We start from the raw sequence: 928,014 nt of genomic DNA on the forward strand, positions 1-928,014 counted from the left end.
CCATTCCTATTGATACTGGCGCCTCAAATGCTGACTCTGGCTCAGAGTCAATGCTACTTAACCCCCCGGCCGACTGCTTAGTTGCCAAGCAGGATTGCTTGTCTATCTGGTACTTAAATACACGTTCGCTGGTCAAACACCAAGCAGAGATTTTTTTACTTCTTAGATACTGTAAAACCAGATATACTACTGCTGTCCGAAACCTGGCTCACATTAGAGTCCACCCCTGATATCTTGTCCGCAGTTCCTGGCGGCTGATATATTCTCCAAGCTAATCGCGCTCAGGGGCAAACGGGGGCGGGGGGGGTGTTGCCGCGATCATTTCCCACTCTCATAATTCTAAATCTCTTACCATGCTTCCCATTTTGTCCGCAGAGTATGTAATTTTTAAACTTGAGTCAGATATTTGCCCTCTCACTTTTGCCCTCTTCTATCGCCCTCCCGGTCAGTCGCCGGGCTTCCCCCACTAGTTTGAAAGTATGGTGGCTGAGCTGGCTATAAATCACGCTAGTATCCTCATAATAGGCGACTTTCATTACTGGCCTAACGCCCAGCATGAAAGTGCCTCCTCTAGGGAGTTTACTGACCTTTTAACTGGACTTAACTTTCTTCCGTATATCCACGCTCCTACTCATGTTAAGGGCCATTCTTTGGACCAATTGTGGTCCTTAAATCAGAACGTTGTAAGCGTACAGATATCTCCATGCGCTTGGTCGGATCATTTTTTTATCTCTTTTATGCTGCCCATAATTCCAACTGTGAAAGCCTGCCCCAATAATCCCCCATTGGTTCGATATTGGGGTCGGGTAGATCTTCCCTCGCTCTGCCTTTTGTTAATCACGACGACCCCCTCAGCTTTTGGGGTGGATGACCTCCCCTTGTCTGTCCATGCTCAGGCAGACAATATTCATACCTGGCTGGCGGAAGCTCGTGATTCCTTTGCCCCACTAAAGAAAATCAGGATTAAGCGCCCCATGATGCCCAGCGCTGGTTTTCAAAGGACTTATCTGATATGAAGCTGGCCCTTCAGCAAGCTGAGCGCAAGTGGAGGGCTGACTATTGCTCTCTCAAAAAGACAATCTTTTTGACTGCTCTGTGAGAATATAAATCAGCAATCCTTGCAGCTAAAACTATGTACTTTTCGCAAAGAATTCTCAACTCTTCCAACAACTCGAGGGAGATTTTCACTATAGTGGATGAACTTGTCAAACCTGATAGAATTACAATGACGCCCCCCTCCTCTCAGCTTCTTTGTGACTCCCTCAACAATTATTTTGTTGAGAAGATAGCTCTTATCAAAGCTACCTTTCCCAGACCTGATTTGGGAGTCGACATCAGTTGTCCTGCCCACATTGCTCGCGAGATCTTCCTTAGTCTTCCCAACGTGCCTCTTTCCTTGCTTAACAACTCCCTTAGGCTGGGTGAGGTCCCTAGCCCATTTAAATCGGCCATTGTGGCACCTATTCTCAAGAAACTTGGGGCAGACCCGGCGAACCTGAGCAATTTTCGCCCAATCTCCCTGCTCCCCTTCCTAGGTAAATTATTAGAGGCCCATGTATCCAGTTGCCTTGGCTCCTTTATTGAAAGCTCTCGGTTCCTGGACCAGCACCAGGCAGAATGTAGACCCCAGCACTCCACCGAGTCCGTCATGGTGGCGGTCCATGATGAACTCAGAAAGGGGGCGGACCAAAATGTCTCCCAGGCCCTAGTGCTCCTTGACTTGGCGGCATTCGACACCGTTGATCATTCCATCCTTATTCAGCGGAGGTCGAGAACGCCGGCATCCGGGGCACCCCGCTCCGGTGGCTTGCATCATTCCTGCAAGACCGAAAGCAAGCGGTTCGGCTCAGCCCCTTCATCTCTGAAGAGAAGGAACTCACTTGTGGGGTCCCACAAGGTTCCGCCCTTTCCCCTTTATTATTTAATCTTTACATCCTTCCCTTGATTTTTATGCTAAGGGAGAAACCAGTGGTCATCTTCAATTATGCGGATGACCTCCAGCTTATTTTTAATACCAACTCCTCCCCCGCCTCCATTGAAAACTTCCAGTCGGCAATGTTGACCATCAGCTGCTGGATGAATGCCAACCAGCTTAAGCTGAATCCAGATAAGACCGAGCTGGTGCTCACTGGACCCACAGCCAACCCATGGAATTCTAGTTTTTGGCCGCACACCCTTGGCTGTGCCCCCTCTCCAGTGAGCTCGGTTAAGAGCTTGAGAGTTACCATTAGCAAGGACCTCTCCATGAAATATCGAATTAAATCTGTGATGTCGGTATGCTTTTACTATCTACGCCGCATCAGAAAGATCAGCAGATTTCTCACTCATGATGCTTTGGTCCATGCTACACTGGGACTGGTGGTATCCCGCATTGATTATGCCTATTCATTATACGTAGGCATCCCTCTCTATCAGTCCCATCAACTGCAACTTATTCAAAATCAAGCAGCCAGACTGGTCTTTCGGCAGCCAAAGACCAGTTCTGTCAAACCCCTCATGAAGAGCTTGCACTGGCTTCCTGTAGTCCAGCGCAGTCTTTTTAAGATGGGCTGCACCACTTATGTGGCTCTTGCCAATTAAGGCCCATCCTTCATTGCTTCCCTTCTCCCCCGCTACATTCCCTCCCGAGTTCTCCGAACAGCCAGCATTAACTTGCTATCTTCATGTCTTTTCAGGCAGAAAAGGCTTGGGAGATTGAGATTTGCTTTCCAGGCCCCGCATTTCTGGAACTCCCTTCCACCTGATCTTCGTCTCATGCCCACATAACATTCATTCAGGAGAGCCCTGAAGACATGGCTGTTTTCGCAAGTCTTTGAATAACTTGTCCCCTCCGCAGTCTGTTTTCTGTCTGTCCCAAAGCGCCAAGAAGCCGCTGGTGAACGTGCGCTGTACAAATGTCTTCTTCATTCATTCTTCATTCAGTTCCTCTATCTGTTTCTAAAAATACTGGAAATCCAAGCCTTGGAATTATCTGTCTTAAGAGCAATTTAGCAACAGTTAGAATATCATTCCTTCTTGTTGGATAAGCTTCTACCTAACGAGAAAACAAACACCTATTTCAGTCAATTACAAGGAAAAAGTTCCATAAAGTCTAACTGCAACCTGGTAAATGGTCCTGCTGCTTTTCCAATTCAATCCCAACTAACAACTGTCTTTCTACTTGGATTTTGCTGCTGGCAGACTATACACCTTTGGCATAGACTCTCTGCAATAACCCGAATTTTGGATTGTACCATGACTCCTTGAAGCGTCAGATTATAGCATCTCTTCCAACATGTGCAATTCCATGGTACATCCTTGCCATCTGAGAGAGTAAGCAATCCAGCAGTACTGGTCTCCCATCAACATACACCCACACTTCATCTTCTGCTCTCTTTTTACGACCTGATTTTATCCAAATTTCTTTTTCTTCCTCATTCACTTCCTCCTGTAACCCTCTAATGTCTTCCCATGTTTCCAAAGAAGAAAACATCAAGTGGCAATTTGTATCTTTTTTTTCTCCATCCCTCTGTTGATTGAAATTGACTTTTGTGCACAGAAACAAGCCACTTGGTCTGCGTATCTGTTTCCATTTGTCACATAGTCATTTCCTGACTTATGTGCTGAACATTTATAACCACAGAAATCTTTTTGGGCATTTGTAATGCATTCAATAAATCCTTCAAATTTTTACTGTTCCGGATTGGGGATCCTGAAGAAGTCAAAAATCCTTGTTGCATCCACTACTGGCCAAAATCATGCACCACCCCAAAACCATATGGACTATCAGTGAATATGGTTACTCTCAGATTTTTGCCAATTATAAATGCTCTAGTCAGAACAGTTAGCTCAGATATTTGAGCAGATTTTACCCCCTTCGGACAGGATGCTTCAAGAACCATAGACACTGTACACACTACATAAGCAGCACTCCATGCACCTTTTTCATCTCTGAGAAGATCCATCCATAAACATTCTATCTGACTCTTCTAGTGGTGTATCTTTTATGTGAGGTCTTGATTTTGTGCACAGTTCTGTCACGTCCAAACAGTCATGATCTGCTTCGTTCTTCACAACTTGAACTCAGCAATAAAGTTGCTGGATTCATTGTTGTGCATCTCGTCACTTTCACATTTTCAGCACCCAAAATCACTCTTGCAATATCTAGTCAGCCGACTATTCATCAAATGCGGAGTTTGAGTTCTTGTTAACAAAATCTCAACAGAGTGTGGAACATATACTTTCACTGGATGCCCCATAACAATTGCTTAGTTCTGCTCTAGACTCACACAAGTAACAGCCACTGCTTTCAAACAGCCTGGTAATGCTACCGCCACTGAATCCAAAGTAGCAGAAAAATATGCCACTGGATGACGTTCCATTCCATGTTTTTGTGTTAGACTGAAAGTGCACATCCATCTCTCTCGCAACAGAACAATGCAAAATCTTTTGTATAATCTGTCATTTCCAATGCAGGTTCTCGACAAAGACTATCTCGCAATTCAATAAAAGCTTTCATACACTCTTCATCCAACTCAGTCAGGTCAACCACATCTTTAGGAGTCAACCTCCTTAAAGGTTTTGCAATCAGGGAAGAACCACTGTCTACAGTATCCAACCATTCCCAAAAACATTCGGACTTCCTTTTGAGTCTTAGAAGGACCCATTTGCAAAATCACATTGATTCGGTCTTGCGTTACTTTTCTAACTCCTTTCTCATTTTTATGTCCCAAATATTGAACCTTTTTTTTACAAAATTGAAATTTTGCTGGTGACACTTTATGCCCACCTTCTGCCAAATGATTCAGTAAGGCAGTTGTAGCTGTCACACAAGCTTCTCGTGTTTTTGATGCCACCAATCGGTCATCAATGTATTGCACTAACACAGAATTTTCTGACATAATCAATGGCTCCAAACACTTTTTTAAAATCTGATAAAAAATCGAAGGGCTCTCTGTGTACCCTTGAGGAACTCTGCACCATGCCAAAACACGATCCCCGAACCGGAAAGCAAAAAGATATTGGCTATCCGGATGTAAGGGAATGGAGAAAAATGCTTGACACAGATCAATTGCTGTGTATCATTCTGCATCACGAGGAATTTGATAAAGTATCACTGCTGGGTTTAGCACTATTGGACAGCAAGGTACCACAATCTTCTTAATGTTTCTCAAATCTTGCACTTTTCTGTATTTTCCACTAGGTTTCTTAATCCTCATAATAGGTGAATTACCAGGACTACTTAGTATTTCTTTTAGAATACCTTGCTTAGTTTTTTGATCAATTACAGGAATCACTCCTGCTGTGATCTCAGAACTCATCCTGTACTGAGGTGTGTTTGAATATATTGCACCTGGTTTAACTGTAACTTTAATAGGATCCACACCCTTCCTCAAACCAATGTTCTTTCCTGTAAAATCCCATACATCAGGTCTTACAACTCTGCAGGTAAATCCTCTTCTGTAAGCAATGAATACAAATCATTCACCTCTGTCCCTTGCTTCACTAACATCATTTTAAAAGCAACATCATCATCTGGTGTTTGAAAAGCAAAACCATCTGGTGTAAAATAGATGGTGCAATTCATTTTACATAGCAAGTCCCTTCCTAAAAAGTTCATTGAACTTGTATCATATCCCACAAACTGATACATGTCTCTGACTTATAAATATTAACTTCTATTGGTCTAGTTATTGGAGTCTTAATATATTTATTTGAGACTCCTACAACTTGGCTAGTTTCTCTCGAGAAGGGGGGGGGATTTCTGCTGCTTTCACAGTAGCATGAGTAGCACCAGTGTCACAAGGAATTTAATATCATTAACTTCCACTTTTCCATCAACGAAAGGACCTGACTGATCTACCTTGAATGCACTCTTCCTCCCCCCTCAGGCACCGTCATTGAGATGAGTCTGAGTCACTCTCTGAACACTGCAACAAATATTGTGAAACCACTTTTAAATTTTGATTCTTACCAACTTGTTCACCTGCGTGAAATCCAGTATTCACACTGCATCTCTGTACTTGAGCATTCACATTATTTGGCATAGGAGCTTGTTGTGTCTGTGGTGTAACTATCTGCTGCTGTTGTTGATTCACAACCACCTCATTCTGCATCTACGAATTAAAATTTTGATTCTTGTATTCATTCCATTACTTTTCAGTAAGTATTTACACTCATTCCTCCAATGTCCAAACTTTCCGCACGCATGACAAGGATATTTCTTTTTCAACTCTATTCATCTTACCTCTACCTCTATTTAATACCTGACCATTCTGATTTTGTCCTTTCATTTGAAAATGTTTGAGAACCATTGTTTCTATCTTTCTGTTCTGCCACTTTCACCTGTGCCCACATCATTTTCTCTTTCAATTTTTTATGCCTTGATTCAATATCATCACTACAATATTTAGCATATCTCAGAATCTCATTGACTGTTTTACTCTGCCAACAAATCAAATGTTTCTGAATCATGTTACTAATTTCAGACTTTAATCCAAAAACAAACCTATATACAAAATGGCCCATATCGTTTTCACCTATACTTTCAAAACCATTATACTGCTTAAACACCTGTAACAACCTTTCATAATAAGCATGTACCGATTCTTGGGTTCCTGTGTTGTCCTGTCAAATTTTAACCCAATCTGTTTCTTTTGGAGAAATCTTACTTTTCAGAAAAGTGATTACTTGATTATACTTTTTCATCACTTCTTCGGAAGGTTCTCCATTTTCACATCTCTAGGAAATTTTTCTTTAGGCCAATCAACAGTAATTTTACACTCAGTCCATAAATCAGCTGGAACTACGATCTCAAACAAACAACCTAAATCTTTTAACAAAACTTTTGAAACTTTTACAAACCTCTCCACCTGTTTGTACCACTCAACGGGTTTCTCCCTCAACCTATAAAAAATCATTTGTAAAGGATAATATATCCTGTCGTGACCAAGGAAGGTGAATATATCCACCACCTGGAACTTCTCTCATCGGACATACTGTTTCAGCCTGTCCAGTTTCTCTTAATGGAAATAAATACGTATTTTTACTTTAAACCATTTCTTCCTTCTTTTTTGCCCATCTACCTTACAACTGTTCTAAATCACCCCATTTCTTCAAGATATTCATTAATTCTTTAATTTGCAATTGTTTGCCTAAAGTATTCAAACTCTCCAAATCCTTATCAGTAAAATTCAGTCTATATGTTTTCTGCAAAAACTTTAGACTTCTCTAGGTCTATTCCATATTCTTGTGCAGCTTCTGCCAACCTCTTAAGTTGATTCTTTGCTTTCCATGTAATATACTTACACAAAAATAACAGCTCTTCATCTCGGTATCTACTCAATCTCTCTGGACTTATTGCACCAATAATCATTTCTTCTAAATCCACTCTGTCTACCTAAATCTGTACTCGATTGAGACTTATTATTTTCCATTCCTCTTATCCAGTCATCTAATTCCTCTGACGAAGGACACACTGAACTCCCTGTGTAGGAAGGTGGATACCTGACTATGGTTACCCCAGATTTTTTGCCTTGTGTTTAGCTGGTTTTCGACTTAGTTGGCCTGGGATCCTGCTAATCAGGGCCCCAGGATATCTGCTCTGTCTTTAAAATGGACTCCATGTACCCTAGGTACATAACTAAATTGGATTGGGTCACCTTATCAGCCCCTGTACAGTGCACTATAGGTGCCCAGGGCATAGGTGCATCCAAGGCCTACCAGGGGTTGCAGCATATCTTTTGCCACCCCTGACTGGCCATCCACATTGACACAACTGGCTGATCACTCAGCTGGGGCAAGGTCGTGTAATCACCCCTTGCTTAGATATAGTATACCTATGTCTAAACCTATATCTGAATGAAGCAAGCCTTACAGCGAGTAAGGACAATTCCTGGGCACTCTGATGGGCACAAGGTGCGTAATTCAAATCATAAGTACTCCAAAAGTAGATGTAATCATAGTAGTCTTTTAATTTACTTCAAATAACTGTTATCAATAGTAGTGATAAAGTTCAAGTTCACATTTCAATCATATTACGTCATATGATACTGTTGCATATGAATTTCAAACATAGATCATAGGATCATGATGGTAATTAACTCCAATGGTTAAGTAATCCCCGATGCATTTCGTGCAAAGGTTGCACTTCTTCAGGGGGAATCTGTGTGATAAAGAAAAAGAGTATGTAGGGCGCTAAAAATTCAGGAGTCTGCAGTACAGTGAGTACGAGATAAGGTCTGTGGGATTAGTATCAGGGGATATGTCCAGGAATTGTCCTTACTCACTGTAAGGCTTGCTTCATTCTGTTATTCGTTGCACCTTTTGGACCCAGAAGGTGACTTCCTGCGCACCTACTAACTTTGTACAGTACCTACCCTTTATTGACTTTATCTACCCAGGAGTGCAGCGGTTTAAAAGCATTCACTTAAACCTATATCTGGACACATAGACACCTATAAGTCACTCCTATGGCAGGCCTTTACAATCCTGGAGGCAGAGTGCTTGGTTTTATGTGAGATGATTCTCTAGCATGAGCTGAGCCTGTCTGCAGAGTTCGGAACCATTTCCTTATTGCTGTTCCAGTGATACTGCCATACCATATACTCTTAAGTGCATTATAATGCTCGCGGTTAATGCTAACTTTGGTTTGGCTTTATCAAAACATGTCGTGTTTGGTGTCATACACTTTGGAATACTACCCCCTCACCAGTTCTGGCGACGGGGGGTAGCATTCCACCCTTCTAGAGGGAGAAGACATGTTACTTTAAACGCGGTTAATCCTAACCAGAGCCTCAGCATCACAAAATGGTTGCTGCTGCCCCGACACAAGTCTGACCTCCTGCTGCTGACCGAAACTTGGCGGGGGAGGCCTGGACAAAGGGTTTCCTGTCACAGGTAGGTGCTACACCACCCCAGACAGGAGATAGTGGATTGGAGCAGGGAGGGTTGAAAGAAACTAGACACTGCCTGGGGCGCACAAGGTGTCCCAGGCAAAATCCAGTCAAACCGGTTCTGGGGCACTCCAGCCCTGGCGTGAAACTGGACAAAGGGAAAGGGGTGTAACCACCCCCTTCCTGGGTCCCACCCATAGGAGTGACCTAGCAGGTAATCCAGCCCCTTGATTTGGAATAAAGGTAGGAGCTGTGCAGATGCACATCAGATTATCCTGACTGAAACTTATGAAACACAACTCTGGACCCTTCGACATCCCACTCGACGTGGAAGACTGAAGAATCTCCCTTGTGGTCAAGGAGTGACCACCCTGTGCAGACAGGCACCATCCAGCACCTCGACGTTTGCTTTGTTGCAGGTCCCGCCGGAACACGAGCGAGAGATCGACAAGACCCAGCGTGCCTGCCTTATAACAGCCCGATCCACAGTCCCTGCAGAGCTGAGACCCGTGGAGGCGACCTGAAGCGTGGGGCCGGCCATCTTGGAAAAACTACGAAGCGCTGACCGTGCAGCATCCGAGGCTCCCTCGAAGCTGTGCATTGGAGTTTGAGAAGCTCCAGCCCCGAGCAGCTTTTGCACTGAAGCTCACCCCTCCACACTCATCGAGTGCTGCGTGGGGCCCTTTTGCATTTTCCTGATCGACACGTTGGTCCGGTCGCTTGCCCGTTGGCTAGTGGCCCCAGTACCGACGAACCTTTGAATTTGCTCTGCTAGTCTGGTTGCTCCAGACTGGCCCTCGCTCCCCTGAAAAGGAGCACCCGCTCTAACCTTTCTGGTCTGAGTAAGAAGCGATCTTCGAATCCTGCGTGGGTTGCATTTGCCAGGGCCTGTTTACTCCGATCCGTAAGCCGACACCGCCGACAGCGAGAGCCTTCGTGGGACAGCTCGTGATTCACTCCAGGACATCCTCGGTGCCCCAGAGACCACGTGGCAACGGAGACAAGCTTCACGACAACCACCTGATTGCGCCCGACTTCGCCTGGTTCCTTCCTGGTCACTGGCTAGTGACCCAGACTCTGTCACTCTGCTTTCAGGTACTCTACATCTTCGATCCACCCTTGGATCACACCGGACACTTCTCTTCTGGACTTCTGCAGCATCTTCATCTCCAGGCACCATAGACCTTCGTGACGAAACCGGACACATCTTTGCACCTGTGCACCCGCTTCCTGTGGGTGAGGTAACTCTTGAACGCCGGTGCACCTGTAGTGGTTTACACCTCTAGTGTCTAAGTCTAAAGTTTTGTCCTTCTAGTCCAGTCGGAAGACTCTTAAAACTGTAACTCGATAACTTCTACGCACCATTGACTTTGCATTGGTGCATGCGTGTGCTTTTAGCGCTGCACCCGAATCCCGCGGGCTACTCCCGTCCTAACTGCTGTTAGTCCAGTGTAGTCTCAGCGATGCCCTAGGCCTTACCACTGATCGATTAGTGATACTTATACCACTTTTTTGATATATGGTTTGAGTGGCCACCGGCCTCATCCATAACTGTGCAACTTTCATATGTTATAGTGTGCTTTTGTTTAAACGCTTGTGCTTCTTTACTCATAAAGAGTATTGTGGACTATTCTGAGAATAAATACATATATTTTTATAATATATAACTTGTGGTGTCCTTTCATTTGATATTACAGGATTGCATATGGTAAAACAGCTGGCTTCACATGTCCTCTTGAGTTAAGCCTTTAGGCTGCTTAGTCCATGCTACCTCTAGGATAGCTTGTCTTTAAGGTTGACTTACAACCCCCACCATAAGGGATTGTTTGGACTGATATAAGGTGCCCCCAGAATTGGAGACATCATACATCAGGCAACTTCTCACATTGGTGAGCAGCGGTACGGATTTGAGCTTGCTGTTGTTTTACCTTCGCAATCTTTTATCAAATTGAAAGATCACATTAAGTACCATAGGTACATATAAACAAAGCTTAGCATATTTAAGTTCTACTGAACTTAGTAGTTGTAGGTAGAAGGGCTTAGCACACCCTGACTACAACTCACTAGCAAGGTACAGTAGGAAAACACTTAGTGTAGGTAAGTGCATCACTTACACCTCACTAGAGTCATGTCTGGCTCAGGTATAGCTCCAAGCTCTCTACCTGTGGTGGTTGACCCTCCACAGGCAACCTCCAGCTATGACAAATTCAGCCATAGAGACTCGAGTGCCTTGTGCACTGCAAGGAAGCCGAAAAAGGGTCACAACCCTACCATTCCTATCATGATAGCCATCTTGGAGAAGGATGATCTTGAGAAAGGCAGAATAGTCCCCTCAGGGTCAGGAGAAGGAGTGAATCCCCAGGCACCAGTTGTAAGGCTTAGCCAAGCCAACTTGGTCCTACATGGGAATGGAGAAGGGAATCACTTCCCCAGACCCAATAGCAGAATTCTCCCAGGCAATAGGAGAGAGAGAACTCCTTCCAGGGATTCTCACATTTCTAGTGCCTCAAGAGAATCTCAGAGAGGAATGACTTCCCCTCAGAGGAAAGAGCATAAGGCCAGGATGAGAGCTGTTAGACTCCAAATAGAGAGGGAGGAAGTAGCCCTGGCCCAAGCTAGACTTGCTTTGGCAAGAGAACAGAGATTGAGTGGGGAGACTCCCACTGGTGGCAGCATTATCCCTAAGGATAAAGACAGGCCCTATGACCATAGAAACCTGAGTAAGATTGTGCCCCCTACAGATATGGGGATGATATCCACAAATGGATAACTGCTCTAGAGAGGGCCTGCATGGTACAGCAGGTCCCCCAAGAACAGTGGGCAGCAATCTTGTGGCTCTCCTTTTCTGAGAAAGGGAGAGATAAGCTCCTCACAGTTAGATCTGAGGATGCTAAAAACTATACAGTCCTGAAGAGTGCTCTCATTGATGGGTTTGGCCTAACCACTGAGCAATACAGGTTGTTGTTCAGGGATACCCAAAAAGCTCAGACTCAGGACTGGACTGATTGTGTAGACTGTGCTACTAAGGCTCTGGAAGGTTGGCTACATGGCAGCAAAGTACATGACTATACATGATTGTATACGTTTATTATGAGGGAGCAGATCCTAAGTAATTGTCAGAACCAGCTTTTACACTAGCACCTGGTGGACTCAGATCTGACCTCTCCACAAGAATTGGGTAAGAGGGCAGACAAATGGGTCAGAACCAGGTTTGGGTCTAAGAATCAGGGTAATAACCAAAAGAAGGATACTTCCAAGGCTCAAGAGAAGGGTGGGGATAAATCTAAAGAAAAATCTCCCACAGAGCCCCAAAACTCCAAGAATGGGGGTGGGTCCCAAAACAACTCCTCTACCCAGAAGAAACCTTACTGCCATGACTAAACAGCCTGGCCACTGGAAAACAGACAGCTGTTGTCCAAAGAATAGCAATAAAGAAAATATACCTCCCAGTAAAGCTCCAACACCTCCTGTTACTGTCACCAGTAATCCCCCAGGTGGTGGGAGCACCCCCAAGAATTTGGGTGGGTTTACGTTTGGAACTCAGGTGGATTCTGGCCTAACCAGGTCCCCTAATACAGATACTCTTGTCTATGAAAATGGCATGGGGTTTGCCAACTTCACTGATTGGCCAAACACTTTGAGCAAGTATAGACAGGAGCCCATCATCAATGGTCAAAAAGTTGAGGCCTACAGAGACACAGGGGCTAGTATCACTATGGTGACTGAGAATCTAGTCCCCTCAAGGCAACTTTTACCTGGTGCCACATATCAGGTGACTAACATTGATGGAGTGCAGAAAAATCATCCCATGGCAGTAGTAAATCTCAGCTGAGGAGGTGTCACTGGCCCAAAGAGAGTGGCAGTGTCAGAAAACTTGCCTGTAGATTGTCTACTTGGGAATGATTTGGAAATCTCAGCCTGGGCTGAGGTTGAACAAGAAACCCATTCTAAAATGGTAAATGTCCATGGAAAGGTTAGTGGGGCTGTGATGGCTACAGCCCCAATCCAAGATGTCCTTCCTGAAAAGGTTGGTAGGGCTGTGCAAGACTCGGCCCCATCTTCAGCAGAATCCCTTCCTGAACAAGTTAGCAGAGCTGTTATGGTAACAGCCCATACCCAAACTGAGTCCCTTCCTGCAAAGGTTGGTGGGGCTGTGATGGCCACAGCCCAAACTCAAACTGATTCATGTGTTGTGAAGCCTGAAACTATGAATCACTCCACACAAACAGAGAGCATTGAGGAGGAAGAGAAATCTCCCTCTCACAAGACATTAGGAAAGGATCAGCCTCCTCAGGGAACTGATCTTACCCCTTGTGAAGAAACTGCCCCAGAGGTAGTCAGGCCTAGCCTGGCAGAGCCCCTGATGTCAGTGGACCCTTCCAAGGTGGGACCCAGTCTGGAGCAGGTAACCTGCCCCTCTCTACCCTGCCTCAGCCAGCCCAGGGCTGCAGAGGTCAAGGAGGTCAGTGAGCCCCAAAGGCCCCCCTGCAAATAAAACACCCCCATCAGCAGATTAGGGGCACCAAAGCTAGCAGCCCTAGCCAGGTGAAAACTTTAAAAGTTCCTGAGGGATCCCCCTTACAACTAGTTAGGGACCTCCCCCAGATGGACACTGTTGGGCACAGCCAAACCTGGGCCCCCAATCTGACCTGTCCCTCCAGTAAGCCAACCAAAGGGACCCAGCCTCCAGCTGTAGGCAGCCAGAGGTTGACCCTGAGAGCACAGTGCAACTCAGTCAAGGAAAGAAAGGCACACATGGTGGAAGATGATTGGAGGAAGCTGAGCCCTACATTAGTGGAGCCTCACTTCAGTACTCCATCTCAACACCAGCCTTTTACTTTGCCAAACCACACCACAGGTAGTGATTCCCTATGGTGGAGACCCTCTGATACCCCTAGGGTGAGGGATTGCTTAGTGGACCATGAAACAGGGGGTAACCATGCTAGTGCAGGTACTACCTTATATGGCCACTTAGGCAATATAGGCTTACCTGGTCAAGGATAGCCTTATCTCCTTTCATTTGGGGGGGGGGGCTATGTAGGAAGGTGGATACCTGACTATGGTTACCCCAGATTTTTTGCCTTGTGTTTAGCTGGTTTTCGACTTAGTTGGCCTGGGATCCTGCTAATCAGGGCCCCAGGCTATCTGCTCTCTCTTTAAAATGGACTCCATGTACCCTAGGTGCATAACTAAATTGGATTGGGTCACCTTATCAGCCACTGTACAGTGCACTATAGGTGCCCAGGGCATAGGTGCATCCAAGGCCTACCAGGGGCTGCAGCATATCTTTTGCCACCCCTGACTGGCCATCCACATTGACACAACTGGCTGATCACTCAGCTGGGGCAAGGTCGTGTAATCACTCCTTGCTTAGATATAGTATACCTATGTCTAAACCTATATCTGGACACATAGACACCTATAAGTCACTCCTAAGGCAGGCCTTTACAATCCTGGAGGCAGAGTGCTTGGTTTTATGTGAGATGGTGCTCTAGCATGAGCTGAGCCTGTCTGCAGAGTTCGGAACCATTTCCTTACTGCTGTTCCAGTGATACTGCCATACCATATACTCTTAGGTGCATTATAATCCTCGCGGTTAATGCTAACTTTGGTTTGGCTTTATCAAAACATGTTGTGTTTGGTGTCATACACTTTGGAATACTACCCCCTCACCAGTTCTGGCGACGGGGGTAGCATTCCACCCTTCTAGAGGGAGAAGACATGTTACTTTACTTTAAACGCGGTTAATCCTAACCAGAGCCTCAGCACCACAAAATGGATGCTGCTGCCCCAACACAAGTCTGACCTCCTGCTGCTGACCGAAACTTGGCAGGGGAGGCCTGGACAAAGGGTTTCCTGTCACAGGGAGGTGCTACACCACCCCGGACAGGAGATAGTGGATTGGAGCAGGGCGGGTTGAAAGAAACTAGACACTGCCTGGGGCGCACAAGGTGTCCCAGGCAAAATCCAGTCAAACCGGTTCTGGGGCACTCCAGCCCCAGTTCTGGCGCGAAACTGGACAAAGGGAAAGGGGTGTAACCACCCCCTTCCTGGGTCCCACCCATAGGAGGGACCTAGCAGGTAATCCAGCCCCTTGATTTGGAATAAAGGTAGGAGCTGTGCAGATGCACATCAGATTATCCTGACTGAAACTTATGAAACGAAACTCTGGACCCTTCGACATCCCACTCGACGTGGAAGACTGAAGAATATCCCTTGTGGTCAAGGAGTGACCACCCTGTGCAAACAGGCACCATCCAGCACCTCGACGTTTGCTTTGTTGCAGTTCCCGCCGGAACTCGAGCGACAGAGATCGACAAGACCCAGCATGCCCGCCTTCTAACAGCCCGATCCACAGTCCCTGCAGAGCTGAGACCCGTGGAGGCGACCTGAGCGTGGGGCCGGCCATCTTGGAAAAACTACGAAGCGCTGACCGTGCAGCATCCGAGGCTCCCTCGAAGCTGTGCATTGGAGTTTGAGAAGCTCCAGCCCCGAGCAGCTTTTGCACTGAAGCTCACCCCTCCACACTCATCGAGTGCTGCGCGTGGCCCTTTTGCTTTTTCCTGCTCGATGCGTTGGTCTGGTCGCTTGCCCGTTGGCTAGTGGCCTCAGTACCGACGAACCTTTGAATTTGCTCTGCTAGTCTGGTTGCTCCAGACTGGCCCTCGCTCCCCTGAAAAGGAGCACCCGCTCAGACCTTGCTGGTCCGAGTAAGAAGCGATCTTCGAATACAGCGTGGGTTGCATTTGCCATTCCTGTTGACTCCGATCCGGAAGCCGACACCTCCGACAGCGAGAGCCTTCGTGGGACAGCTCGTGATTCACTCCAGGACATCCTCGGTGCCCCAGAGACCACGTGGCAACGGAGACAAGCTTCACGACAACCAGCTGATTGCGCCCGACATCGCCTGGTTCCTTCCTGGTCACTGGCTAGTGACCCAGACTCTGTCCCCTCTGCTTTCAGGTACTCTACATCATCGATCCACCCTTGGATCACACCGGACACTTCTCTCCTGGACGCCTGCAGCATCTTCATCTCCAGGCACCATAGACCTTCGTGACGAAACCCGACACATCTTTGCACCTGTGCACCCACTTCCTGTGGGTGAGGTAACTCTTGAACGCCGGTGCTCCTGTAGTGGTTTGCACCTCTAGTGTCTAAGTCTAAAGTTTTGTCCTTCTAGTCCAGTCGGAAGACCCTTAAAACTGCAACTCGATAACTTTTACGCACCATTGACTTTGCATTGGTGTATGCTTGTGCTTTTAGCGCTGCACCCGAATCCCGCGGGCTACTCCCGTCCTAACTGCTGTTAGTCCAGTGTAGTCCCAGTGATTCCCAAGGCCCTAGGCCTTACCACTGATCGATTAGTGATACTTATACCACTTTTTTGATATATGGTTTGAGTGGCCACCAGCCTCATCAATAACTGTGCAACTTTCATATGTTATAGTGTGCTTTTGTTTAAACGCTTGTGCTTCTTTACTCATAAAGAGTATTGGGGATTATTCTGAGACTAAATACATATATTTTTATAATATATAACTTGTGTGGTGTCCTTTCATTTGATATTACAGGATTGCATATGGTAAAACAGCTGGCTTCACATGTCCACTTGAGTTAAGCCTTTAGGCTGCTTAGTCCATGCTACCTCTAGGATAGCTTGTCTTTAAGGTTGACTTACAACCACCACCATAAGGGATTGTTTGGACTGATATAATGTGCTCCCAGAATTGGAGACATCATACATCAGGCCAACTTCTCACACCCTGACACTGGAGTTATTCCTCGGACATCCTGCCCTATATTTCAAGGATCAATCTGTATACTTCTCTTTGGTGTTTCAGCCACATTTTCACTAAATGGAAGATCCAATAATGAAGCATTCATATCAACTGATTCCGATCCACTAACCTTCCAGGCATTATTCATGGGAATTGTCAATGCATGTACTCTATATATTCTGACTCTCACCATACAATGGAACTATAGGACCAATTGTTACTGGTACAGATACCTTCATTAAGGAGTCCAACAGAGATATTGGATGGTAGCAAGGAGGATTCTCCCGCTCACCCTTTTTAAAAATGGGGACTATGATTGATTCAGACCATGTACTAATGAATCCTTTTTCGCAGCATGCTTGTAAAACCCTAGTTAAAATGGGGCCCTATACCTCCAGGTTTGACTTATAGAGATCAATTGGTACCCTATCGGGACCGGCGGCCTTGCCACTCTGGCTTGCCTTAACTGCAGCATTTACATCAGGAAGCGAGATATGTGGAAATGAATGAGCTTAAAATACTGGACTGCTCTACCTGTATTTTGGCTCTGGGGTACTCCCTCGCTAGTCCTCTGTTTCGAGTAAACATTAGTGAAAAACTCTATCCAGGTTCGTTCCTCTATAGCCTCCTCAATTGATGGAGCATCTATTTTATTGTTGAGGAATTGGGCGATTACTGCCAACCAGAATTTCAAACTATCTTTGCTCTCAGCGGCATCACTAAGGTTCTTCCAAGCCGTATCTTTCAACTCAATCATCCTGTTCTTCCTGGCTGCGTTATACAACTTTCTAGAGGCCCTAATCTCGCTATTGTCTCTCACCACTCTGTGTATGGCGTTCTTTAAGTTTGAGAAGCTTTTAGTGCAGTTTTTATCGAACCAGCCCTTCCCAACGTTACGCGTGCCTTTATGTTCCGTAAACAGTATGTTTCTAACCGTCTCGGTAATTTTATTGAAAGCTTTTAGAACAACTTCATGTATTGGACTATCGCTTAAACATATTAGAATTGGATCTAGTGCCTTTATAACTATTTCTTCGCTTAACTCCACAGAGTCCCGACTTGCCCAACGGATTGCATAACCATTTTTTCTTCCCAATTCTATATTCTGAACCCATGCTCTTTTGTTACAAGTTTTCCTTGGCACACGATTTAGGATGGCTATATTCACGCTGATAGCCAGATGATCGCTCATAACATTTTGGTGGATGTCATAGGCTTTCACATGGCTAGTGTAACAGTTTGGCATAGTAATGAAGTCAATGGTTGATTTAGCACCTCTACCTATAAATGTATACCCAAACTCCGGTATAGGCGTACATAAACGGTTCGAAAATCCCAGGTCATGTTTAAACATAATTACATTAAACAGCTCTCTTTTTACAGTATGTTGGAAGGGGATCGGCGGATCAGCCTTATCTAAGGTTAAACCACACTTCCTTATTTCAGCAAGTGGGCACAAACTGATATTAAAATCCCCACCCCAGATAGGAATGATCTTGGGTCGCCTTTTAGTTCCAAACTACTGATGTCCCCACTAAGCTTCTCTAGTATAGCTCCCAACTGGCCTTTTTCTACGTTATTATGACAGTTCATCAAAAACAATGCACTGCTATAATCCGTATGTATTAGGACCGTTTGGTAGTAAATTTCCGGGTTCTGTAAACGCCTCTATTTCTCTAACCATATACACGTATGATATCCACGTTCCAACATCATCAAAGAAGGGGATGTTCTCGGAGGAGGTATAGGAAGTCCCTCTAGTAACTATTGGCTTATCTTTCTTGAAATCTTTTATTCTTTTTACCATCTTCATTTTTCAACTCTTTTATGCAAAAAAAATTCTCAACAAACAAAAATAAAATCCTTCCGTAATTCTTCGTATTCTATTTGCTAGCGCTTGTCCAATACCAGCGCGATCACACCAACCAACCAATCATGGCTCACTAAGTATCCACTATTCTGACCAATACCAACACAGCTCACAGCAACTAACCAATCACAGCTCACTATGCACTCGCTACCTGACCAATTAGCTCTCAAAACTCCGATACAGGTAATATGGAGGAGCGCCTAGCTTGTTTCAACTCTAATATTAAAACTACCTTCAACCGTCTGGTCCCGCTGAAAAAATGCACCAACGTAGCCAGACGTCCTCAGTCAGCTTGGTTTTCTCCTAATCTTCAAACAGAAAAGAGTAGTTGCAAAATATTAGAACGGCTATGGCGTATATCACATCTCTCACAGGATAGAGAAAGATACAAACTAGCATTGGCGCAATACCATAAAAGCATCAAACATGGTTGCAGAACCCATATAGCGCAAGAACTCGAACAGGCAGGGAATGCACCTACAACCCGTTACCAGATTTTAAAAACTTTCACTAACCCCAAGGCATGTGACAAAGAGGAAACACTCCCAAGCCATATGTGACAAATTAGCTATACATTTTACTCAAAAAATTGAATTGATTTATAATTAAATCACAGCAGCTGGAAGCCCTCAGATCAAACCCTTGATTGACCAACATGCAAGTGTAGACAACACACAGCGGCTAGATGCATGCACAGCACTTAAGCCCGAAGAAGGGGAGACTTTACTTCAAACGATAAAATCAGGATCTCCGTTGGACATCATCCTCATTGCAGGCCAAACAACTTTTGCAGCTCCTATTTGCTTTATTCTGAACTGCTCTTTAGAAAAGGATATTCTCCCTGCCGCAGGGAAGGCGGCGCAAATAATTCCCATCCGGAAAAATCTTATTCAATTTCATTATTACCTCTCCTGAGACTACCTCTAGAAAAGCTTGTGAATAAGCAGTTGTCTGATTTTGTCGAAGTCTCAAACTGCCTTGATGCATCTCAGTCGGGCTTTCGACCCAGACACAGTACGGAGAATGCCTTGATTGAAGTTATTGACAACATCAGAATGTCCCTAGACAACGGACAAACGGTGCTGCTGGTGTTGCTTGACTTATCGACAGCCTTCGATACTATCTCCCATCAGACGTTGCTCAGGAGGCTTGGGGAAATCGGCATCCATGGGAGTGCTCTAAAATGGATGACAAGTTTTCGGTCTGACCGAACTCAAACCTTAAATCTGGGCCCATTCCGTTCTAAAACCACAAAATTGACTAAAGGAGTGCCGCAGGGCTCTTGTTTGAGTCCTTTTCTATTCAACAGTTATGTTGCCACACCCCTTAGCAAGATTGCTAACTAACTTAGGCTTTGTTCCAATGCCCTATGCTGATGATACTCCGCTTCTATTCTCTTTGACAGGAACAATCCCAATGCCAAGGTAATCTTCGCAGAGGTATGCGCTCCATTGTTAGTTGGATGCGAAATACCTTTCTCCAGCTTAATGCAAGGAAAACGGAGATAATACAGTTTGGCAAGGCAATGTTGAGGTGGTCCCCTGGGTAGTGCCCCGAAGAAATGGGCACCGCACCCACGCCTAAACTAGTGGCAAAAAACGTGGGTGTCCGTTTGGACCAGAAGTTGACTATGTGAGAGCACAAACAACATTAACTGTCGGGTCATGCTATCATGTGCTTGGACTTCTAAGGAAGCTATTCCCCTTTCTGCCACTACACATGCGAAAAACACTCATCCAGGCATTAGTGTTAAGCCAGCTAGATTATTGCAATTCTTTAATGATTTCAGCAAATTAAGCATCTTTGAATAGGCTGCAAGTAGTTCAGAACACCGCTGCCCGTTTGGTAGCCAACCGCCCCCGCTAATAACTTCTCTGCCCCTTCTGCGACATGTAACACTGGCTGTCAATTCAAATGTGAATCAAGTTTAAGATTTGTTGCATAGTGCACAAATCCCTGAAATGAAAATGCCCCAGCTACTAAGCGAAGAAATTGACCAACTACCTGACGGCCTGATCCCTCCTATCAAGTTCAAGTTCCAAAATTTGTATGGCGCACTACTCACCCAGAGGGTCTCAAGGCGCTTGAGTGAGGGAAGTGCTTTACTTATCAAATATCCAAGTCTTTAGTTGCTTTCTGAAGGAGAGGTGGTTCTGTGTAAGGCGGAGGTGGGTGGGGAGAGAGTTCCAGGTCTTGGCCGCCAAGTAAGAGAAGGATCTTCCTCCCATGGTGGATTTGTGGATTCTCGGAATTGCGGCGAGGGCTTGATTGGACGATCGTAGCTGGCGGGAGGGGGTGTAGAAAGAAAGTCTCGTGTTGAGGCATTCGGGGCCAAGGTCGTAGAGGGCTTTGTGTGCGTGGGTGAGGAGACGGAACGTTATTCTCTTGTTGACAGGGAGCCAATGGAGATTCTTCAGGTGGCCGGAAATATGAGCTTGTCGAGGGATGTCCAGTATGAGTCTGGCTGAGGCGTTTTGGATGCGTTGGAGTTTTTTCTGTAGTTTGGCTGTGGTTCCTGCGTAAAGGGTGTTTCCGTAGTCCAATCGGCTTGTGACCAGTGCGTGGGTGACCGTCTTTCTTGTTTCGGTGGGGATCCATCGGAAGATTTTTTTAAGCATGCGTAGGGTGTTGAAGCAAGATGATGAGACGGCGTTGACTTGTTTGGTCATCGAGAGGGAGGAGTCTAGGATGAAGCCCAGGTTACGTGCGTGGTCCGTAGGTATGGGTGCGGTTCCCAGGGCCGGTGGCCACCATGAGTTGTCCCAGGCAGAGGGGGATGACCCTAATAAGAGGACTTCCGTGTTGTCCGAGTTGAGTTTTAAACGACTATTCTTCATCCACTCGGCTACTTCTTTCATACCTTCGTGTAAGTTGGTTTTGGCGATGTTTGGGTCTTTGGTGAGGGAGAGTATCAGCTGGGTGTCGTCTGCATAGGAGATGATGTTGAGGTTGTGTTGGCGTGCGATGGATGCGAGGGGACTCATGTATACGTTGAAAAGGGTGGGACTGAGTGATGATCCTTGTGGTACGCCGCAGATGACTTCGGTGGCTTTTGATTTGAAGGGGGGAAGGCGGACTCTCTGGGTTCTTCCGGTCAGGAACGTTATGATCCATTCCAATGCTTTTCCTTGTATTCCGATGTTGCTGAGTCGTTGTATGAGGGTGCTATGAGAGACTGTGTCGAAGGCTGCGGAGAGGTCAAGTAAGATGAGGGCAGCTGTTTCTCCGTTGTCCAGTAGTGTTCGGATGTCGTCTGTTGCTGCGATGAGGGCGGTTTCAGTGTTGTGTTTGGCTCGGAAGCCGGATTGTGAGGGGTCGAGGGATTTGTTGGATTCGAGGAAGGCGGCGAGCTGACTGTTGACGGCTTTCTCAATGACTTTGGCGGGGAATGGGAGGAGTGAGATGGGGTGGTAGTTCTTGAGTTCGGCGGGGTCTGCTGTGGGTTTCTTTAGAAGGGCGCTGAGTTCGGCATGTTTCCAGATTTCTGGGAAGGTTGCGGAGTTGAAGGAGCAATTGATGACATCGCGGAGATGGGGTGCGATGATGGAGCTTGCTTTGTTGAAGGTGTGGTGTGGACATGGGTCGGTTGGCGATCCTGAGTGGCCCGGAGTTCATCAGATGGATGGTCTCTTCGGAGGTGATGGGGTTCCAGGCGTAAAGTTTGTTAGAGGGCGGTGTTGGTTCGGAAATGGGTGGAGAGGACATATCTTCGGACTGGTTATCGAAGTTGTTGTGTATTTCGGCGATTTTGTTGTGGAAGAATGAGGATAGAGAATCGCAGAGGACTTGGGAGGGAGAAATGTTGTTGGCGCCGGCGGTGGGGTTAGTAAATTCTTTGACGATGTTGAAAAGTTCTTTGCTGTTTTGGGCATTGTTGTCAAGTCGATCCTTGAATGCTGATTTCTTGGTGGATCGGATTAGTTGGTGGTTGTTTGCAGGTGGCGTTCTTGAAGGTGGCTAGGTTCTTAGTGGTTGGTTTTTTTCTCCAGGTTTTCTCGCAGGTACGACAGAGCTTCTTGGATTTTTTTACGGTCGTAGTTGAACCAGGGGGCTATTTTGCTACCTTGCTTGATTCGATGGTTTTTCAAAGGTGCAAGTTTGTCGGCGCTATGGGTGATCAATTGGGTGAGGTTAGTGGCTGCTTGGTTTGGATCCGATGATTTGGTGGGGGGGTTTTGGTGAAGTGATGTGAAGAGTTGTTCGGTGGTGATGTTGTTCCAACTTCTTCGAGGAATGGGTTGTGGGGGGTTGTGGGTCGTGGATTTTTTGTAGTTGAAGTGAACGTAGCTGTGGTCCGTCCAATGGAGAGCTGTGGTGTGATCGAAGGAGATGTGCTTGCTGGAGGTGAAGATAGGGTCGAGCGTGTGTCCGGCGTAGTGGGTGGGGGTGTCAACAAGTTGATTGAGTCCTAGATTGGCCAGGTTATCCAGGAGGGTGGTGGTGTTGCTGTCGTTTTTCTTTTCCAGGTGGAAGTTGAAGTCTCCCAGTAGAATAGTTCTCGGAGGGGAGGGCATGTGGGCTGATGAAATCGGCGATGTCTTCGCTGAATTGTGTGCGGGGTCCTGGTGGTCTGTAGATGAGGGTGCCTCTGAGTGTGCTTTTGGGGTCGGTGTGAATCTGGAAGTGAAGGTGTTCGGTGGAAGCGAGGTTATCATCAGAACTGGTCGTGATGTGGATGGTGTTCTTATGGACGATGGCGATGCCTCCTCCTGTTTGGTTGGTGCGATCTTTTCGGATGATCTTGTAGGTGTCCGGGATGGCTATGGCGATGTCGGGAGCTGTTGATGCGTTCATCCATGTTTCTGTGAGGAAGGCAACGTCCGGTGATGTAGTGTCGAGAAGGTTCCAGAGTTCGATTGAGTGTCTGTGGACTGAGCGGGTGTTGAGCAGGAAGCACTTTAGGTGGTTAGTGTCGGAGCTATGTTTGGAGTTTGTGGATTTGGTGTGGGTCCTGATGCAGTCGAACTTGCAGGAGTGGCAGGTGAACGGTCCATGGGTGTGTCCTGGGGCGGATTGGTGGCAGTTTGGGAGTCGGCCGGGGTTAAGTGCTGAGAGGGTTGCGGAGTCGTACGTTATGCGGGTGGAGTGGGAATTGCAGGGGGACAGGCGCTGGGCGCGGTCCAGGCGCGGACGGCCGTAGACGGGCTTACCTTTGGCGCACCTTCGGCGCGCATGGGTCGCGACCGCTGCGCGTAAAGGCATCTGTCATATGTAGATAGTGGAGGGGCGAGGGAGGAGCAGCTGGGAGGCGGGAGCGGGGTGGAGAGCCGGGCAGGGAGGTACAAAAACAAAATGGCAGCAAGCCAAAAGCGAAAGAGGATTGGGGCACAATATATCAGGATCTAAGTCTCTCCTTGTCACTCCTCGCTATAAGAAAGAGCGCTTGGGAAGAAAAGCTTTCTCCCACGTGCCCCAACCCTCTGGAATGCACTACTGGTGCACCTCCGATGCTGTCCGGATTACTTACAGTTTAGAAAACATCTTAAAATCCTACTGTTCTAACCCTCCTCTATATGTGACTGGTAACAGTGCAGAGATACCCCTTGGGGGGTGATTCAGGTACTCTATAAGAAATTAAATCAAATCAAATGACAGCGCAGCTTTTTGCGACGTCAGTTTTACTCCTGCTACTGGCACTCCCTTTACAAAATAATACGGTAATGTATTTCTAGGTTTTCTCAACTCTATTTTTGTTAAACAAAACAATGCTACTTTGCTCCACTTGTAAAAGAGAGATAGTTTCACTACTCAAAAGATTTTCTTCTGCTTCTAGTAAAATAACGACCAGCGCTACTCTACTCTCAATCAAGTTAATGGAGGTCTTGGTACTCCTCTGGGGAAACTAGCCAAAGTTTCGGAAGAGGACTTTCCTTTCGGAAAGAGGTCTTGGTACTCCTTTGAGGATGTAAGGCCAGAGTTTTGGAAACTGACCTTTCACTATTCTATGCAATCTTCTTTCAATCGAATAGTCTCTAAAATAACATTGACAGCCTTTCACTGTTCGATATTACAAAAACAAAGTACTTCTTCAGTGTGATACTTTTCCACACTATTCATACCCTAAAACCTAAATGTCCAACCCACATAGGTTTCAATATCAGAACAAACTCCGTCTCTCATTAACTAAGGCTGGGGGTGTTCTGTTACACTACTCTCATCATGACCATTTTATTCAATGTCTCTTTGTCTTGAACATTCAGCATTATGACAGATTTTTCTCAGGACGCAACTTTGAACACAATCATATTAAACATTTCCTGCAGTTCACTACATGTTGCAACTCTCTGCGCTTCCATTGTTTGCCTCTGCCGTCTCATGAAGGAAGTTGTTTGTTTCCACTGATCTTAATTTCTTTTCCGAAGTTGGCAGTCACACAGTGCACCACGAAGGTCAAATTTAGATTTTGCGTTCTCTCTTCTCATTCGAATCCTTCTTTTCTACATTTTAATTTTTCAACTAATTATTAACCCCAAACTGGCTTGAAAAGTAGGCCAATGCTTGCTTTTCAACAGAAAACAAACATTTATTATTTTCATGAAATGTAATTTCATTGCACACCATCCCAGCATTGCACTAACCCATGCTCAACCTGTTATATTTCCTAGCAACCATTATTAACGTGCATAAAATCAGCATTAGTCTTTTTATTTTCTTTAGCAATAAGCACTTGCGACCTAGTTCCATGCATTAGGACACACATGCGCAAAAGCATTTCTCCTTATTTTAGCGTTCTTTAATATTTCTCTAAGCACACTGTAATGAATGTTACTGAGGGTTCAATCCAAGCACGTTTTATTTTCGCAAAACCCTGCTCCATCAATGAGTATTACATATTCATAATATTAACAATGGAATCATGAGCCAAGGGAAAGATGTCGACGTTTTGACCCAGACTGATTGAAAGGGTCTCCTCAGGACTAAGTCGTTTGGCTTAGAACCATTGAGCATGTAAAATGGTTAGTATAATACATGGGGTAGCACTGCGGAGGCAAACAAAGATACACCTCTGCATCAGCTCTTATTGGAGGCATTCAAAAGTTGGATGTTTTTTGTACAGGTGCTGGAGTCTTGCCCACACACCACTAAGAGAATGTGAAGTCCACATCCTCAGTAAAGGGTGACTATGCCAATATTGCTAGTCATTACAAAGTTTCTAGTAGTCTCGACTTTCTTATGAAAGTCTAGGAACCTGTGGCGAGTGACTGAAATTTGATGCACCTCAACCAGCTGTATTTAAGGTAATTATTGCTCTTTCACTGGCTATAGTCATCGATTCTCTTTGTCTGGCTTCTTTCAATGGTCCCACCACAATTCTTTCTCAAAACATCCACATCATAAAGTTTTTTGATACCAGCACATCATAGGCCCACAATTAAAAATTATTATAAAAAAATGGTTTCTATCATTTGCATCATTCGACCAGCCCTACATCTGTTGTACCCGCCTGCTTTTTGTTTTCGCAGAGCAAATATCTGAAAAAGACTGTTGGAAGGGGCCCTATGTAAGACTTCCTACCAAAGCTGTGGCAACTTAGTAGAGTCTAGAAATATGCCACTCAGTTTATACTGTGACAGTAGCACTTCAACTACAAGACGCCTGCTCTCCAGATGCATCATTGTTTCCCAGTCAGAGTATTGAGTACCATGCACTTGCTTGGTCCACAAAGCTGAGCACGGCCAAGCTACACATTCCTCACCAGTCAGGTGCTGTCTGACCACACAACATCCATGCAATTCTGCCTCTTCTTTCACAAACACAATTATTCCATGCGTTATGCCCTTTCTATTGAACTTGCTTTTTTTTCCTTCCGTTCTTAAACAACTTCCTCAAGTTCAGAAAGTCCCTGAAGACTCTCCCCTTCCTTTGATCCATTACTTATATGCTGAACATGTTTTTGTCTAATGAGGCAATGCTTTGCAGCTGATTTCCTTTTACTTTTGTTTTTTTTTACTTTCCTTCATTTTCAATGCTTTAAAACAAACTTTGGTCTCCCCTAGTGATATAGAATTTCAGTTAATGAATTAAGTACGATGTGAATTCAGGACTAAGGTAGTCCTGGTGGTTGATGCTCTCCAGCCTATCTTTGGGAAAATATAAATATAGATTTCCCATCCTCCCACCATACCTCTTTATTTAACTTTTTAAGTACTAACCTTTCTCTTATGGTACCCAACACCTTACACCTAACCCCTTCTCACATTCCGCCACCAAAACCCCCTTAAAGCACTAGTTAGGTCTGACTCTAGCCAAAGACTTCTGGTCTGCAAAAACAGCCAGTATGGCCTACCAAAAGGATTTGACCTTAAAGGACTTGACCAATGCAGCCAGGAACTCCAGCTTCATCTTTTCCAAAATCCATTCTGGTGAAGAAGGGGCGGCATCGAGAGAACGGTCTTGAGTCTGTGAAGGAGCTGAACAATTTCCTTGGTGACTTCTACTTACTATGATGCATTTTATTTTATTTTATCTTGGGGGAGTATACTGCTTGTCTGCCTTGTTGATTTGTTAGACTATTCATGTGGTTCTGAGGAACTCCATTTATGCAGTTAAACCTTGCATTGCTTTTGGGACCACTTTCTCTGAAATCGTCCCTTCATGCTGAATTGAGTAGTTTGTATACAATATCTTCATTTTAATGAGGTTTTCTTGGAGCGCCTATGAATTTAGTGGTTGGAGCATGTGAATAGTTGCTTTCGATATACCTGAAGCCCCACACATTGACAGTTTCATCGTTTAGATGAAAAATGAAAACAATTTTGTCCTAAAGAGGTTTGTAGTTAAGGAGAAGCCCGTCAAAATGTTGATTTCTTTTGAATTTTAGCTAGCCAAAGAAGGAAGTGCTTGAGTTGACTTCTTTTGTGTATCTTTGAATTTCTTTGCTAAACAAGGACTTTTTTTTAAGTTTCCATGATTTATACTATGAATCATGTGGGTGCCATACAAGTAAAGATGTATCAATGTGGTTATCATCAACGATGCTTTTATGTTTGTTCACAAAATGATTGATTAAAGTTTAATCCCCAATATATGAGGACAATAAGGTGTTGATTACATTTTGAGCAGGGGATTCCAGGTAATGCATCTCAATTGTTTGGCTATAGAGACTTTGTTCTGTTTGTTATGCGGGTTTCTCGGTTCCCCTTTATGTGTATACACATGGTTTCCCCACACCTGCTTGTTACAATCGCGGAGAAAGCAGGATAGTGGCAGCTCCTGCTATCCGTTTGGTGCTCCGGTCAGCCTGCTGCTATTTTTAAAAAGGAAAACCTGTTTTAACACTGTGATATCTTTTAACTTGTCTCTGTCTCTGTCTGAAGACTGCTGAATTACTTGTGTGCTTACCTGCACGCCCCGTTCTGCCGCGGCTTTCTGGTGCCGGTTGTGCAGAGGGTAGTGCATTTTCCTCACAATTCCGGTTCCCGGTCCTGGGCTCGAGTTGGCGCTCTAGCTGGGGGAGGGTACTGTTTATTTAAGGCGCATGCCTACTAGGACGCGCAGCTGGCGCGCCTAAGGCAAGCCCGTCTGCGCCTGTCCGCGCCCACGATTCGACCAGCGCCAGCCACTATGCCCGTATTTCTAAAAAAAAATGCTGGGGGCTCGCGAGTGCTATAATGGGGATGTTTTATGGGGTTTAAAAAGCTAAAGGATAAGTGCGTCTGCCTTTGGGACGTCCTCGATAATCTGACCAGGAAGTGTGGCAAGTGTACATTTAGTTTCAACACTACCTTAGATGCCTCGGCTCCCCGGATTACCCCCTTTGTAACAGCTGGGAAGGGGGTCTGTATTCAGGCGGCGCTTATTAATTCCCGCTCTCTTGTAAAGCATGCCCCAGACCTTTTTGAGCTTCTTTCCGAGGACCAGTATGATCTCCTGTTTGTGACGGAGACTTGGTTTAATGAATCTTCCGCCCCTATGGTAGAGTTGGCCATCCCGAGAGGGTTTAAAATTACGAGGGTGGATAGGAAAGTTGGCAGGGGTGGAGGCCTAGCAGTGGTGTTTAGAGACTCCTGGACTTTGGTCCATGAAGTTTCCCCAGGAATTGAGGGGGGTGAATTATTGGATTTTTCTATCTCTATGACCCCGCACTTTACTCTGGGTGGTATGCTTGTAAATAGACCCCCTGGCTCCTCTGGAGCTTTTCTGAAAGCTCTCGATGAGATTATTGTCCCTAGGGCTGTACGCTTCTCTAGCTTTCTATTACTGGGGGATTTTAACATACATTTTGACTGCCCGTTAGGGGCAGATACGATAGAATTGATGGATTCTTTGAAAATGGCACAACTTACCCAATGGATTAATTCCCCCACGCACATTGGGGGCATATCCTAGACCTGGTGTGCTCTAACTTTCCTTTATCTGTCATCCATCCTCTTCAAGTACCCTGGTGAGATCATTTTTTGATTCAGTTCTCCTGGTCCATTGTCAAACCTTTGTTCTCTAAAAAGCCTTCTAAAAGCAGACCCTCTCAGAGGATAGATGCTTCCGTTTTTGGCAGGGTCCTGTCTAATTCTCGGCCTACTGCCAATGGAACCCTGGATGGAGCCTTAGTGAATTTCACCAACTGGATCTCCCAGGCGGTAGAGTCTGTTACCCCTCCCCTCCCTAGTAGGCGCGCTCGAAATGCGCCTTCCAAACCTTGGTATTACAACAATCTTAGAGAACTAAAACACTCTTGTAAAAAACTTGAACGCTGTTGGAGGTCAAATTACTGCCCATTGGCGAAAGTAGCACTAAGAAAGGCCCAGAGGGGGTACTACGAAGCTATTAAGGAGGCAAAAAGCCTTTTCTTTGCAGAGCGCATTGCTGGCTCTAGAAATAATTCAAAGGAAATATCTGCCATTGTACAGAGTTTCCTCAATCCCAGTGCAGAGCGGACGGACTTGCCTGTCTCGGCAGAGTGGTGTGACAAATTGTCAGACTTTTTTAATGATAAAATCCAGGCAATACAGGATTCTTTAGGATCTGATTGCACAGGGCAGGCCGAATTCCACGCCTCAAGCCTGCCAGTTTCCTCTCTGCTCGCTCCCCCACTGATGGTTTTTCTGCCGAATACCTTGCAGGATTCTTTATCCATCCTTTTATCCCTCAAATCTGGGTCTCCTTCTGATCCGTGTCCTGCTAGGCTGCTTGCTGAGGTCGCAGAGGTAGTTAATCCGGAGGTGAATGATATTATAAACCTATCACTTCAGACTGTCATTGTACCCCAGGTATGGAAGGAGGCTAAACTTATATCTTTTCTGAAGAAGCCTTCCCTAGATCCAGACATGCTTACCAGCTATCACCCTATTTCTCTTCTTCCGGCAGTGGCCAAGATATGTGAGAAAGCAGTCTTTAGGCAGCTATCCACTTTGTTGAGTATTCGGGTGCTCTCCATCCGGATTTAGGGATCATATAGCACTGAGACCGCTCTTATGGAAATATCAGAAGCTATAAGGGAGTGTTTGGACGGGGGCGGCAGAGCGGCCCTGATTCTATTGGACCACTCTGCCGCCTTCGACACGGTCCCCCGTCAACAACTTCTCTGTAGGCTCTCTCACATTTGCGTGTCCGGCAGGGTTTGGAAGTGGCTTGAATCATTCCTGTGAGAAGTTGGCCTGATATATGATGCTCACTGGTTCTAGTGATCACCTTGTATTAGTCCAAACAACCCTTATGGTGATTGGTTGTAAGTCTACCTTATAGACCAGCTATCCTAATGGTAGCATGGACAAAGCAGTCTTAGGCTAAACTCTTTTGGCATGTAAGTAAGTAAGTAAGTTTATTGCGTGATTAATTAAAATCTTAGCAGTACACACATCAGTATAAAATGTATAAAAGGATACATATATGTGACATCATTTCATATTGTCTTAAAAAAACAACGTGATGGATATGCATTAAAATCTACCAATTTTCGAACAGGGGCGTGGCTAGCAGCCTAAGATGGTGGCAGCCTAGAGGGCGAGCTCCGCGGTTGAAGTGGCCTCCAGACATATCCGATCACAAATCCGCTACTGGATTTCGCCCTGCGGGCTGGGACTGAAGCCCGGGCCGGGCGGCACGCCCGACAGCAATCAGATTGTCAATCCGACGGCGGGAAGGAAAGTTATCCGTGTCACCCGCTCTGGCCTTGGAGGGGGACTGGAGCCGGGGACCTGCCTGGCGTGACGGAGCCGACCGGAAGTGTTCCGGACTGAGCGTGAGGGAGCCGGAAGTGGGCGCTAGCACCGGAACATCGGGGACGAGAGGAGCTCGAGACCCAGCGCGACCGCCGGCGCCTTTGTGGCTTGCGGGTGAGTGACCGGCCGCCACCGACTGCTGCCCGGTGGGTGCTGGGATCGCTCCGGACCTCCGCACTGAGGCGACAGGACCCGCTCCGGGCCCGCGACCGCCATCTTGGCTCCTGGTTGCCGGAGGGACCGGGGCCCGACCTTGTGAAGTTGTAGAGCCTGCCACGCCGAGATCAGCAGAAGCCGACACCCGAACTGCGGCAGGCCTGGTGCGGGAGGCGCCAGCTTCTGGGGGTGAGAAGCGGGGGCAGCCATTGACGCGCTGGAGCGCGACCATATCCTGAGGTGAGCCGCGCAACCTGCATCCCGGCTCAGATCAGCCTAAACACCCACGCCCCATTCACAGTGCTCAAGGTCCTCAGTTCGACTGCTGGGGTGGGACACAGCTGGGCCCCCGGCGCTCCGGGGGAGGTTCCTGTCCCGCTGTGGGCTCCATGGTGTCCCCTGTGCCCCTTAAATCGGTGGGCGCCCCCCGGGGTGCGGCTGCAACGTACCAGGCTAGGGCCTGGTGACATCAGGGTACACACCTAACCTACGAAGGCAGCGAGTGGATCGGCTCGGACGCCCCCTGGGGACTTGGGACTCACGCGCCGCCCTGACCACTGGAGGGTTCCTCTCCTTCGGTGAAGAGGGTCTACTGGCCCGACGGACCACGCAGCGACTCGACCTCACCCGCTGGTCTCATCGGCGGACCGAGTGAAGAGGACGACGACAAGTGCTCCCCCAGGCCGACCGCCTCCAGAGATTGCGGCTACCGGGGCTCCTTCTGAAGGGTCTTGGCTCCCTCACACCCCTGCTCATAGCGATCACTGCAGCGCAACCACAACTGTCATGGCGGGCAAGGGACCGAAGGGTGGCACGGCGCAGGCACGACTTGAGAGGTACGCATACGACAAAGCGTCCACCTCCCCACCAGACGCTAAAACGCAGGCAAGCAAGACGGCCGACCCAGCGGGGGGGGGGAAAAGCAACCCTTGATGACGTTATGCGGGCCCTGACGCAAGTACAGGCCACAGTGGGTTCGATCTCAACAGAAATAACGCTGATAAGAGCCGACTTCCACAAGATGTCGGAGAAAGTTTCCTCGATGGAGGTGGTGACCAAATCTTTGGTGGAGGATGTCTCGGAGCTCCAGATTAGTGTGGAACGAATCTCCAACGAGAACAGAGACCTACGTGCAAAGCTGGACGAGCAGGAGGGACGCTCGAGGCGGAACAACATCCGCATTATTGGGGTTCCGGAGTCGGAGGACACGAGGGCGATGGACCTCTATGTGGAACAACTGATCGAACAAGAACTCAAACCCAAGGGACTGTCCGCCTTCTTCTCAGTGGAGAGGGCGCATCGGGTCCCGGGGGGCCGTCCGAAACAAGGAGTAGCGCCGCGGCCAATCGTTGCACGACTCTTCAATTTTAGGGACCGCGATGCGATCTTGCAGGCGGCAAGGAATTCACCCCCGTCAGGATTCAAAATTCCACCATTGCGTTTTTCCCAGACTACACGGCAGAGGTCGCACGTAGGAGGAGAACATTCTTTGAAGTCAAAAAGGAACTAAGGGCGAGAGAACTTCCCTATGCCATGCTCTTCCCGGCCAAGTTGAGAGTAGTGGCTGACAACAAAACGTGGTTCTTCGATACTTCGGAGGCTGCACACGACTGGCTGGAAGGGTGGAGACAAACAGGTTTACCCCGCCGCTCCACGCGACCAAATAAACACCGTACTAATGGATCCCGATCAGGCTCCCACGTGCCCGGAGGGGACGTGGATCCGCATTCCCCGCTGAGCGAGGCCCAAGAAACTGAGAACAACGACGAGCAGTGAATTCCCAGACTCATTAGACTAGACCAAATGTAACGCTGGCCGGGCGGGCCGTCCAGGACGCCGGGCGGAGGTCCTCCGTGGACTTGAAGGGAGGCCGCCGACTCCGGAGAGTCCCTCACCCCGACGTGCAAGTACTATGTTTGGGGTTTGGATCAGGCACTCTGCTAAGTTGGGGGGGCGGGCAGTTCAGGGTCCGTCTAGCAGGGGGGCAGGGAGGGGGGGAGTTGGGAAGGGGGGGTGTTTGGTTGTTTTGAGTGGTTTTATGGGTGTGGATTGGCACCACGAGGCACACACGCTTAGTATGGCGGGCTCATGTCAAGATATTAGCACGATCTTTCTATGTTACACAGATTTTCTCCACCACAGAAGCGATGGCCTACAATACACGGAATGATATGGAGAGGGGGGACCTTGGGACGGGGCGCATGACACCTCTGCAACTGATGTCCTGGAATGTGAGAGGGCTGGGGGACAAGGTCAAACAAGGTCTGGTGTTACACAGTATTAAGAGGTTCAACCCGGCCCTGGTCCCGTTGCTGGAGACACACCTTACAGGCACAGCCACACGCGCCTTAGACAGGAAAGGCTACCGTATGATCGTCCATTCAGAATTCACAAGGGGGTCCCGTGGGACAGGAATACTGATGCACCGATCCTCCAGATTTATACTACAATCCACGAAGCTAGACACACAGGGGCGCTTCGCAGCAGCACTCGGGCAGTGGGAGGGGAGACAGCTGAATATAGTTTCGGTGTACATTCCACCGGCGCTACACACGATAGCTCTCCCAGACTTGGGAAAATTCCTATTGGAACTCCCGGAAGGAGACCTTCTTGTAGGGGGGGACTTCAATGCAGTGGTACACAATACACTAGATAGGTTCCCGATTCGAACACAGGCTGCAGGGCCCTCCCGGCTAAATGACTTCCTAGAGGCGCAAGGCCTGATAGACCTTTGGAGGCGCATACACCCGACTGACCATCACTACACTTACCACTCGGCGTTCCACGACAGTCTGTCGCGGATCGATTATTTCCTTGCACCGGGACACGGGAGGTTCACTGTCGATGACGTTCAAATTAAACCCAGGGGTGTCTCGGACCATTCCCCGTTGACGTTGACCCTCTCCAACCCAGAACGGTCCCGAGGGCGCATATACCCGATATTCCCGGGATACCTTAGGGTCCCACAAGTGGCCAAAACTCTTAAAACAGCGACAAGGTGTTACCTCACAGAGAATGATGGCTCGGTCTCTTCCCCATCAGTCCTCTGGGAAGCTTATAAAACGGTCCTCCGAGGCCAAGCCATCTCCGCCATTACGAGTTATAAGCGCTCCCAGAAAGAAGAACTACTAGACCTAGAGGACAGGCTCGCCAGGGCGAATGAGGCTCACATGGCTGACCCGACCGGAGATACACTTCACGCACTACGGCTGTGTCAGCAATGTCATACTGATCTTCTACGCCATAGAGTGGTCGAAAGCATAACTGTCTCAGCGAATAGGGTATACGATATAGGGGATAAGGCAAGTAAGCTCCTAGCCTGGCTGGAGAAAAAACGTGAGGGACAGAGGACCATCTTACAACTGAGGGACTCTGCTGGGGCACTGCACACCCGCCCCACCCAGATAGTCGAACTCCTAGCTGATCACTTCCAGGCGGTGTATACCTCTGCCATAGAGGTTACCCGGGAAATGGCGGAAGGGGCGCTCGCGGGAGTGCCCACCCGCACCCTGTCACAGGACGGGGTTGAAGACCTAGAATCAGGCTTAACAACTGAGGAGGTACAATCAGCTATCGCAGCACTGCATCCGGGAAAAGCCATGGGACCCAACGGAATCCCAATTGAATGGTACAAAACCATGTCGGAAACGCTCGCAACGCCACTACTCAATATGTACCTAGACAGCTTAGAGCAAGGGCACCTGCCTCCTGATCAATGCATGGCCACCATTGTGGCAATCCCGAAACCTGGCAAGCCCCCTGAGGACTGCGGCTCATATCGGCCGATTTCCCTCCTCAATGCCGAAAGCAAAATTCTAGCGAAATTATTAGCCAACAGACTGTTGCCTCACCTTGGTCACCTCATTCATCCAGACCAATCGGGATTCATGCCGCACAGGAGCACGGCGCTGAATCTCAGGCGCCTGCATGGTGTTATGGCGAGAGCTCCGTTGTTGACAACCGATGCAGCGATCCTCTCACTGGACGCCACAATGGCGTTCGACTTGGTAGAGTGGCGGTACCTCTTTGCAGTCCTGCACCATATGGGCTTCGGCCCGAAATTTATAGGGTGGATCAAGCTACTGTACAAGTCTCCTAAGGCGCGAGTTACTGCGAACGGACACATCTCGAGAGTCATCTCATTAGCAAGGGGCACGAGACAAGGCTGCCCACTCTCGCCGCTACTGTTTGCCCTGGTACTGGAGCCATTGGCAACTATCATTAGGACCACGCCACTGCTACGGGGCATTGACTGGGGGGATGGCTGGGAGGACAGGGTGTCCTTATACGCTGATGATATGCTAATATACCTAACGAACCCGGCAGAGGGGATTCCAGTATTACTGGCACTGTGTGAGCGGCAGGGAGTTGCCTCAGGTTACAAGATTAACTGGATGAAATCGGTGCTCTTCATGCTGCATGGGCCCCCGCCGCGTATGGAGGCGGATTGCCCCTTGGTGTTACAGGCCGTTTCCTTTCGATACTTAGGGATTCAGATCGCGCGAGATCCTGTGGCCTTTCAAGATTTGAATCTGAGACCACTGCTCGACAGATTGAAAGCGGACGTGCGCCACTGGAAGACGCTCCCGCTGACGCTGTTGGGCAGAGCGGCGCTTTTCAAGATGATGGCGCTGCCCCGGTTCCTCTATGTTTTGGAAAGCACGCCGGCGATTGTACCGCCTTCCTTTTTCAAACAGGTGGCTGGGCAATTGTCGGGACTGTTGTGGGGAGATAGTCCGGCGAGGGTAGCGCAGGTGAAACTGATTAGAGATTGGTACAGTGGGGGAATTGCACTCCCAAATCTGGAATTGTACTACTGGGCGGCGCACCTCAAGGTGATTAACCAGTGGCTGCATGCACCACAGGACGACCCGGCATACTTAGCGGACAGAAGGCAGCTTGGCACTAATACACTCTTGGCCCCGCTTTACAACAAAGGACTAACGACAAAACTGATCGGCCCGACTAAACACACTGTCACGTTGTGGCACAGAGCTCAATCCCGTCTGAAGTGGGGGGGGGTGATCACACAGCTCACACCCTTGTGGGACACTAGATCGCTGGGTAACCTGAGACGTAGTAAAGGATTTGACCACTGGGACACTATAGGGATTTCCACGGTGGGTGATCTGTGGACGAGGGAGGGGGTGATTCCGTTTGATACTCTGAGAGAACAATATGAGCTGAACACCACTGAGACATATCGTTACATACAGATTAGACATGCTTTACTGAGTGCGCTGACACCGGGTACACAGGTCCCGGCATCGGCCCCTTTGGAGGACAGACTACTCACTGATTACATGGAAGCCAGCGCTACATCCTTAACGTATCGCAAATTGGTGAATAACTTGCCTGACCCACTACAGAAATTGAAAGGGAAATGGGAGGAGGATGTTGGTGACCTGGATGAGGCAGACTGGAATGCCGCAATGGCATCGCCTAAAGAAGCGGAAATCTCAGCAAGATTCCGATTGGTGCAATTCAAGATATTGCACCGAGTGTACTACACATGCACCACCTTGCAGAAATTCCAAAGGGCAGATCACCCGTACTGTTTGCGAAATTGTGGGGAGGAGGGAACGCTGTTCCATACCCTTTGGTCCTGTCCGAACATAATTGAATACTGGAAGCGAGTGGCGCGCACGGTCGCCCAGAGGCTACGGCTCCCGTACACTCCTGACCCTAGAATTTGTTTGTTAAATGTATGGGGCGCGACCGACCTTACACCACAAGGGCGGAAATGGGTGGTTATAGGGATGATGCTAGCGAAGCGGGATATAGCGCAAAAGTGGGGGGCATCAGAGACGCCGACTTTGGCACAATGGTGCAGAAATATGGATTTGCTTATGATGGTGGAGCGGGCGGTATATCAACAGAGGGCCAATCCACGCAAATGGAACAAAATATGGCTGCCATGGAACACATACAGGGGGGAGCCATGTGAACCACTACCGGAAGAGGAAGATGTGGACAGTTCAGAGGGAGAGGATGATGTAGAATAAGAATGGGACTGTGGATGGGATGGGGTGGCGCGGGTGCGGGCTGCTTGGGTCCTCCATAGCCCTTCGGGCATAGCCGATGGTAGGACTACCTGTGGATGGTGAAATCTGGCCCGCTGGCCTGACATAACTGGAATAGATGTTGTATGCTTGACGTGCTTCTGATAGACCAATCTGTACACCTAAATGTTGTTTATGGTTCAATATTACAAAAAACAAAAAGAAAATGTTGCGATTCACCTAGATTTTGGCGGAATGTTGACGCCACGTATCTTGATGCATGCACTGCTACACTTGTTCACTTGCTGCAACAATAAAATAATTTTAAAAAAAAAAAATCTACCAATTTTCTGGTTAAAATTACATACAGTTTGTTTGTGATGGAGGTATAAAATTTAAGGAAGAAGTAAGGGTGAGTCCCCATCTGGGGGTGACGCCAGTGTCCGTAGTTCTAATAGTCTATTGTGTGGTCGTGGACGACTGCCTCAGGGTCGGAACGTAGTGGGAGTCAAAGAGAGTTGCCGGATAAAAGAGCTTGGGTGCGCGCAACTGTGCTCAGGCTGCGGCGAGAAGCTTTATTTGGGCAGTTTTCATGTAGCGGACGAAGCTGCAGGTTAGTTTAACGTTGGCCCCGCTGAAGCACGCCTTCACTGCCTGTCTGCACGTCCGGATATGCATTTCATTTATATGCGGTTTTAGCAGTTCTCTCCTCTCCCAGTCTAGGAACTTACATATGCATAGGAGATGCAGCATATCTTCTTTAGTTTCGCCGCATAGTCTGCATTGTGTAGATATGAATATACGTTTCCAGGGGGGCAAATGTGGTTTGACAGGAAGGATGCCCATCCTCAGGGCCAACAAGCCTTCTTTTAAAGGCCCTGAGAAGCTGGTACCGAGATACGGTTGTGGTGAGCATTTTGGATAGCTTTGTATCACGAACCAGCTATGGGCCCTCTTGTTTAGACATTCTTTATCATTTGCGGTGGAGACGAGCTTTGTTGACTTATTCACCAGGACTTTTACGTTCTTGAATGGGAGTCCTGACTCCCATATATTCTCCAGGGCTAACAAGCTGATCCCTGATTGGAGGTAGTCTTTGGCCGGTGAGGCATGTTTCCTTGATATTTCCTTCCATAGGAATGAGTTCATCTTTTACTAAGCCCAGAAGTGGGAGGGCGACGAAGGTATAGTCGACTGCGGTGTTGACCGCGTTTCTGTGGAAAGTTGGGGCTTGAGGTCTGTCCCCTGGCATGCGGCTGTTTAGTGCTACCATTGAGAGACTTTCCAGTTCTCTGTGCAGATCTTTCGAGATTTTTGTTGGTTTGCCCGACTTGTAGTTGTCCTGGGAGATGATCCCCCATGCTCGATGTTTATCGTCGTCTAGGTTGCAGTCTCCTGTTACCTCCCCTAGGAACATGTTGAAGTCTCCTGTTAGGATATAGTTTGAGCTTTCGTCCTCCGTTATTAACCGGGTAAGTTCAAGTATCAACTGCTTTGCACCAGTCCTCTTGCCCTGGGGGTGGATATAAGTGTTTACCAGAGTTATGTGTTGTTGGTTACTTTGGCCCCGCATTTCGAATTGGATTGCCATTATTTCAAGGGATGTAATGTTTTTGGTCGTGTATTCTTTCCCTGCGGTTATGGCTGCAATCGAGGCGTAGACGGTTAGTCCTCCTTTGCGGTGGCCATAGTTCGATTGTCGAGCTGCAGGGAGGTGGTAGGTCTTGTAGCCTTGGAGATGTGAGGGGTCCTCCAGCCTCTGCACTCTTTATTTTATACCAGCTCTTTACATACGCGGCCTTCCTGCTTATTCTCTGGTTTACTATTCCAAATTCGAGGCGTAGTTGGGCTGGGGAGGTGTATTTAGGAAGCTTGAAGATTATTCTTAAAGCTTTAGCGACCGTTTTATTGAGGGTTTCTTCGTCCAACCCTCGCAAGGCCTCACTGCCGTATGTGAGCGTGGGCAGCAGCTTTGCGCGAAGCACTTCAAGCAGCGGGAGCAGGTTTGGTCCTGCTATTTTGCTTTTAAGATTTTTCAGGGTGATTGCTAAGATGGTTCCTCGTCTCTGAATCACCTCTTTTTGTTGGTCATATGTCCCATTCTTATCAAAGATAATTCCTAGATATTTATAGTCGTGGACGACTTCAAGTTCTCTCTCGCCCAGCTGCCATTTCAGTCGCTTTTTTGGGTTGCGCTGGTTTAGCACCATTATTTTTGACTTTTCTAAGTTGATTTCTAACCCGTTTTTTGAGGCGTGGTTGTTCGTAGTATGGAGCAGGTGTTGTAAGCCGACTGGGGTTTGGCTGATTAAAATCAGGTCGTCGGCGTACAGTAAATTTGAGAGAGGGAGGCCTCCCAGGTTTGGTGCATGATGGTTACAATTATCTAGGTCAGTTGAGAGATCAGCCACGAAGAGGTTAAATAAAGTAGGAGCCAAAACGCAGCCCTGCTTTAAGCCTCTAGAGGTTGGGATCCGCCTGGATACGATTGTACCACTCCCCAGTTTTATTTGGACCCATGTATCGGAATGTAGTAGGATGAGTTGATTCAGAAGGGCAGGAGGAATTTCCCATCGTACTAGCTTTGACCATAGCTTTCCTCGATCTATGCTGTCAAAGGCAGCTTTGTAATCGATGAAACAGACAAATAATGGTTTTCTTGCTGCTTTTGTCGAATCGGCTAAAAGGGAAAAAGCCAGGATGTTTGTGGTGGTTCCCAGGTTTTCCTGGAAGCCTGTTTGGTTAATTGGAATTAAGGCCTTTTCCCTTGCCCAGTCCCGGAGGTCGGCTAGAATAAGTCCCGCGTAGTACTTGGCCTCGATGTCAATGAGGGCGATGAGCCTGTAATTTTTTGGATCACTTTTACAGCCTTTTTTATAGATAGGCGAGAGGATTGAGCCTTTCCAGGATTCTGGGATTGTTCCTGTTGTAGTAATGTTGCCAAAGAGCTTTAGTAATGAGCCAGACCAGTACTTTTGATCTTGTTTGTATAACAATGGAGGCAAGCCGTTTGGCCTGGGGGCACCCTCTTGGTGGCTGTGCTGTATTCTGTCCTCAATCGTTTTTAGGGAGGTACTAGGTGGTAGATTATTCCTATAAAGGGTGGGCCGAGATAGATCAGCATAGAACTCAGCTGGTTTTTGCAAGTTGCTTTTGGGGCCTACGTTAAAGTAGTGTTGCAGATAGGTTGTCCAAACGTCCTCCGTTATGTAGGAGTTGATCATGGGTGCCGATGGATTTTCGATGCTCTTGACCGTTTGCCAGAATCTGGCACTGTTATTCATTTTGACATCATGGAGTAGTTTAGCCCAGAGTGATTCTTTGTATTCCTTTTTTGCGCGCCAGATGATTTTCTTTTTCCTTGTTCGAAGTTTTCTTAGTGCATCTATGGTGCCGACAGTTGCGCTGTTTTGGTGAATAGAGCGGATTGCTCTGTTTATGTCGCCCCTTAGGTGTCTTAATTCGGCATGCTCACTTGATGACAAGTGGGTGCACTGGCTTGTTCCTGCCCTGATGCTTTGTTCTGGCTGAGGCACTTTTTGTACTGGTTGGGTGACAGCAGGTGGGGCGGGTTGGCCCATAGCTTTGGTAAAAATTTCCCATGCGTGGACGGTGCTTCCTTCGATGAGTTTGATTTCTTCCCACGTTGTTTTTGCAGCAGCTGCTAGCTTTTCTGGGTCGCGTATTTTACAACGGATTCTCCTATGTTGGTATCTCGTGGTCTGACAGGGTTCTGAAGTTGCGTATGTTGTGGCAGTGCCCTGGATACCTAGAATGAGTTCTTGGGACTGATGGTCACTGTAATCGGACACCCCAATCCTGAAATCTTTTACTAAGCCCAGAAGTGGGAGGGCGACGAAGGTATAGTCGATTGCGGTGTTGACCGCGTTTCTGTGGAAAGTTGGGGCTTGAGGTCTGTCCCCTGGCATGCGGCCGTTTAGTGCTACCATTGAGAGACTTTCCAGTTCTCTGTGCAGATCTTTCGAGATTTTTGTTGGTTTGCCCCACTTGTAGTTGTCCTGGGAGATGATCCCCCATGCTCGATGTTTATCGTCGTCTAGGTTGCAGTCTCCTGTTACCTCCCCTAGGAACATGTTGAAGTCTCCTGTTAGGATATAGTTTTAGCTTTCGTCCTCCGTTATTAACCGGGTAAGTTCAAGTATCAACTGCTTTGCACCAGTCCTCTTGCCCTGGGGGTGGATATAAGTGTTTACCAGAGTTATGTGTTGTTGGTTACTTTGGCCCCGCATTTCGAATTGGATTGCCATTATTTCAAGGGATGTAATGTTTTTGGTTGTGTATTCTTTCCCTGCGGTTATGGCTGCAATCGAGGCGTAGACGGTTAGTCCTCCTTTGCGGTGGCCATAGTTCGATTGTCGAGCTGCAGGGAGGTGGTAGGTCTTGTAGCCTTGGAGATGTGAGGGGTCCTCCAGCCAAGTTTCCTGTAGGAGAACTAGATCAAAATTTTGAAAGTATAACAGTAGTGAGGGGTCGTTGATTTTTGTCCCGAGTCCATTGATGTTCCAAGAGCAGAGTTTTAGGTTTCTTTCCTTGTTTCCCTGTTCAAGGTTCGGTCATGGATTATCAGTTCTGAAATTTATTGTTTTGGATATCCAAGACCAGTCGGTTGAGGGATGGGTTTCCTCTGGCCTCCTACCCCTCCTAGCTGTGAGGCTTGGACCATTGGGGCCTGTGACCGAGGTGCTGCGGGCCCCCTTGAGAAATGTGTTGCTTTGATTTCGTTCGGTCGAACTACTTAATGGTCTCTTATTGGAGTCAAGTTGGTATTGGAGCAGCGGGGTGGGGTACCCGACTGGTCGATGCTGATACACTCGAATCCCCCATGCTTCTAGTTGTGCGTCTTCACTGAGAATTCTTTCTACTAGCTCCGAACTTGCCCATTCGGTCTTGGTAACCTCTTGGTCCGAGAGATGCTTGAAGGTTTCAAATTCTACGGACAGCAGGTCGTGGGTTTTAATCCCGGCCAAGCTTCTGATTGCTTTTAGAATTTGGAGGATGTTACCACGATTTAAGATGTCCCTTCTGCCTTTGGACTTGTATTCTGGGACGTGAAGCCAGCTGTTTAACCACACATAATCCCTTGAATACCAGATGAAAGGACACCACACAGGTTGTTATAAAAATAAACAGTATATTTATTAATAACAAACACCTCTGACCTCTTTATGAGGTCAGAGGGCTAAGCACATGACAATCTCTTAGGAAAAATACGATAAGTTGCACAAAATTACAATGGTGCCCCAGGGGCACGGCAACCATATACTAAGTAAATGGTATAAGGAAATCGATAGAAGGAATGGAGCTGTCCAGAGGCTGTAGGATCGCTGGGGCTACACTAACCTAACCTTAGGTAAGTAATAGGAGGCCCACGGGACGCGTGTGCAGAGTGTGAACTCCGAGATGCGGAACAAAGTCTATGGACAGTACAGTTCAAGAAAAAGGTGAGTACGGACAATCCTGACTAGTTAGGACTAAAACGACTGTGAATCTGGACACTAGGAGAGTCAATCTACCTCTGAGCACCGAAATGCTCTTGTTACCTCACCCACGGGCTGCGGGTGCATAGGTGCGAAGTTGTGTCGGGTTTCTGCGTTGAAGTCTATGGAGCCTGAAAGAAAAGATGCTGCAGGCGACCAGGAGGAAGATGTCCGGGGTGATCCACGGGTGGATCGAGGAAAAAGAGGACCTGAAAGCAGAGGGGACAGTGTTCAAAGTCACTAGCCAGTGACCGGTGTGGAACCAAGAGGGAACCAGATGCTGTTGTCGCGATCAGGTGAAGAGTGGACGCTTGTCTCTGCAGCCACGTGGACCAGGAGGTGTCTTCGACGACCAGGATGGAGGCACAAGCTGTCCCACACAGGCTCTCGCTGTCGGCGGTGTCGGATCCGGATTTAGAGTCAACAGGCCTTGGCAAAGGTAACCCACGCGGTGAGTGGATCGGCGTCTGGAGTAGACCAGGAGGGTCCAGGGTGCTCCTCTTTTGGAAGGGAGCAAGGGCCAGTCTGGAGCAACCAGACCAGCAGTGTAGATTTCTGGGGTCGTCGTCTAGGAGGTCACTAGCCAGCTGGCAAGTGACCAGACCACGCGTCGAGCAGCAATCAAGCAAAAGGGCCCCACGCAGATCTCGTGGATGCTGGAGGGCTGATCTTTGATGCAGGAGCTGCTCGGGGCTGGGGCTTCTCAATCCCCAAAGCTCTTTCTCGAGGATGCCTCAGAAGTCGTGCTGGAAGCGAAGTGCAGTCTCTTCAAGATGGCCGGTCCCACGTGTCTCGTCGCACCCACGGGTCTCAGCTGTGCTGCAGATGTAGGTAGAGGTCGGAGAGGTCTGGGAGTCCGGGTCTCGTCGGGCTCTGAAGTCTGGATCCGGCAAGAAGGACGACAAAGTGGACCGCTAGGACGCTTGATGGTGCCTGCAGTTGCAGGGTGGACACTCATTGCCCACAAGGGAGATTCTTCAGTCTTCTGTGGAGCAGAACGTCGAAGTCCAGAGTTTCTTCTTGTAAAGTTGTCAGGATAAATCTAATTTGAAATGCGACCAGCTCCTACCTTTATTCTCCTAAAGGGGGCTGTACTGGTGACTAGGTCCCTCCCATGGGTGAGACCAGGAGAGGGGGTGGTTACACCCCCTATCCTTTGTCCGGTTTCGCGCCAGAACTGGGGCTGGAGTGCCCCAGCAACTGGTTTGAACCGGTGTATGCACAGGGCACCTTGTGTGCCCCAGGCATGTCTCATTCCTTTCAGGCCTCCCTACCTCAATACACAAAATCCTGTCTGGGGTGGTGCTAGCACCTCCCAAGGCAGGAAACCCTTTGTCCAGGCCTCCCTCGCTGGAAGGACTCCCAGCAGCAGGAGGTCAGACTTGTGTCTGTGGTGGCAGCATCCATTTTGTGATGCTGGGGCTCGAGTTAACTTTGACCGGGGTTCACAGTTACATACATGTCGTGTCCCTCTAGAAGGGTGGAATGCTACCCCCGTCGCCAGAATTGGCGAGGGGGTAGTATTCCAATTCGTATGACACCTTACTCGACATGTTTTGATAATGTTATACCAGAGTTAGCATTCAACCGCGAGGATTATAATGCACTTAAGAGTATATGGTATAGCGTTATCATGGAACAGCTATAAGGACTTGGTTCCGCAAGCTGCAGACAGGCTCAGCTCATGCTAGAGCACCATCTCACATAATTCCAAGCACTCTGCTTTCAGGATTGAGAAGGCCTGCCATAGGAGTGACTAATAGGAATATATGTGTCCATTTTGGGGTTAGATATAGGTAACTATATCTACAGCAAAGGGTGATTATACCACCTTGCCCCAGCTGTCTTACCAGCCAGTTGTGACTGTTTAGATGGCCAGCCAGGGGTGGCATAATACATGCTTCAGCCCCTAGTAGGCCCTGGGTACACCTATGCCCTAGGTACCTAAGGTACACTGACTGATAAGGTGACCCAGTATCCAATTAGATCTGTACCTAAGGTACATGGAGTCCATTTTAACAGAGGAAGCAGGAAGCCTGGGGTCCTGAATAGCAGGATCCCAGGCCAACTAAGTCAAAAACCAGCAAAACTCTAGACAAAAAAGTTGGGGGTAACCATAGTCAGATATCCACCTTCCGGGGAGGAGCCTAGCTCGCGGCCGTAATGGTCGGCCTTTAGCTCGGCTCCCGCAGCCCTCCGTCCTGATTGCCTATCCTGTCTTCTATCCTGTCCGGGGACGACACATTTTTGGGGCATTGGAAACATAACGGCTTGTTTGTACTTACCATCCGACCCCGGGGTCTCGGTGCGCAGTGGCTCCGGAGTTGTGGCCTCTGAGAGATCGGGGCCTCTGCGAGACTTGGACCGGGACCTGGCCGGTGGGATCCGACGGCTCTCGGCCCCGGCCGAGAGCGAGAACCAGTGTTGGGAGCCGATGTGCGAAGATCCCGGCGATCCTGACCCGGGCCTGCCCTGGTGGCCGCGTGGCCGACGTGGGTGAGAGGCCTGGGGACCTGAGTCTGTGAAGGGGTCTCTCCCCGCTGCTGCTCTGTCCGGCGGCCCTGGTCCTCGGGGCCCGGACTCCACTTGATTGGGGCACCGGTGCTGGTGCTGGCGGAGACCCGTCTTGGGCGGACATCCTTTTGACATCGAGGCCGCCCTTGCTGGGACCCCCGGAGCTTGTAAAGTCCTACATTTGAGAACTGTTCTTTCCGGGGGTCGTGGTGAGCGGCGATTAGGCTGATTCACGAAATGGCGGCCGACCCTCTGAAACGAGAATCACCCTGTGGCGGCGGGCCCGTGTTGCCTATTGGTGTGGGGAGCGGATCTGGTGGACGTGAGCCGACGGTCAGAGATATCCTGGAAGCCCTGAGATCCCTACACGCTTCCCTGGCCCTGGGCGTCTCGGTGGGTACGCCACGATCTGCCGCCATTTTGGGCGGCCATTTCTTCTTGTCGCCCTCTTGTTCCGAAGACTTCATTGCCTCGCCCCCCTCGATTGACTTGAGTGTCGCCGCCACTGATCGGAGATCGTGTAGTGTGTCGGTGACTTTGGGGCGCCCTGCTTTTCAAGGTTCTGACCCCTAGGACTTGGATGCTGTACTGCGACCCTGTTCGACATTGTTGCCTGAAACTATTGGTGGACTGCCTCCTGTGCCTGCTTCGATGACTTTGCCTGTGTCTATAATTGGGGCCACCTCGCCCGCTCCAGTGGCGCAACTGGACTCCTGTTTTTCATTGCTCGTGCTGCGATATTTGATGCATCGATATTTTCTGTTTGGACTATTGCTCCCTTTTGGATCTATCTACCCCCCACGTAACTATGCTAGTCACCATTCCACTCGATTATATGCTGATTTCGTATTTAGTATGTGGTTTTACATTGCCATGTGGTGGGTGGGGTTTGTCGCTCGAAAGGGTTGGGGGTGAAATGTACGACTTCCGTTTGATTCCCGGTATACGATTTAGTAGCATAATTGTTTTTAATCGTAGAAAGGTGGGAGGTCCCCTTCTCCTAATGTTTTGTGGCGCGTGATGGGGTGTTGTCCTGGTCTGTTTTTGACTGTGCTTGTCTGGTTGGGCGGAGGGCTGCGGCCGCCCGTTCGGATTATGGTTATTCTGCTCCTCCCTCCTGTCTTCTTTTCTCCGCTTTTGTTGCCCTTTTTGTCTCTTTCTTCTTTCTTACTTCTCGCTATATTTCGGGTTCTGGTTTAGGGCGACAGGCACGCTGTTTGAAGGGTGGGCCATAGCCTTCTACAGGGGTGCAGGGTGGGACGGGTGGGTTGGGTTCTACTTTTTGTTTGTCTTCTGGTTCTATGGCCCTTTTGTATCTCTTTTTCGTGAGGCCGCGTCTGTCCCGACCTCCTATGGTGTGTTTCGGGTGGGGGGTGTGGCGTCGTTAATCCTCCTGCTATGTTTCGGCTGTCTTTCTCCCCGATCGCCATACCCCCACTTGGGCCGCTACTCCTTTTGTCTCCTGTCTTCCCGCCACGGGGGGCCTGTGTCGGCGTGTCTTCTTCCTTTCGTTTTTCATATTTTCTTATTTTCTTTTTATTGTTTTATTTTGTCTTCCCTCCATTTTCCTTTCCCTTCCTCTTCCCCTTCCCCACTTCGTCCCCCCCCCCCTTTTTTTTTTTCTCCTTCCTGTGTCCCAGAGGTTACTATGACGGGCTGGTTTTGATGCATTGTTTTTCCGATCCCTCTGTTCTGGCTTGGTAGTGTCTTGGGTGGCGGGCATGTTACGAGGATAATGCTCAGGGGCTGATTGTGTCTCACGTATCCTGATTTTCTTGAATGCATTGTATTATCCCCCCGATATTTTGCCCCCATGCCCCCTTATTAATGTTGAGGTTGGTTTGGGATATCGGATGCCTCCGTATTGAAAGTGAGCCTGTCATATGTCTTCTCCCCATATTATAAAATTAAGCCTTATTTACTCCTGTGTTTTAGCCCTTTGGTTTCTGTATCTCTTCTCCCCTTCTGCGATTCTACGGCCTCTGCTTTGTATTGATTGATTATGTAATATTTGCCTGGTGACTCCTGATTATTTTGCACATTGCGGCCGGCCGGCTTGGTTGTAGGCCTCGACTTGTCTCTCCTTTTGATGTCAATAAAGGTTTTCAAAAAAAAAAAAAAGATATCCACCTTCCTACATAACCCCCCCCCCACCCAAACGAAAGGAGATAAGGCTTTCCTTGACCAGGTAAACCTATATTGCCTAAGTGGCCATATAAGGAAGTACCAGCACTGGCATGGTTACCCCCTATCTCATGGTCCACTAAGCAATCCCTCACCCTAAGGGTATCTGCGGGTCTCCACCATAGGGAATCTCTACCTGGGGTGTGTTTTGACAAAGTAAAAGGCTGGTGCTGAGATGGAGCACTGAAGTGAGGTTCCACTAATGTTGGGCTCAGCTTCCTCCAATCATCATCCACCATATAGGCCTTTCTTTCCACGAATGAGTTGTGTTGAGCTCTCAGGGTCAACCTCTGGCTACCTAAAGCTGGAGGCTGGGTCCCTCTGTTTGGCTTACTGGAGGGTCAGGTCAGGTCTGGGGCCCTTAGATCCCAAGTTTGGCTGTGCCCAACAGAGTCCATCTGGGGGAGGTCCCCTATGGGGGATCCCTCAGGAGTTTCTAACTTTTTCACCTTGCTAGGGCTGCTAGCTTTGGTGTCCCTAATCTGCTGATGGGGTTGTTTTATTGGACAGGGGGCCCTTTGGGGGTCACTGGCCTCCTTGACCTCTGTAGCCCTGGGCTGACTGAGGCAGGGTAGAGAGGGGCAGGTTGCCTGCTCCAGACTGGGTCCCACCTTGGAAGGGTCCACTGACATCAGGGGCTCTGCCAGGCTAGGCCTGACTGCCTCTGGGGCAGTTTCTTCACAAGGGGTAAGATCAGTTCCCTGAGGAGGCTGATCCTTTCCTAATGTCTGGTGGGAGGGAGATTCCTCTTCCTCCTCAATGCTCTCTGTTTGTGTGGAGTGATCCATGGTTTCAGGCTTCACAACACAGGAATCTGTTTGAGTTTGGGCTGTGGCCATCACAGCCCCACCAACCTTTTCAGGAAGGGACTCAGTTTGGGTATGGGCTGTTACCATTACAGCCCCGCTAATCTTTTCAGGGAAGGAATCTATTTGAGATTGGGCTGACTGGCACAGCCCTCCTAACCTGTTCAGGAAGATTCACCATTTTAGAATGGGTTTCTTGTTCCACCTCAGCCCAGGCTGAGATTTCCAAATCATTCCCCAGTAGACAATCTACATGCAAGTTTGCTGACACTGCCACTCTCTTTGGGCCAGTGACACCTCCCCAGCTGAGATTTACCACTGCCATGGGATGATTTCTCTGCACTCCATCAATGTTTGTCACCTGGTATGTGGTACCAGGTAAAAGTTGCCTTGAGGGGACTAGATTCTCAGTCACCATGGTGATGCTAGCCCCTGTGTCTCTATAGGCCTCAACCTTCAGACCATTGATGAGGGACTCCTGTCTGTATTTGTCCAAAGTGTTGGGACAATCAGTGAAGTTGGCAAACCCCATGCCATTTGCACAGACAAGAGTATCTAAGTTAGGGGACCTGGTTAGGCCAGAGTCCCCAGGAACTCCCAAAGTAAAACCATCCAAATTCTTGGGGGCACTCCCACCACCTGGGGGATTACTACTAGTAGTAACAGGAGGCTTGGGAGTATTACTTGGGGTATGTTCTCCTTATTGTTGGCCTTTTGGCAACTGCTGTCAGTTTTCCAATGGCCTACCTGTTTGCAGGCATGGCAATAAGGTTTCTTCTGGGTAGAGGAAGTGGCTTGGGACCCACCCCCATTCTTGGAGTTTTGGGGCCCTGGGGAAGTCTTCTCTGTGGATTTATCCCCACCTTTCTCTTGAGGCTTGGTAGTCTCTTTCTTTTGGTCACCACCCTGATTCTTAGGCCTAATCCTGGTTATGACCCATTTGTCTGCCCTCTTACCCAATTCTTGTGGAGAGGTCAGATCAGAGTCCACCAGGTGCTGGTGCAGAAGCTGGTTTTGACAGTTATTTAAGATTTGCTCTCTCATTATGAGATTATACAATCCTGTGTAGTCTGTAACTTTACTACCCAATAACCAGCCCTCCAGAGCCTTAGTAGCACAATCTACAAAATCAGTCCAATCCTGAGCCTGAGTTTTATGGGTGTCTCTGAACATCAACCTGCACTGTTCAGTTGTTAAGCCAAGCCCATCAATCAGAGCAGTTTTCAGGACTTGGTAATCATTAGCATCCTCATCTCTAACAGTGAGGAGCTTATCTCTACCTTTACCTTCAACGGAGAGCCACAATATTGCTGCCCACTGACTCTGGGGTACCTGCTGTACTTTGCAGGCCCTCTCCAGAGCAGTTATCCACTTGTGGATATCATCTCCGGTCTTGTAGGAGGGCACCATTTTACTCAGGTGTCTGTTATCAAAACTCCTGTCTTTATCCCTAGGGATATTGCTGCCACCAGTGGGTGCTAACCCACTTAACTGTTGCTCTCTAGCAAAGGCAAGTTTCCCCTTGGCAAGGGCAAGTTCTTCCCTTTGAATCCTCAGATTAACCTCCTTCATCTTTGCCTCATGCTCTCTCCTCTGAGGGGAAGTCATCCTCCTCTGAGCAGATGCATGAGAGGCATGGGAGTGAACAGATCTGTTGGAGTCCCTAGAAGGAGATCTATCTCTCCTGACCCCAAAGTTAGGCCTGCTAGTGGATGGCACTGGGGCTCTCCCAGCTCCTTCCCCGTGTAGGTCTAAGTTGGCCCTGGTAAGTCTACTGACTAAAGGTTGGCCATTTTCTGCCTCATCCTCAGATACATCACCTTCTTCCCTACTATCTACATTCTCTGTTTCAGGTAGGTTAGAGTCTAGATCACCTGGATCACCTTCTAAGGGGGGCATGCTCCCATCTGGATTAGAGGGGCCTGCATTAGCAGCCCTTCTAGCATCATATGTCTCTAAGAGACCTAACAGAAAAGGAGTGGTAGGGTTAGAACCCTGTTTCAGTTTCCTGGAGGTACACAATTGTCTCATCTCCTGGAAGCTGAGGGCTGCATATCTGGAAAGGACCTGTGGAGGGTCACTAACCACAAGGGGAGCTACTGAGATCTCTCCTGTGGTAGACATGCTTTCTAGTGAGGTGTAAGTGGTGCACTTACCTACACTATGGGTTTTCTTACTGATCCCTTGCTAAGAGTTGTAGTCAGGGTGTGCTAGGCCCTTTCTACTACAACAGCTGGTTCAGTAGAACTCAGAGTATTTCTAAGCTTGTTATATGTACCTAGGTACCTTATGTGATCTTTCAAATGATATTTCAAGATTATATTTGGTAAAAACAACAGCAAGCTCAAATCCCAACCGCTGCACACCAATGTGAGAATGTGGCCTGATATATGATGCTCACTAGTTCTAGTGATCACCTTGTATCAGTCCAAACAACCCTTATGGTGATTGGTTGTAAGTCAACCTTATAGACCAGCTATCCTAATGGTAGCATGGACAAAGACGTCTTAGGCTAAACTCTTTTGGCATGTGAAGCCAGCTGTTTTACCACACATAATCCCTTGAATACCAGATGAAAGGACACCACACAGGTTGTTATAAAAATAAACAGTATATTTATTAATAACAAACACTTCTGAACTCTTTGAGGTCAGAGGGCTAAGCACATGACAATCTCTTAGGAAAAATACAATAAGTTGCACAAAATGACAATGGTGCCCTAGGGGCACGGCAAACCATATACTAAGTAAATGGTATTAGGAAATCGATAGACGGAATGGAGCTGTCCAGAGGCTGTAGGATCGCTGGGGCTACACTATCCTAACCTTAGGTAAGTAATAGGAGGCCCACGGGACGCGTGTGCAGAGTGTGAACTCACACGCGAGATGCGGAACTAAGTCTATGGACAGTACAGTTCAAGAAAAAGGTGAGTACGGACAATCCTGACTAGTTAGGACTAAAACGACTGTGAATCTGGACACTAGGAGAGTCAATCTACCTTTAAGCACCGAAATGCTCTTGTTAACTCACCCACGGGCTGCGGGTGCATAGGTGTGAAGTCGTGTTGGGTTTCTGCGTTGAAGTCTATGGAGCCTGGCAAGAACAATTACATAACTATGCTGACCTCTTACCACCTAAATCACGACCCAAGGATCTATGGGGTCCTCTCACTTCGTACCTACTTCACTTACACACTGATGAGCATTCTGTGGAGGGGGATAATTGAGGGATAGACTGCAGCGATAGCCGCTCCGCCCCCACACGTGGGCTACGCCCATTCTCACACTTTCAATGACATTACCCCAGCGCGCGCCTCCAACATATGCTACCCCCTGCTGGAAATGGCTTGCTTTGGGACCTGCGTATGCGAACACACGCTGCACCGACTGTTACGCCCCCCCTGATACATAACATACAGAACGTGGAGTGACGGGATTGCGGGGTGACGAGCGTCCCCCCCCCCCCCCCCACCTCTTGTTTTATTCGGACTTGGTTCGGAACGGATATTCTCATTCAGGCAATCATCCACTGCAACACACCCATAGCACGACACAATATCGTACTCTCTGCATGGCAAGCGAGCAAACTACCTTCCCCGTGGTTGAGTCAACATTATTGCAGTAGTAATGACACGGCCGGCATGGCCTGGCATCCAATGCTGGACAGTGACTTCGACTTTGCGCCCCCCGCGCAACTAAGCTCCACCATTCCACTGCTCCAGTATGGGGGAGTCGCTGGGGGAAGGAAATGAACATGCTACGTTGTTAAGTTGTTTTAAATGTAAAAATTAACCTCATTGCTTTGCTGCTCAAGAATCACAGTGTACTCAAGTAGATTTCCTGCAATTTCCTCTATGACCCATGTTTAATTCCAACGCGGCCGGCCCGGATGGGTTGTAGGCGGCTTGCTGTGTGCATCCCATACCCTTATTATGACTACTTGACCATCTTCTTTCGAAACACTGTGAAAGCCGGCCCAAGATTGTGGGTTGTAGGCACTGAGCTGTATTCCGTGTGTTTATGACCAATAAAGGTTTTCAAAAAAAAAAAAAAAAGTCTATGGAGCCTGAAAGAAAAGATGCTGCAGGCGACCAGGAGGAAGATGTCCGGGACGATCCACGGGTGGATCGAGGAAGAAGAGGACCTGAAAGCAGAGGGGACAGTGTTCAAAGTCACTAGCCAGTGACCGGTGTGGAACCAGAAGGGAACCAGAAGCTGTCGTCGCGATCAGGTGAAGAGTGGACGCTTGTCTCTGCAGCCACGTGGACCAGGAGGTGTCTTCGAAGGACCAGGATGGAGGCACGAGCTGTCCCACGCAGGCTCTTGCTGTCGGCGGTGTCGGATCCGGATTTGGAGTCAACAGGCCTTGGCAAAGGCAACCCACGCGGTGAGTGGAAATGGCGTCTGGAGAAGACCAGGAAGGTCCAGGGTGCTCCTCTTTTGGAAGGGAGCAAGGGCCAGTCTGGAGCAACCAGACCAGCAGGGGTAGTATTCCAATTAGTATGACACCTTACTCAACATGTTTTGATAATGTTCTACCAGAGTTAGCATTTAACCGCGAGGTTGATAATGCACTTAAGAGTATATGGTATAGCGTTATCATGGAACAGCTATAAGGACTTGGTTCCGCAAGCTGCAGACAGGCTCAGCTCATGCTAGAGCACCATCTCACATAATTCCAAGCACTCTGCCTTCAGGATTGATAAGGCCTGCCATAGGAGTGACTGATAGGAATATATGTGTCCATTTTGGGGTTAGATATAGGTAACTATATCTACAGCAAAGGGTGATTACACCACCTTGCCCCAGCTGTCTTACCAGCTAGTTGTGTGTTTAGATGGCCAGCCAGGGGTGGCATAATACATGCTTCAGCCCCTGGTAGGCCCTAGGTACACCTAGGCCCTAGATACCTAAGGTACACTGTACAGGGACTGATAAGGTGACCCAGTATCCAATTAGATCTGTACCTAAGGTACATGGAGTCCATTTTAACAGAGAGAGCAGGAAGCCTGGGGTCCTGAATAGCAGGATCCCAGGCCAACTAAGTCAAAAACCAGCAAAACTCTAGGCAAAAAAGTTGGGGGTAACCATAGTCAGATATCCACCTTCCTACACTTCCTAAAAGATCGTACACACCAGGTCTGGATGCCACCTTTTTCCTCTACCCCCCGGAAAGTGGCTACTGGTGTTCCGCAGGGCTCGACTTTGAGCCCCCTGCTCTTTAACATTTATATTACACCTCTGATCTTTCTTGCAGAGGAGCTGGGTGCAAAAGTCATAGCCTATGCGGATGACACCCAGCTCCTCTTCATTTGGAAGGAAAGTGAGGTGTCCCCTACAGCGGCCCAGCGTTGCCTTGCGGCTGTCTTCGGATGGCTGGCCCGGGCACAGCTGAAGTGTAATGAGGGTAAGTCGGAGGTTCTTCTTTTTGGTTCCTTCCCTCCATTCTTTAGGGAGACTTTGTGGCCTCCAGAGTACCCCCAGCCTCTGTCATCTGGCAACTCTGCAAAAATTTGGGGATCTGGTTTGAGGAAGATCTCAGATTTACTGCTCAAATAAAGCGACTGGCGGGGACGTGCTTCGGTATCCTAAAATCTCTTAGGAAGTTCTTCCCTCTGCTACCTAGATCTGCTAGGGAAATGGTGACTCGGGCACTCATCCTGTCCCGTATCGACTATGCCAATGGTCTATATATTGGACTACCAGGGTGTCAGTCAAAGAAACTACAAGTAATACAGAATGCGGCTGCCAGGGTTCTGCTGCAAATCCTTGGGTGCACAAGTATGAAACAGCACTTACGAGACTTGCATTGGCTGCCGTGGTCCACCGAATCCAGTTTAAGGCCCTTACACTGGCTCATAGACCGGGCCTAGACCATGCAGGGCTCTATCTCCAGAAGCGATTTTCCTTCAACGGTCCTCGCAGAAATCTCCGCTCTGCCACCCTGCGCCTGACTGCCGTTCCCCGTTTTCGCAGGATTCGGCTAGGTGGTAGTTCCTTTTCTGTTAAGGCTGCAGAGGCCTGGAATTCTCTTCCTCTGGAGCTGCGTAACATTCAGGACACCATGCTATTTAAGAAACAGTTGAAGACCTTCCTTTTTAACCAACTCATCTAATTTCGCTGCTCTGCTGTTATGGTTCACCAACCGCGCCGGGACACTCTTGAGTATCCGTGCGCGATATAAATGTTTAATAACATAACATAACACTCACCTATTCAGGGCGGAAAGGGCCTACTTTGTGGCATCCCTGTGGCGCTTAGCCAAAAATAGTTTAACTTTCCCAGCTCCTGATGGTCTCCAGTTGCATTTAACAACAAGAATCACAGGCCAAAGGAGCATGGTCATATCCTAGGCACCAGAAACAGACGTCATGGGGATACTTTAGAGGCCTTTATTTATAGCATGCGGTAGGGTTTAAAATACAAAACATTTATCCTAGATGTCAGTTTGCTTAGGAATGTTTACGGTAAAGCGCCAGAAAAAGCTCTGCACCTGTGTTGATGAGGCATATAGGAAATGGTGCCAGTAGGTGCCTTTTAAGTCCTACTATCACACCTAGGGCAGGAAAATTCATGGCTGAAGCCACATGGTGCCACTTCTTAGCACTGGAGAGATGTTTCTGTGGAAAAAATGTCCAGATCTGGTCGGGTGCCATGAGGATATTCATAAGATGAGGAATCTACAGGAAGTTATAGTATACACCAGAAATATTATCAAAGTTGAATAACTATTTCATATTGGCTACTGATTGAAATTGGGTCAATGTCAGATCGGCCTGGGCCACATCAATCAACCAAGTTAGTTAATCAAAGTACATTTCTATGGAAAAAATGTATCTATAACATTAAAGTACAGAATACACAGGAAAACAGCAATTCTCATCCAGGGGATCCTAATCAATAGTCATAAGCACATGAATATTCCGGCCCGTGCGCGGGGACCCTGGACACATAAAAAACATACATTTGGAAAACATATATGTAGCTCTAAATATATATATAAATATATATATATATATATATATATATACACACACACACACACAATGCAGCCTTCCGTACACTAAGGGCTGAGTAATGTTGTAAGAATTTCCTTTGCACATATATACAATTCCAATAAAGCAGGGAGAAAGAAAACACATTTGAAAACTGCTTTAATACACAATAGAAATCATAATCCTACAGGGATGAAAAACATTGGCAGCCCGCTCCATCGACTTCACATCGTTCCTCAAGACGCCGCTCAGCCTCCAAACACCGCTTAGAGTCCTCTGGTTCAGTTATGAGCTCTCCCCAGGTGCTCTCAACATCAAGAATCTTTTCTTCTCCGTCTCCAGAGCAACAGACAAGAAAGTCACCAAGAACCTCTCCACGACGGGAAAAATCTCCTTCTGTTCATCTTTTGTCAAGATGGCTTCTTCCCCTCCATCAATGGCCGAAAGAGCCGCACAGCGACCTACGGACTATTCCAGTCCACTGCATAGATCTCCACTAGCACGACTGATGCAGGAGGTGGACAGATCACCTACTACTCGGACCAGGGATCGCAGAGACAAATCTCCGGAGCATAGACCAGTTCATGCTCATTGTAAAAGGAGAAAAACGCCATCTTGGTTGTATTCCTCGACTCACTCTTCAAAAAGGGACTACTCTCCCTCAAGAGTGTCGCCTATCGATGAAGTCAATACCTTCCACGATGTCCTCTCTAGAGGGGCGCAAAAGCTGAATATAGATATGTCAGCACCTCAAATTTCTACGTCCGTCATATTTTAGACTCTCCATCAGCAGTCTGCGGCTAGACCATTGCTCCCACTGGTCCCTTGTCTCCTTCAACCAGTAATGGACATTTTTCTCGCCCCATCCTCGATTAAAGCAAGCCGGGCCGAAGACGGCTGTACTGAATCGTTTTGGCCACCACAAGCGTGGGAGGGTATGCTCAGATGTGAGTCCCTTGCTCACTGCACCATCAGGATTCAAGCAAGCCGTGCCGAAGACGGCTGTAATGCCAGAAACCGGTCCCCGGAAGCTTGTTTCCTTTCCAGTAAAGAATTGGCTTGGTAGTTTGGTCTGCCCTGTTCCCATGATGCACTAGGCCAGGGACAGACTAATTTGCATGTAGCCAGGTTCTGAACTGGGATGGTGCAGTGAGCTAAAAAACGGTGCTGGATCAAGCCCTGATCTTTTGACTGGGTAGGAGTGTTCTGCTTAATTCAGATACTCTGTCCATTACCACCCCCCTTTTTGAATCGTTTTGGCCACCACAAGCGTGGGAGGGTATGCTCAGATGTGAGTCCCTTGCTCACTGCACCATCAGGATTCAAGCAAGCCGGGCCGAAGACGGCTGTCATGCCAGAAACCGGTCCCCGGAAGCTTGTTTCCTTTCCAGTAAAGAATTGGCTTGGTAGTTTGGTCTGCCCTGTTCCCATGATGCACTGGGCCAGGGACAGACTAATTTGCATGTAGCCAGGTTCTGAACTGGGATGGTGCAGTGAGCTAAAAAACGGTGATGGATCAAGCCCTGATCTTTTGACTGGGTAGGAGTGTTCTGCTTAATTCAGATACTCTGGCCATTACCACCCCCCTTTTTGAATCGTTTTGGCCACCACAAGCGTGGGAGGGTATGCTCAGATGTGAGTCCCTTGCTCACTGCACCATCAGGATTCAAGCAAGCCGGGCTGAAGACGGCTGTCATGCCAGAAACCGGTCCCCGGAAGCTTGTTTCCTTTCCAGTAAAGAATTGGCTTGGTAGTTTGGTCTGCCCTGTTCCCATGATGCACTGGGCCAGGGACAGACTAATTTGCATGTAGCCAGGTTCTGAACTGGGATGGTGCAGTGAGCTAAAAACCGGTGATGGATCAAGCCCTGATCTTTTGACTGGGTAGGAGTGTTCTGCTTAATTCAGATACTCTGTCCATTACCACCCCCCTTTTTGAATCGTTTTGGCCACCACAAGCGTGGGAGGGTATGCTCAGATGTGAGTCCCTTGCTCACTGCACCATCAGGATTCAAGCAAGCTGGGCCGAAGACGGCTGTAATGCCAGAAACCGGTCCCCGGAAGCTTGTTTCCTTTCCAGTAAAGAATTGGCTTGGTAGTTTGGTCTGCCCTGTTCCCATGATGCACTGGGCCAGGGACAGACTAATTTGCATGTAGCCAGGTTCTGAACTGGGATGGTGCAGTGAGCTAAAAAACGGTGATGGATCAAGCCCTGATCTTTTGACTGGGTAGGAGTGTTCTGCTTAATTCAGATACTCTGTCCATTACCACCCCCCTTTTTGAATCGTTTTGGCCACCACAAGCGTGGGAGGGTATGCTCAGATGTGAGTCCCTTGCTCACTGCACCATCAGGATTCAAGCAAGCCGGGCCGAAGACGGCTGTAATGCCAGAAACCGGTCCCCGGAAGCTTGTTTCCTTTCCAGTAAAGAATTGGCTTGGTAGTTTGGTCTGCCCTGTTCCCATGATGCACTGGGCCAGGGACAGACTAATTTGCATGTAGCCAGTTTCTGAACTGGGATGGTGCAGTGAGCTAAAAAACGGTGATGGATCAAGCCCTGATCTTTTGACTGGGTAGGAGTGTTCTGCTTAATTCAGATACTCTGTCCATTACCACCCCCCTTTTTGAATCGTTTTGGCCACCACAAGCGTGGGAGGGTATGCTCAGATGTGAGTCCCTTGCTCACTGCACCATCAGGATTCAAGCAAGCCGGGCCGAAGACGGCTGTAATGCCAGAAACCGGTCCCTGGAAGCTTGTTTCCTTTCCAGTAAAGAATTGGCTTGGTAGTTTGGTCTGCCCTGTTCCCATGATGCACTGGGCCAGGGACAGACTAATTTGCATGTAGCCAGGTTCTGAACTGGGATGGTGCAGTGAGCTAAAAAACGGTGATGGATCAAGCCCTGATCTTTTGACTGGGTAGGAGTGTTCTGCTTAATTCAGATACTCTGTCCATTACCACCCCCCTTCTTGAATCGTTTTGGCCACCACAAGAGTGGGAGGGTATGCTCAGATGTGAGTCCCTTGCTCACTGCACCATCAGGATTCAAGCAAGCCGGGCCGAAGACGGCTGTAATGCCAGAAACCGCTCCCCGGAAGCTTGTTTCCTTTCCAGTAAAGAATTGGCTTGGTAGTTTGGTCTGCCCTGTTCCCATGATGCACTGGGCCAGGGACAGACTAATTTGCATGTAGCCAGGTTCTGAACTGGGATGGTGCAGTGAGCTAAAAAACGGTGATGGATCAAGCCCTGATCTTTTGACTGGGTAGGAGTGTTCTGCTTAATTCAGATACTCTGTCCATTACCACCCCCCTTTTTGAATCGTTTTGGCCACCACAAGCGTGGGAGGGTATGCTCAGATGTGAGTCCCTTGCTCACTGCACCATCAGGATTCAAGCAAGCCGGGCCGAAGACGGCTGTAATGCCAGAAACCGGTCCCCGGAAGCTTGTTTCCTTTCCAGTAAAGAATTGGCTTGGTAGTTTGGTCTGCCCTGTTCCCATGATGCACTGGGCCAGGGACAGACTAATTTGCATGTAGCCAGGTTCTGAACTGGGATGGTGCAGTGAGCTAAAAAACGGTGATGGATCAAGCCCTGATCTTTTGACTGGGTAGGAGTGTTCTGCTTAATTCAGATACTCTGTCCATTACCACCCCCCTTTTTGAATCGTTTTGGCCACCACAAGCGTGGGAGGGTATGCTCAGATGTGAGTCCCTTGCTCACTGCACCATCAGGATTCAAGCAAGCCGGGCCGAAGACGGCTGTAATGCCAGAAACCGGTCCCTGGAAGCTTGTTTCCTTTCCAGTAAAGAATTGGCTTGGTAGTTTGGTCTGCCCTGTTCCCATGATGCACTGGGCCAGGGACAGACTAATTTGCATGTAGCCAGTTTCTGAACTGGGATGGTGCAGTGAGCTAAAAAACGGTGATGGATCAAGCCCTGATCTTTTGACTGGGTAGGAGTGTTCTGCTTAATTCAGATACTCTGTCCATTACCACCCCCCTTTTTGAATCGTTTTGGCCACCACAAGCGTGGGAGGGTATGCTCAGATATGAGTCCCTTGCTCACTGCACCATCAGGATTCAAGCAAGCCGGGCCGAAGACGGCTGTAATGCCAGAAACCGGTCCCCGGAAGCTTGTTTCCTTTCCAGTAAAGAATTGGCTTGGTAGTTTGGTCTGCCCTGTTCCCATGATGCACTGGGCCAGGGACAGACTAATTTGCATGTAGCCAGGTTCTGAACTGGGATGGTGCAGTGAGCTAAAAAACGGTGATGGATCAAGCCCTGATCTTTTGACTGGGTAGGAATGTTCTGCTTAATTCAGATACTCTGTCCATTACCACCCCCCTTTTTGAATCGTTTTGGCCACCACAAGAGTGGGAGGGTATGCTCAGATGTGAGTCCGTTGCTCACTGCACCATCAGGATTCAAGCAAGCCGGGCCGAAGACGGCTGTAATGCCAGAAACCGGTCCCCGGAAGCTTGTTTCCTTTCCAGTAAAGAATTGGCTTGGTAGTTTGGTCTGCCCTGTTCCCATGATGCACTGGGCCAGGGACAGACTAATTTGCATGTAGCCAGGTTCTGAACTGGGATGGTGCAGTGAGCTAAAAAACGGTGATGGATCAAGCCCTGATCGTTTGACTGGGTAGGAGTGTTCTGCTTAATTCAGATACTCTGTCCATTACCACCCCCCTTTTTGAATCGTTTTGGCCACCACAAGCGTGGGAGGGTATGCTCAGATATGAGTCCCTTGCTCACTGCACCATCAGGATTCAAGCAAGCCGGGCCGAAGACGGCTGTAATGCCAGAAACCGGTCCCCGGAAGCTTGTTTCCTTTCCAGTAAAGAATTGGCTTGGTAGTTTGGTCTGCCCTGTTCCCATGATGCACTGGGCCAGGGACAGACTAATTTGCATTTAGCCAGGTTCTGAACTGGGATGGTGCAGTGAGCTAAAAAACGATGATGGATCAAGCCCTGATCTTTTGACAGGGTAGGAGTGTTCTACTTAATTCAGATACTCTGTCCATTACCACCCCCCTTTTTGAATCGTTTTGGCCACCACAAGCGTGGGAGGGTATGCTCAGATGTGAGTCCCTTGCTCACTGCACCATCACGATTCAAGCAAGCCGGGCCGAAGACGGCTGTAATGCCAGAAACCGGTCCCCGGAAGCTTGTTTCCTTTCCAGTAAAGAATTGGCTTGGTAGTTTGGTCTGCCCTGTTCCCATGATGCACTGGGCCAGGGACAGACTAATTTGCATGTAGCCAGGTTCTGAACTGGGATGGTGCAGTGAGCTAAAAAACGGTGATGGATCAAGCCCTGATCTTTTGACTGGGTAGAAGTGTTCTGCTTAATTCGGATACTCTGTCCATTACCACCCCCCTTTTTGAATCGTTTTGGCCACCACAAGCGTGGGAGGGTATGCTCAGATGTGAGTCCCTTGCTCACTGCACCATCAGGATTCAAGCAAGCCGGGCCGAAGACGGCTGTAATGCCAGAAACCGGTCCCCGGAAGCTTGTTTCCTTTCCAGTAAAGAATTGGCTTGGTAGTTTGGTCTGCCCTGTTCCCATGATGCACTGGGCCAGGGACAGACTAATTTGCATGTAGCCAGGTTCTGAACTGGGATGGTGCAGTGAGCTAAAAAACGGTGATGAATCAGCCCTGATCTTTTGACTGGGTAGGAGTGTTCTGCTTAATTCAGATACTCTGTCCATTACCACCCCCCTTTTTTTATCGTTTTGGCCACCACAAGCGTGAGAGGGTATGCTCAGATGTGAGTCCCTTGCTCACTGCACCATCAGGATTCAAGCAAGCCGGGCCGAAGACGGCTGTAATGCCAGAAACCGGTCCCCGGAAGCTTGTTTCCTTTCCAGTAAAGAATTGGCTTGGTAGTTTGGTCTGCCCTGTTCCCATGATGCACTGGGCCAGGGACAGACTAATTTGCATGTAGCCAGGTTCTGAACTGGGATGGTGCAGTGAGCTAAAAAACGGTGATGGATCAAGCCCTGATCTTTTGACTGGGTAGGAGTGTTCTGCTTAATTCAGATACTCTGTCCATTACCACCCCCCTTTTTGAATCGTTTTGGCCACCACAAGCGTGGGAGGGTATGCTCAGATGTGAGTCCCTTGCTCACTGCACCATCAGGATTCAAGCAAGCCGGGCCGAAGACGGCTGTAATGCCAGAAACCGGTCCCCGGAAGCTTGTTTCCTTTCCAGTAAAGAATTGGCTTGGTAGTTTGGTCTGCCCTGTTCCCATGATGCACTGGGCCAGGGACAGACTAATTTGCATGTAGCCAGGTTCTGAACTGGGATGGTGCAGTGAGCTAAAAAACGGTGATGGATCAAGCCCTGATCTTTTGACTGGGTAAGAGTGTTCTGCTTAATTCAGATACTCTGTCCATTACCACCCCCCTTTTTGAATCGTTTTGGCCACCACAAGCGTGGGAGGGTATGCTCAGATGTGAGTCCCTTGCTCACTGCACCATCAGGATTCAAGCAAGCCGGGCCGAAGACGGCTGTCATGCCAGAAACCGGTCCCCGGAAGCTTGTTTCCTTTCCAGTAAAGAATTGGCTTGGTAGTTTGGTCTGCCCTGTTCCCATGATGCACTGGGCCAGGGACAGACTAATTTGCATGTAGCCAGGTTCTGAACTGGGATGGTGCAGTGAGCTAAAAAACGGTGATGGATCAAGCCCTGATCTTTTGACTGGGTAGGAGTGTTCTGCTTAATTCAGATACTCTGTCCATTACCACCCCCCTTTTTGAATCGTTTTGGCCACCACAAGCGTGGGAGGGTATGCTCAGATGTGAGTCCCTTGCTCACTGCACCATCAGGATTCAAGCAAGCCGGGCCGAAGACGGCTGTAATGCCAGAAACCGGTCCCCGGAAGCTTGTTTCCTTTCCAGTAAAGAATTGGCTTGGTAGTTTGGTCTGCCCTGTTCCCATGATGCACTGGGCCAGGGACAGACTAATTTGCATGTAGCCAGGTTCTGAACTGGGATGGTGCAGTGAGCTAAAAAACGGTGATGGATCAAGCCCTGATCTTTTGACTGGGTAGGAGTGTTCTGCTTAATTCAGATACTCTGTCCATTACCACCCCCCTTTTTGAATCGTTTTGGCCACCACAAGCGTGGGAGGGTATGCTCAGATGTGAGTCCCTTGCTCACTGCACCATCAGGATTCAAGCAAGCCGGGCCGAAGACGGCTGTAATGCCAGAAACCGGTCCCTGGAAGCTTGTTTCCTTTCCAGTAAAGAATTGGCTTGGTAGTTTGGTCTGCCCTGTTCCCATGATGCACTGGGCCAGGGACAGACTAATTTGCATGTAGCCAGTTTCTGAACTGGGATGGTGCAGTGAGCTAAAAAACGGTGATGGATCAAGCCCTGATCTTTTGACTGGGTAGGAGTGTTCTGCTTAATTCAGATACTCTGTCCATTACCACCCCCCTTTTTGAATCGTTTTGGCCACCACAAGCGTGGGAGGGTATGCTCAGATGTGAGTCCCTTGCTCACTGCACCATCAGGATTCAAGCAAGCCGGGCCGAAGACGGCTGTAATGCCAGAAACCGGTCCCCGGAAGCTTGTTTCCTTTCCAGTAAAGAATTGGCTTGGTAGTTTGGTCTGCCCTGTTCCCATGATGCACTGGGCCAGGGACAGACTAATTTGCATGTAGCCAGGTTCTGAACTGGGATGGTGCAGTGAGCTAAAAAACGGTGATGGATCAAGCCCTGATCTTTTGACTGGGTAGGAATGTTCTGCTTAATTCAGATACTCTGTCCATTACCACCCCCCTTTTTGAATCGTTTTGGCCACCACAAGAGTGGGAGGGTATGCTCAGATGTGAGTCCGTTGCTCACTGCACCATCAGGATTCAAGCAAGCCGGGCCGAAGACGGCTGTAATGCCAGAAACCGGTCCCCGGAAGCTTGTTTCCTTTCCAGTAAAGAATTGGCTTGGTAGTTTGGTCTGCCCTGTTCCCATGATGCACTGGGCCAGGGACAGACTAATTTGCATGTAGCCAGGTTCTGAACTGGGATGGTGCAGTGAGCTAAAAAAAGGTGATGGATCAAGCCCTGATCGTTTGACTGGGTAGGAGTGTTCTGCTTAATTCAGATACTCTGTCCATTACCACCCCCCTTTTTGAATCGTTTTGGCCACCACAAGCGTGGGAGGGTATGCTCAGATATGAGTCCCTTGCTCACTGCACCATCAGGATTCAAGCAAGCCGGGCCGAAGACGGCTGTAATGCCAGAAACCGGTCCCCGGAAGCTTGTTTCCTTTCCAGTAAAGAATTGGCTTGGTAGTTTGGTCTGCCCTGTTCCCATGATGCACTGGGCCAGGGACAGACTAATTTGCATGTAGCCAGGTTCTGAACTGGGATGGTGCAGTGAGCTAAAAAACGATGATGGATCAAGCCCTGATCTTTTGACTGGGTAGGAGTGTTCTACTTAATTCAGATACTCTGTCCATTACCACCCCCCTTTTTGAATCGTTTTGGCCACCACAAGCGTGGGAGGGTATGCTCAGATGTGAGTCCCTTGCTCACTGCACCATCAGGATTCAAGCAAGCCGGGCCGAAGACGGCTGTAATGCCAGAAACCGGTCCCCGGAAGCTTGTTTCCTTTCCAGTAAAGAATTGGCTTGGTAGTTTGGTCTGCCCTGTTCCCATGATGCACTGGGCCAGGGACAGACTAATTTGCATGTAGCCAGTTTCTGAACTGGGATGGTGCAGTGAGCTAAAAAACGGTGATGGATCAAGCCCTGATCTTTTGACTGGGTAGGAGTGTTCTGCTTAATTCAGATACTCTGTCCATTACCACCCCCCTTTTTGAATCGTTTTGGCCACCACAAGCGTGGGAGGGTATGCTCAGATGTGAGTCCCTTGCTCACTGCACCATCAGGATTCAAGCAAGCCGGGCCGAAGACGGCTGTAATGCCAGAAACCGGTCCCCGGAAGCTTGTTTCCTTTCCAGTAAAGAATTGGCTTGGTAGTTTGGTCTGCCCTGTTCCCATGATGCACTGGGCCAGGGACAGACTAATTTGCATTTAGCCAGGTTCTGAACTGGGATGGTGCAGTGAGCTAAAAAACGGTGATGGATCAAGCCCTGATCTTTTGACTGGGTAGGAGTGTTCTGCTTAATTCAGATACTCTGTCCATTACCACCCCCCTTTTTGAATCGTTTTGGCCACCACAAGCGTGGGAGGGTATGCTCAGATGTGAGTCCCTTGCTCACTGCACCATCAGGATTCAAGCAAGCCGGGCCGAAGACAGCTGTAATGCCAGAAACCGGTCCCCGGAAGCTTGTTTCCTTTCCAGTAAAGAATTGGCTTGGTAGTTTGGTCTGCCCTGTTCCCATGATGCACTGGGCCAGGGACAGACTAATTTGCATGTAGCCAGGTTCTGAACTGGGATGGTGCAGTGAGCTAAAAAACGATGATGGATCAAGCCCTGATCTTTTGACTGGGTAGGAGTGTTCTACTTAATTCAGATACTCTGTCCATTACCACCCCCCTTTTTGAATCGTTTTGGCCACCACAAGCGTGGGAGGGTATGCTCAGATGTGAGTCCCTTGCTCACTGCACCATCAGGATTCAAGCAAGCCGGGCCGAAGACGGCTGTAATGCCAGAAACCGGTCCCCGGAAGCTTGTTTCCTTTCCAGTAAAGAATTGGCTTGGTAGTTTGGTCTGCCCTGTTCCCATGATGCACTGGGCCAGGGACAGACTAATTTGCATGTAGCCAGGTTCTGAACTGGGATGGTGCAGTGAGCTAAAAAACGGTGATGGATCAGCCCTGATCTTTTGACTGGGTAGGAGTGTTCTGCTTAATTCAGATACTCTGTCCATTACCACCCCCCTTTTTTAATCGTTTTGGCCACCACAAGCGTGAGAGGGTATGCTCAGATGTGAGTCCCTTGCTCACTGCACCATCAGGATTCAAGCAAGCCGGGCCGAAGACGGCTGTAATGCCAGAAACCGGTCCCCGGAAGCTTTTTTCCTTTCCAGTAAAGAATTGGCTTGGTAGTTTGGTCTGCCCTGTTCCCATGATGCACTGGGCCAGGGACAGACTAATTTGCATGTAGCCAGGTTCTGAACTGGGATGGTGCAGTGAGCTAAAAAACGGTGATGGATCAAGCCCTGATCTTTTGACTGGGTAGGAGTGTTCTGCTTAATTCAGATACTCTGTCCATTACCACCCTCCTTTTTGAATCGTTTTGGCCACCACAAGCGTGGGAGGGTATGCTCAGATGTGAGTCCCTTGCTCACTGCACCATCAGGATTCAAGCAAGCCGGGCCGAAGACGGCTGTAATGCCAGAAACCGGTCCCTGGAAGCTTGTTTCCTTTCCAGTAAAGAATTGGCTTGGTAGTTTGGTCTGCCCTGTTCCCATGATGCACTGGGCCAGGGACAGACTAATTTGCATGTAGCCAGTTTCTGAACTGAGATGGTGCAGTGAGCTAAAAAACGGTGATGGATCAAGCCCTGATCTTTTGACTGGGTAGGAGTGTTCTGCTTAATTCAGATACTCTGTCCATTACCACCCCCCTTTTTGAATCGTTTTGGCCACCACAAGCGTGGGAGGGTATGCTCAGATGTGAGTCCCTTGCTCACTGCACCATCAGGATTCAAGCAAGCCGGGCCGAAGACGGCTGTAATGCCAGAAACCGGTCCCCGGAAGCTTGTTTCCTTTCCAGTAAAGAATTGGATTGGTAGTTTGGTCTGCCCTGTTCCCATGATGCACTGGGCCAGGGACAGACTAATTTGCATGTAGCCAGGTTCTGAACTGGGATGGTGCAGTGAGCTAAAAAACGGTGATGGATCAAGCCCTGATCTTTTGACTGGGTAGGAGTGTTCTGCTTAATTCAGATACTCTGTCCATTACCACCCCCCTTTTTGAATCATTTTGGCCACCACAAGCGTGGGAGGGTATGCTCAGATGTGAGTCCCTTGCTCACTGCACCATCAGGATTCAAGCAAGCCGGGCCGAAGACGGCTGTAATGCCAGAAACCGGTCCCCGGAAGCTTGTTTCCTTTCCAGTAAAGAATTGGCTTGGTAGTTTGGTCTGCCCTGTTCCCATGATGCACTGGGCCAGGGACAGACTAATTTGCATGTAGCCAGGTTCTGAACTGGGATGGTGCAGTGAGCTAAAAAACGGTGATGGATCAAGCCCTGATCTTTTGACTGGGTAGGAGTGTTCTGCTTAATTCAGATACTCTGTCCATTACCACCCCCCTTTTTGAATCGTTTTGGCCACCACAAGCGTGGGAGGGTATGCTCAGATGTGAGTCCCTTGCTCACTGCACCATCAGGATTCAAGCAAGCCGGGCCGAAGACGGCTGTAATGCCAGAAACCGGTCCCCGGAAGCTTGTTTCCTTTCCAGTAAAGAATTGGCTTGGTAGTTTGGTCTGCCCTGTTCCCATGATGCACTGGGCCAGGGACAGACTAATTTGCATGTAGCCAGGTTCTGAACTGGGATGGTGCAGTGAGCTAAAAAACGGTGATGGATCAGCCCTGATCTTTTGACTGGGTAGGAGTGTTCTGCTTAATTCAGATACTCTGTCCATTACCACCCCCCTTTTTTAATCGTTTTGGCCACCACAAGCGTGAGAGGGTATGCTCAGATGTGAGTCCCTTGCTCACTGCACCATCAGGATTCAAGCAAGCCGGGCCGAAGACGGCTGTAATGCCAGAAACCGGTCCCCGGAAGCTTGTTTCCTTTCCAGTAAAGAATTGGCTTGGTAGTTTGGTCTGCCCTGTTCCCATGATGCACTGGGCCAGGGACAGACTAATTTGCATGTAGCCAGGTTCTGAACTGGGATGGTGCAGTGAGCTAAAAAACGATGATGGATCAAGCCCTGATCTTTTGACTGGGTAGGAGTGTTCTGCTTAATTCAGATACTCTGTCCATTACCATCCCCCTTTTTGAATCGTCTTGTGTATCAAGGCATGTTACTCCTTGGCATGGAAGAAGCCTCTTGTTGGGCTGAGGGGCCATTCCACTCGGGCCACGGCGGCTAGCACTGCCCTGGGCCGGGGAGTCCCCTTGCAGGACATCTGTCAGGCAGCTACGTGGGCAACGCTGCACACGTTTGCAAGACACTACTGCCTGGACAGTCAAGTCCGGAGGGATTGCTTCTTTGGCCATTCCGTCCTCCAGGACTTTCTGGTGTGATTATTGGTTCGCAGACCCACCACCGGGGTTGGTATTGCTGGGATATCTATTCTAAGTTAAGGAATCTAATACTAACCTGTTTCTTTCAGATGAACAAGTTACTTACCTTCGGTAATGATATATCAGTAAGAAACAGTAGTTAGTATTAGATTCCTTACCGCCCCACCCATCCTCCCCGTTCTGCGAACCGATATCTAGGGTTAAGGTCTTCCCCTTTCAGGGCCCTAGTTTCAATGGCACCAGTGTTGGTTTTTAACATGGCTCTGCGTTTCTGGCGCGGAAAAGCTGTGTCTAAGAACTGACGTCAGCGTGCGGAGGAGGCTGCTAATTACTCCGACGACGTCATCACGGCGCCCACGATGCCGACGACGGACGCGGAGCCGCAGACGACGCCTACCGACGCGCAAGGGTACTGCTACGCAAAAAATTCCGGATCCAGTCTGACGCCTGGGGATATTCTAAGGTAAGGAATCTAATACTAACTACTGTTTCTTACAGATATATCGTTACCGAAGGTAAGTAACTTGTTCAACAAGGCTGTTGTTGCTCTAAAGGCAGAGGAGGACATCAGCAGCAATCCTCCTCCACAGCCAGAACTCCAGGCAAGCAATGAGTTTCTGCTTCCTCTAGCACCATTGCTCACTCCAGTGGGAGGAAGTATCTCAAATTGCATAAAAGTGGTACAACATAACCAAAGATCGGTGGGTGCTAAATATACTGCGCAATGGGTATGCGCTACATTTCCACGCACCTCCAAGAGACATTCCTCCAGTAAGATCACGTCCTCACCACCACCTGGATTTGCTGCGTCGGGAAGTGTTGATCCTTCTAAGAAAACTAGCCATAGTGAGGTCCCTCCTGCTCAATGGGGAAAAGGAGTCTACTCCGGATATTTCCTTGTACCGAAAAAAGACTAAGCGCACAAATTCAGACCTATCCTGGATCTCCGAAAGGAGAAGTTTCGTATGTTGGTGCTCCATCAAATATATCCACATCTACAGAAAGGGGATTGGATGTGTTTGATAGATCTCCAAGATGCGTATTTCCACATTCCAATTGCTCCACATCATCGCAAGTTCCTGTGATTCATGGTAGGCGCAAAGCATTACCAGTTCAGAGTCTTACCGTTTGGCCTCAAATCTGCTCCACGGGGTTTTCACAAAATGCATGGCGGTAGTGGCTGCAGCATTACATCGCCAAGGCCTGTTTGTGTATCTCTACCTGGACGACTGGCTGTTGAAGGATTCATCTCCTCACATGGTGAAGAACCATTATCGCACCTGCCTAAATCTACTACACCGCTTGGGCCTTCATGTGAACATGGAGAAATCAGTTCATCAGCCACCCAAATGCTCCACTATCTGGGTGCCACTCTGGGTTCCGGCCTAGCAAAAGTGTTTCCTTCGGAGGAGAGACTGTTATAGATGAGAAACAAATGCAATACCCTTCTTCAAGTACATCAACCATCAGTGCGGCAAATGGCGTCACTACTCTGGTCGATGGGATCTTGCATTTTCTCATCCCCAACTCTAGATTGAGAATGAGACTGTTACAGAAGTATCTGGCGGACAAATGGGACCATTCCTCAGGGCATTGGGAAGACCGAATTCGCCTCTCTCAATCAGCAATGAGGTCCATTGTCTGGTGGACTCAGCCGAAGAATCTCCTAGTGGGAGTCCCTTTCCATCAACCTCTCCCAAAACAATCCCTGATCACGGATGCATCTCTTCAGGGATGGGGGGCGCACCTGGGTCACCTGCAGACTCAGGGCAGATGGTCAGGAAAAGAGCAAACCTATCATATAAACATGTTAGAACTGCGGGCGGTTCATCTAGCCCTCAAGGCATTCCATCCATTAATTCAGTCCAGGTTCATACTGATACAAACGGACAATACAACCACCATGTATTACTTAAATAAACAAGGTGGAACACGCTCTCGCCCGCTGTCACTGGAATCTCAAGCGATCTGGCACTGGCTCCTGGTGAGGAAGCTCTTGATCACATCGGTGCATCTGCCAGGAGAACAGAACGTGCGAGCAGCCGCTCTCAGCCAGCACTTCGAAGAACAAGGAGACTGGGTCCACAACGAAAAGGTGGTGGCAGACATCTTTCATCAATGGGGTCGTCCATCCATCAACCTCTTTGCAGACGATCTAAACAGAAAGTGCCATGCCTTCACATCCAGATTTTACCGTTCAGGAACGAGAGGGAATGCTCTTTTGATAGACTGGTCCGGGTTGTTTGCATACGCCTTTCCGCCACTTCCTTTCATCCCGAACGTGGTGACCAAGCTCGTCTGATCCAGGATGAAGATGATCCCGATAGCAGCGGTCTGGCCGCGCCGATGGTGGTATCCGGACCTATTACAGCTCTCGATCTGTCCGCACAGGAAGCCTCCGTGGAGGCGGGACCTTCTGACCAAAATGGGCGTGAAGATTCTGCACCCCAGCCTTCCCTCAATGAGCTTGGCAGCGTGGCTCCTGAGGTCCTGCAGTACGGACACTTGAATCTCCCTCAGGACTGTATGGACATTTTGAGGGAGTCAAAGAGACCGTCCACAAGGAGTTCTTACTCTTTTAAATGGAATAGACTTTTACTTGTGGTGTATGCGTAATGGTAGTCCTAGCGGGCAAGAGGAGGTAATCTTGCCGTATTTTCTAAAGTACACATCTATAAAAGTTCATTTGGTGGCCATTACAGCCTATAGAAAGTCACCTAACCAACCTCCTTTGTTTCAGCTTCAGGTGGTCAAGGATTTCCTTCAGGCGTTGAAGAAGGTTTTTCCGCCTGTCCGACCTCCTTCTCCTCCTTGGGAGTTGAATCTAATCTTGTCCAAACTGATGGGTCTTATTTCGAACCCATTCATAATGCCATGTTACCGCACCTAACATGGAAAGTGGCTTATCTGAAAGAAACAGGTTAGTGTTAGATTCCTTACCTTAGAATATCCCCAGGCCTCAGACTGGATCTAGAAAGTTTTGCGTAGCAGTACCCCTGCACGTCAGTAGGCGTCATCTGCGGCTCCGCGTCCGGCGTCGTTGGCGCCAGGTTGATGTCGTCGGAGTACTTAGACGCCACCCTCGCGCGCTGACGTCAGTTCTTCTTTTTTCCGCGCCAGCAAGCGCAGATCCGGGAAGAGCCGTACTCCTTAGTCAATTTTTGACTAACTTTTTCGATCTCTTTTGGATCCTTCTTGACTCGGTGCCGATAGGGATGCCCGGGTTCAAACCTTGCGACGACTATAACCGCCTGGTGTCGGTTACCGACCCCCACCGTCGGTGCCTTTATTGCCTCGGGCCGACCACGATGACAAGTCTTGCCCCGACTATCTGAAAGAAACAGTTTAGTATTAGATTCCTTACCTTAGAATATCCCCAGGCATCAGACTGGATCCGGAAATTTTTGCGTAGCAGTACCCTTGCGCGTCGTTAAGCGTCGTCTGCGGCTCCGCGTTCGTCGTGGGCGCCGGAATGACGTCACCGGAGTACTTAGACGCCGCCATCGCGCGCTGACGTAAGTTCTTCTTTTTTCCGCGCCAGCAAGCTCTGATCCGGGAAGAGCCGTACTCCTTAGTCAATTTTTGACTAACCTTTTCGATCTCTTTTGGATCCTTCTTGACTCGGTGCCGATAGGGATGCCCGGGTTCAAACCTTGCGACGACTATAACCGCCTGGTGTCGGTTACCGACCCCCACCGTCGGTGCCTTTATTGCCTCGGGCCGACCATGATGACAAGTCTTGCCCCGACTATCTGAAAGAAACAGTTTAGTATTAGATTCCTTACCTTAGAATATCCCCAGGCATCAGACTGGATCCGGAAATTTTTGCGTAGCAGTACCCTTGCGCGTCGTTAAGCGTCGTCTGCGGCTCCGCGTTCGTCGTGGGCGCCGGAATGACGTCACCGGAGTACTTAGACGCCGCCATCGCGCGCTGACGTAAGTTCTTCTTTTTTCCGCGCCAGCAAGCGCTGATCCGGAAAAACTGGTATCCTTAGTCAATTTTTGACTAAACTTTTTCGATCATTTTTGATCTACTTCAAAGTCTATACGACTCCGACGGTGCCGGTAGGGATGCCCGGGTTCAAACCCTGCACCGACTGCGACCGACTGATGTCGGTTTCCGACCCCCATCACCGGTGTCTTCATTGCCTAGGCCTCGACCATGACGACAAGGCCTGTTCCGACTGTCGAGCCCTGACGTCTAAGGCTAGGCGGGAGCGGTCCCGCAAGCAGCTCGAGCTCCGGCAGTCGGCCCCGCGCTGCTCAAGGTCTGGTCCGCGAGGAGGTCGAGGGACCAGTCGCGGGGTCGGAGCCACCATGGCTCCGGGAGTCATCCACGGTCTTCAGGCTCCTCAGGTAAGCACAAGAAGTCGAAGAGACGTCATCGCGCTTCCGACTCCCCCGACGCGGCCGGGGGTTTGGGCGACAACACCCACGGGGCTCCGCCGGAGCCGCGGGCGTCGCGGCCTGCTCCATACCTGACGGTCCCTGAGCAGCACACGACGCCGGAGGAGATCGAGGCCTTCCTCTCGGCCATGAGGTCGCTCACTCCTCTGTCGGGCTCCATGGCGCCTTCGGGCTCTGCGGCCCTGACTGGGAGTCCCAGCGGGTCGGGTGCTTCGGTCCCGACGCCGCCGGTGACTTCGGTCCCGGCGCCGCAGGATCCGGTTCCGGATCCGGGTCGCCTCCGGTCGATCTCACGACCTCACCGGCGCCGGCCCCTAGGGTGTCGCCCCCGGCGCCGCCTTCGGGCGGCACCGTCCCCAATCCCACCCTCGATTCGGGTCCGGCGCCGTATCCGACGCCAATGGGAGATTTCTACTTCTATGACCCGGCCCCATCCTTTGGTCCTGAGTATCAGGAGATGGGTGGTGGTGAGGGGATTGGGAGGGGTCTCTGGCACGGGAGTGTCAGTCTTACAAGGACTGGGCAGGAGAGATAGGGGACGCCAGTGGTCTGGATATCTCGCCAGACACTGGTTTTGTCTCCCCTCCCACCGTGGCTAAGGAGGAGGGGGCTGCTTATAGTGTGGTGTTGACGCGGGCGGCCAAGGCCTTACATCTTGAGCTCCACGTCGCGGCTGTGAGGACTAACCTCTTCACTGAGGTCCTTAAACCGCAGGCAAGCTCGGCCGAGCCTCTGCTGCCGTTTAATGAGGCCTTGTCTGACGTTATTTTGGGCACCTGGTCCAGGCCCGCTACAGGTCAGCCTGTAGATAGGAACATGGCCAGACGCGACCGCCCGGCTCCGGGCGACCCTGCTTTCTTGTCCACCCACCCTACCCCTGAGAGCTTGGTCATCCAGGCCTCTAACTCCCAGACCGCGTTCCCGACAGCTCCCCCCGATTGGGAATCCAAGAGGTATGAGCAGTACGGAAAGAAGGTATTCTCATCCTTAAGTTTGGGATTGCCGTCAGTCAACACCACATGCCTCTTGGGCCGCTACACCCACTCTCTGTGGAACACGGCTGCGGACAATGTCCGGAGGAGGTCCGGACTAAACTCACCCAAGCCCTTGCGGAGGGTTGAGATGCGGCACGGTACTCCATCCGGTGTGGGCTGGATACCACAGACTCACTGGGCAGAGCGATGGCAACGACGGTGGCGATTCGTCGCCATGCCTGGTTGAGGTCCGCCAACTTCTCGGCTGATGTCCAGAACACTCTTATGGACATGCCGTTTGATAGCCGTCGCCTCTTTGGCGACAAGGCAGACCATGCGCTTGAGCGCTTTAAGGACTCCAGGGCTATGGCCAAGTCCTTGAGCCTCTCGGCCCCGCGCCAGCAAACGGGTGTCTGTCGCTCCTTTCGTGGACAAGTAAGGGGCGTCTCCACACGTGCTCCAGCCACGCACCGCAGTCTAACATCCAGCGCGGTGGTGGCCGTGGAATCTGCCGTGGCGGCGGTCGGGGACAACGGCGCAGCCAGTCCACACCTGCCCCTGCAGCATTCGCCTCAAAACCTTCCTAGTCTGTGTTTTCAGGCCCATGTGACGCCAGTGGGAGGCAGGGTTTGCCATCACCACCTCCACTGGCGCACTGTTACATCGGACAGGTGGGTGGTGCAAATCGTCCGAAGGGGCTACTCCCTCCCCTTCGAGGCCACACCTCTAGCCATGCCACCGCAGTACCACCGCGTGTCGAGGGGATCACTTGACACTTCTCAGAGAGGAAGTTACAGCCCTCTTGGCCAAGGGGGCCATCGAGCGCGTTCCTGGGCCAGAAAAATGGTGTGGTTGTTACTCCCACTACTTTCTGGTACCCAAGAAGGGCAAAGGGGACCTACGCCCTATCTTGGACCTGTGGACCGTCAACGGCTTCCTCCGGCAGGAGAAGTTCAAGATGCTGACACTAGCTCAGGTCCTAGCTGCCCTGGACCCGGGAGACTTGATGGTAGCGATGGACTTGCAGGACGCTTATTTTCATATCCCCGTCCTGCCGGCGTTACCTACGGTTCACGGTAGGCCACGAGCACTTTCAGTTTACCGTGCTCCCCTTCGGCCTTACCAGCGCCCCACGGGTGTTCACGAAAGTGATGGCGGTGGTCGCAGCTCATCTACGCAGGTTAGGGGTTTCAGTCTTCCCCTACCTCGGCGACTGGTTGTTGAAGGCGGGCTCGCCCCAGACAGTCATCAGCCACCTCCAGACTACGGCCCACCTCCTGCACCTGCTGGGGTTCTCCATCAATGTGCCAAAGTCACACCTGTGTCCCTCTCAGAAGCTCCTCTTAATCGGGGCGGTACTAGACTCGGCGTAGTTTCGGGTTTATCCTCCCAAACAGCGGGTTCGGGATATTCAGGCTCTGATTCCGATCTTTTAGCCGTTATCCCGAGTCTCGGTCAAGTTGACGCTGCAGCTTCTGGGGCTGATGGCCTCCTGCATCCTTCTGGTGCATCACGCCAGGTGGCGGATGCGGGCTCTGCAGTGGGATCTGAAGTTTCAGTGGGCCCAGCATCAGGGCAACTTGTCCGACCATGTCTTGATCTCGGAGGTCACTGCAAAACAGTTGCAGCTGTGGCTCACGGACCGCGATTGGGTTAGTGGCAGATCCCTCTCCCTACCCCAACTGGAGCACGTAGTTGTGACGGACATGTCCCTCCAGGGCTGGGGGGGCCACATGGGAGAGGCGGAGATCAGAGGCCTCTGGTCTCCGGCGGAGTCCCGGCTCCACATCAACCTTCTGGAGCTACGGGCGATCCGGCTTGCACTGAAGGCATTCCTCTCCTCTGTCCGGGGGAGTGTAGTGCAGGTGTTCACGGACAACACCACCGCCATGTGGTACTGCAACAAACAGGGCGGGGTGGGGTTGTGGACCCTATGCAAGGAGGCTCTGCGCTTCTGGCAGTGGCTGGAAAATCAGGGCGTGACCCTGGTGGTTCAACACCTGGCAGGTTCTCTGAACGCCAGGGCGGACAAACTCAGCCGTCTGTGCATGATGGATCACGAATGGCGTCTGAACTCTGACGTGGCGCAAGGCCTCTTTCAGCAGTGGGGAGAGCCTTGGTTAGATCTATTCTCCACCGAAGAGAACGCGCAATGTCATCAGTTCTGCGCGTTGAAATTTCCAAGGCGGCACTCGCTCGGAGACGCTTTTCGTCTCGAGTGGAGCTGCGGTCTGTTGTACGCCTTTCAGCCTATACCACTTCTGCCCAGAGTACTGAAGATCAGGCGCGACCGGGCCCAAGTTATCCTTGTGGCTCCGGACTGGGCACGAAGATACTGGTATCCCGAGCTAATCAGTATGTCTGTCGATTCGTCTGCCTCTTCGGGAGGACCTTCTGTCGCAGCAGCAGGGGACGGTCCTCCACCCGAATCTGTCCAGTCTCCACCTCCATGCTTGGAGATTGAGCGGGGACAGTTGAGGCTATTTGACTTGCCTCCTGAAGTTTGTACGGTGATTCTGGCAGCCAGGCGTCCCTCCACAAAGTGGGTATACGCCTGCAGGAGGAACAAATTTGTGGCATGGTGCACAGCAAAGGCTGTGCATCCTCTCTCTGCACCCCTTTCTGAGGTTCTCCTCTTACTTCTTTCTCTTGCCCAGCAGGGCTCTGCTCTGGGCACTATCAAGGGCTACCTTTCTGCCCTCTCAGCCTTCTTGAGGCTACCTGATCAGCCATCTTTGTTCAAGTCCCCCATTGTAAATAGGTTTTTGAAGGGCATCACACACATGTTCCCTCCTGTTCCATTCGTGATGCCTCAGTGGGACTTGAACCTTGTACTTACTTTTTTGATGTGCGCTCCTTTTGAGCCACTTCATAACTGTCCTCTCCGTCTTCTTACTCTGAAGACTGCTTTCCTGGTTGCCATCACCTCTGCCAGGAGGGTGAGTGAGCTCCATGCTCTTTCCTCTAAACCTCCTTTCCTTTCTGTCCATCCGGACAAAGTTGTGTTGCGGACTAGACCCTCTTTCCTGACCACGGTAGTCACAGCCTTTCACATCGGGCAGTCCATCAATTTGCCCACCTTCTTTCCGCCTCCGCATCCCTCGAAAGAGGAAGAGAGGCTCCACCGTCTGGACCCAAAACGTGCGCTCTCCTTCTATCAGGATCGCACTTGCCAGTTCCGGGTGGATGACCAACTCTTTGTTGGTTACGTGGGCGCTAAGAAAGGTCGGGCGGTGCACATGCGGACCATCTTTCGGTGGGTCGTCTTGAGCATCAAAGTATGCTACTCCTTTGTTAAAAAGGAGCCTCCTGTTGGGCTGAGGGCCCATTCCACTCGGGCCACGGCGGCTACTACTGCCCTGGGCCGGGGAGTCCCCTTGCAGGACATATGTCAGGCAGCTATGTGGGCCTCGCTGCACACTTTTGCAAGACACTACTGCCTGGACAGCCAAGTCCGGAGGGATGGCTTCTTTGGCCGTTCCGTCCTCCAGGACTTTCTGGTGTGATTATTGGTTCGCAGACCCACCACCGTGGTTGGTATTGCTGGGGTATCTATTCTAAGGTAAGGAATCTAATACTAACCTATTTCTTTCAGATGCACAAGTTACTTACCTTCGGTAACGATATATCTGTAAGAAACAGTAGTTAGTATTAGATTCCTTACCGACCCACCCATCCTCCCCGTTCTGCGAACCGATATCTAGGGTTAAGGTCATCCCCTTCAGGGCCCTAGTTTCATGGCACCAGTGTTGGTTTTTATCATGGCTCTGCGTTTCTGGCGCGGAAAAGCTGTGCATAAGAACTGACGTCGGCGCGCGAGGGCGACGTCTAAGTACTCCGGCAACGTCATTCCGGCACCCACTACGCCGACGACGGACGCGGAGCCGCAGATGACGCCTAACGACGCGCAAGGGTACTGCTACGCAAAAATTTCCAGATCCAGTCTGACGCCTAGGGATATTCTAAGGTAAGGAATCTAATACTAACTACTGTTTCTTACAGATATATCGTTACCGAAGGTAAGTAACTTGTGCGCCGGGCCTTGACGTTGAAGGCTAGGCGGGAGCGGTCCTGTAAGCGTCTCGAGATCCGGCAGTCGGCCCCGCGCCGCTCACTGTCCCGGTCCAGGCGGAGGTCGAGGGACCGGTCGCGGGGCCACAGTCATCACAGCTCGGCGAGTCAACACCACTCGTCGGGCTCCAAGTCCTCAGGTAAGTCGAGGCACAAGAAGTCGAAGAAGCAACATCGGTCTTCCGACTCCCCCTGACGCTCACACGCGGCGGCCGGGGGTTCGGGCGACACTGCCCCCGCGGCTCCATCGGAGCCACGAGCGAGCGCCGCGTCCAGCTCCATACTCGCCGGTCCCTGGGCTGCTTGCCTCGCCGGAGGAGATCGACGCCTTCCTTGTGGCCATGAGGTCGCTCTCTCCTCCGTCGGACTCCGCCGAGGTGCCTCCGGGCCCCGCGGGTCCGTCTGGCAGGCCGGCGGCTCCGGTGCCGTCGGGTGTCTCGGCCCCGGCGTTGTCGAAGACTCCGGTCCCAACGCTGTAGGGCCCCTCTGGATCCGTGCCGACGCTGGTCGACCTTCCGACCTCTCCGCTGGCGCCGTCACCAAGGGTGTCGCCCCTGGCGCCGTCTCGATCCGGATCCGGTGCCGTATTCGACACCGATGGGTGGGAGCCATAAAACGATGATCCGGCTCCATCTTTTGACCCTGACGACCAGGGGTTGGAAGACGAGGAGGACTGGGAGGGGTCTGAGGACCCTCTGGCACTGCAGTGCCAGTTGTCACAGGACTGGGCAGATGAGTTGGGGGAGGCCAGTGGTCTGGACACTTCAACCAACACTGGATTTGTCTCCCCTCCTACCGTGGCTACGGAGGAGAGGGCTGCTTACAGCGTGGTGTTGACAAGCGCGGCCAAGGCCTTACACCTTGAGCTCCCTGTCGCGGCCATGAGGACTAATCTCCTCACTGAGGTGCTCAAACTGCAGGCAAGCTCCTCGGAGCCTCTACTGCCGTTCAACGAAGCCCTCACTGACGTTCTGTTGGGCACCTGGTCCAAGCCCTTTACAGGCCTCCCTGTGGATAGGAATGTGGCCCGACGCCACTGCCCGGCTCCGGGCGACCCCAGCTTCCTGTCTGTTCTCCCCACCCCCGAGAGCCTGGTGAACCAGGCCTCTACCTCCCAGACCGCATTCCCGACCGTTCCCCTGGATCGGAAATCCAAAAGGTATGACCAGTTTGGGAAGAAACTGTTCTCGTCCCTGAGCTTGGGGCTGCGGTCTGTCAACACAGCTTGCCTTTTGGGCTGTTACACCCACTCTCTGTGGGATATGGTTGCGGAGGTGCTGCCCCAGTGTCCGGAGGAGGCCTGGACACAGCTCGCCCTAGCGGAGGGGCGAGACGCAGCACGATAATGTTCCATGGGAGTTCACATTGGAATGTTGGTTTTGTTATCATCTGCGGAGAGTGGATGTCAGAATAAAGACGCTGAACTTACCTTGCTCCTGAACTTTTCATTCTACAACAGTTTCCCTGACATTAGTCATCACCACTCAGGACGAAATCCATAGTTCCTTCTGTGAGTTCTATTGTGCACTGTATAAACCATGGGTAGTCGCAAACTTTTCCCAAGGGCCAAAAAATGTGGTCTGCATGTACATCTAGTGGCTGAATTGCCGAATGTGAAACCAGAACATCTGGATCAATCATGGCTTCCCTACCCAATAAAATTGTGTGATCCTCTGTAATTTTTTTATTTCATTTTCCCTCCTTTTGCTTTATTATCCCATATAATAGGACCTCCAAGCGCAAGACTTCGGGGTTTGCAGTGTACAAAACCTTATGTGTTTGATTTAATAAGCTATAAGGTTGTTTCTGTATGATAGCAACCCAGACTGGCCAAAGGGTGTACATAACAACTGACTTGTCCCTTAGTTCACTACTGGTATTGTTGGCAGAGTGGGTGGGAGCACAATTGTTTCAAAATTCATGTTTGAAAACTCACTTTTAAAAAGACTTCTCAATGCACGGATATAACCTGATGAACTAAGGTGAAACGATTCTGCAGATTAATGAAATACTTTTTTGAATTGATCATATTTCACCCTTTTGCTGCAAGATTCAATTAACATTTAAATAACTGCTTGCCCGATTATTTAAAACCTTTTTGGAGTTTAGGGGAGTTGAGTAAACAGCAGCCCAGTGCTTCTGCGAATGAGGGGGCCGCATGTTTAGGTCAGGAGGAGCGCATGCGGCCCCCGGGCCGTACTTTGAGTATCACTGGACTGTAATCCAAGACTAGAGGCTCGACTTCCCCAGCCCGTGAATTTCTCCACATGCTCACACTACCAGTGGTGATGCCAGAAAAGCAAGAGGCCCTAAACGACCCCAGGAAATCCTGGGTACCAGCTGCAACTCCTTCATGTGCAAAGTTCCGATGCTTTGACAGCCTACCCATTGAATTCTACAAGACCAACGAGGCAGCCCTAGTTCCCATATTACTAGACTTATACAATACTACCCTTGAGACTGGGCACCTTCCCTGACTCTCCAAGAGGCGTTCCTGGTCTCTCCCTTGAAGCCAGGACACAGACCCCTTGAGATCGCCTTCTACAGACCGCGTCAACTCGTGCATGAACGCCGACAGGACACAGAAGGATGGCGAGGAACACCAAAGCAGGTCAAAGGAAGACGACCCTCTGAAGAAGAAGCGCAGTAGAACAGCTAGGCACGCCAAGAGGTTTGTGGTGGTGTCAGGGCTCCAGACGTCGCCAAATTATAAAGATGGCCAGGAGGCAGCAGGTAAGTTCAATGAGGTTTATTTCAGTAACCCTAACACCAAAGGGTACGTCTTAACTGTGCAAGCTCCTCGCCGCAACTGCCGGCCAACTGTCACCCATTGCCCAAGGTTCTATCGTAGAACCAAGAGACGTCATAGAAGCCTGGGCAATGCGCTTGGCAGCGGCAGCAGCGCGAGGCAGAGACATATACAGGGCAATTAGAAAATATGTAAACACAAAACTCGTCTACCCCAATCCCCCTGGCGCTATTATCTTACAAACTTTGTGTGTCTATTACAACAGTGCCCCGTAGGGCTGTACAAATTGTTACGTGGTGTGCCTCCAGACAGGGTATGCCGAGTGAGAGCGGGTCAGGGAGTGTGCTCTGTGCGTAGTTTAAGTACAATGCGCACAATAGGCAGCGACCCCCTCCCTGCAGAACTTACTTGATAGTTGGTCCGGACTGTACCGTCAAACTTACCCTCCTCCATCCGACCTGGATTGCAGGGGAGGTGTAGCAGTGTCCCCCTCTAAGTATTGTAGATCACGTGGGACAAGTCACTTCCGAACCATGTCTAATGTGTATAGATTGGATGGTCGACACGACAACCATCTTGCAGATGTTAAAAACATTGATAACGGAAAGGGAAGTTAAGTTAAATTTATCAGGGTTATGAGACCTCTAGTTAGAAATACCCAGTTAGAAAACATATATATGGATATGGAGGCATGAGTCCACTCGTGTGTCTGGCAATTGTCCATGGTACCGTGAACTTATGTTATAAGCCATCGCACAATGGCTATATGATTTGTGGCTGACGTGGTGGCCATCTTTGGGTGTTCAGGGAATTACCTTTCTGCTGGTAGTTTTTTGTTGTCCACAGTAGTGTGAGACTAGTATCTTTGAGGTTTATTAGGAATTATCTATCTGTTAGCAGATTTGTACCCACAGTGGTGTGGGACATCTACCCATGGGGAGAGTAGAGGTATTGGCTAGTCAGATCGTGTGGGATGAGTCCTGTTGCAGCTCCCCTCTCATATATCTCTTTGGTCGTTATTGCGCAAGTCTACAGGGGATGTGTGTACAAAAACAATGATAAGGATAAACTAGTGTCTGCATGGTGGGTTCCTCATCTACCCTCCAGTCTGCCCTTGGTCTAGAGAGAGAATGTATTAGAACAGACATGGTTCATTACACCGTATCTGTAGGATATGTATACAGGTCATTCCATGGACTCTGATAAAGAAGCCCCAGGCCCGTCCGGCATTGCAGCGCCGGCAAGACGAGGAGCGCCTCAATGATGAAGCATGACACCCTAACAGGTGTGTGAGGGCACTAAAATTCTGGTTTTCAGATCTTCAAGAGACACACACTATAGCCACTTTGGCTCTACTGTTTATATCCATGTGGCAGGGGAGGAACTACCCTGTTACCCGGGTAGAACCAGGGTGTAGGACCATCATTAAATATTTCGCTCTTGCTTATCCCATTGATTTAGCCAAAAATCTGTAACCAGAAGCGTTGTATGTTAGGACCGCTCCATGCTGGATGTATGAAATCTGCTGTGGTCACAGAGCATCGTAAGCAGTGCAAGCCCTCAATGAGTCTCATTCTATAGATAGGTGCTGGGATGTGGTATATGTGATGTATTAAATTGAAATGTAGCAAGATGGTTGACTTAGGCTGAAACTTTTCAACCACTCACCCCCAGTCACAGATCTGAGTTTAATGCATCATTCTTATGCTCACTATGTCACTCCAGTTTGGACCCAGCCATATGCAAATTTCATTAATTCATAAAATCTTTATTTCGGCTGTTTTGCCATAAAAGAGTACAATACAAAAAGAAACAATATTCATGGATGATAATTCAATTCATTAATGAATGCACATTTAAATAATTAAAAACCTACATACTCTAAAAGTGCATGAACAGTAAAACAGCCCTAATCTACAAATGGTTTATTATCATTGTTTAGCAATTATAAGCCTACGCTTGTGCCACATGGCTAGCAGGAACTGAGAAACAGCAAATATGATATGTCTGGCTGTATCAGTTTTTAGGACTCTAAAAGCATACATACACTGTACAAAGCCAAGGTTCTTACATAGAGGTACCAGCCAGTACTTTCTTGGCTTACTATAAGCTGGGGAAAAGAAGAGAACGTGAAGTTCATTTTCTGTGTCACAGGTACACCCCGGACAGTTTCTTGCTCCAGAAGCGGACCACTTACTAGTAAATGCTCTTATGGGCAGAGTACCATGTCTCCATTGTATATAAAGTTTTCTAGCTACAATAGGATAGATATCATCCATGAAATGCTCCATACAATAAGATGCTTTGATCATTAAAAAAGAATTAGTTAAAGTGCCAGGAAGTGGATCGGACAAAGCAGCAGTTAGTTTGTTATCAACAAAAATCCTGGTAAGGGACTTACGCGAAACCTTTTTGCAACTCCTCTCGGGGTCATACCAAAGAGCAGACAATCCCAACCTTGCCAGTTCGTTTTTTATGTGCATGAACCAGGAGATTCTACCTGTGCTGTGGTGGGTTAATATTTCCTTGAGTTCCTGCCTATAATTTTGCAGCTCGGGCGTTATCCATATGCAAATTAGTCTTGACCCTGTTCCTCATGGAAACAGTTCAGCCTGAACTGCCAGACCAGGTCAGGTCCTCCCTGGATCGGAAACAAGCATTGTGAGACCAGTTTCAGGGTTTCACCCCTCACAGCGGCCCTTGGAGTTACATAGGACCCGGCAGGTGCTCTAAGGAAGTCCTCTACAGAGCAGTATTGCCACACCCCTGGCATCATTGAAATATTAAGCTTCGTGTTGTTCCCCAATCAATCCCGCTCGCAAGTGCGCCAGAGTGTGTTCAGTAAGGTGCAGCACCAAGCCAATATCTGTCTGATGGCATTGGAGGTAAGCTAGTACCTGTTGTGCTTTGCGTCTATCATTAAGGCAGCGGACATTCCAAGTTAAGCATTTATAGACCAAGAGTCATACACGAAATTGGAGGGGAAAGGGAGACCGTCACTGTACTTTATGCACTACACGCACTTTAGGGTCCACGGAAAATACAGCACATATCCTATTCTTTTGCCCGGCATATGGCACGGCAAGGAGGAAATGGATTTGACCGTTGTGCAACTCATTGAGATTTAGGAAGCACCAAGAGGCACTGAGGGTATTAACAACTAGCACCGCACGTAATATTAGCCCTATCCCAATATCTGTTTGCAGTGGGATTATTACGAAGCAAAGGAGCGTGGCTAAGCCAGCCAAGATGGCGGACGCGCCTCTCTAGTGCTCCGACCGGCTGCCCATGCAGGGTGAACATAGCCTTGCAAAACATGCCTGAACCTCGGCAAAAATCAGCGCAGTAAATGCTGCTACCCGAAGAGATCCCAGCGGAGCTCGAAGTCTCACCCTGACCAGCGCGGACACCGAGATATAGGACCAGCTCCCCGATCCCAGCACTTACTTAAAATGGCGGCGCCCGTTGGCCAGCGGTGGATGGCTAGGGGAGAGAAGTCCAAGGAGCCTGGGACCCACTGGGCGGAGCAGTGACTACGGCACCACTACAGCGGAGACACCCGGACGGCAATCCATGGTGATCTAGAGCCACAGTGAGTACTCCCAAAAGGACACCAAGACGCGCAAATGCGCTTATGTGACAATGGCGCAGTCTGATGCCAGGCCCAAGAACTCCCCGCTGAAATAAGAGCCCCTGGTTCGACTTAGCGTGGCAAACGAGACCCCTCTTTGTGGTTCGGAAAATTCTGAACTCGTGAATAAAACTTTGTCATAGCATGACGAATCTTATATCAAAAGACCGAAAATGGCTAGTACACTATGTACAAGCATTTTCGTCATATTCCAGTGACGATTTCACCTCGAAATCGTCATTTTCGTCTTGAACCCTTGGCTTCCATTTTATATACGGCAGCCATTTTGTGAGTTGCCCTTTACATAGGCTTATGATACAGCTAAATTCGATTCCAAAGGACACGTACACCTTAATTGACTTTCCTGTGACCTGTGCAAGTTGGAACCATTGCCCCAGGCTGAGCCTGTTTGGTCAGTTCCTCTCCCAGTGGCCGAATGAGATAGCATCAAGGCTCACAGGCCATAAACCCCTTTTCATCGCGCACACACCCTGCCGAATCTTGTTCACACCTGTCCCTGCTCTTTTCTCCCTCACATGCTTTATGATGGGGAGGTGCCCGTTTTTATTGGGGGTCCACCGGTATCTGATGGAAATGTTGGGCCCTGCTGGGTAATTTGTTGTGGGCTGGACGAACTGAAATATGGACATGTCATCATGACTCTGCTTTTCCTTTGTAACGAAAAAATGTGAATAGTATACTGTAAACCCAAGAATGTTTGCCTGAAGCTTAATATTGTGTATAAAAAGAGAAGCCTGGCTTTGTAAGTTTGAGCAGTCTCCTGAGAATATACATCCCGTGCTGTTGTACTTCTAGGACGCCTGTTACCTTGGTTGCAGCCAATAAAATCGATCCTTGACTTCACCTAGAAGACTCTGAGTTTCTGTGGTCTGAATCAGGAAAGGACTCGAGGTCTTTGGGTGTGTTCCCTGACACCACTGGGTTACCGGTTCGGTATCGGTTCTGAAAAACCCAGTACCTCAGTTGGCGCCCAATTTCGGGCGATACCAGCGGTACCGGTCCAGCCAGAGGTTCGTGAGGAGCTTCGTGTGAAAATTCTGGAGGAAGGCCATCCACTTCATCGACCCCTGCATGTCGACGTGGTCCGAAAGTCTTTGCTGCGAGGTTCCCCGCTTCCCGACGGCTACAAAGGACTGCTGCCCTGGATATCGCCCTGATTTGGACCCTTGAAGTTTGGTAGAGCGAAACGCTAAGACGAGTCTTCTGGTGACGTCATCAATATTTCAGTTAAGTATAAGTGGAGCGTCTCCCAGTCCTTAGTTGCTCTTAGTTTGAGTATCCCTTTGGGATCTTTAATTTGGAACTTGCAAGTGCCAAAGCCGAAGGACTCGTATATTCACGAGCAATATCGTAATCGATAATCCTTTGAAGTTTGAAGCTAGACTAGTGAGCGAAGATGCCTGGTCTTAGCAGACTTGGAAATTTGTTTTGTCTTGGTTGTAGTAAAAGGGACTACCGATTGGAGGACTCGTGTCCGGTTCCTCCGGTTGGAACTCCAACTTATGAATTATATGTAAAACATGGAGTAGGCCCAATCACATAAAATGAAGTATGGATCAAATACACCAGAAAAGATGGTGTTTTAAAATGGCCCCAATATGGTAGCTTTGATACAGAAATCTTAGACAATCTCGAAGTTAAACTTTTCAAAAAGAAAGCCCGGCCGGCAATGTTTGACTCTTTCCGCCTATGGCGTAAGGAAGCCAAACAGAAGGAAATTAAATTAGCAAAGAAAAATAAGAGAGAAAGGGGTATTTCGATAATGCAAGCTGCCATGCAGTATAAAGACAATGAAGAAGAACAGATGAGTGAGCAGTTGCACAGGCAACGTAAAATGGTAATAGATAAATGCTATCCAGTTTTGCCGCAGCCTCTTCAGGAAGATGCAGCAAAAGAGCTTGGAAAAGATCCATTAATGACGCATTTGTTAAGTTCGCCACCCCCCTATGCGCAAAATGCTACGGCACCTCCGCAACCCTTAGTTGCGCAACCTGTGATTGCATTGCCTCCTGCTCCTCCACCGCACCCACCAGCTGTTCTTCAGCTGGCTCCTGCTCCTTCGGTGCAGCCTCCTCAAGGCCCACCGATCACATCTGCTTCACTTGTGCTCTCTACGACTTTGCCTAGTGCACCTTCTATTTCTCCTAATGCTCCCTCTGCTATTGCCTCTGCTCCTGCCTTATCTCACCCTGTTTTTCTGCCCGTTCTTCCGTCAGTTTCTCCTTCCGTTCGACAGAGAATGGCCAACACTGTTACTAATCTTTTCTCACCCCTCTTCGGGTCGCCTACTACGACCCCTAACACGGAACGAAGACAGTTGCGGAGTCAACTGCCTGACTATCGAGAGAGAGAGTTACTGAATCGTTTAGCGCATAAATGGGTTATCGACGCTGTAAGGTATGATGTAGAGTCTGTCATGGAAGTCTTCTGTCAATGGGAAGCACCGAAGCAGAGATATGTTTTTGAACAAATGTGTGTTTTTCTCTGTGAAGATTTAGAAGACAATGATCTGGAATACAACCCGCCCAAGTTGTGTCGTGTGCGGTTCGAGTTCGCAGAGGGCATGATCGTAGGTCCCGATGTCGAGAGAGCGGTTGAGACATTGTTGTCGTATCGGAGTAAGGGGGGGCACTTCTCAATCACTATTTGAGCGTCACGCATCCGGTAGGAAAAAGGCGCGACAATACCCCATGAGAGAGGTTCCCCCACAATGGAGAGAGGGTGACGCAAATGCTATCCCACCTATTCTGCCACACTTTCAGCGTGTGTGGGTACATGTGCCATGGAAGCGAGCTGAAGTTTTGGCCCTTAAACAGACATTGCCTGATCCCCGTAAAAATCCCGCGGGGTATTACAAAGAGTTGTCACAGACTGCTGGGTCATGTATCATGAATTTAGCAGACATAGATATGTTGTTTGGGAACGTTGTTCCACAGCCTTTGTGGGGAAAGATTCGTCATGTAGATCATGATCAGGAGTTAGGTGACACATGGGCTAATATTGCTGCTGCAGATGCCCTACAAATAGGTGGTTCTAAACCTGAGCCTTTAGTAGCAGAACTCCCTGGTAGGATCATTGATTATATGAAAACTATAATGCCTGCCATACGAGTAAATTGGGATAAATTGTCAGCGTGTAAGCAGAAGAAAGATGAAACGGTGTCAGATTTCTTCACCAGGTTTGAAGAAACTTTTGTCGACCACAGTGGTCAAGATATGAGCACAGAGTGTGGTCAGCGTTTGTTCGTCGATAAATTCGTGCACAATCTGCTTCCAGAGTTGTGTAAAAAGTTAAAAGACTCCGAGAGTTCTTGGGCAGTTTCCTCTTCAGCACAGATATTGGCTACTGCACAATATTACGAAAATCGAGACAAAGACGAGAAAGATAGAGCAGAAAAGAAAACTAAGGAGCTGAAAACGAAGGTTTTGTTACAGCAAGCATATCCGCCACGTGGTGGTGGTAGCCAGAGAAATGGTGGTCAGAATAACTATCAGAGTAATTATCAGCAGCCTCAACAGTATCAGAGGAACTCGCAAAGAGTCGAGTATACTCAGCCACGTGTTCCTGTAGGCCCCAACCAGTGTTCGTATTGCAAGGAAGAGGGTCATTTTAAGTATAGCTGCCCTATTCTGTTACAGCGCGCAAATGGTGTTTCAAACACAAGAGGTAGAGGTGTTCAGCAAGCGCCTAGAGGTAGAGGACGTGGACACGTCCCCCAGAACGCACGTCCCCTTCCACCTCAAAATTCTATGAATAGGTTCGATCAGCAGAATAATGCATCTGGTAGGACAGCTCAGTACTACGCTGATGATTACTATACAGAAGATGAGTATTTGGAAGGTAGTGATTGCTAGGACAGCCATAGACAAAGAGAGGGAGTTGTTTCAGTTCCAGTAGATCAGAGTGGGCCTTACGTTGAGGTGATTACATCAGGTGTGTCAGAGCCTTTTCTGTTGGATACTGGTGCTACAAAGAGTTCTATTATGCACTTCAAACTCCCTGGCGCACCTTTGTCTGGCGAAACGAATGTATCAGTAGGTTTTTCTGGCGCCCCGGTTAGAAATCCGATTTCTGACCCTTTCTCTCTTTCTGTTGGTCCTTGTGAATTAGAAGCACCCCTTATTCTGACAACAGGTTGTGGTGAAAACTTGTTAGGATTAGATCTGTTAAAAAGATTGTATGCGACTTTGTACTGTTCTCCTTCAGGAGTACAACTTACTTTAGGTAAGAAAGTGGTTTCTCCAATGTATTTGTCAAGGGATAAACTTCCAACAGAATTGTCGCTTCTGCCCGATATTCTTTGGGCTATTGGTCCTAATGATGTGGGCCTTTTGGAAATACCACCATATGTTGTAACATTGAAAGCCAATGTTAAAATGCCACGCATTCCCCAATACAAAATCTCTAGTGAAGGTGAAAAAGCTTTGCTAGCGATCGTTTACGAACTGATTGAAAAAGATGTGATTGAAGAAACAAGAGACAACGTTTGCAATAGCCCTGTTCTGCCTGTTTTAAAATGAACTGATCCCTCTCAGCCACCTGTGTACAGATTTGTGATTGATCTCAGAGAGGTGAATAAAATAGTTGTGCCACAATTTCCAGTTGTCCCCGACATTACTGCATTATTGACTATGATTCTAGCTTCTGCAACCTGGTTTTCGGTGATTGACTTGAAGAATGCTTTCTTCAGCATCCCGATTGCTGAGGAGAGCAGGGACATTTTTGCCTTCAGTTTAGGAGGACGCAGCTTCCGCTTTAAACGCGCTCCCCAGGGCTACTGTGAAAATCCATCAATATATAGTCAAGCTCTAAAAACACAGCTTGATACGATTGTTTTACCTGAAGGTGCTACTCTTGTACAGTACGTTGATGATTTGCTTGTTGCTGCAGATACTGAGGAAATATGTAAGAAAGCCACGTTGTCATTGTTGCGTCATCTGTGTGATTTGCATCACAAAGTGTCACTTTCCAAATTGCAATATTGTCGACAAGAAGTGACCTACTTAGGTCACCTCTTATCGAAGGAGGGAAGGAAACTGACCCCAGAAAGAATACAGGCAATAGCGAAATTGAGTGTGCCAAAAACACAGAGAGAAGTGCGTGCTTTCTTGGGCATTACATCATATTGCAGGCAATGGATACCAAATGTTTCGTTATTAGCCAAACCTTTGGTGGCATTAACGTGTAAAGATACACCCAATCCCGTTCCTTGGTCTGAAGAGTGTCAGAAAAGTTTTTCTGAATTGCGCACAGCATTATGTTCGGCTCCTGTGTTAGGTACCCCCAACTACAGTAAGCCCTTTACATTGTATGTCCATGAGAAACAAGGCTGTGCATTGTCAGTGTTGACTCAGTTGCTTGGAGGCAGGCAACGTCCATGTGCATATTTTTCGTCGACTTTGGATCCGGTAGCTAAAGCACTGCCAAGTTGTTTAAGAGCTACAGCAGCAGCAGCTGTTTCTATTCAACAGTCTGCTGGTCTAGTGATGAATAACCTGCTAGTCATAATGGTCCCACATGCAGTAGACATGTTGTTAAACAGAACCAGGACACAGCACTTAACTAGTGCTCGATTGTCAGGTTACGAATTGACATTGTTAGCGAGTCATGTGCACATAAAAGATGTAGCACGTTAAACCCAGCTATGTTGTTACCAATTGTAGAGGAATTGGATGCTTCAGAACAGCATGATTGTTTTCTTAGAACAGAAGAGGAAACGAAAGGGAGAGTAGATCTCTACAATACTCCTCTTGCTGAATGTGATGGTACATTGTGGGTGGATGGTTCATGCTTCAAGCTCCCGAATGGTGACACGACTGCAGCATATGCTGTCACGACTTTGCATACAATTGTTGAAGCTGCACGTATTCCATACAGTTCAGCTCAAGCAGCAGAATTGATTGCACTTACAAGAGCATGTGTGTTGTCAAAATGAATGAAAGTGACTGTCTATACCGACAGTCAGTATGCATTTGGTGTGGCTCATAGTTTTGGACGACTGTGGAAAGAACGTGGGTTCCTGACTTCGCATGGAGCTAAGATTCAGCATGGTCAGTTGGTGAATGAGCTTCTTGAATCACTGACCTTGCCTCTGCAAGTGGCGATTGTGAAATGTAGTGCTCACAATAAGGTGACTGATGATGTTGGTCGTGGAAATGCATTTGCTGACGAAATCGCGAAAGAAACTGCAAGGAATGTGATGAGCCGAATGTATGTTTCAGGCCCTTCAAGATGGGTTGGTGATGTTGGAATGTGTGAAGACACGATAGGGAGTGTGAAGTCTATTCAAGCTGAAGCTACAGAGAAAGAGTTGAACATGTGGAGAGAAAGTACGGGTAGAATGGATGCAAATGGTTGTTGGGTTGAATTGTCAGAGCATCAGAGATGGTTGTTACCCGATGCATATGTGCTTGCAGTGGTTACAATGGCTCATGGAATGGCTCATATCAGCGTGAAAGGGATTTGCAAGTTGTTGGCTCCAGTATGGCAAAATTCAGGAATTCCCAAGTGTGCAGAGAATGTCGTCAAGAATTGCATGGTGTGTCTGAAACACAATCCTGGTAGGGGAACCCCAACTCCAGCTGGTCATTTTGCACCTCCTACGTATCCGTTTGAGGTTTTGCAGCTAGATTTCATCCACATGGAGAGGTGCAACAATTTAAAATACGTACTTGTTGTTTGTGCCTTTTCAAGATGGGTGGAAGCCTATCCCCTAAAAGACAACACTGCCTTATCCACAGCTAAAGCCCTTGTGAAAGAGTACTTCCCCAGATTCGGAATGCCTAGAATGGTCTGGAGTGACAATGGAAGTGAATTTGTGGGTCGTGTGATGAAGAAAGTATGTGAAGGGCTAGGCATTCAGCAAAAGCTCCACGCTGCAAATCACCCCCAATCAGCTGGATTAGTAGAATGTTATAATGGCACGCTTAAGTTGAAACTAGCCAAAATTCAAGCGAGCACAGGTCTTAAATGGCCTGATGCTCTACCCTTAGCACTCCTATCAACCAGAATGACTGTGCATTCACGAGTGAAACTTAGTCCCTATGAGATTGTTTTCGGCCGCCCGGCCAACATATGGGGAGTGCCAAGGCCCACTAAGTTCAGCGAACTCGAACACCCTGTTTTGCTTGATTATCTGAATGAATTGACGGCTAAATTGCGTGTTTTGCATCAACAGGTTCACGACACCCTGCCTCCGGTCTCTGAAACTCCAGGTCACGCAATCGACCCTGGATCCTGGGTCCTTGTCAAGAATTTCCAGCGAACCAAGAACGACCAGCCCAGGTGGACCGGACCGCACCTCGTCCTTCTTTCCACGAGATCAGCTGTTCGAGTGGAAGGGAAAAAGCACTGGATCCACGGGGTCCATTGTAAAAGGGTACCCCTACCTCTGCCATATGACCAGTGGGTCCAGAAGGGTGTCGCCGACTCAGAAACTGAAACTGTGCCACGTTTTCTGCCTTTCAGTGATGCACGAGTAAAAATAACACTTGCTGAACAAGAGAGCGATAACATTTTGCAACCAGTTGTATCACCGTCAATTCCATTGGACACTACAGAACCTGAACTCCTTTTCAAAGACCAAACAATACCTGGGAAAAAGCGCTATAATTTGAGACCGAGACCTATGGACAAATAATTTTTTTTTTTATCCTGCTATTTTTTAAAGTGCAGCTCTCCCATCTAAGAAACTTGCTTATTTTTGTTTTTCGAACCGCCATCCGGGTTCCGCTGCTAGGGCCGCGATTGCCCAAAGTCTTTGGGGTGCAGCTGACGACGTTAGGTCGGCAGTTCTGGTTGGTCTAAGGGAGTTGCCCTGGACTGACAGAAGCATTCCTTAGCAGAATCAACCTCCCATTGCGGGCAGCACTTTAGAGAGGATGGAGTTTTCCAAGATGGAGAGACCTGCCAAAAGAGTGAACTTTAAAACCAGGATCTGTAAAATAATGACAAGGAAAAGCTTTTTGATATTGTGCATTTTTATGTTATTCAGTGTGATGATATTTTTAATAAGTTATGTTTTGTTCTCGTTTCGAGTAACATTTGCACCCACTACATCGCCCATACCTCCTCCTTCTACTGTTTCCCCACACTCTTTTCAACCCCTTCCTGAACACGAATCAGCTAGGAGATTAGAGTTTATTAATAACTCCTTTGTTCAGCTCTTGCACCAACACCAACTTCTAATGAACACGACTAACTGTTGGGTGTGCGGTCTTATGCCTCACACAACGGATAAAGGTATCCCTTATCTGGTCCTGCCATTCAGCCACAATGGTTCTGTGTGGGCATACAGAACAATGTTCATATATGCACGTGAAGTCCACCCCCTACGTTCTGTAAAAGACAGCCCTAAGAATAGTGCTCTAGTTAAGGGTATAGTTGACATGATTAAGGATGATATTTCTTATGAAACTACCCCCGAAGATGAGACACTTGCCTATATAGGATGGAACGTGACCGGATATGGAGCTACTCTGAGTGAGAAACAGCAAGCTAAGAGATCTTCCCCGATTTGGATTGTACCCCATCAGGGTCACCTGTGTCTGCAAGGTACTGGCAAGAATCCCAGAGCTCAGTTAGGGAAGAGTGTCTGTACTGAAACATATGTTTTTGGGTCTCAGACTTCCCCTGCGTTTTTAGCAGCTAAGGGTACCTATTTCATCTGCCATGATAGAGCCTATACATGGTTGCCCTCTGACTTTTCGGGCTCATGTTTTGTTTCGTTCCTGTTGCCCCCCACCTACACAGCAGCGGCAGATTACCACAAGACAAGGATAGTTAGAGGTGTCTTGAGTAAAGAAGACACTGCAGGTCAAGAATTTGGGGACTTCGCAAAGGGTTTTCTGCCGTTCTGGGGACCCATGGTTAACAGCAGGAACATAAGGCAATTGGATCTGGAGGGGGAAAGATGGCGGCTGCTCACTAGCGGCCGTGGCAGGAGTGCAGTGAGGACATAGCTTACCGGAGCCCTAATGATTTAATATTGCCTGGGACCCTTTACACTCGCTAATGTCGATGCGCTTCCAAATCCTGGCGAAATAAATGATGCAGTTCTCCCTATCTTGCTGCGGAACGACCAAACGGATCTGTCAAGCTTTGGCGTCCATTCTTACCGTACTGGTGCAGAAGGGAGGACGATTCAGCGCGGCTGGGAGCTGGAGGCGGAGCGAACGTCGGAAGCTGCAGCAGCTGAGGAACGCCGTAGCGGCTGCTACACAGAGGCCGATGTGCAGGAGCAGGAGCGGAGTCAGGGAAACGACCAAGCCGATTCCGTCTGAGAGTTTTGGGTGCAGTGTATCGGAAAGAAAACTTGACAGCTGCGGAATTATGGCTCTCAAAATTAATCCTGTTGGCAAACCGCCGAGTAAGAAGAAGCACCACATATCTAAGGAGGAGGAATCTGTGGTACTCGAAACGGCGCATACACCTCCGCCTGACGAACGCAAGAAGAAGCAGCAACAACAGCAGCAAGCTGGAGCAAGAACCAGGTTGGCTACCGCTTCAATAGCAGAGCTATTGGCCAAAGCTGGCAAGGAGAAGGGGGTAGAAGAGGCAGAAAGGGCTGAAGAGTCCATGAAGGTTCCCGGGTCCACAGTTGATATGACAGACGCTGTGAGTGGAGCTGATGGTGGGCCTCTTAAAAACTGTTTAACGACCAAAGAGCTTAATACCCCCAATTTGCCTCCCAATGCTGCCAAAAGTGATGATAATGGAGTTTTTTCAAATAAGTTAAAGGAGGGTCGGACACAGCAAGATGACCTGGAACTTTTGCAGGACCCCGCTCCCCTAGTCTCTAATATATTGTTAAGCACTACTTCCGCTGCAACAATTCAAGCAAATCTTATACAAGATGCAATGCAGAGTGCAGATGTGAACAACAGCAAAGCCCTGGGTAGCGAAGGAAAAGAGAATGCCCCTAGGGAAGCTTTCTTCTCAGCATCAGATGGCCAGGAATGGTCCGAAGACGAAGAAGCAGGCTCATCTGACTTAGACTCTGATAGTGACCGTGAACTAGATCAGCCAGTTACAGCTTTAAAAGCTTCAGGGGCTATGAGTAAGGGGCCCCCTTCTACGGCCCAACACGAGTTAAGCTGGGAACACTCTACAAATAAGACTATGCAGGACAGCCCTGACTTGGAGCTGGCTCAGATGTCACTTTTAGAGAGGATACATCAAGAGATCATCGCTCACAGGGAAGAAACCCGTAAGGATAATCAGAAAGTTCATTCCTCCATGAAAAAAATGCAGGGATTAGTCAGGAAACTCTCAAAAGTCTGTACTACTACTAATGACAGAGTAGCAAATTTAGAGGACAGGATTGTCTCCACTGAAACTGAGGCTGCGGAGGCAATCTCTAAAGTCAACACTATAGACGCTCAAATGATAGACGTCCATTGGAAGCTTGAGGAAATGGAAAATAGACTACGCAGAAACAACTTGCGAGTATTGGGGATTCCGGAGGGAATTGAAGGACCGGACATTAAAAGATATATAATTAAGCTATTTACCCAGGCATTTCCCGAGTTGAGTGAGTGGGATTGGGTCTCCGAAATTCAAAGAATACATCGTACCCCTTTCAAATTGAAAAAGAATGCTAAAGAGGGGGATTATCCAAGGGCAGTTTTAATATTTTTGGGGAATTTTATTTTGAGACAAGCCATTGCAGATCTAGCAAAGCCAAAAACGAAGCGGAACGTGGAAGGGGTTTCATTCTTTGTTAGACCAGATTTTTGCCACACTACAGTGGAAAGGCGCTGGCGGTTGAGGGAAATGATCAAACCTTGTCAGGACAAGAACTTGCAGGCCTTCCTGGTAAATCCGGCGACCTTAAAGATCATTAACAATGGAAAAACTCTATTTTTCTCTTCTGCGATCAAGGTGAAAGGATACCTTGATTCTCTATCTTTGTGAAAAGTTGGTAATTAAGCTGAATAATAAGGTTTCATTGAAGCAAGTGGCTGATGTATAGGCCCGTGGGAAATGCATTTAGGATTGAGTGAAAAACGTATACGGATAAATCTGTTTCTTTTTGAGTTAATGTTATTATTATCGTGAGGAAATTTTGGGTGTGGGCTCCACTGTGGTTGTAGGCTAATGAATTAATGTATTTTTGTCCTCACTGCCCTCATTGCGCTCCATCAATGCACAGACATTGTCTGCGCGCCCCGCAGCTAGGGGAGAGAAGGGGGGGTTGGAGGGGTGGGGTGGTGGCGGTAGGAGGGGGGAGAATGGGAGGGGGCGGGGTAGGGGCTGGGTGGGGGGAGCGGTGGGGTGGAAAAGGGGAAAAAAGAGAGGTGGTATAGCGAAGAGCAAGATAATGAACCGTTGATTAATATTTTGTGGGAGGACTTGAGAGTTGAATTTACAATAAAATACAATGATAAACATTAGAATATGCACTATAAATGCGGGAGGGTTGAATGATTGGAAAAAAAGACAGAGATTGGCATATATGGTTAAACATGAAAAAATAGATATACTCTGCATTCAGGAGACCCATCTACCTTGGGCTAAACGTAAGCAACTCCTTCAGAATGGTTTTGAACTAGCGGTCTGTTCGGCGCAGACATCGACAATCAGGGGCGTCGCTATCTTAATTCGGAAATCTCTGGGTGGGATAAAGAAAATTAAAGCAGATAGTAACGGAAGATGGGCAGTAGTTGAATTAGAACTAGGCCTTACGATATGTTCAATATATGGTTCAAACTTTGATGAGCCTGATATTTTCGATTTCCTGGAAACTGAACTAGTAGGGTGGCACACCCCGTTGATAGTAACTGGCGATTTCAATATTTCTGCCAACTGGAATTGCCATACACCATATGCAGGCCGTAAGCCTAAAGTTTTTCAATCTATACAATCCCTGATGGGCTCTCATGGGCTACAGGATGTATGGTGGGCTAAATCTCCTCAGGATCATGGGTTTACGTATTTTTCTCACCCTGCTCAGAGGTATACAAAATTGGATTATTTTCTTATTACCTCATCTGAACTACCAAAAGTGGATATTAGCAAACTTCCTAGACTGGTATCAGACCATAATCCTTTAATTCTATCATATGACTTAGGACATATAGAAAGAAAAAGAAACCCCTGGTCCTTTAAAAAAAAAATTGCTTGCTGATGAGAGATTTGTGGACCATTTGAAAAAATGGGTAACACAGTTTTTTGATGCAAACAGGTACAGTTCTTCTAGGAATATGGTCTGGGAAACGTTCAAGGCGGCCCTGAGGGGTGAAACTATCAGCTGTTCCGCTAGGTTGAAAAGGGAAGATAGGGAAAAGGTTGAGGTTTTAATGTTGAAATTACTGAAAGCTGAAGAGCAACATATTAAGGACATAATAGCCGGTTCAGATAGTTCTGAAAGCCAGAATGCACTTTTAGTAGTTAAAGCTGCTCTCCAGAATGAAATAAATGTGAAGGCTACCGGCGAATATCAAACTAATAGGACTAAAAGATATGAAACGGGTGAACAAGCAGGGAGAGTGCTTGCTCTTCAGTTAAGACAGGAAAAGGTAAGGAATAATATTGATCGTATTGAAGAGGATGGTGCAGAGTATACAGAAACCAAAGACATCCTTAAAGTATTTGAGAACTACTATCAGCGGCTTTATGAGTACGAAATGCCTAGTAAGAAACCTGGCGAGGGAATTCAAGATTCTGGCCCACAACTTGAGGAGTCAATTAAAAAAAAACTTGATGAGGATATTACTTCAGGGGAAATTAGTACTGCTCTTCATGAATTAGCCTCAGGAAAAGCCTCAGGACCTGATGGGATTCCCCTTGAAGTATATAAAGCCATTGAAGTAGAAATTGCACCACTTTTATTAGATTTATTTAATGGGGTTATATATTCTGGCTTGATACCTGAGTCCTGGAAAGAGACAAATATTGTAATTTTCCATAAAAAGGGTAAGCCAGCGGAAAAGGCAGGATCATACCGCCCTATATCTTTGATTAATTCAGACACCAAACTATACTCAAAGATACTGGCAAAAAGGCTGAGCAGGGTCATAGGCGGTCTCGTTTCCCCGTGGCAACATGGGTTTGTCCCCGGCCGGGATACAACTGATCATATAGGCAGGGCAATTACACTATTTGACGCCCAGGCTGCCACGGGGGAGGAGATGGCCATGATCCTGCTCGATGCAGAGAAGGCGTTTGACCGGGTCGACTGGAGCTTTCTTTGGGGTGTTTTGGAGGTGAGAGGATTCGGGCCTAACATTATCGGAGCCCTTAAGGCAATGTACTCAAAACCTACAGCAAGGGTGACGGCTATGGGCCAAAGATCCGGGGTGATTAACATCAAGAGAGGGACCCGTCAGGGGTGCCCCTGTTCCCCCATCCTGTTCGCTTTATATATCGATCCTCTTATTCAGAACATCCTCGCCTGTCCCGGAATACCTCCAGTGTACTGTAATGGCTTTCCTAATAAAATTTTGGCATATGCCGATGATCTAGCTGTGCTAACAACTGATCCGCAACAATCTCTCCCAATCTTGGGGGAAATGGCTAAAGTGTTCGGCAGTGAGTCGGGGTATTTGCTAAATGAAGCAAAGACACAGATTATTTGCTCTAAGAATATAAGCAAAACTGATCATAGATATGTTGATTCTGCAACTTATCTGGGTGTTAAAATTAATGCCAGTGTGGAAAAAATTGTTGCTGAAAACTATTTACCATTAATTAAAAATCTAGAATCCGAATTAAAGAGAATAGACGTGCTCCATCTGTCTCTGATAGGAAGGGTGAACGCTTTGAAGATGTCTGTTTCCTAGAGTCCTCTACCTGTTCCGTGCTATTCCATTACTAGTAGAGGATAAAATTATGAAACATCTGGAAGCCACCTTTATTAGATTTGTATGGCAATATGGAAGGGTGAGGCGCTCTACCAATCTATTGTCTCTACCTAGAGAGAGGGGCGGGTTGGCCCTTCCTAATTTAAGATTTTATCACTGGGCATGTCTCCTGCTTCAAATGACAATATTAGTCCAGCCAGAACCTGGTGCTATTGATCCAGAACAGGTTGTAGAACACGAACCACCTCCGATTTTTGAAATGCTTCTGAAGGATAAGGCAGCTGGGCTACTGCATCGTGAGTTGGAACGTGGTTATTATAAAAAGACTCGGCTAAAGACATTATATAGTGCTTGGCAGGCGTGGAAAGCAATTATGAAATTTTGTAAAGTCCCTAAATTTAATATATATGTACAATTGTCTAACTCGTCTTTCATCCCTCAATTGAAAAATGATAGAAATTTACAGGAATGGAAGAGATTGGGGGTTAGATATCTGGGAGACATATTGGATGGGGATAAAATCTTTGGATTTGAAGCATTGCAGGAAAAATTTGGCATCCCTAGCAGCCACTGGCTACTGTATGGTCAAGTTGCGCGTATGGTCGCTGCGGCAAGGCCTAAGATCTCACCGAATGCCGACTTTCCTGTGTTGGAGATAATATGCAGAGGATGTAAAAAGATTAAGATTATTTATGACTCACTAATTGAACAAATTCAAGATGACTTAGAAAAGGTAGAGTCAAATTGGGCTTTAAAACTCGATGACCCAGATGTAGATGTGGATCTTTCCCTTCTACTAAATAGAAAGATATTTCGGGCATCTAATCTTCGAGCACAACATTATAAAATTATTTTTAATTTGTATCACACACCGGCTAAATTATATGCTTGGAGAATAAGGGAAAATGACAACTGTCCTAGATGTAATGAAAGCCCCGCTGACTTAACACATATGTTCTTTTTTTTGTAATCGGCTGGATGATGTTAAAAGTGAGATTATGAAATTTTGGCAGGGGCTGCTAGGTCATACTATTGATCTATCCCCTACTTTAATGATTCTTGGTAATGACTCTAAGTTGGGCCTGGGAGATGATGAGAGGGCCCTAATATTTATATCTGTCGCAGTACTCCGAATTTTAATTTCTGCAGACTGGAAGGATGAGATAGCCCCGTCCTTCCAGATGTGGCTGTCCAGATTGTTGGGTATTCATAACATCGAGTCTAATTTGTACAAACTTAAAGGTATTAAAAAACATGAGAAGGGGGAGCGGTTCTGGGCACCCATAACAAATTGGAGGGCTACAAGAATTTGATGATTGGAATTTGATCTGCATAGTATTGAGCTGTCTTTTACTTGCTATTTATTATCCCTCTCGCGAAAGTATATAATGTAAATCTGTGTAAATATATCAATTGAAATGTTAGAACTGAATGTTTTTTGTAACTATTTGACGAATGTCTCTATGTCCTTCCATGTACCACTTTCTAAATTAAAAAAAAAAAAAAAAAAAAAGGAACATAAGGCAATTGACAAGGGTGGTTGAGTCCACCGTGATTGAAACTGCTGGTACCCTTAGTAACTTGACTGCTGAGCTCCAGTCGGATCGTCTTATGACCCTTCAGAACAGGGTCGCTTTAGATGTCATACTTGCAGACCGAGGTGGGGTATGTAGATTGATCCAATCGAGTTGCTGCGTTTTCATTCCAGATAACGCTCCAATAGTGTACCAGGCCATCTCCAAACTGCATAAGATTTCCGAATCTATTCATGTGGATAAAGGAGATTGGTCGTTAATGGGATGGTTCTGGGAACTGATATTCGCCTGGGGATGGAAAATTCTGATGGTCATTGGGATGGTCTTAGCCATTCTTTTCCTGTTCTGTCTGTGCGTGCAGTGTGCTCCTGCAATATGTGGCCTCTGTGTTACATCATGTGTAAGGAAGCCTGTATCAAGAGACAAACTAAGTACTAGAATGATGTTACAGCAACATCTCAATGACTTTAGGAATATAGACGTGGACTCAGATTAGCATGAGATTAGGTTAAATTGCCTATGTAAGGGCAAAAGGAGGGTTTGTGGTTCGGAAAATTCTGAACTCGTGAATAAAACTTTGTCATAGCATGACGAATCTTATATCAAAAGACCGAAAATGGCTAGTACACTATGTACAAGCATTTTCGTCATATTCCAGTGACGATTTCACCTCGAAATCGTCATTTTCGTCTTGAACCCTTGGCTTCCATTTTATATACGGCAGCCATTTTGTGAGTTGCCCTTTACATAGGCTTATGATACAGCTAAATTCGACTCCAAAGGACACGTACACCTTAATTGACTTTTCTGTGACCTGTGCAAGTTGGAACCATTACCCCAGGCTGAGCCTGTTTGGTCAGTTCCTCTCCCAGTGGCCGAATGAGGTAGCATCAAGGCTCACAGGCCATAAACCCCTTTTCATCGCGCACACACCCTGCCGAATCTTGCTCACACTGTCCCTGCTCTTTTCTTCCTCACTTGCTTTATGATGGGGAGGTGCCCGTTTTTATTGGGGGTCCACCGGTATCTGATGGAAATGTTGGGCCCTGCTGGGTAATTTGTTGTGGGCTGGACGAACTGAAATATGGACATGTCATCATGACTCTGCTTTTCCTTTGTAACGAAAAAATGTGAATAGTATACTGTAAACCCAAGAATGTTTGCCTGAAGCTTAATATTTTGTATAAAAAGAGAAGCCTGGCTTTGTAAGTTTGAGCAGTCTCCTGAGAATATACATCCCGTGCTGTTGTACTTCTAGGACGCCTGTTACCTTGGTTGCAGCCAATAAAATCGATCCTTGACTTCACCTAGAAGACTCTGAGTTTCTGTGGTCTGAATCAGGAAAGGACTCGAGGTCTTTGGGTGTGTTCCCTGACACCACTGGGTTACCGGTTCGGTATTGGTTCTGAAAAACCCAGTACCTCATCTTCCCCCTCCTGTGACCGGCGCCGGGACCCGCAGCACGGGGGGTGATGAGACGGGAGGGGTGCTCAGCGGGAAAGTGCCATAGCGTTGTCCGAGCAAGAGGGAGATCCCCCCCTGCTTATAAGAAACGCTAAAGCTCCCTCCGGTCACGGACTGACCAGAATCTCCACAGTGTCCCGAGCATGGAGTAGCGGTCCCAAGCCCGAACAAAATGGTGGGACTCGCAGACTGATGGCGACTGCGGAGGAAGGAACACATAGATAGCCCCTGAGGTGTGGGGGACGCGCACCCCGAAGGCACTGAGGAGAAGGGCTCCCCCTGTGTGTCACCACCGGGACAGGAAGAAACAGGTGCTCCGGTCCCCCGGCCCTCGACTACCGCAGACACGGGCTGCGCGTAGAGGGAGCCGGACCCAGGGGGCATCGTTGAGAAGATACAGAGGAGCGTTGGGCCCAAGTCCCCCAATACACTGTTGGGACTTTGGGGAGCAGCATAACAGCGACATCCGAGGAGGGGAGCGGGAGCCGCGACGGAGAGACACTTGCGGGGGGCCATCAGCTCTGCTGGCCACCCCCAGACATGAGTTACAGGACACAGAAAAGGGTTGAGGAGCCACGCGCCCATTGTGGCAGGGGCCCCACAGAGCGCTCTGAGCATTTGTTGAGTCAGAAGACGGCGAGCGTGACTGCGATAAAAGTGTTGCCAACACCATTGGTACAATAACCCCCCTCCACCCCCGAGCGCAGTAACTCTGCAGGGAGATGGCTGAGCGAGCCAGTACGGCACATCTCCTGATACCGGCGACAGTGGTCATCGCCAATAATCGAACATCCGCTGAGGTGTCCTCATGATACACAAAAGAGAAGGATTCACTGTGAGAGACAGAAGAAGCGGACCACGCTACCATCTACAAGGCAATCACAAGATCGCTACCCAAAGAGCGCAGCAAAGAGAACAACATGCGATAGACGTGAACATGGGGAGGCAACGGATCACATGTACAACGCCAGGCCCAGCGGTGGCAAAACAGTCCTCCCCGGGCCCCTCAGAGATGAAGCGGAACGGGGAGCCCCTACAATCGGACACTATGTCCGCCAAGCTCGACAAAGTTCTGGCAGCAATAGAACAATCCCGAGTGACCATGGAGTGCAAATTCAGCGAACTCGCCTCGGACCTCAGCCTGCTACGGGATGACCACAGAAAACTGGCTGATAGGTGTCCAGCAGGGAGAAAGGACTTTACAGACAGTGGAACCACAAATCAAATCACATCAGGAGGCCATCAAAGATCTACAGACCAAAGTGAACGCTCTGGAACGCAAGACGGATGACCTGGAAGGGCGCTCCCGCCAGAGCAACATCCGAGTTCTCAAACTGCCGGGCAGACCCCATACGATACATTGAAACATGGATCAAAACGTTCACCCAAGCGCAGGACCTATCGCCGTTCTTCTCGGTAGAGAGATCACACAGGATTCCGGCCTGGAAACCACCACCAGGTTCTTCACCCAGACCGTTTCATGCTCAAACAACTTCACTACCAGGGTAGAAACACAGTACTACGAGCAGCTAGGCAAGCGTGACAGCTCGGTCACGCCGCCACTGGTAACCCCGCAAACAGCCGACACACTGATATGATGATTGCGATGAAACCGGAAGCTTCAGGAAGAGCGGAGGAGAGGGAGAGGGCCCCCCTTCCAGCCCACACCATCAGGTCCACTAACACATGCCGGACACGAGTGGTCACACCACAGCAGTAACCAGAGCACCCCTTGACGTCACCAGTTGCCGAAAATTACGCATGGCAGAAAAGAGAAACGGACATCAACAGGCAGATTCACTTCTACACCCCAGAGTGGACAGCTACGGCACTGACCCCCAGTGACGGAGTCTGGCCGCCCCCTCACGTAACAAACTAGTGACAGTGCGAGATGTATGGTTTGGACTTGTTGTGTCGAGCAATCAGTCCCTTAAGTTGGGAATGTTTCCCGCATTTTAAATTTAGGTTCCCCCTTTACACCATTTCCCTAGAACCCCTGTGGGAGCAAATGACCTGGTCGATACAACATGTGTGGAGGGTGGATGTGCTGCCGGGTGGGACCCCAAGGGCAGGACAGAACAATGCAGAAGTGACTGTTATGTAAGTAACTGCAGACATGTCCACGAGACTCCCTAACACTGGCATCAAATTTATCACATTAAGCGTACGGGGTATGCATACGGCGAGCAAACGATACACAGTATACGCCTACATAAAGAGACAGCAGGCACACATCGCCCTCCTACAGGAGACACATCTGACAGCGACAGAGGTAGAGCGCCTATGTAGAAAATGGAGGGGTACCATCTGTGCCACAACGTACTCAGCATTTACCAGGGGGACTCTGGTCTGTATTAGGCCGGGAACTCCCTTTAAAGAGCAGGCACGAGTGCTAGATAAGGAAGGGTGGTACGCGATGATAGAGGGTTTATTAGATGGTCAACCCATGCTAATAGGGAGTATATATGCCCTTAACGTAGAGCAGGCCACATTTTGGGGTCGCCTCACGGGAACTTTATCTCAACACACACTCACCTCGTGAATACTTGGTGGCGATTACAACTGCGTCTTAGACACTAACCTGGACAGATCACAACCCCCACCAGCGCATTCACCAGCGCACAGGCAAACAGAACTCTTTAACACATGGGTGAAACACTGGGCGTTGACCGATACGTGGATAGCACCAATACCTCACCACCAAGCTATACTCTTTTCACTATATCCCCCATAATCTGCGAGTGCGCCTCAATAGATTTTTATGCTCCACAGTCCTACTTGCCAAAGTACAACACTCGGATTATCTAGGAAGGGTCCTATCGGATCATGATGCACACACGATAACCCTCAGATGGAGACCACTTCACCCCCCATACCCTGGAAATTACCACAAGAGTGCCTCACAGACCAAGTGTTCAAACGGGAACATGGGGAACACATCCAGGAACACTTCACATTAAACGCGGGATCAGCAACATTGCGGTTGATCGAATGGGATGCAAGCAAGGTTTTAGCGAGAGGACACTTCATACAGCAAATAGTAGGGGTACGCAGAATACTAGAAAAGGCACTACAAGGGGTGGAGCACACCTTAGCAGACCTTTTGAAAAAAGAGGACAGAAGCGAGGCCACTGCAGAACAAGTAGCCAGGGCCAAAACGACTCACGCGGAAACGCTAAGAGACCTCCGCAAATATCATTTTAGGGTGTATGGTGCCAGGGTACATCGGGAGGACAACAGAGGAGGAACACTCTTGGCCTGGCTCTCCAGACAAAACCCAGAGGTGAAACCAATCACAGAGATACGGGATCAAACAGTTACACTCCAGCACTCGCAACCCGATATTCTACACGTCTTCCATACGTACTATTCTAACATCTATCGGGCCACGAGACTGAGTGACCCTCAAGTAACCCCAAGGTTTTTGCAATCATTATCGCTGCCCCAGGTCCCACAAGCGTAAAAGAAAGAGTTGGAGAAGAGTATCAAAACCGCGGATGTAACTCAAGCAATCAGGGTACTAGCGCAAAACAAAGCCCAGGGAATGGATGGCTTTCCGCTCGAATATTATAGCACATTCTCAGCCCACTTGATCCCACACATGGTCACCATGTATAACAACGCACTAGATAGAAGTGAACTACCGGGATCCCTTAGGGAATCGATCATAGTAACGTTTCTAAAACCGCATAGAGACCCAGCGCTCCCCTCTTCATATAGACCATTCACCCTACTCACTGCGGACTGTAAGATACTAGGCAATATATTTGCAGAAAGATTCACCCAAATCCTGGTACCATTGGTCCATCCGGACCAATGCAGCTTCGTCCTGCGACGCAACACACCGCAAAACATATGTAGACTATTCTACATACAAGACAGGTCGGGGTGGCAGTTCCCCCATGCGGCGTGCCTAATATTAGATCTCAAAAAGGCATTTGATACACTATTGTGGCCCTATTTATTCGAGGTCCTCAGAAAACTCAATATTGGACCGGTCCTGATGGCATCCACTAAGCTCCTTTACACATGTCTCACCTCTCGAGTCAGACTAGGCACATACATCTCCTCAGGGTTCACAGTAGAAAGAGGAACCAGGCAGGTTTGCCCGCTGTCCCCTCTCCTGTTCGCCCTGGTGGTAGAACCCCTGGCGATGTGCCTGAGATGGGAGGGTGAGGAGTGGGGAATCCCACTGGCGGACACAATGCACTGTGTGTCACTATACGCAGACGACCTATTAATATATGTCAGTGACACCACCCAGGACCTGGCATCTATCTAGAGAACACTTGAAGACTTCACGGACACCTCGGGCCTCAAAGTGAACTGGGAGAAATCCACGATAGACCCGCTGAGTCCTCACTTGGCCCCATTTGAAGTGCAGATGGGATCTCAGTCGCTTGGGTGGGATTCTGAGGCGCCCAGATATCTGGGAGTGAGGCTATACCACACCCCGAAGATTTATATGAGGGGAACCATCGTAAGGCGTTGGCAGGGATTTGATCGCCGGTGGGATTCTGGAAAACATTGCCCCTAGCCCCAATAGGACGGGTGGCACTAGCGAAAATGATAATGGTCCCCCGGCTACTATATAACTTCACAAACCTCCTAGTTATACCACTGCGTTCCTTCTTTAAGGAGTTGGATAGTCTTCTTACCGAACTGATCAGAGGGGGAAGTCGACATAGGGTTGCATTATCGATATTACACTTACCCACGACGGAAGGAGGATAGGGAGAACCATAATTTGAGGCATACTTCCTGGTGGCCCAGCTACAGTGGCTGTTATACTGGATAGCAGAGCGATACACAGGAGAGACCACCACCACGGAGGGCCACATACCACTGCCGGCAATCCATAGATTGTTGTTACCGGGCACTAAGCCCGTACGCACCCGACCATTACCGGTGTCCATTGCCCGCACATGTATGATGAGAATACACCGTATGTCTAAAGGTAGACCTCCGTACTCACCCCTGCTGCCGTTGGTGGGCTTCCCCAAAGAAGAGAAATACTACACAGCAGGTGCCCTTCAGGTATGGACTGACCTAGCAGTCACAGAGGTCGAGTCCCTGTTTGAGGAAGGCCAGCTCAAAACATACGCCCAAATGATCGAACAATATGATCTCCCGCCCGGCCAATTTTTAATGCATAGACAACTTATAGACAGTAGCTGCCGGTACTGGAACCCCAACGTAGGGGAACCCCCGACGCACCCAGTGATACATACCATTTTACACATGGGAGTGGAACGACATCTGGTCACTTGGCTCTACAAGGTTGTGCGGTAACTGATCCTCCCCTACCTTCAGCCCTTACGTCAAAAATGGGAAACGGACATAGAAAGGGTGGTCAATGACAAAGAATGGAATACGGCCTTAGAGTATCCCAAAAAAGTCTCCAGAAACGCACGGTTTCGGAACATACAGTTCAATATACTCCACAGGGCTTATCTCACGCCACACCGTCTCCGTCAGTTCTACCCAGACACACACTTTGCATGCCCCCCTGTGTCAGACCCCTGAAGCGTACTTCAAACACATGTTCTGGGACTGCCCTACCATTCACGATTACTGGGATAGAGTCCATCGGACACTCAGGACAACAACCAACATCACGACCATGTCCACATGGGAAGCGTGTGCTCTCGGGATCATCCGCAGGCGGAAGACCGAAAAAGTGCAGTACCGCTTTATGTCCCTAGCCATCCTACTAGCGAACAGGGGAATAGCTATGCACTGGAGGTCCCCCACCGGACCCCCAAAAGCAGCTTGGATAGGAGCTATGAAAAAATGGCGGAAAGCAGAGGAAGAGACACTTAAGGAGGAAGAACTAAAGGGAACCCATAAACATCCTATCTCCCTAGAATGGGCACAACTATTACAAACGTTTGCACATGAAACAAACCCTCCGGAGACTCCTGTAGAATCACAACCTGTATGCCACCGGCCCCTCCTGCTAGTCCTAATGCAGAAGCACCACAAGTGAACCCGCCACCCCAGAGTCAATCCTAGGTACTAGACACGCAGGGGATACCCCTCTGGACCCCGCTGGAAAGACCGATGAGGCTTGCATCCCTGACCCTCCCTCCGCACATGCACTATCACCCCCCGCACTTTACTAAAAGAAGGATTCCATCGACACGACCGATTCTATTGACACTTGGTTGAATAGCTCCCCCCTCTCCCATCTTCCCATAGTTTAACCCAACAGTTGGAAGTTTGCAGGTTCATGTTGCTTCGCCAACAGTTGTTTGTGAAGGCATTTAGGCAAGAATGGACTTGACAACATCAGGAAGTCCACAGAACAGCGACAAATCCGTATTCGCCCACGGGCGACAAGCTTCATCCGCATGGGACACAGAATCGCTGACGAGTTAAGAACAACAAGCAGACTCCCCACTGACAGTCTTTTGCCACGGACTAACCAGTGCTAACATGGTGAAACAACAAAATGTATGCAGGAACGGACTAAGCAGTTATATCAGAGTGAAATAACATGATGTATGTTGATGACCACGAATACTGTGCACTTCCTTGTAACTATGTTTTAAAGCATTGCGCTGAGTCAAAATGCCATAATGTAAAAACCCAACAAATTTAAACAAAAAAAAAGAGGCAAAATGGGGCTAAAGCTGTGATGTCGTAACGATCAATGTACAGATAATTGGGAGAGTACATTGTATTGATTGAAAAAAAACAGGTTTTTTTCTTCCTTCTTTATTGTATTATACAAAGTTTTTAGCTAATTTTAAAAAGAGAAGTCGTCAGGGTGGATGTAATGGAATGTCTAGTGACCGGTTTAAATTGTTTTACTCAAAGATTGAGGATTATATTTTTGAAAATATTTATATATACTGCTTGATACATTTTATATTGTTTTGTGAATGTTTGTACCATTATAAAACTTTTATGGCGCTCGCCCGAAATAAAGTATTTACAACAAGTGGGTGCATAGAGGAAGGGGAGGGATGACATGTGTACCTGGCATTCAGAGTGTGGGCAGTCAGCTTGGGAATACACTAATCAGTGCTGAGTGGTATCGGAAAGAAGAAAAGAAAGAACATCACAAAGTCAAACAACTGTAATCAACAGCTTTGCCACAACAATCCATCCCTCCCACTTTGACCCCCCCAAATAGGCCAAATATATCCAACCCTCCCATCTAGCAATCCCAAATGTTAAAAGTTCTTATTAAGCGCATATATCACCGGGGAAGGTCTCATGGCGCTAGTAGAGCTTCAGCAAAATGGGTAGTATGACAAACAGATTACTGAATGAAAAGCCAAGTTTTTAATTCTCTTTGAAAGCATTTTTGATCAACTATGGATGAAAGATGAGATTTCAGCTTATTCCAAAGCTTGGGGGCCAGATAATAAAATGATCTACCCCCATTTTGGGCTGTTCAGATGCGTGGTAGGGCAAGATTGAATTTAGTGCTGGATCTTAAGGGTCTACCGGGCTTGTACCATTGGAATTTCTTGGCTAAGTATCTAGGGCCGGTGTCATACAGAATTTTAATGCGTGAGGCACAGGATTTTGAAATGGCCTCTCAGTTGCACCGGAAGCCAATGGAGAGTTTTAAGGCTGGGGACTGAAGGCGATCTAGGTGGAAGATTTAAAATAAGTCTGGCAGCTGTGTTCTGGAGAATCTGGAGCTTGGAGAGCAGATCTTCATTTAATGCAACCAGCAGTGCATTTCCATAATCCAGACGGCTGATAATAAGACCTTGCACCAAAGGTTTCCTGGCTTCTATGGGTAACATCTGAAGATTCTATGGAGATTCTGCGCGATTCCATAGCAAGTACCGAGTACCGTATTAACATGGGTTTTCATGGACAGAGTGTTATCAATAGTTACACCAAGGTTGCACACTGCTTGTTTGGGAGATGGACAAATACCCAATTCCGAGGGCCACCAATCGTTTGGCCAGTGTTCCTCGGCTCTACCAAACAAAATAATCTCGGTCTTTCTGCCTTTAAGTTGTAGTTTGTGCCTGCCCATCCAATCATTAACATGGATCAAACAGTTCTGAAATGAGATTTTGTGTCCGCATAGTCTGGACAATTTGGTGAATATAAGAGCGAAACCGGAACTTATCCCATGGGGGCGCATCAGGGTACTGACATCCTTCCAGCCACGGAGTAGCCAGGTGGCCAGAACAAGGATGTGTGTGCTGCCAGGGCCTGCCAAGTTATGTCATCCAAATGGTCCGCAGCCATCACCACCATTGTGACATGTCAGCGAGGGTAACAGTGCTCTGCAGTGGCTCCCACGAGTGGAGGTTGGGTCATATCTCAGGATATGTCATTGCCACTAAGCCGTCAAGGCTCAAAGTTCTCTGCAGCCGTGGATGGCTGTGGTGCAGCCTTTCGGGATAGGTTTGACAAATTTCGCAGCTGCCTTCCGGTCAATGAAAAGAAGGGTCGTCTCTAAATAGAAAATTCTAAGTTTGGTGGGGTATAGGAGCGAATATTTGGCATATGTCTCCCTCAGGGAACACTTTACCGGTAAGAAGTCTCTCCAGGCAGCCTGTACCGCAATAGTGACGTCTGGAAAAATCGAAACCGCATTGCCCTGGGATTGTAGGGATTGTTGTTTTCTGGCCAGATTCAAAATCGTGTCGCAGTCCCAATATGTTAGAAGGCGAGCTATAAAGAGCCTCGAAATGTCCCAGAGGGAGGTCGTTGGCAGAGCAATCTGTGTGTTTGCTCAACTATGAGCGCTGTGGAGAGGGGCTTCCCAAATAGCTCCTTCACGAAGGACTCAACATAGTTTTCCATCCTGCCCATTGCTGTCGACTCTGAATTCCCTGCAATCCTTATGTTTTTCCTTCTAGATCTCACCTCTAAGTCATTTTTATTCTGTATCATTTCAAGTACTTTTTCCATTTGTAAAAGCTTCTCACCAGCCACTTGGTGGTTGTCTCTACATGGGGAGAGCATGTGGCCTAACAGCTAGGGCATTCAACCTCAAATCTGGGGAGCCGGGTTAGTCTTGTGCCCAACAAAAATGAATGTTTCCTGGTGTAATGCAACTTGTGCTCATGTAAAGCGCTCTGATTCCTTCGGGCCAAGTCTGTGCTATATAAAACGCTGAAAATAATAATAATAAGTACGGCGTTCTAATTGGACTATTCAATCATCATGTTTGTCAATTTTGTCCTTTAGGCGGTCAAATCTGTCTGTTAGTAAATCTATCTTGGTGTCGATGGCCATTAGACTGTGCTTTTAAGTCTAGGAACATGGAGCGGATATCTGGTTCTTGCGTGGGGCCATCCGTCTGTGATTAGCTTTACTGAGCACCGTTGAAGTCCAGATTAGCGGCACTCGTCTGGCGGCGTTGGTCGAAGGAGATCTTTGTTTGGGGTCAGCTTTCCCCATCCTGACCGAATTTCTCAGCGGGGTAGGTCAGCGGAATGTTGTGCAGCAGCATTGGAGTTCACTTATTATGTTTAATAAGCTGTACTTTCCAAATGAGAGCAGGTAACCAGCCTGATTTTAAATTACAATTTTGAAAATGCCACTTTTAAAAAGTCAAAAAGAACAATTGATGGACAGAATGGTGCACAATATCAAACATTCATAGCAGTACATAGATCTGGGCCTAAATCGATAGTTCTTTTTTCTCCCCATGCCATTCTAGCTCAGACCCAGCAATATGCAAATCAGTCTTTACCCTGTTCCCCATGGGAACAGTACAGCCCGAACTGCCAGGCCAAGTCCTCCATGGAATGAAAACAAGAATCCTGGGACCGGTTTCGGGGTATCATCCATGGTGAGCAAAAGAACGATGGATTTAACCCAGATCTCTTGACTGGGTGTGAATGTTGGATTTGCTCTGCATTCCGTCAATCATCTGTGTGTCTTTTACTTTTAGAAAGTTGGCACTTTCCTACATTAGCCATTTAGTGCCTATACCCTGGTCACATGACCAGATGCAGCTGACATTTAGGCTTTGTATATTCTCCCTAGACAGCACAATAGAGAGTGTAGGTGTACCTGGATGGGCCATCACTGGCAGGGTGGGAGGGCATAGCTGGACCCAGCCCTACTTGCACTTGAATAGGCTGTGTCCTGCCTCCATACAAAGGGCTGCATACTCCTTGTAGTTAGTCTGAAGCTAGAGCAAGGAAGTCAAGATGCCTGGGGACTTTGTAGGGAAACCTCTAGAAGCGTCAGCCCCACTTCAAAGGCAGAACTGGATAAATATTGACTTCAGGCACCAACTCTCCAGTACACATCAGGACCTGTGGAAACTCTTCCAGGAAGGACTGCTGTGCTGCTGAAGAACTGCCACTCTGCTGGATGGCAGCCTTGCTGTGCCGCCCTGCTGCCCTTTTTCCTGGGTGAGAAGCACCGGACTTGCATCTCTAGAACCCACAAATCCAGACTGACTCCAAGGGCTAGTTGTCTGGCCTCATGACTTGAAATCAGGGACAGAAGCTCCCAACAACCTTGACCTGAACTCTACCATCTGTGAGTCTAACCTACCAAGTGGTGCCACCCCAGTCCTGAATCCTCGGGAGGTGGGCCTAAGGTGCTCTCCCAGCCTCTGTGGATCCTGCGGAGCCAAAGCATCTCCTCTGATTTACGGCACCTCCCACCAGCAGAACCAACCCATCACTGCTACTACGTGGAAACTGTCAGGTAAACCCACGTTGCAGTCTTTCAGCATATCAGAACTTCTACTGCGCGACGCATCATGGGGCAGGCTGTGCATCGCAGCCTCGCAGCTCCTCTGAACCAACACGTTGCTTCAACTGTGCAGCACATCCTCGACTCCATACTTTTTATCTCAAGTCCTAGTAAACGGGATCCTCAACAATGATGTGTAACCTCAAAATGAAGCCTCGCCACATCTTGGAACTGATGCATCACTTCAGTTGTGCGACACATCTACATCGCAGATCCTTGCAATGCTCCACAAATCAGAATTTGAGGTACTCTGTTCAGCGGGCCTAACTGGGATGCTGTAGCTAGTCCCTGATCCATCACGGTCGGCCTGAACTTTTGACTTTGTCCAGGTCATACGTGACCTGCTATCCACAGTTGGCGCTTTATGCCTTTTGGTTCTATGTAATTAAAAAAAGGATTTACCTTTAATGGCCCCTGCTGCCTCTCCTCTGTCCTCGTCTTTTTCATCTTCCTGTCCTGCCCCTTGGCAGCAGGAAGCACCCGGGCAGACAGGCTCCCCTGAGCCAATCACAACGCTGCAATGCAGCATTGTGATTGGTGTGAGCTCCGCAGATCAGTGCTCAGACTTGAACAGGGAGCCTAGGTACATTCTTGATCGGGCTGTGTAATGCAGTGTTGAAGGAACATGCAGAATGCACATGAACTGCTGGGCCGGCCCAGGAGGGCCATCCAAACAGTTCATGCTCATTTAGTGAGTGAACACCACTCCTTCCCTGCTCTGGCCTGCCCCATCCACTACTGACTGCAATAGGGAAAATAAAATCATAATAACGATACAATATCATTTTATTTTTCCTTTTGAGCAGTGAGGTGACGTTCCTCCATCTTAGCAGAGGAGCTGCCACTGCTAATATTGTCCGGATAATATGGTCAAACAGGATTACTTTAAAAGTCATCCAAGAGTCATTGGATGATCATCCAACCAGTGGCGGTCCGTCCATTGGGGGCGTTGGGGCGTTGCCCCACTAGCCATGGACGACCCCGCACTGTCTGCCACACATGGGCTTTTTAAAAAATGCATCTCAGTCACTCACTCTCATCTGAGCGCACTGCGCGGCGTTACCTGCCGAGAAAAGCCCGACAGAATCGGGCATTGTATATGAAAGTGGGCCGTGGGGGGCGGGGCTGTGGGAGAGAGTGACAGGCAGAGCAGTCAGAGACTCCGGAATAGACAGCGCAACAATGGTGCGCATGGGGAATCCAGGAGTAGCACAAATTTAGACGTGCCAGCGCAGGCGCATACTGGGTTAGACCTTCCCCCCCCCCTCTCTATAGCACTCGAGATACAGTCTGCCAGGCAGGGACCATGGGGGCCCCGGTCGCCTAATGGGCAGATAGTATCCTGCTCGTGGGCCAATCCTGGCGCAGTGTTGCTGGTAACGCTGCGCCAGGATTGGCTGCTGCAGCAGGATGGTGCCGCGCGTGGGTGTAGGCTGCTCTTCAGAGGGGCTGCACTGTATGGCCAATCACCATATGGCTATTCCAGTCATGTCGAGGTGATTGGCCATTTCCACAGTGTGCCTGCGGCCTGCCTGCCTACTACGGACGGTCGGGTCCGGACCGCTTGGTGCAGAGTTTCGCGCCGTCCACCACCACCACGTAAGTTTTTCCTGTGCCGCCAGCGCACTGATAACGAAGCCATGGGGACGACACGCAGTTTAATCTGTATCATGTGCCTTGATCTGCTGTCCGGGGTCTGCTCTGAGTCGTGCGGTGCTTGTGGTCCAACGTCCAAAATTAAACACATAATTGATTGAAATGAGAGACAGACTTATGTGCCTTGATCTGCTGTCCGGGGTTTGCTCGTGCGGCGCTAGTCAGGCTGGCATTCCTCAGACAATCTGAAGCCTATGTGAAAGCTTGTTATAAAGCAGTTCACAGGATGGAGAGAGAGTGCTTCAGGTTCTCCTTTGCTGACACTGGCTGCGGAGCGGGTCCTTGCGAGGCATTGTGGAGACAGCAGCGGATTAAATAATTTACATTTAATAAATACAGATAGAAATTCTGTGCTTTGGTTATACTGTGATTTTAGAGTGGATTTGTGTGTTCGAGTGTGTGTGCGTTTTGATTGTGTGCACTCTAGGAGTCAAGGAGTTACTAATTTGACGTGGTAAAGTCACTTCAGATGATGTTACAGGGTTCAAAGGTTGCACCTTACATCTCAGCCCCCTCCGGGAAATTTGGAAGTTGGCTGCTCTGGCAACCGTTGATTCGGACATTTAAGGAGGTGCCAACTTGGTGCTGGCATCCCCCTTTGATAGTTTGGTGACGGGCTTCTGTCTGCAACAGCAAACAGCCTGAAGCCCGTAGATTTCATTCCAAAAAGTGGAAATACTGTTCTCTGTTTTGTTTCACTTATCACTTATCAAGAGATAAATGCATGTTTTCTTTCTGAACGCAAAGTGTAATGCGAGAGGGCACTCAGACTGTAGAATAATTTCTCCAATGTTTCATCATTTTGTAAAGTCCCATTTTTTAAATCAAATAGTATTTGTTTGTGAAACCCGTACATAATAAATATGACACGTAGTATAGCGTGGGTGTTTCTAATGGAAAGCGACCCTGGGGTGTGAACGCATGGTAAACCTAGAACTGAAAACAAGCTTTAGGACATAGTTGGGATGCACAGTGTAAATGTAATACACCATACATTTTTAGTAGTATGCGCATGCTGCTGGTCTGTTTTCGGCTGACTTCAACACTGTATATGTTTTACATTTTTACTTAGAAGATTTTACTTTGGAATGTAGAACGTAAAGGACAGTGCTAATATAATGGGCTTTTGTGTTTCAGTGCACGATAAAATCATTAAAATTTCCCTACAAAGGGGCATATTATCAACAGCCAGAGATAATTATCGCTGCCCGCGCTTAGCGATAGATTTTTTATCGCAGGGTATCGCAGGAAATTATCGCCATGCTAGCACTGTATCAACAACGCATAGCGCAATGGGATAATTATTCCTGCGGTAGCGGTGTTTTCCATTGAACAGTCAGGATTTTAGCAGACTATACTTTTTGGCAAAAAACGAGGTTTTCGCCAAAAACTAACGTCTGCTAAAATCCTGCGGCCACCTTGTAAATATCGTGCTGTGCATTTCGCGATAATTTACAAGGTAGTCCATCAGGGGTACGCCAAGTCACGCTCACTTTGCATCTCATTAGAGTTGTAAAGCGAGGCATCGGCAAAACGGCTGCTAACATGCGCTAATGCATGTTAACACCGGCTTGCAAATAGTGCAACAAGATTATCTCAGCTTTTTTGGCTTTTGAATCCAAAAAAGCTGAGATAAAGCCCTTGTCAATATGCCCCCAAAAAAATTTGAATAGGGTCTATTGCATCCTAAATGTAAGTAGTGAGATGATAATGTCTTCGAAATTGTTCGATAATATCTCTGTAATCTCAAAGCATATCTCCTAATTTTCTTTCCCTTGCTGCATAATTCGACTTGGACTACTCGACTGCAGTAGTCTGAGGGTCAAGTGCTTAAGGGGGCTCTGGGTGTTCAGTTTTGGGGCCAATATCAAGCTAAGATCCGAAGACGGCAGAGGTGAAAGGCTCTGATTGTTACAATCTGAGCCCTATATCCACTGAATGCCCTTGGACGCATGGAAAAGTTCCACTCTCAGCTTTTCATTTCTGTAAAGTTGGCCTGAGCCCATTTGATCATAAGGCTGTTAATAGATCTATTCCACTAGAGTGGTAAACCCATGCCATTACCAGGCTTGCAAACTGCAATCAGGAGCACTTTTGAAAAGCCTATGATAATTGTGCGGGGACGCTCTATTGACTACTTAACCAATTTGTCGGACTGATGAAACAGGATCTGAATGTAGGGCGAAAGCCGAAACCTTCTGCATGGAGAGCTGAACAGCTCCCAGACATACGGCAATTGAACTTGGGGATTTCAGGGTTCTCTTTTTGAAAGCACAGGATTGATTTCACAGCTCAGATTGGGCTGAGCAAAAACATCCAAGAAATAAAAAGAATGCTATCTGGGTATTAATTAAACTGGTGTCAATTACTGTTACAATGCCCACATTTCAAGTGTTTGGACTGTTGTTTATAAAAGGACCCCTTTCTCACGGTAACTGCTTTAGCCAAGGACAGATTGGGACAGAAAATAGGGCCTGGCACCTTAGTAAAATCAGTGAATCAGATCGCTAATATGTGGCCCTTATTTGTAACGCAGAGTCGTTTTGAACTTATACAGAAAAGCTTTTCAAGGTGTCGAAGGGTTCATTTATTTACTCTTGCTACATGCGATTATCGTGGTAGTATCAAGGAAAGGATTCCATAATGGGTCACCAAGCTATAAACAGGCCCACGTCAGAGGTGGGTGAGCAGTGAAAGCTTGAACCAGATGCCTGGCTCTGGCTCAGGTCGAAGTCCTCTTGGCCCTTAGAGCCCAAACGAGCCTGGCAGTTTCCCACTCAAGAAGTCCACAACGTTTGCGCCCTGCCATTTGCTTGCAAACCGTTATACTGTCCCTCTTCGGGTTTCTGGATAGGCATACAATACACCTGCCACTAACCATCAGCTGAGGCAATGCACTGCATAGAGATTGAACTGTGTGTTGATCAGTGACTTCTGATGTGAGCAGCTGAGCTCCAATTAAAAATGCTAATCCTCCTGCACTGATGATGAATGGGGACCGTCCACCTGGTATAATGGCAGCTGCTGTTTCGCCTCACAGTGCCACTATGTTTTTTAAATGAGTTTAATGCTATTGCAATGGTTTCTATAGCCCCAGTTTGACTGAAAACCAAGGTCGGGGTTTGTTGAACATGAATATAGGGAAGACAAGAGGCATAGCATATTCAGTTTCATTATGTGTCTCACAGTGCCTTTCTACCTGAGAACATTGCTGAATTTGGATAGATGAGAAACCATTCATCAATGACATGATTCGCCCTTGTTTCTTTCTCGCGACTTTGCACACACCTCTTTCACGTATGATCCCGGGCGTTCACACCAATTTCACACATAAACTTAACTCACCTAAAACGCACATCTTTTAGCCGCTCACGCCTCTTTCGCACATCTTCACACTGCACGCATACTTTTTACATACACCACTTTCAAGTGCACACGACCGCCGCCCATTATTACACGTAGCTAATACCTTTTTAAAAAATCCACATACTTTAAAGGCAAACATGTTTCATGCGCTACGAACAGTTTTTTTCATAATCTCACATTCATACCGAGTCGAGTCTTGCTATGTGGTAACAATTACAAATGGCCAGGATGGGACAGGCTCACAGCGCACGTCACTACCTAAAGGTACCAGATGGTGTTTATTGCACACTGCTCCGTGACAATGGCGGAAAACTGGTGGCTTCTGGTCTGACTCTCCATCGTGGTGAAATACCTTTCTAATTTTCAGACATCAGACTTCTAAATTTACCAGCTCTCACCATCATTTTTATTATTTGTAATAAGCCTCATTTGAGCACGCGTAGCCATGTGGTGCTGTTGAGTTCCACAGGCAAAACCACTGCTCTATTGGCTCAGGTGCGTGCTAGTTAGGGCATGGTTTGAAGGGCTGCCCAGATTTGAGTCACGGATGAGGCTGCGGCTGCCTTTCATCCTTTCAAGGTCGATGGCGTGAGTACCTGTGGCGTGTGTTACCGACGTCCCTGTCGACAGTTCATTTGTTAGGGTGTGCATGCCATACAAACGGTGCAGTGTATACATGTTATTTTGCTTATCCCAAGGAACGCATAAGCCATGGTGAAAATGAATACAGGGCGTAACATTAACTGAATCTGGTGAAAATAATTCTCACTCTATGGCCTAACATACTAACAATAATGGCCTTCTGTAGCAGTCACCCCAGTGCAAAGGGCCGCTGGATGAATTTTGGGTCTTAAACTAGTACAAGCAAGGTCCTAAATTTGCTCTGACATTTCTAATTTGCTTTACAATAGCAAACTATTGCTGCCATGATTTGTGCCACAGTTTTCCGCATTATTTGACTTTTCTTGCCGGACAATTTTGTCACCCTTCCATTGTGGCATAATTCCAGTGGCTCGGTACGCCTTCCATTTGGGATTGAGCGGACAGTGCACTCCAAGAAATCCTCAGCAGCCAGCTGATAAGTAGACTGACGGCAACTGGTATAAGTAATTGCATAATGCGTAGCACTTAAAATCCACATAAACATGACGCATCCATTCCTGACACCCAATTACCCCTTAAAATAGTAGCATCTATGTATCATAATGTCCTATTAAAAAGATTCAGATGTTCCGTCCATCACCACCCCCTTTTGTACCCCTTTTGGCCGCCATAAGTGTGGCAGGGTAGGCTCAGACGTGAGTCCCTTGCTCACTTTGCCACTGGATTCAAGCAAGCCTGGCTGAAGAAGGCTGGAATGCCAGAAACCGGTCCTCTGAAGCTTGTTTCCGGTCCAGGGAAGACACGGCTAGGCAGTTCGGGCTGGACTGTTCCCATGAGGCACAGGGTCAGACTGATTTGCATATAGCCATGTCTGAACTGGGGTGGCAGAGTGGGCTAAAGAACGGTGATGAATTAAACCCAGATCTTTTGACTGGGTGTGAGTGTTTGATTGATTCAGATGTTCCATCCATCACCACCCACTTTTGTACCGCTATTAAAAAGAGCAGCCTTGTGCCTTATTCTTCCGGATGTACTGTTAAATAGCGCATATTCTGCACTATGTGACCGGAAACTCAGCTAAATATTAGTGTATTCTTCCAATACCCTCTAAAATTGTGTAGGTTCAAAATTAGCTGTCTGCGTCATGTTAAATACCACAGATGCAATGAGTTGTTTTTTATCTGGCCTGTCTGTGAAATACATTCCATAAAGCATTATTTAGCCGAATGGATGGCTGAACAGCAGGTTATGCCCTAGTGATCAGGGTGTTCTGTTAATCAGCTCAAATTCATCCCTGATATTTGTGGCGCTATGTTAAATAACTGATTCTGCCTGATTTATCCGCGTAATAGTGTGCTTTAATTTATCACACTTCTGTCTTTTTACACTGTAAATACCTTGTTTTACTACCCAATGTAACAGTATTCAATTCAAGGCGTCCTGTTGGCCTGACCGTGTCCATGAAGCTAAAACAGCAGTGTCAGGGGGACGGACGTATTTTTATAAAGAAATGCTGCAGCCACTCAGGGAGAAATAGCATGTAATGTACTCAATGCCTGTGTACCAGAAGGCCAAAGATGCCAGGTCTTTGCTGTCTTTAATTCATGAACTTAATATGGAAAAGACATTTACAGAGACAGTAGCTTTACTAAAAATAGTAATTACCACTCCAATGATAACCTCAGAGGCAGAACAATCTTTTTCCGCCTTAAAGAGGATTAAGATATTCCTGAGGAACACCATGCTTCAGGAAAGACTCAATGCGTTGGCAATGCTCTCTATAGAGAGCAAGCTTGTTCATAATATTGCTGACTTTAACGTTCAAGTAATTGAAAAATTTGCTGCGCTTAAAGACAGACGTGCTGAATTTAGATACAAAAAGTAAATATGTTGAATGGTGATCGTTTGTGACCTCTTTAGTTGGTTCTTTTGGTGTTTGCAGTTTAAATCAAAAAAGTTGTTTGTTTTGTTGTTTGCAGTTTACATAAAAACAATCTGTGAGGTTCTCAGCATTGTATCTTGAAGTCTGTTATAAAGCTCTGTGGTTATACTGAATAAGCAGCTACCTATGTTATATGACAGCTCTTTAATAATGTAATACCTGCACTTTCACAATTGCTTTATTAACCTTCCTGCTTTCTCAAATTTGCTTGAAAATGCACCATTTATCCACTATTTTTTCAAAATTTTCGCGGGGGGAATTCCCCCCGAACCCTCCTTAGGGGGTTCGGGCTCGATCGCTACGCTCGCTCGCTACGGTGCAGTATGATTATCAGTTTCCGCCTCACCACTTTCAAATGTCACCAGCCGCCACTGGGGCTGTTCATATGGCTCTTGCCGCAGCGGGGAGTCTCTTCGCGGCTGGTGTGGCTATCGCTGTTCTCGCTGTTCTCTCTCGGCCGCAGCAGAAAGGGCCCTCGCGGCCACAGTGGCTTCTGGCAGCCCCACGTTCCACGCAGCAAGCGGCAAAGCAGCAGCCGGGAAGCGGGAAGCTCAGCAGCTCAGGAGCGCTCAGGAACCATACCGGCACACTGACTCCAGCGCAGTCTACTTTTAGTCAAACAGAGCATGTTGCAGGATTCTCTAACCATGAAGGTTTCAAATGCCCGATTTCCCTCGCATAAACTCTGTAATATATTAGGAATATAGAGTTCGCCAAAAAAGGGAAATGAATCTGAGGAACACAAGAGTAATCCACTGATAATGAAGTCAGCAGTCAAAAGTTATCAGGCAGCTGCTTTCTCGCTATGTAAAAATTCTTCTTGTAGACGTAGGTCACTCTCCCCCTACTTTCCCATCAGTTGCAATGTAGTGTGAACTGGTCTATAAAATACCCTTCTAGCTGCACGCAAACATGCAGCTTGTGGCAAATCCTTTTCACACCATGAAATGTCCTTTCACGCTCTCACCAGCTTACTGTGTATGCATCCCACACCAGACTAAGTTTACGAAAATAACTTACATTTGGACCGTTTAAAGCTGGGGTGTTCAATGGTGGTCCAGAATGGCCAGATCAATGCCAACTTTTCACTGTAATAACTGATGTAAATGAGGTCAGTTTAGATCCACAGTCTGCGGTAGTATGTTGACATCCTGAAACTCTAGCATGGCTCCAGCCCTCCTGGACCCACCTTGGACACATATGTTTCTGAGTCTGCCTGAGCGCTCTCCTCGTCCCAGCCACTTCATCGTTTTCATATTCACAGTCCTACTGAATCAGCAGAGGAGAAGTAGCATCCTTCTCTCCAGTTTAAATTTAGGGCATGGCACAAGACACAGAAAGCCTAATTACGTGTGTCCTGAATTTACCAGCCATGAATTTCACCGTAAGGAAATACCGGCAAAGTAGAGTGCGGTATTACCTCAGAGCAAAATCTTTGGAGGATTCCAAGTCAATGAGGCCCAGTGGTCGAAGTGGGGAAAAAAAAGTAGGGGAACTGTGGGTGGAGAATCAGGGGGCGGGAATAACTGAAGATTGAATCAGTGGGCGGGTCAGGGGCGTGGCTAGAAATAGCAAAACATACCAATTTTTAGTACGTTTACAGCTTATAACGTTATTTAATTAAAACAATGGATAAACATGTTTGAGGTTTAATTCAGGAAAAAGCAAACACTCATAGGGAATACAGGTTTATGTAAAGCGTGTGAAATATAACCAGGAACAACATGTTACCTTAATGCTTTTACTCAATGTTCAGAAATCCATGATTATTTTTTGTCTCAAACATTGAGGTCATGAATACAGGGCTCCTCCTGTACACATGTGTTAAGTAGGGCTCAGAAGAGAAAGGAACTCTTCAGGAGAATCTAGACTCACAGAAACCCACAAAGGCTCCTTCATATTCATGTCGCCAGCCAGCTGCTCAATCATAATATAGCAAAAAGAACAACTGAATGCAGAACATTATCATACATTCACCCCAGTACAGAGATCTGGGCCTAAATCCATTGTTTCTTTGCTCACCATGCCATTCCAGTTTGGACCCAGCCATATGCAAATCAGTCTAGATTCTGCACCCAATGGGAACAGTCCAGCCCCCTCCCTTCTCCTGCCCCCTCCCTTCTCCTGCCCCCGTCACCGCTCCTGCCCCCGTCACCGCTCCTGCCCCGTCACTTCTCCTCCCCCGTCACTTCTCCTGCCCCGTCACTTCTCCTGCCCCCGTCACTTCTCCTGCCCCGTCACTTCTCCTGTCCCTTCACTTCTCCTGTCCCGTCACTTCTCCTGTCCCCGTCAATTCTCCTGTCCCCTTCACTTCTCCTGTCCCCTTCACTTCTCCTTCTCCTGTCTCTTCACTTCTCCTGTCCCTTCACTTCTCCTGTCCCTTCACTTCTCCTGCCCCGTCACTTCTCCTGCCCCATCACTTCTCCTTCTCCTGTCCCATCACTTTTCCTTCTCCTGTCCCGTCACTTCTCCTTCTCCTGTCCCGTCACTTCTCCTTCTCCTGTCCCTTCACTTTTCCTGTCCCTTCACTTTTCCTGTCCCTTCACTTATCCTGTCCCTTACTTTTCCTGTCCCTTCACTTCTCCTGTCCCTTCACTTCTCCTGTCCCTTCACTTCTCCTGCCCTGTCACTTCTTCTGCCCCGTCACTTCTCCTTCTCCTGTCCCGTCACTTCTCCTGTCCCGTCACTTCTCCTGTCCCATCACTTCTCCTGTCCCATCACTTCTCCTGTCCTGTCACTTCTCCTGTCCCATCACTTATCCTTCTCCTGTCCCGTCACATCTCCTGTCCCGTCACTTCTCCTGTCCTGTCACTTCTCCTGTCCCGTCACTTCTCCTTCTCCTGGTCCTTTCACTTCTCTTTCTCCTGTCCCGTCACTTTTTCTTCTCCTGTCCCTTCACTTCTCCTTCTCCTGTCCCATCACTTCTCCTTCTCCTGTCCCTTCACTTCTCCTGTCCCTTCACTTCTCCTGCCCCGTCACTTCTCCGTCTCCTGTCCCATCACTTCTCCTTCTCCTGTCCCTTCACTTTTCCTGTTGCCGTCACTTCTCCTGTCCCCGTCACTTCTCCTGCCCCCGTCACTTCTCCTGCCCCCGTCACTTCTTCGAGTGGAGGATGGGCACATTTACTTATTTTGCTTGGTGTGCATCAGAGGTTTACTGCAAAATGGGGGGCATTCTAATTTTCTGACTACTCCCTTGGTTGGATGGAGCAGTGAAGGCCGCTCTTTTAGGGAGTGCAAAGCACACTCTCATCACGTGCTGCCTGCCATTATAAGTGTAGTTCATAGTTCGGGGCATTTTGATTTTCTGGCTTCTCCCCTGAGCAGAGCCTCACACCTTAAAGGCCACAGGATCGCAGAGGAGGGCTTAAGATCACGTTGTTCTCCAATTAATGGGGTCTGGCAGTTTAAAGGAAACCCCCGTTCTCTTTATCACACCTCATGCAGATCTCACTGGCATATGCTAAAGACAGGCAGCGGGCAGGCGCATTGTCATTCCAAAGGGGATAATCAGCCTCAATCGGAATGACAATGGGCCTGCCCTCGGTCTGTGCGAGTTCAGGGAGGGGCTGCTGCAGCCTCTGGAGTTGAACAGAGAAGTGCGAGCAGCCCCTGGAAGCTGAAAAAAAAGTTATCGTTTTTAGTAGGACTATTCTCTCCGTCCCGGGATGCTTTTTTCAAAGAAAGAAGTAGGGGAACGGGCTGAAATTATTTTTAGAAGTAGGGGCACGCCGTGCCCTTCCGTCCCTGCCCACTTCTACCGCTGATGAGGCCCGGATGGAGGCTAATGTGTAGCCTGCCCACCGTTTTATCGAATGTTTTGCTTCTTCCCAACTTTTTCCCCCCCAAGCAAATATCACCATGTGTTGCTTTGTGAAATGTGCGTTGTGAAAACAGCGCAGGAGTGCAGTTATTCTGCATGACCTGTACTCTTGCTTCGGGCGCAAACTCCCATTTGCACCGGTAAGGTAATGGGAACTCCAGGTAACTCGAAGTTAGACTGTTAATGGTGGATGGCATCCATCCACTGGCTCCCTCCAAAGAATCTGTGGTCGCTTTTCAATGCCAGAAAATATGGCGCGGCTTGCACGTTCACCATGCAGCCCTTCAAGCAAACACCCACAATATCCAAAGATATAAACACACATATAATACAGCACAACTCTTGCACACTATGTGGAGCTCAGAATCACCACTGGTAATAGCAACATCAGTAATTTAACTCCCTGGTATATCTCCTGAAATCCAGTCCCCTAACGGTACAAAGAGTATTGCGCTCTGATTCACCTCTAGCCTCCTCTTGATATATAAACCTGTTATATTATGTAATGCCAGGGTAAAGATCATCACCACCATTAATAGTGTGCCATGCCATATCATGACCATTTTTTTTTTTTTCTTTTCATTGTAAGTGGCTTCCTCGTGATGAAAACAACAAGAAAGGCATGCTGTTCCCTCAAAAAAGAACGAGATACAGGAGTTAGGAGGGGAATCCTCCTTGTCGGAACTATAGTCCTTACACACCCAGCAAGCTAGGTATCATTCTACATCATATGGACTTGCCCCTCGTTGGGTCGGCGCTGCAATACCCAACGGGCTCCCTTAAAGAGGCTCTTTAGCGGTGATCTTTTGTTCCTGCCGTATGGTGTATGGGCCCTAAAGAACAGTGTAGATGTGGTGCAAGTGAGTGGCGTTACAAAAGGTTGGATAGTCGACATAAACTCTTTATTAGACTGGTAATCCACCTTCTTAAAAATAGTGGCTGAGAGGAGGAGCTACGCAGCAACCAAGATGGCCGTATAGGCTCCCGGCTCCGCCGACCTCCGTCTGCTGCTTGATGATCCTGCCAGATATCCTGATTTTACGCCCGACCCCCTTGTGGATGAACTGTTGCTGAATCTGCCGGTGCGATCCCGAGAATTTTATCGCCCAGATTGACTGAGTTGTGTCGTGTTTAAGATCTCGGCCTAACCGAGCTTCTGAGCCGGGGCCTTGAGTACTTGCCCAGCCGGGTTGCAGTTGAATAACATCGGCCGTGGGACTCAGACAGGGTCCGGTCTCTTGCAGTGGAGGTTATCCTGGCCTGTTTTTGGTGGCAAGCGTCTGGTCTGTTTTTTACTGGAGGAGTGGTGATAGGCTTCGTCTGTGGCTGTGGGGGGGAGTCCCCGTCCCCGTCGACCCGGTTTCCACCTCCCGGGTCTGCTGGGCCGGGGCCCTCGCTCGCGGTGGCGTACTGCTGACCGATAATGCACCCTCCGTTGCCGTCCGCTCCGCTCTTGCCTCTTCTCCCGGAGAGACCCGGCTCTCTGAGGAACCCGCCCATGCTTGGAACCGAGCGAGTGGAGGCGGATCGGACGAACTGTGAGCCGTCCTTGAAGACCGTAATGGCCGCCATCGGGGCACTTCAATTGCATCTGGAGACCATTGTCCATAAAATGTTCGCTGGTGACATCGAAACTGGGCGACCGATTCTGGGCTCTGTTCTATTGCATAACTTTCAACAAACTGCTTCTCCCACGATGCCCGTAGTAAAGGAGGATGGAGACCCCGTGCGCGATAAAGTTTTGACGCCATTGACCTGTTTGCAGAATACTTGCGGAATTGTTTCTCTGGGGGTATCGCTGCATTCACCATCGCAGCCGATCATTGTGGAGCTACCTGGTTCTTCCCTCCTTGAGACTACGACTTGCAAAAACCGAAAGTCACTACCGTCCCTTCCCGCCCTTGTGGTTCTTTTACATCTACGGAGGAAAGGATATCTGGACTGCATGTCGGTGAGGGAGATCTTACCAGTGGCGGATGCTTGCAGAGACTCAATGTGTTCGACTGGTCTCATATTAATCTTAATTGAACTTCCTACGAACTTTGACTCTCCTGGGGCGGTGGTGGTGTTACCGGACAGAGTCCGCATGAAAGATCGGAGGGGTCAAGGATGAGACTGTTGGTCTGGGTCTGATTTTGGGGCTTTAGAAGACAAGGGATTCGCTAACGTAATGCTTGCGGGAAGTTGGGCGGTGTTCAACGTCTCCCCTGTCTGGCTCTGTCTATAATATTTTTGAGTACTCTGTGGTCTTAGGACAGGGGTTGTTAGTTTCAGGCGGGGGGAAAGGTGACCGGGAGTTTGTATGACATTCTCCTCCTCCATTCTTCTTCTTTTACTTCTTGTAGTTTAGTTAGTCGGGGCGACAGGCACGCTGCTAGTTGGGGTTAGGCGAAAGCCACATGCAGGGGTGCAGGGTGGGGGATGGGTCTATAGTTTTGTTAGTTAGATTAGTTTTTATGGTTTCTTTATCTCACGCTTCCTTTCGCTCTCCTTTCATAACGTTGGGGTATTATCCTGATTTCGTATGTATTCCAGTATCTGGTAACCGTACTTCTTTTTCTATCCTGGCGTCAATGGGTGGGCGGGGTCTGTATGCGGGCGACTGCGTTGGGTTATAGATTGCTTTGTCATACATCCTGTTTGGTGCTTGCTAGCGCAGGCGTCTCGGTAGTTCCCTTAAATTGATCTGTGATTATTCTATTTTTGTACCCGCTCACTTTATCATAGTGTTTGAACGTATGGCACCAGATATGTCTGTTTCTTTTTTTTCCCCTGCTTTTTAGGTCGGGGGGTGGGGGGGTTAAACATAAAACGAAACCTTCGTCTTATCCTGTAACGTGTTGTGAGTTCAATACAATGTTTATCCTCATTCGCTGCCGGACCTCAGGGCTGTCGGCTGAAGAGCTGTGTCATTTGATATTATAGTGGGTCTTATTCTTGTGTTGCGGCCGGCCCCTGCGGTTGTTGGCCCGTGCTTGTAATTTTATTGAACTGTACAATAAAGGTTTTTATAAAAAAAATTAAAAATAGTGGCTGCTCTCTGGCTCTATGCTCCAACAGAGCTCAGCTCATCTCATCTCATGTGGTGTGGTCGACATGATCCATGTGTGTTGGTCAATACTGATCCATAGCATTTCATCAGGACCTTGTGTTATAATACTATCTACACGTGGTGGTGGTGAGCAATAAGACTCCTACCTACCACAAATCTTGGATGTGAGCACGGAGTCTGTTGAAGATGTGGTGGGGGCAGGGGTCCGTGGGGGCCCCTGAGTGGATTGACTTCATTGTCTTCAGTGTGTCTTCGGTGGTGAGGGCTGTCCAGTCATCAATCGCTGGTTTCCGGGTGTCGGCAGTGGTTGGTGAAGGTTCAGTGTGTTGGTTGTCTTCGTCGAAGTTGTCGTAGATGCTCTTGATTTTGTGGTGGAAAAAGGTGCTGAGTTTGTCGCAGAGGTCTTGTGAGGGAGGGATGTCGGTAGACTCGCTGGTGGGTTGGGCGAACTCCTTGATGATGCTGAAGAGTTCCTTGCTGTTGTGTGCGTGGGTGAAGATTCTGTCTTCAATCGCTTTTTTCCTCGTTTCTCTGATGAGTTGATGGTGGGCGTTGGTGGCGGCTCTGAAGTTGTTGTGGGCTTCTGGGGATTTGGTGTTTCTCCAGGCCTTTTCGAGGCGGCGGCATGTGTGCCTGGACTCTCGAAGTTCGGTGGAAAACCATCTGGCTTTCTTGGCACGGGTATTGTTGTTTTTCTTGAGGGGGGCTATGGTGTTGGTGCTGTCCGAGATCCATCTATGCAGGGTTTGGGCTGCGGTGTTGGGGTTGTCGTTTTCCGCGATGGTTGGGGTGGAGTTGCTGAGTGAGGAGGTGAGCTGGTTGTCGGTGATTTTGGTCCAGTTTCTTTGTGGAAGCAGGTGCTGGTGTCTGTGGATGGTGGGTGTTCTGAAGGTGAAGTGGACGCAACGATGGTCGGTCCATGGGAGTTCGGTGGTGTGGCTGAAGGTGATGGAGTTTCCTGTAGCGAAGAGGGGGTCGAGGGTGTGTCCTGCTGAGTGCATGGGCTCGGTCACGATCTGGCAGAGTCCAATGTTGTGGAGATTGTCCAGGAGGCATGTGGTGTTGGGGTCCAGTTGATTGTCGAGGTGGAAGTTGAGGTCTTCCAGCAGGGTGTAGTTGGTGGATGCGATGGCCTGCGGGGAGATAATGTCCGTGATGGAGTTGGCAAAGGGTCCGCTGGGTCCAGGGGGTCGGTAGATGAGGGTTCCTCGGAGGGCGGCGGTGGGGCTGGCCAGTATCTTGAAGTGAAAGTGTTCCATCAGTTCTGTGAACTCGTCAGGGAGTGTGCTCAGGCGGAGGCTGGATTTGTGGACGATGGCGATTCCTCCTCCTGGGTGGGTGGGGCGGTCCTTCCTGGAGATCTTGTATCCTTGGGGGATGGCGATGGCGATGGCGATGTCCGGTCCCGAGGTGGTGTTGGTCCAGGTTTCGGTGAAGAATGCTACGTCCAGGGTGGTGCTGTCGAGGAGGTCCCAGATTTCTGTGGCGTGTTTTTGGAGGGATCGGACGTTGAGGAGGATGCATTGCAGGGTCTTCGGTTCGGTTGTGTTCTTGTGGGCGGGTTGTGCTGGATCCGTGTTCTTGGCGGTGCTGCAGGTGTGCCGGCAGCGGTGACAGCTGAAGGGTCCATGGGTGTCGGCTGGTGATGCTAGCTTGCACTTGTTGTTGCAGCCTGGGTTGAGTGCGTGGAGTGCTGCTGGGTCGTAGCGTTGGCGGGGCGGAGGTCCAGGGTTCCTGGTGCTGGTCCCAGACGGGTGCAGACGTGCTTGCCTTTGACGCGCCTTCGGTCAATAAGGCACAAAAGAGCAGAGATGCAGAAAGGTGCAGAAAGGTGAAAGATAGAAAGGGTAGAAAAACGAGTGAAGGAGCAGAGTGAGAGAAAGGAGACAGAGGTCCACTGGACCACCAGGGATGAGGCGCAGGGAAACCTGCGGGTGGAGGAGGCCCTCGATCACCAACACTCAAGAGTGCAGGGGCAGGGGCACCTCACTTAATGGTGGACCTGCGAGGGTGGGAGAGCAATTTCACTGACAATGAGTCAGTGGTCTTGCTCACCTGTCCCCGCCATTAAGTAGGGGTCGGGGAGGGCTGGACAGCTGGGAGGCGGGAGCGGGGAGGGGAGCTGGATTGGGCTGGTCGCGCTGGGGGGGGGGCCGCGGGGGCAGCAGCTGCGGGGAAAGGTAAAGGGAGGAAAGAATGGATAAAGAAAAAAGGGAAAATAAGCAGAAATAAGGCACAAAAGAGCAGAGATGCAGAAAAGAGCAGAAAGGTGAAAGATAGAAAGGGTAGAAAAACGAGTGAAAACGAGTGTAGGAGCAGAGGGAGAGAAAGGGAAAATGGGCAGAAATAAGGCACAAAAGAGCAGAGATGCAGAAAGGTGAAAGATAGAAAGGGTAGAAAAACGAGTGAAGGAGCAGAGTGAGAGAAAGGAGACAGAGGTCCACTGGACCACCAGGGATGAGGCGCAGGGAAACCTGCGGGTGGAGGAGGGCCTCGATCACCAACACTCAAGAGTGCAGGGGCACCTCACTTAATGGTGGAGCTGCGAGGGTGGGAGAGCAATTTCACTGACAATGAGTCAGTGGTCTTGCTCGCCTGTCCCCGCAGTGGCCGCCATTAAGTAGGGGTCGGGGAGAGCTGGACAGCAGGGAGGCGGGAGCGGGGAGGGGAGCTGGATTGGGCCGGTCACGCTGGGGGGGGGGGAGGGGCCGCGGGGGCAGCAGCGGCGGGGAAAGGTAAAGGGAGGAAAGATGGGATAAAGAAAAAAGGGAAAATAAGCAGAAATAAGGCACAAAAGAGCAGAGATGCAGAAAAGAGCAGAAAGGTGACAGATAGAAAGGGTAGAAAAACGAGTGAACACGAGTGAAGGAGCAGAGGGAGAGAAAGGGAAAATGGGCAGAAATAAGGCACAAAAGAGCAGAGGTGCAGAAAGGTGAAAGATAGAAAGGGTAGAAAAACGAGTGAAAACGAGTTAAGGAGCAGAGGGAGAGAAAGGGAAAATGGGCAGAAATAAGGCACAAAAGAGCAGAGGTGCAGAAAGGTGAAAGATAGAAAGGGTAGAAAAACGAGTGAAAACGAGTGAAGGAGCAGAGGGAGAGAAAGGGAAAATGGGCAGAAATAAGGCACAAAAGAGCAGAGATGCAGAAAGGTTCAGAAAGGAGAAAGATAGAAAGGGTAGAAAAACGAGTGAAGGAGCAGAGTGAGAGAAAGGAGACAGAGGTCCACTGGACCACCAGGGATGAGGCGCAGGGAAACCTGCGGGTGGAGGAGGGCCTCGATCACCAACACTCAAGAGTGCAGGGGCACCTCACTTAATGGTGGGGCTGCGAGGGTGGGAGAGCAATTTCACTGACAATGAGTCAGTGGTCTTGCTCGCCTGTCCCCGCAGTGGCCGCCATTAAGTAGGGGTCGGGGAGGGCTGGACAGCAGGGAGGCGGGAGCGGGGAGGGGAGCTGGATTGGGCAGGTCATGCTGAGGGGGGAGGGGCCGCGGGGGCAGCAGCGGCAGGGAAAGGTAAAGGGAGGAAAGAAGGGATAAAGAAAAAAGGGAAAATAAGCAGAAATAAGGCACAAAAGAGCAGAGATGCAGAAAAGAGTAGAAAGGTGAAAGATAGAAAGAGTAGAAAAACGAGTGAAAACGAGTGAAGGAGCAGAGGGAGAGAAAGGGAAAATGGGCAGAAATAAGGCACAAAAGAGCAGAGGTGCAGAAAGGTGAAAGATAGAAAGGGTAGAAAATCGAGTGAAAACGAGTGAAGGAGCAGAGGGAGAGAAAGGGAAAATGGGCAGAAATAAGGCACAAAAGAGCAGAGATGCAGAAAGGTGCAGAAAGGTGAAAGATAGAAAGGGTAGAAAAACGAGTGAAGGAGCAGAGTGAGAGAAAGGAGACAGAGGTCCACTGGACCACCAGGGATGAGGCGCAGGGAAACCTGCGGGTGGAGGAGGGCCTTGATCACCAACACTCAAGAGTGCAGGGGCAGGGGCACCTCACTTAATGGTGGAGCTGCGAGGGTGGGAGAGCAATTTCACTGACAATGAGTCAGTGGTCTTGCTCGCCTGTCCCCGCAGTGGCCGCCATTAAGTAGGGGTCGGGGAGGGCTGGACAGCTGGGAGGCGGGAGCGGGGAGGGGAGCTGGATTGGGCTGGTCGCGCTGGGGGGGGAAGCGCCGCGGGGGCAGCAGCGGCGGGGAAAGGTAAAGGGAGGAAAGAAGGGATAAAGAAAAAAGGGAAAATAAGCAGAAATAAGGCACAAAAGAGCAGAGATGCAGAAAAGAGCAGAAAGGTGAAAGATAGAAAGGGTAGAAAAACTAGTGAAAACGAGTGTAGGAGCAGAGGGAGAGAAAGGGAAAATCTGCAGAAATAAGGCACAAAAGAGCAGAGGTGCAGAAAGGTGAAAGATAGAAAGGGTAGAAAAACGAGTGAAAACGAGTGAAGGAGCAGAGGTAGAGAAAGGGAAAATGGGCAGAATTAAGGCACAAAAGAGCAGAGATGCAGAAAGGTGCTGAAAGGTGAAAGATAGAAAGGGTAGAAAAACGAGTGAAGGAGCAGAGTGAGAGAAAGGAGACAGAGGTCCACTGGACCACGAGGGATGAGGCGCAGGGAAACCTGCGGGTGGAGGAGGGCCTCGATCACCAACACTCAAGAGTGCAGGGGCACCTCATTTAATGGTGGAGCTGCGAGGGTGGGAGAGCAATTTCACTGACAATGAGTCAGTGGTCTTGCTCGCCTGTCCCCGCAGTGGCCGCCATTAAGTAGGGGTCGGGGAGGGCTGGACAGCAGGGAGGCAGGAGCGGGGAGGGGAGTTGGATTGGGCCGGTCGCGCTGGGGGGGGGGGGACGCTGGGGCAGCAGCGGCGGGGAAAGGTAAAGGGAGGAAAGAAGGGATAAAGAAAAAAGGGAAAATGGGCAGAAATAAGGCACAAAAGAGCAGAGGTGCAGAAAGGTGAAAGATAGAAAGGGTAGAAAAACGAGTGAAAACGAGTGAAAACGAGTGAAGGAGCAGAGGGAGAGAAAGGGAAAATGGGCAGAAATAAGGCACAAAAGAGCAGAGATGCAGAAAGGTGCAGAAAGGTGAAAGATAGAAAGGGTAGAAAAACGAGTGAAGGAGCAGAGTGAGAGAAAGGAGACAGAGGTCCACTGGACTACTAAGGATGAGGCGCAGGGAAACCTGCGGGTGGAGGAGGGCCTCGAACACCAACACTCAAGAGTGAAGGGGCAGGGGCACCTCACTTAATGGTGGAGCTGCGAGGGTGGGAGAGCAATTTTACTGACAATGAGTCAGTGGTCTTGCTCGCCTGTCCCCGCAGTGGCCGCCATTAAGTAGGGGTCGGGGAGGGCTGGACAGCTGGGAGGCGGGAGCGGGAGGGGAGCTGGATTGGGCAGGTCGTGCTGAGGGGGGAGGGGCCGCGGGGGCAGCAGCGGCAGGGAAAGGTAAAGGGAGGAAAGAAGGGATAAAGAAAAAAGGGAAAATAAGCAGAAATAAGGCACAAAAGAGCAGAGATGCAGAAAAGAGTAGAAAGGTGAAAGATAGAAAGAGTAGAAAAACGAGTGAAGGAGCAGAGGGAGAGAAAGGGAAAATGGGCAGAAATAAGGCACAAAAGAGCAGAGGTGCAGAAAGGTGAAAGATAGAAAGGGTAAGCTGCGCGCCCGAGAGACATCTGGGAACCCTTCCTGCAATGGTCACGTAGCAGACTATCTCCACCTGAGACAGCTCCTGGGAGCCCGGCTGCGCACATCTAGCCTGTTGTTCTGTTTTTATAACTGTTCTAATGGGTCTGTCAGACATAATCATGAGCTGTGGAACGGCGGAGCCGTTGGGTGTCCTGATGTACAACGCCTAGACTCCAGAAGTTGATACGCGCATTCAGTTACAGTCTCCACCCCGATTGTTATCATTGTTATACGGCGCTGTCTGCTTGCCATTCCAGACCCGAAATAGCGCAATACTGTATTTATGTTTTCCTATATAACTGCTACTAGAATTGTTTTAATTAATGGTCACACTGACAAACACCTTTGTTATTGTTAGAACTGTTACAAAAAGAAAATTGCATCCTTTTTATAACATCGGAAAGCATTGTCGAATCTTAATGTGCTTATTGTACATTTCACTTGACTTTGTGATGTAATTGTAGCTTTCATGATTTGCAAATGCTCAATAAAAAAATATTAAAATAAAAAAAAGATAAAAAGGGTAGAAAAACGAGTGAAAACGAGTGAAGGAGCAGAGGGAGAGAAAGGGAAAATAGGCAGAAATAAGGCACAAAAGAGCAGAGATGCAGAAAGGTGCAAAAAGGTGCAAGATAGAAAGGGTAGAAAAACGAGTGAAGGAGCAGAGTGAGAGAAAGGAGACAGAGGTCCACTGGACCACCAGGGATGAGGCGCAGGGAAACCTGCGGGTGGAGGAGGGCCTCGATCACCAACACTCAAGAGTGCAGGGGCAGGGGCACCTCACTTAATGGTGGAGCTGCGATGGTGGGAGAGCAATTTCACGGACAATGAGTCAGTGGTCTTGGTCGCCTGTCCCCGCAGTGGCCGCCATTAAGTAGGGGAGGCGGGAGCGGGGAGGGGAGCTGGATTGGGCCGCTACTGCTACTACTACTCCAAAACCTCCTAGTGCCCCTAGCAATAGCACTGATAGCAGTAGTGCCCCAAGAGTCCTCTTGTGACTCCTGTGCCTTCAGTCTGTGGGTCCTCTCAAGGGTCTTCCTTTGCATTAGTGGCCCCCCCTGCTTGCTTGGGCCGGCTCTGACCCTCCTGCACTTGGTGAGTCCCTTGGACCGTGTTGGTCCCAATGATGGCATCTTTTCGCTTTCCATACCAGTTGCAGCTACCAAGGCTTGTTTGTGCTCCCGCCAGACACCAACTACATGGATACCAACACCTGGTATGGGACAGCTCATGCACGGCTCATGGTCTTTCTCAGCATTGCCTGGTCCTCACAGCTGCAGCGACAAGGTCACCGTATTCACTCTTGAACCTCCCGGCATCAGTGGGCATTGTGCTTCTGTGCCTCCTGGCCACTTCTGAGTGGCATTGCCTCTGTACCCTCTGCTTGCAGGTTCTCTTCTACAAGAACCCACTCTTGGATTCCACTAGACTCCTTCACAGGCTTCTGCAGAGGCATCTTCTTCGAAGTTCTCTATTGATGTCTACAGCAGGTTCTGACGTTACTTCACCCCTATGCACCCGACTTCTTTGGTGCAGGTAACCTGATACCTGGAGCATTTACAGGTGGGGTGGCTCTCCAACCTCCTGTCTTCCAAAGATTTTCTTCGGGGTCGGATGGGTAGGGACCTTCTTTAAAACTGCAACCGCAACTTCTACATTGACTTCCACTGGGCACGGAGGTTGTTTTTCCACTCTGCACACAGTCTCCGAGGGCTTCATGGGTACTGACCTTGGATGGTTCCTTGTGTTCCCAGCTCCTCTGAGTCTTCTGGTCCAAGTCCACTTTCTTAGTATATGGTTTGGTGTCCCCCAGGAGACCGGTGTATATTTGTGCTACTTACCTGAATATTTTGAAGTATTCTTGTGTGTATATTTGATATCTCCGGGTAAGAGATATACCAATATGTTAGTGATTGTGTTGCATAATAAATAGCCTTCTTTTTACAAACACTGTATGGCTTTTTCGTCTAATCTTCACTAATTAAATGTGGTAAAATAAGCTGCTTTACTCTACTTCAAGATAAGCCTGAAAGCTGCTCTCCACGGCTACCACTTTGAGAGCTTCTATGGTCATCAAAGACCACTAAAATCACCGTAAGGGTTGCCTGGATTAGGGAAAGGTGCATCACTCCTTAGAGTGTGCACCATATACTACGCCAGCCTCCTACAACCACTAACACTAGTTTTCCACAATACTTCTCCCACCAGGGCACAAGTACCAAAAAAAGCAGTGGGGCACTCACCAAGTTAGTCGGTATGTAAGTGACATCACAGCACGTAACATCGCACGTGACCTCACAGGAAGTTATATCACAAAAAATGACTTCAGATTCTAAGACCTCACAGAGGTTAAGCAAGTCTATCATGAATACATTTGACAGTATCACAATATTTAACAAATTAGATTTTGCATCGGAGTTGTGCCAAAAAAGCAATCCCGGCGCATAAGTTGTCCATGCTCAATGGGAAGGAGCACATTACAGAACTGTTAGATACAAATGACACTGCTCGGTACTCCACGCCTCAAATTAGCAGAGTATTCATTGATTTTTATACTACACTATATGGGCCTGGTCAAGTGGTGCCTGATGCTGAGGTTAATACCTATCTAAATGATATTGCATTGGGATGGCTATCAAATGGGCAATGTGAATATTTAACTCAACCATTTGATGTTGAAGATGTGAAGGAGGCTATTAGGTCATTGCCTACCTGCAAGGTGGCAGGTCTTGACGACCTGCCCAGTGAGTTTTATAAGGTGTATGTAGACGACATTGCTCCTCACTTACTAAACGTCTTTGCAGAAGCTTACGAAACTGGAGTACTTCCCTCCCTTAAGGGAAGCATTAATAGTGACACTCTGAAACCTGAGAAAGCTGCAAATAGATGTGAATCATATAGACCGCTATCTTTTATCAATATAGATGCTAAAATATTAGTTAAAATGATTGTAACTAGGCTTTCCACCCTTGATTCCTATGTTGGTGCTCCCGGATCAATGTATAATGTGTATGTGCAATGCATGTGTGATGTAAAGCGCTACGACACCCTGGATTGGGTTGAGTAACGTTATAAAAGAAATAAGACATAATAGTGGTATTTAAATTGTTATTTGTGTAAAATTTAAGACAGACCAAGATGTGTGCTTAGACTATGTCTAAGCTAATTGTTCTCATGTTCAAGCGTGAAGTCACCTGCTCACAATAAACATTTTAACAAAACATTAGGCTTCGAGTGGCTGAATTGCGCAGTGTGAAACAGTCAAATAAGGTTGGGTTAGGGATTTTAAATAAAGTAAGAGAAATATATAAAAACTGATCAGAGTTGTCTGTGAGAACAAAAGCGCAAGAGAAAATTCAGCACCAATATTTTAAAAAATATGTATATTTCCCGGCACATTTTTGCATCTAAATTGGATATAGAAATATAGGAAGGTTGAGTGCTGTGTGGAGTGTTGTAAAAATAGTTTTCTACTTAAATATATATTTTGAAAATTATTGAGATTGATTAATCACTGTGAATTTATTTTATTGTGAAATACTACGGTAATTAAAGTCAGGGGTAATAGTCACTTGCCAATCAAACATGTATTAATTGAGGGTATTGCCACTAAAGCACAGATAAAATCAGCCAACTAAGTGCAAAGCCTGGTCTGTGTGTACAATGTACAAAAACAGGTCTTAACCTTTCTTTCTGAATATATCCGCTAACAGTGCAATATGGTCTAACACTATCACCTGTCAACATGAGCAAGGAAAATACATCAGAATATCGTAAGACAGAGATACTATTGTACTTACATAATATTATCCACCGATAAATAGGAACCGCAATGTTCAGGAAGTGGTATGAAGAACCACTAGATCTCACACTTGCTGTTGATAACTTTGCAATGTAAGTAACACATGCACACACTTTTCCAATGTGCAGGAGGGTACATCATGTATTCTCATTATGAAGTATTGTGTGTGTGTGTGTGTGAATGGGTGTGTGCGCGGCTCTTCTAAGGAATAATAGTGATAAACAATAGGGTGCAATTTTCCCTCAGCAAATTGATATTAAAGCACAACTCACAGATAAAGCACCCATGACTTATATCTATGTTTCTATTCATTACAATCTGGATACTTGCTTTATGTCTGAGTCATTTGTTTATATAAACAAAGAAAATCCAACTTCAGGAGGGGAAGAGGTAGAGTGATCAAAAGGATATTGAAGCACTCAGTGTTTGATAAAATACCCCTCACACACCAAAAGGCCCCTTGGTGTCATGCTTCATCATTGGGGTCTTCGCACCCCTCTATCGGGATGCGGCGTGCTGCGACCTACGGATACGCGGGAGCACTTTCAAGTTGGCTATGTGTGGTGTACAGTGTGTGGGGTATGTGATTAAAGTGAGTAGGGAACGTGGTGAAGGTTTAAAAAGTACCTGGCACTTGAGTGAAAAAAAGTTTTATTCCGAACTCTGGCTGGTACTATTAAAAATAAGTGCAGGGCGAGATCAGCCTGTTATATTAATGAACAGGATCTCTGGTGTGCTATGTTGTCGACATGTTTCGGAGACTGGCTCCTTCTTCAGGACAGGGGCACAAACTCCCTTCCCTACTCACGTCTTCTTCTACAAAAAAAGTGTAAGTTTTACAAAAAAAGTGAAATTTTTGTAGGAATAGGCTAAGTGTGCCTACAGCGGTCTGCTACAAGTACAATGACCTGCAGAAAGACAAAAACCAAAAGACTAATGGTTACCCATGTAGCGGGTAGTTGCAAGACGCAATCGCCTTGAACCACACCATTTGCTTTGTAATAAGCTGGTAAAAACGGACTCACACCACATACAACATAAAACACATAAAACTAGGATTTTACTGCCAGTTGTACTCATACTTGTGAAGCCTGGTTGGTGGGCTTCATGAACAGCGCGTAGGGGTGTTGCTCCAATGGCTATCTGTAGTAGAGAATGATGTAGTTGTAATTTTACAATTCAATCTCACTTACTTTTGAGGAAAAAGAGGATATCTTGTAGGATGTTCTTTTCTAGGTGATATACTCACAAGGTCTGGACACTCTGATCGCCGCCTACCCCTCGCGCTACTCCGCTGGTGTGGAGTCATGCGAAGGACATGGGTATTTATACTCTGTTTCGTTAATTGGGCGGAAACGGGAGTGTCACCATGTATGGGTGTTCCGCATGTCAGCCATACAGGGCGATCGTATGTTACTGCTGCGTGAGCACAGGATCAGCGTCGGTCTGGTATGGTTAGTGTCCCTGTGTGCCGCTACGTCTGCGCGCATGCGCTGTACGAGTGCAGGTTGTTTACTCACTCGCGCATGCGCGGTAAGCCACAAGCGCACTGGGTTTTGTATCGAAGGAGCGCGATTGCGGTCCAAGTGTCTGCTAGATGCCCCAGTTGTTTGTTGAATGGTGCTGAGTGAAGATAGCGACCTTTTTCAGCTGTCGTTGCAAAACAGGAGCAATTTATTTCCCCTTGCCACGGTTTAGAATAAATGACAGTAGATCATGACAGGGGAACCTTTTGATTGACGGGAATTACTCTATCAACTGCAGCACTGGTGTTTTTGTGGTAATTATGCTGATAGTTGGCTCCAGGGCACATCATCATTAAGCCCAATAATATGGGTGCCCAGACGGAACACCCATCTTTGTTCCTTTTGGAAAAGGCCAGCATCAGTGGGCAACTGTTCGATTATTGTCCATTTCAAATCGTTGACGCAATGTTGCATAGTGAGAAAATGTGTGGCCATTTTCGTCGTGCTTTTCTTACATCTCACATTGCTTTTGTGTTCATTCAATCGTGTTTTGACGGCTCGTGTTGTCATTCCCACATATTCAAGATTGCATGGGCACTTTATGAGGTAGATAACGTTTTTAGAGTTACAGTTCGTAAATCTCCGTTGCTCCCATGTCGAACCATTGCGGAATGTGAGTTTTTTGCTTTTTTCGGTTAAATGGCAGCTGCTACAATTACCGCATGGGAAATGACCTTGAATCCCTATGGATGGTTGAGAGGGTGCTGTTGTAGGTTTCGGTCTAGTGTGTACCAACATATCTCTGAGGTTACGTCCTCTGCGGTGGGCAAACATTGGTTTGTCTAGATCCAGATCGCCGCTCGTCAATATTCTCCAATGTTTGTTCACAATCTTGGATACTTCATTAGACATTGTGTTGAAAGTGGTCACACAGATTGGTCTTTTGTTTAGAGTAGGTTCCTTGATTCGTTCCTCCAGTAATGACTCCCTGTTATTGTTTCTAGCTCTTTTTAGTGCTTTGTTGATGATCCTGTTTGGGTATTCTCTTTGTCTGAGTTTGTCTTTGAGGTCAGTCGCCTGTTCCTTGAAATCAGACACGTCAGTGCAATTTCGCCTGAGGCGTAAGAACTGCCCGTAGGGCAGGTTTTCTCGTAGGTGGCGAGGGTGAAAGCTATCGTACCTCAGTAGGCAATTCCTAGAAGTAGGTTTAAAATGGGTGGTTGTTTTTAGTATGCCAGTATCTGCATAGATGTTGAGATCCAGGAACACCAACGTTTGGTTTGAGATTGTGCTCGTGAACTTCAGGAATGTGTTTTGGGTGTTCAGCCATTCCAAAAAGAGCTCCGCTGATTGGTGGTCGCCTTGCCATATGACCAGGATGTCATCAATATATCTTTTCCAACATTTTATATTTGGCCTGTACGGGTTCTGTTCATGGAGTATCTTACTGGTCTCGAGGTGGTGCACATAGAGACCAGCTAGGCTCGGAGCAAAGGTGCTTCCCATGCTGGTCCCATGGCATTGTTGGTAAATAGTGGTTTTGTACTGGAAAAAGTTTTTCTGCAAGGCCAGTGAAATGCATTCCAGAACTAAGTTACGTGGTGTCTGGTATTTCCATTGGGTCGAAAAGAGAACTTCTTCAATGATCATCAAAGTTTCATCGTGGGGCAGGCTGGTGTATAAACTTTCCACGTCAAGAGACATTAGTAGTTGGGTTTGAGGGTCAAAGGTCATTTCCTGAAGGAGTTGTAATACTGCCTTGGTATCCTTTAGGTATGTATTTGTGGACTGCACCAGGGGTCTCAGGAATGCGTCCGCAAACTTCGACAATGGTTCTAGAATAGAACCAATGCCCGAGACTATTGGTCTACCTGGAGGTTTTCTAATGTCCTTATGTATTTTGGGGATACTGTAAAAATATGGGATGCGAGGTTTCTTTTGCATAAGGAATTCGCCTTCCTTTTTGCTCAGCCAATTGTGTGTCAAACCTTCCTCAATCATGCATCCGATTTTTACCCTGAGATGTTCAGTTGGATCCTGTTGTAGAACCATGTAGTTCCGCCTGTCTGACAGGAGGCGCATGCATTCATTGTCGTAGTCCTCACTGGACTGTAATACTATTGCTCCCCCCATGTCCGCTGGTTTTATGACCATGCTGGTATCGCCAGATAAATTCTTTAAGGCAAGTTGCTCTTCCTTGGTCGTATTGTGGAAGATTTGTGTGGGTGACATATCCAATTTATTGACATCCGTCATAACTGCCTTTTCAAAAGCGAGTAGCTCAATGGGGAGTGTAGGGTCGGGAGGTGTGAAGGTCGATTTAGGTCTCAGACCAGTGTCTGTCATCACAGCTTGTGTTGGTTTGTCACTGAAAAAGACCTGTAGTTTTAATTTTCGTACAAATTCCTTCATTTCCACGTTTACTTTCTTCCCGATAGAGGGGTGCGAAGACCCCAATGATGAAGCATGACACCAAGGGGCCTTTTGGTGTGTGAGGGGTATTTTATCAAACACTGAGTGCTTCAATATCCTTTTGATCACTCTACCTCTTCCCCTCCTGAAGTTGGATTTTCTTTGTTTATATAAGTATCAGAGTGGAGCACAAATCCGACGAATAGCTCTACCTCCCTTTTTTGGTTTAATCCTGAGTCATTTGTTTGTCATAATCAATTTTCTATTGATGTAGTATTCCTTCTCGTCCCTTTGTATGAACTGGAGTGAAGGATATATATGGTGACCATTTGGAGCTGGTGGGCATTGCAAGCAGTATATACGTTAGTAAGCACCCAGTTCAGACAGAGGTGGTGCATAGAACATCTAAATAATCCAGATAAGGCCATGTACTAGAATGGGAAGTGGTGCTCTACAACTTAATTAGACTATACATAAAGCACCCAGCCCCACCACTTGCCTATGACCAGCACATGTTATTTTGCAATGTCTGATAACCAACCACTTCAGTTGTCCCTGTAATTCTGCCACTGAAAGGAAATATCCTTGTAAATCATCATGATGTGTCATTATGTGACTAGTGCATTTTCAAGTTTAAAAATCACAGTGCCAGAAGTCATGGGGTGCTCTGTAAACCAGAACACTAACTACAAAGTTCCAAATATAGTAGGAAACCATAAAGAGAGGAACAGCTGTTAAAGCTAAGAAGCACTCCTGCTTCACAATAATGCTGGTTTATTAGAGTGAGCCAAAATGTTTTTATCAAGACCGTAGGCCCCTTTTGTGCATTTCTCTTTTTGCTTTCATATGAAAGCAGCCATTATAACATAAAGGCTACATAGCCCATGAAAACAAGGGACGCAGAAACTACATATGAAGGTACGGTCACGGCTGAGGAGGGTCTGGATGCAGTCAGCAATAAGCAAACTACCTCTCTCCCTTTGTCCTGGAAGTGCAGACTGCAGGCAGTGGTGGAGTGGCGGTGAGGAGGAGGTGTGAAGAAATTCCTGGAGCTTGATTGCAGCACAACAAAAGAGAAAGTCACAGGCCAAGTACAGGGCCATTGGAATGTCAAAACACTAGTGCTTTGACGTCCCAACTGGGAGGGGAAATTCTTTTGACTCCTTGTCCCTCCCACCCTCATCCCCCCATGTCCTCCCACTACAAAATCTGGGGGGGATATATCCCCCACCTCCCCCACACTTCCTACGCCCATGGTCTTACCTACCTTCATTGCCCAATGAAGTAGCAACACTACATATCGTGGCTTGGATTAGATATGGTTAGAATCAAGGAGGGAGTCAGGTATTAGTGGAAAATGGTTTATATGCAATTTTATGTAGATACTAACAAGGAGGAGGCAGGTAGGCCTGACTGGGGCCGAGACGGGTTTTGAGATGGTTAAAAATAAATTTCAAGGCAATAACTCTCGTTTATTGTCCTATGTTGAAAGTTTCTACTAGAAATGTAAAAAACAATGCGGTCCCTACCGTAAGCATAATTCATTACATTTATGTTTACGATATAGGGTTAGTTGTGTCAAGCTGGTGTACAAGTGTGATGGCTTTCTAGGAGTCAAAATGTAATCTAATTTCATATTTCTCAGACTCCATGGGCACTAAACATTTTTAGGTCTCACCGAGGCTGTAGTCATGCTGAATCTACTCTGTGGGCTAAGAACACGCCCATAGATTTCCACTCATTCTTTTGTATGTTGTTCTGAAATGCTGGCTTTTCATTGGTGCATTGGTTGTATTTGCCCCTCCTCTGGGTGCTTGGTTCCCTACCATGGCGACTGGCCCTATTACATGGACTGGTTCCTTCCTGTCGATTTATAGCTGTTTCAGCGCTCTATATTTGCTTTTCTTCTCTGCTTGTGAGCGAAATTCGTGCAGCTGGCTGCTTTAGGAATAGGTGAGCGGGGACAAACACACTTTTTAAAATTATATGCTTTTGTAGCCCACACAGCTTTTGTTGGTTCTACACGCATGGCATCTGCTTGAGCTGCACAGCCCTGCTGATGGAAAATAGCCCTGTGCTCCCAGTTCACTTCCATTCTTAGAGGATTCACTGTTTCTGTGCTTTGAGAATGAAACATGCTTAGATGACAACATTAAGAATGTAGGTGAGAGGGGACAAACAAACTTTTAAAAATGAAATGCTTTTGCATCCCAAGTGTCTTTTGTTGGATTAGCATGCACCGCTTCTGTTTGAGCAGCACACCCCCCCGCAGATAGAATTTGCCCAGTGCTCCCAGCTCACTTCCACTCTTATAGGATTCACTGAAACGTGAGTATTTCGAAATGTCTTTTTTCGGTATAGGCATCTTTCCAGCATTCCCAGTTAGTTCCACTTAAGTTTTTCTTCCAAGATTGTGTTTTTTCTTGCACGCAGGGGAAATCCGGGAAGCAGTTCTGGGAGTCAGTGCGGCCTAGCAGCACACTGACATGCAAGACCAGGGCCGGTCCTAGGATATGTGGGGCCCCGGGCAGAATAGGAACATGTGAGGCCCCTAAGTAAAGACAAAGTGGGATCGGATCGGTCCGGCTAAAGAAAGTTTTTTAATTTTTTTAAAAATTAAAATTAAAACAACACCCCACCCCAGCGGCTCATGCTGGCCGCGACTAGGTTTTGTCAATGGTTGTTAGCTGTTTAAGCTAAATGTGTAAAAACAATAAATTATTTTCCTTTCACCTTGTTGTTTTGACCAATAAGTAGCTCCTTCCCACACATTTGCATAGAATCACAACTGGAATGCAGGACCATTGCTCTTTGTGCTCTGCAGAGAGGCCATATTTTGAATGATCATGTAATCTGAACACCTTTTTGACCCACCGATAGGCACAGTGTGAAAGTTGTGCTGCCTGCATCTTCAACTCCAAAGTGCTCAACTGTAGCCTGTTATAAACACCTGAAGGCAACTCAGTACAAAGGGTATATCATTCAAGAGTAATATGCTGTGAAATTAAATACAGAAACACACATGCTGGAAATAGCTAGCACACTTGGGGAATGCAAGATTAAGTACAGCATGTGAAATATAAACAGGAACAATATCACTGCCATGGATTACCCTAACAGTAAATTATGTGGCAAAAAAAGGCAAATTATGCAGCATAATCCAGCACATTTTGAAATAGTATTACTTCATTTGTTTGCCATTTTTAAACTTGGTAACACTGTTTGGGCACTGGTTGCACCCCATTAGTACCAATTTAACACCCAAATTTAGCAGTGGGAAACAGAAAGTTGACTATTCCAGCTTTTCAAATGGCCTTCGCACATGCAAGACGGGTCGCTGCATTTTTAGTAACTTTTGAACCATTTGAGATAGAAAGTAATTTTGTTGTTAAAATCTGTAGATTATGCAGCAGGTTATGTGGAATATGCGTCAAATGCATAATTGTGCAGAAGTCCCCGCTGCCGCACAATCGCATAATTCCAGTGGCCCTGCCAAACATGCAGCATCAGACTGGTAAAGAAAATAGGCCTAGTACCAAAATAAAAGAGGCCCCCATTATTGAGTTAGTTAGCTAGAAAATTGTCCCTTGATTGCAAACTAGGGCAGTTTTAAACTTGTAAAGATATGCTGTGTAAGTGTTTTGTAAGGTATGGAAGACAGCACTGATTTGAGTTTGGTGCAGGCAATGTTTGCTTTAATATCATAAAAATCAATAGTAAAAACCGGCTCACATTACCATAAAGCATGTCAACAACTAGCCAAAACAACGGCCTACATACTGATGAGATAGAAGGGCTTTAAGTGGGATGAAAAAAAAACTGAGGGTGTCTTTCAAAGGGGCATTGCTGATGTAATTAAGCTTAAATTATAACTTAAAAACATGTAAGCTATATAAATCTGTGCTTAGCATAGTGCGCCGCCTGACTGGTATTTTACTGCCTCTGTCATTGCCTCCAGATAAATAATGCAACAATTAAAATTACACCTACAACAAGCCAGGACTATTGGCTTTGTCGGTGGTTATTAATTGCATAGGATGAATAAGCAACGTCTATGGCTTACTTGTATATAATCTTGAAAATGCCGCAGTTCTGAGATGATGAGACTGTGAAAGAATTATAAGGAGTCTCTTTGAAGTTCATTGAAGGTAGCGGAGGGGGGCACTGCTGCAGAGTCAAGATTTGTTTTTTCACTCTGAGGGTGAGGGTAAAAATGGAGAGCGGGCCCGTCTCCTCACCTGCTTTTCAGAACTTTCCTTCATTGTGCAGACACTGGATCAATGTTTATGTAGGCTAACTTAAGGACATGAATATAGGGCCCCTTTTGAATGTCCATTTTAATTCACTACCGGGTCTGAGACTTGAACATTGTGATTGAGCTGGACTTAATCATCATCATCTGATTCCTACTAGTTGGTCCATCGACCAAATAGCGGAGTACCTTGATGTTGTTCTTTATGACTGTTAGGCATTTAAAATTCTAATGTATAAAGATACTGTATAGGTTAATAAGGTACCCCGCATGTCTTGCAGCTCGTCTACTTGTCACTGATTCAGGGGCCGTGTGGTTTTGAGTGTGTGTGTGTGTGTGTGTGTGTGACGTGCGGTGCTTTGGGCCCCACCGATGAGAAAAATAAAAGAGATTGCTCCTAAATTGGTGATATAGATAGAGGATTATGTGGTAGACCCGCTGCATCAGCAGCTATGTTGGATCCCACTATCCCACTATTTGTGGGCTTTTAGGGCGCTTCAGGGAATTGAATGTGGGACTTCTAATTGAGGGAGTGTATCGTAGATCTTCTCACAACATCAGCGCTTCAGACTCAGATGAATTACATGATGTATTAGTAAAAACTATGTGTAGTAGCGATTGAATGTGGGAATTTGAGTCGCCAAAATAATTGTAGAACACAACATGAATCTAGCCAAAGATTACCTTTTTTAAATTTAGCCAATAGATTTGCACCATTGTCAGGCTTAGACTGCTGTGATTGACTACATTATTTAAGCTCAATACCGCGGAAGAATTCTGTCATTCAGTTATCCCTGTCCCCAGAGAATATCCGGTCCACGCAGTTAGATATTCCAGAGGTTGTGGGAAGGGGCTCAAGTGAAGTCAGCATAGCGATATGCAAGAGCAGGCCTAGAACAGAGGTTGAGCTAAAAAGTGTGAGTTATCCACAGTCTGAATGCTTACACATAATGACATGGAATGTGGCAGGGGTGAGGAATAAATTACAGGACGCAAACTGGTACAACACTTTTGAGAATTGTGATGTGGTTCTAATACAGGACATATGGCTTACGGATGCCCTCTTTGTAAATGGTTTTAAGACTATTGCAACCAATGCTATCCCATCAAAGGCAGGTAGGGCTAGTGGTGGTTTAGCTGCACTTATTTCATTGTCTTCTAGGTTGACTCTAAAAAAATACCACACCAAGTCGCCAAATTTCCAGTTTTTTTTCTCAATAGAAGGTCTATAGGATATATTAGTCTTCCATTTTTATAATAAAATTTTTAATGCTTCACGACACGAGGTCATCATATCTTTGGATAAGGAGTTAAGGGATTTTATGAAGAATCTAGGTCGGGACTGTTCCCTAATTTGGGCGGGGGATTTTAATTTAGAACCATGTGCCCGTATAGCGGGAATTCAATGTGGTCACGAAGACGAACTAGGGAGTGCTTTTGCACATTTCCCACATAACAATTATGGAGAAAATATTAATTTTGTTATGTCCAAGTATAACCTGGAAATTACAGAGAAGATCTTACAAGGAAGTAGTTGGGAAGATAGAGATAACATCCTTACCTTTGAAGGAGTAAGGTAATCTTCATGCATCGATCATTTTATCACATCAATAAATTTACGGACCTTAATATTAGAATGCTTCGTTTCCCCAAGCTTACTGAGTGACCATCACCCGGTATTAATAATCTTAAGAACTCCCCTTAGAAAACATCTATAAGCAGGTACCCACGAAGCGGATATAAAAACATATGGGGAAAATGGGATCTCAATTAAATGGGCAGGTGTGGACCCAGAAGTATTTACAAACAAAATCCTATTAAAAATAAAACATTATATTGGTACTTGTTTGGATGATTCCACAAGTAGCCTCGACATTGTTAAGGCCTTTCAATCTATTTCCACTGTAATTTCAGATAAATTACGACGGAAAAGTAAGAAAGCTATATCAATTTCACCAAGATGGTTTGACAATCTTTGTTCTAGATTAAATAGAGAATTAAAGTTGGCCCTTAAAATGATCCCACGTAATAGGGAGGTGATTAGTACATTACGAAAATCATATAAAGCCCTTAAGCAGAGAAAAATAGAGATAAGGGAAAATGTGTGGGAGTCTTTAATTAAAGCCGCCGAGCTCAAGGACTCGGTTCTCTTTTGGAAAACTCTGGATCAACCTTTCTGTAAAGAGGTACAATCAGTAAAGATTGATACAGTAGTGACCCCCGAGGACTGGTTAACCCACTTCGAATCAATTTTTAATGAATCCAAACAGGGTATTTTAAACATTCACGTTAATACTGTAATAACCACAAATAAAACTAACGTAGGGTGCATAACCGAAGATGAAATCAGAACAGCCCTTAAGCATAGCTCCAGTGGTAAGGCTGCAGGCCCCGACGGCATCCCAATTGACGTATTTAAACAAAACATGGACCTTTGGGTTCCTGTTCTGTTTAGGTTCTTCAATGCAACAACTGACGTGGTGATACCAGTTACATGGGCAGAGAGCTTGATAGTCCCCATTTTTATAAAGGGCGATAGAAGTAGCGCTAGTTGCTATCGCCTAATATCTTTGCTAGAGTCAACGTCTAAAGTCATGGGACGAATATTGCTGGCCAGGTTAGAGCAATGGTCATATGACAATAAAATTTTATCAAAGGCTCAGTATGGATTTAGACGAGGTGTTGGTACTATAGAGCAGTGTCTGAACTTGGGCCTAATAATAGGAAAATATACCCTTGCGAGGGAGGGCTCCCTTCATCTCTGCTTTGTAGATTTATCAAGCGCCTTCGACTTGGTGAAACACTCAAAGCTATGGGAGACACTAAGAGGAATGGGCGCTCTGGATGATATTGTTAGTTTCCTATCACAGATTTACACTCGGTTATCTGCAAGGATACGATATGGAATACATGGGGAATGCACGAAGCACTTTAAAATCACCCGTGGTGTAAGACAGGGCTGTACTCTTACCCCCCCTACTGTTTTCACTTTATATAAATGGTGTTGACATTTTATTACAGAACAGTGGGGTAGATGTCCCAATGATCGGTAAACGGGCCACAGCCCTATTACTGTACGCCGATGATGCTGTCCTGATATCCAGAACAGCAAACGGCTTACAGACCCTGATGGATAATTTTACCGGTTTTATGACGGAGAAACATTTGAAAATTAACCTGAGTAAGACATTGGTAATGTCCTGTGGTAAAAAGAATATTAAAACTAAATCCCATTTTATCAACAGGCCACTGATAGAGAGCACGTAAAGATGAGGCCTCAAATTCTAAGAAAACAGTTATTTCTTACCCTGAGGGTCCCATGGTTACGGGTTTACAACCATATCTCGTTTTTGTTACCAATGTACAACACAGATTCTACCTAACCGGATTACGATTGTGCACTTCACATTTCTTATTTGCATTTCCTAAAAGGGTTAAGTGGTGCGCCTCCATGCCGAATTGCCCATGTGATGGCAGGTCCAAACAAAGTACCCTTCACTTTTTATTGTTTTGTAAGTTTTATATAGAATTTAGAAAAACGTATCTCCGTCCTATTTTTAAAACTAATAGCCTGTTTTCCTATGAAATTGCTTTTAATAATTTACGGTACTTGGAAAATATTTCAGTATGTAACACAGTTATCTGTTATATAATGATGGCAATGAAACAAAGGAATGAACTAATTCACTTAGAAAGATTGAATTATGAAGTAACGTAAGCATATTTGTTTAGCGTGGTGCTCATTTAACCCATGTAATGAATTGATGTTCTCTGATGTTTTTTAACTTCGATGTGTTTCTTTTTTAACTATAAAAGGATTTTAAAATTTATGTATAGAATGCTTTTGTGGACATTTTGTATGATCCGAATAAAGCTTGTTTGACTTGAGTCGCCATACCTAGTCATTGGTATGGCCTTGCGGTCACACCTGCAGACTCTGGAACTGGGGGCCCGGTTTCGAGTCCTAGTGTCAGATCCCCATCCTGTGATTCTGGGCGCATCACTTAATAGCTGGATAATAAGTTATTCTTAAGGTACTTGTAGGAGATTAGGATCTGCTTCTTATAGTTACCCCCACTTTTTGCTGATGTTTCATTGTTTTTGACTTAATCTGGCTGGGATCTTGCTACTCAGGACCCCCGCCAAGCTGCTTTCTCCCTAAACTGATTGCATGAACTTTAGGTACACTCCAGATTTTATTCTGGGGTACCCTTATAAGTCCCTAGTATATGGTATACTATGTACCTAGGGAATAGGTACCCCAGAGGCCTCCCAGGGGCTGCAACATGTATTATGCCACCCCAGAGAGGCCACTCAAATTGACACCACAGGCTGCTACTGCAACCTGTATACGGTGCTGCATGAACCCCTTACTTAGACATAGGTTCACTATATCTACCTTCTCACTGCACGTATAAACCTATCAGTCACCCCTTTGGCAGGCCTTATCAATCCTGAAGGCAGGGTGCTGGGTTTTATGTGAGAGGGTGCCCATGCATGAGCAGGGCCCCTCTGCAGCCTTCGGAATCTATTATCCAGGGTTGTTCTGTGATGCAGCCATACCATAAACTCTTAAGTGCATTATAACCCAGCGGTAAATGCTAACTTTAAAACGGCTGCACAGAAAACTGTTGTGTTTGGTATCAATCACCTTGGAATCATACCTCCACACCAGTAACTGGTGTGGGAGGTATGATTCCACCCTCCTAGAGGGAGAAATATGACAGCACCAGTACACCCGGTACCAGCTTTCTCTACCCTGGCATCACAAGATGGATGTTGCCAGCCACAGACACGAGTCTGGCCTCCTGCTGCTGGATGAAACTCCGGCAGGGGAGACTGGACAAAAGGTTTCCTGTCACAGGGAGGTGTAACCACTTCCCAGACAGGCTTTAATGTATTGGGGCTGGGTGGGTGCACTCCAAGAGTGCTTTGATGTCTGCACTGGGGGCACATTTGGTGTCCCTGTGCATAGTCCAGCTCAAACCTGTTGCAGGGGCTATCAGCCCCTGCTCTGGCAGGAAACTGGACAAACGACATGGGTGTAGCCACCCCTCTGTCCTGACCCTCCCAAAGGTGGGTCCCCAAAGTTTGTCCCACCCCTTCCTTGGGTATAAAGTAGGAACTCTTGGATACAGGACTTTAGATTTACCTGGACGAAACTGTGAGAGGGTGCCCATGCATGAACAGAGCCCCTCTGCAGCCTTCGGAATCTATTCTCCGGGGTTTTTCTGTGATGCAGCCATACCATAAACTCTTAAGTGCATTATAACCCCGCATAAATGCTAACTTTAAAACGGCTGCACAGAAAACTCTGGTTTGGTGTCAGTCACCTTAGAATCATACCTCCACACCAGTAACTGGTGTGGGAGGTATGATTCCACCCTCCTAGAGGGAGAAATATGACAGCACCAGTACACCCGGTACCAGCTTTCTCTACCCTGGCATCACAAGATGGATGTTGCCAGCCACAGACACAAGTCTGCCCTCCTGCTGCTGGACGAAACTCCGGCAGGGGAGGCTGGACAAAAAGTTTCCTGTCACAGGGATGTATAATCACTTCCCAGACAGGCTTTAGTGTATTAGGGCTGGGTGGGTGCACTCCAAGAGTGCTTTGATGTCTGTCTATCAGCCCCTGCTCTAGCGGGAAACTGGACAAAGGATATGGGTGTAGCCACCCCTATGTCCTGACCCTCCCATAGGTGGGTCCCCAGAGTTTGTCCCACCCCTTCCTTGGGTATAAAGTAGGAACCCCTGGCTACAGGACTTTAGATTTACCTGGACGAAACTTCTACAGAAACCAAGTACTTCGACGATCTACACTGAGCTAGATGACTAAAGAATCTCCCTTGGAGTAAAGGAGTTACTCCCTTGCTAAGCAGGCACCAAAGACGCATATGACCGGTTTGCAATTCCGAAGCTCCTGAGGACTCTGAAGACTTTTGCAACACAGGAGGTGGGTTTCCAAGCATCCCTGAGGTTAACTAGTGTGCTCAGAAAACCTGAGACCCGTATCCCTTGTGGGGACCGTGCAACCCGAACCCCTGGGCACCATGTTCATTTGCAGAAGCATCTGCTTTCCCCCGACCCCTGAAGCTGTGCTTTGGGCTTTTTGTAGTCCAGACCCCGAGCAGTGATTCCACCGAAGATTACCGGCCTACACTCCAAGAGTGTTCCGTGGGCTGGTGTTTTGTGATTCCTCGCGAGGTCCCTTCGCGATCCCTGGTCCGTCGACCTGTGGGTCCCTGAGAAGGGAACTTTAACTCTCAACATGCTTTTCTCGTTGCTCCAGATGTGCTTTGACTCTCCATCGCTTGGCGAGTCCCCAGGACCTTGCTGGTCCTCACCGAAGCATCTTTTCTTTGACTGCGTGGTTTGCAGTTGCCAAGGCTTGTCGGTGTTCAATGAGGACACTGACTCCCCCCCAGCACTCCACATCCTTCGTGGGGCAGCTTGCCTGCGTACTTTGGTCATCGTCGACGTCTCCTGGTCGCCGTGGCAGCAGAGTCAAGCTTCACCTCTTCTCACCTGAAACACCCGACATCGGTGGGCATTCGTCTCCCAAGCCCCACTGGCAAGTGACCCAGACTCTGTCCCCTCTACTTTCAGGTTCTTCTCAACTACGATCCAGGCTTGGATCACACTGGACACTTTTCCTCTTCACTGCAGCAGCACTTTGCAGCATCTCACCATTGAAAACAATGAAGATTCCCGACACCATTTGACACCTATTGTGAGAAGTTGGCCTGATGTATGATGTTCACTATTCTAGTGAGCACCTTGTATCAGTCCAAACAATCCCTTATGGTGGTGGTTGTAAAGTCAACCTTATAGACAAGCTATCCTAGGGGTAGCATGGACTAAGCTGTCTTAGGCTTAACTCAAGAGGGCATGTGAAGCCAGCTGTTTTACCATATGCAATCCTGTAATATCAAATCAAAGGACACCACACAAGTTATATATTATAAAAATATATGTATTTATTACTAGAATAATCCTCTGTACTCTTTATGAGTCCAGAGGCACACGTGTTTAAACAAAAGCACAGTTAAAGATACAAAAGTTGCACAATTATGGATAGGGCCGGTGGCCACTCAAACCATATACTAAATAAGTGGTATAAGTATCACTTTACGAACAATGGTAAGGCCTAGGGCATTGGGAATCGCTGGGACTGCACTGGACTAACTGTAGTTAGGACGGGAATAGGCCGCGGGATTCGAGTGCAGTGCTGAAAGCACACGCATGCACCAATGCAAAGTCAATGGCGCGTAAAAGTTACAAAGTTACTGTTTAGGAAGTCTTCCGACTGGAATAGAATTAAGCCACTTTAAACTAGGACACTAGAGGTGTAACCTCTACAGGAGCACCGGTGTTAGATCATTACCTCACCCACAGGAAGCGGGTGCATAGGTGCCAAAGTGTGTCGGGTTTCGTCGTGGAGATCTATGGAGCCTGGAGATGAAGATGCTGGAGGCGGCCAGGAGAGAAGAGTCCGGTTGGATCCAAGGGTGGATCGAAGATGTAGAGTACCTGAAAGCAGAGGGGACAGAGTCTGGGTCACTTGGCAGTGACCAGGATGGAACCAGGAAGGAACCAGGCAATGTCGGGCGCAATCAGGTGGTTGTCGAGAAGCTTGTCTCCGCTGCCACGTGGACTCTGGGGCACCGAGGATGTCCAGAAGTAGATCACGAGCTGTCCCACGAAGGCTCTCGCTGTCGGCGGTGTTGGCTTCCGGATCGGAGTTAACAGGCCTTGGCAAATGCAACCCACACAGGATTTGAAGATCGCTTCTTACTCGGACCAGCAAGGTCAGAGAGGTTGCTCCTTTTCAGGGGAGCGAGGGCCAGTCTGGAGCAACCAGACGAGCAGAGCAAATTCAAAGGTTCGTCGGTACTGGGGCCACTAGCCAACGGGCAAGTGACCGGACCAACTCGTTGAGCAGGAAAATGCAAAAGGGCCCCCCACAGCACTCGGTGAGTGTGGAGGGGTGATCTTCGGTGCACGAGCTGCTCAGGGCTGGGGCTTCTCAAACCCCAACGCACAGCTTCGAGGATGCCTCAGGAGCTGCACGGTCAGCACTTCGCAGTCTTTTCAAGATGGCCGGCCCCACGCTTCACGTCGCCTCCACGGGTCTCAGATTTGCTGGGACTGTGGATCGGGCTGTTAGAAGTCAGGGAAGCTGGGTCTTGTCGATCTCTGACGCTCGAGTTCCGGCAGGAACTACAACAAAGCAAACCGTTGGGCGCTGGATGGTGCCTGTTTGCACAGGGTGGTCACTCCTTGACCACAAGGTAGATTCTTTAGTCTTCCACGTTGAGTGGGATGTCGAAGGGACCAGAGTTTCGTTTCAAAGTTTCAGTCAGGATGATCTGAGGTGCATTGGCACAGCTCCTACCTCTTTTCCTAATCGAGGGGCTGGATATCCTGCTAGGTCCCTCCTATGGGTGGGACCCAGGAAGGGGGTGGTTAAACCCCTTTCCTTTTGTCCAGTTTCGTGCCAGGACTGGGGCTGGAGTGCCCCAGCACCGGTTTGAACCGGGCTATGCATGGGGAGCCTTGTGCGCCCCAGGCAGTGTCTAGTTTCACTCGCCCTGTCTGCCTCAATCCACTATCTCCTGTCTGGGGTGGTGTAACACCTCCCTGTGACAGGATACCTTTGTCCAGGCCTCCCCTGCCAAGTTTCGGTCAGCAGCAGGAGGCCACACTTGTGTCTGTGGCAGCAGCATCCATTTTGTGATGCTGGGGCTCTGGTTAGTTTTAACCGCGTTTTAAGTACAGCAACATGTCTTCTCCCTCTAGAAGGGTGGAATGCTACCCCCGTCGCCAGAATTGGCGAGGGGGTAGTTTTCCAAAGTGTATGACACCTGACACGACATGTTTTGGTAAAGCCAAACCAAAGTTAGCAATAACCGTGAGGATTATAATGCACTTAAGAGTATATGGTATGGCAATACCCTGGAACAGCTATAAGGAAATGGTTCCAAAAGCTGCAGACAGGCTCAGCTCATGCTTGAGCACCATCTCACATAAAAATAAGCACTCTGCCTCCAGGATTGTTAAGGCCTGCCATAGGAGTGACTTATAGGTATATATGTGTCCAGATATAGGTTTAGATATAGGTATACTATATCCAAGCAAGGGGTGATTACACGACCTTGCTCCAGCTGAGTGATCAGCCAGTTGTGTAAGTTTGGATGGCCAGCCAGGGGCGGCAAAATATATGCTGCAGCCCCTGGTAGGCCTTGGATACACCTATGCCCTGGGTACCTATTATACACTGTACAGGGACTCATAAGGTGATCCAATCCAATTAGTTATGCATCTAGGGAACATGGAGTCCATTTTAAAGAGAGAGCAGATAGCCTGGGACCCTGATTAGCAGGATCCCAGGCCAACTAAGTCGAAAACCAGCTAAACACTAGGCATAAAATCTGGGGTAACCATAGTCAGGCATCCACCCTCCTACATAACCCCCCCCCCCCCAAACGAAAGGAGATAAGGCTATCCTTGGCCAGGTAAGCCTATATTACCTGAGTGGCCATATAAGGAGGAACCTGCACTGGCATGGTTACCCCCTGTCTCATGGTCCACCAAGTAATCCCTCACCCTAGGGGTGTTAGAGGGTCTCCACCATAGGGAATCACTACCTGTGGTGTGTTTTGGCAAAGTAAAAGGCTGGTGTTGAGATGGAGTACTAAAGTGAGGTTCCACTAATGTAGGGCTCAGCTTCCTCCAATCATCTTCCACCATGTGTGCCTTTCTTTCCTTGACTGAGTTGCACTGTGCTCTCAGGGTCAACCTCTGGCTACCTAAAGCTGGAGGCTGGGTCCCTTTTGTTGGCTTACTGGAGGGACAGGTCAGGTTTGGGGCCTTTGGGTCCCAGGTTTGGCTGTGCCCAACAGTGTCCATCTGGGGGAGGTCCCTAACTAGGTATAAGGGGGATCCCTCAGGAGTTTTCAAAATGTTCACCTTGCTAGGGCTGCTAGCTTTAGTGCCCCTAATCTGCTGATGGGGTGTTTTTATTGGACCGGGGGCCCTTTGGGGTCCACTGGCCTCCTTGACCTCTGCAGCCCTGGGCTGACTGAGGCAGGGTAGAGAGGGGCAGGTTACCTGCTCCAGACTGGGTCCCACCTTGGAAGGGTCCACTGCCATCAGGGGCTCTGCCAGGCTAGGCCTGACTACCTCTGGGGCAGTTTCTTCACAAGGGGTAAGATCAGTTCCCTGAGGAGGCTGATCATTTCCTAAAGTCTGGTGGGAGGGAGATTTCTCTTCCTCCTCAATGCTCTCCGTTTGTGTGGAGTGATCCATAGTTTCAGGCTTCACAACACATGAATCTGTTTGAGTTTGGGCTGTGGCCATCACAGCCCACCAACCTTTTCAGGAAGGGACTCAGTTTGGGTATGGGCTGTTACCATCACAGCCCTGCTAATCTGTTTAGGAAGGGAGTCTGCTGAAGATGGGGCTGTGACTTGCACAGCCCCACCAACCTTTTCAGGGAGGACATATTGGATTGGGGCTGTGGCCATCACAGCCCCACTACCCTTTCCATGGAGATTTACCATTTTAGAATGGGTTTCTTGTTCAACCTCAGCCCAGGCTGAGATTTCCAAATCATTCCCCAGTAGACAATCTACAGGCAAGTTTGTAGACCCTACCACTCTCTTGGGGCCAGTGACACTTCCCCAGCTGAGATTTACCACTGCCATGGGATGATTTGTCTGTACTCCATCAATGTTGGTCACCTGGTATGTGGCACTAGGTAAAAGGACTAGATTCTCAGTCACCATAGTGATAATAGCCCCTGTGTCTCTATAGGCGTCAACTTTCTGACCATTGATGAGGGGCTTCTGTCTGTACTTGCTCAAAGTGTTTGGGCAAGCAGTGAAGTTGGCAAACCCCATGCCATTCTCACAGACAAGAGTAGCTGTAGTAGGCGACCTGGTTAGGCCAGAGTCCACATGAGTTCCAAAAGTAAACCCAGCCAAATTCTTGGGGGTGCTCCCACCACCTGGGGGATTACTACTAGTAGTAACAGGAGGTGTTGGAGTATTACATGGAGGAACATTTTCTTTATTGTTGTTCTTTGGGCAACTGCTATCAGTCTTCCAGTGGCCAGGCTTTTTACAGACATGGCAATAAGGTTTCTTTTGGGTAGAGGAAGTGTCTTGGGACCCACCCCCATCCTTGGAGTGTTGGGGCCCTGTGGGAGACTTGTCTTTAGATTTATCTCCCCCCCCCCTTTCTCTTGAGCCTTGGAATTATCCTTCTTTTGGTCATTACCCTGATTCTTAGGCCTAATCCTGGTTCTGACCCATTTGTCTGCCCTCTTACCCAATTCTTGGGGAGAGGTCAGATCTGAGTCCACCAGGTGCTGGTGCAAAAGCTGGTTTTGACAATTACTAAGGATCTGCTCCCTCATAATCAAATTATACAATCCTGTATAGTCATGTACTTTGCTGCCAAGTAACCAACCTTCCAGAGCCTTAGTGGCACAATCTACAAAATCAGTCCAGTCCTGAGTCTGAGCTTTTTGGGTATCTTTGAACAACAACCTGTATTGCTCAGTGGTTAAGCCAAACCCATCAATAAGAGCACTTTTCAGGACAGTGTAATTTTTAGCATCCTCAGGTCTAACTGTGAGGAGCTTATCTCTTCCTTTCTCAGAAAAAGAGCACCATAAGATTGCTGCCCACTGATCTTGGGGGACCTGCTGTACCATGCAGGCCCTCTCCAGAGCGGTTATCCATTTGTGGATGTCATCCCCTTCCCTAAAGGAGGGCACACTCTTTGTCAGGTTTCTATGTTCATAGGGCCTGTCTTTATCTTTAGGGATATTGCTGCCACCAGTGGAATCTGATCCACTTAATATTTTCTCCCTTGCTAAAGCAAGTTTAGCTTGGGCCAGGGCCACCTCCTCTCTCTCTATCTGGAGTTCGACAGCCTTCATTCTAGCCCTATGCTCGCTCCTCTGAGGTGAAGTCATTCCCCTCTGAGAAGCTCTTGAGGTATTAGAATTGTTAGAGTCCCTGGAAAGGGATCTATCTCTTCTATTACCTGGGAGAATTCTGCTATTAGGTCTGGGAAGGTGGTTCACCTCTCCATTCCCATGTAAGCTGACATTAGCCTGGCTAAGTTTTCTGACCTGGACCTGACTAGCTTCTTGATCTGAGTCTTGATCATTGTCAATCTCCACATCCATCACCACTGGGATGAGGGTCTCATATGGGAGATTGGCTCCTTCTCCTGTAGTACCCGAGGAGCCTGCATTAGCCTTCTCAAGATCATCTGTCTCTAAGATTCCTATCAGGATTGAGATAGTAGGGTTGTGACCCTTTTCAGCCCCCTGTTATGGCACAGGGCACTCAAGTCCCTGAAGCTGAGTTTGTCATAGCTGGAAGGTGCCTTGGTGAGGTCACCTGTCACAGGCAGAGCACTGCTGGGCTCACCTGTGCCAGACATGACTCTAGTGAGGTGTAAGTGATGCACTTACCTACACTAAGTATTTTCCTACTGGAACCTTGCTAGTGAGTTGTAGTCAGGGTGTGCTAAGCCCTTTGGTCTACAACTACTAAGTTCAGTAGAACTTAAATATCTTAGCTTTGTTTATATGTACCTATGGTACTTAATGTGATCTTTCAAATGATATAAGATTACAATTGGTAAAACAACAGCAAGCTCAAATCCCAACCGCTGCACACCAATGTGAGAAGTTGGCCTGATGTATGAAGTTCACTATTCTAGTGAGCACCTTGTATCAGTCCAAACAATCCCTTATGGTGGTGGTTGTAAAGTCAACCTTATAGACAAGCTATCCTAGGGATAGCATGGACTAAGAAGTCTTAGGCTTAACTCAAGAGGGCATGTGAAGCCAGCTGTTTTACCATATGCAATCCTGTAATATCAAATGAAAGGACACCACACAAGTTATATATTATAAAAATATATGTATTTATTACTAGAATAATCCTCTGTACTCGTACTCTTTATGAGTCCAGAGGCACAAGCGTTTAAACAAAAGCACAGTGAAGTGAAAACTTTATTGTATAGTTAATTAAAACCATTACAAAGGTACAGATATGATAATATGCTAAAAACACACTGATGTGAGAATAATAAAATTTAAAATTGGAGGTAAAAACAAGTGTCTTTCTGGGGTAAAGAATAACAATTTCCAAGTTCAAGATTTTGCCAATGTTCTTTGCTTTTTCTCAAAATATTCAATAAATTTGATTGATCTACAAATGAATTGGGGGTCTGTGGTACATAATGTTTGTATAATCGCAGACCTACAGGTACGTGTACCAAACTGCTTGAACTTGGCTTTCAACCAAATCCGACGTTCCTGTATGAGAGCCGGGCAGATGCAAATCAGGTGGATAAAGTCTTGTCTTGCGGCACCGCATCGCCCGCACCCTTCACTTTCTTGGGACTTCCACTTAGGATGCTCGGCGTTGGTTGGCAAACTACCCAACCTTATATTAAGATATTTACGTTTGATATAAGGCGAAAAGGTCAGGTCCAGGAAATGCGCCGGCACTAGTTTTTTGTATGATTGGATAGTCATCCAGGCATGTGACCGGAGACTGAAAGCTATTTTGTCATCCAACAATGAGTGTTTGATGGCTGCCTTCCTGACCACCTGTTTGAATAAAGGTACTTGGAGCTTGCTTTCCCAGAGTCCAGCCAGATTTGTTGATTCCAATGACATTTTGAGGTACTTGGCATAGTTTGAGTTTGGACATTTGATGATGGTTTCCCACATAGCACGATAGATCATGATCTCTTGGTGCATTCAGACATTATACCAGAATTTTATGGTCTCATACTTCCTCAGTAGCACTTGAGATTTCAGGCCAAATTCCAGTCTTACTGGGCCGGGGATGCTTTACTTGGTAGCGCGAAGATGCGCTTGTAAATTTTCATTTGCACCTTATCCAAAAGTTGTGCACTCTTGCCATGGTGCAATATGCTCCCGTAAGCTATCGTTGGAATAAGTTTAGCTTTCATTATTGTTAACAGTGGCGAGACCAAAGGACCTTTGAGTTCGGTAGCTAAGCTCGTAAAGGCGTGCATTAGGGCCATGCCCTTCTTAAAAAGCACAGTTAAAGATACAAAAGTTGCACAATTATGGATAGGGCCGGTGGCCACTCAAACCATATACTAAATAAGTGGTATAAGTATCACTTTACGAACAATGGTAAGGCCTAGGGCATTGAGAATCGCTGGGACTACACTGGACTAACTGTAGTTAGGACGGGAGTAGCCCGCGGGATTCGGGTGCAGTGCTGAAAGCACACGCATGCACCAATGCAAAGTCAATGGCGCGTAAAAGTTACAAAGTTACTGTTTTGGAAGTCTTCCGACTGGAATAGAATTAAGCCACTTTAAACTAGGACACTAGGAGCACCGGTGTTAGATCGTTACCTCACCCACAGGAAGCGGGTGCATAGGTGCCAAAGTGTGTCGGGTTTCGTCGTGGAGATCTATGGAGCCTGGAGATGAAGATGGTGCAGGCGGCCAGGAGAGAAGAGTCCAGTTTTATCGAAGGGTGGATCGAAGATGTAGTGTACCTGAAAGCAGAGGGGACAGAGTCTGGGTCACTTGGCAGTGACCAGGATGGAACCAGGAAGGAACCAGGCAATGTCGGGCGCAATCAGGTAGTTGTCGAGAAGCTTGTCTCCGCTGCCACGTTCACTCTGGGGCACCGAGGATGTCCAGGAGTGGATCACGAGCTGTCCCACGAAGGCTCTCGCTGTCGGTGGTGTCGGCTTCCGGATCGGAGTCAACAGGCCTTGGCAAATGCAACCCACGCAGGATTTGAAGATCGCTTCTTACTCGGACCAGCAAGGTCAGAAAGGTTGCTGCTTTTCAGGGGAGCGAGGGCCAGTCTGGAGCAACCAGACTAGCAGAGCAAATTCACACGTTCGTCGGTACTGGGGCCACTAGCCGACGGGCAAGTGACCGGACCAACGCGTTGAGCAGGAAAATGCAAAAGGGCCCCACGCAGCACTCGGTGAGTGTGGAGGGGTGATCTCCGGTGCACAAGCTGCTCAGGGCTGGGGCTTCTCAAACCCCAATGCACAGCTTCGAGGATGCCTCAGGAGCTGCACGGTCAGCACTTCGCAGTCTTTTCAAGATGGCCGGCCCCACGCTTCACGTCGCATCCACGGGTCTCAGATTTGCTGGGACTGTGGATCGGGCTGTTAGAAGTCAGGGAAGCTGGGTCTTGTCGATCTCTGTCGCTCGAGTTCCGGCGAGAACTGCAACAAAGCAAACCGTTGGGCGCTGGATGGTGCCTGTTTGCACAGGGTGGTCACTCCTTGACCACAAGGGAGATTCTTCGGTCTTCCACGTTGAGTGGGATGTTGAAGGGTCCAGAGTTTCGTTTCAAAGTTTCAGTCAGGAGGATCTGAGGTGCATTGGCACAGCTCCTACCTTTATTCCAAATCAAGGGGATGGATATCCTGCTAGGTCCCTCCTATGGGTGGGACCCAGGAAGGGGGTGGTTACACCCCTTTCCTTTTGTCCAGTTTCGCGCCAGGACTGGGGCTGGAGTGCCCCAGCACCGTTTTGAACAGGGCTATGCATGGGGAGCCTTGTGCGCCCCAGGCAGTGTCTAGTTTCACTCGCCCTGCCTGCCTCAATCCACTATCTCCTGTCTGGGGTGGTGTAACACCTCCCTGAGACAGGATACCTTTTGTCCAGGCCTCCCCTGCCAAGTTTCGGTCAGCAGCAGGAGGCCAGACTTGTGTCTGTGGCAGCAGCATCCATTTTGTGATGCTGGGGCTCTGGTTAGTTTTAACGCGTTTTAAGTACAGCAACATGTCTTCTCCCTCTAGAAGGGTGGAATGCTACCCCCGTCGCCAGAATTGGCGAGGGGGTAGTATTCCAAAGTGTATGACACCTTACACGACATGTTTTGGTAAAGCCAAACCAAAGTTAGCAATAACCGCGAGGATTATAATGCACTTAAGAGTATATGGTATGGCAATACCCTGGAACAGCTATAAGGAAATGGTTCCAAAATCTGCAGAGAGGCTCAGCTCATGCTAGAGCACCATCTCACATAAAACCAAGCACTCTGCCTCCAGGATTGTTAAGGCCTGCCATAGGAGTGACTTATAGGTATATAGGTGTCCAGATATAGGTGTAGATATAGGTATACTATATCCAAGCAAGGGGTGATTACACGACCTTGCCCCAGCTGAGTGATCAGCCAGTTGTGTCAGTTTGGATGGCCATCCAGGGGTGGCGAAAGATATTTTGCAGCCCCTGGTAGGCCTTGGATACACCTATGCCCTGGGTACCTATAGTACACTGTACAGGGACTGATAAGGTGATCCAATCCAATTAGTTATGCACCTAGGGTACATGGAGTCCATTTTAAAGAGAGAGCAGATAGCCTGGGGCCCTGATTAGCAGGATCCCAGGCCAACTAAGTCAAAAACCAGCTAAACACTAGGCAACAAATCTGGGGTAACCATAGGCAGGCATCCACCCTCCTACACCTATGCACCGGCTTCCCTGGGTTAGGAAACACAAGTACTCCGGTGCTCACATGGGTGCTGGCCTTAGAACCTTCTAAGTAGTCTGAAAGGGTTTGCTCATAGTCCTCTCCTAAGTGTCCTTAATCTTTAAAATTCCAACCGCGACTTTTCCATAGGATTGTACAGAGCTCTTGGCTGTGTTCTCACACTGCACGCGTCCCCTGTGTGTCCCTGTGTCACTACCTTGGGTGGTTTCTTGGGGTCCCAGCGATTCTACGTGCTCTAGGCACTGTGTCTAGTCAAGTCATGGTTGTTATACCACTTTATTAATATATGGTTTGGTCTCCCCTTGGGCCCACTGTGTATTGTGCTATTTACTGTCAGTTTAGTACTGTAATATTGTGTGCCTGTAGTAATACATTCATATATTTTATATATGCCTTGTGTGGTTCTCCTTTCATTTGGTCATTCAGGAGGTTATAGACTGGTAAACCAAGCTGCTTTACATTCCTTTGAGACTTAGCCTGAAGGCTGCTCTCCATAGCTACCACTAGGATAGCTTTCAATAAAGGTTGTCTTTAACCTAATCATCAATAAGGGTTGTTTGGACTGGTACAAGGTACCCACTATAATTAGTGGTTAGCATATATCAGGCCAACTTCTCACATTGGTGTGCAGCGGTTGGGATTCAAGCTTGCTATTGTTTTACCAGATAATCTCATTCAGTGACTAACTGAAAACCACTAAAGGTACTTAGGTACATATAAATCAAGTCTAGATTAAAGTAAGTTTTACTTAACTTAGAGTTGGGTAAGTCAAGGGTCTAGCACACCCTTTCACCAACTTAAGAGAGGTTGGTAGTTCCCACTAGGTTAGGTAGGTGCCCACACCACATAACACTAGTATGTCTTCTAGGGCAGAAGCCAGTGGGTCCTTGCTTGCTAGGTATGACCATCTCTCATTTCAAGAATTGAGAAATATGTGTGCATCCAGAAGGATGAAGACAGGGAATGTCAGAACTGTCGGAGTTCACGAGTACAAACAAAGACGGAGGACTATAAAAACCTCTGACTCCGCACTAGACCGCTTCGTGTTCCAGCGGTCTGCCGTCGGGCTCTCTGTTCCTGAAACCGCTGCGGGCCGCATAGCTCTTGGCTCCCGTGTCTCCTTGTTCCGGTTCCTGTTAGATGTCGCGGCTTTAGACGTTCGCCTCCCTCTGAGCCTGTTCCTGTTCGAGGCCCCGCTGTTTTGTTGGCGTCCTCGTTTCACTCCTGCATTCTTCGGGGTTCCGTTTGGCAGTGCGTCGGTTCCCCGCAGTCCTGGGCAAAGTGAATCCTCAGTAGGTGCATTCCCTTGTGTCTTGGACATTCAAGGTCTCCGCTCTCCCTTTTTGCATGGAGACAGTTCCTATGGCATATTCTCTCGTCGCCATTGTTCCTCATTTGCATTTTGTCTGTTGGAGTAACGACTTGTCCATGGAGATTCGATCTTCTTAATTTTCGTTTTTTGATTACCCCATGGTGTTTCTGATGACAAGAAACACCACCTGGCAATCAAAAGGTTGTTCCTGTAGCTGCATAGGTGTTTGGGGCATTATCTTCATTTTGTACTGTTCACTAGAGACTAGTAGTCTTAGGTAGGTATTGAGAGATCTGTCTAGACTTAGTATCCAGTCCTATAGAGAGGATTACACTCTTATCAGGTTTTCTGTTATTATTTCAGATTTATTCTTGAGCGTTATCTACGCAAGTTGTTTTCAGAAGGGAATACAGAGTACTTATGATTCACTTATAGCATGATATAGTAACACCACAGTACATCTGTGTAATATTAATACTGACGATAGTCTTTCTTTCTTGTTTTATGTAGGGTTTTCATGAGTGTGTGGCCCTATCCTTGAAGAGGTTACGACGAGGGACGTCATTTGGTGTCTTCTCCCTATTTCCCTTGGATTTGGATTTGGATTTAGATTTTTAGAGCGCGTAGCTACCCAAGGGCGTCCCAGCGCTATAATATCAGCTTAAAGTGCTCCTGAGGTAAAATGATTGGGGGAAGAGCCAGGTCTTCAGTAGCCTGCGGAATGACAGCAGGTTGGTTTCTTTACGGATGTTAAGGGGGAGGCTATTCCAGAGCTTGGGGGCGTGGAAAGCGAAGCGGCGGCCACCCGTGCGCGCTTTTTTTATTCTCGGGATGCTGGCAAGGAAAAGGTAGTTCGACCTGAGCTGTCTAGTGGATTTATGAGGTTTGATGAGTGGTTTTAGTATTGGTGGGCCTTTGCCTTGTAAAAGTTTATGGGAAATGCATAAGGTCTTAAAAGCGATACGCTCCTGGATGGGGAGCCAGTGAGGAGCTGTGAGAGAGGGTTTGGCCGAGCATCTTGATTTCGTTCCTGTGAGGAGTCTTGCTGCGGCATTCTGAGCATGCTGAAGTTTTTTGATGACAGCTACTGGGGCGCCCAGGTATAGGGTGTTTCCATAATCCAGTCTAGAGATGATAAGGCCCTGGATGAGAATTTTTCTAGACTGGGGGGGATAAGGGGGAGGATCTTCCGGGCGGCTCGCAAGAGGCCGAAGCAAGTGCCGGCTGTCTTTCTCGCTTGGGATCTAAAGCTGAGGTCCTGGTCGAGCCAGACTCCCAGGCTCTTGATTTCATTTTTTGGAATGGGGGAGGTGCCCAGGAAAGGGATTTAGGGAGTCTGTGAGGGTCACCTAGGAGCATGATCTCCGATTTCTCACCGTTGAGTTTTAATCGGGAGTCGCCCATCCATTTGGAAATGTTATGCAGGCAGGTGGCTAGATTCTCCATGGATTGGTCGGCCTGGTTGATGGAGACGATTAATTGGGTGTCGTCGGCGTACATGACCACCTTTACGCCAAATGGTGAAACTATATCGTCTAAGGGGGCCATTTAAACGTTAAAAAGTGTGGGGCTCAGGGACGATCCCTGGGTAACCCCACATCGAAGAGGAAGAGCTTTGGAGTGGCCGTGATTATCGGCCACTTGGAAGGACCTGTCCTCCAGAAACGATTTCAGCCAGGCCAGGGCGGTCCCGGTGACTCCAGTGTTGTAGAGACGGTGGAGGAGGATGGTGTGGTCCACCGTATCGAAGGCGGCGCTTAGGTCCAGGAGGATCACTGCCACTGATCCCCCTGTGTCCAAGATGGCTCTAGTCTCCTCTATCACGGCAGGGAGGGCGGTGTCAGTCCCTTGTCCTGGTCTGAACCCTGTCTGGGAGTGGCGGAGGAGGTTGTTAGTCTCTAAAAATAATGAGAGCTGTTCGTTCACGATTTTTTCTGCCACTTTACTGATGCCTGGGAGGAGGGAAATAGGTTGAAAGTTTGAGGGATCTGTGGGGTCTAGGTGGGGTTTTTTAAGGAGAGCGCGTACTGTCGCACTTTTCCAGTTGGAGGGGACTGACCCTTGAGAGAGGGAGGAATTTATGAGCCTGGTTAGGAGGGGGGATATAGAAATCGGCGAGTTGGGAGCATCTGGCGCCGGTGGGATCCGCGGCGAGCTGCGGTTCGGGAACTTTCATAAGTGACCGTACTATACGGTAGGTCTCCTTGGAGGAGTTGGCTGCAGCTAGAATTTTCCTTTCAAAATAGGCAGATTGCGTATTTTTTATGAGGATTTTATATTGTTTCATAGCTGATTCATAAGTTTCTTTGCTGTTTGAGGCCCAATCTTTCCTCCAGAGACGTTCAAGTTTTTTACATTTTTTTCGTAGCTCGCGCAGTTCCGGAGTGTACCAGGGTGACTTGAATGATCCCCTCTTGCTGGGGAGGTGTTTGCAGGGGAGGACCGAATCCAAGGATGTTTCTATCCAGGAACGGATTTGGGTGTCTGCTAGAGAGGGGTCCGGATCTAAGGTGGGGATGGAGGCTATCAGCTGGCTGGTCCAAGCGTCCGTGTCTAGTTTGTGCCATGGGCGAAAGGGTGCTTGGGGTGGAGAGCTGTGGGTGGGTTCGGTGGTAATTGGAAGTTTGAGGAGGATCATGTGGTGATCTGTCCAGGGGATAGGGAGGGGTAGAGATGAGGTGAGTTTCGGGATGTTTGAGAAAATAGGGTCCAGGAGATGGCCCTTGTTGTGGGTGGGGTGAAGATTTTTCAAAAGGAGGCTGAGTGCGGCTAGGTCTTCTTTGAGGTCTCTCGCTAATTTGTTCCCTGGGTCATCAAAGTGAATGTTGAGGTCTCCTAGCACTGTGAAGTTGGAGGAGAGACAGGCTAGGGAAGTGGCAGTGTCCACCAGTGAGTTGGGGAACTGTACGAGTGGGCCCGGGGGTCGGTAAATCAGAAGTCCCGTCAAAGTTTTCTCCGGGGAAAGGTGGATGGAGTAGTGAATATTTTCGCAGTCGAGGATTGGGCTGTCCTTGAATTGGCAGGAGAGGTGGGCTTTGGTGATGATCGCTATGCCACCTCCTGACCCTGAGGGTCTGTCTAGGTGTTTAATTAGGTAGCCCGGGGGTAAGGCACGGACTATGTCTGGATCTGATGCCGAGTTGATCCAGGTTTCTGTTAGAAACAGCACATCGATATCGTTATTCAGTATTAAGAGGTTGATTTCGGTGCTGTGTTTGGGGAGGGATCTGCAGTTGAGTAGGACCATTTTGATTGTGCTGATTTTGGGGGGGAAGAGGGGGGGTGAGTCTGTACGTGCAGCGATTGCATATGTTCTGATGCTCTTCGGGAGAGATTGAATGGAGGCAGGGGTGAGGGCTACTAGTCATGAGGAGCCGGAGGGTGTCTGCAGAATAAGTGAGAGGAGACGAGCTGGAAGGTGTAGAGGGACTGGGCCCCTGGCCCGTCCTGGCGCGGATGGGCGCAGACGGGCTTACCTTTGGCGCGCTGGCGGCACGCCCGCAGCGCGCGTCCGCTGCGCGTCCGGCCAAGGCACATCCTTTTGGGGGGAAGGGAAGGGGCGTGGCCTCAGGGCGGTGGGCGTGGCCCGGCTTCCCTGCTAATGGCGGCAAATGATGGATCTGACCCGCGGCAGCATTTAGATCGGCTGCACGGCTTCCTCAGATATCATTGTTTTGCTTTTGCTTTGTTGGGCAATCAGTGGTCTTGGGAGGTTTGGACCTATCATCCTTGCCTGATGCTCCTGCAGAATCTTGAGCATGTGTCAGGGAAAACCCCAAATACTCAACGCCTCATAGAGGCTTTGCTTTTAGATGACCTCAGAAAGACCCCAGGGTCTGATGAGGCAGGCAGGTTGGGTGGCCAGTAGAAGAGGAAAGGCCAGGAAGTGAAAACATCCAGGACCTAGACTGAAGCTGACCAGAAGGATGATGATGATTCTAACCTGGGCAATCCAATTATTCCTGGGGATGGAGGAGAAGGCCCAAGGTGTCCTCTCTTCACTCCACCATGAAGAGTTAGCAGTGTACCAAGAAGATCAAGATCTCCTTCTCAGGAGTCTAATCATTCTGGTGTATCTGTAGGGACCTCTGATTCTCATAGGACCTCTGCTTCTCACAGGAGGGAGTCCTCTTATGATAGAAAGTTCCAACTGCTTGACTTTGAGAGAGCTAAGCTCAGAATCAAGAGAGGGCAATTGGCCTTAGACAGGGAATCTCTGGAGCTTCAGAAAGCTTCTAAAACGTTGGGGCTAGAGCCCCATGGTGGCAGCAACAGTCTCCCTAGAGGTAGAGAACATACTCATGACCATAGGACGCTGAACAACATTGTCCCTCCCTATCAGAGTGGGAATGACATCCACAAATGGATAACTGCACTTGAGAGGGCATGTAAAGTACAGAGGGTCCCTCGGGAGCAGTGTGCAGCAATCTTGTGGCTCTCCTTTGCAGACAAAGGTAGGGACAAGTGCCTCACTGTTAAAGAAGAGGTTGCTGAACAGAGTCTTGAAGAGTGCTTTGATTGATGGGTTTGGCTTAACCACTGAGCAATACATAATTAAGTTCAGAGATACTCAAAAGGCACAGACTCAAGACTGGGTTGACTTTGTAGACTGTGCTACTAAAGCTCTGGAAGGCTGGTTACTTGGCAGTAAAGTGTGTGATTGTAAAGGATTATACAATTTAATTATGAGGGAGCAGATCCTTAATAATTGTCAACATCATTTGTTGCATCAGTACCTGGTTGACTCTGATCTGAACTCTCCTCAAGAATTGGGTCAGAAGGCAGACAAATGGGTCAGAACCAGGGTGAGGCAGAAGGTTCAGAACCAAGGTGGTGACTCCAAGAAGCAAGATTCAAAACCCTCAGACAAGGGTGGTGAAAAGGGTAAAGACCAGAAAGTCTTCTCAAAAGTCCCACAAATCTACTGGAGGGGAGTCACAATCCAACAAGGGAAAAAGCAAGAAGAAACCATGGTGTCAAATCTGTAAACAGAAGACTGATTGGACAAGTGACTGTAACAAGTCCAAGGACTCAACTCCAACCACCACTGCCCCTAAGGCAACTGTTACCCCTAGTTCAGCTCCAAGTGGTGGTACTCAGAATAAGGGTGTAGCAGGCTTAACCCTGGGATCTGAGATGGACTCTGGCCTAGTCAGAGTTCCAACTCAGGCTGTGCTAGTCTGTGATGGAGGCATGGATATGGCCTCCTTATTTGTCAGCCCCAGTAATCTGGGCAAATATAGATAGCAGCCTTTGATTAAAGGCAAAGAGGCCTTGGCATTCAGGGACACAGGAGCAAGTGTCACAATGGTGACAAAAGATCTTGTGGCTCCTGAGCAAATCATACTTGATAAGATGTACCAAGTGACCAATGCTAGCAATGTCAGGACATACCATTCCTTGGCAGTTGTTAATTTCACCTGGGGAGGGGTAACTGGCCCTAAGAAGGTTATGATAACTGCAGACCTCCCTGTTGAATGCTTGATGGGCAATGATTTGGAAACTTCAGTTTGGGCTAAAGTGGAGCTCAGGACTCCTGCAGAAATGTTGGGCATCCCTGCAGATGTGTTTGCTATGACCAGGTCACAGACAAAAATGTCTGCCACTGAAAAGGTCCTAGATCCTGGAAAAATGGACCAGGCACCTTCCAATAAAAGGAGCAGTAGGGGTAAGACAGTGTATTCGCCCCGGACTCAGAGTCCAGATCAGTCGCTTGAGGGAGAGGATCTTAGCCCTGAAGAAGGAACTGTCCCAGAGGAGCTTGAGCCTGATCAGGTTGAGTTCTTGGGGACAGGGGGCCCTTCCAGGGCAGATCTGAGCCAGGCGCAGCTGAGCTGCCCTTCTCTTGAACCCCTCAGACAACAAGCTGTTGCTGAAGCTGCTGGGACTGCCAGTGGGTCCCATAGGATATACTGGGATGATGGACTCCTTTACTCAGAGAGTAGAGACCCCAAACCTAGTGCAGCCAGGAGGTTGGTTATACCTCTGATGTTTAGGTGCTTCCTTTTGACACTAGCACATGACATCCCATTAGCAGGTCACCTAGGCCAAAACAAGACTTGGGACTGAATTGTCCCTCACTTTCATTGGCCACCCATGTCTGAAGACACCAAGGTGTTGTAAGGCAGGTGGTACAAAAAGACCCCTGATATCACTACCTGTGTTGGGGGATCCCTTTGAGAGGGTTGGGATTGATATAGTTGGTCCCATGGATCCTCAAACGGCATCTAGGCACAGATTTATACTGCAGGTGGTGGACCATGCTACTAGGTAGCCAGAAGCAATTCCCCTTAGAACCACCACAGCTCCTGTGGTGGCAAGGACCCTCCTGTGAAACTTTACCAGAGTGGGTTTCCCTAAGGAGGTAGTATCAGACAGAGATGCAAATTTCATGTCTTGTTACCTGTACCTGCTATGTGGGAGGAGTGTGGAGTAAATTACAAATGTACCACCCCTTATCACCCACAATGCAACGGGTTGGTTGAAAGGTTCAACAAAAACCTTCAAGGGCATGATTAAAGGTCTCCCAGAAAAGCTTAGGCGCAGATGGGACATACTTTTGCCCTGCCTTCTCTTTGTCTACAGAGAGGTTCCACAGAAGGGGGTTGGTTACAGCCCATTTGAATTTCAGTTTGGACATCCCGTTAGGGGTCCATTGTGTCTAGTGAAGGAGGGATGGGAGTTACCTCTGAAACCCCCTAAACAGGATATTGTGGACTATGTACTTGGTCTCTGCTCCAGGATGGCTGAGTACATGAAGGCAACTAAAAACCTTGAGGCTAGCTAGGAATGGCAAAAGGCCTGGTATGACCAAAAGGCTGTGTTCACTGTGTTATCAGCCAGGGCAGAAAGTATGGGTGTTGGAGCCTGTGGCCCCAGCAGCCCTCTAAGACAAGTGGAGTGGCCCTCATACTATAATTGAGCAGAAGGGAGAGGTTACCTATCTGGTGGACCTAGGAACTCCCAGGAGCCCCATAGGGTGCTCCATATCAACAGGCTCAAACCATATGTTGACAGGGCAGACATGGGCTTGCTCATGGCTACTGATAAGGGATCAGGAGGAAGAGAGTGATCCACTCCCTGACCTGCTCTCACAGAAGCCTGAGGATGGTTCAGTAGATGGTGTAGCCTTGGCAGGCAGCCTCACTGACCAGCAACAAACTGATTGCAGAAAAGTTCTACAACAGTTTAGACATATGTTTTCACTGACTCCAAGTCAGACTACCTGGTGCACTCATGAAATGGACACTGGGGACAGTCTGTATGTTAAGAATACGATTTATAGGCATGCTGACAATGTCAGGGACTGCATCAGGTCTGAAGTCTAGAAGATGTTGCAAATCTATCAAAGTACAAGATGATGTTTCACTCTGTCAAGATAAGTTATTATGATCTACCTTCCCACAATGTTTTTCTCAGTAGCCCGATCATCTTCATACTGCTGCATGTGTGTGACGCTCTACGTGGGTGCCATGTTGATTAGGGTTTAAATACCCAGTCTCAAAAATGGGTTGGGGGGTTGTTTTGAGCCCTGCTCCTGGGCTTTTCAGGCAACTGGTGCAGTCTGGGCACTGCAAGAGATGGACATTGGTGGTCGCTGGGGGAAGGCAAGGCTTGGAGTTCATAGTAGCGACATTTGAGCTTTCCTCTCTCCTTTAGCACTTTTCTCAGGTGATAGGCCGATCAGCAGGAACAGTTTTAAAAGTCCAGTGTGGCAAAATTCCAATGAGGTAACACAAATACGGCAGGCCAGAATGAAAAAGTGATTGGCGCTCTTCTTGCTCTATAGAAAGCAGGGAGAGACAATCTGATAAAGCCTGTTGTCCTTGACCAGGCATGGTTTCCCAGGTGAGGGAGATTAATGAGGAGGTCGGCTGGAAGCATAAGCCAGCTGTTATGGCCTGTTCGCCACCGAAACCTAAACTGTCCAAATTGGTGACGGTGCCAGGTGGTGTGAAAGGAGAGGAGACCCTCAGAGGCTGAAAAGCCCCGTCAGGCAGCTTTGCTGAAAAAGAAAAAAAGGAGTGGCAGAGAGGAAGCTGTCCCAGGTAGCCGGTGAAGGGTCTCGGCTGCAGGAGGCAGCTGTGCTTGCCCTACCGTGTGATGCAGGGAGGACTGCTGGGTCTCCCGCAGTATCGTCGTGGAATCCTCCGGGCTCTGCGTCCAGTCCTGAAGTTCTTCGACCCCCGCACCCGGCAGCTGGTAATACAGGCGACTGTTATATCGCGCCTGGATTATGCCAGCTCTCTCCTGGTGGGCGCTAACCTGGCCGAAGTCACCCGCCTCCAGCGGGTGCAGAATGCCGCCGCTAGAGCAATTGTTGGTCTTCCTAGATCCTGCCCTGTTTCCAGTACTTTGAAAGCGTTGCACTGGTTGCCAGTCAGGGCTAGAATCCAATTCAAGGTACTGTGTTTAGCCTTCAAGATTCTAAATGGTACGGCTCCTCAAATTCTTATGGACCTCCTGTCTTGGTATGTCCCCACTCGGCATCTGAGATCTCTGGGCCAAGCTCTCACTATCACTCCCAGATACAAGCTGTGCCGTGTTTGTGGTCGTTCCTTCCGGGTTAAAGCAGCCGAACTGTGGAATTCCCTTCCGGTGGGGATTCGGTTGTTGGAGGATCTTTTTTCTTTTCGTAAGGCTATTAAAACTCTCTTATTTTAACCTGGTTCCTTCTTTTTAGCTGTTGTGTTTCTTGTAGCTGTTGCGTGTTACCTTGCCATGCGCCAGGACGCCCCTTAGCTGGGGCAGCTGTGCGCAGTACAAATCCACGTAACATAACATAACATAACATACAGGAGGTGGTGTCAGCAGTGGAGGAGGTGGGAGAGGCTGCGGCTGAGCAGTGTATGCTGCTCGACTTCTCCAACCTGCATAGGCCAGCAGCAAGATACGAAGGAGGAAGTACCATGGAAACAGAAAGATAACTCTTCAGAGCAGCTCCTCTGAGAGAAAGGAGACTAGAATTACCAGATTATTTGAGGATTTCGGCTAATATTTGAAATGGAGAAAAGATGAGGGTTCATAAGCCAGGTGCCCTTAAGGTAGACAGGAGTTTGTTAAGGGTACAAAGGAAGGTAAAAGGCTTGGGGAAGGTGGAGGAGAGGAGAGGGGAATGGAAAGTGAAGGTGATCTTGGTCGGAGGGATAGGAAAGGTGGGAAGCCACGAGCTTCAGATACTATTAACCCTGATTACATTAAGCATCTGAAGCCAAATAGTGCGCAGAGTGGTGAACGGGGAACTGGAAAGTGGTTTGAGTGGCAGATGTGGTGGCAGTGGCAGGGGACAGATGACTTTGGGACAATTTAAGGGTGAGCAGGCAAGAGTGGCACTTAGCTGCAGAGATTTGGGAATTGTCAGCACTGCTTAAGCTGGGAGACCTTAGTGCGGCTCAAACTTCCCACTCCAAAGTTAGAAATCGTGCCGATTCTGGGACATCAAGGGACAGTGGAGGATTGCTAGGTAGAAGGCTTTATACAGCCTCCTCAGTCAGCTGGATTTATACCAGGATCTGTATGACGCTCAATTTGGAGATGGAGGAGAGGGAGCTAGTGAGGTGCCTGGTATGAGCATAGCATGAGTTTGTGTGCAGGTGTGCCTGATAAATGTAACAGTATTGGATTATGAAGATGAAGAGATTGAGGAAGGAGAAAAACAGGATAATGAGGGTCAAGAGTAAGAGTGGTGGAGCACGCCAAATGATTTGTTCGCGGGTGTACGGAGACTATAAGGTGAGAAGATGTTGGTGTTTTTCAGAAGACACAGCTGAGGAAAGGATGTCTGAGAGAAGTTTCGGTCCAGACAATTAGAAGTTGGCATAAAGATGTTGGGCTTTGGAGTTGGCCCAACTTGGAGGCTAGATAAGGAATCACAAATGGCAGACAAATGCAAGAGGGATGTGGTGGCAGTACAATCAATCAAAGTGGGTGATGCAGACTTTAAGAATGGGAGCAAGGTGCGATTATTCAAAGGTTGGTATGTTAAGGATCAGGAGACAGACACGGGTGGGGACGATAAGGAAGGGAAGGTGCAGTAGTAGGACACAGTAAAAGGTCAGAGGAAAAGGATGTGCAAACAAAGGACGAGGGTGGTGAGGCCAAAGAAAGCGAGGAGATTTAAATTATCCTATATGGACATTACCAAGCCCTAGGGGCCCATTTAATGCCATTGAGAAAAGATAGCATCTGGAAAGGGGAGTATACAGAAGTATTTAAGCTTTTGCACAGTAAGATGAGAGCTACAAATAGTTCAAAAGAAGAGGAGTACTGACTGTCCAAGAGGCCAAGAGTGCGGGTTCAAATAATGAACTGGACAGCAGTGTTCCTGATAAACGCCAGTGTATATTGCAAACAGTTTCAGGAAAATTGTGTAGCCCTCTTTAAATACACAGATATGGTACAGAGGGCACAGTTGACCTACGGGGGTTAGGGATGGGTGTGGCACAACAGGGAATTTCAGAGGTTGGCCTGTAATTTATAAGTCCTCTCAAGGATGTCCCACCCACAAGGAGGGTTGGGTGCAGTTGGCAGGGGATAGACAGGAGGCTCAGGTGCATACTGAACTTTCAACAAGGAGTCCTGCATCAGGGAGTTTTTCAGTTTCTGGCATTAACGCTCAAAATGTGGGGGAAGCACCCAGTCGGGAGGTTTCGGATCTCAAGGTGGTATGGGGACGTAGTGACAGCCTTCTAGTGACAGAGGTAGTGGGAGGGGTGGACAGAATACCTTGGTAAAAGGCTCGTACACCAATTAAACTGTACAGATTACGATACTGGACATCACTGGGCAGTGCATTTGGGGACACACAGTTGTAGTTGAATGGCTTTGAATTTGGTTTCAAGTTAACTTATACAGGGTTGCAAGAACAGCGATGTGCAGAAAATCTGTGTTCTGTGCATGGCCATATTCCTCCATTTAGGAATTAGGTTTTAGAAGCAACTTCCTAAAGAGCTTCATTATTAACCAATGATATCAACTTTCTATAAGTTAATGAAGCGCAACAGTTTCATTAAACTTTTAAGGCAAAAACTTGAATGCTGAACTCAAACAGTTTTTGGACGATACCTCTATCGATTCAGCAATCCATTCCGAATCCTTAACACATAAGAAGCAAAAGTATAAACTGAACATTACTTTATACTAATGGACTCTGGCTGGAGAGATTATTTAGCAATTGAGTAAATCAACTAAATAGTATATATGTACAAGGCATACAAAGATTAAATATGGCCATCAGAAAATGTAGATGAGCTAAGCAATAATCAAGCAGACAAGTATACTAGCAGTGACACGAGTGATATTCAGATTACCAAAAAATCTATTGCACATGTTCATAGGCATTACAATACACCTAAAGACGCTGTGGAATGTTGCTGCTGACAAATGCAGGCTAAGATTTACCAACTCTTGAGATCACCAGTCTTAGGCAGCTTGACAGTTTCAATGTCTGAGACAAAAAGGTTACAATCATGTTCAATAAAAGGGAAGAGAGGATAGAGGATAGGTGTACTTAGAGACTGACCGCAAACTGCAGAAATTATCATCACACACATCAGGTTAGGTTCTTCTAGGTAGGTCCAGACAAGACAAAGATGCCCAAAACCATGCCTCGGGTTCTTACAGGTCAGTGGATCATGTGTGATATATGCAGGTTTAACAGGAAAAGCTTCAGTGTGAAAGTGATCCCTTTCTATACTACAGTGCATTTAAACTCCATTCTCATCTGATAGAAAAAGGTTCTCTTTCCTTTCAAGATTAAAAATAGGGAGGAGTGCGTCTCACAATGAGGTTTTTACACATGGGTGAAATCAGAAGAGGGAGAGTAGAGATTGTGAAACATTAAAATCTCTTTATTCTTCAGCAATACTAGGAATGGCCTAAACCTAACAGGGTCGCACCACCCTAGATAAAAAAAAGAAAGAAGACTTGAGCTTAAGTCTATACAAGACACAGATCTGCCCCTCCCCATATTGAAAAGAATGGAAAGACTTGTTCTGAAAAGCAGACACCAGTGAAAGTGTAGAGATGCTCCATTGTGTCAGCATTGAGCATGGACAACTGTCCCCCTTCATAGTCCAAATATACTCCCAGCTTCCTAGGGCTCTCGCATATGGACAAAGGAGACCGAGGGGATGTTAGAGCCTGGTACTGACCATCACATCTCCCTTCCACAGCCCAGATTCCCTCTTGGGGTGATGGTGTGACCCATCCTTTCCTGTGCACTGACTCTCTGGCTGCCCCAACACGCCATCCTCCACCCTTCTGCAGCAGCTGCACCTCCCAGTAATGTCTACCTAAGGAGAATCCCTCCCTCCCCAAAACACAGGCAGAGGCTGTAAATCTCTTGGGATTGTCCGGTAGGGTCTGTGCTTTCTCTGTGTATCTCATACGTCTGCCATCCTCTGACAGTATCAGCCATTTGCTTGCCGTATCTGGATCCAGAGTAACCACCACTGCAGGGAGGAGAGAAGACTGAGTGAATGTAATGTGGCCAGATAAAATAAATATAGAATAACCATGAAAATACAGATATCAACAAAGAATTCATGAGTACATTCAGGCCAGTGAGTTGTATTGCACATAGGAAGTCTAGGAATACAGGATAAAAACAACTAATGATATCAATAAAAACTGCATAGATTTAGATTTAAGTTTACGCTTGTAACATGCGATAACATGGAACTAATTTAGAAGAACAATATAATACAACAGGGTGATCCTGTATTGAATTAATCAAAATTGAAAAATCCTTAATTTGACAAAAACAGTCTGTTGTGAGTGAATCTCCGCATGAAATTACTTAAGTGTCAACCAGTGTATTATTCAATTCGTTCGAATTGAATTTATTTTCAAAAGTCAATTATAAATATATTCAACACATAAGTCACACAGGGTCAAGGGAATAGCAAGAGAGAGTTTTTCAAAAGAACCTCAAGTGAGAGGGACCATAAACGAACAAGTAAAACAACTGAAAATGTGTACATCAAACAGCATATTGATATTAGTCAAAAGACAGTCAATAATATTGTATACAAATAGGAACACCAGGGAGATATCTGGTGTGTTTCTAAAATCTTAATTCTGCCTCTAGATGGTGTTGAAGGCGTTTCGACCCTGTGTATGATGTGCCACATTTTGAAGGAAAACAGGGGTGGTTCCCAGTCACGGCATGCAGATTTCAAAATACAACATTGTTTCATAATCAATTTCTGTGCTTGGTTCAAGATGTGGGAAAAAGTAGGGACACAAGTGATCCTGTCACTGACTAGTTTTTGGTGTGATTCAAGCAAAGATTCCCTGCAGGTATTGTATGCCCTCTTTAGTTTGGATAGTGTTTAGCCAGTAACTTCTCTGACAGTTTGAAAGCTTGTTCTCTTAATTTGTGAATATCTGAACAATTAAGTTGAATGTGGAGAACCTTGCCAAATGGTAAGTTATATCTCAAAGTCTGGGGATGGCGAATGTCAAACCTCAGCAGTCAGACAACATGAAATCCTTGAGATTCTACACGGCTGGAATTAAACATCGATAACCACCTTAAAGTTACTCAGAATTTAAAAAATGCTACAGGCAGACCCAGAGAACTGCTCACACAAGAAACAGAATACATTCAGCCCACTTCAAAGTTAACAGTCTAACAATCTAGTCCGTGAACTGTCAGGCTCTAAATGGATCCACATAAGTAAGGTCTAGCAAATTCTGAGGGCGTACTTTGTTCTACCTAGGTGGTTATAAGTGCTTCTCTGGTGATTTGTGTGCTATATAAATACACTTAACATAACAAATAGGGAAATTAAGGGGGAAAGGAGGTTGAAGAGTGAAGCAGGTAGAAAGAAAAGGGAGACATCTACTTCCCTCTCCTTAGCTTGTTAAGGACAAATGCCCTACACTGTCACTAAATACCCAACCCATTAACAACAACATTTCACTGACAGCAAACATGAGGCTCATGGAAAAGCACACTGAATTTTTCACAGGTGTTATAATATGAAACCAACGCCTTCACAGGAACTAATGGTGGGCCGCCTGCAATAATTTCATTTTATAGCACCAGTTATATGAAAGGCAAACCCAATTGGGTCTTGTAACTGTACCCCTTATTGTGGAATGTGGTGGCTCAACTTATTTTTATTCACTACACACTGTAAATACAGAATAAGGTTACTCATGAGCTCTGCAACAATCCTAACCATACTTCACTATTCACAACCCCTTCAGTTTTCCCCTATTTCAGATTGCTAGAGCATACTGAATAGACTTTAGTGCTATGTTTACTCATTAAAACTCTCACTCTGCTAACTTCACAAGATAAAGTGACTCGTAATATTTAAGGTAGCTTTTGACCTGTCATACAACTATGTTCAATCACTTGAGGCAATAACTTATGAAATTTCCTCACTAGAAACAATGTAATAACTGAAATGAAACATTTGCTTGTAAAGTGCCAAATAACTGAAATGAAACATTTGCTTGTAAAGTGCCTCAACATCTACTATCGTCTCCCTTCATATAAATGATCTTTAAACAAAATGAGTTGTGCCATAAATAAGCTCCACTACAGAATGCAGAATGAGAGCAAATGACACAAAGGATGTATGTTTCTGTGGGCTGATGCTTAGTTAAGAATTTTTGGTTACAAGTTGATCGAGAGATAGTGCCTAAGCAGATAGCGCCTTCCAGAAGAAGCCCCAGTTCCAGGAGAGAAAAAAAGGGAACTATGCAGCAGAAAAACCCCAAATGGGTTTAAACTGCAGCAAGATCCAGGGAGCAAATGAAGAGAGGGCAACTGCCGAACTAGAACAAGGAAATACTAGAAACATAGCAGGAGTGAAAAAGCTATTGACAAGATTAGCAATGAGTTGCTTCAAAATCAAAAAAAAAATCTATCCCCAACCAAAAAACAGGAAATTACATTTGGAATAAAGTTACTACCATGATGGATTGGGAAGGTCTGATGATAGCCAATGGACAAGCCGCCATCTGAATTGAGATTAATTAATCACAAAAATCCTCATTAGAGGATTTTGGAAAGAAGAAAGCCTTAGGGAATTGAGATCTTGGATGTGCCTCCTCGTGGTTATTCCCAGAGAAGAGGAACAGAGGAGCAGGGGATGGCACTGGTGGGCCACCTACCCACTGTGAGATAATTGTGTGTGAGGAGCCCATCGGCCCACTGGTGCTTCCTACACTGTCCATATAGTCTGCATGTCACTAATTCAAAGACGTCGGGCTTGAAACATCAGAAGACCAGGGAGCTACGAGGGAGAGCTTAGCAGAAATAAGGATGTATGACGTTACAACGCATACTTTTACCACGCATACCTTTCAACGCGGTTTTTACCACGCATACCATTACAACGCATAGCGCTTAGAGGTGCTGGATAGTGGTAAGTATAATTTTCTATTCCAACTCCAGTCCCCGTGGACACTAGGGAAGGTGTTGGATAGAAAATTAAACTTATTCCCTATCCTAGAGGGCCCTCCAGCGCAATGCGTTGTAATGGTATGCGTGGTAATTCCTGCGTTGTAATGGTAGTGCGTTGTAAAAATTTCGTTGTAAACGTTACATACCCAGAAATAAGTGCCATTTTTAAATTTGTCCTATTTTACCTGGAATTGTAATGAATGAGTTTAGGACATTTGGAATCCCTTTCCTCAACTGCATTGCATATCCTACGGAACCACCCTCATTATCCTTGTGCAGACTATGGTCTCTGAAGCTCTCCCTAGGTGAGCACTAGGGCTGCGAGCCACTTAAAAATCAGTTGTACTGTATTGCTGCATTGAAAACGGACGAATTTGGACCTATAAGGATTTTATACGCTGTGTAATAATTATTTTAGCTGGGGGTACTTTTAATCTTGTTAGTATAAAGGGAATTGCAACTAAGGCACACTGACATCTACCCACACTACAAAGCTTCCTTTTCGCTTTTCTTGCCGCTTTTGCTGACTGAAGTCGGCGGCGGGCGCCATCTTGGGTGTGGGCCGGGGCTGCGCTCTAGTCGCGCTGCCCTCCCGCCCTCCCAGTCTATTTAGCTTGATGAATTGCGACGCTCGCTGCCTCTGAAGCTCTCCCTAGGTGAGCACTAGGGCTGCGAGCCACTTAAAAATCAGTTGTACTGTATTGCTGCATTGAAAACGGACGAATTTGGACCTATAAGGATTTTATACGCTGTGTAATAATTATTTTAGCTGGGGGTACTTTTAATCTTGTTAGTATAAAGGGAATTGCAACTAAGGCACACTGACATCTACCCACACTACAAAGCTTCCTTTTCGCTTTTCTTGCCGCTTTTGCTGACTGAAGTCGGCGGCGGGCGCCATCTTGGGTGTGGGCCGGGGCTGCGCTCTAGTCGCGCTGCCCTCCCACCCTCCTCACGGCCCATAAATGAATACCAAGACCAGACGGCGCAGCGGGCTGGCGCAGCGGGCGCGCGCCGAAGCCGCGCCCAAGCCAAGCCCGTCTGCGCCCGTCTGCGCCCGTCCGCGGCCGGACACGGCCTAGGGCCACACCCCCTGTCCCCCGATTGCAGTACTCGGCCCATTATCTAAAATCACTAAATCCCGGTAAGATACATCTGGATTGCTCTACTGTTTCTCTTGCTGCTGTGATGAGTACTCCTCCCCCCCCTTGCCCAGGCTGCAGCTATTTGTTCCCCCCATTTCACTTGCTAGCCCATTTAGATCCTAATCATGGCCCACAACATGTCCCCGATACTATTGTATTGCACGGCTGTCGAGCTGCACTCATTAATACGCGCTCACTTCCCTGTCATAGTCTCCAGGTTCTTGAGTTTATTCTTGCTCATGATCTGGATTTATTGTTTGCCACGGAGACCTGGGCAGATGCCGGATCAGGGCCGGATTTTTGCGATGCTATCCCGGAAGGATATAGCGTCGTTAGACACGACAGGCCTATGGGAAGAGGTGGAGGCCTTGCAATTATTCACAAGGATTTATATCGTACCACTCTTGACCCTATAAATTCTGCCAATTGCGAATCTGCTGCTTTCGCTATTAGCATCAGCCCTAAGCAAGCTTTAAAGGGTATCATTTTATACCGCCCCCCTGGCCCTCGTAATCTTTTTCTCTCCACTTTTCCTGACCTATACGATAACGTTATAGGTTCAGACAAATACACGATACTGGGAGATTTTAACTTTTATTTGGAGGAGCAGGACAACTCTGACACTACTCAACTCATTTCTGACCTTTTTAATTTAGGATTGCATCAATTAGTTAAGGGCAGTACTCATCAAGCTGGACATACCCTTGATGGTCTGTTCACTAATGACCCGGACATTTCTGTGTTGGACATTATTCCTATCACGTGGTCAGACCACAAGGCTATTATATTCCAGCTGGATATAAGGTCTGTACACCCTTTACTCTCCAGGCCCCGAAACAGGCTGAGGACTCGCGCCTGGAAAAATGCAGACATTTCTCAGATGCTAGATTCGTTAGCCTTCTCCTGTTCTCAGGAAGGAAGCACTTCTGTACGATCAGCTGTGGATTTCCAGGATTGGATCCGTACTGCCGCTGATTTAGTGGCCCCAGAAAAACTTATGAGACCAAACAGAGTTTCTCCATCGGCTGCCTGGTATAATGAAGATCTTAGACTTCATCGCCAACATTGTAGGAATTTAGAAAGGCGATGGAGGAAAGCTTACTGCCCTATAGCTAGGCAAACTTATAAAGATGCCCTTGCAATTTATAAAAAGGCGGTTTTGGCTCGAAAAACGGCTTTCTTTTCGGCGCAAATTGAGACCGCCGCCAACTCTGCTAGAGAGCTGTTTTCTGTTGTCACTACTTTGTCCACACCCCCTTCTGGCCCTGGAGTGGAACCTTCACAGACTTTCTGCAACGAATTATCCACGTTCTTCACTTCAAAGGTGGCAGATATATACGCATCATTTGAAGGGGATATCGAAACGGAACACAGAGGTGGTACCGTGGAAGAAGGATTTTACCATCATAATCATGATTTCTTTTCATGTTTCTTACCTGCCTCACATGATGATGTCACTAAACTCATTTATTACATTAAATCGGGCTCCCCGTTGGATCCGTGCCCTCCTTCTGTGATGTCAAAACTCACAGAAGTAATTTCACGTCCCCTCATGAAGATCTGCAACTCCGCATTTCAGACAGGCCAATTTCCCAGTATATGGAAGAAGGCTGTTATAAAACCTCTTTTAAAAAAGCCGTCCCTAGATCCCACAGCTGTTGCTAGTTATAGGCCCATCGCGTGTCTGCCCTTTCCTGCCAAAGTATGCGAATTCCTGATGAATCGACAGCTCTCAGAGTTCGTCGAGACTCACCAACTTCTCGACGAAACGCAATTTGGCTTTAGGAAAGGGCATGGAACAGAGACCGCTTTGATAAAGGCCTCTGACGAGATCAGGGTGATCATGGATCAGGGAGGAGCGGCCGTCTTGATCCTTTTGGACCTGTCAGCGGCCTTTGACACGGTCGACCATGTCACTCTAGTCGACCGTGTCACAGCCCTGGGGATAAACGGTTTGGCCAGGGATCTTATCTCATCTTTCCTCGCAAACCGTACCCAGACGGTGAAGCTGGGAGAATTCTACTCACCCATCTCTGCTCTCCCTTGTGGAGTCCCACAGGGCTCCTCGCTAAGCCCGCTGCTATTTAATATCTATGTAGCGGACTTGGCGAGGGTAATAAAAGCCCATGGGGTACGGCTTACATCTTACGCAGATGATACCCAGCTGGTTCTGGGTATCCATAGGGATGGCCTTGCTGTGGCAGCCAACTTCCAGAGAGTTATGCTGGAGGTCAGTACTTGGATGACCTCGAATTGTCTTAGACTCAACTCGGACAAGACCGAGATCATGACCTTCGGAAAACTCTCCCCTGACTGGTCTCCCACTTGGTGGCCGGAAAAACTCGGCCTTCCGCCTGTCCCAGTGGAAAAAGCCAGAAATCTGGGAGTCATATTTGACAGCAAGCTGGCTTTTGACCTTCATACCAACAAGGTTGTTTCGTCATCATTCTTTATTTTGAAAAAAATAAAGAAATTATTGCCCTATCTCCCTCCTTCAGCTGGGAAGACTCTGGTTTCTACCTTAGTCTTCTCAAAAATAGATTATGGGAACGCTCTCTTTCTCCACACCCAGAAGCGTGTCATAACTAAGCTGCAATCCATCCAGAATGCGGCTGCTAGGATCCTCCTAAATATTCCCCGCCGTAAATCCACCACCCTTGGCATTCGTCAGCTTCACTGGCTGAGAGTTGAGAGCCGTATAAAATTTAAGGCCCTCTGTATTGCCTATAAGGCAGTACATGGCACAGGACCCAGGTTCCTGACTGAAGCTTTTCAGCTTTATGTCCCTAGAAGGCAATTACGATCGGCCTACACCAGTCTCCTCTCTGTGCCTCGCACAAGAACGGCCACTTGGGGAGACAGGCGTTTTCTTGTGGCTACGCCAAAGTTGTGGAACCTTTTGCCACCCGCTATCAAATCTGCTCCGAACCTGATGAGTTTCCGCAGGCTTTTAAAAACATGGTTGTTCAACCAGTAATAGGATGACTGATTCAGTAGCTCCACAGCGCCGAGACACCTCAGGGTATTTGTTGCGCTATAAAAGTCGTATAAATAAATAAATAAATAAATGGTGTCGGCTCTTCCTAAAAACAACCCTAAACCCTACTAGTTCCTCTTACTACTAACCATCAATAGCAGGTAAATGTTACTTAACCGTGACATTCTTTTTGACTCGGTTTAATTTTCATACGCCAACAACTGTTTTCTTACCTCTATGGTTCTGAATTGTGAGCTGAAGCAGAATGACGCAAAGCCACAGCCCCTGAACAATGTAACGGGTACTGACACTTCACCTTATACTGAGCACAACTGGACTGTGAGAGCTTTGTAAATGTGTGAATATGATGTATAACAAAGCAGGACTAATACTTTCCATTCGTTAGGTAGGTGGGGGGATGCATGTGATGTGCCACTCTACATGCTGCAAACTGAGTGTTACAGGTAAGTAAAGTTGCCCTGGTACAACATCTATTGATGTATAGCATATGTGATTTGAATGTAATACAGTACCTTCTGCCTTTAATGCTTCAGTTGACTGCAGAAGTGTGAATACAGTTTTCTCTGACGTTTGCCTCCTTTGTGCTTCTTTCTTTGTCTGAATGTTGACACCATCAAGAATGTCAAGCGAAAGTATGAACTGATTGCAACCCTACAAATGCCAGGTAATGGATTGTTTCTGAGGAATAACCTACTAGCTTATTTTTTATGTTAAAAATAAATAGACAGCATACTCCCTAGAGCACATTTCATGTGTTGGTCTCAGAGTTGTATACAGGTAGGTAGGTAAAAAACTTTTCCTCTAAAATCACAAAAGTATACACATAAAATACATAATTTAGGAAACCATTAACATGACTCCACTACAATTTATAAATAAATAGATCAAAAGTGGAATAGAGCTTATTTGGCGAACTGATGAAATCACAACATGAAAAACTAAAAGGGACAAAAGCCCAAACATTATTTTTTTTAAAAGAGAACAAATACTGAGATTCACTGCCCATTAATGACCCTGGATAAAAAACAAGTCTAATAAAAACAGATGGTAGGTAATTTTAGGAATTGCAGAAGAAGAAAGGTCGGCCCAACTTGTTTGAAGTTCATTGACAAAAGAAGTGGGTGTATGAATTTATGACGTAAGTGATTAAATCTATGGCATACCATAACAATGTGGAGGGAGTCAGGGAGAGAAACATCATCACAAGAACATGGCGGCAAGTCTGAAACTTTGCACCAAGACCCCTTGGGTAAAAAAGTTGATAAAACATGTTAAACCTAAAATATGTAACAGCCTGCGGTGATGGTTAGACATCTACAGGAGTAAATATGGCTCCATCCCAGGGACAGTTTTTACCAAGAGAAAAATGACGCAAAGAACATTTGTGAAGGGCACACCTTTTCATAAAATCCTTGTTTTAACCATGTTATATTCTGCCTAACTATTTCTTCTGGATCAATAAACAACTCGGGATGGCCCAGAGAATTAAAAGTGCGCCTAATATAAGCAAACCAGTGAATGCTCAACATGCCGTCCATGGCCATACTATCACGGATAATGAGCCTATTAAGAGACAAATCTTCTTTCAACAAGACGGACAACCAATATAACAAGGGACGTAAGACAATCAAATCTGCTATGTACCCTAGTCCTTCTTCCTCTTGAAGCATCTCAGAGGGCGTACTCACCGGTACTTTAAGAAGGCTTCTCAGGAAAGCATTTTCTGCAACCTGGAGCTGAGGGCAGGGCACATAGCCCCAAATTTCACAGCTGTAAAAGGCCAGCAAAATGCACTTGGCCTAAAAACTTTAAGCATCGCCAGTATGACCCATATACCTTGCTAGAAGAACAACCTCATTAATGGTGGATGTAAACCTTGTGGCATTTTTGTTCAAAAGAGGAGTAATATCTTCATATTATTATATTGTTCTCTGTTATCATGTGCCTAGCTGCTCAGCCAGAGTGAGTGTTCTGTGCGGAATGTTGGTGTGTGGGCCATGAGTGGAATGCCTGGGTGACTGGTGTGAGTGGTGGCAGTTGGTGGATGGCCTGAGCAGCTAGCAGGCCGCTCCTGGTGGGGCTGCTGTATTGGATCTACTCTACATGATCATCTACTTCAATAAACCTACTTAAACTACATCTACCAGCGTGGACTACCTAACTACATATTTTTGGAGACGAATTAGAGACTTGCTCACATTATACAGTTGGTCTGAAGAAAGCTGAAGATGACATTTCCAAATAGTTAACTTGTTGGGAAAAAGCTTCACAGTCTACACGCGCAGACAACACACAGGAAAAAATGCAACAAGACTGGGTCACAATAGGCCATACATACAGTGCAAGTTGTCATTCAAGAGGATGTTTTGAATTCTAAGGAGCCAGAAAGGAAACAAAAGAAACTGGAACAGCACGCCCTGCAGTCCCACCAGTGTCCATTACATCGGACAACCCAAGCGTGCTGTACTCTGTTTCATCTGGACTCATCTATAAGTACTGTGCTGTCAAGGAAAGTAAACCACTTTGTTTTTGACATTTTGCACGTTACTACTCCCTATCCGTGACATTCTCCTTGCGTCTGCCCTGTATCCGGATTTTTCTACAAACTACATGTAGTGGCTGCACAGGTGGACAATTGCTGGTGCTTAACTGTGCTTTGTGGCATGTTGGAAGCTGGACCAACGTGAGTACGTACTTGGGACAATACAGGAAAGGTGCGGCTCTACTGGATTTTCACACAGTCTCAGTGAATTGTTTTCACAGGCACCACATACAAGCGATTATTTTTGCATCTTTATTACGTGAAAAGAAGCAAGTCTAATTCTGTCACAAAGCGAGAACGTCAAAGGGGCCTCACAGGATCAACTCGGTTCAATATGTCAACATGAGGCATTCCTATTTATTCAGCATTCAGCTTGTGTGTAGAGTTACGCACAGTTTTAAAGCTTTTCGGCTTTTGGTATACCAGTCCGAGTTTTTTGGCATCGTTACAATACCACGTAAGTAGTTTGTAAAGTGTCCATTAATGCCAATTTAGTCTAAGAGCGCCGCTGCTGTGTAGCCGTTTTTAACCGATAAGTTAACTTTTAAAATCAAAACTGTGAGCGCGCCCCTTATCTGGCTTGATGTTCTTTTGGTGCCACAGTTCTTCTCAGTGACGTCTTTGAATCTCTTCAGCTGCCTATGGACGCTCTCCAGCGTGGACGTGCAGTGAGCCACCCAGCTTACCGTCAAGTATGTACCGCCAGCTTTCGTTTGGAGGCACCACTGTAGGACTGGAGCCAAGTAGTGTTAAGGAGTTCCCAACAATGTTGCTCATTTTCTGCCAACCACACTGTCAAGAACGTTTACTGTTATGTGGACATAACCAGGGACGTCGCAGAGTCCATGTGGTCTTCGGTTCTGTACCTCCAATTCGGGATTGTATGCTGCAGTATACTCGATCTGGAGCATGGTTCCTGTTTGTTTTCTAAACACTAGTTCAACCAGTGTATGAAGGCGTCTGGTAACATCGCTGTGCCTTGTTCGGGTGTGACCTTATTCTTCTTCTTGGGTGTTTTACAGCATGATGGAGCAGCGTGGAACCACAGGTACTCTTTTTTGTGTGTTTTCTTGTGCATATGCATGTCCTAACACAGTACACAGTCGTGGAGCTGCCAATGCCATCTTTAATTCTCCTTCATCTTGGAGGGGCGGCTGAATTCCTTATGGGGTACACATTTAACTGGAACTTGATAGCGGCAGCATTTAGCTGAGGAACATTTTAGATAAGCTGCAGTGTTTTGTTGTCTCTGTTTTTTTTAAAATGACAACAGTGGACTTGCTTTCGTAGGCATACAGCTTTATTACCTCGAATGAACTCCTATGGGCTGGCCTCCCCTCCTTCTTATCTGTCCTGCACTTATTACCTGCACTTAAAACTTAGCTTTATGGCTCTCAGACTGGGTGACTGGCAATTTTTAAAAGATTTACCATCCTGGCGTCGAACGTCAGAGGATCTATATGTGCAGAGGATGTGGTAAGACGGTTGAAACCTTGGAGCATGTAGTATGTCTTTGCCTTGCTCTACTACTACAGCGCAGACTAAAGCTGAAAAGTGAGTGGAATAGGCTGGGAATTCGGACACGTAGACAGGCAATTATTGCAGCTTTGACTCCAGAAAATACAGCTTTAAACATAGGCTTCACAATTTGTATTCGCCATGCATATCGTAATTTCACTCAGCAGCCGGAAGGGCCTCCCAATGCTTTTTAATGAAACTAACTTGTATCCAAGCAAGATTTTAGTCCCAATATTGACATATTATTGCATCATACTGAGTTATTTTAACTGTTTATTTATGTATATGCTTGTATGTACTCCACTTTTATGATTATAACTTTTTAATCAAATAAAGCATTTTTCCTTGTTGGACCTCTATGGGTGGCAGTTTTTCTAGGTCTGCTTCGTGTTAAACATGTGAGGGTGTCAACATGTGTGTGGTTACATTGGACAACTTGGGTGAGAGGTCGCTCACTGGTGTGGGATATAGTCTAAAGATGTACTAAATTTAAAGTTGTTTTTGCTTACTTATGGAAGAAATGTTAATGTTTAGTGTTGCCACAGTTTACGCTTTCCTTCATATGGGTGGCCCATATGTGTTGGTGGGTGGCAGTCACAGTTTTATCCCTTACATGAGGGATGGAAGGAGTTTCAGTCCCACTTCCACGTTTTTGTTGCCTTACTTAAAGGGTTTGTTTCACTTTCAAGCGAGGAATGGGTTTGAGTCCCATGTCTACACTGTAAGCCACTGTACCCTACATGAGTGTTGGCTTAAGGGTTTGTTCCCTCCCATGGTAGGAATGGGTTTTAGGCCCATATCCACACTGGAAGCCACTTTACCCTTACATGAGGGTTGGCTTAAGGGTTTTAGTTTCCCTTTCATGCAAAGATTGGGTTTTAGTCCCACTTGGTGCTAGGTTTTCATGTTCCTAGTGTGCGTGAGCCTCCATGTGCTGCACGTTTGTCACGTTGTGTGTCTAAGTCACTATGTGCTTCACCTTTGTTTTTCAGTTTCAATTGGGTTTGGTCCCTTTGGTCCCTTATTTAGGGGCAGGAATTTGGGTCTCAGTCCTGTTTTCCACATTTTTACATGGTCTTTCTCCTTACATGGGGAGTATACATATTGTGTTTGTTTTTTTCTATTCTTTATAAAAGGAGGAGGATGGGTATTTCTTATGTATCTTTCTTCCTTGGGTTGTCCTTTTCCCTCATGTGACGTGTTTTTTACTGTTCATCCATGGGTTATGGAGTATTGACCTCTGTTGTACTTTGTTGTCTATAGTTTTCAAAAGTTTGGTTTCATTATTCTTCTATTTTACAGGAAGGAGATAATGTAGTATCTTCATGTTGTTATAATGTTCTCTATTATCTTGTTCCTAGCTGCTCAGCCAGTGTGAATGTTCTGTGTGGAATGTTGGTGTGTGGGCCATGAGTGGAATGCTGGGGTGACCTGTGTGAGTGGTGACAGTTGGTGGATGGGCTGAGCAGCTAGCAGGCTGCTCCTGGTGGGGCTGCTGTATTGGATCTACACTACATTATTATCTACTTCAATAAACCTACTTAAACTACATCTACCAGCGTGGACTACCTTACTTCAAGAGGTTGCCAGGCGACTCTGGAATTCAAAAGAAACTCTAAAAACGAAAAGTGCTCAACCCTGGAAATTGAATGGCACTTGACAGAGTAACTTCAATCTAGTATCACTGGGGCCCACCACACAACATGGAATTTAAGATAATTAGTGGTAAGGTCTAGACCATACATATACATAACAAAAAGATCTAGCAGACTCTGCAGACCCTTAGCTGTTCGAGACATGAGGACTGCGTAGTCCACGTATGAAAGATTAGGCAGACGATGGCTGCCTTCCATCGGGACATCCACTCAAAGATCCACCAGGGCACTGCCCAGCCCATTAATGTAAAGAGTGAAGAGAAAGGGGGACATGATACACCCCTGGCGCACCCCTCTCTTCAACTCCTGGGGCATTGTGCATTCTTCTTTCGGCCCATATTTGACTGAAGGGGAAGGCCCTTCCTGCAAAGAATGTAAGGAGGACAGCAGGGCCTGTTCGACCCCCATGGACCCAAGCGCAGCTCAGAGCTTAGCTCTGTTGACACACCAAAGGCTGAGCTTAGGTTCATGAAGGCCAAGTGGACTAACCCCTCCCTAGCCCTTGTATATTTAGAGGTCAGCATAAAAAGATTCAGGGTCTGATCCACAGTGCCCCGTCCATCCCTAAACCCATACTGGAATTCTAAAAGGATGTTTTTGTCAGTCGCCCACGTGGACAAGCGGTACAACAGGACACTTCTCAACACCTTGACCTCACTGTCCAACATTGAAATGGGGCAATAACAAGCAGGGTCAGCCGTGCTGGCATTCTTCAAAATCGGGACAATGATGCAATGTTTCCAACCAGAGGGGAGCCTCTCTCTAATGGCCGCATTGATGTGCTGCGTGAGCAAGGGGACCCACAAATCCACCTCCTAAATAAAAACATCGCCGGGAATGCCCTCAGGGCCCGAAACCTAGCCGTCAGGGCCCAGAGTCTTGCTGTGTGTCAAGGATGTAATGGCTTTTCTTACCATCTCCCATTGCAAGCAAAGACCTTGTGGAGCCCCCACCCCTGACGAAGGGTCATAGGTGAATCAAGGACATAAATTGCCCCAAAGTGATCCTGCCATGCCTGAAGAGAAATGGTCTGGGCCTGGGCACTCACTTGATCAGAGGCAAAAATGGGATTGTTCACAACCCTCAAAAACTCGGAAGAGTTGCGCAGGGCAGAAAGCCCCCAACAGCTTGTCCCAGATCTCCCTTTTAAGAGATTTCTTACTCTCACAACGTGCCGCACTATAGCAAGCTTGGGCCCTCCTGACTTCCTACCGATCACGAGGCTGTCTGTGCAGAGGGACCAGAAGTACTCTGTGGGCCTTAATATAAGCCTTATCAAACCATCTACTAGGCAATGCTCTTTGGATTGCTCGAGGGGCGATAAGGGCAGACCTAATAAAGCCAGCAATATTAGCAAAGGTAATCAGAATATTTGCATCAAGGGCCCCATCATCTAAAGAGATGCCAAATCCTGATAGCAGGAGGAAAGTAAGGAAAGATAGAAATCTGCTGGAACCACCTTGGCTCATTTGAGCCGTCGTCCCTGCGCAACAGGAAGGACCGGTTCCAAAAAAAGGGCTTCGGGCTCGGCCTCAGTCACAAACCATCTGAACAAGGCCAACAAAGGGTGATGATCGCTCAAGGGGTGCAAATCTACCTTGAAATCAATTAAAGAAGCAAAAAGACAAGAAGAAACAAAAATATAATCAATAAAAGAAGAGCATGTCTTACCTCCCTTAAAAGTGTGAGTCTGCGATGCATTGCTGGTAGCCCGCTGATTTAAAAGATTCACTAAAGAATGGTCCACCAATAGTAAATTAAACCTATCACCTAGGAGAGTGTGTTTCAGTATGCCTGGTCCACAGCCACCGGGTCATCATCTAGCGACGATTCCCTGTACAAAAAGCAATTTGCACAGGGGGGTAGATTAAAATCACCCAACAAAAGTAGTACTATAAAACCCGATGAGCTGGTGACAATATTATTAAGGAGCTAAGCTATCATACAACATCCTGCTTCTCCCGAGCTGAATGATAGACATTGACAACAAGAACCCTCAGTTGACTGGAAAAAATCAGAAGCATGCCTAAAATGGAGTGAATCAGTGAGTCAACTGTCTCCATTTTGCATTTGAGGCTAACTCTGATAAAGGTGATAAGGCCTCCTTTGGCTCTAACATGCAGAGAGGGAATGGCCTGGGAAATAAACATAGCAAAATCATATAAAAATAGCCCAGGGTGAGCAAATGTTATTTACCGTTGCATGGTCCCTTAACGGAATTGATCTAAGATGACATGTGCCCGCTATTTATTAGAAAAAATCATTACCACACAGTCCCCTGCTAAAGATTTAGGGGAGTGTCCCAGCCACCAACCCACTCTCCGCACCATGATGATATCTCTAGCGCAAAAAAGGTCAACCTTGGTCTTCAAAGAGAGCCAGTGTACGACTTCATTTTTCAATTGCAGAAGACTCACAGTTGTAATTTGTTTTTTAACGGGACAATTGCCATAATGACAACGTAAGGAGCTGCAGCTGGGGGGAATTGTATAGAGCCTTACTTGGGGAATAACCCTTGATTGGAACAAAAAAGATTGACTTGCCCTTCCCCTGTTGCAAGTCACAGATCATGATGTCAGGAATGAGAAGTAGGTGGGGGAAAGAGGGAAGCGGGTGTAGGAGGGAGGGACTGTTAGCAGTCACAGTACAGGGCTGTCCAGTACTGATCAGGGGGGGTTCCTAACTTAATCAGGCTGGCACAGTGAGCGAGGCCAGTCATGCCAGTCGTGCCCACCCTCTCCCTAGAGGGCTCAACTGAGCTATCCATATTAGTCAAGGATGAACAACTCACTGACACAGAGTCCCCCAACTGACAAGTGAGACTTTCCACCTTTCCCATACAGGTCATCAATCCATAAAAAGCCCTAGTAAACAACGCTTTCAGTCAAGATGGCTACGAAGGGGGCATAATTTGGGTACGTCCGGCAAGATCTGTCTATACTCCCGCATTTTCTACCGAGATGTTCTTCTCAACTGCTTCCGCTTGCCTCTTACGCTTGTTCCTTGGGCTAACTGCAGGTCTGGGCTGTAATATTTCCCCCTCCAGGCCCCTAATAATATCAGCCCTCCACGTAATACCGGTAATAGTAATACCCCTGGACACATTCTGGTTGGAAAATAAAGGACCCCTTAGGGGTAGTAGGGTCTAAATGAACACTAGTAATAACAGAAGGGGGGGAGAGACTGGGCCATCCGTGGATAGGGATAGTCTTCTTTCAATTTGCTTGATTTCTTTAGACACCACGCTCATGGCACGAGTCAGGAACCCCTGAATAGTTGACCAGCGGGGTATCCTGAGGAGTCCTTGGAGTGGGCTGAGTTGTCTTCTTTTTCCCTATGTCTGCAAAGAACAGATGGTTTTTGTCAAAGCTAGCTCCCCAGCTGTACCAAAAATAACCACCCCCCTACAAAATAAGACAAACCTAAACAAAAAAAGAACCTATAAGGCATGATATAAACAAAATATGCATACCCCCCTTGGGTCCAGTAAGTCAATGTAAGCAACTGAGAGCACAAATAGAATTTAAACAGCCTTAAAACTGTGAGGTGGGTAAATAGCAGCCAATATATTTTACACAACCGGTTTCCAAAATCTGACACGTCCCTGCAGAAACCGACGGGCAAAAACAAGTCCAAAGATGTCCAAACAAACCTCTAGCCGGGCTCGCTTCATTGGAGAGTTCTGGTCATGTCATGAGGGAATCCAGGTCATGTGGTAGGACTCACAACTGTCCCAGGGACAGGCATCCACCAAAGCAACAATGAGAGCAAGCAATCAGAGGCAGGACCAAGAGTGGTGGTCCCGCCCTACCTCTTCCTGGCACCGACTGGCACAGGACGAGCTCGCCCTTGGCTCAGGCTTCGCCAGGGCAGATCCCGCGCCATGGGCTTGTCACCACGTTATGTGTGTGCCGCACTGGCCACAGGTTTGGTAGATGGGAGCCCATCTCCTGGCCTTGTTGCTGTTGGGACTCCTAGTGCTCCTGCAAATGCTACCAAATGAGTTGTATACAGCAAAAGCAGAGCATTTCTCCTTCACTTACATGCCTCATGTATGGGTTTTCAACCATAAAGAGCCTGTATTATATATCGTCCAAAAAGAAGTTAAAAAACAAACAGACATTTGTATATTCTGTAATTAAGCAGCAAGATGTCTTCTGGTGGGGGTGCATGCTATGTGGGAATTAGAAATAAACGCCTTACATTATCAGGCAGTGAAATATTCAATGGATTATTAGACGAACATGGTACCGTTGAATTTCTCAGGCGTCAGACTAAATCCAGAAACTTTTGTGTGAGAAACACTCATGCGTGCCATCAGGTAGCTTTGTTCAATTCCATGCGTCATTGGTGCTGGATGTCATGTCGCGGTCATCTATATAGGTGCACTCCAGGCACAGTGATGTCCATTATTTTCACGACCACGCCAGGAGTGCAGAGCCATGAAGCATACTGACTAGTGTGTGTCAAAACTAGGACCCTGAAAAGGAGAACTACTCTAGCTCAAGAATTATGTATGCAGAGTGGGGAGACATGGGTGGGTCTGTAAGAAATATGTAACTAGATATTGTCTCTACCAGATAATGAGTTACCAAAGGTAGGTAACTTTTTCATTTGATAGAGAGTTCTAGCTGCACAATCCTTTATGTTTGAATGGATACCCTAGCCTTACGATCCTGAAGAATTGGCTATACTAAAATGTCCTGCAGGACCGGGCAGGCAAAATGCCCATCCCTGTAGACCTGACTGTCTAGTCAGTACTGTTTAGTAAAAAAGTCTGCAGGGTCGCCCATATTGCTGCCTGGCAGATGCCCAGGACTGGAACTCCACAAGCTAACACCGTGGTTTCAGCTTTTCATCTGGTAGAATGGGATTGTAAGCCTTTAGGAAGCTGCTTTTTAGCCAGGGCATAGCGGACATTGATACAGAGAACGAGTCCGCGCAAAATGGGTCTTTTTGGAACTGCCTGACCTTTTTTAGCTCCTAAATAGCCCACAAACCGTTAGCTATCCACCTGGAACACTTTTGTGTGGTCATGGTAGAACAACAATGCAGTTTGGTTCAAGACAGTGCAGTCGCTCCTACTCTTTAGAGGGATGTGGGGGAGAATAAAAAGTGGGCAAGGTGACAGATTGTCCCAAATGGACTGGGGTCACAAACGTAGATAGGAAAGAGGCACATGGTGGTGCAAAGCCAGCCATACCATAGATAGGGAGGCTTCGATGATAAAGCCTGCAGCTCACTCACCCTCCAGGCTGATGTTATCACTACTAGAAAGGTTGACTTGATGGTAAGCAACAGGAGGGGATAATTGTACAGTGGCTCAAAGGCACATGAGGTAAGTGAGAACCAGGTTCAGATTCCACTGAGGAATGATGAATTGATTGATTGATTGATTGATTTATCTATTTTATATAGCGCAGCGAATGCCCAAGGGCGTCTTGGCTCTGGATTTGGCCGGACATATGTATAGACGGGTATGCAATACTAACAGAGTACCTTTGGTCAGTTGGAGAATAACCATGTTTTTAATAATCTTCTAAAGGAGATAAGTGACGTGCTGTTTTTTATCGCTAATGGCAGGAGATTCCAGGTTTTCACAGTTCCTATCAGAAAACGTCTACCTCCCCAACGTGCCTGTCTGTACCTGGGTATTTGTAGCAGTTTTAACTGAGAAGATCTTAGGTTTCTGGAAGGCAGTACCATTTCAAATGCTATCTCAGATATAGAGGTCCTGTGCCCTGGAGTGCTTTGAATGCAATACATTGTGATTTGAATACTATTCTTTTTCCTACTGGAAGACAGTGGAGGGCTCTTAATTGATGTGAGACTGATTTGTATTTAGGAATATCCAGTATCAGTCTAGCTGCAGCATTCTGTAGTCATTGTAGTTTTTGTAAATATTGGGTCTGAATCCCCACATAGAGGGCGTTGCAGTAATCCATTCTGGACAGCGCTAAGGTGGTTACTAATGTCTTTAAAGCATCTGGGGGGATAAAAGAACGAATCTTCCTAATCATCTTTAAAATGCCCCAGAAAGTGTCCGAGAGATTGTTGATTTGGCTGTCGAATGTCAGTCTATTATCAACCATCACGCCCAGATTTTTAGCCTTGGTAACTGGTGTCGGACTTTCGCCCAGGTTAGCCGGACACCATATCAACGACCAGACTGAAGGGTTGGATCCTAGTAGCAGGATTTCCGTTTTCTCACCATTCAGCTTTAAACAATTGGTCCGCACCCAGATGTTTACCTGAGACATACAGTTGTTAAAGCGATCAGAAGTCTCGTCCTCGTTGTTAATTATTGACACGACCACCTGGGTGTTGTCTGCGTAGGAGACCACAGAAAAGCCATACTGCCTGATCATCGTGGCCAAGGGAGCCACGTAACTATTAAATAGCGTAGGGCTCAGGGACGAGCCCTGAGGCACCCCGCACGGTAATTTAAAAACTTTGGAGCTAGAGCCACCCAGTTCTACTGAGAAAGAACTGTCAGTAAGGTATGAAGTCAATAGGGCAGTGGCGGATTTCTGCATACCCAGCCCAGTCAAGCTCTCAATTAGTATTGTAAGATTGACAGTGTCGAAGGCCGCCGATAAGTCTAACAAAATCAAGGCGGCCTTCCCTCCTTCATCCAGTGATCTTCTAAGTTCCTCTGTTGCTGTGATCAGAGCGGTCTCCGTTCCGTGACCCTCTCGGAAGCCATATTGTGAGTGATCTAGAAGATCTCTCGAGGAGATATAGGAGGTGAGCTGAGTATTGAGCAGTTTCTCCAGTACCTTCGATGGAAATGATATTCTAGAGATTGGCAGGTAGTTACTAGGGTCCTCCGGATCCAGGTGGGGTTTCTTCAGCAAAGGTAGTACTGAGGATACCTTCCATACTTCGGGAAACTGACTTGACAGTATTATCTCAGAGAACAATAAGCCAAGTTGTTCGCTGAGTATTTCAGGAAATAAGTTGAAGATTTTGGGAGGACAGGGGTCTGTTGGGGCCTCTGATTTAGTTGCCTTTACTATTTGGACAATCTGTGCCTGCGCAGGGAAAGAAAAGGAGAAACTGGTTTGTGGGGTGTGGGGATCTGTCCCTGACTTTAGTGACTATGTAGAGGGAGGATTACTGTCTAACAAAGTTTTATAAACTGTCTCTACCTTGTTGATCAAAGACTGACCCAATGTATTACAGAAAACCGGGCTGCTGTCTGTCTTGGATTTGGCCGGAAGCTTGGCTAGTTTTTTAACAGTAGCAAATAATTCCCTACTGGAATTCTTGGCCTCTGAGATTTTTGCTGTATAATATGTGCTTTTTTCGTCAATGATTAATCTCTTACATACTGCCAGTGATTGTGCGCATTTAATTTTTATTGCCTGATCATAATTTACCTCCACAGTCTTTCGGTTCTTCTGCATAGTTGTTTTTGATCTCTTAATTTTTCCGAAAACCAAGGTTCGGAAGGCTTTTTTCTTCTTGAGATGAGAGTTTTTAAGGGTGCTGCGGCGTCTACCGCTTTTTTGACCCATGATGTTAAATTATAAACCGCTTCATTCATACCTGCTACCATCTTTGGCTTGTTTTCATGTAGTGACGTCTGGAAGGTATTCGTGTTCATTTTGGCCCAGACTTGATACGTGAGTGCAACAGGTGTAGTAGTTGTTGATGTTTGTTGAGAGTATGCCTTAATTGTGAAAATTAAGGCTCTATGGTCCGACCAAGGGACTGGTACCACCTCAAGTATTTTAAGCATGGTATTAGAGGTAAAGATTCCATCCAGAGTGTGTCCTGCAACACGAGTCTCTTCTTCTGGGGGATTTTGGAAACAACGCTGCTCGGGAGCAGGGGACCTCATCACATCGCTTACCCGCCTGAGAGACTACCGCCGCACTTGGGACCCCACGCTGTTGGTCTCCCCTGCCGCCGCTGCCTGTTCCATCGCGCGGCCGCCGAGGGGGGAGACTACAGCTCCCAGGTAGCAGTGCGGTTGCACCGCCCACTTCCGCCCACGTTCGCGCCCGGAGGCGCTCATAGGGCAGAGGCTCCCTCCGCGTCGCGGGACGCGCGCGGGCGGCGCCGGGCTGAGCCCGGGCAGAGGGCGGGCCGCCTGTGGCCGTCCGGGGACGACACGGGACGGGACGTGCCCCCTCCTTTCGATCTGCTCCTCAAAATGGGTAAGCGTAAACTACAAACATCTAACCCTGGGGGCCCAGTGAAATCTAAAGTGGCACGCACTGCTAGAGCCTCTTCTAGTATCATGTCATACCTTACTACTGCTGTGGGGAAACTGAATCAAGAAATCGCTGATAAAGAACGTGAACTGGGCATTAACCCTAACATTTTGGATAGTCAGCTATCACCCACAGTAAATAGACTTCCTATCCCTTTGGAGCCAACCATACATATAGAGACCCTGATTGATACTGGGCCACAAGAGGAAGTAAAAATCATGGAACAAGAGGGCCAAGAGGTCAGTATATTAGACTCTCCAAACCATGTGTCAAATCATTTACAGGAACCTGTACCTCAAGCAACTAGGCGTTTTAAACGGCTAACACAAAGAACAAGAGCTCAAAGACTACATACACGTAAAAAACATCGTAATCCATTAAATAACCTTGAATTTTCAATAAAAGCTATGGTAGAGAGAGTGCATGTGGATAAGCTTGAAACGACACTAGTACAGATTTCGACTGATATAATAGACACTTTAAGGAATGTGTTGCGGAAATCATGGGGAAATGCGAAAGGATTAATGCCTTTTTTACTACAAAACAATTAGAACCCCAAGTAATCCCGACAAACACTTCAACACGACTTTCTACTGATCGACACCTGGAGTCCCATTCCTCTATGGATTTGGGGGACAATGTACAACAAAACCCTTTAACACTTACTGTTCCAGCATTAGGCCCTGAGGGATCTGTAAATATGCAAAAGGTAAACAGTAAATTATCCAGGACCCAAGTTATTAGTAAAACCCACCTACCTCAGGCTAAGCCTACGGCACCAATACTGGCAGAACATAAATCATCAGAACCTAGGAGACAGCGCCCAAGACCACCAGTACACCTACCACCGGAAGCTACACCATTTGTTGCTGTCTTGGTGAACATACCTGTGTTGAAACCGGGCGAATTTGAATCAAATGGTGTACAGTTGAACAATATCAAGACCTGGTGTGATGCAAACTGTACGGGCCCAAATAATATATCACAGTGTATCCAGACGGGTAGAAGGGTTGATTGGGTGGGGTACACGGAAAAGAAATTCGCGGGAGACTGTATGATTGTTAACTTTAACAGACCCCACGAGGCCCTACGGTTATTTTGGGATGCCACTGAGGTAAAAGAGGACAGGATTAGAGCAGTACCATTAGGGTTCTTTTACCCCCGACCAGCTATACATAGTCTGGGGTCGGCGAAAGTTGTTCATAATGTCCCCCCTAGCAATACTCCTTGTTCTAGCTCATGGGCCAAGCAAAATACAGGCATGCTACCAAAATCTGATGATAGCCGTAGAATAGAAGCAAGCTCTGGTTTGATGTTAACAAATAGGTTTTCTGTCTTCTCAAGTTTGGAGGAAAATGATTGACTGACTTCTCCGGGTAGAACCCCTAACCAGTCACTACCGACCCCGGTTATTGGAAATAAAAAGGGCAACACTGTGAAAATGATGAGTTGGAATATTGCAGGCTTACGCTCAAAGAGAGATGATATAAAATGGTTGGGTCTGCTAAAGGAATGTGATGTGGTTGCCCTTCAGGAGACGTGGGATAGGGATTGTGATTTTTGGTTAGATGGATACACTTCCCATTTTTTAGCTGCTCAGCAATCGAACATAGGTCGAAATAAGGGGAGTTTGTTGTTCTTGATATCTGTGAACGTGAGGGGTACTGCAAAGGTTTTACACACATCATCCACTAACTATCTAGTGGTGGAGATTACTATGCCTAACAATTATAAATGTGTTTATATTAACCTTTATTAAGCAACAAAGGAGGGACAGGGGCGGGACAATATTTAAAGGGGTCCAATGTGCGTGTCCCATCAGACAGTGTTCAAAAAGAATGCACAAAGTTCCCCTAGGGAGTGATATTAGAATAGAAAAATTAGTGATCCTTCCTCTCTCCGAGTGTGGTTGGATGTGAAAATCAGGGGCAGGTGTCCCTTGTCGGAACTAGGGATGCCTCACACAACCGGTAGGTTTAACGACTGCTGTCATATCACCAGCCAATTGTCACGTATCATCATCGGCTTCCTGCTCCTACGTCAAGCCGGCGCTGCAATGCCTGACGGGTAGCACTTAGTGCTACACTTTAACGGAGATCTTTTGTTCCTGGCCGTTTGATTGAATGAGTGTGAGGGACCCTAGTGGTAAAGTAGTGAGCGTGAGGTGAGGTGTATTAAAAAAGGTTAGTGTAGTCTACTCTGGACACTTTATTCATGTAGCTAACTACCTTGTTTAAAATAAGATGAGAGGGGTATGGGGGCTCAACCAAACTATGGGTGGGAGACCCGTTCAACCCTCATTGGTGATCAGGTCAACATGTTTCATGCCATCATGGCAATTCGTCAGGACCTAAAAAGTGCTCATAAACTAGAAAGGAGCCCTAGTTGGGCTGAGGGGTCAAGCAGATACAACCTGATACAACCTGAAGGGTCAAAGACCGGAACAGGGAGAGTTCATGTGTTGCAATCCGCCCTAGAAAAGATTGGAAAAATGGACACATAATAATTACTGCACTCCAAGGGATTTAACAACCCATCCTAGAATCCAAGTGAATACCGCAAATTTAACGTCCACCCGGAATGTGTGTGTAACCCGTGAAATGGAGAGAGGTGGAAAAATATCAACAACTCTAGTGATTTTTGGTTGGTTATAATATACCATGTTGGGATACCAACAAACATATACTCAGACGACATTGTGGTCGGATACATTTGGTTGGTAAAGGGAGGAGATACCATAATAATAATCATAAGGCCGAAGGAAGAACAAGAACTGTAGGATTAAAAAGTCATTTAATTTGGACTTACCCTCGGTAGCTGTAGGGGGTCCCCATAGACTGCTTGGGTGGGAACAACGCCCTCAACCAATAATCTAGGGAAATAAGGAAGGAAGCGGAGGTCTTAGTCTCCTAGAGGAGAACTATAGTCTATCCTCATGGTAAGAGTGTTTATTGCAGTGGAGAAAACCACCAGCTGGTCTCACTGAAGTTGTTCAGACCGACCGGTGGTGTCGACGAGAGCAAACCACTCTGGTTGAACTGCAGCCACAGCCGGGAACCTAGTCGGTTAATCCCGGGTCACTACAGCGACACCAGCGCCACGCCACGTGGGGGCCGCGATGCCCCCAAGATGACATGCCCAGCCAGGACACATATCCCTGATAATGTTACCTCACATCCTGTCGATGTAAGTGGCGGGTCGCCGGTACAGCGCGGCCCACAGGCATAGCCACCGCTGCCGCCACAGGACCCGGGCACCCCAATGGCCCCTTAACCATGCCTACAGCCCTGTAGAGGGCCGCTCCCCCGTCACCTCCCGGCGGCAGGAAACCCACGGTCAGCCGACCACTCCCTTAGGTTTTTCTGCGTCCTGCTGAGGTCTGGAAACAGTGTCCCGCCCAATGATCACCTTACCTTGGAGGCGCGAGGAAGTTACCTCTGAACCTAAACCCACATCACCGGCACGGCTCGGTCGCGAAGCAGCTGGTAATGCGGTCATAGTTCACAGCGCCCATTTATCCCAGTCGGTGTTCGTGGTTAAGGGCGTGTCAATTAGACGGTTGCTAGGATACGCCTCAAGCGGGCGCGGAGATGACGACTTGTATGTGTCATCGTATCTGTTCAGGCGCCATATTGGAATGGGATATAAAGTTATAGGAACAGGATATTTATAGCATGGATATATTAGAGCATTCTGATTGCCAGATCAATTATCAAATAAAGAAACTGGCCTCAAGCTTTGAGGGTTGGCGTGGAATGGGCATTGGAAAGCCGCCCTGGCTTCTGATGCGAGTATAGCTCTGCCTGACATATGGAGCGCCATTTTGGATTGGACTGGCGAGCCAAAATCGGGCGCCCTTGTTGATTCCTCGTCACTGTTTTGCAAGGTATAGGGGTCACAAGGATGTGTTCCAATGCTCCTAGTGAGATACCAGAGGCGATGAGGTAAATGTAACAATTGATGTTTGCGGAGTTAGTACACCACAATCGCTGTAGTTGTTGGGGATTTTCACATCCAACCACACTCGGAGAGAGGAAGGATCACTAATTTTTCTATTCTAATATCACTCCCTAGGGGAACTTTGTGCATTCTTTTTGAACACTATATTAACCTTTATAACAGTATACATAGCACAGCACCAATTGACAACATTAACTCCTTGACTGAGTTTTTAAGTAAATATAAGGAGAGTCAAACAACTTTTGTATATTTTTTCCTGATGGGGGATTTTAATACACATTTATGCCAGCAGAATTGCCAGTTTAGAGATACTGTTAATATTGATTTGCTTCCCCACCTACACTTTGAACACTCTGTAAAGGGGTCTGCCCTGGAAGAATTTCTCTTAGAGAATGAGTTATATGAACCAGAGTTCTATGACCTTAACGAAAGGGTGGCAACGTACAGTGCTAGGGACAGCAATACAATTATTGATTACATATTTATCTCGCCGGGCATGCTGGGGAATGTTATTACTTATAATGCTGTACACACAACATTTAGTGATCATAATCCTGTAATTTTAGAGGTAGATGACATTATGTTGTTTTTTAATAAAGGAATAAACAAGGAACCATTTACAGATCTAAGTGTTAAGGACCAGGGAAGACGGGTCAAATGGAACAAAGTTATCCCAGAGGATTTTTTATATTCCTTAAAAGAAAAGGTGGGCAAAGAAATTAACATCTGTAGGGACCCACTACAGTTTGAGGGGAATATAATTTTATCATTTGAAACAATCTGTAAACAAGTAGCGGATGATCTAAAATGTAAATTGAAAAGTAAGAAGAAAAAGGAAAAGGGGTGGTTTGACAAGGGTTGCTCCAAGTCCCATAGAGAGTTACATAACGCACTAAAAAAGATACCTAGAGATAAACAAGAGGTAGCCACTCTTAGGAAAAAGTACAATTTAAATATCCTAAGACGAAAAAACGAAATTAAAAAACAAGCTTGGGATGAGCTGTATGATAAGGCCACGTTGAGGGATAGTGCTAAATTTTGGAAAATTGTTAATACCCCCTTATTCAGTGGGAAAGATAATGGGCCACTGCAAGCAAATATCCCCGAACAGGAGTGGCTGGATCACTTTAAAAAAATCTACGGCAGTAACCTTGAGCTGGATCCACTAGACCAAACTCTGTTAGAATCACAGGAGAAACTACCCAGCTTTACCATTAAAGAGGTACAGAAAGCAATTGAAGATACAGCAGGCAAAAAAGCCCCAGGCCCAGACGGCGTCCCGGCTGACATGTTTAAAGCCAATTCTGACATGTGGGCAGTGGTCCTCACTAATGTCTTTAACGTGATCGGTCTGGATAAGTTAAGTGCCCCAGAATCATGGTCAAAGTCCACATAATCCCCATTTTTAAGAAGGGTCAAAGGGGGGACCCCAGATGCTACAGGCCCATATCCTTGTTAGATTCTTCGTTCAAAATCCTGGGCAAGGTTATCCTTGAAAGAATCTCATCCTGGGCGACAAATAAAAATATTCTGTGTGAAGCCCAGTACGGCTTTCGCTCAGGAAGAGGCACAGAGGATCAGTGCCTCAATTTACATCTTACACTGAGCAAATACACAGGAGCATCAAAGGGGATGATGTACTTGGCTTTTATGGACTTGTCCACAGCCTTTGACCTAGTCAATAGGTCAATGCTGTGGACAATACTGTTGGAAATGGGCCTGGAAAGGGAACTTGTTAATTTCCTGGCACAGTTACACAGTGATTTGAGGGCAACTATTCGTATGTCCCAAGAGGGAAATTGCACTGCTTTCTTTAAGTCTGGTAGGGGGGTGAGCCAAGGGTGCATCTTGGCCCCTATGCTTTTTTCCCTTTATATCAATTCACTGGGAAAATCACTGGAAGTAGCCTCTATTGATGTACCACGTATGGGCGGCATTGCTTTGCCGGTTTTATTATATGCCGACGACACGGTTTTATTGTCAAGAACCCCAAATGGTTTACAACTCTTACTAAACTCCTTTGGGGCATTTATGCAAAATTTGGACCTGTTAGTTAACATAGAGAAATCGCACGTAATGGCAGTAGGTAAAGGTAAGAAGAGTATCAAAACTCTCTCCTGTAACGGCTCCGTGCTTACCAGGGTCAAAGTCTTTACCTATTTAGGTGTAGTGTTCGATGAGAGGGAGACATGGGCACCACAAATTAAAAGTAAAACTGCGGCAGTCAAGAGATCGGCTGCCGCTATCATGGGCTTTGCAAAACGACTGGGCGGTAAGCCAGCTGAGGCTATATTGTCCATCTATAGAGCCAAAACCTTGGCTATCGCCAGGTATGGGGCGTCAATCTGGGGCTACAAAAATTTGTCCGAAATACAGAGAGAGTAAAATATTTTCTTACGATCTATATTGGGTCTCTCGCAATCCACACCAGCATTTTCTGTACATATGGAATTGGGGATGGGATATATCGAAGACTCACTGTCTCTGGCCCCGCTACTATCCTGGATTAAGATATGGCTTAACCCAGCTCTAACACTAAACCACAAGATTATTAGGGATTGTATGGGAAGGGACAATGCGGCTAAGATCGGGTGGTTATCACATATTAAAAAATCTGCAGTATATTTGGGCCGTCCCGATCTATGTTTTAAACCAGAGAGCCTGGTGAGAGAGGATATAGATTGGGTTAAGACCCATTATACAAAGAGAAAGGAGGTTGAAAGGGAGGCTAGAGAAATCATGAAGCCAACGGTAAGGTCCCACTATATGAGGATTACATCGTTATCTATTCAACCATACTTGATGACAGTAAATAAACCTTTTCATCGGTGGGTCCTTACAAGATTTCGCTTCAATTTAGCTCATTATCTCTTAGGAGATTATGAGAAGTGGTGTAAGCCTCATGAGAATGCTCCCTGCAAATGTGATCACTTATCCGAGCAGGACATATCACACTTTGTGTTCTTTTGCCCCCTTTTTAAGAGTGGAAGGGAAAAGTTCATCAAACCCATATTGAAAAACCAAATGTTCAAGCAGGTCAAACCAGCCTTATTGTTCCTGCAACTTATGGAATCCCCATTGGTTATGTATGGAGTAGCAAATTTTCTGATTATGTCCATTCGATCTAAGCAAAAAAGTTTGCAGACAATCATGACCCTGAACCATTAGCAAAATTATTTACGAACTATGTAAACTTTGTATATTATTTCCTCTGGTATCTAGCATATTGTATATAACTATAAAACTGTAAATAACCCTAGAAATTTACAAAATTGTTAGGGATTTGCACATTTAGCTATAGTTGTAAAAACGGTTGCTCTTAAAAGCTTGATCTGGATGACAAATATGTGTACATCGAATTCATGTTTTTCTCCTTTTTTACAAAATTTATAAATTATGTAAATATTGTTTTTAAAATTGTTTCTTCAACTACGTGTATTTGTATGATCAAAAATGAATGTATTGTATAGCATACTTTTATGATTTTAAAATAATCGAATAAAGTGTATTTGACTCTGACTCTCTCTGACTCTCTTCTTTGACTAATTGTTCCATTGAGAAACCTGTCATAACATCAGTAAGTGCAATGTTTTTGTGATCAGCTGTGTTTTCTAGATGGTAGTTAAAATCTCCTAAGATTGTGTAATCTGCACAGTTTATACTGGCTTCCCGAAAAGGACTTATACTGTCCAGAAGGGGGGTCTGAGCCTTAGGTGGACGATAAATTAATAGTCCTTTTAATGAGTAATTATTATTAAGCAGTATCTGGAGAGATAGCAGTTCGCAGTCCTGGGAAGTACCAAAGGGGATCCTGTTACTGATAGCTCTTCTTGAAGCAATAATGGCTAGCCCCCCTACCCGCTTAAATGTTCTATTAGCTCTGGTGATGGTAAATCCAGTGGGGAGTGCGAGTGCCAGATCAGGATCGGATGTTGCGTCAGCCCAAGTTTCTATTACAAAAACTAAGTAAAGCTTGTGGCTATCTATCATCTCTGCGATTTTAGTATTATGTTTTATTAGCGAGCGCGCGTTGATTAGCATGGCTTTAGTATCTTTGGTGGTATGCGAATGTGCTGGTTTTAGTGATAATGGTCTCTTCATAATTTTCGTAAAGCTCAATTGTAGCATGCAATGCTCACATTTTTTGGGCTCCTTCAGAGGGTCCAATCTGGAGCAGCATGAAGTTCCATGCCCTGAGTTCCATTTTACTAACTACTCTCGGGAATATGTGATCTTTTTAAGTTCAGTGTGTCGAGATGCAGAGGTTCTGGCCCTAGGCCCGGGCCAGGCGCGGACGAGCGCAGACGGGCTTGCCTTTGGCGTGCCGGCGGAGCGTCCGCTGTGCGTACATTCTGACATCTAGTCTTGTAGCGTTTCTTTCGCGTCAAGACCAGCCCACTGACCGCTACCGGCCCCGCAAGTCCCAATCCTTAAAGTGACAGTGACAGGCCAACGGCACTTGTCGGGTCGGACCGGGGTGAAAGTGAGCTAAATGTGCAAATATGCAATTTTAAAAAACAGTAGCAGTGCTTAAACCAGCAATTTAAAAATCTAGCAGCACGAATCAGAGGAACACAGTAAAACGATAAAATAAGCAGCTAGCAGGGCCGTTGTCTACAGCAGTCTTGCTGCGTCTGCTGCGCGTGCGCTCTGACATCTAGTCTTGTAGCGTTCCTTTCACAACAAGACCAGCCCACTGACCGCTACCCGCCCCGCAGGTCCCAATCCTTAAAGTAACAGTCACAGGCCTAGTACCGCCCTCCGCACAACGGTACTTGCAGGGCCGGGGCAAAAGTGAGCTAAATGTGGAAATATGCAATTTTAAAAAACAGTGGCAGTGCTTAAACCAGCAATTTAAAACTCTAGCAGCGCGATTCAGAGGAACACAGTAAAACGTTAAAATAGGCAGCCAGCAGCGCCGGCGTCTACAGCAGTCTTGCCGCGTGAATGGTGAAGCCCTTCAGAAACCTGTGTACAATAGGGGACTTATATAAAGAGAGTTGGCCAGGCAGCTGCAGGATAGCGGAAAGAGCAGAAAGATAACCCTCGAGAGTGCCCAGAGTAGAGCCCTGGTCACCAGGGGCATAAATGAAGAGAAGAATATCAGAAAGAGAGGCAGATAAAGGGTCAACAGACTTTTCTGAAAATATTTTACAAAGTTTTGCTTAAGGCAGGCATATACGATTTTGGTGGAGGGAAGCCTAGTCGCCGAGGCAACTTTACAGACTTCAGGAGAAAAGTCAAAAGCTATCAACTGTCACCCCTCAATCTCCACGCAAGGAGGCGGAGTTTTGACAGTTTTGGGTGTGGGATCCTCCCCTGCTGCTGCGACAGAAGATCATCTTGAAGAGGCAGCCTGAGCGAAGGATAGATGCTCATTTGAAGAAGTTCAGGATACCACAATCTTCGTTCCCAGTGTGAAGCTTCAAGAATGAGTTGGGCCAGGTCATTCTTGATCTTCTTGAGAACTCGGGCAGAAGTGGTATGGACGGATAATAGCATACAGGTCGCCTGACTCCACTTGCAATGAAAAGCTTTCTCCGAGCGACAGCCACCTTGGAAACTACAATGCACAATACTGCTGACATTGCACGTTCTTTTCAGAGGTGAACCAAGGCTGTCTCCACTGTTGAAAGAATCCTTGTGCCACCTCTGAATGGAGAAACCACTTGTGATCCGCCAGGCGCCAACAGCTATGTTTGTCTGCCCCAGGCGACCATAGAACCTGCCACGTGTTGAAACATCAGCGTTATGCCCTGCTGTTCCAGCTATGTCCAGAGACGCCGGGCATCTTGACAAAGGGTTCTCAAACCCACCCGCCATGCTTGTTGCAGTACCACATGGCGGTGGTGTTGTCCCTGAGCACTTGCACTAACTAACCCTTGATAGAGGGAAGAAATATTTTCAATGCTAGTGGGATCACTTAGAGCAAGTCGCAGAATAAGACAAAATGCATAGTGTCTTGCCTCGAAAAAAAATCGCATGAGCAAGGACCCAGGTCTTCTATCTTGGCCCAGCCTAAAGGATCAGCCATAAAACAATGTAAATAGTTAAACTTAAATCTCGTCAAAATAAAACGATGTTGGAACTTGGTAACAATAAACAAGTATGGCTTTATAAAATAGGACTTTTTTAGGAGCTGGTGGGCACGGACAGTGGGTTTCAATAATTCCAAGACCTCTCTTTCTGATGTCGCTATGCGCTGAAATGAGGCCTTGGCCCACACAAGATCTTTTTTACATATATTTTCTGGGCTGTCAAACTAGTTTGGTCGGCCTAACCACTCTGCCGTGCTTTTCAAATGTCTCAACCATGGTATACTACTTGCCCTATCTAGAGCCATGCAATCTCGTATGATCTCTTTATTTAATACCAAATCAGGATTAGTCCAGATCGAGATCCATTTGAGAATGGGAGACATTCTAATCAAATCAGAAACATAGCCGAGACCCACCTCTTGATGAATTATATACAAGGAAGTGGATTGAGGGACGGAGAGCAGGCTTCTTAGAAACGTATTTTCAACAATTTGAAGCTCTGTACAGTTCTTATAGCCCCAAATTTCAGAGCCATACTTCACTATAGCAATGCTCTTGGCCTTATAAATATTCAACACAGCCTGCACGGGTTTGGCACCCAACTGCTGGGTGAAGTCAATAACCGCCCCTGTTGATCTAGCCATAGCAATTCTCTTCGCCCTCCTTTGCGCACCCCATGAACACCTATCATCAAATAGGACACCCAGGTACGGGAATATGTGGACTCTAGTTAGTTCGGTCCCGCCACAGCAAAACATTTTGGCTACCTTTGACTTTCCTCCCAGGCTCATGATATGTGACTTTGACAGGTTAACATTTAAGTCTAAAGGGCCCATGAAATTTGTGAAGGCGGTCAACAAGTGCTGCAGCCCCACGGCTGTGCGTGCTAATAATGCTGTATCATCTGCGTAGAGCATGCTGGAATCACGGGAATATCTTTCACAGCTCCGACTAGCGCTGGTTCAAGATGGTTAATATAAAGGGTAAATAACAAGGGCGGCAGGATGCAGCTTTGTCTAACTCCTCTAGTGATAGCTAAGTGCTGCGTAAGATTACCCTTTTGGTCAAACCTTACTGCCGCTGTAAGGTACCTGTGTAGGTCCGCTAAAAAATATACAATATTCTTATCCATCCCCATTTCAAATAATAAATCCCAGAGCTTGGACCTGTTCACCCGGTCAAATGCTGAGGAAAGGTCATAAAGGCGAGATGTATATATGGCGAGTTGGCCATTGTATATTTTCCTATCAAAAGGTAGAGGTTAAGAAACTGATCCATGCTGCCTCTGCCTTTTCTAAAACCATATTGGAGGTCTGACAGGACACCCCACTCGTCAAACCAACCTGTCAGTCTGCTGAGGACCACTCTCCCCAACACTTTGACGGTGGAATCGATCAGCGATATTGGCCTGTAGCACCATGGATCCCCCCTATCGCCTTTTTTAAATACAGGGATAATAATAGATGTTGACCATGATTTTGGCAACCCAATAACACATGCTATATTAAAAACATTTGCCAGATATTTTGACCATAAATTAATATCTAACCTAAAAAGATCAGCTGGGACCCCATCTGGGCCCGGTGCTTTATTACAAGACATTTGGGCCATAGCCACAGCCACCTCTTGTGCAGAGAAAGTTATGCTATAAGCAGCAATAGGGTAGGTAGGGCCTGTATTCGCCTGATCAAGTTGGTCCCCATAGATATGTTTAGAATGGGAGAACCAAAGCTCTTCAGGAATGTTACACTCCACTATGTTAGTCCCATATGGCCAGATGTAGGTAGCCAAATACTGGTCGGTAACGGCCGAAAATACCGAATTTCGTCCGTTACCGACCGTAATTGGCTATTTGAGATGTATTTTACCGACTCAGCATTTACTGAATTCTTATTTACCGAATTATAATTTTCCGAATCGGTAAATAAGAAATGGTAAAAAATTACCATTGAGATGTAGGAAACCTCAAAAATACAGAATTTCATGAAATTCGGTATTTAAGAGACGGTATTTACCATGGAGTGAAAGGAGGTGGTAACCAGGTGCAGGCTATAAAAAAGGCCCCAAAATGCAACAGTGTGACCAGAATGGCGTCATTCTACGTCATTGCAAGGCGGCTACGGCTACAGGCAGCAGGAGAGAGGGTCTGGGGAAGGGAAGAGCAAGTCTACAGGCAGAGGATTACGCTTTTACCTCACCTCCTTGGGTGCTATCTAAACAGAGAGCTATCTCTTTGCCTACAACATTTAACATGTCAGTCAAAAAGAGTTTGGGTACCACCTTGGTCCATTTCAATCTCTGCCCTTGATCCCTGGTTCTCAATATGGGATCAATGGCCCTAATATCCCCCCTGTGGTGTTTACACAACCCCTTAGACTAATATAAATAGGGTTGTGATCACTAAAATGTGACCATTGTACCACATATTACTTTACGTAGGGAGCTAAAATTGTGCTAACAAATATATAATCAATAGTGGAGAACAGACCCCAACTCTTGAAAGTAGGAATACCCACCCCATCTTCTCTCCTGTTTGGGAGTACCAACTCAAAATCTGTGTCCTCTAAGCACCCCCCTTGTGTAGAGTGTTCAAAGTGGGTCTCTGCATTATCACCTGGACCAAGTTCATCAAACACCTGGCACTTTTTTTGACACAGATGAATGTTAAAATCGCCCAGTAAAATAATCAAGAACTGGGCTGTTTGTTTATCTCTATAGGCCTCTAAGACGTGACTAAGCGTACATAAATGTTCATTGATCAGAAACTTATCAAAAGAATCATAGAAATTAATAATAAGAAGCCTCGGCCCATGTGCTGGATTAATCTCAACCGCTAGACAGTTCACTGACCCTGTATCTAATTTACAATAACTTCCTTTTATTTTTAGGGAGATCAGTGTGAGCAAGCCACCCTTCGCCCGACCTGCAGCCGATGGTTGCGCAACCTCTGTAAAAGAGGTGTAACCATCCAGCCAAAATGTGTTTTCTAAATCCCATGTTTCCTGGAGCTCCAATATATCATATTCCTTCACTAAACCAGGCCACGAGGGATCATCACACTTATTTTTTAGGCCAGCTATATTCCAACTTAAATTTTTTAGGGTATCTAGCCCTCTTTCTGCCTCTCGTGTTGATACACTCATGCTGGAGTCGGACTGACTCCAATAGGTCTGAACTTGTGTAGGAGTATGATTTGCTAGTCAATCATTGGAGTCTAACTGGCTCAAAGGAGCAAATCTATTGGTCATTTCGCATGTGTTTCCAGTAAATCTAGAGCCTGTGGCCACCCCAGATGTAGACAACCTAACTGTTTGTGTTTTCGTGTTCTCACTATTAAAATTGGGTTCCCTGTGCGACCCCTGGGGAACCCACCCTGTCTGTGGTCTTTCTACAGTGTGATTGAACCGGGATGTAGAATTTACATCTACGTTTCTCCTAGGTGGGCGATAAAAAAAGGCTCAATGGTGTGCTCTAATTTCTCCTGGGCTACCATTACCATGTTCTTTGAAAAGTAAAGGGGCTACATTAGGCTGATTAAAATTCACCACAATACAATCTCCATTGACTGTCTTCAAACCCTGGCCAACCCACCCCACACGTCTCGCCATAATAATATGTGAAGCTGCTTTGGTCCCACCCTCTGATAGTCTTGTACACCAATGGAAAACTGCGAATCAGTTGTTCTGAAGATTTGTAATGTCATCTTTAAGATATGGGGCCCCAACTAGGACTGCTGTAAGGGGTGGCCTCAGGGGGCAGGTGAAGCCTACATTTATTCCCCTGCACTCTTGAGGACTGCCTATGCCTCGCTCTTTCCGCAGAAACTGCTAACTGTTCAGACTGTGTTTGGGACCCTTCAGGAATCAAAGAAACACCAGGTTCAAGAATATTAGCGACTCGATTATCTACATCCCCCATAGGTTCACCTGGCAAGAAACCACAGGTCGCGCTCCCTCAGGTGCTTCAGCCTGGTTATGATTTATACCCAAATGGGCTCCTAGTACCTTGACTTGAGTCAGCTCTCTCATGCTCTTTAGGTGTACATCTATGGAAGTCATTTTAGTTAAAAAAGGCCCAAACCAATTTTAATACAACTAATCAGGTCCTCTTTAAAAGTCCCCCAAAAGGTCTCGATATGCGATTGAATGGTAGTCTCAGCTGCTGGGGCAAGAAGTACTTTAGACCCATCTTCTATTCCCTCCTCGCCACTGCACCTGGCTCCCGGGTGGGGATCGGTCGTATTAGTCCCCATCTTTATGCCCTTTCTCCGTTTTCTTTTATTTTTGGCCCCCACCAGGGCAGGAGGTACAGCTCCCTCCATCCTTTCGTTAAGCAGGGCCAAAGAGGTCTGAACAGATGACGAACTGGCTTGTAGGGCCCCCGCTGAAGCTGCACCGATTGCCTCACGGTCTGAACCCATGGTAGTGCCTGGGTGAACCGCATGTGCTGTCTCGCTGAGGGTGTTACGGGGGACTGTGGGTTCCCATCAGATCTAGCACTGCCCCCTAAGCCCAATTGCTCCTCTACATCCTGGATTTCCTCATTTAATCCCCCACTGCAGTCGTCAGATAGGAAATGATAGAAGTACAATATCTTGGAATCTTAGATTTACCCTTTCCCTCCTTGACATTGGCAATAAATTTGCGCTTACCCATAATCGGCTGTGGAAACGACATATCTGGCCTTGCCCTGCCTTGGTCTGTCGTGTCCAGCTGCAGGTGTCTGCTGGCACTTTTCAAGTGCCTCCAAGCGCGTCGTGGCACTAGTAACGGCCCTCCTGTTGCTGGGGTCGCTGGCTGGTGTAGTTCCTGTCCCCCGATATTGCCTGCTGGATGGGTGAGGTGCCTCCCTAACTGTACCAGACTGCTCCCGGACTACTCCCTGGTCTCAGATGTTCTGTACACCACTTGGGCTGTTTTTCATCTATTAGTCACAACTTAGCCCTGGCTCCAGCCTCGGGCTCACCTTTTTCACCTCTCCGGTCTGCAGCCTGCCTCCGTAGAAGCTCCAGGCGTTTTCCCAGGCGTTTGCCCTGTTGCTTGGCTCTCTATACACCAATACCCTCTGCTGCGAGGGGGTGTAGATTCCAGATCCCAGGTCTATGTGGGTTTAGGGGCTGCAAGCGCTCTCCCCTGTCCCCCCTGGCCTCCACAACAGTTCAAACAGCCAAGGGCGCCTCTCAGCCTAACCGTGCCGGCCCCCCGCACTGTCACCGATTCTCACTTCACTTTCAAACACGGGTATGGCCAGCGCGCAGGGCACCTTCCACTCACCGCCACACAAGGTGCCCCCTCCTACTTCATGGGGAGCCTTGCTGTCCGATCCCCTGCTGTCCGATCTCCAGCTGTCCGATCCCCTGCCGGTGTAGCAAGGAAAGCAGCACCTGTAGGATGATTGCGGAGGCTTCTGGCAGGTGCGGTGTGCCCCACGGTGGTCTACGACCGGCAGTCGCGATCTTCCTGTGGCCCACTTCAAAGACTGAAGCCGGCGCCTTGGATAGCTCAGGACGCCGTGTGCACCACAACACCAGTACTCAGTCGGAACTCGCCAACATCCAACGGATCTCCCGTCCAGACGGCAACGGGTACTTACTTCTCTGCGCCTGCCCCAACAGCCTACTTCTGATCTCAGAACCCTTTTCATAGCCCCCTTGGCCAGGAAGGCAGTAACTTCCGCTCAGATGATCCTCCACCAGCTGTTCTTGAGATGGTGGTAAAGGAGAAGGGAAAGGTTGAAAAGGAAGGGAGTAACCATTCTGAATGATCTGCAAGACCCATTTGTCTGATGGTATGGTCTGCCAGCGGAGGAGTTGATGTTGGATTGTCCCTCTAACTAGGCACCCATGGACTTGCAGAAACAAACTAGGAGGACATAGAGGCTGCAGTTCCTGGGGGGATGTTGGTGGATAACTCCTGGCGATCATTTTCACGGGGTTGCAATGCACCACGCCCACGTCTTTGTACAACTTGGGAAGCCTGCCTAGGATGGTGGGCAGGATATGGTTGCCACGGTGGCATGCTCATTCTGTAGCCACGATGTAGACTGAAGGCGAGATGACACCGTGAGGCCCAAGGACATGGCCGTAGCCCGCAAGTCCTTTAAACGCCCCAGCACAGAATCTACCTTCTCTCCAAAGAGACAAGTTCCACCGAAGGGCATGTCCATGAGGTTGGCCTTCACATCCCCTGAAAAGCCAGACCTTCTCAGTCAGGCATGGTGCCGCAAGGCCACCGTCAACAAAACTGCTCTACAAAGCAAGTCAGTTGTGTCTAGATCGCACCTAATGGTGAGTATTGCTGCATCTCACCAGTCTTTCCATGCTTGGAAAAGGATGCTCTGGGCCTCCTCCAGTACCTGTGGCAGCACATGTGCAACATTTACACATAGGGTATGAGAATATTGTCCCAAAAGACATGCAGTGTTCACCAACGACAATGCCAGGCCGGCGGAAAATAACATCATCTTCCCAAGCGTCTTGGATTCCCTGTCCGAGGGAGCCGCAGGGAACGTACCATGGGAAGTCGAGGCTTGGACTGCAAAGCTCTCAGGGGTGGGGTGTTGGGGTACAGGACGATGGTGGTGTCAACTGTCTTGTGCTAGGCTTGGACAAGGTTCCTAGAAGGATATCAATCAGTGCTTCATTAAAGGGCAAGAGGTTAGCCTTGACCACCACCGAGGCACGTTTTTGGTCAAGTACATCCGCTGCCCTCTTCACTATCATTGAATATGACGCTCCCTCATCCATAGCCATGGCAGGTGGAGAGAGCACACCAGTGTCTGGAGAAGTGTCCAGTCCACTGGCCTCTCCTAATTCCTCATACCAGTTCAAATTCTCATTACGGTGTATAACTGTGTCCTAAAGGGTCCAGTGGCCCCTTTCACTCTTTCCCCATGCCTGTCTGCTCCACAAAACACTCAGGCAACGACTTAGAACCAATGGGCTCCATCGGTGCCAGAATCAGCATTGACCAACGCTGTTCCAACTTTGAGCTGTCGGGAATGAGAATGGCGCTGATGCCGCCGGTGGGTGCTGGTGGTGCCTGGAGCATCAGCGTCAGGACCGGAGCTGGAGAAGGTTTTGGTGGCACGACCAATGCTGATCTAGGACAGATCAATGAGACCGCAGAACCTGATGGGGCTTCCCCCGACCCCGGGAGCCCGAAGGTGCGCCAGAAGGGTCCGCCCGATCAAATACTCGGCGCATGACCTTGTAAAACTCTTATTTGATCAGGGTTCACTCTGGCTCCTGGAAACATGGGGAGGCACAGAGTCAGATCTGGCAACGACTGTGCAGAACCATGCCTGGAACGTCAATCCTCGACAGATGAGTTGAAGTCAAAGTCTGTTTAGACTTCTTCATCTTCTTGAGTCTTTTCCCCGAGTGTCCCGAGGACCTTGAGTGCGATGAAGAGGACTCGGGGCTTCTAGAGCAGTCCCGTTACCACCTTCTCAATCGGGACCTTCTAAGGGCAAGAGTTAGAACTGGTAGTGTTGCCCACTTATCACAGAGCATAGGTATCACTAGTGGGCTGGATGGATGGGGGTATGAAAGTAGGTGTCTTCTAGATTGAACGCAGTCATGAAATCCCCTTGTCATAGAAGCTAGATGACATCCTGCATAACACGTGGAAGTACTCTAACAGAGTGCAGTGGTTTAGCGGTTTGAGATCTAGGATTGGTTGTAGACTTCCATCCTTACTGGGGATTGGAAAGAGGGGATACTTGTTTAGTTCTGAATGCTGTGGGGGTACCACCTCAATGGCACCTTTGAAGAGGAGGTTAATGTGCTTCTCCATATCCTCCTAGTATTGTCTAAAGTAGTGGGAGAGAAGGCCCATAGAATTAGCAAGTGCCAGTGAGTGGGGTCCTCCCCACTGCACCATCTTGACAGTGGTGTTGAGCACTTACTTTCCTTATCAGGCAGTGGAGCGTCACCCCTGGCTTGTCCAAAGGCTTGTTTACATGCTGTATGCACCACAAGCAATGTTGAGTGAAACCAGACTCCGGATATAAAGTGGCACAGTAGGAAGGGTTTAAACTTCTTCTCCACCCTGTGGGTGATGACTGCAGCCTTCCCCCAATCTTTGAAGTTATCCAGGGTAGTCTTGAACATGCCCTTCAATATGCAAGAAAGTGGACTGAACTCTTTTTGATAGGGTGTGAACAAGAAAATCATCCTCATCTAGCATTCATGTTCACATTATATTGGGTGGCTCTCTGGATCACCGTATGATAAGCTGTTGTGGCATCAGGGGAAAGGGTTTGGAGCGATAAAGATCAAAATCTGAAATGTTAGTAGGGTAGACTCTATAATACTCCCACGTGTCCTGTCAGCCCTAGGCACTAAGGGATCTTCATAAGGACTGCCTAGGTCAGAATATGTTAAGACATTTTCTTAAGGGGACTTTGGTGACTGTGGGGGTGAAGGTGATCTCGGGCATGCAGATAGCAGTGCGGTGGGGCGGTTGTCTTGTAGTAGCATGTGGTCGACTTGTGCCCCCATATTTAACCCTCTAAGGTTGAGGAGGTATGAGTGTTCCAAACGCTAACACTTCCTTGAAAGTTAACTTGTTCTTCTTCGGAAAGCAGAAATGTGTGTCTGAAGGCTCGACTGAGAGCAGCTTTGCAACAATCTTCCTGGTGGAAGGGTGGACGTATAAAGTCTTTTGCCAGGAGTCAAGGCCCTCTGGCAAGAGCCCTGGAAGGTGTCGGATTTCAGCATCTACATCAAACTCGATTTTTATTGAACTCAGCTTCTCTGCCACGTCGGCAGGAAGTCATCGTACAGCATAACTTAATACCATTGGGTGGAATCTTGCTGGGCATTAACAAAAACTCTTGGGAGAGGAGGGTCGAGCGGAACCTCCTGATAGAACCTGACCTAGAGGTTGGTGCCTCTATAGGCTAGGCTTGAAGCCCACCTCCTTCGGGACTGTTGCCCAGACTCAGCCTGGGAGCCCTTCTGAGATTAAGGAGTCAGCACCTACCCCTCAAGCCCTAGAGTCAGACCTGTTGATCTAGGTGTAGACTTGGTGTTCAGCCCCAATGTTTTGAGGTAGAATCTCTACCTTCTCTGGTTTCTCCACGTATGCCTCTGAGGATGTTATATCTGGGCTGGCCATGCCCTGTGGAAGCAGAAGACTGAAGGAGCCTGCTTGTTCTCTCTCGTCATTGGACGGGGGTTTCTTCCCAAAAATGCCAATGGTTTTGGCAACTCCTGGTAATGCATTTGTATGATGCACCCAGCATCTCTCCTTTCAATACTGGAGGGTTTTCTTTTAGCGAACTGAGAAGTGAGAAGCAGAATTTGCAGGAGGTCTGGTAGTGGTTGGGGGACAAGGAAAGGTTCTTACTCTACCTTGGTCTGAACCATGGGTTAATTGCATTGCACCTAGGGCAGAACTAGAATGGTGTCTACTTCATAACACATCCTCACCACAGCCATTCTCCAAAACACAACCTGAATTTTTAATTTGTCAGTGCAGGAAGCCTCTGCTCACGATGTGTGGCAGAATGCTCAGGTGATGTTCAAATGTCGTCCAAGAGGCGTCAGTTATTTCCCAAGTCGCTGGTTTGGGAGTTGAAGAGCTGGTCCTCAAAATTCAATGAAACAAAGTCTGTCTTGGAGCTGGCACTCGAACATTCAATAGTAGCAGGGTAGCGGAGGACAGATATAGGTAATCGGCCTTTCCACCACGAGAAAACTAATATGTTTCAATAGTGGGGATACCACCTCCAGCCCTCCGATGAAAAAAGACACTTGAACAGTAGTCTTTTTAACTTTTCCCTGACTCACCCAACGAGGACAGAGTCCTTTTACCATTTAGCGATTTTTGCTAACTTTGGTTACAGGGATCGAGGATTGGGTGTGCCTTTTAGGGGGCACATACCGTCCAGCTCCCTGTCTTAACGGTCCTGATGAAAACCTGGTATATCCCATCTTTGGTTGAAACATGTAGACCAGTACACACATAAGAGATACTTTTGGCCTTAATATACCCTCATAGTATCTCGTCCCACCTTTTTTTAATATTGTCCAGTTACTTGTAAATAAAATTTATCTTCCCACTAAGTTAAACCAGGACAATTTTTAACACATCTTTTTTCTGCACTTACACTCACAACCTGCTCCACTGTACTTCAGGTGTTGTAGCACACCCTGGTGACGCTAGACCGCCAGGGTGGACCCCGATGATGAAGCATGTCACCACTAGGCTGGTGAGTGAGGGGTTTTTAACAAAAGGATAAATTCTTTCCTTTTGCTAGTTTTCCACCACATTAGGAATCTCATTTGACTTTCCAATGATGGTACTCCTTTCTTTGTTTATTTACTCGAACATTCAAACCAGACAGCTGAAGATCTTGTGACGCACTGCTTAGAAGAACAAGTTTCATATATCCGGGCCCAACACTAGATGGCAGGAGTATGCAGAACATGTGTATCTATAGTCACACATGCTACAAACACATATCCGCGAGGCCAAGTAGAAAACAAGAAATCTACTCCACTTGCTTGTGCAGTGGTGGGTTCTCTCCCAGCAGCTTTAATTTGTAGTGCATATGTTATTGGGTTTGGTGCAGGCATGGATAGTAGGTGGCTTCACAGGGTGAAAGCCAGTGAGAAAGCCACTGGACAGTGAGAAAGGCAACGAGTTTGTTAATTTATAGTTAGAGAGGGAGACATGTTATGCCATGAGAGGTGGATAGGACCTTCAGGGGATTAGTAACAGCCCAACATCATTATGCTGGTGGTAGTGTTATTGATAAACTAGTAAAGGTCTAACATGGAAAGTGGGTAGCCTCAATAACTAATTTTAACTAAACATAGGCGCTCCAGGGGGGCGTGTTCCACGTCCGAGCGCAATTGCAGCTTCATCCGACTAACCACACCCGATCCTTGTAAGCATGGCCTGGGGCACCCTTGCCAAACAATAGGCACATTAAGGTCTGGGGAAGGTAAGCGCTTCATGATCATGCTGTAGTGTAGTTCCTATATCCCTGATAGGCTCTGCGCATTGGAATAATATACACTATAGTTTTGAGATAGGACTGAGGTCAGTATGTCTCTATCAAGTACATTAAACTTAATTACTTGTGTGTGCCAGCTAACTCAGAGGTCACTAGAAACTTTCTCGAATGAACAAGAAGGGATTTGTTTCTGACAACCGCATAAACATGACAACTTTGTTTCCCTTAGAGTCGGAACAATATCTTCAGAGTTGTGGAAACAATAGAATATAGTTTCACTCAGTCAAACGTGCATGCTTCGTTTCTACAGAGTGTTGGACTTGGCCCTTCTGTCAGGTTCACCCCTGACCTTTTTGCTTTTTAATGGTGACATGGGGATAGTGATTTTTAGTTTCTCCGCACTTTGCCACTGTGTTCCAGGGTAAAATGCGTGCGTGTGGTGAGTGACTTGCCCTCCCATAGGAATGCATAGGGAATATGTGTGACCATGGTAGTTCCTGATGTGTGGGGAGTGCAGGGTCGAGTTTGGTATGTGCGAACTCGTGAGATTGAATGCTGCGCAATGATGTATGCGGCATGATTGTGTCTAGTGTGGAAGTGCCACTTCTAGAAGTTAGCATGTTTGTATAATTTGTGTCTGGCTTGTGATTGGCTGGAGCTGGCTGGTGAGCCTGGCTCCATGAGTCATGATGGGTCTGCCCCGGTGGTGAGTGTTGAGATTAGCATGTGTGATGTGAGGGAGGAGTACACCTGGGACCTGAATAGGGCTGGGCTTTCCCCACACAATGCTGGCTCCGCCCCCTGTGGTGCGACTGATGACCCTAGCCTAACTAGTGAATAGGAAGGGTGGCTGAGCACATCAAGAGAGCTCCAAAACCAGTTGTGACTGGTTTTCCCCCACCCTGCACCCCGAGACAAAGGATTTTCTAGTATAAGAAGGGGCTGTGTCCCCTTACAAAAGGTTCTCTTCCTGGATCCTTTTGCTGAGGGGGGCTGCTGCTGGGCGCCAGGAGGACCGCCACTGGGGATTGCCTCCCTGCCTAGGAGGACCCTGTGAGCTGGCTCTGGGCCCAGCCTTGCCCCCCCCCACCTCCTGAAAGACTCTTGCTGGACTTTGGGGGCCTGAACTTTGCCCTATAGCGCCTGAAAGCGCATGATTTTTCCCCTAGCGCTTGGGAGCGCTTTATTCTCTCTTCAGCTCCTGGGGGCGCTTGATTTGCCGATATTTTACGTCCTCGAGGGATGCCCCTGCGTGGGGATCTCCCTTTGTGGCCCCAGGCGAGTGCCCACCTCGCATTTGTGCCGCTCGTGGCATAATTTAGCTAGCGGGTGGCCAGCCCGCTTTATATTTAAATTAAGTAGGGTGCCTACCCCTCGGGTTGCCCCGCCGTAGCCTGCCCGGACTCCACTGAGGGCCGCCGCGCTGCCCACGGCGACCCGGAAGCAGAAGGAAGAAACCGGAAGCTGACGGGAGCCCACCCCGCGCTCCGGTGACAGAGAAGTGAGCCGGTGCCGTTTCTGCTTCCCCCAGGCGGGAGGAAGCTGTCTCCCGTCTCGCCGTCAGCCCTACACGGCTACGGTCCCAGGAGAGGACCGGGCAAGAGGCCAGCACCAAGCAAGGGCCAATTGGATTGGGTGGTAAAATACCGAATCTGTAAGGCCTTTGGGACTCAGAAGAGTCCCACCTACATCTGGCAGTTACAGAATCGGTAAAAATACCGATTCTGTATTTTACCGAATCGGTAAAATTGGCCCCCTACATCACAAATACCCATTTACCGGTCGGTAACGGCCGAAATCGGCTGTTACCGGTCGGTAAATGGCCTCCTACATCTGGCCCTAGATCTCTAACACCCCGCAAGGGGAGTCAGAAACACTGGAGATGGATTCTCTGCAAGGAGGATGACAGCGTCTGGTCAGTGCATCAGTTGGGGACTGGACTTCCTTCGGGACTTGCCGTGGCGAGCTGCGTCGTGCCGAACCGCATCGTGCAGAACCGCATCGTGCCTTGCCATAGCAAGTGAAGGTATATTTATACCTTGAAGGTGTTTAGGAATGCCAGTATTGACGTACAAGTCGGGCATAAGAACGTCTTGAATGAACCCCTAAGGAATAGATGTTCATGCATAATAAATGAGTTCTTGGAAAAATCATTATCCAGACAAGGGGAAGTCCTAAAGTCTTAAGAGTCTGGTTTTCCAAGAACTCGTTGTGACGAAGAGGATCGGATGTAGTTGACCATGCCTGTATTTGGTTAGCATGAGCAATGCCTAAATAAGGGCTGGATTTCTATGCCTAAATAAAGGCAATGTGGATTGTACCTATACAAGGGCATATATCGGGAAATCTATATACGGTATCTAAATCGACACACAACACCCACTCCACTTTCGTATGAATGACATTACTCAATCCTAAACATGTTAAACATTTCTAAAATATACCTACACATGAAGTGCTACACACATGTCTAAAATACATTTCTAAAAAATGCATTAAACTGTTGCGATGCATAAAAGCAATGGTGCTGTACATATTAAAGTAATTATTCATTCTAAGCATATATTTGACATTTGAATGCTAACTGAATGAATCATGAAAAGATACATTTATGAAATGGCTCGTAAATACAGAATAAAAAAGGGCCGAAACCCTTTCATGTCAGATTAAATAAAACTGTTTGTTTGTGGACAAGGTAATATATTGTCTCTGGAAGTATTCAAAGAATTCTGTTCTCTATGAATAGTTCTACTATAAGCAGATTACTTGTGCCAAAAATGAAAAATACAAATTTGGGAGAAAAAAAATTAATCATAGGAAAAAAGTTCCAAAGTTTGTTCCTTGTTTTGAAAAAATGAAGGTCAAATTCAGAGTCTCTCAGTACACTGTGTGTCAAAATCAAAAGTCAGTGTTAGGGCATGGAGAAAACATGAAATCTATTTCTGTAGACAAAAAGTTGTCTACCTTTGTAGGTGAAAGTTGGAATACCTCGTTTAGAAGATTAACCGAACATAGATGTAAATGTAAATTGATACTTGTATAGCGCACTACTCACCCGCAAGGGTCTCAAGGCGCTTGTACGAATACCGCTGTGGAACCCATCCTGGCTTTCCCTGTGAGGTGTCCACTCCTGGGCACCCCCAAGGTGGAGGCCAGGCATCCTTAGCGTTGTGGGGGCCGTTGTGGAGATTAAGCAAGCTATTGCCCAGAGTTGCAGAGTGGGACTCCATGATTGGAATAGGCACCGAGGCGAGAATTATCAGGTCCGTGGAATTTTTTAGCCCAAGACCCGCCGAGGCGGGGGAATTGAACCCTGGTCCCGGGCTAGACCTCTGCATCAGGGTCTGCCGCTCTAACCATTGAGCCACACTTCTCCTATCGCCTTCAGCATTGGTCGCATCAGCAATGTTCGTATCGGATGTCACCTGCATGCCTGTTGTTTCCTCTCGTACCTCAGCAGTAGCAATTTGCGTCTGTGAGATCTCAATGAATGCCGTCATCAGGATTGGTAGCCGCTGGGAACAACAGATATCCGTAGGCATGACTGATGGGAGTGTTAGACAGATGTCTAGCACGCATTCTTCACCGCAAAGCAGGCAGCGTAGAACACGTAAGATGAAATTTTGCCAGATTGGTCTCAATGACCGAAACCATGTGGTATTTGATTCTCGTAGACGAGGTAGACCCAAAATTTGGACAATGCGCTCACGACACTTCATCTCCTGCAGAGCTCTCTCCATGGTGAATTGGGTGTCGCTGGTGATTTGGCTTGCCATATCGTAGCAGCAGGAGCAAATATAGTATCCCTGCAACGAGTCCCAAAAGTAGTGGCAGTCCGCCAAACACAGAGTGCATGAAGTTTGGAATGATTCCGAGGACTGAGTGAAAAGGTCCTAACAGTCCGGAAAACACAGTCTTAAATACATGTACAAAACTGCTCGTATCAGCCATGTTTAAGATACGACCTAACATTTCTGAGAAGTGTATAGGACAGTTTGTATTCAAAAGGGCATGTATCTCGGCAGAAGTCATTGCAACTTGTAAATCATAGGTCTCTTTGGCCGAGGTCAGTGGCACAGTTTTTTGCAAAAGAATGACTTTCATTCTGATTTGAGTATCAATTCGTATAGAAGAGATGTTCAATGAAGGCCATGAAGGCGGCTCCCTGGCTGTCTTGGTTTGTGGAAACAATACTTGCATACAGCAAGTGACCCTGGACATAATAGTCACTAGATATGGGATACCTGGCAACATGCCACAGCAGCTGTGATTGTTCAACATGAGGTAACTTCCATTTGAAAGTTGTCCAAAAATTGGATCAATCACTGCAGCTGGTGAGCCTTGCAGGTGACAGGATAAGTTGTTAGAAGAACCATCGCAGGCCCCGTGTAAATTAATACCCAGACAAACAGTAAATCCCAGGATGTCTTGATGTTTTCTTTACCCAACCTTTCATATTTGCCTGCTGATATGTGTTTTAAGCAATACTGAAAATGGAAAATTGTAACAGGCAGAGTGATTTTTCCATGTATTATCCACTCAGTAGCAGGTTTCTCTGCTACCGTGAATGGTAATATTTCCAGTTTTTCAATGCTCAGCACCGTATAATCTGCTCCCCTTTGTGCCAGTTTGATCTGTTTATCAGTGAGATTGAATTCTGAAAACAGTGACATAGTATTGATTAAACGCAAAGGCACATAGCCTGCACGCAAGTTTTGTAGCGTCCAGCCTAACAGCATGACAGAAAGTAATTGAGACTGACCATGTTGCAACAAGGCCAAGTCTTGTTCCATGATGTCTATGGCAGAAGACACAATGCTGTCCAATGAATATATCCTGGACGTACTACAGAGAGAGATTTCTCTAAATTAATATGATCAATTTCTCGTATTCGTTCTGCAGTCTCTGCTCGGGTAAACTTCCATAATTCGTTATATGCAGCATATATACCGGCATATATGAAACTTTTTTGACGTGGTTTTCTAGGTCCTAGCAATAATTCCCTAAGGTCTGCACCATCTTTAAGTAAAGATAAGGGTTGTTTTACATCCTGTAGTGTAGCTTTTTATGGCCCATCAAGGCATAGTTTCCCTACACTGAATGTTGTCATTACCCCAGGATGCTCTTTGAACATATCTTGGGTCTGGCCTATTAATTGTGAAACCCTGTGTTTTGTTCAGGAATCAATCTTGATAGTTGTTTGTGTCTATGGGCCAGAGACAACATTTGTTCCAATCTGGATCTGATCTGTTGTGATGCAAAATAATATGTACGTCGACCTCCCCCCGTGTAGTGCTATTATTTGCAGGTATATGTATGGTCGGTGTGTTCATGTCTTTGAACTTGTCTAACCCTAGGCAAGACGTTTGTTGGACAGTGTCATTCAAAAACATAATTTGCTCAGGGATGATACAGGCTCTAAACAAAGCTTCTACCCCCTGCACTTGCCAATCTTTTGTACCCCAGACAGTTTTGTCTCAATGTTGTTGTTCCAAAAGTCTAAACCGTGTCTAGACAGTTGGGCAATAAAGGCTGCAGAATAAATCTGTTTTGTATTTGTTTATTTGTTGCTTTTTAAAAATATTTTTTATTGTTTTTTTCTTACAACATAAAACATATAATCGTCACGCTTTGTCGGTAAAGGGTAGCAGCCCAGTCTGGCTATGTTACTGGTAGTACTGGTTCACAAAATCTCTGCTTGGCTGCCCCCCTATCAACTATCCCAGTGAGAGGAGAAGGAGGGTGTGAAAGGGGGCAGGAATAGGAAATTATGGTGGAGAGAGAAAGGGGGTAGCATACCTGAAGATTACTAACTTCTCAGTGTAGTTTTGATCTAGTGGGGGTGTAGCTTTGACCCACTTGTCTGCATTTTGATATTTATCTATTTATTTTATTTGAAAGGTTTTATATAGCGTTACGTGTTAGGGCGAGACAAGCAATAAGGACAATCTGGCACATGCATCAAGCTAGGATTTTGCGAGTCCTTAATTGCGAATATTAAGGATTCGCAATTAAGCACTGTTCATGGCGGTTCGTATGTGTCTAGGAGCTTGTCAAAGCACGCCCACATGCCCCTGCGGGGATGTCTCCATGGTGTGTTTCGTAAAGCAGGGTTGTCAGCTCCTCTGAGGTACGTCACCCAGTTGAGCCAACACTTGAAGGTTGCTTTGGAAGTGTCTTTCCAATTGATGAGTAGTATTTTAACTGCTGCTGTTAGCAGGAGATCTAGTAGGTCTCTGTCCTGTTGAGAGTCTAGCTCTGTTGTAATAAATGTGGAGGTAAGTGTAGCAAAGTCCTCTTTTAATGTGCATCCTAGCATTTTATTTATGAAGGTGAATATTCTGACCCAAAATTCTTTAACCTTGGGGCAGTGGTAGATATGGTGTGCCAGGTCCATCTTTTCCTTGTCGCAGTTCCAGCACTGGTCGTTTTCCATCAGACCCAGGGTCGCCAGGCGCGCCGGGGTCCAGTAAGTTTTGTGAAGAAGCCAGAATTTTGTCTGAGCTAGCACCGGGGAGATCATGTTTTGCGCGGGGGAAGTCCAGAGTAGGTTGCGTTCTTTCTCGCTGAGTGTGGAACCAAGTTGTTCTCCCAGTATGTGGTTGTTTTGTCGTTAAGCTTGGAGGAACAGGGCTATAATAGTCTGTAGAGGTGAGATACCGTGTGACCTATTCTGTTGAGATTCTCCATGTATTGGATGATTGAGGGCTTGTGTTTTGTAAGTTTTGTTTTGGACAGACCTGTTCTGATTTTAAGGAAGTTTTACAGTTCTATGTCTGGCAGGTTGTGCTTTGCCTTTAGCATGCTGAAGGTGTATGGGCTTCCCACCTCCTCCAGCTGAGCTGGGTAGGAGATCCCTAGTCTTTTCCATGTGTCCATGGAAAGAGTTTCCCCCTTATATTTTATCTTTGTGTTTGCCCACAGTGATTCCCACCTTGAATTTTTTATGCTATTCTCCATTTTTTGGTCTATTTTAAGCAGGGCGTTTCTTGTGTTTTTAAATATCGGGTTTGTGTTTTGTGTCTGCTTTTTGGCTGTGAGGAGGGCTATTGGTTCAAGGTTGTTTAGTATGGCTTTCTCAATAGTGAGGCAGACCGGCGTGTAGCCCTGGCTAGGCAGGACCTAGTAAGGCTCCCTGTTTCGCTAAAAAGGCTGTTTGGAATGTTCTGAAGTCTGCCACATTTAGTACTCCCAGTTTCTTATCTAGCCTTAATTTTTTCAGGCTTATCCATGGTTTTTTGTCCCGCCACAGGAATTTATTCATCATCTTGTCTATTTTCCGGTGGAACTCGTCCGTGAGTATAAGTGGGAGCATCCCCAACAAGTAATTGACCATCGGAGTGATCATCATCTTTACTGTCTCTATCCTCCCCCACCACGTTATAAATTTGGGCGACCAGGTCTCCAGGAGCGTTTTTGTCTTTTCTAGCATTAGTTTCTCATTTTGTTCGAATGTGCTTTTGAGTTCTTTGCCGAATTTTATCCCTAGGTATGTAATGAATCCTGTTTGCCAGGCTAGGCCTGAATTCCCCAATACCTCTCTAGGGGTGTGGATGTTAAGTGGTTTGCATTTCGACTTATCCCTGTTTAGTTTGTAGCCGGAGTGGGTTGAGTACTTTCCTATGGTCTCCATGAGGGCCGTGATGGAGGAATTGGGGCTCTCTGTGACTATGAGAATGTTGTCTGCATAAGCGGCTAGTTTGACTGTGACCTCCTTGATGGTGACACCCCTCATCTCCTTATTGGCCCCAATATCCCTGATCAGAGGTTCCAAGGCCAGCAAAAACAACGAGGGGGATAAGAGGCAGCCCTGTCTTGTCGCTCGTTGTAGGGTGAATGGTTCTGAGACAGCTCCATTGATTACTATGCGAGCCCTGGGGTTTTCGTACAGTGCCATTACTTTCAGTGTATACAGATCTCCCAAGTTGTACGCCCGCATGCACTGTTCTAGGAAGTACCAGGATACTCTGTCAAACGCTTTCTCTGCGTCTAGTGTGATAGTCACCACTGGTTTGTTGGTCTTAGTGGCCTGTTCCAGTATGTGGCACAGGAGTCTGGAGTTATAATGTGATATGCGTGTCTTTAGGAACCCTACCTGTGAGTTGCTTATCAACTGTGGCAGTAATGTGTTAAGCCTTGAGGCCAGGATTTTGGCGTAGATCTTGCAGTCTACATTGATTAGTGAGATGGGTCTGTAGTTTTGGGGCAGCTGTGTGTCCTTGCCTTTCTTCGGGATAACTATTATGTTTGCCTCCGACATGGTTTGTGACACCGCTTGTTCATTTGCTATCTTTGGGAGGTTTAGTCTGTCCAGGTATTCCGTACAGCCCCCTGGTCTAGTGATTGATCCCTTTTGTAGAGTTCTTGATAGAACTCACTGAATGTACGTAGGATCTCCTTGTGTCTTGTGTCTGTATTGGTTTGTGAGTCGGTGATTGATGAGATGGAGTGCTGTCTTTGTTTGTGTTTCAGGTAAGAGGCTAAGATCTTCCCTGCTTTGTTAGCCTCACATAGGTTAATTTCTTTATATTTGTTAATCCACAGTCCGGCCCTTTCACTCAAGATTTTATTGTACTCGTATTTTTTTTTGTAAGCTCTTTAAGGGCACTACTGTTCCTTGTGTCTTTGATGTGGGTTGCTTCTAGACTTTTGATGTCCTTTTCTAGTTGGTTCAGATGTAAATTAGCATTTTTATTCAATTTGGCCTTGATATCTATTAATGTTCCCCTGACTGTTGCTTTGAGTGCGTCCCATAGGGTCTTGGGGTCAGTGCCTTGTGTGTCGTTATGTCTAACGTAGTCCTTAATGGCTTCCTCTATCTTGTTTTTGTTATCCTGATCTGCCAGGACTTCATTGTTAAACCTCCACCTGCGTTATGGCGCCTTGACAGCTGTAAGCTGATGCATGAGTGGTCAGAGAGGGTTCTGGACGCGATTTCTGAGTGCTCTATAAAGTGTGTGTGTGTGTGCCTGTGATTAAAATGTAATCTATTCTACTGTAAGAGTTGTGCGGGTTGGAGTAAAAGGTATAGTCTCTAGTGTCAGGATGTTGGGATGTTGTAAACACCATGGGTCTTTGAGGTTGAATCTGTTGCATATGTTCTTTAGAATGTTATGTGAGCTTGGTGGGAGGGAGTGGGACTGTGATTGTCTGTCAAGTGTGTAGTCAAGTGCTATGTTAAAGTCACCTGCCAACACCGTTAGGCCATTTAGGGGGATTGATTCCAGTCTCCTTGAGACTCCCTCCCAGTATGCGGTGTCATCTGTGTTAGGGGCATACATTTTCACTACCTGGATGGTTTCGTCTCCTTTTTTCAGTTGTGTTACTATTAGGCTCCATGCTTTGTCCTGTTGTTGGTCTTCTACAGTTATCTTGGAGATCTTGTTCATCAACGTGATCACCCCTCGCTTTTTCCCTGTTGCCGGAGAGCAGGCTACCTGTCCTATCCATCTCGCTTTAATTCGCGCTTCGTCTTCAAGGGAGAGCTTAGTTTCTTGCAGCAAAATCACGTCCCCTTTTGTCTTTGCTAGGTAGTCTAGAATTTTCTTCCTCTTGACTGAGTGGTTGAGGCCTTTCATATTGAGGGAGACTATCTTTAGGTTCGCAAGTAAGGAGGTCATATTATTTTTTGACATCGGTTAAAGTATGTGTCCGCCGCCATTCCTTACTCTCTCTCATGTGGTATGTGTGCACTTATCCTTGTTTCCTGCTAGTGATTCCTGTCTAATTGGTGGGAGCCCTCTAGGGTTCCCCCTATGGGCTCCGTTGTGCCTCTCAGCAGATCCTGTTTCAGTGTTTCTACTTGTATGCAGGTGTGTAGCTAGAAGGGTGAAGATAGGGATGAAGACAGGGGATAGCATCATAGTATATAAGCGAGACAGACAAGACAGACTAGATAGACAAAAAAAAACTCCTCCCTCTCTCCCCCCACCCCCTGACCTAAAACCTCGCACACTGGACGTGCGACGGCAAGCTCCCCAATCCGCTCCCCCTGGGAACTTTACTCTAGTGTGCTAGCCTTGATAATCTTAGAATTCCCCCACTTTCTATTTCTGGTTCTCATTCAACTGGTCGTTCCTGGCAAATGCGCGCTTTTCTCTGTTTTGAATTTGAATAGTGCGATCCCCTGGTTCCTTGACTACCAAAGTAAACCCCCAGTGTCTACATCTATATCAGCAAAAGGATATACAGATATTCTAGTCTCTCAATTGCCCAGTCGTGTGGCGTTCTGCACATCCTTGTGTCTGTTCTTCCTTCAGCATCTTGCTGCCGAAAAAGTTTCATTGGAGTTGGTAGAGGGCATTGTCCTGAGGTAAATTCGTTGGGATATTCGGTTAGCTCTGAGGTAGGCTTGTCCGATCTGAGGTGGATACGCTTGCTGTCCCTGGGTATGTCTTTAGCTCTTTTGCTCCTTCTGCTCACTCCACTCTAGGCTCCGGAGATGCTCTTCGCTTGCTTCTACCTGCTTGTATGGTCTCCATCTCCTGTTAAGTCAGTCCTTGAAGGTATCCGCGCAGCTCTCTAGGATCTTCGAAGACATGCACTCTACCTTTATCGCGAATTCTGAATTTTGTGGGGCCCACAAATGAAAAAATTATGTTTTCCTTTCTTCTGGGACAGAAACCCCTCTCTTATGTCCACTGTGGGCTTGGAGTAGTCCTGAGTAAGGATTATCATATGTCCGTTCCACTGCATATTTTGGTTTTTCCTTGCTACCCCAAATATGGCCTCTGTGTGTTGTGATCGTAGTGGTTTGCAAATAATCGGGCGCGGGCCCGCTCTATTAGCCACTTTGAAGGCTGGTGCCCTGTATGCTTTGTCTAGCTGGAAAGGGTGGTCGAATTTGACGTTCGTGAGTTTGGGTATCAACTCCTCGATAAGGGCCATGCAGGAACCCGCTTTGTCTTCTTCGCCCTCCGGGACTCCTAGGATTCTTATGTTCCCCCTTCTGTTTCGATCATCCAACTCCGCTGTCTGCCTTAGGAGTGTTGCTGTGGTCTTAGTCAGGGCCACAATGGCTTTTATTTGTATGTCACCGTCCTCTATGTCGCTAACTCTCTGTTCAACCACAGTCAGCCTGTTGTTCGCCGGGTAAATGTCCGCTCTGACTGCAGCTAGCTCCAGTTGGATTGCAGCCGTGGTTTGCTTTGTTGTTTTGGCTCTAGATCATGGACCTCAGCTAGCTTTCTCAGGATCATGTCAAGTGTGGCGTTGATATCTGATTTTTGTATGATAAGTGAGTCCATGAGGTTGTCTCCCCTGTTCTTTTTCTTTTTTAAATGATCTTTATTAGGACGTCAGACATAGGAACAATTTAACAGAAAAGGAAAAAAAAATGAACAGTAAACAACCATGCCTTAGGTCCTATTTTTCATTATATACCACCCCCTGGTGGATCCCCTCTGGGTACAAAGGAAAACATAAAATCAAAAAGCAAATGAATGGATACATAAGCCCGATCAGATTCAACATTCTTCCTGGTTCAGCCAATTAGTTAAAGATCTCCATATTTTTTCTCCCTCCCTCCGAGCCCTATTTCCTCTTCTCCTATACACAGAAATCTCCCAATGGTACACAAATAAAAATGTACTAAACCATACATGAATTGATGGAAGGGGCCGGTCGAGCCACACCGTGGCTAAGCAAAGCCGCAGTACAGCCATTGCTACAAATACCATCTTACGGTCACGTTCAGCCATGCTTTGGTTGGAAACTCCTAACATAATAACCTGAGGGGTCAGCAATACAGAGTATCCCAAAACTTGTTCTAAGCGCCATTGAATTTTACTCAGCAATTGGGACAAACGAGGGCATGTGGCAAACATATGCAGACTGTCCGCGGCGAGCAGCCCGCATCATGAGCAATTTATCCCAGAGGTTCCACCCCATTTAGAAATTCGAGCAGGAATTATATAGAGATTTAGCCAAGTCTTAAAACTTTGTACCTGTAAGTTAGCAGGTATATACGCTGTTTGGCTATACAAGAGAGAATCTTCGCACTCGGCTTGTCCAGCTTGTAAAGCCGATTGACACCTGTAAAAATGCTTAGCCAAGTCATCCTTCCTTTCCTCATTTACAAGTTTATATAAAGATGATATTGATGATTGACCCCCATTAATCAAATCGATTAGCGGGATGTGTGTCCAAATGACAGTTCCTTTACAGGGAAAGTCCCTAATCTGTAAATATTTAAAAAATTGTTTATTCTCAATTCCCTATTTCTGTTTAATGGCCTCAAAGGTCATCATATTAGTATCAGGTATAATATCCCTTATACACTGAACCCCCTTGTCTACCCACTCCTTAAAATAGACATCCTGAAATATTTCTGGGAATAAAGTGTTCCTTGTAAAGGGAGAGTATACATGAAACCGCCCAATTCTGAACATTTTGCGGACCGCCGTCCAAACCCTATAGGCACTTAGTAAAACCTTAAATTTCACCGTTTTGAAATAAGCAAAATCTATACGACGCAAAAAAAAGTCCCCTAGCCTCTGCCCCATAAATTAAATGATATATTGATTTGTCCAAGGTATCAGAGTTCCCTCCATCCAATAATTCACCTATTTGTTTCAAAGTAATAGACCAATAGTAAATTTGAAAATTAGGTACTGCCAACCCTCCCCTATCTCTATGCAGAGTCATAAATTTAAGGGCCCTTCTTGGACGTTTCCCGGCCCATAAAAACCCTGATACTATCTGATCCAATTTTTTAAACCACGATTTATCTATCCACAAAGGAATTGCCCTAAAAAAATATAAAATTTTGGGGAGGAATATCATTTTGACAACATTACATCTGCCAATCAATGTCAAATGTAACTTATTCATTCGACGCGCCTCCGCGCCTAATTTTTGTATTAAAGGCTTAAGATTGATCTCTACAATTTCTTCAGGTTTGGAGTTAATATCTATACCTAAGTATTTGGCGTTTTCTACTATCCGGTGGTCCATTACATTAATTTTGTCATTGCAGATTATTTGAGTTTTACCCTCATTTAGATGATAGCCAGAGATCTTGCCAAACTGTGAGGTTAGGATATTAATTTCAAGTAAGGCCGGCTGAAGAGAACAAGTCAAAATAGCTAAATCATCAGCATAACCTAAAATTCCATCTCCACCCTTAGCCTGCACAGGTAGAATTATCGGGTCATCCAGTATCTTCCTGATTAAGGGATCAATATAGATGGCAAATAGCAAGGGGGAGCACAGGCACCCCTGTCTTGTTCCTCGCGCTATTTTTATTATCCCCGATTGAGCACCCATTGCTGACACCTTGGCAATAGGCTGTTGATACATGCTCTGAATAGCTTGATTACATTTTTCCCAGAGACCATAATGCTTCAGAGTGTCCCATAAAAAAAGGCCAGGAGACCCTATCAAAAGCTTTTTCCGCCTCTAGCAGAATTAAAGCCATAGGGTCTCCTGTAACCTTGGTGTAATCGAACAAAGTGATTGTTCGACGTATGTGATCGATAGTTTCTTGCCCTGGAACAAAGCCATGTTGTTGAGGAGAGACAATTTTTTAAATAACTGAAGCCGGCCTGTTAGCGAATATCTTGTAATACATTTTTATATCACCATTGATCAGCGTGATAGGTCTACATGAACCAGTATCTGTCGCTATCTAACCTTTCGTTAAAAACATAACAATCCTAGCCATCCGCCAGGATTCCGGGGGTTTACCCCCACTCTGAACAGCTCGAACATCTCAAACATAATGGGTATAAGCTGGAGTTGAAACAGTTTATAAAATTCTCCGGGTAGAAAATCTGGACCCACAGCTTTCCCAGATGGGAGGGAATCTATAGCGAGAGAAAGTTCTCCCGGAATAATCAGAGCATCGAGCATATCCTGAACTTCAAGTGACAATAAATCAGCTTCAATTTCGCTAAGATACCTTTGTATCGCTGCCTGTGTCTCATTATTTTCTCTAATATCTTCTGAATAGAGCTTTTGATAACATTTCTGAAAGGCCAGTAAAATAGCCTCTTCCTCAGTGACCATACCAACATCCGGGTCAATTATATTCGTAATCCGCGAAGCAGCTAGTTTTTCCTTAATCCTTATTGCTACCATATGGCCGGCCCTTTCATTACTCTCATATAATTTGGATTGCCAGGCTAGATATTTGCCTGCAGATTTTGCTAAGGAAATTTCGGCTATGGCGGATCTTGCAATTGTAATCCTGGTTTGAGCTATTTCAGCCTCTCCACCCACCGATAAAACCTTGACCAAATTACTCTCAGCATCATCAAGTACTTTATATAGCCCTGCATCTTTTCTTTCTCTTTTTTCTGAATCTCCCACCCATACCGCATAGTCTCCCCCTAATCCCGGCTTTAAGAGTATCCCAAACATTTGGAATATCTGTACTACCAATATTTTCTTTTAAAAATCTAGTTATCCACATCGTCATATATTCTGTATACACTTTATCTCTTAGCAAACCCCGATTGAAAGTCCAACTATCTTGTTTTTTCCTAACTTGAATATTAACCTCTAGTACAAGCGGGTTATGATCGGACATTACTCTGGGGTATTTAGATATTTTGGCACTTTGTAACAAGCATTGAGAGATAAAAAAATAATCTAATCTAGAATGAGTTCTATGTGGTGCAGAAAAATGGTGAACAAGCTTTACAACGCAACTTTTACCACGCAGTGCCTTTACAACGCGGTATTTACAACGCAAACCATTACAACGCATTGCGCTGGGGGGCGCTCTAGGATAGGGAATAAGTTTAATTTACTATCCAACACCTACCCTAGTGTCCACAGGGACTGGAGTTGGAATAGTAAATTAAACTTTTCACTATCCAGCGCCCCAAAGCGCTATGCGTTGTAAAGGTTTGCGATGTAAAAAACGCGTTGTAAAGGCATGCGTGGTAAAAGCATGCGTTGTAATGTCATACATCCCAGAAAAATAGGTGAATCTAGGGTCGTTGCCCATAGCTTGAGCCCACATATCAACCAGGCCATGTAATTCTTTCATTTTAAACCAGAGATTCAAAAACTTTGGGTTTCCGCCATGAATACCCGATTTCTGGGTGATTAGCCACTCCTCTAGCTATATTGATATTGAAATCACCACATAGTATAATCGGGGAGGGCCAACCAACCAGCTCTAGACTTAGTCAGTTGTAAAATTCGGGATCTTCTAATATAGGGCCATAGATAGAACAGAGTTTAAATATACTATTCTGAATATTACATTGTATAATAACCCACCTACCATACCCATCAGCAGAAGAACGAACAATATTAACCAACCCCGACGTGCCAGTACTGCAACCCCTTTCGTCCTGGCTTCCCGCTTGGTCCAGGAAATTAATTGAAACCCCTCAATTTCCAAAAGTTTATTACGACTGGCTTCGATGTGCGTCTCTTGGAGGCAGATATTTAATATCTGCCTTCAAGAACCGGACATCTTCTCCTACCCTGCGCCTTTCCACTGGATCGTTTAACCCGCAAATATTAATAGAAGTGATCCTAATGCATCCTCTTTTGTATAAACATCAATTCCAGAAAAAAAGGTCCCTGAAAAGAACCCCCCCCTCATCCAAACTACCCTCGTACCCCCAAAGTGCACAGCAATTATGACAGCCCTCCCCTTTCCTGAGAGGGATCCACCAACCCCACCCCCCACCCTGCCCCCCACACCCTCCACTAAGGTAAAAAAAAAAGGCCCTCAGACCCTTGTGATGCCTCCCGTGTTGCTGAGTGAAGCCCCTGTCACTCCCTGACCCTCAGAAAAAAAGGATAAGAAAAGGGAGAACAAAGGGAAAGCATACCCTTGAAAAAACAAAAAAGAAAAGCCCATCTCTATTAAGATTGACAAAGGGCTCAAGAGAGGGACCCCCACCCAAAAGACAAAAAAGCCACATCAATCATATCCATCCTTCTCTTGTAGAGTTCCGGATACCCAAGCATGATTACATAATAAAATGTAGTCCACAGGCAGGATCCCGGTGTATCAAATCGCCTATAAACAGCTAAAGTCCATTAACGGCAGTTAGTTCTTTCAAATAATTTTCGGCTTGGTTCTCTGAAGTGAACACACAAATCCTCCCCTGGCATATGACCTTCAACCGCGCAGGATTCATCAGATACACCTCGCATCTATTTTTTTTAAAGGGGCTAATCATTTGGCGTAGCCGCCATCTCCTCTCCACTGTTGAATGGCAGAAATCAGGCCGCATGAAAAAAGTCTGCCCCTCAGCTGATTTCTTGGCATCTGGCCTTGCCTTCTCAAATACGGCCTGTCTCAGCAGAAAGTTCCCCCAAAAAATGAGTATTGTTCGGGGTTTAGAATCGGATCCTGCATTATGTTTCAAGGTTAGGGGAAATCTGTGGGCTCGCTGTATTTCCGTTTCCCAGTTCCAATGCGATAGCTCAAGAAATGCTGATTTAAACAATTTCAATACAAACGCCCTTACATCATCTCCCTCTGCCTTTTCTTCGATCCCTAATAGGCGTAAGTTATTTCTACGCTGTCTATTTTCGGAATCTTCAAGCTTCCACATAATGTCCGCCAATCTTGCGTCATTTGCGGTTGTTTTTAATTCGGTAGTTTCTAGCCCAACGTCCAAACCAACTATGCGTTCCTCAAGGGCAGTAGTTCTAGCTGCAACTTCGGACAGATTTTGGTGTTTTTACGAATTGCCCCTTGGATCTTTTTAGTTGCCAGTTGCGCTCTTTTGTGCTCTTGACGAGCTTCTATTTGCATAGCTTTCAGTGTAGCATAGATGAAGCTGATTGAGGGAGGTGGATCTGATTTACTTTCGGAGGCACGTTGATCGTCTTCTTGAAATCCCGGCTCACCCATCACTGCTAGATTAGTGGTAGCATAATCCCATTGAAGGTTGTCACTGACTTCAGAGCAACTCTCTCTTCGTAAGCTAGCCAAGACTTTCTTCTTGGTTCTACTATACCGTTGAGTGGCCCTTTTTAAGGCATCCACAATTGTGGGGGGTTATCACTATCTTCTCCAGTAGTCCCATTGGAGTTATCTAGATCAGTGCTATTGACTGAATCAGACTCCTCTGCGAGTGAAAAGTTCTCCCCATCTGGTGTATCCAGTGCGCCCCCCCCAATGTCCAGTGGACCCCCAACAGACTCTTGAAGAGAAGAGACAGCGGCAGAGTTTATCTCCTCCTCTTGTATTTGCTTACCGATATCCCCCTCAGCTCCCCTTGCTACAGTATTTGGGGGGTTCGCAATCTCAGAACTCCCTAGGATAGCATCCTTGCTAATAAGATCTTTCTCTGTAACAGCTGCTGGAGTATTGCCAACCGTTTTGTCACCTTTGCTATCACCATTATAGCCAGCATTAATGCCAATTGACTCAATATATTTCAGCTGCCCCCCGGACACATTGCTTGTATTAGCCAGGAGTTTGGGTCCCCAATTTGGTATTGGTGGGCTTACCGGAGAACATTCCAGGAATGATTGGTGCTTTCCCTCACCCACCACCGTCGGTTTGTTGTAATGCACCCCTTGCTAATCCTCTCCTGTTACCTGCAGTCTCATCTCTCTCATGAGAGGGAGAGAGAGCCACCTCTGTACCCTTTGTCTTGCTCGCGCTGACTTTCCTGGAGTTCACCGCCACCACTTTAGAGCCGTGTTTATCGCCAGCCCGCTCGTACCTCTCATCACCGGGAGACGGCACAGAATCCAAGTCCTTGCCCAGCGGCATTTTCCTCTCTACTCCAGCCGCTGCAGCCGCCTTGGTGCCGAGCACCACTTGATTTGGGTTTCTCCGAGGCGGCATCTGGCTCCGGTTCCCGTCAAGCCGAGCTTTCCCCGCAGACTACGCCTGCAAGGTCCACAGGTGAGCGCGGCTTCTGAGGATAGCTAAGCTAAATCGCACTGCTCAGAGCCACGGCTTTTCCTTTGCAAGAAGGCCGATCATCCAGCTCACTTTCTTTTTCACAGCCCGCTGCTTCACTAGAATCCCCCGTAGTTCACCGTGGTTCAAGCTTGGGATAACGCTTGTACTTCATCTCCCATATTCACTTTAGAGATAGCCGCGGTTGAGGAGTGACACCCGCTCAGTTCACACAGCCGCCATCTTGACTCCCCTGCTCTTTTTCTGCTGCTGCAGGATTTTCCCTTCATTTCCAGCCATGTTTGCCAAACCTCTCTTCGTTTGTAGGAGCTCAAATCTTCGGCCCTCCTTCTGAGTTAAGGGCTGGCTCTTTTCCCTTTGAGTGAGCGTGCTTGTGCTCTTTTGACCTTCACTCTCAGTTCCACCTGTTGTTTTGTTTTGGAAGACAGCTCTGTGGGGGGCCCCTGCACTCCTCTTTCTTGGATTGATCCGGTATAGTGTGCCCCTTTTGTAGTTCGATTTGCATACGTGAAGCTCTACTATTTTCTGCACCTGAGGCCCGTATCTTGTGGCGGTGTGACTTGGGCTTCGCTTGGAGTGCAACCACCCATTTTTTTTTTGTTTTTTTGTTTTTGAAGACGTTTATTAATGCTCAAGGGTGCATTACACATAGCAAAGCCTACAACCCTGCGGGCCGGCTGCAATGGAACTGTAAATCGTGAGGGTGCAATTCTGCATATGAGGACGTATCATTGCGCCCCATTTGTCCCCGGTACAGTAGATCATAAATAGTATAGTCACATTGCCAGAAATCAAGAAAAGAATAGGTCCATAAATGACGTCTTATTTTACAGTTTTTCTAGAACTAAGCCATGAATACAGCAAACTAAACAAAACAGTTCGTATCGGCATGTTCCAACTTTCCTATCGCGACTTCCCCACATCAGGTCCGTCCCAGTCGCACGGTGTAGATAGGAGACACCTCTGAACAGTGTGGTATGTGCCGATGATGTTACAGTACGGCAGGGGGTCAGTGGTGTACATGTGCAAGTGTCCTCGGACCTAAAGTGGGACAGCTCCTTTGGGGCCATGGTATTTCGCCGGTCGCCGGCCTGATTAACGGAGCATGTAGCAGTCAGGTGTAGTGGCCTCGCTGTCGGTGTATCAAGCGGCGTCTACGCCTGTAGTCGCCACCTGGGGCGCCGTTGACGGTTTCCACCCACCATAACATGGGGGGTTGGAAAGGCCACCACCGGTGAGCAGGGGTCCGATACTACAAACATGTGAACAAATATGAGGAAGGGGGTGGGGGGGCGGGGGGGGGGTGGAGTGCGCTTGCGGGGGCAATGTCGGCAGCTCTGTGCTGTGGGCGTATTGCTGGGCGAGGACCGCCAGTGGGCGCCTGCGTGGGCGTCGAACCGTGTCTGAGGCCTGCGCGCTGGGTGAGCCATGTCTGTGTCGGGGGGTGGGGGGGGCGCTGCCGCGGGTGGTGGTCCCTGCAATAGAGTCGGAGCCTCCGTGGCTCACCTCCGGTGTCGCCCATCCTACGTGAGCCCCCTGACGGCGCCCTCCCCCCGCAGGGACCCCAGGAAGCCATCCCAGAGCTGTGCGATCGGGAACTGCCGCAGACCCGCTATTTCTTCCCTGCGGAGCGCCGTGCCCTCCGCCCCGGCCCAGTTAGTAAAGGATGTGAACCAGTGTTTCGGGGTAGGCGGTTCTCGCCGTTTCCAATGCCTTGTAAGCAGGCGCTTGGCCGTGATGAGGCCCAGATCCCAGAACCGGGCCTGTGGTTTGTTCAGTTTGGTTCTTTTATAGAGTCCGAGAACGCACGCCTCCCACGTGTCCGGCAGTCACCTTCCCCCAGTACGCGGTCAGGGTTGGGCAGTGCCAAAGCATGTGTAGGATATCCGCACCCAGCAGGTCACATCTGGGACAAACGGCAGTGTCAATCGCGAAGTATCTGTTTATTCTATCCGGCGTTAGGTATGCCTGGTGCAATATGTACAGTTGAATGACACGAAAGCGGGAATTGCGGGGGACGTTCACGGGACTGGCTAGGACCAGGTTCCACTACTTATCTGTCCATTCCCTCCCTCGGTGCGCCGCCCATTTAGCCCTAATCTGTATTGTGGGTTGTTGCGTGTGGATGAGAAGCGCCTGTGCTAACCAATGCGTGATGTGCGCGCCCCTGCCCATTACATGTAGATATTGGAGCAGGTGGTGTACCGGCGGCTCATCCCGGATGTCTCCCCAGGAGTCAGTGTATGCCCGCAGTACCGACGCATGGAGTAGGAATTGCCCAGCCGGCAGTCCCGTGGTTTCCGATAGTTCCGCAAATGGGAGAAGGGCCCCGTCAGCATACAGGTCGCCCATGGTCTCTACTCCGGCCGTGACCCAGCGGTCTAGATTGCGCTGCGTGACCATCCCACTCCTCCTGGGGGTGCCCAGCAGGGGGAGGGCAGGAGCATATGGTTTGGCAGTTCGTGTCAGTTTCAGGCTCCGGAGAAAGCATTTGCGGGCCACGGCCAAATGCAATGGTAGAGGACGAGGTCCTTTGGTTAACGGGTGAAACAAGGCGCAAACCCGAGGGTGGGTCCATTGGTGGTCTGCAGTGGCCGTGTCGTCTAGATGCGTATCGCTGAGCCAGTACGTCACCCATTGGAGCTGTGCAGCCAGGTAGTACAGCTCCATGTTGGGGACAGCCAATCCTCCCTCCGCAGTCGGGGAGTACAGTTTAGCCAGCGCCACTCGTGGTCGTCCCGCGTTCCAGATCAAGCCGCGAAGCATCGCTTCCAGGTCGCGGAATATCCGTGCGGGGACATACGTAGGGATATTCGCGAAGTGATAGAGTAACCTGGGGAGCGCTATCATTTTGGAAAGAGCTATTCGGCTGGGCACGTTCAGCGGCAGAGTTTTCCAGAAGGACATCTGGGCTCGCAGGGAGGAAATGGCGCGCACCAGGTTGCCCTCCAGTATGTCCTGTGGGTCTCTGTAGATGTGCAGCCCCAGGTATTTAAACGTGGTCGGGTATCAAGCGAGCCGGGCCCCTCCAAGGTGCACATCACATTCCTCCTGGTCTCGGCTGAACGAGTATACTCCGGACTTGGCCCAGTTGACCCTGAGGCCCGAGACCTCCGCGAAGGTTCGGAAGATATCCGATAGCTCGGTCGGTACCGCGGTGAGGTCCCGCACATAAAGCAGCAGGTCATCTGCATAGAGCGAGACTGTGTGCGTTCCGTCAGCCAATGGGATCCCCCATTCCGCTCCCCTGTCCCGCAGCAGAGCCGCCAGTGGTTCAATGGCCAATGAGAAAAGGAGGGGCGACAGGGGGCAACCTTGCCTGGTGCCTCTGCGCACTCTGATCTGCTCCGACAACAGCCCGCCCGTCCTCACTCGGACACTGGGCCTCTGGTAGAGCAGTCCGACCATGTCAGCAAAGGCATCTCCCACCTCGAATCTGTCCAAGACTGCTCCCAGGTATGGCCATTCAACTGAATCGAAGGCCTTCTCCAGGTCCAGGACCAGACACCCCGATCTAGGCCAATGTGTCAAGGCTGCTTCCTGAATCCGGAAGAGGCAGCGTAGGTTACGAGACATGCTCCGCGCCGGCATGAAGCCGTTTTGATCCTCATGTACCAGGGTTGGTACCTCCAGGGCCAAGCGGCGGGCCAGGAGGGAGGTGAATATTTTATAATCGGTATTCAGCATGGCCAACGGCCTATAGGATCCCATGAGCGCGCCATCCCTGCCCGGTTTCAACAGCGAGACGAGGTTTGCCTCGTTGAGCGAGTCCGGGAGTGCTGATTCCTCCATCGCAGTATGGTACAATTTGAGCAGCTCCGGAACCAGCACGTCCGAACACGCCTTAAAGAATTCGGCAGGTAGTCCATCCGGGCCAGGCGATTTGCCGTTGGACAGTGCGAAGATGGCCTCGCGCATTTCTTCCGGGGAGAAGGGCGCCCCCAGGGCGTCCTGCTGCGAGCCGATAAGGGAGGGCAGCGGGATATCCGCCAGGTATTCTGCTATGTAGGCCGCGGAGACTCTCAGGTGCGACTGGTATAGGGCCTGATAGTGCCCCACAAACGCTCGATGGATCCTGCTTTGGGTGTACACTAGCTCTCCCTCAGCCGTGCGGATGACGGATACTGGCTCCTTGCGTTCCTCCTGCCTGACCAACCAGGCCAATAGCCTACCGGGCTTGTCACCGTGTTGATGTACCCGCGCCGAATGGGCCGCAAAGTTGACGTGCCGCAGCCGTTCCAGTAGTGTTTCGTGCTCCGCCCGGGCCGCCCGCAGCCGGTCTCCCGCGCCCCCCACCGCCTCCCGTTCCCCACCGAGTAGGTCCGCTTCCACCCTGCGCAAGTCCTCCTCCAACTTCCACCGTATGCTCCCCTGGGTGCTCAAGCAGTGTCCCCTTACCACCACCTTGAATGCGTCCCACTCTACTCTCGGGGAGGATGCTGTATCTGAGTTGTCAGTGAAGTATTGTGCTACGCAGGCCTTTGGAGTGCAACCACCCATGACAGTGTTGCTGGGGCTGCCCTTCGTGTTTTGCCCTCTTTACACGGGGGTCACGTTTATCTTGTTAACTGTTTGCCCACCCCTGGTCGCTCACACTTCTGTGGGTGTGCTCGATGCCCTCTCCGTGGAGCTGCACACCACAACGCGATTTTTATGGCCACATGCCATGACCGGGTGTAGCTGCTTGGCATCCCGTGGGCCCGCTGTGAGCGCAAACTCCCCCTAAAAGCTGGTGTCCACCGGCCCTGTAGTTCTCCACAGTTGGTGCCTTCTTGTGGCTCAGCTCCTTATTTGTTTCTTCTGCCAAACCTTTCCTGCTCCTGCTCCCCTTTCTTTTCAGTGCAGCCACTGTTTTGTTTCCATTGTTGGGCGCTCTGGGCTTAGATGATCGCTTCCTCTGTGTGGTCTTCTGCCTGATGCCCTTTTCTGTATGTCCTCTGCCTCGCCCCACACTCTGTTATTGTTCGCCTTTGTTCCCACTGCTTAAAGATGGCGGCCCCGGTGTGTGTTTGCAGTTTCGGTTTCTCCCAGTTCCGGTTTTGTTGTTTGTCCTGGGGTCACGGCAGTTTTCCTCTTTCCTGCACGCTCGAGAGTTTTCCTGGGGAGGGTCGCGTTCAGGGGGGGCCACAGCACTGCCTTTGTGTGCCTATGCGAGCCGGGCATTGTGGGACTACCGACGTTCTTGTTGCGGTCCCCTCTGTTATCCCCGTTTCGTCCTCAGAGCCTGGGCGCCATCTTTTATTTTCCAAACGAGTCTCCCTCCCCCATAGTGCTATCAGGGGGATTCTCGCCTTAAAAACTCACTGTCCATCTACGGGCACTCGCTTCTTCTGTGCGCTCTCCCGTCCGTGGCTCTCTACTGTCTGCCCGCCCTGCGCCGCTCGCTTCCCGCCTTTGTTCGCGGCGTCCTTTCCTTGTTAAAATTGCGGCCGCCTGTGTGCGGTTGTAGTTTCGGTTTCTACTTCAACCGAAGAATGTTTTGTATTTGTTAACATATTTTTCGTTCCTGTTTTGTTCACATTTTTAAAGTAAAATGTTTCTGAATTGGATACATTGAACCCTGAAAAATATGGAAAGGTATTCGCAAAAGTTTTTGAGCTACCCTTTGGAGGTATAGGACAATGTTCCCATTGGTTATACATATATAAATTTCTAGGCATTGCAGATTTGTGCAAGAAATGATGACCATAATGGTTATAACAATACATTTGTTCATAGTCTGATGAACCTTCTAAATATTCATGATTTGTGAATACTGCAGACTTTTCTAGATCAGACATCATATTATTAACAGTCTTCGAAGTCCCAATCATCAGAAAGGTACTAGAGGTAATAAAGTAACTTAATGTAATCTTGAATAAGTGTGGAATCTTCAATAGCTCCGACGGGCCAAAAATGTCATATTCAGTTCTGTCCAACACTATACCATCTGGTACAGGAACGGCTGTGATGTTCACTGCTGAAAAAAAAACACCCAAAAAAAAACTGCTGACAAGTCTCTTTGTTCACGATGGGATGATTTGTGTGGCTGGAAAAGTAAGTTCACTCTTTTACTTGCTGTGTCCATTTTAACATATCTTCCATTTATCAGCATACCCAGAGTCATTACCAGAGCTAACCAAAGTAGTAGAAAAAATATTCCCAACACAATCCATAGTTCAGTCCATGGTGAAACCAGATAAGTCTTTTTCAGGTGATGAAAACAGTTGGTTGCTTGTTCTTTGAAGGTTATTTTTGCTGGCGTCGTTTCAGGTTCACTGGGATCCTCAGAAAACATATCAAAGTAAATGAAATTGTCAGAGGCAGCTCTGTCAATGGTTGGGATTTCATCTGGATTTGTTGAAATCGCTGGAACCACTTGATAACTTGTTACTTCATTGTAGACAGGTGTTTCAGGACAAACTATTATTTCGGTCTCAAGAGGTACAAGTTCCATAGCTTTGTTGCTTAGTCCTTCTTTTCTCACTGTAGAATCTTCAAAGGTGATGAGTCTCTCAGTTTGAACCTCTTGGATTGTAGCTAGAGGAGTGGGTCTGCTACATTGTCGGAGTCCACTTGGCCTACTGCTTAGAATCCTCCAGATAGGGTGGTTTGATCAGGTTGATGGACACAAATCTTCTCTCCTTTTTACCAGCAAGGGCCGGCAGTAGAACTGTTCTTGATCCGTGGATTGCTAGGACAGGTACTGGTTGTCTGTAAGAAGGCCCGAATTCCTTCTTTTCCGCGATCTTTTCTCTGAATAGATCCACAAGCTTTGGGATCCAGCCAGGCCTTGCTGGGACGGTTGTTTTTTCCCCAGTGGTGGTTGGCTTCAGGAACACGTTGCTTTGTTTCGATCTTAGTTCATTTAAGTCCTGTAAAACAGCTAAACGATCATTGAAATCAAATTTCTTATTTTCCATCACTGTTCCATGACAATAAAAGTCCGGAACCTACATTCTTGTCCCAAATAGGACCTCATATGGAGTGACATCCCCTAGAGAACTTCTTGGCAAGGTGTTTAGACTACGTTGGACCCCATAAAGATGTTTGATCCACCCATCACCCGAACCTAATACCATAGCTGTTATATACTGCTTTATGTCCCGTTTTTTTCTTTCCACAACAGAATTTCCCTCAGGATGGAATGGAGAAGAATACCGTAATTCAACGCCCAAACTGGGCATGGCTTCTTTGTAAGCTCAAGAGCTAAACGCAGGGCCCTGGTCAGAGTGTAGTGTGCCTATTGCGTATGTGCCGCAAAAGACTCGCAAATCTTTTATAACAGTTCGAGCGTCAGCCGAACGCTGAGGCCACATCCATAGAAACCTTGAACATGAATTCACTGTGACCATGATATATTTATAGTTTCCATCCCTTTGTAAGGGACCGCAGTGGTCCAGGTAACTGCAAGCTAATAGTTTATCTGAAATTAACAGGGGCGTCTGCGCAGGACGTTTCACAGTAGAGACTTCCATCTGTTGACATATTTCACAGTCCAAAACATAGTTCCGGGTCTGTTTCCTAATGCCTGGCCACCAGTACCTCTGCTTTAGTAACGATACTGTGGCAGAAACACCTGCATGAGCCCTTCATGTGCTGCAAGGATAAGTCCTAATCAATGTTCCATGTTTGGAATTACCCTATCCCCCACTCCAGGGATTCGAGCAAACGGAACATTGTTTGTATCAGTTAAATATGAGTATCTGAGTGGAAACCCTTTAGGTAACGCTGCACCGCTGCTTTTGCTTGTAGAATTGACTGCCAGTATTATTTCAATGTCTATTTTCATTTAATGAGTGACTGCAGCTATGGAAGCCGTTTGCACAGCCCCCTTCGTGGCTACATCATCCAATGAATTCCCTTCAACGTGAACGCCATCACATTGATGAATCAACGTGTGTATCACGTGAGTGTTTTGTACTCTGTTTCGCAACTGAACTACTTGTTCCCAAAGCGTTTTGTGCTCAATTGTGCCACCTTTTGCATCTTTGAAACCATTTTGAAGCCAATTCTGCAAGTATTCATTATAAGACTGTATACAATAGAAGGAATCGCACACTATGAGTATGTACGATCCGTGTTTTCAAGTGCCATTATGAATGCTTGTAGTTCAGCTCGCTGAGCTGTACAATCTCCTAGAGACTGCGTTTTTGTGACAATAGGTCTGAATTTGCCATTGCGCATACGACCTTTAACGATCGTGAATGCCGCACTATAAGCTAGTTTACCCCCATATTCATACTGGTCAAGAGGGAGAATTTCAGTAGGCAGAGGACATTCTTGTTCGTATTGCAGGAATGCTTGTGTTTTCAAATAAGGATCAAAAACGTATTCAACATCAGCTGTAGCAAGAGAATTAACCCATTGTGACCATGTTGGATGTAAATCTTTTGGATTCGGAATGCTCGCTTTTGTCACTGCCTCTAAGGCCGGGACAGGAGTTATGCCCATTATCCGTTTTCCCTGTGCTAGGGCTCTTTCTTTTGCTACAGCGGTTTGAACTGCTGTCAGATTTTTTTTCTGTAGAAGTGAATTTCATTTCTGCTTGTGTGATATAATAGATAGAGAGATAGGTGTTTCAATAAAAGGGTTTATTGAACAGTCTTATTTCTCATGCAAGAGATATGAGCTGTTACAATCGTAAGACAGACTGTGAAGTGTAATACGTACAGCGTTAGCAGTAATATAAAATTGGTGAGAGAAGGCTGCCTTGCCTTGTGCCTCTCCTGATAGGGAATTCCTTGGAAAGGTAGTTATTGACTAGCCCGGGATCTCTGATACAACTTTAACCAGCTAATGTTCGAACCCCTTTGTTTCCAAGAGCAAGAACAAGAAGAGTCACTGCCCCAAATCAAACGCCTTACTAGCATCCAAGAATACTACAGCCAGGGCCTCCCCCCCTGCATCTGATTGTGTTATCTTTTTATGGATGCTCCGTAAGTTCAGTTTAGTTGAGCGACATGGCATAAAGCCTGTCTGATCCGCATGGATCAGATTCACCACCGCCGTATGGAGCTTATTGGCCAGTACTTATGCAAGGATTTAGGAATCAACGCTTAGTAATGAGATTGGTGTATACGAGTGTAGGAAAGTAGGGTCTGCTTTCATGGTTTCCCCACTTTTTGCCTGGTGTTAAACTGTTTCTGACTAGTCGGACTGGGTTCCTGCTAATCAGGACGCCAGTCTCTGTGCTTTCTCTCCTAAATTGGTTATGGTGAGTTCTTAGCTACATACCAAATTGACTACTGGTGTATCCGTATAAGTCCCTAGTATATGGTACTGAGGTACCCAGGGCATAGGTACACCAGGGGTCCCTCATGGGCTGAAGCATGTATTATGCCACCCATGGGAGACCACACAAACTGTGACAACCGGCCTGCAATTGCAGCCTGTGTAAGCTGGTGCTAGCAGCACTTTTGACCGATATAGGTTTTCCTATAACTGAGGTCACTGCACTTAAAACCTTTAAGTCACCTCTAAAGCACGCCTTTCAATCCTGAAGGCAGGGTGCTTGGGTCTAAGTATGAGGATGCCCCTGCATGTGTAGGACACCCCTACAACCATCAAGTCCATTCTCCAGGGTTGTAAGTGCATCAGCCATTATGATTTATAGAGTGGCAATGCGTCATTATTTTATTTATTTGAAAGGTTTTATACAGCGCTGGCTAGACCCGGAGGTATCAGAGCGCTTTACATGAGTATCAGACCATAGTTACAGGTTACATCGTTACAAAGGTTACACAGTTATTAGAGCATAGCTACATAGTTACATGTTAGGCCGAGACAAGCAATAAGGACAATCTGGCACATGCATCAAGCTAGGATTTTGCGAGTTCTCAATTGCGAGTATTAAGGATTTGCAATTAAGAACTCGCAAAATCCTATGCATGTAGGAATCGCTATAATAATAGCGATTCCTACACATTCCTTATTTGCGACTCGCAAATAAGGAATAGCTTCCCATTCATTCCTATGGGCCTATAGGCCCATAGGAATGAATGGGAAATTGCAAGTGCAATTTGCGAGCACCAATAGGTACTCGCAAATTGCGCATGCAATTTCAGAGTGCAAGGGTGTCAAAAGGACACCCTGTTACACCCCTGGATTGGCCTCTACACATATGTTGCGCACACACATGCACTAAGGGCATGTGTGCGCGCAACATAAAACTTTGAAAAATGCACAAAAGTGGCTTTTTCAAAGGTTTTGCAAATTACCATGATTATGTGATGGTTAACTCTAAACTGACTGTAACAAACCCTGTCATGTTTAGTATCAAACATGTTGGAATCATCCTCCCACACTGTAAACGGTGTGGGAGGTATGATTCCATGCACTGTAAAGCTCCTCGGGGAGGACCTCAGTGCTCCCAGTACCAGTTTTCAAGAACCAGACAGCAAGCTAGGGCTGCGGCCGACCAGAGACATGTTTCTGCCCTCCTGCTGCTGCGCCAAGCTCGAGCAGGGGAAGGCACCTCAATAGATATCCTTTCACTGGGAGGTGTGACCACCTCCCAGACAGGGTTTTGGGTATTGGGGCAGGGTGGGGGTGCTTGCTAGCGCTACTGAGACTGCTTGCAGAGCACATTTGCTGCCCTCCTTGCATAGTCCAGTTCAAACCAGCTCAGGGAGCATTGGCTTCCGCTCTGGCATGAAACTGGACAAAGGAAATGGGAGTACCTCACCACTGTCCGACCCCTTCCCTGGGAGGGAACATTGCATTGTCCCAACCCTTTCCTTAAGGTACTTGAGGACTTACCTGTGGGTGGGTCCCTAGAATCTTCAAACAAGGTTAGAGGTCCAAAGGGAACACCTTGGAGGGTAGAGAGCTCCTATACAGCGAGGATGAGGGATACGCCCTCCCTTTAATATACTCTAAAACAAACAAGTATCCCATCCAAAGCCAACCTAGCTACTTGGAAACAATAGAGGTTGGGCACCACTGGTACGCTTATTAACAGCCCACCCACTATTGTGGGGGACCACAATAGTGGGTGTGCACTCTTTTCGATTTCCACTGTGGATGTAGTTGCTAAGGCTTGTTAATGCTACCAACAGACAACGACCTCTCAACTCTCGAAATCCGATGTAGTGTAGTGTAGTTCCTATATTCCCAATAGGCTCTGCGCACTGGAATAATAAATCCTGTAGTTTAGACGTAGGACTGAGGTCGACTAGGTCTCTACCGAATCTATTAGACTTAATTGTGAGTGCCAGCTGCCTCAGAGGTCACTAGAAACTTTCTCGAATTCACAAGAAGGGATTAGTTTTTGACAACCGCATAAACATCACAACTTTGTTTCCCAAGAATAAGAAATCAATCTCTAGAGTCGCGGAAACAATAGATAGCTATTTTACTCAGTCATTCATGCATGCTTCGTTTCACCAGAGGTGGTGAGAAAATAGAGAGTCGGGCGTTTTCAATAAAAAAGTATTTATTGAACAGTCTTCTTTCTCAAGCATAAGAAATGTACTGCTACAATCGTAATACTGGTAATAAAGTACAGAGTCTATAATACGAACAGTATTATAGAGTAGTACTGTAAAAGCATGATATGGTTTCTAAGCCATAAATTGCCTTAAAACTGATAAAATACATACAGTGTTAAAATGATGGCTAAAAGTTCTCAACTGGTGCTTCTAAAATACGCCTACCCCAGTGTACCTGACCTAAGCCTAGCACAAGGGAAGAAGTAAGTGAGGAGTAGTTTAAGTTTAGTATTTTCTGCCAAGAATCTAATCAAGAATTCTCTAAGGGTATAATCAGCTCCGTACCTTGGTTTAGAATGAAGGAGGTCTTGTATCTATCTCTCAGGACTCGATTTCCCACTAACCCACAAGGGTAGCCTGGAAACACTGGAGCTGGATTTCTCGGCAGGAGAAAAGACAGAGTCTCTCAGTGCGTCAGCTGGAGGGTCGGCTTCCTTCGGCACTTGCTGCTGCAGGGCATCGGGCAAGTAGTAAGTTGATCTGCTCCAAACCACTGTCTGTCTGCTTGGGCAAATCTAGGCATATTTATACTATGAAGGTGCCGAGTTTGACGTGTGATTGGACTTAATAATGTCATAGAAGACTCAGTTCTTCGCAAACTCCATGATTTCCTAGATAAATTAGTATTCAGGCAAGGGGATGTCCCTAGCTACTGAAGGCTGTTTTTTCTAAGAAATCGTTGCTGATTCTTGAAACATAGTGGAAGTAGCCATGCCGTATTTGGGCTGCATAGGCTCAGTCTAAATATGGTAATGATTTCTATGCCTATATAAGGATAGGATAATCTGTACCTATATAAGGGCATGAATCGAGAAAATTTACACTAGGCTCCTAGATTCATTTACAACAGTGGGACAGCTCGTGAACGGCTCCTGGTCTGCCACAGCGTCGCCTGGTCCGCACAACTGCTGCTCCAAGGTCACCGTTAGCTCTCCTGCAACACCCGGCATCAGTGGGCATTCGTCTTCTGTGCCTCCTAGTCACTCCTGAGTAGCATAGACTCTGTCTCCTCTGCTTATAGGTATTTCTTATTCCGAAACCACCTTCGTGTTCCATCGGACACTCTCACCTTCTGCAGCAGAGGCATCTACCTGAAGTCCTTCATTGAGTTTGACAGTGGCCTCTTGGAATTGGGAGAAGGAGGTGCAGTGAGCACACCGATTCCCTTTGACCCAAAGGAAAGGGCATGCAGTGACTCAAGCTGATAGGCCTAGTGCGATCCATGTGTATGTCGGCAACTATCTTCTCAGGCAGACAATTATGGACAAAGCAAGGCCGGATGCCAGACGAACATTTGAAGGTACTTCTTGGGGGGGCTCTGAGGGGCGGGTGGGTTACTGGGAAAGCTCGAGGGGGGTAGGGTTCAGCACAGCACGGCATCTGAGATTTGTGGGTGGACACAAGAGGTGTAGCAAAGTAACAAAAAATAAAGGAAGAGGGAGCTCAGAAATGAAGACAGGGAATTTAAGTACTGAATTAGAGGGTAAATGGTTGGGAAAAATGATTGATGTGTTTTAATGAGCATACAAATTGCTTCAGTTAATGTATGTGGCCTGAAGGACCAGGTTAAAAGACAACGGGTTTCAGCAATTCTATGAACGATGCGGCTGGATTTCTTATGCTTGCGAGACGCACATAGAGGGTACAAAGGGGAGTCTAATGGAGCAGTTGGGGTTTCACTTGATTGCAAATACTAAGCAGGGGGCTAAAACCAGAGGGGTTGCTATTCTCTCTAGGCAAAGCGATATTACAGTCAAGAGAAAGATGGAACATCAGTGGGGCAGATGGGTTTTGGCAGAATGTATGATAAATGGCGAAACGTTTACCTTGTGTTCAGTGTATGGATATACCGAAGACGACCGTGATATATTCGAATTTTTAGATCTAGAGCTAGCCTCTTGGCCTATACCAGTTATCTTGTGCGGAGACTTTAATATAAATGGGATGGGGTGGTTGTGGACGGAGACCGGGGACCAAAATGTGGGTCGAAAGAAAAGGACTTTCCAAGCAATCTCTAACCTGGCTCGGAATAATTCTTTAATAGATGTGCGGGCACGTTTGAAGCCCAATGATCTGGTAGCACTTACTATTCGGCTCCTCATAAGGTTTGTGTTAGGCTTGATTATTTTTTTACATCGAACTCACTGATTTCCGACCATAACCCTACAGTTTTAACAGTAGAAATTGCAAGGGTGACTAGTCCTGAGCAGGTATGGACCTTTGAGAGAGGGCTGCTGAAAAATGAAAGATATGTGCAGCATATGAAACATTGGATAGTAGGTTTCTGGGACATTAATAGAGGTACTATCTCTTCAGGGGTGGCCTGGGATGCTTTTAAAGCGGGTCTACGAGGAGAGACGCTGAGCTTTAGCTTATATAGACAGAAACAGGAGGAATTAAGATCTAAAAAATTGTCCCAGGCGGTCGCTGATGCAGAGGAGGAATTGAATACAGTAATTGTATCAGGGGCACCTCTGGTCAGGCTGTGCTTAAAGTGACATGGGCAAAGTCTGAAGCTCAGGAGATTATAGCTAACAAAGCAGCTGCTACTTTCCTGGCAAGAAAGGAGCAATGCTATGAGTTAAACGAGCGGGTTGGGCATACGCTAGCGGTACGTACGAGACAGAAAGCGGCTATTGGGGAGGTCAAGGGGATTTCAGATGGAAAGGGTGGTACAGTTAATGACCCGGATGGGATTCGAGAGATTTTTAGGCAATTCTATGCTAGCCTATATCATGAAGAGCAGCCGAAAGACCTCCTGGAAATCCAATTGTATCTTAGGGACATCTTTACATCATCAATCACCGATGGAGATAGGGAGGCGTTGGAAGCACCTTTGGCTGCCAAAGAGATATTTACGGCTCTGAGTAGCCTCCCATCAGGTAAAGCTGCGGGGCCCGATCAGATTCCCCTCGAATTTTATAAAGTTTTCCAGGAGGTAATCTGTCCCTACTTAATTGAAACAATACAGCAGGCCCAGTTGGGTATCTCTGTCCCAGGCTCCTGGGCAGGGGTTGATATAGTAGTTATTTTTAAAAAAAGGGAAACCGCCTACAGACCAGGGTCTTACAGACCAATAACTTTAATGAATTCTGACGCATAAATCTTTTCTGAAGCCATGGCTTTCAGGCTCAGTAAGGTCATAGGTAAGATGGTTAGTCCCATTCAGGATGGTTTTATCCCTGGGTGAGGTACTACGCAGCATGTCCACAGGGTTATCACTCTCTTCGATGCCGCCGAAGTCTCAGGAGAACCCATGGCGGTCATGTTATTGGACGTAGAAAAGGCATTTGATCGGGTCTCCTGTGACTACCTTTGGACGGCTTTGAAGTGGAGTGGTATGGGGCGGGATTTATTAAAGCAATTCAGCCTCTGTATAAAGACCCCACAACTCGACTCAAGAGTTAATGGAGGATGTATGGTGCCCCTGCAAATTAAGCACGGCACATGCCAGGGATGTCCATGCTCACCACTACTATTCGCGATATATATTGACCCATTAATTCGTAGGTTGGAGGTAAATGGTGGGATTCCCCTTATAAAGGTTCATGGCTTAGTATATAAAACCTTGGCGTACGCAGACGACATTGCTCTAGTGACTCCATCACCTGCAAATGCCCTAGCTGTAGTATAGTCAGAAGCTCTTGCCTTTGGCCGGGTGGCAGGATATGCGCTAAATGGGCCTAAGACTCAGATAATCAAGAATGAGGGGGCCGTGTGCAACGACATACATGTTGTTGACTCCGCTGTCTTTATTTAGGGGTCAACATCTCGGCAGATCTGGGTAAGACTGTGGACAGGAACATCGAACCAATAATATCTAAAGCTAAAAAAGATCTGGATAGAACGCATAATTTACATTTGTCGCGCAGTACATGTGTGGATTGTTAGGGGGGGATGCGTCTGATCCGCAGGTCAAGTCAGGATCAGTAGATATGTATTCTATATTGATTGTCGGGGAGGCAGAGAGCTGTTTTTTTTAAATATACCAACCCCAGTTATTTTAAGAGAACCAGGTTTAAAACCCTGATGGCTGCTTATAAGGTGTGGTCAGCATTCCGGAAAAAAAGTGGACTTGGGAGGCTGAATGCTTATTCTCAGTTATGTAGCAATCCAACCCTCCCGGGGGAAATCTTTGCAGACACAGTAATGGCAGCATGGGGAAGGTGTGGAATCCGGAAACTGAGCGATCTATTGGGGCTGAATGGAATTCGCCAGTTTTCAGATATACAGATTAGTTATGCCATTGGCAAAAGGAATTTTTTCAAATATCTCCAAATTCGGAGTTTCCTAGGAAAGAAAAAGGGGGGGCCCTATGGTTTTGATAAAAACAGAATAATGGATGTTATTATGGGTGGTGAAGACTGCACTATACGAAGGTTCTATGCTGAGCTATCTGCGTTGAAGAATGATGATCTTGAAAAATATGGAAACAAATGGGCAGATAAACTTGGGATAGATCAAGATTGTTTCCAAGATTCATTAGAATTAGGTCAGACCATTTTATGCTCCGCAGGACTCCAAGCTCGGCAGTACAAAACAATCTACTCCGTGTATTACACGCCTGCAAGGATAGCACAATGGGGGTGGGGTGGAATGGGTACTAGATGCTTACGCTGTGATAGTACCGATGCTGAAATAGAACACTTTTTTGCATCCTGCCCTCAGCTACAGGCCTTGCGGAGAGCGATAGAATCATTTTTTGATAGAACTCTAGAAATTAAAATATCTCTCACGCCATCTATAATAATATTGGGAATCAATAGTGAAGACAAGCAACGTCCGTCACAATACTTTCTTTTTATGGCCATGGCGGTATTGTGTATTTGTATTACCTCGGCGTTGTTGGACAAAGCACCTCCAACCTTCCAACAATGGCTCGCTAGGTTGCTGTCCGCATATAACCTTGAGAAGCGGATCTATGCGAGGAAGGGTAAAAGGTGGAGAGTGCTTGGGAAACGTATATGGGGACCCAGTCATAGATGGAAGGAAAAGCAGTAAAGATTAGTATTTTTCAATTCCCTCATACTTGGGCATTATTGCCACACTTGTAATGTTAATATGGACGCTAGCTTTATAGGTGGATTTTCTGTTTAATCTTTGTGTTTCTTCCTTTTATCATGTATATATCTCAGATGATTTTTGTACATTTATTTCGTTATGCTGTTGTGCTTGAAAAGATAAAAACCTAATAAAAAAATAAAAAAGAGTTTAACAGTGGTTTATGACGCCCCTTCACACCTATGCACCCAGATTCCCTGGTGTAGGTATCCTGATTCCTAGGGTACCCACGTGTGGGGTGGCTCTCCAACCTTCTGTCTTCCACTGGGTTTCTTCAGGGTCCACTGACAAGGGTCCTTCTTCTTCAATATTGTAACTGCAACTCACTCATTAGCTTGAATTGAGCATGCAGTCGTATTCCCACTCTGCACAAGGCCTCTGTGGGGTTCCTAGGTACTTACCTCTGGTGGTTCCTTGGGTCCCCAGCACTCCTATGTCTTCTGGGTATAGTCTTGACTTGAGTCGTGGTTCGCATACCACTATTGTAGTATATGGTTTGGTCTCTCCCTGGCGACAACTGTGTATGCGTGCCACTTTCAACTTGCAACAACTGTGTATGCGTGCCACTTTCAACTTGCAACATTCCGTCTCCTCACCCACGCACACAAGGCCCTCTACAAACTAGGACCCGAATGCCTCAACACTCGACTATCCTTCTACACACCCACCCGCCAACTAAGATCTTCCAATCAAGGCCTCGCCGCAGTCCCGCGTATCCAAAGATCCACCATGGGAGGCAGATCCTTCTCCTACCTGGCGGCCAAGACCTGGAACTCACTCCCCACCCACCTCCGCCTTACACAGAACCACATCTTCTTCAGAAAAGAACTTAAAACCTGGCTATTCGATAAATAAATAACCTCCTCCCCAAGCGCCTTGAGACCCTCTGGGTGAGTAGTGCGCTATACAAATTCCTGAACTTGAACTTGAACTTACCTGTTTTATTTGCAAACTATTGTGTGCATAGTGTATATCTCTGGGCAGGAGATATATTTTTATAATACACTGTGTGGTTCTCTTTCACTTAATCTACATCACTAAGATTACACTCTGGTAAAACAAGCTGCTTTACACTCCTTCTGAACTAAGCCTGTCGGCTGCACTCCACAGCTGCCACTTAGAGAGCTTTCTAAGGTTGTCCAAGACCACTAAAATCACCATAAAGGTTATCTGGATTAGTGCAGGGTGTCCACTTACATAAGTGTGCAACATATACTGAGCCAGCTTCTCACATTGGTGTGCAGTGGTTGGGATTCAAGCCTGCATTGTTTTTACCAGCTAATCGTGATGTGGGTTTACTGAAAAACCATCACTAATACTAGTTACAAGAAAAGGGTATAACTCAGATATGCCACCGGGAGCTGGGTGATTGACAGTACAGGAGATAAATGGTCCCAGTGGGACAATTTTAATATTTATGCAACAGCATCCATTAAATTACTTATACTATAAACTTATGTTCAATATTGTTTATTCATATCGAACATCAATCTGAATGTTCAATATCCAGCAAACATCTGGAACATATGCACACAAAAGTGCCCTGAATGTGCAAAAGGGAGAAAGGGAAGACTTGTGTGTAAACTGAGGGTTAAATAGGAGAGGAAATGGAGTGACAATATATTAATAAATAACAATATTTATAAAGAAAAGGTTTGTCCAACATGACAGTTATATACAAACAAAATGGCAGCCATTATGTCGCTAAATAAGCACAGTGAAAAAGCACTGTTGCCCACACTGGCATAGAAACAACAAAATGTCAACGTTTCGACTCGAGCCATACGTAGGCGACCTTGATCCTTATAAGGGAGACTTCCTCAGGACTGTAAAGGGGCACCTGAGAATTTAACAATAGGAAATTACTTAGAATGTATTACAATTTATAATGTAAGCATTAGGTATAAAAGGGGAAAACTAAATTACCGTGAACCACCATTGGCTGGGTGGTTGAAGTAATAATAGTTGGCCCGTAGGCTCCTGGGTCAGAGAACGGACAGATGGCAACCTAAAAAGAGTGTTGAACGCCATCAGTTATTTTAAAAAAGGGGATAATACGGAGTATTGTTGGTGTACGCAAAGCATATCACAGAATTGGTATGGACTTACTTCTTAATGGGTTAATTTCAATTTCAATTACGTTCCTGTCAAACACAAGGGCCAAGGTAAATGTGCAGGTTCCAAATTACTGTGAAGCATAAAAAGCAAACAGGGGACCAAAGGTATACCACCATTCTTAATACCAGTATGAAAATGTAAACTGTTCAAATAGCCTAACTATGAAAGTTTGACTCGTTACCTCACGAAATAGAGCGGACATCATCCCGTAGTAATGAAAATCCAAAAGACCTCCAAAGTGTCAACCTTCTAAAGTAACAGATGGACAAACATTGATTACCCCTATGTCCAAAGTTTCCCTCGTTCTGAATTAAAAAAGGATAAAAATAGGTCTCAAATACCTCAAGATGATGTGCATCCGTTCACTGCATCGTAAACGGAGCACTGAAAGGGAAATGCCTTAAGTACTGAGTCATTATGACACACAAGCGCAGCCTGCGCCGTGACAGACGCTCAATTCTGCCGGATAGAGGCCACAGTGATGACGAAGCTATACAACGTGGAGGAAAGACTACTCAAAAAAGATGGTTTTGGAAATGGAAAACATTTGGATTTTGAAAAAATTTGAATTCTGCATTGTGCGAGGAGATAGCACTGATTCTTGCATGCCGAATAAAGATGCTTATTTACATTGTTGCATTATAATTGCCATGACAAAATTAGATTTATAATAATAAAGCGATATTGTCACATGTGCAACACAGTATAGATTGCTAATAGTAGCCCGTCGTATGCCACAATTGAATGGGCATATACTGTAAAACAGGCACCATAAGCATAAACATTTGCACTTAATAAATGCATTGTATGGTCATAGAATATCACAGACCCACCGCATAAATGGATACCAATCTCGCGCTCTGTTCATGGTCACACAATACATAGATATGATATAGAGCGTTACACAGTGTTTGCTGATGACATAAATCCCAAATACATAAAATAAAATATTTAGAAATGAATAACAGTCTCGCGCTCTGTTCATAGTCATAAATCCTTGATACATAATAAAAGCCATTTAGAAATAGGATATCTGCCCCTCACTCTGTGCCTATTCATATGATACATTGGTATGGTATAAATACATTTGTATTGTACAATAACCATCAAATCGTGTCTGACACCGACACAAATCCATGTACGTGATAACACTCCCTTGGAAAAGGAGAGAATTAGAGTCAATATGCACAATAAAGGGACTGAGTGTTCAACAGAGGCAAACTTGGTTGCTCAGAAGTTAGGCAAAGACAGTTGCACACTGCTTGCATCTAATTAATTCAGACCATTCTGGATTGTATCCAACAGATGCATCCACTTACACTCTTTGAACTTTCAAGATAGGTCCTCTGACCCCAAGCATGACCCTCTCTAGGACCAACCATTTCAAACTCTCAGCTTTGTGTTGAGCAGTCTGGAAATTATCAACCAGAGGTGCTCATGGTACACTGCAACAGACCCTGCTACAATGTTGAAGTATACATGTTTTTACCTTTTGTTGAGTTTGGCCCACGTATACTTTCTCACAAGGGCAGATAATGGCATAAATCACATCTGAAGAGTTACAATTAGTAAAAGACTTTAAGTCTATTGCATGTTGTTTATAGATGAATTGTCTCGTTTGGATAGTCATTTTGCAAGCCTTACAATGGCCACACTTATGGTGGGAAAGAGGTGTAGGGAGACCGCCCATCGATTGAATGGATGGTTCATTTGGAGGATCCAAAAGAGAACGTACCACATGGTCTTGCACACTCTTGCCTTTTTTGAATGAGTGCATAGATGGGTCCTGTAATTCCAAATCATCTGAAATTAGGCCCCAATATTGATTAATGACCGTCAGGTTTACTGTCTCCATGGTGTCCTTAAGGTATGTTGTTGTGGTCTCCGCTCTTGGCTGCAAGAAAAAAAAGGCCACGTATTTACACAGGGGTTCGAGTAGAGAGCCACAACCGGAGACAATAGGTCGTCCCAGGTGGATTCTGCATGTTCTTGTGTATCTTCGGTAGTGAATACATCGTTGGTAACCTTTTGGTTGCTAATAATTGCTCCCGACACTGGATGGTGTTGGGAGTCGCAATGCCTTTGGAACAAGTAAAGATACTCATCAAAGAGATTGCCGCACTAAAACTGGAAATTTCAGGCGATTCCAGACTGACCAATGCCAAAGAAGCTCTTGAACGCATGGACAAGACCCTGAAAGATTTTGAGATCAATAACCAAGCCAAGAAGTTGGACAAGTTAGCAAAGGATACCTGCTATTACAACAAGAAGGGAACTTATACCTATCTCCAGGAAGACTACTTCAGCAAGACAACCAAGGTCATTTTTCCAATAGGGGAAGAGGAGGATTTAGGGGCCATAGGAAGTGTACAACTTTCTCTAAATCCGCTAGCTCGAACAGCAACGGCAGTGATAACAAACAACCAGGCACTAGCTCTGAGTATCGGTACCAGGACAGTTGGTACCAACCCCAAGGACCATCTTCTTTAGGGGAGGGACAATGGAGACCACCCAGGGGCAGGAGCTGCAACTGGCATCAAGGACCTCAGCGAGGCAAGGAACAGAACGGTCCGAGTTGGAAGGGAGGACAGATGAGGGGATCGGAACAAGTCTGTTCCCAGCAAGAGAACCATGTGGCACTTTTGTGTACATATATTCCAGATGTTTTCTGGATTTTAAAGATTCAGATTGATGTTCGATATGAATAAACAATATTGAGCAGAAGTTCATAGTATAAGTAATTTAATGGATGCTGTTGCAAAAATATTTGTGTTGTTTAAAATGGTCCCACTGGGACCATTTATCTTCTGTACCATCACTAATATTAGGCACATATAATAAAGCTTAGAATAAGTAAGTTCTACTGAACTTAGGGTTGGGTAGTTAAGGGTCTAGCACAACCCTTTCTCCAACCTCACGAGTTTAGTTTCCACTAGCGTAGGTAGTTGCAACACTTCACTACACCCAGAACCATGTCTTTAGTTGAGGATGCTGGTGTACCCTGGTCTGCTAAGTACAGTGGTCTAACGTGCCAGGAACTAAGGACCCTGTTTAGCCTTGAAAGATAAAGACAGGTGGCAACCCCACCATTAAGCTGCTCTTAGAGCTGCTGCATGAGGATGATGGGAAACAACACTGGGTGTGGGCTTCCCACAGTAAGGCCAAGCCACTAGATAACTAAACAATTGAACAAGTGCAAATACTGTTATCTCAAATTCAACATACTAGGGTTCTCAACAAAAAGAATACAACTTAGTGTGAGTACAAGACTTAGCAATCAGTCTGAATGAATCACTTTTTATTTTTCATATATTTTTACGATATTCTTTGGTTAAATTTCACCAAATTTCACAATTCACATAGAAGGAACAATACAAAAAACTATTTCATAGTAAAACACTTCAACCTCTGCTTTCATACATCGTTGATCAACATTACACATTCCATTCTTACACTCTCACACATACCCAGCAAACATACTTTATTTACAATTTATTATACAGTGGTCCCCGTTTTTCTACACCATAAGATTCTTCAATAATAACTACATATGTGATAGAATTTTCAAAATCAAACAAATTACAGTCTATGGTGACAATTATATGTACCACTGTATAATAAATTGTAAATAAAGTATGTTTGCTGCCATATAGGTCACAAATGTGTCAGCAATATGTCTACTGCCCCTTACAACCTCTACCGTTTCCTGTTGCAGCTCACAAACATGCATGGACTCCCTTTCTCTGCTACCTATCCAAGCCAGCAATTTAACAGCTTTGTCACCAGCCTCGTAAATGTGGTTTTGTTTGGCTAGAAAATCCGTCTTCAACTCATGACATGCCACCTCTCTGTACTTTGTAAGCTTGCACGCCAGCTTCTGTTGGCGGGACGCCACCGGGAGAGAAGCATGCTGCCTCTATAATTCCTCTATGTCATGTTCTAGCATCTCTAAGAATTGAAGTCTTTCCTTCTTGTCTTTCACTTCTCCTGCTATTAGTATGCCCCTGAGTGTTGCATTCTATGCCTCCCATATTACTCTAGCACTGTCTACTGTACCCTCATTTTCTCTGAAGTATAAGTCAGGAGCCTTGCCAAGTGCCTTCACCACTGGTTTGTCAGCCAAACTACAAATAGCCATTTTCCAACCCATGGGTTACTTTTATTTTCTGGTGGTCAGGATGAACTGCAAAGAAGAGTGATCAGAGATCCCTTGCGCCACATATTTGGCTTCCAAGAACCTCTAGGTGTCATAATATAGTCTAGCCTGGAGGACATGTTGTGTGAATGTGAGTAAAAGGGAAAACTCTGTTCTTGTCAAGGAAGGGCTCTCCATACATTCATCAGTCATGGGGCCTGCATGAAGCCCTCCAAATTCCCAACCATGGCCTCTCCTGGTTTTGTACTTATTCTATCTAAATGTGTGCCATGCACTAGGTTGAAGTCACCACCTACAATAGTAAAGGCCTGTGGAAGTCCAGCCAGGAGCTACCCCACCTTTTGCAGCGTCTGCGATTGTAGGACTGGTGGAGTGTACACATTAAGAAGAATCACTGCCTCACCCTCCCATTCTAGCAGTATAGCAGCCCGCCGTATCCGACCAGGTAGAAAGGACAAGGAACATCAGAGACTTTCTAAGTAGGATTGCTACCCCCCTCAAGAGAAATGTAGTTGCTCATATGATGCTACCTTATATTTGCCTTTTCCAAGACTGTTGTGTTGTGCATCCTTCAGTGAGTCTTCTAAAGGAGTCTCATATCAGCCCTATATCTGGTGAAGGCTCTAATCACCAGGCTTCTCCAGTGCTGCAGCAGCGGATGCGTGGTGTCTGTGTGAGGGCGAGGTACGCAGAGTGGAGGTTTCTGGGTGGATGGTAGAAATTCAGCCTGTCGTTCATGTATGCAGGTCCTTGGTAGTGGAGTGCTTTGTAGGAGTGGGTCAGTAGTTTGAAATGGTATCTTTTCTGGGTGGAACTCTCAGGTGCTGGGTGATGATGAATATTGCTCCTGCCTTTGCATTACAGTGTACCTAAGGCCCGTCTTCGATCACCCTGGAGTATGGGAGTATGGAAAGACCTCTACAATTAGGTACCGCTAGTTGGCACATCGATGATCATATTGATGAAAACGATATGCAGCGCCTTGAACTGTCCCGTCAGTCGGGAATGGCCGATGACAAGCTCTTCAGTGTGGGTTTGGGTGAGTATAGTTGGCAGACAGTGCATTCGTTTAGATTCCTGGTTACGGTCTTAGTAAGATTAGGGACAAACCAGTTGCTCTGGAGCTCCGCTATAATGTTCATGACAATGAGTGTTAGTAAGTGCTGTTGAGGTATGGCTATGTTAACTAGGCTTTGTGGCATGACGGACTTCGCTGTGGGTATGTGTCGGTATATAAGGTTATACGCAGTTTGTGTGCAACCCCTGGCTAGCCATTTCTCTTTCTCATCCTGTAATGCTGTCTCCCGCAACTCTCTCAAGTTCAACCCTGCTGTGGTTTGTCGTGTGAACGCTGTGTCTCAGTAGCTTGATGTAAGGGGAGTATGTGTACTTCCTTGGCTATTCTGTGAGCTGCCTTTTCCGTAATATGGCCGACTAAGGAGTTCCCTAAGGATTCGAAGCATTTGCTCCGATAAGGGCGGCACATTTCACCATGGCCACGCCCTTGGGTGGTGCTAGAACATCTATCATTAATTCTAGGAGGTCCCTGTGGGCGACAAAGTGCCATCTGATTTTGGAAACCCTCGTCTTCTTCACCTTCCTATGCTAGAATGCACTGTGGTGGTGACATAAGCTGAATCAGAGTAGATGGTTACCATCTTTCTCAAACTTTGGGTGAGGGCTTCAATCAATGCTGTCAGCTCCACTACTTGTGCCTAGAGGTGGAGAAGGAGTGTGGGCTGTGCGGGGAGCTGCATCATCTCCGAGGGTGCGTGGCTACCAGACATTACCACCGCTGCCCTGTGTCTTACACCCATCTCCTGGTTGATTGTGGAGTTTCCACCGATGAACAATACCTCACTATCTAAAACAGGATCCTCCTCTGCCTGGCTCATCGCTTCGGGGTGTATGTTGCACAGTGGTGGGTCTTCTCTCCCTCCTTGTCACGCGTGTTCAAAAAGTTGCTAGGTTCACTAGATGGCACCATACTACTTTTGAGATGGCCTGGAGAGTATTAGTTTGTATCCCGACACCCGTTGTCTAGCCAGTGTACTCTTGCTCTTCTGTATGACCGTGAACAATAAATGCTCTACATATACTTGTTAGTGGTGCCCCCATCACAATGGAGTTACTTTTGTCGACTGTGAAGGCTGCTGCCGTTGCAAACGCCTGTTTGCATGGGAAATGGCCATACATGACTGAATCCAAGAGCCCACTGTAATACGCAAAGAGCTTGTATCCCGGGGGCACTTTTTTGTGTTAAGTCTACTGTCACAACTCTCCAGTCACTGTGGCTGAATAGGAATAATTCCTTCTTATAGTCTGGCGTTCCTAACATGGGGAAGTGCAATATCTTTGGTTTCAGCTTGCCTAAAGTTTTGTGCATCTCAGTTGTCCACACTAGTTCCTCAACACCTGCTTTTACCTTTCTCATGGCCCCGACTAAGGGGGCAATGAGCGTGCTGTAGTTAAAGACCCACTGTCAGACATAGCTGCATAGGCCTAAAAACCTTTGCATACCCTTTTTTGTTCTTGGGGGAAGCATAGCCCTGATAAGAGTATGTGCCGCCCGGCATGATCCGCAGACGGGTGGCTTAGATTAGGTGGCCGAGATAACTAAACTCATTTTGTATGCACTTCAATTTCCCCACCTCCACTTTGTATCCTCTTGTGATAAGAGCAGTCAGGAGGGCTATTGTCTCTTGGCAACATAGTTCTTCAGAGGAACTTATTATTTGCTTTAAAATGCTGGGGGACTCACAGTAACCTTGAGGCAATCTCCGGTAGAACAGCTGAAACCTGCGGAAGGTGAACCCAGTCAGGTATTGATTGTCAGGGTGCATCAAAATGCTTTAGTACTCATTTTCTATGTCTCTCACAGAAAAAAATAGTGGCCGTATGTGGGTATGTTAGTTAATATGATAGAGGCGCCCGGTACTACAGGGAGCTCTGGGATCACAAAATCATTTAGGGGCACAGGTCCTCCTCAATCGCCAACTCCCCCCTTACTCTTTTTCACCAGGAAGATCAGTATATGGCAAGGGGAGACCCCTATGGGGAGGAACTCCTGATCGACTAGTGCTTGGATGGTGGGTGCTATACCCACATCAGCTTCCTTGGAGAGCAGGAATTGGCACAATTGGGGCAGGATGGCCCCTTGCCACAGTGGTGTAGATAAGCCCAACATTGATCGGTCCCTTTGTCCTTAGCTGTGGCAGCACTGTGGCCAAATCTTGTTCCTGCCACTCTGTTAGCAATGACGGTGAGGACAGTGTTAGTGAAGGCTAGTAGATAACCGGGTGCTGCTCTTGCAGACCTGGCTGTGCAATGTGGACGAGTCAAGGAGATGAGTCTTGCCAGGGCAGTCCCAGGGGTTGAGAACTTCATTCCTATAGCATCTACAGAAGGGAAACTGTTCAAACGAATACCCAGTGTTAATGTTGATTTCAGTCTACTGAACATTCCATGTATATTCAAAAACAAGATCAAGTCACTGTTGTCGAAATCCTCCTTCTCCCCTTGTTGGGGAAAGATCCAATTACTTATACTCTGGAGTCTCAGCGATCCCTCTGAGAGAGTCCACAGCGACAAGGCAGCCACTCACAGTTGAGGTATGGTATGGTGCCCTTTGCCAAAGCACTCCCTCTCCAGTAGGTTGGCCTTGGAGTCTCAGAGACCCCTCTGAGAGAGTCCACTGCCTAAAGGGAGCCTCTCTGGGAGAATGATACCACTTCACCTGGGATCACAGCTTACTGGACTTTGGACGCAGCTATTACACGTCTACTGGTTTGTGCCCCCGTCACCCTACCCCTCTTCCTTCATTATGTGTCTCTCACCCTCCTCTTTCCCTCCTTCTTTCGCTGTCTACTTCCCCTGCTCCTATCCCTTCTCCAATGAATCTCTCACCTTGCCTGCTTTTTCCCTTATACATTTACAGGCACATGCATCAAAGGAAAAACCGGTCGCAAACACAGAGGCAACTAAATCCTGCCTGAAAAGAGGGGATTGAGTCCCTAGCCAAGGACTCCATGGACATGCAAGGGTTTTTCGGCACAATCATGAAGGTTCCAATCACAAAACCCTTAGAGTTCGACATGGGGGCAGGCATATGGGGGGGCAACTTTTATATATCGCCGTTCATCCCTGACTAATCTCCTAGGATGGGTATGATGGCCAAACTAAATATGACCATTCATTCCTCAGAGGAGGGGATAAGAACATGTTACCCTCCTCTCCATAAATAGAAAGGATCCAAGACTATGCAGCTTTTATCCCTGTTTAAAAAAAGGTACACACAATTTGGTCACAGTGCTTGCATACCGCCCATTTAGTTTGTTGCTTAGACATATCAACCCTGACTAGCCATGTTTTCTTCAAAGTGCTACAATAAGTCTAACATCCAGAGGATTTTTGGGGTGAGGAGGGGGTATGCAGTGGTTGACAATCTGATTAAAAAAAGACAATTCACTGTTTCCTTTGCCTATCTACTTTGCTTCCATCCTGGGATCCTGAAATGGATTTGGCTCTTTTATACAAATCCTATCTCTAGTGTGCAGGTCCATGAGTTCGTTGTGCAGTCTAGGGGTATGTAGAGCTGTCCCATGTCCTCCTCTGGTCTTCATCGCAGCCACTGATCTCCCCTCCCCGCCATTAAACATAGGCAACAATGGAGAGTTGTAGTATTATGGCATAGGGAGCCACATCATCAATTATACTACATGCTGACAATATTTAATTATATTCAACTAACCCAAATTGAATATTGCATACAGCCCATTGTATAGTACCCCTTGCTGGTGAAGTACCGGAGCTGAGAATCAACTGGCAGAAGTCAAAGCTATTTCAGCCTTCAATTTGCATGCAAGTCCAGAATGGACTTACAATAGTATTAAATCCCTAAACCTTCTTACAGATAAAGTTAATGATGAGGCAATCATATAAAAATGTCACCTCAACTATCTCTCCCAATTTAAGCAAAAGTTGAGCGTTGGGTTAAACTTCCTGTATATCTGAGGGTCCTGCTTGGCCAAAATGCTGAATGGACTGAAATGTTTGAATAAGTAAATATATATACACTCACGTGTGTGTGTATGCATATATATATATATACACACACACATATGCGCTAAACTTGAGCTGAATAAATATTTGCACAAGATGGTCCGTGTCTGCGTGTTCAGGGGGAGAGCCTGAAAATAGGAAGCAAGACGTGGTATTCTGGATATATATATATATATATATATATATATATATATATATATATATATTCGTGTTGTCCCAATCACTCTCCTGCACTCCAGTCGGATATGCCGAAAAAAACGGGAAACGGACACCAAAGCCTTGTGGTTGTGCAGGTCTTTAGTTTATTTTAGCCACCGTCAGGCGCGTTTCGAATACCGGAGTATCCTTGTTCACTATATATATATATATATGTTACAGGGACATTATATTTTGGCTCAGATTTCTCTCGCACAAAACCATAGAAATTTAGCAGCTATAGTTAACTGAGCTAACTATAATTTACACCCTGCAATGCACTGCTTATGACCTCACATATTACATCACCCATGACGTCATGTGACATCACTGATGACATTTTAAATGAGATCACTGATGACATTACTGGCGACATCATCACAAGTGTGTTTTAAGACTTTAGGATTGTTAAACATACCTAGTAACCTACTACAAAAGCTGAAGTAGTATACTAGGTATATTACTGAGGGATACTATCTCTAAAGTGTTATCTGAGCGGGGGTGTGACCATCTGTACCAGTGTGAGAGTGGGTGTGGATTTCTGATTAGGTCTCTAGGTATGTGAGTGGTTATGTCAGTGGTTGTTTGGGTATGTGAGTGGGTATCTAAGGGGCGTTATAGGTGTTTGAGTGGTTTGACAGGTATGTGAGTGGCTGTATGGGTGAGTGAGTGGGTGTGTGAGTAACTACATTGGTGAATGAGTAGGTGTGTCAGTTTCTATAAGGGTGAGTGAGCAAGTGGCTGTGTGAGTGACTATATGGGTGAGTGAGTGGGTGTCTGAATGTGTCTGTATGAGTGAGTGACTGGGTGTATAAGTGGCTAATGGGTGAGTGAGTGGCTGTTTGAGTAGGGGGCTGTTTGAGTGAGTATTTGGTTAAGTGAGTAGTTGCATTGGAGAGTGAGTGTGTGAATGACTGCAAGGGTGAGTGAGCAGATATCGGAGTGCTTGTTTGGATGTGTGACTTGGTATGAAAGTAGTTTTGTAGGGTGTGTGAGTAAGTGTGTGAATGCTTGTAAAGGCGAGTGAGTTGCTGTGTTGAGAGGCTGTATAGGGGTGTGAGTAGGTATATAGGTGAATAAGTCAGTATGAGTAGCTATATGGGTGAGTGTTTGGTTGACAGTGGCTGTATGGGTCAATGACTGGTTCAATGATTGCCTGTATGGGTGAGTGAATGGATGTGTAAGTGGCTCTATGGAGGAGTGAGTAGGTGTGTGAGTACTTGTATGTGTTTGTGAATGGATTTGTGAATGGTTGTGTGAGGGTGTACAACATTGTATGGGGTGTGAGCGGGTGTGTGAGTAGTTCTGTGCATGATGTCATGAGTGAAGTCATTTGAGATGTCACTGACCATTTCATGAGCGATGCAATATGTAAGGTCATAAGCAGTGCATTGTGGGTGAGTGAGTTATATTTATTTCAGGTAACTATAATTGATGAATTTCTATGGTTTTGTATGAGTGAAATCTGAACCTAACTAAAACGTACCTGTAACATTTGTTTTTTTTGTGAATTATTAAGGTTTTCTAAACAATTCTATTTCCTAAATATAACGTCCCTGTAACCTTTGTTTTTTTAAGTCAGTTTCTAATTTTAAAAAAAATTCTATTCCCTAACTCTTATGGCCCTAAGACCTTTGTGCTTTCAAATTAATGTTGATGTTTTTTTCCTTCACCAGGCGCACTTGCAGAGTGGTGGGGAAAGGAGTTGGGGCCTCTGACCAGCTATCTCAGCAATGCCGCTGTGTAGGACGTACTACTGGCATGAGGAAAGCTTCTTGGTCCCCAAGGATCCTCAGCATCCAAAGGGACTTCATCCCCCAACCAGTTGTGCGCCAGGAGGCATGTTTGCAGAGTGGTGGAGAAAGGGGACAGGGGCTACCACAGGCTCACAGCAATCCCACTGTGTGGGACTTACTGAACATAACCTACCCTGCCCCCTTCTCTTTTGTTTTTACCTTTTTTTGTGGGATTCAGTTCAAGCCGGATTTCAGTTAGTATCATTAAAACTACTAAACAGATTTTCACCAAATCACAAAAAGGCACTATCCCTGGACCAACATCTACCTTCCTGCCATATTTGGTGTCAGTCTGTTCAGCATTTTGGACTGTAGCCGTGTCTAAAGTTCCTAGGAGAACTGATATAGAAAAAACTTGTTTTGGGACCCCTTCTTTTTCTCAAAACCTGCTTTACGGATCACTAAAAAACTTTTCAAGACAGCAGCTGAAGTGAGCATCAAACTAGTTTTGAAAAGTTTGTGAAGATTCAACATAATCTAACTAGTGCCCCTGGCAAGCACTGAGTGCTCCCAGTGTAGTCCGTTTCTGAAAAGAAGCAAGCACCATCTGTGTCGCCTCTACTGAGAAAGAGGTGAGAGTGGGATACAAACTTGTATGTCACCCTATTCTGAATCATGTTATAAAGTGTTTGGCTCACAGTCCCTGCAGATTTGAGAAGGGCAGCCACAGAGAAAATGCTTGTGTCCAGGCACAGACGACTGAACAAAGCAGCATTAGAAATTACCAAGGGTTTTAAAAAATGTTTAATTTGCATGTGCAAAAAAATAAAGCAATGAAAACTCAGATTTGGAGTACCACAACTGAAGCTTTTGTAACATAAAATACAGCACTATCAAGTTGCGCAGGTCTGCACATGATGTGCTGCTTTAGTCTTGGTTTTTTCTTTGAATTGTATGACTTGTGGTATTAAAACACTCTACAAGTCCCAGAAGTCAAAGAAAAAACCTGGACTGGGGTGGCACATAATGCATGGACCTGGGAAACTTGGCAGCTACAAACTCCCAGCAATATATACATTTGCAGTTTGTCAAGGACACTAAGAAAGGCCCATGGCAAGGAGACAGTGAACGAGACCAAAAGAGAAACAGCCAAAGAAAACAGGGAGACAAAGAAAATCAGAGAACAATGGAAAGAGATGGGGAGGGAGAGAGAGAGAGCTGTTGTGAAATAAAGGTAAAGACCAAGAGAAGCTAACAGTGGAGAGAGACATGGAAGTGAGAAAGACGGAAAGATGGACTGATGAAGAGAGGGAGAGAGAAAGAGGAAGAGAACCGGGACAGACACAAGTCAAGTCAGAGAGAGAAGAAAAGGCACATACAACATAGAGAGGGAGTGATAAAGACTGACTTAATGAGAGAAAGAAGTAGAGGAAGAAAGAGACTGGGCAAGAAACAGAAAGAGTGACTGAAAACTGAAGAGACACAGAGAGACAGACTGGGAGACACAGATACAGCGATAATGGGAGAGACAAAGCCAGAGAGAGCTATGAAAAGGAAGGGAGTGAAAGACAAAGTGAGACATAGAAAAATGGTGAAAGGGAAAGACAAAGAGAGACAGATACAGAATTATAAAGACACAAAAAAGACAGGTAGAAAGAGAGAGACAGCATCCTTCTCTATCGCCATTGGTCCCAGTCTACATCTATGTATCTCCATCTCTATCTGTCTGTGTTTAAATATGTATATATATCTATCTACCCGCATTTATCTCTGGCAGCCCAATTAATTCCTACTGTAGCGTACAGCTTAGAGATTATACATGGTAAGAAAACGGTCACTTTGAATCTGTTACAAACAAAGGCCTACAAACCAGTCTTTTGCTTACCTAAATCGACTTCTCCAGCCCAGGTCTGGCTCAAATTTGGCTGGAAAACCAAAAGCTGCAAAGAATGAATGCTTTTGTCAAACTGTGTTGGAGACTGTCTCAGCGAGCGGCTCCTTGAACAAAACCCCTAGCCTGTCAGTGAACAAAATTCTTAAATCTGGTGAAGAATCAGCTCAGAGGTACCAGTGACTGATGGTCAATGATTAGGCTATTTCAACCTTGAACATTCTCGCACTGTATGGTCTACTAATAATTCAAATGGACACTGTAGTCACTAGGTGTGTATCATTCTGATCACAAAAGATAGGGTCCAAAAAGCATCTTAAAATAAAATTATGATTATCTGCACAATGTTCAGGCACTTTAAGAGTACGTTGATGGAGAACAATAAGAAAAAGGAATCACAGTCCCAGAAACTGACAGACTATGCCATAGCCATAGAACCAGATGATTTAGACCTTATGTATTTACCGTCCCCAAACATTTGGAAAACTGATCTATATTTTAGTTATAAGTAGCAATTAGCATGTCTTTTATTAGAGATATTTTCACTTTTAATAAGAATGTTTGTATACTACGTTGCACAAATCTTTAGCATTTTTTAGCCTTATATACAATGGTCTTTATTACCTATGCTATAAACGTGTTTAGTAACTCACCATCACTCTGTCAGTCTATCTCCATATCTTACATATCTTTATAAGTCTCTCTACTTATTTATTTATAGTTTTATATAGCCAAAACATGACCCAAGAAGGTATCAGAGCACTTTACAAATAGTCAGGAACAAATGAGAGGGAAAAATGAATGGCAAAACAACAAGATTGTGAAAGATACAGGAGGTCAGACCTCTGAGCTGGTGGAGGAGTACCGATATATTGCAAAGCTGATATGTTTATATAAAAGAGCATAGATAGGCAATAACAACCATGGGTGTGGAATACAACATGTTCAGGAACAAAACAGGATGTTGCAACATCAAGCTGAGGGAGGAAGATAGTACAGAGCCAGGCTGACAAGGAGTTGGTGAATTTCTAATTCAGAAAAGTATTCATCAGTAGAGCTTTCACTACTTTTTGGAAGGACACTGTTGTGGGATTCAGTCTGGTTTCAGGAGGCAGGGAGTTCCAGATTCTCAGGGCAATACACAAGAAGGCACAGTTATAAATGTTCTTTCTTTGAAATTTTTGTGGTTTCAGTAGCAAGGTGCTGAAACTCCTAGAGGATCTGTAACAGCTAGATAGTTTCAGTTTTGTGAGCGAGGTACAGAGGGGTGTTGAAGTGAAGGGATTTGTGGGTCATGCAGGCAACTTTTAGTTGAATCTTGGCCTCATATGGAAGCCAGTTTAGGGATTTCAAATCCGGAGAGATGTGGTTGTTTCTTTTGGATCCTGTGATGAGCCTTGCAGCTAAGTTCAGAGAGGCCCTAAGTGGAGCCAACTTGTAGCTGGGAAGACCGCAAAGGGCTGCACTACCATACTCCAACATGGAAATGACTAGGGGCCAGATGTAGGTCACCAAATACCGGTCGGTAACGTCCGATTTCGGCCGTTACCGACCGGTATTTGGTGATTGAGATGTAGGGGGCCTATACTTTACAGAATCGGTAAATTTACTGATTCGGTAAAATATTGATTCGGTAAATTTACCGAATCGGTAAATCTATATGTAGGTGGCACTGGAAACAGTGCCACAGGCCCCTAAGAATTCGTTATTTACCATGTAATACTATTGCATGGTAAATAACAAATTCCTGTGTACATGCACATCTGTGCATGTACACCTGTGCCATGTGGCACACATACATGCCCTGAGGGCATGTATGTGTGTCACATGGCACACAAGCCTGAATCAGGGGTGCAACAGGGTGTCAAAGTGACACCCTGTCCCCCTTGTTAATTCGGTATTTTTACCGAATTGGTAATTAGCGATTCGGTACTTGCCATAGGTTCCTATGGCCTCAAGGCCCATAGGAATCAATGGCAATTACCGAATCGGTAAATACCGATTCGGTAATTACGAGTATTCCCGATTCGGTAATTGATTCGGTAAAAATACCTACATCCCGATTGCCAGTTCTTAAATACCGAATCGGTATGATTCGGTATTTAAGAATCGGTAATCTGGGATTACCTACATCTGGCCCTAAGGCTTTAACAGCGTACTTGAAGTCATCAGGGGGAGGAAGGGTTTCTTTTTTCTTAGGCTGCTCATTTGGAAGTTCGCTCCTCTGGTGGCTGAGCTGATATGCAAGTTCTTATCTAGTATTAGCCTCAGAGATCTCGTAGAGTCTGAAGTGTGGTATGTACTTAAGAGCTGTTAGTTGTTCTAAATATTCTTCAATAATGGGAGACTGCTTGGGTGGAGAGATTAGGGGGAATCTGTTTTGAGGGAGTTTAGCTTGAGATGGTTGGAGGTCAGCACGTTTTGGGTAGGGTAGTGTTGAGTGACCTGATATTGACAGGGGGGATATTTTCAGGTACACTTGGGTGTCACCCCCATACAAGGGATTGTGGCTGTTAGATGCTTTGAGAATTTCAGTTAGAGGCTCCATGAACAGGATGAAGAGCATGGGTGAGAGCGAGGACAGCAGTGGGACACCCTAGTGTGATCAGAGTGGAAAACAACTGATTTACTTTAATTCTTTGCGTTCTGTTGTGGAGAAACGACGCAAACCAGTTTACCACTGACCCTGATAGTTCTATTCTGCATTCCAGTAAGTCAAGGAGGTTGTCATGTTTGACAGCATTAAAAGCTGATGAGAGGTCAAGAAGGATTAGAAGGAAGGATTCATTCTGATCAAGCATCTTTAGCGCATCATCAACTATGTGAGTACGGGCAGTTTCAAGGCTGAGACCCGGATGGAAACCAGATTGGAACTGATTTAGGAGCAGGAAAGGATCTATGCTGTTACATAGTTGGACATGGATGCATTTCTCAAGGAGCTTTGACAGAGTTAGAATGTTAGTGATTGGACAGACGTTATTTAGGTCCTCATGATCCGCAGTGGGTTAGTCAAGAATGGGCGTAACCTGCCGTTACTTTAGGAAATCCGGAATCGCACCCTACAGTAAGAAGGCATTTACTATATTGGTCCAGAGTGGGACTAAGGACCTCTTCATCTTGTGGAAGAAATTTGAAGTAGGATCATTGAAGTGGTTTTATTGTTTCAATGTTGTAAGAATATTGGGTATAGAGATTACAACAAAGGTTGTGAATTGGCTCCAGTAAGCGCTGTGTTTTGGGGGGAGTGTCCTATTAAAAAAGGAGGCTGAGGGGGAAGGCGACCAAACTGGTGGCCACAGGAAATGGGCGAAACCCCCACTGCTGTCATTAAGGTGAAAAACCTCTGGAGTCCTTTTTGAGTCTAAACTTTCCTTCAAGGGGCAAATTAATGCAATCACCTCCTCCTGTTTCATTATGATTAAAACCATCAGAAAGATCCTTCCTTTTATTCTACTAGAGATCTAGAAAGCGATGGTGACAGCGCTCATACTGTCCAGACTGGACTACTGCAACAAGCTGTTCCTCAACATACATAGACGCTTCCTCAATAAAACTGCAGGTCCTTCAAAATGCAGCAGCCCGTCTGCTACTCGATATTCCGAAACAGCAAACGGTAGCACATGCCTTACCCTCATTGCACTGGCTACCGGTAAAAAGAAGGATCGAATTTAAGGCCCTCTGTATTGCCTTTAAGGCACCCCATGGACTTGGCCCGTATTTCCTGGCGAACAAATTTCAGTGGTATCCCCCTGGTAGGAAGCTTTGCTCTGCAACTTCCGCAAATCTTGTAATTCCGCAAGTCAAAATGCCGATGTGGGGCTTAGTGTCAGGGACAGTGAGGTGGTGGAACTCTATCCAAATAGGACTGAAGACAAAAAAATCCTCCTGGCATTCCGCAAATCCCTAAAAACTCTGCTGTTTTATAAGTAGTTGTTTTTCTTCTCGTCTGCTCCGCGCAGGCTGAGCTGCCGCGCCTAGACACCTCCAGGTATTAGCGTGCGTTACCAATCCTAATTTCATTTCAAGGAGAGAGGAGTTGAAAAGGGATAATACTGTAAATTGGTTCATTGCTGTCTGGAGATCAATTTCAATCTTATTAGTAATTTCAAGGAGGAGGCAAAATACTCACTTTAGCTGCTGACTGGAAACTGCTGGAGAAAGAACAAGAAGATTATTGGATTGGGGTTTAATTAATTTAGATTTTTGGGGCGATTTCTGGCTTTATCTAGTTGGCTTCTGAAGAAGTTTGCTTTCGCACTTCTGATACGTTTATTGTACATGCTCCTTCTCGAACTCAGGGGCTAATAGTATTCAAGGGACGGAGAGCATCTCCGAGATCGTTCAGCTAATCGCAGATTGTGTCTATCTGCATTTGAACTACCATTGAACCATGGTTTGGAGTCTTTGGTGGACTTTCTTTTTAGTTGTAAGGGGGCAATTGCATTGTGAATGTTCAACATGGAATTGTAATGCTCAATGAGGTCATGGACCTCGGACATGTCAATAGGAGGCAGGGTCTTATTTCTAAGGGATATACTTTTAGTCAGGTTTGCATTTCGCATGGATCTTTTCCAATATCTGGGTATCTTTAGCTGAGTTCTTTTTTTAGTCCAAGGTTCTATGATGCGGAAAGTGATGTAGTGGTGATCAGTCTAGTCACATGAGACAATCGACTCCAGTTGAATGGAATTGGGATTAGAGATGATTAGGTCCAGGATTGAACCGAAGATGTGCGTAGGGCTGTCACGGATTTGAATAAGGTTGAGGGCAACTAGGAAGGTTTTGAGGATATTAGCTGCAGGGTAGTTTGTGTCTATCCAGTGTAGATTGAAGTCTCAGAGGAAGATCTGGGGACAATGTTGTCCCACACTGAAAGAGATGGTTTCCATAATTTGTTCAATGAAAGAGTTTGTCTCCTGGTGGATGGTAAAACGTGTCCAGTTTGCATAAAGGCCTATGGTTGCTTATGATGTCTATGCACAGATATTCTCAGTAGGGGAGAACTGAAGTGTGTGACTGTATCGCTATGAGACTATTGTGGTATATACAGGTGATGCCCCATCCAAGTCCATTAGCTCTATCTAATCTAATGCTGTTATGCGCTAGGAGGGACTAGGATGTCCAGGACAGGACCCAAAGAATCATTTAGCCAAGGTCAGGGTCATTGTTAGGCTTCTTGATGATGGAGAACATTTCATCAAAAGTCCCTATGTTGCAGTCTGAGGCTTAGATGAGGATAATCCTGTTGTTATATATGGCGATTGTAGCAACAGGTCTTTATGTGGGTGAAGGGGCTGCTGAGCGTCATAGACCATGTGGGAATTTCTTGGAGGAAGTGATCAGGTGAAGTGAGTGGAGTGCTTTCCTCAATTTAGCTCATCTTTTCATGTAGAAGATGAGATCACTTATAGTAGTTCCTTTTTACGAACGAAAGTATGGGTCAGAGACTAGGGCTTCTGCATAAGATTTAAGGAGTCTGTGTTTGAGGCATTTGGATGCATTTGTGACAGGTTAGGGGGTATTTCATTGTTAAAGCATTGTGGCCCACGGGCTCAAGCTTGTGTCAAGTACTGTCTTTGAGGTAGGATCCATGTCTGGGCATAACAATAGAACCTAGATAATCGACAATGGAGGGGATTAGATTGAGAAGGCTTGAGTGGAAGGCAGAGGAGGAGGAGAGGACATGGGGCTAGATATCCAGACCAAGACTATCCTAATGGGTGTTGTGTCTATCTATATGTTCCAATCTGTATCCCTTTATTCACCTCTGTCCATATGTCTCCCTTTCTTGCTGTCTGGGGCTCTTCTACCTTGACTTGCCTCTCTCAACATAAATTGTTATCAATCATATTCTCTCCCAACACCGGCGGGGACACTAGTGCATCCTGGGCACAATCTTGCCATGCATTTCCTTGGACAGTAGTGTATTCTGAGCATAGTCTGATTCCACAGAGACGTCGACTTGTTTTTACTATACTTTGAAAGTAGGACTCAATATTCTCATTATAAATTAGAAAACCTGTCAGTTGAAGTCCATTGAATGAACGTAAGTTGCAGAAACTTGTCACCACTGTTTTTACGTTAATATGGCACTCTTGGTTTTCAGTATTTATTCCGAGAACAATATTCAACAGAGCTGCACCCGGGCATAGAAAAGAGCAATTTTAACTGAGAGATAAGAAATGCAATGTAAAAGACAGCATTCTATAAAAACATGGCATCCTGCTCTTCTACCTGACAAACCCCATAACAATAGAAATGCTTCAATATACTACTGATAGCTCTGCCACTTATTGATAACATTGTGTTTGAAAATGCACCATTTAATTAACTACATTAAAAAACAAAATCTCCGCAGAGAACCCCACTAATTCTTGTTGGGGGAGTTGTGTTTGCTCACTACGCTCATACACGCATAATGAGTATTTTCTCCCCACGAATTTTAAAGTTCACCATTCACCACTGGACTATATACTACACAAATGCTTATGGAACTACAATAATCGGTGGGGGTGGAATTCGATCTCAAATTGTTCTCCTAAATTTGATCACAGCTCCAATCATATTCCCACAACAATGCACCTTATGTCTATGGCACTTTAGGGTGGTGGTACCCTAAAATACTGCTTTGCCCACACAAGGTCTAAAATGAAAAGCAACACCCTGTGATGCAGCTAAGCAGGCGATTCTCAATGCTAGGTTCTCTAAGGAATCAGTATCATTGGGGGTCTGTCCAAGAAGCACTACAGTACAGAGGTTGAGCCAGCCGGGTCTGGTGTCTCAGTGGACTAATGTGTCCATTGCAGGGGCTTGTGTTCGACCTCATGGTCACACGTTCAAATCCGGGTGGTCCATTCAGCCTTTCATCCATCTGAGGTTGATAAAATGAGTACCATTGAGCTGGGTAACAATAAACGTCTGTTATTCAGCAGGAAGATACCTCAGGGTAAAGGTGCTTTTGATTTGATTTGACTGTTCTAAAAACAAGAGAGGAATATGAAACTGTGCTTGGTCGCTCACCTAATGTCGGCCAGGTTTATCAATGTAATGTGGTGCTGTAAGAAGCTGGCTGTCTATAGTGTACTATAATGAAGTACACTGAGCAAAGAATCAATGACACCCAGATTGGTACAAAGAGGAAAAAGTAGATAATATTAACGCTCTATATGTGATAGTTTGGGTGACCACTTAGGCTTATCAGAAGATAGTGCTAAGCATTTGTTGTACTCACAATGGCAATACATGAGACACACATTTAATTTTTAAGACCAAGAACTCCGTTCACAGGTAAGTACTTTAATATTTATGAATTTTCAAAGTTTGGAAAATAACTCACTGTTGAGACCAATTACGCACAATGAAAGTCTATGGAAAAAAATACATAAATTAATATAAAATTGTTTACCTTCGAGGTTTAGGGCAGCAGCAGGTCAAGGTCCAATGTACCACCAGCGGATTGTGGGAAACATCCCAGATTCGGCCTGGAGCAAGGGGTCCACCTCAAAACAGGCTCTACAAGGGGACTTACAAGTAAGTCTGGAGGACCGTCAACAAGGGATTACGTCTTGGTACCCGGGTTGAGCATTCTGGGTGCAGGGCAGGTAGGCTCTGTGCGTCAACATGGTCTACGCGGTCACTGGCAGGTAGGTTGTAGGGAGGATTCTGGGACAGCTGGGCCCCTCACAGAGTAGGTCTTAAGTGGCTCGACGTCCATAGACGGGTGATTGATTCCTGGGAAGCTGGAGTCTGGATTGGACTCTTTGTCTCAGAGTCCCTTGCAGGTAGTCGGTACCTTGGGTATTGCTACGGCATGGCTCCGGTAGGTCCTGGTGTCCTTTCACTTGGTGGGGGGACAGATCTGACACCCAGGAGCCAGTGTACAACTTCTGAATTGGTTGTTGCATCAGTTATGCCAGGGAGCAAAAGTTGGTAGGTCAGACACTTAGGATTCGGTGCATGCGGCTGCAGGGGAGTAGTTCCTCTACTCCACATGAGTTCACTGGTGATTGTGGAAGGGCTGGAGGTGTTCCTGGGTTCTTGGAGGTCTCACAGAAAAGGATGAGTCAGCCCACAAGTCCTTTGAGGCAGCAGACAGGGTTTTAGTGGGGTGACATATCTGACCCTCAGGAGCTGGTGTATCGCTTCTGGTTCGGTTGCCGCATCGGCGTCACCAGGAAGGGGTAAGTCAGACCCTGAAGGTTAAGTGCCTGTGGCTGCAGGGGAGTTGTTCTACTCCAAGGGAGTTCTCTGGAGATTGTTGAAGGGCTGGCGGTGTTCTGAGATTCTGGAGACCTCACAGCAGCGGGACGTGTCTGCACACCACTGTGGTCGAGCTCTTTGAGGCAGCATGCAGGGTTTTGCACCAAACTTCTGCAGCCGGTACTCCGTTCTTGGGTCAGCAGCTCTTCTTTGCCCGTTTTCTTCTAAGGTGCATCGAATGTGAAGTTCAGGGCCTAAGGGTGCCACCTAAATACTACATTTAGGGATGTTATAGGGGGTTGGTAGTAGTAGCCAATGGGTTACCTACCTTTAGGGTGTCTACACCCACAATGACCACTTCCTGCTTGTGGGAAGAGGCACAACCCTGACCCTCATAGACTAATTCCCTCTATTCCAAGATGGCAGAATTGGAAAAATGGGGTTCACATCACCTGCTCCACCTTAAGGGTGGTGCTGACTGAATGGCACACCTCCTAATCGAACTAACTTTCCCGCCTGTCCTCCAGCCAAAAGTGGATCAGGACAGGGAGGTTGGCATTCTCCACTAAATGAAGATGCCGGAGTTGCATTTCAAAGGCAGCATCACCTTTGAAGCGTCCCCCTTGGAATGCCATTCCAACCTGGGGGAGGTGTGAAGCATCTCCGCCAAGAGCAGGCATTGTTCCCGGCCTCCGAGAGCACAGGCTCTCACTACCCATTAGGTCAGAAACATGTCTGGTGGTGGCAGGATGACTAAGACTAGTGGTTGGCAGGTTTTCAGGGGACACCTCTAAGGTGCCATCTGTGTACATTTATTAATATATCCAACGCTACCTCCAGTGTGGATTGATTGAGTTGAGATATTTGGTACCAAACATCCCTGGGTACAGTGAAACCATCATGGTGCTGCGGAACTCATAATTATGGGTCACCCGCCCATATACTCTCTATGGCTTCCCAGCACACTTACAATAACCAAGAATGGACTTAGATATTATAGGTTCATGTCTGCTCAGCAAGGACTTCATCAACCTTTGGAAAGTGGAAAGGGGCGTTCTTTATTTCAAAATGCATTAACAGCAAACTGGTAATGCCCATCTAGGGTTGAGAAGGCTGACTTTTCTTTTGCTAAAGGGGTCAAACCTATCTACCAGTACCCTGATGAGAGGTCAAAAGTACTAAGATATTTGGCTGCCCCTAACTTGTCAACCAGCTCACGAGCCCTAGGAACTGGGTATGCATCAATTTTGGTAAGTGCATTAAGGCCCCTTTAGTCTACACAAAACCTCATATCTTTCCATACACCCTATGTGTGAGGTTTGGGGTCTAAAACAACTAGGCTGGGCAATGGGCTCACGGATGGATCAAAGACACCGAATTCTAGCATCTTGCTTACTTCTGCTTTGATGCTCTCTTGACATGATCAGACTGCCTGTAGATTTTGTTTTTGACAGGGAGGCTGTCCCCAGTGTCCACATCACGTGTACATCAGTTGGTCTGATTAGGCGTCAGGTAGAAAAGCTCAGCAAACTTATTTAGGACTTGCCTGCAATTAGTCTGCTGTTAGGCAGTGAGGGTGGATGACAAGATCACTCCATCAACTGACTCATCTTCATGGTTGTTTGAGAGGAGGTCAGGGAGAGGTTCACTCTCTGCTTCCTGATCCTCATCTGTGACCATCAGCATCATCACTTCAACCCTGCCATGATAGGGTTCAAGGCGCTTTACATGGATGACCCTCTTGGGGTTCCTACAAGTGCCAAAGTCGACCAGGAAGGTCACCTCCTGTTTTCTCTCAAGGATAGTGTAAGGCCAAGTCTATTTGTCCTGGTGAGCCCTATGAGTCGCAGGCTCCAAAACCCACACTTCTGCCCTGGTTGGAACTCCACCACAGCAGCCTTTTGATCATACCAGAGCTTCTGGAGCGCTTGGATGGCCTCAGGTTTTTGTTTGCTTTTTCCATGTACTCAGCAATTCTGGAACGAAAGCCAAGCATATAATCCACAATATCCTGTTTAGGTTCTTTGAGAGCCTTCTCTCATCCTTTCTTCACAAGATACAATTGTTCCTTTAAAGGATGACCAAACAGAAGTTCAAAGGAGAAAACCCTACTCTGTGGCACTTTCCTGTAGGCAAAAAGCAGGCTTGGCAACATGGCATCCCATCTTCTTCTGAGTTTTTTAGGGAGGGCACCAATCATACCTTTTAATGTCTTGTTGAACCTTTCAACAAGCCCATTGATCTGCAGATGGTATGGGGTAGTTATTCTGTAGGTCACTCATTCAGCCCACATGTCCTTAAGGTAAGCAGACAAAGTTTGCACCTCTACCTAATACCACCTCCTTAGGAAACCCAGCCTGGTAAATGTACCAAGGAGTGCCCTAACCACTGCAGGGACAGCTGTAGTTTTAAAGGGAATCGCTTCAGGATACCTGGTAGCATGATCCACTACTACCAGTATGAATCAGTTTCCTGATGCTGTTGAGGGTCAGGGGACCAACAACGTCAATCCCAACCCTTTTAAAGGCAACACCAACCACAGGAAGCGGAGATTATGGCAGCCTTCAGGTGGCTACCTGTCTTGTGACTGGCTTGACGTGAGGCACAGGAGTTATAAAACTCCTTCACCTTTTGGGACATACCGGGCCAGTAGAAGTGGTTGCTCAACCTACTCATGTTTTGGTCTGGCCAAGATGCCCAGCATGGGGGATGTCATGAGCTAATATGAGAAACTCTCCAAAGTGCTGAGTCACTACCACTCTCCTAGTGGCACCAGGTTACAGGTCTCTGGCCGCAGTGCAAAAGAGCCACTCCTCCCAAAGGATCCTATGGGCACCACTGACATGTCCATTTTCCTGACCAGCAGCTTGCTGTCTGAGGCTTTCAAGAGTGGGACAGGTACTCTGCCCCTGGCCCAGACCATCTCTACAGGGTCTTCCTAGGCCAAGGATATCTGCTGTGTAAGGCCCAAGCTCTGAAAGCTCAATTCCCTCTGGAGCCGACAAGTCTTCTCCCAGACGAAAAGGAACTTGAACTGGTGTATGTATTGATATTGGTTTCTGAGACATCTTGCCCTTTCTCTTGGAAGGCTGGTCCATAATTTCAGGCTCCAACACTTCTTTGACACCCTGGGTCGTACTATGTGCCCTTCGTTTTACACACACTCACTCAGGAATACCCAGCATGATTATCAGCACTGAGGACTGTATAGGTCTTTCCAGGCAAGTACTGGTTTGAGGACAGCAGTTGCTCAGTTACCATGGTGAAACTGGCACACGTAGCTCTCAGAGCTTCACCTCTAACCCCATTGATATATGGCTGTTGTCTGTCTTTCTCAATAGTACAGGGTCACACAGCCCATCTGGACTTATTATAGCATTTGCTGAAGGTGAACTAGCAGCATTATTTTAGTTTTTACAGCTAAGGTCTCCAGTTTGGTGTCCTAGAGCTTGACAGTCATGACAACAAGCATTTTTGAGACAGTAGTTCTTACCCTGGTACCCACCCTTAGACTGTGAAGAGTTTCAGGACCGACCCTCCTGAACAGGTTTTTGGGGGTCTTTAGAAAAATCTTTTTTGTTTTTATCTTTTTGGTCACCATATTTCCCTTAGGGGCTCTTTGTCGCCTCTTCTTTTGGACATCCCCACCAGTGGTAGTTTTGGTTACCCTTATTTTGACCTAGTGGTCTGCCTACTTGCCCAATTCTTGAGGAGAAAGTCGACCTAGGTCTACCAGGAACCAATGTAACTTCTCTTGATAACAATTACTCAACAGATGCTCTTTCATGATTAAATTATAAAGCCCATCAAACACATAAACATTGTTACCTTTCAACCAGTCACCTAGGGCCAGATGTATCAACGCATTTTGTGATCACAAACGGGCCGATTCGCAGAATCGGCATGTTTGCGATCTCCAAAAAGCGTTTTGCAATGTATCAAGCTTTAAGAATTCGCAATACGGGTAATCACAATTATTTGCGATTACTTAAATTGCAAATGCAGTGAGGGAATCGCAATTTGCGATTCCCTAAATGCTATTCTTGTAGCCATCGCAAATTGTGATACTGCTTTAAGGAATCGCAAATTGCCACCAACTTCAAGTTGGTGGTAATTTGCGATTTCCTAGAAAAATGCACTTTTTTGCATTTTCAAAGTGCCATGTGGCGCACATACATTCCCTTAGGGCATGTATATGCGCCACATGTGCACACATGTACATTTCAGGGGTGCATCAGGGTATCATTTTGGAACCTTTGCACCCTTGAAATAGCATGCGCAATTTGCGATTACCTATTGGGTACTTGCAAATTGCGCATGCAATACCCATTCATTCCTATTGGCCTCTTGGCCCATAGAAATGAATGGGAAGCCATTCCTTATTTGCGACTTGCAATTTGCGAGTCACAAATAAGGAATGCATAGAAATGGCTATTTTAAATGCGAAACCTACATGCATTGCATTTTGTGAGTCCTTAATAGCGAATCGGTAAAATTCGCTATTAAGGAATCTCAAAATGCAATTTTGATACATCTGGCCCCTAGTGTCTTAACTGAAAAGTCTACAGAACCAACCCACAACTGACTCTATATTTTTCGAGTCTCCTTGAATTTGATTCCATATTCCTCAGTGGTGAGTCCAAAGCCCTCAATTAGAGCACCCTTCATTAGGTTATAAGACTCAGCAACGGTATAGTTCAATGTCAGGAGTCTGTCCCTGCATTTACCTGATAACAGTTCCCACAAGAGAGAGCCCTAATGCTTCTTGGCTACCTTTTTACTGATGTAAGCTCTCTCGAAAGAAGATAAACCACTTACTGATATCATCACCATCTGTATATTTGGGGACAATCCTTTTGGGGATTTTTGGGTCAAAAAGTTCCTCTCTCCCCCTAATTATGAAATTGCTGCCACCAGAGATGGGGCCTGGTCCGTTTCTTTTCTCTGTTTCTCCATGTCCAGGAGTTGAAGTTCAAAAGCTAACCTCCTGACCAATCTTTCTAGAGCAAGCTCCTCCTCTCATGGAGCTTCTTCTTCTGAGATAGGGGTCTCCACCACCTCTTCAGCATTATCTACTCCTCTCTGATTGTCATGGGAATCATTTTCATATACTGGATAATCTCTCTCATATTCTGCCAGAAGCCTTCTAAGCTTCTCAATGGTAGCATGAGAGAGAGTTTAAATACCAGAACCTTTAAAGACAGCCCTTAACTGGGAGTAGGATAACCGCATGTAAGGGGTCAGGTCGAGCTAATGAGCCTGGTTCTGTGTCATTCATTAATTCTCCTTAAATTGGGACTTTTTTGGCGAGGTAAAAACATTAACAAAATACTCTTTGTCCTAACTAAAGTAAAGCTTCTTAAATTCTAACCACTAATATAAGGGACCTAACCAAGGCCCTAGCAGTTACGTTTAGAAATGTTAAAAATAGACCAATTAAAAAATACAACTAGAGAAAGACAATTTTTGGATTTACTCATGTGGGCACTTATTGACAAAGTGCTATCAGCAAACTCAAAGTCGTAGACCCCACCACTGATTCACCAATCCATTCTCTATATAGTGCACCAAAAATTGAGTACACTGTGCAGAGAGTCCAGTGGGACCCAGATTTGTATAGAGAGGCAAAAGTAGATAACACTATTTGTGGTAGCGTGAATGAGTAGTTAGGCTTATCAGAGGGTAGTGCTAAGCATTGGTTGTAGTCACAGAGGCAATACATGAAACACACACAAGAATAAATTGGAAACCAATCTGCAAAAAAGACAAATTGATTTTTATATAATTTTTAAGACTAGGAGCTTCCTTCAACAGGAAAGTGCTTTTTTAGTTATGAATTTTCAAAGTTTGAAAAATAACTCACTACTGTGCAGCAATTACATACAATGAAAGTCCATAGAGAAAAATACATAAATGTGTATAAAATCATACACTCGGTTCTAGGGCTTCACTTTCATGGTTTAGAGTAGCAGCAGGACAAGGTCCAATGTTCCACCAGCGGATCGTCAAGAGAGTCCCGGATTTAGTTGGGAGCATGGTGCTGACGTCATTGGTACCTGGTGCACTACGAAGAAGGGGACAAACTCAAAATAGGCTGCACAAGAGGACCTACAAGTAAGTCCGGGGGAAGACCAACAAGGGATCGGCTCCACGGGAGCGCAGCCGTTTTGTCAATACTCATGCCGGGCGGGCTAAGTGCAGAGCAGATAGGTCAGCCCGTCTCTGTGTCTCAAGATGGTCTTTGTGTCAGGGGCTCACAGGTGTAGGGACGATTCAAGGACAGCTGGGCTACTCATGGAGTAGGTCTCAGGGGTCTTGGCGTCCCTCGATGGATGGCTGCTTGCTGGAAAGTTGGAGTCCGGTTTGGACTCCTCGTCATAGTGTCGGTTGCAGGTGGCCCGGCACTACAGGTATTGCTAGGGCATGGCTCCTGTAGGCCCTCGTGTCCTCTCACTAAGTGGGGGGACAGATCTGACACCCCGCACTGGTGTACTGCTTCTGGTTTGGTTGCTGCGTCAGTGTGGTCAGGGTGCAGCAAGTCGGTAAGTCAGACTATGGGGGTTCAGAGACTGCAGTTGCAGGAGACTAGTTCCTCTACTCCACAGGAGTTCTCTGGTGATTGTGGAAGGGCTGGAGGTGTCCAGGGGTTCTTGGAGGTCTCACAGAGCAGGACGAGTCAACACACAACGATGGTCGAGTCCTTCGAGGCAGCAGTCAAGATTTAGTGCCAAAAGTCTGCAGGAGGTACAACGTTCTCTGGTCAGAAGCTCTTCTTTGTCTGTTTTCTACTTAGGTCCATCGAACCTGAAATTCAAGGTCTAGGGGGGCCATCTAAAAACTAAATTTAGGGGCGTTACAGGGGGTGGGATGTAGTAGCCAATGGGCTACTTTAATGACCTTTAGTATCTATACCCTCTGTGTGACTGCCTCCTTAGGAAGGGGTGCAATCCTGACCACAATAGGCTAATTCACTCCATCCCAAGATGAAGGAATTGGAAAAGTGGTGTCCACATCAAATGCCCCAACTTAAAGTTGGTGCTGGCTAAACTTGAACACACCTCCTTAATCTAGCAAATTTTCCTGTCTGTCCGCCCACCAAAAGTGGAGCCTGGGTTGCATTTCAAAGGCGTTACGCCTTTGAAACTTTTGGCCTGGGAATCCTATTCCAGCCTGGGGGAGGTGTGAAGCACCTATGTGGAGAGCAGGCATTGTTCCTGGCCTCTGAGTGTGCAGGCTCTCAACCCATGAGTCAGAAACATGTCTGGTGGTGGCAGGCTGGCTAAGACTAGTCAGAGACCACACCAGTGTTCAAAAGGTTTTCAAGGGGAACATCTATCCAACAATAGCATCAGTGTGGATTATTATTAATATATAAGATGTTTGGTACCAAGCATCCCTGGGTACAGTAAAACCATCATGGTGCTGGGGAACGCGTAATGATAGGTGTCGGCCAATGTACACTCTCTATGGCTTCCCTGCACACTTACAATATCCAAGAATGGACTAAGATATTGTACGGTCACATCTTCTCATGCAGATATGTTCACATATGAGATGCAGTGCACCCTGCCTTAGGGTTGAAAGGCCTGCAGTAGGGGTGAGTTACCTATACCTCATGCAGTGTATGTTTTCACGGCACACATGGTTGTGCGTTGTTGACTCTTACATTTTCTCTATGCCAAGATACGCAGCCTGCAATAGCAGTTTGCATGGTCTTTATGAGGGGTTTCTGTGGTGGTGTAATTATTGCTGTAGGCCCAGCGGAGCCTCTTCAGTCCCAATGGCCCTGGTACCAGGGGAACAATTCACAGGAGCCGTACAGGGGTTTCTGAATGTGTGCCAATCGTGGTACAGTTTTAGGAAAGAACTCAGGCACTGGGAATCTGGTTAGCAGGGACACAGTTCATTTAAAGTAGAAATCACATAATGTTCTAGGCAATCAGTGGAGGCTTACCATGTCAAAAGAGGCCTTTTCCTACAGTTCCCCAACAACCGAGACAGATCCTTTCTTCCAAATTATGTTGACCTACAGAAGAAGCAGATTGCACACTAACCCATAAGATATTTCCCAGCATTTTGGGCCCTATGCACCCAATAACACTAAAATATCTTGAGAAATTGATATTAATTCTGAAAGTACGAAAACCCCAATGGCTTGCCATTTGTGAACAGAGCAAAACAGGATCCATGAATATTCTCTCTAAGATGAGTCAGGACTGGTTCCTGACAAAAACATACTTTGCCCCTGGTATTGTTCACAAAATTCAGCCATAAATCCCCGTTGCCAAAGGTGTAAAGCGTTTGATGCCATTGTTTTCATGATTACCACATTTGGAATACGATTTTGCCAGACAAAACAACGAATATGAAAGCTCATATTATAAAATACCCCAAAATGGCCTTGCTATGATTACATAACCTAAAAAATGTGTACATAAATGTGTCTTATTGAGCTGGCTCTTCACTTGGCTAAGCGTTGTACTATCCATTGGAGGATAAGCGATTCTCCTTAATGTTAATTCGCCTTGATTAAGGATTTGGTTGATTAAAATGAAAATGACAAAACATTTGTCACAGCAGTCCAAGAGATATTTGGGACGATAACCAAACTTATGTGGGTCATTTTTTGTCAGAAGCAGGGTTAATCAACCTGGATGACTTGGATGAATAAGTCCCCCATTGATACAATGGGATGTAAAAATCTGCGGCACATGGTTCATGAGTTTAAAAAAAAAAGCCAGATCCTGCTTTATCTAGGAGGAAATTGAACAAATGGAACAGAGCATTATATCTTTCATTTTACGGCACAGGCACCCTCTGTAAGATGAACTGTAATACAGACCCTTGGCCCTGCAGAAGCTAGCTCCGCACAACACTTCATCTCAGGTAGAGGGGAACACTATGACCGGACAACCAATATGGAGATGGGACCAAAACGGATTTAATCCCATCATCATGTAAGCTTCTTTCTCATGTAATTCTCTGAACTATGATCTGAGAATCCCGAAATCATTCCTTTTTGTATCTCTCTCCAAAAAGCTATTGCCCATTAGTAGACTGGACTTAACCATATCACACTTTATAAAAGGAATTATTTTCACCAGCATCAGGACTTTACCATAGTGAAATTCTGCTTGATGTCCGACAAAATTATTGAGTTTTCAGACTTACGGTAAACTACACACCCACTTGGTGCACAAAGTGAGATGTTCCTGCTCAACAAAGGCCCAACATATCTAAATAATAATAATAATAAACTTTATTGCGTGAATAATAAAAATCTTTGCAATTACTCTTTAGAAAAACTGGAGGAGATACATGATCAAGAGTTTTACAAAAACGGATAAAAGCAATAAAAAGAGTTAAAAATGAGGAAGAAAGATCCGTGCAAACTGGTACAGTACATTGGATTTGTATAAAAAAGCCTTTCAACATTTACTGAGTCTTTGGTGATCAAAAGAGAATTTTCTTAAAGTGCAAAAGAGGGTCTTTTTTAATCAAGTTCAATCACTAGCCGATGGATTTTAGATCGTGTTAACTGTTTTCATGAAGGGCACTAGTCTGCAGGCTAATTGGATATCTTCTCCCTTAAAGCTGATCAGCAGTGCTTGTCTGCGAGTTCGCACACCACTTTGGTTCCAGAGCTGTGTTAGTTGGCCCCTTCGGGCTCTATCTAAAGATTTGCAGCTACATAACAAGTGCAGAACGTCCTCCTTTGGGTTGTCGCAGAGCCTACAATTGGGGTTGGACTCCAGGCGTTTCCATGGGGGGAGATGTACTTTTGCCGGAATTACCCCCATCCTCAACCGCAGAAAATCTTCCTTCACCTTCCTTGAGAAGCAGGTGCTGAGGTATGTCTGAGGTAAGGCACTGGTGTAGCCTTGAATCACGAACCACCCGTGGGATCTCCTGGTTAGTGCTGCTTTGTCTTCTTCCATGGAAAGTATTTTCACAGATTTGTTGACCAGGCGCTTAAAGCACTTATGTGAACAACTCGAGTCCAAGAGGTATTTTAGTGCAAGGGATTTTATAGCTGCTTGGAGGTACACCATTGCAGGGGAACCCTTGTTTGTCTCCAGCTCTTTCCAAAGGTGGGCGTTCAGGGAGTCTGTTTCAGCGTTCTTTACTTTATGCCAGCATTTTACATATGCGCCCTTGCGTGCAATTTGCTGCTTCTGTAAGCGGAACTCCAGCCTTAACTGTGCTGGGGAAGTGTACGGAGGGAGTGTAAAGAGTATTCGGAGTGTTTTACTGACCACGTTGTCTAAAGTGTCTCTCCCTCTCATGCATTCACTGCCATATGTTATTGATGGTAGCAGTTTTGCACGAAATATGTCCAGCAAGGGGATTAAGTTTGGGCCCGCTATTTTGTTCTTGATACTTCTTAAAGCGATGGCCAGTGAAATCCCTCTGTTTTTTATTGTTGTTACTTGTCGCTGGAATGAGCCGTTGGAGTCAAAAGTTATCCCCAGATATTAGTATTCTTTTACTGTTTCCATTTTAAGGTCATGCAGAGACCATTGAAATGTTTGCTTTTTTGATTTTTGATTAAATACCATCACCTTCGATTTTTCCGTTTTTATGTTCAGGCCGTTTTTTTCGAAAAATGTACTTGTTGTATTAATAAGGTGTTGCAGGCCTACTGGTGTGGCTGATTAGTATCAGATCGTCTGCATACAATAAATTCAACAATATAAGACCCCCTAACTTTGGGGCATGATGGTTGCAATTGTCCAGATCTTTGGAAAGGTCAGACATGAAAAGGGTGAACAGGGTCGGTGCGAGGACGCACCCCTGTTTCAACCCTTTTGTAGTCGGAATTTCTTTTGAAAGACAATTGCCGGCTCCCAGTTTTATTTGGATCCAGGTGTCTGAATGCAGTAAGATCAATAGATTCATCAATTTGGGATCCACCTCCCACTTTTAGAGTTTTGCCCACAATTTCCCTCTGTCAATGCTATCAAATGCGGCTGAGAAATCGATGTAGCACGCATATAATGGTTTTTTATGTTTGATTGTAGCATCTATCAGCAGGGAAAGGGCTAGAATGATTGTCGAGGTCCCTAGATTTTTTTGGAATCCAGTCTGGTTGATAGGGATTAATTTTTTATTTGATGCCCAGGAGATTAGTTCTTCCAAGAGTAGCTAAATAAGATATATATAGTCGGATGACTTATTATACAGCACCTATATCTACACAATGATTGCTATGCAATTCTGCATTTTAACTTTATTCAAAAGGGCATACCAAACTATGCTGATTATTTTTTGGTTCCAGGTCACTGCTAACACGGCCTTCTCCACCCAGTAAGCCGTCGAGTCTTTGTTCCTGTCAGCGATGAAAATCCCATCCTAGATTGGATTAGCAATTTATTTTAGCTGATTGACTTTCAAATATCAGACTAGGTATACAGGAACTGAGCATAGCAAGGTGATCTTTATTTGATCCAGTACACTCTCTGTACACAAACAATAACAATTTAATACATACTTGCATTTCTCCCCTCTGATTCAGATTCTTCTTGGAAATGCGGTTCCTCCTCCGGTTTTAGATTGTGTGCAAACACAGATGTGACACCTGGCTCTCCTTATACAAAGAAAAATTTTAGAAATATTGGAGAAAATTCTACCCAGTTTATGTCCAAAATGAATAACTGTTTTAAACTCAAAAATTCAAATACATAGAGCCATCACATGAGAATTTTAAAAATACCATCATCATCACAAAATGGGTCAAAGTGGTTTAGTTAATAGACTATTGGAATTATCATTACAATAATTAACATGCATGATGGTAAGTTTTCCAAAGGTCAAACATTTTGAGTGAGACACACAACAGATTAAAACATTGTAGACACAACCAAGTATAACGCCAGAGTTCAAATGCTGGAGCTTTCCAGTTTTAACTAAGGCAGGAATATCGACCCTGGGAAGTGGAAACGCCTGTCAGAATCTATTGATGATCTCACTTGTTGACATGCCTTAGCACCCGCAATACTTTAAAGACTAATGAAATACAACATCAGACAGTAATAGTTGACCAGTGTGTATGACAGGTGCCCACACACAGGTCAACCTGAAGCAGATAATCTGCATGAAAAACCTATGTATCACCAACCTGTGTCATATTTCTCAGACTAACCACTGTTTAAATAGACAGCTATTCTGGGCATGCAAGCTCGGGAGGGAGTCGACGCGCAGACTGCCCAGGACAGACCTTAGCACCTGGGATCCGGTTTGTTGCAGTTGGAAGGGGGCTGACTACAAGTCCCAGAGCCTGTTGCTGCAGGAAGCCACCAGTGTGGTATCTACTTAAGCACTCAAGGGCTCCCGCAGTGTCAGAGCCGATTGTAGCAGTCGTAAGGGGGCGGACTACAAGCCCCAGAACCTGTTGCGGCAGGACGCAGCAGTCAGTGTGAGGTCTGGGCCCCGATGCGCTCTACTTAAGCCCTGAAGGGCTCCCGCAGCATGGGATGCTCGTGGGTCGTGCCCGGGCCCATCTGGGCCGTCAGCGACAGGAAGAAGCATGGCGGGGTCCTTTAGGCTTGATCTGTACTAAATAGGCTGGAGGGTATCTGCCCTGCTGTAATATATCATCAAGGACCAGTTTAAGGCCAAGGTACGTTTTCCTCTGATATCCAGTATTTTGTGATTGTTCCGTTTGACTGCTTCGCTAGGCTGCTCATTGGCATCCCGGCTTGCTATCACTCTATTGGTATCTAGGCTGAGAAGAGGAATAATGGTGCTGAAGGGTGCCACACCATGGGTAAAAAGAAAGGGACTCTCATTAAACCCCCGCCTCACTCTGCCACCCCTGTGTATCGACCGTAGAAGGTTTTCTCTATCGGGCTGTGGGTGCTGTATCTAAAGAAATAGAACTTGTTGAAAGGAGGCTCTTGCTGGACAGGGACATTTATTGAGCCCCTCTCATGGTTCACTCGCTTGCATCAGTGTGGAGGGGCATTCCCATGAAAGGGGGCCAATGGGGGTTCCTGATGAAGATCGAGGGTGGCTATCCCTGGAATGGACAGACTCATAATTCCAACTACACCAGTTATCAGTCCGAAGTGGAAAAGAAAGGCTTGGGTATCCGCCCAGCCTCTGCACAGTCTTTGCCAATGGACCGACTTATTTTCAACTCATCAGGAGAGGAAGTGGGCTCTTCCCTTAGAAATGTTTTAATTGGGGATCTCAAAACATAGTTAAATAATAAATTGGACACAATTCTGTTGAGAATTTCCCACATTGAAGACAGGGTTTCTGAGTTATTTTCCCTGATGGCCAAGGGGAGGGCTGGGTAGGAGGTTGCTCAGGTGCAGGGCACAGCAGAGGAGCCGCGGGGTCAGTTGATCCTGTTGGCCCAGGGAGGGGCCCTACATTAATCCAAGATCTTGGTGGCGCAGGTTCAGACCCGCCCCAAGTTGTACTAAAGCCAGGACCCATGGGGGTATTTCATAGCTCTTGTAGTATTGATGCCCTCTGTCCAATGGACGAACTAGGGGGTATTGGCCTTCAGCATCTCCTATCAACCCCAGAGGTCTGTTAGATTTGCCCCAGAAGCAACTCTTTATGTAATAGTCCTGAGGAATGTCTCCCCCTGTTCTTACCAGGAACTCAAGAACAAGGTCATGCACTGGTTTAGCTCACATCTTTCTCTTAGGATGGAGCTTGCAGATTCTACTATCACAGCACGCAGCGTTAGGTAGATAGGCAGGGACAGGAAACCATGGGCGGGAGACTGTGTTAATTATTCTTGGTTAGCTGGTGATCTACTTGCTGCTGCCCCCCAATTGACATCAGGCCTACCAGGGATAGTTGCCCTGCCTTTGGGTTTTTTCTATAGACCAGATTTATTTAGCTCATCCATCATACTATCATTTGGCTGGAAGGAGGTCCTGTCCAGCTAACGTCCACCTTGCTTCTAGGCCACACCCCCGGTGCCCACACCCAATCAATTTCTACCCTTGAGTGGTATGGAGTGCTGCGATTGACTGGACTTATGTGATTCTTTCCAGTCTTGCAGGGCCCACAGAGCCTCCCCGGGAGTTCACTCACAGCAGCCAAAGGGTCTTATGTTGTTGTCTTGGAATACTGCAGGTCTGTCCTCAAAGTTTAGTGACCCCAGGTGGGTGCATTTTGTAGAATCCTTCCACATAATTTGTCTCCAAGAAACTTGGGCAATTGATAACAGCTTTTTTCTTAATGGTTTTAAGCATGGAGAAATTGGTGAACTCCCCGAACCCGGTAATTTGCCCATCTTACAAAAGGAGGGGAAGTGGATTGCTTATAGTTTTTATATTTGTTTCGGCACCATTATACCTGCTCACTTCTCATTTTAATATCATTTTTAGTCCTTTCAGTGACTACAACCCATTATCTTTAACCTTGGATATCATCATGGGCCCAAAACCACAGTTAAGGTAGGTCACTTATAAAACCTATCCACTGTCAACCAGGGTAGAGGACTGAAATGATCTCAGGTGGACCCTTCAAACTTCTCTCTTTACATCCTGCCTACATGAAATTAACATTTTTCTGGATAGTGACACATGTAGGGGTGAGGGACTGGAAGCTTTTAAAGGCATAGCTCTGGGGGTTTGTAAACTTATAACTGTCACAGCCATCAGCACCCGGGTGTCACAAAACCCTAAATGTTTTGATAGGGACTGCTCGAGAACCCTGCGTCACCAGAAGGCAGACATGAAGCAGTTCCAGAGGGACGGGCATTTGATCAGGAATCAGCCTGGAAGGAGCTTTGTCTAGCCTGCGAACGGCAGACAGTTCACTATTCTGGAGTGTTGTAAATAGGCCTTACTTTGTTGAGGGCTCTGGCACGCTCTTATGCCACCACATCTCAGAGCAACAGTGGGTGGATAATTTTGAGGGCATTTATAATCAGGGGGGTGGCGGGCAATAAATCCCCTGTTACAGCTGTGAAATTTGGTAACAGAGTGGTCTTCATGTTAGACGAAGTCACACAAGGTATTCTTGCCCTATCAAGCAATAAGGCCCCAGGTCCGGACAGTATACCGCCAGACCTGTTTAAAGCAAATACAGGGGGGCGTGGCCAAGATGGCGAGCGGGTAAGACGTACTTTACATCGTCTCCCTGCTCCTGAGTGCCTAATTTCACCCATTCCGGTGCGGCGGCTGAGGGCCTGAGAGTGAGTGAGGGACATACGTCGACGACAGAATCGCCTCCTGGGTGTCCGCGGCACGGAGGGAAGAAAATGGCAGATGGTCCAGACTGGTCGGAAAGAGACCACTAGAAGTGCTTCACTGCGGAGAGAGGATGATGCCGCTAACCCTACGGAGGTGACCGAGAACCTATTGAGTGGGTGACCCGAGACGAGGAGCGCGGCGGGGAGACCCAGGCAGTGCCCAGCAGCGAGTTGAGAAGAGCGGACGCCTAGGGAGGAGAGGTGGAACGCGGCCTAGCAGAACGCCCGGGGTCCCGGTACATTGTGGCAGAGTCGGACCCGGGCAGTGAAGCAGCGTGACAGGCCTCAGAGCTGGGCCAGCGGCCAGGCAGTCGGCTGGTGTCCAACTCACCCGCAAAGCGGTGCACCGCTCCTCACGGAGACTGGCCACAGGAGTAGCGGGTGGGCCTAGCAAAGCCCCGCTGGTGCGAGGCCTAGCGAGCCGGGAGTGACCCACACATACACGGCGGCGGCAAAGCTGAGAGGGCCATAGGGGTGTTGCCTGGCCAGGTGGAGCATCGGCCAGATGCACCGGCTGGCGCTCACCGGAGCGAGGGGCAGAAAACTGGATAGGCACGATTTCTTGAGACGTGAAGCAGCGGGCAGAAAACGGCATCTACACCCGTCCGTCACAGCGGAAGCTACTGAATGGCAGGAGAGCTGGCATAGCCAGTAGTGCCGCGGTAGGAGTCCCCTGGAGACTGTTGGGCGACGCGAGGGGCCGGACAGGGGGCCTGGTTAGCGATCCAGCGACGGTGTGGCAAGGGCAGCTGCGGAGGAGCGGCAGCTACAGCAAGGCACAGTAGGCCGCCGTCACCAGAGAAAGCGAACCACGGAGGCGCTGCAGGGAGGAGTGGAGGTGCGGTAGCCCATAGGAGGAAAGCATCAGCCAAAATCATCGATTGGCACCGGGAGGGGGTGTGAGCATTGGCAGATTTCTGCTACATTAACTCGATACCAGAGCAGCTGCGGAGGGGACCTGGGGCCGAGACTGAAGTACGGTCCAGGGAGGGAGCCACAAGTGGGAATAACATGGCTGGGGCAGAGCGAGGACAGAAGGTGAGATAGCTACCCGGCATAGCGGGACATTTGTCAGACCCTTCGACTGGCACCCGGGCCCACTGAGAAAATACAGAGGCGAAGTGGCACAGGAGTAGGATCAAAAACAGACCCACAGAGGTGAGCAGGCCGAGCACTACAGGCCATATCCAGGCGCAGGAGTAAGCACTCTAACTTACACCGGAGGGGGGCCTAGGCGATGGCGGGACGCAAGTGGCTGAGATGGGGTGGAGGCCAAGGGAGGCCTACCGTACTGCAGCCGAGCTGGGCTGAGAGCAATTGCGGGGTCACAGAGTGGAGCGGAGGCACGACAGCATACTTGTCGGGAGCATCGGCTAGAAGTACCGACTAGCGCTCCGGCGCTGGACGAGCGGTAGAGCTGCAGTTTCTGTACAGCAAGTCACAGAACCATAAGGGCGGGCCCCTGGGGGCAGGGACTTGGCATAGAGCAGCATCCACAGGCGGAAAGCACCAAGACTGGGGCAGAGCCGGTTCCGACGGGAGACACCCGCCCGGTGAAGAGGGGCATCGACCGGCTCCCACAAGCCATAGAGCAGCCGCAGGGGCGTACTAGGCAGGACGTGTTTGGCGCCAGCTCAAGGCGGCACGGGCCCAACTGGCATGACTCGATTTAGATAGAGCTGAATATGCAGCACTTCGGCTTAAACATTCCATCTATAAAGGGGGAGATAAAACGGCTGACTGTTGGCGAGCTAACTGCGAGCCCGCACCCAGCAAACAAAGGTTCAGTCTCACGGTGAGCTCAGGGCAAACGGTGGATAGCGATGAAGAGCTTGCGAGGTCTTTCGGGCCTTTTATGCCGACCTTTACTGCGGGGACACCCCACCATCCTCCCACATCAGCGCCTACCTACAGGGCGTGAACACAGCGGCCCTAAACCCAGAGCTCATGGACACGCTTGAGCCACGATAAGCGTGGAAGAAGTGAGAGGGGCAATCTTGCGCCTCAAGCTTATGAAACCACCGGGGCCAGACAGCTTCTCAGCCGGATTCTATAAAACCTACTGCCAGGTCTTAGCCCCACTCTTAATGTAGCTCTTTAAATCCTTTACCGGGACAATCCCCCCCGGAAATGCTGGAGTTGTCCATTGGGGTCCTGCTGAAACCAAGGAAGGACAGATCACTCTGCGGCTCCTATCGCCCGGTGTCCCTTCTTAATGTGGACTTGAAATTGTTCACCAGGATACTAGCAGCACAGCTGGGCCCCCTCATGCCGGGCATCATTGAACCTGATCAGTCTGGCTTCATCCACTGCAGTCAGAGCGGTGATAACACCAAACGCATATTACATCTTATTTATAGATAAGACCCATCGTACAAATATGGCTGCTCTTCTGCTGTCAGTGGATGCCGAAAAGGCATTTGACCGGGTGGACTGGGACTTCCTGGATAAAACCCTGGTTCACTTTGGCGTGGCTGGCAGGTTCAGGGCCTGGGTGTAGAGTTGCTACAGTGCGCCCACGGCGTCCATTAGAGTCAACAGAGTGTCATCTAGCCCCTTCGAGATCCAAAGGGGGACGAGGCAGGGGTGTCCACTGTTGCCTCTCCTTTTTGCACTGTACATTGAACCGTTGGTGCAGAAATTAAGAGACAACCCTGACATCCTGGGCGTCCCTTTTGGTGGGGAACGGCACGCGATCAGCCTCTATGCAGATGACATAATCGCCTCCCTTGAATCTCCTGAAAGATCGGTTCCGGCCTTCTTACAAGAACTAGAATCCTTCGGCCGCGTGTCAGGCTTCCGAGTCAACATCGGGAAGTCAATGATCTTGTTGCTCAAGCAGCCCGAGACACCAGAGGCGCCGGGAAGGGACACCTATGCTGGTATACAGGTCTGGCCATCCATCCCATACCTGGGGATTGAGTTGGCGCCATCTGTGGCGCAAACGGTTACGCTTAACTATTCCAAATGAAATACTCAGCTTAACAAAGAGCTGCAACACTGGAACCATCACCCGCTGTCACTTTTGGGGTGGGTTACAGCGATTAAAATGTCCATCTTGCCCAAAGCACTCTACCTCTTTCAGACTATACCAGTGTGGCCCCCAGCGGGAACTCTTCTGTGAATACAACAAGCAATCCAACAGTTCTTATGGGCGGGGGCACGTCCCCGGATGAGAAGGGAGCTGAGCTACCTACGGCCTGAGGCGGGAGTCTTGGGTATACCAAAAATGTTGGAATACTTCAGAGCAGCACAACTTCGATACCTACTAGAATGGAACAGGCTGGAGTCGGAAAGGAGATGGCTGTTTCAGGACCGGACGATTAAAACGTCCATCTTGCCCAAAGCACTCTACCTCTTTCAGACTATACCAGTTTGGCCCTCAGCGGGCACTCTTCTGCAAATACAACAAGCAATCCAACAGTTCTAATGGGCGGGGGCACGTCCCTGGATGAGAAGGGAGCTGAGCTACCTACGGCCTGAGGCAGGAGGCTTGGGTATACCAAATATTTTGGAATACTTCAGGGCAGCACAACTTCGATACCTAGTAGAATGGAACAGGCTGGAGTCGGAAAAGAGTTGGCTGTTTCAGGACCGGGCACTGGCAAAACTCTCCTTGTGGAAGGTCCCTTTCTTGAAAAGTGCGGACCGGCCCGAAAACCTCCGGGGCTCACCTATAACACATACACTACTCAGGGTTTGGGACGGGGTCGCAGCGAAAAAGAGGATTGTCATATTTCCCCTCACCCATGACTCATTTATTTGACAATAAAGAATTTACACCTGGATGGGACAAGAGGGCATTTGCGGGATGGCGGGGAACCGAGTGCAAGGCAGCGGGCCACTTCTTCGACCTAGAGGGGATTATTTCATTCTCCGATCTACGAATAGATTATGGTCTCCCCGAAACAGAGAGGTTTCATTATCTGCAAATTCGCCACTGGCTTTCCAGTGTGGAGGTGCAGCCCAAGGTGAGCAGGTAGTTGACCAAGTTTGAACACTGGCTAGTGACAAAGAAGACAGATAAGAAGATGATCTCTGAACTGTATGACATGCTACGCCCACAAGCTCCCGGGACACACACGGCTAGCCTGAAAACATGGTCGAGGGAGCTTGGGAGGGACCTTTCAACAAAAGAATGGGAGGACATCTATTACCGCGCCAATTACACTGCGCGCAATACCACTAGCAGAGAGACCGCCATCAAGATTGCCACATACTGGTGTTTGACGCCTCAACAAAGGGAACCCAGACCGTAGTTCGACCTGTTGGAGAGGGTGCGGGGAAGAGGGCACGCTGACCCAAATCCTCTGGGAATGCAAGGAAATAACAGGCTACTGGAATGCAATTCTATACGATGTGGACAGACAATTTGAGACACAGATCCAGAGGTTTCCAGTCTACGTAGTACTTGGACTGCCTAACCCTTTGACATACCCTTTACGGTCCAGGAGGGGGAAACAGATGGGACTAGTATTGGGAGCAGCACTTCAAAACATCTTATCGCATTGGGGGACACAAACACGACTGGCGTATACCGGATGTCTACACAGGTTGTGGCACATTTTAGGGATAGAACGGATACAGGCCTCCCTTACAAATTCCACCACAAGCTTTAAGGAGGTTTGGCAACCGATACTCTCACTGCTGGCTACGGAAATGAATGAAATAACATGCCTGAGGTACCTCCGTCTCCACCGACTCACAGCTCCAGATAACCCTGTTATGACTTCATGAGTCATACATTGCCCAGACATTAGATAGTCTCTAGCCTTGGACAGGGACACAAGCACACCAGTTCATGGGTGGGAAAGGGGGGGGGTGTCTTCTCTGGTTTCTCTTCCTTCTTCTTTTGTATTTCCTTTCTTTCTCTTACTCCTGTTTTGACATTACTGTAAAACCAAGACGTTATAGAAGACCAAAACTTGCAGAGACTCAATGAACTACCAAATTGCTGCTGGAGGCGCCAGTTTGGCTACCGACTGTACACTGTTTATAGCGGCTCAAATTGCAAGCTGGGCCGGGGGCATAGACGAGGGGGTATGAAGGGCATTCCAAAAGCTGTCTGTTGTTTCTTTGCTGCAGAATGTCAATAAAAACCAAAATTAAACCTAAAGCAAATACAGAAGGTTAGGGCCCCCCCCATACTAACGCAGGTCCTGAATGCGGCTGCACAAAAGATGTTGTTACCATCTTGGACCACCGCCATGATTGTCCCCATATTTAAGAAGAAGGACAAGGAGAACCCACAATGTTATCAGCCAATTTTCTTACTGGATGCCATGGTCAAGGTCTTGGAGAGGGTGATTTTAAATAGGCTGTGTGATTGGGAAGAAGAAAACAATATTTTGAGTGATGCTAGTATGGTTTTAGGGCAAGAGGTCGACCTCAGACCAATGCCTGAACCTACATTTAATTATTAATAAATACACAGTGGCTCGGCCTGAATCTTTACATATCGCATTCACAGACTTGATGTTCACTTTTGATAGGATGAACCGAGGTAAACTCCGGGCACTGCTCGGTGAGGGCTCCTTTGCCTGTTTCGTGGTGTTCCTTTGCTGCCCGCTATACCATAACTGCCTGCTAAGAACCCCTAGTGGGACAAGGGTCCCAGGGGCAACGTCACCTCTGTTGAGCAATCCACGCTGATCCTCACACTCTGGGGTAGACTGCAACCCCCAGAGTACACCGCTGTACCCTGCACCGGGCACGAGTGAGGGGGAGGTGTGGCCAACGCGCTCATAGCGCAGCCTCTCCCACCGCGACGCGGGCGCGCGCCGGGCCAAGTGCCGGCCTGTCTGTGCCCGTCGGTGTCCGGAGGAGGCCTGGCTGGGCCACCCCCCCTTGGTCCTGTCATACCACCCTGCGGCTGTGAACGGTCTGGTTTGGTGATTACCTGAAACCAAGTCAGCAAAATTAGTTGGAAGTCTTCACCCGTGGAAGCCTGTTGAAGATTTGAGTTGTTGATTCCTAGGAAGCTTCTTTGGCAATTTGGTGTTCCTAAAGCTTGGTGACCCTTCGAAATTACTACGGTATTACCCACCGCTCTATCAATATGGGGAAACGAAAGACAGAATCCGAAAAAACCCTAGGGAAAACGCTGGTTTTTAAAAAGGACCCGAAAAATTGTACCTCACTACTGAACTATTTGACGGGCGCTGTGGGGGCAATAGAAAAGCAAATAAGTACAGTGGAAGAGACACTTAATGCAGGAGCGAGGGGAGAGATACAAACATCAATTATTCAGGGTGAAATGGGACAAGTAGAGAAAACCTTAACGAAATCACCGCCCAGAAATGGCTGTATTCAATTAACAACAGATCAAGTGTGGGTTAGTGAGGACGATGAGGAAGGGTGTCAACCTCTCTCAAAACGTATGAGAAATCCTGTGGGTGGGAATGGGTCTGAAAAAGGGGACTTTCTAGATTCTAATACAAGGTCCTCAAGGCAACAGAAAAAAGCACCAAAAAGGAAAAAGTTAACAAATCAGCCCCAACTAAGACAGACAGGGATACAACCCAAACAGAAGGAGCCATGTCATAACAAGAGCAAGGCAAATGAAATTCCATACCTGATAGAAGAATTAGAAACAGTAATTAAGGAAGCACTGAGTAAGATGGATGATAGATTAAAAAATATTGAAATAATCCTAGAGAAGATTCAGGAGAAAAATATGGTATGTAATGATCAGGAGAACAGTAAAAACAAGGCTATAAGGAGACCAAGATTGCATAAAATAGCAACAACGAGTTCGATAGTAACATCAAGCACCCTAGTAAATAAGAATATGCAGACACGAGAGAAAGAGGTGACTCGGGATTGGAAAGGCAGTACGACCCCCGAGGGTTTAAGGTCCTAAGAATTCCAACAGGCCATAGTTTCCCACCACAGTACATTACGAGACAAATAAATGATGGGAATAATCTGCCGAGTACCGAAATGAGAGAAATTACCACACATTACCCCCGAGCTAGTCAACCTTTACCATGCCCTATACAGACCAATAACGGGCAAAATACAAACTACTTAGAACTCCCTCCAGAAACAACCCAATTTTCTATAATTCTAACAAATGTCCCGCAGTTAACTAGTCAAGAAAGAGAATCCTGGGAGACCCTGAGAAATAAATCCTTACATTGGCTAAATACACGGACAGGTTTGGATAGAGCGCTGTTCTCGGAGTTCAAAATGGCGAGAAGAATAGCAAAGGTGGGGCAAACCCCTAAAAACTTAGTATGGGATTGTGTAGTCTTAACATTCGCTTCAACACACTTAGTACAAACAATACTGGAACGTCTTGGGAGCTTTTTAATAAACCCCGAGGCATAAATGTGGTCCCACTGGGGTATTTCTATAAACCGCCAGAAGAGCGGGAACTTATGAACTGGGCTTACCCGATAAATACAAATTCTCGCTATAACATTCCCACAACAAACAGATTTGAAAGTCTGTATAGTCTAGAAGATCAAGATTGACTTGAAGAAAATATAGCACTACAAATGCAAAACCCAAAGATTCCCTCCTCTGGAAAAACCGGTAGATGGTTGCCCTGCATTAGAACTTAAGGTTACCAACTCTATGGTAGAGGCAGATACTTCAGATGGAATATGCATTGATGACAATAAGTTGCTAAAAGTGACTTTCTGGAACGTGGCAGGCCTACAAACTAAGGGGCCGATTAGGATGGCGGACGGAAAGCGTCCGGACCGCCAGTCTCGCGGGAAATGACCGTCCGACCGCACTGTGGGGAAACTGGCGGTGCTATTAGGATTCCCCTCCAGCAAAACCCGACCGCGGCGGACGGATGTCTCCAAAGACCGCCGACGGAACCATAGAAAAACCGACCGCCGCGGACGGTGCAGCGGAGTCCGTCCGTGGGCTGGCTGTGGTGTTTCATGGGCGGCGTGTGCCTGATGCGGGGGGTGATTGTGCTGAGGTGGGACTGGTGTGGGTGCACTTGTGTGTGTTTCTGTCCCCACCAGGGTGTCTGGTGTGGACAGGTACCAGTGTTCATGCATGCTATGGCGTGGTATGTGTGTATTGCATGCTTGCGTACCTGCGGCGGCGTCTGCATGACTTGCTGGTAGTGAAGTAGGAACACGGCCGGGAAGGCGTGTAGGGCTGGGTCCATGGCGGTCGGGTCCGTGCAGTGGGTCTCGTGGCAATGCTTTCCCCCTCCGTTGTGGTGCTTCCGCCGTCTATGAGATGAAGGTGTTTCCGCTGCAGTGTTCTGGTTTGTTTCGAACATCGTAATATTGCTGACGGTCGGGACGTCATTCCGCACAGCGGTGAGCCTGGATTGGCTCCGTCTTCCGTGGTGTCTGGTGTGTTCCCGCGGCGGTTCATGTTTTTACGCGGCGGACAGTAAATGTGCCCAGTTCCCCTTCCTAATATGGCGGACGGAAGGCCCGCTGCTGGCAGACGATGAGGTGCATTTTCCGCCGCCTCCAGCCCAGCGGTCATGCATCCGTCCTCTATCCTAATCGGCCCCTAAGTTAGAAATCTTAGAGTGGCGTGAATTTGTAGATGGGTTTCAAATTATATGTTTGCAGGAAACGTGGTTAAAGGAGCGCGTACATCTGAGTGGTTATCGCTCCTATCTTATGCCCGCAGTTGGAGGTAAACATGCGAGGGCAAGGGTTGGCAATTTACGTGTCTAACATGTTAATTATAGGGAAAACCACATTGAAACTCGAAGATGTTAATTATCAACTGATGGAGATATGTATGGGGAGTAAGCAAAGAGTGATGCTGATACATTTTTATAATAATGGACCGCCAGATAAAATAGTCGGAATTATTAAGAAACTACTAAATGTTCTAGTAACGTTTGCAAAAGAAGCCAGAGGGGATATGTATATCATTGGGGGGGGGGGGGGGATTTTAATATTGCACTATGTCCAAAAAATGGCACCAATGTCTGTGGGGTTGTGAACAAAGACGGTGACTGTGAAACACATTTCACTCATACACAATATGGGAATGTTTTAAATGAATTGGTATGTGAGCTTGATTTAGGCTATGCGAACGAACTAAGTAACAACTCGGCGCCTTTTAAGAGTACATTTCACGGGAGAGGGTGTTCTACTGTGATAGATTATATTCTACTCTCTTCAAATCTGGCGTAAAAAACAAACCAATTTCTTACTCATGATGTCACATTGAGTGATCTCTTCCCTTTGAGTAAATCGCTGAACCTGCTGACTAGTAAAGTTAACCAAGATCTTAATAACGTCTACCACCCTGAACAACTGATAATGAACAGGAAAAATGGATATGTATTAAAATGGCAGCTGGTAGATCCACTAGAAATAACACAAAAAGTAGTGGTAAAAAGCATTTCATGAATAGATGCCATACTAGAGGAAAATGCAATGTACGAGACAGTCCTGGCATCCCTTTTTATTTTTTTTTATTTTGTGTCCGTCATAAAGCAATAGTTGGGAATTGGAGGTATCAGGTGCCCGTTTTACTTATAAGTTCCTGCCCTTCTGGGATATCTCCTGGGTAAACGCAACAGGTGTGTGGAGAATACTATTTCCCTGTTTCTTAAGTATTGTCAGGCCCTTTTTGTGTCCATTCTGCTTTAGTAGTGGTTCTGGGGTGAGCTAGTCACTTTGACTACTCCTTCAAGTTCCACTTGAAGTATTCTATTGCATTGCTTTGAATCATTGGACAAATGAGCTCTTTGTCAGGGTAATTGACTATTTTTTATATAGTCCTCCCAAATTATCCAAACATTTTGTGTGTTCCCCCTATTCCCACTTCTGTCCAGTTTATTAATTCTTTGGACAGAGGCCATCCACTCTTTGATTGTTGGGGATGAGTTCTTTACCCAGTTAATACATATCTCCCTTCTCGCCAGTAGTATTAACACAAACATAATTTTCTGTTTATTTGTACTTATTTTGCCGTTAGTGGCCAATTTCCAACTTTTCCCAAAAATAATTAGATCCATACTCACGTCCACCTGTACTCCCAGTACCTTGGATACGATTTTACCTATCTCTCTCCAGAATTCTTCCAGGTGGGGGCATTGGTAGAACATGTGGAGATCATCTGCACCTCGTTCCCCGCATTTAGGGCAACTTTTTTCGCCTTGATCTTTGAGCTTAGACAGCTTTTTTGGGGTCCAGTAAGCTGTGTGTGCTGTGAAAATGTGTTTTTTTCGCAGAGGTGCTGAATTCACTGTTTCCCAGCAAGTATTCAGTGAGGTTTGCCATTCATCCACTATATCATAGTCGGGGAATACTTCTCCCCATATCTTTTTGGGATATCATAGTACTCTTCTCCTTCCTCGATCAGCGCCCAGTACCAACATGCCACTTCTTTTTTGATGTTTTTTTGTTTCTGGATTATGTCTTCTGCTGTCCTGTAGCACTCTTTTAAAAGGTTTTTAATCCAGCTGGTTAACTGATAGTACTTAAACCTTGGGATTTTTTCATTGGTTCTTTCATTCAGCATTCCCCAGTCTATTACGGAGTTTAGGATTATTAGCTCACCCCATTGTGTAATATTGCTTTGTCTCAAGGCACTTGCTAACTTGTCCTGTAGGCATTCAGGTGTTCCCGGCGAGTACCATATAGGTGCATGTCTAGTATAGTACGGAAATTTGAGTGTTCTTCTCATCTGGTACCAGAGTGCAGCCGCCGCCTTTAGGCTTTTTAGCCAAATTTTTTTGAAGTATTTGGGGTGTCCGTATTTGTAAAAGAAATGATTACCTTCCTGCTGCAGTACCGCTTTTGAGTGGTTGGGGTACTGATCATAGAGGCCTAGTAGTATTCTACATTTTTTTTTTTTAAATGCTCTGCAATAGTTGAGGATATCAGGGGCGGCTGTTCCTCCGTGTGCCTTTTTCCTTATTTTTTTCCAGGCTACTCTAGCCCCTTTTGCTGCCCAGATGAAGCTGATTAGTTCCCCTTGTAATTTTTTTATTTGGTTAATGTTAAAATCCAATGGGATTGTACTGAATAGATATGTACATTTTGGTAGTATGGCCATCTTAATTATATTGGACCTTCCAATGAATGATAATGGGAGACCTTCCCATACTTTCAGCAACTTTTTTTACTTGCTTGTGTACTCTCTCAAAGTTATGATCCGTGATTTCCTCAAGGTTTGCTAGAATGTCTATGCCCAGGTATTTTATTTTCCCTTTTAATCTAGGGTCTTGATATTGAGTATTCCACTGCAATATTTCGGTTTTACTTTGGTGTGCTAAGTAACCTGACACTACTCCATATTGTTCAATTATCCCTTCTATTTTGGGTAGAGAGCTTTCCAGGTTGCTTGTAAATATCATCAGGTCGTCAGCGAAAAGCGCAACCCTTTTCTCCCATCCTTGATGTACAAAAGGGGTGATTCCTACTTCCTTCCTTATTTTTTCTGCCAATGGTTCGATGTACAGATCGAATAATAAGGGTGATAAGGGACATCCTTGCCTTGTCCCTCTTTTTATTGTTATGGTGTCGGTTAATACTCCATTTACTAGTACCTTTGCTGTTGGATTTTTGTATATTTGTTTTATTGCTTCCTGGAATGTCCTACCTAAGTCAAACTTCGCTAGAGTGCTGTTAAAAAGGGCCGGCTTGGGGGCAGAGCTAGTTCGAGACCAAGATGGCCGCTTGAGCCAAGAGCTCCCTGTCTTCACCTAATTATCCTGCATTTATCCTGCGTGTCGCGCACCCATATCCTGCCCTAAGCCTGGGGATTGTGTCGCTGGTCAGCAGTGGAGCCAGACCACAGAAAGAACGGAGCTCCTACCTGCTCTCCCCTTGATGTGAGGGCCGAGAGACGTGACTGCGGCTGTCCTGTAGGACTCTGGGGACTCCTCTAAGGCGAGCCGGGCTCGGGATTGAAGATGCGCGGCGGGGTTCGTCTTCCCTCGGCGCCCTGATGCGCTGGGCCGCCCTGCCGTGGTGGGGGTCTCGGCAGCGACCATCGGGCCCGGAGTGTGTCAGGAGGCAGGGAGCGCGGCCGGAGCGGAGCCCGGGAGGCGGACTCGAGTGAGCACTGAGGCCGCCGTAGGAGAGCTGCTTCTATCACCGCGGGAGCGGCTGGACAGGCCAGGTAGAGGTGGGGTGCAGCGGCCCTCTATTTACTGTCCTCTGGAGGTGGCCTGAGCCTAGCCTGCCCGACGGGGGGTGGTCTTGTCCCCCCCTGTCTCTGCGCTGGCAGGCGGGTCCCATCGGTAGCGGCCTGGACATCAGGAGTGTTGGCGCTGGAGTTTTTCCCCGTGGCTTGCCCGGTGAGGCGGGGAGCACCCTTTCCTTGACGCGGTCTGCTCTGACCCCGGAGGACTTGGGAGCCGAGCACAGGCCTCGCTGACGTCAGGTGGGGGCTAGGGTCCTCGCCCCGCGGAGCAGACTGCTGCTGTGCCCGAGCCTGGTGGATTGCGAGGGATTGGCACGGGGGGCCCTCCCCTCTACGTTTGAGGCTACTTGTGGGACTTGTTGCCTGCCGGAGGGTGGACTGCACCGCGAGGATGGCGTGGAGAGTGGAGGAGTTGAGCCTGTACTGCCTCGCACATGTGGGTAGACATCTGTCACAGGGAGCGGTGTGCTTCTTAGGTGGTGCCCCAGACAGGTATTAATACTGCCTCTTGTGTGGAATTCCTACGTTGTGTGCTTGGTGGAGTGCCCAGAGCTGCCTCCCACTGGCGAATGCTGTAGGTATTTTTCTCCTTCAAGGCGTAGAACTAGGTATAGTGATTGAGGCGTGGACTTACCTGTGTCGGAATGCAATTGCTGGTGGTCTTCCTCTCCCACCCCCTTTGGATTGGATGGCTCATACCCGTAGCCAGGGAGTTACTTGCATCACGCAATGGGGCGAGTGGACAGGAACCAATCAAAGCTGTTGTTTGACCCGAAGAGGTTCAAGGCTACTGAGTCTCCCTTGGAGGAGGGGGCTAGCGGGTCGGACGTGGCTGGAGGGCACCAACAACAAGATATTCGTGGTCTACTGATGGCCATGGAAAAGAGTCTGCAGGGAGGTATTGCTTTCTTGGGAACCAAGATTGACGCCCGCATGGACCGCATGGCGGAGAGATTAGATAAACATGCGGAACGCATAGATATGTCGGAACGAAGGTTAACAGAGGTCGAGGAGGCTCACACCACCCTGGACTCGGAGCATAAGCAGCTGAGCAGGGTCCTGCAAGTTATACAAGACAAGACAGAGGATTTGGAGGCCAGCTCTCGGAGATGCAACCTCCGCATCACCGGCCTTCCGGAAACTACCCAGACTGGGAATATGGATCTTTTTATAGAACGGCTTTTGAAAACTCTGCTGGGCGACACAGCCTTCCCTGAGATGTTTGTGGTAGAGAGGGCTCATAGATCCCTGGGCCCGAGACCAAAGCCAGGAGCGCCACCCTGACCTATAATCGCAAAATTGTTGAACTACAGGGATAGGGACACAGCGCTCAGACTGGACAGAGAGAAACAGCCGCTACAATATGAGGGGTCGACGATTTCTTTATTCCCGGACTTCACGGCCGGGGTTCAGGAGGCGAGACGACAGTTCATCCCGATGAAACGGCAACTCCGCGATATGGGGGCTGACTACGTGATGTATCCTTCGAAGATGCGCGTCAACCTACAGGGGCGCTCCTTGATTTTTACTGACCCTAGAGCACTACCGAAGGCCCTTAAGGAATGGCGGAGGGAACTTGTCCTCTCCTGAAAGGGAGCTCCTGGATGAGGCGACGGGAGGCAACTTGGACGAACAGGACTAGGCCTGATACCAGACCACTAACGTCTAAGTACTGGGTGTGACAGTTATGAGTGCACTTGAGTCGCGCCTGGGTGTTGGGTCCCTCCCCCCCCCCGGGGCCTATTTTCACCATTTGTCAGACTTGATTGGTGCAGACACGGGTGGGGCTTGGTGGGAGGGGAGTGAGGGACTGGAAATGGAAGTTCGTAAAGTTGGTATATTTGTGGCAACTCTGTATTGAGGTGGGACATGCTAAGAGCATGGCTGTGGATGGGGCTGATATGAGGGGATGAAGGAGTGGAATACCACAGCTAACCCTATGGATAAATTGCTGCTTATATGTTTGGATACGAAGTCCCCTGCATCAGATAGTTGCGGAACACAATGATAGCTCTTGGGGTATGTGTGCTGAGGGGATGGTACTGGGAGTGGGGTGAGGGATTCTACAAAGTTGGCTGCTGGGATTTGTTTGGGCAAGCCTAGAGCTGCGACACTACAGTAAGGCGGCGCGGAACACTTTCTTTACTTGATCGGTGGGGCAGGGAGGTGGCTCCCTATATGCATCCGAGCAGAGACTTTAATAACTGCGAGCTACCTCCTCCCTCGAGTGCATCACACTGGTGAAATGGTAGTAGAGTTTGTGGATTGTGGGTGGAGGGGGGGTTGTTGTTGTCCAGGAGGGGTGTCCACGGCCAAGTTGGGGTTGGGCTGGCGTGGGAGGGTTTGGTATGGGAAGTTCGTGTTGGGCAGACATGGGGAGGCGGGGGGGGAGGGGGGTGGGGGGAAGTGACTTTATGTCACGGAGGAGGGATTGTTTATTTGATGGTTCTTGAAGTTTACTTAGGCATCAGACAACTAACTGTGCATGGCGCACACCAGACACCTAAATTTGTGACACCACAACATGACGCAGACGATTACAGCTGACCCTCTGACGGTCCCTCCCGAGCGGTCCCCAGACTCGTTGGTTCTGTTAACATGGAATGTACGGGGCCTTAACGACCACCGAAAGACCAGGAAGGTCCTCCACTACCTCACCAGGCACCAAGTGGACGTTGCTCTCCTACAAGAGACGCATCTAAGCCCGGACAGCCCAATCTTACGCACTAGGGGTCTCTTGGGTAACGTCCACGCGGCAGGATTTACCTCACATGCTAGGGGAGTACTGACGTGGGTGAACCCGAGGGCTTCACGGACACAGACACCTCTGGATGGGGAGGGGCGCTACACTATTTCCAAATGTTGTGGTAAAGGTTTGGAGATATGCATAGTGAATATTTATGGCCCTAACTTTGATCACCCTGCCTTCGACACGTCATTGGCGGACAAAGCCCAGTTGCATGCCCAGGGATTTCTGCTTTGGGGGGGAGATTTCAATTTGACCAGGTGCCCCGAGATTGATAGGTCGGATGGTCCGGAAAGACGCCCTTCGTCCTCGGCCAGAGTATTGGAGTCGTCTATGATGAGACTAGACCTATGCGATGTGTGGAGACAGAGACACCCTACACAGGGAGGTTATACACATTATTCCGCTCCGCATGATATATATATATATTTTTTTTTTGGGAGACTTTTATATAGCGTTGACTAGACCCTGAGGTATCAGAGCGCTTTACATAAGGTTCCACAGAAATTACAAAATTACATCAGTTATACGTTACATCAGTTACTAGAAAAACATTTCAAGAGAGTAGAAACTAAATAAATGGAGCTTAGAAGGGTAAGGAGGTATAAAAATCACACAGCATGGACACAGCATGGAGACTGGGAGAACAGTGCCCAATGTCCGGCTGGGTAGGTGATGGCCTAGGGGATAAACCAGGGCTGATCTCCTCTATAGCTGTCTAGGCAGCTCCACCGGGCATCGACTACTGGCTGGCCTCTACTTGTTTGGTACCTTAAGTTTGTGCGTGTGTGATATTACCCCGCACATACTCTGACCACTCGCCGCTTTCACTGACTATAGACTTGCCTAAGCAGCTAGTTCCCCCGTTTATGTGGCGCTACCCGCCCTACTCATTGCTAGATGACGCATTTAAGGAGGAACTAGCCACATCTATAGAGTTATTCTTTGACACAAACGTGGGCTCCGTCGATTCATATCAGACGGTATGGGAAGCCTTTAAGATATATATTAGAGGGATCACAATCTCTAAACATGCAGGGGTGCTAAAATCGATATGTGGTCGATTAAAGAGGCTGGAGACAAGGATAGCGGAGCTGGAGGCCCGGAGGTTGACAGACTGGAATGAACGGCTAGCGCAGGGGCTGACCCAGACGTTACGTGAATTCTATGAGGAGGCGGATGCCGAAATTAAACATCTTGGTAAATATGCCACGGCCAGAACTTATGGGGAGGGGAACGACTGGGATCGGTACTGGCGCACTTGACTCGCCAACGCCGGAACAGAACGGTGGTTCCAGACATGAGAGCAGCACCGACAGATCCCCCCCTCTCCGAGGCTCAGGTAGCTGAGAGATTCCGGGAGTATTACGCTGCTCTGTTTGTCTCTAGAGGTCCTGCCCCGGAGGAACGCATTCTGGACTATTTGACTCACATAGAGCTACCGTGGCTCACAGATTTACACCGGGAATTTTCGGCTAGACCGATTGAAGGAGAAGAAGTTGTTTTAGCACTGTCGGGCATGAGGGCCAACAGCGCCCCGGGTAGTGACGGTCTGACCGTTGCCTTCTATAAGGCCTTCTCTGACCTGTGGATCCCACAGTTACTTGCGCTTTTTGAAGATATCTGTTCCTCGGGAGAGATGCCACCGACCATGCGGGAGGCTATATTGGTGGCTATTCTTAAACCTGGGAAGCCACCAGGGGATAGGGCCTCATACAGGCCGTTATCATTGCTGAATGTGGACGCTAAGATACTTGCGAAACTTATAGCCAATCGTCTTAGCCCTTTGGTAACCACTCTTGTTGCTCCGGAACAGGCAGGTTTTGTGCCCAGCCGCAATCTCACCTATAATCTCAGGACGGTGTTCGCGGTCATGCAGCACACGTGCCCTGAAGTTCCGACGATAGCTGTATTCCTCGACATGGAGAAGGCCTTCGACTCCGTCGAATGGCCTTTTCTGCGGCATGTCCTAGACCGGATGGTTTTTGGGACACTCTTTCTCCAACTCCTGGCGACGTTATATTCTGCCCCCAGGGCTCGTATCCGCATTGGATCGCTGGTCACTGAACCGATTTCCATATGTAGGGGCACGAGACAGGGTTGCCCCCTGTCTCCGATGTGCTGTATGCCCTGGCGGCGGAACCGTTAGCCTGTGCCTTGCGAGAATACCATGGACACAAGGGAGTGCGATTCCCGAACTATCGTCTCATCGTATCCACATATGCTGACGACACACTCCTGTATGTCAGGGACCTGGGGGTTCACCTCTCTCTAGTTTTGTGTGAGGTGGTATTATTCAGCTCCCTATCAGGTATTAATGTCAATTGGAATAAATCAATTATGTTCCTCTCACACCGGCCACACCACTTGTTGACCCGGAGTACCCATTAAAATGGACCAAAGATGCGATGCGTTACCTGGGGATCCAGTTACATACGGACTCTGAAGTAATATTGAGAGAGAACTATGGTGTCGCGATCTCCAAATTAGAAGAAGACATTGAAAAGTGGATTGCCCTACCATTGTCCTTGCTGGGGAGAGTCTCCCTGATGAAAATGATCGTACTGCCACGGTTCCTCTTTTTATTTATTAATATTCCCATGGTACTGTCTAAAACTTTCTTTAAGCAACTGACCTCACTGTTGATTCGGCTAGCGTGGGCGGGCAAACAGCCCAGGGTGGCCTGGAAAGTACTGACTCGCCCGTACGCAGCAGGAGGACTGGGCGCCCCTGACATGGAACTCTATTATAGGGCGGCGCAGTGTGCCCACGCATATCGATGGATACATGGTCCAGCCGAGATCCCGCACATCCGTATTGAAACTATAGTTGCTGACCCGACTCCCTTACCTGCTCTTCTGTTTTCTACCCGTGATCGCAGCACAGGAATAATGGATTCTTTGAATTCTGTCACTCACGCGTGGCAGCACATGCTGGACATACAGGCTGGCAGCTTACTATACGTGCCGTCAGTACCTATTCACTGGTGTTCCTGGCTTACCCCTTGCAGGGACAAGGGGGTGATAGCGGCGCTGAGATCGCTGGGAATACATACTATGGGGGACCTCTTTGAGGGTGGTACAACCAGAACCTGGGATTGGGTGGCGACAACAGGGGAGCCCTTTTTGTTGATGATGCGATTTCAGTTTCACAGGGTGCGGCATGCACTTAGGGACCTCCTGGGGGAGGAACTGATGGAACCACCAGAGGTTGAGGCATTAAACTACATAATACAGGCTAAGTCCCCCGCCAAGTTAGTGTCCAGGCTATATTGCCTGGCGTTTTCTGAAAGTCAAGCTGATTACTCTAAGCCGCGTCTGGAATGGCAGAGGGATCTGAACGTGGAAATTACAGACGAAAAGTGGCTGTATTGCTGCTCGAGCAGCAAACGTGTATCACTAAATGGGCGCCATAGGCTGATCCACTTTAAATTTCTTAGTAGGGTTTACTATACCCCTGAAAGACTTCATCGATATGAATTACGTGCGAACCCACACTGCGAAGGGTGCAGAGTGCTAGTTGCAGATTTCCTACATGTAGCGTGGGGCTGCCCGGGGATTGCTCACTTTTGGAACCAGGTCTATGCCGAGGTGAATCGGGTCACAGACCTCGGGTTGGCCCCAGATCCGCTCCTAGCTCTACTAGGATATTCTAAACCTATCCATAAGAATCTCAGACGACTGGTGGATATGTCCTTCCTCTTAGCCACGAGATGTGTAGCTCTCTACTGGATGCGGGGCCCCACGCCCACCCTAGTGCAATGGGATAGGGAAATGCTCTACTGCAGCACGCAGACAGAATTGTATAGTGAATTGATGCTCCCCCGCAACAGGCCTAAAAACATTGGGGCCCTATACCTGAGTCCGAGACAAGCAAGGGATATAACTGATAAGGTAGACGCAGTCACACCTGTAAGGGTAGACTACACAGGGACTGACACACAATGAGTCTGAGGTTGGGGATTAGGGCCCCTATTACATACCTTCTGGGGAAGACCGTACACTGGGGACGCAGAGACGGCCCTTAGGGCTGGGTCACTGCTCTTGCTGAGAAATGGGTAACATCAGGGCGTTGGAGGATCACACATAATCATAACTGGTTATATAACTGCTGTGTATTGATAAACCTATATGTCCCGGAGGGGTTGCAGTGCAGATGTCATATCGCATTGTCTGACTGATTTATATTCTGGTTGTATGTGCCTATGCCTGGTCTTGTGGACCACTTTACTGTTCTTGAGATTTGTTCAATTTATGAAATGCCAATAAACAAATAAAACATTTTTTTAAAAAAGGGCCAGCTTACCCTATCAAGGGCCAGATGTAGGTACTCTCAATTTTCCTATTCTTAAATACCGAATTTTACCAATTCGGTATTTAAGAATAGGTAAATGGGATGTAGATAATTTTTCGGTAAAAATTACCGAATCGGTAAGATTCGCTAATTAAGAATCTGTATTTACCGATTCGGTATTTACCGAATCTGTAAATAACGATTCAGTGATTCCCATTCATTTTTATGGGCCTGGAGGCCCATAGGAATGAATGGGTATTACCGATTCGGTAAATACCGATTCGGTAATAGGGGGAACCCTTTCAAGGGTGACAGGGTGTCACATTGACACCCTGTGGCACCCCTGAATAGTGCATGGGTGCACATGTGGCACACATACATGCCCTAAGGGCATGTATGTCTGCCACATGGCACTGAATAAAAAGCAAAAAATTGCTTTTTAAAAGGAATTCGTCATTTACCACCAACTAATAGTTGGTGGTAAATAACGAATCCTTAAATGTAAGAAGCACTCACTTGAGTGCTCCCTACATTTCAGGATTCGGTAATTTACCGAATCGGTATTTTAAGAATTCAGTAATTTACTGATTTCTTAAATTACCGATTCGGTAAATTACCGAATCCTGAAATGTGGCCTCCTACATCTGAAAAGCCTAAAACCGGGTGGTAACGGGGCCGTTACCGACCGGTATTAGGCTTCCTACATCTGGCCCCAAATGCCTTGGCGGCATCTATGGTCAAGACAGACAGAGGTTTATCATATTGTGTTGCGATGTCAACTGCTAGGACCAGCTCATGTGTTAATTCCTGTATGTGCCGTCCTTTAATGAAGCCTTTTTGGTCTGCGTGGACCACTGAGCCTGCGATCTCCCCCAGCCTTTTGGATAGAATTTGGGTGTACACCTTGTAATATGTATTTAAGAGAGATATTGGCCTATAGGATTCGGTTCTTGTTGGATCTTTTCCGGGTTTAAGTATTAAGTTGATTGTTGCCTCATTCCAAGAACCTGGTAGGGCTGATTCTGTTAAAAATATGTCATTAAACAGATCCATCAATGGAGTTACTAATTCCTTGCACAGATGGTTGTACAGCTCAGTTGGGAGTGAATCTGGGCCTGCCGCTTTACTTTTCTTTAAGTTTTTTAATACTCCTAAGACTTCTTCCTTGGTTATTTCTTTGTTAATCCTATCTCTCTGTTCTTGTGAGAGTGTTGGGAGGGCTATGTTCTCCAACATATGTTTTATTCTTTCTTCCGTGGGCAGATCTTCCTCTGTGTACAAATTGCCAAAAAATGCCGCAAATTCATTTCCTTCTCTTCCGTGGTGTAGCTTTGGTCTCCCACCTGAATCTTTTCTATTCTATTCCTTGTTTCATCAGTTTTTTGTTTCCACACCAGTAGCTTCCCACATCCTTCTCCATATTCGTAGTGAGCTATTTTGCTCGCATCCCATTTCTCTTTTAGAAGTACTTCTAGGAAGTCTACCAGCTCCATCTTCTTCCTATCTCTCTCCTCTTTGAGCCTGGATCTCCCTTCGAGGCTAGCAGAGCAACTAATCTCCATCTCTAAAGCTGCTATTCCTTTTTCGAATTCTTGGATCTTGATTCTTTTGGTTCTGTTTTTGTGAGCCGCGAGGCTGATTAATCTACCCCGGATATAAGCTTTGTAAGCCTCCCAGGCAATTTGCCTCGAGGTTCCTTCTTTGTTGATTTGAAAGAACTCTCTAGTTTCTTTTGACAGATTTTCTAGGCAGCTAGTGTCTAGGAAGATTCCCCTGTCTACTGTGAATCTGCGTGTATGCACTTCTTTGGTACACTTGAGGTGTAGCATCACAGCTGAGTGATCCGATAAGTGAGCTGGCAGATGAACCACTTTTTGTGTTGCTTCTAATAATCTCTTATCCACTAAAAAGTAATCTATCCTAGATGCATGCCCCAACCTCTTGTTTTGCAGTGTATATTTTTTAATGTTTCCTCCTTTCTCCCTCCATATATCGATCAAACCCAGATCTTTGATGCAATGATTCACCCACTCCCTCATTTTTGGTAGATTCGGACCATGTTTCGGAGGGAATCGATCTTATTTTTTAGATCCAAGATTATATTAAAATCTCCTCCCATTATTTTTGGAAATTGTGCAGTTAAGAGTTGTGAGTATAATTTTTGCAGGGGCTCTGGGTCGTCTAGGTTGGGTTCGTAGTATCCAACCACTGTATATTTATCGCTGTATATTTTCAGCTTTACCACTACCAATCTGCCCTTTTTATCTACTACTGACTTCTCAATCTGAGCTCCAGCTGATCTCTTAATCAGGACTGCGACTCCTTTTACGGTGCAATTTGGTTTGTACATACCCAATTGGCTATCCACTTTTGATTTTTAAGTATCTTTTCCCATTCTTCCCTGAGCAGATGGGTTTCTTGCAATATTATTATATCGCAGTCCGCTAGTTTCAGGTACTCCAGAATTTTAACCCGCCTTTTTTTTTAGCCTGAGGCCATTCACGTTCCAAGATATTATTTTACCTTTCATCTCTTCTCCTTTTTTCATTCTAATTTCTCTTGTCCCATTTAAGCTTTCTCTATACTCTTACCGCTGGTATTATTGCGGTTCTTTTGGGCGGTTGTTTTGGGATTTCTTTACCTCATATTGCTTCCTTCGGACGTGTATTTTGTTTTTTTACCCCATCTTGCTCCCCACCTTGTGCACTTTTTTGTTTTTGAGTTTAATTTTTCTAGTGATCCCCCCTCCCTCTGTCCCTCCCTGGAAAAGCCTCCCTTAACTCGTTATGGGGCATTTCCTTTCTATTGCCCCTCTCTGAGTTCCTCACCCCTTTTTTATTTACATGTTATCACGTTGTGCGACATGATCCTACTTTGATTTGTTCTATAAAGTTTTCTACCTCCTTGGGGTCTCTGATGTTATGCATTTTATTTTGCCACATTATTCTTAATGCTGCTGGAAACCGCATTTGGACTGTTGCTCCTAGTGACTTTAGCTGCTGTATGTACTGGCCTAGTTGCCATTGCCTGTCTTGCGTTGTCTTGGATATGTCTGATCTTATACTGTAGGCCCAATCTTTGGTCTGGAACGAGCCTACTTTCAGGCCCTCGCTCAAAATTCTTTCCTTCAGGGTGAAGCTCTTAAAATTTATGAAGATTTTCCTTGGGTTTGTTCTGATTTTATGCCTGCCAAACGGGTCCCGATGGATTCTCTGGATATCCTCTGCCAGGTCTGCGGATTTTTTTCCATGGTAGCGCGTCTTCAAGTAGCTTGATTACAAGGGTTTTGATGTCTTCACCTTCTAGGCCTTCCGGAACGTTTAGGTTTCTTAGATTAATTTCTCGTTGCTTGGTTTTCCATTGCTTCCAGCCTGTCGTATACCACTTTGTCTATTTGTTCAGAGGTCTTGAGTTGGTCTATTTCTTTCTTATTTTCTTCCACTTTTTTGTTCAAGGCCTCCACTTCCAGCTCGACTGAAGCTACTCTCTCCATTAGGCTATTTATCTTTTGATCCATCTCTTCGCATACTTCCTGGTTTTTTATCTGGTTCCTCTCTGACTTCTCAAAGTTCGATCTCATTACCCCCATCATGGTGGTCATCATGCTTTCCAGAGAATCCTTGTCCCTTGGTGGTTGTGTTAGCCCCCCTGATATTTCTATATTTACAGGGTCGTGGGCATCCTTCTCTGCTGATTTGATGTTTCTAGAACCGCATACCTGTTACTGGTGCTTACGTGTGACATTTTTGCCAGTGTCTCGTCGTTATTTTCCTCTTTCTGAATATCAGGCCGGATCTTACTTTGGTTTTTTCCCCTTTTCCTTTACCTGGTCTTCTCTCCGGCTTTCTTGCACTTTGAAGAAGGATTTTAAGGAGGGGGTTATCTTTTGTTTTATCAGACCGGGGGCTATTAAATTAGTCTGACTAGGTCTAGATGCGGGATATTGCAGCTTTCCAGTTGCCTTTGGTTTCCTCTTTTTTTTTGTGCTTTTTGGGACAATCGGAGGGGATGTGCCTGACAATTTTCCTGCTTCCGAGTGGTGTGTTTCGCCTAGGTCCTGTTCTTGGTGCTGATCGCCTGGTAAAGTGGTTCTGCTCCTTATCAGTAGTTAATACTTTCCCCTTACTCTCTTAGTTGCGTTTTTGTGCCCAAAGACCCTTTAGGAGGGTTTAATGCTTCTTGGATCGCACTCCCTTTATCATTACACGCTCTCACCTCGTCTACCCCCTCTGTCTCCGGCTTATCCAGCTCTGCGTTCTGCTTCCCCTCCTGCACCTCTTGCTCTCCCTCCTGCAACTCCTGTACCTCACCCTGAGCCCAGGGCTTCACTTTACTTTCCACAAGAACTAGTATAAGAGTGTGATTATTGTGCCCTTGTTTAGGAAAACTTTCTAAAAAATAGCTTACAGCATTATCTTCACTTACCCCAATGAAGTGGGTATCTCGTGGTCCAATTCTCCCAGGGGTCGCAGGCTGCTGAAAGACTCTCACCTTCTCTACCAGTCGTGTGGTGATACTCCTGCTCTCCTGGAGTGCTTTAGCTGCTTCAGACCACACCTGGAAAGCGTTGTCACGCTGGAATTGCTGCACCTCCACCTTTCCTCTGTTCGAATTGCTGCCACTCAGCTTGGAAATGCTCCTCTGAGAAAGCGAATGCCGGACTCTCAGTGCCTGAAGCCCCACATAAATATGGGAAAATAGGGATGCTCTAGCTCTAGCTTCTGCCTGTTTTACTGTCTGCACAGACCATGTTCTGCTCTCTCCTTGCTCTCCTCGCTGCTTTCAATGCTGCCTTACAGCTCTCTGATACTGTAGGAGAAGTGCAGGAAGTGTGGAAGTGCTGCCTGCAGTCTCCGGAGCTTCACACGCTCTCACTGCAGGTCCTTTGCTGTTGGTAATGCCTCTGCTCCGCTCCAGTAATGTGCAGACAAAGGAAAAAACATGCGAGTAGTGCTGAGGGTGCTGGCCGTAGTATCAGCACTTCATCAGCCTCCCGCTCACTTCCATCTGCTTAATGAATGAAATTAAATGAAAAGATAATTTATATAGCGCGATGGCTACCCTGGGGCGTCCCAGCGCTGCAGAGGTTGGGCTAAGGGAGAGTACGCTACATCTTATATCGGTTTATTAAAAAGCCAGGTTTTAAGGAGCTTTCGGATGGTCAGTAGTTTAGGCTCTGATCTGATTGTGAGGGGGAGCGTGTTCCAGATCTTGGCTAGGTTGTAGGAGAGTGAACGGCCTCCACACCTCGCTTTCTTGATTCGAGGCACTGTGGTGAGATAGGATGTCCCGGATCTGAGGTGTCGGTTGGGATGATAAGCTTTTACAAGGGGATGATTGATATCGGGGCCTGTTCCCCAATAGGAACGATGGGCAATACACATGGCCTTGAATTTAATCCTCGATTTTACAGGGAGCCAGTGAAGGTCTTTCAGTCGCGCTTTGACTGAGACTCGTCGGGGAATATTGAGAAGAGTCCTGGCGGCACAGTTTTGGACAATTTGGAGTCTGTTAAGCGTGGACTGTGGGGCCCCGAGGTATAGGGCATTTCCGCAGTCAAGGCGAGATAGAATCAGCCCTTGGACCATGATCCGTCTTGAGTGGAGAGGAAGAAGGGGGAGGATCTTACGTAGTAGCCTCAGGAGCCCGAAGCAAGTGGCGGATAGCTTGGTTGCCTGGTAGTTAAAATTGAGTGTTCTGTCCAGCCAAATGCCGAGGCTTTTGAATTGTTCTTTAGGTACGGGGGGACAGCCTAGGCAGGGAGGCCAGATGGAATCGATGGATATGGTGATGGTATTTCCCAGAAGCATCATCTCTGTTTTCTCCCCGTTTAGTTTTAAGCAGGAGGTCGTCATCCAGGCGGCGACTGCTTCCAAACATTTGTGTGGGCTGTGGTGGGAATTGAGAGGGGGATCCAGTGCTACCACTAGCTGTGTGTCGTCCGCATAGGTGATAATTTTCACTCCAAGGGGGTGGACGACATCAGCCAGTGGGCTATGGTAAACGTTAAAAAGGGTGGGGCTCAGGGAGGAGCCCTGGGGCACCCCACAATTCAGGGGTTTGCTAGGAGAAGTGAAATCTTTCTTGAATATCTGAAAAGAACGATCTGTGAGAAAGGATCTCAACCAAGTGATCGCCGTTCCCGAGATGCCTATCCTACTGAGACGGTGAAGAAGGATGTTATGATTTACAGTGTCGAAGGCGGCACTAAGGTCGAGGAGAACGATGGCCGATGACCCACCGCTATCCAGGATCCTTCTTGCCTCTTCCGTCACTGCAACCAAGGCTGTCTCTGTTCCGTGGAGGGGCCGAAAGCCCGTCTGGGAGGAATCAAGTATGGCATTCGATTCCAGAAAATGTGTCACGACTGAATTGACATACTTTTCTATTAGTTTGCTAAGCCAGGGTAGCAGAGAAATAGGTCTATAGTTGGAGGGGTTGTTTTGATCAAGGCTTGGTTTCTTTAATAGGGCCTTGACCATTGCTCGCTTCCATTGGGGCGGGATGATGCCAACATGGAGAGAGGAGTTAAGCAGGTCCAGAATAGTGGGTGAAATCTGACTAGTGATCGGAATGAGAGCTCGCGGGGGGCCGGGTCAGTGGGTGATCCTGATTTGACCTGCTGCATGATACTCTCTAAATGACTGAGGTCCAGGGGCGGGATATATGTGAGGGTGGCGGGTGATACTGACACAAGATCTGTGTCTGGGGGCAGCTAGTCGGAGGGGCGTTTTGCGTAAAAGAGGAGTTAAAGATTTCTATTTTATGATAGAAGAAGTCCGCTAGCTCATCGCAGTGAGCTTGAGTATTGCGGTGCTCCTTAGGTGTCTCTGGTAGTTGAAGGAGAGATTTTGCTATCCGATAGATCTCCTTGGGTTTAGAGGCTGCCTTGTCAATTTTTTCCTCAAAATACTTTCCTTGCACTAGTTTAATACTAGTTTTGTAACTTTTGATTGCTGCCCTGTAGGCTGTTTTGCCCGTTGGTAAGTAGTCGAGGCGCCAATTCCTCTCAATTCTCTTACAATTTCGTTTGGCGTCTCATAGATCAGTGGCATACCAAGGGGCGGTCGCGTTCCCCCGCTTGGGGTTGGTACATTTGAGTGGGAGTACCAGATCTAGAGATTTGGTGATCCAGATGTTATAATTCTCGTTGCCCTCTATAGAGTTGGAGGTTTTGGTAGGTTTGGTCGAATCGCGGCTGGGGATGTTTGGGCCAATTACGTGACTTTTGGATAGTCGTGGGTCTTGGTAAGAGGTGATTGGGGAGGGTCCATGTGAGAGGAATAAGGGAGTGATCTGTCCAGGGGAGGGGAGAGGGTTTTCCAACTTGTAGGTTCGGGCAATTACTGAATATAGGATCCAGAAGGTGGGCCCAAGGACTAGTTGCTGTAGTTCGAGGGCACCTAGACTAGAGGATAATTCTCTGGCGTTTAAGTCATTAGGGTCATCAAGGTGGGTGTTCAGGTCTCCCAGGAGCGTGAAGTTAGCAGAGCTGAGAGCAAAGTTTGCAACCGTTGGGGCAAGGTTAGAGAGGAATTGTCCTTGCGTCCCGGGTGGGCGATATATAAGCATGCCTGAGAACGTGTTAGTGGGACTAAATTTTATAGTGAAGGGAAGGCATTCACTGTCTGGGACATGGGTGGGAGTGCTAGTGATTTCATAGCCTATCTTGTGGATCACTGCTAGTCCACCACAGATTCCTGTTTTGCGGTCACGGCGGAATATTTGGTATCCTTGTGGGAGAGTTTGCACCAGATCAGGTACGGATTGTTCATGCAGCCATGTCTCTGTGAGGAAGAGGATGTCTGGGTTTGCATCCTTTATCAGTAAAGAGATTTCTAAGGTGTGCTTGGGAAGGGATCTACAATTGAGCAAGAACATGGAGTAATGTGTAGGTTCCATATTTGCATGAGGTGATAGATAGAATCCACACTGACTGCAAGTGGGGTGTTGTATGGAAAAATCCCAGGAGTGGTGACATGGTGGGGCAGCATCCTTTCTTAATTGGAGGAGGGAGCGTGGGCTAAATTTTCTGTCCCGGTGGTGCGACCGGACAGGGGGGGTGGCCCCTTGCCCTGGCCGGCCGCGGACGGGCGCAGACGGGCTTGCATTTGGCGCGCCCTCGGCGCGCAGGCGGCACGCCCGTTGCGCACGTCCGCTGCGCGTCCGGCGGAGGCACATTGTTTTATTTGAGAGAAGTGGTGCGTGGCCTCGGGGCCGTGGGCGTGGCCTGTGGGCTCAGGAAGAAGAATGGCGGCGAAAATCACAGTGCCGTGGCAGCGTTAATATCGGCTGCACGGCGGTTTTGCAGTGATTAGGGCGGGAGAGTGCGCAGGGTAGAAGTGAAGAACAGGTAAAACAATTTAAAGTTACAACAAATAAATTTTTAAAAATTCGAGCGTGCTCCCAGCTTCCGCCTCAGGAGTGTTGTGACCTCTGACTGCGGGCTTTGTCAATCAGCGCGGCTTATGTAGTAGGTTTCAAGAGGGGGCGTGGCCTCGGGGCCGTGGCCTGTGGGCTCAGGAAGAAGAATGGCGGCGAAAATCACAGTGCCGTCGCCCTTGCTCCGCTCTGTCCCGCGCTGGCAATGCTAGAGGAAAGGTACGCGGTATGCGGAGAGTTCAGTCTGCGACAGCGGTATTAGCGACTCCCACGCCTCACACGCCGCTGTTGTGCGCTACTTGCCGCCACTGCTGACTCTTCCCTCTCCGACCCGGAGGGGTCCGAAAATCAGCTTGCCTCGCTCACCTCCTTCTCGCTTCTCGGGACCGCCTCGACCCCTCACAGACTGGACTCTCGCGCTGGACTCTCGCGCTGGACTCCGTGCCAGACCCGACAGTGAAACGTTATCGGCAAGTTTCCTGGTGAGTCTCTGCTTGAAACCTCACCATTGTTTTGCTTGCGATGCCGCTCTTCATTCCGGGCTCGTATTTCTGTTGTATTCTGTCGTAGGATCTTCGATTCTGGTATGCGCTAACTCCCTTTATCATGCCTCATTCATATTTGGGTGAGGAGCTCGCAACTGAGCTTCCTAGCCAGCCACCATCTTTTCCATCCACACCAAAATCGAAACTCTCTGTCACAAACACCGGCATCCTTTCAAGAGGTTACCAGAGTAATAAATTAAGTATTATGGAGAACTAGTAATAACTCTGTGAAAAAAGCCAAAGGCTGGTTTGACTCAAAGTGTACTAAAGAATATTCTATACTGAAAAAAAGAGACCCACAATATCCCTAGGAACCTAATTACAATAAGGGAGGCAAGGAAGGACTATACAAACGCAATAAAAGAATGCAAAAGGGAAGTTAAGGAGGAGCACTGGCAAACTCTACAGGAAGCGGTTAAGTCTAAGGATGGGGCGGCTTTCTGGAGGGCCGTCCGGGCACCCTTTTTGGATCAAGTGGATATTCCAAATATAGAAATTGCCATAACGGAAGATCATTGGGTAGAACATTTTGCCACAATCTTTAGTAATCATGATTCTGGAAATCAGATGGAAACTACGGATAAGGAAGGGGATAAGTCTAAACCCTCACAGCGAACACATATAAATAATCTTTAAATTACATTAGAAGAGGTTAACACGGCAATATTGGCAAGCAAGGGGGGCAAGGCACCCGGCCCTGATGGAATCCCTCTAGATCTGTACAGGGCAAATGTAGATTTATGGGGCCCTATACTGACAAAAAAACTATGGGCTAGTTGCTCCTAAAGGTACATTTTGATCAATCCTAGTCCAAATATTTAAAAAGGGTATCAGACATGACCCAGCATGTTATCGTCCATTATCTTTATTGGGTTCCTCAGCGTAAATTGTAGTGCGTATTATATTAGGAAGACTACAAGAATGGGGAGAGAAAAAACAAATCCTGTCAGATTTGCAATATGGTTTCCGTAAAGGTTTGGGAACCGTTGAACAAAGCCTTAATTTGAGCATTCTAATTGGGAAGTACGTTAACCTAAAAAAAGGAAGGCTACTTTTAGCCTTCGTAGACCTAACCGCAGCCTTTGACTGCGTGGTACATGAGAGGCTGTGGGGGGTCCTCCATGAACTAGGGGTGAATGATACCATCATAGACTTTCTGAAAGAAAATTATCAGAATGCCAAGGCTAAAGTACGTTATGACAATGACGGAGAATGAACAAGATTTTTCCCAATATGGAAGGGGGTCAGGCAAGGTTGTGTCCTGGCCCACTATCTTTTTAATCTTTACACAAACGGCTTAGAAAAAGCTTAGCTCTAATTAGGTCAAGACTTCCCAGTAATTAATGGCCGGGCCATTCCATCTTTAATGTACGCGGACGACGCAGTATTAATGTGCCGAACTCAAGTGGGTTTGCAAAGATTATTAGATGGTTATGTGGTATTCATGCGTGAGCTGGGATTAAGGGTAAATACGTCTAAAACTTTTATTATGAGATGCGGTAGAGGGAGCAAAAAATGCAGAGACATTTTTATAGATAACCACAAAAAAACGTTGCTAATACTTTTAGCTACCTAGGTAGTTTATTTGACCATAATTCTACATGGGTCCAAGCGGTACAAATGAGAAGACTTGCTTTTATAAAAACAAACGCTGCTCTATTAAACTTCTCAAAGAAATTAGGCACAAGTCCCCGCAAATATTGTTACAAATTTACAGAGCTATATGTATATCTACAGCCACGTATGGCTCTGGATTATGGGGGCACTGTAACGTACAACCGCTCCAGTTGATAGAAATTACATTTTTAAGATATATATTAGCACTTCCTAGAAGCACATCATCGTATGTCTGCCATGCAGAATTGGGTGTCCCATTTTTAACAGCTATAATTAAAACAGAGCCAGTGATACTGTGGCAGAGGCTGTGGACAAATGAGGAAACCCATGTAAATCAAGATGTTTTTAAGGAAGTAATGGGAATGACCGACGTAATGAATCTGAGGTGGTTAAGATATGTTTGGGATTTTCTGAATGATTTAGGCTATCCGAACTTTTATAATGACCGGTGTACCATGAGAGTGATATCTAGGAAAGAGCTGAAAAGAAATTGTATGGCACTACTAGAATCACGATGGTTATCGAAAGAACTAGTAAAGCCCATTGTAGTGCACCCCCAATTGATAATGATTACATACAGCATGCAACCCTACCTCCTATTAGTTCCCAGCCAATAGGAAAGATTACTGTTAGCGAGATTTATATTAGATGTCTTCCATCGTAAGATAAGTTTCCCGAAAGTGAAGGAATGGACGCTAGAGATGCAATTATGCCCCTGCGATGACATTTCAGAACAGTCCACAATCCACAATGTATTTTTTTTTATAAATTTTATATTTTGCTAAGAAAAAAATGGTTATTACCAATTGTAAAGAAATTAGATTTTAAAAAATGCACACCAGCATTTTAGTATTACATTTTTTAAATAATGAATTTGTCATATGGTGTCTGGTAAATTTTCTGGAAAATGTGGTAAAATGTAGGAAATCTATAATAGTGTGACTGAGAAAGATCTCTAAAAAAGCAGTATTTTTTTATCGTACAATGTGATTTATTTTTAATGGTGTATATCAACATATTGTTACGTGCTTTTATGATTCTCGTTTGTAGTATTCAAATGAAGCTTTTCAATCAATCAATCAATCAATCAATCAGATGGGGTCAATCCCAGTATTGTGGCCTTATTAGCTGATCTCCATTCAACCTCAGCGCGTTTCTCTCAAGGTGCAGCGTGCACCTGATCATTTCTGACAAGCTGTGGGGTTCAGCAGGGATGCATACTTGGCCCTTTTTTGTTCACTCAGTATCTGAACAGGCTAGAGTCTGTGCTTTTATTAGTTTCGGCCAATTGTCCTAAGATTGGGGACAGACTTCTCCCTGTTTTACTATACGCGGACGGCGCGGTCCTGATGGCTTGGACTGCAAAGGGGTTGGACCTGCTGCTGGCTAAGTATGTGTCTTTCATGGGGCTCCTGGACCCGCCTGTTAACTTCTCGAAGTCCTACGTAATGGCAGTGGGCCCGAATCCACAAGTAGTAAGACCTTCATGGTATCTAAAGTTACCCTGAGCATAGTCAAGGCCTTCCTTTATTTGGGAGTTTTACAACTGCTGAAAACTCCTGGTTGAGGCTAAAAGATCAGAGTCCCTAAAAATGATGAGGGCGTTTTTAGGTCGAGGACCGAAGGCTGCGCTTGCGCAGTCTCCGGGAGGAGATTTAATGATTTGGAGTATGGGGGCTTGAACCCGCCTCTCTCCTCCTCTCTCCTCCATTGGCTGGCTTCCTAAACGGAGGCCAGCCATTGGAGGAGAGAGGAGTCACTCCAATAAAGCCCCGTCTCTTTCGGATTCGGGGGCGTGTTTTTTTGCGTTCTTTGGACTGTGACGTCATCCGTCACTCTAAACGCCAAAACACGCCCCGAACCTGAAATTTTCTGATGTTTGCGGCTCCCATTGTTGCCCGGCCGCCGCCGCGTCTTCCAGTGGTGAGTGCTTGTGAGTGCTTGTTATTGGTGGAGTTGTGAACCAGTCACTTCCGTGTGCTCCTCTCGCTGGCCAATCGGCGTCGCGTTAGCAGGAGGAGCAGGAACTCAATTCGCCCCAGCGACCCGTGTTTAGTTTCATTGCTCAGGATCGCAGGGCCTTGCGCAGATCCCTTTTCGTGCCGCCGGATGACTCGGTTGTGAAAGCTTCGGCCGGGATCGTCAGTCAGAGCGGAATGCGCGAGGCAGAGCCGGCCAGAAACCCGCAGCGAGCACCGGCACCAGCACCGCAGCCATGGCCTCGGGATCAGAGTGAGTGTCCATGGGAAGCTCGGGTGCGCCTGGGTCCGTGGAGCGTTGCGCCGGGGGTCTCCGTCCATTCTTGGGGGTCTACTGCCTGGGCATGGGGGCTCTGGGCCTCCAGTTGCTTATTTCTGTCCGGTGGCGCCCCCAGGCCCGTGTGATAGCGCGGGGGCGGGCATGTGTCAAGGAGAGGAGGAGGCCGGCGTTCGGGCCTGCTTCCTGCTGTGTCATGTAGGCCCCAGTGCTGCCCACGAGCAGAGGGAGCTGCCTGCGCTCTTTGTGTCACCGGGCTGGCAGCTGTACCTGGGGAGAGGGCCAGGCATCGGAGTTTACATGCAGTGGAACCGTCTACTTTGTCAGAAGGCCCGCGAGTCCACGATGCTATGGGAGCAATCGGCTAGCAGCGTACTTGACCCTATATCCCTTTTAACTCCAACAACTGCCTCTGTAGGCACATTTAGTGGGCATGCACATCCAACGGAAGTCCAAGAAATAGCTCCTTGTTTAGCAGACCTGTTATAAGCGCAAACCCGTGCCTGTTGAAATGTATCCAAACATAAAATATGATGTATCTAAAAAGAATATTAGAACAGCGGTCAACATTACTTATACTCTAAGTTTCATCTAAATGTTATAAGGTACTTTGTGCTACCCTCTGTTGATTTGTAACATCGGTTATAAAATCTATCGGCCTCTTGGCACTGGTTGTTCTTCGCTTTTTAACATGTATCTCAATGCCTATGCGCCCTAGTAGGTGAGGTCGATTTACAGCTCTCTGGCACTAATGTATAGTAAAGGTACATTCCCACACAGAGTCGTTTGAAGGCATGGGCAAAGTGAGCGCTTGCGCAGGCCGATCTTAGATCCGACTCTGTTCTGCAGTCTTGCCCTAACGACCTTGTAATTCTTAAACAGTTTTTCTTTGATGTACTTTTAATGTGGGTAATGTGTGAGAATCTATTACAGACAAATGTTTGTTTCATCCAACATACATAAAAAGTATTTTGGATCCCCAAACACCTCACATATGAGAAGTAGGAGGGTGTCACTGAGAATATTTTCAGTAATGTGTGAGCTCCTGCTGTCTTAAAATATTAAAAACATACCTCACTATCCCTAAATATTAAATATAAACGCTGTTAGAATGTGGACGATTGTGCTTTTGCACTGTCTGTGATGAGGCCACGAAAAGGCTGGAATTGGATCATATATTATTAGTAGTTCCGAATACCCCCACCTCCCAAAAAATAATTTGAGCCCCCAACACCCATAACATGTCCCAGTTCCCATGTAGGCCCTCACTGTGAACAGTGCATCTCTCTTCACGTCTGTCTGAAAACTAGTTTATACAGTTTACACCGGATTATCCAGAAGCAGAGTTATAATTTGTTCTGTTTTAAGATTAAATCTGTTCCCTCAAAACTGCCTTTTGAATAGGGAAAACACAGGAAGAGACTGCTTATGAATGTGTTGCTGACTTCCCAAACACAAAGACTGATGTTTGGTTTATGTACATGATCGATCTCTTGACCTGGGCTTACTGCAATTTTTTTTAACTTATTTTTTATTCGATTGTCGCATAGCACGTCCTGTGCATTAGTGTGGCTGTAAAATCATGAATAACTGTTTCCTTCTACACCAGTTTACTTTTCCGAGATATATCGGAGGGCCCACAGGAGAACCTATCGCCGAAGTTTGGCCCCTAAGAACTACATGGTGCCCTTCACATAAATACGCAATAGACTTTTAGTCTTATACAAAGAAAGCTGTAGAAATAGTCTCACCCACATTTGTGAGTAGCACATTTTTATATTTAATTTCCAGTGGCTTAAGATAGGTAGTGGGAATGAATACAAATTGGGATGCTAGCTTTTCGGGTCTTGGCAAAAGCAGAGTGACAGTGCGTCTTTTAAAGGTCTACCATAGTTCGCTATCTACATTTCGAATGAAGGATGTTCAGTTTTAAAACACGTGGCATTTTATGGTGATTTGAAGCAGAGTCCTCGGACTCACCACAGCCTGCCGGTTTGCTTTTGTGATGTATTCCTATAGGTTCTGTATCGATCCCCCTATTCCTGACCCTATTCTGGTTAACAAGTTAACTAGCAGCCATCCCATGAGGCAGAAAACCCCCATGATGCAGGAACCGTTATCTGATAAAGCCACACTACGGCACAGGAACGTGTTATCTGATTAGGTCATAACGCTTGCCATCTAATTAGACAAGCGATATTCCTCCAGCCCCTGATAAGGCATACGGAGTTCTCAAAACAAATCAAACCTATGACAGACCTGGGAAAAACCCTGCGGCCATTGTTTTGATTTCACCGAGAACTTCAGCAAAAGAATGTGCTAACGACCAGGTCGTATGACATCCTTATTGACGTATCTATGTCCATCCTTACGTCAATCTCGGCACCTTAAAGGTATAAATATTACCGATATTGCCCTATGCAAACACACGCGGTGGTGACGAGATCGGAGCAGCCAGACTTGCCGAAGCCCAGAGCAGAGCAGACCCTGCTGGCGCAGCCCCGCCTTCCTGACGCGCTGAAAACGAGACGCTGCTTTCTCCTGCCGAGAAATCCAGCTCCGGCGCTTCCGGGTAGCCCTCGCAGGCAGCCTGGAATATCGAGACCAGAGACGAGAGATACCATCCCTCATTCATCCTAGATTCCAGGTACAGAACTGAATAACCCCTTGCAGAGAATTCTTTAGTCAGTCACTTGGCAAAACAAACTTAACTTAAACTGTAACTTTCTATTCCCGCCCACGTATTAGGCTTAGGTCAGGTACACGGGGTAGGCGTAGTTAGAAACACCAGTTGAGTACGATTAGTCAAATGTAAATGTGTATGTATTCATTTTATTCATTTTAAACCTTCATATGGCTTAGAAACCATATCAATGTTTTTACAGTATTATTTTATACTTCTGCTTTTATTGTATGCACTTTACTTAACCATAAGTATTGCAATAATATCGATCCATTTCTCTTGTATGAGAAAAGAGACTGATCAATAAATAACATCTTTTATTGAACACGCCCGTCTCTTCCTTTTCTCTACAAATCTGGTGAGACTAAGAATGCACGTACTGACTGAGTAAAATAAGTCGTCTTTTGTTTTCACACGACTCTAGAGATACACTCTTGATTAGGGGAGAGCAAAGTTGTCATGTTCTATGGTGGTCAGAAACTAAATCCCTTCTTGTCTATCCAGGGAGGTTCAACTCCTCCTTGCCTATTCGAGAAAGTTTCTAGTGAACTCTGAGCTAGCTGGCAAAACCCAAAACTTTAAGTCTAATATCGACAGTAGTAGACCTAGTTAACGTCTGGTCTAGGCCTATACTATTGAAGGTATTATTCCAATGCGCAGAGCCTATTGGGATAATAGGAACTACACTACATGGCGCCCAACGCGTTTGGAAGGGCGATAAAACTAACGTAAGACATTTAGAGTAACTCAGTCGTGCTTTTTCACTCAGACCCCTTTTTTCCCATAATACTCCAAAGACGTCTGGAGTGGGTAAAAGGTAATATCCGCCAGACCTCGCAGGAGGAAACTCCTATGTATGGTCCTTGGTTTAGTCAACGTTGAAGGATACACTGTTCCAAAATATTGTGCATCTAATCTTTGTTTCCATAAGAAACCTGATCTGCAAACAAACTAAATAACCTTCCTGTCGGTAAAATGGTAGACAGTGATGAAGAAAGAGAGACAGTTAGGATAGCAACTGAACTCGCAGCAGCTGATAATGCACTCCAAGACACAGACCCGGATATAATACTCATCCCGGTCATCAAGAGGAAATCTATAACTTTAAAACTTATAGAAAATGGACTGACACCTAGAGGTGGCACAGTCATATTCGTGATTGAGGCACACGAATATCGGCAGACAGAGGTATATTATTCATGGATACATTTTCCAGCAGCAAATGCTGTAACAAAGTACTTCCACTATTACAAAACAGAGGACCCTCCTAATGAGTACACTCCTTTCGAGGAGGTGGAAGTACCACTTAAATTTCAAGAGCATCTGCTCTTATTTGATGGCGCCCTAAAACATAATAATCACATCACCAGGCTCGGTCCATTAGGTAGACCAGGAGCAACGTGGCCGGTTCTAGCCGGATACACACCACATCCAGACATCGATGGGATGTCTGCAGCAAACCTTTTAACACAGCTAAAACAATTAATAAAATTACATAGACAATTAGTCCAATATGTGATGCGGACTTCAACAATTCAACCAGCAATTAAAATTCCACAGCTGGCCTCTCATCAGGGGAAGACAAATAAAATTACACCACAGAACATACAATCCTGCCTAGGTAAAGTGCCAGCTAAACGGGAACAAATACCATTCTGGTTAGCACAAAAAATCACCCAAATAGAGGCGGTGTTTCCAGACACCACCCCGTTAGAAAAACACAGGATTCTGACTATCTGTCTTCCAATGGGAATCGCACCACACGTGGAGGACTGTGACACTTGGGGTACAGTCTTTGCTTCCATCTACACAAAAACGCACGGTGTTCCATCCATTTCGGTAATACCAGATGTGCTAAAACAAATTCAAGACGAATACGGTCCAGAACCCGCTTTAACTCTTGGTATGAAATTACTAAAAGACTTCAAGCAGGTCTCGGCTATATTATTAGCCAACATAAAGGGAGAAGCAGCAAATGTGGCGATCCGCCAGAGGTTAAAGGAGACAGATATAGCAGACCAACCAGCTGAAATTGCCAGAATTATAGAAAAATCCCATGAGGAACTAGGTAGAGATAGTTTAGGTGGAATACCAGTAAAACCACAACTGATTGAAAGTCCCGAAAAAATATTTTTTAATAATAATTCAACATCACAAAAAAAGAGCTGGGATGGAAACAAACAATCCAATCCTGAAGAAAAGAAATTCCAGTCCAGAGGAAGGTCTCCTAGGCGGAGAGAAAAATCTCCGAACCAAAGACACAGGTCACCCCAAAGTGACCCCTCTGGGAAAAGATATAACCTTAGAAATAGGGATAATATAAAGAAGCCTGATAGATATCAAGACATTGATACACGTCCCTCTCAATCTTTTCAGACTTCCTCGCAGAAATCGGAAAGAAGAGGACGATCAGAACAAAGAGAAGAGCACGCCAAGTCCAAAGACAAAAGGAACCTGCTCATCTAAAAAAGAAATTACAATTTCCAAAAAAGAAGGTAGCCAGTATCAAGGTAGTTAACAATGCCGAGAATACTGAGGACACAACTGAAAAACGGAGAATGGGCTCAGACAATGCTAGACAGCGCAGCAGAAGTGAGCATAGCTCGCAAAGTCCTTATGAATCTTCTGGAGACAGTGGACACGAATGAATATCTTCAAGTGGAAACTGCGGACACCAGAGCTAGCAAACCTCACAAAATATATGAAATAACTTTACGTATAGAAGGGGATAAGACTAGAAAAATAAGGGGACTATTTTGGGATAATCTCTCCAAGGGCTATGACATCCTTCTAGCTGAAAAAGACTGGCCACCAGAAGTTTGTCAGGGAGTGCCCTCATGGCGAAGAAATAATTATGCCTGCCTTCTCAAATCATATCCCAATTCATAAAAAATACACACTTGCCAGAAAGTGGGCAGTAGCTCAAGCTCCTGCTTTATATAAAAATCATGTAGGATGGGATGAGGACTCTCCTCCTCACAAAATCCAGTTAAAATCACAACCTACTGCACAAAGACAGTACCCAATTAAGCAAGAAGCTAAAAAACAGGTAAAAGAAATCCTAGATCAACTAGAATACCAGGGGGTGATTGAAACTTGCACCTCACAAATGAACAACCCTTTGTTTCCGGTCTCCAAACCAGACAATTCATATCGTCTAGTTTTGGATTACCGACACCTTAACTCATGTTGCAAAACTTTTGCAGTGCAAAACTCGCATAGTGCTGCACTAACGAATAACATAGTGCGCAAAAAATACAAAACAACATTAGACATCTCGAATGGATTCTTTTGTCAAAACATAGCACCAGAGAGCAGATATTTGTCTGCATTCTCAATAAATGGCACTCAAAAACAATTCTGTCGGTTAGCCCAGGGGTACAAGAATAGCCCAGGGGTATTCTCAGCGAGAGTAACAGAATTACTACAAACATATGATGACGAAGCATTATCTTATGTCGACGACATATACTTAACAGATGATGACTTGGATACTCACTTGAAGAGAGTGAACACCATAATACTTGGGTTCGCAGCAGAGGGTTACAAATTCAACTTTAAAAAATCCAGAATTGCCCATCTAACATTCCTGTTCTTAGGTTAAAGAAAAACAGCTATATTTCACCAATCTCACTACCTCTCTTACTTCCTCTAGTGAGATATTTAAGATCGTGGACTCACTTTGTACTCTTCAGGTTCCGGATCCAGTAGTTGGCTCACAGGAGCTTTGTAATAATATATCAGAGTTCTTCTATAAGAAGATTGATGATATCTATACGGCTCTGGAAATGCAAAGAATTAGGATGGATGCTTCCTCTTATCAAAATTTGAAGAGTCTGGAAGCCTGGTCGACTGACCATGTTAACACCTTAACGGATTTTCCGCCCCTTACTTTGGAAAAACTTGATAATATTCTTGATAGGATTAAATCCTCATCCCCTCTGGATCCATGTCCTCTGAAAATCCTGAAGGATTGCAGAGCCACTTTGTTGCCACCTCTGCTAGAGGTGATGAATGGATCCATCACCCAAGGTATCTTCCCCTTAGTGTGGAAAAGGGCGATAGTTAAGCCATTACTCAAGAAACCCACGCTGGACCCGGAACAGCTGAAAAATTTTAGACCTATTTCGCTGTTACCCGCTCCCGCAAAAATACTAGAGTCTTATCTTAATTGTCATCTTTCCACTTTTCTAGACTCATCTGGGTATCTTGATAGGTCCCAACATGGCTTTCGTAAAGTCCATAGTACGGAGTCTGCGCTGACCATGGTGGTAAATAATATCCGTATGAAGGTAGATGCTGGACATACTACGGTACTTGTCCTTTTGGACCTTACCGCAGCATTTGATACCCTGTCTCCTTCTATCTTAACATCTCGGTTGAGGGAGGCAGGGATCTCAGGTGTGGCTCTTAACCTCCTGCACTCTTTTCTACAACATAGAGAGCAGAGAGTCAAACTCGGCGAATTTCTATCCCCTGTCAAATCCTTGCAATGTGGGGTGCCCCAAGGGTCGGCCTTGAGTCCGACCCTATTTAACATTTATGTTGCACCCCTTGCGAGGTTAGTAAAATCTCAGGGGATGGAAGTGGTGTCATACGCCGATGACACTCAAATTATGGTGTCATTAGCCCACTCAGTATCTACATCTGCCGCCAACTTCAGAACCTGTATGCAGACGGTGTCTGACTGGATGCTTCAGAATTTTCTGAAGTTGAACGGCGATAAAACAGAGATCCTGGTCTTTGGCAAGGACCAGGATATTTGGTCTACTGAGTGGTGGCCGTCTACGCTGGGAACTTGTCCATCTCCTTCCCAGTCAGCCAGGAATCTCGGCGTTATCTTCGACACCTCGCTGTCTATGACCCTACAGGTTAATCGCACGGTTGCTACCTGCTGGGGAGTTATAAAAATACTCAGGAGAATTCTTCATTATCTCTCTCTCCCAGCACGGAAGCAGATAGTAGTAGCACTGGTGGGCTCGAGGTTGGATTACTGCAATGTATTATATGCAGATGCCAACAAAGGGCTCACCCAGCGACTACAAATTGTCCAAAATGCTGCGGCCCGTTTCGTCCTAGCACTCCCAAAGACTTCATCTGCCACTATGGCCAGAAGGACCCTTCACTGGCTCCCTATTCAATTGAGGATTTCCTTTAAAATTCTCTGTTTAGCCTATAGAGCTCTATCAGAAAGATCTACGCATCCGTTAAGCGCCTTGCTTACTCCCTACCAGCCGGGGAGAGCGCTTAGATCTGCTGAGCTAAATCTGCTGGTTGTCCCTAGAGCCAAAAGAGCACGATGGGGAGATAGGGCATTTTCAATTGTTGCACCTAAGCTGTGGAATTCTCTCCCCCAAGATATCAAGACACAGTCCTCTCTCTCCTCTTTTAAAAAGGCCCTTAAAACCTGGTATTTCGTCAAGGCCTACCCGCAATAGCTGTACAATAGCTGTATAACTGCAATAGTTGTATAACTGTAATAGTTGTACAGCTGCATAGTGGTATTTTCAACAGCTGTTACTGTTTGGTTATGCGCCTTGACGCCCATTGGGCTTAGTTGCGCCATACAAATTGCCTTTAATAATAATAATAATAATAATAGGATACGAATTATCAAGTGAAGGCAAAAGCCTGGCTGACAATTTCCTAGAGAAATGTGCCGTACTCCAAGCACCTAGAACACTAAAAAACCTACAGTCAATTCTAGGCTTCCTAAATTTCGGAAGAACATACATTGCAAATTACGCAGAAAGGGTCAAACCCCTTTATGATCTAATAAAACCAGATTGTAAAAGAACCAATTGGACTCAAATACACACAGAAATTTTGAGATCCTTACAAACAGACATGTTAATTAAAACAAAATTAGAAACACGTGATAACACACGCAATCTTGTGATTCGAGTCATCCCAGGAAGATGCGGATTCACATACCTGACCTCTAATGAGGGAGAAAAGGTACCAATTGCATTCAAATCACACTTGTACACTAAGGCTGAAATGAAATTTAGCCCAACGGAAAAAAATCTTACTGCAACACAGACAGCTATAGCAAAAGAACGAGCCCTGGCACAAGGTAAACGAATAATAATCGTGACACCAATACCAGCCCTAGAGGCTGTAACAAAAGCAAGCATTCCAAATGCTAAAGCGCTCCATCCGAGATGGATACAATGGGCTAATTCTCTTGCTGCAACAGACGTGGCATACGAATTTGATCCTAACTTAAAAACACAAGAATTTCTCCAATATGAATTTGAATGTCCTCCGCCGACCGAAATTCTGCCTCTAGAACATTACGGCTGTATAATATATACAGACGGATCAGCACAACCCGCAGTAGGGGCTAAACAAGCTTACAGTGCTGTGTGCGCGATTGTTAAAGGTCGCTGGCACGAAGGAAAATTCAAACCGGCTATCACTAAGACACAATCTCTAGGAGATTGTACAGCTCAGCGAGCTGAACTACTAGCGTTTAAGATGGCGCTTGAAAATACCGATCGAGAATTCCCCACACTCATAGTGTGCGATTCGTATTACTGCGTTCAGTCTTACAATGAATACTTGCAGATCTGGCTTCAGAATGGCTTTAAGGATGCAAAAGGAGGCACAATCAAGCATAAGATGCTCTGGGAACAAGTAGTTCTATTACAAAAAGAACTACCAAAGACTCACGTGATACATACGCTGAGTCATCAACGTGATGGCGTTCACGTTGCAGGGAATTCATTGGCTGATGAGGCCGCGAAGGCAGCTGTGCAAACGGCTTCCGTAGCTGCCATCACACGGTCAAAAACAAAAATAGACAGCGAAATATTACAGGCTGTCAGCGCTACAGAAAAGGATTCGATAGAAACACTCCCGAAAGGCTTTCCAGTAAAATACTCATACATAACTGATGCAAACAATGTTCCTTTTGCTCGAATCCCTGGAGTGGGGGATAGGGCAATTCCAAACATGGAACATAGGTTAGGACTGATAATAGCGGCACACGAAGGGCTTGCTTCTATACATGCTGGCGTCTCAGCCACAGTATCATTATTAAAACAGAGATACTGGTGGCCACAAATGAGAAGACAAACAAGGAACTATGTTTTAGAATGTGAAATATGTCAAAGAATGAAAGTATCAACGGTGAGACGTCCAGCGCAGACGCCCCTTCTAATCTCGGATAAACCATTAGCCTGTGTTTACCTAGACCACTGTGGTCCCTTACAAAGGGATGGTAACTATAAATACATCTTGGTTGCAGTGGACTCATGCACGAGATTCATATGGATGTGGCCCCAGCGAACGGCTGACGCCAGAACTGTTATAAAAGATTTGCGAGTCTTTATCGGCACATACGCAATTGGCATGCTGCATTCAGACCATGGTCCTGCTTTTAGCTCTAGGGCTTATAAGGAGGCCATGGTCAGCATGGGCGTTACATTGCGGTACTCTTGTCCATTTCACCCTGAGGGGAACGGAATTGTTGAAAGAAAAAACCGTGACATAAAGCAATCTATAACGGCAAAGGTATTAGGTTCGGGAGCTGGGTGGGTCAAACATCTAATAAGTGTCCAACGTAGTCTAAATAACTTGCCAAGAAATTCTCTGAAGGGATTCAGTCCGTACGAATTATTATTTGGAACTAGGATGTTAGTCTTAGACCTCGACAGTCAGACTTCAGTGGTGAAGGAAAAAAGCTTTGATATCAAAGATCGTTTGGCTGTTTTGCAGGACTTAAACGAAACAAGAAAAGACCTGAGCAACATAAAGTTGAAACAGCAGCCAACAACCACTGAAGAACCACCACCTGTCCCAGCAAGACCTGTCTGGATTCCAAAAGTCGGGGATCTAGTCAGAGAAAAGATCGCGGTAAAGAAGGAATTTGGGCCTTCTTACAGAAAAGCAGTTCCTGTCTTGTCTATCAACGGGACAAGATCAGTTGTACTACCGCCGCTTGCTGGTAAAAAGGAGAACCGAGTTGTATCCATCGACCTGGTAAAACCACAACATGTGGCCGATAACAAATAGTAGGCCAAGTGGACTCCCGAGAAGTAGTAGAACACCAAGATTTGCTACTAACACAGAGGTTCAATCTAAGAGGCTAATCACATTCGAAACGCCTACAGAACTACAACAAGGACTATGCAACAATGCAATGGAACTTAGACCTCTGAAAACCCAAATAAAAACATTTAGCAGAGACACACCAATCTATAATGAAGTAACAAACGACTATGCAAGAAACAGTAATCCTGAAGCAATTGGAACAATTGACAGAACTGCATCCGGCTACTTCATAAACTTCGATGATTCCTCTGAAGGCTTCACTGAATCAAAAACACAGCCATCAACAAAAACCTTTAAAGATAAAGTTAAAGTACTTTTGAAACAACTGAAAGAAACATATCTAATTTCTCCATGGATTGAATTTTGGGTGGGTTTTGGTGCATTTATCCTCATACTTTGGCTCATCATGGTACTAACTTTGGGACGCTTCATTGAGGGAAAATATGCTAAAATGGACACAGCAAGTCAGAAAATCAACTTGATCCTCAAACCACACACATCTTCACACGTCGAGAAAAGAGAACTTTCTTCAGTCAACTTCACAGCCAATCCTATACCGGGTGGGGTAGCATGGGACAAAACTGACTACGAAATTTATGGGCCGGTTGAAATCCTGAAATATCCACACCAAATTAAGATCTCGTTGAGTGACTTTGTAAAACCAAGCTCATTTGCTGATGATTGGGACTTTGAAAGTATAAATATTATGATGTCTGACTTAGTGATGTCTGCTAAATTTACCAAACATGATTATTTGCAGGGTTCGACAAATTATGATAGTATGTACTGTTATAACCACTATGGTAACCATTTTCTACATAGATCTGCACAACCTAGAAATGTTTTAAATTATAATCAATGGGAACATTGTGCAACCCCTCCAAAAGGAAGCTCAAGAACCGTTTATGACAAATATTCATACTTTTCAGGTTTTAACACAAGTAATGCCGAAACATTTTATTTCAAATTGTCAAATAAGACAGGGACAAAGACCATGATAACAAACACGAAATTGATATATTCAGACTCATTCTTTGAACAAATGAATACTTTTGGTTTTGATTATTGGGACAAAAATGTTGAAGTAAAAAGTGTTTGGGGTACAAAAGAATGGCAAGTACAGGGTATAGAATCTTTGTTTAGAGCCTGCATGATCCCAGAACAAATTATATTTTTAAATGACACTGTTCAACAAACTACCTGTCTTGGCTTAGCCAAAATCAAAGACTTAAATAAACCGTCTATTCCAAAACCAACAATGAACAGCAATAGCTCCACAGATGAAGAGATAGACGTAAATTATGTATTAAACCAAAACAGAACACATCCTGATTGGAAACAGTGGTTGATCTGGCCCACAGATACTAATAACTGTCAAAACAGATTCCTGAACAAAACACAGGGGTTCCAAATGACCAGGCCAGACCCTAGATATTCCCAAAGACAACACCCAGGAATAATAACCACCTACAGTGTGGGCAAATTATGCCTTCAGTGGCTACAGACTTCCACACTGGCAGAAATTAAGCAACACCTAACTTTACTTACTGATGGTGCTGACTTGCGTGATTTCATTATGGGACCGCGCAAACAGCGTCAGAAACGTTTCATAGCAGCCTCTGTATATGCAGCATACAACGAGGCCTGGAAGGTGACTCAAATTGAGACAGCAGAAAGAATACGGGAAATTGACCGTATTAATTTGGAAAAATCACTTTCTGTAGTGGACAATGGGTTAATGACTCTGTCCTCCAGAATTTTTTCTCTGGACAGCATTGTGTCTTCAGCAATCGACATAATATCGCAAGACTTGCTGTTGTTACAACACGGTCAGTCTCAATTGCGTTCTATTGTACAGCTTGGCTGGACGTTACAAAATCTGCGTTCAGGCTATGTGCCTTGGCGTTTAATCAACACAACGTCACTATTCAATATCTTTAACCTTACTGATAAACAAATCAGTATGGCACAAAAGGGTGCTGATTATACAATTCTGAGCATTGAGAAACTCGAGAGATTACCAGTGACAATGTCAGAACGACCTGTCAGTGAATGGATAATACATGGGATAATTAATATTCCAATATCAACCTTCAGGTTTCAATACTGCCAAAAATATATACAGGCTGGCATGTACGAAAAATTGGGAAAGGGGTACATTAAAACAACATGGAACTTGTCCTATTCACATGCATGTGTCAGTAATAAAGGACAGAAAGTGTTTCTTAGTGGCAATAATTGTGCAATGTCACTGAGCGGTACACTTCTGTGTAATGGAATTAGTTTGCATGGAGCCTGTGAAGGGAACTCAAATAACCTTTCATGTCACCAGCTAGGCGCACCTGCATCAGAGATAGAACCATTCTTTCAAAGACTCTATAATGGGAGTTACATTCTAATTGTAGATCGCAGATGCTGTAGTCTTATGCCCGGGACTCCTTATCTCGTAACTACGACTGCGAAGGTCAAGTGCTGTGGACGCTTATTGTTCCCCAGCTCCCTTCCAGACAGGGAGGCAAGGGCATGGCCCAACTTGAAAATTACTTCTATTCGAATAGATACTTTAAGCAGAATGAAAACAGTGCTTCTTCAGACGCCGACCAGACTCACGTCATCAAAAGAAACGTATGATCTCCTAGTCGCAAGGACGACTGCAGAGATTCACTCCTTATTATCAACTAATTCCCCCATACATTTCGCAGAAATCCTGAATGAAATCTTAAATATTTCTGATACCAGTGGAGTCTCAAAAGTATTTAAGACAGTATTTTCGAACACCATTCAAAGCCATACTGGGTATTTTTCCAGATTTCGTCCATTCGATTTTTGGCGGACTTCCCCTCATTTTAGGACTAATTGCAGGAATCCTATTCCTAGTCCTTATATTTCGTTATGGCAAACCATGTCACAGACAAAACACCTGCGACAAGGGAAGAAACAATCCTAGCCATTGGATACCGGGACCGGATATCAAAAATCCTGGGACTATCCCGGCTTAGAGACCTGAACATGACTTGGTTTCTTTCATTTCGACCAATGTGGCATCGATGTGTTTTACCTGTGTTAAGGTGCTTGCTATGCGGAGAAGAATGCGTGTTAGACACCTGTCTGACTCTACAATCAGATGCGCCAATGGATGCAGAAACATTGTTGAGTCCAATAAAGGCTCATGCTTTGTGCTGCCCTCAACGGCTACCAATCCTGATGACGGTATTCGTGGAAGCTTCACCACTACGATTAAGGGGTAGTGAAGTTCAAGATGAAAGCAGCATTGATCAGGTACGACCTTCTGTCAGCAATACTAATCAAAACGTCAATGGAAACAATCCTGCGCACGAATGCATGGTTACATCTTTTTCCGAGTTGGTGGAACTCTCCCAGGAAGCTGTTGACAGCTTTTTCGACAGTCTAAATGATATGATGTTCTCACCAGAGCAGAAATAGAGACTTTTGAGCAAGCTCGCACACGGCGTTCCCTGAATTTGGCCTTCAACTAGAATAGCAAAATACCATGAACAATTTTCCCTCCAGTTCACGGACAGCAATTTTTTTTCAGCAGCCCCAAAATATTGTTACGAATTTTTCGGGACACTTATTTTCTGCTTAAAGTATGAACTATTCTTAGAGAACTAAACTTTCTATTTTTAGATACTTTGTAGACATTAGCTGCCCGCTGGTATGTTCATAATTATTTTATTCTGTGATGGAATGGTCTCGAACCTTTTTTCTGTATTAAGAGCCATTTCATGTGTAAATTCTCGTATACAAATTAGTGATAATGTATAGATATGCGTGATTACTTTAGCGTTATTCTACAGCTTGAGTGCATATATTACATGTGACTGTTTTTTCCGTATATTTGATAATTTCAAAATACATTTATGTATTTTGGGGTGGTAAGGTATACACGATACTCTACAGTATGTTTTACTATGCATAGATTCGTAAATATGTCCATAGTTAGCGTGGAGTGGGTGTGATGTATTCCTATAGGTTCTGTATAGATCCCCCTATTCCTGACCCTATTCTGGTTAACAAGTTAACTAGCAGCCATCCCATGAGGCAGAAAACCCCCATGATGCAGGAACCGTTATCTGATAAAGCCACACTACGGCACAGGAACGTGTTATCTGATTAGGTCATAACGCTTGCCATCTAATTAGACAAGCGATATTCCTCCAGCCCCTGATAAGGCATACGGAGTTCTCAAAACAAATCAAACCTATGACAGACCTGGGAAAAACCCTGCGGCCATTGTTTTGATTTCACCGAGAACTTCAGCAAAAGAATGTGCTAACGACCAGGTCGTATGACATCCTTATTGACGTATCTATGTCCATCCTTACGTCAATCTCGGCACCTTAAAGGTATAAATATTACCGATATTGCCCTATGCAAACACACGCGGTGGTGACGAGATCGGAGCAGCCAGACTTGCCGAAGCCCAGAGCAGAGCAGACCCCGCTGGCGCAGCCCCGCCTTCCTGACGCGCTGAAAACGAGACGCTGCTTTCTCCTGCCGAGAAATCCAGCTCCGGCGCTTCCGGGTAGCCCTCGCAGGCAGCCTGGAATATCGAGACCAGAGACGAGAGATACCATCCCTCATTCATCCTAGATTCCAGGTACAGAACTGAATAACCCCTTGCAGAGAATTCTTTAGTCAGTCACTTGGCAAAACAAACTTAACTTAAACTGTAACTTTCTATTCCCGCCCACGTATTAGGCTTAGGTCAGGTACACGGGGTAGGCGTAGTTAGAAACACCAGTTGAGTACGATTAGTCAAATGTAAATGTGTATGTATTCATTTTATTCATTTTAAACCTTCATATGGCTTAGAAACCATATCAATGTTTTTACAGTATTATTTTATACTTCTGCTTTTATTGTATGCACTTTACTTAACCATAAGTATTGCAATAATATCGATCCATTTCTCTTGTATGAGAAAAGAGACTGATCAATAAATAACATCTTTTATTGAACACGCCAGTCTCTTCCTTTTCTCTACAAATCTGGTGAGACTAAGAATGCACGTACTGACTGAGTAAAATAAGTCGTCTTTTGGTTTCACACGACTCTAGAGATACACTCTTGATTAGGGGAGAGCAAAGTTGTCATGTTCTATGGTTGTCAGAAACTAAATCCCTTCTTGTCTATCCAGGGAGGTTCAACTCCTCCTTGCCTATTCGAGAAAGTTTCTAGTGAACTCTGAGCTAGCTGGCAAAACCCAAAACTTTAAGTCTAATATCGACAGTAGTAGACCTAGTTAACGTCTGGTCTAGGCCTATACTATTGAAGGTATTATTCCAATGCGCAGAGCCTATTGGGATAATAGGAACTACACTACACTTTGTTTGTTCCCTGCACAGAGGAGGCGCCCTCGGTTTCAGTTTCCTGGCTGTGGTTGCATCAAAGCAGGTGTGTCGGCCCTTAACGCTGGTAAAGCAATAAGTCATGCATTTGCGAGCGATTAAGCTATTGGCATTGTAAATGACAATGCCATTTATTTAACGATTAAGCTATTGGCAATGTAAATGACAATGCCATTTATTTATGATTAAAAAAAAAAAGTCATGAGCAATGCCAATAGCTCTACCTTTAATAATGCCGAGACCATTGCATTGTAAATGCTTGTTCAGTTTTGCACATAGGCTTGGGTCCAGGGCACCAGGAGATCTTCTAAAAATCTATGAGGCCAAGTGCATTGCACAATTGTGTTATGGTAGCGAGGTTTGGGGGGTATTCTAATGACGGAGAATAATTTTTTGCGCAAGCTGGTCCAGGTCCCACAATACACCCCACCATTTTCAGTGCATGCGAAGCTTGGGCTTGATTATGTTTCGGCTCTGATATCTTTAAGCCCCCTCCTGTGCTGGATTAAGATCTGGAGCAGGGCTGTGCTGAAGCTAAGCTGGCTGATTCTCGAGGACTTTTTGGCTCTGGATCTGGTAACTAATATACCTTGGATTTCTCATGTTTAGGCAGATTTTTGTTATCTAGATAGGCCTGATATTTTCACAAATCCTATCTCTATCTCCGCCAATGAGTTGGGGAGTGTTAAACGTTTGTCTTTGGCACGCTCCCGTTTGGAGAGAAAAGGTTTAGAACTCCAGAAGCTTTCAGTAAGGGGCTGCATGCTTTTAAAAACTGTGCAGGGGGCGGAGCCATACCTGGGCTTTGTTCGCTTCCCAGCATGTAAGGTTTTACTGGTTAGATTCAGGTTTAATCAATTGCATCATTTCTTGGCGACCCCTTTTGGGTGGGCTCGGTCTTAGGCAAGGGCATCCTGCCGCTGAAACAATGAGTCTCCTCTGGATATGCTCCATTTTATAATGTTTTGTTCTTACTTCAGCTGGCCGAGAAAGCATACTTTAATCCCATTGCTAAAATCATTGCATTTTAAACAAGTTAGGCCTTTCCTGTTGTACCTTCAGATGCTTCCAGCTGAGCATGTGACTATTGCTGCTTTATCCTTCTTGCAAGCTTCCTGGGTCCCCGGGGAAACGAGGCCTGATTCATTGTTGTAATGCCTTCTGTTTTTATGAGTAATCTAATGTTTTCATTATTTATGAAATTGATACAATTGTGCTTTATCTGTATTGTTTTATGGTGATTTTACTCACCAAATAAAGATTCATATTGATTGACATTTCTTTTGAGTCAGTCACATCGTTGGCATTCACTGAGCTTAGGCTGTCTTTTATCTGGTTAGCTATGTTAAGTCACACTCTGAGATGAGCCATTGTTTACCACTACAGAAGCTTCCCCTTATGTATTTCTGCAGTTTTAGGATTCATTCTAGCACTATGGTCCGCCACCACAGCAACACTACCACCAGTTCACCGGTACCAAGGCAGTATTGAAAATACATTTTGGGCCGATCATGGCAGATGTGATTTCTTCAAAGAGGCATTCTGTATAAACACAGTGTTCAAAACAGATCACAAAACGAGCTACCTCATATTAACATTTGGGATTTATATTTTGGTTTACGGGTAGTTATTATGTACAGGCGTCTCCAAAGGCCAAAACTCCCCAGTAATGGTACTTCCAGTTCTTTGCAGTTTCTCACAATCAAATTATTAGCCCACTGTAGTATCATACCTAGTGCCATATGTTCATAACACATCACCTCCCTGTCCATACACGACATTGTTTGCCTTCTTAGATTTTGTCAATGATGGGAAGCCCAAACACAATGCTCAGGTTAACGGACCTTAACAAACCTGGTTAACTAATCCTCTTGGCAAGGGCACTAGCATTTGCAAGAGGCTACACAATGGTACAATTAAAACATAAGAAATAGATGATATACTGGCAGTAGACCTAACAGATAAAAGAGATATGCTGTAGCACTGATATTAATTTAACAGTGCATACGATTTTAGCCTGCTCTACAGGTCTTGACAGGGCTCCACACAAGAACATTCTGCTCATTATTAACATTCACTATTAGTAAAAATAGAGAGGTAGTCCCCACCCCCCATTCTTTGTGTTACAATCTTGGATCTCACAGATAAATGCATCTTTGTGTTGAAAATGCACCAAAAGCAAAGTGAGAAAATCAAAGGAAAATAGCAATGCAGCTATTACTGAGATTTACATTGCTGCTCACAGGATACAGAACCTTTTCCTTTTAGAGCTGCATCCTGAGCAGTTGTTCAGTTGCATGCAGGCTAGGAACAATGACAAAGCATGGACATTGGAATACTTTAATATAATCGAACGAGAGTCAACCAAAAAGCTCCAAAGAACTAGAATCATGTTCGAACGAGAGTCAACCAAAAAGCTCCAAAGAACTAGAATCATGTTGGCCAGCTCATTTTCAGATTCCAGCTTCAGAATAACACCTTTGCTGAAAGCTCCACGGCTTTCAATTAAAGAAGAAATATGGTTCAAGACATCACAAGTGAAACAACTCACGTTTAATGTACACACCCCTGCACACCTGTCCAAATGTTTCATGCCATTGGATCTAGCCAAGAACTGGCGATTGACCTCCTTGAATTAACAGGTCATCCACCCACTTAGGTAAAGAAGACAGTTGGGCCACTCCATGCACAACTAAGGCTTGACCCTCCCTCCAGAATGCCTTCCAGCACATCCCAGTTCTCGAAGGCACTTTGATGAAAATCAAGAGGTCTAAAGACAAATTTCTTCTGCTTTCTAGCTGATGGCTTGCTATTCTCTGGGCCCCCTTTCTCATGCCAGGCCATCTGACTCCTTGCTTGTTCATTGTGCTGTTGATATGCCCAAGTTCAGACAGCCCACACAGTCTTCCGATGAATATGGTTCCTTGTGTTCTTCCCACTACCAAGGCTTTACAGTCTTCTATAACTACAATGAGCCGGAATACGATACAGAATAATAGCGATTTTTTTCAATTTCACTTGAATAAGCTCGTGGCCCATCCCATAAACCCATCTAAGTGTTTAGAGGCAACTTTATAGCAGCTACCAAACAAAACCACTAAATGAATGATTACAGCGCTCCTGAAGCCAAAAAACTAGTTACTTACCTGTACACTATGATTCTGCAGTATTGATATCCTTCATAGATTCACATGCTTGCATCTTCCCCGTCGTCATGGTGGGAGTCTCAAGGTTAAAGAATAACCATAGCAGTAAAAGAAAAAACTGCATAGAAAACCCCTAAAGAAGTATATAGTTTGGTAGCGTATCCCCATTATTATGTGGTCCAAACACCAACCAATCAGCTGCCAGCCCTGGGAGCATGATTCCCAGCAGAGCCACCATACCTCAGATTTCCAACCAGCCCATAGAGTGAGCTAAGGATGTATCTAGAGATAAGAAGTGGTCTATCCGCTAAAAAACAGGGAGGCGAGCGGGCCGCATGTGAATCTATGAAAGATATCAATACTGGAGAACCATAGTGTACAGGTAAGTAACTCGTTTTTTTCTCCAGTATTGAATCTTTCATAGATTCTCGTGCTTGTATCAGAATAGTCAGCAGTGCATAACCCAAGAAGCGTTGTAGGATAGACCCCTTTTTGTAGTGCTCTGCTTCCTAATATTAGAAATCATAATGAGTTATGCTGCTCCAAAAACAAAGTTATGCATATTTTTGCTTGTCACCATGTTAATATCAATTATATATAAAAACAAGAATCGACAATGTATTTAGCAGACAATCTAGTCAAAATATAGCAATACATAGAATGAGAGGTACCTTAGTGAAACAGGTGCCGTAGAACTGCTTGTCCATCTGCGGTGTCCGCTTTCAACGCTGTGTCCAGACAATAATGTCTGGTAAACGTTTGTGCATTTGTCCATGTTGCCGCTCTGCAAATGTCCGGGAGCAATACTCCCATGAACAATGCGGTCGACTTTGCCATCTTTCTTGTGGAATGAGCGCAAACTCTAGCGCGCAAAGGCTTTCCTGCCTTCTCATGACATAAAAGTGATGGCCTAGGCTATCCATCTTGGAATGGAAGATCTTGATAGAGCTAAGCCTTTCCTGGGCCCAGCAAAGGCGATAAGCAATTGGTCTGTTTTCCGAAATGATTTTGTCTTGTCAATATAAAATTTGAGGCATCTTCTGATGTCCAAAGTGTGCAGCGATTTCCCTGCTACTGAAGATGGATTCTTGAAATATGTAGGTAATACAATTGGTTCATTACGATGAAAAGCCGTAGGGTCTTTGGGGATACATTTTGGATTTGTTATGAGAATGACTCTGTCCGATTCGAATTGAATAAATGCTTCCGAGACAGAGAACACCTGGATCTCACTGACTCTCCTGGCGGAAGTGAGGGTGATTAATAATGCCACTTTCCTAGAGACAAATTGTAACTCAGCCTTGTGAATCAGTTTGAATGGAAGTTTCATGAGATATCACAAAACTACATTGAGCTGCCATGGAATGGACGGCTGCTTAACACCTTCAGCGCGGCGCGAATTTTCGTGCCGTTCTGAAGGTTCTAACGAGCCAACGGGCTCATGACGGAACGGTTCCGTCATGAGCACAGGCCAACCGACGCTCATGACGGAACTGTTCCGTCATGAGCATCGAAGGGGTTAATAGGTGGGAACACGCTGAACAGTCCTTTTAGAAATTCCTTTATGATCCTGTGCGACCAAAGCAATGGATGATTTAGCGTTCTACGATATCTTGATATAGCCGCAAGATGTATTTTTATTGAAGCATGGGATAGCCCAGCTTTGGCTAGGTGAATTAGGTACGGTAGAATCTGCTCCAACGAAGAGTGAAAAGGAGGCAGATTTTGATCAGAACACCAATAGCAAACTCTTTTCCATTTTGCTGTGTAAGTTTTATTGGTAGGTATTGCTCGAAAGTTCGATAATATATCCCTGCTGTCCTGAGGAATATCTAAGGAATAAAAAAAAAGCTCATGAGGTTCCAGGCTGACAAGTTCAGAGAGGTTAACTGCGGATGAAGAACTTGCCCTCCTCTCATGGAGATCAGATCATGTATCAATGGAAACTGTACTCTGGGATTTACAGACAGCTGGAGGAGTTCCGAAAACCAGAACTGTCTCGGCCAAGCTGGGGCTATTAGGATCAGATGGCATGGTTCTGCTCTAATTTTCCGTAGTATCCGTGCTACGAGAGGAAACGGGGGAAATGCGTATGCAAACATCCCAGTCGAACAAATGCGTAGCGCATTTCCCCACGACCCCGCCTGAGGGAATCGACTTGCAAAATGTTTGCATTTCTTGTTGTGCTGATTTGCAAATAGGTCCAGAGTTGGTGTACCACATAACCTGAATATCTTTAAGAGCTGAGTTTTATTTAGTTCTCATTCGTGACAGATTGAGGCCGATCTGCTTAGGCAGTCTGCTCTCGTGTTGTGTCATCCAGGGACATTTTGGACCTGCAGAGAAATGTTGTGTTGTAGCATCCAGTTCCAAATCTCCTCGGCTTGGGCTGAGAGTTTTTTTTACTTTGTGCCTTTTTGCTTCAGTAAGTAAAACATTGTTGTCATACTGTCCGTCTTAACTCGAGCATGATGTGCAATTGGGCTTCTTGCCCCGTCCAATGGCCCTGTATTTCCAGTTCCTGAAGGTGTGCACCCCATCCGTGTAACAAGGCGTCTGTCGTCATGACATAGCTTGGAGATTGGGGTTCGAAAGTAGACCTTTTGATAGGTTGTCCCTGATGCCCCACCATGACAGTGCTTTTCTGATCTGAGGTTTTTTTTTTTGTTTTTTTGTTTTTTCCAGAGTTTTATATAGCGCGAACTAGACCCGAACTGAATCAGGTATCAGAGCGCTTTACATAGCACCAGTTACGTTACATGAGGACACGCATTCATTTTAGGCACGGGGAGATTAAGTGATTTGCCCAGAATCACAGGAGTTTTTTGGCGTAGTTGATAGTAATTCGATCCTCAGGCTTGTACCCATTGCTTGTCGAGTAGTTCTTGCAGCGGCCGCATGCGAAGTCGACAATTGGGGACTAATGGAATGCAGGATGATATCATTCCAAGCAATGATTTGAAGATTCTTACTGAAGTGAACCTTTTTGCTTTTATTCGTGCTGTCAGCTTCATTATTTTTTGCGTGCGCTCTTCCGAGGGGTAGGCTTTTGCTTTTTGAGTTTGTAATTTGGTTCCTAGAAACTGGAGCGACTGCGCTGGAACGAGGGAAGACTTTTCCATGTTGATCTCCAGTCCCAAATTTTGGAATAAAACCATGCAGCATTCTTGTCATGCTTCCTTGAACGATGCACCTTTTATGAGACAGTCGTCCAGATACGGATATATCTGGTGGCCTTGCTGTCTCAAGTGCCTACGATCGGCGCCATACATTTTGGGAATACACTTGGCGTGGATCTGAGGCCGAAGGGTAACACCTTCAATTGGTAGTTGCGCCGCGCACCGTGAATAGTAGATACTGCCTGTGTTTGATGTGAATTGAAATGTGAAAATAGGAATCTAACAGATCTACGGAAAATGGTCTGGGGTTGGATGTGTTTACTACAATGGTGGGAAGCACTTTGTGTTCTTTAAATACCCCTCACACACCAAAAGGGCCCTTGGTGTCATGCTTCATCATAGGGCTCTTCACATCCCGCTACTAACCGGCGGGTACGCGGGAGCACTGATGTAATCACTGTGTAGTGTGAGAGGGTTGTGAGTGGTAGGGTCAGGAGTGGATGGTGAGTGAGTTATTAAAAAATACCTGGCAAGTGAGGAGTAAAAATAATTTTAATATACCTCCATGCTGGTGTTGTTAAAAATGGTGAGGTGGAAGTTTGGTTTATTTAATGTACAGAACCTCCTGTGTGTGTCGCCATGTTTCGAAGCCTCAAGCTTCTTCTTCAGGACGGGTGCACAGATCCCTACCCTACTCACCTGCGACAGTCTAATACCGTCTATACATGAGGTCAAGATCTTCACGTCCAGAGTGTTTCCAAAGATCTAATGCTCCATTTGTACTTTTGTGTTCTTTTACAGATTGACATTTAAGGTATTACCTTGTTCCAGTCCATTTGACCATAGTAGGCACATTTGGCTACTTTATACATCAATTCTACAAATAATATTCCTTATGTATAGACAGTATTAGACGGTCGCATGTCACCTAACCAAAAATGTAGATGGGTCAAATTCAGGAATGGGAGTGAGTGGGAGCAGAAGAAGTTCACCAACTGTAACAGCCGGAACTTCGTGTACATGATCACGTGCCCCTGTGGGCTCGAGTACATTGGCATGACATCATGACCAGCCAAAATCAGAATCGGCAAACATAAAAGCAATGTCCGATGTTAAAAAAAGCACCAAGAAAATTGTGTCACATTACTTGTCTGAAATCTACAGAGTAAATGACCTACAGTGGACATTCATAGAGCAATTACCATCAGAAATTGGCCTCTTAGAAATGGAACAGTGCTGGCTGTTCCGCCTGGGCACTAATGTCACTGGACTTAACGATAATATCCCTTGGAACCAGTTCACCTAAGCAAAGTAACCATTGGATAACCCCCACCCTTTCTGTGCATTGAAGTGAGATGTGGGTACCAGGTATTACTTAGCTCCTTGGTATACATTATCTACCTCATACATCCTACAGCCACGTAAACCCATTGAGGCTTAGGGGTTTAGCTGATAGACTTTATCCCCTTGTGCAGTTTTCTGTATTTACTTTGAATTGGCAAACCTTTTTTTTCCCAAAACCAGACTTCAAGCGACTAATTATGCTTGCTTAGCCCCTAAAGCAGTGTAAAGGACACCAGCGGTGTTCTTCCCCCTCTTTCACTTTGCTTACATAGGGGGATCAACAATAGGGCCTGCATTACGCACACCGAGCCGGGCGCTTCACTTCAAACAGTTTGGGCCGCGCACAGTGCAACCGCAGGCAGTTGATGATTAAGCGGTCTAGTTCCACAACTGCGTTGCCCGCATGACGCGCACTTTACTGGGCGTGTCAACACAAGCGGGCGTGGTTCTGCACAGCGCAGCAGCAGTCTGTTGAGGAAGCAGTCTAGCCTTACCGCCGCTTTCAGTTCCGGGTTTGTGGCTCACCGGAACCGATGCTGATTAGGGGCACATCCCGCTACACACGTACACCTTGAGAGAGGTGGGAACACACAGGCAATTAAGGAGAGGAGTATAAATTCTGAGATCTCCCTAATTCTCACATACCACGGAGCCGCGGAAGGGACGTTTGTAGGAGGTAGTATAGCTATAACCCTGAGACACAGTAAAGCAAATGTTGTGATCCATTATGAAACTGCATGAAAAGATCAACATGACAATAACAATCATCTTGTCTGTATAATATAGAAATGTACTGATGTAATGTCCATTAAATTCCTACTGTGTAGCCGCTCCCAACTAACCTATAACTTTAATAAAGCTTCCTCTTCTTTCCGATCTCTGTTGGTCCATAGAGTAAGTATTTACATCTTCTTTTATGTTGAAAGAAGCTGGCGGTGTAATAAGAGAATATCCTGGAGTATAAAAACACAAAAACATAAAGTGCATGTGCATATACTTAAACAAACAAGTTGTACATTACCTCATTGACAGTTGTTAATTTTTTAGGCCAGTAACAATTACCATAATACAACACCGGTTTATGAAACTCAACTATAGTCAAGTCTGATCAAGGGGTTAAGCTCCAGTACCGAAGAGAGAGGCATGTGAACCACTCCACAGGCAGTTTAATGTGATGAGTAAAGGAATTAGGTGATCCAGCTGGAAGCACTACTGATTTCTAATAGCATAAAGACCAGCACTTAGGCTAAAAAATTGCTCTTACCCTAATTGCGTGCTCCTGCAGAAATTAAGTTAAATGTCCAACAGTTATGACATATATCATAATTTCTTGGCACAAGGTTATGAGGAGATACACAAGTTGTAAAGAATGAGCCACATTTACAAAACTGGCAATGAAGGTAAAAGAAGTACATGAATAACATGACCAATATAGGGATGCAGAAATAACAAGCATTTGTAATGCAATAGGTCTCGCCTTTGCGAGAGTTAGAGCTATTGGCGTTGTAAATGGTAATGTTTTTTACCTATGTGTTTTTGTTTGGAGTGTTGTGGATGTATGTGGTGTGGAGTGGAATTAAGTGGGTTGGATTGAAATTGTTAGTTGTGGAATTGTGTAGGGTGATATTGTGTGGTGTATGTGTGTAGTGGAATTATGTGGCATGGTGAATAGATAGAGGTGAGAGCTGTTGCCAAAGAAAGAAACGTTTATAGTCAGATGGGTAGAAATTTGGAAAAGGAAAACTTCAAAGAACTTCGGAAGATGTAGGGGTACCACTTAGAAGTTAGGGGTCAGAGCCTGTAGGCGACAATCTGAAGTTACCACGTGTTTAATGAGATCTGTGGGCGGTGAATAATGTGGTGGTCGGTACACTGAAAGTTCTGGCATGGACATGAGAGGAAGCAGATTGTTCACAGAGCCTAATGAATTCCAATGGGAGCTGAAGCAGCTCAAAGTAAGAGTGATCCGTGAAATTAAAGGAGAAAAACTGAGTTCATATCAATACTGGCCCAAAGGTGCACTGGAATGGAAGATGGAAGCAGGCCCCTTGTACTTGAAGAATGTCAATGGGGCTAGGGGAAATAATCCTAATTTTCCAGGCTTGGGACCGTTATCTTGTCAATTTTGGGAAAAACGCATCAAACCAGATGCATGATGTTCACAACAGCTCTCTGCAATCCTTAATGTAAAAAGTAAACTTTATACTTAAGACAATTGAGTAAGTTTTGCAGTGCACCAAAATGGTGATGCTCGGGGATCCAAAGATTTGAATTTTCACCTCACAATTACTTCTGGCAGTTGTACGCCCTTTCCTTCAGAAAGAGGCACACTTCAAGCCAGCTGCAGTAACGCTTCAGTATGAGTCTCTGAAAGGAGAAGGGAAGTTACGAAAGGTACTAATCTTCTAAGTGTGACCCGCTGCTGTAACGGAGGTGGGATGAGCCATGAGAATTGAAATCAAGGAAGCTGGTCTAGAATGTATTTACCTAGCACTGTGCGAGAACTGATGTGGCTTCAAAGAGAGGGACCAGCGAAATGAAGTGAAAATTAAAGTGCACACCATCAACTAAATTTAGTCTGGGAAAAATAATTTCTAGAAAATGGATCATGAGGCAAAAAAACCTAAGATAGAAAATTATGCATAATTTAGTCATGCAATATAAAAATAAAGACAGCTGAACATAGTTGGAAAATAACGTATTACTTTTTTTCACATCGCTTAAACGCACAAGTATTTAGACGTTGGGGTGTGGCCAGCAGCCGGCTAAGATGGCCACAAGTCTATAGAGCTGTGTTAGCCACGGAGTGCTCGCACCATTGAATTCGCCATTATCCACAATTTGGTAAACTCTCGGTGAAGCCAAGAGGGCCGGGAGCTTGGGGGGGAGCTCTCCGGCGAGTTCCAGGCAGCGGGAGCGGGCGCAGGCAAAATGGCACCGCCCCGTCGGGCCTGACTGCTGCAGAGCCGGCATTGCTGTGATCCGCCGGCGTTGATTACCGAGGGCTGTCAGTTGGGTGGGTGGCCACGTGTGGAGTGGCACATGCGTGGCCCCCTCCCCTACAGGCAGCCACATGAGCAGCAGGACGCGACGATCGTGACGCATAGGGACGCAGCTTAGTGTGCAACAGACCCGGCTGGCATGCAGAATTTGGTGAGCGGCCCGGTGGAGTCAGCAGAGAGTGGCCCGCGACCTGGGTACAACAGTGAGTGCTGCTGCTTGGGCGAGCGAGGGGTCCCCCTCCCCTCCCTGTGCATGGCGCCCGCCTGGACAATTGATGGTGCATTAGCAGCCGCGGGTGCAATTGAAAGAGTGAAGCGCCTGCGGAATGTGACTAAGCCTGCCCTGGGAGCTCGGGAGGAAACACTGAAGCGGGAGTACCATGACCCCACAGAGACAGTAAGTTTGGTCAGCGGGGGTGCCTATCGGATTGTGTCTAATTACAACGCGGCAGAGGAAACTGCATTGGGCCCCAGAAGCCCGCCGTGTATCTTGGGCAACATATATAGGGAGGGTGCCTTGGGATTTTCTTGAATGAGGAACTTCTTTGCTCTCTCGGTTATGGTACCTCTCTCAGTTGCACTTTGGATTATCTTCATGAGTATGGATGCAAATTCTTGGGTGGGATCTTCCTCCAGTTGTACATAGGTGCTGAAATCAGAAACATGTAATGTCACCTGGTTATGATAATAACTGGTGTCCATAATCACAAGGGCACCGCCTTTATCCGCGTTTTGACAGGTGATGGAAGGATTATTAGCCAATTTCCTCAGTATGCTTCGGTCTTTCATTGTCAGATTCGTAGCCCTAAAAGGATATCATCTTCTATAACCATAACCGAATTGTAATACTATGATTCATGTAGCAGACCAAGATTTGTACCTGTTTAAGACCTGGGTTCATTGTTTTTGTTTATAGATATATCCCCTGATGAAGGGCAATGCTGATGCCCGAAATGCATTGGGATCATCTTACACCATGTGATTGTCAGTATTGATGGAAATGGAATCTTGAGACTCTTTGAAAAAACTGTTGAATATATATATCAAGAATATCTAGGTCATGGAATCAAAATGACCATTAAAGGATTTATGTTATAAATTCACATGAACGACTTGTGATTAATTGTGAACACTCATTCAGTGTTTCCACGCTGTGCAACGGGGGACAGCCCCTCATTAGGGGTTGCTTTCAGACTGAATTTCGTTCAACTCTGTTTGGTTCAGACAGAGAAGCCCTGTATGCACGCGACAACCACTAACATCAGCTATACCCAGTAAACACAGGCTGTGCGTGTCCAACCACCGATTGACCACCTAAGGAGGTGTCAGAGGCGAGCAGTCTGACCGGACCCCGGTGCTGGGGGTGTCGCCGTTGGGTGCCCTGAAGTGTTCTACGAAGAAGCCCTCTCCCCGCCTGTACAACAGTGGTGTAGGTGATCGTTGGACCATCCCAGCGCAACTGAGGCAGGGGCGAGCCTAGAGATACCATTGAAAGTCCACTGGATGGGGCGCACGAAAGGTGTGGGCCCGGGCCAAGCCAACCACATAGACAAATACACTGTCGCCATGGGCCGTGAGGAAGGCGCCACAGGGGGAGCTCCGGGACAAGACAGAGAATATCCAGCCCAGGACCCTTCGCTGAAGGATATACTACATGCGATAAAGGAGCTCCGAGGGACCTTGGAGCCAAAACTGGACTCTGTCACTGAAGTGTTCAACCTGCTCATAGCAGATTTCTGTAAGGCGGCCAACATTGATGGACTACAATCAAGTTGAAACGACTAGAGGAACAGGTCCTGAAATGAACCAGAAACTAGACTGATATTCTGACCCGGCTGGATGACCATGAGGGTGGAGCCCGACACAACAACATACGCGTGGTGGGTGTGCCTGAGGGCATGGAGGGGCCATCGGTGGACCTCTTTTTGGAGGACCTGACTTTAAAGGTGCTGAAGCCGAAACGCCTCTTCTCGATTGAGGGGTCCCACCAGGCCTGGGGCCGAGGCCTAAACCGGGAGCTCCCCCCTGCACGATAATTACGTGCCTGCTCAACTACAGAGACGTCATTTTACAGACGGCGCGCCAACACAGATCTACAGTACTAAATGCAACGATTCGATTGTTCCCGGATTTCACACTCCAGGAACGACAAAGGAGAACCTTCAATGCAGTGAAACGAGCCCTACACGAACAGAATATCAAATATATGATGCTATTTCCTGCCAAGCTGAAAATCATTTCAGAGGGTAAGACCTTCTTCTTCACCGCGCCAGAAGAGGCGAACGACTGGCTGGAATGCTGGAGAACGGTCAGGCGAAAAGGGGGCAGAGCCCAACAACATGTCCCCAAAGAGCGAGATGGCGAGAAGAGAGGTGAAGACCTGGAAGCTGACGCCCGACCCAGCAACAGTGACCAGATAAGTGATCACCAATGGGATACTATGTTGGTAATCGAGGGAGTGAGTTTGCTGAGGTTGTGGTGGGCAACCGAACCATTGAACTGAGGCTCTGGAGAACAGTTGCAGAGACTATACTGCGGGGACAGCCGTGAGACATTGGACTAGAGACACTGGTGCAGAGGGACTCCCATGATATCTATTGGGGCATTGATCATCCGAATGTTGTTTTAAGCAACAGGTAGCTGGAGGCTGACGCGTACCCCACAGTACTCGTTACAATTACTCGGTTAGGGAGACAGGCACTCTGCATGTTGGGGAGGTGGGAGGTTCTCTACTCATCAAGCAGGGTTGCAGGGAGGGGGGGTTGGGATATTGTTGGGTTTGTCTTCTTTTTTGTTTCTTTGTTCCTAGCTCAAGACTAAAAGACAGATTATGTGCATGCATGGACAGGAGGGATGGGGTGGAGGGAGTGAGATGTGGACCACACTTAGGGTTCCATGGCTAGGACAAAGAAGAGTCCGACGCAGCTCACGGCCTGGTCCTGGAATGTAAATGGTTTGGGGAACAAAATCAAACGCACTCTCGTCCTCCAATATATTAAATGACATACCCCGGATGTTGTACTGATGCAGGAGACGCACATTAAAGGATCACTTCGGCTATCGGCTGTTGGACCATTCTGGGTACACATCTGACGCACGAGGGGTGGGGATCCTGCTGCGGTCAGCTGACCTGCTTATTGTGGAGAGAGTCTGGTCCGACAACGCTGGCTGTTGCGAGGCTGTGGGAGGGACGGAAGATAAACTTCTGCTCTTTCTATGCTCCTCCGCGTTTACAGAAGATTACTTTCCCAACGATTAGCAAAATAAATCCTCATAGGGCTCCCAAAGGATACGCTTCTGGCTAGGGGCGATGCCAATGCAGTTTTAGATCCAGATCTGGATCGCTCGCGTGCTTCATTAGGACAAGGGGGTGAGTGGCATCTCCTGGGATTCCTTTCTGCTCTGGGTTTAGTGGGCATATGGAGGGCGCAGCACCCCCCACAGCAACAGTACACATACTATTCGGGGCGCCACGGTTTGTTTTCTAGACTTGATTATTTACTCACACAGGGCGACAGGGTGGGAGAATTCTTAGCTGCCTAACATATGGCCCGGGGCATCTCTGATCATTCCCCAGTATGTGCCAAGGTTCAGGGGTCATATGTCAATAAAGAGGCGTTCCAGAAGATAGACCCGTGGAGATTGAAAGAACATAAGCTGAGGGAAAACTTGCGAGAGGGTACGGATTGGTACTTCCAGGAAAATGTAGGCACAGTAGACTCGCACCGGACACTGTGGGAGGGGTATAAGACCGTGCTTAGGGGACAGGCACTTGTAGGGGCCCAAAAAAAGAGAGAAGTGCGACACATAAAATCCTTAGAACACGAAGCGCTTCCGGCAGAACAGAGAGCGGCAACGCTGGGGGACGCAGACTCACGGCATACTTTGGCCCCACGTCAGCATGAATTTAGAGTAGCGGTGGAGAAGGCAGCAAGGGCACATGCGCTGGCAGTGCAACATTGCCTTTCCGATGTTGGAGACAAGGCATCCAGCTTATTGGCATGGCTTGAGAAGCACGACAGAGAGAAATCATGGGTGGCGTCCATCCAAGATGGAGATGGCATTTGCCGTGTAGACAGCGTAGAGGTAGCAGAGGTGTTTGCGTCATACTATGAAGGTGTTTATGCGCCTGTCAGCACGAGATCTGAAAGGGACTGTGTTGAGTTCCTGAGTGATTTTTCATTGCCGGGGGTCCCTGAGGACGACAGGACGGCTTTGGAAGCAGAGATAACGGAAGACGAGTTGTCGAAGGCATTGGGATCCTAGAATGTGGGAAAGGCGGTTGGCCCCAATGGGCTTCCTGTCGAGTTATGCAAAGGCCTGGCCTCCAAAATAGTGGTGCCACTACGCAATATGCTGCAGGAGAGGCAAGCTGAAGGACAGTTACCAGCAGATCAACAGGTGGCTACCATTGTGGTAATACACAAACACGGGAGACCCCCTGACAGTTGTAGCTCTTACAGGCCGATTACCCTCCTCAACGTCGAAGTCAAGATCTTAGCCAAGACCCTAGCTAATCGACTGTTACCGATTATCGCCAACGTAGTCCATAGAGATCAGTTTGGATTTATGCCATACAGAAGCACCCGACATAATTTCCATAGGCTATATGGAGTGCTACATACGACACGGGACCCCTCTGGTCCGCAAACCGCGCTGATGGCGCTTGACGCATCCATAGCCTTTGACAGTATTAAATGGCTGTATCTGTTTTCCGTACTATCAAAGTTGAGTTTTGGCCCTAATTATTGCAGGTAGATGAGACTCCTTTACCAGGAGCCGTGTCCCTGGGGCGTGTGAATGGCATGCTGTCACGACAATTTCCCCTGCGGACGGGCACAAGACAGGGGTGCCCTTTGTACCCTCTTCTGTTCGTGTTGGCCTTGGAGCCCTTGGCGCACTGGATCGGGAGGGACCCTATGATCTGGGGTATTGTAGCACCGGGAGGCTGGGAGGATCGCATGTCATTGTATGTTGATGATTTTTTGTTGTATCTCGCAAGACCCTACTTCTCAATTGCCAGAGTGCTCCATCTCTTTGATTTATTTTGGAGCTACTCGAAATATACTATAAACTGGGCTAAATCGGTGGTGTTCCCACTGGCACCAACCCAGACTCCCGGTGCCGTGTCCGGCTCCAATAGCTACAGAGGGTTTTAAATACTTGAGAATCCAGGTAGTGCGAAATCAGCAGCTGTTTCTAGACAAAAACCTCAGCCCCCAGTTAGAGAGACTCCAGAGTGACATGCAGCATTGGCAAACCCTAACACTGTCCTTAGCGGGCAGGGCGGCTCTTTTCAAGATGATGGCCCTGCTGCGCTTGCTATATATTCTGAAGAATATCCCATACCCTGTCCCGCCGACAGTTTTCAAAATGATTCCCCAAGATATCTGGGCATTGCTGTGGCAGGCAGGGGCTCCCAGGATAGCGTTACATAAACTGCAGTGAGGAGCGTACGATGGGGGCCTGGCTATACCAGATGTATGACTATTACTGGGCATCGCAACTGCTGGTAGTGAATGACTGGGTATACTCACACGGGAAGGAGCCTATGTACAGGGCAGACCAAGATGTTATGCCGGAGGGGAATTGTGAATCACTACTTTATTCGCGACAGAATGATCCTAAGTTGCCCCCACAAACAGCGGTAGTTGTCTCATGCTGGAGAGAGGCCAATTGGGCCCTAGGTTGGCATAACAAACTGACCAGCAGAACACCATTGTGGTCTAGTGCAGGACTGATGGAGGTGGCCTCGCTACAAGGGTTTACAAAATGGAAGACCATGGGAATAGAGAGACTTGGAGCCGTATGGAGGGATGGAGCCCCACTTCTGTTTGAGGACCTACAGACGGAGTTTGAGCTGGTTGAGACTCAGAGGTTTCATTATTTGAGGCTCGGACATGCCCTGCTGAGTTAAAAGGAGATACTCTCCTCCTTGACTATTCACCCCTGGAGGACAGATTATTAATTGACCCTATCCCAGAGAAAACAATTTCAACAATATACCGGAAGCTCATGAATAACCTGCCCGATCCACTAGCAGCATTGAGAGCCGCCTGGATTGACGACCTGGGCAACATAGAGGACGAGGGTGCCTCGGTGAGGGCACTTTTTCCACATCCTGTGGGAATGTCACAAAATTGTGCAATACTGGCGCAGAGTTACAACAATTATAGCCAGGGTGGTGGGTACCGATGTGCCGCTAGATGCAAAGTGGCATCTACTGATAATTAAGAGAGAGACAGATTGGCCCAAGTATATTACTATATGGCTCGTCTTAGCAACGGTGATCACAAAGGGTAATATTGATAAGGAATGGGGGGCGTCCCTTTCCCCTTCAGTGCCAGACTAGGAAAAGCTGGACTTTTTATATTATATACTGTACGCTTACTTTTGTATTGTTTATATCATTATTGTTACTGTATATTTCTTGACCCTCTCTTTGCCATCATATATTTTAAAATAATTTGTGTTTTCTTGCACTTATTGTTTTTTGTACTTATTGTTGTTTCAAATGTCTGAACAAGAAACCCTTACATATACTGACGATTATATCAGCACAATTGCGGGCGGTCCCTCATTGTTAGGTCCTCAAGACCCCATTGTCAATTCACCACAAAATACATTACGTAACAACTTAGAAAGACTACAAAAAAAACTTATTAGAACAGAGTTACATGCCAAATTCTTAAGAGACTGTCTAGGTAACAACATCATTCCTATTGGTCTTCAGGTGAGAAACATCCCGTGCATCTTTGTGGAAGACGAACAATATAAAACAGGGTTTAGCTTTGTCTCCAACAAATGCTAAAGAAGTTGGATGGTGCTCAGTATCGAAACTGCGCTACGTCTTATTGAGAAACTAAAAGCAGAAATTGCCGATTTGGAAAAACAGATTCGTAAGGATTCTTCAGTCACTGATGCTAATGACTTTCTCACTAAATTAGACGAGACATTAGCCGATTTCCAACGTATTAACATCTTGAAAAAAACTGAAAAGCTACAGAAAGATTTAAAAAACTATAATCGCGAACGCACATATCCATATTTAAAGAAATATTTTTTCCAAAATACAGGCAATCAAGGTAGCTGGGCACCAAAACACACCACATTCTCAGATTCTGGTTCCTCCAGCTCCGATGATAATAGCAGCAGAGGACCTTCCTTTAGACCTAACAGGGGTACAAACTCTGGGCCTTTTTTAGCACGAGGCCAATCACCACAAAGAGGACGATCACGAAGCCCCAGAAGGGGCTGGTTTTGCAATCAGTACACCCCCGGGTTTTGCCAGACATGGAACAATTACTACGAGTGGTAATTCCACCTGCTCAACTAGTACAGACTGAAATTGGAGAAAATTCAAATATGGAAAACTTTCCCATCTTTAATTTGTCCTCTCATGAACTAAACTTAAAAGAGTTCGAGGTCCTTAGCCATGGCTTATCATTTGTCCCGACTAACAGGAACGATGTGTTCTCCACGTTGGTCGAAACTCACAAGTTCTTTCGAACTATTCGTCTAAAAGAATTCTTTCATAATACACCCCTAAGTGGATCTGCCAATACTAGTGGGCTAAAATGTCCTTCTACATTTTTTCCAGCAAACAACCTAATGCCCAAAGACTATTCCAGGACAAAAAAATTGTTAAATTTAATTTGTCTAAGAATGAGATGGACACTTTAAAATCCTTGTCAGCGGGGGCGTGGCCAAGATGGCGGCGGAGTAAGACGTGTTTTCAGTCCCTCCAGCGCCAGGCCCTTTATAGCTTTGTTCAGCATCTTCCCCGGGCTCCTGTTCGGCTTCCTGGACGCTCCTGCGTCCCCTGGGGGTCGTGTCCGGTGACTTGGAAGCGTGAGTGCCCCTGAGGACTCCCCGGGCCACGTGCAGGGCGATGAGGGTGCGATAAGCCGCCGGGGGTTCGCCTTGTCCCCTCCAGCTACAGGAAGTGAGCTGCATGAGCGCTGAGAGGCTGCGCTTTGGGGAGACGGTCACTGCGTGGCTGTGGAGTACTGTAAGGGGTGAAGGTGCAACTGAAAGACCGGGACCTGGTCCCGACGGAGGGTTGAGCCTGAGCTAGTGGCCCCGTCTGGGACGGAGGATCTTTGACCGTTGCCTGCCACCCTGCATCGGCGACTGGTAGCCGCCTGGTTGGATGTGCGGCTGAGGATTAGCTCCGTGTGCGGCGCTCTGTCTCTTCCGGGTCCCGGCCCGTCTACATACTGGAATCGCGGAGGGGAGACGACATATACCGCCTGGATCCTCCGCATCTGTTGAAGGGGCATTGGCATAATCTGTGATCACTGGGGCGGCGTCCTCGCTTGCGACCGGCTGCGATCGTCTCGACGGAGTTCCGCACTGTTGCACAGTGCTTCCCGCCTTCCTTCCCTGACGGAGTAGAGCGGCGGCGATGTCAACCTCGCAGCGCAAAGGGAAGCCTGGTAAGGAGGGTCCGACCAAGGGTTCCCAGCCACCAGCATCTCCTGGCCCTAGTGCCTAGCCCGGGCAGAAGGATGATGAGGCCCCTGCAACCAAGGCTTTCATGACGGAACTCTTCGCATCTATAAAGGAAGATATCTCGGAACTTCGCACTCAACTAGCGTCTGATCTCCGCGAAGTGCGAAGGGATGTCGATGGAATCGGAGAACGTGTGGCTACATTGGAGGATCACGACCTGAGCATGGCAAACGATGTCCACCAACTGCAGCAGGACGTGCTGCGGCTTATGGAGCAGAACTTAGACCATGCAGGCCCACGCGGAAGACCTGGAGAACCGTTCCCGCAGGAACAACATCCGGATACGGGCGGTGCCGTGGGACGGCGAAGAGTGCGATCTTAGAGGCTATGTGCAGGCACTTTTCCTGCAAATACTGGACGAAGAGGATCTGCAAGAAATCAGGATGGACAGGGTCCACAGGGTGGGGCTGCCCAGGCGGGGGAGTGGACCGCCCCCAGACATATTAGTCTGCGTGCATGACTTCCAGCTAAAGGAACGAATCCTGAGAAAGGCACGGGACATTCCTTCCCTGCAATTCCGAGAGCATCGCCCTCAGCTTTATCAGGACCTGGCAGCCACGACACTCCAAAAGAGACGCGAGTTTCGACCGGTGACCGCCTACCTGCAAGAACATAACATTTCCTACTCATGGGGTCATCCCTTCCGCATTGTCTTTCGGTGGCAAAACAGGTTGGCGCAGATCCGTTCTCTCCAGGAGGCGAAGGAGCTTCTGGGCATAGATGACACGTCCCCCGCACCTGAATCTGGCAGCCTACCCTCGCGGAGACGGCGCCGATCCTCATCATGGCACAGAGTGGGCTCGGAGGCGGGTCGCAGACGGCCTGACCGCACGACTAGTCTGCAGGAGAGAGGGGACGCGGTGGCGTCCGTGGCTTCAGCGACGGTGATGTCTTCCCAGCAGAGCTCCGGGGCAGCCTGAACTCGGGCTGCTGGCCATCCGGTGCCGGAGGGGCACGTGAACTCAGGTACCGAGGGTATGTTTGTACTTTTTGAGAAGACACCCCGGTCCCTGGCCCTGGGGGACCCTACGATTGGTTCCCGACCCCAGCCCTTGGGAAGTCCTTCGGACTATTCTACTCAGGGTCTGCCTCCTTTGGGATTGTTTTGTTTCGTTCTATGGGTTTTTGGTGTGTTGGGGTGGGGGGGGGAGTTCTGTGGGGGGGAATGGGGGGAGGGGTGGTTGGGGTGGGGGAAGGGGGGGCTGTGTGGTGGTGGTGACTTCTGGATGTCTGATAAATGTAGTACTTTGCCTAGGAGAACGATTCATTGGCGCTTGAATGCTGTGCCCCTTGCTCGTAGCACTCTGGGCTGTGGTACCCCGATTGAGACCTCCCTCTTTCTGCTCTGGGTCCGGGACTGTTGGACTCGTGGGATTGGGAGCGGGAGGGGACGACGGGGAAGGGAGGGACTGGTCGGGTATGTGTGAAGAGGACCTGATGGGGGAAGAGGGGCTGGGATGTTTGTGGTGTGGAAGGGGTGGAGGTGCGTTGCTTTAGCGATTGTGAAGAGGTGGGGTCTGATGTCTCCTCATGCCTCTTAGCATAGGCACGTGGAACGTGAAGGGTCTCAACTCCCCGCAGAAACGCCAACGGATCTGGAAATACTTGATAGACCATCACCTGGATGTGGTGGGCCTCCAGGACACCCACCTGGCGCGCAAGGATGAGCTTCGGCTCCGGCATAGGCAATTCCCCCTCATCTATAGATCTTCTGCCTCTACCAAGCACAGGGGGGTGGCTCTTCTTTTCCGGGCATCCCTCCAATTCCAACCTGTGGGAGTGAGTTGTGATAAGGACGGCCGATGGTTGATGGTCAAGGGGTTGCTTTATGGTCGTCTGTGTACGTTTGTGGTGGTGTATGTCCCTAACGCTCAGCAGAACAACTTCCTGCAAGGTTTGTTAGATAAAGTAGGGGACTTTGTGGAGGGACACTTGTTTGCCTTGGGTGATTTCAATTTGGTGTGGGACAAATCCTTAGACAGCTCCCGTGCCCAGAGGACGGATTCCGGTGCCTTCTCCACAGCAACGAAAGATAGGATGGGCGACCTGGGGCAGATAGATGGCTGGCGCACCGTGCACACCCAGACCCGAGATTATACATTCTTCTCCCACGTGCACCATTCCTACTCCCGCATAGACCATATTTTTTTAAGCCGGGCACTTAAGGGGGATGTCCGTGACTCCAGGGTTTTTCCGCTCTCTGTCTCAGATCATAGCCTATTGGTACTCGTGCTGCAGTGGTCAGTGAAGGGGGATGGCTTTCGGAAATGGTACTTCCCAGCGGCGCTTGTCAGGGATGATACCTCGTGTTGGGAGCTTAGAAAGGCCATCAGGGAGCTCCTGACTCTCAACCCAACTTCGGACGCATCCATGTTTAATACTTGGGACGCGTGCAAGGCCTCCTTGAGGGGCACCTGCATAGCCCTCAACGCGAACCTTAACCGATTGCGGAGGGAGGAAAGGGAGAAATTGGAGGCGGAACTCGACAACTTGGAACGGGCGCACAAGTTGAATCCCTCTCGAGCGACGCTCCGGCCGCTGACGTCTGTCAGGGGGAAATTGAAGGCCCAGTACGCCAATCGTGCGGAGTTTACCCTCCTGAGATTACGGCGCGTATCATACTCGCAAGGGAACAAGGTGGGACGGCATCTAGCCCGTCAACTCCGTGAAAAACGAGAGAAAGAATATATAGGGGGGATCCAGGACCCGGGGGGGTTCCGTGCGACATCGGGACGAGGATAAGGCGGACATTTTTGGCCGGTTCTATGCTGCGCTATATGAGGGTGACTCTCTGGATCAGGGCGCTCAGGACGCGTTCCTAACTGATCTCCCCATTCCGCAGGTCTCGAAAGAGTGGAATGAGCGGCTGACGGCCCCCTTTTCCAGAGAGGAAGTGCTAGAGGCTATTAAGGCCCTGAAGCCTAACAAGACTCCTGGTCCGGACGGCTATACTGCTCTCTTCTACCAATCGTTTGCGACTGAACTGGTTGATTGCCTGGTCTCGCTTTTTAACGAAATGGCGACCACTGGGGGAACCTCTGGTACTATGGCCGAGGCCATGATAACCGTGATTCCCAAGCCAGGGAAGGACCTCTCCCAATGCGCGTCGTACCGTCCGATAGCACTCCTGAATGTGGATGCTAAAATGTACTCCTCTATCATTGCCCGCCGGCTCCAAGATCTGATGCCAGCCATTATCCATCCGGACCAGTCCAGTTTCATTAAGGGGCGGCAAACGCATGACAACTTGCGGCGCGTGCTGCACTTGATAGAGAAGGCCTCCAGATTTCGCATTCCGGCGATACTGGTGGGGTTGGATGCGGAGAAGGCGTTCGACCGTGTCGATTGGGGATTCCTGTTTCGCACTTTGACTGCCTTTGGCTTTTCGCACCAATTCCTCACAATGATTCGGGCTAATTACAGCAGCCCTAGCTCGAGGCTGCTGATCAACGGTCATCGGTCTGCTTGCTTCCCCCACTCCCGGGGTACGAGGCAGGGTTGTCCCCTCTCCCCTCTCCTCTTTGCCTTGAGTATCGAGCCCCTGGCGCTTGCGATACAGGAGAGGGAACAAATCAAGGGCCTTCCCTTTACGGGGGAGCAGCACAAGATCTCCCTGTTTGCGGACGATGTGCTATTGTCCCTAGGAGATCCGGCCCATTCCCTGCCCCATGTTCAGGAGGTGCTTTCCAGATTTGAGGCAGCGGCAGGGTTCAAGGTCAACTTTGACAAGTCGTACATACTGAACCTGACTCTCCCCTCAGCGGAAGTGGAGCGGGTACGCTTGCTCATGGATTTGCAGTGGGCATCTGCCTCCTTATTATACTTGGGAGTCCGCCTGACTTCCACCGTGGGCTCCTTGTTCACGGCTAACTTCCCCCCGCTGCTGGCTGCGGTGAGAGCAGACCTTGACCGGTGGAAGCCGAAATTCCTGTCATGGCTTGGCAGGATCCATGCCCTCAAGATGGTCCATCTGCCTAAGTTCCTCTATCTCTTCCAGGCCCTTCCCGTTCCTATAGAGATGGACTTCTTTCGGCGCTTAAAGACCTTAATGTTGAGATTTGTCTGGCAAGGTGGACGGGCCCCTATCCCCTTCGCGACGCTGCGGCGCCCAAGAAGGGAAGGAGGAGTGGGGTTCCCTGACATGCTCTTATATTATAAGGCCGCGCAGCTGCGTGTGATAGTGGAATGGTCACAGCAGCTGTCGGAGAAACACTGGCTGCATATGGATAGGAGTGTGGCTGGGAGGTCGATATGGGACTTGATCTGGAAACCCAAAGTTGACCGGCCGAAGAACGCCTACATTAGCACTCCCACTAGCACGGTCTTGAAGGTGTGGGACACGGTTACCGGCGACGACCGCTGGACCTCGTTTCCATCCCCCTTCACCCCCATTCACTTCAACCCGGCCTTCCCGCCGGCATTGCTGGAGGGACCCTTCAGGCTGTGGAGAGAGGGAGGATGTAGGGCACTTACACACCTGTTCCATGGGGTGGCTCCTCTGACGTTTCACAATTGCATGCGTGACTATGGGGTTCCGGTCACTGAGCGCTTTCGACACAACCAACTTCTCCACTGGGCCACGTCGGCGGGGGTGTGCGAGGCCGCTACCCGGCCGCCTTCTCCATTCGAGTCCTTTCTACTCCGCACCTCCGCTATGAAGGGGACGATCTCTTTCATATACGGGCTACTGCTGGCCACTGCGGTTTCTCCGCGCCCCCGCTACATGGAACACTGGGAGCTCCTTCTGGGACGTGACGTCTCTGACGACGAGTGGAAACATCTTTGGAGTGACATCATGACGCACAATCACTCGGTGAGCCTTAGGGAGGCCCACTTGAAGACCATGCACGATTGGTATCTTTACCCGTCCAAGCTCCGCCGAATATTTCCTGCTTCTTCGGATAGGTGCTGGAGGGGTTGCGGCCTGCTGGGGGATTTCTGCTACATCTGGTGGGACTGCCCGATCCTTCACCCTTTCTGGGCTGAAATTCTTTCCCACATCAAGGATATCTTGGGGTATCCGATATCGGACTCAATGGCCCATGTCCTGTTGGGCCTCCGTGATCCGATGTTGGAACATCAAACTAAGGCGGATAAACGCATCTTGTGGCTTTGCTTAGGGGCAGCTAAACTTACGCTGGCGGCAGCATGGAAGAAACCACATGCCCCGGCCGCATCACTGTGGCACGCGAGACTATGGGGTCTACTGAGCATGGAGAGAATGGCGGACATCTTCCTGGGCAATTTTAAAAACTTTCTGTTCCGATGGGCCCTCTGGTCCGATTCTTGTCACGAGGCCTACCATCTGCGGTCTGCCCACCTACGTTCCGCGCACTTCACCTGTTTCAGGTTTAATCGGACTGCATGCCTGTGAAGCTTTGTATTGAGTGTGAGTGTTATGGTTGCCACCACCAGGGGGGGATGGGGAGGGGGGAATTTGTTGGGTACGGGGTTTGTTACTTGTTGCGATGCTACCCAGCCTCTGGGGATGATAGTCTCCTGAATCAGTTGCAACGCTACTTCATCTGCCGGCCGTTAGGCCACGCACGGCTTTCCGCCTAGAACTCATTGGCAGACATTGGACTTACGAACTGAACTCTGTTATCGTGTCCTGCCACCCCGCCTTGAAACATTCAGTTTATACCTTGGAGTGCTTCTTACAGCTTCCCCTGTGTGGGACTTCTGGCAGAATTGTCGCCTGTACGATTCTCTTTTTTTTTTTTTTTTCTTTTCCTCTCCTTCTTTCTCTACCTCTCTTTCCTTTTCTTGCAAAAGTTGAATAAAAATAAATTTTACAAAAAAAATCCTTGTCAGCACGTGAAGACCTAATAGTGAAGCCAGCAGACAAAGGGGGTGGGATCATCGTACAGAATAAAACGGATTATGATCAAGAAATACTTTAACAACTGGGTAACCCTGTTCACTATAAAAAACTATGCGGGGACCCTACACCCAGAATTCGCAAATCCATTTTTCAACTGACATCGAAGGGGCAAGATGGGTTATGGCTGAGTAAGAAGGAATTTCAATTTTTGAATAAAAATGACTACAGTATCCCAGCGTTTTATACGCTGCCGAAAATACATAAAAACAGCCAACACCCCCCAGGACGACCTATTGTGGCGGGGTGTCAATCGGTACTCCAACCATTAGCTGAGTATGTTGACTACTTCATAAAACCATATGTGAGCGAAATAAAATAATTCGCTCAGGATAGTAGAGATGTCATCATAAAATTGGAGGGTGTATTTTTTAACCCTTCTAATAATATTCTGGCCACAATGGACATTGAAAGTCTATATACGAGCATCCCGATTCAAGAGGCTCTTATAGTCATTTATGATGTGTTGGAACAAAGACCAAGTCCTCATCCAGTTCCTACTTGGTTCATCATTGAGTGCGCAAAAATTGCATTGGAGGAGAATTACTTTCTCTTCAACAGCGATTTTTATGTCCAGCTCCAGGGTGTGGCCATGGGTGCGATTTTCGCACCACGTATAGCTAATTTTTTTGTGGCTGCCTTTGAAGAAAGGGTAATTTACAACAATAATCCTTTCGGCACCAATCTATTGCACTACCTACGATATATCGATGATATATGCATAGTATGGGAGGGTTCTCAACCCAAACTAGAAGAATTTCACACATGGCTGAACAACTGTGATCCATTTCTACAGTTCACATTGGAACACAATGTGAACTCCATAAGTTTTCTGGACTTACAAATCTCACATGACGAGGGGGTACTTGCTATGAGTCTATACACAAAGCCAACAGCAAAAAATACCTTGTTAAAGTTTAGCCGTCACCACCCTCGCAACCTACGTGACATTCTCCCTTTTGGTCAGTTCCTTCGGATCAGACGGAACTGTACCAAAAGGGCGGATTACTTTAGAGAAGCTAAGATCCTCCAATCCAAATTGGTAATGAGATCATATCCCTATAGACTTGTAAAACACGCCATGAAAAGGGCATGGTACTACGACCGACAAGCCCTTTTAAACAAAGACAAACGGGATTCAGGTGACACAAGTATTGCACAGCCGATTACCTGTGTCATGACCTTCGGTACCGAATCCCATTAGATCAGGAAAATCATAAAGCGTAATTGGCATCTGATCAGAAAGGTGGAACCACAATTGGAAATGCCACGTTTTGCCTTCAAGTGGGGTAGGAACTTGCGGGACCACCTTGTTAGAGCATACAGGGAACCTGCACCGAGCTCAATTACCAACTTGTGGGGTCTAGCACCGATTGTGGGTCATTATCCTTGTGGTAATTGTGCGGCTTTTCCCACTACTGAGATGATGAAAAGTTGTTGTCTGAATGGGAAAAGGATAATATTTAAACACCATTCAAATTGTCTAACAAAAAATGTCATCTATTGCATAAAATGCCCTTGTGCTCTAATGTATATAGGTAAAACAACCCAAGAAATCAGGAAACGGATCCTACAACACCAATCACGTATCCGTTGCAATGTGACGTCTGCCCCTTTGGTGGAACATTATAACAATTTCGCACATTTGCCATCAGAAATGACATGGTTTGTCTTGGAAGTTGTAAAGGGCACAAAGAGAAGACATTGTGTTGACAGGCTGCTCACACAGAAGGAGAATAGATGGATTTGATCTGGCAATACTGTGGAGAATGGACTCAATTCTATGATTGAGTGGCACTCATTAGCCTTACTGGGGTAATTCTACCACCCCCTTCTCTGATTTTCATTAAGATATCGGTACAGTAATCCCACACCCCGCTGAGTGTTGCGGGGTGACCTTGTGACTATATATAGGCTCTTGTCCCGATTTTTTCAGTTGGGGTTGAGGAGCACCTACATATATGGAATATGGTCGGTTTTCATTTGAATATATACTAATTAATTGGATGTATATTGGTATAGTACTCAGCTGAGTACTAGGATTATATCCAGCGCTTGGCTCTTGGTTCATTGGTTTTTGGCAGATCATTGTTATCCATCTGTTGGGTGGAGTCACGCAGAATTATGTCTACGGCGTGTTCCCCCATATTTCTCGATCACTATTGTTTGGTTTGATTTGTTTCGAAGATATGGTAGGTCTCATGTTCGTTATTATTAGTCTTGTTATTAGAATTTAGCACCTCAACACTATTGGTGGGCGACCCATAGATAGTACTGGTTTGGCCCCCTACTCTGACGATATTTTGCGAATTGATTTAATACACCATGTGCACTCGCACAGTGTGGAAGTGGGTTTATCAATCGACCCACTACAAGATGGCGGCCATTATAACATAGCATTCGTATTATTTCTCTAGCGTAAAGCTGTTCGATCATGCATGCGGGCATTCTGGCATTGTTGTTGTATGGCATTCCACAAGCGGTGTTTTCCAATTTGACCATTTCCATTCATCCTCTATTATTGACTCGGATCGCGCTATCTGGGAGACTTATTCTCCACTACAAGATGGCGGCGCTCCTTCCCAGTCTGACGTCACTACCCTTCAACCTTTTTAACATAGCGTACGCGGGTTGTCGGTGAAGCCAGAACTGTGGTGTCGGGCGTCCCGGGTTGAGCTCTGTTGTTCCCCGTTATTGAGGTAAGCCGATGCGTTCTGTATGCTCTAGTGATGTTTGGCAAGTCTTGCCTTTGGTATGCTATTTGGGCTTGTATAAGGACCTTGTTAACGCCTCCACCGGCTCATGTATTAAGTTGGTCAAAGAAAGTTTGCTAGCTCAGCTTCGCAAGCCATTCTAAGCTGTTGCAAGTCTTAGGTTTTAGGATGTAATATGGTGCAGGTCATACCCGAGTGGTGTGCCGTTATAATTGCAATATGAGACTTAGCACACACTCACAATGCCTTATAATGCTGCCAGGAAAGTCGTGATATTGGCTTTGAACACTTATGGCGTGCTACATTTTACTTCACAGGTCGCATTGTGAAGTAATATTACGTGAGTGGCAGTTACTTTTTTTTCCTTTTTTTCACGTATCCATTCACCCTCTCACATGTGGTGTTGGTGATGGTAGAGGTCAGACGGATTGTAATTGGCACGGGCACTCATTGTGGCTTTTTGGCCCCTTTTTTCATAGATGACCGTTTGGCTTGTTTTTACGTGAGTATCACGCAGTAAGAAGGGACAGTTTGGGGGCTAATGTATTTACTGGTGCCTAGGATTAACCGGCATTATTGACCATCTCTCTGTTACAGATTGCGAATCATTTGAGAATTGAGACATGTAAGTATACTGGCACATGTGTGCAGTAGATGGCTTTTTGGAAGTAACTTGGGTTAGTTTAATTGTATTAGTGTTTTGTTAAGTTTTTGTGTAGTGTGGTGAAGTCCCTTATTGTCCTAGTGTGAGCGCATTGTACAGTCTCTCTTTGTGTCACAGGGTATTGACATTCAGTATTGTTGTTGTTTTTATGCATTAGATGTTATTGTGGAACTATTTTGTCCTGAAGATGGTCCCAAGGATCCATACGACCACCGGGGACCGAAACGTCGACGAATGAACGCCGTTTTTGCCTGAATACCTAAATGTGTTTTGTTGTTGACTTAATCAGCCTGTGTAATAACCACATGAACATGGTCAATTATACAATCCATGTGTAATGCGAATGGTGTTCTATGGACTACCACTTAATACCATCTGGAAACGATTGGTAGTTTGTGTTGCCGGAGAACAATTGACAAAAAAACAAAAATATATGTATTAAAATTGACTTTTTGATAAACTGTGGTTGTTATTAAGTTCCTGTGATTTTCTCAAATTAAGTGTTCATGGATATGACACTGGTAAATATTTAAGTTGTTACATGAATGATTCCTTTAGGGACATTTTGCTATTGTTACAGACTAGGAAAAGGACATCGATTGGTGCCAGAGGGTTGAGGGAACAGTCTACAAGGGCAGAGGGTGCATAAAAAAATGGGAGGTGTGTGCTCTGTGGCGAACTTACAGGGGAGAGATGATAGGCCCTGTAGAAGTTGAAGAGGCCTCAGCTGATTAAAAAGTGGTGCTCTGGTGATGCGGCTTCCCCTTGTCTCTATGTTGTATTCTGTCCCACCCCATATCTGTCTTCTTAACCACTGTAATGTATCCCTGAAGTGCTTGCATTCACATATGCAATTGTACTGTCTTTTGAGCTTTTCAATAAAAAGAGTTTAAAGATAAAAAGTATTTTGACATTGACTATTAGTTATCTGTTATACGGGATATGTCTGGATTATCTACTGCTCCGAGTTTATTATAGACACTAAGAAATATGTTATATGATAAGAAATCAATGCATCAACACAACAGTTACAAATCAGGCAAAGGCAGCTTCAAATTAATTTTCGCACATGAATACGGGTGGGGAGTTGTAGTGCATTCATCGAGGAGTTCTGCTCTTCAAATACTTGACTTTCTGTCAGCAGCAGCTAGCTCCTAAACCCCACTAACATAGAAAGCGAAAGGTCAGTGTCAAACTTCTGTCATGAGTCCCCATACAGTCCTGCGAGGGGCAGGCCATCATTAGGGATCTACACAGCCAAGCAGATTTATTGGTTTTGTTATTTTCTATTTTTACCCTAACTCAGTAGGTATTGGAAACAGATGATTGTTGTTTTAATTAGTAATTAGATCACGTTTCATATTTTCTGTTTAATCCATGAATTCCTAAGGGAATCTAAAGCTGGCTCTGTCACAGTGTCTGCGGGGCACATTGCAGCAGGGTAAAGAGCCACGGTTCAGACACACCGGCTTCCAGTTTAGCAGACTTTAGGGGCTGACAATACTAGGGGTTCAGCACCTTTCCCCTCCATACCCGGGGTCTTGGACTGCTCCTCATCGGCGTATCTGGTTTCAATCACTCCCTTTATGTATACGCCGGTCAGCAAGCCTGGACCAGCCTTTGAGCGGATGATGCCAGCAAGCACTGCAGAAGATCCCAGCCTTCTGGCAGCTTTCCCTATATGCAATGGGAGAGGTTGTGGCCTTACGGCCAGAGCTGCCAACTTTGGAGCTGGGGAAACAGGTTCGGGCCTCGGCGTCGGCTCAGCTTCCTGTTATTCACTTAATCTCCCCGTGCCTAGCAAAAAACGAATGTGTCCTTGTTAGCGTAACTGGTGCTCGAGTAAAGCGCCCCAATACCTTCGGGTCGAATTTGCCCTATATGATGTCAATGTTATCAGAAGACAACGAGCACTCCGCTACACTCAAAAATCTCATTTTCAGAGGGTCCTGGATAGTGGTGTGCTCCTTCGCAGCAAACTGCTCCATGAAGTGGCGTCACAACTGTTCTAACATCATCCATTGTGGGATCAAGACACCGTTCCACATTTGGTTGCACCTGGTCAGAGGGGGTACACATAAAATTATCACAGACTTTAACTTCTGACACCCAAATCATAGAATCAAGACCCCGTTTCACTGTTTGGACCTGTTGTACCGCGGTGTAATCCAGCGACTGCCGTCAGCCAAGCCCAATAATCATGTGCAGGAGTTAACTACCGAAGCACAGAGTGTGATGTACCTCAATGGAGGGAGTTCTGTGAAAAGCAAGCAGGAGGTAAAATTCGACATCGTCCATTGTGGGATCAAGGCACAGTTCCACTTTTGGGACCTAGAGTTGGTTGCACCTGATCGAAGGGAGTACCTTCATCTCCACTCTCAGATGCAGTTCTAACACTGTCCATTGTGGGATCAAGACACCGTTCCACTGTTGGGACCTAGAGTAGGTTGCACCTGGTCGAAGGAAGTACCTTCATCTCCACTCTCAGATGCAGTTCTAACACTGTCCATTGTGGGATCAAGACACCGTTCCACTGTTGGGACCTAGAGTTGGTTGCACCTGGTCGAAGGGAGTACCTTCATCTCCACTCTCAGATGCAGTACTAACATCGTCCATTGTGGGATCAAGACACCATTCCACTGTTGGGACCTAGAGTTGGTTGCACCTGGTCGAAGGGAGTACCTTCATCTCTACTCTCAGATACAGTTCCAACATCGTCCACTATGGTATCAAAACACCGTTCCACTGTTGGTATGACTGTGTTAGTAGTATACAAAGCACTCCACAGTGCTGGGCCTAAGGCTGGGCGCTGTGTGCCTGTGTCGCGGTAGCCAGCGTTGATCTCAGGAACATTCCGACCTCGCAGGCCTCGGCCCAGGAGCTTCCGCCGGCACGTGGTGGGCCCTCTTTCACATAATGCGGTAGCGAAAGGTGAACTGTGGGGCATATGTGTGTCGCAGCGACCATGACGGTTTCTGTATACAAGCAGGCTGAGAGCATCATTCATGCACCCACCTTCGCTCACAGGTTCAACCTCATGGTGATGTAAGCTGCGCAGACCTGGCAGACACGTTCGCCATTCCTGAGCAAAACCACACCCACCCACAAAAATGTGCCTTTTATTCATACCCCTACGCTAGCCTTGCGTACGCCGAGCAAGCCCACTACGCTAAAGATTTTAGGGGGAGGTGACACGTACGCGCTATGTTTTCGTAATCTTCCCTACTGACTATACTATAATGGTTGCGTTCACTGTCTACTTCACTCAATAGACCATAAGTGTATTTTCACATGTACATGTCTGTGCTATGCATACTCAAGTCTATTCGGCACATCCCCTCAACACTTTGCATTGTATACTTTTATAACAGAGAATCACTTCCCACCTTTGCACATACTTTGCTCCCATCTCTCCCCGCATTCTGCATTGTGTGTCAGAGGTGCCATGTCATGTTTGGTTTGTATATATGGCTAGCCACGATTCCCACAGTACGTAGTGTTGTTGTGTCTGCTAAGTGTACATGTTGTTTGTCATGTTGCATGTGATTATATAAGGAAGCACGTTTATTCACGAGCAGTGGTTTCTCTATTTACATATCGCTGTCTTAAAGAGGATACAGAACTTTTTCTCACAGGTGAAAAGTGCGACCACAATGGCACTCATTCATTACTATCCAAGAATGTCCAACTGCACGACGCTTCTAAGCTTACAGCCCCCAATCTTGCGTGCTTTCTTAAAACCACGCCAACTCCCACAATCAGCCCAACATTCACACAGATTTCTAACAGCACTTATCTGCTTCTCAATAACATGGAATCCTACAGAATATGAGTTGGCATACCGTCTGTCCTTACAGTTTCAAACTGAGTAACTTCCTGTGGCAACGTCTATTCCCACCCACACAAAACAACTCACATACTTCAACTTGACCTTCAAAACCTACTTTGAAAACAGATTTCATTAACCTAAGCAAAGTGAAACAACTTTTGTTCAGAACAGAAGTGTCCCTCACTTCTGTAAAATAAATTTATTGACTGCAGATAACACGAACTTCAAGTAAAATACAGTCCCTTTTAAATACGAATCGCCTATTACACTTTGTGAATTGTTACACAATTTTCAATACATCTCACACTCAAGGTCCGGCACACTTTTTTAACACAGTCTCCTCCAGCCTTCTCACACTCTTTCAAACTGTTTTTGGTATAATACCAGACTTCATTTATTCGATCTTCTATTGAATAACAGGAACAGTGCCCATAATTCTCGCTCTCTTTGCGGCCATCCTACTACTATAATTCTTTGTTCATATCAGCTCGTGGATGTATGACATTACAACGCATACTTTTACATTGCATGCCTTTACAACGCGGTTTTTACATCGCATACCTTTACAACGCATAGCGCTTTGGGTGCTGGATAGTGAATAGTTTAATTTACTATTCCAACTCCAGTCCCCGTGGACACTAGGGAAGGTGTTGGACAGTAACTTAAACGTATTCCCTATCCTAGAGCGCCCCCCAGCGCAATGCGTTGTAATGGTTTGCTTTGTAAAAGTTGCGTCGTAAAGGCACTGCGAGGTAAAAGTTGCGTTGTAAAGGATGCTTCCCCAGCTCGTATGTTGAAAGTTTGGGGGTGATTCGATAGGGGGGGGCCGAGGAAAAAGGGGGGTCCCAAAACGTGTTTTCTCCATGTTAATTTCCATAGGAACTTTAGACAAGGCTACAGGCCGAAAGGGTGAACGGAATTTCCCCAAATTTGGCAAGGGGAAGGGTCTTCGTCTAGAAAGCACGCTTTTGTTTATTTGGTGTAAATTCGTTCAGTAGTTTTGGAGAAATATCAAAATTAACAGATATCGATATTTGGGAATTCTGACAACTGATTGGCTGAGCCGTTACGAGCACGAGCTTGCTGCTTATTGGCTGCGAGCGGTTGCAACTAGGAAGTGTTGCCCACCATTTTGTGATTCTGTTGAAGCGAGTAAGAGAAAAAAAGGGCGAAAAAAGTAGGAAAGAGGTGGGTAGGAGCGCTGTGAGCTCTGTAGGGTGGTTAGGGTGTGCTATAGAGGGAGTGTGAAGCGAAGTATTTACCCTTACCAGTGTGAAAGTGGTGTTTTGCCCAGAGTGAGATAGTGGTGAGGTGAGGTGCCGGTAAACTCAGGGATGAAAGCGTGCACCTAAACCGTGAGATGAGTGCTGTAAACTGATGGGCTCTGGGCGCTGTAGCATACTGGCCACTGTAGCATCGCTGTGCAGGTGGTGTTAGTATGCGTTTAGACTATAGCGGGAGTGGGAAGCAAACTACTCACTGTTACCGCTCTGAAGACTTGGGGATGAAACTGTGAGTGTAAGTTGTGAGCTGACTGCTGTAAAGTGATGTGCTGTGGGCACTGTAGGATTCCCAGAGTGAGATGGTGGTGAGGTGAAGTACCGGTAAACTCAGGGATGACAGCGTGAGCCTAAACCGTGAGCTGAGTGCTGTAAACTGATGTGCTCTGGGTGCTGTAGCATACTGGCCACTGTAGCATCACTGTGAAGGTGGTGTTAGTATGCATTAAGACTATAGCAGGAGTGGGAAGCAAACTACTCACTGTTACCGCTCTGAAGACTCGGGGAGGAAACTGTGAGTGTAAGTCGTGAGCTGATTGCTGTAAAGTGATGTGCTGTGTGCGCTGTAGGATACTGGCTGCAGTGCCATACCTGTGTAAGTAGTGTTAGTATGCGTTTATACTATACAGGGAGTGGGAAGTGAACTACTCACCGCTACCGGTCTGAAGACTCGAATGCAGTGTTTTAGCAAGCAGGAATAAAGAAATAATCGTGAAGGTTATAATGCAGAATGTTGCAATGCCACAAAAGACAAATTGTGAAATCAGATGTGTGTAAGAAAGTGGCTGTGTATAATAAAGCGATGGAGTTCGAAAGTTATATAAAAAGTGTTGTTTTTAAGTGCCATAAATGGACCCACTGGTGCAATAGCTAAGGCATCCAGCTGAGGCAAACTATAAGCTGTTTTGCTGGATTAAAACGTAAGCTCCTGTATCAGTGAATTCCACATTACATGTTACAGTTCCATGTGACATCAACAATACCTATTAGAGTTGATTGACTCTAAATTCTATAAGGAAAACAAAGGTAGGATACGATTACCACATGTATCCTTTAAGAAAACTAAGAAGAAATATTTTTTTGCAAAATGTAATCATCACACTTTTTAGGTACCCTGGTACTGCTTTTTTGTAACACAAAATTATCAACAGTAGAACAGTCAGGAATCTGGTGTACAGTAGATTCTATCTTGTGCGTGTCAGAATTGGTAATAGTTCTACCCACATTGGAACTTTGAAGAGGCATACAAACATTGTGCTTCTGAGAAGCACATTCGGTACCCTTCTGGTCAAACCATACATTATTGTCTTCAGCTCTTTAAAAAAAAACAATTATTGTGCAGAGAGCTAAGGCATCGAGATGAGGCAAACACCAACCGCTTCTGCTTTATTGAAACTGAAGCTCCTGCATCAGTGAATTCCACATTACATGTTACAGTTCCATGTGACATAAACAATAGCTATTAGACATGAATGACTAAATTGTATAATGAAAATAAAGGTAGGATAATATTACCACACTGTGCCAACCAGTTCCTAAACAATGTCGTTTTTTTTATCTTGATCACCAGCTTGTGAGCACAGGCTGAGGAAGAGTAAATTTGTGTGAAATGGCTTCATGGATAACAGGCAGGCAGAGAGAGACGTATGCACAAAGAATAGACACGGTTTCAAAATGGATGTCGGGTTTAGGCTAATTTACTTAATAAATAGCGTATTTGCATAGGCCATACATCAACGATCCTTGGTTAGAGTGGAGACGTAAGGGGCAATAGTGAAAACAGAGTTCAAATGTGTGAGCATACTTAGAAAGTTATTATATGAAAATAATTCAATTCAAGTGTATTAAAAAAACTCAAAGGAAAAAGTAAAAAAAGTTGGAAAAAATCAATCCAGGAATAACGTGAATTTCTTACAAGTCTTGGAGCTTGCAGTGCAGAAGTTCTTCAGCGGCTTCAGACGAAGCGATACAATTCATATCCTCGAAGAGACAGTAATGTTCCTCGAATGTTGGAGCGGCAACTTGAATTGGCAGGCAATCTGTGATGTTGTCAAAGGTCGTATGTTGCAGGAGATCTTTTGCGGCTGCTCCACTACCTGAACAATCAAGTTCATGGTTTTCAAGCTACTCCATTACTTGCTGGATATCAGGAGCGATTGTTGGGATGTTGGCAAGGCATAGATCCATTCGCCAGTCGAATGGGCAAGTTTTGCAATAAAAAGATGGTTGTACGCAAATTGCATATGTGTAAATATATGTCATGTTGTAGCTGGCTCCGATAATAGATAGAGGCAGGCAGCCGAAAAGTTGTTCCATTTTTTTGACAGTATTGATGTAGCTTCGCGTAGAGGCGTATTCTGTCCGACATTGTTGTTAGCAGAGGGAGTGCAGCCATTCTTTAGAAGCAAAAATAGTAGTGGGATGGCCGCAAAGAGAGCGAGAATTATAGGCACTGTTCCTGTTATTCCATAGATGAGAGAATGTTCTGGACATCCCCTGAAAAGCCAGTGGACCTCATCCAGGCGTAGCGATGATGTGCTACCAACGTTGAAATACTCCTGACCAGAGAGTCGGCGGTGTCCAGCCCACCACGGATCGTAAACTTTGCTGCATCTCTCCCGGCGGCGATAGCCTGGGAGAGCACTGTCCGGGCCTCCTCCGGACAATGAGGGAGCACTTGCGCCACCGTATCCCACGCTGAGTGCGAATAAGGGCCCAAGAGGGATGCAGTGTTTAAGGACCGCCACCCTAAGCTGGCAGAAGAGAAAACTTTCTCTTCAAGAAGGTCCAGCTTCTTGGATTCCCTTTCCGGTGGAGCGGTAGGGAAGGCGCTCTTGGAGGTGGAGGCTTGGACCACCAAGCTCTCCGGGGTGGGGTGTTGGGAGAGGAAAGTGTGATCGCCCGGAGCCGGGTGGTGGCGTTGGGCGATCATTCTGTCCATGGGAGCCCCCGTGTTGGACCTGGACCAGGTGCCCAAAAAGATGTCAGTGAGGGCCTCAATAAACGGAAGCAGGGGCTCCGAAGAGCTCGCCGCCGGTTGAAGCACCTCAGTCAGGAGATTAGTCCTGACTGCCACAGTAGGAAGCTCGAGGTTGAAAGCCTCGGCTGCCCTACGCAACACCACAGCATATGACGCTCCCTCCTACCGGGCCACGGTAGGAGGAGACAACATGCCGAGGTCGGGTGAAGTGTCAAGACCACTGGCATCCCCCAATTCCTCTCTCCAGTCCTGTACAGAATTAAGCTGGTCAGTTAAAGGGTCAACTGACCCCTCCAAGTCCTTCTCATCTTCCTCAGGTTGCCACTGTGGTTGGAAAGGGGACCCAGAAGTGAACAGGGGCACGAAAACCCCACCTGGCGCCGGATCCGGCGTCAATCGATGCTGGTCCAGCGCCGTGTCCATGTCAGGAAGGAGGCTGGGGTCGACACCGGAAGACAGTAGTCCAAGCCCTGATCACATCCAGGTTGGATTATGTTAATATCTTATACCTGGGCCTCCCTGAGTATTTACTGAATCATCTTCAGGTGGCTCAAAATGCAGCGGCTAGAGCCATTCTTATGGTAGTGCCCAGAGCACATATGACTATCCACCTGAGGGCCCTACACTGGCTTCTGGTACGTAAGAGGATCCAATTCAAAGCGATGTTCCTAGCTTTTCGCACCTTTCATGGCACAGGGCAGTATATCTTAGGAGAAGGGTAAAACCCTACGTGCCACAACGGGCCCTGAGGTCCTCTGGCCAGTCACTAATGCACATACCCAAGTTACCCGCTCTCGTTTAGGCGGTCATTTGTTTCAAGTGCTGGCCACCTGCTCATTGAATCGACTGCCTCATTATCTTAGGCAGGTGCAGGACCTGTTGACTTTTAGAAGACAGCTTAATACCTGGCTTTTCCAGCTGTAATTCTTCGTGTGGCCGTGTCCTGTTTGCAAGCTTTGTTTCTGTATTTCGGTGGCCCATTGTCAGCACCAGGACACTCTGTGGAGTAGCCGTGCGCTTTACAAGTACCTATTTTCATTTCATTTCATTTTTTCAAGTAGCTGCCGCGACATCATCCTGGCAACCACAACGCCGACGACGAACGTGGAGCCGACCAAGGCCACATTCCGACGTGCAGAGGTACTGCTGACGAAAAAACTTTCGGTATCCAGTCTGAAGCCTGGGGGTAATTCTAAGGTAAGGAATCTTTAACTAACGTATTTCTTTCAGATAAGCCCATTAACGAATCAGAAGCCAGCATTTACAAAGGGCACTGTCACAAGCCAATGAAAAATATGGGTGTATAGTGGGCAGAGCTTCAAGCCTGTACTCTAATACAGCTTGCCCACAGAACAGCGTATGCGCTGCCCAGGCTCAACCTAAACATCAGCTGAGTAAAGAAATAGCAAGGTTGGAACAGGCTCACCTTAGATCGGGAGATACCAAATGGTTAGAGGACATTAAGCAAACTCTGGAAGAATACCATGACGCAGGAGACAGGGAGGTTAAACATTTGGGTAAATACGCTACTGCTCGCACATATGAAGAGGGTTAACGCCTGAGCGTCGTACTTGCTCGCTTACAACGCACAAAACGGGAGGCTAGTACTGTCATAGAAATTGAAGACAGGGATGGCAATCTGGTACACGATGTGGCTGGGATTGCTCGTAGATATGCTGAGTATTATGCTGATCTATATAAATCTCGGATAATACAAAATGACACAGCTATAGAGGAATACCTTGCTCACATTCAGATGACTTGACTAACTGATTAGCATAGGGAACACCTCATGGCCCCGTTGGACCCTAGAGAAATCTGTGTTGCATTAAAAGCAATGAGGGCGGAGTCTGCACCTGGCATGGTTGGCTTAACGGTTGCTTTCTGCAAAGCCTATCAAGATTTTCTTATTCCTCACTTAGTTACTCTATTTGAGAAGATGGCGACAAATAAAATAATGCCTCCATCGATGCGGAAGGCCATGATAGTCACTCTTCTGGAGCAGGGGATACTTGCTAATGAGTGCTCTTCCTACTGGCCGCTGTCCTTTTTGAATGTTGATACAAAAATATTTGCTAGAATTCTTGCCAACCGATTAGCACCATTGGTCCCGCTAGTGGTTGGTGCAGAACAGGAGGTTTTGTTTCCGGCAGCCATCTCGCATACAACCTTAGAACTGTCTTCGGTGCAATTCAAACTATAAACCCAAAAATCAAAGCCGCTGCTGTTTTTTTAGCAGCTGAGAAAGTGTTTGATTCAGTATAATAGTCATTTATGGAGGCACTACTGCAACGCATAGGGGTAGGGGAGATTTTTATCCAATCAGGCAGGTGCTATATAAGGATCCGGTAGCTAGAATTAGATCGGGGGAATTTAGTCATGTCAACAATATCCATTTCTCGTGGGACCAATCAAGGCTGCCCTTTGTCTCTTTTGCTGTACGCCTTAATAGCAGAGCCCCTCTTATGCACCTTGAGGGAGTATCATGGGCATAGGGAAGTGCGATTTCCAGGCTATCAACTGATAGCATCGGCTTACACTGATCACATGTTATGTATATTCGGGATCCTGAGAGACACCATGCTTCTGTTCTAGAATAGGGGGTCTACTTTGGACAGCTATCTGGCCTTTATTGTATTGTATATGGTTTATAGCGCAGGCTGTCACCCTGCGGGTATCCTGGCGCTTTTAGATTTTAGCCCGTCAGCCTGAGATGAAAAAGAGGTGAGCACGAAGATATACTAACATGTCGGGAAGAGCCAGGTTTTCAGGCTGCCTCTGAATCTCATCAGGGACTCACTCAGTCTGATGCTCAAAGGAAGTTCATTCCACAAGCGCGCCGCGACCACCTGGAAGGCCCTGCCCCCCCCCCCCCCATCCTGGACCTTTTGAATCTTGGGACTTCTAACAGACCGGCTCCCGCCGAGCGGAGCTGTCTCTGTGGCCGGTACCAGGAGAAACACTCTTGCAATGGGAATGGGCCTAGGTCGTGTGTCGCTTTGAATACCAAGCACAAGGACTTAACCAATACCCTCTCTTTGACCGGCAGCCAGTGCAGGTCCCGTAAAGCTTGGGTTGATGAAGCACTGCGATTCCTCTTTAGAGCCAGCTTGGCCGCTGCAGACTGGACTCTCTGCAACCTCTCAATAACAAACTGAGGAGCCCCCAGATATAGAGAGTTGCAATAGTCCAGTATGCTCAGCACAATGCTCCTCACCACCAGTGAGCGCTTGTCGTCTGGTAAGATCGGAAGGAGTCGACGCAGCATCCGTAGGAGACCGAAGCACACACTGGCTGTCCTGTTGACCAGTGACTCCATTTGTAGGTTTTTGTCGAGCAAAACCCCCAGGTTTCTTAATGTGTCAGACGGGGGCACTGACTCCTCCACCGGAGTGAGCCTGAACTCCCTCGGTAGGTGCTTGGTTAACCCTGCTGGGGCGCAGTACAGCACCTCAGTTTAATCCCTGTTGAACTGCAGAGAGTTCTTCCGGAGCCAGCTGGCTGTGTGGCGCATACATTCTTGGAATGTGCCCATTGATACTGCATTTTTCCCTTCTAAGGAGAAAGCCAGCTGTGTATCATCTGCGTAAGTGACCACCTCTACCCCAAATCATTTAATGAGGGGGAGGAGAGGCTGCAGATATACGTTGAATAGAATTGGGCTAATGGCCGACCCCTGTGGGACCCCGTGGACTATTGGCGTCTTGTGGGCGGAGAAGGGTGCCAGTGTGACCACCTGCTGTCGCCCTGTAAGGTAGGACCGCAGCCACTGTAGTGCGTATCCCCGCACCCCCATTCTCTCCATTCTTCCTAGCAGGATAGTGTGGTTTACCGTGTCGAATGCGGCCGATATATCGAGAAGCACTAGCAACGTGACATTCCCGTTGTCGGCCCGCATTCTCAGTTTGTCCAGCATCAAAGTCAGTGCAGACTCCGTCCCATGTGCCGGGCGGAATCCGAATTGGTCTCTATCTAACAGCTGGTTTTCCTCCAGGAAGCCGGATAATGATCCACCTACCGCCCTTTCCAAGATTTTAATCGGGAAGGGAAGCAAAGAAATGGGTCTAAAGCTTTCCGACTTGGTGGGGTCCAAAGAGGTTTTTTTTATCAGGGGCGTCACCACCGCCTGTTTCCAACCATCCGGAACCGATCCCTCCTCGAGGGACTGGTTACAAATGCGTTGCACCCAGGGGAGGGTTGGAAGGCCAAATGTCTTCCAGATTTTTACCGGCATGGGGTCTTCTGGTGAGCCCGAAGATACACTGTGTGCCAGCCTGTTAAAAGTGCAATCATTAAGGCCTGGAAACCTTTCCAGAGTGGCTGATTGGTTTGGATTCACTTCCGCCCTTTGTGATAATATGTCCTGGTTGCTAGGATCGTGGCCTTGGAACCTGTCAACAATCTTTGCCACTTTGTCTGTGAAGTGGCAAGCTATATTGTTGCAGAGATCCTGTGACGCTATTATCTTATTGCCAAGACAGGCTGGGGCGGAAAGCTCCCTGACTATTTTGAAAAGCGCTTTCGTGCTGTTGGGGGCTTGTAGGATGGAATTGGCATAGAAATCAGCTTTACACTCCAGGATCAGCTTCTTGTATTTACTCTGTATCAGTTTTAGTTCTTGTTTGTCCACCTCTAGATAATTCGTACACCACTTCCTTTCTGCCTTTTTGCATACCAGTCTCAGCATTTTCAGCTCGTCAGTATACCAAAGAGTGGAGGGTTTCTTTCTGCTCTTTATTCTTTTAATCGGGATCAGCCTGTCTAGAGCTCCTATGACGAAATTGTGGTAGGATTTATAGTTCTCCTCTACCGTAGCCTGGGTGTCGAATAGGTCAGCCCTGGGGGGGGGTCGCCCTGGGGGGGGGGGGGGGTCAGGCGGGCATCTATTCTGCCGAGCTTTGCCCACTCCCTACCTTTTCGAAATGCCGCTGGGTGTCTGGTAGAACCCACTATCCCGACTAACATTATCTTGAACAGGATAAGGTAATGGTCCGTCCAGCATTGCGGAATAATATCTAGCACTTCAATGTCCCTAGGGTTAGCAAAAAGAAGGTCAAGGATATGGCCACCCTGGTGGGTCATAGAATTTACCAGTTGTACCACATGTAGGTTATTACAGGTGTCTTTCAGGTCTCTCAGAGGGTGTCCCAGCGAGCCATTATCCCAGAGATTAAAATCTCCCAAGATCACCATTCTGGAGTGTGTTAGTCAAAGGCTCACCACTACATCCAGAAAGGCCTTGTAGGATGTGGCACTCCCTGGCGGTCTCTAACAGACCAGACCTGTAAGCAAATTTCCCCCTTGTCCCTGTATCGTGAAGCCCATGATTTCAATCCCCGCAACATCCTCAACCTGCAGGGCAGTGCAGTTCAGTTCATCCTTAAAGATCACACCGACCCCCCCCCCCCCTCATCTGCCCTTCCCTCTTGAAATCTGGAGAATGTTATACCCCGATTGACATGCAAACCCTAATACTACCCCGGTATCAGCGCTGATCCATGTTTCGGTTAGGAACAGGGCGTCCAACCGCTGATCTTCTATCAGGGAGGCTACTTCCGTGTGGTGTTAACTAGATTAACTAGACCAAATCCTTAATATTTCCACTAACGCCGGTTACTGGTCTGGCGACTGTGACATTCCCCCTACAGTGGACCAAGAAGTTGATCCGATATTTAGGAATTCAGGTACATACTGACCCAACTATTATATTAATGGATAATCATGGTAAAGCTTTAAGTAGACTGGAGGATGACATATCTAGGTGGGTTAAGCTTCCTCTTTCATTGAGGGGAAGAATTTAATTAATGAAAATGATAGTCCTTCCAAGATTCTTCTTTTTTTTGTTCCAAAATATACCCATGCTTCTCCCGACGCACATGTTTGACACCTTGAGGTCGCTATTAATTGCGTTAGCTTGTGCTGGGAAAAACCCATGGTTAAGTGGGAGACTCACATTGCCATGGGGGGTGTCAATGCCCCGGATCAAGATTCTTACTACAAGACAGCTCAATGCTCACATGCCTATGCATGGGTACATGGCTCGACGTCTATTCCACACTTATATATAGAAAAAGTGGTGACAGGCCCGGCCACTATTCCTCAGGTATTATTTAATGTTCCGCTTAGAAAACACAGCACTCTGAACTCCCTCAATGCTACTGTTCATTGCTAGATAGGCAAATGGGTGCCATACTGTACTCACTGTTGACCCCATTGGAATGGTGCACCTGGTTACTGTCAGGTAGAGAAAGGGACGTCTTTTCATCCTTACAGAAGATAAGGCTTACAGCAGCTAGGGACTTGTTCAAGGATGGGGTGTTATGCAGCTGGGAGGATAATCAAGCGGATGGGCATACACACTCGTCATTAGACCAATACCAGTATTATAGAGTGAGACACACTTTACTAGACCTACTGGGTGACGATCTTCAAGAACCGGCAGAGGTTTCAGTGCTTTCGCACATTATTCGATCCCCCACCCCTTCTAAGCTGGTCGCTAGCATCTACAGTCTCATGCAAGATCACAGACGTTTGTATCCATTGAAGGCGTGGCTGGGTTGGCAAAAAGATCTGAGTTGCACACTAGATGATGATGGGTGGAGCTATGGCTGAAAGATGATTAGGCAGGTATCATTGAAAGGCAGGCAATGCCTTATCCACTTTAAATATCTGAATAGGGTGTACTATACAACAGACGGATTATATCGATATGGCATAAGAGACTCTGCATCCTGTTCTCCTTGTGCAGAGCCGGAGGCTGGTTTCTGCATGTGGCCTGGTTCTGCCCCAAACTTTTTGAGTTTTGGAATAAAGTATTCCGGACCCTACATGACATAACTGGTCTACCATTGGACCCAGACCCGTTCCTAGCAGTGTTGGGGTACAATTAAAGTATTTTTGAAAGTGTACAGGTGACTGGTGGCGATTGGTCTGTTGCTAGCCAAAAGGTGGGTAGCCATGCGGTGGCCTAGAGGCCCTCCTCCAAGAATAGAGGATTGGACAAAAGATATGATGTATTTTAACACTCAGACAGAGGTATACAGCGAATTTGTACCTTCTCAGAACTTACTCAAAAGCTTTTGGAGCCTGTTCCTGAAATATTTGATTGGCAAGGAAACAGGGGAGCCTGAGGGAGTGGGTAGTGCTGAGGCAGACATCAGGCATGCTGAACCAGGTATTGGGAGAGACATACAGGTGTAATTAATTGTGTGATATGGGTCGAATCAGTGTCTTTCTAATATTGTACAAAATAGTATGTCAACTGGAAGTACTCCGGTATAACTAATGTATATGGCCCTGTTTTTGATTTCCCAGTGTACTATGTAACTGTGTCAACGTGCCCCGCATGGTGTTCATGACTGGACTGTGAGTGTATTGTATTTGTGTTATGTTAACCAAAATGCAATAAATAAAAATAAAAAATAAATCAGCTGAGTCCTAATTTTCCAGTTTTCATCAGAGTTCAATCAGGTATCTGTGACTTGCAGGAGTATTTGGTTGCTTTTGTAAGATCCAATATAGATCTTCGGCTGTCACAAGTATGGTCTGTTGGATATAGGCTGCTTCCTTCTTCAGAGATCTCTTCCTCCTCTGCCAAGTCTTGTGTGTTTGTGTTGGAGTCCGATGAATCCCCTTCTCCTGCCTGTAGTCTGTCTCACCAAGCTGTAATCTGTGTAATGGTTTCTTTATGCTCTGTGGGTTCCTCATGTGCCTCTGTGGAATTGGCATCTCGTTTGTTCTGCACTTCACAAGCTGCGTTATCTCCATGTGGTGTCTGGCCACCCAGTTGTCTTTTCATTCTTTGCCCGCTGAGAGGTCCATGTAGAAGAGAGACAACTTTACTGCCCAGTATCTTTAACGTGGCCGGGAACACCACTTTATATTTAACATGTTCAGTTTAGAGGACGTTTGACTTCTAAGAATGTAATTTGCTGTTGCTGCTTGGCAGCTGTATAGATCGGGAAGCCAAAAACCGTGCTATCTTGCATTTCGTACAAATCATTGTGTCATTCCATCTGTAGGAGGCAGCATCCAATTACATAGCTGAGTAGGGGGGCTTTCACTGCCCTTAGGAATGCGCCAGGTTATCTGTGTCGCCAATGGGACCCTTGGTGCTCTTTCCACTGAGTAGAACCTGGATAGGCACCAAGGATCACAGATTATTAAACAATTGCGCAAGATATAGCTCCATACTTGGGTCTTCAACGTTTTGCGGAAGTCTTATTATTAGAGCAGTTCTCTACATATTCCACCCTATATTCTAAGAAGAGTATTCAGCAGTGTGGTCTATCACTTCTTCCTGCAAATCCTACTCAGTGGGCTGCCCCGCCATTAATGTTACTTCATTTTCTGCAACCCTCTGAATTATCTTTGCCTGGTCGGTTTGCAGAAAGGTGAGGTATATTGCCAGTGTACCCATCTGACTTTTAAATGCCTCTCTGGAGTCTTTATTGGCCTTCAGTATTGCTTTCAACTTAACTGCACTGGTATGCAACAAGATGATTCCATCGTCACATCGGTATCAGATGCTTTCATATCTGTTATTAGGTTAGGGTTTTGAGGGCTTGTATGTGTGGTCGATGGGATTTGGCTTTACCACAATTATTTCGGATTTTCTGTATTCAAAAAGTGCAGGCTTGGATTACCATGTTGTCACATCTTTACTCCTTGAGTATCCTACTTGAAATGTGGCATTTTGTTGGTAATAGAGTGCTTTTTTTTGTAAGTTATTTTCTTTTTTTCCACCTAGTGTTATCAGATTGCTTTCATAGGCTGGGTACACTGCTAACATAGCATTTCATGTTGTGCAGACTTTTCCAATGTGCCACCTGTACGAGGTCTCTTCATTTAAGTCCTCCACAGACCGCTCTATCTCTTGAGTCTGGCTTTTCCTGAAGGAAGATTGCTCCACTTCTCTTGGGTTGCACTTGGGGTATCTCTGGGCTCCTGAGTGGTGCAGCATGCCCCTCTCAGCAGGGGGTAGGAAAGGTTCATGTGCAGAGAAGGAAGCAGGTCATTTTGCTTTCAGCATCACCACCTCTGCATCTCCCCTACAAGATGCTTTGTGTTGCAGTCTGGTGAACAGCAGACTGACTCTTCAATCTCTTGCCAGGTTCACTCCCTCATTAGCCCCTTCCCTGGGTTGCTCTTCTCCACAAAGTGCCGTGCCCTTTCTGATTGCTTGCTATGACAGGCAGCTCTGAAGGTATCTGCTCAGCCGTCCAGGTTTGCAGCTTTGCGGTTGACCATCCTTGACCTTGGCCCCCAGGCCATTCCTATTTTAGATTCATTTCCTGTGTGACGCTGCAACAGTGAGTTTTCTAGTCTTCTAGGTCTCTGTTTCAGGCACAATCTCAAAAGTATGGTTTTGATCGATCTTTTTGCTCCCAAGCTGTTTCCAACTATTCAGCAATCAAGTGGGAGTGTTTTTTGTTTAGAAAAAACGTAATTATTTAGTGTTATATTGCCATCATGCCACAATTAGAATTGTGCGATACAAAAGGGGGTGGTGATCGACGGAGCGTTTGAACAAATCAAACACTCACCCCCAGTCAACTGATCTGGGTTTAATCCATCACCATTCTTTAGTTCACTCAGCCACCCCAGTTCAGACATGGCTATATGCAAATCAGTCTGACCCTGTGCCTTGTAGAATTGTGGCATCTGGTGCCTAGCAGTACTTAAAGCAATAACATCGTCTTTATTGTAACATCAATCGAAAACCCCTCCAACTTTCACAAACTCAAACTTCCACCCCACTCCTTCCCTCCACGAGTCATGCCCAAGACAAGTGCATTAATCAGGATAAGAGGTGCAGGTGGTTATCATCAATAAATCCAGTTGGGATGCAGTCATCTGTCAATGAATTATGTAGGATTTGTACAGGTACACATGTGAGCCTTAGGGTTTGCGTCTATTATGCCTTCTTACTAGGCCACACGTCCTCCTCAGTGTATAATTCTGTTACTGTGTCACTACACAAGCAGCCAAACTATGTTTTGATTTGTCTGCCAAGAACATGAACCCAAAATATTTTACAGGAGAAGGAGGGGTATTCCCTAATTAAAAACGCTGAGAGAATAATACTATCACATACACTATGAGCACCTCTGTTTTTTTCGATTAATCCACTAAGCCAACATCCTGCCAAAGTCTTGCACATAAACCAAGACTCTCTCCGAGCTAGAGGCAAGGTACAAGCTAGAGAATAATATCACTGGTGGGCAGCCATGTCCGGAATGCCACCAAGGCCTAGAATGTCTTCCAGTCACCCTCATCAGAGAAGGAGGCGCTATGAATAAAGTGAACAGAAGCATCCCTGCCCGGTGCATGATGACTTTTGAATTTGTCTAACACAGAAGCCACCGCTGAGAAGCCGTACGAGGCCTCTTCATATATTCCTGCGAGTGATCTGCAGAATGTGAAGGTAAAACCGAACCAAACTTATACAGATCATAAAAAGTGTCAGTTTAAAATGCCTTCTTCTGCATCAAGGGACATGGCTGACAAGAGAATCACCCTATTCCATCATGTAATACGTTTCAGCAGACAAGGGTCTTCTGGGTATAAACAAAGACAGGTTACGACCTATCAATTCATCGGACCAGCAAGAATATTTGTCAACATTTGAATGAATAGTTTATCGTTTTTATTTAAGAGATTATTAAAATGGTATTAGTCACAAGATCGAAGAAAATCCTCTCTTAAATGCTTTTGGTTCCCGGCGTGCAGGGAAAGGGCCGTCCTCCGGGCGATGAAGCACCTAGGTGTATGCACAATGGGTGACTTTTTCCAGGGCAGGGCATTAAGCAGCTGGGACGACTACACTGAGGGCACACAAGGATCCTCGCCACTGGATAAATTCCAAAATCTCAGGGTCCGGCATACATGGTGGCAGCAACTGGGAGAGGATATGTTGGAACCCGCAGAGTATTATAAAAGCAAATTTGCCAGAGAAACTCATCACTCTACTATATTCTATGGCTCAGGAGCCGTGGAAACGGCAGCCACATAAAGCTAGGATGGAGTGGCAAAGAGATCTTGATATGTTAATTGATGACAGGTGCTGGACATACTGCTGCAAGGCCACGAAGCGGGTATCCCTAAACGGCAGGCATCGCCTGATCCATTTCAAATATCTTAGCAGGGTGTATTACACCCCCCGTAGGTTGGTGCAATATGGGTTGAGGGATACGTCTAGGTGCGACAGATGCCCGGAGACGGATGCCGGGTTTTTTCAGGTGGCATGGTCCTGCCCCAAGATTTTGTTATTTTGGGTAGAGGTGTTCTCGACACTGAGTCAGGTTATTGGACAACGCCTAACGCCTAGCCCATTGGTCGCGCTATTGGTATACGACAGGGACATTCAGGCCAACTGCAGGAGACTGGTCGCTATGGGACTGCTGTTGGCCAAAAGCACCATCGCAATGCGCTTGGCAAAAGGCCCACTTATTTGTCCTGCAGCAATTCCTTAGTTCCTAGTCATTGTAAAATCATGTCTTCATCGAATGTCTAATAAAGAACAGTTTTAACATGGCCGTCTGTAAATTAAACGAGTATCTAAAATTAATATGTGGAATAGAGTGAAGGAAGACAGTCAATCTGTACAATCTGAAGGACATTCATGATTTACTTGAACTGTAAACAAGTCAAAACGATGATGGGTAACAGTGTAACAATATTTAAAAGTACCTGAGCTAAGACCTGGACTGGAATCTTTGTCATTTGCACTAATGGGTTCCATGAAAGCTGCTACCAATTCAGAACTGAGAGGAGGAAGTCCTACTGGACAAGAAAAGCATTTTAAAACATTGTTAGTCTTTCATAAGCCCTTACTCTTTGACATAACTGAGCTGTTTGTGAATTAATTACTCTGACCACACAATGTATTCACAAGAAGTGGCTAGAAACATCATGTAAGCAGAACGTACTAATGTATAAATCGACATTCCTAACTTCTATGGAGTAACAGTTGACTATAAACTGAAGTGTTTAAATTAGATAACAAACCCAGAATCTTGCACAAGACTCTCCAAAATGAAAGGAAGTTTAGGAGGGAATGTGCTACCAAGACTTAAACACTAACAATAGATTTTCCAAACCGTAGAACAAGGGCTAGGCCATTCAAAAGGGGAGAAACACGTATGTACAATTGCACCCCATGAAACAGCACAGAAGGTGTACGTGTTTTGCCTAACTATATATTCAAGTATCCCATGAGCATTCATTACAACACGGCTAAGTGGCTTTTACTAAATGGAAATGCATACTCGGAGGTGCAAGCACAGCGCCCCTTCAAATTAACAACAAGCAAATAAAGGAGAAAATGAATATATTTTAACCTACCTGGTGAAGAGCTCATTGGGGACAGACAGTAGTTCTTTTAAGAGTTGCAATGCAGAATTGGCAAGGGGTGGTTACCTTGTCAAAACGGAAAGCCAGCATCTAAACAGGACCAATTGCTTTGCAAACTACTGGTGGTTCTTTGTCATCTGAAGACACAGCTCCATTTTAATAACACCCGGATACACACATCCTTTGCTAATGCAGTCATGCCTGTGATGTCTACTCTGAGATTTCACTGAAATGTATCCAACAAATGAAGTTAGTGAGATGGTGATAAGAGATGTTCTGGTAAAACTTTCAGTTTGGAATTTGCTACAGCGTCCAACTCTGAAACTGGACCCTATTCAAGAAAACTCACAATTTCCCAAATGCTTTAATTCATTCTCCTTCAGGCTAGACATCTGCCCTAGCATTTAAAGAATCTCCTTTTCCATGTCTGCATCATTTGTCCTATGGATTCTCTCGTGTTGCTTTGATCATGGGGTTGCATTGTCTTTGAGCACAGCCTAGATCTCTCTGTTTTCCCCTGTATATGCTTACAGCCATTACTTTGAGCTTCAAGCCCTTGAGCTGGTTGGCTGTTCTTGCTAGGCGGTGCACTACCAGTTGCCTTTCGGGAGAGGGACTGTGTGTCTGATTGTAGTGCTTATGAAGGGTACCACTATAGCGCTACCTTATATGTTAGTAATTTGAAACATAATGAGTGCTGGGGCTCAAAGTGCTGCCCAAAAGCCCATATGTGGTGCCATTCAATGGCAGTGCACAAAATACTAAAGCTACATAGTCCTGAATCCACCTCAAGTCTCCTAAATCCACTGTCAGCCCAGTTATCTTACACTTGCAGGTTCCTGCTTTTTCCTGTGGTGACAGTTTTTCTGTCTTTGTATTCTTTCTACTTTTCTGTTCGTGTGTTTTTACCTCTCCTTCTCCCAGTACATGTCTAATGAAGAAAAATAAGTGATGGACCCCAAAGATGTGTGCCAGTGGCCCCCACTGGCAACCACAAGCTGAAATTAAGAATTGGTGAGGTTTCTTTTCTTTCTACAGTTTTGCATTCTCACATTGGTGGTCTCTAAAGGACGTCCTCTATAATCTGATGAAAATTGACTTTGACTAAATAGCTCGAATTGCTGCCCCTCCTTTTTTCACAATAAGTCTCGCCTTCTTTCAATCCTCTGCTTGCCTCCTCTCTTTGAGCACAAACTATTCTAAATCACATGCATGTTCGTCTTAACCCATATTATTGCATTTCTGCAACTTGCACACACATCTTTTAAAGATCACAACCTCTCCTTTAAAAGTCATACCCCTTCAACTTAACAATAGCTAATCTACTCAGCTCATTTACTGAAACAGCCAACCATCTGCATTAATGCACACATTCTTTCCCACTATATTACACATAACTCCTATTAATTGTATCTACCACATACAAACACTAGTAAATGCAGTGTATGGTTTCCTCAACAGCACAAGATAATTTCCAACAACTAACAGTAACCACCGAAGTAAAAAAAATAACCTTTGGTTTGGGAGCAGTGTGCTCCTTGCCATAAAAATGCCTCTTCATGGGGGGCAAGTGTTAGATATATACATGCAGTTACAATACAAAAAATAATCCTCCAGTCCTACACTAATTGTAATACTATAACACTCAGCTGCCTAGCAGTAAATTGCAGCCTATACAAGCTGCAAAACTCCCTTATACTTCTCGACACTCTCGCGCTCACCTAAGATAAACTGCTACGGGTCAGGTTCATCACACAGTACTGTATCAGTTCACAGCATTTAAACTGCCCACCACTAAATGAACCTGCATGGATGAATTGAAGAGATCTGCCACAAGCTGCAGGCCAATCTACGTGCTCGGACCTCTTCTTGACATCTCACTATGACTAACTGATAAGAGATGACATTTAAGTCCTCGCCTCAATTTCCCTCTGCAACCTACTCCTGGACCACCCAGTACAGCCAAGTGGACAGTGATCATAAGACATGCCATATAGGAACCTGCAGAGCTTCTCAAAGCGGTCAGTATACGTAAAACTATAATCTTCACACCTTTCTCTCCCACTTTTTCATCCATCACACTGCTAAGCGCTACACCCCAAAACACAATAACTGTCCCTCGGTAGTCAATGCAATATCAGTAGCTTTATTATTGCTAGAGTTTTGAATAAGAGGCAAACAGGGCTCACATGAAAGCAACCTTGCCAGTCACACAAACATTCTCCCCACCACACCAGCAGAGACAGAGTAAACAAGTTAAAATTTCAATTCTGATATTTACTATGTAATTACCTGTGGAACTACAGATGTTTCCTCTTCTCACAGAGTACTGTCGGTTTATGGAATAAGTATCTCCTGCTGCTTTAGTTCTTGTTGATGTCTTTGACTTTTTGGTGAAATTTCCTACATTAAAAGAATCACTATAGTAGTAAGTCTGCACTGCCAGGAAATTTGGTGATATTCTAATTCCACATGAAGGCCTGCATGCACAAACTACAACCAATAATACTGACATTTGGTGCAGAATGGACAAGCAAGACCCAAGATATGAAAAGGGTAAACTATTCAGTAAAGATGACAAGGGCAGAAGAAAGTAAGCTGCCATTCACAAAGTTGAAAATCAAGAGAATATCTGGTTTTAAAATTCACTGCTACCTGAAAAAAGCTACATAATCTTCCACTATAATAGCTTTGCCATTCACCAGTGAATGGAGTGGGGGATTATTCATAAACTTTGCTGGTACATTTAGCCACAGCTTACTGCATATGCTTATCAATGTTGCATAGTTCAGTGGCGTCCTCTGGTATTACCTTTCCTTAATAGTAGATGTACAATTGATTTGACGTCAGTCACATCCAGCTATCAGCGCTCTCATACAGTTACCTCCTAACTCTCTCACTGTTCCCTAGCATTGTGTTTACTACGCTCACCATTGGTAAGATGGATCTGAAGAGGTACTACCTACTCTCTACCCCTGTTCCCAAAACTTTAATTAGAGTTTTGCGCCCTTATTGGAAAGGCAAAGTAATGAAACATCTGAGGACTATGAGTAATATAACCTGCATAGGGGAGTCTCACAGACTCCTAAAAATGAAAAGGTTCACATGCATTAGTAACTTACGTGTATGGGCATCAGTACTGCAATCTCCTCCTTTTCCATAAGAGTTCTCCATGTAATTTGCTTCTAGGTCTTGCTCCATCTTCAAAGCATCTGATTTAAAAGATGAAAATGCTGTTTGAACAAAACAATTAACTGTAAAATGACAAACATTAACGACTGTTCAATCTCATTATTAACATTAACAAACACTCTATCGAAACCTGGGACCGCCTCCAAACTGTTTTCCCGGACATCGCTTTCCTCACGGGAACCTGGACAAACCGGGCCCGGACATCCCCGATGGTTGCAAGATCACCCTCAAGGACTGTGCCAACCTACCAGGAGTAGGCATCGCCATCGTCTACAAGAACTCCCTCCGTCTGACCACCTCCACTTCCAGGTCCAGACCAACCCCAAAACCAACCTCTGCGGCACTCTTGTCTGCAGACATCCTGGCCCTCGCCCGCCCTTCAATGACACCATAATCGACTTCATCGTATCCCAGGCACTCACATCTACTGATTACATCCTACTCAGCAACCTTAACTTCCACCTGAATAATGTTAATTGCCAGAACACTGCATCCCTTCTGGAGAACTTCGCCAACATCAGACTCAAGCAGCTAGTCACCTATCTGACCTACACAGTCGGACAACCGTTCGACCCAGTCTTCTCCGCTAGTGAAAACGTCTCCTACAGCCACATCTCTGAACAACTCTGAACCAACCACTACTGTGTTCATTACACCTTCATCAAACCCACTGTACACCACCGCACTCCTGCCCCGTAACTGGAACAAGATCACCGAAGAACATCTCACTGCATCCCTCAACACAACCAGACTGCCGACAACCATAGACGCCAACTACAGCACTCAACCTCCACGATGGATCTCCCACTGTTCCGATGCGCTGGGGCCCTTCAAGAAAGCACCTGGCAAGCAACACTCCAAGAAAGCCAGTTGGTTCACTGCTGCCCTCCACGAGTCAAGATGCACCAGTAGAGACTCAAGAACAGAAGGAGGAACAACAAAACCCCGGTAGGCCACACAGCCTTCAAAGCCGCTGTCACAGCACACCACCTACTCCTCAAAACTACAAAGAAAATGGCCCTCCAAGACAAGATCAAAACCAATGCACACCATAGCAAAGAACTCTTCGCCATCATCTATCCAACAGCGCGACCACAGAAGTCCCACCCTTCAAAGAACTCTGCAACAAACTCAGCACTTACTTCCACCACAAGATCAAGCAGATGTACAACAGCTTAGACACCTAAGCTCCGCCCATCACTCCCGCCACCACCTCAAGCAACGGCGATGCACCCCAACAAATTATACTCAATTGGACCCCGCTCACCACAGAAGACAATCTCAAGACCATGAAGAACATTCACTGAGGAGCAGCCTCAGGCCACTGCCCGCACCACATCTTCCACAGAGCCACCATCTCCATCGCCCCAGAATTACGCTGCACCATCAACTGCTCCATCGAAATAAGCCGAGATCAACCCCCTGTTGAAGAAACCGTCCGCCGACCCAAGAGACCTCAAGAATTTAAGATCCATCACCCAGCTCCCCTTCCCAGCCAAGGAAGCCGATATCAACCCCCTGTAGAAGAAACCATCTGCCGACTCAGCAGACCTCAAGAATTTCAGATTCATCACCCAGCTCCCCTTCCCAGCCAAGGTCATTGAGGAGGTCATCAATGACCAACTCTCCAAGTTCATCAAGGCCAACCACATCCTGGACTCTTCTCAATCCAGCTTCCAAAGCAACCACAAGTACCGACCAGTTTTATCATCCTTCTGCTAAAAGTAGCAATGATGAGGAATTTTTTCACCTTCCAGAACGTATTCTACCTGCAGATAAAAGGCGTGGCAATGGGGGCAGCCTTTGCCCCGGACTTGGCAATTTTATTCATGTCCTTTTACGAAAACACCTTTGTCACGAACGTCAGCAATCCATTTCAACAGCAGATACGCATGTGGATGCGATATATCGACGACGTTGTGTTTATTTGGAATGGAAACAAGGAAGATTTGAACCGTTTCCATTTATGGCTTAACCAACAATCCCCCGATATCCAATTTACAATACATGCCAGCAACATCAGGATCGACTTCTTGGATATTAGTATAATAGCGGAAGGGGGTAAACTGTATACTACACTTTTTAGGAAGCCGGCGGAACGCAATTCCTTGTTACTATACTCAAGCCACCATCCACGTAGTTTACGTGATAAATTAACCCCATGGGCAGTTCCTTCGTGTCAGGAGGAATTGTAGCAGGAAGGAAGATTACATGGCTCAATCGGATATATTGATGACCCGCCTAATCGAAAGAGGTTATCCCAAGCGGTTGATCAAACAATCACGGAAAAGGGCATGGTTTAGCCATCGCGATACACTTCTTGAACCCTCCACACGTGCAGACCAAAAAGGGAAACGTATGATATGTGTCACCACCTTTTCCACTAAAAGTCAAGAAATAAAAAAAGCCATCAACAAACACTGGGGCATAGTTAGTAAGGAGTTGGAAATTCCCGAGGTACCCATGCATGCCTTCAAGAAAGCTAGATGCCTCAAGGATTATGTGGTTTCATCCTTTTTGGAGTGTCCTAAAGCTCCTACCCTGGCTTCCTGTTGGAAACAACCCCCTGTAGTGGGGCACTTTAGATGTGGTAGCTGTAAAGCTTGTCCCTCAACCATCCAATCGAAGGACTTTACATTCAAGAACCACCATCACATGTACAAGACCCACACTAATTGCAACACCACTAACGTCATTTATGGGATCATATGCCCGTGCAATTTAATATATGTTGGCCAAACCCAGCAACGGGTGAAAGTGAGATTCCTTACACATTGCAGCCGCATAAGGTGCAAAACACAGGGAGCACCACTAGTGGAACACTGTCAGAAAGCTAACCATCTCCCAGAAACTCTCAAATGGGCGGTCCTTGAGCATGTGACACTAGGCCCCAGGGGCGGTGATGTATCAGCTGTACTGAACGTTAGGGAACTGAAGTGGATTCATATTTTCAATTCGGTATCCGAGGGGTTAAATGAATCTGAAAGCAGTTTTGTACAGTTGGCAAACCTATGAATTGATAAGTTCTTTTTCAGTTCCAGTTTGAATATATTCTGCCGCAACCATGTCGAGTAGTGCCTTTCACTAACCTGCGAGCCATGTGCGCATTACTCGATGGTTGCTTCTGTATAAGCACTGTAATGACAAGGATTTTATAACTTTTCTGTGGATGCATACATATGATCCTGCATATATGAATGTTTTCAACCTTGTCTAAATGACCAGTATCTTTTTCCCGGGCCAACCATATACACGAATTGCCATATATATATATGTTTTTTTATGCATTATACTACGTTGTGATGTAGTCCATGTATACCGAGAACCGACGGGTTCATCCACTGCTGGTTAAATAACGCAATCATTCTAGTGGGAGGACCCATCAATTCTTCCGCAACCATGTCGAGTGGTGCCTTTCACTAACCTGCGAGCATTGTGCGCATTACTCTATGGCTGCTTCTGCACAAGCATTGTAATGAACAAGGATTCCATGACAGTTTTGTGCTATGCGTACATGGATCCTGCATATAGGAATTTCCTACCTCTTCCTAAATGGCCAGATCGCCTCAATGGCTAACCATGTGTACCAATTGCTATGAATGTATTTTTGCATGACACTACGCTGTGATGTAGTCCGTGTATACTGAGAACCAACTTGTGCATCCACTGCTGGTCAAACAACGCAATCATTCAAGTGGTGGGACCCATTAATTTGCATTTCAAGATTCTAAGGTTTCTACATTGACCACATATGTATTTCCGTATATGTGTATATGAATTGTTACCATTCTATGGGGCTACCTTGGTGCTTCCAGTGCTGTGGAACTAATTGATACATTATACAGTGTCAGGATGCTGTGCACGTCCAATGTGAACTGGACTTTGTATATATTGATTAAGTGATGCATCATACCGTTTTGGATCACATGTAAATTGTATATCCAGCAATGAATTTGCGTTTTGAATTGCCACTGTTTCTGGCATGAACAATGACCCTTAGGTGGCGTTTTGTTTAAGGCTCTAATTGCTAAATATATATACGAATGGCAGAGTAATTGGGTCAAACACTCGACCAATATATAAAAAATGTTATGCTGCATTATTCATCCATCAATGGTGTATATTGACCAATGGATTTGTTTTTTTTGGGCTCAAGTTTCGGTTAACGCTGGGGCAGTTGCGCTCTGAGTCAGGGACAACCTGTTTTCCATTTCCTTTAAGAACGCGAGAGAAGGCCCCGCCCTCTGCGTTCCAACCAGGAAGTCAGTCGGCACTGTGAGCTGAGACGATCGATAGCGCGGTGGAGTTAGGGATTCGGACCGGTCAGAGAAACACGCCGGCGGTGGCAGGTGAGAGGCGGCACAAAGGGTGTGGCGAATACTCGAACGCGACGCAATTGACCGCGTTAATGTAACTTTGGCTGCATCCTAATTTTTTCACAGATGGTCACCGTCGTCAGCCCACAATTGTTTGAGACTTAAGGGAAGGTGAGCAGCCTATCTTAGTTTGTTTTTTCCCCTTGAGCCCGCTAGGGCCAATGTACTAAGCCACTGGACGAACAGCCTAACTGTGTTTCCCTCGAACTTCTAGATTTGTCCCTCGTGAGTTTCTTGTGATCCCTCTTTTCTATCGGTACACGCAAAAGATAAAAATAATTGGCATCCAGGTGAGAATTTCGGTATCTCCGGTTGCACTATAATTTTTCCCTTTATAGTTAGGTTGTGTTTAACTCTGTCCCCATCTTTGCAGTATGGCTATATGAAAAACGGTGAAGCAGTATCCTTCCATCATCACGACTTTCCTCTGATTTTGAGGTGTGGTATATTTGTTGAATGCAGTTCTTGCCTAAATAGTGTCTTTTTTTAAAATAATCATGGCAATAATGGTAATGTGGTTTTTCTTTGGATCATCAGGCAATTTAGTAAATCGTCCATTTACATTTCCACTGCACCGAGAGCGTCATGGCCTGCAGTATTAATGTAGTAAAGTCATCCAAACAATGAAGTAGTGATTGGAGGTATGTGTAGCCTGGACAACACTAGCATTTTTGTAACGCACAGTATATATGCCCCTTTGGGGACAGTATGATTTATTTACAATCTTTTTGAACCAGACTTTACAACTGATGGTTTGACGACACACGGATGCCCCTACAGTTGAAATCATACCCCGCTTTGAGTTAGCTCCAGGCAGGAGCACTCCCTGGGTACCATCATCGCTTTTGGGTAGGTTGTTTTAATCCAGTCGACCCGTGTCAGCTGACACTTTAGAGTAAACCCCAACGGGGTTTTGTGAGAAACGTTTGGGTGGCCTGTGCAGGACCCACTAACTGTTCATGGTTTTTCTATATGACTTTCACTTAGGAACCCACTCCTAAGGTCTGGGAACCATCAGGATCAAGACTCAAATGTGGTTTACCTTCCTGTGTATGTTAGGTGAGTTACACCTTAAATGATTATGGATATCCACTTCGATCGAAGTGTTCCACACTCGATTTATACAGTGGATAGCAGACAACATGTCCTATTCCCCCTTCCCCCCTTCGTTTAAATATATCCCCTGCCTTGTATGTTAGAACGAGGTAGCGGCGTACTAAATGACTTTTTAACTGTTTTTTTAGGAGGTTGCCCACCCACAACCGTCCCGTCCTGAAGAAGACCCCGTTGTAAGGACCAATATCCTACGTGTCTTGTGGGTCGAAACGTAGACACCAGTATCTTCACCAGCTCCTACCCCCAAGCTAGACTAAAGCAGCTGAAGGCGAGCTAGGTGGTCTACACCGATTCTATTATGGACTCTATATGAGCACAGTAGTGTGGACCTTGGTTCAAGGAACCACATGGACATTCGTTGTTTGAGCTTGGATATAATCATATCACGAACGAATCTGATCATTTCTATAATCCTTTTTACAAATTTTGGCACTTTCCCTCACTTCACCCCCCTCCCTGTTGTGTATGTGGGCACATATATAAGAATTTTTGTACTGTGATGATAATGATGAAATGCAACCAATGAGTGGTGAAAATGCAAATTTGAAATAAATCTTTTTGCATTGATTTATCGTTTTCTGTACAGATTTATTTGAAATTGTAAAATTGTAAAATTTGTTGTTTTGTCTGGGACCCCTTCCTTATATACCACTTAATCACCCAGGTCCCTTGACTTTACTGGGTTTAACCCCTTGTGTGTAGCATCCAAAGCAACCACAGCACTCAGACCGCCCTACTCGCCGCCACCGATGACATCCACTCTGTCCTCAACCGGGGAGAAACAGCAGCCCTCATCCTCCTAGACCTCTTGGCCGCCTTCAACGCCGTCTCCCACCACACCCTAAGCACAAGACTCCACGACGCCGGCATCCGTGACCACCCCCTGGACTGGACCCGCTCCTTCCTCACTGGTAGAAAACAGTGAGTTAGAATACCACTGTTCCTCTCAGAACCCAAAAAGATAGGTTGTAGAGTCCCCCAGGGCTTCTCCCTGAACCCCACCCTCTTCAACGTCTACATGGTCCCACTAGCAGCCATAGGCAGGAACCAAGGACTCAACATCGTCTCCTACGCTGACAACACCCAGCTGATCCTCTTCCTAAGCAAAGAATCTACAATCGCGAGAAACAACTTCCACAACGAGAAGAAGGCCATCGCTACTTGGATGAGAGACAGTGCCTCCAGCTCAACTCTGACAAGATTGAAGTCTTCATCTTGGGACAGAAACACCTCCGCTTTGGAAGACTCTTGGTGGTCCTCCGTGTTAGGAACCCCGCCCACACCCATGGACCACATATGAAACCTCTGCATCATAATGAACTACCCGCTCACAATGATCTGCCAGATCAAAGCTGTCTCCTCATCATGCTTCCACACTCTTCGCCTGCTTCAAAAAACCTTCAGATGGATCCCCACTGAGGCCAGGAGAGGCGAGAAGAAGGTAACCCATGCATCCACCAGGAGCACACTCAACTACAGCAATGCCTTCGATGAAGGGGCCACCCAGAAACTCATCAGGAAACTACAGAATTTTCAGAACGCTGCAGCCAGATTGGGCCTCTACATCCCCCACCGTAGCCAAATCTCCGAACACCTGTGAGAACTCCACTGGCTCCCAGTCATCAAAGAGTCACGTCACGTTCAAGTTCCTCACACAAACCTACAAAGCACTCACTGAAGCTGGACCAGCACTGGTTGTATGTTGGAACAACGAGTTCCTCAACAATGACTCCCTAAACCACGCGGTCTGAACTATGACCGCGCCTCAACAATGATTTTTTTATGACGCATTCTTTTACCATGAATTTTCGTTATAAAGGAATGCATGGTAAATCACTCCCTAATATCCATTCCAAACTCCTCGCACTCCATAAAATCGACACCGTACTCCCCCCACCTCCTAAAAACGTACATGAACCCCCCACCTACTAATAACTAACACTAACCCCTCCCACCCCTTAAAATCTAACTCAAACCCATCCCACCCATCCGGAACACTAGATAGTCTTAGCATGAACCAAGCAGATGTGTGGTTCAGGGTAAGTCGTCGTTTGTGCAAGTAGGAATTCGTTGTTCCGGAGTTGGTGTTCAGGATCTGAATTTTTTAGCGTAGTACAATGCTGCATCCTATTCAATTTATTAACAGGGTTTATGTCGGTGAGTTCTCTTTGTACTCTGGAGGTAATAACCTTTCTGGATAAAAGGAACTGTGGCCTTCCTTAATATTAATTTCCCATTTGTTTAAATATTTTTTTGATAGGAAAACTTGGTGTGACCAGGGGGCGGAGGGGGGTTCTCCCACGTATGCACCCCCTCGACCTCCTGTCCCCTCTGTTTCTCCACTGCAGCGCCCAGAAGACTGGAAAGGGGAGTCTCCATGCGCGTCAACGGCCAGAGACGAAAGCAAAGGGGACTGTTACTTTAATTGGGCCGAGCTAGAGTATGGACACACCCCCTGGTCAGCTGGTTCGGAGGCGGAAGTAAATACCGGCTGCCCCGGATCTCCTGTGTGTTCGGCACCCGGAAAGGAAGAAGAAGCGTGGAGCAGAGGTGGAGACGAAGAGAGGAGAGAAGGCACTGAAGGCGCGCAGCAAGAGACCGCCAGAGAAGCGACCGAGGAGGCGAAACCACCGACTGGAGAGCCGGGAGGCCAACGTCAAGGCGCTTCGCCCAGCCACGCTTCAAGGGAAGTGTGGCTCCGCCAGGTACGGAACGTGTCCTGGGTTGGGCGGGGAAGAGAGGTCTTAAACCTCCTTAGAGCACCCGACGGCGAATTCCCTGCACTGTTCCCCGATCCTCACAAACGCACCTCCGGCACGACGCAGGGCTCAGATGCACGTGTGTTTTCCTCACTCCCTTTCCCTGTGCACGTTAGAAGACCGTGAACGCTATAGTAAAGCGGGTCTCTTTTGTTTGTTTCCCGAGACCCAGCGGCCACGACGGACTCAAGAGTGACCACAACTCCCAGAAGTCCACGGGAGGGAGGCAGAACCGGCATGGACCACCGTAAAGAAAGAAGTTCCCCGGCGCGTAGAGACTCAGAGCCTCCTTTACCCTACTATCGCAATGTCACGCCGCAAAGGCGATTACTGAAATCAATAAAGCCTCTGTTACCCAGACCTAAAGCACTTGTGTCCTCATCCATCCCGCTACAAGTGGTGGAGAATGCGAGCACCCCAGTAACCATCTGTCGTCCCAAGATGGAAGAACTACTACAGACTCTCGTAAAAGGGCAGGAGCAGCTAGGCTGGGTAGTGGAACGACAACTGACAGCCGCCCAGGCGGATCGGGACACTTTCAGGAACACAGTGGCCACCCAGATTGAGGGACTCCAGAAGATTATCGGGGACCCCAGCAACCCCGCATACAGAGAACCCAGACCAGCCAACCCAACCCCCTCAGGGATTTCTCTCCAGAAGTATGTACCGGGGAAGATCCCGATGCCTTTCTGACCAACTTCGAGAGGGTGGCTTTGGCATGTGGATGGCCGGCGGAGAAGTGGCCGTTCTTTCTTGCTCCCCTCCTGACCCACGAGGCACAAGCAGCATACCAGGTGGCTAATCCCACAGGACAAACTCTGTATGGCCAAATCAAAACAATCATACTAGATCACCTGGGCCTAGACAGCGAAGCCTACAGAGTACGCATCACGAAGGAAAGGGGAACGCCGGGAGACAATCCAAAAACCCTGTACTTCCGATTGAAGATGGCCGCTGATAAATGGTTGACTCCCCTGACCAGCACTTAGGAAGAAATAATGGATAAAATATACCTCGAACAGTATCTAGAGGCTCTTCCATATGGAACGCAGAAATGGTTGAGGCAACACGATTACTGAAATCAATAAAGCCTCTGTTACCCAGACCTAAAGCACTTGTGTCCTCATCCATCCCGCTACACTTGGTTTGTAATATCACTTGAATGCCAGATAACTTATGTTGCTTTGCTTGCTTTTGTGTTATTTACCTGCTCAAACTCTATTCCATTTATGTGTATCGATCTTATATGAGATAGCTTCTTTACTCCTTGACCGATTTTAAAATATTTCCTCTATTTAATATGTTAAAGTTTGCTTTGGATTCATGTACTGGTTGAAATAGTGATTTTTCTCTGTTTAAGTTCAACTTAGTCTACTGGGAAATATGTATGCATTTTCTGAAGGCAATGAATGGTTCTTTGCTTTCTATGGGGAACAATGTCACTACTTGGTTTGGTTCTCCCTTTGTTGTTAAATTTAAGTTTGATGTAGGAGGATAATTTGGGCTTGTAAGAGATAGTTTGGAAGCCTCTGGTGTTTGTTCCATTTTGTAAGGTCTTTGCCTATCATTACTATTGATCACCTTGTACCTGCTTCGGCTATTTCCGCGCTTTATGGTTGTATTTTGGATTGTGTAAAGTATTTTCTGCAGTACCAGCTGCGGTCCGTGCAGGTAACTGCGGTGGGGCAGTGGGGCCGTGTGGAGGGGGATTTCGAGGGACGATGCAGAGGGGGAAAAAAAATAATAATAATTTTCCTTCTGCATCGTCCCTCGAAATCCCCCCCCAACACAGCCCCACCGCCCCACTGCTGTTACCTGCACCGACCGCGGCTGTTCAGTACTAAATTACAATTAGCAGTGACAGGTGTTACATTTGTAGGAACTTGGCCACATATTGCAGTCTGACTTGGCTATCCCGATATCCTGTTAATTTCATTTAGTTCTTCCTGAGCAAATGATGTGCTGGGGCCTTGCAGAGATTAAATCTTCCTCTGCTTTCTTTGCAGCTTTGACACATCAAAAGACTGTTTTCAGAATAAGGCGTGGGGTTTTATTTGTGCAACACTCCCTAACAGATTGGCTTTCCCAGATGTCAAATGAAATATATATATATATATATATATATATATATATATATATATATATATATATAAAACTCCAACTTGCTGCGATGGTGCTTCTCCGCACCAGCAGGTACTCAGACTGCAAGAATAAGCCAGAGTCAGTCTTCCGTTGTGGTTTTAAGTATTTATTTCGGTGCAAGCCATCAGACGCGTTTCGGACTTCACGTCCTTGCTCACTGATGGGGAGTGTGAGAACTGACCGCCATTTAACCAGAGACCACATACAGATTACGCGCCCATTCTGTGAATGGTGAACATAAACAAAGGACTACATTTACTTCGATGGTCCCTGTTTGTTACATTTCTGTGGGCGCCATTTTAGCACAGTGTTGTTGTCATTGCAAATAAAGCGTATATGTTCATTGACACATTATACATAAGCAATTATAATATCCTAGTTATGTGGTACATTGATTAACCTCCATATAGCAAAATTCATTTACTGTAAAATACATGTCAATCATTTATGACTTTTTATCTGTACAAATACTCAACGGATACTTGGTCTAATATATCGATAAGTTATCAATGTGACTAACTGTGCATCTAGATCAAGATGTTTTGGTGACTCCTTTGCGGTGCTCTAACGAGAGTGTGTATGGCTAAAACAGGTGTACACTGTAAAAATAATAAGTGTGCCTGAGATTAAGTGCTAAATCTATGAAGAACATAGATGTGAATAGTGCATAAGTGATTATGAACAATATAGTGGTGATAACATATTTCTAAATCTGCTGTGCAATGAATGTTGCATAAATAATGTCAATCAAATCAACAGATATATTACTACCAATACTTCACAATAATTCGTGAATATCATTGACCATCATGATATAATAACCGAGCTTCCTCCAAATCATAATAACTGTTATGGCACAAATTGAAAATCTTGCCCTGAGACAGCTCTATACCCCTCATATATTCTTGATACTGGATGTTACTTTTGTCAATGCAAACCTTATAGAAAGTTGTGGAGATCTTCCCCCATATTCAAGCCTCCCGGGCTTTTACTATTAAGGAGCACAATATATTTTGATTCGAGTTGTCTAAGGCGTTTCTCATTATCGCCTCCCCTTTTGTTTGGGATGACAGCATCAATGACAAAGTATCTAATATGATTGGGGTTTTGGCTATGAACACTCTTGAAATGCCGAGCTACGGGGTAACTGAGGTCGGCATTCACAATTGCTCTCAAATGTTGCAGTATACGTTGGTGGACGGGTAACTTAGTGCTACCTACATAGGTTAGTTCACAACTGCATATGAGCACATAGACGGCCAGTTCTGTGCGACATGTATAGTGACCTTTCAGGGTGATAGGATTAGTGTCGAATGGCGTAGGGTGAGTTTTAACATTCACCCCAAACTTGCAGGCTTGACAACTGCTACAACGGTAAAACCCCCTACGGGGGGATAACCAATTGTCTCCTTTGGTCAATTCTGGGCTATTGCATACCAGATCATTGCGCATACTGTATGCTCGTCTGTAAGTAACTGTGGGTGTTCTAGGCATGATGTCTCTCAGTACATGATCGGTAAGAATAATGGGCCATTCCTTTTTGATCAAATGTGTTATTTGACGTGCTTGTCGGCTGTAGCCTGTTATAAGCCTTATGGTGGTTTCTTTTGTCTCATCCTGGGTTTTGGAGTTTTGTGGCCTATCGGGTTTGAGTAAGTCTGACCTATCTAAGCGATTGGCTTTTGTCATACTCACTTCCAATTTTTTGGCATTGTAACCCCTAGCTAGCAATCTATCTTTGCAGTCTTGTTGGTGTTTGTCTCTCATTTCTAAGGAACTGCAGGACCGGTGAATGCGTAAGAATTCCCCGTACGGAATTGCTGTAATCGTATGATGGGGATGGAAACTCTTAGCGTGCAGGATAGTGTTACCTGCTGTGCTTTTTCTAAACAGGCTTGTATTGATTTTATTATCTGAGATGTTCACCTGTACATCCAAAAAAGTTGCTTCACTCAAGCTGATATTAGCTGTAAACTTTAAATTCAGCTGGTTATTATTAATGTCCTCTACAAATTGCTTAGCTGCTTGTATGGAACCCCGCCAAATGATAAAAACGTCATCTATATATCTCCAATATTTTATGACATTATGTTCCCAGTATATTGCGTGATGGACCTTGAGCACATGTTCCTCCCACCACCCCACGTGGAGCCCCGCGTAGGTAGGGGAAAAACATGCGCCCATAGCCACCCCCCTTAATTGCTTATAGATGACATTATTAAATTAAAAGATATTGTTGTTAAGGCATTTGTCAATCATATTAATAAGCATTTTGTTATGTTGGTAAGTTTCTATGGGACGTTGATCTAGATAATATTTGACGGCTCTTAATCCATCAACGTGTGCAATACTGGTATAGAGCGTGGCTATGTCCATTGTCATAAGTAGGAGATCATTTGTCCACACCACTTGATTTAAAAGATGGAGAAATTCTGTTGTATCCTTGATGTATGCTGGTAATGAAACTGCAAATTCTTGTAAATAAAAATCAATATACTTAGATGTGTTTTCAAAAACACTATTGATAGCTGATACTATGGGTCTGCCAGGTACCGGTGTTTGTTGTTTATGTACTTTGGGTACAAAATAGATGTTTGGTAACACCGGGTGGACTTTATGTAGAAATGTAAGTTCGTCTTTAGATATAAGTCCTTCCCGTTTCCATAGGTAGAGATCTTTTGCATACGAGTCTTGTATTGTCTTTGCAGCTTTAAAATCTGTTTTGGCATAGCATGTTTCGTCGTTAAGGTGCCGATAAGCTTCCTCGATATATTCTTCTTTTGCCCAGAGCACTATGTTCCCGCCTTTATCTGATTGATTTATTACGATCTTGTTGTCGTTCTTTAGTTTTTGCATCAATTGGTGGTAAGCTTTCATTGTAGTATTGGGCGGTTTGTGTTGCTTCATAGTTTTAAGTTGGAGTTTTTTGAGTTCTTCTGTCAATCTATCTGCATAAATGTCTATAGCGTCTCGGGGCATGTTGGGATTGAATATCGATGCCGGTCTAAATGGGCTGCTACCGCTGCGATTTATTTCAATGTCCTCCGTATCAGCGATCATTTGGGTGTTTTGTTCATGTTGCTCATCAGTGCGTAGTTGGTGCAATTCTCGCATGAGTCCGACATCTTTGGCTTGTAGTCCGCTTGTTTGTTTGCCTGTTATAGAGCCTTTCTTCTCTGTTGTTCCTTTTTTTATGGCATAATATTTGATCAGTTTTATTTTGCGGATGTACTTAAAGATATCAATTCTGGTATTGCAATAGTTAAAATTGCTCTCAGGGCAAAAAGATAGGCCCAACGAGAGCATTGCTTCTCAGCGAGATTGAGTTCAGTACTGGTGAGATTGATAATGCTGTTTTCGTTTATTGATTTTTGTTTTTCCAGAACGGTTTCCTGGTTTGCCTCCCTCTTGGCTAGGGTGCACTTGCGGCGCTGCCGTCGTCTTGTGTTTCTGTTCTGTTTTGCGTGGAGTTTTGATTGCGTGAGCGCAGTGTTTGTTTTCTCTGTAGTCTCACGTATTCGATTTCCTCCGCTAGGGTTAATTGGCCCAAGTCTTCTCGTCTTGCTCCTTGGTTACTGCCTTCTGATTCTTCTCCACTTGGGACCAGGCTAGTGTCTGAGCCTGATCGATTTGAGTCGCTCACTTCTGCAGCTGCTTGTTGAATCGCCATTTTGGGCTTGGTAGCTGCTTTGTTGCCTTGTTTACGCATCTGATTATATTTCCTTGCGAATGTATATATTTGACCTAAAGCGTAGTCCTGTTCGTCACGGGCAAATGTATATGCTTTTCTGTTTTTGATTGTATTTTCCTGTTTTTAATATATAAATACATATGTGTGTGTGTATATATACGTGTGTATATATATATATATGTGTGTGTGTGTATATATATGTGTGTGTATATATATATGTGTGTGTGTATGTGTATATATATATATGTACATACATGTATATATACATATCTATATATATACATACATATATCTATATATATATCTATATACATATATATACATATCTATCTATCTATCTATATATATATATCTATATATATATATATATATATATATATATATATATATATATATATATATATATATATATATATTTATCTATATATATCTATATATGTACAATCATTGGAATGCATTATTGAATTTTGCCCTCTGCCTATTTGATTTAACCAATTCATGGTTTATATCTGTATGGTATGGTTTTTGATTCTTAGAAAACCATTCTAAGATGGCGCTCATGGTACTCCTGAGGGTTGAGTCCCTTGTTGATGTTCATGAATCATCACATGATTTTATTTAAGGTGTGTTTTGGATTATGGGTTGTGACACCGACGAAGGCTTTTTGCCGAAACGTTTGTCTGTTTGTGCTAAATAAACTGCACGCTGTTTAGTAACTCCCCGGAGTGCTGCTCTCTTCTTTCCATACACGAGGAAGTTTTTTGAGCGTAATATATATATATATATACGACCTGCTGAGCAGCACCCGCTCCAGAGTGCCTGGGGGTTTCGTAGGAAACTTGAGCGTTGAGGAAAGGTATCCCTCGAGCACCGCCGAAGCAATTACGGACACCGGTGAGGCTCCGGCTTCTGAGAACAGCGCCGTGAGAAAATTCATCTGCCCGCCTCCGTCTGAGGTGAGAAAGACTACGCGTCTGACCGGTAAGCCCCGCTCCCTTCTATTGAGCTTGGAGTGTTTGCATGTAACGGTAGAGCGCCCAGGGGAGCGAAATACAGCGTGCCTCTAACCAGGATGGTTATGAGCAACAGCACCTAATCGAGTGAATGCAACCCGACTTTGTGCAAATATGGAAATGTTTGGCGAGCAGGAGCGCCGTGCCATGGCGCAGGATATGTTTAAGAAACGTGATAGACCGCTCACAGCAACAGCGGCAGCCTCGTCCTCCGGGGCGGGAGACGGGAGCAACAAGCTTAATGAATTATTTTTCAAACTTGAGAAACTGCATGAGCGGGAGATCCGCAAGTGGTGGGAGGCTACCAGCCTCAGCAGCTACATCGATGAAAAAATGGTGCCCAGAGGGTTAAGAGTATATACGGTGCCCGCCTATGAGCACCCCGACCCCCAACTACTAACGGACTGGCAAGAACATACCCAGGTATACTGTGATGGTATCCTGAAACTCCTGGTAAAGTACGCATGGAGCGACAGGGACAAAGCTCTAGCAGAAATACAAGCACTAGAAACCCTCATAGATGGGGAAGGCGATTCTTCAAAGGTGAACGAACTCAAGGAAGCCCTGAAAAAACGTCTGGTCAGATACCAGCAGAAAATAATGACACGTAAACAAGAAAAATTCGAACGTGACGAAAATGACTATCGACAGGGGCGCATCCTGACGTTCGCAAAAAAGTACGATGCACCTAGGAAGGCCATGATCCAAGGCACCACGCTAACACCAGGCTCCCGTGCGCCAACCTCAGAGTCAGAGGTAACGGCAGACGAATCAGGAGATGACCAACGGGAACAGAGAAGTGAACGAAGGAGAATCCCTGCTCCTTTTCACGCGGAGTTCCAACTGATTCGACAGAATTGGCTCAGAGGAGGCAAAAACAAGCCTCCGGAACGACAAGAAGAAGGAGGACTAGAAGAGCCGGAGGAGGCGGCAAAAGGAAGAGGAAAGGGCAAAACAAAACCCCAAACACGGTCATATCGCAAAACGAAGAAGTAAGAATTGTAGAAGAACAGCGCGATAATGGGAGTAGCCTTACAGTGGTAAATCTTACAAACAAACTCCTGACCGATGAACAAGAAGAGCTCCTTAGCCTAGGGCTTACCTTTTGCCCCAATGCGGAACTCGAATTTACACAAACCAAGATCGATCTTTTCAAGTTTACCAGGAAACTGAAGTTGCACAAACATTTTAAAATAAGACCACACATCAAGGGAATGTCCAAACCTGGGCTCAGGATAACAGCTACTGACACCTTGATCGGTCAGGACATGTCCTGTATTGAAGCCATGGAAGCTCTAAGGAATGAAAATGTTGACATGGACATTTCGGCAATGAATATGGCGGAGAGGGCAGTGGCCCAAGGCATTGAACAAGAAAGAGATGGGAGTCAGTTCAAACCTCTCTCAACGTTCATTCCTCAATCTCCCTGGGATGCAATTGATGCCTTCTCTGAAGCCATGATGATGGAGTTGGTCAAAGAAAGAAAGGTTTCTCACTCTATTCCCAGTAACATCACTCAATCCCAAAAGAGAGCCTTGCAGGAACTGTTAAGTGACAAACAAACAATTATAAAACCCTCGGACAAAGGAGGTAATGTCGTCTTAATGACAAGAGAGTATTATTACCAGGAAGCAATGAGGCAACTTTCGGACACAAAATACTATGTCATCACGACCAAAGATCTATATGATGCAAGTATTAGGGAGTATGATAATTTGATCCTCAAGTGGTATAACCTTTCTATGCTTGATAAGGACGAACACATCTTTTTAAGAAGTAGTAATCCAATGACACCTACTTTTTATCATTTGCCGAAATTGCATAAAAATAATGTCACTCCTCCTGGCCGACCGATTGTGGCATCTATCGGTGGGCTAACAGAGAATATGTCCAAATTTGTGGACAATTACATCTTCCCTCTGGTTTTGGGTCTAGACTCTTATGTCCAAGATACAAAGGACTTTTTAAAGAGAGTGGACAATATGGATTGGCAAGATGATTATCTTTTCTTAGTGATGGATATTACCAGCCTATACACCATCATTGAGCATGGACATGGACTATCTGCTGTTGAACATTATCTCAACAAACGTCCCATTCGGTTTGCGCAACATAATGTGATGTTAATAGAATTTGTGCAATTTTGTTTAGACAACAACATCTTTTTGTTCGAAGATAGTCTATACCGACAAACCTCTGGGACAGCGATGGGCACGTGCTTCGCTCCCAGCTACGCGAACCTGTTCGTTGGCTGGTGGGAGGAGCATGTGCCCAGGAGCTATGACGAAGAGGGTGAAAGTGGGAAAGTGGTACATTGGTACCGCTACATAGACGACTTGTTCATCGTGTGGCAGGGTACAGAGGAATCGGCCAGAAGATACATTGATATCCTCAATGATAACATCTATAATGTGCACCTGTCTGGTACTATTAGTGGGGTGGCAGCTCACTATCTGGACCTACGGGTTCACATTAAGGATGGCCGAGTCCAAAAGTCTCTTTATCGCAAAGAGACAGCAGGAAATTCCATTCTGTTTGCTAGTAGTGCCCACCCACCTAAGCTCGTCAAGAGTATCCCGTACGGCGAACTCTTGAGGATAAAAAGAAACAGCACCCAAGACAAGGATTTCGAGGCGGCCGCCTCGGAATGCCTTTCTCGCTTCCGACTCAGGGGCTATGATGAGCCACTTTTGTCCCATACACTGAAAAAAGTGAGAACGATTCCGAGAGCTGATCTATTAGCTGAGAAAGTGAGGACGCCAGATAAGAACACTGGGAATGTCTTTAGAATGATCACTCCTTACTCTGCAGGTGCTGATAGACTGAGGAGCCTGATGCGCAAAAATTGGCACATCTTGCTCACAGATGAAGTACTTAGAGAAGATCTGCCCCTGCATCCTCTAGTGACCTTTAGCAAGGCGAGGTCTCTGGGAGATGTGTTAGTACACAGTCATCTAGAACCCTTACCCACTCAAAGTAATACCAACACCCTGAAAACAATGAGTGGTTTTTTCCCATGCGGGAAATGTAAAGCTTGTAGTAACAGTCGTAGGGTTCTGCAATATGACATTCCTGATGCTGGTAGGACTAAGAAAATCAATAAATTCATTACCTGCAGCACCACTTATGCTGTGTACTGTCTGATATGCCCATGCGGCCTCAGATATATTGGTAGTACCATCAACCAACTTAAACTGAGAGTGCTCGAACATCAGAGGGCTATCGAAAAGGTGGACCCCGCGTACCCAGTAGCGAGGCATTACGCCGAACATCATCAAAAGGATAGAACTAAATTACGCTACTTTGGCTTGGACCATGTCCCATTCAATCCACGGGGTGGAGACAGACTAAGAAGGCTTAGACGCCTCGAGTCTAGATACATAATCGATCTGACCACCAAGTTCCCCAAGGGTATGAATAGTGGTGAGGATATGGTGGTCCACCTGGGGAAATGAAGGGCTGAACAGGAGCACATAGTCATTAGCACCTGATATTCCATCTTGTTTCTATACCATCTGTACACTATAATACTATGCATGATTATTTGAAAGTATGGTCAACTTATGAAAATGTATATATGTATATAGTGTATATAGTGTGTTTAGACTACATGGTCAAATTATACACTAACGGTGATCACCAGCTTCTACAAGTCAATGTATATATATATATATATATTTCTTTAACATCATCAGTAAATTGTGTATATATACTTTTTGTCTCGCATCGGAATCTCACTCCTCTTACATTGTGCTAGTATCTGTATGTTTGTGTATATATTCTGACCTTGATCACTCTCTACATTAATCAGGTTCTTGATTGGATGGATCTCATGAATATGACTATTCTCTTTTGTACAGTTGTGATCATTTGTATATAGTTTGTGGTGAACGTACCCCGCTGGACGGACGTCCGGCTGTTTGTTCTGCTGTGTTGCAGGATCTATTACCTTTTCCTTTTACTATTTATTCACGGTGGAATTATAGCACCTAATAATATTCGTCTTGATTGCTGATATGAAGTAGGCCATTTCCTCTTTGCACATATCTGTGTATAATTTCCAGCACTTTATTGTATGTGGTCATGAATTTTGTTTATTTTCTTCACTCAAGGGACCCCTGCCGATCCACGGCTGTATCTTTTGTACAATCATTGGAATGCATTATTGAATTTTGCCCTCTGCCTATTTGATTTAACCAATTCATGGTTTATATCTGTATGGTTTTTGATTCTTAGAAAACCATTCTAAGATGGCGCTCATGGTACTCCTGAGGGTTGAGTCCCTTGTTGATGTTCATGAATCATCACATGATTTTATTTAAGGTGTGTTTTGGATTATGGGTTGTGACACCGACGAAGGCTTTTTGCCGAAACGTTTGTCTGTTTGTGCTAAATAAACTGCACGCTGTTTAGTAACTCCCCGGAGTGCTGCTCTCTTCTTTCCATACACGAAGAAGTTTTTTGAGCGTAATCTATATATATATATATATATATATAACCGAGAGCACCATGTCGCCAAAGGCAGACAAACCAACAACATGCAAGAGGGATTTCAAAATCAAAGAAAAGGAAACAAAGGTGGAAAAAAGAAAAATACCTCATCATTAGGAGAACTGGGAAGCCCTGTGGGAAGACGTACAAGGGGCCAGGTGAAAGCGAAATGATGGAGAGAAAGACAGTCATCAATCTCTCCCCGAGAGAACTCACCGGATTGGAGGTAGAACTATTATCTATGGGCCTTTCAATTACACTCAGAGTTGTGTAGATTTATTTTTCTTCACAAGAAAACTGCGTATAAATAAGTGGTATGCAACCAAAGTATCAGAAAAAAGTGATGTTCCATCTGCCAAGCAAAGTGATATTAGAATTGCGGATGTTGAATTATTGCACACTTTGAATGTTATGCAATGAGCGACCCATATGAGAGTGTATTGAATGAGAATGTTGCTCTTAATCTGAGTGCTAGAAGTCATTTCAAACCTAAGTCAGTCTTTTTGCCACAAATTAAAAACGATGCAATTGCCGTATTTGAAAGAGGTGTAAGCAGAGAATTTCTTGAAATCGCTTAAGACAAAAGGCATGTGGGGTGGAGTAATGTAACTCAGGAACAGAGAATGGCAATTGAAGATTTAAGAAATGACAATGCTATAGTGATCAAAAAATCTGATAAAGGCGGAAACGTGGTTGTGTTATCTAGAAAGAACTATGTAGAGGAGGAATTGAGACAGCTCGCAGACACCACTAAATACAGTAGGAGCAATAGAATGGAGTATGAACACTCAATAAGAACCTTTAGTGGACAGTTGGCAGTTTGGAGAGAAAAGGGTCTTCTTGAAAATGAAGAATATACATTTCTAGAATGTAAATTCCCTAGGCCGTTCAACCTTTGTATTAGATCAGCTATTCTTTACTATCTTTGGATGTCACTAGCCTTTAGACGTGCTTTCAGCACGATTTAGGCCTTAGAGCTTGTAGACATTTCTTATCAGAAAGATCCATTTCACATTTGTTCCATACTGTAATGTTAGTGGAAATGATGAATATCTGCTTGACACAAAACTACTTTCTCTTTGACAATAAAATTTACAGGCAAACCCTTGGTACATCAATGGGGACCTGCTTTGCTCCATCGTTTGCAGGTCTCTTTATGGGTTATTGGGAAGAGAAAGTAGTATACGGGTCGTCTATGTTCAAAGAGAAAGCGGCTATGTGGGTCCGATACATAGACGACATTTTTTGTGTTTGGGACGGTACAGAAGGAGAAGCTATAGAACTTGTCAAATCCCTTAATAAAAATGAATATAACCTTCAGTTCACCAGTCATTGGTCGAAACATGAACTTGAATTCCTTGATCTTAAACTGTGTGTGGTTGATAATAAATTGGAGAGTTCACTGTTTAGGAAGGCAAATGCAGGGAGCAGTCTCCTGCACGCACGTAGCTGTCATCCAAGCTCCCTCATTAACAGTATTCCAGTGGGGGAACTATTAAGAGCAAAACGGAATTGCAGCACGGAAAGAAGTTTTAAAAAAGAGGAGATAATAATGACTGAAAGATTTCTAGCTAGAGGTTATTCCTCTACAGTGGTTGACAAAGCAAAAGCAACAGTGGCTAAAAGATCAAGAGAATCACTGTTTACGAAGAGAGAAACTGAAGAATCCGGTGAGATTGAAAAAGTAAGAACTCGATTCATAACCACTTACAACAGACAAGCTTTTAAAATAAGGAAGAGTCTTAATACATTTTGGCCAGTCCTATTGTTGGACCCAGATGTAGCAAAAAGTGTGACTGACTCCCCACAAATTACCTTTAAAAGAGCTAGGTCACTGAAAGACTCCTTATGTAGGGCAGTAGAACCATTACCCAATAAAATAACTGGCATACAGGGCTTCTACACATGTCGTACATGTAAGGCACATAAGAACAGTAGAAACATGAAAGAGACAAGATTATCATCAGAATGTGAACCCTTTCGGATTTCCAAACACACGCCATGTAATACACAGTTTGCTGTGTATGCTCTCTTTTGTCCCTGTAAAAAAGCTTACATAGGGAGCACCATTAATAAAGCTAAGATAAGGACCATTAGTATGCAGAACATAAAATCAGCTTGTTCACATGAAACTCATACCACCACAGTACCATCTGATGCTATAATCCCAGTTGCTGCTATCCCGGTGGCCCCCCCGAAGGCTATGCCTGCGGTATCTACTAATGACACCCCAATCCCTCCTGCTGTTCCACCCGTAGCTGTTACCATCACTGCTATCCCAGAAACCAAACCGATTCCAAAACCACGGCACAAGGTCAACATACATGTCTCCACTAATAGGGCACCGATGACCACCAACCAATTGGCGGCTGATAATCTACCACCAACTCCAGTTACGGCAGGACAACTAGCACCACCCATGATAGATCAGTCTAACCCGAGGTATAATGGTTGCAATTCCAACCATCCCACAACCCAGAGAGTTAACACCAAAAATACTCGCCCTAGGGGTTATGTTGATCTTCCCCTGAGGTAAGATCCTATGTAGTGGTTCTGACAGGGGTCACAGAACTGACCTTTAATCAGCAGGAGGACTTTGCTTCATTAAAGAACAAATTGACCCACTGGCTCAGTGTAAATAGGCCAATACCTAACCACCTAAGGAGTAAAATCCTTATGGTGCGCAGGGTGCCATGGGTAGGTACCACGCACAAGTCCGTCAATGGTGACTGCGTGATTGTCTCCTTTGAGGACCCTAATACTGCTCAGGCCATATATTCCTGGAATTACAACAGCACAGATTCACCAATAGCATCCAGACCCCTCACTTATTTCTACCCACCCCATCCTTATTCGAACCTGGGAGGGAATTGGAGAAGGATCCCGGAGAGGAAGGGTGGCTGGGGAAGGTTACCCAACCACTGGCTGGATACACACGGTGGTTGGAACGGGGTACCGACTTCCAATAGGTATGGGTGCCTGGAGGAAGTGGATTGACGCCCACATTTGACCACTATCACAGCCCCAGCACCCGCCTCAACAAGTTGCCCGATCCATCCTATGGGTCCATCAGCTCGAACCATATTAAACCCACATCTGGGCCAACCGGTGCCCCCCCCCCATCACAAAATCAGTCGGAGGATCTTATCCTCATCCGAGGGTTAGGCAGGCATGATGTCACAACATTAAAGTCTACTAAAATAAAAACCAACAAACTGGTTATGAGTGACCCGATAGTGGATAGCCCTTCTATTCAGGCCTGTCCAAAATCAAAGTTTGTGCCATCAGATGCATTTCTCCCCATCCACCCAGGCGTACCTACCCTACGTGAATGCTCTTTGCCATTAGCTCTTACTGATAGATCGAAGGCTCTAGGAGTAATTTCCATACTCTCCTGGAATGTAGCCGGGTTAGACAACAAAGTAGATTCACTTGAATGGGGGGAATTCATCGAGGGGTATGACATATGCCTATTTCAAGAGACGTGGGCCAGGGAAAAACATCCCCGTCCGGGCTTTGCCACCTTTGAGACTCAGGCAAAATGGGGAGGAAAGGGTCGTCCATCAGGGGGTCTTTTGATCTGGGTTGGCTCCCACTTGGGCTGCAGGGCCACACACTTGGAGACCAACTCACTGGATTTCCAGTGTGTATCTCTGGAATGGCCATGTGGAGGAAAACTAACACTGATCAATATATATTCAAGACAGGTGGGGGTAGCAGCCACCTCGGGAACAGTCGAGAACCTAGCCCTGTTTCTTGACTCGCTTACTCTCTGTTCCCCAATAATTGTAGGTGGCGATTTTAACCACCAGTATGAACCTCTCCCCGACCACCTGGTGGGCATAACTAGCGAAGAGGATGAATTATGGAACATCCCCACTTTGATCGACACACCGGTTAAGGCCTGGACCCCACTTGCCACCCAAATAACATCTTTTACGCTCAGTCACTCGTTGAGGGCTTGCAACGGCCGAATAAAAGGGGACATTCCGCCAAAATATACCTTTAATAGATTTGGTCACGAGTCACGCATTGACTATATCTTGGTCTCGGTCAGGGACTGGGAGAAAGTGAAAGACTTCGGAGTAACTCCCAGATCTGATAGCGACCATAATCCGCTTTCACTAAGATTTGAGCTACAGGGGTTAAATACAACCAAGGTAGATGAAAATCCCGCACTTCAGGTTGACCTCGAACTAGCCAGCAATAGACGCAGAATTAAATGGGCCAAATTGCTGGAAAATCCGAGTAACATCAGTAGACTGTATGCGCTAGTCGTCCCCGCCCTAGAAAAGGCTGAGCGCTGTTTGCACCAATTAGCTAATGATCTAGAATCCCCTTCCCCAGGTAACTCTGAGGTAACTAACCCTCCCCTCTGTAAGGCTGCACAACAGAGCGAGCTCGGGACCATTCACTCCGAGCTATGCACCGACCTGGCGGAGGTGCTGAACCCGGTGGCCAGGCTTAAGAAGCCCAAGCAGAAAAGAGCCACCTGGTTCAGCGCTCCCTGCAGGATAGCGAAAGCTGCACTACTGGAATCACTCAAAGCACGACACACTCCAAGCGAAATCAAGGAAAAACGATTAGCTTACAAATCAGCCCTTCGTGCAGCCAAAGTAGACTGGGACGAGGGAAACTGGACCAAAATGACAGCTGCCCTTGCATCTCTAGACGCCCGGACTTTCTGGCAAATCGTTAAGCATGGCTCAGCTGAACCACTTGCAGCAGTAGAGTCCAACATAGCACCCTTTGTTTGGGAGGAACATTTCAAAAATCTCTACAAAACACACAGTAGTGACCTCCCGATGATTCCATCTGAAGTTGCACTGCACTCACCGACTGAAAGTGTAGCCATCATGGATGGATTCAGTGTGGAGGAGGTCGCCATGGTAATCACGGACCTGGCTGCTGGAAAGGCGCCGGGCCTTGACAGGTTGCCAGGTGACCTCTATAAACATGAACCCAAGATCTGGGCTCCTTACCTCAGGGTTTTATTCAACTCAATCCTGAATGGCATGCCAATCCCCCCGACATGGCCGGGGGCAGAGATAGTCCCCATCTTTAAGAAGGGATCGCCTCTGCTACCGGCCAACTACAGGCCAATAAGCCTGATTGACGTGTCACAAAAACTTTTTGCCAAACTGCTGCTAAATCGCCTGCTTGAGTGGATTAGGGATTGTAACATCTTGAGTCCCTTCCAAGCAGGATTCAGGGAAAAGGTCTCAACTACAGACCAGGTCTTTCGGCTTGTCCTCATTTATTGGAAAACGGTGCAGTTGGAGGGTGGCAGCCTCTATACTGTATTCGTGGACCTGAGGGCGGCGTTCAACCTGGTCCCCCGGTCCAAGCTGTGGGAGGTGCTGGCTAATCTGGGGGTTCCTGAGGGTTTGTTGAAAATGATAGTTCGTCTTCACAGCGCCAACTTCGCACAGGTGAGATGTGGCAGGATGGGTGTACTGTCCGAGAGGTTCCCCGTTGGCAGGGGGGTAAGACAGGGTTGTGTGCTTGCACCGACCCTGTTTTGCCTCTATGTCAACGGGGTTATCTCCCATTTGGAGGGGATCCCCAACTCTGACGCTCCAAAGTTGGCAGCTGTAAGGGTGCCGGCAATCATGTTTGCCGACGACGCCCTGCTGCTATCAAAGTCCGCAATGGGTATCCAGCGTATCCTGGATGGTTTTGCGGACTTTTGTGAGGGCCACGGTTTAGAAATTAACACTCTCAAAACTAAATTCATGGTCCTCAATCCCCCACCGAAATTCCATTTTAGCCCCAGAATCGCACAAAGCAGGCTCGAGAGGGTGAAAACCTTTGAATACTTGGGTATTATGATAAACGACAAATTATCCTGGAACACGCACCTCGAGAAAGCTCTTCTCAAACTGACCCAACACTCGGGGGGCATCATGAGCCTCTTGGCGAATAATAAATCTTCGATTAGGCCTATTGGTCCCCCAATGCAGATTTACAAATCACAGGCTAAGGGGGCTACTATGTATGGGTCCGAACTTTGGGGGCACGTAGGAACATCAGACCTCTTGAAAGTGGAGAATAAATTCATTCGAAGGCTTGTAGGACTCCCTTCTAGCACGCCCCTAGTCCCTCTTAGGTTGGACCTGGGTCTGCGTCCGTTAGACGATGAATTGGCTTTTCGCCCGTTGGCTTATTGGCGCAGACTGTGGGCAACCCCAGAATTGGCTAGCTATAGACAGGGACTACAGGAGGTGCTTGCTATGCCGAATGCTGGAAGAATCCACTGGCTCAGATTTATTAAACTGGAACTGGAGGGTTTGGGACTTTCCAAAATGTGGTCCGACCCCTTGGCAACTTGCCAATTTATTTCCAAAAAGGTACTAGCCAAGGCATATCACGATAGTAAATCATTGTCGCTTCTTAACGAACTAAAACCTGGGTCATTGACAGATTCCTTCATGTCCTTCAAGGCCACCTATAACTTCGAACTAACTCTAGACATAGTCTACCCTCCCCTGCTCAGGAAATTATACTTGCAGTGGAGACATGGGTCCCTCCCCATTCGATCACTTACAAGCAAATGGAGCAAGGATGCAACTAGTATTTGCCCAGCATGCAGATCCTCTGATGAATCCGAACTCCACATTCTCTTTTTTTGTCCCGCTTATCGAGAGACTCGCATACAATGGATAGTCCCACTATGCAGAAATCTGGGATTTGTGAAGTGTTTGGCTGCTTTTAGAGTTTTGAAAACCAATCTGACTGATTATATTGTGTTTGCAGTGGCCAAATACTTGGGTGCTATCTGGAGTATCAGAAGGAAATGCCTTAGGGATGGCAATTGATTCTATTGCTTTTAAGACACTGCAGTGTAAACTGGGTTTGTGCTACTGTTCGATTCTTATATTTTATACTGTACAACCTTTTTTCAAAACTACAGTTTTAAAATGTATGTCTTATATGTCTTTTATGGTAAATTTTTACCGAAATAAAGATTTTTTAAATTGAATTGAATAAGGATCTTGGAACACCTACGTGCTATCAAAAATGGGGACAAGCAGTACCCGATAGCACGGCATTTTCAAAGCCACCATAAACAAAATAGTAACTTGTTGAGCTTTTGTGTTCTTGATATGGTTAAACTAAATGAAAGGGGAGGAAACAGAGTGCAGTGCATACGCCGTCTGGAATCAAGATTAATTGTACAGTATAGGACATTGGTGCCAATGGGGCACAATTGTGATGAAGAGCTGGCAGTACATCTTGGCTGAATACTGTAAAAGATAGACTCATAGTGTCCTTGGATCATAAAGGTCTTTTATCCTTTATCCGTGCCTGTATGTTACCATAATCTAGCCCTGAACATCTCAGTCACATATGTCTGAGATGTATTTTATGAATTCTACAAAGAAGGGAAGATTGAGTAAAAAGTTCATGCCTTAAGTAGCTTTCTCTTTTTGTTCGTTAAGAAAAGAATTTAAGTAAATAGTTCTAGATGAGGCTAGAATTAGTAGTTGTTTTTAAGTCACAGTTAGTGTTCTGTTGAATTGGTTTTTGGTTTTTCACTTTTATTAATAGTATATTTTGTCTTTTCAGATTGTGCAGAATTAAATCATCAGAAGAAATGTTAAGAGCGAAAGTATAAGTTGGCTTCAGTGTGAAGCTTATTAGTTGGCTTTTTCCCCCCGGTCTTTCTGTCCAATCCATTCTGTGACAGCTTGTAATATCAACTCAGAGTGAGCCCACTTGGGCAATGATTAAGATTGACTATGCATTCGCAGTACAAGTGTCTATCCAGATAAAACAGAAGACCGATAAAGTTTCATGTGTTCAAAAAAGCCCACTCTGGCAATGACTTTTGTTGGACTATTATGGAACTCATCTTCGTTAGATGGCGCTTATATTGTTCCTATGGAATTTATTTCATTTCCATGAATTTAAGAGCAAAAACTCTGTGATCACTCTGCTATGTACAGCAATCATTTATGACCGTGAGTCTGTTTTCTGTATGGCGCCGACACTTTATTTTGAAGACAGGGGTGTTTACAATGTAAATATTACTCATACAATGCCAAATTGGAGTTCTATACTTGTTTGTATTTTCGCTATGGATTTATGATGTAAAATGCACAATTATATATTGGTTTCAAGGCATAGTCTGTCATTTGTGTTTGTGTATTGTGAAATCACGTGGTATGTTATTTAAATGAATGAAACAACACTGGCGGCACTCGTGATCAAGGGACTAGGTCCTGAAACGCATCGAGTTGCAGAAATTTCTGCTTAAATAAATACTGCTTTTTGAAGCATATTAGTGTCCGTAGTGGCTGTTTCTCTATTTGGATTCATGTGGATTGTATCAGCGGTGTTTGGAATATATATATACATATATATACATATATACATATATATATATATATATATGTAGTCGAACCAATATCAAGACAAGACACACTAGTGAACAGCCACTTCAAAAAGGAAATCAAAACTTTGAGTTGGCTAGAAAAACGACAACTGGGTTTCAGTAAATGTACAACATGCAAAGCATGCACAATCGGCCAGAATATTAAAACCTTGAAAGATCCAAAAGGAAGAATATTTGACATAAAGGACAAGATAACTTGTGAGTCATCATTCGTGGTTTATCAAATTGTCTGCTTCTGTGGAAAAAAATATATTGGTTCGACTATCTGCCCACTCAAAAAAAGAATACTTGAACATACTAGAGCCATTCAGAACAATGATATGAGCTACGCCACGGCAAAACATCTAAAGACACACCCTGGCAAAACATGGAAAAATATGAAATACTCAGGAATTGCCATGGTGGGTCAAAATGAAAGAGGAGGCGATCGAGTAACAAGATTGAGACGCCTGGAATCAAAACTGATCATCAGGTTTAAAACCAGACAGCCGTGGGGTCTTAACACGGACGAAGAACTGAGCGTACACTTATAACAATCTGTTCTGAAATCTTTCTGAAACTCCTTTTTAAATAATTCTTGTTGAACTGAACATTGATTTTGTAGATAACCAATTGTTTGATTCCAAATTCTGTTTGGCAACTAGTTGGATAGTGCAAATTGGAATGACCTAATGAAACTGATAGCTTTTAACTCTGCGCAAACCCGACTGTTGATCAAAGTTTATAATGACATTATTGAACGGAGGCACTTAGCCTCACAACGCCATGAGTAAACTGAGGACTTGGGCACTTAGCCACAAACTCCCACATGGACACTCAGTCCATGACAACTCCCCCTTGGTCTTATACTGTTAAGTATCTTGTGACAACACAAATCACAAATAAGGCCATAATCATTAACAACAACTTAATGTTCAAGAAATGCCATTATAATGCCGCGATCCGGCTGGGTAAAGCGCACTGCAAGATATGAAAATGCAAAAAAATGCAACTACTGAACCCACAATGCACCTTAACTGCCAGGTGGAGTTAGTCAGTATAAATGCTAGACATCAATGATGGACACGTGTTTGTAACCGTGATCAAGGACAGTGCATCTGTCTGAAACGCGTAGGTGGGGAACCTACAAGAAATAAACAAACTAGTCATATAACTGAGGTGGTGTGCGGCGTCTTCTTTCGAAGAAAACTTTGCTGTAATCATAGATTTGCGAGGGTGTCCCGAACCTCGCCACCTGCACCAGCTTGTGGCCGCTCCTCTCATATTGGGACGTTTGCTGGAAAACTATTGACTCATGAGAGAGAGCCCAGCATCATTTGTCGTGCTTTGAAGTAGAAGACTTGCACAGGCATATCGTTGAAGGAGAGCACCTGTGGAATGAGAACGGCGCTGCACGGATTTCCGCCTGTTGCCGTCTCTGAACCCTCCTGCTAACGGAACCTGGTCTCAGCACGTAAATCCATCAACCCACACGCTTGCAAAACGCCACTGGCTTTTCCGCCGGTCGAGCGCCGACTGGAAGTGTCGGAGGGCACCACCAGCGACGGGAGACTCCCGGATAAGTGAAACGATAAAACAAACCTTGTGGCGTGTCACAGCGTATGGGTAATGCTGTAGCGAGCAATTGGCATAGTGCGCTTTCCAAACACTGAAACGCGCTGTTGAACTGTCACTGCTTCCAGACGGGAACCAGACATTGCTCACCTCATAGAGACAGTTTATTTTCTTTTGTGGGGTACTGGCAACAACCACAATATCGCATACTTAAACTGCGTGAATCCCCATAAAAACAACCACGTGCAACAAAGGTCACGAATGTTTAATTTGCACAATCAGAAAATTAAAACTTACACCTAATCCCAAACCTCCTCCTTCTAAAATGGAACAACGTACAGCTCAACGGCTAGAAAAAGCTGAAAGCATTTTTGTTAAGAATGCTGCGTCATCAAGCACTACAACTGTCAAAAACGCAACCAGCCTAATTGTCAAAGTAACCACCAAGCAACTCTTCCACCAACTTGAGAAATTACAAAGAAAAGAAATCTCCAAAAGTTGGGAAATAATAACCTTGAACAAATATACGGAGCTAGGATTAGTTCCTAGGGGACTTCGCATTTTTACTCTACCCAATCACCCAGACACCAGTGCAGAAATGCTTGAAGAGTGGGGAGAAAACAACATGGAGTGCTCACGCAAAATGATACTTATCATTGTGAAACATGCCAGAAAAGATTTAGAAGCCCTACACACTAAAATTCAAGAAATGGAAGATCAGATTCAAGCACAAGGAGAAAGTGAAGAGACTATTAAGAATCTACGACAAAATATGGATAAAAATCTTGACAAACATGACAGTGAAATCCAAGATAGAAAGGAACGCAAGTTCAGGCGTGATGAAGCAGACTTCGAAAATGGGACCATTTTCACCTTCGCCAAACGCTTCGAAACATTAAAAATGCAACACCAGACTGGACCAACAAATGTACATCAGGACAATACAATCAGCGAAACAGAGTCCGAAGTAAGCGACGGGGAACAAACTAGAGTTCCATCCAAAAAGCTGACTTTTTTAGAGGAGCTAGAAATGCTCCACAAAGATCAACAAACCCCAAAAACACGGGGAAGAGGACGTGGCAATACCAGAACAAGAGGAGGTGGAAGGGGACAGGTGTCAAATTCCATACAAGGAGGAAAACCCGGAGAGGCCACAAATCAAAGATACCCTCTTCGCAACAGGACATTCAAAAAGTAAAAAGGGTCAACAAATTGGATAAAAAATTAATAATCAACCTATCCGACTATAAACTGACAACCATTGAAGAATCCATTCTGAGCAAAGGCTTGACCTTCTGCCCTGACAAGCACCATGATGAAGTGGAGACTAGAATTGACATCTACAAGTACGTGCGGAAGCTTAAATTAAAAAAACTCTTCTCGCGGAAAAAACAAGGAGAAGACCTGTCTATAACCAACACCAGTGCACAAATCGCACCGCCGATAACCCTTGCAGTCGCGGATGCGACAAACTTACAAACAGCGCTTGAACTAGCCCACCAAGTGGAACAAACAGACTTGACTAACACCCAATTCTTGTCGCAAATGGGCCATGTGATAGGAACACATCCTAAGACCAACTTGAAAAACAAGTCAAAATTCTGTCCTGTTCTTCACCCTGGCAATCGTATTGATGTATTTCATGATTTGGTAGTGGCGGAATTGGAGACAATGAAAAACACAAATAGCAACAAAGAAAATGTAACCAAGAACGAACGCATTGCCCTAAAAAATCTCCAGTCAAATCCAATAATTGAAATAAAACCCGCAGACAAGGGGGGAAACATCGTTGTTCTCAATAAAACTGACTACTTAGAGGAAGCACATCGCCAACTGAATAACAGGACCAATTACCAACTATTGGAGCACAATCCGTCAATGGATATGATAAGGATTTTGCATAAGAAAATTGAGACATGGCAAGCAAGCGGCTTAATAAGCAAAGAAGAAAAGAACTTCCTAACGGTTAACCATCCTATCATGCCAACATTATATTTCCTTCCCAAGGTTCATAAGACCTTGATTAAACCACCTGGACGCCCGATAATATCGAGCTGTGGCTCCCTATGCGAAAATGTATCCTCTTATGTTGATTATTTTTTAGCTCCTTTAGTTCCAACTTTGAGTTCATTCATTAAAGACACTGGTGACTTCCTACGAATCATCATGGGAGTAGAATGGCAACCAGAGTATTGGTTAGCAACCATAGATGTCGTGTCATTGTACACATCGATTCAGCATGACATAGGCATGAATGCAGTAAAATACTTCCTCAATCAGAGACCGATATCCGAGTTAAGACACACCAACATGTTAACTGACATGATGTCGTTCTGCTTGGAGAACAATGTTTTCACCTTCGACAAAAAAACTTTCAAACAAGTCTGCGGCTGTGCCATGGGAGTCTCCTTCTCTCCGAGCTATGCCAACCTCACCATGGGTTGGTGGGAAAAAAACATAGCTTGGAGAGAGGAGAATGAGCCATACACCACGGATGTGGTTGTCTGGCTCAGATTCATAGACGATCTGTTCCTCCTGTGGAAAGGGTCCAAACAAAAATTAGTGGAATACATCGATATTCTGAATGTGAACAATGTAGGATTACAGTTCACATCTAACATCCAAAAGAAAGAAATCGAATTTCTCGACACAAAGATCTACATTAACAACAATAAACTGGAGACTACAGTATTCAGAAAAAAAACATCTACGAACAGTGTGCTCTATGGAACGAGCTTCCATCCCACCTCACTAAAACAAAGTATTCCCTACGGGGAATTTCTTCGAATGAAACGGAACTGCTCGGAAAAGACCGAATTGGAAAACAAATTTACAGAAACTAGAAACCGTTTCATCCAACGTGGATACAAACAGGCGGATATAACTAAGGGCGAGCAAAAAGCGAGAGCCAAAACAAGAGCTGAAACCTTGATACCAAAAGGCAAACCCACAGAGAACGATGAGGAAGAAAAACCACGACTAATTTTGACATATTCAAGAGAAAGTTACCAAATCCGCCAAATTCTGATAAAATTCTGGAATGTACTGAAAAAGGACAATGAGATAGGATCGCTAATAGGTGACAGACCTCTAATCACTTATCGAAAAGCGCCCTCTCTACAAGACACACTAGTGAACAGCCACTTCAAAAAGGAAATCAAAACTTGAGTTGGCTAGAAAAACGACAACTGGGTTTCAGTAAATGTACAACATGCAAGCATGCACAATCGGCCAGAATATTAAAACCTTGAAAGATCCAAAAGGAAGAATATTTGACATAAAGGACAAGATAACTTGTGAGTCATCATTCGTGGTGTATCAAATTGTCTGCTTCTGTGGAAAAAAATATATTGGTTCGACTATCTGCCCACTCAAAAAAAGAATACTTGAACATACTAGAGCCATTCAGAACAATGATATGAGCTACGCCACGGCAAAACATCTAAAGACACACCCTGGCAAAACATGGAAAAATATGAAATACTCAGGAATTGCCATGGTGGGTCAAAATGAAAGAGGAGGCGATCGAGTAACAAGATTGAGACGCCTGGAATCAAAACTGATCATCAGGTTTAAAACCAGACAGCCGTGGGGTCTTAACACGGACGAAGAACTGAGCGTACACTTATAACAATCTGTTCTGAAATCTTTCTGAAACTCCTTTTTAAATAATTCTTGTTGAACTGAACATTGATTTTGTAGATAACCAATTGTTTGATTCCAAATTCTGTTTGGCAACTAGTTGGATAGTGCAAATTGGAATGACCTAATGAAACTGATAGCTTTTAACTCTGCGCAAACCCGACTGTTGATCAAAGTTTATAATGACATTATTGAACGGAGGCACTTAGCCTCACAACGCCATGAGTAAACTGAGGACTTGGGCACTTAGCCACAAACTCCCACATGGACACTCAGTCCATGACAACTCCCCCTTGGTCTTATACTGTTAAGTATCTTGTGACAACACAAATCACAAATAAGGCCATAATCATTAACAACAACTTAATGTTCAAGAAATGCCATTATAATGCCGCGATCCGGCTGGGTAAAGCGCACTGCAAGATATGAAAATGCAAAAAAATGCAACTACTGAACCCACAATGCACCTTAACTGCCAGGTGGAGTTAGTCAGTATAAATGCTAGACATCAATGATGGACACGTGTTTGTAACCGTGATCAAGGACAGTGCATCTGTCTGAAACGCGTAGGTGGGGAACCTACAAAAAATAAACAAACTAGTCATATAACTGAGGTGGTGTGCGGCGTCTTCTTTCGAAGAAAACTTTGCTGTAATCATATATATATATATATATATATATATATCAGTAGGTAGTTATAGTTAGGACCTAGTTTCCATAGGAAAATCATTTTTTGACATCCCTATAACTTTTGTCTCGTTTGACCAATCTTCAAGAGATTTCCCCCCAAAAAGTGTCAAAGTACATTCTGTGTGTCATGGGAAGTTTTGGGGTGATCCGTGCAGTGTGGACTGGAGATAGGGGTGCAGAAAAAAGGTGTTTTGTAATGCTAATTCCGATAGGAATGAGGTATCAAACGTACTGCCTGAACCACTGGAAGGAATTACACCAAATTTGGCAGAAAGGTAGGTGTTGTTGTGCAGACTGTGCTTTTTGTTATTTGGTGCAAATCCATCCAGTAGTTTTTAAGAATTTTGTCTCGAAAATTATAGATATATCTCTGGCCACGGTTATTTTGCGGTGGTTTCGTGATTAATCGCGGATGCGTGTTCCATCGAGATTGCTGTGATTGACTGGATGACTGGGTTTGTCCGGTTGTTGCCGCGGGCTGTTCCCTGCATCTGTGGATTCTCTCCTTCAGCTGTAGCTCCTCGCCGGACCCACTCCGCGGGTCCCGCTTCGTGGTGTGGTGAGAGGCGCAGCGCGGTTGGAGGGGCTTTGTTCCTGGACTTTGGCGTGGACACAGGCAAGCTCAGGGCTGCGAGCGGACCCGCAGGGACTCAAACTTCCAGGAGTCCCTGCGTGAGGTCAACCCACAACACCTGGGTCGCTCTCCCTGACTGCCCCGCCCCCCGCCCTAGCACTGAAAGCAGCTCCTGTCCTGAACGTCGTGGGATTCCTTGTTTGTCCGGTTGTTGCCGCGGGCTGTTCCCTGCATCTGTGGATTCTCTCCTTCAGCTGTAGCTCCTCGCCGGACCCGCTCCGCGGGTCCCGCTTCGTGGTGTGGTGAGAGGCGCAGCGCGGTTGGAGGGGCTTTGTTCCTGGACTTTGGCGTGGACACAGGCAAGCTCAGGGCTGCGAGCGGACCCGCCGGGACTCAAACTTCCAGGAGTCCCTGCGTGAGGTCAACCCACAACACCTGGGTCGCTCTCCCTGACTGCCCCGCCCTAGCACTGAAAGCAGCTCCTGTCCTGAACGTCGTGGGATTCCTTGTTTGTCCGGTTGTTGCCGCGGGCTGTTCCCTGCATCTGTGGATTCTCTCCTTCAGCTGTAGCTCCTCGCCGGACCCGCTCCGCGGGTCCCGCTTCGTGGTGTGGTGAGAGGCGCAGCGCGGTTGGAGGGGCTTTGTTCCTGGACTTTGGCGTGGACACAGGCAAGCTCAGGGCTGCGAGCGGACCCGCAGGGACTCAAACTTCCAGGAGTCCCTGCGTGAGGTCAACCCACAACACCTGGGTCGCTCTCCCAGACTGCCCCGCCCCCCGCCCTAGCACTGAAAGCAGCTCCTGTCCTGAACGTCGTGGGATTCCTTGTTTGTCCGGTTGTTGCCGCGGGCTGTTCCCTGCATCTGTGGATTCTCTCCTTCAGCTGTAGCTCCTCGCCGGACCCGCTCCGCGGGTCCCGCTTCGTGGTGTGGAGAGAGGCGCAGCGCGGTTGGAGGGGCTTTGTTCCTGGACTTTGGCGTGGACACAGGCAAGCTCAGGGCTGCGAGCGGACCCGCAGGGACTCAAACTTCCAGGAGTCCCTGCGTGAGGTCAACCCACAACACCTGGGTCGCTCTCCCTGACTGCCCCGCCCCCCGCCCTAGCACTGAAAGCAGCTCCTGTCCTGAACGTCGTGGGATTCCTTGTTTGTCCGGTTGTAGCCGCGGGCTGTTCCCTGCATCTGTGGATTCTCTCCTTCAGCTGTAGCTCCTCGCCGGACCCGCTCCGCGGGTCCCGCTTCGTGGTGTGGTGAGAGGCGCAGCGCGGTTGGAGGGGCTTTGTTCCTGGACTTTGGCGTGGACACAGGCAAGCTCAGGGCTGCGAGCGGACCCGCAGGGACTCAAACTTCCAGGAGTCCCTGCGTGAGGTCAACCCACAACACCTGGGTCGCTCTCCCTGACTGCCCCGCCCCCCGCCCTAGCACTGAAAGCAGCTCCTGTCCTGAACGTCGTGGGATTCCTTGTTTGTCCGGTTGTTGCCGCGGGCTGTTCCCTGCATCTGTGGATTCTCTCCTTCAGCTGTAGCTCCTCGCCGGACCCGCTCTGCGGGTCCCGCTTCGTGGTGTGGTGAGAGGCGCAGCGCGGTTGGAGGGGCTTTGTTCCTGGACTTTGGCGTGGACACAGGCAAGCTCAGGGCTGCGAGCGGACCCGCTGGGACTCAAACTTCCAGGAGTCCCTGCGTGAGGTCAACCCACAACACCTGGGTCGCTCTCCCTGACTGCCCCGCCCCTCGCCCCACCTTTTCCCCTTTATTACTGCACTGTGACACCGCTGCGCGGGAGCGCGCGGGAGGGCGCCGGGAGAAGCCCGGGACAAGGGCGGGACCGTCTTGGGCCGTCCTAGGCCGGAGTAGGCTGGGCTGGGCCTACTCTCTTGGCTGTGTTTTCTGGTATTTGGCCCAAGTAAGGGAGTAAGGGATACAGTGCCCCATAGTCTCGTTGAACCCTAGATGCCATGCCGTCCCCGGCTAGGGATAGCACCCCCATGAAACAGTGTGGAGTTAAAAATAAGACCTTAGAGAATTACTTTCCTCGGGCTGTGGGGGAAGGGGACAAGGAGAGTACTTTAAACCGGCTTAGGACTGAGCGGAGACGCTCTATAGACAACCTGAAAAATAAACCTCTTGGAGAATATATCACCACTCCTACTGTAGAGTTGACCCCAATAGATGATGTTCCAATTCTGTTGAGGGATTGTATAGAAACTCCCTTAGCGTCACCCATGAGTCTATCCCAGCGAGCAGCTTAAGCCCAAGCAAGGTGACTATTGATTTAATTTCTCAACCTCCCCCAGCCCCGAAATCTAGGAAAGCTAAACCTAAGCCAGCTGCAGCACATGGAGTGTTTGGGCCTCCCCCAAACAAACGTAGGAGAAAAGCGAAGGGCCCACAGGGAGTAAACAAAGTCAAAATACCTCACTCCGAGTTTGGGAAGCCATCTAAACCCCCCACACCGACTATGATAACAGTGGAGGAGCCACATCCTAATCTTGCTGCACAGGACGGTTTGGCCCCTGGTCGGACGAAAGATATAGTAAATAACATTGCCATTGCCCCCATCACTGTTGCCCCGCTAGGCAACTTGGAATTTTTGCTGAGGTCCCTACTTTTACCAATTAGTGAAAGCATTAAAAAGGTGGAAATTAGATTAACCATCCTTGAGGCTACACTAAGTAGTATGAAAATTCGGTCAACTCTCAAGGAAGGCCCCCTGAGCTCATCACCACCCCAACAGCCCCTAAACATCCTCCAAAAAGCGCAACGAGTTCAGCCCCGACACAGGTTGCGAGTGTGGCTGCCCCAGCACAATATCAGAGGAATAACCCCGCTCGAATGAAGACTTCTAACCCCATTGGACCTACCCCCCCTGTAAACTCTGTCCCTCCACCACAGCCCACAGATAGTGTCGCACCGACACCACTATTGAAGCTTCCCCCCAGGCCACGGAGACCTAATTTACCACCAGAGGCAAACGACTTCACTGTAGTCATGGCGGGCGTTCCCCCGCTAGAGGTGGGTGAAGCAGAGGATTTTTGTGCCCTAAAAAGTAGGGTAATTAAGTGGTTAAACTTGAACAGACCCTTACCAGTACATTTAAATAACGAAATCATAATGGTTAGAAGGGTTCCATGGGTGGGGAGAACTCGTAAATCCATCATAGGGGATTGCATATTGGTGAGCCTCAGGGACGTTGGAACTGTTACTCACATATGCGAGGGAAAGAATAGATCGCAGGTGTCAACCATCCAAACCCTTCATGTGTCTTTCTTCTTCCCCCCTATTCCTGTCCCTGCCCCTGCACATACACTTCGTACCTATGATAACTGGGAAAGGGTCGGTCGGAGAGGCGATCGTCACGAATTTAATCCTAGGCCAGTATCCAGCCGCCCAGAGCCACCCCTTCATACATTCAACCGATTTTACTGTCTGGATGGCTTAGAGGGGGTAGATTGACAAATGGTTAATGGTCCTCGGGAAGAAGGGGGTAAAGGGGTTCTGAAAGAAGAGTTGGAGGCGCACAGTTCGGTGGCAATGCAAATGCCATCAAGTTGCGGCATGACGCCTGTGCTGGATGAACCCAGGGCAGCAGATATCGGTTGTATAGGAGAAGGACATGGGCCGGATATAGAAAAGACAAGGTGTGAGTTACAAAGGGGGCGCCAGGGGGGAGTGGAGCAGGGGGGCGAGGCATTGAGAATTATTTCATGGAATATAGCTGGTCTGGCTGGAAAATTTGATAACAAAGAGTGGCTCGACTATATCAGGAAATTCCATGTAATCTGTCTGCAGGAGACTTGGGCATTGGAGAATAACTTCCACTTGCAAGGGTATAAGTGTTTTTTTGTACCCGCCCAAAAATCAAGACCAGGGAGAGCCATGGGAGGATTATCTATTTATATAGACTTGGGTCTTCCGGGCAGTTGCTCCTGCCCAGACTGGAACTCCCACAGGATCCAGGCAGTTAGGTTCTCAGGGAAGGGGCTTAGATTTGTAGTTTTTAATATCTACAACAACGAGTCAGCGGGAACCCACACCCCTCTTGTCGCTGAATTGGATCACAGGTTGGGTCAGGAAACAACGGGCCAAAAAAAGGGGCAGACACATGCAATGATGGTTATGGGAGACTACAATTGCCATCTGTGCCCGGCACTGGTTCAAAAAAACCCAGACTGGTCCCAGTGCCCCATGGAGAAGGGGCCTCACTTTTCCCATACGCCGACAGGGCTAGCTTTTAGTACGCTCCGGCTCAAGTATGACCTTGAGCATACTATTAACATGATGGGGACGCAGGAGGATGGCACACTTCCACCTACATTTAAGGGTAGAGGGTGCTCATCCTTTATAGACTATATCCTGGTCTCAAGATCTCTGATAAACAAGATAACTAGTGCAGGGATTGAATGGAGTGGCTTCAGTGACCATAACCCTCTCGTCTTGGAGCTGTTGTACAGGGTGGGCCCAATAAATAGAGCACAACACACATGTATTGAGAGGGCACCAGAACAAGGCAGGAGACTAAAGTGGTCCAAAATTGACGGGGAAAAGTTTTACAAGGACCTGGCTGACGCCGGCAACTTGGCCATCAATGATTGTTTAGACACAGAGGTTCATGGTCTGAGGCTGCTGGAGGCATTCGATCAGATCGCCAAGTTGATCGACGGTCTATTAAAGACTTGTGTGCCCTTAAAGAACCACGGGAATCCTCGATGGTTCGATACAGACTGCTCCAAAGCTCTGAGGGAGCTGAAAAGCTGCCTTAAATCTAAACCAAGGGTCCACCATAAAGTGAAGGCGTGCAGAGAAAATTATAAAAAAGAGATTAAGAGGAGGAAACTAGTCTTACAGGCAGAAGCGTGGGCAGATTTAAGAGAAGTTGGGGAAAGAAAGGACCTAGTGGGTTTCTGGAGGATTATTAATAACCCAACTTTCCAGGAAAAAGACACTCCGGAGATAGGGGTTAATATCCTCCCAGAACAGTGGGTTACCCACTATAGGAGCTTGTATAACCACGAGCCTGGTACCACTGTAGAGTTATCGGCTATCCCAACTCAGGCTCCACTGGTTGAATTCACCATTAAGGAGATCACCGCAGGGATTGAGGGTTTGACTAAAAATAAAGCCCCGGGGCCTGACGGAATCCCCCCAGATCTGTTTCTGAGTAACACTGAATTTTAGGCCCCTTTAATGACAAGGGTCATTAATACTGCTATTACCTGCGGCCTGCCTCCGTCCTGGTCAAAAGCGGTAATTGTGCCGATTTTTAAGAAGGGCAATAGGGATGACCCCAAGTGTTATCGCCCGATTTCCCTGATTGATGTGTCAGCAAAACTTTTGGGAAGGGCAATTCTTAACAGACTGTCCGAGTGGACCGAAGAAAATAACACCTTCTCGGACACTCAATATGGATTTAGGACAGGGAGGTCCACTAGTGACCAATGCCTGAACCTTTACATGCTGACTGCCAAATATACCATGGCTGGTGATGAACCCATTTACATGGGTTTCATGGATTTGGCAGCAGCATTCGATCACGTCAATAGGGAGAAATTGTGGGGCATGATGTTTAGCATGGGGATCGAGAGTGGCCTAATTGCCATTTTGAGGGAATTGCACAGTGACACTACGGCTAAGGTCCGTTACAACAGGGAGGGGGGATTGACTAATTCATTCCCCTGTATGAGCGGTGTTCGGCAAGGCTGCATCCTTGCCCCTTTTCTGTTTTCCCTGTATATTAATAATTTGGAGCAGTTTTTGTTGGGTTTAAAGGTTGATTGTCCAAGGGTCGGGTCGCGTCATATTCCTGTTCTGCTTTACGCAGATGACGCGGTGCTGATTGCACGTACACCCAGGAGCCTACAAATCCTGATCGATGGATTTGTTAAGTTCATGGGCGCCCTGGACCTTTTTGTTAATTTGGGTAAATCCTATGTGCTCCGGGCGGGGAAAAAAGCTACTTCCAAATTTACTTACACAATAGGGAGTCACATTGTAGAAGAGGTTAAAACGTTTCCCTATCTTGGTGTAATATTTGATGGTGCTTTACAGTTTGATTCCTTGGTGGAGGAGCGTTGTGGTAAAATGATTGCATCTAACGGGGCAATAGCTAGCTATGGCAGGAGGCTAGGAAGATGGTCCCCGGAACAGGTGATGAACTTGTACAGCTCTGTATCATGCTCCAAAGTTATTTATGGGGCTGAAGTATGGGGCTTCGTTAATACCACAAGAATCCAACGGGAAGAAAACAAATATCTGAAATCAATCCTGAGGGTACCCCAAAGTACCGCTGGATTGATTGCCCACAGGGAGTTAGGGAGGCCTTATATAGAAGACCTGGTAAAATTGAGGCCCATAGTAGCCTGGTTAAAAATCTGGGTCAATCCTGATGCGTCACTCAGTAGAGAAATTTTATCGGATTGTTTGGAGAGGGAGAAATGTATGCGCATCCCCTGGCTCCGCTATGTGAAGAACACTTTAGAGGAACTAGGTTTTGGGAACCTCTTTACTAACCCTGCATCAATTGTAGCCCGGAATAAGTTGCAAGTTGGGAAAAATTTTCTAGAGCGGAAAAACCTATGCAGAGCTGAGGCGGAAGGGTGTAAAAAGACAGTGAGGGACCATAACCTAGTGAAGAGCGCGGAGGGTATGGAACCATACTTGTACCTCATGTATAACGCACAGGACAGGTTTTTGTTGTGTCGTTTCAGGCTGAACCTACTCCCATTTATGTTGGCATCACCAGTAGGATTTGCTACATCAATCGAACAGAAGGGGTCCTGCGGCTGCGACAACAGGTCTCCGCAGGACTCCCTTCACTTTGTTTTACTTTGTCCCTTTTACACAATGCCCAGACGCAGATTCCTTGTAACCCTCTTAAAAAAAACTAAATTGGCCCACGCCAGGGAGGCACTAGTATTTTTACAGAAAGCTTCGGACCCCTTAACATTATGTAGTATTATGAATTTCATTAAGGTAGCGGTCCGTTTAAGACATACCAGGGGAGAAGAATGAAATGTCTTACATTTTATGTCTTTTAAATGTTATACACTGCTTTTACTGTTTGCATTTTAGGCTTTGTTTACACTCTGTACAAAGGATCTTGGATATGTTTAATGACTTTTTACTATGTATGTATGTGTGTGCTTTTATGGCGATTTTTAATCACCGAATAAAGATTCTTTGAATTGAATTGAATTGACTGGATGCAACTTAAATGGAAAGTTGCGACCGTCATTTTATCATTCGGTAACGGTTCCCGGGGCTGAAGATTTGTGTGAAAGCTAACATAAGGGGTCACGTTGGAGATACTCTGACCCCATGTTTGAGAAATGGGTGTATTAGTGACACAATTTATGTGTCCCAAATTCTTTTTCCATTGCGCGCAATATTTGTGATGACGATGCGACCGCCAGTGCGGCCCCCTGGGTATCATCATTGGGATGTCGAGAGTATTGCAGCGACTCCGCAAATATTGGTGGAAATATAAAAAAATATATTGGTGCATCATTAATACACATTGTATTATATTGAGATTCTGATAAATGCTTTTTAAAAGTTATTTAGATAGTGACTTATCCAGAATAATTGATAAAATTAGTCAGTCAGTCAAAAACACTTTATTCGATTAATTAAAATCATAAAAGTACACAAAAACACACAATGCAAAACACTACGTTGCATAAAAAGAATCAATTTGTTTTTTAAACGATGCAGTTTGTAAGTGGGTGAGAGAATTTCATATAGTGATAAAAACAGCGAGAATACAGGCAACAATTAATCATTAGGATATGTAAAATCAGGCAACATTAATCAGTAACGAAAAGTTCCTGCGTTTAAGGCGTACAGCAGCGACTAAACAACTAGCAATATAGAAAATATCCCTAGCGGAGCTAAGCATTTGCAAATACAAAAGGGCTGGTTTAACTTGTAAAAAACCCTTGTCCCTCAACAATGGAATAAAAAATTTCTGTTGAATATCAGAGTAGAAATCACAAAACATAATAAAATGCATAGTATCTTGTGATGAAAAGTTATCGCACTGGCAGGGACCTATATTCACCGGATTGCCCCACCGGGGAGGTTCCCAATGTATGATGGATTAAATTAAAACGAAATCTAGTCAAAAGCCAACGATGGAAGGGCTTAGTCACCAATCGCAAGTAGGGCTCCATAGAGGGTGATGTTAATGTTAAAAAATTAGCCCTAACTAATGGTTTCTTTAGCTCCTGTCCTTCCCGTTCCATCAACAAAAAATTTTAAAAATGGGATTTTATACATTTTACATCTTCCCGCTTAATACATTCTGGGGAGTTGAAGAGATCAATGCGCCCGATATTTCCAAACATAGATTTGACATAAGCCAGCCACGGCACGCAGCTAGCTTTATCAAGAGAAACACAGTCCCGTAAAATCAAATGATTCAAGGTAATTTCCGGGTTAAGCCAGGTCTTTAACCAGCAAACCAACGGGGCAACTTTCAATACATCGGTAAGATAGCCCAACCCCACTTCTGTATGAATAACAAAGGTGAGTGTAGATTCGGGCACGGACAGGAGGGTTCTTAAAAATCTGTTTTCTACCATCTGGATTCCATCCTGTTGGGTATAACCCCAAATGGAGGAACCATAGGTAGCAATGGCCAAGCATTTAGATCTATATATACTCAGCAAAGCCTCAAATGGTCTCACGCCCAGTCTTCGAGTAAACCCCATTAGAGCAGTTATTGACCTCACCACAGCGTTTCTTTTCATTTTCTGTTGGGGAGCCCAAGAGCCTCTTTCATCGAAAAGTACCCCCAGATATGTAAAAGAGGGGACTCTGGTTACCTCTACCTTGTTACAGTAAAAGGTTTTAAGGTTCCTTCTATGTTTACCTGCTATCATAACATGGGACTTCTGAGTATTCACCACTAGGTCCAAGGACAGCATAAAATCGCCGAAGGCGTTCAAAATTCTCTGAAGGCCTATACCAGTACGAGCCAACAATACTGCATCATCCGCGTATAGGAGAACCGGAATAGCGATTTCTCAACACACGGGATATCTAAGCATGCCTCAGCTAGAGATTTCTCTAATGCATTAATATAAAGTGTAAAAAGAAGGGCAGCCAGAATACATCTTTGTCTGACTCCCCTCTCAGATTTAAAATGTCTAGAACATCTACCATCCTGCGTGACCCTGACTGTTGCGGAAAGACCCTGGTGAAGACCTGCTAGAAAATAAACTGAACATGGATCAATGCCCATATCCAATAATATGGTCCACAGCTTTGACCTGTTAACCAGGTCAAAAGCTGAGGAGAGGTCCATAAAACCCATGTAGAGAGAACCTTCCTTCGCCACCGTATATTTACTTATTAGAAGATGTAAATTCAGGCACTGATCCAGGGTGCTTCTTCCCTGTCTAAAACCATATTGGAGGTTAGAGAGGACCTCGCTAGCATTTACCCAATCCATAAGCTTAACCAGAATGACTCTGCCCAAGATTTTCACGGCTGAATCAATCAAGGAAATGGGTCTGTAGCAGCGAGGATCCCCTCTTTGCCCTTTTTTAAAGACAGGAATGATTATTGACAGAGCCCACGATCTGGAGAACCCCTGGGTTCCCGAGGCATTAAAAACATTTGTTAAAATCCTGGCCCAAAATTTGGGGTCCCCCTTATACAAATCCGCCGGTACGCCGTCTGGCCCTGGCGCTTTATTTTTGGAGGTTTCGATGATAGCCCTTTCCACCTCTGACTCCTCAAAAGTTAGTAAAGGCATGGCACCCTGGGGCACTTCACTTAGTAAAGAATTATCGATTCCCTTAGAACCATAAATTGCCTCAAAATGGGCAAGTCACTGGTACTCTGGGATATTACACTCCAAGGGAGTGTTATCTGTGCTGGAGAAAAAGGGGGTGTTAATTATCGCCCAAAATTTCTATCTATCTTTCAAAACCTCTACTGACAGGAGGTTATCCCATGCTTCTTCCTTAATCTCTTGTTTTCGCCTGGTAATCGCCTGTTCATAATTTTTCCTCAAACATGCTATACGTACCCTGTCTATTTGCTTTTCAGAGCCAGAAGCAGATTTCCATGTGCCTGGGTACAATCGCCGTTAAACCATCTTTCACCCTTATGACCTTTAAACTTACTTTTAATAGTTAGGTCAGTTGCAATCTGATCACAGATTCCTTCAAAAGCTTTAAAAATATCCCGCGGAGAGTTGGAGCTATCCAGACATATGACTATTCTATCCTGAACCTTAACTAAGAGTTCAGCAAAGAATGTCTCAGGGACTACTTTAGTCCATTTAAGCCTCCTCCCCTGATCTCTAGTTGCAATAGAGCTACCTCCCACACTCTTAACCTCTGTTGTTATAGAACCACAATCCAACTCTATCACTAGAATAACTGGGTTCTGGTCACTAAAAATAGAGAAACTGGCGTTGTAAGCCACAACCTTTGAGGATATTGCCATTGACAAAAAGATATAATCAATGATAGTATCCCTATCCTTAGCTTTAAAAGTGGGTACCCTTTTGTTCCTGTCAATAAAGCTAGGTTTAAAGAGGTTAGCACTAGCTAAGAGGTCCTCTAGGGCCTCTCCCTGTTTTGAATGCTCAAAGTGTGGGGTTGTAAGGAAAGATGGCCCCAAGAAATCGTCAACATTTATTTTATTTTATTTATTTTAAGAGTTTTATATAGCGCTGGCTAGACCCGGAGGTATCAGAGCGCTTTACATGAGGTTCCACAAAAATTACATTACAAGATTACATCAGTTCCAATTTACATCAGTTGCTAGACAAACAATTGCAAGAGAATAGAAGACGAGATAATTGAAATGTAGAGGGGAAGGGGGTACGGGAAAAGGGATAGGAGGGATATAAGGCAGGGAGACGAGAGGAAAGTCTGTCCAAAGTCCGGCTGGGTAGGTGACGGTCAAGGGGAAGTCCCAAAACCCATCTCCTCTATAGCTATCAGGTAGCTCCACCGGGCATTGGCCAAAAAGCTCGGTCTCAATGGGCAAAACAATAAAAGAAAGCATTGAGGGCAAAATAAATGGAGCGTAGAGGGGAGGGGGCATGGAAGGAGAGAAAGGGGGATGTTAAAATCACTCATAAGGATGATATCGAACAACGTGCATTGTTTTGACCTATAATCCGCTAAAAATCCATCCCAAAAAATTAGATGTTGATTCATAAAATCACAATCACCAGAATTATAAAAATTAACAAACAATAGTTTGGGAAGTTTCAAGGTGGTTAATTCCACAATAAGGCAGTTACAAGATCCCACCTCCATCAACCTGAGAGACCCTTCAAGTTTTAAAGAAAAAAGGAGAACAAGGCCTCCCTTAGCTCGACCAGCCCGGCCTGGACAAGCTGGTATGCCAAAATATTTAAAACCATCCAAGCAGAAGTTGTTTGCACTATCCCACGTTTCCTGTAAAGCAATGACATCATGTAGCTTAAGAAACGACAACCACAATGGGTCATCTTTTTTAGATCTAATACCTGCAACATTCCAACTAATACGTTTACAGGTGGTAACAGAGTTCATGTTCAAATCCTGAACAACAGTTGGACGTAGATCTAAAAGGGGATCAGATGGAACCTCAGTCACTCTCATCTAACTGGGAGAGAGGGGAGAATCTGTTTGCTAGGGCTAAACCTTCATTTAGGTTATTCAATACCATGGGATGTGCTTGTAGAGCTTTCTTCATACTCAGTTGTTCCCATTCTGGGCTATGCATCAGCGGTTGATTGTCGGTTCGGCTAGAAGACCCCAGTCCTGTGCCAACCTTACATGGGAATTAAAATGTCTTTTTAGAGTGGTGTTGTGGGGGGGGGGGGTAAAAATAACCCAATGGTAAAGGCCTTATTCCTCCTTTCACTATATCTGAGGCATCCCAAAACAGCCTGTCCACCACGCCAATCCTGTTGAAATTAACAATAACACAATCACCCTCTATATACTTCGGGCGCTTTCCAATCCACCCCACCCTCCTAGCCATTTTTATATTAGCTGAAATATCAGCATCCCCACAGCTTTATTGGCTACACCAACTTCTGATTTTCCGTAGAAGGCCCTGGGTACTTTCTGAATCCGGAGCTTCAAGATGAGGGACACCCACAAGGACTGCTACCAGGGGGGTTGCTTCAGGGGGGAGATCGATCCTGCAACAATTGGAATTAACAGGCTCCCTCTGTTTAATAGTGCGACCACCGGGGTTGTTAATTACTCCAACCGGGCGTGCATTTAAATCATTTCTAAAATGATTTGAGGTTGTCCCTCCCTTATCTTGAGAGCCCTTAGCTGCATCAGGTGTAGCATTAATAATGACTTTTGTTTCGCCCAGGTCTTGTACTAGGGGTAAACTAACGCGTTGAGGTACTTCCTCACAGGGCCTAATTGCATTACCGGGGACTACATTCACCATGCTATTAGCTACACCCTGCGAGGATCTAAAATCCCTAATAAAGGAATCAATGCGGTCACATCTCTTTAATATACCTGCAACACAAGTATTTAGCGTATCAATAATGTCTTTGGCAATACCAGTCATGATAGGTTCCAGCCGGACACAAAAAATGTTCTCCACTACATCCCCCAGTGTGTGTTGAAGGGTCACATTCACTGCATCCCCCTTTAATGGGGTGGGTTTACTTAACCTTTTGTCCCACTTATCAGTTCTCTTGGGTGCTCTTTTCTTCCCTGAGCGTCCAGATGACATAGCTTTAAGGGGGCCTACAGCGGATTCCACCCGATCCGAGGTTGCAGCAGTTGCAGCTCCCAGTGGCACAGGCTCTATATGCGGAGCTTCCACCGCTTCATTCCCTACTTTTAAGACAGCCATAGGTTCCAATAGCACAGGAATAGAGGACAATGTGGTGTTCATCACAGATCCTTCAGTAAGTGATGAGATAGTACCAATACCAAGTTCTTTTTCTGCATTGGCTATTTCTTTACTTAACTCCCCCCCACGGCAGATGTCAAGTAGGATATTATGGACTCTGACTTTCAGGGCATTTTTGCTTTAAGACCCCCATGCTCACCACCACTGACAAGTTTACGCTTACCCATGAATGATGTTAGAGGGGTGGCCCAGCCCGGAATCCTCCGGCCCCTGATGCCCAAAGACTGACCCGTCCTTGGCCTGGGCTTTGCCCGGGCGCCACCCGTGCGCGTCCCGCGCTGCAGGGGCCCGAAAAGCTCCTTATTGCACCTCCCGGCGCTGCCAGGGATGTCCCCAGCAGGCGACCACCCAGGCTTGCTGGGAGATGTAGTATCCAATGGCCGTTCCCCTCACGGCGGGTCTAAGGAGAGCAAGAGCCGTTCCCGTCACAGCAGATGGTGAAACAGACAAGCCGTTTCCCTCTCGGCAGGGCAGCAGGTAGGCCGTTCCCCTCAAGGCAGAGTCCAATGACCAGGCGCATTAGAATTAATTATATAGTTATAATATTTTAATGTGGTGGTAGCTGTTAAATTCTTGCTTTTGCTTTCCGCTTTCACGCTATATTCGCAGGGAAAATTGGTTTTAGCGAAGGTTGTTATAGAAATACACCAGAAAAATATGAGTTTGAAGTGTACAGAAATAAACCCCTAGTGTGTAAAACACTGTACTATGTGTGCATATATGTGCTTTTCGGCATTGTCGTGACTCCCTGAATAACCACGAAAAGAGAAAATAGGTCTTAACGATGTTTTTAAAGAAACATAGTACAAAAACATGATATTAAACATATTTTAAAGCAGTATGTATATAGTAATATGTGTAGCGTAATGCTTAGAATGGGTTTTTTAGTTAATATTTTTGGATGTGCTGATGTCCCTTTAATGTCTGCTTTTGTCTTGTGATTTCGCAACTTATTCAAGACCATTGTGACGTCGCGGTGAAGATTCCTAAAAACTAAAAAAATAGGACATCTATAAAAACAAATAACAACATTTTAGATACTAGGGTGACTCTGACAAGAGCCTTTGTGCTGATTGTGTGTTTATGACAGCTACATAAAAGACCGGAGGCAGAGTTTCAAGTTACTTAGAAACACATAGACACACCTTGTTGCCTTTGTCTGTAAAGTACATTCCATCATTTATATAAATTCTATGCATGTCAAAACGCAGATGGTTGTTATAGGTACAGCCAATGCGATGGTCTCTGAGGAATGCAGAAACCGTTTTATTAACATGTTTCCTGGCTTTGTCAATCTGTGGACAGAATTGATTTGACCAAATCCATTCCTGTCTTTGGCATTTATTAGAGAATACCAAGACAGTGTGAAGGAAAAGCAATATCAGTTATGCAAAGGATTCTTTCATTAGGATTTTCAGCCCTACCCCAGTCAATGTGCCTAGGTCATTGTCACCACAGTGCACAACGATGAGGTGAGGAGCTCGGCAATCCACAATGGATTTAACCAAAGCCAGCAACTGATGAAACTTTAACCCTCTCTTGCCAAGCCAAGTATTCTTCACATTTGGCAAACCCAAGTCCCTGTCAATACCTCTGATTTGTGCAGCCTCTTTAGCCCTATAGACACAGCTGTGGCCCACAATTCACACTCTTATGGCCCGATTCTGATGTTGTTCGGAAGGCCTCTAAATCAGATTTGGCTTTCCTGGATCAATTCGTAGCCCTTGTTTACGACCGAAGAGTACACAGGTCCGGGTGACCAAGTACGATGCAAAGATTGCGTACGCTCCGACCGGATAGATTACGGGACTCGAACCTGTCTGTACTACTCGTTTGTAGCCGAATCGTGCCGTGCAATGTAGCCGAATTCCGACCGAGCGAGTACCATGCATGATTTGGATAGCCGCTTTGCTTCAGTCTCAGTGAGACAAAACAGCTGTCGGAAGTGTACTTTGCGGGACCATAGCAGGCCCCTCTTCACCCGGGCCCTTCGAATCTGTCACAGGGGTGAACCCATGGGGCCCCCTGATCCAGGCTTGTACAGTGTGGTGCCCCGCCACATGGTGTACGCTTTTCCCAACCTAACCCTTTTCTGCTATGGGAGCCTGTGTACGCGTCTCTACATGGGCTCCTATAGAGTTCAATGGAAGTCCGAGCGAAGGTGTCCATAAGCATACGGCAGCATTGTACTCCCTTGTTCAGACTCCTGGAGCACGTCTCACTCTGAAATCCCTCCGGATCCGAGTCGTAAGGAGGGCTTTCCTAGTGGGATCGGAATCGGGCCATAAACATTTTGAAGTGAAGGAGCAATAGCAGTCAGGAGAAGGCTGGAGTTGAATAAGGTAGTTTTAAATTGAAAAGCAGTAAAATGGAGTTAAAAAATAAGATATATTTCAATGGCTGCTGTCACCATGAAACTCAATAAAATTATGTAGCGTGTTGAATGCACATCAAACTAAGTAACGCAAACATAGAAGAGGTTAACAACTATAACTATTTAGGCTTCTATTTTGAGAAGAGCTTCAACTTCAAAAGGCACATCAGCAGTATATGGTTAGAAAAAATAAAGCCTTAATTCATGAGTTCAGCGAACTTGTGAAAAAACTGGAAGGACACTCTTTTCACCCATTGATAGCAGTTATCAATGCAAAATTGTTCCCCACACTAACTTACGCGAGCATGGTGATGCATGTCAAGGATGCTAAAATCTTGGACAAATTGCAAACAAAAATTTATAAACGTGTTTTTGGTCTTCCTTGTAACACTTCACCTGTGCAAATCAGCTTTGAATTTGGGTTAACACAAGAGACAGCAAGAAGATACTACACAATTAAATCCTGGCACAAAATACGAAAACAAACAGTCAAGCTCTCTATCCAGCGCTCTATGGTAGTCACTGACGAACAATGCAAATTCGAGTTATAACAAGTATTTATTGTCGTCATTGGAAAAAACGAAGACAGCTGACTTATGGGATCTAAATCTGTCACATTCCACTTTCTGCCATGTGATCAACAAAGCAGCAAAAGGGTGTTAAAGAGACAGAACATTTATTTTTTAAATTGAGAAGTTATGATACAATTTAAATAATGGCAAACTTTAATTTCCAACTAAGGACTATGTAATAAACTGTTGTGCAGTATCTGATATTTATCTTCAGTTTTTTAAAATATAGTTTGTACGCATTTTTTGTTGTTGCAATAATTCCTCGATGATCACAAAAACATTATCAGCACACGGAGACAGGAGCCTCGTTTTGAAACAGAGGGACAGGGTTAACAGATGCTAACCATTTACAAGTGGATATGCAGTAGTCTAACATGAAAGACATGATTTCATTTGCTGCCTTTCTCATGATCATAGAGTAGAAAGTTGAAGACATTTCCATTTTATAGTTGCTTTCTTTGAGAGTGGTGTACCATTCTTGTGCTAAGTATTTACAAATCTTAACAGCGTCAAAACTATCCAGAAAGAGCTAAAACAACAATACAATCTACAAACTCAATTCACTGGTATGTATATAACTTTTAGATTATTTGCAAACTGTACATTAGAAACGAAGATGTACATGGGAGTTTGAATAAAAAGAGTATCACAGTGATGTGAAAAAATATATATCAGATGAACTATATCAGGTAGCAGGTATGTGTTTAAGATGTTAATAGTGTTGGAAATTACCATGAGTAATGCCTTTAAAAATGACAATGTTTTAAATGTCTAAGCTTTATGTCCAGAATATATACATCTATCTTATTTGCATTCTAGGAGTTGTGGTAGTTTTAGTGACTTTATTAAACAGGAGTAGTGTAGTCAGATATAAATGATAAGAAAGTGTGCTGCGTCTGCATATGAATTATAAAGTAATAATACTTGCTAAATATGTATTAGGAAGTGTTTGTCAATGTGTTTTTTAACTTATATGACCTGTTCGCGTATACTTAGATGGTGAGACATGTTTTTTGTGGTTGCAGGTAATTATATGTAAGTTGAAAATCTTGAGTTTACTTAAAGATACAGAGAACTATATATTTTTGGAAAGATGGCCTGAAGGTGTATATCTATGGAATCACATAAATGCATATGGTGAGGGTGGTGTATTTCTTTAAACATGCTATGTTTAAAATTGAGGAGGGTTAATAGCCAAACCAAGACGGCCGCATAACACCACAGCACGGCTGGGGACACACTGAAAGCCCCGAAAATCCTTCATAAATCCTGCTGCTCACCGTAGCTCATGTGCTCCTGATCTCTCCCCGACGGCGGATGGCTCCGTGATCGCGCCCGGAAGTTGGAAGTCCCCCGGGGCCTACACTCGGCAAGAAGCACCGGGCTCGAGTTCAAGCGCGGGCCGGCTGCGGGAGGGGCGCGCCGGTGCCGGTACACCGGAAAGCGTGGAGGCCCGGCGGATGGTGCGGGGCGGCCCGCTCATATCCTGACTGCTCCCGGAGTGATTGCCTTCAGCCGATTGGCTCTAGGATCGCTGAATGCCCGCATTGCCCGGACGGAGGGCCCGACTGTCAGAGGCCGCAGACCCACGTGGCGGCTGTGGGAGGAGGCCCGCATCGGCCCGGAGCTGGCCTGAATTCGGCAGTGGCTGTCCACAAGTATCGGACGAGCCCAGTGGAGGTTGGAGTATCCCGGCGGATCCCGGATCTGAGGTCCCGGGGGATGAGCCACGCGAATTGTGGAGGGAGGTGGCCCTGCAGTTGGCGGACTTTGGCACTGGTCAGCTAGGGGCGAAAAGCGCTAGATGCTGGCACCCTGCGCAACCGACCCCCAACAGGAGCCCCAGGGGGTGAGAGACACCGTTATATCAGGGGGGGACGCCCCCATACCGTGGCCGTAGGCAGCAGACTGGTCCTGGTGGACGGGCGTGGCGAGTTACAGTGCGCTAGGTGAGACATGGGGCAGCGGGGGTCTCTGCTCTCTGGAGGGTGATCCGCTGGGCACTAAACTTTGGCCCACAGAGAGGATGGAATGCAGGTCATGAGCCCCCGCTGAGAGGCGCTGAGGACAGTTGTGGAGTGGTGCTTGGGACCCGGTGAACCAGGAGCCTCTGTGGTGGTGCTGGACCTTCTGGGTGGGATCGCACATATCACAGGATTATCACCTCCAGCAGCTGCAACTGGTCACCCGGGCGGAGCAATGGTAGAGACGCAGTGAGTGCCTTGTGGGGTGGGATTCTCCCTCCCTCCCACCTTCTGTGTCGGAGACCATCATTGGGACTACAATGAAACCTAAGAAGTCCATCACCACGCAGACCAACACCATGGACAATTATACGGCGTTGGCTGGGGGGGCGGAGGCTGCCCCCTCTGGAGGCTCGGGAAACACCGTGGAGCCATCCCTGGCCTCTATCATGCAGGCGATTCAATCTCTAGGGGCGACGTTGGAAGCTAAAATAGACACCGTTACTATAGAAATGGCCCTCCAGCGGGCTGATCTGAATAAAACCTCGAAGAAGGCTACTCAGAATGCTGTGGCGATTGCTGACCTCCAACAAGCCACTAAAGAACTGAAGGACCAGGTCCAGTGGTTAACCCGGCAGCAGAAGCAAGCGGAGGCTGCCGGGAGTGGTGGGTGTGCCGGAGAAAATGGAAGGGCCGAGTGTCGATTTATTCTTGGAGGACATTATCCTGAATCATCTAAAGCCCAAGAGGCTCTCCAAGTTCTTTGTCATTGAAAGAGCACAGAGAGCTCCGATCCCTCCGCCTCGCACCGGTGCTCCTCCCAGAACGGTTATTGCCCGGATCCTGAATTATAGGGACCGATACGCCGTCTTGCAAGCCGCCCGACCTGCGGATCGATAATGCTACCATCCGATTCTTTCAGGATATTACCATCAAGGTCCAACAGGAGCGCCGATTGTTTGATGGAGTCAAAAGGGAGCTGCGAAATCGTGGCATTCAGTATATGATGTTCTTCCCTGCGCGTCTTAAGCTTCTTCTGCATGGAAAATCCTTCTTCTTCACGTCCACGGAGGACGTCCACGCGTGGCTGGAGGAACATGCGCAACAACCTGACAGTCAATGGCCAAGAGACAGTTGGAGAGACACGGCGGTGCGTTCTCCAACCTCCTCCACAGGATCAGCGGAGAGAGAGAGACGGCGACGTGGGGGGACTCGGAGGCCTGGTGGGGCTAGGGCATGGAGCCTATCTGCCTCGCCTGACCTTGGATGAGACTGCGGAGGGAGCCATAGCCTGGAGAGTCGCGTGGAAGCACACGTAATGTATGAACATTCCACTGTTGGCACTTACCCCGATTGACTGATAGATGGGACACTTGATCCTAATTTGACTCTTGAAGCGGGCATGTGCCGCAGGGGGGGGGGGGGCGGACTAGATTCATACTCCCAGTTGATCTATTCATATTGTTTGTCCTGTCTCCCCTAGGATGGGATGCTATCGCAGCAAGCTATGTGGATGGCGGGCTGGATGTAACTCTCAGGAGGCCTGATTGGTTGTAGCACACATCCCCAAAGTTCTCGTTTTTATGGGTGACATGTGCTCTGCTGGTTGGGGTGAATCGGGTCACGTTGGCCTGAGAAGCAGGGTAGCAGGGGGTTGGGAGTGAGCAGTTGACTGTTTGATCTTTGGACTTTGCTTTTGTTTTTTGTTGAAATATTTTTATTAGGGTTTTACATTTCAAATCCCCATGTGGGGCAACATATTCATCATAGGTCAGTTTGTGCATACAAAGTGAGTACATAATGTCTACAAATATAATTCACCTTCAGCATGTGAGTTCCATTCCAGAAGGGGTTACATATCATTTCTTACGAATTGCTGATACGTTAGTGTGGTGTGGGATGTCATGGCATACTGTGACGTGTCCCATGGGCTAAGTAATGGTGGGGACTGGTGTAGGCATCTCCCCCGTGTTTGCATAGATGACCCCTTACGATGCAGTCGGGTATTAGCATACGATGGGTGAGTCGGTATCCAAACCGCCGACTGAAACTAAACTACTAACTATGGGAAGAAACTTCTTCCAGAAACAGGAAGAGGGGGGGAGCGCAAAGGGCGTGCGGGGGCGAGTGGCTATGGTGGGCCGGGGGGTAGCGACTATGGTCTCGAGGGGGTGAGGGTCGCGGGGGTTGCGGGGGGGGAAAGGGAGCAATCTGCCGCAGGAGTAAATACTATTTCCAGTGGGGCTGGTCGCCCGTCTCGGCATGTCCCCCTGCCGGGGATCTCACTCTCCTAGTATCTGGTCTAGCGGGCCGGGGCATTGGGAGGGACTGCGAGGTTGCGGCGGGGAGAGCTCTGGCGCCTCATCGACTGCTGTCTCTTGTTTAAATTGTATCAGCAGCTGCGCCCATTTGAGGGAAATTGGATGTTTGCGTGTGCCCTTCACTTCTTCCTCCCGCAGAATGTCTTCTTCTGCCGCCCCCCATTTGTTAACCGCTCCTACCCATGCTGCTTCTGGGGGGCTCGAGGGGGCTCTCCAGTGCATGGCTATGGCTCTCTTTGCTAAGAGGAGAGCAAGGGATGAGAATCGCCATTGCAGTTTTTCAGTTTTCTTTTTGTAGATTCCCAAGGCGCAGACCTCCCACGTATCGATATAGCAAGCGACATCTAGGAGTTGCCTATGCGTTAAAAATTGGCCCGGTGGGGGGTCATACCAGTCGACTAGCTGCTCATAAGTTTTCAGTTGCCCTTCGTGGAACAGCGCTTCCACTTCCGTCACCTCGTGATCGGTCCAGATCCGCACTGCTCCGGCGGTATAATATTTCCCCCCACCCCCGAGGGAGACCCACTAAGGGTAGCAGTGGGGAGTAGAGTGGTCGCTCTTTCGACATTCTATGGATTCGCATCATACACTTGCGAGCTATGGAGACCTGCATCGGGTGTGTGCGTATTGGTTTGGTGCCGGGTAGGATCATTCTCCTAATGGCGGGGAGCGGTAGCCTGCCGCCCTCCGTGGTCATCTCCCCTACGCACCTCTCCGCCGTCCAGTGGAACAGCCACTGAAGCTGTGCCGCAAGGAAATATGACTCGGGCTCCCAGGCCTTCGCAGGTGGTGGGTAAGTATAAGGTACGCAGTGCTACTCTTCGCCGTCCAGTCCCCCAGATCAGCATTGTGAGCAGAGTATCGAGTTCGCGGAAGAAGGACCGGGGTGGGATTACGGGAAGGTTGGCAAAGTGATACAGCAGTCTGGGCACCATTATAATTTTTGCTATGGCCACCCGGCCGATGGGGGCCAAGGGTAGAGTGTTCCAGAAGCCCACCGCCGATCGTAGGCTCGCTAGTACTTTGCGGTGGTTGCCCTCATAGAGATCTGTCGGGGAATGGTAGAGCCGCACTCCCAGATATTCCATTTGAGGGTCTGTGTGCCCATCCTGACATCTTGTGGTGACAGGTGGGGGCTGAGGGAGTAGATCGTCGACTTGTCCCAGTTGACTCTGAGACCAGAGGTGTCCCTGAAGTCATGTAGGGTTGTCCATATCGAGGTGAGGTCTGCTGTAACATCCCGGACGTAAATTATCAGTGCATCGTTTCCATGAGCGGGACACCCCATGCCTTCCCCTCATGTCGCAACCACATAGCCAGGGGCTCCATCGCCAACGCGAAGAGGTGGGGGAAGAGTGGACACCCCTGCCTGGTCCCCCTGCCCACCGGGAACGGATCAGAGATGAGCTTGCCAACGCTTACCCGAGAGGTGACCCCCTCGTATAAGGGTTTCGTGTACGCCATCAAAGTGGGGCCAATATTTATCCTCTGGAGGACCGCGAACAGATGGGGCCATGTCAGAGTATCAAACGCTTTCTCGAGATCAAAAATCAGGCAGGCTGCATGGGGGAATCTATTCTGCACTCTATCTTGGATGTGGAAGAGCCGTTGCAGATTATGCGAGGTGTTACGTCTGGGTACAAAGCTGCATTGATCGGGGTGCACCAGGGTGGGGAGAAGTGGGCCATAGCGGTCGGCCAGGATCTTCCCCAGGATTTTACAATCGGAGTTCAGTAGTGTTATGGGTCTATATGAGGACGGAAGTGTGGAGTCCCTGTGGGGTTTCAGAGAGGTCACCACCACGGATTCTCGAAATGACTCAGGTAGTATGCCCCTGGACAAGGCCTCCTCATATGTGGACGCTAGGTGGGGTACTATCTGAGCCGCGAATGTACTGTAGTATTCCAGCGGGAACCCGTCCATTCCTGGCGTGTTCTTCCTTGCCAAAGATCCAATGGCACGCTTTATGTCGGAGGGTGTGATCTTAATGTCTAGGTCTTTCCTGTCTGCTGGGGAGATTGTGGGGAGCACCAGAGTGCCTAGAAATTGTTATAGCTCACAGGGTGCCGTTGGTGTTGGGTTGCGGTACACGGCTGCGTAGTGGGTGCGAAATATGCGCAGAATGTCTAGTTGGGAATGTTGGAGACGCCCTGTGTCATCTACCAGTTCAGTAATAGGCGGCATTGTCATGTCCTGTTTGACCACCCATGCCAGTAATGCGCCTGCCCTATTGCCTTCCCTGTGTGCTCGCGTTGCATACGCGTGGAAATTGTATTTGCGTAGGTCTCGTAATGCTTCTGCGGGCGCAAGCTTTGCCGCTGAGAGCTGTGCCGCGGTGGTCCTCCCTTGGTCCGTACCCTGGGACAAGTCAGCCAACGCGCTCTCTGCTTTGTGTAGTGTCTGTTTCAGTGTTCTGCGAGCCCCTACTACCTGTTGGGTGCAGTGTCCCGGGAGCTAACCTTATATGCGTCCCACTCTGTTGCCCTGGAAGAGGTTGAGCCTGCATTGTATGAAAAGTGTTCCCGGATAAATTCCCCATGTATATGTCGAAAGGCTTGATACGTGAGACATTCCTGGGGACGTTTCCATGTGGGGACTGGGGCGTGGGGTGGCCTCCATCTAAGGGTCACCACGTGTGCGTCGTGGTCCGATATTATCCGCCCCAGATAGTCAGCACATTGTATTTTGGGCAGGAGATCTTCGGAACACAGGAACCTGTCGAGCCTCACCCGTAGGTCATGGGGGATGGAGTGGAAGGAGTATAATCTGGTGTTTGGGTTGTGTGCCCTCCGGGCATCTGTTAACGCCCAGTGGTCTACCCAACAAACAAACAAACAAACAAAATGAGCTTTATTCGATTTTAAAATTTAAAATCATAAAAGCATACTCATAGTCCAATAATACATATGTGGTCTACCCATGTCCGGAAGCGTTCTGTTTGTTTGTGTGCTGGGGAGTGCATTGGAGGAGGGTGTGACCTATCTAGATGCAGATCTAAGACACAATTGTAGTCGCCGCCCAAGAGCCAGGGTATCCCAGTGTGACGAGCTAGCACTGCGGTCAGTTTGTCCCAGTAGTGGTCTTGTTCTATATTAGGGGCATACACACAGCCCAAGAGTATCGGCTGACCGTCTAGGAGGCCGGTTATGATTACATATCGCCCATCTTTGTCAATCAGACGGGTTTGTTCCTTAAATGGTACACCAGGTCTGATCCATATTAGTGTGCCTCTGGCAAAGCCTGAGTATGTTGTGGCGCACACTATGCCCCGCCATTTTTTATGAAAGCTGCCTACCTCTGGGGCTGTCAGGTGTGTCTCTTGTAGGAGGGCCACCTGTGCCAGATGCCGTTTAATGTGGCGTACACCGAGTATCTCTTAGTGGCCGTGTGCATACCCCTGACATTCAAGGTTACAAATTTTACGTCTGTGTTCGGCGTTTTAGGAGCCATGCTTCACATAGGCAGTTCGTGATTCTCCCTGAGTGTCTGTTTCCACATGGTTGACCCACCCTCTCGACCCTTCCACGTCCCAACAAGATAGGGGTATCTGCTGTGATCATGTCCTCTTCCTCCCTCCTGCCTCCGGATAGCTAAGGGATGAAAAACATAAAGGGGGACAAACCATAACTCTGGGGAACAGCCCCAACTTGGGGGACCTATTGCTCGGGGCAATGCGTCCAAACTGTGTATCATTTGTGTTCTTTAGTTCGTTGTCGCGGGGTAGTGGCTGGGCATCTCCCTGGCGGCTGGCGGCTGGCGGCTCCGCCATCGAAACAGATGGGCTCCGGAAATGCACCCTCTGGCATCACAGACGTTCCGGTTCTTTGGCACTAATTGGGAATGATGCAGTTCGGTGTGGACCCCATGGTGAGTCCCGTTAGCTGTCACCACTCTGCAGGCAGGATGTCCGAGTGGTGGCGCGTGTCCTTGGCAGTTCGTCTCGAGTTCAGCCATGTGCACTGGGCGGTCCGGGTCTGTATGTAGCTGCTATATGAGCGTGTCTGCTTTTGGGGCGTTACTATCGGGGGCGACACGGAGCCCTCCCGGGAGGCAGGTGCATCGCTGCCCTCGTCCTCAGAGCTGAATAGGTGGGGGCCTCCTTCCACATCCGAGCCTCCCCCCGTGGGGTCAATGACGGCCACCGCCTGTATCGCCTTCCTGCGCTCCGCTATAATCTGCGTGAGGTCCGGAGAGCCAGTTCCAGTTGGACTTGACCTGACACTGAGCTGCATTAGGGTGACTTTACGGCCATGCTGTCTTGAGCGTCGTGGTGGTCGATCGTTTTGCGCGTCCGCTGTGTTCGGACGTTGGGGTGCATGCTGTTCCACCCAGGTGGCTGTATCCTTCGGGTCTGCAAAGAAGTGTGTAGTGCCCTCGTGGATGACTTTGAGTTTGGCCGGGAACAAGAGGGCGTATTGAATGTTCTTCTGGCGGAGTGTGCGTTTTACCGCCTGGAAGGTGGCCCTCTGTTGTTGCACCGCTCGGGAATAGTCGGGGAAGAGCATTACCTGTTTGTCCTCCACCTGCAGTCGTTCGTCTTCCCTGGCCGCTCGAAGGATAGTGTCTCTTTCCTGGAAGTGCAGGAGCTTCATCAGGGAAGGTCGCAGGGGCAGGCCTGGCTTAGGTCTTCTTGCGGGAACCCGGTGTGCTCGTTCAATGGAGAAGTAAGGAGTCAGGTCTTTGGCAGATGTGAAAGTTGTGATCCAGGCCGTGATATATTTGATTGGGTCGGCCCCTTCCGCCCCTTCTAGTAGATTCATGACGTGGATGTTTCTCCTCCGGGAGCGTCCCTCCAAATCATCTGTTTTGTATTCCAGAGCCTTGATACGGGAGTACAGTTCTTTGATAGCGTGATGATGTTGCTGTACTTGCGGTTCTATGGCCCGTACTGTTTTCTCACTCTGAGTGACTTTGTCCGTAAGCTTCCTGTGATCGTCCCGGAGAATGTTGAGATCAGTGGCTAAAGTATCAAATTTGTTTTCCATCGCCACTCTGGAGTGCTCTAAGGCAGCGAGGACTTGATCCAATTTTCTGGACATGGAATCCTCTCTGGTGGGTTCCTCCCTTGATCCGGTCGGTACTGGTGACTGAGGCGTCATCTTCTGTGAGTCTGCCGTATGGGTGGTCCCTGTCGCCCGTTGGCAAACTATGACGGGGGGGGCCTTAGATCCTTCGCGTAAGTCCTCGCGACCGACGGCCTTTAGGTGGGGTCCAGCGTCCGCGACCGTTTACCGAGGCGCCGCACCTGGCACTTGCGTCTGGGGCCAGGCTGGTCCTCGTTGGCTGATCAGGGCGTCGCCTCTCTGGAGGGTGGTAGTCTCTGATCTTGGGAGGGGGCTCGGAGGTACGGCAGAGTGGCGGTGTCGCAGCTGCAACCCCGTGTCTTAAGGGTGATCAGTCCTAGTGGGCCTTACCGGTGCCGCGGACGATGGTCTTACTGGCCAGACCGACTCTTGTTCTGCGGTCGCTCTGTAAGGGGGGTTTCTGTGTCGTCCTCCCAATCTTCTGTACACTTGCCACCGGGGCCGCACGGCCTAGAGAGGCCTTCTGTCGGTCGCCGCGCCTGTCTCCACCCCTCTGTGCTCTATGAATCGGCGGGGGAGAATGAGAAAGGGCAAGTAGCTTAGTTCGTGCGCCTTGCGTGTAAAGGGCCAGTAGATTCTGCTGCCTCTGATGAGAGATCGGGGTGGTACCCCCGCAGATCGCGTTGTGCACTGGTATGGTGGCTGGGACTGATCTCGCCGGCGCTCCCGGTGCTGCCAGGCCTAGTCAGCGCACCCGGTCACAGGAGTGGTCTAGATTGCCGCTGGCCGTCTCAGGACCCACACGGTGAGGCCTCCTCTTCACTCAGCCAGCCCGCAGCACAGCGCAGGCAATGCAGGCCACCCCAGTGATCCGCGGCGACAGCCGCTTTCGCAGATCAGGCAGTGCGGGCTTTTCCCCCCGTGCCGCGCCCCTGTAGGCTCTCCCCCAGCGGTGCTTGCGCCACATAGGGCCGCAGCAAAAGCGAGGGGACCCGGCGGGGGTGAGCTCCCCGACGCGGTCGCGGCCCGCCGGAGCCTCGCAGAGCCCCTCCCTCTCGGCCTGTCAGGTCTCGGCCGGTGCCTGGCCGCCGGGCCGGGGACAGCGCCTCCTCACCTGGGGCTCCGCTGGCGTGCCGTCCTTGTTCCCCGTCCACAGTCTGCCGGTGTCCCACCGCCCACGGTCCGTAGCGGGCTCCGCCGTCTAATCAGGGGGCCGCCATCTTAGAGGGCCGCGCTCAGGAGTTTGTCACGGGGCGCTCCGGGCGCGTTATAGGCTGTGTCTCGGAATTTGAAGCACATCGGGATGATCTGGCCGTGCTCCGGTCTAGAGTTATGCCCCTGCTGCTGCTGTGGGATACGAGGGGGTCCCATGGGCAACGGATGAAGCGGGCCGGCAGCCGGAGCCTCAGGAGAAACAATCCACCATCTTCGGTGGTTCGGCCACGCCCCTTTGGGCTTTGGTTTCTACAGAGTTTTGTTTGGTGGGCTCAATTAGCAATGTTGATGGATACGCGGGTGGCGGGTGGTGGACAAGCACTTTTTAGATGCCTTTTACTGGCGAAGTATGGCACTTACATCGACGACACCGAGGATTAATATTTTGTCTTGGAACGTTAATGGTCTGCAGAACAAAATCAAGCGCACCATGGTCCTTCAATACCTCCACAGACACGCCCCAGATATAGGGCCATATGTATCAAGCTAATTAGCATTCGCAAAGGCCGAAATTCTGCGAATTTCGGCCTTTGCGAATGCTAATTAGCTAAATGGTATGTATGTAACATGTTTGATGCAAAATAAGGAATCGCAAAATTTGCTATTCCTTATTTTGCGATTGCACTTAAGGAATCTCAATTTTTGCGATTCCTTAAATGCAATGTATCAAAGAAAAAATATTCAAAAAATGCCCATAAGGATTCGCAAATTACCACCAACTTCTAGTTGGTGGTAAGTTGCGAATTCTTTTAAAAAAGCTTTTTACAAAAAAACCAAAGGTGCCATATGACGCTCATACATGCCCTTAGGGCATGTATGTGCGCCATATGCCCCCACATTTCATTTTCAGGGGTGCAGCAGGGTGTTCTTGAGACACCCCTGCACCCTTGAAAATATTCCTAATTTGCGATTAGCAAATTGCTAATCGCAAATTACCACTTCAATCCTATGGGCCTCCTGGCCCATAGAAATGAATGGGTAATTTGCGATTAGCAATTTGCTAATCGCAAATTAGGAATGGTAAGGAATCGCTATTAAAAAGCGATTTTGTACATACATACCGTTTTGCGAATTCTAAATAGCGATTCCTTAAAATTCGCTATTTAGAATTCGCAAAACGGAACTATGATACATATGGCCCATAGTCTTCCTTCAGGAGACACACCTGATATGTAATCATTTTAAGGCCCTTAACAGGTTTGGATACACACTGCAGGCCCATGCGGGCATCACCACGGGCTCCAGGGGGCTGGGATCCTTGTGAGAAACTCGCTCCCATTGGTGGTTCACTGGAAGTGGCTTGACCCGTTGGGGCGCTGTGTAGCGATATCTGGGCGGTGGGAGGGGTGCACGGTTAATCTTTGCTCTGTTTACATTCCTCCAAAGCTGCACAGCACCACACTCCCGGACATAGGGAAACTGCTCCTGGACATGCCTGATGGAGTCCTGGTCATGGGCGGGGATATGAATGATGTGATGGTTAGGGGAGCAGATAGATCTGTGACACCGCCTGATCGGGGGGAAGGACACCAGCTTGGGGATTTTGTAAATGCGATGGGATTAGTGGACCTATGGAGAGCGCATAATCCCCATCTTCGACAGTACACGCACATATCCGAAGCACAAGGTTTGGGGTCCAAGATTGATTACCTCTTTACGCAGGTGGGGCACATGGGGCTCTTCCACAGTTGTTGTCATAAAGCCAGAGGTATATCCGACCATTCTCCGGTGGGAGTACAGCTAAGAGGTCCCACGCGGGATTGGTCCACTCCTCCTAGGTTGGATGTTTTCCTGTTCAAAGATCAGGAGTTCCAGGAACGGTTTGGGGAGCGTGTGGATCTATATTTTGAAGAGAATGTGGGCTCGGTTAGATCTCACTGTACCCTCTGGGAGGCATATAAGACCGTGGCCAGGGATTTTGTGCAGGCAGAGACCGGGAAGCGAAGGAAGGGAAAGCAAGCTCAAGTTGATGGCCTGGAAGCCGAGATTCCTGACTTAGTGTGTACCAGGGGGGAATGCAGGAACAGGAGCTAGAAATTAGGCACAAACTAAGACTTAAAGAAAAAGAACTGAGGGATGTGGTGACTGACCAGGCGAGGTCGCGTGCTCTTGCTGCGCAGCGGCGTGTCTATGATTTTGGGGATAAAGCGAATAGGATGATAGCCTGGCTGGAGAAGCGCGATAGGGACCGTAATTGGGTGCCGGGAATCCGGCTGGCAGACGGAGTTATGCGGGACAGCAGTGCAGGAATAGCTGAGGCGTTTGCGCAATATTATGAAACAGAGGTGGGCATGGGAGTGTGCTGATTTCCTAAGTGACATACCCCTACCGACATTGGACCCTGATGATAGGGACCTCTTGGAATCCGACATCACAGTAGAGGAGGTTGAAACGGCCATTGGTGATTTGCAGGCGGGGAAGGCACCGGGCCCCAACGGGTTTCCTGCGGAGGCGTTTAAGTGTGTATCGGGACGGGTCGCCCCGCATATGCTTAAAATGTTTAACGAAGCCAAGGCTGAAGGGTTGCTTCCGAGGGATCTTCGAACAGCCACAATAGTAGTAATACATAAGTCGGGCAAACCGCAAGATTTATGTAGCTCCTACAGGCCCAATTTCCTTCTTAATTTTGAAACCAAAGTCCTGGGCAAGATCCTGGCCACTAGACTGGGGGAGGTAATTCAGTCCTTGATCCATCCGGATCAGTCGGGCTTTATGCCCCATAGACATACCAGACTCAATTTGCGGCGATTGTTCGGGGTGCTCCAAGCGGTGTCCACACGCCCTACTGTGCCGGCGGCTCTTCTGTCATTAGATGCCCATACGGCCTTTGACAGTATAGAATGGCAATATATATATGCGGTCGTGGCCAGATTGGGCTTTGGAGATACCTTCAAGGCGTGAGTGAAGCTATTATACACTGCAGCGCTTGCGAGGGTCCGCGTAAAAGGTGCCCTCTCCAGGGAGTTCAAATTGGGGTGGGGTACGAGGCAGGGCTGTCCGCTTTCCCCAACGTTATTTGCTCTGGCTCTTGAGCCACTGGCAGCGTGGGTACGGACTGATCCTATGGTCCGAGGCATTGACTTAGGAGGCGGCTGGGAGGAGCGTATCTCGTTATACGCTGATGACGTGTTACTATATGTACAAGAACCGACGGTCTCCATTCGATGACTTATGCTGATTCTGCGTTTACTCTGGGTACCGCATCAACTGGGACAAATCATTGGGCCATTTATTGTCAGGGCCTCCTCTAGATTTAGATGTGGACTGTAGAGGGCTGGTGTGGAAAGAGACCTTCCGATACCTGGTTATCTGGATTACAGCATCGGAGGAGGAGTTCATTCGTTTGAATGTACAGGCCCAACTGGAGCGGCTACGTGGAGATGTAGCCCATTGGAGGACTCTCCCGCTCTCCCTGATGGGACGTGCCGTACTATTCAAAATGATGGCCCTTCCCTGCCTACTCTATGTTTTGCAAAGTACCCCCTTCCTGGTCCCGGAGAGGGTCTTCCGGATAATTGATTCGGAGCCCCGCACACTGCTTTGGGGAGGGTGAAGCCTGAGAATCGCTTTGAGGACGCTTCAGCGGGGGGTATACGAGGGAGGGTTAGCTGTCCCTGATATTAGGCTCTAGTACTGGGCGGCACAGTTAGTGAACATTAACGGGTGGGTGTTCGCCCCGATGGATGAACCAGCATATAGGGTAGACCGTATGGTCTTGGGCAGTGGCAACTACTTGGATGCGCTATATCGCAGGGGCTGATGTAGATTGCTTCTGCTGCCTCAGACGGCAACTGTTGTGGAGGCCTGGAGGAAGGCGACAAAATTGTTGGGGTGGGAGGCAAAACTCACAGCTCAAACCCCGTTGTGGGCGGGGAACTACCTTTCCGAGGTGATGAAACTGAAGGGCCTCGCAAGTGGAGCCTAATTGGTATTGATGTATTGGGGGACATATGGAAAAGAGGGGATGTGTTAGAGTTCTCTACTTTACAGGGGGAATTTCAGATGGGGGGGGGAGTTTCTCCCCTATCAGCAGCTCAGACATGCCGTCCTCCGCCATATCCAGCAGGGGGATCAGTTACTGGACTATGCCCCGTTAGAGGATAGGTTGTTGTTAGATCCGATGATAGACAAGGCCATTTCCCTCATGTATAAAAAACTTATCAACAATCTGCCCGATCCCCTGGAGCCTCTCCGACAAAAATGTGAGTCCGATGTTGGGTTATTGGAGGAGGATGATTGGAGAGAGGCCCTGCAGAGCCCCCGGGAAGTGGCAATTTGTGCTAGGTTTAGGTTGGTTCAGTTGCGCATCCTGCACCGCTCCTGCACCCCCCGTACAATACAATACCGTATCGGGTATGTTGATTCACAGTTCTGTCTGCGAGGCTGTGGTGAAGAAGGCACCTTCTTCCACATTTTGTGGGACTGTGCCAGGATCCGAGCATATTGGGCCAGCCTGGCAGATATTATGTCCGAAGTGATGGGGGCGGAGGTTCCTGTGGAGCCTCGCTGGCATATCCTGGGAGGGAGAAGCGACATTACTTGGCCTAAATGGGATAAGATCTGGTTGGCGTTGGCGAGCATGGTCGCCAAGAGAAATATAGCCAGGCTATGGGGTAGTGATATACTGCCGACTGTGGAAGAATGGGGACACAACCTAGATTGGTGCCAAAGGGCTGAAAGAGTGATATATAAGAGCAGGGGGTGTCCCAGGAAGTGGGAAAAGATATGGGGGGCGTGGAGAAGGTACAGAGGGGAGGTGATGGATACCCAAACTGTTTCTATGTCTAACTGATATTGTGTATGGATTTGAGTCTGATTGTGCAGATCGTGATGTTCGCACTGAATTGTGTACATTTCTCTGTCGCGTGTATGTTCAACTACCATCAATTGCTACGCGTTATGTCATTATCACCAGGGGCTGTTATCTTAATAAAAAGATTTTTTTTAAAATAGTGCAGAATGTCTCTTGAGAGTTTTTGTTCTAGTTTCACTTGGTGTGTAATGTTTCTTTGAGAAATGCTGAATATATATTTAAATAAACAGTGCCCCGGGGAGGTAGTGGTCCCCGGGGCAGTGAAGATGGGTTGAGCCCCTCCACAAGCATTATTTATTTCAGTCCCGGGGAAGTGGTGGTCCCTGGAGCGCCCTTGAGGCCCCCCCACTGTATTTAAATAAAGCCCTGGGGAGGTGGCGGTTCCCCAGGCTTGGGGGGCTGCGAGGCCCCCCACCCTATTATAATAAAGCCCAGGGGAGGTGGCGGTCCCCAGAACTGCGGGGGGTCTGCTTGCCACCCATGCATAAATTATAAAGCCCCGGGGAGGTGGTGGTCTCAAGGGCTGCAAGGGCCCCAGCGGGCCCCCGTTTCATAAATTAAATTGCCCCCGGAACCTGGCCCACCTGGGAGTCCGCGCTTCGTTTTTTAAAACTTTTCGGATGGATTCGCACACCCGGCATGAGCCCTCCCAATTAAAAAAAAAATGTAAATGCTTTTTTTGGGCCTGGGGGTTCCTGTGGCCACCTCAGAGCAGGCCTGGGGGGTCAGGGTGTTTTTACCCTGCCACCTTTTCTTGTTGTAATGTATCTCTCACCTTTTTCCTTTTCACTCGGTCCGAGGCACAAGGTGGCTGCCAACACTTCCTGGTTGGAAGTGTTGGCAGACAATCAGAGGCAAGCTCATGCTCTGGAGGGATTAGCCAACCAGATCTCACAATTCTCAAATATCAATATCTGTAAATCTTTAAATATCTCAAAATCTACTGAACGGATTTACACCATTTGAAAAAAAAAGCGTGCTTTCTGAACCAAGAGCTGTATCTTTGCCAAATTTTGTGTAATTCCATTCAGCAGTTCAGGCTAAGGTGCATAGATGATATTTTTATGGTATGGCAGGGAGAGGAAAATGAGGCCTTACTTTTCATCAAAAACCTGAATGACAATGATAGACACATCACCCTGACCAGTTCTCTTAGCCAAAAAGAGGTTGAATACCTGGACACACGTGTGGTAATTAAGAACAATGAAATACACACTATCCTATACCGCAAGAGCATGGCAGGCAACACACTACTTCATGCCCTGAGCAGCCACCCAGACAATCTCAAATGGAACATACCATATGGGGAGCTGCTCAGGGCAAAACGAAATTGCAGTACAACATACGACTATAACAAAGAAGTCCTAGTCATGACAGAACGTTTCGAAGAAAGAGATTATCCTAAGTGGCTGCTGAAAAAAGCAATAGAAAGGGCAAAAGAGGTAGAGAGGTCAGAAACACTTAAAAACAAAGAGACAGTGATTGCTGAGGATGAGATTGAAAACACTACACGAATGATCATGACCTACAATGGAAATTCAGATCAGATCAGGAAAATGGTTGATCGGCATTGGGGTGCTCCAAAAACTGATCCAATCATAGGGAAGAACCTTCCAGATAGGCCCAGTATTACGTACAGAAGAGGTCGTAACCTTAAAGATCTTCTGGTACACAGTGAACTGACCAAGCCCATCAGGAAGGGAATCAATCTTCATGGTTTCTTCCCATGTGGACATTGTAAAGCGTGTGGTAACAGTAAAATGGTCACTGGTTTCTGGAACACCAGCACAAACACCATGACCAACATTACCCAATTTCTCACATGCATGAGCACATTTGTTATCTATGTACTTGAATGTCCGTGCAAACTTAGGTATGTCGGAAGCACCACACACATGGCCAAAAAACGTGTTCTAGAACACATGAGGGCGATCACAAACAAAGACAGAAAATATCCAATCGCCCGCCATTTCAAAAGTCACCATTTCTCTGATTGCAGCAAGCTAACATACTTTGCCATAGAACAAGTGATACCCAAAACGAGGGGAGGCAACCGAGTACTTAGACTCAGGCAACAAGAATCGAGGTACATTATAGGTATGTGCACACGTTTCCCAAATAGACACAATTTGGATGAGGAGATGAGTGTACACCTACAGGAAGAGTGATTCTCTGTACAGTGACATGTGTTACGTATCTTTGCCTTTCAGGTTACTTGTGTTCTCACACTCTTGATTATCGTTTTTTAACTGATATGTTTGCATCTCTTCCCCACAGGAGGAAAGGAAGGGAATGCGTCTCAAGCCGGTGGCAACGGGATCCCTACCCTTTTCTTCAGCTCATCCTTGATTTTTTACTCCGACCAACAGATAAGACTTTCACTTGCACTTTTATTTAGAATATATCCTTTTTTCATCGATTTACTTTTGGTATATACACGGGAAGTAACATACTTGGGGGTAGAAAGGCAACCATTATTCACAACAGCCTCATATAGGTTCTTTTTGCGCAATACTCCCTTACCCACCAACAAGGGTTTATATTTTGATTCAATCTCGCCTCTAACTTGACGAGAATGACTGAGCACAGACTGCCTTACCCACTAATCAGGGTCAAATAGTAGAATCGCCATGATAATTAACATCTATTCCATGAAACTGCAACCAAGGACCACATCACCCACAATTCTTTGCAAACGCTCGGGGAAATCACTGGTCCCGATCTAACCGCACGCATACTGATTATCCATACTACCACGCACATGGACACAAAACTATGTAACTAACACCAGTTTTTTAGTTCAGATGCAGCCACCATGACCCCATGGATGCTCCATGATCACTACGTAATCTACATTTAGATATACGTTGTTTTGATATTTTGTGTTGACAATTCTGTTGAGATTTGAATGCTAACCAGCTAAACGCAAAATACGTGATTTGTGAATATTGAATATTCAATGTAAATTTTTGCAAAGAAAAGTATACTTATGAGCAATACTTTATAAATCTGATGGTTGATTTGATTGCAACATTACTTAAATGTTTTTCACCATTCAAACATGGCGCCTGAATGCAAGAGAAAGCTCAGCACTAGTCCTTTTTCTATGATACTGTCAATGTGTATGTAAATGGTTTGCCAAGTACACCAACGCTGTGTGAACAAGCCACTTCGGTGGCGAAACGCGTCACGGCAGACTTTATGAATTGAATAAACCCCCAATTTGCTTGTACTTTCCTGTGTGGACTGCGTTTGGGTTTTCCTCTGACAGCGAGAGTGGAACTTGGTTTTTCTTGGATATATATATATATATATATATATATATCCAACGAAACAGGAAGCACCAACGGAGAGAGGACACCAGAGGATCTTGTAATTCGCTTTCTTTATTTATTTCCATCAACTTGCAAGCAGGCAGCCCCTCGGGTAAAAGACATCATTCAATCACTGTGCCAGACGCGATTCAGGATTACTCCTCCCTTCTTCAGTGGCAGTGCAGGTAAGAAAAGTTCACGCTGTCAGTAGACAATTTATGTTCCAACTTCCTGCCTCAGTGGGCGTGGCTGTCAGCACAGCCTCATGGTAGTTGTAGTCCGCTGATATTTCACCCCAGTGGGTGTGCTCATCTTTCTCCGCTCAAATTAAATTTGGAATGTTCTAACCCTTGTGGGTTGATGCTCTGCTCCGACGGGATGCCAGCCCCGCTTTCCAGAGGTGGACGCGAATATCATGTAAGCGCCAGCCCTGTACTGGCGCCAAACACACCTCCTCCCGATATTTGCCCGCTTCAGGTGAAAGCGAGAACGAGCCTGCAGTCACGCAGTGGACCTCTCCCCACGGCTGTGCAAAGCCTCAATATATCCAACGAAACAGGAAGCACCAACGGAGAGAGGACACCGGAGGATCTTGTAATTCGCTTTCTTTATTTATTTCCATCAACTTGCAAGCAGGCAGCCCCTCGGGTAAAAGACATCATTCAATCACTGTGCCAGACGCGTTTCAGGATTACTCCTCCCTTCTTCAGTGGCAGTGCAGGTAAGAAAAGTTCACGCTGTCAGTAGACAATTTATGTTCCAACTTCCTGCCTCAGTGGGCGTGGCTGTCAGCACAGCCTCATGGTAGTTGTAGTCCGCTGATATTGCACCCCAGTGGGTGCGCTCATCTTTCTCCGCTCAAATTAAATTTGGAATGTTCTAACCCTTGTGGGTTGATGCTCTGCTCCGACGGGATGCCAGCCCTGCTTTCCAGAGGTGGACGCGAATATCATGTAAGCGCCAGCCCTGTACTGGCGCCAAACACACCTCCTCCCGATATTTTCCCGCTTCAGGTGAAAGCGAGAACGAGCCTGCAGTCACGCAGTGGACCTCTCCCCACGGCTGTGCAAAGCCTCAATATATCCAACGAAACAGGAAGCACCAACGGAGAGAGGACACCGGAGGATCTTGTAAGAAAGATGAGCGCACCCACTGGGGTGAAATATCAGCGGACTACAACTACCATGAGGCTGTGCTGACAGCCACGCCCACTGAGGCAGGAAGTTGGAACATAAATTGTCTACTGACAGCGTGAACTTTTCTTACCTGCACTGCCACTGAAAAAGGGAGGAGTAATCCTGAAACGCGTCTGGCACAGTGATTGAATGATGTCTTTTACCCGAGGGGCTGCCTGCTTGCAAGTTGATGGAAATAAATAAAGAAAGCGAATTACAAGATCCTCCGGTGTCCTCTCTCCGTTGGTGCTTCCTGTTTCGTTGGATATATTGAGGCTTTGCACAGCCGTGGGGAGAGGTCCACTGTGTGACTGCAGGCTCGTTCTCCCTTTCACCTGAAGCAGGAAAATATCGGGAGGAGGTGTGTTTGGCGCCAGTACAGGGCTGGCGCTTACATGATATTCGCGTCCACCTCTGGAAAGCGGGGCTGGCATCCCGTCGGAGCAGAGCATCAACCCACAAGGGTTAGAACATTCCAAATTTAATTTGAGCGGAGAAAGATGAGCGCACCCACTGGGGTGAAATATCAGCGGACTACAACTACCATGAGGCTGTGCTGACAGCCACGCCCACTGAGGCAGGAAGTTGGAACATAAATTGTCTACTGACAGCGTGAACTTTTCTTACCTGCACTGCCACTGTAGAAGGGAGGAGTAATCCTGAAACGCGTCTGGCACAGTGATTGAATTATTTCTTTTACCCGAGGGGCTGCCTGCTTGCAAGTTGATGGAAATAAATAAAGAAAGCGAATTACAAGATCCTCCGGTGTCCTCTCTCCGTTGGTGCTTCCTGTTTCGTTGGATATATTGAGGCTTTGCACAGCCGTGGGGAGAGGTCCACTGCGTGACTGCAGGCTCGTTCTCGCTTTCACCTGAAGCGGGAAAATATCGGGAGGAGGTGTGTTTGGCGCCAGTACAGGGCTGGCGCTTACATGATATTCGCGTCCACCTCTGGAAAGCGGGGCTGGCATCCCGTCGGAGCAGAGCATCAACCCACAAGGGTTAGAACATTCCAAATTTAATTTGAGCGGAGAAAGATGAGCGCACCCACTGGGGTGAAATATCAGCGGACTACAACTACCATGAGGCTGTGCTGACAGCCACGCCCACTGAGGCAGGAAGTTGGAACATAAATTGTCTACTGACAGCGTGAACTTTTCTTACCTGCACTGCCACTGAAGAAGGGAGGAGTAATCCTGAAACGCGTCTGGCACAGTGATTGAATGATGTCTTTTACCCGAGGGGCTGCCTGCTTGCAAGTTGATGGAAATAAATAAAGAAAGCGAATTACAAGATCCTCCGGTGTCCTCTCTCCGTTGGTGCTTCCTGTTTCGTTGGATATATTGAGGCTTTGCACAGCCGTGGGGAGAGGTCCACTGCGTGACTGCAGGCTCGTTCTCGCTTTCACCTGAAGCGGGAAAATATCGGGAGGAGGTGTGTTTGGCGCCAGTACAGGGCTGGCGCTTACATGATATTCGCGTCCACCTCTAGAAAGCGGGGCTGGCATCCCGTCGGAGCAGAGCATCAACCCACAAGGGTTAGAACATTCCAAATTTAATTTGAGCGGAGAAAGATGAGCGCACCCACTGGGGTGAAATATCAGCGGACTACAACTACCATGAGGCTGTGCTGACAGCCACGCCCACTGAGGCAGGAAGTTGGAACATCAATTGTCTACTGACAGCGTGAACTTTTCTTACCTGCACTGCCACTGAAGAAGGGAGGAGTAATCCTGAAACGCGTCTGGCACAGTGATTGAATTATGTCTTTTACCCGAGGGGCTGCCTGCTTGCAAGTTGATGGAAATAAATAAAGAAAGCGAATTACAAGATCCTCCGGTGTCCTCTCTCCGTTGGTGCTTCCTGTTTCGTTGGATATATTGAGGCTTTGCACAGCCGTGGGGAGAGGTCCACTGCGTGACTGCAGGCTCGTTCTCGCTTTCACCTGAAGCGGGAAAATATCGGGAGGAGGTGTGTTTGGCGCCAGTACAGGGCTGGCGCTTACATGATATTCGCGTCCACCTCTGGAAAGCGGGGCTGGCATCCCGTCGGAGCTGAGCATCAACCCACAAGGGTTAGAACATTCCAAATTTAATTTGAGCGGAGAAAGATGAGCGCACCCACTGGGGTGAAATATCAGCGGACTACAACTACCATGAGGCTGTGCTGACAGCCACGCCCACTGAGGCAGGAAGTTGGAACATAAATTGTCTGACAGCGTGAACTTTTCTTACCTGCACTGCCACTGAAGAAGGGAGGAGTAATCCTGAAACGCGTCTGGCACAGTGATTGAATGATGTCTTTTACCCGAGGGGCTGCCTGCTTGCAAGTTGATGGAAATAAATAAAGAAAGCGAATTACAAGATCCTCCGGTGTCCTCTCTCCGTTGGTGCTTCCTGTTTCGTTGGATATATTGAGGCTTTGCACAGCCGTGGGGAGAGGTCCACTGCGTGACTGCAGGCTCGTTCTCGCTTTCACCTGAAGCGGGAAAATATCGGGAGGAGGTGTGTTTGGCGCCAGTACAGGGCTGGCGCTTACATGATATTCGCGTCCACCTCTGGAAAGCGGGGCTGGCATCCCGTCGGAGCAGAGCATCAACCGGGTTAGAACATTCCAAATTTAATTTGAGCGGAGAAAGATGAGCGCACCCACTGGGGTGAAATATCAGCGGACTACAACTACCATGAGGCTGTGCTGACAGCCACGCCCACTGAGGCAGGAAGTTGGAACATAAATTGTCTACTGACAGCGTGAACTTTCCTTACCTGCACTGCCACTGAAGAAGGGAGGAGTAATCCTGAAACGCGTCTGGCACAGTGATTGAATGATGTCTTTTACCCGAGGGGCTGCCTGCTTGCAAGTTGATGGAAATAAATAAAGAAAGCGAATTACAAGATCCTCCGGTGTCCTCTCTCCGTTGGTGCTTCCTGTTTCGTTGGAGATATATATATATATATATATATATATATATATCACTGAAAAAAACATAGGTTTCAGGGGTGTTATAGTTAGCTGGACATTTCACTCTTTCACTCATACAAAACCATTGAAATTCCTCCGTTATAGTTAGTTGTACTAACTGTAACTCTCGTACTGACCATGTCATGAATGATGTAGTATGTGACATGATCACCAGTGGATTGCCGGCGCGAGAGTTACAGTTAGTACAACTAACTATAACAGAGGAATTTCAATGGTTTTATATGAGTGAAATGTCCAGCCAACTATAACACCCCAGAAGCCTATGGTTTTTTTCAGTGAATTTCTAAGGTTTTTTAAATGATAATTCCTAACTAACCTAACCTGCCTGAAACCTATGGTTTTTTCAGTGAATTTCAAAGGTTTTTTAAATGACAATTCCTACTTATAATGTTGACCACTTCCCCATATTTTCAACAAGCAACTAAATCTGCAGTAGTACCTAAAAAATCAGGCAATAGTTCCACTTACCACTAACAAATTAACATCAACATTTAACTACTGTAAGAACGTCGAATATGTAGTGCGTAAATTACATCCAACTCACACCCATATTTAAAGAGCAATATGTGATAGAGGTTCTAATTATACACTTCCGACACCCAACAGAATCACAATACCCAGCGCCACCACCACCACAGCCACCCTCCCGGACCCCTCCCCCCTACTACCTCAGGGGCAGCACAAAACAGGACAACTGACCTTTCCAAAATAATATTCCCCTCAACAGCACACTAGCTCAATGTACAGAGATGTGGCAACCAATATGTATAAGGGAAAGAACTCGAACATCAACAATAATGTACACAACGCTAAGACTACCGGTGAAATACTATACACAATTCACTATACAAACCAAAAACGTTTCCATGTGTAGATATACCATTGATACGTGTAGTGTACTGAATAGTGGACGCAACCATATTATCTCTGACACAGGGGAATATTTCGGTCATGTAGCTGTGTTCACCTCCCCTTTGAAACAGAAGCGGAGTGGGCTAGACCAACGTAAACAACGTCAACGTAAGACTATAAATAATTAGGCTACGCCTTGGGCGTGGTTCACTTCTGCAAAGACAAGAGACTGCGCCGCAGCGAAGGTCCGCACCCTGCCACGTGGCTGCTGCCATGACAACGTGCCTCCTCGATACAGGCCCATTGTGAACTTAGCGCCACAGCACCGTAGACTTATGTCTGTGTCGACTACTGTCTTCAAACTACACTGCGGACAGCAGAGTTTACAACTTGAATTCAACTTTGGATCTACATTTTTCATCGGTATCTGTGCAGAGTACTGCCTTCAATCTACACTGCGGTCAGTAGAGTTGATAACTTGATACCAGTTGCGCATCAGCACTACAGAAAACATTGAATTCAGTCTCGATTTATTTTAAGCACAGACAATTGTACTATGTCCTCAAATTTTCTGAAAGTTTGACCAGTAGGAAATTCAGCCTTCATTTATTTAATGCAGAGACAATTGTACTATATGTCTTCAGATGTTGTTTACATAAGTGACAAAAAGCATTCGTCCATGTCTGTGTCAACAACTGCCTTCAATCTACACTGCGAACAGCAGGGTTCACAACTTGCATTTGCGCCTCAACCTCCCCCTCCAGAGAAGTATACATCAATTGTCTGGAAGTTTTTTACTTTTCCTCCGATGCAGAAGAAAGTTAATGCTACCAAAGTCACTTCCAAAATCTGCAAGGCGGTACTGTGCAGGGGTGATCCTACAAAAAAATAGTCTTGTGGAACAGCAAATATGAGGAGACATCTTCAGACAAAACATCTGGAAACTTCGCAAGAGAGAAATGAGGATACTAAAAGACTTCTGCCTTTGATCTACAGTACGGTCAGTAGTGTTTACAACTTGATATCAGTGGTGCAGGAGCACTACAGACAACATTGAATTCAATCTCACCCTCATATTTTGTTAAACTATGAACAGTAGGAAATTCAGCCTTCATTTATTTAATGCACCGACAACTGTACTATATGTCTTCAGAATTTGTTTAAATAAGTGACAAAAAGCATTTCTCGATGTCTGTGTCAACTACTGCCTTCAATCCATACTGAGTACAACAGGGTTCACAACTTGAATTCAGCTTTTCATGTACACTACTGACAGCATTCAAGTTATCCTTGATTTATGTAAGGCAGAGACACTTTTGTTAAAGGATGTACACTGCGATCAACAGACTTCACCACTTGGTACCAGTGGCGCAGCAGCACTAAAGACAACATTGAATTCATTCTCGATTTATTTAAGGCAGAGACAATTGTACTGTGTACTCAGATTTTGTTGAAGTATGTGACAAATAAAGCATTCCTTGATATCTGTATCAACTACTGCCTTCGATCTACACTGCGACCAGCAGGGTTCACAACTTGGTACCAGTGGCGCTTTAGCTCTACAGACAATATTAAATTCATTCTCAATTTATTTAAGGCAGAGACAATTGTACTGTGTCCTCAGATTTTGTTAACTGTGACAAAAAAGCATTCCTCGATGTTTGTGTCCAATACTGCCTTCAATTTACACTCGGCAGGGTTCACAACTTGCAGTCAACTTTGCATATATACTACGGACAGTAGGGAATTCAACCTTCATTTATTTAATGCAGAAACAATTGTATTGTATGTGTTCTAATTTTGTTAAAATTCACATGAATTATCACAAAGAAGAGTGAAGAGTTTTATGTCACGGTGAGACATACTATCCCTTTTAAATGTCCCGGAAATATACATATTTTAATAATGTATTCTATATATGTTCTATCTTCCACTTCCACCATGATTGCAGATGATGCAGTCCACCCTAACATCTACATTGTGAACAGCAAGGTTTACAACTTGACTATAATCGGTTAAGAAAACCAAATGCTCCCAATCTGCAACATCGCCACCAGACATACGTCCCCATTTTCAGAAAGTTAGAATGCACTACGTGAACTGCAATCATTTAATTTGTTATGGTGAGCAATCAGTAGACCTAGTTTGCAGAACAATTGATAACCATCGATGGTAGTTTTTTTTCCCCCTCAAAGTACATGCAATCCAGTATGCAACAATCAATGCTTTGAGTGCAGCCGTTCAGACCACGCATCATCGCAGGGTGAGCACACGCTAAACACCAGACGTACCACTAACTCAGTACACCATAAATAATCGCCCGAGGCTTTATTAAGGCAAAATTCAATAGTAAAAAAACATTACCCCCACTGCGGCCTATCAGGACCACGCATCATCGCAGGTTACGTACACGCTCTGTCTCAAAAGTACTACTAACTCAGTGCACCATAATTCATCATCACATGGGCGTATTCAGGCAGAATTTAACTGATTCTTCATTCATTATTTATAAACTACAGTACCAAAGAAAGTAACGTCCCTCAAACCTACACAAAATCGCCACATGGCCTTACTAAGCCAGAATTCACAAGACAAAAAACATTACTATCAGTGCCGCCTGCCCAGACCACACATCATTGCAGGGTCCACAGAACCTTGTTATTTCAGGTACCACTAACTCAGTGGAAACCGAACTAAGTATAACGCCTATAAAACCCTACACAATATCCCTTTATTATGAGGGAGAACATGGCGGCTAGCAGCAGCAGCTAGTTGAGAGGCTCCGCGATATCGGACGGCGTTCTTCGGCGTTTCCCTGGCTAAGCGCTCATGTTTGCTTAATGAAATCGGTTTGAGAAAGTCGGGTTGATGTGGTGATTGAAGTGTAAGTTCACTGGATCTGTAAAATTCAGCGCGCGTAATTCGGTCTCTTTATCAGCGTGACCTCATCGAATACCTCCGACCCCTGTGGAATTCGGAGCAGTGCAGTTCTTTGTACGGCGCCCGCCAGGAATTGTAAAATCTACAAGTTCTCGGGGGGAGAAGACCTGGCTGGAATAGTGAGAAGCACCGGGGCGGATGCCGCCATTATTCACGAGGACTCACCGACAACAACAAACACGGAGAAGGAGGTGAGGGGGCTGCAAGATAGTAGGACTGAAGGAGGGGTAGTTCAGTGGGCTAGAGCTGCGTGGGAGGTGAGAAGGGGGCGCAGCGCAGCCTCAAGAATTTCTCATGCAGGCAGAGGCAGGGGGCTGACGTACACTTACGGACTTCCTTCCCCAGAATCCCTCAGGGTAGGGACTCAAAAACAGGTTGATTGCACTCCGCCTTCTGGATTAGTAGTTGAGGAAGCTCTACCTCAACCAAGGAGTGATTTATAAAGACCACAAGTCTCAAGGTATACTCTCAGAAGTATAAGCAAGAGGCGGTGACATCTAATGTATCAATACCTGCGAAAAAAGATATAACGCTCCCAAAAAATAAAGTACCGCTTTCTATAACTAAACCCCCCTCTCCTCTAAAGCTAAGTCAAGATCGAAGAAGAGGAAGGCTGGTTTAAAAAACTCACCCCCTCAAGCTGCTATATATAAAACTAAACCCGCTCCTTCACTCAAACAATATTTTAAGGTGATTCCTCCCACTCTTGAGCTAAAACCCGTATCTGGCGCTCTCGCTTTCACGGATTCTAATTTCCTAGAGGGCTTGTTGAGTCCGAACATATACCAGCCTCTGGTGGATCAAGTTGATTTAGCAGATATGCAGAGTTCAGAATTAGGTGATAACTTATCTAGCCCACAAAGTGGATTAGCATCATCTAGTAATGAAGACTTATTTTTAAAGGAAGATAAAGACTCCCAGTTGAACAACATGGAGGTTAAGACCCAGGGGAGCTCGGATGTATTGCCGGGGAGTTTGGGGACGGAGATACTAGATGAGGACGATGAGACCCCTAATGATCAATCTGTTTTGCTAATGTTACAGTCTTTAAGCCATGAGATGAGGAATGGGTTTAAGATCTCACAAAAGAACCAACAAGAAATTAAACCTTATTGTGAAAAATTTGAGGAAAAATTTGACCCATTAGCTGTTAGAACTACGGTTCTAGAATCCACAGTCACAGACCTGAAAAATTTAGCTACTCAACACACAAAGAAAATCGATGATCTAAGACACCGAGAGCAGGGATATCAGGAAAAACTGGAATCCATTGAAAATGCTCAGGGAAGAAACAATCTTCGTTTATTGAAAGTGCCAGAAGGGGCAGAAGGAGATAATATTACTGAGTTTGTAGCTAAACTTATCAAACAAGCCACAGCAGTTGAAGAGCAAGACCTTATTAGAGACATACAGAGAGTCCACAGAGACCCGTACAGATTGAATCCAAACAAGACCAGGCCAAGAAAGATTCTAATACATTTTTTAACATATCCTTTGAAGGATGAGATTCTCAATAGGGTTTTAAAGAGCAGCTCCCTTTCAGCAGAGGGGATTACCTTTCAAATCAGGTCAGATGTTTCCTCAATTACGGCATCTAGACAGGGGGAGCTAGGGAAACTATTAGACCCTTTGAGGCAGCTGGGTGCAACTGCACAACTGCAGTTTCCTGCGTCTTTAAAGGTTATGTCTAAAAACAAAATGAGCGTATTCAAAAGAGTAGAGGAAGCAGAAGCATATTTGCAATAGATATCAGAATCTGCTCAAGAGGCAGAGGTCGCTTAATTCGCTCTCTGTTTTTGTCCATATTTTCATTTATGCTTCTGTATGTATTTTTGTGTTTTTCCACAACTATTTTATCTCCTTCTTATCTTTTGGGTTTGAGACGTATAGGCCACATAGGAAAAGTGCAGAAGAAAAAAAAATACAAAAAGGGTTATAAAGGGAAACAAAACTTAATGTTGTAAATGTGTAAATAGGCCGTCCGATGTCAGGAGGGGAGCCTCAAGGCCGGAGTAGGGCCAAGAAGAAGAAGGGGGGTTTCCAGGGGAGCATGGGGGAGGGGCAGTGGGAGGGGTGTGATAGGGGGAGGATGGAAGCTGAGCACAGGGTGGGGAGCATGTGGGGAAAAAAATGTCCGATTCGCCAAATTGGTTTATTCAATCATATTCTCCATCCACTAAGGAAGCAATGTCACAGTTTAAGCTAGCCCAGTATATATACCCGAAGGTCCTAACTTGGAATCAAAATGGTCTGAGGGTAACTCATAGACGGGAAAGGATATTTCAATACCTGAAAGACGCACCAGAGCAGATTTTTATACTCCAAGAGACCCATCTTACAGAGAAAGAACTGAGGGAGTTTTGTAATATGAAAAAATGGATCCAGGATGTGGTATGTACCTCTCAGCAACTAACTATAAGAGGTGTTGCTATTTTGGTCAAATTGAACCCAGCTTTAGCAGTAGAAGAGTCTAGAGTCGACAAGAAGGGTAGATGGGCCATAGCAAGGATTAAATATCATACTCACAAATTCACAGTTGCGGGGTATTACGGTCCGAATTTGGATGATCCCCTCCCGCTTAGAGAAATGATGGAAGAACTTTTAGATTTTAAAGATTCTCTAATCTTAGCGGGAGATTTTAATTTGGTCCTCGATCCCCAAATGGATAAAACATACAGGGACAGATCCATATATAATTCTAAAACAAGAACTCTCTTGGTGAACGCCATGTATCAGCTGGGTTGGATGGATATTTGGAGAAAAAAATGGGGGGCGAAAAAGGAGTATACATTTCATAATAAGAAGCTAGGGCATAAATCAAGATTAGATTTTTTTTGATTGCAGAGGAGTTATGGGGAAAGGTCAAGGAGGTTAAGCAGTTAGGTGGTCACCTCTCAGATCATTCGGCAGTCTCCCTAGCCTTAAAGCTCTCGGGACAGCAAAGTATGAAGCGTTGGACTTTGGATCAAAGTATTCTGCTCGAGGATGATGTGATAAAAATATTGTTAGAGGACTCAGAGGGGTTCTTTGAGTTAAATCTAGGAACCGCCCCAATGGAAATCGTTTGGGATGCTTATAAGTCCTTTCTCAGGGGGGTGATTCTGGCCATTCAATCCACAAGGCAAAAAAGATTTAGGGCTAAAGTATTTGAAATAGAAGCAAAAACTGCCAGGCTAGAAGAAGATCTGTTAGCTCAAAACCACCATTCTGAACCGAATATTCTGCGAGAGCTAGCAATATGCAAATCTCAACTAGAAGAGGTGCTTGATGCTAGACTTAGGAAACAGTGGCAGGCTAGCTCTCTTGCCCATTTTGAATATGGGGAAGCTAGCGTGAAGCTTTTGGCTTGGAAAACAAAAAAGAGCAATCTAGGAATAGGATCAAAGGAGTATTTTCTGACACAACGGGTGAGATCTCAGATAATGCTCCTGACTTAGAGGAAGCCTTTTTTAATCATTTTGAGCAGGTGTATAATGAAGACTTATCTCCGCAGGATACCTCAATCCAAGCATGGTTAGAGCAATATGCAGTCCGGAGAATTGAGGATGAGGCATCTAACAACTTAAATGGAAGGATAAATCTGAAGGAAGTGGTTACTGTAGTTAACTTGGGCAAGAGAGGCAAGGCACCAGGCCCCGACGGGCTGCCAGCAGAGCTATATAAAATTCTGGCGCCAGTTGTTGCCCCAATCCTCTGTAGGTTTTTTCTTCTATTTTTGAGGAGGGAGGGAATATCCCCTTATTATGGAATGAAGCAACTGTAGTCCTAATTCTCAAACCATCCAAGCCGGCGGCGCAATGTGATTCCTACAGGCCAATCTCTCTGCTGAATCTTGACTATAAGATCTTTGCCAAGATTTTAGCAGAGAGATTGAATGGTGTTGCTGGCAAACTATTGCACGGTGATCAGAAGGGATTTGTGAGAGGTCAGTCTATTCAGAATCTGATCCAAACACTAGTGGGAGCGATTGATTTAGCATCTCTTTATAAGCTGCCTATGGCCATTATTACACTCGACACCACCAAGGCGTTTGATCGCGTAAACTGGGCTTATCTAACTAGAGTATTGGAGAGATGCAATTTGGGTAAAAATTTCTGTAGAGTCATCTCCTCTATTTACTAACATCCCATAGCCAGAGTATTGGTCAATGGCAATCTTTCTGCACCCATAACTATTAAAAGAGGGACAAGACAGTGATGCCCCCTTTCGCCCCTGCTTTTCAACTTATATATCGAGCCCTTGGCGGAGAAAATCAGGCAAGAGATGAATATTGTGCCCTTCAAATTTAGAAATTGGGAAAAAAAAGTTTCACTCTATGTAGACGACATGCTGATATATACTTCGGATCCAATACAGGCAATCCCGTTAATCTATAGTGCAGCAACCCAGTTCGGTCAGTTCTCTGGATACCAGATTAACCAGTCCAAATTAGAATGCATGGTGTGGAATTTAGAAGCTCATCTTCCTATTTTAAAACAAGAGATAAGATATCTAGGAGTCCAAATCACCCAGGATATTGAGCAATTAATGGATAGAAATCTCGACAAAGCAAACAAAGAAATTGTTGATTCTTTAAAGGGTTGGTCTCTTCTTCCTCTCACATTAATTGGAAGAGTAAATATCATAAAAATGATGCTTCTGCCCAAATTGATTTTTTTTATTTCAGAATATCCTTCTAGTTTTCAAGGAAGTTAAGCTTAGAAAAATCCAAGCCAAATTTAATTCCTTTGTATGGGTATCAGGATCTCATGTAAGAAATTGCGTAGGGAAAAAAGCAAAGGCGGTTTGTGCGCCCCAAACCTGAAGCTTTATGCGTGGACTTTACTACTCAAAGCAGGGATTATGCTTTTTAATTGCCCAGATGGATCGGAAGCAGGTATACTGTTCAAGGAAATGTTGATAGGAATACACATGGGATTACATGGTTTCTTATATAAATATGGTGACCCGCGCTTTTTTAAAAAGGTCCGATTGAAGATGCTGAGTGATATGGCTCTTACTTGGGCTAGAGTAAGGAAATCTCTGAAACTCGCATACTACACAGCTATGGCTCCTATCTGGGATTCGCCTGGCTCTCCAGAGTGGACCAAGGATAGTCTCGCAAAACCCTTGTTGGTTGCTGACATTAAGTACTGGTTCCAGCTAATGCCTGATGGGATGCTCGTATCCCGGGATGAGATTTCTATTGTGACTGATAATAATTTATCTAAGTTTAAATACTTTCAAATGAAGAGCTGGAGTCAGGCTGTGGGATCGCAAGTGGGAATAAGAAACGTTTTGGAGGATCTGCTTCAAGGGAAGAGCAGGAAGATAAAGACAGCAACCTTGTATTGGGCCATTTTAGAAGCAGAGGACGGCGATTTCACCTTGCCAGCTCACTTGTGGGGAGAACACATTCTGGACGCAGATATGGAGAAGTTATGGCAAGTATCTTTTGACTTACTACATACCACAGTATCTTCCGCCAATTTATAACGCAACCATTTCTTCTTTCTCCACAGATTTTATTGGTCCCCTGCTACGCTTTCTAAATTTTCGAAAGGCACTACCCCCTGTTGTCCAAAGTGTAAGATGGAAAAAGCAGACGATCTTCATATGTTTTTAACATGTCCGGTCTTGTATAATTTTTGATTTGCAGTATCTGAAGGTATGGAAAATATGTTTAATTTTAATATACAGGTTAGTACTACACTTATATTGTTTGGTATTTCTTTGAATTATGAATCACTCTCTTGAGATGTTAACACGCTGTCGCTGTATTTAATTATACTCGCTCGCAGAGAAATCTATAAATCCTGGTTAAAAGATACCGCATCCACTTATCTAGACTGGATTAATGCAATCAAATATACTCTGAATCTAGACAGCGCAAATTGGAGGAGGAAAAAGCATTTTTGGATTCCGTGCATTGCTTGGTTGGATAAGCTTTAAAACACGGTCCAATGATTATGCCTTTTTGTAGAACAAAATACCCTAGGATCAGTTCCATGGTTGGTTAGTTAGATGAACTGAATTGACCTTCACCTTATTAGGGTATCTGCAAAAAGCGCTTCCAATGAGATCTTCGGAGCTATTAAACACACCGGGGTACATCTGCTGTGTAGTGGATGGTAGTAGTTGAATGTACTTCTAGAATATCTTTTGGCGTATGAGGACCAAAAAAATAAATATATATCCCTTTATTATGCTTCCTTTAAAAACGTATTTTATATCACTAGCACGCTGCATACATGTTCTATCTTCCACTTCAATTATGATTGCAGATGATGCACTCCACCCTAAAATCTACACTGCGGACAGCAGGGTTTACAACTTGAATTCACCTTTGCATCCACACTATAGACAGTAGGGAATTCAACCTTGATTTATTTAATGCAGAGACAATTATACTGTATCTATTCAGATTTTGTTAAAATAGGTGAAAACAAGCATTGTTCTATAACTGTACTGACTACTTACTTCGATGTACACTATGCAAAGTAGAGTTCACAACTTGAATTTACCTTTTCATCTACACTACAGACAGCTTTAAATTCAGCCTCGATTTATTTAAAGCAGAGAAAAAAATAGTCGTGTTGCGCTGCTAATATGCGCAAGCACCTTCAATCGTTGCATCCTTTGAACTATGGTCACAAAGAATGTAGAAGAATCAATACATGCAATCCAGTATGCAACAACCAATGCTTTGAGTGCAGCCCGTTCAGACCACGCACCATCACAGGGTGAGCATACGCTAAACACCAGATGTACCACTAACTCAGTACACCATAAATAATCGCCCGAGGCTTTATTAAGGCAAAATTCAATAGCAAAAAACATTACCCGCACTGCGGCCTATCCGGACCACGCATCATCGCAGGTTACGTACACGCTCTGTCTCAAAGGTACTACTAACTCAGTGCACCATAATTCATCGTCACATGGGCGTATTCAGGCAGAATTTAACTGATTCTCCATTCATTATTTATAAACTACAGTACCAAAGAAAGTAACGTCCCTCAAACCTACACAAAATCGCCACATGGCCTTACTAAGCCAGAATTCACAAGACAAAAAACATTACTATCAGTACCGCCTGCTCAGACCACACATCATTGCAGGGTCCACAGAACCTTGTTATTTCAGGTACCACTAACTCAGTGGAAACCGAACTAAGTATAACGCCTATCAAACCCTACACAATATTCCTTTCTTATGCTCCCTTTAAAAATGTATTTTATATCACTAGCACGCTGCATACATGTTCTATCTTCCACTTCAATTATGATTGCAGATGATGCACTCCACCCTAAAATCTACACTGCGGACAGCAGGGTTTACAACTTGAATTCAGCTTTGCATCTCCAATATAGACAGTAGGGAATTCAACCTTGATTTATTTAATGCAGAGACAATTATACTGTATCTATTCAGATTTTGTTAAAATAGGTGAAAACAAGCATTGTTCTATAACTGTACTGACTACTTACTTCGATGTACACTATGCACAGTAGGGTTCACAACTTGAATTTACCTTTTCATCTACACTACAGACAGCTTTAAATTCAGCCTCGATGTATTTAAAGCAGAGAAAAAAATAGTGCTGTTGCACAGCTAGTATGCGCAAGCACCTTCAATCGTTGCATCCTGTGAACTATGGTCACAAAGAATGTAGAAGACTGTGCCAAAATGTACCTCCACCACCGGCAATAGCAAGTACCTCTGGGACATCACCTTCGACATCGCCACCAGACATACGTCCCCATTTTGAGAAAGTTAGAATGCACTGCGTGAAGTGGAATCTCTTAATTTGTTATGAGGGGCAATCAGTAGACCTAGTTTACAGAGCAATTGATAACCATTGATGCTAGTTCCCCCCTCCAAGTTTATATAGTCCAGTATACAACAGTGAATGGTTTAAGTGCAGCCCGCTCAGACCACGCATCATCGCAGGGTGAGCACACGATAAACACCAGACATACCAATAATTCAGTACATCATAAATAATCGCCACGTGCCCTTGTTAAGGCAAAATTCAATAACATTTTTACCAGTGCGCTCTGCCTGAACCACGCATCATCGCAGGCTCCATACAAACCGCACCTACTTCAGTACGCCACAACTCATGAACCCTTTACGATAGAATGTTCTGTACATTATTTCACATACAATGTTCCTACCTTTGTACAACAGAAGTCATAAACCGTTATGATTAAATATCTGTATATATCATGATTACTATTCTACTTGTTACCAACAGCAACGTAATAAAATGGAGTCGAGCACACGTGCCCGTACCCACTTCAACTATCTATCTGTTTCTGTGTATTTATTATGTTTGTAAAATGCTGCTCCTGCGCCCTACCACATTATATTGTGCTATAAACAGCATATGCAACCAACTTACCTGTGACACTCAGTGTGGGCTATTCCTCTTTTTTTTAAAAAAAAGTATATTTATATAGCGCAAAATCAACCCAAAACTATACCAGCTATTTACATGAGCACCATATGTACAATACATGTTCAGGAACGCGTACATTACATCATTACTCTACAATAAAAGGATGTGCATGCAACTCCAAGACTCGAACACTGATTTTCAGCATCAAGTTGTACAGTGTACCTGAATGACCACATACGTATATAAATTAGCTGCCCTTCATGTGCCAAAAACTACAACTTACACCTTTCAAACCCCTATATTACTACAGCTACAACACTCCACTGAATGTACAATAAACATTCATAATCGCAGAAATACGTCATGTCTACCATATTTTATGTGTGCAACTATGAACGAATATACAGTCAGTGATACCCCGTACCTTCCATGTTGGCCAAGTTGTGGAACTTTACAGATATAATGACACATTTACTTTTAAGACCCGGGTGACGTCAGCAGTACAAAACGGACACCCAAATCACATAAGTTTTCATATAGCTCACGACGGAATCATGCCCATAGCTCTGGAATCATGCTTCAGAGCCTCGTGCAGCACTGGCATACGTCAGGCCAGGCTACTCCACTTACGCTACCAGGAAAACACAACAACGCTACATGGCCCAGATTTCCATTGTAGTGATTTCTTAGTTCCAGGTCTAGTTGTCAGAACGGTAAGCACACTCCCTTCATGGCTGGTATACTCCCACCCCACACCCATCCAGCGCATCCATCACTACACATGTGACCCTACCTATAAAAAAGACGGGGTGCACGTGCTCTAGGCCATTTTAGAGTTGCTCCCACCCCAATCGCTGTGATGGCCCGTCCTACTGGTTCAAACGCCTCATGTAGGCCCAAACTACCGAACAAGGGGGCCCACTTCCACGTGCATGGCCTCTTTGGTCACGGAGTTAGTGGTACCGCAAGGACTAAGTGGGTGAAGAACCTGCGATGATGATGATGGGAGCACGAGTATGTCGTTAGCGATAGAGATATCAAGACTCAGCACTATATGTGAGACTTCTTAGTGGCAGATCAGGACTACATGATGTAGAGGGTGTCCTGTCCACGAAAAGGTGAGCAGTGAGGCCTGGGTGCGCATCGGAGGGAGTCGATGGGCTGCAGCAGACTGGATACAAAAAGGCGACGCAGCGATTTAGACATATGCAGTCCTATATAGTGTATCAAATTACATATATATATATTTTTTCCAATAGCAGGAACGTTTTTATAATCGCTCAAACGTCAAGAATATAAACTATACAAATAGTTCTTTTAAATGTGAGAGGGAACGTTTACCAATCATCACATCTTTCTTTTACTATCTTTTAGATGTAGAACTTCAGGGTGCATTACGTCTCGGCACGTAGTGAAAAACACACTAGTGACAGAAAGTTGAGCTGCGAATATTCTTTGCAGTCACCCTCTTTATTTTATTTTTATTTATTTTATTTAGCGCAAACTTTACCCGAAGGTGTCAGAGCGCTTTACATAAGAGCCAGTTGCTCTTATGTAAAGCTTACTTCCTCTCTCCTTTGATAAAAAAATTACACACAATGTTAACTTCCTTTTTATCTTACAGGTTGTGTTTAACAAATTGGCGTCGCCCACCCCCCAAAAAATAAACCTACAAAGCCCTACGTTCGTGTATTCTGCGATGACGCGTTGCCACTGTAACAACGCCTGAGAAGCCTGCTTCGACACGTAGTGCACCCTCTTTGAATCACACAAGGTGAGCAAATAAGCTTGTTTCCGAAACAACCACAAGTCATCTGTGAAAGGAGAGAGTGGGCAGTGTGCAGCAGCTTCACTGCGTAGAAATGTACAATTACCTCCGACAAGTGAGGATAGGTTACAACAGTCTAAGGGGCAGATCAACAAGCCCCTTGCGCCACTTTTGTGTCACTTTTAACATGGGAAAACTGGTGCAAGGAGTTTCTAAATCTCCCTCTGACTTCCCAAGAAAAACACTCACCTCCGGACTCTGCGAATCCATGGGGTGCAACAGTCTAGATACCCAATATTGACAACTCACCGCTATGCAGTGGGAATGCATGGGATATAGTACTTTGGAAAAAAACAGCACAAAGACACCTTCTTACAGTGGAACTTGTTGTAATATAGTATCCTCAGTGTACAAAAAAATAAAGCAAAAATATACGTGTGCAGTTGTATGGACTGTGCTATTACTAACTCTTTATACTATCTTTCAGATCACTAAACTAGAGGGTCCACTATAAACCAGTACCTGCTTGGACACACAGCGGAAGCAAAAGGTGAGGTACGAGTATTTTCTCCAGTATTAACTGCTCCGTCTATAACTTTCTCTCTCCTATGTTTTAATGTTGTTTTTTTAGTTCGAGGACTCCGTTGCACTGTGTAAGCAGTGTGGGCGGAGCCCGAAGATTTAATGTTCCTTAGAGGGGGCTTGGAACCCGCCCCTCTTCTCCATTGGCTTGCATAGTAAATGCTGGCCAGCCATTGGAGAAGAGGGGCGTCACTCGGTCCAAGCCCCGTCTTTTTTGGATTCGGGGGCGTTTTTTTAAGCTTCTTTCTATTTACTTTCTGTCCTCTTCCCATTGGCTGGAATTTTACCTTCCAGCCAATGGGAAGAGGACCTCAGAGAAAGATGGTTGGTGTTATGGCGTGGTCCGCTTTTTAGCTACCGAGGGTAAGTGCTTGAATGCTACGTTGTTCAGTATTCTAAACACAACACGGCCGGATCAACCCCTGGGCTGAGTGGAAATAAACCACCAGGTGCACGAAACGCAACCACGCAGACAACGCACCCATAAGGGCCCTATAGCAGAGCATGGAGCGAACCCATAGGAGGGCAGTGCAGGAAACGCGCATCTGAAGAATCCACTTATTTTCATTTCTACACCCAGCCCTCCACAGCGGCCAGAGTTTGAAGCGTGCCCTTCGATGCGCCTTCTTGTGGCGTGAACCCGCCCTTTAATAAAGCAGCGCGTTGACTGCAAGGCGCGCAGCTACAGTCTCCGTACCTGATGTCCCCTCAAGTTTCCTTTAGGAGCACCAAGTACGTGTGAGGTGTCTGTAGAGAGGGCTGCACTGCTCTTACAGCCGTCTCGGACGGGGAGAGGAAGCATTAACTGATAAGATGGGGTAAGTGCCCCCATAGCCACGAGCTGTAACCCCCTGCCTGCTACTGAGACCCGCCTTCTTTTTTGTTGACTGGGGCTCACCCCGGGAGCACCAGGGGATGAGCACGAACTCGTATTGTCCGCTTCATGCGCAGCTGCTGCCTGGGAGGGGAGGTGTCCGCCCCCAGGAATAAGGAGCGTCCAACCCTCTGGAGAGGAGAGGTCATCACCCCAGGGACCGGCAGAGATCACCGATCGCTGATCTCGGAGGCAGTCGGACTCCCGAGGACATTGCACGCTCAGTGTGACCCTCGGCCAAATTTGCAACAGTTGACCCCTTGTGCTTTTTAATTTAATGGTGCATTATTTATTATTCCATAGTGGATGTATTGCTGCTCTCGTTATTATTAGTGTGTGTTTCTGTTGCCAGCTTCTATGGAGAGGCCTCTCCTTTGCCATGGGGGTGCTCATGTCAATATGTCATCGATGGTAAAGCTGAGGGGCCAGATCGCCGACCGCCCCCACACACACACACATCCCATGCACACTGCAGGTGGTACCCCTATGGGACGTGGAGCTCAAGGCGCGGCAGGGGGTGTGGGGCATGCAGAAAATACCCAGGCTCCCCTACTTCCGGTTTCAGGGTACATAGCGTTCTTCCAGCTTCAGGATCAGTGAAAGATCGAGGCACGAGGGCGGGAGTGGAAGAGAGGAGAAAGGAGGAAAGGAAAAGGGTGGAGAAAAGGAGGAGCGATGTAGAGAGATGAGAAAGTGAGAGGTCGTAGGGAGGGGAATTAAGGGGTCGGCGCAGAGGAGCCCAGGGGACTGTGGCTCGCACAGCCATACAGAAATGGAGCAGGGGTAGAAAGGGCCACTTCAGGAATACATACTTTCCCCTTCAAGTGCCAACATCTGCTCCGCCCCCAACTGATTGGACTGTCGCAGGTGAATGTGGCAGCTTGTAGGTGAACGGAAGCATTGGCACACCTTGGGTTAATGGGAAGTGGCCGGTGCCCTCTTGACGGGCAGAGGCTCTATGCAAAGAGGGCGGGACCGGCGGCTGTGAGTGGGCGGGGCAGAAGCGGCAGATTGTGCCTGAAAAATGAGGGGGGGGGGGCAAGCAACAACATTCACATGGCAGAGGAGCAGCGGGACACAGATCACTGTCGCATCACCATTCCCAATGAACTCCAACTCTTCCTCGGCCAGGTACGGCCTAGCGTGCTGCTCTGCCCCCACCATCCCTGTTACCCCACTCAGATTCACCACTGCTTTATGCAGCCTCGTCTCCCCCCCCACCCTCCCCCCCGGGCTCCGTGGAAGTCTCTCGCAGGATGTCTGATCTGTGTCGCCCTCTCTGTTTTCCTAACTTGCAATTACCGGAGCAGCGGTTAGACGGGCAGGGTGTCTTCCTCCGAGGTGCTACACTGGTGACAGCAGCATAGCCACGGAGTCATGGCGCCCAGTGCAAGAATGAAAATGCCTCCACCCCCTCCGGCTGCCATAAGGGCCCTATAGCAGAGCATGGAGCGAACCCTTAGGAGGGCAGTGCAGGAAACGCGCATCTGAAGAATCCGATTATTTTCATTTCTACACCCAACCCTCCACAGCGCCCAGAGTTTGAAGCGTGCCCTTCGATGCGCCTTCTTGTGGCGTGAACCCGCCCTTAAATAAAGAAGCGCACTGACTGCAAGGCGCGCAGCTACAGTCTCCGTACCTGATGTCCCCTCAAGTTTCAAACCCTAGCATGCACTAGGCTGTCAGATAAAAGCTCAGCACTTGGGACACGGCTGCTGGAAGGGGGTGGGGGGGTAAGAACCTTAGCAACGTGATCTAGGACAGCACGTTAACAGCCCCAAACTTTAATTTTACAACTTATTGTTCAGCAATGCCTCGTATCACTTGTAGGGAACCATACAACCCAAGAATGCAGGTATTTATGCAATCCAAGCTCACAAGCCCAGGGCACGAGGCACGGTGTTCTTTAGTATGGAGAGGAGACCGACTATCTGAAGTTGTCCTTTGGTAGAGGGTAATAGTGCATTCACTAGTGTATTTTCTCATATTATTTGCAATCTGTAGTCTGCAGTTATAATTTCTAAAGGGACCACTGGCGAAAAGAGACCCCATAAGTACCTCAACGCAACAAGCAATACCAGCCCGGGACAAGCTACTTCAGTTTGGTATAAAACAACCTGAGCTCTGAGACTTCCGAGCAAGATGATCAAACAACCCCTGTCCATGCAGCATCGCGTCCCAGTCCAGCGCCTGAATGCTGTAAATCTGCTGTTGTCTTTCACTTAAATCCAATTTTTCAGCCTAAATAACCCATCGTTTTCATCCCCACAGGGCATTTGGGGGCTTATTTACAAGCCCCTTGCGCCACTTTTACATCACTTTTCCCATGCTAAAAGTGACGCAAAAATGGCGCAAAGGGCTTGTAAATCTACCCCTTGGTTTGTATATGAAACCCAGGGCTTGGGATGGTGGACTGGTATCTGCGTGAAACGGAGCGCACAGAACGCCTTGTGTAACAAAACGAAAGCCAAGTCTGCAAGCGTTGCCCTGTTGGCCTTCACATGTATTGGACGTGGCAAGTGCTCCCAGAATGGTTTGGCGTGGGGTTTAAAAAAGAATTGCGAGCCTGGAGGCATCTGTAAAGGCAACAACTCTTAGAATGCATGTGCTTGAGCATGTTCGTGCGCAGTCAAGGCAGCTACAACGCACGTTGTTTGTCTGAAAGCAACTCACGTTCACAGGCATTGTGCCTAAGCGTCCAGTACAGCCCAGGAGTGGACTCAGAACCAAATTGGTAGTATGAGAATAACACGCTCGCCCTCCCCACTTGCATCTCTCGAGTTTCAGATGTGTTCGCCTTGCAGTACTTTCATTGTGCTTGCTTTCCTGACCCCTGTTCCCTCGTTGTGCTTGCTTTTCTGTTCCCTCATTGTGTCTGTGTGTGTGGCTCTGTCTGTCTGTGTGTGTGGCTCTGTCTGTCTGTGTGTGTGTGTAGGGCTCTGTCTGTCTGTGTGTGTGGCTCTGTCTGTCTGTGTGTGTGGCTCTGTCTGTCGGTGTGTGTGGCTCTGTCTGTCGGTGTGTGTGGCTCGGTCTGTTTGTGGCTCTGTCTGTGTGTGGCTCTGTCTGTGTGTGTGTGGCTCTGTCTGTCTGTGTGTGTGTGTGGCTCTGTCTGTCTGTGTGTGTGTGTGGCTCTGTTTGTGTGTGTGTGGCTCTGTCTGTGTGTATGTGGCTCTGTGTGTGTGTGGCTCTGTGTGTGTAGCTTTTTTTGTAGGTGGCTCGATGTGTGTAGCTTTTTTTGTAGGTGGCTCTTTGTGTGAGTGGCTCTGTCTGTGTGAGGGTGGCTCTGTGTAGGTGGCTCTGTGTGTGTGGGTGGCTCTATGTAAATGACTCTGTGTGGGTGGCTCTCTATGTGTGTGTGTGTGGCTCTGTGTGGGTGTAAATGCAATAGGTCATGCATATGTGAGCGATTAAGCTATTGGCATTGTAAATGACAATGCCATTTATTTAACGATTAAGCTATTGGCAATGTAAATGACAATGCTATTTATTTATGATTTAAAAAAAAAAATGTCATGAGCAATGCCAATAGCTCTACCTTTAATAATGCTGAGACCATTGCATTGTAAATGCTTGTCTCTCTTTCTCTTTCTCACTCTCTCTCAGATCGTTTCTCTTTCTCTTTTAAAGTTATGGACGCTGCTGTCCACTCTGCCGTGTAGAACCAAAGTTGAATTCAAGTTGTTAATTCTGCTGGTCACAGTGTTTACACAAGTTAAGCAGAGCGGTCTAGATATACAATGCCTCCAATTAAATGCATTAGAAATAAAAGAGCGTATTTACAAACCCTTGCGCCACTTTTGCGTCACTTTCAACATGAGAAAAGTAACACAAAAGTGTCACAATAGTCTTGTAAATAAGCCCTAAAGAATATTGTCCTGCATAATGACTTAATCTCTCACCTAATTCTGTATTATCTCTAAATCATTTTAAAGACCTGTTGATCTGTAATGTAAACCTGACGCAGTAGGCACTTCCAGACAGACACCGCTTAAACACGGGCCTATAAGACAAGTGAAATATACTAGGCACACTGCACACGTAAAAATAAGGAAATATCGTCAAGTGTTACCTTGACTTGTAATGTTTTACCTCATTTAGTCACATCAATCTAATTTTAAACACTAATTTTCTTTTTTGTTTTGCAGATTACCTAACGTACTTCTATTGGAGTCCATATCACATTTTGTTTATTATATTGTTTTTTTAAAGTTATGTTTCTAGGGGCAGATTTATGAGGCCCTTGCGCCTCTTTGCGCCGCAATTGCGTCACTGTATTTGACACAACGACGGCGCAAACAATGCGCCCTATTTACAACGTGACGCATCTAGGAGATGCGTCACGTTGTAAAGCCCTGCGCCATAAGGAGGCGTTCCTGCGCAGGGGGGGCGTTCCTGCGCAGGAACGCCTCCTAAAAGTGGCTGAGTGAATTCTATAAGATTTCACTCAGTCACTTTCAGGCCAATGCTGCGTCAAAACCCTGCGCCTGCTTGAAGCAGGCGTAGGTCTTGACGCAGCATTGTGAAGATGGAGCACCCCCGAGCCTTGCTGGAGCTGCGTCGCGCTTACGACGCAACTCCAGCAATGCGCCACCTTTATGGCACAGATGCGTCACGCATCTGTGCCGTTTTTGCCCCATGGTGCACCGCATTGTAAATGCGGCGCACCATGGGTGGCGTAGCTGTGGCGCACATTAACTGGCGCATCCCTGGGGATGCGCCAGTTAACATAAATCTGCCCCTTAGTTCTTTATTGCATTGTTATCTTTAAGTTACGTTTCCAGTTATTTATTGTTGTTTTAATAAAAGTTAATTAAAAAAAGAGTATATACGTCTTTTTTTGGGGGGGTAGCGGTCCACAATAGAAATGATATTTATAATTTGAAGTATAATTCTGAGACTAACTCTTTACCAGACCTTTACCAGAGTCTATAGCTACGACTAACGGTTCCTAAGGAAAAGTTTTAAAACTCCAGCACAGTAACTTTTTCCATTAGCAACATAGTGTGGTGAACTTCTAACCTCTGTGCTCATGTAAGTGTTCCATGAACTGTTACTATGGTAACAGGCAGAAAGCCGTTTGGGGTGGGGTTTGAAAGGTACTGGCTGTACAAAAAACGTTATATTTACCCTGGATCCTCTACAAGACAGAAAGGAAAGCAAAGTAAAACAAAACACTGTGTATCAAATTTACAACCCCCTTGCGCCACTTTCGCGTCCAAGGGCCCCCCCTACAAAATTAAAAGTGTGTGGGCCTCAACGACGCCCCTCAACCCTGGGAACCACCACCCCACGGAGATTTGTGTATTGTGGGAGGCAGGCTGCATGGCCCTCCGCCTGGTGCCCTCGAGCGCCCTGGACACCACCACGCCCAGAGCCGGTTCCTGTAGTTTCCCGGGGTGCCTACCCCCGAGACACTGCTGTTTGCTATGAGAAGGCAGGAGTCTCGCGGCTCCTGCCCTCCCGTAGCAAACTTAGTTCGCATTTTGAAAGACAGAGCAGTGAAATCTGTTTTCACTTTCAAAATCCCAAAAAGATTGCATTTCCACATGTAAGTTAGCATCTCCCCATGTGGAAAAGCAATGCCGGCTCCCGAAGAACGCGGGAAGCCGGCGGGACCGTGAGGGCATAGTGGCTCCCCTCACGGTCCCCAACATTTTTTATAAGACCCGGGGGATTCGATCCCTGGGAATATTAGAAAGTACTGATAGGGGCTATTTATTAACGGAAAAAGTAAAAGTTGCGCACCCAGCTCAGTGCGGCCCCCTGTTGTGCACGCCCTGGATGCACGACTCATAATCTGTAGGGTGCGCGAGTCCAGCGCCTTTGGTGCACAACTTCTACGCGTTTGGGAGCCGGCATTACTTTCCCACAGCAGGAGCTACTAACATGCAGCTCCCCATGTGGAAAAGCAATCTGATTTAGATTTTGAAAGAGAAAACATATTTCCTTGCTATGAGAGGGCGGGATGGGCACCCCTTGACACTGCAAAAGCCGGCCCTCCCACAATACATAAAGGTGGTCCCATGGGCTTTAGAGACCTTACAGCCCCCCTCCCCAGCCATGATTTTTTTTGTAGCCCAGGGAGGTAACAGGGCTCTTGGGTGCTCCAGGAGGGAAGCTACGTAGTCCCCCCTCCCACAATACATAAACCCCGAGGGGTGATGATCCCCGCGGCTTTGAGGACCTTCGTCCCCACCCCCCACCATTTTTTTCTTTTTAGCCCCGGGGGGTGAGGATCCCTGAGGCTGGGGGGCCCCTCTGGGCTCCATATAAAATTTAATAATTTTGCCCCCGATATTTTACCCCCCCCCCGGAGACGAATTATTAAAAAAAAACATTTTTATTTATTTTACGACAGTCCATGCACCCTACACGCACCTGCCATTTTTTTTTTTTTTTAAAGGGTGAGCCCTGGGGATCCTTCTGGGACCCCCTAAGCAGGTCTAGAGGGTAAAATTATTTCTACCCATCCCCCTTTGTCCGTTTTGAACACATATTCCACTGACTTCCTCAGCCTCGCTTTTACCGAGGCACAAAATGGCTGCCAACAGTTCCTGACTTCGAATGTTTACAACCGCTTGACAACTAATTAGTATTGAGCGCCTGATCGGGATGGTGCGCTTATGGTACGATGCCAATCTTCGCACAACCCGCGGATCCCCCGCGCCCATAGATATATGTAAATGTAAATGTAAATGTTTTTGAGCTTGTAGAGCGCACCTGCTACCCGTCCATAGGTTTCCTGGCGCTGTATAACTCTGGGGAACCCGTCCTGGCTTTCCCTGTGGGATGGTCCCTTGCTGGGAATCCCCAAGGTGGAGCCAGGCATCCCCGGAATTGGTGGGGCCGTTGTGGAGATAGGGCAAGCTAATGCCCAGAGTTGCCGAGTGGAACCCCTGATTAGAGTAAGCACCGAAGCGAGAATTATCGAGTCCGCTGACCAAGGTCCACGACCCTGCCGCGTCGGGAATTGAACCCTGGTTCCGGGCCGACTTTTGCTCTCGGGCCTGCCGCCTCTAACCAGTGAGCCACACTACTCCACTATATAAATGACTTTAACCGTAATTTTCTAAAGGTCCTATGGGAAATTGCATGGGGAAAACACGATTTGGGACCCCCCTTTTTCCTTGGCCCCCACTTGACCAATCACCCCCAAACTTTCAGGGAAGGAGCGTAACTGAGCTGGCCAAAAGTTTGGAAAATTTCGAGAAGATTCATCAATGGGCGCCAAAGTTATTGGCAATAGAATGTTGCAGATTTCCTATGGATAATAGGTCCTAACTATAACTACTTACTGGCGACCGCCAGTAGGTAATATATATATATATATATATATATATATATATATATATATATATATATATATATATATATATATATATATATATATATATATATATATATTCACTGAAAAAAACCACAGGTTTCAGGGACGATATATTTAGTTGGACATTTCACTCGTAAAAAATAACAAATTCGTCCGTTATAGTTAGTAGAGCTAACTATAACTCATGCCCCCATGCACTGCTGATGACGTCACATATTATATTACTCATGACATGGTCAGTGACATCACTGATGACATCATCCAGTGAATGTGTGTTTCTGTAAAGTTTTATTATTATTATTTTTTAAATTTGTAATGTGCAACAGCTACCCAACAAGGGTTTTCCGGCGCAAGTTTAAATATGATATATATATATATATATATATATATATATATATATATATATATATATATATATATGTGCAGAACATCCAGCTCCCACAAAGTAAAACTCCACAGGAAGAAGGCACAGGCACAGGTGGCTTCAGGAAACGGCATCACTTTATTCGATCATGTCGCCCCCAATCCCAGGTACAAGATATATTTTATTTTATTTATCTTTTGGGAGGAAAAAGGGAGCAACCTCATGGGAGGATGAGGACAATCACTAGAGGGTATTAACAACACGAAAAGTGCCTTGTTGTGTATTAAAGTATGAGATCACAAAATCTATAATGTAGATCTCCACAAAGCGCCTTTTTTAACAAAGAATACGTTTTTGATCAATTTTATACATTGAAATTAAATGAAAAATGCAGATGTTGTTACAGAACTATGAAATACCTATAGTGATGAGTAATGCTCCCTTATCAAATTTTGCACTGCTTCTGTTTGGTGTGTTAACACATGAGTTTTTTATTCTTGCACTAAAGCACTTTATCTAAACAGCCAAGTTCTAGCGAGTTAACTATGTTAAATATACATTCAAAGATGGCCGTTACATTCGTAGCACTTGTATCGATCTCTTTTCTATGTCTATGAAAACTTGAAGGTAGAAATGGCTGTAATTTACATGTGACAAACGGACACTGACGAAGCCGCAAGGCGAAACGCGTCTGTGGGGGGGGGGGGGGGTGAGGGGTTTGCAATAAAACATCATTGAAAGGATACTGATGTGCTCTCCTTTTTCGGCTGAAAACGAGCTGTTTGTGTTTGGAGTAGAGAAGCGGTTCACCACCGCTGGATAGAAGCACCCGGGAAACTTTGGAGGAGCGGCGGCAGTGGAGTTCTGTGCGTGAAATTAATATGGCCGCTAGCCCCGAGGCATCTTGAACAAGAAGATCACTGGAGGGGAAAATAACGTTCCCGGATCGCTCCAACAACGAGAGAAGAAGTCCAGACCCGGAACTGCTCGCCCGCCATCTGGGAAAACAAACGTGGAGGCGGCGTCGGAGGACGCAACTACACCGGCGTAACCGGTTTTGGTGAGTGAAGCGGTTTTTGGTGTTCCGTTATAAATATTAGGTTTAGCCTCTGTCCTGTACAGTACCGAACATATTGCAAACCCCGTCAAAACAACACCGCCCATTTAAGCTGTGCGAAACGAGTAATTCGTAAAGTGAACATTACGTGAACATGTCGAGTCTCGAGGAAAGGGAGACTGCGGCCGCTGATATGTTTAAATCCGTCAGTACCAACCCAGTGAGGACGGAGAATACGACTGTGACAAAAGTACCTGTGAGCAATTTAATAGTGCTGTTCCAACAAATGGAGAAATGGCAAGAACGAAAAATCCGTAAGTGGTGGGAAGCCACATCTCTCCAACGGTATGCAGACTGTGACAGGATCCCAAGAGGGCTACAAATTTTTACCGTGCCCTTCTATGAAAATCCTGACCCTGCACTATTAAAAGAATGGGCCGAATACACCGCACATTCAGCTAAAGGCATGGTGTTGATGTTAATAAAATATGCCTGGAGCGACCGAGAAAAATGTCTGAAAGAAATAGACAATCTCGAAGAGGCGATCAAGAAAGAGAAAGACATAAAAACCAGTGAGGACCTCAGGAGCGCAATGACAAAAAGATTGAAAGAATATGAAAGTGGCATTAAAAAGAAGAAATTAACTAAATTCCAACGAGATGAACAGGACTATGCAACAGGCAGAATCCTGACTTTTGCCCGCAAGTTCGATGCCACAAGAAAACGGTTGGCTCAGGGCACCCCAAGTTTCACCAATAGAGACACCTCGGAATCTGAAGCAGAACTATCAGAAGGGGAACAATCAAATGGGAGAACGAATGAGAGAACAACTGAGATCCCCCCTTTTTTCGACGAGTATCATGTAATCAAGGAAAGTCGGCAGAAACCCCAACAGCGAACACACCCCCCACCACCAAACGCAAAAGGAAAACAAGGAGGGGCAAGAGGGGGAAACCAATCCGCTGCTTCACCGAGGGTAACACGCAGCAGGGGCAGATGAAACAAACGTTAATAAGAACAGAGGAAAATAATATCATTAACCTATCCCATCTAGTACTTTCAGATGATGAAAGAAAAGTACTCAAAAAAGGTTTGAGTTTTGTCCATCAATGGAATTTTACTTTGTAAATACACGAATAGACCTGTTCAAGTACATAAGGAAATTGAAGTTCCAAAAAATATTTCTCTTGCATCCCAACAGTAACAATCCTGGGGAGGTGCTTGCGAATGTGAGTGAAGAAGTGGGAGAATCACAAGAAATAAATTCGGAAACCCTACTCACGTTACTATCAATGGAACAAAGACATATGGCAGGGGAGGAAAATTCTAATCCTCATGAAGAGGAGGTATCAACTACCCAAGTGAGGGATCCTAGCAATCTAAGGAAGAAATCTAAGAAACTCTCAAACGCAACACATGACGCAATAGACGTCTTTAATGATGCGATTCTTCTGGACCTGGAAAACTTGGCGAAAAGCACAAAAACAATGGACAATAGACTTTCTAACATAACAAGGAAGGAATGGGAGGCAATCAAATCATTGAAAACGGATACCAGCATTGAGATAAACCCCTCAGATAAAGGGGGAAATATTGTGATTTTTGAGAAAGAGAACTACGTGCAAGAAGCACTGCGTCAGTTGAAGGATACTGAATTTTATATCACAGTAAAGAGATCGGAATATGTCCAATGCACAATTGATTACCAAACCCTGTTAGAAAGCTGGAAAAATGAGGGAATGTTAAACATGGATGAATTTCAGTTCCTTCAATGTGAAGCACCAACAATACCGACTTTCTATCACCTACCTAAGGTCCATAAAAATGCCAAAAGACCACCAGGGAGGCCTATCGTCTCTTCCATTGGGAGTTTATTGGAAAATACTTCAAGGTTTATTGACTCTTTTTTGGCACCCATTGTAAAAGATCTAGCCTCGCATGTGAGAGACACCCAGGACTTTCTTCGCCAAATGGACAGTATAGCATGGGAACCAGACATGCTACTTATCACGCTAGATGTAACGAATTTATACACATGTATAGCCCATGAGGATGGGATTGCAGCAGTTAAATGGTTTTTAGATAGGAAAGCCTCTAGATACCAAAAACATAATCAGATGCTGCTTAGCATGATAAGATACTGTCTTTATAACAACATCTTTCTTTTTGCAGGAAAAATCTACAAGCAAACGAGGGGGACGGCCATGGGCACGTGCTTCGCCCCCAGCTACGCAAATTTATTCGTGGGCTGGTGGGAGGAGCACGTGGCCTGGGGCGATGCCCACGATCACTGGACAAACAAAGTCCTGCTATGGACTCGGTATATAGACTATCTTTTTTTTTTCATTTGGCGCGGCGATCGCCTCTCGGCTGAGGGGTATGTGGCCGCCCTAAATGATAATATTTGGAATTTGAGATTCACTGGCACCATGAGCTCGACATCTGTTTGCTATTTAGATCTAGAGGTTTTCGTTGAAAATAACACCCTTAAAACTAGATTATACAGGAAACCCACGGCGGGTAACGCCGTGTTACATGCAACAAGTCACCATCCTAGGAGCCAGGTACGAAATATCCCCTTTGGCGAACTCCTGCGCCTGAAACGTAACTGTTCGGCAGAGGACGACTATCAGAAAGCCATGTTAGAAGCCAACAAAAGATTTAAGGACAGGGGTTATTCCAACAACATTTTATAAAGGGCAATTCAAAAAGCAGCAAAAGTAGATAGAAGGGATCTTCGAGTAGTAAAACCTAAAAATGATAAGGGAGAACCTACTAGAATGATCACCGACTTTAACATCAGGTCAAGTGAGGTGGTGCACATTTTTAAGAAAAATTGGCACATCTTGAAAACAGACAACATACTCAAGAAACACCTCCCAGAGCAGCCCCCAAAAACATACCGACGCTGCCAGTCACTCAAAGACCACTTAGTCCATAGCCATTTCTCTTCCCCATCACGACCCTATAGAATAGGGAATAGCAGGGGATTTTTCCCATGCTTACACTGTAAAGCGTGCAGGAACAGCAAAAAGGTACTCAACTACCCTGGTAGACCAGATGATGTTAGACCCACCAGAGAAATCAGAAAACTCTTAAACTGTAACTCTGAATATACCGTGTACTGCCTGGAATGTCCTTGCGCCTTGCGCTATATAGGCAGCACGATCCACCCCACAAAGAAACGTATTCTAGAACATCTTTGTGCGATAGCCAATAAGGATAAAGCTTTACCCTGTGGCACGCCACTTTGCCAAATATCATCAGAGCAACAGGGACTTATTGAGCTTCTACTGTATAGATCAGGTGGATCGCAATGAAAGGGGAGGGGACAGAGTTAAGACCCTACGGATTCTAGAATCTAAATACATAATCAATCTCCAGACCAGATCCCCTTGGGGTCTGAACAACGATGAAGAGATGTGGGTACATCTATAATATATGGGATCATATATTATAAAAAGGTAGAACATAAAAACAACAAAGAAATGAACATAGTTGTCTTTGACAAATTCTCCTTGGGTCGATCTGACGGATAGGAGAACATCTAAATCAATGAACAGGAAAAAAGAAATAAGAATAATGATTAAATCAAGGCCAATTACCACTGAGCTATATTGTCTAGTCTCCCATATGTAAATATACACTGAGACGAATGCCCATACAGGGCGAGATATTGAGGGAAAAAAGGAGCAACCTCATGGGAGGATGAGGACAATCACTAGAGGATATTAACAACACGAAAAGTGCCTTGTTTTGTATTAAAGTATGAGATCATAAACCTATAATGTAGATCTCCACAAAGCGCCTTTTTTAACAAAGAATACGTTTTTGATAAATGTTATACATTGAAATTAAATGAAAAATGCAGATGTTGTTACAGAACTATGAAATTCCTATAGTGATGAGTAATGCTCCCTACTCAAATTTTGCACTGCTTCTGTTTGGTGTGTTAACTAACACATGAGTTTTTTATTCTTGCACTAAAGCACTTTCTCTAAACAGCCAAGTTCTAGCGAGTTAACTATGTTAAATATACATTCAAAGGTAGAAATGGCTGTAATTTACATGTGACAAACGGACACTGAAGAAGCCGCAAGGCGAAACGCGTCTGTGTGTGTGGGGGGGGGGGGAATTGAAGAATGAGTGGGTGTATAAGTGTCTGAATGGATGTTTAGTAGGTGCGCGACTGATTGTGTAAGTGACTGATTAAGCATATCCTACTGAATGCATGGTTTAGTGAGTAACCTGTATAAATATCTGTATCAGTCTGTCAGTTGGTGTATAAGTGGTTCCATGGCTTGGTGAGTAGCTACATGACTGTCTATATCGGTTATTGATTGGTTGTCTGAGTATCTGTATGGGTGCCTGAGTGTCTGTGTGAGTGGGTGGGTGACTCTGGTCATAGATGTGCGAGTGGGTGATTCACTAGGTGTATGGGTTCAAGAGTGCATCTGTGAAGGGCTGTATGGGCTGGTGAGTGTGTGTATTAGTGTGTTGGTAAGTGAATGGATGTCTCAGTGATATATTTGTGAGTAACTACATATGTGAAAGGTCGTATATGTGAGTGTTGGAGTTTATAAATGACTATATATGAGAGTGAGTGATAGTGAGAGTGGCTGTATGGATGAGTGTGTGCTTGTATCAGTGATTGCATAAAAGAGTAAGTATTTGCATAAATAAGTACGGTGGTCTCTGTATAACTGTATAGGTGAGGAAATTGGTGTGATTGATTCTTTGCATGACTGAGGAAGTGTGTGAGTTAAGTCTATGGATGAGTGTAGGAGTGCATATGATAGTGCTTTATTGATGAGTGACTGCATGTATGAGTTACTGTATGGGTGAATGAGTGGATGTGTCTGTGTAGACCTAGGAATCACTGAGCAGGTAAGTACTTACTGCTATTGGTTTGTCTATGGTTTCGATATTGGTAGTCTGTTTTTTAAGAGTGGGTGTTTAAAAGGTTTTATTAGGGTGTGAGGAGGTGCATCAGATTATCACATGGATGATATCATCAGTGATGTCATCAGTGATGTCATTTGTGATGTCATCAGTGATGTCCATGTCATGAGTGATGTAATATGTGATGACATCAGCAGTGCATTGCGGGGGCGCGAGTTATAGTTGGCTCTACTAACTAGAACGGCCGAATTTCTCTGGTTTTGTATGAGTTAAATGTCCAACTAACTATAATGTCCCTAAAACCGGTGTTTTTTTCAGTGAATTTTCAAGGGTTTTTTAAATGCTCATTTCTAACTATAACGTCCCTGAAACCTATGTTTTCTTAGTGAATTTCAAAGGTTTTTTAAATGCTAATTTCTGACTATAACATAGCAGTCGCGTGTGCAAAGTGGTGGAGAAAGGGAGCGTGGCCTCCAAACACCTTTTAGCAATCCCACTGTGTGGGATTTAGCGGACGTAACAGGAGGAATAGTTAGCCCAAAAATCAACCTTGGGGACCAACTACCCCTTTTATTACCTCCAGTAAGTCCACACAGCAGGATTGCCCCGCCCGCTCCTTTCCCCACTGTGCAAAGGCATCCCCTGGCGTGTTGTAAGTTGGAGGATTAAGTCCCCTTGAATCTTGAGGGAACCTGGGGGCCAAGTAGCCCACCAGGTACCTCCAGTAAGCGCCACAAAGCTGCGTTGCAGAGAGGTGTCCTGAGGCCACGTCCCTTTTTACACCAATTGTAAACGCGGCTTCTGGCGTACTGCTGCTCGGAGGATGAAGTCCACTTGTGTCCTGAAGTCCTCAGGACACAAGAGGACATTATTGCCCCACCAGCAGTGCACCAGAAGCCATGTTTGCAGAGTGGTGGAAAAAAGAGGCATAGCCTTGGACCACCTCTCTGCAATGCAGCACGGTGGCACTTACTGGTGGTACGTGGTGGGCTAGTTGGCCCCAGGGACCCTCAGGATTGAAGGGGACTTAATCCCCCAATTTACAACGTGTGTTTGCACACCTGTTATATCACGCCCCTCCCCCTCCCTGCACCACTGTGCAAACGTACCCCCCTGACACGTAAGTTGGGGGATTAAGTCCCCTTGAATCCTGAGGGTCCCTGGGGGCCAACTAGCCTACCAGTTACCTCCAGTAAGCACCACAGAGCTGTGTTGCAGAGGTGTAAAAAGGGGCGTGATCTCAAACCACCTCTCTGTAACGCAGCTCTGAAGGTACCTGGTGGGCTAGTTGGCCCCCTGGGACCCTCAGTATTTAAGGGGAATTAATTCTCCAACTTACAATGCACCAGGGGGCGCGTTTGCAGAGTTCTGCAGGGAGGGGGCGGGGCCTCCGTCACAATGCCATCTTTTTTTTAAAAAACAATTTTTTTTTAGAAGGGGGACTGTGTGGCCCCCGTCTTTAATAATATTTGGAGCCCTGTGGACCCCAGGGTCTGACCTGTTTATTTCTTGAAAAAAACAAAAACAGGAAGGGGGCTGCACGGCCCCCTACCAAGGCCAATTACGGCCCCAGGGACCGCAACCCCCAGGGCATGGCCACATATTTATTCATTTAAAAAAAACATTTTTTGTGAGGGGGGCTACGTGGTCCACCTCCTGAGGCCTCTATTGGCCCCGGGGACCCCATCCCCCAGGGCTGTGACTCTATTTTTTTTAAAGAATATTTTAATGACGGAGGGGGCCGCGTGGCCCCCCTCCCGGACCACTTCTGGCCCCAGCGACCCCATCCCCAGAGGCCGGCCCTTTCCGTTGGGGACCGTTGGGGGAGCCCCAATGCTCCCACGGTCCCGCCGTTTCCCCGCCTCCTGCGGGAGCCGGCATTGCTTTGGACCAAGGGGAGCTGCTGACATGCGCCCCCCTTGCTCAAAGGTAATTCTGCTTTGCTTCATTGAAGCGAGAGCAGGTTTCCCTGCTCTCGCTTCAATGAAGCTAAGCAGAGTTCGCTATGACAGGGCAAGAGCCGCACGGCTCCCGCCCTGCCATAGCAAACAGCCCTGGAGGGTGGCAATCCCCAGGGCCATCGAGGGCTCCAGAAGGGGGGCCGCTACGGACCCCCGCATTTTTAATAAGTTTATGCCCCGGGGAAGTGGTGGGCCCCGGGCATGTGGGGGGGCTCTTCCCCCCCACACAACATTTTTAAAACAAAAAAAGAACACCAGGGAGGTAGTGGTCCCCGGGGCTGCGTGGGACTGCGTGCCCCTCGCAGTTTATTATCAACGGCCCAGGAGGTGGCGGTCCCCAGGGCAGTGTGAGGGGATTGGGACCCCTCCCATGCATTTTTTTACAGCCCCAGGGAGGTGGTGGCTATGGGGTCCGTAGGGCCCCCCACATACAATGAAATAAGCCCTGGGGCTGTGGGGGCCACCACGGCCCCTGCAAATTAATTGGTGAGTACCCCCAGGACCTGGCCCACCCAGGGGCTTTTTGAAACCCGCGCTTCGTTTTTATTTTTTATTTTCACGCCAGGATTCGCGAACCCAACGCGAATTCGGCAGTTTTTTAAAAATTAAAAAATGCATCTTTTGGCCCTGGGGTCCTTGTGGAACCCCCTGAGCAGGCCTAGGGGGTCAGGGTATTTCTACCCTGCCACCTTTTTTTGTTTTTCAACCTTTTTTCCACTCTTTTCTAGTGACTCGGTTACCGAGTCACAAGATGGCTGTCAACACTTCCTGGTTTGGAGTGTTGGCAGCAAATCAGAATAAAGCTCGTGCCCGTGAGGGTTCGCAAACCCTCCTCGGTGATCAGATATCAATATTTTTTCTAATTTCTCAGGAACTACTGAACGGATTTACACCATTTAAAAAAAGGTCTCTTTCTGAACCAAGGGCTACCTTTTTGCCAAATTTGGTGTCATTCTGTTCAGCATTGCGGGCTGTAACATGCTTCAAATTTCCTATGGAAATGAACATGGGGAAAACGTGTTTTGGGACCCCCCTTTTTTCTCGGCCCCGCTTGACAAATCACCCCGAAATTTTCAAGACAGGAACTGACCGGGGCGCCCCACTAGTTTTGAAAAGTTTGCAAAGATTCGACAAACGGCACCAAAGATATTGGCAAATGAAAACACACTATGTGAATAGAAACGAGGTCCTAACTATAACTACCTACTGGCGAATGCCAGTAGGTAATAAATATATATATATATATATATATATATATATATATATATATATATATATATATATATATATATATATATATATATGTATATTCACTGAAAAAAAACATAGGTTTCAGACATGTTATAGTTAGTTGGACATTTCACTTCTACGAAACCATAGAAATTCCCCTGTTATAGTTAGTTCAGCTAACTATAACTCACACCCCCACAATGCACTGTTGATGATGTCACATATTACATCATTCATGAAATGGTCAGTGACATCACTGATGACATCACTGATGACATCATCCAGTGAATGTGTGTTTCTATAAGGTTCAAATATGTATTATATATATGCCAGATGTGTTGAAGAATGAGCGGGTGTATACATGTATGGATGGAGGACTTATTAGGTGTGTGACTGACTGTTTAAGTGAGTGATTACATGCCTTACTGAATGCACAGGTTAGTGACTCATACAGACATTCACACAGTTTAGTTTGTCAGTTGCTGTGTAAGCGGTTGCATGGGTTGGTGAGTAGCTAAATGAAGATCTATATGGTTTATTGATTGGTTGTCTGAATATCTGTATGGTTGCCTGGGTGTGTGTGTGAGTGCGTGGGATGTGTGTGAGTGCGTGGGAAGTTTGTGAGTCTGTGAATAGATGTTTGAGTGGTTGATTCACTGTGTGTACAGGTTCAAGAGTGCATGTGGAAACAACTGAATGAGTGGGTCAGTGTGTGTATGGGTGTGTAGGTGAGTGAATGAATATCTCAGTGGTACATGTCCAAGTAACTACATATGTAAAAGGCAGTGTATGTGAGAGTTGGAGTAAGTAAATGACTATATGTGAGTCACTGATGGTGAGAGTGGCTGTATAGATGAGTGTTTACTTGTATCAGTGATTGTATAAGAGAGTAATTATGTGTTTGTTTCTGTTTGAATAAGTGATCTGTTGTGTGTATAACTCTCGAGGTCAGTAAGTGGAAGTTTGATTGATTTTTTGCATGACTGACTAGGTGTGTGACTAACTCCATGAATGATTGGCACTGTGTGAGTGTGAGTATAGGTGTATGAGTGCATATGATAGTGTTGCATTCATGAGTGACTGCATGTGTGATGGACTGTATGGGTGAATGAGTGGATGTGTGTCTAGACCTAGGCCTCAGTGAGTGCGTATCTAGTAACTGGTATTGATGTGTCGATGGTTTTCAAAATGATACTCTATATTTTAGAGTGGATGTATCAAAGGTTATATTAGAGTGTGAGGAGGTGCATCAGATTTTCGCGTGGATGATGTCATCAGAGATGTCATCAGTGATGTCATTTGAGATGTCATCAGTGATGTCACTGACCATGTCATGAATGATGTAATATGTGACGTCATCAGCAGTGCATTGCCGGGGCGCGAGTTATAGTTAGCTGAACTAACTATAACAGGGGAATTTCTATGGTTTTGTACGAGTGAAATGTCCAACTAACTATAACATGTCTGAAACCTATGGTTTTTTCAGTGAAGTTCAAAGTTTTTTTTAATGCTAATTTCGAACTATAACGTGCCTGAAACCTATGTTTTTTATGTGAATTTCAAAAGTTTTTTAAATGCTAATTTCTATCTATAACGTGCCTGAAACCTATGTTTTTTTCAGTGAATTTCAATGTTTTTTTATACTAACTTCTAATTATAATGTTAATTTAACATATAGTTTTTTCCGACACACAAGAAGGACACAACACCCACTGCCACAACCATCAGGACCTCCCCCACGTACCACCCCTCTCCCTACTACCACAGAGGCAGTGCAGAACAGCACAGCTAACCCTCCCAAAAAGGCATGGACCCTCAGCCATATCATTGCTCAATGTTGGGAAATGTGGCAATCGTTTTTTCAGTAAATTTGAAATTTTTTTTAAATACTAATTTCGAACTTTAATGTTCCTGAGACCTATTTATTTTGTGACTTTCAAAGGTTATTTAAATACTAATTTCTAATTATAAAGTTAAAAAACCTGTTTTTCTCAATAATTTTGAAACTTTTTTTATATTTTGTAACTTTAATATCCTAAAAATAGTTGTTGTAATTTTGTTAATTTATTATTTAAACTATATAATGTCTTATTGTTGTTAAAATATTAAACAACTACACACAGTATGAAAGAGAGGCAAGCCAAGAGCCACATCTGAAGACCAACACATGTCATAGACCTACTGATCAAGCAGCTACGACACCCAAGAACGCCACAACACTCACCACCACCCCCAGGACCCCCCCTCTACCACCGAGGCAGCCCAGAACAGGACAGCAAACTTTCCGAAATCAGCATGGCCCCTCAGCCACACAATAGCTAAAACTTGGGACAGGTGAGAACAAACTATATGTGAAGGAAGCAATTCACCCATAAATAACAATGCACACATGTAAAGTGTAGCGGTGATGTGCTGGACACATCTCAGTATGCAGAATACACACCTCTCCATGTGCACAAATACTACTGGTGCTTGTAGTGTTGTAGACAGTGGATCCAACCATGTTACGTCAAACACTAGGGAAGATCTCAGTCATGTAGCTGTGTAATCCCCCCCTGTAAGCATAAGCGTAACCGGAGTGAACTGGTCCGACGTACGCCACTTCTGCGTAGGAGTGTGAATAAATAGGCCGGAGCTCTGGGCCTGGTTCACTTGTGGGAAGGCCAAAGCGTCTGCCAGGGGGGCGCCCTTCACCCTGCCACAAGGCCGCCGTCGTGACCGCCAGCCTCCTCAGCCGCACAACACCGCAGACTTATGTCTATACAAACTACTGCCTTCGATATACACTGCGGACAGCAAGGCTCACAATTCACATTGAGTCGCGATTGCAGATGGCGCAGTCCAGTAGGCAACAGACATTGCTCAACTCAACAACACGTGCCTGTGGGTACTTCCACATCGCTGCCTCCAGCCTATACTGCAGTGAGTAGGGCTCACAATTTAGATCGAGTCGTGATTCAAGATGACACAGTCCACACAGACATTGCTCAAGTCAACACGACATGCCTGTGTGCTCTTCGTGACCGCTGCCTCTGGCCTACACTGCGGTGAATAGGGCTCACAATACAGATCGAGTCGCGATTGCAAATGACACAGTCGAGTAACCAACAGACAATGCTCAAGTCAACGCCCCGTGACTGTGGGCCCCTCCTCACCGCTGCCTCCTGCCTCCACTGCGGTAAGTAGGGCTCACAATTCAGAGCGACTCGCGATTGCAGATGACGCAGTCCAGTAGGCAACAGACATTTTTAACAGTACGGCCTGCCCAGACAACGCATCATCAGCACAGTAGATCCCACATGTGGCACTGTGTCCTGAGTCCTGAATGGCAGTGACCCCAAGTCCGTGGCAGGGACCACAGCACCAGACTACCTTCGATCAGTGAGGAATATTTCCATATGCAAGGCAGGCGACACATGGTGCCACTAACCCTGCACAACGCAAGGCGCAACACGTGGTGCCACTAACCCTGTTCAACACAAGCCGATCCCACATGTGGAACTGTGTCTTGAATGGCAGTGACCCCAACTTTGTGGCAGCGACCACAGCACCATACTCCCTTCGATTAGTGAGGCGTATTTGCATATGGAAAGCCAGCGACATGTGGTGCCACTTAACCTGAACTACGCAGGCCGGTGGGGCCACCAACCTGTGCACGTGGCTTTGGGCCCTTGCTCGCCGCTACCTCTGGCCTACACTGCGGTCAGCAGAGCTCAAAATTCAGATACAGTCGCGATTGCAGATGACCCAGTCCAGTAGACGAGAAACATTGCTCCAGTGCGCCCCGTCCGCACCAAGCATAATCACAGGCTCATACAGTCTCAATGCCTCTGCTGCCACTAACTGTGCACCTCAACTCAACGCCAAGTGGCTATGGGCCCTTGCTGACCACTACCTCTGGCCTACACTGCAGTCATCAGGGCGCACAACTAAAATGAAGTCTTGATTCATTAATTACAGAGTCCAGTAGGCAAGTAACTATCACAGTCCTAAACCCTACATAATATCCTTATAGTATCCTTTATTAGAACATTGGAATGTTGGTGGCTCCATAGCTCCATTGAAAACAATGGAGTACTCCAGGCTTATTATGGCTGGTATAAGCCAAGAGCTCCAACATTATAATGTTTCTTTGTTCACAGCTCTGGCTGTGAACAAAGGCTTCAGGGAGCCTGAAGGGATTTCAATCTCCTTGCGCTCCCTGAAGGCTTTCTTTTATTTGTTAGAACATTCTGTGCTCCAGTGGCAGAATGTTCTAATATCCTTATAGCCCTTCGCAGCAGGGCTATACCAGCTTTTAAAGTCCCTCTGCTTTGTTAAAGTCCCTCGCCTTCGGCTCAGGCCTTTAACGCTGCATCGGGCCTTTAATAGCTGGTATAGCCCGCTACGGTGGGCTATAAGGCTATATTCAAGAACTTTTTTATATCAATTATAGCTTTAGTACAATGACCAAATTCATCTTCAAGTGCAAACAAACATTTATTAGAACATTGGAATGTTGGGAGGTCTATTGAAAACAATGGAGTAGCTCCGGGCTTATAATGGCTGGTATAAGCCTGGAGTTCCAAAATTCTAATGTTTCTTTGTTCACTGCTCTGGCTGTGACCAAAGGCTTCAGGGAGCCTGAGGGGATTCCAATCCCCTCGTGCTCCATTAAGGCTTTGTTTTATTTGTTAGAACATTCTACCCTCTAGTGGCAGAATGTTCTAATAGCCTTATAGCCATTCGTAGCTGGGCTATACAGGCTATTAAAGTCCCTCTCCCTTGTTAAAGGCCCTCGCCTTAACCTCGGGCCTTTAACCCTAGAGAGGGCTTTTAATAACTGGTATAGCCTGCTACGGCGGGGTATAAGGCTATATTAGAACATTGAAACATTGGAAGCTCCATTGAAAACAAAGGAGTGCTCCGGGCGTATAATGGCTGGTATAAGCCCGGAGCTCCAACATTTCAATGTTTCTCTGTTCACAGCTCTGGCTTTGAACAAATGCTTCAGGGAGCCTGAGGGAAATGCAATCCCCTCACGCTCACTGAAAGCTTTGTTTTATTTGTTAGAACATTCTGCCCTCTAGTGGCAGAATGTTCTAATAGCCTTATAGCCCTTCGTAGCAGGGCGATACCAGCTTTTAAAGTCCTGCTGCCTTGTTAAAGTCCCTCGCCTTCGGCTCGGGCCTTTAACGCTGCAGCAGGCCTTTGATAGCCGGTATAGTCCGCTAAAGCGGGCTATAAGGCTATACTAGCAGTCTACACTGCGGGCAGCAGAGCTCGCAATTCGAATTTTAAATGCTAATTTCTAACAACAAGATTGTACTCAGAAAATACAACACTTCGACAGTGTAGTCTATACATATTTCATCTGTTCATGATATGCCTACACTGCGGTCAGTAGGGCTCACAACAAAAATTAAGTATTGATTCATTAATTACAGAGTCCACTAGGCAAGTAACTATCACAGGCCTAAAACCTACATAATATCCTTTTAGTATCCTTGCTTCAAGAACTTTTTTTTATATCAGTTATAGCTTTAGTACAATCACCAAATTCTTCTTCAAGTGCAAACGAACACTCAATACAAGTCTATACTGTGGACAGCAGAGCTCGCAAATCGAATTGTGGAAACGTAATGCCAATAACCCTGTTCAACACAAGCCGCGACACGTGGTGCCACTAACCCTGTTCAACACAAACCGGCGACACGTGGGCCACTAACCCTGTTCAACACAAGCCTATCCCACATGTGGAACTGTGTCCTGAGTCCTGAATGGGAGTGACTCCAAGTCTGTGGCAGCGACCACAGCACCAGACTCCCTTTGATCAGTGAGGCATATTTCCATATGCAAGGCCGGCGACACATGGTGCCACTAACCCTGTACAACACAAGACGCGACACATGGTGCCACTAACCCTGTTCAACACAAGCCGATCCCATATGTGGAACTGTGTCCTGAATGGTAGTGACCCCAAATTCGTGGCAGCGACCACAGCACCAGACTCCCTTCGATTAGTGAGGCGTATTTGCATATGTAAGTCATCGATGTGGAAAGTATTGCCGAAGGAAATATAAGTCAAAGGATAAAGGTTAAAGTTTATACAAAAAGTCGATTTCGCTATCCAGTTTTATGTCAGCAGTGAGGCATACCATCAATCGGAAATCAACAAAAAATACTTAGAATTTAAAAAGAACAGAAAAATATAAATACATTAATGATTACAATCCGGTGATTTTGAAGATGTGGAATGCAAATATGGACATACAATATGTTGCAGATAACTCAATTGCTGTTGCTCGCTATGTCACGTCCTATATTACCAACTCTGAGAAGACAGAATTGAAAGAAATGTGGAAGGAAATTTCGCAGGAGAGGACACTTAGCAAAAAATTGTACAGCTTCAGCTTGAAGATGCTTTCACATCGAAAAATTGGATCCTATGAATGTTCGGATCGATTGACCTCTGCAAGTTTATATTCAAAGTCAAGAGGGATCATCTTGATAAGTCTTAGCCTTTCTGCAGCACAAAATCGAGTTTTGAAATCTGTACAACAAAATTGAATACTTGGCAATGAATGAAACGGAAAGTACAGAAAGTCTGAAAACAAATATGTTGGATATGTACTATCCAAATAGAAGTCCATACCTGGAAAACATATATCTATATGAAATACTGCAACATTATAGTTTTTAAAAAAATGTCACAGAAAATATAAATGAAGGAAAATCCGCTGTAATTGGATCTGAAGGATGTTTGCTAAAGCATGACAAAGGGAATCTGATTAATCACATGAAATTAAGTTGCGATACTCCAGATAAAAGAGAGTTTTTCTATTTAGCTCTTCTGCAACTCTTCAAACCTTGGCGGGCTGAAATGGAATTACTTGGACATTGTGACTGCTATGAGGATTCTTTCAATGCATCTGAATATAGCATTGAATGTACAATTTTTCCAAATTATCTCCAAATGTTGAACGAAGAGATTAATCAAGAAAGAACTATTGCAGCTGAAATAGCTAGAGATAGTTCTCACAATCTTATCCTGCTTTTTATCTAACAGGCTGTGAATCACGAATCAACGTTCACCCCCCAACACCACCCAAGCCGAACGTGTGAAAAATCTGCGATGATACGTGGCCATCCTGACAATTAATACCCAATCTGAATTGTGAGTTCTGCTGGACTGCGCGCACACAACGGCTGAGGAGGTTGCCTCGGCACGTGATGGACCCACTTACACACACGCCGGTGGCGGAAGATGAGCAGAGAGACTTCTTTCCACAGCAGCGGGCAGTCACCTCTGGGCGGTGGGAGGGGATAGTGTGCAGCATTCGCTTAAAATTGGCACCTCGGAAAATGGATTTATTAAATTTGTTAATTTTATCCCATGTTAGTTTGCTAACATGTCTTCTCTCTTTCTCCATCTGTCTGTAACCTTATTATATAATACGACTGAGTTATCTTCATTACGTTTTTTTATCCAAGTGCCAATCTTCCTCTGTGTCGCACTATTTAGCGCTTCAGTTATATGTAATTTATCAAATAAATTACCTATATCCAGCTTTTTCAAAGCCATTATCCTTCCAGAGTCTCAGAATGTTTTTATCCAGGGTACCCATCTCTCCTATGATTAAATTCATTAAACTAGTTGAGCTATTTATTCTACAAATGTCATAATATTTTAGGAGCTGGGGTTTTTGCTTAAATAGCCACTGTATAGACTTGTAGCGTACCTTCTTTGGGTCTTTCGTGATTCTTACTGGGTCATTGATTTTGAGCTCAATCAACATCTTCCTCATAAAAAAATTATCCGCTTCATGATTTTCTGTGTACAAAAACCTAAAACTATGATGTGCAAAAGTAGCATGATAATAATCTCTAATATTTGGAATGGACAACCCTCCCTGTGCGGTCGGGAGGTTCAAAGTGCTTAGTGCTAATCTCAAAGTCTTATTTGCCCATATAAAGGAAGAGAACATAGCATCCACTTTCTTAAAAAATGAAACCTGAATTGCACAAGGAGGTGCACTAAAAAGGAAATTAAAGAGCGGTAGGATAGACATGCGAATTAAGGCGGCACGACCCATTATAGATAAAGGCAATTGGTTCCATCGATCTAATTGTGAGCTAACCCTTTTCAGTAGAGGTATATAATTTAGCGGGTAAAGATCTTCCGGGTTTTCTGAAATATAAATTCCCAAATATCTTTTAGGAAGAGCATTATATATCTGCCTAAATTGCGTTAATAAAGTGTCTACCGTGCAATTGCATAAAATGATTTCCGTTTTATCCGTATTTATCTTATAGCCTCCCAGTTTTTGGAAATCCGAGAAGATTTTTAAAATTTCCACTTGACTGGTAGGCTTTGGGTTTAAAAAAAGGACAATATCATTGGCATAAAGTTTTATATGTGTCACTCCGGCCACTGGTACCGTTCCGGCCATTTTCCCCCTAATCGCAATCGCCGAGGGCTCAATACATAAGGCGAATAAAATTGGAGATAGGGGGCAGCCTTGGCGCGTGCCTCTGTTAATATGACATGTCCCAACATTTATATTATTAATAATAATCTGTGCCCTAGAATTCTCATATAGTTGTTTCAAGTGAGAGATAAAATCAATCGGGAAATCAAAGCTGTGCAAAATCGCAAAAAGACAGTCCCATGACACGAAGTCGAAAGCCTTTTCGGCATCTAAAAGCCAAATCTGTGCTTCCACTTTATTAACCTTAAAAAAATCAAGTGCCTCTAATAAAAAAGTTGTATTGGTGTGAAGGTATCTCCCTGCTATAAAACCGCACTGGTCTGGTACGACAAGTCCTCCTACTATTTTGTTAAGTCGGTTCGCCAGGAGTTTCATAAAAATTTTGTAGTCTGTATTTAAAATACTTATTGGTTTATAGGAGTTTATATTTTCCTTATCTTTTCCTTTTTTCAAAATACTGACTATAACTGCAGTGCGGAAGGATTCCGGCGGCAGACCTCCTTGTAATAAATAATTAGCTAATAACAGGAACTCTTTACAAAGGGTGCCATCGAATTTTTTTTTTAAATTCCGCAGGAACACCATCCTCACCAGTGGCTTTGCCGCTAGGGAGGGAGCTGATTACAAGATCTAATTCTGCCTTTGTGAACTCCTCCACTAAAATTCTTTTATACTTATTTCCTAATTTGGGAATTTGAAGTGCACCTAAAAACTCAAAAATTGTTTCACTCGCAGCCCCTTCACTAGTCTGATAGACTCCCTCATAGTGCTTTAAGAACATCTCTCCTATAGATGAAGTAGTCTGCACATGCACTTTGGTGACAGGGTCAAAAAGGCGATCTATCCTATTGCGAACTTGGTTTTCTTTAGCTTGCCATGCTAGGAGTCTACCTGTGTATTCACTCTCTTCATGGAATGGAGCTTTTGTGTGTAAAGACTACTAGCTGTATCACCCAAGTCGTAGTAGAATTCCCTCATTTTTTTGTTTGCCTCTGCTACATTCTGCCGAGTTATTAAAGATCTGACATTATAATGTTCTTGATTTGCCTGCACAAGATTTATCTGTAAATTAATTTTCTCCTCCCTTTTTTCCCTCTGTTTAGGTATTTCTTTGGAGGTAATTATTCCCCTCAATGTGGCCTTGAACGCGTCCCAAATCACATTGATTGTAGCAGACCCTCTATTCAAATTGAAAAATTCCTCTATCTCCTCCTCAATTTCTGTACACCATTGTGGTTCTGCGAGGTTCATTTTATTAAAATACCATCTTCTAGGTCCCTCTTTTTCCTGGTTTCCTATAATTATTTCCATTTTAAGTAGTATATGGTCTGAAAATGCATTAGGTAGATGTTCATAATTGCGAACTTCTAGACCATAAGATGTTACAAAGAAGTCCAACCTAGATGCTGAATTTATTTTGCAGAATGGCAAGAATATTCGCGTTTGGATGGATTTTGGGAACGCCAACAATCAAAAATATCCAGATCTGTTTAGCAACTCTGTAAAGCAATGGCTACTTGGGGCTTATTCTGGCGTCGGTCTTTTTTGGATGAATGAATTGTAGGATTTTGTAAACAATTAAAATCGCCCCCCCCCCCCCCCATATTATTTGCCCTGGTATCCTCGTTAGTGCTTGTTTAAGTTACAGAATAGGGAGAGGGTCATCTATAACCGGTGCATATATTGTAATTAATATTGTGTTTACCCGATTTAATTTGCCATACACAAATGCCCATCTGCCGCAGTGGTCTGTATGTGACCCTTCCACTAGGAACCCTACATGTTTCCCTACTAGAATGCTTACCACCCTCCGCGCCAGTCCAGCCACTGACGAAACTCTATAGCCTGTCCAGCCCTTTAGGATTTTATCGGAATCGGACAGGGTTCTATGATGAGTTTCTTGCATAAAAATAACATCTGGACAGAGATTTTTTAACCAACATTCTATTGCGTTTTTTTGACGAACATTATTCAACCCATTTGCATTAAAAGACAAAAAGTTCAGCCTATTTCTCATAAATGTACAAATCTTTCATGCAAACTGAATACTCCTACAGAGCAGATATTGTGAAGAAATTTGTGTAAACCAATCTTGTGTCGGCATATAGAGTAGGCAGCTATCGATGTGCAAAATACGCAAATGAGTATGAACAATGTATGCAAAGTTAAAATGCTAAAGGTATAAGAATCATAGGGTTTAAGACAACCTCCTTTGTGCAAAATACGCAAACCTACACTCCAAAAAAGAGAAAGGAGCAGAAATTGTGCAAAGTCAGCATTTAAAGTGCAATTAGTATGGGTCTTGGACAATTCTCAAAGTGCATCGTGTATAAGCCTAAACTCATAATTTATTTTGAGGAATATATCTTCCTTTACCCAGGGATTTATAAATGTGCAAACTCAGCAACCATGTGCAAACTTCATCGGCTTCGAATATCTGGCAGAGGCAGAGTGCCTTAAAGTGTAAAAAGTGCAAAAGTGCTCCGATTAGGGCAATTAATAAGACTGCCAGCATAAATTACAAGTGCCTTCGAGAGCAGAAAAAGTGCCATAACGTGCAAAGAACAAATACTGAAAACTTCTCCCATACCGTAGCTGTACAGCCAACTGACCATGTAACTTCCTACAATATGAACTCTTTTTCCCCCCTACTGCACCCCCTTCACCAACCCGCCTCCCTTTACCCCCTAGAGGGGATGGAAACCCCCAGTGACTTACTTCCGTCCCCAACTGTTTTCTTTTCTTCTTTGTGGATGCCATTTTGCTGCATCCCTGTGCGCTTCCTGAGTCATCTTGCGCCCGCCCCTTGACGGAGAGGATAAAAGGGCTGACGGAGAGGATGAACGGCTGACGTGTCACCACGCACGTTGCTGGAGCGCTTCCTGGTTACTAAGCCCCGCCCCTCGGTTATGGCCGCTCGCGTGCTGGTCACTCTCCTGCTGGGAGAACCGCGGAGAGACTGTTGAAGACCGATGAGTGCTGAATCAGCGTAACCGGTTTTCCGACCCCTCTCCAGCCTCTGAATGCCGGGAAGCAGAAGGCTGTGAGATCCGGAGGAAGCACCGAAAGAGTGCCGAAAATGCTGAAAACGCTCGAGGTGAGCTGGGAAAAAACTTCTGCAGCCGATGCTAGCGGTCACTAGCGGTCACTCCCTCGTATCTGCTGTTTGTTGTCCGCGCGCTGCCGCCTGAAGGTACACGGTGTGCGCAATGCGCTGGAGCTGAAGGGGAAAATTGCACAAAACACAGTTGATGGACAGAATGTAGAACAATGTCATACATTCACCCCAGTACAAGGATCTGGGCCTAAATCCATTGTTTTTTTGTACTCCACACCACCCTGGGTTAGACACTGACTATATGCAAATCAGCTCTGACCCTGTGCCTCATGGGAACAGTCCAGTCCGAACTACCAAGCCATGTCTTTCCCAGACCGGAATCAAGCATCCAAGGACCGGTTTCTGGCTATCAGCCTTCATTCAGCCTGGATAGCTTGACTCCAGTGGTGTGGAGAGCCTGGGACTCACGTCTGAGCATACCCAGCCCACTCGGGGTGAAAATTGCAAAAAACACAGTTGATGGACAGAATGTAGAACAATGTCATACATTCACCCCAGTACAAGGATCTGGGCTAGACACTGGCTATATGCTGAAGGGGAGGCAGTCCGTTTGCACAACGCTGACGCTGCTGCTGTGATCTGCGTCTGTTCTTGTTTGGCTTGATCCCCTAGTCGGGAAGGATTAATGGACTTAAAGACTTGGAGACTCTAAAGACATTTAAGGTTTTAAATTCTATTGAGTGTCTATTAGCCTTGCTGCTGTGGGGGCGATTTTGTCTTTAATTCACCCGGGACACCTGAGAGGCACCCAGTGATGTTTAGGAGCTTATACTAGTAAAGACTATAAGGGACTACTGGTTCCAGCATGCCTTGCAGTCCCAGCATGTACTGCGGTCCCTGAGTGGTGGAGAAGAGCTAAAAAACAGCTGTGGCGACTCCCTGTTCAGAGTCTAAAAGCTGTCTTTCAATACATCTCTTGAGCTGCCCACCTGTGACCTTTGGTGGGTCCGGTCTCAGTCAGCCAGCCACGGTCTCTTACGCACGCAGAGAGCCTGAAGCTAACAAGTCAACAAATCAACAACACGGCGGATCTAGTCGCAGTGAGAGCGGCCGATTCCCTCTGCCACGCTGGGAGTGTACGATTTGTTTCTGGATCAACGCCTTACTGTCTACTGTTTTTCTTCGCTTTTGTCTACATCACAGCCAAGCGGGGGTCATTACAGCTGTCTTCCCCCCCCTGCCTACTGCCTTGTTGCCTCTTCTGTCATACGGTCTACTACTTATTGATTCACAAAGATGGTGGCAAGAGCTAGGGGCAAGCAAGCTAACACGGCAAGAGAGCTTTTAAAGTCTGCCACATCACCGACGCCGGCCGTATCCGCACTTGTGGCTAAAGGGGAATAAAAAGGCAGAAGAAAAGCACAGCAAAGAAATGCCTTAAAAATTAAAGCTATGGAAGCGGCATAGAAAACTAGACAAAACAAACACAATACCTCAACTAATTCTGTGGAGGAGGATGAAGAACTGGGAGAAGAAGATGAAGATGCGGAGACATTATCTGATCTATTGGCGGAGTTGAGTCTGCTGGCTGTTGAAGACAAGAATGAGGGGAATGGGGAGGATAAGGCGGACACAAAACGGATAAAATTGGTAGGAGCGTGAATAAAGGGACAGAGAGTCAACTAAGCTCTAAGCAATACCCCCTCTTTTCCAAACCGTTAGTCCAGCAGGGGCGACTCACAAGCACCCCAAATCGGGAGGAGACGAATAGAGCCAGGGAGCGAGAATAGAACAGAGAAGAAGGGGTTGTGTCAAAAGCGGCACCACCAGCGGCAGTGGGGGTGGTAGAGGCAGTGGTAGAGGCAGTAGCAGTGCCAAACGCCACTCTGGCCACCCCGACCATCCTAACACAGTCACCGCAGCTCCAGGCTCCCTTGACTCAGCCTACACCTCAACTCCGCCCCCAACCCCATCCCCATCCTCATCCTCAGCTCAGTCCTGCTAAGAATGCAAAGGCAGCCCAACATGTAGAAGAAGCACCAGCAGAGGCACCAGCCGTGAAAACTATTTCTTTACTAACCATTCCATCTCCAATAGACCCGGCAGGTTCAGGTTCATCAAAAGAGAATTCGGTAGAGGAGATATTGCTAACTATTCTTCAGGAAATAAGGGACCTCAAAATCTCCCAAGCACATGAAATATCACAACTCCATATCAGGCTTACAAAGATGGAGGAACACTTTGGAAATCTCCCCAAAAGAGTCTCGGAGGCAGAAATTTGGGTTTCAACCCTGGAAGACACTTTGACTGCTATGCAAAGAGACCTTCATGCAGCAAATAAAGATAAATCTCAAGTGGAGGCAAAACTGCAGGACTTGCACGTTGTTGTGTTTAATGCTGACAATCACTTGGCACTTTTAGACTGCACGTTTCTGCACGTCGATGATTATTTATTTTCACACCTGTACATATAATGGAGTGACTAATGTGGTCCTGTCTGTCCTTGTTTCAGACCCCTGACGAAGGGTCAAATTCATATGACCCGAAATGCATTGGGTGTAACGAAATTAACATGTTCCTCAACATCTCGGCTACATAAGAATGTCATTATGTATGCAATTAAAGTTCTTCGCATGATGTTGTGTTAAATCCAACACTGGAAGTATTATAATGAAGACAAATAAATACGCATGAACTTGGATAAGAAACTTGATGTTTCACTGTTTATTTTGCGCTCAGTCCGGAGGATAGATCACGCTACCCTCAATACTTGGGATTAGACTGAAAGGCCTTTCTCTCTCTTCCTCATATCTCACTCTCTCTTTTTCCCTGTCTTCCTCTCTCTCACAATGTTTCTCTCTTCCTTGTAGCTCACTCTCCCTCTTCCTCTTTCACTTTCTCTCTCTCTTCCTCTCTCTCACTCTTTCTCTCTCCATCTTCTTCTCCCTCAGACTGTTTCTCTTTCTCTCGTCCTTGTATCTTACTCCTTCTCTCTCTCACTCTTTCTCTATCTTCCTCTCTCTCACTCGTTCTCTCTTCTTCTCACTCTCTCTCTCTCACTCTATCTCTCTCTCTCTATCTCCTTTCCTGGACTCATGACGCACCATCTTATCTTTCTTTTTCTCTTGCAGGCTGTGATTCACAAATGGACCAGCGATGACACGCCACGGCTGTACATAGTTTTATTTGTTGTTGTTTTGTTTAAATAAAATGTTTATATGTAAATCTATACATGACTAAGATTCTTATTTGTCCAACCGCACAGGGACACTACCGGGTCCAAGAAGGTTGTTGGGGATATGCTGGTGATGTGGGAAGAGGGTATGTTACCAGCTAATGTGGGGAGATGCAGCGTGAATGGGGCATCTCTCAGAGAAAGAATTCCGGTATGTTTTCAGAAATGCCTCGGACAGATGCCAGCTGACGGACTGAATCACAGAATGGCTTTTCAATACTCATGTAGTGTGACTTATGAACAGTACACACCCAGGCTCGCAGAGGGACAGCTGCGGCCCGTGGACTCGACTCGCACAGGGAGAACTACGGGCCGTCAGCTCCCAAAGGAACAGCCGCGTAGTAGCTCGCAAAAGTAGAGAGGTGTAAGCCAATGCACTGGCTTCTAAAGGCATATCTGCGAAGTGGTGATGTTGGGCAGAGGGAGCATGAAGAGGGTATCTATCAGAGAGAGACCTACAGTATATTTCCAGTCCTGACTTCATAGATACAACTGCACCCCGAGAAGTCCCACCGGAACAGCTGCGAGCCCACCACTGGTTCACAGAGGCAGACTTGAGGGCCACATAAGGTGGTTGGAGGTATGCTGGTGATATGGGAACAGAGTGCGTTACCTACTGATGTGGGGAGAAGGAGCGTGAAAGGGGTATCTCTCACAGACAGAGCTACGGTATGTTTTCAGAGTTGCCTCGGACAGATGCGAGCTGACGGAGTCAATCACAAAATGGCTTTTCAATGCTCATATAGTGTGACTTATCAACAGTTCGCACCCAGTCTCGCAAAGGAACACCTGCGCCCCACAGCAACATAGTAGCTTGCAAACGTAAAGAGGTGGGAGCCGACGAACAGGCTTCTAAAGCCATAGCCGCGACCTAGTGATATTAGGAGAGGCAGCGTGAAAGGCATAACTCACACAGATGCCAGTGTTGCCTCGCAGAGGTAAAACTGCGGACCCAATGGCTTCTACACGGAGACATGCGAGCTAATGGAGTAAATCACAAACCTTTCTCTATGCCAAATATGCCGTAATTCCGTTCAGCACTTTCACCTGTAGTCGTCTGTAAAGTTTCGTATGGAAACTGCATAGAGAAAACCGGTTTTGAGACTCCCTTGTTTCTCAGTCCCTCCTACATCATTCCCCTCCAAACTTTCAATATAGGATCTAATCAAAAAAAAGAGAAACCTTTTGGATAATTTCATAAAGATTCGTCAAATGACGCCAAAGTTATAAGCACATACAGGCCTCCAGGAGGGGGCCGTACAACCCCCCTCCCAACATGACTGAAGCCCTGGGACTGCGCAAACCCCAGCGGGCTACTGCAACCCCTGCGAGCCCCCGCTATTATAAGAAATGCCCCTGGAACCTAGCCAACACAAGCGCCTCATTAAATTAAAATGCGCAACACCAGCGCGAATTCCGCCGATTAAAAAAGAAAATATACTTTTTGGGGCCCTGACCCCCTGAGCAGGCCTAGGGGGTCAGGGTGTTTTTCCCCTGCCCGCTTTCCTTGTTTTCTACATTTGTTTCTCTATTTGCGGGTGACTCGCTTCGAGCGAGCCCCAAGATGGCAGCCAACACTTACTTGTTTGGACTACTAGCAGTCAATCACAGTGAAGCTTGCGCAGGCGACTTAGGCTCCGCCCAGATATCAAAACTTTTATTTTTCTAATTTCTCAGCAACTACTGAACAGATTTACACCATTAAAAAAAATGTCGCTTTCTGACCCACGCACTACCTTTGTGCCAAATTTGGGGTAATTCCGTTCAGTAGTTTCGGCTGTAGCCATGCACAAAGTTTCCTATGGGAAAATTATTTTTTGACTCTTATGTTTTGAATTTCTCAAAAACTACTGAACGGATTTACACCATTTATAAAAAAGGTCGCTTTCTGAACCAAGCTCTACCTTTCTGCCACATTTGGAGTAATTCCGTTCAGCAGTTCGGGCTGTAGCTCGTCGCAAAATCTCCTATGGAAATAAACATGGGGAAAACGCATTTTGGGACCCCCCTTTTTCTCAACCCCCACTTGACGAATCACTCCCAAACTTTCAGGATAGGAGCTGACCTGGTTAAACTTTCTTTTGGGAGAATTTTGCTAAGATTCGTCAAATGACGCCAAAGTTATTAGCAAATGAAAAAATGCTTTTCCTATGGAAACTAGGTTGTAACTATAAATACCCACTGTTGTCCGCCAGTAGGTAATATATAAATATATATATAAATATAAATATATATATATATATACATATATATATTTATATTGCAACGCTCCAGGTTCTTGCCGCCACACCAGTGCACTCGGTAGCATATATATAACTGTATACTTGTAATACTGATTTTATAACACACTAAGTATGAGTAAGTATCTATGTGAATAAATAAAGTGGTGTTTGTAAGAGTGTGTAGCTGAGTAAATGTAAGTATAATGAATTAATTGCATAAGTGAGTAGGATGACTATATAAATCAATAAAATGTGTGCTGGTGGGTAATGTCAATATAAGTCTATAAGTATATTTAGTTATATTGATCTTTGTCAGCATGTATGAGTAAATGTATACGTAAGTGTTTAGATGTGTGTGTAGATCTACAAAGCAGTGAGTGGGTTTTTAGAAAGTTACGTTGGTGTGTCATTCTTTTAAAAATGGTACTCTATATTTTTTAGTGAGGAATGAAAAGTTATACTAGTGTATGATCAGGTGTAGCAGATTGTCACGTGGATGATGTCATCAGTGATGTCATTTGAGATGTCATCAGTGATGTCACTGACCATGTCATGAATGATGTAATATATGACATCATTAGCAGTAGATTGCGGGTGCGCGAGTTACAGTTAGTACAACTAACTATAATGGAGGAATTTCAATGGTTTTGTATGAGTGAAAAGTCCAGCTAACTATAACACCCCTGAAACCTATGGTTTTTTCAGTGAATTTCTAAGGTTTTTTAAATGCTAATTCCTAACTATAACATACTTGAAACCTATAGTTTTTTCAGTGAATTTCAAAGGTTTTTTAAATGCTAATTTCTTATTATAATGTTCATTAAGCATATCTGTTCTTTTCTGTCTTTTTTAATTATCATCCCATTCTCAACCTAGTAAAAACTGCAAATATCACCACTCTTCAGTTGATTCCTTCCGCCAACGAAATCGCCACAAACAGAACCACATCCAACGTTAATGATGGGGATTTTAACATACATACTGATCAGCCTGAATTATCAAATACTAAGAGCCTGTCTACTGATCTGGCGACCATAGGCCTCACACAAAAAAACGAGGGTCCCACACATGAAGGTGGACACTGCATTGACCTGATATATACAAATTTCGACAATATATCTTGCAATAAACCGATACAACTAGATTGGACTGACCACTTTCTATTAGAGTTTAACATACTCAAAATCAATAAAGGTTCCAGCAAGATATCCCTACCCCCTATAACGCGCAGACAGTGGCATAAACCTACAATGGAGGCACTACAAAAGGTCTGGGAAAAACCCGACATCAATGACACAGATGAAGTGGAACACAGTCTAAAAACATTTCAGGATTCACTCACTGTAGCCATTGACAAAATTGCCCCCCTGAAAGCATTTAGGCAATTCCCCGTGGGTAAACAGGAAAAATGGTACACAGAGGCTCTTAGAATGGAGAAGCAAGAATGTAGGAGGATAGAGAAGATGTGGAGAAGATTCCACTCGGAGGAAAACAGGAAGGCCCCCCGTGTAGCACAAACAAACTATTATAAACATGTTAAAGCCGCTCGTAAAAATAGCATAGCCCAACAGCTTACGGAAGCTGGCAATTCGCCTAAAGAGCTATATAGGATTCTTGAGACATTTGTCAAGCCTATGGCCTGTGTAAGCCCGGATGACTTCTCACAAAGTCTGTGTGAGGAAGTCTCCTTATATTTTGAAAACAAAATTGAATCCATCTACGGTAAGATCCTAGCGTCCCAAACAGAAAAAGGCACCCTGAATGCTCCTCTCCCCACTGAGAATACAAATTTTTCACTGACCACCTTTCCCCCTATTGATAGCAGAGAGCTTCAAATATTAATGACCAACGTAAAATCTGGGTCTCCGGAGGACCTTATTCCTGCCAAAACCCTAGTCCCCCTGAGTACTTTGTTGGGCCCTCACATTCAAGACGTAATCAACCAGTCCTTAAAGAAGGGACACGTGCCAACTGAGTGAAAGAGAGCGGTGGTGAACCCCATCCGTAAGAATGCTGCTCTCCCCTGGACGGAGCTTTCCAACCTCCGGCCCATCTCCCTCCTACCCTATCTTAGTAAGCTTACCGAGAAACACGTCAACGCGCACCTGTCCAATTACATCGAGGCAGCGGGCGGCCTAGACCACTCTCAATCTGGTTTTAGGCCAAACCATAGCACAGAATCAGCTCTCCTGTCAGTGACTGATAACATCAGGATGTCACTTGACGGGGGGAGCTCAGTGATTCTGGTGCTATTGGATTTGTCCGCTGCCTTCGACACGGTGTCGCATAAAATTCTTCTCGGCCGCTTGAGGGAGATGGGAATAAGAGGGACCGCCATGGCTTGGCTAGAAAGCTTTCTTGCGGACCGTCAACAAGGTGTCAAATTAGGCTCCCACAAATCCATCTGTAGGGAGCTCACAAAGGGAGTGCCTCAGGGCTCATGTTTAAGCCCCACGCTATTTAACGTGTACGTGGCCCCCTTGGCGGACATTATAAGATCTTACGGGTTCTCCCCAATCTCCTACGCTGATGACACCCAGTTGCTGTATCCCTTCCAAATCCTCACACCGACAGTTATACAATCTTTTCAAAATGGTATGAGAGCCGTGGCAGATTGGATGGCCCAGAACTTCCTCCAATGCAACGTGACCAAAACTGAAGTCATGTGGTTTGGAGGGGCCACCCTGCTATGGTCCCCCGACTGGTGGCCACTTGAGCTGGGACCCGTCCCCGTACCAAAACAGAGTGTCAAAAACCTGGGAGTGCGCCTAGACCAAGCATTGATTTTAAAAGATCATGTCAATCAAGTTACTGGAACTTGTTTCCGAGTAATTGGGCTATTACGACGCATTTTCCCCTTCCTGCCTGACACCCACAGGAAGACGTTGGTACAAGCATTGGTCATCGGTCGGATAGATTACTGCAATGGACTCCTCATCTCTGCCAATCAAGAACAACTGGCCAGACTGCAGGTAGTACAAAACACCGCAGCCAGACTCATCTTGAATGTTTTTCCCCGAACTTCTTCACGCCCACTCCTCTCCCACCTCCACTGGCTCCCGGTGAGACAACGTGTCAACTTTAAAGTATGCTGTATAATGCATAAGTGTATTTATGGGCTTGGCCCTAAATACCTAAGAGACATATTCGTCCCCTACTCACCGGGACGTGTCCTGCGTTCCAGCAGCACTATGTTGCTGCAGGTGCCCAGAGTGACGAGAGCAAGACAGGGAGGACGGGCCCACTCACTTAAAGGCCCCATGTTATGGAACTCTCTGCCTCCACAGCTGAGACACACCCCTAATCTCCTCTCCTTTAGAAAGAAATTAAAAACACCTTTTTACACAAGATCAATAACTTCTCCTGTTATCTGTGCAGTCTCATATCTCAGGCTGTTTCCTGATGCCTTACCAGAAGCTACGCGCGGAGATACCCCTTCGGGGCTGATTCAGGCGCGATACCAATTCATAAATAAATAAAAATAAATAAATGATACACAAACTAGGAGATCCCGTAGAAAAAAAACACAAAAACACCACTTCCCCATATTTTCAACAACCAGCCAAATCTGCAATCCTACCTAAAAAACAGGCAATAGCTCCACTTACCACTAACAAATTAACATCAACATTTAACTGGTGTAAGAAGAATGACTATGTACTACGTGAATTACATCCAACTCACACCAATATTTAAAGACGAATATGTGATAGAGGTACTAATTATGCACCTCCGACACCCAACAAAATCACAACACCCAGCGCCACCACCACTACAACCACCCCTCCTGACCCTCTCCTCCTACTACCTCAGAGGCAGCGCAAAACAAGACAACAAACCTTCCCAAAATAATATATCCCCTCAACAGCACACTAGCTGAATGTTCAGAGATGTGGCAACCAACTATGTATAAGGGAGGGAACTCGCACATCAACAATATTTTATACAATCCCAAGACTACCGGTGATATGCTATACACAACTTACTATATAAACCAAAAACTTTTCAGTGTGTAGTATTTATATGTATAGTGTACTACACAGTGGACACAACCATATTATCTCAGACACTGGGAAATATTTCGGTCATGTAGCTGTGTTGTCCCCCCCTTAAAGCAGAAGCGGAGTGGGCTGGTCTACTGAACGCAACTCCAGCGTAAGAGTATAAATACATAGGCTACGCCTTGGGCGTGGTTCACTTGTGCGAAGACAATAGACTCTGCCACAGTGAAGGTCCTCACCCTGCCACGTGAATGCCACCATGAGCACATGCCTCCTCGATACAGGCCCATTGCGAACTCAGCGCCACAGCACCGCAGACTTATGTCTGTATCGACTACTGCCTTCGATCTACACTGCGGACAGCAGGGTACACAACTTGAATTCAGATTTGGATCTACACTACCGACAGCATGAAATTCAGCCTTGCTTTATTTAATGCAGAGACAATTGTACTATATGTCTTCAGATTCTGTTAAAGGATGTGACAAAAAGTATTCTTCGATGTCTCTTCTGACTACTGCCTTCGATCTACACTGCGGACAGCAGGGTTCACAACTTGAATTCAGCTTTGGATCTACACTACGGACAACATTGAATTAAACCTTGCTTTATTTAATGCAGAGACAATTGTACTATATGTCCTCAAATTTTGTTAAAGGATGTAACAAAAAGCATTCCTCGATGTCTGTGCTAACTACTGCCTTCAATCTACACTGCGGACAGCACGGTTCACAACTTGAATTCAGCTTTGGATCCACACTACGGACAGCACTGAATTTAGCCTTGCTTTATTTAATGCAGAGGCAATTGTACTATGTCTTCAGATTTTGCTAAAGGATGTGACAAAAAGCATTCCTCAATGTCTGTGCTGACTACTGACTTCGATCTACATTGTGAGGGCTCACGATTCAGGTGGAATGGCGATTGCACATGACGCATTCCCGTAGGCAAGAGACATTGTACCAGTGTGACCCGCCCGAATCACGAATAATCGCAGGGTGCGCACACGCTGAGTTTTTCAGGTACCACTAACTCACTGCACCACAAGTCATCCCCACGTGGCCTTATTAAGACAGAATTCAGTAGGCAAAAAACATTGCTCCCAGTGCGGCCTGCTCAGACCTCGCATCATCGCAGGTTACGTACATGCTCAGTGCCAAAGGTACTACTAACTCAGTGCACCGTAAGTCAACGCCACGTGGCCGTATTCAGGCAGAATTCAATAGACAAAAGACATTGATCCGAATGCAGCCTCCCCTGGACCACGCATTATCGCAGCGTACGTACAAGCTCAGCGCCAAAGATACTACTAGCTAAGTGCACCATTAATCATCGCAAAGAAGAGTGAACAGTTTTATGTTAGCATTGAGGCATACTATCACTCTAAAATCAAATTGATGCAGAATTCAATAGACAAAAGACATTAGTCCAAGTACTTTCCTCCCCCGACCACGCATCATCGCAGGGTACGTACATGCTAAGCGCCAAAGTAGGCAAAAGACATTGCTACCCGTGCGGCCTGGCCGGAACACGCATCATCACAGGCTCCACAGAACCTTTTTGCTTCAGGTACTACTAATTCAGTGCACCACTTATCATCGCTGGTTGCAGACACGCTAAATTACCAATACTGTGCAGCTCTACTCAACGCCATGTGGCTGTGGGCTCTTGCTAACCGCTGCCTCCTGCCTACACTGTGGTCATCAGAGCTCACAATTAAATAGACTCTTGATTCATTATTTGCAGAGTGCAGCACCAAACTAAGTATAACGTCCCTCAAACCTACACAATATCCCTTTAGTATCCTCCCTTCAAGAACTTCTTTTATATCAGTTATAGGTTTAGTTCAATAACAAAATTCACCCTGCCAGTCCAAAGGAACACTGAATGGCAGTCTACACTGCGGACAGCACAGGTCACAATTTGAACTGTAATGTCCCTGAAACCTACATATTTCGGCAATGTATTCCATATATGTTTCGTCTTTAATTTGAGTCATGGTTACAGATGATGCAGTCCAGTAGGCAACAGACAATGCTTCCAGTGCAGCCTGTTCGGACCACGCATCATCGCAGGGTGAGCACACGCTGAGCACCAGACTTACCACTAACTTAGTACACCATAAATAATCGCCATGTGGCCTTATTAAGGCAAAATTCAGTAGGCAAAAGACATTGTTACCAGTGCGGCCTGCCTGGACCACGCATCATCGCAGGCTCCACACAAACCGTCCCTACCTCAGTGTACCACAACTCATGAACCCTTTACGATAGAATCTTCTGTGTATTATTTCACATGTAGTGCTCCTACCTTTGTACAGCAGAAGTCATAAACCGTTTATGATGGACTATGTGTATGACATGATGATTTCTATTGTACTTGTTACCAACAGCAACGTAATAAAATGTCGAGCACATGTGCCCGTACCCACTTCAACTATCTATCTGTGTCTGTGTATTCATTATGTTTGTAAAATGCTGCCCCTGGGCCCTTCCATATTATATTGTGCTGTAAACAGTGTATGCAACCATCTTACCTCTGGCAGTAACACAAACTTTGGTTATATAACTTTCTCTCGCTTATTCTACAAATACGAATGTAGAAACTGGATCATTACAGTACTGCAAGCAAAGTGTATAGTACATTTATAAGTGTGTGCGATTGCTTGAGTTTTTTTTTGTAGCATATTTATATAGCGCGAAGTCGACCCAAAACTATTGCGGTTTACATTAGCACCGTATTTACAGTATATTTTCAGGCACGCGTAGATTACGTGATTTGTCTACAATAACAGGATGTGGACGTGACTCCGAGGCTCGAACACTGATTTCCACCACCAAGTTCGACAGTATACCCGAATGACCACATAAGTATATATATTAGCTGCCCTTCATGTGCCAAAAACTGCAACCTAAAGCTTTCATAGCCCTGTATTGCTACAGCTACAACACTCCACTGAATGTACAACAAACATTCATTTTCGCAGAAATGTGTCATGTCCACCATCTGTTATGTGTGAAACTATGGATGAATATAGGGTCAGTGACACCCCGTACCTTCCATGTTGTGGGACTTCACAGACATAGTGACACATTTGCGTTTAAGATCCGGATGACAGCATAACTACAACACGAACACCTGAATCACCTGATTTCTCAAATAGCTCATAACGGAGCTACGCCCATAGCTCCGGAGTCATTGTTCACAACCTCGCGCAGCACTGGCATACGTCAGGCCAGCCCACTCTGGTTACGCTTACAGGAAATCACAACAACGCTACATGGCCCAGATTTTCATTTAAGTGATCTGCTAGTTACAGGTCTAGTTCTCAGAACGGCACACACACCTCCTAATGGCTGTTATACGCTCACACCACACGCATCCAGCACAGGCGTCACAAGACATGTGACCCTACCAATAAAAAAAAGACCGGGCGCACATGCTCTACGACATTTTAGAGTAGCTCCCATCGCAAGCGCTGTGATGGCCCGTCCTGGTGGTTCGTACACCTCATGTAGGCCCAAACCACCGAGCCCGGGGGCCCACCACTATGTGAGTGGCCTTTTTGGTCACTGAGTTAGTGGTACTGGAAGGACTGAGCAGGTGAGCAACCTGCGATGATGATGGGTGCACAAGTATGTCCTTATCCGTAGTGATATCAAGACTCAGCACCAAATGTGAGACTTCTTGGTGGCAGAGCGGGATTGCATGATGTAGAAGGTGCCCTGTCCGCAAAAAGGTGAGCAGTGAGGCCTGGGTACGCACCGGAGGGAGTAGATGCGATACAGCAGACTGGATACAAAAAGGCGACGCAGCGATTTAGGCGTACGCAGTCCTACATACCCTATCTTATTGCATTTGTATTTTTTTTCCAATAGAAGGAAAGTTTTTATAGTCGGTCAAATGTCCGTCGCTCCCACATGCGTAACAAGGTAGATGAGTATTTTTTTTTATACTACGTACCCTTAAATTTACCATCTTATTTTGACAACCTTTCCTTTCTCAATTCATTTAGGACTCGTGCCTCCATTGCCGTGCGCAGTACAGCTCGTGCCTTTGTTGTAGTGCACAGCACTGCTCACGCAGCACAAGACATTTTCTATGTGAAAAAAGGGGATATGAACCTAACCTACGAATCGCACACGCTTATGCATGTCTATTTCCTTCCGTGTTAAACCATTGGCCTTTGCGTGCGACTTATTCTAAAAGACTGCACGCAATTGGCCCGAGGCGGGCACATTGCTCCGTCCATGGCCTGCTGGTATCTATTACACGCTTGCTGCGCGTAATAGACTCCAATAGCATATGCAGTTTCAATTATCGTGCCCAGACACTGGCGTGATGATTGAAACCACGTGTATGGCTGCGCACCACTTGATTTCTATAACCGGATGGAAAACATTACTACTCTACCAATTGTTCATAAATCGAAGCCCATTAAACAAGTTGGAACCGTACAAATGGTTGTATTTTTAATGGGGGAGGGAAGGTGTGTGAAAGGTCGATGTTATTCTACTCCACATTAAGATAGTGGCACTTACCAATCATAACATCTTTTTTTTTTTTTGTTTTTTTTTTTATAAATTTTTATTGCAGAAACACAGAAAATACCCGCCTGTAAGGAGTACAGTAGCTGAACCATATTAGGAAGAGTATTAACGATTGGTATAGTGTCACACGGCCATTCAGCCCACATCCCGGAGGTCGGGCGGCAAGTGTAGATCGCACGTGGAGGGCATACTTTCAAGAGCCAATTTAGGCATTCAAAGTCTTATAAAACATTCTGCTTTTTTTCTCTTTTTTAACCCCAACCCCCCCCCCCCCATTGTTCATTTTAACTGAAACCCTTGCTACAGTCATGTGATGAGCCACGTCTTACACTTCCAGCTGCCTTCATGATAGTGTCTCCGGATACACATGCATATTAGTGTGCAGCGTATCTTCTCCCGCCCCAAACACCCGAAACCTTAGTCCTCAGAATTTTGTGTTCTCGTATCTCACTCCGGCCCTCCAATGATCTCACACAGGGCTTTATATTCCTTTCCGTTCCGGTCCGGATTACACTTGCGATCTCGCTCCCCCACTCTCCTCTGGTGTACTCCCTCACCGCCCTCCCTCCAGGCCATGGTAGTGTCTCCACTTGGCCCATATACTGCGGAACTTTTTGGGGCAGCCTCTCGCCTTATAGGTCGCCCTTTCTGCTGCCATTTAGAGGTCTAGCCCCCGTCTCCATTCCTCAATGTCTGGTGTCTCTGTGGCCCCCCAGTATTTTGCTATGTCTCTTTTGGCTACTACCAGTGCTAGTACCAAGAAAATGAGCAGTGGGCGTGGCAGATCCACTTCGTTCGTCATGCCCAGTAGGGCCAGCTTAGGCTCTGGCGACAATTCCACCCCTAGGACTTCCCCCAGTTCAGCGAAAATGTGTGACCGGTAGGTTTGTATGTTCGCGCATGCCCATATGGTGTGGTAGAAGTTCCCTCGTTGTTGACGGCACCGAAGGCAAGCCGGGTCATTTATTTTCCCCATTTTAAGGAGTCGTATTCTATCGAAGTACGTTCTGTGGAGTACATTTAACTGGATGAGGCGTAGCCTTGATTTAATCGCTACTTCCCGGGGATGCATGAGGACGGTCTCCCAGTCCAGATCTTCCATGACCCCCACGTCCGCCTCCCATATGCCCCTAAGTTTTGTCAAGTCACCTAGCATGTTATTAGTCAGAGTTTTGTATGTGAGAGAGACCGCCTGGCTCGCTATCTGTTCCTGGAGGAGTCTGCCCTCCAGCGGCGCGTATTCCGGCATTTCCGTGAGCGTGATATTTTAGGCCCTCCAAGCATGTCTCAGCTGTGTGTATTTGAACATTTGTGAGTGGTGCAACCCAAACTCAGTCCGAAGTGCCTGGAAGGACTTCAGTTCTCCCCTGGAGATCAGATCCCCTATGCTCGATATGCTGATGTCGTCCCACCTTTGGAAGCCCCGCAGCTTACAGAGTTCTCTTAGCCATTGGCAGTGCCACAACGGCGTTTGTCTGGTGGGTTTCGCCTCCCAACCCATACGTTTCGTAGCATTGAGCCAAGCTCTCAGTGTGATTACCGTCGCCGGTAGGAGCGACGTCCTCGCCTTACCACCATATAGATAGTATAGTATGTTTTTGGGTGACATTTTGTATTGTTCGAGTGCATATGTCGGGTGATCCACCGGAGCATGGATCCAATAGTTTATTGGAGTCAAGTGTTCCGCCCAATAGTAGGCCTCTAGGTTGGGTAGCGAGATCTCCCCACTGTATTGGTGGCGTTGGAGCGTCTGTAGGGCTATCCGCGGTTGTTTTCCTAGCCATAGAAAGGTACGAAGATCTGCATGCATCTTCGGTATCGTCGCGGTCGGGAGTGGGTAATATTCATTTTGAAGCGCGTAGAGGAACTTAGGTAGGGTGATCATTTTGTACATTGCCGCCCGGCCCAGAAGGGTGAGCGGCAACTGTTTCCACCTATTCATGTCCACCACTGCATCTCCCATAATCTGTTCTACGTTTTTGGTAAAGGAGAGGTTCCTGTCTAGGGTAATATATATGCCCAGGTATTGGAAGCCTGCAGCGGTGGTGACCAGTCGCTCGGGCAAGTTCCCCCACTCCTCCTTCCCCTGTGGATCATATATAACTGACTTATGCCAATTAATGGTATGGCCTGCTCTCGCTCCAAAACTGTCTAATTCCCTAAACAACTCCAGCACCGTAATGTCAGGTTTAGTGATGTACAGTAGTACATCGTCGGCATAGAGTGATGTTTTTTCTTGCACCGCAGCTGAGGCCTCTCGCGAAAAGCCATGAATATCTGGGTTCCGTCTTATCTTCAGTGCCAGGATTTCGATGGTTAGTGTGAACAGAAGGGGGGATAACGGGCACCCCTGGCGTGTACCCCTCTCAACTTGGAATTCGCGGGATAATTTCCCATTCACTCTCACTCGCGCTCTCGGGGAAGTGTATAGGAGCTGTATCCACCCACGAAATTTTGGGCCGAGACCAAACCGTTGAAGCGCCGCCATGAGAAATGGCCAGTGCACCGTATCGAACGCTTTTTCGGCGTCGAGTGAAAGAAACCAGTGAGGTTCACTCCTTCCTTTGACTTCTTGCAGCCAGTTGTGCGTGCGTCTGAGGTTTAATTTGGTTGCTCTATCCGGCAGAAACCCCGACTGGTCCAAATGGACGAGGTCTGGGACTACCGATCTCAGGCGATTGGCTAAGATGGTAGCTATAATCTTCACCTCCATATTAAGGAGAGAGATGGGGCGATAGGAGGCACAGTCATCCTTAGGTTTGCCCTCCCTATATATCGGCACAATGGTGGCCAGTGCGAGGTCTGGTGGCAGAACCCCCTCCTGGTATGATTCGGTGAAGAGGGTTTTAAGGTGTCGCGTTAGGAGATCGGTTGCCTTTTTAAAGAATTCCGCTGGGAATCCGTTTGGTCCCGGTGTCTTATCTGTTTTCAATTTGGTTATAAGCTTCCGATATCTCGTTTAACGTGATATCCGCTTCCAGATCAGTACAGGTTTCGGAGGACAGTGTTGGCACCTCAGCCTGTTCCATATATTGCAATGCCACGTCGGTGTCCCCCAGGGCTTTGGCTTCATAGAAGCGTTCGTAGTGGGTCGCAAATGCCTCTGCTATCTCCTCATCCTTGCATACCATACCCCCTTCCGCCGATTTAATTTGTTCCACCCATCTTGCCGCCCCCTCCTTCCTACTCAGCCATGCCAGGAGCCTACCAGATTTTTCCCCCACATCGTAGAGACGATGGAGAGTTGCCAGGGATTGTGTCCTCGCCTCGTTCGAGACCACCTCTCTATATTTCTGTTGAGCATCGAGCAGTTGTCGCAGAGTCCCCGCACCCTTGTGTGCTTGATATTCCTCTTCCAGATTCAAAATCGTGGCTTCCATGGCTGCCACCTCCGCTTGTTGTTTCCGTCTCTCCTCCCTCAACCTCCTCTGTATTCTATCTCGTAGCACCGGTTTCATCGCCTCCCAGAAGGTTGTCCCAGAAGTAACTGAACCTTCATTCTCCGCTACATACACCTTAATGTCTGTCCTAATGCCACGTGTGATCACCGGTGTCTGGAGGTCCCACGCCGCCAGACGCCATTCAGCACCTCTCTTCCCCCTCCCTCCTCCCACCTTTGCATATAGGGGTGAGTGGTCCGATATTCCCCTCGCTTTGTAGTCTACCACATCCTCTGCTGTGAGGTATTGCCTCGCTACGAAGATATAGTCGAGTCTGGAAAAGACCCTATGTGCCCCGGAGTACAATGAGTAAGCGGTCTGTGTAGGATGGCGCCATCGCCATACGTCAGTGAGTCCTATGTTAGTCATCAGTTGTGACAGGGCTGTCTGCGCTCCCCCTCTGCGTGTTTGCCCGGTACGATCTTGTTCTTCAGACATTACATCGTTGAAATCGCCCCCCACTATCTGCATGGTGTCTGCTGTATCTAGGAGAATGGACGCTAGTGCCTTGAGCGTGCGTGTTTGGAGCTTTGGAGGCGCATAGACCGAGAGTATAGTGTACCTTTGTCTCCTCCACGTCCCTTGCACTCCCACATATGTTCCCTGAGGGTCACTCCATGTACGTGTGGTGCAGAACAGGGATGACTTTTTGATTAGGATCGCCACTCCTCTGGAGTCTGAGGTGTACCCTGCATGTGCCAATACCTTGTATCGACCTCTTGCTATGAATGCACACTTATCCCCTCTAAGGTGTGTTTCTTGCAGTAGAATGATGTCCGGTGCTGTTCTCTTAAGGTATGTATTTACCAATCCCCTTTTAATTTTCGATCCCAAGCCGTTCACATTCCACGTTAGGATAGAGACTCCCCTGTCCTCCCTTTGCGGTGCAGCTAATGTACCTGCCATTGTATATAGCGGTTCTCAACTACCGTAGGTACCGGTGATGGATGTATGGATCGGTGTGTCGAAGTGTATGTCTGTAGCTCATCTCCCACTGTTCCCCCCCCAACTTTGCTCCCCCCCTCCCCAACTTGATAGAACATTGCATCCCCTTGTTCCCCCCTCCTCCCCACCACCCTCCCCTTCCAGACTCATCCCAGTATAGGACAGAGCTTTCAGCGGGAGCCGGTCTGTCGCCCACCCTTGCCCCCCCCATTGTTCAACTACCCCTCACCCTTCCCCCCAAAGTGGAATGCAGTGAGGTTACTAGTCCAAACAATGTGCCCAATCAGGCAACCAAACCAACTCAGGAAACACAAACTTTTCAGATGATAAAAAAGAAAAACAAGAGGTAGCGTCAACTTGCGTGACTCCGGTCTCCCCGGCCGTTGTCTCTGTAAACCCACTCAATCATCATTCATGAATGTGAATCTTGTGTAGCTGAATCAGTCCCGCTATTCTTGTCGGAGGAGTCCTGTTCTAGGTGGCGTATCTCCTTTACCAGTGGATGCATCGAGTTCTGTCCCTCTCCTTGCTCATCTTCCTCGGCTTCCGAAGCCCCAACATCTGCGCCGTCTTCTTCCTCTCCTTCCGAACGCATCTGCTGACGGATACCCTGCCGTCTGGAGCCCGCTGTGGAAGATTCCCCCGGCGACTCCGAACGCCCTCTCCTCACCCCCATGGAGGTGCGTGCCTGGTACGGTGTCCCCGGCGTGCGGGAATGCAGCCTTCTAGATCCCCGTCTTTGGGGTTTAGGAAGTCCCCACTGTGTTTTCTCCCTTAGTGACCTGTCCACTTCCTCGCGCCCCGCCGCTTCTCTACTATTGAGGATCGGTCTCTCCTCGAGCCACTGCCATGCGTCTTCAGGGTGGTTAAAGAATATTGATTTTTCTTTGTATATGACTTTAAGTTTAGCTGGGAAAAGCAGCATGTAGGTGATATTCATTGACCTGAGTTTCGCCTTCACCGTGCCGAAGGAGCATCTCTGTTTCTGCACCTCCTGGCTGTAATCCGGGAAGATCATGATGTTTGTATTCTCAAATCGAATCTCTCCCAGTTTTCGTGCTTCCCGCAGTATCAAATCCCTGTCTGCAAAATTGAAAATTGAGAAAGCGTGCAATAACCGGTCTAGGTCTCGCACCCTCCGGTGGTTTTGCTAGTAGTGCTCTATGCGCTCTTTTAATGACAAAGCACGTAGAGAATTTTGCCGCTGGGAAGGTAGCAGACAGCCATGTGTGAAGGAACGCCGCCATGTTATTTCCCTCGATTCCTTCTCTAAATCCCACAAAGCGCAGGTTGTTGCGGCGAGCCCTGTTTTCGGCATCGTCCACCTTCCATAATAGTTGTCTATGCGAGGCTTGGAGTTCCACCATGTCCTTCCGGAGCGTGGTGAGCGAGTCTTCCGCCTCCCCAATTTGCGTTTCCGTCACTGTGACTCTAGCCGACAGGTTCCTGAAGTCTTGTCGCAGGAGAGTGACCTCCGACCCACAGTGCAGATTAATAAATCAAGGGTGAATTTAACACGGGAAACATCCTTTACAACGAAACTTTTACCACGCAGTGCTGTTACAACGCAAGTATTACAACGAAAACCTTTACAACGCATTACACTGGGGGGCGCTCTAGGATAGGGAATAGTTTTAATTTACTATCCAACACCTTTCCTAGTGTCCACGGGGACTGGAGTTGGAATAGTAAATTAAACTATTCACTATCCAGCACCCCCAAGTGTAATGCGTTGTAAAGGTTTGCGTTGTAATACTTACGTTGTAACAGCATGCATGGTAAAAGCATGCGTTGTAACGTCATACATCCATTTAACACTGTCTGCAGTATAGATCCAAAAGCAGAATTCAAGTTGTGACCTCTGCTAAATGCAGAGGTCACAACTTGTGACCTTGTGCACATCTTGAGGCCTTGTGCACCTAGGCTGCATTTAGAGCAGCCTAGGTGCATAAGGCCTCCAATTAAACGCAGTGCGAACAAACAATATTGTCCTGCATAATGTTGTGCTCTCTCACCTCATTCTGTCTCATCTCTGAATCATTTTAAAGACCTGCTGGACTATACAGTAGATCTGAACCAGCGGGCACTTCCCTACAGACACCTCTTCAGCACGGACCTACGAGAGGGGTGGGATGCATCAGGCACACTGCACACGTGCGAATAAGCAATATTGCCAAGAGTTATGTTAATTTGTGATCTTTAACCACATTCAGTCACATCTCTGTCTCCTTTTAAATACCATCTATACCATAAGGTAGGCGTAAGCCTACGAGCAGCGCTGCCCTACAGACTCCTGTTGAGGGCGATTCTGCAGGAGGGGTAGGGTGCACTACCCTGAGTGTGCATGTGAGAAAAAATGATATTGCCTTCCGTAATGATGTAATCTCTCACCTCATTCAAATATATCGATCTAATTTTAAGGACCTTCTGGACCGTACTATAGATCTCAGCCAGCAACAAGTGCTGCTCTACAGACACGTGACGTTAGCTTTTAGGACACTTTAGTTACTTCCTTACTGAGTGTATATGCACACAGGCTCCCGCCACTGCATTACACGCGAACATTAAGCTTCTAGCATACGCTCTATTCCTATGTATATAAGCATTAGCATGATATATTATTATTTAACCTTTTGTTTTCTCGTGCATTCCAACTCCTCTTTGAACCACGATTATCACTAAAGATTGATCGTACTTCAAAAACGAAGGATGCACTCAACTCCTATTTTCTATCAAGCTTAAAATAAACATTAATTTACCTGCAAACGTTTCCACCATTAAATATTTCTCTCTTTACCGAAATTAATTGATTAGCTGAAAGAGGCTGAGCGGGAACTCTCTCCTGCAATGATGCCCTGAGCATTCCAACACCTTCCATGGCAGTATCAAGACACCGTTCCATTGTGGAGACCTGCTCTTCCATACAAATGTATCCCGGACTCAGAGCTTGCACCATCACGTCGTGGGACACACCAGTGGTGGCAGGTGAGCTGTGAAGCCTCAGTGTGCAAGACCTACAATTGAGCACATTGCGGGGTAGGGACTTGGGTGCAGCACTCTGGGTGCACAGGTGCATACAAGAGATTTTCCAGTAAGTAATAATGTAGGGCTATATTATCAAACAACGGCGATCTCTGGCTTCATGTATTTAATTTTAAGGACTTCTTAAACCACACTCTATCTCGCAGATCCCTGCGTCCTAGACAAACGAGTGACGAACAGTAAACACTAAAGACTGAGTGCATTAAGCCGACACTCTTATCTCCTCCTGCCTCTCCACTTTTAACTCTCCCTCCCCTTCTCACTACCACCCACTACCCTCCCTTCCATTTTCACTATGATCCTTTAATTCAAGCTTTTTTTTACCTCTTCGACATAGCACACATACTTATGTTTCATTTTTGTTTTGCAGGTTACCTACGCTGCTACCACTGGAGTCCATCCCACGTTTTGTTTATTATACTGTTCTGTTAAAGTTACATTTCTATTTATTTATTTCTATTTTAATAAAGGATCATTTAAAATAAATAAATAACTTAGTGTATAGGTCTTCTTTTTATGACAACATTTGACTATTATTTAGCGTGATAATCATCTGCTATAGAAGATTTTAAAGTCAATACTATTGAACATGACAGCACACCTACAAAAAATAATGTAAGTAACTCTTAGACACATAAATCCTGAGTAATTATACAAGTACAAGAGTTCTATGAGTGTATCACTTTATAACACCATAAGTACTGCCCATGTGATTACAAAACAAATAAGGCACTGCCTAGCATCACCAAGGCTTCAGAGACTGCTGAGGCCACCCTGCATATTAAAATAAAGATCCTAAATATGACAATCCCCGGACTTAAGTTGCCTCAAACTCCTCGAACAATTAGTAAATAATTCTCGGGAAGGTGGCCGTCTCCTAGACTAAAAAAGTCTCTGTACCCTTCTGCCCCCAATTCACATGTGACATTAACACAGTACTAGGGGCATATTTACAAGGAAGACGTTAAAATGATACCCCTTAATTTGTAAAAGAGTAACTGACGGGGCTCAAAGTTTTACTAAGAAAACAATGATGTTTATAACTAGAAGTGTAATACCGGGGCTAACTCTTTACCAGCTCTTCTACCTTTTCAATAAGAGGCTTTAGCTGCGATTAACGGTTCCTATGGAAAATTTTGAAAAGTCAAGCACACTTACTGTTTGGATTAGCAACATTGTGTGCTGAACTTGTGACCTGTGTGCTCAATTGAGTGTTCCATGAACTGTTACTATGGTAACAGGCAGTAAGCAGTTTGGGGGTAGGGTTCAAAGGTGCTGGCTGTACAGAAACCGTCATATTTACTTAAAGTCCTCTACATGACAGAGGAGAAAGCAAATAGAGACGACAGAACACTGTGTACATTAGGATCAAAAGAAGTACACAACTCTTCGAATTAACCTCAAGAGAGGGCGCAAGCAATAGCCACTGGCGTTACAAAACCCCATGTACAATTTGCCTACTCTGTACTCAACAATGGGCAATACTTTATCGTTCCCAATCAGACACTGCTGCTTCACGTTTCACAGTGTGCAGTTCACTAAATACTTTGTGGCTATTTAAATGGGAGACGGGAATGTCCACATTCCAAAACTATGGGGCATATTTACAAGGACGGCATTAAAATTATCATCGCTTTAGCGGCAGCAAACTGCAGCTAAAACGGCGATAATGGGCTTGATAATCCTTTGTTGTCTTACCGGGAGATTTTGTCTACACTGCTGTTTGCTATGGCAGGGTGTGAGCCGAAGCTCCCGCCCTGCCATAGCAAACTTGGTTTGGATTTTGAAAGAGAGAACAGGGAAACCTGCTCTCTCTTTCAAAATGCAAAGCAGATTGCTTTTCCCCAAGGGGAGCTGCATATTAGCAGGCCCCTGTGTGGAAAAGTAATGGCGGCTTCAGAAGGATGCGGGGAGCTGGCTGGGACCATAGAGACATTGGGTCTCCACCCACGGTCCCCAACGTTGTATATACGCCCATGGGATGGGATCCCGGGGAAGAATAAAAATTAGTAGTAGGTGACAAAAAAAATTTAAGGTAAAATTAGGAGTCTATAATGGGCATATTTACAAGGACTGCGTTAAAATGTTCTTCTGTAAACCTGGGCTTCTATTGGAATTCTCAGGAATTCTCAAGAGCCTATTATGAAACTCATTATCGCTGCTTTAGCGGCACTTTCCTGACGCTAAAGCGACGATAATTTTAACTCTGTTCTTGTAAATATGCCCCCAATATCTCGAGAAATACAGCGATAATTCATGTTCGCAAGTGAAAAGCTTGTTAATATAAGGCTGTGGACTTAACATATAAATTCACCTTGCATATTAAACATGCTTAAGTCTACTTCAGAGCAGATGTTAGGATCCGGCATAAACCGCAATTAGCAAGAGTTTTTCTATCGCTCCTTAAGTCCAGGGCCACCTTGTAAATACAACGCTATTGTCGTACCTCCCTCTTCCATGTTCTATTGTCATTGGAACACCTACCTTGCCTCTGGGAACGCCTACATTGCAACTCATTGGAGATGCAAGACGAGCCGTTAGCAAACCGACTGCTAACATGCGCTAATTCATCTTAGCGTCGCCTAGTAAACAGGGCAATATCATTTTCACCACATTTGTGGTGAAATGGCCCTTGTTAATATACCCTCAAGTTTGCTATGACAGAGCGGGAACCTCGACTCCCATCCTGCCATACCAAACAGCAGTGTCCCGGGGGTAGGAACCCCGAGACACAGCACAGGCCGGCCCAGGGAAGAGTGTTCCCCAGGGCCCTCGACTGCTCCAGAATGGGGGCAACGCGGCCCCCATCCCACAATATAAAAAGCCCCGGAGGGTGGTGATCCCCGGGGCTTAGAGGGACCTTTGAGCCCCCCACCCAGTTTTTTGAAAGACCCGAAGAGTAGCGGGCCCTGGGGCCCCCCTACCCAAGTATTTTACTGGGGGAGTACCTTTGAGCCCCCCACCCATTTATTTTGTAGCACCGAGGGATGGCGTTCCCCGGGCTACGGGACCCCCATCAAATGTAATATTTTAGACCCTGGGATTTGGCCCCCCGGTAGCTCATTTTTAAACAAGCACAGGAGCCCGCGCTTCGTTTTTATTTTTTTTACAGCAGATCCATGCACCCTGCGCACATTTGTCCATTTTTTGTGGGACCCCCTAAGCAGGTCTAGAGGGTCAAGATATTTCTCACCTGCCCCCTTTATACGTTTTGAACACTTGTTCCACTGATTTCTAGACCCTCGCTTCTACCAAGGCACAAAATGGCTGCCAACACTTCCTGGTTTCGAATGTTGACAACCACTTGATAGCCAATTAGCATTCAGCGCGTGATTGGGACGTTGCGCTCATGATGCGCTCAGGATGCGCGGATCCACCGCAGCCATAGATATATATGTACTTTTAATTGTGATTTTCTCAGGAACTACTGAATGGATTCAAACCATTTAAGCAAAAGGCACTAGTCTGAACCAAGGACAACCTCTTTGCCAAATTTGGTGTAATTCCGTTCAGCAGTTCGGGCTGTAGCCGCGATGAACGGTTCCTATGGAAAATTGCATGGGGAAAACACATTTTGGGACCCCCTTTTTTCTGAGCCCCCGCTTCACGAATCACCCCAAGACTTTCAGGCGCCAAAGTTATCCCAAATAGAATGTTGCGGATTTCCTATGGAAAATTGGTCCTAACTATAACTACCTACTGGCAATCGCCAGTAGGTAATGAATATATATATGTGTGTGTATATATATATATATATATAAATACATACATATATATATATATATATATACATATATATATATACATATACATATATACATATACATATATACATATATATATATACACATATATATATACATATATATATATACATATATATACATATATATATATACATATATATACACATATATATATATACATATATATATATATACATATATATATATATATACATATATATATACATATACATATATACATATATATATATACATATATACATATATACATATATATATACATGAACGCTCCACTCGCACCAGCCTGTTGCACTCCAAGGCGGGTGCCTGCCAGTCGGGGGTGCACCCGACAACAATATCCGCTCCGACAGTCCCTCCCCGCAATCCTCGGGAAATAGGAAGCAGCACTCCAAAGATAGGTTTTCACAAAGTTTTAATCTCACAAAAAGCGCTTTCGGCACTCGGCCTTCCTCAGTTACGAGACAGTGAAATGTTTCAAGCATCCTTCATTTAAACCTTACGTTACGTGCATTACCATAAACATAAAAAGAGGACTCTGACTTAAAACGGCGTCCGCCATCTTTGAATGGGTTATTTTTGTTGTATATACATGAAACAAATATAACTATTTGTAATATGCATAAATAAATATTAAATGCTCAAAGCTCAATATGGCTAAGACCTCTATGCCATGCAGTCAACTGAATGCGTGTCATCACAATATTAAGCCCTAAATGGGCATAAACCATTCCATGTGTCCTCGCTTCATCGCGCCCAGGATGGGCATACATCATTCATATGTCTGCAACGTAACACAACCCTCAATTCAAATCATAATTCTTGCTGAAAATCAGTTCATCTTCAAACTGGATAAAACCAACAGAAAAAGCAATGATGCAGTCAATCCATTATTATCCAATAATGTAATATAAGTCGGCAGTAATCATACTAAATGCACAGCTAAGTCCTCATGCATATTTAATCCAGTGGGTGTTTTGCTTAACAGATCTATGATGTACCGTGATTCCAGTCGCCTTAACTTCAAGAGTCTATCTCCGCCCCTAACACTCACTGGGACAGAATCTAAGCAGAAAAACGTTAGTAATTCCCTGTTGCGTGCGTGCTCTTTATCAAAATGTCTGGCAACTGGGTAACTTGCATCTGCATTCTGGATGGCTCTCTGGTGCTCTAAGATTCTTAGTTTCGCCGGATTCGTTGTGCTGCCCACATACCTTCTGCCACAAGGACATGTGAGACAGTACACAACATAAGGAGTGGTACATGTGAGGAACTTTTGTATTCTCTTAGGTTCTTTAACACCCGGTATACTGTATTGGATGGTACGTTTACTGCCCTTACACGCTTTACAGCGTCCACAGGGAAAGAAACCCTTCAAGGGTTCTGTTTTGGGTTTGGACTTCAGTTCCTCATGGTGACTGTGGACCAGATAGTCTTTTAATGCTCTGGCCTTCCTGAAAGTCACTAGAGGATAGGAGGGCAGATCTTGTTTAATAACACTATCTGTCATCAAGATATTCCAATGTTTACGCAGGATGCGTTTAATATCATTGGAATTCCTAGAGTAGGTGGTTATAAGCCGAAATTGTCCAGTATCAGCTTTTTTGTCAGGCATTTTGTTTTCTAGCAACTTACTCCTTGCTAGAGTCTCCACCTTACTTAAGGCTTGTCTGAGTACCCCTGTCTTGTACCCCCTTGCTCTAAATCTTTGTATGCAGTTGCTAGCAGCTGTTCTGAACTCATTGTCTTTCGTGTTATTCCTCCTTATCCTCAATAGTTCACCATATGGTATACTGTTCACCAGGCTCTTGGGATGTCCACTGGTAGCATATAGCGTGGAATTGCCAGCGGTAGCCTTACGAAAGAGCTTGGTGTGAAGATTGCCATCTTCAACAAAAACAGTCAAATCCAAAAAATTAACTTCTGTTTGGCTAATTTCTCCTGTAAATCTCAAATTGTTATTATTGTTATTCAGTACCTCTAGATACTCCTCAGCTAGTTCCACTGACCCTTCAATGATAATGAACAGGTCATCTATGTAACGATGCCAACATTTTACCATATCGTTCCATTTCTTGTTGGCTTGAGACCAGGCCACCCGTTCTTCCCAATATATATATATCAAAGTCCTGTCCGCCCGAGATGCAAGGACGGTAGAAACCAGGCAACCAGGCAAGGACCTCGTGCTTACTCCACTTCAATAAACGACCTTCACTTGAAAATTCTTTATTTATAAATAAGTCGGCATAACATTAACAGGGACTAGTGCCCTCCGTGACGCGTTTCGCTCCACATGGGAGCTTGATCACATGATGCATCCATTCCTAGTGACGTTATTTAAAGTGCAATGCAGTGAAGAAAGTGCACATCAACCATAGAAACAAGATTGAATGTTGATAAAAACTCGACAACAGATTGTGGCATTTTTAGAAAAAAGGAGAAGGAGACGCGAAGATCAGCAGTACAAATACATGATTAAAATGTGACACTTATCAAACCAAACAGAGGTCAATAATTTTGTAAAATATTTAGTTACAAACATATTAAGTGAACAAATTTAGCCTAGTACGAAATAATAAATGTGACATCTATGAAATCTAGGCAACTGTAATACCCATTGGTCTAATATCTGCATAATGCATCATAATAGTGCCCAATTTTCCAAACATACATCATTTTCGACTGGACAACGTTCGGACAGTGTCGTAACATACAGATTATAAACTTTGATCTCCTTATGTAATGGATTGATTGAATCAAGTACTGATAATAAAGCGAAAGATCAGTTAAGTCCTGCCCTTATTATTTATCATTATACCATAATGAAAGGACAAATATAATCAACACTATTAGCGGAGATTAGTATCAAAACGTTCCACATTGTATATATCACGCTGAATGAAAAACAGGATAGTTCATATTTTGACAAAGTAAAACTTCCAGTTATGATATATATATATATATATATATATATATATATTCACAGAATAGCTCCGCGGCACCTCCGGCAAGCAATGCAGCAACACCAGCGAGAGAGGAGACGGACCACAGGATCAGGTGCAAAAGATTTATTAAGCACAAAGAAACAGCTACGCGTTTCAGGCTACACGAGCCCTTGATCACGCTGTCCATATATAATGTTTATCAAATACACGTCGCCTACATGTGTTTATTCATACTTAAACAGTTAATGCCTGATGCAAAGATCGTACGACATACACTGAGAAAATTGAAACCACACATTATTTGAACCCTCCCATCCCACAACTAGTATTCATTACTCCTAAAAATCTACAGTAAACAAAATGAATTTAAAAGGTTGCCTCAGATCATGAATGATGGATTAATGTATTTATCAAGTCTTCATTTTAAGAAAAAGATTGAAGTTTTGTCTAGTCTGTCTTCACTTGTAATATGGGTAATTGCACTAGCACTTTAAAAGAGACACTCTGGGCTCCAGGACTCTATGGTCCAGTAGAAGGCTGGGAGCCCAAACGCGTAGACAGTCCTCAACCGTTCTTGTTAGCACCTTGATTTAAATAAAGCACTTTGGAAATACTTGCAGAAAAAAGCCTACCTTGCTGCCAGCGCCTACCAGGACTCCAGACCCCAGGACTCAGCGCGCGTTGCAGCGTGAGCCGCATGCGTCACGCCCACCGCGACCGCCACCTTCAAAGCGGGGGTCAACACTTCCGAGTGCGGGATGCAGAAAAAAGCATACCTTGCTGCCAGCGCCTACCAGGACTCCAGACCCCAGGACTCAGCACGCGTTGCGGCGGGAGCCACACGCGTCACGCCCACCGCGACCTTCAAAGCGGGGGTCAGCGCTTCTGAGTGCGGGAAGCAGAAAAAAGCCTCCCCAGAGAGACTCATAAGTGGAACCACTGAAATTCCAGTACGGGGGCTAGCTACCGATCAGCCCCTGTACGCCACAACAACTTCACCCGGGACAATCCCCACTCAGGAACCACCAGCTAATCCTAAACCTGTGGCCCCAGCACTACCAGTCCCCGACTCTATTTCACCGTCACGAGTATCAACTAGGTCGCTATGCAGCGCTAAACTCCATCCTACGGCCCGTGTGTCTGAAATTGCTGCAAAGAGAAAACGGGGTGGGGCCCAAGAGGAAAAAAACGCAAAAACTCATAAACTAAACCCGACTGGTGCTCCCCAAACCCTCACTTTGCCGGCCTCTCTAGAAAGGAGGTCACCTTCTACACCCTTGGGCTCACCACTGATTGACCTAGTTGGGGCCCCATCACCCCAAGTCGATGAGGCCTTTTGGAATAAACTGGGGGTGCTACTTACCTCCTCATTGACTCCCATCATCGAGAGACTACTGGTTATTGAGGACAAATTGTTGCACCTTGACTCACTTTTTTTATTGAATCACTCCAAAAGGGATAAATCCCTGGGTTCCCAAAAGGGGCCCCCCAGACTCAATTGAGAGTACCTCCTCTAACCCCCGGAGTACCGCTTGTCTACCAAGCATTGATTTACCCCCTGCCTCGACCCCGTACGTGGTTGTTTTGGTAAAAGTACCGGCGTTGGAACAGGGTGCTGTAGAGACATATATCGAGCTAAAAAAAGAAATGTACTCACTGGTTAAACACGAACAAACCATTACCACCACAGGTGTACAGTGAAATACTATTCGCTCGAAGAGTCAGCTGGGTGGGCCAAAGCAGGAAATGTTTCGATGGAGATTGTATTGTGATTAATTTTAGGGATAGGAGGGTGGTTGATTATATAGGTAATTGGCACTCGGGGAGGGGGGCTACTGGAATCCAGTCATTACCCTTAACCTTTTTTTACCCTCAACAACTAACACACCCCCGACTAGAGAGAAGAGCTAGAGCATGGGATAGACGGGCCACCCCTGCCCAGGAGGCTAGTGTATGTAAATTCTGGGATCCATATATTTAACAATTTACCATCAGTCCCTCTCCCTGTTAGTAATAGGTTTAGTGTTTTGGACCAGTTGGACTTACTGACCTTCGGTTATCACCTCGACGTCAGGTCCCGCCTACCAGGACAATGGATCTGCCACGAGGGTCCCCACTCTTGTGGTGGTATAGTGGACTCCTGTGAGGAAGAGGGGCGTGGGGAATCCCCCAGGGTGGCCGCTGGGGATGCACAGGATGCTAGTACTCCCATGTTAGGTTGGGCGGGGGCCAGAATCTTTATCTCCACCCAGTGTTCTATAGCTAGTCCTCGACAGGTTAATGAGTTGCTGAGCCTACAGCGTGGTGAAGTTTGTGATCAGCAATCGACGATGTGTGCCGCCCCTCAAGATATAGCAAATGTTGTAGGGAATGCAGTTTGCAATTTCATTGATATTGAAGAAGTTACTGGTGTGGGCGAAGCAGCGAATCTCCCCTAATAATAATTCCCCAAAGATTATTATCATCAATGTGTATTCCCGCCCCATTAGGCACGGACAGACTTCACAGACGCTAGACAGTCTGGCAGCCTTTCTCACTACGTTGCCTGTGCAAGTATTCCTTATCATTGGGGGGGGGGTTAATTGCCATTCTGAACCTCTTATTGGCTTACCCGACCCCATTACGAGTGAAGAGGACACATCCTGGGGAATTCCAATTTGTAATCATTACCCCATCAAGGCGTGGACTCCTCTAGTTTTGCAGATGATTACTCTCACCCTTAACTATTCCTTAAGGGCTTGTAATGGCCGCTTATCTGGCGATAATCCCGGCAAGTTTACATTTGGGAGGATGGGCCAGAATTCAACTATAGATTATGCCCTAGTAAATGTGGAGTTTTGGCACAGGGTTTTAGATTTTCAGGTCCTCCCTCGCATAGAAAGTGACCATAATCCTTTGGTCATAACCTTGGACTGGCCTAATCACGAACCAGTTCATGGCGACAACGGTTCACCTCTCCCTGATTTGCTGTTAACAGACGGGGGTAGAAGGATACGTTGGGCAACCTTTACACAAACCCCGGAGGATATGGCATCTCTGTATGAATCTCTTATTCTCTTCCTTGAAAGGGCATGCTTTAATTTTGAAAGTGCTGACGTCAGTGACTATCTTGAGGAGTTGGGGAATAATCGTCTGGATTCGGTAGGTAATCTGGCAGGGTTCTTTTCTAACGAGTCAATCCCTAAAAGGAAATCGGCCAGATCTAATAACCCCTGGTACAATAGGGCTTGCAAAGACGCAAAAAGCTCCCTTTTGGCAAACCTTCGCAGGGGGTGTAATACGAGCATCAAGGCAGCAAGGGCACATTTTAAAAATACTATTTTAGCCGCAAAGCGCGATTGGGAAATTGACAGGTGGCAGTCGATAAAGACTGCCCTAATTGATAAAGACCCAAGAGGGTTCTGGAACCTGGTGAAAACAGGCAAATCCGAGTGCAGGTCTGCCATTGAACCGAACCTCGGGGAAGAGGTCTGGCGTTCCCATTTTAAACTTTTATATTTGAAAAATCGATCTGGAAACTCAGAGACAGACAATCCAGTCACAGACACAATGGAGCTCACCCCATATGATATACCACCATGCACGTTGGCAGAGGTATCGGCAGCTTTGGTTAAAGTCATGCCAAACAAGGCCCCAGGTTTGGACCGGGTCCCAGGAGACTTGTTTAGATCTGAACCGACCATCTGGACCCTGTATCTGCAGTCCCTTTTTTTTTTTGAAAATAAGTTTTATTGAAGATTGTTTACAAGGTGCAGGCCTCTGTACTCCAGAGGTAACCGCAGGACATTATAACCACATCAAATAATGCGCAATCTTGCTTTCAGCTGAGAGAATAAGTCAACCCTTATGAAATACAAAATAACTTGTGGCCCCTCCTAGCCCCTTCCCGTACCCCACCTTCCCATACTCCAGAGGTAACCGCAGGACATTATAACCACATCAAATAATGCGCAATCTTGTTTTCAGCTGAGAGAATATGTATGAAATACAAAATAACTTGTGGCCCCTCCCGTCCCCTTCCCCCCCCTGCGCCCCCCCCTCGTCACATGGTCATCTTCCCCGTCTTTGGTTCTGTAACAGATCCCTGAACACTTTGTATGTACCTGTCGGCATCCACTCATCCCACCTCTACCAGCGAGTCTTGATCTACAGGAGGCTCTAGTCAGTGGCCTCTAAATTCGGCCCACCTCTTCCATATTTTATAGTGTTTTCGTGGACAGCCTCTGGCCATGAAAATTGGTTCTTCTAGTCCCATGCAAAAATCAAGCCCCCTCTTCCATGCCGCAATCGCCGGGGCTTGGGTATCTTTCCAGGTTCTCGCTACATCCCTATTGGCCAGCGTAAGGCCCAACAGAAGCAAGTGCCTTTTGTACACATTTCCTCCTACCCCTTCCATGACGTGCAGAAGCCCCGATCGTGGTGTACGAGGGAGTTCCCACCCCAGCACTTCAGACAGACAGTCCCACACTCCCTTCCAATATCGAGCCAGTGCCGGGCAGCTCCACACCGTGTGAATGAATGTCCCCACCTCCTGTCCACAACGCAAAGAGTCCGGGGACGCTATGAGACCCGCCCTCCATAAGCGATGTCTGGTAAAATACGCCCTATGAACGTACTTGGAATTGTATCAATAATAATATTAATAATAATAATAATAATAATAAAAGCATATTATATAGCGCCTGGTTACACTTGGAACAGTGTGTCCCCGCGCTGTATGAACAAAGGACTGGGACGTTACCAGGAGAGGAAGAGAATAGAGAATAGGGAGGCAAAGAACGGAAACTCAGAGCTTCGGGAACAGATAGGTTTTTAGTTTTTGACGGAAGCTCCTCTCCTATGGCTCCATCCAGAGTTCAATGGGTAGGGAGTTCCATTGTTTACTGGCCAGGTATTTGAAGGACCGACTGCCCATACGCGCCCACTAAATTATGGGCACTTGAAAAAGCATACAGCCCAGAGATCTCAAATGCGTTTGGGTTGATACTTGGTCAGTAATTTTTGGAGATATATTGGTCCTTTCCCTTGGGCAATGCGGTGAGTCATGCACATTGTTTTGAATATAATGCGCTCCAGTATGGGCAGCCAATGGAGAGTGGCTAAGGCACGTTTCCCTGAGGACTTTCTAGACAGGTTAAGTGCCATTCTGGCAGCTGCGTTCTGCACGCATTGCAGACGATGAAGACCTTTTTTGCTCAGGCCCATGTACAGTGAGTTGCTGTAGTCAAGATGGGGAGTTACAAGGGTATGGATTAAAGTGTTCCTACTAGTTGCAGGGAGAGAGTCCAGGGTCTTACGCAGAGTCTTAAGGATGCCGTAGCATTTGCCTGCAATCCCTCTAGTGTGGTTTTCGAAGGACAGAGTCGTGTCTAATCTGACCCCTACATTTTTCACCTGCTCTGCGGGCTTTGGAATGGCGCCGAGTTCTAATGGCCACCATGCCGACGACCAGATGGATGGAGTCCTCCCCAACACGAGAAGCTCCGTTTTATTCGCATTGAGGCGTAGACAGTTGGTATTCATCCATCCAGCTAGATCACTAAGACATGCCGAAAAGCTAGCCGAGGCTTCCTCGGGCGGCCGAGAGAGTGTCACTACCAGCTGAGTGTCATCCGCGTATGACACTATCTCGACCCCATAAGCCTTGACTATCTTGGCCAGGGGTGCCATATAAAGATTGAATAGCGTAGGGCTCAAGATTGAGCCCTGCGGTACCCCGTGCCTGCGTGATCGTACTTCCGATTTGAAAGGTGGAATAGCCTATTTGCCAGGAACGCGCGCATCCATTCGTGAGCCAAGCCCTCAATTCCAACCTCGCTGAGATGCGAGAGCAGTAGGGGGTGTGAGACAGTATCAAATGCCGCGCTCAGATCTAATAGGAGGAGCGCAGCTGTCTTCCCCTCATCTACTCTACCTCTTAATAGCTCGGTGGAAAAAAGAAGAGCTGATTCAGTGGAGTGATACGCTCTGAACCCTGACTGCGAGGGGTGTAGATAATGACCCTCTTCTAAGTGCTTTATCAGCTGAGCATTAACTATCTTTTCCACCACCTTGGCACAAAAGGGCATAAGCGATATAGGACGATAGTTATCCAGCTGGGTTACACTGAGATTGGCCTTTTTCTTGATAGGGATAACCTGCGCTGTTTTCCAGTCTTGTGGTACGTGGCTTGTCTGGAAAGATAATTTAGCCATATGGCTTATATGATTAACAAGAAGTTCAGCCTGATTTCTGAAGATCTTGGGACGAGCTACGTCTTTAGGGGATCCCGGTTGAATACTGTGAATGGTTCTCAGCAACTCAGTGTTATCTGGCACTGTAAAGTGGTTGAGGCGACAAGTGTTTGTCAGCTCTACAATAGTGGCGTGGTTTGTGAGTGAACCATCCTTTACCTTCGGAAAGGTTTTGTATATATTCTCCACTTTTTGTACAAAAAAGTCCGCAATTGCTTCGCAAGTTGCTATAGAGTGCATATCTGGGCCTATAGTCCTCTCAGATGAGGTGAGTTCCTTGTAGATAACAAAGAGTTCCTAGGCAGAATTATCGGCTGATTCAATTCTTTTATTTAGAAAGTTTCTTTTGGCTATTCTGATCCTCCTATGATAATTTTTTATGCTATTTTTATATTCAAGTTTGGCTGTTTCTTCATATTTACTGCGCCAGATACGCTCTAGCTTTTTGCACTTTGATTTGATAGCTTTTAAATCAGCGTCAAACCATTGTGCCAACTTAGAGCACCTTGCTGGCGCCTTGGTTGTCCATGGTGCAGCTGCGTCCAGCGCTCTTGTTAGCCAATTCTCATAATCCACCCAAGCTTCCTCTACACTTTCTTTCAATGGGGGGCTACCTGCCTTAAGGGCGAGCTCTAGATCAGCTTGCTTAAGTTTCCCCCATTGTCTGCGCTTAGATGCCATCGTCTTGGTTCGTAGGGGTTGTTTAGGCCCTCCTGGGATAGTAAACTTGATCAAAAAGTGGTCCGACCATAGTACCTGGATAGGAGGTTGGACCACCACTCAATCCCTCCTAGTTAGCAAAGATCGGATCAAGGAGGTGTCCCGCCTTATGGGTAGATTTCTGGGATTGTAATTTAAGATTGAACATTTCTAAGGATGCAAGTAATCCCCGGCATCCCTATTATTTTCATCTTCAAGATGGAGGTTTAGGTCCCCTAGGATAAGAAGCTTATTATAACGCAGTGCTGGTTGGGCAATTACCTCTGTCAGACTGTCTATAAAATTTGTAGACCCTCCAGGCGGGCGATAAATTAGATAGCCATTGAAGGTTATATTAGGCCTATATTTAATCGCGAAAAAAGCCGCTTCACTATCCTTAATCGTAACAGCTTCCAGAGTGCATGTCAGTTCAAGTTTATGGATGATAGCAATACCCCCGCCCCTCTGTTTGTCTCGGTCCAATTTTAGTATGCCATAATCTTGGGGTAGAGCCTCCAGAATATCTGGGGTGGACTCCTCATCTAGCCACTTCTCAGTCAGAAAGAGAATTTCTGGTTGTTGTTCAATTAAAAGGTCAAATATTTCAGAATTTATGTTTCCTAAGCGATCGACAATTGATCTGAAACATCGTCAGAGACTCTATCTTATATTCCAGTTCATTTCTGTTCTTGGGGTTGTAGGAGCAAGTCTTACAGCTCTGGGGCATCATTTCAGCTTTTAATGTATGCCTGCATGCTCTCACAGTAGCTGGACAGAGGCGTTCTAGCTGTTCTTTAGAATATTTGATCAATCTGAGGGAATCTGATGGAATTTGAGCAAGGGTTTGCGCCCCTAGCCCCGTCCGGCCACGGACGGGCACAGACGGGCTTGCCTCTGGGCGCCTCCGGCGCGCCATCGGCACGCCTGCTGCGCGGACGGGAGGAGGTGTTCATTATATAGTGTCTAGGCCCAAATCGCCCAAACACTAGAGCGCTGTCCTCGTCCTCCCCCAAGATGGCGCCCGAAGTCTGCGCCTGGAGGGATTGAGGCAGGTGATCAACAGGAGCCCGAAATCTGCTCCCTGAGGTCACAAGAGTCTCTGGAGGTAAGGTGCGGCAAGGGGGGACAATAAAAACAGCAATAATGCAAATGCGTGAGTTTAAGAAATCAGCAGCGCTAGCTAAATAGACAGTAATACATTTTAAAAATGAGAGCCCTAAACTCCCGGCTTCCGCCTCAGGAGTCCTATTACAAAGTGATGGACAGATTTTCGCGTGCTCAATTTATAGTGTCTAGGCCCAAATCGCCCAAACACTAGAGCGCTGTCCTCGTCCTCCCCCAAGATGGCGCCCGAAGTCTGCGCCTGGAGGGATTGAGGCCGGTGATCAACAGGAGCCCGCAATCTGCTCCCTGAGGTCACAAGAGTCTCTGGAGGTAAGGTGCGGCAAGGGGGGGCAATAAAAACAGCAATAATGCAAATGCGTGAGTTTAAGAAATCAGCAGCGCTAGCTAAATAGACAGTAATAAATTTTAAAAATGAGAGCCCTAAACTCCCGGCTTCCGCCTCAGGAGTCCTAGTTCAAAGTGATGGACAGATTTTCGCGTGCTCAATTTATAGTGTCTAGGCCCAAATCGCCCAAACACTAGAGCGCTGTCCTCGTCCTCCCCCAAGATGGCGCCCGAAGTCTGCGCCTGGAGGGATTGAGGCCGGTGATCAACAGGAGCCCTAAATCTGCTCCCTGAGGTCACAAGAGTCTCTGGAGGTAAGGTGTGGCAAGGGGGGACAATAAAGGAGGCATACTGAAATAGCCTCGCCTCTAGGCCCTGCCAGCGCCTCCCTCCAATCCTCCTCATCTAGGGCCCCTACGTCCGACTCCCAGGACTCCTGTAGCTTCTATAGTGACGTGGAACAATGCGTAACTAGGGTTTGGTATATACTGGATATCTTTTTGGGACCTAGCTCACCCATAAAAACCTTGGCCTCTATAGGGCTAAACTCCGGGAGAGATTCCAGTCCCTCTAAGCTCAGGGAAAGGGTGTGGCGGAATTGGAGGTAGCGAAAGAATTGAGTACGGGGCATACAAAACTCCTGGCTTAATTCCTGAAACGACTTAAGTGTCACCCCTGATACTACATCTCCCAGTGTGGAAATCCCAATGTTATCCCACCCCCCCAAATCCCTGTAATGCTACTAGTCCCGGGAATCTACCATTACGCCACAGGGGGGTTTCAGCCGTCAACTTGTTCCACCATCCCATGCGCCGCAGAGCTTGCCTCCAAATTTGAAAGACTAACTGCGTGCCTGGTGGCAGCAGCTTTCGTAGCTGTGCTGCATACAGTAATGTATGAAGCGAAGTGGTCCCCATGAGATGGCGTTCCAACACATATGCAGGGTCCCTCCTGTCCCCGCACCACCAATCGTTCAACACAAGTAGGTGGGATGCCTGGTAATAGGACTGGAGATCAGATGTCGCCAATCCGCCACAATAGGAGGAGAGGAAACATGTTCGCACCACCACACGTATGGCGCCCCCGACCCTAGAAACTGTCCTAGGACCGCGTTGACCTGCCTGAACCACTGGGAAGGGAGCGGGTATGGATCATTCTGTAGTTGGTAGAGCAACCTGGGGAGAGCCACCATTTTAAATATCGCCGACCTTCCATAAATAGTCAATGGTATACGGGACCAGAGTTTGATATCCGCCTTAGCCCGTTCTCACACAGGCATTACATTCTGCTCCCAAGCAATCGCTGGGACCTCATATAGGAACACACCCAGGTATTTTACGTCCCCCGTTGCCCTTTGGAGCACTGATGCCCACTCCCCTGTCTGAGTGTGCCCCACCAAAACCCACAGAGTAGATTTGCGATGGTTCATGTATAGTCCGGATGTCTCGCCAAAATTCTGCATGATTTCCATGACACGGGATCCCGACCTATCAATGTCCGTCAGAAAGAAGAGGACATCGTCCGCGTAGAGCGCAATTCTATCGACAGGCCCCGTTCCCATTCGAAACCATGCAGATGGGCATCCATGCGCACCCACATGGCCAGCGGCTCCATGGCCAGAGCGAATAAGTAGGGTGAGAGGGGACAACCCTGTCGGGTGCCCCTTTGAATGCGAAACCTAGATGAAGCAACGCCCGCCACCCTGACCGAGGCTGTTAGATCCGAATATAACAGCTGGATGTATGACAGAAATCTGGGCCCCAGATTCAGCCGCGTTAGGAGGGCGAATAAATAGACCCAACTTAGGGAATCAAATGCTCTGTCCATGTCCGCCAGTAGAAGTGCCGCAGGCACCCCGGCGTTCTGGACTGCCGCTACCGCCACCTGCGCTCTGCGGATGTTGTGTCTAGTTGCCCTCTGGGGCATGAAGCCAGCCTGATCTGGGTGGACTAAATCAGTCACATAGGGCAAAAGACGATTGGCCAGCGCCTTAGCTAGAATTTTTGCTTCTATATTTAAAAAAGGAAATCGGGCGGTATGAGGCATACTGCTCGGGGGGGCCGACCGGGTTTATGGAACACCACAACTTCTGCGTGTCTCCAGTCTGGGGGAAGGCTACCTCGCTCCCTGGCCTCCTCAACAACAGCTCTATAATGTGCCCCTAGCTGTAGGTGATATTTCTTAAAGAATTTGCTGGGGAACCCATTCGGCCCGGGTGCTTTGCCCGAATTAAGTTCGCCCAAGGCTGTGCCTAGCTCCTCTTCTGTGAGGGGGAGCTCCAGACGGCCCCTCACCTTATCTGGAACTGCGTGCAGCGGCATGTCCGCCAGAAACTTGTCAATCACAGCCTCTGGGAGACATTCGTGCAGGGCATAGAGATCAGCATAGTAGGTGGCAAACCCCTCCGCCAATGCCATCGGACCCCTGCTGCGTCCAAGATCCCGGGCAGGGTTTGGAGCTGAAATGTACCTTGACAGAGCCGGTGAAGTATCGTCCCGGATTTGTCCCCCCACTGATAGACCCGGCTGCGTGTAGCAAGCCATATCTGCTTCGCTTCGTCCATCAGCATGGACGCATACGACTGCTGCGCCAGGAGAAGCTGCCCCGCCGCTTGTGTCCCCCCTTCCATACTCCCTCGGAGCTCCAGTGTCGCAATATTGGCCTCCGCTCGGACCAGGCCCTCCCTGCGCTTCCTTCGTGCCGCCGTGCACCATGCTATGTCTATCCCCCGGAGTGTTGGCTTCATTGACTCCCAGACTGTGCTCGCCTCGTCCACTAACCCTACATTGTCTGCCAAAAAGTTGGCGATGGCCTCCCCCATATGCTTCTGAGATTCCGGTTGCTGCATGTGCCAGGCGGAGAGGCGCCATCGAAACGGCCTCCTCTCTCTACTCAAGCCTATGTCCACTGTAACTAGGGAGTAATCTGAAAGTCCCCGCGGCAGGATAGCCGCTGCCTACACCCTGTGTTGCAGCGCACCCGGCACAAAAAGGTAATCCAATCTAGAGAAGGATTTATGGACCGCGGATATATACGTATATCCCCTCGTATTGCCATATAAATGCCGCCATGTATCCACCCAGTTTAGACCTCGCACCATACCATGAAGTTTCGTGGGGGGACCAGCCGCTCCGCCACCCCCAGTACGGTATCTATCCCTCTGGCTATCCATGACATCATTCCAGTCTTCTCCTACTACTTGCAATGCATCCGATAAATCAGCCCAAATACTAAGCAGCTTTTCAATTAGGGATCATTGTAGGGGAGGCGGGGCATAGACACTCCCTAACACTATCGGTTCCTCACCTATGGTACCCTTGATGATGGCATATCTACCCTGCACATCTATCCACTGAGAGGAATGGACATAGTGGACCCTGCGGTGAACAAGTATAGCCACCCCCCTCAAGCCCCTCGTAAATCCAGCATGAAATACTTGGTGAAAGCCAAATCGCTGCAAGCATGGTGTTTTTGTGCCCATAAGGTGAGTTTCTTGGAGTAAGAGCACATCTGCCCCTGCCCTCTTCGCCTGCCGTAACACAGCCCCCATCTTGATCTTATCTAGGATGCTCCGGACGTTCCAGCTGAGGACTCTAAGGGAACCGGCAGCCCTCGGGGCTCTATGTTCAGACCCTGCCATCACAGGACATCAAAGGTGAACTTCCAGCCAGTGGGCCCGACTCGTACCTTCCATACAACTCTCCTGACTCTCTTGAGACCATGCGACCCCACCCCCCAGACCCTGCCCCCCACCTCAAACTCCAACTGTCCCCCCTTCCCCCTCCCGCCACCCCCCATACCTCAGCAACATTGAAGTACCTGTCACGGCGTAGTATGTCGCCGACCCCCAACAGGAGGCCGGAAACCATCTACCCCAATGGATCCCCATTAACTATCCCCCCACCGCAAACTCTACTATCCCCTTACTCCTCAGGGTGCTGCCCACCCAGCGTTCCCCCACCCCGCTCCCTCGTGCCCCCCAGAACCTCCCGTGACGTGAGGATCAGTACCAGCAGAGCCACCTATCCCCATTACTATACCAGTCTGTACAAGTAGACAGGATACAAGTCCATTAACATATATCAGGATATGAAGAGTCGCAGCCAGGTATATCCCCCAAGTCAGTAAGGTGCTGCCTCAGGTTCCATCAACTTGGTTGTCCGGGGCTCCTTTTCCCCTTTCCGACACACTCTCGGAGGTTGTGCGTTGTCGGGACCGGGACCTCCCATTATTCATCCGCCTAGTCCCCCGAGAAGCCTGCGACTGCTGCCCATCTGCGAAGAATCAGTCTCCAACCCGGGGGGTGTGCGCACTCTAATCCGCACCGTTTCGTCTGTCCACTGAAACACCGCCTCCGGAGTATCGAAGAAGTGCGTGCGCGACTGGAATACCACCCGCAATCAGGCCGGATACAGCAAGGCATATGGGAGTTTCAATTCACGCAGGTGGGCCTTGGCCGCTGTGAAGGACTGCCGCTGTTGCTGCACCATGCGGGTATAGTCAGGGAAAATCATGATTCGATGGTTCTCATAGAGTAACGACTCCTTTTCTCTGGTAATTTTCAGGATAGTGTCCCGGTCATGGTAATTTAGGAGTTTAGCGATCACTGGTCGTGGCCGTGCACCCTCCGGTGGTTTCTGGATTAGGGCCCTGTGTGCCCGCTCGATCACAAAGCAGAGGGAAAACGACCCCTCGGGGAGCCAGCCCTCCAGCCACTCTGTCAAGAAGCCCTCCATGTTGCCCTTCTCACAGCCCTCAGGCAGTCCCACAAGGCGTAGGTTGTTCCGTCTCGCGCGTCCCTCTGCATCTTCCACGCGGAGAGCCAGGCCCTTCTGGACCGACTCCATGGTAGCCACCTTGCGCTTTAGGGCATCCACATCATCTTCTACACTCCGGAGAGGCGCGTCTCAGCCTCTGTGATGCGGGACACCGCGTTCCTCAGGTCCTGGCGCAGTAGTGTCACATCTGACCCCACTGCACCTATTTTAGCGTCCAGCATATCGCGGATTGCGTTATGGCTGCCATTAGAGCGGCGTTGTCTGGCCCGGCCTCCTGTCGATCACCAGTCGCTCCCGCGCCGCCACCTGGGCCTGTGAATTTGTCAATGGGACCCTGTTTCGGGAGAGCCCGCCCGCCGCCTGCCCGTGTAATTAGTGCGGGCTACAAGCACCGGCCTCCCTAGGAATCGGTTTTTGCCACCTTCGTATATGTATTGCTGTCGCCGCCAGTTATTCGTGCGCGTCTCACCCCACTGTCTGGGTAGCCCAGGACCACCCGGGTTGATTTACAATTGCACCTTCAAGTTCGTGACTCGGGGACCACAAGCCTGGCCCCGGCCCCGCTTTATGTGCCTCCTCGCTGTGGCCAGACCCGACCGCCAAATGGAAGAGGGTTGTCTCAGAGGTCCCGGGCTCCGCAGATGCCACCCAATGCGCCACCCACGTTGGCTACAACGGGGCTCTCTTTGCGGGTCCTCAGGCGGTAGTCCTCCCGGGGCTGGGGACCCCTCTCAGCACCGTCCCAGTGTGTGCACGCCAAGTGATGAGGGTCAGGGGTTGCCAGCGACGTGTGTCTCTCAGTGCCAACCAGGCCACAGATTGAGTATCGCCCAATGCTCCCCAATGCAGCTCTGGTACTGTCTCAATTGTCGGCGCGGCCCTATTTCCACCAGATGCGCCATGGAATTCAGCCCCCCACACGCCTCACCATCTGTGTGCCCCCTTACTTTAGTTCCGCTGCTGACCGTCACGGCGCGGGGGAGGGGGGAGCTTCGGGCTGGTGACCAGTCCTATCCCCGGGTGTGCGCCAAAATTGAGGTCCCGCGCCACCTGCAATTGTAGGCCGCTCCTCGGTTCTGCCGCCCAACGCCTTGATCCCTACCGTGGCAACACCGTAGTCGAGCTGCGCTGGGGTCCGAGCCTCTCCGCCAGGCTTCTGCACTGGTCCCGATCGTCTGGGGACCAATGCCCGCACTACTGCTGCTGCACTCCGCCGGTGCCGCCGGGACCGCGAAACTCCAGGTCCTGGCTTGACTCCCCGATGTAGGCCTCCCTGCTCGGGGACGCGTTCCGCGGTCTCCGGTGCTCTATCTCGGCCCGGGATGCTTGTGGGGCTCGACGCTCGTTTCCGACCCCGGAATCACTGAGTCGGGCCACTTAGGAGCGAGGGGAAGGCAGGATAAATTGTCGGATTATGGCATGGCGGGACGGAGCGTCACTAAGCTGCGTCCGCCATGATGTCGCGCTAAGCCACGCCCCCCCTGCAGTCCCTTTTTGACGCTGTCCTGTGTGGTATGAACCTTCCCCCAACTTGGGTGGGAGCGGAGATAATACCCATCCTTAAAAAGGGATCTCCACTGGAACCGGGTAATTATAGGCCTATTAGCCTAATTGACGTTATCCAAAAGATTTTTGCCCGTGTTCTATTGGAAAGACTGCAGACTTGGATGGATGATCACAATATCTTAACTCTGTTACAGGCAGGTTTCAGGTAAAAAATCTCAACAATCGATCAGCTGTTTGGACTTCAGCTGATCCATTGGAAAACTATAATATTGGAAGGCGGTTCCCTCTACCTTACGTTCGTGGACCTCAAATCCGCGTTCGATATGGTAAATCGTGATCAGCTACGGACCCTACTGCTTGAGATATTTTTATTTATTTATTTATTTATTTTTTTTGCATTTGTATGGCGCGCAGCTACCCAACAAGGGTTTCCCGGCGCAGATGACAGAATTTAAGCAAGTTTATGAAGGAAGGTAAGTGATGGTGGATTATTTCTGGAAGAGCCAGGTCTTTAGCTGTTTTCTGAAGATGTTATACCTGTCTTCTTTCCGGATATGGGGGGTGAGTTTGTTCCAAAGTGTGGGCCCTATGACAGCAAAGGATCTACCTCCCATTCTTGCAAATTTGAACTTTGGGATGGAAAAGTTTGCAGCATTTTGCGAGCGTAGTGCTCTCGCCGGAGTGTAGGGAGTGGCGAGGGTTTGGAGATATTTAGGGGCGGTACCAGATTTGATCCTAAACATATAGCTCAGGGCTTTGAACCTAATACGGCTTTCCACCCTGAGCCAATGTAGGTCTTTTAGGTGGCTGGACACACTGGAGGTTTTTGGGATATTACAGAGTAGCCTAGCCGCTGAATTCTGGACTACTTGTAATCGGTTAATGACAGCTTTGTTTGAGCCCAAGTAGAGAATGTTGCCGTAGTCAATCCTTGATGTAATAAGTGCATTGACTACGGACTTTTGGGTGTCGAGGGGCAACATCCAAAGGATCTTCCCTAGCCATTTTAGGATGGTGAAGCAGAGGCCTACCACTCTGTTTGCCTGCTGCTTCATGGACAAGGTGTTATCGATGATGACTCCAATGGGAGTCCAATTTATCTCTCCCAACAGCTTAAACGACTCCACGATGGCACCTTTGCTAGGGTAAGATACGGAAAAGGCAGTAAACTCACAGCGCCTTTCCCGGTTGAGAAGGGGGTGAGACAAGGTTGTGTACTTGCACCTACACTCTACTCCCTCTTTCTCAACGGGTTAATCGAGGACTTGCTAGCTGTAGGGGACATAGACGCCCCAAAACTTGCTAACCGCAAAATCCCCCCATTGATGTTTGCGGATGACACGCTGCTCCTCTCTAAAACACCTATGGGGATGCAGCGTGTCCTTACAGCATTTAGCTTGTTCTGTAAGAAAAGAAATCTGGAGGTCAACATAAATAAAACAAAATACATGGTCTTCCATGCAGACTCCACCAACTGTCCCCACCCTAACTTGGACTCGAAGCCCCTAGAGAGGGTCCCAGTATTTGACTACTTGGGGCTCACTATAAATGACAAAATGGAATGGGGGCCACAGTCCACCAAGGTAAATCTAAAACTCACCCAAGCTAGTGGGGGCATCCTAAAAGTCCATAGAAGCTGCGCTGTAAAAGTCATTGGCCCTCCTGTAGAAATTTACAAGGTCCAAGCATTGGGGACCGCAGTGTATGGAGCTGAACTCTGGTGTCACTGCTCCAGTAGATCCTTGAAAGTGATGGAAAACAATTTCCTAAGGCGATTTTTAGGTCTCCCACAAAGCACCCCACTAACTCCATTAAGGCTCGACTTGGGAGTTGTCCCGATAGCAGATTTGATTGCTCTTCGCCCACTCCAGTACTGGCGACGGCTCTGGAGCACGCCAGAGCTGGAAAACTTTAAAGAAGAGTTGAAATCAGTCATGTCAATCAGGGGGGCGGGGAAGATCCCCTGGCTGACCTTCATCCGGGACTCACTTCGTAACATTGGGAGAAATTATCTATGGCTGGAACCCGAACAGGCTTGCCTAGCTATTTCCAAACAATCCCTAACTTTGGCCTGGACTGGACACAGAATGGAGCGCCTAATCCAGTCTAGACTCTTCCTGTCTAACATCTAGGTTACTGGATGTTAAGCAGTGCTATAGTTTGGAATCTGCTCTTGACCTCATTCAGCCCCTAGCAGCCAAGAAAATGTTTCTTCAATTTAGGCACGGGACGAGGCAGACGTTAACAATACACTTTTGGGCATCATTGGCAACATTTTAATCGACAATTTCTTTTAAAATGGCCTGTGTTAAAAAAAAAAATAATAAGATACGCTAAGAAACCTAGGAAGAATCGAGAAGTACGAAAGACATCTTAGATCTGGAAAGTGAGCTTTGTCAGAGTTAGAAAGCATCACAGTTCTCCACTCAGCCTAACACATGCTGTCTACGTTTGCACCACATGCAAATAGGAACTTGGCGTTTGTGACCACAAAACCTGGGCAAGTATCATATTTAAATATCCTATAAACCACCATGTAGCTTCTTATGCCCAGATTTCTACAAAGTTGGAGGATCCATTTGGCCCTAGCTGTCCTATATGCAGGACAAAAAAAGATCACATGGATCTCAGTTTCTTCTGTGATTTTGCAACGGGACATCATTTTTTCCCTCCGCCCACCTGTTTGTGAACACATAGAGTGGGACACTATGTACCATCTTCGCCTGGCTGTTTGCTGCTGCCCAATTGTCTGGAGTGGGGAAAGTACTTGATAATGGAAATTTTAAAACGTTTTAGTATCTCTCCATGTTTGTTCAATTTTTTTAAACCCTGTAACTACTTAATGGTAATTTTTATGATGAAGTTGATATGTCAATTTTATATTGTACTATGTACTTTTATAGCTGTAATTAGGCGACATAAAGTGGTAATGACTGACTGAATATTTGCCGGTTGTGGTGCTGTGATACTTCGCCGAACCTTCAGGATTGGAAAGGTGGTTGGAGGAATGAATATATATATATACAGGGTCAAGAAAAGGTGGAAAATCAATAAGAACATCCAATGCACCACAGACCATGTAGTCTATGTAGTGACATGCCCTTGTGGCAATTGGTACATTGGTTCAACCACCTTTCCCGTCAAAAAGCGAATCCTTGAACACTGGCGTGCTATTACCAATAAGGATTTTCCGTATAGCACAGCCAAACATTTTCATAAACATCACGACGGGGATTGGACCAAGGCAAAATTCTTTGCCCTTGACTCAATACCTAAACATGTGAGAGGAGGAGATCGCCTAACAGCTTTGCGCAGGGCAGAGTCCAGGTTCATTCTACAGGCAGGATGTATCGCACCTTTCGGGATGAACATTGATGAAGAAATGTATGTACACTTATGAATAATCTGACCGAGACTTCCACTATCCCCTTCGGGATACTCAGATTCCATGACAATCTGAATTTTAATTATTTTCTGTTAATTATATTATGCTTTTGTTATTGAATCATTGGTGTAATTTGGGTGTATGAAGAGCCAAATTTTTGAAGGAATTAAGATGTCACTGGAAAACTTAGAATCATGACATGAATTGAGGCACAACAATATTGCCAGCCAGTATTATGTATTTTTTGCATATGTATATTTTGCTTACACATGAATCTAATCACCACTCTGTTCCTTTTACTTTTGTAGAAAGAATGCTGTTGTGGAAAAAATTCTAATAATACCACAGATAGAAGATAGCGTTACGAGCACAACCACCCCACGAAAACTTTCAACTTACTTTTAAGAGCACGGGGTAGTATTTTAAGATTTGGATATGAGGCTGGAGGGTGGCTCTATTTGATCCTTGGTGCTTTAAATGACATAGTTTTCTGTGTGACGACCTAGCAATAGTGGGAATTGATATACTGATATTGGGGGAAGGAACTACTAGCATGAACGGGTTGATGTTGATTTCATCTGACCAGAGATTTGAACTACCGAATTAAGGGTACTATACTCAAATTGATTCTGTCATTCTCTTTCCTACTCTCTTCCCTCCCCCCTTATTATTCGCTACTATTCTAATCTGCCTCAATTTCGCCTTCTTTATTATTTTCCAAACATGTTTTCCTCACGTTTTTTCCTAAACAAATTCCTTCTCTTACTTTGCAATAATAGGGTACTACACCGTTATGCAAACATTTATTATTTTCTCAAGAAAAACTTTGTTTGAATATTGTTACACCCAACAATGTTTTGCACCCAACACCAGGAAGTTGTGCACCTGTATTTTTGATTTAAATGGTATTTATAATTTGCACATGGATTTGCTCTTTGTGAATAGCGTTGATAACACTGAGTCTTTCTTCCTTTACCATGACATTAATTGTTATATCAGTGAAGTAACATATGTGGTGGTCATGTGACCAAGAGCCCATGAGCTCGAAACGCGTCATTTTTTGCCCGAAATAAACTAAAACTGCACGTACTTGGCTGGTGTGGCTTGTCCTTCCTTTTTCGAAGAGAGAAAAGAGGATTTCGTGAATATATATATATATATATATATATATATATATATATATATATATATATTCACTGAAAAAACCATAGGTTATAGACCATATATAGTTAGCAATTAGCATTTACAAAACCTTGAAAATTCACTGAAAAAACCATAGGTTATAGACCATATATAGTTAGGAATTAGCATTTAAAAAACCTTATTTTACTCACACAAAACCATTGAAATTCCATATATAGTTAGTTGCACTAACTATATATCGCGCACCCGCAATCCACTGCTGATGATGTCACATATTACATCATTCATGACATGGTCAGTGACATCACTGATGACATCACTGATGACATCTCAAATGACATCACTGATGACATCACTGATGACATCATCCAGTGACTGTGTGTTTCTGTAAAGTTTAAATATGTTTTACATATTGAAGAATGAGTAGATGTATAAGTGTCTGGACGAAGGATTTAGTAGGTGCATGACTGAATGTATGAGTGAGTGATTAAATGTGTCTCACTGAGTGCATGGGTTAGTGACTAAACTGTCTTAATTTGTGCATCATTATGTCTGTTGTTCTGTAAACTGCTGCATGTGTTGATCAGTAGCTATATGATTAACTATATGGGTTATTGATTGATTGTCCAAGTATTTGTATGGGAGACTGAGTGTGTGTGTGGCTGGCTGGGAGGTGTGTGACTCTGTGCAGATCAATGTGTACTTGTATCAATGATTGTATAAGAAAGTAAGTATGTGTTAGTATATGTTTGAAAATGTAAGGTGCTCTATGTTTAACTGTATAGACAAGAAAATGTAAGTGTGATTGATTCTTTACAGGACTGACTAGGTGTGTGAGTAACTCCATGGATGAGTGGCAGAGTGTGAGTGTCTGTATAGGTGTATGAGTGCATATGATAGTGTTGTAAACATGAGTGATTGTATGTATGAATGATTGTATGGGTGAATGAGTGAATGTGTGTGTAGACGTAGGAATCAGTGAGTGCGTATGTAGTAACTAGTATTGGTGTGTCAATGGTTTCAAAAATTATACTCTGTATTTAACACTGGGTGAAACAGAGGTTATATTAAAATGTGAGGAGATGCATTGTATTGTCACATGAATGATATCATCAGTGATGTGGTCACTGATGTCAAATGAGATGTCATCAGTGATGTCATCAGTGATGTCATTTGAGATGTCATCAGTGATGTCATCAGTGATGTCACTGACCATGTCATGAATGATGTAATATGTGACATCATCAGCAGTGGATTGCGGGTGCGCGATATATAGTTAGTGCAACTAACTATATATGGAATTTCAATGGTTTTGTGTGAGTAAAATAAGGTTTTTTAAATGCTAATTCCTAACTATATATGGTCTATAACCTATGGTTTTTTCAGTGAATTTTCAAGGTTTTGTAAATGCTAATTCCTAACTATATATGGTCTATAACCTATGGTTTTTTCAGTGAATTTCAATGGTTTTTTAATAGCAAATATCATAAGCTGTCGAATGTCAAGTACGTGGTAAGTGAAAACATTTTCGTGTTTATGCACACTGATCTGCTTTGAATGGTGCCCCCCCCTCATTTCTATTAGGAGTACTCTCTCTTTGCAGATAGTGAAAGGTAGTTAACGCAGGCCTTTACCCCCGTTGTAATACGTCGTGCCTGCTTCTCTCTCCATTTGATTGATTGTTATCCAAGTATTTACTGTTTTAGAATTGGTTCTCTTTGGTTCATTCTCTATTTACAAACAAACACAGAGTCGCAATACTCTGTTTAGTCTTTGCAGATAACGAAAAATCGTGTAAAAAAAAAAAGAAAAGGAATCGAGCAAAATCAGTAGGCCACTAATGGGATCTCTTTTTGACCTCGCTAAAATAGAAACATTAGGAACAATCCCTCATGACAAATACAAAACTAGTGAGATGAACTGAACTCCACACAATGATGGCTGCAAAACAGCTCGGCTCCGCCACCCACCCCGCCCAAAATAACGATAAAGAGCGGCTGCCATGATTGGTTGCGGAATGGCCACGACGGAGCTACGAAATGGTGCTGCTCTCATGCTAAACCCAGCTTCAGTCTGAAACATCCAGAAACACTGTAGACTACCAATTCGATCAGTTCCGGTAGCGCCCCAATGTAACCCGGTAGAGAAGAACTAGCCCTCCCCTCTTTGACTGATGGTTCTTGTTGCCTGTCCCTTCTGTTGTCATTAAACAGAACTATTTAGCCTGCTGAAAGGGGTTGTGTTCCGACCGCTGGTTGGTGGAGACATTTTGACTATATTCTGGACCTGCGTTGTCGCGTAATGCGTCATATGACGCGCCGCGTTAGCGCATCCGGAAGTCATCCGGGGCGCGCAGCGCGTAACGTAAGCATAACAAGTCATGTGACTTGTTAAAACTTTTCATTGGTTCATTTTACTTTTCTTATTCTAATGATGAAAGGCATGGTCATATGACCTAAAAATTACGCTTTTTATTACTTCCGAACATTATTTTTTCTTAAATATATGTTATAATGTTCCAGGCTAATGTACTTTCCCGGAAAATTTACAACTGTCCTGCAAGTAAAATATATTCTTTTTTCGAGAAAAAGAGCGTTTCTTCGTCCCATGACGGAGCCGTTGAGCAAAAGAGGGTCGACCTGCTGTCTTAGTCGCCGATACGCCTGAATATGAGATTCTTATCGATCACTTTATGTTGCAGGAGTAGAAAACACAACAGCCCTTGACCATTTATCTTTACTGTGTTCCTTCGTATTATACCTTTTACCCTTCATGTAATTGGTCTGCTTTATTTCACTTGCCTTTTAATGATTCTAAAACAGTGACTATTATTAAAAACTTTACCAATGTATATACTACTACCATGTTTTCTTTTAAAAACCTTTATTGTGAAAATTTCATTATACAAATACGAGCCTATAACCACGTGGGCCGGCCACGGAGCAAACTGTAATCGTATATGATGAGTAGACATTTACACTGTAGAGGAACGTAACGGGCGGGCCATTAGGTTGCAAGAACTAAGGTGTCTAACAGTTACGGAATCGGTGGACGTACATTTTATAATTAAAATACGACAGGGCCAGTTACAATAAAATTATCTAGATATACATTTGCGGGCAAGTACCATGGGTGACGTTAATTCGAACTTTCAATAGTACAGTAATCAATAACACATCAGAACTTAATATCAATAGGGATGTCGAAATATTCAATCAATTCTCGTCCCCGCCCGCCATGTGCTTCAAAACTGCATACGTATCTCGTGATTTCAAGGTTCTGCAACCAGTACACAACAAGGAGTTACGAGTCCCATTTATTCCGGCGCCATTTTGGGCGAGGACGGGCAGGTCCAGGATATAGTCAAAATGTCTCTACCAACCATCGACTATGATGATGTTCATATGCTGTATTTATTAGAGTAACACTCATCTGTCCACATGAAATTAATTTGCCACAATCTAAACATGTCATTTTAATCTTTCCAAAGTTCTTCTAAATATTTGGGACCGTTTCCCTTGCCTCTGATGCTGTCAGTGCCACTTCTTTGATGAATGTACTAGCAGGTCAGGGGTTCTCCTCCAAATCTCTCTTTTATGCAGCACTATAATTAATTGGTGCCACCTCTCCATATGACGATGCATGGTATAGTTACCATAACTATATATTTTTTCGGTTCCTCTGGAGAGTTCATCGTGGCAGATGAAGCGTGTAACGTACCGGGCATTTACCTTTTTTTGCATGTACAGGAAAGGAAAAAAAAATCGAGCGTCCGAGTTCTAAGGTGTCCCAGGGCCATTTTAGTGGACCAGGCCCAAATCCAAAGAACAGGCCGCCATTTTGAGAGTCCTGTTGCAGCCGCCTGTCGCTGTAGCATCAAGAGCAGCCGAAACTCAGCTGAATGGCAACTGAAACGGTAAAGGGGCGCCCCACTACAGCAGACGAGCCTCCACCTAGGAAGGCCCGTTCACGCCGCCTCCCCCCCCCCCCTTCGGGCACCCCACGCCGTTATTCGGAGCAGTATTGTAGGATGGCCACACCAGTGCGGCAACTTGCTAGACATCACCTCGGTGGTAACCGAATCTCAGCGCCTTGTGGTGTCTTCTATTCAGAAAACATTGTTGTGCTGCCTTCGACCTATTCGCCGCAAGTGCGCACGCAACTCAGCTGCATAGCTTGCTAGACACCACCTCGGTGCTAACCGAATCTCAGCGCCTTGTGGTGTCTTCTATTCCAAAAATATTGTTGCGCTGCCTTTGGCCCCATTCGCACATCGGTCCGCTACTGACGCCATCTCACAGGCTAATGGGGCGCCCCACGCCGAGTTTCAGCATTGTAGGATGACCACACCAGTACAGCAACTTGCTAGACATCACCTCGGTGCCATCCGGATCTCGGCGCCCCACTGCAGATGAAGTGCCTCTCAACTATGAAACCACCACGGTGACATCCGGATCTTGGCGCCTTGTGCTGGTTCCGGCCTATTCACACATCGGTCCGCTACTGACGCCACCTCACAGGCCAACGGGGCGCCCCACGCCGAGTTTCAGCATTGTAGGATGGCCACACCAGTACAGCAACTTGCTAGACATCACCTCGGTGCCATCCGGATCTTGGCATCTCAACGCCTAGTGGTATCTTCCATACAGAAAATATTGTTGCGCTGCCTTTGGCCCCATTCGCACATCGGTCCGCAACTGACACCATCTCACAGGCCAACAGGGCGCCCCACGCCGACTTTTACCATTGTAGGATGGCCACACCAGTGCCACAACTTGCTAGACACCACCTCGGTGCCATCCGAATCTTGGCATCTCAGCGCCTTGTGGTGTCTTCTAGTCAGAAAATATTGTTGCGCTGCCTTTGGCCCCATTCGCACATCGGTCCGCTACTGACGCCATCTCACAGGCCAACGGGGCGCCCCACGCCGACTTTCAACATTGTAGGATGGGCACACCAGTGCGGCAACTTACTAGACACCACCTCGGTGCCATCCGGATCTTGGCGCGTTGTGCTGCCTTCGGCCTATTCGCACATCGGTCCGCTACTGACGCAAACTCACAGGCCAACGGGGCGCCCCACGCCGACTTTCAGCATTGTAGGATGGCCACACCAGTGCTGCAACTTGCTGGACACCACCTCGGTGCCATCCGGATCTTGGCGCGTTGTGTTGCCTTCGGCCTATTCGCACATCGGTCCGCTACTGACGCCGCCTCACGTGCCAACGTATTTTCTCCGCATTTTATACCCTATGCCGCATAACAGGTCATGTGACTTGTTTATACAACTTTTCATTGGTTCATTTTACTTTTGGTTTCCTAATGATGGAAGGCTTGATCATATGACCTAAAAACAACACTTTTCATTGGATGAAAACTTTTTTTTTTTCCCAAACGATGAAAGCCCCACCTTGTTTCTGGATGTTTCAGACTGAAGCTGGCGTCAGCATGAGAGCACCACCATCTCGTAGCTCCGTCGTGGTCATTCCGCGAGCAATCATGGCAGCCGCTCCCCACCGGAAACCTGCAGGAGTCGGGGGCCCCCAAGACTTTTGTAGAATCTTCAAGGCGGAGGGGACGCTTTCTAGAATGGGGTCCAAGACCTAGCAGACAAGCGTCCGATTTCCAAGGTGTCCCAGGGCCATTTCAGTGGACCAGGCCCAAAAAGGTAACAGCCTGCCGCCATTTTGAGAGTCCTGTGACAGCCGCCTATCGCTGCACCGCAAGAGTGGGCGCAACTCAGCTGAATTGCGGCTTTTGACACAGTGGACCAAAAGCGGACGGAATGGCAACTGAAACGGTAAAGGGGCGCCCCACTACAACAGACGAGACTCCACCTGGAGAGGCCCGTTCACGCCGCCTCCCCCGGGGCGCCCCACGCCGTTATTCGGAGCAGCATTGTAGGATACCAAAACCAGTGCGGCAACTTACTGGACATCACCTTGGTGCCATCGTTCTGCTGCCTTGGAACTATTCGCACAACAGTTTGCTACTGATGACCCACCCCCCGCGACGCCCCACGCCAGAAATCTGGACGTTGTGCTGCGTTGGGACTATTCGCACAGCCGACCGCTACTTCGTTGTTTTTCCCTAAAAATGTTTATATGTTATTACTGTTTTTGTTTTCTTGTATATATTTATAAGTTATTAAAGTTTTATAATCTTACTACTTTGTTGGAGTGCTATATATTTTTAATGTGACACATAATTGTAAAAACTTTGATGTACAAAGAGTCATCCCTGGAATCTTCCGCTTCAGGCTCGGTCCCCTCCCCAATCACAATACAGGATGGTTTTCAGATAATAGGAACGCGTCTGCTGTGACGGATCTCATCGAGTGTGGGCCTTGATCTACTATAACTCCTTTGAAGAGGGGTGATTCTTTACAGCTGGGGCCATAAACTACATCTGCAGGGCTAGCTGATACCCTAGGACCGGCCTGGACAATCGGACACAGAGGAAAAGGAGTGTCAGAGGGTGCGGAAGTGAATAGGGCGAAAGGGAGGTGTCGGGCGGGCACAGGGTGTGATTCTCAGGGAAGAGCAGCGCAGATGGGGGGTGGTTTATTACCCATGCATAAGACAGAGAGCGGGGGTGACCACTGCCTGGGGGAGATGCTTGCGAGGGTGGGGAGCCATGCTAAGGATCGACAGCGTGCACAGAGTGGGTCTGGTCAAGGCATCTAAAATGACTGCCGTGCACGACAAAAGTGTGGCATTTGAAAAAAGGCAAGATGGCGCAGACAATGTTTTTCAACACTTCCTGATTTCCTTCGAATCGAACGTTAACAGACGTTGGGGCATATTACCAAAGTTAAGCGATATTTATCCCTAACGATGCTTAGCAACGATTTTTTTACCGCTAAGCATCGTCAGAAATTATCGCAGATAAACCTTGCTATTATCAAGGTTTATCGCAAATACGATAAAAAACGACCGCAATGCATTAATATCGCTGAAAACTCAGCGATATTCATGCATTACCGAGCTAATGCTCTTAGCCATGTTATCCACCTCCCATTGGATAACATGGCTAAGAACTGCTCAGGGCAGGTGCTAGCTTTTGGAGATATTCGCGCTTATCGCGAATATTTCCAAAAGTTGATAATAGGAGATAGCGATGTTAGCGACTGTTTCCAGTCGCTAACATCTTGGCATGCCCACTTTGCATGTCATTAGTGATAAATATCACTCACATGCAAAGTGGGGCCCAAGATGGTCGCTATCTCCTACTAGCCGTCGCTAACTGGTGTTAGCAACAGCTAGGTAATACAGATATAATTTTATCTCCGCGAAGCGGAGCGCTGTTACAGATATATATCTTCTTTTTGAATGTTAATTTCTCAAAATCCACTGAAGCACATATATTGAGACCTAGCAAAGGCACATCGAGCTACCAGTCCCTACAATTTTGCCAAGTTTCGTGCAAATCCATTCAGCCGTTCGATTACTATTATTATTATTTTTTTTGCCCCGCGGGGCCCTTTTAAAACCTCCACATCAAACCTAAGAGGTCAAGGAGGATCTACTATGCCCCCTTATGGTCATTTGCTCCTTCGCTTTGGCCTCCTCTTGTCTCTCGATCCTACCGAGAGACAAGATGGCGGCCGCTACGGACTGTTTGCAATGTTTACAGACGCCGGAGAACCAATCAGCTTCGCTTCACAAAGCTCCGTACCGCGAAAAGTCCGCGAACCGGAGCGCTGCCCGGTCCGCTGTTACAGATATATATCTTTTTTTGAACGTTAATTTCTCAAAATCCACTGAAGCACATATATTGAGACCTAGCAAAGGCACATCGGGCTACCAGTCCCTACAATTTTGCCAAGTTTCGTGCAAATCCATTCAGCCGTTCGGGCTAAAAGTGAGGCCAACCGCCCTATGGAAAACTCAATGTTAAAAACACGTTTTGGGACCCCCCTTTTTTCTCGGCCCCCCCTTGACGAACCCCCCCCAAATTTTCAAGGGCTACTCAGAAACGAAATGTGCCATTTTCCTGAAAATTTCAGCCAATTCCGTCCACAAACGCCAAAGTTATTAGACATAGAATTTTCAAAAATCCCATAGAGAAAAAATCCTAACTATATATACCTACTGACACAGTGGACCAAAAGCGGACGGAATGGCAACTGAAACGGTAAAGGGGCGCCCCACTACAACAGACGAGACTCCACCTGGAGAGGCCCGTTCACGCCGCCTCCCCCGGGGCGCCCCACGCCGTTATTCGGAGCAGCATTGTAGGATACCAAAACCAGTGCGGCAACTTACTGGACATCACCTTGGTGCCATCGTTCTGCTGCCTTGGAACTATTCGCACAACAGTTTGCTACTGATGACCCACCCCCGCGACGCCCCACGCCAGAAATCTGGACGTTGTGCTGCGTTGGGACTATTCGCACAGCCGACCGCTACTTCGTCGTTTTTCCCTAAAAATTTTTATATGTTATTACTGTTTTTGTTTTCTTGTATATATTTATAAGTTATTAAAGTTTTATAATCTTACTACTTTGTTGGAGTGCTATATATTTTTAATGTGACACATAATTGTAAAAACTTTGATGTACAAAGAGTCATCCCTGGAATCTTCCGCTTCAGGCTCGGTCCCCTCCCCAATCACAATACAGGATGGTTTTCAGATAATAGGAACGCGTCTGCTGTGACGGATCTCATCGAGTGTGGGTCTTGATCTACTATAACTCCTTTGAAGAGGGGTGATTCTTTACAGCTGGGGCCATAAACTACATCTGCAGGGCTAGCTGATACCCTAGGACCGGCCTGGACAATCGGACACAGAGGAAAAGGAGTGTCAGAGGGTGCGGAAGTGAATAGGGCGAAAGGGAGGTGTCGGGCGGGCACAGGGTGTGATTCTCAGGGAAGAGCAGCGCAGATGGGGGGTGGTTTATTACCCATGCATAAGACAGAGAGCGGGGGTGACCACTGCCTGGGGGAGATGCTTGCGAGGGTGGGGAGCCATGCTAAGGATCGACAGCGTGCACAGAGTGGGTCTGGTCAAGGCATCTAAAATGACTGCCGTGCACGACAAAAGTGTGGCATTTGAAAAAAGGCAAGATGGTGCAGACAATGTTTTTCAACACTTCCTGATTTCCTTCGAATCGAACGTTAACAGACGTTGGGGCATATTACCAAAGTTAAGCGATGTTTATCCCTAACGATGCTTAGCAACGATTTTTTTACCGCTAAGCATCGTCAGAAATTATCGCAGATAAACCTTGCTATTATCAAGGTTTATTGCAAATACGATAAAAAACGACCGCAATGCATTAATATCGCTGAAAACTCAGCGATATTCATGCATTACCGAGCTAATGCTCTTAGCCATGTTATCCACCTCCCATTGGATAACATGGCTAAGAACTGCTCAGGGCAGGTGCTAGCTTTTGGAGATATTCGCGCTTATCGCGAATATTTCCAAAAGTTGATAATAGGAGATAGCGATGTTAGCGACTGTTTCCAGTCGCTAACATCTTGGCATGCCCACTTTGCATGTCATTAGTGATAAATATCACTCACATGCAAAGTGGGGCCCAAGATGGTCGCTATCTTCTACTAGCCGTCGCTAACTGGTGTTAGCAACAGCTAGGTAATACAGATATAATTTTATCTCCGCGAAGCGGAGCGCTGTTACAGATATATATCTTCTTTTTGAACGTTAATTTCTCAAAATCCACTGAAGCACATATATTGAGACCTAGCAAAGGCACATCGAGCTACCAGTCCCTACAATTTTGCAAGTTTCGTGCAAATCCATTCAGCCGTTCGATTATTATTATTATTATTTTTTTTGCCCCGCGGGGCCCTTTTAAAACCTCCACATCAAACCTAAGAGGTCAAGGAGGATCTACTATGCCCCCTTATGGTCATTTGCCCCTTCGCTTTGGCCTCCTCTTGTCTCTCGATCCTACCGAGAGACAAGATGGCGGCCGCTACGGACTGTTTGGAATGTTCACAGACGCCGGAGAACCAATCAGCTTCGCTTCACAAAGCTCCGTACCGCGAAAAGTCCGCGAACCGGAGCGCTGCCCGGTCCGCTGTTACAGATATATATCTTTTTTTTAACGTTAATTTCTCAAAATCCACTGAAGCACATATATTGAGACCTAGCAAAGGCACATCGGGCTACCAGTCCCTACAATTTTGCCAAGTTTCGTGCAAATCCATTCAGCCGTTCGGGCTAAAAGTGAGGCCAACCGCCCTTTCAAGGGCTACTCAGAAACAAAATGTGCCATTTTCCTGAAAATTTCAGCCAATTCCGTCCACAAACGCCAAAGTTATTAGACATAGAATTTTCAAAAATCCCATAGAGAAAAAATCCTAACTATATATACCTACTGGCGACCGCCAGTAGGTAATATATATATATATATACTTTATTTCGGCCACCAGGGACATAATAGCACATAATAAGAGACATAGATTCATTACAATTAAGAATAAATAGGTTAAACACTGACAAACTACAATGACTTTGGTGTTAATAATAAATTAGTCATTTTCAAAAAACATACTAAGTTAAAAACGTATTAAACCATGTAAAGTAGTTATCATGAAGATGCAATAATTATCAATAAAATGCGATAGCAAAAAGTTCATCAAATAATCATTGTATAAGGGAGGTACGTCGCTTCAGCCACATTGCATTTAAGAAGTGGAACACTGCGAAAACTATCGGGGGTGTGTGTCAAATTTTAGAACTCTCAGAGCCGTGGAACATTCCCTGAATCAGAGGTCCCTACAGATTGGTTTGGCCCAACATCTGGGTGCTGCCTGATATATAGGACAGAAAAAGAGTACATGAGTTTCATTTTCTAGATGGTGATTGCATGATGGGCACTCAGTGCTTTGGTTAGTGTCCCATTTACTAGTAAAAAATGTAATTGGCAAACTACCCATCCTGAACTGCATGTACAATTTCCTTGACATAGCCGGGAAGATCGCATCCAAAAATTGTTCCAGTTTGTACTCTACTTTAACGTGGATATATATATATATATATATATACGTAAAGATTCTAGCGGTGTTGGAGGCATTCGTGCCCCCGTCATTTTCTTTTCTTTCCTGCACTTCGGAGGTTTTGCGGTTCTGGGGACTCGAGGGAGCATTTCCAAAGAAGCTACATGCGGGACACTTGTGCAAGCAAAGATGACAGGCCCTAGCCGCTACAAGCATCTGACTCACCCGTATCACTCACCTCAGTGAAGAACTGCATTCTGGGATCTGTTTATGTTTGAGTCATTTTGTAGAGCGCGCAAATACCCGGGGGTGTCTCGGCGCTTGAGTACAGAACCATTACTGAGGAGAAAGTTATGCTGGGAAGAGCCATGTTTTTAATTTTTTCCTGAAACTGAGGAGGGTCGGGGCAGTTTTGATGTGGAGGGGCAGTGTGTTCCAGAGTTTGGACGATGCGATAGTGAAACACCTGTCACCCCAGTTGACCTTCTTTGTTCGAGGTACTTTTAGCAGATGTTTAGAGGAGGAGTGGAGTGTTCTTGAGTACTCGAGCGGGCAGAACGCTGCTCTAAGGAACTGTGGGCCCACGTTGTTAACTGCCTTATAAGTGATACACAGGGCCTTGAATACTGTTCGGCTCCTAATCGGTAGCCAGTGAAGTTGGCGGATGTGAGAAGAAATGGGAGTGAATTTGGGGACGTTTAAAAGGACTCTGGCCGCAGCGTTCTGAACTAGTTGGAGTTGGTTAATGATTTTTTTCTGGGCATTCAGGAGAAGGGCATTGCAGTAGTCAGTTTTGGAGAAAACCAAGGTACTAACCAAGGTTCTACCTCTACCGCTGCAGCCTCCAATCTTCAGGTGAAGTAGATTGACCAACTAGGAGGTGGGGTCAGAAGCGATCCTATCGGTGTGCGGCAGGACACTGTTTATAACCTTCTTTTGCCCACACCCTGCTCATAGACTCTGGGCGCTGAGGAAGGCTACCATGCCGAAATGCATACGCCGTGTATGTTATGTTATGTTATGTTATTATGGATTTCTTAAGCGCACTGTCACCGGAAGTTTCCTGGCGCTGATTGGATTGGAAAAGAAGGGAAGAAGGAGGGGAGCGGAGATTTTAATGAGGGAAGAGTATTGTTTTTAAGGATTTCCTGAAAGAAAGGAGGGAACAAGATGACTTGAGTGCAAGAGGGAGGGAGTTCCACAGCTTAGGGGCTAAGCAGGAAAAGCTGCGGCCACCAGATCTTGCGAGTTTGAAACGGGGAACAACAAGAAGCGAGAGATGGGCAGACCTCAGGGTGCGGGGAGGGCAATAGGGAGTGATAAGAGATTTAAGGAAAGCAGGGGCAGGGCCAGTGAGAGCTTTAAAGATCAGACAGTGGACCTTGAACGTAATTCTTTCGTTCACTGGTAACCAATGAAGATGGCGTAATAAAGGTTGGGCCGACTGCCATTTGGGGATTTTGAAGACCAACCGGGTGGCCTGGTTTTGGACGATCTGCAACCTCGATAGCAAAGATTGAGGGAGACCGTGGTAGATTGAGTTCGAAAAGTCCAGCCGGGACATCACCAGGGCTATTAGGACTTGCAGCAAGGCTTCAGGTGAAAGGAGGTGAGCGACTTTCCGGATCCTGTAAAGTTGAAACATACAGGAAGATGTTACTGCGCTCACCTGTGCCTTGAGGGTGAGTCCAGAGTCGATCAGAATTCCGAGACTCTTAACACATCCAGCAGGAGAAGGTGGTGTTCCAAGCTCAATCGGCCAGTACTGAGGGCCCCAAAACTGTGCACTTCTCCCCGGGAGGAGGAGCTCAGTCTTGCCTGGATTGAGCTTGAGCTGATTTTGGTTCATCCAAAGCTGGATGTGTGTCATGGCAGTCTGAAAATTGGTGACAGCGTCAGGGGAAGTGAGGGGAAAAATAAGTTGTAAATCATCCGCGTAGTTAAACACGGTGATATCCCATTTACCCAGGGAGTGAAGGAGGGGTTGAAGGTACAAATTAAAAAGGAGGGGAGACAAGGATGATCCTTGAGGGACTCCGCAGGACGAGGGGACACTAGAGGCACAGAAGGGACCCATGCTTACTGCCTGGGACCTCTCCTCGAGGAAGGATTTGATCCAAGACAGAGCCGCCCCACAGATTCCGGCGGATTCGACACGGTGGATTAAGATGTTATGGTCCACCGTGTCGAAAGCCGCCGATAGATCGAGTAAGACCAGAGCCTGGGGATGTCCTTTGTCCTCGCTGCGCCTGAGATTATCCAGCACAGCGAGGATCACGGCCTCGGTGGAGTGGGCTGGTCTGAACCCGGCCTGGTTGGGTGCAAGGTAGTTGGATTCCTCGATAAAGTGTGAGAGGCAGGTCGTGACATGAGCCTCAAGGATTTTGGAAAAGAAAGGTAGGAGGGAGATGGGGCGATAATTGGCCAGGACTGCTGAGTCGGCGCCAGGCTTTTTTAAGAGGGGCACCAATGTAGCCTCTTTAAATGAGCTGGGGACTGAGCCTGAGATGAGAGAAGAGTTGAGCAAGGGAAGGATACAGTGTGGGAGGGCATGACAGATGTCGCGGAGCACGAAAGGGGGACAGCAGTCCTTGGGAGATCCAGATTTCACGCGGATGGACAGTCTAGTGAGTGATTCCGGGTCGAGCGCAGGAAACTGAGAGAAGGTAGATGTATTAACAGGGAGAGGAACTGATGTGGCGGGCGGAAGTGAGTGGGGAATGGAATTCTTGATGGCAATGATTTTATCAGTAAAGAAGGAGTTTAAGGCAGTGCAAGATTCCAAGGAGGGAGGTGGGATCGAAAGTGTCCTGGCGTCCGATGTCAATTCGCCAAGGACTTTGAATATCTCCTTGGATCTGTTGGGAGCTGTTAAGATCCTATTGGAGATGAAAGAGGTTTTAGTGGTGATAATTGCAGCTTTGTAGGCTTTGCGCGCAGACACATAGGCTTCCCTGTCGGGGCCGAGGTAGTGGCGCCGCCATCTGCGCTCCAATTGGCGCAGCTCCAGATGTTGCTGCTTTAAGGTGGAATTGTACCATTTGTGGGATTTGTTAAGATGGGTGCGGGAGAAGCAGGTGAGGGGAGCAAAAGTGTCACTGGCCGTTGTTAACCAGTGTGAGATGTTAGCATCAATGGTGTTGATATCCAAGGACTCGGGGAAAGGAGGCTGGGTCTTGGCAAGTAAGGAGAGAAAGGCGGGCGAGTCCAGAGTTTTCCAGTTCCGGGCGGACCCTCCAGGCCGGGAGGGGGGCCTGATCAGGCCCTTTATGAGGATGGATGACTCGATCAGAGAGTGGTCTGACCAGACACAGGGGGAGACAGTCGGACCGAGAAATGAGATACCTTGAGTCCATATGTGGTCCAGGATGTTGCCCCCGGTGTGGGTGGGGGAGGTAACATGCTGCGTCAGGTTGAGGCTGGAAAGTGCCTCAAACAATTCGGTAGCATGGGGACCGGCGGCAGCATGGTTGAACCAGTAGTTGAAGTCGCCGTATATGGCAACGCGGGCTGAGGAAGTCATGAGGGCAGCGAGCTGCTCGCAGAGAGTGACGGGGAATAATGGCATTGGGATAGGAGGGCGGTATAAGACAATAAGGGTCAGAGCCCCCGCTTCGGTTGGCAGGCTAATTACTAAATTTTCAACATCGGGGAGGCATAGAGATGAAGACGTAATGAGAGGAAGATCTTTGCGGATGATTGCTGCGACCCCTCCGCCCCGGCGGCCGTGAGGCCGGTTGGCGTTCAGCAGATAATAGTTAGGGGGTAGTGCAGCCAGGATATCAGGAAGGGATAGGTCGGATAGCCAGGTCTCAGTGAGCAGTAAGATGTCAGGGTTTTCCGCGGTCAGCAGAAGAAAAATATCAGCGTGATGTTGGGGGAGAGAGCGGGTGTTAAGATACAATATGCGGATGCAAGTTTCCGGCGGCACAGGGAGCAACTCAGGTGCACGGGTAAGTCTGGGGGAGACCAGGTCGGCCGCAATGCCAAGAGATGCCAAGCGGTCCCAGGTAGTGGATAGAAGAGCGCAGGGGGGCAGCTGGAGATTTCTGAGTGCAGCGGGGGAGTATGCCAAAGAATGGGTAGCGTTTCGGGGCCCTGGGCCCGTCTGGGCGCGGACGGGCGCAGACGGGCTTGCCTTAGGCGCGCCTTCGGCGCGCAAACGGCGCGCCCGCTGCGCCCGTCCGCTGCGCGTACGAAAGAAGCACATGCTTTATGGCGATGGTAGGAGGCGTGGCCAGTTGCAGTGGGCGTGGCCGGGGGGAGCGGCCGCTGGAGTCGGCGAGCAGGAGCTCCTATGGCCGCTGCAGCGTCACCTTGGGCTGCGCGGCGCTGACAGACGCAGGGAGAGTCCCTGAGGGCAGGTAGGCTGAAATTAAAATAAGCGCGAGCGAGCGCTGTGAAGGTGAAGATTAATTTTTAAAATGAGGGATAGCTCAGGTCTATAGCTCCCGCGGAAGGCAGGGGAGTTATCCGATCCAATTCCAGTGAGCTAGCAGTCAGCTCCTTAAAAAGCTCAGGTGGGCGTGGCCTATTGCGGTGGGCGTGGCCAGAGAAGCGCGAACGGCGCTGTGAGAGAAAAAGAAATTATTTATTTAAAAAAGAGGGTTTACCAAGTCTATTACTCCCGCGGAAGGCAGGGGAGTTTGTCCAGTCCAATTGGACTTGAGCTAGCAGTCAGCTCCTTAAAAAAGCTCAGGTGGGCGTGGCCTATTGCGATGGGCGGGGCCAGGGAAGCGCGAGCGAGCGCTGTAAGAGAAAAGATATAGTTTGTAAAAATGAGGGTTTACTCATATCTATTACTCCCGCGGAAGGCAGGGGAGTTTATCCAGTCCAGTTGTGCTTGAGCTAGCACTCAGCTCCTAATGAGGCTCCGATGGGCGTGGCCAGTTGCAGTGGGCGTGGCCGGGGGGAGCGGCCGCTGGAGTCGGCGAGCAGGAGCTCCTATGGCCGCTGCAGCGTCACCTTGGGCTGCGCGGCGCTGACAGACGCAGGGAGAGTCCCTGAGGGCAGGTAGGCTGAAATTAAAATAAGCGCGAGCGAGCGCTGTGAAGGTGAAGATTAATTTTTAAAATGAGGGATAGCTCAGGTCTATAGCTCCCGCGGAAGGCAGGGGAGTTATCCGATCCAATTCCAGTGTAAGAGTCACAGCTTCAATAAAAGTGTTTCCTGTCATCCCCTACGTGGCCTCTGCTTCTTTCTTGGAAGGAGATATATATATATATATATATATATATATTCCATAACAGCTATTCCAGCCACATTCTCTCTACGCGTTTCCGTCTCGCAGAGACCTTGTAGCACTGCATTTGTTGCTGTGCTTTTGCGGTGTAATGTTGTCTGTACTGCATTCTTGTCAATATGTATTGTTGTACCCAGAAAAAACACTTTCTGATCACTTTTTTTACTTTATTTATAATGGTGATATGCTAGAACAGTTGAAACTAGTCTTGTGAACAAGGTCTCTGCGAGACCGAAACGCGTACAGAGAATGTGGCTGGAATAGCTGTTATGGAATAAAAATAACGCATGTCATATTGGATCTGTGGATCGTCATTTGGGAGAGCCGGGAGTGCGCGAGTAACTGCTTCGGCAAACTGGAGAGAAAGTAACTGCAGCGAGGCTCTGCTGCGCTCAGAACGCACCGCCCAAGAGCGCTCGAGAGTCCCAACTGGGGCCACGCTGGAATTATATATATATATATATATATACTGAAAAAACAATAGGTTTGAGGTATGTTATAGTTAGGAATTAGCATTTAAAAAACCTTGGAAATTCACTGAAAAAACCATAGGTTTCGGGGACGTTATAGTTAGCTGGACATTTGACTCGTACAAAACCATTGAAATTCCCCCGTTATAGTTTGTTCAGCTAACTATAACTCGATTGCCCCAATGCACTGCTGATTACGTCACATATTACATCACTCATGACATAGTCAGTGACATCACTCATGACATCACTAATGACATCTCAAATGACATCACTGATGACATCATCCTGTGAATGTGTGTTTTTCGGAAAATTAAATGAATTGAATGATGTAATTGCGGGCGCGAGAGTTACAGTTAGTACAGCTAACTATAACGGAGGAATTTCAACGGTTTTGCATGAGTGAAATGTCCAGTTAACTATAACATCCCTGAAACCTATGGTTCTTTCAGTGAATTTCTAAGGTTTTTTAAATGCTAATTTCTAACTGTAACGTCTCTGAATCCTATGGTATTTTCAGTGAATTTCTAAGGTTTTTTATATAATTCCTCTCTATAACCTGCCTGAAACCTATGTTTTTTTCAGTCAATTTCAAAGGTTTTTTAAATGATAATTTTAAAATATATTTCTTGTTCTATTTTGTTATATTCTTTAACTACATTTTTTAATTTACTTATTTTTAGATATATCTTTTTTAAATTACACTACACATTTTTTAAAATATTTTGTTAAATAAATATATATTTTTTAATTACTTTATATTTTTTTAAATATACTTATCTTTTTTTTTTTTTTAGAAGTTGAGCACCGAAAGCGCACCCTTCTTGTTCATTGCGCGAAATGAATCTGCCATTTTAGGATTGATGTGTAGGGTCCGCGTACGGTGTGCGACGAGTACGACGTTCCGAACGCGGACGGTATGCAATTGGCACGCCACTTGTGGTGCATACGCGAGATGTACGTATTACGGAACCTGACGGTCGCGCGGTTGCGCATGACGTCATATGTATATCGGACGCGGTGGGTGCGTGACCCCCGCGGAATTTTTTAATGTTCAAAAACCTATATATATTTATTTAATATAAATATTAACACAACACATTATCTAAGCTAATCATAAAAATAAAATTCTTTAACTTTCAATAAAGTTACATTTCTTTTAAATCTAATTTTGCGAAGTCGCGCTCGGTGCCAGTTGGGGACGAACTGTGTGCGCGTACCATGCGCAGACACCATGTGACCAAAAAAAAGAGATTAGATTGGTTCATTACACTTCCTATTGAAAGTATTGAAGGACCACACCCATTTCAATCACTCTTCTTAGACCTTCCTTGGGAGAAGACCTCTTCTAAGAAGACCTTCTATTTTTTGGAGATTGCACACCTGGTTGTGCTCTAACTATCAAGAATGGCTTCACAACAAGAATCTTCAGATTCTGAACACACTCATCAAGAAGAATTTGTTCCAGAACCACCATGTCCCAAAAAGTATGAATCGATTGTCTGGAAATTTTGTACTTATTCAGAGGGACTTAAAAAAGTCAATGCCACGAAGGTAACGTGCAAAATTTGCAAGTCAGTTCTATCTCGTGGAGACCCCAACAAGAAATATTTTTGTGGAACTGCAAGCATGCTTAAACATCTGCAATGCATGCATCCAGTAAATCCTGCAAGAGAGGAATGCAGAAGACTGCAGCAGAGTGTACCACCAGCACCACAAGCTCCAAGCACTTCGGGGGCGTCCAGTTCAACATCCAATTTGGACATACGGCCTCAACTGGCTAACGCAAAAATACATTGCGTGAAATGCAATAGATTGCTGTGCTACGGGGAGCAATCTGTTGATTTAGTTTGCAGGGCACTGGATAACCATCACTGTTTTTTTTGCCCTAAAGTTCATTGTTTTGTTCATCCCGTTGAGTTTTTTTTCATTTTACAAAAAACAAAAACAAAAAAATAAATTGTACAAAATATCCCAACATAATTATAAAACAACAAAAAGAAAAAATTGTTATTTTCAGACCAACTACTCTGGTTAAAAAAAGAGCTAAACTTGTATGCTAGTGTGTGAAAGTTTACATGAATGTATGTGTAGTGCATAATTGACTGAAAGAAAATACACAACTCTTCCTTTTAATCCTCTTTGTAAATCTGAAGGAGGCAATTTACCTGTTTTAGGCTCCATACGAACAATGGCCTGAAACGGGTACACACATTGAATGAGAATAGACTTATAGGTGTTTAAATCTATCAATTCTGAAGGAATAGCAACTAACTATAAATTATTATGCAAAGGTGTAGCGGGCATTTTATTCTCATCTCATTTGTTATAATAATATTGACAAATACGCTGATCAGAACCCAAATCCAAACAATTCTCTCCCAACAAATAAGTTGCAAATTCCTTCCACATATCATTATTGTCTTTCTCACTTTCTAAATACAAATCAACACTCCTAGTCTGATTTGTATAGTGAGTTCGCCGACAACAAATACAAGAAAAATGTGGCCTTTCACATGAAATCACCTTAAACTTTGGAATTTCACTTTCAACATTTTTTGTACAACTATGTTCAACATTCTCTACAACCTTTTCTTCTATTAATGTCTGAGTTTCTTCACTCTCTTGTTCAGGACCAAAGTAACAAAACTCAATATCATCACAAACCTTCGTCACATCTGATACTGACCCACGCAAAAGAGCACTGTTCAACTCATTTAACTTTAGTGCTGGACTTTTTGCATAATACAATATTCTCACTAACTTCTGCATTTGACTATGATGTACTGCCAACATCCTGAAATGGTGAAAAACAATTTGACATACTTTCCTAGAAAGACAAGCCAGAGAATGAACTTGCAAACCAGTATTTTTTTTTACTCTGCAAGGGTCTAATCCTTGCAACAGCTTAATCTTTTGTTTAACACTTTTTTTTACTATATGTTCGTAAGAAATTGCGTAATTTATCAATAGATTCTTGTTGTACACTACAAATACTACTGCAATCACAAGTGTACAACTGGGTCTTTAGGACATCTGCCTAGAACTTCATCAGCTATCACTTCTTCTGCATTTCTGGGAACCATTTCCTCTTTGGCAATTGGACAACCATTGCTAACCTAACAAATAAGTGTATATTAATAACTTTATAAATTATACTTTTATATTACTATACAAACACATTTCACATAAATTCTGACTAAGAAATTGTACGCCTGAAGCACAAGTGTGAAGGTAGTTAGACCACTACATGCATAATACATAGCACTTTGAAGCACTCCATGCCCTAAAGCATGGCTCACTGCATGAGTACATACTTACTGACTGAATCATTACAGTACTATAAGAAGAGACACTGGATGAATTCATAATTGGTTGACTTTTACTTTAGTGAATGGATTACTACATGGTACTGAAAGACTCACTATGGGATTACAACAGCAGTCAAATACCAAAATGCTTCTCTCAGAATAATTCCTAAAGACACACAGATTCACATTGTGATTCTAGACAACAGGCACTATACCTTGGATAATACCAAAACACATTGTAGGAAGGTGGATACCTGACTATGGTTACCCCAGACTTTTTGCCTAGTGTTTAGCTGGTTTTCGACTTAGTTGGCCTGGGATCCTGCTGATCAGGGTCCCAGGCTATCTGCTCTCTCTTTAAATGGACTCCATGTACCCTAGGTACATCACCAATTTGGGACTGGACACCTTATCAGCCCCTGTACAGTGCACTATAGGTGCCCAGGGCATAGGTGCATCCAAGGCCTACCAGGGGCTGCAGCATATCTTTTGCCACCCCTGGCTGGTACTTAAATCGACACAACTGGCTGATCACTCAGCTGGGGCAAGGTGGTGTAATCACCCCTTGCTTAGATATAGTATACCTATATCTAAACCTATATCTGGACACATATATACCTATCAGTCACTCCTATGGCAGGCCTTAACAATCCTGGAGGCAGAGTGCTTGGTTTTATGTGAGATGGTGCTCTGGCATGAGCTGAGCCTGTCTGCAGCTTTCGGAACCATTTCCTTATAGCTGTTCCAGTGATACTGCCATACCATATACTCTTAAGTGCATTATAATCCTCGCGGTTATTGCTAACTATGGTTTGGCTTTATCAAAACATGTCGTGTTTGGTGTCATACACTTTGGAATACTACCCCCTCGCCAGTTCTGGCGACGGGGGTAGCATTCCACCCTTCTAGAGGGAGAAGACATGTTACTTTACTTAAAACGCGGTTAATCCTAACCAGAGCCTCAGCATCACAAAATGGATGCTGCTGCCCCGACACAAGTCTGACCTCCTGCTGCTGACCGAAACTTGGCAGGGGAGGCCTGTCACAGGGAGGTGTTACACCACCCCAGACAGGAGATAGTGGATTGGAGCAGGGAGGGTTGAAAGAAACTAGACACTGCCTGGGGCACACAAGGTGTCCCATGCAAAATCCAGTCAAACCGGTTCTGGGGCACTCCAGCCCCAGTCCTGGCGCGAAACAGGACAAAGGGAAAGGGGTGTTACCACCCCCTTCCTGGGCCCCACCCATAGGAGGGACCTAGCAGGTAATCCAGCCCCCAGATTTGGAATAAAGGTGGGAGCAGTGCCAATGCACATCAGATTATCCTGACTGAAACTTATGAAACGAAACTCTGGACCCTTCGACATCCTACTCGACGTAGAAGACTGAAGAATCTCCCTTGTGGTCAAGGAGTGACCACCCTGTGCAAACAGGCACCATCCAGCAACTCATCGTTTGCTTTGTTGCAGTTCCTGCCGGAACTCGAGCGACAGAGATCGACAAGACCCAGATTTCCTGCCTTCCAACTGCCCGATCCACAGTCCCTGCAAAGCTGAGACCCGTGGAGGCGACCTGAAGCGTGGGGCCGGCCATCTTGGAAAAACTACGAAGCGCTGACCGTGCAGCTCCTGAGGCTTCCTCGAAGCTGTGCATTGGAGTTTGAGAAGCTCCAGCCCCGAGCAGCTTTTGCACCGAAGCTCACCCCTCCACACTCACCGAGTGCTGCGTGGGGCCCTTTTGCATTTTCCTGCTCGAAGCGTTGGTCCGGTCGCTTGCCCGTTGGCTAGTGGCCCCAGTACCGACGAAGCTAAGAATTTACACTGCTGGTCTGGTTGCTCCAGACTGGCCCTCGCTCCCCTGAAAAGGAGCACCCGCTCTGACCTTCCTGGTCCGAGTAAGAAGCAATCTTCGAATCCTGCGTGGGGTGCCCTTGCCAAGGCTTGTTAACTCCGATCCGGAAGCCGACACCGCCGACAGCGAGAGCCTTTGTGGGACAGGTCGTGATCCACTCCTGGACATCCTCGGTGCCCCAGAGTCCACGTGGCAGCGGAGACTAGCTTCACGACAACCACATGATTGCGCCCGACATCGCCTGGTTCCTTCCTGGTTCCTCCCTGGTCACTGGCTAGTGACCCAGACTCTGTCCCTTCTGCTTTCAGGTTCTCTACATCTTTGATCCACCCTTGGATCACACCGGACACTTCTCTTCTGGACGCGTGCAGCATCTTCACCTCCAGGCACCCTAGATCTTCACGACGAAACCCGACACGCTTTTGTACCTGTGCACCCGCTTCCCGTGGGTGAGGTAACTCTTGAACGCCGGTGCTCCTGTAGTGGTTTACACCTCTAGAGTCTAAGTCTAAAGTTTTGTCCTTCTAGTCCCGTGGGAAGACTCCTAAAACTGTAACTCGATAACTTTTACGCACCATTGACTTTGCATTGGTGCATGCGTGTGCTTTTAGCGCTGCACCCGAATCCCGCGGGCTACTCCCGTCCTAACTGCTGTTAGTCCAGTGTAGTCCCAGCGATTCCCAAGGCCCTAGGCCTTACCACTGATCGATTAGTGATACTTATACCACTTTTTTGATATATGGTTTGAGTGGCCACCGGCCTCATCCATAAACGTGCAACTTTCATATGTTATATTGTGCTTTTGTTTAAACGCTTGTGCTTGTTTACTCATAAAGAGTATAGGGGATTATTCTGAGAATAAATACATATATTTCTATAATATATAACTTGTGTGGTGTCCTTTCATTTGATATTACAGGATTGCATATGGGAAAACAGCTGGCTTCACATGCCCTCTTGAGTTTAGCCTTTAAGGCTGCTTAGTCCACGCTACCCCTAGGATAGCTTGTCTATAAGGTTGACTTACAACCATCACCATAAGGGATTGTTTGGACTGATACAAGGTGCCCACAGAATTGTGGACATCATACATCAGGCCAACTTCTCACACACATTTATTAGTCTGGAAGTGGTACTCCATATTAGTGTAGGAGCCCGACTCATTTTGCAAATATATAAACAATGACTGGTTTCTAATCCTACCAAAATATGAGAACAGAATAGGTTTTTAATCAGTTATATGTCTGCAAACACATGAAATACCAAAATGATTCTCTCAGAATGATTCCTAAATGCACAGACTCACTGAGTGATTCTAGACAAGCAACACTATCCCATACATTTTACCAAAACACATGTACTAGTCTGCAAGACATAAGGTGACTGCACATATTCCACAAAATGTTCTACTACACATTAGTATAGAGTACTTCTCTCAGAATGATTCCTAAATGCACACATACTCACTGTGTGATTCTAGACAAACAACACTATCCCTTGCATTTTACCAAAACACATTTCATAGTCTAAAAGGAGTACTGCATTTTAGTGTCAATAAATCTGTTTCTGCTTTTCTCGGACACTATAGAAAGGGGTCCATTTACCACAACAACCTGTGTTTCAATATGCATGGCATCTATAGGAGAGATGGTGTACATTTTACAGATGAGGGAAACAGAGTCTTCCTCTTGAACTTTAGACTCTGCATAGGTACTTACTTGTAGGTACCAAAATCTCTCAATAAACACAAGGGCTCTTTTTAGAGCCACCTAAGAACTAAACACAAAAGTTTGATGTACACCTTAAAGTTTCTTTGCAATTTTTTGCTTGGAGTCGCGCACCCAACGCCTCAGACTCGTGCACCAAACACTTAGAAGTCTTGCACCGAACGCGTTGGAATCACGCACCCTACAGATTATGAATTGTGCATCCAACACGTGCACACCAGGGGGCGCACTGAGCGACGCGCTGAGTGCGCGACTCCTAATTTTACTGTAAAAAAAAATAGTCCCTATCACTAATTTCTATTAGTGATAGGGGCTAATTTCTATTAGTGATAGTGATTTACTGATGGACTAAATAGGATTAATTCAGAATATGGTCAAACGGAGAATCATGCATTGGATCTGTGATCCATTTCACGCAGTGCATCTGGGAGTGGAGCGTTCACTCGACGTTCCCCACGTGATTGCAGTAACTTTGGTGTTTCCAGGGCAAGGCACAGCCCAGTTTTGCACGCAATTTGCAAAGTTTGTTTATATGAACAGTCAATACAGATTACATTGTGAAAAACGGTGTGCATACCACCTCTAATGATGATTAAAATGACTGCCCTCTGTGGGTTTTGTACCCGGGAAATAGAGTAAACTTGAAACGAAGAACTGTATACATTCAAAAGATTCCACATAGAGCAAGTTCTCAGCAACATTTGAGAATGGTGGTTGACGAGAGAGTTAACACATAAATTTCAATTTAATTTGTAACAATTGTTTCCACTCGCGCTTGCACACTATTTTCCGATTTTAGTATGGATTATTTTTGTCATGATCAAATACATTAGGGGTATTGTAGTTGTTTAATTATTGTCCGGGGGCCAGGTGAGTAATACATTTACAAATGGGGGGGGCGGAGCAAGAGTGGTTTAAAAGTGAGGTAGAATGGAATGCTAGGTACATGGAAGATGGCAAATTGCCTGTGATACAGACCGAGCGGTCAGGAAATCATGGAATGAGCAGGTATGCGCTCAGTTAGGTGTGCAGATCACTGGGGATGGAGCTTTTTGTATAAAAAATGCAAGGATGTAAGAGTTTTTTGAAACATACAATACTTGTGAGGAGAGAAACATGGATTTGGGCACAGCGCATAAGAACAAAATAAAAGTGTGTTAGGGCCTCCATAAGAGCAATGTTAGAACGGGTAGTTTTATTAAAGGCGGGAGGAGACTGTGATTCAACCACTGTGAATAGGAGGGGGTTAGAGGGCATGTAGCCAGAGGGAACGTTTGAAAATCTAATATTAGAGGAAACATGGGATGATATGGCTAATTATATTGTATTCTTAACTGCTACGTCTATTTGGGGGAGGACAAATTAATATTTTTCCAGCTACGGGGATTAAGCACTAGGTTTTTGTGTTTTGTTTCATTGTCTAAATCAAAGTTAAATTAACTCTTTTATTAAATGTTTGAGCACTATATGTTATACTGTGCAAGATGAAAACTTAGATTTATGTTATTAGAGTGGGTAATGGCATAACTTTGTGTTTTCCAAATTGTCGATTTACACATTAACCCTGACGATGGGCTGAGAATAAGCCAGAAAAGCATTGGGTATAACAATAAATATATATATATATATATAACAATAAAGAAATGCTGTTCTGAACTACTTCCTGTGTTTGGATCGTATTCTTCAAGAGGTCCGAATGGGCACGTGTGAATATGCGAAGTTTCCAAAATACATAATGTTACATATGTGGAGATTAATTATGAGATGAAGAAAGTGATTTACTTATGGACTAAACAGGATTAAATCAGAATATGGTCAAACGGAGAATCATGGGTTGGATCTGTGATCCACTTCACACAGTGCATCTGGGAGTGAAGCGTTCATTCGAAGCTCCCCACGTGATTACTTCTAATTCCTACAATTTGTTTTTTTGTTTCACAAGTACAAGTAGGAGAATTGCTGCCAACAATCCTCAGTTTGTGATTTGCACCCAACCAACTACACGCCAATGAAGTTTGTATGCAGCAGCTCCAGTGCAAAACATGAGCGGGTTTAGATAAATGATATATCAGTTTGTCTCAGATCATCATACAAAGATACTACACATTGATCTACATTGCACAATTCAAACATTTAATTTCTGACCTGGACGGAGACAGTCATTGTTTTCCTTTCCCTCTTCAGGATTAATTAAATATTGGTTTTCCTCCCAAGTCATCTTAAATAAAACATCAGAATCTAACAGGGTGTCACCTGTAAATTAAAGATAGAGATCCATTATTTGTGCCATACATGAAATAGTATTTCTCTATGACTGTAGTTACATATTTCATTGGACCAGCATCACTTTTTTGCTTTGGTAAATGTGTGTTCTATAGTAGACATGAGAGACCCTCAACAAGACTTCTAGAAGACTTGGAGCACATTACTTATTCCCATCTTAGAACACGTTCTTTATTTCAATCTATCCTGAAAAGTATTTTTCTCTTCAGCAATGATGTACAGCTCAATAGTAATCCGCACTCGTGAAGTTCAACAAACGATATAAGAAAATTATCCCATCAAAGAAAGGCAAATCAGGCTGATGAAAGTGGAATTACATTGAACCTGTAGTATTTATTTCACAATGATATCATTACTTTTAATGGGAAATTTGGCTGGATCAGGCATGGCCTATTAATTACCACAGTTAATTAGAAATGGCAACCAATATATCTGTCTACAGTTCTTTTCAGTCTGAATAATTCAAAGTCTCTGGACATAAACATAGTCACATAATAGCATAGGCAATCATCTTTTTCACAAAAAGTATTGAAATAGAAACAATATTTTACAAACACCTGTTGTGAGCAGAAATATACCAGGTTCATGTGTTCCTTGTCCCTCTCTAGTATTATATGCTATGTGTTTATAAAATCATTTCAGTCCATAATCCACCTGGAGGTAGTCACAATATCAACAAGGAGTTAGCTGAAGTACACTTCCCTATTATTTTAGGCCTTGTAAAAAGGTAAATTCATCCAAAAACCACTTAATGTAGATAAATTCTGCTAATTTGAAGAGTCGATGTGTTTGGGCTGTAATGGATATTAGCCTCCTCAGAACAAATGACATACAAAAACACATACCAAGAAAACAAAACATAAAACAGTTCATATCACAAATATTTGCATATATGTGCATCTATTTACAGAAACGAAATTTTCCATGCACAACCGCATGAAAGGCACAGGAGCAGTATAAGTTATCTGAACTCCTGTGCAGCACAGTACAACAAACCAAATCTACACCCCCAGAGAAACATGCATGCTTGAAACGATGCCACCACATGTCAACGTGGACACTGTGCTGAAACAGCATTCCTATCAGACCAAAACGAAGGTAATCACACCTTGAAGAAGTGCTGAGCTGCATGTGGTAAAAAGACCTCGACCATGCAGCTTCATGATTGGGCTCACGGCTATAATCCCATTGGGGGAATGTGAAGCACCAAGTGGAGTGGAAAAGACCATATCGCATTTGTGCAAAACATGCAAGTATAGTCAAAGGTAAGTGCATGCAGAATCGTGTCCGGGTTCAGAAGTATAATATGCACTGGATCTAAGATAAAGGAGAAGACCCATGTACTGCCTGCTTATCGAGTACATTGAGTGAATAATCACCAGAAGGGGAAGACCAAACTCAGCGCACTGCCCATTGTCATAAACGAGCATGGGAGCAATCTAGTCACCAACAGACCCAGTATCTCACCATGAATGAACATGCCTTTCATACCAGTAAGTAAAAATAGCAAAGCAAATATGATGGGTTCGAAGGTTAATGGTAAGACATTATCAATGTTGATGAGTAACTTCTATGGGTGGGTACTATTTTGTAAAACTAAGAGGCGAGATCCCTACTGAACTATAGGTGCAAGGCAGACTAATGTCTTTGCAATGTAGAGACATCATTCAGCGTACTTGGGGCCCAAGCGAACACTGGTGCACGGAAGTCTGCAATCACTGTATCATGCTGGGGTATTCTGTGTCTATGAGGTGCGCGGAAGTTGATTATGAGCGCTGTGCATAAGGCATCATGCAAGCATAAATAAGCCTGGGGAATCTTCTACTAAAATGACGACCATCTTGGAACATTGTTGAATCACTATGTGGATTGCGAATCAATGTAATCTAAAAGATTGTGTTTAACAATATGATCCAATCTAGGCCAATTAAACAATTAAGGACATTACTGACAGATTAACACAGACCCTACCATCAGCATGACCCAGAGAAAAGCAAAAATAACCAAGACAGCAATGGAAAAATTATGGATTTGCCCTAAAGTGTTATAGTTTTTAAGATATACGCATACCAGTGATTTATATCCTTCCCAAGGTGAACAAAATCCTAATAATTCTCCTTATCTATGTGTGGTTCTTTGCTTGAACCTCTGGCACAATATACAGATATCTTCTAAAAATCCTTTGTATGTTCTACAGAGGCATATGTCATGAGATTCCATGGTCCTCATCAAAAAAATAGAGGGATGAAGCTTTGATATGGACAAGGAAATTCCTATTACCTTCGATAGAGAGGACCTCCACAACAATATCTTCCAAGAAGATGCTATAGCAGTGATCAAAGGCAGACTATTTCATTATGGCAGGGGTGCGGATGTCCTGCTGGTGCACTGAAGGCGGGCCAAAGGCAAGCCCATCTGTGAGCGTTCGACCGGAACCCCTGCCAGTCGCAACTCGTACCTACATCTAGACTACTCTCCAGATTTACTTCGAAGCTTAGCTCCTAAGATCTCTGAAATATGCTTGCATAAACTAACAGCTGACTCGGAGTTGCTCAACTGCCCTCAATTTTTTTTTAACCCCGAACTGAAGAGGCTGCCTGTTAGACTTGGCATCTTTTGGCGTGTTTCCCCTGAGTTTTTGCTTTCTGACCTACTGGTTTTGACTCTGTTTTTGCTGGCGTAACGTTTCTGCGCACTTTTCGCACTGCTGATCAGAGGTAAAGTGCGGGCGCTCTCTGGTTCAATTGTGTTATGGATTGGTGTTTCCACGATTGGATATTTGATTTACTTGTTAGTCCCTAGTAAAGTGCACTGAGTGTGCCAGGGCCTGTGAATCAAATTCTACTCGTGGGTCTGCTGCACTGATTGTGCCACCCACGTGAGTAGCTCTGAAAAAATACCTCAGACCTGCCATTGCAGAGTCTGTGCGCAGTTCGTAACTGCCTTGTCAACTTGGCCAGTGCACACACTTGCCAGTCCCAAACCTTCCCTTTTCTTACATGTCAGGCACCCCTAAGGTAGGCCCAAGGTAACCCTGTGGGTAGGGGGCAGTGTATGTGAAAGGTAGGACATGCCCGGGGAAGTGTGTGGCATGTCCTGATAGTGAATAACAGCCAATGTCGTTTTTCACTATTGCAAGGCTATCTGTTCTCATAGGTCAGAATGGGCAGTTTGATTATAACATCTTATAATCCTAAACTGACCCAGGGAACAAGGTAGAAATTCGAGTTTAGTATGCCTGAACTCAGAATGTTAAAATACCTATTATAGTGAAGGTGATTTTTACATTCTGTGTTTGAAAATACCACTTTTAGAAAGTAAGTATTTTCTTGCTCAGTCATCCCGTGGGCCACTTTTGGAATGTGGATTGCCTGTCTGGGTTTTGGATGACAGAAGGCTGGGGAGCAGGAGGGCTCCAGATAGTCTAGGTAGGGTCAGGAAAGGGTTGAATAGACCTGGGCTGCAATGGGGTAAGGGGAGGAGATTTCCTCGCACCTCAAAAGGCCTGGGCTGCCTCTTGACAATGCCGTCTCCACCTCCTGCCAGGAATTCACACCAGAGAAGGCAGAACTGGTTCTGGCTGGGCACAGACACCCACTGCCTAGAGGATCAAAGGATTTTTGGATACAAATACAGGGGCCCAGACCGCTAAACTTTAGAACTCATCTGGATCAAGAAGACTGCCAAGAAGAAGAGCCGGAGAAGCTATGCGGAGGAACTACCACTTTGCTGTGTGCTTTGCTGGGCTGACCTGCAATGGCTGCTTCTGTCTTGGGCAGTGAAAGGCCTGGACTGGACTTTCTGCAACCTATTTTGTGAGTCTCTCCAAGGGCTTGAAGTAGAGCTTGACCCCTGTTCACGAAGCCTCAGGAACAGCAAAGACTTCAAGTTCTTCTGCCCGCAACACTGGGGACTGTGTGTTTTGTGCTGTATCAGAGGAAAAGCAACTCACGCTGCCAACCCCGTGTCCTGAAGGCACTGCAGAGGACACCGCTGCTACGCCACACCGCAACCTTGGTCTCACCGACGACGCCTGTCGATGCCGCCACCGAGCCGCTACTTGCACCGCGACCTGTGGGCACCGCACTCCACACCGCCTCACTTCACGCCAAAGGCTTGGCACCGCAGAGAGCACCGCCGCAACGCGACCTTGGTCTCACCGACGACGCCTGGTGACGCCGCCACCGAGCCGCTGCTTGCACCGCGACCTGTGGGCACCGCAATCTGCACTGCCTTTCTTCACGAGGACGCCTTGGCCTCCCCGACGCCGCAGCTCCATGGCAAAATCGACGCCGCTGCTTGCACCGTGGTTCGAGGGCACCGCTCGTAAGTCACACGAGCACCGCCCTCATCCCGCACCGCAGCCTTGGCCCACCGACGCCGGCGCCATCGTCTTCCGCTCGTCAGCTGACGAAAGCGCTTCAGCAACGACGATGATGCTGCTTGCACCGTGACTTGCCAGCACCGTGATGAACACCGCCTTCATCTCGCACCACGACCCTGGTCTCACCGACGGCGCCATCCGATGCCGCCACCGAGCCGCTGCTCCACCACGACCTGGGGGCACTGCACGCCGCACAGCTGCACTTGGCACCGCAGCACCAGATGCCTGCCGACATCAGCGCTCCTGATTCCATCAGAGAGGAGCTCGACCTGCAACAAGAGTGACTTCGAGGGCCTCATCGCCCTGCATTTCTCACAGGTACTGTTTGCTGGTGTTCCCGACATGGTCGCTGGCCCGTGACACCGCAACCAGCCAGATCTGTTGGATTTGTTGTTCACGACGCCGTGGTAGCCCCGGACAGAGCTATCGACATCGAGGAACTTTGTTTGAAACTTATTTTGATAACTACGGACATTTTTTATATATAGTATTGTGGATTTTTGTCGTTTTTGGTCTTGTTTTAATAATATATAAAAATATTGGATATTTTTCTAAACTGCTGTGGTGTCCTTTTGTAGTGGGTACACTGTATTACTGTGGGTTATGTGCAAATGCTTTACACACTGCCTCTAAGATAAGCCTGACCGCTCGTGCCAAGCTAACAAGGGGGTGTGCAGGGGTTATTTTAGGAGTGTAACTCCCTTATCCTGACAAGAGTGGAGATTTTTGCCTGGCTTCGGTCCTTGCCCTAGCCTACCAGAAATCCAATTTCTAACATTGGTTGTCAGTGGTGAGGATAGGACTTGCTTTTGCACTTGACTTACAGTGATTGGTGTGCACTACTACCATATCGCAGACCATTACGTGCCACATACTAGTCCTTTTTATTTTTGGCCTATTTGTTTATCTTGCCAGTTTGAACTTGCTACTTCGTCATGCCGCAATCAAGAGCATCATCCGTTTCATTCCAGGAAATAGCCTCTGAGGAGGATAGGTTGGAATTCTACAATGTTAGGGAATTGAAAGCCATTTGCAAGAGTCTAAAAGTCCAAGTCAGAGGCCTCACTAGGAAGGATGAGCTACATAAGGCGCTGAGGGCCTGCGTAGCAGCCAGAGATGCAAGTGGGCAATCTGGCGATCTTAGTGGAGAGGCGGAGGTGTCTATTCCTAGGGTGGATGTGCTTTTGGGAGGGGGGGGACCCTTCCGCCAGGCAGCAGTAGCCTGTCCCCAGAGGAGCTGGCGGACAGGCGGGAAGCAAGGAAGTTCGAGTTGGAAAAACTCAGGCTAGAAATGGAGGAGAGGAAGATGATATCTTTTTTTAAGTATGTTTATTGATTTTCAACAAGAGAGAACATTCATATGCATGTCTAATAGCACATTCTGATCCATACAAAGATAAACAACCCCCTCCCCATCCCCCCTCCCTGACCCAAGGCTGGGATTGACATAGGACCAACTTGGTCTAAACGTACATTTGGCTGAATACCATTGTATATGTAAAAAGAAAACTGATATCACGCAGGCCCTGACATAGACATGTCGCAGAATTGAAAATGAACCATCATCATAAGCAGTATAACGTAGAAATGTTCCCACCATGGAGCATTTCTGAGGGCGATAAGTGAGCTCGAGCCGGAGGCCAGCCCATGCCTATACTTATACTATCACACTGAATATGGAGAGGTGAGCAAATATGCCGTTAGTGGGGCCCAGAAGTCCTTCGGACGCGAGGTCTCAAGAAGTTCCTCTTCATACGTTTGTAGCTGAGTCTTACAGTATAGCAGATCATGAAGCCATTTTTCCTTGGTCGGTACCGCCTTTGCCCCCCAACATTGTGCCACAGCTCTTTTTGAAAACAGGGTAGCTAGTGCAATGAGTCGTCTATTACAGGGCTTTAGACATGTGACATACCCTAATAAACATAGTTTGGGGGTGCATTGTACCGGTTCCTGAATAATATCTGTGAGTATCTTCGTCACTTCCTCCCAAAACGCAAACACACGGCCACATTGCCACGCCACATGCACAAAGTCCGCGTTCGCTCCTCCACATCTCACACAGTCAGCGTTCTCACGTAGACCATATTTGAAAAGCTGTATCGGGGTATAGTAGAGTTGGTGCAGGAACTTAAAGTGAATTATTCTCAAATTACACTTAGCCGTCAGGAGACCGGTAAGTGTACAGCATACCATCCACATATCAGGGGTGAAGGCGTCCCCCAGCACTGTCTGCCATTTTACAAAGGAGGGGTGCACCTGCTGCTCCTGCTCGCGCAGCGATGCTTTTTTAGAGTTTCGTGATTAGTCCCAACATCGCCTGCAAGGCCCGCAGAGTGGCAGGTTCAGCCGGGAAATCGGGATATGCAGCCCTGATCGCCTGTCCCACGTGCACATACGTGAAGCCCAACATGAAGCCCCCATCCCTCCCCTTCTGCACCTCTTGCAGAGTTTTGAAGCAACCTTTCTCATAAAGATCTCCTATCCGCGCAATTCCCATTTTGGCCAATTCACTAAGAGCTCGCTGCTCCTGCGCAGCTGATATACCCGGATGTGACGCCAGGGGCAATAACAGGGCATATAGATACGATAATTGCGCTCTGTCTGCCAGTTGTTGCCAAGCCCAAGCCGTACAGTGCACTGGGTTAATCTCAGTCCGGGGGCCACCTGACAGAGGCGCCGCCTGGACCGCCATGGGAAGCATCGCATCCACCTTTATAGCCACATGGGGCTGATATCGCTGTGGGTAGTGCCAATAATGAGCGAACTGAGCCTGGGCGCACAGGTAGTACAATCTAAAATCAGGAGCCTCGAAACCTCCCCGCTCAAACGGCTGCACCAGCAAGTCCCACTTACACCTCGCCTTCTTCCCGCCCCAGACGAATGTCGATAAAGTGGACTGTAGAGTTTTGAAGAATGCCAGATTCAATTTAATAGGGATGTTGATGAAAAAGTATAATAGTTTGGGGAGAAACGTCATTTTGACGACCGCCAGTCTATCTGCTAGCGAATGGGGTAGGTGGGTCCATCTTTCGGCTCTGTCAGTGATATTCGAGAGTGCCTGCCCATAGTTCTCCGAAATCACCACTTCCGGGTCCCTATGGATCCAGACCCCCAGGTATTTCATAGGGTCTGAGGTCCAAGTTAACGGAAACTCCAACGCAATCTCCCTCGTGTGTGCCATAAGAGGGAAAACGACCAACTTCGACCAGTTGATCCTCAGACCCGAGAAGCGCTTAAACTTGATATATTCCCTAAGTAGCTCAGTTAGGTACACCTCGGGGTCATGCACAGAGTAGCATGTCGTCTGCATATAGCGAAACGACCAGCGGTCTCTGACGGACCCGCAATGCAGCCGCACCATGCAATTGCCGAAGTTTACAGGCGAGAGGCTCAAGGGCAAGTGAAAATAATATAGGTGATAGCGAACATCCCTGACGGGTGCCACCCTTAATCGGTATCTGTGTCGATACCCACCCATTTACACGCACCCTGGCAACAGGGTCGTCATACAGCACCCTAATCCATTTTAGAAAAAAGGGAGGGAAACCCATCCGAAGCAGAGTCGTAAACATATAAGACCATTGTAGTGAATTGAAGGCCTTTGCTGCATCTAGAAGTACCCCGTTGGCCTGAAAGTCAGGGGAAAAATAGTGTAAGGTAGAAAAAATAGTACAAAGGTTGTGTGTAGTGGAGCGCACTGTAACAAATCCGGACTGATCGGGCAGAACCAGCATGGGAACTAATGGCTGCAACCTAGTTGCAATCATCTTTGCAAGAATTTTTGCATCAATATTTATAATCGAGAGTGGCCGATACGATTCACATTTGTTCGGGGGCTTATCAGGTTTCAATAGTGTCACCAACAATGCCTCCCGAAGAGATGGGGGGAGCTTCCCAGTATCGTAAGCCTCCGCAAAAACTTCTAGCAGACGTGGGGCCAGTTCAGACGCATACACCTTATGAAATTCGCTAGACTGTCCGTCCATTCCAGCTGCCTTGCAGGTCGGCAGTGACATGATAGCCATTTTCACGTCCTCCTCATCAAACGGCAACACCAAATACTCCCTGTGCGTATCGGAGCGCCAGCCCAAAGCCACATTATCCAGATACGTGCCAATATCCTCAGGAGAAATATCATGCTTGGTGGCATATAGCCGGGTCTAGAATTGCACAATTGTCTCGCTAATTTCGGGAGTGGAGTAGTGAGGCACATCGTCCTGGTCCAGCATTTCTGCAATAAGTTCCTGGGTTCTAGACGCAGCTAATTTTTGCACAAAAGATCTACTCGGGCGTTCTCCATCCCCATGATAACGCGCCGTCTTGCGGCGGGCTCATTGAAGCAGTTCTTTTTTTTTTTTGTAAAATTTTTTATTTTGCAAAACACAGAGATAAAACAGTAAACAAAAGTTACCGCATCGGGTGCATAGATGGTCCCATACAGTGGGAAAGCAATAATGCAAGACGAGGCAATAATGCAGTGCACGAGAAGCGAGTAGATGCCAGACTCCAACATCCGCAGAAAAGATGTAGTCTCGAATGTAACCCCAGTTGGGGAATACGTCTAGTCCAGCCGGTAGAGGTTCAGAGTCACAAAGCCATCAAACTAAGCCTCGTCCCAGCGGCACATATGCCCCAATAGCGGAACACAAACTTAACTTCCCCCACCCCAACCCCCCCCCCTCCCGTGACGGCGCCTCATCCATTCCTCACTCATCCATCACACACACTTAGAACTGAAACAGATGTAGGGTCCTCAGCGATGCCGGGCAAACTGCCGAGGGTAAACCAGTAGAGAGAAAGGACACCAGGGGGCCCCATGTGTGCTTAAAGTTTTTGTAGTTGCCTAGGAAGATGTCCGCCATTCTCTCAAGACTCAGAAGCCTCCACAGCCTAGCGTGCCAAAGTGAGATCGCCGGTGCCTCTTTCCGCTTCCATGCGGCCGCCAGCGTGAGCTTGGCAGCGCCGAGGCAGAGCCATAGAATCTTCTTGTCCGCGCGCGTCTGGTGCTCAAGGCCAGGATCCCGCAGGCCCAGGACCACGGATGCCAAAGAGTTATCAATGGGATACTGCAAAATATCTTTAATATGGGATAGAATCTCGTCCCAGAAGGGTTTGATGACCGGGCAATCCCACCAGATGTGGCGGAAGTCCCCCAGCAGGCCACAGCCCCTCCAACATCTATCCGAAACTACCGGGTAAATACGGTGAAGTCGGGCGGGGACCATGTACCATTGTGTGAGAGTCTTCAAATGAGCCTCCCTCAGTAGAATTGAGTGGTTAAATTGCGTCATGTCCCTCCACAACGCCGACCATTCTCCATCGGCGATGTCCCTCCCCACCATCTCCTCCCACTGTTCCATGTAGCGCGGTCTAGGAGAAAGGGCAGAACGAAGCAACAGTTGGTATAGAAAGGAGATGGCCCCCTTCATGGCAGATGTTTTCAGCAGAAAGGCCTCAAATTCGGAGAGAGGCCTCGTGGCAGCCTCCCGAACTCCTGGTGACGTGGCCCAGTGGAGCAGTTGCATATGCCTGTATTTTTCAGTTGGCTGCACATGGTAGTCCCGCATGCAATTCTCAAAAGTCAGGGGATCAGAGCCATGGAACAGATGGAGCAATGCGCGGCATCCTCCCTCCCTCCAAGTATCAAAGGGACCCTCGGCGAGTGCCGGCTGGAACGCCGGATTGAAATGCAATGGAGTGAATGGAGACGGGAAGGTCGTCCATCGCTCATCCCCCGCCAGGGTGTCCCACACTTTCAGTGTAGTCCCTGTGGGCGTACTAATGTACGCGTTCAACGGTCGATCACGCTTGGGCTTCCAGGCCAAATCCCATATGGACCGGCCAGTCACGCTCCGGTCCATATGCAACCAATGTTTGTCGGAAAATTGCTGTGACCATTCCACCATGACTCTTAGTTGAGCAGCTTTATAATAGAGGTGTAGGTCCGGGAGGCCGACCCCTCCGTCAGCCCGCAACCGTCGCAAGAGTGCAAACGAAAGCCGCGCCCGACCTCCCTGCCAGACAAATTTTAAGATCAATGTTCTGAGCTGTCCAAAAAATGAAGTGCTCAGTGGAATCGGTAGGGCCTGAAAGAGATACAAGTATTTAGGGAGAAGGACCATTTTAATGGCATGCACCCTACCCAACCATGACAGGAATCTGGGCTTCCACTTCTCCAGTTCGGCCCGCGTCTTAGCCACCAAGGGCGGGAAGTTGGCTGCAAATAAGCCACCCACCGTGGGAGTGAGGTGGACTCCTAAGTAAAGTATCGAGCCCGAAGCCCAGGGTAGCGGCGTCGAAGTGCCTACCCGAGCAACGTCGGCTTGTGATAAGGTTAAATTCAGGACATAAGACTTGCCGTAGTTTACCTTGAAGCCAGCCACTCCCTCGAATTCCAGCAAAAGATCCCGCACGCATGGGAGAGAGTTAGCGGGGTCAGCCACTGATAGCAGAACATCATCCGCAAAGAGAGAGATTTTGTGCTGCTCCCCTGTGAATGGAATGCCCTTCACCCCCTCATGCTCCCGGACCGCCATCGCCAAGGGTTCAATGCTAAGCGCAAACAATAAGGGAGAGAGGGGGCATCCTTGTCTGGTACCTCGCGAGTGCTGGAAGAGGGCCGATAGATGGCCGTTCACCGCCACCCTCGAGCGCGGGCTACAGAAATTAGCCCTCACCATGGTGATGAACCGGTCGGAGAACCCAAACGCCTGCAACGTGTGAAATAGAAAGCTCCAGTCCACGCGGTCGAAGGCCTTCTCCGCATCTAGGCCTACCAATACCGCCGGAATGTGGAACCTGTTCGCCTTCTCAATGAGATGAATCACCCTGCGCGTATTGTCGTGCGTTTGGCGGCCTTTGATAAAACCGGATTGATCCGGATGAACAATCGCCGGTAACAAGTCCTGGAGGCGGCTCGCTAGTATCGCCGAATACAGCTTCGCGTCAATATTAAGCAAGGCTATGGGGCGGAAGGAGGGACAGAGCTCAGGATCCTTCCCCGGCTTCGGCAGGACCGTAATCACCGCTTCCGCCAGAGTCCCGGTATTCACTCCGGACGTAGCCATGTCATTAAAGAGGGCAACTAGAAAGTCGCACACCTCAGTTGCGTAGGTTTTATAGAAGACAGCAGTGTACCCATCCGGGCCGGGGGCTTTATGTAATTTCAAGTTTTTAATGGCGGAGAGGACTTCCTCCCTCGAGATCGGAGCCTCTAACAGATCGTTCCACGCCTTGGAGACCTGTGGGAGCGGTAAGCGCTGCAGGAACTCCCGCTGCGCCGTCGCATCCAACTCCTCGCCCGTATACAAATCGGCATAAAAGCGGCCAAATATGTCCGCCTTCGCCCCGTCTCGATGATGGAGAACTCCTGCGGGGTCTCTGATCCCTCCTATGTATTCACGTTCCCTCTTGTCCCGCAATTGCCGGGCCAAGTGTCTGCCAATCTTATTGCCACTAGAGTATGAATGTCGCCCCAATCGCAAGAGAGTAAGCTCGGCTCTATTTGCATAGTGTGCCTTCAATTTGCCCCTAACCGCCGTAAGCGGACGCAGGGTCACCCTCGAGGGATTGAGCTTATGAGCCCTCTCGAGTTCAAGCACCTCGGCTTCCAGTGCGTCCCGCTCCTTTCTACGCAGGGCGTTAAGTTGCGAGTTGAGGCCCAAGCACGTCCCTCTGATCGTCGCCTTAAAGGCGTCCCATGTAGTCGTCAGAGAAGTATCCGACGGTGGATTGCACTCGAAAAATTCACGGATGGCCAGGCGTAAGGCTTGATTGGAAACCTCATCCCTGACCACTGACGCCGGGAAGTACCACTTCCGGCTCGCGGTGTCGGGTGGCGCCCAACGGAGAGTGAGCACCAAGAGACTGTGGTCCGATACCGAAATCGGAAGAATGGCGGCATCTAAAATGTTCCCTCTGAGGGACTGGCTAAGAAAAATGTGATCCAAGCGAGAGTAGGAGTGGTGCACATGTGAAAAGAATGTGTAGTCTTTCATGGCAGGGTGGAAAATTCGCCATCCGTCTACTAGACCCAACTCCCCCACCCCTTGCTGCGTGGAATCCGAAAAGACCCCTGTGTCCGCCCTGCGCCCCCCCGAGCTGTCCAAGTCCCTGTCCCACACCAAGTTAAAATCTCCCAACAGGAGCAAGAGCCCCTCCGCAAAGTCCCCAATCTTCTCCAGCAATTCTTGCAAATACTTGTTCTGACCCGCATTGGGCAAATATACTACCACAAACGTACACAACCTGCCCTGAATGTGCCCCTTAACCATCAGCCATCGACCCTCCTTGTCATGTCGGACCTCCACCGGCTGAAAATGCAACGTAGCCCTGAACAGAAGCGCCACCCCCCGATGCTTCGTAACAGCAGAGGACCTGTAAACAATGGGGTATGCCCTATGGCGAAGCCTCGCCTCATCCTTTCGTGCCAAGTGGGTTTCTTGCAATCCAACCACATCAAGTTGATGATCCATCACATACTTCAGTACTCTCTGCCGCTTCTGTGGCGAATTCAAGCCCTTAACATTCCACGTCCCTACACTAAGTGGCATAGCGGAAAGAAAACCCAAAAATCGCTCTCAGCATGCCAAGTGCCACCCACCCCGCATTCAGCCCCGCCATCAGGCAGCAGACAACCAGTAGCTTCCAAAACGTACGTGGCACTAAGGTGCCAGCAGTAAAGTACGTACTCAGCAGCAGACACACAACAAACATCCCCTTCGGCCCTCCGTCACGGGTCCCTCCCCACCGTCCCCAACAACCCCCATCCCCACCCCACCCCAGTAGATAAGCAATCCAAGCATAGCACAAGTCACAGCGCCCCCCCAACCCCGAGCCCCCAAACTCCCCAACACCCAACCCTACCCGTAGAGAAAGAAACAACAAACAAAAGAAGTGGAAATCATAAAGGATAAAGAGAATACTCATCAGGTCCAGTAGTCCAAAGTTCGTGAGGGGCCTTCCTAACTGGAAGTGGAGCAGGGGTGCCAGTTGGTCAACCCCCGCGGCCATGGTCTGAGGTGTCTTCCCAAAAAGTACATCCATACCCAGACCAAGGCAACGAAGCCCCCCCAGCGCCGATCCTGGTCAGAGCAAATCCGTGGTGGTCATGCCGCTCCAGAGCTTTCTTGCGTATCCGCCAGAGTGGCTGAGGCCACCGAAGCCACTGCTTCGGCCCTTTCCTGCAAACCAGAGGCACGATCCGGCCGCCGCCGGTCTGGGGAAGCCCCAACCCTATGCCATGAGGACGAGCGGTGGCGTCTCCTAGATGGCGAAGCATTCGCCTCCTGTGAAGAAGGGACATCCTGTAGACCCAAGAGGTCCTTTGCTGCTTGAAGAGAATTAATCTGTGCCAACCGATTCTGCCATCGGAAGATGATCCTGAAGGGGTGGCCCCATGAGTAGGAGATGTTACGTTCTCTCAAGAAGGTAGTCACCGGGCGAAACTCCCTTCTCTTCCGCAGCGTGGAGGCTGCCAAGTCCTGGAACAGCTGAGGGGCATGGCCCCTGAATTGCAGTGACGTGATGGCCCTGGCTTTGCGAAGAATGCGTTCTTTGATTTGGAAATCATGAACACAGACGAGGATGTCAGGAGGGGGACCCCTTCCTCGCCTAGGCAGACCCACTCTGTGTACTCTATCCATCTCGATTTCCCTCACCTCCTCCTCGTCCAAGATCTGTAAAAACAAGTCTCGGACGTAACCACGCAGGTCTCCCGCCTCACCATCCCACGGCACCGCCCGAATGCGGATGTTGTTCCTCCTGGAACGGTTTTCCAGGTCCTCCGTGTGCAACTGTAGGTCCAGATTCTGTTCGGTGAGGCGGATGATATCTTGTTGCAGCAAGTGCACATCGTTAGCCATGCTCAAATCATGGTCTTCCAGGGTCGCCACTCTCTCGCCAATGCCGTCCACGTCTCTGCGCACTTCCCTCAGGTCAGAGGCCAACTGAGCCTTGAGCTCAGAAATATCCTCCTTAATGGATGCAAATAGTTCAGACATGAAGGCCTTAGTAGCAGGCGCCTCGTCATCCGACACCTTCTGCGAGCCACTGGCCCCCGGGGACGCCGGCTGCTGAGAGGACTTGGAAGCTCCATCCTTACCCTGTCGACCCCCCTTGCGTGACACGGTGGACATCTTGGCTGGTGACACGCAGACCGGGGGAACAGACCCCCCCAGTCAGACAGGAAACAGGCGCTATGGGAGCTCGTGGAGCCCGAGGATCGCAACGCTTCTTACCAGGCAGCTCAAATGGAACCCCCTCACTATCCAGGGATCACCGGAAGGCAGATCTGAAGCAGGCGAGCCATATGCTGGGGGTCAGGGGTCCCTACCACCAACCAGGTGCGAGCAGGAGGCAGGGCTCTTCAGGGCAAGGCAGTCACAGTCCACTCCAAGGGTAGCGCTGTCCACGCCGTGGCCTCCGGGAAGTAACTGAACTGGAACTGCGTCAGATGCAGATGAGATGCGGACCCAGGGGGCAAGGGTGCAGCAGTCCGGCCCCAGCAATCCGGTCCCCTAACGGGGTCTGTGATCCAAACGGGTCTGCACTGCTCACTCGAGGCCGTGGATCACGACGCAGGTCGCCCTGGCACCACGTGGCAACTGCAATCGTCCAGCCAGCCCCCGCCTATAAGCCAAAGCAGTGTCGCATCAGTTGTAGAGAGCTCCAGGTCCCGCTGCCCCAGGTATCACGGCCGCTCACGCCCCCTCCTGGAGAGGCACTCACCCTGCCGACAGCCCTCGCTCGGGTCGGCACCGCAGCCGGGCCCTTACTTCGACCCTGCACCGCCTGTTCACATCAGCACTGGGCCCCGCGTGATACCACGCTCCTCCAGTGGCCCCGGTCTGCGCAGCCCGCCGGTAGTCTGCCGGTTCTGGACGCTCCGTGGCGTGCTCACCGCACCTCTACTGTCCGGCCGCCGGAGTCACCTCCACCTTCTTGCTGTCCCCGCCGTCCTCCGCAACAGGGCTCTGAAGCCCAGGCTCGTGTCCCTGCCGGCAGGACCCCTGCCCCCACCTCCGGCAGGCGCTGAATAAACACAGGCGGCACTTCCCCAAGTGCCGCGAGCGCAGCAAGTCACCACGTCGGCTCCCCGACTACGCGAGGCCGGTGCTTCACAGGCCCCAGAGGCGAGGTATCCCTGCGGACGTTCAAGGGTCACTCCGCTCCTCAGACGGCACCGCTGCACTCCGCTGCGTTGGGGGCCCTTCCGCCACCCCTCTGGACCCGGGCAGCTACACCAGGACCGCGCTGTTAGTAGCTTTTTCGGATCGGCGCCGGAGAGACCTGAAGAAGCGTCCTACTCCGACGCCATCTTCTTGAAGCAGTTCTTGATCCACCGTTTCGTCATGTTCAGTGACGAGTGCCCGTATGTCTGCCAATCTGGTCGGAGAAGGGTTGACTTCCTATTCCCGCTCGAGTGCTGAGATATCGGAGGCCAGTTTTTTAATTCGACGCTGGATACCTCGTATTACCTTAAAGGCTTCCCAGAGCATCCCCGCACTCTCCACAGTACCCTCATTTTCACGGAAATAGTTGGCAATCACCTCCGTAACCATCTGTTGAAAGACCGGGTCAGCTAACAGATCCAGCGTAACCGGAGAGTGGTCCAATAATGTTCGCGCCGCGTGCTACACCCCGTCACCCACGAGCAGGCCGTTTCTGAAAGTAACCAGAAGTCTAAGCGGGACCAGGACCCGTGGGCAGTAGATATAAACGTGCTCTCTATGCTGTCAGGGTGGCGACTCCTCCATAGATCACAGAGATTCCCGACATCGCAGATCCCCTGTAACGCCTCAGCAGCCTGCTTAGGGCGCATCTCACCGCAACTAGTTCTATCTAATCTTGAATCCAGAAACACATTGAAGTCGCCGCCCCAAATGATCATCGCCCGAGGAAACGCAGAGATCCTACGCCATACATCTGAGTAAAATGAAGGGTCATCCGTATTTGGGCCGTACACATTCACCAGCAGGACACTCATGCCACCCAGACAGCCATGAAGGAGCGCCACTCTTCCATGCTCATCCGTCTCCTCCCGGATCACTGTGAAGGGAATCCCTTTTTTGACCAACACCAAAACTCCCCTAGAGTACGAAGAGTAGGAGGACGCAACCCGGCCACCAGCCCAGCGTGCTCCCAGTCCTCTGGCCGAATCCACAGTGAGGTGTGACTCCTGCAGCATTGCCACCTGCACACCCATATGATCTAAGTAGTCGACAACAGACCTAATCTTTTTTGTAGGGGAGTTCAGCCCTCGCACGTTCCAGGTGAGAAAACAAACAGAGTTATTCACTTTCACCAGTATTCAATACGGTAGCCAGTTGCCCCACTGCGACATCCCATCGTCCAGACCAAATGTTTATAATCAAACCATTGCAAGAAAATAGCCAAATAACAGATTGCATGGTACGTTGTCTTCTCAGTTTTCCCAACCCTGTATCAGTACCCCCCAGCCACCCGTGTCCCCATCCCCCCACCCACTTCAGTACCCCCAACTCGCCAAAGCCATCCCATCTTTGAACATCCCCACCACAACTCAACACAAAAACAAACATGTATATATGGGGGACACCCATCGGGGGGCGTTGAGAGCTTCTGTCCTCCTAATTGATAGGAGGTGGCGATGCATCGATATTTGCGTCTTTATTCTAGTCTAGTTCAATAATGCCTGCAGCCCCATGGGGCGGCCATAGATGACATGGTAGAGGTGTATCGTCTGCAGTGTAAGACATTGCCTCTCTGTAATCCCGTAAATAGTGGACCACCAGTCAACGAAACCCCTACCCACCCTGTGCATATATACCAATATTAGCTATAACTCTGTATGGGCAATAACATCCATTTCAATCCTCAGCATCAGATGTCGCCTGAGAGTCTCGCCGCCTCTTCTTCAACTTCTTTGCGTGATCCATGGCTGCTTTAGGGGTAGTGAAGATTCTTGTAGCGTTGTCTGATCCTATCCGCAGGCGAGCCGGGTATAGCATCGCGTACGGGACCCCCTCCGCTTGTAGAAACTTCTTTACGGCCACAAACTCCCTGAGAGCCGCCTGCACAGCCACAGTGAAGTCTGGGAAGAAAGCCAGTTTGTTCCCTTGATGCTCAATAGTACCCTTCTCCCAAGCCATGCGAAGGATGGCATCGCGATCCCTATAATTGAGCACCCTTGCAATCACTGGGCGTGGTGGTGCACCCGGGACCAGTTTTGGAGCCAGAGGGCGGTGCGCGCGTTCAATGACAAACATAGGTGACAGATGGGTGGTCCCAAACATTTCAGTTATCAGCCGCTCACTGAAGGTCTCCATGTTTCCCACATTTGTGGACTCAGGAAGTCCAATGATGCGTACATTGTTCCGCCGGGAGCGGGCCTCCAAATCCTCATTCTTCGCTTGAATGAGGGAGAGGACCTTTTTCATATTCAGGGTCTTCCCCGTCACGTCACTTAAACCATCCTCAGCGGTGGACACCCGTTGTTCCATCTCTCTAATGCGGGCATTTTGTTTTTCAAGCTCGGAGGACATGTGGTCAAGACGGTGATTAACTGCAGTCATCGCACCCTCTATGGACTGGAGGCTTCGTGGAATGGCAAGGAGCGTGGTTTCCAATGTAGATTGTTCCGTTACAGGAGCATCAGCCTCCGAGTCCGCCTTTTGGGAGGGTTTTGGTGTTTTATGCGCCTCAAACGTGAGACACGTTTGCGATTTCTCAGTTCTACTCATTATGTCTCCCCCTAGAATGTCCCCACACTGGGGGAGACCGCACCACAGTATGAGGCAGGAGGGACCCCCAAGTCAACGCAGGGCCGGGCACAATAGCTAAGGCCCCGCACTCCGCACGGGGAACATCCTTTACAACGCAACTATTACAACGAAGTACCTTTACGACGCAACCATTACAACGCAACTTTTACAACGAATTGCGCTGGGGGGCGCTCTAGGATAGGGAATAGTTTCCAACACCATCCCTACTATCCACGGGGACTGGAGTTGGAATAGTAAATTAAACTATTCACTATCCAGCGCCCCCCAACGCAAGTCGTTGTAACGACTTGCGTTGTAAAACTTGCGTCGTAATAGCATGCGTTGTAACGTCATACATCCCTCCGCACAGCAGACAGAAGCACGCACAGTCTTTTCAGGAGAGACAACCAAGTTGCACTGTATGTGGCAAGTGGGACCAGGGGTGAATGTGATTAGGTCCAGTAGCTAAGCCCCAAGGCAGAAAATCCGCAGAGCACCCCAATGTAGTAATCAGGACCAGAGCGCCACGAGTTTCGATCCCCCACCTGGCCCAGAGCATCATGCACTTAGGTTCTATTTGCAGCGGCCAGAGTTATTGTACAGAGGTAGGAGAGGCAAATGTCGGCCCACTACGCTGTGAGACAGCTGCACTCTGCAGTCCATAAATCCACCAGCGCCGATTATGGTCAGTTAGCAATGCGGCGATACAAAATGGCGGCGGTCGCAGGCCCCAGTGATCACAGGGCCAGGCAGTCAGGCAAGTTACACTTCACGTGGTGAGTGCGACCAGGGGCCAGTGCTAGGGGGTCAGGTAGCCAAGCCCCGATGCAGGGATTCAGCAGAGTGCTTAAACAGATTAATCAGGACCAGAATGTCATGAGCCTCGGTCCCCCACCTAGCCCAGAGTCACAGTGCCCTGAATGTCTATATATCCAAGGCCAAAATTACTGCACAGGGGTAGGAAAGGCAAATGTCAGCCCACTATGTCATGAGACGGGTACGCTCAGCAGTCTACAAATCCACCAGCGCCAATGCAGGGTAACTATCAATGCGGCGTCATGAAATGGCGGCGGTCATAAGCTCCAGTGATCATAAGGTCTAAGCAGCTCTCCCAGCGCAGTCCAAAGCAGAGCACCTCTCGCTACAGCACTTCCAGCGGTCGCTATTTGTAGGGCACGCTCACAGCAGCATCTTGTAGTGTCACATCAATACATATAGGCCGCAGGGCCTAGCCAGCACCCCAGGCCTCGGTCTTGCGTAGCCCCGCCTCCGCAGCCACCCGCAATCCCCCGCACACAGCAGCGGCGACCAGACACGCAGTGCACCGGTACCGCCCCCGCCTCCACGGACACGGGCCCAGCACACCCCGTGCCCCACTTACCGCCACCGGCACCAGGGAACTGGTCTCCGCCGTCTGGCAGGGTCGTCCGCTCCTCTCCTCACGCTGCCAATGTTCAGGACCTCGCTCCGCGTCGGTGGGGGCGAAGGAGCACACACCTCCCGTCTTCGCTCCACATGGTGAGAGCCCGCAGCACCAAGTAGCAGGAGTTCCGAAGGGCCAACAGGTCTCCGGCCTCACAGGTACTCCGGTGCCGCCACTTCACGCCTTCTAGGAGTCTGCTGTCACCAGCTCAATCGCCTGCAGGTAACTGCCTCTCGAGTTCAGCAAGGTGTTCAGGGCACCTTGCTCGTCCTGTACACCCCCTCAGGGCCCCAGATATGGGGGATTAAGGGTGGATATTGTACGGATTTTGGCTTAGCCGGGCAGAGCCTCACTCGAGTGAGGCCATCTCACCGTGCGCCCTCTAGCGCCCAGCCCCCCTCCTCCCCTCGAGGAAGATGATATTAGACCATTAACAAGGTCTTAAGGATCCGGAGCTAAGAAGTAAGCCCGGCTCAGATGGTGGGGCAGCAACTCGTCAAGACAGGCAGACAGAATTGTGCACATTCCTAAGAATGTGGGCAAGGAATTCAAGAAGGGGGATGACATATAAAGGTTGTTTCAGGGGTACGAGGCAGCAATCCACATGAATGGGGTCCCTGAGGAGAATTGGGGAGCAGGATTGTGGCCTCTCTTCCCTGAAGAAGCGAGGGACACTTTAATAGCTTTGGGTAAGGGGTATCACTTCACCTATCCAGACATAAAGGACGCCCTCCTCACTAAGTAGCCCTCCTCACTAAGTATGGTCTTACTCCTGAAAAGTAATCAAAATAAGAAAGGGACCCCCTGCGACTAGTTACAAGTTCCTAGGTCAGGGCACAATATTTATCAAAATAGTAATACCTAGGCAACTGAAGGGTCCTGCTAGGTGATCAGGTACAGGCAAACATAAATGGTAAGAACAAAGACTTGTTGTAAAGTGAGGCAGTGTACAGCACAAAGGATTCAGTGATGCAATATCATAAAACAAATTTATTAAACACATATCATGAAACAATTTTTAGACATAGTTTTAAAAAATATTACAAAGAGCAAATGCACAATCGATTTTTATACAGACTGATTCCTAAAAATAACACATATTTTTCACAGTTAAAAACGAATTACACAAAATAAAATGATGCTTTTTTGTACATAAAATAAACAAACAGCAACAAACAAGTGGATGAATAGAAATGTCTCTACGCGCGTTTCCGCGTATTCGCACGCCTTCTTCGGGAGACCACTTGATATTTCTGGAAATGAGGAAGAATAATGAACATAAGATCATATAAAAACAGCTGTACACTTCAGAGAATGGCTCTCACTGAGAAGATAAAGAAAGAGACTCAAGTAAATGAAGCTGGTTCGCGCTCAAGTTAAAGAAAGACCCACTCACCAAACCTGAAAGGTTCAACCAGACCTTGAAGGGCATGTACAAGGGTCTCAACGAACCCATGAGGCGTAAGTGGGATATCCTCTTACCGTGCCTTCTCTTTGCGTACCGGAAGGTACCCCAGAAGTCTCTCGAGTTCAGTCCCTTTGAGTTTCTGTACGTGCACCCCTTGCGAGGACCTCTAAGCTTGGTGAAGGAAGGCTGGGAAGCCGCTCCCAGGAAAACTCCCCAAGATGTGTTTAGCTACAAGCTGGCCTTCTGAAACCAAACTGCCTGCTTCAGGAAACTCAGTCAGGCGAACCTCGAGGCCAGCCAGGAAGAAATGAAGAAGTGGTATGACCAGAATGCCACTCTGGTCGAGTTTCAACCTAGACAAAAAGTGTGGGTTATGGCTCCAGTGGAACCTTGTGCCTTGCAGGACAAGTGGACTGGGCCCTTTGATGGTGGTGGAGCCCAAAAGTGACGTCACCTACCTGGTGGATTTGCAGGCTCCCCGGAACCCTTTACGGGTCCTGCAAGTGAACTGCCTCAAGCCCCACTTTGGGAGGTCAGAAGTGAGCATGCTTTTGGTGACGGACGACGGGGAGGAAGCAGAGAGTGAGCCTCTCCCGGACCTCCTGTCTGCCCAAGAGGGGGATGGGTCGGTGGATGGTGTGATCCTCTCCCCGACCCTGAGCTACAGAGCGAGTGTCGCCAGTTGCTGGGGTAGTGTGCCCCGCTGTTCTCCTTGACCACAGGTGTTACTCACTGGTGTACCCACGACGTGGACACCGGTGACAGCCCCCCTGTGAAACATTAGATTTACAGGTTTGCTGACCGAGTCAAAGCCAGCATCAAAGATGAGGTCTCGAAGATGTTGGCGTTAGGGGTGGTTTAGCCGTCCAGCAGTACATGGGCCAGCCCAGTGGTCTTGGTCCTGAAGGCTACAGCACCCGGTGCTAGACCAGAACTGCGGTTCTGTGTAGACTACCAGGGCTCAATGCCGTCACTCGGACGGACGCCCACCCAATCCCCCGAGCTGATGAGCACCTCGATCGATGGGGAGCTAACAAATTCCTTAGTACGTTTTATTTAACGTCCGGGTACTGGCAGATTGCTCTAACTGAGGGGGCCAAGAAAAGATCCGTATTTTGAACCCCGTAAGGACATTACCAGTTCTGTGTGATGCCCTTCAGGTTGAAGAATGCCCCTACCACCTTTCAGAGGTTGGTCAACCAGGTGTTGGCCGGGCTGGAGCAATTCAGCGATACATACCTGGACGACATTGCGGTGTTCAGTTCCAGTTGGGATGAACACCTGCAGCACCTCGGGGAAGTTTTCAAGTCGCTGCAGAAAGCAGGCTCACGATTAAGGCCAGTAAGTGCCAAATCCGGCAGGGTTCGGTGGTGTCCTTGGGACACCAGGTAGGGAGCGGCCAGGTGGCGCCCCTGCAGTCCAAGATTGACACAATCCTGGCTTGGGAGCCCCCCAAGACCCAGACAGAGGTGAGGGACTTCTTAGGACTCACCGGGTACTACAGGAGTTTTTTTTAAGGGATATGGCACCATTGTTGCCCCCTTAACGGAGCTGACTTCCAAGAAGCAGCCACAAAAGGTGATCTGGCCTGAGTCTACCAGGAGGCATTTGATGCCCTGAAGGCTGCCATGTGCATGGCCCCCGTGCTCAAGGCCTATGATTTCTCGAAGAAATTTGTCGTGCAGACCGACAAATCAGAGCATGGAGTGGGAGCAGTGCTCTCACAGCTGAACAAAGACGACCTAGACCAGCCTGTAGTCTTCCTTAGCCGGAGACTACTCCCCAGGGAACAGAGGTGGAGGGGAAGCTTTCGCTGTGGTCTGATCACTGAAGAAGCTGAGGCCCTACCTGTTTGGGACTCACTTCTGGGTTCAGACCAACCACAGGCCCCACAGGTGGTTAATGCAGATGAGGGGGGAGAATCCAAAACTGCTGAGGTGGTCCATCTCCCTATAGGGAATAGACTTTATGGTGGCACACCGCCCTGGCACAGATCACGCCAACGCATATGGCCTGTCCAATTTCTTCTGCCTTAGAGAAGAGAACTCCCACGTGAGTGGGTAGTTCTCCCTACTTTCAGCAGGAGGGGACATGTATTAGACTTGGCATCTTTTGGCGTGTTTCCCCTGTGTTTTTGCTTTCTGACCTCCCGGTTTCTGTTACCTTCGATAGAGAGGACCTCCACAACAATATCTTCCAAGAAGATGCTATAGCAGTGATCAAAGGCAGACTATTTCATTATGGCAGGGGTGCGGATGTGCTGCTGGTGCACTGAAGGTGGGCCAAAGGCAAGACCATCTGCAAGCAACTCCTATCTACATTCAGACTACTCTCAAGATTTACTTCGAAGCTTCGCTCCTAAGATCCCTGAAATATGCTTGCATAAACTAACAGCTGACTCGGAGTTGCTCAACTGCCCTCAATTTTTTTTAACCCCGAACTGAAGAGGCTGCCTGTTAGACTTGGCATCTTTCCCCTGAGTTTTTGCGTTCTGACCTCCCGGTTTTGACTCTGTTTTTGCTGGCGTAACGTTTCTGCGTGCTTTTCGCACTGCTGATCAGAGGTAAAGTGCGGGCGCTCTCTGGTTCAATTATGTTATGGATTGGTGTTTCCACAATTGGATATTTGATTTACTTGTTAGTCCCTATTAAAGTGCACTGAGTGTGCCAGGACCTGTGAATCAAATGCTACTCGTGGGCCTGCCACACTGATTGTGCCACCCACATGAGTAGCTCTGAAAAGGTACCTCAGACCTGCCATTGCAGAGTCTGTGCGCAGTTTGTAACTGCCATGTCGACTTGGCCAGTGCACACACTTGCCAGTCCCTAACCTTTCCTTTTCTTACATGTCAGGCACCCCTAAGGTAGGCCCAAGGTACTCCTGTGGGCAGGGGGCAGTGTATGTGGAAGGTAGGACATGTGTGGGTGTGTGTGGCATGTCCTGATAGTGAAAAACAGCCAATTTCATTTTTCACTATTGCAAGGCTATCTGTTCTCATAGGCCAGAATGGGCAGTTTGATTATAACATTTTATAATCCTAAACTGACCCGGGGAACAAGGTAGAAATTCGAGTTTAGTATGCCTGAACTCAGAATGTTAAAATACATCTTTTAGTGAAGGTGATTTTTACAGTCTGTGTTTGAAAATACCACTTTTGGAAAGTAAGTATTTTCTTGCTCAGTCATCATGTGTGCCTCTGCTGGACTGTGGACTACCTGTCTGGGTTTCGGATGACAGAAGGCTGGGGAGCAGGAGGGCTCCAGATAGTCTAGGTAGGGTCATGAAAGGGGTGAATAGATCTGGGTTGCAATGGGGGAAGGGGGAGAAGATTTCCTTGCACCTCAAAGGGCCTGGTCTGCCTCTGACAATGCCGTCTGCACCTCCTGCCAGAAATTCACACCAGAGAAGGTAGAACTGGTTCTTGCTGGGCACAGACACCCTCTGCCTAGCGGATCAAAGGATTTTTGGATACACATACTGGGGCAAAGACCCCTGAACTTTAGAACTCATCTGGATCAAGAAGACTGCCAAGAAGAAGAGCTGGAGAAGCTGTGAGGAGGAACTACTACTTTGCTGTGCGCTTTGCTGGGCTGACCTGCAGTGGCTACTTCGGTCTTGGGCAGTGAAAGGCCTGGACTGGACTTTCTGCAACCTATTTTGTGAGTCTCTCCAAGGGCTTGAAGTAGAGCTTGCCACCTGTTCACAAAGTCTCAGGAACAGCAAAGACTTCAAGCTCTTCTGCCTGCAGCACTGGGCACTGTGTGTTTTGTGCTGTATCAGAAGAAAAGCAACTCAACAATGTCTACGATGCCGCTGCCCACTCCGTGTCCTGAAGGCACCGCAGAGGGCACCACAAAAATGCCGCACAGCAACCTTGGTCTCACCGACGCCGCCTGTCGACGCCACCACCGAGCCGCTGCTTGCACCGCGACCTGTGGGCACCGCACTCCGCACCGCCTCGCGTCACTCTGAAGCCTTAGCACCGCAGAGCACCGCCGCACCGCAACCTTGGTCTCACCGACGACGCCTGTTGACGCCGCCACAGAGCCGCTGCTCGCACCGCGACCTGTGGGCACCGCACTGCCTTGCTTCATGAGGACGCCTTGGCCTCCCAGACGCCGCCACTCCACGCCAAAATCAATGCCGCTGCTTGCACCGTGGTTCGTGGGCACCGCTCGTAAGTCACACGAAGCACTGCCCTCATCCCGCACCGCAGATTTGCCCACCAACGCCAGCACCATCGGCTCCCTTTCGTCAGCCAACGACAGCGCTTCAGAAACGCCTCCGCAGCTGATTACACCGTGACCTGCTAGCACCGTAACGAGCACCGCCTTCCTCTCGCCCCTGCGACCCTGGTCTCACCGACGGCGCCATCCAATGTCGCCACCGTGCCGCTGCTCGCACCGCGACCTGGGGGCACCTCACACCGCACTTCGCACCGCAGCACCTGACGCCGCCAGCACTCTTGATTCCATCAAAGAGGAGCTCGAACCTGCAATGAGAGTGACTATGAGGGCCTCATCGTCCTGCATTTCTCACAGGTACTGTTTGCGGGTCTTCCCGACACCGTAGCTGGCCCTAGACCCTGTGACCAGCCAGAACTGTTGGATTTGTTGTTCACAACGCCGAGGTAGCTCCGGACGAAGCTATCGACATCGAGGAACTTTGTTTGAAACTTTTTTTGATAAATACAGACTTTTTTTTACATATAGTACTGTGGAATTTTGTCATTTTTGGTCTTGTTTTAAATATATAAAACTATTGGATATTTTTCAAAACTGGTGTGGTGTCCTTTTGTAGTGTGTACACTGTATTACTGTGGGTTATGTGCAAATGCTTTACACACTGCCTCTAAGATAAGCATGACTGCTCGTGCCAAGCTACCAAGGGGGTGAGCAGGGGTTATTTTAGGAAGGTAATTCCTTTATCCTGACTAGAGTGGACATCTTTGCCTGGCTTTGGTCCTTGCCCTAGCCTCCCAGAAATCCCATTTCTAACACTGCCCTTTACCAATGAACACAAAATACAGCTCCTTTTAATTAACTGTTGCTCACTAATTAAACATAAAAACAATATCTTTGAAATTCTTGTAGATAAACAGCCTGACGCCTTGTTTCTGACTTAAACTGGGCTGAATGAGTGCTGAGCACCTGACATCTTAGATGTAAGTGTTTCTGACTTAAACTGGGCTGAATGAGTGCTGAGCACCTGACATCTTAGATGCTTTACCACTAGGTTATGGGATAGTTAGACAGGATCGCCCAATTAAGAGAGGAGGAGAGATAGCGATAATTTACAAACTACCCCTGAAATATACCATTAAGCCGCCAAGCTTGGGAATTGTGAGGCTTTTTATTTTTACCCTCTCTGACGCAGAAGGTCATGCAATAGTGGGTTTTTTAATTCATCGACCACTAGGACCCGCGTCACAGTTTATATCCAGTCTCATAGAGATCATAGTTCAGCCAGCACTACGCTACAACATTCTGTTAACCCTAGGTGACCTTAATATGCACTTTGATAAGAACTCTAACTCAGAAGCACATTTTTCATGTAAGGAACCATGAATCTGACGCAATAAGTGAGTACTTCTACTCATGAGTTAGGACATATTTTAGATCCGATATTTGCCAATTTCCTCATGATTGAGGTAGATGCCCCATTAATGGTTCCCTGGTCAGACCACCATCTGGTGGCCTTCTCGGTGCCTTCATGCAAGCTTTTTCTTATTAAGCCTAGCCTGCCAATTACTTGTAGGAAATGGGCTAGATTTAACTCTGAAATTTTCTCCCAGACTCTCTCGAGTACTGGTCCCATACTTGAGGAGGATGTTAATAGGGCAAACATGGTTGTTGAAAATTGAATATCAGCAGCGTTAAATGGAATAACACCTTGGACCACTCAGAATCCACAGAGGACACGGATCTTGGCGCCCTGGTTCAATAAAACCTTAATCATAGCTAAAAAAAAAAGTGTAAGCACCTTGAGCGTACGTGAAGGAAGGAATACTGCCCTATTAGTAGAGCAACTACAAAAATGAGCTCAAGCAATATAATGCGCTCATTAGGAAAACGATTTGTGATTTTTATACTAGAAAATGAAAAGTGCTAAGAATTCCTCCAAAGACTTTTTCTCCATTCCTAAATCCTTGTCCTCGCTTGAACATACAGTAGCCCTTGCATCTACATCTCTTGATAATTGTAACAAGATTGCTAACTTTTGCGCGACTAAAGTAGCTAAAGTTTATCACACCTTTCCGTCAGAAGCTTGAAGCTGTATAAATCCTAATATTTCTCTTGAAGATATTTTCGGGGGCATGCCCTCAGTGAATTTAGGACACCTGCGCTGGAAGATCTGAAGGGCAAGACTATGAATATTAAAACGGGATCTCCTCTCGATCCATCTTCACCTAAAATTCTAATGCAAGGAACAGACATCGTTCTATCCTATGTTCAACAGTTAACAGCTCTATCTTTTAGCATAGGTGAAATTCCACATAAATGGAAGCAAGCGTTAGACCTTCCCTTACAGAAAAAACCTTCAGCAGATCCAATGCTGCTAGAAAATGTATGTCCTATATCCTTGCTACTGTTCAAGCTATCTTCCCTAGATGATAACTGCCTATACACCGGTGCGCAATTTAAGATCTTCAGGAGCCTACTTGGTTATGGTGTCAAGAATTCAAAAAGTTAGGATGGAAGGGCGATCTTTTGGCTATCTGGCAGCCAAAAGGTGGACTACTCTGCCATTGACGCTGAGAGCCGAACCCAGTGAAAGAGCTTTACACAAGGGATAAAAAAATCGGGTTGTTCTCATCCTACAATTAGAATATCTTTGGAAGTTATCTATGCCCTTTTCTGTCGAGCCTAGGTATAGCTTTTCTTGTTGCGCTTTTATTGGGAGTCCTGATCCTTGGGCAAGGACACACCAGCGGTGTAACGAAGCGCTTTACAAATGGTAAAAAACAAATCAAAGAGGTGTTGGACTCAAGAACATATCCACATAAAGTTCCCACAGAATTCCTAATAGAGCTGGTAACCACATTTGTAATAAAAAAACACTTTTTTCCATTCAAAAACAAGCTCTTCCTAGAAATCAAAGGAGTGGCATTGGAGTGTAGCTTCACTCCAGAGGTGGCTAACATATGTATGCTCTTATTCAAAAGCAAATGGATATATGTTGAACACGATCTCTTTAAATATTCCATTTCACTAAAGGGTGGAACCACTATATAGATGATGTTTTTATGATTTGGGAAGGACCCCTTCCATTTTTGAATGACTTTCACAACTGGCTGAGCCACTGCACTGAAGATCTGAGATTCACTCTAGCCCATAACAAAAACAAAATAAATTTTCTGGATCTTTCAATTGAAGTAAGAAAAGGTGAACTGGCAGTACATTTATACACCAAGCTTATGACAGCAGGCGCCCTAGAACTTTGAACGAAAATGTGCCCTGTGGACAAGTACGCATTCAAAAAAAGTGTACCTATAAAGAAGATTATTTCAAGAACGACAATAATCTTTGAGGTAAACTTTTCATTAGAGGGTACCAAAAGAAATTAGTAAAAGACTCTTGAAAAAGAGCATGGCTCACCTGGCCCAAAACACTCTTAGTGCCAAAAACAAAAACAAGTAACAACCCATTCACAAATGTGTGGTAACTTAGAATAAAAAAGCTTTCAAAGTCAAATGTATTAATGAAATGAACTGGAAACTACTATCTAGTTTTGACCACCTGTTAGACCTGTCAGCCTTGGGGTGATCTTTCCCCGTGACTTTTCGCCCTAGCCTCATTTTTTCCACCTATTTTTTGTTGGTTCTTAGGTCTTCGGGCACCTTTTTACAGCTAACCTGTGTTAGGGTGCAGGTGCTCTCTACTTTCAACATGGCTGCCACTAGCCCCTGCTACTGCAGCGTGTTTTTTTTTTAGTGTAGCACCCTAGTTGCCAGGAGCAGGCTGGGTCCCCATACAATGTTGCAACACCAGCCACCCAGCCCCTGTCCATAGTTAGAATGAGGGAAGCTCCTGGAACCTTCCAAAATAGGGGAGGTACCAACTGCCACTGCCAACTGCCAACTGACACTATATAAGGAAAAGGAGGGAAACTTTCTAGTCAGTTGGGGCATCACTGACCTGGGGAACCCACGCAGGAGTTTTAGGCGGGTGGGCCTAGTGAGGAACCTATGCTACTGGGAGTGACAGGATTAAGGGGCTGCCTCTTAAGCTCAGTGAGGTGTCCAAAGCTATCCCCCTGATCTGGCCCAGTGGTAGGGAACCCCAGGGCCCATCTGCAGTGACTGAGGAGAAATTCTTCAGGCCCTCAACTCATTCCCCCCCTCTTCTGCAACTTCAAGCAACAAGCAACCAAGGGCGCAGAATCATCCAAGCGCCAAGAGACTTACTTCATGAGACAAGGTACTGGACTAACCTGCCCTGCGCATCCCCTGCCTTCAGCTGGGCCTATCTGTCTTCCCCTGACTGAACTGTGTGATAAGCGCTATAATTTGCCCCATCCTGCCACAGTTCTGACTGACTAAGTTGTGGAGTGCTGTAATTTGCCCTCCTGCCCAACGCTGTGTTTGAGGCTGCCTGCCCTGTCAGGGATCATCGAAATTGCCTCCCTGCCCTGCCGGCCCCTAGCGCTGAGAAGCACTCCCAAGTGCTACCCGCCGTTACCGCGCTGTGCACTGAAGCGCCTATTGCCCGGCCAACTCATCGCAGGAATCTCCTCAGAGGGAGCGTGTATTCCCCCTCGGCGGCCCCCGTATGCCAGGAAAGGGCCGCCGGAATTCTCAATAGGCCGCGCTGGGCCTGGAAGTACCCTCCGGCTGGAGCGCCGCTCTGGCCTGATCCCCTCGGCGGCCCCCGTATACCAGAAGAGGGCCGCCGCACCGAAACTGACAGGCCGCGCTAGGCCTGAAGTCGCCTTGGTCCCTCATCACGTGACGGGAGACGCGACCGCGTCATCGGCCGCGCCCCCACCTAAGCCGGGCCGCGATTGGCTGCTGCCCCGCGCCCCTGCCTACCTTCGAGGGAATCCCAAGATCGACGCGGAGGGGGCCGTGGAGCCTGAGAGCCCCCTCCGGTTGTCCCCAAAAGCTAATTCAGCCTCGCCCCAGCGCCGGGCCTCCTGAACTGCCCCCGCGTCGTGCAGGGACGGGTGAGGCCCCGGACGTGCTGGAACTCCTGCTCCGGTCCCCTGAGTCTGCGCAAGGGCCCCGGAGGGCCGAAGAAGTGAGGTAATCCCCTGGGGAGGAGGGCGGTAGGCCAAGAGAGGCCCGAGGTCGCCCCTCCCCCGGGGTTAACTGTGACTGGGTCTTGTTGGCCCCCCTGTTCTGAATGTGCCTCATTTTATTGTTTTGCCTACAAATTTACCAGCCTGCATTATTCAACGTGCTGCATAATTACCAGCCTGAATTACTCTTCATGAATCGTATTTACAAGCCTGAAGTGTTTAGCGTGCACCGTATTTACAAGCCTGATTTGCTCCTAGTGCACCATATGTACAAGCCGGAAATGCGAGGGAGATTCACTTCACTGTACTGAATTTTCTTGCAGAGGTAGGCTTCCTTGGTATTCTGATGATCTGATCTGGGTCGCAGCCGACCCGCATTCACAAGAAGAAAGGCTTGTCACAAATGACTAAAGGCTGTGTTCTTTGAAGTTCTTTGTTAACCTGAAAAGTACTTGCTGATGTGTTTTATTCCTTTCTAGGAGAAGCGACCATGAGAGGTTTGATGTGTTATTTAAATGCATTATAAATGTCGCTTCTTGTAGGATCCTCCAGGTTTATACCATTACCCCTTTGCCTGTCAAAGAGTTGGATGTGACAGGCGGGGTCAGTTAACGTTTCATTGCATAGATGAACTAGCTGTAATTTTAATGCAAATCCTTACTGAAATGCTTACTCTTCAAAAGAAATGCAATCTGCACATGATACATGAAATGTCTTAATGAAATGCTTATTTGAAATGCTAATGAATTACCAATGCCTCGCTCTGATTGAAAGCCTATATAAAAGATCTTGATTTTTCAAATACAACACCTAGTGTGGTCTCCATTATTGCGCCACTGTGTGTTTTACTGGACGTGTGTGTTAAGTGGCTGCTTTACACATAAGCCCCTGGCCGCCTTCCTGCTCGAGCCATGCTACCCCCCGGAGAACTGGCGGTCCCAGTTCTTACATTGGTGGCAGCGGTGGGATCCAGGACCTGTAGCTACTTAACACCCTCCAGTGAAACGGGGTGTGCTGCAATTAATTGGACACCTATCGTGCTGCAAGCAAACCCAATTGCTCACCACTGTCTAGCCTGCATCAAAGTGTGTTGAATCAGTATTGTTGCCCACGTCTTAGAATTTTTCTTCCAGGTTATCTAGTCCTCACCTGATAAAATGGAATTCCAGCTGGCTGACCTTGATAAGTACACGGAAGTGCAGTTAAGGGAGTTTTGTCAGGGGATGGGGGTGCCTGTGGAGACGAGAGCTGTTAAAGAAGAGCTCCGTACCGCCTTAAGGGCATGGGTAGAGGCCCACCCAGAGGAAGAAGAGGTTGGGGAACAGGTCACACACGGGGAGGTGGATACTCAGGAAGACCCAGGTTTGCTCAACATTGATGTATCAGATAATGTGCTGCCAGGACCACGTTCCAGGGCAGGGAGCAATGTATCTAGGGAGAGTGTGTCACCGCAGGAGTACGAAGACAGGAGGGAAGAGAGGCGATTGAAGTGGGAACTTGCTAGATTAGAGCACGAGAAGGAGAAAGAAAGGGAAGATAGGCAGTTTGCTTTGGAGAGAGAGAAATTAGCGTTGGAGGAAAAGAAGCTAGCGCACGAGCGGCAGCTCAAGGAAATGGAGCTACAAGCATTGCAGTTGAGTGCGCCAGGAAGTCCTAATGGTGGCAGCGGACCAGAGGCTCAGCAGGAGCCCAGATTCTGGTTACCCAAGGAGGTGATAGCGAGCTACACCAAGGGGGATGACATTGCCAGGTGGTTGGAGGCGTATGAAGTGGCCTTGACTGCCCATGGGGTGCCTGAGAAACATTGGGGAGGTGGTTTGTACCGGTATATACCTCCTGATGTCAGGGACTCACTCCTGTATTTGGAGAAGGCAGACCAGTTTAGGTATACCCCCATGAAGGAGGCACTTATCAAACATTTTGGCCTCACCCCTGAAAGGTATCGCCAGAGGTTTCGTGGCAGCCATAAGCTGTCCACGCAGAATTGGGTGGATTTTTTTGAGTATGCCCGAAAGGCTCTGGATGGTTGGGTGCGTGGCAGCGAGGTGCGTGATTTTGAGAGTCTGTATAACCTTTTTTTGAGAGAGCACCTCTTGGATAAGTGTTTTCCGGAGTTGTGCCAACATCTGGTGGACCGCAAGCTTACTGATTCACGTGAGCTCGCGGAGGAGGCGGATATTTGGGTTAGCACCCGGGTGTCACACAAGGGCCCCGGGGGAGATGGTCCGAAAGGCGGACAGAGCGCCCCTCAGAAGAAAGAGGGTGGTGATAAAAGAACAGAGTTCTCACGAGGCCCACAAACTAGACAGTTTGGGAAAGGAGTAGGAACCCCACCACAGAACCGTTCCCCAAAACCCACTTACCTTGACAAGAGTCAGCAGCCAAAAGTGGTCCGGTGCTATGAGTGCGGAGAGGTCGGACACTACAAGGGAGATTCCCAGTGTCGCAAGCGACCCCCAGCCCCCACTGGTGGCAAGAGTCCCGGGGTGGCTAGTATAGCGCTTGGGTTGGAGCTGCCCCTAGATAGGGAAGGGGAGTGGACAGGCTTGACCCTGGTTTCACTTGGAGATAAGAAGATGGTCCCAGTGACGACCTTACCATCGAATACTGCTAAGTACCAGCAGAGAGTGAAGGTCAATGGGGAGGAGGTGGACGCTCTGAGGGACACAGGAGCCAGCATGACCACTGTAGTGAGGTGGCTGGTGTTCCCTGAGCAGGTTGTTCCTGATGTGTTCCATCCGGCCGTATTGGCTGACGGCAGAATGAGCTACTATCCCGTGGCTCAAGTTCCCTTTGAATGGGGAGGAGTGTCAGGCCCGTTGAGAGTTGCGATCAGCCCTGCCTTGCCTGTGGACTGTCTGCTCGGTAATGACCTCGAACATACCGCCTGGAAGGAAGTGGAGTTTAAGGCTCACACTGAGATGCTGGGATTACCAGGGTGGACGTGCGTAGTCACGCGGTCCACGGCTGCCCGGCAAGAAGCTCAAACCGGGTTGGAGCCTGAGACAACGGCCCAACCCACTGTCGGTCCAGAGGAGAGTGTTGTGGAGGACACACCCCGTGTGATGGATGGGGAGCCCGCGGAGGTAACCCTGGAGTCCGTGGAGGTGGATGTCGTTCCCGTAGGGGATTTGCCAACCCTTGCAGAGTGGCATGTGGAAGGAGGTCCTACCCGGGAGGAATTCTGTCGGGCGCAAAAGGAGTGCCCCACGCTTGAAGGCATGCGGCGACAGGCCGAAGCCCAAGTGGTGAACAAGGAGACTGGCAACTACCACGTGTATTGGGAGGAGGGCCTCCTGTACAGTGAGCCAAGGGTTCCGGTGCATGGATCCTCGAGGGCCTTAGTGGTCCCCCAGTGCTACCGAGCCTTTTTGATGGAACTGGCGCATGAGATACCTCTAGCCGGACACCTGGGCCAGGACAAGATCTTTGCGAGACTAGTCCCGCATTTTTATTGGCCTAGGATGAGAGTTGCCTCTGACACTTATTGCAAGACCTGCAAGACTTGCCAGGCCAGTGGCAAGACTGGGACCAAATTGAAGGCCCCATTGGAACCACTCCCAGTGGTCGGGACCCCTTTTGAGCGGGTCGGTATTGACATTGTTGGGCCATTGGACCCTCCGACCTCTGCGGGACATCGGTTCATTCTGGTGTTAGTGGACCACGCCACTCGGTACCCGGAGGCCATCCCTCTGAGTACCGTTACTGCACCTGTAGTGGCGCGGGCCCTGAAGGGGATATTCACTCGAGTGGGATTCCCCAAGGTCGTGGTGTCGGACAGGGCCTACATGCAGGCCATGTGGAAGGAGTGTGGAGTGACCTATCGGTTCTCCACTCCTTACCATCCCCAGACTAACGGGCTCGTGGAGCGCTTCAACAAGACCTTGAAGGGAATGATCCGGAGTCTGCCACAAGACCTGAGGCGGAAATGGGACATCCTCCTCCCTTGCTTGCTGTTCTCATACCGCGAGGTACCACAGAAGGGAGTCGGGTTCAGCCCCTTCGAATTGCTCTATGATCACCCCGTTAGGGGACCCCTTAGTCTGGTCAAAGAGAGTTGGGAGAAGACTTCGAAGAAGCTTCCCCGGGATGTTGTCAACTATATGCTGGCATTCTGCAGCCAGATGGCTAAGCTGTGGAAGGAAGCCTCAGACAATCTGGAGGCTAGCCAAGCCGTCATGAAGGAGTGGTATGACCACAACGCTCAGACGGTGGAGTTGGACACTGGACAGAAGGTGTGGGTAATGGTGCCTGGGGAGCTTAGTGCCCTCCAGGACCGGTGGACTGGTCCGTACAAGATTGTGGAGAGGAAAGGCCAGACCACCTATGTCGTGGACTTGAAGACCCCCCGACAGCCCCACCAGGTGCTCCACGTCAACCGCCTGAAGCCTCATCATGAGCGATCGGAGCTTGCTCTCCTCATGGTGACGGATGGGAGCGAGGAGGAGGAAAGTGAGCCTCTTCCTGACCTTCTAGCGGCTCAGGAGAAGGATGGTTCCGTAGAGGGAGTTGTCCTCTCTCCATCCTTGACCCCAGAACAACAGAAGGACTGCCGCCAGGTTTTGGCGCAGTACGCCTCGTTGTTCTCCCTCACGCCTGGAGTTACGCATCTGTGTACCCATGATGTGGACACAGGGGACAGTCCGCCAGTGAAAACCAAGTCTTACTGGCTGTCCGACAAAGTAAAGAACAGCATCCAGGGTGAGGTGACCAAGATGCTGGAGTTGGGAGTAATCGAGCCCTCCAGCAGCCCATGGGCTAGTCCGGTCGTTCTGGTGCCAAAAGCGGCTCCACCGGGCACCACACCAGAACTTCGGTTCTGTGTGGATTATCGGGGGTTGAATTCTGTCACCAAGACAGATGCTCACCCGATACCACGGGCAGACGAGCTGATTGACCGGCTAGGAGCAGCCAAGTACCTCAGCACCATCGACTTGACATCATGGTACTGGCAGATTGCCATGGCCGATGGAGCAAAGGAGAAGACAGCATTCTCCACCCCTGAGGGTCACTTTCAATTTCAGGTGATGCCCTTCGGGCTCAAGAATGCTCCGGCCACCTTTCAGCGGTTGGTGAACCAGGTATTATCTGGCCTGGAGTCCTTCTCAGCAGCTTACCTGGATGACATAGCTGTCTTCAGTAGCACCTGGGAGGACCATCTGCAACATCTCCAGGAGGTGCTGCAGGCGTTACAACGGGCTGGCTTGACCATCAAGGCTAGCAAGTGCCAGATTGGACAGGGCTCTGTCGTGTACCTGGGACACTTGGCGGGCGGAGGTAAGGTGCAACCCCTCCAGGCCAAGATTGAGACCATCATGGCCTGGGAGTTCCCCAAAACTCAGACTGAGGTCCGAGCTTTCCTCGGCCTCACTGGCTATTACCGCAGATTCGTCAAGGGGTATGGTACCATCGTGGCCCCCTTGACTGAGTTGACGTCCAAAAAGCAGCCCCGTCAGGTCATCTGGACGGCTGCTTGCCAGGAGGCATTTGAAACACTGAAGCGCGCAATGTGCACTGCTCCGGTGCTGGCCACTCCGGACTACCAGAAAGAATTCATCGTGCAGACAGATGCCTCAGAGCATGGCATAGGCGCCGTGCTGTCGCAACTCAATGATGATGGTCAAGACCAACCTGTGGCCTTCATCTCCCGAAGACTCCTTCCTCGGGAACGGCGATGGAGTACCATCGAGCGAGAAGCCTTTGCTGTGGTCTGGGCTTTGAAGAAGTTGAGGCCGTACCTCTTTGGCTCTCACATCCTGGTTCAAACCGACCACTGACCCCTTCGCTGGCTCATGCAAATGAGAGGCGAAAACCCAAAGTTGCTAAGGTGGTCTATTTCCCTACAGGGGATGGACTTTAGGGTGGATGTTAGACCTGTCAGCCTTGGAGTGATCTTTCCCCGTGACTTTTCGCCCTAGCCTCTTTTTTTCCACCTATTTTTTGTTGGTTCTTAGGTCTTCGGGCACCTTTTTACAGCTAACCTGTGTTAGGGTGCAGGTGCTCTCTACTTTCAACATGGCTGCCACTAGCCCCTGCTACTGCAGCGTGTTTTTTTTTAGTGTAGCACCCTAGTTGCCAGTAGCAGGCTGGGTCCCCATACAATGTTGCAACACCAACCACCCAGCCCCTGTCCATAGTTAGAATGAGGGAAGCTCCTGGAACCTTCCAGAATAGGGGAGGTACCAACTGCCACTGCCAACTGCCAACTGACACTATATAAGGAAAAGGAGGGAAACTTTCTAGTCAGTTGGGGCATCACTGACCTGGGGAACCCACGCAGGAGTTTTAGGCGGGTGGGCCTAGTGAGGAACCTATGCTACTGGGAGTGACAGGATTTAGGTGCTGCCTCTTAAGCTCAGTGAGGTGTCCAAAGCTATCCCCCTGATCTGGCCCAGTGGTAGGGAACCCCAGGGCCCATCTGCAGTGACTGAGGAGAAATTCTCTAGGCCCTCAACTCATTCCCCCCCTCTTCTGCAACTTCAAGCAACAAGCAACCAAGGGCGCAGAATCATCCAAGCGCCAAGAGACTTACTTCATGAGACAAGGTACTGGACTAACCTGCCCTGCGCATCCCCTGCCTTCAGCTGGACCTATCTGTCTTCCCCTGACTGAACTGTGTGATAAGCCCTATAATTTGCCCCATCCTGCCACAGTTCTGACTGACTACGTTGTGGAGCGCTGTAATTTGCCCTCCTGCCCAGCGCTGTGTTTGAGGCTGCCTGCCCTGTCAGGGATCATCGAAATTGCCTCCCTGCCCGGCCGGCCCCTAGCGCTGAGAAGCACTCCCAAGCGCTACCCGCCGTCACCGCGCTGTGCACTGAAGCGCCTATTGCCCGGCCAACACACCGCAGGAATCTCCTCAGAGGGAGCGTGTATTCCCCCTCGGCGGCCCCCGTATGCCAGGAAAGGGCCGCCGGAATTCTCAATAGGCCACGCTGGGCCTGGAAGTACCCTCCGGCTGGAGCGCCGCTCTGGCCTGATCCCCTCGGCGGCCCCCATATACCAGAAGAGGGCCGCCGCACCGAAACTGACAGGCCGCGCTAGGCCTGAAGCCGCCTTGATCCCTCATCACGTGACGGGAGACGCGACCGCGTCATCGGCCGCGCCCCCGCCTAAGCCGGGCCGCGATTGGCTGCTGCCCCGCGCCCCTGCCTACCTTCGAGGGAATCCCAAGATCGACGCGGAGGGGGCCATGGAGCCTGAGAGCCCCCTCCGGTTGTCCCCAAAAGCTAATTCAGCCTCACCCCAGCGCCGGGCCTCCTGAACTGCCCCCGCATCGTGCAGGGACGGGTGAGGCCCCGGACGTGCTGGAACTCCTACTCCGGTCCCCTGAGTCTGCGCAAGGGCCCCGGGTCGCCGAAGAAGTGAGGTAACCCCCTGGGGAGGAGGGCGGTAGGCCAAGAGAGGCCCGGGGTCGCCCCTCCCCCGGGTTTAACTGTGACTGGGTCTTGTTGGCCCCCCTGTTCTGAATGTGCCTCATTTTATCGTTTTGCCTACAAATTTACCAGCCTGCATTATTCAACGTGCTGCATAATTACCAGCCTGAATTACTCTTCATGAATCGTATTTACAAGCCTGAAGTGTTTAGCGTGCACCGTATTTACAAGCCTGATTTGCTCCTAGTGCACCATATGTACAAGCCGGAAATGCGAGGGAGATTCACTTCACTGTACTGAATTTTCTTGCAGAGGTGGGCTTCCTTGGTATTCTGATCATCTGATCTGGGTCGCAGCCGACCCGCATTCACAAGAAGAAAGGCTTGTCACAAATGACTAAAGGCTGTGTTCTTTGAAGTTCTTTGTTAACCTGAAAAGTACTTGCTGATGTGTTTTATTCCTTTCTAGGAGAAGCGACCATGAGAGGTTTGATGTGTTATTTAAATGCATTATAATTGTCGCTTCTTGTAGGATCCTCCAGGTTTATACCATTACCCCTTTGCCTGTCAAAGAGTTGGATGTGACAGGCGGGGTCAGTTAACGTTTCATTGCATAGATGAACTAGCTGTAATTTTAATGCAAAGCCTTACTGAAATGCTTACTCTTCAAAAGAAATGCAATCTGCACATGATACATGAAATGTCTTAATGAAATGCTTATTTGAAATGCTAATGAATTACCAATGCCTCGCTCTGATTGAAAGCCTATATAAAAGATCTTGATTTTTCAAATACAACACCTAGTGTGGTCTCCATTATTGCGCCACTGTGTGTTTTACTGGACGTGTGTGTTAAGTGGCTGCTTTACACATAAGCCCCTGGCCGCCTTCCTGCTCGAGCCATGCTACCCCCCGGAGAACTGGCGGTCCCAGTTCTTACACCACCCAAAATCTTTATTCTGTTTTTAAAAGAGTAAGGATTTGGGACTGCAACTGTTGAGGGCTGCAAGGTTTGCAGCTGAAACAAAACATCTTCCGCATATGCTTGGGCTACCACTGGTAGTTGGCCATTACAAATGCCAGAATTGCACAGCCTGTAAACTCACAAGTGATAGTAAAAGCGTGACACTAAATTGAATTCTTTCAAAATCAAACAACATTTTTTAATTGTAATGCTAAAAATGTAATTTATTTTGTCAAGTGTCCCTGCAAGAAGATACGTATAGTAAAAATCACCCAGCCTAAAAAAATCTTACATATTGCAACACCGGTCCCCCATCAAAGGTCACACCCAGGGACCACCACTGGTTAAACACTTTGTGACAATGATTCACTCTGAAGACAATCTATTTTGGTCAGTCATTTTTGTAGCACAATGTAACCTCAGAGGTGGCTCGATCTCCTCAATGTTAACCAATATGAAAGCAAGAAAAATTGAAAAACTTCACACAACAACTTTAAGTTTGAACAACATCAATGAAATGTGGTCTCTGATTTTAGCTATATACCATGCACTTTAGATGCATTTTACGTAAATATTTTCCGGTCTTGACTTGATGTATCCCTACTATGTAACCAACTATACAATAAATATGGTTAACCGCAAGAAATACTTCAAGCATTCGCTTTATGCTTTAAATCTGTAGAATGTAATGGCCATCGTATTTGCCAAGTTTTGCCATCGGCAGGCGTTACTCATGTGTATTTTTCCTTCTTATTTTTAACAATTTGGGATTCATTATTCAATTTGCCTTTTATCATCGTTCACAGATTTGAGCATTCTGTCTCATAAAATCTTTAAAATTACACTAATTCCCCTTGTACATATTAATTCAACTATGTTACAGGAAGGCTGCCATTTTAGCAGAAGAGTCACCAAGCACACTCACGCTCCCAGCAGGCCTTATGCATGCTACTAATCTCCCCCGAGTACCCGAAGCACAGAACGCCACACTGCGCTATGGTGATGTTTGCAGCCTTCCATGTACCAGTATTCACTTGGGCTCAAAATACGAGGGAGACTGAGCCAAGACGTGGTGGTAAAATTAGGCCACCTTAAACCTATAATTCAGTGGGTATCTCACATCTTAGTTTCTTTAAGCTAAAGATACACGATAGTACCCACGCATACAAGTGAGCAGTCAACACCAATATTCCCTTACCATTAACCTTCCACCCCGCCATATTTGCCTTGGTATTTTACTTGAGGATCTTTCCTATGATGATTTATTTGGCGTACTAACTGGCAGGGGAGTCATGATCCTTCGTGGTAAGACAGGACCGGGTTTGTGGGGGACTAGATGATTCCCATTCTTGTTTAGGACTATGTCCAATATACTGAGTTTGGTCGGTGACAGCCTCTTCCCTTGTAGGTGAAGATTCCCTCTATCGACTCTGTAAGCAGACAGGGCATGTGTCTTCTGGGTAATCTTTGATCCAGAGCATATTATACTTGGAGCTGCATGCACTTACTTTTGAGTATACTTGCATGTTTTAAATAAATGGTGCCTGGCCTTTTTTACTACACTCAGAGCTGCACTTCCCAGGCTAAGATTATAGTTGTAAGTCTGGTCACAAAGCTGTATGTTCTTCTATTGCACCATGTGTGCATGTTGCATACGAATGTAACATGGCCTTCTTACCACACACGGCTCAGCCCTTACCCCCAAGGTGGATTATCTTGGTTTCCTTCGATTTGGTATGAAAGGAATGTTGTTTCAGGACAGGGTCCATATTGACACGCATTTGCATTGTTTCAGGCATTAATGTTTCTTTGGGAAATGGATTGGTTTGTTGCATTGCGTTGCACAGGAGTTCACAAAACTTATATAGCTTCTGTGCCTCTTGTGTGGTTGTTCGTGGCAACTTTTGTCTCTGTAAATAGCTGTACTTATATGTAAATATTTGTGTTATGAGATGCTTTATGTTTTGTTTCATACCTATATGTTTTCTATTCTTTCTTTTGGCCTGAGGAAACCACAATCTATTACGGCACAAACATGTTGAGTCTTAAAATCACCGCCATTCTTCCGGCTCCGGATCTGATCTACGTCAGCAACTCGCTCTCTGGTTTTCCTTTTGGAATAACACCAGTTGGGTCAGTTTACTAACATAAAATTCCATCCTCTATTAGCAGCATGCAGCCTGGCCCCAACATGGCGGCCTCTGAACCAGTCCGGGTCAGCCATTTTAAAGAATAGGGCTACTTTGTTTTGCTTCTGGGAGCCTGTTAATGTTGCTGATTGACCCTCCACATAGAAAGTGAAAGCAGACTGCTCCTAAGCACACATGAAATTAGATCAATCTCTCCATCCTTTCATAGCCCCACTCATGGAAAGCGAAAGAGGACTGCTCTAAATGTACCTGGATCTAAGAAAGAGGACCTTTGGAGCTTTTGTAGCTGCCATCTTGGAATGTGTTTTGTTTCCAGTTCTAATCACTCCCACGGATATCTGATTACCTTAACCTCACTGACACGTCCTGTCATTATGGTGCACTAGTCAAGCGTTGCTCATAGGACAGACCTTTTGTGGACCCCGACCTACCACTTACTACACTACTCTCAACTGTCTTCCGGGACGAGAGTACTCACAGTCTCCTCAACATGGCCGGACCTGGTCTGACCCCCTCTGGCGACAATGCGTACACCGTTATCTATCCTTCCAACCTCTCTAAACCCGCCACTAAATCCTTTAAACACTCCATCCTGAAAAGGCACCCTGAGACCCTTGTCTCCGACCATCGATCCAGAGCGGACAAGGGCTCAATCATCAATGACCTTATCTTCTACTCCAGGAGATCGTCCGTTTTGCGCAAAGCATTCTCGATCCTCCTCAACGTTCTTAATACTAGGAACATTCCTCCCGGCAGCAAGCTCACGATCGCACCATCCGCAAACCTGCATGCTGACCTCATGATTACCTTATATAAAAGCGACATCATCCTGATCCAAGCTCCACCTAAAGACCTTAACACATTTGTGGACCTCTTCCCTCTCCTTAAAAAACATGTGCACGACCCCCCTTCATCCACGCTCCCCTTGCACCTTCCCCCGCCAAAACCTCCAAGGGAACTTGCTCTCCCACCAGCGACTCACGACAGTGCTCCCAACACAGGCCGTCAGAGCTCCTCAACTATGCATCCAGCACCTACCAACTGTGACGAGCCCTCACCCCGACCTCCAACCTACTTTCCCATCCCTCTCCTATGAATCCTGATCCCCCCCTTTGCCCTACCATCTAGACGTCCTAGCCCGCATACCAGGCAACCAACGCAAGCCATCAGTAGCCTCCCTAAACCCGCTACCTCAAATCCTCCCTACCAACCTCCCAACCTACATTCCTATTCCTCTACTTTGGGTCCTAACACCCCCCTTAACCCAAACCTCTAGAAGCCCTAGCCCATCTACCAGGTCACCATCACAACCATCAGTAGCCTCCCTAAACCCGCTACCTCTAATCCTCCCCACAGTTGGGGATAGGGAAACTCATGCTTCTGGTCATCTTAACCACTCCACTAAGCCTCCTGCTCTCCCCACCAGATCTCTCCTCACACCGTTGGCCCCTTGCCCGCAAGAGCACCCCTCTCTTAGGGATTTGGACACTCTCCACCGCAAAGCTACTGAATTAACCTTAAGCTTCCACAAGTCTTTCATGGACCTCAAAAACCTCCTGCACCTCACCAAGCTCACTCTCACGAATATCCGGCTCTCACAGTACTTCCTCCCCCACTTCCTACTCCGAGCCCCCTCTCCACCCATTCCCGCTATCCCTGAGACACCTGCGCCCTCAAAGGCAGCCCTGCTACCTCGCAGAGGATGAAGTACAGGCCCTCCTCCTAACCTACATTCCTACCCCTGCTATGACCAGCCCTTTGGAACTCTCGGAGGAAGAAATTGCAGACCTCCTTGTTAGCTATGAATCTTCATGATCCTCTGACACAAAGACAGAACAACCTATACGTACGGTTGCAATCAATCCCTTTAGACCAGCCACTCTCCGCAACAGAGGGATAGTCAACAGTAACCTAGCTCTATTCCCAACCTCCACCGCTAGTTACGAAAGGCATACCGCCCCCCCTCTATCTGGTCTCCTCATCAACTGCCGCTCTGCGGTAAAGCATGCCGCTGATGTAGCCAATCTCATCCTCAATCTAAACACGGACGTAACAATCCTGACGGTATCCTGGCTTAATGAATCCTCTTCACCCTGCCTAGACCTTCTAGTCCCTGTGGAAAAGTAAATTTTGCCATGTTCTGTGTCCCTACGTGTCCCCCATCTTATGCTATGTGTGCATGATTAATATGCATATGTATCCCCCATGTTTGATTAAAGACGCACTTACAGTTGTGTCCATCCCTAGTATGCCAGTTCCCAGTTCTCGTGAAAGCTACGAATATCAGGCCTATGTAAAGTTACGTTGCCACGTTTCTCAGTGTGCACGTTATTTCATTGAAAAGTCCCCGTTTCTAGGCCTCAAAAGGGCCCGGACACCAGATTCAGCTCCTGTCTCCTGAACCCTCGCTGAGGAGCGATACAGCCCCCACCTGTATCCTCGACCCTTCACTTACTTCCTGCCTCACAGTGCCCGGCTCGGCCTGGCTCTGCCTACGAGTCTGCCAAGAGTATGTTATGATTCTAGTTATCAGTCCAGCCCTCCTTCTCTGCATTCCTAAGCTACTGAATCGCATCAATAGTTTCAGTCATTGTCTAGCCTTTACGTCTCCATGTAAGAGAAATACTGTATTCAATGGTCATTTAATATTCCTCAACACGCACTACATGTAGAATAATGCATGCTCCAGTCTTAGAGTCTGTTAGCCTCTCCCCTCCTGACTCTTAGTTTATATCAACATGTCCTCTAAACATTAGATACTAGATAGGGTTTAGGTACATGTCGCCCTGACTCTCCAGACTTCAGTCTCTGCTCCTAGCGCAGAGTTCATAGCCCCCAGCTTCTCCTAGTAACACGTCATTGTCAGTTTGCGCGCACCATTAGGTTAGAGGTCCCGGCTCCTTAGGTAGCCCCCTCCATGTTTCCGCCCCATTTATGACATATTCTGTTACGTTTACATCACATGTCTATGTATACGCCTCCTGTTACACCTACTTTCACCCTTATCTTTCGCAACTGCTATTGACCACACCCACTGCTCCGCCTACTGTATTCACTGAAATGCAACTGTTTTAGTATATATGCTTGTGCATTGTTATTAAAAGTTATCCTTTTCCTTGATCCTGCCCCCGGCAGCGCTGCCATCCTGTTCCCGTGCAGGTTGTCCTGTTCCTGTCCTTTATGCTGTATTAAACCTGCAAACTCCTACTACCTCGAATCTTGACTCTTATTTATTGAGCTATCTGTTAATGCTATGTCCAGTCAAACCTAGATCCGGTATTATTTATTTATATACCACATAATGGCGCCCGAACAGGAACTTGCCCTTTCCCCACGCGCCGGTGAAGCCACGCCGGCCCCCTGACCCTCTGCAGCCGTGACGGAACCATACCGTGCACGTGCAGATATTTCTGCTTCAAGTATCCCTCAGGCCCACGGAGGAGACGGAGGTGGCGGTCCAGCATCCAGACGAGGCGGTGGAGGAACGCGGCGAGTCCCGACCAGAGCCCAAGCCGAGAGTCCAAGGTCCGAGGTATCCGGAGGCCCACCCGTAACTGAAGTCCGAAGTTCGTCCGTCCGGCGTCAAAGCAGTCCAGTCCAGTCCGAGGCCTTCCTTTCTTGCTGCCCGGTGAGTACCGTTGCTGGGGTAGTATCTAGACAGGGTCAATCTAATTGACTCTGGTCCGTGGGTTTTGGTGGTACACAGACCCAAAACGAAGTGTCCACTTCGGTGGATGCGGGTCCTGACGTGTCTCTTTATGAGACCGGTAAGTTTCGTACTGTTTTAGCAGTGCATCTAGTTTCTGTTCTAGTCAGTTCTGTTCTCGAGGAAATTCATGTATTCTGTTTTCAGTATTCCAGGTGGTATTCTGTTCGAACTGTTATTTTAAATGTTCTTCATGTATTTTTAATGTCGTGGTATGAAAGTGGTGTAATTATCGTGTTCATTGTGTATTGTATTGTGTCTAGATTACAGTTCAGTCATGCCCCTATTTTCCAAACTACATCAGTTAAAAACCAGAAAAGGTCTGTAAGAAGCAGCAGTTCCTGTCCCGCCTAGGGACAGTCCAGGTCATTTTATGTATCAGAAGCATGGCATAAGTGCCATATTATATCTAGATTTATGGGTAGAGTACACCAAAGAGTTAGAAGAAAAGTATAGATGGCCTGTATCAGGCACATGGGATGCCGAGTGCATCATGCGAGTAGAAGAAGCATTATGGAAAAAGAAAGCCAGACAGTCACAGAAAGATGCCATCGAGTTATGGCGCAAAGAATCTCATAAAAGAACCGAAAAAGAAATCAGAAAGTCAGAACTAAGTAGAGAATCCTTAGAATGAGCCCAAGAAAGGGAACTAATCGAGATAGGTGAACGAGTTAAAACCGAACAGTCAGACAGACAGAGGCATGCCCTCATTAAGGGTATGTATCCTCTTCTTGCCGAGGGCTTGCCAAAAGCAACCCCGGAGGCATCCAGTAATTTTCCGCCACCATTAGTTCCGACCAAGCTACGTCACAAACCGACCGCAGCTGATATTTTTATTTCGTCCTATTTGGACGACACAGTCCCAGAATATACAAATCCTGTCCCGCCAGCTCCTGTAAATAATGTAAATCCTGCTCCTCCAGTCACCGGAGTACCTGCTACGGTACCCCCGGTCCAGCCCACATTACAATTTCCCGCCGCGCCAGCACGAAGAGTATCGGTCGACGATTCTAGTTTAGGGGCCGCAGGAGGAGGTCCTCCTGGTACCCCGCCACCACACCAACGAGTAACGTTAGTCGAGTTACATGAAAGTGCGTTACAGCGTACGCCCAAATATAAGTCCGTTGCAGATATCCGACGAGCTCTTACTGAATGCCGCTATGATCCAGTTGCAGGTGATGATAGCACAGTTATATATTCGATCCGTGTAAGACGGGTGACCGGGTATTTGGACACCCTACCGAATATGAAAGAAGATCTAGACAGAATATATCGTTTCATCCGTACAGGGGATGATCCAGAAAGTATTGGCGAAGCCATGTCTCAAAGGAAAGCTGAGATCCAGCTCATGTTATTAAAGTTTCTGATTAATTGTTTAATAAGGGAACAAGATTATCCGACCAAAGATCCGGCCGAAATGAGAATCCTGACAAGGTGGAGTGATAATATAGCCGAGGGTAAACACAGAACTATCAGTAGTATAGAGAGTATGTACAAGAGAATTCGTAAGGAAATAATAAGGTTACACGAGAAACGCAAAGAAGCACTAGTAAACGAGAAAGAGAATGACTCTTCTACTGAAGAGGTAGACGACGAGAATCCCACTAGAATAGCGTACGTAGGTAGAACTAGACTTTCCGACCGACATTCACGTCTAGACTACAAGAAAACTGTCCCTCATCCAGCACCAGAACAAGGTTCTCTAGAACAAGTATTTCAAGCTACCGATCACATTCTGAAATCACGAATCGGTTACAGTGAATTAAGTACTATGCATGAACAAGAACTAGCCCGATCAGCAGTCCGATGGATTACTGATTCTACCACTTTTCCAGACGAAATAGTGGCTCAAATGTTTCTGAAACTGCCCCCAGCCGAGCAACGACTGGTGGGTATGTATATGATCCAGCACCTCATTACTCTGTATGAGGGTCAACATTCTGATCCAGGTCCGTTACATGATGTCCTGAACGAGTTACTCCAGTATAGATGGAAAGGTCTAGGTACCGATTTAATTAGTGTTATTCTAGAACAGCGCCACAAATATAGAACGTTCCTGAACCCGCATTTTGTTCATGTTTCACCTCCAGAAAGTAAACCCTTTTATATAGATAGACAGAATCCGTTACGAGAAGTACACCCAGTCAGGACAGCAGATGGTGAAATGCAACGAGTGTTTGTTTACACCCCGATTACAAAGATGGAACTCTTAGAAATGAAGAAATTAATTCCCTGTCATGACAAAGATCCAGCAGGGTTCCACCGAGAATTAAAAGACATGCTCCGTATGGGAGAATACACGTATCCAGATATTATTAAAATGTTAAAAGTCCTGTTGCCCGCAGGGGTATATGAGAAACTCAAGGAAAAAGAATGGGAGGTGGGAGAGAAAAAGATCGATTGGGCAGTTCTAGAAGCTGAAGATAAGATACGAGTACCAGGTACCGGTCTTGGAGAGAAATGTAAAGAATTACCTGAACTGTTAATACAAGTTTTGCCAAGATTATTAGCCACTAAAAAGGAAGACTGGGATGCAATCTCAGCCTGTAAACAGAAACAAGACGAAGATACTAGTGATTTTTATTCTAGATTTGAGAAATGCTTTAGTATAAACAGTGGCCTCAAGACAAGTAGCGAGTCATACCCTCATCTCTTTGTTACTAAATTAGTCGAGAATTCAAGTCCACAAGTTAAGAATCGAGTTTTGAAAGTCGAAAGTACCTGGCAAGCTAGTACCCCGTCCCAGATGTTACAGATGCTTCAGTATCACCAGAATAGAATCAGAGAAGAGCAAGATCATGAAAGAAAACGTATGAAAGACACGAAAATGAAAGTACTAGTTGCACAATCTGTTCCACAAGACAGTCAGAAGAGGGGTACGAATCAAGCCAGTCATCCTGCAGTTCCCGTTAAAGGGACCTGCAATTATTGTAAACAGCCAGGTCACTATATAAACGAGTGTGCAGTTCTGAAACACAACATAGCTACCGGTAAGACTAAAGAAAGACCACGTCCGCCTAGACAAGAACAAGTTTCACAGACTTCTCAGCCACAGAATGCACAACAGACAGTTCCAGCACCGCAGCCTATTGCTGCAACACAGCATGTTACACAGCAGATGTACCAGTATGCACAGTCCGAGTATCCAGAGTATCAGCCATATTCATGAAACAGCCTAGAGAGGGAGGTAGGCTTGCCTCTCATCGAGATACCTGTAGATCAAGAAGGTCCCTATGTTCACAGTCAAGTATTAGGGAAAGACAGAAAGTTTCTGATTGATACAGGGGCAAGTAGGACCACCATCAGTCACGCCGAAGTTCCAGGGGCTCCGCTCTCAGGCTCTAGAAATGTTTCCCTTGGATTTTCAGGAAAGCCTATTGTAAACGAGATATCTAAGCCAGTTACTCTAGAAGTAGGTCCATTGTCCCGCACTACTGATCTGTTACTTACGAAGTCATGTCCAGAAAATCTGTTAGGTATTAAAACACTGAAAGAATTAGGTGCAGTTATTTGCTGCTCCCCAGAAGGAATACGACTGTTCCTACGTGACTTCAAGGGTCACTATGTATTACGAGATTTTGATCCGAGATTGTCCAATGTTCCACAGCATCTATGGGCGCAAGGTCCAACTGATGTAGGTTATATGCAAATCACACCCCATCGTGTGACTCTCAAACCAGGTGTAGTGTTACCACGAATCAGACAGTACAGACTGCCACCTGAGGCTGTAGCAGCCTTATCCAAAATTATTGACGAGCTCATCGCTCAAGGAGTAGTTGTAGAAACTGACTCCAATGTATGTAATTCTCCGATCATTCCAGTCATGAAACGTACTGATCCAAATGCACCCCCAGTATATCGATTAGTGATTGACCTTCGAGAACTTAATAAATGTATTATTCCCCAGTACCCAGTTGTCCCAGATATCTCTTCCCTATTGACAGCCATTGATTCCGAAGCCTCATTTTTTACAGTCATAGACCTCAAGAACGCGTTTTTCAGTGTCCCCATTCATCCAGACAGCCAGTTTCTTTTCGGATTTTGTTTAAATGGAAGGAGCTATATGTTCACACGAGCTCCTCAAGGATTCACAGAAAGTCCTAGTATTTACAGTCAAGCACTTAAGAGACAACTAGACAATATTCACATGCCAACTGACACTGCCCTGCTCCAGTATGTCGATGATCTACTGATCACAGCCCGTTCTGAACGTGCTTGCGAGCGAGCATCACTTACAGTCTTGTATTTCTTAGCAGAGATGGGGCACAAGGTGTCCCCTTCGAAGCTTCAATTCTGTGTCCAGCAAGTGATCTATTTAGGCCACTTACTGTCCAAGAGGGGTAGGCAGTTGACACCTGACCGTATCCAGCTAATAGCGAGTCTTCCTCAGCCCAAGACCCAGAAGGAGGTACGTGCTTTTATCGGCCTTACTTCTTATTGCAGACAATGGATTCCTCAGTATGCATTCTTAGCCAAACCACTGATACAGTTAACGACACAGGAGGCAGCCGTATCGACTGTCCTCCCTTGGACATCTGAACATACACTTAGTTTTAATGAGTTAAAGAAAGCCTTATGCCAAGCTCCAGTTCTAGCTACACCGAACTACAGTAAGCCTTTTACACTTTTCGTCACTGAACGTGAAGGTACAGCATTATCTGTTCTTACACAAGATCAAGCAGGACAGTACAAGCCTTGTGCTTATTTTTCGAGCACACTAGATCCTGTAGCCCAGGCTCTGCCTGCGTGCCTCAAGTCAGTTGCAGCCACAGCACTAGCTATCAGACAAAGTGATTCCATAGTATTAGGACATTCCTTGACAGTACAAGTTCCACACTCCGTGGAAGTTCTTTTAAACCGAACACAGACTCAACACTTGACAATTGCACGTTTAACAGGTTATGAACTGACACTGTTCCAGCCACACATAGAAATCAGACGCTGCAACGTTCTAAATCCTGCTACACTGTTACCGTCAGTTAATTTGAATCCTGCCACACACGACTGTGTGGAAGTAGTTAATATTATGACAAAGCCAAGACAAGATCTGACAGATATTCCATTACCAGATCCCGACCTGACACTTTATGTGGATGGTTCATGTATGAGAACAAGTACAGGAGAACTAGTAGCCGCGTATGCAGTGACTACTGACACTGAAGTTATAGAAACACATCGTATTGATACCCTGTCTGCTCAAGCAGCAGAGCTAGTTGCTCTGACCCAAGCCTGCATATATGCTAAGAACCTGAAAGTTAATGTTTACACAGATTCACGCTACGCATTTGGAGTTGTACACGACTTCGGAGTGCTCTGGCAGGAGAGAGGTTTCATGACTTCTCATGGAACCAAGATTCAGCATGGGTTCCTTATTCAAGCTCTGTTAGATGCCATACACTTACCGACATCTATTGCTATCATGAAGTGCAAAGCACACACGAAAGTTACTGACATTATTTCTCAAGGTAATGATCTAGCAGATCACACAGCCAAGCTTACAGCACAGACTCCAGACATTCCAGTTAACACAACACAGACACTTACTCCAGATCCGACTACCTGTATGACAGTTAAGGACCCCACTCAAGATGTCATAGATATCCAGTTACATGCTACTCCCCATGAAATCAAGAAATGGTCCGAACAAGGAGGGGTCCAGACAGATCAAGGATGGGTAACGAAGGGAAAAGCCACATGGTTTCTCCCCGACTCTATGGTTCAAGTCATTATCAATACCGCACATAGTCCAGCACACTTAGGAGAAAAAGCTATGTTAGACAGTATCCAGAACATTTGGTTCAATAAGCATTTACGAGCTGCAGCCAAGCAGAAAGTCCGTACCTGTATGATATGTTGCCAGTTCAATCCAGGTAAAAGTGTTCCGGTGGAACAAGGTGGATTCCAACCCCCTGACCACCCTTTTGAAGTCCTCCAAATTGATTATATTCAGATGGAGCGATGTCGAGGTTTCAAGTATGTCCTTGTAGTTGTATGCGCTTTGTCCAGATGGACAGAAGCATATCCAGTCCCAGATTACACAGCCGCGACCACTGCCAAGCAGTTGGTTCGTGAATTCTTCCCCCGTTACGGACTCCCTAGGGTCGTGTATTCTGACAACGGCCAGCCATTCTCATCTGAGCTCATGAAACATATTTCCCTTTTGTTAGGGTACCAGTGGAAGTTCCATTGTGTACGCCATCCTGAAGCAGCCGGTCTCGTAGAGAGACATAACCAGACCCTGAAAATCCGCATTGCCAAAATATGTAAAGAGAAAGGTGTGGACTGGCTAGTAGCTCTGCCAGTCGCTTTGTTTTATATGCGTATGGTCGCACATTCCAGATCAGGTCTGTCCCCGTACGAGGTCGTATTCGGCCGCCCCCCTAATATGTGGGGTACACCTAGACCCCGAAGTATTACAGATGTTTCAAGTAATATGCTGACAGATTACCTAGCTTCCTTGATGTCTGCCCTACACTCTTGTCGTTCACAGGTTGCCGCCGCATTTCCAGACAATACCGAGGTGGCACCGCATGAAATCGTTCCCGGAAGTTTGGTCCTTGTGAGGAACTTTGATCGTTCAAGTCCGCTGGAGCCTCGCTGGAAGGAGCCAAAGCAAGTCCTCCTGGCCACCCGTACTGCTGTCAAGCTGGAAGGCAGGAAGGGCTGGGTCCACCTGTCTCATGTGAAAATTTTTTATGGACTAAAGACTGTTTCAAAGAACATTGCCGAGGATTTTAAGGATTGCCAAAGTACTATTCTCAAGGACTGTCCCGCAAAAGACAATGATACAGATGCCTCCCTGTTAAGAGAAAACTCCGCAGCAGGAGTACAAGCTAAAATTAAGGTCTAGTAAAATAAGTCAGCCAGTTTGATTGTCTAAGTCCTCCCCTAGGTGAAACGGTTAGACCGGTTTCTGACATGTATAAAATAGACCCCCACAGAGAGAGAGTTAGTGAGAACTCTAAAAGTTGCACTATTATTTTATGTTTTCTGCTATATTTCAGCCTTATGACTACCTGCACAGGTTATGCATTTTATTTGTGTTTTCCAGTTTCTCATGTAAATAAGTCTTCTATTGCTACAGTAGAGCACACGTTTAGTGATCTGCCTCCTCATGAACTATCTTATCGTCTTGCTATGCGTAATAATTCCTTTATCCGCATGTTACATTATTCACACCAGACCAGCAATGCCACTAATTGTTGGGTGTGTGGTCGACTCCCCCCTTTCCAGACACCGAAGGGAGTTCTGCCACTCTTTCCTTATCCATTTTCACATAATGGTTCGTGTGGAGCATGGTCCACGTTAACGTCATCCTCAACAGATATGTCTTTTCTTAACAGTACATGTTTCCCAGACAAGCAAGGTCTTCCCCACAGAACAGGGTTAGATCTAGAAAATGAAGTTTATAATTTGGGTAATTATTCTTCGAATTTTATGGTCCTGAATGTTCAGTCTGATACTACTCCAGACTTACCTGCTATGTCAGTATTACCAGTCAAAGGTGAATTATGTGTCCGAAATAATGGTTCCGTACATGTAGGCCATAGTGATTGTACTACTATTGTCAAGTATAGTGACAGTAGGAAATCTATTTTCGAAGCTTCACGTCATTCTTATTTTGTTTGTGGTCAGACCGCATATGTTCGTCTGCCCCTCGATTGGGAGGGAACCTGTTACATTGCCTTCCTACTGCCACCAGTTTTTCTAGCCCCACCTGACTATCATAGGAATTCCCACCTAGTACATACTAGACACAAAAGAGACCTCCCGATTGTCGATTATACTGAAACTGCTCTAGAACAATACATAGATATCAATAAAGGTGTCTTCCCCTACTTAGGTACTGTCGTGAATAGTAAACTGATACGTAGATTAACCAGAACCCTTGAAGCAGTAGTGATTGAGACTACTTCTGCTCTAGGTAACTTAACCGAAGAGCAATCCTTTATGAGAATTGTCGTGCTCCAGAATCGTCTCGTCCTTGACGTCATACTGGCCGATAGGGGCGGGGCATGTAGAGTCATCGGATCTAGTTGCTGTATTTTCATTCCTAATAACGCGCCGTCTGTTTATTCAGCTATAACCAGACTCCATAAAATTGCCCATCTGTTACACCAGAATCCAGGCACCTGGACATGGTCCGGTTGGTTCTGGAATATAATTTCCGCCTGGGGATGGAAAGTATTGTCATTTCTGGGTATTGCAGTAGCGATCATATTCAGTTGCTGCCTCTGTTTACAATGTGGCCCTGCGATTTGTGGCATTTGTGCTACCTCTTGTATTCCTAGTCCCAAGTCACGTTCTAAATCCAGTTCCAAGAAAGTTCGAGACGAGCAAATGATACTGTATGAAATGATAGATGGTATCATGAATATTGATGTTTCCTGATGGAAACGTAGTGACAAGGAGGGAATGTGGAAAAGTAAATTTTGCCATGTTCTGTGTCCCTACGTGTCCCCCATCTTATGCTATGTGTGCATGATTAATATGCATATGTATCCCCCATGTTTGATTAAAGACGCACTTACAGTTGTGTCCATCCCTAGTATGCCAGTTCCCAGTTCTCGTGAAAGCTACGAATATCAGGCCTATGTAAAGTTACGTTGCCACGTTTCTCAGTGTGCACGTTATTTCATTGAAAAGTCCCCGTTTCTAGGCCTCAAAAGGGCCCGGACACCAGATTCAGCTCCTGTCTCCTGAACCCTCGCTGAGGAGCGATACAGCCCCCACCTGTATCCTCGACCCTTCACTTACTTCCTGCCTCACAGTGCCCGGCTCGGCCTGGCTCTGCCTACGAGTCTGCCAAGAGTATGTTATGATTCTAGTTATCAGTCCAGCCCTCCTTCTCTGCATTCCTAAGCTACTGAATCGCATCAATAGTTTCAGTCATTGTCTAGCCTTTACGTCTCCATGTAAGAGAAATACTGTATTCAATGGTCATTTAATATTCCTCAACACGCACTACATGTAGAATAATGCATGCTCCAGTCTTAGAGTCTGTTAGCCTCTCCCCTCCTGACTCTTAGTTTATATCAACATGTCCTCTAAACATTAGATACTAGATAGGGTTTAGGTACATGTCGCCCTGACTCTCCAGACTTCAGTCTCTGCTCCTAGCGCAGAGTTCATAGCCCCCAGCTTCTCCTAGTAACACGTCATTGTCAGTTTGCGCGCACCATTAGGTTAGAGGTCCCGGCTCCTTAGGTAGCCCCCTCCATGTTTCCGCCCCATTTATGACATATTCTGTTACGTTTACATCACATGTCTATGTATACGCCTCCTGTTACACCTACTTTCACCCTTATCTTTCGCGACTGCTATTGACCACACCCACTGCTCCGCCTACTGTATTCACTGAAATGCAACTGTTTTAGTATATATGCTTGTGCATTGTTATTAAAAGTTATCCTTTTCCTTGATCCTGCCCCCGGCAGCGCTGCCATCCTGTTCCCGTGCAGGTTGTCCTGTTCCTGTCCTTTATGCTGTATTAAACCTGCAAACTCCTACTACCTCGAATCTTGACTCTTATTTATTGAGCTATCTGTTATTGCTATGTCCAGTCAAACCTAGATCCGGTATTATTTATTTATATACCACATCCCGCCCAACTATCACATCGTAAGGCTGGACAGGCAATCACAAAAAAAAGGGGGTGGCATAGCCTGCATCAACCGCTCCAACCTCCTTATCACTGAACTTCTAGCCGAACTTACGGATTCCTGCGAATATCTTGCCCTCTCCATCTGCAACAGCACCACCCTTCAGTGCAGACTGCACATCTTTTACCATCCCCCAGGCAAGAATGATACTTTCACAGACTACCTCATGGAAATCATCACAGCCAAAGCCTCCCATAACACCAATGACATTTTTCTTGGTGACTTCAACTTGCACTGGGACGACCCCAAGGACCCACAGGTCAACTCCATCAGAGACTTCTTGGCTGACCAATCCCTTACCCAAGCCTGCTCCCTCCCTACTCACTTGAAAGGTGCCATTCTGAATCTGTGGTCAAACTTAACTCCGTAGACCCTTGCGACTGGTCTGACCACCACGCTATCACCTTCCGTCTGCCTCGCACTCACAAGACATGGACACCGCAACCGGTGATCCCCAAAAGATGGATCCGTGACACCAAGAATTTTGACCTTGAGAAACTGGCTGCCCGTTGTGCATCCGACCTCCCCCCCCATTTCACCACGGTCGACAACCTCACTGAACACTATTCCACAACGATTGCCAATATAATTGATGACCTTGCTCCGCTAAAACTGAAAAGAACACAGATCAAGGACAGGAACCCTTGGTTCAACGGATCCCTTAACAATGAGAGGAGATCCCTCTGGCAAACAGAACGGAACTGGAAAAAGCACCCTTCCGCAGACCATCTTAAACTTCTCCGGCAAGCCAGAAACGCCTATAACAAAAATATGATCAACTCAAAAAAAGAATTCTTCAGAACTGAACTGGATAACGCTAAGAATAGACCGCAAATTATTCGAGTTGGTCAAACACCAATCCAACAAACTAGCTAAAATCTTCCAAAGAAACCCCTATACCTCCAATGCCATGCGAGCAATTCGCCTCCTTCTTCTGTGATAAAATATCTGCCCTAGGAAAGGAACTCATGTCTGCTACCTATTCCCAAACCCCTCCGGTTATTCTTCCACACTCCGCGCTGCCCTCCCAGACCTACCTCAAAAACCAAGCGTCATGGTCCAACTTCAAAGTCTATGATGAACAATCAGTCGCAAAAATCCTTTCTTCTTTAAGCCCCAACAACCACTTCAACGACCCTCTCCCGTCAAACTGCCTTGCCGCTGCCTCTAAGGCTATCATCCCCTCTTGGATGACAATAATCAACTCCTCCCTCCTACAGGGATCGATTCCTGACTCTCTCAAAGTCGGCCAGGTTATCCCCATCTTAAAAAAACCTACACTAGATCCGGCTTCTCCTGACAACTACAGACCTATCTCAAACATCCCTCTCCTAGCTAAAGTGCTGGAAAAATGTGTACAACAACAGCTGAGCCAACACATCACCAACTTCCACCTTCTATACGACTTGTAATCTGGTTTCAGATCTGGGCACAGCACAGAAAACGCACTCCTCCACATTGTGGATTATGCCCTTCAAGCCCTTGACCAAGGCAAAACCTGCCTCTTGATCCTCCTTGACCTATCCTCGGCTTTTGACACGGTCAACCACAAAATTCTCCTGAACCGCTCCAAACTTAGGATGGGCCTGGATGGCACCGTTCTGGCGTGGTTTAGGTCCTTCCTCCAGAACCGCTCACGGAGAGTCCTGATCAACGGTAACCTATCCACTTCCTCTCCGATCACAGTTGGAGTCCCTCAAGTCTCAACCCTGTCCCCTACCCTCTTCAATCTCTACCTCGAACCGCTCTCAGAGGTGCTGCGTACTGCCAATATCTCCTACCACATGTAGGCCGACGACACACAGCTCTACATCAAAATCTCTTCCCCAGAGGACACCCACTCCCTGAACGAGGCCCTAAAGCTGATGGTTCACTGGCTCACATCAAACCAGCTTAAACTCAATGCCAAAAAAACTGAGTTCCTCTTAATCTCACCACCTAACGCCAATACAGACATTCAAATTTGGATCAAGGCTATCACAGCACTAAACTGCTCTCCTACCATTTTGGACTCTGCTAAATCCCTAGGAATTACCTTAGACGGCAACCTGAACATGCGGGGCCATAACAACACGATGGCCAAAGCTGCCAGATTTCATTTGGACTACCTACGAAACCCGAAACTTTTCCTCGACCCCCCAGATCTAAAATCGGCGATTCAGGCTCTAGTCAACTCCAGGCTAGAATATGGTTGCTCCACCCTCGCTGGCCTACCTAAGACCTCTCTGGCACCCTTGAAAGCCTGCCTCAACGCTGCTGCAGACTTTTAACTGGCTCTAAGAAGTTCGACCATATCTCACCCCACCTTAAAGCTCTGAACTGGCTTCCGCTTGAGGCCAGAATCCAATTTAAGCTGGCTTGCATCACCCACAAGGCTCTCTACTCCAAGTCCCCTGCTTTTCTCGCACAGAAACTTGTTTTATCTGGCGGAGACAGAAACTCCCGGTCCGCCAGAGCCCTTTTGCTCCAACCTGCACGCTTCAAGAAAAAAAGAACGTACAATCGGGCTTTCTCCGGAAACGCACCAAGAATATGGAACTCATTCCCAATCGCCATCAGAAGAATATCGTCTCTAGCGCACTTCAAAAAGGAGACCAAAACTATCCTAATGGGCAAATTCCTCTCCTAATGCTCACGTTACATTCTCCTCCGTAACCTGACTTTACCTATCGTTACAACATTATCCCTGGCCCCCTCTCCTTTTGTTACCCACCCTGCTCTTCCGAACAAAATTCCAGGGAGCTGAGACTGCTTTTCTAGCTTATTGTATCATTTTGTTCCTATCCCAATAGGTAGTCGGATATTATGATTGTTTGTCTTGCCATGTACTGTATCTTTCTATGTGTTCCCTATCCCTTCTACTCTCCCCCCCCCCCCCCCCTTTTTGCCCTGTTATCCCACCCGATACTACTGTAAAGCGCTCTGATACCCTCAAGGGTCTGGCTCGCGCTCTATAAAACAATAAATAAATAAATACATAGAGTGGCTTTTAGATTAAATTAAGCATTTTACAATGAGTAAAACAATAGGGGCGTGCACTCTAGTCTACTCCTTATTGTTCTGACTACTCCCAAGTGGATTATGGACTGAAATGATCACATACACACCTATTAAGCATATAACACTTGGGAGGGACAAGGAACAGATGACTTGGTATAATTCAGCTAACATCGGGTAGTAACAAAATGTTGCCTATGTCATGATACTTTTTGTGAAAAAGGTCCTTATAATAATATGTGACTATATGTTTATGCCTAAATACTTTGAAGTAATAAAACTGCATAGAACTGTGACAGATATATTGGTTGGCATTTCTAATAAACTATATTATTTAAAAGGCCATGATTGATTTAGTCAAATTTCCAATGAGGAATAATGATTTAATTGTGGAAAAAATTACCACAGGTTCAATTTATCCCGCTCTATACCTTCGTTTTTTTCCTGTTGTTGTATGTACCCCAGGTTATGTGTGTTGATATGGGCAAACCTCATTGGTATGTAACAGTACATGTTAATATGTGACAGATATGGGATAAACTGTTCTCTAGTACTGGATGTTTGTTCAAGGGCCACCATTCTTTTCACTCACTTAGGGACTGGTTAGTATCATATCTTCTCTCAGAGTCTTGTTGGTCCATGTGGTATATATTGTCCGTTTCCTTAGCTCGTACTGAGAAGACAGAGGCAGCAATAACAGGGCCTGTTTCAAACATAAAATGAAATAAATTGTAAACTCAAGGTCCCAATAATGAACTGTAGAATAAATAGTAAGTACAATGTAAGAACCAAACTTCATTATAGCTAGGGTTTAAGGGATATATAATAAAGACAATAAGCAATGATCAGAAACACCAATAGTTGCAATGACGTTCACTGCATTTAAAATAGCAGTGGTGGGGTGGGTGTAGACTGAAGATACAATTAGCAAGGCAACTTATTTTATGGAGGATGTCTGGAGTGTATCTGATACTTTAATTACAAAGGTACAATCTCAGTCACTTACTGCTAACACCAGACATGATGACCAATGCACACTTTCAAATCATGTTTAAAAAAACGGAAGAAATCATAGATGTACTTAAACATCAGTGATTTAATCAATAACAGGCACTGGGATAGAAATATAGAAACATGGTGGTGTGCAATTAATAAACAAATAGACAATATAAGTGACTTAACTTTTTGGTGGGTACTTGACCATGAAAGTACATCACCACTAGCAATATATTGCTTTCCTGCTGAACAACCTGTAGACAATGAATTCTGATCTGAAATCACTGAAGAGGTAGGATGCTCTGTAGTTAGAGTTCACTTTGTCAAAATAAGAAAGGTTGCAGCTTCTCCATAACAGTACTGAACATAAAGAAAACCATTGGAAGTTTAGCTTAAACTGTGCCATTGAGCCATCCAAATTTGTTTTCAGTTACTCTTCCAGCTGCATAATTTCTACATTAACCCAATTTCTTCAGAGTTGGTTGCCGTAACCAGGTGTCCAAAACATGTCTGTGAAGGCTTTAACCACTTGGGTGCTATGGACATGCTGGTGTTGAGGACGGCTCTAGCACATCATGGCGCAATTAGTTACTTGAATCCAGTCCCAGGAGCTGGGTAAGAGATTCTCCAACAAACAATGCCATTTTTGTTTTGTCTGAAATGACCATCGGTGCGCATGGCCCTGTCTCCAGGCCTGATGCACTGCAAATAAAAGGGTGTGAGGGGCGGCTCACACAAGCATCCATCCTTGCTTCCACCCGAGAATAGGTGCATTAGTCTTACTGCTCCCACTCCCCACCTGGGGCGGATTGAGGATGTTTACCCCAACACTTCCAGGGTGGTGTGCCTCACGTGGATCCCACAAAATCTTCTTACCCACAATGCTGTGCAAATCTCAAACTTTGCTAAAAGCGCATATTTTCCTTGCATTTCTGCGACATAAACTTCAGGAAACCTCAAACATCCACAAAATTCCTGCACCAAGCTTTCCCCCAATTGTTCCGATAAACATCCAACCCCACTTGTGTGACTGGGCCTAGTGCCCCCAACAGGCACAAATCCAACCAGGGTCAATGAGAGTTGCTATGCGAGACCCCCACTGACCTTTGTTTGATGTGTGACTGTCGCGTGCACAAGCAAACATGTGGGGTAGCATTTTTATCGGGACGGGGGGGCCACTGGGTGGTAGGAATTTGTGAATTGCTGCTGATTCTGGATGTTTATGTCACACTAATGCAAGGTAAATGTGTAATTTTAAGCAAAGTTTAAGGTTTGCAGGGAATTGCGGGGAAGAACTTTGTGGGATCCACGTGAGGCAAATCAACCTTTTTTTCCCTGGGTGTTTAGTTTTCAGAAATCTCTGGCAGGATTCCCTGGGTGGCTGTCAATCCCTGACCCAAAATAAAATGCTGCTACCCCCATTGCCTAATCAGATCATTTTTGTGACAGGAATTGTTGATGTCTGCACACTGTATGTTGGGGACTTACCTGGTGTGGGCACTAGGCCTACCCACATAAGTGAGGTACCTTTCTTATCAGGACACTTGAGAAAATGCTGGGTGGCGGGAAATTTCTGGCTTCCCACAGATTCCAGAAATTTCCTCACAGAAAGGTGAGGAAAATGTGTGTTTTTGAGTCAAACTTTGAGAATTGCAAATGCTTCTGAATCTGAAACCTGGTGGAAGCCACACAAGTCACCCCGCCCATGATTCCCCTAGATGTATAGTTTTCACAAATATGCACGTATTCTAGGTTTCCTTGGGTGCCAGGGGAGCTAGGGCCCAAAATCCCCAGCTCACCACATACCAAAAAGGGTCAGTTTTCAGTGGAAAATGTGATGTGGCTATGTTGTGTTTTGGGCTTTTTTTGTTGCAAGTACTAGCCTTACCCGCACAAATGAAGTGTCACTTTTATCAGGAGACTTGGGGTAATACAAAATAGTAGAACATTTGAGATTACCAATTTTATTTATCTGCATTTGTGCCTTTCAAATGTAAGGCAGTGTGTAAAAAAGAAGACATTTTGAAAAAGCCGTCTGAAATATATGCTAGTATGGGTATCAATAGCCACTGCTCTTAATCTCCATATCCAGTGTCTATTTCAGAAACACATAGGTCTCTTTGATACCTACTTTTCACTCTTTATATTTTACCATATGAATTTCTCTATACCTGGTACACGATGAAGAACTATTGTAAGGTGCAGATCAGTTGCTGGCGTTGGGTACCTCAGGTTCTTGGAAAAACTGCAAACCCTATATAAACCCGCAAGTAGAGGGATCTAGAGGACATAAAGGTATATTGCTTCTGTAAATCAGCCATCGTGACAGGAAATTACAAACGAAAACATTGTCACAAATGGCCGTTTTGCCCCAGTCATTTTCAATATCCTTTTTATTTCAAAAGTTAGTGTCTTTGAAAAACCTTAAGGGATCTACACAAATGACCTCTGTTGAACTCAGAATTGTGCCTACTTTTCAGAGATATATAGGTTTCTGGGATCACTCAGGGGTTTCACCGCGGTTTCCAACACAATCTGCAAATAGGCTAAAAGAACAAAAATTAGGAAAAATTGGCTGCCTCTGGGAAAAATGACAAAACTGTGGCATAAAAAATAGCTTTTTTGACTCAGCCCTGCATGTTCCTGTAAGCCGGAAAAATTGTGACTTTAGCACAGCATATCTTTTGTTGATGCTATTTTTAGGAAAATAAACAGACACTTTCTGAAGAACACTTTCTTACAATTTTTCCCCAAAAACCATCACAGTATGCATGTTCGACAAAGAATTAAAATGACCATCATAACCGTCGGCTATACATAATATTGCTAAACGGGTAAGAGTAAACATAGCATGATGTATTCAGTCCTTTAACAAAGTAAAATAATGTTTTCAGGTGCTCCTTGAAGAAAATGAAATGGGGTCTGAACAATAGTTGTTGTTTGACAACTATAATGCTGTGGAGCAGCAATGGAGGAGCCCGGGGTTATGGTTACACTGTTCTTCATCCTAGGTGCGCTTTTGCAACATTCGTCTTTGTGACTTGATCATTATCCTTCCATAAAAAGATATGTTATCGAACTGAGAGGAAGAATAATTTTATAGATGATGCAATAAAGACTACATCTGATGCATTCTTGTAAGATTAATTGATGCATAGTGCAAATCATAGGGCTGATTCAGTCATACTTCCCAGAACTCAGGAAAGAAAGAGCTGCTTTTTGCGTTTATCTTTAAGCAGGGACAAAGTGATATTACTCTATAAAGGTTAGGCAGCACTAGGGTGCTCTTACTCAGTAGTCAACAATTTGCGGGATATTAAGGAGAGAGATCAAGATTGCACATCTCCAGGGAATACATTGTTGTAGTGATGCATATTTGGAGAGGCTGAACACAGGGTTTTAAACTGAGCGGTGTCAGTCCACTTGGTCTTGACTGGGCATAGCAAGGGTAGAAGATTTTTTTAAAAGAGTTGCCTGAGATAACGTGCATTTGAACTTCTTGGTGGTAGAAATAGTTGGGAGCCTGCTTTAACAGAGCAGATCTTTTTTTATTCAGGTACATAACGCCAAAGTAGAATTCAGCTGTTAAAGAACCTGCGTGAGTTGGCGCCTTCACTGGGAGAACGTTTCAAGATGTTTGGTATCATCTGCCCCTTGACGGACCAAACTCCAAGGCAGATACTAATTTTTGACAAGGTAACTTCCACTGCACTTCTAGTGTTAAGCAAAAATGTACCTGGAACTCAGGTCAACACCATAAGATTGGTTCATCCAATGAGGCAAACGTTGTGTTTGAAATATCTACTATTGTCCTTTATGCTAATTTGAATGCCTGAATGATTTTGCACTGCTGGTCAATCTGCAACAGTAATTTCATTACAAGACCAGCGGCTACCATTATTCATATTTCTTTTAATGCCACTTCAAGTAGCCGCATACATCATAAAGTAAACATTTTCCAGAACAGAACGTTAAGAACATACAATAAGCATGAGCCGGTAACAATGTGCCTCTTTTAAATGCAGCTCCGAGCAGATACATTCAAGCCTTTATTACTTGGACTTTAACTGCCTCATTCTATTCCTTAACTCCATTTTGCAATTATTAATCGACTTTCCTGGGACTAACCTCAATCCCCTAACCACTGCTTCAATACCGATCTCCAATTTACAGGGATCTTTCACCCCTCTCTTCTCTTCCTTTTCCCCTATCACCAGAGCTTAATCCTCCTTTCTTTTACCCCGCTTCACCCTCCTACTTGCTTGGGCATTTTCTCCTCCCCTTCACTTGTTTTTTATCTATGCCTGATGGTTGATTGCCAAGTTTACAGTTATTTGTTCAAATGGTGTGAGATCTTACCAGATCAACAAACCTTGTCAAAGAGATGCACTCTCTCCCTCTCGATGCGACATGCGGGGCTCCGGCTCCATGTCCACTGCGGAGGCCTTTAGAGGAAAGTTCCTTGGCAACGGGAGCATCATGTCCTCCAGTTGCCAGGTGTAACTCTACTCCTCACATTATGCCTTCAGCTGATCGTCTAATGCGATCGCACTCGAGGCATTGCGTTGCCATGAAAACTAGCAGCAGCTGATCGCTCGAGCTACTGAGCGTCAGTTACTCGATTTCCCCATTTCGATCAGCTGCTGCAAACTTCACTTCTACATGCAAGTTATATTTTTTTGCATAAAAAAATAAAAAAAGGAGGTATAAATCATATACTTAAGGAGGAAGCTTTAACTAAGAGATAACTTTGGATAGTTAACCCGGTTAAACAAGGGTTTAACTATATCCTCTATGGTCCATTTCTGAGCCTTTTTAATTGACCTACCTACTCAGATAAAGGTCCTATATAGTTTGAAATGGTTTGGCCACTAGTGTTAAAACCCCTATATTGTTATTTGAGTGGCCTGCCCACGAGTGTTAACTCCCCAAGGGTACAAAACCTTTCTGTTTTTAAGCCATCTTACTAACTAATCAGCGCTATGTCTGATATCGATTCTGATGATGCAATTGCCCCCATTTCTAGTATGGATAACGAAGTCTTTCAAAAAATTATTCGCAAGGAGTTGAGATCCTGCACGCTAGAGACTTTAAGTCAAGTAATGGCTTCAAAGAGGTCCCTAGGTAGCCTATATAAATTGTCTGGGGGGTACAAAACCTGCGGGCTTCTCGAATTTAGCCAAGAAACTTTGGATGTTCTGTCTGGAACACAAGATCGCTCTAAGAGCAGAATATCTCCCAGGGAAAACAAACATATCTGCGGATTGAAATTTGAGGTTCCTTTTAGACCACAGAGATTGGAAACTCAATGTTTCCGTGTTCAGGTATCTCAACAAAATATGGGGACCACTAGAAATAGATCTTTTTGCGAGCAGACTAACCTTCCAATTAAAGAGATACTTCAGCTGGATGCCCAACCCGGGTGCTCTATCAGTGAGCGCCTTTCTCCAATGCTGGAAAGGAGTCGAAGCATCCCATTGCCATGATCCAGAGAGTTCTATAGAATGTGAGATAAGACGAATGCTCCCTTGTTCTAATAACTCCCTTCTGGCTATGTCAGGCCCGTTTCTCCACTACTCTGGAACTAACTTGCGACATCCCCCTTTTAATTCCAACCCAAGTGGATCTTCTAACAGACGTAGATGGAGGAAGTCACCCCCTAGTACAGGCAGGGAATTTGTACATTCTTGCCTGGAGAGTGTCAGGAGATCCAATGAAGTCTCAGGACTTTCGTCGACAGCTGCAACTCTCCTCAGAGAGTCTTGGGCCCCCGGGACTCACTACAGGTATAACAACATATGGAGAAGCTGGGTACGTTGGTGCCTAGAGAGGAACCTGGATTCCGTGGAGTCACCTATTGTTGACATTTTAAACTTCCTTAAAGAACAGTTCGAAAGGGGTCTCAGCTACAGAACAATCAATTGTTATGGATCGGCTATCTCTGCAGGCCATAGTTTGTAGAGTGCTCAAAAGTATTAGACTAAGGAGACCTCCTAAACCCAAATACGAGTCTCTCTGGGACGTTAAGTTAATACTAGATATTTTCACAAATTGGCCAGATAATATTCACTTGACTAGGAAAACTCTATCCATCAAGCTTGCAACACCGTTATGTTTAATATCTTGCCGAAGGGTCTCTGAAGTCAAAGCTCTTGAAATTACAAATAGATCCTATAACAAGTTTGGACTAAAATTTGAGTTAATTAGAAGAACTAAGACTATGTCTGATTCAATCTTTTATCCACGTTTTAATTTATGCAAAAAACTTTGTGTGGTAGATTGCAAGAGAGAGTACGACTGCAGAATGAATGGTCTTCGTGCTCAGGGCGTGCATCAGTTACTTATATTATTTGTTAAACCTCACAGATCTATAACTTCGGCTTCTATTACCAGATGGGTTAAAACTGTTATGAATTTAGCAGGTATTGATCTAAGGAAATTCCAAGCTCATTCACAGAGGTGCTATGGACAGTAAATCTTTCTGGTCTGGTGGTAAGCTGAACGATATTCTTAAAGCCACGACTGGTCTAATGCTCGCACCTTCGTACAGCATTAGTGCTAACCAATCGAACACATGTCTGATGTAGTCTTACAAAGCTACCAACATGCATAATGGTAGCCTCTGGTCTTGTAATGAAATTGCGACTCTCCTATTACCATGACTAGAAAATCTGGATTTCATTAAAGACACAGAGGCTAACATTATCACACCCATCCCTTCCCTTGGAGGGCTATAGCTTACTTTATCTTTATTTTTATGTCTAATACCTTTTAAAGATTCTTTTTTTGATAACTTGGAGATTATATAACAACTAGTTGAATTAATAATAAAATTGTATTGTTTAATGTTACATTTCTTGTATTTCTATCCCTAACTTGAGGTACTTATCTCTCTCTCTTTTTCAGGTAACCTTTCATAATTTCAAGAAGTTTGACCTTAGGATCCTTCCTCATTCATCACTTTCCTTCATTTTGCACTGGGATTAAAAGAAGCACTCGAAAGTTCGAAATTTTGGACTTACTTTCTTCACCACCACATTTAAAAGAGGCAGATTTTATGGGCTCATGCCTATTGTATGTTCTTAACGTTCTCTTCTGGAACGTTTTACTTTATGATGTATGCGGCTGCTTGTAGTGGCATTGAAAGAAATATGCATAATGTTAGCCTCCGTGGCTTTGATGAAATCCAGAATCTATAGTCATGGTAATAGGAGAATAGCAATTCCCTCCTGCACTGCTTTCACTCAACCTCCCCAGCTTATACAATTCCCTAACCCATAATATGCTGACACTGGTATTAATTTGCCGATAAGACCCTTGCGAGGTGACAGACAAAAGTTCCTGACTGTGGAGCAGCTCCTTGGCTGAGAATTGAGCCGGATTATGTTCAAACGTAGCCGGCTGGCTTAGACATCAACATGGAGCTGAAGACTCACCTTGACAAGAACTGAGGAATCTACAGTGTAGCTCCAAGCTGGCTGAAGGGTAATTCCTGGTGCGTGTGCCGTCGCAAAATCCCTGTGAGAGGTTGAGGCTGCCACCAGAGTGAGGCCTCTGTGGGTTTCGACTGGGCCAGACAGCTGGGGATGGACAGGAGACCCAGGGCTGGCTCTTTGTACCCGTTGCTAGAAAGGACCAGGAAACAATACTGGGGTGGCAGTGGCCCCCACGCAGCATTACTGACTCAGACTTGCGTTTGTAGGAGGGGCTTAAGGCTCACACAGATCAATTTACTCAATAGACAGATGGAGTAAACCAACCCCTTCCCCAACCCAGTACAGAAATCAGAGTAAGTCGAAAATGTAAGGTGAGCAGCAGAATTGAGAGCCAAGAGAGGATAAGAACAGGTTAGACTCCTCTTGTTGAGTAGATATGCTGATGCTTGTGCATGGGAGAGAGCCATTAGTGACGTACGGTAATGCTGGAATGGTTTTGTAAGGAAAGTTGCCTGAAGGACATGCAGTACTCACATCCCTGGATACAGATGAAGGGAGCAAGCTGGCATGGTGTAGTTGCTGGATTTAAGGAAACTTAATTCACCACCAGTATTTATGATGAGACTGGGAACTGACAGGGTTTACTCTGAAAGCACAAACTTAATGGTCTTAGCTTCACTAAAGGTAACCAGGTCAAATCAGGATTTGATCATACGTATGGCTGACAAGGGTGGGAACATTGTTTTGATGTACAAGGAAGATTATATTGAAGAAATTCTATCACAACTAAACAATGACACCTACTATGAATGCTTGACATGTAACCCATTACAATCATTGACGAGTATGATTAATAGTAATCTCAAGAAGTGGTACGATCAAATATAAATAGACTATGATAAATGTGTTTACTTACTGGTTGAGTTCCCCAGATCACCCTGTATGTACAGTTTACCTAAGATTCATAAGAACAGGCAGAAACCACCAGGAAGACCTATAATTTCAGGGATAGTGGGGCCCACAGAAAAACTTTCACAATTCATAGATACATTTTTGAGACCTTATGTGCAGAACTTACCTTCACATATACAGTATACTAAGCATGTATTAAATATAATGAGTGACATCACATGGGAACCAGGAATGATAATGGCTACATTGGATGTAGTATCCTTATATACTAACATTGATCATCATTTGGGATTGAAGGCATTAGAGACTTTTCTGAATAAAAGACCAGCAGAATATTATGACCATACTAGGATGATATTGCAAATGACGAAGATAGTTCTGCAAATTAATGTTTTCCTATTCGACAAAAAGTGGTACAGGCAGAGACTTGGTACTGCCATGGGTTCCAGATTCGCTCCGTCTTTTGCTAACCTATTCATGGGTTGGTTTGAGGCAGAGTGGATCTGGGGCCCTAGGGGTAGTAAATGGATAGACAATATTTACTATTGGGGACGGTTCATTGATGACTGTCTCCTTATTTGGACAGGTACGAGCAGTGAATTACAAGATTTTTTTAACTATTTGAACACCAATGATTTAAACTTGAGTTTCACCACACAATATGACAGCAATCGTATAATTTTTTTAGATGTAGAACTGTTTATGGGATCCAGGGGAAGGCCCTCAGCGTCTTGAAAGCTTTCCTTACTAACAGGGTCCAGGTGGTGGCCTTGGGAGAGTTCGAGTCTAGACCATTAGAACTACCCGGGTTGGTTCCGCAGGGATCCTCTTTAAGCCCCACCCTTTTCAATATATATGTCTCCTCTCTCGCCCGGTTATCCGTTCATACGGGTTTGAATTAACATCCTACGCAGATGATACACAGATTGTGGCATCACTGCTTCCAGGGAGAGAGGATGGCTTGGCCTCCAAATTCCAGGAATGTATGGCAGCAGTCGGCACCTGGATGGCCAGAAACTGCCTAAAATTGAACTCGTCCAAAACTGAGGTTCTTCTCTTTGGCTCCGATGTCAATTTTTGGAGTCCAAAGTGGTGGCCTGATGAGATGGGGACTCTCCCCACTCCTGTTACGAAGGTAAAGAACCTGGGAGTCTTGATCCATAAGAAGCTCTCCTTAAGAAGCTCTCCTTCAAATCCCAAGTAAATGCACTGACATCCTCCATCCACTGGTCTCTGAAAATCATCCGGAAGATCCTCCCTTTCTTACCGGAGGAGTGCAAGAAAACTGTGGTGAAGGCCCTCGTGCTATCCCGCCTCGACTATTGTAATAGTTTATTCTTGCAGGCACAACAGGGGCTGCTTAACAAACTGCAGGTACTGCAGAACGCTGCAGCCCGTCTTATCACAGGCCTACCAAAGTTTGCCTTCCGTCTCCCGGGAACTATCGAAGCTACACTGGCTTCCAGTGCGGAAACGGATAACTTTTAAATCCTTGTGTATAGTCTTCAAGGCGGTCCATGGATCTGGCCTGTCGTTCCTACAACAGCATTTCCAGTGGTACAGGCCGGGGAGGCATCTCAGGTCGGCCAGTCTGGGGTTGATTAGGACCCCAAGCATTAGGAAAGTATGCTGGGGTGGCAGAAGTTTTGTCCTAGGGGCAGCTACCGCCTGGAATTCCTTACCAACGGCACTGAGACAGATCACTTACTTGCTGGCCTTCCGGAAAAGTTTGAAAACGTGGCTGTTCACTAATTAGTCAGGGGTGTAGGCCAGGAGAGCTATCACTATAGCGCCAGGACACCGTTTGGTAACAGCGCGCTCTACAAATGTTATAAATAAATAAATAAATAAATGTATTGAGAAAGACAAATTGTGCAGTAGAATGTATCGCAAAGAGACAAGCTGCAATGCCCTGCTGCACGCGGGGAGTTGTCACCCTAAGAGTCAAATTAACGCAATACCTTACGGTGAGATGTTGAGGGCACGAGGAATTGTTCGGAGCAGAAAGATTTTTGACACTGAGATTTGGAGTGAGAGGGTACGATCGGAAAGTGATCGATAATGCCAAAAAGAAGGCATATAAACTGAAGAGAGAAGATACCTTGATGGCTAAGAAATCGTGTGTAGACGAAGAAGAAAGAGCTACAGATAAGGTTAGACTAATCACGAATTTTAGTAGAGCGAGACAAAAAATTATACTCGATACTTAACAAGTACTGGCATCTTCTCAGATCAGACAAGGATATCATGCAATACCTGAATGACAGACCCAGCCTGACTGTTAGGAAAGGGTTAACACTTGCAAACCTTGTCAGTCTCAGTTATCCTAGAGTACCACCTAATGTGAACTGGCTTAGCCATCAAATGAGAGGTTTTCACAGTTGTAGCTCATGCAGGTGGGCTATTAACAAAATTACAACATTTAACTACAATGATACAGGGACATACAAGATTAATACGTTTATTAATTGTGATACAAATTTTGTCATATACGTTATTGTCTGTACCTGTAAAAAAATCTATATTGGGAGCGCGATTAGACGCTTACGCGATAGGATGATGGAACACTTTAGGGCACTAAAGAATGGAGACACAAGATATCCCATTGCGGCACATGTGGTACAATATTACCAGAATAAAGAGAACCACAAATTCAGTTTTCATGGTATAGACCATGTGAGAATGGACAGGAGAGGTGGTAGTAGGCAACTGAAACTGAGGCGTAAGGAAGCGATTTGGATAATGAAATTGAAAGCAGTTGAACTGGGAATGAATGTAGATAGTGAATTGAAATATTTCCTGGGACAATGAATGCTGAACTGCGTTATGGGACAGGTCATATGATACAGAAGATACCTTTGTTTGTGAATACCAGAAACTTACAGAGTTGGGTTACAGTATGATACTGGTCATGTGAAATGTAACAAATGTGGTTTGTTAACATTATATGTTTATAATGATTTATCATGGCATGAGAACTGTAACATGATACTATTAACCGAGCATGTTATTATTAGCGCTGTGATGGAACCTCTGTTGTGCGAAACCCTGAACTCCCGCTTTTCGCAGCAGTAGCCCTGCCCCATGCCCTTCGCCATACGTCAGTGCCAGCACCAGCACCAGTGCACTATCGCACCAGTGCTGATGAGGAGGACACGAGGAGAACAACGAGCGGAGCCGGCTGGCAGCGGTCGGTAGTAGAAAGACGCAGAACGCCATACGGCTTGGCAGGTCCATTTCTACAGATAGATAAGGGCACGGGCTCAGGAAAAAAGGCACGCACAACAGTGGTAGGTGTTGATTCTGGGAGAGCCTGTGATACTGGACCGCTCAACGGATAGCTGGTTGGGTTGTAGCCGCTCTCCCTGAGCTTTCAAAAGGGCAAGAACTTAATTCGGAGATCGCAGAGTCTGTAACCCCAGAGCCAAGCACCAGGGATGGCCCCTAAGAAAGCCAAAAATATTCTGGAGCACAACCTGAGGTCAAGAAAAGTCCCAGTAAATCCGGGAGCCTCTGAAGAAAGCAGAGGGAGCCTTTTGTTGAACCGAGAGAAGGGAATAAAGAAAAGAGCAAAGAGAAATATGGCTGCAAGCAAAAAACAGGGTAGCACCACCTCAAAGTCAATAAAAAAATTTGTGGGGAAACATTTCAAAAAAGTATTTTCAACTGCAAAAGCCCATGACAGAGATAATAGAGGCTGCGCCACTGAATGAGAGTGCTAGTAAGTGTGGGAATGGGAACATCTCCCTACCTTTGGAATAGCATACAACTGAATTGCTAACCCTGGCCAATCAGTCTCTACAGCTCTTACTGGACCAAAGATGTCTATCGTCACCACGGTTGTCCTCTTCACCACAAGGTCTTTTTACTTATGACCCGGAGACAGGACTCTGGGATAGTCCGATCTCATAGGAGGACACAAGGATAGAAGAAGAGGGTACAGCTGGTAGCGAGTCAAGACATAGAAGAAATGAAAGGCAAAGTCCGCTTGAGAACCAGAAAGCTGTGATAGAACAAAGCGTGGAACTGAATTTAACCCCTGAGTCGAATCTGGAACTTTCGGCAAAGCCCGCTTCGTCGATGCTGGACCTTATGCTAATATTACAAAGAATTCTACAAGGGCTTTTAGAAGTTACGCTGACAAATAATGATATTTTGAAAGTTCAAAAAATTTACCTAGCTAAGATAGAGGGTGAGCTACAGGGGATTAGATGCCAAATGCCATCTATGGTAAGACCTGTCCCTGACCCCGACCCACAACCCCTGGTAGAGGAACATGTTGAATCAGCTGACCTACCTAAAGAAATACAGGAGATATACATTTCAAAATGGCCAATGAGAGTAATAAGAAGAGGAGAGGTGTCCAGATTTGGACAAATAAATAGAGTGGGGTGAGTAGGAAGGAACCCACAAAAAAGGGGAGCGACAAGATAGTGAGAAGTCCAAGGGTGGCTAAGGCGAGAGGTAGGGATAGGGTGCAAGAATTCAAGTCACTCAACCCCATTAGGTGTATAACAAGGAAGAAAACCCCAAAGAAGCAAGACATAAGCGCGCGTTTAGATAGCAACTCATGCATGCAGGAGAAACAAGTTATGAACAAAACTCCAACTCAGCCTAAAGACCCCGGTAGTCGGCCAGGTCACGGCTATTGGGGAAGATTAAAACCCTGGATTACTCGGAAAGTAGGAATTAGTAGGCCAAATAATCAGATAAATAAGGCTCACATGATACAACATCTGGCATTAAAAGGGGTAAGGAAGGAGGGTAAAGAGAATAAGTGGCTATATTTTGAACCAATCCCATTAGGTAAAGGGGGTAAGAAGCTAAGGAAGAGGTTGCAGCTAAGTAGGTCACAACTCCTGCAAGTGTTTGCCAAGTGCCCAAACTTGAAAGGTATAGGATCAAACGACTTAAGACAAGTGGGATTTATGCAAAATGAAGAAGGAAAGGATGTGACCAGAGAATTGATGTACTCGGATCTTGTAAAGATTATGATCGAGAAAGCAGCAAGTGAGGTACAGAAAGAGGGGATACGGATAATATCCGAAGAGGAAGTGCAAATAGAAGTAGAAAGGAAAGAGCAGCAAGGAAAAAACTTTCTAAGGTGCCATGCAGGATTAAGAAAGAGGCAGGTAAGGATAATTGACCTGGAAGAAGATGAAGGAGCTGCCTTGGGAAATCTTAAAATAGTAGCAAATAATTCAGACGTGGAAAATTGGTGGGGAAACTGGACTAAGGATACATGCCACAAAGGTCCCTCAAACAGTGTTGCAGCCCATGGTGGGGGTCGCCATAGAACACTGCCCTGAGACATAGAGATCGCAGTAGCCGGTAACGCAAATGGCGGAACTACAATTCCCATGATGCGTGGAGCCGGGGTGCGCGTCTGACGTCAGCATGCGCTCTGTTCATTACTGCATCCGGGGGCGCCAAACGGGTGCCGTTGATTCTGTGAACGCCGAGTCTCTTGCGGACTGGTAGGGGTGCATTTGCACCAACATTCTTTTCCTTTCTTTGTTCATGTAAAGTGCCGTCTGGAGGAGTGTCCGATTTAGTTTCCTTTACTTCCGCATGCAATCCCGTTGGCTGAACCTTCTATCGGTTCTTGCGGGATTGCTGAGGCGGCATCTGTGTTTCGGCAAACTTCCGTTCCATACAGTGTGGCTACGTGATTGCTCGTTTCTCGCTGCGCAGTCCCGTTTGAGGAACCTTCCTTTCGGTTCTTGCGGGACTGCTAGCGCGACTTCCTGGGAGCAATTAGTATCAAGGCCATAGGTGGAGTATTCCTTGTATATTTTTTCCTTCAGCTACACATGTACATTTATTTTTCCAATTGGTGGAAAAAGCTAAGTTGGACGAACTTTACCCTTGGTTCTTGCAGGGCTGTTTATGTTCTTATTATTTAACAAAACTTTCAGTGTTCAATTCTCTGTGTGGCAATGGAGACAATTGCCAAGAAGTGAATTCTGGCACTAAGGATTTGTATGGTGACATTGCATTCATTATTTATTTAAGCCATCCTTATAACATACCTTGGAGTGTTTCATTGGGTGTAGTCTAAGGGAAACGCTGTAGTGATTTCCAGTATCTGCTGGAGGTCTTTTACTTGTTTATTTGTCTCATGCAGCAGAGGCTTGTAGAGCTAGCACCGGAAGTCAGCTCCAAATCTCCCCACCCCTGCTTTAAGACCTCTGTTATGCTAATGGTACGTTGGGACAACAGGTCATTGCTTTATTCTTTCAGGTGATACTGAAGTACCTTCTGACATATCCTATTCTGCCCATAGGTATATAGAGGCTGCTCAGTGGACATTCAGGTTGCATCGCAGGCTGCGTTATTTTCCTTTACAGGTATCGTAGCTTTGTTTTGTTCATATAGCGCTTTTTGTGCACTAAGAAAGTGTTATGACATATCATCAGCAGAAGTGAAGGTGTTTGTCTCATATTGCCTTGTTCTAGTTTCAGGTCTCCCTCCCTGCTGTCCCCATCCTTCCCTTCCCTCGCCTGATCGCTTCAACGCGTCTGTTATTTCATCCAGACCTTGGAACTGTCGGGAGGTGGAACCCATTTAAGCATCGTACGATTCCGAGGATTTCAGGACCTGACAAACAGATATACTGAGGGGCGTGGGGAGAAAGGCTTGTTAGATGACGTCGAATAGGTAAAGGGTACGCCGCATGGCATTAGAATAGCTTCCTGGAACATAAATGGCCTCGGCGATGAATCTAAACAAGAAAATATAAGGGAATTAGGAAAAAATACCGAGATCATCTGTATTCAGGAAACTTGGCTATGCGGCAAGACCCTGACATTCGATGATTTCCGCCAGTTCAATCGCTTAGCAAAGAAGCAAAGATTTGGCCGCCCAGCGGGGGGAATAATGACACTGCTGTTAACTAAAATAGTGAAAAAGGTGACCGAAATAACTGTAAAATGTAAATGGTTGCTTGTATGTAGAGTAACTTTATCTGCCATTGACAAAAAGAATTCAATAATGCTTTTTAAATGTGTATATGCAATGGGGTACCACAGAGGAATACGCTGTCGAAATGGGGCATTTTAAAGAAGATATGGATATAATTTGTGAAAAGTTTGGTATGGATCTGATCATGTTAATGGGCGATTTTAATAATAAATTACACCCCAAGAAAGTAGATTGCTGGTTCCAAGAATTGCTGAAGGCTTATGATATAATACAAGCAACTTTCCCAGACTGTGTAGCCACATTTAATGACATTCAGCTGGGAAACTACTTGGGGACTAAAAGCCTCTTTAGCCTAAATGGAAGATCAACCCTAGACTGCCCAGCAAAGAAAACCTTCAAATTAGGCTCACAAAATTGCCCAATTGATTATGTATTTACGACACCCTGGAGCTTCCAATTAATTAAAGGTTTTAGGATTTCTAACAGAGAAGGGAGTGATCATAACCTCTTAGAACTAGATCTCCTAGATGTACATTTGAACCCCTGGAACAACAGGTGGGATATCGCAGGCGGATCACAACTAGGCTAACAGAAGGATATGTAGCCCGGCTGGTAAAATTGCAGCAGAACTTAGAACTGGGCACAGTAAGTGGTCAGTGCTTAGATTGGTATGTGTGTAAAATTTAAGAATTGGTCCAAACCCTCAGCGATGGACTGAAGAAAGATAAAAATAAATGATGAACTGAACCAAAGAAAGCCGGAGAGACAAAGAAGGTTGTTCACAAAGAAATGTTTGGAAAAGAAGAGAGAATTGAGGAGAATAGCACCTAGCCTAAGCATAAAGTATGATCAGGGCAGGGTCAATGTTCTCACAAAACTAAAAAGAGAATATAATATGTTAATTAGGAGGGCAAAAAGAGATTATAAAGAAGACTGTTGGACAAAGCTGCTCGAGGCAATAGAAACAAATAACATACGCCAGTTCTGGAAACTAATTCAATCAGCAGTGGATCGTACTGCGGCCACAATGAACTGTGTGGTAGAAGAAGCAGCTTGGGAGGAATATTTGCTGGATTTATTTAGCCCAGGGAGAGATCCAGAAGAGGGTTCGCAACCGGATTGGAGCGGTCTGGTAGCGGATTTAAAACACGACTTCTCGGTCTCAGAAGTGAAAAACACAATAAAATATCTGAATTTAACAAGGGCAGCTGGTCCAGACAACCTCCCTGCACTGATAATCAAACTCCAGATGGACTGGTGGGCAGAATTATTTGCTAAGATGTTCCGAGTAATTCTAGATACTGGGAGGTTCCCTAACAACTGGAAGGGTGCAATAATAAGGCCCATACACAAGAAAGGCGATATGCAAACCCCAAAAAACTACAGATTAATTAATCTGATAGATATTGGGGAGAAGATTTTTGCAAAAATAGTATTAGGTAAACTAAAAAATTGGGCAGACCAGATCTCAGTTGTACCGGTTGAACAGGGGGGATTCAGAGAAGGTCATTCCACCGTAGACCATTGTTTCGCCCTCTGGGCACTTGCCTGGAAATCAATAGAACAAAAGGGCAAAATGTATTGTTGTTTCATTGACTTGCGGGCAGCCTTTGACTTAGTGGACCGAAGGGCTTATGGGAGTGCTTGATAAAATATGATATACCGGAAGGCCTACTGGCCATTCTAAAGGAACTACATAGAGGGAACTGGGCCCAAGTAATTAAGGACACACAAGGGTCATTGACACAGAAAACAGCCATAGGAAATAGGCTAAGACAGGGTTGTGTCCTGGCCCCCCTCCACTTTTTCAATTTTCCTAGCAGACCTACCAGCAGCACTGGAAGTAGAAAGAAGCGCAAGCCCCAGAATGAGCGGCAGGAAAGTAGCAAGTCTTCTATATGCTGATGACCTTGTGATGATTGATCAAACGGAACTTGGGCTCCAAAGGAAATTAAATGCTTTTAGAGAATACTGTGAGGCAACGCTATTAGTTGTAAATATGGATAAAACGAAGATTTTATGTTTTGGTAAGAGAGACAAAAATTTTAGCTGGTATTTAGGACAATCAAAATTAGAAATTGTAAAAGCAAATAAATATCTGGGCCTATGGTTTGACAGCTCCCTAAAATGGTGTACCCACCCAGAAGCCCAAAAAGCAAAAGCTTTTTCATCCATCTGTGGGCTGAAAAAATGTAATAAGGACTATGGAGACATGTCGCATAGACCTAAGTTATAAGCTTATGAAGCTATGATCCCACCCCAAGTACCGCATGGGGCAGTAGTGGTAAAGGAGGGTGGGATCGGGATGAAGGTAAGGCCCTAAAAACGCTATTGTCCCTACCAAGGTCCGCATTAATACAGGCAATTAGAATGGAGATAGGAACAATAGCATGGAACAGCCAGGTTCAAATGTCCTTGGTAAGATTCTGGAAACGTCAAAATCCAGGGGGAGGGCAGAAAGTCTCACATTGGTGTAGTGAGGAAATCCAGCACAGTAGCCTAAAATGGGCAAAGGAAGCGAGAAGGAAAATCCAGGTTATAACAGGGAGCTTAAATGTGAGTTCAAAACAGCAACCCCTGGATGTAGAATTTACCAAGAGATCGCTCAGGTACCAAGGCATGGAGAAGTCAAGGAATCACGACCTAGAGTACCTGAGTAATAAAAAAATCAGTCCAATGTATAATAAACTCATGGGTAAATGCAGCATGGTATCCATATTTAGAAACTCTGCCAAACCATGGGCTTAGGTGCGAAATCCTGAAGATACGAATTGGCACTAACCCATGGCTAATGGAGGGAAAAATAAAGGCAGAAATGTTATATCCAGATGAAACATGCAAATTTGGGCTTGGGACTAAGTCTGGAACTTTGCACATATTGTTAGATTGCCTTGCGGTTTTAGACTTGAGCTCAAGCTATTGTGTTACTGACAGAAATGACAAGCCTTGATATTGCTATTGCACTAGGAAACTACATGAAAGGCATAAACTGTTTTATATGGGAAAAATGTAAGCAAGGGTAGTAATTTTATTTACCCTTAAAATCTCCCCATTCCGTGTATATAAACATCTAATCCCAAAGAATAGTTATAGATTTAATGGTTTTAAACTACTGCTGCTATTGAGGAAGGATGTGGATAAAGTACCCCTTTTTAAATTAGAGTTCAATGGTACTACTGTTTAATTATGTTTTAATGCTATTTTAAATTATTTAATTGTGTTTATAAAATTGAAAACGTTGCGGCTACTAGGGGAGAAGGTGGATACTGATTCATTACATATGTATTAAGCTTAGCTGGTCTTAAGGAATTGTATGGTTTTATTTGCTTACGAGATCTTTGTGTGTATGGTTTTATTTGTTTACGAGATCTTTGGAGTTTAAAGACTACGGTCTAAATCATGGGTACTCACAAACTTTCTCTCGGGGGCCAAACTTACAGTGTGGTTTGTGTCCGAGGGCCGCACCGGTGGGGGCGGTGTCAGTGGGGGAGGGGGCGGGGCTGGAGCAACAAAAAAAACTGTGACCATGAGGTTGATCACAGGTCCCTGCAGCGGACGCCTTCGTCCACTGAGCCACCAGACACACATCTCTCTCTCTATCTCTCTCTCTCTCTCTCTCTCGGTCTCCCTCCCTCTCTCTAGTTCTCTCTCTACCCCTCCCTCCCTCGCTGTCTCACTCACTCTGACTGACTCAATCCCTCTCACTCCCTCTCTCCCCCTCTCTCTCCCTCTCTGTCTCCCTTTGTCTCACTCCCTCTCCGTGTCCCTCTCTCTGTCTCCCTCCGTCTGTCTCCCTCCCTCTGTCTCCCTCTGTCTCCATCCCTCTCCCTCTCCCTTCCTCTGTCTCCCTCCGTCTGTCTCCCTCCCTCTGTCTCCCTCTGTCTCCATCCCTCTCCCTTCCTCTGTCTCCCCCTCCCTTCCTCTGTCAACCCCTGACGCCTAACGCACAGGGTCAGACTGATTTGCATATAGCCATGTCTGAACTGGGGTGGCAGAGTGGGCTAAAGAACGGTGATGGATCAAACCCAGATCTTTTGACTGGGTGTGAGTGTTTGATTGGTTCAGATGCTCCGTCCATCACCACCCCCTTTTGTACCGCTTTGGCCGCCATAAGTGTGGCAGGGTATGCTCAGACGTGAGTCCCTTGCTCACTTTGCCACTGGATTCAAGCAAGCCGGGCTGAAGACGGCTGGAATGCCAGAAACCGGTCCTCAGAAGCTTGTTTCCGGTCCAGGGAAGGCATGGCTTGGCAGTTCGGGCTGGACTGTTCCCATGAGGCACAGGGTCAGACTGATTTGCATATAGCCATGTCTGAACTGGGGTGGCAGAGTGGGCTAAAGAACGGTGATGGATAAAACCCAGATCTTTTGACTGGGTGTGAGTGTTTGATTGGTTCAGACGCTCCGTCCATCACCACCCCCTTTTGTACCGCTTTGACCGCCATAAGTGTGGCAGGGTATGCTCAGACGTGAGTCCCTTGCTCACTTTGCCACTGGATTCAAGCAAGCCGGGCTGAAGACGGCTGGAATGCCAGAAACCGGTCCTCGGAAGCTTGTTTCCGGTTCAGGGAAGGCATGGCTTGGCAGTTCGGGCTGGACTGTTCCCATGAGGCACAGGGTCAGACTGATTTGCATATAGCCATGTCTGAACTGGGGTGGCAGAGTGGGCTAAAGAACGGTGATGGATCAAACCCACATCTTTTGACTGGGTGTGTGTGTTTGATTGGTTCAGATGCTCCGTCCATCACCACCCCCTTTTGTACCGCTTTGGCCGCCATAAGTGTGGCAGGGTATGCTCAGACGTGAGTCCCTTGCTCACTTTGCCACTGGATTCAAGCAAGCCGGGCTGAAGACGGCTGGAATGCAAGAAAACGGTCCTCGGAAACTTGTTTCCAGTCCAGGGAAGGCATGGCTTGGCAGTTTGGGCTGGACAGCTCCCATGAGGCACAGAGTCAGACTGATTTGCATATAGCCATGTCTGAACTGGGGTGGCAGAGTGGGCTAAAGAACGGTGATGGATCAAACCCAGATCTTTTGACTGGGTGTGAGTGTTTGATTGGTTCAGATGCTCCGTCCATCACCACCCCCTTTTGTACCGCTTTGGCCGCCATAAGTGTGGCAGGGTATGCTCAGACGTGAGTCCCTTGCTCACTTTGCCACTGGATTCAAGCAAGCCGGGCTGAAGACGGCTGGAATGCCTGAAACCGGTCCTCGGAAGCTTGTTTCCGGTCCAGGGAAGGCATGGCTTGGTAGTTCGGGCTGGACTGTTCCCATGAGGCACAGGGTCAGACTGATTTGCATATAGCCATGTCTGAACTGGGGTGGCAGAGTGGGCTAAAGAACGGTGATGGATCAAACCCAGATCTTTTGACTGGGTGTGAGTGTTTGATTGGTTCAGATGCTCCGTCCATCACCACCCCCTTTTGTACCGCTTTGGCCGCCATAAGTGTGGCAGGGTATGCTCAGACGTGAGTCCCTTGCTCACTTTGCCACTGGATTCAAGCAAGCTGGGCTGAAGACGGCTGGAATGCCAGAAACCGGTCCTCGGAAGCTTGTTTCCGGTCCAGGGAAGGCATGGCTTGGCAGTTCGGGCTGGACTGTTCCCATGAGGCACAGGGTCAGACTGATTTGCATATAGCCATGTCTGAACTGGGGTGGCAGAGTGGGCTAAAGAACGGTGATGGATCAAACCCAGATCTTTTGACTGGGTGTGAGTGTTTGATTGGTTCAGATGCTCCGTCCATCACCACCCCCTTTTGTACCGCCTAACGCCCCGTGGCACAGAATGCACATGGGCGTTGCCTGGGCAGAGCCCGGGCCAAGGGCAGGCCCATCCTTGCCCGTCATTGACAGGAAGAGGCAGCGCAGGGCCACCTCCATTACATTATTTATTTATTTATTTTATTTAAAACATTTATATAGCGCAGCTGTCACCTTGCAGGTATCCTGGCGCTGAGATAACTCCTAAGAAATATGCACTGGGAGACAACAGTTGAATAATCAGCAGTTAACATTTTGGAAACAGCCAAGTTTTGACCCGTTTCCTAAAAGGGAGAAGTTCATTTGTTTGACGACATCCAAAGGCAGGCTATTCCACAGTTTAGCTGCTGCAACCCTAAAAGATCTTCCTCCTGTCCTGACATCTGATGCCTGAGAATAGCAACTAACTTGGGTAAGAAGATCAACCTTTTATATGTGTTCCTGGTAACAAACTAACAATGGATGTACTTGGCTAAATGCCAATTGACACTAAATACTGAAAGAACTGTAGCAAGGACTTTTGACAAGTACTTATCTGTGTGTTATTAAGGTAGGGTGAAGGGGGTAAAAACTGCGGTTTATTGGTATCAATTTATAACCACCAGGCGCAATTTAGGATAGTTGCACGCAGGGTTTCCCCGTTCTCTATGCGATATTAAAACAATAAAAATACAAAAAAGCTTTCATTCAAGAGCAGAGGTGGATATCATACTAGGAAAGCGTCGCTTAGATCAACATTTACCATTGGTAAAATCAGAAAGCGTAAGGCCACAGAAGGTCTATCAAAAGGCAAATCATCAAAAATGAGAAAGAGCGCTGCAGCAAATGCAAACCAATTAGAAAAAACAAAGAGAAAATTACTGTGTTTTATAGGAAGTGTTCAACGAATTTCCTGATAGAGAATCCCACCACAAAGCGGCATACAAAGGTTATAATTGAGCACCAGCCATGTATCCTTGATTTTCCCCGTCCACAAGAAGAACATAGCAATGAGCTATCATGCTCTTGAGTTAAATAAATCGGAGAAAAGCGTAGATCCCATGACAATGGTAGAGTGCTCAAACAGGTACTCCCTTTTAGCCTTAACACAGGGGACTGACACAGATATCGCTGATTGTCTGTCATCAACTCCTATAGCAAGCACCCTAACACAAAACATTGACAAAATCCCCGGGGCACTTAGGGAACCGTAAGATCTTCCAAAAGTCCCTGCAACGTTGCCCAATAATTCTTCAAATGACCTTAATCCACAATTGATACTCAACCTATTATCTAGAGTAAATTTCTTAACTAAAGAGGTTGCCAACCTAAGGGCAATTGTAGCCAACTTAACTAGCTGCAATATTAACGTGGGGCTGGCCGAAACCTGTTCAAGTTGCGAGACAAATCAGTCTGCTCCCTAGCCCCCAAAAACAAATGAACAGAGTCGCTATGACTCTAATAAACTAGGGGGGGAATTGGAAGAGCAAAGAGCCGGTAGACGACCAAAGGGCCCAAAACTAGCCATATCAAGTAAGACTAACGGGGACGGAAATAGACGAGAAAATAGATAGTCGCACATCCAAGGAGACGCTAGCTCAGAGAGTGCGATGATAGGAAGAATGGGAGGGCAGGGAGCCACTACCCACAGAAATGAATATGGTAGCAGTATTGGGGACAGAGCAGCAGTAACTGGGAACAGTATGGGTAGAGCCAAAGGAACTGGGGAGTAGAGGAAAACTGTCTGGAGAGTGCTTATGACTAACATTCCAAAGCTTACAACAAAGACAGCTCAGCACACTTATGGATATCAAATGTCAACAATCCACAGTAAGATACATTTATAACACAATTGTTTTTCCAAGAAGAGACAATATGTTCTTTCGATATTTGAAATTCATCCTTCATTTGTCATGCCCCGAGGTCCCAATTGCTGTACCCGGTGTTCCCTGCGAGGCTCCGATCGCTGTGGTTGGTATAAAAGACGCACCACTTCAGCAGAACGCCGCTTTGCGTTCTAGTGTCTAGCTTCCTATCTGTTTGTTTCCGTCCCCGTAGGGTAGCCTGACTTCCGGTTTTCCCTAGTTGTTGTTTCCTGATCCGGTGCTTAGCGTCCTCCGTGCAGGCGTTCAGCTCTCCTAATCCTTGCAGCCCTCTCTTGCGGTTTCGTTACCGCGTTGACTCTTACATCCTTGGGGCATTTCTGATTCCCTTTGTTTTATTTTGTTCACGGACACGTTTGGAGCAATTCGTGTTTGGCTTTTGGTTTTATCCCCGTTTTCTCCTGTTCTTGGTGCTCCGCCCGACGGCGATTCTTGTCCCGTCGTCTGGCCGGGTACTGCCTGTCTTATATTACTCAACTCGGTTCACTAGCCGGAGCTGTCTCCCGTCGGGTGAACTGCCCAATTAGCCTTCCCCTTGGCCGTTTGAGTTACTCTTTGTTTTGGGGCACTTGCGTGGACCAGTGTACGGTGTGTTTTGCTGCTCAGCTACTAGAATCACGGTAACCGCACGTTTGCGCTGCCTCTATTATATTCTTGTATGTGGTTAACATTGCATGTGACAGGTTTTTGATAACTTCTTGGCAGATTACACCTTGTGCATACGTCAGAAGAAAGGCACGCATCACTCACATTCATCCCTGGGAATAGAGTGGTGTACGAATCAAGTATTCCTCATAATTCTCGATGAGAATAGCGTGGTGAGATTCACATACCATTACCTTGTACATACTGGCATATTTTGGGGTATAGAGCTCATAATCTTTGTCCTTCTGTTGTACAGGGAGACGACACCAATTTTTCCTACCATTTGTATCCCAAAGCCCAGACTGTTAGCTGTGGTAGGTTATATATATATGCGTTGTGTATTTACACTGTTTTGTAGCAAAGTATAGGTTGTAACATCTTCCTTCCTTTACAGCCTGCCTTATCATCAAGTAAACACGCTGAGGTTCCACAGACAAGACCTGCTATTTCCCCCGTCTTTCCTTGTTTTCTTTCCCTGTTTTCCCCAGGCGTGCCATTCGATACTCTAGAGTCTGATAGAGTCGGAAGGCCGTAGGGGAAGACTGAGGACTACTCTCCAAGTTCCTGACGCTCCTGCGGAACGAGCCTGGCTATCATTACAGAACGCAAAGCCCAAGTGGTGTGTTCTGCCCGAGCGTCATGGAACTGGGAGCGGTCTCCCTGGCGGATATCGCCGGTATGATAGGTAGTCTGCAGGCAGAAACCCAGGCCTTAACTGACAGAGTAGATACTCTCCAGCGCCAACAGACTACAGGAGCTTCGGGAGGGAGACCCAATGTTGTGCCACCAGTAGTACAGGTCACTACACCTCCTTCCATTCCACTAGCACCCCCTGAGAGGTTTTCCGGGAATGCTGCTCGGTGTGCAGCGTTCCTTAATCAATGCCAGTTGCATTTTTCTTGTAAGGCTAATTGTTTTCCTTCTGACCAGTCCAGAGTAGCTTTTATGATTTCATATCTTAGTGGTTCTGCAGCTGATTGGGCCATTCCTTTGGTCGACAGAGATGACCCTCTGTTGCATAGTTTCACAGCTTTCAAGAGAGAATTTCGCAAACTGTTTGATAGACATATGTACACCCATTCCTCTGATACCGAGTTATTGGGCCTTAAACAGGGTAATCAGGATCTTGTCGCATACATAACATCATTTCGGAGACTAGTGGTTGAATCTAACTGGCCTGAAGAGAAACGCAGTACTCTATTTTACAGGGGACTGAGGGACGACTTAAAAGACGCCCTATCCCAGATAGTCGATTTACCTGAGTCCTGCACAGATCTCATTGATTTAGTGGTTAAGATAGAACACCTGTTACAAGAAAGGAAGAGAGAGAAAGGGAAGTTTGAACCTAGGTATGTCACTACCAAAGACAAAAAGAGTGATCCTGAGAAGGTCCTTGAGGAAAGTGAGCCTATGCAGATAGGCATAGTAAGGGGTCCACTGACGCATGAAGAGAGACAACGAAGAAGAACACATAGACACTGCTTATATTGTGGCAAGGCGGGTCACTTTCTGATGTTGTGTCCGATCAAACCACATCAAGCAAAGAACTTGGGAAACTAGAAAGCCCGGGGTCCTGTGAGACAAGAATCCCGGGTAGGTCTGGACTTACGGTCTCCTCTTCTGATTACGAAATAAAACCCACTAATCATTTATATGTTTCGGCCTACATTACACATGGGCGACATGGTCTGCATGTTTCAGTAATGATAGATTCCGGTGCCTCCGGTAACTACATGGATACTGATTGGGCAAGAGAAAACATGATACCCTGTACAAAGAAAGAGTTAATCAGTAACGTCACCACTATAGACGGCAGCTCTCTTGTTTCTGGGCCTGTAACCCATCGAACTGTCCAGCTTCACATGAGGATAGACCCAAATCATCATGAAGAGATAGAATTCGATTTAATCTGTTCTCCGCAATTCCCTGTGCTCCTGGGCATCCCATGGTTGAGGACTCATAATCCCAACATAGATTGGGAAAAGTCTACTCTGACGTTTCATCATACTATCTGTCCGAATCCCTTAGTGGCGGTTGTCGAGGTGGTAAACAACACAGACAAAGATGATGATCATGTCTCAGAATTACCATCCTGTTATCAGGATTTACAGACAGTCTTTGATGCCAAGGAAGCTGATGTCCTTCCTCCGCATAGGGTCTACGACTGTCGGATTGATCTCGAGAAAGGAGCAAGAATCCCATGCAGTAGGGTTTATGCTCTCACAGAGAAGGAGAATTTGTATTTGAGGGACTACTTAGACACCATGCTTGAGAAAGGTTTTATCCGACCTTCACGCTCCCCAGCTTCTTCTTCTTTGTTTTTTATTCCTAAGCGATAAGGGGTCTTCGATGTTGCATCGATTACAGGAGATTGAATAACGTCACAATCAAGAACCGTTATCCTTTGCCGCTTATCGCCTCCCTCCTTGACAGAGTGCGCAATGCCCAGTTTTTCACCAAACTGGACTTGCGAGGTGCCTACCATCTTGTGCGTGTCAAGGAGGGGGACGAGTGGAAGACGGCCTTCTGTACTAAATACGGTCTTTTTGAGTACCTTGTGATGCCCTTCGGGCTTTGTAATGCCCCTGCGCCGTTTCAGTTCTTTATAAATGAAGTGCTCAAGGACATGCTTGATGTGTATGTGATCGTTTACATTGATGACCTGTTGATCTTCTCTCCCTCCATGGCGGAACATGTGCAACATGTGCGGAATGTGTTGGAACGCCTACGTGATAATCGCCTATATTGCAAAATGGAGAAGTGCACCTTTCATACACAAGAAGTCCCTTTCTTGGGTTCTGTTGTCTCTCCTTGGGGCCTCAGCATGGATCCCGCCAAGGTTAAGGCTGTTCTCTCATGGCCAGCGCCCCGTACTATTAAGGAAATCCAGAGTTTCCTGGGTTTAGCTAATTTTTATAGGCGGTTTATCCAGGGTTTTTCGGACTTGGTTGCTCCCATTACTGCATTGTTAAAGAAGGGTGTTCCGTTTTCGTGGTCCTGTGAGGCAGAAAGTTCTTTTCAGCTGCTGAGAGACACCTTCACGCGTGCTCCTGTGTTGCGCCATCCGGATCCCGCCTTGCCTTTTGTGGTGGAGGTGGATGCCTTCCAAGTGGCAGTGGGAGGCGTTCTATCGCAGGCGGATCCGGTGTCAGGAGAATCTCACCCTGTAGCCTATTACTCCCACAAATTCACCCCTGCTGAATACAATTATGCAGTAGGGGACAAGGAGCTCCTAGCGATAAAGAAGGCATTCGAGGAGTGGAGGTAATACTTACTAGGCGCTCGATACCCAGCCTTAGTGTACACCGACCACCGTAACCTCCAATATATCAAGTCAGCCAAAGCTTTGTCTATGAGACAATTACGCTGGTCCCAATTCTTCAGTGAGTATGACTTTACCATCCACTACAGGCCAGGGAGACGAAACGGCAAGGCGGACGCTTTGTCCCGACTGGGTTTCGAACATCCGGTGGAATTAGCAGATCCACCCAGCATTATTCCCAGGGAGAACATCATAGGTGGGGTACTCACCGAAGAGGTTTTTTTTGGACCAGGTCAAGAAAAGCCAAACCTCAGTGCACATGCAAGACATAGTGGGCTCTCAGGGAACAACAACCAAAGAGGGTTATGTTTGCGTTCAAGGAGGAGTGGTGTTGCCTACCCGTGAGTTGCAAGAGCAGGTCTTGGATTGGTATCATGCACATCCCGTGGCAGGCCATCCAGGAATTAAAAAGACAACTAAAGCAGTGCGTGAACGTTTTTGGTGGCCTACTATGCTTAAAGACATAGAATCCTTTGTGAAAACTTGTCATGTGTGTGCACAAAGCAAGGTATCTCACCAGAACCCAGTAGGGTTGCTTATGCCCCTAGCTTCTCCACCGGGCTCTTGGCATACAGTGTCACTTGAGTTTATAGTGGAGTTGCCACTCACCAAGAAGAACAACAATACTTTGCTAGTTATTGTAGACCTGTTCACAAAAACTGCTAATTTTGTCCCTTTGGGTGGTTTACCCACTGCTGTTGAACTGGCTTCAGTGTTTCTGCATCAGGTGGTCCGCCTCCATAGTTTCCCTTCTGTCTTAATTTCGGATAGGGGGGAACAATTTGTGTCTCATTTTTGGAGGTGTTTATGTTCCTTACTCCAGATAGATGTTAGACTGTCCTCTAGCCACCACCCTCAGTCAGATGGGCAGACAGAGAGGGTTAATCAATGTTTCGAACAGTACATTAGGAATCAAGTCCTACATTCCCTCGCAGACTGGGACGAGCTGGTATGGGTGGCTGAAATTTCATACAACAACAGTCCATATTCCTCCATTGACACCACACCTTTCTTTTGTTCCTATGGTTTTCACCCTAAATTACTGCCATCAGGGATCCCAACAGACAGTCCAACCCCAGTAGCAGCTGACCTGGTTGAGACACTACAGAAGGTACACAAGAGAACCTTAGAAAACCTAGAGATGGCTAAAGTAAGATACAAGGGGGAGCGGATTTACACAGGAGACTGGAACCTATCTATACATCCGGGGATAAGGTGTGGATGTCCACGAAACACATATCACTTAGTGGTCCTCGCAAGTTCAACCCCAAATTTATAGGTCCCTACAGGGTGATAAAGATGATTAACCCAGTGGCCATGAAGCTAGAGTTGCCCACTTCTTTCAGAATTCACCCTGTATTCCACGTCGCGTTGTCAAAACCAGTTGAACCGGGCACCAAACTGCCAAGGAAACTCGCTCCTATAACCATCCAAGATACTGAGGAATACGAGGTTGAGACTATCCTGGACTCACGTAGAGTGGGGAGAAGCCTCCAGTACTTTATTAATTGGAAAGGTTATGGAGTCGAGGAACGCACCTGGGAACCAGCTCATAACGTACACGCTCCTCGGTTGGTTTGTTTGTTCCATCAAAGACATCCGGACAAACCCAAACTTGTGGGGGGACATTGTGGGGGGAGTGTGCTGTCATGCCCAGAGGTCCCAACTGCTGCACCCGGTGTTCCCTGCGAGGCTCCGATAGCTGTGGTTGGTATAAAAGACGCACCACTTCAACAGACCGCCGCTTTGCGTTCTAGCGTCTAGCTTCCTATCTGTTTGTTTCCGTCCCCGTAGGGTAGCCTGACTTCCGGTTTTCCCTAGTTGTTGTTTCCTGATCCGGTGCTTAGCGTCCTCCGTGCAGGCGTTCAGCTCTCCTAATCCTTGCAGCCCTCTCTTGCGGTTTCGTTACCGTGTTAACTCTTACATCCTTGGGGCATTTCTGACTCCCTTTGTTTTATTTTGTTCACAGACACGTTTGGACCAATTCGTGTTTGGCTTTTGGTTTTATCCCCGTTTTATCCTGTTCCTGGTGCTCCGCCCGACAGCGATTCTTGTCCCGTCGTCCGGCCGGGTACTGCCTGTCTTATATTACTCAACTCGGTTCACTGGCCGGAGCTGTCTCCCGTCGGGTGAACTACCCAATTAGCCTTCCCCTTGGCAGTTTGAGTTACTCTTTGTTTTGGGGCACTTGCGTGGACCAGTGTATGGTGTGTTTTGCTGCTCAGCTACTAGAATCACGGTAACAGCGCGATTGCGCTGCCTCTATTATATTCTTGTATGTGGTTAACATTGCATGTGACAGGTTTTTGATAACTTCTTGGCAGATTACACCTTGTGCATACGTCAGAAGAAAGGCACGCATCACTCACATTCCTCCCTGGGAATAGAGTGGGGTACGAATCAAGTATTACTCATAATTCTCGATGAGAATAGCGTGGTGAGATTCACATACCATTACCCTGTACATACTGGCATATTTTGGGGTATAGAGCTCATAATCTTTGTCCTTCTGTTGTACAGGGAGACAACACCAATTTTTCCTACCATTTGCATCCCAAAGCCCAGACTGTTAGCTGTGGTAGGTTATATATATATATGCGTTGTGTATTAACACTGTTTTGTAGCAAAGTATAGGTTGTAACGTCTTCCTTCCTTTACAGCCTCCCTACTCATCAAGTAAACATGCTGAGGTTCAACAGACAGGACCTGCTATTTCCCCCGTCTTTCCTTGTTTCGTTTCCCTGTTTTCCCCTGGCGTGCCATTCGATACTCTAGAGTCTGATAGAGTTGGAAGGCCGTAGGGGAAGTCTGAGGACTACTCTCCAAGTTCCTGACGCTCCTGCGGAACGAGCCTGGCAATCATTACATTATTCACACATTTTTGCAACCGCCAACGCGTTTCGTCCACAATCAGACTTCTTCAGGGCTACAAAAGTATATAGAAAAACACTATTTGCAACATTGAAGACATACATTTAAAATTTACGTGCCAAATCGCTTTTTTTACAACCACTAACAACATGATTTAATCGCTAGATATTTTATTTTATTGGGAAAACATTTTTATATGTGCAGGGCGTACATGGAATAAATAGAGTCCAAATACCCCGTTCTCTAGATTAGATGGTGGAGGAGCAATCTATATGAGAAGGAATACTGACGATGATACTATAGTTTTATCGTTTCATTCAATTCTCATTATTATATCAAATATATTGTCATATTGCAAGGAGCAGGCCAATGCTTTAAAAATATTGCATCAACATAGACCCCACTTTGTACAAACATACACATACCTCACAATGTAATCTTTGTGTACTTTTCATATATCCATTGCCAAATGCGTTTTACCAAATGATCTGTAAAAATTAAGATATATATGGACATTCATGTTTACGGAACTTATGTGTGGACATACTATAATTGTGCCTACATCACTTACATTATTATTGACAAAACCAACATTTAAATGACCCGTAGCAACGCCTGTTACGTTTGAATGGTGCCAGTGAACTGTTGGTGGGCATAACTTTCTAGTGAAAGTAATCTTTCTGTAGCCTCTGCTTGACCCAATACCGGTCAAGCAGGTATCAAAGAACATATAACCAGTATGATAACTATTTTATTCCATATCAATCGTCAGACAGAACGAAGGAGCAACAATAGTATCCTTCTTCTTACCGTTATAGCAGTATGCATATATATTTTTTTTTATGTATTACAGGGCGACTCAGACCCACAGTCTAAAAGTAAATGATAGATCGTGGACTGAGTCTTAACTAATTTGCAACACCCAGCCATTCCGGGACATAGGCACACCTTAATATATTCGTGTATGCCGTTTTGTCCGCCATCTTTGTAAAGTTAAGCGACCCCGCAAAAAAATGTAATTACCCTCCATATGGACCAGAAATGGTTCAATAAACAATGTTAGGTTCCCTCTTACAAAGCCTCCATGCTAGCTATTCAAAACTAGTTTTAAAGTACCCCACATACTCACAGTGAGTAAATGCACCCGTCTGAGCGCGATCGTCTGACAAAGGAAGTTCTCACAATACGCCCACAGCCATGTCTCTTTATTTGCTGTTTAATTGATAAATTAGCCAATTCAGAAAGATTTAATTGATGAAATCAATATTCTAATTCGCGCCAAAAAGGATTGCGTAAATATACGATAGAAAAAACGGTAAGCGCCATCTTGGAATGGGTTATCAGTCGCTTACGGAGATATTTGAAATTGCACAGTATAAGTGCTTAATCCACCATATTTTGCATGTGGTTTCAGAAAGAACCCTTAATTTTGTTCATGACAAATTTATGCAAAAGTCTAAATAAATCGCCGAACACATCATGTTGCGATTAAAATCTGGATATATGCACAGCTTTACACTAACATATACCGGATTCCTTTATTTGTGTTTAGGCATTTGTAGGTGTTTCTTTAATAACGATTTTGGCATTTCGATTTGTTATTTAAAATACCGATTTTCCGCCACAGGTCACATGATTAATGATGTCACCACCATACTATTTCGAAAGGACAACAAGCGCCATCTTTGAATGGGCTATCGCTCCTTCACAGCAATATTCAAAAACACACGGCATATCTACCGCATTTATCATGTGTTTTCAAAGAACCTTCCTGTTCTTTTACGGTAAATGATAAATAGTGCCCATCACATCATGTTGTAAATAAAGTCAATAAGGCTGTAACTACGATGATCATATGACATATATATTATTTATGATTTAGCATTCTGCTAACATACCAATGAGTGTACTTTTGGCATATCAGTTCGTTATTTCAGACATAGATCATAAGCTAACTCATCATGTAATGTTGGATGCCATTCTATAGTAATATATTTAGACGTCACAAAATCCTTCCAACCAAACAGACTGTTTGTACTACACACAATTTGAACCTACAAACATATTCTGTCTGTTTTATGAACATATTCAAAAAGATACGCAGCATATATGTTTAAAGAATTAATGTATAATCCGATGTCATAACATTAATGCTTTCATTAAAATGCTCACAGATTTTAATCTGCGGATATGACCTCTACTCATGTTGTTTTAGTCTCATAACATTCATTGATTTTATATGCGCTTTGGTCATATTTGGATCATTGCGTTCACATGCGTTCACATATATTGTGTTCAAATGTAGTGCACACTCATTTACTAAATTCAATACTGGCCTCACACTAGACATGGCAATTGTCACCCTCACTACCCAATTTCGACGGATGTGCACCATCTCACCGTATGGTATCGCAGCAATCGTTGTTCTGGGGTGACAACTATCGGCATGTAACACCCTATTTAAAGCAGTTGGTTTCCTGTACAGGTCGCTGTGGATCATTTGATCCTTCACATAAAGCCTGAAGTCCAGGAAAGTAATTTCTTCTCCGGAACTACTTAAAGTAAGCTTGATGTTACGCATATTGTCATTAAGATAGAGAAAGTAGTCATTGAGTTCAAGGGAACTCCCTTTCCATATCAAAAAGATGTCATCTATAAAGTGTGTATAAAATAGCTTAGCCTCTCTTCTTACAAGGAGGTCAAAGAGTCATTAAAGAACAAAACCATACATTGGGTTCGGCATAAGCGCAACTGTCTATAGGTAATACATTCAGATTTACTCAAGGCGGAGCGCTTATCGAACAAAAATTCCCCCTATGATACTTTACTACTTACAGTCAGAACAAAAGATATAGCAGATGGGCTTATTGCTCTCGATTTGAGAACAGGACCACATCATTGCAGCCCGGTGAGATTTAGATCATACAACCCCGGGGAAACATCAAAAGGGAGACACCCCAAATAAGTCACTCGTAGACGATCCTCTAACTCCGATGAAGTGTACAACAACTTGGAGGTAGTTGATTGACAGCTAATGTCACCTCTATCATTTAATCAATGCGAGGGTCCCCTCATTTTGCATAGTGCCAATCCACCAACATCCCCCCTTGATATCATATATATAGAAAGGGGAGAAAGAGGGATTGATTGCGATCAAGTAGTAACCAGTGGCAGAGAGCATCAATACAGCCTCGCCAAATACGTTTGGTACATTGGAATACAGTGGGTTTGAAACAAAAACTAAAAGATTCATAATGGCAGGAGTACATCAATTCTAGCGAAATCTGCTTGCTACAAGAAACTTGGTCACTTGCATCTCCACACAAACTTGGGTACAGCACAAACGACAACATTTGTGCAACACCTTCCATTAAAGGTAGACCTTCTAGGGGCCTTGTCACATGGATTAAAATCCCTTTAGATATAGAAATAGCAAGGGTACACATTGCTTCACAAGATATACTTGGGATAAAGGCATTAACCAAAGATAAAACTGAAATATACATACTAAACATCTATAATAGACCAAGTCCCTCTAGCAAAGAATCTCACATGAATGAATGAATATTACATTTGTAAAGCGCGAACTTAGCCCAAGGGCATCAAGGCGCTGTAGAGGACCACACATAGCCACAAAAACATGCTCATATCAAGGTTTGAGTAAAGAGCCAGGTTTTCAAGGCCCTGCGAAATAGAGCATGAGACATAAGACCCGATAGTCTATCAGGAAGAGCGTTCCACAGCCTGGCAGCAGCGGAGGAAAAGACCCTGCCTCCCCATCTAACTGTTTTATATCTAGGTACTACCAGCAAATTTTTGCTAGCTGACCTGAGCTGTTTGGTATGGGCATAGCGCTGAAACATTGCCATAATAGCATCAGGGCCTAAACCATAATAAGCATTATGTTTGAGGCAAAGAGTCTTGAAGAGGATTCAGCGATTTAAAGGCAGCAAGTGCAACGAGACGAGGGAGGCCGAGACTGAGTGGTATTTGGGTAAGTCCATCACCAGCCATGCTGCCGCATTCTGCACCAGCTGAAGATGATGCACCAGGCCCTTATTTATTACCAGATAGAGAGCATTGCAGGAATCGAGTCCGGACATTACCAGAGCAATTACTGCCTGTTTTCTGGATCCAAAGGAAAGAAACTGGTAAATTTTCCTAAGCAGCCTGATTATCCCAAAACATGTGGATATAGTTCTGCTGATCTGTAGGTCCATGGACACAGATGAATCAACTGTAACACCCAGATGTTTCCCATGGCATACGGGAGAGGGGCAGCTACCCAGCGTATCTGGCCACCAGTCTTTAGACCAAATGTCATGTTGATTGCCAAAAATCAAGATGTCAGTTTTTCCCCCATTCAATTTGAGATTGTTTTCAGCCATCCAAGCTGAGACTGCCTGCATGCTGTTGTTAAAATTAGCGGCAGATTCACTAATGCTGTTAGTAATGGACACCATCATTTGAGTGTCGTCAGCATAGGACAGTACCTCAAATCCAAAGGATCCTACGACTCTAGCTAGAGGGGACACATAGATATTAAAAAGAGTGGGGCTCAGGGAGGAGCCCTGAGGCACCCCACATATCAGAGGATTGGAGGCTGAGTAAACATGGCCCATTTTCACTATCTGTGACCTCTTACTGAGGAAGGAGGAAAGAAGCCTCAAAGCCGTAACCCCCAAACCCTATCTCCTTGAGGCGATCAACCAGCCTCAAAGGAGATATGGTGTCAAACGTTGCGATAAGGTCGAGCAAGATCAGCAGGGTAGTGTGCCCTGCATCGACCTGAACCCGGATGTTGTCAAGAACTGCCGTTAGCACGGACTCAGTGCTATGATGGCTTCTAAAACCATGCAGTGACCCATCAAGCTGCTGATAGTCTGATAGAAATGTGCTAAGATGGGAGTTCAGATATCTCTCCATAATCTTAGCTGAGACTGGTAGCAACGAGATGGGGCGACAGTTTTTTAGTTCCAAAGGGTCCAGAGAAAGCTTTTTTAAAAGTGGTTTAACCACAGCAGTTTTCCAAGGAATTAGATACTGCCCCTTAGTAATAGCCATGTTAATGACTGCAGTAAGGTGGGGAACAATAACTTCCCTTCCAAGTTGTAACACTTTTAGGGGGCAGGCATCCAAAGGAGACCCGGAGGTGACCCCTTCTAAAAGTTGGTCAGTCATTTCAGGTGAGATACAAGGGAAAGAGCCTAACTTAGGTTTGTCCTCCAATAATACTGAATCATTAGAATCAGGTACGGAGGTAACCGACAGCCCTTCCCACAATATAGTCCTCCAGAATGGAATTTATATCAGTGAACTTGGTACGAAAAAAGTCTGCCATTCTATTACAAAGTTCTTGACAGCAATCCACAGAGTCAGCTACCGTAGGGGACATAGGGGAGTTAATAACCTTGAAGAGCTCTCTTGAAGATTTCATAGACTCAGTAATCTTGGAATAATACATTCTTTTTTCCTCCATAATGGCCGCTTTATAGACCCTTAAGCTCTGTTTATGTACCTGCAGGCGCCAGATCCTTTCCTGTTTACGGCAGGATTGTCTCAGCTTTCTGAGCTTGTCCGAGTACCATGGAGCCGAGGGTTTTCTTCTTGCTACATAGTGGTTTGAAATGGGGGCCAGAGTGTCTAAGGCTCCTAGCAACCCACTCGACAATTTTTCTGCTGTTAGATTGACATCCAGGTGATCGGAGAACTGGAAATTCAAAAAAGATTTAGCAAGATCCTCCTTACTAATACGACTTAGGTTTCTCCTTTCCTTGCCAATCTTTTTACTAGCTGAGGGAGAAATAGATGCTGAGGTGTGGAATTTAAAAGGGACCGCATAATGATCTGGCCAAGAGAGAGGTAGAGGCGATCCCACCTCAATCCGAGGATCATTAGAAAATATGCCATCCAATATATGTCCGGAAAATGGGTTGTACTAGCAACCAGCTGGGAAAACCCACAGCAGCCTAGAGTTTCCAGAAGAGTTTGAGTGTCTTTACATGAATAAATATCTAAATTAAAATTAAAATCCCCAAGCTCGCGAGCGAAATGGTCGCCTTGTAGCTCGGCTCCGTCAGCCTTCTGGCCTGACTCACATATCCTGCTACATATCCTGCCCAGAGACGATACATTTTCGAAGAAAGAGAAACGCAACACTTCGCTCCCACTCACCGTCTGACCTGGAGGCTCCGACTTGCGGTGGATCCGGAGTTGTGCCCTCTTGCGGAAACCGGGGCCTTTGTGAAGCTGAGACCGGGGCTTCGCCTATTGGATCCGGCCTGGCGTTGTGGTGACTGTTGGCCCCGGCCGAGAGACTGCACCACGAGAGAGAGAGCCACTGTGAGAAATCCCCGGTGATCCTGAACCGGGCCTGCCTTGACGGCCGTGAGGCTGGTGCAGGGCGCGATGCTCCATGGACTAACCATGTAAAGGGGTTTCCCCGCCGCCGCTCCGTCCATCGATCCTGGACCCTCGCGCTCGAGCTATACTTTTGAGGAGCACCGGCTCGAACATAGGCGACCTTCCGCTTGGTGGGGCTCTCTTTTCTGCACCGCGGTGGTCATTGCCGGGACCCCCCCAGACATCTGTAAAGGCCTACGTCTGTGGACTGTTCCGGGGGTGGCGGAGAGTGAAGAAGGGGTTGAATTTACAAAATGGCTGCCGCAGTTTGGAGCTGTGGATTTACTCCTGATGGCGATCTCCGGTTGCTAGATTGCGCGGAAATATGGCCATGTGGACGTGAGCCTACGATCGGCGACGTTCTTGCTGCCTTGAGATCTTTACACGCGACCTTGGCCCCCGGTGCTCCTGAGGACTTGTCCCGATCCACCGCCATCTTGGGTGAACGCTCCTTCAAGGTCCCCTCTTGCTTCGGTGATACCATTGCCTCACCCCCCTCGATGGCTCCGAAATATGGTGCTGCTATCCACCAACGGATTTGTACATCGGCGGCTTCAGAACCTCCTGTTCGATGTTCGGAAACTGGAGACTTAGACACTGTGCGAGGGCCCGATCATCCCCGGGTGCCTGAGAAAGATGGCGGACTGCTGCTTGTTTTTACCTTGATGAGGTCTTGTTTCTATTCTGCCAGTATACTCCCGTCTTTTCGAACGACGAGACTGCCCTCCTGTTTTTTATTGCCCCTGTTGCTGTTGCTGATATATTTGGATTGCTTATTTGAATTTTTATTCACTTGCTTTTTCATTGACCTTTCTGACCAGCATCTGTATCGTACTCTTTTTCATTTGTGTGCTTGCCTCGCGTATTGCACGCTTCAGGCTGTTATTTGGTGGGTGCTAAATGCAGTGAAGAAGGGATTGGGGTGAGATGCATGGCCCCCGAAAGATTATTGGTATACGAATTCATGGCGGAGTTGCCCATATTCATAGTGCTATGAGAAACCTCTCTGAAAGTTTTATTGTGCTCGAGTCTATATCGTTCTGGTACACATGTACTGTAGTGTATGGTTGGGTGGAGGGCTGTAGCTGACCGTATTTATTTCTGATCTCATGCTCCTCCCTCCTATTTACTATTTTGTTTCCGTATCTTTTTTTGTCTTCTGCTTCTTTTCTCTCTTATCTCCACTATATTTCGGGTTCTGGTTTAGGGCGACAGGCGCGCTGTTTGGAGGATAGGCCGTAGCCTTCTGCAGGGGTGCTGGGTGGGATGGGTGGGTTGGGTCTTTTTTGTTGTTTTATTTTCTTCAGTTCTATGGCCCTTTTGTATATCTTTATGGGGGTGCCGCGTCTATCCTTTGCCTCCCGTGGTATGATTGGGTGGGATATGTGACGTCGCTGTTCCTCTTCTTAAAGTTCTGTTGCTTCCGATGCGACTCCCATGCCCTCATCGTTGCAATTCCCCTGTTCCTATGTGTGTTCCTTGCTATGGGGAGCTTGTTCCGACGCGGCATTCCTCTTCTTTTAATCTGTGTTTTCTTTCCTTCTTTTCTTTCCTTTTCCCTCTTCCTCCCCTCCCCTTTTCTTTTTCTCCCCAGGTTAGTATGGCGGGCTAGTTTTAATGATATTACTATTCCGGCCCCCCTGTTCTGTATCCAAGTGCTATTGGGTGGTGGGTACGCCAAGTTATTATTGATTGCATATTGATTTGTGCTTCCTACGTCTGTCCTTCTACTGATGTGTATAGTACTGCCATTTCTACATTGCTGCCCTTTATCCTTTGGCTGTTAATGATTTGTGCGGGGTATCCGGTTATTGTTTTGTTCTCGCTGAGCCTGCCATACGCCATATCGTTATATTATAAAATTAACCTATATTACTCCTGATTGCTGGCCGTATAGATCCTCATACTTCCCCCTCTCTTTTAGCGACTATATTGAATGTACAATTTTACTCTGATTCTGTGACTACTATTTTGGAATTTTCGACTGCTGTAACATGTCGTGGCCGGCCAGATCGGTTGTAGGCCCAGCCTTGTATATCCTTTCTGTACAAATAAAGGTTTAAAAAAAAAAAAAAAAAAAAATAATCCCCAAGCAGGGTTAAATTGGATCTTAATAAATAAGGTTCCAAGAGGTTGCTAAACTCTTGACTAAAAGCGGATCTAGAACCAGGGGGGGGCGCAATAGGATAGCACCCCAGAAAAACCTTCGGTGGGGAGAATGTTTATTGAAAAATATAAAGCCTGATAATGGTCAGAGGGAGTGGTAAGGGGCTCAGTACAACACGTATAGGTATCCCTATAGAGAATACCCAACCCCCCTCCAATTTTACCTACCCTATCAAGACTAGCCAAGCTGTACCCATAGTGTATAGCTTCAACAAGATCAGGGTCAGAGCAGTCGCTTGCCCAGGTCTCTGTAATAAACAACCAGCCAGGTTTACGCAGGGAGACAAAATCTCTAAAAGCGGTCTTATTTTTGATCAATGATCTAGAGTTAATAAGATAACCCTGGATCACAGGCTCTACGAGGAGTGGGATAGGATTGATGGGTTCCACAGGAATAGAGTCCGCCCCTGCCTGGGTCAGGCAGAAATTACACAGGGGAAAAGCAAAAGAATGATTTTCACTTAAGAACTCAGGGTAAGCAGTGGGGTAGCAAGGAACTCTGCGCTGCTGTACTCCCATACATTCTTCTCTGGTATAGGTGGTAATTTCATGCTGTTCAACCACCGATTTACCAACGTTTCCGGCGCAGGGCGCGGTCTCAGCGTGGATGGGCACAGACAGGCTTGCCTTCGGCCAGCCAGCGGCGCACCCGCTGTTCAAGTCCGCTGCGCGCGAAAAAAGGCATGAGTTTAAGTAGGCAGGAGCAAAGTGATGTTGACCTCCATGCTCCAACCCCAACAAGCCGGAAGTAAGGATTGCCGAAAATGCTCTCGCCCTCCACAACAAACGGAGGACCCGCGGTGGGCCGGGGCGAGAGCAAGATGTGCAAGTGCACGTGCAAGTCAGTGCAGGTAAGTAGCAGAAAAGTATGGCAAAGCAAAATAACAACCAGCAAAAGATTAAAATAGAAAGCTAAACCCAGCCCGAATTCAAATAAAGACTAAAAGATCAATAAATTCCCAGAGATCCCAACCATGTAAACTACAGGCAGTCTCTCACAACTGCGTGCGTCCGCTGCGCGCGAAAAAAGGCATGAGTTTAAGTAGGCGGGAGCAAAGAGATGGTGACCTCCAGGCTCCGCCCCCAACAAGCCATAAGTCAGGCTTGCCGAGAATGCTCTCGCCCTCCACAACAAACGGAGGACCCGCGGTGGACCAGGGCTAGAGCAAGATGTGAAAGGGCAAGTCAGTGCAGGTAAGTAGCAGCAAAGTATGGCAAAGCAAAATAACAACCAGCAAAAGATTAAAATAGAAAGCTAAACCCTGCCCAAATTAAAATAAAGAGTAAAAGATTAAAAGGTCAATAAATTCCCCGAGATCCCAACCATGTAAACTACAGGTAGTCACTCACAACTGCGCGCAGTTCTAAACAGATAGAAATGTTTTTAAGCACAATTGATCCAAGGGCCACAGTAATTATAGGTGGCGATTTCAATAGAAATTTTTAACCCGTATTAGGACTAGGGTACATCATCAAAGAAGAGGCTACAGCAAATAACATACCCTTGTTAGAGGTCGGCTCCATAGTACCGTGCACAGTAGCCACCTCACAGCTCACTTGACTTGTCGCAGGGCACGGATTAAGGGCCTGCAATGGCAGGTTACCTTCCGACAGACCGAGTGCTCCCGCATTTATCAGGGGGACCACTAAGAGTAGCCTTGATTACATACTGGTTTCAGTTAACTCCTGGTCTTGCATGCTTGATATCATAGCTGAAGCTAGAGAAGACTGTGATCACCTTCCATTATGTTTATCAAGAGCAGGCACTCTATTCGATCCCTTGAACAGGAGAAACAATGATACAATCCTTTTCCTACCCTTGATTAGTAATAACCAAAGATCTTTGAAATGGACATGAATAGTCGGCAAGGTCGAAATTACGACCAACACCTTTTCAGAAGTTATCCTTCCATATATTGAACTGCCTCCTGAAGAAATTCCTATAGTTAACATCCATAAAATTATGACAGAGAAATTAAAATTGATTATGACAAAAACATCCAAAGGAAATGGGGTGGGGAAACCAGAGTCCTCTACTTGTCCCAACCAGTGGTACAATAGTACTTGTCGCAAAGCTAAAACAGAGCTGATATTGGCAGCAAAATCTAATAATATAGAGACAATGAGAGATAAAAGGACGAGATATAAAAGGCTATTAACTGAAACCAAGAGAGATTGGGACGACAGCATTTGGACCAAACTGATCTTAGCAGCTTAAACAAGGGACAACACGGGCTTCTGGAGCCTAATAGCCAAAGGAAACAAAACAGGGAAAAGCAACTTGGATCACTTTTTGGACCCCAGCACCTGGGTGAATCATTTTACGAAGCTTTATGCTGTAGCTAATAGCGAAATAACTTATACACACTGTAGAGTCACGCAAAGTATCCCCACATCTACCAAAACGGCACAAAACAGCACCCTACAAATTAGCATAGAGGAAACTCTTACAGCTATAGATGCTGTCAAGCGAGGGAAATCACCAGGCCCAGACAAAATTCCAGGTGAGCTATTGAAACATGACAAAGCTGTATGGGGTCATATAGCAATCTTCTATGCAATGCCGTGGTGGCAGGAGCGCCAATACCAGAATCCTGGAAGGGGGCCGATATTATCTCAATCTTCAAAAAGGGGTAGCGTCAAGAACCAGTAAATTATCGCCCCATAAGCCTCATCGATACTTTACAAAAGATTTACTCAAGACAGTTTTATCAAAATTGAATGACTGGTTAGAGAGAAATAGCATTTTAACACAATTCCAGGCTGGGTTACTAGCACAATTGACGAGGTTTTTAGACTTCTTTGTTTGGGGCGGAAATACACTGTTTTAAAGAAAAGTCATTTGCATGTAGCTTTTACTGACCTGAAGGCAACTTTTGATTTGATTCCCCGAAACTTGCTTTGGAAATCCTTAAAATCACAAGGCATACCCGAGGATCTTCTTATCTAAATAAGGAGATTACACAAAGACAACTAAGCAAAAGTTAGGTGGGGACCAAGGGGAGAATTGTCAGGTGCAGTCCCTAGAAGGAGGGGTGTCAAACAGGGCTGCCTGTTGGCACCCACCCTTTTCTCATTATTTGTAAATGACGCCCCAAAATATCTATTGGGATGTAGTCATGATTCCCTGAAGCTAGGGGAGTGCCTGTTCTGGCTCTTTTATTTGCGGACGATACCGCATCTTAGCTTCACAACCACCAAAAGGCCTTCAAAATCTGCTAAACACATTTAGTGATTATTGTGTTACAAAAGGTTTAGAAATAAACTCATACAAAACAAAATACAATGGCATTTAAACCGCATAAAACTTTTAAGAAGAACATTACCCTCTAAGAACAGAGGCTAGAGTATGTGTCGAATTTTAATTATTTAGGTATCACACTAGAAACTAACTTGAAGTGGTTCTCCCACTAGCAAAAAAGCAGGACTATTTTGACTCAAAATTCAGTACCGGTAATACAAAAGACACAAGAACAGTAATACCAAAGCCGTTTCTCCTGCGCTTGAAGTTTATAAATATAGGGCTCAATCTGCTACCCTATATGGTGCTGAACTCTGGGGAGTCTCTTGTAAGAATACGTTTGTGGGAGAAGGAAACAAGTTTCTTAGAAGACTATTATGTCTGCCTGTAAGGACACACATGATCCTGGTCACTGTCGATCTTAATTTAAAGCGCTTTGCCCATCATGCAATCTTAAAACCCTTGTTATTCTGGGTGCGCCTATGGAGCACCCCAGAGTTAATCTGGTACAGGGAAGGATTAGAAGGGATCCTAGAACTCGATTAATCGGTTACTCGTGGGTGAAACATGCATACATGGTTCTGTAAACTGGGGCTTAACCACTTTTGGGAAACTACCAATTTATTGACACCATCTGCGAAAAAGACGCTGAAGAGTTTTTTCTGGGTGTATATGCAAAATAGCATTTCGCACAGCTCTGCTAACGGTAGGCTGAAGCATCAATTTCTCCTAACAAAACCTCTCCCGTTTTATGAACCATATCTGGATGAAGTTCAACACCAACTTGCAAAATCTTCGTATACGAAGTTCAGCTATGGTATTGTGCAAGGTAACTCTAATACAGCTAAATGGGGTTGTAAAAATGGTGAGCTTAATGGCGATAGTTTGTCTGTGTGAACTTAATACCCCAGAAAACAACTCCCACATGTTGTTCTTCCGTCCAGCGTATGGTTTCCCCAGACGTAAATGGATTAAACATTTATGTCGGAATCTGGGTATGAGATCATGTTCAGATGCAACAAGAATCTTAAAAACTGACACTACACAGACAATAGTTTTTAGTGTCTGTAGATTTTTATTTGCTGTTAATCTAATACGTGTAAATACAAAAGGTAATGTGTCGGAATCAATACTGTAATCACCATTACATGGATAGGAAAATATTAATTAATCCTGCCACAGAATTATTTCTCAAGATTAGTTAATATAAATGAATGTCACCAACACAAACTGTAGTTTTCCAAATAGATTTTTTTATATATCATTGAAAACATTATATTATATGTATTATTTCAAATAGCAAATACAATATATAACATATAACCACAGACTAACAAACATTCTTATATATAGCCACAAGGAATTATCTATGTATAAATATCCACCTCGCTGAACACAGGTATTGTAGCGTGTAAAGAATATACTTAAATCCCTTATTACCCTACTCATTAATACAGATGTTGTTCATATATATTCAAAAGCATTCTGTTTAGAGAGCTTCTGATCACATGGGAGTACATCATTGGACAACAATTCAAAAGTCCTTCTCTAATCATTAGTACTCTCACACTTTTTTTTTATTGTTTCAAATTATATAGGGCTTCTCCAAAAAAGGTAGAGCAAAGAAAGGTATGAAATTTTAGCATAGTATCATGTTACGACGTCCAATCACGTCGGCACTTGCAGTTTCAAACTCTCAGTGGTCATCGACTGCCTGTATAGAGGACTATCCTGGAATATTAAGGAAATATGAACATCTCTGGCACTTTACAGCAGTAGCATTTTTTGCACGCCGTAGCATTTTGCACTTTAATTATGCCTAAAACCCAACAAATTAGCTATTTGTATGTGTTTTCAACAATTTTGTAAGTTTATACCCCGCCTGGTAGTTCTAAAATTCCTTGTTTGAATGTTCGAATTTGAAAATTATCTATTTGTTTTAGTACATTTTTATAATTTTTAAGAGTCTGTTTTTTGTAACAAACGAATATTGAACATGTACAGAATGACTGCCTAAAAAGATGATTACTCTATTTGTGGAATTGTTCGTTTTTGAATACTTATTTGCTATTATCTTGCATCTTTTATGGTTTTTCAAACCGAATAAAGACTATTGAATTGAATTGATTGCAAGAGAATGAGAACATTTCAATTTGATGTTGTACGCAGATGAATAATGATGTTAGTTGCTTAGTAAGAATTTGTTCTTCTGTGTGCTTGTAGGTATATGCAGAACTCTGGTAATTTCATAGCCGATGCATAGGAGATCCTTTTGTGTTGCTCACCAAAGTTTAACAAACTAGCAAAGGTTTATGATAAGAGACTCATTTTGGAGGCAGAGATCCACGAAGTTGGTGACTTATATTTGGGTTGGGTGATCTGTAACTTTGAAGCATTAAAAAGTGCATTTTAAGTTGCAATGGGTCATTTTCTGGCATACAATGCTATGATCAAAGCAGAGATACAGACATAAACCAAAGTGGAGAATGCCCTGTTACATGTGAGGTATTGTATTGTCCAAAATCATAGCATATGACAAATGCAGGCATAAGGTGACCACCTTATTCTTCCTAACAATGCCCAACTTCCATAGAGACGTCTCACAATTGAAGGGGAAATGGGAGTAGAATAGGGGGCGGGGGTAATATGAGTAAATACTTGGAGTACAAAAAATGTGATAAGAAATAGACTCGTTTTAAAAAATATTTTATTTATTGGAGTTTCGTGCAGACATAAACTTAGTACAGATTATATTGCAGTTTCGTGTCTTACAATTCTTTACAGGATTTGTATCCATCCATGGCCACTTTACATATGACAAACAAATGATATCACATTGCATCATGAGAGAAGGACGGATGTGGAACACGGGGAGGTTCCGTCCACACTAGGGGGGGGGGGTTGGGGGAGTTGGGGTGGTGAAGGGAGGTGCTGCAGGGGAAAAAATGAGAGTTCATATATTGAAGAATTGTTGGTTCTATTATTAAGATTAGCTTAGATACGGCAAAGACAATATCATCTGATCTTGACATGGCTTTAATATACATAACATATATGCAAATGATCTGCTTATTTTGCACAAAGGAAGGGTCTGCTGCTATTATATATTTGCACTGTCTATTTGCCTATTTTGCACAAAATAAGGGTCTGCTGCTACTTATACTTGCTGCTATTGTATCTGTATTAAGTATTTATTTATTGATGTACAAAGAGCTTTTTTTTCATATTTGTCTATTTTCTTATTTGCACAAAAGAGAGGTTCTCTGATATTTATTATATTATATTATCGTACTGTTCCGACTACTTCCCTATTTTGCACAAAGTAAAGGGTTTGCAGCTATCTATATTTGCACTGAGTACTCATCTATTGACATACAAAGAGTTCTTGACAATCTGCTTATTTGCACAAAGAGAGGGTCTCTTGATGTTTACTATATTATTGTATTGTTAAATAATCCTTTTAGCATACGTACTCACTAAATCTATTTTCTAGCATGTTTTTAATTATGGCCTTTTTAAAAAAAAAAAAACAAGTAGCATGCTGAAGTTTATCTCTTTAAATGCAAACGGTCTGAACAATGTTCGGAAAAAAACCGCTATTGAATGTTGGTTAAAAAATTTAAAACCCTGATATTATTTATTTACAAGAGACCCATCATAGAGATCAGGCCGATGCAGATAAACTATTTAAGAACCGGGCTGGCCATACGATATCCTCTTCAGCTGGATTGACAATCAATCAATCAATCAAGACATTTATAGAGCGCGCTACTCACCCGTAGGGTCTCAAGGCGCTGGGAGGGGGGGGGGGGTGCCGTTACTGCTCGAACAGCCAGGTCTTGAGCTTCTTCCTGAAGGAGAGGTGGTCTTGGGTCATGCGTAGGTCGGACGGGAGTGAGTTCCAGGTCTTGGCAGCCAGGTAGGAGAAGGACCTTCCTCCTGTTGTCGCTCTTCGGATGCGGGGGACGGCGGCGAGGGCGTGGCTGGTTGATCTGAGGAGGCGCGTGGGAGTGTAGAAGTTGATCCGGTTGTTGAGGTAGCTCGGGCCTTGGTCGTGTAGGGCTTTGTGCGCGTGGGTGAGGAGGCGGAAGGTGATTCTCTTGTTGACCGGGAGCCAGTGCAGGTCTCTCAAGTGTCCGGAGATGTGGCTGTGTCGGGGGATGTCGAGGATGAGTCTTGCTGAGGCGTTCTGGATCCGCTGGAGTCTTTTCTGGAGCTTGGCGGTGGTTCCGGCATAGAGGGCGTTGCCGTAGTCCAGTCGGCTGGTGACGAGGGCCTGGGTGACCGTCTTCCTCGTCTCGGTGGGGATCCACCGGAAGATCTTCCGTAGCATGCGCAGGATGTTGAAGCATGACGAGGAGACGGCGTTGACTTGTCTGGTCATGGAGAGGGAGGAGTCCAGGATGAAGCCCAGGTTGCGTGCGTGGTCCGTCGGTTTAGGTGCGGTGCCCAGGGCGGGGGGCCACCAGGAGTCGTCCCAGGCGGAGGGCGAGGATCCCAGGATGAGGACCTCTGTCTTGTCTGAGTTCAGTTTCAGGCGGCTGGTCGACATCCATTCGGCTACCTCTCTCATCCCTTCGTGCAGGTTGGCTCTGGCGGCGTCGGGGTCGTTGGTCAGGGAGAGGATCAGCTGGGTGTCATCGGCGTAGGAGATGATGTTCAGGTTGTGTTGGCGTGCGATGGTCGCGAGGGGGCTCGTGTAGACGTTGAAGAGGGTGGGGCTCAGCGAGGATCCTTGGGGTACGCCGCAGATGACTTCGGTGGCCTCTGACTTGTACGGTGGTAGACGGACTCTCTGCGTTCTGCCGTCGAGGAAGGAGGTGATCCATTCCAGTGCCTTCTCCTGGATTCCGATGTTGCTGAGGCGCTGTACAAGGGTGCGGTGGCAGACAGTGTCGAAGGCCGCGGAGAGGTCCAGGAGGATGAGGGCCGCTGTTTCTCCGTTGTCCATCAGAGTTCGTATGTCATCGGTGGCAGCGATGAGGGCGGTCTCGGTGCTGTGGTTCGCTCTGAAGCCGGACTGTGAGGGGTCGAGGGATCCATTCGTCTCGAGGAAGGCGGCCAGTTGTTTGTTGACGGTCTTCTCGATGACTTTGGCCGGGAACGGGAGGAGCGAGATGGGACGGTAGTTCTTGAGGTCGGTGGGGTCTGCTGTGGGTTTCTTGAGAAGGGCGCTGAGTTCGGCGTGCTTCCAGCTCTCAGGGAAGGTGGCGGTGTCGAAGGAGGTGTTGATGATGTCCCGCAGGTGGGGTGCGATGACAGCGTCGGCCTTGTTGAAGACGTGGTGAGGGCAGGGGTCGGTCGGAGATCCGGAGTGGATGGAGTTCATTGTGCGGATGGTGTCTTCGGTGCTGATCGGCGTCCAGGTGCGGAGGGTGGTGGTGGGTGGCGTTGTTGCGGTTGTGGCTTCCGTTAGTTGGTTGCTGAAGCTGTTGTGTATGTCCGCGATCTTGTTGTGGAAGTAGGACGCGAGGGAGTTGCAGAGGTCTTGCGACGGGGTGATGTCGTTGTTAGCGGCGTTGGGGTTGGAGAGCTCTTTCACGATGTCGAAGAGTTCCTTGCAGTTGTGTGCGTTGTTGTCCAGCCGGTCCTTGTAAGTATTTTTCTTGGTGGCGCGGATCAGTTGGTGGTGTTTCCGGGTGGCGTGCTTGAGGGTGGTCATGTTGTTCGTAGTTGGATCCCTCCTCCAGACTTTCTCGAGGGCTCGACAGTTCTTCTTGGAGCTCTTGAGTTCGTCGGTGAACCATGGTGTTTTTCTGCTGCAGGGTCCGCGGGGTGGGGTTCTCAGAGGGGCGAGTTCGTCTGCGCAGTTGTTGATCCACATCGTGAGGTTGTCTGCGGCCTGGCTGGGGTTCGCTGAGCTGGCGGGAGGGTGCTGGCTCAGGGAGGCGGTGAGCTGGTCGGCTGTGATCTTGTTCCAGCTTCTTCGGGCAACCTGTTGCTGGTGGTGGTGGATCGTCGTTCTTTTGAAGGTGAAGTGGACACAGCTGTGGTCCGTCCAGTGGAGTCCTGTCGCGTGGCTGAAGGTGACGTCTTTGCTGGATGAGAAGACGGCGTCGAGTGTGTGTCCGGCGAGGTGGGTGGGGGAGGTCACCAGTTGCTTGAGTCCGAGGTTGGCGAGGTTGTCGAGCAGGCTGATGGTGTTGCGGTCGCTGTTGTTCTCCAGGTGGAAGTTGAGGTCCCCCAGGAGGATGTAGTCGGCGGAGGGGAGGGCATGCGGGCTGACGAAGTCGGTGATGTCCTCGCTGAAGCGTGTGCGTGGTCCCGGGGGTCGGTAGATCAGGGTGCCTCTGAGGGTGGTCTTCGGGTCGGTGTGGATCTGGAAGTGCAGGTGTTCAGCGGTTGTCAGGGTGTCGTCGGTGTTGGTCGTGATGCGGATGGTGTCTCTGTGGATGATGGCAATGCCTCCTCCCGTCAGGTTGGCGGTGCGGTCCCTCCGGATGATCTTGTAGCCCTCTGGGATGGCGATGGCGATGTCGGGGGCTGAGGAGGCGTTCATCCAGGTCTCGGTGAGGAAGGCAACGTCAGGGGCGGTGGTGTCGAGGAGGTTCCAGAGTTCTACGGCATGTCTGTGGACGGAGCGGGTGTTGAGCAGGAAGCACTTGAGGTGGTTGCTGCTGGTGTTCGGCTTGGCGGGTGCAGGGAAGGTCCGGATGCAGGTGAACTTGCAGGCGTGGCAGCTGAAGGGTCCGTGGGTGTGCTTCGGGGCGGCTCGGTGACATCCTGGGATGCGGCCGGTGTTGAGTGCGATGAGAGGAGTATGTATACTGATAGGAAAACACCTAGGTTTTATCCTGGCAGGCACAGCCACAGATCCCAGAGGTAGATGGGCAGTTGCCCATGGCAAATTATACAATGTAAATATAATCCTTGTTACAATATACGCTCCTATCTTAGACGATGCTCAGCCAATCCTACAGTTAAAAAACTTTATAACGGGCCTTCCCGGGTCAATAATATGGGGAGGTGACTTTAATCTTTTGCAAAATGCTGTATTGGATTCATCTAAAAAAGATCGCCGTCAGAATAAACCCCAATCTGTCTTGGCAATTTAAAGTTGCAAATTAGACCTTGATATCATGGATTATTGGCGAGTTAATAACCCACTCAAAAGAGAATATTCATGTTTCTCGGCAAAATATAATTCCGCCTCAAGATTGGATTTCTTTTTAACCTCTCATGAGTTAAAATTATGTAATTATGTTTATCTACCAAACGCTTTTTCAGACCATGCGGCAGCCTCCATGGAGGTAAATCTGGGACCTCAGGATATAAGCACTATAAAACGATGTTTTTTTAACAAATCTAACCTTCTAGATCCTCAATGGTGTACAAAAATCGAAGAATTTATTGAGGAGTTCTTTTCACGCAATAGAGGTACAGCCCCATTAAACACGACTTGGGATGCATTTAAGGCCACTTTACGGGGGTTCATCACATCTAAAGATATACCAAAATATAAAGCAAGAAAAGAGGAGAAGAACAGATTACAAACAGATCTTATAGAGGCAACCCAAGTACACTATAGGGCCAAAACAACACAATCTAGCCAAAAACTCTCCGAGGCTAAGAGTAGGATGAGGGACTTTTATTATGCCCTGGGCGAAACCCACTCTAATTTCTACGCCCAGAGGATGTATGAGGATAGCGAGTATACAGGGAAGCTCCTTGCTTGGCAAACTAAAGAAAAACAGGCTTGCAACAGAATTGATCAACTAACTGACCCAATCACTAAAATACAAGCTAAGACCACAGCCTCAATTGGTGAGTGGTTCATGAAACATTATGAAGGAATCTATCAGACAACAGAAGAGGCCTCAACTGATTTAATAGGGGAGTTTTTATCTCAACTTACAATCCCCAAATTAGACGCTGAAGAGAAGGAATGTCTCACCGAGACCTTCTCAGAATCTGCATTAGACGAAGTAATCGGCTCCCTCCCGAATGGAAAGGCCAACGGTGACGATGGTCTTCCAATCGAATTCTTTAAAAAAATTGAAGGAACTCTTCGTAAAGAACTTTTAATTTTAGTAAATGATTTACTTCAAGGAGGATCCCCCCCGGATTCTTTCCGCTCAGCTGTGGTAGTCAGTATTTTAAAAAAGGGAAAGGATAGTGAGAACATAAACTCGTATCGACCTATAAGTCTATTAAATACAGACTATAAAATTTTTACCAAGCTTTTAGCAAATCGATTGAATAAAATAGTGGGAAGTCTGGTAGCCAACGATCAGTGCGGTTTTATTGCAGGTAGGCAGCTCCATACAAATACAAAGTTTGTATTAGAGGCACTAGACTTTTTTAAAACTAATAAAGTGAAGGCCCAAATCTGGTTTTTAGATGCTGAGAAAGCCTTTGATCTAGTGTCCTGGAACTGCCTATTTGCTATTTTACACAGTTGTAATTTCCCGAATGTTTTTATCTCTCTTTTAAAACAACTATATTTGAATTCCAGGGCACAGATTATCATCAATAATTCCAACATCGGTACATGTAAGGTAACTAAAGGCACCCGTCAAGGATGTCCCCTATCTCCAATATTATTCGCATTATTTATTGAACCTCTAGCGAATGCGATCAGAAATATACGAACTAATACAGTCCCGGTAGCTGGTATGACTAATATAAAGTTATACGCCGATGATATTGCCCTGTTTTTAGATTCCAAACCCCTAAGTCAAGCGAAAATTTTAAAAATATTTTCCGACTTTCAAAAACTAGGGGGTTATAAAATTAATGTTAACAAGACGGAAGTTATTTTACTAAACTGCACTGTAGACACTTTAATACCAGAATTTAGGCAAATTTATAACCCTACGCCGAAGAGATATTTGGGAATATTTATTTCTGATAACTTAGACGAGTTGTTCTCACTTAATTCTTCACTGTTACTAAAAAAGGTTGAGCCTCTTTTAGAACGCTGGAATCTATTACCCCTGTCCATAATGGGCCGAGCAGCACTGATATGCATGTCGATCCTACCTCTTTTCAATTTCTTATTTAATGCAGCACCCTGTGTTATTCAGGTCTCCTTCTTTAAAAAGATAGATTCCCTAATATCTTCATTTCTTTGGGCTAAAAAGTCTCCTAGACTCGCACTTAGCACTTTATATTTTTCATTTGCACAAGGAGGGCTATCCCTCCCAAACATAAGGGAATACTATTCTGCGTCTTTTGCACACCATAGTTTTAGGTTTTTCTTTTTAGACACGAACGAGGCAGACAATTTTTTTATTAAGAAGATGCTGACAGAGGTAAAGATAATTGATCCAATTAGAGCTACCAAAGATCCAAAGAAAATCCGCTACAAGTCCCTCCAATGGATTTTTAAACAGAAAACCCAGTTTTTGAAATCCCATTCAATTCCTAGGATAAGTAACACAACTGATTTGAACAACTTTAACCTAGGCGAAGAGGGTTGTATGGATATGAAAATAATAAATCTTTGGAAAGAAAATGGTTTTAATAAAATAGAAGACTTCATGCCTGGTAACAGTTGGAAGACATGGGATCAAATTGCCAGCCAGATGAGCCATTCTCATTCAGTTTTGAAATGGTCCTTTTTCATGTTGAATACAATACTCAGAGAGCTGGATATAGGAAATCTTTACCTTAAGGAAAATATCTCTACAGCACTGAACAACAGAACTCAAAAAAAGATGAGTATTTGGATTAAAATATTTAAAGAGGACAAGAAGCAGGAATCTTCTAATAAGATTATTGAGAGGTGGAAAAAAGGGAGGATATTGAAATTAATCAACAAATTTGGGACAAAATAAACAAATTTAATAAAACAATTTTCTGCGGCGCTAATTTTAAACGCATGCAATTTTATAATAAATGGTTGATTTACAGAACTCCCTCTTATCTCCACAATATCTTTCCTATAGTAGACGATAAATGTTTCCGATGTGAGGAAAAAGGGACCTGGAAACACATCGTCTGGGAATGTCCTAAAATCTAACCACTATGGAGTGATATTGAAAAATACCTCTCTTCTGAGCTTAAAACTCCCATAATCTTCGATGATCTAGTCCCTGTTCTAGGCTGCTCAGCGATTAACACCAAATATGACGAATTTCTTTTCATAGCTTCTCTAATAGCTAAATCACTCATATTGCAGCTCTGGAAAACCAATCAAGCACCGTCCTTTCAGACATGGAAGGCTACATTAATACGAACACAGGGTAGGGAAAGAAAATATGCGCTCAGATCAGGGGCGCTCAAAAAATATGAAAAGTTCTGGAGTGTTTTTGAACTGTGAAAGATACCTTTATAATCACTAGTCTGCCTATATGCACTTTCAAGCACTTCCGCACTTTATAATTATTTATTGCACTTCATATTTATGTCATGGATACTTTAACGTTGATTATTTATGTATAAACATATGCCTTGTATTATAAAGCTTTTTACCAACTTATTCTGTAATGTTGATCTTGTTTTCATGAACTCTCAATAAAAATAATGCGGTGATCAGATGGAACTTTTTTTGATTGAGCAGGAAACCAAATATAAAATGCTTAAATGTCATTCAAACAGGGACAAAATATGATTTCATTTTTGTCATGAAAATGCTTAGTTTCAGTATTCATGTAAATTCATTTTTTACAAAATAAACTAAGTTCTCACAGCAAAAAAAAACGGGGGAAAAAAAAACATTGCATCATGCGGAACAATAAATGATTAACATTCAGTGTTCACTTGTCTCACAAATGCAGGGGTTTAGAAAGCGATTGATTAGAGTTTGGCTTTTTGGTCTTGAAACAGTGAAGGGCGGTGTTTACAATACTAGTAAAAGTCATGACAGTGTCATGACACAGAATACATGCACAGTGTATTACCTTCACGATCAAACTCGTGCAGGGGCGGCAACTCTAGTCTATTCCAAGTCAGAACAGCAGATAGTGTACATTTGAAATTTAAGGGATTAGTGATCTATGCTGGGCTAACCGTACCAAACTCTTCTGTGTCTTTAAACCAGGATACAAAGGGTTCCCAGATGTCTTTAGGGCGAGAAGCTATAGGCATCAGGTCCCAAAACGACGCAAGCTGCTCCCGGCAGTAAACAATGTCCTGTTTAATGCAGGGAGATTGAAGGGCACCCCAGTGTATGGCTACTCTTTGCTTTGCAAGTAAGAGCATCATTGCAATAAGCTGGCGCTTCTCTGGCGGGGCTTCCTCAGCGTACCCCAGTAGAGCCACAAGTGGCGTGCAGTCAAGTGTTGCCCCTGAGACTTCTCCGATGATGACATTTACCTCCTCCCAGAATCTAGCTATGGAAGGACAGACCCACGCCACGTGACGAATGTGGCATTGTCCTGTTTCTACTTCCAACACCTAGAGTCCTGAGGCAATCCTAGCTTGTGTAGCTGTGATGGGGCGCGGTACACTCTATGAAGGAACTTGAAGTTAATTAGTCTAAGTTTGCAATTAGGGGATAGGTGACGTTGCTTGGAACAGCAAAATGACCATTGCTTGTCTGATGGCAGGTGATCCAGATCTATTCTCCATTTACGCTGTTCCTAATATCAAGACAAAGGAAAACTGGTTTTATGTGGTTATGAAGTGTATAGGGCCCTCAAACACTTGGCAATGTGTCATGCTTCATCATATGGGCTGCTCCTAGTCAGGTCAGCGCTGTAATACCTGACGGGCTCCCTATCAGGAGAACTTTGGCAAAGATCTTTTATTCCAAATGCCGTATGGTGCCGTGGAGGTGAGGGGCATAATTAGTGTAGATGAAAGTGTGGAGGTGTATAACCTGAAATAAATCTTAAAACAGGTAAGGGAGTACCTGCGAAGACTATTTTAATCAATAGGTCTCCCACCCTGATTAAAAGAAACAAAGGCACATGTCTGAGATGATTGTGCGGTCAACATGTTTCTCGCCTGGTAGTTAAGCAATCTGGTGGCGATTTATCAGGACCTAATAAAATCAAATCTATTTACACGTAGGTGGTTGTATGGTGGGATCTACCCTTTTAAACCAACCTAACACATGCTATGTGTAGTACCTGATAGCATATGACCAACCTGGTAGAGGAATAAAACAGTTATTAGAATCAGATGTACCAGTATAAACAAAACTCTTGTGTTCCCTGTGTGACAAGCTCACAGCACACAGTGGTGATGACTAAAAACATATGTAACGTGAGTGCCATGTGGGTGACACTCACAAACATTTTATCGTGAGGATTTCACAGGTGCATCTGGTGGAACACCACCATAGTTGCAGAAGGAATTGATTAACTCACCCTAGTTGGGTTTCTCTATCTACTTCATGGATACCCGGCAGGTATCTCAAAAGGAATTTCCTTGTGTGCCGCATGGGTTGTGTATTAAAAGAAACAAAAATTAGAGCATATCACATAAAGTATGTGATTAAGGTGTGTTAAGCAATGCAGGAGTCTTTCAAACTAGTAACAATGTTACTAAGGGTTGACAATAAAATACAGTGAGTAACGGGCACGAACAGCCTGGGCATGAGTTAAGTATTACTTTGCTTCAAAATAACAGCACTAGAATTGGTGTAGGTATAGCATACCTGGTCTATAAATAATCTGAAAACAAATTGTTTGCAGCGGGGCTGACAGAGCTGTGGGCAACTAGCGTGATGTTGAGCAGACTAGTTATACCGCGTCTGAGGCTTCCCAATATATGTGCAAATAATAAAGGTATCTGATCAATATTACCTACATGAGCACAGTGTATTGTGCTATAGTGTACTCATGTTTTGCAAAGTCTGCAAAAGGCCAGCCGACCTACCCTCTTCTGCAGGGATCGGGAGGTGCCAGGACGTCCAGCAGGCTCGTTTAAATACTGTGAGTGACTCAAGTGGAAGTGGCGGGAACCTTCCGGTAGATTCACAGCCTTCACTATACTGTTACAGCTTTTGCAGAAATACGTGGAGGCCATCTCGAACATGTTTAATCCTGGTAAAAAATGACCGCCATCGTGGAATGTCTTTTGAGTCTTTCCCTAGGAACCTGATCTCTCTGACAGCCTCTTCCTTAAATTCAGAAATCTTCTCCCTCATGGAGGCAAGATGTGTGGGCAGCCCGACTGGTAAAACATTAATTAGGAGGATCTTAACTCATTTTCCAAAGTTGATAGTGTAGTCCTAATTGACTGTAGCACCCCCGCTTGCTTAGAGATACAAGCTCTCCTTAGAACTGCCTTGAAGGCTTCCCATAAAGTGGAGGAAGAGTCGTCCACGACTCCTCATTTGTGGAGAAGAATTGAGTGATCTCGGTTCTAATCTCTTCCTTAAATGCTGCGTCTAGGAGAGTGTGGGGCGGGATGCGCCAGCTGATTGCGCAGGGCATAGTCTGAGGTATCTTCCAGCAGAGTGCAACTGGGGCATGGTCTGAAAGCGTGCGGGCATGTGTATCACATCTATGGTCCAGACGGCCACGTCACCAGTGACCAGCCAGTAGTCCAATCTGGACCAGGCTCTGTGATGTGAAGTGATACATGTTCACTCCTTAACTGTAGGGTTCCTGCTGTGCCAGATGTCAATAAGATTATGGTCAAGGATAATAGTGTTCAATTGTTGAGCTGCTCTAGTGTGTGGGCTACGAGCGGCTCCTACTCTATCTAATGCATTACTTAATGTGACATTAAAAGCGCCACCCCATATGACTGTGTCAACTCCAGCCGCAATCACCTTGGCCCAACCTGTAAGGAAAAATTGTGGGTCGTCCACATTCGGACCGTATGTCGTCACCAGTGTCATTTTTATGGACATCAGCATGCCATGTATTATAATGAACCTCCCGTCCAGGTCGGTCTGTACTTGAGTGATCGTTAGGCCTATTCTGCACTTTATCAACACTGAGACCCCCCGTGCGTAGTTCGAGTATGGGGCTGAGTGCACATCTCCCCAGTATTTATTGCGTAACTTAGGATCCCAGCCCCCCTTCAGATGCGTTTCCTGCAAAAAACAGACATCTATACGATGTCTGATTAAATACGCATGCATTAGTCTAGACTTCCTGAAGTCATTAAGCCCTCTGATGTTCCAAGTTATAAATTTAACCTCTGTCATGTTACTTTATTTATTTATTTATTTATTTATTGGTATATTTGTATAGCGCTTCACTGTCACCCCAAGGGCATCCTGGCGCTTGAGATCACTATCAGCAACAGGACTACCACTTACACTGCCCTAGGGAACAAATGGGTCTTCAGCGCTTTTTTAAATGGTAGAAGGTCCTTTTGACCTCGTAAAGGAAGCGGCAGAGAATTCCAGAGTTTAGCCGCTGCGACACTAAACGAGCGTCCGCCCATCCTCACTCTGGAATCTCGGTACCACCACCAGCCACGCAGAAGAGGAGCGCAAGCAGCGCGTGGAGGAATACCAGGAAAACATATTCTGCAGTGGGACCGGGCCCTGTCCGTGCAAAGCCTTGAACACCAGACAGGCAGCTTTGTACTGAACCCGTAGATGGACCGGCAACCAATGTAAGTCCCGGAGAGCAGCGGTGGAAGAGCTGAGATTAGGACGAGAGAGAGCCAGCTTGGCCGCCATATTCTGCACCCGTTGCAATTTACAAAGCAACGTTTTAGGGGCTTCCAGAAGTAGAGCGTTACAGTAGTCTAAACGACTTAAGATGGTCCCACGCACTACTTCTGGTCTAGACTGTTCAGGTAAAAGGGGCAAAACTTTGCGGAGCATGCGCAGCAGCATCATGCACGTAGCCGTGATCTTATTTACATGCATATCCAGCTGCAAGTTAGGCCCAAAAGTAACCCCCAAATTACGTGCAGACTCAGCAGCTGACACTGTCTCAGAAAAGGTTGAGGGCCAAAAATTGTCAGGGAGTGCACGCGGTATTTTATCAGAAGAACAGTAAAGCTTTAGGGACGTTATGAGATGTGTCCCTATACAGGACATTTTCACCGTGAAACGTGAACAAAATTCCAAAATCTTGGAACATAGTCTTGGAGTATGCATGAGCAAATACACAGGATTAGAAAGAAAAGTGAAGCGATTGCGCACTCCAACTGCGGATGCACTGCTGCAGGCCAAAAATGTGTTACAAATACACCAAGTTGCTCCGTTATTTAATCCATTTATTCGAGGTACTCCAAATTGTTCATCTAGGTTCATCGAGTTACATGGTAAACAAATTGTTGTTGTTGTTGTTGTATGTACTTTATTCAATATAAAATATCATAAAAGCATGAACAAATATTTTTAGAGGTAGAAAATTCGACAATTCATACAACAGTTAGCAGTTTAAAATGGATGTTAAAAAAGTCCGTTAAAAATAGAGGAAATTATACACTATATACAATAAAAAACAGACGATCTTTACAGTTGACATAAAAAACAGCATTTGCTCCCTAAAGACTCTAGTTTTTACTGAGCTTTAAACGAATTAGCCAAGCATTACCCAAGTATTTTGCTACCGCACAGATCATGCTGAGGGAGGTGTCTGATTTAAAGATACGTAATGCTGCCCTGTAATCAGTAAGCCCCAAGTTTTTACATATAGGTTTCAACCATTTCCTCCTGGCAGCTCTATAAGCGGGACATGCGAAGAGGAAATGGGAAAGCGATTCTGATGGCACGTAGCACCCTGGGCAGCTCGCAAAAGGCAAGCTGTGGTTCCTCCAACCCGCTACCAATTCATTAAGTGGGAGCGTTCCCAACCTAAATTTCGTGTAAAGCAATCTATCCCGAGGCGATTGAATAAAATCAAAGTAATGCTCAAATTTAGCAACCGGCTTATGCTCAAGGAACTGTTCAGTGAGAGTCCCCCAGTTAGTTTTACGAGCCTCCACCCCTTTCACTCATTCCCAGTATGCCTTCTTGATGATTTGCTTGGCTGGCGCGGTCTGGGATGCCCAAGCCTCTCCGAACCCAATCTCTATTACCAACTGCTTAAGTTTACCGATCCACTTGATCATATTTCCTGAGTCTAGATGGATAATCTCGCTCAGTGCAGCTGCATAGTTGGCCAATTCGGGAGTTCTTCTTAGGTGTGCCCAGAACACTAGATGTCGTAGTCTGACAATGTTTGTAAAGGACTGCCTGCCCAGGTCTCTACGGAGCGGTGTCAGAGGGGTAGAAAGAGGGAGAGATACCAAACCCCTGAAAAACGTATTCTCTGATCTCCCTATGTCACAAACATCCTCGAATCCCCATAACTCCGACCCATAGAGCGCCGAGGCAATGCCTTGCCCTCATAGACCACGAGAGCCGGGCCTACTGGTCTGCTGGTTGAGAGCTGTTGTTCTCTTAAAATGGCTCCTGCTACCCTTCTGTGGTTGAGGAGCATTTTGGCTAAATGGGTATTCCACTTCATTTGGTTATTCAACCTGATCCCCAAATAGTCAAAATACTCTACAGTTTCCAAGGGGGTGCCATTCAGGTTAATACTGTTCTTAAAGCGTTTGGAAGGGGAGATTGTCATCAGTTTTGTTTTGTCAGTGTCGATCGTTAGGCCCCGAAGATTGCAAAAGTGGCTAAACCTATCTAACAGTTTCTGTAGGCCGGAGGGTGTTTTTGAGACCAGCAGCGTATCGTCTGCGAATAGGAGGGTGGGAGGGTGGGGGTTTTCTCCCCTGCCAGGGTTGGGGCATCAGATGGAACCTCTCTCAAATGGTCCACCATCCCATTTACAAAGAGAGAGAACAAGGTTGGGGCCAAAACACAACCCTGGCGTACCCCCCTATTAACTGCCACCCTTCCCGTTAACTGGCCTTGATTGCCCCACCTGATTCTCGCATAGTTCCCCTCATGGAGACGCTTAGTGAAATTAAGGATCATGGGAGGGATCCCCAGGTCATGCAGGACTTGCCATAACTTGGCCCGGGGGACCAGATCGAATACGGTCTTGAGATCGATAAAGGCCAGATATAAGCTACCCCTCCCTATGGTTACCACTTTCCAGTGTAGGGTGCAGAATCTGAACACTTGATCTATCGTCCCTACTTTCTTCCTGAATCCTGCCTGGAAGTGCGAAAGGACGTTAGCTTCGTCCATCCAAGACCTTATTCTCGATAGGAGGACCCTGCCAACCACCTTTTGTATTACGTCGATTAAGCTAATCGGCCTGTAGTTGGCAGGATCCTTCCTATTGCCCTTTTTGTATATCGTGACCTCCTCTGCCCCTTTCCAAGAGTCCGGGACGGGGTGGCCTCTAGCTATCAGGTTCATCAAGGGGAGGATGAGGTCAGCCCACACTTTAGCTTGACGCAAGAGTAAATCACCAGGAAGGCCATCAGGACCCGCCGCCTTTCCTACGGCTAACCCAGCTATGGCAGATGAAACCTCGTTGAGCTCGAAGGGATCTTCTAAATTCGCCCCCTCTGACAGGTAGGTTGGACTAGGATCCACAGCTACTGTTGGGAAAGTTCCGTTAAACCGTCCCAAGGTTGTCTCAGCATCACAATACAATGCAAGAAAATGGGCGTGCCATTCGTGTTCCGTAATGTGATTAGGAATTAGATCGGATCCCTTCCGGCTACCTTTATTAAGAATTTCCCAAAATACTGCGGAATCTTTTAAAAGAGAGGCGGCTTTGAGTTCCTGCCAGTGGTCTTCTTCCCAATTGCGCTTAGCAAGCTCGACTCGTACTCTTTTCTCGCTAGTCTAACCAGGGAAGGATTGTTCATTTTTAAAGCCAAGGAGAGACTGCGCCTCTTTTCCCTGCAAACGTCTGAGTACCACAGGAAGAAGGCCTGGGAAGCTGTTTATTATAGGTACTCTGATTGCTAGGGTCCGGGGCGGCGAAGAACTCTCCCAAACTATCAATCATCCTCTGATAGAATTCGGGGAGAGGAGAGGGCTCTAAGATCTCTATGTCAGCACTGATCACCTCAAGCTCAGTTGCTTTCTGCACGATGAGCTCTCTGATATTAGCCAATTTATCCTCCTGATAAGCAACCTTATGCCATTTAAGGCGGCGGTTGCAGTGGAAGGGGACTACTTCTTTTGTCAGCGTCCTCGCCAGGTTTGAGGACTTGGGAATCGTCCAGTTATTTCTTAATTGCATACAGAGTGGGTTGTTATCGCTATCCTGCGATGTTTTCACCTCCATATCCAATAGATCACCCCACAGTCGAATATCTAAGAAGATATAATCAATCCGCGATGGGCAACTAGGCCTGTTGTATGCGTTAGCCCCTTTTGGATCGGAACTTGTTAGTCCGTTAGCAGCTCTTAAATTGAACTTCACCGATAAGGCGTTCAATTGTATGACTCGTTGGGTCCACTTCTTGATTGGGGGGAGGCTAAGCTGTGGGATGTCAAATCTGCTGTCCTGCTCCCCGGTACCCAGCACATCCTCCTCGCTAAGCGGTTCGAATGTGCAGTTAAAATCTCCCGCCACTATAATGGCAGAGTTAGGGGGTAGAGTGGACAATTCAGAATCAAGAACTGATAGAATTGTTGATTGGACATTCCCAGGTGACCCTCTAGCACACACGTTAAATATCTCCAAATTAGGGCTGTTTGGCGGACCTTTCACCATCAAATGTAGGATGTCCTTGGATGATGTAGTGTGCATGGTGGTAACCCAATTTAAGGAAATACTAAGCCAGATAAGGAGACTCCCAGAAGGTCGGCCCCTCCCCATACTTATAGCTGGAATAAAATATGTTGCATACCCGGATTTATGCAAGGGGACCAGACTCCATGTCTCTTGAAACAATCAGATGTCTTGTTTCTCAATAAACTCATTCCACTTTGGGAGAAGCATTTTTTTTCTAACCCTGCGATGTTTTACGAAAGGAGACAGATTAAACTTACGTTACTTCCTTCCCCAATGGATGGATCGTCAGGTCCCCCACCCACAAGACTGTCCGCCCCTACACCACTAGGGCAGGCAGGCTCAACCTCCCAAGCCCCATCCACTACTCCCTGGCGGGAATCCATAATATAAGGCTCGTCTAATCAATCGACTGAGCCTAAGCCGGACTCAGACCCCTCTCCCCCTGTTGACCATTGTGGGGTACAGCAAAATTGGATTGCGGAGTGCCCTGGGGGGAGAGTGCGGAATTCTAGTTCCACCAGATTTTTAGCAATGACAGCGCTAAATAACTGTATCTCAATACAGTCCGTCTCGGAACTACCTAGACTGACCCTTCTTACTTTTGCCAGGTCCTCACTTATCACCGACCTGCAGCCCCTGACGTGTCTACTCCAATGGATCACTTTATTTTTAGGGGACTCGCTACTCTCATAATTTTGGTTACTTATTAGCTTTGGAACCTTGATCATATATATCTTAGGGAAGGGGTTCTCTAGGGGGGTATTTCCCATGTGTGTACCTGGTCTTGGGTTGTTGCCCTGACCCTCCCTCAGCGTAGTGCCACTGCGCACATTTCCCGAAGGGGGCTGATATCCTGGTGCCACTCGCCTGTTACCTAGGGAAAGGTCGCGGATACACCAGAGATCAGCATTAGGTTTACCAGGACAATTAGGCCTTTCAAGGGGTCTCTCTGCAAGGATCTTATGCCCTGATACTGGCCTTAACCCTACTCCTTCAGTGGCCCCCACCCTGGGCCTATTTTTAACACTATTGTTAACACTACGGGGCATAGGGAGAGTAGGAGGAGCCGCGGTAGTAGGAGGTCTATACCCACGGCTAGAATCAAGTAACCGGGGGAGCAGAGGAATTGGTTCTGCCAGCCTTAAGAGCATCCATCTTCTTGTTCAGCGAGGCTAATCCACTTTCAAGGAGAGCTACTCTTTGCAATAAAGTACTAAGGTTAGTAGAACAGGTGCTGCAGATTTCTGCGTTCAAAGGGGATTGGGTTACATTTTCTTTGCTCGCGGTCTTTGGTGTGTTTTCTTCACCGATGGATTCTAGGATGTCATATCTATTAGAACACTCAATTTGGACCTTAGTTAAATCCACATCAGAACTACCATTGGCAGTGCCACCAGCTAATCCACAACCAAACTGCACTGTGGGAAGTGGCGCTAAAAAACCCTCCTCTGACCTATGCACCTCTCCTATAGCACTAGCTACTGGTATTCTCTTATTGAAAATTGCCGGGATTACTCTTAGCTTTGCCCTGGCTAGGGCATCATCCAGTGGGTAGTTAGTGGCAGCTGGGAGGTTTAAGTTGTTGACCCCCAGCACTTCCTCGCATTCATTAACAATTGCCTCTATCCTTGTTAGGACACAATTACTGGCGGCATGTATAACTTTCTTGGATTTTTTCCCTTTTTTTGATGGGGCTGGGCCTCCCCCTCCATAGACTTCCTTTTCCCCATCGTTTAATACTTATAAAGGCGGGGGCAAAAATAGGCGATTTCAAATACCCCCCAAAATCCACAAGCCAGTCAGATCCCACTGTGCAGCGGGGCAGATCACTCAGTCTTCCAGAATCCCGAAAAGACCCCCTGCTAATAACTGCAAATAGTACCTTATTGTCCAGCAACCTGCTGCTCAAGAGGTAAAGGGGGGGCCCAGCCCAACCTCCTCTGGCCCGGACGGCCTCAGACGGCCCGTCCTTTGCCCTGGCTTAGCCTGGCGCCACCCGCGCACGTCCCGCTGGGCGGAAAGGGATGCTGGTTATATCCCGTAGGAGGGTGGCGCGGCTAGATGGCGCTGCTGGATCACGGGACAGCGAGTCCTGCTTCCTTGGCACTGCGTCTCCCACGGAGCGGGAGACGCGAGGTGATTTTAATCCTGCCCGGTAGAATGGGGCAGGGCTGGATGGCGCTGCTGGATCACGGGACAGCGAGTCCTGCTTCCTTGGCACTGCGTCTTCCACGGAGCGGGAGACGCGAGGTGATTTTAATCCTGCCCGGTAGAAGAGGGTGGGGCTGGATGGCGCTGCTGGATCACGGGACAGCGAGTCCTGCTTCCTTGGCCTGCTTCCTTGGCGCTGCGTCTCCCCCAAACAAATTGTATAGTTAGCTTCTAAAACTGCAGATGTGCCTAAAGCCTCTTTGTGTCGCATGCTTTATACACTGTTCATATCCTTAGTGATTATTGTCCAATGCATTTCGGGCTTAATATATAGCCCTTCTTCAGGGAGTCACAAATAAATGTAAAGAAAACACAGCCATTAAATTATACGTCCCCACTACATTTCACGTTTCAACAAATGAATCATTTGCGTAACCCAACTCTTTGATTGACGTTTTCCCGGTATACGTTTTAACATAATTAAATCACGCTCCCCTCTAGAAATCCCAACCAGTATTATGCCACTTTATCATACAAACACATTGTGCCGCATTTAAATGCCCAGTTACCCGATTGTTCTCCCCTGTTTCCCAAACTTTCAAATGCTGCCCAACTGCTAGCCTTCCTACCTTTTGATGTCGATCATTACAAACTGTCATTTTCACAGTGCAGAGTTATGTTTAACTTCTAACATCCTCATATTTAAACTGATGCTCTGCACACACCTCCCTTTCAATTAACCAATGACATTACCCAGCAGTTACACGTCATTACTCGCCTAAACTACAACTCCCATAATGCATGAAATACATCAATGATCATTTCCTGGGTAACCATTTCATTAGTGTCAACTCTTTTCTTGACCCTATCTAGATTTGTGGTGAGTGCATCTATCTTGTTTTCAATTGTTTTGAAACTGGAGGGAACATCCAATATTATAGTACGAAGGTCTTCCTCCTGGCTCTTCCCAATGTCCCTAGCTCCATGATCTGTGTCCGGGCCGGACCTGGCCTCCGTGGTGCGAGTTTGGCGTTTATTTTCAAATGGGAGCAGAGATCAGGGAAGGAAGACAGACTCCTCTATGGGCTGGTAGCAGTAGAGTGTAAACAGAGAATCCTGGTCTTTTTTTTCTATTTTTATAGGTGGATTGGTGGGGGTGCCTTGTAGATTTTTTTTAATTTAGCGCTGCCTTTGCTTGTTGTTGCGACTGATTTTGGCACTTTACACTTGCCATGTGTAACACACACAACACTGTTCTGAAACCGCATCAGATGCATTGTAATCTGTTCGTCGGGGCAACCGAGTCTTGTTCGTGAGCGGAATGCCTATGCAACAGCATTTCCGACTGGCTCAGTCAGAGTTTTACATGCAATGCATCGTAATACAGCAGTCGGAGAGCCTGCGATAGAGTCGGTCGGAATGTTTCCGAGGACAAGTCGGCTGCACGGTCTTTCCGACCGACAGTAGTAATTTTCCTTTTTGTGAGGAAATTCATTTATCCCCTTCTGTCATTTATATATATATATATATATATATATATATATATATATATATATATATATATATATATTTCTTGATTCGCCTCTCACACGCCTTTCAGACAGGAATAGACGATAGCGGACCCAAATTATGGTGCAATCTTTTTTTATTTATTTCATGCCCTGCACCACCGTCATAACGCGTTTCGGCCTTCAGGAGGCCTTGATCATAAAATATATATATATATATATATATACACATATGGCGCTCAGTCTTTTCTTTGCAATTCAAAAGAAATGCACAGCACTCAAGGAGGTTGTGGTAACCACAAATGATTTATTTTGCGGGGCACTTGCACAGACGCGTTTCGGCGTGCTGCCTTCGTCAGTGTGTATAGCACTTCAACACTCGACATGTTAATAAAGTTTTTCATGAACATAGGCATCAACAAAGGACTCAACCCTCCTAGATTCACGGTGGGCGCCATCTTGGAATGTATATACAAGACCATTAAGCACGTGCAAAGCACATATTCTGCCCACCGATGGGCTATTATCCATGGACAGGGGGGTATTCATTATATAATTATATAATTATATAAAAAAAGGGTTTAAATATTCAACAATGTTTCCGAGGACAAGTCGGTTGGAAGGTCTTTCCGACCGACATCAGAATGAGGCCCTTAATACAATTTTATTTTCTGATCATTTTTCTTGTGTATAATTGTAGCCCATATAACACAGTAGTAATTTAACTTTTTGTGAGGAAATTCATTTATCCCCTTCTGTCATTTTATATATATATATATATATATATATATATGTATATATATATATATTACCTACTGGCGGTCGCCAGTAGGTATATATAGTTAGGATTTTTTCTCTATGGGTTTTTTGAAAATTCTATGTCTAATAACTTTGGCGTTTGTGGACGGAATTGGCTGAAATTTTCAGGAAAATGGCACATTTTGTTTCTGAGCAGCCCCTGAAAATTTTGGGGGGGTTCGTCAAGGGGGGGCCGAGAAAAAAGGGGGGTCCCAAAACGCGTTTTTCCCATGTTAATTTCCATAGGGCGGTTGGCCTCACTTTTAGCCCGAACGGCTGAATGGATTTGCACGAAACTTGGCAAAATTGTAGGGACTGGTAGCCCGATGTGCCTTTTGTAGGTCTCAATATATGTGCTCCAGTGGATTTTGAGAAATTAACGTTTAAAAAAAGATATATATCTGTAACAGCGGACCGGGCAGCGCTCTGGTTCGCGGACTTTTCGCGCAACGGAGCTTTGTGAAGCGAAGCTGATTGGTTCTCCGGCGTCTGTCAACATTCCAAACAGTCCGTAGCGGCCGCCATCTTGTCTCTCGGTAGGATCGAGAGACAAGAGGAGGCCAAAGCGAAGGGGCAAATGACCATAAGGGGGCATAGTACATTGTCGCTCACCCCCTAGGTTTGATGTGGAGGTTTTAAAAGGGCCCCGCGGGGCAAAAAAAAATAAAAATAATAATAATCGAACAGCTGAATGGATTTGCACGAAACTTGGCAAAATTGTAGGGACTGGTAGCCCGATGTGCCTTTGCTAGATCTCAATATATGTGCTCCAGTGGATTTTGAGAAATTAACGTTAAAAAAAAAGTATATATCTGTAACAGCGCACCGCTTCGCGTACTTTTCGCGTTACGGAGCTTTGCGAAGCGAAGCTGATTGGCTCTCCGGTGTCTGTAAACATTCCAAACAGTCCGTAGCGGCCGCCATCTTGTCTCTCGGTAGGATCGAACAGCTGAATGGATTTGCACGAAACTTGGAAAAATTGTAGGGACTGGTAGCCCGATGTGCCTTTGCTAGGTCTCAATATATGTGCTTCAGTGCATTTTGAGAAATTAACGTTCAGAAACAAGATATATATCTGTAACAGCGCTCCGCTTCGCGGAGATAAAATTATATGTGTATTACCTAGCTGTTGCTTTTGTTGATTATTTTTTATTTTTTTTTATTTTTTAAGGATTGTTTATTGTGTTTCATAATTTATTAAACTTTCTAACGCGGCGCGTCATATGACGCATTACGCGACAACGCAGGTCCAGAATATAGTCAAAATGTCTCCACCAACCAGCGGACGGCACACAACCCCTTTCAGCAGGCTAAATAGTTCTGTTAAATGACAACAGAAGGGACAGGCAACAAGAACCATCAGTCAAAGAGGGGAGGGCAAGTTCTTCTCTACCGGGTCACGTTGGAGCGCTACCGGAACTGATCGAATTGGTAGTCTACAGTGTTTCTGGATGTTTCAGACTGAAGCTGGCGTTAGCATGAGAGCACCACCATTTCGTAGCTCCGTCGTGGCCATTCCACGAGCAATCATGCTAGGCGCTCCCCACCAGAAGCCTGCGGGAGTCGGGGGCCCCCAAGACTTTTGTAGAATCTTCAAGGATGAGGGGACGCTTTCGAGAATGGAGCCCAAGCTCTAGCAGACAAGCGTCCGAGTTCCAAGGTGTCGCAGGCCCATTTAGTGGACCACGCCCAAATCTGAAGAGATGGCCGCCATTTTGAGAGTCCTGTGGCAGCCGCCTATCGCTGCACCGCAAGAGCGGGAGCAACTCAAGTACATGGTGAGCGAGCCGCTGTAGTCGAAAGAGCGGGCGGTAAACAGCTGAATAGCGGAAGAGGCACAGTGTAGCAAAAGCGGGCTGAATGGCAAATGAAACGGAAAAGGGGTGCCCCACTACAGCGTGTCTTTAGGTGAAATGGATTGTGGGACAAGGTGAAGAATGGAAGAGTCACCAAAAGGAAAAAAGTTCCGCTTGACCCCGGGAGCCGGCCACCTATGTCGGGGGCGATCTCAGGCCACACCAGGGCAACACGACTTGGGGAGGGGGCCGGAGCCAAGCGCCCCCTCCGAGTCCGCGACATGACACCGTCCCTCGGGGGCCTCCGTCAAGCGGTTCAGGGTGGCACCGCATCACAACAGCCCCCACTTACTTTAAGAATAGTGAAGATGAAGCAATTGCAAATAGGCTTCAGACAATGTTACAAGCACTCCTCAAAACTTTGAACTTTCAGAGTGCATGAGTTGGGACAGCGAGGGGTGATTTGGTTTCTCGGACTGTTTTTCTGGTCTCTCACCACTGGCATACTTTAACGTTTTCTTGTTTCTAGGACATTAATAGGTTTTATCATTACGTTATGTTATCGTTTCTTTGTTTGTTGTTTAATAAAAGTTCATGTTCATCAGTGGCCTACTGATTTTCGTTTTCCTATTTTTTTCTTTCCAGGTTGTTTCATGGTAAAGTTTCTGTTAACAGGATACAGTGATCACTTCGTTATTATTGCATATGTCCTTTTCACTAGGGGTGCTCTCTGGTCGGGCCAGATGACGTATCTCTAGTAAATGGTCCGGGTGAAAAAGGTGCATCAATCAGTGGGGAGTAGATAGGCATGACAGATTACAACGGGGGAGAAAGGTCCGCATTACGTACCCTTTCACTACTTGCAAAGATTTTCCTACGTTTATTTGCAAACAGGGAATACCTCCAAAAAGAACTAATTCCCAAACAGTCAATGTTCGGACAATCAATCAATCAATGAGGAATGAAATAGGTACGACGTGTTAAAGGCTTGCGTTACCTACCCTTCACTATCTGCAAAGGGAGAGAGAATATTCCTATTCTTCCTCGTTTGCAGGTAGAGAAGATCCTTAAGAGAATTAACTTCGAACAATTCAATGCTCGATTGAAAAAATCAACAAGGGGTACTGTGAACACAAATGAACGCCGCTTATGTACATACGCATTGCTATTTTCAACAGGTTGTTCCTAATGTTTCTATTTTAGCGAGGTCAAAAAGAGATCCCATTAGTGGCCTACTGATTTTGCTCGATTCCTTTTGTTTTTTTACACGATTTTTCGCTATCTGCAAAGACTAAACAGAGTATTGCGACTCTGTGCTTGTTTGTAAATAGAGAATGAACCAAAGAGAACAATCAATCAAATGGAGAGAGAAGCAGGCACGACGTATTACAAAGGGGGCAAAGGGCTGCGTTAACTACCCTTCACTATCTGCAAAGAGAGAGTACTCCTAATAGAAATGAGGGGTGGGGGGCAGCATTCAAAGCAGATCAGTGTGCATAAACACAAAAATGTTTTTACTTACCACGTACTTGACATTCGACAGCTTATGATATTTGCTATTAAAAAACCATTGAAATTCACTGAAAAAACCATAGGTTATAGACCATATATAGTTAGGAATTAGCATTTACAAAACCTTGAAAATTCACTGAAAAAACCATAGGTTATAGACCATATATAGTTAGGAATTAGCATTTAAAAAACCTTATTTTACTCACACAAAACCATTGAAATTCCATATATAGTTAGTTGCACTAACTATATATCGCGCACCCGCAATCCACTGCTGATCATGTCACATATTACATCATTCATGACATGGTCAGTGACATCACTGATGACATCACTGATGACATCTCAAATGACATCACTGATGACATCACTGATGACATCTCATTTGACATCATTCTTGTGCTAATACGATAAACCTCTTCAGACTCTAATATAACCTTAGATACACTCAGTGTAAACAGACACTCACACACTGCCACTCATCCATGGAGTTACTCACACACCCAGTCAGTCATGCAAAGAAACAATCTCACCTCCATTTCTTCAACTATACAGTTAAACACACCTTACTTATTGAAACATATACTAACACATATTTACTCTCTTATACAATCCCTGATACAAGTTCACAATGATCGATACAACCACTCACTCATTCAGTGGCTCTCATGCACAGTTATTTATATATGCCAACTCTCACATGTACTGTGTTTTACATATGTACTTACTATGACATGTAGCATTGAGATATCCATTCACTCATCAATACACTCATGCACACAGTCAACTGCCCATGTAGCTGTTTCCACATGCACTCTTGAACTCATACACCTAGTGAATAAACTGCTCACACATCTATGCATAGAGTCACACACCTTCCAGCCACCCCCACACAAACTCAATCTCCCATAGAAATACTTGGGCAACCAATTAATAACACATATAGCCTCTCGTATAGCTAATGATCAACACATGCAGCAGTTTACAGAACAACAGACATAATGATGCACAAATTAAGACAGTTTAGTCACTAAACCATGCATTCAGTGAGACACATTTAATCACTCACTCATACAGTCAGTCATGCACCTACTAAATCCTTCATCCAGACACTTATACATCCACTCAAGACATATTTTAACTTTACAGAAAAATACAGTCACTGGATGTTGTCATCAGTGATGTCATCAGTGATGTCATTTGAGATGTCATCAGTGATGTCATCAGTGATGTCACTGACCATGTCATGAATGATGTAATATGTGACATGATCAGCAGTGGATTGCGGGTGCGCGATATATAGTTAGTGCAACTAACTATATATGGAATTTCAATGGTTTTGTGTGAGTAAAATAAGGTTTTTTAAATGCTAATTCCTAACTATATATGGTCTATAACCTATGGTTTTTTCAGTGAATTTTCAAGGTTTTGTAAATGCTAATTCCTAACTATATATGGTCTATAACCTATGGTTTTTTCAGTGATATATATATATATATTTCTTGATTCGCCTCTCACACGCCTTTCAGACAGGAATAGACGATAGCGGACCCAAATTATGGTGCAATCTTTTTTGATTTATTTCATGCCCTGCACCACTGTCATAGGATGCCGTGATCATAAAATATATATAAATAAAATAAAATAAAATAAATATAATATATATATATATATCAAAATCGCTTGCAACACAAGGATGACGACGCTGTGTCTTCTGTGAAAAAAATCACGTTATTTGTCGGTTACTGCTGTACGTGTTTCGCCTGCACAGCAGGCTTGCTGACCAACAAAGAAATAAAGTTTTCAACAATGTTAAAATCACCTCCATCTTGTGTCACATGTGACTACTAAACAAATGATACTGAAGACAGACTCGTAGTTTTTTACGGATCTCTTAAAAAAGGGTGTTAAAAAGATATATGAAATCTATAAATCTGTGTTTAAAATATGTACAATATAACTAAAATAGCGCATATTTACATATTCAACATACATTACAGAGATTGAATGTCATAATTCATAAATGTTTATACCAAGTTCGTTTTACACAAATGTATCAGAGTCCATGCTTAATCCCGCCCCGATATTGTATGGTCCTCCACTGTGGTACAAAGCACCTGAATCCCGCCCAAGTGGACATTACAAAACAATAATAAACTGACACATGGTTAATAACTTAATCTCGTTATAACCAATCACATGATACATTTCCATTCATCACCTCTAAACTATGCATTAAAATCACATATATACAGTCTTCAAACGCACAAAAAAGGGAGAATCTACTTATCAATTCCATTAATGTAATCTAAACAATCCTGCCCCAGTGGGCCTTCAACGAAGAACCAAAGTTATCGTTTACTGTCTGTCCTCTTCAAAAAGTGCACGTGCCAAAATAAAAAATAATAATCTTATAAATACAAAACACCTCTAAAAGTAAAAAACATAGAGATTATCGGGATTTCAAGTTCATGGCATACATTACAATATAAATGGGTATGGAAATCATCTTCCATATTGAGACCATCTGGAAATTTTGTATTAAGTTGAATTATTAAACATGATTCAAGCTGTCTCAATTTTCTTACCCGATTGCCACCTCCCGAATTCAGTGGGACAGCTGCAATTACAAAGTATGTCAGTCCTTGTATATTTCTACTGTGGTGCTGATGATCAAAATGCTGTGCCACTGGGTACGTTTTGTCGCCATTTTTTATTGCCCTCAGATGTTGTAGCACTCTTTTATGCACAGGTAAGATTGGGCTGCCTACGTACCGTAGGCCACAAGGGCACTGAATCATGTAGACAGCAAAATCAGTCATACAGGAAAATTGGCCCTTGATTTTCTTCTCTCTGGCTGTTAAACTAGATCTATAACCAGCAGTGTTCCTGCCATGGGCGCAGGCCTTGCATTTTGTACATTTTAGAAACCTGTCACCTCGCTTAAGCCACATTGAAGAACTGGCCTTTGATTTAATCGGAGTTACCCTATTGCTTACGAGAGCTTGTTTTAAAGATTTGGCCTGTCTCAAAGTTATCCGAGGTCTTCTTTGTACCAATTTGCCTAAGACAGTCATTTTTAGGTCTCGTGACCTATCAATGCGCATGCGCATTGAGAGAAGCGAGACTATAGGGCTTTAAACAAAGTTTACCTAACTGTGGCGATTTGGTGCTGTGCCCGTGCGCTTTTAGGTCAATGCGCAAGCGCATTGACCTAAAATGCGCGTGCACAGCATCAAATCGCCAGCCATCTGTTGCCCAGCTTGGTGCCCCTCCACCCCCTGCGGCATCAAAGGCTTTCACGGCCGGCCGGCCGTGCTTTCAGTTTGCCGCTCCACCCCCTGCGGCATCAAAGGCTTTCACGGCCGGCCGGCCGTGCTTTCAGTTTCAGGAGCCTGCATTGTTTTCACGGCCGGCCTCCGGCCGTGACTCGCATTTCTCCTTCCTTCCAGCGCTGCCTTGTTTAGGACTTGTGCCCTGCATTTTCATCAATTTGAACATGAAATAGCCGACGCTAATCTGTGTGAATTACAAACAAAGTAAGGGCTAGACAGAAACGGCCCTGGAAAAACGGAATGCCTGCTTCTCACCGCGTTATAGATATTATGCAGACACTCACTGGGCTTTCCCCGAGCTGCGCGCGTTCGAGGGCCATCGTCAAATCTCGAGATATTTTATACATATTAGCCTCCGAGATGATAAACTGGCAGCTCTTGAAATACTGCACCTGAGCTCTATTGATGTGTGTGGCAGAATTGCAAATGATTTCGATGAAAAGGAGTTAGGTTGTAGCGACCGAGTATGTACACAAGCACAGCCGATTGCCGCACTAGCGCTCAGATGAAAGTTGGAGCCCTTTACACCCGCACTGATCGTTTAAATGATTACCAAATTCAGAGGTACACTGTACCTGAGCCAACCGTTAGCCACATATGATATGATGTAAACTTGTTCTATTCCAGTCTGTGGCGCCGTTTATTATGACTATGTACTTTATATGTCACGAATGCATAGTTGGATTCGGTAATCACATAATACGATATAAACTTTTTCAATGCTAATGTGCGGTGCTTGCAGGCATGGTTTAGTTGAATTGTTATTATGACTCTGTACTCCCTATGGTAATTAGTCCAGTTACGAGCGTTTCCTTTTTGAGCTCACTGATGCTCGTTCCTGACTGCTCTATTTTTTGGACGCTTACGGAGTTCATAGGAGTGAGACCCATTAAACTATACATTCCATTTCCCCCGTAATAGAATTGTCACATACTGTATATTATTTTAAATGGTATGGTGAATTCAACTCAGTTGGGACTCTTCACCCGACTTTACATACACCGACAATTGTCTTACTCTACACACAGTGCCTCTAGGTGCATCTTTGAACTTTGAAACTTGAGTGGTTCCCAGATCATTTAACTTAGTCTATTGTCCCGGTCCATGAGAATCGGCCCGCCGTGACGCGGTTCCTCGCCAGCACTTAGCGGCTGCAAGCATTCGCGTGTCACACGCACGCGCTCATAAGCAGAGTTTCGGGACCGGCTTCTGTTCCTACGATTTATTCAGTGACTGGCAGCACCTTCCTCGCGGTAAGCCCATCTATAGCGCACGTTAGGCTGTGCATTTGTTTAAACTTTTCAATAGTGCCATCATGTTTCTGATGACAAATAGGTAACGCGCCCTTTTGTTGCAATGATAACATTTTAGATTCATGCACGGGGCTGCCAGCCTGAAAATAACGGGACCGCAGAGGAGCGTTGAGTTACTGTTTCACTTTTGTAATGTATATACCATACCTTGCTGAATATCGGGATGGAAGAGTGATGCTTCCTTTCCTCTTTTTCCCTTAGATTGTGCGCCCTCGTGCTTTAACAGTGAACTTACATCAGATCGGGTATTATGCTGTCGGATATTAAACTCCTTGCCCTGCAATAGCGCCAATCGCTTTATTTGTTGGATTTACTATTTTCTGTCCTTATTAATTTACTCCCATCTCCGTTTTTAGATTTCTTAATTGAATGGCCAGTCTTTTAAATTACACGTGCCACTTTTCACGGTGTTGCACTTTGAGCTATTGGCATTGTTAAATGACAACGCCTTTTATTTATGTTTTTAAAATCAAAACATGAATAAAAGGCATTGTCATTTAAAATGCCAATAGCTCAAAGGCGTAAATGCAAGACCTATTGCATTGCAGACTTTAGTGGTGCCTTTTGTTACTTTAACAACCTCAGCGTCCTGCTGTCCTTCATTTGCATGCCACAGATGCTGCAGACGAAAGATTACAATCTTTCTCACTCAGCTACTTCACCCTTTATTAGCCTGCCTGGTTTCCTTTCTCAAGTGTAGGGATTTACACATAAAGTCACACTCCAGTAGACTTTCAGTCTGCGTTTTTCCCCCAAACAATTTGAGTTTAGTTGCAAACACGTAGCTTCAGCTTTCCTTTTAAGAAAAGAAGTGCTGGTGTTGTAAATAGACAGCAGCTTTACATTGTATATGTATTTTACAACAAACATGCATGTAACTCTACATTTGTTGTTTTGTTTCTTAAATAAAAAGGTTTTTTGTGTGCTTCTTACTTTAAAGGAAATAGCAGTACTTAGTAAAAAATGCACATGATCCAAAAATATCGCCTTTAGTGGAGCCACAATACCAATTCTATGTATGTGTACCTACAAACACTCGGCTACAGCCGCTGTCCTAGTACATAACTTGCAAGAAATAAAAGGCCGGTGCTTTTATGAGGCAGCACCTTTACACTGTATTTATTTTTTAATTAGCAGAACGAAGGGCATATAAGCTAAAAATGTAAACTATATTAATTGCAGTGTTTTTTCTACTGCGTAATTTGAAAGGAAACCTGTGCGAGGGCTATTATCAGAGGGCAACTGTCTGCTGCTGCTGAGTGCCACAACCCACCAGTTTATATGTAGCATTGCGCGATCTTTGTTTATTTTGAGACGGAAATGTGCTGTGGCTTTGGACATGCAGCAGCTTCACACCAAGTATTTTTGCCTGTCTAGAAAGACGACCATAGATAGACCTGTTTTACCCCATCCTTGTTTCATGTTGGGTTAAGTCTTCACAAGGACGTCAGGCTTAAACCCGTGCCCCCTCTAACACAGCAAAGGCCGCATCTGTGGTTTCTAGAAATGGGTTCCATGTATAGGATTCATTGTCTGACTTCAGCATGCACCTTCTCACAACCCCTTCGAGCACTGTTATCTTAACATTTGTGTTTCTCTCTCTTACGATGTCTGCCCTGCCACTATTTACTTGGTACCATCACACCTCCTCACCCTCACACACCCTCAAACCCTCTCACCCCCTCACTCACCCTCACACCCTCACTCACCTTCACCCCTCACACACCCTCACACCCTCACTCACCCTCACCCCCACACACCTTCACCCACCCTCACTCACCCCCTCACCCACCCTCACTCACCCTCACACATCCTCACACCCTCTCTCACACCCTCACCCTCACCCACCCTCACTCACCTTCACAGCCCCTCACCCACCTTCACACCCCCTCACCCTCACCCCCTCAACCCCTCATCCTCACACACCCTCACACCCGCACCACCCTCACAACCCTCACCCCTCACACCCTCACTCACCATCACACCCCCTCACACCCCCTCACTCACCATCACACCCCCTCACACACCCTCTCACCTCACACACCCTTTCACCCTCACTCACCCTCACACACCCTCACTCACCCTCACTCACCTTCACCCCTCACACACCCTCACCCTCACACACCCTCACTCACCCTCACTCACCCTCACCCACCCTCACTCACTCTCACTCACCCTCACTCACCCTCACTCACCCTCACACATCCTCACACCCTCACACACCCCCACCCACCCTAACACACCCTCACCCCCCTCACTCACCCTCACACCTCCTCACCATCACACACCCTCACATCCTCACTCACACCCTCACGCACCCTCACTCATTCTCACACCCTCACACCCCCTCTCACACCCTCACACACCCTTACCCTCACACCCTCACACCCTCACCCTCACACCCCCTCACCTGCACACACCCTCACCCTCACACACCCTCACTCACCCTCACCCTCACACACCCTCACCCGCACACACCCTCACACACCCTCACTCACCCTCACACCCTCACCCTCACACCCCCTCACCCTCCCAACCCTCTCACCCCCTCACACACCCTCACTCACCCTCACTCACTCACCCTCATACACCCTCATCAGCATAGCATAACAAAACATAGCATGGCATAACAAAAAAGCATAGGATACACAACCTCACAACCCTCTCACCCTCACCCTCGCTCTAACACACTCACCCTCACTCACCCACCCACCCTCACACACACACCCACCCTCACTCACTCACCCTCACTCACTCACCCACCCTCACCCACCCACCCTCACTCACCCTCACCAGCATAGCATAACAAAACATAGCATAGCATAACAAAACAAAGCATAGGATAGGAAAACATAGAATAGCATAATAAAGCATAGCATAACAAAACACAACAAAACATACCATAGCATAACAAAACATAGCATAACAAAACAAAGCATAGCAAAACAAAACATAGAATAGTATAACAAAGCATAGCATTGCAAAACAAAACAAAGCATAGCATAACAAAGCATAGCATAACAAAGCATAGCATAACAAAGCATAGCATAACAAAACATAGCAAAACAAAACATAGCAAAACACAACAAACCATAGCATACATAACAAAGCATAGCATAGCATAACACAACAAAGCATAGCATAGCATAACAAAACACAACATAGCATAGCATAACAAAACAAAGCTTAGCATAGCATAACAAAACATAGCATAACAAAACATAGCATAACAATGCATAGCATAACAAAACATAGCATACCAAAACAAAGCATAGCATAACAAAGCATAGCATAACAAAGCATAGCATAACAAAACACAACAAAACATAGCATGGCTTAACAAAACATAACAAAACATAGCATGGCTTAACAAAACATAACAAAACATATAATAGCATAGCAAAACACAGCATAGCATACCAAACACAGCAAAACATAGCATAGCATAACAAAACATAGCATAGCAAAACAAAGCATAACAAAGCATGGCATAGCATAGCATAACATAGCATAGTATAGCAAAACATAGCATATCATAGCATAACAAAACATAGCATAGCATACCAAAACAGCATAGCATAGCATAACAAAACAAAACATAGGATAGCAAAACAAAACATAGCATAGCATACAGCATCACTCGGCACCACCACAGCATCACTCTGTGCAACCATTCAACAACAACTGGTTCAAATATGTTATCTCAATGTTTCAAGCTTTATTACAAATGTAACAAAAAGATGTTAATATTTGACATATGTTCTTGGATTTTCGTCACAATAAAATACACTGAACATAATCTTCACAAATGTTATTTACAAAAGTTTAAGCTATTGCCATTATACATTACAATAACTTTTATTTAAGTATTAATTATTAAAAAAAATTAAAAAACATTGTTATTTCTAATATCAATACATGTAAGTCACGTAAATACAACACATATTGCATTACAAATGCTATAGGTGTCACATTTGCGAAAGTTATAACTATTGGCATGGTAAATGACAAAGCTATTAATTTCGCTATTTTCAAAAACAAAACCTAAATAAAAAATGTGTCATTTACAATACCAATAGCTCAAACTTTCCTAATACGAGACCTATTGCATTGCAAATGCTTGTTAATCAGGTGCCAGTGTTTACATAGAATTTTTCTTAGCTTCTCTTCTTGATTACTATATGTAGGAACCATCCTACACTGATTTGTTTTTCTTTTTTCTATTCACACCTGATTTTATATTAAACAAAACTTCTTCTCTAGATCTTTTATGAGCCTTATACAGTGCTGATTTTATTGTCTCAGAGGCATACCCACTGGGCAAAAATCGAGATTCTAGACACCCAAGTTCTTTCTTTAATTCATCCTCATTGCTGCAATTTCTTATGGTTCGAAGACATTCACCATAAGGAATGCTTCTTACCAAATTTTTCGGGTGGAAGCTCGTTGCATGAAGCAAAGTGTGGCCCGCCGCGGGCTTGCGGAACAACTTTGTTTCTAGCTTTCCATCTCGGATGTACACTGTTAGGTCTAGGAAATTGACGCTCTTTGCACTTATGGTACTAGTGAACCATAGATTTAAATTGTTCTAACTTCTTTATAAAGTAATTTACAATCTTTTCTGGCCTTTTCCACACGATGAACAGGTCATCTATGAACCGGCACCAGTGCATGACATGTTCATGCCATTCCTCTTGGAACTGTTTTTGGACCACCTGCTCCTCCCACCAGCCCATATGCAAATTAGCATAGCTGGGGGCAAAGCAGGTGCCGATTGCAGTTCCACATACCTGATGAAACCGTTCTGCATTAAAGAGGAAAAAATTATTTTTGAGGCAAGTTGAAGTCATTGACAAAATCATTTGTGTATGGGACCACAATTTGAGAGGGTGCTTCCCTAGATAGTATTTTACCGCATTGAGGCCATCTGTGTGTCTAATACTGGTGTACAAGGTGGTTACATCTATTGTCACTAGTAGTTACTCAGGTTTCCATGGGAGGATGTAAATTTTCTTTAAAAAATCCCCCGTATCCTGAATATAGGATGCAAAATTCTGTATGTAGGGATTTTAAAAAGAATCAACATATTTTGATGTGTTTTCTAGTGCACTTCCGATCACCGAAATTATAGGACGACCTAGAGGATTTGTTGGGTCTTTGTGCACTTTTGGGATTAAATATATAACTGGGGTCACGGGGTTACTTATTTTCAAAAACATGTATTCAACATGATTAATTAAGCATTGATTACGCCATTCCAATAGTTGCAAATTGTACATATGATGACTATCAGTCATTACTATAACCTTCACCTTTGTATAGTTTAGACAATTGTTTAGGTGTTTGTAGGCCTCACTCAAATATTGTTGCTTGCCCCATAACACAACAGTGCCCCCTTTGTCAGCACTCCGAACAATACAGTTATTATCAGTTGACAATTTATTAACCAAAGCATGGTGATCTTTTTCTTTTTGCGACAACACTTTATGCCTTTTGTTGACATGTTTGTATAGCTTCTTCAGCTCATTAAACACAAGTTCGTTGTAAGTATCCACACTATCTTTTTGTGACATTGGGATGAATTGGAAGTTGGCCTAAACATGGTAGGGGCATCACCAGAAATGTCAATTTCTTCCTCTTCAACAAATCGGGAGATTTCATTTTGAGTATTGCTTGCACCCTGCACATCATCTAATGATGTTTCCCCTTCAAGTTGCCTCAACTCCAGCCTTAAATTCATATCATCCACCACAAGATTGTCCTGCTGTACTTCAATGGTGCCATGGGCAACTGCGTCTTTTGATTTCTGATTTAATGCAAAGTGTTTCTTTAATTTCAATGATCTTATAAACTTAAAAATGTCGATTTGTGTTGTCACATAGTCCAGATCTGTTGTTGGAAAAAACGACAAACCTAGTTGTAATAAGTTCATCTCTCTTTCTGTTAACACAACATTAGTTAAGTTGATTACTGCTGCCTTGTTGCCTCCTCCTATTCCTTGGTCTGCTTGTTCTTCGATCCTTCTTTGACGCCAGATTTGTTTTGCCCCCTTCTGCCTCCATTTCCTCTGTCTCTTCCTCTTGGAGGCTTTGCACTTGCTATTGGTACTCTCGGGCGGAGACTGAAGCGTCTCTCCTTTCGTGAAAAACTGAATTTATCAATTATAGAGGGCACAGGGACTCCTCTCGTTCCACTGGAACCTTCTTCTGGTTCAGCATCCAACCCAGAGCTCTGGACGCTACTCACTTCTGATTGCTCATGTGTTTGTTTACTAAGGCCACTCATCTTTTGGCGTCGTAGATTTTCAAACTTTTTAGCGAACGTTAAGATATTGTCACACAAGAATTTCTGCGCCTTCCTCTCTTTTATCGACTCCTCTAATTTTTTAAGGCGTTCCTTCATTTCAGATTTAAACTGTTTGATCGCTTCTTGATCTGTCTTTTTATCTAACATTGATGATATTTGATCTATCTCTTCTAATATTTTCTGGTGATCAATGTCCGCATATTTGATTAATATATGCAGCATTCAATTTGAGGATTCCTGGTTATTTTCTGCCCATTCTTTGAGCATACTGGGGTTGGGATCTTCATAAGTTGGTGCCACTAAGATCCTCAAACCCCTCAGAATCCGTTTGACTTCTGTTAATAAGTGAAAATTAAAAGTTTTGGTATATATATATATATATATATATATACATATATATATATATATATATATATATATATATATAATATTTTTTAATACTACTTACATATATGTTGTTTTTTCTTTTTTCATGCCTTTTCGAGGTTTGTAGGTTGTTTTCTTTCTTCAATGTTTTTATTTCTGTTGGTTAAAAAAATAAGTTAGTTTTATCAAAGTGTTACATATTTTTGTTAGTACCTATTTGTTATCTAATAATTTTTTATGTTGGGTTAAATACTTACTATTTTTTGTTGATTTCATTGATGTTTTGGATTGGAAGTTTTGTAAGCTGTAGAAGGAAATATTTAATGACATTGTTTATTAGTTATATTTTGTGTGTTAGGGTTGTTTTTAACTTTATTCAGTTAAGTTTTACAAACAATTAATATATACATACTTTATTTTCCATCTTTTGTTAATGTTGTTTTTCATATTATTTTCTGTAGTGTAGAGTTTTAGTAAAGTTTGTAAACCTTTCGCGTTTAGTCTATAAAAATAAATAGAAAGAAAATACTTTTGCTTAGTTTGTTTTATGTTTAGTTATTTTTAAGTTAGGTTAGGGTTATTCAGTGATTTTGAAAGTTTTGTACTTACTTTGAATGAGGATTTTCAGGTGTAGTACCATTTGTAGATTTTGTTTGTTGGTTCGTTGTTCTGGCAGAGTTTCGTCCTTCTCCAATGTTTGTCGATTTTTAGGTAAATTTAAGTTAATTAATTGGCTACTTATATGGTGTTAGTTTAATTAGTTGCAGATTTTCATTGGTGTTTGCTGTGTAGTTTAACTTTATTGGTCGGAATAGCATCTGTGTGATAATTTTGGCAGTTATAATTTTATTTCTTCAATGTTATATGTATTTATTTAAAAGTGTATTTTATTTATAATTTTGTGAGATCATGTCTTTTTATATGTGATATATATATATTTTTTAAATAGTTGTATACATGTTTGTTTATATTTGATGGTGGTAATCAATATTTTATGTAGTAGGTTTTGTGTATTTATTTACATATCTTCTTTTTAGTGTATTAGTAAGTTATTTCGTTTTTGTTAACTTTTTTATGTATATATGTTGATGTTTGAAATCTCAATTTTTTTATTGTTTTTTAAATGTTACATTTATTTATTTATGTTTAAATGGTATGTTTATGTTGTGTTAAGAAGTATTTTAGCAATGTTTTTGTTTCTGATATTGTGTATGTCGATATTTTTGTTTGATTACGTGTTATGTTGAATTTTCCGATATTTTTTGTGTACGATAATTTGGTAGTTGATGATTTTCCAGTCAATATTTTTTTGACGATATTTTGTTATCAATATTTGTGTAATTTTAATTTCAAGTACGGGTAGTCAATATTTTTGTATTTGATGTTAGTGACTCGATAATTATGTAGGTAGATTTTATGAGGGATCCATATTGCATCACTGAACCTACCAATTCAACACCGTAATACTGTTCCTAGAGTGGTAAAAGGCTTTTGTTATTTTACAGCTCGGCATGGATGGCTCTGTGCTAATCCTATGCTTAGAAATTTGCTGTAGACGTAGTAAAAGACTTTGTCCTTTTCTATCTCAGCGTGGATGACACTGTGCTAATCCTATGCTTAAGATTTTGATAGAATAGCAGATATTTCAGGTGAGCAAATTTAGAGTGTTGCTGGTGTTGAGGGTGCTTTATACAAGAGCTGCTATTCACCTAAACTTGGGAACTCCCCTAAGTTCTCTGCTTCTTTTTTGCATATTTTATGTATCACCCTATGCCTGAAAGGGTATTGTTTTGACTTATACTGGGTACTCCCTTGTGTCTAGACAAAGCTAAACCTCTCTGAAGAGCTATAATGATAGAAAAACAAGTGTTAGGTGTTGTTTTGATTCATCTCAGGTTGGCTTGGTTGGTATTTTCCCAATTCAAAGCTGTAATACTGTGCCTGGAGAGGTAAAAGGCTTTTGTCATTTAATAGCTCAGCATGGATGGCATTGAGCTAATCCTATGCTTAAAAACATTTCTGTAGAAATTGCAAAATACTTTTTCCTTTTCTACATTGGCGTAGATGGCACTGTGCTAATCCTATTCTTGGTAGAGAAGTACACATTTCAGGTGAGCAAATTTAGAGTGTCGCTGGTGTTGAGGGTGCACTATAAAAGAGCTGCTCTCCATCTAAACTTGGGAACTACCCAGGGTTCTCCGATTCTTCTTTGCATAATGTATGCGTTACTCTATGCTTGAAAGGGTATTGTTTTTTCATATATTATATATATATATATATATATATATATATATACATACATACGCTCCAATTGCCATTGCCCGCAGTTGAACAGCACTTCAACACGGTTGAAAGGTGGCAAACCTTTATTCACAGGGTACAAGCAGGCTCTGGTGGCAGTTTCAATCAGACAGTCACTGGTGCGAGTGCCTGACGCGTTTCGAGAAATTTCTTCCTCAGAGGCAGTCGCTGAGTGAATGCGTGCACCTGGACTCTTTACATAGCGCTGTGTTCCCGGCCCCTGATGGGCCTGTCCAATGACAGCACTGCACTATGGGAAACGTAGTCCAGGTATTCTTACCCTTTGATGGTTGCACTAATTGCTGTCCCAAATTAAAATCCCTGGATGGGCTCTATACAAGAGCTGCTCTCCACCTAAACTTGGGAACTACCCAGAGTTCTCCGATTCTTTTTTGCATAATGTATGTGTTACTCTATGCTTAAAAGGGTATTATTTTGATATATATATATATGTATATATATATGCAAAAAAGAGAAGGAGAGAACTCTGGGTAGTTCTCAGTTTAGGTGGAAAGCAGCTCCTGTTAGAGCACTCTCAACACCAGCGACACTCTAGATCTGCTCACCTCAAATGTCTGTTTTTCTATCAAAGTTTTTAAGCATAGGATTAGCACAGTGCTATCCACGCCGAGATAGAAAATGACAAAGTCTTTTGCCATTTAAACAGCAAAGTCTTTAAGCATAGCACTAGTACAGTGCTGTCCTTGCCGAGCTGTAAAATAAAAAAAGCCATTTATCACTCCAGGCACAATATTACAGCTTTGAATTGGTAAAATACCAACTCAAGCCAACCTGAAATGAGTAAAAGCAACCCCTGACACAGTGTTTCGCTCTAATTAGAGCTCTTCAGAGAGGTATAGCTTTGTCCAGACACAAGGGAGCACCCAGTATTAAGTCAAAACAAAACCCTTTCAGGTATAGAGTGACGCATAAATTATGCAAAAAAGAGAAGGAGAGAACTCTGGGTAGTTCTAAGTTTAGGTGGAAAGCAGCTCCTGTTAGAGCACTCTCAACACCAGCGACACTCTAGATCTGCTCACCTCAAATGTCTGTTTTTCTATCAAGGTTTTTAAGCATAGGATTAGCACAGTGCTATCCATGCCGAGATAGAAAATGACAAAGTCTTTTGCCATTTAAACAGCAAAGTCTTTAGGCATAGGACTAGTACAGTGCTGTCCTTGCCGAGCTGTAAAATAACAAAAGCCATTTATCACTCCAGGCACAATATTACAGCTTTGAATTGGTAAAATACCAACTCAAGCCAACCTGAAATGAGTAAAAGCAACCCCTGACACAGTGTTTCGCTCTAGTTAGAGCACTTCAGAGAGGAATAGCTTTGTCCAGACACATGGGAGCACCCAGTATTAAGTCAAAACAAAACCCTTTCAGGCATAGAGTGACGCATAAATTATGCAAAGAAGAGAAGGAGAGAACTCTGGGTAGTTCTCAGTTTAGGTGGAAAGCAGCTCCTGTTAGAGCACACTCAACACCAGCGACACTCTAGATCTGCTCACCTCAAATGTCTCCTTTTCTATCAAAGTTTTTAAGCATAGGATTAGCACAGTGCTATCCACGCCGAGATAGAAAATGACTAAGTCTTTTGCCATTGAAACAGCAAAGTCTTTAAGCATAAGACTAGTACAGTGCTGTCCTTGCCGAGCTGTAAAATAACAAAGGCCATTTATCACTCCAGGCACAATATTACAGCTTTGAATTGGTAAAATACCAACTCAAGCCAACCTGAAATGAGTAAAAGCAACCCCTGACACAGTGTTTCGCTCTAGTTAGAGCTCTTCAGAGAGGTATAGCTTTGTCCAGACACAAGGGAGCACCCAGTATTAAGTCAAAACAAAACCCTTTCAGGCATAGAGTGACGCATAAATTATGCAAAAAAGAGAAGGAGAGAACTCTGGGTAGTTCTCAGTTTAGGTGGAAAGCAGCTCCTGTTAGAGCACTCTCAACACCAGCGACACTCTAGATCTGCTCACCTCAAATGTCTGTTTTTCTATCAAAGTTGTTAAGCATAGGATTAGCACAGTGCTATCCACGCCGAGATATAAAATGACAAAGTCTTTTGCCATTTAAACAGCAAAGTCTTTAAGCATAGGACTAGTACAGTGCTGTCCTTGCCGAGCTGTAAAATAACAGAAGCCATTTATCACTCCAGGCACAATATTACAGCTTTGAATTGGTATAATACCAACTCAAGCCAACCTGAAATGAGTAAAAGCAACCCCTGACACAGTGTTTCGCTCTAGTTAGAGCTCTTCAGAGAGGCATAGCTTTGTCCAGACACAAGGGAGCACCCAGTATTAAGTCAAAACAAAACCCTTTCAGGCATAGAGTGACGCATAAATTATGCAAAAAAGAGAAGGAGAGAACTCTGGGTAGCTCTCAGTTTAGGTGGAAAGCAGCTCCTGTTAGAGCACTCTCAACACCAGCGACACTCTAGATCTGCTCACCTCAAATGTCTGTTTTTCTATCAAAGTTTTTAAGCATAGGATTAGCACAGTGCTATCCACGCCGAGATAGAAAATGACAAAGTCTTTTGCCATTTAAACAGCAAAGTCTTTAAGCATAGGACTAGTACAGTGCTGTCCTTGCCGAGCTGTAAAATAACAAAAGCCATTTATCACTCCAGGCACAGTATTACAGCTTTGAATTGGTAAAATACCAACTCAAGCCAATCTGAAATGAGTAAAAGCAACCCCTGACACAGTGTTTCGCTCTAGTTAGAGCTCTTCAGAGAGGTATAGCTTTGTCCAGACACAAGGGAGCACCCAGTATTAAATCAAAACAAAACCCTTTCAGGCATAGAGTGACGCATAAATTATGCAAAAAAGAGAAGGAGAGAACTCTGGGTAGTTCTCAGTTTAGGTGGAAAGCAGCTCCTGTTAGAGCACTCTCAACACCAGCGACACTCTAGACCTGCTCACCTCAAATGTCTGTTTTTCTATCAAAGTTTTTAAGCATAGGATTAGCACAGTGCTATCCACGCCGAGGTAGAAAATGACAAAGTCTTTTGCCATTTAAACAGCAAAGTCTTTAAGCATAGCACTAGTACAGTGCTGTCCTTAGCGAGCTGAAAAATAACAAAAGCCATTTATCACTCCAGGCACAATATTACAGCTTTGAATTGGTAAAATACCAACTCAAGCCAACCTGAAATGAGTAAAAGTAACCCCTGACACAGTGTTTCGCTCTAGTTAGAGCTCTTCAGAGAGGTATAGCTTTGTCCAGACACAAGGGAGCACCCAGTATTAAGTCAAAACAAAACCCTTTCAGGCATAGAGTGACGCATAAATTATGCAAAAAAGAGAAGGAGAGAACTCTGGGTAGTTCTCAGTTTAGGTGGAAAAACAGATATTTGTGGGATGTTCTCCTAGCACTAGGTATACCCAAGGAACTATTGGCCTTTGTGGTTAGGCTTCATAATTCCAACTATGCCCAGGTCCGATGGGGGAAACCGGGGGAGGTTACTGAGAAATTCAAAGTGGGGAAGGGTGTTCGCCACGGGTGTGTGTTGGCCCCCACCCTATTTTCTTTATTTATAAATGGGGTGGTGCGGTACTTTGACAATTACTCTACTGACGCACCCATGCTAGCCGGCCAAAAAGTACCACTGCTCATGTTCGCAGATGACACCTTGATTTTATCTAAAACGAGACAGGGGCTCCAGTTGGCACTGTCCCACTTTGAGGAGTTCTGCTGCGAACATGATCTAGTGGTTACCGTGGAGAAGACTAAATTCATGGTTCTCAATGGGACCAGGTCTGTCTCGTCAAGAGTTTTCATGAGCGGGAAGCTCTTGGAGCAGACCAATGTCTTTACTTACTTAGGTATCACCTTTGGCGACAAATTGAGCTGGACCCCACAGGTGAAGTTACTGGCGCTGAAACATTCACAGCTTGCGGGAGCATTGACAAAGGAACATAGGCTCTCACAAACTAAGCCTATAGCCCCTGTAATTAAAATATACACCATGAAAATTATTCCTGCCATTTTATGCGGCGCTGAGATCTGGGGATCTAGCAACTTAACTCACCTAGCATTAGCCCAAAATAAATTTCTTAGATCTATTGTAGGCCTCCCACAATCAACTCCCCGTATCCCCCTACTCCTAGACCTGGGATGCCATGCCATTGAGGACATCGCACGGTATAGGATTTTAGCTTTTTGGAGAAGGCTTTGGACAACCCAAGAACTACACTTATTTGTAAAAGGATTGATTGAAGTAAGGGGACTGGCTGGTTCGCATAGGATTCCATGGCTATCCAGCATTAAACATATGCTCACTAACATGGGGATGAGGGACTTGTGGGATAGTCCTGCGTCTGCCGAATTCCCATCAAAAACAATCTACAGAGCAGCTTACTGGAACCATATTAAAACCAGGAGATTTTCCTCTTTGACTAGCCCATCCCTGACTAGTGTTTTCTGGGAATTTAAGGATGAGCCATGTCTGGAAGGTTATTGGGATTTAATTGCGAAACCTAGAGATCGCAAGCTTTACCACCAGTTCCGAGTTGAGACACTTCCGCTTAGGAAGTTCACATGTAAATGAAAACCTAATACTGGTGATAAATGCTTTTTCTGCCAGGATTGTATAGAAGACATTGACCACCTACTATATGTCTGCCCTGACTACCACCAGCCGCGGAGCGTGTGGCTCAAACCCCTATGCAGATCCTTGGGAACTAGCTCTGCGTCAATTGCTAAAAGGCTACTGAAAATTAGCTGCACTGACATTGCGGTAATAGGGGTAGCTAAGTTCCTGAGCTGGTCTTGGGCCATCCGGGAAAAAGGGAGGCCCAAATAGCCACCCATGACACTCCTCGCTCGGCATGTTATAAATTGGATTTTAAGGATTTTTATATCTCTGCTTTGAAGATTTATGTAAAGTCTTATGCGTATGATAAATTTAATTCTGTTTTAGTGAATTTTATTTCAACACAGATATTTATATTTTTATGACAATCTGCAATTACAATTTTAAGGTGTATTTATGACTGCCCACTGCAGTATTTTATTAATTTCCTGTCTTTTTATGATGAAATAATCGCAATAAAGACTTTTTTGAATTTAATTGAATTGATTCCCAAATACCTAAATCCTTGGACTTCTAATCTAAAATCTCTCACAAATTGTGTTTCTTTTTGGCCTTTCCCTGTCCACAGGTCATCACAAACGTTTTCTTTAGATTTACTTTTAGTTCTTTTTTATTTATTTAAGAATTGATCTGTTGTTTTAAACCATTTGCAGTTCTTGACATTAGGACTGCATCATCTGCCTATAGGAGCAATGGGTAGGGTGGGAGCCAATTTTCAGTACATCCGCTTCCACCTCTTGTGAAGATCTGTCTACCCCATTAATATAGAGGGAGAAGAGGAGGGGTGCTAGAACACAGCTCTGCCTAATACCTCTTGAGGACCTTAAAACTGGCAGTACATTCCCCCCCGACCACATATCTCACCCTCATTGTCAGGGGGAATACATCTATGCCATATGTGATATAATTTCTACTGGGTCGCCCATTTCGGCCATCGTCTTTCCTAGTTTAGTGTGGTTAACGCAATCGAAGGCGATATGATCCCCTTTACAAGAGTATATTTACTTATGATGAGATTGGTGTTAATACATTGCTATTGTGATGTCAATGCTAACCAGCTTCAGATGGGCATTACTGATAAATGCACCTTCAGAGGAGCTAGGGCATTCAGTGCCAGAAATTTGTATTTGATTAAATCTGCTTTTATTTAGGGGCTTGATCCTGGGCTTAAATATGGATACAAAGTGATCTAACTAGTCTGTTGGGGTAACTAGTGACTCCATACTTGGTTCTGAGCCATCTCTCAAGAATGGAGAAATAATTACCCTCCAAAATACTGTGGAGTCTTTCAAAGCAGCAGCCCGGTCCAATTCGGCACAAGCTCTTTCTTGTAAGTGCCTTTTCCTTTGATTCAAGGTTAATTTGCAAGCGTGCCTAAGATGTTTAACTTCTTTGTTCCCTGGGTCTGAATGTAAGACTCTTATTCAATTTTGGTTGGCAAGGGAACATTGATGGTGAAACCTCCTTTTTTCCGCCTATTGACATCTTTGTTAACCACTTTTAGATGAGTCGCTATGGACATTGTTATTTTTTCTGAATGATGTTACTATCATTTCCGGGGTGGCTTCAATGTTAGTACAAACAAGAAAATGATCCTCATTTTCTTTTTCCACTTTTTTCAAGCAAGGATAATACTTCATCAATTCCTGCCAAGACTGTCAATTATTTGTGTTCAAGGGTATAGTTTCCATTTCCCCTACTTTATTTTAATATCTAATGTACATATAGAATGGTCACTAAAGCTGGTAGGTTCCACAGAGAAAGTATTAATGAACTTCACGCTGTGGCATTGGCAAGGATGCAATGAAGTAGGAAGCGACTCCCTCGCGCTTTGACCTCCCAGGTCTGCCGTGCTGCTACTTACTTAGGTGCTTCCAGATGCTTAATTCGCCCTAGCACTCTTGCTACGTGGAGGCTTTATTCCTCCGTCACAGCGACTACTATCCAGCACGGCCATCGTGCCACTCAACACCCGGACTTCTTGCTCGCTTTCAATTCGGCTAATTACCCAGTTACCAGGTGTACTTTGCCTTGATTCCCACGGCTTGCCCAGGCTCCTCAAATACGGGTCTTACCCTCCAGGATCTGCTCTGCATCTACATATTTGCTTGATGCCCTGCTGAACTTGAACTAGCTTGAATCATTCCTCTCTTAGTTAGAGCACTACCCTAAACTGTATGGCCTGATTGTCCGGATGATGGCCTGCAACCATTCAGGTTGAAACGCTGTCGACTACCCAGCCTAGAACTCAGGCGCTGTTGTGGTCAATCTATTCACCTGAATACCTTGTAAAGAAAACACTGTATATATCGTGCAATTTTGACCACTTTAACTTTATTGTAATTTTTCGCCGTTCACGCTGTACTTCACACCCCTGTGTCACTGCGCCGTCCCACTCTCTCACTTACACGCCCAGTCCTTACCCTGTGTGTTATTGTCATTTTGTATTTATGTACTGTAGTGCTTCTTAACTACTTTTTATTATAGTTTATCTTCACTTACCTTACCATTACGTTGTGGTCTCCCTTATCTTTTTTTCCCTCACCAATTGTGATTGACATCACAGTTCTGAATTGTCTTGTTTTTAAATATTGTCCAGTTGAGACATTATTTTTTGCTATAAACTGTGCCGGGTCTCATCTGGGTCAATGGGCCTCACTCCTGTTATCGATCATTTGTGCTGCTACTTACTGCACTGGACCCGGGGTGCTCCTACATGCTCCTGAAGGCCATTGGAGCCTAGCAGGTGAGTGTCCGTGCACCCGTCAGCCTGATCTGCCGAGGCAGGTGCCGCTGGAGCGTTGAGACTGGTGGTGGCGATGGGCAGCTACCATCTTGATTCCAGACTTCGCAGCGCACCCACTAAATCAAGCGGCGCGGGGAAACTAGACTGCACCCGACTAGCGCACCTGGAGCAAGCTCATTCTCTTCCGAGAGCCCCCCGCTGCTGAGAGGACGGTTGGGATGGTTCTTAACTCAGCGGCGGCTGTGTGTGGCAGAGTGAGACGTTGGCTGCACCGCTCCATTGGTAGGCCCAGGCTGGGTCTTGACACCAATGTCCCCTACTCAGTATAGCCCGGGACGCCCTTCACCCCTTTGCTGCTTGATGGAGCGGGCCAGAGGAACGGTAATCACCTCATAGCAAGTTGGCTCGCACTGGCATCCAAGGCCTGAGAGGAGAGACGCAGCACACCAGCACCACAGAGGCCTGCACAGCGGCCTGGCAGAGAGGCTGCTTACCTCCTCCTGGAAAGGGAGCAGCGCTAGCCGAAGACCGGGTCACCACCTGAGGGGGCTGCCTTTCGCACACATGCTAGACACGCGGGGGACCTTTGACTATCGATAGGCACCTGGAGGAGCTGGCAGAACGGCGGATCCCTCCACCTGGTGCATGGCGGTTCACAGACCCCTCAACTTGGAGCGTGATGGCCCCTGCTGTAAATTTAGACAGCACCTGTGAAACGGACTGTGACCGGAACACTGCCCCATGCGAGTGGCCTCGACCTGAGACTAGACAGCGGGAGTGTGGATGGTGGTGGTCTCCGCTGGTGGTGTCTGCCTGGCACTGACCCCAGATGCCCTGGGGGGCCCCTGCCCACCAACCTTGAACCGTTCATTGGTGGGATGACTCAGAGATGCGCACGTCTTGTTGGGAATGACTGAGCGGCTCTAGCTGGAGACCGGGGCACCACCTGAGGGGGCCACCTTTCGCACACACGCTAGACACGTGGGGACCTTTGGCTATCGATGGGCACCTAGAAGGGGAGGCAGAACGGTGGATTCCTGGTGTATGGCAGGCCCCAGACTTCTCAACCTGGTGCGTGACGGTCCCTGCCTGGCACGGACCCCAGATGCTCTCGGGGGCCCCTGCCCACCAACCTTGGACAGTTCATTGGTGGGATGACTTGGAGAGGCGCACATCTTTTTGGGACCGACTGAGCTTCCCTCCCTCTCCAGTAACCTTATCGGGATATGGAGGGACCCAGCTGGTGTAGACCTGTCAACTAGTGAGCCGAGTGGAGGGTTGGCGCCTCACAGTGAATCCAGTGAACCCCCGCTTGCCATACCCTGCTCCAAGACTACTAAAGACACCTCAGTAATTTCACTCTGGGGTAAAACATCACAACAGGAAGCAGCATCACGTCCCCCAACGCTTCCGGGAGAGGCCAGTAGGGGGAGAGCCCTCAGCCCCAATCACTCAAGGATATATGGACATCGTTCTACAGGAGATACGAGCCGACATCTCTTCGCTCAAATACGAATTGAAAGTGGGCCTCTGGGACCTCCAAAAAGAGGTGTCAGAAATCGGCGACAGGGTGGATGACCTGGAGCGGACGGTCGACGCACGAGACCAAGCAGGAGGATTTAAAAAATCAGAGTCAACGTAACAACATCCGCATCCAGGCTGTCCCATTGGGGGCGAGGGCACGGACATTATGGCTTTTACGGCTGAGCTCCTACAAGCTGTCCGGGTAGATGACGGCACATCCCCTCCTACCCTGGATAGGGCCCATCGAGTCTCTCTGAGAATGGGGAGAGCTGACAACGGACCTGACATCTTAAACCAGGGTGCACTTCTTCACAGAAAAAGAGGCGATCATGCAAGCAGCTAGGAGCAATACTCAGCTTACGCGATCCAACTCTACCAAGACCTCTCCACAGTCACTCTCTGGAAACGGCGCAACTTCAAGCCTGTTACAGACAAAAAACGCACCCAGGGAATACGCTACCAGTGGGGTCACCCTTTCGTTCTTCTGTTCCAGTGGGAGAGCAGACGCCGCTCGCTCCATTCGTTGGCTGAGGCCAAGGCACAACTGGGGCTGCCAGAAGAATCCTCAACCAGTGATGGTCCGCTCTGACCCGGTTTGCTGGGACATGATCTCAAACCCAAATGGACTACGGTACCCCAACGTGGCACCAACAAACAGCATGCTGGTCACTTTCACCTGATGCCAAGCAGGACATAATTAACCACCTCAGAGCACTTAGCAGAGAATCCTCTCCTGATCATTCAGTCGCTGGCTCCGTATGAACGCATGGTAGCCCAAAGACAGACTCATACTTACCTCTTAGCCGGACCATCCTTGCTCTGCGTCGTCGCCACTGGAGGTAGGCCCCAGGGGAACCAGAGAGCTATGAGGATGAGATCTTATTGTTCACTTTGAGTTGTTGATGGCTGCACCCCACAGACTTACTCTTCCAGAGGGTGACTCCTCTAGTGGAACTGGAGCGCCCTGGTTCTGGTCCCGGCATATAGAAGAAGTCATGGTTAGACCCGGTAGGTTTCTTGTTGTCACTTGTTCTTTGTTTTCCCTGCAGTTCGGACATTAAGTAACACAGACATAAGGCGAAGAGACATCTGCGGCTGCATGTGGTGACGTTGGGGCTGCAGGACATGGCTGGCGGCACATAGTTTGGGGGCAGATGTGGGGTTCCACATAGGTGGGGTAGTATTGGTGCAGGGGCTGAAACTGATAGGGTCATGGGGTGCGGAAGACAGGGATGGCATTTTTTCTCAGAACAATATGAGTGTCCCAGTTTTGCCCCTGATGCAGTTCGACCCCTCTTCTGGTAAACCTATTGACTCCCCCCCCCCGTCAGCCCTGAGCAACCTTAAACTGCTTTCTTTGAACGTTCAAGGCCTGAACTCCCCAGACAAACATAAGCAAATTTGGAACTATGTGATGCAGCAAGACCCAGATGTCTCAATGCATCAAGAGACCCACATGACTAAGGCTGATCTACATTGCATGACACATCCCAAGTGCGCGAGGCGGCACTGGGCATTCGCACCCTCCAAAACTCTAGGGGTAGGCATCTTATGCAAAGCCACCTTTGATACCACTTTGATTAAATAGACACGAGACAGGGAGGGCCGCTTTTTATCTCTTCAGTTACTCCAGGGCCAACAGTCACTCACACTGCTCAATATATACGCTCTCAACACCTCCCAAGACGCCCTTATTAGACCTATCTTACAGGAACAACTGGGGGAGGTAGAAGGAGACATCATAGTCTGTGGAGATTTCCATCTGGTCTGGATCCCTCACTTGATAGAAGTGCAGCGAAATTCCAAAACGCAGGTGCGATGTCTGCGGATCTTAAGCGGGATATCGAAGGCTACGGGCTGATAGATGCACGACGAAATAGGCTCCCTGGCGTGAGGGATTACTCCTTCTACTCATATGTCCACACCTCCTATTCCCGCATTGATAATGCTTTGTCACATCCTCCGTTCTGCGCCACCTCCACAAAGTAGAGCTTTCAGATATCTCTATATCCGACCACGCCCACTTATCCCTTACCTGGGACGCCGGTACCCGTCATGACCACACCCCGCACTGGTACCTTCCCCCACATCTACTGCGCACCCCATGGACGTAGCAGAAATACGCAAGGGCATAGTAGAATACTTTTGTCTCAACGCTCTGCCTGAAATCTCCCTACATACTCTTTCGGATGGCTTTAAAGCCACTATCAGAGGCACAATCACGGCCATAACGCGAGGACGGGAGGCACGGTTGGTAGAAACTAAACTATTACTGAATGCGACTGAAAACTCCTATCCTCACAACGCGTAGCCCTCCTGGATGCCCCCATCACTGAAGACAAATGCGCAACGCAGTCTAGCAAGGCCCCAGACCCGATGGCCTTCCGGTGCTCTTTTCTGCCTGATCCTCCCCCAGCTACAGGAACACCTCCTGACCCTCTTCAAACACTGGACTCACTACCATGATGGCAATGGCAGAGATCTCACTTAACCCCAAGGCAGGAAAGGACCCTGCACAATGCTCTTCATATCGCCCTATAGCCCTTTTTAACACGAATGCCACACTTTTTACTAAAATCCATACAACAAACCTCGACCCGTATTTACCAGGCCTCATCAACCCAGACTAAGTGGGGTTTATCCGCCAGTGACAAGGGGCCTATAATGTATCGCGCATTGCCCACTTAATAGAGAAAATTTGCAGACTTGACATACCCACCTGTCTTCTCTCGCTTGAGATGGAAAAAACATTTGACTGGGTAGACTGGACATATCTCTCTGTGCGGTACTCCATAAGATTGGGTTGGGACAGACCTTTGTCTCAAAAATCATGGTGTCTTATGTAGCTCCAACCACTCACTTTCGAGTGAATGGGAGGACTATGAGCCTCATCCCCCTGGGTCGTGGCAAGCGGCAGGGGTGCCCGCCTTTACACCTGCTCTTTGGCTAGGCAGTAGAACCATTGGCTATCCGTGTTTGGGCTTCGGAAGGGATCAAGGGCATCTCCCTTGGGGGGCAGGAGCATAAGATCAATCTATTTGCTGACTACCTCCTTCTCACCCATGCTCAGCCTGCGGCCTCGCTCCCCAAGTCATAGAAAGCCTTCAGTCCTTTACAGCTATCTCTGGCTTCAAGGTCAATATGACCCAGGGCCAGATGTACGACCAGTTTTTGCATGCGCAAACAGGCGTGCAAACAGGTTTGCAACCTGTTTGAGCATGCAAAAACCTCATGGGCCTTGCACAAAGCCTATTTAGTGAGTCGTAATTTATTTGCGACTAGCAAAATAGGTTTTGTGACTCGCTATTAGGAAGGGTGGTTCCCTTCGTAATAGCGACTGCAAAGCCATGTACCAATATTTTGCAACCACAATTGCGGTCGCAAAACACTCTTCAAGAGGGTGGTAAAGCAGTCACAAATAAGAAGGGGTCTCCAGGGGACCCCCTTCCCCTTTGTGACTGGCTCTGAAAATATTTTTTAAAGGCAGGTAGTGTTCCCAGGGACCCACTTCCTGCCCTTAAAAAGTGCAACAAACAAGTTTCATTTTTTTATTTTTCAAATGCATCCCATTTTTCTTTAAGGAAAACGTGCTGCATTAAAAAAACTGCTTTATTTAAAGGCAGTCCCAGACATGGTGGTCTGCCTAGCCCAGCAGGCCATCATACCTGGTAGGGCCTGCCATTCCCAATGGGGTCGCAAATTGCGAGTGGCTCATTAATATTCATGAACCTCGCATTTTGCTACCCCATTGGGAATCGCTAACAGTGTCTCTGACACTGTTGTGTATCTCTATTTGTGACTCGCAATTGCGACACAATTTGCGAGTCGCAAATTGGATGGCCGTACATCTGGCCCCCAGTCATTTGTTCTCAACCTTACTCTTCCGACCATGGCGGCCAAGGCATTAAAGGACACCACTCCCTTCCAATGGTCATCTGACTCTATCAAGTATTTGGGTTTTCATATTATCCCCAATCTTTCCACATGGTCTCGCGCTAATTGGTCTCCCCTCAGTCGATCGATTCTGGCAGACCTGCAGCGGTGGAAACCCCTTTATAGCTCCTGTTTGGGGCGCCTTTATGCTATCAAAATGAACCTACTCCCCCGGGTTCTATACGTCTTTCAGACACTGCCCATGTCAATCCCGCTGGAGGTACAGAAAGATCTACGTACTTTCATATGGAATGGGAAGCCTCCCCACATAGCTCATTCCCTACCGATGCGGCCCTGTGAAAGAGGTGAACTGGCGTGTCCAAACCTGTTGGTGCACTACTGGACGGCACACTTGAGGTACATCTCCGAATGGGTGGTGCACAAAAGTGAGAAGTGCTGGTTCCACATGGACCGGGCAGTGGCATGCCAGCCCCTGTGGGACCTAGCCTGGCTGCTCAAACGAGCTTGCCCACCCAGTGCTTATGTTGCAGTCCCGACCAAAACGGTATTAAACATCTGGGACAGAATTGCGATGAAAAGGGGACTTACTTCCTTTCCATCTCTCAACACGCCCATAACACGTAATCCGGTCTTCCCCCGGGGCTGCCAAAACTCACTTTCCACCACTGGGCGCAGGGGGATTGGCGGACCATCAGTGACTTGTTCGAAGGAGACACCATTAAGTCCTTTCAGACCTGAGGGGCGGAGTTTGCTCTTCCTGCCACAACCCGCCACCCACACCTCCAGCTGCGGCATTGGGCAACGCATACTCGGACACACGCAGCAGCAACGTGCCCCCTCACCCCTTTCGAGAAGCTAGTGCGTTCCTTTGATGGCTCTAAAGGGATGATCTCCAGAACTTATCAGGTGCTCGAACATTCAACCTCGGCCGTTACGCATAACTACCAGGTTGCATGGCAAGATGATGCCCCTGGGGGGATAAACACTAAACAATGGGAAAAACTATGGCAAGATATCCCTAAAACCTATTGCAGTATTGCGGCGCGCGAAACTGCGTATAAATTGATGTTCGGTTGGTATCATATGCCTGCCCATCTAGCAATTATCCACAGTACGGTCCCTAACGTCTGATGGCACTGCGGGCAGGAGGATGGTACTCTTTGCCACATTAGGTGGTTCTGCAAAGTGATTACAACCTTTTGGATGGAGGTCTTGGCCACATTAGGGTTTTTTGGGCTTTCCGCTCCCATGCATGCCCACCATCACGATCTTAGGCATATGCCTACCTGGCACTGCTGCTATGACCCATGCCGACTGGACGTTAGCGAGTCATCTGCTACTGGCCGCACGGCAGCTCATCGCATGTGCTTGGAGACAAAAGTCTCCCCTTCAGTGGCACAGTGGTTTGCTAGGATTTGGCACCTTCTGGCAAAGGAACAGCTGTTACATTGCCTGGCTAACACTGATAAGAAGTTTCAGTGGATATGGCAGCCCCTCATACACGATCTCACACGCATAGAATTCACACGTGGCCTCCCTCGGCTGCCCTGAGACCTCACACGCGCGCTGCCGGTGCCTGGGTCCCATCACACCCTGCCCACTGCATGGTTCTGCAGCTCACCATTATCGCATACACAGAACTCTCTCCGACCTGTAGGAAGTTATTTTGTTAGATGTTTTTTTCTTAGTTCACAAGCCTCACAAGGATTCTAGATGCCTCTGCAGCCAAGGCTGTACAGCAACTATTAACGTAATACCAATCATGCTCCCATGGTCGGATGACCGGCTGTGACATAGCTCTGGCACCTACCACCATATGCCCAAGGGGTTTAGTGTGTCTCTTATGTATTTCATATCAGTCATAGCAAGGGAATGTTGGATTTGTCATATATACTGATATCCCCAAGCAAATCATTTTCAACAATGTATTTGCCATACCAACACGGCTAGCCCAATGTGGTTGTAGGCAACTTGCTGAGTGTCATCTATTCTGCTTTCTTGGATCTTTCAATCCTGGACATGCAGCCGGCCCCACCGGGGTTGTAGGCGACACAATGTATTTCACACTGCTTGTCTCAATGTTAACAATAAAACTTTATTTTTAAAAAACTACAAAAAAGAACTTCATGCCATTTGTTGACATTATTATACGGTCTATACAGGACGTTCCTATTCCCTTGATAAGTAAAATACTTTCCTTTACCTTCTTCCTGCTCCAATAGTTCAAAGTTCTTGTTACACAATAATTAACTTACGAGTTCCCCATACCTATCGCGGGGAAAGTGATTGCGATTGATTCCCTGGTCAGCAGAATAGCCGCAGATATCTAAATCTGAATGTCGACATTTGTCAGTATAAAAATCCCCCATCCATACATAGGTACAGTTAGGCGCATGTCCCTTAATGAACTTGTCAAGCTCAACAACAAGATCCTCCACTACTTTATACCTTGTACTGTTAAAAACGTTTTTATAAAATTGTATCAATACAAGTATTGGTTTATCTGCTTGCAAGAGGGTCAATTGGAAAAATAGCGATTTAGTTTATACTTTCTTTACAATTACGGGTGCAATAGTAAAGATCAATATTGCATATCAGCCCTTGGCCCACCTGTGCAGTGAGCGTATGGCATTGGTCCTGTGACATATCCATCAATGTTAAAATTCTGAGTGTATACCTTATTGCAGGTGTCACTTGATGCTTGTAACCTCGCAGCACAGGTAGTGAATATATAAAAGATTCTTAACACAGAATAAATTGATATACCAAAAACTTTTAACAATACTTTAAGTATTTAATTAATATAGTGACAAATCATTGTTACAAGTCACTGTTAACTATATGTTCACAAAATAATTTTACATTTGTATATTGATGAATGGCCAATGCATTTCAGGATTATGATTCCTTCCTCAGGGGCCACTATAAAAAAAGTCAAATATTTGATGCTTAGATAACGGTATACAGGGAGACAAACTCGTCAATGTTTAAAATATATATATACAATTAGAACACCAAAACAAAGGTGGTAAGAGTTTATGCTGGTATGGCAGAAGAAATTAGTTGTGTCTTCCAGAATGAGATTAAGTGACTTACTTTGCATGCAACATGGCTGGTTAAGGAAAGTTTTTTTATTTACAATCCCACTGCAATCCTGTGACAGGAAGAAGGAAAAGTTAAAAAAAGACCGTCACCCACCCGAAATCCGTGTTGAAAAGAAAGAAAGGTCGTAGTGGCCACCGCCTATCCAAGAATTTCCCGGACAATTTATCGATTGTGTTGAGAAAAAGAAGAAACACTGAAACGGTTTTTCGCTCAATAGAATGTTTGCTGCAGACAGAATGCTTGTAATTATAACATCTCAAGAAATAATTAATACCTGACTGTTCAATGCCAATAGACTGGTATAAAAAAAAAGTCCTTCTGGCTCTCCACTCTCAACTCAACATCCCTGAGCTCCTTCCTCACAGTGAGGAAGTTGTAGCCCTCAGTAGGACTAGGTTTTCCTACTGGAAGGAGGAACCCATATGATGAAGTATGTCACCTATGGTGAGTGAGGGTTTTTGTCCTTAAAGGGAGTATCCCCCATTTCTTGATGAGAGGTCAGGAGAGGCTCTATTTACTTTACACATATCTTTTGATGTTAATACATGATTTGTGTGCCAATGTAGACCCGAGGTTGTGTTGTGTTATTTATAGCAATTTCCTATTACACCTTGGTATTCAAGTTGTTCTAGGATTTCCCTAACTTGTTTTTTAGCTTCATGTTTTATTGTGTTTTGTCTCTGGGGCTGAGGAGTTGATTTTAATGGTATCTCGTTATGAGGTGATTTATCATCCCTTCCAACATGATTTCAGTATAACTCATGAGCTAGTGCTAACGCCCACTCCTTGGCGTAAGAATGTTTAACTGATTCTGGAACAAGGTCGGAAAAAGCAGATAAAATTACTGTTTCCCTGTTACCAACATGATAACTATTTCCTAAGGTCCTGAAGAATCGCGAGTCATTGTACAGTAACGCGAGAAACATGTCGACCATCACAATCACATACTAACTGAGACTCAAGTAGGAAACATTGAATTCCATTGAGTACCGGCTAGTTTTCAAATATTTTAACTAGATCAGGAGACCCCCAGAATAAAATTGACACTGGTACTCCCAGCTTTATTTTAAATTCGCTTTCACGTCTACACATCTCTGGCCCCATACCCGCACCTCACTAAACTGCTGTTGGATAAAAGATCTCCGGTAAAGTACCCCTCTTTGAGGTGAGCCCGGTGGGTATTGCACCTCTGACCCAACAAGCAGCAGCCCAGAGGATGAAGCATGACACCTGAAAGGGTGTGGAGGGCATTACATCCAACAAAATGCATGCCCAACTGTAGGACTCATTGAGAGCAACAGTATCCAGACAATAGTGCGACAGGTACATCCTCCCCCTGAGGAACGGCTCAGCAACTTTTGTATTCATCGCCAGTCTTCTACAGCCAAAAGAATTCCGTAACCATACATCAAAATCTCCCAAAACAGAGCCTCGGTGTTTTTGGGTATGTTCCCCTCCAACTGGAGTGTTATTTTGTATAAACGATGGGGAACACTTACCCTAATATCCGGTGTTTTCACTGTGATATATTCACACAGCGCTACTGCCGCCATATAATCCATCAGGTTTTGGCCAGCTATTGTGACTTCTGCTGCGCTTTCCAGCATTGTCACTGCTCATTCCCCTCTCAGAAGTAGAGGCCTCAGTAGTCTGGGCAGGTCTGATCTTAATCTCGGCTACTTTTTTCTTTTTGAATTGAGGTTTATTATTATTTTGTTTTTCTTATTCATTAATGATATAGTCAGACAAGCATTGTGATTCCTTCTTCGGCTTCATGTGCTTCAAGGATTTAAGGATCGAGAGGAACCTGCATCGGTATCCTGATACCGATGAGGCCTTCTAAGATTGTATCTTTTATCAATGATTTCCTGCTGAGGAGACCCACCCTGTGATCCTTACTTGTCATTATAGTTTATCCCACTTCTTCTTTGTCGAAGAATAGGGTGCTTGCTTAGATTTATTCATTTCATAATTACTCTTAAGTTGTGGTTAGGCAGGTTGGCTCCCTTATCACTACCTAATGTAGCATAGTTTACTTTAATATGTTTTGGTAATTCCCGCTCCTGCTGTGCAAGAGTGAAATCTCTCAAGTGTTGCAGTATAGCTAAAGCAGCTGCCTCCCCTTTTATGTTACTTAACATAATGGTGGATCATCCGTTTAATCTCCAAGTCCAGGGCAGGTGCTGACCAATACGTATCCATAAGCTGCTTCAATACATCAGGTAAAACAGCCAGGGAAGGGGGTAACGTGTTCCACTGGTGGAGCCATCCCCACTGGCAAGCACATAGTCCGTATTCTATGTTTTTCCTTCGGGAAGTATAGAGAAATGCTGTGTCAAGCTGGCTTTTTTTTGTGCTATCCAGAATGGGAATCTTTCCCATAACGGCATTCAGTGTTTGTGGGCTAATCCTCATTGTAGCCAATTGTGGTTGAGCAGCTTGAGCAGTCTGTGCAGGGTTAACTGTGAGTGTTCGCATTATGAATTGTGTGATATTTCAGTAAATGTTTATTAAATCTCTGTATAGTGTACGCATTTCTGCTGCAGTTAAAATAGTAGAGTCAGGATGCGGTGTATATGCAGCTGAGACCGGACATGACGCTCCTTCTTTGTTGAGTGGACAGAATCTCACGTTTTCTATAGTGTGTGGGAGGGTGCCCTTACCCAATTTATATGCTCTTGGTAAGAGAGAGGAACTTCTATGTCTTCATATGGAGTGTATTCCTTTGGTGATTCATCTTAAAAATAGGTATGAAAGATTTGTGTACGATCATTTGCAGCTGGGAATTTAACCCAAGAATATAATACCTGTGTTTTGAATGCTTTGTGTGCCTCAACCAGGAAGGTAACATCTCCATCAGTAGCTGGGAGGCCATAATTTATTGATTTCATAGTAACTGCATGTCTGTAATTCTCTACTATGTTTAAAGCTACTTCTCTTTTTTTAGACATTGTTTGAAAAAAAGGGAATCAGTAAATTAATTATGGAGATAGGGTAAGGCCAATATGAGAAAATCATCCTACAAGTTTGAATAACCTACAGCCAATACATAGTGTATACCCACTCAGATGAGGCAGACTTCCCTGTCACCACGGACGTCTCCGGTTTTGGAGGTGAGTAGGAGTCTCTGAGATGGCACGATTAAGCTACTCAGGCGATTCATAAAAAAAGAACCCACATAAAGTTGGCGGCGTCATTGTGTGTAGTTCCCGCTAATCTGTAGGATTTGCGCATTTGTGGACAACATAAACTATGGGTGAGGTGCCTAGACTGATTCCCGACACCCCCGCAGTATATCTTAGCCTACAGACCAGCTAGCTCACAGGGCCACTATATGCCCCCCCCTCCAAACCAAACAAGGAGCAAATGGTTTCTGGCAACCACTGAACATTATAACTCTGACCCCTCAGGGATTGTGGAAAGAGATCTATAACCTTTTGGCTCAATCACTCTTGCGCTCAGAGAAGTATACAGAGAATACACAATGGGACGTTTTCAATATATTTATTCAACCAACGTTATTCTTGAATAGAATATATGTGCTGCAAATATCAGTGGACAGAAGCAGATGAAAGTGATTACAAGCACAAAAAGAGTAAATAGCAGATATATTTGATGCGAAGACAGTGTATATATGCAGGCATATAGTACAAGGCAGTAATCAGGCATACTCCTACTATGCAACCACTACTCTGTGTATGTTTAGAGTTTAAATAGGTGTAGAGCCAAGAATCCCCCTCCGGGATGATTCAACCCATTACCTTCAGGAAAAAATGTAAGACCCTATCAGGGTCACGAATTGGACACCCCTCACCGAGATGTCAGGCAGCTGTTTAGCGAAGCTTCAACACTCAGGACCTTTTAATGTCAGCGGAATTGTCTCTTCTGCTAACCCCGGGAAATGCTTCTTTATTTATAATACAAAGCATCCTTCAGATGTACAAGCAGATTAGCATTGTTATGGATATGTAGATAGCCCGGTCATCCCATGGATGAAGATAGAACAGTATTTGTACATTGTGTGTAAAGGCCTTGTACTCAGTTTTCGAGGCATCATGATAATGTTGCATGAGGCCAGATGTATAAGCAAAGCAGTTTCAGAAAAACTAATCCAACATTGTCATTCACGCAAATATGTGCAAAAGGTCACAGCAATAATTATATTGTGCAGAAAAGAGGCCAATCTGCGAAAATATGCAGTGTTGCTACATGGGCCTAACTCAGGCACATAACAGGAGGAATGTTATAGGAAATATAAAATATGAACACCCAGCAGAAAATGCAAAAAATTAAAACAAAGACCAACAACAGATACCTGCAGAAAGCACACAGCTGTACATGGTTATAGAAAAGTGTAGGCCCAAATTTTGTGCTGACGAGAGAAAGGTCAAGAGTTCACTTAAGGACACAATGGAAAAAGTAACTTGAAAGGGTTTCAGTTAAAGGTCAACTCGTGTTTAGCAAGCATGAAAGAATTTATCGCTTTAGCACACAGGCTCACCGGCACGGACTTCGTGTTGCCCAATAGATTGTAACATGGTTAGACAATGGATGCAGGAAATCCAATTAGATTAGATGCACAATGATAAAACACACAAATCACTACAATTGCATTTACCACGAAAACACATGCATTCACAAGTAGAAGAATGCTTTGTTTGTTAGAAACTGCAATAAATGATATGTATTTAATTAGGCTAAAGTCAAGGGTCAAAGGTGACCATGTTTCTTACGATCGGCTTGTATTAATCAGGAATAGATTAAATGATTCACTTTTGAACTTTTGTAATCCTCATTGTTTAACTGTATATAAAAGAAGATGCTTGTGATGTATTAAATGGAGACCGGCTGCCTGCCTGTGTGAGGAAGGGTCAGTCCCTCAGTCAGAACGGTAAAGAGCTGTCTTTACAGTACCAAAGAGGAGTCTGTGTCTTTTCATTTTTTAAGGCTTTAAATCACCATGCTCTAGTGGGAGGGCTAAACACAAGAAACGGCATCACCATGCATGCCAGGGATAAAGGGTGACAAAGAATATGAGACATAAGCTGAAGCGAGCAAACGGGCAGCCTGTGGGAAGGCTGAAGCCCATAGATTAAACACAACATGTCTCTTCGAGATAGTGCATGCGCTGTCTAGCCAGGACCTAAATATAGTACAATGACTTTGCCACACATGGTGAGGGCAAAGTCGAGCGCAAGCAGTTTGCACTGCTCTTGCAGTCTGCAATGGCAGTCCTGCTGCCAATAGTTTACTTGAGGCACTCAGGGTGGCACAAAAAGTGCTTCAGGCCATGGTTACCCTTTAACATCCATGCCCTGGGCACCACTAGTACCAAAGACTAGAGACTTATAAAAGGGTTTTGGTCCTTGCCAATTGGGGTCACCAACTCACATATATCAGTTTTAAGGAGAGAGCCCTGGCACTGGGTAGCCAGCTCCAGGGCACTGGCAGGGTCAAAACCCAGCATCTTGTAGTGCAAATGGGGCAAAAAGTGGGGGCACATCTGCAAAAGGCCTGTTTTCTTAAAGCTACAATCAAACGGAATCTACAGAGGAGGAGGAAGAGAACCACTAAATAAGTAGAATTAGGAATGAAAATTGCAGAGAAGGGAAATCTGATTAAACACCACTTTTGGGACTATATATAAAAATGAGATAAAGAGCGATAATGCAGATCTACCCCTTATGGGTTCAGTTGCTTCAGCCACCACAGAAAACAACACAAGGTAATAACTAAAAACGCAGACAATATGTTGTTGTGATCTTCTCGGAGGAGGAATAACATGCACTTTGAAACACTGAGTGCTGGGGCGTGGCCTGGCGCCGACCGCGATGGCGACTTAGTTCCTGAGCTTCTCTCACGCAAGACCCGAGGCACGAGGCCTTGATCAGCGGCGGCCCCTGGGGCGCTTCGCGGTGCTGAGTGGGTGCGCCCCGCTGCACCCCTAGGACAAGAGGTTGCTGAGGAGGATCCCCTCTTTTTCCCCCTCAGCACCACAATCATGAGTCTTGCCTGTGATCACTCCGGAGGCGGAAGAGAGAAAAGTTTGGCCGCTGCAGGAGACCAGATTGCTGACCGCTGCTGTGGACGCCTGCCTGTCTACACAAAACTGTTGAGGCTGGAATGCTAGGGGCGACCGACCTAACGGAGGACTGCCAGTGGCCACTACAGCACGGCCTGGATTTGTGAAGCTGCAACTCGCTTTCTGTGGGGACGGCCTGTACCATATCCGTACTTAACCGAGTCGTCCCACAGTGCTGGGAGATTGAGGCCCATCGGCCGGGAGCTGGAGGGTGTGCGGAGGGGATTTCTGAACACCTCCCGACAACTGTACCCAGAGACAGGTCACACCATGACGAAACCGAAAGGAGCCACAGCCTCTGTCCAGGTTAATAAAATGGAAAAATAGAACCATCGCTTAGCTCAATTCTGGCGGCGATACAGGCAGTAAGGACAAATCTAGAAACTAAAATCGACAAGGTTACAATCGAGATGAACCTCATGAGAGCCAGCATGCGGAAAACATCAGACAGAGTCAATGCGACAGAGGAACACATAGGAGAGCTGTAGTCCACAATGCATAAATTGGAGGAGAGGGTACAAAACTTGGTCTACCAACACAAGGAAATGGCGTTGCTTGAAGGGGCGGAGGGCCCCAGCCTGGACCTCTTCCTTGAAGACCTTGCCCTGAATCACCTCAAGCCCAAGAGACTGTCACCGTTGTTCTCCGTGGAAAGGGCACACAGAGCTCCGATCACCAAACCGAAACCTGGGGCACCCACTCGAACCATCACTGCGTGTATTCTGAAGTTACGTGATCGAGACGAAATTTTACAAAGCGGCCAGGTTCAGTGGCGACCTTCCCTATGAGAATGCGATGATCCGATTTTTTCAGGAGAGAGAGACGTTCCTTTGAAGGGGTGAATTGAGCTCTTAGAGACAGGGGACTCAAGTACATGATGTTTTTCCCCGCCAAGCTCAAGGTGTTGGACAGCGACAAGTCATGGTTCTTCATGTCACCAGAGGAGGCCCAGAATTGGCTGGATGAGGGCCCTTCCTGGGTGCATTGCCGGCGGGAGGAGACGGACCGGAGGACCGACAGCCAACATTCCAAGGACTCCTCGAACTGGCATGGAGAGAGGATGCGATCTCCATCGAGATCCAGAACCTCCTGCTCCGTGAGCCCCGGCAGTGACACGGCGCGTGCTGGGAAGTGAAAAGACTTCATATACTTTACTGGTCTGTTATTATCTTTTTGCCATTCCTCAGGGTGCAGAGGGGGAGTGGTTTCTCTCATTGTCACAATGTGCTCCTCTCTGCTATTCAGCACAATGGACTGGCCTAGGGCCGGGTGGACTATGGACTTCCGAGTTTAGTAATAACCCTTAATGGTGGTAGGGCGGAGCTACGGGCCCGGAGGGAGGATGCTGCTGGGTGGTGGTGCTGGGCAACCCTACATTTGGTATCCAGTAATTGGGACGACAGGCGCTCTGCTGTTGGGGATGTTGGTAGTTTTAGACCTACAAGGCAGGGTCGCAGGAAGGGTGGGTGTTGTTACTGGGGTTGGTGTTTTGTTGTTGTTGTTTCTTTGGGTTGTTGTGGCTTCAGAACAGTTGCGTTGCCCAACAGGGTTGGGAGATACACTTCTATGTTCACATTGCTGATTCGTGCGGACGGGGACTGGGGGGGTAGGATATTCTCCAAGGGATATCACACATTTGGGGTATGAAGTTTCTTTTTGTTACTATTGTTATGATGGTTGAAGATCTGCATACACTAAGACACAGTCACTACGGCAGCATTTGTACACTTGACCTCAGATATCCGGTCTGAAGCAGAGACCCACACTCTGTATGACCTCGCCTGACCCAATGACAACGCACTTCAACACCAACGCTGTCGCTCCTCTCGTGGAATGTGAATGGTCTGCAGGACAAGATAAAGCGAGGGTTAGTGCTGCGATAGCTGAAACGCAAGGCCCCAGCAGTCATACTGTTGCAGGAAACACATTTAGCAGGGTCTACATGTAAAGCACTGGACCACTGGGGGTTCCAGCTTCTAGTACATTCGGAATTTACCTCAGGGTCCCGAGGGGTGAGAATCCTAGTTAGAAAGCAATTCCCTCTCATTTTTAACCGCACTTTTAAAGATGACCAAGGCTGATTTGCCGCAACTTCGATCCAATGGGAAGGTCGTTTACTTAATCTAGTGACTGTCTATATTCCACCCGCCCTCCACTCATCGGCCCTTCAGGCCTTAGGCAAGTTCTTACTTTCGCTCCTGGAGGGGGACTTAATATTAGGGGGCGATAAATGACGCAGTGGACCGTACACCCGCCCGACCTCAACACCGTCTCCGATCACCCCTGGCCGGATTCCTAGAAGTACCGTTATCAAGAGAGAGAGAGAGAGAGGACTAGGTAGCTAGTCCATATCCCCTGGGTTTATATGTACAATCAATGATGACTAGCCTATTGTGAATTTATGTGGACTCAAAACTGTATGTCAGAAATGCAAGCCATTTTTTGTTCATGAAGCCCTCACCCACCAACCTAGTTGGTGGCATGCTTCATCATCGGGCCCACCCAGTGACACCGAGTGTGTCCCGGGTGTGCTACGACGCCTGGATACAGCGGAGCAGGTATGTTACTGAAAGTGAAGTGTAGTGAAGTGATAGTGTAAGGTTAAAAGCTATACAGTGATCCCAGTACCCGAGGGTAAATATAAACTTTAATAACTGGGTCACTGCTAGCATTAAAAAAGGCTACTCGGTGTTATAGGGGTATATGTTAGGGTCTCCTACATCCAAGTGTGGTCTACATGTTTCAGCCAGGCCTTTTTGATTAAAACTGGCTTTTCACAGGACCAAGAGAAGTGGTGGTGCGTTTTTCTTAATTTAAGTGAATGTGTGATTTTGAAAAATGTGTAGCACTCGCTAAGGTGCTCTATGTGAACGAGGGGGATTCCCTCTTAGAACATTACTGGACATACAACATGTATGACAGTACAAACATACAAAGAAGAGTCTTAGGAAGGTAGTACTTATTCACAAACGTTTTTTATGCCGATTTCTATTGTGCAGTGATGACGTTAAAAAGCGGCAAATAGTGTAGCCATATTGCTGATATGGCCAGAGTGAAAGATATCGTATAAACATTACAGTTTGGGTGGTGGGCTAGGCATCATTAGCACAACAACTCAAGCATGGAGTGGTAGGTGCATAAAGAGAAAAATTGTCCTCACGTTGGCGAATAGCCATAAATGCCCCATGGAGTAGTCCTGGCAGTATTGGCCCTAGAAAGATAAAGGGTCCTCTAGAGGTTAAGCTTACCTGGGCCGTGGCTGCAGCGCTAGTGTACTCACGATACTTTCGGTCGGCATCTGCGTTAAACCTCTTGCTGTCTCTAGGACCTCCGTAAGAATGCCATGGTCCGAGTTTGTGCCTTAAGTATTGTCCTGTAGAGGGGGATCACCTGTACGGGCAAAGACACAGAGGAGAGACTCGGCGCGACTCGCTGAGTCATGCCTGCCCTGCGCGTGTGCCTGGGGGAAGTGTCCACGTGTGCGCATGTGCGTAGATTGCTGGTTGGCGCTTGCACATTGTGTATCAACCTCAGTGGCCTGTTGCGCATGTTTCCTGTCTGCGAGACTGTAAAGCCAGGTATAGATGTTGCAGGGTGCCATCTGCAGATGCGTGCGCACTATGTACTGCGGCCTGAAATGGTATCAGGCATATTTACATGTGGTAAACATAGCTGTACAACAATTAAAAACAATTGAAATGGAACGCTCATAGGGTAGCCAGATGGCTGCTGGATGTTCGCTCACATGTGGGAACAGTTATGAGAGCACGGATAGAGCGGAAGGTTCACACAGGGGAAGGTCATAGTTACAGTGAACTCCGGGGGAGAGAGATATATCATGTTTTCAGGGAGTTCCAGGGTATGGAGTCATTCAGGCCCTGCAGCTGTGTGGGGAGGCAGTAAATCCACCTCTGTTCTTCAGTGAGAAGGGCGCGGTCATTGTTAGGTTGGTTAGTGTCAAACTGCTCTATGACAGTCCAAGACATGTCATTCGGGGTGTGATGTTTTGTGAGGTAATGCTCAGTTAGTCTGCTGATAGTTTTGCCACATCTGATTGTGCTCCTGTGTTCTACAATTCTCGTCCTGACTTTGCGGGTGGTCATGCCTACTTAGCGGAGCCCACAGGGGCATGTTATGAGGTACACCAAGTTGCAGGAGTTGAAGTTGGTGTGTTGACGTTGTGTCCAGATTTTGCCTGGTTCAAGGTTGAAAGTTTTGGTTGTTTTTTTGAGGTGGCACACACTGCAGTTGTTGCAGGGATAGTGGCCTGTGACTTTTGGGAGTCCCCAGGAATTGGGGACTGTGTTGTCCATAGGATTAGGACTGGCACGAGGTCGTGTGGAAACTAGCTTGTCTCTGAGGTTGTTTGCACGTTTAAATGCGAAACGTGGGGTCTCCCAGTCCCTGGTGCCTGAATTGATTATCTTCCAGTTTTTGCGGATGATGCTTGATACTTGGTTTGACACGGTGTTATAAGTGGTCACACAGGTCATGGGAGATTGTTCCTAGTCTTTAGTCACTGTTTCCAATAGTGACTCTCTGTTTATATTGCGGGCCCTTTTGCTGGTTTTGGCAATGATGTTGTTAGGGTATCCACGTTCTTGTAGTTTGTGTGATAAAGCACAGGACTGTCTTTTGTAGTCTGCCAGGTGGCTGCAGTTCCTGCGAATTCGCAGGAACTGCCCGAAAGGGAGGTTTTCTCGCAGGGGTCTAGGGTGGAAGCTGTCGAAGCACAGCAGGGAGTTCCTTACGGTAGGTTTGTAGTAAGTGGTGGTGCGTTTTTGGCACACAGGTATTCAGCTTCCTGGGTTGAGATATTTTCAGCGTCACTGGCTCTTTTTACCAGGGTATGTATGGTGGTCTGTAGGTCTGCAGTGGGGTCTCTGTTCAAGCGTTTGTAATTGCGGGTATCGCTAAGGAGTCTGCGGCATTCCAGGTCATAATCGGATTTGTCCATCAGGGAAACATCCTTTACAACGCAACTTTTACCACGCAGTGCCTTTACGACGCAACTTTTACAACGCAAACCATTACACCGCATTGCATGGGGGGCGCTCTAGGATAGGGAATAGGTTTAATTTACTATCCAACAACTTCCCTACTATCCACGGGGACTGGAGTTGGAATAGTAAATTAAACTATTCACTATCCAGCGCCCCAAAAGCACTATGCGTTGTAAAGGCATGTGTTGTAAAAACAGCGTTGTAAAGGCATGCGATGTAAAAGCATGCATTGTAATGTCATACATCCGTCCATCAGGACGATCCCTCCCCCCTTATCCGAAGGATTGATGATCACTGTGGGGTTATTTTGTAGGCGTTGTATGACATCTCGGTCTTCTTTGGATAGGTTGTTGAAGTCTCTTGTTCTGCTATGATGTTGAGATCCAGGAAGGCTAGCTCCGTTGCACTGGAGTTGCACGTGAATCGTAGGTAAGGGTCGCGGTCATTCAGCCATGTGAGGAATGTGTTAAGTACATCTTTTGTTTCCTCCCAGATGACGAAGATGTCATCTATGTATCTGCGCCAGGTTTTTATGTTATCCGCGTAAGGGTTGGTTGGTTGCATGATGTGCTGCTGTTCGAAGTGGTGGACGTACAGTCCCGCCACGCTTGGGGCAAAAACGCTGCCCATTGATGTTCTGTTTGTTTGCATGTAATATGTGCCTTCGTACTCTAAGTAGTTCTCCTTGAGCGCAAAGGCTGCGCAATCAAGGATAAATTGGCGTGGTGTATGGTACGTCCAAGGCATTTGCATCAACACATCGTGTAGGACCTGTAGTGTGGCGTCTTGAGGGAGACTGGTGTAAAGGCTTTCTATGTCCAGTCCCACCAGTAATTGGGTGGTTTGGTCAACGCTAGTTTCAGCGATGATGTTAAGGAGATGTTTGGTATCCTTAATGTAGGTGGGAGTTTTTTGTACCAGGGGATTCAGGAAGTGGTCGCAGTATCTTGAGAGTGGTTCCAGTAGAGAATTGATCCCTGAGACTATGGGTCTACCAGGTGGTGGTATGGTCCCCTTAAGCACTTTGGGTACCGTGTAGAAGTATGGTACTTTCGCGTTTTTGGCACACAGGTATTCAGCTTCCTGGGTTGAGATATGTTCAGCGTCACTGGCTCTTTTTACCAGGGTATGTATGGTGGTCTGTAGGTCTGCAGTGGGGTCTCTGTTCAAGCGTTTGTAATTGCGGGTATCGCTAAGGAGTCTGCGGCATTCCAGGTCATAATCGGATTTGTCCATCAGGACGATCCCTCCCCCTTATCCGAAGGATTGATGATCACCGTGGGGTTATTTTGTAGGCGTTTTATGACATCTCGGTCTTCTTTGGATAGGTTGTTGAAGGGTTCTGTCGCGTTCAGTTTCTCTATGTCAGAGTAAACCGCTTGCCCAAAGGTCAATATTTCTGCTGGTACGCTTGTAGGTGGTGGCACAAAGGTGGATTTCAGCCTAAGGCCAGTTTCGTTAGGATTAATGCTAATGGGTGTCTCATCGGGGGTCACCTTTTCAAAGAAAGCCGTGAGTTTAAGTTTTCTAAAAAATGTGGCTAGGGAGTTTAAATTTGTCCAGACGTGTCATTGGGACAAAAGAGAGGCCCTTACTGAGGACCGCTGTTTCTTTTTCTGTCACTGGTTTGCTACACAGGTTGAATACTAGGGATGTGGGTGTGTCGATGGTCATTGCTTGCTTGTCCCTGGTTGCTCCCGTGATTTGTTGCGCGTGTTGGCACTCACTGGATCTTCTTCTTCTTCCGCCCAGTGAACCCGCTGGTGGTTTTGTCTTCCGCCGTGTGATCTGCGGCCCTGTCCTAAAAAAGGATGTCTTTGGTTCCCTTGGTAGAAGGGCATCGAGCCAGGTGGGTATAGAGGTGGGTACCCATAGAATGCATGTTGCATTTGCCCAAATGGTTGTGGGATGAAGGTATGGGTTTGTTGGGGTCCCTGCCAAGTTTGTGGCCAACCTTGGCCCCGGCGTCCTCTGCCTCGTTGTTTGTTGGAACCTGAGCTGGAGTCGCTCGATACAGAGGTGTTGTCTCTTGAGCTGTCCTAGGTGCCTTCTGCCTTGTTCGGGGGTGTGTAGTCATTCTCAGTGTATCGGTATACTTTAGAGTAGTTGAATTCTTTGAGATCCCTTTGAAATTTGTTGATTTTGCTTTGAGTCAAATATTCTTTATATTCAGCCATCTCTTTGTTTTGGTCATCAAGTTTCTTTTTGTAAGAGGTTAGTATGGTTTTGAAGTGGCTCTCTGTGGCTTGGATGTCAATGATAATTGCATCAGAGAGGCGTTTGGCTGTTTTAATGATAAGCACCAGCCAGTCCCTGGTGCAGTGCCATGCTATCTGGGCCCAGTCCTTCCTGAAAGTGACGTCATCCAGAAATATTCTTGGGGCATTGGTAACAAGGAGCCCCCGTGGTGCCATGTTGGTGCGAAGGTATTGGGTCAGTATGACACCGTGTAGAATGGTTCTTATTCGATTCCGCTTTTTCTCTGTGTGTGTGTACCAGTCTGTTGTTTGTGCTATGGTAATAGAAATATTAAAATCTGCCACAAAAGATGGGTCAGCAAGGATCTTGCGGATGTCATCCTCGCTGAAAGTTAGGCCGTGGTTTTCGGCCATCGTGGGTGCTGGTTAACTCTCGCAGTTGTGCACTGCCTGAATGTACCGTTATCAAGAGAGAGAGAGAGAGGACTAGGTAGCTAGTCTGTATCCCCTGGGTTTATATGTACAATCAATGAGGACTAGCCTATTGTGAATTTATGTGGACTCAAAACTGTATGTCAGAAATGCAAACCATTTTTTGTTCATGAAGCCCTCACCCACCAACCTAGTTGGTGGCATGCTTCATCATCGGGCCCACCTAGTGACACCGAGTGTGTCCCGTGTGTGCTACGACGCCTGGATACAGCGGAGCAGGTATGTTACTGAAAGTGCAGTGTAGTGAAGTGATAGTGAAAGGTTAAAAGCTATACAGTGATCCCAGTACCCGAGGTTAAATATAAACTTTATTAACTGGGTCACTGCTAGCATTAAAAAAGGCTACTGGATGTTATAGGGGTATCTGTTAGGGTCTCCTACATCAAAGTGTGGTCTACATGTTTCAGCCAGGCCTTTTTGATTAAAACTGGCTTTCCTCAGGACCAAGAGAAGTGGTGGTGCGTTTTTCTTAATTTAAGTGAATGTGTGATTTTGAAAAATGTGTAACACTCGCTAAGGTGATCTATGTGTACGAGGGGAATTCCCTCTTAGAACATTACTGGACATACAACATGTATGACAGTACAAACATACAAAGAAGAGTCTTAGGAAGGTAGTACTTATTCACAAAGTTTTTTATGCTGATTTCTATTGTGCTGTGATGACGATAAAAAAGCGGCAAATAGTTTAGCCATATTGCTGATATGGCCAGAGTGAAAGATATGGTATAAACATTACAGTTTGGGTGGTGGGCTAGGCATCGTTAGCACAACAACTCAAGCATGGAGTGGTAGGTGCATAAAGAGAAAAATTGTCTTCACGTTGGCGAACAGCCATAAATGCCCCATGCAGTAATCCTAGAAGCACATGGTTTACTGGATATTTGGCGGTTTTAAAATCCACACCAGAGACAATATAATTTTCACTCAGGGGACCACAATAGCCTTTCATGGATAGACTCCATTCTCACAGCAAAGGACAACATGGGAAGGTTAGGGGCGGTCTCACATCTGCCCAGGGAGGATCTCCGATCACTCTTCGGTGCTGGCGGAGTTTCGATCACACGGCCCCCACTCAGCGTCGTACATACCCCATATATCCGGGATTCCTACTTAATCCTAAAATTAAGAAATGTTTACCAACTACAACAATGCATTACTTCCAAGAAAATGAGGCATCGGTCTCTTCTCCACTAACTTTATGGGTGGCGTACCAATCGTACGTGGGCAGGCCATCTCCCTCATTGAAGGCCATAAAAAAGATAAGAAAAAGGAGATAGAAGCCTTAGAACAGGAGGTGCATCATTTAGAGTCTCAACATGCTAGGAATCCCTCAGACACCAACGCACATGGGTTGCGTGTGAAACAACAGGAATATAGGGAATACCTTTGGGCAGATGCAAAAACCGGCATACGACAGTTCAGCATAGGGTCTACGAATCAGGGGACAAAGCCAGCAGACTTCTTGCCTGGTTAAATAGGAGGGAGCGAGCGAATAGATGGATAGCGCAGCTCCGGACGGAGAACGGTGAAATAACGTCAGACCCACAGGAGATAGTGACTGCGCTGGCAGCACAGTATGAACGGGTGTACACAGCCACAAACACAACCACAGTCCAGGAAGCGCTTCAATTCCTTAGAGACATACGAATGCCGGTGCTCACGCCAGTGAAGGCCGAAGGGCTTGAGGTGTATATTACAGTGGATGAGCTCAAGGTGGCCAGCTACAAGATACAGTCGGGTAAAGCCAGTGGCCCCAATGGCATCCCAATAGAATTATATAAACGTACAGCGGATAAGGTGGCCCCCTATATGTTAAAAATGTATGAGGCGGGGTGTGGTCAAGATGGCGACCTGAGCGGGAGCACAACCCGGAGGATCCAACCCCGAGTCCCCCTTGCCTGCCCTAACACCGCTATAATACCCCAGCCTGGCGAAGTTTTGAGCCACGATCATCCCCATACACGAGTGATCGCCCTGAAAGTTGCCTGGGACGAGAAAACTGCTGCACGACCGGAGCGGAGATCCGCGGCCGGCGGCTGCGATATGGCGGCAAATTTAGGTGGAGGCGCGAGTGGTGATCGGCCCGGGCCATCACTGCAGCTGAGCCTTGGCACACTCAACAGCGGGCACCCGTCTTCTGCCACCAGGTGGTGGTGGGCGCACACCTGGTGCACCGAAGTGGGGCGAAGCGAGGGTGACCGGCCAGGGACGCGGCGGAAGCCGCAAACGAACAGCAGCGGCAGCGGGATCCCTCGCGGATACCGCCGAAATCGAGGTCCCGGCTCCTGGGCCTATCATCCAGGAGTGCACTGAGTCCTCCCGGGCCTGGAGACGGTCCCAGCACCAGCACCTGCAGCCACAGAGTGAAGGTGAGGCGCCGCGACGACAAAGGAAGAGGCGAGCATTCGAAAGCACTGTGGTGCAGGTTGAGGTGTGCCGAGGAACCTACTGCGGTCCCAGCTGTGACGCCTAACACCGGCTCTCGAAGCACCAGCGGCCAGGCGAGGAGTGGCGCAACATTGGGAGAGGCGAGTGGCGGGAGGCGTCGAGACCCGAGACGAGAGCCCCGAGCTGCCGCCAAAATCTAGACCGCGGCTTGGCGGCCTGAACGAGAGCTGCGCGGTGACCGGGCCTGCTGTCGGGGCACAAGGGCGGAGGAGGAGAGCGAAGACCTTTGTCCCCAGGCAACCTGTGAGTTAGCGGCTGGGCAGCGAGAGATACTGGAGAGCCGGGTGTAGAGGGGTATTACAGGGCCATGAGCGGACAGTGACCGACCCCCCTTGAGGAGAACAGCACCGCGGCTGGCGCTGTTGAGGCTTGTGAGGAGCGCGGTCCAGGCGGCACTCGAGAACCCAGAGGGACTGAGTAGTGGCGGGGTTGGACGGGACCCAGTGAGATACCTACAACAGGGGGCGGCGGCCGGGGACAGCCCTTCACCACAGCAACATCACTTACAGAGCCCCGGGTCCCTGCCTGGGCTGCCTCACCCTGCGCGCCGGCAGGCCGCAGGGGCCGCCGACACCCCCGGCATCTACAAGGACAGTGGCGTGCGCTGTGCCTGGAGTTTGGAGCTGACTCTAGCGGCGTTGATCTCCCCCGCTATCCAGACCGCAACGATACAGGGGCGAATGACAGAGCCGGCGCAGGCCATAATTGGAGTCCTGGACCTCTGCCCGGGCTGCATAGACGCCTAATAGCTGCGCATTCCCCGAGGCGGGCTCCTCTCAGACAATCGAGCTTCTGAAGCTCCCCTGGACTCACGCAACAGGCGCACCATGGCCACCGGGGTGGACGCAGCATTGCGGACATGCTAGTGAAAGGTACCCCTAAGGTAGAGAAGGGCTCACTTTCCCCAGCTGCGGCGCAAGAAGTTACAAAACAAGAGGACGGAGGGGCCCCCATAACTAAATCGTTCTTTGAAACTCTATTTAACTCCTTGCGAGAGGACTTTCAGACGTTAAAACAGGACATGGCTGATGAGCACCGTGAATTGCGACGTGATGCAGATGACTTGGGGACCGAGTGGCGGCGATTGAAGAAACGGAACAGACTAGGGGTGAGGAGGTAGAACAATTGCAGCAAGAAGTCATCCGCCTACGGGAGCAACAAGTCGACCTTCAGGCGCATGCAGAGGACCTCGAAAACCGCTCTCGGTGGAACAACATAGGGGTCCGAGGCATTCCATCCAAAGCAGAAGGGAACAGTGTGGCTCACTACCTGCAGGGTCTGTTCCGGGAGATCTTGGGGGAAACCGATGACTTTGAGATTCGCATCGACAGGGCGCATACAGTGGGCCTGGTGCGCCGAGCACCGGCTCCCCCCCCCCCCGGATATTCTGGCCTTCCTTCCTGACTTTCCCTTGAAAGAACGAATTCTGAGAGCGGCACACCAGAAACAGCCACTCCATTATCAGGGCAACCCTGTGGCAGTGTACCAGGACCTCTCTGCCATCACCCTGCAAAAGAGGAGGGCCTTTAGGGTGGCCACAACGTTCTTGCGTGACAAAGGGATTCCTTATTCATGGGGTCATCCCTTCCGGCTCATCTTTAAATGGGAAGGAGCCCTGCATCAGCTCAGATCTCTACGGGACATGTGCACTCTACTGGGCATCGATTTAGACGAGGACTTACAGATGGGGGAGACAGCTTTGCAATCCTCACAGGGGAAATCGCCGCGGACCTCACAAGACGGATGGCAACGAGTTGGAAACAGACGTTCACCCAAGGCCAATCTTAAACCGGACCCAGCGACAATGGCTAAGGAACAGGCATCGGCTATCCAAGAAGGACACAGCGACGGGGAACCGATGCAGTGCAGATAAGGGGTTATTCTTCTCTTTGCACTGAGCACATGCGGGTCTGGGGGAGGAGGGACGGGGCCACCGAGGTCGCCACTGCCACACACCCTTCCAAGTACAGTTACTACAGGCCTGAACTGTGTATTGATAGGCCTGGGACTATGACTCGCATTGGGGAATTCCTGGTTGGGGTTAGGGGCGGAGGGAGGGTGAGGTGGGCGATGGGTGTTGGGGCCTGGTGGGGGGGAGTTTGGGGGTTGGGGGTGGGACGGGGGTGGGAACCAGTGTGCTGCGAAGGTCAGTGCTTACACGAGCGACGAGACGAACTGTCACCAGCCTCACTTAGCACTTTTGGCCCATTGATTGCGGGATGACCGACGCTACCTTAAAGATTTTGACACTAAATGTGAAAGGACTGAACAACCCCGTTAAGCGGAGGGCGGTGCTTTCTTACCTGGAAAATTCAGGGGCTGAGATTTGTCTGCTTCAGGAAACTCACCTACTCACGAAAGTTTGGCATAGGATGAGGTCCCGCATATTCCCACACCAATTCTTCTCCTCCACACCGGAGAAAAAAGCAGGGGTTGCGATTTTAGTGTCTAAACACTTTCGAGGGCAGATCAAAGACAAGGTGGGGGGGATCAGGGGCAGATTGTTAGCTTATAGCATACTGATAGGGGGCCAGCAGATGACAGTGGGGTCTCAATACGTACCAAACACAGGACAAGAGCCATTTCTACGGAACGCGCTTTCAGAGGCGCTGCGCTCTTCAGATCCCCTTCTACTTTTAGGGGGAGACCTCAATTTAGTTATGGACACTAACAAAGACAGGTCAGGGCACAGATACGGTAGTGCTGGGGCAGGCAAGGACTGGCTACAGCATAGGGGGCTAGTGAACCTATGGAGGGCTAAACACCCCGGGGCATCACAATATACCTTCTACTCACATGTACACCACACCTATGCTCGGCTAGATCACTTTATCGGGTCTTCGGAACTAGAGTCCCGGGTGGTAGACGTATGCATCACTCTGGCAGCTATTTCAGATCATGACACGGTGGAACTTACACTCGCAGTCCCCAAGGTTAGAAGAACCCCGGGCGGGTGGAAACTAAGAGAACCCCTCCTGCAGCGCGCAGATGTAGCCCAGCAGCTCCACAAGTGTATCAACGACTATTTAGCTATCAACGACAATCCCGAGACGCCAGTGTCAGCATTAAGGGGGGCCCTGAAGTCGGTGGTGCGCGGGGAACTCATTGCAATAGCGGCGGCGGAGTCCAAGGACCGGAAAGTACAACGCGAGGCCCTAACTGCCCAGGTCGTAGAGCTGGAGAGGGTTCATAGTTGCACTGGGGCTCCCAGGGTCTGGAAGCAACTAAAAGTGGCCAGGGCTCAGTTGGCAGGACAAGATATGGATAGAGCCGAATATGCCGCCCTTCGCCTCCGCCATACTTATTACGTAGGGGGGAACTAGACCGGTCGACTCCTGGCCAGCGCACTGAAAGCGAAGGTCCAACGCTCGAAAATTCAGACCTTGCGTGACGGGAACGGTGATGAAATCAAGGAGGAGGCGCAGATCGCTGAGGCATTCCGCGATTATTACGCTTCATTATACCACGCCGAGACTAGCCCGGGAGCAGACGCCGACGCCTATTTGGAAGGCGCCGCCAACACGGCACTATCCTCAGCGAACGTGGACTTCCTTGACGCTCCCATCCGCCTTGATGAAGTGATAGCAGCCATCTCCCGACTCCGACCTCTAAAGTCACCGGGCCCGGACGGCTACTCCGCTGGTTTTTATAAGACCTTCTGCCCGCGGCTCGCCCCTGTCCTCACTAGGCTTTTTAATTCTTTCCAAGGCCCGGGCTCCATCCCATCGGACATGCTGGAAGCAGAGATTGTGGTTTTGCCAAAACCGGGCAAGGACGCTACACAATGCTCGGCATTTCGACCCATTTCCTTGCTTAACGTGGATTTGAAGCTGTTCACATAGCGTTTTAGCTGCGCGACTTGGGTCGTGCTTACCCGGGATTATTGAGCCAGATCAATCGGGCTTTGTCCCGGGCCGGCAGTGCAGCGACAATACTAAACGAGTTCTCCACCTGATTGACAAGGCCCACTTCCAGCAGTCCGATTCGGTCCTACTAGCGATCGATGCTGAAAAAGCATTTGACCGTGTCGATTGTAGTTTCCTGCAGAGAGTCCTGGCGCATTTCGGAGTGGGTGAGCGCTTTCAGGCATGGATTGCGAGTTGCTATCACCGCCCCCAGGCGCCGGTTTGCCTGGGTGGCCTGCGCTCTAGCCCCTTTGAGATCCAGCGAGGTACAAGGCAGGGGTGCCCCCTCTCGCCTCTCCTGTTCGCGCTATATGTCGAACCGCTGGCACAAAAGGTTTGTGACAACAGGAACATACGAGGCATTACGTTCGGTGGGGAATCACATGCTATAGGTTTATATGCCGATGACATCCTGGCTGCTCTCGATCAACCGGAGAGCTCAGTACCCGCGTTTCTAGCAGAATTGGAATCATTTGGAGAGTTGTCCGGCTTCCGGATGAACAAGGGGAAATCATTGATTCTACTGCAGGGCAAAAACGCTCGCTTAACTTCTGGCGCACCCGCGTATGGCGGGGAATTACTGACACAGCCACAGCTCCCGAACCTGGGTATCGCCCTCACCCCGTCCACAGAGAAAACAGTTGCCCTCAATTACACCAACCTCACGTCCCAGATCTGTAAGGACTTGGCGCGCTGGTCCAAACAACCACTCTCCTTGTTAGGGCGGATCGCAGCGGTAAAAATGTCAGCCCTTCCCAAGATTTTATACATTTTTCACTGTCCTAGTGATCCCGCCGGCCGGGACTATCTCGAACCTACAGACCGCCCTCCAGCAATTTATATTGGGGGGGGGGGGGGAGGCCGCGCCTACATAAACAACTAGCGTATCGAGGGATGGATGAGGGAGGCCTAGGGATCCCCAATCACCAACAATACTTTCAAGCAGCCACAACTGTGCTACTAAGTTGAATGGCACAGACCGGAATCAGAGAAGAGGTGGCTCTTCCAAGATAGGGCCATGGCCCAGACGTTACTATGGAAGATACCGTTCCTCCGCCGCACTCATAGGCCACGCTACATCCAGAACTCACCCATTACCCGCACCATTCTGAGGGTATGGGACACGGTCGCTGTTACACGGGGCCTTACAACCTTCCCTTCCCCGCTCACTCCTCTCTGGGATAACCCTGAGTTCCCGCCTGGCGCTGACCCTCACGATTTCCCACAATGGCGCAGATCCAGCTGTAGATCGGCTGGGCACCTCTTCGATTTACAAGGCTTCTCCCTCTTGCAGAACTGTCCCGGGGGTATGACATCACCTCACCACAGCTGTTCCAATACTTTCAGCTCCGGCACTGGCTCACACATTCAATGCTCCATTAGTTGGCCGATGCATGACCGACTTTGAAAAGTGGCTGGTCACGAAAGAAACAGATAAGGGTCTTATCACAGAAATATATAAGATGCTCACCCCCCCCCCCCCCGAGTCTATCTATCACAGGGCCAATCATACAGCGCGCAATGCGGCAGGCAGGGAGACAGCGATGAAACTGGCCACATATTGGTATCTCGCTCCAGTGAGGCTTAACAGAGGCAACCCGACTCACCTACTCTGGGATTGCAGGGAAGTTAGGGAATATTGGACGACAGTACTAGATGACATGGACAGCACATTTGACACAGAGATCCCAAGATTTTCGGCTTACACCCTTCTTGGTCTTCCAAATGTGATCACCTTTCCCTTGAAATCAATAAGAGGGCGCCAGATAGGTATTGCCATGCAGGCTGCATCCCAACACATCTTATCACTATGGGGGGACGACCACTAGACCTACCCACACAGGGTGGCTGCACAAGATATGGTTCACACTGGGAATGGAACGTATCCAAGCCACACTCACACAATCAACAGCAACATTCCACAAAGTCTGGCTACCACTGCTTACCCTTCTCTCTAAAGAATTCAACGAAATCACATGCCCTAGATAACTCCGCTTGCTACGCTTGACAGAGGTCAAAACTGACCCTCCTGGGTCTGCAGAAGGAACACGCTGAGAGGGCTGCGTATACCAAGATCTATACTCCGAGAGTCCGGCACACTGGTTGGGGAGGGGGGAGGCTGGGGTTAGTTTGGTTCTTCCTTTTATGGCTGTTTTTGTTCAACAGGCTATGCCAGGGCTTTTCATTCCTCAATGACATACAAGGGCCCATACACTCTGAATACTATATTGCTAACAGGATGGACACGATTGCCCGGATCGCACTTTCTTCTCTCTATGGACTTTCATATTGCATTGTAATGCCTGTGATTTCCACTGAAACCAATAAAATAAATGTAAACAAAAAAAAATTTATGAGGCAAGCCGGGCCCAAGGCGAGCTCCCTAGGGATCAACGGTTGGCAATCATAGTGGCCATAAACCTGGCAAACCCACTGTGGAGTGCACATCGTACCGACCGATCTCATTGATTAACGCAGGGGCGAAGATTCTGGCCAAAATGTTGGTGCTCAGATTGACACCTCATCTCACCAAATTGGTCCACCCGTACCAATCGGGATTCATGCCTGGCAGGAATACTGCTTTGAATCTCAGGCATCTACATAGCGTCCTGGGACGGAAACATACAATACAGGAGGACGCAGCAGGACGCAGCAGTCCTATCACTTGACGCAAAAATGGCCTTTGACTCGGTGAAATGGGTGTTTTTGTTTGCGGTCCTCCAACACTTGGGGTTTGGACCGAAATTCTGTTCCTGGGTACGCCTACTGTATGCTGACCCTATCGCGCATGTATTTGCCAATGGACACATATCACAGGAGATTGCTCTGGGACGAGGGACGCTGCAAGGTTGCCCACTGTTGCCACTTCTGTTCGCACTGGTCCTGGAGCCGTTTGCTGCCTGGATTAAGTGGGACCCAGTAATCCGGGGTCTAAAATGGAGAGAGGGATAGGAAAATCGCATCTCCCTCTACGCCAATGACGTCCTTATATACATAGCCTCGCCCATGAGGTCCCTTCATGCATTACTTATCATCTGAGAGGTGTTCCGGTCGGTGTCGGGGTACACAATTAATTGGGACAAGTCCGTGCTATATTTTCTATGTGGGTTACCTACAAGAGTAATTAAATGATGAACGGGTTGCACTCCCTTCTTCCAACTTTTTGTCCATATATCTTCAAACAAGTTCTTCAAGGTAGCGTGCTCACTATTAACGTGCCAAGCCCAAACTGCACGTAAAAAAACAAACTCTGTCAAAAATTGGGGCACTTCTTTTGCCCCAAATTAGTGGCGACAGCTTTTTTTCAAAAAGGTGCATTTGCATCTATTTTTTTAAACTCATCTCGTCTACGTCATCTGTCTACATCCTCCTTCACGTAGTCAGCTACGTGAAGGAGGATGTAGACAGATGACGCTTTGAGCAGTTACCCCAGATGAAGAACCCGTTGAGGTTCGAAATGCATTGGGTTTTAATAAACTGTTTTGGAAGGACCATTGCTTCAGTGCGTGCTTGGGATGAAAGGCTCGAAAGGCCGACCACAGCATGAGAAACGATGAAAAATGCAACACTTTACGGGAGGATGTTAAATGGATAAACAAAAGAAGTCTCTGATAAATTAGCATTAAAGAACGACGATAAAAACATTATGAGTTTAAAAAAATAGATGCAAATGCACCTTTTTGAAAAAAAGCTGTCGCCACTAATTTGGGGCAAAAGAAGTGCCCCAATTTTTGACAGAGTTTACCTACAAGAGTGCCTAGGGGATGTATGGTCCAGATAGTAACTGATAGCTTAAAATACCTCGGGATCTATGTAACGTCCGACCCAGATGAATTTCTAGCACTTAATCTGCAAGCACAGTTGCAAAGGCTGAAACGAGATATTAAGCACTGGAGAGCGTTGTCGCTCACCCTACTGGGCAGAGGAGAACTTTTTTAAATGATGGCCTTACCCAGATTCTTATATGCCCTGCACAACACGCCCTGCCGAGTTCCCGATTCGTACTTAGCAATAAACTCAGAGGTTAGTACTCTCCTTTGGGATAGCAAACTGGCAAGAGAGGCTGAGCGTAAATGTATTAGAATCTGGTACGATGGGGGGATTGCTCAACCTGACGTCCGGGCATAGTACTGGGCCTCACAAGTAACATTTATCAATCAGTAGATTCACACACCCGACACTGACCCTGCATACCGCCTGGACAGAGTGGCTCTGGGGGCGGGGGGAGTTAATAGGGCACTCTATAACAAACGGAAAGCGCCTGGCCTCATGGGACCGACGGCACACACGATTCATGTTTGGCATGCAGTAATACAGCACCTGGGATGGGCGGACAGGCTAACGCAACACTCACTGTGGGACACAGGCAGACTGGGCACCCTGGGAAAGAGCAAGGGGTTTCAAAAATGGGACTTCAGAGGGATCTCCCGGCTGGGAGATCTCTGGAAAGATGAAAAAGTCATCAGCTTTGCCCACCTGCGGGAACACTATGAAATGGCTCCTGGTGAACAGTTTCGATATATGCAGATTAAACATGCGATAGACGCAGCCCTTCAGGCAGCAGAGATAATCCCTAAATCATCCCCTTTAGAGGACCGACTGTTAACTGACTACTTAGACAAGAAAGTAACTTCTCTTACCTACAGGAAAATTATTAATGATCAAACGGACCCCCTTGTACGACTCCGGGACAGATTGGGGATATGGACGACACTGACTGGCAGGATGCGACTGCATCACCTAGAGAGGTAGCAGTCTCCTCTAGACCGCGGTTGGTACAGCTAAAAATACTACATAGGACCTATTACACATCGGCGACATTGCAAAGAAGAATCACTGACCCACACTGTCTGCGCCAATGTGGCAAACTAGGTACATTTTTATCATACTCTGTGGGAGTGCCCGCTGATTACAATATACTGGAAGACAGTGATGGATACTATTACAGAGGTCAGCGAGAAACAAGTCCCGCTTGATCCTAGGTGTTGCCTATTGAACATATGGGAGACCACAGATTTTAACCACGCCGATCGTCAGTGGGCAATGATGGGCATGATGACTGCTAAGAGGAATCTAGCACAGAAATGGGGGCAGCACAAGCCTCAAACTTGGTCGAGTGGCGTAGGGATATGGACATGGTCATGGCGGCTGAGAAAGCTACATACATTCACAGAGGTTGCCCAAAGAAATGGAGAAGAGTGTGGGGCAAATGTAATGCCTACAGAGGGAATATAGGTACCCCCCCTGTACTGGATCATGACTCGGATGATGAGGTGTAACACTACTATTGATGATGATTGTGTTTGCTATATAATAAAAAACGCTATTCTAAAAAAAAAAAAAAAACAACACTGAGTGCTGCTCTCTTCCTGTATCTTGAGGAGAAAGAGTGGAGTTTATTTGTAGGATGAGGGTAACTTATTGTGATGTCTCATATTCTTCCAATTTTAGGAAAGGAGGCAGTGTGTTTTGTGCTTGAGTGCATTTTAAGGGCATTTTTTACAGTCAATGTCATGGCTACCCATTAAGACTTTACATTCACAGTAGGAAAAGTGTAATTGTTCATTTTTTATATGTTAAGGATGGTTTGGAAAATAAATTTGGGGCATTTGATGTCTGATCTGACAGTCTACTACGAGTTAAAATCCTCATGAAGAGATTACATAAAGGTGAAAATGTTTTCTTGACTTACAAGAAAAACTGCCCCAAAAATATGAAAATAGTAACTATACCTCAAATGTTAGATTTTCTTAAAAACAGGAAGATTAATTTTACCCAGTGAAATTAAGGCCTTGTGGATTTCCTTCATCACATTCCTGTAAAGGTCCTTCTGCCACTCTTGTAAAAGCTTCCACTCCTCTTGAGAAAAACAGGCAGCAACATCTTGGAAAGTGACGGGTGTCTGTAAAAGCAAATTGTACACTATCAGCAAAATAATTTGGTAGATTATTGTACAAAATGATAACATTTTAGAAGGTAGCAATCTAAGACAAATACATTTAATTAAAGCACCTACGATGGCTACAGTTGCCCACGCTGTTTGCAGGACAGGAAAATACTGTACTTTTATAATGGAAGAGCAGAAGATTATTTTCAATGTTTCAAAGGCCACGGGTCTGAAAATCAAATAATTTGCCTTTTCTATTTAAAAGTAAAGAGGTTCTTGTAAGTATTATAAAACAGAGAAATTGGACATCTTTCCTCTCATGCCCTTTAGCTCACTGTCAACTCACTTTTCCACCAACCAAGTCATGAACAACATAACATAACATAAACATAACATATCATACCATGTGTATTTGTAAAGCCCGCGTTCACCCCTGACGGGGTATCTTTGCACCGAATAACAGATGTTTATTGTTACCCAACTCAATGGTACACATTTTATCGACCTCAGATGGATGAAAGGCTGAGTAACCCCCCATAGGATTTTAGTCCACTAATCCACCAGACCCAGCAAGCATTGGCAAAGCCAACTGGTCTCACCTTTGAAATGTGTTAGCCAATATGTTGGCTTTACCAATGCTTGTTGATGATGCTAAACAGCAGGGGCACAAAAAAAGTTAAAAGGCTGGCGTCTGGCTGCATAGTGATGATGTTTATGCAGGCATGAGCCACCATGCACGCACATATCCGCCTCATGACACATCTGTTGCCTTTTTATTTTATTTTTTATACTCATTTACTGTTGCAAGATGGCCAACATCCATCATGGAGTGCTACATAACAAAATATGTGTGCAGCTGCTAAAGTACATTACAAAGAAAGGAGTAGCTACTAGGACCCCTGAAAAACATGCCAAAAGGGACAGGCAGAAACTGGGTAGAGGGTGCCGAGCAACACAGCGCAGGGAGAGCAACGGACCAAAAGAGTGGCTGGGGAGGAAGTGGGTATAAAATTGAAAACAAAAAATTAGTAGAATGGAGAGTGGTGGGGAAGCAGCGTACACGATGGGACAAGGATTACCAGAAAGAGTGCATGGGTGGGGATGCAGTACATGGAGAAGAGAGCTTTAAAACATGCACTCTAAAGGAGTGATGAGAGAAAAAATATAAATTAATAAGAAGTTGCAGGATGAATGATACAACTCATTCAGTCGGAAATTATGCTCCAGAGAAGAGACAAAGACAGAAGACGGAAATCTAAGCAATAATAAGCAAGCAAATGAGATGGACAACAAAGCCAACCAATTATGAGGATGGAATTACCTGAAGCCCACATTAAGTATGGGTATTGTACCCAATGGATCTTCCCAGAAGAGACAGCTCAAAGGCATACATTGCAATAATCCAATTTTTTCATTAAACTGAATCAGCCTTTACTTAGCCAGTATGAAAAAACCTTGAGATGAAAACATGATGTGTTCTCACAAACACAGATCATCACCTTCACTCATAGAAGAGGGTAGCGTATGCCCACTCTCCAGGATATGAGGGGACTAAAAGATGACGGCTGCTGAGATTTCAGTTGGGGGTTCATTTTCACTTTCACCATTTACCTTTGCTTGGACTTTTTTAACACAACAGTACCTGTGTTCTGTCTGCACACTTTAGAGGAGTTTGCTCCTGTTTAGTGAATGCTGTTTGGGGGACCTGTGACTGATGCTATAGAATTTTGACTGGTGATATGCAATGTTCCAGAGAAACAAAATTCCTTTAGCCAACCGATCAAGAAACATAAGAATTTTGCCAGTGCTATTGTTCTAACTCAGGTTGAGGCTTACATTTCTGTTTCCTCAACTCCATCCAAAACACACGAGAGATCATTTCAATGTTTCTTTATGTTTGTGTCATAATAGATTCTTTGTCGGTAATTGATATATTTTCATCTGCAAACGTATTCCAAAGCAATTTTGTTAATGTGATGTGAACTTTGTACAGTGAACATTGAGGGGAGACTTTTGCCACCATTTTTGATTATAAACCAAAGGTAACAGGGACATTATACTTAGGAAATAGCATTAAAAAAACTGAAAAATTCACTGAAAAAACAAAAGGTTAAAGGGATGTTATAGTTAAGTTCAGATGTTGCACACGAAAAAAAGAAGGGGACTGGGAAATTATCAGCGGTCTGGTGTACGTTTTTCCAAAATTATAAACTAGCCTCTACGCTGGCACATGTCCCCTGCTGATGTATGTGTACAGTAGTACTTTGCGACAGTCTAAGCTGTTCATTGAGACTTCACTCCACAGTAATGGCGGAGTATAGTTCTATTTTATGGCATACTGACCAGTTTCCTTAGACCTCTCTTCTTGTGATGAATGACTGTTGTAGTAGGTTGCAATGAATTCATCTGTTCACTAAGACCTTTATCTAGGGGGATGGCTCAGTGTACAGATATTTACAACAGACTCACCTCAATGCTCACACCTTTGTCCGGAATTAAGAATAATTTGCATAGTGGGTTGCGACACAGTGGCTGGTCCGCTAAGACCTCTCCACTGGTTGCATGTTGTAGTGGTTTGTGTAAATCTGACATTTGCAGTAAAACTTCTTTCCAAATTCACCAATGGTGGTGTTGTGTTGAAGATTAAACTACCCAATACAGTTAGACGTATTACTTTGGTCATTAGTGTTTAGAGAAGTGGTTCAGAAGAGACAGGACTATCCGCTGAGAACGGTCTTTAAGTGGATAGTCCTGTTTAATGAAGTTTACTTTGATGTCATCAGTGATGTAATATGTGAGGTCATAAGTAGTGCATTGCAGGGTGTAAGTTATTTTTAGTTTAGGTAACTAAAACTGCAGAATTTCTATGGTTTTGTGTGTGTAAAATCTGAGCCTATTACATCCTTTTAGCCTTTCACTTTTTCAGTGAATTTCTAAGCTTTTTAGTGCTATTTTCTTACTATTATGTCGCTGTTGCCTTTGTTTTTTCGCAGTGAATTTCTACTTTTTTTAAAGTTATTTCCTATCTATAATGTCCCTGTAACATTTGTTTTTTTGTGAATTTCTAAGTTTTTTATTTTTTTCCTAACTGTAACCTGTAGCCTTTCCCCGCATGCGTGCAGCGCATTTTCCCGCTGTGCGCTGACTTTTTCAAAAAGCCACGGTTCATGACTAGCTCAGCTCGTCATGAGCGTACGAGAGGTGTACCTCATGACGAGCTGAGCTCGTCATCAGCATCGAAGGGGTTAAGAGTGGGTATGTATGTGGCTGTACAGGTTGGTGAGTGGGTGTATAAGTGGCCGTATGGGTGTGTGAGTGGGTGTATGAGTGATTTTATGGGAGTGTGAGAAGCTGTATGGGTGAGTGAGTGGCTGTATCGGTCTGTGAGTGTCTATATGAGTGTTTCTATGGGTCTGTGAATGGGTGTGCGAGTAGCTATATGGGTAGGTGACTGGGTGTGCGATTGGCTATATGGGTCTGTGAGTGGGTGTGCGAGTGTCTGCATGGGTGTATGAGTGGGTGTGCGAGTAGTTTTGAGGGTGAGTGGGTGTGTGAGTGGTTTTGTGGGTCAGTAAGCAGGTACAAGTGGCTTTATGGATTACTGGGGTTAGGCCCTGGGAAGGCCCAGTTTGATAATCTGACTCAAAATACAGGCCCATTTCCCCCAAATCATTGATTAAACCCCCCAGGGAGGAGGCAATGGAGAGTGGTTTAGTGTGTTCTAACAAGTTTTTCCCATTAAGCAGATTGGATTAAAATGATTGACTGAAGCCCCTTGTACTATCGGGAGAGGAGGGAGGAGAAGGAGTCTCCAAGGAAATGGAGGAGGAGAACCTGAATTGTAAGATCTTAAGTTGGAATGTAGCAGGACTTAGAACAAAAAGCGCGGAACCCAGATGAATTAATTTTCCTAAAACTTATGATATAGTGGGACTACAAGAGATGTTGGATAGAGAAGATCATTTCTGGCTGGATGGTTATAAATCATTTTTTGAGCCAGCATGGCCCTCGGACTCAGGGAGAGCAAAGGGGTGACTTTTAATTTTAATATCACTAAAGTTGACGGGTAAACATTGCACTGTGAATACAGGCTCCACTAATTATTTAGCTGTAGAAATTAACAAGAGATGAGACGTAATTTACGAAAGAACTGTAGTTATTCGATCTGAGTATCAAATATACTGGTTTTTCCTCCACAATAGACGATACTGTGAGTACTGCTGCTTCATCTAACACTATTCCTATTTTTAATCTTTCGGATCATATATTGTCTTCTGATGAGATTTCTCTTTTAAGTAAGGGTTTGAGTTTTGTCTTTACAGAAAAAAACAGTATATTTGATACTCAGATCGAATTACTGCAGTTCTTTCGTAAATTACTTCTCAAATACTTTTTTAGGGACAAATCCAGTACAGTAATTTTTAATCCATCTAACTTGAGACCCCCATCAAAATGTAATCCTCCAACTGCACAAATGCCTGCTGAGTTGCTGGCATTTAAATTAATGGTACTTCGAGATGTGACTGCTTTAAATGCTGGTTTTGAATACATCCCCTATAACATCTCTCTCCCTGAATGACAGGCCCTACGCACTTCGAAAATGAACCAAGACCTAATTATAAAACCCGCCGATAAAGGGGGAGGGATTGTGATACAACCGATGGTGATGTATAAATCCGAAATTCACCGCCAACTTGATAATCTTGATCACTATATGATCCTGCGAAAAAAACCCTCTCTCTGATCTACAGAAAATGATTTTGAGAATTACATCGGCTAGGAAACTTGCTGGATTCCTTAGCTCAAAAGAATTTGACTTTCAGAATGCCAAAGCACCACGTTCTCCAGTATTATACACCTTACCCAAGGTGCACAAGAGTGTAATTAATCCTCCAGGCCGACCCATAGTCTCTGGCTGTGGGTCGGTCTTGGAACCCATGTGCAAATATATTGATGTGCTCATTAAGGAACTAGCTCCTCTTACCCGGAGCTATGTATGTGACAGTGGTGACATTATTTGCCAATTAGAACCGATGCAATTTGATCCCCTAACTGAGTTATTGGTGTGTTTGGATATTGAATCCTTATACACTATACCTCAGGGCGAAGGGATTGAGGTAATCAGCCAAGTTTTAGACACAAGGCCAGGTCCTGTGACGGTGCCCACTGACTTTATTATCGAATTATTGACCATCTCACTTACAAAGAACTATTTTGAGTTTGATGGGATATTTTATTTCCAAATAAAGGGAACATCTATGGGGGCTTCTTATGCCCCCAATTTTGCGATTTTATTTGTTGATAATTTCAAACGTAAATATATCTACAATCAACAAGAAAATCCATACTTTGATAATGTGCGTCATTGGCGCCGTTATATTGACGACATTTTCTTTATTTGGACAAGCAATGTTTTGAACCTTCAGGATTTTTAAAAATGATTGAATACCTGTTCTCCAGATCTGAAATTCACCTCTCATGCAAGTTGTGAGAGTGCTGACTTTCTGAATCTGACGATCATTCCTCATGAAGGCAAACTGGCTACTAAACTCTTTACCAAACCGACGGCTCGAAATACTCTGTTGGAATATTCTAGCCTGCATCCACGTTGACTGAAGGATGGACTCCCTTTTGGACAGTTTCTGCGGATACGTAGAAACTGCTTATTTAGGGAGGACTATTTTCGGGAGGCAGAAATACTGGCAAAGATATTGGAACATCGTGGTTATCCAAGACGTTTAATTAAACGTTCTCTAAAAAGAGCATGGTATAATCATCGAGAATTTCTTTTGACTCCTCGTGCCCGTAGGAAAACAGAACGCATACCATGCGTTAGTACTTTTGTGACAAAAAGTAATCATGTTGTCAAGATTGTCAAACGTTACTGGCTCTTTGTACAAGCGGTGGGTATTTCTAAGGAACAACCACTTTTTGCTTTTAAACGGGGCAAAAACATGCGGGACCACTTAGTTCGGGCTGCTTTACCCGGAAAACAGCCACCGACCTGACCACACTTTGGGGCCTCAATAGAATTGTGGGCCACTATCGATGTGGTAATTGTTTAATGTCCGACTCAACTACCAACACCAAACAGTTTGTACATGGGAATGTTAAGATTGATTTAAAAGACCATACCAATTGAAATTCCCAAAACGTGGTATATGCAATTTGGTGCCCATGTGGTCTAATTTACATTGGTCAGACTACTCAACGGATAAAAAGCCGACTTTCCCAACACAAACGTCGTATTCGATGCAAGAATGAACATGCGCCTTTGGTCTCTCATTTCTTGGAACATAACCATGCTCCTTCTGACCTGCATTGGCAGGTCATTGAACAGATTAAGTGTCCTAGTAGAAGTGGAGACCTCACACGAATACTGGATCAAGCAGAATGTAGGTGAATTTTTTGATGTGACAGTATTAATCGTGGATTGAATAGCCTTGAAGAATGTACGGCTGCACTTTTTCATTAGAGCTATCTTCCTGATTACTGTTTCGTGATTATGCTATCTGGCACAGTTTTGTAAATATGACATCTAACCAAGATATTAGTTGAGTGTAATAATCTAGAGAGTGCTCACACCATCGGCCTAGTGAAAATGGAGGATTGTAGTCAACATTTAAGGGTTGTGCTATAATATTGGATGGGGTTCTCACACTAGGAAGGAAAATCACCTAGATGAATGTATATTTTTGAATATAGGATGTATTACCTTATATAAGCGCTAGGAATTCATTGGTGTGGACAATGATTTGGAAGTTTGTGATTTTAAATGCCACCCTACGGGTTATGATTATTTAATGAAGATACTAATTTAGAAAAAATTATTTTTAACCCATGAACCAAAGTTTTCTTGCGAGAAATGAAGTATTGTATGTGCAGGGACAGGTTTATTAGGGCAATGTGTTGTCATTATGAATGCCAAACATGAGATATGAATTATATGAGATCTTGGTTCAAAATGATATATGTGATGAGTAAACCTATATTTGATTATGCTAAGAGAACTTTTTTACTTCTGTATATGAAATAAGTTTGCTTGTGATTGTTTCATTAATTAATTCTTGACTTATTACATGCAAAGTACATTTACATGCTTTTAAGACTTCCGAATGTGACTCACAAAGGGAAGCGAGATGAAATGGTGCTGGGAGTCTTTTTACTCTCTTCTTGATTACTTTGACTGTCCCAAGATGGCCGCCATTATCGGACCCTTCTGACTTTTCAAATCTATTCATATACATGTTTCTATATTCAATACCTATTGGATTTTTTATTTTCCTCATCCCCCGGGTTTTGTGTCCATTGAGTCAAATTGAATTGCCACGTAAGGATTTTTATCGAAAGTTTTCTCTCGGGGTGGGCTTAAAAGCCATGCGTGAGACCGGCATTTCAATGCTGGCATATTTAGTGAAACACTCGATCGTGGGACTAATACCTGTAAAGTAAGTGTAGCAACAACGTTTTTGGATAGTTAGAGCGGGCCGTGGCCCTAATTTTAGATCAAGGGCAGCCTTTTGGTACTATGGCACTTATAAATCTATTGATTTCATGGATGGCGAACTACATGTTAGTCTTGATTGGGGTCGGACCGCTTAGAATTGTTTTACTTAGGAGGCTCAGTGGTCGAGGTCTCCAATATTTAAGATTAAGGGCAGTCGTGGCTATTGCGGCACTCTCATATTTACCGATATCACTGAGGGTGAATCGGGTGTCTCTTGATTGAGGCCGGGGTCCCTGAGATTTATCTCACACGGAGGCTCGCGTGTTGGGTTTCCCTAAATTTATGTCAGTAGGGCTTCTTGTGAGTAAATACTGATAAAAGGCTGTGGATATATGTATGATGCATTACACCAACATGAGCCCCATGTAGTCTTTCAATTTATGAGCTCACTAGTATTGCCTTTTTTAATTTAACATAGTAACTAGCCCCATGTATAATTTTACTTGTCCAGCTTTAGGGCGGTTATTTGAATGTAAGTTCTGAGCCGATAAGTAGGTTTATTTCGCCTTTTTTGGCTAACAGTCAATTTCTACCATGTGTATGTTATTTGAGAACTATAAGTACCATGATGAGTTTCTACGAATGAGGAAAATGCTGTCAATAGGGATAACTTTCTAAAGAATTCTAGAATCTTAGTTGGTTTACTATTCATTTTTTCTTTGCAGTTTATGAAATTATCTGGAATTTTCTGCACCCGGGTGTTATCCATGCAATTTATTGATGATCGTGTTCGACATTCTCTTGTAAATTCTTATTTGGAGGTCTGCCAATTTATGGCACTTCTGTATCCCGTCCGGTATGGATACCTAATAAAAAGTTATCTTGGGTATTAAATAGCTACAACAGTAGCTGACTATAGGAGATTTCATTAATTTCTATCTGAATGTCAGTCCACTAATTATGGTTTCTGATACTTAACTCGCTGCACCTTATTAATATTTATAGGTTTCCCTGTTGGAATTTATATTTGGTACAACAGGTGAAGAAATCCTCTACGTGTAGAAAGACCGTCACGGTTTCTATTTATTCAATCCTTTTTCTCTGATTCACATTTATCTTGTTTGCACATTGGAATCTTCTCTTTATGGAATGTGGCTCTATTCTTTGTTCTAATATTGTGTGATCTTCGGACACATTTTTTCCTAAATCTTTTTCTGCACTCATTCGGTGTAAAGTCTACTTATGTCAACTGTTGTGTCACCACAAATGTCATTTTTGCAAACCAACATAAACATTATTATTTTTTGTAGAAAATCTATCAAGTGGTCGCTTTCGCTCCTGAAGCTAATTTGTCCTGATGATGACCCTTAAAGGATTTTTGGGTTGAAACGCCGTTGACGCATTGTTACATGGCATAAATCAGAGACCACATTATCTTTCCATTGTGTATTGTGTATATTGTGATTTGTTTATTAGTCTCTGCCACTGTTTTTTGACTTTATATGTTTATGTCTTTTGAATGTAGTAATCGTGAGTGTAATTATTTGAGCGCACTTGTGTTTTCATTTCATTTTATTAAATGCTTTTAAGTACTTATTTATGTATCTGTTTTTTTTTACATTGTGGCACTCATAGGCTTTTCTCCCTTTACTTGGTGGGTGGGTTTGTTTCCCTTTTTTAGTTAACTCTGATAATATTGCTCAAGAACCATTGTTTGGAGTACATTGTTTGTCACCCCTGGTTCTTGTTCTAGGGTCGCCCTTGTGGTTAGCTACTTATTATAATCTGCAGCTGTTAAATAACCCTTGGGAGATTTTTAATGTTGCAAATTTTTGGGTGGCGGAAGTGAGACATAGGAAGAAAGGGTGTCAGAAATTTTAAATTGTTGATTGATTTTAAATATTGATATAACTGTTTCTATTGCCTAATCAATGAATTATAAGTCACCTCTTTTTACCTGTATTTTTTTTACTGTTTGTATGTGGTATATTGTATTGAAGCACAAGTTACTACTTGTGTAACGATATATCTGTAAGAGACATTAGTTAGTGATAGATTCCTTACCTTAGAATATCCCCAGGCGTCAGACTGGATCCGGAAAGTTTTCGTCAGCAGTACACCTGCGCGCTGGAAGGTGGCGTCGTGCGGCTCCGCGTCCGTCGCTGGCATCGAGATTACGTCACGTAGTCTACATAGGCGTCACCCATGCGCGCCGACATCAGTTCTGTACACGACTTTCCACGCCAGAACGCAGAACCATGCAAGAAACTGACCACTAGTGCCATGAAACTATGGCCCTGAAAGAGATGACCTTAACCCTAGAAATCAGTTCACAGAACGGGGAGGATGGGTGGGGCGGCAAGGAATCTATCATTAATTAATGTCTCTTACAGATATATCATTACACAAGTAGTAACTTGTGCATCTGAAAGAGACAAGTTAGTGATAGATTCCTTACCTTAGAATAGATGCCCCAGCAATCCCAATCCCGGTGGTGGTTCTGAAAACAAAGATCACACCAGAAAGTCACGGAGAACAGAACGGCCAAAGAAGCCATCTCTACGGACTAGACTGTCAAAGCAATAATGTTTGGTAAACGTGTGCAGCGTGGCCCACATAGCTGCTTGACAGATGTCCTGCAAGGGGACGCCGCGTCCCAAGGCAGTAGTGGCTGCTGTTGCCCTGGTAGAAAGGGCACGCAGCCCCACAGGAGGCTCCTTCTTAGCCAACGAGTAGCAGGCTTTGATGCTCAGAACAACCCACCGAGAGATAGTCCGTTGGTGCACGGCCCGACCTTTTTTGGCACCCACGTAGCCAACAAAAAGCTGGTCGTCCACCCGGAACTGTTGTGTGCGTTTTAGAACGAGAGCGCACGTTTTGGATCCAGAAGATGGAGCCTCTCTCCTCTCTTGAAGGATGTGGAGGCGGAAAGAAGGTGGGCAAAGTGATGGTCTGCCCGATGTGGAAGGGCGTGACAACGAGTCATTAAAACCACCTTGTCTGGATGAACAGAGAGAAAAGGAGGTTTAGAAGAAAGAGCCTGGAGCTCACTCACTCTTCTGGGAGAGGTGATAGTTACCAGGAAAGCCATCTTTAGAGTGAGAAGACGTTAGGGACAGTTATGAAGGGGCTCAAAGGGAGTGCACATCAGAAAGGTCAAGACAAGATTCAAACCCCATTGAGGCATAGGGGGGGCGTGGCCAACCGAGCAGCGAAATGGCCGTTTGGTAAGCTAGCTCTGCCGGCTGTGTAATAAATCATTTATACTCCTGCCTTATTTGCGAGGCATATGGTTCCAAACTACACCGGAGGGTGACAGACGACCGACGGCACCGGCACACTAATTATCTGGGCCCGGGAGCGCTGACAGCGGTCGATTTCCGACTCGGAGTTTCCACCGAGGTGAGGCTGAGTTGCGGTCCGCCCGCTGTGCTGCCCTGCTTGGATGCATGAGCTTAATCGAGCCCGATGCTGCGGAGGCCCACCTGATCGGCGCCAGCGCCAGAAACAGACCTCCCTGCCTGATGCGATGAGCTTTTGGAACTACACAAAATATCGCCGAGACCCATACCTCTGCAGCGACGTCCCCAGAGTTGTGGTGCTTCTCTGGGGGAGCCCTTCTTCGCCGATTATTTGCAGACCGAAGCGCGCCGCCATTTTGACTTGGGGACGTTCCTCTGACCGTTGGCGCTCTACGCGGTCGACCAGACTTCCCCGACTCGCACTGTCTACGCTCCGGACCGGCCAGGACACCTTGATTTGAGCTCACGCCATCCTGCTCTGGCGAGGCTGCGGTATTCCTAAATACAGTTGTGGAGGTAAGCTGTGCTGCCGCTGTGGGTCCGGAGAGCGCCTGAAATACCCAGTCTGTCATGGCGCTGGCACACTGCGATTGGGATAGCTGCTGAATTTACTTCACGTGTCTGTGGGTGAGGAGGAGCGGCGACTGTGCGGAAAGAATCAAACACCACTGCCCAGACACCTGAGTTTGGCCCCGGTAACCTGTACACACCCCTTTATGCTTGCGCTCTGAAATCTGCGACATAGACTGTTGAGCTGTGAGACGGCGAAGCGGTGACCGGACGGGCGCTTTCTCTTGCCCGAGGCTTGCTCTTCATGAGGGGGTGCCTGATATGACCATGCTCTAACACGACCACTTCCCTGGCAGCGCACTGCTACATAACCTAACTGGTGAACTTGTTGACCGGTCAAGCTGACCGCACCTACAAAACTACGTCTAGGACAACTACCCTTAACTGCAGCCTATACCTATACTTAAGCGACATCCGGATAGCGCCAGGCTCCCTGCAATAACCGCTGGTGTGTGCGTGAACTGCACCCCACGAAAGCACACACGATGGGTAAAGGAGACCCTCGCCAACCCAAACTAACATTTGAACAGCGACGTCAGGCCAAACAGACCGATCCGGACCCAGAGTCTGCAGAGACGAGCTTGCAAGGGGCCGACCAAGACATTGACGTCAAAGCGCTACTACTAGAAGTGCGCTCCAGCCTTAAAAGCATAGATACCAAGCTTGACACCATGACGTCCCAACTGGAGTCTGTGAAGGCCCAAGTAGACACCCATGAAACGCGGCTGGACTGCTTGGAAAATCGTAACACGGAATGCTGCGAGTTCCAACAGGACACCAAAAAGCACATCACTAGAATGGAACGGGAAATTGAGATGCTACGCACTAAAGCGAACGATTTGGAGGCGCGTTCTCGTAGATGTAATGTCCGCATTACCGGAAATCCGGAGACCACGGCCATCGGGAAAATGGAGGTGTTCATTTCTGATTTGCTGCACGAACTCTTTGACCCAAACTTATCGCAGGTGTTTACTGTTGAGAGAGCACATAGATCAGTGGGTAAGAAACCGCCAGTGGGAGCGCCGCCACGACCAATCCTTGTAAAATTGCTCAATTTTCAGGATAGAGATTTGATACTGCGCCTTGCACGGAGAAGGGGAAGATAACTCATAAAGGTAATGCTATATCATTTTACCCCGACTTCACCCCTCTAGTACAGGCAGCACGAAAGGAGTTTCTACTGACTAAACGTCTTCTGTTACAAGCGGAGATCCCTTACTCACTTTTATATCCTGCGAAACTGAGAGTAGTACACGAAGGCACCACACACTACTTTACTGACGCTCAATCCTCTCTGAAATTTGCAAAACATATATGTGGTGCCAGGTCTAAGAGGAAATCGGCACAGTTAGAGGATGCAGAGAACCGCTTAAGTGACAACGATTGACCCCACCGGGTCCATATTAACTGTGACACGTATGTATTAATTACATTGTTCTGAACCCCCTGGCGAACTTCACCCTTTTATGCTCTACATTGCCACATGGGGCTCTACACTGAACGTAAAATATGATGGGCCTCTTTTAGCGCACGTAATTCTGTGTGCTGTTGTTGGCGGTCCACCTCGCGGGTGTGATTGCATGTTCTCCTCCTATCTGCTTCTGTAATGCCAGCAAGTTGGACTAAGATAGCACAGCCACCCTGTGTACACAGGGGTGTATGCTCGGGATACCACGCCTCACAGGGGTGCCTCCCATTGTTTGTAGCTGTTAGTTGTCCTTGAAGTATGCACAATTCGGGTGGGAATTTATCACAACCTAATTGGGGGGTTGGTGTGGGAGGGGGGAGGTCGGGGGTGTTAGAATGTTTGGCACTGGATCAGTACTGCAATACATGGCCTAATGTTTGTGATAGTATGACATTTGTACTTGCTGTGGGTCGACTAACTTACGAATATGTGATGCTGACTGCAGATCAATGGGGGGGACGAAGTTATTGACTTGGAACATCCGTGGTTTAAATGATAGCAGAAAGGCGAGACTGATGCATAGTTATCTGGTGCGACACGGCATAGATATCTGTTTCCTACAGGCGATGCATATCAACTCTGCACCATCCCCGAGACTTAAACATTCTAGGTGGGGCTCCACATATTCCGCCATATACTCCAATTATGCCCGTGGAACAGCTATACTAATTCAGAAAGGCTTGGACTGGAAAGAGCATACAGTGCATACCAACACGGATGGTAGATATGTCGTGGTGCACGGAACCTTAATGGGAAAACCACTGATACTGGTAGCGGTTTATGGCCCAAATGTGGATGACCCAGACTTCTTTAGATCATTATGGGCTTAGATAATGATAGCGAATTGCTCCACGATTATATGGGGAGGTGACTTTAATACTGTGCTGAATGATTCTTTAGATCGCAAGGGCGCACCCAGGCCGCTGCACCCACACGCAAGCAAAGCACTGGCAGATATTATCAAAGAGGGCGCATTACTAGACATATGGAGGGCACGACACCCACACGTTAGGGAAGGTACGTGCATATCGAGCCACCATGCGGCCTGGTCACGGCTGGACTTTTGGCTGGTGTCACAGGATGTTGCTCCATGGACTGTAGATGTGTGTAATCAGGCCAGATCCCTATCAGACCACGCCCCATGCCTTTTAGAGATCCAGATCCCGGGGATACCCACTCGCGCCTTTACCTGGCAACTACCGCCGCATGCACTACTGGATGCGGCCTTTACTGAAGAGATTCGAACCGATATCACACATTATTTCGAAAACAACGAGGGCTCTGTGTCCACAACAGCGGTGTTATGGGATGCATTCAAAGTTGTAATAAGGGGACAATGTATAGCACGACAGGCGGGCGTCCTTAAAGCAATCAGACACACCTTGAACGGGTTGGAAAGAGAGCTAAAAGAGATGGAGACACGCTTTGTGAATGCCCTTCATCCGAACTTGCTACACAAATAAAGGCTAAGCTTTTAGATTACACAGAGGAGGCACAATGGGAATTAAAGTTCCTAGGCAAACAAGCTGAGGCTCGGAGGTATGGTGAGGGAGACAGACCTAGCAGAACTCTGTCAACAACAAAAAGGGGGAGAGAGAGAAAATCGAAATGGATTCGTTCTCCCTAAACATATGTAAATAAACAAACAGAATCCACTCTTCGTGTATTGGGTGTATCCTCCACAGTTGGGAGTTTACTTACATTAGCGTTGTGGAGACAGTAGCCGCTCACCATAACACCATAACTACAAAACAAGTGTGTGTTGCAGCACGCCGTACCCCGTAGAGGGGTACGATGACCCCGATGATGAAGCATGACACCAAGGGGCCTGTTGGTGTGTGAGGGGACCTAAAAACAAGGAAGGTGTTCCCCAACTGTGGAGGATACACCCAATACTAGCAGAACTCTGGCCCGTCTCATCTCATCTACGGCACCAACCACATACATACACTCTATCATTAATCCTGAAGGTGACGTAGTTGTAGGTCAAGAAGAGGTCGCTAAAACATTCACCTCCTTCTATTCCAACTTATATCAGTCCAAACACATGATGACACTAGACTCCCTTAACACATATTTAGACTCCATAGCCCTGGTGTGGTTCAATAATGCCCATCGTCAATATATGGACCTTCCAGTCACAATCCGAGACATAGTTAAAGTCATCAAAGGACTCCCCTTGAATAAAGCCCCGGGGCCCGACGGGCTCACTACGGCATTTAACAAAACTTATGCGGACGAACTTGCTCTGCGGCTTCATGCCGTTTTCACTGAGGCACTAGAGGCGGGGGTCCTGCCAGAGTCCATGCGTGAGGCCCTAATCATTACGCTTTTAAAACCAGATAAAGACAGCCAGTCGCTGGATTCCTATAGGCCTTTATCCCTCATTAATGTTGACGTGAAGATTTATGCCAAGATAATAGCCGACAGACTGCAACCGCTACTCCCAATGATAGCACTCCCAGACCAATCTGGTTTCATACCAGGACGAGCGACTTCACATAACTTAAGAACCATTTTTTCGGTATTGCACTACCTCCACCCTGATGTACAGGCTGCTGTGGTATTTCTAGACGCCACAAAAGCCTTCGATTCACTCGAGTGGCCTTACCTCTTTCGGAAACTGGAACGAATGGGATTCAGCCCTTTATTTATAAATTTGATACGACTCTTATACACTAAACCCAAGGCGAGAGTGAGGGTGAATGGTCTGCTTTCTGAGCCCTTTGACATATCACGTGGCACGAGACAGGGCTGCCCCCGTCTCCTTTGCTATTCGCCATAGCAATGGAACCCCTTGCGGCGAGGATTAGACAGCACCATACCGCAAGAGGCATAGGATTTAGCACTCTGAGCCCACTGATTTCCTTATATGCTTATGATGTCACTCTGTATGTCCGAAACCCAGCCGATAATTTAAACCCCCTGCTTCGTGAATTTGTGAAATTCGGAGGACTAGCTGGTGTGTCCATTAACTGGGCCAAATCGGTTATCTTCCCCTTAACGGACAACACTCCCGAGGTGAACTCTGATTACCCTCTACGCTGGGAAGCTGATGCAGTTAAATATCTAGGCATCTGGATAAGCCGAAATATACAGGACGTATGGTCATTGAACTTTGGAAGGGCGGTGGGCTGGCTCGAGAGCAAGGTGGCTATTTGGACAAAACTCCCTCTATCTCTGGCAGGGAGGATTGCACTTTCTAAAATGGTGGTGCTGCCAAAGTTTCTTTATCTTTTTGTCAACATCCCGATTCCTCTAACTAAGCACTTCTTCACCTGTCTAAGATCTCACTTGCTGTCATTGGTCTGGGCTGGGTGTCAGGCTAGACTCTCTTGGGCAATCTTAACGCTGCCGCTGCGACAGGGTGGGCTGGGCGCGCCTGATATGCAGCTATATGCGTTATGCGCACAGGCCCAATTTATACACTTCTGGACCTATCCAACACCCTATCAACCACATGTTGCAGTGGAATTAGACTTGGTGGCTCCGCTACCGTTGGGTGTTGCTCTCTATCAGGCGGCTCCGCGACCTTCGCTAGATATTGATAAAGCGAATATGCTCCGTTGGGTGTGGCGTGAGCTCCAGAAGAGGGCTAAACTTCCTCTCCTCTATGCGCCGGCAATATCCCTGAGGAGTAACCCCATGTTGCCTTGCTTGGCAGAAAGTGGCGGTGAGATCTCTCTGAATGGAGTACACTTGCGCACCTTTGCTGACTTGTACCCGAATGGCACATTTCAAGAACCTGGGGCAGGGGATGAGGGGCCACCTACGTCTTTCAAGGACCTATTCACCTACCACAAACTGAAATCATCCTGCAAAGCGTTCTGGGACCAGTTCCCAGAAGAACCACAACAATTACTTGCCCTACAAAATGTGCCGGCCAGAGCCTCTCCCAAAAAACTGGTATCTCGACTGTATAACTCTATGCAGGAACAAGCCCCTATTATGGTGCCATCCTCTATGCGAGCATGGAATACTGAACTAGATGAACCCCTGACAGAGGACCAGTGGTCTTTCTGCTGCAAGCAATTGTTGGAACTCTCCCCCAACTATAAACTCAGATTAATACACTTCAAGTTCTTACACAGGTTTTATCGCACGCCAGTTGCTTTACACCGCATGGGTATAAAAGACAATGCTAGATGTTGGAAATGCGGGGCAGATAACGCCTCCTTCCTGCATGTGGCCTGGAGCTGTCCTTCTCTCACTGGCAACTGGTCTGAAATTTTCAATACAATGAACCAAATCCTTACGAGAACAGATGTTCTCTCCCCAGTGCTTGGGTTATTAGGCGGTGTGATGGACACAGAGCCTACAAACCGCAAATTACATGCCCTACTACTTTTATATGCAAGGCGACAGGTGGCTATACGATGGGGACGCAAGACCTTGCCTACATTTACTGCATGGTTGGCGGATGTGATGTATGGACACACGCAACTTGGTCTTTACTGGGAACTCATGCCCACTGCCTCCCGACCAAGAGATATCTGGGAACCATTTCTGCGGTGGAACAGGGATAATACGCATACCCGCCGATTCTGGGAAAACTACCCCTGAGCCAAAAGTGGGAGATACTGGGCAGGAAGGGGATATCCGAAGGTCTCCGTCTGCACTGTGAAGCATTCCTTATTAAGTGTACTCTTGCCTGACGCACCTAGACTTAAGTTGATGTTTAATTTTACTCGGCTCCACCGCCTACTGCTAAATGTTATCTGATTATATTTGTATCTAAAAATGTATCTTTATACAATGTCTCCCCATGTTGCATTGACCTTACATGCCTTGATTAAGTGCGAATGTCGACTGATACTCTTGCGGATACCAGCTAATCAATGAGAATATGTTTCTTGATTGTACAGACTGTTGCCTACTTTGTTGTTTATTCAACTGTTTCTATGAAAAATCGTATCCTTAATCTGTACACTGCAGTGAAAATTTCTAACTTCACGATTTCAAAGAAAATACATGATTATTTCTGTAACTGCTATGTGATTATCCTACAACTCTAATAAACACATTTATTTAAAAAAAAGCCCCATTGAGGCATTATGAAAGGCACAGGAGTAAACGTGTGTGTAATGCCTTTCAGGAAGCGATTAACAACCGGGGACTTAAAAAGAGAAGGCTGATCTGGAAGCCATAGAAAGGCGGAAATGGCCGAGAGATAGCCCTTGATAGTGCCAGAGCAGAGCCCTGCTGGGCCAAAGAGAGAAGGAACAAAAGGACCTCTGAAAGAGGGGAAGAAAGGGGATCCACAGCCTTTGCTGTGCACCATGCCACAAATTTGTTCCACTTACAGGCGTACTCCATCTTAGTGGAGGGACGCCTGGCTGCCAGAATGACATCACAGACTTCGGGAGGAAGGTCGAAAGCTGTCAACTGTCACCGCTCAATCTCCACGCATGGAGGTGGAGGCTGGACAGGTTCGGGTGGAGGACCGTCCCATGCTGCTGCGACAGAAGATCTTCCCGAAGAGGCAGTCGCATCGGGGGATCGATCACCAAACTGAGTAGCTCGGGATACCAGTATCTTCGTGCCCAATGCAGAGCCACAAGGATGACTTTGGCACGGTCGTGTCGAATCTCCTTCAGCACTATGGGCAGAAGTGGTATAGGCGGAAAGGCGTACAACAGACCGCAGCTCCACTTGTGACGAAAAGTGTCGCCAAATGAGTGCCGCCTTGGAAATTCCAATGCGCAGAACTGATGACATTGCACGTCCTCTTCGGTGGCGAATAGATCGAACCAAGGCTCGCCCCACTGCAGAAAGAGACCTTGCTCCACATCTGAGTTCAGACGCCATTCGTTATCCATCATGCACCGGCGGCTGAATTTGTCCGCCCTGGTCTTCAGAGAACCTGCCAGGTGTTGAACCACCAAGGTAATGCCTTGATGTTCCAGCCATGTCCAGATGCAGAGAGCCTCCTGACATAGGGTCCACGACTGTAGGAAGGTGGATATCTGACTATATGGTTACCCCCACTTTTTTCCTGGTGTTTAGCTGGTTTTCGACTTAGTTGGCCTGGGACCCTGCTATTCAGGGCCCCAGTCTATCTGCTTTCTGTGTAAAATGGACTCCATGTACTTTAGGTACATACCAGATTGGTTACTGGGTCACCTTTGTGAGCCCCTGTATAGTGTACCATAGGTACCCAGGGCATAGGTGCATCCAAGGCCTACCAGGGGCTGCAGCATGTATTATGCCACCCCTAGCTGGCCCTCCAAACTGACACCACAGGTCTGTTCACACAGCCTGGGTAAGGTGGTGTAATCACCCCTTACTTAGATATAGTATACATATATATATATATATATATATATATATATATATATATATATATATATACACACATATATATATATATATATATATATATATCACACAATCACCTTCTTACAAGGAAACCCAAGGACACAGCGGGGTACTTGTTGGGAGCTTTTTAATCACCAAACCGCACAGCATAATGCATTTCGGCCATTAGGCCTTCCTCAGATGCTGAATTGTTCGTGGGTGTCACCTCCTCCCTCCTTTGTAATTTCCAGGGCACTTCCATTGGTGGGAGCTCAGCTGATCCTGCTGCCTGGGAATGCTGCAGTGCAATGAACCACTACAGCTCCCAGCATGCATCAGTTCTAATTCATCTGGCAGCTGGATCCTATGTTGCTCGCATGAGCGCCGAAGTTTGCCTCGCAAAGGGGGGCCGTGTTGCGGCTGGTGGCCCCATAGTTCAAGTGTTCAGAGCTCCCTCGGGTCCCCAACGTCCAAAGCCTCCAGAAATAGGAACAACGCCGGGCCATGAGGCAGGAGAGTTTCAACCCGCCTCCCGGTAAAGTTACAGGCTGCCTTTTGACAGTGGCTACTTGGACAACCCCATGGAGCGTAATACATTAGCGGCGGTCCTGCCGCTGGGTTGCACCACCCCGAAGAAACGGGGGCCACGAGACTCGCTATCCAAGGAGTCTCGTATGTGGAGCTGCGCGATGGATGAGGACAGGAGTGATGTTTGGGGCTCATGGTAGAGCCTTTGGAACAAGCAGTAATTTGAAAGTGCATCCATCCAGGATATATGGACTACATCTCCCACAAGCACAATGTGTGTTTTCATATAGGGAGATGGTAGACGTTGTGCACTTTACTGCTGGCCCCTGATGAGGAAAATAAATTTCCGAAACGCGTCGGGCCTATTTCAAACAGGCAACTGCCCATACCAACTAACGCTTTGGGGAAGGCGCACGCAGGCTCGGGTGCTACCCGCTACTTGGACAACCCCATGGAGCGTAATACATTAGCGGCGGTCCTGCCGCTGGGTTGCACCACCCCGAAGAAACGGGGGCCACGAGACTCGCTATCCAAGGAATCTCGTATGTGGAGCTGCGCGATGGATGAGGACAGGAGTGATGTTTGGGGCTCATGGTAGAGACTTTGGAACGAGCAGTAATTTGAAAGTGCATCCATCCAGGATATATGGACTACATCTCCTACAAGCACAATGTGTGTTTTCATATAGGGAGATGGTAGACGTCGTGCACTTTACTGCTGGCCCCTGATGAGGAAAATAAATTTCCGAAACGCGTCGGGCCTATTTCAAACATGCAACTGCCCATACCAACTAACGCTTTGGGGAAGGCGCACGCAGGCTCGGGTGCTACCCGCTACTTGGACAACCCCATGGGGCGTAATACATTAGCGGCGGTCCTGCTGCTGGGTTGCACCACCCCGAAGAAACGGGGGCCACGAGACTCGCTATCCAAGGAGTCTCGTATGTGGAGCTGCACGATGGATGAGGACAGGAGTGATGTTTGGGGCTCATGGTAGAGCCTTTGGAATGAGCAGTAATTTGAAAGTGCATCCATCCAGGATATATGGACATCTCCCACAAGCACAATGTGTGTTTTCATATAGGGAGATGGTAGACGTTGTGCACTTTACTGCTGGCCCCTGATGAGGAAAATAAATTTCCGAAACGCGTCGGGCCTATTTCAAAGACGCAACTGCCCATACCAACTAACGCTTTGGGGAAGGCGCACACAGGCTCGGGTGCTACCCGCTACTTGGACAACCCCATGGAGCGTAATATATATATATATACACACACATATACACCTATAAGCCACTCCTATGGTAGGCCTCGACAATCCTGGAGGCAGAGTGCTTCGTTTTATGTGAGAGGGTGCCCGAGCATGAGCTGAGCCCCTCTGCAGCTTTCGGAGCCATCTCCTGGCGGCGGGGGTAGCATTCCACCCTTCTAGAGGGAGAAGACATGTAGTTACTGGTAAACCCGGTTAAAGTTAAACAGAGCCTCAGCATTACAAAATGGATGCTGCTGCCACAGACACGTGTCTGCCCTCCTGCTGCTGGCCACCTTTTGCGGAAATTCATGGAATCGGAGTTAGACGCGGCCATACGAGGAGCAGGTTCCGAAGATACGGAGACTGCCACCACTTTTTTGTGAGGACGGCACCTGGGCATAAATGGGGTCCCAGTCACCAGCAAGATAGAGGTTGGGTCGCAGTGTCCCGCGCAGAGCTTGAATGCTGGCACAAGAATCATTGTCTAAAAGTGCGAGAGGTCTATTGAAGAAACAAGAATATTGTTGTCTGAGGAGAACCCTGCAAAATCGCCGGGTTCGAAACGCGTCGACCCTTTCTTGTCCGATGGCAAACAAATTTTGTTCAGCTAATTGATTTAACCTGTAATTCTTGATGATTTCATTTGAGTATACTGTATTTAGAATGTACTGCAGTTATTGTTGTTTTGCCGGTGGGATTAAGAATTTCCATTACCAGTTTGCGGGCCAAGCAACAGTGAGCCTGACCTGCCCTGGTGTGTTCGTATGAATGGTGCGAGTGCGTGATATGTCATTTTTGGCCAAATTGTTTGGGTTATGTCTGCTGGTGTACATTGAATGAATGTAGGTGTCCTGTAAATATATGTGGTGTAATTAGTGTATATAAGGTGTCTATTTTCGGATGAGATTTGATACACATGCATAAAACGTTTCGTGAAAAAGCAATTTTTAATTAATTGCAAAGTAAACCAAGTTATGGTGGCTTTATAACGTGGGCCTCATTGTTTTATTCGTAAGGTTGTTTAAGAAAGCATTGTTTTGAGTATATTTCAGTACTGGCAATTGTTACGTTCTCTTGTTATATGGACTCAGCCTTACTGAGTTGAGTCGAGACCCGGTTTTGTTCTCTTGCTGGACGAAACTCCGGCATGGGAGGCCTGGACAATAGGTTTCCTGCCCAGGTAGGTGCTGGCACCTCCCCAGACAGGACTTTAGTGTATTGGGGCAGGGAGGGCTGCATTCAGTGAATGCTTTCCAGACACTGCCTGGGGAACGCAAGGTGCTCCATGCATAGCCCGGTTCAAACCAGTTGCTGGGGTACTCTGCCCCAGCTCTGGCGCGAAACTGGACAAAGAGAAAGGGGTGTAACCACCCCCTTCCCAGGTCCACCCATAGGAGGGACCTTCTAGGTAGTCCAACCCCTAAACTGAATATAAGTATAGGAGCTGTGTCCCTAGGACTTTAGATTACCGTGGACGAATCTTTCAAAGACATATCCTGGACCTTTGACATTCCATTTCGACTGGAAGACGGAAGACATCTCCCTTGTGGTCAAGGAGTGACCACCATGTGCAAACAGGCACCAACAGCAACTTTGCCATTCTGCATTTTCAAGGCTCCCGCCGGATCCCGAAGAATCTGCGACACAGGACACGGACTTCCAGACATCTGACGCTGCTCGACGATCCCAGCAAAGATGAGACCCGTGGCAGACACGAGAGACGTGGGACCGGAACTCCTGGATATCCTGCATTTTGCTAACTGCATCGACTCCTGAGGTAACTCGCAGTTGTGCATTGGGGTACGAGAAGCCCCAGACCCGAGCACCATTTGCACCGAAACTCAGGCCTCCACACTCCACAGGGCCCGCTCTTGCATTTCAGTTCGACGCGTCTTCCCGGTTCCTAGTCCGTTGGCTAGTAAGCCCCCTGAAGACTCCATTTTGAATCTAACTTGCTTTCCTGGTTGCTCCAGGCTTGCTCCAGCTTCCCTACAAAGGAGAAGCGCCACAGACCTTGCCGAGGGGCACTGGTAAGGCCGAAGGGGAGCACGGCAAACTGAAAGTGCTCATGGCCCACCATGAACCGCATGTAACGCCGGTGGGCCGGCAGGACGGGGATAAGAAAATATGCATCCTGCAAGTTCAACAGTACCATCCAGTCTCCAGGGTCGAGGGCAGCCAAGACCTGAGCTAGAGTCAACATCTTGAACTTCTCCTTCGGGAGGAAGCGGTTGACGTTCCTGAGGTCCAAAATGGGACGCAGGCCCCCTTTGTCCTTGTTGGGGACCAAAGTAGTGGGAATAACAACCACGTCCTACTTCTTGAACATTGACATTTAACCTACATTTAATTGTGTGCCCGCATAGGATAATATTCTCTGAACTGGCTTTTGCTAACATTCACAATTCTTCATAGGCATTTTATCACAAGCCTTGAACATTTTGTACAAGGGCTAAGCTCAATGCGCACAATGTTGTTATTTGTCAGTAGTGGCTGACGTGTTGACAGAGTGACGGGTGGGGTGAGGTGGGGGACAGGGGAAACAAAGAAATTTAAAAAGACACCTGCTCGCCACATCGTGCCCCTCTCTTCTCCAGGCACAGGCTCCCAGAGTGCACTGCGGCCAATCCCGACGCTGCTATCACCAGGATTGGTCCGTGCACCGATGATTTGTGCTCCCAGGTAGACTGGGAGCCTTGCCTACTGTTTCCAACCCAGCAACGCATGTAGGGTTGGAGAGAGCTTCTGTGTGCATGATGGTTTGGCTGGCCTTAGATGATCAGCCAGACTGCCATGCGCACTGAATAGGACTGCACAACACTCACCCTCCAGCCTGTAATCACCCTGGCCTTACTCCTAAGCATCTGCTCTGAGAAAGAAATAAAACGATAATAAACAAGGGTTTATTATTGTTTAATTTTTTGGGCTACTGGCAGGTAGGGCATTGCTCCTCCGCCACAGCGGAGGAGCCTCTGCTTCTTTAAATCTTTGTTCTTTAATAACTCCCAAACCACTTTACTGATTTACACCAAATCACAAAAAGAGCTCTCTGGTGCAATTCTGTATATTGATTCGGGCTGTAGTTGTGTCTAAATTCCCTATGGGAAATTGAATGAGAAATGCACATTTGTTGACCCCCTCCCTTTTTGTTCAGCCTCGCTTGACAGATCACCAATATACTTTCCATGCAGAACTAGACAAGGTAGGGCACTTTTTAGGGACATTTTTGTGAAGATTCGTCAAACGGTGCAAAAGTAGGGGCCTGATTCTGATGTCAGTTGGACAAGCATCCAAACGTAATCCTGTCGGAAACGGGATTGGCTGACAGTGAGCCGGCAGTCCCGCCATGCCAATTACCATCACACCACCGTGGAGGCTGTCGGAAACATGCCTCTTAGCATGAGGCTTGTTCTGAGGCCCAAAAAAGGGCTGTAGCACAAGCCTAAATGCTACGAGACATGTTTGTAAACATCCTTTCACCATGTGGCAGGCACCATGTTGTAGGCCAGGTGGAAGGTGGGCATGCTAGGGGCCCTGTTAGAAATTGGGATCTTTAGTTGGCAATGGTTTTCACCTTTTTCCTTCTAGTCAGGATAAGGGAGATACACTACTGAAATAACCCCTGATCACCCCCTCAGTAGTTTGCACATAACCAACAGTAATACAATGAAAATACTAGAAGAGGACACCACACCAGTTTAAAAAAAATAACCAATATTGTATCTGTGCAAGCAAGACCAAAAGTGATTTAAAAAAAATCCATCATACAATACTTAGAAATCTCAATATTCAAAAATAGACTTAAAATACAGTTCCTTGAAGTCGATAGCTCCATATGGGGTCATCACGGCATCGTGAATAAAAATCCAGACAGTTTTGGCTGACTGCGACGTTGCAGACCAGCTATGGTGTCGGGAAAACCCGCAAAACAGTACCTTTAGAAATGCAAAGAGTCAGCGACCTCTTGTTGAGCTCCGAAGAGCCGGTATCTGCAGGCGTCAGTTCCAGAGGTCGGTGCTGAAGTCCTCAGGTCCTTCAAGTCACACACGTAGCTGATCGTACTCCTCGCAGTTGAAGTCGGGAGTGTCAGCTACAACAGGCCCTGAAGTCGCGTTTCAGGCAGCGATTCGGTGCGGTGGTCCAGCGGCTTAAATGAGACTAGGGCTGTGGTGCTCGTTGCGGAGCTGGCAGGTCACGGTGCCAGCAGCGGCGTCAACACTGCTGAAGCACTGTCATTGCCAAATGAACTGGAGTAGATGGCGCCGGCATCTGTAGGCCAAGGCTGCGGTGCGGGATGAGGACGATGCATTGTGTAACTTACGAGCAGTGCCCTCGCTCCACGGTGCGAGCTGCAGCGTCGATGTCGGCAGGGAGCGTCGCCATCAGTGCTACCAGGGTAGCATTGTGAAGCAAGGCGGTACGGAGTGCAATTCCCACAGGTCACAGTGCAAGCCGTGGCTCGGTGGCGGCATCGGTTGGCATTGTTGGTGAGACCAGTGTTGTGGTGCCCTCTATAGTGTCTTTAGGACATGGAGTCGGCAGCAGCGTCGTTGATGGCGTCGGGTTGCTTTTTCTTCTGTTGCAGCACAAAACACACAGTTCCCAGTGCTGGTAGAAGATGAACTTAAAGTCTTTGCTGTTCCTGAGACTTCTTGAACAGGAGGGCAAGCTCTACCTCCAGCCCTTGGAGAAACTCACACAAAGAAGTTGCAGAAAGTTCAGTCCAGACCTTTCACTGCCCAAGACAGAAGCAGCCACTGCAGGCCAACACAGCAAAGCACACAAGTTGTGGTTCCTTCTCACAGCTTCTTCAGCTCTTCTTCTTGGCAGTCTCCTTGGTCCCAAAAGAGTTCTAAAGTTCTGGGGTCTGGGTCCCAATATTTATACTGCATTTCTCTTTGTTCTGTTTGGAAGAGAGTGTCTGTGCTTAGTCCAAACCAGTTTGCTCCTCTCTGGCCCATCTTCCCAGCAGGAGGTGGAGACAGCATTGTGCAAGGCAGACCAGGCTCATTCAGGTGCAAAGAATTCTCCTCCCACTACTCTCAATGCAGCCCAGGTCTATTCAGCCCAGCCTTGATTCATCCAGAAAAGGCAGAGCACATCTCGACCCCCCTAGTGGCTGTCTGAAGAGAATGCACATCCCCAGCCCCTGTCACTCAAAAGACAGACAGTCAATCCACAACCCAGCAGAGGCACACAGGAGGGCTAAGCAAGAAAATACCTACTTTCTAAAAGTGGTATTTTCAAACAGAATATAAAAATCATCTTTACTAAAAGATGCATTTCTACATTCTGAGTACAGGCATACTAAACTCCATTTCTCTAGTCCAAATGGAAAGATATCCTTGTAAATGTTACAATGTATTCCCCATTCTATCCTACGGGACAGACAGCCTTTCAATAGTGAAAAATGAATTACAATGTATTTCACTATCAGCATATGTTAAATATACCAGTACATGTCCTACCTTTCAAATGCACTGCACCCTACCCATAGGGGTACCTTGGGTCTACCTTAGGGATGACTCACATGTAATGAAAGGGAAGGTTAGGGCTTGGCAAGTGGGTGCACTTGCCAAGTCGACACAGCAGTAAAAACTGCGCGCAGACACTGCAGTGCCAGGTCTGAGAAACCTTTGAAAGGTTGCTTGTGTGGGTGGCACAATCAGTGTAGTAGGTTTACTAGCAGCATTTGATTTACAGGCTCTGGCACTCTCGTGCACTTTACTAGGGGCTTACCAGTTATCGAAATATGCCAATCATGGAAACACCAATGCATAATACAAATTACCATAGGAGCACTTGCACATTAACACTGGACAGCATTGAAAAAGTGCGCAGACACACTAAACCAGCAAAAACAGATTCCAAACCAGGAGGACAGAAAGTAAAAAGACTGGGGAAACACACCAAAAGATGCCAGATTCAACAGGCCCCCAAAGTCACGTTCCGTCTGCTTTTTAATAGCGGATTAACCGCCATGAAACGGCCTGCGGAAAGGGACATTGTAATCCCTACGGAAGTGCCTGAGCAGTCACCTCCACTTTTGTGGGAATTGCAATCCCACTGACAGTCCGAAAAGCTCCTTGAGCCAGTCGGATGCGTGGAGGACGGTCTCGCCGGCCACCCACCATCCGTCCGGCATCGTAATGCAGCGGGTGGACCTAAAGGGGCAGATGGCGGTGGGGCCTCCACCGATGGCCTGAATGTGGCAGTCCCCCCAAGATCGTAATCAGGCCCTTGGGTCCTAACTAGAACTACCTACTGGCAACCGCAGTATGAATTTATGCATGTGCATATATTTTTACAAAAATACACACACATTCAAATATCTATATCTATATATATATATATATACATACACACACACACACACAAACACAAACACAAACACACAAACATGTATTACCTACAGTAGGTTTTTATAGTTAGGGCCTAGTTTACATAGGAAAAGCACGTTTTTTGACTTGCCTATATTTTTGGCACCGCTTGATAAATCTTCACATTTTCCCCCAAAAAGTGTCATAAGTCTTGTGCATGAGAAGTTTCAGGGTGATCAATTAAGCCGGGGGCGAAAAAAAAAAGGTGGCTCAAAATAAGTGTATATTCCCATTTTAATTTCCATTGGACGCGTAGTTAAACCTACAGCCCGAACCGCTTGACGGAATTACACCAATGATGGCAGAAAGGTAGATGTTCTTACACAGATGGTGTTTTTTTGTTATTTGTTACAACTCTGTTCAGTAGTTTTTGTGAAATTTAAAAAGAACAAGCATTGAAAATGCTATAGGTCTCGCCTTTGATTAAGTTAAAGCCATTTGCTTTGCAAATGGTATAGTATAGCAAAGCAAATTGCTTTAACTTAATAAAAGGCGAGACCTATTGCATTTTTAATGCTTGTTTAGGACTTGCGCCCTGGTTAGCTATATCCTTAACACAGCTCTATGGTGATCTGTAAGCTATGGATGCCGTCATTCTGACTAAATTCGATCAGTCATTACACCACAGCTCTGGGGTTATCTATAGGCTATATGGATGCATAAATTCGGACAACGTTCTTTCAGTGATTACACCTCAATCGTTACAAGTGCAAGGCGACCTTCTCGCTCACTGGGAATCAGGACGAAGCGCATTTTTGTACAGATAGTACAACTATGTCTTGCCATTTAGTTATTAATTGGGTTTGTAGAGATTTGTAATCCAAACGTTTTTAGTGCTCGGGCAACATGTAATGCACTGAGACTGTACAGTAACTTGCTCCACCCTAAATTAAAACACCAATAAAATTAAAACATGCTTACCCCCACTACAGAATAGTGCTCAATTTGTATGAATTCATGATTGGAACTCCCCCACTTCCTCCCAACTAAACCATCACCCCCTTTCTTGTTCTAGTATGCAAGCGCATGAGGAGCAGCGTGTTAAAATGCCCGCTCCCCACCACCGCCCGGGAGAGGGGCAAACAGGATCAGACACACCTTTGGTACAGCTGTTAGTAAATCTTATCAGCCAATCGCTTAATTCACCGTATAGGCTGGTACCGTACATACATCATTTTGGAATGGGTCCATCTTTAGTTGACCCGGATCAGGCGCGAAAATGAGAATACTCTACAATGGGTGTATGAGTTTCTCTGGTGACATTAATCATGTCACGCTAAACTGCAAACGAAGAGGCGGAACTACTGATGGCCTCACTGTCTAAAGCCATGAGAAAACAATCTAAAAAAATATGTGTTTGTGTGTTTCTTCTTCAGTGGGGGGAGTGGAAATAGCAGTGCTGCGTGTTTGGCATGCTCCCCAGAGATGAATCACCCGCTCGGCTTCTACCAAGCCAATAGGGGGGGGGAGGGCAGTTCCATGAAGCCGAGGAGCACTGGGGTTTTATTAGCCCGCGATTCATTGTCTCTTGCCCGCTCTCTTGCTACACCACGTTATTCCAGTAGATAGCGTCAGGGAGTTTAACGCTTAATTATGCAAATCTCCAGGAAGGGCTTGCACTCATCGCTGCACCCTTCTGATAACACTGTAAGGCGGCTGCCTTACCTTACATTAGGTACAAAAGGGGGTGGTGATGGAGGGAGCATCTGAACCAATCAAACACTCACACCCAGTCAAAAGATCTGGGTTTGATCCATCACCGTTCTTTAGCCCTCTCTGCCACCCCAGTTCAGACATGGCTATATGCAAATCAGTCTGACTCTGAGCCTCATGGGAACAGTCCAGCCCGAACTGCCAAGCCATGCCTTCCCTGGACCGGAAACAAGCTTCCGAGGACCGGTTTCTGGCATTACAGCCGTCTTCAGCCCAGCTTGCTTAAATCCAGTGGCAGAGTGAGCAAGGGACTCACGTCTGAGCATACCCTGCCACACTTATGGCGGCCAAAGCGGTACAAAAGGGGGTGGTGATGGAGGGAGCATCTGAACCAATCAAACACTCACACCCAGTCAAAAGATCTGGGTTTGATCCATCACCGTTCTTTAGCCCACTCTGCCACCCCAGTTCAGACATGGCTATATGCAAATCAGTCTGACCCTGTGCCTCATGGGAACAGTCCAGCCCGAACTGCCAAGCCATGCCTTCCCTGGACCGGAAACAAGCTTCCGAGGACCGGTTTCTGGCATTACAGCCGTCTTCAGCCCGGCTTGCTTGAATCCAGTGGCAGAGTGAGCAAGGGACTCATGTCTGAGCATACCCTGCCACACTTATGGCGGCCAAAGCGGTACAAAAGGGGGTGGTGATGGAGGGAGCATCTGAACCAATCAAACACTCACACCCAGTCAAAAGATCTGGGTTTGATCCATCACCATTCTTTAGCTCACTCTGCCACCCCAGTTCAGACATGGCTATATGCAAATCAGTCTGACCCTGTGCCTCATGGGAACAGTCCAGCCCGAACTGCCAAGCCATGCCTTCCCTGGACCGGAAACAAGCTTCCGAGGACTGGTTTCTGGCATTACAGCCGTCTTCAGCCCGGATTGCTTGAATCCAGTGGCAGAGTGAGCAAGGGACTCACGTCTGAGCATACCCTGCCACACTTATGGCAGCCAAAGCGGTACAAAAGGGGGTGGTGATGGAGGGAGCATCTGAACCAATCAAACACTCACACCCAGTCAAAAGATCTGGGTTTGATCCATCACCGTTCTTTAGCCCACTCTGCCACCCCAGTTTTAGACATGGCTATATGCAAATCAGTCTGACCCTGTGCCTCATGGGAACAGTCCAGCCCGAACTGCCAAGCCATGCCTTCCCTGGACCGGACACAAGCTTCCGAGGACCGGTTTCTGGCATTACAGCCGTCTTTAGCCCGGCTTGCTTGAATCCAGTGGCAGAGTGAGCAAGGGACTCACGTCTGAGCATAGCCTGCCACACTTATGGCAGCCAAAGCGGTACAAAAGGGGGTGGTGATGGAGGGAGCATCTGAACCAATCAAACACTCACACCCAGTCAAAAGATCGGGGTTTGATCCATCACCGTTCTTTAGCCCACTCTGCCACCCCAGTTCAGACATGGCTATATGCAAATCAGTCTGACCCTGTGCCTCATGGGAACAGTCCAGCCAGAACTGCCAAGCCATGCCTTCCCTGGACTGGAAACAAGCTTCCGAGGACCGGTTTCTGGCATTACAGACGTCTTCAGCCCGGCTTGCTTGAATCCAGTGGCAGAGTGAGCAAGGGACTCATGTCCGAGCATACCCTGCCACACTTATGGCGGCCAAAGCGGTACAAAAGGGGGTGCTCCACACCTGCATAAAAGCACAGCAGAAAGCAGTCTTTTTCTGTACATTCATCTTTTGTACTCGAAAAGCCTAAATGTAGTAATAAATGTAGACAAGCTCATTAAAGGGACACCGAGCCCCAGAAACTCGATCTCACCAGTGAGTGCGATGATTGCTCATAACATCCCATCTCAGCTCAAGCACCAAGATCGGGTAACTCAGTGTGCTGGCGCACCCATGACGTTGTGTCGCCCGGAGGGATTATTGTTACTGTTTGGGTAAAGATCCCCCCTAGGCATAAATGCACAACAAGGTTTGTGCATTTGAATGGAACAAACTCTGAGCCCACAAAGCACTCCTTGGCAGGGTGCCCCCACTCAGGACAGCTGCGAGTTAATCAAGTTCAGGAATCAGCCTAACACTCCCGCATAAGAATAAGGCCGAGCGCCCCGTCCCCAGCAGAGGAGTCACACAGAAGCCACACAAACCCGCCCCCTTTCACTGGCCATCAGGGCTCATCACATGTACTCGGGGGCTCATCAAGGTCCAGCATCCCGGGGAGGCTTCACTTGCAAATGTCCTAGAAGGAGCTCTCTGCGGGGCGCCTGGAGATGGCTCTAGCTTCAAGAGGCTGGAGCTTGGAGGTGGGGGCGATAATATGCAGGTCACCTCCAGGTTAAGGATCCGCTTTCCCATAATACCCTCAGCAATGCTTAACTATATTTAATTTGACAAGAGCCGGGTAATGTTACACAGCGCCATGAAGCTGCAGCTAGCACAGTGCAGTAATCACTATTCACAATTGTTTCAGTTGCACGAAATCACCAATGCGTCAGTCGACCACTCTGCATTTTAATATCTCTTGGGCCCTTAATTCCTTGTAGTGCTTCAAAGAGCCTTCCCTCGAACAACAGGCACCTCCACACTTTATCATTGCACTGATCCATCAAAGAAGTGGGCATCTGAAGTCGTTTAGAATGGTTTTAACTCCTTGAAAAACATATTTGCAATGCCATAGGTCTCGCATTCAAATGTGAGACCTATGGCATTGCAAACAAGTTGCTGTGATTGTCCCGGCTGCCTAGAAAGTGAAAGCGTGCATGGCGCGCTGAATCTAAGCAGACCTGAAATAAAGTAAACCAGCACTCTGAAATAAAGTAAACCAGCACTGGAAAAAAATAAATCAAGGCACATTAAATAAGCGCAATTGAGCTGGGCACTTGCCGATGCAAATAAAAACAAGCGCAGTCAAAGACGACAGCGAAGACAATATAAAGAAAAGAGTGTGTATTGTCTTTTAAAGGACAGTGTGTAAAGCCGCCAGTAAAAGATCAAATCCCAGTGGGAGGGGCCAAAAGCGGACAGGGTGGCAACCATCAGTGTAATTATTGCCTCCGGTGCAATCATTACACTGTGTTTTGCATCATCTATGACGCAAAACGACGCGCAACAATCAAAATTGGAGGTGGAGACGCGACACGACTTCTGGAATCGTATCGCTTCCAAGACGCCCTCGTATGACGAGAGCAGCAATCATTACACTGTGTTTTGCATCAATCATGACCCAAAACGACGCGCACCAATCAAAATTGGAGGCGGAGCAGCGACACGACTTCTGGAATCGTATTGATTCCAAGAAGCCCTCGTATGACGAGAGCAGCGCCTGTTGCATGGCTAAACACTTATAAGGTCCCAAAGGCAAGACCTACTGGCTTTGCCATTGCTTGTTATATAATACTCATATGTATATAAGGTCTGCTTCACGTCCTATTAAAATATAAAAGTCTGGATACTGAAGATCCCCCTCATTAACAGAAACAAACAAAAGCAATGAAAGAAACTCAAACATAACCATCAAACAATTTCGGTGTGTTCCTAATGCGGGTATTGTTTTTAACTCTTGACGCGACAGATTCAAAAGTTTGTTTACTACATTGGTTATCATTGTGATGATCAACCTTTTCATACACATTAACATTTTGAACAGGACACTTAGCAATTCTCCTAGAGTTCCAAACCTTTCCATCTTGGGTAATTACACTTTTCTTTAAAACTTTTTTTATTTGTATAGGTTTACCATACTTACTTTCACCTTTATTAACCAGTCCAGGTTTTAAAATCCGAACCCAATCACCCACATTCAAATCATGTTCTTTCGTCCTCCATTTGTTGTTGTACCACAAACTGGTTTTAACTTGTTTGTGTTTAACCCTAGTGAGGGTTTCTTGTATATTCTCCTTAAACTCTATGAAACTCTAACATTTCTCTCTGAACCACCAGGGACACACATCCGAAGCAGGATCTCTTCCTTTTAGCAACTTAAAGGGACTAATCTCTGTAGTAGAATGTGGTGTAATGCGATACACCCATAACTTTTCTCTAAGTGCGCTCCACCAATTTCCTTTTTGTTGTAAAGAATCAATCACAAAATTCTTAAGCACTCGGTTAAAGCGCTCCACTTGACCGTTTTCATGATGTTCATAAAGTGAGGTGCAAATGTGCTTAATGTGACAATTTTTGAAAAAGTCTTCCATCTCAACTGAAACCAGTTGTACTCCGTTATCAGAAACAAGAGTAGAAGGACATCCCTCACGTGCAAAAACTTCCTTCAAAAAACGTATAACCGCATTAGTAGTAGCCTTTGACACAAACTTTACTTTAGGCCATTTAGAGTCGTAATCAATCATAACTGAAGCAAAACGTGAACTTTCAGGTAACATGTTAAATGGACCTGATATATCGAATGTAACTTTCTTCCATGGCTCTTCCGCCATTTAAACAGTTTTAAGGGGAGGAATGTGTACTTTAAAAATGTTGTCACTAGAACAACAATCATTACACTCTCTAACTGTACGGTCAATAAACCTATCCATCCCTGGCCACCAGAAATAAGATCTTATCAATCTTTTCATTGCAGATATGCCAGGATGTGTCCTGTGTGCTAACTTAAGTATTAAATCCTGAATCCTTTTTGGAGGAATGCACTTACCAGCTTTAAAAACATACTCTCCCTCACAAAACAATTCATCGGCCACATTGAAAAAAGGCAATAAGTCTGACCTTATATCTTTCTTCCTTGGCCAACCTTCCATAACGAACTTCCTGAGGTAAACCCACTTGTCATCAATCTCTTGACTCTCTTTCCAAAGTTGTTCAGTGATCTCCTGATATTGTAGGAGTAATATCAAAAATTCCTAAAACAAAATCTAAATCTTTGACAAAATTAACCTTATCATTACCATCACCACAAGGAAGACGTGACAAACAATCGGCAGTTACATTTTTTTTGCCTGGTATATACTCAACTGTGAAAATATATTCTTGTAGTCTTGAAGCCAAACGGGCAATTCTGGCTGTGGAATTCCAACCTCCACCGGCTGACAAAATATGCACAAATGGTTTGTGATCTGTTCTGAGAACAAATTTACTGCCCCACACATAAATCCTGTAATGTTCAACTGCCCAAACACATGCAAGTAATTCTCGTTCAATTACTGCATACTTACGCTCGGTTTCATTGAGAGTCCTGGAAGAAAAGGCTACGTTCCATTAATTTTTACCATCTCTTTGAGATAAGACACTACCAAGACCATATAAACTGGAATCAACCGTTATAATACATTCTTTCTTCATTCTAAAAGGTTTTTAATGTGGGCGCATTTTTTATATCAGTGAACACTTTACATTGTTCATCACTGCAAACAAATGTGACCTTTTGTCTTCATAATTTTCTTAAAGGCTCCATCTTGGTGGAACAATTTTCAACAAGTTTACTATAGTATTCACACATACCAGAGAATAACAGTAATTGCTCTTTGTTAATTGGAGCTGGAGCATTTAAAATGGCTTCAACATTAGATTTCTTGGGAACGAGACCATCCCCAGAAAGAGTATGTCCCAAGTATTCAACAGAACGCTTGAACAGTCTACATTTGTGTGCTTTAAGAGTAAGACCACACTTCTCAAGCCTTTTGCAAACATAATCAAGATGTAATACATGTTCTGTTTCATTTTTTGAAAAAAACAAAATATTGTCTTGGAAACATTTGACATAAGTGTCAACATCCTTATAAATTTGGAACTTTACTCGCTGGAATACAGAGGCTGCCGATGCCAGCCCAAAAGGCATTCTGGTGTATTGAAAAAGCCCTAATGGGGTGATAAACGCAGTATACTTCTTTTTCAATGAAACAATCTCATTGACATTGGGGAGAGGGTGACAATCTATTATGATGTTGGAATGTAGTGCCCTCAAATCAACACACACACGTAATTTTTGATCAGGCATGCGTACCAAACAATGGGTGAAACTCATTCGGAAGATTCAATTGGTTCAATAATGTTATCCTTAAGTAATTCTTGTAGCATTTCTTTCAATTCATCCCTAATATTGATAGGCACCCCTCTCAACTTTTGTTTAACGGGAATGGCTTTTTCTTTCAAAACAATTCTGTGAGAGAAATGTTTTAATCGCCCCAATTTATCACAGAATACTTTGTTATATTTGTGTATCAAATAAGACATATCTTTTTTATAATCTTCACTATGGCCGACTATGGTAACCAATTGCATAGGATGTTCATCGCAAAGCGAAACCGGATTCTGAGATCGTGGATTGAGGATAATTCCCAATTCCCACTGATCCCCCCAGCCTAAGACATTGACACCTTTAATAGCAATATTCAGTTTAATGTGAGCAGATCTTCCTTTAAAATCCAAAGGCACTCTTAGAAAACCTTCTATGTCAATTTTTGACCCATCAAAGCTTTCTGCATTAATGTCAGATTGTTGCAAGTCATTTATTTTACACACCTCCTGTAATTTTCCATTAAAATACTGCATGCTAATAATTGTCCACGGTGAGCCAGAATCTACCATGAGATTAACTCAATACCTAAAATTTCAAAAGAACATTTAGGAGATTTCATACAGTTTTCTTTTCCAGAACCCGATTGTGTAATAGATACAACAAAACCTTTGTTGGGATCCTGACACTCATTAACACTAGTGACTTTGTTGGTGTCAAAATTTTTTTTTTGTTTGTTTTTTTCGGCTCTGAGTTTATTCATGAATAATCTCCCACATTTGTTCCCCCTACATGAAAGGAGTATTTGAGGTGGAGGATAGAGTATTGTGTGCTATCTAGCTCCAACATTTTTTTTTTTTTTTAAGTTTCAAAAACCGATATTGAATCATTTTACAGTACATCAGTGCAATACACATTCGGCGAATTAGAAGCTGCATTGTATATCAACATATGCCACCTTCCCGTAACAACGCTGTCTGAACAGTAACTTCCTCCCCCCCATTAGTATCCTCGATGTCAACACAAGTCCTTTCAGCACAGAGGATTTCTTAATCAGAAGAAAACAGCAACATGCGGTGCAGGTAACCACAATGCTCCATGCAAGTGGAGTTAGATGGTACAGTACACAAGAGCTGAACCCTCCAACGACCGTTCCTCCCTCCAGTACCAACACTCCCCTCTGTACACATATGAGATTCCGCCGAGTCGCCTCAAACGGTTCCCGCATCCCCCCCCCGACATTAGCATATTTCAAACCTTTACATAGCCATTCTTTCTTGAGAGTTTAGGGGGTCTCCCCAAGGCTCGGTATTAACCTCCACCTCTGTGGCGGGTCACTCCAACCCTCCATCAGCAGCACTGCCTTGTGATAACAGATAAGTGGTAAGCGGGCCCCAGATATCCCTCGGGGGTGACTTAATGGGTAACATTTCTGCATAAAAACCTAGATTGTCTTGCCATGTGGTCATGGCATGGACCCAGCATTTAAATTTGGGCGCGCGCCCTCTCCCCCAGCGGCAAGCACCATGCCGTTTCGCTAGAAGCAGTCCCATAGCTAGCAATTTTCTGTGCGGTGTGTTGATGTCCTGGGATAGTCCCAGGAGGCCCACAAGTGGGCAAGGATCTAGTTGGATCCCTAGCACAGTTGAGAGTCCCTCAACTGTTTGTGTCCAAAGGGTTGCTACATGGGGGCAACTGCATGCCAGATGCAGAAAGTCCGCTCCCTCCCCAACCACTTCTGATGCACCGGTCGTCCTCCCGGAGTTGAAATCTGTGCAGTCTGGTCGGGTGTGATATAATCTATGCAAAAACTTAATATGTATGAGACATAATCTGCTATTCCCGGTGATGGCTTCTGTGTGTGTACAGCAACATTCCCATTGATCATCAGACAATGGGACTTCCAGATCTTTGTCCCATTCTTGCCTGGCTCTAATCGCGTGAGATGGCCTTGCTGCCTGCGTGTGTTTATATAGAAGTGACACAGCGTGCCTGGGAGGGTCCACTTGCAGAAACGCATGCAAGGGGTCGAATGTGGTTGGCTCCTCAGAAAATGCAGGGGTTGCAGCCTTAACACTCTGACGAAGAAGGGTATAAAGGAATGTGTCCATTATTGTTGGTGTATGTGTGGTGAAGAATTGTTCTTTGTTACGAAATTGCCCTCCAATATAGAGATCTCCCCGAGTAATTAAGTCTTTCGAGCATCTTATGGCAGATTCCCTCGCCTGTGACAGCAAGCAGGGAGTTTCGGATCAGGGTCATCTTAGGAGAGTATAGCATTGGGGACTATAATTTACGGGCTATTCGCTGCCACGCCACTACCGTGCAATCTACAGTGGAGGGATTTCGCCCGTGTTCACTCACCGACGTGAAGAGGTAGACCGATGGGGGCGTCGTGCCATGTAGCCATCCTCCACCGCCAGGTGGGGCATATAGGGTGGTGGGTGGAAGCAATACAGCGCGAAGTGGACCTGTGCACAATAGTAATAAAATTCGAAGTTAGGTACGTCATATCCTCCCTGATGATAGGGCAGCATCATAGTGCGCAGGTTGAGGCGTGCCTGTTTCCCCCCTCATATAAGCCTCGTGAGTTGCGTCTTGAGTGTTTTGAAGAAGAAGCTCCCTGGGTAGTACGGCATATTAATAAAGAGGTACAGCAATTTGGGCAGCAATACCATCTTGATCAGTGAAATTCTCCCTGTCATGGATAGGGGCAAGCGCAGCCACTTAGTGACGGAGTCAGTGATTTTATCCATGGCTGTGCCGTAATTAGCTCTCATCAAAGCGTCGCTGTCCCTAGTAATGAATATGTCCAGGTATTTGAGTTCTTCCGATTCCCAGGCCAGCGGGTAGTTTAGCTGGTGTGGTTGAGTGTTATCTGTCAGGGGGAAAACTGCAGACTTAGACCAGTTGATCTGTATACCAGATATGACCCCAAATTTGGTGATTTCCCTGAGGATGGGGTTCAGATTTTCCTGGGGTTTGCGGACCTATAAGGTCATGTCACCCGCATATAGGGAAATAAGCAACTGCCTGGCCGGGTAGATTAGCGCTTTGTCATTGTGGTGCTGGTGCAATTTAGCACTAGAGGTTCAATGGCCAGAGCAAATCTGATGGGAGATAGGGGGCAACCCAGGCGCGTTCCTCTGGAAATGGGGAAGGGGGAGGATCTGGCGCCATTTAAAAGCACCGACGCCACCGCACGGCAATAAAGTAATTGTATCCATTGGAGGAATGAGGTAGGCATTCCCATGCGGCCCAATACGCCCAGCAGATAATCCCACTCTAGGGAGTCAAACGCTTTGGTAGCGTCGAGGAAAACCACCACTGCAGCACATTTGGGGTCTATATCCTGCAGTACTGCTGCCAGGGTTCTGAGGTTGTGCGCAGTGGCCCGACTCAGGATGAACCCCGCCTGGTCAGGTAACACAAGTCTTTTCATCAGCAAGTTGAGTCTGGTCGCCAGAACTTTCGCAAGTATTTTCATATCGCAGTTTAGTAAAGACAGGGGCCGATATGAGTCACAGCATATTGGGGGCTTTCCTGGTTTAAGTAATGAGGTGAGCAAGGCTTCACGCATCGACTGCGGTAGGCATCCCTCCTCGCGTGCAGCACAAAAGACTTCCCTCAGGATAGGGGCTAATATAGGGGCATATACTTTATAAAATTCGATCTGTAGCCCATCCGACCACGGGTCCCGCGACGACCACATTTGCATGATTGCTTCCGTAATTTCGTCCAGTTCCAGATTGAGGTCCAGGAACTTACGTTGAGTGTCTCCCAACCATGCCAAGGCCATGTCGTCTAGGTAGGCTGCCAGGTCTAGTGGGCCCCCTTTCTGGGAAGAAAATAGGGTGCTATAGAAATCTCTAAATGTATTGAGATTGTCAGGGAGGTTTCTGTGTAGGTTGCCCTGCATGTCCTGTATGGCCATAACATAGTTGGAAAACCTAGGGGCCCTAATTGCGGCCGCCAGAGCCTTTCCCGGCCGGTCGCCTTCACCATATACTCTCGCTATGTATGGCTTGCCTCGGAACCTGCTCTCTCTGTCAGCCAGTCCTTCGTATTCTGTCAACGTGTCGCGCATCCAACTGTTTAAGTGTCTTTTCCAGTTTGCTAAGGTCGTTGAGTAGTGTCTTGAGGATACCACCCCCTTTGGAAATGCACCACCCCAGAGCTGTGACCTTGAAGACTTCCCACACTGTGGTAACACTAGAGACAGAATCCATGTTACGTTCAAAAAAGTCCTGAATATCCTGTTCTAGTTCTGCCATAAAAACTGCATCTTGCAAGAGTAAAGGATTGAGGCGCCAACTCCTATAGGGGGAGTGTAGGTTCACCAAGACAGGCGAGTGGTCGGATTTCGTACGAGCTAAATGTGTCACCTGCCCCAGCCAGTGTGCCATTCCCGCAGATAGAAATATGTAATCTAGTCTAGCCCAGGATGTATGAATCGACGAGTAATGGGTGCCCTCTCTCCCAGTGGGAGGTACGTGCCTCCAAGAATCTAATAAACAGTTGTCAGCTATGAGTTCCTGTAGTGTCCTGCTTGAATTAGTATAGTGGGCTGGGGAGGCATTGGATCTGTCCAGTCGAGGCTGTACCTTCGTGTTAAAATCCCCGCCCCATACCACGAAGGTAGAACCTATCTCCTGAATCTTGTTCTATAATTGGAGGAGTGTGTGAGGCTCGTCAATGTTTGGGCCGTAGTAGTTGGCAAAAGTCACGTTGTATGAGTTTAGTCTCCCCCAAAGAAGACAGTAGCGCCCGCCTGTATCTGTCTCTGTCCCTCCTGGTACAAATACCACCCCCTTTCTAACTAAGATCGTAACCCCTTGGGCGTAAGTTGAATAGGATGCAAAGGAGCGATATGAAGCCCACTTTGAAGCAAAAAGAGGCATAGTCTTGGGGCACAAATGCGTTTCCTGTAACATGGCAACCGCAATATGGTGGCGATCTAAGTATCCCAGCACCTGCTTCTTCTTCCTCGAGTTGTTCAGCCCCCGCACATTCCATGACAATATTTTAATAATATGTGTGTCTCGTTCACTAGCCACCATTACCACAGAGGAATTGACATATACTCAACCATGCTGTCGTTGCTATTAATGAATGATTATTAGGTAGCCATGTGACATCCAAGGTATTCTCCCCTCCCTCCCACACCGGCTCACCCAACTTGCCAGGTACACAAACCCCACCCACCCTTTGAACAAGCATAACACAACTCTTACTTCCCCATTTTAACATGTCAGAATGGGGAACGCCCACATAGGGAAACACCAGGGGTACACGACCCGCCCTCTGCCTTCCATACTTTCACCCGCCTCCTGTACCGTCTTACAACAGACAGACCCTGCAGGACGGGGACAGATTGCCGGGCAGATTATAGAAAATATGTAGTAAACAGTTTCATACATCACCCTTGCAGAGCAGAACTTCAAAAGCAGAGTGTCCAGGAGGCCTGCAAAATGTATAGAGGTAGTAAAATCATCAGTCTGGGTCCGATAGGGGAGAATGAGACCTGGAGCGATCCCGTGCTCCAGATCCCGCCGATACAGCCTTGCAGTGACGTTTGAGATAGTCCTCCACCTGTTGCGGGTTCTGAAAAAAGTGTTGCTTTCCAAGATGAGTGATCTGCAATTTTGCTGGGTACAGCATAGCGGATCTCCTGCGTTTGAAGTTTCTTCTAAACTGCGGAAAACTTGCGCCTGGCCTCCTGCACTGACTAAGTGAAATCAGGAAAGAATGACAATGTTGTGTTCTCATAGTGTACTTGCTTTCTTTCGCGGGCCAGGCGTAGAACCGTATCCCTATCTCAATAGTTCAGAAATCGTGCTATCACCGGCCGTGGTGCTGCCCCCGAAGGGGTGCGAGCCGCCAGGGATCTATGCGCCCGCTCCACAACCAGGTGAGCCGAGGAGGATTCCCTACCGAACAGATCCGCCCCCAATTTCTCGACAAAGTCCTCCATACGGCCCACATTGGTGGATTCCGCCAGTCCTAGGATACGTAGGTTGTTCCTTCTGGAGCGCGCCTCCAAATCCTCATTTTTCTCGGCTATGATTCAGAGCAGCTTATCCAGGTGAGTTGACCTTTACTGGTTGTGGCGCCATCCTCCATGTCCGACATCCTGGTTTCGACTTCCTTGATGCAGTGTTCGTGCTGGTCTAATTTGTTAACCACTGCTTCCATTCGTGAGTTCATTGTGTCCATCTTGGTGTCTATGGACGTGAGGCTTTGTTTCATGCCCAACAGGAGCGCCTTCCAGTCTTCTGCCAGAGTCCAAACGCTCCACGGATTGCGATCTGGGCGCTTTGCGCGTTTCAAACGGGATCTTCGATTGTTTAGTGTCAGTGCGTCCCATCTTGACAGATTTCTGGTTATGTTGCAATAGGGAGCGGGCCCCCAAGGGGAAGGAGCGAAGGGCGCAGCAGCGATCGAAGGGCTCAGCTACGTGATGAAGTACTAGCTAAGTTACAGTATGCAGGTGCTGGACTGGCTACGGTAATAGAAGTAATGATCCACAGGAAGGCCTCCGTCTCACCCGGGGCTTGAGCCGAATTATGGTACACAGGGCCAGGCGCAGGCATCAGCCGTAGGTGGCTACCGGCTGTGACTGTGTAAGAGCTAGCAGCATAGACTCGCACCTACGGGTCTGAATGGTGCAGTAGGGTGCAAGGGCACCACAGGACAATAGGGCCAGACCACTAACCTGTTGGGGTCAAGATCCCGCGCGGCTCAAGGGGGGGGGGGGAGGGGGGGGCCTCGGAGCCCAGCTAAGCTGCACTTCGTCCTCATCTGGGCCTCTCACCATCCACATCCGGTAGCATCCAGCCACCTCTCACAGCCCACTGAATTACGGGGCACTGGCCAGCAAGTCCCGTTGCGTGAGCGTTGGGGCCACACTCAGGACCACAGGCAGAGGATATTTCAGGCAGGCCCCCGCTCTTGCAAAGATGCTAAAATGGCGTACTCCTTCCTTGGCACTGCACACTGCTCCGATTCAAAATGGCGGCCGCACCTCTCCTGGGCCGCCACAGGGCCCAACAACAAGCTCCAGGCGGGGGCGCGGTGCAGGGGGGGGGGGCGTGAGGTCTTCTGGCCCAGCTCACCGTTGTAGGGCCCACCGGGCACGATCGGGTGCTTCAGGGAACCGCCGATATTGATCCTGCCACTGGTGCCTTCCGCCGCGGTGTTGCTCGGCGGCAGCTCAGCCTGGGTCTCCAGGTTTCCCCGGGCCACCGCCAAAGTGCCTCTAGGGTTACGGGCCACCGGCCCGCGATTATTTCCAATTCCAGAGGGGGGGGGGGGGGTGGCACGGCATCCACAAACGCGGCTCTTCACTCCGTGCTCCGCTGTCTGAGGTCTACGGGAGCAGCAGAGCACGCTCGCCGCCGTCTGCTGCACAGCACTCCACCCCCTACTGCGTTGCTGGCCTTGGGCTGTCCCAGCCGATGTAGCCGCGTTTGTGTCTCCACACCGACTCCCCTCTCACCGCTTCCAGCAATAGTGGTATTCTGAGCTGCGATCCGGCCGTCCAAGCGCACAAAAAGGACACCCACGGAATCTGCAGGCACTCCGGCAGCAAAAGGTGAGGGTAGATTTCCTCCTACATATCAAAGGATAGGAATAAAGGATGATTGGCTGCCCGGCTGGGCTGAGTCTCACATGTGCGCGCCATCTTGGTCGTGCGCCACCTAGCGCCCCTTTGTTGGTGTCAACATTACTGGAAATGTTGTGTGGTTGGTTATTGAAACGTCTGTTTCTACAGACATTGCTGAAATGGCCAATTCTGTCACAGACTTTGCATTCTCTATTCATTGCTGGGCATCCTTGAAAAGAAGCTATATGTGATCTGCTTCCACATCTGAAGCAAGAAATATAGTTGTTTGGATGATCTTGTCTTTTACCAGTAAAACTATTGTAATTGTATTTGGATTTCCCTTGAGTAACGTTGAGATTTTTAACTTCCCCTTTTGACTTGACCACACAAATCTCTTCCTCTGGGGTGGATTTGTTAGAATTTTGTTTGACCACATCCATCCACTTCTCTGACAATTCTGTAGATTTAGCTATAGAAATTGTTTCTTCAAGCTTAGGGTCATCCATGACCCATAATTTTTCTTGAATCTTCTTATTTTTTACATGCACTATAATTTGGTCTCAAATCATTTCGTCGGTAATATTGCCAAAATTACAATGTAAACTCAAATATCTTAATGCTGTTAAAAAGTCATCAAAAGATTCATCATCCTTCTGTGCTCTGGTGTAAAATTCAAATCTGTTTAAAGCAATATTGGATGTAGGTTTAAATCTTTTTTCAAGTCTAGTTAATGCTTCCACATAAACATTTATATTATCACCTTCACCAGATTGTGGAGAAATCTGAGGTAGCATTCTGAACACCACTTGGCCCTCCGAGCCAAGACAATGAAGTAAAATGCTTTTTTTTCTTTCAGCACCCATGCGTTCCCAAATTATGGTCTTCATATAAGTGATGAACTCTTCTTTCCATCTGGACCATGGTATCGGTGGCTCACCTTTGTTCTGAAGAAATTTTGCAGGAGCCTCAAATTGAATTTTGTGTTCAGATATTAAATTATGATACTTCCAAAACTATAGTAATGTCATTTGTATAATAAATATATATTTGTAATTAGTTGTTGATTTACACACTTTGAAGAATAAATATATGATAATGTCTGAGGATTGATGGAACTAGTAAAACAATAAAATAACTAAAAGTAAATGAGCACTCACTTTTAGAAGACCAGCCCAGTCGAATTGAGGAATGAAACTGGCACAAACGTTGTAGAGAATGTAAAGCGTTATTTGTATATTTAGCAAGACAGAAATATAGAAAAAAATTAGAAAAATCTAAGCGCACTTCACTTGTGCGATAAAATTTCGTTGTGCCCAAAAACAAGCTCCGTGAGACAATGCTGGTTTCTGGGTAACTAAAATGGCCACCAGCGTGTTGAGCCAGAATTATAGTTAATAATTGCAAGTCCCGCGATTTTCAGCTTGGGAGGGGGACGAGACAGGGATGTCCGCTGTCTCTCCTGCTGTTTGCGCATGCGATGGAGCCACTAGCAGTCTAGTCTTCAGAGATTCAGGGTAAGGGGTTATAGTGATAAAGTGCTTAGTAGTGCTTTCGATCGAGCCAATAAGATGCAGAGGAAATCACTGTTGGAGACGAAAAAAACTGTCAAAACCAAAAACGGTGCATTTCGTTTAATCACCACTTTTTCCAGTAATGCTGGGCAAATTAAAAAGATACTCAAAAAGAATTGGAGTATTCTTATGTCAGACAATATCATCAAAGCTGAGTTACCCAGTAATCCCCTTGTAACGTTCAGGAAGGCGAGATCTCTCAGAGACCAGTTGGTCTCGAGTCATTACATTGCTCCTGAGAAGAAATCGAAACTCCCTGTCCTGAATGGCTTCTATCCATGTGGCCGGTGTAAGGCCTGCAAATATAGCAAGCGGACGCTTGCTTATAATGTGCCAGGTCTTTCTACACCTAAAAAGATAATGAAGTTCCTGACGTGCTCTACTGCATATGTAATCTACTGTCTCACCTGCCCTTGCGGTTTAAACTACATTGGCAGTACCACCAATGCTGTGAAACTAAGGATACTAGAGCACATGCGTGCAATAGCTAAAAAGGATGTCACTTACCCCGTAGCGAGGCACTTCGAGAAAAAACACAAGAGCAACAGGGATCTGTTAACTTACATCTGTCTCGATAGTGTAGCAGCTAGTATCAGGGGGGGTGATCGTTTACAAAAACTGCGGAGATTGGAGTCCCGATATATTATTGATCTGCAGAGCAAACACCCGAACGGCCTTAATATGCATGAAGAACTTTCGGTTCATTTGGGTTAAACATGTCTGTTCTGCTTGTGATTCTTTTGTATCGGGACATTCTCTCATATGTAAATAGTTTCTCATTAGGTCTCTTTTCATGTCAGTAATTCTGGTTTTAGATATTTGTAAATAGATAATATTCGATTTGATATTTGTGGGTGCATCCACTTGATATTTTCTTTCCTACAGGAGTAGCAGTTGATACATAGCCCAGTGTGGGCACAGATATTCACGAATCTGCCAGATGGCATGTTATTGCAGTATGAATATATCTCTAAGATTAGCTTTACGATCATTTCAACACTGCTAGCATAAAATTGGGGGGATATTTGTATACCAGCAGAAGTTAATGTTGCCCCTCTACATTGTTAGGTACTCTGATCAATGGTACCTTTATCACTGCTTTCCTGTGTTTTGCCCATTCAGGGCGGTATTGTGCATTGAAGGCTTATGGGACTAATGTTCATGCCCATTCGTGGGCTAGATATATGTATACATTCAGAAACGATTGTTTTCTGCTTGTGTCTATATATGCGCACAGGTTTGGGTTTACCATCTGCTGATGGCTGACCCATTTGTCACCATACCTACAGCCCTTCTATGCATTCCCATGAATATCATTGTGCATTGAAGGCTTATGGAATGAATGTTCATGCCCATTCTTGGGCGAGATGTTTCATGTAACTCCGAGCATATTTATGTTGGATTTCATGTAAATAATGTATATATATCTAGTAATGATGGTTTTCTTTGTGTGTTTATATATGCGCACATGCCTGAATTTACCATCTAAAGATGGCCGATCCATTTGATGCCACAATTATTGTCCTTCTTTGCTTTTCAACAACCATGTGGATGCACGATTGTTTGTTTAAAAATGAGTTGAGCGCCTTTGCTCTTTGCATTACTTGACGAAGCCCTCTGGCGAAACGCGTCGTATGCTGTGAGGTTCCTCATTAAAATCTTCTGAGGAATCACCCCCTGCGTGTGCTGCTTTCTATACAGACTTATCGTTTGTGGATGTTTGGAGCTTTGATATATATATATATATATATACATACATATGGCAGCAAAAAGTCGACAACTAATACAGTACAAGGAGGACAGCGGACCCAAGTCTTCAAGGTGCTATTTCTTTATTGTGCAAATTCCCCGCACCTCCGCCACATCCGCCACATATATATATATATATATATATACACCTTCGAGCTTTGATTTATACGCGGCCGTCCAGCCGCGGAGTATGCACCACCCCGGTACCCTGGGGGTCACGAAAGTGAAGCAGCAGTCGTACTTGGAATCGAGGACGGGCCCACTTGTGGAGTCCATACAGGACTTGATTGTGTGCTTCCTGGACCACACTTCCCAGAATGCACAGTCTCATTTGAGCCTCCCATCGGTGGGTGTGTTGCATATAAAATGGAGAAGTGGGTCGGTGGTTGCGCACACCGCTTCCGTTAAAGCCCCTGAAGAGAAGCATATGGAGCTTCGAAACGTGTCAGGCAGATCCCGTACGGAGCGGCGTCTACGAGTGGATCCCCGTCCTCACCTATACATAAACCAAGCTGCTGTTCGCGTGCTACTCAAAGGTGGACACCTTCGAGCTTTGATATATATATATATATATATACATATATATATATATTTTAGTATATATATACTGAAAAAAACGAGGTTATAGCGATGTCATCAGTGATGTCATTTGAGTTCATGAGTGATGTCACTGTCCACATCATGAGTGATGTAATGTAAGGTCATAAACAGTGTATTGTGGGGGCGTAAGTTATAGTTAGCTCAGGTAATATAAGTGCTGAATTTCTATGGTTTTGGGTGTGTGAAATATGAGCTTAGCTATAAAGTCTCCGTAGCCTTTGTTTTTTTCGGTGAATTCAACCATTTTTTATGTTATTTCCTAACTATAACGTCCACATAACCTTTGGGGGTTTTTAAAGTGAATTTTAAATTTTATTTCATAACGGCAACCAGTAACCTTTGAGAGTGGATGTATGAGTGGCTGTGTAGGTTAGTGAGTGGGTGTGTGAGTGACTGACTGACTGAATGGATCTGTGAGCTGGTGTGCCAGTGGCTGTACCATACAGGAGTGAGTGACAACTGGGAAAAGACGAGACAAAGAATGAATGGTACGGCAGGCTTTATTATTGGCAAATCTGTTTTCGACATCTATTCATATTGGTATGAACCTTTAAAAAAAAAGATGTTATTGTTATCATACAGATCAGCATTGTGAAACACATTGCATCGCCTACAACCCTGGTCGGGCCAGCTGCATAGCCATGGTTAATAGAACAAAGATAACAGTACAGGTGATACACAGCAAGAGGCCTACAAACACGTTGGGCAGGCCACTTTGTTATGTTGGATACAGCATTGAAAGCGATCTACTAGGGAATGTCCGTACACATGGTATATTCAATGCTCCTGCGCCTTAACAGATATGAAGTGCATGACAGGAGCATAATTCCCCCTGTGCTTATAGTGGCGAAGGTCGGTCTAGTCTATGCAGTAGGTCCCAAGAGCTGTTTACCAGCCTGCCTCCCAATAAAGGGAGTGTAGTTGGTGTTGAGCTAATAGTAATTTGATGGCCTGGTATGTGAAGTCATCTAGGGCAGGGTAATACTCAATAAACTAAAAACATCTAACAAACTAACTTCCCAGAGGTCGGTGAGCGTCCTATCTACGAGATGGTGGTAAGGTGCACATTTGCACAGTGTGCAGGGAGGGCGATGCCTAGGTTCCAGCGACGCGCGTGGGGGCTCTCAGGCCAGCTGAGGAGGGTCGCTTGGTATCGAAGAGCTGAAGCGCCCTACGTTTTGGGGGGGTTGAAGCATGTGAATTCTATGCGTGTAAAACAGCGTGTTAGTGGCTGCAATACCTGTTGGAACTTTTTATCTGTGTTGGCTAAGCTGTGCAACAGCCGTTCCATCACCAGAAAGTGCCATGACCTAGCGAACCACTGTGCCACCGAGGGAGGAGATGCTTGCTTCCAAGCACAGTCTATGTGTTGCCGCACGGCCAGCAGCGTGACTCGCTAGTGTCCAATCAGCGTGTGTCATAGCAGGGATGTCGGAGGGCGTATGCCTTAGAAGATTGTTTGGGGCAGGGGTGGGACCAGGAAGCCCAAGATGACCTTGATGTGGCCCAAAACCTCTTTCTAAATAGTTGAAATCACCTTGCAGGACCACCAGATTTGGCAGAGGGTGCCTCCCACCTGTCCGCAGCGACAGCATATGTTAGGGACCGTGAAGTAAATGGTTGCCAGACAGGCGGGTATGTGGTACCATCGGAACATCAGTTTATGCGCTGTAAGACGGCGATACATTTTAGGGATATCACGATGTAGTGTTTCCCATTGCTTAGTGTTTATCCCCTCAGGGGTAGCGTTGTGCCATGCAGCCTGGTAATTATGCGTGGGATCTGGGATTGAATGTTGGAGCACCTGATAAGTTCTGGAGAGCAACCCTTTGGTGCCATCGAAGGCACGTACTAGCTTCTCGAAAGGAGTGGTGGGGGGCGTTGCCACTGCGTATATCCTAGGATGTGTTGCCCAATGTGGCAACTGGAGGTATTGGTGTCGAGCAGTGGTCGGGAGGGCGAATTCTGCCCTGCAATCCTCAAAGGACTTCATGGTGCCTCCCAAAAACAGATCGCTGAGAGTCCGGCAGTACCACTCCGCCCAATGGCAGAAAGCGAGCGTCGCTGGCCCAGGGGGAAGGCCGGGTTACGTGTAAGGGAAGTAATGGGGGATGGGAATGAGGTTAGTCCCCTCTTCAAGGCAATTCTATCGAAGCTATCTAATACTGTCCAGGTCAGAGCTGCAGATAGGTACTGGGCGGGCGGGCTCGTTTGGGCAGCCAGTCAAGGTACCACAGGGGCCAGCACGACACTGGCCGGTCCGTGTGGAACCAGTGCTTCTCACTTTCGCCCAGCACCCACTCAGAGAAGTACCTCAGGTGCGCCGCCCAGTAGTATTTCAACAGGATCGGGCATGCCAGCCCCCTCATCACGCGGCCGCATCAGTAACTAGTGAGCTATGCGGGGAGGCTTATAATTCCATATAAAAGTGGAAAGTGAAAATAGATCTCTCTGGATACGTTGAATGTCCTCATGTTGGATCGATTTATCCAATGTTTGGAAGAGGTATAGAACCCGTGGGAGTATGTTCATTTTGATAGTGCTGATACGCCCCAGCCAGGAGATATGATGGGGTTTCAACCTCTGCAGGTCCGCCAAAAATCAAGTGGCGAAAGAGGGACCAATTAGCTCCGGACCACGTTGAGAGAGTAGGGGTGATATGGAACTTGATGGTGTCTGAAGACCACTGGAAGAGGGTGACGCCCTGTAGCGCCTTTGCCTTAGTGATCGGAAGGGTAAGATTGAGGACGAAAGACTTAGGGCTAGATGTAGGTAATCTCTATTTACAGATTCCTAAATACCGAATTTTACCGATTCGGTATTTATGAATCGGTAAATAGAATGTAGGTAAAAAAAAAATCTGTAAATTTTACCGATTCGGTAATATTCGTTATTACCGATTCGGTATTTACCAAATCTGTAATAAGGAATACGTTCCCATTCATTCCTATGGGCCTGGAGGCCGATAGGAATGAATGGGAAGCCATTCATTATTACAGATTCGGTAAATACCGAATCGGTAATAGGGGGAGCATATTCAAGGGTGGCAGGGTGTCACATTGACACCCTGTTGCACCCCTGAATAGTGCATGTGTGCACATGTGGCATGTATGTCTGCCACATGGCACTTTAAAAAAAGCACAAACTTGCTTTTTTAAAAGGTATTCAATATTTACCACCAACTTGTAGTTGGTGGTAAATAACGAATCCTTAAAGCAAAAATGTACTTACTTGAGTGCTCCCTACATAGGATTTAAGGATTCTGTAATTTACTGATTCCTTAAATTAAGGAATCAGTATTTTAGCGATTCCTTAAAATAACGAATCGGTAAATTACCAAATCCTTAAATCCAGCCTCCTACATAGCAAAGGGCTAAATACCGGTCGGTAACAGGAAATTTACTGATTTTCGGCCGTTACCGACCGGTATTTAGCTACCTACATCTAGCCCTTAGTCATATTGGTCTTGAAGCCAGTTATAGCTGCAAAGGTCTGCAAGTTTTCTATGACATTGGGGAGTGAGACAGCAGGCTGAGCAAGGGTAAGGAGGAGATTGTCTGCAAATAGATTACTCTTACGCTCCTGCACCCCCAAAGCAGATGCCCTTGATTCCTTCTGAGGCCCGGATGCGAATAGCCAGCAGCTCTACCTGCCAAGAGAAAGAGCAAGGGTGAGAGCAGGCAACCCTACTGCGTGCTGCAACTGAGGGGGGGGGGAATCAGGCTTGTGGTCCTCCGGTTCACTCGAACGCAATCGGTCGGATCTACATATGAAGCCATGAATATGGAGCTAAAGGCCTGCCCCAGACCAATCTTGTGGAGCACTGCTCGGAGGTAAGTCCAGTCCACCCTGTCAAATGCCTCCTCTGCATCCAGCGAGAGAAGGCAAGCGGGTATGTCAAGTCTGTGGACTTTCTCTATTAAATGGGCAATGCGCAGTATGCTATCTCCCCCCCTTTCACTGGCCGATAAGCCCTACTTGGTCGTGATTGATGAGGCGGGGTAGATACGTGTCAAGATGTGTTGCAAGGATTTTGGTGAAAGGTTTGGCATACGTGTTAAGAAGGGCTTTAGGGGGGTATAAGGAGCATTGTACGGGGTCTTTCTCTACCTTGGGGATGAGTGAGATCTCCGCCATTGCCACTGTGGGGGTGAATCCAGTGTTATGTGAGAAGGAGTTGAATAAATGTAGGAGGTGTTCCTGAAGCTGGGAAAGGAACAGGCGGTAGAAGAGTACGGATAGCCCATCAGGCCCAGGGGCCTTGCCAAGGGGAAGTGCTCGGAGTGCGTTGCCCAGTTCGTCTGCAGTGATAGGGTTGACCAAGAGGGCTGTGTGTTGTGGGGGTAAGGGCTCACAGTCGCAGTCTGTAAGGTATTTGTGAAGCCGCGTTGGGGGGGGGCCTCACGAGAATACAATTGTTGATAATAGACTCGAAAGGCCTCTTGTTTGTCTCTTTCGCTGTCACCTCTCCTGTGTTGCCTACTTGCAGTTTAGCAATATGGGACTCAGCGCGTTGGTGGCGTAGTTTACGCGCCAAGAGTTTCAACGTTTTGTCACCCCACCATATTATCTTTGATGTAGGGACAGGAGGGCGCGCTCAGCCCTGCCCGCGCGCTGGGCTTGCAGTTGGCTGCATAGAATGGGCAGCTGTCTCTTGGATATTCGGGTAGAATCCGTCTTATCCAAGCGTTCCAACTGCTTGATCTCCGCAGTAAGTTTAGTTTCTACCAACTGCGCTTCCAGCCCTCAGGCTATTGCTACTGTAGTGATTGTGCCCCGGATAGCAGCTTTAAAGCTGTCCCAAAGCGTGTGTAAAGAGATTTCGGGCAGGTCATTAAAACAAAGTATTTTTCAATGCCCTTGCATATCTCTGCTACGTCCACTGGGTTGCGCCGCAAGTGCATGGGCAGGTCTTCACGATAGGGTGTCTTCACGACGGGTAGTGGCCTCCCAGGTGAGAGCTAAGTGCACGTGATTGGATATAGAGATATCTGAGAGCTCCTATATGTGATGGCAGCGCATGATGGAAGATGTGACAAAAAGAATAATCCCTAATGCGGGGGTGCCTATATCATGACGCATCAGTCAACCCGTATCCTTCAATATACTTTTTAAGATTTACAGACATCGCACCTATGCTCTGGTATGTTGTGCTAGCTCCTATCTAAAGAGGGGTCCCAGACCAGGTTGAAATCCCCACAGACTATGACGTCTCCTTCTACCCCCCCAGTTGTTCTTGTAATATGCGTCTATTAAATGTCTCGTGGGAGGCTTTGGGGCGTATATATTAAGCAGTGTTGGCGACCGCTGTCCCCAGAGTAGTTGAAGAGATAGGAAGCTGCCCTCCTTATCCCATGTCTCTTTAACTACAGAGGTATAAAAGGTGGCTTTGCACAACTCCAAGGGTTTTGGAGGAGGAGTATGCCCAATATCGCCTGGGGTACTTTGCGTGTGGCATGCAGTGGAGATCAGCCTTTACCAGGTGAGTCTCTTGAAGAATTAAGACATCTGGGCCCTGTTGCAACATTTACCACCAGATTTGTTTGCATTTGTTCGAGGAGTTCAGGCCCAAACGTTTATAGAGAGCAGCTTAAGATCACCCAGGGTGAGTGGGGGGGGGGTGTCGATGGGCTCATCAGGAGAGTTGTGTGGCTAAACTGGCAGCAGGACTGGGGCGCTCATGTTGCTCCAGGGAAGAGTGGCCATCCTTGTCTAATGCATCTCCAGACCCCACTAGGCCCTTCCCCATGTGGGTACCCCGCTCATGTATGCCCCCATACCAGCCCCCCCAGTCTACGGGCCGCCTGTTATATTCCACAACATTCCTCCCATGCCACATGAAGCAATAAGTCACCCTTCGCCGTTGACCTGCATTACAGAATGTCCATCCTGTAAGGAAAAACCAAAATATAACAGATAGCAACAATAGACCAACGGGGTCTAACTGGGACTTCTTCTGCATGTGGTGACCGGCACAGAGGCGCTCAAATACCGTTAGAGGACTTACCCACTGGAAGAGGAAATCTGTGAGGGGTGGCAATCAGCAATTCAAGAGGAACAACGGGATCTGACCCCCATGGCTCCTGGGCACCCCCGGGCCCCCCTCCATCAGTGGTAGAGTAGTGTGAGAAGGCCGCGACAAAGCATTGAATTTGAGTCCGCCTTTGTGCCAGCATGCAAAGGGGTATTATAAGAAAAACAAGTGCTGACCATACACCGAACTTCTGACTTCTCCTTATTTGGAGTAACAAATCTACTCTGATTCAAGATTTGTCTGGTATTTTTATTTATACCTTTGAATTTTTGTTTTTTAAGAGTCAAGCTGTATGTAACTGGACGCTTGTCTGCCCACCAGGTAACGGAGCGCTCGCATTAAACATCGAGTAAACCCCGCCTTCAGAAGTGAGAAGGAACAACGCCGAGTGGCGAGAGCAGGCAGGCATACAGGACCCACAGGGGCGCCGCTGACAAAATGCGGGACGACTGATTAAACTCCGCGTTCAAATATTGGATTTCACGAATAACGAATGAGAAAATTGCGACAGGGATCTCCGCATAGAATAATTGAACCCTACCTAACTGCGATGACCTTTTGAAGGAAAAAGTCATAAAGCCCTGATGAGAACACGCGAATCAAAATAGCGAGTTCGAAACGCGTCGGCCAACTGGAGACAAGTATTGGAACAGCTAGGAACAATTTGCTCCTTGAATGACTGAAATGTTGATTAAGTCTTTCAGTTTCACCAATATTGTTTATGATATTGATGTTTTCTCTCCATTTGATTTTTCTTCTTTGTGAATACACTTTACTCAAAGAAAGATAGTGCAAATAATGAATATTTTTGTTGTAGCACAAATCATTGTGCTAATGTATATATGATATGTTGTCATTCATGTTTTGTTGTCTATATTTGATAGTATTGTGATTAAGTATACGTTGATTTATGTGAAATACATGTGGTATGTCTTTTTCATACAAATCAATCTTCTAACTCTTAAAAAACAAAAATTCAAAGGTATAAATAAAAATACCAGACAAATCTTGAATCAGAGTAGATTTGTTACTCCAAATAAGGAGAAGTCAGAAGTTCGTTGTATGGTCAGCACTTGTTTTTCTTATAATATTACACATGGTCCAGCTGACCCTACGTCCCAGGACCTATCTCCCTGTTGTACAAAGCATGCAAAGGGGTGGCCTCACTGGTAGGGGATTACCTGGGCGCGAAGAATATCGGTGACTGGCTTGAAGTTGCGGCATTTGCAGAGAGTAGCCGGGGGGAGATCTTGGTAGAGTTCTATTGTATGGCATTGGAAAGTAAGTTTTGTCTTGCCCCTAGCTGCTTGCATGATCCTCCTTTTCAGTGAAAAAGTGCACTGGTTAAGATATTTGGACCGCTGTCGGCTCTCTCCCTTCTAGAACAACTCAGTGGGCCTGATCCAGGGCAGGAGGAGACGCGTCTTCATCTTCCCTGACCGCCTGCACGAGCTCAGCCATAAATGTCATAATGTCCGTGCCCTCCACCCCTGGCGGCACTCCCTGTATGCGTATGTTGTTATGACGGCTCCTATTTTCTAGGTCCTCCTGTTTAGTTTGCAGCTTGATGTGGTCTTCCAGAGCGTTAATGCCCGCCACCCCATCTACTGGACATTGGCTCGCGCGTCAACCGTCCGCTTCTGATCGTCCACCCTGTGTACGCTTTCTGACACCTCCTTCCGGAGGTCCCAGAGGCCCACTTTGAAGTCTTCCTTGAGCGAGGAGTCAACTCGTATTTCCTGCAAGAAGCATTCCATGTAGGCCTGGGTGATCGGGCAGAGTGCTCGCTGGCCGCCGCTGTGCTCAGAGGTGTTTGAGGCTGCGGCGTTACCTCCTGCTGCTAAGTCTTGCTCCAGAGAGATATTACCGATGTGTCGTTGGTCACCTTGAGCGGGGCATGGTGGGGGAGGGCTGCCGGATCCACCGTGGGACATGAGTTCTCCACTCAATTCGCCAGCGTGGAAGGCTGTACCGGCTGGCTCCAACAAGGCTACCGGCGCAGAAGTAAGGCTCTGATGTTTCTAGGAGGGGCGCAAAGCTCCAAATCACCACGTCAATGGGCAGGCCGAAGGCTGTGGGAGTGAGGGCCTCGTCCGCACCCGGGGCTGGGGCCAAAAGGGTGCCACTGGTGATGACCACGCCACCTGCCCTCTGGCTCGCCGGGGACCACGCGATTGGTTCAGTGTCCTGGTCCCAAACTCTCTGGGCCAGTGCTGTAGGTTTCCCAGGTCCGGCAAGAGGTTCTTGTGGGGGCCTTCACTTACAAGGTAGCGCGATCCTCCAGTCCACTAGCCCCAATAGGTGCCCACTGCCAGCCAATTTTATGAGGCCCCCCAACAGCCTCCGAAATCCCATTCAGTTTTGGTGGCCTTAAACTCATGCCTTTTGCTCCCACTAGAAACGGTATCGCACTGGAGTTCCCCCAGGCAGTGTCCACACAGAGCACGGGGGTCATGCAGGACGGAGTTAGGGCCCGACTGGCCCACGCGGATTCCTGTACCAGGGGCAATGCTTGCCCCCAGGTAGTGGCCCCTGCTTACACTATGTGCGTATCCCCAGGGGATACAGGAACACCTCGCTCTGCAGGTCCAGGGGACAGCGCCTCGCCACCAGGCCGGACCTCTGCGTACCCGGAGGGCCGAGACACCCCCTTCAGGCCAACTTGCAGCAGGGTATCCACAATCCATCCGGCCTGCTCTGTCCGGCTGTGGGTGGGCAAGGGATGTGGCCGGCAGCAGCAGGCAGGAGACGTGAGCGTCAGAGCCCAGTTCTGGGCCACCAGGCAAAACAGCACGGCCACCGCCTCTCTCGGCTGCAAGGGGTTACTGCAGGACAAGAAACAGCCGCAATCAACCTCAGCAATGGGTGGCTCCAGGGGGGCTGCGTGTACCACAATAGGATGGATGGTCACTTTTTTACCCCGCATCATGGGGAGTGGCGGCCTCCACTGACAAGATGGTGGCAGCGGATCGTAGCCTCCAGTCCCAATACTCCTGTGGCACGTGCCCTCATTTATCAGGCCAATATCCGCGTGATCGCTCACCTACCGGGCTCCGATGCCGCCCATGAGCACAAAGGAGCGGCCGCAGACACTCCATTGCAGCAAACAGCAGTACGGCGGGGCCCGGGAGGAGGGAAAGCAAGGGAGAAATGTCTCACTCCATTGCCTCCTTGGCCCCGCCCCCGTTTTGAACTTTTTGATGAAGAATGGGTATCAGCACAAAACCATAAACTGGGTTCTTGCAGGCAAAACAGTCCTACAATATACCAATATGCATACAACACATACAATAGCCACACTGGACAAGAAACACAAAGATGTCTTACCACGACCAAGGAAGTCTAGTCAGTATTTGAGCTGCAAGCCTAGAAACCCTGCACTTTAATTCTAATGTGAATTTGTGTGATCTTGGGCAAATCAAGCCACCCACCTAACCTCAGCAGTATGCACGCACTCTGAGTATAGCCACTGGACAATGAACACTTGTCACTATACAGTGGCATATCCTCACTGCTGCACTGCACCCTGAGATCCCAGAGCCACTGGCAAGTCACAATAAAAGCAGTAAAGAGCTAGCCCCGTCTCTGCGTGCAGAGACGCCACGCAGTTTCCATTTAACAGGTCATCAGGATTTAGATCAACAAAGGAGAGCGGGTCAGGCGGAAATTCCCCTTCATGCCTAATAGTTTCAGATGCATTTGTGCGCATCGGCTCAACCCGCTTCAATAGAAAGGGCATTTGTACACCATTACCAGGTGCTTGATTTTCTGTCCCTACAGTAGTCTTGCTGCACATGCGAGCACTGTCGACCACAAAACATTGCAGTCTCCTCTGTCGAAATGCAAGGAGTATGGCCAAGTAATGCCCCATACTGACTCCCTCCACCAATTAAATACTTTTCCCCCCAGGACCTGGCCAATCCGGGGGCTGAAATAAATGGAATAGCTTATGCAGGATTATCAAGGAAAACTGGCACTTGGTGTTGAATGACCCTGTGGTAGGGGGCACACTTCCACAAAGGCCTAAAATAACCTTCAGGAAGGCCCAATCCATAAGAGACTTTCTGGCGAGCAGTAGCCCATAAATAAGCTCAGGCTCTAGCTGTCTTTCAAAAAGGAAATGATTTATCAGATGCTCCTCATGCCGGGCGTGTAAGTTTGGTATTAGCAAAACGTCCTATTCCACGCCATTTAAAGATAAGCCCACAGCAATCCAAAAGCTTTTTACTTGTAAAACTGAATTTGCCATCAATGTGCTGGAGTGCTCTTGTGGACTGCGATACGCGGGCAGCGCGAAACTGCAGGTCCACCAGAGATTCCTCCTGCACTTGAGGGCCATCACAAACTCAGATTCAACATACCCTGTGGCCCGTCACTTCAGGGAAGTCCACAGCAATAACTTAGATAAGCTAAAGTACTTTGTTGTGGACTCGGTCCCACAGATGAGACGAGGTGGCAATAGAGACGACTCTCATAAGGCTTGAGACTCTGTACATTCCGGAGCTAGACAGTAAAGGCCCACACGGGCTAAACACAACTGAGGACCTGTATACTTGGCAGCAATAGTTTGTTAATATGAGTTTAGATTAAGTTTATCCATCCGGCAACAACATATTCACATATCTGCACATTTTTATGAAATTGCTGAACTTCACAATCCCTGTACATAACATCCCTTGTGCCATTTACAGAAGTATGTCTCCTATGAACTAGCACTTTGCACATTGGCACTTTCTTTCGTGAATTTTTGCACCTTAGAGTAACACCTGGAGTAGGTGTTTAGCACTTTACCACTTTAGCAATCATGCACTTTACAATGTTAGCAGAGTAAACCAGCCCACATAGGCAGTATTTAAAAGGCGAGTTTTAAGTCTAGTATGTATGTATTGTACATATTAACAACGGAAATATAGCATAGGAACCATGCTATGACAGGATGGCAAACATGCATGTTTTAAACTACAACTGTGATCCGATTGGTTTTTAGGGGCTTTTATATGTTCTTAAATGTGTGATATATCTTTTTATTTATCCAGATAGTAATGTATTTATTAAGCATATTTTTTCTGTCCAGATTTAAAAAATTTAAAACTTTCAGCTATTTTGCATGGTGACGTGAAGACAGGACGTCAGTCTGTCTTCCATCTTGATTATGCACTTGGCACTTTAAATTTGAGGAGGGTTCGTAGACGCGTCATGTGATCTAGGCCTGTGAAGGCCGAAACGCGTCATGGCGGCAAAGCTAGCTTAAATTTGAAAAATAAAAAAACTTGCACCAAGAAAGTTGAGACCGTTCCTGTTTTCATTCCGTGCATCCAGGGAACTTCAAAAACAAGGTCTTGTGATGTGATATATATATATATATATATATATATGTATATATATATATAATATTAGATTATCCAGCGTTCCCAGAAATAATCATCCGGCACTCCAAAGTAGATATTTATGACACTCGGTCTACTATATTTTGACAAAGTTTAAAACATCTACGCGTTTCAGCAGTCTCATGCTGCCTTGTTCACGATATATATATATATATATATATATATATATATATATATATAATCTCACATTTTCTTTTCCCAAACTTTAGTGAAGAAGAACGCGAGCCACACCAAAGTAGGTTGTACTGCAATGTTGTTTTATTCCGGGCAATGAAAAGTGTGCAAGTGTACACACAATGACCAACTAGACATTCAATTGTTGTCTTTAACCCATAGGTTGATACCTATACCCTGTCCTGAAGAATTCCTCTTTAAGTCATTCTAAGGGTAATTATGTCATCTACCACTGGGTCACTCATTTAAAGTGGGCATTCGATTCCTGAACAAATGTTGGTCAAGACTCTTGATCAGTCTTTATGACTTCTGGATCTATGTACGTAACTGTTTGTGCACACTCTCTCAGTACTCCGCCATCACCATGAGCCCCTGTGCTGAACATTTATGTTGAACATATATACTGATCACGTATCGTTTCCTTCTTACACGATCAGTATAATTGACCGCTGCTTCATTTTGTTTTCATTTATTGAGTTTGGGTTAGTACTCATTGAAGCTTCCTTGGAATATGACTTTATAAAAATGAGTGTAAGGGAGCATGGTCTATTTGTATTCCCTTTGGAAACAAAGCACTTGTTGGGCTGGGGTGAGATCATGGCACGGCAGCAAATGCAGGACATCTTGCCTTGAATGGAAGAAGTTTTCTTAACCACCTAGTGCACACTGGCTGCGTGCACAGCTTGAATATCTTCTGAGGTGTAGGATAATCAAGCCTCTGGGTTAGACGGATTAGGAGGGGGTGACATAGAGTGCAGTTGGAGTCAGAAAAGGTTACCTTTGTGCGCAGAGGCTGACCTGCAGTACAGCCACATTTGTAGGCCTCCATGATTATAGAAGTGTGGTCAGCCAGGAACTAGAATGTGAAGGGCTTGGGCAGCACAGCTGTCGAAATGACTGACAGCAGTTTTAGTAACTAAAATTCAAAGTGAAGAAAGTCCCACATCTAAGTGCAAGCTCTCTTGCCCCAGACACTACCACGGAACATAAAACAAGTTAAAATAAATGTTTAAAAGCAAACCTCTGAAGATAAAAGAAAGCCTCTCTTGCAGGAGACAGGCACAAGTAAATAAAAAATGGCAGAAGTTACTGCTCTCCAGCAATAAGTGACTGATACCAGACAGTCAGGCGAGGCTTATGTGGGCTGAGCCAGTCCTGGTCAGTAACAACTTTATCCACCTCCCTCATCCATACAATTTCAGAGATGTTAAAGGAAAATGACCGAAAAGGAGCAGCAACACAAATTGAGTATAAGGTCTTAGTGTTACAATATCACAAAAATGGCCACAGTAAAGTTAACAACCCTTTTAGAGAGAATCCACAGAAAGTGAGTAGAAGAAAGGGAAGATGAAAATATGCAAACCTGTAAAGTCAATGGTTAAAGCAGACTAAATTAAGACTGTTGGTTGAACTTTTTATCACCTCAAGATACGATATGAGGAGTGTAGAGCATTTATAATGACTTTGGTATGAACCAAGTAGCCACTCTCAATATCTTGGATTGGAACAAACTGGTGGCTCTTGTAGCTTCAAGAAGCAATTGGTTCTATGGTTTTCCACATCAAGAACTATTAAATGTGGTTAACTTCCCAACTGGCACCAGCACTTGATATAAAGATGATCGAATGCAGCCTCTGAACATTAGGGTGTTATTTTTCATGGACGCCGTGGCTATTATCTGACTATTTTTTAATGATGGCTTATAAGAAAGGGGTGTATGCATGTGCACAACTGACTACCAAGATGTCTTCAAATTGTCAAAACATCCTCATTAACTGAACAGGTCAGAGTATTCAAGCCACTGGGTAACACCTCAGCTACTTGCTTTAGATGGAGACTGGGTGGTAGATGAACCAGTAGCAAACAGGACATCAATATTAGAAGACCAGTTCCTTAAAAGCCAGGCACTCAAGAAGAAAATTACAACAAAGGATGGAGACTATTGGCCTGCCTTATATAGGTCTTTTCTGTGAGGGAGCCCAATAATCTTCCCCTAGATTAGCTGCAGGATGTCAGTAGACAACATTAGACAGCAGTGGCCAGGGTGTGTTCATCAGCCTAACCACAAACCCTGGAAAATCAATCTATTAAAGGGCCCTCTGAACCATGGGAGCCAGGTGTGGGTATTCAAAATGTGTCGACCAGTCCAGCATCATGCTGTCTCATAACTATATGGTAGCCTGCCCTTCCAGGAGGCAAAGTTTTTCGCATTCTCTATCCATTGTGTTGCAAAGCACTTTATGTCCAATACCCTCAGACCCACAAGATGGGGATGAGGGATGCCAGGTAAGATTTCCACTGTAGGGGGAGGAACGTAGTGGGTGGAAGCAGGATGGTTGTGCTGCCCTACTTGTCTATCTGTTGAATAATCCTGCAATATACAAAACTAGGATTAGTATGGCCGGGAAAATGCCACAGCCACAGCTGCCTTGTTGCTGTCAATGTTACCAAAGATGACCTGAACCCCAGACAGAAGACTTTTACTGTCTTTGTGGTCTATGTTCCGTCCTGACCAGGCCAAAACTTAGGCATGTTCCTGCTTTAGGCTAGGTCTGATGGGATTTTATTATTTTTTTGAATTTTAACAGAAAAATACTTCTTTTTGTCTGGTTAAACCCACAGTATCTGGTGAATTTATTTGCAATTTCACCTCCCCAGCTATGTCTAATGTAATATTACATGCATACTATGAGTATTTTATTTAAAACGTTTTCATCTATTCAGTTTTCAAATAAGATGGCCAATAACTAATGCCATCAGCTGCCCAACAGGCAAAATAGTCAGGAAATACAGACATTAGTCAAAAATATACATAATTGTACCAAATCTTGACTACCTACACCTACCGTTATCAAGATCAGTATCTCTAGGGGAAGGCCCAACAATTCCCACAAGTGGTTCTAACTTGTCTAATAAGTTATACAGTTTATTTCCTCTTACACTACTTTATGCTACTTTTATTATTTAATAATTATACCTTCATCTCAGTCTTGTCATGCAGGTCTAATATGTGATAGATACAACAGGGAATGTAATAAATAATTTTACTGTCTTTGAGGTATCGCCTGAACCAACAGCCATTTGTTCAAGAATTACTTCCATTTCTGCTAGGGTCCATACTTTGAAATCATGGATGTCCGGCTGCATGCAATAGGGACCTCACAACTCTGGCTGCTCATGCCTGACCGCCAGAGCCACATCACTGGTAAGTGGGAGGCCAGAGGAGAAAGGCTCTTGACTGGACTGCATGCTTCACATAGGGGTGCCTTCATTTCATCTTTGTCTACAGCCTTACCTGCTTGGAAGGCATTGTGGATCAAGGTTTGAACAGGGGGTATAGTGGTTCTCTGAACACTGTCTGGTGCCAGTTAGTACCAGACAAGTGACCTGGTCTCTTGCCAACTAATCCATTTGTTTAAGGCTACAAAGATGCTTTATTTCTCTCCAAGGGGCCCATTCAGATGTCGAATAGACCGGAGTCCGTCCGACATCAGTCAGGAATTGGACCCGAACGACCTCTTGGCGTCAGATCCAGACCCTAATTGGTCGCAATCCTATACTTGACCATGGGAGCCTGTATTCCGCACGGAATGCATGCTCGCATCGTTAAGTGAGGAGGTGCAGTTCATCCCTGCAACCCCAAGGTGCCTGCCACTGGGTACAGGGATCAACAGGGTGCCCTTAGGTGGCCTCGCAACCATAGGGGCCCTGCTGGGGGCCACCAAAGACATTTTCCCACTACCTTTCTGTGTCAGAAAGGCTGGCAAAGAAAGGCAGTGGGAAACTGCCATCATACTCCCTCTGCCGCACAGATCCGGACGGGGAGTACTGGAGGGTTTCCCTCTGAAGCCATCCGGAAAACCGAGTTGGTTTCCTTTCTGACCGAGCCCAGAGGAATGGCTTGTTCAGAAAGGAAACCGCATGGGCAGGTCCGATGCGGTTAGGATGGCTCCGACCGAGAGTGGGAGCCATTCCTAACCGTATCGTAATCTGGCCCCAAGTGGTGGTACTAGAACATTCAAGAGGAAAACTGTTCCAGGCACAAGAGATAGGATCATTTCAATCACTTCCCAATTCCCAATCCCGATCTAGTAATTTCCAAAGCAGACTCTACCCAGCTGGAATCGATTCTCCCTTGTGATTGGTCCGACCATCACATAATCACTTTCCATATCAAGGAACGAGAACGAAAATCTGGAAGAGGAACCTAGAAAACCTCAATCCTGCCCCACTCGCAACCGCTAGCCACATCCTCACGCCCCCACCGGATGGATTAAAGGATGTACATGATCTGACCAATCACTACTTCTACTCTATGAACAGCGGACTTGACAACCTAGTACCCTACAATTGAAAAGAGTCACCACAAAAGACTCAAACCCCTGGTATGATGGTAGGCTAATGAAGACAGAAGATCACTGAGAGCAATTGAAAGACAATGGAGAGACGCTCCATCCACTGCCCACCTCAAATTACGAAGAAGCACCAGAAACTCCTATTACAGAAAGATTAGACATTCAAAAGCTGACTTCTTAGCTAAGAATCGCCCCAAAACACTATTCGAACTAATCAAAGCTAAATCTATGGGTGTCTCCCACTCCATCCAAGCTAATCCGGAAACACTACCCAATTGCGAGGAACTTGCCTCCTTTTTCACAACAAAGACTGAAAACTTAAAGACAGACCTACTTAACCTATTATCCCATACCTACCCACACATGAACTCTTCGCTGACCACACCAGTGACCCCGCTTAACTGCTCTACAAAGCTCGACCTCAAGAACAACGCCTCCTGGACCACCTTCAACCTCTACAGCAAAGAAACTATCTTAAACACGCTCACGGCTTTGAATCCCTCCAATCATTTCACAGACCCTCTCCCAGCAACCCACTTAAAGCCCTTCATTCCACTGCTAGTGCACTTATGGACCAGGATTATAAATACCGCTTTTCTGCAAGGAATCATCCCAGACATCCTCAAAGCTGGTCAGGTATCCCCATCCTAAAGAAAGTATCAGCAGACCCGTTAGACCTGAATAACTATCGCCCAATAGCCAACATTTCGACCCTGGCCAAACTACTCGAAAAATGTGTCCACATGCAGCTTAGTAACCACAATAACCACTTCAACCTACTTGAACAATTCCAATCTGGCTTTCGATCAGGACACAGTACCGAATCAGCCATGATCCACATACTAGATGAAGCGCTACAAATACTGGATCAAAACAAGCCTGTTAATTAATCCTACTTGACTTATCCTCAGCCTTCGATACAGTCAAACACGACAACCTACTAGACCTCTTGAAACACAGAATGGGTTTATCTGGAATGGTATTAAACTGGTTCACTTCCTTCCTCCAAAACAGAACACAAAGATTCAAGATCAACCAATCCTTACCTAACCCCACCCCAGTCACCTTGGGAGTACCCCAGGGATCTTCCCTCTCCCTAACACTCTTCAATCTGTTTATGGAACCACTCAATGAGCTTCTCAACTCCTCAAACATCCAATATCACATGTACGCCGACAACACACAACTCTACATTAAGGTCCACTGTCTTGAAGACATCAAGTCCCTTAACTCAACGTTCCAAAAAAACACAGTAAGTAAGTAAGTAAGTAAGCATTTTATTTGTCGATTAATTAAAATCATTACAAGCAAGAAAAAAAATAAGTGCCACCAAGAAAAACAAGCATATACTAGACACAGAGTTATTAACATCTTAAAATGATCCACCAATAATGAGATAATAGATGACCATTCAATAAAAACATTAAAACATTACACGATAATTAAAATACATAAAACTTACTAAAATGCCGTATAATTTGCACCAAGAACTATTATAGCAGCATTTACCTAAAGTGACTTATGTTAACAGTTGGAATTACAAATACAAATTTTAGCTGTTTTTCATTTACAAGCGGTAATAAAGTGCAATGTGCGCGCCTATATTAAATTATACTCATAGTCCCTTAAGCTAGCTCAACACATTGCCTCCAAAGAATCTTAAATTATGTTTCTTAAGTATTTTATATCGCAATACAGTTATTTACCCGTTCTACTACTTTTAGTTTATTCTCTGCAATAACGATAAATTTAACAAAACAATAAGTACGTTTAATATTGGCTCCACTCAAACAGGTAATAATAGCTTGCCTACATGTTCTAATTCCTAGTTAATTAAAGATCGGTTTTAGGATGGACTTCCGGGCGTCTGCCAGAGCTGGGCATAAGGTTACTATATGAATTATTGTTTCCTCCCTTTGCCTACAAAGCCTGCAAATGCTCGATGACCATTGATTCTCCCATTTTGGTATGCCATCCTTTGTCGGATATCTTCCCAACCTTAAATGCATGAATTTATTCTTAAACCTAGGTTTTATATGATATGCCAAATAAGGTTGAGGTGACAGCCTACCAATAAATTAGCAATTGTCCAAAAATGATTTTTTTTGTCCTTATTTCCTCCTTGTCAGCTATAATTGTTAGCAGTGCGGCCATTTGATTCATTTCTTTTTTTAAAACTACTTTACTCCTCATTTCATCTTCTAAATTAGAGCAATCACAATTACATAAGCATTCATTTAGGTACAGCTGCCAGTTTTTTAAGTATTCCCCCTCTGAAATTTCTAGCCAACATAGCTTTGCTAAAGATCCTTCATCCGAGCGGGCTAATGATATTAAGGACTTCAAGAATGCTGATTGACGCGCCACAAATTGGTTTTTCAGTCCAAATTCCAGTCTTATGTTTGCTCGACTGATATATTTAGGGATTTTAAACACAGCTTTAAGGGCCAGATGTAGGTAGGCATTTACCGGTCGGTAACGGCCGAATTCGGCCGTTACCGACCGGTAAATGCAATTTGAGATGTAGGGCCCTGTATTTTACAGAATCGGTAAATTTACCGATCGGTAAATTTACCGATTCTGTAAAATACAGAGTCGGTATTTTTACCGATTCGGTAAAATTGATATGTAGGTGGGACTCTTCTGAGTCCCACAAGCATTAAAAAATCGGTATTTTACCATCAAATCCTATTTGATGGTAAAATACCGATTCCGGTGTGCATGCACATGTGTGCATGCACACCTGTGCCATATGACAGGCAGACCTGCCCTTAGGGCAGGTATGCCTGCCACATGGCACCCGAACCCGTTTTGGGGGTGCTAGAGGGTGTCAAAGTGACACCTCCTGCACCCTTGTGAAAATCGGTATTTACCGATTCGGTAATTACCGAATCGGTAATGCCCATTCATTCCTATGGGCTTCAAAGCCCATAGGAATGAATGGGCATTACCGGTCGGTATTTACCGAATCGGTAAATACCGAATTTTACCGATTCGGTAAATGCACATCTGTATTTACCTACATCTCGGTACTTCTATTTTACCACTTCTTAAATACCGAATCGGTATGATTCGGTATTTAAGAGGTGGTAAAATAAAATTACCTACATCTGGCCCTAAAAGTTCTAATTTCTATATCGTCGAGCACTTTCGCGTCTTTTCCCCGAAAGATGATTGAGCAATAGTCCAAAGATGGAATTAACTTTGCTTTCATCACCTTCATCAAATGGTCATAATTAGGGCATACTAATTTGTCTCTTAATTTCCTAAAAGCCAATGCAAGAGAGCAGCCCCTGGCTTCAAGGTTGTTAAAATGTTGTCTAAATATCAATGCATCATCGAACATGATCCCATGGTATTTATAGGATTTCACATTTTCGATTACCAGGCCATTGATATTCCACTCTTTAATCCTTGGTCTCCCTTTTCCTATAGTCATTATTTTTGTCTTTTTTATATTAATTGTTAGTCCATTTTGTGTGACATAGCCATTAAAAGAGTCAATTAACCTTTTTAGCCCTATTTCTGTTTGGCTCAATAAAATGCTGTCATCTGCATATTGCAGGTATTTAATTTCTTGACCATGAATAAAAGGCGAATGTGAATTAATATTTTTAAGATGAGCTGGCAAATCGACCATAAAAAAATTAAAAAGGCAAGGAGCCAAAACACAGCCTTGTTTCAATCCCACATTCGTATCCAAACGACGAGTCATATGTTTTCCATCGCCAATTTTGATCTGCACCCAGGTATTGGAGTATAAAAGTATAATCATCTTTAATAGTATTTCCGAAATACCCCAATTCCTTCATTTACCCCAGAGAGTATTTCGCGGCACAGAATCAAAAGCGGCTTTTAGATCAATAAAGCACACATATAATCTTTGCATCCTAGTTTTGGCTCTCTCCTAATAATGTTAATAAAATCAAATTGGTATGGGTAGATTCTCCCTTTCTAAACCCTGTTTGAAAATTAGTGATCAGCTCTTCCTTTGAGGCCCAGGCCTCTAGCTCTTCCAACAGGCAACTAGCGAACATTTTTGCCTCTACATCAGTGAGCGTAATCAAACACCAAAAAACCAATCCAAAAAACACAGACCTGGCTGGCAAAGAACCATTTAAAACTAAACACACTAAAAACAGAATTTCTCTTAATCGCTCCTCCAAACCAAACAACCATCATCCGTGAATGGATGAAGCATCTAACTGCACTCGACGGTCAACCTCTCATCATTGATTCCGCGAAATCTCTAGGAATAACTCTGGACAAAAAGCTAAATATGCAGAAACACATCAGCGCTGCAACTAAAGGAGCTAATTTTCAGATGAACACCCTGAGAAAACTGAAATCCTTCATACCCGCAAATGACTTTAAACAGGCAGTTCAAACTCTAGTAATTCCCAGAGTGGGCTACAGGAGTGTCGCTCTCTGCAGCCTTCCCAGATCAACAACCGCTCCGCTAAGATCCTCAATCAATACAGCTGCTAGACTCATCACAGGCTCCAAAAGAAACTGCCACATTTCCCCTGACCTTCGTTCCCTCAACTGGTTACCTTTTGAAGCCAGAATCCATTTGAAAATCACCTGTATGACACATAAGGCATTGTACCACAAAACCCCGAGATACCTTGCGGAGAAACTAGTCCTATCGGGTGGTAATAGATCTACTAGGAGTTCTGATAATCTTCTACTTAAACCACATTTCTCCCCCAAACAAATATACAATCGTACCTTCTCAGGCATGGCCCCCAGGATTTGGAACACCTTGCCCCCAGAAAAGAGACTTAATCCGTCTGCTGATTTCTTCAAAAAAGAAGTGAAGGGGAGGAGCCATGCTAGCAACCAAGATGGCCGCGTAGGCTCCCGGCTCCGCCGACCTCTGACTCCTGCCGGAATATCCTGTCATTTATCCTGTCCTTGCGCCCAGCCACCGTGTGTATGAACCTGCCGTGAGATTAATGGTGCTATCCCGAAATCTCTACCTGTTCGGCTGACGAAGATATGTCGAGTGGAAGTTTGCGGCCTAGATCTGCCCGGAAGCCGGGGTCTCGAATACTGGCCCATCCGGGTTTCAGTTAAACAACATCGGGTGTGGTGGTGTGATTGGGTCCGGTCTACCGGAGTGGGAAGAAAAAAAAATGTCTTGCTTTTTCGGATTGATGTGGATGACGTTTGGCTGCCTTGGTGAAAGTCGGAGATGGGGTGACAGCCCAACGCTTGCAGCTGTGGACGGGGGTCCTGCCCGGTGACCCGGTAACGGGCCCGCTGGTGTTCGCTGGGTCGGGGTCTCCGCCTGCGGCGGAGGACCTAGGATATCATCTGAACAACTGATAAGTCTCCCTCTGCAGTCGACCGTTCCCTATTCGCCCGTCCCCCTCTTAGAGATCGAGCTCGCGGGGGGAAGCAATCATGACCGACACCGATCGAAGAGTGGTGGAACGGACCGAGAGTGACCCGTCGCTACGAACTGTGTTGGCAGCCATTGGGTCATTTCATCTGTAAGTTGAAGGCCACATTCAGACGATGGTGGTGCGCTTGGCTGAGATGGTACGAAATGAACCGGACCCTGCTCCACTACAACAAACGGTGACAACCGAGATACCTAAGATGGCCACTCTGATGAAGGAAGTAGACCCTGTATTGTGTGAGGTATCGGAGCCTTTGACCAGTGTTTTGGACGATGAGAACAAGCTCGATGCCACCACTGGATTGTTAAACCTACGATCGTTGCCGACTATGGAAGGACTAATTGATGTTCCCACTCCAGAAACTTTTGATGAGAACTGTTATCGGAATGAAACTGCGTCACTTCCCTATACATCGGAGCCGCTAGGATGGCGGACGAATCAACGCTGGGAGCTCATAACGGGGAAGGGAGTCTCTGGACCTGACGATGTTCACGCCGCTTTCGTTCTTCTGCTTTGTCTTGCATTGAGTTCTATTACAGTTTCTTGATACTCGGACTGTCCTGTGGAAGAGGTGGTTTGTCCGGAGGGGACTCATGCGTCTGATCGGAAGGGGCAAGGATGAGACTGAAAGACTGGATTTGACTCAATTATCGATGGGCACGGGATCTGTTAAACTTATGCTTTAGGACAGCTGGGCGGTGTTTGAAGATTCCCTTGTTGAGATACATACTTGTTGTCCGATAGATTTTTTCACTTCAATCTGGGGATTCTTGGTTCTGGCGGGGGGGAGGGGTGACCGGGAGCCCATACGAATATGCCCTCCTCCACTTCTCTTCTCTACTTTGGTAGATTTCTTCTTTTCAAACCTAGTTAGATGGGGCGACAGGCACGCTGCTACTGGGGGTTAGGCGATAGCCGTTTGCAGGGGTGCAGGGTGGGGGGATGGGTTTATTGTTTTCTTTTTGTTATCGCCCATATGGTTTTTTCTCTTTTTCATATATTTTTTTTTTTTCTTTCCTTTACTTGTAATTTTGGCGAAATATCCTGACTTTGATCCTTAACCTCTAGTATCTGGTTGCCATGATTCTTCTGCTGTTTTGATTTTATGGGTGGGAGGATTCTGAGGGTCCGCATCTAAACTATTTATCAATTATACTGATGCAACTTTTATTTTGTGCTTAATAGCGCGGGCCTCTCGAAGATTTTTGCTGCTCTACGTCTATCCTGTGTTTGTACCAATTCACCCTGTTATCATTGGATGTATATATGGCACCGGATATGTCTGTTTATTTTTTGCTTTAAAATAATAAAAAGATTTAAAAAAAAAAAAAAAAGAAGTGAAATCGATTCCCTTGTCCAAATTTACCTGAACTTTCTATAGACTCTTGTAGATATGTGCTAGTCTCTAATAGTTACCAGTAATGTATTCGCATAATTCATTGTATTTATGTGCATGTCATTCACCTGTATTTACCCTGTAAAGCTCTCTGATACAAGCAAGGGTCTTGTACGTGCTATACAAAACAGTCAAAATACAAACAAAAAAAATACAATCTCATCAATTATAAATATACATAAAGGCTCAACCTATGCTTGTCTGCAAAAAGTGAACTGTGGTACTTGCAAACCCAAACATAAAAACTGTTGTTGGAGACTCATGGTCGCTGGAACAAAGGTGCCTAAAGTGTCTAAGCTAACTGTGAATTAGAAACGGGGTAGTTCAATCAACCTTGACCAATTGGTCTACACTAACCCGAAAAACACCAAAAGTTAAAAATAAAATAAGCCTTATCCTTAAGTTGCTGTTTAGGTTCTCAGTGTACAGATTGCGTCTGTTACTTGAAAGTTGGGGATTAACCTTAAACTCTATCTTACATCAAAACCTAAATGCGTCATCAATGCTCAAAAGTCATAATAGATATGAAAGCGAGTCCTCCCTGGTTTCACCATCTTTGTTCCTACAATGGAATCTGAAGTTGGCAGCATGGAGCCCTCTCCTCGAAAAGTCTTCTCCATTACCACAGAATCCCCCGGTAGCTACAGGATTTTATTATTAGGATTTGTATCGCACAGCGAATCATCCCCACAGGGATCTCTAGGCGCTTTTGGCTACACAGTGCTGAAGGCTTGGACAAAGTTGCAGATTTAGAACAGCCAGGTTTTTAACTGCTTCTTAAACTGCCCCAAACTTGTGCAGGCGCGTAGCTCATCCGGCAGACGGTTCCAATGGAGCGGGGCTAGATATGGGAATGCACACCCTCCCATTTTAGCTTTCCTGATTTTACAGAGACGGAGCAGATTACGATTGCTAGATCTCAGTAAGCGGGCAGGTATATAGGGAATTAACTTCTTCCTTAGATAAGCCGGGCCAATCCCCTGCTGTGCTTTAAACACAGACGTCAGGAGGTTAAACACTGCTCTCTTCCTCATGGGCAGCCAGTGTAGCTGTTGCAAGAGAGGTCGGGAGGGGGTACTTACTGGTTTGTTGAGGACCAGTCACGCCGCTGTGTTTTGCACTACTTGTAGCCTAGATGCAAGGTCCTCCCTAATTCCTACTAGTAGTGAGTTCCCATAGTCCAGTCTACTTGCTAGTAGTGCCTGTACTAAGGTCTTTCTGGCCTCCAAAGGGATCCAAGGAAAAATCTTCCTCAGCATCCGCATGGTGCCAAAGCAGGTGCCCGATACTGATTTCACGTGTTCCTCCATCTAAAGCTTGTTAACAAACAGGATACCCAAGTTCCGTGCCGGAGTGGTTGGACTGGGTGCCTCCCCCAATTCCACCGGCCACCAGTCCGAAGTGTGGTTCTGAAAATTCTGGACTTGAGAACAAAACTTTGTCGTAACATGACGAATTTAGTATCAAAAGACCGAAAATTACGAGTACACTATGTGGAAGCATTTTCGTCATATTCCAGTGACGATTTCACCTCGAAATCGTCATTCTCGTTCTGAACCCTTGGCTTCCATTTTGTATACGGCAGCTATTTTGTGAGTTGCCCTTTACATAGGCTTATGATACAGCTAAATTCTATTCCAAAGGACACGTACACCTTGATTGACTTTTCTCTGACTTGGGCAGGTTGAAACCATTGCCCCAGGCCGAGCCTGTTTGGTCAGTTCCTCTCCCAGTGGCCGAATGAGATAGCATCAAGGCACAACAGGCCATAAACCCATTTCATCGCACACACCCTGCCGAATCTTGCTCACACCTGTCCCTGCTCCTTTTTCTCTCACTTGCTTTATGATGGGGAGGTGCCCATTTTTATTGGGGGTCCACCGATATCTGATGAAATGTCGGGCCTTGCCGGGTGATTTGTTGTGGGCTGGACGAACTGAAATATGGACATGTCATCATGACTCTGCTTTTCCTTTGTAACGAAAAAATGTGAATAGTATACTGTAAATTCGAAGAATGTTTGCCTAAAGCACAATATTTTGTATAAAAAGAGAAGCCTGGCTTTGTAGGATTGAGCAGTCTCCTGAGAATATACATCCCGTTTGTTGTACTTCTAGGACGCTTGTTTCTTGGTTGCAGCCAACAAAATCGATCCTTGACTTCACCTAGAGGACTGAGTTTCTGTGGTCTGAATCAGGAAAGTACCCGAGGTCTTTGGGTGTACCTTGGCACCGCTGGGTTACCGGTTTGGTACCGGTTCTGAAAAACCCAGTACCTCAGTTGGCGCCCAACGTTTGGGGCGATACCAGCGGTTCCAGTCCAGCCAGAGGTTCGTGAGGAGCTTCGTGTGAAAATTCTGGAGGAAGGCCATCCACTTCATCGACCCCTGCATGTCGACGTGGTCCGAAAGTCTTTGCTGCGAGGTTCCCCGCTTCCCGACGGCTACAAAGGACTGCTGCCCTGGCTATCGCCCTGATTTGGACCCTTGAAGTTTGGTAGAGCGAAACGCTAAGACGAGTCTTCTTTTGGAACTTGCCAGTGCCAAAGGACTCGTGTATTCACGAGAAATATCGTAATCGATAATCCTTTGAAGTTTGAAGCTAGACTAGTGAGTGAAGATGCCTGGTCTTAGCAGACTTGGAAATTTGTTTTGTCTTGGTTGTAATAAAAGGGATTCCCGATTGGAGGACTCGTGTCCGGTTCCTCTGATTGGAACTCCAACTTACGAATTATATGTAAAACATGGCGTGGGTCCCATCACCTATAACGAAGTGTGGATCAAATACACCAGAAAAGATTGTGTTTTAAAATGGCCCCAATATGGTAGCTTTGATACGGAAATCTTAGATAACCTCGAAGTTAAACTTTTTAAGAAGAAAGCCCGGCCGGCGATGTTTGACTCTTTCCGCCTATGGCGTAAGGAAGCCAAACAGAAGGAAATTAAATTAGCGAAGAAAAATAAGAGAGAAGGGGGAATTTCGATAATGCAAGCTGCTATGCAGTTTAAAGACAATGAAGAAGAACAGATGAGTGAGCAGTTGCACAGGCAACGTAAAATGGTAATAGATAAATGCTATCCAGTTTTGCCGCCTCCTCAGCAAGATGCAGCAAAAGGGCTTGAAAAAGATCCCTTAATGTCGCATTTATTAAGTTCGCCACCCGCCTATGCGCAAAATGCCACGGCACCTCCGCAACCTTTAGTTGTGCAACCTGTGCCTCCTGTTCCTCCACAGCACCCACCAGCTGTTCTTCAGCTGGCTCCTGCTCCTTCGGTGCAGCCCCCTCAAGGCCCACCGATCACATCTGCTCCGCCTGTGCTTTCTACGACTTTGCCTAGTGCACCTTCTATTTCTCCTAATGATCCCTCTGCTATTGCTTCTGCTCCTGCCTTATCTCACCCTGTTTTTCCACCCGTTCTTCCGTCAGTTTCTCCTTCCGTTCGACAGAGAATGGCCAACACTGTTACTAATCTTTTCTCACCTTTTTTCGGGTCGCCTAATACGACCCCTAACATGGAACGAAGACAGTTGCGAAGTCAAGTGCCTGACTATCGAGAGAGAGATTTACTGAATCGTTTAGCGCATAAATGGGTTATCGACGCTGTAAGGTATGATGTAGAGTCTGTCATGGAAGTCTTCCGTCAATGGGAAGCACCGAAGCAGAGATATGTTTTTGAACAAATGTGTGTTTTTCTCTGTGAGGATTTGGAAGACAATGATCTGGAATACAACCCACCCAAGTTGTGTCGTGTGCGGTTCGAGTTCGCAGAGGGCATGATCGTAGGTCCTGATGTCGAGAGAGCGGTTGAGACATTGTTGTCATTTCGGAGTAAGGGGGGCACTTCTCAATCACTATTTGAGCATGACGCACCCGGTAGGAAAAAGGCGCAACAGTACCCCATGAGGGAAGTCCCTCCAGTATGGAAGGAAGAAGTAGCAGCTGGTCCTGGTAATGTTCCACCACTTGTGCCAGCACATTTTCAGCGTGTGTGGGTACATGTTCCTTGGAAGCGAGCTGAAGTTTTGGCCCTTAAACAGACATTGCCTGATCCCCGTAAAAATCCCGCAGGGCATTACAAAGAGTTGTCACAAACTGCTGGGTCATGTATCATGAATTTAGCAGACATAGACATGTTGTTTGGGAACGTTGTTCCACAGCCTCTATGGGGAAAGATTCGTCATGCAGATCATGATCAGGAGTTAGGTGACTCATGGGCTAATATTACTGCAGCAGATGGCCGACAAGTTGGTGGTGCTAAGCCTGAGCCTTTAGTAGCAGATCTCCCTGGTAGGATTATTAATTACATGAAGACTTTAATGCCTGCCATGCGAATAAATTGGGATAAATTGTCTGCATGTAAGCAGAAGAAAGATTGAACGGTCTCAGATTTCTTCACCAGGTTTGAAGAGACTTTTGTCGACCACAGTGGTCAAGATATGAGCACAGAAGGTGGTCAGCGCTTGTTTGTCGATAAATTCGTGCACAATCTGCTTCCGGAGTTGTGTAAGAAGTTAAAAGATTTAGAGAGTTCATGGGCAGTTTCCTCTTCAGCGCAGATATTGGCTACTGCACAATATTACGAAAATCGAGACAAAGATGAGAAAGATAGAGCAGAAAAGAAAACTAAGGAGCTGAAAACGAAGGTTTTGTTACAGCAAGCATATCCGCCACGTGGTGGTGGTGGCCAGAATAATGGTGGTCAGAATATTGGTGGTGAGAGTAACTTATTATTATTATTATTATTATTATTATTAAAAAAAATTGTAGAGCGCGTAGTCACCCGGAGGTATCCCAGCGCTAGGATCCCTACATCTGCGGGTCCGGGGGCAAACGGAAAGGGGGTGGAGGGAGGAAAGCAGACATAGATGGGGAGAATTAAGTTAAGGGAACAGGTGAGTTTTCAGGCGTTTCCTAAAACGTAAAAAGTTATGTTCTGTTCTCAGGTCTCGGGGGAGAGCATTCCAGAGGCGTGCGGTGTGGACCGAGAAGCGTCTTCCACACTATCAGAATAATTATCAGCAGCCTCAACAGTATCAGAGGAACTCGCAAAGAGTCGAGTATACTCAGCCACGTGTTCCTGTAGGCCCCAATCAGTGTTCATATTGTAAGGAAGAGGGTCATTTCAAGTATAGTTGTCCTATTTTATTACAGCGTGCAAATGGTGCTTCTGGTGTAAGAGGTCGAGGTGTTCAACAAGCGTCTAGAGGTAGAGGATGTGGAAATTTCCCCCAGAACACAGTCTCTTCCACCTCAAAATTCTATGAATAGGTTCGATCAGCAGAATAACGCATCTGGTAGGACAGCTCAGTACTATGCTGATGATTACTATAAAGAAGATGAGCATTGGGAAGGTAATGATTGCTAGGACAGCCATAGACAAAGAGAGGGAGTTGTTTCAGTTCCAGTAGATCAGAGTGGACCTTACGTTGAGGTGATTACATCAGGTGTGTCGGGGTCTTTTCTGTTGGATACTGGTGCTACAAAGAGTTCTATTATGCACTCCAAACTCCCTGGCGCACCTTTGTCTGGCGAAATGAATGTTTCTGTAGGTTTTTCTGGCGCCCCAGTTAGAAATCCGATTTCTGACCCTTTGTCCCTTTCTGTTGGACCTTGTGAATTCGAAGCACCCCTTATTCTAACAACAGGTTGTGGTGAAAACTTGCTAGGATTAGATTTGCTAAAAAGATTGTATGCGACTTTGTACTGTTCTCCTTCTGGAGTACAACTTACACTGGGTAAGAAAGTGGTTTCTCCAATGTATTTGTCGAGAGACAAACTTCCAACAGAATTGTCATCTCTCCCTGATATTCTTTGGGCTACTGGTCCTAATGATGTAGGTCTTTTAGAAATACCGCCATATGTTGTAACATTGAAAGCCAATGTTAAAATACCACGAATTCCCCAATATAGAATTGCTAGTGAAGGTGAAAAAGCTTTGCTAGCGATCGTTTACGATCTAATTGAAAAAGATGTCATTGAAGAGACAAGAGGCAACGTTTGCAATAGCCCTGTTCTGCCTGTTTTAAAACTTACTGATCCTTCCCAGCCACCTGTTTACAGATTTGTGATTGATCTTAGAGAGGTCAATAAAATAGTTGTGCCACAATTTCCAGTTGTTCCTGACATTACTGCCCTATTGACTATGATTCCAGCTTCTGCAACATGGTTTTCAGTGATTGACTTGAAGAATGCTTTCTTCAGCATCCCGATTGATGAGGAGAGTAGGGATATTTTTGGCTTCAGTTTAGTAGGTCACAGCTTCCGCTTTAAACGAGCTCCACAGGGCTACTGTGAAAGTCCATCAATATATAGTCAAGCTTTAAAAACACAGCTTGATACAATTGTTTTACCTGAAGGTGCTACCCTTATTCAGTATGTGGATGATTTGCTTGTTGCTGCAGATACTGAGGAAATCTGTAAAGAAGCCACATTGTCATTGTTGCGTCATTTGTGTGATTTGCACCACAAAGTGTCTCTCTCAAAATTGCAATATTGTCGACAAGAAGTGGCCTACTTAGGTCATCTCTTATCGAAGGAGGGAAGGAAACTGACCCCAGAAAGAATTCAGGCAATAGCGAAATTGAGTGTGCCAAGAACACAGAGAGAAGTGCGTGCTTTCTTGGGCATTACATCATATTGCAGGCAATGGACACCAAATTTTTCGTTATTAGCCAAACCTTTGGTGGCATTAACGTGTAAAGATACACCCAATCCCATTCCTTGGTCTGAAGAGTGTCAGAAAAGTTTTTCTGAATTGCGCACAGCATTATGTTCGGCTCCTGTGTTGGGTACCCCCAACTACAGTAAGCCCTTTACATTGTATGTCCATGAGAAACAAGGTTGTGCATTGTCAGTTTTGACTCAGTTGTTTGGAGGCAAGCAGCGTCCATGTGCATATTTTTCGTCGACTTTGGATCCGGTAGCTAAAGCATTGCCGAGTTGTTTAAGAGCAACAGCAGCAGCAGCTGTTTCTATTCGACAGTCTGCTGGTCTAGTGATGAATAATATGTTAGTTGTGATGGTTCCACATGCAGTGGACACGTTGTTGAACAGAACCAAGACACAGCACTTAACTAGTGCTCGATTGTCAGGTTACGAATTGACATTGTTAGCGAGTCATGTGCATATTAACAGATGTAACACTCTAAACCCAGCTACGTTGTTGCCAATTGTAGAGGAATTAGATGCTTCTCAACAGCATGATTGTTTTCTTAGAACAGAAGAAGAAACGAAAGGGAGAATAGATCTCCTAGACACTCCTCTTGCTGATTGTGATGGTACATTGTGGGTGGATGGTTCATGCTTCAAGCTTCCGAATGGTGACACGACTGCAGCATATGCTGTCACGACTTTGCATACAATTGTTGAAGCTGCACGTATTCCACATAATTCAGCTCAAGCAGCAGAATTGATTGCACTTACGAGAGCATGTGTGTTGTCAAAAGGAATGAAAGTGACTGTCTACACCGACAGCCAGTATGCATTTGGTGTGGCTCACAGTTTTGGACGATTGTGGAAAGAACGTGGGTTCCTGACTTCGCATGGAGCTAAGATTCAGCATGGTCAGTTGGTGAATGAGCTTCTTGAATCATTGACCATGCCTCTGCAAGTGGCGATTGTGAAATGTAGTGCCCACAAGAAGGTGACTGATGATGTTGGTCGTGGAAATGCATTTGCTGACGAAATCGCGAAAGAAACTGCAAGGAATGTGATGAGCCGAATGTATGTTGCAGGCCCTGCAAGATGGGTTGGTGATGTTGGAATGTGTGAAGACACGATAGAGAGTGTGAAATCCATTCAAGCTGAAGCTACAGAGAAAGAATTGAGCATGTGGAGAGAAAGTACGAGTAGAATGGATGCAAATGGTTGTTGGGTTGAATTGTCAGAGCATCAGAGATGGTTGTTACCCGATGCATATGTGCTTGCAGTGGTTACAATGGCTCATGGAATGGCTCATATCAGCGTGAAAGGGATTTGTAAGTTGTTGGCTCCAGTATGGCAAAATTCAGGAATTCCCAAGTGTGCAGAGAATGTTGTCAAGAATTGCATGGTGTGTCTAAAACACAATCCTGGTAGGGGAACCCCAACTCCAGCTGGTCATTTTGCACCTCCTACGTATCCGTTCGAGGTTTTGCAGCTAGATTTCATCCACATGGAGAGGTACAACAATTTAAAATACGTACTCGTTGTTGTTTGTGCCTTTTCAAAATGGGTGGAAGCCTATCCCCTAAAAGACAACACTGCCTTATCCACAGCTAAAGCCCTTGTGAAAGAGTACTTCCCCAGATTCGGAATGCCTAGATTGGTCTGGAGTGACAATGGGAGTGAATTTGTGGGTCATGTGATGAAGAGAGTATGTGAAGGGCTAGGCATTCAGCAAAAGTTCCACGCTGCAAATCACCCCCAATCAGCTGGATTAGTAGAATGTTACAATGGCACGCTTAAGTTAAAACTGGTCAAAATTCAAGCGAGCACAGGTCTTAAATGGCCTGATGCTCTACCCTTAGCACTCCTATCCACCAGAATGACTGTGCATTCGCGAGTGAAACTTAGTCCCTATGAAATAGTCTTTGGCCGCCCGGCCAACATATGGGGAGTGCCAAGACCCACCAAGTTCAGTGAAATTGAACACCCTGTTTTACTTGATTACCTGTACGAATTGACGGCTAAATTGCGTGTTTTACACCAACAGGTGCATGATTCACTGCCTCAAGTCTCTGAAGCTCCAGGACACCAGATTGACCCTGGATCCTGGGTGCTGGTCAAGAACTTCCAGCAAACCAAGAATGACCAGCCCAGGTGGACCGGACCGCACCTCGTTCTTCTTTCCACAAGATCAGCTGTTCGAGTGGAGGGGAAGAAATCCTGGATCCACGGGATCCATTGCAAACGGATCCCTCTGCCTCTGCCATATGACCGGTGGGTCCAGGAGGGTGTCGCCGACTCAGAGACTGAAGCTGTGCCACGTTTCCTGCCTTTCAGTGATGCACGTGTAAAAGGAACACTCACTGAACAGGAGAGCGACGATATTTTGCAACCAACTGTATCACCGTCAGTCCGATTGGACACTACAGAACCTGAACTCCTTTTCAAAGACCAAACAGTACCTGGGAAAAAGCGCTATAATTTGAGACCGAGACCTATGGACAAATAAAAAAATTAAAAAATTTATGCCGCTATTTTTGAAAGTGCAGCTCTCCCATCTAAGAAACTTGCTTATTTTTGTTTTTCGAACCGCCATCCGGGTTCCGCTGCTAGGGCCGCGATTGCACAAAGTCTTTGGGGTGCAGCTGACGATGTTAGGTCAGCAGTTCTGGTTGGTCTAAGGGAGTTGCCCTGGACTGACAGAAGCATTCCTTAGCAGAATCAACCTCCCATCGCGGGCAGCACTTTAGAGAGGATGGAGTTTTCCGAGATGGAGAGACCTGCCAAAAGAGTGAACTTTAAAACCAGGATCTGTAAAATAATGACAAAGAAAAGCGTTTTGATATTGTGCATTTTTATGCTATTCAGTGTGATGATATTTCTAATAAGTTATGTTCTGTTCTCTTTTCGAGTAACATTTGCACCCACTACATCGCCCATACCTCCTCCTTCTACTGTTTCCCCACACTCTTTTCAACCCCTTCCTGAACACGAATCAGCTAGGAGACTAGAGTTTATTAATAACTCCTTTGTTCAGCTCTTGCACCAACACCAACTTGTAATGAACACAACTAACTGTTGGGTGTGTGGTCTTATGCCTCACACAACGGATAAAGGTATTCCTTATCTGGTCCTGCCATTCAGTCACAATGGTTCTGTGTGGGCATACAGAACAATGTTCATATACGCACATGAAGTCGACCCTCTACGTTCTGTAACAGACAATCCTAAGAATAGTGCTCTAGTTAAGGGTATAGTAGACATGATTAAGGAAGGTATTTCTTATGAGACTATCCCGAGAGATGAGACACTAGTATACATAGGATGGAACGTAACCGGATATGGAGCTACTCTGAGTGAGAAACAGCAAGCTAAGAGATCCTCCCCGATTTGGATTGTACCCCATCAGGGTCATCTGTGTCTGCAAGGTAATGGCACGAATCCCAGAGCTCAGTTAGGGAAGAGTGTCTGCACTAAAACGTATGTTTTTGCAGCCCAGACTTCCCCTTCGTTTTTAGCAGCTAAGGGTACCTATTTCATCTGCCATGATAGAGCCTATACATGGTTGCCCCCTGACTTTTCGGGCTCATGTTTTGTTTCGTTCCTGTTGCCTCCCACCTACACAGCAGCGGCAGATTACCACAAGACAAGGATAGTTAGAGGTGCCTTGAGTCAAGAAGACACTGCAGGACAAGTATTTGGGGACTTCGTAAAGGGTTTTCTGCCGTTCTGGGGACCGATGGCTAACAGCAGGAACATAAGGCAATTGACAAGGGTGGTTGAATCCACCGTGATTGAAACTGCTGGTGCCCATTAGTAACTTGACTGCTGAGCTCCAGTCGGATCGACTTATGACCCTTCAGAACAGGGTCGCATTAGATGTCATACTTGCAGACCGAGGTGGGGTATGTAGATTGATCCAATCGAGTTGCTGTGTTTTCATTCCAGATAACGCTCCAACAGTGTACCAGGCCATCTCTAAACTGCATAAGATTTCCGAATCTATTCATGTGGATAAAGGAGATTGGTCTTTAATGGGATGGTTATGGGAACTGATATCCGCCTGGGGATGGAAAATTCTGATGGTCATTGGGATGGTCCTAGCCATTCTTTTCCTGTTCTGTCTGTGCGTGCAGTGTGCTCCTGCAATATGTGGCCTCTGTGCTGCATCATGTGTAAGGAAACCTGTATCAAGAGACGAGCTAAGTACTAGAATGATGTTACAGCAACATCTCAATGACTTTAGGAATATAGACCTGGACTCAGATTAGCATGAGATTAGGTTAAATTGCCTATGTAAGGGCAAAAGGAGGGTTTGTGGTTCTGAAAATTCTGGACTTGAGAACAAAACTTCGTCGTAACATGACGAATTTAGTATCAAAAGACCGAAAATGACGAGTACACTATGTGCAAGCATTTTCGTCATATGCCAGTGACGATTTCACCTCGAAATCGTCATTCTCGTTCTGAACCCTTGGCTTCCATTTTGTATATGGCAGCTATTTTGTGAGTTGCCCTTTACATAGGCTTATGATACAGCTAAATTCTATTCCAAAGGACACGTACACATTGATTGACTTTTCTCTGACCTGGGCAGGTTGAAACCATTGCCCCAGGCTGAGCCTGTTTGGTCAGTTCCTCTCCCAGTGGCCGAATGAGATAGCATCAAGGCACAACAGGCCATAAACCCATTTCATCGCACAGACCCTGCCGAATCTTGCTCACACCTGTCCCTGCTCCTTTTTCTCTCACTTGCTTTATGATGGGGAGGTGCCCATTTTTATTGGGGGTCCACCGATATCTGATGAAATGTCGGGCCTTGCCGGGTGATTTGTTGTGGGCTGGACGAACTGAAATATGGACATGTCATCATGACTCTGCTTTTCCTTTGTAACGAAAAAATGTGAATAGTATACTGTAAATTCGAAGAATGTTTGCCTAAAGCACAATATTTTGTATAAAAAGAGAAGCCTGACTTTGTAGGATTGAGCAGTCTCCTGAGAATATACATCCCGTGTGTTGTACTTCTAGGACGCTTGTTTCTTGGTTGCAGCCAATAAAATCGATCCTTGACTTCACCTAGAAGACTCTGAGTTTCTGTGGTCTGAATCAGGAAAGTACCCGAGGTCTTTGGGTGTACCCTGGCACCGCTGGGTTACCGGTTTGGTACCGCTTCTGAAAAACCCAGTACCTCAGTAGACCATATAATTCCGTCGCCTTTCCAAACAGAAGGATCTCCGTCTTATTGGAGTTTAGCTGTAGAACATTCTCGCTCATCCAAGTGGCACTTTGCAGCATACAGGACTTAATCTTTTCTCTGGTTTCCGCTGGGTCTGTCTCAATGGGGATTATCACCTGCGTGTCATCCGCATACGAGATTGTCTCAAAACCACATAATCTAATAATGGTGGCCAGCGGTGCCACATAGATGTTAGATAATGTGGGGCTTAAGATGGAGCCCTGCTCTACCCCTTGTCTACTGCCGTGGTCTGAGAGGTACATGTTAAAAAAGCTCTGCAGCCACGTCCAGGCCGAGCCGTCGATACCAATCTCCTGTAACCTGTCCAACAGGACACGATGAGAGATGGTGTCAAAGGCTGCCGTTAAGTCCAGGAGCACCAGCATGGTGGACGTCCCTCTGTCCAGTGACATCCTGATGGTATCCATGACCTCCACCAATGCCGCCTCCGTGCTGTGGGATGCACGGAAACCTGACTGCGAAGGGTCCAATAAACTATGCTGCTCCAGATATCTATAAAGTTGTTTATTTAACAGTGTCTCCATGACCTTCGAGCTGCATGGGAGGAGGGAAATTGGTCTATAGGTTTGCAGATCCACCGGGTCTGCCAGTGCCTTCTTCCGCAGAGGTTTTATATGTGCTTATTTCCATTTCCTAGGAAACGTGACCGTAGCCAAGGAAATGTTGCAAACCTCAGCTAGAGAGGGAGCTAAAATTGGGGCAAATTCAGCCATTATGAATGGCACTGCAGGGTCAGAGGGGGCACCAGATTTCGTCTGTGCCAGCACAGCTTCAACTTGCTCTGTGGTAATAGCTGTGAAGGCGCTGAGTCTAGGTAGTGAGGGATCTCTCCCCAGAGGGGCCAACCCCTTCGGTGCTTCTCCTGCAGCCAGAGAGCCGTAGATCGTGTCAACCTTGTCCTTAAAATGGTTTGCTATATCATCACATAGCGTTTGTGTCGTGATCCCTGGCTGGGGATCACGAACAACCTGAAATTCCCCCCGACCCCCTTCATCCACACAACAAAAAGAATCAGGACTCACCGGAACCGATCAGGAAAAGAACCGGGGTGACGGCGTGACGGTATTCGGAATGAGTTCAGCGCCCGATACATCCAGGACGGCTCTCGCTCCTGTCTGCGGCGGTTGTCGTGACGGTGCCCGCCAAACGACCCCTGGACAGCCCTGATCTGGACCCGCGGTGAGTTGCAAGGCTGACAATGGGCTACACCTGGGCAAGGGCTGCCGAGAGCCTGGTTCGGGGTGCACTTCTCCGCCAGTTCTGCCTACATTGCCGTCCCGACAGAGTGACGACTGACTGACCCCAAAATGGCCGCTCCTGCTCCACTCGCAACTCTACCCACAGTTCCTTATACGCCCCGCCAAGCACCGGAACACCTAGCGGAGCAAATCCCGACTTCCTCCAACTTTGCCCAGACCGTAGGAGTCCTTTGATTGACGACACCGGCAATTGGACCTACGAGGAGCACCGTCTTGTAAGTTGAGACTGCCTGACCCTAAGATGGCCGACTCGGCCCCTCCAACCCCGTGATTCTTTCTCCCGTGAAAGCTCTCCTAACTAGATGCGGATTGCTTCTTACTCTCAATGTCTTCAACTCACCAACATCAGTAAGCACCCAGGAAAGGTCACCACTCGACTGCTTGATGAGCCTGACCCAGTGATGGCCGCCACCCGGTAACTTATGACCACCCGTAGTTACGCGAGTGACCCGGTCCATCCATATGAAGCGGGCCTCCTCCGGAGACCATGGACACTCCCTTACTTGCACCACGGTGTGGAAGTCGGAGTATTCTTTATATACAGGGATTTACTCATCCTAAGAACGTCGACCTGGCTCCATTATCTCTGCCCCAACATTTAGACCTGACCTCATGATGGCCGCCCTCCCACTTTCCTCTGGGCTATAGACAATCATGGGGGCGGACTGAACTTCTAACTCAAGGACTCGTCTCCCCTGCCAGATTTTAAATTGGCCACCTCAGTGAGACCTTCCACGATACTCTTTCCTCCCCAGGTCTTAAATCATTGGCCTCCGTTCGGACCTCAACCAGCCCTCCCCCTAAGATTGACTTTGGACTCCCTCCTTTGACTATCACCTACCCAGCCGGACTTCGGGCAAACGCTCCCCCGTCTCTCCTGACCTTATCTTCCCCTCTCCCTTCCCCATCCCTCTCCCCTCTCCGCTCCTACTCTTTCCAGCTTCTGTCCTCTGCCCTCACCTGTCCCTGCCCTTTGTCCCCACCCTGTTTTTCTGTGAACCTCTTCCCTCAACACTTGAGACCGAACTATTTTGTCTGTTGCCCGATGGAGCTACCTGGTTTAGCTATAGGGGAGATGGGCCGTGGATTCCCTCCTTGGTCGTCACCTACCCAGTCGGTCTTTAGACAGACTTCCTTTCGTCTCTACGGTTGTCTCTTCCCTTATTCTCACTTTCTCACCTCCCCTACCCCCCACTTCTTTTCTCTCTCCTTTCTCTCCTCTCCTAATGTATTGCTGATTGTTTTATGTAATGTGTAATTGTTGATCTTTTTCTGTTATATTGTTGAACCACATTGTTGCACTTCCTTTCGTCCCTCCGGTCATCTCCTCCTGCATCCTCCCTCTATTTATGTCTCTCCTTCTCCCCTCTCTCAATGTATTGAGACTGAACTAATTTGTCTGATGCCCGATGGAGCTACCTGGTTTAGCTATAGAGGAGATGGGCCATGGATTCCCTCCTTGGTCATCACCTACCCATTCGGTCTTTAGACAGACTTCTTTTCATCTCTCCGTATTGTCTCTTCCATTATCCTCCCCTTCTCATCTCCCCTGCCCCCTCCACTACTTTTCTTTCTCTTTTCTCTCCTCTCCTAATTGTATTGCCTATTTTTTTGGATTTATTGCGTAATTGTTGAACTTTTTCTGTTACACTGTTGATTCTCATGTAAAGCGCTCTGATTCCTCCGGGTCTAGCAAGCGCTATATAAAACTCTTTAAATAAATAAAATAAATAAATATTAGCTTTAGGGTTTGTGCACTCTTTGAGTATTTTAAAAAGCTCCTTAGAAGAGTTCTTTGCCTCCCGTATTTGCGAGCCTAAGTGGTCTCTTCTCGCTCAATTACAGTTTTTTAAGTAGGCTTTGTGTGCTACTGAAAAGGCAAGTTTGTCCTCTGGCCGCTTGGTTTTCCTCCATTTTCTTTCTCTGCCTCTACACCGGGCCTTTTCCTTCTTAAGACTTTCATAGTACCAGGGGACTGAGGCAGCCCTTTCCTGCGTTCGTACTACCCTAAGTGGCGCAATGACATTTAGAGTGTCTCCAATAGAGGCCTCCCATTTTAATAAGGCATTATCACTTCCCTCTCCTTTATCAAAGGAGGGGGGTCTGAAGACCTAACTAAATGCCACAGGGATGACTTTCCTCCAAGCTCTACGAGGACTCACTCTACGTTGGGGCTAGCTTCCTTTATCCTACCTGCTAATGGTAAATGTAAGCACAAAGTGATAGGTCCACTTTAATGGCCACGGAGATTCTACTGAAAAGCCTATGTTTGCAAAGATGTTGTCGAAAGTATGCCATGCAATGCGAGTACGTAATTTTTGGAGAGTGACCTAGTGACTCCATGGCTGACAGCAAACCTTTTGCATCAGAGTTGGAGGGGTCATCTAAATGGTGATTAAAGTCACTAACTAAAAACAGAACTCGGATTGCAGGATATACGAAGCGAGGGACTCCAATAGTGAGGTGCAGAACATTTTATTACTTTCTCCTGGTGGATGATATACTACCGCCCCATCCCGCTGGCCCCTTTCCAAGACTGCAGCCATGGGGCCCGTAAGGCTATAGCCAGGGCCCCCCCTTATGTTCCCCCTAACTAGTCTTGTGACGGTGTACTTGTCAGGGAACGTGGAGGCCAGTACTGGAGTGAAGTGACTTTGCAGCCAGGTCACCGGAATGAGACATATGTCCGGCTTCAGATCCTCCAGCAAATACCACAGTTCCGCGAAGTGTTTTTGGAATAGATCTAGCATTAATATATAGGGCACGAAATGGCTCCTGTTTTACCTTACCCTGGGTATTGTTCCCCGTACTTAGGACATTATTGGTTTTATTAGCTTGCTTGCTTTGGGTCTGTGAGAGGAGGGGGTCGGCTATTTGCCTGACCTGTGTTGCCATCCAACCACATTGACAACATCTCCTGCCTTGTGACCCTATTTCTCCTGAGAGCTTTCCCACACAACCCCTGCCCAGCGTGTTCTCCCTTAGGTCCAGCAACTTCTCCTTAGAATACATTAAGGCCGTCCTCTTCTACGTGTTCAGACTGGCAGAGTTTCCTGGCAGCCGGCAACATCCAGGCGCAGACGGGCGCAAACAGGCTTACCTTAGGCGCACCTTCGGCGCAGCGGAGCGCGTCCGCTGCACGTCCGAGCATGCGCAGAAATTTATGCCCCCAGAGGTAGTAGCTAGACCGCTAACCTCTCCAAAATGGTCACCAAAGTCAGGCAGCCTCTCTCCACTCAAACGGCTGTTTGTAAACGCGACCGCGGTGGCTTGGAGAGTTGCCCTAGCCGCCTTCACTTCCCCCACACAGGTAATGACAGTTCACATACTAAAATGTTTTTAAAAATGCAATCAAAATTACTCTTTGCTTCCCAAATACTTCAAAATCAGTGAAATCACTGTAAGTTTTTAAAAAAAGAGCAGCGCATAGCTATCTGTTGCCGCAGAGTGTGCAATACCGGGGCTTCATTCTGAACCTCTGGTAAGAGAATGGTGAAAAAGGGTTGTAGCACGTACAAACCCTATTTTGCCAGTCAGTAACCTATTAGCGACTCGCAAAACAGGGTTTGTGAGTCACTATCAGGAAGGCAAGTGCCAAGGGCGTCCCTTACTAATGGCGAGTCGCAGGGGGATGTCTAATTGTTATTGGGAGTAGAGGTGTGGCACTCAAGCTGAACGCAACTTCCGGGGAGAGCACATTTATATCTATGCTCAGCCGGACGTGCGCAGCGGGCGTGCTGCTGGTGCGCAGAAAGCGCGCCTAATGCAAGCCCGTCTGCGCCCATCCAGGACCAGGAGCCAGAACCCCTGCACAAAATTCCCAAATTACATATTCCAGAGAGGAACTATATAGCTATAACAAGGAAGTGGGAAGCAATTGTAAGAAGATTGGGGCGAATACAAACGCTGCAGTAATAACAAAGAGTTGCGGCTCAGTACACAAAATATTTAAACCACGTACAAAATAGAGAAAAAACACAAGAATACACTTAACAGTTCCAATAACGAGCTGGAATGGAAATTAGGTCTGATCAATAGCACATCATTGCCTAAACATACAACTGAAATCCGAATTCTGTTAGAGGACACCAAACCAGATGCTCTATACATATCAGAAAGTTGGCTCTAAGAGGAGTCCTCACCAGACTTAGTCATGGCACTTCCACCAGAATATGAGATACATAGGCTAGACATGACATGCCAGGTAGGGGGTGTTGCCATTCTCTTAAAAAAGGGATACAAATGCACCAGAGAGCCACTGGCCCTGGAAGGATGCGAATGTCTCTCCTTCTCGATCTTCCTTTCTTCTAATTTCATCTTATCAGGCCTTTTAATTCACCGTCCACCAGTTCCTCATGGGGAATTCCTAGAAGAACTGCCCGAAGTGCTGACCAGTCTGTTATTAAAAAAAAGCTACATCACTGTATTGGGGGACCTGAATTTACATTTGGAAAATAAAAGTCTCTCCGGTACAAAAAGTCTCCTATCTGATTTGGAAAGCCTACATCTGACCCAACAAGTAACAACGGCCATGCATAACAAGGGACATACTTTAGATGTGGTAATCACAAATAACCAGATATGAAAGTGGACATGCCAATACCGGTTCCCTGGTCGGACCACTACTTCATTCCGATTGAGTTAAGGAAGCTAGGAAGGGAGAGCAGGGAAGCCTCCGCCATGAAAATAACATGAAAGAGGTGCTGGGCCAAGATTAATCAGCTAGAATGGGGGGAAGTTTTAACCAATTTGCCAAATCTAGGCACAGGAGAGTTAGGATCAGCCGAAGAGGGGTACTCAAGATGGGAATCATGGATTAATCAATCCCTGGACATCGTGGCCCCAAAAACTGCACTAAAGCCTAAAACCAGAACTAGAGGGGAAGGTTGGTTTAACCCCCAGCTTCTAGAACTAAAGAAGCAATGTAAAAGACTTGAAAGGGAGTGGAGAAAAACCTATGATCCATTAATGAAACTTGACTATAAAAAGCTATTAGGAATTATCATGATAATATCAAAGTGAGCCAAGCTAAGTTCTTTGAGGAAAAAATAAACAGGGCTCAGAACTCCTCAAAAGAACTGTTCCAAGTGATTAAAATGATCACTAACTAATCCAAGCTCTGACACAGGTCCTACTGAAACGTCGAAGGAGAGATGTAATGACCTAGCCACATACTTTCTCTCCAAAGTAACGGACATATACAGTAGCTTTAACAATAAGGGAGACCCTGATCCAGAGAGGGAAGAAGTGTCAGAAACAGCCCTTCCCCAGAAGGTGATGACCAATTTTCCACCTATTGAACAGCACGAGATAGAAGTTCTGATGGAGAAGGTGAAGTCTGGCTCACCTCTGGACCCAGCAACCCCACATATGCTCAGGACAGTAGCACCCATCATCACACCAAATTGAATGAGGGTCTTGAATCAATCTCTAGAGCTAGGTGAAGTCCCAGGGGCCTGGAAACATGCAGTGATAAAGCCCCTGTTAAAAAAATACAATGCAGATAGAGGGCAAGTGGGGAACTTTCGTCCGATCTCTCAGCTACCATTTGCCGGCAAATTGTTAGAAAAACATGTCAACAGAAATCCGTCTGATTTTCTTGAGAACCACCAGTGCCTCCACCCAACTCGGATGGGTTTTAGAGCACAACACAGTACGGAATCTGCCCTGCTGGTAGTGGTAGAAGATCTGAGACAATGTCTAGACCAGGGGAAATCAGCAGTGTTCCTCCTGTTGGATTTGAGCGCTGCATTCGATACGGTGGACCATCAAATACTTGGCAGAAGGCTCACAGGTATTGGGATACAGGGCAGGGCACTCAAATGGCTATCCTCATTTCTGAATAAAAGAACCTTCCAAGTACAAGAAAATTCTACTCTCTCGAAAACCATGGGGCTAAAATGCAGCGTACCACAGGGATCAGCACTGAGCCCAACCCTTTTTAACGTATACATGGAGCCCCTGGCCAAGATTGTGCAAGAATTTGACATATCCATGACCTCGTACGCCGACGATACACAGTTGGTGATCTCACTGGACCCAAAAAACAATAGAGATGGGGAAAAAATGTCCTCCTGTCTGATAAAGTTAAAGAGTGCATGACGCAAAGCTGGCTAAAGCTGAATGGGGAGAAAACAGATATTATTTCTTGGAAATAAATCGATACCAAGGCCCATTTTAGACTGGCCAGCTTGCTTAGGTAAGGTACCGATACCTACAGACATTATAAAAAGCCTAGGTTTCTGGCTACAATCTGACCTATGTATGGCGACACAGGCCAGGAAGGTAGCCGCAACTTGTTTTGGAATATTGGGAAGACAACGGAAAATCCTGGAAAGGGTGCCAACACACCTCAGGAAGACGGTGATCCATTCTCTGGTCACCTCCCGACTAGATTATGGTAACTCACTGTTCATGGGGGCACCGAAATACGTGACCTGCAGATCGTGCAGAATGCAGCTGCCAGGCTGCTCTGTAATGTACCCACCCGAGAATCAGTAAAAAAGCATCTATTGGACCTCCATTGGTTACCGATAGAAGCAAGAATAAAATTCAAGGTCCTGATTATTATGCACAGAGCACACCACAATAAAGGTCCGGAAAAAATCAGGAAGTTAATATCCCTCTATACTCCAAACAGACGACTACGGTCCAGCACAGAAGACCGCTTAACACAAACAAAGGCCAGGAGGGAAAGATGGAGTGAAAGAGCTTTTTCCCATCTGGCTCCTAAGCTCTGGAACTCCATCCTGGTGGATTGTAGAAGAATAGACAATGAACTACAATTTAGAAAGCAAATCAAGACCTGGATGTTCAAGCAATACCTCTAAGTTACCGGCACCTAATCAGTTACTAAAGGCATAGCGCTGAGAAGCCTCACGACAGCCATGCGCTCTACAAATGCCCAATAATAATAATAATAATAATAATAATAATAATAATAATAATATTAATGCAACCGCAAATGCAGTCGAAAAACAATGACAGCTACCACCAACTTCAAATTGGTGGTAAAGCCAGTCACAAATGGAAAAGGGTCCCCAGAGGACCCTTTCCTCTTTGTGCTTGGCAGAGAAAAACATTTGGGGAAAGAAAATGCTATATTTAAAAAGCAAACACATGGTGGTGTACTGTCTCCAGCAGGCCATCATCCCTGTGTTATTGCCCATTACCAATGGTTTGCAAATTGCGACCTACCTCATGAATAGTGATGAGGCACGTCATTTGCAAACCCATTGGGAATCGCTAAATGTGTCTGAGACAAATTTGTACATTCCAATATGCGAGTTGCAATAAACAAAACCAAAAAAATGTAAAACGCAATTTGCAACCTGCAAAAGGTGTTGAAAAATGAAATTGTACAATTAAGAGATGGACTAAAATGTGACAGGAAATTAGCTTAGCCCAGTTGTCTAGCGGTGAAGAAGCTTCCTGCAGGTTGGTCACTGGTAGGATTGTAGAGCTCGACACAGTGAGCTGTTAGTGGACATTCCTGGCTGAGCATATCTATGGATAGATACAGCTTAAGCCTTGTGCAACCAAAGGTTGATTAAATCTTGTAGACCAGCAAATAGTGCTCTTGGAGAATAAAGAGGTGAGAAAAAAGAGCTAGGCGACGAACCCTAAAAGAGAACAGGGTAAATGTTATGGATTTTCAATTGATCCTGTGTGTCATAGAGTATGAAAATGAAAGAAAACAACGTGTTACAAAGAAAAGTTGGTAGGTCTGTATATAAGGTGTATTTGATGCATGTAACAAGATTAGATCGGGGTCAGAGGAAGCTGTATAATTTGAGGAATAAGATGATCCACTTCTCTACGATTACTAAACAACAAAACAGAAGCCAATACTGCAAATTCTGATCAGAAGGAAATTAATTACTGCGCGCAAAGAATTAAACTAAGAGCGAGTTATCGACAAATTGTCGGGAATAATCAAATTTATTATTCAAAAAGGTTTTTAAGCATCTTCGTTGGTTGGAGTTCACCAAACATGTCACAACAAATATCAAAGAATGAACAGTACAAAATTACAATTTCATAAAAATGACATTGACCATAAAACATACACATTAATGTAAGGAACAAAGCACACGTACAAGGTTGATCAACTTTCACATTCGAATCTCACTCTCTCACACATACCATACATACATGAATCAATAATTACAATTTATAATGTCACAAATTAATTGTTTCAAAAACACCAAAGAGACTTATTTGGTCGAATTACAGTATTTTTCAGTTCCAAAAAGAGCTATTAGATCATAGCATTCTTATGGTGTGCATAGGCGGTCTACGCGTTTCGAACCCTTACTAAATGAGGAGGGTTCTCATCAGGACCTCATAACTGTGGTATGAGTGTACACCACTGCAAAATAGAGTGGGAACCGGGCGGAGAGAAAATGATATCTTTCAAATAGACTTGTGTAATTTCAGACACTGAGCAGATACAAACTGAGACGAGACGCCGTGTTGCGAACGGATTAACTCCTCGCAGTTCTATATCACCACGCCCAGGATCAACTCCTTGCAGCTTTACATCACCGCCCTCACTATGGATTCTTACAAATAAATCATTTCACATCCTGAAAGATATAATTTTGTCTCCGCCCGGTTCCCACTCTATTTTGCAGTGGTGTACACTCATACCACAGTTATGAGGTCCTGATGAGAACCCTCCTCATTCAGTAAGGGTTCGAAACGCGTAGACCGCCTATGCACACCATAAGAATGCTATGATCTAATAGCTCTTTTTGGAACTGAAAAATACTGTAATTCGACCAAATAAGTCTCTTTGGTGTTTTTGAAACAATTAATTTGTGACATTCTAAATTGTAAATATTGATTCATGTATGTATGGTATGTGTGAGAGAGTGAGATTCGAATGTGAAAGTTGATCAACCTTGTACGTGTGCTTTGTTCCTTACATTAATGTGTATGTTTTATGGTCAATGTTATTTTTATGAAATTGTAATTTTGTACTGTTCGTTCTTTGATATTTGTTGTGAAATGTTTGGTGAACTCCAACCAACGAAGATGCTTAAAAACCTTTTTGAATAATACATTTGATTAATTCCCGACAATTTGTCGATAACTCGCTCTTAGTTTAATTCTTTGCGCGCAGTAATTAATTTCCTTCTGATCAGAATTTTCAGTATTGGCTTCTGTTTTGTTGTTTAGTGATCGAGAGGCTTGGCCTTACTGTAGGAAGCCCACACCCAGTGTAGTTTTCTCACCACTTCTCTACGATGGCATTGTGGAGGTACAGTGCTATGCCACAGAAGAAGGTGTGTTTAGCACGGTTATCACATTTGAATATAAACAACATTTAATAAATACTAATAAGAAATGGCTAATAGCATAAGCAGAAAAATCCTCAACTCGTCATTTAAATTAATATATTTTCCAAACAACAAAACAACTTTACCCAGTTGTGATGGAACTGCTCTATTAAGTGTAAATTCTTCAGTAATGTATTTTTAAAAAGATCCATGTTCTTGCCCTTAATCATTTGAAGGGGCACCCCAAAACTCTGGGGTTGTCAATGGGACATTTTTGTATTTCATCACCACCACCACCTCAGAACTAATTTCTTGCTTCACAAATATTTCCTATTCTAGACACATTGATAATTTCTGAGACAGCCCTTGACAGCTCCAAGACAGGCTATACTATCACCTAAACAAATGGTAAGACCTATCACACATGCATTTAATGACAGTGATGACATACTGGTATTTGCAGAAACGCAAAAAGTAGCAGCAGAAGGCTCTTACATAACTATGCCAATTACTTGCTGATGCAGGTCTCACTCTGAATGCAGCAAAGTGAGTTTCCCAAGAACAAACTCAAATTATTTGGGCACATATTCTTTAATGGGGGAATGGCTCCTGACCAAGATAAAGTGAAAGTGCTGTCAGCTACCTGCCTTCCACATGATGTTACCATGCTGCGATCCTTCTTAAACGCGGCCAGTTATTGCTCAAGGTACACTTTGCTACTGTGAGTGCCCCATTGAGAGACTTGACAATGAGAAATGTCCATTTGAAGTGGTCTGCTGAATGTGATCAAAGCTACAAAAAAATACAACATGCGATTAAGAATGCAACCAAGACCAAACCAAGACAGCATATTTTGACCCCACGTTATATAATGAGATCACAGTAGATGCAGGCCCTGTGGGGCTGGGGCAATCCTTGCTCAACATAATGACCATCTAAATGTTCAGAGACACACCATGGCCTATGCTAGTCAGAGGCTGTCTGACACAGAACGTGCCTATTCTCAACTGGAGAAGGAGAGTCTGGCTGTAGTGTGGCATGCAAAATATGCATGTGTTTTTATACAGAAAATGATCCACTATCTTTACAGACATCAAGCGCTGCTCCCCATTGTTGGAAACCTGAACGCTAAAATGTCCACTTGCACTGAGAGGAGGGGGTTGCGACTACAACAGTACAACTATGCAATTGTACACGAGCCAGGTTAAGATCAGAATCCTGCTGATTGCTTTTCACAAGTACCGCTACACAGTCACAGTTCGACATTCTGACAGCTGAGGAATACATTACCTAAACTGTGAGATCTAGCACGCCAGCAGCCCTATCCATTGAACAGATTATTGCTGCTACTAATACGGATAAGTACATACTTATCCTCAAAGACATAATTTCAGCTCAATCGTGGAAGAATGCTCGACCTTTTGCTGACAACGATGAAATTAAAAATTCAAAAATGTACAGGATAAACTGTCCGTTATCAGGGAAGGTTGTGTATTTTGAGGCTCAAGATTTGCCATATCTGAAAGCCTAAGACAGCAAGACATTGAACTAGCCCATGAAGAACATTGTGGCATTGTAGCCACCAAAGAGCCCTAAGAGACAGAGTGCGGTTCCTGTGTCTAGATGAGCGCGTGGAGCGCGAACTAAGAGTACCATCTTTGCAACTGTCTTTCCCCAAAGTGACACAGCCTCCACTGACAATGTCTAAGCTTTCAGCACATGCTTCGGAAAGAGTTGCAGGTGATTTCTGGGCCTTTAGGAAACAGATATCATCTCATGGTAGTTATGAGTATTCATGTTTTCCTTTAGTAGAGAAGTTATCATCACCAACCCTTGACAAGGTCATCGAGCATCTTGATGACAGCTTTCCATCGTGCTGTATCACCACAATTCTCAAATCTGACAATGGTCCGCCATTCAATAGCAAAGAATTTAAGAAGTCTCTAGTCAGGCTAAATGTCAAGCATCAAAAGAGTACACCTCTGTGGCCTCAAGTCAATGTAGTTATCGATTTGTGGATACCCTAGATGGGGTAATTCAATGAGCGTCGATGACGAGAATCGAGTTAAACCAGGGTCTGTCTAAAGTCCTCCACACATATCGTTTAACTCCTCACTCCACAACTGGTGATATTCCTGCCACCTTGAGATTTGGGAGAGCCATCAGAACTAAACTGCCACAGTGGACAGTAGACCCATCTTCGAGTGCTGATAAGAAATGTGTGACAGACCCTTCTCAAAAGTACAAGACGAAAACCTATGCCAATCGGCGTAGACGTGCTCAGGAAACAGTCTTTGTTGAAGATGATTGGGTCCTGTTCAAGCACAAACAAAAGCGGAAAACAGACACTCTGTTTGCTGACGATCCTATCAGGGTTACGACGTGCAAAGGACACATGGTAATGGCACACCGTCCTGGAAAGTTAATCAAATGGGACTCGTCACACTTTAAGCACCTACCTCAAAGTTCGTCAGCTCCTACAATCATGAATGCGGCGAACCTGCCTAACATTCCAGATCAAGCACCAGAACCTGTACCATCAGCGCACAAAACATATGTCAACCATCTCATGCCACTCGATCTGGCCGACTACTGTGAGTGACTTGACGACTTACTGAGGAAATGTAATCTGACTGTTGTTTGTAGTTTGTATTTAACAAAGGGGAAGATGCGGTGTTGCGAGACAGTGCGCTAGGACACTGGTGGTTCTGGGCGAACTCAACAGAGGAATTTCGGAACTTGCTAGGAGGTATTAAGGTGAGGTTAGTTATGACGTAATGAGAGAACAGTGTTTGATTGTATGCTGAGGAATAAAGACGTCTATTACAGATCTCCTGTGTGGCATATTCATTTGCATGCTCCTGTGCTGGGGAAGAAACTACAGCATCCAAATAGACGAAAATAGTCTTAAGCTTTGAAACACCAATGGCAAATATCAGGATGTAAAATGCATACTGCCCAATAACCACCTAACGCCATAGGATCTGGTCCAGTGGACCATGCTTAAACCACAGAACTAGGATACTTGACATCTAATCTCGGCTTTAGCACTTCACCAAAATATACCGGATTAAACACTGTATACTAAAGGTGGGCAGGGCGCACAACACAGCAAAATTTCCCTGAGGTGGGCACCGCCATGACTTTGCCATCAGAATCATTGCCCTCCAGTAGTGCTCTAGAGGACTTGTAGGAAACGTGAACCCTGGAGACATGTTTTTAATCCAGCCTCCCATTCACATTGTGTGCTCTTAGGTAATAACTTTTTGAATGTATTCATCTAATTCCTTTGATTGGGAGTAGTTGGAATGAATGTAAAAGCTGCTAGTGAGCATGTGGTGAAAAATGAACTGAATAGTATCTGGAGGTAAGGTGGTATGGGTAGAAGTGGCTAATCTTATGATGTATTCACCAAAATGCAATATGGAAGTAAAGGAAATTAGTAGTGACCTGCAGTTTCGGGGCTACTAGTTTAACAAATTGATCTTGGGCAAATAATTTCAATGCGCCTCTGTTCACTAACGCACATTACTCCTTTCTTTCCTTTGAATGAAAAGCAGCCCACCACAGTGCTGATGATGTTGGATGCCGGAGATTGTGACAGGAATCATGTGCCCTGAAAACCATCCTCTCGATCGACCCACTAATAGCATACCCATGTACAATGTTGAACAGCAAGAGATATATGTTCGTTAATACACAGTTTTGGGTATGTGGCCGGGCCGTGGCACCAACCTGGAGATGCTTTTACACAAGAGGGAAGAAGCAGGCTCTCCACTCTCCGGCCTATCACAGCAGGTCTCCCTGAATTAGGGGGCGGGGTTGTCACACAGTCCTGGTGTAGGAGTTGGGCATATGTGTGGCAATATACCCGATTCAGGCGGGAGACTGCCGATTTTTCGAGCCATTAAATGGCTTTATTTTAGCTGTCTCCCGCCTGAAATATCATTTTCAACAATAGTTGTCAATGTGGAATTTTCATTCTCACGATTTTTTATTTTAAATCTCCCACGTCCCTGTCCTATAATGTTGACATGTATGGTTGGGGATAGTAACGTGTGTGTTTTTGTATGTGCCCTGAAAGTTTGCTTCGCTCCCTTTCACAGACAGCGGTCCAGTGGGCATGGAAGATACCTGCGGCGCGTCCCGCCTTCCGTCCGTTTCTCTCAGAGAGCGGTGTCCAGACATGAGGCAGTTGGGAGTCCCCCGTCAACACTACTGCTGTTATTATATTGATGAATAAACTTCTGCCGACTAGAGTCCCCCGGCCTGTATTCTGCGTCACGGACCGCTTCTATTCCTCTTGTCCTCTTTCGCATTCCTCCCGTGCACTGCTTACTCTGGTGTGTACTCTGCGCCGATGAGAGCCACCCGGCCTCATCTGATTCCTGCGTCACGAGCGCGTCGCTTCCTGTGTTTTTCTCCGTCTCCGCACAATTTAAGGAGGACTGCAGGGCTCTACGGGATCTTGGGGATTGGTGCCCCTAGATACCACTGTTCTTTGGGGCCGGTCTGAGTTGCCTCCTCTCTTAATAGCGATAGACTGGGTTGTCCTCCAGGACCCACTAGTCCAACGGGAGTGCGGCGGAGCCGGATGCCCTCCAGGACCTAGTTCTCCTAGCCATGCCAACGTTTCAGAACATCTAGGTTAGATGTGTGCGAAAAATATCGGCGGAAATTAAATGAACCGCAAAATCGATTTGCAATGGAATAAGGAAGGCGGAGGTGTTGTATAATTATGAAATACAGCTTCAAATAAAGTGGAAACTTCGATTGTATTCGTAAAGATATGTAGGCATATTAAATCAACTGAAGGCCTGGTTCTAGACTTGATGCCTATCAGACTTTTATTCACCTTAGGACTTAAACCTGTACACCTTGACTTACCAAATCCGTGTCACTTGTGCTCTAAATACTAAATCTAAGGATCAAGGGAGTTAGAATAAATAATAGGTAGATAATAACATTTACTTTCATGAAATAACCACAGACTCGGGAACAGTTTTAAACACTTTATCTATGCAATATTTTATGAGCCAAGAACCAAAGCAATGCAGTCAAGGACTTTTCAAGTAAGAAAATAATTATTAATGCAAAAATCTTACGAGACTTCAAGATATTAGTTTTAAGCATGGGTACCTGGGAAGGGTGAAAAAGGGAAACGGTACAAGGATGTATTTACCTAGAACGGTGCGAGGACCAACCCTGGCCACTGTAGTGTTCTGGTCTTGGGCCTAAACTATGACAAATTGGAGACCACACGTTGCTGTGCTGGTGGTCAGTACACTGCCTGCCACGCCCAGGGTCCTGGGCTCTTTATTAATGACAGCACGTGCCCACCGTATCCACGTCGGGCCAAACCAACAATCTCACGCTTGTGGGGGGGGGGCGGAGTCTCAAGGCAGTTTCGGTCATGGGCCACAGTGGTCGCGCCCACATATTGCAACACTACATTCCTCCTTTACCCCAAAATGAAAAACAGGATAAACATAACATAACTTATCAAACTTTCGACCATAGTCTCTGGAAATTGCCAAGATGTAAGAAAGGAACAGTCTTACTTTTGTGCAGGCCGATGTACAGCTCGAACTGCTTCAACGTCTGCAACGGGCCACAAAGTCTCGGTACCTCTGGGACGGCTTCGGGCAGGGGCGCAGATCGTACTTGCTTTGGCTGCGCTCGCCTGACGGGGTTTAAACCAGTCCTTCAGCGTCATTTGCCTCGGCAGTTCCTGGGTAGCTTTGGGCCACTTGCGATTCGAGTCTGCTTTGGGCCACTGTGGCCGAGTCTGTTTCTGGGCCTTCCTCCTCGCTGGGAACGTCTTCTTCCACTGCTTCTCTTGGGCCTTGGGTTGGTCGTCTGTAGGGCTCTGCAGGGTCGGGAAATACATCTTCTTCTCCACTCGTGACTTTCTTGAAGAACGACACGTTTCTGGTGACTCTCTCTCTACCTCTTACCGCCGTGATCATGGTGCCATTGACGTTGGTGACAGTCCATGGGTCCAACTCGAAAGGGAGGCGGAACTTCCCGCCTGGATGGCGGTCTTTCACGAGCACTCGGTCGCCTACTTGGATGGGGCTGTCCACAGCTCTTCTTCTCCGGGACGCCTCTCTGTTAGATTTTGTTCGCTGTTCCATGGATCGGTTGCAAGGAGTTGGAGACGATGCCCACATGGGATGGTGCGGGATGGTGTCCAGAACTGCCCTATTGAAACATAGGCGGCTTGGGGGAACTCCTGTGGTGCAGTGGGGTGTCAGCCTGTATTCCCGTAAGAACTGGTAAAGGGCCAGCTCTAGGTTCTGGCCGTCTGTCATCGCAATTTGGATGGTCTTGTTCAGAGTTCTCATCAGCCTCTCAACTTCCCCATTGGCTTGAGGCCATCTTGGGGTTATTTTTCGGTGTTTGATGCGGTGTGACTGTAGGTATTCTGATAGTTCACAGCTGTTGAAGGAGGGTCCATTGTCGGTGCGCAGTTCTTCCATGAGGCCATGGGTCGCGATTATCTTCTCCAGCTTGGGAATCACTTCGGAGGCTGCGGTGGAGGGCAGGATCTCGATTTCAGGGTACCTTGAGAAATCATCTACTACCACAAACTTGTACTTCCCACCTGGAAGACTGCCAAAGTCTGCGCTGGCACGCACCCACGGAGCCGTCGGTCCCTCCTCTGTGATCACAGGCGCCAGGGGGTTGGGCAGGCTGGTCGCTAGGCACACGGGACATCGTTGGACGACTTCTTCGACTCTCTTGTCGAGCCCTGGGAACCAGAGTTTGCTCCGAAGGCGATTTTTTGATTTTACAATGCCTTGGTGTGCGCCATGGGCCAAAAGGGCTGCTTGCTGTGTGAGACTGTCGGGCAGTACCAGGCGAGGGCCCCTCAGGAGACATCCTTCCGGAGAGATAGACAGTTCGCTTCGGACTAGGTGGAGTGCTCTTAGCGTCGCTTGGGCATCCAGGGTGCGGAATGATGCTGGGCTCTGGAGTGGTTTCCAGTTTCCCGACTTGATGGCCTGGATGGCGATTTGTAGGCAGTCATCGTCCTTGGTGGCTTGCGTCACGTCTTCTAGGGAGATCGGCAGGGGTCTAGATCGCTCTACGATCATTCTGACATATTCCTCCGTGGCGTCGGCTTCCGCGGCTTCTGCCTCAGTGACCGGGCGGGCGTGCCTCGACAGGTAGTCGGCAGGGTTTCGGGTGTCTGGCCGATATTCCACTGTGAATTGGAACTCCTGGAGCTGGAGCACCCACTTCTCGATGCGAGGGGGGGCCGTGAAGATGACCCTTGGAAGAGTGGGACAAGGGGTTTGTGGTCTGTGATTACCACACACGGGTGCCCGTACAAGTAGATGTGGAAATGCCGGCACCCCCACAAGATGGCGATGGCCTCCCTCTCGATCTGCGAGTATCGTTGCTCCGTTGCAGTGAGGGTTCTGCTCGCATACGCGACGGGGGCCCATTCCCCGCATGCTTGTTGTTGAGTCAGGACGGCTCCCAGGCCTGTCGGGCTGGCGTCCACCACAAGCTGCGATTCGTTGCGAGGGTCAAAGTAGGCCAGGGTCGTGTCTGCTGAGAGTGCCGCTTTGGTTTTCTGGAAGGCTTCTTGCTGTTCTGGCCCCCACTCCCACGTGGCTGTGGATTTCGTGAGATCACGGAGAGGGCCGGTGAGGTCTGACAGATCTTTGATGAAACGCCCGCAGTATGTGACCATTCCAAGAAAACTGCGGACAGCGGTCCCTGAAGTCGGGGCGGGAGCTTCGTGGATGTCTTTGACCTTGTCAGGGTCCGGTCCTACACCCTGGTCAGAGAATCGGTAGCCGAAGAAGCTAATGTCTTTTCGTAGGAACTCGCACTTTTCTCTGTGGAGGGTTAGACCCCGCTCTTGTAGCCTGGCAAAGACGGCTTGGAGGCGCCGGATGTGTTCATCCAGGGTCGGTGCGTGGACCAAGATGTCGTCGCTCACATTGAGCACGCCGTCCAAACCTTGCAGGACATTTTGAATGATGTTCTGAAACACCTCTGCTGCGCTTGATATCCCAAAGTTGAGCCTGGTATATCTCCACAGGCCTGCGTGGGTGGAGAAGGTTGTTATCGGGCGTGAGTCTGGGTGTAGTGGGATTTGGTGGTACCCTGACCTCAGGTCCATTTTCGAAAACCACTTTGAGCCTGATAACTCTCCAATGATGTTGTCTATGGTTGGCGTCAGATGGCGCTCTCGCTTGATAGCGAGGTTGGTGATGCGCATGTCAAAGCAGAGCCGCACAGCGTCAGGTTGCTTCGGTTTCTTGGCTACCACGATGGGCGACACCCATGGAGTGGGCCCGCTCACCCTTTCGATGATTCCGGCTCTCTCGAGTACTCGCAGTTCCGCTTCCACTTTGGGTCGTAGGTGGAACGCGATGCGTCGGTGCCGGAGGGCCACTGGGGCGACCGATTGGTCTATGTGGAGGTGAATGGCGGGTCCTCTCAAACAGCCAATCCCCTCGAACAGTGAGGTGTGTTCTAGCACGAGATGGTCGAGGCTGTGGGCTTGGACTGTGAGTGCGAAGTGTATCAGTCCCAGGTCTTGGGCAGTTCTGCACCCTAGTAGGAATCCGGATCCCTCTTGCGACACGTAGATCTTGGTGTGCAGTTGATTGTAGTCGTGTGACAATGCTGTCCGGAAGACCCCACACAGGCGTAGGGGGCGACTGGTGCCGTAGGCATATACCTGTACTCTCGTAGGATGGAGCACTGGTGGAGCGTCTAATGTCCGGTATACGCTGGCCGCCATTAGATTGATCGTCGCTCCGGTGTCAATTAGGACTGCCACAGCTTGATCCTGCACGTTTACTGTGCACATGGGTTCTGCGGATGGTGTCGCTGACAGAATGTTGAGCATCCGCACAACGTGGACGGAGGCTGCGTCCGCATCGTCATCGTCCATGTCGCTGTTGGTGGAGGCGTTTGGCAGTGGTTCTAGCTGTCTCACTCTCCGGGGCGGGCCATTAAGCTTTTTCTTCTGTGTTGATAGGCACACGCTAGCAAAGTGGTTGGCCTTCCCACAGGCGCTGCAGATTTTTCCTTGTGCTGGGCATGCTCCGTTGTGGGGTGTTGCTCCTCCGCACCAGACGCAGGCGCGGTCGTGGGAGGAAGGAGTTGGGCGTGGCCTCCCTCGCCGGGGTTGTCTCGTGCGTGTGTCGGTGGCACTGGTTTTGATGGCGCACACTGGTTCTATTTTGACTGCGACTGCGGGTTTTGGTTCCATATGCGCGGCTCTGGCCTTCGACAGTTCTTTGGACCGCCCTAACGCCAGGATGTCGCGCATGAGCATGTTGTCCGTTTCTAGGACTCTTTCACGCAGTTTTGAAGAGGCACAGCCTTGAATGAACTGGGCGCGGATCTCGTCGTCGACGTCCGGGAGGGTGCATGTGCTGGCCAGCTTTTTCAGTCTCGCATAGAAAACGTCCACTGATTCTTCTGGGAGCTGGCGGGCCTGGCGGAGCAGGAACCTCTCATAATCCGCACTGGCGAATGGCTCGAAGTATTCCGTTATGGCGTCGCGTAGCGTGGTGTAGTTCCGGGGCGGGCCTCCTTTCACCACGTCTTTCGAAATGTCGTCGATCGCCTCACCTCCTAGGTGCAGGAGCATCGCTCGCCGTCGCTCAACCGCGATGTCCGCTGCCACGAAGTAGTTCTCCAGGCGTTCCACCCATTTCCGCCACCGAGCCGCTTGTGACGGCGGCGTGCCAGTGACAGCGAAGGGTTCTAGCGGGGGCACAGTGGCCATGGCCATTGGGAGAAGCGTGAGGGTCTGTCCGCCGGAAGCGCCCGATCACCAGAGGGCCAGGAGCACAGGAGCACGTTGTGGGTGATTTCTGGTGGCCTTGGAATGTCCCAGCAGCGCTGCACGCAAGATGCGTGAGAAACGGCAGGGTCTCCGCACGCGAGCTGCGTGGGAAACGGCAGGGGCTGCAGCGTTGCACGCAGGAAGCGTGAGGAAGTGCACGCCGGGTACACGTGGTAGGCCCAGCGACGTAGAGGGCTGGCGCGTGGCTGGAGACGGGAGCGGGCGTGTGGAGGAGCGCGGCTGAGGCGCTGGGGCTGCAGACACGCACCTGAGGCCACGAGGCCGATCGGCTGGGCGGAGCGGCGGGGCCACTGTCAGGCGGGCTCTGGTCACAGGAAGCCCCTGTCCGGTGGAGCGCAGGGGAGCAGAGGTGAGTCGTGAAGGCTGGGGGCACTGGTGTAGCGTGGCTGGGCCACCGCTCGGTAAGGCCGTCAGCTGGGTGGCCGGGAGCCCTCCGTCGGCGGGGTGTGCCGAGCACGCCGAGTGGGGCGCACTGCAGGGGCAGCCGGTGTAGGCTCGCGAGAGGCAGAGCGGCGGCGCTTTGCACGCGATGGGGTGGCGAGACCACCTCGTCGCCAGTGTAGTGTTCTGGTCTTGGGCCTAAACTATGACAAATTGGAGACCACACGTTTCTGTGCTGGTGGTCAGTTCACTGCCTGCCACGCCCAGGGTCCTGGGCTCTTTATTAATTACAGCACGTGCCCACCATATCCACGTCGGGCCAAACCAACAATCTCACGCTTGTGGTGGGGGCGGAGTCTCAAGGCAGTTTCGGTCATGGGCCACAGTGGTCGCGCCCACATATTGCAACACTACAGCCACGGGCTGGGACAAGAAAGGGCTCCCGACTAATCAGGTGCCAATAGGTCAGGACAGGTGCAGAACAGGACAGGTGACCTCCGCTAAGTGCAACACCAGCGTTACACCCCTCTCTACGGCTACTCTCGGACCCCGACTGGATAGATCGATTCTTCTCTCTCAGCAAACTCCCGATTCTTCTGTCAAAGTGATCGACCAGCTCTCGATTTTCCTTCACCATACGTTGGGTCAGTGACAGGTCTGTGACAAGTCGGACAATCTAACTGACTAAGCCTACCTTAGTTATACCATTTCAGTGAATGTACCACCCCCTTAATGTTGCAAATTCTATGTGTTCCCTTCATTTGATTGGTCAGAAAGACGAGGAGAGATCATCACACCATACCAGTATGAAGTAATTTCCATTCGATGTAATTGAGCATTGTTCCCGCCCATAATTTACTTTCCCATGAACTTCATTCTACCCAGCACTTTTTATTTAATTTAGTATACAATGTTCAACAATTTTGCAAGTTGTATTCCTCTCTTCGGGTCATGGGGTGAGGTTCCCCGGCGCATCACTGGTAAGACGGGGCTTGGCTGCTTGTCAATGTCAGCTTCAAGGTTTTCGGCGTTTAAATGCGCACGCGCACAGAACTCAAGATGGAGATTTGCGGCACCCTTCAGGCCCAAATACGAGCTATCAGCAAAGTTAAAGAAAGACACATTAGAATACAAAAATAACTGAATGCACTGTATACCACTTATTTCTACTCTAACCCCATTACTTTTATTTTACTATAGCATTAATGGTTAAGCAGAACACACGAGGTTTCGTTTCAAGCAAAGCATATGCTTTAGCATGTGAAGTTTGATGCGCCCATCTTTGGCACTTCTGCTGAGCTGCAAGAAATTCCCACCAAAACCGAAAGACGTCATACTACGTAGATGCAGTAGACGCATGCGCAGAAAGGTTCCTGTGTTTTCGGCAGCCATAATAGGACACTTGGGTTACTGTTAGTAAAAGCACATAGGTAAACTTTCCCTTCATACTAAAAATGTTGTGAAATGCAGTTATTAGTTAATACAAAATGTTGGTTAATAAGTTACATGTTATTTCGAGAGGACTGAATACAAGCACGTTTCTTTACGTATGAAACCTTGCCCCATCAATCCCCTCTTTAACGGTATTCTATACCATCACTAATTACTGAAATCAGATGCCAACTTTAGCAGTTTCCCAATCCACTTTCTTCTATTCCTTTAGAATTTCCTCTTTCCCCTTGAAAACCTTTCATTCTTTTGTAAATATCCCCTTTCAATTCTTCAAGTTGTATTTCATTATATTTTTGCTTCTTTCGTTTTTCGTTTACTGCATAACACTTTCTGTTTCTACAAAATTTGCACCAAATCATCACTAAAATCAGAAGGGCTATTCCCATTATTAGCATCAGTATTCGACCTACAATACTTTTCCCAATATTAGAAAACCAACTACCTACAGAGGAGAGACCATTAGTTAGCCTTTTCCATGCACAATCAACCTCCAGTAGTATCAATTCTTCTTCCAAGTTCGTAATATTCCTGATATACCTTCCAATTTCAGTACTTTTGTCAGGTATATAGGTGCAACAATGTTGCGCCTTCAAAATTCTACAGACTCCACCCTCTTTTGCCACTAATATATCAAGAGCAAGTCGATTTTGCAAAACCATAGATCTTATCGCAACTAATTCAGTATTAATCAATAAAAATCCTCTAACAGTGTCAGTTGATAGGCGATCAACCACCTTAGATAATTTACAAATTCTTTATGTATTCAGAATTACTCCCACTGAAGGTATCAATTCACTAAATATATCACCTAAAATTTCTGAAAAACTAGCTCTTTTCTGTCGTGTTAGTCCATTATTTTCTTCATTGCTTCCAGTGATTCTTTTTACATGATATACCTTTGGGAATACTATTTCAAAATAGCAACTCCCGTACCAGTGATCAGGCAGCTTAAAGTAAGCTTTGTTCCCACAAATATAATAGATTCCAGAAAACCCTGGATCAGTTCCCCCTTTTAGTCCCCAACCCCCAATTATCAAGAAGTTGTGTTCATATTTACTGGAACCAATGAATACATTTTTATACGCTGTTTTTAATCTATGGAGACACATTTTCCCCTTCTTTTCAAGATCCAAAGACATAGCAGTATGAGTTTTGCCATTTGCAATAAATTCCTTCCTTTCTGCCCATTTAGGTATCTGGGGTTTCGGTCCAGTGGCCTTTCTGTGGAAATTCTGTCTCCTCTTTTCTACTAAATTCAAAAAATATTTTCTCTTCTTCATGTAACGTAAATGTTAAATTATCTCTATGTGCTTCAACTATATCTATTGTTTTCATTGTTAAGAAAAATTCACCCATAAACTGTGAGTCTTTACTACTAAGGACAGGATTCATATTTCTACGTAAAGGAATTTCAGAAAAAATCACATCTAAGTTATAATAATAATATTGTAACTTTCCAGTTCTATAAAAAAAGCTAGCTAGAATACTACATGAAATGCCATATGGCAGGGGTAAATGATGATATGTCACTTCTTCTGCTACTGATGTCGGTAATTTCATACAGACGTAGCAATCACTAACTTCCATTGTCTCTGCATAATGTACAAATAGATTAGCGAAAACATTTAAATCTGTCTCATTTCTATTTATACTATGATGTATAACTGTCTCAGCTGGTGCTTCTAATTCTACTCTATCTTGCTTAAGGTTAGCTATCTTTCCATGTGTACTCGTATCATTCTGTATATTTGCGGCCATCAAATAAAGTATCGCTATTGTCAGTCCTAGCCATGCTATGAGAACTATCAGTTTGCTACATATGCATATCCTACAACATGTCTTTATACAATTTCTTTTCGAGTTTCCAGTAACTCTAGAATCAGCCATTTCTGACCAAGGAGAATTGATCCCCTCTTTGAAAATATTTCACGATATATAGACTGTGAACCAATATTTTCAAGTTGGTCTCACTTCTTCGGCAATCTGATCAATAATTAACTCTTCATCACTTTCATCACTGATTTCCAGATTCTCAAAATCCTCGAAAATCACATAAGTCCATTCAGGACCCTTGAACTTATTATTCAGTCTTTTCAAGTGTGGACTTCTCCTTCTGGGTTTCTCTGTGGATGGTCCAGACTGACTTTCATCTACTTGATCTGGTTCCTCATTTATTGTCTTAAGGCGATATTTCAGTCTCTTGATAACACTAGGCCAAGTATCACATCTTCTGAGTCTTTTGACTGGCACTGTGCTTTTGTTTTCTTCAAATGTTCTTTTGTTTTCGTTTTGTTGTAGGACACTGTTTATTTTCGTCTTCAGTTTTCCTCTCTATCTGACCTTGTCCAGGGCTTATTACATCTGCTGTTTCTGCCTGGATGGATTCTTCTACACTAATCTGACCCTGCTCAGGTGTTTGTTGTATTTGACTTTGCCTTTGTTCTCTTTCTTCTTCCTGAACTCGTTTTTCTACACCTATCTGGTCCTGCTCAGGTCTTGATATTTCTTGATTGTCTTCTACCTGAGCGTTTTCTCTAGTACCTATCTGTCCCTCCTCAGACTCAGGAGTGGTATTTCTGTTTTCTTCTGTCTGAGTACATTGCTCTCTCCATATCTGGTCCTCCTCAGGTTTTATATTGACTTTGTTTACTGTAATCTGAGTGTGTTCTTCTATTACTGTCTCATCCTCACTATCACTCTGGCTATCTAAATATGTTTGACTTCTTGTTCGCACTGTTATTTCAGGTATGTCGACTACAGGTATCCACTCGTCCTGACTGGTGCTCGGTCGTTCCTCATCAGCTACTTCAGGATCGGGTTCTTGAGATCCTTCAGCTTTACAACCTTCAGCCTCTACTTCCTCAGGTTCAGTTACTCCCTTGGTGTGGCTTGCATGAATCCAGTTTGGTAATTCTTCACATTTTACAGCTGTGGTGGTAACCAGTATGACTTGATGTGATTTTCCCCACCTCAGTGATAGACAAGATTCTTGGGTACGATCTTTTATCACTACCCAATCACCTGGATTTAGGTCATGAGCTGGAGTAGATTGTCTGGCCACAGTATCTTCCCCAACCTGGTGAGAGATAGAACACACTTGGTCAGCCAACTCTTTGCAGTACTCCAATACCAAATCATCAGATATATTTAACTGCTTGTCTAAGGGCAGGTTCACCAGAGTGACCCTCCTGATGGCCAAGCGAAGAGTCATGTTCACATGGGAGAGCAAACGTAGTCCAAAGCCTGACGGGTGGGTTACAGATCTGGTGTATTGCCGCGATAACTTGGAATTATTTGCAGAGGAATTACCATCAGCATTGATACCCAAAGACATCTGGGAGCCACTGAGGCATTACTTGTTGACAAAAGCCCAAATGGATGACACATCATCTGAGCGATCTCTTATACTGTCAATCTGAAATGTTCCGTTAAGTGTACAATGCCAAGTGTATGTTGAGACCTGTTCCTTTGTTTAGATTGCACTGCCCTATGAGGCAGATGATATTTTGCTGATGATGAAAATTCAATAAAGAAATAAAAAATATATATACTTAACAGCTTGTGTCCTGGCACACATGCTTGCTTCATTGCCCTTCCTATGAGAATTTCATGGGGACTCAAGCCTGTATTTTTGTCTGGAATGCTTCTGAGTTCCCAGAACAAGAGGTAAGGCATCAGGCCCTTTCAATGCGGTGGATTCACACATTTTGTCCCAGTCTTGATTTTATTGTGCCATTCAGTTGTTCTACCACTCCAGAAGCCTCTGGGCGATATGCACAGTGCAGTTTTTGCTCAATTTTGAATGCTTCACGAATTAATCGAGTTATTTCATTATTAAAATGAGACCCTCAGTCTGATTCAATCGTTACTGGAAAACCGAACCTAGGAATGAGCTCTCTCAAAAGGAGTTTAGCTACAGTTAGACTGTCATTCCTCCTGGTCGGGTAAGCCGCCACCCATTTTGAGAATAAACACACAATGACAAGGACATATTTTAATCCTCGACAAGCAGGTAACTGGATGAAGTCAATTTGAAGTCTTATGAATGGACCTTCTGCCTTTCCAATTTTCCCACGGCAAACCACAGTTTTCCTACCAGGGTTAATTTGTTGACAAATTAAGCATCTCTGGCAAAGACTCTCTGCTACATTTCTGAACCTTGCAATCAACGAATCCTGTCTAAACAATCTTATCATTGCGTCACTGCCTAGGTGTGTGTCTCCATGATACATCCTGGCCATGGGTACAAGCAAACAATAAATCAATCAGTCATTTGTTAAGCGCACTACATACCCGCGAGGGTCTCAAGGCGCTCGGGGGGGAGTTGGGGGCCGCTACTGATCGAACAGCCAGGTCTTTAGTATCCTCCTGAAGGTCAGCAGGTCTTGGGTCTGTCGTAGGCTCAGTGGGAGGGTGTTCCATGTCTTGGTGGCAAGGTGGGAGAAGGATCTCCCGCCGGTGGTTGTACTTCGGATGCGCGGGACGGTGGCGAGTGAGAGGTCGGCGGAGCAAAGCTGGCAGTTGGGGGTGTAGAAGGAGAGCCGTCTGTTGAGGTAGGCTGGGCCGGTCTTGTGGAGTGCCTTGTGTGCGTGTATGAGGAGCTTGAAGGATATCCTCTTGTTGATGGGGAGCCAGTGAAGGTTTCTCAGGTGGGGGGTGATGTGGCCCTGTCGTGGTACATCGAGGATCAGTCGTGCTGAGGCGTTTTGGATACGTTGAAGTCGATTGATGAGCTTGGTCGGGACTCCCGCGTAGAGGGCGTTTCCGTAGTCGAGTCTGCTAACGACGAGGGCCTGGGTGACTGTCTTTCTTGTATCTGTCGGGATCTATCTGTAGATCTTGCGGAGCATGGTGAGGGTGTTGAAGCAGGAGGAGGAGACTGCGTTGACTTGCTTGGTCATTGAGAGCATTGAGTCGAGGATGATTCCCAGGTTGCGTGCGTGGTCGGTTGGGGTTGGGGCTGCCCCCAGTGCCGTTGGCCACCAGGAGTCGTCCCAGGCTGACGGGTTGGAGCCGAGGATGAGGACCTCCATCTTGTCCGAGTTCAGCTTCAAACGGCTGATCTTCATCCAGTCGGCAACGGCCTTCATTCCTTCATGGAGTTTGGCTTTGGCGGTGATGGGGTCCTTGGTGAGGGAGAGGATCAGTTGAGTGTCGTCGGCGTAGGAATTATGTTGAGGTCGGGCGACGTGTGCGAGCGGGGCCAAGGTAAATGTGGAACAGTGTCGGGCTGAGGGAGGATCCTTGAGGTACGCCACAGATGATCTTGGATGCTTCGGAACGGAACGGGGGAGGCGGACGCTCTGGATTCTGCCGGAGAGGAAGGAGGTGGTCCATTACAGAGCCTTGTCTCGGATCCCTGCGACGTGGAGGCGTGCATGTAGTGTGCGGTGGCAGACGGTGGCAAAGGCGGCGTAGAGGTCTAGAAGGATGAGTGCTGCAGTCTCCCCATTGTCTAGCAGGGTCGTGATGTCGTCGGTGGCGGCGATGAGGGCGGTCTCGGTGCTGTGGTTGCTGCGGAACCCTGACTGGGAAGGGTCCAGGATTCTGTTCTCTTCGAGGTATCGGGTTAGCTGTCTGGTAACTATTTTCTCGATGACCTTGGCCGGGAAGGGGAGCAGAGAGATGGGTCAGAAGTTCTTGAGGTCTCTTGGGTCTGCCTTGGGTTTTTTGAGTAGGGCGTTGATCTCAGCGTATTTCCAGCTCTCTGGAAAGGTCGCGGTCTCAAGGGAGAGATTGATGACGTTGCGTAGGTGGGGTGCGATGGAGCTGATTGCTTTGTTGAAGACGTGGTGCGGGAATGGGTCTGACGGTGAGCCGGAGTGGATTGTGCTCATGGTCATGATGGTGTCATCGACGCTCACGCTGGTCCAGGCTAGCAAGGGGATGTGGTCGATGGTGTGCGGAGGGTCAGTTGTGTTGCTGTCTGTTGGGGCTGTCTGGGTGTTGAAGCTGTCGTGGATGTCTACTATCTTGCGGTGGAAGAAGGTGGTGAGGCAGTCGCACAGGGCTTGCGACGGCGGGATGTCGTTGGTGTTGGAACTGGGGTTGGAGAGTTCCTTCACGGTGTTGAAGAGCTCCTTGCTGTCGTGTGCGTTGCCTTGCTGTCGTGTGTCGTGTGCATTCAGGTAACACTGGTCTCCCATGTTAGTAAATTATCACACCAACTTCAGTTCTTCTCTGACAACCTATTTTCTCCCATTCTTTCTTTTCTTTGGGTTCAGCTTCATTTTGTAGATCTCTCACTTCCTCCCATATTCCTACAACCCCTAGCAGCATAAGTTGGCAGCCGATTCCACATCCATCGATTTTCTTGTTTACTGCCATTTTATACTTGGCACAATGTTGGACCACCCGGTCAGCATAACGATTACCAGCTGTCACTTTGTCATTTCCAGATTGGTAAGCAGCACACATGACCACGACCACTTCTTTTGGTAATTGAATTGCTTCAAGTAATTCTTTTACAAAATGTCCATTTCTAATAGGGGTTCCTGAAGAAGTCATGAACTCCCTTTGTATCCAGAGCTGGCCAAAGTCATGCACAATCCTGTAACCATACTGACTATCAGTGTAAATGGTTACTTTCCAATTTTTGCCAATTTTGCACGCTTTTATTAAAGCAATCAATTTGGCTACTTGTGCAGACTTGACTCCTGGTAAATAGGATGCTTCCAACTATACCAGCCAATGTGTACACAGCATAAGCAGCACTCAAACCTCCTTCCTCATGATGCAATCATGAGCCATCAACAAATAGCTCATGTTGTGTATCTTTTAGTGGGTTTTCCCTTATGTCTGGGCGTGGTTTAGTACTGTATTCAGTGAGGTCGATACAATCATGGTCGACTTCCTCCTTTACCTCTTCAAAATGTGAATTGGGTAACAGGGTTACAGATTCAGAACAGTACATCTGACTATTGTCACGTTTTCTGCACCTAGAATAATTCTCTCATACTTAGCCGACTAGGAGTGAGGTACTGCATGTGAGTTCGCATCAGTAAGATCACGACTGCATGTGGGACATACACTGTTTCAGGGTGTCCCATTACAATGGATTCACTTTGTTCAAGACTCATGCAAGTTGCCGCTACAGACTTTAAGCACTCTGGTAATGCGGACGCCACTAGGTCCAAAGTGGAAGAGAAATATGCCACAGGGCGTCGCATTAGGCAATGTGTCTGTGTTAGGACTGAAAGAGCACAATTGTCTCTTGCATCACAGAACAGTGCAAATTTATTTGAATAATCAGGCATTCCCAATGCTGGAGCGTCGCACAGGCAGTTGCGTAATTTTACAAAAGCAGTCATGCTTTCGTCATCCCATTTCACTGGATCTTTTGCTCGTTTCTTTGTTAGCTGAATCAATGGTTTAGCTAGTACTGCAAATCCCACAATCCACTGCTTACAGTATCCTACAACTCCGAGAAACATCGTGATTTCTTTCTGTGTCTGAGGTAATTTCATGTTTCTAATTATTTTGATTCTGTCTGAAGTCACTCTCCTGACCCCTCTTTCTATCTGGTGTCCCAGATACCTGACTGATGTGGTGCAAAATTGCAGTTTTTCAGGTGACACTTTATGTCCTCCTTCAGCCAAATGATTCAGTAATGCAATTGTATCAATAATGCAGTCATTTCGAGTTTTAGACGCGACTAACAAGTTGCCGATATACTGCACCAAGACAGACTGTCTGGGCAGCACCAGAGATTCAAGACATTTTTTCAAAATCTGATTAAAGATCAATGGACTTTCTGTGGAGCCTTGAGGAATACGATTCCACACATAAACATGTTCGTCAAATTTAAACGAAAATACAAATTTGCTGTCTGGATGCAATGTAATGGAGAAAAAGGCATGGCATAAATCAATTACAGTGAACCGTCCTGCACTCCATGGTATCTGATACAGAATCACTGCTAGATTCAGTACTACTGGGCAACATGGGAAAACAATTTTAATTATTTTTCGCGGGTCTTGAACCACTCTATATTTTCCACTTGGTTTCTTTATGCCATTTATAGGTGAATTACATGGACTGCTCATTATTTCTTTTAAAATGCCTTGTTCAACCAAACGCTCAGTTTCGGCTGCAACACCAGCTTTTATTTCTAGACTCATTTTGTACTGTCGGGTATTTGGGAAGTCTGCACCTTCCTTCACTGTCACTTTTACTGGATCAACATTTGCCATTAATCCTACTGCTTTTCCGGTAAAATCCCACACATCAGGATTTACGGTATTTTGAAGTTCTTCTGGTAAATCTTTCAGGGTCATCTTTTTAATTTCAGTTTCCTGTTTGGCTAACATGATTTTCCTTCAGGAGTCTGAATTTCAACTCCATCTGGTGTGCAAAAAATTGTACAGTTCATCTTGCACAATAAATCCCTTCCTAGCAAGTTTACAGGACTGGAGTCGCACACAACAAATTTGTGCATCTCTTTAAAATTGCCAATACGCACCTCCATTGGTTGTGTGATAGGGGTCCTAATTTGTTTATTAGAAACGCCCACTACTTGGATCGCTTCTCCTGAGAGGGGTATGTTTTGGATGTCTGCTGTTCTCACAGTAGAATGGGTAGCACCAGTGTCCAACAAGAAGGTGATGTCATTTCCCTCAACTTTACCATCAATGTAAGGACCTGACTGATCTACCGGTAAGGATGCGCCAAGTACGCATTCCTCTTCCCCCCTCTCAGACACCGTCAATATGACTTGTTTTAAAAAAATGTGTCCTGCAAAAGAAGTTGTGGTGTTACCGTATTTTTCTTACCACTTCCCTCCCGAAATCCGGTGTCCACATTGTATTTGGCTTGACTCACAAAAACTGGCATAGGGGCAGGTGGTAACTGATTCTGTATTACCTATTGCGGTTAAGTCATTAACACCTCATTCTGCGTCTGCTGATTTAAATTTTGATTTTGGACATTATTATCCTGTATTAATTTATACTCGTTTTTCCAATACCCCAATTTTCCACACCCGTGACAGGAAAACTTTCTCTTTGCCTCTTCTTCGCTCATTTTCCCTCTAGGCTTGTTCCCACTATTTTCACCTTGACCTTCCCCTCTTCCTTGGTTATTTGCCTGTTGACTTAACTGAAGTTACTGCTGCCCTGCTAATATATCTTGAGCCCACATTACTTTTTCTTCTAATTTCTTTATCCTATTATCAATTTCATCCCCACAATATTTTGCATATTTGAGAATTTCGTCAATAGGCTTTGCCTGACAACATAATTTATGCTCTTTTATCATTTGCGATATCTCTGGTCTTAGTCCAGACACAAAATGATATATAAAATGTGTCATGTCCTTATTATCAATGTTTTCTAATCCACTATACTGTTTGAATACCTGCAGAAGACGCTCATAATATGCATGTACAGATTCATCTTTTTCCTGGGTTGTTCTGTCTATTTTTACCCAATCAGTTTCTTTTGAGGGCACCTTTCCCTTTAAGTAAGTTATTACCTGATGATATTTCTTCATTACGTCATCGGACGGAGCTTCTGTTTTTGCATCTCTAGGATACTCATCATTTGGCCAATCTACTGAAATTTTACATTCTGTCCATCAGTCTGTAGGAACAACTATATCAAATAAATCATCTAAATCCTTTAACAATACATTTGAAACCTTCACAACCTTTCAACTTGCCTGTACCATTCTACAGGTTTCTCTTTGAGCTTGGGAAAATCATTTGTAAATGATAAAATATCCTGTCGAGACCATGGGACATGTACATAACCTCCTCCTGGAACTTCTCACATTGGACACAACCTTTCAACCTTTTCTGTTTCTTTCATTAAGTATTCAGATGTCGTTCAATTAGCCTGTGCTTCCTCCTTTTTCTTTGTCCATCTGGCTTTCCATCTATCCAAATCTCTCCATTTCTGTAACAGTGATAATAATTCTTTTATTTGCAATTTTCGTCCTGACACATTCATGTTTTCTAAATCTTCGTCAGAAAATTCTGCTCTATATGGCTTCTGTAATACTTTCGACTTGCCTATGTCAATTCCCATCTCTGAAGCCAAATTCATTAATTTTTCATGAAATATTTTTGTATTTTGATTGGTGCTTCTACATATGAATAACAATTCTTTTCACTGAATGAATTTAATCTCTCTAATCCCACATTTCGAGCCACCTTTTCTTTTAGTTCCACCCTTAATTTGAAAATGTCCAATATCTTTGGCTGGGATTTCGGCTTCTCTATATCTCGGGTCCATCTCTCTATTTCTTCTGAGGTTACTACAGTAGCACTTTTTGTTCCAGTAGACGTTTCAAGCTGTACTTCTCTAGAGCATCCAGGGGTAACTTTTCTGAATGAATCACTTATTGATTCCCTTATAGGCAAATCCATTAAAGAAATTACTGATTCGCACTCACTTGCCTGGTCATCAACTATTATGTTTTCTTTTCTGGGTTTTACTATGGGTTTAGTCAAAACAGGAGTTTTGGACTAGGCTGCTTATCTCCATATAAGGGAACAAAGGGACCTATAGCTGCTTATTGCCGCCGCAGTGCGGCGTTTGAGCGGAGTGGGCGGGCCGCCGCGGCCAACGGACGTTCGCAGCACTACGGAGGTAGTGCTCGCGACGGCCGTTGGCCGACAGAATCATCGAAGGGGATAGTTACTGGTATCGTTAGAGCTTCAGGACTTGTATTCAGTTAGGATATGTTCTGAATTAATTTGTTACGCTGTTTATTTATTGCTTCCCTTTCTTTCTCTTGTAGTACCTTTTCTGTAGTAGTCTCACGTAAAATCTGTGGAACCAAGCGTGGTTTTAAGAACGGAGCACTAGGGGTAACTCTATTTGTTTCTTCCTGATAAGGTGGGGGATTTTTCATTAATAAATCCTCAAAATAATCGTCTTCTAAGTCTCCACTACTAGCTGTTAAATGTTTTGTTTTCTCTGTACATTTATTTCCTGATTGTTCTTCTGAAGTAAATACAGGATTTAATCCTTCCACTAACATTGACTGTCCCCATTGTTTCATCTGCTTATCTCTTGTCTCTCGGGGAAATCTGGGATAAAATTTACTAAAATTTTGGGTACATCGGGGCCTGTCTCGCTCAAAAGCCTCAGTCTCCCACTCTTCTAATGCCTCATACTGTGCTATTCTTGGTCTAGGATCTAGTTCATTCATGCGAGTTCGTAAATTGTACAGAATCCTTGCATTAAATGTACCATACTCTGGAAATGCTAATATACCATCATCTTTGGTGTATTCTATCCAATTTTCTAACCATACACAAGTGTGGTAGCCTCTTTCTATCATCAGACATGATGCAGGCGTTTTCAGTGGTGGAATAATTATTCCATCTCTTGTTTTTACGGGCTTATCTGTTTTAAAATAATTCTTAATTTTCTGCAAGAATGACATTTTTCTCTTTTCTTCGTACATGATATATGGTTTTCCTCTAATACTTTGTTCTCGGGCAAAACCTAGGTATTTTCCATCAGGACGGTTTCCTATAAATGCTGGATCTAGATGCCACATATAATCACTGCTGTCTATTAACACTGTAAATTCTTATTTTCACAATTTACTCAATTGTTTACTCTTCAGGATGCCCTTTCCAATAACAGCGTGACTTATATTTTAATGACCAATCAACATTTGTTTTACAAAACCGGCTAACCAATGCTTGCGCGGCTTTTCTTTGATGTGAGTTCTCACTCTGTACTCACCCCTCCTTTACAACATTACCTCAGCTACACACCAGCTGTTTCAACCTATCCGAGCGCGGCTCAGTGACGTCAGTGCAGCATCCTCCTTTGCAAGGTAATACTACAACTCAATTTCTTTTAATTTTAAATGCACATTTTAATTAATTAACAACATAGAAACATTCGCTACTGTGCCTGATTGACTAAATTCAAAGGAAAGACAATTTCTCTCACAGCGAGTAAAACCCTTCTGTTTACCCTTCTCGCACTACGAGTAAAACCTCTTCCGCTTACTCTTCACGAAAGCAAAAAGAACCTGCTACTCCTTCAGACTTACCCATTCTAGGTGATATAAGACCAAAGTTTCACCAGCGATCTTCTTTGTTATAAATTACTCTCATTTTCACACAAGAAAATAATCCCTAACCAGTGCTTCAAGTTGTACCGAACTATCTGCACTTACTTCATCAGGCCAGTAACCTCACTGCAGTGTGGCTTCCATTTACCACCCTCTATTCAATATTCCCGGGGATTTCCAGACAACATATAACAAATACGAACAGGTTTTGGTTAATAACATAAATCAATGAAAAATCAATACCCGACTAACTACCTAGCTTAACTAAACCCTAACCATCTATCTGCTGCCAAAGAAATACTAATGGCGCTGGATTACCGGCTCAGTTTATCATACCCACCTGGGCCCACAAAAATTCACACTTTGAACCGGTAATCCAAGCTTGACTTCCTGCCTATCAGAGTTGTATTCACCTTAGGACTTATACCTGTACACCATGACTTACCAAATCCTTGTCACTTGTGCTCTAAGTCCCAAATCTAATTATCAAGGGAGTTAGAATAATAGGTAGATAATAACATTTACTTTCATGAAATAACCACAGACTCGGGAACAGTTTTAAACACTTTTTCTATGCAATATTTTATGAGTCAAGAACCGAAGCAATGCAGTCACGGACTTTTCAAGTAGGAAAATAATTATTAAAGCAAAAATCTTATGAGACTTCAAGAAATTAGTTTTAAGCATGGGTACCTGGGAAGAGTGAAAAAGGGAAACGGTACAAGGACATACCACACAGATTATATTTACCTAGAATGGTGCGAGGACCAACCCTAGCCACGGGCTGGTACAAGAAAGGGCTCCCGACTAATCAGGTGCCAACAGGTCAGGACTGGTAACCTTGGCTAAGTGCAACGCCAGCGTTACACCCCTCTCTCAACGGCTACTCTCGGATCCCGACTGGGTAGATCGATTCTTCTCCCTCAGCAAACTCCTGATTCTTCTGTCAAAGTGCTTGACCAGCACCCTGTTCTCGATTTTCCTTCAGCATACGTTGGGTCAGTGACAGGTCTGTGGCAAGTCGGACAATCTAACTGACTAAGCCTACCTTAGTTATACCGTTTCAATGAATGTACCACCCCCTTAATGTTGCAAATTCTAATGTGTTCCCTTCATTTGATAGGTCAGAAAGACGAGGAGAGGTCATCACACCATACCAGTATGAAGTAATTTCCATTCGATGTAATTGATCAATGTTCCCGCCCATAATTTACTTTCCCATGAATTTTATTCCACCCAGCACTTTTTATTTAATTTAGTATACAATGTTCAACAATTTTGCAAGTTGTCTTTCTCTCTTCGGGTCATGGGGTGAGGTTCCCAGGCGCATCGCGGGTAAGACGGGACTTGGCTGCTTGTCAATGTCAGCTTCAAGGTTTTCAGCGTTTAAATGTGCACGGAACTCAAGATGGAGATTTGCGGCACCCTTCAGGTCTAAATACGAGCTATCAGCAAAGTTAAAGAAAGACACATTAGAATACAAAAATAATTGAATGCACTGTATACCACTTATTTATACTCTAACCCCATTACTTTTATTTTACAATAGCATTAATGGTTAAGCAGAACACACAAGGTTTAGTTTCAAGCAAAGCATATGCTTTAGCATGTGAAGTTTGAAGCAGCCATCTTTGGCACTACCTCGCAGCTGCAAGAAATTCCCACCAAAAGTGAAAGACGTCATACTACGTAGATGCAGTAGACGTATGCGCAGAAAGGTTCCAGAGTTTTCGGTGGCCATAATAGGACACTCGGGTTACTGTTAGTAAAAGCACCTAGGTAAGCTTACCTTCATACTAAAAATGTCGTGAAATGCAGTTATTAGTAAATACAAAACATGTTGCTTAATAAGTTACGTTTTATTTCGAGAGGACTGAATACAAGCAAGTTTCTTTACATATGAAACCTTGCTCCATCAGACTCTGTCGACTGACACATCCATCCCAGCTTAGGGTTCCAAGGAGAAAAGTACCAAGAAAGAAAAGGGAGGAGGGGGTTGGAAGAAAACCATACATCACTCCTCACTTTCACGAGCTACAAGAAAGAAGCCGTGGCAAAGTCTATGGTCTCGCCTGTGGAACCTATTCTCTTTGGAAATAGTTTTAAGCAATACCGTAAATTAACCTGATGCTGTGAAAAATGGCTAAACAGGAGAAAATGCAGATTTTCCAGTTTTAATGGGTAGAAAATCATGATTTTATTAAAGGCACGGAGGCTAATGTGCATATCACCTTTATTGCTCCTCAAACACAGCAGCAACAAACACTAGAATTAGAACACTCAATAACTCTAGAACGGGGGCGTGGCCAAGCAGCATAGCCGACAGGACATGAGCTCTTTCAGCTCCCGACCGGCCAGCTGCTGAAATCCTTCATTATCCTGCCCATTGACACCCACGATAGTCTCCCTTGAGCGACGGGGAATCTGCTGCGGGAGTGCACTGCAGAGCGGTGAGTCGGAGCAACAGCCTGAAACCAGCCAAAACATCCCGTCCTTCTTGGCCCGGTCGGCCATATTTAATGACAAATACACCCTCACACAGTACAGACAACGCCTTCATAGGGAAGGAGATAAATCAAGCCGGCTTTTGGCTTGGATAATTCGGAAGGAACGTGCCCCTGACGCGACTGGCTTTGAAGGAGCCCACGGGAGGATTGGTCTACTCAGAGGTAGGACTTCTCCGATTCCTAAAATTTCATCTGCAGGCGATCTATACCGCGGACCCTGCGATCTCCGAGGCATCCTATCTCCCTTACCTCCAAGACCTACCACTACGCCCTGTTCCTAAGTCAGCACAGAAGGAGCTCGACGAACCCCTAACGTTGGGTGAGATACTATCTGCCCTGCAGCACTTGCCACGCGCCAAAACTCCGGAGAGCGATGGATTCCCCCTGGAGTTTTATCAAGCCTTCATGGGCACGCTTTCCCGCCTCCTGTTGCAGGTCTACCTCGAGGCGTTTGAACGCGGAGTTCTCCCCCGAGTATGGAACAGGGGGAAATATGCATGATTTTAAAGCCTGGAGGCGATGCTCATGCGCCCTCATCGTATTGTCTGATTACAATGATAAACACGGATGTTAAAATCTTATGCAAGCTTTTGGCTACCTGATTAGCTCCTTACATGCCTCACTTGGTCCATGAGGACCAATGTGGGTTCATACCGGGACGAAACACAGCTATGAATCTGCGCCGGCTTAGTCATATCATGCATGAGGTGCGTTATCGAGAAGAACATATGGTATTGGTCTCCATTGACCAAGCCAAGGCGTTCGACACGGTAGAGTGGGGATACCTTCACGAGATCCTACGCGCTGTAGGGTTAGGCCATACATTATGTCGTTGGATTTGCATCCTGTATACAGCGCCCCGCGCAAGTGTTAAACTTGGGAAAGCAAGATCGGAGGACTGGCAACTGGGAAGGGGCACCCACCAGGGGTGTCCCCTCTCGCCCTTATTGTTTGCCCTGGCCATAGAGCCCTTCGCGGTCCGGATCAGGACTGACATGGAGCGATGGGGAATTACATCCGGTGGCACGAGTCATATCATTTCCCTATATGCTGACGATGCCCTGTTTTACTTGACTTCTCCCCGGGATGCACTACCGATCCTGCTGCACCACTTAGACAGATTTGGTGAGGTCTCTGGCTTGCAACTCAACCGCATTAAGTCCCTGATCTTCCCGTTGGCGGGACTGGCCTCGGTGCCCCTGGGGGAGCTTCCAGACCTGGGACTGCGTTGGGAACAGGTGGGATTCCGCTACCTTGGGATACAGGTGGCCCCGACAGACACACAGGTGCTAGCCCGGAATGTGGACCGCATAATCGCGTCTCTACAACAATCGGTGATGTTTTGAAATTCTCTTACACTGTCATTGATGGGTAGGCTGGCCATCTCTAAGATGGTGATGCTCCCAAGGACACTATATGTACTCCAGAATTCCCTATGTCCGTTACCGCCACGTGTCTTCAAAACCCTCAACATGCTGCTCACATCCATACTTTGGGCGGGCAGGCGCAGCAGAGTAGCTCTCAGCACTGTCATACGAAGCTATGAGGAGGGTGGTTTGGAAGCCCCACGCTTCGACTTATATTATTTCGTGGCCCAATTGCAACATGCGGCACGCTGGATGTTATACGCGGGTAATTGGGATACAAGGCTTCTCTTTGGCAGGGGGGATACTCAGGCACTGCAGGAAGCTCTGATGCAGGGCAGGGGGTCCGACGCAGCTCTTCCCTACATAGTGTGACACACAGCCGGTATATGGCAGCGTTTTGTCAAAAAAACCTATGGAGAGCACCCTTTCACAGGGAGCTCTCAATTTGGATACTGGCCCCCTTCATAGACATGGGACGAGGTATGTCCTTTCAACCTTGGAGGGAGGATGGATGCGAAGTTCTTGCCGACCTTTTTCCTAACGAGACCTTCCTCACCTACAACAAGTAGAAGAGAATTTTGGTCTCGGACAAGGTAAATTCCTACACTTCCGTGGAATTCAGGACGTAGTCAAAACTACATGGCCACAGTTCCCGTATATTCCACTCCTCACGCACACCCTAGATATCCTGCTCATGTGCGGTACAGGTCGCAAACTGATCTCTCTCTTCTACAAGGCCATGAAACTATAATAATAATAATAATCCACATTTGTAAAGCGCACATTCACCCGTAAGGGTCTCTAGGCGCTGGGGGCCGTCGGGAAGATTAAGTGAGCGGTTGCCCAGAGTCACATGGAGCTGGGCTAATCTGCTGCCAGTGCCGGGGATCGAACCGTGATCCCCAGATTCCGGAGTCAGTCGCCCAAGCCACGGCGCCACACCTCTTCCTCTGCCCCTCCGTTGCCGCCATCTCAGGCTGTGTGGGAGAAGGACCTCTCTCTTCAGCTGGAGGAGAAACAATGGGCATGCATAGGCGCCCTCACGCGAAAAGTCTCCTGCAATGCCCGGTTTAAATTAACACATTTTAACTTCCTGCACCGTACCTATCTAACCCTGGTATCCCTGAACCGCATTTCGGCTGACAAGGGAGATAGATGCCCTAGATGGGCCGCGGAGAAAGCGGGCTTTTTACATTTAGCCTGGGATTGTCTACTGGTCAAGCAGTTTTGGATGGAGGGGGTGGGCAGGATTGTGGCGGCCACAGGCATTCGAATGCAGCTTGAACCCCTGAATTATTTACTTGCATTTGTCCGGAAGCCAAAGAATAGGAAACTCCCATGTAAGCTCTACCAACTAATGCTGGTGCTTGCTAGGCGAAGGGTAGCTATAACCTGGAAGTGCCCACCTGGCTTAAAGATGTCAGAGAGTGGTCCCTAGCTGAAGAAACACACATGCAGATCACCCGAAGGGACGAGAAGCTGCAAGAAGACCTAATGATTTGGCAGGAGTTGTGTTCCTCTGGGTTAGCGGAGAGGGAGTCCTCCTCGCAGGATACAACTGATGGTGAGGAGAGTGGGTTGGATGTTGAAAGTGGGCCTCCTCTTGCCACGGAGTGAAAGGACTGACCTCAGTTATATGCTGTAGGAGAGTAGGGTCTGCTATCCTATGGTCACCCCAATTTTTGCTTTTTGCTTCACTGGTTTTCGACTTAATGCGGCTGTGGGCCTGCTAATCAGACCCACAGCCTGCTGTTCTCTCTCTAAATTCACACACATGTACTATAGGTACATCACCAATTTGGTACTGGATACCTTGTCAGCCCCTGTACCATGCACTACATTGTATTGCTGTGTTTTATCCTGCTGATCACTTGTCCCTGGGTACTCTCCCCTGCAAAACCTACCTGATCTCCCCGCGCAGCGGATCTAAGCGCTGCCGCGGGTTGGGAAATAATTTGCCGCCATCTCGCTACAAAGCCCACTGGCCACGCCCACTGCCGTGAGGCCACGCCCCCTCTCTCTGCCCTATATAAGTCGCGCTGAGCTGAACGCACGCATTAGAGGAAACAGATTTTGAGGCGGAAGCCGGGAGAAACGCTCGCCATTTTTAAATATTGAATACATTGTATTGCTGTGTTTAACCTGCTGATCACTTGTCCCTGGGCACTCCCCCCTGCAAAAGCTACCTGATATCCCCGCGCAGTGGATCTAAGCGCTGCCGCGGGTTGGGAAATCATTTGCCGCCATCTCGCTACAAAGCCCACTGGCCACGCCCACTGCCGTGAGGCCACGCCCCCTCTCTCTGCCCTATATAAGTCGTGCTGAGCCGAACGCACGCATTAGAGGAAACAGACTTTGAGGCGGAAGCCTGGAGAAACGCTCGCCATTTTTAAATATTGAATAAATTGTATGGCTGTGTTTAACCTGCTGATCACTTGTCCCTGGGCACTCCCCTCTGCAAAACCTACCTGATATCCCCGTGCAGCGGATCTAAGCGCTGCTGCGGGTTGGGAAATAATTTGCCGCCATCTCGCTACAAAGCCCACTGGCCACACCCACTGCCGTGAGGCCACGCCCGCCCCTTTCCCTTAAATAATGTGCCTCCCCCGGACGCGCGCAGCGGGCGCGCCGCCAGCGCGCCGAAGGCGCGCCAAAGGCAAGCCCGTCTGCGCCCATCCGCGGCCGGCAGGGGACAGGGGCCACCCCCCTGGTCTCCCTCCTAGGACTCAATATAGCTCCGCCGCTCTCCGCAAAGTAAAACCCCCACGGAAGCTTGCTGCCATCACCGCCACCACCCCTTGGACCTTCCCACCTCCTGCCAACACTGTGATACTAGGCGCAACTCCGCCCGGTACAAACCGGAACAGCAAAGCTACACCCTACTCCTCCTAAATTGCAGATCCCTGCCCAAACACAGCGCAGAAATCTTCCTATTAATAGACGAGCGGACTACTGACGCCGTCTTACTAACCGAGACCTGGTTAACCCCAGAATGCGACCCAGACATGATACAAGCACTACCCCCTGGTTACCAGATCGCTCGCAGGGACCGCACACGGGGAAAGGGAGGAGGTTTTGCAATCATCCATAAATCCCTATATCAGTTCTACTGTACTCCGGACCCTATCCCAGATTGCGAAAGCATGTCTTTCTACCTTAAACTCACCCCCAACGACAGTCTAACAGGGATACTCGTGTATCGCCCCCCCCAGGCCCACTGAACCACTTCCACTCCTCTCTACCTTCGCAAGCGACCGAATCTGCCATGTCCTCCTCCAACTTCACGGTACTGGGCGATTTTAATATTCACTTTGATAACTGTACGGACAGCACCAATGAGCTAGTCTCTAGCCTGGCCGCTATCCAACTGGAGCAACTAATCCGGTCCCCCACTCACAACAAAGGTCACTTGCCTGACCCTGTTTTTAGCAACTGCCCCAACCTCTCGGTTGGCACCATCACACACCTCCCCTGGACTGATCACTTTCTTATCCCCCTCACTTGGTCCACCCACAAAGTCACTACCCATACCCCCACCCCACGAAAAATGAGAAACTGGTCAAAGCTCCCTTCAGAGCAGTGGTTGAACTTACTGGCCGCCTCAAAACCCTTGCTCTCCCAGAACCCCATACTCGACAGTGGGAAATTGAACAAATGGATCGAGGACTCCATCGACTCTATTCTTCCCAGCAGGAAAACCGTGTTAAAAAGAGCACGAGAAACTGCCCGCTGGTACTCGGAAGAGCTCAGGGTAAAAAAACGTCAGTGCAGAAAGTTTGAAAGGAAATGGCGCCTGGGATATGCCACCACTGACAAAATCAGATATAGGGAAGCCATAAGGGCGTACAAACTTGAAATCACCACAGCCCAATCCACTTACTATAAAGAGAAAATCATGTCAGCTAGATCTAAGCCTAAAGAAATTTACCAAATAGTCAAAAGCCTTTCCAAAATTCCCCCCCCCCTGCAGTCCCAGCCGATAATCCCACGGCTCGCTGCAATGACCTAGCCGATTTTTTCTATCAAAAAATTAACAAGATATATTTATCCTTCATAGCCTCCGCCCCCGAGCTCAGCGCCAGTGAGCCCCAGCCTCCGACAGCAACAGAACACCTCCTGTGAGTAACCCTGAGCAACTTCCCATTATTAGACTTAGATTCACTCAAATCCCTTGCGCAACAGATAAAATCAGGCTCCCCTTCCGACCCAGCACCCCCCGCACGATGACCATGGTTAGCCAAGTCATCCTCCCCACCCTCATGGGGCTATTGAACAGCTCCATGCAAAAGGGAGTTGTACCGCCTACCTGGAAACAGGCGATGGTGAAAGCACTACTGAAAAAGCCCAATCTCAATCCGAATGACCCTAACAACTACTGTCCCATCTCCCTGTTACCCTGGGCAAGCAAGATTCTGGAGAAACATATCAATCTCCACCTCACAAAATTCCTCGAAGAAAACCTTCTACTGGACGCCACCCAAACAGGATTCCGCCCCAAACATGGCACGGAAACGGCTCTTCTAGCCGTGACGGAAGAATCTAGGAGGATCTTGGACCGAGGGGGATCAGTGGCAGTTGTCCTCCTCGATCTGAGCGCCGCGTTTGACACGGTGTGCCACAAAACTCTGCTGCACCGACAATCCGATCTGGGAGTCTCCGGAGATGCCCTTGCCTGGTTAGGATCCTTTTTGAGCGGAAGGACCTTCCAGGTCTTCGACGGTGACTCCTGTTCCACCAGCAGACCTCTGGACTGTGGGGTACCGCAGGGCTCTTCCTTAAGCCCCACGCTGTTCAATGTGTACATGAGACCGCTGGCTGAGGACGTCCGTCAATATGGTATCAAGATCATCTCGTATGTGGACGACACTCAGCTTGTGGTCTCCCTGGCACAGAAGAACAGCGGGCACCCGCAAGTCAACCTGGCTGCCTGTATGGAAGATGTAAGGAGATGGATGACGGCATCCTCATTAAAACTTAACGGTGACAAAACCGAGATTATGCTTCTCGGTCCCCCCTCTCTCACCACCATCGACCAGCTATGGCCCTCCAGCTTAGGTCCACATCCAACGCCGAAGGAGGACATCAAAAGTCTAGGAGTCTGGCTTGACAAATCTCTAACCCTCAACACCCAGGCAACTAAAACCTCAGCCATCTGCTTCTGGATCATTCGGATGCTAAGAAAAATCCTACCAATCCTGCCCTTTGAAGCCAAGCAAGTGGTTATTCAGGGCCTCATCCAGTCCCGGCTTGACTTCAACAACGCCCTCTATCTGGGGGCCCCTGAATACGTGCTGCAAAAACTTCAGCGGACCCAGAACTGCACAGCACGTACCCTACTCCAAAGCAGGGATCCGGTCACTCCACTGGCTCCCTGTTAGGGAAAGAGTAAAATTCAAGGCTCTGTGCATATCCCATCAAGCCTTCCATAGAGCCGGCCCCGAGATCAACCATTCACTTCTCATCCCCTACTGCCCCGGCAAACAACTCCGATCAACGAACGCATTTCTTGCCGCAGTTCCCCGAATCAATAGGTCCAGAGCAGGAGGCAGGTCCTTCACGCTCAATGCCGCCAAACTCTGGAACTCCCTTCCCCTTCCCTTAAGATCCAACCCCATCCTCTCGTCCTTCCGTAAAGATCTAAAAACATTCCTTTTCAGAAACTAATTGACCCCACTCCCCTCAGAGTACTACGTCCTCTATTCAGCGTATGGACGCCCTCGGGCAGCAGCCGCGCTTTACAAATCCCCTTTTCATTTCATTTCATTTCACTATAGGTGCTCAGGGCATAGGTGCATCCAAGGCCTGCCAGGGGCTGCAGCATATCTTTTGCCACCCCTGGCTGGTACTTAAATCGACACAACTGGCTGATCACTCAGCTGGGGCAAGGTGGTGTAATCACCCCTTGCTTAGATATAGTATACCTATATCTAAACCTATATCTGGACACATATATACCTATAAGTCACTCCTATGGCAGGCCTTAACAATCCTGGAGGCAGAGTGCTTGGTTTTATGTGAGATGGTGCTCTAGCATGAGCTGAGCCTGTCTGCAGAGGTCGGAACCATTTCCGTGCAGCTGTTCCAGTGATACCGCCATACCATATACTCTTAAGTGCATTATTATCCTCGCGGTTAATGCTAACTTTGGTTTGGCTTTATCAAAAAATGTCGTGTTTGGTGTCATACACTTTGGAATACTACCCCCTCGCCAGTTCTGGCGATGGGGGTAGCATTCCACCCTTCTAGAGGGAGAAGACATGTTAGTATACTTAAACGCGGTTAATTCTAACCAGAGCCTCAGCATCACAAAATGGATGCTGCTGCCACCGACACGAGTCTGACCTCCTGCTGCTGACTGAAACCTGGCAGAGGAGGCCTGGACAAAGGGTTTCCTGTCACAGGGAGGTGCTACACCTCCCCAGACAGGAGATAGTGTATTGGGGCAGGGTGGGTTGAAAGAAACTAGACACTGCCTGGGGCACACAAGGTGTCCCATGCAAAATCCAGTCAAACCGCTTCTGGGGCACTCCAGCCCCAGCTCTGGCGCGAAACTGGACGAAGGAAAAGGGGTGTAACCACCACCTTCCTGGGTCCCACCCATAGGAGGGACCTAGCAGGTAATCCAGCCCCTTGATTTGGAATAAAGGTAGGAGCTGTGCAGATGCACATCAGATTATCCTGACTGAAACTTATGAAACGAAACTCTGGACCCTTCGACATCCTACTCGACGTAGAAGACTGAAGAATCTCCCTTGTGGTCAAGGAGTGACCACCCTGTGCAAACAGGCACCATCCAGCACCTCAACGTTTGCTTTGTTGCAGTTCCCGCCGGAACTCGAGCGACAGAGATCGATAAGATCCAGCGTGCCTGCCTTCCAACAGCCCGATCCACAGACTATGCAAAGCTGAGACCCTTGGAGGTGACCTGAAGCGTGGAGCCGGCCATCTTGGAAAAACTACGAAGCGCTGACCGTGCAGCTCCCGAGGCTCCCTCGAAGCTGTGCATTGGAGTTTGAGAAGCTCCAGCCCCGAGCAGCTTTTGCACCGAAGCTCACCCCTCCACACTCACCGAGTGCTGCATGGGGCCCTTTTGCATTTTCCTGCTCGACGCGTTGGTCCGGTCGCTTGCCCGTTGGCTAGTGGCCCTTATACCTATGAACCTAAGAATTTACACCGCTGGTCTGGTTGCTCCAGACTGGCCCTCGCTCCCCTGAAAAGGAGCACCCGAACTGGCCTTGGTGGTCCGAGTAAGAAGCGATCTTCGAATCCTGCGTGGGTTGCCCTTGCCAAGGCTTGTTAACTCCGATCCGAAAGCCGACACCGCCGACAGCGAGAGCCTTCGTGGGACAGCTCGTGAGCCACTCCAGGACATCCTCGGTGCCCCAGAGTCCACGTGGCAGCGGAGACAAGCTTCACGAGAACCACCTGATTGCGCCCGACATCGCCTGGTTCCTTCCTGGTTCCTTCCTGGTCACTGGCTAGTGACCCAGACTCTGTCCCCTCTGCTTTCAGGTACTTTGCATCTTCGATCCACCCTTGGATCACACCGGACACTTCTCTTCTGGACGCCTGCAGCATCTTCTTCTCCAGGCACCATAGATCTTCGTGACGAAACCCGACACATCTTTGCACCTGTGTACCCGCTTCCTGTGGGTGAGGTAACTCTTGAACGCCGGTGCTCCTGTAGTGGTTTACACCTCTAGTGTCTAAGTCTAAAGTTTTGTCCTTCTAGTCCAGTCGGAAGACTCTTAAAACTGTAACTCAATAACTTTTACTTACCATTGACTTTGCATTGGTGCATGCGTGTGCTTTTAGCGCTGCACCCAAATCCCGCGGGCTACTCCCGTCCTAACTGCTGTTAGTCCAGTGTAGTCCCAGCAATTCCCAAGGCCCTAGGCCTTACCACTGATCGAATAGTGATACTTATACCACTTTTTTGATATATGGTTTGAGTGGCCACCGGCCCTATCCATAACTGTGCAACTTTCATATGTTATATTGTGCTTTTGTTTAAACGCGTGTGCTTCTTTACTCATAAAGAGTATTGGGGATTATTCTGAGAATAAATACATATATTTTTATAATATATAACTTGTGTGGTGTCCTTTCATTTGGTATTACAGGATTGCATATGGTAAAACAGCTGGCTTCACATGCCCTCTTGAGTTAAGCCTTTAGGCTGCTTAGTCCATGCTACCCCTAGGATAGCTTGTCTTTTAAGGTTGACTTACAACCATCACCATAAGGGATTGTTTGGACTGATACAGGGTGCCCACAGAATTGTGGACATCATATACCAGGCCAACTTCTCACATATGCACAATGGGAAGCAGTGCTATTCCCCATGCTCCATCCTCACTGTAATATGCTTCTGGATGCTTATGTGACCCCATGGTATCTTTCCCCCGGATGCGACCTTCTGTTCTACGTGCCATTGATAATACCAACAATATGCCTATGTACGCGATATTGATGCCAATTTGTTTCTGTATTTGTATAATGCAAATTGAAAAATAAAGTAAAAAAAAAACCTCTAGAACGCAGAACATGCATATATTCATAGAACAGGCAGCCATCGTTTCTCTTTAGTAGCTGTGAAATAAACAAGGTCCAAAAAACACAAATCCTTCAGTTGAATCTGTAATCCAAACCATTGGATCTTCCCCAAAGTTGATCCTGATGTCCAACTCTTCTTCTTTAACCTACATAAATGAAACAAATAAATAGTAAATTGGGCGGGTACAGCGGAGGGATAATATTAGCCTCCGTGCCTTTAATAAAATCATGATTTTCTACCCATTAAAACTGTTGAAAATCTGCATTTTATGGCAAGGCCCGGAGGCCAATATTATGCATGTTCAAAGTTCATCCAAAACTCTATCCAACACATTTTCCACAGGTTTAAAATATAAAGTTGAATCATTAGACCAATCTGCAGCCCTCAGAATTCCACTCAAGCTAAAACCCTTCATAAAAGCCTTACTAGCCATAGCCCTTCTAACAGAATGTGCCCCAAATACACTAATATCCACACCAGCTTTAAAGCATTACTCATCTTACCCACCTTGACAAAGTAGGTGATCAAACTGCTTTAAAAGGTTTCTTATAAGAAATTAACAACTGAGAACAAGCACATTGCCTTAACCCTAAAGTCCGCTTCTCATATTCTTTTAGACAACTAACCACACTCAAAACCCTGTGACCCTCCAAAAGAGGATACAAAATTGTCTAAGCCATAGTCTTTGTCCTTTTCCTTATATCAAAACATACACCCTTCGGTTGATAAGATCTTGAATTAACCTCTAAAGCCCTAATATCAGAAACCCTTCTAAAGGAAACTAAACACAAAAGCATAGCCAGCTTCTAAGACAAAAACTTCAAATCCAGACATGAACTCGCTCCCCAGTTTTCCAACTCCTTCAAAACCACTGAAACATCACAGAGAGCACCATACTTTGCTTTTGGTGGAAGCTCCACCCGAACACTCTTAACCAATCTTCTTACTAAAGCATGTTGTCCAACCGGTATACCGTCTACCAAAACAAGCCCTGCAGAAATCGCAGACCTACTTAAATTAACAGTATTATACGCCAAACCACTATTATACTGAACTGATAAATAATTTGCAACTTCAACTACCTTACGTACTTTGCCACATGCTCTACCGGAGTCCACTGCGGAGACAACGGATGTTGTATTAATAATGGGTCGAACATCTCCTCCCCTTGAGGATCCACAAAGTCACATGACTCTATTTAAATCTCTTTCCCATCTACCTTTCTGTTTTTGATAGGAACCTCCTCCACATCTGACTCCTCCAAACTTGAACCACACGTTATCTCTACATCACCACTTGTAGAGCTTGAGTCACACGCCACCACACTATGTTTCCTTTTACTCGCCTTTATAGCGCTTCCTTTTGCCTTTATAGCAACTACTTTTTGAACCTTATGTTCATTCTCTTTAGCTTGCCTTTCCCTTTCAATATACCTCCTTTTCTGGGTCTTTTTCAAACCCTGGCCAGACACCCCTTTTACAACATCTACTTCTTCGGTTGTCCAGAAGCTATAATCTTCTCCAGACCTTTGTCTGATCTCTTTTTTCCTCGTACTTTTTCCTAACTACTCTCAGTTTTCTTGTCCAGAGATGCCATCATCTCCCCAAACATCTTCTCCATATAAACTTTCATTCTCTCTTCCAAATTTGCCTCAGAATTTTCAATTGTAAACTTGTATATAAATATAGTGCACAACAAACCTCTGTATATCTCCTTTAACAATACTGAAATTTCTTCATAAAAATACCAAAACTAATATTCAATTTGCACTCAACAACCAACTTCCTTAATTAAACGCGCCTTAATATTATAACTTAAGCACAGTAGCTAATATTCCCCTCTCTCGACAAAACACGACCTCACATTGAACCTCCGACCGATGTGTGTCAGAAACTGACTTCATTCCGATAGACTCTTCTAAAACTTCCCTATATATCGCCGTCGACACATCATTCATCATCATGGGTCTTAGGCCAATCCATCAAAATGACTGCCTCACGCAACGTGAATACGGTGGCTCTACAGGAATTCCTCTCCTTTGAAGCTCCCCTCCGTGCTCCAGAATCACAAGAGGAGAATGACGCGCATGAGCGCTACCGCTCTCGCGCCTGCATCTAAGATGCCTTACTCCATGGAACTGCCACACGCTCGTAGACGTACCGTTTAAACATCAAACTGTAACCGGTAAACTATATAACTACCCACTCTTTCCTTTATTTTACAGAAATTAACTATACAACTGCGCAACGTTACCACGCTTTTCCAAACTTGATTAAACCATAAATTTCACAATCTACGATACAAAACTCAAATATTCCTCTTTTCTTTAAACATATCACTTATCTTAATCACAAAAAATTCCTCTAGCTCACTTTTTTAAAACATACCAATAGGTCATCTTTCACATTTATATTAAAATTCATATCACATCCAAACATACCACTTTCTTTTTTTGTTCTTTTTATGCATGAGTATACATTTTAACAACCATTTTTAAAAAAAAGGGATACAATTCTACATACACATTACATAAAATGAGTGCAGGTCGTTCCAAACGTGATGAGAGAAAGAGGGAACATTCCCTAATCAGGGAAAAAACATACATGAATTAATTAAAACCACATTCCAGATTTTAAAAACAAGTTCATGGTTAAAGGTTTTATGAAATTAACAATTTTCTCCTGATGTGCCACATAGCCATAATGAATTTAGCCACAGCAAAGACTACGTGAGGCAGAGTACTAGTTCTTAAAACTTTGTAAGCATCTTTATGGCTCCTGAAACCCAAATTCCTGCACACGGGGACCAACCAGTATTTCCTTGGTCTGTGGTATGCAGGACAGAAAAAGAAAAGGTGGGTTTCTTCCTCATCATGGGAATTACAACCCGGGCAGGTCTTATCTTCCCTCTGTAGCCATTTCGAGGTAAAAATTTTGATAGGTAAAGTACCAAACCTCCACTGAATAAACAGTTTTCTGGCTTGAATTGGGAAAATAATGTCCATAAAACCCTCAAATTCATAGGAGTTTTTAATTGCAGAAAACGTTCAGTAAGGGTGCCGTTAGTAGTTGAGGTCATAAGTGAATCAAGGCTTTTTTCCTTGTAGATTTGGGCTAAGCGTTTCCGAGATAGCCTTTGGCAGCCCAATTCTGGAGCCTCCCAAAGCTCAGGAAATTTTAAACGGTACAATTCCTTCTTAACGAAGGCCAGCCATGGGATTCTATCTCGATGGTTCAAGGCCATTACGTGGGTGAGATCACTACTATAGTGTTCGAGCTCGCTGGTGGACCAGAGCCTGTGCCAGAATCTTACTGGCTTGGACTCCAGCTCAGCAGCGATAGAAACTAAGCCCACATCCAGTCTCAGGGGAATCAGAGGTGTGCTGCGGGGGAGGGCTAGAAGACGTTTGAGAAAGATGTTTTCTACTCTGGCGAGATCCGGTCCAGCCCTGTACCCCCACAGCTCACTGCCGTACATTGCAGCCGCTTTGGCTTGCGTTTTGTACAGTTCAAGTGCCGGACTTATAGGTTTGAAGGTTGAGGTGTTTGCAACCTTTAGTATTGCACCGGATAGTTGGGTCAGCTTTAACCGGGATTTCACTACCTGGGGGTCCCAAGACAGATTCTCGTGAAGAGTTACCCCCAGATATTGAAAAGTTGCAACCCTTTCCAGGCTGGCTGTCCCCAGAGTAGGATTAGGTCTACTCTTTGAAGATGGGTTAAAAATCATGAATTTGGTCTTCTCTGTATTGATCTCTAGACCATGCATACTCATGCATCTTTTATGGTCTTATTGACCGAAATAAAGAATTTTTGGATTGGATTGGACATCCCACTTTCAATAGAACGATAGATATGAAAGTATTTATCTCGTGCTTGAGCAGCAACAAAAGAGGAAGATGGCTGCCTGTTCTATGAATATATGCATGTTCTGCGTTCTAGAGTTATTGAGTGTTCTAATTCTAGTGTTTGTTGCTGCTGTGTTTGAGGAGCAATAAAGGTGATATGCATAATATTGGCCTTCAGGCCTTGCCATGAAATTAAAAGCCTATGATGTGGCCAGCCCTCCTGCATTGTAGGCCTGTGCCTCGAGCGTTTGTGTTAGTTGTATTTACTTGTGTGAGTGGGGGAAGCAATACAAACGGCTGAGCTGTCGACTTTGGAACCAGGTCCGAATCTTGGCGTCGGCTCAGCATCCTGTGATTCTGTGCAAATCACTTAATCTCCCTGTGCCTACCATAAATGAATGTGTTCTTGTGTAATTTAACTGGTGCTCATGTAAATCGCTCCAATACCTTCGGGTCGAGTTTGCACTATATAAAACTGCAAAAAAAACAAGCATTGGCATAGCCAATAGGTCTCGCCTTGGGGACCTTATAAGTATTTAGTTATGCATCACAATATCATTGGTACAACAGCATGAACTGTTGCATGGCTTAACACTTATAAGGTCCCAAAGGCGAGACCTATTGGCTATGCCAATACTTGTTTATAATGGATTGCCATGATAAGGATTAATAATACTTACTATATTAATATGCCTGGGAAATATACAGATTGTAAAAGCAAACATCATATATCTCAAAAGTATCTGAGTTGTTTTTAACCTTTCTTTCACTATTGTCACAAATTCTGTGTCTGCACTTAACACCATGACACCTTGACACCGTATGCTATATTCAACAATGAGAATGCACAGCATGAAAATTCTGCTGAATTATAATAAAATTTACCAGACAGCTGTAGTGGTGTGAACTTTATTTAATGCAATATTCTGCACATGATGTAGCACAATGCAGATGAAATGAGCCGCAAGCGAGTGGCCAGGTAGGACTGTCCGAAGAGCTGCACAAAGCTCGTAATAAAAAGGGAAGCCATGAAAGGCGACCTACAAAAGTAAAAAAGGAAAACTAAAAAAGACTGTCCACCAGCCTAAACACTAAATGGTATTCATTTTCTGGTGGATGTTCACATGGGATCAGGAAAAATGCTGTTACACTATGGACAATAGAGCCAATAGTAGACGTAGGCCCATGCAGTATGCTGTTATTGGGAGAAGCAGATGTGACTGACACTCCAACACAAGAACTTTTAAATCAGGCAGGGACCTCTGTCAGGGGTGCAATTTGGCACTCCTGCTTTTTACACTTTATGTTAATGACCTGGACAAGACATTAATGGAGGCATCCCAGGATATCCCGCCTGTAGGAGGCTGCCCTATTCTGGTTCTCCAATACGTTGACGATGCTGTTCTTTTAGCACGTACCGCGGTAGGCCTCCAGTGACTTTTAGATGCTTTTGGGGCCTACATGCAGTCTTTAGATTTGGTAGTAAATAACGGAAAGTCTCATGTCATGTCATCTGGTACTGGAGTAAGAAAATCTAAACCTTTTTATTGTAATGGGTTGGAAGTGACCTAGGTCTCTTCTTTTACTTATCTAGGGTTCTTTTTGATGATAGGTCCTCCTAGATACCCCAACAATTAAAAAAAAAAATGCAATTATCCGATCTTGCTCAGGTCTATTAGGGTTTGCACAGCGTTTGGGGGCCAGACCTATTGAATGTCTTTAAAAAATATACAGAGCAAAGTGCCTGGCCATTGTGGCCTATTGCTCTTCTATATGGGGATTCAAAGAGCAGCCTGGAGTTCAGTTAGCAGAAAGTACATTTTTACGAAGCCTTTTGTCCGTCCCACAATCTACCCCAACTTTTTCTTTACATCAGGAATTGGGGTTAGGTTACGTTTCTGACAACTTGAGTACTGCTCCGCTACTCTGCTGGCTCAAAACCTGGTTAAATTCTGAATGTAACTTTGAATCACCAGATTTTACAGGACTGCTTTAACCTAGACAACTCGAACAAGATTAAGTGGTTGTCATATGTTAGATGTATGTTGGCTAAAATAGGGCGGCCCAAATGATTTGAAGCTCCCGAAAAGATCAGGAAGGAGGATGTGTCATGGGTGAAAATTAATTTTGAGAATTTATTGATGTTGGAGCGGGAAGAACAGGAGTTACACAAACCCTTAGTTAGGTCCCATTTTCTAATAAAAACCACTATTCTCATTGAACCTTATTTGGTAATAGTGGATAAGCCTTTCCATCGCTGGCTCCTAACCGATCAATGCGACAACTATTCACCCCAGGATACCCTACATTTTATGATGTTTTGTCATTTTTATACTGATATTAGTATGACGTTTTTAATCCCCATCCTGAGAGGAAGGGTTTTTTTGCAGGTTAGACCAGCGCTACTTTACTTGCAAACGCTGAGCAATCCCTGGGATATTTTTAACATTGCGTGTTTTCTTGTTGCGGCAGTGAGGCTCAAGAAAAACTGAAAACTGTTGATGAAAATTCCCTAAGTCCTATTGCTATTATTTATGGAAATGTAAAATCTTGACAATCCTGGTTGCTATGAATTTCATATGAGTGATTGTTTTATATATTTAGTCTAATTGTTTTTTATCACCGTCTATGTATGAGGTGTATTGTACTTTTATGATTTTAATTAATCGAATAAAGTGGATCGAACGAACGACACTCCAACAGACAGAAGATGGCGGACCCAAAGACTCTCTAGATTGTTATATGAATATTTTATTTTTTTTATTACCAAAGACTGCTAGACAACTATACTTTCCAAGTTCTTCTACTATGATGTGAACATGTTTCTCATTAAAAAAATAGTGCTTGATTTAAATGTGCATTAGTTATCATAACTAGGCCTCAGTTAACATGACTGCCAAAGTCAACCTCCAAACAATTCCTGTTACTAAATTTGTTCAAAGATAACATGGCATTCAGAGAACAGTGATGTAAATCGGTTAATTGTCCGTAATGAGAGCAAACAGATAACACCAATGCATTTCAACAGAGACTGTGTAAATAGTCCAAGGTTTAAAAGTATGGTAAGTAATGAAGATAAGTGAAGAGGATCACAATCCGCAAGCAATACATTAAATCCACCGATTATTGATTATGACAGATCACTAGTTTGAAATAAGCAACCTCAAAGGAATGAGTAACTTGAAGAATGTGCAACTTAAGCTATAATACAAATTGATAATAGTCAACTCGGCCACTAATTTGGAAAAATGTTGATTGCATATGATCAAGAAACAGTTTATCATTCACACTGACATCCAGTAAATTAGCCTACAATAGGTTGAAAACAATAATTAGGATATTCAGGGGCATATTATCAACACAGGCGATAAAATTATCGCCCGCTTTATCGGCAGAAAACTGCCGCAAAAGCAGCTTTAGCTGCAGTTTTCTGCCGCTAAAGCTGCTTTTGCGGCAGTTTTCTGCCGATAAAGCGGGCGATAATTTTATCGCCTGTGTTGATAATATGCCCCATAGTTCCCAACTAGATGCAGCAACGGATATTCACATTCCTTATATAAATATATACTCAAGAAGTAACCATAATTATGATACGAACTGATCAGATACACAGTTTTTTTTAAATGTGAACTACAATTCCCTACATGCATAATAATAGTCAGAATTGGGCAAGTATAAAAAGGTGACACTGAGAAACTACTTAATAGCCATGACCAATACATCAAGGTTGAACGCTGGCATTATCCGTTTGGTTTCACATTATGGGTAATGAAAGGATTTACTTCACTATTCCTCGAGTGATAGACATATATATATATATCTATGATAAGGATTGCAGGTTGTCGTTGAAGTGCCCTGATGTGTGTGTGTGTGTGTGTGTGTGCGCGCAGACACAGACACACACACACAGCTAAAATATATTAGTAGTTACAAATACAAGTGCTTAGGAGACTATTTTGTTAGGAGGAAAGCTATTGATTTATTTCCTTGATCATTGTCATGCCACAATTAAAAACCCTGTGAGTTTTAGTTGAGAAAGTTGAATATAGAACTGTACATGGTAAAAAGCCCAACCACTGTACCAAGCACTCTCCATCTACATTAACGTAAACCTTTATGATTGTGTTGAGGGTGACCTGCTTCAGAGGACAACACAAGCCTTTGGCTTAGACATGGTTCTGTAACTCCATACCACATCTTCACAGTCCCCACTGAGGACTAGGTAGAACCATACAACAAATTACTCACAAGCTCAGGAGTTACCCTACCTGTGGCAGACCTGCTGGGCGAGCAGCCACAAGTCTAGCTCCAGCCTGGCCAGAGAGGGAGGGAGAGGAGCAGGGATGATGGCAAAGGGAGAGAGAGTCACTGAAGGAAAAGTGCCTTGAACCGAGAGTTTGCGAGAGAGTAGTAAAGAGACTGGAAGAGGCAGTGAGAACTTCAGAGAGAAAGACAGACTTTGAGAGGAAAGTGATAGAAAGAGAGATACTGTTAGAGATAGTTGAAGCTGAGAAAGACAGTAATGAAGTGTAGGAGCAGAGAGAGAGAGATTATGATGACAGCGACTGAGAGAAGGGCTGAAGGGCTGGGAGTGACGGCCCTGTGACAGAGTGTGAATGGGATGCGGATTGACAGGCGCCGCGCGTGCTCAGGCCTGTGATGATATTCCTGCTATTTTCTGCTATGATGGTGTGGGGGAGGGAGTGCAGAGTCAGTGCGATGGCCGCAAGGCAGTCCGTGCCAGGAGGGTCACGGGGGCACAGCAAAAAGAGAGTGCCAGCGACTTATGGAAAGAGAGCGAAAGAAAGAGAGCGATGGCAGAAGTTAACAGGAGGCAGTGAGATGGGAGACAGCGGTGCGGTGTATGCGTACGCGTGTAGTGTGCTACTCGTGCTTGTGGCACGCGCTGCGCACTCCCTCAAGGCGTATGCCGCCACAAGCACGAGTATGTGCTTTGAAAAAGAGCTGCACGACGGCTAAAGGTCTCCTAAGCAGGGCGAGACCTAAAAAGCATAAAAAATACAATGGGGCTGGCATTTGTTTGAGTTAGTGCTATTGGCGTTGTAAATTACAATGTCTCCTATCCATGTGTTATGGAGTGTATGTATATGGTGTGTAGTGGAATTATATGGGTTGGATTTTAATGGTTAGTTATGGATTTGTGTTCCGTGGAAGTGTTATTTGTATAGTGGAATTACGTGGCATGGTGTGCAGTGGATTTATGTGGTATTGCGTGTACTGGAATTATGTGGAGTGGGATTGTGTGTTATGGAGGGTAGTTTTGTGGAATGTATTTTATATTCTGGAGTGGTATGCAGTGGAGTTAAAATATGTGTTGTGCTGCTCAATTTTGTGGCATGATGTGGAATTTTGTGGTGACGATTGGATATATGTGGTGTGTTGTGTAATTGTGCTGTTGAGTTGAATTATGGGGTTTGTGTTGAATTATGTGTTGTGGTTTGGAAAAGGTTGGAGGTGTGAACCACCACTCGGCCACCACAACCCTATCCAGTGTATACCAATATATGCGTATGCTACTTTGAGTTGCTTTTAGCAGAGTGCACCATGGTCAGAGCACATCTTTGGACTTAAGCATAGCACTTACACATGCACAAAGATCCAAAGATTGTGTGCCTGTAGTGCTTCACCACTCGTTTATTTTAATATTTGTTATATTTGTTACCAAAGTTCCTTGCATTTGCATGCTTGCATAAATATATATATATATATTACCTACTGGCGTCGCCAGTATGTAGTTATAGTTAGGATTGTTTTCCATAGGAAATCCGCAACATTCTATTGGGAATAACTTTGGCGCCGAATAAGGGATCTGCCTGTAATTTTCGTTAACTTTGCCTAGCTGCGCTCCGCTCCTTCCCTAAAAGTTTTGGGGGGATCCGTCAAGCGGGGGCCGAGATAAAAGGGGGGTCCCAAAACGTGTTTTCCCCATGTTAATTTCCATAGGGCGGTTGGACTCACTTTTAGCCCGAACGGCTGAATGGATTTCCACCAAACTTGGCAAAATTGTAGGGACTGGTACCCCGATGTGCCTTTGCTATGTCTCAAGATATATGCTCCAATGGTTTTTACGAAAATTAACTTTGAAAAAATATATATTGGGCTACATTGGGCTATATAAATGTTAGAGCCCAAATGTAGCCCAATGTAGCCCAATGTAGCCCAAAGATGGCCACCAGAGACAAAAAAAAACAAATGTAGCCCAAATATCAGCCAGATGTAGCCCAACTATAGCCCAATGACAGAATGTCCTTAGAGTGTTCTAAAGAACAACTAGAGCGCTAACAGTCTTACTTATGACAAAAGTCATCTTGATTGGAATAAAGTGTTAACACTTAAAACATTTAATTAGCAAAGGAACAAAATGAGGGGGTTCATTTTGCCATCGAAATTATGATTAGTGCTGAAGAAAGAAAAATTAGGGCACATTTTGAGTGACTTCTCAAATCCTTTTATATTTCATTAAAAAAATTCTGATATGCAGTCTCCCTAGATGGCCACCAGAGACAAAAGAGCCCAAATGTAGCCCAAATATCAGCCAGATGTAGCCCAACTATAGCCCAATGACAGAATGTCCCAGAGTGTTCTAAAGAACAACTAGAACGCTAACAGTCTTACTTATGACAAAAGTATGGCACACCTGAAGTCATCTTGATTGGAATAAAGTGGTAACACTTAATACATTTAATTTGAAAAGGAACAAAATGAGGGGTTTCATTTTGCCATAGAAATTTTATATATATATATATATATATATATATGTATATGGAACACAAAGGAGGCGGCACAACTGGATACTTATTCAGAGGTCTTTATTTCACCAACACTCCACCGACGCGTTTCAGCCTCACGGCTTTTCTCACGGTCAGCAAGTCCCTTTTTGCTTTTCATTTTTATACTGCCCCACATTAGCCATAAAGTGGCATTGTGGGATACGTAGTTTATAAAGCAAAGTAATTAAAAAACATTAATAACAAACAAAGGACCGGTGTGTTCTGATTATGCAAGTATAGTACTTAGCGTCCCAAATTGTTATCATTTAGGGCATATTTAGAAATATATATTAATAATATATTCTCAAGTGTAGGGTATAGTACCCTTATACAGATATTATTATCGCTGAGTTCATATTTACTCCAGATGAATGTGGAGATCTTCTCCAAAGTTCATGCCTCTGGGGTGTTTTGTTCTGAATCGGACAATGAGCCGTGATTCCATCTGTCGAAGAAGACGGACTGTGTCTCCTCCTCTGTCAGATTTAGTCAGCATCTTCAATCCATAATAGTTCATAGCTCGCCAGTCCCCACTCTGGCAGGTGCTTAAGTGTTTGGCCGTAGCATACAGCATATTTGAGTTCTTGACTGCCCGGATATGTTCCAGTATTCTTTTCTTTAACATGCACGTGGTGGACCCTATATATTTCATTCCACATTTACATTCTATCACATAGTAAGTCCAAGGGGTCGCTCACTATTTATCCTACCAGCGTGTAGCCCCAAAGCGTTGTAGTCCTTGAAGTCAGCATCAGCGGGTACGCCTCTGCCTGGGTCTTGAGGAAAAAATCAGTCGCGTTGGCCATCCCTGGACACGTGTTTCGAGGTTGTTGCCTCTCGTCAGCAGGGAGTAGGAATGTATGTAGGGGTGCTGCGTAGGCTGCCAAAAATGTCTTCAGGTCTGGTACCGCTCGTGGCACGTAGGAGCGTAACCCGGGCTCGTCAGCCCCACCGGCTCAAGGGAGCCTGAATGTAAAAGTAAGTCCAAGGGGTCGCTCACTATTTATCCTACCAGCGTGTAGCCCCAAAGCGTTGTAGTCCTTGAAGTCAGCATCAGCGGGTACGCCTCTGCCTGGGTCTTGAGGAAAAAATCAGTCGCGTTGGCCATCCCTGGACACGTGTTTCGAAGTTGTTGCCTCTCGTCAGCAGGGAGTAGGAATGTATGTAGGGGTGCTGCGTAGGCTGCCAAAAATGTCTTCAGGTCTGGTACCGCGCGTGGCACGTAGGAGCGTAACCCGGGCTCGTCAGCCCCACCGGCTCAAGGGAGCCTGAATGTAAAAGTAAGTCCAAGGGGTCGCTCACTATTTATCCTACCAGCGTGTAGCCCCAAAGCGTTATAGTCCTTGAAGTCAGCATCAGCGGGTACGCCTCTGCCTGGGTCTTGAGGAAAAAATCAGTCGCGTTGGCCATCCCTGGACACGTGTTTCGAGGTTGTTGCCTCTCGTCAGCAGGGAGTAGGAATGTATGTAGGGGTGCTGCGTAGGCTGCCAAAAATGTCTTCAGGTCTGGTACCGCTCGTGGCACGTAGGAGCGTAACCCGGGCTCGTCAGCCCCACCGGCTCAAGGGAGCCTGAATGTAAAAGTAAGTCCAAGGGGTCGCTCACTATTTATCCTACCAGCGTGTAGCCCCAAAGCGTTGTAGTCCTTGAAGTCAGCATCAGCGGGTACGCCTCTGCCTGGGTCTTGAGGAAAAAATCAGTCACGTTGGCCATCCCTGGACACGTGTTTCGAGGTTGTTGCCTCTCGTCAGCAGGGAGTAGGAATGTATGTAGGGGTGCTGCGTAGGCTGCCAAAAATGTCTTCAGGTCTGGGACCGCTCGTGGCACGTAGGAGCGTAACCCGGGCTCGTCAGCCCCACCGGCTCAAGGGAGCCTGAATGTAAAAGTAAGTCCAAGGGGTCGCTCACTATTTATCCTACCAGCGTGTAGCCCCAAAGCGTTGTAGTCCTTGAAGTCAGCATCAGCGGGTACGCCTCTGCCTGGGTCTTGAGGAAAAAATCAGTCGCGTTGGCCATCCCTGGACACGTGTTTCGAGGTTGTTGCCTCTCGTCAGCAGGGAGTAGGAATGTATGTAGGGGTGCTGCGTAGGCTGCCAAAAATGTCTTCAGGTCTGGCACCGCTCGTGGCACGTAGGAGCGTAACCCGGGCTCGTCAGCCCCACCGGCTCAAGGGAGCCTGAATGTAAAAGTAAGTCCAAGGGGTCGCTCACTATTTATCCTACCAGCGTGTAGCCCCAAAGCGTTGTAGTCCTTGAAGTCAGCATCAGCGGGTACGCCTCTGCCTGGGTCTTGAGGAAAAAATCAGTCACGTTGGCAATCCCTGGACACGTGTTTCGAGGTTGTTGCCTCTCGTCAGCAGGGAATAGGAATGTATGTAGGGGTGCTGCGTAGGCTGCCAAAAATGTCTTCAGGTCTGGTACCGCTCGTGGCACGTAGGAGCGTAACCCGGGCTCGTCAGCCCCACCGGCTCAAGGGAGCCTGAATGTAAAAGTAAGTCCAAGGGGTCGCTCACTATTTATCCTACCAGCGTGTAGCCCCAAAGCGTTGTAGTCCTTGAAGTCAGCATCAGCGGGTACGCCTCTGCCTGGGTCTTGAGGAAAAAATCAGTCGCGTTGGCCATCCCTGGACACGTGTTTCGAGGTTGTTGCCTCTCGTCAGCAGGGAGTAGGAATGTATGTAGGGGTGCTGCGTAGGCTGCCAAAAATGTCTTCAGGTCTGGTACCGCTCGTGGCACGTAGGAGCGTAACCCGGGCTCGTCAGCCCCACCGGCTCAAGGGAGCCTGAATGTAAAAGTAAGTCCAAGGGGTCGCTCACTATTTATCCTACCAGCGTGTAGCCCCAAAGCGTTGTAGTCCTTGAAGTCAGCATCAGCGGGTACGCCTCTGCCTGGGTCTTGAGGAAAAAATCAGTCGCGTTGGCCATCCCTGGACACGTGTTTCGAGGTTGTTGCCTCTCGTCAGCAGGGAGTAGGAATGTATGTAGGGGTGCTGCGTAGGCTGCCAAAAATTTCTTCAGGTCTGGTACCGCTCGTGGCACGTAGGAGCGTAACCCGGGCTCGTCAGCCCCACCGGCTCAAGGGAGCCTGAATGTAAAAGTAAGTCCAAGGGGTCGCTCACTATTTATCCTACCAGCGTGTAGCCCCAAAGCGTTGTAGTCCTTGAAGTCAGCATCAGCGGGTACGCCTCTGCCTGGGTCTTGAGGAAAAAATCAGTCGCGTTGGCCATCCCTGGACACGTGTTTCGAGGTTGTTGCCTCTCGTCAGCAGGGAGTAGGAATGTATGCAGGGGTGCTGCGTAGGCTGCCAAAAATGTCTTCAGGTCTGGTACCGCTCGTGGCACGTAGGAGCGTAACCCGGGCTCGTCAGCCCCACCGGCTCAAGGGAGCCTGAATGTAAAAGTAAGTCCAAGGGGTCGCTCACTATTTATCCTACCAGCGTGTAGCCCCAACGCGTTGTAGTCCTTGAAGTCAGCATCAGCGGGTACGCCTCTGCCTGGGTCTTGAGGAAAAAATCAGTCGCGTTGGCCATCCCTGGACACGTGTTTAGAGGTTGTTGCCTCTCGTCAGCAGGGAGTAGGAATGTATGTAGGGCTGCTGCGTAGGCTGCCAAAAATGTCTTTAGGTCTGGTACCGCTCGTGGCACGTAGGAGCGTAACCCGGGCTCGTCAGCCCCACCGGCTCAAGGGAGCCTGAATGTAAAAGTAAGTCCAAGGGGTCGCTCACTATTTATCCTACCAGCGTGTAGCCCCAAAGCGTTGTAGTCCTTGAAGTCAGCATCAGCGGGTACGCCTCTGCCTGGGTCTTGAGGAAAAAATCAGTCGCGTTGGCCATCCCTGGACACGTGTTTCGAGGTTGTTGCCTCTCGTCAGCAGGGAGTAGGAATGTATGTAGGGGTGCTGCGTAGGCTGCCAAAAATGTCTTCAGGTCTGGGACCGCTCGTGGCACGTAGGAGCGTAACCCGGGCTCGTCAGCCCCACCGGCTCAAGGGAGCCTGAAGAGAGGAGAAATTCTAATCGAAAAACAAAAACCCCCTCAAGACAAAGATCCGCCAAGATTCGTAACAACATACAACAAAGAAAGTGAATTAATAGCGAAAAAAATGAAAAAATATTGGCATCTGATAACTAGTGATCCGGATATAGGACCATTGGCTGGTAAACATCCCTCCATCACCTATAGAAAAAATACATCTCTTCCGGATTTATTGGTTAAAAGCCATTTTCAGATCAAGGAACAACCAAAATGGTGGACCGAACAAAATGTGGGCTTTAAACCATGTACCTCATGCAAAGCATGTAAAATAGGTAAAAAAATGAGGAATGTAATGGAACCAGATGGAAAATACATGCCGATCAAACAATATATCACATGCACATCTAAAAATGTGGTGTATGTGATAGAATGTAAATGTGGAATGAAATATATAGGGTCCACCACGTGCATGTTAAAGAAAAGAATACTGGAACATATCCGGGCAGTCAAGAACTCAAATATGCTGTATGCTACGGCCAAACACTTAAGCACCTGCCAGAGTGGGGACTGGCGAGCTATGAACTATTATGGATTGAAGATGCTGACTAAATCTGACAGAGGAGGAGACACAGTCCGTCTTCTTCGACAGATGGAATCACGGCTCATTTACCGATTCAGAACAAAACACCCCAGAGGCATGAACTTTGGAGAAGATCTCCACATTCATCTGGAGTAAATATGAACTCAGCGATAATAATATCTGTATAAGGGTACTATACCCTACACTTGAGAATATATTATTAATATATATTTCTAAATATGCCCTAAATGATAACAATTTGGGACGCTAAGTACTATACTTGCATAATCAGAACACACCGGTCCTTTGTTTGTTATTAATGTTTTTTAATTACTTTGCTTTATAAACTACGTATCCCACAATGCCACTTTTTGGCTAATGTGGGGCAGTATAAAAATGAAAAGCAAAAAGGGACTTGCTGACCGTGAGAAAAGCCGTGAGGCTGAAACGCGTCGGTGGAGTGTTGGTGAAATAAAGACCTCTGAATAAGTATCCGGTTGTGCCGCATCCTTTGTGTTCCAAATTGAATATTGGGGCTTTGATCCAGCCCTTGGGTTGAGCACACACTGTGGAGCGCTCTCGTGCATGGAAGGATCGTTTTGTTTGAATATATATATATATATATATATATATATATATATATATATATATATATATATATATATATATTCACTGAAAAAACCATAGGTTTCACACCAGTTATAGTTAGGAATTAGCATTTAAAAAACCTATTAAATTCACTGAAAAAACCATAGGTTTGACACCAGTTATCGTTAGGTGGAAATTTTACTCGCATAAAACCATTGAAATTCCCATGTTATAGTTAGTTGGACTCACTATAACTTGCGCGTGCAATGCACTGCTGATGACGTCACATATTACATCACTCATGACATGGTCAGTGACATCACTCATGACATCACTGATGACATCTCAAATGACATCACTGATGACATCATCCAGTGAATGTGTATCTTTCTGAAAAATAAATATTTTTTATATATGTATATCTAAAGGTTGATGGAAGAATAAATGGGTAAATAAATGTCTAAATGGATGTTTTTTTGTGTAAAATTGATTGGTTAACTGACTTATTAAATGTATCTTAGTGAATACATATATTAGCAAGTAATGTTTAAATATTTAAATATCTGTATCTGTGTCTCACTTTGTGTATAAGTGGCTGCATGGGTTGGTGAGTAGCTACATGAGTGTGTATATGGGTTATTAGTTGTTTTTTTGAATATCAGTATCAGTGCCTGTATGGTTCGGTGGGGGATATTACTTAGAGCACAGATGCATGAATGAGTGACTCACTATTTGTATGTATTTTGAAGACAGCATGTGTGCAAGACTGTATGGGTGGATGATTGTGTGTATGGGTGGGTTAGTGAGTATGTGTTTTTATAATTGATTGTTTAAGAGAGTAAATATGTTTCCGTTTCTGTAGAAGTATGTGTAGTGGTGTGTATATAGCAGTATAATCAAGTAAATGTTTTTTTGATAGTTTATTTGCATGTGTGAATTTGTGTGTGAGTAACTATATGAATGAGTATTAGTGTGTAACAGGATGTATAGGTGTATGAGTACATATGATGAGTAAGTACATGCATGAGTGACTATATAGAACTGTTGGTGAATGAGTGGATGTGTATGTAGATGTTGGAATTACCTAATAAGTTGTTGTAATTGGTATTGGTTTCTCCTTTTTTAAGAAAATGTTAGTTTCTATTTTTGAATGTGTGTGTCATAGGTTATTTTATGCTGATAGGAGGCCTGCCACTTTGTCACAAGGATGTTGTCGTCAATGATGTCATTTGAGATGTCATCAGTGATGTCATGAGTGATGTCACTGACCATGTCATGAGTGATGTAATATGTGACGTCATCAGCAGTGCATTGCACGCGCAAGTTATAGTGAGTCCAACTAACTATAACGTGGGAATTTCAATGGTTTTATGCGAGTAAAATTTCCACCTAACTATAACTGGTGTCAAACCTATGGTTTTTTCAGTGAACATATATAACGTTATGGCAAGCTTATCATAGCTTGGCCTATACGTTTCACCAATGCTTTATGTGGATGTCACCTGGCTTTGTAAAAGTCTAAATCTGACTAAGGATAAAATTATGTGTTAACCACTATAAGAATATTTTTTATGTTCCCCTGCTTCAAGTGATAGATTGTAAACGCTGTGATTTATGAAAGCCTTTCACTTTCTGTCAACTATTTATGAAACATTTTGGGGGAGAGGGGTTTTACTTTGCAGATATCTCACACATCTCTTTAATGCAAGGGCACTGCTTGCATAATAAGCCACTGGAACACGAAGTACTCGGCAATCCAGAAAGTTGTTTTGTTTAATGTCAAACCTTGCACTGGCCTTGTGCGATTGTTTCTCTCAGTATAAAAACACAGATTCCTTCAGCTTAATTCGTCAGTGACAGCAAAGCCTGTGCCATGCTCATGCGATCAACTGGCAACAATACACGCACTACAAATACAAGCTTTTATGCTCTCCCAAGAATGTCCTCTGTAGACATGAATACACTAAAGCTAGTCGTACGGAATTCAATCTAGGCGTTGCAGATTGGGGGCCCCAGAGGGAGCAGAGCGTGAGCGGTCTCCCCCTGGGATCTTTCGCCCGGATGGACCAGCCCAAGGACAGCGATAGGCAGGTAGGTATTGAGGCAGGGGCGCGCTGTGGAACGTCACAGTGCGCGCTGAGGGAGGTCAGAGGCGGCAGCTGGGCGGCGGGAGGTTAGTTTTTTTTAAGTGCGACATTGTTTTGGGGCAGTCAATTTACTGTAGCGTGCCTTTTGTAGTGGGGCAGTTGTTTTGGTGTTGAAAGAATGTCACTGAAAGCGGAGCTGCTGGAAGCGCTCCGCGTCATACAAGAGGCGGGCCGGGCCGATTTATTGTCGGTCGAGGCCCGTAGGGTGACGCAGCATTCCCCGGTCAGGCCGCGAAGGCAGGCGGCGACCGGGGTACAGCGTGCAGTGGCTGCGTGTTTACCACAGAGCTCAGTGAGAAGGGCGGGGAGCTTCGCGTTTGGCGAAGAAAAGGCCTGCCAGCGTTTGTGGAGCCAGTGGCACCGGGCGCCCAGCGCTGAAGAGGCAGGCTCACTCTTTGTCGCCAGTTGGGACACATGAGGACCGAGCTGCGGTGAGGGAAGAGTCCGTGGAATGGTTGGCACCAGTGGAAGGTAGGGGCAATTTGGCTGGGGTTGAGAGCGTTTTTTGTTTGCGCAAGGCACCTTTCAAAGGATATAGCAGGCGTGGAGGTAAGCGTGGTGGGCAAGTTAGTGGTGGTGCAGGTTATGCTTTAGATTCACGGTCGGAAGCAGTACAGCAGGCATTGCCAGATACTGTAGGAATGCCCGGAAATGTTGCCCTTGTTTTTTCTAAGTCTGCCACATCACAGCAGACCCCTTCATTGGTCCTTTATTCTAGTGATTCTGAAGATGACCAGGAGGTGCAGGAGTCTTTAGTAAACACAGAGAGGTTTTCATTAGCAAAAGCACCTGGTGGGGTCCTGTCGCAAGTCAATAGTACTGTTGTTGCTAAGAACCAGTTTGTGGGTGGTGCTGGCAATTTGCTCTCCAGTGTAGAGCCCGAACAGGGAAATGTGGTGGACGGCGATTGCATACGCCAGGCAACAGATTGTGATTTTGATGTAGTAGAGGTGAGGGCCCACAGGCAACCATTGCCACAGAGTTTTGAAGGACAGGTTTGTACAGTTAGGGAGCCGTTTTTCCTCGTGCCAGGTCCCCTCCGGGACAGAGGTCACATAAGCACGCTCAGGTCATGTGGGAGGAAGAAGGCCAGTGGGTGTGGGTTTCACATGACAAGACACAGGGTGGTGATAAGGAGAATGTTTTGCAAGTTTTAAATACAGAGACAGGCACGACCCCTTCTCCTCAATTTTCGTCAGGAAAAAGGGCAAGGTGATGATGGGTGGGTAGGTGAAGGGAAGGATTTGTGCGGGTCAGGGAGGGGGGCAACATTTTGTGCTCCCTCATTGCAGAAGTCAAGAGCGGACCTGACAATTACAGAGAAGATTCCACGACGTAAGCAGCAGAACGTCATGCAAGAATTTCAAGACAGAGCGGAGCAAATTCCTAGAGGTAGGCAACAATGGTGGTCTGCCTGGGGTTCCACTTGTCATAATTTAGGCAAGTGGGTGGGGGAAGGTTTGAGGGACCAGGATACACAGGTAAGGTCATGGGCTAGGAAGAAAGGTAATTTGCCTGCTAACTTGGAAGAAGTACCCATTGTCAAAGGGGGAGGGAATGATGAGGCTGTGCAACAGGACGAGCATCAGTTAGTTCAAAAGGCGCCAGTTCCTGAGGTAAACAGAAGGAAGCGTCTTCCATACATGGGTTTGGCGATGCCTTTAGGCACACATTTATCATTAAAAACGAAATAGAGAATTTGGGATCATGAATATGTAGACGTTTTTAAGTTGCTGCATAGAGACATGCAGGCCAAAGAAGGGTCAAAGGAAGAGGAGTGGGAGTCAGCGAGGCGTCCTAGGGTCCCCCGCAATATTGAGAAATTGGACTTCGGCATTTCTCATCTTTGCCAGCATATACACTGAAAAATACCCCAAGAGGGCGGTTTCCCTTTTTAAATACATGGACGTAGTGCGAAAAGCGCAGATGCATTTTGGGGGCTATTCATGGCTTAATTATGAAGAAGAATTTCAAGCCAGAATGAGTATATGTCCAGAGAAACCTTGGGGGGACGTAGATGCAGAATTGTGGCTACAATGGATGTCATCAGCAACTCCGCCAGTGACAACACATACGGCCAGCGGTCTACCAGTTGTCTATTGGCCCTTTCTACCGCGTCCCGCTCAGCCAGGGGCGGGTAACGCAGGGAGAGGTCAGATGGCAGGGTCGGCCATTGTGGCAAGATGACGAAGGGAACGTCATCATTTGGCAAATGCCGAAACAAGACGCACACACTGTGCCGTCGTTGTGGTTCAAAGGCGTACCATCTCCAGAAATGTACCTGTGGCAAGTGCGGCTATCCAGCCAAGCGCAAGAGAAAGTATAACTGAAGTGTGAAGGCAAAAAGACGCAACACTACAGGTACCGGCCGTATGAGACACTTGAAAGTTGTCTACCGTAGATTCAGGAATGGATTCCGTGAGGGCACAACACCAAAACCGAAGAGGGCAGCAGTTGCAGCATCCAGTTCCTCATAAATATTTTGTTAAAATAAAGATGGCAGGGTTTGGAACATGTAGGAATTTCAACAGAGGTTATTGCAGCCGGCTAGTCTGCCGTTTTAGACATGAATGTTCCCAATGCGGAGGCCGCCACCCTATTACCCAATGTGTCGCAGTGCCATCAGGGGCGGGAGGACAAAGGGTGCCAGAAGCCAACCTTGGTGCAAGAGGAAGGGGGACCCCATTCCCAATTGTTCAAAAAGGCGGCTACGCCAATTAAGTTAGAAGCTATGATAGCATGGTTAGAAATTTACCCGGATTGGCATGCAGTGAACAAATTGTAATGTGCCGCTCGCAGCCTGTCACTGCACACATTACCCTGATCGTTGTTTCCCGCTAACCACCGGGGAAATTGTACTTTGGTGTTTTCTGCCGGATTGCCTGCATTGTCGGGGAGAGACTGAAGTTTGTCGGGCTGTGAGGGCGGGACTGCGAGTCCCAGGAGGAGCAGCGCTTCGGATACCAGCGCACCTGTGGCTCTTCCCGCCCTCTCTCCTCCCATCTATTTAATTCCACCTACCAACGCGCACGCGGGACGCGCGTGCGGGACGGAGTCCGGGGCGAAGACCGGGCAAAGAGCGGGCCGTTTGAGGCCGTTCGAGGACGGCAGGGACCGGCCCGGGCCACCCCCCCATCGAGGTTGGCATACTACCCCTCGCATACCACCATCAGGACTCTGCCAGCCTATATAAGCAGTTTTGCGACAATGAGTCAAATGGAGACTAGGAGTAAATCCAATTTGGCCACGGCTGGATCTTCCACGGCTGGAACGGCGCAAGGTAAAATCGACAACTACTTCCTTAGAGCGGGCTCCTTGTTGATCGAAGACATTACTGTCTTGGAAAAACGCATTTCCCAGGAAATTGAGTGGGCTAGGAGATCATCAATGGGCACTCTAGCACTGGCCAAAACCCCAGAGGAGAGGCGGAACGTGAATGGCTCACTGGCTGGAGCGTGTGGGGGGGATTCACTACCTGTCCATCTGGATCTCTCTGAGGAAACCCCAAGCGATCTTGAAGACATGAGTCTACTGACCCTCCCACTAACCCAATTCACACAACCTTCAATTTCTTTGACTCTGGAGGTTCCTACTGAACAAATTCTTAGCCCACCTAGGCAGGAACCCCCATTGGTAACGCATACAGTAGATAACATAGATCTGTCAAGCAGAACTAGGGGAGCAAGGGAAGGGGCGACACAAAAAAGGAAGATGGGGGGACCAAGTAAAAGAGAAAGGAAGGCCAAAACACCGAGACTAGGCACAACACATGATAAGGATAGCTTTGATAATACCAGAGTAGAGACCCTATTATTAGGCAGAACGGAGCCTCCCGTATTAGTAAACGTTTCTATCGACCCTCCTCCTCCCACAGCAGACAGTACCATGGAGGCAGAAGATGAGGATATCACACTCACAGACATAGGGAATTTGTTCAGGTCACTGCTCAGTCCAATAGAAGCGCGCTTGATCAAGATAGAGGCAAGGCTCACCAAATTTGAGAAATCTACTATCCAGTTCATGGATAGTTGGAAAGTCGTGAACAATCGCCCTATAGTACCAAGCGCAGACCAGAAATCCAACAAGGGTCCTGAGCCCCAGACCTTGATTAATAAAAAGGGTGTAGAAAAAGGGAAACCCCCTAATCCAACTGTAAAATCTAATCCGGCAACCCACCAGGCATCGAGCCTAAAGCAAAATAACTCCTCCTCCTGTTCACAGCAACCAACAACAACTGTAGCTGCACCTCAATCACACCCCCCCTGTACACAGCAAACATTAACAGCTACCGATGTACCACACCTACAGCTACCGACTACAATTGCATCCAAATCCCCATTAATCAATACACTAAAACCTCAAAACCATAACACAATACCGCAAAAAATTCAAAGAACAGTAACAGTAAATCTTCCACCAGAGGTAGCCGCATATACTGTCATCTTAGCTGGGGTACCGGAACTGAAACCAGCGACCAGTGAAACAGGGGCATCATTAAAAAGTAAAGTCATGAATTGGCTTTCTACATTCAGGCCACTCCCCAGAGGTATGACTGGCGACATTCGCATGGTGAGAAGAGTCTCATGGGTAGGGAAGAGTCGCAAAACAATCAGTGGCGACAGTATACAGGTCAGTTTTAAAGATCCAGGAACAGTCTCCTATATTTGTGGCTGTTTTCCAGATGAGGAGGGGAATAATATCCAGCCACTTTACCTCTCATTTTTTTACCCATCATACAGTCACATAGGCAATGATCAGAGATGGGAAGATCTACATGAGCCACTGGAAAATTGGGGGGGAAATCTAGGAGGGAGGTGGAACCCCTATAATCAAACACGAATGGCATCGGCCATGCCTTGACACATGACGAGGCTCAGGGCTGGGAAACTGTCACCAGAAGCGGGGTGGGAATGGGTGGCCGGGAGCGAGGAGCAATATGGCCCCCGAGATACCACCAGCCCCCATTTCTCCCATTATTCAACCGTTTCGATTGCCTTGAAACGGTGGATTGACAGTACAACTCTGAAGGACAGGCACATCCCCACCTACCCGGGCAAGCCGCATCCAATATTATCAGGGGAGGAGGGCGGGAACTTCCCAAAATTAACCACGGGGGGGAATTCCCCTCCCACACAAACTTAGAAGATCCCCTACAGAGGGCAGACAAGGAAACAGAACCAGTGGACACCAATAGGGGACGATCCGATACGAGGGTTGCCCCCAAACGAGTACGCCAAGCCAATGGTAAATTTAGGTATGGGGAGAAATAGCCAGCAAGCCCCTTGTATACTAAAACCCCTGTCATGGAACGTGGCTGGATTGGCGAATAAAATAGACTCTCAATCTTGGGCTGATTTAATTGACTCTAGAAGCGTCTGCCTCTTCCAAGAGACTTGGGCAAGGGAGGAGTATACCTCCCGTGGTTTTGAGACATTTTCTATACCGGCAAGATGGGGAGGGAGAGGTCGTCCATTGGGGGGACTGGCAATCTGGGTGGCATCGCATCTGGGCTGCCTAGCTACACGTCAAAATGTAGACTCAGGAGATATATTGGCTGTCCTCCTCGAATGGCCTAGATTATTTAAATTACTCATAATAAATGTCTATTCCAGACCAACCCCCATATCTAGTACTTCAAAAACCATTGAAGAACTGTCCTTCTTTTTGGAGGCTATTCCGGAGGGCACATCATATCTAGTAGGGGGGGATTTTAATTCACATTTTGAGCCATTACCGGGCCTACTTGATGGACCCTCCCTAGAGGAGGATTCAAGTTGGCAGGTTCCCGCGACAGAGGCCCCCCCTCCGAGAGCATGGACACCATTAGCCGTGCAGATAAATACCCTCACCCTCGCTTACGGCCTTAGGGCTTGCAACGGCCGTGCCAAATCTGACATCCCGTGCAAATGCACATACAATAAAACTGGTAGGGAATCTAGACTAGACTACCTACTGGTACAATTATTCGCTTGGAAAGGGTGATAGACTTTAGAGTAACAGCCAGAGAAGACAGTGATCACAATGCCTTGGAATTGGAATACGCCATTCCCCATACTGAAGATAGGGCATCGAATGGACAAAAGCCCCGGGAAGGGCACCTCCTAGAAAACAACAGAAGGAGGCTAAGATGGTTAAAGCTGTCCACTAAAGAAGATAAGTTAGCCATCCTCTACGCTAGGATTATACCAATCCTAACAGAGGCATATGCCTCGTGGGTCCCAGTAAGCACGCAGGAAAACAGAGAGCATCTCCTGCGCTTACATGAGCAATTAATAAAACTCTGGAGTTGGACCTCTTTAGCATTGGACCCTCCAGGACCCGGGGTCCTCACAAAGACACCTGGTTTAATATCTCATGCCGAAACGCCAAACGCGACCTTCTACTAACTATTAAAGCTGGTGGATCAAGGGAGGAGATCAGTAGTAGAAGGCGGGCGTATAAGACACTCGTGGCAAACGCCAAGATAGAGTGGGATCTCCAACACTGGGAGAATCTCTCGGAGCAATTAGCAACGAGGGATTCCCGCAAATTTTGGCGTATAGTCAATCATGGTTCCGAAGACCTTCCCTCGGCAATTGAACCAAATATTGCCACGAGCGTCTGGCAAAATCATTACCAGTCTTTAATTTCCACGGAGGTTGGAGGGATGGAATCCCCATCTTACAACATGAAAAATAATCAGGCACTGGATCCTTTCACTGAGAAAGAGGTGAGGATGGCGATAGCAGGGTTATCTTCTGGAAAGGCACCTGGCCTGGATGGGGTGCCGGGAGACTTATTTAAACAGGAACCAGGAATTTGGGCACCTTATCTTCTGCTGATGTTCAATGCGGTCCTTGAGGGGATGGAAATACCTGATACTTGGCTGGGGGCGGAGGTGGTCCCGATATTTAAAAAGGGATCCCCCCTTCTCCCAGCCAACTATCGCCCAATCAGCCTCATTGACATCTCGCAGAAGTTATTCGGCAGGCTGGTACTTAATAGGTTACTAGTCTGGCTGGAGGAGACTGACACCCTTAGCCCATTGCAGGCGGGATTCAGAAAAGGAGTCTCTACAGTCGACCAAATACTCCGATTAAACATCATTTACTGGAAGACAGTACTGATCGAGGGCGGCACTCTTTATGCGGTCTTCGTGGACCTTCGTGCCGCCTTCGATCTGGTCCCTAGGGCCAAACTGTGGGAGGTATTGGCAGAGCTGGACGTCCCGGGTGAAATCCTCCAAATCCTAATTAGACTGCACAAAGACAATTATGCCCGAGTTAGATGTGGGAAAGAGGGCAGGTTGACTGACAGGTTTCCCGTTCGCAGAGGGGTACGGCAGGGTTGTGTACTGGCGCCGACCCTGTTCTGCCTCTTTGTGAACGGGGTGATAGAACACCTGAGCAGGATCCCCAATATTGATGCACCAAAATTGAACGGCGGCAGGGTGCCCGCGATCATGTTTGCGGACGACACCCTGCTGCTGTCCAAATCACCTATGGGGCTTCAGAGGGTTTTGGATGGTTTTTTGGGTTTCTGTATGGAAAGGGGTCTTGAAATCAATCCCTCAAAAACAAAATTCACGATCCTTAACCCCAAGCCTAAAAACTCCCCGAATCCCCGCCTGGGCACAACATCTCTGGAAAGGGTCTATACAATAGAATATCTGGGCATTACCCTAAACCAGAATTTAACATGGTCGGCACATATAACGAAAGCGAGTACAAAACTAGCTCAGAGGGCGGGAGGCATCACAAGAATTGCCAGGAAATCCCCACTGCGTCCACTGGCACCTGCTATCAACATTTATAAAGCTCAAGCCCGAGGGGGAGTTATTTATGGGAGCGAGCTTTGGGGACATACCCTGCCACACACCATACAGGCCATAGAAAATAAATTTATTAGAAAACTGGTCTCCCTCCCCCCGAGCACCCCACTCCTCCCATTAAGATTGGACCTGGCACTGCGACCCATCACTGAAGAACTGGGCCTCAAACCTTTGATCTATTGGTGCCGCCTATGGAGTAGCCAGGATCTTGTCAACTACAGAAATGAGATGCAGGAATTTCTAAAGCTACCCAACGCCACTAATATACCTTGGCTAAGGTACATCAGGAGTATGTTTGCGACCCTCGGAGTGCCAGAGCTATGGACAGATCCGGAATATGCGTCCACAAGGATCTCTAGGAAAACACTTTCCAACCTATTTTACAATTTTATGCTCCAAAAAACACTGGACACTACCCGGGAGGGGTCACTAACCGACCTCTTTATTAAGGTAAAAGACTCATACAGCCATGAGTGTGTATTAGACGGCATCTTACCGATGTTCACACGGAAGATCTATTTGCAATGGAGGTACGGGACCCTGCCCCTAAGGTCTTTCACAAAGTCCTGGGGTGGTCGATTGGACACAGGGGCGTGTCCGGCCGGTGCATATAAACTGGAGAGTGACTTGCACGTGGCATTGTTCTGTAAAGCCTATACTAGAATCAGGAGCTATTGGCTGGTGCCACTTCTAAAAGATCTGGGTTTCAGAACATACGCCCCGGCTTACAGAGTCCTAAAGACAGACCTATCTGAGCGAACTGTGTTTGCAATGGCAAAATTCCTGACTGCAATGTGGCGAGTCCGCGCACAAATAATGGAGGACACCACAATTGTATGAAACATTCTCCTCTTATTTCCCCTGCATTTGGCCTAGTCGCGCTCTCCGAAATAACATTAAATTGCAGCTGTAGAACTATTTTATCAAGAATTGCATTTAAAAAAAATAGTATATTTGTATAATGTTTCTTATCGCTTTTAATGACTAAATAATTTGTATATCTTTTATGATCTTTTATGATCGAAATAAAGATCTTGAATTGAATTGTATTGGGGATTTCTTGAAGGTTTTCAGATCAGTTATCAATGGCCTAGAGTGCGACAGTGGGCTGAAAACCTAAAGTCAGCAAAAGAATTTCCCGACATAGTACGAAAGAAATTAGCTGAAGAAGTGTCCTTAGGCAGAGTAGCAGGTCCTTTTGAGACGTGTCCCTTGCCTAACTTGATTGTGTCACCATTGGGAGTTATTCCTAAAAAGACAGCTGGTGAGTTTAGAATGATACAACATTTGTCATGGCCGGAGGGCCAATCAGTTAACAATGTTATTTCTCCCATGGATACAACAGTTTCATACACGTCAGTTGATGAGGCCCTGAAAATGGTAAATAATTTGGAAAAAGGCACGAATTTGGCAAAATGCGATATTCAATCTGCATTTAGGTTATTACCGATACACCCGTCAGATTTTGAGTTGTTGGGTATGTTTTTTGAAGGATGGTACTATGTAGACAGAATGCTTCCCATGGGTTGTGCGGCCTCATGTGCGCTATTTGAGATCTTTAGCACCTTTTTAAATTGGGTGTTCACACAGACTTGTCAGCAGGGTGAAGCATGTCACTATTTGGACGATTTTCTTTTCATGGGCAGAGGGAGGACACAAGACTGTCAGGTGGCATTGGATAAATTTCAGACATTGGCAGAGAATTTGGGTGTTCCCTTAGCACCGAAAAAGGTGGTAGGTCCTACTACAAGGTTAACATTTCTTGGCATTGAGATCGACACAGTTGAACTGATTGCAAAGTTGCCACACAACAAATTTCAGGAGATTAAGGCGTGTGTGACAAATGCATTGGCACAAGCCAAACTGGAGCTGAGACAAGTTCAGCGTTTACTCGGTTATCTGAACTTCGCATGTAGAGTCATCAGAGCAGGTCGTACCTTTTGTAGAACTCTGGGCATGGCTATGTCAGGTGCCTGGCTACCTCATCATAGGGTGCACATTTCTAGGACAGTGAAGGAAGATTTGAAGGTTTGGTTGACATTCTTGCAGGAGTTTAATGGGGTCCCATTGCATTACATAGAGGAGCAATTGGTTTGGCAGGTGCAACTGTATTCTGATGCAGCGGGCTTCAAAGGTTTTGGCATATTTTGGGACGGACGATGGTGTGCCGAGGAGTGGCCTGAGACCTGGAAGACACAAGGGAGGAGTATTGCCTTTTTAGAACTATTTCCCCTTATTGCGGCACTGATCGTATGGGGCATAGAATTTCAGAACAGGTCGGTCCTTTTTCATGTAGATAACATGGCTGTAGTGAATCTAATCAACCATCAAAAGGCTAAGGATTTGAGGGTGTTGCGGCTGCTTAGGGAATTTATGCTGATCAGTTTGAGATTGAACATTGTCTTTAAAGCAAAATACATCCCTGGGGTTAATAACTGCATTGCTGACGCCTTGTCTCGTTTCAATTGGCAGCGTTTTCGTGCTTTGGCGCCAGGGGCAGAGGCCAGCAAAACCCCCATCCCAGACAAAATGTGGGCCCTAGGGGATTGAGAATTACTCAACTGATAGAGGAGTCTTTGGCTGAGACTACTAAGAGGAATTACAGACAAGCATGGGCGGATTTCTTCAGTTATGTGCAGTATTTTCGAATCAGTAACAGCACACAAGTATTGGTTCCCATTATTTTAGATTATATTTTGTTTTTATCTACAAAGAGTTTATTGCCTCACACAATAAGAGGTAAATTAGTTGGGATTTCGTTTTATAGCCGCTTGCATTGGGGCATCGACCCAGTTGATAGTTTTCTGGTCACAAGGATGCTGAAGGGTTTGAGTAAAGTGAAGAAGATAGTTTCCAAGCCTAGGGCTCCCATTACTTTTCACTTGTTACAAAAATTTGTATCTACCTTAACAGATTGTTGTTACAATACACAAGAAGTGACTTCATTCAGACTTTGCATGATTTGGTTATTTTTTGGAGCTTTTCGAGTTTCGGAATTGTTGGGAGTGAGGGGTAAAGAGGGTCTCAGTTCAGAGGATGTGGTATTGGAGGGCAACAGGATTCGTATATGGTTAAAACGCTCCAAGAGAGATCAGTTAGGCAGGGGAGTTTGTTTTTTTCTGAGTAAGAGTGGTTATATAAGTTGTTGCCCAGTTTTAGAGTGGGAGGAATTTCAGTTACACAGTAATTTTAAGGGAGGGGATGTTTTTGTACATAAGTCTGGTGCCCAAATATCAAGCACCCATTTGTTGGTGGTCTTAAGGAAGGCCTTTCTTATCATTGGAGAAAACCCTGCAGCATACGGGACGCACTCCTTTAGGATTGGAGCAGCCACGGAAGCAGCAAGGTTGGGTTTGGGATGGGAGGCAATCAAAAAAATAGGGAGATGGAAATCTGGCTGATGTGCCCGTTATGTGCGCAAATGATGGCTTGATTACTGTTTTTTGCTCGTTTTGCTAATTGTTTTTTCTACATAGGTGATATTTGCAGTGTAGCAGGCAAGAAGCAAATCTGGATTGTTGGGCATTCCTTTGTCAAATGGGCAGCCATATTTGCTGAGCGGCAAATTTATGGACGGAGCCTCGGCATTCCCAGCAATGGACATGAACTACAGTGGCGCGAGAAAGGTGGTATGAGATGGGACGAGCTATTCCCTACTCTTGTCAAGATGAGGTACGACAGAGGTTTGCCAGCGGTGTTAGAAATCCATCTTGGCGAAAATGACTTGGTGCCCCTGTCCGGCTTAACATTAATAAAACGTATGCAACTAGATTTGGCAGTTTTAAAAGACAATTGGTTAGGCACTTGTATTGTGTGGACCAAATTCATCTACAGACAACACTGGAGGAACGCTAGGGACCATTCCGCAATGGACAAGGCTCGAAGGAAATTGAACAGGGCTATGAGGGTTTTTTGTGCGGGAATGGATATAAAGTACATTGTCATGAGCACATTGGTAGCAGAGAAGGCCACTTGTTTAGGGATGATGGGGTGCACTTGACGGATTTGGGTTTAGCATATTATTTACTTGAGCTGCGAGATTTCTTAGCAAAGGAACTGGAAGGAACTTTTTGGTGCACTGAAAGGGATTGAAAATTAGAAGTATGACATAGGTGGGGTCCAGGAAAACTCTTCGGTTTTCCTGGGTGGCGTTGGTATTGGGGTGGGTAAGTCTGGAGCGGGCTTTTGCCCGGATGGACCAGCCCAAGGACAGCGATAGGCAGGTAGGTATTGAGGCAGGGGCGCGCGCTGTGGAACATCACAGTGCGCGCTGAGGGAGGTCGGAGGCGGCAGCTGGGCGGCGGGAGGTTAGTTTTTGTAAGTACCACCCTCCCACCCCAAAAAATAAATAAAATAAATAAAGAAATAAATAAATTTGTGTTGCATATAGAGGGCCACTTTTAGATAGGTAGCTCCCAGGAGTAAGAAAAGTGGAAGCGTTGGTATTGGGGTGGGTAAGACTGGAGCGGGCTTGCCCACCTCGGATTTTGTAAAAAAGAAAGGTGAAAGGAGTAAAGTTAACAAATGAAGAGAAATGGAAACACAAGGTTTGGAAAGAATGTGATAACATAATATTTGAGGGTTTCGGTCTGAAAATGCTAATATTTTATACGCAGGAAATTATTAAAGGTTTTGGCACGTTTTACTAAATTGTTGATCTTATAAACTCAATTGCCTGAATTTGGAGTTACCTGATCTAAAATAAAGGTGGCCTTTTCTGCTATTTAATAAACATGTGTCCGGGTCTGGTTATTCTGGGCGAACTTGCTGGCGTTTCTCCGGTTGGCGGGGATGAGGTCTCACTGCCTGATGCCTTCCGGACTCGACTGCTGCCACCCCATACGGCTTGTCCTCCTGCTTCACCTCCTGTGGGATGGCCGGGACTCACTAGTCCTATTGCCAGGTAAGGGGGTGCAGTTGCGGGGAGAATCCCGACTCTGCGACTTGACGCCCTCAGTTTCTTCCTTCTATTTCAGCCTGTGAGGCACAACCTCCTGAACTGCTTTGCTGCCTCCCTCTCTCTGGGACCACTGTCCCCGTCACCCAGGCGGACTTTCCCAGACATTCGCCGTGCACCTCGATGGCACTGCTGCCCTCGCAACCCAGTGCCTGTGCATCAGACAAGACTGTTTGGGTTCAACACCCTCAACGACTCTGCAGCTACAGCAACCCTAAACGTTGGCTCGTTTGTCTGTGTTCGGTGATCCCCGAATCCCTTCACCTCCTGCTCCCGTGACTGCCCCCCGTAGTTCTAGCGCCCTCGTTATTTTGCGGATTTGAGTCTTGAGTTGCATCGCCATTTTGTGACTTTGCTTACGTTGCCCGTATCCCGGGTCATCCATCTTGGAGGATTCATCCGCCTCACCTACTGCTGGACTGCGCACTTTTGTCCACCGACTATACCATTATTCTGTACTGCCCCCCATCCCTGGTCGCCCTTTTAGTCACCGTGCTTCCGGATACGTTGACTACGGACCCCACTTTTGAACTTTCTTATTGTCTTTTGTGTTCCCCTAGAACACCTCCATCCCTTCCTGTTCCTCCTGGCCCAATCCTCCTTCCTCCCCTTTTTGTCTTTTTCCCCTTCCTTACATACCCCTTTGGACATGTCTATATTTTATGCTAAGTTTTTATTCATTTATTCATTTATTTATTTGAGTTTTATATAGCACTGGTGAGGAACAGCGAGTTACACATTAAAAAGTGATTGCACAATAACAGCAGTTACAATAACTCCTAAGGAGGGGCTGAAAAGATTAATGTGCAATAATTTTGTTAGCTCGAATAACCCACATCCAGCTCAGAAATGTGGCCACGGCGATCACAATGGGTTCCTCAGTGTTGGTCTTTAGAATCCTTAGTGCCACCATAGCACATCTTGTGCCCAAAAATCATACACATTGGTTTAAGCCATTTACTCCTGGGTAACTTATAGGCTGGGCATTCAAACAGAATATGTGCAAGTGACTCAATTTGGCCAGGACAGAAGGAGCATTTGTCATACGATGGGGGCTGCCATCTGCTGGTTAGAGCTTTTATTGGAAGCGAGCGCACTCTAAACTGATGGTATAACTTCCTATTGTTCGGTCTGGTGATAAGATCGCAATAGGATTCAAACTTGGACTCGTCTTTGTGCTCCAAGAATTCTCTCACCATAGTGGGCCTTGCGAAGTTGCGACATATATCGGTTGCGCCTTTCTGATGACTAATAAGCTGTTTCTTATTAATCATGGTCTGGGACAAAGAGACAAAGGAAAGTGCTCCCTAATAAGTATCACAGGTGTAGGGGGGATGTGTAAGTGGAAGTAGCTGCTGACTCGAGGGCTGGGTATACCGGTTTTCTGCAGCGCAACATCCTGTGAATCTGGGCAAATCACTTAATCTCGGTGGGTGATAAAATGGGCTAAATAAATCTGCTAATTTAATTTAAAGTATAACGCAAGCCAAAAATCTGAAAGAGGCAAAACTCTATTAAAAAATTGTTCCCCCTAAAGCGGATATTAACAGTCAGTCAGTCAGTCAATTAGCTTTATTTCGATAAAAAGAGATATCTTAAAAGCATTACAAAACAGTAGACAAAAAACAAATATTGGTAAATACAGGAAAATATGCAACAGCCAATAGAAATGGAGTAAAAGAAAGTGGCAATCAGAGGAACCAATGAAAAGCGAAGGTGCATGATGTAAGCCCCTTTTAAGATTTAAATTAAAAACAATAGATTTCACAAGCACAGCGCAAGCGATATGTAGGCGAAACCTAATAAAAACAATAGATTTCACGAGCGCAGTGCAAGCTCTGTGCAGGTGAAACCTAAAAAGAATACAGTTGTCCGTTAATCCAAGAATCTAGTTGAAAATAGTCCTTTTCCTAAATGTGTTCCCTAGACACTCTTCATGTTTTTAGGTCTCGCTGGCGTTCAAGCGCGAAGCGCTGCCGCCAACGAGACTTATACTCACCTTGCTAGGTCCCAAGGGAGTCAGGCTGTGCACGAGCCGCTCCAGACCTGGGCACGAGCCGACTCAGGTCTGTGAACGCCAACGTGTACGCTCACGGCGTCATGCTCCTGCCCTCCGGCCTCGGCGTCTGTCCGCGCATGCGCGCTGGCTGGTTCCAGTCGGCTCCGTTTCTGCTCCCAGGATTGTAAACCGAAGCCGCTGCGGGTCTGTTTCCGCCGTCCAAGGAGCAGAGTCTGCTGGTGAGAGGAGGACACAGCGGAGGCACTGTAAACTGGAGCAAGGATCCCGGGCATGGCCGTCCCCACGGCGTTCCTACCGATGCTGCTGCTGCTGAGTGAGGTGACTGCCGGTGAGTTAAACCATACAATGCCGATCGCACCCTACCCGCCTGCTCTGTGTTCATATGACACCATCCCTGCTCTGTATGCCTTTCATGTGTCGATGTGCCTGTAACTTGCTTGTCTTCTATGTTATCTACGTTGGATCCCTGCCTGCTGTCCTTGCCTCCTTTATTTTCCCGTATCTTACTTGCTAGGGGTGCCCGAGCCCTCCCTGCCTGTTCTGTGCCTGCTCTGTCTTACTCTTTTCAGTGTGCTTCTGGCCATATCACTCTGTTTGCTTGTATCTTGTTCTAATTATGTTCTTTGATTCAGTGGCTTGCCTTCAGGACTATTAAACTGTTAAGGAATGTGGCCATTGACAGAAGATGCCATACAGATTAATCTCAGTCATAATAGCAGTAGTCACGTGTTCCTGTATAGTCCATTTCATATGAAGCAACCATACTGCTCATGCTCCCTCCCAGAAAAAAAACGAGATTGAGGCTTGCTTTGATCTCTCTCCCCCACATCAACCGCTAGTGAAAGTCAGTGTTTTTGTAATTAATCATGGCATCATAATAACTACATGAGCCCAATGTCTTCTTGCCACAACTATATAATCAGACTGATAAGACTGGTAATGATTCTTGCTGCCTTTATTTGGGAAAAAAATGTGATCATCCTCAGCCTTTCTTTGTAATACTTTGGATTTGATGTTACAGTTTAAATCGCTTTATTGGCATTTTCATATGAAGATGGCAACAGGTAGAGCGCAGCACTGCTGAGTCCCGGCCTCTGTCTCATTTCGGACCCCGACCATCGCCGGAGACTCGACCTCCGGCGCACTCACCCGCCTGTCACCTCTGTGTCAGAGCGCACTCTGCTGTCACCGTCCCTGCACTCTCGTCTCAGTGTCAGACCTCTCTCACTCTCGTCTCAGTGTGTGTCAGACCTCCCCCCTTACTCTCCGCTCTCATCTCAGTGTCAGACCTCTCTCCCCTCTCACTCTCCGCTCTCTCTTCCCTCTCACTCTCCGCTCTGTCTCCCCTCTCACTCTCCACTCTCTCTTCCCTCTCACTCTCCGCTCTCTCTTCCCTCTCTCCGCTCTCTCTCCCCTCTCACTCTCCACTCTCTCTCCCCTCTCACTCTCTCCTCCCCTCTCTCTCCCCTCTCACTCTCCGCTCTCTCTCCCCTCTCACTCTCCCCTCTCACTCTCCCCTCTCTCTCCCCTCTCACTCTCCCCTCTCTCTCCCCTCTCACTCTCCACTCTCTCTTCCCTCTCACTCTCCGCTCTCTCTTCCCTCTCTCCGCTCTCTCTCCCCTGTCTAGGCTGCTCTCGGACTGTCTCCAGTGGCCTCTGTCTGTCTCTGGTCACCCCTCCTCACCATCACACACCCTCACATCCACTCACCCTCACACCCTCACCCTCACCCACCCTCACACCCTCACCCACCCTCACTCTCACACCCCCTCACCCTCACTCACCCTCACCCCCTCATCCTCACACACCCTCACTCACCCTCACACCCTCACAACTCTCTCAACCTCACTCACCCTCACACCCCCTCACCCTCACACCCCTCACCCTCACCCTCATACCCACTCACCCTCACCCACCCTCACACCTCCTCACCATCACATACCCTCACATCCTCTCACCCTCACACACCCTCACTCACCCTCACCCACCCTAACACCCTCACCCACCCTCACACCCCCTCACACCCCCTCACACCCCCTCACCCTCACACCCTCACTCACCCTCACACCCCTCAACCTCACACCCCCTCACCCTCACACCCTCACCCACCCTCACTCACCCTCACGACCCTCTCACCCTCACACACCCTCACCCTCACACCCCCTCACCCTCCCTCACCCTCACACCCCTTCACACCCCCTCACTCACCCTCACCCACCCTCACACACCTTCACACCCCCTCACACACCCTCACCCTCACACACCCTCACCCTCACACCCCCTCACCCTCACACCCCTCACCTTCACACCCCTCACCCTCACACCCCTCACCCTCACACCCCCTCACCCTCACACCCTCACCCTCACACCCTCACCCTCCCTCACTCACCCTCATGACCCTCTCACCCTCACACACCCTCACCCTCACACCCCCTAACCCTCACACACCCTCACACACCCTCACCAGCATAGCATAACAAAACCTAGCATAGCATAGCAAAACATAGCATAGCATAACAAAACAAAGCATCGGATAGCAAAACCAAACCTAGCATAACAAAACAAGAAATAGCATAGCAAAACACAACAAAGCATAGCTTAGCATAACAAAACACAACAAAAGATAGCATAACAAAACATAACAAAGCATAGCAAAACAAAACATAGCATAACAATACACAACAAAACATATCATAAGATAAAACATAGCATAACAAAACAAAGCATTGCATAACAAAACATAGCAAAACACAAAGCATAGTATAACAAAACACAGCATACATAACAAAACATAGCATAACAAAGCATATCAAAACATAACATAACAGCATAACAAAACACAACAAAACATAGCATAACAAAACACAACATAGCATAGCATAACAAAACAAAGCTTAGCATAGCATAACAAAACATAGCATAACAAAACATAGCATAGCAAAACAAAGCATAGCATAATAAAACACAACAAAACATTGCATAGCATAGCAAAACACAACAAAACATAGCATAACAAAACATAGCATAACAAAACATAGCATAGCATAACAAAACAAAGCATAGGATAGCAAAACTAAACATAGCATAGCATTACAAAAAAAAGCATAGGATAGCAAAACAAACCATAGCATAACATAACATAACAAAACATATCATAACAAAACACAACAACACATAGCATAACAAAACATAGCAAAACACAACAAAACAGCATAGCTTAACAAAACACAGCATAGCATAACAAAACAAAGCTTAGCATAACAAAACATAGCATAACAAAACATAGCATAACAAAACATAGCATAGCAAAACAAAGCATAGCATAAAAAACACAACAACACTTTGCATAGCATAACAAAACATAGCATAGCATAACAAAGCATAGCATAGCAAAACACAATACCACTCAGTGCCACATAATTATATGCTACATAATTACACTGCACTCAATGCAACATACTCTCCAAATACCACTCAGTGCCACATAATTACACACCACATAATTACACTCTACTGAATGCAACACACTCCACACAATACCACTCAGTGCCACATAATTACATGCCACATAATTACACTGCACTGAATACAACATACACTCCTAATACCACTCAGTGCCACATAATTACACTCTACTGAATGCAAGGCACACTCCACACAATACCACTCAGTGCCACATAATTATGTTACATAATTACACTACACTCAATGCAACATACACTCCAAACAATACCACTCAGTGCCACATAATTACACGCCACATAATTACAGTGCACTCATTGCAACATGCACTCCAAATACCACTGTGCTACATAATTACACGCCACATAATTACATGCCACATAATTACACTGCACTCAATGCAACATACAATCCAAATACCACTCAGTGCCACATAGTTATATGCCACATAATTACACTGCACTCAATGCAACATACACTCCAAATACCACTCAGTGCCACATAATTACACTGCACTCAATGCAACATACACTCCAAATACCACTCAGTGCCACATAGTTATATGCCACATAATTACACTGCACTCAATGCAACATACACTCCAAATACCACTCAGTGCCACATAATTACACACCACATAATTACACTCGACTGAATGCAACACACTCCACACAATACCACTCAGTACCACATAATTACAAGCCACACAATTACACTCTACTGAATACAACATACACTCCTCATAATAACACTCAGTGCCACATAATTACACACAACATAATTACACTCTACTCAATGCGACATACACTCCAAATACCACTCAGTTCCACATAGTTACACGCCACATTATTACACTGCACTCAATGCAACATACACTCCAAATACCACTCAGTGCCACATAATTACACGCCACATAATTACACTGCACTCAATGCAACATACACTCCAAATACCGCTCAGTGCCACATAATTACACGCCACATAATTACACTCTACTGAATGCAACACACACTCCACACAATACCACTCGGTGCCACTTAATTATATGCTACATAATTACACTGCACTCAATGCAACATACACTCCAAACAATACCACTCAGTGCCACATACTTACACGCCACACAATTACACTCTACTGAATACAACATACACTCCACACAATACCACTCAGTGCCACATAATTAAACGCCATATAATTCCATGCTTCTCAATGCAACGTAAATACCCTCCACATAATACCACTCAGTGCCATATAATTACACACCTCATACTTACACTGCTCAATGCAACATAAATACACTCGATCTGTCTATCTATCTATCGCCCTTACTCTCTGTCTATCTATCGCCATCACTCACTCTATCTATCTATCTCGCTCACTCAATCTCTCTATCGGCCTACCTCACTCTATCTATCGCCCTCCCTCTATCTATCTATCTATCTATCGCCCTCACTCTATCTATCTATCCCACTCACTCTATCTATCACATCACCACAGCATCACTCAGCACCACCACAGCATCACTAAGGGGCACAACAACATCACTATGCGCTACCACAGGATCATTGAATGCCACAGCATCACTAGTCGCCACCACAACATCACTCAGCACCACCACAGCATCAATCTGTGCAACCATTCAACAACAACTGGGTCAAATATATTCTCTCAATGTTTCAAGCTTTATTACAAATGTCACAAAAAGAGGTTAGTATTTCACTTCTGTTCTTGGATTTTCGTCACAATAAAATACACTGAACATATTCTTCACAAAAGTTATTTACAAAAGTTTAAGCTATTGCCATTATAAATTACAATAACTTTTATTTAAGTATTAATTATTAAAAAAATTAAAAGCCATTGTTATTTGTAATATCAATACATCTAAGTCACGTGAATACAACACATATTGCATTACAAATGCTATAGGTGTCACAAGTTATAACTATTGGCATTGTAAATGACAAAGCTATTATTTTTCCTATTTTCAAACCCAACACATAAATAAAAAGTTTGTCATTTACAATACCAATAGCTCAAACTTTCCTAATGCGAGACCTTATGCATTGCAAATGCTTGTTACTGATAGCAGCATCTCTCTCAGGACCCAGTTTTCTTTTTACTTTGAAACAAGGATTCACTACAAAGGCACATGTTTCTAAAATAATCAGGCACATGCATCATTGTTGGCTTTTGCAATTCCTTAATTGCGATTTCTAAGGAATCGCAATTAAGGAATCTCAAAACCATGCATGTAGAAATCGCTTAAAATATAGCGATCTCTAAACATTCCTTAATTGCGACTCGCAATTTGCGAATCGCAATTAAGGAATACCTCCCCATTCATTCCTATGGGCCCTGAGGCCCTCAGGAATGAATGGGAAGACATTCTCAATTTGCGAATCTCAATTAGAGAATCGCTAATTGAGAATGCAATTTCAAGGTTGCCAGGGTGTCAAAATGACACCCTGTTGCACCCCCTGAAATTGATCTGTGCACATATGAAACTTTGAAAAATGCACAAAAGTGCATTTTCCAAAGTTTTTGCAAATTACCATGAAGTTCAACTTCATGGTAATTTGCTACTCCTATTTGCGAAATCGCTAATTTTTTTACTTTGATGCATTGCATTTAAGGAATCTCAATTTGGGATTCCTTGAATGCAATCGCAATTTAAGGAATCTCAATTTAGAGATTCCTTAAATTGGAATTTTTGCATTTGGGATGATGCATCCCAAATGCAAAAATACCGGTCACAAAGGGGCAGATTCTGAGAATCTGCCTGTTTGCGAACGGTTTTTAGCTTGATGCATGTGGCTGTACATTTTCTATAATGTAGTGAGGCCAACTTTTGTTGAAAAGCATCACTGCATGTTATTTTCACTGACACTCAGAACTGTTTGTATCATAATCACATTACAAAACATGTTGTCACAAAAAATCACATATTAAGTCATAGCTGTTAAAGTGGAGCAACATTCCATTTATGCCGCAATGGCTCCAATTAGCCTGTTCGGAGCCTGGAAAGGTGAGAAAATACCATGAGATGGCCCTGGATGCAGACAATTGAGCAAGCCACACTAGCAGGTGTCCTATAATCAATTTATGTGTATGAGGTCATAAGGAGAAACAGTGTTCTTGGTCCTCTCTGAATAACGCACAGCATTAACATGAGATAAAAGAAGTGACGTTGTGACATTGCAGATCTTCACCTCACTACTACAGGTGGAACTTAAGTGATGTATTATAACAACAGTATTCTTTAGCAAATACTTGTATTTATACTTCAAAATAATACCACTTACCGGGAATCTTGAAACCTTCTATATGCACAAAGGGATCAGTTTGATATGATGGTTTGTATATTTCATTCATTTGCTTACAAAACTGCATGGAACATGCCTCGTTGTTATTTCCATGCACACAATAAACTCAATTTTCGAGTTCCTGTTTTTTCTATTCTTTTGCATGTTATTTTAAAGTATTGAGAACTTCACGTATGCAATGTACGAAGAAGTTAAAACAGATACTTGCAAAATCCCCAGTGTTCTATCTAAAATAAATATTTCACACTACTTTGAATCAATGACATTTTCCACTGAAAATAAAGCAGTACACCATTTGAAAGGTAACTGCTAAAAATAAAATTCAACTTCTTTTTCAATGCGCGTGTCAATTACAATAGTTAAACAAGCATCGCATAGCCAGTAGGTCTCGCCTTTGGGACCTTATAAGTGTTTAGCCATGCAATAGTTGATGTTGTTGCACCAAGGATATTGTGCTGGATAACTAAACACTTATAAGGTTCAAAAGGCGAGACCTATTGGCTGTGTCAATGCTTGTTACCCATGTCACCCAACCAACCGGCACACACAACCTCTACTTGTAAAAAAACACAGTGCGGAAGAGATCAGGTCTGACTTGAAAAGGGGGGTTGTCAGAGATCCCCCTGCAGGATGTTTTTCTCCTTTCAGGTGGCACGCTTGGGAAGGGGGGGGGGTGGGGGTGGACTGACTGTTCGCCTCTTATTTGTGGTGCACACGCAGTATGCCTCTTTCCAGTCTCCTTCCGTCTGTGCCTGTGCCCATAATAGAGTACAGGTGAAGAGCAAAGTGCGTCCTCATTTGCAAAGCGGAACAGTCCATGCCAAGGGAATGCCCTCATAAGTTAGCAATGGCGCTATGTGTTTATCGGTACTGTCTGGATTACAGAACAGGGCACACAAGCACCTTTAGTAATACTACTGTGCCCTGGGGGAGAAGAAAATGGGCGCACACTTTGATTACGCTCACTGGGCTCTGTATGTAAAATGGCCCTAGGAACTGTGGTTATCTCAACTTGGTGGTGCACAAAGTGCTGATTAGCTTGTCAGTTGTGTGTCAAGTATTACCACTTTAAGTAAACGAGTACTCTCAGCCTTGGATTAAGCCTGCCCTAGGAATGGGGAGCACAAAGCCTTGCTGACTCTGTGTGATAGCCTCAAAAAAGCAACTAGACACGCATTCAGAGGAAGTGCTGCGAGACCGGCACAGGCGGTGCCCGCAGCATTCTCCCAGAAAATTCAAATAATATTGACTGACCACAGCAAATCGTCTCACATTTTAGTGCGTCAACACTGGGACAGATGCAGTGGTGCCAGTACATATTAATTGTATATGTCTCCATTCGGAGTAGAATGTCGCAGGGTATGGGGATTGATGTCACTCTCCAGCACAACAGGGCTGCAACTGCCTCACTTCCTGGACAATTTGTAATTATTTTTGACTGAGCCTTTTCCTATTTGGGAGTGGGAGATGGAAGTCACAACGAACATCTCCTACCTTCCCCCCCTCCCTCCTACCTCTCCTGTGCTCTACCAACACCTACTCATGCCCTACCGCACTCATCCTCACCTCTTGCGTCCCCCTCCTTTCACCTCTCTCCTAACACTTTGCCACC

General features: G+C 46.3%; 1 protein-coding gene and 1 pseudogene across 7 annotated transcripts; one reads left to right on the forward strand and one right to left on the reverse strand.

Moving 5' to 3' along the window:
• Positions 1 to 172,060: 172,060 nt before the first annotated feature.
• LOC144799973 (butyrophilin subfamily 2 member A1-like) lies at positions 172,061 to 855,141 on the reverse strand. 7 transcript variants are annotated; one of them, XM_078671627.1, is made up of 11 exons: positions 854,895 to 855,141; positions 792,787 to 792,890; positions 759,036 to 759,162; positions 635,417 to 635,527; positions 577,637 to 577,744; positions 387,659 to 387,748; positions 386,829 to 386,939; positions 383,874 to 383,966; positions 344,161 to 344,271; positions 283,933 to 284,028; positions 172,061 to 172,684 (listed from the first exon to the last, which is right to left on the reverse strand). In XM_078671627.1, the coding sequence occupies exons 3-11, from the start codon at positions 759,067 to 759,069 to the stop codon at positions 172,170 to 172,172; spliced, it is 1,269 nt and encodes a 422-aa protein (XP_078527753.1). In that variant the 5' UTR covers positions 759,070 to 759,162; positions 792,787 to 792,890; positions 854,895 to 855,141; the 3' UTR covers positions 172,061 to 172,169. The 7 variants fall into 7 exon arrangements, with proteins under 7 accessions (XP_078527753.1, XP_078527750.1, XP_078527749.1 ...); XM_078671624.1 differs by lacking the exon at positions 792,787 to 792,890 and having other exon boundaries at positions 383,874 to 383,963; XM_078671623.1 differs by lacking the exon at positions 792,787 to 792,890.
• A 51,855-nt stretch (positions 855,142 to 906,996) lies between these two features.
• On the forward strand, positions 906,997 to 907,325 carry LOC144799746 (large ribosomal subunit protein eL37-like; annotated as a pseudogene).
• The last annotated feature ends 20,689 nt before the right edge of the window (positions 907,326 to 928,014 follow it).

This window comes from Lissotriton helveticus, chromosome 12, assembly GCF_964261635.1.
Source record: "Lissotriton helveticus chromosome 12, aLisHel1.1, whole genome shotgun sequence".
Taxonomy (NCBI): Eukaryota; Metazoa; Chordata; class Amphibia; order Caudata; family Salamandridae; genus Lissotriton; species Lissotriton helveticus.

Bases quoted from the DNA above. Each gene is read 5' to 3' on its own strand.
- LOC144799973 (XM_078671623.1), bottom strand. From the start codon at position 854,948: ATGTCTGGACACCGCTCTCTGAGAGAAACGGACGGAAGGCGGGACGCG. The intron at 759,163-854,894 runs GTATCTTCCATG...TTGCTTTTACAG, and splicing joins GAAGGCGGGACGCGCCGCAG to ACACCCGTCACTTTCCAAGA. The intron at 635,528-759,035 runs GTAAAATTAATC...TGTTTGAAACAG, and splicing joins CAAGGCCTTAATTTCACTGG to GCCCTGTTATTGCTGCCTCT.